We start from the raw sequence: 1,026,735 nt of genomic DNA, 5'->3' as shown, positions 1-1,026,735 counted from the left end.
GTGGTGGTCCAACCCTTAGCCTCATTCGATCTTGAATTCCTATGCTTTATAGTAGATAGGTGTTTGTTGAATGAACATTCCTGTGAGGTGAGTAGAATAAGCCTAAGAAGTTAAGTGTCTTTCATCATGTGCCAGTTTCCAAATTCTTGTTGAGCCCTAAGTGTGTACAAGTATGTGACAAAATTAAAGAAACAGGTAATTTTGATGTGCAGTTGCCAACTGTCCTTTCCTAGGAAAGACTTCCTTTATTCTGATATGATCTTCCACTTTTTAGGGAATATCCAAATGCCTTTTCTTTAATGAAATAATAGTAATGGTAAGTTTGCTTGGGGTTTTAATAACACCCAGTTTATGAGGACAATTTTAACAATTCTCAAGCCTGTCTCCCAAGCTATTTTTGAAATTAGTGTTCTGGGTAGTCCAAATCATGTCAACTACACCACTAAACTTATTTTCCCACAGGAAAATTAAAATTTACAGGCTGCTTACCAAAAACAGCAGTAACATTATTACAAAGCAGTAATGGCCTTATCTCTTCATTGAGTGTGTGCTACTACCTTGTATGTCATAAGTGATTTACTGAGGAGAGTGGGACTCCTACTTTACAGATAAGGAAAGTGAAACTTTCGTGAAGTCCCTTTCAAACTAGGATTCAAATCTAAGTCTGTCTGATGTGATGTTTTAGGCTCTTAAATAGCAAATAGCTTAATGACTCTTAGTCATTAGGTCGTTTTACCTGCTTTTATGTATTCCAAGATAAACTATTTGAGCAATTTAAAAAATTTTGAATGTTGAGTAATACTGCAGAACCTTGGTGTCTTTAGTGAACGGTTATGGCAGATGTGCAGAAAGTAGGAATGGAAGTGTGAGAAGACGTGGATGATGAAGCGTAGCCAGGATGGGCTGGTTTCTCACCGTTCATTGGAAGCTTGCTGATCAATATTACTTGAAGATCTAAGTTCACAAAATAGAAGGTCTGGGATTGTATTTGTGGATTTTCCTCTGATTAATGGAGTAAACATAGTATTGCTGTTGAAAAACAAATACTGAAATATTTTTTAAAATTACTGAGAATTCCACTACTTGGGGATTACCATTAATATTTTAGTACTTTGTTGTCACTTGAGAGAGAGAGACAGAGTTTGTGCATAAGATGTTGTAAAGTAAACATTTCACATATGAAAAATATCATTTTAATGATTGAGCAGTGTTCCACCCTGTTGATTTTTTTTAGAGATTTATTTATTTGAAAGAGTTACACAGAGAGAGGAGAAGCAGAGAGAGGGAGAGAGAGACAGAGAGAGAGAGGGAGGTCTTCCAGATGATGGTTCACTCCCCAGTTGGCTGCAATGCCTGGAGTTCCACCGGTCCGAAGCCAGGAGCTTCTTCCAGGTCTCCCATGCGGGTGCAGGGACCCAAGGACCTGGGCATCTTCCACTGCTTTCCCAGGCCATAGCAGAGAGCTAGATTGGAAGTGGAGCAGCCGAGTCTTGAACCGGTGCCCATATGGGATGCTGGCGCTTCAAGCCAAGGTGTTAACCCGCTGTACCACAGCACCAGCCCCCCTGTTGATGTTTTAATTTATGGAGACATTCCCGAATTGTTGGGCATTCAACTGTTTTCAAGATATTTCCTCCCCCCAATTATTTGCAATGCTTTGGAGAAAATTTTTTAAGTAACTTAAAACATTTATATAAGGTGAACAGATTTCATAAACAGATTTAGGAGCATAGTGATACTTGTCACTCTACCCTCCCTCCCACCCATACTCCCATGGAGAAAATCTTGAAGTATAGTTTTTTCCCTCTTTATTTCCCTCTAGAAATGGTGTTCCTGGGTCACCAGGTATGATGTCTCTAGCAGCTTCATTATGTCCTAGACAGGTGCCTTTTAAGCAGAAGAAACCAAAGTAAGGACACATGGTTGGGGGAACGTGCCCTAGGCAGGAATATCCTAGTGGCCTAAGAGTGAGCTGCTCCCTGCTTTTCCACGAGAGCATTTTTTCACTTGGCTAAGCTAGAACCTTGTTGAATGTTTATTAAAATCTCTGGGGAAATAGTACAATTATATTACTCAATGCAAATCTCATTATGTTTCCTTCTTAGAGAATAGTAAATTAAATCCTGTAATTTAAAAATGAGTAAGAACTTAAGTTTTTTCATGTAAATACTAGTGATTCTCAACTTCAGTTTGCATACAAATCACCTGGAGGTGTTACAGACATAAATTGCTGGGCTCCACCTAACAATATAGGGAGACCTTGAAATTCATGTTTTCAAACAGGCAGTGAGGAGGATAATTCTGGTCCAAGGACCACACTTTGAGAACCACTGGTATCTACTAATGGTTCTTTTAGATTGATTGGATTAAAACAAACAAACAAACAAACAAAAACAAAAACTTTGGTTTATTTTTTTTTTAAAGATTTATTCGAAAGGCAGAGTTACAGAGGCGGAGGGCTGGGAGAAATAGAGATTTTCTGTCTGCTGGTTTGCTCCCCAAGTGGCCATAATGGCCAGGGCTGGGCCAGGCTGAAGGCAGGAGCCAGGAGCTTCTGGATCTCCCACATGGGTGCGGGGTCCCAAGGCCATCTTCCGCTGCTTTCTCAGATGCACCAGCAGGGCGTTCAGTCACAGGTGGAGCAGTGTCCATGTGGGATGCCAGCATTGCAGGCAGCAGCTTAACCCATTCCACCACAGCATCAGCCCCTGCTTTATTTTTGAACTCCATAGGTGATTCTGATGTGCCATATCTATAGTGCTTGTATTTTATATGTCCTTGTTTTCATAACAAGTAGCCTCCAGTAGGTGGCGACAGCAGTCTTTCATACAATTCCTAAATACTAGCATTAACTGGCAAACACTTGTCTTCATTTGTACAAATAAAATGGCAAAAATGTATTATAGATCACTTGGAGCTTTGTTTTGGAGTGAATTACTTGTTAATTTTCTTCTGTTTTGATTGTGTTAACAGGATACTTTAGGTGTATAATCCACATACAGAAGTTTTAAAATACAGTTGTTTTCTAAGTTTTATTATAGAAACAGGAAGGAAATAAGTTAATAAAGTGATCCCCCAGCTTCAGCAATTATCAACATTGTTCTGTGTCAATTCACCTGTTTCTTTAATTTAGTGTCTCCTTCCCCCCACCCCTATCACTCATCCTCATCTCTGCAAGAGGAATTAAAAGCAAATTCCATCATATCACTTAACCTACAAGGGTTTAGAAGCAGTCAAGGCATAATTACAAGAAGATTTTAGGTCCATTATTCAGTTATGCATCGTTCTTGTGTTATTCTCTGGCCATTGAAAACCATTAGTTTTTTGGATTACATTTTTCACATAATAATGGACAAAACACCTATTGCTAGTGCTTTGTGAGCTTACATTACCAGGTAACATCTTCAGCCACAAAGGTTGCATGTGAATCTTAGTACTTTAAAAAATAAGAAACTGGTATCAACACTTAAATTTTAATTTCAGTTTCAAAGCATTCAATCCCAGTTTCCTGCTAATGCACACCTGGGAGACAGCAGGTGATGTCGGGGCCCTGCCACCCACAGGAGGAATCCTGATTGAATGCTAGGCTCTTGCTTTCAGTCTGGCCCAGCTCTGGCTGTGACAAGTTTTGGGGGAGTGAACCAGCACATGAGAGGTTTCCCTCTGTCTCTGCTTTTCAAATACAAATAAATAAAAAATTTTAAAGTAGCACATTCAATAAACTTTGGCAAGTAGAGAAATGAACATAATGAAGAAGAATTCAATGACCTATTATTCCTGTAACAGTTACCATTTTGTCATATTTCCTTTTTTTCCTCTTCCCTGTGTGGAAGGCGCCCTTTCCTCATAATTATGTGGTTGTGATCATGTTGGATGGGGGGAGATATTTTGACCCTAGAGGTTTGCTGCATCTCCAGCTCCTCAGTCACTTCCCACTGATAAAAAGTACTCCCCGCCCCCCGCCCCATCCTGAATATTTGCTGAATGGATCAACTAATACTTACTGTGTCTTATTATGTACAAACCTTAGATGAAGGGACTTCAAGAAGTCTTCGGAAGAATGAAGTTAGAAGAGAAGCTTATTTGGGTGTGGAAAATTCTGAAATTCATTCCTACTTGTACCACTGTTTCCTAAGTTGGTGTTATTTTATCAAAAATTAATTTATGCAGGACTAAGTTAAATAAAACAACCTTGCATTTCCTAAAGGGCTATACATATACCGTTGGTGGTACAGGAAATGAATTTAGATGGTAAGTGAATCACATTTTAAATTCTTAAATATGTCTAACATTATAGGAAAAATATAGTAAGCACATAAAGTGATTTTTTGGCTGTCATCACCCAGGATGACATTGCAGAAGGTCATTATGTTTGTTTTTAAAATCCATTTAAAAATATGAAGTTATGGTGCTGGCACTGCGGCGCAGTAGGATAATCTTCAGCCTGCAGTGCCAGCATCCCATATGGGTGCCGGTTCAAGTCCCGGCTATTCCTTTTCCAATCCAGCTCTCTGCTATCGCTTGGGAAAACATTGGAAGATGGCCCAAGTGCTTGGGCCCCAGCACCCACGTGGCAGACCTGGAGGAATCTCCTGGCTCCTGGCTTTGGATCGGCCCAGTTCCGGCAGTTGTGGCCATTTGGGGAGTGAACCAGTGGATGGAAGACCTTTCTCTCTGTCTCTCCCTCTCACTGTCTGTAACTCTACCTCTCAAATAAGTGAAAGCTTTAGAAACAAAACAAAACAAATATACTACGTTATATAAACTGCCAAGCAGTTTTCCAAAGTGGCTGGACCATTCTACATTCCCTCCCATAATGTGTGTGTGTGCCAATTTCTTCATGTCCTTGGTAACACTTGAAAGTACTAATCATTTCAACAGTTGTAGTAGGGGTGTAGTAGTGTGACAAGGGACTCAAAGTTCAATAGGTTATTTGGTTGTTTTAAAACAAGGCCTGTTCTTCATAAAATTAAATGTTAGTTTGTAACTGGCCCATTTCTAGTTCTATACCTTTGCTTGCTTGATAATGGCAAGGCCAATAGACTGGTTTCTCCTGTGTACTTCCAGCTGCGGATACAGGGTAGCACAGGTGGTGTCAAGGTTACAAAAAAAACCCTGGCTAATTAGCTAACTGCTTCTCACTTCTGAATGCCTTCTTTCTGCTCGCACAAGCTCACACGCATAATCAAATGTCTGATAAAAAGTAGGTTCAGCCTTTACAAAGCCCCCACCACTGCAACTCGGGGCTGTCTTCTCAGGACTGCTCTGTGAGAGGGCAGTCGCCAGCTTGCTAATAGACTCCTAATCTGACTTCAGAAGTCCCGCTGTGTTTTAATCCGTGTGCCCCACAACAGTTGTCTTGTATGTTTTTCTTAGGAAAATGGATTATTTGGTAGAGAAAGTATATTGGGCTTGGAGCCGGCACTGTGGCACAGTGGATTAAAGCCCTGGCCTGAAGCGCAGGCATCCCATGTGGGCACTGGTTCTAGTCCAGGCTGCTCCTCTTAGATGCAGCTCTCTGCTGTGGCCTGAAAAAGCAGTGGAGAATGGCCCGGGTCCTTGGACCCCTGCACCCACATGGGAGACCAGAGGTTCCTGTCTCCTGGCTTCGGGTTGGCTCAGCTCCGGCCTTTGCGGCCATTTGGGGAGTGAACCAACAGATGGAAGACCTCTCTCTCTGTCTCTACCTCTCTCTGTAACTCTTTCAAATGAATAAAATAAATCTTAAAAAAAGAAAGTATATGGGGCAAAATGATAGAAATTTTCATGTATGTGCTATTTACAGGGTACACTACACTATAGAAGCTTCAGAAGTGGACTTGTGCAGGGCTAACGTGGACTTCTTAGGATGAAACAAAGAAGTCTTCTGGACAAAGGCGGCAACACTTCAATGCTATGAAACTTGCAAAGTAGTAGTGACTTTATCATTGAGGGTAGTCACAGGCAGCTGTGTCAGTTAGCAGTCTTCAATTGAGTCAATAGAAATTGAGTGACTTTAACCAGAGACAGAATGGATTGTAAGCAGTAGGCCATCTAATCAAAGGAAAAGCCAAACAACTGGTCCTTATAAAGTCTTGCAAGGAAGCAGAGCAGCCCACGTCAGAATCAACAGTCTCTTCCGAGGGCTCTTGTCAAGGTACATCAACAGTTTTCTGACTGTTCTGTTTTCAACTTAATATATTTTTTTGAGATAACATTTTTAATTTAATTATAGTTAAAGGCTTAATAGCTACACTAGAGAAAGAATTCAACAAATAAGAAGTGAAAAGAATGTAGTCCAACAGGAAAATAGGCAAGGGCTACAAACAACAATCAAATGCAAAGGTGTTCAGCTTCACTCATGTAAATTTTAGAGTCACAAAGTCGCTAAAACTGTAGTATATAATTCCTGTCAAAGTATTTGACAGAGTTAAAATGAAGTTTGACAAAACACCAAATTTGCAGCAAAACTGATACATACAGGCATTTCTTTTTAAATTTTAGTTTCCACACGTAATGGACAACATGAGGTATTTTTCTTTCTGTGTCAGGCTTGTTTTACTCAACACAATGTCCTCCAGTTTCAACCATTTTGCTGCAAATGGTAGAATTTCATACTTTTTTGGTGGCTGGATAATATTCTGTGTGTATCACATTTTCCTTATTCATCAAATGATGCGTGCCCTGGTGGATTCCATTTCTTGGCTATTGTGACAGTGATGCTGTAAACATGGTGGAGCAATTTTGATAAAATGAGTTCATGTCTTTTGGGCAAATACCCTGTAGTGGGATTGCTGTTTCACATGGCAGGTCTTTTTCTAGTGTTAAAGAAATCTTCACTCTGTTTCCACAGCTGTTGCACTAATTTACATTCCCACCAACAGTGTAGCAATTCCCCTTTCTCTACATCCTTACCAGCATTTGTTGCTCTCTTGGATAATAGCCATTCTGACAGAGGTGAAGTGGTATCTCATTGTGCTTTTGATTTGCATTTCTCTGATGTGATGTTGAGTATTTTTTAATGAATTTGTTGGCAATTTGTATTTCTTATTTTGATAACTGTCTATTCAGGTCCTTAGCCCGGTATCTTGATTGGTTGTTTTTTTGTTTGTTTGTTTGTATATTTATAATTTGTCAGATAAATAACTTACAAATACTTTTCCCCATTTTGTTGGATGTCTCTTCATTTGATTGTTTTATTTGGTGTGCAGAAGCTTCTGAGTTTATAATCCTGTTTGCCTAGTTTTGCTTTTGTTGCCTGCACTTTGAGGGTTTTATTCAAGCAGACACAGCCTACACCAGTGTCTTGAAGTGTTTCCCCTGCATATTGTTCTAGCAATTTCATAGTCTCATGTCTTAAATTTAGGTCTTGATTCATTTTGAGTTGATTTTAGTACATGGTATTATTTATTTATTTAGTACATGGTGTTATCATACATAATACTATATATTATATTTTAGTACATGTATGTATATATGTATGTATATGTATATAGGTACTGTATATATATGTATATGTATACCTGACTTTGCCAATACCATTTTTTAAAAGATTTATTTTATTTATTTGAAAGACAAAGTTACATAGAGAGATCTTCCATCTGTTGTTTCACTCCCCAGACGGCTGCAATGGCCAGAGCTAAGCTGATCAGGTCTCCCATGTGGGTACAGGGGCCCAAGGATTTGGGACATCTTCTACTGCTTTCCCAGGCTTCAAGCTGAGGCTTTAACCCTCTGCACCACAGCACCAGCCCCGCCACTACCATTTATTGAAGAGATTATCCTATCTCTGGTGGGTATTTTTATGATCTGGGCACTTTTGTCAAAAATCATTTGGTTGTATGTATGTGTATTAATTTCTGACCTCTCTATTCTGTTTTATTGATCTATGTGTTGTTTTTTTTGCCTGTACTATACCATGCTGTTTTAATTTCTATAGCTTCGTAGTATGCTACTCCCCTCCCACCCCCACCCTGCCTGCAGGATTGCTTTGGCTATTTTGCATCTTTTGCAATTCCATATGAATTTTAGGCTTGTTTTTTCTAATTCCATGAAGAATGTAATTGGTATTTTGATAGGGATTGCTTTGAATTTGCAGATTGCTTTAGGCAGTAAGAACATTTTAATAGTATCATTTAAAGATATTCATATTTTAAATAGTATTATATTTAATAAAGATATTAATTCTTACAATCCATGAGTAAGGAATATCTTTTCATTGTTTTGCATCCTTTATTATTTCTTTCATCATTGCTTTATAATTTTCATTGTAGAAATCTTTCATTTCTTTGGTTAAATTTATTATTAAATATTTGATTTTTTTGTGGCTATTGTGATTGGTTTTCTTTATTTCTCTTTCAGCAAGTTCATTATTGCTGTATAAAAAGCTACTTTTTTGTATATTGATATCACTGAATTAGATAGAATCAGATAGAATTAGTCTATCAGTTCTAACAGCTTTTGGTGGAGTGTTTAGGTTTTTCTGTGTATATCATGTCATCTGCAAATGTAGATATTTTGACTTCCTCCTTTTTCAACGTGTTTTATTTCTTCCTCTTCTCCAGTTGCTCTTGGTAATACTTCCAGTATCTTGTTAAAAAGAATAGTGAAAGTGGTCATTCTTGTCTTGTTCCAGATTTGGGGGAAAGTTCTTTCTCCCCATTTGGTATGATATTGGTGTTGGTTTGTCATATATAGCCTTTATGATTTTGAGGTATGTTCCTTCTATACCTAATTTGTGGAGGTTTTTTTGTTTTTGTTTTTGTTTTTGTTTTTTAATCACGAAGGGAAGTTGAATCTTGTCAAATGCTTTTTCTGTATCTAATGAGATGACCATATAGGTTTTCTTCTACGTTCTGTTCATGTGATTTATGATGTTTAGTGATTTGTGAATGTTGAATCACTCTTGGATCTCTGGGATAAATCTCACTTGATCATGATATATGAGCTTTTTGATATGGTGTTGGATTCAATTTGCTAATATTTTGTTGAGAATTTTTGCATCTATGTTCATCAAGGATATTGGCCTGTAGTTTATTTTTGGGTTGCATCTTTGTTCAGTTTTTTTTTTTTTAAGATTTATTTATTTATTTGAAAGTCAGAGTTACACAGAGAGGAGAGGCAGAGACAGAGAGGTCTTCCAACTGATGGTTCACTCCCCAATTGGCCGCAACGGCCAGAACTGCACCAATCTGAAGCCAGGAGCCAGGAGCTTCTTCTGGGTCTCCCATGAGGATGCAGGGGCCCAAGAACTTGGGCCATCTTCTACTGCTTTCCCAGGCCATGGCAGAGAGCTGGATCAGAAGTGGAGCAGCCAGGTTTTGAACTGGCATCCATATGGGATGCCAGCACTTCAGGCCAGGGTGTTAACCCGCTATGCCACAGTGCCAGCCCCTGTGTTCACTTTTGATATCAGAGTGATGCTGGCCTTGTAGAAACAGTCTGTCAGAGTTCCATCCTATTGGTTATTTTGAAGTAGTTTGAAAAGTATTGGCATTAGCTCCCTTTGAATGATTTGTGAAATTCAGTGGTAAAGCAAAGCCCTGGTTTCCGTGGCATCAGTTGTAATATTTCCTTTTCATCTCTTATTTATTTGAATTCTTTTCTTTTTCTTTGTTCATCTGGCTAAAAGTTTGTCTATTTTGTTTATCTTCTGAAAAACCAACATTTGTTGATCTTTTGTAATTTTTAAAGTTTAATTTCTTTTTGTTTTAACCTAGAAACCTTTTATTTAAAGTATACAAACTTCATGCATTTCATTACAAATTTAGGAACATAGTAATTCTACCCCATCCACTCTCCCTCCCACCCACACTCCCACCCTTCTTCCTCCTCCATCTCCTATTCCCATTCTTACTTTATACAAAGATCTATTTTCAGTTAACTTTATACTCATAAAATTAACCCTACACTAAGTAAAGAGTTCAACAAATAGTATGAAGAAGAAAAAAAAAAGCCACTGTTCCTCAACAGTGGAGACAATGGCTCTTAAAAATAATTGCATTTCAAAGTGTCAATTTCATTCCTATAGATTACCTTTGAAGTACTCTCTTAGTTACCACAGATCATGGAGAACATATAGTATTTGTCTTTTTTGGGGCTGGCTTATTTCACTAAGTATAATGGTTTCCAGTTGCATCCATTCTGTTGCAAATGACAGTTTTTTTACTGCTGTATAGTATTCCATAGTGTATATGTACCATAATTTCTTTATCCAGTCTTCAGTTGATGGATAACTGGTTTGATTCCATATTTTTGTTAGTGTGAATGGAGCTGCAATAAACATGGGGGTACAGATGCTGATTTCATATGCTGATTTCATTTCCTTTGGGTAAATTCCTAGGAGTTAGATGGCTGGTTCATATTGTAGGTCCATATTCATATTTCTGAGGTATTTTCATACTGTCTTCCAAAGGGGCTTTATCAGTTTATATTCCCACAAATAGTGGATTAGGGAACCTTTCTCCCAACATCCTCGCCAGCATTTGTTATTTGTTGTTTTCTGTATAAAGGCCATTCTAACTGGGGTGAGGTGAAACTTCATGTGGTTTTGATTTACATTTCCCCAGAGGGCTAGTGATCCTGAGCATTTTTTCATGTGTCTGTTGGCCATCGAATTTCCTCTTCTGAAAAATGCCTATTGAAGTCCTTTGGCCATTTCTTAACTATCAGACTGTTGTTTTGTTGTTGTTGAGTTTCTTGAGCTCTTTATAGGTTCTGGATATTAATCCTTTATCAATTGCATAATTTGCAAATATTTTGTTGGTTGCCTTTTCACTTTTCTGAGTGTTTCTTGCAGTGCAGATGCTTTTCAATTTACTGTAATCCCATTTGTCAGTTTTGGCTTTGATTGCCTGTGCTTCTGGGATCTTTTCCAAGAAGTCTTTGCCCATGTCAATGTCTTGCAGGGTTTCCCCACTGTTCTCTAATAATTTGATGGTATCAGGTCATAGGTTTAGGTCTTTGACCAATTTTGAGTGGATTTTTGTGTAAGGTGTAAGGTAGGAGTCATGCTTGATATTTCTGCATGCAGAGATCCAGTTTTCCCAGCACTTTTTTTTAAAAAGGTTTATTTATTTATTTGAAAGAGTTACACACAGAGAGAAGGAGAGGCAGAGAGAGATAGAGTCTTCCATCCGATCGTTCACTCCCCAATTGGCTTCAGTGGCCGGAGCTGTGCTGATCTAGCACCAGGAGCCAGGAGCTTCTTCCTGGGTGCAGGGTCCCAGGAACTTGGGCCATCTTCTACTGCTTTCCCAGGCCATAGCAGAGAGCTGAATCAGAAGTGGAGCAGCCGGGACTTGAACCGGCGCCCATAGGATGCTGGTACTGCAGGCAGCGGTTATACCCACTGTGCCAAAGCGCTGGCCCCAGCACCATTTGTTGAAGAGACTGTCCTTTCTCTAGGGTTTGATTTTAGCTCCATTGTCAAATATAAGTTGGTTGTAGATGCAAGGATTGATTTCTGGAGATTCTATTGTGTTCCATTGGTCTACTCATCTCTTTTTGTGCCAATACTAGGCTGTTTTGATTATAACTGCCCTGTAGTGTATCTTGAAATCTGATATTGTAATGACTCCAACTTTATTTTTGTTGCTCTTCTTCCAATCCAACTCTCTGCTTTGGCCTGGGAAATGATTAGAAGATGACCTGAGCGCTTAGGGCCCTGCACCTGGGTGGGAGAGCTGAAGAACCTCTTGGCTCCTGGCTTCAGATGGGCCCAGCTCTGGCCATTGCAGATGAACCAGCAGATGGAAGATTCTCTCTTCTCTCTCTCTCTCTCTCTCTCTCTCTCTCTCTCTCTCTCTCTGCCTCTGCCTCTCTGTAACTCTGCCTTTCAAATAAATAAGCAAATCTTTATTTAAAAAAAGAGAAGGGCCATATGCAGCAATTTTGGGAGGAATAACAGAATGCTTAACCTATCTGCTCCTTAAATCTTTATTGTTTCCTCCTTTGATTCTGTGAAATCAATAACTATATTTTATTGAGCCCAACATTTTAATTTTATACCCTGTTGTGTATATTACTGGTCCCCTATTAATAGACATTTATATTTTTTTCCTAATGTCATTTTAAAAAAACTATTTTCCTTTTATTTGAAAGACAGAAAGATAGAGGTCATCTACCTTTTGGTTCACTCCCCAAATGCCTGCAACAGCCATAACTGGGCCAGGCTGAAACCAGGAGCCTGGGATTCAGTCCAAGTCTCCCACATGGGTGATAGGGACCCAAGTACTTGGGGTATCATCTCCAGTCTCCTGGGGTCTGAATTAGCAGGAAGCTGGGTTGGAAGTGGATGAGCACTGTGATATGGGATGCAGGTGGACCAAGCAGCATCTTAACAGCTGTACCAAATGCCACCCAGTATGTCATTTTGATGAACATAATTATTGGTCTTTTAATATGTATGAGCAAGTACTTCTCTGAGGTAGGTTGCTGGAGATACACTGTAGTGATTAAGAGCTCAGATCTTAAAACCACATTGTAGGGATTCAAATTCCAGATCTGTTGTGGAGTGTACATTGTTGATGGTAATTTTAAGGAGCTATTTTATTGACTTACCACATAAATTCAGAAGTATGTGCAAATAATAAGTCTACAGTGTAATGGATTTTCCCAAAATGAGTATATGTCTAGCACACAAACCAAAACGTAGGGTAATGCCAGCACCTAGAAGTTCCTTTGTTAATGCTTTGGGAAGTACTGTCAATCAAGGTAACAATTAATGACTCCTTTTTTGAGAGGTAGAGTTGCAGACAGAGAGAGGGAGAGAAAGAGAGAGGTCTTCCATCTGCTGGTTCACACCCAAATGGCCAGGAGCTTCTTCCAGGTCTCCCACACAGGTACAGGGGCCCAAGCACTTGGGTCATCTTCTATGCTTTTCCAGGCCAAAGCAGAGAGCTGGATCGGATGAGGAACAGCCAGGACTCAAACTGGCACCCAAATGGGATTCTGGTACCACAGGCAGTGGTTTTACCCACACCACCACAGCGCCAGCCCCATCTTGTGACTTCTAAGATCATATATTCATTTTGTCTGTTTTTGAACTTTCTTTAAGTAAAAGAATCACCTTTATGTTATTTTGGTGGAGATCTAGGTCCGTTCATCTAACAGTGTGTTTATGAAATCTGAATCAAGCGTAGGTATGTGTGTTCTCATCGCTGTACAATATTCCATTGCATGAATGTATCATAATGTCCATTCTACTATTGGTGGACATGTAGATTATTTAGTTTGGGCTAATACAAATAATGCTAATAGGGACATTCTTGTATATGTCTTCTAGTGAAATTTTATACCGCATAACTTATTAACATTCTTACCCACTTCTCTGGTGAACATATATATGCATTCCTATCAGACATATGAATATAACTAACAGTGGAACTGTTGGAGCTTAAGTTAGGCATAGGCTGTTTAGGAAGGGGAATCTTACTCTTCTTTTTAGTTATTTTTAATAGAAACGTGAATTTGTGCTTTTTTTTTTTAAAGGATTTTTTTGAAAGAGTTACAGATAGAGACACAGAGAGAAATCTTCATCTTTTAGTTCACTCCCCAAATGGCCGCAATGGCCAACTTTGGGCCCCAAAGCCAGGAGCCAGAAGCTTCATCTAGGTATCCCAATGGGTTGCAGGGGCCCAAGCACTTGGGTCACCTTTTACAATTTCCCAGGCACATTAGCAGGGAGTTGGATTGGAAGTGGAGCAGCCAGGACACAAACTGGCACCCATATGGGATGCTGGCATCCTAGGTTGCAGCTTTACCCACTATACCACAGTGCTGGCCCTGAAAATTTATGCTTTTTTTTAAAAAAGATTTATTTATTTATTTGAAAGGCAGAGTTACAGAGAGACAAAGGGAGAGAAAGAGAAAGAGGGAGAGAGGGAGAGAAGGAGAGAGGGAGAGAGAGACAAAGGGAGAGAAAGAGAGAGAGAATCTTCCATCCGATGGTTTATTCCCCAGATGCAATGGCTAGAGCTGCGCTGATCCAAAGCCAGGAGCCAGAAGCTTCCTCTGGGTCTCCCACGCAGATGCAGGGGCCCAAGGACTTGGGCCATCTTCCACTGCTTTTCCAGGCCACAGCAGAGAGCTGGATCGGAAGTGGAGCAGCCGGGAACCAAACTGGCGCCCGTATGGGATGCCAGCACTGCAGGCGGCAGCTTTACCCACTACGCCAGAGTCAGGCCCTGATTTATGCTTTTGTTAATAGCATGTAGTGCTCATCAGTTTCCTAAAGTAGTTGCACCAATATACCACACTACCAACAGTATTTAAGATTTCCAGATCTTCCATGTTCTTTTCAATAATTATTTTTCATTTAGCTAAATATGTCATTGTCTAATAATTTTTAAAGGATTTTCCTTTTTATTTCTTTTTTTCAAATTGAGAAGCATAGAGAGTGAGCTTTCATCTCCTAGTTTGAGAATTTTATCTTTTCAAAACACCAGCTAATTAGGGTCCCTCTTGCTTCTGGAGGCAAGGATGGTCAGGCCATGCTAAGGCATCTCAGGGAAGCCAAGCACCTTTAGATGCTATAACGGGGAGACATCATCTACGCTCTATGCTTCAGTTCCAAAGACCACTGGCTACGTGCTGCCCTAGGCCCTGGCATCAAGATCTGGGTCTTAGAGGGCAAAGATCATCACAGATGAACTGAAGCGAGAAGGTATCAGTACCAGCAGCAAGGCAAAGCTACCCAACCTACCTCTAGCCTGAGGTGCTGAGGGCCGTACTGTTTTCTGGCTGCATAGACAACCTAGTGTGATGTGGCAGTGACCATTGGCACCAGCTAACCACTTTGGCAGAACTTTAGAAATAAAAACTCTGGATTTCTGCCAACAAAACCAACCAAACAAGCACACACCTATTTGGGAGAGTCAGAATTTAGGCTGTCACTCCCCCATCGACTCAAGTTGTAATATGGTGATTTAGAGTTTTATGGTGTTCCAAAATTTGCTTTTTCTTTAAAAAACAAACAAGACTTACTGGTGGGATAAATAAGTTATTACTTAACTCCATCAAATTACTCTCTTTCTGGGGGAAGGATTAATTTTGTTTGGATTATTCTATAGAATAAAGGGCACTCTGTAAAGTTGATCAGGATTCCCAGATTCCAAAACCTGGTTTTGCACATTAGCCCCCTTTTTATTCTTTTTTTTTAATCTAAATCTCAATATTTGGTAAAGTCAAATTTATACAGTTTTAAAATTACATTTCTGGTGTATCACACACTTTCAAATATTACTACTCTAAATGTGGAGTAAGGACTGCAAATCCATGCTCCTACAATCTCATCCCCCATTTCCAACCAGACACAGAAATCTCTGCTTATTTCCGTGTGGTCTCAGAATGTTCTTTAACTGGCACGCAGGTATTTGTACATATTTAAGGGGTGCTGTGTGATGGTTCCACACGTGTGCACAATATGCACTCTCAGGTTTTCCTCCCTCAGTGTAAGCTGCAAATAGCCATGCTGTTGACAGAAGTGTGATAGAAGATTAAAACACTTTTTCATCATGTCTTACAATGTGCAACATAATTTTCTGAGACTTATAATTTTCTCAAGTATTCCTATTGTTGGTTGGTTGGCCCTGTTGACTGACCAAAATCTGAGTCATTCATAGAAAGCTATAATTTAAATCTATTACTTAGTCACACTACCTGAGGAGCTGACTTACTCTTGGCTTAGTCTTGTGCAGTTTTAAGATTTTGTCTTTCTATTTTAAATTTTTAAATTACCAGGTTTAAATTATGTTACTTTTTTAAAAAACTATTTTTAATTTGAAAGGCAGAGACAGAGGGGCCAACCTTGTGGCACGGCAGGTTAAAGCCCTGGTCTGCAGCGCCGGCATCCCATATGGGTGCTGGTTCAAGTCCCAGCTGTTCCACTTCTACTCCAGCTCTCTGCTAATGTACCTGAGAAAGCAATGGAAGATGGCCCAAGTGTTTGGGCCCCTGCACCCACGTGGGAGACCTGGAAGAAGCTCCTGGCTCCTGGCTTTGGCCTGGTCCAGCCCTGGTGGTTCTGGCCATTTGGGAGTGAACCAGCAGATGGAAGACCTCTCTCTCTCTCTCTCTCTCTCTCTCTCTCTCTCTCTTTACCACTCTCTGTAACTCTACCTTTCAAATAAATAAAATAAGTCTTTAAAAAGAAGAAAAGGAGAAAGGAGAAAGGAGAAAGGAGAGAGGAGAGAGAGAGAGAGAGAGAGAGAGAGAAAATCTCCCATGTGCTGATTTTTTTCTAAATGTTGGGTCCAGGCCAGGCTGAAGCCTGTGGGGAGCAACCCGGACTGGACTGAGTTACTGGAATTAAGACTTATTCTATGCATCTGCTCTCCCACAATATGGCGCTGGGAGAGGAGGAAACAGCTTCTACCCAGCTGCCTCTCACCAACTTGACAAGCTGCAGGAGCTGCTCCTGATTGGAGGAGAGCAGCGTACTCGGCGTGTGGGTAGTAGAGTTGGGATTGGCGGAGGAGGACTATAAAGGAGGAGAGAGACAACATGCACCAGGAACATCTAAGGGGAACATCTAAGAGGAACACCTGTGCAGCCCCCGAGAGAGCCGGCCGGCGGTGTGCCGCTCCCCTGCGGAAGTGGGGAAAGTGGCCAGAGGGAACCGCCCTTCCACGGAGGTGGAAGGGACAGTAGCCAACCCGGGAAGAACCAGCAGCAAACCCGGGGAGGGCCGAGCAGACGAAAGGACAGCGCAGGGTCCTGTGTCGTTCCTCCATGAAGAGGGGGAGCGACAGAAGCCTGGAGCTGGAAACTCAATCCAGTTCTCCCAGATGGGTGGCAGGGGCTCAACCACTTAAACTATCACCTGCTATCTCCCAGGGTTCCCCACCAGGAAACTGGAATCTGGAACAGAGGCAGAATTTGAATCTGTGCATGCCAATATGGGATGCAGTTATCCCAAGCTGTGTCTTAATTACTGTGCCCTCTTTCAATTTTTAAGTAAATTTTCAAAATTCAGACAAGGAAAAATTCCGAGAAGGTTGCTATAGCTTCATAGTTCACAGTAATTTGGGGGAAGTGACTTGGCAGAGGAGCAACACTGATGAAGATGCAGGGTCACTCATGAATCCTGATGATTTCAGAGCTGGAGTAGTACGTGGGCTTTAAAGGCATCTAAGTTTCTGGAGTGCATTGATTATGGTATGATATAGATTGGTAATAGATTGTTGTTTAAAATTCCAAGAAATTTGATAATTTTTTGATAGCAAGGTTAAATAGTAAGTTATTTTAATATATATATATATATTACAGATTTATTTATTTGTTTGAAAGGCAGAGATACACAAGGGGACAGATAGAGAGATCTTCTATCCGCTGGTTTACTCCCCAGATGACTGTAATGGCTGAGGCTGGACCAGGCCAAAGCTAGAAGCCAGGAGCTTCTTCTAGGTCTCCACATGGATGGCAGGGACCCAAGCACTTGGGCCATTTTCCACAGCTTTCCCAGACCATTAGCGGTGAGCTGGATTGGAAGTGGCTCCACCAAGTATCCAGACCACCAAGTGGTGCCCATGTGGGATACCTGTGTTGGAGATGGCAACTTAATCAGCTTTGCCAAAATGCCAGCCCCCGTTTAATACTTCTGACCAAGCTAAGATGATAATGCTGATGATAAAGGCCCAAGATAAAAGATAATTAAAAGCTGATGGGGAAAAGGGAAAGAAGGGAGGTAGAGTAGAAGGAAGGAAGGAAGGAGAGCGGAGAAAGGGTTTGGTGGCAATGGATGGAACCAGGGGTCTAAGGGAATGTAAGCTGGGAGATGAATTCCAGCATTAGTGGTCTATGCTGAATGTCATACTCCAAGCTCCAACCCTTACAAGGTGTGCTACCTTGAGCTTTCACTTGCCTGTGTAATCCTCAATTTTCTTAGGTATAGAATGATCTTATGAAAGCTTACATTAACTCACAGTGTTATGAATACTGAATCAGGAAATGTAAATGAAATAATAAAAACTAATGTGGTAGTCAACTGTATTATTATTATAAGTCCTAGGGTCCTTAACATGTAAAAAGCTCAAACTAGGTTAAAAAGAAAATTCGGACTTCTATATCTGCCTGTAATGGACTTACATTGTATTTATCCTCTACCTTTAAAGTAGTAGAAGCCTGGACAGAATTTATGAAACAGCTGTTTTCTGATATTGGAAAACATGCAATGCAGAAGTGTGCTCTCTTAATGAAGGAGAACAAGTGGGTGACTCTACAGAAGTTCTGGAATTCTGCCTGGAGTCCCTTTCCAGGCCAGTTCAGGAAGGGGGAAACCAAGGAGAGCATGAGGTCTCTTAGAGAAGAGACTGAGAGCAGGTTTGGGGGCAGCCGTGGCAGCTCTGTGGGGCACTGCACAGAGCGGGGCACTATGCAGTGAAGCCTCAGGAATCTGCAGAGTGCTTTCATGAGTCTCGCTGTGTGCTAAGGCACCCAGGCAGACAGTGAGATCACACAAGGACCCCTAAACAGAAATTACTGGGAAACCGTAAGCTGAGGGATTCCCAGCCAGGAAACATGTGAGTTTCATCCATAGACCAGCAAAACCTCAGGGGAAATACTGGGCACCCAGTGATGCCTTACAATAGGGCAAAAAGCTCCTCTAGACCACCACTAGCAAAGTTCAGAACTGCCCTCAAAAAGGACCAAGGTGACTACCAGGGAGCTGAAGCGCCTGCCCATTCACACTCTAAATGACAAAAACAGAGTTCAGAGTCACGAACTTAGACTTGATAGTGCCCAGCAGCCTGTAAACAAGACAGGACATGTAAATAAGCAGGAGAGTGCCTGGGAGAAAATCAACCAACAGAAACTGACTCAGAAACTGCAGAGGTGAAGGAGGTAGCCGGTAAAGGTATTAGAAAAACCTGTTATAGGCCGGCGCCGCGGCTCACTAGGCTAATCCTCCGCCTAGCGGCGCCGGCACACCGGGTTCTAGTCCCGGTCGGGGCGCCGGATTCTGTCCCGGTTGCCCCTCTTCCAGGCCAGCCCTCTGCTGTGGCCAGGGAGTGCAGTGGAGGATGGCCCAGGTGCTTGGGCTCTGCACCCCATGGGAGACCAGGAAAAGCACCTGGCTCCTGGCTCCTGCCATCGGATCAGCGCGGTGCGCCGGCCGCAGCGCGCTGGCCGCGGCGGCCATTGGAGGGTGAACCAACGGCAAAGGAAGACCTTTCTCTCTGTCTCTCTCTCTCACTGTCCACTCTGCCTGTCAAAAAAAAAAAAAAAAAAAAAAAAAGAAAAACCTGTTATAAAAATGTTCCAAGTTTTCGATACAGACACGATCATAATGTGAAAAGAGAAGATATGAAAAAGAAACAAAGCAAGCCTCTAGAGCTGAGAGCTGCAGTATTATAATAAATTTGGCCTGCAGAAAACACCACTGGATTAGCCACTGCAGGAGAAAAGAACAGTGAGCTTGGAGATAATTGTGATAGAAACTATGCACGCTGAGGTTTGGAAAGAAAACTCCGCAGAAAATAACAAAAATAAAGAGAATAGGCTGTCAGTGACCTGCAGACTACTCCAAGTGATGTAACACAAGTATAATTGGAGCTGCTGAAAAGGGCAAAGGTGAGGAGCCAGAAAACACATTTGAAGGAATAATAAATTAATTGTTTCCAAACAAGAAGAAAACTATGATTTCTACATCAAAGAAAGGCAATTAACTCCAAGTAGAATGACTGAAAATAAAACCATTTTTTAAGATTTATCTTTTTATTTGCTTTTTTTAAAAGATTTATTTATTTATTTGCAAGTCAGAGTTACACAGAAAGAGAAGGAGAGGCAGAGAGAGAGAGAGAGGTCTTAAATCCGATGGTTCACTCCCCAGATGGCCAGAATGACCGGAGCTGTGCCATCTGAAGCCAGGAGCCAGGAGCTTCTTCTGGGTCTCCCACTTGGGTGCAGGGGCCCAAGGACTTGGGCCATCTTCTACTGCTTTCCCAGGCCATAGCAGAGAGCTGGATCAGAAGTGGAGCAGCCAGGTCTTGAACTGGTGCCCATATGGGGTGCTGGTACTGTAGGCGGCAGCTTTACCGGCTGCACTACAGCGCCAGCCCCTTATGTATTTATTTGAAAGGCAGAGTTACAGAGAGGCAGAGGCAGAGAGAGAGAGAGAGAGAGAGAGGTCTTCCACCTGCTGGTTCACTCCCCAGACGGCCACGATGACCAGAGCTGTGCCAATCAGAGGCCAGGAACCAGGCGCTTCTTCCATGTCTCCCTTGAGGGTGCAGGGGCCCAAGGACTTGGGCCACCTTCTGCTGCTTTCCCAGGCTCTCTGGATGGGAAGTGGAGCAGCCGGGACTCAAACTGGCACCCATATGGGATGCTGGCCCTGCAGGATGCAGCTTTACCTACTAAGCCACAGTGCCGGCCCTGAAAATAAAACCATTCTAAGGTGCATCATATTTAAATTGTTGAGAACCAGTAATAAGGTGAAATTTAAAAAGAGAAAGAATAAACATTAAATATAGGTGTAAAAAAATAAGAATGTCAGAAATAATGCAAGCTCAAACAGAAGGCAATTGAATGAAAATTTTAACATGTTTTTAAAAAAAGTTCAATTAGGATTCTATGACAAGTGATAATATCTTTTTTCTTTCTTGTGCTACTTGGTATCTCCACATTGATTTTTTTAAATGTTATTTAAGGTATACAAATTCCATGTATTTCATATATATAGATTCAGGAACATAGTGATACTCTCTTATCCTACCCTCCTTCCCACCCACACTCCCACCCTCCCCCCTCCTCCCTCTCCTATTCCCACTCTTAATTTTTACAAAGATCTATTGAAATTATTCTTGAAAATGAGAGCAAAATATATCTTTTTGGACAAAGAATACCATGGAGAATTTGTTTCCTGCAGACCTGAATTACAGAATGTTACAGGAAGTTCTAATCTGGAGGAAGCAGAATGATACTAGATATAAACTCAGTTCCAGGCAAATGAATGAATAATACTAGAAATGGTAAGCGTGTGGGAGAGCACAAAATATATGTTTCACAGTTTCCATTTCTTTACAAAATAGCCTTTTTTTCCCCAAAAGAAACCATTTATTTAAGGAGGACAAATTTTGTAAGTACCATTTTAGGAATGTAGTGATTCTTCCCATCATACCTGCCCTCCCACCCCAACTACCACCCCACCCCTTCCTCCCTCTCCCATTCCCAGTGCCATTCTCCATTAAGAGAAAGAAAAAAAAAACTGTTCCTCAACAGTCAAGAACAAAATAGCCTTTTAAAAAAGGGATTTGTTTATTTGAAAACGAGAGAGGGATCTCTGTCCCCTGTTCATTACCCAGACGGCTGCAGTGGCTGGGGCTGGGCCGGACCAAAGCCAGGAGCCTACAGCTCCACCTGGATCCCCCCCATGGGTGGTAGGGGCCTAGCACTTGGGCCGTTTTCAACTTCTTTCCCAGGTGCGTTAGCAGGGAGCTGGGCTGAGTGCTGTTACATTTTCTCTTAAAAGGTAATTTTGTAAAGGGGCTGGGTGCTGCCCTGGATTCAGCTGCCACCTGCGATGCTGGCATCCAGGAGCATCAGTTGGCGTCCTGGCTGCTCCCCTTCCAGTGGAAGTGGTGCCGGCCCTGGGTGCAGGCGTCTTAACTGCCTTCATTTGTTCTTTATGCTGAGAAGTGTTCATTGTACAGTCATACCAACTACATTTACCCATTCACCTGTCGGAGGGTACTTGTGTTACTGCCAGTTTTGGGCTATTATGAATAACACTTCTGTGAACGTTCATGTAGAGGTCTTTTTTTGGTGGACATGTGCTTTCATTTCCCTTAAATATTTCCCAAAGGGGGCTGGCATTGTGGCATAGCAGGTAAAACCACCGCCTGTAAGTGAGTAGAAGTGAAATTGACACTTTGAGAAGCAATGACTTGAACAGCCCTTGTCTTGATTGTTGGGGAACATTTTTTTTTCATATTATTTGTTCAATTGTTTACTTAACATAGAGTTAAACATATGTGTATAAAGTCAATTGAAAATAGATCTCAGTAAAAAATAAGAGTGAGAATTAGAAAGGGAAGAGGAGGGGTTAGGAGTATGGGTGGGAAGAGTCACCATGTTCCTAAAGTTGTAATTATGACGTGTATGAAGTTTGTAACTGTACAGCTGTTTGCATACATTCCTATGGACTTACTTCTTTTTTTAACTTTTATTTAATAAATATAAATTTCCAAAGTACAGCTTTTGGATTGCAGTGGCTTTCCCCCCCAATAACTTCCCTCCCACCTGCAACCCTCCCATCTCCTGATTCCTCTCCCATTCCATTCACCTCAAGATTCATTTTCATTTATCTTTATATACAGAGATCAATTTAGTATATATTAAGTAAAGATTTCAACAGTTTGTACCCGCACAGAAACACAAAGTGTAAAGTACTGTTTGAGTACTAGTTATAGCATTAATTCACATTTTACAACACATTAAGGACAGAGATCCTACATGGGGAGTAAGTGCACGGTGACTCCTGTTGTTGACTTAACAATTGAAACTCTTGTTTATGGTGTCTATGGACTTAATTATAAGGGTACAGTTTAAAAACTTTCCATGGGACCCAAAATCCCCTTAAGTTCGGTGGTGAGCATACCATCTTAAGTTTAAAGTGATCTTGTGGATAGGATTAAGTGTCTGGTAATAATAATAATAGATAGAATTAAAAAAGAGTGCATGCTCCAACATGGGAAGCAGTCCACACAGCAGACTCATAGAATGACAATCACTTTAAATACCACTCTGACCTCAGAATCAGCCCTTAAGGCATTCTGGTCTGGCTGAAAAGCCCACGAGAGCATTTCAGGCATGGAATGCCAAGAAACTGTGACCAAAAAAATGTCTTACATAAAGGACCTCAGTGAGTGAGACCCCAGAGGAAAGAAGTAGTCATAAAAGAAGGAGGTATATTTCTCTGAAGGGAGGAGAGAACTTCCACTTTGCTTATTGCCTTGTCTAAATACTGAAGGAGTTTGTGGATTCAAAAGGCTTCTACAGCCTAGGCATCTCATGTCAAGAGCCTTGGGTGATCACTGACATCATACATAAGAGAGTTAATTAACAACAGAAATCACTGTGCACTAACTTCCGATGCAGGACCTCCGTCCTCAAAGAGATGTATTATAATTATGTCTAAGTGTTTGCAAAAATGTATCATTCTTGATTCTTGGGTGCTTCTTTAAAGTTAATTAAGTTTCTTAAAAAATGAAATAAACTTCAAGATGCAATAACTTTGAACAGTCCTTGTCTCGACTATTGAGGAACAGTTTTTTGTTTGTTTATTTTGTATTTTTTTCATGCAAATTGATTAACTCTTTACTTAGTATAGAGTTGGTCTTTTGTATATAAAGTTAATAAAAAATGGATCTTAGTGGAGATTGGGACCGGAAATGGGAGAGGGAGGAAGAGGAGTGGTTGGGGTATAGGTGGGAGCATAGATATGGTGAGAAGGATCACTATATTCCTAAACTGGTACTTATGAAATGAATGAAGCTTGTATTTCTTAAATAGAAGATTTCTTTGGGAGGAAAAAAAGAAAAAGAAAAAAACACCGCCTGTTGATGCCAGCATCCCATATGAATGCTGGTTCAAGTCCTCACTGCTCCATTTCTGATCCAGCTCCTTGCTAATGGCCTAGGAAAAGCAGCAGAGTCCAACTGTTTGGGCTGCTGCACTCACATGTGTGACCCGGTTGAAGCTTCTGGCTTCAGCCTGGCCTAGTCCTGGCCACTGCAGCCATCTGGGGAGTCTGTAACTCTGACTTTCAAATAAATAAACAAATCTTAAAAAAAAAAACTTACCAGTAGGGTCATATAGTAGGTGTTAAATTTCCTAACAAACAGTTTTTGAATGTGGTTGTATCATTTCATAACCCCACCACTAATGTGTGAAAGTTAAAATTGCTCCATATCCTCTGTAAGAGTTGTAATTTTTGCTCTATTTGAGCTATTCTATTGGCATGTAGTGGTGTCTGAGTGTGATTTTTTAAAAAGATTTATTTACTTATTTATTTACTTGAAAGTGTTAGAGAGAGAAAGCTGTCTTCTATCCACTGGTTCACTCTCCAAATGGCCTCAACTGCTAAGGCTAGGCTAGGGAGAAGCCAGGAGCTAGGAGCTTCATCTTGGTCTCCCACATGGGTGCAAGGGCCCAAGGACTTGTGCCATATTCTGTTGCTTTCTCAGGCTCATTATCAAGAAACTAGATCAGAAGTGGACTGGAACTGGTGCCTCATTTTGGATGCCAGCTCTGCAGGCTGCAGCCACAGCGCCAGCCCTCACAAATCTATTTTTGGGCTATTTTGTCCCACTGATCTGTTTGTCTTCATACTAGCACCACACAATCCTGATTGCTTGTAAGATACAGTAATGTCAAAATCAGATAATATAAATAATCTTGATTCTTTATAAAATTTATTCTGGTTGTTTTAGTTCATATGCATTACTGTATAAATTTTGTTTTGTTAAAAAGTTTTAACAGACATATAAAAGTTGTACATATTTATGGGATACTAGGTGATATTCCCATAGTGAATACATATGGTGTTCAGTCAGAGTGAATACATCTATCTCTTCAAACACTTTACATTTGTTTTTGGTGAAAGCATCCAGTATCTTATCATTAAGTTTTTTAAATAAAGAAATGTTCAGTACATCATCTATCATCAACCTACTGTGCAACAGAACCCTAGAACTTCTCAGTCCTGTGTAGTTATAACTTAGTACCCATTAATCAACCTTTCTATATCCCTCCCTCCCCAGTCTCTGGTAACGACTTGTTTCTTTTTGTAATATTTATGTATCTGAGATGCAGAGTAACAGAGAGAGAGGAAGTCTCTCTCTCTCTCTCTCTCTCTCTCTCTCACACACACACACACAGAGAGAGAGAGAGAGAGAGAGAGAGAGAGACCTTCCAGGTTTAACTCACCAAATGGCCATAATAGCCAGTGCTGGGCCAGGCTGAAACCAGGAGCCGGGAATCCCATGCTGGTTTCCACATGGATGGCAGAGACCCAAGTACTTGGGCCATCTCCCTAAGTGTATTAGCAGGAAGCTAGATCAAAAGTGGAGCAGCTGGAACTTGAACTGACACTCAGGGGATGCCCACATTGCAAGTGGTCTTAGCGTACCACACCATAGCAGTGTTCCCCTCCCCCCCCCCCCCCCAATGTTGTACTATTAACTTGAATGAGACCATCCTTTTTCTAGACTCCACCTATGAGTGAGATCATGTGGTGCTTGTCTTTCTGTGCTTGGCTTAATTCACTGAACATAATGAACTCCAGGTCCATCCATGTGGTTGAAGATGACAATATTTTATCCTTTTTTGAAAAAACGCTGGGTGATATTCTGTCATGTGTACATACCACATTTTCTTTATCCATTCTTCAGTGGTTGGACACTTTGGTTATTTCCATTTCTTGGCTATTGTACACAGTGCTGCAATAAATATGGGAGTGCAGATACCTCTTCAATGTACAGATTTAATTTCCCTTGCTTATATAACCAGTAACAGGATTGCTGGATCTTAAGGTAGTTCTACATTTAATTTTCTTTAGAGATTTATTTATTTATTTGAAAGGCAGAGGGGCTGGCACTGTGGCATAGTGGGTAAAGCCACTGCCTGCAGTGCTGGCATCCAGTATGGGTGCCGGTTTGAGTCTTGGCTGCTCCACTTCAATACAGCTCTCTGCTATGGCCTGGGAAAGCAGTAGAAGATGGCCCAAGTCCTTGGGCCCCTTAATCCACCTGAGAGACCTGGGAGAAACCCCTGGCACCTGGCTTTGGATCAGAGCATCTCCGCCATTGTGACCATCTGGGGAGTGAACCGGCGGATAGAAGACCTCTCTCTCTCTCTCTCTCTCTGCCTTTCAAATAAAAAATATTTATTTATTTGAAAGGTAGAGTTATAGAGAGGCAGAGGCAGAGAGAGAGAGAGAGAGAGTCTTCCATCTGCTGGTTCACTCCCCAATTGGCCACAATGGACTGAGCTGTGCCAATCAGAAGCCAGGAGCTTCTTCCGGGTCTCCCACATGGGTGCAGGGGCCCAAGGACTTGGGCCATCTTCCACTGCTTTCCAGGCTCATTATCAGGAAGCTGGATTGGAAGTCGAATAGCCAGAGTTTGAACATGTGCCCATGTGGAATGCTGGTGGCTTTACCTGCCATGCCACAGTGCTGGCCTGTGGGGAGCAACTGGGAGCAACTCGGACTAGACTAAGTTACTGGAATTAAGACTTATTCTATGCATCTGCTCTCCCACAATATGGTGCTGAGAAGGGAGAAACAGCTTCTACACAGCTGCCTCCAGTTCAACCAATAAACTGTAGGACTTACTCCTGATTGGAGGAGAGCAGCGTACTCGGCGTGTGGGTAGCAGAGTTGGGATTGGTGGAAGAGGACGATAAAGGAGGAGAGAGACAACATGCACGAGGAACATCTAAGGGGAACATCTACCTGAAGGAACACCTGTGCAGCCCCCGAGAGAGCCGGCCAGCGGTGTGCCGCTCCCCTGCAGAAGTGGGGAATGTGGCAGGGGGAACCGCCCTTCCACGGAGGTGGAAGGGTCGGTAGCCAACCCGGGAAGAACCAGCAGCAAACCCGGGGAGGGCCGAGCAGACGATAGAACAGCGCAGGGTCCTGTGTCGTTCCTCCACGAAGAGGGGGAGCGACATAATGGTGCCGTGACTCGCATATGAAGCCTAGGCAGGGTTTAGTGTCGTTCCTCCATGAAGAGGGGGAGCGACACTGGCCCCTACATTTAGTCATTTAGTTTTTTGAGGACTATCAGTACTGTTTCCCCAGTGGCTATACTAATTTACAATTGTACCAACAGCATAAAAGAGTTCCCTTTTCTCTTACCTCTTTATTTAATTATTTGTCTTTATTTTTTTTTATTTTTTTATTTTTTTTTTTTTTGACAGACAGAGTGGACAGTGAGAGAGAGAGACAGAGAGAAAGGTCTTCCTTTGCCGTTGGTTCACCCTCCAATGGCCGCCGCGGCCGGCGCGCTGCGGCCGGCGCACCGCGCTGATCCGATGGCAGGAGCCAGGAGCCAGGTGCTTTTCCTGGTCTCCCATGGGGTGCAGGGCCCAAGCACCTGGGCCATCCTCCACTGCACTCCCTGGCCACAGCAGAGGGCTGGCCTGGAAGAGGGGCAACCGGGACAGAATCCGGCGCCCCGACCGGGACTAGAACCCGGTGTGCCGGCGCCGCTAGGCGGAGGATTAGCCTAGTGAGCCGCGGCGCCGGCCTAATTATTTGTCTTTAAATAATAGCCAGTCTAAATGTGACATGATATCTCTTTGTGGTTTTGACTTGCGTTTCCCTGAAAATTAGTGATGCTGAACATTTTTTCATATACACTCTTGATAATTTGCCTGTCTTCTTTTGAGAAACATATGTTTAGTTCTACCACTTATCTTACATAAATTTCTACACAAAAAAACAGCTGTTTGGGTTTTGATTGAAATTTCATTGAAATTTTTTTTCTGTTTAGTTTTAATTAATTAATTAATTTTTATTTTTTTTTAACTTTTATTTAATGAATATAAATTTCCAAAGTATGGCTTATGGATTACAATGGCTTCCCCCCCATAACGTCCCTCCCACCCACAACCCTCCCCTTTCTCACTCCCTCTCCCCTTCCATTCACATGAAATTTTTTTTAAAAGATTTTATTTATTTGAGAAGCAGAGTCACAGACAGAGAGGGAGAGAGAGAGAGAGAGAGAGAGAGAGAGAGAGAGATCTTCCATCCACTGGCTCAAGCCCCAGATGGTCAAAATGGCCAGAGCTAGGCTGCTCTGAGGCCAGGAGCCCAGAGCTTCTTCTGGGTCACTCGCTTGGGTGCCTGGGCCCAAGCACTTGGGCTGACTTCCACAGTTTCCCAGGCCATCACCTGGGAGCTGGATTGCAAGTGGAGTAGCTAGTACATGCACCAGCACTGATATGGGATGCTGGCACAGCAGGCAGAGGCTTAACCTACTATGCCACAGTGCCAGCCCCTGAATTTTATTTTAAATTAGTGAGAACTGGTACCTCACAAATACTGATGCTTCTAATCCATGAAATGATGTGTTTCTCATTTTATTTGAATCTCCTTTACTCCTTTAATGATTCACATAGACAGAAATGTTGAGAAGTTTCATTTCTTTTTAAAAAAGTTTAAAATTTTAAACAGATTCAGTGTGCTTTGTAGATACCATTTTTTTTTTTTGACAGACAGAGTTAGACAGTGAGAGAGAGAGACAGAAAGGTCTTCCTTTTCTGTTGGTTCACCTCCCAAATGGCCCCCATGGCCGGCGCGGTGCAGCCGGCACGCTGCACCGATCCGAAGCCAGGAGCCAGGTACTTCTCCTGGTCTCCCATGCAGGTGCAGGGCCCAAGGACTTGGGCCATCCTCCACTGCACTCCCGGGCCACAGCAGAGAGCTGGACAGGAAGAGGAGTGACCGGGACAGAATCCAGTGCCTCAGCCGGGACTAGAACCCGGGGTGCTGGCGCCACAGGTGGAGGATTAGCCAAGTGAGCCGCAGCACCGGCTCAATTCTAACAACATGATATTCCCTTTTTCCTTGCTCCTTCCCTCCCTCTGTCCATTCCTCTTATTTTCCTTCCTTCTCCCTTTCTTCTTCTTCTTTTTTTTTTTTTAGCTTTTGAGATAACATTTTAAATTTACAATAAGGTAAAAAGGTAATACTTCCCCCAATAAGAAGTTTAACAGATAAAAAGCAAAAAGACCCTAGTTTATTGGGAATGTAGACAACGGCTATGAATACTAATTGAAGGAAAAATGACCATTTCACCCATTTACATTTCTTGTTCAGGATCACTTTGGCTATTCTGGGTCTTTTGTGATTCCATATGAATTTTTTTTTTTTGGACAGGCAGAGTGGACAGTGAGAGAGAGAGAGAGAGAGAGAGAGAAAGGTCTTCCTCTTCCATTGGTTCACCCTCCAATGGCCGCCATGGCTGGTGTGCTGCGGCCGGTGCATTGCACTGATCCAAAGCCAGGAGCCAGGTGCTTCTCCTGGTCTCCCATGCGGGTGCAGGGCCCAAGCACTTGGGCCATCCTCCACTGAAGTCCTGGGCCATAGCAGAGAGCTGGCCTGGAAGAGGGGCAACCGGGACAGAATCCAGCGCCCCAACGGGGACTAGAACCCGGGGTGCCGGCGCTGCAGGCGGAGGATTAGCCTATTGAGCTGCGGTGCCGGCCAATTCCATATGAATTTTAGGATTGCTTTTTCTAGTTCTGTAAAGAATCTCATTGGTATTTTGATAGGGATTGTATTGAATCTGTAGATGGCTTTAGGTCGTATAGGCATTTTAATGGTATTGATCCTTGTGATGTATGAGCAAGAAATATCTTTCCATTTTGTGTCCTGGATAATTTCTTTCATTAATGTTTGATAATTTTCATTGTAAAGTTCTTTCACTTCTTTGGTTAAATTTATTCCTAAATATTCGACTTTGTGGGTGGCTGTTGTGAATGGGGTTTCTTTCTTGCTTTCTTTTTCTGTGAGTTCATCATGAACATACAAAAAAGCTATGTTTTTATATGTTTATGTCATAACCTGCAGCTTTACTGAATTGGCTTATCAGTTCCGACAGGTTTTCGGTTTTCCCATGTTCAGCGTCCTGTCAGCTGCGAATGTGTATAATCTGACTTCCTCTTTTCCAACTTTGATGCCCTTTACTTATTCTCCTCCCCGATTGCTCTTGCTCCTTGTCCTGTTTCAGATCCGAGGGGAAATGCTTTCAGATTTTCCCCACTCAGTATGAAATTGGCTATTGATTTGCGATATATAGCTTTTATAATTTTGAGGAATGTTCCTTTGATACCTCACTTTGGAGAGTTTTTCTCATGAGGAGGTGTTAAATCTTATAAAATGCTTTCTCTGCATTTATTGAGATGACCATATGGTTTTTGTCCTTCATTCTATTGATGTGATTTATAATGTTTATTGATTTGCAAATGTTGAACCACCCTTGCATTTCTGGGATAAATCCCACTTGATCGTGAAATATTGCCTTTTTTATGGGTTTTGTATTCAATTTGCTAGTGTTTTGTTGAGAATCTTTGCAAATATGATCATTACAAATTTAGATCTGTAGTTTCTGTTTGTGCTGTGTCTTCATTTGGTTTGGTATCAAAGTAGTGCTGGCCTCAGAAAAAGAGTTTGGCAGAGTCCCATCCTGTTCAATACTTTGGAATAGTTTGAAGAGTATTGGAGTTACTTTCTCTTTGAATGTGTTGTAGAATTCAGTAGTAAAGCCATCAGGTCCTGCACTTTTCCTTCTTTTCCTTGATGGAAGACTTTTGATTGCTGCTTCAATCTTATTGATTGTTATGAATCTGTCAAGATTATCCATATCTTCTTCATTTAATCTTGGTAGGTTATATGAAGCTAGGAATTTATCCATTTCTTTGAGATTTTCCAATTTATTAGTATATAGTTCTTCATTGTAGTTTCTTATGATCCTTTGTATTTCAGTGGTGTTGGTTGTAACATCTCCTTTTTAATCTCTAATTTTATTTGTTAGTCTATTTTGTTTATCTTCTCAAGGAACCAACATTTTGTTTTGTTGATCGTTTGTATTATTTTCTAGTTTTAATTTCATTTGTTTCTTCTCTAATCTTTATTTCTCACCTCCTGGTGATTTTGTGTTTGGTTTGTTCTTGTTTTTCTAAGTCTTGAAGATGCATCATTAGATCTTTAATTTGAGACATTTCTCTATTTTTTTAAAAGTAAGCATTTAATGCTATATAATTCCCTCTTAATACTACTTTTGCTGTATCCCACAGGTTTGGATATGTTGTGTTTTTATTTATTTCAAGAAAGTTTTTTATTTTTTTATGATTTTGTTTATTTATTTGAGAGGTAGAGTTACAGACAGAGAGAAGGAGAAACAGAGCGAAAGGTTTTCCATCCACTGGTTCACTCCCTAAATGGTCACAATGGCCGGAGCTGGGCTGACCCTAAGCCAGGAGCCAGGAGCTTCTTCGGGTTCTCCTACAGGGGTGCAGGTGCCCAGGCACTTTGGCCATCTTCTACTGCTTTCCCAGGCACATTAGCAGGAAGCTGGATCGGAAGTAGAGTAACTGGGACTCGCACTGGTACCTATATGGGATGCTGGTGTTGCAGGCTGTGGCTCAACCCATTACACTGCAACACAAGCCCCACGATCATTATTTTGAATTCTATATTTGTCACTTTATAGATTTCCTTCAGTTCAGGGTCTAATTCTGGAGGATTATTGTGTCCTTTTGGAAGTGTTATGCTACCTTGGATTCTTTTATGGGTTGCCTCCGATGTTGGACCCCAGCAGCTTAGGCAAAGCCCCTGGCTCATGTAGAGTTCATGAGTGTAGCTCAAGGGCTAATGCCCCAAAACTCCCATAGTTGCAGGATGTAGGAGATTCACCCTTTGCCCCACATGTCGCCCTGACTCTGACTCTGACTCTGATGCTGATAGGAGCAGAACAGAGATGCACTGTATGGCTTTTTGCTGTCAAGTATTGGGGCCTCTGCATGTCGGGGAGGAAAGGAAAACAAGTCAGCTCCCCTGCTCCAAGCTCAGCAGTTGCTCAGACCCCAGTCAGCTCCCTAGGCTGAAGTAAAAGTCAGTGAGTGGCCTGTGCCGTGGCTCAGTAGGCTAATCCTCCGCCTAGCGACGCCGGCACACCGGGTTCTAGTCCCGGTCGGGGCGCCGGATTCTGTCCTGGTTGCCCCTCTTCCAGGCCAGCTCTCTGCTGTGGCCCGGGAGTGCAGTGGAGGATGGCCCAAGTGCTTGGGCCCTGCACCCCATGGGAGCCAGGAGGAGCACCTGGCTCCTGCCTTTGGATAGGCGCAGTGCGCCGGCCGTGGTGGCCATTGTAGGGTGAACCAACGGCAAAGGAAGACCTTTCTCTCTGTCTCTCTCTCACTGTCCACTCTGCCTGTCCAAAAAAAAAAAAAAAAAAAAAGTCAGTGAGTGTCTGTGGCATTCCCTCTCAGCTAAAGCTGTGAGAAGTGGGACACTTGGCAGTTTGTTCCTACCCTAAGGTGATAAGATGCCGGCGTGCAGCTGGTGTCTCCGCCTTCTCTCCTGTGTCTCACAGAGTCTTTGTTGTTGTTTCTCACTGCTTCACCAGAACGTTCCATCAGCCAGACCCCAGGAAACGTGGTCCTTCCTTTGTTCTTTTCATATCACAGAGCAGCTTAAGTTAGTGCGGCTACACCCTATTCAGCCATCTTGCGTCTTGAGAAAGTTCATTTCTATCCTAATTTGCTAAGCATTTTTTTCAGAGTAGTTGTTCAGTTTTACCAAATGCTTTCTCTAAATCTATTTAAAGGACCACATGATTTTCTTTTTTAGTTTATTAATATGCTTAATTAGATTGATTGCTTTTAAAAGGCTATGCCAGCATTTTGTTTCTGTGATAAATCCACTTGGTCATGGTACATTATCCTTTTCATACACTGCTAATTGAGATTTGATAATATTTTATTAGGAACTTTTTCAACTAGATTCAGAAGAGATATTGATCTTTAATTTTCTTTTCTTGTAATAGCTTTACTACTCTCAGTTTCATAAAATAACTTAGAGAGTAAAACCTCTATTTTATGAAGTTTTTCTAAGATGACTTCCCCAAGCAAATCCACCTGGAAGTAGAATGTATTTTGTGAAACAACTTTAAATTAATAATTCACTCTATTTAATTGATATAGATGTATTTCAGCATTAAAATATTTGCCCTTTTACCAGTTTTGGTTTTATAATTTTTTAAAAAATTTCTGACACCTAAAATTGTATATTATTATAGGGTACTGAATGATATTACAATGCACGAACACCTTGTGTAATATTCAACCAGGGTACATAAAACTTTTCTCCTCAAACATTTAATATTTCCTCATGGTGAAACATTCAACATCTTTTCTTCTGGTTTCTAAAAAAAATATGTGCTACATTATCATTATTTATAGTCAACCCACTCTTCAGAACACCAGAGCTGCTTATTCCTATCTACTTATAGACCTACTTACAGATTATTACTCATTAATAAACTCTTCCCAACCCTCCACAGCCTCTTAACTTCTATGAGATCAATTCTTGCAGGCTCCACATATGAGTGAAATCATGTGGTATGTATCTTTCTGTACTTGGCTTATTTTACTTCACATCATGACCTCCAATTCCATCCATATTATTGCAAATGACAAAATTTCATCCTTTTTATGGCCAAATAGTATCCCATTATATATATGTATGACATTTCTTTTTATCCATAGATACTTGGCTTGTTTTCACTTCTTGGCTATTGTGAGTAGTGCTGCTATAAACATGGGAGTGCAGGTATCTCTTCATATGGATCTCATTTCTCTTGAATATATACCTAATAATGGGATTGCTGGGTCATATGCTGTGCTATTTTTTAAAAATGAATCTTCATACTGTTTTTCATAATGACTTTAATTATTTACATTTCTACCAACAGTGTACAGGCTTCCCTTTTCTCATCATTCTCATCAAAATTCATTATCTTTAGTCTTTTTTTAAAAATTTTTTAAAGATTTATTTATTTTACTTGAAACTCAGACTTATACAGAGAGAAGAGACGGAGGGAGGGTGGGAGAGAGAGAGAGAGAGGTCTTCCATCTGCTGGTTCACTCCTCAGTTGACTGCAACTGCCGGAGCTGTGCCAATCCAAAGCCAGGAGCCAAGAGCTTCCTCCAGGTCTCCCACATGGGTGCAGGGGCCCAAGGACTTGGGCCGTCTTCTACTGCTTTCCCAGGCCATAGCAGAGAGCTGGATCAGAAGTAGAGCAGCCAGGTCTCAAACTGCCGCCCGTATGGGATGCTGGCGCTGCAGGCCAGGGCTTTAACCCTCTGTGCCACAGCACCCGCCCCATCTTTAGTCTTTTTGATAGTAGTTTTTGTAACTAGAGTGAGGTGATATCTCTTTGTGGTTTTGATTGGCATTTCCCTGATTATTAACATTTTTAAGTACCTGTTGGCTATTTTTATGTCTTCCTTTAAGAAATGTGTTTAGATTTGCTACCCATTTTTATTTTAAAATTTTATTTGTCTATTTTCACTTTATTTGAAAGTCATAGAGAGAGAGACAGACAGACAAACAGGGAAAGATCTTCCATCTGCTGGTACATTCCTCAAGTGCCCACAAGAGTCAGGTCAAGATGAGCCAAGCCAAAGACAGGAGCTCAGAACTCAATCCAGATCTCCCAAGTGGGTGTAAGGGACCCGAGTACCTCAGCCATCAAATGTTGCTTCCAAAGGTACGTACATATTAGAGAGAGAACTGGATCACAAGTGGAAGAGCTGGAATTTGAACCAGGTTCTTTAATATGGAATGTGGGTGTCCCAAGCAGCGCTTTAACTGCTGCACCAAACATTCATACTGGTATGTCTGTTATAGTATTTTGATGAGGTTACCATGAGGCTCACAAAAAAAACATCTTTTGGTTATAATAAGCTATGTTTAAATAAAAGCAACTTAACATTGATTATAAAGATAGGAAAAGAGAGGGGGAAAGAGATAAGAGATACAATAAAGAACTCTGTACTCATTCTTCACTCCATTTTAAGTTTTTTAAAGAAACTTATCTTTCACTGCAATTTTTTCATGAACTTCCTTTAAGAAAAAGATTTGCTTATTTGAAAGGCATAGTGACAGAGGAGATAGAAAGAGAAAGAGAGAGAGAAAGAGAGGAAGAGAGGAAGAGAGAGAGATCTTTTGTCCTCTGGTTCACTCCCCAAATGTTTGCAACAGTTGGGGCTGGGCGAGGCTGAAGCCAGCAGCCATGAAATCAGTCTGGGTCCCCTGCGTGGATGGCAGGGACCCAAGTACTTGAGCCACCACCTGCTGCCCACTATGTGTGCATTAGCAGGAAGCTGGATCAGAGCAGAACTGGGACTCAAAGCAGGCACTCTGATGTGGGATGCAGACATCCCAGTTGGTAGCCCAACTTGTAACCACAATACCTATGCCTACATTTTGAATTTTTGATGTCCCATTTTGCATTTTTCTATATTGCTTGATTCTTTACATATAAATATAATTTTTATTATTTTTAATTATTTTGTTTTTTAGTCTTTTTTTTTTTAACTTTTATTTAATGAATATACGTTTCCAAAGTACGAATAATGGATTACTATGGCTTCCCCCCCATACCATCCCTCCCACCCACAACCCTCCCCTTTCCCACTCCCTCTCCCCTTCCATTCACATCAAGATTCATTTTCGATTATCTTAATATACAGAAGATCAGCTTAGTATACATTAAGTAAGGATTTCAACAGTTTGCTCCCACACAGAAACATAAAGTGAAAAATAATAGATGATTTTTTTTAATGATGATGAAATCAGATCAGACCTATTGTCATGTTTAATCCCAGTGAGAGTCAAGTTGGGAGTTGATAGTTTCTTTTCTTTTCTTTTCTTTTTTTTTTTTTTTTTTTTTTTTACAGAGGATCAGTTTAGTATGCATTAAGTAAAGATTTCAACAGTTTGCACCCCCATAGAAACACAAAGTGAAATATATTATTTGAGTACTCGTTATAGCATTAAATCTCAATGCACAGCACATTAGGGACAGAGATCCTACATGAGGAGTAAGTGCACAGTGACTCCTGTTGTTGACTTTACCAATTGACACTCCTGTCTATGGCATCAGTAATCTCCCTATGCTCCAGTCATGAGTTTCCAAGGCTATGGAAGCCCCTTGAGTTCTCCGACTCTTATCTTGTTTAGACAAGGTCATAGTCAAAGTGGAGGTTCTCTCCTCCCTTCAGAGAAAGGTACCTCCTTCTTTGAAGACCTGTCAGGAGAGTGAAGAGACAACCGTCAGAATGGGAAAAAATATTTGCAAACTATGCAACAGATAAAGGGTTAATAACCAGAATCTACAAAGAGATCAAGAAACTCCACAAAAACAAAACCAACAACCCAATTAAGAGATGGGCCAAGGACCTCAATAGACATTTTTCAAAAGAGGAAATCCAAATGGCCAACAGGCACATGAAAAAATGTTCAAGGTCATTAGCAATCAGAGAAATGCAAATCAAAACCACAATGAGGTTCCACCTCACCCCGGTTAGAATGGCTCACATTCAGAAATCTACCAACAACAGATGCTGGCGAGGATGTGGGGAAAAAGGGACACTAACCCACTGTTGGTGGGAATGCAAACTGGTCAAGCCACTATGGAAATCAGTCTGGAGATTCCTCAGAAACCTGAAGATAACCCTACCGTTCGACCCAGCCATCCCACTCCTTGGAATTTACCCAAAGGAATTTAAATTGGCAAACAAAAAAGCGGTCTGCAGCCTAATGTTTATTGCAGCACAATTCACAATAGCTAAGACCTGGAACCAACCTAAATGCCCATCAACGGTAGACTGGATAAAGAAATTATGGGATATGTACTCTTTAGAATACTATACTGCAGTAAGAAACAACGAAATCCAGTCATTTGCAACAAAATGGAGGAATCTGGAACACATCATGCTGAGTGAAATAAGCCAGTCCCAAAGGGACAAATACCATATGTTCTCCCTGATCGGTGACAACTGACTGAACACCAAAAAGGAAACTTGTTGAAGTGAAAGGGACACTATGGGAAACGGTGACTTGATCAGCATAGCCCTGACTGTTAATGAACAACTTAATACATTATCCCTCTTAGTAGTTTTTTTGTCTGTTCTACTTAATATGACTGATTTAATTCTGTAATTAATACACAGTTATTCTTAAGTGTTGAAATTTAACTGAAATGTGATCCCTGTTAAACATAAGAGTGGGAATAAGAGAGGGAAGAGATATATAATTTGGGACATGCTCAAGCTGACTTGCCCCAAATGGTAGAGTTAGAAACATACCAGGGGACTCCAATTTAATCCCATCAAGGTGGCATGTACCAATGCCATCTCACTAGTCCAAGTGATCAATTTCAGTTCGCAATTGATCATAATGAAAGGACTAAGAGTCAAAGGGAGCACATAAGCAAGTCTAGTACCTGCTAACACTAACCGATAGAATAAATAAAGGGGAGAGTGATCCAACATGGGAAGTGAGATACTCAGCAGACTCATAGAATGGCAGATGCCCTAAATAGCACTCTGGCCTCAGAATCAGCCCTAAAGGCATTCAGATCTGGCTGAAAAGCCCATGAGAGTATTTCAGGCATGGAAAGCCAAGACACTCTGGCAAAAGATCTCTGTGAGTGAGATCTCAGTGTTTTTTAGTCTTTATATTAAACACAGATAGCTTATACACCATGTTTACAATATTAGAGCACTCTCAGTTTGTAAAGTTACTCTTACTAATGAGTTTTCTACCTTCTGAAAATTTCTTCCTAATGATGAGCATCTCTTTCTCTTAGTTCAAAGAATTCCCTTTAGCATTTCTTGTAAGACAGGTCTGGCAGTGGTAGATTTTCTCAGCTTTGTTTGGGAATGTCATCATCTCTCCTTTGTATCTAAAGGATAGCTTTCTTGAGGACAGTATTCTATGTGTGGCAGTTTTTGCCTTCTGTACTGTGAAAGTCTTATCCCACTCCCTCCTGGCTTTAAGGTTTCTGCTGAGAAGTCTGCTGTTGGGTGAACTGGGACCCCTTTATGTGTTATTTTTTTTTCTCTTGCAGCTTTGAGAGTCTTTTCTCACTCTTCAAATGTTTATTTTCTTTATCTACTTGAAAGGCAAAGACAGAGACACAGAGAGAGAGAGAGAGAAAGAGAGAGAGAGAGAAATTTCCTCCACTGGTTTATTTTCCAAATGCCTGCAACAGCTGGGGCCAGGCCAGACCAAAGCCAGGAGCCCAGAATTCCATCTGGATCTCTTATGGTTGTGGCAGGGGCCCAAGCACTTGAGCCATCATTTGCCGCCTTCCAGGATACATTAGCAGGAGCTGGATTGGAAATACAGTAGCTGGGCTGGAACTGGCACTCTGATAGGAGATGTGAGTGTCCCAGTCCTAATCAGCTGTGCCACAGAGCCCACCCTGAGAATCCTGTCTTTATCTTCACCCACGGAAAGCTTGATTATATTGTAATCAGGATCCACTTGGTTGTGTTGAATTGGACTGCTAACCTCTCACCTTCCTATACTTGAATAGTTGTATCTTTCCCTGTGAAGTTCTCTCTTGTTATCTCGTTGAATATGCTTTCTATGCCTCTGGCATTCTCCAGTCACTGTTGAATGACAATAACTCAAGATATATCCTGTTTTCATGCCGTTCCAGTGTTCCCATAAGCTTTTTTCATTCTTCCTCATCCTTCTTTTTTTTTCTTCCAATTATTTTCAAGTAGCTTGTTTTTGAGCTAATTCTTTCTTCTGTTTGATATTGTCTGCTGTTGATGTCTTTATTGAATTTTAAAGTTCCACTTAGTGTACTTTTCAGTTGAGGAAGTTGTTTGCTTTTTAAAAAATTACTTCCATCTCTCTATCAAGTCTCTCTGTTAAGAGTAATGAATCATTTCTTTGTGTTCTACTGAAGTTCATTGAATTCCCTTTAAACAGCTATTTTTTTATTCTATTTTATTTTATTTTATTTTATTTTTTTGACAGAGAGAGAGAGAGACAGAGAGAAAGGTCTTCCTTTTGCCGTTGGTCCACCCTCCAATGGCCGCCGCGGCCGGCGCATTGCACTGATCCGATGGCAGGAGCCAGGTGCTTCTCCTGGTCTCCCATGAGGTGCAGGGCCCAAGCACTTGGGCCATCCTCCACTGCACTCCCTGGCCACAGCAGAGAGCTGGCCTGGAAGAGGGGCAACCGGGACAGAATCCGGCGCCCCGACCGGGACTAGAACCCGGTGTGCCGGCGCCGCAAGGTGGAGGATTAGCCTATTGAGCCACGGCGCTGGCCAAAACAGCTATTTTTTTTAAACTTTCATTTAATAAATATAAATTTTGAAAGTACAACTTTTGGATTCTAGCGGCTTTTCCCCCCATAACTTCCCTCCCATTCACAACTATCCCATCTCCTACTCCCTCTCCCATCCCATTCTTCATCAAGATTCATGTCCTGAATGGCACTCTGGCCTCAGAATCAACCCTTAAGGCACGTGGATCTGGCTGAAAAGCCCATGAGAGTATCACAGGCATGGAAAGCCAAAACACTCTGGCAAAAAAATACAAAAACAAAAACAAAAAAACCCTACATGAAAGATCTCCGCAAGTGAGATCCCAGTGAAAAGAACAGGTCATCAAAGAAGGAGGTACCTTTCTCTGAAGGGAGGAGAGAACTTACACTTTGACTACGACCTTGTCTAAATATGATCAGAGTTGGTGAACTCAAAAGGCTTCCATAGCCTTGACGACTCATGACAAGAGCCTAGGGTGATTACTGATGCCATAAACAAGAGTGTCAATTTGTTAAGTCAACAACAGGAGTCACTGTGCACTTACTCCTCATGTAGGATCTCTGTCCTTAATGTGCTGTACATTGAGATTTAATGCTATAAATAGTACTCAAACAGTATTTTTCACTTTGTGTTTCTATGTGGGTGCAAACTGTTGAAATCTTTACTTAATATATGCTAAACTGATCTTCTGTATATAAAGAGAATTGAAAATGAATCTTGATGTGAATGGAAGGGGGGAGGGAGAGGGAAAGGGGAGGGTTGCGGGTGGGAGGGAAGTTATGGGGGGGAAGCCATTGTAATCCATATTCTGTACTTTGGAAATTTATATTCATTAAATAAAAGTTAAAAAAAAGATTCATTTTCAATTATCTTTATATATAGAAGATCAACTTGGTATATACTAAGTAAAGATTTCAACAGTTTGCACCCACACAGATACACAAAGTATAAAGTACTGTTTGATTAGTAGTTTTACCATTAATTCACATAGTGCAACATAATAAGGACAGAGATCCTACATGGGGAGTAAGTGCACAGTGACTCCTGTTGTTGATTTAACAATTGACACTCTTATTTATGGTGTCAATAATCACCCAAGGCTCTTGTCATGAGCTGCCAAGGCTATGGAAGCCTCTTGAGTTCACAAACTCTGACCTTATTTAGAAAAGGCCATGATCGAAGTTCTCTCCTCCCTTCAGAGAAAGGTACCTCCTCCTTTGATGGCCCCTTATTTCCACTTGGATCTCACTCATGGAGATCCTTCATTTAGGTCATTTTTCTTTTTGTCACAGTGTCTTCGCTTTCCATGCCTGCGAAACTCTCGTGAGCTTTTTAGCCAAATCAGAATGCCTTAAGGGCTGATTCTGAGGCCAGAGTGCTTAAACAGCCATTTTGGATTCTTTATCCAATTATTGAAAGTTTCAGTTGCTAGATGGTTAGTTTCTGGAGTCTTATTTTGTTAGGTAAAGTCATGGTTCCCAGAGAGTTTTTGATGTACATTGGCATACAATGTCATCAGCACATTGACGAATTTGCTGTTTTTCAAGTCTTTGTAGTCTGACATCATGGCCATCCTTCCAGAAATCCAAGCAATCTGCTCATTTTCTCTGAACTTGTGGACACTTCTATTACTTCAGCACTAGATGGCATGCTAAGTTAGTTTGCAGCAAGTCAGCTGTTGGTATGTTGTTGCTGTTTGAGTCCTAGAGAACCCCCCAAACTCAGGTTTGTCCCAAACCTGCAGATGACGTGTCATTCAGAATGAACTGAGCAAGTGCCTGAAAAGATGTAGTTCATTGCTACAAGCCTTTTTCTGGTTCCAGGATAGGCTCAGATGCCGAGTGGTGCGGACGCAAATGCTGCAATGCTAGGTCACACCCTGAGCCCACAGCCTGCTGAGACCAAATCTGCCAGCAGGGACTGTGGGATCCTGTCTGGTATGGATACTTATTGTGACAGGCCTGCTATGGGGTCCCATGTCTGAGGCCTAGATTTAATTACCTCTTCTGCTTCAAGCGGGAGCTTTTCTCTTCATGTGGTGGTACCTGGAGTGGGGGGAGGGGTGATGAAAGCAGTTATTTGTGCCTATTTTCTATTGTTTTTATTATGTTAGCACCAGACACTGAAATCTCTCAGTTGGCTTATGTAGCTCTTGTGAAGCTCTTGTTTCAATTTTCGAATTGGTGGGTCTGTGGAGAGATGATTACCAGAGCATCTTACTCAGCCTACATCTTGCTCTGCGCTCTGGTTTTACAATTTTTTTTTTAATGTGAAGAAATTGATTTCCTTTATTGTATTGTCAAATTTATTGGAGTAAGTATTTCTAAAATATTCATTTAGCATTCTTTTATTATCTGTAATCCTACAGTGATGGTCGTCTTATAGTTCTCCATTGGTTATCTATGTCAATGCTCTATTCCCTTAATCAGTCCCAGTAGAAGTTTACTCTTTTATTGATCACTTGAAGTATTTTTTATTTTATTCAAAAGGCATACACACTCACATGGTGGTGGTGGGGTGATCTTCTGCTGGTTAACTTTGCAAATGCCCTCAAGATTAGAGTCCAGGCCAGGCAAAACCAGGAATCCAGAACTCAATCCTGTCATTGGTGTAGGGACAAGGTACTTGGAGCAGCTGGGTCTTGAACCAGTGTCCATATGGGATGCAGGAACTGCAGGTGGTGACTTTCACCTGCTACGTCACAGCACTGGCCCCTGATTTTTCTGTATTGCTTGTATATTTTCCATTTAATTAAAAACTTTATTTCAGACTTAGTAAGGACTAATTAAAATACCACACAGTTTGGCCATTTAAAACACATACTCAATGTAAAAAGTATATTCAGACTTGTACAACCATAATCATAATCACTTTGAGAACAATTTCGCGAAACTGAAAAGAAATCCCATATCTACCTAGTCTCCTTTTTCTCCAGTGTACTCACCCTCAGCCTTAGACATTTACTAAACAGCTCTCTATCTCTATAAATTTGCCTACTCTGGATATTTCATATAAATGGATTCATATGTGGTCTTCTTGACTGGCTTCTTTCATTTAGAATAATGCTTTTAAGACTCCTTCATGTTATAACATGTATCAGTACTTAATTTGTTTTTTTAAATATTTATTTATTTTATTTGGAAGTCAGAGGTACAGGGAAAGAGAAAGAGAGAAATTTTCTACATGCTGGTTTACTCCCCAAATGGCTGCAACAGCTGGGGTTGGGCCAGGCCAAAGCCAGGAGCCAGGAGCCAGGAGCCAGGAGCCAGGAGCCAGGAGCCAGGAGCCAGGAGTTTCTTCCAGGTCTCCCACATGATGCAGGGGCCCAAGCACTTGGATCATCTGCTGCTGCTTTCCCAGGTGCATTAGCAGGGAGCTGGATCAGAAGCAGAGCAGCTGGGACTTGAACTAGCACTTATATGAGATGCTGGCACTGCAGCTGGCAGCTTAACCCACTGGGCCACAGTGCTGGCCCCTTTTGTTTCTATTGTTGACTAATACTGTATTATACAGTAGATCACATTTTGTTTAACCATCCATCAGTGATGAGTTTTTGGATTGTTTACATTGTTAGACTCTTATGATCAATAGTACATACTAGCACCAACTACTTACATGTGCAGCAACTTATTTTAGTTTGATGAAATCCCATTTTGTTTAGTTTTGCTTTGGCACCTGTGGCAGAGAGATGGTCTTGGCTCTTTGTCTCACGTGACAGAAGAATTATCACTCAGACAAAGCAGTGAAAGTAAAGTAGAATTTATTCAAGTTTGAAACCTCCTGTCAGAGCAGCAAAGAGGGGGGTTCCAAGAGAGGAAGACCCAAAGGGCTGGTGGGAACGAGGTTTTACAGTACAATCTTAGGCCAGCGCTGCGACTCACTAGGCTAATCCTCCGCCTTGCGGCACCAGCACACCGGGTTCTAGTCCCCGTCGGGGCGCCGGATTCTGTCCCGGTTGCCCCTCTTCCAGGCCAGCTCTCTGCTGTGGCCAGGAAGTGCAGGCCGCGGCGGCCATTGGAGGGTGAACCAACGGCAAAGGAGGACCTTTCTCTCTGTTTCTCTCTCTCACTGTCCACTCTGCCTGTCAAAAAAAAAAAAAAAAAAAAAAAAAAAGTACAATCTTAGAGACTAAACTGTCAGTCAATAAGGTGGGGACAAACCCAGCAAAAGACCTGATTTATAATTCCTTATTCTGTCTGGCTTGCTCACCATGAAACAAAAAACCACCCCGAAAGGTGGAGTAGGTAACTTATTTTCACAATAAACTGTGAGCTCAGGAGGAATCATCACTCCCTTGCTATTTTCATGGTAAATTGGTAAATTTGGAGATTTCTTTTTTTAACTTTTATTTAATAAATATAAATTTCCAAAGTACAGCTTATGGATTACAGTGGCTCCCTCCCCCCCCCCATAACTTCCCTCCCACCTGCAACTCTCCCATCTCCCACTCCCTCTCCCGTTAAATTTGGAGATTTCTAAGAAAGGAGGGGACATTTTGATCTTGCTAAAGATAAACTTTTAGGGGGAAGCAAGCACTCCCAATTCCAAATTTCTACCAGGAGACCACCCTGACTACCTATTACCCATTTGACTGCTCACCCTGTGCTTTTAAGATCATATCCATGGGGCCAGCGCTGTGGCGCACTGGGTAAAAGCCCTGGCCTGAAGTGCCAGTATCCCATATGGGTGCCGGTTCTAGTCCCAGCTGCTCCTCTTCCAATCCAGCTCTCTGCTATGGCCTGGGAAAACAGTAGAAGATGGCTCAAGCCTTGGGTCCCTGCACCCACATGGAAGACCTGGAAGAGGCTCCTGGCTCCTGGCTTCAGATCAGTGCAGCTCCGGCCATTGCAGCCATCTTGGGGAGTGAACCAGCGGATGGAAGACCTCTCTCTCTGTCTCTACCTCTCTCTCTAAGTCTGTCTTTCAAATAGATAAAATCTTAAAAAGAAAGATCATATCCAAATAAAAAAATCATTGCCTATAGCGATGTAAAAATACTTAAAAAAAGATTTTATTTATTTACTTGAGAGGCAGAGTTACAGAAAGAGGGAGAAACAAAGAGAAAGGTCTTCCATCTGCTGGTTCACTCTCCAAATGGCCCCAACAGCTGGAGATGGGCTGATCTGAAGCCAGGAGCTTCTTTCAGGTCTCCCACGTGGGTGCAGGGTCCCAAGGACTTGGGCTATCTCTCATTGCTTTCCCAGGCCATTAGCAGAGAGCTGGACTGGAAGAGGAACAGCCAGGACAGAAAAAGATTAACCCACTACACCACAGTGCTAGCCCCTTATTGATCTTTCAAAGAATGAAGTTTTGACTTTATTAGTTATTTCTATTGTTTTTCTATTATCTATTTGATTTACTATTATTTTTATCATTTCTATCCTTTCAAATACAAAACTTACAAACATTTTTAAAAAATAGTAAAAAACTATTATATTAAATAAAGTTTTGTAGGCTTACTCCTTTTAAAAGAGATTTCAAAAATTCCATCACACTTTTTCCTACAGGGTGTTTAAAAGAATTTTCTACTTGGGGCCGGCACTGTGGAGTAACGGTAAAGCCGCTGCCTGCAGCACCAGCATCCCAAATGAGTGACGATTCAAGTCCCAGCTGCTCCTCTTTTGACCTAGTTCTCTGCCATGGACTGGGAAAGCAGTAGAAGATGGCCCAAGTGCTTGGGCCCCTGCACCTGTGTGGGAGACCCAGAAGAAGCTCCTGGCTCCTGGCTTCGGATGGCCACAACTCTGGCCATGTTGGCCATTTGAGGAGTGAACCAGTGGCTGGAAGACCTCTCTCTCTTTCTGCCTCTCCCTCTCTCTCTTTGTAACTCTGCCTTTCAAATTAAATAAATCTTAAAATTTTTCTACCATCAGTTGTGTTATTATGTGAATCCAATATTTTTCCTGTTAAATTCCTCAGCAAAATGCTTTTGCTTTTATGATCATTTTTTAGTTTCACAAAGTTACTGATTATTGGCAATATCTGCCCTAAAAATTCCAGTTGTCAATGACGGCAGACTAAACGATGACAATTACCAACAGTTGTTCTTCTGTATAAAGTACAACTCTCTCTTTCTTTTTGCTCATTTAAAAAGACAAGAACTGATTTCAACTCTTGCTCTTCTTGTACTGTGTACAAGGTGGAAAGCAATTTTCAGGATTAAAACTCTAAGTTAACCATTGAAAGCAAGTGGACTTGTCAAGTTATCTGAATGGATTCATTGAGAATTCAAAGAAATAAAAAAACATAGCCATTATTACATGTCTTTAGGGAAAAAAACCTCTTTTCAATGCTAATCATTGCACAAATATATGTTCCCATGGGAAAATAATGTTTTAGCATATCACAATTATAACTGTCAATGTTTTAAAAAATTAAATTCAATATAACAAAACCCTGTGATCATTCTGAAGGCATGTGTTGAGACTTACAGCTCTTTTAATATTAAGGTCAACAATAATTGAACTTCTTTTTTTTTTTAAATCTATTTATTTATTTGAAAGGCAGAGTTACAGTGAGGCAGAGGCAGAGAGAGTCTTCCATCTGCTGAATTACTCCCCAGATTGCCACAATGGCCGGAGCTGCGCTGATATGAAGCCAGGAGCCAGGAGCTCCTTCTGGGTCTCCCATGCAGGTACAGGGGCCCAAGGACTTGGGCCATCTTCCACTGCTTTATCAGGCCACAGCAGAGAGCTGGATGGGAAGTGGAGCAGCCAGGACCTGAATGGGCACACATATAGGATGCTGGCACTGCAGGTGGCAGCTTCACCTGCTACGCCACAGTGCCAGCTCCTGAACTTCTTAAAAGAACTATAGTGACAAGAGTAAATAATTAATGCTATCATTTTTCAAAATATTAATTTTAGTAGATCCGTGTTGGAGAGTTAATTTTAGATAACATTGGTAAGTTTCTCATAATTTGGTTATAGTTGGAAATAGTGATATATATAATATATATATATCAAGATTCTCTAAAAATACATGTGTCATATCAAAAGAGTAAACATTTTTCACTGTGATAACATTTTTAAACATTTATTTGAGATGTAAATTAGGGGCCCTTCACCTTCCTGTTCCTTTATCATCAGCTCTTCTTCATTTATAGCCCTTACTACATTTTACTTGTATTTATTTTTTCAGGTGTTCACTTAGTTAATGTCTAGCAGCCATGCCTGATACTCCTGACTATTCTTTTTAAAGATTTATTTATTTATTTATTTGAAAGACAGAGTTACAGAGAGGCAGAGGCAGAGAGAAAGAGAGAGAGAGAGAGAGAGAGAGAGAGAGAGAGAATCCTCCATCTGCCGATTCACTCCCCAGATGGCTGCAACGGCCAGAGCTGTGCTGATCTGAAGCCAGGAGCCAGGAGCTTCTGCCGGGTCTTCCATGTGGGTGCAGGGGCATAAGAACTTGGCCATCTTCTACTGCTTTCCCAGGTCATAGCAGAGAGCCAGATTGGAAGTGGAGTAGCGCCCATATGGGATTCTGGTGCCATAAGCGGAGGCTTTACCTATTTATACCACAGCGCCGCCCCCTGACTATTTTTTTTTCCTGTGATACATTCAGAACCTAGTACCATACCAGGCATATAATATATATCCTCAAAAATTTGTTGAATAATCAAATACATAAAATGTCAAGAGACCTGCCATGAAATCCAGTATGTGGTTTTTTTTTTTGTAATTTTTTTAAACTTTTATTTAATAAATATAAATTTTGAAAGTACAGCTTTTGGATTATAGCGGCTTTTCCCCCCATAACCACCTTCCCACCTGCAACCATCCAAATCTTGTATGTTTTTTTAAAAAGATTTATTTATTTTGAGAGCATTACAGAAAGAAATAGAGATAGAGATCTTTTGTCCACTGCTTTACTCCTCTGATGGCTGTAACGGCCAGAGCGGGGCCAGGATGAAGCCAGGAGCCAGTATCTTCATCTGGGTCTTCCACGTGAGTGGCAAGGGCCCAAACACTTGGACCATCTTCTATTGCTTTTCCTAGACCATTAGCAGGGAGCTGGATCAGAAGTGAAGCAGCTGGGACATAGCTGGCGCCTATGTAGAAATGCCAGTGTTGCAGGCTGACGCTTTACCTGGCTGCAGCGCTGGCCCTGATACCAAGTTTTAACTCCATTTTGACTTACTAAATAATTTCAGCAAGTTCCATACATAGCCTCTTCAGCCTTGGTTTTCTTCTTTCATTTAGTGAATAACAATACCTTCCATAGGATCCCTTACATCTTTATAATATCGGAAACATTTTTATAATATTCACTGGATGATTAACACATACCAGGTGTTCTGCAAGGTGTTAGGGATACAGTGGTTAACCAAAAAAGACCAAAATCTTCGCCTTCATGGAATGTACATTCTAGTGAAATCTGTTGTGTTGTTTTGGTTCTCATAAAATTCCTGTAAGTTGAGTAGGGCTGATTTAAAATTTTTTTTTAATTGTTTGAAAGGCAGAGGTAGAGAATACAGAAAGACAGATCTTCCATCCACTGGTTCTCTCTCAAATACCCACTAGAGCTGGTGGTGGCCAGGGTCAAAGTCAGGAGCCTGAAGTCAATCTAGGTCTCCCACTTGGGTGGCAAAGACCTAAGTACTGGACTCATCACCACTGCTTCCCAGGGCCTAGGGCATTAGCAAGAAGCTGGGATAAGAAGGAGAGCTGGGGCCGGCGCCGAGGCTCACTAGGCTAATCCTCCGCCTTGCAGTGCCAGCACACCGGGTTCTAGTCCCAGTCGGGGCGCCGGATTCTGTCCCGGTTGCCCCTCTTCCAGGCCAGCTCTCTGCTGTGGCCAGGGAGTGCAGTGGAGGATGGCCCAAGTGCTTGGGCCCTGCACCCATGGGAGACCAGGATAAGTACCTGGCTCCTGCCAACAGATCAGCGTGGTGTGCCAGCTGCAGCGCGCTGGCCACGGCGGCCACTGGAGGGTGAACCAATGGCAAAGGAAGACCTTTCTCTCTGTCTCTCTCTCCCTCATTGTCCACTCTGCCTGTCAAAAAAAAAAAAAAAAAAAAAAAAAGAAGGAGAGCTGGGACTTGAACCCAGGTACTCTGTTATGGGATGTTGGTGTCCCAAGCAGCAACGTAACCACTGCACCAAACACCTGCCCAGGAAAGGTATTTTTATTAATTTGCCAATGTGGAAATAGAAATTATGTGATTAATAGTTACTCAAGGTCAATTGGCTAGTGAGTCCAAGAAGCAGATATTTGCTGTCCAGTGTTTTTCCCAGTATTTTGTCCTTCCTCCTGTATCTCATCTATCTGACTCCTCATCTATCATGCAGGCATTTTTCTGAAGAAAAGTCAAATATGATTGATTCAACATCATCTGTAAAACAAACTGAATAAATACAGAATGATAGCATGACTCAGGTTTTAAAACTATGGCATTTCAAGCTACTTAAATCCAAAGAGAATTTAAAATGAAGTCTGAATTTCTTTGTTTGGCATTGTGCTGTTGCTATTTAAGTAGTCCCTAACTCTTATGCCTAGACCCTGGACTGTAGGAACTGGGGCTTCCTGTTGTTAAATGTTCTAATACCGTACATTAGTATGGAAATGTAGAAAGTGCTCATACTGGATAACATATTAGTTGCTAAGTCAGGGAAATTATTATGCCATCTGTTCCTCTTATAAGGTACGTTGTTACCCAACTTACTTTCTGAACCAACACACCAAAGGCACCGTAAGTAATCTAAATTGTAGCTTGCATATTTTCAACCAAATAAGCAGTTTATAAGGAAAAAAATCCCCAACTTTGTTCTCCCTCTCAATTATAAGGGATGCCTTGGAAAATTATTTCCTTCCTTCACACTTTGTTTCCATGAGTTAATCTTTTACTAAGTCATCAAATACCTCATTTTAAGCTTCAAGCAAAAATTTTTCTTCGTTATGAATGTACAATGGTTCTTTAGCATTGATTGCAGATTGCTCATAAGAAATCAGGTATTTATTTTAATCTAAGCATTGCACATTCTAGGAAAAATTGAAGTGTCCAAAAGTATGCTTAGGCTTGCATGCAGGAAGCTGGATATAGAAAACATGAGAGTACTTCAAAAAGTTCATGGAAAATGGAATTAAAGGAGATGGTGCAAAATAGTTTTGAAATCCAGGCATAACCTTTTCATTATACACTTTTTTAAAAGATTTATTTATTTATTTGAAAGAGTTACACAGAGAGAGGAGAGGCAGAGAGAGAAAGAGAGAGAGGTCTTCCATCTGCTGGTTCACCCTCCAGTTGGCTGCAACAGCTGGAGCTGTGCCGACCTGAAGTCAGGAGCCAGGAGCTTCTTCCAGGTCTCCCCTGAGGGTGCAGGAGGCCCAAGGACATGGGTCATCTTTGTTTTCCCAGGCCATAGCAGAGAGCTGGATCTGAAGAGGAGCAGCCGGAACTAGAACTGGCGCCCGTATGGGATGCCAGCGCTGCAGGCCGCGGCTTTACCCGCTATGCCACAGTGCCGGCTCCATGATACACATTTTTCTTTTCTTTTCTTTTCTTTTCTTTTCTTTTCTTTTCTTTTCTTTTCTTTTCTTTTCTTTTCTTTTCTTTTCTCTTCTCTTCTCTTCTCTTCTCTTCTCTTCTCTTCTCTTCTCTTCTCTTCTTTCTTTCTTTTTTTTTTTTTTTTTGACAGGCAGAGTTAGACAATGAGAGAGAGAGAGGCAGAGAGAAAGGTCTTCCTTCCATTGGTTCACCCCCAAAATGGCCGCTATGGCTGGCACACTGCGCCGATCTGAAGCCAGGAGCCAGGTGCTTCCTCCTGGTCTCCCATGCGGGTACAGGGCCCAAGCACTTGGGGCATCCTCCACTGCCTTCCCGGGCCACAGCAGAGAGCTAGACTGGAAGAGGAGTAACTGGGACAGAATCTGGCGCCCCAACTGGGACTAGAACCTGGTGTGCCGGCACCGCAGGCGGAGGATTAGCCAGGTGAGCCACAGTGCAGGCCCATGATACACATTTTCCATGAACTTCTTGAAAACCCCTTGTATGCATTGATTTTGACATTTTTTGCATTGAAGTAAACTTTTACTTCTATGTCCACAAACTTTTTGAAATACCCTTATTTATATATTTGACAGAAGTGACAAAGTAGTTTCTATTTTTAAAATTTTTACTTATATATTTAATTTATTGGAAAAGTAGGAAGACAGGGACAGAGATCACCCTCTGCTGCTTCACTCCAGGTGCCTTTAGGCCCCGGGATGGGCAGAGCGTTTGCTTTGTGGTCCTCCTCCACTACGGCAGACTCTCTCTGGACTCCCAGTTATTTTCAGGGCTTTCAATGCTGCTTGCAATGATGGCTCCTACATACTTAAATCTGCTAGCTCTGTCTCCTGAGCTCCTAATCATTCTCCACTTGGACATCTACCTCTCCAAGCTTTCTAAGTGGGTATCAAGGCCCTCAAAATACACAGTTGTTCAAAACTGGACCCAGGTGCTTCCACAGGCCTTGTGCTGCTTTCCCATGTTATTAAAGATCACTAACACCCACTCAGCGGCATCAGCAGATGCCGGGAGCCCTTCCTAACTCCCGCTTCTCATTTTCCCTTCTCGTACAACCATCAGCGTGACCTGATATTCTCATTCTTTGTAAGTCTTAAATAGGTCTGCTTCATTCAAATTGCATTTTTAAATTTTTTTAATTTTTAAATTTTTTTGACAGGCAGAGTTAGACAGTGAGAGAGAGAGAGAAAGGTCTTCCTTCCATTGGTTCACCCCCCAAATGGCCGCTGCGGCCGGCACACTGTGCTGATCCGAAGCCAGGAGCCAGGTGCTTCTCCTGTTTTCTCATGCAGGTGCAGGGCCCAAGGACTTGGGCCATCCTCCACTGCACTCCCTGGCCACAGCAGAGAGCTGGCCTTGAAGAGGGACAACCGGGACAGAATCCAGCACCCCAACTGGGACTAGAACCTGGGGTGCTGGCGCCGCAGGCAGAGGATCAGCCTAGTGAGCCACAGCACCAGCCTCAAATCGCATTTTTAAAAGATTTATTTATTTATGTGATGGTCAGAGTTAGAGAGACAGGAAATGAAAGATCTTCCATCTGCTGATTCACTCTCCAAATGGCCTCAGTAAATCTTGGGCTGAGGCAGGCCGAAGCCTGGAGCCTGGAACTCCATCCAGGGTTCTCACATGGGTGGCAGGGGTCCAAGTACTTGGGCCTGTCTGCTGCTGCTTTCTCAGGTGCATTACCAGGAGTTTGATCAGAACTGGAGCAGCCAGGACTCAAATTGGTGCTCTGATAAGAGATGCTGGCATCACAGCTGGTGGCTTAATCCCCTGTGCCATAATGCCAACCCCCTCCAAAATTTCATTTAATTTAGTTTAAGCCTTATCATCTTACATAGATTGCTAAGGTAACCCTTTGAAATATTTATCTGAATAATCTATTTCTTTTATTTAAATATATACTTATTTGAGACAGAACGGAACAAATAGAGATTGAGCTCTCATCTGCTGGTTCACTCCCCAAATGTCTGCAAATACTGGGACTGGAGCTAGGCCAGGGCTGAAGTCAAGGGCCAAGAACTCCACCCAAGTCTCCACCCAAAATGAATAGTGAGAACTCAGTTACTTGAGTCATCTGTTGACTTCCACTGTCTGCATTAGCAGGAAGCTGGAGTCAGGAGCCAGAGCTGGGAATCAGACCCAGGTACTCTGACATAGGAAGCAGGCAACTTAACTGGTGTCCTAACCACTAGGCTGAATGCCTGTGCCTTGGTTGCATTTTAACCCAAAAGAAATATAATGCAAGCCACAAACCAAAGCCATATAGATACTTATAATTTTTTAGTAGCTACATTAAAAAACATACAACAGGTAAAATTAATTTTAATATATTTTGTTTAGCCCTATATATCCAAATGATTAGCATTTCAATGTGCAATCAATATGAATTTTTGTGTATATGATTTGCTTTTAATATGTTTTATAGCATTTAAAAATCTATTTATTTGAGAGAGATGGAGAGGGAGAATTCTCATCTATGGATTCACTCCCCAAATGCCCACAACAGCCAAGGCTGAGCTCAGAGAGCTGGGAACTGAATCTGAGTCTCCTATTTGGTGGAAATACCCCCAATGACTTGAACCATACCCAACTCCCAGGGTCTGCATTACCGGGAAGCTGGAGGCAGGAGCTGCAGGCTGGTATCCAGTCTAGACACTCTGATACAGGTTACGGGCCTTCCGACTGGCATCTTAACCACAGGTCAAATGCCTGCCTTGATATGTATAAATTATTTTTTTTTTTTGTCATGTTTAATTGGATATTTATTTTCTCCAACTCTTCTGCTTAATCAAGTTTTTACTGAAAAAATTAATGAAAATCAAGTTCTCTTACAAACTCTAATATTTTTTTTTTTGCTGTAAGATATGCTTTCTTTTTTTTTTAAACTTTTATTTAATGCATATAAATTTCCAAAGTACGACTTATGGATTACAATGGCTTTCCCCCCATACCGTCCCTCCCACCCACAACCCTCCCCTTTCCCACTCCCTCTCCCCTTCCATTCACATCAAGATTCATTTTCGATTATCTTAATATACAGAAGATCAGCTTAGTATACATTAAGTATGGATTTCAACAGTTTGCTCCCACACAGAAACATAAAGTGAAAAATAATAGATGATTTTTTTAAAATGATGATGAAATCAGAGCAGACCTATTGTCATGTTTAATCCCAGTGAGAGTCAAGTTGGGAATTGATAATTTCTTTTTTTTTTTTTTTTTTTTTTTTTTTTTTTTACAGAGGATCAGTTTAGTATGCATTAAGTAAGGATTTCAACAGTTTGCACCCCCATAGAAACACAAAGTGAAATATATTGTTTGAGTACTCGTTATAGCATTAAATCTCAATGTACAGCACATTAAGGATAGAGATCCTACATGAGGAGTAAGTGCACAGTGACTCCTGTTGTTGACTTTACCAATTGACACTCCTGTCTCTGGCATCAGTAATCTCCCTATGCTCCAGTCATGAGTTTCCAAGGCTATGGAAGCCCTCTGAGTTCTCCGACTCTTATCTTGTTTAGACAAGCTCATAGTCAAAGTGGAGGTTCTCTCCTCCCTTCAGAGAAAGGTACCTCCTTCTTTGATGGCCTGTTCTTTCCACTGGGATCTCACTCGCAGAGATCTTTTGCCAGAGTGTCTTGGCTTTCCATGCCTGAAATACTCTCATGGGCTTTTCAGCCAGCTCCGAATGCCTTTAGGGCTGATTCTGAGGCCAGAGTGCTATTTAGGACATCTGCCATTCTATGAGTCTGCTGAGATTCTCACTTCCCATGTTGGATCACTCTCCCCTTTATTTACTCCATCAGTTAGCATTAGCAGGTACTAGACTTGTCTATGTGCTCCCTTTGACTCCCAGTCCCTTCACCATGACCAGCTGTGAACTGAAACTGATCACCTGGAACAGTGAGATGGCATTGGTACATGCCACCTCGATGGGATTGAATTGGAATCCCCTGGTATGCTTCCAACTCCACTACTTGGGGCAAGTCAGCCTGAGCATGTCCCAAATTATACATCTCTTCCCTCTCCCATTCCCACCACCATGTTCAACAGGGATCACATTTCAGTTAATTTTCAACACTTAAGAATAACTGTAGCCCTGACTGTTAATGAACAACTAAATACATTATCCCTCTTAGTAGTTTTTTTTTTTTTTTATCTGTTCTACTTAATATGACTGGTTTAGATCTGTAATTGATGCACAGTTATTCTTAAGTGATATGTATAAATTATTAATATATTTCCCACTGTTACCTTCATACCAATTCTTTGCAATCCAGTGTAGATCAGCCATCTTCATTTATACTAGCTATGTGTGAAGAGCCCAGTAACCAAATGTGGTGATGGCCAGATATTGGACCACGTAGCTCTAACTTGTTTCTCTTTCTGCAGAGTCTACTCTTCTGGTCCATTCTCCCTACTGCAGTCAGTGTAGCATACCTGATTTCATTACCCCGTTCTTAAAATGCGTGATCAATTCCACATAGCATCAGCCACCTAAACTCATGATACTAAGCTGTACTTATCTAACATCATCTCACTCTAAATTCAGTACATACTACTTGTGATTGTTTCCCAAAGATACCACACTATCTCTCCTCTAGGCCTTTGTACACACTGTGCCTTCTGTTTGGAATTACCTTTCCAAACTACTTTGCCAGGTGACCCCTAGTCAGATCTTAGTTTAGATTTCACTTCTTCCAGGAAATCTTCCCAAACGGGATAGATATGAATTAGGTGCTGCTCTTAGGAACTTCCATTGTGCCACTGCTTACCTAACACTAGTGCTTATTGAGCTTTGTATTGTACTGTGTCACAGCTTCATCTCCTGTTGGACTGGGCACTCCATGAAGGTAGGGGTTATACCTGGTCTTAACTCCATAGTTTAATTATTGACTGTGGTGGAGGCTCCTTGATGACCTGGCACATAGTATAAGCTCATTAAATCACACAACATCAATTTTACATCAGTCTTAACCTTTGTGAGTATATAGTTCAGTAGTGGCAAGTACAGTTAGCCCACCACATATGCAGGTCAGGTTCTGCAACTGAGGATTCAACCAACCTTGACTCAAAATATTTGGAAAAAAAATTATGTGTGTACTACACATGTGCAGATTTTTTCCCTTGTCATGATTCCCTAAGCAACACAACATTATTAAAAACATTGCATTTGTTCTGAACATGTGCAGACATTCCCCTAAATAACTTGCACGTTGCTGCCTGAACAATACAGGAAGATACAGTGGGTGCTAAGCAAATTCTGTGCATTTTATATAAGGGAGTTGACCTCCTGCAGATTTTGATATCTACAAGGGAGGTGGGGTGGCGTTTGTGGAGCCAATACCCTGAGGATGTAACGGACAACTCTATATGCACATTGTTATGCAAAAGATCTCTAGAATTTTTTTTCATCTTGCAATACTGAAATGCTAGCCCCAGTAAACACTAATTGCTCCCCACTCCCTCAGAGACGTAGGCAACCATCCTTCCGTTTCCTGTTTCTGTAGTTTTGGCTGTGTTAGATTCTTCACAGTAGTAGAATCGTGCAGTGTTTGTCTTTTTGCGACTGGCATGTTCACTGAGCATAGTGTTATTGAGGTTCAGACATGTTGTAGCATGTGACAAGAGTCCTTCATTTTCAAGGCTGCAAAAATTCCATTGTGTATAACTTTTTCTTATTATTCCATTGTGTATAACTTTTGTGTATAACTTTTTCTTCATCCATTCACCTTCAATCTATTTGAGTTGCTTCCATGTCTTGCCTATTTGGACTAAATGAAAGTATGGGAGGAAGAGAGGAAGGACTTGTGCCCTGAGTCCTAATTCTCCATGCAGGGAAGTATACTCATTCCACAAATTCTCCTTGTATGTCATGAACTAGGCTGAGTATTTCTTGGCATTGTGGAAAAGAGTCTGCCTTATTGATGGGTACTATTACCTATTCCTTTTATGTTACTCTAGTGTTAAGTTTGTGATAGTCCTAGTTAGCATGCATCCAAGAAGTACCATAATTTAAAACTCTGTGATTCTAAGAAAGGGACCCTCTCCTGTGTAACCTAACAACAACAGGAGATTTAGTGGAAGGATAGTGGGGGTAGCCACAGAATAGAAGGAAGAACCGAAGAAACTTTAAGAAGCTTTGGGAAGGACAAGAACCAAGATAACTCAGGGTTCTCAACTTCAGAAGCCATGGATCTTATTAATAAGCAGTTTTCCATCAGATGACTCAGGTCCCAGGTGTGCCTGTTCCAGGGTAGAAATCATGAAAGACAAAAGCTGGCGGACAAGAAAAAAAGAAACGAAAAAAAACTCACCCATGATCACATCTCTGCCTCTCTGGTCAAGGTCAGGGAATAATCTGGGAAGAGGGCAGAGTATTAGGAAAGCATTCAAGGTAGACAAAAGCAACGTCTGCTTTAGTTGTGAAATTATCTCTCAGGAACTAAGACTGAGACTAAGGGACAAGGGATGTAAAGCACTTATTTGACTTCTTAAAGATTATTATTTTAGTTAGCTATTCACTGTATAAAAGATTCAAAAATAATCAAGTATGCCTTCTATCATTGCGTCTGACTCATTCACTTATTCATTCAACAGACATCAAGGACCTATCATCCCCAGTATGGCTAAGCACATAGAACTTACTCTCTGCCTTCAAAGAACTTTGTGTTGAAATAGTTAAGGATGGATAAAATACGGAGAAATTACAGTAAGCTTCGTAGAGGAAGTTGGGCTAGGATGAACATTAACTTTCCACTGGGAAAGCAGTGTGAGTCTTGAATCCAGAAAGGGAAGAGCAGATGTATGGTCGCCACAAGAGAAGACGGGCACGTGTTTAAGAGCCACACGTAATTCAGAATTTCAAGAATGTTACATGTCCCTATTTATACATATGTTGGGAGAGATAGTGACGAGGAAGGGCTGGAGATCAAGAGTCAGATTGTAATGGGTTCAGGAAGGACTTAAGTGAGGGATTTTTAAAAAATATTTATTTTATTTATTTGAAAGAGTTACAGAGAGAGGTAGAGAGACAGACACAGTGCCGGCCCCCTAAGTGAGGGATTTAAATTTTATCTTGTGTGTGTTGGAAGAGTCTTGGGCAAGTGATGAAGATGATCAGATTTCCATGTTACAATAAGATTTCTGATGGCCATGTGATTAAAAAGTTGAATGGAAAATAAAGTCAAAGAAAGTCGCTAACTACAATAAAATTTTACGATTTCTTTCTTTGTTTTGAAAGGCAAGTAGATAGATATCCTATACATTGCTCCACCCTCCTAAATCTCTGCAGCAGCCAGGGCTGGGCCAGGCTGAAGCCAGGAGCCCAGATTTCAATCCAAGTCTCCCATGTGGGTGGCTAGGACCCAAGTACTTGAGCCTACAGCTGTTGCCTTCCAGGGTGCTCATTGGCAGGAAGATGGAACCTGGAGTGGAGCTGGAACTCAAACCCAGCCACCGCTGACTATGGGTTTTAGGCATTCCAAACAGGGTCTTGTCCAGCCATGTAGAGTAAAATGAAAAAGAGAAGTGATGAGGCTTGAACAGAGGCAATGATTATTGGAGTGGAAGAGAAGGAGGCAGGTAAAGAACTTACTTAGGAGACACAATAGGCAAGATCTTGTTTGCTTGTTTTATGTTTGGTTGCTGTCTGGTAACATAAAATTGAAACCAAATAACATTGACTCACATAAGTGGAAAGTTCAGAGAAGTGAAGGTGTTGGACTGAACAGATCATTAAAGAAAATTGTTTTCCTCTTGCAGCTCTGCTCCCCGTAGTGTCAGTTACTGGTTTCTTTCACGGTGACAAAAGGTCTGCCGCATTTTAGGCCTTATTTCAAACATCACAAGATCCAGAAAGGGAGAGCATGTTTGGGTGGCCTTTTGGAGACTTTCTTCGAAGACAGAGAAAACCAAGTTATCTCAGACCATTCCTGACTTAATCGCTATGCCCAGGGAAGTTTCAAATTTGCCTCAATGGGGTGATTTGAAAGATCCACTTTAACAAGGAAGATGAGCCAAGATGTAGGAGGCCAACTTCCCCCAAGCACAGGACTCTTAGGGGCTGAAGGCTTAGGCAGGAGATGGATCCCGGGACAGTCTACTTGGGGAGAAGGTCAACCATGGTCTAAGCCCAGAACATTGACTGAGGGAGGAAGCAGAATTACTTGGGGAGATGCAGTGTGAGAGGAGGGGTTCTTCTTTCTTTTGCTGCAGATGATTAAGCATGTTTCTAGGATGCAAAGTAGAGCTGATGAAAAGGAAATCTGCAAGATGAAGAGGAGGGACTGTGCTTGGGAGGCTCTGCAAGCCAGAGGCCAGGTATGCAGGCCAGCTTGGTCTGCAGGGGGCTTTTCCCCAGGTAGGCGCTTGGGATTAAAATATCTATTTTAATGCAAAAGATTCAAATCCATTCATAGTTTCTCATCATACGCATGTTTGTGAATTTTTGAAGCTGTGCTGTCATATCCTGAGTTGGAGAATAGGGACTTCTCACTTGAAAACTTTATTTTCTCAGTGACGTGGGAAGAGATGATGGGAGCTTCAGAAGAATGAAGATTTGGAAGAATAAGTGTGAAAAATGGAAAAGGAACGACTAAGAACTTTCTTTTTTTAAGAGTTATTTATTTGGAAGGCAGAGATACAGAGAGAAGGAGAGAGAAAGAGAGAGAGAGAGAGAGAGAGAGAGAGTCCATCCACTGGTTCACTCCCCAAAACAAATGTGGTTGGGTCAGGCTGAGCCAGGAGCCTGGAGCTTTTTCCAGGTCTCCCACATGGGTGCAGTGGGCTAAGCACTTAGGACAACTTCTACTGTGATCCCAGGAGCTGGATCGGAAGTGGAGCAGCTGGGACTTGAACCAGCACCCATCTGGGATGCTGGTTCTGCAGGCAAAGGCTTAAACTCCTACACCACAGTGCTGGCCCCAAGAACTTTCGTGAGAACACTAGTAGTGTTGAATGTCCAGCTGGTCAAGGATGCTCTAAATATTCAATGGGTCCTTTATATAGATGTATTTTTTTCTAGCTTTGCTCAGCAGCTCAGGAACAGCAGGATTGAAGATGGGAGGTTAGATTGGTCCACGTTTAAGAGTTCCAGGATAGAAACAGCGAACATGATGAGGGACCCAGGCAGCTGAGTGTGCTTGTGTACAATGGTCTCCAGCATTCTGGGAATTCTGGGTGGGTGTCATTAAAACCATCTACAGAAGACTATGAGGTTTGTGTATTAGAAATTTCATCCACAGAAAGACTAGAGTTCTAGTTAAACCTTCTAGAATTGTCACTTTCCACAAGGATTACTTATACAACTTCAATATGCACTCATTTGTTTGCCTACTTTAACAGCCAGTCATTAAATTGAGCAATATAACAGGAATACTTTTGGGGGCACATAACCAAGAACTATAAATGGCTTAAGCAAATTGTGGTTCATTTTTCTCACATTGGCCAGGGAAAGGCCATGGCTGACTCCAGGATGTCATGAAACGATCTAGGCTTCTTCCACTCAGCCACCCTTAAATGTCAATCGTCATCTTATTCTCACAAAGGGCTACTGCAGCTCCAGGCATGACATTCCAATGCAAGGCAGGAAGTAGAAGGAAGGGAGCTATGCTTGTCATATCATCATGTCTTTGAGATATTTGAAATCATATGACAATGCTGTAGAGCTATTAGAAAGTCAGAGTTCAACAGTGTGATGAGAACTGACATTGTGGCACAGTGGGTTAAATTGCTGCTTGCAGTTCCACTGACATCATTCCATCTTCCAATCCAGCTTCCTGCCGATGTGTCTGGGAAGGCAGCAGAAGATGGCCCAGATACTTGAGCCCCTGCCACTCATGTGGGAGATCTGGACAGAGTTGCTGACTCCTGGCTTCCCCCTGGCCTAGTCCTGGCTGTTGCAGCAATTTGGGGAGTGAACTAGCATGTGCAAGATATCTCTCTCTGCTAATTAATTCTTAGTAATATAATGGAAAAGAGAATGCATTGCTTTCCTTTTTACTAAGATAGCAAAGGGAAAGATGTGGGAACCAGAGGACACACTCCAGATTTGACTTCCCAAGATATGCTGAGGTAGGAATTCTGTTTTCTTGCACAGACCTCCAACCAGGATAAAGCAAGTGGTGCCACAAGAGAGCAATGGGCATCCGAGTCAGACTGCATTACTTCCTGGCAATCAACATGGAGACACAGGAACTTACTCTTTGATTAAACACAGTAAGAGCCATTTCCTCAAGGGAGAAAAGTGTCAGCTTCTATGAGGATCTGCCATACTCATACCAGCATAGAGGCAGCTGATTCTGGGTGGTAGGTGTCCTCAAATTGCTGAGCCCAGTTTCTCTCGCCAGAGATAGCACCAGAAATGAAGAGGAATAAAAATTGATCTATCATGTAAAATAGATGACCCAGCCAGAGCAGGCTGCTTCCTACCAGCAGGAGTGCTGCCCTGGCCCTGGTCCTGCTGTATGTGCAGGCCTCTCTGACAGCAGGCATCAAGCCGGAGTGCAATGCAAAAGCAGCTATTGATCCAGCCAGCATCTATTGAACTACCATGATGCATTCGTCAACAGTCACTTCCTGATAAATAGAAACACAGTCAGAATGACGGAGTGTTTGAAAGGGCCGGTGTTCCTAGCTCTGGAAATGCCCAGTGCTTTGCTTCTCCAGTTATTTCTCATCAGTGAATTTGCTTCAGCCATGACCCAGCAGCAGGGAGGCCATTATAGCAGGAAAATATTTCGTTACAGTGGCAGTCTTTCAATAACCTAGAGCTAAGCGTGGGCCCTGGCCTGTCTGGATCTCTTTAAAACTATAAGACAAGCACCTAACATTGCAGTGTGACTGGACGCTTCAAAAATTCAGAAAACTCGAGCTTAAGCATAGTCAAGCACAGCAAAAGCTAACTTTCCTTTCATCAGGTAAAAGGGCCTGAAGTGTCAAGACCATTAAAATGCCCTGAAAATATCCCAACATTATTAATACTAATGTGTACTTTTCAGTATTGTCCCTAACATAACCTTTCATCAGAACTGTGCTGGAACTGCACACTTGAAATTGACCTTCACCTGCCATTCATGGGCTCAGGTGAAAGTTACTCACAGCAAATGGAAAGGCCTGAGCATCATGAGGAAGAAAAGAGAGGAGGAAAAGCCCAGTGTCTAAACAATCCACAGACTCTTTAGTCGATCACTGATTACCTAAAGCTGCCCTTATCCCCAAGGCATCAGTAGTTGTCAACAGATTTGCTCAACAGAATCTTTCTTGGACTAGCGTCATGTATGATGTGGCATTCTCTAATTATGCAAACAAAGGCACTGATTTTAATTACATGGAAATTGGTGTTTACTGTGAGCTTTTATGAAGAGTAATTATTACACTGGAACAGGATCTAAAGAGGAGTTATTTATCTTTACAAGCTTTGATTTGGGTGTAAATGCATCTGATCGCTAGGAGTCAACAGTGAGAATGATCCACATTTATATAATTAGTTTCAGACATCAGATTGCTGGTGCACGTGTAGTTTTTGTGTATATAAATTTTTTTAAATAAGAATTTTTGAAAATATAATTATTTGAAAGGAAGGAAGGAAGGGAGATAGAGAGAGACAGACAGAGACAGAGAGAGAGAGAGAGAGAGAGAGAGAGACAAAGACAGAGAGAGAGAGGAGTCTCCTATCTGTTGGTTCACTACTCAAATGCATGCTACAACTCGGGGCCGGACCAGGAGCTAAGAGCTCAGAACTCAACCCAGGTCTCTCACATACGGGTGACAGAAAGCCGCCTACTTGAGCCATCACTCCTGCCTCAGAGGGCGCACACTAGCAGGAAGCTGGAATCTGGAATGGAGTCGAGACTTGAGCCCAGGCACTCCTATATGGGATGTGGGCCTCATACCTAATGCTTAACTGCTAGGCCAAATGCTGTTGCCTGTCTACACAAATGTGGATTTCAAGGCTTAGATTAGCTTGCTTCCTTCTCAGGCTTGCTTTTCTGGTTCCCTAAGCATGCTTGGACACATGTCAGAATTTCTGCTTCCATGAACAGCCTTTGCCTTCCTCAAGGTCAAGATCCTGTCTTCATTACCTCTGTAGTCAACCAAAGCCCTTGTAAATCAGCAGAGCACAATGCTTGCCTCATAGGAAGCATTTAAGTAAAAGTGGAAGGAAATGAATCTGGCTCAAAGGGATGATTTGGGACAAATGAAACAATTGTCTGCCTTTCCCTATGTGAAAGAGGGATGAGTATTTTGAGGTACTTCCCAGGTGTGTTGTGAGGATCGAGCTGTGAGTATGTGGTAGGAGAGTCATTGCTCAGAAGGTGGTCGTCATACAAAATTCTCTGCTGTGGTGTGTCTGCATGAAGTTCTACTCTGCTTTGCTGATGCTGCAAGTACCTGACAGTTGGTGCTCCCATGCTTCCTGGATCTATACAGTGCTAATGCTGTCCATCTCATTTCCATCCAATAGCTGCCCTTCAGACTTAGCACAACCTCAAACTTTAATTCACAATAAGAGTAAAGGTCAATTTGTGTCTGACCTTGTGGACTGAGAAAGAGAGAGGAGAGGGAGAGATGGAAGATGATTACGTTTTTGCCTGATGCCCATTGCTCATTTTAAAGGAGAACTTGAAGCCAGTAATGGTGTGAGGCCAGGTGTGATTCTCCATCTGCCGTCCCTGGTAGCTGAAGCTCCTTCATCAACATTGATTAATACACTGTGGCAGGTGCAGGTCTTTAGAAATCAGCTTCCTTGAGGAAATGGTTTTGCTGTGGTTTCAGTGTGTGCTCCCTCCCCCTTGGGGTCATGCGTTGAATTTTAATTCCCATTGTGAGATATTAAGATAGTGAAAACTGAACCTGGATCTGGGTGTTCGGTGATGGTGCCTTTGGGAGGTGATCACGATTAGGTAAAATCCTCAGGGTGGCCCACCATGACTGAATGATTGGTTTTGTGTTTTTATTTTAGCATGAATTAATGTTTTTACTAAGGAAAAATTTGTGGAGGAAATGTAGTAGAAACTTTTTTTGACTTTCAATTTATACTCACAGGCACAATGCCCCTCTAAATAAAGAGTTCAAGTAAAAACCAGTAAGACCCCCATTCCTCAGGAATCTAGACAAGTTAGAAACAACCAGCAAACCACAAGACGTCAATTTCATTCATATACAAGCTGGGGTTTTTTATGTACTCTGTATGTTAGCTATTGTGAATGGTTTTATAAGAACTGAGAGATGAGAGGATAAAGACCCACAAGTACATGCGCTTCCTGTCCTGAGTGTGATGCCTTGCGGGCTCTGTTGGCATGAAGGCCATCACCAGATGTGGCCTCTCAGGCTTGGACCCCCAGAATCTTGAGGTAAATAAACCTTGTTCCTTTATGAAGTCACCCAGCCCTCGGTATCTCAGTGTGGTAATGGAAAATGGCCTCACTAACCCAGAGATTCCTAACATCTACCCAACCTCACTTCCTGCCTATGGGCAGGGACATGAGGGGCTTGGATAATTCTTTCATGCTCTTTTCATTCTCATTGAAGCTTGAAGTTTTCATCTTGAGAATCTCACATATATACATATGTATGTGTATCTTTATCCTTTAATGCAATAATTCTACTTCTAGGAATGTAATAGAATTAAATTGTTAGAGATCTATTTCTTTATTCATGCCTAGAACATTTGTTATAAAAAAGATTATGATATCAAAAACTTGGAAATAGGGACAGGTGCTTATATTCGGTTAGTGAAATTATAAGCTTGCAAATATTCTTCCCATTTAAAACTATTTTTAGCATTATTGTATAATTTTATCACAGTGCTTTTTTTAAGATTTATTTATTTACTTGAAAGTCAGAGTTATACAGAGAGAAGGAGAGGCAGAGAGAGAGAGAAAGAGAGAGAGAGGTCTTGCATCCGTTGGTTCACTCCCCAATTGGCCGCAACGGCCAGAGTTGCACTGATCCAAAGCCAGGAGCCAGGAGCTTTTTCCAGGTCTCCCACTTGAGTGCAGGAGCCCAAGGACTTGGGCCATCTTCTACTGCTTTCCCAGACCACAGCAGAGAGCTGAATCGGAAGTGGAGCAGCTGGGACTCGAACCAGTGCCCATATGGGATGCCAGCACTGCAGGTGGTGGCTTTACCTGCTACGCCACAGTGTAGGCCCCAAGAGTTCATTTTCAATAATAAATTTTTGTCTCTTTTTTTTTAATATTCATTAATTTATTTACGAGGCAGAGAGAGGGAGAGACCGAAAGGTCTTCCATCTGCTGGCTCAGACCCCAAATGGCTGGAGCTGTGCCAATCTGAAGCCAGGAGCGTCTTCTGGGTCTCCCACGTGAGTGCAGGGGCCCAATTACTTGGGCCATCTTCCACTGCTTTCCCAGGCCATAGCAGAGAGCTGGATCGGAAGAGGAGCAACTGGGACATGTAGGGGCACTCATATGGGATGCCGCTGCCACAGGCAGAGTCTTGACCTACTACACCACAGTGCCAGCCCCTATTTTGCTATTTTTAAAAGTGATAACCAAAAGGCATTGGATCACACACAGGAAAGTATGGCAATGTTCTCCTGAGGCAGAGAAGTTAGAGGTAAGGAGGGGACAAGCTTAGCAGAGGCCACGGTACCCATGTGGGAGCGGAAACACCCACAGCTTGGTCCATCTGGAACTGGTGACCTCAGAGCAAAAGGTGACAAATTCCATGGCAAGTCAAACAAACACGGAGCATGGTATTGATGTCAGATGATAAAATAATAACACACTGCTGAAGTTGATAAGGGGTCAGCCACATTGGCTCTGCTCTCCGCAGCAGGGAGACCCAGAAACAAGACCCTTGGCTCAGCAGGTAGCGCTGCCTGCTGGGCCACAGGAGAGTCTTGAAGCGGAGATGGAAGAGTGGAGCCTCCTGTGGGTGGAGAGGGAGAGGAAATGAGGCCAGCAGGCAGGGCAAGCAGCGTTTACTGCCAGGAGCACCGCAGTGGGGAACACAGAGGTGAGTAATACTCAGAGAGCCAAGCTGGCGGCCAGAGAGCATCTTTAAAAGCTAAGACTACTTTGTCATTTCTCCCTGCAAAACCCTGCACTAGCAACTCACCCCCTCCAGAGTGATAGAATAAATTTTAAAAATGTGTCCTGGGAAATCTGCAAGGGGCTTTGTGTCATTGTTGGCTCCGTGTGCTCCTTAGGTGACGCAAGGGTGACAGAACCTTCCACGTGTTGTCAATCACATTAGCCTTAGTGTTTTTTATTTAAGTTTCCCAGGACCCTTCAAAATGCTGCAACATTGAAACCTGGAACCTGGGGACACAGAGCAGGTTTCATCCAGAAGGGAGTCCAGTAGAGGAAGCCTTGAGGACCATCAAGTCAGAATCTAGATTTGAGGACTGTGGGGAGCACAGTTGCAATTGAGGATTTGGGTCTGGAATATAAAGCCTCAGGGTGCCCTGTGGGTATTTGCAGCTGTGCAGAAGCAAATCCTCCAGCTTAAGCAAAGAATATTACCGTGTGCTCAGCTGCTTCAAGCAGGTTCAAGGAGTGAGATTGTTTATTTGAGATTCTCTGCTTGCATTCATTTGTACCCTCAAGACCTTGGTATTGGCTGGCTAAGTCTGTATGTGGTAAACAATCATTGTGGGGCAGTAGTGTCAGGGGAGAGAGGGATGTGGAAGGGAAATCTGGGATAGTGTTATCAGAAGGCGGTCGCTGGAACATGTGGCTGCACCCAGACTGGTTCCACCTGAGCCGAGTCTCTGCTGTTATCAGAGCTTCAAGAAGGCAAGCAGAGCCCAGAGAATGCACACGTTCTGGCTGACCTCAGGAGCCTTGGCACTGAATCTCCCCCAGCCTTCCTGAGGTCAAAGACTGAGCTGGTGAGAGAGCTGAGAATAGAAGCCCAGAGCACCTGACGCCGTCTGTGGCCTGTTAAACCACTCAGAGCAAGGTGTGTGCGGTGTGCACACAAAGCAGTTTTTATTATTAGTTACGGGAAGCAGGACTGGCCGAGTTTAGAAGCTCCTTTGAAACTAGAGGTTCAGTCTTTGCAACCCAAACACTGAAAATCACACACAACGTAAATTCTTTTTCTTCTTAGTAAAAATGACTTTTTCAAATAATAAATTAAAGGATTCAAAGATTTTTTCCTAGACATGAATGGTTGTTTCAAAGCAGCGATTTTTTCTAATTTTAATGCCAATGCATCTAAAAGGGCTGGATTTAAAGTGTCACAGGCATTTCTAAATCACAGCCTCTTGTACTTCTCCCAGCCAACCCAGAAATAGCCAGCAGGGAAAGCCTGCGCTCAAAGCTCATCAGAAGCAAGAACCAAGACGGGGCCGGAGTTGTTGAACAGTGGGATCAGCCACTGCGTGCAACACTGGCTTCCCGTCCAGGCAACCCATATCCTAGCCCCGCCTGCTGCTCTGCTTTGGTTCCAGCTCCCTGCCGATGCACCTGGGAAGGCAGCAGGTGATGGCCCAAGTGCTTGTGCCCTTGCCACCCAGATGGGAGACCCAGGTGGAGTTCCTGGCTCCTGGATTTGCCCTGGCTCAGACCTGGCTGAGTGGCCATTGGGGAAGAAAACCAGCAGATGGAAGACCTCTCTTTCTCTCTCTTACTCTCCATCTCTTTCAAAAGAAAAAGAAATCAAGGTAACCAAGGACAAACGTCTTGGTTCCACTTGCCTATTTTTGCTGGAGTTTGACTCAAAGTCAGACGAAACAACAGCCTGTGCAGTTCCTGGAGCAGGGCTGCGCCAAACCAGGCGATTTTGTTGGGTAAGCTAAAAGCCGTGTGCACCCACAGCTATTGCTAAAGAAATGCTTCAGTTGAGCAAGAGGGTGTTTGTGGCAGCATTTGACATTCCCTGTCCTGTGCTGTCCAGTGTGCTCACTACTGCACACATTTGGCTCTTTAAGTTTAAATGAAAATTGCTTACAACTGAATGAAGATTTTGATTTTTACTCACTCCAGCCCCATTTCAAGTACTCAAAAGCCACATGTGCATAGTATAGATATTGTATTGGACAGTCCCGATACAGAACCTTCCCATCACTGCAGAAAGTCCTACTGGATAGCACTGCTTATGTACCAGAAATTCAGGTTCCAAACATATTTGCCCTGATCATGTAGCAAGAACCCTGGTCATGTAGCAGTTCATCAACCGACAAGGAGGTTTAATGACAGTCTATTACATTCTAGCATTCACCCATTCAATAACTATTCATCTATCACCTACTGCATGTCCTGGCTTTGTTTGCCTAGGGGCCAAGGAGGTTACCTGTGGCTTCATATTTCAAGGATAGCCCTGAGACAGACAGTGGAAAGACTGGTGGTGGTGTTTCACATGAGGCTGTCTGTATAGGAAGATCCAGTTTTTCTCTCTACTACATTCACTCTTTCCATTTTTTCACTTCCAATACCAGATGTGTGTGTGTGTGTGTGTGTGTGTGTGTGTTACTCCGAGCAATCTCCAGTTCTCTGTGGATACCAACCAGGTGTCCTATAGTTCAATTCACTTGAGACACTAACTAGAATCAGGTCAGACTGCACAGGCCAAGTCCTCCACTTCAGTGTCAGTCACAAGCTGGGTTTGTTCCTTGTGCTTCTTTGTAACTGTCTTGCATCAGAGGGTCCACAACATCCTGCTTGGGTTGATCATTGGCTAGAATGGCTCACAGAACTCATGAAAACAGCTACCAGTTTAGTATAATGGATACAACTAGGAACACCCAGACGGGAGAGATGCATACGATAAAGCATGGGGAAGGGTAAGCAGCGTCCAGGCCCTCTCTGTTGCAGGCAGCCCCTCTCCCCAGCACCTGTGGCACTGCCTCATGTCACCTGTTGCTCTTGGCACCCTCCCTCTCTGGAGGCTCCCTCACCCAGGCTTGGTGGATTCTTAATTCGGTTTCTAGCCCATCTCCCCTTCCCAAAGGATGTGGGCCAGGGTTGAAAGTTCCCAGCTTCTGATCCTGGATTGCTCTTTCTGGTGCCCAGCCCCCAGGATACCTCATTAGACCAAAAGAACTCCTGCCATGGAGGGATTCCAGGAGATTGAGAGCTCTGTGTCAGGAGCCAGGGGCAAAGGTCAAATAGTAAACCAAAATACACACCTAGAACTCCCATGGTCAGGAAATTACAAGGGTTTGGGGAACCCTGTGATAGGAACCTAGGGCAGGGACCAAATATAGATAATTATGCAACACTGTAATTGTCACTAGAGGTTAGAAATGGGTTTAGGATGGGGCTGGGACCGGTGCTGTGGCATAGCATGTAAAGCCGCCACCTGCAGTGCCATATGGGTGCTGGTTTGAATCCCAGCTGCTCCACTTCTGATCTAGCTCTCTGCTATGGCCTGGGAAAGCAGTGGAAGATGACCCAAGTACATGGGCCCCTGCACCTGCATGGGAGAAGAAGCTCCTGGCTCCTGGTTTCAGATCAGCTCAGCTCCAGCCGTTGTGGCCATTTGGGGAGTGAACCAGTGGATGGAAGACCTTTGTCTCTATCTGCCTCTACCTTTCTGTAACTCTGCCTTACAAATAAATAAAAGAATCCTTAAAAAAAAAGAAAAGAAAAGAAATGGACTTAGGAGACATGACCTAGTGCACCAAAAGTGTCTGCTACAAACACTTATAGCTGTAACTCTTTTGCCTTTATTTTAACATCCACTGTTATTATGATGTAATAATATATTATGTAAAGTTATGATGATGTAATTTCAGAATCAAATAGTAATGCATCTAAACATTCATTGGAAGGTGGTCCAAATGCTAATACTAAGAAAATGAGCCTCTTTGGAATAGAAATTTGACATGCTAAAACAAGGCCAACGACTCTGACACACTGGGCTATTAATTTAGGAGGAAATAGGCTATGAAATATTAGAGATAATGTTGAGAAAAAATACAGACAAGCATTAAATCAAAAATGGGTGATCCCGGTAGTAGATGCATGTGTGGTGAGAACTCATTTTGACTTGGTTTCCATGTATTCCTCTGGCAAAAACCAGTCAGGGTTATGGATGGCTCAAGGAGCACAAACCTCCCCATGGGTGGTCCCAGCTTTCTCCACCTAGGTGCGTCTTCAAGAAGTAATCCCTAACGAAGGGCACCCACGGCAGCTTGCCTGCTGGCCCACTCTGCTGTGGAGCCTCAGTGTGGCACACAGTGGGGAACAAGTGCTGTGGTTGCCTCTGTAGCAGCACTTCCAACTCTTCCCTGGGTGGAAGCCATGTGCCATACTGGGGTCAGTTTCCTCACCAGCCTCAGAGCTGGGTTCCCATGGGTCCACCCCTGCCCAGGCGTGCATGGGCTCACCTGCCAGGTCTACAGTTACTGTGGCACAGGACCTCCTTGGCTACAGCAGTTGTTTTCAGTGATGGGAATGCCTGCTCCGTGTGAAGTAGAATAGTTTTCTGATCAGCTGGAAGGGAAGCCCCTCTTGCCTCTATGTGACTGAGAAAGCATTTAGTCCTGGCAGCTGCTGGCAGTCACCTTGCAACCATATGGAAAGCCAGGCTAAATACATAATCAATTCTAATGACCCAATTTGATCAGTGTATGCTGTGTCTATGTGTTGAAATATTACACTGTACCCCATAAAGACGTACAAGTATTACACGTTAATCAATTTTTAACAATTGACGACCAACAAAAGCCAATACAAGAAGAAAGTACAGTCAAGGGAATTGTAAAAAAAAAAAAACCATTGCAGTGGCATTTATGATATTATAAACCTCTGGCTCAAAATGACCCTGAAGTTTGCTGTCTGCTCTTTCTAGTTACGCGAGTCAACAGATTCCCTGATTCCCTAACTCAGGGTAAATTGCTTTTCTGTGACAGAGAGCTCCTTAAGTGATAGCTTAACAGATACTTAGAAATAAATGTCCTTCTACCTTCCCTCTGCCAATGGTGACTTCATGGTGATGGAGACTTAGAACAGAGTGTCACACCAGAAGCTCCTAGGAGACCACACATGTTTCACAACCTAAGCTGAATGCCTGGTCTTTTTCCACTCAAACTTTTTTTTTATAACTTTATTAATGAATTACTTGTTGCTATTCACTGGAAAATCACTTCTAAGCTGATTTACTTCGCTTATAAAGCAAAACATCATCTACTAGTCAGTTTAATTACTGAGTTCTGATTGCTTCCATATATAAACAATTCTCTGCATCATGACAGAAATGCCCAGATGGGCACTGCTGACCTCAGATTATCCAAATCCACTTGTGGTCGGAATGGTGGTCAATGGCATGCACAGGACAGAGCATCTGACTGCAGTAACGCTTGGGTGCAGCACAGTAATCTTACCCAGTTTCACATCGCACAAAGTACATCATTTGTCCTGGATATACATCTAGCAATCTCTAGTTCAACAGATTCTGCATGTTATTTCCCAATAGAAGGACTGAAAATATAAAAACCCTTACATTTTGTAGTTCACATGAATCCATTTGTGTGCAGGAAATGATCTGTATTTCAGTTTGGATTCTTATTCTTAACAGTGATGGAGGCTCAGCTTAAATTGGTAATCTCAGACAGGGAATCCATTGGCCTGCAAGCAGAAAAATCCAGGGGCTTCATTTGGGACAGGATTTGGGCTCTAACAGTGCTCTCGGAACTGAGCTTTGCTCTGTCTTCACCTCTTCATTAAGTGTGTTGGTTCTGTTAGGCTACCCAGGTGTCTTCCTGGTACCTCCAGGTTTCCTCACATCTCTAATACAAACAAAGGTTCAAAGAGAGGTCCCTAGACCTTACGGTCACTGGTATTGCTTAGCCTGAACCGATTATTGTGACCAAGGGTAGACTACGCAGGTTGACCTAATAGGTTACATCCTTAGTCCTTGCAGGTACTGGAACCACATGCATACCTCCTAAAGGTAAAGGAATCCTAAATATATATGTAGTGTACTTTCTTATCCTTTTTTAAAATTTTTTGCCATGAAGAGTTAGACAGTGACAAAGAGAGACAGGGAGAAAGGTCTTCCTTCCGTTGGTTCACTCCCCTAATGGCCACTATAGCCGGTGCAGCGCCAATCTGAGGCCAGGAGCCGGGTACTTTTTCTCGGTTCCCATGCAGGTGCAGGGACCCAAGCACTGGCCATCCTCCACTGCCCTCCCGGGCCACAGCAGAGAGCTGGACTGGAAGAGGAGCAACCGGGACTAGAACCCAGGGTGCCGGTGCCACAGGTGGAGGATTAGCCTAGTGAGCCACAGCACCGGCCCATACTTTCTTATCTTAAGATAGGGGACTTGAGTGTTGGGAAGTGAAAGGACACCAAACAATCAGAAAGTGAGGGCAAGAACCATTTTTTGTCTTTGGGTTCCAGGAATTGATGGTGGTCTGGCCAGGGCCTTCAGTCCTTGCTCCACTTCCCATGCTCAGGTTCATGTCCAGTCAACGGTGCTTCCTTGCCTTTTCTTCCAGCCCTATTTGGGTCCCATCTGAGCACTGATTTCTCTGTGAGCACAATTCTTAACTTGCCAGACAAAATCCATCATTATGCAAGGAATTGTGGATGCCATCAGTGAGTTTCCTGTAGCTTTTTTCTTAATCCACTCTCATTAGCTTCACAGTATGCTTTAAGAATACCAACAATGGCTATGAATAAAAGGAATCATATGTGTGATAGGTTCTGAGGCAGGCGGTTGACTAATTTTGATATAAAGAAAATAACCTAGGAGCTGAATGATCTGTTTTTTTCTTGTATTGGGGGGTGGGAGAGAGAGAGTGCACTCTCATCCTCTGGTTCATTCCTCAAATGCCTACAATAGCAAAGATTGGGCCAGGCTTAATCTTGGATCCCAGAACTCAATACTGGTCTCCCACATGGTTGGCAGGGACCCAACTACTTGAACCATCACCTGCTACCTCCCAGGGTGTGCATTAGCAGGAAGCTGGGATCAGGAGCAGAGCTGGGACTTGGATCCTTGCAGTCTAATGTGGGATGCAAGGGCCCCAGCTTGACGCTACACTGCTAGGTGCAGTGCCTTCCCCGAGTTGACAAGTTCTAACAGAAAACAAACAATGTAGGAAAGCAACGAGAGTGCACTTGGGACATCCAATACGAAACATAAACTTTGGCTCCCCGCTTCGCTCCACCCTCCGCATGAGGAAGAATTGGCTGTTGTAAATTTAGAGCTCCAAGTGTCTCTGGATTATGTGTCCTGGGACGAGGGTCCTGAAGAAGGGCAGAGTTCACTTCTACAGAGGGCAGTAGAAAGCAAGGACATGTTTGGAAAGTTAAAATTGCCCACTAAGAAATTTGCTGAGCTTCTAATTTGGCTGTTAATCAAACAATCTAAAAATAAGGGCTGCTTTAAATAAAAGACCAAAATAAATCGCTCAGGAAAAAGTCCCATATTGGTCTGTTTCCAGCAGGCAATTATACTATCTAATCTCTTATCTATTCCCCTTTGAAGTCAACATGACTATACTTGTTCTTTTCACCTAATAGGAACCCAGCTTTCAGTTAATTGAAAAGATATATGAAGGACCTTCAAAAATTTCATGAAAAATGTGTATTATGAAAATACTAGGCATGAATTTAGGGTTTTTTTGGTATCAAAATAAAGTTAAGGGGCCAAGTGTCATGGAGCAGCTGGTTAGACTGCTGCCTGCGATGTCAGCATCCCACAGGAGCATCAGTTCAAGTCCCAGCTACTCCACTTCTCATCCAGCTCCCTGTTAATGCACCTGGGAAGACAGCAGAAGATGACCCAAGTAGTTGGGCTCCTGACACTCATGTGGGAAACCCAGATGGAATTCCAGGCTCCTGGCTTTAGCCTGATCCAGCCCCAGCCACTGCAGCCATTTGGGGAATAAAATAGTGATGGAAACTTTCATTATCCCTCTTCTTCACTCTCCCTTTCAAATAAATAAATGAATTTAAACAATTTTTTTTCATTTGACAGGTAGAGCTATAGACAGTGAGAGAGAGACAGAGAGAAAGGTCTTCCTTCCGTTGGTTCACTCCCCTAATGGCCGCAACGGCTGGAGCTGTGCCGATCTGAAGCCAGGAGCCAGAGCTTCTTCCTGGTGTCCCATGCGGGTGCAGGGGCCCAAGCACTTGGGTCATCCTCCACTGCACTCCCGGGCCACAGCAGAGACCTAGACTGGAAGAGGAGCAGCCGGGACTAGAACCAGCACCCATATGGGATGCCGGCGCCGTAGGTGGAGGATTAACCAAGTGAGCCATGGCGCCGGCCCCTAAATAATCTTTTTAAAAACCACTTAAATTCAATTTTCTGTGAACCCTTTGAAGCCCCCTCATAAACTACCTTTTTACCCCTTCCAAAAAAACAATAAAATTACACTCTCTTAATTTTCTTTTCTTTGCTGAGGCAGAAAATTACTTACTGTGATTTTAAGGAGACCCAAAGATGAAGCTCCAATAGGCAACTGGAGGTGTTGAAAGAAATATTTTTTTAAAGATTTTTATTTATTTATTTGAGAGGTAGAGTTACAGAGAGTAGCGGGAAAGACAGAGAGAAAGGTCCTCCGTCTGCTGATTCACTCCCCAAATGACTGCAATAGCTGAAGCTGAGCTGATCCAAAGCCAGAAGCCTGGAGCTTCTCCCAGCTCTTCCACGCAGGTGCAAGGGCCCAAGCGTTTAGGCCTTCCTCCACTGCTTTCCCAGGCCATAGCAGAGAGCTGGATTGGAAGAGGGGTAGCCAGGAGAAGAACTGGTGCCCACAGGGGATGCTGGCACTGCAGGTGGAGGCTTACCCTACTGCGCCACAGTGCCAGCCCTGAGAATATTGAACTTGGAGTCCAATAGCTGGGGTTGGAAGTTAGTTCAGCCATGGCCATGTGACCTTGAGCAGTTTTCCTCACCTTTCTAAGCATCATTTTCTAAAGAAAACAGAAGAAACAAGAGGTTGTGAAGCAACTTAATAATTAGACCCTGTGTGGAGCTGGAAAGAGTCTTACATGGCCTTTACAACTATTCTCTAGGTATCTAAACCATTGTGGGTGGGTGGGTATTCATTGAACGTATAACAATCATACCTTTGATTTATGTAAAACGTGCTCTCAAAGAACTTTTCTAAAAAAGGAACGCTTTATTCTGACATGTTTAATTCGACTAGAACAAATGACATTTTTGGATCTGCCTGTGTTTTTTTTTATCATACTGTTATAGCAATAACCATTAAGTTCTGAGAGCTGGTTATAAGCCAAGCACTGCCCAGATCACAGGTTCTTGTAGGTACAAATCCAAGTCAAATTTGGATCTGACCCAGGAACTGATGAGCCTTCCACTCAGCCTCAACGTGAAGACAGAGGGAGCAGTGCAACACTACACGGGCTTGGGAGGGGAAGATGGTCAATGGCCAAGATGAATGCTTTGCATTCCAAGTCCCAATCTCAGCACTTTAAAATTAGCCTCTATTTTAAAGAAAGGCAGACTTTTCCTTGCTGTGTTCTGTGGTTGGTGCCTTTCTCTCTTGAACATTTATGTATCGCACATAAGAATTTACATGGCAGGAGATAATATTTGATAGATATTAATTTTCCAAAAGATAACTTTTACCTAGTCAAATTTAACCTAAACTTCAAGCCTAAATGAAACAAAAAAGAGAACAAAACAAAATGTGAAATGTTTCCTTTTTATATACTAAGATTTTTATTTACTTATTTGATAAGAGTTACAGAGAGAGAGAGGGAGGGACAGAGAGAGAGAATCTTCCGTCTGCTGGTTCACTCACAAATTGCTGGGCTGAGCCAGACTGAAGTCAGGATGCAGAAGCTTCATCCATGTCTTCCATGTGGATGGCAGCGTCCCAAGCATTTGATCCATCCTCCGCTGTTTTCCCCAGCACTTTAGCAGGGAGCTGGATTAGAAGTGGAGCAGCCGGGACCTAAACCGACCACCCAGCAGGCCATGCTTTAACCTGCTGTGCCACAGTGCCAGCCCCATGTCCATTGTTCTAGTTACCAATGCAACCAGCATTTGTACACAGATCTATCTGTCACCAGATCCTTACTGTAGTGCAAATTCATTATGTTGCTATGGAAACACACAGACTCTGTAGTCCCAAATTCACTGCGTTTAAATTTCTAATTTGAGACAGCAAATCCCAATGAGTCAATCATTTCACCAGAGAGACGTTCTGGTCTTTGGGAACACCCTAGAGGGTCCCAGCCTTACGTTGTCCTAGTGGGGGACCAAGGAGGGACTCGGTGAGGAGCAATCATCTTGTTCTCCTTGTCCAACCCAGCCACATTCACTGTGACTCTGATTGTCCAGCTGGGTGATGTGGCCCTGACCTCATGACGGGTACTGAGAGTTGTTATTTGCAAGGACACACACCTCTTAGAATGCCAGACCACTGACAACTCCAAATGCTGATGAAGATGTAGAGCAAGAGGAACCCTCGCTGGTTGGTGGGAATTCAAAATGCTACAGCCATTTGGGAAGACAGCTTGTCAATATTCTTACAAAACTAAACATATTTTTAATATATGAGCCAGCTATCATCCTGTCTAGTATTTATCAACAGGACTTGAAAACTTGTGTCCACCAAAAACCCTGCACATAGATGTTAATAGTAACTATTTATTGCCCAAACTGGGACAACCCAGACGTTCTTTGGTTGGTGAATGCCTAAATAATCTGTGTTACATCCAACAATGAATCTCACTCAGCACTGAAAAGAAATAGAAAAGTCATCCAGAGACAGAGAAAACAGTGCATATTGTCAAGTGAGAAAGAAAGGGGGAGAGAAGACTGCACACCGTGCATAGCGTGTGTATCTCTGGGAAAGGCAAAACTATGCAGACAATAAAAAGGATCAGTGGTTGCTGAGGTTTGGGGAGGAGGTGGGAATGGATTTTTAGGGCAGTAAAATTGCTTTGTATGGTAATATCATAGACACATGTCTATACATCGGGTCAGACCAATGGAATGCTCAACACCAAGAGTGAACCCTGATGGCAACTGTGGGCTTGGGGTGATAATACTGTGCCAATGTAGGTTCATCAGTCATAGCAAATGTCCTGCCCTGGAGGGGGATGTTGTTAATAGAGAGGCTACACATGTTGTTAATAGAGAGGCAAGGGATATATGGGAAATTCCTACAACTTCCAGCTCAGCTTTGCTGCGAACCTAAAACTGTTCTAAGAAATAATCTATTTTAAGAACTTAAAACAATTCTTATATTGATCTAGATTTTTTTTTTGCCTCAAAGGAATAATTGATTACAATATCTGCCTGACAGTTTTTGAAAACCAGAAAATCTTGCGGTGTAGTAAGACTAGATCTAACGCTTTGTAGAAACAGAACCAGAGTTCTTTTAGAAGGAGCTGCCTTTAAGATACTACCCTTGGGGGGCCGACGCCGCGGCTCACTAGGCTAATCCTCCACCTTGTGGCGCCGGCACACCGGGTTCTAGTCCCGGTTGGGGTGCCGGATTCTGTCCCGGTTGCCCCTCTTCCAGGCCAGCTCTCTGCTGTGGCCAGGGAGTGCAGTGGAGGATGGCCCAAGTGCTTGGGCCCTGCACCCCATGGGAGACCAGGATAAGTACCTGGCTCCTGCCATCGGATCAGCGTGGTGCGCCGGCTGTGGTGGCCATTGGAGGGTGAACCAACGGCAAAGGAAGACCTTTGTCTCTGTCTCTCTCTCTCATTGTCCACTCTGCCTGTCAAAAAAAAAAAAAAAAAACAAAAAACAAAAAACAAAAAAACAAAAAACTACCCTTGGGGCTGGTGCTGTGGCGCAGCATATTATGCTACTGCCTACAGGGCTGGCATCCCATATGGGTGCCAGTTTGAGTTCTGGCTGCTCCACTTCCTATCCAGCTCTCTGCTAATGTGCCTGGGAAAGTAGCAGATGGCCCAAGTGCTTGGGCCCCTGCACCCATGTGGGAGACCTGGAAGAAGCTCCTGGCACCTGGTTTCAGTCTGGCCCAGCCACAGCTATTGCAGCCATTTGTAGAGTGAACCAGTGGATGGAAGACCTCTCTCTCTCTGTCTCTCCCTCTCTCTCTGTAACTCTGCTTTTCAAATAAATACAATAAATTAAAAAAAAAGATACTACCCTTGTTTCTATGACTTCATCTTATAAATAATTTATGTTGCCTGACTATATCTTTTTTTTTTTAACTTTTATTTAATGAATATAAATTTCCAAAGTACGGCTTATGGATTACAGTGGCTTCCCCCCCATATCGTCTCTCCCACCCGCATCCCTCCCCTTTCCCACTCCCTCTCCCCTTCCATTCACATGAGGATTCATTTTCAATTCTCTTTATATACAGAAGATCAGTTTAGCATACATTAAGTAAAGATTTCAACAGTTTGCTCCCACACAAACATAAAGTGAAAAATAATAGATGATTTTTTAAATGATGATGAAATCAGATCAGACCTATTGTCATGTTTAATCCCAGTGAGAGTCAAGTTGGGAATTGATAATTTCTTTTTTTTTTTTTTAAGGAAGATCAGTTTAGTGTACATTAAGTAAAGATTTCAACAGTTTGCACCCCCATAGAAACACAAAGCGAAATATACTGTTTGAGTACTCATTATAGCATTAAGTCTCAATGTACAGCACATTAAGGACAGAGATCCTACATGAGGAGTAAGTGCACAGTGACTCCTGTTGTTGACTTTACAAACTGACACTCCTGTTTATGGCATCAGTAATCTCCCTATGCACCAGTCATGAGTTTCCAAAGCTATGGAAGCCTTTTGAGTTCACCGACTCTTATCTTGTTTAGACAAGGTCATATTCAAAGTGGAGGTTCTCTCCTCCCTTCAGAGAAAGGTACCTCCTTCTTTGATGACCTGTTCTTTCCACTGGGATCTCACTCACAGAGATCTTTCATTTAGGTTTTTTTTTTTTTCCCAGAGTGTCTTGGCTTTCCATGCCTGAAATACTCTCATGGGCTTTTCAGCCAGATCCAAATGCCTTTAGGGCTGATTCTGAGGCCAGAGTGCTGTTTAGGACATCTGCCATTCTATGAGTCTGCTGAGTATCCCGCTTCCCATGTTGGATCACTCTCCCCTTTATTTATTCTATCGGTTAGTATTAGCAGGTACTAGACTTGTTTATGTGCTTCCTTTGACTCTTAGGCCTGACTATATCTTAAAAACAAGTGATCCCAGTCTGTCTTTCATGATTTTGTTCTATCTACCTAGCTATAACTATTATTTATTTATTTGAAAGGTAAAATTACAGAGAGAGGGAGATACAGAGAGAAAGGTCTTCTATCTGTTGGTTCACTTCCCAAATGGCTGCAATGGCTGGAGCTGAGCCTATCCAAAGCCAGGAGACAGGAACTTCCTCCAGGGCTCCCATGCGAGTGCAGGGGCCCAACCACTTGGGCCATCTTCTACTGCTTTCCCAGGCAATAGCAGAGAGCTGGATCAGAAGAGGAGCAGCCGGGATATGAACCTGTGCCCATATGGGATGCCAGCACTGCAGGCAGAGGCTTAGCCTATTATGCCACAGCTTTGGCACCCCCTAAATATAATTTTATTCAAGTATATGATTAAGAGTAATAGCCGGGGCTGGTGCTGTGGTGAGTGGGTTAACGCCCTGGCCTGAAGCTCTGGCATCTCATAGGGGCGCTGGTTCGAGACCTGGCTGCTCCACTTCTGATCCAGCTCTCTGCTATGGCCTGGGAAGGCAGTAGAAGATGGCCCAAGTCCTTGGGCCCCTGCACCCCGTGGGAGACCCGGAAGAAGCTCCTGGCTCCTGGCTTTGGATCAGCGCAACTCTGGCTGTTGCGGCCAATTGGGGAGTGAACCAACGGATGGAAGACCTCTCTCTCTCTCTCTCTCTCTCTTTCTCTCTCTCTTCTGTGTAACTCTGACTTTCAAATAAATAAATAAATCTTTTAAAAAAAAGAGTAGTCAAAAAAAAAAAGAGTAATAGCCCCTTGCTCAATTATTCCACATTCACCCCATTCACTAGAGCCAACCATTTATAGCACATTTATAATAATTACTTCTATATTTAAATATGCCTTTTCTATCATCACTTATCAATTTAGGTATTATATAAGTTTTCTTCCTCTATATTCAATGGAAAGTGAGATATTCATTGTTTAATGCCGTCTACCACTTCCCTAGAAACTTTGGGAGATAATTCTCTGATTCCTTATTTCATTAATTGAAGCATTATTCTTGATTCCCAACCTTTTAAGATGAGAATCATAGTGCCTCTATTTTGCCATCAGTTTTCCTCTACTACCCCTTTTCAACTTCTGACATTTATAGTTTCTCATTTGCATTTTTGACGCTGATAAACTATTTTTTCTATTCCATAACCAAAATGCAGACATAGTGCCTAAAGATTGAACTTAAATGTTGAAAACATGAGGTAGGCATTTTGCCTAGCAGTTAGAACACACACTAGGATGCCTGCACCCATTGTCAGAGTGCCTGGGTTCAAGTCCAAGCTCTGTTCCTGAATCCAGCTCCCTGCTAAAGCACACCATGGCAGGTAATCAGGATGGCGCAAGCATTGAGTCCCTGTCAACCACATGTGAGAGCTGGATTAGGATCCTTGCTCCTGGCTTCTGTGTGGCCTAGCCCCAGCTGTTATGAGCAATTGGAGGGAAAGCCAGAAGATAGGAGCACCTCTGCTTCTCACCTAAATATATAAATAAATAGAATTAAAATTAGTAAAATGTTACTGTGACTTAATAAAATATTGTTTCTGTCACTTTAATAAGACCTCAGGAAGAAGAGACCATTAACACTGGAGATTGTTCCCCCACTCTGGCTTTGATTTGGCTGCTTGGATCCCTCTAAAATTCATGTTAAAACATAATCCCCATGGCCAGCCTTGTGGCACAACATGTTAAACTTCTGTCTGCAATGTGGGCATCCCATGTGGGCACCAGTTCAAGTCCCGGCTGCTCTACTTCTGATCCAGATCCCTGGTGATGTGCTTGGGAAAGCCGGGGAAGATGGCTCAAGTGCTTGGGGCCCTGAACACACTAAGATCCTGGCTCCTGACTTCCATTTGGCCCAGTCCTGGCTGTTGTGGCCATTTGGGGAGTGAATCAGCGGATGGAAGATCATTCTCTGTATCTCTCCTCCTCTCTATGTAATTCTACCTTTTGAATATTTTTTTAAAATAAACAGCATAAAATCTCCAATGAAGAGTAGTAAAATGTTGGGCCTGGAGGAAGTGATTGGGTCATGAGGGCTCTCCTGCATGCAGGGGTTAGCACCCTTGGGAAAAGGCCTGAGGCATCAGCATGGCCCTTTTGCCTCTTTTCCCATGTGATGGTGCAGCAAGAAAATAAGAAGACCTTGCCAGACCCCAAATCTGCTGTCACCACGTCTTACACTTGTCAGCTTTAGAACTGTGAGAGTGAAGCTTCCATGATTTATTTTTTATTTTTTTAAAGATTTATTTGTTTATTTGAAAGTCAGAGTTACACAGAGGAGAGAGAGAAAGAGAGAGAGAGAGAGAGAGAGAGAGAGAGAGAGAGAGAGAGAGAGGTCTTCCATCCGTTGGTTCACTCCCCAATTGGCCTCAACGGCCAGAGTTGCGCTGATCCAAAGCCAGGAGCCAGGAGCTTCTTCCGGGTCTCCCACGGGGTGCAGGGGCCCAAGGACTTGGGCCATCTTCTACTGCTTTCCCAGACTATAGAAGAGAGCTGGATCGGAAGTGGGGCAGCCGGGACTTGAACCGGTGCCCATATGGGATGCTGGCACTGCAGGCGGCGGCTTTACCCGCTCCACCACAGCGCCGGCCCCTGCATGATTTATTGATCACTCTCTAAGGTATTTCACTCTAGTAGCAGGCACAGACAGAGATGCTGGCCCCTGAAACAAATCCAGCTTCAGCAGAAGCCCCTGCTTTGCTCTGCCAGCTCTGAGTCACGCAGCGACTTAGTCTCCTTCGGTGTCTGAGTTTGCTCTTCCATGAAGCATTACCTCCACTCACCCCGCTCCGCTATGATCCTCCTTGGTCCTTCTTGATGTATTACAAACAGGCCTGGGGCTCACTGACCAGCATTTGGGATCAGCGATGAGTCATACCATGAGCTATCATCCAACCATAGTCACACGATTATTCCTCCACTCCCTCTCAGAGAAGTAAAACTGGGGTAGGGTACAGGGGAATGGGAAAGGGAGAGAAGGACCGAGGCATGATTTTGTTAAGTATCCTTAAAAATAGGACAGGGGCTCATGTTGTCTTCCAGACGCATTTAAATGTGGTGCAGATTAGAAGCAGAATGATAGACTAGAACCCTTCTGGTCCTAGGCTGATGAGGAGAAGTCCTAACAGCAATCACAGCTACCAGTTATTGAATCCTTCCAGGGTGCTAGCTCCCAGGCTAAGTACTTCACGTGTCTATCTCATTGGATTTCTATTACAGGCCTGTGCGATAAGAAATGTCAACATTTCAGGTGCTAGACCCATATCCATATCCATATCCATATCCATATCCATATCCATATCCTTATCCTTATCCTTATCCTTATCCTTATCCTTATCCAGCTAGCTAGCTATCCACAGTACCAGAGCCCAAAGGTCACAGATTCAGATCTGCGTCTGTTTGGCTCCCAGGTCTAAGCTTTAAATGACTATGCTGATTGGCCTCTTCTAGGAGGTCATGATTCACATTCTCAAAAACATGGCTTTACCAAGGATCCCTGTGCCTTCCCTGTTCTAAGTAACACTTGCAAAATTATTAATTTTACATGGTTTGTTCTTTCACCAGCCTTTTCTCATCTAGGCAGAGTCTAGGGTTTGAACTAGTGTTCCAATGTTGCAAAGATGTACCAGTACCAAGCTGTCTTTCAAAGGCAACATCCTTTTTGCTCCCTAATACAAGACCTTCCAATTCCTCATCCAGTCTGGAGCGTGGCTATTGTTCTCAATGTAGTGTTTCAGGAAATGGCTTCATAGCCCAAAGTCTTTTTTTTTTAAAGATTTATTTTATTTATATGAAAGACAGAGTTACAGAGAGAGGTAGAGACAGAGAGAGAGGTCTTCCACCTGCTGGTTTACTCCCCAGAGGGCTGCAACGTCCAGAGCTGCACCAATCCAAACCAGGAGCCGGGAGCCAGGAGCTTCTTCCAGGTCTCCCTCGCGGGTGCAGGGGCCCAAGGACTTGGGCCATCTTCCACTGCTTTCCCAGGCCATAGCAGAGAGCTGAATCGGAAGTGGAACAGCTGGGACTCAAACCGGTGCCCATATGGGATGCCAGCACTTCAGGCCAATGATTTAACCTGCTGCGCCACAGCGCCGGCCCCCATAGCCCAAACTCTGGAAGGTCCTACCCGGAGCAAGGGAGCATCTCTTCCATGAAAAGGCCTAACTTCACATTTCTCTTTTAAAATGGTGGCTACTTATGGTAGGGCGAAAGAAAAGGCTCATCATCCCACCGCAGGATAGCTACCTTCACGTGCCGAGTCAACTGTGCTAAGGGATGCCCAGATGGCTGGCAAATGAGATTTCTAGGGTGTTTTTGAGGGTGTTTCTGGCAGAGATAAGCATTTGAATCAAAGCTCACCCTCTCCATTGTGGGCAGGCATCATTCCACCCACGGAGAGCCTGAATAGACGGAAAGGTGGAGGAGGGGCAAATTTGATCTCTCTGCTTGAGTCCGGCCATCCACCTGCTTCACCCTCAGACACTGGAACTCTCAATTCTGACTCCTAGTGGGAATCACACCATGCTCTCCTGACTCCTGGTTCTAAGGCCTACAGACTTGGACCGGGTACACCAACAGCTCCTTCTGTTCCCCAGCTTGCAGATAGCAAATGGTAGGACCTCTTGATCTCCATAACTGGGTAAGCCAGTTCCCATAAAAAAAAAAAAAAAAAAAACTCCTCTAATATATTTATGTTATTCTATTGTTTCTGTTTCTCTGGAGAACCCTCACTACTACTTCATAGCCTTCAGATGGATTCTATTTCACTTTAAAGTCTCAGCTCCATGTTTAGTCCTGCGCCTGTTGGCTTTATTGTCCATTAAAGAATTGTTTGCTCTTCTCCTATTTATCCAAGTGAATTGAAGGGTGCGTACTTATTTCAAACTCATTTAAAAGACACAAAAGCAATAGGAAAAAAGAAAGCAATAAGAAAAACCATCTTTTCTCTCTTGCCATAAAGAAAAATCCAGTTGCAGCAAATCCCTGTTATAACACAAAGTGTTAATTATACCCTAAACGAAATCATGGCAATTAAAACACACTCACACAATTACACAGTGCCTACCAGGTGATTGCTGTTACAAAAGAATTCTGCAGCTCTCACAAGCACTTGCACTGTTTGGCTTTTTTTCCCCTTAGTAGTGTTTATCCTGGGGGTGACCAGCTGCTGCTGGCTGGTATCCTGCCGCCTGCCACCAGCCCTGTCATTTTCCCTCGCCCCTTCCTTCTGAACTCAGGGTTGTTGAAACACTGATGGTGGAGGCAACAGAAGTGACTAAGCAAGTTTGACTCATGCTCTTCTCTTTCCCTTCTTGCTCCTGTCTGTAATTATTGATCCCCTCCTTCATCCAAGAGCAGATGATGCTGTTGGTGGCAGACTTCATCCGGAAGCTTTGTTTCACATCACTGCTCCATTCTGGGACGTTGCTGTGCCATTCTGGACTTAGGCTCTCAGGCTGCTCTGACCCCGCCCAAGCCAGAGGTTGTCCTGACCGCATCTGTATTGTGTCTGAAGCAGCTCAGCCTGCAGATTCGTTTTCCTCCTTTATGGGAGGCTTTATGAGAGTCTCTCTATTATTATCATCATTACCACTAGCCTGGGCCATAACAAGTTTTTCAATCTTGGGACAATAGGAAGAGGAGCCAGTGACCTTGTGCAGTCACAATCTAAAGTCCCATCACTGCACTTCAGAACAAAGAGAGAAGTCTAGGAGGTTTATTCACCAAGACTCAATGCAGCAGATATTAAAACAGGCACTAAAACTGCAGTCATTTAGCAGGTGTAGTATAGAGCAAAAAGAAAATTGATGTAACAGGAAAAGAACCCAGCATACATAAAATTTTAATAAATGATATTGGAGGATATGACAAATCAATCAGAAAGGGTAAGATTGTCAACTAAATGGTCTAGGGATATTGGGTTAATAAGAGAATCAATTTCAATTATTTTCACCTCATATTCTGTGAAAATTTATTCTAGTTGAACTAAATATAAGCTCTTAACAACAGTGAGAGACTGTATGTGACTCTGATCTCTGGGAGAGAATGTATTCTCCTGATGTTAGAACCAGGATGGAAGTAATAAAGAAACTTATTACTGTTAGGCTACATAACAAAGTAAAACTTCAATTATAATATAAATGGCTGGTATCTTTCCTATATAAAGAGCTTATGCAAACAGACAAGCAAAACACCAAGACTGAGGTGGAAAAATGGGCAAAGAGTAGAAATAATTCACAATTGCATCTGTAATCAAAGAAATGCCTCTAGAGATAAAGAAATGTCTGCTCCCCCCATCAGATCAGCCAGGCTTCTGTGTTGGTTGCTTCTCCGGGAAGCAGATGCGGAGGCAGAGTTTGGAATATGAGGGTTTCTTCGGGAGTCATGTTTGAAAGATGAAAAAGGGGAGCTGGCAAAGACATAGATACTTGCTGAATGGTCTCTCACACTGCATAACAAGCTGTCGAGGAAAACTGAGAGAGACTTAGCACTAATAACATCAACAATGAAGCCATTTGATCCTCCAACTGCCCTGTAAGGCATACCTCCTTGATTCCTACATCAGAGATGAGGACAGCAAGGCACCCAGAGGATAAATGAAATGCCCAAGGCAGAGTTGGAGCTGGAACCAGCAATCTGGTTCTCAATGTTTGATCTTAAGACTCATATTACATTTCTTCTTCAGTATCATATGGAGTACTAAACAGTTCTTTTTTTTTAACTTTTATTTAATGAATATAAATTTCCAAAGTACAGCTTATGGATTACAATGCCCCCCCCCCATAACTTCCCTCCCACCCGCAACCCTCCCCTTTCCCACTCCCTCTCCCCTTCCATTCACATCAAGAATCATTTTCAATTCTCTTTATATACAGAAGATCAGTTTAGCATATATTAAGATTTCAACAGTTTGCACCCACATAGAAACACAAAGTGAACAATACTATTTGAGTATTAGCTATAGCATTAAATCACAATGTACAGCACATTAAGGACAGAGATCCTACATGAGGAGTAAGTGCACAGTGACTCCTGCTAAACAGTTCTTAAGATGATGTTAAGAAAGGATTTTAATCATATGTGATAAAGCTTATGATACAAGATTAATTGGAAAGAGCCAAATTCAAAATGGTCTATGCAAAATATGTGTAAAATAGGGGCTGGCCGTGTGGTGCAGTGGGTTAAAGCCCTGGTCTGCAGTGCCAGCATCCCATATGGGCACCGGTTTGAGTTCTGGCTGCTCTACTCCTGATCCAGCTCTCTGCTATGGCCTGGGAAGGCAGTGGAGGATGGCCCAGGTCCTTGGGCCTCTGCACCTGCATGGGAGACCCAGAAGGAGCTCCTGACTCCTGGCTTTGGACCAGTGCAGCTCTGGCTGTTGTGGCCATCTGGGGAGTGGGCCAGCGGATGGAGGACCTCTCTTTCTCTCTTTTTGCCTCTGCCTCTCTGTAGCTCTGCCTTTCAAATAAATAAATATTTAAAAATATATTTGCACAAAATAATGGATGAAAATAGAGTAAATTACTTTTTAAAAATTTCAATTTATTTATTTATTTATTTATTTTTTTGACAGGCAGAGTGGACAGTGAGAAAGAGAGACAGAGAGAAAGGTCTTCCTTTTTTTGCCGTTGGTTCACCCTCCAATGGCCACCATGACTGGCGTGCTGCGGCTGGCGCACCACACTGATCCAAAGCCAGGAGCCAGGTGCTTCTCCTGGTCTCCCATGGGGTGCAGGGCCCAAGCACTTGGGCCATCCTCCACTGCACTCCCTGGCCATAGCAGAGAGCTGGCCTGGAAGAGGGGCAACCGGGACAGAATCTGGCACCCCGACAGGGACTAGAACCCGGTGTGCCGGCACTGCTAGGTGGAGGATTAGCCTATTGAGCCGTGGTGCTGGCCTATTTTTATTCATTTGAAAGGCAGAGAGAAAGAGGAGACAGAGATAGGCAAAGAGAGACCTTCTACCACTAACTCACTCCTCAAATGCCCACCACATCTGGGGCTAGAATAGGCTGAAGCCAGGCACCCATAGCTCATTCTGAATCTCCCATGTGGATAGCAGGGACCCAACTTCTTGAGCCTTCATTGGCTGCCTCCCAGGGTGCACATTAGCAGGAAGCTGGATTGAAAATGGAGCCAGGACTTGAACCAGGCACTCTGATATGGAATGCAGACAGCTTAAGCAGCATTTTAACCACTGGCCCAAATGGCTTCCTCCACAATAAATTTTCAATAGTAACTCCAGGCTTTTGTTTTTTTTTTTTTTTTTTTTTTTTTTTGGTTGTAGCCTTCAAGGTCCCATGAGCAGCAATCCCCTGAAATCTTGGGCAAACTGTGAGGATTCGTTAGCCCAGATATTTTAATTGTCTTTTTATATGACTTACATTTCCTCCAAAATTTCCTAAGATGAATAATGGATTAATTGGGTGAAAACTCCCCAAACATCGGCAGGCCTGAGAAGGAAGCATGTTTGTGTTTTCAATAAAGAGAGGTCTGGCACACAGGAGAGGCATTCAATGTAGTGACCCATGGCTGGCGCCGCGGCTCAATAGGCTAATCCTCCGCCTGTGGTGCCAGCACACCGGGTTCTAGTCCCGGTCGGGGTGCCAGATTCTGTCCCGGTTGCCCCTCTTCCAGGCCAGCTCTCTGCTGTGGCCCGGGAGTGCAGTGGAGGATGGCCCAAGTGCTTGGGCCCTGCACCCCATGGGAGACCAGGAGGAGCATCTGGCTTCTGCCATTGGATCAGCGCAGTGCGCAGGCCGCAGCATGCCGGCCGCGGCGGCCACTGGAGGGTAAACCAACAGAAAAGGAAGACCTTTCTCTCTGTCTCTCTTTCTCACTGTCCACTCTTCCTGTCAAAAAAAAAAAAAAAAAAAAAAAAAAGTAGTGACCCAGATTAAAGGGATTGAACAAGTTACAGTAAATTTTCATTCAGTTTCTCATTCATTTAGTCTAATGCTAGGAGCTGGAGATGCAGAAATGAACAAGGTGACAAGTCAATTGCTGTCAGGAGTTTGCACTCCAGTAGATTCACATACTTAATAAACAAATGAAAATACTCTCACACGGTGATGGATTCGATGCCCGAGAGTACTGGAGCGATGAGATAGGACGTGCTGGGTGGGCCTGTGCAGACTGATGAAAGTTGGTGTGGGACTGAGAGAGAGGTGGCATTGTAAAGGTGATTAATGCGAAGCAAAACCACACTACGTAGAACAGGAAAAAATTCTAGCCACTCATTTTTTCCGAGACCTGGGAGTAAGACACTCATCTCTGGAGATTGAATTCCCTGGCACACTGCTCCCTGCTCAGTTGAATTATAACTGAAGTATTATGTTCACATTATGTGGAGTCTGTGAGAAATTGGGCACGTTTGCAAAAATGTAGCTTTTGAGGGGAAAATTCATGACATATCACTCACCAGAGACTTTTTCTAAATATATCCTAAAGTAATAAAACACCTTAAATCTATAATTGTTCACCCAAATAAGGGTGTTTAAAATTAGACAGTTTTTTGCATATAGAAATATATAAGAATAGAGGGACTACAAATCTTGAATGAACAAAGAATAACATAAGGGAAACTATCTCCTGTCTGCATTTAGCAACGGTCTATCGCCTTGCAATGAAGACTGATCACACAATTTACTGGGGGAGAAACCAGAGCTGCCAAAGTCAGAAGAGCTTTGTTGGGGTCACCGGAATAGCAGAAATAAAGTCTTCACCACAGCCTTTCTTGGACGTGGACAGTCTGTTTTGTAAAGAATGCTAACAGAGTGCTAGGGTTCCTAGGCCCTTCTTGTCTTCTTCTCATCAAGGTAGAATAAGATGTAGCAGAAGAAATTCTTCAAAAACGATAAATAAGGGTCACACTGGGAAGGAGATGCTGGGACAAGAGGGTGTTGTGCTTTTATTTTGGAATATTTATTCATTGATTGAGGGGAGCGGGGAGAGAGAGAGAGAGAGAGAGAGAGAGAGAGAAAGAAAGAGAAATATACTCCCAGAAAGCTGTTCACTCTTTAAATGCTCGCAACAGCAAGGGCTGGGCTGAGCAGAAGCTGAGAGCCAGGAAGTCAACCTAGCTCTCCCATGTGGGTGGTAGGAACCCAAACACTTGAGCCATCACTGTTGCCTCCCAGGGCCTGCATTAGCAGGAAACTGGAGTCAGGCACTGGAGCTGGCCATGGAGCCCAGGTACTCCAATATGGGGTCACAGACATCTTAATGTTTGATCCAAACACCTGCCTGTGTTGTCAGATTAGAAGCACTTGACTTGTGGTTATCAAGGAAGCCCATTAGAGATCTACCCAGGTAATCACTGGGACCAGAGTGTCGCTCTAGGTGACAGTGCCAGTGGAACTGGTCCCTCAAAGCCTCAGCAGGCGGCCCCCATTATCCATGGGTTTCCCATCATGAATTTAATCTACCTGCAAGCGAAAACATTTCCCCCTAAAATAGGTCTGTACTAAACATGGCAAACTTTTTTCTATTGTCACTGTTCCTTAAACTATACAGTACAACAGCTATTTAAATAACATTTGCATTGTATTAGGTATTAAAAGTAATCTTGAAATGATTTAAAATAAATGGAAGTAAGTATGTAAATTATATGCAAACAGTACACCATTTTATATAAGGGACTTGAGCATCCTGGGATTTAGATTTTCCCAGGGTGTCCTGGAACCAAAACCCCGTGGATACTGAGGGGTCGCTATAGTGTTTGTTGGCCCACATTTCTTCCCTTTCTACCACTCTCCCTTCTGAAAATACTGTTTAGGAAAAAAATGTCAAAATGCCTATTAAACACTTTTTATGCTTTAAGCTGATTATGAGCTTGGACTTTAAGAATGGAAATAAGCAAGAGAAGGGATTTTTTTAAATCCTCAGAAAAATGTCTATGGAAAAGGTGCTTTTTGGGGGTGGAAGTTCAGGCTGGGTGTCAGTGTCTGCTGGTCAGTTGTATCATAACTGAAAACATTGAGCTTTTCTTAAAGAAAGTTCCTTAGTTGAAATGAATCACTGAACTTGCTGAGCCATTAACACTTCAAAGATTAATCACTCCATTAATGGCACAAGGTGATAGAGAGAAACAATCAGGCTAAAGAAGAATAATCAAGTGAACCCGAGTGGGGCAATCCATCTGATACTCAGAGTTGCTGGGCTAAGACTTGGATCTCCTTCAGTTGTGTTTAAGAGAGCTTTAGGTCATTTCGAACTGCTCTGTTTTTGTAATTCAGAATTGTGTTCTGATATATAGTTTTCTGTTAATCCCTTCAGGTAATAGGATACTGAGAGCTATTTCTGTGTGCTGTGAGCCGCGGGGTGGTTACTTAATGACCCGTGTCAGATAGTCCCGAAAGGCCTCGGATATTTTGTTTAGTGTGCTTACTTGATAGCCACAAGTCCATTCAGATATATTAAACTTGGAGGCAGACCATCTTACTTGGCTAAAGAAAGAACAATGCTGCAACAGGAAGTCAGATGGTAAACATAAGACACCTGTGTTCCGAGATCAACCAAATAAGGCATAGCCTCAACAATTTGGATTTGAATAACAGTCGGGGATGGGTGAAACTAAACATTTATTTTTTATTAGCCAGTTCTGCCAGTGACGGATTTATTCTCCAGGTTTATAGCTAAGAAATCACAGGTGAGCTCTTAATAATACTGTAGAGGTCGTATTCTCTTTGTCAATGAAATTTTCATACCATATACATCTAACTTATAAAATGTCACCATGAATGTGCTTCAATTCCATGGTTATGGAAAGTTTCTGTTTCAGAGACTGTAAATCAGACTATTCCTCCGTGGCTGTCACCCGTATTATTGGTTAAATCAACAGCATGATAGTAAGAGTTTTACATACTGTCTCTATTTGTTTAGTTCCTGTAAGGCCTGAGGCACCATTTTGGGCCCATTTAAACCATCATTTCCATTCCTCACATAGCCCCTGCAAAGCAAGCATGCTAGTTGCATCTAGCACTTGAGGAAACAGAGTTTAAATAACTTACCCAAGAGTTGCAAATGTTTAAGTGGTAGAATCAAGATTCCAGGAGGAGCCTCTTCAGTGCCAAAACCCCAATCCCATCATAAGCACTGCTTTTCCAACGTTTCTCTTGCAAATGTCCCTGGCACAGAAGTCTTTCTTTGCCTGAAGATTGTAGCTTCTGAATCGTCACAAGTTGTTCAGTTCCATAGCTGTCTAACTAGTGGGAGTAAAAGAGACAAACCCTGGTGCAGCATCTCAAAGCACTTCACTGTGGGGAGCAATCCAGACTGGACTGAGTTACTGGAATTAAGACTTATTCTATGCATCTGCTCTCCCACAATATGGCGCTGGGAGAGAAGTAAACAGCTTCCGCACAGCTGCCTCCAGTTCAACTAATAAGCTGTAGGACTTGCTCCTGATTGGAGGAGAGCGGCGTGCTCGGCGTGTGGGCAGCCGAGTTAGGATTGGCGGAGGAGGGCTATAAAGGAGGAGAGAGACGGCATGCACCAGGAACATCTAAGGGGAACATCTAGCTGAAGGAACACCTGTGCAGCCCCCGAGAAGAGCCGGCCGGCGGTGTGCCGCTCCCCTGCGGAAGTGGGGAATGTGGCCAGGGGGAACTGCCCTTCCACGGAGGTGGAAGGGACAGTAGCCAACCCGGGAAGAACCAGCAGCAAACCCGGGGAGGGCCGAGCAGACAAAAGAACAGCGCAGGGTCCTGTGTCGTTCCTCCACGAAGAGGGGGAGCGACACTTCGCTATCAGGGAAAACAAATCAGGCACACCCTCTCCCTCTACCCCAGTACTTGCTCCAACTCGACTAGTTGTGTAGGAGGTCCATCTCACTTTCTCCTGTCTTAGCCTGCAGGTGAACTGTTAGCGTTGATCAATGGCTTGCGCAGGTCACAACAAGAGCCAGTGCTTTCCAGTTGTGTGGCACTTCACACTGATGACCTTGGTTAGTCCTTGAACCAAGTCAGAAGTTCAGAACTATTGTCATTATCATCCTCCTTTTACAAATAAGTGACTTACTTAAGGTCATTGATATACCTACTGATGGAATAGGGATTAAACCTATAATTTCTGACTTCTGTAACTGGGGCAGGCATATGGCCTAGTGGTGAAACTTTTGCTTTGGATGCCCACATCCCATACTGGAGTGCCTGGTTTCAAGTCTTTTCTCTGCTCTAGATTCCAGCTTCCTAAGGCACACCCTGGGAGGCAGCAGTTGATGGTGCAAGTACTTTGGTTCCTGGCATCCAAGTGGGAGACCCAGAATGAGTTCCAGAATCTTGGCTTGGGCCTGGCCCAGCCCTGGCAGTTAAGAGCACTTGGGGAGTGAATCAATCTCTGTCTTTTTCTCCATGCTTTTCAAATAAATAAAAAAAATTTTAAATCTATGTAATTGTTTTTCCGATACTTGGTAATTCTTTAGGTTAATTTTCTCAAGTGCCTGGATACTAATATATTATAATTTTCCAATGTTCCAAGTAATTTGTACTTAAAATAGATAAAATACTAAATATGCAAATAATTTACACTTTCTAATAAACTGGAGAGCAGTCAATGATTTCTTTAAATATCATCCCCCTCTGCCATTTGCATTCAAATGTATCTTTTTTCACAAGAGAAATATATGAAGAGCAACCAATATACAGAAAAATGAACACCTCCCTCTCATTATCCATGGGTTTCCTTATCTGTTTTCTGTCTTATCTGGATGAGAACTTTGGTCGATTCTTCCACAGCTTGCAGAGTTCCCACTACCTAAACGGCCTGACCCAGGTCTTTCTTTATATGTGGTGAAGTAAGTTCTTGCTAACAGGGTAGGAGTAAGAAACAGAGGGACTAAAAGCATTGTTGCCAGAGTTAGAAGCCGAACCTCCACCTCCTACCAGCTCCGTAATACTGCGTCATCTCCTTCCCCTCCCCAAGCTTGGGTTTCTTCCTTAAAGAAATAGAGGTAATAACAGTATCTAAGTTACAGGGTAGTTGTAGAGATTAAAGAAGACAAAGTAGACATGCTTAGCACAGTGCCTGGCTTACAATAAGCGCTCAATAGTTTTTTTTTTTTATTCATTTATTTATATGGAAGTCAGAGTGACAAGGAGGGAAAGACAGAGAGAAGGGACACTTTCCATCCACTGGTTCATTTGCCAGATGTCCACAGCAACTGGAGCCGGGCCAGGCTGAAGCCAGGAGACCAGAACTCCATCTGGGTCTCCCACATGGATGGCAGGGACTCCATCTGGGTCTCCCACATGGATGACAGGGAACCAGGCACTTGGGCCACCATCTGCTGCTTTCTCAGGCACATTAGCAGGAGGCTGAATTGGAAGCAGAGCAGCCAGGACTTGAATCAGCACTGTGATAGGGATGTGGGATCCCAAGCTGTGGCCTGAGCTACTGTACCACCATACCCCTCATGTCAATATGATATTACTTCTTCTGGAAGTGTCCTTTTCCCACCGGACTCAGTGAAGTCTAGTTAGAAGATAGCCATACAAAATAAGGGCTACATCTTTGCCCTAAAGGTGAGAGCCAAGTAAATCTGGGACATAGTACCATAAATGGACGTGTAACATTGGATTTATTTTCTTAGTGATGCCACGTAGTTATAGGGAGAGGAGGGAAAAGATAGTCAATAAGTGATTCTGGGAGGCTTAATAAAATATTTACTCTTTTCCATATAACCTTGTAAACCAGCGAGCTCCATTTTTATGTCTTAGTAACAGCAGTGCTGCATCAAAGGTAACGCAGACTTTGTATATGGGGGAAGGCTTTAACAGTTCCCTGCTAGTTGTTGATTGAAAAAAAAATCGTTAACATAACAGAAATGAATGCATTTTGAACTCATGGAATTTCTTTATCTCCTTATGTGTGACTTGAAATTAGCTCCAGCTCCTTTCACATGATACCGGCTGACTTGGTGCTAGCACCCAGGGAAAGCAGCTGAGTGGGCTGTGCACCGCACCATGGGACGCATCAGGACAAGGATGCACAAGGTTCTGAGGCACAGGGCACCATCCACAAAGGTTCTTCAGATACCACCTGTTGTGACATGGCAGTGAGCAAAAGGGTCTCACTCATTCTCTTGCTAGGATGTTCTGCAGTCTGATAAAATATTGATGACGTAGCCAGGGAGGCTCTGTCTAACAAGCGCCACAAAGGTTTCTTCTCTTTGATAATATTCTACACGAGTTTTTTGAATCAGGATCGCATACCTTATACAGGCTGCAGAAGAGCGGAAGTTCCTGGTGTCAGCGATGAAGCCTGGAGCTCCACAGTGCGTCCCAAGTGTTCTTTGTGTGCTGTCTTGTCTCCCCAGGCTCGTTTGCGTCTTCCTCTGCCACTTGAGTGCCTGGCACAAGCCTCCCTGTCTGCTGGATTAACTAAACGCCTTGTTCACGACCTGTAGTTATTCTTCTTTCCAGCAGGAGGAGTGTGGTGATTAAGCTGGTACAGGCTTCCTTCGATGCATTCAGCACAAAGGGAAGACTAGCGACAGCAACAAGATGTGACAATTCGGAAATGAGAAATACTGAAGAAAGCAATGTTTCTTATTAATAAGCAAATGCAGAGAATGGTAAAGTTATTTACACAAATTCCATTTCTTATTGTATTTCTTTTTAAAATTACTTAACAGAGAGGAGAGAGAGAGAGAGAGAGAGAGAGATTGATTGATTGATTTCCATCCTTGGGTTCACTCCCCAGATGGCCACAACAGCCAGGGCTGGGCCAGGCTGAAGCCAGGAGCCAAGCTTTTTCCAGGTCTCCCATGTGGGTGCAGGGCCCCAAGGACTTGGGCCATCTTCTACTGCTTTCCCAGGCCATAGCAGAGAGCTGGATAGGAAGTGGGGCAGCCTGAACTCGAATCGGTGCCCATATGGGATGCCGGCACTGCAGGTGGCAGCTTTACCAGCTTCACCACAGCGCCAGCCTCCCAACGTTTCCAAATCAATAGAACTGAGAATTTAGCAGAATGACACTGAAGAATATCCTAAAGATTATTCCTCAATCTGAGGAGAAATGAGTTTAGATTGAAGTTTAGATATGCAGGAGGAAATAAAGAATATTGGAAAGCATAGATGTGTGGATAAACAGGTACTTTAAAAACTATTTTTAGGGGCCAGTAATATGGCACAGTCGGTTAAGCTGTTGCCTGTGACACTGGCATCCCATTTCAACACTGGTTTGAGTCTCAGCTGCTCCACTTCCATCTCCATACTAATGGAAAAGCAATGGGAGATGGCCCAAAATTTGGGCCCCTGCCACTCCCAAGGGAGACCTGGATGAAGCTCTTGTCTCCTAGTTTCAGCCTAGCCCAACCCTGGGCATTGTGGCCATCTGGTAGGTGAACCAATGGGTGGAAGATATCTCTCTCTCTGTAACCCTTACTTTCAAATAAATAAATAAATCTTTAAAAAAACTATTTTAATTAGATCTTTAAAAGAATATCAATTGTACTGATATAAAATGATTTAAAAATAATGTGGGTTTATAATATGTAGAAATAAAATACAAAATGATAATAGTACAACTTGTATTTGTGTTTATGTTTATAAAATAGAAAGTAATTCAATGAAAACTCAAATTTATAAGTTTTTAAAGATTTATTTATTTATTTACTTGAGAGGCAGAGTTACAGAGAGAGGGAGAAACAGAGAAAGAGAGATCTTCCATCTGATGGTTCACTCCCCAAAATGGTCTCACTGGCCAGAGCTGGGCTGATCTGAAGCCAGGAGCCAGAAGCTTCTTCCAGGTCTTCCATGTGGGTACAGGGGCCCAAGCACTTGAGCCATCTTAGACTGCCTTCCCAGGCCATTAACAGGGAGCTGGATCAGAAGTAGAGCAGCCGGGATTTGAACCAACCTATTGGAAGCTGGCACCACAGGAGGAGGCTTAACCTGCTATACCACAGCACCAGTTCCAATAATTCTTTTTTAAAAGATGTACTTATTTATTTTGAAAGTCAGAATTACTGAGAGGGCGGGAGAGACAGAGAGGACTCTCATCCATTGGTTCCCTCCCCAGTGGCCCAAACTGCCAGGACTGAGCCAGGCTGAAGCCAGGAGCCAGGAGCTTTATCTGGGTCTCCCACGTGGGTGGCAAGGGTCCAAACACTTGGACCATCTTCTGTTGCTTCTCCAGGCCATTAACAGGGTAGGAAGGGCAGCAGCTGGAGCTGGAACCAGCCAGTGTCTCAGGTAGCAGCTTTACTCACTGTGCTACAACTCTGCTCCCTGAAGTTAATAATTCCTACTGAAATCTGTAAAGTAACCACTAAAAATTTTACCTACCAAAAAAGCAGAGCAAATTGAAAATAGTCATGCAGAACCTATGAAGTTTTGGTCAACTGTGGACCACATATGTGATGGTGGTCCCTTGAGGTTATGATGGAACTGAACAATTCCTATTACCTAGTGACGTAGTAGCTGTCATAACATCACAGTGCAACTCATTCCTCAAGGTTTGCGGTGATAAAGTATTTGGTGGAGTAAGCCAACCAACTCTACTGCCAGTCACATAGAAGTGTAGCACATGGAATTGTGTTCAGCAGCTGATAGTTGCTCCAGATGCTAAATGACCAGGGTACTGGCTTATGTATTTTTTATACTATACCTTTTATGATTTTTTTTTTGACAGGCAGAGTGGACAGTGAGAAAGAGAGACAGAGAGAAAGGTCTTCCTTTGCCGTTGGTTCACCCTCCAATGGCCGCTGCGGCCAGCGCGCTGTGGCTGGCGCACCGTGCTGATCCAATGGCAGGAGCCAGGTACTTCTCCTGGTCTCCCATGGGGTGCAGGGCCCAAGCACCTGGGCCATCCTCCACTGCACTCCCTGGCCACAGCAGAGAGCTGGCCTGGAAGAGGGGCAACTGGGACAGAATCCAGTGCCCCGACCGGGACTAGAACTCAGTGTGCTGGCACTGCTAGGTGGAGGATTAGCCTATTGAGCCACGGTGCCGGCCTTATGATAATTTTTAAACATAATCCTTCTGCTTATTAAAACCCCTATGTATTGTTAAACTGTGTGGCTTGGTACATTGGCAGTAGCATATACGTTCACCGAGTGGAAGCCCCATGGGGACGGGCGAGTTCCTCTCATTGAAACGAAGAGCATCTCATTTAAATGAGAGCCACGTTTGAGAGGAGAGTCCACATTTGTGGGCTTTGTGAGCATGGGGAGGGAAAGAGAACTGACGTCAATTTTATTGATTCCCATTCCTTCTATTGCTGCTGACAAAAGAGCTTAGATCCGAGAGGACTCACCGAGCTGTGTGTGTTGTCCCACGGGCGAAAAGGAGGTGTGCTGTATAAAACCAGACCAGCTTGTCCTGTTGTCTGCAACATCAAGCAAGTAGTCCATGAAAAATATCACTACTAGCAAATTTGTTTCCTCTAGTGTGTATTTAAGAAAACATCGAGGACTACTACCTTCACTGAAAAATTTCTCCTGTTAGTATAACTGCTGTTCAGAAATGATGTGCTTTACAAGACAATTAAGCTCACCTGAAACTTGGACACATGATGTTGACTTTGCACATCTATGCAAAAGTGGCATTTGTTAAAGAGCTTTTGCCCTGATGCGTGTCATTTATTAGTGATAGTCTGCTTCGGTCATTTTGACCTATAATATTGCTTGTTTTGTTCATTTTGGCTTTTACAAATAAAAGTAATTTCTTACTGTGTTATGTTTAGGCTTTGTGTTAGAATTCCTTTTTGATCACTTCTGGTAGCAGTAATTCTGAGAAAAATTTTTTTGTTCTTTATTTAATTTGAGCATGCACAGTGCTGCTCCTGTGCCATCAATATATGACACTCCAGGAGTGTCCTTGGCCCCAGAAATTGGGAAAGACTTAAATAGATGCACGCCATAGATCATTGCATTCTAAAACTTGGCTTTCCTTGCCTAGAGGGATATGGAGATGATTCTTTTCAATTCCACTAAGTTTTTCTGAATTTCCCACAAAGCTGAGAGAAGCGTGGCACGGGTTTGTAAAATCGCTGTTACCTTTACTCCCTGCTCATTTCGTGATGTCCCTAGGAGGCTCTCACTTGGTTCTGCTCTGTCACAAACGTGTCCGCTCAGTGTCTGTGGAAGGGAAATGGCATCCAGGAAATCCACGGACGTTTCTAAGATTAAAAACGCTGGGAAAACTGGGGGTGGGGTAGGGAGCATGGTTCTCCTACGTTTCATTCCATTCTCTTAACAATCTGGCCACTGTCCCAGGTGCAGTGCTTACTTTTTGACGCTTTGGTTGGAGGTCTGCTCTAGAAAGGAAGCAAAGCGATGAACATGCAGAGGATTTCCAGGGCTGGTTTTGTGTGAGGTCCCTTATTCTGCTTTTCTCCTCATCTCCGTATCAACAACTGCAGACCCATGTTTCTTGTTCCTGTTCTAGGTAGAGTCATGGCGGAATTGGTGGACAATGTTTAAGGCTCTGGGTAAAATGGAAAAGCAATCATAAGGTTCAAAACATCAGGGGCCGGTGCCGTGGCTTGCTTGGTTAATCCTCCGCCTGCGGCACCGGCGTCCCATATGGGCACCGGGTTCTAGTCCCGGTTGCTCCTCTTCCAGTCCAGCTCTCTGCTGTGGCCCAGGAGTGCAGTGGAGGATGGCCCAAGTGCTTGGGCCCTGCACCCACATGGGAGACCAGGAGGAAGCACCTGGCTCCTGGCTTCGGATTGGTGCAGCGCCGGCCGTGGTGGCCATCTGGGGAGTGAACCAACGGAAGGAAGACCTTTCTCTGTCTCTCTCTCTCACTGTCTATAACTCTACATGTCAAGTAAATTAAAAAAAAAAAGGTTCAAAATGTCATTGTAGCCCCCACTTCAAGCTATATTTGATAGCTTATATATTTGATTGAGTGTATGTTTCTTATTCTTATCAAAGTATCTAAGAGCTATGTGATTGTCTTAATTAACCCTTATTTCTTGTAAGAGTGTCTTCAGTGTTAATTCAAAACATTTTTGTATGGATATAATTGCCATTACTAGAATCCCCATGGTAATTCTGTTATTACACACTTTCTATTTCAGATATTTTCCAATTCCCTTGCTACCATGGCCTCTGTGCAGGTTCATCGCTTCTCACAGAGTCTTGTTTTCACTTGCCTGCTGACTAGCCTACTCAGGACAAGTCGATTATCACTCACAGTATCAAATGCCTCATCCATAAAATAAGCACAGTGCAAGGTATCACATTTGTATGGTGACTTTCTGAAGATGAGCCATTGATTCTATTTCATTCAGTGGTTTTGCTGCTAAGCAGTAGGATGGCTGAATGGAGAGGACCCTAATGTGCAAGAGGATTGGATTGCACGTGACCATCGCATGGGTAGGGCACACTGTTGAGGTTGCCTTGCTCCGACTGCCAGAAGAAAGTACTGAGCCTTGGCCGGCGCTGCGACTCACTAGGCTAATCCTCCGCCTAGCGGCGCCGGCACACCGGGTTCTAGTCCCGGTCGGGTTGCAGGATTCTGTCCTGGTTGCCCCTCTTCCAGGCCAGCTCTCTGCTGTGGCCAGGGAGTGCAGTGGAGGATGGCCCAAGTACTTGGGCCCTGCACCCCATGGGAGACCAGGAAAAGCACCTGGCTCCTGCCTTCGGATCAGCGTGGTGCGCCGGCCGCAGCGCGCCAGCCACGGCAGCCATTGGAGGGTGAACCAACAGCAAAAGGAAGACCTTTCTCTCTGTCTCTCTTTCTCACTGTCCACTCTGCCTGTCAAAAAAAAAAAAAAAGAAAAAAAAAAAAAAAGAAAAGAAAGTCCTAAGCCACAATCCCATCCATTCTCATTTGGTCTATGTGTTCATAATGCACATGATGTTAGAGCTACTAAGGTGTCTCATGGTTTTAAAAGAGTTTCTAGTTGTAGCATTATAAAAGGGTGCCATATGATCGTCTGAGGTATGTGGCAAGTTATGAGTGATATGATTTTTACATGAGGCACTGAAATTGTGGTTGTGTACAAGCTGCAGTGATAGCGTGAATCCAGGAGAAGAATTTGAAGGCTGATGTTGTGTTAGTGTGTTTTGTGATGCTACAAGAAAATAGTCAAGATTGTGTATTTTATCAAGGAAAAAGATTTGTTTAGGTCACAGTTCTGGAAATTCACATGCACAGGAGTATCTGCTCAGCTCTTGGAAGGGCCATCTGGAAGTTGGCATTACAGTGGGAGAGACTGAGGGAGTGAGCAAGAGAGATAGATCACACGGTAAGACAGGAAGACACAGAGACTCAGGGGCCTGGCTAGATCTTTCATGCGAAGCTGTCTCGAGAGAATTAGCCAGGGTCCTGTGTGGACTACATCAATCCCTTCTGAGGCAGCGCCCCCAATCTTCAGCTCAATGGGCCCCACCTTCAAGGGTTCTGCCACCTGCCAACTCCACCACACCAAGGACCCAGCTGCAGCACAGGAGGTGTGGGGGCCACACTCAGACCATATCAGTGGTGTTTCTGCTCTTCTTCATGAGAGCATGACTGCCTTCTCCACCAAGAAGCGTCCCTTCTTTTTTTTTTTCCTAAAAAATTATTTATTTGAAAGGCAGAGTTGCAGAGAAGCAGAGGTAGAGAGAGAGAGGAGCTTCTTACGGGTCTCCCACATGGGTACAGGGGCCCAAAGACTTGGGACATCCTCTACAGCTTTCCCAGGCCATAGCAGAGAGCTGGGTCAGAAGAGGAGCAGCCGGGACTTGAACCAGCTCCCATATAGGATGCTGGCACTGCAGGCAGTGGCTTTACCTGCTATGCCACAGTGCCGGCCCCTCCTCTGCTTTCTTTTTGTGCTTGTTGGTCTGTGTGACCCCAAAACTAAGTCTTTAAGACTCTGAGAGTCCAGTGGCTCATATTTATTTTAAAAAGTCTTATATTTTGAAGATTTATTTTATTTGAAAGGCAGAGTTCAAAGAGAGAGAGAGAGGAGTGAGGCAGGGAGGGGGTGGTGAGAGAGAGAGAGAGAATCCGTCTGCTGTTTCACTCCCCAAATGGCTTCAACAGCCATTCCCAGTCTTTAGTAATCACCATTCAGATTAACCTCTTCTTTTTGCTCCCACATTTTTGAATACATGGAATTTATCTGTCTACGTCTGACTTACTTCATTTGGCATAATGTCCTCCAGTTGCATCCATTTTGCTGCAAAGGATAAGCTATCATTCTTTTTTAGCTTGAATAGCATTCGATTATGTATATTTATATTTTCTTTGTCCATTCACCTATTGATGGGCATCTAGGTTCATAGATTTTCATGATATTTAAACAAGTCTTAATTAAGCTTTATTTGTATTAACATTTCTTTACCCTTGTCATTGTTACTGGCTTTTTATTTCCTTCATACTTTTTTTTTAAGATTTATTTTATTATTTATTTGAAAGACAGAGTTAGAGAGAGAGAGGTAGAGACAGAGGAGAGGTCTTCAATCCGCTGGTTCACTCCCCAGATGGCCGCAACTGCCAGAGCTGCGCCGATCCAAAGTCAGGAGCCAGGTGCCTCTTCTAGGTCTCCCATGTGGGTGCAGGGGTCTAAGGACTTGGGCCATCTTCTACTGCTTTCCCAGGCCACAGCAGAGAGCTGGACTGGAAGAGGAGCAGCCAGGACTAGAACCAGAGCCCACATGGGACACAGATGCTGCAGGCCAGGGCTTTAACCCTTTGTGCCACAGTGCCAGCTCCCCTTCATACTTCTTTTTAAAGATAATTTATTTGTGGAAATATGTCTTAGAGTTTCTCAGGAAAACTGAGCAATCAGTAAAGTTTCTAAATACTTATTTGAATAAAAATTTTTCATTTGTTTTCACATTTCAATGATTATTTTCTTTTGTATGAAACTGTGTATAAAATTTAAGTTTCCAAAATCTCTTTCCTCTATATTTGTAGAAATCATTCCGTTGTCTTGTTGCATCCCATAATCAGATGAAAAATATAAGCCGATTTGAATATTGGTCACTTGAGGTTGTTTAAAAAAACAGCTTTTTTTCCTAGCACTGGGACATCTCACCTGGATCTCTTTAGATGTAGTCTTTTCCATAGTTCTGTTTGGGACTAACTCTGAAGATTCTGTTATTCTTTGGCTCAAAGAACATTTCCTTTTCTTGTGTAACTTAAGATTATTTTAAACAAGTCCAGGTGAACATGAATACACACTTAAGGTAAAAATCCAAGGGCAGCAGTACACAGGGTCGTGGTCTCCTGGTCCCTTTCATTGCCCTGTGGTCACAGGATGATGCTCCACCCAGTTCCCTTTCAGAGACCAGCTTATGGCTGACGCAGTCAGCCTGCAGCCTGGTTTCTGGTGCGGCTCATCGGTAGAGAGCGGCTTTATTTAAGGGGATGCCTTCCCGAGGTGACTCACATTTAATAACTTGTGGAGGTGGGGGGTCTGAGGGCGCAGCCATGTCTGCTCAGTACAGGTCACCTCCGAAATCAACATGCTGAACAAGTCCCCATTGCTTGGCCAAGATGTTGGGCCCTCATTCTAGATTAACTTCTCCTCTTGTCCAGTCTTGGTTTTTCCCCCAAGAGGATTCTTAAAATATACAGTGCCTACCAAATTTGGACTTAACATCTGTTGGAAGAGAATCTGACTTAGGGCTGTCAGAAGTGGTATGAGAAAGCAAATGACATGGTGAGGTTTGAAAATGGACAACTCACTGGTGAGTTGGCAATGAGGATTCTATCCCTGGTGGTAGGTGGGGCACAGACAGCCCTGGCACTAGGTGCGGTTATTAACTCTGTCCGCTGGACTGGAATGCCAACCCCAACGGAAGGGAATATCCTAAATATTGTATATTATCAGGCATTTGAGAAGAAAAAGAGAAAGGGGAACTCCAAGGGAAATGGGATTGGATAGCTCTTTTCTAAAACCACCGACAACCTATATTAAATTCTTCCACAAACACAGTATCTACTGGAAACTTGTGAACAATTCAAATTCTGAGCCCCATCATAGAGCTACAGAATCAGATACTTTGAATCTAGAGCCTGGGCAGCTAAGGTCTTTAAAAAAAAAAAAAGATTTATTTATTTATCTGGAAGGCAGCATGAGAGAGAGAGAGAGAGAATCTTCAATCCACTGGTTCACTCCCCAAATGGTCACACCAGGAGCTTCTTCTAGGTCTTCTATGTGGGTGGCAGGGGCCCAGGGGCTTGGGTCATCTTCTGCTGCTTTATCCAGGTATATTAGCAGGGAGCTGGATCAGAAGTGGAGCAGTGGGGACAGGAACCGGTGCCCATATAGGATGCTGGTGTTGCAGGCCATGGCTTAACCTGCTATGCCTTGGCAGCTAAGTTTTAAAAAGCCCTTCATGTGAATGTGATGCTAAAGTTTTAGAATCAATTTCATAAAAAAAAAAGGTAAGAAAAAACTGCAGGCAATTAACAGCAACAGGCAATCAGAAGCCAAGTGTGGGAGCCAGAGTGCCTCCCTCAAAGCTTACAAAGTCTCTGATATCCTGCAGTGGTTGGGCAGAGAAAATTGCAGCCAGGCTCAAGAATAAAGGACTGAGCTCTAGATAATGTTTAATTCCAAGTAAAACAGCTCTGTTTTGCCCATGTCAAGGCATTAGGATGGGTACACGTGGAGAGATGTGCCCCCAAAGTTGGAAATCCGAGTGCACTGAATCCTGGTCTTGCAGAAGTAGCTCACCGACCACCTTAGAAGTTAGCACTTCTCCCTTGCCTGAAGGCAACTGAGAGCTGTGCCTGAGGCCAGACACCATGTTGTTTGCTCAGTGTCTGCTTCCACATCCTTCCAGGCTTTAGGTCTCTATCATAAGTCCTTGCAGCCAGAGATATACTGAACCTGATAAAGGAGAGAAGGACTATGCCCTGAAGGAGCAGCAGTGATAGCCAACATGTCCCTGCAGGAGCTATCACATGTAGGACTGGACTTGAGGGTGTTCCAGCAGGGGTCAGGGGAATAAGGTTGAAGACTGGAGAGTTTATTTATCTAAGAGTATGCACCCGAGATACAAGATTTGTTGTCAGGGCAAAGTCCATAGCAGGTGGTTTGGGCTTGCTCCTGAGATGGCTTATCGAGGCCCATAAAGAGTGATGGGCCACAAACAGCCTGAACTTTAAATGCCAGACTTGCTGTGCAAGACAGTAGAGGAAGGTGTTAGAAGACCCAAGAAAGTGGGGGTGCAGAAATGGATACACTGCTCGAGGAAGTGGAGTGTAGGTGGAGATGTGGATGTGCCCCACGAAGCCAGCAGATGCCCTGTGGCATCAGGTGCCCCAGCAGCACCAGAGGCCCCTTGGCCATGGGGAATGTGTGGCTGGAGGGCACCAGCAGCACTGAAAACATTCAGCGGTGTCTCTCCTTTATAAGCCAGGACTGATGGGCACGGAGACTGCTCCAGAATAAGGCTGAGGGGAACCCAAAATGACAGAGGCCAGGTGGCAGCAACGGAGCTGTTAGAAGCCAGGTGGATGCAGTCATTGTAATTAGCCACAGGGTGGAAATGACAGCCCAGGGGTCCTGACTTGAAGAAGTTTATGCAGCTGATTAATTGAACAGGTGACCCTGGGAGCAAAGTAGATGAGAGCCCACTTGGGTACTACTCAGTCTGTACCATGGGAACAAATCAAGGCTGACTGATCGGAAGGCTGAGAGCAACTGCCACAATAAAAATCCATAGTGTTTTGCTCAAACTTAGACCTGAACCTGTTTATAGACATGGAGCACATTGACCAGGTCCACAGGAAGGAGGCCCTTGCAATACCTTGACAATGATCGTAGCAACAATTCTCACGCCCTTCTCCAATGGGGGGTAGCCATTGAATCAAATAAGCTGTGCCATTGGGAAAGAGGAATTGTATTTGGCAGAGTGACATCCCCTCAAAGACGTCCAGCTTATAGTCTCTGGAAACTGTACCATGCAACGTTACAGGGCAAGGGAGATTTAAGGTTGCAGATGCAATCGAGGGTGTGTCTTAATCCTTTGCAAAGTACCAGAGATCAGATGATTTATAAATAATACAAATTTACTTCTCACAGTTCTGGAGGCTGGCAAGTCTAAGATCAAAATTCAAAATTCAGTGTCTGGTGAGCACTGCTCTCCGCTTTCCAGATGGCGCCTTCGTTTGGACGTGCTGCCTGGAAGCAGGGTCTGAAAGAGGTGAGTGCTTTGTCCTCACAGGGCAGAAATGGAAGGACTGAAAGGGCTTAGGGTGCTTCCTTCAAACTCTTTTATGAGATTTCTATCCTACTGCCCTCATGACCTAACCACCTCCTAAATCCGCACCTCTTAATACTATCATACTGGTGAGTATGTTTCAACAGATGACTTCTATTTAAATTTTAATGTTTAAATTTTTTATACATAGAGTTTTTTAAAAAAGATTTATTTATTTATTTATTTACTTGAAAGAATTACACAAAGAGAGAAGGAGAGGCAGAGGCAGAGGCAGAGGGAGAGAGAGAGAGAGAGAGAGAGAATCTTCCATCCTCTGGTTCACTCCCCAGATGGCCGTTATGGCTGGAGCTGGGTGGATCCAAAGCCAAGGATCAGGAGCTTCTTCTGGGTCACCCATGCAGATGCAGAGGCCCAAGGACTTGGGCCATCTTCTACTGCTTTCCCAGGCCATAGCAGAGAGCTGGATTGGAAGTGGAGCAGCCGGGACTCGAATCGGCGCCTATATGGGATGCCAGCACTGCTGGTGGTGGCTTTACCTGCTACACCACAGTGCCTGCCCCTTCTATTTAATTTTAATGATGTATTTTAGCTCAATATATGAAAAATTCATCATTTCAACATGTAATTAGTATAAAACTTGCTATGAACTATTATATATTTTTTAAAGAAATTTGTTTTTATTTTAAAATATTTCAAATAATACAGGAAGATATAGAGTTCAGTGAGTATACTTATATTTAACAAATTTTAATATTTTGCCACATTTGATTATAAGTAAATATTATATACATATATGCATACTAAATTTTTTAAAAGCAGGAGTAGATGTATTAATATCAAATAATGTGGATTAATGACAAAGCTCACAAAATGAGGAAAGAAGGATACATTATTTCAGCACATGAATTTGAGAGGACATAGACCTTTACAGGTTGCTAACCAGCTAACCTTCAATAAGGAGAATATCTTGAATTCTCCAGTTGGGCCCAATGTCTCACAGGAGTCCTTTGAATGAAAGAGGGAGAAGAGACCGTGTCAGAGCAATGTGTTGTGAGAAGACCTTGCCAGTGATTGCTGGTGAAGATGGATGGGCACCATGAACCAGAGGAATGTGGGCAACCTATAGAGGTTGGAAAAGGCAAGAAGAATGAGTTCTAAACTCGTAATCTTGATTTTATACAAACTATCCTGATTTCAGATCTCAACTTCTAGAACCATAAGATTTCTTTTAAAATGTGTTGTTTAGCTACCCAATTGTGGTAATTTGTTCAGAAGCAAGAGGAAATGAACACATGCACTAATGCCCATCCATTTAATTTAGAAGTCTGGCAAACATTGAAACCTAGAGAATTCCAATAGACCACTGCCAACTCCAGCAGAGGATAGCCCCATTTGCAGCTCCTGTGCCGCATGTAAATTTGCTACCACATTAACATGGTCTTGGAACATAGAGCGTGGCCACTGAGTTGATAAGTTCATCCTTTTCTATTCCAACCATTAAAAAAGGAACAGAATCAGTTAACATGAACATTGAACAGTCAAAAATATACATTGACAGTTTTGTCCAGCACCCTTTAAAAATCTCCATTCCATCATAGTGTAGTCTATCATCATGTAGTCTGAAGAAATCTGGACCATGTGAATATCCTCCAGCATGATACATTGATCTGCTACATCAAAGATATTATGCTAATAGGGTCATTTGAGCAAAATGTGCTTAGCACCCTGGAGGCCCTGGCAAGATACCTATGTGTCTGATGGCAGAAGATAAACTCTGCAAAGGTTTGAGGGTATAACACATTGGAAAAAAAATTCAGGATGTGCCAGGATACTCCTTCAAAGTAAAAGACAAATGATTGCATCTTGCCTGTTCCACGATGAAGAAGCAAGTGCTTGGCAATTCTCTTTGGCTTAAGGAAAACAGTATATTCTACACCTGGGAATAGAGTTTGAGCCGATTTTTTGTGTAGCAAGGAGGATTGCCATGACTGAGTGGGTCCAGGTCTCTGCTGTGGTGTAAGTAGCTCTACCTCATGGCTCAAATGACCCAGCAGATCTTGTGACGTTAGAGATAGGAATGGTGAAGACAGATGCTCTGTGAAGTTTATGGCAAGCCCCTGTGGAGCAGTGAAAATGCAGGACCTAAGACTTCTGGTGCTAGACTATCCCTCACCGCTGAAAATTCTACCTTTTTGAAAAACAACTCCTCCTGCTGTTCTGTTGGGCCCCAGTAGAGATGGAGCATCCAGCCATGAGACATCAAGAAACCATGCCTTTGGAAGTGGGTTCTGTCAGGTCCACTAAACAGGACCTGTAATGGCCTCTCTGGGGCAGTCATGCAGCAGGGGAGAATGCTCATTTCCCTCAGGACTGATCCCCTCTGCCTCTCATTGCTTCCAACATGTAACCAGACTTGAGACCCGCCATATGCCAAGGGGGAGGGATACACAGCATCCCCCAAAATAATTACATCGCACAACTCCAAAATATTCACAGAAGTGGATCTTAAGGGTGCTAGATCAATATTCCAGAAATCCTCAAATTCCAATTATTTTTTTTCTAGTATGCACAATCTCCCTTCTAAGTGGTACCAGGTTTCTGTGTGAGTCTATAGGGAAGATTCATCATATACTTTTTGGCAGAGTAGCAGGGCTCTTTCTCAAGAGAATGCATCTCCTCTTACTCACGAAACTCTGGGTTTAGGAATTGATTGAGGAGCCACAGTTCTCTGTTGTAATTATTCAGGTCAGAATTTTTCATTAAATTTAGAGCATTTCCACTTACACGAATCAAGTAAGTCTTTAATATGCTGCTCATCTATTTCAGTCCTAAGAGCACTGTGAGCAGTTTGCAAGCACCAAAGATTTCTGCACATCTAAGCATTCTGATGGCTGCTTTGGCTATGCTTCTGGTCCAGTAGCCATAGTTGCCTTGTCTCTGACAATCAAGTGCTGTCGCTTACTCCCTGTCACCCAAGCATCTCGTCCTCACTGAATTCATGAAGCCCATTAAAGGGCATATTTTCTTATCCTTCTCTGCAAAGAATCAACTCCACCAAATTCTCAAAGACATCAGTACTCGCTTCCATAGAGGACTTCTTAATGTCTAAGATAAAGCAGATCTATTTGTCTTTATGTTGCCAATTTAGCCATTTTATTGTTTCTTCCAAAAATTATTCTTTTTTCAAAGATTTATTTATTTATTTGAAAGTCAGAGGTACACACAGAGAGAAGGAGAGGCAGATAGAGAGAGAGAGAGAGAGAGAGAAAGAGAGAGGTCTTCCAACTGCTGGTTCACTTCCCGGTTGGCTGCAATGGCCGGAGTTGCACTGATCTGAAGCCAGGAGCCACTAGCCTCCTCTAGGTCTTTCTATGTGGGTGCAGGGGCCCAAGGACTTGGGCTATCTCCTACTGCTTTGCCAGGCCACAGCATAAAGCTGTATGGGAAGCAGAGCAGCCAGGACTTGAACTGGCACCCATATGAGATGCTGGCACTGGCTTTACCCACTACACCACAGCGCTGGCCCCAAAAAATTATTCTTTTGGTTTCACTGGTATGTGCTTAGCTTTTCTTTCTAGGCTTAATTAATTTGTTTTCATATGATGGAATATTACTCAGCCATAAATAATTATCCTGCCATTTGCTAAAAAATGGGCACAACTGGAGTTAACTATGATAAGTGAAGTAAAACCCTGAAAACAAAAATATCACATGTTCTCTCTTATTTTCAGTAGTTAATAATATAGGGATGATAAAAATTGTGTGGATGTCAGACCATTTGAGATATGGTTATAAATATTGCTTCACTGACTCATACCATGTAAATGACAATATATTCTTTTTTTAAAAGATTTATTTATTTATTTGAAAGTCAGAGTTACACAGAGAGAGGAGAGGCAGAGAGAGAGATTTTCCATCTGATGGTTCACTCCCCAGTTGGCTGCAATGGCTGGAGCTGTGCCAGTCCGAAGCCAGGAGCCAGGAGCCTCTTCCAAGTCTCCCACGTGGGTGCAGGGGCCCAAGGACTTGGGTCATCTTCTACTGCTTTCCCAGGCCATAGCAGAGAGCTAGATTGGAAGTGGAGCAGCTGGGACTAGAACTGGCGCCCATATGGGATGCCGGTGCTTCAGGCAGAGTTAGAGAGAGAGGTAGAGCCACAGAGAGAGAGCGAGCGAGAGAGAGAAGTCTTCCATCCGCTGGTTCACTCTCCAAATGGCCGCAACAGCCAGGGCTGTGTCAGGCTGAAGCAAGGAGCCCGGATAGTCTTCTTGGTCTCCCAAAAGGGTGCAAGGGCCCAAGCACTTGGACCATTCTCCAGTGCTTTCCCAGATGCTTTATCAGAGAGCTGGATCAGAAGTGGGTTAGCCAGGACTCAAACCGGTATCCATATGGGATTCCGGCTTTGCAGGCAGTGGCTTAAATGGCTAAGCCACCATGCCATCCCCCGTGCTTTGTTCTTAACTTAGGTGTTGGTTATGAGTATGATCCAATAACAAAAATCCCTCATTTATATATATTGGTATGTAGACTGTATTTTAATAAAGTATCTGAAAAGTTATATTTTGTGTTTATTAATTCACATTTGAATTTCTCTGGATTTGCCATTTTTTCTCGATTCTAGAGTTGTAATTTTAACTTTTTTGTTCTCAATCTTTTTGATTAATAATAAATCTTTTTAAGCTATAATTATTCTTCATTCCATGGTAGGAGTTTGGTGTATGCTTAGGATGCTACTTGGAAGAGCCACTTCACTTATTGAAGTTTCCTATCAGGACAATAGCCAGTGCTGAGATTCAAGTCCTAGCTCTGCTCTCAATTCCAGCTTCCTGCTAATGCACACTCTGGGAGGCAGCAGGTGATGGCTCAAGTATTTTGTGCCTACCACCTACACAGGAGACTTAGATTGAGTTTCAGACTCCCAGCTTTGGCCTGGCCCAGTCTCAGCTGTTGTGAGAATTTGGAGAGTGAACCAGTGGATTCTCTTTGTCTATCTGACTGCCTTTCAAATAAATGAACAAATTTTAATTATTCATCATTTCCTGCTTCAGATGCCATATTGAAGTGTATCACTTAAGTGTTGAAATGTAATTTTCTTTGTCATTAACTTTTCCATTGTTTGTAACTTTCATTTTCATAGCCTCTTTAAATTTCAAAGTGCATATGTTTAAAACAAAAACTATTCTATTCTTGTTAAGGCCTAGTTTATTATAGTTGTTTTATAGAATATGTTATGTACAGTTTTTTCTTGAATTAATTGAGATTTTATTTATGGTCTAATACATAGCCATATTTATAAGTGTTATCAGTGTGTTTGAAAAGCAAATGTATCCTCCAGATTTTTGTGCTGAGAATTCTTGCTCTGTTCTACCATTCCTACATTCACATCTTCCCCCTTCTGTTTCATCTCCCAGCACCAATTTCAAAATTCAGCTCCCGGTCTCGGTTTTAACATTATAGAACCAAAACAGAACCAGCATCTTCCTCATTGTGTTTCTCTGCTTCCTTTTCCCCTCTCCCTACTCCCTGCCCAAGAGAGGAGGTGAGGCTATGGTCATGCCAATAGATGTTATCATACCCTCCCCCTGCTAACAATAGAGGTCTACCATGCTCAACCCAACTTGGGTATCACCCTGGACTCCTATATCACACTTGAGCTTCACCAGAGCTCCCTGGCACCACAGAGCTTACACCTCTGAATAACCACTGAAGGAACAGATACTTCACTAAGCCACATAGGCATATTTCAAAGATAACAGCCAACAGAGGAAAAAACCAAAAATATTTCCACAAATACCTAAAAATAAGCATGCAAATACAAGAGATGTGAACAAGGAAGACAATATGACTCCCCAAAAGGAACACAACACTTCAATATTAGAATGTGTAGATGAATAGATTGATGAAATGATTGAAAAAATATTCAAAAAAATGATCATAAGATTACTCAAAACACAGAGATGCAAATATATGAGCTAAAGAAATCCATACAGGATATGGGTAAGAAGTTCTGCCAGGGGATATAGATATAGAAGAGAAATCAAACTGCAATATTAAGGATGAAGAATTCAATATGTAAAAAAATACAGTGGAAAACCATAAAAATAGACTCAGTTAGACAGAAGAAAGAATATCTGAGCCAGAAGACAAATGCTTGGAAATATCTCAATAGAAAAAATCAGAAAAATAAAAATACCATTTGAGACTTATGGGATACTATCAAACAACCAAATATACATGCCTTAGGAGTTTCTGAAGGTGTGGAAAGAGAGACTGGATGAGAAGACCTATTCAGTGAAACAATAGCAGAAAACTCACCTAATTTGGATAAAGATAGGGACATCCAAGTACAGAATCTCATAGAACTTCTAATAAACATGATCAGAAGCAATCTTCACCACAACATGTTATAGTCAGACTTTCAAAAGTAAAACATAAAGAAAAGATTCTAAAATGTGTATTAGAAATACTAGATTACCTTCAAAGGATCTCCAACTAAATTGACAGCTGATTTCTCATTGGAAGTCCACAGGCTAGGAAAGAATGGAGAGACACAACCCACGTTCTAAAAGAAAAAACTGTCTACTCTGAATACTGTACCCAACAATGCTCTCATTTATAAATCAAGGTGAAGTAAAGAACTTTCAAAACAAAAAGAAATTGAAAGAATTTGTCACCACTCATCCAGCCTTACAAATGACACTTAAGGATGTGCTACACATAAAAACTAAGAAAGATAGTCATCATCATTAAAGAATGTGAAGGTGGAAAATCTCCTAGTAAAAGTATAATGGAAATCCAAAGAGAACAAAAGGAATTATGGGAAAATGGCAAGACCAAGTTGTAGCTTATCAATATTAATCTGGAATGTAAGTAGACTAAATTTTCAAATTAAAAGATACAGACTGGCTGTATGGAATGGCTTAAAAAGCAAGACCCATCTATTTGCTACCTACAAGAAACACACCTCACCAACAAAGATACATGCAGACCAAAGATGAAAGGATGGAAAAAGATATTCCTTGCTAACAGAAAACAAAAAAGAGCAGGTGTAGCCATCCTAATATCAGTCAAAATTGACTTCAACACAAAAATTGTTAAACAAGACGAAGGGCATTATGTAATTATGAAGGGATCAATTCAACAGGAAGATGTGACTATAATAAATGTGTATTCAATCAATGCCAGGGCATCTGGCATCTGGCTATTTAGAACAAATGCTAATGGATCTAAAGGGAGACATAGGCTCCAATCCAAAAATAATGGGGCACAGGGGCCCAAGCACTTGGACCATCTTCCACTGTTTTCCCAGGTACATTAGCAGGGAGCTGTATCAGAAGTGGAGCAGCTGGGACTCTCGAACAGGTGCCCATATGGGATGCTGGTGTTGCAGGTGGTAGCTTTACCCACTATACCACAACACCACCCCCGTTGTGATTCTTTTCTAAAATGTGTTTTGAATATCGTTATCTATTTCTGTTTACAAAAGTACTAGGTTGCAATGTCTATTTCTTCAGCAGCTGTGAACCATTTTTCTTTTTCCCTGAACAAGTACGTGTGTTTGAGGATGCCAGAGGTGAGTTTAAAAAATTCTATGCGTAAATGCATGTAGGCAAGTTTCCTTCCAATCACATAGGCACTGGTCAGACGGGCTAGCTTGGGACCTCTGCTTAAGTCACAAGGGCATCACTCTGGTAGAGTGCTTTATGCTGTGAATAATTATAATTAACATGTCTGTTCTTCAGAATGCTATTTTATTTTTAACTGCCTTTGAGGTGACTAGCATTATGTGCATGAGGTTAAGCCACCACCTCCAATGCTGACGTCCCATATGGTTGATGAAAACAACTAGGATTATTTTCGATGGTTATGTAAAGTTGTACCATGTAAACAACTTTCCAGTTCAATTCAGAGCTTATTTTAAGTCTTTTAATATCCTCAGACTATAAGAGGATTTGTAAGTACAGTTGTGGCTGGAAACAATTGCCTTCCTTTTTGAAAATGAAATTTTTGGAAAATCAGAGTGCATGTCTCTTTGTAGTCTTCCCGCCCCACCTGGTGGAGGGGAGAGCAGAGAAAAATCACGCCGTTCTTCTAGTCATGCTGGGTCATAGATCTAGGTACATAGATCCAAAAGTTCGTGGGGAACTGGAATTCAAGGATAAGCCTATTTTGGTGTGAGGATTTTTGAAATCCATGCATAGTTTTTTCATATTATGTATTTTCTATGAACTTTGTGAAGACCCCTTATACACACGGGTTTCAGATGTGTTTCCACCAAAATAAACTTACCCTTTAACTCCATTTTCCCATAACTTTGTGAAGTACCCTTGTACATGCATAAACTTTGTTCTGTCCTTGAACATCTATGAAATTAATTGCATGTTTACATTTGTTTCCTTTTGTTTGTTTGAGTGGGCTCTCTTATTTATAGCAATCTATTCCATGTGTAGATCATGACAGTATAGGGTTTTACACTTTATAAGAGACTTTGGCCCTACATCATTGCAAGTTAAGTTTTCTGTACCACTGCTGCATTTGATACATCATTGACTCAGCTCCATACCAGAGTGCTTTGGTGACAAGAACTATCCTGGAAGATGTGGAAGGAACATGGTGAAGCTAGCAAGAGGGAGCCAACTCAAGACATAGAAGCATTTCTCCCATCTTGGAGGCACTTTCAAAATTCCATGCACTTCTGGCTCAAAACAAGATGTGAAGGGGCACAGGGTTTTGGCTCTTCACTGTCTGCTTTCTCGTCTTCTCTTTGTCTTGCACCCACAGGGGAAATATTTTTCAACTTTATAACCTCCTAAAAATGACAGCAGGTTTAGGGCTGCCTGCCTGCCAGGCAACTCCCAGGAGAGTCCATGGCCAGTTTTTTTCCAGTCTTTTCAAAGTCCACAATCATTTTAAGTTTGAGTCATTCCACAGGCACCAAAGCCAGACTTATTGCAACATAGCTGCTACTATATATACATTTGTGGTGTAAGAGAAAAAAAATCAGCAGTGGATTAGCTAATAAATTAGTCTGAGCAAACATCGCAGTCATAAACTTTTTTTTTTTTTGGTCAGAATTACAACTCTGGTTATATCATCACTGGGAATCTTTAAAAAATGGACACTAAGGGATACTTATGTTACCCATCCCAGTTGTGGGTCTGCTTCTTGGTGAACAGAAGTCACTGTCACACAAAGTCATTTATTTGTAGCAAATAAGGAGACCACAGGGAACCATTTCCAAAGCTGTGACTCCCAGAGTAAAAGAACTGGCATCTGTTACCTTAGGGGATATGAATATGCAAGAGGGGAAGTACTTGTCATCACATGTAAGTTCAGACATAGGTTCAAGCAGGTGCAGTTTAGAAACAGGTTAGATATCATGTTATGGTAATAAGGTTTAATCTCCTGGGGGGAAATTTTAGCACTAACATCAGGGAAAGATTATTTGGATATCTGGATATTTGCATTTGCTGCTGTCCTGGCTGTGGCCATGACTGATTCCAGCTAGAGTGTTGGGAGTTGAAGTCAACTGCTTCCCTGGTTGAAGCCACCTGTTTCCTCTGTGTGGCCTGTAAGACAACCTATGATGAAATGCTACTCTTTGGCCTGGTTACCCAAGAGGAGGGGTTCCGCGCACTGTGGGGATGTGGGTTACCTTAAGACTTGGATCAAAACAGGAGATCTGTTTGCTTGCTGCTTCTCATTCATGATTAGAGAAATAGCATCATTATTGTCAAGATCATCATCATCAGTTTTCATTTATGTGAATGGCTGGTCGAGAAAGACCTTTGGGAGCATTTACATATTCAATTACACTACGATGATTATTTATACCCCTAAAACTGCCTTACACATAAAAATGCCTGATCCAGCTGAAATTTAATAATAGTGCTTTACACTTGCGCTCTTAATGTTTCAAAAGATTTTCATATCCACTTTTAGAATTCGAGGCTCAACATCAGTTTGATAAGTAGTTCCTAAATATTATTATCACTGCTTACAGATGCGGACTTAGAAGATCTATGAATGGCTTATCTGAAGTCAGTCAACTAGTTTAGTCTTAGAACTTAGCTTGCATCCCAGGTGTTTCTTCCTGGGCTCTGGGAGATAACACAGCTCCTTTTTCCTAGGTTTTGGAGGCCAATATCTGCGCTGCAGTGAATATAATCTCAAAGTCTCAAATTCACTTCTGAGGAGGTGGAATAGTGCCTCTGAAGCCTTTATTTTCTTTGTAATATGTGGTTAAAAACACTTTCTTAGTAACCATTGTAGAAGTCTCCTCCCTACCCATTACCCTGTTTTCCCTAACAACATTTTCACTCAGATGTTCACATCTTCTCCAGGAAGACCTGGACTTCTGGGATCCCAGGTTTGCATTTTTGTGATACTGGCATGGTTATTAATAGCATTCTCTATTGTTCTCCAAAGTATTTTGTTTTGGACAACAAATTAGTCACTTTGGGCATGTCATATAATTCACATTATAGCTACTTCGGTGAAATCTTAAACTCTGCTCGTTCAGGAGGAGCATAGGAGTGAATGTGGACAGGGAAACATTTATTTGGGGTTCACAGGAAACTAGATTTCTTGCTTTTCTTAGATACCTTTGGATTAACCTTCTGTAGACTGGACAAAAAGCCAGGATGTGGTGCTATGAATGACTTGCAGCTACTCTGTATCTAAAAGTGCCATCCAAGTGGAAGATGAAGCTGACACAGTGGAAGCAGCATTTGACAGCATGGGTTGGGTATGCTAACATAACAAACAGCCCTCAAAGCTTTGCCAGCTGAGCAAAAACAGTTTATTTCCCACCTGAGTTCTCCAGAAGGTCTTGGCAGGGGCCTTTATTCCACTTAACCCTCAGGAGTCTGAGTTAACTGAGGTTCTACCACCTTCCAGAGCTGTGCCGAAGGTTTCGTTTTCACCAAGGCAGAGGAAGGGAGTGTTGCTGTACTGCTTTGGCACTTTGCTATGGGATATAGGTGTCCCAAGGGGTGGCATTTTTTTTTAAAGATTTACTTCCTTCTTTGAAAGGTAGAGTTTACTGGCCCCCATCCCCAGAGAAAGAAAGATGGAAGGGTGGGGGGCGGGAGGGGGAGAGATCTTCCATTTGCTGGTTCTCTCCCCAAATGGCAAGAACAGCTGGGGCTGGGACAGGCTGAAACCAGGAGCCAGGAACTTCATCCCAGTCTCTCATGTGGGCTTCAGGGGCCAAGGTACTTGGTCCATCTTCCTCTGCTTTCTCAGGAGCATTTGCAGGGCACTGGATCAGAAGTGGAGCAGCTGGGATATGAATGGATGCCCATATGTGGGGCCAGTGTTGTGGTGCAGTGGGTTAAGCCACAAGGGGTGTTGTGACCACTGCACCAAACACCCATTCTTCCATGTAAATAGAGTTTTAAGATATTGTTTTTAGTTGCTGTACACTCTATTTTATGGGAGCCTCGTAATTTACTGAACACATTCTATATTATACATGGTCCTGAACATTTCATTGTGTAGATTGGTGCAGGGGCAGAGGTGGTGTCTATTTTAGAATGCTGTCTTATCTGGAGCAAAAGCAAAGAACAATATTTGGAAACCTTGTTTCCTATCTGTATTAGTCAGCTTTTTTGTTTTTAAACTTTTTATTATACAACAAAAGCACCTGAGGCCATTACCTTTACAAAAAGGGGGATAATTTAGCTCACAGTTTTACAGGTTCAAGGTTAAGACTGGTTGGCGCCTGAGATCTGACATCTGATCAGGTTGGTGGATGGCAGTGGTGGCCCCCGTGCACAGGAAGCGCTCACATGGACAGTAGGAAGCAGAGAGGATGGTTGGGCCCCCTCAGGCTTCCCATAACCAACCCTCCTGTGAGAATTACCTCCAGGAGCCCATCTTCAGCGACCTGACGATCTCCCACCAGGTCTACTTCCTCATCACTCTAATTGGATTTAGTTTCTACCCTCTCTCTCTTTTTAAAAAAGATTTATTTATTTATTTTTACATAAAATAGACTTTAATAATCTATTTATTCTATCAATATTGACAGAGAGATCACTTTATACCTTTCCAATGTCGAATACCAGGAAACATTAAAACGCCAATGTTCAGTGGGAAAATAAGTATTTTCTTTTTAACTATATTATGTATTTTTTCTCAGAAAACTTTTCTTTAAGGAATACAAACTTCAGGCATTTCATAAATACAACTTTAGGAACATAGTGATTCTTCCCATTGTACCCGCCCTCCCACCCTTCTTCCTTCTGCTATTTTCATTCTTAGAAAATAAGTATTTTCAAGGGCACAAAAAATGGAAAGATATTCCTTGCTTCATGGAGGAAGAATTCCTATCCTTAATATATGTAAACTACCTAAAGCAATCTACTGATTCAGTTCAAGTTGACACACAAAATTAACCATCGCAATATGTTAAAATATTGAGGTAATATGCGGAGAAATAATTCAGAGAAAGAGTGGGATTTTGTGTGCAGGAAAGGAGGAATACACGTTGAGATGGTCATGGTCAGCCTCCACTGTCAGCAAAAAGTAGCGAGGACGAAAACCACAGGGACAGCCGGAGACGGTGTCGGCAGCGTTAGTCCATGCGGCATATCAAAAACCTGTTACTAGGGCAGTGTGTGTGCGAGGAGTGGTGGAAGGCGAAGTCTGAGAAATAAGGTGGAAGCCTGATAGGTTGGATAGGACGCTGTCGGAAGGTTCAATGAAGTTAGCTTCTGCTGCGCATGAAATCGAGCTCTGATGGGTTTTTCAACGGGAGAAAAAAACAACTTTTTTTTTTTTTTTTTGACAGGCAGAGTGGACAGTGAGAGAGAGAGACAGAGAGAAAGGTCTTCCTTTGCCGTTGGTTCACCCTCCAATGGCCGCCGCAGCCGGCGCGCTGCGGCCGGCGCACCGCGCTGATCCGGTGGCAGGAGCCAGGAGCCAGGTGCTTTTCCTGGTCTCCCATGGGGTGCAGGGCCCAAGCACCTGGGCCATCCTCCACTGCACTCCCTGGCCACAGCAGAGAGCTGGCCTGGAAGAGGGGCAACCAGGACAGAATCCGGCACCCCGACCGGGACTAGAACCTGGTGTGCCGGTGCCGCAAGGCGGAGGATTAGCCTAGTGAGCCGCGGCGCCGGCCCACAACTTTGTTTTAAAATAAACTATTCTGGATGTTGCATAGATAATGGACTGTAGACCCCAAGAGTAGAGGAGGAACAGAGGCCACCTTTGGCACGTGGCAATAATTTAGGAGAGAGATGATGGTAACATGGGATTAGTTACTCCCTCTGATTACCGTTAACTACAGCCCTGGAGTTTAAAGTTCTTCATGAGTTTGGGAGCCAAGTCATGTAACTGCTGCCCTTTCTCACCTCTTCTTTTTATATCTGGATCCCTCAATTCTTTCAGTAGGAATAGATAGAATAGGAATATGCCATTCAGCATGGGAACCAGGGGATTCACACAGTTAAGGAAACTGTTTCCTAAAAAGTTGTCAGTGATATTTTTTTGTCATTGCCATGGCTATCATGTATTTTTTACCAGTAATGTTTAGGGAGGTGGGTTATTCAAGGTGTTCTCAGTGTAAGTAGAGATAATTGGTGAAACAAAGAGCCGAAAATACAATTAAAAATAACCTGCAAGTAAGGTTGCGTTAGTAAAGCACGGGCTGAATCGGATCCAAGATTCTAAGAGTTTTACTTAAAAACCAAAAGCTGGGGGCCAGCACCATGGATCATTTGGTTAATCCTCCGCCTGTGGCGCTGGCATCCTATATGGGCACCGGGTTCTAGTCCCAGTTGCTCCTCTTCCAGTCCAACTCTCTGCTATGGCCCGGGGAAGGCAGTGGATGGTCCAGGTCCTTGGGCCCTGCACCCGCATGGGAGACCAGGAGGAAGCACCTGGCTCCTGGGTTCAGATCCATGTAGTTCTGGCTGTGGCGGCCATCTGGGGGGTGAACCAATGGAAGGAAGACCTTTCTCTCTGTCTCTCTCTCTCTCTCAATGTCTAACTCTGTCAAATTAAAAAAAATAAAAACAAAAACAAAAGCTGGTGTAATCTGCACAGGGAAATGAAAGTGATTAAATGTGTGGAGATGAGCTCTCTGTGTTGGCATTATTGGCTGCTGGGACCATTTGGCATTTTCAGGGACCTTGGGCACTGACTTTGTATTGTGTGGCTATGGTGGCCACAAGGGTGATATTCAAAATGCTTAACATTTGGTGAGGCAGGTGTACCAGCCAATGAGAAAAGACCCCAGTCTGAAAGAACTGCTATAAACCTGTGTACAAGGGCTGGGTAGCTTCCTGAATGGTGAAAATAAAACAAAGAAACACGGAGGGGCCGACACTGTGACACAGAAGGTTAAGCCACTACCTGCAGTGCTGGCATTCCATGCAGGTGGAGGTTTGAGTCCTGCCTGCCCCATTTCCAATTCAACTCCCTGCTAATGACCTGGGAAAGCAGGAGATGATGGCTCAAGTACTTGGGCCTCTGCACCTGTGTGGGAGACCGGGCGGTCTTCCATCTACTAGTTCACTCCCCAAATGGCTGCAATGGCCAGAGCTGCACCAGTCTGAAGCCAGGAGCCAGGAGCTTCTTCCTGGTCTCTCATGTGGAAGCAGGGGCCCAAGCACTGGGTCATCTTCCACTGCTTTTCCCAGGTCATTAGCAGGGAGCTGGATTTTTAAGTGGAGCAGCCAGTACACAAACCTTTGCCAATACGGGAGGCTGACATTATGGGTATCACGGGTGGTGGCCTAACCTACTACACCACAATGCTGGCCACCTTATGAACTTTCTGAAGTATTGTTGTATAAAAAGGTGTTTTGCCTCACTAATAGGTAAAGAAATGTGGATTTAAAAAATATCTTTATTTTGCTTGGCTAGCATCTATTATGTGGATAACTCGTATCAGGTATTTTTTTCTTATTCACTGCAAACAAAATTCCTGTAAAGAGGTCACTAATGTAATGTCCATTTCCTAGGCAGGGAATCTGAGGTCCAGCAGCGTTAATATGACTGTGGACATGGTAAATAAGGAGGAGGATGAGCAAAGTGCCATTTTTTTTTTTTTTTTTTTTTTTTTTTTTTTTTTTTTTTTTTTTTTTTTTTTTTTTTTTGACAGGCAGAGTGGACAGTGAGAGAGAGAGACAGAGAGAGATAGGTCTTCCTTTGCCGCTGGTTCACCCTCCAATGGCCGCCGCTGCAGCCGGCGCACCGCGCTGATCCTGGCAGGAGCCAGGAGCCAGGTGCTTTTCCTGGTCTCCCATGGGGTGCAGGGCCCAAGCACCTGGGCCATCCTCCACTGCACTCCCTGGCCATAGCAGAGAGCTGGCCTGGAAGAGGGGCAACCGGGACAGAATCCGGCGCCCCAACCGGGACTAGAACCCGGTTTGCCGGCGCCGCAAGGTGGAGGATTAGCCTATTGAGCCACGGCGCCGGCTCGCAAAGTGCCATTTTACCTTTGAGTTTTGCAAAGATTAAATGACCAGTGATAAAATGAAAAATACGCATGGCTGCCCCCAGCAATTTCACCTACAAAAGTTTATTCCAGGGAAATAGCTGTGTGAGTACAGTAGGGTTTTTACAAGGATGTTTAGTGCTGTATTATTTATAATGGCAAGTAATTAGAACAACTAAATGTTCTTCAAGGGATTAGTGATATGCGTAGACACATCCACATATGCAAAGTCAAAATTCCAAGTAGTTGTTAAAAAGAATGATGCAGTCCAACCTAATTTGGCTTAGAAACATAAGGTCTTGTTATATTGTTCAGTGGGAGAAAAAGGGAGGTTACAAAATAGCATGGAAATTATAAGCCTATTTTTGTAAAATAAATTGTCTTTAGTTAACCAGAGAGAAACGTCTAGTTGCATATGCCATGGCTACACTTATAGAGGCACTGGATTATAGTTTATACTCTGTATAATCTGAATACTCTGTGCTCTGGGTGTCCTGGCTGTTTGGGCGGTGAACCAGTGGATGAAAGATCTCTCTTGGTAATTCTCTGCTTTTCAAATAAGTAAACAAATTAATTTAAAAAATTTAAAAGTTCATCAAAATGGAATTGAAAGTATGACTATTTTATATGCCAAAATTTTAAAAATCCATGAAGTTTTTTTCATAATATGCATTTTCCATGTATTCTGAAAAACATTTTTTGTACCAAAATAAACTCAAACTTTTATTCCATTTTCCACAGACTTTTTTTTTTAAGATTTATTTATTTATCTGAAAGGCAGAGTTACAGAGAGGCAGAGGCAGAGAGGTCTTCCATCTGCTGGTTCACTCCCCAGATGGCCAGGACTTTCTTCTGCATCTTCCACGTGGGTGCAGGGCCCCAAGGACTTGGGTCATCTTCTACTGCTTTCCCAGGCCATAGCAGAGAGCTGGTTTGGAAGTGGAGCAGCCGGGACTTGAACTGGGGTACATATGGGATGCTCGCACTGCAGGCGGCAGCTTTACCAACTACGCTCTTCCACCAATTTTTTGAAGTGCCCTTATGTATATATTCCCTTTGTAGTTTGAAATATTGTGTGTGTGTGTGTGTGTGTGTGTGTGAGAGAGAGAGAGAGAGAGAGAGAGAGAGAGAGAGTCGATCTTCTATCCACTGGTCAACTCCCTAAATGGCCACAACAGCTGGGCCTGGGCCAGGTTGAAACCAGGAGCCAGGAACTACATCCTAGTCTCCTGTTTGGGTGGCAGGGCCAAGCATTTGGGCCGTTTTCTGCTGTTTTCCTGGGGCATTAGCCAGGGGCTGGGTCAGAAGTGGAGCAGCTGGGACTTGAACTGGTGCCCATGTGGGATGCCTGTGCTGCAGGCAGCAGCTTATCTCACTGAGCCACAACCCTGGCTGAATGGGACCCGATTTTTTCACTGGGCTGTGAAGGACGGGCTGAGCCCCTGAAGTGGCGCAGCACCTCCTTTATCACTCCTGTGCAGAAGCAGTGATTGCCATGTGCTGTGATGGCCTGGCTTCAGAAAGGAGTCACCAAGGTCCAGGGACCCGCGTGCAGGGGCCACCAGTGTCCCCAGGCCAGGACGTGACTGGGATTTGGGGTTTGCCTGTGATGGTACCTACAGTTTCTTGCTCTAGTGGGTTCTGTGTCTGCCTTTGGACAGATGAGTTAACTCTCTGAATATGTTAGCCACCTTTCCAGGGAACTAGCAGTGCCTATTACTGGAGGATTACATGGGAAAGTGTACAGTGCCAACACAGAAGATTCCGCAGAAGAAATCTGCTGCTGTTGTGGTTATCATTACAGCAGGGTGGATAAACGTATCTCCCAAAGCGGGTAGCAGCAAGGCCAGGGGAATGCGCAGCGATGACAGCAGGGCTGATCCAAGGAGAGGTGGCAGTAATAAAAGTCATGGACGGTGGATGTGCGATAAAGAGAATTGAAGGCACAGAGACCTGCCCACTCTCTTAGGAAGAAGCATTGCTTGGTTGGGTGAAGCACTCATCTGTCAAGGTTACCTTGTAGGAATAAGCTAGTTATGATCTGTATATACATAAACATGTATGCTAAATTTTAATCATTGAAATATGTTATGCTAACATAATTGCTTTTTGCAACATCTCAGTTTTAGCGGCCACATAAGGCATTGGATGTGTCTCATAATATTACTGAACTACTGGTTGACGCGTTAACCATTTGGTCATCCAGGAGACCCTGGGGCAGATACCCTGGGGCCACCTCCCTCTTACCTAATTAGGGTACTGGGAGGAAGATGGGAGGCACGGAGAGGGGTGTTAGCTATAAATCCAATAAACGCAGCTTCTGACGACTCCCCTGTATCCAGGGGCTCTTTTCCCTTTCCTCCTCTTCCTTCTTGCCTTTTCTTTAAAAAAAAAAAAAAAGTATCACATTTGCATTTCCCAAGTATGGCAGATGTCTTATGGAGACCCCTTGGAGAGTCATGATTGTATGCTAAAAAAAAAAAAAAAAATACAAAACAGAAGGAAGTGTCTAGGTGACTGCAGTTTGGCGGCTCCAAACTTTGTCTATAGGAGGCGGCGGCAAGGTTGGCAATGGGGCTGTCGCAGGGCGCTGGGAGCCAGGCTGCGTAGCACTAAAGGTGGCAGTGGGACAGAAAAAGGGAGGCCCCCCTCCCGCGTTACAAGGGGACTGCTCTCAGGCACTCTCAATAGCACCTGTGTGCGCCACCTTCAAACACAGCATCTCTGTCCCTAGGCCGACCACAGCCCAGGGGAGAGGGCGAGGGCCAGGGGTTCCTTTGTCGCCCTGGCTATCTGCTAACACGCCGGGACCTGCCAGTTACAACCTGCTTGGTTACTCCGCAAGGCCAACCGCTGGGAGCGGCGCCCGCCGCACGGGAGTCGTGAGGGCTGGGAACCGGCAGGACCACGCCGCCCACAGCGCCGCCTTCGGGGCACCTGCAAACTGCGCTCCCAGCATCCCCATCTCGGCTCAACCTAGGGACCCAAGACGTCGCTTCTCTGGGCCAATCGGAACCCACTCAGCATCTCCCTGATGCAATCATTCCCATCTTACAAACTGATTAAACCTGGGCTGGCTATTTTTATTTGGTCCTTATAAAAATAGCAGCCGTCAGTCAGGGTTGGCCGGGAATCAAGGCCTCTTGCTCTCAAAGCGCAAGGGGGTCAGCACTTAGGGGCCCATAGCGTCGCGACGGCGGGGGCGCTGCCTTGAAGTGCATGGGGGGAGGGGGAAGGTGCGCTCTGGGACACGCACGCCGAGAGCCCCCCAGGCTGCGACCACCCGGGGGATCCCTGAGCCACGAACACCGATCGGGGCTGCCCCACGCCAGTCCAGCAGGAGTGGCGAGTAGGGGTGGGGGTAAGCGGGGCAGTTCCAGGTGGTGGACACCCCCACCCTCACCCTGGAATCGGCCACTCCCCAGGCGAGAGGCGTGGGCCGGTTTGCAGACCCTCAGCTGTGCCTGATCTTGCCTCGCACTTCCCCCACGCCGCCGCTCCGGCCCCCGGTGTGACCACTTTTAATCCCGCCCCAGACAAAGCCAATCTGAACTCCGGCAGAATGAATAAGGGGATCAGGTTGCGCTCTCGGCCTCCCCTCACCCCCCCTCCCCGCGGCTCCCCTTCCCCACGTGACTCTCTGGAATCTTTGCCAAAGCTCCGAGTCCCTGGGTCCATTTTCACGCCGAGCAAAGGAGAAAGGAAGCAGAGCCCGGGAGGCGGAGGAAGGCGGGGCGTGCGTCCTTTAAATGCGGGGATCCAGCCGGTGCCCCAGTGCGTGCGTTTCTGAGCATTAAGTTGGGAGTCTCCAGTTCCTTCCTCTGTGCATTTAAAATGATGGCTCCTCCTCCGCTGCCGTAGGCGCTCCTCCACCCCGCAGAGCAGCTCCGGGGTGCGCGGTGCAGAGGTGGGTGTCGGTGTGGAGCAAGCCGCGCCCCCGCAGCCCTCCTCACCCAGGAGAGGGGCGGGAGCGAGAAAGTAGCAGCCGCGCCCCCAGCCCTCCCGGGAAGCCCGAGAACCGGCTGCTGCAGGCGGCTGAGCCCGAGGCGGCGCGGTGCGGCTGCGGCGCGGGCGCGTCCCGGGAGCCGCCCGCAGCGCCGTGCAAAGTTTCCAGCCAGCGGCCTCCGGCGCCCGGTGGCCGCACCGGGAAGTGGCTGTGGGAGGGTGCTTCTCTGTCCCGGGCGAGCCCCTCTGCCGACGCAGCGCGCTCATAGGGTGTCCAGGGAACTTTGCAGAGCCGCTTGGGACGAACGTGCTCCAGGACTGCCTGGATTCCAGAGCAGAAAGCCCGGGACATCCGACCAGCCGCTGACCCGCAACTTTCCGGAGAGACGTGGCCGCGGAGCTGTGCGCGCTGCCGCCGCCGGCTCTCCCGAGCGCTGCCTACGTGGGTGTCGCGCTCTGCTGGGGAACTCGGAGCGCTCTCCGCCCGGGGCCACGAGTGAACGGAACCCCAGCCGCCTCGGACGCCTCTGGGCTGATGTGAGTGTCGCCAGCGCCCCGTGTCCTCGGAGCTGATCGCCTGCGGTCCCCCAGCCTCGGTACTCCGAAGCCAGCGGTTTGCCCGAGAGTCGGTTCTTGGATGCTGCAGGCTGTGCTCCTGCAGCGTGGGAGCCGCGGCGGCGATGGGAATCGTCCAAGTGTGGCTCGCGGTGGCCCTGGCGCTGGCGGCAGTAGCTGTGTTGCCTCCTCCTTCCCAAGGTAAGGGAACCGGGCCGTGCGCGCGCCTTGGTGCGGTGGGCAGAACTCGGCGCGTTTTTAGGGTCTGGTGTGTGGGACGGAAGTTATTCTCTCCCGGTGGCGGGTTGGGACGGGAGGCGACTTCTGCTGAGAAGATTCTTACCCCCGATTGAGTTGTGTTCAGGTCTCAGCCCCAGCCAAGACCTCTCTCTCTCTCTCTATGCCCCCAGTGCGTTTGGCTAGGTGGCTGGTGGGCCATCGGGGTGACATCCCTGGAATTGGATTATTTTTCTTTCCGCTTCCCCAGAAGGGAAAGCAACTCCAGAGAACGTCCGAGACTTCTGCCCTCGCCCCGTGAAACCTCCCATCTCCCACCTGCAAGCCTCATCGCTCTCCGGCCATGCTAGCCACGCTCAAGTCTAGTTAAGATTTTATCCCGACCTGGTCAGAGCGTGTTTTGAACGTGGGCAATTGCGATAAAAGAAACCTGCTCGGGACGGAGAGGCAAGAGCCTGCCTGCTTCCTCCCAGGAAGGAAGAAAAAAAAAGTAGCTCCTGAGAGTTTAGGTGCATTTTGTTCGTCCTCCGCCTCCCAGGTTTCCTCCGGGCTCCTACTACGTGTAAAATCCCGAGCTGGGGCCGAGAACGGAGATGGGGAAAGAGTTGTCGCCATGATATCGGGAGCGATCTGGGCTCAGCCCAAGAAATGAATCCATGAGTAAATCCGGAGTCGGCGGGGAGGAGGAGGCAGTGGGCAGCCGGGCCCTGCGACGCGAGGCGCGCGGAGCTCCCACCTGCTCCCTCCGGGAAGTCGCCCAGCCGGAGCGGGAGGGGGAAGGGCGCCGCCGGCTGCGAGCGAGACTGCTCCGTCCGTCCGCCGCGCCGGGGTTCGGCTTCGCTTCCCGGCTCTACTCTTGATTCATCCACCTGCCCGGTGGAGGAGTTCACCTGCCCGGGCGCGCAGCAGAGCCGCGGTGGCGGCGGACTTGGGACCCGGGCTCAGGACTAGGGGCGGCCGCAAATCCGGGGAGGACAAAGCCCTGCCTCGGGTCGCTCTCTAGGCAAGCGGCAGAGGCTCTTTAGGATCTTCTGGAGAGAAAGTGACCAGGCCTTGGAAGTGCCCGTCCATCAGGGGGCATTCCCCGTGGGAGAGAGGCGGCGTGCCCGCACGCTTCCGCGCGCTGTGTCTGGCGTGTAGCACCTCCGGGGGAAGCACTTTGCAGCCTTTCTCAACCGTGCACGCGTGCAGAAACAGTTACTGCATAGGTACTTGTGGGTGCCTGCTTAGAAATAGTCCTTGTAGGTTTTAATTTTAATAATAGGCGTGACAGAAGAGTCAGCCCAGGCCGCCCAAACCTGAACTTTGATTTAGAAAAACTAGTTTCACACGGTGGCAGTTTCTCCCTGAGAATCATCTACCAGCCCCGCAGAAAACCTGCTATCACTCCCGGATTGCTCACCAGGGGGCAGTTGGTATGATACACTTGCTCAGAACCAAACCTCTTGACATGACAGAAGCCATTATTAACAGCCTACAGGGTGCGCTCTTTGGAAGACCGGCTGATACAGTGGCAAAATTTGAGAACTGACGAACAAATGTGGGAAAATAAAGTCTGCTTCAGTCTTGATTAGTGGTGGTGGTGGGTGATACTCCTTCAAGGAATCTTTGGAGACTTGCTTTTTATTGGGTCACCTCACCTTCGGAGCGTCCTGCATTCATTGCACACTTGCTTTGATAGGCTGTTTCCATCCAAGTCATATTGATGCTTATCTAGTAACCAATGAATGGACAAATGCATGAGACATTTGAACACATTATTTGCCTGGCACTGTACTAAACACTTTACATACTGTGTCTCAATTAATTTAATTATGTGATACCAGTCTACAGACAAAAAGTCCGTTGTCATCCAATGAGATCTTTAGTTTGATTCTGTCAAGATTTTTTCTTTCTTTTGAAAATAAGAGCATTGAGGGTCTGGCACTTGGCTCAGTGGTTTTGATGCCTGTTGACATGCCTGCATTCCATTTCAAAAGTGTCTAGGTTTCAATCTTGGGTTTGCTTCCAGTTCCAGCTTCCTTTAAAGTGCACTCTGGGAGGCAGCAAGTGATGGCTTGGTGGCTTGTAGTTGGGTTTTTGCCACCCACATGGGAGACACAGATTGAGTTCCTGGCTCTTCCTGGCCCAGCCCAGGTTGTTGCAGGTATTTGGTGAATGAACCAGTGAATGGAAGATTTCTTTCTTTGCTTCTTAAATAAATAAAAACATTTAAAAAGCATTAAACCAAGGATCTTAGAGATTGCCTCCAATGTTATTATTAGTTAAGGGAATGATTTTTTTTCTTATTTTTTTTGGCAGGCAGAGTGGACAGAGAGAGAGAGAGACAGGTCTTCCTTTGCTGTTGGTTCACCCTCCAATGGCCGCCGCGGCTGGTGCGCTGATCTGATGGCAGGAGCCAGGTACTTATCCTGGTCTCCCATGGGGTGCAGGGCCCAAACACTTGGGCCATCCTCCACTGCACTCCCAGGCCACAGCAGAGAGCTGGCCTGGAAGAGGGGGAACCAGGATAGAATCCGGCGCCCTGACCGGAACTAGAACCCGGTGTGCCGGCGCCACAAGGCGGAGGATTAGCCTAGTGAGCCACGGCGCCAGCCGTTAAGGGAATGATTTTAAAAATGCAGAAGAAACATTCACATGTGTGCTTCTCTTGAGATGAACCCTGGTGGTTCCTTTCTTGGCTAACTTGTGGCGCATTTGTTTTCTTCTCCGTGCTTGGAGAACCTATCATACAGGCACCCGGCAATGTAGGTGCTTCCACAATTACAGTGGCTGCAGGTGTGGTCTCCCTCACTTAGCTGTGTGCTTATTAAGGGTTAGGGTGACTCCTAGTTGTTACCTCCAGCCTAGCTCCTAGTACACAGTAAGTGCTCAAAAATATCGTCTGATCACATCCTTTTGAATTAAACTTAAGTGGTAGACTGGCCTCTATAACTAGTTCACTGACCTTGAATGAACCACCTGACTTCTTTGGGCTGTGAGCCTGTCATTTATAAATGAAGAATTCGATGAGGTGATAGCTCTAGTATATTTTTTTGCTCATTGTCAAGCACAGAAAAAAAAGAGATGGGCATTTGCTGCGTCTTTTGTGATCAATTGCAACTTTCTGGTTCTAAATTTTCTTTCAATTATCAAGAGAAAAATGAACTTTTGCAAATAAATTATTGGCAGTCCCATTTTACATTGCCTTTTATTGCAAAACTGACATATTACTTTGATTTGAGGATGCAATAAAGTCAAGAAGTCACAGAGAAACCTCTAACATGCTGCTTTCTGAATCAGAGAAACTCTGCCTTGGCATTTTCTGGAGAGATTCATTGGGTGGTATTGCCCTGGAAGTCTCATGGAGTTAGAGTAGATAGAATAATTGGCTTGGAATAGGGAAAGATTATGCAATTGGAGGTTAAGAGATCTGAAGTCTACTTTGTATCCCATCACTCCCCTTGTGATTTTAGCAAATCATAACATTTCCTAGGCTTTTCCTGTAAATGTCATTTGTAGAGTACATTGAAAAGGATCATTTGCTAGAGGAAGTATTTTATTTGTAGGTGTGTCAGTAGTTTTGGTTGCTTTTAGATTGAGAGTCCCATAGGCTAAGGACTCAATCCTTCAAACTCAGTGTTAGGAAAGAGAAGACATCCACTGGGATATATAGTCTATCTTTTCATTCTCTCATTTCACAAACCTTTATTGAGAGCTTAAGTGTTAGGTTATATATTTAAAAAAAATTTTTTTTGGGCCGGCGCTGTGGCATAGCGGGTTAAAGCCCCAGCCTGAAGCGCCAGCATCCCATATGGGCACTGGTTCTAGTCCCGGCTGCTCCACTTCTGATCCAGCTCTCTGCTATGGTATGGGAAAGCAGTAGAAGAAGACCCAAGCCTATGGGCCCCTGCACCCACATGGGAGACCCAGAAGAAGCTGCTGGCTCCTGGCTTTGGATCGGCTCAGCGCCGGCTGTTGCAGCCATTTGGGAGTGAAGCTGCAGATGGCAGATCTCTCTCCGTCTCTGCCTCTCCCTGTAACTCTTTCAAATAGATAAAAAAAATTTTTAAGATTTATTTATTTATTTGAAAGGCAGAGTTACAGAGAGGCAGAGGCAGAGGCAGAGAGAGAGAGAGGTCTTCCATCTGCTGGTTCACTCCCCAGATGCCAAAACAGCCAGAGCTGTGCTGATCTGAAGCCAGGAGCCAGGAGCTTCTTCCAGGTCTCCCTCACAGGTGCAGAGGCCCAAGGTATTGGGCCATCTTTCACTGCTTTCCTAGGCCATAGCAAATGAGCTGGATTGGAAGTAGAGCAGCAGGGACTCGAACTGGCACCCATATGGGATGCTGGCACTGCAGGCAGCAACTTAACCCATTATGCCACAGTGCTGGCCCCAGGTTATGTCTTTTTTTTTTTTTTTTAAGATTTTATTTATTTGAGAGGTAGAGTTACAGACAGTGAGAGAGAGACAGAAAGAAAGGTCTTCCTTCCACTGGTTCACTCCCCAGGTGGCTGCAATAGATAGAACTGCACCGGTATGAAGCTAGGAGCCAGGAGCTTCCTCCAGGTCTCCCATGCAGGTGCAGGGGCCCAAGCACTTGGGCCAACTTCTGCTTTCCCAGGCCACAGCAGAGAGCTGAATTGGAAGAGGAGCAGCCAGGACTTGAACCGGCGCTTATATGGGATGCCGGCGCCGCAGGCGGAAGATTAACCTTTGCCACAGCGCTGGCCCCAAGGTTATGTCTTATAGGAAGATATAAATATCAACCAGGGGCAGGCACCGGCATCCCATATGGGCGCCATTCTAGTCTCAGTTGCTCCTCTTCCAGTCCAGCTCTCTGCTATGGCCCGGGAGGCAGTGGAGGATGGCCCAAGTGCTTGGGCCCTGCACCTGCATGGGAGACCAGGAGAAGTACCTGGCTCCTGGCTTCGGATCGGTGTAGCTCCAGCTGTGGTGGCCATTTGGGGAGTGAACCAACAGAAGGAAGACCTTTCTCTCTGTCTCTCTCTCTCACTGTCTAACTCTGTCAAATTAAAAAAATCAAAACCAAAACCTGCAGAACACCTCATAGGTCCTGCCCTCAAGGAGTTAGCATACCCAAACATCATTAGTATCAGGGAAATAACAGCTGGGACTTGGTACGTTTGGTCCTTGGTGGTTTTCCAGTATTGAAGTGTTAGATTGCAACTCTGCATCTTTTGGCTTCTGTGACAACCCGCCAGTGGCACCCAAAGGTGATGTATTGTCCTAGACTCTTTTCCCCATCATAGTGCATTTCCATTCCCCTCTGGGGACTGGTTTCTGGGTATGTCCTTCTTGCACACATCCTCCGGTGAGGACAAGTCTTCTATATTCTCTCTTACAGACTTGGTGTTGATATCACTCAGTGTTACTCAGATGCTCAGGCATAAAACACTCTCTACCACCTGGCTCGGAGGAGAGGAGGGACTGCTACCACGCGGCAAAGCTGGAGCTGCATGCCAAATCTTTTAATAGTTCCAAATGGTTGGCCCAGTTTTCCCTTTAACTACTCGATTAATTGATCTGACTCTTAGTTGACAATAATCAGGACGTGAGCTGTCATGTCAGTCCAGAAAATGATTGTTTTAACTGTTCTACAGTGTACAGAGCCATATGCTGAATTACGACACAACATCAAGCCTGAATCTTTAAATGCCAACTTGTAGCTGCTTGTTCCTAGTGAGTCATGTTTTGTGATACCCTGCTCTCCAAGTCTCTTCAAATCTTAATGGTTGTTATCTGCCATAATTTCTTTAAACTGATGGTTCTGATACCGTTGGCTCTTGGATTGAACTTCCCTAAGTTACTCAGTTTAGCAGTTAGTTTTGATAGTAATATCTTCAGGATGTAAGTACCAGGGCAAATTGTATCTCAAGTTTTCTCTGAAGACATTACATTTCATATGGGTATCTCAGAAAGGAGGCATTTAGTTTTTCAAATTTTATGATAGGAAGTATTTTGCCTCTTTGACCTGTAACAGTTGAGCCAACCACACAAGGGGAAGGGTGGCCTAGACTCATGACCTTGGCTTCCTTGTTCATGTTGTGGAATTCAAAAGTGTGTGGAAAAATGGAATTAAAATAAAAGTTTAGGGGCCAGCACTTTGGCGGAGTGGGTAAAACCACCCACCTGTGACGCCAGCAATCCCATGTGAGCACTGGCTCGTATTCCAGCTGCTCCAATTCCAATCTAGCTCTCTGCTAATGGCCTGGGAAAGCAGAGGAAGACGGCCCAAATGCTTGGGTCCCTGCATCCATGTGGGAGACCTGGAAGAAGCTTTTGGCTCCTGGCTTTGGCCTGGTCTAGGCCTGGCCATTGAGATTATCTTTGGGAATGAACCAGCAGATGGAAGCTCTCTGTTTCTGTCTCTCCCTTTCTCTGTAGTTCTTTTAAGTAATTAAAAAAATTAAAAAAAAAAAAAGATGTTTATTGTAGTCAAAACATTTAAAATCCATGCATGCTTTTTCATTATATACATTTCCATGAACTTAAAAATTTTTATTTATTTGAAAGAGAGACAGAAGAGATCTCCTATCCACTGGCCAGCTCCCCAATGGCCAAGGCTGAGCCAGGCTACAGTTGGGCCAGGAACTCAAACCTCCATGGGTGGCAGGGAACCGAGTACCCCTGCTGCCACTGGGGGTGTTCATTAGCCAGAAGCTGCGATTGAGAGAGCAGCGGGACTCAAACCCAGCATTCTGACAGGGAACGTCCTAAACAGCGTCTTAACCACTGTGCAAATGCCAGCTCCTTATGAACTTTTTGAAGACCTGTTTGCAGGGGTATCAAAATGTTTTGGCACCAAAATAAATGCATGGTTTGATTCCTTTTTCCATGAGCCTTTGGAAGAGCTCTTGTAATTGCTTGTCCCTGTAGAGCTTCGTGCTGTCTCTCATGGTCTTGGAGGGCCGGAAGGGAACTGCTGAGGCATCTCCGCTGTGTTCTGTCCCCTGCAACAGGCAGCGTTCTGGGTTAAAGCTCTCTGCTTCCATTGTCTCTCATGTCTCCCCCTTTCCTTGAAGAAGGCCTGTTTCTCCTTCCAGAGCTGCACCAACTCTCAGAATTCTCTTTGAGCTGGAGTTTCCTTTAAAATCCAGCCAAATCCATACCTGGATAGACTGCTGCCATTCAATGCTCCTTAAGACAAAGAACAACGGATGGGGGCTGACTTGTCTTCCATGCTATGAGAATTGACCCATCAGCGAAAAGTCTACTGCTCAGGTTCTGAAGCAGAAACTGCGTCTAGCACCCAGTGCCACCAACCTCCTGCTTCATCTGCTGGTGGGTGTGTGGCCCGTGCTAGGGAGGAGAAAGATGCTTGCTTCGGATGGCTGCATCTGGCTGTGGATGGTTATAAATGTTTGATAAGACTGGGCATCACACTGGAATGCTTTATTTTCTCAAGAGAGTAGAAATGAGGTTTTGGAAACGGTGTTAATGGAGACTCATTCATGCAGCTGCCTTCCGGGTAGAGCTAGTCTGTTTCAGGCAAGCCCTTGGAGGGGAAAGCTTATTTCTCTTGGAATTGTACATCACAGAGTGACCCAAATTGAATGATTTCCTTTCCTGGTGATAGAATTTATCAGCAGCCACACACCATTTTGACTTGAGTCTCCAGCAGATGTTTGGCTTAACCAAGTATGGATGTGGTGCCACACTCAGAGCTGTTTTATGTTTTCATATTGCAGTGAATTTATAACCTCTGTTTAAGTTTCCAAAAATGAGATCTGGGATGGGTATTTGTGCACTGCTTAAGATACTCGGTTTATTTTGGAGCTTTGAGAGGAAATTGACTTTGGCAGTTACCATTGTGGTAACAACAAAATGATGTATTTGAAGATGGTCTTTTTTTTTTAGGATTTATTTATTTGAAAGGGAGGAAGAGAGAGAGTGAGCGAGTGAGCGAGTGAGCTATCTTTCATCCACTGGTTCACTCTCCAAATGCTTGTAACAGCTGGGGTTGGGCCCGCTGAAGCCAGGAGCTAGGAACTCCATCTGGGTCTCCCATGTAGATGGCAGGAACCTGACTACTTGAGCCACCATCTACTGCCTTCTCAGGCACATTAGCAGGAAGCTGGATTGGAAGCAGAGTAGCTGAGACATTCTGGTGTGTGGTGAATGCATCCCAAGCGTGTCTCAGAGGTCGTTTTTTTTTTTTTTTTTTTTTTTTTTTTAAAGAGTTAGACAGAAAGGTCTTCCTTTGCCGTTGGTTCACCCCTCAAATGGCCACTACTGCTGGTGCACTGCGCCGATCAGAAGCCAGGAGCCAGGTGCTTCCTCCTGGTCTCCCATGCGGGTGCAGGGCCCAAGCACTTGGGCCATCCTCCACTGCCTTCCTGGGCCACAGTAGAGAGCTGGGCTGAAAGAGGAGCAACTGGGACAGAACTGGTGCCCCAACCAGGACTAGAACCCCGGGTGCCGGTGCCGCAGGCAGAGGATTAGCCTAGTGAGCCGTGGTGCCGGCCAGAGGTCAGTTTTAAAGGTTAAATCTTGTGTGTGTTTTTTTCTAGAAGTTAAATTTTGTTGATTTTAAAGATCATATATAAAAATTATATATACTTCAAGACATCCTGTTGAATTTTTTTTTTTTATTTTTTTATTTTTTTTATTTTTTGACAGGCAGAGTGGACAGTGAGAGAGAGAGACAGAGAGAAAGATCTTCCTTTGCCGTTGGTTCACCCTCCAATGGCCGCCGCGGCCGGCGCGCTGCGGCCGGCGCACCGCACCGATCCGATGGCAGGAGCCAGGAGCCAGGTGCTTTTCCTGGTCTCCCATGGGGTGCAGGGCCCAAGCACTTGGGCCATCCTCCACTGCACTCCTGGGCCACAGCAGAGGGCTGGCCTGGAAGAGGGGCAACCGGGACAGAATCCGGCGCCCCGACCGGGACTAGAACCTGGTGTGCCGGCGCCGCTAGGCGGAGGATTAGCCTAGTGAGCCGCGGCGCCGGCCCTGATATACATATGGAATTCTATCTATTGATTAAAGACTAGTGTCAAAGTTTTCATGGTTAAACCATCAAAAAATGAATGGGCTGAAAGGAAAAGAAAGGTTAATTTTGTTAAATTTTATCTGTGTGATGGTGATCTTTGTGATAACTTTTTTTTTAAAACATAAAAATTAAATGTCCAAAGTAATTTACTTTTAAATTTTTTAAAAGATTTATTTATTTAACACCCACAGATTCATTCTCCAAATGGCTGCAACATCTGGGACTGGGCCTGGCCAAAGCCAGGAGCCAGGGGCTTTATCTGGGTCTCCAGTGGCAGGGGCTCAGGTACTTGGGGTGTCCTCTGCTGCTTACCTAGGCCGTTATCAGAAGTGGTGTGGCTGGGACAGTTGTGGACAGGGGCTTAACCTGCTGTGCCACAACACTGGCCCTCATTCAAATAATTTAGAAAATGAATTGTGTTGATATATATTTGAGATATATAAGATTATTTGATATATATATATACATGTACACCTATACATATATATATTTATATATCTGTGATGTACTGTAGACTGAAATACTTTGCCTTTTGAACAGGATTTCTTGAGGAAAAATAAGTCAATTATAAATTTTCCCCCATAAGTTTTATATCGAGTAATCCTCATTTGAATGTCAAGGGCAGGGAAGTCAATTCAGTAAATTGGCCTACAGAGTTCTTTGATTCAAATACAGCATAAGCAGTCATCTCACTTTCTTTAAAGATTGTCCTTCCTTTCACTGTTGGTGGAGAGAGTGGACTGGCCCATTCCTGAGAAATATTTTTGAGGTTTCATGAGTCATCTGTTAGAGGGCAGCACTGCAGTAAAATATGCCCTCCTCTCTCTGGAAGCCAACTGTGGTACCTTGTCAACATGAACCTTGGGGTGTGGTGCAGTTGCTATCTGTTTTGCAACCTCAATTTTTGAGCGAGTGGCGGGTAGCACAATGCTTACCTCTTTCTCAGTTAAATCAACCCCTGTTGTGCTGCTCAAAAATTGGTTGAGAATCTGCATATGTTTTTTAAGATCAAGCTTGCCATTTTATTTTCAAATATTTATGTTAGAGTCTTAATTGTTGATATGCTAGTTGTTCAAGAATATGTACTCTGTCCCATTGAAATTCAGCCTTCTTTTCCATTTAGAAACAATTCATCTGTTGTTTTTCATTTGGTACTTAATGACTGGAAAATATAAAGATGTATCAGTTTATAAGCAGCCCATCGGAAGAAAAATTGAGTGAAAAGAGGGAGAAGAGTGTATTGGGGGTCATGAACTCAAGAGGAGGATTCTCAAGTAACTACCATTTAAACCACTGTCCTATAAAATGATTTAATCTGTTAGAAGTGTGAAATGGGCTGGCGCCGCGGCTCACTAGGCTAATCCTCTGCCTTGTGGCACCAGCACACCGGGTTCTAGTCCCGGTCGGGGCGCTGGATTCTGTCCCGGTTGCCCCTCTTCCAGGCCAGCTCTCTGCTGTGGCCAGGGAGTGCAGTGGAGGATGGCCCAAAGTACTTGGGCCCTGCACCCCATGGGAGACCAGATAAGTACCTGGCTCCTGCCATCGGATCAGCGCGGTGCGCTGGCCGCGGTGGCCCTTGGAGGGTGAACCAATGGCAAAGGAAGACCTTTCTCTCTGTCTCTCTCTCTCACTGTCCACTCTGCCTGTCAAAAAAAAAAAAAAAAAAAAGTGTGAAATGGGTGTTTTGTATTAATCAGATACTTAGGTATCTGTGTGAAGAAGCAGGAACTGCAAAGGGGTAGACGCACACACACACAGACGCATGTACACACACACGCCTGGAAGATCCTCCAACATTCATGGAAAGTGCATATAATGAAAAAAACTATGTACAAATTTTGAATTTTTTTGCACCATAATAGCATGCTCTTTTAATTCAATTTTCCCATACAGTTTAAAAAGGCACCCTTGTACATTTTTATGTATTTGGTGGAGTGGATGCAGCATTCTATCATTGGTAAGGCTGGGACAAGGAAATACCCAAGAATGATTTCACAAGTGATCGGTGTAGGCACAAAGTGCTATGAACTCAAAGAGGGAAGCGGGTAGTAATCCTGTGGGCTGGTAGAGTTTCAGGAAGGAGATAGGATCAAGTTCAAGGGGCTTGAATAGACCAAATGTATCTCTTGTTGGAAACGAAAATGAACAAAGGCCTTTGGACATGGAAATATATTGTAGATCCTAAGCTGGTCTCTGGGCTGGACTGGGGAATTTATGGAAGTGAAGAGTGGAGGAGCAGTTTGGATAAGCAAATTGGGACTGGATTATGGGGACTTTCCTGATGTGTCGCAAAGGAAAAATCTGTACTGTATTTATAGTGTGCCATCATAAACACATTTATTTTAAAATTCAAACGATCACTTTTAATGATGCTTTCCCTCATCGATGTCCAAGAAATGTTGTTTTGGTGTATGGGGCTCTTTCCCCAGGGAGAGAATGCTCAAGCTTTTAAGATTTTGGAAAAAGCAGTTTGCTTATTAAGATGCGTGTAGATGCAGTTTTAGCAGCAATTCTGCAGGGGCAGGGCCTCTGGGTTTATTTTGCATCCCTTTTAATTCTTGTTTTGTTTTTCCCCCACAGGTGCTTGTATCTATCAGGGGTCCTTGTTGGCGGTAGGTCCTTAATATATTTGGTGTATTTTTTTTTTAAATGTAAAATGCTTGATTGAGGTTACTGAGTGAGTGAGGTGATCCTGTCCTTGTAAACTCTGTTGATTTTGCTTCACAGTTTGCGGATTAGCCCGTATCCTGGCACAATTGTGCTCAATGACTTAATACCTTTCCAGAGTGCATTAGTTCCACTTGAATACTTGGGTGATGGAAGCGAAGTTCAAACACTCAACACGTAGCCTGTGTTCTGTGGCTGGCCTTTGTGTTCTTTCAGTCGGAGAGAAAATGGGATCCCATCCTCTTGTCAGATATGAAGAGGGCACAGGGTCTCTATCCTGTTGTATTGGCTTCTCCCTTTGGACCCGCCTTCCAAAAAAGCTAAATTTGGTCCAATAGGTAGTCTGATCGTTGCTCTGAATGAAACCTGAGTGTTGGTAAACAACAAACAAATTAGCATTTTGTCTCTGAACTTTTGCCATATAGGGTAGAATTGATTTTGAATTTAATGTCGGAATGCCTTGGGGGATAAGCTCCTGCAAGTCTCATGCATTTCTTTTCATTAGTAATGTACTGTGGTGCATAACAGTGTGTTAAAGCCTTATTGAAGAGATTGTCTACACTCCATCAACTCTAATAAATGGTATGACAAGTCATTCTTCACCACTTTTTTATTTTGGTTTAATAAATGCTGTAATAAAACAGAACTGAGATGGTTGGAAAAGCTTTGCTCAATCCCATCACAACCTGTTATTGACATGTGTGATATTAATAAGTCATCTTGGATTATCCTCGTGGTATTGAAATAAATGAAAATTATCTGAAGTATCTGAGAGCCTAGATAATTATAGATATTCACAGTGATATTCTTAAATCTGAACTTTATAGCTTTTAGTTACTACTTGGGAGATTTAAATATTTTTTTGCTTTTTTTTTTATTAAGGAATCAGGGAAAAAAAGCCATTTTCCTTCTCCTTCTCATTCCATGCTCTTAAACAATCTTTCTTTTTAGACTTTAATACATTTTAGGATCATTTTTAAAGTTGCAGTGCTGTCGACTACATCATCAGGTTGGGGAGTTATAGTAGATATTATAGACAAGTCAGTCATCTCTGTTAATATGAAGACAATTGCTTATTGTATAGAGTGCTTCATAATTTGTCACTGTATTTTCATAGCTATTGATTTGCTCGGTGCTGCTAATAGGCCAGTGAAATAAGTGGGTCATGTGTTATTCTAAGCCCTCCCCTTTCCTAGTAGAGAATGAGGGACAGAGATGAAGAGATTGGCCAACAGTAATTGGTCATTATAGGAGTGGACTAGAACAAGACAACGTGTCTTCTCTCTTCATTCCACCTGTATGTGAAGAACAGTTGCTGGACTGTCTTCCAGAGTTGACTTTGCTCCGTGTTATTTGGGAGGTTAGCTGGATCAAGTTCAAGGGAGAAGCGCTCCTCCATGCCAGGCCCTGGCGGAACCTGGAGCCCACAGCTGTCTGTGGTTAGTGGCCTGTGTGCTCTTGCACCAAATCACTCCTGACCCTCCAGGTGACTTGGTTTACCAAGACCCTGCTGTGTTTGTTCCTGAACCTTCTGTAGCCCAAATGTAGTACTGTACTTACACAATTCAGTCAGAGAAATAATCCATGTGTTACAGTAATAGGGGTTATTATGACACCAATATGGAGTGACAGCTATGGATCTGCTGTTCTAGGCATTGTGATGCATCACTGTGGAAGCAGATTAAACTCCCTGCCTTGGTGAAGCTTGGATGATCATAAGGCAAATGCAGAGAATGCCCCAAAGGTGTGCTATAGAGAAAAACACTGTGACGGTAGGGGAATGGAGAAGACTCGGGAGGGGATCAGGGTGGCTGTTTTAATTAGGGTTTTGGGATCAGAGTGCCTGAGTTTGAATCCTTGCTCCACTTCTGATTCCGGCTTCCTGCGAATGTGTACCTTGGGAGGCAGCAGTTGATAGAGCAAGTACTTAGTCCCCTATCTCTCATGTGGGAGACCCAGGTTGAGTTCCAGCCTCTTAGATTTGGCCTAGCCACGCCCTGCCTGTTGTGTGCACTCTGGATATGAACCAGCAGATGGAAGATCTCTGTCTCTCTCTGTTCCCAACCACCTTTCAAATACATACATACATACATACATACATACATAATTAAGTAGGGCAATAGGGAAGGCTTTACTGAAAAGGTTTATTAATCTGTTTTCTTTGCTAAGAACACAGTACCACAGACTGGGTGAGGTATAAGAACAGAGATTTATTTTTGTCTCACAATTCTGGAGGTCAAATCTGGTGATGCCCCTCTTGCTGGCTGATTGCTGAGGTGGTGCAGAGCAAGAGACAGGGCGTGTGTGTGCCTGTGAGGCAGGTCTCTCTCACTCACCAGGGCTCAGTCTTGGGGACTCCATTCCAAAAACCTTATTTAATCCTCATCACCCCCAAAGACCCCAATTCTAAACTCTGCCATTGCTTAAATTTCCACCCTCTTAATTCCTCATAATGAGGATGCCATTTCTACACAGGGAACTGTGGTGGACACACTGAAGTTCTGGTCAAATTACAGCAGAAGGTGACATTTGAACAAATATCAGAAAGAGGCAGTTATATGAGCACCTCCACATGCATTCAGAGGAAGAGAATTCCAGAGGGGAGAATACAAGTGTGAGGTCTTGGGCAGTGTTGTGGTGCAGAGAGCTTAGACACTACCTGCATCGCTGGCATCTCAGATTGGAGTGCCAGTTCCAGACCTGGTCACTCTACTTTCCATCCAGCTCCCTGCTAATGACCCTGAGAAAGCAGCTGAGATGGCTAACATGCTTGGGCCTCTGCAGCCCACATAGGAGACCCAGATGGGGTTCCAAACTCCTTGCTTTGGCCTGGCCCAGCCCTGGTGGTTGTGGCCATTTGGGGAGTGAACCAGTAGATGGAAGATCTCTCTCCTTCAACTAAAAATAAATAAATCTTAAAAGAAAAAATAAGGGTTAGGTCTGAGGCAGGAGATTGCTTGGCCATTGGAGGTAGGTGGAGCTCACAGGAGGTGGAGCATGTTGGTCCTTGGACAGACTTTAGCTTGTCCTTTCAGTGAGCTGGGTGGGAGCATGAGAGATGAGGAGTGACAAAATCTGACTTATAGTTTAATTAAACTGCTGAAGTGGGAGTGTGGAAAGAAATAATATTCTTGTTTCTAGGGAAACTATGTTGAATACTTTAAAAAGACTCCACCGAGGTGAGTTACTAAAAAATTGCTGTCAAATTAAGTGTAGGAGAAACAGCTATAAAAGACTGGGAAAAAACTTGAAAATCTAGAGAGAGTCGGCTCTCGGATTTGTTCTTAACCATGTTAAGTTTTCTTTCCACTTGAAGGAAATGGCGAATGATAGGGTGGGGGCATAGTTAACTCTCCCTAGAACTCATCACCGCATCTCCTAGTGGTGAAGGAAGGCATCACACCTGCTCGGGAAAATGGCAAAGGAACAAATGTTTATCTACTTTGAATTAAAATAAGAAGTTTTTAAGAACACTTGCATGCTGTTCCGCAGTCTCCCGGCCCGGCAGCTCTGTGGGTGAGAGTCTTCTCTTTAAGATCGGGCTGTGAGAATGGTGGTGTTGCAGACTCGGTAATCCCACCCACGTGCTCTCCGTCTTAGAGGTGGCAGTTGCTTCAGAGAATAAGGAGTCCAGACTGCCTGTTTAATGGATGAAGGGGCTGGGGCAGGCATGTGGGGTTGTTGAAGCTTGTTGGTCTCTCAGGGGAGCAAGCACAGTGGAGGGGTGGCCGTGTTGAAAATGACAAATCATTGGCTTTACCCTGAAATGACCATATTAAACACATGAGGGTGTGGACTGAGACCTGTGCTGCTGGTGGCTGTGGGGAGCAACCGGACTAGACTGAGTTACTGGAATTAAGACTTATTGTATGCATCTGCTCTCCCACAATATGGCGCTGGGAGAGAAGTAAACAGCTTCCACACAGCTGCCTCCAGTTCAACTAATAAACTGTAGGACTTGCTCCTGATTGGAGGAGAGCAGCGTACTCGGCGTGTGGGCAGCCGAGTTAGGATTGGCGGAGGAGGACTATAAAGGAGGAGAGAGACGGCATGCACCGGGAACATCTATGGGGAACATCTAGCTGAAGGAACACCCGTGCAGCCCCCGAGAGAACCGGCCGGCAGTGTGCCACTCCCCTGCGGAAGTGGGGAATGCGGCCGGGGGAACTGCCCTTCCACGGAGGTGGAAGGGATAGTAGCCAACCCGGGAAGAACCAGCAGCAAACCCGGGGAGGGCCGAGCAGACGAAAGAACAGCGCAGGGTCCTGTGTCGTTCCTCCACGAAGAGGGGGAGCGACAGGTGGCCAACTCAACAGTGTGAGGGCTTCTTATACTTATGTCTCTTTAGTCTTGTGACCTGCTTAGGGAACTGCTAGATCTGATGGATTCATGGTCCTGGTAGCTTGACAGTTCTTGTTTTGATTCTTTCTCCTCTGTTACAAACCAGCTCTGTGATGTGGGGCAGGTTACCTAAGTATTTGGAACCTCTATTGTTTCTCACGTGGAGTCCAATAGCACATATCTTGAAGGGTTTTTTTTTTTTAAAGATTTATTTTATTTATTTGAAGTACAGAGTTACAGAAAGAGGTGGAGACAGAGAGGTCCTCCATCTGCCGGTCACTCCCCAGATGGCCGCAACGGCTGGAGCTGTGCCAATCCGGAGCAAGGAGTTCTTCCTGGTCTCCCATGTGGGTGCAGAGTCCCAAGGATGTGGGCCATCTTCTGCTGTTTTCCCAGGCCATGGCAGAGAGCTGGATCGGAAGAGGAGCAGCCGGGACTAGAACTGGCGCCCATATGGGATGTTGGTACTTCAGGCCAGGGCTTTAACCCACTTTAGAGAGACAGAGAGAAAGGTCTTCCTTTGCCGTTGGTTCACCCTACAATGGCCGCCGCGGCTGGTGCGCTGCGGCCGGCGCACCGCGCTGATCCGAAGGCAGGAGCCTGGTGCTTCTCCTGGTCTCCTGTGGGGTGCAGGGCCCAAGCACTTGGGCCATCCTCCACTGCACTCCTTGGCCACAGTAGAGAGCTGGCCTGGAAGAGGGGCAACCGGGACTAGAACCTGGTGTGCCGGCGCCGCTAGGCAGAGGATTAGCCTGTTGAGCCACGGCGCTGGCTGCCCTTGAAGAGTTTTTATAGAGGAAAGAAGACCGTGAGGGGAAGCACCGTGGTGTGATGTGTGGCACGTGCTTGTCTGCTGTGAAAGGTTCCTCTTTGCTGGCCAAGAAGAAGAGAGGAAAGGTTGGTTATGAGCCACCTGCTGTGTGTTGAACACTCGGTGCTGTCTTCACAGATAAGGAAGAGACTCCGAGAGCCTAAGTCACTCGTCTAAAGTTACAGTCAGCAAGTTCTGGGGAAAGAGTGAGGTCCAGTCTGGCCGTGTATTTTATGGAGTATTCCGTTTCCCACAGTCCAGCCCGGCTGCTTGTTTTCTGTGAACACACTAGCGGATTTCACCTCAGTCCTGTATAACCCACCCCCTGCCTGCCACACCTGCCGTGCAGTTGTTTCTGCCAGTCTCTGTCCTGACCTCCTGTGAAAGCCAGCTGTCCCTGGCTAACCCCTTTCCATTGAAGTGCGGCTCTCCCACTACTGTGCACTAAATCAGCACACAGGCGAGAGACATTTAGAGGGTCACTTCATGTCCAAAATAGTCATACAGTACCGTATATGCATGTGCATATATAAAAATATATATTATACATATATTCACAAATATATATGAGAGTACCTTAAAAATTTAGGAAAAGTGAACTCAAAAGACAAACTTATTCTGGGACAAACATGTTGAAATCCATGTATATGTGAATAAGTAAAGCTTACTGAAAATGCCTGTAAGACAAGAACTGTGTAGATTTCAAAATTTTTTTTGCACCATAAAAACCTTACCTTGTAATTCAATTTCCATGAGCGTTTTGAAGTACCCTTGTACAGTATAATACATACTTATGTGTAGGTCTCTATGTGTATCTAACTTCCGTCTGTCTATCATCTCCTCCCTCCAGTGTGCTGTGTTTCCTGACTCCTGGCTGCTCCAAAGCCTTGCAGCTGTATTTTGGGATGAATTGTTCTCCAGCCACTTGGACCCTCCTCTCGCTTACGTACTTTCAGCTGTCTCCCTTCTCTTTTGGTTAGCACTCTCTTCCCCACCTTCTTTCTGTTCATTAGGTCAGAAGCTACCAGAAAGGACCAAAAAATGCAATGAGAAACACCGAGCAATCTACCTTTGGGTGTGTTTCTCATCCCGCAATAGCCAGGCATCCCTGGACTCACAGCGTGAGCCCCTGTGGGAGAGGGTGAGCCTGAGGGGAAGCTACCTGGGCAGTGTTTAACGGCGTCAGGGCCAGCCAAGGGGAGCGGGAACGTCGGTTTTTAATTTCAAAGTTTTCACATGGTTTCCATTCTTTTCCAGTGCTATTGAATAAATAAAAAGAATGTAATGTAGCTTTCCTTTCACAGAACCATGAGTGGCAAAGACTTCTGCCTGATTAAGTTCTTCCTAGAGGTGGATGGTTTTGAGTCTCCACCTCCGTTTTTCCATCTGTGAAATGGACCTGAACTGTTTGCATCTCAAGATTGTTGTGACGGTTAGAGAGCTGCAGCATAAAAGCAGTTACGATGGGCAGAGGTCGGCAAAGCCACGCTTCTTTCCTATGGCCAAGGTGTTGAGTATGGGGATTTTCCTACTTGGCATACGTTAGCTGACAACGTGAACCACAGGGCACTAGCTTTTAAAAAGCAAGCTTTTGAAATTATTTTCAAGGATGGGAAACAATGTGAACTGTTTCTTTTTTTTCTGCTGTAAACTATACGTGCATTTCAAAAATTTTTTGCACTACAATAAAATTATTTTTTTTAAGTTTATTTGACAGAGTTAGACAGAGAGAGAGAGACAGAGAGAAAGGTCTTCCTTCCATTGGCTTACTCCCCAAGTGGCCGCCACGGCTGGAGCTACACCCATCCGAAGCCAGAAGCCAGAAGCCAGGTGCTTCTTCCTGGTCTCCCATGCGGGTGTAGGGGCCAAGCACTTGGGCCATCCTCCACTGCTATCCCAGGCTACAGCAGAGAGCTGGACTGGAAGTGGAGCAGCTGGGACTAGAACCGGTGCCCATATGGGATGTTGACGCTGCAGGTGGAGGATTAACCAAGTGAGCCACGGCACCAGCCCTACTTATTTTATTTTTGTAGTGGAAGGATGTAGGCTGTGGTGTTTGGGTTCTTGGTCTCATTACATATGTGCTGTCTAGCCTGACAGGGCACTTGATGTAGCCGGTCTCCATTTCTCATATACCTAATGGGGGTCTGTTCCTCATAGGGCTAATGTGACAATGGACTGCCTATGACAGAACACAGGACTGTGCCTGGCAAGGAGCAGGAACTCACATCAACTGGATGGCAATGCAGTTGGGTTGGGAATGAGTGAGTGATAATGGGCACGGCGTCTTCGCTCAGACCCCGGCTCTGTAATTACCACCCATGCAGCCTGCAGTCAGTCTCTCGAATGAAGTGATGTCTCTTTCTAAATTTGTAATACAAATAAGAAAATTCCATTAGATCTTCCCCAAAGCCCCTTGATCTCTTGATGGGATACACAGTTATTTAGTTTTATTTATCTAAGAAATCCTTTTTTTAAAAGTCTGTTTATTTGAAAGACAGAGAACTAGTAAGAGGGAGAGGGGTGAGAGAGACAGATAGACAGACAGACACAGACAGGGAAAGATAAAGATAGGTCTTGCATTCACTGGTTCAGTCTTCAAAGGCCTGCAACATTGAAGGCTGGGCCAGGCTGAAGCCAGGAGCCAGCAACTCCATCCAGGTTTCGCATGTGGGTGACAGGGGTCCAAATACTTGCGTTTTCATCTGCTGCCTTCCAGGATGTGTATTAATAGGAAGCTGGATCAGAAGTAGAGGAGCCGGGCCTCAAACCATGCACTGTGAAATGAGATACGGGTGTCACAAGAGGTAGCTTAACATACCATGCCACAATGCCTGCTCCAAGAAAGCTTTTTTTTTTTTTTTTTTAAATGCCTGTAATCCCTGTTCATTTATTGAGTACTAAGCTATTAAGCAGGGAGCTCACTTTTAATTAAAAGTTACTTATTTTATATATATATATATATTTTTTTTTTTTTGCTAGACATTATTGCTGTGCGAGGTGCTGGCATGAGTTGAGAGGTGGTGAACTGCCTTTAACTAGAGACATTTAAGTTGAGATTAGACAAACAGAATCAGGAATGAGATGGTGGCGCGCTAGGTGATTTCCAAGGGCTCTTCTGTTAGGGCTCTCACTGTGTGGCTGCTGGTGAGAACTGTGCTTCTCCCTAAGGGAGCCTCAGAGAGGGTGGGGAGCAGCTCCCTACTGCAGGGTGTCTGCTGCCTTTCTTCACAGGGAGTGCTTCTGTCTCCTTTGGTGCCAAATGGTGAGAATGGGGCTGTAGGGGCCTCAAGTGATTCTTTTCTGCTTGCTGGGTTTCTATAAGTTGTCCATCATGATCTGATGTGCCAATTGCATATTTGAGAACTTACATCTTCTTGGAATACTTGTGTGAGAAGAATAACAGAAGAGATCTTGTACTTTTATTGATGAATAATCCATATGCATTTCATTCTTATTCGTAGTCTTGTGGGAGGAACAGATGTTTTAAGTTAACAAACACATTTCTTATGCTTTCGTTTGAATTAGGAGGATGCAACTGAGCTTGGCAGCCGTATTAATTTGTTCAAACTATGCAATGCATAATCATATATCTCAATTTTCTAGTCTGACCATACGTTCCCTCTGCATTTTTTTAAAATTTATTTGCTTGTCTATTTGAAAGGCAGAGTGAGTGGGTGAGTGAGTGAGTGAGTGAGAAATAGAGATCTTTCGTCCACTGGTTCACTTTCCAAATGGCCTCAACAACCAGGGCTGGGCTAGGCTGAATTCAGGAGCTAGGATCCCCATCCAGGTCTCCCACCTGGATAGCAGGGGTCTAAATATGGGGGCACTTTTGCTGCCTCCCCAGTACAGGGAAGCCTTTTTGGAAGCAGAGTAGCTGGCACTTGAATGGGCACTCCATAAGGGGTGCAGGTATCCCAAGCAGTGGCTTAACCCATTTTACCCAAATACTCATTCCACCATCTTGTGTTTTTAAAGATTATATCATTTTGTCCCCCCCACCACATTTTTCTATTTACAGTTGCAAAATAATTGCATATATATACTCTGCATTCATGCATGTATATGTATATCCTGTAGAACTGTTACTCATTTATGATAGCTTACAATATTATCTTGTTGTGTTTTTCTTTTTCAAGTTCTTTATACTAAGGGAAAGGTCATATGTTTGAATATCAAATAATGATTAAGCCTGCTTATTCTTTCTTGCAATTCGAATCATACATGTCTAAAGAAAAGTTGACTTTGAAAAAATTTCATTGGGAAAACTTTGTTTCTGTGATAGGGGACATTTAAATATAAAACTGGCAGAAAAATTTTAAAAGAATCATTGAGTCATTTTATGTAAAACAAGTTCGTAGCCTCTAGTGTCCCAGCTAGGTCTTTTAGCAAGGGTTTTTTAGAGTCTGAGAATTTGTAACCAAATGCATGGAAGAAGGAAGAAGAAATAGTTACTGTTAGTATTCAGGCGGCCCTTGAGCTTGGGCCATGACCTCTGAATTTCCTGACAGCTCCTGAGATTGGTTATTTATTAAATTTATGTGACTCCTTTTATCCAATGGGAAATTGGATGGGTTGGGGAGGGGCCAGGGAGGAACAGGGTCTGCCCTGGAGAGCGGATTTCATTGTTCTTTGTATCTTGCCTCCTTGACACGGTTTTGTGATTGTGAGCAGGAGAGAATTATTAACAGAGGTAGATATTTCTTCCTGGGTACACTTCCTGTATTGATGCGCCCTAGAGGGGGCTTGGTCTATGGAATGAAAAGTTGGGAACAGAAGGAACTTGAAATTAGTGGCTGTACTCCTGGAACACCTAGTAGCAGACTCCAGGTACTCGTGGGCATCTTGAGCGGTGGCCTAACTCACTGTGTCGCAACACCTGTCCCAGGAAACTAGTTCACAATTGATGTTTATTTTTATTCATTTGTGAGAGGGAGGGAGGGAGGGAAGGAGGCAGGCAGACCCATCTGCTGGTTCATTCCTCAAATGCCTCAAACAGTTGCTACTGGGCCAGGCTTTAAGCACGAGTCAGGAACTCAGTCTGCCTCTCTCATGTGGGCCATAGGGACCCAAGCACTTGGACAATCAACTGCCACCTCTCAGGGTGTGAATTAACAGAAAGCTGGGATTGGGCCTGGAGCCAGGACCTGAACCCTGGCACTCTGCTGGACGGCAGCCCAAGCCACATCTCCACCTTCTAGCCAATGCCCTCCCCAGATGGAGACCACTTTTTTTTTTAAATGTTTATTTATTTATTTAAAAGGCAGAGTTATGGAGATGCAGAGGCAGAGAGACAGACAGACGATCTTCTATCCACTGGTCAACTCCACAAAATGCTGTATCTGGGCCAATTTGAAGCCAGGAGTCTCTTCCAGGACTCCCACATGGATACAGGTGCCCAAGGACTTGGGCCATCTTCTGCTGCTTTCCCAGGTCATAGCAGAGAGCTGGACTGGAACTGAGTAGCCGGGACTCGAACCAGTGCTCATATGGGATGCCGGTATGGCAGGCAGCAGCTTTACCCGCTATGCCACAGCACCGGACCCTCGAGACCACTTTTGATCTTAGCTTGCAGTTTGAGTCTGCTGAGACTTGAGAGAGGGGAACGAAAGGCCCTTAAGATACAGGATCGGTCCGCAAAGAAACATCAGTGTTAAAAGGAGTCCAGTTTGACTGAAGCCGGAGAGGTGATGGGGTGAAACCCTGGGAGGAATTGTAAGCTCCCGATTACCCAGGCCCCGGAATAAGGCAAATGAGTTACATTCTGCAGGCAGAGGGGCCTTGTGAAACGGAGACCATTGCTTGCCTTTCCAGCTCTGTCACTGCGTTCTGCCTGGGGTCTTGTGGGAGATGAGACGTCACAGCTCTGACCTCTGCTCATTTTTCTTGGTGTTCAGAGGTGTTGCTGGGCAGAGCTCTGTGGAAGGTTCCGTGGCTGCTTTGGAGGCCACTTTAGAAGAATCAAGTAAGCTGCTGAAGAAAAAAGCTATCTTTGTATATTCCTTCTTCTGGTTCATTTATGAGGAGGAGGGAATTTTTTCAATCATCCCAATCAGGAGATAAATGCAAAGTATAATAAAAGAAATCCCGTGAGCAGCAAGGTGTGCCTATTATGGGAGGGTCAAGGAGATAGATATAGATATAGATATATATTATATGTTGGAAAGGTCAAGGATATGTACTGTAGATCCTTGACATCACAAATTTTTTTGCATTATAAATTATCAAGTTAAAAAAAACTCAATTTAAAAAGGTAAAGAGTCGTGTTTTTAAAAAACCAAACCCCAGTGCTCGCTTTGGCAGCACACATACTAAAAAAACCAAACCCCAGGGGTGGGCTGCAGTTAGATGTAACTTGGGTTGCCCACATCCCATGTTGGAATGCCTGGGACTGAGTCTCGGCGCCTCTTCCCATTCCAACTTCCTGCTAAGGTGCACCCTGGGAGGCGGCAAGTGATGGCTCAAGTACTTGGGTTCCTTCCACCCATGTGGGAGGCTCAGGTTGAGTTCTTGCTCCTGGTTTTAGCCTGGCCCAGGCCTGGCTGTTGAGAGAATTTAGGGAAGTGAACCAACCAATGGGTGGGAGACTTCTTTCTCTCTGCCTTTCAAAGAAATTAATTAATTTTGAAACCCCAAAAAACCAAACCATAAAACATAGAATATCAGCTCAACTGTTGAGGAATGAGAGCTTTTTTTTTTTTTTTGCTTTCCTAAATGAAAATGGCTATATTGTTTTACTTATTCTTTTTTTTTTTTTTTTTAAGATTTCTTTCTTTTTTTTTTTTTTTTTTTATTTTTGACAGGCAGAGTGAACAGTGAGAGAGAGAGACAGAGAGAAAGGTCTTCCTTTGCCGTTGGTTCACCCTCCAATGGCCGCCGCTGCAGCCGGCGCACCGCGCTGATCCGATGGCAGGAGCCAGGATCCAGGTGCTTTTCCTGGTCTCCCATGGGGTGCAGGGCCCAAGCACCTGGGCCATCCTCCACTGCACTCCCTGGCCATAGCAGAGAGCTGGCCTAGAAGAGGGGCAACCGGGACAGAATCCGACGCCCCAACCAGGACTAGAACCCGGTGTGCCGGCGCCGCAAGGTGGAGGATTAGCCTATTGAGCCACGGCGCTGGCCCTATTGTTTTACTTATTCTATTAAAAGTAATACCAGCCTGTTATAGAGGAAAAGGAATAATCAGACAAACAGAAATATAACAAAAACTCTATTATCTCCATCATTCTTTAAACAAAATAATTAGTACTAAATAATAGATGAATTTATTGTATAGACTTTTCTATGAATGAGTGTGTCATGTATATGTGTGCATTTAATGAAGGAACTTAGGCAACACAGTATGCATACTATTTAGCAACCCTTCTTTTAAGCTTAATACTGTTTAATGGATGTGTTTTTTATGTCACTCTGCATGGATCTACATCATTCGTGAGGGGTGGACTGCAAGTCATTTTATTCACTTAATGGGTCAGTATTTGTACTAATCCAGTATTTAGGGATTTTCAGCAACACTGGGCTTAAAGTGCTTGCATACTTTTGAATTATTTCTTCAGTGCTTGTGCCTTAGAAACACACTTAATAGAATGAGTTGCATCATTTACATTTTCTTAAAAAAGTATACTTGCATACACACATACCAAATTATGCTTCAGTGGAGTCAGGACAATTTTCACAGCCATTAATTGAAATGTTCTCTGTCGCTCCCCCTCTTCGTGGAGGAACGACACAGGACCCTGCGCTGTTCTTTTGTCCGCTTGGCCCTCCCCGGGTTTGCTGCTGGTTCTTCCCAGGTTGGCTACCGACCCTTCCACCTCCGTGGAAGGGCAGTTCCCCCTGCCACCTTCCCCACTTCCGCGGGGGAGCGGCACACCGCCGGCCGGCTCTCTCGGGGGCTGCTCAGATGTTCCTCAGGTGTTACTGGTGCATGTTGTCTCTCTCCTCCTTTATAGTCCTCTTCCACCAATCCCAACTCTGCTACCCACACGCCGAGTATGCTGCTCTCCTCCAATCAGGAGCAGGTCCTACAGTTTATTGGTTGAACTGGAGGCAGCTGTGTAGAAGCTGTTTCCTCCTTTCCCAGCGCCATATTGTGGGAGAGCAGATGCATAGAATAAGTCTTAATTCCAGTAACTTAGTCTAGTCCGAGTTGCTCCCCACAGTTCTCCAATGAAAAGATAAGACCAACAGTTGATTTGTTATTTAATAGATATTTTTATTTGAAAGAGAGAAACTTGTATTCTCCCCTTCTGAGGTCTGACTGCCCCAATGCCTACAGTGTCTGGGGACTCAAAGACACGGACCAGGAATGCAATCCAGGTCTCCTAGGTGGATGGCAGGAACCCAATTACTTGAGCCATCTTTGCTACCACCTTTTCTCATTGTCTGCATTAGCAGGAAGCCAGAGTCAGTAGCTAGAGCCTTGAATCAGGCCCAGACACTCTCATATTTGTTGTGAGCATCTTAACCAGTAGGCCAAACACCCTCTCCCACACTCAGTTTTAGAATGATTGGCTATTACAGGATGATGGAATAGAGATGGTTTTGACAAAATTTTTAAAAAATTGAGTGGTGTAAAACTAAAAAAAATCCAAACAGAATATATATTTTCATACATTTAATGTTATAAAGAATCACTTGGTAGTTAAAAAAGAATTCATGCGAATATTAAAGAATAACACCAAATTTTAGTTACTAAGCTGGCTAAGAATAAGGATAGAGAGTTCACATAAGAGAAAATACAAGCAGCAAATATACTGAGGTGAATCATTGTTGGTAATAACTACATAAAAACTAAACCAATAAAGGGGTATCAGCTTATGCATATTAGAAAAAAATTTAAATGATCAAACCCAGTTTTGATGAGACTCCTGAGAATTTGCCCTGAGGAATTCATTTAGAAGAAAGAAAAGTTGTATGTAAAGAAGTGTTCTTTCTGGTATTATTTATATTATTCAATAAGAAGTTATCTAAATGTCTCTATTACAGGAGTGTTTAAGTAAATCATAGACTTACTTACTTGACGTGAGGCATTCTGTAGCCATTAAGATAATGTGTGTGAAGAGCATGTGGCCGTGTAGACACATCTAAGAGGCAAATCTAAGTGAAAAGAAGACTACTTGGTTCAAACCCTGTGATTAAAACTATTTTCTAAAATGTGCTTTCAGTGAATGGAGTGTAATGAGATGAAAAGGAGACCCATTTTTTTTTTTGTCAACAGGAGCGAAAGAGTTTACCAGGGTAAACTTTACCACTTTACCAGGGTGAGCAGACAATGGGTGAGGAACATGGAGAAGGAGCAGGATGGATGTGGAGGTGGGATCCAGGCACAACCAGGACAAAGTTTATTTTTCAAAGATGGGAACAAAGCAGAAGGAATGTGAAAATTGCATCCTTGAGAACTCTTTTGTGCAAATGGAAACTCAACTCAAACCAGCTTAATCAAAGCCTGAGATTTATGGCTCTCTTAACCCAAAGTCCAAGGGCATAAAATTAGCTTCAGACACAGCTGCATCCATGTGTTCCTCTCTGCACACCATCTCTCTCTACTATGCTTTATTCTAGGTTGGTTGGCAACATCCCCAGGTAGCCTCTTTGTGATGGAAAAGTTGGTTTACGTAGTTCAAACAACTCATGGTCCCAGATAAAAACTATCAGTTTTGGGGTAGCATTTCCAGCAATAGCTCTTGGGAAAATTCTGATGCTTCTGACTTAAGGATTATTTCCCCAGGTTTAATTTTAGTCTCATTGGGGGCAGAAGAAACCTTGTGATTTATCACACCACCCTGTGGAGGAGGGCAGTTCTAAAAATGAAAGCATGTTGGCCAAAGAGAAAGGAGCAGATGTTCTCTACAAGGCTAGAGGTGTTTGGAGGCAACCTGGCTTCATTCCTAAGTCTTAAGTGAGAGCTAGCATCTGCTCGATTGGCTCATCCTCACTGCTGGAGAAAGCATTGTTGGGCTCAGGCCTCCTGTCTCTTGACTACCTCTGTCCAGCCCTCACTGAACTTTATACTTCGACTTTCCGATTTCTGACTCTTCCATGGAATGCCATCGCCCATCTCTGTGCAACGACACCTGTGTCTTCTACCCACCTGAAGCACAGTTCATGTTTGCGGCCAGCAGCCTTTGTGCCTCTGAGCTAGCGTCCATGTTCACTTGCTGTTACCTAATGTTGGGGAGGGAAGTTAGCTGGACACATTTCACTCTGTAATAAAGCTTCACTTGTTTGAGAATAATGGCCCCCAAACATGGGCATGTTTGATGAATTCGGGCCACGTTGTCATCCTTTTGGGTAATTTGAGAGGAGCTGGTGAAGTTAACAGTGGCAGTGGGTTAGATGTTAATACGTTCTGAAATGGAGTGCTTTATTGTTTTCTTGCAATGCTTGTCTGGAACATTGCATGGGTACTTAGTTCTTGTTTCATTTATTTTCCTTTGATAAATGACTAGCAGAAAGAGAAAACAATCTGTAATAGAAACTGAAAATGTATTGGCTAGAAAGAAGGAGTTCAAGGTCTACAGGACCCAACGTTTTTCAGGTCATCTGTAATGAGTTGATGTGCGGCTCCCCTGGCCATGAGGAGCGAGAGCAGAGTAAGTGAACCATGGCACTGGGGATGTGTAGGAGGTTGAGGTTCTATTCGGACAGAGCTGTTCTCATTTCCAGCCTTCTTAGGGCAACAGTGTCCTTCTCTTCCTTTTGTGATATTGGAAATAAAATGTTTAATCCCTCCCCTATCCTTATAGTACTCTGTCCTGACTGTCAATCAAACTTTCCTTTCCCCATGGCATGGAAGTTTCTTTGGGACATTGAATTTACTTCTATTCGTTGAGACCCTCAAAGATTACTTTTAGGAAAAGGAAATCACACCTCAGCTTATTTGTCCTTGGAAGGCAGAGTGTTGGCAAGTCAGTGCTTGAATGTGAGGTAAGTTACATGTCTTGCCAATGCTGATGTTTCTCAAGGTGTGTTTTCTAGGTTCAGTAGAGTCTTTGTGGCTGAGGGATTATGGATGACACTAGGGTTTGAGGAACATAGGAACTGGAAGGGGTTTGGTACAACAGGCAAAAGGGCACAGGTGGGGATTGGGCAGGAAAGAACAGTATCTTCAGGATATCTTGGGTGGAAGGGTTCATGTAATTTTGGTTAGTACAAGCCCAAAATATTTATGTGTGAGAATTGTATGGAAACTCTAGGGATATGCTGGAGAGAGAGAGAGAACCAAGAAACAGAAATGTGGTTCAAAGAGATCTTTTTGAAAAGAACTTCGGGGACTACTGTCATAGCTTATCTTTTCATACCTAGAACAGGTCTTAGAAATTGCAACTGAGTGGTTTATTTTATTTCTTATTGCTTTATCTCATCTTAAGGATTTTGCATGTAGGTGTCAGAAGTAGCTTGAGTGTGAGGGTAAGGTTGTCACATAGCCCTGCTTTTCGATAGGTTCCCTAAGCTCAGTATTTTTCTTCCTCTGTTATAGATGCACCTTAGTTTCTTTGCTCCACATCCCCTGCACTAACATCTCAGTTTTTATTCTGAAGTGTTGGTGTAATACAACATGCAAACAAGTGAGGAGCTAGGATGTTACGGTTTCTGTGTGTGCCTGACCGTGAAGCTATTCTGTACTTTGTCCTGTCTTGAGAACTGCTGTCTCCTGGCTCTCTGAGTGGATCCATTCTTGAACAGGTGCGATACTATGTTCAACTTACACCGCCCAAATGGAATGACATCTCACCTTTTGGAAACTCAGCTCTTTGGCCAACTCACCTGGTTGGAACACAACAAAGAAACAGGAACTAACAACAAAAGGCTAGAAAGAGCCAAAATAGATAGCGCAATGTCTATGCCTTCAACAGCCTGATTGATTCATTCCCCAGGGGCTGCAGAGAGCAGCCTGCATTGGACTAGAAGAGGAAACATAATTGCAGTATTCAGCAGTGCTGCTCAGAGAAGGGGGCAGTGAGCTCTGGCATTCAGGAGAAAGAGTTGAATGCAAATCTAAACACCTCTGCCAAAGAGTTTGAGTCTTATCTCCTTCTAATTGTACATATTTAAAATTTCTTTTTTTTTTCTATCATAGGCAGGTGGTCAATAAAAAATAAATCAAAAACATTTTAGTGGAATAGCCACCCCCCCCCCCCATCTTAATTAGATACATCCTATTGTCTGGAGTTAGTGAACAGCTGGTAGGTGTCTGACTTGGGAAATGCTGCTTGAAATGGTCTTTTCTGTGCTCACGTCTGCTTTTGTCAGGAATAGGCGGGGTAAAGTCTATCCCACCAGCGGTGCATGTAAGCATTGCGGAGGTGCGTATTGGGATGCATTCATTTAGGGCTCATGAACACCTTATTGCCTACAGTTCCTTTATAGTTAATATTTATTTTCACTCCTCCACTTTGGTTCATGTGGCAAGACTGCATCTCTTTCTTTTCAATCCTTCACGGTTACGTGCCTTTTCCATCTGCCCCAGTTGTCTGTCTAGATTAGATCTGAAGATGGAGATGCAGGCAGGTAGATGTGAGCTAGGCCCTGAGTCTGCCCTCTCTTGTGTTGGGAGGGACCCCGGTCCCCTAACTGCCAATGAAAGCTGGGGTAAACATGAGCATGCTTCAGAAGTTGTGGAAAATGGAATTAAAAGTTAAGTTTATTTTGGTGCAAACATTTTTGAAATCCTTATTTTCAAAATATGCACTTTTAATGAACTTTTTGAAGACCCCCTTATATTAAACTGGTGTCAGAGTTCTTACCTGTGCTCAAAGCCACTTACAACATGTCGCTACTGAGCATTTGCATTGGGGCTAGTGTGAAAGAGAAGCTGTATTTTAAATTTTATCTCTTTTTAATTAAATTTAAATAGCCCCACGTGGCTAGAGGCTGCAATGCTAGATGGTGCGGGTACAGATTTGGACACCAAACTATGGGGCCCAAAGAAAGCAGTAATTGCAGGTAGTTTGGGACTGTGTGTGCACTCCGCACCTAGCCTGCCAGAGTAATTTTGCTATTGGAAAGGGGAGAGCTGGGAGGTAAAACTGGAAGAAACATATTCATTGGGACTCAGACTCTCTTAGAAATCGGGCAACACGTTGGCAAGAACCTTGTCCCTAGTGCTTGGGTTCATGTTCACTGCCCTGGCCCCATAGTGGCAGGATGACTCTCCTACTTCCTGTTTGTTGGTTTGTGATGGATTCTGGGAACCTCAGGAGGCAGGTAGCAAATAACTCCAGTGTGTCTATGGGTGGGTGGAAGACCTTGGTTACCTATGAAGCCTTCCGTCCTCTGTCCTTTTCCCTCCTTTCTCAAAGAGTCCTAATGGTTTTCCTGCATTCTTTCTCACGGTCATACCCTTTAAAGAGATAGGCCCCTTCCTCAGTCTCCATGATGAATTTTTTTGGTTTAAGTCCGTGGTTTTCTTTTACTCATATATCCCCAAAATAGTTCTGAAAGCCAAGTACCTTTTTATACATTTAAAATAGTGTGTTTAAAATTTTTAATCAAAAGATACAGGAATTGCAGAGAGATGATTTTTTGCACGTGGAAAACATTGACATTTTAGGATAGAGCTGTTAAATCCGTCTTCAGTGCATCCAACAGAATCTGAATACTTTAGCAATTTGATTCCTTCCAGCATCTATAAAAAATACAAACTCATCTATAACTGTAGAAAATACACATTCTTTCTTTTTCTCCTGAAACTTTCATATCTGATACAATTTTCCCACAGACGTCATCCTAATGTAATTTATTTTTGTGCTTGCAAGTCTTTTATTGATCACCTTATGATACATCTCAGCAACAAAATATGTATATAACTGTAATTTAAACCATTTGTAATGTTCCCTGTGAACATAAGGCTCCAAGTGTTAAGTAATTTTTTTGGATTGAGTTATTACAGCTGAGCAAAACAACATAAATACATTGAATTTTTGATAAATACTTGTTAAATGTTAGAAAGTACAGCTTCAGTGGGAAAACGTCTCCTACTAAGATGGATGAACTTTTTTCCCCTTCAATTGGTTCATGCAGGATGCATATTATTTATTGCTAGAGGAGACGACATCAATTCTGTTCTCATTTTTCACTTGTCTAGATGTAAACTTCATGAAATTTGTTCACATAATAAGTAGATGGGAAAGGAAGGAATTTGTTAGTCTCTCCAAACTCCTCCTGAGTTCTTAGCCAAAAATCAATTATGATAGATCACTAGAAATTATTTTAATGATCGGCTGACAACTTGATTAGATCTTTCTTCAATTTTTATTAAAAGCAAAGGATTGGTACCCACTTGATTTGTAGATGGTTTGGTTGCTAGTTATCGTAGTAATTTACTTTCTTGTACCTCCTCTGATATTTCAAAATGCCCTGTGTTTGGTGACCCTGAGATTTTGACATACCAGAACATTCTACCATGTCAAGTGCAGATAAGTGAGACGTATGCTTTTCTTCTATAGTGTGAGAAAGAAGATAGGGAAATTAGTCATTTCTTAGAAAAGAATGAGTGTGTAATAGGGATCTGGAGATGACATTGGGTTACCTATTCTGATTGTATCACTGAGGGGCCCTCATGTGGTCCTCAGGGTATAGTTCTCCAGTGCCCCAGTTAAAGGCTTTTGGTCTACACCAGCTTCCGTGGTTCCTCTCTCCTGGCCTGTGATTGGTTAAGGCATGAAATAGGATACAGTCCTGGACAATGCAAAGTGAGGGCAAGTCTGCTGCCCAACCTCCTGGAAATCTTTCCTTCTTCTCAGAGAGATCCAGAAAAGAGTCAACTCTTGCTCCTCTAGGTGTGGCTATATTTGTTGTTGGGCAACAGCTGGAACAATATACTGAGGGCCCAGCTTGATGGTAAAGTGGCTTTCTTTGCTGGTTAGGACAGAAAGAATGCAATTAGTCTTTAATGTTGCTGTTGACCCACTGACTGCAGTTAGAAACACCATCCCTCTGAATTTCTTAGTTAAGAAGGAAAGATTTCCTGATTATTAAGTCACTTTTTGGGGCTGCTGCTTATCATCCTCCTCATCAAAGTAACAGCTGTAGTGAGATGGGATTCACATGCCATCCAGTTATTTACCCACTTAACTTCACAGTTCATGGGGTTCTGGAATATTCGGAGTTATGTGACCATGCCCACAGTCCATTTTAGAACAAGACAAAGCCCATGCTCTCTGGGAGTCAGCCTCCTTCCTGTTTTTCTTTATTTACCACCTTCCTAGCCCTCTGAGGTCACTGTTCTTTCTGTCTCCGTAGATTGACCTGTTCTGAACATTTCACATGCGTGAAATCGTTTACTCTAGGGTTGTTTGTGGCTGGTTTCTTACCATAATCTTTTCAAGCTTCATCCATGCTGTTACCTGTTTCAATACTTCATTCCTTTTTTTAAAAAATTATTAGCTGTGAGCCCTTTCACAGTCACTTTTTTTTAAATAATATTTTTATTTATTTGAGAGCTAAAGTTACAAAGAGTGGGACAGAGAGAAAGGTCTTCTATCTGCTGGTTCACTCCCCAAATGGCCATGATGGCCAGAGCTGCTCTGATCCAAAGCCAGGAGCTTCTTTTGGGTCTCCCATGTGGGTGCAAGGGTTCAAGAACTTGGGCCCTCTTCCACTGCTTTCCCAAGCCATAGAAGAGAGCTAGATCAGAAGTGGAGCAGCTGGGACCTAAACAGACAACCTTATGGGATGCCAGCACTGCAGGTGGAGGCTTAGCCTACTATGCCACAATGCCGACTCCCACTTCATTCCTTTTTATTGCTGAATAATATTCTATTGTATGAATATGCCACATTTTTTAATCAGTTGATGTACATTTGGGCTGCTGCTACTTTTTTCACTGTTATGAATAATGCTGTCCTAAATGTTTTGTGTTTGAGTATGTGTCTAAGCATCTATTTTTAGTTCTCTTGGGTTTCATATCTAGGAGCAGATTTGCTGGTCATATGGGAACTCTGTGTTTAATCATTTAAGGAACTGCTGGACTGTTTTCCAAAGTGCCTACCCCATTGTGCAGTGCCACCTAATATGTGTGAGGGTTTTAGCTTTTCTACAACCTTGAGAATGTTGCTATTTTTTGAGTTTTTGACTACAGACTTCCTAGTGGGTGTAAAGTGGAATTTTATTGCAATTTTGACTCACATTTCCCTGATGGCTAATGATACTGAATATTAGCTCACTTGCTTAATTGGCCATTTGTATTTTTTCTTTGGATATTGCACTATTTAACAATTTTTCCTACTTTAGAAAATTTAAAACATATATATAAAAGAATAAACACTAGTATAATAAACCCCCATGTACCCCATAACCCATTTTTAATAATTCTCAGCTCATGGGAATGCTTGTCTTATTTACTGTGCCCTCTGCTATTTACGTTTGGATTCTTTCACTCCTCTTGAAAATATGATTAAACATCTCTTTTCATTTCTTTCCTTATTTCTTTGCAGTTTATATGTTGAAGATCCTTGTTCATTTGTCCTGTAGGATTTATTTTTTTTAATAGACTTATTTATTTATTTGAAAGTCAGAGAGGAGAGGCAGAGAGAGAGAGAGAGAGAGAGAGAGAGAGAGAGAGAGAGAAAGGTCTATCGATCGATGGTTCACTCTCCAGTGGCCGCAATGGCCAGAGCTGTGCTGATCCGAAGCCAGGAGCCAGGAGCTTCCTCCAGGTCTCCCATGTGGGTGCAGGGGCCCAAGGGCTTGGGCCATCCCCCACTGCTTTCCCAGGCTACAGCAGAGAGCTGATCAGAAGTGGAGCAGCTGGGTCTTTTTTTTTTTTTTTTTTTTTTTTGACTTTTATTTTATTTTATTTTATTTTTTGACAGGCAGAGTGGACAGTGAGAGAGAGAGACAGAGAGAAAGGTCTTCCTTTGCCGTTGGTTCACTCTCCAATGGCCACCGCGGCCAGCGCGCTGTGGCCGGCGCACCGCACTGATCCGATGGCAGGAGCCAGGAGCCAGGTGTTTTTCCTGGTCTCCCATGGGGTGCAGGGCCCAAGCACCTGGGCCATCCTCCACTGCACTCCCTGGCCACAGCAGAGAGCTGGCCTGGAAGAGGGGCAACCGGGACAGAATCCGGCGCCAGCTGGGTCTTGAATTGGTGTCCATATGGGATGTCGGCGCTCCAGGCCAGGGTGTTAACCTGCTGCACCACAGCGCCCACCCCACTGTAGGATTTCTATATTGCAGGTTTTCCTGATTGCATTCCCAGGATGTCATTTAACATGGTTTTCTGTCCTCCATCATGCCCTATACACTGGTAATTAGCCCTTTCGTAGATTCAAATACTGTCTTTTTTTCTTTTTTGGCTTGAATTCATCATAGACCACAAAATGACTTTCATAAAGTTGTGCATGGTTCTCTCTCTTTTGTGAAGTGATAAGTAGTACAGGTGTTGTCTGAGACATATATTATAAAAGTTACCCACAATGTTTTTTCATTTAATAGTAATAGGACCAGCAATGAGCATTAGCTGTGTCCTAGTGTTATAAGAAGGTAGCAAAATGTTGATATCCTAACCTATAATAATTTCTTGTTTATTGCTGAGCTAAAATTCATGTAAAAGGTAAACCTTCCCATCCTCAGCTTTCTGGTTAGCCTAGGGCACAATTACAATAGGGAAGGTGGTTAAATTCTTAGTGGATCTCTGCCCAGCATCTTTCATTAACCAATTTTCAGAAAAAATGATTTGGTTTTCTAACACCCACCAAAAGTGATCATTGAGGATTTCTTATTTTTACTATTAGAAGGAGTATTATTATGCATTCTTGGACTTTAATACATTTGAGATGTATCAATTTATTGTCATTAATTCTTTTTGCCGCTCAGGTTATCCCATTTGTCTGTGGTGGGAACCTCTTTACGTTTGCTGTTGACCCTAAGAATCTAACAGATTTTTTTGGTTTCCGGTATACAATGTTTCATCCTCAACTTCATACTCTTCTCCCAGTGCTAGGGTCAGCCAGGTTTTCAATGAGCTCTGCTTCCTTTTAGTGGGGCATGGTGTTCAGAGACCAAAATAGCCGTTCTGAGAGCTGATAATTGTCACTGAATTGGTCACTCTCTTGGCCCTATCAGTGGACAGAAGTAGGAAATAATATTTCCTTTTAAAGGGAAAACAAAGCATGCGCTTATGCTTGTATTTCCATGTTCAATTTAGAGTGCTTTCTGTTTTTGATGTGTCTCTTCTGTTCTGAAAAGCCATTTCCCAGTGACACTAATGAAATTACGCGTGAGCCTAGACACCATGCTTCTACATATCTGCTCATCGTGGGTAAACAAACCGGTATTGAATTTATCAAAATGATGACCGAGAGTAGTTCGGGTTTTTTGTCTTTAGAATGTCCTCTACCTGCAGATAGTCAGTTTTTAGTGTCTGAAGGCCGGTTGAAAGGACTCTTCAGCGTGTGATTAAATGTGCAGTCAAGCCTTGGGATGTGCAGTGCTGTTCTGGATGTGTCCTGTGCCCCTGAGTGCTGGGGCTCAGAGACCGAAGCTCCAGAGTGTGGCCCCTCGCAGCTGTGCACTGAGCACCGCAGGACACAGGAAGGGCCTCCCGGGTGGGATCTCTCTCGCCTTCCTGCCCTTCTTTCTCTTACTCCTTCGCCTCCCCAAGCCAGGCCATAAAACCCAAGAATTCCTCTTCCCCAAGGCAGCACACAGGAACTAGAAGCCCTGGCCCCCGAAGCCAGCCATAACAACCTAGAAATGTTACTCTAGCCTGTCTTCCCACCCCACCTCTCTGTGTAAAAGCTGACAGTGCCTCGTAAAACCCTCCTTCCAGAAGGGGTCCTGCTCCCCAGTCCCCAGGCCTCTGTGTGCCTCTGGGCTCCACAGGGAAAGAGAAGAATCCAGACATTCAGGTCTTGCTGGGGCTCTGTCTCCCGTGTATTCCACTGCAGAGTGCATTTCTGCCCATTCACGCTTCTCCATGGCTGTCGGTCCATTCTGCACCAGGTCTAAGCGTGAGAATAGAGTTTCGCCAAGGCCTTTGGGTTTTCCTTCTGAAGCCTCCCATGATGTGTAGAACTTGCATGGAATTAACTTGTTATGCCTTCCTGCTGTCACTGTGTTCTCTGTTACAGGGGTGTCCCTCTGACCCTTATGATGGGTGAGGAATAATATCCCACCTCCCCAGAATTATGTATATTTAAGGGCAATTGACTTTTTTTTTTTTTTTTTTAAAGATTATTCCATTTCAAAGAGTTACAGAGGGAAAGGGAGAGACAGAGAAGATCTATCTACTATCTATCCACTCTGCAGATAGCCACAATGGCCAGGGCTGGGCTAGGAGCTTAAAATTTCATCCAGGTCTCCTACATAGGTACAGGGGTCCAAGTACTTGGACTATCTTCTGCTGCCTCTCCAGGTGTAGTAACAGGGAGCTGGATCATAAGCGGAGCAGCTGGGATTCCAACAAGTGCTCCTGTGGGAAGCTGGCATTGCAGGTGGAGGCTTAACCTGCTGTGCCACAAGCCAGCTCCTATTTGCATTTCTTCATGCATTCTCTATTTACACCTCCTCCTACCATAGTTCATCATGTTCTTTTGTTTTCTTTAAGGATTTATTTTATTTATTTGAAAGGCAGAGTTAGAGAAAGAGAGAGCGAGAGAGGCAGACAGAGACAGATCCTGAACTGCAGGTTTAACCCACGCTGACGCAGTGCCAGCCCTCGTCACGTTATTTCTATTTCAATCACTTTTCCTTGGTCTTTTTGTTATTTACAGCGGAAGACATACTGACAAGTAAGTCAAAATCACTTACTTGGAGGCTTAAGGTTTCACTGGTAGCATTAGAAGTCAGCAGCAGCCAGACCAGGATGATAAAATTGTAGGCAGCAGTTTGGAATAGATATATTTTTCAAATATTTATTTATTTATTTGAAAGCCAGAGTTACAAAGAGAGGGGGAGAGGGAGGGAGAAAGAAATATTTCATCTGTTGGCTGGTTCACTCCCCAAATGGTTGCAATGGCCAGGGCTGGGCCAGACCATATCCAGGAGCCAGGAGTTTGATTCAGGTCTGGCATGTAGGTACAGGGGCCCAAGCACTTGGGCCATCCTCCACTGCTTTCCCAGGTACATTCTCAGGGAGCTGGATTGGAAGTGGAGCAGCCTGAACTCGAACTGGTGCCCATATGGGATGCCAGCGCTGTACACAGGGGCTTTAACCTGCTGTGACACAGTGCCAGCCCCTGGCAACGGAATGTTAAGAAAACCTGCAGATTGGTGGAGTTTAAGGAGTCTTGGTATTTCACTAGGATTATATGTGAATTCTTTATTTTTACTACTTTTGTTTTTTCTCTTTGCAAATTCTAAGCTTTAAATTTTTCTGTTTTTGAATTTTCCTTTTTGTTAACTTTAAAAAAATGTATTTGGAATACAAAGAGACAGACACCGATCTTCCATCCACTGGTTCCTTTCCCAAAATGCCTGCAATGGCCAGGGCTCTTGGATCTTAATGTGGCCGTCTCACATGGGTGGGAGGGAGCCAACCACTTGAGACATTACTTGCTGCCTCCCAGGGTGCTCATTAGCAGGGAGCTGGAACTAGACGCAGAACTGGGACTCTGATATGAGACAGGGGTGCCCCAAAGCGGGGTTCTTAACTGCTGTGCCGGACACCCACCCACGCCTGTCTTTGTAATGTCAGCTCCAGGTCGGTTTGACTTTTCATCGTGTCTACCTGAAGAACACCTCATATAAGGCAGCCAGCTTTCCAGACTCCTTCTAGAAGAAGAGAAATAAATAGCAGGAAACAGCACCTGGATATAGCTCTTCAACCTTTGCTTTCTCACAATTTATTTGAAGCCACACACATTGACTGGATGTAACCCATGCCAGTGAGGATCATGACCTTGCAGACATGGGACTCAGAATCAGTGGACCCTGGTAGCTTCCTCACTGTTGGAGTGATTGTGTGAATGCCCATAGACTGACCGAGTGTTTGTGTAAAAGAGCAGTGTAACTGTCTGGCAAAACAGAAATATTGCATGTATGTCCACCCTAGGGGAAGCATGAACCATTAAGCTCCAGATTGGAAGGAGATGTTTCACTTGGTCTAGAGGAAATTTTAAATGCTTTGAACAGTGTCTGATGCTGAACCAGATGCTAGTGTAGGAAGGTTTGGATGCCTCAAGAGTTTGAGAGCCAAATGTTCAAGACAACTAGGAAAGTGAATACTTTGGTCTTGAAATTCTACCGAGTTAAAGGCGACTTTTTTCTATTGAAATTTTTTCTCCCTTCTTTTCAGAGCCTCACTTGAAGTGGTTGGTAGTCAGGTCTGAGGACGTGCAACACCGGGCTGTGCGGACCAACCAGGCCTTTCCAGGCTGTTACTTTTTAACTTCAAGTTTGGCTCTTGTTTCTTTGAGCCCCAAACCATGATCTCATCTGTGCCCAGGATCACTGAAGCTATAAATCCACGCTGTCCCGAGAGTGCAGCTGTGTGTTGTGAAAAATGATTTTCTTGTTGTCATTAACAGAACAACTACCAGGGGAATTTTTTTATAGAAGTTGACAACTGAAGAAAAGCATTTTTCCCCTTGTTGATATAAAGGCTGGCGCTGCAGAGAATGGTCTCTCTTATCCTTTTGTGCATTAACTGAGCATAATTTTCAAATGTAAAACTTCCAAGAGGAGCATAATTCTAGAAATGGCAAGATCATAATTATGTGCGGCATAAAGGATAAATTTGTAGTTTATAAATCATGTGTATTAATATTCAGCAGGAGCCCAATTCATGGTCAAACTTGAAATAACTACATTGTTAAAAATAATTGAATTTGGGTTTTAGAGGAAATTTTAGCAGTTAAAAGATTATTTTTGTGGGGAGGGCTTTTTAGCTTTCTGAGGTTTAAATTTGCATTTCGGTGGGGTTATTTGCATTGCTCTCTGGAGCAGTGGCATACATTTAAATGAGTTTAGACTTATTTTCCTCATTCCTACCACCTACCCTTTCTCATCTAAAAGCTTGGTTATTTGACTTTTTGTATATTTCAGAATCTCTCCTACTTTTGCTCTCACTCCCTTGGCCATTGCCCTCAGCTTGCTTTCTGCAGTGTCCTCTCACTCGAACCCTCCCTCTGGCCCTGTGCCCCTCAAACCCATGTTAAGCATCATCAAGAGAAATCTAACTAACAGGTGACTTTAACATCACCCCACCTCTGTGCCCCTCGGTGTCTACAGAGGCAGAACTTACTGTGCCCTGAAGGACCCTGGTTGCTCTGGGGAGGAAAGATTGGCCCCAATCTTACCTTACTCTTGAGTTATGTTCAGCTTTTTTTAGTGGACTTTGGTTGTTGCTGATTTTCAAGAGTGTTTGTCCCAAACCAAAATGTTTCATTTATTTATTTTCCATTTTTATTTGGCGAGAACGTGTGTTTAATTTATAGTCAGAGGCTTAATGCTTCACTACATGAAGAGTTCAACAAGTGAAAAGCAGTAAGACCACAGTTCAGCAGGACTGTAGGCAAGGGTTACAATTTCCCTCGTATAAATCGTGTAAAACTGACCTGCTTTTAAAGAACCAGAAGGCTTCAGTTTTGTGCTCCTGGAGGCTGGGTGACTCCGACATAGGAATATCTCTGGAGCTTGGGGCTCCTCGTCTCCCGTCCGTGTGTGGGTGGCAAGTAGAGTGTAGAGTGGTGAACGTAAAGGACTTGGGTAGACTCAAGTTCAAATCCCACTCTCTTGAGTTCTCTTGAAGATACTTTAGATGCTCTGTGTAGCCTGGGCCAACCTCGGCTGTCTGTTCTGTAGGCTGCATGACAGTGAGGACCGGCACATGGCAGGCAGTTCCTCGGTGGGAGTGGGGAGTTCTCCGTGGAGCTTTGCAGTGGTCCTCGGGATGCTGTGGGGTTCAACCTCATGGTTGGTGGAGCTGCTGGGTAGGGTAGGTGCTGTTGCCTTCCTCTGGCCGTGTGGGGAAAGCATGTGTTACAAGGTGCCTGAAGGTCAGAGTAACTGCTGCAGATCCAGGCCATGCTAACACAGGCTTGTCCTTCTGTGCACAGCCCAGGGATTCTGTGGCAAAGACGCTGCAGATCCCACAAGGGTGGTTTGTTAGGAGTGAGGATGAGAGCAGAACAACCCAGCAGGCTTTAACCTTTCCTTTTGGTATAGCCAAGTGTCCACAAGAGCTCAGTGAGGTATGAGTAATTCTCATTCCAAGTCCCCTTCTGTTTGACAACACTGGTTTCACCCCCTGGAAATCGTGATCACATTCCTGTTTTGATTGGGAGCACCCGCAAGGAGGGAGCCATCCTCAACCCAGGATCATTAGCAGTGCAACGAGAAGCACTCAAGACACAATAGTTATTCCAAAATGGAAAAATACCAGCTGAAAGCCAAATGCCTGTGCAGGATGCATGGAAAAAAATCAACATTGTAGTAATGGGAGTAGCCAGAGTTTCTAGAAGCTCAGATAGAAAGTGCTAAGGATACACGGAGGGGCATCTCTTTTTACAGCTGTTGCAACTAAGCCACGTTGCTTACATTGAAAGAGAAAAACAGTGTTCATACCACTGTGACAACTGATTATATTTAATAGCTATTCTCATAAAAACCTTATTAAGATTTGCAGAGGGACAGAAGATTAAGTGACTGAGATTAAAATTATTTTTACCTGAATCACAGGTATTTAAAATCTGAACCATTGAATCTGGCATATCTGACCAGATGCTCTCTAACTTTTTATTTTATTTTTTTTTTAATAAGGAACCATCTGCTGGACATGGAGGTGCCTATTAACTTTTCTGGTAGAAAAAGAAATTAACATCCGAAGACACAAAGCCAGTGAATTGTGAAAGAACACAGTTATGAAGACAAAATTAAAAATCCTCTGACACCCTAAGGACCAATTTAAAAGTGTTCTATTTAGAGAAATTCTGTTTGCGAAGCATATATTTTCCGTTATTTCTGTTAAGGTTACTACCAGCAGCAATTTCAGAAGTGCGTTTTAATAGATTCTGTATTATGTTGCACTTAATGGCAATGAGCCCTGGATCTCCGCTCATCTGTTATGGGGCTCAGACCCTGCCCTTCCTACCTCCCCCAACTCTTGATGGGCAGTCTGGGGGTGTCGCAACAGGCTACCTGGAAATCCCTCTGCACATAGAAACATAATTATATCAGTGGGAAAAAATAGTTAAAATTATTTGTGAAGAGTCAAATAGTCTTTTTTTTTTTTTTTTTTGGTAGCTGTAAAACAAATTAGGAAGGCGTGTGCTACTCTATTTTTATAGTTATATATTTACAAAGACCTCTGGATCACACATCATCTCTCATATTAAGGGAAAGATGAAAAAGGAGACTTCAGTGGACTTTGGATAAATTTCTAAAAATGAAAATGTTGGCCAGTACTCTAGTTTAGATATTTTGGTTGTTTGAAGTTGCATAGCTTTTACTTGAGGCAAACTGGGTTAAAGCAGTATGCAAAACTCTTTTCCTCTACATTGGGTTAAATAGATCTTTGTATGCTTAGCTTAAAAAGTTCTAAAATTAGAATTTTTCTGACTTTTATCTATAATAGAATCTTAATGAGGAACGTTCTACTATACACTGTGTCATTGACACTCTCTTTTTTTATGTGTGAAAATCTTGCTGAGTTGAGAGTTGGCCTTGCATAAAGAAAGATGTGTAATTAATTATTGCATAGTCAATGCTTAACCAACTAAAACAGATCCTTTGCAAAAACTTTAACTGAACTTGTTTCTGTACAAAGTTCTAGATAGTAGTACCTTGTGCTCTGGTGTTCTGGGATCTAAGTTTATCCTGGTGCTTATATGTAGTAGTTGTTGGCCTTTGGGTAAGTTACAGAAGACCTATGCCTTGATTCTGCATCTGTAAAATGGGGTGATAATAGTGCTTAACTCATGGGGCCAGCTGGGAACCAAATGAGTTAATATATTTAGTATATTATTTACTGAAAAATGAGCCTTCAATAAATTATTACTTTATAGTCTCCTTAGAGTTAATACCTAGACTCAGAAGAAATAAGACTGAATTGAAAATATTCTATAATCTACATTATTCATTAATTTTTTGAAGACATCATTTATTACTTACATTGTAATGTTTTTTTCTTACCAATTAATACTGAATTACAGACCTAAGTTCAGGCAATAAAAGTATTTGTTCTTAATTTCCTTCATAGTTTCAAATTAAAAACTTTAATTGTGACCCAATATCTTTTCTTGAAATCTACCTGAAGTTTTTGGAAGAACACATGGAGCAATCTCTTTAGGTAACTTTTACCTTTATTTGAAAAGTTTGTTTTCCTTCTGAAATTGGTAGTAATTAAATACCACAGTGAAAACACAGCTGCTAGTTTCTTTAACGACGACACATATCAAAGAGATTCCTGTTTTGCTTATTAGTCTGTGTTGGTTATGGTCTGTAGTTACACCAGCCATGAATAATTTACATGTGTGTTCATAGCCTTAGCTGCTGGAAGCAAACATGGATGTGGAAAGCTAGTGAGAATGAGAGCAGGGTGGGGGAGGAAAAAGAGGGTGGGTGGCAATTTATTATAAAAATGTCTTGTCAACACTTACTCATCCGCATAATGAAAAAAACTCTAGGGTATGGAATCAGAAGATGTTCCTAATTGGTTATTTGAATTTAGGCAAATGTCAGTTTCTCTGAAGCTGGTTGCTTCATTTTTAGAGTGGGGATGAGGGCGGTGCTTAGTCCCTGGTCGCTGTGGAGCCCACACCATTCTGTCATAATTGTAACTGCAGCCTGCAGCATTCTTCCGTGCAGTGCTCTCTGCATTATGGACGTCCTCACGTTTGATCTTCTCTAGAGCCCTCTGAGGTAGCTACAGTCACCATTCCCCTTTATGGAAGGATGGACTTGGGGAAGGAAGGGAGCATTTTCAAGGTCCCACTGGAAGTAGCAGAGCCAGACTTAGACCTGGTCTGCCCAACCCCAAGGTCAGCCTGCTTGGCCTCCATAACCTTCATAAGTCTTCCAGTGACCAGGAAAGCTTCGCTTCTATGGTTCAGCACTTGGAGTGTTCAGAAAAAGAATGTATGCATTTCCATAATGACTTTATTTTGCAGTTTTGTATTGTATTCTGTTGCAAGGACCTGTGGTCCCTTGTTTTTCTCAGAGCAATGTAGCAGTTGGTTCAGAATCAGATCACTGTCTTACTCTCTAGGTATCTATGTATTTATCTACCTATATCTAACAATGTTGTAGGGGAACCACAGAGAGACTCCTAGATAATGACCTTGAAATCACCCAGTTCAATTGTGGATAGTACTTACTGTCTCACTGATGCCATTGTCCTCTAGGTTAAACCATCCCTGCACATTAGCCTGTTAAAATTTTCCAGTTGTGATATGAAATGGGTTCCATTTAAGTTTGCTTATATTTAGGAATTTTGCTTGGTTTCCTTGGGAGTTAAACATGTGCCAGCTTAATCTGTGAAGCCAGAAAGAAAGGAATTGACATTTTGGTCTCCATTCTGCAGGAATAACACAGTGTAAGATCATGACTCTCTTTCCATGACTGGCACCTTCACCAGGAAACATTTTTTAAAATCACAATGAAAGCATCCTAATAACTGTAAATAAAGAAATACTGAACACTTGTCTGATTGATCTGAGAGATCTTTATTTCAAATTTAAGAGTGTTGAAGCTTTTCTAGGAGAAGAAATTATTTTTTTCATTTTCAATTATCTCTATATACAGAAGATTGATTTAGCATATATTAAGTAAAGATTTCATCAGTTTGCACCCACACAGAAGCACAAAGTGTAAAATAGTTTCAGTACTAGTTATAGCATTACTTCACATTGAACAACACATTAAGGACAGAGATCCCACATGAGGAGTAAGTACACAGTGACTCCTGTTGTTGACTTAACAATTTGACACTCTTGTTTATGGCGTCAGTAATCTCCCAAGGCTTAAGTCATGAGTTGCCAAGGCTATGGAAGCCTCTTGAGTTCGCCAACTTCAATCTTATTCCAACACGGTCCTAGTCAAAGTGGAAGTTCTCTCCTCCCTTCAGAGAAAGGTACCTCCTTCTTTGATGGCCCCGTTCTTTCCACTGGGCTCTCACTCACAGAGATCTTTCATTTAGGTCTTTTATTTTTTTTTCCAGAGTGTTTTGGCTTTCCATGCCTAAAATACTCTAAGAGAAGAAATTCTATGTTCAAGTAGTTGTATCTGTCTTTGTTAGGTTTTATTCAAATAATGAAAGCTTCATTGTAGGGAAAAAGACTATTTCCAGATGGCATAGTGTATCAAGAGTTCTAAAAATTTATTTTTAATCTATATATTTGGAAGTTGTAGCGTATTTTTCCAACAAAAGAGTTCCTAAAAGCTGGATTGATCCATTTAATGCTTGATCAACTCTCACTACTGTATTATCTTGGTCTTAATCCTGGGAGTAAGGGAATGTTGTGGGCTTGACTGCATCCTTCCACATTCTAGCATTGAAGCCCTAACCCCCACAGTCTCTCACAAAATGCCGTATGTGGAGGTAGCCTCACTAAAGAGGGAATTAAGGTAAAATGAAGTCCTGTGGTTGAGCCTGGTGTCCTTATAAGAAAAGATTAAGAAACAGGGGTGTGTGCTGTCTATTCCTTTCTGTCTGTAACTCTGCCGTTCAAATAGATAAAAATGTAAACAATTGGGGGGGGCAACCTTGTTGCCAGCAGGTTGAGCTACCACCTGTGACAATGCCGGCATTTCATTTAGCACTGGTTCATGTCCTGGTTGCTCCACTTCCAATGCAGCTCCCTGCTAATGCACCTGGGAAAGCAGCAGAGGATGACCCAAGTGCTTGGGCCCCTTCACCCACATGGGAGCCCTGGATGAAGCTCCTGGCCCCTGTCTTTGGCTTGGCCCAGCCCAGACTGTTGAGTGGTGATTCAGGGAGTGAACCAGTGGATGGAAGATCTCTATGTATGTCTCTTCCTTTCTCTCCATAACTGTCTTTCAAATAAGTAAATAAAATCTTCATAAAAAAATAAAAAGAAACCCGGGGTACACGGAAGAAAGACCATGGGAAGAGTGGACGAAGATGATCTTCTGCAGACCAAAGAGAGAGTCCTCAGAAGAAACCAGCCCTGCCAGCACCTTGATTATGGATTTCTCGCGTCTCGGATTGCGAGGAAATCAATGTCGTTGGTTTAAGCTATTTGGTCTGGCACTTGGTTATGGCAGCCATGGCAGACGAATTTGGGGACTGTGTGGTGTCAAAAGAGTGGACCTGGTTTTCTGTTAACTCTGCAAACAGGAGAAGTTTGTCTTGAGTCTTTGGCCTTTTGTTAAATCTGGCTCCTTTTTCCCTTGTCTTCTTGCTAATGTGTTGCCACTGTACCCCTCCTCCTAAACATGTTGTGTTGGGCAGGATCTGGACACTCCAGATGCAGTTAGGAACAATGGATGTGAAAGCCTCGGGCCCAATTCTCACCCCTGAGCCACTGATGGCCCCTCAGTTCCCTAAACAGGAGCTCCGTGCAGGCACGGGCTTCCGTGACCAGCCTGTTCTCAGAGGCAGGAATAGACTGTGACACGGGTAATTGACTTCACTTCATGTTCCTGGGTGAATATCCTGTTTTAGAAGCCAGAGTTAAACCTGAATGAATCTTTACTTTGGGAATTGTAGGCACTGTAAGCAGGCAGAGCAGAACCTCTCCAGTGTTCAGGAAATGGGGTCCCTTTTTGTGGTTGGGGTAACAGTGGAGCCTTGAGAGCTTGCTCCTAGCACCTGCCTGCTCTAGTGTTTACAGTTGCCTCTCTGTCTGATTCTGCACCAACAGTCTGAAATCTCTTTATGGCTTCGGTTTGGAGGGCTCCCCTGGCACTCCAATCTGTAGCTCAGCTTTCAGGGCGAGCAGGAGGCTGCAGGTCGTGGGGAAAGAGACGGATGTCTTTTGTGCATGGGGTCCATTCACAAGATGAGGGAGAATTCTAATTTATTTGTGAGGGAAAGAGGGATGGTGGGAGGGAGAGAGAAGAAAGATGTGCACTGCCATCTGCTAGTTCACTCCCAGATGCCTGTAACTGCCAAGACTGGCCCAGGCTGAGGCCAGGAACCAGAAACTCTGTCCAGGTCTCCCATGTGGGTGTCGGACAGCCACCTACTTGTGTCATCACCTGCTGCCTGCCAGGGTCTACACCAGCTGGAAGCTAGAATCAGGATCTAGAGCTAGGAAAATCAGATCTGGCACTCCAGGGGCCGGCGCTGTGGCATAGTGGGTTAAGCTGTGGCCTGTAGTGCCAGCATCTCATATGGCCACTGGTTAGAGCCCTGGCTGCTCCACTTCTGATCCAGCTCTCTGCTGTGGCCTGGGAAAGCATTAGAGGATGGCCCAGGTCCTTGGGCCCCTGTTCCCACTTGGGGGACCTGGAAGAAGCTCCTGGATCCTGGCTTTGGATCAGAGCAGCTCCGGCTGTTGAGACCAACTGGGGAGTGAACTAGCAAATGGAAGACCTCTCTCTCTCTCTCTGCCTCTCCTTCTCTCTCTCTCTCTAACTCTGACTTTCAAATAAATAAATAAATCTTTAAAGAAAAGAAGATCTGGCACTACTATATGGGGCATGGGTGTGTTAACCAGCATCTTAACTACTCGTCCAAATGCCTACCCCTATAACTTATTTTTATCTGATCACATGTGTATGCCGTACTGGAAGTAGATAGTGTGAAATGTAGGAAGGGGAACAACTAAATTTGGAGTGCTTCTATAACTGGTCTTCTAGACAGACATATTGTTGGAGGCTGACAGCAGACTCCAAGCACTCCTGTTGTCCCTGCCACCATTCCAGCCTCCCCTCCACCTTCACAATCCTTTGTGGTCAACCATGGGAAAGATGGGGAAAAGGGACATGAGACAGATGATGTAAATTAAAAAATTTTATTTATCCAATGAGCCCTTCTATAGCACTTACTATGTTTCAGGTGCTGCTCCAAGTGCCTCTTAGATATTCATTCATTCATCCATCATCTTTATCCCTGTTCCCTAGGAGAAACTGACCAGAGGGTTTCTTGCTCCAGGTCACACAGCAAGCACATGGAGAATGGGGATTTGGATCCCCAAGCGTGTGGTTCCATAGGACTCCTTGGAGGGGGCTTGGAAAGGAATCGCAGGGGTGGGAGAGAGACATGGGACAGAAATCAGGCCCAATTTGGCTAGAAATTGAGGAAAATGCCTTGTTACTCCATTGAACTGATTCCTAATTCATGCCTTTTTTTTTTTTTTTTTTTTTGGCAGGTAGAGTTATAGACAGACAGAAAGGTCTTCGTTCCGTTGGTTCACTCCCCAAATGGCCGCTATGGCTGGTGCTGCGCCAATCCTAAGCCAGGAGCTGGGTGCTTCCTCCCAGTCTCCTATGTGGGTGCAGGGCCCAAGCACTTGGGCCATCCTCCGCTGCCCTCCTGGGCCACAGCAGAGAGCTCGACTGGAAGAGGAGCAGCCGGGACTAGTACCTGGAGCCCCAACCGGGACTAGAACCCGGGGTGCTGGCACTGCAGGCAGAGGATTAGCCAAGTGAGCCACGTCGCCGGCCCTAATTCATGCTGTTTCATAGCCCTCGTCCCTTGTCACTGACGTCAACACTGCAGTGACCTTACAGGAGGCTGGGTTTCTTGAGGGACCAGAAAACAAATATCCTTAGAAGGAATTTGTTCTGGAGGCTGGAGGAGAGCGAGGTGGTCCCTGCCCATGGGAAGGGTAGGGTTGGTTTAGTCAGTATCCCTAGATAATACATGGATTCTCTTGTGTGTTCTTTAACAAATGGAGGGGATACTATCTCTCCTATTTTCAAGGTTCTTGTGAAGATAAAACAAGAAATAGAGCATGGAGCTTGAAGTTGGAAAGCTGCAAGCTCGCCAAATTCAATATTTCCCACACAACTCAGTTTTTTTCAGATGAGGGTAAGGAAATCAAACATAGGCTGTAGTTAGAAAACCACTGTTCTGTTCTAAATATGAGACCGTTCAGGCAGAGAGACAGTCAGTACCTATCCTGCTGTTGATCAGTGTGTTCTCTCTGAAGGCTGTGTCCCCATGAAGACTCTCGGAAGAGTTAAAAGTACCTCTCAAAGTAAGCACGTTGCTTTAGGAATACCTACTTTATTGAATACTTACGATGTCCTGGACAGAGACAGGTTCACAAGTGTGTGATTTGTGCAGTTGCACAAGCTCTACCCTTAGAAGGGCCCTGCTCTTGATTTCATGGTCTGCTTTTGCCATCTTGAAATTCTTTGTGGTTTTTGAACAAGATACCTGTGACTTTATCCTATGATGGGCCTCACAAATTACGCAGCTGATACTCGCTCCTGGTGTTAGATATTTGTATCTATATAGAGAATGATTTAAAATTGTATTTTTGTATATAAAATTAGACAGCTGACCCTGGCTCTTGTTGTGTTTCAGATACACACACGTACATATACATACACACAATCATTTTTGGAGTTTTCAAAAAAGTTAATGGAAGATATATATTATGAAAAAACTGCATAGATTTCAAAACTTTTTTGTGCCAAAATAAACTATAATTTAATTTCCCATGAACTTTTAAAAGGAATACTCATATGTGTGTGTGTGTATATATACACACACATACATGTGTGCACACACACATTATATATATATATATATATATATATATATATATATATATATATATAAGACTCACAATCACCTTCTAAGTAAGGTTGGAATGGGGACCCTAGGTGAGAAGCTCACTGTCTTTCTAGTTAATATCAGGGCTTGACCACAGAAAGACTGTGCTGGGGAAAGAGATAAGAGGCTAATGTAAATATTTGTTTTGGGGGTAAAGAATGTAAGAGCTGTTTACTGGCCACCATTGAACATTTAAAAATGTTCTTTGTTTTTAGATGGATAACATGAACTTTTCTCTTTCTCTTTTTAGCAATAGTTTGGTATCTCACTGATTTATGTAGTACCTTACTTTGCACATCTGGTGGCTGACCCAGCAAATGTGATTTTGTTTTCTTTGTGGAAGGAGAAGCTAAGAAAAAATTGGAAAAAACAAAACAAAAAACTTGTTTTAGTTCGGGTTGTGAAATTGAAAGTAAGTTTAGGATTCAAACTCCCTTATGCTTGCTTTTGTTTCAACACACAGTTCATGTTTTTCTTTATTTTTTCACATATGGCCATAAAACAACATAGCGCTTTTGGAATTGTTTTGATGATGAAAGTCGTAGGAGTAGAAAATACAATTACTTGGTCTTCCTATGTTCAGTATGAGTCAGTAAGTGTCCAAGACTTTATGTTTGGTTTCCTTTACCTCTCATTTTTAACATTTTTCCATCTGAAGTGTTAGGGAATTCTTTTTAAGATTTATTTTTTTATTTATTTGAAAGGCAGAGTTAGAGGAGGAGAGACAGAGAGAGAGAGATCCTCCATCCACTGTTCAACTGCCCAAATGGCCACAATGACTAGGCTGGGCCAGGCTGATGCCAGGAGCCAGGAGCTTCATCCAGATCTCCCATGTGGGTGCAGGGGCCTAAGCACTGGGCCATCCTCCCCTGCTTTCCCAGGCCATAGCAGAGAGCTGGATCGGAAGAGGAGCAGCCAGGCCTCAAACTGTTGCTGGTGCCCGTATGGATGCCAGCGGTACAGGCGGAGGCCCAACCTGCCATGCCACAATGCCGGCCCCTAGAGAATTCTTTTTGATTACTTGGGTAGAAAACAGCAATTTTCTATCTAGAGAAAATTCTTAAAGAAGTCAGGATTTCTGGGCCTGATATTCTTGGAGAATCTTATAGCCCAAGTTCTAATAACATTTTATATTTACATAGTATTTTTTAGTGTGTAATTGTTTTCATATTTGTTATGGAAAGAAGGATAAGATAGAGTATACAGAGAATGTTAAATTCTGACAAAACACGAAGAAGAATACTAAATGAGGCTTCCATATCAAGAAACAAGCTAAGTAAGTGTCCATAAGGGCAGGTACTACACAGAATTTAGGAGTGCAATTAAATTTTATTTATCTGAAAGGTAGTGAGATGATAGGGGGAAGGAGAGAGAGCTTCCATTTCCTAGTTTACTCCTCAAATGCCCATAACAGCCTGGGCTAAGCAAGACTGAAGCCTGGAGCTGGTAACTGCAGTACCAGGAACATGCATGGCAGGAACCCAAGTGCTTGGACCGTGATGTGCTCCTTCCCAGGCACCTTAGCAGAAAGCTGGACAGGAGGCTCTGAGTAGACGTGACTCAAACCAGGCACTCCGATATGGGTTGCAGGCATCCTGAGCAGTGACTGGAACCACTGCACCACAGTACCTGTCCTAGGAGAGCAATTTTGCATTCTGCTAATGTCCATTGGTTCCTTTTATTCATCTAGCCAATATTCACTGAAGCTCTCAAATTAGAAACTAAAGTCAACCCTGTATGAGTACCCCAAATTAGACTGCAGTGACTCTCTACCAACACCTAAAATGGCAGATCTGTGGCAATACCATTTTCTAATTTGAATGGTACAATTTCAAAATACCTAACTGATTAGATTTCTTTGCTAAAGATAGAATATGTTGATTTTTTGAAAGAAAAAAAGAACAAGGGAAATTGGAACAATTACATTTTGCAGGCAAGCTATTGAACACACATCCTTGGAGACTTCTCAGAAAAGAAAGCCATTTGCAAGGGACCACCAGAGCACTTCTGGGACACAGAGCACAGAACGCCTCCCCATTGCTTAATCCTCACCTAAGTCCTTGAAAACTCAATTAGGGAAGTTCATGCCCAGAATCTGTCAGACAGGTTGTAACCAGAGAGTGCTAATGGCTTAATTCTTTAGTTATCAAAATGTCACTTCATATTAAATGAATGAACAGTAAGTACCCATATGCTAATTGGATTTATTCCTTACATGTTGGTTGGGATCATTATCACATTGAGTGTGAACTTTATTGAGTGACTCTACAAATTCCCCTTCATTCTGCATGTTAGGGTGGCATTGGTACCCACCGCCTTCAGGGGTGTCTGAACTTGTAGCTAAGTGGGATAAAGTAAAAACTGAAAGTTCAAGCTGCAAAGTTGAAGAATTTGTGTAAGTCAAATATATAGTGAGGGCCGCTGTAAAGATTTTATTCCCTTGAGATGGAAGCTACTGCATTACTGTAGGTTTCTCCCCACCATACATGTCTGGATTTATTGCAGCATAAACGAGTGCATTGACCCCTGTTTCAAATCTGTGGGAAGAAGGAAAAAGGGTACAATAGCTTCATCTAGAGTGCAAATAAGAAAGGAAGTTGGCTATTCAACAATTTTCCTGTTCTTTTTTCATTGTTATTTATTTTTTAAAGGTTTTATTTATTCTTTTGAGAAGTGGAGTTACAGAGAGGGAGAGACAGAGAATCTTCCGTCCGCTGGTTTACTCCCCAAATGGCTGCAATGGCCAGAGCTGGGCTGATCCGAAGCCGGGAGCCAGGAGCCTCTTCTAGGTCTCCATGTAAGTGCAGGGGTCCAAGGACTTGGGCCATCTTCCACTGCTTTCCCAGGCCACAGCAGAGAGCTGGATCAGAAGAGAAGCAACCAGGACACAAACTGGTGCCTGTTTGGGATGCCGGTGCCACAGGTGGAAGCCTAGCCTACTATGCCACAGTGCCGGTCCCAACTTTCCTGTTCTTTAAACTGAGGACAAACACATCTACATTTGCATCTCATCCATAGGATAGCACCTCACTTTCAGAAAAGGTGTGGGGGGTGTGGCTTCACCTTTCGCATCTGAATAGCCCAAGATCCCCCTCTGCAAATGGTGGAGTCAACGGGAGCCCGGGAAGCAGCTCCTTGGTTCCTAGTGAACGGTTTTCTCTGCTTCTCTCTTTACAGAAAGGCAAATAAGAGGTACCTTGGCTGTGGGGGAGCTATGAGGAAAGCCATTGAACCCAGCCTCAAATCCGTAAATGGATGGGTGTTTAGACTTCTGATATTATCTCCTGTAGGTGCTTATTTAGTGGATGCACTGTTAGTTTCGGGAGACACTTGCCAGCCAATTTGAATTGTTAAAGAATTTGACATTCTTAGTATGCATTTCCCTGTGTTTTACTGTGCTGGGAGTCTGACAGCCTGGAAGTGGTTCAGTTCCCTCTTGCTTTGTGAGAGGGCATCCTTGGTGGCTGTCGCATTAGGTGTTCCTGTGGAGGTTACCGCTCTAGCCCATTGATTCTTTATTTCCTTCCCCAGAGATGGCGTGGCAGAGGTGGGGATCTGGGGAAGGATGTGCCTTGGTAAAGGGTCTTGTGTCACCATCTGCGTGGTCTTAAAGTCTGTGCCCCCGCCCCCCCCCCCCCCATTCCTATGTTGCAACCCTCGTCCTCAAGGAGGTGATGTCAGAAGGTGGCGCACCCTGAGGTGATTGGGTTTGAGGGAAGCCTGTTCTTCCTTATGAAGACACAGAGGAAGGGACGTCCATGAGAGAGTGGCCCCTCAGCAGTTGCCACACCAGTTGGTGTCTTAAACATGGTCTTCCCAGCCTGCAGAACTGTGAGAAAAAAAATCTCTGTCTGGAAGCTACTCAGTCTAAGGAATTCTGTTACACCGAGACGTGGTTCTTCACCTTAGCTTTGAGCTCGTTAGGGCTGGTGGAATGGACCCAGTCTATCTCCCTGTAGTCGGCGTGCAGGGAGACCAGCTAGCGTGCCTCGAGCTCATTTAGCCCAGCACCCACAGTGTCTACCTCCTGCCTCACTAAAAGCCGTGACTATGTTTTAACATCTTGCCACACTTCTTCTGGAAGTGTCTGTGGCAACCTTGACATTAAACACAAGGCAAAAATAAATGTTTTAAGAATAAATCTGAACAGAAACTCCTTGAGGCACTGCTCCTATTTTCAGGTGAGCCGAGTTATCACCAGACTCAACTCAGTTCCTTTGGCCATCTTAATGCTAACATGTTTGCCCCATAATGTGCACATAAGTTTATTTAGTGTTAAGCTAGCAAAGGGCTGGAGATAATAAGTCAGAAACACAACCTTGGCAGAACAGAGTGAAAGGAGAGATCTGATGCTGCTCACTAAGACTTTCTTCTGTTGAACTGCAAGGTACAGACACAATCGATCTTATCTGTATGTAGCTCAGACCATTGTCTTTATTCAGTTCGATGAATGAGGCTGATCTTGCTGGTAAGACTACATAATTCACTGTATGAACTTTTTGGGCTTCTTTTTTTTTAACTTTTATTTAGTAAATATAAATTTCCCAAGTAGAGTTTATGGATTACAATGGCTTTCCCCCCCCCATAACTTCCCTCCCACCTGCAACCCTCCCATTCACATCAAGATTCATTTTCTTTATATACAGAAGATCAATTTAGCATATATTAATTAAAGATTTTATCAGTTTGCACCCACATAGAACATAAAGTGTAAAATGCTGTTTGAGTACTAGTTATAGCATTACTTCACATTGAACAACACATTAAGGACAGAGATCCTACATGAAGAGTAAGTGCACAGTGACTCCTGTTGTTGACTTAACAATTTGACACTCTTGTTTATGGTGTCAGTAGGCTCTTGTCATGAGTTTCCAAGGCTATGGAAGCCTTTTGAGTTCGCCGACTTCGATCTTATTCATACAGGGTCCTAGTCAAAGTGGAAGTTCTCTCCTCCCTTCAGAGAAAGGTACCACCTTCTTTGATGGCCTGTTCTTTCTACTGGGATACTGGGATCTCACTCGCAGAGATCTTTCATTTAGGTCTTTTTTTTTCCAGAATGTCTTGGCTTTCCATGCCTAAAATACTCTCAAGGGCTCTTCAGCCTGATCCAAATGCCTTAATGGCTGATTCTGAGGCCAGAGTGCTGTTTAGGACATCTGCCATTCTATGAGTCTGCTGTGTATCCTGCTTCCCATGTTGGCTTGTTCTCTCCCTTTTTGATTCTATCAGTATTAGCAGACTAGTCTTGTTTATGTGATCCCTTTGACTCTTAGACCTGTCAGTATGATCAATTGTGAACTGAAATTGATCACCTGGACTAGTGAGATGGCATTGGTACATGCCACCTTGATGGGATTGTATTGGAATCCCCTGGCACATTTCTAACTCCACCATTTGGGGCAAATCAGCTTGAGCATGTCCCAAATTGTACAATCTCCTCCCTCTCTTATTCCCACTCTTGTATTTAACAGAGATCACTTTTCAGTTAAATTTAAACACCTAAGAATAATTGTGCATTAATTACAGAGTTCAACCAATAGTATTAAGTAGAACAAAAAAAATACTAAGAGGGATAACGTATTAAGTTGTTCATCAACAGTCAGGGCAAGGGCTGATCAAGTCACCGTTTCTCATAGTGTTCATTTCACTCTAACAGGTTTCCTTTTTGGTGCTCAGTTAGTTGTCACCGATCAGGGAGAACATATGATATTTGTCCCTTTTTTGGGACTGGCTTAATTCACTCAGCATGATGTGTTCCAGATTCCTCCATTTTGTTGCAAATGACTGGATTTCACTTTTTTTATTGCTGTATAGTATTCTATAGAGTACATGTCCCATAATTTCTTCATCCAGTCTACTGTTGATGGGCATTTGGGTTATTCCAGGTCTTAGCTATTGTGAATTGAGTTGCAATAAACATTAAGGTGCAGATAGCTCTTTTATTTGCAAATTTAATTTCCTTTGGGTAAATTCCAAGGGGTGGGATGGCTGGGTTGGATGGTAGGGTTATATTCAGGTTTCTGAGGAATCTCCAGACTGACTTCCATAGTGGTTTAACCAGTTTGCATTCCCACCAACAGTGGGTTAGTGTCCCTTTTTCCCCACATCCTCGCCAGCATCTGTTATTGGGAGATTTCTGTATGTGAGCCATTCTAACCGTGGTGAGGTGAAACCTCATTGTGGTTTTGATTTGCATTTCCCTGGTTGCTTGTGATCCTAAGCATTTTTTCACGTGTCTGTTGGCCACTTGGATTTCCTCTTTTGAAAAAATCTATTGAGGTCCTTGGCCCATCTCTTAAGTGGGTTGTTTGTTTTGATGTTGTGGAGTTTCTTGATCTCTTTGTAGATTCTGGTTATTAACCCTTAATCTGTTGCATAGTTTGCAAATATTTTTTCCCATTCTGTCGTTTGCCTCTTCACTTTCCTGACTGTTTCTTTTGCAGTACAGAAACTTCTCAGTTTGATGCAATCCCAAATGTTAATTTTGAATTTGACTGCCTGTGCCTCTGAGGTCTTTTCCAAGAAGTCTTCACCTGTGCCAATATCTTGCAGGGTTTCTCCAATGTTCTCTAATAGTTTGATGGTGTTGGTTAGTAGATTTAGGTCTTTAATCCATGTTGAGTGGATTTTTGTGAAGGTGAAAGGTAGGGGTCTTGCTTCATGCTTCTGTTGTGATTTCTCTTTTGATTTCTTCTATGACCCAGTGTTCATTCAGGAGCATGTTGTTCAGTCTCCATGTGTTTGCACATGCCCTAGGGATTCCTGAGTTGCTAATTTCCAACTTCTTTCTACTGTGGTCTAAGAAGCTGCATGGTATGATTCTAATTCTTTTGAATTTGCTGAGACTTGCTTTATGGCCTAGTATGTGGTCCATCCTAGAGAAGGTTCCATGTACTGCTGAGAAGAATGTAAATTATTTAAGTGTAGGATGAAAAGTTCTGTAGATATTTGTTAGATCCATTTGGGCTATAGTGTCATTTAAGTCTACTATTTCCTGTTAATCTTCTGTCTGGTTGATCTGTCTATTTCTGAGAGTGGAGTATTGAAGTCCCCCAGTACTATTGTATTAAATTCTAAGTCCCCCTTTAAGTCTCTTAACATATCTTTTAAATAAACTGGTGCCCTGTAATTAGGTGCATATACATTGATAATCGTTATATCTTCCTGTTGAATTGAACCCTTAATCATTATATAGTGCCCCTCTTCATCTCTCTTAACAGTTTTTGTGTTAAAGTTTATTTTGTCTGATATTAAGATGGCTACACCCACTCTTTTTTCATTTCTGTTGGCATGGTATATGTTTTTCCAGCCTTTCACTTTCAGTCTGCATGCATTTTTGTTGGAAAGATGTGTTTCTTGTAAGCAGCAAATAGACGGGTTTTGTTCCTTAACCCATTCAGCCAATCTGTGTCTTTCAACTGGAGAGTTGAGGCCATTAACATTCAATGTGACTATTGATAAATAGTAACTTTGCCCTGTCATTTTCCCAAAGATATTTTCTAATATATGCTTTGAACTTCCTGTGATCTTTTGCTGTGAGATTTCCTTCCTTTACCTTCTTTCATATTGATGTCTGTGTTTCTCTGTTTCTGTGTGTAACACATCTTTAAGCGACTTTTGCAGGGCTGGACGAATGGCGACAAATTCTTTCAATTTCTGTTTGCTACGAAAGGTCTTTATTTCACCTTCATTCACAAATGAGAGCTTTGCAGGATATAATATTCTGGGCTGGCAGTTTTTCTCTCTTAGTACCTTGACTATGTCTCGCCATTCCCTCCTAGCCTGTAGGGTTTCTGATGAGAAGTCAGTTGTGAGTCTAATTGGAGATCCTCTGAGAGTAATCTGATGTTTATCTCTTGTACATTTTAGAATCTTTTCTTTATGTTTCACTGTGGTGAGTTTAATTACAACGTGTCATGGTGAGGATCTCTTTTGGTCATGTTTACTAGGGTTTCTATGAGCTTCCTGTACTAGAATGTCTCTGTTCTTCTCCAAACCTGGGAAGTTCTCTGCTAGTATTTCACTAAAAAGGCCTTCTAATTCTTTCTCCCTCTCCATGCCTTCAGGAACTCCTAGAACTCGAATGTTGGTTTTTTTAATAGTATCCTGTAGGTTCCCGACAATATTTTTTAGATTTCTAATTTCCTCTTCTTTTCTTTGGTTTGACTGTATACTTTCCTGTGCTCTGTCTCCTAAGTCTGATATTCTCTCTTCTGCTTCACTGACTCTGTTTTTAAGGCTCTCTAATGTGTTTGTCATTTGATCTATTGAGTTCTTCATTTCATTTTGATTTTTCTTCACTATCACACTTTCCATTTCTACTAGTTTCTATATTTCATTTTGATTCCGCCTTAAGATTTCATTTTCATGAGAGAGATTTTCTATCCTGTGCAGTAAGGATTTCTGTAGCTCAAGCATTTATTTTTGGAAAATTTCTAAATGTTCTTATTATAAATTTTTTGAAATTGGTATCTTGTATTTCTTCCATTTCATCATCTTCATAATCTTGGCTTGGGGTGTCTTGTTCATTTGGGGGTATCATAATGTCTTCCTTGTTCTTGTTTCCTCGGTTTCTGCATTTGTTGCTTGGTATTATGGAGATATTCGTTGGCTTCTTCTTCCCTCACTGTGGTGTTTTTTCTTGTTATACTATGACTGTATTAAGTGGACTGTCTGCTTTTGGAGGAGCCTTAGAGGCTTGAGATGGGTGTGGCCAGAGAGCTCTGTTTGGTTCTTCAGGGTTAAGAGTGTGCCAAAAGTGACACACCCAGGTTAGGCGTGTTCTCTCTCTCTCTCTCTCTCTCTCTCTCTCTCTCTCTCTCTCTTTTGATTCAGAAAGGAAGTAATTCCGCACAGCTGAGCAGAATTGAAGGTAGTCAGCTTCCAATCTCTGGCTCCTCCTGTTGCAGCACTGGTGCATAGATTCTGTGGCTGGTGTCCCGAGCTGTGGGTGCCCATGCCCTCCACGCAGGTCCACCATGAATCACTAGATTCAGAAGAGTTTCCTCTGCTGTCTGTTCCCCAACTCTTCCTTGAACCTGCAGTATCTCCACTTTTATTAAACTGTCTCTTCCCAGACCATCAGTGTGTGCCCTTCCTATTCGGCCATCTTGCTGGACTCCTGGGCTTCTTAATGACTTCATCCTTCTATGGGTTCTTTGGGAAATAGGGAAAAGTGGATTAGAGTTTGTTCACTCAGTTGGTTCAGTAGAAATTCTTTGCATGGCTGGTGTATCCACCAGGCTAGGTGCTGGTGGGGATAGAGATGAAAGCCATTGTTTGTCTTCAACAAACTTACAGTTAGTATAGAGGACTTTATAACTAAATGGGGAGAAGAAAATCCTTAACACATTAAACAATTAGATATGTTTCAAAATTGTACCTTTGTACCGTAGCATTTTTCTCTTAAAATCCTGAAATGTTTTATATTGCCATAATTTTATAATAAAATGAAGGTTAATCTTAAATCTAAGATGTTCAGCCTAAGCTTGCTTTGTATTGCCTTTCTCCATTGTTTTCTTTTAAAAAAATACTGATTTATTTGAAAGAGAGAGATAGAGGAGACAGATATCTCTCATCTGCTGATTCATTCTCAATTGCCCACAACAGCTGGGGCTGGACCAGGCCAAACCAGCAGCCAGGAACTCCATCTGGGTCTCCCTGTGCATAGGAAGTACCTAAGTACTTGAACTATCTTCTGTTACCTCCTAGGGTTGGCATTAATGAGAAGTTGGATCAAGACAGAGGCCAGGCTGGATCCCAGGCACTTTGATATGAGCAGGGGCATTCCAAGCCCTGACTTAAACCTCTGTATCACAATGCCCATACCCTTTTGATTGTTTTTCTGATTTAAATTGATCATACTCATTTGTTTCTCAGCAGTAGTTTGGCTTTCTTTTCGGTTTTTCTTTTAGATTCTAATTATTTAAAAATCCTGCTGTTCTTCCTGGTATCAGGTGGCTCCCTGTAGATAGCTCCCACTAGTCTGAAAGAGTCCTTACTGTGTTCTGAAAACATAATGTAGGCTTGACTTGGCATAGTCACCTCTGGGGTGTATGTTTAAAGGGAATGTTTGCCTTCCACACCTGCTCTGGACTGTTGGTTTGACTTCACATGTTGTATTTTATAGGGTTATGTACCATGCACCCAGCATCCTCATTTGGGAGTGGTTGATAGGCATCATCATGCAATTCTAGAAATCAGGTTATTCCATGCACGTTGGCTGTGCTTCTCTGTTTCTTCCTCTGCACAACTAAAGGAGCAGTGAAGGGAGAGATACCAGTGGCCTAAGCTCTAAGCAGTTTGGTTGTCCTGCAAGAGGGCTAGTGGAGGAGGCGAGGCTAGGAAATTGGATGGAAGTTGGAAGTTGGATGTACTTGGAGACCTTTATGAATTCACTGTGTGTGTGTGTAACTAGAGATTTTTTTAACATTATTAGACAGAGTTAGACAGTGAGAGAGAGAGACAGAGAAAGGTCTTCGTTCCATTAGCTCACCTCCCAAATGGCTGCTACATCCGGAGCTACGCAGATCCGAAGCCAGGAGGCAGGTGCTTCTTCCTGGTCTCCCATGAGGATGCAGGCGTCCAAGTACTTGGACCATCCTCCACTGCCCTCCCAGGCCACAGCAGAGAGCTGGACTGGAAGAAGAGCAACCGGGACTAGAACTCGGTGCCCATATGGGATGCCGGTGCCATAGGCAGAGGTTTAACCAAGTGAGCCATGGTGCCAGGCTCACTAGAGATTCTCGAGTGTTCCTCACCATCACTTTTGAACATATTAGTCATAACATCAGGGAGCAGCTTTGGAAATAGGGTAACATAGAGATCGTGATAATATAGGAAATCAACACCTTGTGGACTGTAATAGGAGGCTGTGATTTGTAGTGAGGAAAAGTCATGAATAGTTCAGTAGGATAAACACTAAGCATCTGGAACAGCAGGAGAGTGATACGAGAAAAGATGAGCTTTACCTGCACGTCTCTGGATGGCTTTTTTCCTGAATTATAGGCAAAGATCCCAAACCGTAAAACTAATAAGAGAGTGATTTTTTAAAAAGATTTATCTATTCATCTGAAAGGTAGAGTTAGAGAGGGAGAGAGAGGTTGATCTTCCATCTGCTGGTTCACTTCACAAATGACCACAATGTTGGAGCTAGACCAGTCTGAATCCAGAAGCCAGGAGCTTCCTCCAGGCCCAAGCACCTGGGCCTTCCTCCACTATTTCCCAGTCATGTTAGCAGGGAGCTGGATTCGAAGTGGAGCAACTGAGGCTGGAACCAGCACCCATATGGGATGCTGGCATCACAGGGAGAGGCTTTATCTGCTACACCACAGCACGGGCCCCGATAGTTTTTAAAACCACAATAAAAGCAATTTTTGGAATGTTCACATAGCAATTTTGCACTGTATTGACAGTTTGCTAGTCTCCTTTACTTAAGTGAATTATTTTGCCTTTCTGTTTTTCACATAATGCATCTAAATGTTAATTGAATTAGGCATTTAAAGTAAGAATAGAAATATGTAATTTGTATGTGGGCTGCATATTCTTGTGTTTGATCAAAGCTATGTTAGTATTGCCTTATAACAAGCTGTAGAAAAGTCAGGTAGAAGGCTGGCTGAATCAATGATATGATGGAATGGCTTTTGCTAATGTTTGTAGAGGAATCAAATGGTCACTTTGTGTGCATATTTACATTTGGACCTATCCTTTATTATCCATGGATTTGTAGATTGTGGATCTGTAAGTTTATTTTATTATTTTATTTCATTTTTCCACAAACTTTATTTTTATTTCTATTTATTCCCCAGAATCTTTTTATTTAAGGCATACAAACTTCATGCATTTCATAAATACAACTTTAGGAACATAGTGATTCTTCCCACCCTACCTACCCTCTCACCCACATTCCCATTCTTCCTCCTCCTCATGGTTTTATACCTTAGCAGCTCGCATGTTTTTTCTTTAGGTGACTCCTTTTTTTTTCATAACTGCTTCTTGAGGGGTCTGGCTGGAGAAGTGGCCTTGGAAACATTAGCATGCTGTGCAGACAGTTAGATGGAAATCGTTAGCACTTGGTTCTCCAGGCCTGACTTGTGAGACACTTGTGCAAGAGTGGCAGCACCGGATTGTCCTTACCAAAGAGATTGTGCACTTAGTGCAGTTAGGAGATGGCCAAACCACAGCAGCGAAGGGCTCTTCTCAATCGATATTTCTTTCTTTCAACACTTCAATTATATTTTTCATAGTCGCTCACCAAGCTGGCCGCCAGCTGACGTCAGACGTTTGAGAACAGTCGTTCTGAAATTTGGCTTTGTATTGTAGTCAGGATCTGTATTAAAAACTCAGAAATGTTATCCAGCTCCGTGGATGCTAATTCAGTGAGACAGGGGTGGGGTGCTGAATATTTATTTATTTATTTATGGATAGAAAGGTGGGGGAGGGAGAGACCTTCCCTCTGCTGGTTTGCTCCCCAAATGGCTGCAACAGCTAGGTCTGGACGAGGTCGTGGTCACGTGTGAAGGAATTCCATCTCTGGGTCTCCTATGTGGGTGGCATGCCCCTTAATCTTTACTTTTAACAAGTTTCCCAGGTGATGTTGTACTTGGTCCCTGGCCCAGGGCATGGGACCCTCACTTGAGTGAACCTTAGCTATACCAACAGGCTGTAATTGTTGGCTCAGATCATGCCCTCTGGCAGCCTGGGACTGACTACATGGGAGAGGGAACACCTCCTGCTCTCCCGGCTTATCTATTACAGGGAAACAGCATTGTACACAGTGCTTTTCTTTCTGTTTTGCTCCTTGTGCTTTTGTTTTAATCAGACCTGTAGGGAGAATCTTTTCAAGTTATAAATGGGTGGATCTTGCACTCTCAAGAATTTATTGCCGAGGAAGTATTTGAGCAAGGTATGGATAGATTGATTAATTTCTTTGTTTCCAGGGAAACAGTATTTATCTTAGAGTTGAGCGTTTGCTTTCTTTAAAATGTGTACTGATTTCTTCTGACCAACATTTGAGGGTGCTTCAAAGAGTCCATGGAAAGTAGAATTAAAAGTTAAGTTTATTTTATTTCAAATATTTTTTGAAATCCATAATTTTTTATACTATACATTTCCATGAACTTTTAAAAAGTTTTAAAAGATTTATTTATCTATTTATTGAATGGCAGAGTGACACAGAGATCTTCCATCCACTGATTTATTCCCCAAATGGCCACACCAGCTAGGGCTGGACCAGACAGAGGCCAGGAGTGTGAACTCTGTCTGGGTCTCTTACATGGGTGGTTGGAGCCCAGATATTTGGGCCATTATCTACTGCCTTCCCAGGCACATTCACAGGAAGCTGCCTTGGAAGCAGAGCAGCTGGGACTCAAACCAGTGCTCCAATTTGGGAAGCTGGTGTCACAAGCAGTGGCTCAACTCAGTGTGCAACTCTGGATCCTCCATGAACTTTTTTTAGGATTTATTTTTATTTATTTGAAATACAGAGTTACAGAGAAAGAGAGAGAGAGACAGAGAGATTGAGATTGAGATCCTCCATCCACTGGTTCACTCTGCAGATGGCCACAATGGCCAGAGCTGAGCTGATCTGAAGCCAGGAGGTTGGAGCTTCTTCCAAGTCTCCCACATAGGTGCAGGGGCTCAAGAACTTGGGCCATCTTCCATTGCTTTTCCAGGCTATAGCAGAGAGCTGGATCGGAAGTGGAGCAGCTGGGACTAGAACTGGCGCCCATATGGGATGCTGGCGCTGCAGGCTGGGGCTTTAATCCACTGTGCCACAGCACTGGCCCCTCCATGAACTTTTTGAAGACCCTTGCAGCTCACTCCTCTGCAATGGTAGCAACACAGGCAAGAACCATCCATCCTCACCTCAGTTAGCCTATGGGCCTGTTCCGTGTTATGGGTTCATCTAGAAGAGTTGGCTTAGGCTTCAGTCACTGAGCTGCTGCCAGGGACTCAGCAGCCTCCCCCTCGAGCACCCTTGCTTCCCGACGCTCCGTCCCCCCACCTTCCTTCTCCCGCCGCAGCCTTCCGCAGGCCGTTTCCACCAAGGAAAAGGAATCTATCGTATGTCCGCTATCCAGAACCTCCACTCCTTCGACCCCTTTGCTGATGCAAGTAAGGGTGATGACCTGCTTCCTGCTGGCACAGAGGATTATATCCATATAAGAATTCAACAGAGAAACGGCAGGAAGACCCTTACTGCTGTCCAAGGGATCACTGATGATTACGATAAAAAGAAACCAGTGGAGGCGTTTAAGAAGAAATTTGCCTGCGATGGTGCTGTGATCGAGCATCCGGAATATGGAGATTGGACTGGCTGAGGACGACCAGCTGAAGGTTCATGGTTTTAAGTGCTTCTGGCTCACAAAAGCTGAAGTGAGGATTTCCTTGCGATGAGTAGAATTGCCCTTCTGTCCCTTGTCACAAGTTTAAAAACCTCACAGCTTGTATGATGTAACCATTTGGGGTCCGCTTTTAACTTGGACTAGTGTAACTCCTTCATGCAATAAACTGAAAAGAGCCATGCAAAAAAAAAAAAAAAAAAAAAAAAAAGGTTTAGGTTAGATTTGTGCATGAGACACTATGTATTCTAAGTAAGGTACATTCTTAATATTACCAAAATATCTCTTGTATTTCTCTTGGATCCCACAAATCTGCTCATTAGCTGTCTGCAGAGGCATGGCACTCCCGAGATAAGATGTGTAAGGGGAGAAGTTCCCCGTTTGCTCGGGCTTGGTCTCCACTAGTGTAGACCAGTCAGGTGAGAGGGAACGAAGAGGCACATGCGTGCAGAACTGTAGCGTGGGTCAGTCTTGTTCAAGAGGGGGCCGTTTAATGCCATTTCTGATCTCAGTAAGCTCAGGGTTATTCCAGAGAAGGATGGAGGGTACTCTTGTGGTTATAGACTGCAAGGTCTGTTCTATTTCAGAATGATTCAGTGCCTCTGAGTCTTTGAATTGTAGGACACTTATCCGGCGTTCCTAGGCTTTCTCTGAAATTGGCTCTGCCGAATTAACATCTTGCTACAAGTGGGTTTAGAACTTAGGTTTGGACCATATCTGGAGCTATAATACAGATGGGATGGGTGGAGTGAAGGGAGTTCTTCTGTTGTCTTGACAGCCTTTAATGCTTTGTTGGAAATGGAAACGTGACTTCTTGGCCCAGCACAAATCAAAGAAGATGCAAAGTACACAGCCGGAGAGAGCCTTGAGTTGCAGAGCCCTCGGTGCTCTCTGCTTTCCTTTTCGGGGCCACCAGGTCTATTTCCAAAACTTCTCAGCCTCAGCCAGCCTTGCTATTAGACCTTTTCCTGAACCTGAGTATTCCGGAACCTGGGGTGCCGGCACCACAGGCGGAGGATTAGCCAAGTGAGCTGCGGTGCTGGCCCTCCATATAGGTGTTTTTTTTTTTTTTTTTTTTTTTTTTTTTTTTTTTTTTTTTTTTTTTTTTGACAGGCAGAGTGGACAGTGAGAGAGACAGAGAGAAAGGTCTTCCTTTTCCGTTGGTTCACCCCCCAAATGGCCGCTGCAGCCAGCGCTCTGCGGCCGGCGCACCGCGCTGATCCGAAGCCAGGAGCCAGGTGCCTCTCCTGGTCTCCCATGTGGGTGCAGGGCCCAAGGACCTGGGCCATCCTCCACTGCACTCCTGGGCCACAGCAGAGAGCTGGACTGGAAGAGGAGCAACCGGGACAGAATCCAGTGCCCCAACCGGGACTAGAACCGGGGTGCTGGTGCCACAGGGAGAGGATTAGCCTATTGAGCCGTGGCGCCGGCCTCCATATAGTTTTTAAGAGTAGGGAGAGGCCTGGTTAAGGTCCCTGCTAAATAGGTTTGAAATGAAAGAAGCTTTTTGAACAGTTTGGTCTGGTGCTTGACTGATTGTGGATACTTAATGCTTTGCAGAACAGCAACCCGCCCTTCTCCCCATGGAAGTGTTCTTTGGCTGTGAGAGGGCCTGTGACTGAGTGGTGAGGGGCTTTGGCACTAGCTGGCCTGCATTCCTTCCTTTGATGGGTCCACCCGGCCCTGGTCAACAAGTAATACAATCAGGCAACCTGCCTTCTGTGCCTCTTGGCGCGTCCCGGGAAAGCACTTTATTGTGCAGGAATTAACCACCTCTGCTGGGAGATTTATTGCCTTGCTGGGTGGAAGGCAAAGCGGATTTTATCAGACTCTCTGCCGCTCTTCTAACTTATTGTTATAAGCAAAGGCTTTGGTTATGTTTGAGCTCTGTTGCAGATTGGCCTGTGCATGTGTGTCATAGTGGGACAGCTACTGAAAGCAACACACAAGATTTGGCTAGTTCTTTGTGTATCAGCCTCTATGGTGGATTTCATTGAGAATAACTATCAGTTGGCCATTGGAATGTGAGTAGCTGTCTGTTGGTAAACTTCGGGATGCCAAAAATTACAGATGTTGATATAGCCTTGATGTATGTTGTTTATTTTAGGTTCTAGGATCTAGATTCTAGCCCCTCAAGGACAGTACCTGTATCTGTGTATAGAAATTTCCTTGGCAGGTCAACAGATGGATGATACAGGAAATCTTTACTACTCTTTGCATTGAAAATTCTTGGTGTTGTCTGTCTGTGCTAGACCAGTCCATCTTCTCTTCCTGAAATCTCATTCTAATCCCTTGTTTGTGAATCCAGCAGATTGTGCAACTTCTGTATTAATTTATAGTTTCAATCACATCACCTGTCTAGTCATAGGTCATGGAGCACTGGAAAAGGAAGAGGGTAACGAGGGAGAGTGCTGTTGACATAGAACATCACTCGCCTACCTCGTGTGTGTCTCTGTCTCCAGAATATATTTACTTTGCCTCAAAGCTTTTATTTCAATTATAAGCAGATTAAGGGGACCTTGAAGTGACAGCCTGAGTATAATTAAAAGTCACTCAGAATGAACCCCAACCATTCATTCATTTATTAATTCAGAAAATAGTTTTTAAGCTCCCAGTATGTGCCCCAAAGTGTACTAGGCACCAGAATCCAGTGAAGCAGATACGCATGATCTTGTGTTCATGGAACCCAAGGTCTTAATGATGTAGATGAGATTGAAAACACAGTTAATTTATGAGAATGGGTAAGGGTGGGCTAGTATTTCCAGGGGAAAGAACAATATACTTGAAGGCTTTGAGGAATAGGGGAGGGGGAGAGAAATAGATAGGGAGGGAGGGAGGGAGGGAGGGAACAAACTAGGAGGGAGGAGCGGAAGGATATTTGTGGAGCAACTGGAAGGAGTTCATATTGGCCTGACTGTGGAATGGGAAGGAAGGGAATGCTGGGAAATAAGGTTAAAGAGAGAATCCTGGACTAAGAAGGGTTGGGAGCTCCTTTAAGATTTAGACTTTTTTTGTTGTTATTTTGTAAAGATGTCCGTGTTCTGGCCATGACTTAGAGAAAAGTTGGACAGGGCAAGAGCAAATGGTCATGCTGTTAACTGAGTTGGTAGATCTGGAGTGGAGAAGAGAAGAGTAGGGGTATAAGAGATACGTGGGACCTAAGTCAGTAAGTCTTGGTCATCTAAGAGGGAGCAAGGATGACTTCCGGGTTTCTGGGCCCATTGGGTGATGATGATGCCTTTCACTGACTGAGCTGAGGGAATGCAGAATAGTGGATTTAGAGGAAGGATGGTGACGTAAGTTTTTGACACAAGCTGACTTTGAGGTGTTCATGAAAAAGCAAGGTAAGACATTGACTGGGCAGTTGTACTTTAAGGTGTGGAGTTGAGGAGAGATGCCTTAGATGTAGATACTGCCTTGGAAATGCTGTGAAAAGTCCATGAGAAATACAAAACCAGTGGTGCATGACCGCCTGGTATGTGGTTAAGTTAGAGAATTAGGATTTGCACACACAAAGTAATAATTGCAACAACACAAGACAGCATAGTGCCTGCTTGAAGGATGCTCTAAAAGCTGGGGAAAGAAAATTTAAGATTGACCACGATCAAGGGTGTTTCCAGGGCAGTGTGGTCTTTCTGCAATTGACCTCCTCATCTTCCCCTGCCTAAAGCTGCCTGTGGTGTCTCATTGATCTGGGGTGAGGTCCACATTGCTTAGCTCGTTTGCAAAGGTCTGGGCCCACTGAGTTTCTCCCCAGCTCTCAGCTCCCCCCTCCCACTCTTTCCTGTCATTTTTCAGTTTGACAACTTCCTGTTGATTCCCTGCAAACATGACGCTGCTGCTCACTCTGTGTATCTCTCCGCCACATGCATTCATTAGATTTCTGGCTTGTTTGTCCCTGGCTCATCTGACCTGCAGCTCCCATTGACTTTTCAAACAAAACTTGGCCCAGGCCATCAGTGTGATACTTTCCTTCACCCTTGACTATAACATTAATCCCTCCTTGGGCCTGCATGTTATTCCATTACTTCATGTAGTGGTCTGTGGTGGTTGGTTTTGCTTTAGTTTATATTGCTAAAGTACCCTTCTAGAATTTTCAGCTCATTATTTAAAATGGTGATTTTTTTTTTTTCAATCTGTACTTAATGTCAGTCATGGTGTTGGCACATACAAAATGCTCCACGAATTTTGAACTGGAATGACTGCATTAAGCTTCAGGTATAAGAATGAGATAGATTACAGGAATATAGCTCCTGTCGACTGGATTTGTGTGTGTTGAATGGCTTTACCAGTACTGATTACTAACAGTGCGGCATCCTTACTCCCAGCGATAATGTTATTGGGACAATCTAGCCCAATCAGTGCTTGCACACATTTTGGGCTCCATTGTCTCCAGAATCATTTTGATTGAAACTGTGGCTTTACGACCCATATTTTCTGTTTCAAAAAATTGAAATTGTAAGTTGCAACCAGCTGAAAAAGCTTCAGATAGTTCAGCGTCTACCATGTTCCAGGCACTAGGAATATGGAGAAAAACATCGCCCCGTCCTCAGCAAGCTCACAGCTTTGAGAGTTTGCTAGAGGCTTTAGTGTTAATAGCCATTAAAGCATTGTAAAAGTGGTACTTGGCAGCTAAGAAGCCTTGTCCCACGCTGCACGGCCTTGGTCTGATGCCTGGCTCTGGGTCCTGACTCTGGCTTCCTCTCAGTATCGACCCTGGGAGGCAGCTGTGCAGCACTAGTGACTGGGTTTCTGCCACCCCCATGGGGGACCTCAGCTGTGTTCTCAGTCCTGGTCCTGGTCCTGGTCCAGTCCTGGCTGTTGTGGACATTTGGGAAGTAACCAGCAGATGAGAGTCTCTCAGTGTGTCTCTCTGTCCATTTCATATAAATAAGCAAATAAATATTTAAAATAAGCACATTTTAAAATATCTGCAGCATTCTCACCTTCTTCCATTGCGCCCCAGGCGAAAGCATGTTTTTCAGAGGGATAATTGTTCCTTGCATTGTTAAAATTCCGACTCTGAGCTATATAAACATGGGATTTGGTCGAGGGGTTGAGATTTGTAGGGAAGGTCTTCCTGACTAGATCTGTGGGATGCAACCAGGCACAGTTCTGTCAGGATTTTCCTTTGAGCACAGTTTGCTGGAGGCTCCGTCCATGACTCTTGATTTTTCTTTATTCCTCCACCCGTTCCCATCCAGGCTTACAGAGTTACAGGATGTCTTTTGATGGAAAGTGAGGAATGTGTTTGCTTCTATATGATTATGGAGGAATTATGTAGCCTCCTTGGAGGAATGGCTATTGTTTTAAAATGGCTATGCTAAATTTTCATAAAAAAGTGGTGTAGACAGAAGCCAAAACTCCTCCACATCTCTGAAACCTTAATTTGTGCCACTTGGGGAAGATGATATGTTAGTGTTAGGAAGGAACATGCATCTCCAAGACACTTCAGAGCGCTGAAATCTACCGTGGTGCCAAGAGCATCAGAACAATTGAACAATGTGCCAGGTGGCCCAGGGGTGTTAAGTGACTAGTAGCATAGAGACAAGTGGGAAGAAAAAAAAGAAGACAATTTTAAATTACTTATTCAAGCGTCTATCCTAAAAGAATGGGAAAAATTTGAAATTATTTTGCCAGCATTAACTAGAGTTCTAAGTCAAAGATAATGTATTAATTTCTGCATGGATTTAAGAGGTTGCTGATAAACAGGTACTTGGTACTGTCTCTGGGGGAACAGTTTGTTTTATTAAATGCACACACTAAAATGGAATGTTAAAACTTCACATTACTGTAGTTTGATAGCAAACCTAATCTGTAATTGTTAAAATTCCTTTGCTCTCTTATTATGCATGATGTGAGTCTGCCAGGCTGGTGCCCTGTCAGTGCTGGCTTATGTTTCTTGGTCCACTTCCCCAGGTCTTCCTCCGTTAAGTAGTCACCAGGGCCCCCTTGAAATGGATAGAGGAGCCAGGAGGGGCAGCCAATGACTATAGTTGCCCCTTGACTTATAGTGGGATTACATTGAAAATATCATTGTTGAAAATGCATTTTATATGCATATCCTTCCCGGCATTAGTGCACCATTTGGGTAGTTTACTTTCCTGACTGTGAGACTGACTTGGAGCTGCAGGAAACTGTGACTACACAACAGCCCAAGAGAATATTGTGCAAGGGGGTTGGCCTTTGATGCAACAGTTAAGACTCATTCTTTCTGAGTTCCTGGGTTTGAGTCCAGGCTCTTTCTCTGATTCCAGCTTTCCTGCTAATGCAAATCCTAGGACGGAGCGATGATGGCTCAGGGACCCAAGAACTAAATCCACAGGATACCTGAATTTAGTTCCTCATTTCTGCCTTTAGTCTGGCCCTGGTCCTGCCTGTTATAGACATCTGGGGAGGGAACAAGTGGATGGGAGATCTCTGTCTCTGTCTCTGTGCCTTTCAAATAAAATGAAAATAAATAAAAAGCTGAAAAAGAAGACTATCATGCAGTGTATCACTAGCCGGGAACAGATGAAAGTTAAAAACCTAAAATGTTCAGTTTCTATTGGATGTGTGCCAATTTCACACCATTGGAAAGTCTAAAAATTCTAAGTTGACCTATTATAAGACAAAGATGTCTGTAGTGACATTTACTTCAGGTTTCCCTGGGAAAGCAACCTCATTCCTATTTCACTTGAGAATTTGTTTAATGTTTATATAAGAAATGAAGCTTTGGTGATCCATCGTGTGCCTTTTCATAAAAACCAACCTACAAACCAAAGAAGTCATCTCTGGAAATCTAAGCAATGGTACCGGGCACTCAGAGCTTTCACCCGCAGTAAAGCACTCTAAGTAGGGCTATAGCTAAGGCTGTGGAACAAATGTACGAATGTCAACCTCAACAGAAACATTATAGAATTGTAGGTGCCCTTTTGGACTGGCTAAGGAGACAAAAGGCTAGTGGAAAGGAGTGTCTGGAGGTGCAGGAGAGAGGAGTGGTTGTGTGCTTGGTTAATCAGGAGGCGGGAGGGGAGGAGTGGAAAGCAGACACAGGGAGAGTTGCCTGGGACAGAGGAGAAATGTTCTTTCTGTTGAGAAATACAACAGAAGGGATGGCTGTAGCTTCAAGTGAGTTTGCGTTGCTCCCATACAACAAGGAAAGTTTGTGGAGATGGTGAGCTGGGAAGAACTCCTGAGTGGTGGGGATTCTAGACTGATTAGGCTTCCCCAGGGGAGGTGCTGGGGACCTTCAGAGAAGGAATGGCCCTGCTAGGTGGTCACTTGCTTGCAAGTCTAGATTTGGAGCTGGCTGCTGCCCTTATACCCCACTCTTGCTCTCTCTAGTTCCTTGATGTCTAACTTCTCAGCCATCCCGTCATTTATAAGTCAATGTAGATTGCTCCACTTGGAATGAGTTTCTTTGCCTCTTGAACCTCAGTTGTACCTCCTGCCTTGTCTTTCCACAGCTCAGCAATTTTGCAAATATGTTTCTGTGTGAATAACCCATGACAGGACCCCACTCACAACACCACTTCTTCCTTCCTTACTGTAACACGCACCCCCATGTTTTTATCTTGTGGATTGGACTCAGAGGGAACAGACTGGGGACAAATAAAAACTTAGTGACCTGATCAGGAGTCTAGCTGAGAGTGAAATCATGAATCTGAAGTGAGGTTCATGACACGGATATGTGAGGTTTGTCTGGTTCTGTGTAGAAGCCTTGGTAAATTAAGAGTTGGGGTTGCTCCAGGATTAGTGGCGGGTGGGGAGTTTCTGGAAATATGTGGGTGAGAAAGCTAATAATGTTGGCAGAAATGTCATTGAAGTGAGATTCCATGGGGTCCGTACTTGGTGTGGCAATAGCAATAGATGGACTGGCAGACTGACAGCAGAAGTTTCAGAGGGCCAACTTCCTGCTAAGGCTCAAGGTAGTAGGAGGGGTCAACAGAATTGGGATTCTCAGATGCATTGTATGTTTTCATTGAGTGCTCTTATATTCTGTCTTGACTCTTGCACTTAAAACCACTGGAGTATGGGGGTACTTCAAAAAGTTTGTAGAAAATTGGAATCGCAAGATGCGTTTATTTTGGTACAAAAAAATTTCAAATCCATGTGCAGCTTTTTGATAATACACGTCTCCATCACCCTTCTGAAGACTCCTCCTGTATTGAGGATTGACAGTCACTCCCGAAGCGAGGTTCAGATGACTCAAAAGATCTGTTCAAATCCCTTGATTCCGTGATGCACCAAACAGAGAAACCAGGAGCCGGATTGGGTGACTCACATGGTCCATGACGACGACTAACACACCCTGTGTCTTCAGACCTTTAGACCTATGTTATGTTGCTCTGCTTGCAGTCTCTGACCTGGAGGTTCCTGAACGGTGCCTCATGTAGGGTGTGATGTACACCCGCAGGCTGATGCAAGTACTGAGGGGTCTGTCTGTGCTTCTTTATGATGTAGGATTTTGTGATTCCCTCCTCAGAAATAATGATCTGAAAGTGGAGATTCTGTTACAGGTATTCATGCGGTGTGGGCATTTGTCCTGCAGAACGCAGCTAACAATACTGTTACCTTAGCCATGTGTGGTGATGTGTCTCTTGAATTCTTAAAAGCAGCTGGGAGCTTGTGGAGCAGCACCTCTCTGGGTGCCTCTGAGTTCTTTACTCCTCCTCCTCACCACTGCTCAAGGTAGACTTTGGCCCAGACATCTCTTTCCCTTCGTCTGCCACCCATTCATTCAACTTTATTTCCTGTCCCTTATCCCTCCTCATGTCACTATGACTTCTAAGTGCTGGGCTTATAATCACATCATTTTTATGTTTAGGATTAGCTTTGGGCTCTTGGAAGCCATTGATCCATTATTTGGGATTGAGAAAAGAAAAGTGGAAAGCCCCAGAAACTCAAAAGAAAATTGCTGTTCTTTTTCCTTCCTTCCACCTGAATCGCTACTTTCATGACAGATAGCGCCAAAGCGGTTTCTCCCGCCCCCCCCCATATTGGGACTTGCTTTTTTTTTTTTTTTTAAAGATTTGTTTTAATTATTTGAAAGGCAGAGTTTCAGAGAGGCAGAGAGAGAAGAGAGAGAGTTCTTCCATTCACTGGTTCACCCCCAGGTAGCTGTTATCGCTGGAGCTGTACCAGTCTGAAGCCAGGATCGAGGAGTTTTCCCTGAGTCCCCCATGCAGTTACAGGGGCCCAAGGAATTGGGCCATCTTCTACTGCTTTCTCAGGCCATGGCAGAGAGCTGGATTGGAAGTAGAGCAGCCAGGTCTTGAACCGGTGCCCATATGGGATGCCTGCACTGCAGGTGGCGGCTTTACCTGCTACACCACAGCACTGGCCCCTGCTTATTGTTTTCTAAAAATATATTTAAGGAATACAAACTTCATGCATTCCATGTATACAAATTTAGGAACATAGTGATTCTTCCCACCCTAACTTCCTCTTGCCCTTATTCCCACCCTTCTTCCTCACCCTCTCTCATTCCCATTCTTACTTTTTACAAAGATCCATTTTCAGTTTACTTAGTGTAAGGTTAATCTTATGAGTATAAAGTTAAGAGTTCAACAAATAGTATGAAGAAAAAAATCAAAAACAAATAAAGAAAAAAAAAACCCACATTGTTCCTTAACAGTCAAGACAAGGGCTGTATATCACCTTTAAGGTACTCTATTAGTTACCACAGTTCAGAGCGAACATATGGTATTTGTCATTTTGGGACTGGCTTATTTCACTAAGTATAATTGTTTCCAGTTGTATCTATTTTATTGCAAATGGCAGAATTTCATTTTTTTATACCACTGTGTAGTACTCCATAGTGTATATGTACCATAATTCTTTATCTAGGCTTCAGTTGATGGACAGCTGGGTTGATTCCATATCTTAGCTATTATGAATTGAGTTGCAATAAATGGGGGAAGGGGGGAACAGATCACTCTTTCATATGCTGACTTCATTTCTCTTGGGTAAATTCCCAGGAGTGGGTTGGTTGGGTCACATATTCAGGTTTCTGAGATATCTCCGTACTTTCTCCACAGTGGCTGCACCTGTTTACCTTTCCACCAACAGTGGATTAGGGTACCCTTTTCCCTACATCCTGGCTAGCACCAGTTGCTTGGTGATTTCTGTATGAAAGCCGTTCTAACTTGGGTGAGGTGAAACTTTGTGGTTTTGATTTGCTTTCCCTGATGGCTAATGTTCCTGAGCATTTTTTCATGTGTCTGTTGGCCACTTGAATTTTCTTTCTTGAAAAATGTCTGTTCAGGTCCTTTGCCCATTTCTTAACTTAATTGCTTATTTTGTTGTTGAGGATCCTGAGCTCCTTATAAATTCTTTAAATTAATCCTTTATCATTTGCACAGTTTGCAAATATTTTCTCCCATTCTGTAGGTTGCCTCTTCACTTTGCTGAGTGTTTCTTTGGCAGTGCCAGAGCTTCTGAGTCTGATGTCATCCCATTTATCAATTGTGGCTTTGCTTGCCTGTGCTTCTGAGGTCTTTTCCAAGAAGTCTTTCCCTGTGCCAATGTCTTGTAGGGTTTCCTCAATGTTCTCTAACAATTTGATGGTATTGAGTTGTAGATTTATGTCTTATTCATTTTGAGTGGATTTTTGTGTAAGGTATAAGGTTTTTTTTTTTTTTTTAAGATTGATTGATTTATTTGAAAGGCAAAGTTACAGACAGGCAGAGGCAGGGAGAGAGAGAGAGTTCTTCCATCTGCTGGTTCACTTCCCAGATGACCGCAGCTTTGCCGATCTGAAGCTAGGAGCTTCTCCTCAGTCTCCCACTTGGGTGCAGGGGCCCAAGGACTTGGGCCATCTTCCATTGCTTTCTCAGGCCATAGCAGAGAGCTGGAGCAGCTAGGACTTGAACTGGCGTCCATATGGGATGCTGGCACTGCAGGCAGCAGCTTTACCCACTATGCCGCAGCATCAGCCCCAAAGTAGGGGGGTCTTGTTTCATACTTCTGCATGTGGAGATCCAGTTTTCTCAGCACCATTTGTTGACAGACTATCTTTATTCCAGGGATTGATTTTAGTTCTTGTGTCAAATACAAGTTGGTTGTAGATGCTTGGATTATTTTCTGGAGTTTCTATTCTGTTCCATTGGTCTACACATCTATTTTTATGCCATTACCAGGCTATTTTGATTGTAACTGTTGTGTAGTAGTCTTGAAATCTGGTATTGTGATGCCTCCAGCTTTGTTTTTGTTGTTTAAGATTGGTTTAGCTTTTTGGGGTCTCTTGTGTTTCCATATGAACGTTAGCATCATTTTTTATAGATCTGAAAAGAATGTATTTTGATTGGGATCACATTGAATCTATAAATTGCTTTTGGTAGCATGGACATTTTGATGATATTGATTCTTCCAATCCATGAACATGGAAGATTTTTCCACTTTTCAATGTCTTCTATTTCTTCCTTTAATCCAAGGCTGTTTGTATGTGATGCATTCAGTGCTGGAGTTTTACCTACTGACTTAAAGTTCCATGTGGAGGGAGTGCAGGGGGACGGGCTGTACCTCTGACAGGATCACCGTGCCGCAGCTGGGTGCCCAATTGTACCATGAAAAGGGGTGCTCAGGAGCAGCCCTCGCCTTCTTCCCCTGAAAAATATGCAACGGGGGAAAACATAGTCTTTGTAGATACAAAGAAGTTTCCTATAATCAAGAAGAAAGTAAGGGAGTTGGAAGATCAGAATGGGTATGAGTCTCACTGTCTTTGGAAGGATGTCACTTTCAGTCTAAATTTCAGAGACATGCAGCCACTGAAGCAAAGCACAGACTTGAAGAAAGACAAAGAGAAGAAGCCAGAGACGGGAAGGAGAAGGAAACTCAGTGGGAGACAAGGTTATTTCCTGAAGATGGAGAAAGCTGGGTTTATGATGAATCATTACTGAAACGTCATGGTGCTGCCAAGCATTAGGTTGGGAAATACAGAGTTTACCCCAGTGACCAGGACAGAGCGTGTTTAACTTTGCAGGTTGGGATAAGTTTTTGGCTTAGATTTTCCTTTTATAACATGGTTGTTGCTATATCTCAAATATGCAGTTAGACCAATCCCAACACTTATGGTGCACAATTTCATACAATTGAACTCTGCCAGCATGAGACTGTTCTTTGAGGCAGTCATGATTAGGATTCAGAAAGAGCATTATTCTTAGATTCTGATCTCAGATATATGGGTCCAGATCTCAACTGGGCCACCCAGGTGAGCAGCTGCCAGTGTGTAGTCTAACTTCTAAAGCTCAGAGTTCTCAACTGTAAGTGGGAATAATAACAGCACCTATGGCATATGACTATGCCTAAAAACTCTTGCTATTGTATAATCTTTCTCTCTGTTCTAGCTTCTTTCCTTCTCTTTTTTTTCTCCCCTATTTCAATTTTACCTTTTTTTTTTTTTTGCTCAAATTCCCTGTTCTTTCAAAAAAACATTCCAGTATGTCTTCTTAGTAGGAGTTTCAGGTGTGTGAATGAATTATTTATTGCTACTGGCCTGTATTTCTGCAGTGGGTTTGTGAAGAACTATCTCATGGGGGTACTATCTGAAATTATTAATGACAGTTACAAACTGATCTGCGGAGGAAGCTTAGAAACATTTGGCTGTTTCCTGAAAAATCCAGAATGGAGACATAAGGTAGCTGGAGAAAGGCTTTCTAGGAGGCACCCAGGTTCTCAAATGTTAGGAGTCTCTCATGTCAGGAGTCTGGGTTATGTGTCGTAATTTTACAAAGAGCTCTGAAATTGTTTAATTGTGAATATGCCAACAGTAGAGTTTCCATTTTGTTTTTCTCTGTATTGTCCATTCCAACTAGGTCATATCTGAAGGACAGCACTGCTGCCTATGGCTAGGCAAGTTGTGTACTTTTTTGCCATTTACCTTTCAACACAATTGTATGTGGAAGCCCAAAAATGAAGGTGCACCTTGTTTGTGGTGGCTATGTTCTATAAATTCTCCATGAACACTGAATTAACAAACACAGAATCAGTGCTCCTGGGCTTGGGTCCTATGAGCCTCTAGTGTCAATATTTTTATCAACTCCACTGACTAATTCATAACCATGTTTTAGATGTGTTTCTGCTTAAAGACACCGTATTAACATGGATGACTGATTCACTAACATTGGCTCCATGGCCAACATCACAACAACTGATGTCTGAATGAAGCTTATCTAACACATGGGATTTTTCCATAAGACACACCCCAGCTTTCTTGTGCTTAGTGCAATAGACAGTGCTTGAGTACTAGGTGTAGGGCCCGTTATAAACAGTGCTGTTACCAACACAGAGCACAAAAATCTGAAAAATATGGCACTGAGTAGTCTGTGAAAAGGATCCTTGTTTGTGGTATAAGAGCTGAAATAATAAAGCAGAGAGCTGGCCTGTTCAGCCTCAGCTGGGAACATGTGTTTGGTTGACTCTGATTTGTTGCCACTTTGTGCATACCCAACAATGACTAAGTATTTATTTGGGGGTTGCAGATACATTTTAGCCAGTAGACAGGAACTGGAGAGAAATGCGAATCAACTGTGAGTTTTTAAGCAAGAACTGAGAACACTCAAGGGAATTGTTGGGCTGAGGCTGATCTTTAGGAAGGTAGGATGATGCGACTTTACAGCTAGAAATGACGTTGGACAGTGCCAAATCTAATCTTTTCAGGTCTTGGATGAGAAAGAGGTTCAAAGAGATTATGTGGGGCTTTTGCAACATGGCTGAAGAGGAAAAAGGTGTGCTGATTGTGACCACAGAAGGAAAGGGGAGGAACTGCATTCCCAGGGAATAGTTGGAGGGAAGTTCACAGTAGAAATTCTACAAAAAGAAGAGAGATGCCGTGGAGCAGCAGGGATAGCACAAACACACAGCAATGAGCATGAAACTGCCAGCAACTCTTGCAAGCAGTGGTTGGAAGGGATGCCCTTTTCTTGGAGCAAGGCACTCTGCAGCTAGCAGGGAGGAAAGGCCTTCTTAATAAGGCGAGTAGAGGCTGCTGTGGGCTGCAAGCTGAGGGATTTTAGCAGAGGAATAAATCCGCAGTCCCCACTCACGTTGACTCTGGCCTGGAGGGTTGATGGGTGGCAGGACACCTGCTTAGGCCTGTGAAGTGCTCCTCTGGTTTTACTCTACTGGGGCATCTGGACTTGATTTGCCAACACAGATCACTGAACAACCCCTATGGGTTAGGCAGCTGGCACTGGGAACACCGTAGCTCTTTCAGTAGATGGACGAGGCTGGTGGGACTGAGAGTGGATCCGCTGCTCCCTGTGACTGTGGGAGACCTGTGCTCTGTGACTGGGGAAGTTCTGTGACTGTGAGATAGGGTGTGCAATAGGGTGTGGCTGGGTCTTTGGGCTTCAGAGGCTTGGGGTGGCTCTCACACTGAGAAGTGCATGGATCCTTTCTGTGGTTCATGAGCTTTCAAGGTGAGGTGCCTGGGCACTGTGGGCTCACCCTGGGTGGTTGGGCATCTTGGCAGAAAGGGCCTGATACTGTGGTCATGCCAGCCGACATGATCATATCCTCCCCTTGCTAATGATAGAAGAGCTCTACCACTCCCAACTTGGTGTCACCCTGGACTCCTTCCCACCCTCAAGCACTGGCCAGAGCCTTCTGGCCCCACCCAGCACATGCCTCTGGATATCCATTGAAGGAACAGATACTCCACGAAGCCACAGAGGGCATAGTTCAAAGATAAAAGCCGACCAAGGAGAAAACCAAGTGTTTCCACAGTGCCTAAAAATAAATTTAGAAATACAAGAAACATGAGCAAGAAAGTATGACTTTCTAAAAGGAACACAATGACACTTCAGTATTAGAAATGAGGACAAAATGATGAAATGCCTGAAAAGGAATTAAAAAATGATTATAAGATTACTCATAAACACAGAGAAGCAAACATTAAAGAAAATCATACCTGACATGTATGAAAAATTCTTCCAGGAGGTAGAGTTATTAAAGAGAAGTCAAACCAAAATATTAGAAATGAAAAATTCAATATGTCAAAGAGGATATACAGTGGAAAGCCTTAACAGACTTAGTGAGGCAGAAGAAAGAATATCTGAGCAAAAATACAAATCCTTGGAAATATCTCAATCAGACAAAAAATTTAAGTTAGAAAACAAAAAAAAGTTTGAGATTGACATTTATGGGATACTGTCAATAACCAAACATACATTTCTTAGGGGTTCCTGAAAGTGTGGAAAGAGAAAAACAATTAAAAGGTCTATTCAGTGAAATGATAGCAGAAATAGCAAACTTCCCCGATTTGGAGAAAGATCGGGACATCTAAGTTCAGGAAGCACACAAAAATCCTAATAGACATGAACAGAAACCATCTTCACCACCACACAATAGACTAGAACTTTCAACAGTGAAACATAAAAAGATTCTGAAATGTGCATGAGAGAAATGTCAGATTACCTTCAGAGGATCTCCAATTACACTGACAGCTGATTTCTCATCAGAAATCCTACAGTCTAGGAGAGAATGGACAGACATAGTCCAAGTCCTAAAAGAACAAAACTGTCAACACAGAATACTGCCCTCAGCAAAGCTGTCACTTGTAAATGAAGGTGAAATAAAGGCCTCCCAAAACAAACTGAAATTGAAAGAATTTGTCACCACTTGTTCACCCTTACAAATAATACTTCAGGATGTGCAACACACAGAAACAGTGAGATAGTCATCATCATGAAAGAATGTGAAGGCAGAAAGTCTTGTAAAAGTACAAGGAAATATAAAAAACCAATAGGAATATTTATGGAAAAATGGTGGAGCTAAGGCGTTACTCATCAATAAAAACCTTGCATATAAATGGCCTAAATTCTCCAATTAAAAGAAACAAGAGTGGCTGAATGGATTAAAAAAGACCCATCATTTTCCTGCCTATAAGAAACATACCTCACCAACAAAATCTACAAAGACTGAAAGTGAAAGAATGGAAAAGATATTCTATGCTAATGGAAAGGAAAACTGAGCTGGTGTAGCCATCCTAATATCAGACACAGCAGACTTCAACACAAAAACTACTAAAGAGACAGAGGGAATTATGTAATGACTAAGGGATGAACTCAACAGAAATATTTGACTTTAGTAAATGTATATGCACCCAATGCCAGGGCACTTGGTTATTTAAATGAATTTAATTTATTTAAGTGATTCTAAATAGAGACATAGGCTCCAATACAGTAGTAATGGGGGACTTCAGTACCCCACTTGCATCAATGGTCAGATCAACTAGACAAAAAACCAAAACCAAGAACAATAGAGCTAATGTACACTGTGGTCCAAATGGACCTGGTTGATATCTACAGAACATTTTATCCCACAGCTGCAGAATACACATTCTTTTCATCAGTGCATGGAATTATCTCTAGGATATACTATATTCCATGCAATAAAGCAAGTCTAAGTAAATTAAAAAAAAAATGAAATTATACCATGTATCTTTTCTGACCACAATGGAATGAAGTTTAAATTAACAACTCAAGAAACTCTAGAAAATATGCAAACACATGTAGACTTAACTACATGCCCCTGGATGTATAAGAAATAAGAAGGGATATAACAAAATTCTTCAAGGCTGGCGCTGTGGCTCACTAGGCTAATCCTCCACCTGCAGTGCTGGCACTCCGGGTTCTAGTCCCGGTCAGGGCACTGCATTCTGTCCCAGTTGCTCCTCTTCCAGTCCAGCTCTCTGCTGTGGCCCGGGAGTACAGTGGAGGATGGCCCAAGTGGTTGGACCCTGCATTCGCATGGGAGACCAGGAGGAAGTACCTGGCTCCTGGCTTCGGATCAGTGCAGTGACCATTTTGGGGTGAACCAATGTAAGGAAGACCTTTCTCTCTCTCTCTCTCTCTAACTCTGCCTGTCAAAAAAAATTCTTTGAAATGAATGAAGATGACAACATAACATTTCAAAACTTATGGGATACAGCAAAGCAGTGTTGAAAGAATATGGCAATTAGAACATCACAAAAATGGAAAGATACGAAGTAAATGATCTAACAATGTATCTTGAAGGCATAGGAAAACAAGAACAAACCAAACCCCAAATTAGGAGGAGGAAAGAAATAATTAAAATTAGAGAAAAAAAAAGTAGAAACCAAAAAAGATACAAAGATTAATGAATGAAGAGCTTATTTTAGAATTTTATTTATTTGAAAATATTATTTCAGCTATACAAGTTTCATGTTTTCAAATGTACAGATTTAGGAACAAGTGATACTTCCCACCACTCCCTCCCTGCCACCCACACTCCAACCCTTTTTCCTCCTCCTCTTCAGTTCCCATTCTCAATTTTTACAAAGCTCTACTTTCAGTTTACTTAATGATTGTAAAGTTAACCTGACACTAAGTGAAATAGTTGAACAAATAGAATGAAGAAAAACAATACTGTTCCTTAATAGAAGAGACAAGGACTATAAAAAAATCACTGAATCTCTAAGTGTCCATTTCACTCCAATATGTTACATTTTAGGTACTCTATTAGTTATCCTGGATCAGGAAAATCATATCTGTCTTTTTGGGACTGACTTATTTCACTAAATATAACAAAATTAACACACCATTGGTGCAACTAACTAAAAAAAACAAAAACAAAAAAAGGGAGAAGACTCAATAACATCAGAGATGAAAAAGGACATGTTACAATGGATACCACAGAAATCAAAAGAATCATCAGGAATTACTACAAACAGCTATATGTCAACAAACTTGAAAACCTAGACAAAATGAATAGATTTCTGGACACATGCAATCTACCAAATTGAGTCTTGAAGACATAGAAAACTTACATAGACCAATAACCAAGACAAAAATTGAGTCAATAATAAAGACTCTCTCAACAAAGAAAAACTCAGATGGCTTCACTGCTGGATTCCAAACTTTTAAAGAGGAACTAATGCAAATTCTTCTTCAAGTATTCAAAATAATTGAAAGGGAGGGAATCTTCCCTATGAGGGAATCTTCCTATGAGGCCAGCATCACCTTAATTTCCAAACCAAAAAAAGATAAAACAGAGAACTATAGACCAATATCCCTGATGAACATAGCTGCAGAAATTCTCAATGAAATAGTAGGTAATTGAATCCAACAATACATCAGAAAGATCAATTACCTGTACCAAGTGGGATTTATTCCTTGTGTGCAGGGATGATTGAACATTCACAAATCAAAGGATGTTATATGTCACATTAACACATTGAAGAATAAAAACTCTTATGGTTATTTCAATAGAGGCAGAGAAAGCATTTAATAAAGAGTAACATCCTTTCATGATAAAAAAATTTAAGTAAATTGGGTATAGAAGACACATCCCTTAATGCGATAAAGGCAATGTATCACAAAGCCACAACCAGCATCATATTGAATGGGGAAAAGTTGGAAGCATTTCCCATAAGATTTGGAATCAGACAAGGATTCCCATTTTCACCACTGCTATTCAGTGTAGCTCTGGAGTGTTAGCCAGAGCCCTTAGGCAAGAAGAAGGTGATACAAACTGGAAAAGAGGAAGTCAAATTATCCCTGTTTTGCAGATGACATGGTTCTATATACGGGGAACCAAAAGCCCCCACTAAGAGATTGTTGAATTTGTAAGATAATTTGGTAATGTTTCAGGATATAAAATCAATATATAAAACCTGTAGCCTTTTTATACACAAATAATGCTATGGCTGAAAAAGAACTTGTAAGATCAGTCTCATTCATAATAGCTACAAATCATTGAAATACCATGGAATAAATTTAACCAAGGATGTGGAAGATTTCTACAATGAATATTACAAAACATAAGGAAATAGAAGACAATAAAATTGAAGAATCTTCCATGTTCATGTGTTGGAAGAATTAATATCAAAATGTCCATACTACCCAAGGCAATTTACAGATTCAATGTGATCCCAATCAAAGTACCAAGGATATTTTTCTCAGAGAAAAAACATTGCTAAAATTCAAATGGAAACACAAGAGACCCTTAATAGTTAAAGCAGTATTAAAGAACAAAAAGCTGCAGGCATCACAATACCAGATTTCCAGACATACTACAGGCAGTTATAATCAAAACAGCCTGATACTGGCACAAAAATAGACATGTAGACCAATGGAACAGAATAGAAACCCCAGAAATTAATCTGTGCAGCTACAGCCTATTAATCTTTGACAAACAAGCTAAAAATCAAACCCTGGAGAAAAGACAGTCTCTTCAACAAATGATGTTGGGAAAATTGGATCCCTGGATGCAGAAGTATGAAACAAGACCCCTAACTAATACCTTGTAGAAAAATCAAGTGAAAGTGGCTCAAGGATTGAAACCTTTGAGTTGGTACCATCAAATTCCTAGAGGAAAAGATCAGGGAAGCTCTGTAAGCCATGGGCACAGGCAAAGAATCCTTAGACTCCAGAAGCACAAGCAATCAAAGCAAAAATGACAAATGGGATTGCATCAAGCTAAGAAGCTTCTACAGTGCACAGGAAACACTCAACAAAGTGAAGAAGCAACCAACAGAATGAGAGAAAATATTTGCAAGATATGAAACATAAAGGATTAATATCCCAAATCTATAAAGAGCTCAAGAAACTCAACAACAAAACAAATAATCCAGTTGAGAAGTGGGCAAAGGACTTGAATAGGTGTTTTTCAGGAGAGGATATTCAAATGGTCAACAAACATATGAAAAAAAAAATCCTCAGATTCACTTGCCATCAGGAAAATGCACATTAAAACCACAATGAGGCTTCACTTTACCCCAGTTAGAATGACTGTCATCCAAAAATAAAAAATAATAAATGCTGGCAAGGATGTGGGGAGAAAAGTTACCCTAACCTACTGTTGGTGGTGCAGCAACCATGGAATAATCTATGGAGATGCAGCCACTATGGAATACTCTATGGAGATACCTCAGAAAGCTGAAAATAGATCTACCATATGACTCAGCCATCTCACTCCTGTGAATTTACCCAAATAAAGGAAGTCAGCATATGAAAAAGTTATCTGTGCCCCAATGTTTATTTCAATGCAGTTCACTTTAACAAGGATATGGATTCAACCCATATGTCCATCAACTGATAACTGGATAAAGAAAATATATTATATATACATTATAGCATACTACTTAGCTATAATAAAGAATGAAATCCTGTCTCTGGCAATAAAATTTATGCAACTGGAAACATTTATACTTAGTGAAATCAGCCAGTCTCAAAAAGACAAATATCATGTATTTTCTCTGGTATGCAGTATTTAATATAGAATAAAAAATATAGGAATAGAAAGGACCTCTTTTGGTTGAACTCTATAATTAACACACATTTATTCTTAGGTGTTGAAATTTAACTGAAAAGTGATCCCTGTTAAATATAAGAGAGGGAATAAGAGAGGGAGGAGATGTACAATTTGGGACATGCTCAGTTGGACTTGCCCCAAATGGTGGAGTTAGAAATGTGCCAGGGGATTCCAATACAATCCCATCAAGATTGCATGTACCAATGCCATCTCAGTAGTCTAAGTGATCAATTTCAGTTCACAATTGATCACACTGATAGGTCTAAGAGTCAAAGGGATCACACAAACAAGACTAGTGTCTGCAAATACTAACTGATAGAATCAAAAAGGGAGAGAACAATCCAACATGGGAAGCGGATACACAGCAGACTCATAGAATGGCAGATGGCCTAAACAGCCCTCTGGCCTCAGAATCAGCCATTAAGGCATTGGGATCTGGCTGAAGAGCCCACGAGTGTAGTTTAGGCATGGAAAGCCAAGACACTCTGGGAAAAAAAAAAAAAAAAAAGGAGGACCTAAATGAAAGATCTCTGCGAGCGAGATCCCAGTAGAAAGAACGGGCCATCAAAGAAGGAGGTACCTTTCTCTGAAGGGAGGAGAGAACTTCCACTTTGACTATGATCTTGTCTAAATAAGATCAAAGTCAGCGAACTCAAGAGGCTTCCATAGCCTTGGCAACTCATGACTAGAGCCTAGGGAGATTTCTGACACCATAAACAAGAGTGTCAAATTGTTAAGTCAACAACAGGAGTCACTGTACTTACTCCTCATGTGGGATCTCTGTCCTTAATGTGTTGTCCAATGTGAAGTAATGCTATAACTAGTACTGAAACAGTATTTTACACTTTATGTTCTGTGTGGGTGCAAACTGATGAAATCTTTACTTAATAGATGCTGAATTGATCTTCTGTATATAAAGATAATTGAAAATGAATCTTGATGTGAATGGAAGGGGAGAGGGAGCAGGAGATGGGAGGGGTGCGGGTGGGAGGGAAGTTATGGGGAGGAAAAAGCCATTGTAATCCATAAACTGTACTTTGGAAAATTATATTTACTAAATAAAAGCTTAAAAAGAGAAGAAAAGGACCTCTTGTGATTTGGTTGTTGTTTTTTGCTCTTGTTTATACTCTCGTGGAACTGTGCCTACTTTTTACTTGTTGAATATTATAGTTATTGGTGCATTAATCCTGTGATTAACAAAGTTTTTGCAAAATTTAAAGGAAAAAAGGAAGGAAGGAGGGAGATCAAGGGAAGGAAGTATGGTTATCATCTTTAGCATTGTACTGTGAGAATACATGAAATCTATTTTCTTTTTGTTAATAAAAAATATTGTGTGACCTGTTACAGGCCATATATTAATGAATAATGGAGCGTGCATGTGGCTGGAGTAGTAGTTCAGAGGACCCAACTGTGGATCTGCCTCCCTAAAGCCCTCCCTGCACCCCCTCTGTTGCATGCAAGGACCTTCTTCTCCAGCTTCATAGGAGGCTTTCGGTGTCAATGTCCCTGTCACTTAACCCTGTGGTTGTGCTCATTTTGAGTAGCAACAGTGGGCATGACATGTAGCAAACGGCACACTCGTCCTTGTTTTCATTTGCCTGAAGGTGGAGCTGAGCTGAGAAACGTTGGTGTGGTCGCAGAGCTGGGTTAAGGTCTAGGGCTTAACTGAATTGCTTCTGGAGGGCCCCATGCGTGTAGCTGTGAAGGTATGGTGAGAAGATCAAGGAAAGGGACCCAGGGACCAACAGCATCATTGATAATCTTGGACGTCTGTGCTTGATGTGGAGGGGAATGCATTGGGAAGGGTTTGCAGTCTCTCTGGACTGTATTCTTGCTGCCTGTCTTCATCACCAGGATTGGCTTCTCAGCCACAATCAAAAGATCACATCTAGTATTTAATGATTCTCTGCCAGTTGCCACTTTGTGATTCCTTGGACAAGGAACTTAATCTCTCTCAGCTTTGGTTTCTCTCCTTATAAATGTATTTTTCACTCCTTATAAATGGAGTATGTTTTTGGTACCTATCTCATAGGATCGTTCTGATAATTAAATGAGATAAATATATGCATGTGAAAATGTGGGGCTATGACTTGGCACAGTGTCTGCCCTATGTCAGAGTAAGTATTTGATAAATGGAGGGTATTATTTAAGCTGGCAGTGTACGTGGGTACTTCAAAAAGTCCATGGAAATTATGTGTTAAGAAAAAACTATGCATGAGTTTTTTTTTAACTTTTATTTAATGAATATAAATTTCCAAAGTACGACTTATGGATTACAATGGCTTCCCCCCAATACCGTCCCTCCCACCCACAACCCTCCCCTTTCCCACTCCCTCTCCCCTTCCATTCACATCAAGATTCATTTTCGATTATCACAGAAGATCAGCTTAGTATACATTAAGTAAGGATTTCAACAGTTTGCTCCCACACAGAAACATAAAGTGGAAAATAATAGATGATTTTTTTTAAATGATGATGAAATCAGATCAGACCTATTGTCATGTTTAATCCCAGTGAGAGTCAAGTTGGGAATTGATAATTTCTTTTTTTTTTTTTTTTTACAGAAGATCAGTTTAGTATGCATTAAGTAAAGATTTCAACAGTTTGCACCCCCATAGAAACACAAAGTGAAATATATTGTTTGAGTACTCGTTATAGCATTAAATCTCAATGCACAGCACATTAAGGACAGAGATCCCACATGAGGAGTAAGTGCACAGTGACTCCTGTTGTTGACTTTACCAATTGACACTCCTGTCTATGGCATCAGTAATCTCCCTATGCTCCAGTCATGAGTTTCCAAGGCTATGGAAGCCCTCTGAGTTCTCTGACTCTTATCTTGTTTAGACAAGGTCATATTCAATATGCATGAGTTTTAAAATATTTTTGCTCTCAAAGAAACTTACCTTTGAATTCCATTTATACACAGACTTTTTGATGTACCTTATATTGTGTGCTTTTAGAAATTTTTATTGTTTGACAGGCAGAGAGAGGGAGAGAGGGAGAAATGGAGAGAGAGAGGGAGGGAGAGAGTTAGTTCTCCCCCAACTACTGATTCACTCCTCAAATGCTTGCAGTGTCTTGGGCTGGATAGAGGCCAAACCTAGGAAGTGGGAACTCCATCCTGATCTCACAGGTCTTCCACGATGGGTGAATGGGATCAAATTACTTGAATCATCACTGTTGCCTTCCAGGGTATGCACTGGCAAGAGACGAGTGAGAAGCCAGAGCTGGGAATTGAACCTGAGTACTCTGATATGGGACATCCGCATCCTAACTGGGATCCTAACCAACCACTAGATTAAATGCCCACTCCTGATGTTTCAATAATTAAAAAGTTTTATCTTCTTTAGTCTTAAATAAACGCTGAATTCTGAGGATCTCTTTGATTTCTGGTACCTGGGGCTAATAAACAACTCTGTGTGTGTGTGTGTGCACGTGAATGTGCTCTGCAGGTGCATGTGTATATAATTAGATTAGGGTGGATGGTGTTCCTTGCTGGGATTTGACAACTCTGGTCTCACAGACTTGCCTAGTTTGTGACAGTCCGCTGACAGTACTCTTTGGAGATAAATGCCCACCCCCTCCAAAATAATCTGCTTTCTGAAAGAAGTCACAGTGGCCACTGCTGGCCCCTTGGGCTACAGAGCAGGGTTTGGGGATGTGACAGCACAATGGACAAGGAACCAAAGGAATAAGGAAAGAACTTGGGACAGGACGCTTAGCAGACAATTGAAGGGGTACATGATAAAATCATTTTTCAAAGTTTTTCTCTAATTGTATATTTTTGGGCTTCCCCCTCTATAACTTATGAGTTTTTGTGTATATTTACATTTACAAGACCTGGGGCAATATTAATTTGTTTTTGTCTTTGATCACCCTCTTACCTTTCAACTCCTACTTCTATTACTTGGATTCTAAAATAGCTGAGAATGTAACCACTATTACACCTGGATGCTTTGTTAGTGGGGAAGAAGTGGGTTACAGAGTATTGAGAATCTGCTAAGCACTGAATACCACATTGGCATAAATGAGATCATTCCTTTTAGATTCTAAAAAAAGGTTCTATGAACAACGTTATCGGTATTTGTTGTGATGAAATGTAGAAAAGGACGTTGAATTATACCAAGAATGCATCGTCTTCCTGCCTCTGACACTGCTTACTTAGTTGACAGAGTTCTTACCTAACGCATTTGGACTATTGCTTGACATTTCTTTTACAGTTGAATCTGTTGAACTGTGATACTATTACTTGATTTGACCTCTGGCTTCCTTTAATTAATTCATTTGCTGACTTTTTTTTATTATGAAGAAAAAACAACTAGGTTGCATTTTTTTATGTATTACTTTTCCTTATTTTAGTTTTGCTTTTCTGGAAAATTTGAAATAGTTCACAAGAGTTGTATAACAGACCTCCATGCATTTTCACCATCTGTCAATTCATTACTGATTTATTTAATTTCTGTATTTACCAATATCTCTCATTATTTTGAAAGAAAATCAACATCACTTCATCAATATACATACAAGTATTTAGTATGTGTATGTAAATGATATTTACTGTTTAAAAAATATAACCAAAATATGACATGATTAACCTGAGATTATATTAAGTTGTTACTTAATACTCCCAGCTATTCAGTCATGTTCAAATTTCTAATTGTCATTTTTTTCCTTTGTAAAGATTCATATCAGGTCCAGCCATTGTGGTTAGTTGTTATGCACTGTTTTACTTCTTTCATTAGTGAACTTTTTGAAGTTGTGCTTGCATTTTAAATGCCTAGTTCAGATGCCCTCAGTGTGAACCGGTTCTTTCAAAAGTTGTGTGCAAACTGCTTCTCCTTCCTGTGTCCTAATTTTCTAATTTATACAATGATAGTCTTTGAGCTAGAAGACCTTTAGAGTCATCTACAGTTGTCAAATTTGTTATGATAGAAACTACAGGTGAGAAAGGTTATTTGAACTTTTTTTTTGTTTTGAGAGAGGAAGTGGTTTTTGGACTTGTCACAAATCGGAGCCAAAGATCAAATAGTGGATGATGGGCTGGGGAGATTCTTTTTGGATTTTTATGAAGTTCTACTTTCATAGAAGTTAGAGTTTTGTCTGTTACCTCTAGGTTACCCATGCTATCTTGGTAGCCTTATTTTAACTAAACATTATGAAAAATAATATTAGGTTAGGATTTCATTTTAAAAACTTGTTAGATGGGAGAGTTTTCTTTTGGCCATGATAAACTATGTTATTTTGAACCAAGTCTTACCATTAAAACAACTAGAAAATATGGACAAAATATGAAAAGGCTTCTACTTAAATATATTGCAGAGCTATTAAAATAGGAAGGAATTTTAGGCTCAAGATTCAGGAGAGGAAGGATCCAGAAGTTGAGAGGGTAAGAAATTTAGCACAGCTTTTCATACAATCATGGGGCTGCTGGAGAATCAACATGGGAGCAGGACCTGTCTGGGAAGGGGACTGGTAATTATCCTGTATTTCCATTTGAGAGCTTGCAAGGTTGCATACTGAATGGAAGAGTGAGCAAATAGAGGAACCCCACAAAGACCAAAGCTAAGCTGTGAGTCAGATCAATCCAGCTGTATGGAGGTAATTTGGAATTACATGTACCCTGAGCCTAGCTGTCTGCCAATGCAAAATTTGTCCTCTCTGGAGGAAGATGGCCTCTTGCAGAGCATCTAGTAGTTGCTACCATTTTAATGCTTAAGATAAACTTAGGCAGAAACAGCAAGGCAAATAAGAAGACAAGACGTAACTGAAGACCAAAAGAATACAAAGGATGATAGAACGAGACCCACCAGTGTCGCAGAAATTAGTTATCAGACATACTCTTTCAAATAATATGTTCAAGTTGTTAAAAGAAGACTGAGAACTATAATATATAACTGGGGAAGAGCCAAATAATATAATAAAAACAAACTGAATATGGTAACTGTGTATTTTTAGTAGCAATAGTGTGTTCTCTCTCTATAACTGAATGCCTGACACAGGTTGCTTATGAAAAAAAGGGGTCTTTTTAGCTCAGGGTTTTGTTGGTTTATGGGCAGAGTACTTTTATTGACTCAGTTCTGGAGAGGCCCAGTGGTGTCGGCTGGAGGACAGTGGCCTCATCTCAAGCCAGGAAGCAGAGAGAACTGGGGTGGGGACAGACTTGATACCTCTATAACAACCCTCTTATAAGAGCTCAAGGAGTCACATGAGAATTACCTTCTGAGAGAACAACCCTAAGACCTAAGGACCCCCTGGCCCCCACTAGGCCTTGCATCTTAAAAGTCCCATAGCACCTCCTAATACTGCTGCCCTGGGGACCAAGACTTCAATCATGAACCTTTGATGTGGGCAGTTAAACCACATTCAAATCATAACATGTAGATTTGACAGTTAAAGAGAGAAGCAGTGAACTTGACAGAACAGAAGTAAAGTCTAGGAAGAGATGAAAAAGAACAGAAAATACGGAAAACAGTATAAGAAACAACTGTGAACTCTGATGAACAGATCCAACATTTGTGTAATTGGTGTCCCAGAAGGGGAAGAGAGCTGCAATGGGAAAGCAACATTTGAACTATAACTGATGAATCCCAAGCAGGATGAAGAACAGAAAGAAATCTTAATATAAATACTGAGAACCAAGGCAAAGCAACATATAAAATCTGCCAGTGAATAGACATATTATCCTTAATGAAGAAACAATAATACTAAGATGATAGAAACAATAAAAGCCAGAAAAAAAGTGGAAAGGTATCTTAAATGAAGGAAAACAGTAGACTATATAGAGTTCGATACTTGGCAAAAATGTCCTTTTCACCTAAAAGTGAAAAGTGTATTTTCAGACAAACAAGATTTGAGTGCATTTATTGTTAGTAGGTCAATAATAAGTGAAATACTAAGGGTATTCTTTATGATGTAGGAAAATTATTCTAGATGTAAGTTAATAGATACAGGAAGGGATCAAGAGCAACAAAAAGGATAAATATGTTGGGAAATCTGAATGATAATCATCCAGCAAGTAAGTGAATATATGCATAATTAAAATTGTACAACAAAAATTGTGCATATTTTGGGAGGGTGTTAAATGGAGAAAAGTGTTCTACAGTGTATTTTCTAGAAAATTGTAAAAATTCAAATTTAGATTAGATTTTATAAGGTCAAAGATGAATGTTTTATTCTCCAGAATAACAACTAAAATAATAGCTAAAGAATCTGTAAGAGGAAAACAGAATAATAAAAATTCATGATAAATCCACAGTGAGGCAAGAAAGGTGAAGAAAAGGAAAAAATGTAAAGAAAATAGAAGTATGGATGATTTAAACATATCTTTAATTCCTTTAAATATGAAATAGTAAAGCCTCCTGTGAATAAAAAACAAAGATTATCAGACTGGAAAAGCAAAACCTACCAATATGATACTTGAAAGAAATATAAGCTAAGTATAAGGGTTCAGAAATGTTGAAAAGAAGCAAATGAAGTACCATAAAAACATTAAAAACTTAACAGAACTGCAAGGAGAGTAGACAAACTCACAATCACAATGGGAAGTTTTATGTCTTTCTCAGTGGTTGTTAGATAATTGGACCCAAAAAATCAAAAGATATAGGATGGTTGAATGAATTTATCAACCTGTGATAATTCATGAACAGTGCACACAATAACGGCAGAATGCATGTTTGTTTCAGGTGCACCTGGCACAATTGCCACAAATGAACATATGCCGGGTATGAGGTAATCTGTAATTTCTACAGAATTAAAACCCAAGGAGAACATCTGAAACACTGAGACATGAAGTCAAAACTCAGTAATAAACAGTCCTTGAGAATTTCCCAGATTGTTGTAAAGAGTTGATATTTTTCTAAATAGTAAGTCCAAGAAGAAATCACAGAGGTTAGGTAAGATCTTGAACAGAATGATAAAAATACTGTAAGTTATACTGAACACAAAGGGAAGAAAATTCGTAGCCTTAAGATATACATATAAATAGGAAATATGCCTCTAAATAAAAAAGACTGAAAAACTGTAAGAAGTAGAAAAAAAGAATAACAAACCACACCCTTGGAAGTAGAGGCAGAGGGGATGAGCATTGTGGCACAGCGGGCCCGTTTCATTAAGTCCTGGCTACTCTGCCTTTCCCATGCAGCTTCCTGCTAATGTGTGTGGGAGGCATCAGATGATGGGCTAAGTACTTGCGTCCCTGCTAGCTGAATGGGAGACCCAAATGGATTTCCTGACTGCTGGCTTCAGCCTGGCTTAGCCTTGGCCATAGCAACCATTTGGGAAGTGCAACAACGGGTGGAAGATCTCTCTTCGTTCCTCCCTCTTTCTCTGTCACTCTTCCTTTCAAACAAGTGAATGAATAAATGAATTTTTTTACAAAAGGTAGGAAATATTCAGGAAATAGAAATATAGGTAATATTTCTATAATAGAAATATAGGAAATATTCAGGAAATAGAAACTGTGAAGAGTGCCAGCAGTGTCAAAAGTTTCCTAGTCTTTAAATTGACAAACTTCTGATGATGCTGTGCTCCTTGACTTTGTAGAATTACTGTTTGGGCCAAGGAGTATATTCCAAAATCAACATTACTGCATAACCACCACCTTTTCTTTTTCCTCCTCCTTTTTAGTTTTTAAAATGATATATATATGTAACATTTTAGAAAAGACATCAGTACTTTTTAGCCCTCGTATTCTTCTTGCTTTATTAGTTTTAAAAAGAACTTTGCACATTTCTTATGTTATAAAGTGATGTATGTGCATTGAAAAAAATATAAATGTGCAAAAAGAAAAAAAACAAGATGCACTAGAAAAAACTTAATAAACTTAAGTCCTGGATAATATTGATATATATTCTTTGAGCCTCTTTGTTTGCTTGTAGATTTACAAATATTTATAATAATGTGACCAGTGTGTTTTCTGTTCCATATTTTGTTCACTTAATACTCTATGATGAATATATTTTCATATTATTAAATATCTTTCTGCAAAAGTACTTAACGACTACATATTACTTCACTGTATGCCGCCCCCTAATTTATTCAAAGTGCATCAGTCTCCTGTAATTGGACATGTGGAATGTTTGCACCTTTTTGCTGTGATAAGCAGTGTTAATGCTAGGAAAACATCCTAGTAACTAACTCTGTGCAAATGGCTCATTGTTTCTTCAGAATAAAAACTAGGAAAGGCACTTGCCTGAAGGAGAGTGTTTAAGGTTTCCTATTTGTATTGCTATATTGTATATATTGTATATATGTTATATTGTATTGTTATATTGCCTTCTAGGAAAATTGTGCAATTCACAATGTCATCATCCACAGTATATGAGGGTGCAGGTGTCCATCTCCAGGACTGTCACCAACCGTGGGCGTAATCTTTTCAGATAAGCTTCACTGAATCACTTTAACCTGCTCCAAAAGAGCTGAGTCAGCATTTCCAGAAGGATGATGGTTGTGGGCATTGGAGCGAGGCGGCTTTGCAGTGTGCCCTGCCCTAGGCTGGAGCTCACAGGGGGGCAGTGAGTGTTTGTATTCATTGGTTTCCACAGTTCATTTCTAAGAGGTGGTCAGGGGCCAGAGGTCATGTACAAGCCAAGGGAGGTGAAAACGTGCTTGGTTTTCCTTCACCATTCTTACTTCCATTGTAGGTTATATTAGTTTCATTTAATCCCATTGTTTTCCATTCATATAATTACCTCACAGCCATTGGTTTGAAAGGGCAACTCTGAGGTGGGTGCAGTGTGAGAAGATCATGTTAGGACCTAGCTGAGCTGTTAAAGGCTTGGAAGACACAAGTCAGCCGGCCCAGTGAGCTGCACAACCAGAATTTACAAAGCATGTAAAAGTATACAAGGCTTTTTATGTGTCTTTGTTGTTGTTGTTGAACAAACTATGTAGGAACTATATTGAAAGAGATTTTTAAAAAGCACACAGAATGCACTGTAGCACTATTGTTTCATTGCTATGCTTTTTTTTTTTTTTTTTTTTAGACAGGCAGAGTGGACAGTGAGAGAGAGAGACAGAGAGAAAGGTCTTCCTTTTGCCGTTGGTTCACCCTCCAATGGCCGCTGTGCTATGCTTGTTTTTTAATTCAAAGGAATAATGTATATAGTCTCAAAATTCAAATAAAGTTAAAACTTGTCCTAAAAACAGGAAGTTTCCTAGACAATGTCTGCTATTTGCTGGAAGCAACTGCCTTGAACACTTTTAGCTGTTTCTTTGGGTATTGTCTTTTACATGGTAAAATAACATGCTTATTTAATTGAATTGAATTTTTCATTATTTAAATTTTATTTATTTTAAATAAATTATTTAATAATATTTATTACATAATAAACATTTATAATTTAATAAAATACATTATTTATTTTATTTATTTGATCTCTCGTATGTGTTAGTTCACTCTCCAAATGTCTGCCAAATGTTTGCAATGGCCAGGGCTGGGCTGAGCCAAAGCCTGGAGCATGAATTCAATTCTAGACTCCCCTGTGGGTGTCAGGACCAAACTACTTGAGCCATTACCTGCTGCCTAGCATTAGAAAGAAGCTGGGATTGGGAGCAGAGCCAGGATTCAAGTCCAGGCACTCTGATGCAGATGCAGGTATCCCCAGTAGCGTTTGAAGCCCTGCATCGAATGTCTACCTGATCTTTTTCGTTATAGGCAGTCTCTACAGACTTCCATAGACGAGGAGGGTGTTGTTTCCCCATATACACATGTACCCCATGCATCCTTTTTCTTCCCTTCATATCCTTTTTTTTTTAAAGATTTATTTTTATTTATTTGAAAGACAATGTTACAGAGAGAGCTAGAGATAGAGAGAGAGGTCTTCCATCTGTGGGTTCACTCACCAGTTGGCTGCAATGATTGGAGCTGCACCAATCTGAAGCCAGGAGCTTCTTCCAGGTCTCCCACATGGGTGCAGGGGCCCAAGGACTTGGGCCATCTTCTACTGCTTTCCCAGGCCATAGCAGAGAGCTGGATCAGAAGTGGAGCAGCTAGGACTTGAACTGGCACCCATATGGGATGTCGGCGCTTCAGGCCATAGTGCCGGCCCCATCCCTTTATATACTGTAACACCTTCCTCTTCTTATCCTCCCAATATAATTTTTAAAGAGATGTCTACTATGGAAAATTATACATCAAACTTATCTTGTCCACGCCCACGACCTTCCTGGCTTTTCAAACCCTTCTGTACCGAATATTTTGGAGCAATTCCCACATATTTCATCTGTAAATAATTCAGTGTGTATGTACCCAATGTAGTTTTATCAAAGCTTTTTGTTAAATCAGTTTTTGTGGTTGACTTTATTCTGATCATATATATTGGTACCTTGCATAATTTCTTTTGAAATTGATAATTATATCTTATTTATTTTTCTATGTGCCTGTAGTAATATATTCCTAAACATGTTGATCAAACTCTAGTGTTAATCTCAGTATGGCTAAAAGCATTGGATGATGTGAGTTCCATTATCTCTCCATCTTCTCTCTAGCAATTATATAAAATCCTTCCCCACTCTGTCTTGGATATTTTCCAAGCCTAAGCACAACTGTCATCCTGGGTCTTTCCTTTTGTGCACTCCTGTATTAAGTTCACAGAGTAATGGAGACCTGGTTTTTCTCTTTCTTGATTTACTTTCCAATTTTAGTGGAATCAGATTGTGTACTTAGTTTCTAAGAAAATGTGCCATCTAAATTTTAAAAAAGATTTATTTATTTGAAAGGTAGGGTGACAGAGAAGGAAAGAAAGAGAAATCTTCTACTCACTGGTTTATTTCCCGAATGGTGGCAAGGGCCACTGCTGTTGCAGGCTGAAGCCAGGAGCCAGGAACTCCATCTGGATATCCCATGTGGGTGGCCATCATCAGCTGCCTTCACAGGCGCATCAACAGGAAACTGAATTGGAAGTGGAGCGGCAGGGACTCAAACTGGCGCTCCCATATGGAACACCAGTGTTGGAAGCAGCAAAACCTGTCCGGCAAAGCCAGCCCTAACTTGTATAGGATCACACACTTCCAGTCTCTCTCTCTCCTGCTCCCGCCTCCCGCCCCTCCCCAACAGATTTTGGTTGTACTGCATAAGCCCTCTCCTTGTTCTTTGTTTTATTTTCCAGTTGCAAAGTCTTTGCCTTTTTAGTTTGTTTTCTGAGAGATTTCTGAAACTTTCTACCTTTCCTCGAGATTTAGACATTTTCTTCAATAAATTAAAAAAAAGGTTGTTTCTCATGTTCTCATTGTTCCTTCTTTCTGTTGTTTCCTGATTGCAGTATCTTCTCTGATCTCTCTGAAAATCTCTAATACTGTTATATTTTTTTCTGAGTTTTCTACTGTTCTGTACATCATACCTGCTCCTTCCAGATTTCTCTCATTTGATCTTGCGTGTTTATTATCTGGTTATTTTAGGCTATACATTCATACTGATTGGTGGAATATTAGGTGATTCAAAATCCTGTATGAGTGGGCAGCATTTGTCGGTGGATGGACCTCCTAGTTGGGTGATGTGGTGAGGTGAGGTCAGCCACATCCCTGGAGGAAACGCCAATGTGTGTGTCACCTCTGCCTCTCTTCTCTCTGGACTCTGTATGCTTTGAGTTCCTTCATTTTCAGAAGCTTTAGGAAAAAGTAGAGATGTGCACTTGTTCCGCTCACTTTGTTTAACTTCAAGTCTTAGCCCAGTGCATTGTTTCTCTGCAGGTCACTTTTCCGGAGGACTTGGTACACGAGGAGGCAAAATGGGAAAGTAGTTCTTTCATCTCTCTGTCTCTACCTCTATCTGTAACTCTGTCTTATAAATAAATAAATCTTTTTTTAAAAAAAGAAAGTAGTTCAAAAGAAAAGGAAAAAAGAAGAGGGGGAAAGAAAGGTATTATGTTGAGGGAGAGTTGCCCACTCTTGTGCCATACAATTCCCATGAGACATAAAATGCAGAAACCGAGTCAGGGTTTCAGTTTTATTCCCAGGATCTATGCTAATGTGCTGTCTCAGATGGATGTGAAAAAACACGAGGATACTTGCCAAAACAGATATTGGTCATCTTTGGCTCAACTCAGCAAGTATTTTCTACAAAATGAATCCCTAAACACTTTTTTTTTCATCTTGTAACAGAATTAACTCCTCCATCCAGTTCTGCTTTATTGGAAACCAGATCAGATTTCTTTTGAGTTCGATGGAGAGAACAGAGAGGTTTCATTTCCCTGATGGTTTATTCTGTCTTTCAAGGAGGGTTCCATTCCATCGTAGCTCAAATATAGCTCCCGTCAACCACTTTATTCACTCACTCCTCCTTCCTTCCTTTTAATTTGCAGGTCAGCATTTCTTTCCTAGCAGATGATTGTGACAGAGGGGTTAAGATGGCCCAGACCTGCCTTCATTGTCTCATCAATTGTTAATAATAATATATATTATTATTATATAATATATAATATATATTATATAATATTTATATTATATATAATATTAATATAATAATAATATAGCCTGTTAATTGTCTCATCACCAGTTAACTGATAGCTGTTAGGTGGTACTGTTTTGGTTCCTTTGAATCAAAAGTTGAACAAGGTGTAATTTTTTTTTCAGCTTAAAGACTTTAGAGCCTTATAAAAAGCTGACCTCTGTTGTAGAGGAGGAAGGGTATTAGGAACTGACAGAATCACTCTGCACGCAGGGAGCCAGTGGCAGTGGAGCTGCGATCTTGGCAAGGAGGCAGGGGGTTCCTGCTAGGAACTCAGCTCTGTACCCGTTTATTCCCTACCTGTGTGCAGTTACTTTGTCAGTTCCTAGTGGTCAAATTGACTTTAGGTTCAGTGACCTTGGCTTTACTTCTAGCTTTGCCACTATTAGTTTCTAAGGAGCAGTTGTGTGGTTCACTCAGAGTCTCAATAACACCATCACATATTGGCTTAAATGTGCACCATACAGGAAAGCCCTCGCCCTTAGACCTGACTGTGTGCGGGAACCAGGTCACGGGAAGTGGAAGCTTACAAGGAGAGTGGGAATGTCAGGCAATGATCTGCATCTGTTACTTCAGTCCAACCACTTTCCAGCCATGTCATGTTTGATAAAATATTTTCTCTTGGTCTCAGTTTTCTGATGTTTAAAGCCAGAATCTTAAGTCTGTCTTACGGAGCCGCTATGAGGATGTGTGAAATGGGATCATGTGAGCAACTCGTGTCCCGTGTGTAAGTGTTTTGGGTGAGTGTTATTGTTAAGATGTGCAGGAAGGGGCTGGCATCGTGGGGCAGTGGTTTAGGCCACAGCCTGTGATGAGGGCATCCCATATTGGAGCATGGTTCAAGTTGTGGATGCTCTGCTTCTGATCCAGCTTCTTGCTCATGCTCCTGGGAAAGTAGTGAAAGATGACCTAATTGCTTGGGCCCTGCTACCCACATAGGAGAATTGGATGCAGCTCTGGGCTCCTGACTTGGGTCTGGCCCAGTCCTGGCCATTGCAGCCACTTGGGGAGTGAACCGGCTGATGGAAGACTGTCGGTTGGTCTCTCCCTCTCTTGGTCTTCTGTCTTTAAAAACACATAATGAATCTTAAAAAAGAAAAAGATGTTCAGGAAATATCAGGGTGCTAGGTTGCAGGGGGAGAGGATATCCAAGGCCAGCTGAGCCTCAGTTGGAGCATTTGTGCTCAGTAACCTGGTATTGGTGGTGCTTTCCTGAGATTAGGGTTTTCTTGAAAGCTCAAGCCAACTTAAATTGACTTGTTTCTCCCAAGAATTTTCCCGACTTGTGGAGGTTATTGAATCTTGGAGATGACCTTGGAAATCATTAAAGTTATAAGCAGCTACCTTGTCTGGATTAGTATGTGATGAAAATGTCATTTCTTCACTCTAAATCCATTCCCTTCCCTTCTATCAAACTAGAGAACAGCTTCTAGAAATGAGGGGATATCTGGGATTTTTGGGTTGTTTCTTTAGAAGTATAGAGGAGTGACTTTTTTTGTTGTTGGTTAGGAATATGCTAATGAAATTCATAGAATCATATATTTTTGGAGTGGAAAAGTAGCTCAGGGACTACTTGATTAAAATTTTTAATTTTATTGATGAAGAAATTAAGCTTGAGAAAGGCTGTTACTTGTCCAGAACCACTGCGCTATTAACTAGTGAAGCCTGAGAAAATAAGTCTCTGCTTCAGTTTCAGCTGAATAAAATAACTCGATATGATGGTATAATTGAGCACTTTAAATGTTTCTAGTCACTGGCAACCTAGGCTGGAGAAGAGAGAAACCAAAAGATCTTCTAAAGTTTGTTGAAATAGTGCAAGAAAACAAAAATATTAAATTCATCAGTGAATTGGGATTTAGTGAGCATTCTTGAGTTTCAGAATTAACATTCTCATTTCCATATGCTACAGAGCTATTAATTATGTATCTGTTCTTAATTATGCATCTCAGTGTATCCAAAGCTCCCTGTTGTAAGAATTCTGGTGAATTAACTGCTGTTTATTTGTGGACCACAGACACTGATGCTCAATAACTTGACTCAAAACTCAACCTTTTATGATGGGTGCCATCTTTAATGGAATCCAACCTTTTCTTGTTAGCATTTATTTTTATGAATTATAGTCACTGTGAATGTAAACATGGATTTCTGAAAATGCCATGAAGTAGGTCAGCATGCACCAGCAAAATCCATGTGACATTCATTGTATCAGGTGAACATAAGGCATTTTTCTGGATTGGGAGAGGAGGGGTTCCGACTCTTTCTGAATAAAGCCTTCTTAGTTTGAAATATGGGTTTGAGAAATAGTGTTCTTTTAAAAACTCTCAGATCAGGAATGTTATTCATACTGTTTCTTTGGGGAGAGCTATTTTCATATTGCTCTTTCTTTATGTGCTGCATAAAGCTGCCGATTTGGAAGTCTATTGCTCCTTTGTATTTTGGCTGTCCCCACAATCCTGGCAATAGCACGTTCTGGAAATGGCAGAGTGGAGGCAGTGCCTGCGGATTGAAAGGCCCACAGTGAGTGCCATGCTTTGGTTAATTGGCCCTGGGGCCTGGACATCCTGGGCAGCAAATATGCAGTTGGCTTTTGAGTATGTTGCTTTGGGTGTGTGTTTACTGCTTCCTCTTCCATCTTTGGTTCTGTTTCTGAGGAGCTTGCTTTTCTCAATCTTCTATATTCTCTCATTTTTTTTTAAAGAATTATAGATGTGGGGTGTGCCCTTCTGTGGGACTTAACAGCTTCATGAAAGAGATGGACAATGTTCAAATAAACAGACAAATTTATGTTTATGTGTGTGTATATATATGCATATATAAGAATTATTACAGGGATCGGTTCTGTGGCATAGTGGGCCAAGTGAAGCCGGTATCCCATATGGGTGCCAGTTCATATCCTGTCAGCTCCTCTTCTAATCTAACTCTCTTCTATGGCCTGGGAAGGCAGTGGAAGATGGCCCAAGTCCTTGGGCCCCCGTACCTGCATGGGAGACCTGGAAGAAGCTCCTGGTTCCTAGCTTTGGATTGGCCCAGCTCCAGCCATTGTGGCCATTTGGGGAGTGAAACAGTGAACGAAAGACCTCTCTCTCTGTCTCTCCCTCTCCCTCTACCTCTCAGCTAAATAAATAAGAAATCTTAAAAACTGTTTAAGATTAAAAAAATTATTACAAGGCCAATGCATACTCATAGTAAACAACTCCAGTGGAACACAGAGCTTATTTAGTACCCAGTTGACCTCTACCCTTGTCAAAGTCTTCTCAGGACATAACCTATACCTTATACCTTATACTGACTCTTGGGTCTCCTTCTAGGTGATTTCCATGTGAACACACCATATATGTATATATATGTTAATATTTTTTCCTTGAAATGGAGTGTACTGTACACTTCATTCTATACCTTGTCTTTTAATCATATTTTGGAGACCATTTTACATCACCATGTACAGGTACTCACATTTCTAAGTGACTAAGTTCCAGCTTAGGGGTCTTCTTTTATTTCTTGGTCTTCTCACATATTTTCCTTTCTTCCTTGGACAACATACTTCAAGACACACGTTCAGTGCATTGTATACCTATGCTCATGCTGCCTTCCAGCTTGGTTTTTCCAAACCTGAGAGAGCAAGCTGGTGAGAGGCTGGGCCCACCTCCTATTCACCTTCTGGTCTGTGTGGGCTGGTTTGTGTTTGTGTGTTTGCCAAAGTCAGAGCCAAACTGATGACTCCAAGAGGCAGTGGAGCGTGAACAAATGAGTGAGAGGTAGGGTATGTGAGTGGCGAATCCGTAGATTGGACATAACCAAGCAGAAAATCAAGATACTGCACTGTCTGAATTTTCAAGGTCAACAATGCTACTCTCTTTTCAAGTCAAGTCAGCACAGGAGCTGACTCCAGCAGCTTTGTGTGTTTTTCGAGACAAGGGGAAGGTCTCAGAGCTTGTAATGCCCATCTCAGGAAGAGCCTGAAGATTCCCAAAGGAGATGGAAATGTCAGCTGTAGCCTGTCTTAAAGCAAGAGTGCTACACTTTGGACCACAGAAGTTATTTTTCAAACTTCTTTTAGAAAGGCAACCTGTTTTTCAAATGAAATCTCTTTTATGATCTCCAGTACACAATAGAGAGAAAGATGGGCTTTGGTTGTGTTGGGCATCCTGGGCTCCCCCCAACAACTCGGATCGCTTGTCAAGTCCCCACACACAGATCAAAAGGCATTGGACCTGTTCAGTGTTTCTTTACAAGGAGGATGTTGTGACTTTATCTCTTGTCTTTAAATAAATTTGACACTATGAAGTTTCTACTCTGGGTATGGTACTGAAAAGATACAATTTTGCTTTCTCTTTGTCCTTTTTAAAGGGGCCTGTTTTTAGTTGGCTAGACTGAAGGGCGACCTATAGGTTAAAGAGAGGATGTACTTCTACCACTTTGGTTAACTTTTAGCTACTAAAGTAAAAGTTAGAAGTAGCAGGACTGGAGAAGCTAGCTTGTATGGGCAGCCAGTTTTTCCACGAATTCCAAAGCCTGTGAGATTGATTGCTCTTAGTGTTTGCCACAGCCAAATGATTAACTAGAACCCTGAAACTGAGCCCGCCTGAGAAGTGATTTATGTTCTGAGTACAAAAAGGATGTTTGCATAAAACTATCGGATTTCTTATTGAGGCCTTTTAAACATTGTTTATCTTGGGGTCACCCACAGCTTAGAGCATTTTCATTTCTTTTTGTGTTTTATTGTCTTATACCAGAGGCCAAGGCCAGTCTTGTAGTATTTATTGAGTGGGCTGGATTAGGGCTTTCTAGGGGCTGCTGTTGAGGCTTTGGGAGAAGCATGCCTGAAACCACGGCAAGTGAATAGTGGTCTGAAATTTTTCACCACCGCTGATGAGGTAGTTGGGTAGGATTGATCCATTTTTCTAAGCAAACAAACAATACTCACAGACGTTGAATCATACTGTGAATCAGACTATGATCATTTGGGATTTCAAGACTGGAATGTGTATTGATCAAAGCCAGAGTCAACTTTTCTGGAACCTTCCTTTTTTTTTTTTTTTATTTGACAGATAGAGTTAGACAGTGAGAGGGAGAGACAGAGAGAAAGGTTTTCCGTCCATTGGTTCACCCCGCAAATGGCCACTATGGCTGGTGCACTGCAGTCGACGTGCTGCGCCGATCCGAAGCCAGGAGCCAGGTACTTATCCTGGGTGCAGGGCCCAAGCACTTGGGCCATCCTCCACTGCCTTTCTGGGCCACAGCAGAGAGCTGGACTGGAAGAGGAGCAACCGGGACAGAATCTGGCACCCCGACCGGGACTAGAACCTGGGGTGCCAGCGCTGCAGGCAGAGGATTAGCCTACTGAGCCGCAGCGCCAGCCTGGAACCTTCTTTTTAACACCTCTTTTGCATCTTGAAGTGTTATTCTGGATGGAAAACTCCCACCTTCTCAAGTTGAAATAGGGTACTTCATTCATTTTTTTATTTTTTATTTTTTTTAATTAATTTATTTTTTTTTGACAGGCAGAGTGGACAGTGAGAGAGAGAGACAGAGAGAAAGGTCTTCCTTTGCCGTTGGTTCACCCTCCAATGGCCGCTGTGGCCGGTGCACCGCGCTGATCCGATGGCAGGAGCCAGGTACTTATCCTGGTCTCCCATGGGGTGCAGGGCCCAAGCACTTGGGCCATCCTCCACTGCCCTCCCTGGCCACAGCAGAGAGCTGGACTGGAAGAGGGGCAACCAGGACAGAATCCGGCGCCCTGACCAGGACTAGAACCTGGTGTGCCGGCGCCGCAAGGCGGAGGATTAGCCTAGTGAGCCGCGGCGCCGGCCAGGGTACTTCATTCAAAAATGTCTACTGAGCACCTGCTATGTGCCAGACAGGGTGCTAGGTCATTGGCGCACAACAGCAAATGAAACAGACACAATTCCAGCTCTCAGTTGACTCTCATTGTTGTCTTAATATCTAGTTGTGAAAAAATGTGGTGAAACGTGAGACCTCATCCCTCTGCACGAAGATTGCTGTTTGCAGGAAACAATGTGCTTCAAGCCGTGAAGCCTGACAGCTTCATAGAGAATTTCCTTTCCTGCGCATCCTGGGTGAGGCGAATGGAGGATGAAGATCATGGCCTCGTCCTGAATATGAAGATAAATAAATTACTGTGGGCTCACAGCATGCGCTGTTCCTTACCTGCAGGTGGAAGAAGACGTTTTCTTAAAAATACGTGCTCCTCTAGGTGTAATGCAGACCTAAAAGAAAAAGCACTCAGTCGCAATTCTTTCCTAATAAGAAGCCCTGAAATATCTGAGGAGTGCCTGATGGGAGCTCTTGCCTCGGCTCCATAGTTAGCAATTCCTGCCTTCCTCTCTCCCTCTGTTCCTCCTTCCCTCCCTCCCACTAAATGGGTACTCCTTATTGCTTGTTCTGCCAGCGGCAGACACTAATGGTGTCTATTTTTAAGCATTTTATTTATTTGAGAGACTGAGAAATAGAAAGAGAGAGCTTCCATTCCCTGGTTTACTCCTCATCTGCCTTTAACAGGAACCAGGAACGCACTCCAGGTCTCCAGAGTCGATGACGGAGACACAGTTATTTCGGTTACTACCTGCTGCTTCCAGGTGTGCATCAACAGAAAGATAGAACCAGGAGTAGAACTGGGAGTGCAGCAGGAACTTGAAACCAGGGTCTCTGATACGGGACGCAGGTGTCTCACCCTGCATCCTAACCACGAGACCAAAGGCTCTCCCCAGGGCTGTGGATTTCCAATGCTCTCATCTTCCTTATCTTGTATCATAACCAACCTGAGTGCTAAGCCCTAACCGCTGACCGGAGTCTTTCATAATTCTTATTCTTTGCTGGGAAGATACGTTGGTTTTTCAGGCAGTGAGTGCCTTTGCTTCTGTACAGTCATGTTGGTCTGTGGGTGGAAGGACTCATACTTGGCCAACTGTCTTCTGAAAAGCACCAAGTCTAAGTGACAGCTCAGACCAAACCAGCGTTTACCTTGTCCTTCCTGTGTCACATTACCCTGTGGTTTGTTGGACCGTTAGGTTAGGCCGTGTTTTAGAGAGACGAAGGTCAGGATGGCCATTCAGGAAGGTCGACATCTCTGTGTAAACTGGCATCGGTGTCCTTCCTTGGGAATTCATGTGTTTGGAGCACTGTTCTGTGGCAGGGCTCATCTCCAGGCACTTTTTGTGCCCTGTTCCCAGGACAGACCGAGATGCGTAAAGGAGATGCGTGGCTTACAGTGACAGCGTCCCTGGGTCCTGCTGTTTGTCACCACTGTGCCAAGTGGCTTCTTCCAGGCACTCAGGGAGACCAAACTCTTGCCAACTTTAATGTGGCGCACGCTTTAATTTAAATGAAATTGTTTCTTCAAGATGTATACATGTGTTTTCTCCCCAACTAGAGGCAAGCATTTTGAGCTTAGGAAAAGACCATTCACATATTCTGGTTTCTCTCCAGGCTGTACAGATCTTTTGCCTTTTAAGAAAGGTTTCCATGGAAAAGACCCTTCCTTCACTTGTACCTTATTTTGTGTTTTCTTTATATCACATAGAATAATTTTTTTGTGTTTATAAGGATATTCCAAAAAGTTCATAGAAAATGGAATTAAAAGACATGTTTTGCCCTTGTCTTGACTGTTGAGGAACAGTTTTTTTGTGTGTGCAAATTGTTGAACTCTTTACTTAGTATAGAGTTGTTCTTCTATGTATAACGTTAATTGAAAATGGATCTTAGTGGAGAGTGGGACTGTGAATGGGAGAGGGAGGAGGAGGATGGGTGGGAGTGTGGATGGGAGGGTGGGTTTGGTGAGAAGAATCACTGTATTCCTAAAGTTGTACTTATGAAATGCGTGAAGTTTGTATTTCTTAAATAAAAGGTTTCTTTGGGGGGAAAAAGACATGCTTTGGCATGGAAATTTTTGAAATTCATGTTTTTTTTTTTTTATAATATTCACTTTCCAGGAACCTTTTAAAGGCACTTCATTTGCATGCATTTCAATTTTTCACACCAAAATAAACTTATCTTTTTATTTTTAAAGATTTTATTATTTATTTGACAGAGTTACAGACAGTGAGAGATAGAGATAGACAGATAGAGAGATAGAGAGAGAGAGAGAGAGAGAGAAGGTCCTCCCTCCCAAATGGCCGCAACAGCAGGAGCTGCATCAATCCGAAGCCAGGAGCCAGGTGCCTCCTCCCAGTCTCCCACACAGGTGCAGGGACCCAAGCACCCGGGCTATCCTCCACTGTTATCACAGGCTACAGCAGAGAGCTGGAATGGAAGTGGAACAGCTGGGACTAGAACCGGCGCCCATATGGGATGCCAGTGCCGCAGGCGGACAATTAACCTAGTGTACCACAGCGCCGGCCCCTAAACTTATCTTTTAATTTTTCTACAAACTGTTTGAAGTACCTGTGTAATTTTTTTAAAAAAGATTTATTTATTTATTTGAAAGTCAGAGTTACACAGAGAAAGGAGAGGCAGAGAGAGAGAGAGAGAAAGGTCTTCTATCCGCTGGTTCACTCCCCAGATGGTCTCAACGGCCAGAGCTGTGCTGATCTGAAGCAGGAGCCAGGAGCTTCCTCTGGGTCTCACACATCGGTGCAGGGGCCCAGGGACTTGGACCATCTTCCACTGCTTTCCCAGGCCATAGCAGAGAGCTGGATCAGAAGTGGAGCAGCCAGGACTCATATGGGATGCTAGCACTCAGGCCAGGGTATTAACCTGCTGTGCCATAGCACTGGCCCCCTGTGTTAATATTTTTATAAATATTTTCTGATAGATTGAGAGAGAGGCCCATGGTCAATGACTCACAGATAATGACCGATTCAGGTTTGGAGGGCTCATTGATGTTTGCTGAGGCCTTACTGTGTGCTTCAGGGTAATGAGCAGTATGTGACATGACATAAGTTACTGAGTATTTGCCTGGGATATTGGTTTCAGTATTTGTAGTATTATCAACCTTCTGGTCCTACTTACTCTTTTGCTTCAGGTAGCACAGAGCTGTACCTTCCTTTTTGTGCTCAGAGACCTGGTTAAGCTGGAACCGTTCCGTTATCACTCACTGAGACTGCTGCTGTAGTTTCTACTTGTGCTCCTGACCCACCCATACCCATCTCCTAGGCTCTTCTGTTTCTGACCCAAAGACCGGTCAACCCCTAGAGGGTTTTGATCATAGAACACAAGACCTTCGGATAGCATTCCTGCCTTAATTCCAACCCTCCCTCCTCACCCCACTCTGTGTTCTGGAATGTCCAGTGTTAATATCTCTTAGACTGTGCGCTCTGCAAGGACAGTGTCCATGTATACATATACCTCTTTGAATCTCTCGGAGCCAGAATGGTGTTTAGAATATAGTAGGATTCTGTAGATTTGTGTGGCATCAGACTGAATTTTGTGCAGTTTCTGAAACTAATGAAATTTCAGCTTGTTAGCAAACCTAATTGCATCACCTTCTGTCTGGTCCCTTACAGTCTTAGTTGATGGATTCAGTGTTGTTTGTCAGAGCACTTTGTGAAATGGAAAATAGACAGCTCTTTCCTCTTGCAGCTCAGTGCAACTCTAGAAATATATTTAGAACATTTAGCCCTCTTGGAGTGTCACAGGCTGTCTGCATTTCTGTGAGGTTGTCCTCCTCATCTGATATGAAGAAGTGGCGTTGTTTCCAAAGCAATAGAAAAGTGGGAGGAAGGCAATCTGAGAGGTTTTTCCTCACTGTTCTTCAGAATATCTTTGGCCTTTCCATTATGTTGAGAGCAAAACATGTAACCTAGTTTTATTTATAACATTGATTCTGCCATTCACTCACTGATAGTTAACCAAAGTTTGCAACCCACTCTTCTTTCAAGATCTCTTTCCCAGCTAGATCAAATGGTTTATTTTATTTTATTTTATTTTATTTTATTTTATTTTATGTATTTAATTTTTTTGACAGAGTTAGACAGAGAGAGACAGAGAGAAAGGTCTTCCTTTTTCCATTGGTTCACCCCCCAAGTGGCTGCTATAGCCAGCGCATTGTGGCCGGCACACCGCACCGATCTGAAGCCAGGAGCCAGGTGCTTCCTCCTGGTCTCCCATGCTGGTGCAGGGCCCAAGCACTTGGGCCATCCTCCACTGCCCTCCTGGGCCACAGCAGAGAGCTGGACTGGAAGAGGAGCAACCGGGACAGAATCTGGCGCCCTGACCGGGACTAGAACCCAATGTGCCGGTGCTGCAGGCAGAGGATTAGCTTACTGAGCCACGGCGCCGGCCTCAAATGGTTTAGAAATCTCTGCGGATTCCCTGGAGAGTCTTTCGTTCAGGAAATATATTCTGACCACATTTGGACTGCAGATGGTTTACAATGATTTGTCTTCTGCACAAACTACTTGTGATTTGTGGACTTTTCTCTTATTCCTATTTCATTAGGCCAAGAAACTACATCCGTATGTGGCCTGTTCTGTATTTTCAGAACCGAATGGGTCACTGTTGGGCTTGGTTTTGATTTTCAAGGAATCAAGTGGGCAGTTTGGCACCCCAGTCACTGTTGATCTTCTCATTCTGTTGTAATGAGTGCCATACACTTTAGAGGTAAATTGTGTTATCTCTGTGTAAAAAGGAGAAATTGAAGCTTAATGGATTTAAGAAGCTTGCTCAAGTTAGCGCTGGTCTCTTTGTGTAGAATTCACTTAAAATATATGTTTTTTGTAATCATGAGATTTTATGAAAGTTCCTACAAGGAAAACAATGATGTTTAAGAGGCACTGTCATGTTCTCACCACGACATTCAACGTTATCGACATTTGCCTGTTGGAATGCCCTGTCTTTGGATCTGTGTTTAGAGTATACCTAACAGGTTTCAAAGAAAGTCAGTTGACGTTGAAAAGATCAGAAAGTATTAAATTTCTTTTCAGGCCCATTTTAATTGCATTTATATAATTATCTTCATAACCATTTTAAGTCAGTCTTCTTGTTAATATTTTATAAAGCATACAAAACCAAGAAAAGCCATTTTAAATTCGTGAAGAAAAAAATACAAAAATAAGAAAACTTGAAATGTTAGCAGATGGGTAATTAAAAGCAAGCGAAGAAGAATTATCACAGTTAGTGTGCATAGTTCTGTATACTGAGAATGTGTAATTGTTTGGGGTAATAGATGTATCTAGTCCTGAGTGGTGGTTCAGAAACTGCCTAGGATTCCTCCATCCCGTATCACAGTGCCTGGGTTTGACTCCCAGCTCTGCTCTTAATTTCAGTTTCCCGCTAATGCGCATCCTGGCTGCTGATGGCTCCAGAGTTCAGTTCCTGCCAGGGAGACCTGGGTGGAGTTCCCAGCTCCTGACTCAGCCTGGCCCAACCCCAGCTGTTGTGGGAATTTGGAGAATGAACCAACAGATATGAAATGTGTCTGTCTTCCGCTCTGTGTCTGCTTTGAAAGTAGAATGAAATGGAGAATAGAGTAGACTAGGCTAGACTAGAATAGAAGAAATAAAAAGTAAATATACCTGTCCTTGAATATCCGGCAGCAAATAATTGACTTTGCTCCTGGGCCTACTCCACTCTGCAGTCTGACGTGCTTCCGCCTACCCTTGCCCCAGCCCAGCAAGGAACAGAGGTAGTGAAGCCGCATGATTGGCATTGTCTTGAGGTGAGATATTGCGTTATTTTTGATTATTCACAGTACTCTATTATTTTCCCATAGGTAGTAGAGTATTACCTGAGGTCACTGTTATAAGGTATAAAATCCTTGAGGCTGGGACTTGGTCATCTCTGTATCCTGGGACCTGGGGCAGGGCCACGCTGTAGTAGAATCTGGGTGCAGGTTCCTTGCCTGGAGCAGAAGGGCCCCTAAGACCACATTTCACTGGTTGGGAACCTACTTGTGGTGCAAACCAACTTTTTGGGGGGGCATGGATTGAAGGTGGGAAAAGGTTGCTATTATTCTTTGGAAAACAAACTAAAAGCAGAGACAATTACACTGATCTAATTTTGCTCCAAGCATGTTGCCAAGAACAAAGTAAATAGCATAATTTGTGCTGAAGTGGGAAGTAAAGAAAACAAAATCTAAGGGAGGGAGAGATTATAGCTAGAAAGCAAAGTTATTTTTCGAAACTATTATCCCCATGGTGCCATTTGTTTTCCAAGGTGACTGGTGTTCAAGTCCCTTGCCTGTGCTGCTAGAGAAACACCTGGCCTTCTAGGAGCTTGTTTGTAGCCCCTGGGAAGACAGCTTAGTCAGACCTTGCAAGCCCTGTGCCTTGTGTGGCCAGGATGCAGTGTTCTGCTTGTACTGCGGTATCTTTTACATCGGTGCAAACATACCTGGCTCACTTTCCCCAGCTTCCCCCTGTCTTTTTCCTCTGCTCAGGAAATCAGCTTGGTTGGGTCTTTTGTGTAGGGCGAACCCCATTGGTGAGTGGACCATCAGTGGGATCTCTGTTAGCTCAGTTTTCATCAAGGAGATCCATTTCTTTCCCAAAACTGTGATCTAGGAGAGTTGCCAAGCAGCTAGAATTAAAAAAAAAAATGCACAAAGCCCAGCAAACAACGTCATTCTTTCATGTGGCGCTGTCCCCTTTGTCTTCTGTAAGCCTGTCGCTAGCTGGCTAGTTCTCAAATAGAGTCCAAGGGTTCTTTAGCCTTTGGCAGTTTCTGGGCTCTTAGATTTTTAGTCAAAGCTTGATTCCAAATAATTGTCCACAGACAGACTTCAGAGGGTGGAAGTATAAGACTCTAACTTTCGGAGGTTGAAAAACTATAGAAATTCAGACAAGATTTCTCAGGTCTGCTTTTGTGAGCTTAGCAAGTGTAAAACATTTACAAGGCTTTTATGTCCAAGTCTGAACCCGTCTATTCTTTTCAAAGAACTCACAAGGTCTTCATCTTTTCTGACAAGCCTATCTATGTCTTGGACAAGATCTGTAGTAGAGGCTTAAAACTCAAATGAACTTTTTTTGATCTCCAGATCTTTTGCAGGGCTAGTGTGGAACAGGCCGGTTAACACAAGTTAGTTCATCATCTTAGTTGGGTGACTATCTCTCGGTAGCCAGATCCAGTCTGCTGCTGAGAGGCAGCCATGGTGACTACCCACTCAGAGGGTTTCTTTTTTCAATTATTGTGAGTACTTGAATTTGGCTTGTATGTAAGATTCCCTGAAGAACTGTTTTTCTATTACCTAAACAAGATACTGTCCCTAGGTAGCTTCTGCAGTCTAAAAAATGACCTCTGCTTCATGGAGGCCTTTCCAAAGATAGAGTTGAATCGACTGATTCTAAATGTTACACCATTAGTGAAAAATGTCTACCAGTCACTCGTGGGACCTGGGACAAGTTCGGTTTCAGCTTCAACCGTTTTCCTATCAGAGTACCACTGCAGAATACCTCTCTGGCAGTTCCAGAAAAGCCATGTGGAAGGCCCACTGCCAAGATGCGCAGTGCTGTGGCTGTCTCTTTGCTGGGGCATTGTCCTCTTGCTGCTGCTGCCCACTATCAAGATGCCCACACACCCCCTTGCCCAGCCACAGAATTGTGGCTTCCCTGCTAGGTAGGCCTTTGCCACTGCTCCCTATACTCCCTTGCTCTGTGGCAGTTTCTCCTTCAATCTCTGAATGAAAACAGTGATCAGCAGCCACAGTGCTCAAGAAACTTCTGTGGAATTCAATTCCCGTGGGTACATTCTAATCAACAAGCAAGAGATTTCTAATTCACCTTGAAATTATGTCATGTATTATGTTTTTAGATTTGCTATAATAAATAGGTTCAAAGCAAAGGATTCTTTTGATTTTAGTGCTTTGTAGCAAAAGTTTTTATTTACTTTAATGTACCTTATATAACTTATTTTCCCAAGATATGTTGGTGGTTGGATTCTTTGGCCCATTTAACTGTGACACTGTGTGTGGTTTTCTGGTTTTTTTTTTTTTTTTTTTTTAATATAGGAGAGAAGTGTTTTGCTGGTATCGTGTTAAAGTTATGATCACGTGGTTTTGACTTTGGGCAACTGGTAGTGACGTAGAGTAACCAGAAACAACTAGAGTTGGTAGACATTGACTGGGGTAATTTAGCTGTAATCCTTAATGGAAAAGTAGTTGGAAATCTTTGATCTGTAGGGCAGCCCACCTGAGTGGCATATCATAGCTTAGTAGTGCCATACATCACTGGCATTTGATACTGGTGTGAAAAGGTAGAATAGATTAGCACGTGGGTATTCCCACATTATTGAGCACCAAAACGCAGTAGATGACTTCTTGAGAGAAGAAAATCTAGCAAGTTGGGTTATGCACTGAGTCTGTTGGAGCTTCATCAGAGGGGGTCTTGATTTATTGGGAATATGAATGATGGCCATGCAGAGTACAGACAAAGAAAGCTTATAGAAAAAGTGTGATGATTGGCAGAGTAGGACGCGAGTGTCTGCTGTGAGTTGTGCATTCTTTGAGAGTAATCAAAGATGGTGCTTTCTTTAAAAGTCTGGTAGAATTCAGCAGTGAAGCTCTCTGGTCCTGGACTTTTCTTTGTTGAGAGGGTCTTTATCACTGATTCAGTCTCCACCTTGGTTCTTGATCTGTTTAGGTTTTCAATGTCCTCATGCTTCAGTTTTGTTAGATTGCATGTGTGTAGAAATCTATTCATTTCTTCTTCATTTCAGGTTTGTTGGCATATACCTAGCTGTTTGTAGTAATTCCTGATGATTCCTTTTATTTCTGTGGTATCCATTGTTACATCTCCTTTTTCATCTCTGATTTTATTGAGTTCAGTCTTCTGCCTCTTTTTAATTTTATATTTTCAAAAAACCAGCTGTTCATTTCACTGATCTTTTATATTTTTTGGTTTAAATTCTGTTTATTTCTTCCTCAATTTTACTTACTTACTTCTACTAATTTTGGGTTTGGTTTATTGTTGTTTTTCTATGTCCTTGAGATGCATTGATGGCTCATTTATTTGATGCCTTTCCAATTTCTTGATGTAAGCAATGATTGCTATAAACTTCCCTCTTAACACTGCTTTTTATGTATGCCATAAGTTTTGATATGTTGGATTGTCATTTTCATTTTTTTCCAGGAATTTTTTAATTTTCCTTTTAATTTCTTCTATGACTGGTTCATTCAGGAGCATATTGTTTAGCCTGCACATGTTAGCATATTTTCTAGAAAAAAAAAAAAGATGGGGCTTTCATGTGGCCATGGGCTTCATTCTGGAACTCCTTTAATGATTGTGGCAAATGTAGCAGAAAATGGAATTTCTTGTTTGGGGTATGAATTGTAATTGTGATGTTGTTCTAGATAAAGTGAGTCATAGCTTTCTAAGTTTGCCGTGATGACTGATATTGCAAAAGTTCTGTATGAATCACCTCTCAAAATAACTTAGCGTTGATTTCACAATTTTTCCTACAGTATTATTGCATTCATAGTCATGTAGATTATCCCTCTCCTGCATGCCACTCCATAGGAGAGGAATTGTACATATTTTTGAACCTTTGTATCAACTCCGCAACTCAGAATATGTATCTATTACTATTTATCAGTGTGGCAATTGCCACTTACGTATAGGGCTTGTGATTAGTGATTTTAGTTTTTAATTTACCCATGAATAAATTTTTAATAAGGAGAAAGCAAGGGTAGATGAAGAAAGGCTAAGTAAGGAGTCTGTTTCGCCACTGAACACAATACAGAAGTTATGTTTAAGTTTTTCTTAATACCAACAGTTCTGTGGGTCATAGGCTACAGAGTTTTGGGTCATACACAATCAACTCACCTTGTAGACATGTTTTATTTGGCCCTCGTAGTGTTGAAAAGTTTCTTTTTTTTTTAAGTCTGTTGCCAACATTTCAAATGTGATTTCATAGGAAAATTTGATGTTCTGACTTCTCTTGAGTAGTTGCAAGGTTTGGGGGCATAAGGCCATATCCCCAGAGGGATTGAATGTGTAGGTCCAGAGGGATTGAGTGGAACTGCTCATTGCTGGGCCATGTCTATCTGAGTTTGCTGCTTTCCTTGCAATGTCATTTTCTTAGACACAGGTTGCTCTGTTTAGGTCAGCATTGGTGTTTGTTGTTCCTGACTAATAATTAAGTAGAAGAGCAACAAAGAGATGAATCTGGTATTATTGATAATGTTAAACAACTGTATATTCTGTGTGTGTGTAAAGCAATAAAGTAGACTATAGCAGGGATTTTCAAACTTTTCTTGAAAATGTCCATTATCTTCTACATCCATTTCCATGTACTTTTTGAAGCTACTTCCTATTTCCTTTCATTAAAATCCTTTCCTTTCCTTTCCCTTTCCCTTTCCCTTTTCCTTATAAAGCCCCATTTCTGAGATTTTCCCAATGGCTTATTTTGTTGCTCAGATGCAACCATTAGCCATTTAAAGATCTACAAAAATGTATAAGAAAAAGAATTATTATTTTAATAAAAAGAAATCTTTTTCCCCCTTTCTGATGGTTTATCTTTTCCAGGTCTCCAATACATTGGTTATATTAGTAGGGTGAGCTGGTATACACATAAACTGTACTTTTTTGTTTTGCATTATAGTACATGGGGTGTGAGCTCCTGGTTAAGTCTTTCTGGGTTTGAATCCTGACTGTGTCACATATAAGCTGTGTGATCAGCACAGTCAAGATCTTCTCTAAGCCTTGATTTTCTCTCCTGTGTTATGGGAATCATTATAGCATCTGCCAGAAAGGATTGTTTTGAAGACTAAATTGAATAATTTAGACAGGGCAATTGACTTAGAATAGAAACTCAATAAATATTAGCTATTATTATTTCTAGAGAAAGAGTCTTCAGGGTTCTTTTATTACTATAAGTTTTCTTTTGGCTAAAATCTTGGTGTGATATTGAGTATATCTATATCATCTGTCATCAGCAAGGCTGCAAAATTCTGCCATAGAAAGTGCCCTTGTAGAATTTCCTCTTGTACTTTACGCCTCATCTGTAAGACAAGGAGACTTTTCTGTGCCACCCACCTTGTAGCATCAGATCAGCTGGAGGTTTCACAGTGATAACTGAGGCTGCTGGTAGACAGTTGCTACAAATATTTTGATGAAGATGAATTTAGTCATCCATTTTCCAATTCTTTGCGTTTTTCCAGCTTTGGTAACCAAATATAGAAAAGCATGAGTATGTGTTCAAAAACATGCAAATTACTCATTTACTGATATGGAAATATATTTTGTTCTTGATATGTTTCTTGTTTTGCAATTTTGATGTATCTTTCTTGATGTTGATTTTGACTTGTTGCTGGAAGGAGAAAGAGCAGATTTAACTCCTATACCTGAAAGAAATCCACAAGAAAAATATCTTTTAATTGGTGTACATAGGATATAGCACTAACTTTGGGAAGATGTTCTTGGTCAACACAAATTTATGATTATGTCCTTCTATCTTGTTCCTTCTAGAAAAATTTGATTTCAAGTAGGAAGAGATAGAAAAGAAACACAAGAACTATTTCTCAAGTTGGAAATTGCTATTTTCTTGCACTGTAGGAGTCCCATATTGCTCAGTAACCACTGGTCCTTTGTGAGAAAACACAAGACGTCATTTCATTGTTATAAAATGAAGATTGAGTGAGATGGATTACAGTTGAGAAAAGTATCTTTTTAAATGATTGCAAAAAACACAAACCTATCTCAGCTGTAGGGTTTGCAGCACAGAGAATCTTGTCCATTTTGTCTGGCTGCCATTGTTGTTGTTACATTTATCCCTTTTGGGAAGCAAAGGCTACAGGGGAGAGGACTCTCGGAGGAGCTGGTTCATTCTGAAGCAGGACGCTGTTTTTCCTGAGGAGAAGGTGTATTGTGAGATGTGATTATAGTTCCTTGTTGGGATGGTGTTGCCCACCCTGTGTTGGGGACAATTGTTAAATGAATGAGCTAAGAAAGTTCAGAAAAGCAGTCTAAATGCTTTTGTTGGTGACTGCTAGAAAACAATTTTCCTCTTCTCTTACCCTTTCTAGGACTCAGCACCAGAGCTAAAAGGCTGTGGCACTTGAACTGGTATTAAACAGGAAGCAACATGACACACAATTGTCACCAGTTAATGTACTTACTGCCTTCGGAAATGCACACTCGAACCTCAGATGGTAGAAAAGATAGAAGACACTGCTCTTTTAGTGGAGATTGTTGGAACATCAACAAACTCTTATAAAAATATTTTATTCCATATTTTCCCATATTATTTTTATTCACTATGAGTAAATTTATGTACACAGATTATAGATGTACATGTTCACTTCCTTTATTTTTCATTCTTTGAAAATGTGTCTTTCTCCCTGTTGTTAGAAAACTTTATATCATATTTATTACTACTAAAAAACTATTTTAATTAAATTCCTGGGCCAAAGATCTCACATAGTCCAAGAACCAGTTAATTGAGTTCTCAATTATTTCAAGAGTAAATAATATTTATAATTTTTTAAGCTGTGATATGAACTCAGGCACTGGTTTTCTCTAAATCACAAGCACTTTCTAAAAGTTGTTTCATGGTTGGAATGCCACCCCCCCACCCTTCCCTACATTGGGAACAGTATTTAATTTATTTGTTATTTATTTTTTAAAAATGTATTCATGTACTTATTTATGTATTTGAGAAGAAGGGAGATAAAAAGAAAGGGAGACACACACACACATATGCACATGCACCTGTTAGGGGATAATATTTCAAATTATGATAAACAGAGGTTAGGTTTCCTTCCTAACCCAAAGCCTTTGAAACCCACACTGGGACTGATCTATGATGCTTGTTGTTGTTTCTTTGGAAAAATTAGTCTGAAGTCACAATGTGACTTATGACTTCCTCCATAGTTCTGGTATTGACAGAAATACTTTGATTTTCCTTTTGCACTTGGACTGGTAGAAGGGATTTTTCTCTCCTTCCCATCAGCCTGATCACTGCAAGGAGTTTTAATTTTCTTCTTTCTGGTACAGAGACATGAAAGGTGTTCATGGCCTCATCTGACAAAGACAGCAGCAGGAAGAGAGGTTTTTGCTCTGTTTTTCCATCTTCCTGTGTCCTGATTCCTCTCCCATGGATGGTGAGGATGCCGTTGGCCACCTGGCAGAACAAGAGTTGCCTTCCTGGAGACTGGAGACAGATCCAGGTATCTGCTGGGCACAGAAAGCAGGAGTGGTGCTGTGTATGGTGCTACCCAAAGGCCCATGTGTTGAAGTCTTGGTTCCAGCGTGGCACCACTGGGGGATGGTGGAATCTACGGGAGGTGGGGCCTGGTGGGAGGTCCTCAGGTCATTGCAGAGGTGCCGCTAGAAGGTAGTTCTTGAGGAAGGATTTGACAGGTCTGAGTGTGGACCCAATCACTCTCCCTCTGCTCCCTGACTCATTGCATGATCCTTTTTCTGTTTGCACTGCGCCATCTCCCGCGAGGCCTTGCCCAAGTCCAAATCTCCGCATCTAAAACAGTCCAGTCAAGCTCTCTTACTTCATCAGTAGCTTGTTTCAGGTATTTCATTATTGAGCAAAAATATTAATACTAGGGGCAAGTCAAGTCAGAGGCCCTGAGGACGAACATGAAGTCAGATGGTCTGTAACGAGATTTTATTTTATTTTATTTGACAGGCCAGTGAGAGAGAGAGAGAGAGACAGAGAGAAAGGTCTTCCTTTGCTGTTGGTTCACCCTCCAATGGCCGCCGCGGCCGGCGCACCATGCTGATCCGAAGGCAGGAGCCAGGTGCTTCTCCTGGTCTCCCTTGGGGTGCAGGGCCCAAGGACTTGGGCCATCCTCCACTGCACTCCCGGGCCACAGCAGAGAGCTGGCCTGGAAGAGGGGCAACCGGGACAGAATCCGGCACCCCGACCGGGACTAGAACCGGGTGTGCCGGCACCGCAAGGCGGAGGATTAGCCTAGTGAGCCGTGGTAACGAGATTTTGATATTAGGCAGGAAAGGGTCCGGGGTGGTCCGGTTGGAGCACTTTTGCCTAGGGTGCTGAGTGTTTTCCATGCAGAGGGTGGGCGGTGTGTGATGCTTGAGCCACTACAATGGCGGTCTTTCCAAGGTGGTGTCATTGTGGCTCCCTGGCCACTCATCATGCTTTAGAGAAACAACACATCTGAGTCCACTCAGATTAAGGATTATGGCATAAGGAATGGAAGCTGTGTTTATGACCAATTAATGAAATCACTCCTTTTAAAATTTCATGAAATGTTAAGGAAAATGTAAGAAGAGATTGTAAAGTTTATGATTTTCTAAAATGCTGGTTTAGTAAATTTAGTACTTATGTAAAACACTAAAATTTTTCTAAAGGGAAAAATATACTTTACCAGAAATAATGCCTTATATAAATGTGAGTTATTACTATATAGGAAGTTTCTTACAGAAGTAATTTAAAAGCTACAATCTACTTAAAATTCCATTTTTTATGTGAAGAAGTCAAATATTTTAGTGGCGTTATATTTACACATGAACACAACATAGTTAATATAGTTTTCCTATTATAAGAAGCTTTATAATACTTTCCTCATTTCTTTTATCCTCTAAATGTAGTCTTTAAATAAAAGTACCATCTTACTTCCTGGCTTTTCCGGCCTCAAACAAGACTTAAAATTCCTCCCGAAACTCCTGTCTTTCACAATCTATTCCTAAAGTGTTCCTGGAGACCACACTACACTTGGGATTCCTTCAGTTATTCATTCGCTCAGGTCTGATGCGAAGCTGTGGGGATACAGTGATGAAACAGAAAGATTGGTTAATGTCCCCGTAAAAATCAGAGCATTCTGACCTAACGGTATGACAAAGCTGGTTTTTCTTTGACAGTGTAAAAGTTTTAAAAGTACTGACATTGTATCGGCATGTTTTAGAGCATCTTTTTTTTTTTTTTTTTAATTTGGCAGGTAGAGTTATAGACAGTGTGAGAGAGAGAGAGAGAGAGAAAGGTCTTCCTTCCGTTCACCCCCTAAATGGCCGCTATGGCTGGTGCTGCACTGATCCAAAGCCAGGAGCCAGGTGCTTCTCCTGGTCTCCCATGGGGGTGCAGGGCCCAAGCACCTGGGCCATCCTCCACTTCCTTCCCGGGCCACAGCAGAGAGCTGGACTGGAAGAGGAGCAACTGGGACTAGAACCCGGTGCCCATATGGGATGCCAGCGCTGCAGGCAGAGGATTAACCAAGTGAGCCACGGCGCCAGCCCCCTAGAGCATTTTACTTTTTAAATAATACTTTACAGTGTGTTTCAATCTTGTCGTATGAAAAGGCCCAATAATGGGTATATGGGATTTGTGAGTGTACAACTCTTACAACAGAAACTCCTTCTATGTTTCTGTTGACTTGAGTAATTCCAAGTGTTTGCATATGAAGCAGAATAATTTGATGGTTAGCACATCAAACTGCTAAGTTTGAAAATCTGAGTTGCAATGCTGCCTCTGCAAGTATCTGATTTTGTGACTTTATCATGTAAGCCTTTTGTTAACTCTTCTGTAAAAGAAGGGCTGGAGTTGGTAACAGTTAAAACTCGGCATTAGGTAGTTATTGTCATGTAGCAGCCTACCCCAACACAGTGCTTAAAACAATAAGCATTTAATATTTTGGGGGGAGGCATTGAAGGGCCATTTGGGCAGTCCTGCTCACATGGACCAGGCCTGCCTGGACTCGATGGGGCTTATTTGTTCTTCTACAGTCAGCTAGCCATTGGCCAGGGGCTGGCTCTTCCGGAATGACGTCACGCATGAGTTTAGCAGATGTTTGGCTGTTGACTGTTGAGCCAAAAGATGAGAGCATCTTGTATTTCTCATTATCCAGCAGGCTAACCCGGGCCTCTTCTCCACTTGACCTTAGCCAAGAGGCTGAGAAGTAATGGGCCTATTCTCATGGCCAGAGCAGGTGTCCCGGCCACAGTGAGGAGACCTGTGTGAGGCTTCGTGAAGCTCATCATTTCCAACACATTCTCTTGATTGAAATGAATCTCGAGGCCAACTGGTTCAAAATTAGGGAAAATAGAGTTCTTCAAAGGTTCATAGAAAAATGGAATTAAAAGATTATTTTGGTGCAAAAATGTTTGACATCATAGTTTTTGAAGTCTATGCATAACTTTTGGATAATGTATACTTCCCATGCACTTTTTGAAGACATTGTGTAATGCATGGATTTTATGGATTTTTTTTTTTTGGCACTAAAATGAACCTCTCCTTTAATTCCATTTTCCATGAACTTTTTGTATATCCTAAAGTCTCATTGAAAGAGTATGTAAACATGCTGTTTCATGGAATCAAGCCTATTTTGCAGTTAATTTACTGTAAGTTTCTTTGAGCATTAGCTTTTTCTTAAATCTGTCAGTGATCAACTTGGCTGTTTGAATATCTACCACTATACTTGGGCAGTGAAAGAAACATAAAAGAAAAATAACTCTTGGCTGTATTGAAGTCACTTTGTGTTTTATGAAACCATTTTCGCTTTCCAGAGAAACGTAAAATAAAGGACACCCTTGAGGAGGTGGCAATGTAGTTAAGCAAATAAAGCTCATATATTAAAAAAACAAGAAACCTTTCAAGAACGTCATTCTTTTGCTTCATAGCACCTGATGGCAATTTGCATTCTCACACTTATCTGTGTGTGTATTTACCACCAGTCTCTTCCTCCAGTCCGAGGACTGGGTCTTTTGTCTGTTTTGTTTACTGTTACACCTGGCTTTGTCAAATAACTGGATGGAAGCATAGTCAGTGACCAACGGTGGTATTCTTCTCCGTAAGCACATGTCATTTATTTGTTACGTCATTTCATACTGCTTTTTAACATCACCTGTTGTCTTGTTAATTAGCTCTTGTAAGACATTTCATTATTTCCATAGTCCCTCCCATAGATAATAAGCCCCTGAAGTGCCACAGCCATAGATGAGATCTGCATCCCTCACGATTGTACAGTGCTTTACCTAGACATTATTTGCTAAATGAATGAGAAGAAGAAAGAAAAAGCCTTCTCCTGGGACTATCACCAGTGCTGAGCCCAGGCTGCAGAACTCTGACTGCTTGCGTCCATGGTGTGCTGGTGGTGAACTGGGTTCCAGAGAGGTGAGAGGCCAGGGCAAGAGGGATACCTCTGGCAGCATCCACATCACTCTTTATGCTCATCTTGTTGCATCTAGCTTCACCCCACGGGGCGTCCCACCCCATGGCCACACTCACCGTGTCCTCCGGTGAAATCGCTCTGCCGTTGAATTCTCTTGTCATGAATAGTTGTTCCCCTCTTCCTCTGGGTCTCCAGTATCCTGCTTGTTCATATCCTCTCTCAGTACTTATTCATTTTTAACGTCTGCTTACCTGTCTCCTAGCCTTAGCCACATGCAAGTTCTCAGTCAACCACCTGATTTTAGGATCTGACTTTTGTCTCTGCTCTGACTTGGCACCTTGAAAACTATCGACTCTAACCTCAGTTCTAACCTCTAACCTTACTGCTAACCATCTTTTATTAAGTTATTTAAATTTTGTTAAGTTTATTAAAAACCCTATACAACTGTCATCTAGTGAAGACATAATTTGTTTTTTTCCCATCAGTTTTATTTTGACATTCTTATCAAGATAACACTAAGCTTATCTGATTTTTAAAAATATCACCATTCAAAGTCTCTTTCCATTGATTTTATTAACCTGAAGAACATTAGTCTATTGAGATTCTTTTATGAAGTTCTTGATTGAAGAGTTCTTCGGGGGCCCATCTGTATTTTTAAACTGTGCTTTCCTTCAATGTGTCATTACTTTGAGTTGAATGTAGAGGTGACCTTTGGATAAAATTCACGCCCTCGTGGTCTCTGTGTGCGTGCTGTGAAATGGCATTGAGGAGGTGAATGTGGATCTAGGACCACAATGTAGGGGAGCTGGACACACTGACTTTATCTCCGACAGCTTGCTTGGGACCATGACTCGAGTCTCCCCATTGTCAGACGACCCTTTGTCTTTCTGGGGTGTGTCGCAATCTGAGTTGGTTCTGCACCCAGTGCCAGGTCTTCAGGGAGGTGGCGCATCTCTGTCTTGAGTCCAGACCAGTCGCCAGGAGCGCTCCACCACAAGCCCCTTGGTGTAGGAGCCCTCTGCTGTTTGACGTGTGGGCATCTACCCTGAGACTATCGGTGGTCCCCTCTGTGGGGCACCATGAACGCCCACCTGTTCCTCTCTAGAAGTCTCTTATTGCCTGGAGGGCCCATGCAGAGGCAGGTTCCAGATGTTTACCCCACAACTCCTGCAGTCTCCTCACCCTGTATTGTTACCGGCAGACTCCCTCATTCCTAGTCCCACCCCTACCCACCGTGTCTCCTGAGCACAGGAGGCATCATGGTGTTGAAACGGAAAAGCAGAAGTTCTCCTGCAGTTATGTCGTTGGGGTGCCCTGTTTCCAGTGAGTCTCTGTTCACTCTCACTCAGCCCATGTCATCATGTGACATGCGCAAGGTGACTGTGCTCACTGAATTAGTGCTGAGAAGGGCCAATCCTGTTGGGGAGAACTGTTGGGTTTTCCCAGTTCCTTCCCATCTCTGATTGGGAAGCTGTGGGAAAAGTGCTCCTTATTTCAGACCTTGTTCTAGAGTCATCGAAGATAAAGATGGCAGGCTGGCCGAGGTAGTACGAGTGTTTCCGGTTGCCTTGCACCGTTGTTCCTGGTGGGCTTAATCGTTTTCCTAATGCTGATCGTCAGTTCCTGTGGGCATTCAGTCTCACTGTACAGATGGCGTGACTGGGTGCTACGTGACTGAGCCTTGATGACTGTGACCCCTCCCTGTGCAGCTGAACAGAGGACCGCATCTGTGAGATCAGAGCAGCAGGTTCTTTCATTTTTAGGACCAGTCTCGGATGCATCACCTCTTTGAGTGAGCCTGTGCTCCCCAGGAACTCTCTGTAAATTGAATTCTGCTGCCTTCATTGCTTCCACTTGGCGATGTGTTGCCTTATGTTCTTGACTATGAGAATTCACGGTCCACTTAGGTCACATAAAATACCTTATTGTTAACTTAGTCAGTGCATCTTCTCCGTGTTTGGCGTGCTGAGGGAACCTGTTTAACGAAGATTTGAATATAGATTGAATGTACCAGCTGATTCTGTATCTGAACAAAAAATGATGAGGAGTCAGTGTGATGTTTGGTAATGCTTCCTGCTGAGGGTGGCAGCATCAATGCAAATCCCAAGCCCACTCCACTCCACAAGATCTTATGTTTTCCTGTGACCAGGAGTGGTTATCTATCTTGGATAGAATTAGCACAAACAGAAGGACAAACATCGCAGGGATATTTCACTCAAGTGTCTCAAAAATGCTGAGCTTACCAGTTGTCTAACACTTAAAGCAAGTCAAGTATGTGGCTGACTAGCACAGCTCATCTTCATGCAGTAAATAAAGAGGCCCGGAATATAATTTGTCGTGGGAATAAAATGACAGGGTTATAAATCTTTAACCAGGCTCTTTTAAATCCCCCAAGATGGAAAGCTGAACTCCATCAGAAGTCTCTGGCATGAGAACGCAGTCCCAATCTTGAGCCATTTGCTTGAAGTGGGAATATCCATGTCAGAGTTGTTGCTGGGATGGATGTTTTCATTTGCAAACAAAATATAAACCCTAAATGTAAATCACTGACTTTTCTCCTAGCAGCACCAGAATAATGCATTGCGTTCATGCCTGGGCTACAGTCTTACTGAGGCATAAAGGCGTCACTGTATTTGGTAATGCACTGGGAAGACTTTCATTATTATGTCTCTGCAGGCTTGGCTCTGGGCAGGAAGATGAAGTAGGTGGAATCAGCCTTGGCCGTCTATTGCGAGTGCAGGCCGCCTCTTCTCCATTGGCCCTGTCCCGATCTGCCCAGCAGGCTCCTGGCTCCTTATCCCATCTTTCTAGAGGATGGTACAAGGGGGAAGTGTTGAAGGCAGGGTCTCCCTTTGGGCTCTTTTAGTTCTAATGCACATGAGTCCTATTTATTCAGGCTCTGAATGAGCACCTGCCCCTGGGTGAGGTCCTCTGCACAAGTCTCTCTTTGATGTTTGCATTTTTGGTGTACAGTGCGTTCCTGTATGATTTTTTTTCTTGACAGGCAGAGTTAGAGAGAGAGAGAGAGAGAGAGAGAGAGAGAGAAAGGTCTTCCTTTCGTTTGTTTACCCCCCAAATGGCCGCTATGGTCGGCACGCTGCGGCCCGTGCGCCACGCCGATCTGAAGCCAGGAGCCAGGTGCTGCCTCCTGGTCTCCCATGCAGGTGCAGGGCCCCAGGACCTGGGCCATCCTCCACTGCCTTCCCAGGGCACAGCAGAGAGCTGGCCTGGAAGAGGAGCAACCAGGACAGAATCTGTCGCCCCAACCGGGACTAGAACCCAGGGTGCCGGTGCCACAGGCAGAGGATTAGCCTAGTGAGCCGTGGCATTGGCCACCTGTATGGTTTTGCTCTTGGCTTCTGCCTTTCTTTGTATCACACCATTGTTTCTCCCACCTTTGATTCCACACAGGGGCAGACTTACTGCTCATGTACCATATTTTCCCACATTCAAACTCTCTGGACCTTCAAGGGGTCAAGTATGTGAGTAAGTTTGTCCAGGATAACACTTAGCACCTTAAAAACTGCCAGACCTCTGCTGGACATTCCATCATGTTTCATCTGTACAACAAGCTCTCAAGATAAGAACAGTCATCTCTGTTTCACAGATAGGGAAACTGAGGCTGGAGAGGCCAAATAAACACCTCCAAGGTCACTGGCTACCAAGTACTGGAACTAGAATTTGAGCTTAAGTTGCCTGCACTATTACTGGCTCTGTGGTTCTCTCAGAGGAAACGAGAGAGGAAGAAGAAGGAGGTAGAGGGGCGGAGAGGGAAGGGAAGGGAGAAAACTGGCTCCCCATTGTCTCTTTCCTGCAAATGAGCCTCCTTTTCCTTGGGTACCTCTTGCTAACTTGTGCACTGCAACTGTGACTCTGTAGAGGCCACCCTAGTCTCAGATGCCTATCACAGAGGAGTTGTGGGCTAAATAAAAACCAAGAGGACACGGGAGATTGGCTCTTGGACACATCAAACTAGAAAGGCAGATCCCTGTAGCTTAAAGCTTAAGTGGTCCTGTCTTGAAGCTTGAACAGCAGGCAGCATTTCCAGTATCAGGCAGAAAATAATGCCATCCTCGGGCCTCTCTGCAAACCATGAGACTTCTTGTCCACATCTCATTGCGTGTAATGAAGACCACATTCCCCTTGAATTAAAACAAGAAAGAGGAACTTTTGTCTCTCAGTTGTTTATAAAATAGGCATTTCCTAATGAATGGGCTATGCTCTCCTGCTTCTGTCTGGTGGCCCCTACTCTTCGTTCCCCATTTAGCAGCATCTTGCACTTGGGTACCCTGGTCAGGAGGGACATACCTGTTACCTGTGGATGCACCCTTCAGCGTGTTGATCGTGACTGGTGTCTGGCTGTCAGGATTCTCTCCACCATTCATTTAATTTATGAAGAGTTTAATACAAGGGATCTTCCAAAGTGAGGACAGGATATGATATAGAGAAGGAAGAGTGCAGCATCCCAGGGCTGGTTGGAGCACAGAGCCAATATTGATCCCTCATCTGAAAGGGAAAGGGGATGGAATATTTACTGGAACCTAAAGGCAGAGCCAACTTGTGGGGATGGTCGCCTTCCAGGAGCTGTGGCCTGTTCCTGATGCACAGCAGGGAGGGAAGCCAGGGAGTCAGCAGCCTCCCTTTGACCCTCTGCTGCTTCCTCCTCTGTGGCCAGATCTTCTGGAAGCCTCATGGTGTGATCCACACACAGGCCAGCCTGCCTTAGCTGAGAGCAGGGGCAAGTGGAAGACATCTAACACAGACCGTCAGATATGTGGCACAGCTACACCCCGAGAGATGCTGGCTTGCAGGCTCTCGGTGGGTGGGTGTCATTGTGCAAATCAGGATTATGACCTTAGCCACTCAGACAATACTGAATTGAATGTCAGATGCTGCATTGACTAGCAGGGGAATTTCTGTTTTGTAGATTCCAGCCAAATTAAGGGTAAGGACTGTAGTTTTCTTGTACCCTAGTTAAGAAATGAAGAGCCGGTGCCGCGGCTCATTAGGCTAATCCTCCGCCTTGTGGCGCCGGCACACCGGGTTCTAGTCCTGGTTGGGGCGTCGGATTCTGTCCCGGTTGCCCCTCTTCCAGGCCAACTCTCTGCTGTGGCCAGGGAGTGCAGTGGAGGATGGCCCAAGTGCTTGGGCGCCTGCACCCTGTGGGAGACCAGGAGAAGCACCTGGCTCCTGGCTTCAGATCAGCGTGATACACCGCCTGCAGCACGCTGGCCGCGGCGGCCATTGGAGGGTGAACCAATGGCAAAGGAAGACCTTTCTCACTGTCCACGCTGCCTGTCAAAAAAAAAAAAAAAAAAAAAAAAAAAGGAAATGAAGAAATTTGTCTTATACAGATATCTTATTTGTGATATCTCATTACATGATGTTATCAATATCTATAAAAGTTGGTGATTTAAGAAGGACTGGGCCAGGCATTTGGCACGGAGGCTAACCTGCTGCTTGTGATGCCCACCTCCTGTATCAGAGTGCCTGGGTTTGAGTCCTGACTCTGTTGTCCTTTCCAGCTTCCTGTTAATGAGCACCTGGGAGGCAGCAGGTGCTGGCTCAAGTATTTGAGTCCAGTTCCTGCCATCTATCTGGGAGACCTGGACTGAGTTCCAGGCTTTGGCCTGGTCCAGCTCAGGCTACTGCAGACATTTGGGTTGTGAACCAGTAGATGGGAAATCTCTCTGTGTCTGTATCTTCTCTCTCTCTCTCTGCCTTTCAAATAAAAATAATTTTTTTTTCAAAAAATAAAAAGGACTTGATACTAGGAAGACTTGAATGTCCAAATCCACAGATACTTGGACTTGGAAGGGGGGAGGCGGAGAGAGTCCCATTTGTCCTCCTACTTAGGGCAGGAATCCCACCCTGAATGCCTGCAGTAATTATTGGTGGGTGGATGCTCAGTCCAGCCCCGTCCTTTTGCCATCAGGTATAATAGAAAGAACCTGCTTACACTGAGCAGCAATCAACTCCCTGTGTCTTTTACCACTTGTTCTAATTTTTCCCTCAAGAGCTACATAGCTTAAATCTTAACATCTTTCAAATACATGAAGACAGCCATCATTTCCCTTGACATCTTCTCATTCCCAGGCTGAAATTTCCCCGTGTCTGATACCTGTTCTCATATAACGCAGTTTAATTCAACCACCACGTATTGAGCCCTCAGCTCCAGGTGAGGCACTTGGTCCAGATTCCAGGAGGGTGCACCTGTGAAGCTTACAGTGTCGTCAAGAAGTCTGGAGTACCACCATATAAGACACAACACAATCTTTTGAGTAGAAGTTGAGCCACAGACATGTAAATTGAAAATATCAAGAGATGGGAGGGGTGCGAGTGGGAGGGAAATTATGGAGGGGGGAAGCCATTGTAATCCATAAACTGTACTTTGGAAATTTATATTTACTAAATAACAAAAAAAAAAACAAAACAAAACAAAACAAAAATACATTTAGGGGCTGGTGTTGTGACGCAGTATGTTAAGCTACTTGTGACTTTGACATCCCTTGTTCCAGTACTGATTTGAGTCCTGGCTACTCTGTCTTCAATCTACTCCCTACTAATGCAACTGAAAAATTCAGTGGAAGATGAGCCACCCATGCAGGAGACCAGGAGAGAGTTACTGGTTCCTGGCTTCGGCCTGGACCAACTCTGGCCATTGTAGCCATTTGGGTAGTAATCAGGAAGATCCCTCCCTCTCTCCTTCCCTGCTTCCTCCCCCAAATAAATAAATCTTAAAAAGTACGTTTAATATACTTACATAACAAACATCATCATAGTGTAACCCAGCCCACCTTAAACATGCTCAGAGCACTTCTTTTAGCCTACAGTCGGGCAAAGTCATCCAACACAAAGACTATTTTATGGATGGTGACTATGACCGCATGACTGACTGGGAACTGTGATTACTGCCATCGCCTGGCATTGTGCCAGAGTACTGCTTACCACTAACCTGGCACAAGGTCAGAGCAAGAGCTGAGGACTGTTTTCTTCCGAATGCATATCACTTTCTCACCACTGCAAAGTGGAAAAATCATTAATCAAACCATTATTAAGTTGGGAATCACCTGTAGTACCAAGACTTCATTCATGTTCTGTGAAAGCACCCTCTAGCATGTCAATAAAGAGCCTTCTCCAGGTTGAGGGTCATCAGTTCACTCACATCAGCGGGTCCTGTCACTCACCTGCTCTTAGCTCTGGTTGTCTTATTGCACCATCAAGACATCAAGGGTTTTGCTGAAGCCAACTTACATTATGTCTGTTTTAGTAAATGCCAGTCAGAGAGCTACACGTCTCCTCAGTGGGCAGGTGTTAGCACCTCAAAGAGGAGCGGGAGACAGAGGGACAGGAGATTCTCTTTATATTCATCAGGACAGGGGATGTGGTTTACAAGAAAGGCAAGAGACAGAAATAAATACAACCAAACGTTAGAAATTATTGAGGGTACATGGTGGTCCCTGGATATTCCTGACATTGTTCTCTATAGTATGTTTGAAATGCCCCAAAACTTGTAAAACGAAGAAGTGCACACTGCCCTGGTCATGGTGAAAGCTATGGTCTTGGGCAAGTCACGGCCCCTTGGACAGGTGGCCAGGGACCCTGGCCCATGGTTAATATTCTCTTGTACCAGCTTAGATTGATTTTAAAAATGACTCTTGGGGTTTAAGCAAAATAAGCAGCCTTGGTGAGGTCAGTTGGGTGCTTCTGGGTCTGAGTCACTGCCTGTGGGCTGTAAGCTTCTGGAGCGACTGCCAGGGAAGGGGGATTGGTCAAGCATACCTGAAATCATACTTCCTGCACCTGCTGCTGAGCTCCCGGGCCAAGCAATGCAACCTTCTCTCCGCCCTTACACCTTCTGCCTTTGGGGTGCCTTCTCTACCTTTCAACCATTCCCCCATATAGAAGGATATTGGATTGGGCATGGTGTACTACGTCCTATGTGTATTACTTCCTTGAGTTTCTGCATTAACACAAAGCTAACGATGAAGCCTACCTCTCAGGGTTTGTATTGGTTTTCCAGGGCTACCTTAACAGAGTTCCTCTAACTGCTAAGCTTACAGCAACAATTACAGTTGTGCAGGCCAGGAGTTTGAAATGAAGGTGTCAACAGGGCCACACTCCCTCTGGGTCTCTCAGGAAGAATCTTTCCTTGCTTCCAGCTTCTGGGGACTGCTGGCCTGCCTTGCCTTGGGCCGCAGGCTTTTCACCTCTGCTTCTGTCTCCACTTGACTGCCTTTCTGTGAGCTGTGTGTCTTTTTTTTTTTCTTATAAGGACATTAGTCATTGAATTGAAGGCCCACCCTAAGCCAGTATGGCCTCTTGTTCATGTAAGCAATTACATCTACCAACACTCTATTTGCAAATGAGGTCACATTTTGAGATTCCAGGTGCACATGCAATTTGGGAGGGGAGAGTATTCAACCCTCTATAGGATTAGTTTGGAGCTTTGGTTGGGTGCTTAATGCAGAGGACTTATTTAGCATGTGATACACAGAGATAATATGCAGGAAAAAGCACTCTCTGAGAATCATTCAGGTGGCGGCCTATACTGCAGCCCCCTCAGAATTGCCTGTGATGTGATTCTGCACACTTTTCAGGACCTCGTCGCTCCTGTCTCCTGAATTCAGCCACTTACCTGCAAAAAACATAGAAATATCCAGACTATTGGAGTATTCTTTTTCATTCTTGTTCCAGTGCCCCAGTTATGGGTACAGCCAAGGGCAACTTCCTGCGAGTGTAGATTAGAGTCGGGGCGCAGAAGGGAGGCAGGAGGCTGCAATGCTCTCACTGGGTGGAAGACACCGTGTCATCGTGCAGGCCCTCTCTGGATCCTTGGCATTCTTCTCATGCTTGCAGCTTTGGGGTCTGTTCTTGACATCTGGCTCTCTACAGAGAGAGCACTGTGGTGGCCTCTTCCTCTTCACATCAAGTGCTGGCAGGTAGGGAGGCGAGTTATGCTGAGACACTGCTTGTGGCATCCTCGGGCGTTGGATGAAAGAAAGTGGAATTCCCCTGAATGAGTAGGATGTGTTGCTTTAAACATCTCAGTTGCATAAAACGCTGGATAATATGGAGCCTTCAAAAGCTGTTCTTTCCCTGCTCCAGGATATATGTCTACAGTGACATCTTTATAAACTTTGAATGTGTTGTGTGCACAGAGATGCAAAGAAGGTAAATAAGGGAGGGATTCCAGATACTTGTTTGATTCACCTAATTTAGCTTAGGGCATTGACCTTCCCCTGAAACTGCAACGATGCCTGATGCTGCTTAGAGATACCTCTTGTATGCAGCCAGACACTTAAAGTGCCTGACTGGCAGCCACCTGTGAGACAAAAGAGAGATCTGTCATCACTGACAGGCCCTGTAAAGAGTTACCTCAGGGGAGTACAGGGCGTGAGTGACTGGTATAAGGATGCTGGTAATCAATGGGTCTGTGGATAGTTGTGGCCCTCAAAGTTTGGTTCACAAAGATCTTACACATAAGAAGCTTACTCTTGGACTGCTCGTGATACCCCTAGAGCAGTTGGCCCTCCGTCTCCGTGGTTGACATCCACAATTCGAACAATGGCAGATCAAGAATATTAAAAACTGTGGACTGCACATGTATAGACTTTTCCCCCCATCATTACTTTCTAACGATATAGGATAACAAGATTTACATGGCACTTACATTGTCTTATTTTTTTGTCATTCATTTTAATTTATTTGAAAGGCAGAGTAGGAGGGAGTAAGGGAGGGAGAGAGGGAAGGAGAGAAATAGGAGAGAGAGAGAGAGAGAGAGAGAGAGAGAGAGAGAGAGAGAGAGAGAGAAAGTAACAGATCTTCCATCTGCTGGCTCATTCCTAAATGCCTGCAACAGCTAGGACTGGGCCAAGCCAAAGCTACGAAGGAGCCGAGAACTCCCTCCAGGTTTCTTAGAGGTATGGCAGGGATTCAGGCCATCATCTGTTGCCTCCCAGGCACATTAGCAGGAAGCTGGTACAGAAGCAGAGTCAAAAGTGGGACTCAATCCCAGGCGCTCTAATATGGGATGCGGGCATCCCGAGTGGCAGCTTAACCTGCTTTGCTGGAGTACTTGCCCTGTCTTAGGTATTATAAGTAATCCAGAGATTATTTAAAGTATACAGGAGGATGTGTGTGCAGGGAGAAGCGTGTCTTGGAATCTATCCACTGACAACTGCATTTATTTTAACTTGTTCAACCAATCAACCTTTATCAATCTCTTCCTATGTGCTAGGCACTAGGGATCTAGAAATAAGTCAGTTTCTACTCTGAAAGGGTTTCCAGTCCAGTGGAGGAGATCTATAGGTAAACACATCCATTCTTGCAATGACTACTTGAGCGATTACAGTGTTCCCAGCCTTGGCTGTGCTGGGTATGTTGAACAAGATATTTGGTTCCTAATGTTACAAAACCTTTAGCCTAGTGTTAGGGGAGATGCACATTTAATAATTATAGAAACAATTATAAAATTGTATTTGTAAGAAATGCTATAAAGCAAAAGCCCAGGGAGCTGTGAGAATATGTAATGGGGACAACCAGAGTTGCTGTTTTCCAATTGTGTTTCTATGGGGTAAGTGCTGTGATGGAAATGTGCATAGGGAACACATGGGGCATGAGAAGGGGCCTTTGCTCTGCTGAGGTGGCTTAAGGAAGCCTTCCTACAGGAGGCAGCACCTGCATCTTGGAAGATGAATTAGGGTCACCAAGGGTGGGCCCCCAGCTTCCTAACATTCTCCCTTGGGTGGATGATGATGCTGTTCCGCACCCCTGAGTTCAGGAGGACAGCAGGTTTGAGGAGAGGGAGGGGGTGTGTGGTTTGGTTTATTCTGAGTCCGAGACACCTGAGGACATCTACGTTAAGATGTCTGGAAGGCAGACTCCATGAGCTTGGAGCTGAGTGTGCAATGACTGGGAAGCAGCAGCAGCAGTTCAAGGCGTGGGGATAAATGAGAGAGGGAGAAACACAGGTGCTCAGACTGAGAAGAGGTCCTCCACAGAGGCTTGTGCTTTAGCAGGAAGCTGAAATCCTGGGCTCATCCAGGACTAGAACCCAGGTACCCTGATACGGGATGTGGCATGTTAAACCTCTGTCCTAATCACTAGGCCAACCACCCCTCCACTTGGATTTTTTTGTATTATAGTCACGCCAAGCTTTAGAAGGTAGACAGTGCATTATGTATTTCAAATACATTAATTAATTGTAAAGTAAAGCAATAGCAATAAAAACTTGAAAATTGTTGAGTAAAGAGTTAGTTTGGAAAAAAGCAAACACGCATTTATTTAGTATGTATTATGTTCTAGGATAGCTCTAATTGTGTCCATTGGCCAGCCATATTAGCATCCACCAGGAGCTTGTTAGAAATGCAGTATCTATGGCTGGCACCACGGCTCAATAAACTAATCCTCCACCTGCGGCACCGGCATACCGGGTTCTAGTCCCAGTCGGGGCGCCAGATTCTGTCCTGGTTGCCCCTCTTCCAGGCCAGCTCTCTGCTGTGGCCAGGGAGTGCAGTGGAGGATGGCCCAAGTGCTCGGGCCCTGCACCTGCATGGGAGACCAGAAGAAGCACCTGGCTCGTGGCTTTGGAACAGCGCCCCGCAGCGCGCCAGCCGCGGCGGCCATTGGAGGGCGAACCAACGGCAAAGGAAGACCTTTGTCTCTCTCTCTCTCACTGTCCACTCTGCCTTCCAAAAAAAGAAGAAGAAGAAAAAGAAATGCATTATCTAGGGCTCACCCCAGACCTTCCTACTCAGAACCTGCATCCCTGGTTGGTTGTGCACCTGGTGGTTTGAGAAGCCCTGCTCTCCGTACTTTATCATGTTTAATCCTCATCTTAATCCTGGGACTTCAGATAGCTATTCCCTGTTCTGATGGGAGAGTCACTGAAGAAATAGAACCAGTGAGAATAATATTATGAGACTTAGAACAAAGAACTGGCTTACCTCATTATGTGGGCTGGCCAAGTTAGCTTGTCTCCATAGGATGGCAGGAAGGGAAGATGAAGGGTAGTTCATTAAAGGGCTTGTTAGGCAAGTGTTGAAGCTGTCAGGAAGGCACAATTCCGCAAAGACAGAGTAATTGTAGACCCACTTGCTATTTGGAATTTCATTGGCCAGGAAGAGGTCAGCTCCGGTGAGGGGCTCATTTGATTAGATCAAGCCAACCAGGGATGGTGTCTTTAGTTTGAAGTCACAAGGGACTTTACAACTACAAAATCCCCTCATAGCAGTACCTAGGTTAGTTTTTGATTAAATAATTGGGAAAAGATCTAGATGTGCCACAAGTGGTTCTGCCTCTCCTTCCATCCTGGCAAGTTAGTTTAGCCATCCCATCTTCATTTCTAGTGAGTGGAAGGTTTCTCATTTATTTTGGATCCCACTGCTGATAAACAGTGCCCTGGCATTCAGTCCCAGGACCGTCTACTGTGCTGTCTCTGGAAGGCTTATCAATTTTCAAAATGTGTCGAGACCACTACTTGTGGAGCATCAGTTGGTCAACAGTTATTGGCAGTGCTCCTTCGGATCTGTTTTAGGAGCCCATGGTGGGTACTGTGTCAGGGAGTGTGGTTTAGTAGGGTACAAGTAAAGTGAAACACAAGCCAATTGACTGAGGTGGTTTGCAGCAAGTAAGCTCTTTCTATGGCTTGAAATCTGTTCAAGTAAACTTGATTTATCAAGATTATTGCTTTGTACAATCTAGACGGAACATATTTGTGCTGGAGTTTATAGATTGCAAGTTAGTTACTAGCTTTTTAGAATAAACTTGTAAATAGCGTGTGAGTCTCTGTGTTCATAAGTTATTTTCACTCTAGAGATCTTTTTGAATCTCAAGGTATTAGTTTTAGAGGAGACTCGTATATGACTTTTTTTTTTTTAATCTAACCCAGTATTTGCTTTTCTTGTTGTTAGAAAATGTGTTCCAACAAGTTCTGACTAGCTGCCTTTCCTTGCCGGCTGGTTGATTGTCACGTAGTTTTAATTTTAGAATGTGCATGATTTTAAGTAGCATGTGTAAATATCTACACTTGGTGAAGTTCAAGACTAGCACAACTTTGAACTGCAGACTGCTCACCAAGTGCGACTTGCCCACGGCTTGACAGCCATCAGCCTTTACTTGGCTGTGCCTCTGTCTGTTGTGCGGTGCTCACGTCTTCATTCTTAGACTCCCCCACTCTACTGAGGACTCACGTGTCAGCTGAGGCTTCGTTTGGCGTTTTTTCCTCAGACTGGCTTGTGCTGCCCTCTGAGGCTGCCGCCTTCGCTCACCATCTCCCCTCAGCCTCCTGAGCCTTGGTGCTTTCTTGGGCCTCATGAACTGAGCCTTAAAGTTGAACATTCCAGAGCCACTATAGGAAAAGCTGGTGTGTGCAGACCACATGGCTCTTTGATAACATCAGGAAGTTAGTATTTGCAAAGTAAATACGCTAGGAAATTGGCCACCTAGGGCTCAACTTACAGGAAACCCGTGCTTGATCTTACCTTTCTCCTGAACCGCTTTGAAGAAAGGCTGATTTTTTTTTTTAGAGGGATGAGACACAGCTGTTTGACAGACTACTTGGAAAATTAACATCTTGCTCATGCTTTTTCCCCCTCTCAGAGTTGTGAAACCCTGGTAGGAGCCTGGGCCAGGGAATACTAAATGGTGATCAATTATAAGGCATGTCTATTAGATATGCCATCTGTTCCAGGCTTCACATATCTTTAATAGCATTTTTACTGAAGCACTCCGTTTATCCATTTATCATCAAACCTGTCACTTGTGAACTGTGTGGAAGTCTATATTAATCTGGAGCCAGTGGATTAAGTTTGAATCACATGAGACTAATGAGCATTTGCCAGGTCAAGAATTCCTCGCTCTTGCCCTGTCTCTTTATATAGATACAGTTTTTCTTTTTAGACAAACTTGCTACTTTTTTCATCCAAAGCTTGTCAACCAGAACACAACAGCAATATGCAAAGTGACACAAATCCCTGTACAAGCTGTTCCAGCCCTGTTCTTTGGTGATTTCCCTGTGGACAATGCCAAAATTGTGTTCTGATTAATTACTTTTCTAGTGGTGACTAAGCATATAAATAACAAGAAGATCTTGGTTTGATGGCCGTTTCCCTAGGTAAAGACCCTCACTATGTCATGCCATTGCTTTCCTGTTTTTTTCTTCTTTTTGTTTTCTCAGCCTACTACGTCTGTGTCCAAACTCCTTAACCAGAACAACATGGTACAGACATAAAAACAGGTGCATACAACCAGAGGGACAAAATAGAGACTCCAGAAATGAATCCATGCATTATAGCCAACTGGTCTTTGACAGACATTCCAAAGGCATATACTGGAGAAAGAATTGCCTCTTCAATAAATGGTTTTGGGAAAACTGGATTTCCACATGCAGAATACTGAACAAAGACCCCTCACTCCCCACCTACCCTCTTCTCATCCTATATAAAAATCATTTCAAAATGAATCAAAAATATCAATATAAAACCTGAAATTGTGAGATTACTAGATGAAAACTTAGGGGAAACCCTTGAAGACATCTATATAGGTGATACTTTTTTTTTTATAAGACCACAAAAGCAATGGGATTATGATACTTTTGCACAGCAAAGAAAACAATCAACGGAGTGAAGAGACAACTGACAGGATGGGAAGAAATATTTGCAAATTATTCATCTGACAAAAGGCTAACATGCAGAATATATGAGGAACTCAAAAATCTCAACAATGACAACAAACAATACAGTTAAGTAATGGGCAAAGAATCTGAATACACTTTTCCCAGAAGGAGAAATACAAATGATCAACAAATACAAGATAAAATGTGCAACATCAGTAGCTATCAGAGAAGTGCAAATCAAAACCATAATGAGGTATCATGCCACTCCAGTTAGAATGTTATTAGCAAAAAGACAAAAAAAATAACAAATGTTGGTGAGGATGTGATGAAAAGGGACCTCTTATATTCTGTTGGTAGGAATGCAAATTAATGCAGTCATTATGGAAAATAGTATACAGTGTCCTCAAAAAAGTAAAGCTGGGTTCACATATGACCCAGCTATCCTACTTCTGGGTGTATATCCAAAGGAATTGAAAGCAGCATATCAAAGAGATACCTATATGAATGAGTTCACTGCAGCACTATTCACAATAACCAAGATACAGCATATATCCTAGATATAACATGGGTATCAATGACTGAAGCAGTAAAGAAAATACAGCGTGTGTTTATATATGTGTGTGTATGTATGTATATGTATATATACATATATACGCACACACATATATATGTATATATATGTGTGTACATACACACACAGCTGGAGACAGACACATGGCAATATTTTTAGCCATAAAAAGAATGAAATTTTGAAAATTGCAGCTAAATGGATGAAATTGGAAGTCATTATGTTAAGTGAAATAACCCAGACACGGAAAGACGAATTCTCCCTCATAGGTGGAAATTACAAAATAGTTGATCTGAGAGAGGATGTTTGGCCTAACAGTTAAGACAATGTGTGGGGCATCTGCATGGTGTATTACAGTGCCTAGGATCAACACCTACACCTACCCCTGGCTCCTGACTCCAGCTTCCTGCCGGTGGGGACCCTGGGAGGCAGCAGGTGGTGGCTCAAATTATTGGGTCCCTGCCACCCACAGGAGAGTCCTGGATTGGACCTGGCTCTGCCCAGCTATTGTGCACATCTGGAGAATAAACTAGCAGAGGGGAGATCTGTCTTTCTGCCCCTCTGCATTTGTCTCTCTTTCTACCTCTCAATAAATAAAATTAATGAATTCAAACAGCAGTTGCTCTGAACTTAGAATGGCGATTACTACAGGCTGGGAAAGGGGGAGGGAGGGAGGAAAAGAGAAGAGTTGGATAACAGTATGGAAATCCAGTCAGAAAGAAATAACAATATCTACTCTCCTCCAGTACAGTGGGGTGAGCAGAGTTCCAATAATGCACCGACCCTGACTAAAGAACTGGAAGAGAGGAACTGGTAGGCTCCAAACATGGAAATGCCAAGGAGGTGGAAAGTCTGGTTGCCTGGCTTGATTGGTTTATGTCACTTCACCATGTGTTGAAGTATTGTGTTGTATTCCATAAAAATGTAAAGTATTACATGTAAGTAAAAATTTTAAAATAATGATTTATAAAAACTATGTCTAAACTCCAACAGTATTTGTATATTATATGCCAACTTGCATTGTATTAATATATGCTGTTAACTTCTCTCCAAAGTCCTTAAGCCTAAAACCTGGCCAGATTTATTTCACTTTTTTCCAAGGCACTCAGTAGATACTTTTGAGTGAGTGAATGAAAATGTTGGTGCATTAAAGAAAAACTCTGGTCTACTTTCTGGAGAAAAGGGGAGAGGAGAGCTGGAAGAATACCTTTTTTAAAAAATAAAACTATTTATATTCATTTTATTAGATAGGGAGAGAGAAAAATAGAAAATCTTCCTTCTACTGGTTTGCTCCTCCAAATGCCTGCAACAGCCAGAGCTATGTTAGGCTGAAGCCGGGAGCCTGAAATGCCATCTGGATCTCCATGTGCGTGGCAGAGATTCAAGTACTTGAGCAATGACCGGCTGCCTCCCAGGATGTGCATTAGCAGGAAGCTGAATTTGGAGCAGAGTAGCCCAAACTTGAACCAGGCACTCTGACACGGCTTGTGGCTATTCCAAGCAGTGACTTAGGCCTTTGTGCCAAATGCCTAAACCAAAGACATCATCTTAAGTCCCATATCCCTTCTTGGTGTATGGAGGTGCAAACAGAGCTGCCACCTGTGTGTTCTACCCGTGTATGTCTCTCCATGGGAAACATGAATCCTTATGACTAAGTGTGATGTTCTAGAGGGGATATTCAGGGAGTGGTGAGAGGGGAGCAGACCTCCTAGCCTTGTCCTCAATGCCTGGCAACCAGAGGGATGAAATGATCCTCACAGCTGCCTTTTACATTTGGAAGTTTGGTGATTCATAGACCTCATCAACAAAGGTGAGGCAGGATGATAGGCAGAGATGAGCTAGCTGACATTTGCTCTTTGTAGAAGGAATTTGTCAAATTCGCCCACCTAGTTGGCAGCCCCAGATGTTCCACCTTCTGCTCAGCAATTTCTGGTGGGGATCTTGGGGAAATGACCTCACGCAACTAAAACCATGGCTCCAAGGCAGCATCAGCAAATCTGATGCCCCTGTTTCTGTATGTCAGGTTTAACAGAGAAGTGCTGTTGGCAGCACAATTAAACAAGACCTCCACAACCTGGTATCTAGTTTAGATTTGCCAAGTGCATGGAGCGTCTGATTAATGAGAAGTAGAATTTGTCTGACTGGGGTCTTAGTAACCTGTCAACAATACTCTACTCTTTGCTTTCCAGATGAGAGAGGAGTGACTTTTCCCTGTTTTTATGGAAACAAACACTTCTTAGCTGTAGTAGTTTGCATTTACATAAACTTGATTTCTTTCTCTGTGGAGAAAAAGGAAGATAAGTCAGCCAGAGAACCAGAGCCCAGAGGAGATATGCCCTCCCCCCCTTTTTTTTGTGAACAGAGTTGGCTTATTGTGGGGGCCGGCTAGGGCAGTGGAGCCTGCAGTCTTCAGGTGGAATTTCTTCTTCCTCAAGGAAATAGCAGAGCTTCTCGTAAGCTCTTTCACCATTTGGATCAGGCCCACACAGATCATTAAGGACTCTGCCTTTCCTTAAAGTCAACGGATTGTGCTGTTGATTGCATCTCTAAGATACTTTGATCCTTAGGTTTGTGTTTGATAGAATAGTCGGAACTATAGCCTGCAAGACTGAAGCATTACGGAAGTCGATTTACACTTGGAGCTTATAGATTATGTGTTGATTCTGTAACATGGAACTTTGGGCATTACTCGGATCAAGCGTCACTGATAGTGTAGTTATTGTTTTGGTGCTTGCGTGGACAGTTGACATTACTCTGCTCCCTGTTCTCATGCTATTCTGCACCATAAAAGAGCCCCACTCTAGATGGACAATCATAAAAGCACCATCAGAGGTATAAAACAGCTCTAAGTGATGCCAAACAGCTGTTTTATTTCCTGCTGTTAACAATTCTGTGCAGCAGCCGGCACTGTCATGTAGCAGGTAAAACTGCCGCGGTCAGTGCTGGCATCACATATGGGTGCCGGTTCGAATTCCAGCTGCTCCGCTTCCGATCCAGCTCCCTGCTAATGGCCTGGGAAGTCAGTGGAACGTGGTCCAAGTCCTTGGGCCCCTGCATCCACACTGGAGACTTGGAAGAAGCTTCTAGCTCTTGGCTTCGGATTGGCCCAGCTGTGGCCGTAGTGGGCATTTGGGGAGTGAACCAGCTGATGGAAGCTCTCTCTCTCTCTGCCACTGTCTTGGCCTTTCTGTAACTCTGCCTTTCAAATAAAATAATAAATCTTAAACAAAAACAAAACCAAATCCTGTCCAGACGAAGATGCCCTATGTATTGCCACTGCTTTGCAAGTGAGGCCATTGCAGGTGAAGCGCTGGACCTGCCTTGGCATATCTATCCTCTGTTTTCAGTTCTGACATATTTACTTATAAGCATTGCTTCTGCTGATTTATCTGACAATATACAAGATTATATCATGTCTCATTAAAATGCTTGATTGTGGATAATATTTTTGTTGAATTTAATTTTGGCCGTTGACAACTGAAGCATAAAAGGAGTCACCCCTCCCCCTACATGCGTCATAAGCTTGGGAATTAGTGGACAGGTCTCTGCATCCCTCTTGGTTCCTTCAGTTCAGATTGGACTGCCTTACTCCTTCCCTCTAGTGTTCTTTGATAGACTTTCCCTCTTTTGACTGTCTTTGTTGAACTTCTCTGAATCCTCTTGCATTGTTCTTGGAGTGCAGAGGTTGGAAATCTGTGTTCTGTTCTCCAGGTTTGGAGCAGGGTGTGAGGAGACAGAAGGATGTGGTTTTACCATCCTAGGGATACTTCTGCAGGCTCCTCTCCTGTGCTTCCATGGTGTCCTTGGCCTTCTTGAGCTGTTGGGCTTTCTGGGTGTTCTCATTTGGCTCTGTTGGTTCAGTCATCTGCTTGCTGACTTGCAAAGCCTTCTTTCTGGTCCTGACCTGACCCTTCCTGTACCAGACATGGAAGGCAGATCTCTATCTCACTTTTCCATTTGCATATTTAATGGGTCCTCAGACTTCACAAGTTCAAAAGAGAACTCTTTTTTTTTTTTAGAAAACTTTTATTTGATAAATATAAAATTTGAAAGTACAACTTTTGGATTACAGTGGTTTCCCCCCCATAACCATCCTCCCACCCACAAACCATCCCATCTCCTACTCCTTCTCCCATCCCATTCTTCAAGATTCATTTTTAATTATCTTTATATACAGAAGATCAACTTAGTGTATACTAAGTGAAGATTTCAACATACAAAGTATAAAGTACTGTATGAAAACTAGTTTTACTGTTAATTCTCATAGTACAACACATTAAGAACAGAAATTCTACATGGATTTACATAGGGAGTAAGTGTACAGTGACTCCTGTTGTTGATTTAACAATTGACAATCTTATTTATGACATCAGTAATCACCCAGGGCTCTTGTCAAGAGCTGCCAAGGCTATGGAAGCCTCTTGAGTTTGCCAACTCCAATCTTATTTAGAAAAGGCCATAATCAAAGTGGAAGTTCTCTCCTCCCTTCAAAGAAAGGTATCTCCTTCTTTGAAGACCTGTTCTTTCCACTGGGATCTCACTCACAGAGATTTTCATTTAGGCCATTTTTTTTTTTTTTTTTTTTTTTTTGCCAGAGTGTCTTGGCTTTCCATGCCTGAGAAACTCTCATGGGCTTTTAGCCAGACCTGAATGCCTTAAGGGCTGATGCTGAGGCCAGAGTGCTGTTTAGGGCATTTGCCATTCTATGAGTCTGCTGTGTATCCTGCATCCCATGTTGGACTGTTCTCTCCTTTTTAATTCTATCAATTATTATTAGCAGACACTGGTCTTATTTATGTGATCCCTTTGACACTTAATCCTACAAAAGAGAACTTTTAATTCCACATGTTTCCTATCCAAGTTCTTCAATTCCAATTTATTTTCTTTGCACATAAGCTTTTTTTTAAAAAAAAAATTCTTACAGCTTTAAAGAATTATTCTATTTTATGTACTTGAAAGGGAGACAGACAGATAGACATCTTCATCCACTGCTTCACTCTCCAAATGCCTGCAACAGGTTGCAGCTAGGAGCTGAGAACTTACCCAAGGCTCCTTTGTGGAGCCATCACCTGCTGCCTCCCAAGGCGGGTATACTAGCAGGAAGTTCGAAATGGGAGCTGAGCTAGTACTCAAACCCAGGCACTCTGATATGGGATGTGGGCAACCCAAATGACATCCTAACTGCTGCACACAGCACCTGCCCCGTCTCATGGAATTTTGGTTTCAGCCCATTATCTCCTAGTTGTTTATGCACCCCTCATCCAGTGCCTAGCCCTGTGCTATGGATTCTACCTCAAATAGACCCCGCATCCTCATCTCTAACTCTATTGCCTCAACCCTTTTCCACAAGCCCATCCTGTTTTGCTTATATGCATGCTGCATTCTTCTTCCTTTTTAAAAAAGATTTATTTATTTAATTTTATTTGAAAGGCTGTTACCAAGAGAAGGAGAGACAGACAGAGAGATCTTCCATCTGCTGGTTCACTCTGCTATTAGCTGCAATGGCTAAGTTTGGGCCAGGATGAAGCCAGGAGCTTGGCACTTCTTCCAGGTCTCCCATGTGCATGCAGGGGCCCTAGCTGGATCGGAAATGGAGCAGCCGGGTCTCCAACCTGCAAATATGGGATCCCAATATCACAGGCACTGGCTTTGCCTGCTATACCACAATACCGGCCCCCATGCAGTATTCTAACCTCACTTTGCCTGGCTCCATCCTTTCTGGACTGTGTGTTCAGATCAGGCCCCTGCTCTGTTTCATTCCCTTTGATGGCTTCATGTTGCGGTCAGTTGGAATGGTCTGCATCTTCTTGCCTGCTCTTAAGACTGCAGCTCTCTCTCTCCCCTGTGCCGTGCTACAGTCCAGTCTGTGCCTTCTCTTCCTGCCCTGTGTCGAGCTTTCACGTTGTTTGGCCTTTCTCCCTGGAACGCTTGTCTCAGAAAAAGCACCTGACCGGCTCCCTCTCCTGCAGATGGCAGTGTAGAATCACCTCCTCCAGGAAGCCATTCCTGCCGTGCTGTCCACACTGGTCTCTTCTCCCAACTCCCTTTCCTTTTACCTCCCTCTGTGCTGGCCTTTCTTTCTCTTTTTCTTTCTTTCTTTCTTCTTTTTTTTTTTTGTTATTTATTGTTTATCATCTGGAATGAAGGCAGTATCTTTAACCAAATACAGTCCTTTTTCCTCCTTTTCTCCATATTCCCCTCTCCCATAGCACAAGGTACATCTTGACACACATATTGTATTTAATACACACTTTTTCTTTTCTATATTTATTTTATTTATGAAAGAATGACCGGAGAGAGGGAGGGAGGGAGAGAGGGAGGGGGAAAGAGAGATTGAGAGAAAGGAAGAGATCATCCCTGTGGGGAGCAACCAAGACTAGACTAAATTACTGGAACTGCTAGGACTAATTCTGTGCATCTGATCTCCCACCATATGGCGCTGAGAGAGAGTAAACAACTTCCACACAGCTGCCTCACCAATTCGACTAACAAGCTGCAGGAGCTGATCCTGCCCCTGATTGGAGGAGAGCAGCGTGCTCAGCGCGTGGGGAGAGAACGCCAGGAGAGTTGGGATTGGTGGAAGAGGACTATAAAGGAGGAGAGAGACAACATGCACCAGGAACATCTGAGGAACATCTGAGCAACCCCTGAGAGAGCCGGCTGGCAGTGTGCCGCTCTTCCGCGGAAGCGGGGAAAGCGGCGGGGGTGCTGTCCCTCCGCGGAGGCGGTGGGGCTGGCAGCTAACCCGGGAAGGGCTGGGGAAAGAGTGGGGGAGCGACACATCCCCTGGTTTATACCCAAATGGAATCAATGACCAGGGCTGACCATGCTAAAGCCAGGGCCCGGTCCTCTGTTCAAGTCTTCCACATGGGTTCAGGGGCCCAAGGACTTGGGCCATCATCTGCTGCTTTCACAGGCACATTAGCAGGGATCTGGATGGGTTACGGAGCTGCTGAGAGTAGAACGGTTGCTCTGATATGAGATGCTGGTATCATAGGCAACGGCTTAACCCCATGTACCACAGTGTTGGCCCCAGTAATGTAATTTCAGTGATTGATGAATAGTTCCTATTCATTGTGCTTTTGGTCTGCAGCAGTGTACTTAGGCTGATCCCTTCAAGGCTTTCTGTGTGCTGAATTGTGTCTCCCCAAATCCATACATTGAAGACCTAATGCTCATTGTGAGTCTAGTTGGAGGTAGGGCTTTGAATGAAGTGATTAAGGTGAAATGAGTTTATAAGGATGGGTTCCTGATCCAATAGGAGTGGTGTCCTTATGAAGAAGATGGAGAGAGACAAGAGGACATTTTTTATCTCCTGCTCTCTCCCCTCTCACACTGAGAAAAAGCAATGTGAGCTTCACTGAAGGTGCTGACGACAGTGTGGGTGCTGTCTGCAAGCCAGGAGGAGGGGCCACACCAGAAACTGAATTGGCTGGCACCTTGATCTACCCCCAGCCTCTAGAGCTGTGAGAAGTGGATTTCTATTATGGGCCCTCTGGTACACTGCAGATTGAATGGCAGTCCGTGCAGAGTGAGACTAGGGCATGACCCGCAGAGACTGTCAGATTGCTTTTGTAGGTCTTCACTCTGTGTGGATCTTACCATCTTCTATACACGAGTGTGATTTGGGATTCATTTTCCTAAATGTGCTATTTCTCCTCATTATTTGTTATCTACCAGTTGTCTAGCTTCTGAGGTCTTCTGTAAGTCGCATTTATTATTCAGGGGAGTTAGCTGATGAATTAGAAAATTCATAAATATGTAAAAATATCCAAAAGTAACATTTAAAAATGTTGAAAGAGCATTCTTCTCACTACAGGTCCTAGGGATCTGTTTGCATTAATTTCATCTCCAGAAAGGCTCATTTATTCTCATTCTTATTATTTTTTAATCTGAAGGCCAGTTCCTTATTCAGAACAAGGTCATGTCTTATTGATTGTCGTATTTGTGGCATCTAGGGCAGTGATGCCTCTATTACAGAACACAGTGTCAACTCAAAAAGTTTACTGCATGAATGATGAATGTTTTCTGTACCCCTGTTACTCTTAGACTGTTGTGAAAAACTCTGACTTTTTCAGAAAAATTAAAGAAATTATACAATTGAGAATAATCAGAATTTTTTTCTTAGTCTGCTTTTTATTTTTTGCTTTTCATCCTGGGATTCAAAATTAAAGGCCTGGAGCTAAATAGAGAGGGTTTCATTTTCTTCCTGGGTTGGTTTCTTTCACTGTATCTTAGTAGTGTCTATGGGCCTATCTTCCACAGTGTTGCAGGTGATTGCATATTGCTTTCACTCCAATTTTTCACATATTCTCTGTCCCCCAGAAATGTTGGAGGAGAAATGTGTCTGTGAAGAATTTAGAATAGTGGCCTGTTTATCATGGAAGACTTGGTAACTCCAACATCAATACTTAGGGCTCAAATAAGATTGTGTTTTCCTCTGTAGAATTTAAATGTAAATCATGGGATTTCATAAGTTTTCTTGTTTATAGGCCTTCTGAAACTAAAGTTCAGAATGAGTGAAAATTGGTTGCAGTGAAGGTAGGTATGAACAACGGAGCGGGATGGAGGGACCATTGGGATAGAGTAGCTCAGAAATGTGTCAATTCTAGGGCTAGTACATAGGAGACACTTTGGATGACATTTTTCCTAAGGTTGTCAGAATTCCTGTCTGCATTTGCAATCACAGGCAACTCATTGTTTTGCCCTTGATAGCATGCTTGTAACTTAACTCTTTAGTTTGTGTGTACTCTTACCGTAGAATTAATCTGAGTCCTGAAGTCAGATTGCCTGGCTTCATATTCTGGTTCCTTCACTTAATATTTTTGTGATCTTGAGTATGTTACTAAATTCCTCTGTGTCTCAGTGGAGTGAAGACACATCCATGAAGTGAGGCAAACAGTTCCAAGAATCATCATGGGGTTAAATGAGTTCATGCATTTAGAAGACTGGTGTATCATAAGGCCCAAGTAATTAGTTATTATTTTTGTCACCATCCTCTTAAATATCTTCATCCTCATCATCTTTTTTCTCCAAGGAAACTGGTATGTCAGTATCTTTTTAACTGAATAATTTTTTTAAAGATTTTTTTTATTTATTTATTTGAGAGACAGAGTTACAGTGAGAGGGAGAGAAAGAGAAAGGTCCTCCGTCCATTGATTCAATCCCCGGCAATGGCCGGAGCTGCGCTGATCTGAATCCAGGAGCCAGGTGCCTCTTTCCTGATCTCCCATGTGGGTGCAGGAGCTAAAGGACTTGGCCCATCTTCTACTGCTTTCCCAGGCCACAGTAGAGAGCGGGACTGGAAGAGGAGCAGCCTGGACTAGAACTGGTGCCCATATGGGATGCTGGCACCGTAGGCGGAGGATTAACCTACTGCACCACAGTGCCAGCCCCTTAACTGAATAATTTTTTAAAAGATTTTTATGTATTTATTTGAAAGGCAGAGTTCCAGAGAGGCTGAGAAGCCAAGGGAGAGAGAGGTCTTCCATCCACTGGTTCACTCCCCAATTGGCTGCCACAATTGAGCTGCATTGATCAGAAGCCAGGAGCCAGGAGCTTCTTCTGGGTCTCCGATGCAGGTGCACAGGCCCAAGGACTTAGGTCATCTTCTACTGCTTTCCCAGGCCATAATAGAGAGCTGGATGGGAAGTGGAGCTGCTGGGACTCGATCTGGCACCCATATGGGATGCAGGCCAGGGCTTTACCTGCTACGCCACAGCGCCGGCCTCCTGAATAATTTTTTCAAATGATCCATTGCATTTTGAAATAATTTTAGAGTGGAAAACCTCAGAAGTCAGGCAACTTGTTGGGTAGACTACTGTGGCTTGTTTCCCATAGGCAGAGAAGTTTGGACAAGGAGAGACTGAGCCAAGGAAGAATGTTGAGTAGACAGCGTGGCTTGAATGCTGTGAACAGTACCCGAGTGAGCAGAGTATTCATACAGAGCTCTTAGGACAGGACTGAGAGCTGGCCCTTTGGGCATTCGGGTGCCATCTCTGCCTGCCTGATTTCAGCTCCTTTCCCTGGGGATGTGGGAGTGTGATAGTTTTGTGGGAGCTCAGGCTCAGACTGGCAGTGCCTCCCTTCCCCACCATAGCCTTTTTCAACTTTCTGTCTCCGGACCATCTCAGATACGACTGGGCTAACTTGGCCATAAGGGAGTGCAGCCTGTAAGGGTAGGGGAATGAATGTCCCTGACAATGTCCACCAGTGACTCCAGCCTTCAGCCCTGCAGATCAGCATTCAGGGAGGGGGCGTTTTCTTTTCCTCTCGGAAGTCCATTGGCATATAGCTGTTATGGACTACAGTCTTTATAACATACCTTCTTTATTTTATTTATTTTTTTATTTTTGACAGGCGGAGTGGACAGTGAGAGAGAGATACAGAAAAAAAAGGTCTTCCTTTTGCCGTTTGTTCACCCTCCAATGGCTGCCGTGGCCTGCATGCTGCGGCCGGCGCACCGCGCTGATCCGATGGCAGGAGCCAGGTGCTTCTCCTGGTCTCCCATGGGGGTGCAGGGCCCAAGCACTTGGGCCATCCTCCACTACACTCCCTGGCCACAGCAGAGAGCTGGCCTGGAAGAGGGGCAACCGAGACAGAAGCCGGTGCCCCGACCGGGACTAGAACCCGGTGTGCGGGCGCCGCAAGGCGGAGGATTAGCCTATTGAGCCACAGCGCCGGCTTATAACATACCTTCAACTTGACCTTTGTCTCACTCTTCCCTCTCCTTTACTCATGCTTTCCAGGATATCCTTCCCAATGGGCTACTGTGCATGAGTCTGTGACCTTGTCCCAGGCCCTGCTTTGAGAAGAACCCAACCAAAACAGAAAATGAGAGAAGTAGTGCAGGGACTTCCCAGGTCAGTTTGCATTTGGAATGCTTTTGCCTTTCTCTGTGGTGCATAAGTTGCATCTGGAAGACTTGAGGCATATTGCATTCCCCTCCCTTGCTTCAACTGTATTGAACTTTTCTTGAGGACAAGAGCAATTTTGTTGACGTGAATTTTGTGTCCCTCACCCTCTGTCACGGGGAAGTAAGCCTGTTTATTGATGAATTGGTTTTCTAGTTGAATCTCACAATTCCTCTTGGGACCATCATTCAGGGTAATCTAGCTTTGCCAGGGAATGTCTGTGGCAAATGACTAATGAGTTCTACAAGTTTGGAGCTTTTGGTTTCTAAGAACATTGACATAGGTGACCTTGGGAGCTGAGGAGCAGTTGTGGTTTCTGCAAGTGATCATCTCTCCTGAGACTACCACCTCCATGGGCTGCCCCTTGTCTTGAGGTCCCTTCACGGGATAGTGAAGCTTCTTGGTTTTCTGCTTTTGATCCGCTCTGATGAGAGAGGAATGAGTTCTTTTGGGGAGAGTAGTACTCTAAGGCATTTGTCTGCAGAGTCTGAAAGCAGTCTTTCCAAGTCCATAACTAGACAAATCAGTACAAATGGCCCAGATAAAGTCACACTCATTGGTATTTTGCAACATTTAATACTTCTAAAATGTCAACTCGCTGTTTTTGACTGTAACCTATATTCCTTCTTAAAGAGATGTATGAGAAGACCCATGGACTGGAACGGTGTCCAGACTTCCACCTCCTAGAGAACTGTGCTAACAATGATCGATGAAGACAAAGCATGGTCCTCTAGGATCCACGATGGGGCTTGGGTAACCAGGCAGGGAGGTTGTAAAGACAGGAGCCAGTTCAGCGACTTAATCCGCATGGAGTGCTTAGCCTTGTGCCTGGCACAAGGCACATAGTGAGTGTTAGCCCTGCTGCCTCCGCTTCCACTTTCTCACTGTGATTCAGGATTAGAGGTTGGGGGACACCTTCAGGAGAAGCAATGTTAAATGTGTTACATCTGTTCAGCGTGACTGGATTTTTAGAAATTCAGGTAGCACCACTCACCACCATGGTAGCTGTAAAGAAACTGAAAGCAAATTCCTTTCTCATGGCTGAAAAATATGAATTTGACTCAGAATGATGCAACAGTACTGACAACAGTAGGTTCTAGCTCTTGTCTGAACCTTATCTTGCCATGGCCATTACTGCTGTAAATAGACGGCATGTTAACCAAGTAGGAGCAGAACTTTTTCTGAACACAGCATGTGCTTGACTACAAATAGTTCGTCGTAAGCTCCTGTGAGATGTGAATCTGTGCCTTGTATTTTAAGACACATGATATACAGAGCTACTGACAGATAAGGCCACACCCCTGTCATATGTGATTGCTGGCATATTTCTCCCTAAGCAGCGCTGCTGGTTATTATGAAAGCAGGGCAGGTTTGAATGGAGAAAAAAGGATTTGCTTCCGTTGAAAGAAAATAGAGCGCAACTTCTAACACACACTTGGAGGCTGTCTTTCAACTTTTCCCCTGTGTCATTTTGAAGCAACTGCAAGTATTGCTGTAGTACTGACGTGATCAGTCTATTCAAGAGAGGAACCTTTCCAAGTTTATTCTAGCCCCCGAATTGCATTTCTGTTTCCAGACAAGTCACTGCCAAAGAAGTCAGCGAGGCATCCGTTTGATGAAACATCTTGTAGCAAATTGCCATTTCTAATTATTCAGTGTCTTTACCTCCAGAGTTTCAGCTGTCATCACTCAAGGTAGCTGTATTTCAAGCCGGGGTGTCTGGTCTTATGGAGGAAGTGATGAGAATGATGTAGCAAGAAGTTTCTTCCATGCCTCGAATTTAACTTTGTCCCCATCCGTGGGCGGCCAAGGAAAATCTTTTTCTGCCTTTCCGAGCTGTTCTATTGCCACTCATTCCTTTCTCTCAAGCATAATGAGTTCTCAGCAACTATTTGAATTTGGTCATTGCTTTCTGACCACATATCTATTATCATTGCATCTGTACAGAGCACGTCTTTCATGGTGGCTTTTGCTGTTTGCCCCTGCGTCTGCCTCTGCTTCTCTGGGTCGGAGACTCTGTCTCATCTTTTTTTGGTTGTTAATGTGAAGAATGGAACTTTTCACAGAGGAGACACTCAGGAACTATTAAGTTGACTGAATGTTTTGCTGCACAAATATATGTAAAATATTATGGTTATTAAATGTCAATCTCCCAAATATGAAGTTAGCAATGAATTGGAAGCTAGGTAAAGAAGCAAAGTAGTGGAAGTACTTGGAGTAAGATTTTTAGAAGTATATTGCATTTTTGAGGAACTCGAGACTTGGAGAAACCTCTTTATATCACAGATAGGAAGTCCTGTCTTGCATGGGGTGAGAAGTCCTTGGGTCACATGCTCCAGTCTTTCAGGGCTCTGACCAGGGAGCTGAGGGGTTGGCCCATGACAGACCTGTTGTCAAATTAATTCTAAGAGGATTCTAAGGGCTATGAGCTCTCACCCAGTGTGCACAACTCCCCACTACATGCACATGAATTCTAAGGTGAAGACTTGACCGGTTGCTTCTGCAAATTTGTGAAGATGAAGAATGAGATCAACTGGACTCTGTGGCCTGACATTAGCCTGCTCGTTTTAACTGATTACAAAGCCAAGATGCTAGGTGTCTCTGAAGAGAAAGAAAGTGTCAGAAATGCAAACAGTGCTGAAGGCATCACTACAAACTGCTGGAGCCTCTCAGTGTGAGCTGGGGGAGGAGAGGGAAAGACAGAAAATAAACATTCAACATCCATCCGCAGCCTGCCACCTGTTAGGTTCTGTTGCATTTGTTAGGTTCAACAGCCCTTGAAACCAGTGAGTCTCAGACAGGGATGACTACCCCTCGCCTCCAACCCTGCTGCCCCTGAGATAGTTGGCCATGTCTGGAACCACTTCTGATAGTCACAGCTGGGGAGTTACTCTTGGCATGCAGTGGGCAGAGGCTGTGGATACTGCTAGCCTTACTGCAATGCGCAAGACAACCCCCACCACAAATTTTAATCATGGCCCCAAAATGGCAGCAGCGTCGTGGTACCAGAGACTCTGTACCTAAGGACTGAGCTGTTCCAGTATTTACAGATGAGAAAACAAAGGCTTGGTACTATCTGGTAAGTGGATTGAGTCTTTGCACTTGCATTTTTCAGCTTTCAAGACTGTGTCCACACACTTTACCCTCTCCCTCCAGGGAGCAGTGACTCCCAGACACGAGTTTGCTGAAGCATCAGCAGGGGGCTTACAAAAGAGTTCAGCTTGCAGGAAGTACCTCTGGGATTCTGTTTTATTTGGTCCAATGTGGAATCAGAAGCCATATGCTTTATCCAACACCCCAGCTCCTCGGGCCCACTCATGGAGAAACACTGCCCTAGGTGAGGCTATCACCAGTAGTTGTTCCTATGGCTTGGAGCCAGTGACTTGGCCAACTTCTGCTTTGCACTGTTTTTCTCATCTTTTTACTGCTGTGCTGTCCTCTCCTCAGACTGTGCCTTTCATGGTGGAGGGGCTTTCTTAGTTATGGGCATGAATGTGCCCGCAGACACTGGGTGAACTGAGGAATTGGAGCCAGCCCGTTCATGCTCACTAGGGGATACACTGTTTCTGAGTTCTAGGCTGCCATTCTTTTAGATCAGGGGTGAGAAATGTGCAGATCACAGGCTATATAAGGCCCTGCCAAGGTAACCAAGGAGGGACTCAAAATTCAATAAATCTATAGCAGGATGATTTTTTTAGAAGTCTCAAATCAATGACTCTTTCATTGTAATATTAAAACACTACGAATTATACTTATAATCTGGGTTCCTGTTTCTGTAGTTGGACAGCTTTTAGATCTGCTCGGTCTGCTGAACTGTTCCTTTTTCAGAGACATAGATATCATCCCAAAAGGCTCTGGTATCCTGGTTTTTTAACCATTGTTGCCTGTGGAATCCAAGCAGCTCATTTGAAACAAGTTCAATGTCATTTCCTTCAAGGACTAGTTCATCTTGCTGGGGTGAGATACTGAACAAGCAGTGCCTGGCCTCATACAAACCCTTGGATGTATTTTTCAGCCAAGAAATTTTGGATTTCAACAGGAGACCCATTCTGCGAATAACTGTGTTGATGCAGAAGTGAACATACACAGACCTCACCTTGTAATGCACGCTCAGTGTAATTCCCATGATTATATTCTGTCCATGACTACAGACAGTGTGAAAACAGTTGCCAGTTCCTTTCTATCTCCCCACAATTAGACAACTGGAGCCTTCTCTTTTTCTTTCCAAGGAGGCTTAGCTCTACATGGATGTGACTTAAGTCCCTCTGCAGGGTACCAAGGGGACCCTCCCCAATAACTGTGCGCCCCTTCTGAAGTTTTCTGGGATGTTCATAGTCCAAATGCTGAGAATGGTCCTCATTCTCACAGTTGATGCGGCAAAGAGAGAATGTCTTTTGGAGCAGTCTAATTTTTCAGTTGATGATTTTGTGTGGCCTGCAAATGATGTTATAAATATCCAAATGTCCGTTGGCAGAAAAAAAGGTTCCCCACCCCTGTTTTAGATGAATAGTGCTGTTTGCTACTTTGGGTATTGAAAATAATACCGAGCTGTTTAATAACAGTGATTTTGGGGAGTAATGATTAAAGCTCTCTTTAGGGTCAGCCTGGTTTGACTCATTTAACAAATGTTAATTAAATACCTCCCCTGTGGCAGCTAAGAATTTTGCTGCACTATTCTTAGACAACAATATATGGTCAAACAGGGTAAATGTGGGTGAACCTTTGGGCCTGGGAGACATTACCATGTGGCCAGGGAGTGACTTAGAGTCAGGTAGCTAAGGATTAAAGAGCCAGAGATGTTTTTCAAAAGATAGCACATGGGATGCTCCTTATTGCTGGATTCTGTGTTTGGACCCATTCATTGAAACGTATTTGTAGCTCTCAATACCACTTCTCTCGGCAGTTTCATGGTTGTTCACAGATAGGTAGAGTGGTGAAAAATGGGAGTTCCCTGGGCACATATTCTCAATGGGGTTTGAATGAGGTGGCAGTCTGCTTCTTTGCCTCAGCTCCCACTCAAGTTATCCCTCTGCACAGTCTATTTCTGTGCCACCATTTTTGCGTTTTTCTTAGTGATCTCATTGTGTAACATGGTGCTCCAGCATCATGCTGAGGCATTGTCTAATGTTCCTAAGCACAAGAGAGCCATCATGGCTTACAGAGAAGACACTTTCGTTGGACAAGCCTCATCCAGGTGGGGCTGCAGTGTCCTAGTGAGGGTCTGACATGATGAGTTAATAACCTATGATAAGGGGCTAGTGCTGTGCCATAGGGAAAATCTGCCGCCTGCAGTGCTGGCATCCTATATGGGCACTGGTTGAGTCATGGCTGCTTCACTTCTGATCCAGCTCTCTGCCATGGTCTGAGAAAGCAGTGGGAAATGGCCCAGTCCTTGGACACCTGTACCCATGTGGGAGATCTGAAAGAAGCTTCAGGCTCCTGGCTTCAGATTGACCCAGCTCCTGCCATTACGGCCATTTAGGGAGTGAACCAGCGGGTGGAAGACCTTTCTCTCTGTTTCTCCCTTTCTCTGTCTGTAACTCTACCTATCAAATAAAATATTAAAAAAAACTATGCTAAATAATGTATCTTTAACCAGAAATGCACATATACCAATGCATAGATCAGGCGATGAAAGTGTGATCCGAATTACAGGGTCTCATGCCTGTATTTCCTGTAGAACCAGCAGTTTAGTAGTTGCCAATTCAGAGTTCATGGAGATGTGACAGAACATAATGACTACGGATAAAGAGAATCAATATGTATACATTACCTAAATGCCTGTGCAATGGAGTACTATGCAGACATGTTGTAGAACTATCAGGGAGAGACTCTCATTGTGCCCGAGACAAAATAAACATTCTTTTTTTGCTGAAAGATTTACTTATGCATTTGAAAGCCAGAATGACAGAGAGAGGGAGGGAGGGAGGGAGGTGGAGGGTAAGAAGAAGGAGAAAAGGGAGGAAAGAGAGAGAGATACCTTACATGTACTGGTTCATAGCCCAAAGGGCTACAACAACGGGGGCTGAATCAGGTCAAAGCCAGGAGCCGGGAACTCCATTCTGGTCTGCTGTGAGGGTGTCAGGGCCCACGAGTTTGGGTCATCTTCAGGGGCATTCTCAGGCTCATTAGCAGGAACCAGTGCTCCCATATGGAATGACAGCCTTGCAGGTGGCGGCTTAACCCAATATGCCACAGTGGCAGCCTCAGAGCATGGTTTTTTCTGAAGTGAGTGTAGCTAATTTCCATATATACAGAAATTGAAATGGAAGAATAAGATAAGTGATCTCTTAAGGAACAAAACAAATTGAACAATGCTGTCCCTTTGAAAGGCCTAATTATCAAAGAGACTTAAGGATCATTTGATTCATTTTCCAGGCCCAATGTGTCTAGACAGATTTTTAGGATTATTATCATACAGTTTTTTTTAAATTTTGTCCTGGCTTTTACTACTGATTTTTTTTTTTTCCATTACAGCCCACAAAGTGCTCCAAATGGAAAGACCCTTTAAGCTAATTAACTGTGACCTATTTTGTTGGTGTCCTTTTAAACTAAAAAAAATATGATTTAGATTTTCTTTTTTAAATAATTTTTGAGTTTTATGTAAATGATAAGGGGAACAGATGTCATGTGTTTCATATATGTTGTTTTACGAGCATTGTTACTTCTCACACTACCCTCACTCCCTCGCTCCCACCCTCCTTCTCCTTCCTTTCTTATTTTCCTTTTAATTGTTATGATGAAGTATTTTCAAGTTACTTTATAATCACAAGCTTAACCTGCACTATATAAAGAATTCAACATGCAGTAAGTAGAAAAACCACTGTGAAAGGAATTGGCATCATCCCTGCAACGGAAGCCATTATGGAAAGCATCTAAACATGGATTGATAACACTTTGGGTCACTTTCCTCAAGTTTCTCATTTTCTGTTTTGGTGAGGGGATCCTTGAGAGACACCAGCTTGCAGCAGGGCACAGGTGTCCGGGATCCCTGGCTGTGGAGGCCTCCGAGGTCCTGGTGAGGAGCCTCTGTCACGCTCTGTTTCTGACGCTCCACGGGATTTGCGGGGCAGGGAGCTCGCCAGGAGCCAGTTACTGCTGAGATTCAGGCGTGCTGTTGATTCCATCTGCAGGAAGGAGCAGGGTGCCCTGCAGTGTCTATAAAGAGCATTTAATAGGGTGGTCTCTTCCAGCCAATTAGATTCTTTTAACGGTGAGGAAACATCTCTATAAATGTGGAAAGTTCTTTTAATCTGTATGTGAGTTATGCAAGTCAACAACTCAAGTCAGTGCGTAACCCGGTAATTGTCAGGTTAGGAGCAGAAATATCTAAATAGTGCTAGCCCAGTGTCATGAACTTTTCATGGTCATGCCCTAAATCTCCTCTCCAAGAAGAGGCGCTGGGGAGCAGTCACAGGGAGAGGGGAGCAGTGCAGAGATGGAGGAGAAGGGCCAGTGCAGGGGCACCTTGGCTGACTTGGCATTGCAGGCTCAGTCCAAAGCCTGGGACCCACCCCTGTAGTCTGCCCCCTGTTTACCCAGCTCTTTCCCTGCCCCAGGGAGGGGGAAAAAAGGGGGAGGGAACATTGGGTTCAGAGTCCTTCAGCCCCCTCCATACAAAATTCCAAATGCAGTTGTTAGGGGAAACTGAGCTCTCTTCAAAGTGGTAATCACACATATGCTACCTGTGTTTGGGTGAATGGTGAGCCCTACTTTGTTCACATCTGAGTCACATGTCATTACCTGTAATCCTTATCTGGCAAAAGAGACTCGGCAGATGCAATAAAGTTAAGGATGTTGAGATGGCCATCGGAGAGAAGCTGCTGTAGACGAGGAGTAGTGATGTGATGATAGAAGCAATCATTGAGTAAAGTCCTTTGAAGATAGGGGAAAGGACCACAAACCAAGGAATGTAGGCATCCACAAGAGATAAGGAAACAGGTTCTTCCCCCAAGGCCTTAAGAAGGAACCAGTCCAGCCAACATGTTGCGTTTGGCCCAGGGAAGCCAATTTCAGATGTCTGACATCCAGAACTGCAAAATAATCAAATTTTGCTAGATTGGTGATCACATGTTCCAGCAGCCATAGCTGCTAAGGTACTACCCAATAGGTATGTTTAGGATACTGCGATTTTACTATTTCCTTTGAGAAAAGGTAGTTCACATTTGTAGGAAAACATGCCTTGTGCATGGGTTTCCTCATGCTTCCTCTTTTCTTCATCAGGATAGCAAAATAAATTTATTTAAACATTGGTTTTGAAAGATTTATTTATTTATTTGAAAGGCAGAGTGACATTCAGAGAGGGAAAGAGAGACAGACAGACAGACAGACAATCTTCCATTTGATGGTTACTCCCCAAATGCTCACAACAGCCAGGGCTAGGCCAGGCTGATTCAAATCAGGAGCTGGGAACTCCATCTGGGTTTCCCATGTGGGTGGCAGAAATCCACGTACTTGGGCCATCATCTGCTGTCTTGTACCTCATTAACAGGAAGCTGGCTTGGAAGTTTGGAGTAATAACTCAAACAGGCACTCTTATATAGGATGTAAGTGCCCCAAGTGGTGGCTTAACCCTCCGAGCCACAATGCCTGCCCCTAGAATTTTAAGAGGAGTCTTTGGGAGCAGTCACAAAATTTTTGCATTCTAGGTGGTCTAGGAAAAATTTGATGTAGTCATTTTTATGAATGAGTTAGCTGGAAGAAAGTGCAGGTTTCTTGACTTCTGGTCTGTTGGGGGTAGAAAGTGGAGGATGGTTCCACTTTCTGGCCTCTTCATAATTTTCTGCCTCCATTGTGAAAATGGGCAACTCAATTGTTGCCCTGTGTGACTGTGGCATTTCTGAAAACTTTTGGTCAATACCAATAGCGCCTCGTTATCCTAAGCTGCACTTAGGTACAGCTTTGACTTGATTAGGACAGGAAGGTAGGTGTGAAGAAATAGGTGCCAATTCAAATAAGGTTCTTTTGAAAAAATTATATCAAATGCCTAGTTATTACTCGAAGAAGGCAATGCATGCTGCAGTGTTGGAAGCCCTCATTAGGGTGTGAAAGGGCTTTCTTCCAAACCCACTTGGGAAGCCTGGCCATCCAACCCTTACTCATTGAATGCAAAGTCTGGAAATTAAAAGGGGTGTCATATATTGTATCAATTAAAATTTTTTCTTTGTATGTTCTTTTGGGGACTAATCCAGGGAGAATAAGGTAGACCAGAAATCAAGCTCACCATAGTGATTATAATACTCTTCAAGTCTGAGACTAATTAAACTTTTATTTAGTTTTGAACTCTGCTGTTTCAGATAAGTTCAGATTCCAATGGAATATTTGAGGCTACAGATATAGGGAAGCTTTTAAAACAAAGTAGGTTTTGTTCTAGTTGGATGAGAAAAAGTATTATTCTGAAATGTCTGTGTATTTCAAAGTAGTGTTGAAATGCTTACTTCGAGTTGTTTATGCTTTTAAAGAGGAAGAAGGAGATACAGTAATGTAGAATTTGCTTCCAGTAGCTTCTATAATCCTCCCTGCAATTCATGAGATAAGTATTGTTATACCTTACTTGTCAAAGAACTGTGAATCCGTGAGTTAAGGTGATCAGCAAAGTTACAGTGAGCACTTTCAAAGAGTTTAGTCTCAGCACTGCAGTTGGAGAGATCAGGCACTGAACACTTAAACTGATTGACATCATTGGCTCTACATTCAAGGGCCCTGCAGGGTGTGTGGATGCACAAGGCAAACTTTCCCAATCCAGGGCTTGGCTAGTGAAGAGCACCCTTCACTACTAACCATTTTTTACTTGTTGAACTTAAAAACCAAATCATTGCTTATTTATTTAGGTCAAGTTTTCTGTACTATATTATAAATGTAATGCATCTTGTAAAAGATCTTGATGATAAACAAGGTGAAATATATGAATATTCTTTTTTTTTAAAAAAGATTTAATTATTTGAAAGAGTTACAGAGAGAGAGGGAGAGACAGAGAAAGAGATCCTTCCGCTGTTTCACTCTCAAAATGGTCACAGCCACCAGGGCTGGGCTATGCTGAAACCAGGAGCCAGGAACTCCACTTGGGTCTCCCAAGTGGGTGCAGGGTCCCAAGCACTTGGGCCATCTTCTGCTACTTTCCCAGGCACATTAGCAGGGAGCTGGACTGGAAATGGAGTGCTGAACTGGAACCAGTGCCCATATGGAATGCTGGCGCTGCAAGCAGTGGCTTAATCTGCTATGCCATGGCACTGGCCCTATATGAATATACTTGCATAACTTTTCCTAGGTCCTTGAAGTATTCATACAATGTATATTGTTGATAAAAAGAAAACCAATGCCTACTTTATGTCCTGCTGAACAGAGCAAGATGGATTGCAGTTTGTATGCTTTATGTTTGTGTAAATCTTAGCCCCTAAGCACGACATGGAGTTTTTTTCCTTCAGTAGTTAAAAATGTTCTCTGCAGTTTTGTCCTCAACCTGGTTTGAGATGCATCAACCTCTTTTTTTTTTTTAAAGATTTATTTATTTGAAAGTCAGAGCTATACAGAGAAGAAAGGCAGAGAGAGAGAGAGAGAGAGAGAGAGAGAGAGAGGTCTTCTATCCGATGGTTCACTCCCCAATTGGCTGCAATGGCTGGAACTATGCCAATCCGAAGCCAGGAGCCAGGAGCTTCTTCCAGGTGTCCCACATGGGTACAGGGGCCCAAGGACCCAGATCATCCTCCACTGTTTTCCCAGGCCATAGCAGAGAGCTGGATCAGAAGTGGAGCAGCTGGATGTCAAACTGGTGCCCATATGGGATGCCAGCACTTCAGGCCAGGGCGTTAACCCACTGTGCCACAGCACCGGCCCCAGATACCTCAGACTCTTACATAGTCCCTCATGGATGAATGTGATTTTGCTGTCACCAGTTCTTTTCACTGCACATCTGGGCATTTATAACTCTACTCATCTGAGAATTTGCATATTCAGATCAGAGTCCCTGAGAAAGAAGTTCCATGGCCCTGGAGGAGATCTCAACATGACATTAGAACTCCTCAGTGTGGGATGGGAACTACTGATGGGTGGCTAATGGGCCCACAAAAGCCCATGGAAATCAATAGGAACTTGTTTATTGGAATTTACCTCATGCAATACCTGAATCCCCAGTAGCTCATGACTTGTGAATTTGGTCTTCATGCCACCCCTTTGAATTGCCCTCAGCCTTCCTAGAGTTCCCCCTTTCTTTGTCTTCCCTGCTGTTTTCTCTTTCTGTGTACTAGAGGGAACAAGTCCACCCTTGCTCCCGCAGTCCTGATACTGCCCCAGCCTGGTCCTGCCTTATCATCATCTTGGCCACCTTTGCAGAGGCTGATAGTGCTCTACTAATCATCATAATACGACTCCTCTTCCCATTTTCAATACTGTAGAGGGCAAGCTGGGCATTTTCTCTTTGCCCTGACAATCCTGTCCTTCCCCTGTTCTGCAGTTGTGGAGGCTGCACACATTCATGGGCCCTTTCCTGCTGCCTTCCAGATGGGCTGGAAGGGAATGAGGGAGGGGTCTTTATTTTCCAGTGTCCACCCATGAGTTGCCTCTGGTTGCTTGGGTTTCTCTGCCTTCAAAGGCCATGGTTCTTCTGAGTTTTGGGGACTGATGTCCACCATATCCAATCTGGCCTTCCTCTGCCTAGGGCTCCCTGTATGCTGCTCAAACCCTTGTCAGTAGTCACTGTTTCTCCTTTTCCTCAGTACTCTTATTCTAGGAAACCATCTGTTTTCTGCCTGGACCAGAGTTTCTGGCCTTTTATCACCCTGGTGCCTCACACATGGCTCCCTTTCCCCCTTTATGTGCAAGTAATCATATCATCTTGCCTCTTTCCCCAGCCTGCATGATTTATGCAACTATCTGTTGTAGTGGTTTCTTCCTTAGTAGGCAGTCAGCTCAGAAAGCATTATTACAACGAGAAGACATTTGAGAAATCATGTGGTCTAATGAGTTTTTTATTTCAAATGTGAAGAAAATGATGTCAGGAAAGATAGGTATCTTGCCCAAGGTCCACTAGATATGAGCTGCTGACTAATTCACCCTTGTTTTCTCCATACAACATGAAAACATGAAGTAAATGTCCCCAAAGGGAGACATTTCAGAGATGAAGAATCCAACATTGGACAGTCTCAAAAAAATGGTGCTGGGAAAATTGGATCTGTGCATGCAGAAGTATGAAACAAGACCCCCATTTTATACCTTATACAAAAATCAACTTACAGTGGATCAAGGATCTAAATCTGTACCTGATACCAACAAATTATTAGAGGAGAACATTGAGGAAACCCTTAAAGACATTGGCAAAGGCAAAGTCTTCTTGGAATGGACCCAGAAGCACAGGCAATGAAAGCAGAAGTAGACAAACAGGATTAAGTCAAGCTGAGAGGCATCTGCACTGCAAAGGAAACACTAAGCAAAGTGAAGAGGCAACCAACAGAATGAAAGAAAACATTTGCAAGCTATGCAATAGATAAAGGGTTAATATTCAGATTGTATAAAGAGCTCAAGAAACTCAACAACAACAAAACAAGCAATCTAGTTAAGAAATGGGCAAAGGACATGAACAAGCATTTTTCAAAGGATAAAATTCAAATGGTCAAGAGACACATGAAAATATGCTCAGGATAACTAACTATCAGGGAAATGCAAATCAAAACCACAGTGAAGTTTTACCTCACCCCAGTTAGAATGGCTATCATACAGAAATAAAAAAAAAATAAATGCTGGTGAGGATGTGGGGAAACAGATATCCTAATCCACAGTTGGTAGAAATGTAAACTTGTACAGCCATTGTGGAAGACTGTATGGAGACTCCTCAGAAATATGAAAACAGACCTATCATATGACCCAGCCATCCCACTCCTGGGAATTTGCCCAGGCGAATTGAAGGCAGCATATATGAGTTATCTCCACCCCTATGTTTATTACAGCTCAATTCACAATAGCTAAGATATGCAGTCAACCTAGATGTCCATCAAACAATGACTGGATGAAGAAAATATGGTGTATATATAAACTATGGAATACTACTCAGCCATAAAAAGAATGAAATCCTGTCTTTTGCAACAAAATGGATGCACCTGTAAACCATTATACTTTGGGAAGTAAGCCAGTCCCCAAAAGACAAATATCATATATTTTTCCCTGATATGTGGTAACAGAGTACAAAAAAAGGTGATGTTTATGAGTGAAATTGACATTTTGAGAGTTGATTATTGTTTACAGCCCTTGTCTCTACTGTTGAGGAGCAGTATTTTTTGTGTTATTTTTCTTCTTACTATTTGTTGAATTCTCTACGTAGTGGAGGGTTAAGATTGTTGATTATAAAATAAACAAAGTATGTCATTGTAAAAGTTAAAAGGAAAAATAAGAGGAAAGAGGAGGGAGTGTGGGAGCATGGGCAGGAGGGATGATGGAGTGGGGAGTATCACTGTGTTCCTATATTTGTATATATGAAATACATGAAATTTGTTCCCCTTATATAAATAAAAAATTTTTAAAACAAGATCCAACGTTAATTAGATTAAATTATCAGTCTGCAGAAATAATGTATTCTAAGAGAAGTTGGTTGTATTCTAAGAGAAGTTTGGAAAAGGTATTGCTGACAAGTGGAGCCCTTTCCTCATCTTCAACTGGAAGAATCGAAAGTCTCCTAAGACATCCAGATGATCTTTAATCCAACCTGTTTCACATGCAGAGAGGAGTGTATCCTCAGAGAAGGAGGGTTATTGTCTAGAGAAATCAGAGCTTTACAAAGCTTTATTTGTGTATCTCTGATGATGATTAATTATGTCAAGTCTCTTCCTGTTGGACCAGCCCTAGTGATGCGATTTGATTCACAAATCCCTCCAGGGATACAAAGTGCATTAAATTTGCAAATACTGAGCCTCTACTATGAGCTTCTCCCTCTATTAGGAATTGAACCCATAGAAAGGATGTAGACATAGATCCTGCCTTCATATAGATGTCATGGGGAGAGAGACACAGAACCAGACCATTTTAATGTCGAGCACATTGGATCCCTCTGAATGGTTTGTCATAGGCTCCTCCTTTTCCTTCTCTAAACATGTTCCTTTTAAGAAATTGCTGGGAAAGTGTTTCTTGTGTTCTTTGTTTCCACGCTCTGTTGATGGTGCCAGCTGCTCCAACTGCAGCTGCACTATAGTTCATTCAGAGTCCTTGTGTTCACTGGAGTCTCCTTCTGGGCTGTTTCAAGAGTGTTCAGGGCCAAATGTGTAGCCCTGCTTCTGGATGAGACCACAGAGGGAGATGAGTTACCTCCCAGAGTAGACACGTGCATGTGCTTAGCAAATTGCTGCATTCAACAGGTACTGAATGTATGTTTCCCAACTGCAGGGCCAGACACTGGAGATGAAGAAGTCATAAGAGCAAGTCTTTACTTTCCTGGAGCCTCTTTCCTAGGAATGTCTCAGAAGAGTTTTCCCTGGAGAGGGAGGGCTGAGTCTAAGAGGGAAGAGAAGCAGGTGCACCAAAAGCTCAAACCTGGAACAGAACTGACAGCAGTGGGCATTCAGGATCCTTAGTGTGGGCCAGGGTGGAGGGTAGACACAGTCGGACACCAAGGAGTCAGCGGAATCAGAGAAGAGGGGCTGGGAACGCCTGGGCTCAGAGGGGTTCAAATCTGTTGCAGCTGCTGGGCCACTTTCTCCTGGGGATTGTACATTTCTGTGGGCCTGACTTAGGCCAGAACCTTAAACTTTCATATTTGTTACTGTGAGGGTCATAGCAAGCAGGATCATATTGAAGTTGACTTCTGCAGATGCTGCTCTTAGTTAAGAAGACTGGTTGATGTCAGGCAAATTGTCAAGAGGCTAATTTCATTTATGTTCTTTATTGCTGCCCTATTGCCTGAGAGGACCATAGCATGGGTTTTCCAAAACAGCCCATCAACTCTGCAGCCTTGAGCTCTTTACCCTCCTCGTTTTGGCCTCTGTTGCGCTTACCTTTCTTGTGTCTTGCTTGCACTGCCTATGTCCTATATGTGATGCTGCACACAGCACTGCTGTCCTCTCCCTCCACATTCCCTGGGTTCATGCCCCTCCATATTCCCAGACGGTTGCTTCCGCCTCCTTCTCTTTTTGCTCCTTTATCTCATCTCTCTTCTTCCCAGACTAACTGCAGCTTCGCTTCCTCCCAGAAGGCTTTCTTTGTTTTCCCCCAGACTGGGTCAAAGGCCCTGGCGTCTGTGGTCTGCTCCACTCATCACCTTGTGTCGTGGCTCTCCCCGGGCTAAGCTTTGTATATATACTTACTGCCTGTTCTCCTACCAGGCTCCTTCCAGCCCAGGGCGAGATCCCGCTGGAGCCTCAGCTCCAGATTCCATGGCTGAGGTTCAGAAAGTAGACTTGCATCTTGGAAAGAAGAAGGTGTTATGATTTGCAAGAAAGAATGGTTATATTACATGTCAGGGCCTTCCTGAGTTTCCCAGTCTCCAGAATTTTACTTTGCTTTTCTTTGCCCCAAGCTCTGCATATCACAGGGACACTTGCCTGCCCTGAGAAACTGGGCTGATCAGGGTGATTCATGTGCCTATTGTCCATGGTCCTGTCCTTGCTGATGAGAAAGATGACATAATTATGGGAAATGGATTTCCTGGGGTGGCTCCACATGAGACAGAGAGAAGGGAAGTGAATTACCTTTGTGCACACACTCATCATCATAAGCAGGGGAGTTGTTGGTGTCTAGGCGTGTCAATGCACTTGCTAGAAATCAATGGTTTTTAGTTCATAAAATCAAGGTGGTCGGTTGGGTGGCAGTGCCTCCACAAAAGCAGTAAGCTGCTTCCTTCCTGCGCATGCGATGTGCAGGGTCCCTGGGCCTCCCACTGCATGTCCACTGAGGCTTCAAGTGCACACAGCAATTTCATTTCCCTGAGCTGGGAGCATTCGCCTCCTGGTGTGCACATCGTGATGCCATCGTGGCCTCTCTGTGGGCGAAGATGGTAATTACTAGCAATGAAAGACAGCTATGGATATTCAGATGTCTAAATTACACTGAGAAGTTTCATCTTGAAAGTAATTGCCTGACACAATGAATTGAGGTTCATAAAAGTTGGAGGAGCGGAAGTTATTTCAGAAGGGGATGGATTGGGGGGCCGGACAACTCCCCAGTGGAAACCTGCATGGTGGTTGCTTGCCTGACCATACACGTCAAAGTATCATTGCCAGCTACTGCAGACCCACAGATGGGTGAACCACATGTACGTTAAGGGTGAACACCCTCTTTCAGTAAGCTTTACAAAGGAGTCCCTTGTGAAAGTGTATACACCATCACTGCAAAACCAGGGATATACTGATGCTGACACGTAGTAAGTGTCCTGTGTTGAAAATGCTGCCTTTGAACTTGTCTGATCCTCAGGATAACGGTGAGCCCACAGGGAATGGACAGGATGAACTGTGCCGCAGCAAGTGTCTGGTTGAGCCCCTTTGCCTTCTGTCTCCTTTCTGTGTACTCAATTCAGGCCACTCGGCATGTGGTCCCAGTGCTGTTTCATCAGATTTTTCCTGGACTTGGACTGAAGTAAATCTCCTACATTAAGTAATTATTTAAAAAAAAATTAAGGTAAAACACAGTATAAAATTTGTCATGTTAACCACTTTCAAGCATGCATTTTAGTAATATTAATTACATTCATAGTGTTGTGCACCACTATGTAGTGTTGTGCAGTATGTTGTGCAGTTTTGCATACCACCATCTATTTCCAAAACTTTTTCATCACCCCCAATAGAATTTTTTTATTTTTTCTTTTTTACTTAATTTTTTCATGTCAATATGATATTAATAAAGAGGACAGATTCAGTGTAGTTCATAAATACAATCTGAAGAATATGATGTTTCTTTCTTCCCTTCCTCTTTCTTCTGTCTTCTCTTCTTCTCTCTCTCTATCCCTCCCTTAGTTTTTGAGATAACATGATTTTAGTTTACTTTGAAGTCAGAAGCCCAATGCTACACTAAATAAAGAATTCAACAAGTAAAAAGTAAAAAGACCTAGTTCAGCAAAAATATAGTCAAGGGCTATAAACAATACCAAATGAAAAATGACCATTTCACTGCTGTACAATAAATTTTTAAACAATCACAGATGATTAAAACTATAGCAGTATGTCATTCCTAGCCATTGATTAGACAGATACACAACAAATTTGAAAAGTGTATTTGTAGCAATAGTGATACACACAGAATTTCTTTTTTGTTTTTGTTTATTATTTTAATTTTTACTTTTAGCTCCCATATATAAGGGAACATGTGCTATTTGTCTTTTGTGTCTAACTTATTTCACTCAGCCTGATGTCCTTCAGTTGCATCCATCTTGCTGCAAATGGTAGAATTATTTTTATAGTTGAATAATATTCCATTGTATATGTATATCATTTTTAACCCATTCATCTGATGATGGACACCTTTTTTGATTCTGTATTTTGGCTATTCTGAACAGTGCTGCAATAAACAAGGTGGTGCAGGTATCTCTTTGATACAACATGTTCATGTCTTTTTGGTTATGTACTCAGGAGTGGCATTGCTGGATCACATGGCAAGTATGTTTTTAGTTTTTTAATACTCTTTTTTTTCTCTTCATTCTGTTGATGGAATTTATGATATTTATTGATTTATGAATGTAGAAACACCCTTGCGTCTCTGGGATTAATCCCACTTGGTGGTAATATATGACTTTTTGATGTGGTTTTGGATTTGGTTTGCTAGTATTTGATTGAGAGTTTTTGCATCTATGTTCATCAAGGATATAGGTCTGTAGCTTTCATTTCATATTTTGTCTTTGTTCAGCTTTTGTAGCAGAGTGATCCAAACAGAATTTCTACAACTATTAGGGAGTAACTCCCTACCCTCAATTCCTGGTAGCCTCTCATATATGAGGGATCTTCAGAAAGTAATGGGAAATGCATATTATGAAAATATCCATACATGAATTTCAAAATTTTTTGCAATAAAAATATTTCTCAAGTTCATTTTAACATGAACTTTTTGAAGTACACTTGTTCTTTCTGTTTCTATGAATGTTCCTATTGTGGATATTCCATAAAAGTGAAATCATACAGTATCTTTCATGATGTACTTGGCTTATCTTTTATGATATCTTTGAAGTTCAAGCACATTGTAGCATGTATCAGAACTTCATTCCATTTTATGGCTGAATAATATTTTTCATTGCCTGTATATATGTATGCATGTATCTGTCTATGTCTGACAAATTGGCATATCTATTCTTTATTGGGGAATACTTGGATTATTTCAATATCTTGGCCATTGTGAATACTTTAAAATGAACACTGGTTAAGAAATACTTTTTTGAAAGATTTACTTATTTATTTGAAAGGCAGAGTTACAGAGAGGCAGAGAGAAAAAGAGAGAGAAAGAAGTGTCTTCCATCTGTTGATTCACTTCCCAGATGGCCACAATAGCTGGAGCTGCACCAATCCGAAGCCAGGAGCCAGGAGCCAGGAGCTTCTTCTGGGTCTTCCACATGGGTGCAGGAGCCCAAGGACTTGAGCCATCCTCTACTGTTTCCCCAGGCCATAGAGGAGAGCTTTATTGAAAGTGGAGCAGCCAGGACTTGAACTGGTGGCCATTTGGGATGCTGGCACTGCAGGTGGTGACTTTACCCACTATGCCACAGTGCCGACCCCTAAATACTTTTTTAAATTATTTAAAATTGTGGTGGGCATTTAACCTATTAAGATACTGGTTAAAACATCTGTGTCCCATAAAGTATATCTGTAAATACCTGTTCTTGGCTATTGACTGTAGATTCCTGCTAATGCTCACCCTAGAAAATGGCAGATGATGTCTCAAGTAATTGGGTCCCTGCCACCCATATGGGAGACTTGAATTGAGTTCTCAGCTTCAGCCCAGCCCAGTCCAGCCCAGTACTGGCTAGTAGTACATCTACTGGTACTGGCTAGTGTACCAGTAGATGCGAGCTCCCTCTTTCTTGTTTGTCTCTCTGCCATTCCAATAAATAAATAAGTAAATGTCAAAGATTATGTAAAATTTGAAAATGGTTGCCTCTGTAAATGGTTATTTGTGCTTCAAGTCTCAACTAAAATGTAACCTTCTTTGTTCTGTGACATCTGTCCTTTTGGAATCTCTGCACTGTGTCGATCACTGCTTCTCTTCCTGTCGGCCTGCAGTAGTGCCTCTTGTCTGGGGTTGTGGACCATGCGTGCAAACCCAAACCAACAGATATGGTAGCTGAATTCAAGGGTGCTTGAGAAAGCGTGAGTTTGGTAAACAAAGTAGTAAATCAACAAAGGAATTAAAAGTCTGTCCTAAGGAAACCAAGGAATTAGAGTACAAAACTATTGAGACTTGAAAGCAAGACTTTTTCTTCCTTGAATGTTGTATGGGACAAACCTGGTGGATTTAAGCTGGAGATAGTTAAGTCTCTGGAACTGCACTGATTTATTCCTTATTTGCATGCTTTTTATTGCCCTACATTTTACACATTTACAAGGTCAAAGGTGTGGTATCTTAACCTAGAATTTCCAACACTGAGCTCAGCACATAATAGGTGCTTGAGTTAGTTGAAATATAGACCCCACTTACTCTGACAGAGTAAATACGTGACTTATTGACTAAAGCTGTAGTTCCTGAAAAATAGACTCTAGGACAGAAATTGGTGGGCAGAAGAACATTTTATTTTGGTATGCTTGTGGGGTAAAAAACACTGTGGCAAACAAAGTTAAGCAGAGGGAAAATTTGCATCATAACACAGTAACCTCAGAGACCACAGCAGATCCTATGAGAGTCCTGGAGTTGGGGTGGCTTTACACAGATGGCCTTGCATCTGGGCAAGGGGGTACTGGGCTTTGTATTTCCATGGCCCAGTGCCTGACTGCAGGGAGGGGAAATCCTTTGGTGGGAGGCAGTTCTCTAAAGCCAGGGGCCATTTCAAGTTAGCTTTCCTGGCTACTGGGGGAAGGCACCCATCCTGAAAGGAGAGGTCTGAGGGCCTGCCATGGACAGGAAGTGGGTTTCTCCACATTTTTGGAGACTCAAGTTCTGTTTATCTTGATCTACCATCCCTCAAACATTATATAGCCAATAAGGCTTACTCTACATTTGTATTCCAACGGGAAGGGCAGAGCATGATTCTCTTCCTTCTGTCATCCCTCCAAGTACTTTAGACTTGCATGTGACCCAGAAGTTGCATAAATTACTTCCACTGACTTGCCATGGGCTAAAACACAAGTCAGGTGACACGTCTGCTATAGAAGTTGGGACATGATGTCTTAATTGTCTACCTCTATCAGGTACAAATGAAGGGAAGCAAAATGTAACTGGTGATTTTGGGCCATTTTTCCATATCTATTTTCCAAGCTTTCTGGAGTGAGCATAAAGAGCTTTTGTAATCAGAACACTATTTAGATGTATAATAGATGTAATTGATTCCTGGAAGAATATGAATTTTAAAGACTGAATTTTTAACTGGTTTCTCTATTATTTATGGAGAACACAGAGAGTAAGAAGTTAGTGGATAGTTACCAAAAATGGCCCCCACTAATTATATTTAATTCATTAACTCAGCGAATGCTCATTAAGCATTTTTTTAAAGATTCATTTATTTATTTGAAAGTCAGAGTTATACATGGAGAGAATGAGAGATAGAGAGAAGGAGAGGCAGAAAGAGAGAGAGAGAGAAAGAGAGAGGGAGGTCGGTCGGTCGGTCGGTCGATCGATTGGTTGGTCTTCCATCCATTGGTTCACTCCCCAGTTAGCTGCAATGGCCAGAGCTGAGCCCATCCAAAGCCAGGAGCCAGGAGATTCTTCCACGTCTCCCACATGGGTGCAGGGGCCCAAGGACTTGGGCCATCTTCTACTGTTTTCCCAGGCCATAGAAGAGAGTTGGATCAGAAGTGGAGCAGCTGGGACCTGAACAGGCACCCAATGGGATGCCGGCACTGCAGGCGGCGGCTTTACCCACTATGCCACAGTGCCGGCCCCTCATTAAGCATTTTTTGGCTAGGAGGAAATTTCCTTTTACTACTTTTGTCTTGTTTTCATTGGTTCTCACCGCTATGATTTGAGATCACAAGTCAGTCACCCACAATGTGGGGGTGGTGTTTCAAGTTACAAACACTCGTGTGTGTAATCCTTAGGAATGAGATGTGTGCAGAGGACTTTAATAGGAGTTGGGTTCATTCTTTCTGTCTGGTGCCGTATTTATCATGCAGCTGGGATCTGGCAGGAAAGTACATCTTTGCATCTTCAGGAGAGTGTTTGAGCCTGGGCAAGGTGCTGGGTGTCATTGACTTTTCTGTTGTGGCTCTCTTTGTAGAGTGGATTGATGTAATGGAACGAGGCAAAGGAAAGAACGCCAAACATACCACTTTTTTCTTAAATCTGACTCCCTTTTCTCCTCTGTGCATTTACATTCTGGGACTTGTTTGGGCAAAGGCAGTGTCCTACCCTGTTGGAAATAAGTCTTGCTCAATTTTTCACTGCCTTGATGGGTTAGGAATAATCTAAATTCTGTGTCTGCTTGAAGTCGCCCACAAATCTGCCATAAACTGTTTTGCCACATGTAATCTTAAAAATTAAAAACTTTTATTATAGAAATTTTTAAGTAAACAGGAAAGTGTGGCAAAAAATACAATGAACCCTGTGTCATCTTCCCTTGGTTTCAAGCGTTGTTAACATTTTCCAATCTTGTTCCATCTGCCTTTTCTATTTTTAATTTTGTGCTGGAAAGTTTTAAGCAAATCCTTCATTGTGTCTGAACATCCCCCCACACAAAAATAGCATCCTTTGTAGGCACCCCTCAGACTTTCCTGAGGGCTGCTTGTGAGAAGTGTTTTGGATTTTATAGCAGAAGTTTTCTTTGAGCCAATCGGTTGCTTGTGCCAAGACCAATTAATTTACTCATTCATAACTGAGAGAAACAGCCCTATATTGTATGCAAGTGAGTCCCAGAGCCTTTACCTGCCTTTTGCTGGCTGTTTATTTTAACTCATCCACCCTCACCCAGCATCACCAGCCAGTCACATCTTGACAGCCTTGAGTGAGCTGAGGGGACCTTGTCACAGATTTAGGGGACAAAGCCTTCTTTGCACAAAGGCTGTCTGCCTAGCCGTTATGATCTAGGGACATGATCTGTGTTCCTGGAGATTAATGACCGTGTCAGAAATGCCTGTTTTCTCCCCTTTCTCGGAAGCAGTCAATCTGTAGCCAGTTTGTAAACCTGCCTTTCTTGATGTTGAATGTCAAGGTACAGAGAGAACTGAGGTTTGGAATGCACCCAGTCTATAAAATGTTTTTTTCTAAAACAAATAATAAATTGTGGTAAATAGACCTAACAAAATTTTCCATATTGTTTCTATCTGTATAAATCAGAAATGTTAATTGTATTCAAATTGTTGTACATCCAATCCATCGAACTTTTCATTTTGAAAACTGAAACTTTATGCCATTGAACTACTACTCCCCATTCCTCCTTGCATCTAACCCTGGCAACCACCATTCTGCTTCTGTCTCTGTGAATTGAACTATTCCGCATGTCTCATATTAGTGGAATCGTACAATGTTTTACCTTTCGTGACTGGAGTATTTCACTCAACCTTATATTCCCAGTGTTCTCTATGCTGTAGCATGTGCTGGGATTTCTCTGCAGGTTGAGTGCTGTTTCATCGTATGGACAGACCAATGTTGCTTAGACCAATTGGTCTGTTGATGGACGTTTAGGTTAGCCTTCCTTTGGCTCTTTTGAATAATGCTACCATGTCAATGGATGTGCATATGATGCTTTTTAAGTGGTAACTTCTTTATCTGTTCTGGGATTTGTTTCTTCTTTTTAGTGTACATCATGGATTAAATTATTTCCTAGCCTATAATTCTAAATTATCATTTCCTTCAAATCCAAAGTATTTTCTTCTGTGATCTACTGTATGGCGTGCATTGGTACACATCCACTTTCATGGTGCATTCTTAGTAGATATTGATTGAATAACTGAATAACTGGAATGAATGAATACAGAAAATTTAAATAAAAGGGAAACTATGGAATGGATGGGACCAAACGGTTGTCTGGATCAGTAACACATGCTTTGCTTCCAAATATCTGACCCTTATTCCTACTTAAGTAACTTAAGATTGATTAAAATAACTATTCTTATCTGTATTTTTTGGTTAAAATGCGCAAACACAACCCATACCTCTTTTCTTGCATTTCTTCTCATGTCTTGAACATAGTTCAATGGCTCAATATACAGTCACTATAAATGAGTAAATCAGGGAGTAAATGCATGCATAAAGGAGTGATTTCTTGAATAAGCCAACTCTGGATAGATCCTTTGCTGAATGGTGTTTCTTGGAAACCTTCACTGTCATAGGAGAAAAGGAAGGAAAGGGAACTAGGGACATCGTTTATTCTTTCAGTCCATGAGTATTTGTGGTTCTGCACCCTGGGAGGTCAGCAGTAAATCAAGCAGTTCATGCTTTCTGGATCTTACCTTCCAGGGAGTGAAAGAGACATAAATGGAATGGTTTCCAGCTGCTGTTAGTGCCGTAAAGAGAGATAGAAAGCTGTGACTGAAAATATTAGGGGCCTTCATTGGACAGGGAAAACAGAGGGGACAAATCTTAGGAGTGAGGAGAAGCTGGGTCAGGACAATAAAGGGGAAACTGTCCTAGAGAAAGGAGAACAGTTTCAAGGAGCTGCTAAGAGGCTAATATGACTGGGGCATCAGGGTAGGGAGGGGTTAGAAGGTGAGGCTGGGACAGTGGCCAGGGGCCTGGCAGGCTGTAAGGAATTTGGATTTTTAGTTCAGAGTGATTATCCATTGATCATGATGTGTTAGAGTTCTCCAAAGAAAGAGATCCAATAGCTTACATAGCGATGTATGAGGAGATTTATTATGCAATTGTCATGGATGGGGAAAGATGGATGTCCCAGCTCAAGGAGAGAGAGAGTGTGCAACTGAAGTGAAAGGGGGGGGGAGTGAAGTGGAGTGGAGTGGAGTGGGGAATGGAGGGGAGGGGAGGAGAGGGGGAAGGGGGAAGGGGAGGGGAGGGGAGGGGAGGAGAGAGATTGAATTTCTTCTTCCTCCACTTTGTTTTAGTGAGGTCCTCAACCGATGGGATGATGTCATCCACACTGATGAAGGCAGATTTTCTTTACTCAGTCCACTTATTCATACACTAATCTCTTCCAGAAACACCCCCACAGATACACCCAGAAATACTACTTTCCTAGCTAGCTGGGCATCATTTAGTCCAGTCATGTTGGCACATAAATTAACCATCGCACACGAGAATGGTAAGATCTCATTTGCCTCTGGGAATGATCCCTCTTTTTGTTGTGGGGAAAGTTGCTGGGGGTTGGGGGGATGTGGGCATTGTCAAGAAGACTTATTTATGGGAGGCCGGTAGGGCCACAGCCCAGGCGAGAGATGATGGTTTCCTGGACCAGAGGTGGCCAAGGCCCCTGAGACATGTGGACAGACTGAAGATTCATTTTGGCGATGAGAGATTGCCTTCCTCAACTCCTGTGTTAGGTCTGCTTGTCTCTCTGTTTATTTTGTTACCTCTTAAGGCAATTCCTCAAGGTGTGCAGAATCAATTGCTGTTGCCATCACTGCCGTTTTTATGAATGATTTTACCTGTTCCTCTGTCAGATTCTCAGCATCAGTCCACTGGACAGTAGATTTCGCAAGCTCTTATCCTCTTACTCATGAACAACTTTCTCCCCTACTTCATGCACAAGTAGTTTTGAGTACTTAAGTTAATATTTGACTGAATGCAATATGATGATTCTGTCCTTCCTCATCACCTCCCTTTGACTCCTAAGAAAATTTATTTTGCAGAATACAGACAGGGAGAGGCAGATGATAGTTGAAGAATCTATGTTTGAAATATAGCACATTGTGCTGCTCTAAACTTGTTTTGTTCATAGTGAGTGGTGAATTTAAGGTATATGAGGATAAATATGCTCACATATGCTTTGATTTGCTCAACTTACTCTGAACTGGAGAGGAATTAACTATAATCTTTCCAAGTGTTAGTTTGTTATCTGAGTGTTGCAGTGCCAAGCCAGAGGTGGGCAGTTTCAGGGTGCCATCAAGGCGATTATGGGGTTATCCTTGGGCTGGCGCACTTCCAATGTCAGAGTGCTGGTTGGAGGGCCAGTTCCAATCCAGCTTCCTGCTCATGCACCTGGGAAGCTGGGGATGATGGCCCAAATTCTTGGGCCAACTGCCACCCATGTGAAAAGCCCAGTTGGAGTTACTGCTTTCTTGCTGCAGCATGGCCCAGCCTCAGCTGTTGTAGCCATTTGGAGAGTGAACCAGCAGGTGGAAGACCTCTGTCACTCTTTCTTTCAAATAAATAAATTAATAATTTTTAAAGAAAAGTATTTGGAGACTGATAGCTAGGTACATATTGCTTGCCTTTTGATAACCTGATTGAAACCCTGGTTCTGACCTTGCCCTTGGATCTTATCTGAGGGCATATTTAAGAGAATTACTCTGTAGAATCTTTAGGTTCACCATCATTTTGATCCTGTTCTTAAAATTATATAGGGTCAGCCCCAGAATTAATCAAACCTGTCTTCCCTGAGATCTGGAAACCCATGATGAACTAGCATCCCTCCAAACCCCAAGCCACGCACTTGCCACCTGTGGGAGGCATGGGAAACCAGTTGGTTTTCAGGATTGATGAGAAGATGACACATGAGGGTTGCTTGCCTTCTGTCTGTGCAACTTCTACATACACAATGTGAAATGTCTTTGGAAATGATTGTTAATATAAATTCTTTATGGTTTCTATACACAAAAATGAACTTGTAAATTACAAATATATACTACTTTCTAGCCTTACAGAGAAGACATTGTCTATTTGAGGGTTCATTTTTTCTTAATAAGGTGTTTCAGCTCCAGATATAATTCAGGAAATGCTTCTCTGATGACTGTAGTCTTTTGCTGGTTTTTCTCTTTCACATGATAAAGATGATTCTATTTTTCACGCTGTAAGCCAAATGCTTTTTGATATTCTTATTAGGCAAAATCAGTTAACATGGATGTGAATTGTAGCCTATTTATACCTGTGTTATCAGAAGTGAATTACTTGTTTGTTTAAGAATGAAGTTCTACCTCATTTGAGCCCATTTTTATCCATTAGCAAATGAATTCTATTTGAATTTTCATAAATGTTTTACTTCACACTAAGACTCATTGTTTTAGAAAATCAAAACAGTGACATTTTTTAAAACAAATAAAAATGTATAATTTACTTAGGAACAGTGGAAGTAGGACCACAAATAATATATTTTCTAATACTTTTTCTTTTAGACACAGTAACAATTGATCATGGGTAATGTTGATATCAAACAGTTTCTGGGATGAATAATATGTATTTAACTAAGCAAAAGTGTAGTTTAAAAAGCTCTTAAAAGAGCCACCTGCCAGGTAAAATTGATTAAGCATCTAAGTAACATGTTGAATTTAAAATATGCTGTGTGAGATCCCTGTTTCATCCTTGAGGAACAATAATAAACTCAGGCGAGAAGGTTGAGCTTTCTCCAGAGTTTACTTGAGATGTCAGGATAAGTAATTGTGTTCCTGCTACAAATTTGAAACTTAACATTTGGTTGGGTCTATTTTTGCTGTCCCTCCATAGATAATAAATTGCACAAAGAATCTTTCTGTCGGCAGAAGTTAATCCCTTTTGTTTTCTCTGCAGAAAATGCATGGCTTTCTCTGTGATAGGCAGGTATCCAAGCACTAATACCATTCTCCTCGATCTAGAATCAGATGATGATGGCCCATCACTCTCACTGACAACCAGGATGGCAATCTTGCTTGTCCCCATCTTCTAGTGTGGTTCAAGGGCAGGAGCAGTAGCAGGAATTTTATCAGCAATCTCTAGAGCCGGCAGGAGTGATCAGGACGGGAGTAGATGACTGACTCTTTGAAAACTCTCATGTTGCCATCTCCAAATCGACCAGAACTCTTAATCCTCCCCTCATGTGTCCTTTTGGGGTGATACTAACACAATCTATTTGGTTAATTCCTACTTCCTGTTACTTTCTTTTGATGTAATAGATTAGATGATGGCAACCCATGGCTTGTGGTTCAGATCCAGTCTGTGGCTGTTAAAATTGCATTTTACCATCTTAATTGATGGAGAAAGTAAGATTATTTCATGACACCTAAGTAGAGGTTTATTGGCACATAGCCATGATGATTCATTTACATGTTGTCTGTGGCTTTCTCTCTGCAGTGTTGACAAAGTTGAGTTGACATAGTTGAGTAGTTTTGAGACATGCCAAATGGCCCACAAAGTCTAGCTTGAGGCAAGTCTAGGCGTATCTCAAAAATAAACGTTATCTACTTGTATATTGTATGATCTTGTTCTTACGTGCAGTGGTGACTTTACTTTTGAGTGTTATGGAAAAGGTATGTTTTTTCATAAGCAGCATGTAGAAATCTTTTAGCACATTTCTTATGTTCTGTATTGTTTAATTGTATGAAGGGAACTATCAAAGAAATAAGAGAATCAGAACTCTGCAGTGAACAGTAAATCGTGGACTCCACAGATATGAGATTAATGCAGCCATTGACTTATTTGCTGCCTCTTCAGCCATTTCTTTAGGAATTCATCTCAACTTGTTACTCTATGAAAATTTCAAGGATATGAGTAGTGTTTTATTCCATTTTAAAGAAATTAACATGATTGCTATAAAAATACACATGATCCGGTTTTAACTGAAAAAGTGGAATTGATTATAAATACTGAAAAGACCAAACCAAGTAGTCTCGCTTCTCGCTTCCTCCGTCGAATGTCTTTGCTTATAAATACACACACAAGGCTAACTTGATGATAAACAACTTCCAGATTGATGAATTGACAGACAGTTGAAGTCAAATTCCCTGAGAGAGTTTGTTTTTTTTTTTTTTTGCATGTGTATTAGAAACTTTGGAAAATTTGCATATGTTGTCATTAGTTATGTAGTTAGATAGAATGCCATTTACTGCATTTGTAAGAGTTCTCTGTTAACTTTGAAGTAAACACTTTGGGGAGAACTTGGGAAGAACTCTAATTTTCTACAAATATCCCTGTACCCTTACTTGCCAAACTTCCTTTCATCCTTGGCATTACATGGCTTGCCGTTCTCCCTCCCTTAGAATAGGGTCCTTGCTGACCCACTCACTGTTCACTCTGCAGCGTGGTTCATGGGCTTATTGTTCTGCAGAGTTGTGAGACTGAGCCACTGCTTTTTGCAGATGAGCACTTCCTCTTTCCTACATCTGACATTCAGCTTTAGGATGAGATCACAAAACCCCTTTGGTCCCTATTAAATGTCAATCATGGGGCCAAAAATGGATAAAAGCTGAAATAGTGTATTTTGGATGAAATCCAGGAAATGAATGATTAGGCACGCTCTGCCTTTAATGGAGTCATTCCCTGAGGTTGCTGGGAATCTCGGGCTATGCACAGTGGGGCCAACCAGACCCTTCCCAGGCTGTTTACAACGCTGTCATTAGCTTCCTTGAAAATCTGCAAGAACAGGGATTCAGGGTGGAGCTGTGGATGTACGTCCTGGTTCTCTGTGGACTCTTCCTGGGCCTGAGGCACTGGTTGATTCCGCTCAGCTCTGGAAGACTTGTTAGTATTATCAAGCCAGGACTTGTGGGGACTCCAGTGGAATCCATTAGGACTCCCCTTGTGGGATGCACCTAGGATTCTGGCACCAGTCAGCAGATTGCAATGATTCGGTTACTCAAAGCTACCCAGGGCCCTGCCTTCCAGTGAATGGTCCCCTGCTTGTTTCATGTGTGTGTGTTTCATCTCACGGATGTGCTGCAAACTCATTGTCTCCCATTTCTTTAATAGCCTCTAAGCACTCGTGGGATGTTGAGTGCGGTAAGTTCCCTGTAAATGTTGACTGCAGGGCAGGACAGCAAAGGCTAGAAGGTCTCAGGAGAGTGTTTGCCTCTGCTGTGTGTATGCTGTGCGATGTTAATAAGTCCCAGCTAGACCTCCCAGTGAGGGAGTTCCGAGGCAGCAATTTAATTCTCTTGCCTTTAGTGAAACAAACAGTAGGTGGGCTGGGTGTTAAGCTTAAATGTCTCTGGTGCACCATTTAAACCATACCTCCCACCTGTGGGCTCTGTGCTGCCTGCCCTTCTGTTGCCATTGGTCCCCTAATTCACTTTTCAGTCCCTTTCATCTCATCATTGTTCTCAAAGGCACAGCTCTGAAACCACATAGCGGCCTTTCAACTTCCCCTGCATTTTGTTTTATTCTGCCAATTGACTAGTACTGTCGGCTAATTGGAGTGGAAATGTAAAATGAAAGCTGAATTATTCAGCTGCCAAGTCTCGTCACTTGGCAGAGAGTGGGTGATGCTGGTAATTGTACCAGAAGTGTAATTGCTCTTGGTTCTGCTTCTGGATTTAACAATGAACCTTGGGAGGGTCTTGCATGGAGACACCGGATACCTGCTTCTTTTCAGTGGCTTCCTGGCCAACAGTGAGGCTTAAAGCAAATCCAGTCAAGCCTTCTTGTGTTGCTAAGAGAATGCAAGCCCTGTGTGCTTTGCTGACTGCGGGAGTGGATTGCTGGGCTGTAGTACATAGTCAATGTGCCGTTCCCATCAGAACTGGAAGGTGATTGTCTCTTGGTTTGGAATGGGGGTGGGAATCCGTATCCCCGAGGGTGAAGATGCTAAACTCACATGCTAGGTGTGGCCCGTGCCATGGCATTCATGGGAACAGAACTCTGGTCCATTTTGTAAAGCAGTTATGAGTAAGGAGAGGTTTAGGTGTCTGGAAAGTACTGTGTAGCTTAATGGAGAAATAAGGAAAATAAAATGTGTTCTATTCATCATTAAAGTTGATCATGTCAGCCAGCTCTTTTTCTTCCTTTGTTTTCTTTTCCACTTTAATTAATGAATCAAATGACAGTAGAGAATAACACGTGGGGTAGATTATGTTGGTTTGGCACATGGAAACATATGGTACTGGCACCTCCAGTCCTCCCAAGTTAACCCTGAGCCCGTGACTGAGAGCAGTGATCTTTCCCACTCAGCCAGCCCAACAGAGCCTCAGGATCGTTCTCAACACAGAATTTCAGAGAGCTACTTCTGGAGTGGACCTGTTTGGTAAATCTGACTTGTAAATTAGAAGAAAATTTCTACTGTGAACTTAAGAAATGGAGCTAGGGTACTTATTCTACTCTTCTCACTTGCCAGGATTGAGGAGTTGATTTGAGCCATTGGGTATGGTGGCTTTACTGATAGTATGTTCTATGGCTTTTTGGAAAGCTTCCTCAAATATTCCTAGAGAAGAAGCCATTTGGGTTTCCCTCAAAGCAGGCCTTGCGTAGCACGTGGAGAGGCAAAGCTGGCTGGCTGCCCTCCCTCGCAGGCATCCTTGTGAGCTGCAAGCTGACAGGGTGTGGGTGAGAGGATCAGCCAGAGTCAGGGCAGGCTGCTGGGCAGGGAGATGCAAACCTGCTGAGAGCTTTTCTCTCTGGAACCAATTTCTTTTTTCCTCTGGGGGTGCATGATCCTTGAACCGTACAGTCTCGGTTTCAAAGACTGAATTGACCAGCTCTATGATTCTCAAATACTTTGTTTAATTTTCAATGTGTTTTATAAAATGGAAGCAAGAGCTAATGCTTCAAAGGATTTTATAAGGATTAAATGTCACAAAACAATGACTTACAGTGTGTAGTATGAACACATACTGTATGCATATTTATGTACAAATGCAGTGTGTGGATGTAAGTAATATGTACATTATAGGTATATGTTTATACCTTATAATAAATACACACACACACACACACACGTGGACTTTGAAAAGTTGGTGGAAAATGGAATTAAAAGAAACTTAGGGACCGGAGCTGTGACGTAGTGGGTAAAGCCACTTCCTGCAGTGCTGGCATCCCATATGGGCATCTGTTCTAGTCCCAGCTGCTCCACTTCTGATCCAGCTCTCTGCTATGGCCTGGGAAAGCAGTAGAAGATGGCCCAAGTCCTTGGGCCCCTGTACCTGTGTGGGAAAACCCAGGGGAAGCTCCTGGCTTCAGATTGGCACAGCTCTGGCCATTGAGGCCAACTGGGGTGTGAACCAGAGGATGGAAGACCTCCCTCTCTCTTCTCTCTGAGTCACTCTCACTTTCAAATAAATAAATAAATCTTTAAAAAAAGTTTAGAGGTGCAAGTTTGACTTAGTTGTTTGAGGAGCACACATTCCACATCAGAGCACCTGGGCTGGATACCTGGCTCTGGCTTTTCTGTTTTTGTTTTTTTTTAATAATTATTTATTTATTTGAAAGGCAGAGTGATGCAAAGAGAGGGAGAGATAGACACAGAGAGAGATCTTTCATCTGCTGATTGACTCCCCGAAATGGCCACAGCAGCCAGGGCTGTGGAGCCATGACCTCCATCTGTGTCTCCAAGTACTTGGGCAATCTTTTGATGCTTTCCCAGGTGCACCAGTAGGGAGATGGGTTGGAAGTAGAACAGCTGAGACTCAAAGTGGTGCTCATATGGATGCTGACGTCACAGGCAGTGGCCTAACCCACTGTACTAGTGTCAGCCCCCTGGCTCTGGCTCTTGATTCCAGCTCCCTGCCAGTGCAGATGCTGGGAGGCAGCAGCGATGGGTCAAGTGATTGGCTTCCTGCCACCCACAAGGGAGACCTGGATTTTATTCCAGTCCAAGGGCAGCCACTGAGCACATCTGAGGCATAAACCAGCAGATGGGAGCTCACTGTTTTTCTATTAGTCTTTCTGTCTTTTTCTCTTGAAGTAAAATAAATTAAAAAATTAAGACATTTATTTTGGTACCAACAGTTTTTAAATCCATGCACAGTAGGATCTTAAAAATGTACATGGAAAATTTGTATTATGTAAAACCATGCTTACATTTCAAAAAATCCCTCTATGAATGCATTTAAGTTTTTTTGCAGCACAATAAATTTGTTTTAATTCCATTTTCCACCAACTTGTTGAAGTGCCCTTGCATATGTGATAAAATATGTATGCAATAGTTGCTTAGTAACTAGTCTCTATGAGTTATGTATGGATATACTTGTATAATATTTTAAATTGGAGCTTGGGAGCTTTTGTGTATAGTTTTTCTGAAAAAACAGTATCTGTGGATAGTATATGCTGAAAAGTAAGATCTCTAAGTTCTTTGTACTTTAGCAGTGGTAGTGTATTGATGAGTATTGTCATGAAATGTACGTGAAGGAAGAAATCCAGCACATGATGGATTGGTTCACAGCCTCTAGGTTGGGGTGTCTGTTGATGGTTCCTCTGAGTAACAGTTAATGCAAAGCTTTTCCTGGAGGCCACAGAAAGGTCTGAGAGTGCAATTCTGAGGTCTTCTCCTCTACCTTGTGAGGGTTGAGCTCTGTGCTAAGGAATTGCAAATGTGTTATCTGATTTATCCTCCCAACATTCTTTGGGGTACATTTTATCTTTATTGTTTTTACAAAAAAAGGCCACTGAGGCTAAGTCAGAATAATGATCACAATTTCTTACCTAAGACTCTAGAACAATTAACTTAGAAAGTTACATTTGAACCCACAGTTACATGGCTCCCAGATCCATTTCTAGACTGTGGACAATGCAATCTCCTCCCTGAATTTTAGGAGGTATCTGGGGCTCAAGAAAATGACTTACATTATGTGTCTCAGCTTTGTCAAGGCACAACCTGGGCAGAAGCCTCGTTCTGACTCCTGGACCAGTACTTTTTTTCTATACATTGCTCTCTCCAGTTATTTTTTCTCACTTTATTCCATAATAGAGTCCCACTTTATTAATGAAAGTCTCACATCTTCACCTGTATTTAAAATTCAAAACCAAATGTAAGGGAGTCGGCTGTTGTTTTCTGTACCTGAGGTGAATTGTATTTGTCTATATCTTCCTCATGGCTTCATTACAGGGATAAACTCAATATAAATTATTGATGCCTTAAATTCTTGCAGTATTTAGACCCTAAAATCCTATTTTGAGTAAGGTAAGAGGTATAAATATACACAAATACATGTTAAGGTTTATTCTTCGGGTGTGGGGAGCAATCCGGACTGGACTAAGTTACTGGAATTAAGACTTATTCTGTGCATCTGCTCTCCCACAATATGGCGCTGGGAGAGAAGAAAACAGCTTTTACACAGCTGCCTCCAGTTCAACCAATAAACTGTAGGACTTGCTCCTGATTGGAGAGCAGCGTACTCGGCGTGTGGGCAGCTGAGTTAGGATTGGCGGAGGAGGACTATAAAGGAGGAGAGAGACGGCATGCACCAGGAACATCTAAGGGGAACATCTAAGGGGAACACCTGTGCGGCCCCCGAGAAAGCCGGCCGGCGGTGTGCCGCTCCCCTGCGGAAGTGGGGAATGTGGCCAGGGGGAACCGCCCTTCCACGGAGGTGGAAGGGACAGTAGCCAACCCAGGAAGAACCAGCAGCAAACCCGGGGAGGGCCGAGCAGACGAAAGAACAGCGCAGGGTCCTGTGTCGTCGTTCCTCCACGAAGAGGGGGAGCGACATTCGGGAAATTCAATTCTACTTTATAATGATGGCTTTCCATATTACTAAATCCACTGTCTTGTTTTTATCTAGTCTAGTCATCTTTTAACATTTTTATTCATTGACATTGCTGGTATTTTTAGGTTTATATCTGCTAGCTTTCCATTTGTTTTTTGTTTGATGATCCATATGTGTGTTTTCCTTTCTTCCTTTCTTTTCTTCTTGGCATTAATCCATCATTATTTTTTAATACTTCAGTTTCCCATCTGTTAGGTTGTTAGTTACAAACACTTTTACTATTTCACTAGTGGTTATCCTGCATATTATAATATGTATTAATAATTTTATTTACCTCTTCCCAGCCAGTACTGATACTTTAATTTTGCCTATCTCATATCTTGTGTGTACTGTTGCCATCCATTTTATATTTTCATCTATTGTAAATCCCACCAATTATTTTAACATTTATTTGTGTAGTTTTCATCTATCTCTATGTGTTTACCCTTTCCATGACTCTAAATTCCCTCCTACATTACTGTGTTTTCATTAGAGTTATTTTCTTTTTCTGAAAAAACTTCCTTTAGTTATTTTCTCACAGGTTTTATCAAATCAAAAGTTTTTAATTCTACTTTTGTTTTTGAAAGATATTTTTGCTGGGTATAGAATTCTATGTTGATTGTTTTTGTTTAGCACTGTAGAGACATTTCTGTTTTTCATTACAGTTATTATTGTTTTAAATGTGGAAAAGTTGTTTTAACCTTCTGTTTCAAAAAAATAATTTTCTATGCCTCTTTAACTTTTAAGATCTTTGTTTTTGGTTTTTGGCAGTCTTATTCTGATGTCTTAGCTATTGTTTTCTTTATACTTATTCTACTTAATAGTCATAGCAACTGTGACAATGTTTTTCCTAAGTTTTAGAAAATTCTTGGTCACATTTTAAAAATAGTTTTTTTTTTTTTCTGGGGCTGGCATTGTGGTGTAATGAATTAGGTCACTGCCTGCAATGCCAGCATCCCATATAGGTGCCTGTTGGAGTCCCACCTGCTCCACTTCTGATCCAGCTCCTTGCAAATGTGCCTGGGAAAGCAGCAGAAGATGGCTCAAGTCTTTGTGTCCCTTTACCTACGTGGGAGACCTGGATGAAGTTCCAGGCTCCTGGCTTCTGACTTTGGCCTCTAACTATTGCATCCATTTGAGGAGTGAACCAGTGGATAGAAGATCTCTCTCTCTCTCTCTCTCTCTAACTCTTCCCTTCAAATAGCTAAAATATGTCTTAAAATGCAAAACAAAAAAATTGTTTCTTCTTCTTTTTGTCAATTGTCTTTAGAACTCAATTGTGCATTTATTAAACCTTATAATATGTTCCATATATTTCTAATGTTCTTTATATTTAAATACTTTTTATTCTTTGTACTTAAGTTTGGATATTTTCTATTTGCCTTTATTTTATTTTATTTTATTTTTGACAGGCAGAGTGGACAGTGAGAGAGAGAGAGACAGAGAGAAAGGTCTTCCTTTTTGCCGTTGGTTCACCCTCCAATGGCCGCTGCACTGCGGCCGGCGCATCGCGCTGATCTCAAGCCAGGATCCAGGTGCTTCTCCTGGTCTCCCATGCGGGTGCAGGGCCCAAGGACTTGGGCCATCCTCCACTGCACTCCCGGGCCATAGCAGAGAGATGGCCTGGAAGAGGGGCAACTGGGACAGAATCCGGCACCCCAAGTGGGACTAGAACCCAGTGTGCCGGCGCCGCAGGTGGAGGATTAGCCTATTGAGCCGTGGCGCTGACCTGCCTTTATTCTTGCTTAATAATGTTCTCTTTAGCTACAGCCAATCTATTATTTAAAAAATTTCTTTTGTTTGAATTTTTCTGTTTTACAAGTTCCATTTAGTTATGTATATAGTTATTGATTGTCAATGAAACAATCAATTATTTAGAAATTTTCAGTAAGTGTATCTATTGTCTTCTGTTATTTTTATACAGTTCTGAGCTAAATAAAGTATAATACTGTAGATAATTCAGTGTACATAGTACTGTGCAATAAATACATTGTTTATATGTAAAGCAGAGTTAGGATATATGATCAGATGATTCTAAATAAGTTTTTTACTGATGTGAATTTTTTTGTAGCACATTTGAAAGTCATATACAAAGGGAACAGTTTTCCTTTCTGCAAAAATGTCTGGATCTTATTTTTTTTTTGACATCCAGAATTTATGATACATGTTCATTAAATGGCAGTAGCACCCTAAACGTCAGTTCTTTTTTTTTTTTTTTAAGAATTATTAATGTATTTGAAACACAAGGTTACAGAGAGATAAGGAGAGGCAGAGAGAGAGAGATATAAAGAGAGATTGAAATCATCCATCATTTGGTTCACTCTCCTAATGGCCACAAAGGCTTGGGCCCAGCCAGGTGGAAACCAGGAGCCAGAAGCTTCCTTGAGGTCTCCTACATGGGTGCAGGGGCCTAAGCACTTAGGCCATCCTCTGCTGCTTTCCCAGATGCATTAGAAAAGAGCTGGATCAGAAGTGGAGCAGCCAGGACTGGCACTCTTTTGGAATGCTGGCATTACAGGTGGTGGTCCAACCCAGTATGCCACAACCCAAGCCCCAACTCTGACTCTTCAAAATAGAGTTTCAGATACCCCTTGGGGTAACCCAGTCCATTTTACATTAACTGGTGTTTAAGGCTGTTTTACATTCACTAGAGAAGCTGGCCACCTGCCATGGAAGCATTTGACTCAGGGTCTCTGCCAGGCCTGAAAACAGGATATGACTTTACCTTGTGGAGTGTGTCAGACTGACTCCCAGCCATATACAAATGGGCAGTTTAACCAGGACTCCTGCCAAAGGGCAGGCCAGGTGAAGAGTCAGGGATAGAAGACTATCACAGAGCTACACCTGACTTGACACAGCTCTGACATGTTGGCATATGATAGCGTCAGCCTGACAGTTGGTCAGAAAGAGCAGGGCTCTGTTGGAGCAACGGTTTTGAGTGAGACATGAATCTGGAAGGTGACATCTCAAACAGTGCAGATTAAAAGTGGCTTTGGCAGTTGCAAGGCTTTTAAAAGACAGACTGTTGAATACAATGCTGCTGTCTGTGTGTTGGACATTTCATTAATTATATCTTTAAATTTGGGAATATCCTCATTCAAAAACATTACCTAAGGACCTACTGTGTCTTAGTCACTATGGGAATACAATGCAACATATATAAAACAATTTGTGCCTACTCTGGGGAAGGGAGAGAGACAAGTGAAAAACCAATTATAAAGTAATGATGATAATCTTGTAGAAAAGAAAAAAATAAATAATTATGAGAGATAATGGCATAGTTATAATTTAATTTCAAGTGCAAACATTTTGAATGTTTAAAATTTTTTACTTCAGTTTGCCTTAGGAATATGAAATGAAGTCTTTTTTTTTTTTTTTTTTTTTTTTTTTTTTTTTTGACAGGCAGAGTGGACAGTGAGAGAGAGAGACAGAGAGAAAGGTCTTCCTTTTGCCGTTGGTTCACCCTCCAATGGCCGCCGCTGCAGCCGGTGCACCGCGCTGATCCTGGCAGGAGCCAGGAGCCAGGTGCTTTTCCTGGTCTCCCATGGGGTGCAGGGCCCAAGCACCTGGGCCATCCTCCACTGCACTCCCTGGCCATAGCAGAGAGCTGGCCTGGAAGAGGGGCGACCGGGACAGAATCCGGCGCCCCAACCGGGACTAGAACCCGGTGTGCCGGCGCCGCAAGGTGGAGGATTAGCCTATTGAGCCACGGCGCCGGCCTGAAATGAAGTCTTTTTGAGATGAAATGATGGAGAAAAAAATGTAATTACAAACTTAATTCTTCTTAGTATCTGGATTACTTAAAATGGAAACATGAGACTGACTTTTTACTCATAATGAAACTTTTTCTGTGGTTCACATCTCTAGGAATTTATGAGGGCTATTTTCTCATTGGGGTGCTCTTAGGTCAGGCTTTCATTGTAATAGGATTGAGTCAGCATGAATGGAAAACTGGGTGTAGGAACAGAAGAGTTAGAGAATTAGCCCAAGTTGCAATTGCTTTCGAATTTGCAATGGGGGGCACATTTTCTCTGTGTTTTATTTTATAGTAATTTTTGAAGGTGTTCTGATGTGTGTGTGTGTGTGTGTGTGTACTGTACTACTCTAGGAGCATATATTATATATTTCAAAGTTATTTATTTGACAGGCAGAGTTAAAAAGAGAGAAAGAAGGAGGGAGAGGGAGAAAGAGAGAGAGAATTTTCCATTATCTGGGTCACTCTCCAAATGTCCACAATGGCCAACCAAAGCTAGGGGCCAGGAACTCCATCCAGGTCTCCCATGTGGTTGGCAGGTACCCAGGTACTTTCACCATCCTCTGCTGGTTTCCAGGGTGCACTAGCAGGGAGCTGGATTGGAAGTGGAGTAGCCAGAACTCCAAATGGTTCTCCGGTATGGGATGTTGGTGTCAGAGGCAGCAACTTCATCTTCTGGACCACACTGCTGACCCCTCGTGGTATATTTTCTACAGAACTTGGTTGTGGAATATTGTGTAACCATTTATGCTATGGCAAAGTTAACTTCCCCTTATATATTTTTAAAGATTTATTTATTTAGTTGAAAGTCAGAGTTACACAGAGAGAGAAGCAGAGGCAGAGGCAGAGGCAGAGAGAGAGAGAGGGAGGAAGAGAGGGAGGGAGGAAGAGAGGGAGAGAAAGGGAGAGAGAGGGAGAGAGGGAGGGAGGGAGGTCTTCCATCTGTTGGTTCACTCTCCAGATGGCCACAATGGTCTGAGCTGTGCTGAAACAAAGCTAGGATCCAGGAGCTGCTTCTGGGTCTCCCACATGGGCACAAGGGCTCAAGGACTTGGGCCATCTTCTTCTACTTTCCCAGGCCATAGCAGAGAGCTGGATCAGAAGTGGAACAGCCGGGACTCAAACTGGCACCCATATGGGATGCCAGCACTGCAGGCAGCAGCTCCACTAGCTATGCCATGGCACCAGCCCCCCTTATCTTTGGAAGCTGAAGATCCAGGAGGGATTTTCTAGAGTTCTGAAAGTTACAACTACTCCCACCATAATCAGCAGGTTATGATTGTGGCATTGGACTACAATCATAGCTAACACTGACTGCTTCCTGCCAGCAAGGTGTCATGCCCAGTATATTAGCTTAGTTAAGCTTCACAGTCACCTCTCTGGGTTCTGTGTTATTCTTAGACTCCATGTTAGCACATGGAAACTCAGGAAAACAGAGAGGAGTCCAAAGGCCCAAAGCACAGAAATAGCTGAATTTGTACTTGAACCTATTTACCCCCTGTGCCTGTCAGCATTGCTGCTTGAGTTAGTGATGTAGCAGCTTGCGTTCACAGACCCAGCCTGTGGCATGATCTCTGGGTCTGGTGGGAAAACCATGTTTGACAATCAAGGAGACTCATTCAAATATAGGGACCATCACTTACAAGCTTTGGGCGTGTTACTCTCGGCATCTTGGTTTCCTTGTCTATACAATGGAGATGATGATAAATTTTATTTCAAGAGGTTTTAAGAAGAAATGTAAAAAAAATGTGAAAATGCCCGGGAATCTGGAATGTGGAAATTGCCCTCTTTCTCCTGGTTTATGATTGCTATCATTTTTTTCTGTGCAAAACAAAACTTTTGGTTTGGCAGTAAGGGGAGCCTTGAGAACATGAGGCAGGGGAGTGTTTACCTGGTTAAGGAGGCAGAGAAGTCCTTCCGGAGAGAGTGGTACTTCAACTGAGACCTGCGGGATAGGTGGACGTTCCACTGAGAGAGGGAACTTGCTGTTGTGGGCATGGAACATCTGTAGCCAGCGAGTGTCCTCCTCTGTGAATGTGGTCAGCAGAGCCCAGTATGCCTTGCCTTGTTAGTCCCACTAAAGTCATAACATAAGGCTGGTCTGAAATCTAAGGCTGCTGTACCATTCAACACGTCATTACTGCCATGACACATGGAGAGCGTGGCACAGGGTGCAAAGGGTGAATTTGGATTCCATGTCTACTCGTTACTAGCCGAGCTCTGGGCAATTCACTCAGCTTTTTTACACCCTCATTTGTAAAACTGGGGTCATGATGCCTGTTTGCAGGATGCTATGAGGAGCACAAGGACCATGAGTGTGTAGAGGACCTAAAAATACGGACATTGGGAGGTGGCCACTGGTCCTTCTCCTTCCTTTCCATGGCTCCACCTTTGGTACCACACTAATCTAAAGCATCTGAACAAGAACATGATTTTAACTTGCCGTGCTGTGCAGGGCCCCTTGGATAAAAGCATTTTGAGTCATAAAGCAGCTATCTCTTCACCCAAGCAGACATTATTTATTGGAGAGGCAGAGTTACAGAGAGGCAGAGGCAGAGAGAAAGAGAGGTCTTCCATCTGCTGGTTCACTCCCCAGATGGCCGCAACAGCTGGAGCTGGGCTGATCCAAAGCCAGGAGCCAGGAGCTTCTTCTGGGTCTCCCACGTGGGTGCAGGGGCCCAAGGACTTGGGCCATCTTCCACTGCTTTCCCAGGCCATAGCAGAGAGCTGGATCATAAGTGGAGCAGCTGGAATTCTAACCAGCGCCCATATGAGATGCTGGCACTGCAGGCGGCGGCTCCACCCGCTATGCCACAGTGCTGGCCCCTCAATTGGGTATCTTACAGCCCATGTCTTCAGCTTTATCATTTTAAGAGGAGATCAGGTATCAGTCCATCATGCCAGGTTGCTGCAATGGGAAACTTCTTACCTCCTTGAGGTGTAGAACAAGAGATTCTGCAAGGAGGTATTGCATGGAACAAACCTTTCCGATCGGTTTCAAACAGGAGCTCTTTCACCGCTTTCTTTTTCCCCCCACCATTAACTTGTGTTTGTTCTTCCTGAAAGGAGAAATCTAATATAAGTACAAGGTCTCTTTTTTTGCTAAACAATAAGTACCCTCTCTTCTTTTTATTTGGGGCTGAGTGAGGAGCTTTACAGGAACTTTAAAATGAGAAGAAATGAAAAAGGTATTGTTTATCCAAGCTGTCTAAGGAAGGGCACTTGGGAAAAGAATTGAACTCTGAAATAACCTTATGAAAGTTATTGATTTGTTTCTTTATGGTTCCTTGGTAAACAAGGACCATTATTTCTGCGCCTGACCTGGAGCTGGGTCAAAGAACCCCTATTTATGGATGATCGTGCTTGAAAACCAGACTTGTCAGGAGAATGAACCTCCAGAAATGGAGACGTGAGGCCCTCTTGAAGGACAAGGCAGGCCTGTGGTTAATGTTGTCACTTACTGAATACAAGAAGGTTTGGGGATAGCCCAGAAAGTTCTGATACATTGTCCACTGTTAGATGTTTGTTGAATGGTTTTATTTTAAACTCCTTTCTCTCATGGCAATTCAGTTCTGAAGCCTAGGGTCTAATCCAACCATGATTAGCAGGAAAAAAAAGAGCTCAGCATTTTTTGTTCTTCTACTTTATATTTTAAAAGTAACATTAAAGGATTATAACTGCTATATATTTTTGTTATTGAAAAGTAGAAAATATAGATGATAAAGGAAAACATAAAAATTAATTAATGCCAAAACCCACAAGTGAAGATTCTACACTTGCTGCTTTATATATTTTCATTTTGCTTCTATATACATAAATATACTTTTATTACAAAAAGCATTTTATTTTACATACTACTTTAACTTGAAAGCGCAGCTTTTAGGATAGTTTATCACGTGCTTATTATTTTTGGTGTAGGATATCAAGGAAATTTAAAAAGATGAGTAATCAATAATAGAAGTTATTATATCATTCAGATGATAGAAAATTTATGTTGACAGCTGATCTACTGCTCCTTAGAATGCTATAAATACTCCCCTACTCCAAGTTTAAGTACTTATAAGGGATGTATTGTTTATTTTTAGCAGTAATCATATGTTTAAAGTACTTAACTAAGTGAAATATTTTTTAATCATCTTGCTATTACATTAAAGTATTTGGGGATAGAGGCATTATATTACGTTGAAAAACATTTTATTCAGATTTTAAAGAATATTACAAATTATTTAAGCAGATCATCTTCTGTTGAGGTTTTAGGTTTATAATCTAATCATGTGATTTAGTGAAAAATTGTTTTAAGGATGTTTCTTTTACTAGTTGTTAAAATTTTGTATTGACATAAAGAGAGCAGATTTCATGTATTTCACAGATACAATTCTAAGGAGACACCATGCTTCTCTTAGTTCCTCCCTTCCCTCAGTCACTGCTCCTACCTTTCACAGAATGTGGTAGATAGGGAGAGTGGATTGTGAAGTGACAGTACTGCAGTGGTAACGTGGAAACTCTGTAGAACTCACTTTACCCCGTTGTTTCTTAGGATTTTATGATTTTACCCAAAGTTTTTTTTTTTTTTTTTTTTTTAATTTTTGACAGGCAGAGTGGACAGTGAGAGAGAGAGACAGAGAGAGAAAGGTCTTCCTTTGCCGTTGGTTCACCCTCCCATGGCCGCCGCTGCAGCCGGCGCACCGCGCTGATCCGATGGCAGGAGCCAGGAGCCAGGTGCTTTTCCTGGTCTCCCATGGGGTGCAGGGCCCAAGCACCTGGGCCATCCTCCACTGCACTCCCTGGCCATAGCAGAGAGCTGGCCTGGAAGAGGGGCAACCGGGACAGAATCCGGCGCCCCAACCGGGTCTAGAACCCGGTGTGCCGGCGCCGCAAGGTGGAGGATTAGCCTATTGAGCCACGGCGCCGGCTGAACCCAAAGTTTTAGTTGGTGAGGAACTCTAGCATTCCTACCTTCATAAAGCAATTTTACAGGGCCACAGAAATTGATTTGTTAAGTTTTAGCCTAAAAAATATATGGCTGTCTATGTAAGCCTGGAAAAAGGGTCTCGTTTTATTTAAAATTCATCATAAATTACTTAGTTCTATAAGGGCATTAAATAAGGAAGTACAGGACCAATGCCCAGTTAAAAACCATTTTTCGTGAAACATGGTTTGACACCAGTGAAGTGGTAACATTCAACATTGTGGGGTTTTGTTCTGCAGTAATTGAAGCATCGTTTTTCAAGCTCTCACAGCCCGAGTGGAGGATCTCAATTTCAGGGAGGGAGCAGGTATTCAGGGTTGCTCATGAATTAATTTGGCCAGCATTCGGGATCTCTGCTCAGTGATGGGCTGTGCAAAGAGGACTGAAGTGAGCACTCTTGTTTGTTTTTCCTCCTAAAGATTTACTTATTTGTCTTAATGGCAGAGTGAAAGAGAGAGAGGGAGAGACAGAGAGAGAAAGAGACCTTCCATCTGTTGGTTCACTCCTCAGATGGCCACAATGGCCACCGGGAGCTTGGCCAGGAAGAAGCCAAGAGCCTGGAACTCCACCCAGGTCTCCCACATGGGTGGTGGGGACCCAAGCCATTGGGTCCCCGTCCACTGCCTTTCCAGGAGCATTAGCAGGGAGCTGGACCAGAAGAAATGCACCAGGACCCGAGCTGGTGCTCTGGTGACCCCACTACTCGGCAGTGCTGGCTCTGAGCTCTCCTTTCTTGAAGAGCCACGGTGTGCTGGGAAAATAGATAGTAAACAAATTCAGGAAGATTTTCCAGGTCCCATAAATTGCAATTTTGAATTCATGTGAAGAAAAATCACAGCCTTAGGAGTAAAAGTGAAAAGCAAACCCCATGTTCCTAGGAGATCCTGTTTTAGAGTTCAGTAAGCCATGTCCAGTGTCTGAGAGCTGTTAGGAAGCGTTAAGGGCCTGTTTGGGAGCCTTAGGATGATTGTGAAGATACTTAAAGTGTAGAAGGGAACTTCCTTTGGTGTAAGAATGTTGCCCTTGAGAGAATAAATAATGCAGGCACCTTAGGACCCTACCAGAGTCAAGGCCACGCTAGGAGCTGGTGTGGTCATCCAGTGTCTGAGTTAAAGGCAGACATGCGGTCATAGTAACATGGAGACATTTCTAATTACTCCGGTATTCATGAAAAATCAACTCACAGATTCATTTCTCTCTCCTGCTGCAATATTTTGGATCCTTTGAATGGCAGGGTCCTAATGAAGTGGTGATTTCACTGTTTTAGGGTTTATTTGTGTAGACTGAGTGAGGAGATGGGAGAGTTCAGATATGTCTGGGACCATTTTTATTCCAAGAAAAGAGAATTGTTTGGAAGATGTTGCTGAGTGCCTATAATGTTAAAAAAAAGGCATTTGGCTTAAAAGTGAACAACATTTAATGGTCCTTATTGAGGGCCACACATTACTTTTGTATATATCTTTAAGTACAGCATCTCATTTGATCCTTTCAAGAGCCCTATGACGTAGGTCTGTTTGGCATCCCTGTTTTACCCTGACATCACTTTTACTGGTGAGGAGCCTGTGCCACAGACCTCATAACCTACTAATAGATACCCAGTTATACCCAGGCAGTCTGACTTCAGACTTGAGAACTAAGGCCTCGTAAGAACTTTGTAAAGTCATTGTACAAATTAAAAGAGAAATAAGAAGGAAGCAGAAGGGTGGGAGTGAGGGAGGGTATGGTGGGAAGTAAAATGCTCTTAAAACTACACATGAAATAAAAAAAAGTGTTATTACAAAAATTAAAGGAAAGAAAAGAAAGAAGGAAGAGGGTTTGAGGGAGGAAGGGAAGCAAAAGTATGCTTATCATCTTAGAATTGTATCTGAAATACGTGAAATCTGTTCTCATATTACTACTTTGTAAACATAGGCAAATTATTCACTATTTCTCATCTTGTTTCCTCCTCTGTAAAATAGGAATAATACTGGCACTACTAGTGCCGTGGGGTTGTCTTCCATGTCAGTGCTTTGCACAGCATTATCTTTCAGGTACTTTCCCAGCCCTCTGGGATGATGGCAGAGTCAGCGCGACCTAAGATACCCCAGTCAGTCCGTGGTAGCTGCTGGCTCTGTGAAGTTGTCACTGTTATTTAATCTGTGTCTGGAAACTGCAATTATTTTCTTAAAATCAATAGGACCATGCTGTATATATTGCATCACGTTGGGGAATGAACTGTTTTTCCTCATCCTCTTGTATTGGGTTAAGAGTCGATCGCAGTTGCTGTACTGTCACCGCTTGTGCGGATGGCGCTGTAACAGTGAAGACTTGAGAGAGCTTCAGTCCAGGTGCTGGCGCTCATTGGCTTTGATTCAGAAGCTTTGTGACGCGGACACTGGGAATGTAATCTCACCACAGACATGCATTTCTATGGTGACTCTGGAAAGTTCTCTGTGTTTGAAGTTAGCATTTTTTGACCCAAAAGGATGACTGCATTTTTGTTTGGCTGTGTTGTACATGTCCCTGTAAATCTGTATCAGTGTTGGTGTATCAGTCACAGCTCTCCAGAGAGAACCAATAGTGTCTGCCCCTCTCTCTTCTTCTCTCTGCTACTCTTGCTCTCACTCCAAGAGATTATTTTAAGGAATACACTCATGTGACTGTTGGAACTGGCAGGTCCAAACCCTTATAGGACAGCCCAGCAGACTAGAATGCAGGCAGAATTTCTATGTGACAGTCTTGAGACTGAATTATTTCTTCTCTTAAAAACTTCAGCTTTTGTGATTAAGGCCATCCAGTGATTGAACGAGGGCTGCCTGTATTATGGAGGGTAATCTCCTTTACTTAAAAGTCAACTGGCTGTCCATGTTAACCTCATCTATAAATGTGTGTGTTATCCTTGATTTACAATTGAGTTCTGTTCCAATAAACCCACCATAAATGAAAACTACTTTTGAGCCAAAAATGTGTGTGATGTCCCTGAGCCACTCAGTGTGGTGGCTGAGCCACACAGTTCACTGCAGAGAGTCCATTGTTGACTCTCATGGTTGTGGGGATGGCTGGGTGCTGTGGCTTACTGCTGCTGTCGCCCAGCATTGCAAGAGAGAACTGGACTGCATATCACTAGCCCAAGAAAAGATGAAATTCAAAATTTGAAATACAATTTCTGTTGCCTGTGTACTTATTTTATGCCATTGTGAATTTGAGAAATGGTAAGGCAAACCACTCTAAGGCAGAGAGGGCCTATACCTTCACAGTAATAGCTGTCCTAGAGTTTGACCAAACAAGTGTGCACCATAGCCTCACCAAGTTGGTACCTAATATTTGATTTCTCCCAATTTTTGTGAAAGCATCTATTGCTGACATCCACCAGTTTTATTTTATTTTTTTTATTTATTTTAAAAGCAGAATGTTGGGTCCAGAGGTGGGGAAAGGGAACAGGGGGAGAGTGATCTTTCATCTGCTGTTTCACTCTCCCAGACGGCTGCAAAAATCAGGTCTGGGCCAGGCTAAAGCCAGGAGCTAGGAACTACCCCATGGATGGCAAGGGCCCAAGCACCTCCTCCACTGCCTTCCAAGGCTCATTAGCAGGAAGCTGGATCAGAAGTGGAGCAGCCAGGATATGGGATACTGCACTACAAGTGGCAGCGTAACCCACTGCACCGCAATGCTGGCCCTAGCATCCACCCGTTTAACAGCACATCCTGGTGCAGATCCAATGCTGGTGTTCCAATGACTTTATCAGGAGCATAGACACTTCATGCTTTCCTCCCTAAGGTATTTTAGTAGCATTTCGGTTGGCAGGCTCAGAGGAAAAAGGAGAAAGTTTTGAGAAGAGGAAAAAGTCTTCACTATGCAGTGTATAAACTACGAACTGTTTTTTTTTTTTTTTTTTTAAAGATTTATTTGAAAGACAGAGTTACAGAGAGAGGTAGAAACAGAGAGAAAGGTTTTCCATCTGCTGGTTCACTACCAGGTGGCCGCAATGGCCAGAACTGCACCGATCCAAAGCCAGGAGCCAGGAGCTTCTTCCAGGTCTCCCACGTGGGTGCAGGGGCCCAAGGGCTTGGGCCATCTTCCACTTTTTTCCCAGGCCATAGCAGAGAGCTGGATTGGAAGAGGAGCAGCTGGGACTAGAACCGGCACCCATATGGGATGCTGGCACTTCAGGCCAGGGTTTTAACCTGCTGCACCACAGCGCCAAGCCCTTGACTGTTGTTTTTTTTTTTTTTTTTTTTTTTTTTTTAATGTTCTACAGTGTGCCAGACCAAGGACAGTTCCTGCTTCTAGGGGTTGCAGTTTGGTCCAGCAAGGTCTCCAGGAATGCAAATGGGTGTGATAATGCATGGCAGTGGGCTCACCAAGGACTGGTGAAGAGCTGCATTGGAGAGGATGGAGACTGAGGGTCGGGAATGACTCCGCTGATGCAGAGGCCTGAAAGGAGGGGGCTGGTTTGCAGACTCCCTCTGGAGAAGTCCAGGAAGAGTAGAGATCCTGCGAGGACAGTAAGATGTGAGGCCAGACAAGTGGTTGCTGGGCCACCTAACAGGCAGGCAAGGGTGAAAGGCTAGGACTAGGGGACTCAGCAAGGCCAGGGAGACAGGCGAGGGCTAGATCATGGGTTCTGGATTTTATCCCATTAGCGATAAGGATGAGCCATGGAGCAGTTTTGAACCAGAGAATAACATAGATAGGACTCTATATTTTAAGATTATTTGTTGGGGAGGCAGAGAGACAGAAAAAGAGAGATAGACACAGATGAAAAGGGCTCCCATCCTCTTGCTTATACCCAAAAAGTCCACAATGGTGGGGGCTGGACCAGTCCAAAGCCAGGAGTCTGGAACTTAATCAGGATCTCCCATGGGTGACAGGAACCCAACTACTTGAGCTATATCTGTTGCCTCCCAGGATTTGCAGAAGTAGAAAGCTGAGTCAGGAGCTAGAGCCAGGGATTGAACCCAGGCATTCTGATATGGGAAGCAGGTGTCATAACCAAGGTCTTGGCCAGTAGGCCAAATGCCTACCCCACAAGAAGATTAGTGTTTAAAATTCAGTCAAATACTACAGCTATTTCAAACCCACATAGAATAGGAATTTGTGTTAGGAAATCTCTGGGAAAATGAATTTCACTGCAGCCTGTGGTGTCAGTACTGCTTCAGAGCAGCCTTTCAATGGAAACAAGCAGGTGTGTGAAGGATCTGTGAAAGAGTTCGGTTCACAGTTAATTCAGAACGGGCACAGTTGAAGTAAGGATTCAGCGTGATAGATGGTGAAAAAAATGAAAGAAGCTTCTGAGCCCATTCAGATTCACTTTTCTCTTCATGAAAATTCTCATTTGTTGAGTCATGACATAGTATCATCACTTTATTTTTTTAAATTCTGTTGTGTTCATGATTTAAAGTAATTTATGGTAGTCTTTTGCATGGCACTCATACTTCATTTCACTCCAATATGCCCAGCACAGAACTGGGCACATAGAAGCCACTCTGTATATACAGGTAGGTGGATTTGTCTTAAAATAATTGAATTCTGGGCTGGCATTATAGCACAGTGGGTTAAGCCACTGCCTACAGTGCCGGCATCCCATATGGGTGCTGGTTCGAGTCCCAGCTGCTCCACTTCCAATCTACCTCCCTGCTAATGCATTTGGGAAAGCAGGGGCAGATGGCTCAAGTGCTTGGGCCCTTGCACCCATGTGGGACACCCAAATGATGCTCCTGGCTCCTGGTTTCAGCCTGGCACAGCCCAGGCTATTGTAGCCATTTGGAGAGTGAACCAGCAGGTGGAAGATCTCTCTGTCTCTTTCTCTGTCTCCCCCTCTCTAATTCTAACTCTGCCTTTCAAATACATTAAAAATTAAATCTTTAAAAAGCTGAATTCCCTACTCAAATCCTTTTTGTTTCTGACTGGCGTTAAGGAGATGGACAGTGAAGTGGGAGGCACTTACAGGATCTAGAGGCAGATGCAGCTCCTAGGAAGCTGGCTGGTGCTAGTCAAAGTGTCATTTTCCTTTTCACATGCTCTCATGGTTTCTGCTAGTTAACAGCAAAAAGGAACTTCAAATCAAGGAGCAGCATGTCCTCCTGAGGCTTCAGGCCAATCGATGGTTTTACTCTGGGTATCGACAGCTCTCTGCTGAATGTCCTTGTCTGTGCCTACGTGGGTTGACTGTTGTGAAATGGATTATACTGCTTTGATTGCCTCTCCGACTTTAATCAGTGCCCAGCAAGTACTGTGTGTGGAGGGCCTGCAACTCTCCTTTGCCTTTTAATTGTTGGGACTGTGGGGCTATTGATGGTACTGCTTCCTGTATTCAATCCTCGACTGATCAGGTTTTCACCCTGAGCTTATGCTTCTTTGCAGGACGCCACCGTTTGGAAGCCCGATTCATGCCAGAACTGCCGTTGCCATGGTGACATTGTTATCTGCAAACCCGCCATTTGCAGAAACCCTCGGTGTGCTTTTGAGAAGGTATGGTGTCCTAGCTGCATCTTCCATGTATTGGTGAGCTCAGTGAAGGGCAGAGTTTCTGTTACCACAGCCCCTCCTTGGGAGCTTTAGGAAAAGTAGAGGATAATTTTAACATTGTATCTAAACTATATTTATTTTCACTTATTGAGCAGTTATTTTGCACCAGGTATTCAGCTAAAGGTTTTGCAAGTGTTATCCAGTTAGGGTTATGTTGGGTAGGTATGTTTATCTCCACTTCACAGATGACAAAAATGAACGCTGGAGAATTTAAGCAGTTAACCATGATTATGCAATTAATAAACTGCTACCCAGAGGTTTTACTCCAAGTCTCACAGATGCCAAAGCTAACTGCGACATCTACAGAACGTTGAACGGAGTTAGAGAGAGAAAGAGAGAGGTCTTCCATCTGCTAGTTCACTCCCCAAATGGCCACAAATGCTGGGACTGGACCAGGTTGAAGCTGGGATCCTGGATCTCCATCCGGGTGTCCCACATGGTGGCAGGGGCCCTAGTACTTGGGCCATTTTGCACTGCTTTCCCAGGCACATTAGCAGGGAGCTAAACCAAAAGAGGAGCAGCCAGGTCTTGAAACCAGATCTCATATGGGATGCCGTTATCATAGTCTGCAGTGTAACCTGCTGAGCCACAACCCGGCCCCTTGATGATGATGTTCCAGAAACATCATTTGGGTCTGCCCCTCAGTCTATTACGGTGCTGTGCTGCCTTTGTCTTCCTTGCAACACACGAGAGTCTCCTTGCATTTGACCAAGTGACATTTCCTCCTCTCCTGTCTGTGAAAAATGTCCAGTTTTTTTCTGACCATGTATCTGTTCCACTGGGAACATGTTTCACTAGGTGTTGACTTTTTAAAGTGAATGTATTTGTTAAAAAAAATAACTTAAGCTTTAAATTGAACATTTGCAGCTCCCTTGGAGAAGTCCAGTTGTTTTCCTTTAGATTTAGAAATTGTGTCAAATTCGTGGGCATAATTTATTATTCAGTTTACTCTCCTGCTCCCAGTCCCATGATGACCGTCAAGCCTTTATGCTAGGTAATTCCACTAAGGTTTGGTTCGTACCTGACATTGAAGTGAAGGGAGACCTTGCAGGTCTTCCCTGGTTCCTGCGTAGGTGTATTGATGAGGATCCAGGAGTGTATCCCGTGTTTAAATTGGATGATCTGTTGCTATTTATTATGAGGCTTTCTACTCTGTGGAGTAAATACTAAACCATCACTCTGGCTGCTGAGTTACTCATGGCGGCATCTGAGCCGGTTTTCCAAACATCACAACACATGTCCTCCACACTCCACTTGAATAACTGGTGCCGTGGGAGAAGCCACAAATTACGTGTTAGAGGACAGCAATTTCATGCCTGACAACCACATACCATTCGGTACCAGAGGCTGGCAGGCTAACTCTGGCCCGGCCCCTTGTACAGCCTGTGAATGAAGGGTGTTGTTAGCTCATTGGTGCATTCATTAGATGTATTTAGTTCATTGACATTTTTCAATGGTTAAAAGATTGAGAATATTATTTTGTGATGTGAAAATGCTAGGAAATCAATGTTCACTGCTCATCACGTTTTATCGAAACACAGGCTCACGCCTTGGTCTGTGTAGTGTCTTTGGCTGCTTTTGTATTTTGGTGATAGACTTGTGCAGTTGAGTTGTAGACCACATGGGACTCCCAAAGCCTAAAATAGTCACTTCAAGCCCTTTCCAGGAAAAAAAAAAAAAAAAAAAAAAAAAAAAAAAAAAAAAAAAAAAAAACAACCAATAAAATGACATGATCTTGACTGCGTCCCTCCTAATTTGTTGTCCTAACTCTTCTCACTTTGGTAAATCCACTCTCCCAGTTGCTCTGGCTGGAACATTCAAGTCCTCTTTGACTTCTCACTTCCACATCCCACATCCCACACTCAGTCCAGTAGCAGATGCCAGCTTTTCCTTCATAAAACTCTGCGCTCTTTTCTCAATTCCATTCTGCCTTTTTATTACCTCTTATCCACTAGTAGCCATTTAACTGGTTTCAGTTTCTAGACTTGCCTTTTTCATTGTGCTCTTGACATAGCAGCCAGGGAGTTCTTTGAAAACTGCAGTCAGATCATGTCGCTTGTCTCCTTAGCCCTGGTTAATGACCTCCAGTTTCGTTTCTTCTCACTTGCAGTCAGTCCTCACACTGCCCTTCAAGACAGTGTCCCTTGAATTAACCTCCTCTTCTCTCCCTTGTCACTCTGCTCCAGACTCCTAGCCTCCTTGCTGTTCCCTGGAGACATCTACTCATATACATGAGGGTAGTTCCATTTGGGAAAATGGAAGTAAAAGTTAAGTTTATTTTTTAACAAAATATTTTTTAAAACCCATGTATAATTTTTTTATAACACACATTTTTGGTGAGCCTTTTGAAGGCCCTTGTATGTATAGATTTCAGGATTGTTTTGCACAAACATAAACTTAGCATTTATCCTATTTGCTGTGAATTTTGGAAATATATATTGAAACATATATACTGAAATTTATAATTTATATATATTTATAAGTAAATTTCAGAGTGAATTGTAAAGTGCAAAAGAAATACCCTATGGCAGAGAGTGCTTGGTACGTATCTGTATACACACACACACACACATACAATATACACAGAATTTAACCTTTTGCTCTGTTTGTCTTGCCTGGACACCATTCTGTTTAGAATTGCAACTTTCTACTCCCTACCACACATTTTATATCCCTCTTCCACATTTTATGCATATTTTTCTTCTTGGCACTAACTACTATCTGACATACCATATATTTACCAAAATGTCTTGTTTACCATCTTCTTTGTTCACTGTATATCCCCAACATCTATAATAGTACCTGACGCATGGTAGCACTCAATAAATAATTTTTGACTGACTGAATGAATGAAAGAGAAATGAGGCTGGAGACTTGGTAAGTTCAAGGTTATAGAGAGCCTTATCTGCTATATTATGGAGCTTAGAGCATTATTTTTAAGATGATAGAATACCAATGAAGTTTTCAGGCACAAGAGTGGAATGGCCAAAAAGAATCTTGGTTTTTGAAAGATAATGCATAATATAAGAAATGAGCAGATCTGTTCAGAGGATGTGAGGATAATCCAATGACAGAATGAGTACCTGAATTAGAGCATTGGTAGTGCAGGGACCAAGAGAGAAGGGCAAGTTCATAAAAAAAAATTTAGGGGATAAATCAGAACTGAATGAAGGTAGAAAGGTGAAGGGAGGGAAAAGGAGAAATGACTTCCATGTTTATGACTGGATGAATCACCAACTGACTCATCATTCACCAACTGAGATATCTCTCTCTCTCTCTCTCTCTCTCTCTCTCTCTATATATATATATATATATGTTACTTATAGACATATAGCTACTATATATAATATTTCAAGAAGTTTGTGGAAAATGGAATTAAAAGATAAGCTCATTTTGGTGCTCAAAATTTTGAAACCTATGCATAGTTTTTCCTAATATGTATCTTCTATGGACCTTTTGGAGACCCTTTGTTCACTTCTGGAGTGGTGAATTTGAAGTGCTCAGAGAAGAGCCAGGTGGATAGGACAAAGAGCAAGTTGTATATATGAAACTACAGTACAGAGGAAAGACAGGGCTGGAGAGAGCAAGAAGACAGTGATGCAAACCATCAGAATTTATGAACTTACCCAAATGGATTGTGTGAGAAACAGTACCAGACCAAGGCTGGTCTTTGGGAAACACAGTCATCGAAGGGGAAATAAACATAAGGGAGATAATTCAGGAGATTACAAAGACACAGACAGAGAAGTAATGGGATAAGGAATGGTCAAAGAAGAGAGCAGTATTAAGGTTTCCAGGAAAGTAGAGCATTTCTAGAAGGCATTGGTGTTGACAATGTTGATTACAGTAACAGGAAGAAGGGGGAAAAGAATTTAATGCTGTCTGTTGGATTTGGCAATGTGTAGGTGGCTGGTGCCTACACTGAAATTGGTGTCAGTGGAGTGGTGGAAGTGGAACCTACCATGGCACCAATAGGAAGAGCAACTGGGAAGTGGGGAGGGGAGCTAAGGAAAAGCTAATCTTTCAGGAGCTTGACTGGGAGCAGAAGGGACATCAGGCAGGCTACCCTACGTCGGTGATACTTCTTTGAAGCTCTCTTCTCACAACCATCGTGACTTTCCATGTCCTGCCATGGCTTTGTGCTTGCCCTGATTATACCCTTGGAGCACACAGCAAATACTTCTTGTTTATCTGCTTCTCTCTTTAGACACTTCCTTCTTGAGAGCAGGGATCTTCTTCATCAACACACTTCTCAAATAGCATAACATAGGGCACCAGAAGGCGCTCAGTCAATATTTGTAGACTGGTTGAATGGAATGGGGTTGGTTTTGTTTTATTTCTCAGCTTTTGTTATAAGCATGAGATAGACATTATTACCTTAGAAGGGATAGGGGAATGATTCAGGCTGAAGAGAGAAATTCAGGATATGCGGGTTGGAGGGAGAGAGAGACACAGAAAGAATACATGAGTTAGAAAGAAGAGTTTCCACGGACTGTGCTATAGCGTAGTGGGTTAAGTGGCTGCCTGCAGTGCCAGCATCCCATATGGGCTCCCCAGTCCCGGCTGCTCCACGTATGATCTAGCTCCCTGATAATGCACCTGAGAAAGCAACAGAGGACAGCCCAAGACTCCTGCACCTACGTGGGAGAACCTGGAATAAGCTCCATGCTCCTGGCTTCTGCCTGAATCAGCCCTAGCTGTTCTAGTCATTTGGGGAGTGAACCAGCAGATGGGCTTCTTTCTCTGTCTCTGTCTCTGTTACTCTGCCTTTCAAATAAATAAAATAAATATTTTTAAGATTTAATTATTTTTATTTGAAAGGCAGAGTGACAGGAAGAGAGAGAGAGAAGTCTTCCATTCGCTGGTTCATTCCCCAAATAGCTGCAATGGCCAGAGCTGTGCCAATCTGAAGCCAGGAGCCAGGAGCTTCTTTTAGGCCTCCCACACAGGTCCAAAGGCCCAAGGACTTGGACCATCTTCCTCTGCTCTCCCAGGCCATAGCATAGAGCTGGATTGGAAGTGGAGCAGCTGTGACTCGAACCAGTGCCCATAATGGGATGCTGGCACTGCAGGACCCAGCTTTACCCACTACACCACAGAACCAGCCCCTAAAAGAGATGAAAGAAAGAAAGAAAGAAAGAAAGAAAGAAAGAAAGAAAGAAAGAAAGAGAGAGAGAGAGAGAGAGAGAGAGAGAGAGAGAGAGAGAGAGAGAGAGGAAGGGAGGGAGGGAGGGAGGAAGGAAGGGAGGAAGGAAGGGAGGAAGGAAGGGAGGAAGGAAGGGAGGAAGGAAGGGAGGAAGGAAGGGAGGAAGGAAGGGAGGAAAGAAGGGAGGAAAGAAGAAGTATGGAGAACAGAGAGTGTGGGATCCAGAGCATAGGGTGGGGATGGAACTTGGGATGGGGTGACAGCCTTGCTCTCTAGGAATGGAAAGAACGAGTCCTAGGTAGATACAGATATACTCAGATTTATGAAGAGGGAAAGGATATTGAAGCAGTTCATACCTAATGAGTTTACTTCGTGAAGACTTTGAGGCTCAGTTGGGAGGTATAAGAGAGTAGTGAGTGCCTGGAACTGACACTGAAGGGATAAGGGGGCTGACTGAGGTCTAGGTTATGCATTTGTGTGTGGTGTTAAGGGGCCATGTGAGCAGGAGACCATGAACCTCTGGGAGAACCAATCTGTGGGGTGGAATGATTGTCTCATCAATGCTTACCAGTCAAGTGGGTGTAAAAGAAGATATGGCAAATTGTGGGATATATCCAGGGCTGAGATTTTGTCATATAAATGAAGACTAAGTGTAGAGGTGCAAGGAATGGTAGACATTCAGACCAAAGAATAGGAAAATGAGGCCAGCAGGGGGCTGATTAATTGCATGGAAAAAATGCTGGAGAGTAACTCTGGAGCAAATGAGAAGGTGAGTGAGAAAGGGGGAAGGGACACACACACACACACACACACACACAGATGAGGGGGCGAGAAATACCCGGAGAACTCTAGGAGGCTCACTGTCAGAGAGTTGAAGGCTTTGGGTGTACAGAAGTTGGAATGTGGGCAGGTCTGAGGCTGGCCATGGGTGTGGGGAGTGCCAGTGAAGTACAAGTAAGGATATCTTGAATTGAGTTTGCCAAGAATGTGCAAGGATAGAATGTTGGGCTGGTTGCTTTCATGGAATTGAAGTTGTTCAGAATTATGTCTAGACATAGGGTAGAAAAGAAACTGAGATCCAGGTGCCAGGTCCTTTTGTTATTTTAAAGATATTTATTTATTTATTTATTTGAGAGGCAGAGTGACAGGGAGGGAGGAGAGAGAGAGAGAGAGAGAGAGAAATATCTTCTATCTACTCTTTTACTCACCAAATGGCTACAACAGCCAAGATTGGACCAGGCAAAATCCAGGAGCCAAGAACTCCATCCCGGTTCCCACATGAGTGGCAGAGACCCAAGAAGTTGGGCCATCATCTTCTACCTTCCCAGGCACATTATCAGGAAGCTAGCTCGAGTGGAGTAGCCAGACTTAAGGCAGCACTATGATATAAGGATACCAGTGTTGCGAGTGGCAGCTTAACCTGCTGCACCACAACACCCACTCCAGGTGCCAAGTCTTTAGTGAGTAAACTGGGGAATGAGGGTAACAGTGAAGAATGGCATTATCAGGGAGTGTGAACTCCAATGAAGGAGGTTCCTTGTCTGTAAAATGAGAAGCTTAGACGAGATGATCCAACTGTAAGACAGCTTTCAACTCCAAGGTCAGGTGAGTGTTCCACAGAGCATTTGACTTCTTTGCTACAAGTAATGAAATAGAATCATGGAATGGTAGAGCTAAAAGAAACCTTTACAAATCATTTAATCTGACTTCCTCATTTTTTAGACGAAAGAACTAGCTTTTAGCAGTGCTGTTACTTGCTCAAAGACAGAGCTAGTAAGTGGTACCATCATGTCATACCTGAGTGCTGTCTTCTGGCCCACTGCAACTTCCTCTCCATCGTGGCGCTTTGAAGTTTTCCATTGTGTTTCTCAGCAGCATGTGTTGTCATTCACATCTGCAGTGGTACACTTACGCTAGTTCACGGTACAAATTACTGAATCACTATTGTACTCTAAACTACTTGTATTGCTATTAACAGCTTGGGCTCCTGTCATTCTTCTCTTTTTAGATCTTTCTAAAATCATGTTATAATTCATGTTTTCATCATGGACTGATTGCAAATAACCTAGCATAAATGGCAATTCTGAAAATTATTTTTGATTATGCATCAATCATGTATTTTTCCTAGAACCACATATGATAGATTGTATATTCATATGCTACATAAAGAATAGCTACCTAGCTGGATAGATGGATGTTGACCAGGGAAGGGAGTGGAGACATTTAGAATCTTCTTTTTCCCCAGAGACATTTTCTTGGATATTTAACACACACTCCAAATTCTCTTTCAGCTCACCTCTGTCATGTGCCACCAGAAGTTCAATGGACAGACCTAAAATAGGGACCATCTTCTCTGCTCTTCCCACTGCCATTCAAAAACTAAAAAATTTATATTTATGAAATGAGTTTTGAGAGCCAAATATGAAAGTTACTTTTATATAAAATAAAACTCATTTGAGGGCATAAAAATACACCGTTGAAGTTTTCCATTCTGTCCCCCAGTCTTCCTTGCTCCCTGCTTCCATGTTAGAATATATAAAACACTTGGATCTTCCTATTTCCTATCTGTGTGGCATTCTTAATTCTGCACTGTCTTAGTGGAAATTCAATAACTATGCTCTTGGGATTCAGAGGGCTCTTTTATGAAAAGTCATTAATGTTGCACAGCACATGCAATTTTGTAAAACCCCATATTGTGTAAATTTTGTCCTTTAGCAAGTAAATAACAAACATTTGTATTTATCTATTTAAAGGATTAGCAGTAGCAAAATCTTATTATTGTTTCCCATCCACCCTTTTGGGTGGAATTATATGAACTTGGATTTCTTTTGTAATCAACCAAAAATGACAACACAAATTAAATAAAAGATTAACACACAGGCATACACACTTTTTTATTCTACTGCCTGAATCCCTTGTAAACTTTTATCCTGTGGACAGAACCATGATGTTCTGGTTAATTTTTATCAAAATCACTCATTGCCCATTCTACCAACTTCTAGACTTGAGGAAACCCTAAGATACATGGGAGAGAAACAACACAGATAATAGGACCAACAGAGAATCCCTGGCCCCTAAAGACAATCATATGTTCTTTGTGTTATGTTCTTTAACCACTTTTAAACAGACATGTCTGTTATGGTGACAAATGGAGGATTAATTAAACAGGTGACAATTTCCAATAATCTTGAGGTATCAGGTGATAGCTCCTTCTCTTAATAGTAGCAAGGAACACCAATGAAATTTTAGAAGCCTTAACAACACACTGTAGATCTTTATTGGAGCCCAGAAATTCTACCCAGCTCAGCACAAAATGTATGTGTGCAGTTTCCCAACTGTCTGCTTCCTTGATTGACTGTCCTTCAGCCTCCTGCCTCCATGTGCCTCGCTCCCATGCTGCCCAGGCAAAAGCGAACCCCTAGAACCTCAGCTCCACCACTGGCTGTGGTCCCTTGGAGACAGCAGGGAGACCTGTCAGCCCTGGGCTATCTGTAGCTCCCCAGTTGTCTGCCTCCATCCAGCCTAGGGAAATGCAGCTCTCCATTCACCCTGACTGTTCTTTTCTTGGGCATAAGGGAGAGCAGCATTTGTAGTGGGAAAAAAATTCTCCACTGCGTTACATGTGAAAAGGCGTAGACATTTTCTCTGCAGAAATGGCTTTCATGAGGGGTTCACTTTATCTAGGAGAGAAGTTCATCTTGCCAGAGCGAATCTTTTGGGATGTATTCATTTTATCCTGTCTATTGTCACCTGCGGAAACGCCTGTGATCTAGCCAGTGCCAGGTGATGTGGGGACCCGTTGTGACTGTGTTGGTTGCTGCTGTCTCACACTGAACTGCTTTAAAACGCTCAGGGAGAAGTGCTTCGGATTCCCGCCAACCAGTGCTGCCCGGAGTGTGTGCTGAGATCTCCTGGATCTTGCCGTCATGAAGACAAAGTCCATGAGGTAAGTGCTTTCCCGCCCAGCAGAGCTTCTGTGTTTGGTGGTCATTGACGAAGGAGAGCCGGATGTTATGTTCACCCTGACAAGAGAAGGTTGTTTCCTAGCCCGAGCCGTGGAGGACCTGAGGTTCATCTGCCCTTTTGCGGGAGTGGAGATTTCCTGAATGAGATTAGAACTATCCTATTCTTTCCCTGGGTCCTCAGTAAGTATTTGGAGGTTGAATTGGTGTCTTTGTACAGAGGAGTCCAAATGCTGATGTTGAAGAAGTTGTGATGTTCAGCAGTAAATGAATCACCTTCCCTTTTGTATCCTACGTGCATTTTTTTGTTCATTTAACAACCCTGCGCTGGTGAATAGAGCAGATGTTATTCCTCCCATGTTAATAATTAAAAAAAAAAATTGCAAAGAGCTTCAGGTACTTGTCTAAGGTTATGTTACTAATAAGTGGTATGACCTGCTCTAGAGCCCTGATATGCTGAATCCTAATTCCAGGCTCATTCCATTAAGACAGAAATTCTCGACTTCACTTGTGTAGACATTTAAGGCATTGCTGCTGAAGCATCTGAAGCACAGTAGCATGTTGAGTGCCATCCCTGGCCTCTACCTACCAAGTGTGCCAGTCACCACAACCAAAGTGTCTGCAGGCATGGCCAGATGTTCCCTAGGCAACACAGTGCTCCCCTTTGTCCCCACAGGTGGAACCACAGCACTAGATATTTGCCCTAAAGTGCTTCTTATACTATTTTTTCATTCCAGCTGTCTTAGGATTCATTTAGAGATGTTCAATACTGGTTAAAAAGTAGCATTGCAAGGTTCATAACAGAAATTATGAAAATCAACAGTGCATCTCCACCCATATGTAAATGTCACCCTGAGGCAGGTGAGCTTGAATGGGATGGAAAGAGGCTTTTTTTTTTTTTTTTTTTTTTTGCTTTAATCTTCATCTTCCACCCATACAAAACATTCCCCAAGTTCGTGTATCTGGCCATTCAGGCGAGAGCGCAGGTTAGCAGGATTTGATATTTCCTCTCTAGGCAGCTATTCAGTGTCTGTACCTGAAGCTCTGTGAGCACAGTGATCATTTCCCTACGGGACAGGATCCCCTTACTCAAGCCTCTACCTCCTAATTACATGGGGAAGCTGCTCTTTCACTCCTGCACAATGCATTGCTGAAAGACTCCCAGGCAGGTCTGTGAGGGAACCATCTTCATGACACGTCTCCCCGTGTGCTGCTGCTTGGCCAGTGTCACCTTTCACCAGCACAGGAGAAGGGGCTGTGAAATGGCAGGTGCTACAGGGCAGACTGGTGGAAATAATGCCAGTTCAGAAGGTGTGGAAGATGTGTGTGGTACAAGGTGAACAACACCAAACTGAATTTGTCTTGTAAGATTTTATTTATTTATTTTCCTTTTATGAGAGAAAGAATGAGCCAGCAAACAAGCTTCCATCTACTGGTTCACTGCCCTGCAAGAGCTAGGACTAAGCTACACTAAAGTCAGGAGTCCAGAACTGTATCTGAGTCTCCCACATGGATGGCAGGGACTCGGTCCTTGGGCCATCACCTGCTGCTTTCAAGGCATGCACATTAGCTGGAAGCTAAAATCAGGGATCGGAGCTGGGACTCACACCCAGGCAAGTTAACTACTACACCAGATGCACACCCCAAGCTGAATCTTCCACGTGAAGGAGATGTTGAGAGCCAATAGGGGTCAGGATCTGGAAAAAATCAAAGCCAATATCTCAAATACAGGGTAGATCCAGGGACCTGAGTGGTTAGGAGTCAGGAGTCTTTGCATGGGCCATTCTTTCTAATGACACATGGCATTTGCTCTCTCATGTTGCATTTGGGTACAGTCTTCTTATCTTGATGTAAGATGCCTGAGAACATTGACAATATTTTCTATGTCTTTATAACGATCTTTCCTGCCTCCCACCTAACCTGGTATTCAGCATTGAACTTTTCCCGGAGTAGATACTCAATAAGCATTGATGAATGAGACTCAAGTGATTAGTAAATCCTTCTCCAGCTACTCCGTGTCCTTATCACAGGGGCACACTGGCCATTGTCCTGTGTGGCTGGGCAGTTCTCAGACCATAGATCTCCTGGGGCTTAGTTAGAAAGCCTGTTGGTCGGCCAGCACCGCGGCTCACTAGGCTAATCCTCCGCCTTGCGGCGCCAGCACACAGGGTTCTAGTCCCTGTCGGGGCACCGGATTCTGTCCCGGTTGCCCCTCTTCCAGGCCAGCTCTCTGCTGTGGCCAGGGAGTGCAGTGGAGGGTGGCCCAAGTGCTTGGGCCCTGCACCCTGTGGGAGACCAGGATAAGTACCTGGCTCCTGCCATCGGATCAGCGCAGTGCGCCGGCTGGGCGCGGCAGCCATTGGAGGGTGAACCAATGGCAAAGGAAGACCTTTCTCTCTGTCTCTCTCTCACACTGTCCACTCTGCCTGTCAAAAAAAAAAAAAAAAAAAAAAAGAAAAGAAAAGAAAAAAGAAAGAAACCTTGTTGGTCTCCTACTTTGGTTGCAAGTGCTCCGAAAACCCTGCTTGGTCTTCTTTGTCCCTGCCTTCCTTGGGGTCCATCTTTTCTGCAATAACACATCCTGCAGAGAGTTCTAACATGCGTAGGAACATGCCCGTGTGTTGTTTTTGCATATGCAACTTTCAAAATGCATTCCCTCAGAAAATGTTATAATTACATTTCTGGTACTTGATGTAACTGAGAAAAAGGCTGAATTTCCGGAACTATAGCTTTGGAGAAAAACATGTCTAGTAGTCTGCCCCCTTCAAATCAAGCTAGAAGATTGATTTTTTTTTAAGTTGAGACAAAATCTAACATTAATCTTAAGTCAAAATCATTGTATTTCTTATCTTCCTGCCCTTCCTTCCCCCTCTTTCTTTCTTCATTTCTCCTAGGTTCTGACCAAATCCTTTTTAGTATTCATTTTCTTGAGCGGTTTAAATGCTTGTCTGCTTTGCTCTGGGTCTTGCCTGGTCACTTACATCTCTAGTTGTTTTTTCTTAGATCCTGCAGCCCTTTGTCTTTGTGGTCAGTTTCTGGAGAATTCTGCTTCCCCAAGGAATGCACGCAATGATCCTCTCCTTAGCCTCTGGTTTGCAACCCACACTCACATGAGCTACAGACTAGCTCTGGAGCGATGAACTGAGGCAGCTGCTTCCCCCTAAGGGAGGGACTTGGGAGAGGCTTTGTGGGATTCCCCAGGTGTGGCTGCAGGAGAATCAGGTGAGGTGCTGCTGTCCCTGGAGAACACTGTTGAAAATGAAGGTCAAGGTGGGCTGAGCTCCGGGCTGCCTGGGAACCTGCTCTTTGGACTAACACGGCTGGGCCTCACTAAGGGCCTCCTTGTCTCCCGGAGGAGGAACAGCTTCCCCAGCTGGCATCCCAGCAAGTCGAGACAAGCCCCCGGAGCTTTCCTTTCCTGGAGTGAGGAAGACACTTGAGCTTCTGGCTGACTCTGAGTTATTTGAGAATGTTGCCTGGGCTTATTCCAGCAAGATTCTGGTGGGGCGGGGAGAGGGGACTGTTTCACCTGTGGCCCTCCCACAGCTCTCCCTCCAAATTCATTTAGGGAGCCGTGCCCAGCCAGGGAAATAAGCATCAACTGTGCTTTTCTAAGGGGTATTTGAGTGCCTTCTTCCTGTTCTTTTCCCCCATGAATTCTTTTGTGAAGGGGAGGGGAGAGGACCATCAATCCTTTCTCTTCCTCATTCCTAATTTAATCTCAGCTCCATGTAATGTCAAATTAAGAAGAGCATGCTTGAAGATTTGCTGAGAAGGCAAATGGCAGGTGGTAAAGCCTAGTGCCAAATGCCAGTGAGTAGAGGCACAGGAGGGAGAGGTGGGCTCATTCTTTCTGTAAGGCTAAAGGGGACAGTGATTTCTGTGTGCGAAGGAAGAAGAGCATATTGAATTCTGTAGCCTTGTTCTCTTCAAAGTAGAGGACATAATTATCATATGCACTGAACATTCCCCGATATTTAGTATTCTGGATTTATAACTTCATAACAGGAACAAATTATATGAAGAAAACTTATTTTTTGTTCTGTCAGTAAGCCAGGCTAATGCTTTATGACCTTATCTTTTCTTTGGACTTATGTCAACAGCCGAGCTAACTTGTTAGTTGACTGTGCAGAAGAATATATTTCAGATGTTGTCTACAGAATTCACTTTTGCCCAGTGTCAAAGTCTGCTTCCTCAAGGGTATTAATGAGGTTACGATGGCACAGCTTAAACTGGTTCTTGCAGTAGTTTTGCTGTGTGTCTATTACTCCTTGATTTCACAAAGCTTCTTTGCTGCTGCAGTTTTTTTTTTTTTTTAAGATTTATTTATTTATTTGAAAGGCAGAGTTACAGAGAGGTAGAGTCAGAGACAGAGACAGAGGAAGAGAGAGAGGTCTTCCATTTGCTAGTTCACTCCCCAAATGCCCACAATGGCTGGAGCTGAGCTGATCCGAAGCCAGGAGCCAGGAACCTCCTCCAGGTCTCCCACGTGAGTGCAGGGGCTCAAGGACTTGGGCCATCCTCTACTGGTTTTCCAGTCCACAGCAGAGAGGTGGATTGGAAGTGGAGTAGCCTGGTCTTGAACTGGCACCCATATGGGATGCTGGCACTGCAGGCAGCAGCCTCACCCACTATGCCACAGTGCTGGCCCCTTCAGTGTTTCTTAAAAATAATGCTTTTATAAGTGGATATAGACAACTCTGGGAGAGAAGAAATATATACATTTGTGTGTGTGTGTGTGTGTGTGTGTGTGTTTTGAGCCTCTTGAACTCTAGGTTGGGTGTTTTATGGGCATTATTTTTTTTTCAGCTTTTATTTATTTATTTTATTTCTTAGAAAGCCAAAGAGAGAGAGAGAGAGGGAGAGAATGAGTCAGATCTCCCATTCTCTGGTTCACTCTCCAAATGTCCATGATAGCCCGGGCTGGGCCATGCTGAAGCCAGGAGCAGGGAACCCAATCTAGGTCTGCCATGTGGATGTCAGGGTCCCAGATATTGAGCCATCACCTGCTGCCTCCCAGGTGCACACTGGTAGGAAGCTGGAATCGAAACTGCAGGTGGACCTGAAACCCACACACTCTGATATGCGATGTGGGCATCCCAAGCAAAGGCTTGACCATCGGGCCAGCTGCCTGAATTCTTCATGTTCAGAACACTCTGAGGAAGGGTATGGGATGCAAACTGGTGGGGACTGATACGGTTTGTCCGCATGAGGGAGATGGTAATGATTCCTTTCCCTCATGTTATACACTGGGCATCACCACCTGGAGCTTCTTGTGTGGCTTTGACATCAACCAGTGAAGTCTCCCTGCCGAATGTTCTTGTTATTCCCATAATTCTCAAGCTCACTGTGAAGGGAGAATCCATTGCCTTCTTTTATGTCTCTTGAGCTATAGATTCACGTGATCAGAAAGCCCAAAGGTACTGAAGAGATTAGCTAATATAGCCATTTCATGTCACAGATGAAAACCTTGGGTGATGGACAGGTTGTCTTATAATTAATTTTTGAGGTCTCTGAAAGGTGGTGGTATTACAAATATTTGAGAACTGACAGTGTCTCTTAGTTGTAATAAAAGCAAGCTCTTATTGTTATGAAGTGAAACGTCTGAGTGTATAGAAGCCAACTCCTAATTCTTAATAAAGTAGTTCCCTTATAGTTATTTTATATGCAGTCTTCAAATCTGAATGTATTTAAGAAATATATGTAATTAGATAATTCAACAGTAATTTGCTTTCTGATGATGAAAAAAAACATAATTTGTTTAGTAAAAATGTAGACAGGTCCACAGCATAAAAGCATAAAATCTACCAGTAATCCCAGTACTCTGAAAACCATGGTGAATGTACTTCAGTTTTTGGTGGTGGGGTGGCAGTGGAGATAGACAGACAGACAGACAGACAGATGTAGACTTTAACATAGTTGAAATTATTCTATGTGTACGGTTTATGTCTTGCCTTTTTACACAATGTTATATTATCAGTAATTCCCTCATATACTTTGGGAGAATATTATTCCCAATTACTAGGCAATTGGGTCACCTCCAGTTTTCACTGAAATGTCCTTTATAGACGAGGAAGCTGAGATGGAGAAGGATGAAGTGAAGGCAGGCAGGGCTGAGCTGAGACCGGAGAACATGCATGGTGCCAAGTCCCTCCTTGGTTCCTCTCCATCAGCGCGGACAGGCATCGCTACCTCTTGTGCTCCCTGTGAGTCTCCCTGTAGGAAAGTTACCATGACCGTAAGGTGAGGACTTGGTTCCCAAATAATTGGATGATTGTAATTACCTGTTAGAATAGTAGCACAGGTTGCTAGTAATTCCATCATGTCAGAGCTGGCATGCCTGTGACCTGAATCCAGGAGCAGAACCCAGGGGCACTGACTTCTGTAAGTAGCACAGGGTGCCTTTGTGCCCCAGAGACACTGAACAGTGATTCTTGAGGGGAAGCAAGAGAATGTTTGTTTTCTATACTTCTCAGTGACACGGCTGTAATCCCTCGAGTATGTTTAGTCTAATGAGTCCCTAGGATGCCTGATGTTTTTAATAAAAGTCTGTGTATGATTTGTGCTGGGTCAGATATCATTATATGCTAGATTTATTAGAAGCAAAGGGGAAGAGTTTGAATATTTAGGGAAGCGTTGCAGGAGGAAAATGCAGACAACTTTATTCATTGAGTTGATTTTCCCTGTATCTGTGCAAGGCTGCTGTTGTCCTGTTCTGATACAGAGAATGTAACAGTCTTGACTGTCACTTCCCGAAACAGTCGTTGTGTGGGTAGCTTTTTTCATTCTGAGTTCACCCTCTCACACCTGTGTCACACCTGAGAGTGGCTTGTTGGTACACTTTTCCTACTTGGTAAACCCCAGGATAATTCAACACATGGATCTCTTAGATGGCGACATACTGCCAGCTTTGAGAATGTGGTATCCCAGTGTAAAGTGGAATAGGAACATTCTGTGCGTGCAGACAGACTCTCCCTGCGCACGACTGCGCTCCGCAGTTTATGGGAGAATTGGATGGAACAGATGCCTCCTGTCAACTCTCTCACTTTCTCCAAGACCACGGGATCACAGCAACAAAAGAAAGAGGTGAGAGAGAGGAGATGAGAACTAATCAGAAGCCACATCAGTGAGACAGGGTTACAGCGAGAGCTGTTGAAAATGATATAAGCAGCGGCCAGCACTGTGGCACACTGGGTAAAGCTGCTGTCTGCAGTACCAGCATCCTATATGGGTAACAATTCGAGTTCCAGCTGCTCCACTTCTGATCCAGCTCCCTGCTAATGCACCTGAGAAAGCAGTGAAAGATAGCCCAGGTGCTTGGGCCCCTGTATCCACATAGGAGACCGGAAAAAGCTCCTGGCTCCTGGCTTCAGAACAGCCCAGCTCCTACTGTTGAGGCCATCTGGGGAGTGAACCAGTAGATGGAAGACCTCTCTCTGTGTCTCTGCTTCTCTCTGCCTCTCAAATAAATAAATACACCTTTGGGGCCAGTGCCATGGCTCACTTGGTTAATTCTCCACCTGTGGTGCAGCATCCCATATGGGTGCCGGATTCTGTCCCTGTTGCTCCTCTTCCAGTCCAGCTCTCTGCTGTGGCAGGAGGGCAGTGGAGGATGGCCCAAGTCCTTGCGCCCCTGCACCCGCATGGGAGACCAGGAAGAGGCACCTGGCTTCTGGCTTTGGATCGGCGCAGTGCCGGCCGTAGAGGCCATTTGGTTAGTGAACCAATAGAAGGAAGACCTTTCTGTCTCTCTCCCTCACTATCTATAACTCTACCTCTCAAATAAATAAATAAAAATAAATAAATACATCTTTGGGGGAAAAACAGAAATAAGATGATATAACCTTTATAAATAACATAGTAAAAATACATGTGTGCATATTTTGCTTTGGGCTATATAAAATTTTTATTTTATAGGTTTGGCTCATTTTTATTTTATTTCGTGTTTTTCTGAAAATTTCAAAAATGAAATCCTAGAGATAATAGAAAACTGTTCTAAAATTGGTCTCTGACTTCGAACACTGCAAAGCTTCATCTTAGCCTGCAAGCTGAGCGCTGTCTTCCACCTTTCCTGAGATCCCTGCTTAGTTTGTGTAAGAGATTAACTTCTGTTGGTGGAATGAAAGCCTGCACTCTGGCTCTAACCTTCTCCTTTTTCTCCCTCCACACACAGCATGGAACACAGTGGGCCTCTTCCCCGTGTAGCGTGTGCTCTTGCACCCACGGGGAAGTAAGGTGCACCCCCCAGCCTTGCCCACCGCTGTCCTGTAGACACCGCGAGCTGGAACTCACCCCTGACGGCAGCTGCTGCCCAGTGTGTGTGGGCCCTGGAAGTGAGTATGAACTTGTCACAAGGGCCCTCTTTGCCTTTGAGGCCCACGTGGTGATACCCCAACTCTTTCCTGTTCAGTAGCTCAAAGATCTCACTCCTTTCTTTATTGTAACCAAGATGCAGCCTTGTGCTTGGCCGGGAGTGATGTTTCAGAGAATGGGATTGGAACTCATCTTTAAACCCCTTCCAAACTGAGGAATCTGAGTCTCTGATTTACTTATTTTGCCTTGGCTGGATGCATCCCTTGGTATTCACAGCTCCCAAGAGGGAAGGGGAGTAGGAAAGAGACCCTTTGATAGGATTCCCGGGGCCAGTGTGGCTCCTCCTGCTCATTTGGTAGAGAGGACAAACCTGTTCCCCGTGGGTATGGTGGCGCTGGCACGAATTCTGCTGGGCGGGCTGTGAGTGAATGACGTCCCTCTCCAGGATGCAGAGCAGGAAGGGTGTCTGTCTTGAGTGCATCCCTGCTGAAGTGGACACCTCCAGCTGGTGGCACAGAACTTCGGGAAGCCAAGGGTAGACTTCCAGGCCCTCTCCTTAGAATTCCCTTTAGTCCCTGTAAACTTCTGTTGCATTTGAGGGATTTATGTCCCCTTCTGTGTGGCAGCTAAATAGTATTTACTCTATGATGCACAGGAAGTATTGTCATTGCCACATGCTCTCTTCTGACATGTAGTAGCCGGAATATCTCTTTTTATTCCTTGAAAGCTATACTCTATTCTCCCCTTAAAAGAGATCCCCTGGTTTCTTTCCATTCCCTGCTTATTCCAAGCCTGGCAGGCCTCTACCCTGGAGAGCCATTTTTCCAGGGATTCAAAAGCATGCTCAGGAAATGATGGAAGTGAAGTGTTTGCCTCGTGCGTTCCAGGTACCCTTTGCCAGGGAAGGACTGTCAGCTGCTCTGGGCCCAATAACCCTGCAAGTGAAGATACTTGGACAGCAGAGTTGGAGGTGGCACAGAGAGCGGGTTGTCTGAGCCTGTAGGATTCTTTAGGAGGTCTTTAAAGGCCTTCCTGTTAGCCCTCCAGGAGAGAGACATACTGGAAGCATTTTACCTCGAGTGATTGGAGCATCATCAGCTTTTATTTGGGGGGAAATGAAAGGCCTCTGTTCAAAAGCAGGGGAGGAGAGACTTTTTGTCCCTGTGATCTCTCCCAACCTTCTGGTGGTTTTTGTTTTTATTTATTTATGTGTGAGGCAGAGAAAGACAGAAAGGTAGAGAGAGCTCCCGTCTGCTGGCTCACTCTCCCAATGCCCACGATGGCCCTCGACTGGGAGGCAGGAACTCAATCCAACTCTCTTACGTGGGTGATAGCAACCCAATTACTTGAGCCATCACTACAGCCTTCCATCTGCATACCAGGAACCAGGAGTCAGGAACAGAGCTGGGTATTGAACCGAGGTAATACATTAGGGGCACAGGTGTCTTAACCTCTACGCCAAATGTCCACCTAGTTGCCAGGTTTTCTGTGCTACTTACTGTACTCCGCAGGCATGAGGATACTGGAAGGTTGAGTGGAGACCCTCACAGGCACCTGTGCCCCACTCTGGGCCATGTACCCCCACTCAGGTCCTGGGCTATGAGTGGAAGGTGGCAGCAATCCCTGGGCAAGAGGAGGAGAGCAGGTGGCAGGGAAATCATCCTGGGAAGCCTAGTAGGATGTGGAACCATACAGGAGTTGAGGCTCCAAGCACCGTCATACTTCACTTATGAAACAGAAATTCAGAGAATTCGGGATAACAACTGCAGAGATAACAACTATCCCAATCATAGAGCCTCTTTTTGTGTTCCAGGTACCTAATGTGGAGTCCTAGGCAAATGCATTGCACGCCTACCCCTGCAGGCAGCCCGGGGACCAGCCAATGCAATCCGTCCTGTAACCGTTATTTCTCTGACCTTCCAGAACCCTGTTCCTATGAAGGCCGTGTATTTCAAGATGGGGAGGACTGGCATTTGAGCCCGTGTGCCAAGTGTGTGTGTAGAAATGGGATCGCCCAGTGTTTCACAGCTCAGTGTCAGCCTCTGTTTTGTAACCAGGTAAGGAAGACAACTTCAGGATGTTCACTTCACTGGTCAACCTCTTATAGTCTCTTCTGAGACAGTGTTGGGCCTTGGAAGTACTAGAAAGAAGACACAAAGGCTGTTTTCTTTTCCTTCTACTTTTGGAGACCACCTCTGAGACATTTCTTTTCCCCTTAGAAGCTACAGATAGGTCTAATTAACAGCCATTTAGGCTAATTGTTACTTAATGAAGCTGAGCCTTGAGGGTGCACACAGCAAAGCCTCCGGCTCCAATTGCAGCTGTTCTGAAAATGTCAAACTAAGCATCTGGGAAATTTGGTAATACGATCTGGGTTGTTATTGTTTTTCCATGCATAGGTGTAGTCAGAGTTTTAAAAACATATACATGCCTTTGAACATGATTATCCAGATGTACACAGTTTAATTTTTATAGGATAATGAGTCAAATAATCAAAGGATTTTCTAAGGGGATGTTTGAGATAGTGGAATCTTGTTCATTTATGCTGATCTGATTTTCAAAACATTAGGCTCTTCACACAAATTTAGAAGAGAGAATCAATTGCATATAAATGGTGGTTGTGGTATTTTATAGGTTTTTGCTCTTCAAGAGGCTCCTAAAGATATTCCATAGTGGTTGACAGATAACCATGAAAAGAGCTTTGCCTCCAGTCAAAGTATAGCTCATTTTTTGATCTAAGGGAGAGCTGGAAGCCAACACATAGTTGACACAGAGCAGTACTTTGTGTCAACTAAACCCAAATCAATAACATGGCATATTGTGACAGTTGGGCAATATTTTAACCAGCAGACAAAAGGCAATTAGATGAGAAATGCTAAATGCCAAATAAAGGCAGAATCTATTTAATTGAAAGGCTTGATTGTGTTACCCACTCTGCACCAACTACTGTGTCTCATCTCCCAACTCATCAACACATCTTGTCCTGGTTTTAAGATTACTAATGAGCTTCTTGGGAGAACTGCACGATATGTAGCTCTATTGCTCTGATATTTGGAGAACATTATGATTTGGGGGCAATTTAATTATAACATTCTGGGGTTTGGAATGGTAATTAAGTAGTTTGCCACCATTATAAGAAGGGAAGTGGGGATGGAGATGGAGGAAGTACCCCATGGAGAAATTTCTGCTTTAAATCTTCACACATTTAACCACATGCTGCATATTATGGGACCAGACACTCAAATAATTGAAATTCCTGTGTCTGATTTTCAGAAACATTAGACATAAACTCTAATTTCACTACACAGTATCCACTGTAGAGTTTTCATCAATATACATAATTAATGTAAAAAGATAAAATGTTGGTACCATACTTTAGAGCTAATTGATATGTAAGCATTTTGAAGATTTCAAAATAGATTAATTTTAATCACTCTTGCATTATTTAGTCTGTATTTTGCTGTAACATATTTTTTTTTTAAAAATCCAGTTGTCAGGTATTTAAAATCAGTTTCTTGATTTAATATCATGTTAAATGTTGGGTATTCTAAGACATAAAGGAGTGCTATAGAATTGGGGCTGTTAATATAACACATCACCCCAGCACTATTATCTCTACGCCTATCACCATCACCACCATCGCCACCATCACCATTGCCACATTTTGGAAGTTTCAAATGTGCTAGTCATTAATTTTAAGAGCCCTGTAATTCCCCTAACAGTCCTGTGTAATGGGAGCTATTATTATCATTCCCTTTTTATAGCTGATGAAAATAAGTGACTTGCTCAGGTAGGCATAGTTAGTAAGCCCTGGCACTTTTTTTTTTTTTTTTTTTTTTTTTTTGACAGGCAGAGTTAGACAGTGAGAGAGAGAGACAGAGAGAAGGGTCTTCCTTCTGTTGGTTCACCCCCCAGATGGCTACTACGGCCGGCGCGCCGCGCCAATCCAAAGCCAGGAGCCAGGTGCTTCCTCCTGGTCTCCCATGTGGATACAGGGCCCAAGCACTTGGGCCATCCACTGCCTTCCTGGGCCACAGCAGAGAGCTGGACTGGAAGAGGAGCAACCAGGACAGAACTGGCGCCCCAACTGGGACTAGAACCCAGAGTACCAGCGCTGCAGGCGGATGATTAGCCTAGTGAGCCATGGCGCTGGCCCAGCCCTGGCACTTCTAACCTGGGCAGTTCTGTGTGACTGACTCAGGAGACCACACCTGACTCATATTTCCGACCATTATGCTATATTCCTCTCCAAATAAGGAGTTACACATTTGTGTCTAATCTTTACCATAACAATATCTGCTAACAGTTTCAAGTATTTTGTATACTTTCATTAGTACATTAAATATAAGGAAAATACAGATTTCTCAGTACACAAGTATTTTCAGTGCCTGAGCTATAGAAAACTTGTCTTTAAGATTTTCTGTGATTTTTTATGTAAGTGGTTTGTGTTTAACTTATGAAAGGGGGAATTTTAACTCATTAAAGAGAATTTGGAAAGGGCAGAAAAGCCAAAAATTATTTTTTACCATTCAGAAAGACCGTGATAGCTTTTTGGAGAGAGGGAATAATTCATTGCAGTCTTTTGATAGGAGAATATAGATAGTTCTGTTTGCATAGTTATAGTTACATCTTAGAAGTTGGTGATAATCCCTGACAAAGGGAGAAATTCCTATTCAAACAAGAGGTTATTTCCTGAGTGACAGGTTCAATTCTTCCTGGTGGTGCCTGTTTTCAACTCCTGTCCAGAGGCCTTGTGAACAGAGCCATACCCCCGCCACAGCTTCATGGGCTCACTGGCATGGTCTGCTCAGCCTGAAAAGCGTCGTTCTGGATGGTGTTACTGCCAGACTTTAAATATCACAATTTTCCCATTCCCAATATTGATTCATCAGAATAGTTTGAACTTCATCCTTGGCTATTATTTCAAGGACATCAATTTCTCAAGAAAGTGAGTAACCTGAAATCTCTCTGAGCCTCAGAGTGTGTGTGAGCTGTTTCCTTGGGGCCTGCATGGCTGAAAGACTACGTGGCAGGATCTCACTTTTAGGAGGGACTGTCTTCCCTTTCCGGCCCTATGCATGCCTTTCCCCTGAATTTGGGGATTTAGAGCCATGGCAAAGTCTGAGGTCTATGTCTTCCCCTACCTGCAGCTGCTTTTATTGTGTTGCATTCTTGTGGCATGTTTCTTTATATGCATAATTTGAAAACCTTGGGAATGTTTCTAGGTGAGGTATCAGTCCACATATTTGGCCTAGATATTGTGGGGCTCTTTAAGACGGTGCTCCAGTTTTTGAGATATTTTCCTCAGTTATTGCTTTGATTAATTATATTTGTTCCAATTATTCTCGCTTCTCCAGAAACATCTGTGGCTTTCAAATTGTTCGCCTTTCTTTTCTCCTCTTTATCAAGCACTGTTCTGTTTTTTTTTTTTTTTCGGTTTTTCACTTTGTGTCTTTCCTCTGTGTATGGGGAGAGCTTATTTTTATCACCTTCAGTATTAGTTGACAATTTTACTTTTTCTCTTAATTCCTCTTTGTGCCTCCTATCACTGGTTCATCTACTTTTTTTTCTTATCACGATGATTTTTCTTTCTTTATTGCTCCTGCTTCTGTTTGGTAGGGACTACATGTTCTTGCATCTCACTGAGCTTTCAGAATGGCATTTAGACATTTTCGTGTACATATAGTAAGTGACGGTCAGAAGTCTTGCTCTATCTCTGAAACTACAGAATGTTATTCCCTTCTCTTTGATGGGATTCAGCACGTGCTGTCCTAAACTGCAGCATCTTGGCTTCCTGAATATTTTAAGTTGAAGGAATTTGGAAAAAAAAAAAAAAAAAAAAAAAAAAAAACAGTAGCAGGAAGGTCACTTTGACCTTTCCCTGCCCTTCCCCTTCGAAGGTGGTAAGGCCCAGGAAGGACTCTGAGCTTTCCTGAAACAGGCTGTCAGACCCTGATCTGACAGGTGCTCTTCCGATACCTGAGAAATGGAACATCCCCATCTCTAAGGCAGGCACACAGAGAAGAAGCTGGACAAACAGGCCTCACTGAGTTCCCGTTAGATCATACCCTGTGCCCTGAAGTATTTCTCCATGACTATCTACTCTTCATCAGTGTACTACAAAAATCACTGAGGTTCCACCCTTTCTTTGGGTCTTTATTTCATTGTGAGGTCTTCTGTATCGAGTAAAATCATGTGCTAGAAATGTGTGTGTGTTTCTTTTCTAAGGGCTTCAGTCTTGAACCTAGAAGGAAAGATATGTTTCCTTCTCTGTAGCTCATTCTTCAGGGTTGTCCCCCACGTTCCTGTATCTCTATGTACTCATCTTTGACCAAGGGCAATCTGTTCATCCTCACTGCTTGAAATCTGCAAGGCTAGGGGTCCTGCTCTTGGGCAAGTTCCCTTGTTGCATCCATCCAGGCACTAGGAAATATTCAAGTGTCCTAGCCCAAGGGCCTGGCAAGTTTTCACTTTGGGAAACTCTATCGCACTGAGCTAGAACTTGCCCTAGGTCTGTGGCCCAGCCTCTCAGATCCTGAATACATGCAACAGGAGACACCGTGAGCCCCATTTGTGCTGCTTCGAGGGCTTTGACCATCTCTCCCTGTGACCGCAGCCCTTTACGTGAGGGGTGTCCTCCCGCCCTCTCTCCCTCCTCCAACACGCGTTCTTCCCATTCACCCTTTTTGACATTATGGGCTCTGACCAGATGTGCAGAGGAAGATACTGTGGAAGGTGAAAGGCTAGCACTGCTGTTCTAACTGCCCCCCTCCCCGCAGGAGCAAGCACACAGGGAGGGTGAAGGCCAAGTTCTGCTTGGTCTAGAGAGGCAGGAAGTGGGGTGAGGTGATGGTTCTTATTTCTGTTTAGGCTTGCACAGCAAAGGAAGGCCCTGAGTGTCGCATGGTCACTGGGACGACTTCTTGGATGTGGTGAAAGGTTGACTGTTAGTTCTGTTTTCTAGTGGTAGAGTTTTAGTTTCTTTCCACATCTTTTTATTATTATTATTATTATTATTATTTGAAAAGCAGATTTAACAGAGAGAAGGAGAGAGAAAAGGAGAGAGAGAGAGAGAGAAAGAGAGAGAGAGAGAAAGAGAGAGAGAGAGGGAGGGAGGGAGGGAGGGAGGGAGAGAGAATCTTCCATTTGCTGGTTCACTCCCCAAATAGCTGCAAGAGCCAGGCCAAAGCCAGGAGTCTGGAACACCATCTGGGTCTTTCACATGGGTGCAAGGGCCCAAGCACTTGGGCCAACTTCTGCTGCTTTCCCAGACACATTAACAGGGAACAGGATCAGAAGTGGAGTAGCTGGGACTTGAACTGGTAGCCATATGGGATGCTGGCATCACTGGTGGCAGCTTAACCCACTGTGCCACAATACCAGCCCTTCTTTCCATATCTTTAAAAGTGTGTGATGGGAAGATATTTTACCAAGAGCTGTCAGCCATGTTACGTTATAAGTATTTTATTTTATGAATATGGAAAATTATAATTGAATACAACCTTGATAGTCATCCTGTCCCATACTATAGTGTTCATTATATTTTTAAGTATTGAATCCCTGTGATTACTGAAGGTAGCAGGTTAGACCCAGGATTTCTTTTTCTATAAAAGGCCACAGAGTAAATATATTTTTTTAATTCTTTTTTTTATTTATTTAATGAGCATAAATTTCCAAAGTACAGCTTATGGGCCACAGTAGTCTCCTCCCCCCCCCCCCACCGTGTCTTCCCTCCCATCCACAACGCTTCCCTCTCCCACTCCCTCTCCCCTTCCCCTTTACATCATGATTAATTTTCCACAGAGTAAATATTTTTAAAAAGCTTTGTGTGCCATCCCTGTGGAACAAGTATTCAGTTCAGCCTTTGTAGTGCAAAGCCAGCCAAAGACAATATGTAAAGGGATGGCCAGCTGTGTTCCATAGAACAGATACTGGACTGGATTTAGCCCATGTGCCACAAGGTGCTGCTTCCTAGGTTAGACTGCATTTGGAAGGGCATGTGTATGTGGGCCAGAATGATAGGATTTGGGGTGGCAGCAAAGCAAGCTGACTGCGAAGAACCTTTCCCATCCCCATGACCTGCCTCCCAGCTCACCTTCTTACGGCTCCTCATTCCTCGTGGGATCTGAACTCTGCTTCCTGTAGTTCTCTTGCGTCCCAAACACTTCTTCTTTGGATGCTTTTCCTTCCTCTCTTGTTGTCTACCTTTGTGAAGGAAGGTTGTTCCTATCAGTAAAATATGGAATTAAAATTGGAAAGTATAGTTTTCCTTGTGCTAAACCACTAAGTGATAGCTCCTTCTGTACACATTCAAGTTCACTCTGCTTCTGTTCTTAGCCCTACTCTACATTGGTTAAGATAACTTGGCACCAACTCTGTGCATGTTCAAGATTTGAAATTATGACATGAGTTCCCTGTTTCACCAACATTGTATAAGACTTAGTTCATATACCTTTACTTTACTCCCTCATTGAAATTTCATTAAGCTAAGGATTTCTGAGGTCAAAGATTGCCCAATGATTTCAATGTAAGTCCAATTTCCACATACTATAATAAGCACCAATGGTCATAATACTTTATGTAACAATAATAAATAAAATAACCTGAAACAAAGAAAATTGTTGGTTTAATTCCAGTAGTTCAGGCATTTGAAATAAGTAAATCTCTATTAGGTAGCAATGCATGAACCCAACTGATTACATCACTGAGTTAAAGGACTACTGAGGGATGACTGGAACTTTCCATGAAATAACTAAGGTTATGTGACCCCCTCCTCTATGTCAACTACCTTCTTGTTCTTACTGACTGAGTATGAAAGCACCCATGGGAATCAAACCTCCCTTCCTACTTCCTGCAAGAAAGGGGAGGGAGACCCTGAGTCTTGAGCTCAGCGGTGTCTCATGAGGAGTGGGACTGTCTGGAGGCTTTGGTGTGGCTGTGCTGGCCAGTCTTGCTGCCAATCACTTGTCGTCACCAGGGCAGCTATGTGACGTTTGACAAGTTATACAACCTCTCTGGTCTGTGCTTTTTCAGTAGGAATAAGACCTCTATTTCCTAGGATCCTCGAACAGTGTGTGGCAAGCACCAAGGATGATTATTATTGTTATGGTGGTTTGTGCTTTTAGTTGTTTTTAAAAGGAGACAGGACTTGAGGCAGATGCAGACATCCTAAGGGTCACACTGCCCTTGCAAGTGCTGATCCCTATCAGAACCCTAGGTGACAAATGAATGCTAAACCAGAGGAAGTTGCTATGATGCCTGAGTGAGCTGGCTATGAATGACGTCTTGTTCTTGTGGACTTTATTAATATCTCCTTATGATGGATTGTTCATTTTCTGGGTGTTAAGGGTGAAACTGTCGTCCGAGCCCCTGGAGAATGCTGCCCACAGTGCTCTGCACGATCCTGCCCCGTGGCCGGCCGAGTGTATAAGGTAACCTTTGATGGACCCCACGTAGCTGTGCCGACATTTGCTCTCACACGTCTGCCCTTCCCGCCGCCATGACTCCCCACCCTCGTGTCTGACTCATTGCCAGGATTAGTAACTCAGTACATGAACGCCTTTTTTCTTCTCATCACGGGAAGCCTTTATGAAAAAAACTGAGTCGAAGAGGATTAGAAATATAGAGCAATGTGCTGTTTCATGAACCCTGGTGAGCTCACTGTTCACGCATTGTGAAGGGAAACAGGGCCTATCACTGGTTCCCATCAGGCTGTGAGAATGGCTGCCTGTGTTGGTTCGATTTTATGCACTAATACCCGAAGAGGCAAGCTCTCTCTCCTGTTACCTTACATTGAGGGGTGTGACGGGAGTGTGGAATGGGAGAGAAGGCTGGGGGTGAGAGTCTGATGATGACAGAACCTTCAGGGTACTCCTGGGACAGTCCATATGTCTGCCCAGCTGTCACAAGGTAGGCACCAAATAAAGATGTGTTCAATCAATTGGATGAATGAGTGACTGTCCTGTCTTAGAAGTGTCCAACTGAGCCAAAAGAAGGTCACATAGTCAAAAGCAAAGAACCTAAAAAATGAACCCAGCTTCTTTCCTCGCTTGCCTGCCACTCTGAGGAAGACAAAGTGGAAGTTGTCATTATGACTCTCAGTAGGGGACCTGAAATTGGCAGCTTCACAAATTCTGAATGGGCCACTTGAAACCTGAAGGAAAGTAACTAATTAGGAAGGGAGTTTTGCACGTGCTACCTGTGCTATCTGGCGTCGTAGCCACATGTGTGGCTTGCATTCTGTTCCATCATATTTTCTCTGGTTTCCTTTCTTTGATTTTTACATTATGTTTCTAGTTGATACGATTGTGCTGGACTAATTTGTTCTTAAAGAGACAGCCTTCAAATTCCCCTCCACAAGACAGTAACTGATAACAATCAAGTTGTCCCGTGTAAGAAGCCTGGAAGTATGGCAGCCGAAGGGTTGATCAAGTCAGGTCTCAATGTTGTGCTAATGGATTGAAGCTGTTTTATTATTATTATTATTTTTTTTTTTTTTTTTTGACAAGCAGAGTAGACAGAGAGAGAGACAGAGAGAAAGGTCTTCCTTTGCTGTTGGTTCACCCTCCAATGGCCGCTGCGGCCGGCGTGCTGCTGCTGGCGCGCTGCTGCCGGCGCACCGCGCTGATCCGATGGCAGGAGCCAGGTACTTATCCTGGTCTCCCATGGGGTGCAGGGCCCAAGCACTTGGGCCATCCTCCACTGCACTCCCTGGCCACAGCAGAGAGCTGGCCTGGAAGAGGGGCAACTAGGATAGAATCCGGTGCCCTGACCAGAACTAGAACCCGGTGTGCTGGCGCCGCAAAGCAGAGGATTAGCCTAGTGAGCCGCGGCACCGGCCATGAAGCTGTTTTGATCTCTCCACCCTGTCATCTTATTCTCTTATTTCGCCAAGATGGCTTCTTTAGCACCAGGCAGCTCCTCCTCACAGTCATTACTAAAGGCTGGTGGAAGATAGGGGAGAGGGCTCTTTTTCTTTTATGTGGGATGAGAGTCTTTTCCACAGCTTCCATCACTGCTGTAGACTTCTCCTGAAGTCCCCTCAAGTAGGACGGGGACGATGCCCATCTCACAGCTGCAAGGGAAGCTGGAAAAATAGAATGCGGCTGCCATGCCTGGGTCTCCTGGCCTAGAATATCTAAAGAATGAACTCCCAGGAGTCAGCCAGCACGATCTTCCCATGCATCCCAGTGTTCCCAAGACCTCCGTGTGGCTGGCACAGAGCAGGCTCTCAACCTTTGTAAAGTGAATATAGCTGAATGAAAATTTATCCACAGTTCCTTTTGGACACCTATTGACATTTTTCTTAGAGACTCTTACTATTAAATAATATAACTTCTCTGGCATACATTCCATGTAGTCCATTTAAAAATACAATAAGAAACCAGTGTGTTGTGTGTCTGTGATGTGTGTGACATTTATGTTTCTTTTTTCCTTTCTTCACTCAGCATGGCGAGCAGTGGAGTGAAAATGCCTGCACCACGTGTGTATGTGACCAGGGCGAGGTCCGGTGTCATAAACAGGCCTGCCCCCCGCTGAGATGTGACAAGGTATTTGAGAGCCAGGAGCTGAATTTTCTGTACTGTATTCTGGCTCACTTAAGAAATGTATTTCTCAGTCCATTGTGTCCTCTGAGGGCATCACACATCTTACAGTGTCGAGAATGTGACGTTAGCCCAGATCTGCAGTCTGGGCAGGAGGGTTGAGGTGCAGGAGATCTGCCCTCCCCTGGGTCAGGTAGGGGGAAGACAGTCCTGTGTTTCAAGCACTTCTGCCCCTGTTGGCTTGGATGATTTCTTTCTCACCATCCTCTGAGGAGTGCCCTGCATCCATCATTCTCTCTGCTTGCCCAGGGTCAGAGCAGGGCTCGCCGTCATGGCCAATGCTGTGAGGAGTGTGTGTCTCCTGCTGGAAGCTGCTCGTACAATGGGATCGTACGGTACCAGGATGAAATGTGGAAGGGCTCCACCTGTGAGTTTTGCATGTGTGACCGAGGCCAAGTAACCTGCCGGGATGGAGAGTGTGCCAAAGTGGAGTGTGCCCAGGTAAGACGCGAAGGTATTTCCCTTAAGATTGTCACCATTCTTCCCAGTGGCGTAGGATGCCCTGCGCCTGTTCCTTATTTCTTGGCAGCAGGAGGAATGGCCAGGATGACCACTCATGCTTCAAGAGGCTTCCCAGCACACGGTCTTGGTGGAGAGTGGATGCCACCATTGGTTCAGGCAGCTTGGAGCAGCATCCCAGGAGCTAGCTCCCAGCTCATCTGGTTGGATTGGAAGCCCTGAGCCAGGGACGTGAAGGGGAATGACATGGCATGGGACATTAGCCTATCCATCAGCACAGCTGGACCTCATTGCTGGTGGCCTGCCCTGTCAGCTTGCCGTGGCTGTGAGAAGCAGGACTGCACAGGTGCCCAGCGGCTCTGCTTCTGCTGTTGGGCCCATTGGCAGTACGGAGCAGAGAGGAGGCCAGCACCTGGGGGCTGCTCCTGTGAATCAGGGAAGAAGAAAAGTAACTTTGGATTTTGTTTCTAAGAGGGAGCTATGTGTACCTCATGAACAGTTAGCTCCATTGATTTACGCTGTCTGCAGAATTTCTAGAAGCTTCTAACAAAACAGCCTCTGTGCATTGTAGATGTATATGGCAGGGAAATTCCTTGGTTTTCCTCTTTGAACTTGATTTTGACCCATTGCAAAGGAAGAATTGCTTTTAAAGTTGTCTCCTCCCTGCCTGCTCCGGTCTGCCCCACCCGTTCCCCTCGGGGCTGTGAACTTGAACTTGTAAGGGGGACTTGAATGGTCTACCGCTGGGTGTCTGTGAAGGCATTTTTGTCCTTTCTGGTTCTTCTCCCCGGGTCTCAGCTCCTCTTCCCATAGATCCCGCAGCGCAGCCTTCCAGACAAGGCTGACATTGACAGGGCTGGTTTTCATCGTGCCCCCTCTTCCGGGTCTGGGCAGAGCTGAGGCTCAGTTAAGTGGGGAGGGCCTTGCTTTTGTGTAGATTTGGATGCCCCCCTCACCAGCTCGCCTTTTCATTCCGTTAGGGGAGTCAGCATGGTTGGATTGAGATGAGAAGAAAACCTCCCCTGGGCCCCTTTCTTCCTCTCAGACTGGGTTGCTTTGCCTCCGTGCTCCACCCAGGGGACGCTGGGTTGTTTTCTAAGGGTTTAATTTGTCTAATATCCCAGGAGTTATGGGAAATCTTGCAGAAGTGATTCTGGTAGGATGGGTCTTTTAAAATTTTATTTGTTTATTTGACAGGCAGAGTTCCAGACAGAAAGGGAGAGACAGAGACAAAGGTCTTCTATCTGCTGGTTCACTCCCCAAATGGCCACAGTGGCTGGAGCTGGGCCCATCTGAAGCCAGGAGCCAAGAGCTTCTTCTGGGTCTCCCACATGGGTGCAGGGGCCCAAGCACTTGGGCCGTCTTCCACTGCTTTTCCAGGCCACAGCAGAGAGCTGGATCCAAAGAGGAGCAGGCGGGACTTGAAACTGGCACCACAGTACAGGCTTAGCCTGTACACCGCAGTGCCGGCCCCAGGATGGGTCTTTTAGCCACTCACTTTCAGTCTGATCTGAGCAGGAGACTCATCTGCAGGAAATAATTTAGCCGGTTCTCCCTAGAGTGAGTAGCTGCCTGCGTACTTGCTGTCTGTGGATGCTCTTGGCCAGGGCAGCATAGGCCAGGTCCTCTTTGTCTGCCCTTGGAGAAGCGGGGAGCCGGGGAGCAGCTGCCAGTGTGGAAAGCATCTTGGTATTGCTGAAGTCCTGGCCCTGGCGTGATGCTACTCTATCTCATCCTGGTACTTCGCACCATCTGCCAACTATGGCTGTGTTAACAGTGCTGAGTCCTGAACCTCTTGTGCCCAGTGCCTGTGCTCTCTCTACCTCACCTGAAAGCCCAGGTGAGGAAAGCCTCAATCCCTGACTTCCCGTTCCTGGCAGACGCCAAAGCCAACAGCCACGCCACAGGTTTTTTCCGAGAAGATCCATCCACGTTCTCTTTGTGGGGCAGAAGGCTCCCAAGCCGTGGACAGGCTCAGGACTGCACAGCCCTGGCTCTGTTTCTTTTTTGCATTGAGAAATTTGAATGCCTTAACTCTATTTTTCTTGATCTCTGTTCAACCAAAACTTCCTCCAGATTACCCCTGTGTTCTCTCCATTTTGTGGAAGACACCAGGTCTTCAAATGGAAACACTACCAGAAGTAAAATTTTCAGCAAAATAGGCTCTTATCAAAAAGACTACATAGCCTTCTCCTTATGCCATCCTTCTAAAAATTGCACTAGTTAAAGAGCTTGCTAAAGCCTGGATGTACTTTCTTCTGCCTACTTTATATCACTGGTGATTTAAAAAAAAAAAAAAACTGAATAAGATAAATTCCAATGTCAAGAGTTCCCAGGTTGGGGCCAGTGTTGTGACGTGGTGGGTTAAAGCTACCGTCTGCCACGCCAGCATCCCATATAGGTGCCGGTTTGTGTCCTGGCTGCTTCACTTCCAATCCAGCGCTCTGCTAATGTACCTGGGAAAGTGGTAGAGGATAGCCCAAGTTCTTGGGTTCCTGCCACCTATGTGGGAGAGCAGGATGGAGTTCCTAGCTCCTGGTTTCAGCCTGGCCCAGCTCTGGTCCTTGTGGTCATTTGGGGAATGAACCAACCAGAGGTTGGAGGAGCTCTTTCTGTGTCTCTTTTCCTCTTTGTAACTCTGTCTTTCAAATAGTTAAGTAAATCTTAAAAAAAAAAAAAAAAAAAAAGTCCCCAGGCTTTGGGGAAGTCCAAGAGGTAAACAGAAATTACTATACTCAGTGGCACCAAGGATTATGCAAATACGAGTTAATGCATTAGGAGGTCCCCATAGGAAATGCCTATGTCTGCCCAGGGAGTAGTGCAAATGCACTTCCTGGTATTTGTATTCCATTCCAGCCTGCTTTTTGCCCGCTTCCTTCTCTGAAATATCAAGGTCATTTGCTTTCTAAGTGTAAGTGTGTGCAGTTCTGCAAAAAGGTGCAAGGTAGCAAACTTTTAAGAGAGACAAATTGTCCAGCTTTGCTTTTGCCATCTTTATCATATTGGCTGTCAACAGCAGTGATCTGACAGTACTGAGATCAGTATATCATTTTCCTTTGTTAAAAGGGCAAAAATGGCCTGGTCCTTGTCTTTCAGATACACCCACCCCAAATCCTGACGTGGAGAGAATCAGTTAGTTTATGGGAGTAGCACAATATAAAGACTTTTATTTTTCTGTATCTTATAATGTCTTTGAACACAAATTTAGGTGAAGGAAACAGGTGATTTTAAGGTCTTAGCATTTACATCTGAAGTATAAAATAGGAGGGGAAGGAAGCTTGTAGCAATAGCCACACATAGAGGGGGAGGTGTCTTTCCATTGTCCACTGGATGTTCCCTCTTCCAACGGGCAGGATGGTCGACTCAGGGTCTTTTGTCTGCGGCATGTGGGGGAATTTGCTAGGGAAGGGGCAGCAGATTTGAGCTGGCCTATGCTGCAGAATCCTCTTTCAAAAGCAAAGAATGAGTTTTGTTTCACAAGGAAGTTTTGCTCAAAGCAGAAGCCAAAGGCTGATGGGAGCAAGCTCCCGGCACAGTGAACCCATGTGGTTTGGAACATCCAGACTTCTATAAATAGCAGCTCTATTGAGAGTGTCCTGAATCCTGCTTTCCCAGCAGTCCACGCTCCGTGATTTCCATCAGTGTTTGAGAGCTCAGAGCTGCCGGCTTCTCCCCTCCTCTGGGTGAGGGGGGCTCCCGTTATTGTTGGGTCTGTAGATATCGTCACGGGTACTGGAGAATCTCTCTTGCATTTTGTCCTTAATAGAAGTACACACCGTCTGTCTTGTTTCAGAACGTTGTTTTAAGCAACTTAGATTACATGCATAGAAAGCTTTTAAATGCTCTGAAAGCAAATTTCAGTCTGTGGCTGGGTTTTGCAGGCACTACCAGCTTATTTGTCACGTTTCTGCAAAAACAATTTATATGTAAATATGTCTCATCTCTGTAGCACCCACTGCTCTCCATTGCCTTCTGATGAGCGTGGACTTTTGATGGACGGTAATCTGTGGAACTCCTTTTCAAACAGAATAACTTCCTAGGCACTATACAGTTATAGTCATCAGGTATTTTTGTGTTGCTTTTAAAAGTTTCCATTTTTCTTGACAGAAATCTTGTAAATTCTAGAAGATTTTGAAGTCCCAAGAAAAGAGACTAAAAATCCATTTCTAAAGCTGCAATCTAAAGAGAACCAATGCTTTTATATTTGTTTTTAGTGCAGTGTTTTTAAATATAAAATATTAAATATAAAATATCATTGTGGTTAGTCTTTTTTTTTAAAGTGAATGGACTTTTTTATTTTTATTTTTATTTTTTGACAGGCAGAGTGGACAGTGAGAGAGAGAGACAGAGAGAAAGGTCTTCCTTTGCCATTGGTTCACCCTCCAATGGCCGCTGCAGCCGGTGTGCTGCGGCCGGCGTACTGCGCTGATCCGATGGCAGGAGCCAGGTACTTATCCTGGTCTCCCATGGGGTGCAGGGCCCAAGCACTTGGGCCATCCTCCACTGCACTCCCTGGCCACAGCAGAGAGCTGGCCTGGAAGAGGGGCAACCGGGACAGAATCCGGCGCCCTGACCGGGACTAGAACCCGGTGTGCTGGCGCCGCAAGGAGGAGGATTAGCCTAGTGAGCCGCGGCGCCGGCGTGGTTAGTCTCTTTATGTCAGTTTCTATTCTTCACTTTTTACATAACATAGTTTCTCTGCTTTTAAATATGATATGGATTGCAAATTAAATATTAAATATTTAAGGAAACATTACCGTTCTTGAGAAAGTGTATTATGTTTGGCAATTAGGAAGTACTTTAAAGAATACTCCTTAGCTTATAGATATTGGCATTTGGATAATGGCAAATGACACAAAGTATTTGTGGTTTTTTTTTTAACAGCAGGTTTGGGTAGTAGGAATGCAGTAGTATTACACTGAGTTACAGAATTCAGAATTAATTAACTTTTGTGCTAACATTATTTTCTAATAAAAAATAAAAATTTTGCAGTTGCTGATATTGGGAAATTATAGTGATAAGGCTTTGAAAATTAGACATCCTCCATCCATGCTGGGCATTTCTTTTCATCCTCCTAGAGTTTTACAAAGTCGTTGTGATGGGAAGAGTTTCAGAATATTGAATAAAAATCAGTTTTTTGCTGTTTAATTTATGCCTGAGACTACATCTATGCATCTGATTTTGTATTCAAGGGAAATATTGGTTTGATTTGCACACTATTAATGAAACCAAAGTCACAAGTCTCAACCTTGGATATTTAAGATAGAATGATCTCCTTCTGAAATTCATAACTTTCTAGGACCATGAGGTTGACCGTGGCTGCCTTTCCTATTCATGTGAGTTCATGGTCAGAGGCAAATGTCTTCAGAGCAGAAAGGAAAAGGTCTCAGAGGCGTTCGCAGTATTGACTGGACTGGCCACAGGGCGACACACTGCAGGGAGACAGTGAGGGATGGGCTGGACTGAGGGTGTGCCAGGGTTTCTCATTCCAGTCAGGCATCCAGCTGCTTTGCAATTTAGCACTGCTACCTAGAGATGTTAATTTGATATGTGCCACTGCAACTCTTAATTTCTACAGGGTGAAGAATTAATTCACTTGGAAGGAAAATGCTGTCCTGAATGCATTTCAAGGAAGGGTTATTGTGTTTATGAAGAAAAGGCAGAATTCGTGAGTATTGGGTTCATCATGAAATACTCTTAATAATTCCAAATTAATTTTCAGGAGCGCATATTGCCTTCTGATTTGTTCTACCCTTCCCTTTGTTCAACAACTGCTGTTGCACACCTGCTGTGTCCCAGGTGGTGGGGATGTTGCGCCCGAGCACAACAGGCAGAGGCCCTGCTATCAGGGTGGGACCTACTGTCTAGACTGGGGATGCAAACAACATGCAACAAACACATGTATACATGCAATGAATGTGCACACATGCATACATGTGTCAGGTGCTGCCAAGTACTCTCAAGAGGAATCCAGGGGCCTGGGGAGGCACTGGGCTGGAAACAGGGTGATGCTCTTGCATTCCATCAATGTGGAAGTCCTCTCAGTGGAGGAAGTGGAGGGAAGCCTAAAGGACGTGGGGCATAAGTCATCCGGGTATCTGAGGGGAAGCCTCGCAGGAAGAGAAATCAGCAAACACAAAGGCATAGGTAGGCTTGACCTGTTCAGTAAGTGGCAAGAAGAAAACTTCTATGGCTGGGACACAGGGATGGAGGGAGAGAGGAGCTGGAGAGGAGGTTCAGTGCATAGCCGGGAAGCCAGCGGGTTTGATCCTGAGGCCGGTGGGAGCTGCTGGGCGTTGTGAGCAGAGCCGTGCCGTGTGGCTGCCTTGTGAATGGACTGCCTTGGCTGCTGCATGGCAAGTGATGGAAGGGCTTGAGATGGGAGGCAGGTGGTCCAGTTAGATGTTTGCCGTAGTGCAGGTAAAAGATGGCAGTGGCTTGGTGAACATGGTGAGTGGTGGTCAGGTCAAGATTTATTTTGGAGGTGGACAGATTTAATGGATGTAGGGTAGAACTCTGTTTGGTAACCATTTTGGGAATTTTTATTTTTTCTTGTTTCTGCACTTTTTTTATTATAATACCTCAGAGGAAAAATTACCTATCTTAACCTCATGAAACTTAGCCTATTTCTGTAGCTCATATTTTCCATGAGAGATTTTGGAATGTTGATAAATTAATTGTGTTCTTAAAAATATTCTGGCTGATTATAAATATGATTGGAATAGGATTATGAGAATTAGGATTAAGTGCTTTGACTAGTGAATTTATTTCTGTGCACTTTTTCTTTGTGATTTGGATGCATTGCGGCTGTCAATCTACCAGTGCTTCTGAATATTTTGGGCAAGTTCAGTGTTTAAATTCCATCTTTGCTGTTTTTAAGTATGATCTTGGCCAAGTTACTTAATTATTACTGTGAAGGAGGGTTAGCAATAGTACTTACCTCATGGGGCCATTGGGATGGGCTATATTTTTAAAAGCAATTTTTAAAAAATTGCTGCTATTATGCTGTTGGCATTGTCTCATAGTGGTGTTTCATAGTTTAGTCATCCTTATTTTTTAAGAATTTAAGATATTAAATGCTCCCTCTGAATGCTGAATTTTTTTAAAAAATTTAATTTCATTTATTTGAAAGGCAGAAATACAGAGAAGGAGAAGACAGAGACAAATCTTCCATCAGCTGCTTCATTCTCTGAATCATGGGAACAGCCTAGGTTGGACCAGGCTAAAGCCAGGAGCCTAAAACTCCATCTGGGTCTCCCACGTGGCAGGCAGGGGCCCAAGCAGTTGAGCCATCTTCTGCTGCTCTCCCACGCACATTAGCAGGGAGCTGGATCAAAAGTGGAGCAGCCTGGACTCAAACTGGTACTCATATGGGATGCCAGCATTGCAGGCTGTGGCTTAACCCTCCATGCCACAACGCCAGCCCATAAATGTAGAATTTGTGTTACTCACTCATAGTATCATGTTTCCTACCCAGTTTTGGAGGTAAATTATGCCCAATGGATTTGAAAAGGCAAAATTGTTTTAAATGAGTGTAAATGCTCTTCATATTCTATGCAAAATTTAAAGAATTGCCCTTCTGAGCTTTGATTCTTTGACCATGAAGTCTTTTATATAGAAGAGAATTGATGCCAAGTATACAAACACAATGTGAGAATAAGAATTCAAAAGCATTTCCCAAGTGTGTTGTCTTCACCTCGTATTGGTATGCTGTTTTTGTTTTTCACAGAGATAGATTTTATTTCTATTCATAACAAATGAATGAAGCTGCATGTTACTTGGGGAGAAAACAGATAACTACTAATGAAAAAATAAATAGGTCAGCCTAATGGTGTTTTAGTGGTATAATAAATACATGTTTCTCCATCCCTAGATATCTTCCAGTATGAGTGAAGTTAAACATATTCCAGTAAGTATGGATTTTTACCTTATACATAGATCACTATAAAATAGTTATAAGTAATGATCCTGGAGAAACTTAGTACCTTAGTATTTTTAACAGACATGTTTGGTGGCACTGTCATCAGGAAGTAAGATTCTTAATGATCACTAGACTTCCAACACTGGACATCTGTTTCTTATTCTAGCTTACTTTTTTCTATAACATTTACGTATATAGATGCATATATGTGTGTATATTTATATTGTGTATATAATGTGTGTGTGTGTGTGTGTATATGTAAGAGCTTCTTGGGCTTCTGCAGTGTTCCTTCCCCGGGTAGCCCTGAGCATTCCTTCTCCCTCGGTTATTTTCAGGGCAGCGTTGTTTGGTCTCTTTAGAGTTACTGGATTTATTTGAAAGGCAGCGTGGCAGAAAGAGGAAGAGATCTTCTGTTTGCTCATTTGTTATTCCCCAAAGGGTGACAACGGCCAAGGATGGGCCAGTCTGAAGCCAGGATCCAGGAAGTCCCACATGGGTGGCAAGGGTCTAACCACACGGGCCTTCCTCTGCTGCCTTCCTAGGCACATTAGCAGAAGTGGAGCGGCCAGGATGCAAACCCGTGCTCTGGTATTGGAATACTGGCCTTGCAGTTGGTGACTACCCACTGTGCCACAACACCAGCCCCTGTGTGGCTCGTTTGAAGGCAGTGTACAAACATGCTTTTACACACACACAAGCTTATAAATTTGGAGCTTCTAGAATAAGGGGCCAGAGACATAGTCTGCCTTGAAATAGAGCCAGGCCGCTTCTGCCTTTTCAGCCTTATAGACCTCAGTGTTTAATGTCGCCTGTTCATTTTCTTGTGTTCTGTCACCTTAATTGTTTTGGATGTTCAACATCCATTAGCTTAATACACGTTTCATCAAATTTTATTTTTAAACCTGCTCTCCTCCGTGGTGCTGTTTTACCTTCCTCACCAGCCCCGTACAATCTGGTAGGAACCCCTGTCTCTTGCCTACCTCCAGGGTGACTGGGTTATGAGCAAAAGGAACCGCTCTTTATAATTCACTTTGGCTTCTCTGTTCAACCACGGTGCTTATTAGCATAATTTGTTTGACTGAAATGAATGTTTCAGTGTGAGAAAGCTCACGGCACATCTACAGTCTCCAAAAGTGGGCCTACAAAAGTTTTAATTTTATGAATACAATGACTTGACTGTTCCTGTGACCATAGTAGCCATAAGGAAATCCAGGACTTTAACCAAACTGTTATTACAGTAATTATATTTAATGTCTCTGCTAATCACTAGGTACATGGTAATCCCCTTTGGTGATTGTGCATGTGTGCATGTGTGTGTGTGTGTGTGTGTGTAAGTTACATGAGTGTGTGAGTGAAATAGGTAGAACATGTTTTAAATGCTTCTTACATATGCTAGTATATGCTAGTCAATTATTTTTTTATTTGACAGGCAGAGTTAGACAGTGAGAGAGAGAGACAGAGAAAAAGGTCTTCCTTCCGTTGGTTCACCCCCCAAATGGCCGCTAAGGCCAGCGTGCTGCATCAATCCAAAGCCAGGAGCCAGGTGCTTCCTCCTGGTCTCCCACACGGATGCAGGGACCCAAGCACTTGGGTCATCCTCCACTGCCCTCCCGGGCCACAGCAGAGAGCTGGACTGGAAGAGGAGCAACAGGGACAGAACCGGTGCCCCAACCGGGACTAGAACCCGGGGTACCGGCGCCGCAGGCGAAGGATTAGCCTAGTGAGCCGTGGCGCCGGTCAATGCTTTTTACATATTCTAGAATCCTCCCACAGTTTATCTCTGGGTGTGCCTGATATTATTTGATAGCAGCTGTACCTTAAAAGAAATCGAAAAAGGAAAAATTCTGTTGTAAATTTAGTGCGCTTACACCTTTGACCTGTTTCTGGGTTGGGTTTGGTGGGGTGCTGAGCGGGTACTTCCACTCCGTCCTTCTGGGAATTCCAGGCGCCTCCTCAGCTGCCTCTCATCTGAATCCCGGCACCTTCCTGACCAGGCCTTTCTTTGCTGTTTCTTGCAGGAGGGCGAGAAGTGGGAAGATGGTCCCTGTAGGGTGTGTGAATGCCGGGCGGCTCAGGTGACTTGCTACGAGCCCTCTTGCCCGCCATGTCCAGTGGCCATGCTATCCCTGGCGGTGAAGGGACAGTGCTGTCCAGACTGCGCAGCAGGTGGGTCCGTGTCCCGTGCATTTCTGCCGAGATGGTTCTACTCACCCAATTCCATGGAGATTCTCCCCCTGCCCTGTGGCCTTTTCTTTAGTCACTCGATGGGTTTATTTTCCTCTTCCTAATTTTTATAACATGGCTGGAATTCATCTTTGTCCATGTGACTGCCTGAATCTACATGAGTATGTGACCTAGGCCAAGTCACCGACCCTTTCCGAATCTCATCTGTTTGCTGTTTGTGGAGAAAATGCACTGTATCTATCTTGAAATCCTGTTGTGAAAATCAAATAAGATAATGTTAAATACAAAACAAACAAAAAATGTGCAATGGTAAATCTACATCTTCTCTTGTTGGAAATGTAAGAATAATTGCTCAAAGTGTGTTGTAGCTTTTATTTTTCAAGGTGAGTCATTGAACATATGGTTCCTTTTGGAGTTCTAAAGTGGGTTTTATAAGTTTAAAGATTCATTAATTTTTTCCCGAAGAAAATTTTATCTACTTGTTTTGCAGTTCTGCTTTCAAGTCACCTGGGGTTGAATTACTCCCAGTTAATAATTGTTGGCAAGCAGTGGAGCTGTTTGGCTGAGTAGTAATTTGCCTATAAGCTTAGTCGCTCTTGGAGAAGTGGCATTTTCTTCCATTCATATTTCATAATTAATTGTTTTCATCTATGGGCTGTAATTTTTCATATTGGCACTTGCTCTTGTTACACTCCTCATTTTGGCTAATCACACTGTTTCTCTGAAGCATTTATCAAGGGAAAAACAAACCAACTTCATGGTTTAATTATATTACCTCAACCCAAATGGTCCTCTGGACTTAAAAAAATATTTGGTATACTATCATGTAAGATACACTGAAAATCAGACCCTTGACAACTTCTGAACAAAACCGTTTGCTGACGATTACCTCTAAGTTCAGTGATCATCCCCGATACTGGGATTTAAAATTTTAGAGAAAAGGAAGAAAACTGACTATTTCTTTTAAGATAGTAACCACTTTAAACATTGTGGGTTTTATGTCTGAACTTTTAAAAGCGTGTTGAAACTTGAGAACATCAAAGATATCATTGATGATTGAGTCTGTTGAAATTGGGTATTATGGAGGTATTCCTTCTTATTTCTACTGGCTTGATAGCAAATAGAAGCATTGATGAGGCTGTTCATTTGGCACTACTTTCAGTCTGGGGTTGAGGAGACCATTGGTGGTATCTCAGACCATTTCAAGGAAAGATGCCTGGCAATCAGGCATTAAAATACATTTCTTACTATTTTGGGGGCTTTGCACACCCAAGTTCTGCAGTTTTCTCCTTCGTGTCCTGCACTACAACGCATACCCTGTAGATCTTCTCTGGAGGCTGCACGGGAGATCACATGGTCTTCACTGAGTTCTCTTCTCTGTCCTTGATTCTAGTTCATTGCCACCCAGACTGTTTGACCTGCTCTCACTCTCCGGACCACTGTGACCTCTGCCAAGATCCCACCAAGTTGCTGCAGAATGGACGCTGTGTGCACAGCTGTGGACTGGGCTTCTACCAAGCTGGCAGTCTCTGTTTAGGTAAAGCCCCAGGTGGAACCCCCAAGGGTAGTACTGGAGGGTGATTGGAGAGACTCAGCAAAGGTAGTTGTCAAAGTGAGGCTCAGTATTGTCAAGAAGGGGTGAGGTCATGAATGCAGGAAATGCTCACCATCTCAAAACTGCCAGCAGGTGCAGTGTCATTCAAAGGTTGCCTGGCCTACCAGTCTCTTCTTTCCAACACCTAGCAGGTGTTTTGATGTCTACTGGGAGATGGGTGATATGGAGGTCAGATGATTGTAAACAGTCATAGCAGATTTTTTTTTCATTTTTGAAGGGTCTCAAGGATAATACTGTCATCAGGATGCTTGATACAATTCATGCAAACACTCAGTTAATACAGGATAAGCAGGATTGATACAGTCAAGATCACTTATGGGGACTTTCTAATCTTGTGAATGGGAAACTTGTGGGCCAGAGAAATGAACTGACATGCTCAACATCTCACAGACCATTGGTCCTAGAGCTTATCTCTCTTATGGGAAGATCCAGACTGGGTTCGTGTGCATTTCAGAATCCTCACGCATGGGAGAAGGAGCACGTACCTGGGGGAGTTTGGCTTGGTTGACGCCAAACCTTACTTTCCCCCTTATCTTTGATTCATGAGGTTAATTAGCCACTTAAGGGTGTGTAGATTCATATCCTGCTGTAAGTATTTAACCTCTGTGCCTTAACATTCTTATCTGTAAGTTGGAGGTAATTCTGGTACTTTCTTCAGAAGATTGATGTGAGAGTATGTTTGTCAATACATGGTAAGTGCTTAGAATAATGTCTAGGATATAGTCAGGCCTCAATATGGAGTTGCTGCTGTTGTTATTTTTACAATTATTCTTCCTACTTTCTCTCGCATTGTCTTCATTTTCAACCTTTATGGAAATTATAATATCTCCATCATAGGGAGGAATAGGGGCAAGGGATATCCTTGCAGAAGGCTTGAATGATAGTGATATTGGAGGCTGTTGGCTAAAGGGAAAAGAATACGGATCCTTGAACCAAACTCCCTGGCTTCAAAATCCATCTCCATGTGGGCTTGTTCCTCGCCTGTGGAACTGGGATTAGCGATATCTACCCCATAGAGTTGGCATGAGAATGAAATGCATGTGTAGATGTGGCGCGCTGCCAGCAGTGCCAGGCGCGAGCTGTGTGCTGTATCGTGGTGGCTGTTAATGTGGCTCCGCTGTCTTCCTTGTGCCCCGTGATCTGCAGACCTCAGGATTGGGGGACGGAAGAGTGGGCTTCGGAGTGGTGCCCTTGCACTAATCACAAGTTCTCCTTCTCTTTCCCTGCCTTGGCCAGCCTGCCAGCCTCAGTGCTCCACGTGTACCAGTGGACTGGAGTGCTCCTCCTGCCAGCCGCCGCTGCTGATGCGGCGTGGACAGTGTGTGGCCGCCTGTGGGGACGGCTTCTACCAAGACCGCCACTCCTGTGCAGGTAATCCCTGGCTGGGCTCCAGCAGGGCAGACCCTAAGAAAGCTGCCCCATCCCACTCTGCCAAGTGGCCCAGGGCCACCAGGGGCTGTTAGCAGCTTTTCAAATAAGAAGACTGCGTAAGCCTCTCGATGAGATGAAAAGAACAGCGGAAGAGCAAGGTGACAAAGGTGTTTTAATAATCTCACTAGGTTTCTTTGGCATCTGTATACTTCAGTAGGTTTATATGCCTACTGTTATTTTACTGATTTATTCTTAAAGTTTAAGCATAGTAATTATATGTATTTATAGGGTACAGTGTGATATTTTGATGCATGTGTATGATGTATGATGATCAAATCAAGATAATTGCCATAGTATCACTTCAAATATTTATTGTTTCTTTATTATTGGGAAATGCAAATTCCTTTCTTCAAGCTGCTTTGAAATCTACAGTAACGTGTGTTAACTATAGTCACCCTACTGTGCCATTGAACAGTAGAAGTTATTCCTCGTGGTTTCTGTTCTCAACTTTATATTTTTAATTAAGATCTCATTGGAATTTTTAATATCATAGTAGTCTCTGGAGGTGGAAATGGTCATAATAGAATTCAATTTGTTGTTATTACTTGACTGTTTTTAATAGTATTTGTATTCATAAGGATAAATGTATAAAAACTGGTTAAATACAGAAATGAGAGAAAAGGGGAACAGTGAAAGCAGGGCTGAGGGGCAGACACTGAAGCATGTCTTCAAGAGCACAGGTCATCAGCTGTGCCCAGAACTGAGCCAGGGTGTGTGGCGGCAGGTGTGTCTCAAGAGGCACATGGGCCATCAGGGGGTCTTAGATATCAGGCCAGGAACCTGTGGCCACTGCTGTCTTGCAGTGTCATGAGACTTGTACATCTCTGTGGGAGACAGTGTGATATTTTGAAACTTGTGTGCAATGTGTGATGATCAAATCAAGTTAACTGCCATGGCTATTTTATATATATATATATATATATATATATATATATATATATATATCTCCCAGATCGGATCTGGGCAGGTCCTGGGTGGGGGAGGCGGCTGGTCCCCTCCACCCCAGGCCCTGGTCAGAGGCAGAGCTCCGGGTTCTGTGGAAAGTGTCTTGAAAGGAAGCCCAAGGGCTGTGCGTGCCACAGAGCTGTGGGAACAGAGGCCCTGTTCTATAAGCAGCCAGGAAAGAGTGTCTGGAAGGCACCAGGCTTCTGAATGTGTCCAGCCTGAATTGTACCAGGCCCCCAAGGCTGGTAAAACGTTTCTGGATCTCTGGAGCCTCAGCAAAGAGGGCTGCACAAAGAGCTCAGCAGAGGCTGACCAAGCAGATGGCAAATGAATGAAAGAACAGCTACCTCTTGGTGGTCCTCCAGGACCCAGTGTTTCAGTGGCAACTCAGCCATTAAAGAGGAAAGGACCCTTGGTGCTTGCAGCTTATCCGGCTCTAGACACCTGTTAATTTAAAACAGACTGGAAGAAGGTACATGCAAAAAAAGTGCCTTCATAGGTGTCTACTGGTTGGGTAATTTGGGTTAACTGCTGAAATTTCACTTCGATGGAATTATCAAATGTGTTCTGGACTCCTTCTATCCCATCAAAGAGGCCTACTGCTAGCACTCCTGTGACAGATTTGCCTTTAAAAGGGAATTAATCCCCCCTAGATCTTTCTCCTCCCTCCACAGCACTCCCACCTCCAGAAACACACACATATCACATACATATTTACTTTTCTTTTTTTCCATTCTCCTTTCTCCTATGCTCTGTTTTAATTGGCGATGTTAATGCTGTTTTCAGGCATTTTGAAATGGGTAATGTTTCATTTGATTACTGGTTTATGTAGCTGACTGCTTCACATTCCATCCACATACCCACACACAAATGCTTCTAGTAGAAAGTTGCTGGGAAAATTTGTTCATGCTCCCTCCAGGGAATTAAACCAATTTGCTTTAGTTCAGGCTGGTTGCGTTTTTATGCATAAAATAAGGAGGAGAAACAGAACAAGAGAGAGAGAGAGGAGGAGAGAGAGGGAGATGATCTTAAAAATTAAAGCAAAGTTTGTGATCAATTTCCATATCCTGTCTTGGCACTGAGACAGCCCAAATCAGCTTTCTCAATAAGTGTCCTCAGCTTTAGGATCCTTGAGAGCCTTCGTACTTGCACCATTTTTGGTGACTTTTTACTAGTGACCTTGAAAGTCAATCCAATCAGCCAGCACTCTTCCAGTACGTGCTAAACTTTTCAAAAGCAAGCCTGCTATTTTATGGTAACAATAGGTTTTTCTGGGTTGATTTCTCTTGGCAGGGTCATTTATGGTATGACTGGGATAATTTGCCACTTTATTGATCCATTAAAACCCAAAGAAAGTGAACACTGCAGAGGAAATGAATTAACAGAAATCATCAGATTAATATTCATATTCACTAGTGGAATATAGGGCAGAGTGAAAATATGGGACAGGTCCAAGGAGCACATAAATATGGCTCTTCGGCCAAAGAGGAAGAGGAGGGAACCAGAGGGGGCTGAAACAGACACTGAGTTCTGCCAGAGAATCTCATCTTTTTTTTTTTTTTAAGATTTATTTTATTCATTTGAAAGGCAGAGATACAGACAAACATGTGCACATGTGCACACACACACACACACAAACACACACACACACAGAGGGCTTCCATTTGCTGGTTCATTCCCCAAATGGCCTCATCAGCCAGAGCTGGGCCAGATGGAAGCCAGGAGTTTCATTCGCGTCTCCCATGTGGGTGCAGAGGCCCAAGCACTTGGGCCATCTTCTCCTGCTTTTCCAGGTGCATTAGCAGGGTGCTGGATTAGAAATGGAGTAACAAAGATATGTACCAGCATCTATAATATGGAATGCTCAAATTGCATATGGTAGCTTAATCCACTGTACCACAACACTGGGCCCTAGAGAATCTCATCTGTAAGGACCCTTAATCATCTTCTCTTTCCCTTGGGTGCAGTGGTAGTCACACATACACACCTATATATATCATCAATATGTACACATCTATTAATATTATTGTTATAGTCTATGCTTGATTAAATAAAGTGGTTTTTTTAAAAGATTTATTTATTTGAAAGGCAGAGATACACAGAGAAGGAAGGAGAGGGAGGAAGGGAGGAAGGGAGGGACTGAGTCTTTCATCCACTGGTTCACTCTCCAATTGGCCACAATGGCCGGAGTTGTGCTGATCTGAAGCCAGGAGCTTCTCCCAGTTCTCCCACGCAGGTGCAGGGTCTCAGGGACTTGGGCCATCTTCTACTGCTTTCCCAAGCCATAGCAGAGAGCTGGATCAGAAGAGGAGCAGCCAGGACTGGAACCTGCACCCATCCCTGCTCCATTTCTCCTGCCTTCCCCAGCTTTGGAATTTGATGCTTTGATCACTTTCCTTTAAGGCTCAGTACTACTACTTTTGTAACACCCTAAACTGGAGATGGGCAGTGTGTAAGTGGCCTCTTCTTTAGCAGGTAGGGCCATGGAGTAATCACTCTATTAGTGCCAAAACCTTGGATTTTAGCCCTGGTGCTTAACCTTCTGCCTTAACCACTAGGCTTCCTTTGTCTCTGGCTAGATCTGGGTCAACATCTCCTGCCCATGCTGTCCATTCTTCTGGACCCTATAGATCTCTGGTCTGGGGACCGAGCTTTTTCTTTTATTCCTGCTCCCTGTCCTTTTCTGACCCATTTGCAGGAATTAACGGACCATCTCGTAGTCACCTGTTGCCTGGCAGTCAGTCTCTACCCTGGCACAGATGTCCCTTGTCCACCCTCCCTGTCCCACCATGCTGCTTGCCCTTGCACACTTTCTGTATGGCTCTTGCATACTACTTGCCCTGGATTTATTCTGTTCTTTTGAAAGACTACTGGTTCTAATATCTCATCTTAGGAACTGTCATCTTAAATCTTTTTTAAAAATTTATTTACCTTATTTGAAAGGCAAAGTTACAGAAAAAGAGGCAGAGAGAAAGAGAGAGAGAGACAGAGAGAGAGAGAGACAGAGAGAGATTTTCCATCTGCTGGTTGACTCCTCAAATGGCCACAGTGTCCAGGGATGGGCCACGCTGAAGTCAGGAGCTTCCTCCAGGTCTCCCATGTGGGTGGCAGGGGCCCAGGCACTTGGGCCATCTTCTGCTGCTTTTCCAGGTGTGTTTGCAGGGTGCTGGATTGGAAGTAGAGCAGCCTGAACTCAGCCGGCACCCCTATGGGATGCCAGCGTCACAGGCAGAAGCTTTACCTGCTATACCACAGTGCCGGCCCCTTAAATCTAACACTAGATATTGACTGCGCTTTCCAGGTCCTGAGAGCACTCTTCCTTGCTTGTCTGGCCCCTCTTTTCAATCAACCTCTATTAAATTCTTCTGGGTCTCTTGAACTGTGCACAAAAATCTCTGACACAAAAGCCTGTAGGAAGAAAAGTTAAAACAACCAACAATACACACTGATTGGGTTAAAATGGGAACCTCATAAAACTGCAGATTTTGGGTAGAGCAGAGGCATAGGCTTTTTTTTTTTTTTTTTTTAAATACAAGCATCCGTGTTTGGTTTGTGTGTTTAAAGCTCAGTGCTGTTCACGGAGGTCTGAAGACAGAGCCATGTGCATGCCGGGTAAAGGCTGCTTCATTCTTCAGGCTGGTGCGGGGGAGGGAACATGGCGCAGTGGTTCAAAGCCTGGGCTCCGGAGCAGACCACATGGCTTCTAACCTTGGCTCTCATACTTAAATATTCTTCAACCCCACGCTTTAGTTGCCTCGTAAAACAGGGAAAATATCATCTGCCTCATAGCATTGGCAGCAGTTGGTGAATTCATGTACCTCGTTGAGGGTATGGAGCCTTGTTCCTATTAGCCTTCCATAGACATTAAGAGACTAGGATTTCTGTCTTCCACTGTCCTTCTCCCCCTCCCCTATTCATTTTCTTTTGACCCCTGCCTCTGTCCTGAGGATGTGAATGTAAATAAGCCTCAGTCTTTGCCTATACAGTGAGCCCACAGCCAAGGCACGTCACCATTTATTCCAGAGATGGAATGCTCACACAGACCTGTTTAGGTCATTCTCTGTGTGAGAGCTGTGTGGTCTTGTATTTCAGAAGTTAAGAGTCTTAGAACCCTGTGAATGTTCTACAGGCTTATAAGAGGTGGGGTTCTTCTGAACCTCAACACTACAACTTGCTTCTACATAAAAGTCTTTAAGAAAGTTCATGGAAAATGAAATGAAAAGGCCTTTATTTCGATGGAAGTAATTGAAACCCATGCATGGTTTTTGGCATTATATGAATTTTTGAAGTATCCTTATATGGTTTTGAACAAAACATTTAAACTCTGTGAGCCTCAACTATAAAATATTATCTACTTTAACACATTATGAGTACTAGAAAAGGCATTTGTGAAGAATAAATATATTATGCCTGGCATGTAGGATGTAGAGAATAAAATGTACCTGTTGATACTATTGCACTGTCTCTATTTTTCAACCCATGGAAATGAAAACTAAAAAGCTTGCTTGAAGAAGCAAAGAGTTTTTGTGCCATTGATCTATGATTTAGGACAAAATTCCTATGTAACAGAGAAGTACATATAGACGGTTTGCTATATTCTTTATAAGTTGAAGTCTTTCATTTTCTTTAAATGTTTAGGTTAAGTGAGAACCTGTAGTGATTTGTTTCCAGCCCATGCCATAGTGTAGTTCTAGCCAAATACATGGTGTATTTAGGAGAGACATTTTTAAGAAAACCTGTAAACTGCATGGATAGGTTGCTGATCCAGTTGAGATTTTAAACTGGCTTCAGCAGAAGTTGTAACGTTCATTATTTGTTGGGACCACAGTTGAGCAGAGCAACCCGTCATTTGGGGAAATGAAGGCTGACCCTTGGAGCAAGGTCCTAGCAGTGAGACCTTATGGGCCAGCAAATGAAGTCCCAGCTCATGACGTATCCCACCTCGCTGGACCCAGGGAAGACCTCTGGGCCGAGGCTCCTGTGGAACTACTGTTCTGAAATCCCCAGCCAGCAGGAACCCTCCATGCCCTGTTGGGGTGCTCATTGTCAAGCTGCTGTCCTCCATACCCTAGAATTGGGGGGTGGGTCTCAGCTCCTGGCAGCTCACAGCTTCAGTTTGGGGGCCCAGTGCATTCCTACTGTTCAGTCTTCACTCATTGTGTTCTGCACTTTAACCCCTGCGTGGACTTTCTTGGGTGTTCTCCACCACTTATGGTCTCTTAGTGACTTGCTGTCTTATACAAAGAGACTTGTTGCTTCGAGTGATTTTTTTGGTCTCTTGCATTCTATTCATGCAACAAAGATTTGTTGAGCCTCTTTCTCTGTGCCAGGCTCTGTCCTGGAGATAAGGGATACAGAGTGAACCTGGCAGACAACTTCTGTAGCCAAGGAACTCATGACCTCACTGGCAGAAGATAGTCCCTATATAGGTCAACAAGATACCTTCTGATGTTCTATGAATGTATTACTGTCAGTATTATAAAGACAGCTTTTTTAAAAAAAGATTTGTTTATTTGAAAGGCAGAGTTACAGAGAGGCAAAGAGAGAGAGAGAGAGAGAGTGTTCTTCCATCTGCTGGTTCACTCCCCAGATGGCTACAACAGCTGGACTTGCACCAATCTGAAGCCAGGAACTTCTTCAGGGTCTCCCAAGCAGGTGCAACAGCCCAAGGACTTGGGCCATCTTCTACTGCTTTCCCAGGCCATAGCAGAGAGATGGGTCAGAAAAGGGGCAGCTAGGACTCCAACCAGCACCCACATGGGATGCCGGCACTGCAGGTGACAACTTTACCCACTGCACCACAGCACCAGCTCCCTAAAGACAGTTTTAAAAGGGATTACGATAGGAAGTGACTGGTTATCAAAGCAGAGGCATGCCTTGTACTTCTGAATTCCAGGTACTTTTAAGCACGTACAAAGCTTTCTGGAATCATCTGACTGAAGCCAACTGTGAAAAACCATTCCATGTTGAAGACAAAAGAAGAAGGGCTAGGCATGTTGGGATTTTGGCTTCCCTGTAACATGCCTTCCATTTAGCTGCTATATTGACTCCCTGTCAGCAATGCCTGGCTAGGCACAGCCTCCGGAAAATTGCAGAAACTTATTTTTCACACCTCTTTTTCTTCTTTAATTTCCTCATGTTTAAGATAGCTGCATATCTTCTCGGCACTGCAAAAATGACTCTTACAAATGAACTGTCATTGAACAGGAGTCATGTCCTTGGAGTTTGTTAACCCATTCCCAAGGGAGAGCCACTGGATTGCCTTCCTAGACTAGAGGTTTCTGGAGTAAACTAGAGCCAGTATGACAGGTACCAGTGGTATTCCAAGTCCTCTCTCTTTGTTTGTTCTTGTTCAGGATAAATGGAGAGAATCTGGAAAAAGCAGCTGGTGGTGTTGTGCCTGGGACTTTTGCTTTAGCAGGAGACTGGGCTGTGTTTGGCTTTTGTGTGAGCTGCTTACAGCCCCTTGCTGGGCATGCCAGGAAACAGATGACAGCACAAAAGTATCACATCCCAGCAGACAGAGCCCGCCACAAATGCAAGGGAGTTTATCTTCCAGACAGATCCCGTTCGTCCTGACAGATCTGAACACCCCGAATATTTTAGCTACGGAGTACAAGCTACGGACAAGTCTTCTGGCTCTCTGCCTGGTTTCTAAGGTTCTTAGTTATTTTAGCTAGATTGTGCGACATACATTCTTTCTCTCTGTCCCCCTCCCCCAGTTCCTACCCCAGCACTCTCTCTGTTGCACCCTCTGCTCCCTTTCTGCACTGCTCCTGGGGCTACCAGGAGGGTGCTGTTATCTCTGCTGAGATCTGAGCAGCTGCGCCAGGGCAGCCAGGAAGGCCGCGAACTCTCCCCTCCTTTGGCTCTTCAGTTCCACTAGACAAACAGACATCACTGGAGAAGTCAATGGCCCTTGGGTCTACAGGGCCCAGAGTGGAGAGTTGAAGAGGGAGCCCAGGGTGGGAGGCCCAGCCGCTGTGGATTGCCAGTGGTCACAGAGGGTTAGCGGGAGCTGAGACGCTAGGCCTGGTGCTCCCTGCATTTGCAAACCCCTGGGGGGTGCTTGGGTTGTAGCATTAGTGACAGAGGAGATGGAAAGGGTGACTCTAAGAATGTTTCTGGTCAGCTGAGTGCATGTCTTTATTCTCTGACGTGTGAATCTGCGAAAAGCCAGCCTGCCTGCAAAACCCTCTCTCCACGCGATCCTGCCAGAGCCACTGTCAGCTGAGATGTCATTGCTTTGTTCCAGCTCTGTGTCTGCAGAAGACAGTGCTAAACATTCGCATAGGTTACCCAAGACCGGTGAATCATTCAGCTGATCCACAAAGCCAGATAATAGATTAACCTAGCTGCTTACCTAACTTGTGCCTTCAGGAAAATGACACCAAGCTCCCTACATCCCATGCCTGTAGTACATTTTTTCTCATCAAATGAACTCACATTTATTTCAAAAATTGACTTGATAAAGTCAAATAAAATACAAGCTAAGATAAAAAAAAATCAGACTTGCCTGAATCACTATTGTTAATTTATGAATGTATCTCTGAGTTTATCTGTCCATACACATACACACATTTATTTTTCAAAACCAAAATCATGCTCTGTATACAGTATTACTGCCTGCTTTCTCATTGATGACTTATCCATCTACACCTTTTTACAACTGTATAACTTTCAGTCTCTGGCTCTGCCATTATTCATGTAGCCAATCCTCTATTTCACATTTGTTCAGTATGTTTCTGTTATCATAAATAACTGCATGCAAACATGTTGGTAGACATTGTGGTGAATGTTATTATTTTTTAACTTTTTAAAAAGATTTATTTTTATTTGAAAAGTAGATTTACAGAGAGAAAGGAGAGACAGAGATGGAGATCTTCCATCTGCTGGTTCACCCTGCAAATGGCCTCAACAGTCAGGGCTAGGCCAGACGGAAGCCAGGAACCAGAAGCTTCATCCAGGGCTCTCACTAGAGTGGCAGGGCACCTAGGACTTGGGCCATCTTCTACTGCTTTGTCAGGCCATTAGCAGGGATCTGGATCAGAGGTGGAGCAGCAGGGACTTGAACCAGTGCCCATATAGGATACCAGAGTTGCAGGTGGTAGTTTAACCTGCTATGCCACAGTGCCAGCCCTATTTAACTATTTACATTAAAATATTGTAACAGACATATAAAAATCATACATATTTATGTGGTGCTATGTGATGTTTCTATATATGTTACATTATCCAGTCAGAGTAAATATATGTAATTCCTCAAACGTAGCATTTCTTTATGATTAAAACATTCAAAATTTGTTTTTTTATTTTTTATTTTTATTTTTAAAGATTTATTTATTTATTTGAAAGGCAGAGTTACAGAGAGGCAGAGGAAGGGAGGGAGGTAAGGAGGGAGGGAGAAAGAGAGATTGAGTTCCTCTATCCACTGGTTCATTCCCTAGATGGCTGCCATGGCCAGAACTGAGCCAATCCGAAGCCAGGAGCCTCTTCCAGGTCTCCCAAGTGGCTGCACTGGCCAAAGGATCTGGGACATCTTCTACTGCTTTCCCAGGCTATAGCAGAGAGCTGAATCGGAAGTGGAGCAGCCAGGACTCGAACCAGTGCCCATGTGGGATGCCAGCACTGCAGACAGCAGCTCTACCTGCTGTGCCACAGCACTGGCCCCAAGTTGGATTTTTAGAGAGAAACATATAGTACATTATCTGTAGTCACCCTTGTATGCAATGGGAGCCCAGAACTTCTTACTTCTGTCTGACTATAACTTAGTACCCATTACTCAATCTTTGCCCATCACTCCCTCCTGTCTCTCCTTCCTAGTTTCTGGTCCTCACCATTATACTGTTCTAGGAGGTCACCCTTTTTAAAAATATTCTGCATTTGAGTGAGATATTGCAATAATTGCTTTTCCGTGATTGGCTTTTTTCACTTAAAACAGTGACCTTGGAGATTGGTGCTGTGGTGTAGCGAGCAGGTAAAACCACCACCTGCCATCTGGCATCTTATATGGCTGTTGATTAGAGTCCTGGCTTCTCCACTTCTGATCCAGCTCTCTGCTATGGCCTGAGAAAGCAGTGGAAGATGGCCCAAGTCCTTGGGTCCTGGTACCCATGTGAGAGATCCTGGATCCTGGCTTCGGATTGGCTCAGCTTCAGCCATTGCATCCTCTTGGGGAGTTAACCAGTGGATGGAAGACCTTTCTCTGCTTCTGCCTCTTTGTACCTTTGCATTTCAAATAAATAAGTAAATCTTAACAAAAGATAAAAAAAAAAGTAGTAACCTCCATTTCCATCTATCTTGCTGCAAGTGACCAGATTTATCCTTTTTCTTTATTTTTGTTTATTTGAAAGGTAGGGGGAGGGTAGGGAGGGAACTTAATCTCTGGCTCACTCCCCAGTGCCAACAACAGCTAAGGCTGTATCATACCGAAGCCAGGAACTCCATCCAGGTCTCCCATGTCGGTGGCAGGGACCTAAGTACTTGAACCGTCATCTACTGTCTTCCGGGAAGCAGGAAGCTGGATGGGAAGTAGAGGTAGGAAATGATCCCAGGCTCACTGATATGGAATGCGGGCATCCTGAGCTGATGCTCAGCCCGCTGTGCCTCGATGCCCACACATAGATTTCATCCTGTTTTATGACTGAGTCGTATTTCGTGGTGTGTATGTGCCACATTTTCTTTAGCCATTTTTCCATAGATGGACATTAGATTGTTTCTATTTCTTGGCTACTGTGAATGGTGCTGTAATAAACGTGTGAGTGTAGATGTCTCCTGGATAGAGTGATTTCATTTCCCGTAGATCTGTGCCTGGTAGTGGGATTGCTGGATGATATGATTGTTCTGTTTTCAGCTGGTCAAAGAACTGCTGTAATGTTTTCCACAATATCTGGACTAATCTGCATTCCCACCAATAGCAAGGGGGTCCCTTTTCTGCACATCCGTGCTACCACTTGTTATGTTTCAGCTTTTTGATAGCGACCAGCCTATCTGGAGTGAGATATCTCACTGTGGTTTTGCTTAGCTTTTTCCTGATGATTGGTGATGTTGAGAGTTTTGTTTTCTTTCAACTACTTGTTGTCCATTTGTGTACTCTCCTTTGAGAAATATCTGTTTAGATCTACTGACCACTTTTTAATTGAATTATTTGGAGTTTTTTCAATATTTTTCATCATCTTAAAAGTAGATTAACATACAGACACATATACACACACATGCAGAGGGAGAGAGAGAGAGAAGAGAGAGAAGAGAGAGAAGAGAGAGAGAGAGAGATCTTCAGCTGAGTCACTCTCCAAATGCCTACAATAGCCAACATGAGGCCAGGGCTAAGCCAGGAACCCAGAACTCCACCAGGCCTTTCATTCTGGTGCAGGGCCCACGCATCTGAGTCATCACCTGCTGGACATGAGCAGGAAGTTGGATTTGAAGTGAAGCTGTCTGGCTTGAGCCTGCACTTCAGTATGGAATGTGGGTATCCCACTGTGCCACGGTGCCTCGCCCAGGGTGATGATGATGAATATGATAATGATGGTGATGATTTGAGTTGAGCGCCTTATCCATTCTGGTTATTAACCCTGTGTCAGATATATAACTTTGAAAAAGATCTCCCCTTCTGTAGTCTGTCTCTACTCAGGTGGCTGTTTAATTTGTTCTGGAAAAGCTCTGGATGTCCTTGATGACATCCCAAGTGTGCATTTTTGCTGTTGAGTCCTATACTTTTGAGATCTGATCCAAAAAAAGTCTCTGCTGATTCAAATCTCCTGAAGTGCTTCCTTATGTTTTCTTCTAAAAATTTGAAACTTTTAGGTCTAACACATTTATCTTTGATTCATTTTGAGTTGATTTTTGTACATGGCATGGGATGAACAAGGATCTAGCTTCATTCTTTACATGTGAATATCCGATTTCCCAAACGCCTTCATTGAGAAGATGGTCATTTCCCCAGTGCCCATTCTCAGCACTTTTGTCCAAGATCCATGAGCTATCCATTGCTCACAAATGTTGGTGAGTTTACTTGTGGGATTTTTATTCTGCTCCATTGATTCGTAGATCTGTTTTTATGCCAATATCATGCTGTTTTAATTCTATAGCTTTGTAATATGTTTTTTGTTTGTTTGTTTTTGTTTTTGACAGGCAGAGTGGACAGTGAGAGAGAGAGACAGAGAGAAAGGTCTTCCTTTTGCCGTTGGTTCACCCTCCAATGGCCACTGCGGCTGGCGCGCTGCGGCCTGTGCAGTGCGCTGATCCGAAGGCAGGAGCCAGGTGCTCTCCTGGTCTCCCATGCAGGTGCAGGGCCCAAGCACTTGGGCCATCCTCCACTGCACTCCCGGGCCACAGCAGAGAGCTGGCCTGAAAGGGGGGCAACCAGGACAGAATCCGGCGCCCTGACCGGGACTAGAATCCAGTGTGCTGGCGCCTCTAGGTGGAGGATTAGCCTAGTGAGCTGCAGCGCCAGCCAGCTTTCTAATATGTTTTAAAGTCAAATGGCATAATGCTTCCTGCTTTGTTCTTTTTGCTCAAGATTGCTTTGGTTATTTGGGGACTTTTTGTGGTTTCATAGAAATTTTAGTAATGTTTTTGTAGTTCTGTGAAAAATTTCATTGATCTTTTTGATAGGGATTGCACTGAATCTGTAAATCACTTTGAATGCTATTGACTTTTTAATGATATTCTTTTTTTTTTCTTGGCAGAGTTAGACAGTGACAAAGAGACGGAGAGAAAGGTCTTCCTTCCTTCCGTTGGTTCACCCCTCAAATGGCCACTATGGCCGGTGTGCTGCACCGATCCGAAGCCAGGAGCCAGGTGCTTTCTTCTGGTCTTCCATGCAGTTGGGCCATCCTCCACTGCATTCCCAGGCCACAGCAGAGAGCTGGGCTGGAAGAGGAGCAACCAGGACAGAATCTGGTGCCCCAACTGGGACTAGAACCCAGGGTACCGGCGCTGCAGGCGGAGGATTAGCCTAGTGAGCCGCAGCACAGCTGTGATATTGGTTTTTTCAATCCATGAACATGGAATGTGTTTCCATTTCTTTGTGTCCTGTTTGGTTTCTTTATTCAATGATTTATAATTTTCTGGCAAATATTTTTGATTAGCATACATTCGTAGCCTTGCGGTTGCTGTGTCCTTGGTATTTGTAACATGTTTTGAAATTTTTGACACATGCTGCTCTATTTTTAAGAACTTGTATTAATTCACACTTTCACTAGAAATGTGTGCGTGCCTACTTGTCACTACCCTTGTCAACACTAGGTATTACAGTTCTTAAATTTGTCAATTTGATTGACATAAAATGGACTCATTTCATTTTTTTGCTTTGCTTCTTGTTGGGATGCAGATGAAGCAGGCTGAGTTAGTCATACTTGTCTGCTCGTGGCTCATTTTCTTCAGTGGCCTGGGACAGGCTGTTCCCTAGTCTGGTCTTCTTCTGCCTTTCTGTCCCATTTGTTCTCCTCCCCTCCTCCCACCCTCCTTCTCTCTACAAGCTGTACTAATGCATCGTATCTAATGTTTGTCTTCCTTGTTACTTTGTGTGGTTGTGTTTTCAGCATTCACAGCATGACTGGGCATATTTCCTGCTTTCCTAGCCCTTTTCCTCACTGTGCACTGCTCCTCAGACACAGGCACGCTGCTGTGGGTGCGTCCCATCACCGCGCGTAGTCGCTGCTCTCCTGATCAGTTCTCGAGATGGGCGATTCATGAGGTTGCATATGTTTTTCATGTGTTTGTATTGTTTCTGTTTTGAACTTGTTATGATACGTGGTGTCCAGGCATTCCCATTTCAGGATGGAAAGCCTTCTGTTGGCAGAGGGAAGCAGGTGGATTGCAGACCCAGCCTGGTAGGGGACAGAAGGTTGTGGTGAAAAGATCAGAATTGGTGATTGCTCAGATGTGCTTTGAAACTGTACTTTTAAATGTGTCTGGAGATTGAGCTTTTTAGGTAAAACAATTGGAAGAGTGCCCCCCCACCCCGCATCTGAGCCCCACCACGCTCTTTCTAATCACTTTCAACAGGACTTCCGAGGTTTTGTAGAGGTTGCAGGGAAAACCTTGAGTGTGAGGCCTCCAGGGGAGGCTGGAATCCTTTGATGTAGCTGCTACCATAAACCCCGAGGGTTCTATTTCTTCCTTTTTCTCCCTCTCTGAGTAAAATTCCTTTACTGGAGTCTTCCCTCCCCTCTCCTCCCCTCCCCTCCCCTCCCGTCCCGTCCCGTCCCGTCCTGTCCCGTCCCAGGTTGCTCCCTTTAAAATTACCTGGCCTTTAACACCATTCAAGGCCAGGTTTGCCAGGTCTCCCTGATGCCATCCATATGATTATATACAATATTCTGGGTTTTTTTTAAGCCTTTTATCTCATCATATAATTGGGATTAGGTACAACTAATATTATTATTTTTTAATTATTTGTTTATTTGAAAGTCAGAGTTACACAGAGAGAGAAGGAGAGGCAGAGAGAGGTTTTCCAGTCACTGATTCACTCCCCAATTGGCTGCAATGGCCAGAGCTGCGCCAATCCAAAGCCATGAACCAGGAGCTTCTTCTGGGTTTCCATACAGGTACAAGGGCCCAAGGACTTGGGTCATCTTCTAACGCTTTCCCAGGCCACAGCAGAGAGCTGGATCAGAAGTGGAACAGCCAGGACTTGAACCAGTGCCCATATGCAATGCGGGCACTGCAGGCAGCAGCTTTAACCCACTATGCCACAGCACTGGGCCCTATTTTTAAACATATTTTACTTATTAGAGAGAGAGAGAGAGAGAGAGAGAGTGTCATAGAGTTCCTATCTACTTGTTCACTCCCCTAAATGCCTGCAATAGCTGGGGCTGGCCTAGGCTGGAGCAACTCAATTCAGCACCCCAATGTGGGTAGCAGGGAGTCAACTTTTTTTTTTTTAGATTTATTTTATTTGAGAGAGGGAGAGAAAGATAGAGAAGAGAGGTCTTCCATCCTCTGGTCCACTAACCAGATGGCTGCAATGGCAGGGGCTTGGGTAGGAGGGAGCTGGTTCAGAAGTAGAGCAGCCAGGACTTGAACTGATGTCCATATGGGATGCCGGCTCGGCTGTGCCACAGCACTGGCCCCGGATCCAACTTCTTGAGCCAGCACCTGTTGCCTCCAGGATGCTCACTGGCAGGAAGCTGGAATTGGGAGCAGAGCTGGGACTGAAATCCAGGCAGTCTAGTATGGGCATCCAGACTGGCATTCTTACCACTAAGCCAGTGCCTGCCTGCAACAATCCTTATCATTCCCACCTTACTGGTTAGGAAACCAAGAAACAGTGCATTGAATTCAAGACAGAAAAAAAAAATTCTCCATAGAGAGATTCTTACTGGACATGTACGCTGCCTTCTGATAACACTTAAACCTGGGCGAGTCCTCGGGAGGTGTTTGTGAGATGGGAATGCAAGCAGGCAGTTGCTGCAAAGTGGCTAAGAAACAGATCGAGGGCACACGGTCTGCATACCACGTGCCTGCTGCTAGCTGATGTCGGGGCCATTTCTGTGCTGTTATGAGCCAAGACGTCTCGGCATTTGGGAAGTCTGAGCTGCAGCCTCAGACTGGTGTGTGGGGAATGGAGGAAGATCTGCTGATAAAGGGTGTGAATTCCCTGAAAACCAATTCCAGAGGACCACGGAGAAGACAAGGAACCAAGGCCCCTTCTCCAAGGAGAGGGTTTGGTCTGAAGGCTGAGCCCAGGGGCCTCTGAGCCTCTGGTCGGGTCTGGAAAAGTTTCGTGGAAACTCACACTGCCGTGGGATGTTTTTCTTTCTTTTTTTTTTATTTATTTTTTTTTTAATTTTTTTTTTTTGACAGGCAGAGTGGACAGTGAGAGAGAGATAGAGAGAAAGGTCTTCCTTTGCCGTTGGTTCACCCTCCAATGGCCGCCGCGGCCAGTGCACCACGCTGATCCGATGGCAGGAGCCAGGATCCAGGTGCTTTTCCTGGTCTCCCATGGGGTGCAGGGCCCAAGCACCTGGGCAATCCTCCACTGCATTCCCTGGCCACAGCAGAGAGCTGGCCCGGAAGAGGGGCAACCGGGACAGAATCCGGCGCCCTGACCGGGACTAGAACCCGGTGTGCCGGCGCCGCTAGGCGGAGGATTAGCCTAGTGAGCCGTGGCGCCGGCCTTTTTTTTTTTTTTTTAAAGACTTACACGTTATTTATTTGAAAGGCGTGGTTACAGAGGGAGATCTTCCATAGGCTTGCTTTCTCCCCAAATGGCCACAATGGCCTTGGGTTGGCCAGGCCAAAGCTAGCAGCCTGAAACTCCATCCAGGTCTCTCATGTATGTGTTAGGGGCACAAGTCGTTGAGCCATCATCTGCTACCCCCCGGGTGTATAGGCAGCTGGTTAGGATTTGGAGTAGCCAGGACTCGAACTGGTGCTCATAGGGTAGCTGGTGTTGCAGGCCACAGCGTAAACCTCTGCCCTGCAGCGCTGGCCCCTGGGAAGTGCTTTTCACACTTCTCTGAGAAGTGGCTGCATTCTCTTCTTAGAGAAGCATAGGTTAAGGAAGTTTTAAAGCAATCTTCTATTTCTAAATTATCAAGTACAAAACAAGTTTCTTATTTCAGAGTGAGGTTTCCACACAGGGTTAGCAAAAGAAAAGTAATTCATTCCTTTTCATTTTTGAAGGCATTGCTTGACAAGCCAATGCCTGCCTTGTTATGCTCCAGGAAATCAGGGGCCTTGCTGAGCAAATTATCTACTGCATGTGAGAGAAGAAGGCGGTCTTCCCTGTTTAAAATTTATGACCACAGTTTTCACAATGAACAATTGGAACCCTGAGCGATCTGAAATGTAACACTAAGAGAAATGACCTTTGATTTTTTCATAATAGTCCAAATTTAATAAAAGCCACATGTAAAATAAGCCCACAAGAAGAGATAATCTGCAGTAGCATATGTTCAGTATTAGAAATTTGAAGTCAAATTGCAAAACACGGTGGGAGCACCGCATGCAGGGGAAACCTGCACAGTCTATGTTGAAATAAAAATCCCGTCTGCTATTGTGCCTGACCGTGGAACTTGCCTTCTGTCATGTATGGGAGAAAGAAGGGGGCATGGGAGCAGTGTCACAACTTTACTCTACATACAGCAGGAGTGTTGGCCATCACAAGTGGATCTGGACTTCAGTGTGTTTCCAGTTATATGTTACAGCCTCGGTTTCATCTGTCCTAAGAGTAGGACCTCATGGTTGGTTGCTCCCATGGAGAAGGTAACTGATGGATGAGTTTCATGCAGCCAATTAAAAAAAAAATCTGCCATGCCTTTGTTTGCATGCACTTGATGGGTGCACCCTGCTCTGTGGCATTGGCATATGTGAAGACAGGGCTGGAAAGCTCAGCAGGGCTCGGCTTGTCAGGAGTTTGAATTCTGGCCCTGAGTTGGTAGAAGGAGGTCATCTTGCTTGTTGCTTGTTGCTGTTCTGATTGGCAACTCTGGGGGTCATATGAAAAATGTTGGGGGCTGGCGCTGTGGTGTAGTAGGTTAAAGCCCCAGCCTGCCATGCCAGCATTCCATATGGGCGCTGGTTCGAGTCCCGGCTGCACCTCTTCCAATCCAGCTCTCTGCTATGGCCTAGAAAAGCAGTAGAGGATGGCCCAAGTCCTTGGGCCCCTGTACCTGCATGAGAGACCCAGAAGAAGCTTCTGGCTCCTAGCTGCAGATCAGTTCAGCTCTGGCTGTTGCGGTCATTTGGGGAGTGAACCAGTGGAATGGAAGATCTCTCTCTCTCTCTCTCTCTCTCTGACTCTACCTCTCTGTAACTCTGTCTTTCAAATAAATAAAATAATTCTTTAAAAAAAAGAAAAGAAAAATGTTGAACAAGCCGTAAGGAACAGATGCCCATGGGTAAGAACGGGGGCCTGCACCCCTGGCTGCATTAGGCCTTTTGCTTGCTGGAGCATGGTGCTTGCCAGGATCCCTGGGAGGAAGCCAGAGGGGCAGAGAGGAGGTGGTGACCATTTGCCAATCAGGTAGGAAGTGCTTTGTTTTATTTTTAAAAATATTTATTTATTTATGGGATTGGAGAGAGGAAGGAGAGAAGGAGAGAGAGACAGAGACAGAGACATCTGCTGGTTGACTCCCCGATGCTCACAACAGCCAGGCCTGGCTGGGCCAAACTGAAGTTAGGAGCCAGGGACTCCATCTGGGTCTCTCAAGTGAGCAGCAGGGACCCAGCTTCTAGAGCCATCGACAGCTACCTACCTCCCAGGGCCTGCGTTAGCAGGGTGCTGAAGTCAGGAGCAGGAGCCTGGCTTCAAACCCAGATACTCTGATGCGGGATGTGGACGTCTTGACCTCTTAGCTAGACACTCACTCTGGAAGCATTTTCCAGATTTGACAACTGGTGTTAGTTGGGCGTCTGCACTGCCAGCCAGCCGCTCACTGGGAAGAACGAGGAAGCTGTGCTTCTGTGTTTCGTCTCCCTCACACTCCCTGTAGAGATCATTGCATCCCCTACAGCATGTCTTGAGTTAATTACTCTTCTTTTTGTCCCCACCGGCCGGATCAAAACTCGAAGGTCCCTGCCTGGCCCATTTGGCTTTGCTGTAGCCACTACACCTGTCTTTTCAGCCTCACTACTCTTCCACCATTCCTTCAGGAGCTCACTCCCAGAGCACCGGAGCAATGGAGTGCTTCCCATGTGCCCGTGGCAGCACTCGGGTAACATGGCTCACCTGTGGCCCCTGGGGAGGGCCCCAAGGCTAGGGTTGCACCTTGCACGTAGTAACTGCTTCTGTTGAGGGTTGGTACATCAGCCCTGCCTACCTTGGTAGAGATGCTATTGGGCCTTTTGTCTGGTTGGTTAGCTGTGTAACAGTTTGGATCAGCTCTAGAGTGAGTGAGACAAAGGCATCAGCAGTGACAGGCCCTTCAAGTGCTGGCTGTATTCAGTAATCAAAGCGTAGCTGGATAAATGAATGGCGTACTTCATGTGCGTTTAGGGGAGGATTTGTTAGAGATCCTTCATCCACATCTTTTGTTATGTAATAGTGGTGACAGTGTACTCTTGTAACATTCATAAGGTAATACAGAGTTAAGTGTAAAGGAAGTCACTTGGAGTATTTGTAAGGACCCAAGCAGTATGCCCGGCACAGAATTAACAAAATGGAAATGAGCTCTTCCTTAAACTTCTCCACAGAATGGACTGTTCTCCATTTTCCTTCCCCCTCCATTCATCCAAACTGACCTCATCTCTTGCCTGAGCCATACAGGGGTCCATGCTGTTCCCCCCACTTTCTCAATCAGGCCTGGTGTCTGTCCAGCAAGAGCCCACTCACGATCTCACATTACAGTTAGGATAAAGGTTTGCATCTGGGGCCGACGTGTGGCACAGGATGCTAAGTCAGTGCTTGCAACACCAGTATCCCATTCTGGAGCTCTAATTCTAATCCCCATGGCTCCACTTCCAATTTAGCTCCCTGCTGATGCACCTGGGAAAGCAGTAGAAGATGGCTCAGAGGCTGGGGCCCCTACCCATGTGGGAGACCAGAGGGAATTCTAGGCGCCTGGCTTCTGCCTGGCCCAGCCCTGGCCATTGCGGCCAAATGCGGAGTGAGCCAGTGGATGGAAGAACTCTGTGTCTGTGTTTCTTTTGCTCTCTGTCACTGTGCTTTCAAATGCATACAGAAATACATAAGTCTTGTTGGAAGATTCTGATTTCTCTTTCTGGTCTCCCAGGTCAAGTTTGATCAGGTCCCAGGTAATATCATCAGCCATGAGCCATACTGTGCCCCACCAGATCCAGATCCGCACTGCTGGTGCGGTGCTCTAAGTCATCCAGGGGCTGCTGTCCGTGTGGTTTAGATATGTCCAGCTCTGCACCCACCACTCCTACCACTGTTGCTTTTTATTGTGGAGCCAGCCTAGAATTGAACACAATTTTCAGTCATTCGTGGGCTTCTTGGGGGAGAGACTATTTGAGATGAAGGTTTTCTTGTGTAGTTTATAACAAAGGACTGGATTGGCTCTTGAGGTTTGCGATACAAGTACCTTTTATTTGGTTCTCAAAGGGTTACGTAGCTAAGAAATTGCTAAGGTGTGGTTACCAAGTCTCATTTTCCCAAGCAGCAACAATACTCATTCTCTCTCCCAATTTTGGTCACAATCAGGCCTCTAAAATAGGTTGTGCTGTGTTATTCTGAAGCAAACATTTTAAAAATTAGGGTGCATCAGTGAAACATAGGTGGGTTTAGCCCTACAGACGGCTATTGCTATATCTGGAAATATTCAGTTATTCAGAGTAGGTCTCTCTTTGCAGAGCTGCTTAGGTGAAGAGCAAGCAAGGACAGTAAGGAAGATCAGATGGTGGAAGAGGAGGCAGATTTTGAATCTTAAATGAACAACTCTGGTCTAAGAGCAGCCTGTGGGTAGAAACTGAAGATGTAAGATCAGTGGGCCTCCTGAGTCCTGGAGATACCTGTGCAGGGAGGCTGCTACTGGTGGGGGGGGAGTGGAGACAAGAGGTGTGAGGGAGGAGAGAATGTGGGGTGAGGGGCAAGGAGGGGGAGAGAGTGAGTGAGAGCAAGGGCCACGGATGGCAGGTGGTGACTGTGTCCTTGAGAGGCCTCGTTAGGGGGCCGTTGTGGCACAGAGTTGGTCAAGCCATCACCTGTGATGCCCATCCCAGATCAGAGTGCCCGTTAGAGTCCTGCCTGCTCCAATGCCAGCAGCAGAGAAAGGCCCAAGTGCTGGCGTCCCTGCCACTCATGTGGGAGATCTGGATGGAGCTCCAGGCCCCTGGCTTCTGAGACCTTGGGGGTGTGAACAAGCAGATAGCGATTCATTCTCTCTCTCTCTCTCTCTCTCTCTCTCTCTCTCTCTCTCATGCTCTCTCTTTCTGTGTGTGTGTGTGTCTTCCGCTAACTCTGTCACTCTGCCTTTCAAATAAATAAAATTTTAAATAAAATCTTTGCAGGCCCATGGTAAATGGCTTCCGTCCCCAGCTGATTCTGATGGTGTCCAAGGTGGGAAGCGGTTATCCTGCTGTTATTTTTATCATGTGACTGCAATAGGCAGTGAGGTGGGGGTGGTATGATTCCGTCCGGCGGTCCATCTTTGCCTCCACCGTTGGGATTCCCTTCCCTGTAGCTCTCTCTGATTTTCTGTTCCATGGGATTTACCCAAGCTGGACTTCTGGCTAACACATCTGTTTTTTCTTTCCCTTGAGAGGGAGGTGCATTTCTTGGGGAGAGGTAAACACATGAGAGGTCTCCACAGAAGTTTCTGAAACATGTACATTGTCTTTTGATGCCATTTTTCCATGAACATTTTGAGGTTCCCTCGTGTGTGCATAGCAGTTTAGGAACCCAGGAGTCAACGCACATCCCCCTTATAGGTTCCAAGGCTTTTGGGAGAAGAATGACAAGCAGACCTTTCTGTGGTTGGCTCTGCACTGACTCTGTTGTTTGCCTGCAGTCTGCCACGAGTCCTGCGCAGGCTGCTGGGGGCCGACGGAGAAGCACTGCCTGGGCTGCCGGGATCCCCTGCACGTGCTGAGGGAGGGCACCTGTGAGAGCAGCTGCGGCGAAGGCTTCTACCACAAGCAGGGCACCTGTCACGGTAAGTGCTGGCCTGGGGTACCCAACTGGGCACATGTTCTCACATCCAATTATAGCCCCAGTAACCAACAGTTACTTCATTGAACAAACATGGGATGAAAAGACAGGTTGATTTGGTGCCAAAAAAAAATCCATGCTTAATTTTTCCATTATATTCATTTTCTATAAACTTTGGGAAGGATTTTGAATGCAAACGGCTGCTGACTCTGCTGGTGTCTTAGCAGTTCCTGGCACACTGTTCACCAGTGAGGTTCCCTTGCATGGTCCCCACAGTTGGTTAGAATTTGGGTGCTCGTCTTAGCGTCATTTTGCATATGAGAAATGTGAAGCCCTGGCTACCTACTCAAGATCCACACCCTAGGGAGAGGTGCACCTCTGCCTGGTTTCCCACCGTCTTCTCGCCTCTTCTTCCTGGTCTTCCTCTGCGTCTCTGGATGGGCTGGCTACCCCTGTGGATGTTGCCGGGTTGCAAGCCAGCATCCTGACAGTAAATGAAGGGTTTGAGTAGAGTTTACTGCAATGATCACATCCAGAGAAAGGTTTTTCATAACCACGTCCACTAAATCAAGACAAATGCCCTGTCCATGAAGCTGTCTTCACTTCTTGGCCTCATGTGTTCACTGAGCAGCCCAGCAGCAATCAAACATGGTCTTTGGGATGTGACAGATCCCCGTGTCCTAGGGAAGAGAGACACCCTTAGCAGCTGTTTGCCTAAACATGGCCCAGTTACATCAGCATAGCTGGTGGGAGAAGTCTTGCTTGCTGTAGCGGAGTCACAGGTGGCTTAGAGGTGGGAGAAGGAGGAAAAGAAGGCTGCCGTTAGCCTGCGCGTGGTCATCTTTCCCTGTCAGCATCACTTTCCTGCTTGTTAAGCCAGATGTGTTCTCTGAAGGCTGGCAGATGTCACATTTGCACTAATCCTGAGGCCTGAAGGCATTTACCCTGTAAGTCCCTGGAGAAGCCAGTCGGTTGCCGTTGCTGACACAGGAGTACTGACACTGACCCACTCCTGGGACTGACACTATCTGGACTGAGAATGCCACCTTAAAAAAGACTTATTTAAGCCAGGAGCCAGGAACTCCATCCTGGTCTCCCACATGGATGCAGGGGCCCATGCACTCGGGCCATCTTCCACTGCTTTCCCAGGCTCATTAGCAGGGACCTAGATCAGAGGTGAAGCAGCCAGGATCTGAATGCACTTTGATAAGCAATGCCATATGGCAAGCAGCAGCTTAACCTGCTGTGCCGCAGTGTTGGTCCCGAGAGATCCACTTTTTCCAGGGACATGTTGCATTGAAAAGCAGGGAAAGTTAGCGCAAGCCTTGGGGCAGAAGAGGCCGGAATCTGCTTGGGCTGAGAGGTGGAGCGAAGAAAGCTGGAGTTCCCTGTGGGCTGGAAGAGTCCAAGAGGCAGATTGCTCACGGGGTCACTTAGGGAGAGAGTGTGCCTCTCAAGTGCCCTCTGTCTATCTTTGTAAAGCATCAGAAAGGAAACTTCCAGGCTGGAGGTTGTGCCATGGCTAACTTTAACCAGCCAGCTAGTAGATCAATCAACAAGTAGTCACCGAACCCATACCTGTGTTTAGCACAAGGCAAGAGTTCCTGGTGCCCCCAGCAGGCTTGTGAATACAGAAAGATTAGAGCTTACACATTTCATAAAATTGATAAGAGTTCTCTAACTTTGTATCAAGCAACTTCAGAACGTACACAGAAATATTTTCTAAAACAATAGTGAGCCAAGCCACTGATGGGTATCGGAATGTTAATTAAGACGTTGGATGCTGATAACATTGACTTATTTCCAATTCAGATTAGTGCTATTGAAGGTAAAGGCCTGCTGGTGTTGGTTTAATAATTTATAACCATCCAGCCCATATCTCTGGAAATCTCAAAGTCAAATGCTGAGAAAAATTTAGCACAGCCTGTTATGAAAGAGTGGTATGCCCTGGCTGAAAGAACTTAGAGAAAGCAGGTTTGTCTGTGATACATGTTTTAGTTTTACAAGTATTAGATAGGAAGGGTGGGGCAATCAGAGGGGAAAACCTCCTCATTCTTTGTCGTACTTGTGCTGTTAGGGAGGACTCTTCTGGCTCTGCCTAACGCAAGGATCAAAGACGGTTCAGAGGATTCCGTTAACCACATTCTCCCTCTCCCCTCTCTCCTCTCTCTCTTCTCTCTCTCTCCCCGCCCTTTCTCTTTCCCTCCCTCCCTCCCTCTCCCTATTCCTCTTTCCCTCCTTCCTTCTTTCTTTTATTTTCTCCATATTTCCCTTCTTTGTCCAGACAACCACTTTAGTTGTTTCTATCTTTTTTGTTTCCATGAACTTACCCAAGGTGACTATTTCTGTTTTGAACACATAAATACTTAATCTTCTTAAATGTTATGTTGCAGAGTTCATGCAGTTCCCGTCACTTCTCATGCAGGGCTGTATTTTCTAAGATTCACCTGTGTTGCCCTTCATCTGGGCCTTGGCTTCTCACAGGTGCATGGCAGTCCTTGTGCATACTCTCCATCCCACCCCTGCACACTTCCAGGGAAGGTTCTCTCCCTTGAGGCCCTCCACAGGCCATCACTAGAGAGCAGTGAGCCCGTTAATGAACCTGTAGGGAAGCTGTCCTGGGATTTACATGCGGAAGCAGAATTGCTGGCTTCTTGACTCAGCATCTGTAGTTGACTAAGGAGCGCTGGGTTGCCCACTGGCGCATCTGCACAGTCTACACTCTGACACATGAGGGTTCTCTTGCCTCCCCATTCTCACCACCATTCAGCATCGTCAAGCTTCTGTCGTTGCTGGTCAATGTGAATAAAGGGCTAGCCCACTTATCTGCATATTGCTGATTATTAGTCAGTCTATTTTCAATTCCTGTGGGGCTTCGTTTATGTGTTTTAATGTGCTTTTCCCATTGTTCTATTGGCCTTGCTGCCTTTTATGGAGTTGGTTATATGGAGTCCATTTTATGTTATAGATACTAACTCTTGTCAGTTTAAAATATGTAAATATTTCCCATCCTGTTGTCATTTAACATTGGCTGTGATGCCCTTTGTTGAACAAAAAAATCTTTAATTCATTACTTTTTGCTTTAAAGTTTTGCTTTTGAAGTTCTGTTTAAGAAGATCTACTCTGCTCATATTCACAACTAAATTAGCCTATATTTTCTTCTGTTAATTTGATTTTTACCTTAGGTTGTTGATACATAAGTCTGTTTATGCTTGTGGATTTAACTGGAGATCCAGTTTTTTGTTTTTGTGTTTTTGGTTTTTTTTTTTTTTTTTTGCATTTCATGCTCCAATTTTCCCAAAATTACATCTTAATTCATGTTTATTGTATCTGGTTTTCACATGCACAGTGACCTATCAGAGATATTCCATAGTCCAAATTTCTGTTCTGGTATCACTATCACCCTGTTTAATTCATTTGTTGGTACTGCCTTTCAAGTATATCCCCATACCTTTTTTTTTAATAATTATTATCAGTTTTTTTGTTTGTTTAAGATTTTTTTATTTATTTACTTGAGAGGTGGAGTTAACAGACAGTGAGAGGGAGAGACAGAGAGAAAAGTCTTCCATTGTCTGGTTCAGTTCCCAAATGGCCACAACAGCTGGAGCTGAGCCGATCCGAAGCCAAGAACCAGGAGCCTCCTCTTCAAAGTTGACTTAGTTATTCATTTATTGAATAAGGAAATTCAACTGAAATTTTTATTGATTTTTATTCAAGTTATAGATTGGAGAGAAGTGTCATCTCCCTAATAATTTCATTTAAATGTACAAATTATCTTCTAAGATTACTTTAGGTCTATCTAAGGATGCTTTATATGCCATATTTCCATTGGTGATTAATTTTAATTTTTTAGAAATTTTTGTGTTTTTTCAATTCTTGAAAATTTGATTCTGCTTATAGATTATTTAGTTCTGTTGAGATCTTGGATCTAGAATTAGAAACATCAGAACTTTTCATGGGGAGTGAGAGAGAGGAAGACCTGTCAGATCTGTTTGCTTCTTTGATGCAGTCCAGAGTTGAGAGTGATTTTTCTTTTTCTTTTTCTCCCCAATATTAAGGTCATTTCTTTGCTCATTCACTGACATTTCTCACACCTTATACATTTGCTTATAAACAGGTGTCGAATCTTCCAGGATGCAGGGTGGAATGCTTGGCTTCATCATTTAGTGTCTTTTTTCTTAAATTCTTAAAATATTTTCCGGAGGTCAGCAGGGTGTAGGTAGCTCTCAATTCCTGAATCGCGGATCCTCTGTGGTGTGGAGAGGTTGCTTTGCTGGTTTGTAGAGGAGTTAGCCAGGGCGTGTGGGGTCGCTGTGGTCGCAGGCGCTCCTACACCTGTGCCTACGGTGCTCTGGGAGAAGGAGGTCCCTCTCGGCTCCCTTCCGGGTCAGTCTTTCCACCTGTGCGCCTAAAAGTTCATCCCCCTTTTCACCTAGCTGTTTCCACCCATCTGTCACACTCTGCAAAAGCCTCCCTGTGTTCATACTGGATTTGAACCTTAGTGCTAGTGTGACACAGCCACTGTCCGGACCCCCTAGTCCTTTCTCTCCAGTGCCCTTGCTTCTCAGGCGCAGGCCTGTCACGGAGCGGCTCGTAGCCGCAGCCTTCACTTTCACCCTGCTCAACTGACTCAGGTAGCACAGGCCTCCACGTTCCAGTTTCTAAGTGCAGCGGCATCTTTCCTGGGTCCTTCCTACGCTGCCCGTGACGGCCTTCCGGAAGCTTGTTCCTCCCCTGGCCTCCCAGCCACTGGGCTCCTTCTTTCTCTCCTGCTCCTGAGTCGTTTCTTCTTGGTCACCTTTGCTATTTTTGCCCCCTGGTTTGGTAAATGTTGGTATTGCCCAGGTCCTCGCCTACTTCTGTCTTATCCTGCTTCCTTTTCCTGAATCAGTGAACTAACTTCTGGCTTCAACAACTATGTATGTGGGCTGATCCCCAGCCCTCTCTTCTGAGCCCTTGAACCATAAATCAGATGCCTGCTGGACCACACAAATCCCAGCTGAGCTCTTCGTAACCCCACGCCTGCTCTGTCTGAGGTTCTGTGTGTGGCCTCACTCCTCCCCCAAGGCAGATCCCTGGAAGCAGGCAGAGACGCTGTCTCCTCCACCACTCTCAAACCTTTCACATCCTCCATGGCCCTCGGTCAGCCATGGTTTTCCAACTGAACCCCATCTTTATGTTCTCACCCCTGCATCCCTGCCTCCAAACTTGAGCCAGAGTTTGTTCTTATGCACGAATACGGCCGATTTCTCCCGTGTTTAACGCTTCGCAGAGGCTGGCGGTGCCCTCCACACCATGAGAATCGGGACCGCAGAGTCTGGTTGCCGTCATCTGGCCCTTCCCACAGTTCCTGCCGAGTGGAACTGATGTTGCCCTGAACGGCTTGCTTCTCCCGGGAGCTTTGCTGCTTTAGCCTGGAGTGTTTCCCCTCAGCCCCGCACTGTGCAACCCGAGACAAGGCACTTCTATGAATCCTTTCTTCACCTTTCCTACTTCCTACTCCCTACAAAGTCTTTGCAATTTTTATTGTGCCTATGCAGACTGGTCTGAGTGATGTTTTTAGTATTTCTAATATTGCCTATTTTGTTTCCCTCTTTCAGACCAATTAGCCACTTGAAGTAGAGATAAATTGATTTGATTTTGATGTACATATAAATAAGTGCTTTGGGGTGGGTAAATGAATGAGTGGGTGAATGTGTAGATCCTAGAAGAGCATACGTAGTTCAACAATTTCAACATAATTTTATTAATTTTTTAATTCTTTTTATTTATTTGATAGACAGGGATATAGAGACAGACAGGACTCCCATCCACTGGTTTACACCCCAAATGGCTGCAATGGTTAGGGCCGGGCCAGGCCAAAGCTGGGAGCTGGAAACTCAATCCAGTTCTTCCACGTAGGTGGCAGAGACTCAGGTACTTGAGTGATCGATCACCTGCTGCCTCCCAGAATGTGCATTAGCAGGAAGCTGGAATGGGAAGCGGAGCCTGGACTTGAACCCCACGCATTCCAATATGAGATGCAGGAGTCCCAAGTGGCACCTTAATCGCTGCACTAAACACTCACCTCTCAACATAATTTTAGCAGCATCATATTGCCTAGTTAGATACTGACATTCTGAATGCTTTCTCCAAGTACTGTAAAATAAAGGAGAAACTATTTGATACATACTCATTCTTAAAAATTCTTCATTATTCACTGAAACTCATATTTCACTGGAGATCTGATATTTTCTTTTGATAAATATGGCAACCCTGTCTCCAACACCATTTTAGATTTAAATCCCATTTTAAATTGAATATGCAGTGGATGTGCTTTGGAGTATTTGTTTTGCTTGGTTCAGTGAATAATTCTCCAATTCTCCTTCAACTGTGAAAAGACAGAGTCCTTAGCAATGCTGGAATCGAGAAAACAGCACTCCACTGAGCAGCCAAGGGAAGAGATTGCGGCATTGATACCAATCTGAACATGGCAGAGAACAAACCTCACTGTTTCTTTCCTCTGATGGACACTTCTTCCCCGTAGCTTGTGAGCAGTCCTGTAAGAGCTGTGGCCCCAGTAGTCCCAGATGCCTCACCTGTGCTGAGAAGACTGTGTTGCATGATGGGAAATGCGTTTCGGAATGCCCTGGCGGGTACTATGCTGATGTGAGCGGCAAGTGCAAAGGTAACTGATACATAGGCATCATGATCCTCGGGAAGTATTTCATACGCATTTGACCCTGCCTGGCGCCGTATGCTGCCCACTTGGGAACTTGGATGTGTAGTGGTGGGAAAATGTTGCTTTTTTATTACAGAACCTGTGTGTATTTGGCATAGGGGTGGGGGACAGGGGCGGATGCTGGCTGGCTAGAGTGATTAAATTAAGGATTTAGGCATATCAGTCATCATCCTTTTAATTCACTAACAACATTTTGAACATACAATCCTGTGTTCTTGCAGAGGTGGATAATGTAGGGATGCTGGGCCCACAAGCCATTTTTTTTTAAAGATTTTATTTATTTTTTATTTGAGGGGTAGAGTTACAGACAGTGAGAGGGAGAGACAGAGAGAAAGGTCTTCCGTCTGTTGGCTACAAAGACTGGAGCTGCGCCAATCCAAAGCCAGGAGCCAGGAGCTTCTTCCTGGTCTCCCATGCAGGTGCAGGGCCCCAAGCACTTGGGCCATCCTCCACTGCTTTCCCAGGCCACAGCAGAGATCTGGACTGGAAGAACCGATGCCCATATGGGACGCTGGTGCTGTATGCGGAGGATTAATCTACTGCGCCACAGTGCTGGCCTCCCACAAACCATTGTCTAAGGCCTGTGGAATCATTTGATCTGGTCCTGGCAAGTCAGCTGCAGGCAGAACTTGAAATGCAACAACTGTGTAACAGGCCAGTTTTGAAGATGATGGTTCTAGATGGCCAGCGAATTATGCTATAAAAATCCAGGTGGCTCTTGGCCCACCTCAGTATGTAGACCATCACTAGTTAGGTTGTGGGTGTGACAGAATTATTTTTCCATGTCATTAAAAAAAAAGATTTATTTATTTATTTGACAGAGTTATACAGAGAGAGGAGAGGCAGAGAGAGAGAGAGAGAGAGAGAGAGATGCCTTCCATTCTCTGGTTCACTCCCCAGATGGCCACAAAGGCCAGAGCTGAGCCGATCTGGAGCCAGGAGCCAGGAGCTTCCTTTGGACCTCCCACGTGAATGCAGGGGCCCAAAGACTTGGGTCATCCTCCACTGCTTTCCCAGGCCATAGCAGAGAGCTGGATGGAAAGTGGAGCAGCCAGGACTTGAACTGGCACCCATATGCAGGCAGCAGTTTTACCTGCCATGCCACAGTGCCGGCCCCCTTCCATGCCATTTATAAACTCATGCATTGACAACTACATTACACCACAAAAATAGGCTAATCATCTGCCTGCGGCGCCAGCACCCTGGGTTCTAGTCCCGGTCTGGGCGCCAGATTCTGTCCCGGTTTCTCCTCTTCCAGTCCAGCTCTCTGCCGTGGCCCGGGAAGGCAGTGGAGGATGGCCCAGGTCCTTGGGCCCTGCACCCTCATGGGAGACCAGGAGGAAGCACCTGGCTCCTGGCTTCGGATCAGCGCAGTGCGCTGGCCGTAGCAGCCATTTGGGGGTTGAACCAATGGAAGGAAGACCTTTCTCTCTGTCTCTCTGTCTCACTGTCTAACTCTGCCTGTCAAAAAAAAAAATAAATAAATAAATAAATAAATAAATAAATAAAGAAGTCTTACAGGTAGTAAAGTTGAAGTCTGTACCCATTGAAAGTGTGCTTGAAGGTGCTGTTTGTGTGTTGTTTCTTTCAGAGGTTTCCCTAACCTGGAAAACATTCCCATTTGAGACAGGTTTCTAATTTATAGTCGCCTGATTTTGTGTCTTTCCTTACAGGCAGCTCAGAACTTTCTGCTGTCTAGGGGCAGCTTGACAGCTCCTCCCTGCTGACACATCCACACACCTGCTCACTTCTGCCGAGTGTCAGTTAGCACAGGACATTTTGGTTGTCCCACCACATCTGCCTATGAAACTGTCCTGTATCTGCCAACCTGTTTACTCACCCAAGGTTCATCCTTTTGCCTTGGTGTTCTGTCCCCAAAGTTCTCATCCTATCTGCCCAGCCCCTCATCACTGTCCTCCGGAGTCTTCCTCCTCCTCTCACTTGGGTCCCTAGCCCTGCTAAAAGGCTCAGCCAAGGTCAGATTATCACCTCCTGTCTCTTGGAGTCAGAGGTGTCTCCTTGTAGTAACCAAGATCAAATGCAGGGGAAGTACATACATGGCGTTTTCATATGTAGTAGTTAGATTCTATACTGTGATACTGTAATTCACTTAGAATCCTGGAAGGTCAAACCTGGGAGTGTTGCAATGACCATTAGTCTACCCTCTCCCTGTGCACATGCTGAGAGACCAGCCACTGGCTAAGGGCATTAGTGAGCTGGTGAACAAACCGGTCATGGTTCCTAGTACTCCCAGTAGTCAGAACTTCCTACCCTTCTCCACCCAGAAAGTTTGGGGTTTAGGTCCAGAGAGACCTAGAGCTAAATCCCAGCCCTGCTACAAATGACCTCTGTGATTTGGATAATTTTTCAGCCTCCCAGGACTTTATCTTCCCCATCTATAAAGTGCAGTTAATAATACCCACTTATGATATTGGTATGAGGGTTAAAAATGACCCTATGTAAACAGCACTTAATGCGAACACTGAATCAAAGGTGGCTGGTAAGTAATAGCCAGCACATGAGTGAAAGAAGGGGCAGGACTGGTATGGGCAGTGTTGGCGGAGTAACCAGCTGCTCACACGTCTTTGCCCTGGGCTTGGTGTGGCATCTTGGTGAGGGGACTGCAGGTGCTCAGGGGGCTTCCCAGCTCCTATGAAGCCCAGCCAGGAAGTGAACTCTGTAGTCACCCGGGTACCCTTGTGTTTGCCTCTTATTCCCTTTTGCAGTTTGTCATAAGTCGTGTGCCAGCTGCTCGGGGCCCACAGCCTCTCACTGCACAGCTTGCGTGCACCCCCAGGCTCTGCATCAAGGCCACTGTCTTTCCAGCTGTGCAGAAGGCTTCTACGCTGACCACGCAATCTGCAAAGGTATCATTGGTGTCGTCATCATTCTTAAGAGACTGGCCCATCAAGGGACATAGGTTGACTCTTTGCTGATAATATGACTTTCCAGTGCAACTTTTCCTTTGGTGTACCTTACATGGGCTACATACACATTACAGCTGGCTCTCGTAGTTATGAGTTCCATATGTATCTGTGGATTCCGCATCCACGGGTTGAAAATATTCAACCAACCATGGATTGAAAGTGTTTGGGGGAAAAACATTTCACCAAGTTCCAAAAAGTGACACTTGTCTTTACTGCAGGCTGAGTACTAAGCTGAATGCATGCCATTAATGTATTGTGCAAGCAGTGTGTTAGTTATTGTAAGTATCCTAGAGGTGATTTAAATGGTACGGCATGGTATGCTTAGATTCTGTGCAAATACCGAGCTGTTGTCTGGAAGGGAACGGAGCACCTGCAGGTTTCCGGGTCCACAGGGGTCCTAGAACCAATCTTCTGTGGATGCTGAAGGATAAACGTGCTTTCTCTTTATTACAAGCATTTCATGAAGGGATAATCTGGGGGAAAAATCATTTGAAAACTTGTGAAGACTCCCCAAAATTTCTGCCTTTTCTAGCTATCCCTACGGAGGAAAGTTATTTCCATTACCATACCTTAAGAGAAAATAAAACTCCTGTTCTCTCTTCCCTACTCTCCTAGCATTGCTAATGTTTTTCTTAGAGTCACTTTGTTTCTCCCTGGAGAACTTTTTGTTAATGCTACTGCTCAGAAAGCCGAGAGTCACTGGTAAGACCTCTGGGCTGAGTCAAATGGAAAATCTTAAGAAGCCATTTACCAAAAAGGCTTTGGGCTTATTGGAAGGGCAGTCACATTTGAACATTTTAAAACCACCACATTGGGAGCAAGCCTTTTAATTAAGTGGAATTAATTTATATTTATTTGTATGTTAGTACCTTAGAAAAGAGTTTGAGGAGAGTTACAAGGAAAAACACTATGTGAAACATGGAAGCTGGAATAAATATTTGTAAACAGAGAATCGAGCAGGGGCGGGGAAATGTCTGGCCTGCAGGCCACGTGAGGCCTCTGAAACCATTTGGTGTGGCCCTGCCCAGGCACCCACAGGCAGGACTTGTTATCAATAAATCTATAGCAGGCTAGTTGTTAAGTTGATAAGTGTGTATGGCCCACAGAGGATGCTGTACATATCCAGATGGCCCCTGGCATAAGGAAGTTTTCCACCCCCTGATTCTAGAGTCTTGTAAAGACCAGGAAGGTCGGCAGGGTCCACCTGTGCGTGTGAGATAGTATGAGGAGTGGGTTTGGTTTCCACCAGCGGCCTGGGTATATGCAGTATTGAGATGTTATGAGATTTTCATTGCTGCGTGAAAGGAGACCTTCCTTGTCTGGAAAAACAGCCTTTCCTCAAATAAATTCCAAGAGGAATGTGTTGTCTAGACCTCTACATGTGTGTGATGGATGATGTCATAGATAATAACACGTGACTGTTGTGAAAGATACAGTAATGACCTTTGTACAACTGCTCCTAGAAATCTTCAGCAAAACCCTAGAGCATCGTGTTGAATTGTCACTGTGTTGTAAAGATCTAGCCCGAGAGCCCTTTCTGACCCGAGAGGTGTGACTGTTACCAGCGCTGTCACTGTGCCTCATACAGATAGGATTATCACCATAGGCTTTGTATAGAAAAATAACACCTTGAAAGGGCGTATCTGGTGAACTTCCCTAAGTGATTTTGAATTTAGGCAGGGGTGGGGGTGGCGGGGTGGGGGGTGGCTCTTGTTGATTGCAACAGGTACTTGTTGCTTGGGTTACTTTCTGCGTTTTGTCCTCTTGCAGCCTGTCATCCCTCCTGCCTGGCTTGTGTGGGTCCTGAGCTCTCTCAGTGCACCAGGTGTGTGAAGCCAGAGCAGGGCCTGCAAGTCCAGCAGCTTTCTGGGGCCCAGGTCCCGTCTGGGGAATGTCTGTCCCTGTGCAGAACCCACTTCTACTTGGAGAGCACTGGACTGTGTGAAGGTGAGTAAGCATGATTTGCAAAACTTGTGGGTTGCTTTGGGCTTACCTCTTGTGAGGTCCTGTGAGCTGGGACTGAACCCCGGGAGACTTGTGTTTTTACAAAAGAAGGGTTCCAGGATGCTTGTGGGTGAAGCAGGAGCCTGCCTTGCCAAACAGCGGCCCCTTGTCTGTTGCAACTCCCCTAATGAACGGCAGATGATCTTCAAGAGCTGAGTCCGTAGTCCTCTCCATAGTTCCATTCTCAGAAACCCCTTCAGAGGCCACTTTGCGTAGCTAAGAGAGACTCCGTGTTCACTGTGGAGTTCTATTTATCATTTCTTCTAATTGGCCACTCTGAATATGAATCAGTACCCTCAGGGCAAAACCTGGACTTCTGTCAACACTGAGGAGTCATTGCTGCCCTGCCTTGCGTATCACCTGCAGACAATTGATGAGATCTCAAATAATTGGCTTTCATTACCAGGTCACCTGTGAGTGATCCAGAGACAAGGGGAAGGGAATCTTCCTGGGAGTGGCCTTGCTGTTGGAGGAATTCTTTGACTCTCAAGATACCTGAAAAAAAAATAATTCATACATAAACATAGATAAAACATAACGTATTCATTAAAAGAAATTTTGAACGTGGAAGGATGTAAGAAAATAATCCACCCACAATCTAAACCCAGTTACGCTTTACCACTTTGCTACAATACCCATGACTCTTTTTTCTCATTTATAGCTTTCGGTCTTTATTTTTGCAAATACCTGTGAACATGCTGCAATTCAGTACCTTACAAACCAACCTACTAAAGTGGCTTTAATTTCACATTAGAATGCATCCTCACTTGGAAAGGCTATGTTTCAAGGTCACGTTAAAAGACTTCAGGCACAATTAGTGCATAGCGTGGGAAGAAGTATGCAGAATTAGTAGGCTGATGTCAAGATGCAATGGGTTAAGCCACGGCCTGTGATGCTGACATCCCATATGAGCACCAGTTAGTCTCAGCTGCCCTGCTTCAGATCCAGCTCCCTGCTAATGTGCCTGGGAGAGCAGCTGAGTATGGTCCAAATGCTTGGGCCCCTGCCACCAATAGAGACCTGTCCCAGCCCTAGCTATTGTGGCCATTTGGGGAGTTAAGCAGTGGATGGAAGATTCTCTCTCTAACTCTGAATTTCAAATAAATATTTAACTAAATCTTAGAAAAATGAGAAGTATGCAGGCTTGGAATAGAGAAACCCAGGGTCAGGCATTTCACCTATTTGAGCCTTTGCATTCATAGAGCTAAAATAGATATCTTTCACATTGGCTTTTTGCCAGAATCAAAGGAGATTAGGAGTGCAAAAGTGGCAGGTGAGTGATCAAGCCCATGCTCAGTAGGTGTGGGTCTCAATCCATACGCTCAGGTGTTCAGAAACATGAGAAGGGCAATCCCTGGTGCCTGGAGGCCCACACTCCAGGGAGCTACAGTAGCACCCAGAGGAGTCACTGCTCTCCAGACACCCCAGTTTTCACTCCTATATGCACTGCCCAGACTCTCTGTGGTTCCTTAAACTCTTGTGGCTCTGATTCCATAACCACCATGGCATATGGGATCTTTTTGACTCTTAGAGCCCCAGTGCTGTCCCAAAACGCGCAGCACATGACCAACACTCTCCATGGATTTGCTACTTCTGGTGGCTCTGTCGTGGAAGGCGGTGCATCTCCTGATGCGTCTCCTTCCGTAGGGACAGAGACATGGGAGGGGCCACTATCTCCTCTCTGTTTAATTGTGTCTCAGATCTCTTCAAGGGGTTAGCCTCGCTAGACAAGCTTCCTCAAGCCCCTTCTGCCTTCTGGCGAACCCTAGAGCCCCTAAGGAAAATAATTACAGTTCCCAGCTCTGACTGATGTGGGAAAGAACAGGGAGGAAACTTTTATCTTTCTTATCTCACTTTCTCACTTGCTTGCTCTTTTTTTTTTTTTTTTTTGATGTTTTATTTGTTAGATTCTGTGTAATCAGTCTGCACAGTTCTTATAGCTTTGGCCTGTATGTCCTGAGGTTTTCTTGGAAACCACAGAGATATCAGACCTGCACAAACCCTGAACTTTCCAAGACTTCAGCGGGAGGCCACATGAGACCCATGGCTTTGATGGCACGCGGGTTGAGGCTACAGAAACCAGAGAAGCCCACGGGAGATCCCTCACTGTGGCCTGAGGACTCGGGTTTTCCCCTTGGCGTGGTGGTCCCAGGAGAAATGAGACAACATCTTCTGAGACTTCTCAGTGCAGTTGGCTGCTGCTTTCAGTTCTGAGCACTGTAGCAACAACAACCAAACTTTGGGGTGGGTCTAGAAGAAAGGAACCAAAAAGGATAGCCGCTGGTAAAGTTAGAGTTGTCAGATAATGAAAATTAGCGTGATTGGGATTCTCCAGCCCGGGAGATATTGTACCCATATAGTTGGTGTCCACTTTGAGCTGTGGGCCGCTGTGAGAAGTGCCTGCCTTGTTTTTGTTCACCTAGACCTGATGGGTAGCAACCTTCTGTGGTCAGTGGGATGCTGATTCCATAGAAGAAGCTGATACTTGAGGCTGTGACTTGCTCAGTCACGTAGCCCGCATGGAACAGAATCCCAGGGAAGCCCAAGCCCACCTGACTCCAATCCCCGTGCTTTTCAGCCTCACCCAGCCCTGTGGCCGCCTCGGAGCGGTGTGGATGCCTGTCAGAGGTGGTGCAGCTGCTCGTCTTTCTCCCATGGGGAGGAGGAGGAGCACAGCCTACTGGTGCTGCAGGATTGAGGCATCTTAAATTACGAAAGCATCTCTGAGCAAACAGAGTTGTCCGGGAATCCCTGTGCACCAGCATCTTTGCAAAAGGGTTAGAATCTAATCCCTGAGGAATGGCTTAATTGTGCTCTTGTGTGAAAGGACCGAACTGACCCCTGGATCCCCTAGCAGCCCTGTGATTTTATGCTTGTTAACATAATATTATTAGGTAGTATCACACAGATAGCTGTCTACTCACATTTATTACCAAATCCCTGTGCGATCGCCACGAGGTAGGTTGTTGCCTCTGATTTACACGTGATGAGAATGTGCCAGAAAGAGGTTAATTGAGTTGCCCAAGATTCCTTTGGGAACCTGAGCACAACAACCATCAGTTGTTTCCAACCTTATGGGACGCAGCTCCTGTCACTCATGCCGTATCTCTGGAAACCTCTCTACCTTCTTAGAATCTGCTCCATTATCTGCTCCATTTTCGATTCTGCCGAAGTGTTGTATATGGAATTAGGCCCGAGAGTCCCATGAGATTTTGCATGGGGCTCTTTCTCCCACACTTTCCCAGAAATACCCTTGCTGCTTTGCAGGGTATTTTATAGGGTTGAATGAGAGAGAGAGAGGGAGGGAGGGAGGGAGGGAGAGAGAGGAAGAGAGAACACAAGGGTGCATGCGCGCTTTTGGGAAGACTTTTTTGTAGCTCTTTGATCTCAAGTGTTTTTTTATGCAGAAGGGAAAAGTAACTCTTCCCTTCTTGGAGACTGCAGCAAAGAGTGATTAGAATATTACTGTAGCTAATGAAAGCAAGAGGGCTATGTTGTAGGAAGAAGCAATCTACTTGGAGGCTGAAATAGTGTCAGAAATTATGATAAAAGTTTTCACCCCTAGCTGTGTGACAAACCAAGGAATTATCTAGTGCAAGATGAAACCAAAGGACACTCGAGATATTTAATGAAAATCCAAACCTATGATTGGAAGACCAAACGATCTATGTAAAATTAACACACAGTGCCCAAAGAGGACAGTTTACTGGAAGCTGAAGGAGAGTTGGTCTGTGTTCCTTACACAAATGTTTATGGAGTGTCTCGTGGGTGCCAGGCATTCTGGGTATTGGGGATGCACTAGCAGTAGATGAGCCAGATGAAAATTCCTATTCTCGCAGAATTTATAGTCTAGTGAAACAAACGGATGATAACTGAATGGGGCAACAGAACTCATGGTACGCTCTTCAGTGATGGTCTGTGCTGTGGGGCCCACGGCCAGGTCACGGTGGAGAAGGAGGAATGGTTGGAGGCAGCTCCAAAGCAGAGCGGCTCTGGCAGGATGGGGATGGCCGCCTGCACTTGCGTGCCCATGTTCCTGTCTCGTCCTCCCAATGGAAGGGGGCGCTTCGGAAGCTAGAGCTGTGACGGTACGCTGCTTTCCCACGCCACCTCTGTGCTTGCAAAGTGAGGCTAGAATCGCTGATGCTGGAGAGGCTCTGTTCCTAACCCCAAGAGGTGACCCAGGGCGGGGTTTAGTAGACAGCTGAATTTGTGCATGTTTAATAAATGCCAACATGTAGCATTAGCTAAAAGAAGGCTGTTTGTCATTTCATTCCAAGTTCCAGGCCCCTATATGACTGAGTATTCTCTAGCACTGACAGATCTGAGTTCTAATAAAAATCCCAGAAACAGAAACCAAAACTTAAGAAACATCAGTCAAAATAAAACTAAACAAATGAATAATAACTCAAAGGCTCCAACCCAGCATCAGAAGAGCATCCCTTCCTCTTTGATCCTTCCCCTCCATCAGTTTCCCGTGCCTCTGTGTGAGTCTGAGTGTACTGAGTGTAGGTGAGGCCTCCAAGGTGGAGCTGGGTCGGGGGAGGTTGCTCAGTTACCCATCCGCAGGCCACCGCTGTCTTAGGAATCTGTGTGCTTGGTCCCGCTGGAGTCCTTTAGTGACAGGGCTGTTTGTGGCAGCCCAGGGCTGGAGGGACAGGAGGCCTTCCCTACGGATGCTCCTAGGACCAGGTCAGATTGCGCAGCTCAGTGTGGCGTCTCCCTTTACTCCTGATGAAAAAACATTGTTTAAGGACTCAGTTATTTTGAAGACTTAGCATTTAGTTGAGGTCTCTCTAGTGTGGAGCGGCTCATAGGAATCTCCTGGGAATCAACATGCAGGCTCAGAATGAGTAGGGCTGGGGTGGGGTCTGAGTTTCCGCCTTTGTGTCGTACTCTTGGTCGAGGCTGATGCCACTGACCCATGGGCCATAGTTTGGGTAAGCAAAGCTTCGAATCAAGGAGGAACATGTATACCTACCGCTGTAGCACTGGTATGCTTATTTTTCTCAAAATGGTTTTTAAAATGCTGACTGCTAATTCTTCTCATTGCCTGCTTTATGCATATTACAGAAACTTGAGAAAGCACAATAAGAAAAAAGAAAAGAAAAACAGCTATTAGGTTTCACAAATTCATCACATAAAAACAGTAATTTTGCAGTGTGTGTGCCCCACATTTCATGCATGGAATATACCAAGATATTATGGATTGTTTATCTGGAATTCAAATTTCACTGAGTATTCAGTATTTTATATGGAAACATTACCTCTAGCTCTTCCAAGTTCAGATAATGATTTTATTCTGTTGGTTTGGATTCTTACAGTCGTGTATATATTAAATATACCTGTTGTGTTCGTGTGTCGCTTTGTAGTTCAGAAATTTCTTACAACCAATCATTGTGTTGACAGCGCTCTGAGGGCACATACATCTATTCCCATTTTATAGATAAAGAATAGTGAGGCTTAGGAGGAACCAGAATGACTTAGCAGTGGGGGATCCTGGGTTCTGAAACAGGACGTGGTTTCCTCTTTCAGAAGTTTTTTTTTTTTCATTCCAAGCCTAGACCCCTGGTTCTTTGTGCCGGTCTAGAGCTTTGCAATTTAACTTCAGGCCAGGCCATCCAATTACCAACGCAGCTCAATCACCATTAAACAATCTGGCAGTGGTGACCAGGACTGATATGAACATGATCAGGATAATTAGATGAGCCCCATAATTGCCCCAGTTCTGTGGCAGATTAACACTGGGTTCTTTCAATTCCCACACCAGTCAGCAAGAGGATTTGAGATAATAGAATTTTGAAGAAATTATAAGTTTTATTTTAAAAATGCACTCTATACTACAATAATGAGTTTTACTTCCATATCATCTAATTTACTACCTTATTTTTTTTTTTTAAGAACGCAGTAGTAAACCTTGCAGCAGCCCCTTTCCTGCATCAGCGCTCTTGTCATTGTCCTCGAGTGGTGACAGAGTGTTGCTCCGGTAAACATCGGGGATTTCAGCAACTCAAGTTCTCCAAGCCTTCCTTTTCAGTCTGGAAGACAATTTGCTTCCCCCAGGCTGGGTCTTACTGCACAGGACAAGATTGCACCGAATCAATACAGGCTTTGTATCAATTTAAAAACAGATCAGAAATTCACCAGTGATTTTGGTGTATGAATTAACTTGCTTTCAGCGAACAGGGAGAAATAAAGTAGATTGTGGATTTTGATCTATTTAGTTGTTGCTGTGACTCACCCACGGCCTGAAGGCAGAGTTTTAATTAAAGATATAAATGGGCAGGAATCTGCCTGCACAGCTTAAGAGTATGTTCCCATGAAGTTGGATTTCTTTACATTCACTGAATAAAACATATGGAATCTATATTAAGCGACTCCCGATAATATAGTCCCCAGGGTGCTGACATAAGCTCTACAAATACATGCCTTCTGGTCGTGCTCAGTCGTGTTCCCTTTCCTCTTCTGGCTTTTACAGCTTGGGTGTGCCAGGCTCCGGGGATGGAAAGATGAAAAAGACACAGCCCATGCCTTAAGGGGAAGCCTGATCAAGCAGCAGAGACTGACATCTGCACAAGTACAGAAAAGCGCATGTAACACGTGCTGTGATGGCAGCCAGCACAAACCCAGAAACTGTGCGCAAGTTGCTGGCTTTTGCCCAGAGAGAAGTCAGTGAGGATAGATTTGTGGGGAGAGAACTTGGCATGATTAAGCTTCTGAAGGATTAGTGGGTGTTCCTCGGCCAAAGAAGGCACGAAAGGGCGTTCAAGGGCAAGGAGAGAGCAAGTGCAGAGAGAAGCCTGGTGGATTTGCAGAAGCGGGAGCTGTTTGGCTTTCCTGCAGTATAAAGTCAAAGGAAGGGAACTGTGGGACTGCCGTGTAGGCACGGTGTGTGTCATATTGTGCAGTGCATTGTGTGCTGTGCTAAGGAGTCCAGAGTTCACTAATGTGTTGGTAGGCAATTAAACGTAGGGAAATGGTTCCATCATTTGGCATTTTGTAGTGGTCTACCTGACAGCTTTGGGGCAGATAAATAGGGAGAGACAGCCAGGAGCTGGTTAGGAAGCTGCTGCATTAGCGGACATCGGGAGCGTCATTGGAGGTCTAGAGAAAGACACCACACAGGTGGAGAAATTGGGATAGATGAGACAGGTTTAGGAAGTAAAATCAACAGACCTTGGAGGCGTGGGAGTGAAGGAACAGTTAGCATCCATGATAACTCCAAGGTTTTCAGTGTGAGTGACTTGGTACACAGTGGGGCTACCAAGTGAGACTGGAAATACAAAAGAAGTGCTCTATAAGACGTGGAGGTGGGGTCGTTGATGATGAGTATGGTTTGGGACAGTTGTCACAAGTTACATTAAGGGTATGTAGGAGGAAACCATTATACTGAGTGAAATAAACCAGTCCTCAAAAGACTAATTCCATATGCTTTCCCTGATCAGTGTAACTAATAGAGTACCTAAAAGGTATTCTATAGAAGCAAAATTGACACTTTGAGATGCAATGATTTTGAACAGCCCTTGTCTTGACTGTTGAGGAACATTGTTTTTTTCTTCACAGTTTGTTGAACTCTTTACTTACTGTAGGGCTAACCTTATGAGTATGAAGGTAACTGAAAATAGGTCTTTGTGAAAAATAAGACTGGGAGTAGGAGAGGGAAGAGGAAGGAGGGTGAGAGCGTGGGTGGAAGGGAGGGTAGGGTAGAAAGTATCACTATGTTCGTGACTGTGCATATAGGTAATACATGAAATTTGTATACCTTAAATAAAATTTAAAAAAGAAATGAATGAGGAATATTATTTTGGAAATAAGGAGTATGAGGTACCTGTGAAATAACAAGAAAAGCTTTTCCCTAGCCCAGGCAGTAGATTTATGTGTTTGGAGTTCAAGGTAAAGGCTAGAGCTGCACACATAAATTTTAGACTCACCCGCATGAAGGTCATCCTTAATGCTATGGCTAAGTTCACCAGAGAGTGAGAACAGGAAGGGCAGAGAGTCTAATCTGGGGAAGCCCCAGTATTTATGAGGCAGCCAGAAGAGGAGGCTGCAGAAATGAACAAGGACAGAACTAGATGAGTGTGACGCCAGTGTTGCCACACATGGACCCACACACTTATCTTCCCGCCCATTGAGTCAGCGAAAGTCCAGTTAGGGAGGATGTGTGATGAGCCAGGGCAGGGACTACGATAGATTCTGCAGGAATCACAGGTGGAAGAGCTGTGACCCCCACCCTAACAGAGTTCTAATGGGGAGAAGAAAAAGAGCGGGAGGGGATGGGACAGTCAATTACGTTTGACCTCCCTCCTTTCAATCACTTCCCCCTTGCCAAGACTCCTACTGCATGTCCTGGAGAATTTCAATATCTGCATCCTCTTTCCAGAGAAGCCGACCTCAAAAATTGTTCTGAAAAAGCCAGGCAATTTTACATGATGTGAAGGCAGGGATGCACCGCATTTATGTATCATTAAAAGCAAAGAGAAGTAGTAGTGTCTGTTGTCCGCTTACATGGCAAATGGCACAAACAAAGCCTGATATGTTTTCACTGCGTCAGGTATAACTTTTTCTGGAGTCAGGGTGACTGGACTTCAGAGCTGTCTAAGGACCTGTTGGTGCTGACAATTTGAGTGCTTAAACTTGGTTATACTTCTTCAGAAATACAATCAGCCATCAACTGGAAAGGCAGTCTCTAAAAATGTAGTTTTACAAAGAGGAATTATTCATAGAACTTCTTTTAAATATCTGCCCTATTACGTCCGGTAATGGAGTTAGTCTTCCTTGACGAGTCTTAGACTTCACACAGAACGCCTGCTATCAGCTCAGCTTCCGTGGAGTGATTGAGCCCAATAAAAGTCACTGGCATAGCATAGACATTTCCCAAACCACCACAGGATTGAAGTTCCCTGGGCTTGTTTTAAAGGTGCAGGTGCATATGCCTGGACTTCCTTTATAGAGCAAGACACTCCGAGGTGAAATCACCCAGCGCGCCTTTCCGTGTGTGCTCACAGCAGCAAGCTGGCTCATGATCGCGTTGGTTCTTAAATATTTCCAACGAAGGCAATTCTGAAGTCTGCCATGGTGGTGTTCGGTGGGGCTTGCTTCTGAAATCTAGGTGGTGGCACGGGGACTGTCTCCTGCTCTTCTGGGCCCATTGCCTTTTTACTTGTGTGTCCTCTTCCCTTCCTATTTTATGTAACTCGGAAATAACTTCTATTCACATCAATCCAAGTTGTCACATGGACTTTGTGACCAAATGAGATGGAATAAAATATGTTAATTCATCTTTCCTCAGTTTTTTTTTTTTTTTCAATTCCACTGTGATGCGTCTTTATTTCCTGTGTATTAGGGTGATTTAACAGAAAGAGCTGGGGCTTTTAGCAATCTTATGAAGTTACTATAAACATATCGGTATTATCCTAAGGATATTTATTTTAGTATGTAGAGAAAAGCTGTTGCTTCAAGTTGCTTCCACATCTCATCCTGGAAAGCTCTGTGTTGACAATGTAATTTAGCAGTTCTTTGAGAGATTGCCACCTGAATTTCTATTACATGATGTTTCATTTTTGTTAAACATGTCTTACATAAGAGGCTAATGTATATCCCTTTATAATTATATTTGTTTCAACATCAGTTTACTTATTCCCATTTTGGTTTTTGAAGAAGATTCTACAAATTGAATTCCTAATTGTGTCTTGTGCCAACAGAGCTGTTTATAAGGCAATCTAAAAAAATTTTAGACAAAGGAAATTAATTAAAAATATGGGGCTCTAGTTCCTATTTTTCATGTAATAAAAAAATTTCTTGAATGGATATAAAATTCTACAGTCAACCCAGGGATGATAATCAAAATATTAATCAACCAGTGAGGCAAGGGCACTGTCCAATGAGAATGGACATTGGCCTCAGCTCTTGAGCAGGTCCTGCAGGGCCTCTGGGTACAGGTGTTAACCCTGTAGGTGCTGGGTTATGGGTGAGGCAGGATGTTAGCTGTGAGACCAAGGCTGTAGCAAAGTGATAGAAGCTTAGAGCTATGGCCGTATAGCAAGCAGTGTACTTTAACAACCACTATGGACCAGAGTGTCCTAGCTGAATATCAGCTCTATGTCACAGATTACATGTTAATTTATTAGAGGCTGGTGGAAAGGGACATCCCCATAATATAAAATGAACTGTGGTTCTTCTGATCCTGCTGATCTGTGAGTCTTCTGGGTACTTGGGAATAGAAGCAAGAGGAACTCAGCGGGCTGCCTCTGCAGCCTGGTGGATCTTGTCCACCATGCAGAATGTGTCACCCACATGGGGAAGAGCTGAGACTTTGGCTTACTCATCCCAGGGTCCCCAGCACCTGGACTTGAGGCTTAACGATGATTGGTGGGGAATGGCTGATTGTCTTAAAATGCAGGTTTTATTATTCAGCTGTGGCAAGGTCAACAGATCAGGATTCTGTTGTATCTGAAACTAGAGTGATTTACTCACAGTTCCCAAGAGAATGGGGCGGTCCAGGACTTGAAGAGCTCCATGGAGAAGCAGCACAGTCAGACAGGAGGCAGAGGGGAAGGTGGGCAGCAGCCTCTGTTGCGGTTTCCCAGGAGGAATATGCGTGGCAGTGTAAGCAGGTTTAGGGCTGGGCAGTTGGGGCAGCTTCAGTGCCTGGGGTTTGTAGGGGCTGTCTCTGGTTGTCCAAACCTTGTCTGAGGCAGGAACAGTGGAGCAGAAGAGTATGGATAAGGGAGGCAGTGAGCCTTGGGCTCTGGGTTGGTATTTGCCCATGAGGGGCATGCTGATAAGCTGGTCATGTAATCCTCCAGAATCAGCATGGTTCCACAGGTCAAAGAATCAGAAACACTTGGAATAAAAATGGCTGCTCTCAGGAAATGACACAAATATCTTGTTGTCCTTGAAGATCTGAGGAAGGCAAGCACAGAGGTTTTCTTCCTCTTTGTACCTGTGCTAACATAGCACTGAATGTTGATAATTACAGTTAAGATTTATAAAGCCCTTACTAGGTGTCCAGCGCCAACCCAGGAACTTTGCATGCGTCAGCTCAATTAGTGTCCACAGCCCCCCATGCTGGATGCACTGCTTGTGTCCTTGTGCCCTTATAGAGGAGGAAGCAGGAGCACTGAGAAATTGTTTAACTTAGTCAAGGTCACGTAGCCCCGTGAAGCAATGTTCTCACTCTCTGTGCTATGCCAGGGATCTTCAAAATGTTTGTGGAAAATCTGCATCAGGAATGGACTATGCATGGACTTCAAAAATGTTCCCCCAAAATAAACTTAGCTTGGAATTCCACTTCTCCACAGATTTTTCTTGATGTCCCCTTGTACCCTGCCTTTAATTCATTGTATTCCCGTTGCCTGCTTGTGGGCCCACTGTTGTAGCTGGTTTGAACAGCTCAAAAGGCTCATCTGTGTATATCCTGTCGCCATCACAGAGTGGACATTGTAGAAACTTCTGTGACATTGTTATGTTGAGCTTCTCTTATGCAGCCTGCTTGGCGGCTCAGCACCTAGTGACAGCGAGAGAGCTGTCCCAAGGGTGGGACAACTGCTTTATGGTTTCTTGTTCTTGATTTGCTATTCTCTGAGGACAGGAACTTGAAAAAAATGTGGAACTCTACAAATGGTTATTTCTATTATGTGACGTTTGTGCTTTTACTGATTCTGAGTTGTTCTACAAATGCTTGCTTTGTGGGAGGTTGCCTTTAGAAAGAAGTACGCAGTGTGTGTGCTCTGCTCTTGGGAAAACCATGTGGATGTTCAGAACATACTCCAACCCAGATATGTTAGCAGCAGAGAGGTAGCTGCTGTCTGCGTCACGTGGGGCATCCCTCATGGTCTCCTCTGCTTTCTCTTTCTCCCAGCCTGCCACCAATCCTGCTTCAGTTGCGCAGGAAAGAGCCCACAGAACTGCACAGTCTGCAGGCCGTCCCAGGTGCTGTTGGATGGGCAGTGCCTCTCTCAGTGCCCAGACGGCTACTTCAACCAGGAAGGTACTTGCACAGGTGAGTGTGTAACATGCTGGGCCATGCCCCCAGGCCTGTGTTTTGTCTTCATAGTACTGCGAGATGCCATCATTAGAAACCAGGCTGTACCAGGGACTAGTGTGGGGCTGTGAATCCTTGTCTTGAACTTGCAGGTGTAAAGGGTATAGGGTGCAGGGAACAAGGGAAATTCTGTTTGTTTGAAAAGGGAGTAAGGATGTAATGAGAAGTTAGAATTAGCTTTACCCTAGAGACTAAATTATCTGAGTGAACTCTGAACTGGGTCCTGTCTTGCCTAGAAGACCGCGATCTGAGTAGATAACTCATGGACTAAATAATGTTATTTATGCCCTGCAAGAACCAGGACTTAGTTCATGATAATACACTATTGCATAGCTCTTTTTAAAGTTTTAAAATCGGGGCCAGTGCTGTGGCATAGTGGGTAAAGCTGCCACCTCAGCATCCCATATGGGTGCCAGTTCAGGTCCAGGCTGCTCCACTTCTGACCTAGCTCCCCGCTAATGGCCTGGGAATACAGTGGAAGATGGTCAAAGTGCTTGGGCCCCTGTCACCCATGTGGGAGATCTGGAAGAAGCTCCTGGCTCCTGGCTTCAGCTTGCCCAACCCTGGCCATTGCAGCCATCTGAGGAGTATACCAGTAGATCGAAGATCCTCTCTCTCTGATTTTCAAATAAATAAATATTTAACCAAAAAATTAAAGTTTATAAGTGAGAGTCACTGATAATCCCACATCTCAAAAGCAGTGACTTTCAACCTGGTGATCTATTTTTCAGGATGTACCTTTATGCATGCTATTATAGTTATAATGGATTAGAGCTATGCCTTTTTCTTTTTCAATAGTTGCTGAGGCCAGCTAATAGGAAAAAGCCTATTGTTAGGAAATTGTATTACATGTATTCCTGGAGTCCAAATATGTGTGGTAAATTTCTAAAATATTAACATTTGTTAGTCTCAGCTAACCTTACATTCCAAAGGGGAAATTCAGAGTGGACACAAATTTAGATGATTTCTGACCAACTAGTATTTTTGTTCTGGAATTGTCTTCCCTTTTCCAAGAACCTTTTTAATCTCTCCAGGGTCCTGGTGAGTTGTTTTCCTTTAAACACTGGCATCTCAGTGGGAGGATGTTCCTGACTGCTTTGTCACTGGGTTGTCCTTGAAAGCTGTTTCTGTTCTTAGGTGTTTTCTAGCCAGGTTGGTTTCCCTGCGTGTTCAGTGGCTTAGGGGAAGAGAGTCAGAGAAACCGTAACTTTTCTCTGTCTGCTTGAAGCTCGTCGATGGATGGTACCACCAGCAGCAGGGCACCAGGTCATGGGAAATATTCCAGTGGGTGGTGGAAATCATCCGGTATCTTTGGCATAGGCATTTTCCAGGTTGAGAGCCTCAGGAATGCAGAAGGGGGTGATAGTTAGTGCTATCCTAATCAGTGGGGTTTTTTTTTTTCTTTTTTGGCTCTCTGACTTTTTTTTTTTTTCTTTTTTTATAACTCCTTATCTTTTCTTAGGCCTCTTGCCAGAAGTGAGAGGTGGTTGATTGTACTTGAAATCTGTGCCTTTGCTTTCTACCAGCCATGGGCCAGGAGGAAACTCATCAGTCCCAGCCAGCTCTACCCAGCTCCAGTCCCTCAACTCCCCTCCTCTTGGGCTTGAACTTGGTTAGACCTCCTCGTCCTTGGCAGGGAAATCCTTAAATCTCCTTCCATGTGCTTGCTCCTGCTGCCTGCATTGGCAGCAGAAATGCAACTGCAGCTGCAACCTGCTTTGATTCCTTGCCACGCTTATCTTTATTGCCGGCACCTTATCGAGACTCCCTTGGTTTTGTTGTTGTTGTTGTTAGTGTTGTTCTTGGCTTTGTTTTTTTTTTTTTTTTTCTCAGTGTAGTACTTGTTAATTTGGTGGTTTTTCTGGGGAAGACATAGCTTCGACATAATTTTGTCTGAGGGATTGAACTCCAGATGCAGCTCAGGATAACCTCCACAAAGAGGACATTTTCTGTTCTTGGTATTTTAATTAAGTATTGCTGATAAAACAGTCATCCAAGTTGTGGCCCGCAGGGAGAGTCTGGCTGGCATCCAGCTCGAGTGAGAAGTTTCTGTGTCACTTGTCTGTCAGAACTTCTGAGCAGCAAAGTCTCTTGCTCTTTCTTTGAACCATAGGATTGGGGATGGGGGAGTCTTACTACTGCCGTTTGTGCTTTGAACTTGGATTTGAACTTCCTGACTTGCAGAGGTAGCCATGGCTGTGCTGTCCTTCTGGAATGCGTGGTTGATTACTGAAATTTTTATAGTTCTAAATTTCATAGTACTTTTATTGAGACTTACAGGGGTGGATCACCCAAATCATTTGGCCTGGCCCTGCCAATGCATCCGCAGGACAGACTTGAAATTCAGTAAATCTATAGCAGGCTAATTTTTAAGTTGATAATTTTGTATGACCCCAATAGTGGTGTTATAAATACCCAAAACACACTTGGCAGAAAAATGTGTCCCCCACCACCACCCATGGAGAGCATTCTCATTGACACCAGAAGTGCAATTGCTTGGCCAGGTCTGAGTATGTGCCAGGCTTGCTCTCGAATCTTCTAGGAGTGATCAGAGTGTAAGTCTGTTCTCAATGTAACATGTGGCCTGCACTGAACACATCATGTGTTTACATGCTGTTCATTTCAATCCTGGCTTTTATTCCCTCCCACTCCCAGAATGCCACCCAACCTGCAGGCAGTGCCGTGGGCCTTCGGAGTCCGACTGCCTCTCCTGTCACCCTCACATCACGCTCACAAGTGGGATCTGCAGAGCCAGCTGCAAGGAAGAACAGTTCCTCAACCTCGTGGGATACTGTGCTGGTGAGTGACACCTCCTTCAGGGTCCTCAGAAATCCCTGGGCAGATGCCAGGGGTCTTCAGGCCAGGCTGGAGAGGGCTCCTGGACCTGTCTGTTGTCTTCAGAGTATGGTTTCTTTTATAGGAGACATTGCCCTCCTGTATGGCAGCTCACCTCACTACCTCGCCTCAGGCATTTGTGAATATTGGTAGATTCACGTGGAGCTTCTAATAGTGCTCTTTGAAGGCCTGAGAAAACATAGAGCCTCATATTAATGAGGGGTGAAATCATGATCATAGTGCCTTTATATGCACTTGACAACTTCATCGTAAGATCGCAAAATGTATTCTTAAAACAATCACTCCAAAGACCATCTCTCTCTTGTCTCCGTGATTTCCTGCTTCTTGCTATGGGGAACCTTTGCCACTAGCCCCAGGCATGAAATTTTAGGGAAATTAACCTGAAAGTAAATCAGCTTGCCCCAAGAGATGGGATTTTTTTTTTTTTCTTTTAGATTTCTAAAAAGAAAAACAAATGTAGAGAAGCAGTCTGAAATGTGAATGATGTTGGAACCATACATCATTTACGTTATCTATCTTATGTATACAATACATCTGTCCATCTAGGCATGCAAATGTACACACACCCACACACAAATATAGGGAGTGCCTAAGAATGATCAGATGCTCAGAATACAGACAAGAATGAGTAAAACAATGACCTTGCCACCAGTTTATACCTTCGAGAGAAACATTGACCAATTTATGGATTGTCGTTATCTCTTGACCCACTTCTGTGAAGTATAGGAGAAATTCACAGACATTTGCTTTCAGCAGCCCTGAAAGGCTTGGCTAAGAGGCATTCTAGGATGCTACTGGGCATATGGGAAAGGAGAGCAAGGTAGGACTTAGGAAAGTGAGTGCTAGAGGCGTTGACCTGGCTGTAGGATTTGGCTTCGTGCAGGAAGAGGGTGTGGCTAGCTGGCTAGATCACAGTATCCAACAGGTGCATTTAGTCTGGGACAGCGCTGATACCTCAGTTGTCTAGTCTGGTATGTGGGGCAGGGCCCAGTAGGTCAGGGGTGGTGCTGCTGGTGTAACTGGTGGGGCCATGGTCTGAGTGACCATCCCTTTTTGTACGTGACCTTAAGATTAGACATTCATTCTGTACCCTAAGAAGACCCAACTGCCAGGTGTAAGGCTACAGCTGAAAAATGCTGGATTCAGAGTAGAAGCCCAAGTTTGGAGGCTCTGCAAACATTTTTGAGGCTGCAAAAAGTAGAATCCCAGAGTCTAGGCTTAGAACTAATTGGAAATCCTACTCGCTATAGGGTGTGAAGTCATTGACAGAGTTGCCAGTTGCAGTAAGGACTGTGGGCAAATGGGAGACAGTCGTGCCTACCCTCAAAGGAGAATCTGACAGTGGGAGGGACTGTTGCTACAGCTGGTTACTACAGCTTTAAGGTCAGCTACTGAGTCCTGCTTTAGGATGTGGGGGAGCAGCTACCAGGAGAACTCAAAGTTTGTGCCATGGTTAAAACATACTGTGGATATTTACTGAGAACCCACTGCGCACAAAGTACTGAGTTGCTGTGTGAGGAAACACAGATATTTTTTCAGGCTACTTTAGGAAATGAACTACAGACACAAGTGCAGCTAACATGTGTACAGAGTAATTTATGGACTGTAACACCAGCAGGCAGTATGGGCTGTCACATCTACATTCAAAGAAGCGACAACTAATAAGATATGGAAGGCCTCATGGAGGAGGTGGAACCTTAAATGCTTCCAGAAGGTTAGCAAGGCTTTGTTAGACAGTTGGACTCAAGGGGGCTTTCTGAGTGTGGTTCCACCAGCAGACAGGCTCAGAAGGTAAAGCCCGGGAGACCATCATGACCAGTGGGTCATCCACCCTGGGTGAAGATGATGATTGCTACTAAAGCATATTAGAGCAAGTGATTGGGAAATTTAAGTTGGAACCAGAGCATAGAGGACTCTGAGTTTGGGTTACATCTGGTGGGTAAAAGGAATTGAGATTTTTGGAGAGGATAGTAGTTTGATTAAGGGTGTGTTATAGGGCCGGCGCCGCGGCTCAATAGGCTAATCCTCCACCTAGCAGCGCCAGCACACCGGGTTCTAGTCCCGGTCGGGGCGCTGGATTCTGTCCCGGTTGCCCCTCTTCCAGGCCAGCTCTCTGCTGTGGCCAGGGAAGGCAGCGGAGGATGGCCCAAGTGCTTGGGCCCTGCACCCCATGGGAGACCAGGATAAGCACCTGGCTCCTGCCTTCGGATCAGCGCGGTGTGCCGGCCGCAGCGTGCCAGCCGTGGTGGCCATTGGAGGGTGAACCAATGGCAAAAAAAGGAAGACCTTTCTCTCTGTCTCTCTCTCTCTCTCACTGTCCACTCTGCCTGTCAAAAAAAAAAAAAAAAAAAAGAGGGTCTGTTATAGGCAAGAAGCCTGCAAACTGTGGAAGATTGACTAGAGCAAGGCAAGATTATAGTCAGGGAGAAGAGTGAGAAGGTAAGCCCTGAACTATATAGCCTTTATGAAGGCTCCTCTATTTACAATCTATCTTGCATGCAAACCCTAAGAATTTTATGCTGCAATGTATCTTATAAACAAATGTTTGTATGAGGAGATTGGAAAAATTTAATTTTTAATGAGCTCTGTTCTCTCCAATGTCCACAGCTTTCTTTGATAGAAAATTAGGTGATTAGGAATTGCATTAATTTTTTAAGGCTAATAGGGGACTGTTAGAAATGAGAATCATGGGACTGAGCTAAGTGACTCTGGAAGTCCTCAGCCCTAGAAAAGTAGGTCCCACTAAAATGAGCTGGGACAAACCATAGCTGTTTTGGGAATTAGGTGTGTTAAATAGTGGTTTTAAATGAGGTGACCATTTCCTGCTGTTCAGAAATCCTTCGTGGAGTGAAGTCTGGTGTGACAGTATTTGATAACAAAAAACTTGACCAGTAATTTCAGCTGTTGAACTTTCAAAGAAGTGTGTTGAGCCCGCAGTTGATTTTTTCACTAAATGTGTGCCTTTTCTAAAGTGCTTTCCACTTTTCTCTGTAGCACAGCAATGCATGCATTCATTTCCTCATTCAAGGGCGTAGGAAGTCCATGCCCCCTGCCAGGCACTGTGCTGGGCTCTGGGGATACAGAGTGGATGTGGGTTAGTTCTCTAGGGTTGTCAAAACAAAATACTGGGTGCTTTCTGTAACAGAAAATCATTGCCTCACAATGAAGTCTTCTGAAAGCCAGAAGTTCAAGATGAGTGCGCCAGGAGGGTTGATATCCTCAAGGCCTTGACTTGCAAATGGCGGCCCCCTTGTTTTCTTTCCACCAGGTCGATGTGCACGTGTGCCTCTGGAGTCCTAATCTCCTCTGCTTATCAGCATACCCATCAGATTGAGTTAGGATCCACCGTTAACAGCCTCATTTTAACTTAACTAGCTCTTTAAAAGTCCTATATCTACAGGTGCATTCTGAGGTACAAGTGGTTGTGGCCTTAGTACATGAGTTTTGGAGGGAAACAATTCATCCAATGGTAGAAGGGGATACACATTTAGTAGGTCATTGCTGTGGAACTCCGTGGTACAAGATATGAGATGAGCTTGTGGGACAGGACCCCAGTCTAGACCAGAGAGGGGGTGTGTGTGTGTATGTGTGTGTGTAGCAGGTATGAGGGTTTTCTGAAGTACATCACAACTGAGATGATTTTGAAAGGAGAGTGAGAATTAGAAGGTTTGAAGGTATGGAGGGGAGAACATTCCAGAAAATGGGTGAAATATCATCCGTTCAGATGTCCATAGAGTTAAGCAGAACGCCAGCCCCGAGGAAGGATGTGATGCGGTTCAAGTGGAAGGAAGCAGGTCTGGCTTGGGAAGACCCTTGTGCGCGCGGATGGAGAAGAGCATCCTTTGTCGTCAAGGTTTTGAGGCAGGGAGTGCCATCACATTTCTGTGAACAGAAAGACCTGAGAAGATGGCTTGGAAGAAGATGAGACTGGAGCAGGAAGACCTTTGGAAGGGAGCTATAGGAATCCAGATGAGAGGCAAAGGCCAGTAGTGATAAAACTGCTAAAGGGATGAAGAGATGAGGTCATGGCTTCCCTGGATATTAATGATCTCTAAGGTTGATCCATGTAAGATTGTTGTTCTTGCTATTTTGTGGGACCATTTCATATGGTGCGGTCTCACAGAAGCAACAAAAGTTAGTGATCTTTCAACTCTAGTTGCTAAAGGGAAGGAAGCTTTGTGGATGGCTCCCAGGTTTCTGGGCATGGAAATTTGAGAGAGGGGAATATCATTTACCCCAATAGGCAGGCGTAGGTTTGAGAGCCAGTGAGGGAGAACACATGTTTGAATTTGGACAAGGATTAGGGGTAACAGGTTGACATTCAGAGGGAACTGTCCTGGTTGAGGGGAGGATAAATGAGAAATGTCTTACTGTAGCCACCAGGTGCTCATCTTCTATCTTAAGTTTATCCTGAGCCTAAAGGTCTGGAATGTTCTTTAGAGCTTTATTTATTTATCTGAATGGTAGACTGCGTGTGTGTGTGTGTGTGTGTGTGTGTGTGTGGGAGAGAGAGATTGATTGATTGATTGATTGATTGATTTCTGCCCACTGGTTCATTCCCCAAATGCCTGCAATAGCCAGGACAGGGGCAGGAGCGTGGGACTCCATCCAGGATTCCCAGGTGGGTGGCAGGGACCCAAGTACTTGAACCATCATCTGCTGTCTTTCCAGACACATTATTGGAGAGCTGAATCGGAAGCAGAGCAGTCAGGACTCAAACCGGCACTCTGATATGGGATGCAGGAGTTCCAAGCAGTAGCTTAACCCACTGAGCCGCAAGGTCTGCCTCTGGAATATTTTTAACTAATGTACTGTCTGTCAGTTCATCGTCAACCTCATGGCGGTTTAGATGCCTCTTATCTCTACTCAGGAAAGTGGCAGGGAAAGCCCTGTGATGACAAACAGCAGAGGATAACCCGCCCTGTGCAGTGCTGTCCATGGAATGTCCTTTCCGTGTCCTTGGGAAGTCCTAGCTCCTTGGAAGTCTTGGAGAAGGACCCTCTTGAGCACCTTCCAGGGTGGTAGGATTTACCCACAGGAATTATTCTCTATCTGAGTTGTTCCCAAGATCATCATCAGAGACCTCTTAATTGCACTTAGCTGTTTAAGAAAGAAAATTACATCTAATCTATCACACAGACACGAGTAAACACATCCTGGGAACAGGTCCAGTAACCTCAGTGTGTTCTCACATATGGACATGTCTTATGTGTAAGATCTTTTTTCTCCAAGTGTATCAAAGCAAGTACAGAGTTTGCAAGATTTAGGCCAGGGCTGAAGGTTTTCAACAAAGATAAATGAACTGGAGTGAGTGGCGGGAGTGCATCCAACTGTAGCAGACATGGTTAAGTGCTGTGGAAAGTCAGGGTGAGTTTTTTCTTTTTCTTCATGGATTTTTAGATTTTATTTTTTGCCCACATCTCAACAACGTTATCAGAAAATTCCAAAGCCTGGGGTGCTTTCTCCATTTGTCTTTCTCAGTGAAAAGCTTTCTCCTGTCCATAGAAGAGGGTGAGGATGAAAAGGAAAAAACACAGATAAAAACCTGAGGGGGAGATGTCCAAATGCAGATGCATTAAAAACAGTGCCTTGCGTTCGTGGAATGCCTAAGGGGAGGGCTCTGTTTTTTAGTTCTTATGTGCAAAGGAGATAAGACGGGAGCCAGCAGCACTGCAGAAACATTTGAAGGGCTCCTGTGTTAGGGTGGGGGAATCCTTGGGAGACTCAGATGTGTTCTTGTTTATCTCATAAATTTTTAAATGCTCATTCCCTTTTTTATCACAAATCTGTGGAAGACAAGTATCATGTATTACTGTAGCATTTCCCCCACTCTACTCCCTGAGACTCAAGTTGTAAGCAATGGGAAGTGTAGGCATGGCATAAAGTCTTGGCTAAATAAAGGTAAGCCACTTCTCTAGTGCAAGTTCTCTCAGAAGCTTGAAAGTCCATTTGTGTATTGTGAATCTCAAAGTAATGAAGGCTGGACGTCATTCCCCAAATATTTCATGGAAGACCCCAACACCCCTTTTCATAGCCTCTTGAAAAGATAACTTGTGGTTTGCAGAACAAGATGCAGGAAGCCCCTAATATTACTGAGAACAAGTAATGTTGTGAACAATTTGTTGACAGTTTCTAAAGGTAGAATGAGATCTGGAACCGATATGCAAAGTGGGAACTGACTTCTTTCCTTTCTCCTCCCTCCCTCCCTCCCTCTCTTTGTGGGCAGGCAGAGGAGCCACCCCTTTGCCTGCTCAAGAGCACTGCTCTTGGGGGCCAGTGCCACGGCTCACTAGGCTAATCCTCTGCCTGCAGCGCTGGCACACCGGGTTCTAGTCCCGGTTGGGGCACCGGATTCTGTCCCGGTTGCTCCTCTTCCATCCAGCTCTCTGCTGTGGCCTGGGAAGGCAGTGGAGGATGGCCCATGTCCTTGGGCCCCTGCACCTGCGTGGGAGACCAGGAAGAAGCACCTGGCTCCTGGCTTCGGATTGGCACGGTGCCAGCTGTGGCGGCCATTTTGGGAGTGAACCAATGGAAGGAAGACCTTTCTATCTGTCTCTCTTTCTCTCACTGTCTAATTCTGCCTGTCAAAAACAAAAACAAAAACATTGCTCTTGACATTTCTCTTCTAAATTACGAAAAAGACACTTTGAAACCCTCCATGATTTTCCCTATATATTATCATTTCTGAAAGAAGAAGGATCTTAAAAATTTGGTGAAAAAGTAGGAATGCGCAGATTGAGAGAGCAGCAGTTTTTTTTTTTTTTTTTTTTTTGCGATGTTGATAAAATAGTGGTACTGAGTAACAGGAACAAAAACAAGAGTCAAATTGGACACAATTAAGAACCAGGGAAGGAGTCTGAACAAGCCAGTACGCCAGCTCTCTGCCTCCAAACATGGTGACTTGAAGCCAGAGAGGTGAGTGCCAGTTCTGTTCTACAGCAACTTCTGCCATGTGGTGAGATGGCTGGGCACTGCCCTACCTCTTTCTGTAGCTGCTTCTCTGATTATAAATGGAAAGGAAGGAAAGAGGCACTGCCTTTAAACATGTAGTAGTTACTGCCTTAATTCGATCATCAAAACCCTCCCCATCTGTCTCTCCATGCCTGGCTCTGATTCCTTCCCTTCCGGTCCAGCTTCCTCTTTGCATGTCCTACATTATAATTCCCCTATTGGCTGACTGATTCTACCAGTGACCTTGCACTTGGCATTGACTGGCTCATGTTCTCTGTGAGTGATCTTTTCATGGGCTTCCAGTAATGGGCAGTGGTTTTGTGGGTTTATTAAATGAAAACTGCAGTGCTAACTTGAATGCATTTGGCCATTAACATTCATGGTGACTCTCCAAGAGAGGTACTGATTATATCCCGTTTTTCAATTGATGAAACTGAAACAGGTTAACTAATGGGCTCAAAGTGACAAAACTTGAGCCAGAGAGTGCCAATATTTGAAGCTAGAGAATATACACTTTTTGAATTATATATTGGAGAGACAGTGAATGAGAAATAGGCAGAGAAAGCGCTCCCATGCAATGGTTGACTCCCCACGTGCCCACAAAGGCCCCAGACAAGCCAGTGCTGAAGTCAGGAGCCAGGAATATGATTCCAGAATTCATACGCTTGACCATTTTGTTGTCCTGGAAGCTGAGCTCAGTTGAATACACACTACAGGGGCTCAAGAATGGTTCTTAGATCAGTAGATTGAAAGTTGGATTGGCGGGAACTGGTATGATGAAAAGGGGGCCTGGAGTAGCACTTTGGGAAAAGCTGCAAGAACTTGCTAGTCTTTTACAAACATAAGGAAGCTGATTTAGACTGCCATGTATTCCCGTGTTCCTTTTGTGTATGCATTATCCTTATGAATAAGTAAAGTTTAAAGGAAAACATCAATGCATGCTAAAGTTTAATAATTTATATTGCTTCACATTTACTTTACTCTTTTTAATGTACATATAAATGCATTTTTATAGTTGCCCACAGCTCTGTGTTTCTTTATTCCTTTCTCTTAAATATCACTGCATCTTACATACTTCCTTGTATTGGAAAGAAGCCACATTGCTGTCATTTTTAATGACCAATAACACTTGCTTATGTTTGTGTAAATTAATTTGATTGGCCATTTTCTTGTTATGGACCCAGACAATAATGAGCAGGAGGCAGGTTTACTGCTTGTTCCATGGTAAGTTAAATATGACTTCCAGGACCATAACTATGACTGCATATATTCCCCATGGTATTGTTAATACTAAGAATGGGTGTTGGTAGAATTTTGTAATTTTCAAAGTATTTTCTTCTCATTTGATCGCCCTAGGAAGCTTCCTGCAGAATGGGGGACACTGGGCAACGCCCAATATGTTGCCTGGGGAGTTAGGAGCCAGGTGCAGTGCTTAACTGGCACGTAGATGGCGCTGGGAATGTTGGGTAATGTGAGTGACTGGAGACAGATGTGCTACGGTCTCATCCACTTCTAGTACATGGGACGTGATAGTTAGAGCAAAGGTCTTAGTGGTTCTTTCTTATCGCTTCTTTTTCACCTTCCTCCTCTTTCCATCTGGTCCTGTTCTTCTATCTCTGGTTTTTCAATTTTCTTGTGTTTCCTATTTTTTAAACACTTGCTTCTTTATTTTCCTTATCTTCTTCTTTTGTAATGTGTTTTCTTTTCCTATTTCTCATCTTGTCACCCTATCTCCTGTTGTTTGAACTATCAATTGCGTATCCAATCTCTCTCTGGAACTTTCAATGATAGTCTCTTCCTTGTTCTCCTGATTTGTATTATTTAAGAGATCACACTGTCTGCTGTGGAATGATTGAATGTTTCAAGGCATTTCTTTTCTTTGAGCTTTTCCTTCCAGAAGAAAAGAACATGACTTATGATTAAATTGAAGCCTTCCTAAATTAAAAGAGAGAGAGACAACAACTTGTATCTTTCTCCTTCATCTGACTTTTATTCAACAATATCTTACCAAACTTTAATAGTGACAGAAAGACCTTACTTACAAACTTCTGACTTTGCAGGGCTCCTGACCAAGTCAGGTTTGCTTTTGTCTTTCTAAGAACTATGGCCCAGGGGATGAACTGCAGAGAAGGCTCTTGTGGGTCTGTGGCTGAAGAATACAGCTAGATGTAGACTCGTGGGCTATCCTTTTCAATACCAAAGAAAGTAAAATGCTAAGGCTATGCATGTGAATCTCTGTGACTTACTTGTAATAGGCAAAAACAGTAACCCATTGCAGGCATGGTCATCCACGTTAGTTCTGATGGGGCCCTCTACAGACAAACGATAATAACGAATGTTGAGCACTTACTGTGTGCCAGCTCTTCATTTACATCATCTCATTTAATGCTGACTGCAGCCCTAGGAGGCTGGTCCTGTGAAGAACCCCATCTCCGAGACTGGAGACAATAACCCATCTAGATACCCAAGTATCCCGGCGGGTAAGCAGGAGCTCTGCGCTTTGAATCCGAGCAGTGCCACTTCAGAGGGCACACATGTGACTCCTGTGTCCTTGGCTCCTCACCCGACCCCCTGCCAATGCTGACTCCCCAGGGGCCCTCCACATGCTCTCTCAACTCAAACTTGGCTACTCCTCTGCTCTCACTCTACAGCTCTGCTTTCTTGCTTAGTTTAGAAGATTAACATAGCTGATAAAATAAAAGAAAGAAGCAGACAAACTTGCCTTTTCTCCTCCAATGTCTCTGTCTTCTGTTTGCCTGTTTCCTTTGAGAAAGGGCCTCCTGCCTCATGCCCAAGGGAGCCTCTCCACCTGTAACCCAGGCCCGTCTGGCCATCCCCTGGTGAGCTGGTCTTGGGGGCCAGTTACTTTCTCTTCTGGTTATACACTTCATCTTCCTCTTTCTCTTTCGATTTTTCTTGCTCTTCTCCCTCCCTACCCCCTTTTCTCTAGGACTGTTGAGTCTTTCACAGGTCTTATCTTCATTTCTGTTTTCTCTTAGATTCCATCCCAAGTGCATGAGGTTTCCCCCTACCTGCCCGACATCTGTCCGACAGGAGCACCATACAGAAAAAGCTCCTAAACTCCTCCATCCTCATCACCCACCCACCCTGGCCCCACGGTTCCTTTCCATCCTTTTCCTGACTTTCTTGTTAAGACGCAAGATTTTTCAGTCAGCACAGTTCAAAACCTTTGGTTTATCCCTGCTTCCAAAACACCCCTACTCCAGAACAGACCACAGCCGAGTCTTGCGCATTCTGCCTGGGCAGTGTTGTTGGATGCATTCTCTGTTCCGTTTCTCCTGGGAAGCCCCAAGCTCATCTTTCCCAGGTGATAACCTCACTTTTTCCCCTGCAGCCTCTCCTGCTATTGTTTTCCCACTTGTTCTCAAGAGGGAGAGTAATTCTTCCTGAAGATCAGCTTGGTTTACAAAACAGTTTTTGATGTTACAAACCATTTGTTGATGGTTTCCACTGGCTACCAATACATTGTACTAGTCATCTTTCATTGCCTTAACTAAAACTCCTAAGAGGAGCTTTTTGGGCAGGAAAAGGTTTATTTGGGCTTGCAGTTTGGAGATCCAGAGGTCTGGATCGGGCAGCCCGTTAGTCTGATGCATGGTGGAAGCTGACCATGGTAAAGCAAATGTGCAGTAAGGTGCACAAGGTGAACCAGGAAGCAGAGAGAGAAGCTAAGGTGAACTCAGCTTAAATAAACAACCTCTCAGGACAGCCACCTTCCAAGAGCAAGTCCCCAGTGACCTAAAGCCCTCCCTGTGGCTCTACCTCCTTGTTGCCATAATTAAATTGTCTCCACCCGAACACCTCAACCATTAACTGTAATCCATTAACTACTAGAATAAAACTTTAGGGGGTTTAAATATCTCCATGAGTTTGGGGAGCCAACATGCTGCATCCATAGCACATACTAAATCTCAATTTCTCATCCTGACTTCTGCAGCCTCTGGCCCCCTGAGTACAAAGCTCCAGCCATGCTGGACCTGTCCCTCACTCTCCACAGTCCTCGCTGTGTGCCTGGGAGCTGGTGCGTGTTCTTTCCTCCGAACACAGATGTCTTCAGCTGGCACCATTTACAAACATCCCATCAGCATCTAAATTCAAGTCCCTGTTGCTTTCTTTGGATAAAATATTCTCTGGGCTTCCCTTGACACCTGTTATATTGTGAGTGTGGCTTTCTTGTCCTTAGAGTCTGGCTCAGTCCTGGGTATCCCGTAGCACCTTCCACAGAGCCTCACACCCAGTTTGCCTTGACATAAAAGTTCATTGTAGTGAACCGTTTTGTGTTTTGGAGCTACACTGAGTAAAACGTAAATTGGATGCAAGGCATCAAGATGCATGGGCAGGAGTGGTGCTCCTGTCAGCGTGTTGGCAGTGTGCCTTGCACCAAAACTGGGAGCTTTGCTCTCTATTTGACATCGCCACTTGTCACTTTGTCCTACCTCCTCTTCAAACTCTTTCCTTGGTTCCTACTGCAGCCTTCTCCACATGTTGGTGGGTTTGCCATCACTCAGAAGAAATGTCCTGGAGCATTAAAGATTGTCTATTACAATGCGTTTGGTTGTTGTTGTAGTTCAGTTGATTTTCAAAAAGTGAAGCGTTAACCACAGGCACTGAAAAAATGAAGTTTTGTTTGCTTGGTTGGTTGGTTTTGTTAGTTTTGTGCTAATTCAGTGCCTCTAACAAAAAAAGAACACATGATTTTTGAGGCTTACGGCTAAGCTTTGCTCAAAGTGGAGGTCAAAAGGGAAGGAAATAGGATACTTCTTTCTCTTCTGCCACCTGTATGGTATTTTTTCTGGATTCCTTCAGTACTTATCCCTGAAATGGAATTCCATCAATCTTAAAAGTGGCATCAGAATTCAAATTCTCCACCCTTTAGAGGCCCCAAGTTTTGTCATGAAACCATTTCTTTCGCACCTGATGAAGAACAGCTACAGGTGCTGATTACGCTAACCACTTCCAAATGCACTTAATCTTCTCGTGATCAGAACCGAATCGATGGACAGGACACTATTAACAATCTCACTGTGTCTCTAAGTTGGTCTTTGCAGGTCATTATTTATCAGCTAAGGAGTCACTGCCCACAAAACCTAACATCCAAAGCCATGCTTCAATAGTACGCATTTACTTTAATATCCTCAAGCTCTTTTGAAATAAGTGGAATAAGTCATTTCACTGCTGTGTTCTTCCACCCCTCACAGCTGTGGGAGAGCCTCACTGACCCGCAAAGCAGAGCCTTTGTGATGTGGAGAAAGCATCACACAGGGATGGCCGCGCGTAATTGCCTCACCACCGCAAGGTGACACATCACGGGCTGTGCAGCTGCTGAGTAGCAATATTTCTTTTAACTTTTAAATTGTTAGCGTATCTGCATGCTGGGCGCATTCAGAAAACAAACAGGATCTTGTGCTGGTTACAAACAAGAAATGTATTTATTTATTTTTTTTCTGGAGCTAATATTCCATGTCCTTCCTTGCTTCCTTGCTATGCGCTCATTAGTTTGCTTGTGAGAATTCTCTGTGTTTCTTAGCAAGGAGGCATGTATGCAGACAGCTGGAATTCCATCTGCCCCACACCTCCCCCGCAAACACACACATGCTTATTCTACACCAGTAATCTGAAACAGGCTAAGCGTAAACATTTCCTGGGTCTCTCTTCTATTTATGTCATCCTTAACGCGTCTTATATTTAAAGAGTCTTCCCTGTAATTGCAGTCATAACAAGTAAGAGTTTCCTCACCAAGTATCAAAGGGAGGCATCTGGGAGACAGCCTCAGGTACCAGGGGCGCTGTTCCTAAGCGGTTAATGGATGCGCACTTGCCATTTAGACATATTTGAGGTCAGCCTCCCATTTTTTGATTACAGGCAAGAAGATCAGATGTGAATGCCTTCCTGCACAGATGGGGCTTTTAGGATGGATGTTAATCCTTGCGGAGGCAGCTAGATGGCTGGGTGGGAAACTCCATTCCTCTGTTTTAGTAGCTGCCGTCCTGGTGCAGATTAAGCAGTGAAAATATAAACTTCCTCCAGTGTATCCTGTGAAATCGTTGCAAATATCACCTTTGGACAAGAACAGGAGTGGAGGGTGGAGTGAGAAGTATGACAAGGGAATTCGACTGGAGGCGTTGCTGGCCCCAAAGATACTGTGTCAGACATGATGAAGGACCTAACTTCTGATGGATGTGTTCCTACAGTGTGAGTCCAGCAAGGGTCTGAATTAGTATTTGTTAGATGGTGACCACCCACCAAGAAGAAGCCTTACCTGCAAATAGGCTACTTCTTGGTTGAATTTACTGGGTGTAAAGGGACTGACGTCTGAGCGGTTGGTTGGCACAGTCCCCTCCTGCAGTGCCTGGAGATGGGGCTCATAGCATCTCTTAATTACGTTTAGATGGCATAATTAATACCTTTGACTGGCCGTGGGGATATTTCTGTCTCTGTTACCTCAAATGATAGCTGACAGGGTGGTTGCAGTCGATGACATACACAGCTGAGCTATGCCCCTTTCCATCAGCCTGGAGCAGGTTGTGAAATCCAGCTGGGACAACTCATACTGACCTTTTCATGGGCCTCCAAATTCTTCACAATTTCCCAGAATCTCTTCTTCAATAACTTTTTCCTTTTGTTCACCAACTATGCAGTGGCTCCCTACTACACACTACTGATCTGGCCAGATTCTACTTTGTTCCCCCCCCCCCTTTTTTTTACAGGTAGAGTGGACAGTGAGAGAGAGAGAGAGAGAGAAAGGTCTTCCTTTTGCCGTTGGTTCACCCTCCAATGGTTGGCGCGACTGGCGCGCTGCGGCCATCGCACCATGCTGATCTGATGGCAGGAGCCAGGTGCTTCTCTTGGTCTCCCATGGGGTGCAGGGGCCCAAGCACTTGGGCCATCCTCCACTGCTCTCCCTGGCCACAGCAGAGAGCTGGCCTGGAAGAGGAGCAACTGGGACAGAATCCAGTGGCCAGACCAGGACTAGAACCTGGTGTGCCGGCACCGCAAGGTGGAAGATTAGCCTAGTGAGCCGCAGTGCTGGCCTTGTTTCCCTTTTGAAAGGAGTTTTGAGTCCTAAAAATTTGCAAAAAGGTCTTGCCTGGTCACGTCCCCAAGACAAGCCGCTAGTAGTGTGTTTGCCTTCCCTCTCAGCCACAGTGGAATCCACATGCTTGCGTTGTAGTTTTCTTAACGTGCCAAGCCTAGCATGAGCCCCTTGAGAACATTCAGCCGTGGAATGTTCTTTGTGAGAAGGGACTTCTGCAGGTGTTATGGAAGGGAGGAGGGGAGAGAGTCACAGGGATCTCACCACCCTCCCCCAGCAGGAGTCACAGTCTGAGAGTTGCTGAATGTCAGAGTTTCCTTGGATTTGTGGTTTTCTGTCATGGTTCTAATGTCTTCTCTCATCACAGGTTCCATATTGTACAAAGATTTCTCATTTAAATCTTTAATAAAAAACACAGACCACAGTAAATAGAGTGACAAAAGATACACACACACACACATCAGTTCCCAACTGCCTAGGATAAAACCCAGATTCCTTTTCTTGACCGATAAAAACTTCTATATCTGGCCCACGCAGGTCAGGTAAGAGTCAGCCACGCTGAACATTTCCCAGTTGCTTGAAGGATCCTGTTCGGTACAGCTGCTGAGATTTTTGTCCAAGCTCTCCTTTTTTTTGGAACCCTCTTCTCTTCTTCTCTCCGGCTTCTCTGGCAGCCAAGTCCTGCTCAGTGTTCTCCTCTCGACCCCTCTGGGAGGTCTTCCCTGCCTGCTGAGCCAAGTAGTTGCACCCCTGTTGTATACTTCCACAGTACCTCCTCCCTGTGGCAGAGCACAGGTAACAGTATCTTTCCAGTCCTACACTCCGCCATCCACCATCTGTTCCTGTTGCTAAGCCCACTGTGCTACCATTTGTGTTGCTGTGTGACACAGGGCACAATAGGGAGATGGCTCTCCTTATAGCAAGAGGCATAGCTCACGTTCACTCCAGTATTGAATTCTTTTCCTATTCTGTGTTAGGGGAATGAAGGCAGGAGCAAAGTGAATGACCTCTTGGCTCCTTCCCTCTCCTCGGCTGGCAAGGTTTTTCTGGCCTAGGGTAGGGAGATGGAGAGCACAGGCATTGTGTTGATGGAGGACTTCAGTCTCTTAGTTCCAGTGCACATTCAGTGTTTTTGGCTTTTTTTGCACCTGTACCTTGGAGTCTACAAACTTGTCTCTGTAGGTGACTTTGACAACTTTGTCTAGAAGCACAGGATAACTCCATGCTCCTGGTCCAGGGTGGGATGTTCACACAGATGAGGAAAGAACCCATTGTTACACTGTTATTTGGTTACAGATACTAAATACTCAATTCCAGTTATAAATCCAGGGTCATTTTCCCCTACTGAGGTGAAAGTTTTCTTAGTAGACATTTAAGTATTTTTGTTACTTGAAAGAGAAAAAATATTTTTTAAATGCTTGACTGAATTTATAATAAAATAAATACACATTAAAACAATTATGTAACAATAATTTCACCAATCATATTAGCCATGATTGTTTTACTATTTATTAAATTTCTTAGTGTTGGCAAAATTATCATAGAACAATCTCATAAATGGCTGCTGGGAATATAAATTGGTACAAACTCTCTGAGAGGAAATTTTTAATTCCTAGTAATAGTTTTACATTTTTTAGTGCCTGTAGTGGTTAAAAATGTATGGTCCAGGCCGGCGCCGTAGCTCAATAAGCTAATCCTCTGCCTTGCGGTGCCGGCACACCAGGTTCTAGTCCCGGTCGGGGTGCCGGATTCTGTCCCGGTTGCCCCTCTTCCAGGCCAGCTCTCTGCTATGGCCTGGGAGTGCAGTGGAGGATGGCCCAAGTACTTGGGCCCTGTACCCCATGGGAGACCAGGATAAGTACCTGGCTCCTGGCTTCAGATCAGCACGATCGCCAGCCACAGCGTGCTGGCCGCGGCGGCCATTGGAGGGTGAACCAACTGCAAAAAGGAAGACCTTTCTCTCTGTCTCTCTCTCTCTCACTGTCCACTCTGCCTGTCCAAAATAAATAAATAAATAAATAAATAAATAAATAAATAAAATGTATGGTCCAGAGTCAGTCTAGATATGTTGTTTGTAAGCGAACAGCTTAAACTCTCAGAATCTCCGTTTCCTTATTTATTAAATGGGGTTAATGAGATTGCCTACTACATCTCTTTGAATGAGATTTTGCAGTTCTGTGTAATGCATATGCCTCATGTATGCTGAGCCCAATAAATATAGCAGTAATATGAATTACATTCCTTCAATATTTTCTCTCATACAGTATCCTGGAATGAAGACGAATACTGATTCATCAATATTTTTACAAAAGTGGAAACAGCTTGGAAATAAATATTCAAACTCTAAGGGAAAAAAATAGCAATGTTTTGTTTACCTATTCTGGAATATTATATTACTCCAAAAAATATCATTACAAGGAATCCCCAATGAAATATGGGAATGCAGATAGTATTAAGTAAAAAATACATTATGTGTGCTTACATTTAATATGACCTCATCTATGTAAAAATCTTGGTATGTAGAACTGCAAATAGAAATAACTAAAAGGGGGCCAGCATTATGGCATAGCAGGTAGAGCTACTGCCTGCAACGCCAGCATCCCATATGGGTGCTGGTTCATGTCCCAGCTGCTCTGCTTCCAGTCTGACTCCCTGAGAATTGCCTGGGAAAGGCAGTTGATGATAACCCAATAGCTCCTGTTTTCTACCTGGCCCAGCCCCGGCTATTGGGGCTGTCTGGAAAGTGAATCTCTCTCCCTTTTCCTCTGTAACTCTGACTTTCAAGTAAATAATTCTTTAAAACATTTTTAAAAAGAAGTAACTACAAGAAAAACATGTCAGTGTTAGTAGTTCCTGAATCTGAAAGGCTTTCTGAACATGATTTTATACATATTTATATTTTTGTAAAGTTGCGTTTCTTATTCCTTCCATGGCTTACTTTGTAGTTTGAAAAATATAGCCTTAAGGTCCCTGTTTGAGCTCCATCCATCTCCTCTTCCGGGCAGATCGCAGTACCCACCCCCGGACTCCCCCCAGGATGAGCATGGAGCCTGCTTGCAGGTGGTGCCTGGAGGGACTGGCCACTTGGAGCTGGCCGTGCCTGAGTTCTGTAGTCTGCCCTAGGGAGCTGTACTTTTCTGACTGGAAGCCAGAACATTGGTATTAATCCACAAGCTCTCATTGCTCTGATTTCTGTCTTCTTTCCCCACATATCATCAATCATTTTGAAGTCTCCCAAGGAATTCTCTTCTACAAAGAGATTTTGGCTTTGAGTCTCTAAAGACAAAGGTGTGTTCTAGGTTTTAGGAATTTATTATTCTTTTTTGGGTTGGTTTAATAAAAATCAGTCAACCACCCTTCAGAGCAGGATTTCAGACATGCTGATTTAAGTGGTCTTGTTGGGGACTTGTAGGTGACAGAGCAGGGTAGGAGGGTTACATGAATGGACTCACTCAGGTTGTTGTTTTGTTATGAATTTATTCATATGATTGAGCATTCAGTATGACTTTTTAAACCATACAATGAATACAACAGTGAACAAAATCACTTAGCTATCCAATTTTCCAAACTTGAGCAGTTAACAATCTCCTGTGTAAAGTGGAAATATAAATTGATTTGGTCTAATGGGATGCTTTGGGCAACTCTGCAAGTGGGAGTTTTATATTTTTGGGTATCATTTATTGATTTCTCTTGTTCCTCTGGGTACTCACTTTATCATGGAATATGGTATGTCTGGGGATTGATCTGATGCCTTCTGGAGGCGTAATGTGGAGGAATGGAAGGAGGCAGAGGCCCGGAATGACCTCAGGGCATTGCCCACATTGAGCTTTTTCCATGAGCTTCTGATCTGAACAAACCAGGTCTGGTTTCAGACCTTCAAAACCTTAGGTAGGAGGATAGAAAAAAATGAAAGCTATAAGGAATCCCATCATTCATTAGTCAGAGATCAGAAAAGAGGACTAGCCACAAGGGGCCACCAGGCAAACCATGCTAAAGGGGAGACAGGGTTTCAAGCAGAAGGCTGAGAGAAGTGCCACGTTGTAGATTTCAGGTAGGGAAAATTAGAGGAAGCCACAGAATTTGTGTATCAGAGACCTTTTCAGGAGCAATGCCACAGCAGAATTGTGCAGGATGAAGGCAGATTTCAAGGAGGTTGGAAGTTGGAAAGGGAAAGGAGTTGGGTGGTGAAAGGTAGACAAGAGATCAGGTGTGTGTAGAGAAAATCTTGGGGCCAAGAGGTGGTTCGAAGCATGTTTGGAGGCTTAGGCCGAGGACATGGAGGAGAGAGAGGTGGTGGAAGGGTAGTATAATGTTGACAACAGGACCCAAAATGTCAGTGGGAGGGTTAGGCGTTTCGTCAAGGAAATGGTTGAATTTCCCTTTGCACACCTCAATGGGAGGTAAAAATGGGCAAAGATAGATGTTTTGAGGTTGAGAGGAGTGAATCCAAGGTGCTCATGCTTAATGGGCTGGGAAGACATGAAAGGGTAGGCAAGGAGAAGAGTGGCCCAGGTTTCAGTTCAGACCACCCACTGGGGCCAAGGCAGGAATGTCTGTGACCTGGCTCCAACTTCCTGTAGAAGTAATTACTGCACTTCACCCTCCCTTGTTTCAACGGCTTCTAGAGTGCCCCAAGATCAGACAAATCCATAAACACTTATTTATTATACCTACAAAATACTGCAGATATCTGCTTACTTTTTCTTCAAAGCGTTCTCATTTCTCTAATTGCACAGTAGAGAAAGCTTCAGTTGGACACAACTGGTCTTTAGACTGCAGAACACCTGCGCATCTTGTTGATACATGCCTGTGCCCAGGATGCTCTGTCTGCACTCGCTTTCAGGAGGAAGGACCCATGGCTCTTCCACAATGGAGCACTGGATCAGTACTGTTTCCTGGGCTTCCAGTCCCACAATTGACCCACTCCGTAAGCTAATCAGAGAGCGCTATCACTTTCATTTGCTCTAGCAACATTTTGAAGGTTTCTGAGTTTCTCTTTGCACACCTAGGATTATGCTCTTGGCAGTGTAAGGAGGGCGCAGGAAGAGAGACCACAATGCTTTCATTGTGTGGGAACTGTATACCAAGGCAGGAGGAAATAGCCTCCTTATCAGATTTCCTTCAATACAGTCATCATTTCCTTTATAATTTACTGAAAAGCTGTAATGAGCATTAATTTGGTTGTTAGGATATCATGAATTGTTCTTAACATCAGCAAAAGGCTGCTTGTAATTTGAAACCAACACGGTTCAGAGAAAGGTCGGGTGGCTATTAGTTTGTGTGCTGCTAGAAGAATCTGCATTTTTTTTTTCAACAAGCAATGATGCTTTATTTTTTTTTTATCTTTTATTTAATGAATATAAATTTCCAAAGTACGACTCATGGGTTACAATGGCTTCCCCCCCCATACCGTCCCTCCCACCCACAACCCTCCCCTTTCCCACTCCCTCTCCCCTTCCATTCACATCAAGATTCATTTTCGATTGTCTTAATATACAGAAGATCAGCTTAGTATACCTTAAGTAAGGATTTCAACAGTTTGCTCCTACACAGAAACATGTTTCTGTGTAGAATCTGCATTTTTTGAGGATAATTTTGGCCTACTGTTGGGGGGTGGCCATCAAGGCCCTAGAAAGTGTTCTCAAGTGGATGAGTGGGCACTAGAAGTGGGTGTGAGACCTGCTTCTTGTACACGGGGCACATCCAGATGACCGGCAATGAAGAACACATCACACAATGTAGAGAGAAAAACCCACCTAATAGTCTTCAAGGGCAGGCAGTCGGTTGTACTGACATGAACGGTTTCTGGTGAAAATCTCTCTAGAAACCAGTCTCTATTACAAGACCTCAAGACTCAACAAAACATTTCTGAGCCATGAGTCATACATCATACAATGTAAACAGGTGTTTGAACCTCACAGGGGAAGCTAGAACAGCCCTATAGCCAGAACTCTTTCTTTTCCTAGGTCTTTACTCTATTTTTGTTTTGCCAGGCAATTCAAGATTTGTAGATTTTCTTCTGCCTTTGGGATGAAGCATGTAAATGGGACTTGAAGGGGAGATACTGCTAGAAAGCAGGGAGGAGGAAGTTTTCACAGACAACGAACCCCAACTTAAATTCTTTATTGAAGGATGACTATTAGATGAGTGAGAACAAGATGCAGGGTTGGCTCTATAGGGTAATTTGTTCCATAGCTTTCAGGCAGCTGGGCTGATGGAGCTGCTGTGGACTGTCTTGTGTCATAAAAATGACTTTACAACCGTCACTTTACCTCTAGTTAAGACTGCAATTTTCCACCAACTCCTCCCGATTTGCTGCTAAGCACAACCCCTCCACACTGAAGGCTGAGACCGGTAGGCTGACTGAGAGCCCAAATCTGTGAGAAGGAGCCACTCGGAGGGCTCAGGGTTCCTGGAGCCCCGGGAGGGAGACAGTGGTAGTATTGATCTCACTGTTTGCACTGGTCTGGTAGTTCTCTCTGTAGCCCTCAAAGGTATCTGTGACACGGCACCCTCGAGCTTGAATTGAAGGCCATTCAATTGGAAAGGGATTAAAAACTCAACCGCCGTGCACCTCAAATACACAGTGTGTACGGGTCACACGCTTCTGCTTCCCCCACCCACACTGCCTCTGGGCCACCCCCCTGCTCCTGTGCTGCAGTGTTGGTCATGAAAATCCCTCCTGCCCTTCAGCGCGGCGATTAAACCTTGTGCTCATGAGCATCCACCCACACCTTCTCTCTCCCACCTTGCCTTTGCAGACTGCCACCCTCTGTGCCAGCACTGTGTCGCGGATCTCCACAGCCCCGGGAGCATCTGCCTGGCCTGCCAGAACGCCCGCCACCTGCTACTCGGGGACCACTGCGTCCCTCAGTGCCCTTCAGGATACTATGCAGAGAAAGGAGCTTGTACAAGTGAGTAAGTGCTGACTCAGCAGCCAGAGGTGCCTTCTGATATTCTCTTTGGGGCAGCAGCTGAGAAAGATCGGACTTCCCAAAGAGGAAGAGGAGGCAAGATGCACACCCTGCACCTAGAAACCAGAGCATGGGATGGTCTCAGTGTTGGGGTTCCATGGTGGCTCTTGGGGTGCTTCTTGGGAAGGAAGTCTGGCTTCATAGTGTCCGTGTGCCTTTTCCCTCTACAGGATGCCACTCCTCCTGCAGAACCTGCCAGGGCGGAGGGCCTTTCTCCTGCTCCTCGTGTGACAACAACCTCGTCCTGTCCCACATTGGCACCTGCAGCGCCACCTGCTTCCCTGGACATTATCTCGATGACAACCGTGCTTGCCAGCGTAGGTTCTCTCAATGAACTTTCTCTCCTTTTCTGCCCTTGTGGGGTTATTGAAAGATGTGCAATGTGCTTGCATCCATCTTCTCACCTGGTAGCCTTTGTTTTTATAACAGGAAGAGAACTAATTTACAAATTGCCATTTGCAGATTATAGCTCAGATGGCAGAGTCCCGAGGTCTCCCCTGGCAGTATCAGCTGTGAGATCTTGGGCAGGTTATTTCACTTCTCAGTTCAGTTATCTCATTTAAAAATTGAAAGTATTATCTGTTTCATCTTTTTGATTCCTTTCACCAATCCAATTCTGTGATCCCGGGCAGAGACTAGACTAAGCATTTCTCCGAATTTAATGTTTTCTCCAAGTATTTGTTGAATTTTGACATTGTGCCAGGCTCCATATGTATGCTACAAGGCCTTCAATTTCTGCCCAAACAGTATTTCATCTTGCACAAAAGTTACTTGTGTAGGTGTCCTATTTCTCAAAGAAATCAGAATGTGATGAGTTACCCTGAATCTGACACAAACAAAGAATTAAGAAAAATTAGGGAAGAGAAAATCTAGCTGGGAAAAAAGTTAGAAAATTCTTCACACATGCAGGAATATTCGTGATAGACCGTAGGGGCTCACTTTATTTCAATCACTGAAGTGTCACTTGCCGAAAAAAAAAAAAGTTACACTTTTGAAAATGAGTGACAGCTAGCACTTGCAGTGGTATTTCAGTTTTATGTTCTCGGAAGGACCATGTTGAAGGAGTTATAGGGCAGTGATTAGGAGAGAAAGCTATAGATTTAGAGTAGGGGGCTAAAGTTCAAATCCTAATTGCCACTTGCCAGCTGTATGACTTTGAGCAAGTTAGTTAACCAGTGGATCTCAGTCTCTTTCTCTGTAGAAGGCAGTTGTAATAGTACTGACGTCCTCTTGTTGAACTGCACACAGCCTAGCAGAGCATAAGGTCTCATACAGATTCACTGCTGTCCTGGTCACCAGCATCATCAGGACTGAGAGGCAAATGAAACAATGGAAGATATTTATATTTTATAGATGCAAAGCTCCTACTGTGCATTCACTGAGATGTTTGCAAGGATTTGATTGGAAATGAAGTTGTATGGAACTCCCACTTCTTCCTCTTTTGCTGAGAGACCAAAGATATAAATCAATTTTGGACCAGTGGGGAAGATTTCTTTACTTTTGCAACAAAAACTTTGCTGGATGTATATCAGCTGTCTGCCAGCATCTGTAGCTTCTGTGATACAAGAGACAAGGATGAAATACTTGCATCTCCTATTCCAGAGCAAGAGAGTGTCGGTGGAAAACTAGGGACTTAGATTTATGAGGCTCTTCACAGCAGTGGAATCAGAGAAATAAAAGTTCAAAAGAAAGAAATAGAATTCCTTGTATGAAGTGTAGGCGACAAAAAATACGTTGCATTGAAATATTTCCCTTCTGGGAAGCCTTGGTCTTGCAGTGCGGCCTCTGCAGGGGCACTTTTGTGATGCTGCCATGTGACTAGGATTTCAGGGATCATTGCAATGGAAGTCACAGTCTCCTAACTTTTGTCCTGAAGTTTCACTCTAACACTGACTAAAGTATGCCCCTAAGTTGGGATATCTGAGTTTCTGCTATTTTTAAGAAATCCATGTGGCAGGCTTTGTGGCATAGTGGATTAAGCTGCAGCCTGCAGTGCCGGCTGCTCCATGTCCAATCCAGCTCCCTGCTAATATTAGCCCCTGGGAAAGCAGCAGAAGATGGCCCAAGTGCTTTGGCCCCTGCATTCATGTGGGAGACCTGGAAGAAGCTCCAGCTCCTGGCTTCAGCCTAGCCCAGCCCTGGCTGCTGTGCCCATTTGGGTAGTAAACCAGCAGATAGAAGACCTTTCTTTGTGTCTCTGTCTTTCCCTGTGTGTGTGTGTGTGTGTGTGTGTGTGTAACTCTTTCAAATAAATAAAATAAACCCTTTTTAAAAATCCACAATGCCCCTTCTAATGTTCACCATCATAGACAATTACAGGCATGCCAGTTTTAGAAAGTGTGTAGCAAAGGGTAGTTGAGGAAATGCAGTCCATCTTAAGAAATGTATTGATAATCATTTTGTTGAAGAACACAAGGAGCAGAATTCTAGTTACAAAAATCTTTAGGAAGTGTTGCTATTAACTGAGCTCTAAAATGTAAGGGTGGTAGTTGAGGTAGGAACTTTAAAGGGTGATGAAAAATAGAGCTCTTAGGACTTGAAACACAGGGTTTTGGAGTTGAAAGAGAACTGTGGGGTTACCCAGCCCAGTCTTTCTAAAGAGTTTATTTTATTAATATTTGAAAGGCAGAGTTATAGAGAGAGAGAGAGAAGGAGACACACACACACACAGACTTTTTCATTTGCTGGTTCACCACCCGCCCCCCAAGTGACTGCAATGGCCAGGGCTGGACCAGGCTGAAGTTAGGAGCTTGGAGCTCCATCCAGGTCTCCTGCATGGGTGGCAGGGGCCCAAGGACTTGGACCATCCTTTGCTGCTTTTCCTGCAAGTGGTGTGACCAGGACTCAAACCCTTGCTGGTGTTCATGTGGGAGGCCAGCATCGCAGGCGGCTGCTTAACCTGCTGTACCACAATGCCAGCTGCACCCAGCGCACTCTTACACCCAAGGCAGAGATTTTTTCTCCTGCTTCAACAAACCCCCCTGTGGAGGAAGGAAGCCACTTCCGTGGTTGGATAGCTCCAGCTCAATGGTCCTAGAACTTCTCCCCGGAGCAGTGTAAAGTCAGTCTCCTCACTCCTTCGTGTGATTATTTTCCCGAGTTTGAATTTAACAGTCATTTCCTACTTGGCCGTCTGCTGCAGGCAGGATCAGGAGCGGGGGCTTTAAGGAGACGCTGGTGACTGTCTTTCAGTCTACAGCAGCAAACAAGTCTGTGTGAAAAGAGAGTGAACTCCACATGCAGACGCCCCAGGCTCCTCCACAAATGATGGTTATACCCCACCCCATGGCCTAGCTCCCTCGCAGGTTTCTGGCCCACTTGCCACATTCTTCTCTTTCTTTCTGGAACTCTCCGGTGACCTCAGAGAACCAGGAATGCTCATGGTTACGCCGGGCCTGATACTGTGTGGGGTCTGAATTGACAAAGTCGGAGGAAGTGCTTCTTCACCGCCCGTCCTTAGGAGATGGAAGCCGTGGAGCCACAGTGCTCTGGTGTGGGCAGAACGGCCCAGTGTGAGGCAGGGTCGTCGTGGAAGGGACTGAGAAGGGAGTGAAGGCAGAAACGGTGGACAGCACCGGCTCCTCAGCGTGGCCCCGCTGCATCCCTGCACAGTCTGCATGAACTCTTCAGCATTTCCCAGTGCCCAGGGTGAATCCACTGCTCCATGGAGCCAGTGATGGGCCTCAGGTCCACGTTCAAGGTACCGGGAGGAATGAAAGGCAGCAAAGGAACATTCAGGAACAGAGAAACAGACAGCAGCTCGAGGAGTCAACCCTGGCCAGGCCTCCCACGTCAGGCCGAGGCATGGGCCTCTCAGCCCCAGCTGAGGCACTGGCCTTGGAGCCCCACGGGGAAGCCCAGCTGGGAGGCCCAGCTCCTCGTGACCCTGAGGTTGCAGCTTAAGACAGAGTTCCCAGATTCAGGAACCTCATCACATCGGTAGTGACTACGAAGCCTTAAGTTGACTAAATGGCATGGATTTAGTTCCCATGGGAACTGGTGTCTAGGCAGATCCTCCCCGTCCCGTGCTTGTGCGGCTGCTTTGAGAACACAATTGCAGCATTGTACTTACAGCCTGGCTTAATTTCCTGGATGACTTGAAGGTTATTGTTTTCGCTGGTGAAGGTAACAGAACTGTTCTGCAGATGGTGAGATGCAACCACTGTGTAGGTGTCTGTGGCATATTTAAGTATCGCTGGCATGATTTCTTGGTTTTCATTAAAGTCATTAATAAAATACTGATAAAGTAAAAAATCAAGGTTTAATTATTGTAATACTCTACTAAGGACATCAATTTTTTGTATTAAGGACCTTTCTTTTGCCTATTAAGTAGATTGAGTAGGAGGGGTGTTTGGCCTAGTGATTAAGATGCATGTATCCTTGGTTGGGTGCCTGGGTTTGAGTCCAAGTTCTGCTTCATTCCCCGCTTGCTGCTAGTGGGCACTCTGGGAAGCAGCAAGTGCAAAGACTTGGGTCCCTGTCACCTACATAGGAGACCTAGATTGAATTCCCGATTCTTGGCTTTGGCCAGGCCCAGCTTGGGCTGCTGTGCCCATTTGGGGAGAGAGCCAGCAGATGGGAACTCTGACTCTTTAAATAACAAAAGGGAAAACTATTTACTGATGACCCTTTGCATGCGCATTTCAACCCTTCTTCAAATCCACTTAGGACTACTGGGCCCCCCCTTTATTTTTGTATTCCCAAGTTATCTTTAGACTCCTTGTTAGATGCCTTTGCCAAAATGAAGGTACAGCACACAGAGAAATTCTAGCAAAGAAAAAAAAAAGAAGAGGGGAAGATAAAAGTTTAGTCTCATGTAAGCTTCCAACAGTTAAAATATTCTTTTTTAATTATTCCCAACTGAAACCCCATCTAGAATTTTCCTAGGGCTTTAAATTACCAATCTAGTTACTTGAATGAATATCTTATAGCAATGGCTTCCTTGTGAGTGAAACAGAAATACTTTATATCCTTCAATTTTGCAGAGAGGCAGTTCCCCTGCACTGTGCCACACACTTTGATATCCTGTAGATCTAAAACTTACTTGATTACTCTCTAGATTTTTCCTCCGACACATCCTTAGAGAAGAGTTTAGAATGAGGCAGAAAAACACACTTGTACTACTGTATCTGGCTTCTTTCATTTATGTAGCAAGTGTTTATTGAACACCTGCGATGTGATAGAAAACCAGTGAGGCACTGGGGAATTGTGCCAGGAGCAAAACAAATCGCATCTTTGCTTTCAGGACTTTTCTAGCTTAAAAGACAAAGATGTGGAATTGTCATTTAAATGAGAAACGTGTACAGGTGCTCTAAGAATGTGCACCTGGGAGACCTGTTCTAGAAAAGAGAGTCAGTGAAGACCTTCTAGAAGAGACAGATGGAAGAGTGAGAGAGAAAAGCAAAAACACTTGGAGATTCTGTTAAGAAGATTTGAATATGTGTGTTGGGATTTCCAGGAGGAGAGAAGAGAGGGAAGGTAGAGGAACAATATTTATAGAAAGAATGGCTGGAAATCTTCTGAGAGTGAAGAAAGACATTGTGTTTATGAGAGTGTACTCTGAAACCTGAGCAGTATGAATAAAAAGTCACTCTGGTGGATGCACGGAAAATAATTTGCAAGGAGCTTATAGAGGGTTGAGGAAACCAGGGAGGAGGCTATGATGGGAATCCACCAGGGGAGGAGGAAAGCTCCAATATATTGGCATCTGTGACTATGGAGAAAAGTAGAAAGCTGAGTTACATTGGCGAGCTTGAATGAATAGGATCCAGTGTCTGGGTTAGGAGTGAGAGAAAGGGAGACATCAAAACAGACTCCAAAGTTTCCCAAATGAGCAGATAGCAAAATGCCAGTTGTTAAATTGGGGAAGATGGAATGGGAGCCTATCCTTATAGCCTGAATTATGGAGCTGGCTGCTAAGAATGACAACTTGCCAGATCAATAAACCAGGTCCCCTTTAAGTCTTTTGTATCTGAAAAAACAGAATTGGCAGAGCTACGCAATAGAGTTTGTGCCTAACTAATCCTGACATCATGAAAAATATGAATCTACATCAGGAGTTATAGGAGGCTTGATTCCTTATGAAGTCAGGCTCAAATAAAATTCTGGACACTAATTCGAGACCTTAATTCTTTTTACTTGATCAATATTTTTATTGATGACTTTAATGAAATAATTTAGAGTACATATAAATGCTGTTGCAGAATCACAGGGCATTGTGTGTGTGGGATTTCCATTCTTGGGTTTCTAATCTATGCTATCTGGAAAATAAGATTGTTCTTTGTTGTTTTGGAAAGTAAGACTGGTATTTTCTGTTTCTGTTGATCCCTGGGCGGAGTAAGGAGCTGTAATTAAAGAACAGGTTGGAGCACAGCTTTGTCCCTGCACAGCACCTGTCTAGGTTTGATCAATTGTAATCACCTGGTCACTTTCCTTTCCTGTGTGCTCAGCATGTGACGTGCATTGTCGGAGCTGTGACTCACAGGCCAGCTGTACCTCCTGCCGAGACCCCAGCAAGGTGCTACTCTTTGGGGAATGCCAGTATGAGAGCTGTGCCCCTCAGTACTACCTGGACATCGCCACCAAGACATGCAAAGGTACAGCTCTTCCGAATCACAGGAGGACTCCCTTGCTCTGTGATGTCCCCTTGCTGTGGATATCCAGTGTCCCATTTTGGAACTTCACATCACCCTGTGTTTCGGCTTTCTGTGATCATAGCAAGATTTATGCATGTATGTATGTGTGTGTGTGTGTGTGTGTGTATTCATACATTCCTTTGCAAACATTTTTGAGCGACCATGTGCCAAACATTGAGCGAGATATTGGTAACTAGACCAGAAGTGTCCAACTGGAAACCCTCAGGTTGTCCTTGGCTCATATACATATTTTGTTTGGCCCACCTGGTGGTGCAGGGCTATAAATCTTTGTCTATTATAAACCAGAAGGCTTTGATTACAAAAACTGAGGTTTGCAGCTCTTTTGGAAGCATTAGAAGGTGTGGGCATACTGGATTTGTATTCCTACAGTGCTGAGCTTAGAGCCCCATAGCTCTTGTCCTTGCTGGGTGGAGGTGAGCTCTTCAGTTCACTACAATCCCCACCATTCCCTAGTCTATCTACCAGACCGTTATTGAAGAGTTACCTTACCCTCTGGGCTTTGTAGGGCTCATGCCATCCACATGGGAGACCCAGATGGAGCTTCTAGTTCCTGACTTTGACCTGGCCTGGCCCAGGCCATTGTGGCCATTTGGGAAGCATATTGGTAGATGGAAGATCCCTCTCCCTCTCCCTCTCCCTCTCCATCTCCTTCTCCCCTCCCTCTCCCCTTCCCCTTCCCCTCCCTCCCCCACCTCGCTCTCCCTCTCCCCCCATCTATCCTTCTCTGTGTGTTAACTTACCTTTCAAGTAGATATATCTTTTTAAAATTAAAAAAAAAAAATAACAAGACAACCGGTGTTTTTTTCCCCTTGTCCCCCAGTAGTTGGAATTTTTGGGCTGACAATCTGAGTGGCAGTGCACAGCCTAGGGTAAACGAGTGAAAGAACAGGTCTGACTTGGTCCTGCCCCACTTCCCCTCTTTATCCCAGCTTCCTTCCACGTTTCCCTCCATTCCTCGGGTTCTGCCCGAGAAGCTGGGGCTCAGATATGGAGGTCAAACATCTGTCAAGTCAAGCTGGGCTGCTTGAGGGCTCTGCAAAGCTGCCTCCTTTCCATTCCAAGGAATTCTGCATGGTTAACACCTCCGGTGGTCCCCTGTAGGCAAGACCACAGAAGTCTTTCTGCTCTTTTTTCCTTCTAACCAGTGGCTGTCAGTGTGTGGTGCAAAACAAGATTATCACAAATCCTCCGCATTGTACATGATTTCATAACGAAGTTGGCAGTTTTCAAAGCTCTGTTGTAGTCTTTTCCCCCGTCAGGACTGATTCAGGCCAATAAAGGAGTGAGATTAACTGTATAAATCTTCTTGGAAGCACGTGTGTTGTCTTGCACATTTACCTGCTTCTCTAGGACTTGGAAATACTGCATCAGGGCAGAGAGAAGGTGACTGAGGGGAGCTTTTCCCAGCTTCTGCGCACAGAGGAAAGTGGAATGGAGACAGCCCTGAGTGCAAGTCTGTTCTCTAAGAGAACCTGGTCAGCTGTGCTTGTTTACTGAGCTGTGACTTGATGTGTGGCCCTCCGATAAATGTTCGCCTTCATTGTTTCCTTTGTTCCTCACAATAGCCTTACAAAAGGGGTATTATTCTAATCCCTGCTTTACAGACAAGAAAACAGAGGTTTGAAACGTTTAAAGAAAGGATAATAAAGATAAAAAGTGGCCAAGCCGTGGCTTGAATACCGCCTCGCTGCACGTCACAACCCACGGGCTTATCCATGCCATCGTGTCCCGTGCCGCACACATGAAGACTTCCCAGTTAGAACGTTTGCTCTCAGGAGTCTTCTGATGGCATTGGAGTTGCCTGTGAACGCAGCAGCCACAACACCTGTACCAATCACCATAACGAAGAAAGAAGCAACAGCAATGAGGTGTTTTCCTGCTCAACAGGTGTCCTGTTGAGCCTGATGGTCTGTGTTCCTAGCAATCCTCACTGGTTATTTGGGTGCACATCCAAAGCTGGATCCCACCACAACATATAGCTCCCTGTGGGCAGGAAGGCAGGGTCTACACCCTGCCCCCCCGCTAACACCTCTAATGACACACATCCCTTGGGTGTTTGTCTTCTGGTGCTCTCGGTGAAATCTGTTGGTGCAGAAATCCCTTTCTGGACAGTTCCTCTATGCCCCATTGAGCCCTAACAGTGTTGGTTCTTTCCGTCGTCTTGGTCATAACCAGATTTTTGAGAACCAGAACAGCCTGCAGCTGCAGGCAGAGGTGACAGCAGATGCAGTCTTAGTTCCATGTTTGACCTCTCATGACCTCTGAGCATTTGGGGGAGGTGAGGGTGAAGGCTGAGGGGCCAGCTGGCCACTCCCTACAGCGAAGACTCAGCATGGCGCAGGGTCACGGAGCTCTGGGGGCCACGCAGTCAGACCAAGTGGACCTGGCTGCTCAGCAGGCCGCTCTGCTGACAAATCTGGCTGTGCACAAGCAAGGAGTGCTCCTTGTCCAGGTCCGTGTCTGACATGATTAGGAAATACTAAACCCCAGAGACGTATTCAGGCCACTACAAGCAGAGGCCTGCTTGGAGCTCGCTTATCTGCCATCTTTGACATGGTCTTCATTTTCCCTCTGCCAGCTGCAGACTGCGTCTTCATAAATTAGACACTGAGACTGTGTGTAGACAGGAAAGAAACTGATCTAACACAGACTCTCTTTCTAGAGTGTGACTGGAGTTGCAATGCGTGCGCTGGGCCTCTGAGGACAGACTGCCTGCAGTGCATGGACGGCTACGTTCTCCAGGACGGGGCCTGCGTGGAGCAATGCTTGCCATCGTTTTACCAGGACGGGGGCTTCTGCAAGAGTAAGTGTCTGGAGGCCCTGCTCCGCATGGCCCTGAGCCTTGGCTGCCTCTGCTGTGTGCTGCCCAGAGAAGCAGCCAGCGGCAAGTTTCCCATTCTGGCTTTTTACCCCATTTCTGGTTTCTTTCCAGAGAGCCGTCTTTTTTCCTGGCATTTTCTCCCTTTCCTTCTCCCATGCCAAAATGGCCATACAAACAGGAATGTGTTGGTCATTACTTTCAGATTTCCTTAAAAATGGAACAGTCCTGCCCTCTAGATGGGAAGATCTTGGTGCAGTGGTCATTAGAGCACATGGTAATGTTATGGGCTGGACTGGGCCTAAATTAATTTTCCGGACTCTTCCTTAGAGAAGAATCCTAAGTACAGACCCAAACACGGCATACAGTGTGATAAACTTTATTTAAAAAGCCAGAAAAATACACAGGCTCATTAGGGCTTTATTTCTGGAAAGTGGGACAAAGAAAGGGCCTTCTCATACCCTGCTCTATTCATCCTGAGGCCACATGGAGGAGAGAGAGAGAAAGCTTCCGTTCTTCCTAGCTTTTTATGAGCCTAGAAAAATGGAAGTGTTTACAGGGTACCACCCCTACGTCCCTGGTAAGAGGAAGTACTTCCTGGGGAGGGGTCCCCTGATTGACAGGTAGGTGGACATGGCAACACAGAGCAAAGGAGGTGTGGCTTCCAGCTCATGAATTTAAAATTATCTAAGCGAGGCCAGAGCTGCGGCTCACTTGGCTAATCCTCTGCCTGTGGCGCTGGCACCCCGGGTTCTAGTCCTTGTTGGGGTGCCAGATTCTGTCCTGGTTGTTCCTCTTCCAGTCTAGCTCTCCGCTGTGGACCGAGAAGGCAGTGGAGAATGGCCCAAGTGCTTGGGCCCCGCACCCGCATGGGAGACCTGGAGGAAGCACCTGGCTCCTGGCTTCAGATCGGCGCAGCGCCGGCTGTGGCTGCCATTAGGGGAGTGAACCAACGGAAGGAAGACCTTTCTCTCTCTCACTCTCATTCTCTCACTGTCTAACTCTGCCTATCAAAAAATAAATAAATAAATAAATAAATAAATAAAATAAAATTATCTAAGCTTTCCCACATCAGTAAGATCATGTGATTCTGTCAATCACCTGCCTTGGTCAGCCCTCTGTATACCATGTACCTCATTAACACCTCTCCCTGGCCCAGTATCCCCTTTAAAATCCTCAGACCCTGAAATCCCTGCTGAAGGTACAAAGGGAACATTTCTAGGGGATGGAGATAACTGATTCCATGGGTCAGGTGAGATCCACCCTCAACAGAAGCACTAGGGAATAATAACAATAATCACTAATACCTGTTAATCATTTGACAATTTATCTAGCATTTTCTGTTATTTAATTTGGTCTTCAACCAGGGATCTGGGTGGGACAGGATTTCTACTCCCATTTTAAGGGGAGATCGCTGGGACCCAGGGAGGTGGAGTGACTAATCCTAAGTTTCCTTCTTGGTAAGTGTCGTGGTTAGGATCAGAACCCTGGCCCCTGGCTTCCTGGCAGGGCGCCCTGCCCAGAACCCCAGCCTGCATTGCTGCTTCCCGCCTAGCTGCTTCCTGCAAGGCCTGTTGAGCTGACTTCTGTCTTTCAGGCTGTGACAGCCACTGTCTCCAGTGCCAAGGTCCTCATGAGTGCACCCGCTGTGAAGGGCCGTTTCTCCTTCTGGAAGCCCATTGTGTCCAGGACTGTGGGAAGGGCTATTTTGCAGATCACGCAAAACACCAGTGTACAGGTAACTTGGGCACTGTGCTGAGGATGCTGGGAAGAAGCAAGGGCAGCGTGCAAGGCGCCTGTGCTGATCCGCAGGCAGCCAGGAGCACCTGAGTGAGAAGCAGAGTGAAAATCCAGGAGGTTGGCCAGGTTATTGATGGCTCCCATCACGTCTGCCACGTGCTGGTTAAATAGGATGTAGGAGCATCAGCCAATAATTTTGTTGTACAAATCAATATTGTCCCCAAGGTCTTTATGGAAACAAAGCTAATATTTTATGGAATGTAAGGCTCACATTGAACTGCTGTGATTAAGAGTGGATCAGCCTTATTGATATGAACATAGGCTTTTCAGTGTATAGCTTAAATCACCTGTGGCCCTCATATTGGCATAAAATCCGTGAAGAATGAGGTTTTTGGGCACAATTTAGTGAGATACACCATAGCTTCTTTGAATTAAACTGAAGTTAAACCCAAGGTCTTAATCTCCTTGTCCCCCATCATCTAGGAGAGTATCCCCAATTTGTTCTCATCATTTGTAGAAAAGCTCGGTACTTTGTGCCCCACATGAAAGAACACTTGCTCTTTAATAATAATGCCACTGACCAGACATAGCATTTTACATTTTACCAGACTTTTTTCATCTGTATTACCTCATTTAATAATCACAATGACTCAATAAAATACAGCAGTCACTAGGAATTCTGTTTCACAAGAGGCTGAGAGAGATATTTAAAAGTATGAATCAAGTTCAATCAGATATTAAACCTAAATCTTCTGAATCCAGTCCAGGGCCATTAAAAATATATCATGAAGTTTCTCTATTACAAAATCTCTAGGAAGAAAGCAGAAAAATTAGGCAGTCAACCTGCAACTCAGAAGATTATTAACTTGACCCAAAGAAATAATCCTGTATTCCTTTAAATAGCTGGCTCTCTCTTTGCACTTCAAGTGCTGCTGCTAAGGATAACAACAGTCCTAAGGATGATCGTGGCAGTGCCGGATCAGTTGAGCCATCCACACTGTTCTAGTCACTTCACACTATAACACAATATAATCTTCCCAACAATTATTTGCGTTAGGTGCTATTATCATCCTCATTTCTAAGACAAGAAAATTGCAAGACAGAATGTCTGGATAACTTGCTCTAGCTCAACAGCTGGTAAGGAGGGGTGAATGGTACCCAGAAAGAGGCCTGCTCACTGTAAATGTTCTCTCTTACACATCCGTGTAGTTAGCTTTTTAAACAATCCATCCATGTGCAAAATCTTAAATTGCAGCGTATACAACAAGGAGTCCTCCGCTCTGCCCAGGTTGTCTTTGAGGATGGAGCAGAAACCTGTGCAGCTATGGGAAAGCCGTGAGAAGTGTCTCTTGTTACAGCTGAGGATCATTTGTTGCCCGTGCTCAAGCCCTTTGGGTTGCCATCGTTTTATTTCTGTGTCCCTGCTGGTGCTAACTGGGTGTCTGTGCCTTGGCTATGCCTCATCTGCTGCATCCTCTCTTGGACAGCCTGCCCTCGGGCGTGCTTGCAGTGCAGCCGTGGGGACCGATGTCATGTCTGTGACCATGGGTTCTCTCTGCGGAGTGGCCTCTGTGTTTCCAGCTGCGTTCCTGACTTCTCTGCCCACTCCTCTAATGAAACATGTGCTGGTAAGTGCACACCTCTGATGGGCTGGTGAATTGACTGCTAATTTCTCAGCATAGGGTGAGTTTGTGGATATAATTGACTCCTAGGATATAAAATGCAGTATTCCTGTTTCCAGGAAACCCCTGATGCTATAAGGAACATGGGACTATTTATAGGCCACAGGAAATTAAGAAAATTCAATCTCTATAATCTTTGGAAGGGAAAAAGAAGCAATCTGTGCTTTAAAAGTCACAACTCTCAGATAAGGAATTTTGTATAAACTTTGTTATGTTCTGAACTACAGCCACGTTTTTGAACATTACTCACATATTTACATATACAAGGGAACTCCAGTAAGCTTGTGGGAAATAGAATAAATAAATTTATTGTGGTGCAAAGTATTTTCAAGTCCTTGCACAGTTTCTTCATAATATGCACTTTGTGTGAACGTTTGGAGAACCCATCACATAATGTATTTGTTTACGTCGACTTGTAGAGCTAATTATGTCAAAGTGCAATGGTGCGTCCATTTTGCACGCGGTGGAGATAAATTATAACTGAATAGCAAATAGTATGAGGTGCTTGCCCCATTAGGTTCACATGTTTGAAATGAATGGATGTCGGGACTTCAGTTTGCCATTAAAAATAGCATTAACACGTTAAAGGAATGGAGTTAGTCCCTTGCAATACATTAATGGACACACTTCTTGAACAGCAAAGAGAAGCACATTTCAATTTGATAATAATTTTGAGCCAAAATGTTTCATGGGTGGCTGAATCTTGGAACTAATATTATGGCTGAGGGTTCCTTGTTTATTATTGATCAATAACATGCAGCATTTTTAACACCCACAGTCAATCATTTTCTGTCTATATTTCTGGCCTCTAACAATAATAAGATTTTTCTAAGGCAAAGCAAAAATCTTTGACTTACTTTGTTGGTCTCTGGAAACCAAGTACTTGAAAGTCAAGTTTCCCTTCCTGGGATATAATACAAGTCAAATGGTGAAAATGATGTCACTTGCATTACCAGAATCTGGCAGCAGAATTAGTCCTTGTGAGATCTGGCGTTCCCAAACCGTCCCATCTGCCATAGCTGTGGAAGACAATGTGGCTAATTAAAGTCCAGGCAAAGCAAGTTTCAGGAGACAGGATGAATTCTGTACCACATAGGCGATCCTAATTCCTGTGTCAGTGTTTCATATGCACAGTGTATTAGTCAGTTTTTCATCACTATAACCAAATACCTGAGGCAGGCTAACTATAAATAATAGTGGTTCACAGGGAGGATCAGGTGGCCCCTATTGCTTCTGCCTCTGACAATGGTGTTCCTGCTAACAGAGCCCCAAGGCACAGGGCATCACAGTGAGTACTGTGCCTCCACGACCTTTTCATAAAGCCACCCGGATCCAGTCATGGGGGCTCCACCCTACTGACCCGATGCAATCTCATCACTTCCCAAAGGCCCGCCTCTGAACACCATCTTGTATTAAGTTTCCACCTTCTTAGTACCTGTAAGACTTTTGAGACTCAAAACCATAGCAGACAGAGATGATAAAATTTTAAGTCAGAGTGTCTGTATGTCACATGCATGGGACCAGGAGCCACTGTGAATCCTCCTTCATTGTAGGTTAACTGGTACACTTCTAGGAAGTCGCGTCACACACTTGCCTCTCTTCTTGCCCTCACTGAATCTGATGTGTCAGGCATCTTAGACTGGGAGACTGTGGTGCTCAAAGCTGGCAGCCTAGCAGCAGTACCCAGGGAGTTTGTAAAGTTAATCGAGTCCCATCCCTGAGCTTCAAGATGCCCTGGTGGTAGAGCTGGAGCATCAGTATTGTTTTGAAAATCCCCCTGTGTGATTCTTTTACTACTGGCATTTAATTCACATACCATAAAACGACTAGTTTATTGGTTTGTGATACACTCATAGAGTAGTGCAGATATCAGAAAAATCTGATTCCAGACCATTTCTATCATCCTGAAAAGAAATCCTATAACCGTTAACCGTCTCTGCCCATTCCCACTCATCTCGGCTCTCAGCAACCACGAATCTATTTCCTATCTCTACGGATTTGCCTATTCTAGACTTTTCACAGAAATGACCGTACAAGGCCTTGCACTGACTTCTTTTTCTTAGCACAGTATTTTCAAGATTCCTCTCTATGGTATCAGTGCTTCATTCTCTTTTCTTCTTATGGGTAAATAATATTCCATCATATGAGTATTTGACATATTAATCTATATTTCAACTGGCGGACATGTGGGTTGTTTCTACTTTTTGACTATCGTGCGTAAGGCTGCTATGAACAGTCACGTGCAGGTTTTTGTGTAGGCATGTATTTTCAGTCCTTGTGGCTGTATACCTAGGAGTGCTATTGCCACATCACTTGGTGACTCTATGTTTAAACTCTTATGATTGGAGGATCTACCCAGCTATTTTCTTAAATAACTACACCATTTTACACTGCTACCAGCAGTGTTGTGAAGGTGCAGTTTCTCCATAGCCTCACCAACACTCTGCATTCTCTGCCCAAGGAGAAGTGAAGTGATAGCTGATTATGATTTTGATCTGCACTTCCCTATGACTCATGATACAGTTCATCTTTTCATGGGCTTATTGGCCTTTTGTATTTCTCTAGAGAAATGCCTATTCAAAATCTACCCATTTTTTAAACTGTTGTTGCTTGATAGAAGTTCTTATTGTTGGGCCGGCGCTGCCGCTCAATAGGCTAATCCTCCGCCTTGTGGTGCCGGCACACTGGGTTCTAGTCCCGTTCGGGGCGCCGGATTCTGTCCCAGTTGCTCCTCTTCCAGGCCAGCTCCCTGTTGTGGCCCAGGAGTGCAGTGGAGGATGGCCCAAGTACTTGGGCCCTGCACCCGATGGGAGACGAGGAGAAGCACCTGGCTCCTGCCTTCGGATCAGCGTGGTGCACTGGCCACAGCGCAGCGGCCATTAGAGGGTGAACCAACAGCAAAAGGAAGACCTTTCTCTCTGTCTCTCTCTCTCACTGTCTACTCTGCCTGTCAAAAAAAAAAAAAAAAAAAAAAAAAAGGAAGAAGAAATTCTTATTGTTATGTTAAAGAAGTTCTTTATATACATGAACACAAGTCCTTTTTTAGATTTATGATTTGGAAATATTTTCTTTCTGTAGATTTTTTTTTCACCTTATTACTGGTATTCATTGAATGGCAAAATTTTTTAATTTTGAAGAAGTTCAGGCCATGTTTTTTCTTTTGTCATTGTGCTTTTTATTTCATAGCTTAAGAAGTATTGCTCAATTCAAGATCACACTCATCTATTGTATTTTCTGCTAAGGGTTTTATAGCTTAACTCCTCCATTGAAGTTCTGTTTCTTCATGTGCATCCAGGTGATAGCTACTGGGTTAGAAGGAGGTTAGAAGGAGGCTTATGGTACACAGTCACCTAGAATCTCTTCTGTAGTTCTGAATTCAATTTACAAGTCTGCTCTTTATTAAAAAAAAAAAAAAAAAAAACTAATTAGGGAACAGGTCCAGCCTGACCTTGAGATTCCCATGTTTTCCAGGCAAGGTGCACACCCCCAGTCTTCACGTGAATGGTTCCCTGGCCCTGGCCATTGGCTCAATGAAGGCGCTGGACTTTTCCCTCCTGAATGTGCAGCACCAGGAGGGCAGGGTGCAGGACCTCCTGTTCCACGTAGTGAGCACTCCCACCAATGGGCAGCTGGTGCTCGCAAGAAATGGAAAAGAGGCCCAGCTGGACAAGGCTGGCCATTTTAGCTGGCAAGATGTGAACGAGAAGAAAGTGCGCTTTCTGCACAGCAAGGACAAACTCAGGTGAGTCAGGTTCTGTTCTCCCGCCCTTTTTGCTTCGTCGCCCTCTCAGCCTCGCTCAGCAACTGTCCCTTCCCTGCGGACGATCGATACCCCATGAACGCTTTCAGCTGTCTGTCATCATTTCCCCCTAATTGCTTGGAGAGTGTGCTTCTGTTCAAGGCATTTTCATTTTATCACATAATTATGGGTAATTCTCTGATGTGACAGGAAAAGTCCTAGTGTAATTACCCAGGTTTTTGCCAGGCAGAAGCAAAACCAAACGCCACAGCTGCTTCCTCCACGTGAGAGTAATATGCAGGGAGCCGGCGGTGGGGTGGATAAAGGAGAGCACGTGCTTTTCAAGGTGTTTTATGGTCCCTATAGAACTGCAGAGTTGGAAGGAAACTTAGAGTCAGAGTTAACTTTTTTTTATTATCCACATTATAGGATTAATTGTGGTTAATTTTTAAGCCTGATCCAGTTTTCCACTGATGCTTTGCACACTTCTGGCTGTCTCTCCACCCCAACTGACGTATGCTTCAGGAATGCAGCTGATGGCTTGCACAAACCCAAGCCCATGCAGCCCTGTAATTAGACGAGTAAATCTCCTGTGCAGAAAGGAGAGCGTGCCCCAGAGATGAGCCTCGGGGGCCAGCCTTCGCCCTGCTCTTCGTCATTAGTGCAGATAATTCAGTGTAGACTCCGGGAGTAGACCAGGAATTTCAAAGCCTTGGAACAGTGGTGAGGACACCAGATATTTTCCAAACACTGGACTGGAGGGTTTTTTTTTTTTTTCTTTTCAACTTTTATTTAGTCAATATAAATTTCCAAAGTACAACTTTTGGATTATAGTGGCTTTTCCCCCCATAACCTCCCTCCCAACCACAGCCATCCCATCTCCCACTCCCTCTCCCATCCCGTTCTTCATCAAGATTCATTTTCAATTCTCTTTATATACAGAAGATCAACTTAGTATATACTAAGTAAAGATTTCAACAGACTGCACCCACACAGACACACCAAGTGTAAAGTACTGTTTGAGTACTAGTTTTACCATTAATTCACATAGTATAACACATTAAGGACAGAGGTCGTACATACAGAGCTGGTGCACAGTGACTCCTGTTGTTGATTTAACAATTAACACTCTTATTTATGACCTCAGTAATAGCCTGAGGCTCTTGTCATGAGCTGCCAAGGCTATGGAAGCCTCTTGAGTTCACAAACTCTGATCTTATTTAGACAAGGCCATAGTCAAAATGGAAGTTCTCTTCCCTTCAGAGAAAGGTACTGCCTTCTTTGATGGCCAGTTCTTTCCACTGGGATCTCACTCACAGAGATCTTTCATTTAGGTAATTTTTTTTTTTTTGCCACAATGTCTTGGCTTTCCATGCCTGCGAAACTCTCATGGGCTTTTTAGCAGATCTGAATGCCTTAAGGGCTGATTCTGAGGCCAGAGTGCTGTTGAGGGCATTTGCCATTCTATGAGTCTGCTGTGTATCCTACTTCCCACGTAGGAGCATTCTCTGAACTGGAAGGTTTTGGTGGTTTTTTTTTTTTTTTTAATTGTGTGTGTGTGTTTGTTTTTGTTTTGAAGTTTGGACTTGCAGACAGTGGGAGAAAAGGTGATGACACTTCTTCAAGAAGTTCAAGGCTGATGATGCCAATAACCTCACATGGTCATATTGTTGGAATAAAAAGGAACACTTACTGAGTGAATTTGAGCCAGGTGTTCTGTTAAGCACATGCATTATATATGTTATTTTCCCAGGCTGCAGATCAGGAAACAGAGGCCTTCAAGACTCTAAGTAGTTTTGTCCTAAGACCTCTTGACCTGAGCACAGAGCTGAGACTCCAGTCCAGCCTCTCTGGTTCCACCACCTATGCCTTTAGCCACAGTGGGTTCTGCCTCCTAATACAGTAGGAGCCATAACCTTGCTTCCACCATCGTGAGACAGAGTTTACTGCACAGAGGAGTACATCTTGCTGCAGACTTGGAGCTTAGAGTCTGGCATCAGCTGCCATCAACTCAGTCTTCAAGGTCCTGCTCCCTCTCCTGCATTCATTTCTGTTCTAAATATACTTCTTAGTCTCTCTCTCTCACTCACTCACTCACTCACACATACAGTTCTGCACAGTTTGCTGCCTATGGTCATTTGTCCTGGAATCTCTTGGGAAAAGCATAAACCTCTGTAGACAACCAAAGCTAACCTCTTGTCTAGTTCACATCTTAAACCTCTCATCACCTAGGTTCTGGCAGAATCGTAGTTTTGCTCCCCTAAACTGGACATAGTTTAGGAAATTCTTCTGGAACTCCTTTTGGGGATTCCCATTTTAATAATGGATGTTTTTAAAACTAAAAATACAAACAAAAGAACGGATAAGAGGAATAGTAAAATGAAGTTGGCAGAAATTCGTGAAATTATTTAAGTCTCTGAATAATGCAAAAAAAAAAAAAAAAACAGCTGCCATCTACGTTTGTGTTTTGATTTGGTTTTGTTCCATGAAAACACTGGCCATGTCCCCAGGATTGGAATCCTTTAGGACTGGGTTCCTTTGGGATTAGAATGCTCCTGTGGAGTAACAGGGACCTGTAAATGCAGTTGTGATGCCTGCGATTAGCTGGCCCTGCTGAGGTGCTGAACACTGTTATTGGAGCCTCAGGGTCACCAAATACCATTTTTCCCAGGTAGATTGAGAGTAATCACCCCCTCTTGTTCATCCTGTCACATCCACCAGTCGTATTCTCTTGAAGCATGGAGCAAGGGGAAGAGAGGCAGGATTTAAATGGGGCAGAAAATAAAGGGGAGGTTGGACTGGGAGGAAAGAGTCAAGAATGCCTTTTTATTTAAAAAAAAATCAGGTTTATTAAGGTATAATTCCCATTCAGTAAAATTCGCCAATTGAAAGTATGGTGTTCTGTGAGTATTAACAGCCTTACAGCTGTGATCATAACTGCAGACAAGATATAAAGCCGTCCCGTCACTCCCCAAATCTTGTTAAGGTTGCTTCCTTCCACCCTGCCCCTGGTAAGTACAGATCTGTTTTTTATCCCTGTAGTTTTGCTCTTTGTAAAGTGCCATGTGTATGTATATAGTCTTTTGTTTCTGGCTTTTGCTGTAACACTTTTGTGATCCATCCACATCCTTTCAGACTAAAGTCAAAAGTTCCAAGAACACCTTTGAAAGAAACTTTCTAACTGTAGTCCCTATAATAGACCAGGATTCCGAAGTCCCCGGAATGCATCAATCACACACCTTACCTGCCAGCATCACTGCTTTGTTTGACTTTGAAGGTGGACATCTCTTCCCTTCCGTTCTTACAGTCTTTAAAGCTGCCGGGAGAACACCCTTTTATACAAAGGGAAGCCTTAGCAAAGAGTTAGGCTTACTTCGCTACTAGGTGGGACTCTTAGGTTGCAAGGAATACAAGTCTGCTTGTGTTAGGTCAGGTGTTAGATAAGGCTTGTTAGAACATTGTAGGGGTGGCTCAGAGCTCAAAGCCATCAAGGGCACTTGTGCCCCAGGACAAGTCTGGAAGCTAGAAGCAGAAATGGGAAGCAGGACCTAACTCTTCTCTGATCCCTGGGTTTCTTTGCTCATGGGCTTCATGCGCTTTTCTCCTGTAGACAAGTTTATTCCACTTTCTCACCAACATGATAGACTCTGGTTGCCCACAGTCAAATGGTGAGACCGACTGCTGGTGTTCAGGTTTGTTCCAAATTTCCAGGGCAGACTCAGCCATCCTTCCCTGGTCTCGTCCACAAAGCATATGGGTGAGGGTGGGGTGGCAGGGGATAGATAGGGTCATGCAGCGTGGCCATTACAAGGGGCCCTGATGAATTGGGCAGGAGTTGAGGAGGGGAGCATGCAGAACCCATCACACAGTATAGAAGATTCCTTTCTATTCCACAATTTTACCATTAGCCTGCACTGTAGGAAGGTACTGCAAAAAGGTCATGCAAAATGGAATTAAAAGATGAGTTGATTTTAAAACAAAAAATATTTGAAATCCATGTGTAGTTTTTTTTTTTTTCATAATGTGCATTTTCTCTGAACTTTCTGAAGATCACTTGTATTATTAATCTTTCTTGACCTGGCAACTGATTTTTCAGGCTTTTATCCGTTCAGGTTAGAAAGTAGGAAATAAAGGGGTTAAATAATGATTATTATGATGTTACCAGGTGACCTGAGACCACATGGTATTTTTAGCCTGCTCTCAACATATCAATCTATGGTAATTTTACTTGCAGTATACATGTTATACTGCAAGTATACATGTTATACTGTAGTGGCTTTTTTAAAAAAAGATTTATTCATTTATTTATTTAAAAGGCAGAGTTACACACAGAGAGGAGGAGATGCAGAGAGAGAGAGGTCTTGCATCTGCTGGTTCACTCCCCAGATGGCTGCAACGGCCAGAGCTGTGCCGATCTAAAGCCAGGAGTCAGGAGCTTCTTCCAGATCCCCCACTCGGGTGCAGGGGCCTAAGCACTTGGGCCATCTTCCACTGCTTTCCCAGGCCATAGCAGAGAGCTGGATCAGAAGTGGAGCAGCTGGGTCTCAAATCAGCGCCTATATGGGATGCTGGCACTGCAGGAGGCGGCTTTACCCACTACGCCACAACCCCATGTAGTGGCTTGATCTAAATCCTTGCTTACACATGACCTAAAAATCTTTTTAATCCCTATCTTTCTAAAGACTAATTTAATGATTGTATTTTCTTTTTCCTTTTTTGGGGACTTCTTTAGGAAAGGTTACTTTTCACTGAAAATTAGTGACCAGCAGTTCTTCTCTGAGCCACAACTGATCAACATACAAGCATTTTCAACCCAGGTAATCAAAATGTCAAGCAACTAATAATTTCACATTCTCAGGCACAAATCAAGATTTTCTTGCAGTTTTAGAATAACAGCTGAGCTGAATTCATCCTGTCTTGGTTTCTTCTTGAAATGCCATTGGAGTAATCTTCAGTACTTCCGGGTAATAACAGTGGCAACAATGATACTGACACCTCTGTAGTACCCTTAGTGTTTCACCTAAATCACTCAGCTGATCCTCAGGCCAACCTTGTGAGGCGCTGTTATCCCACAGATGAGGAAACTACTCCAGGGAGGTTGAGTATCCTGTCAATGGTGATAGAGACGCAAGGTGTGTACCCAGTGGATCTGCCTACAAAGCCTTTGTTCCAGCTCATCACAGTGTGGTACCTTAATTTACTATATCAAATCTGATACTAGTGATTGAGAATGATTTGTAGCGGTTCCAGGTGTTAACACTTTCCTTATTCTAAGTAAATGAGTGTTAACTAAATATTTCTTTCTCCGGAGGGTGGAATTTACAGCAGTTAGAGGATCTTAGTCAGGGACAGCACCTTGGGCCACCAAGACGCCTGCAGTTCCACATGATAACTGTGTTGGCCATGTTTCAAGGGAGGATGCGTGGTTATCATTTTTGAACTGGTACTTTTATCTCTTTGGTCCAACAATGAAAAGATCCTGTGGATAGCGATGTAGACTTGAACCAGAAATGGCTGCCAAATGGTATTTGTAACCCAGCTGAACTCTGGACGGTGTCATGGCATCAGGAACAACTTGGAGTTTAGGAATAATTAGAAATCGATCCCCAGTTAATTTGATCTCACTGATAGGCAAAGTGTATGCATGTTTGTTTTAATTGAAGCTGAAACATGTGATCTCCATGAATATAGGCCATAAGCCAACATTCAATCTTAGGGCTTAAGGATTTAGTTGCAACTCAGAAGTCATGTTTTGTCCTTTTTGTTGGGCTAATGGAGCTACTCCAATGACCAATCTGGATATTGGGCAAGTAACTTCTTTTTTTTTTTTTTTTTTTTTTTATTTTTGACAGGCAGAGTGGACAGTGAGAGAGAGAGACAGAGAGAAAGGTCTTCCTTTGCCGTTGGTTCACCCTCCAATGGCCGCCGCTGCAGCCGGCGCACCGCGCTGATCCGATGGCAGGAGCCAGGTGCTTTTCCTGGTCTCCCATGGGGTGCAGGGCCCAAGCACCTGGGCCATCCTCCACTGCACTCCCTGGCCATAGCAGAGAGCTGGCCTGGAAGAGGGGCAACCGGGACAGAATCCGGCGCCCTGACCGGGACTAGAACCCGGTGTGCCGGTGCCGCAAGGTGGAGGATTAGCCTATTGAGCCACGGCGCCGGCCCAAGTAACTTCTTAATATGAGATGGTCACTTCCCATGGTTCCCTGAGTGTGCTTACTTGTTTTCCCATAACCAAGTGAGTGAATAATGAGGGCATTTTGAAATTATATTGTGTGAAAAACTGTTATTTTGGCTTTTTAAAAATGGAATTTGAGAAAAGAATTCAATCTTATTTTTGTTCCTTTTGTGGTCTTGGACCTCCCTGAGACTTTTCTCATGTAAGATAATTTTTTTTTCCATTTATGGATTTTCACATCCCCTTTGATCTTCCCTCTTTCAGAATATGAGGAACTTTTCACTTCCATGGATAAAATCACAGCTTTAGAATACTCACTTGGGAATTCTGAGGAGTAGCTACCTTTTAATTTCCCACTATTATTATGATGGTGATTATTATAATGATGTATTACTTTAATGCAGATTGTAATTTCCAGAAGGCAGTGGGGCGGGGGGGGGGCAAAGCTTAAAAGAAAGAAAGCCTTTTGGATTAAAGAAGGCAGTGTGTTGAGAAAGTTCTAGAAGGTTCAATGTCAAATGATAAAAATACTAAGAATGTTTTTTTTGGCTTCTAGTTTTGATTTTTTTCTTTTCTGGTAAGTATTTTTATATTAGGGTTCACTAACTTTTATCTTTAAGACATTTTATTTGCTTACTCAAGTTGGCAGTGGGAAATGTGACAATCCCAAGGAAAACATCCAATTTTGCTAAACTAGCAGGACCACGTGAATTAACCAGGTCATTGCCTTTCTCACCCAGACCATGGTCTTGTCAGGCTTTCTTTACTGAGTTAAGGTGACACTCTAGCAAGATCTGGCTAAGAGAGCTTGAAAAAATCATTGGAAGGACCAGAACTAGAGTAAATTCTGGATGCAGAAGTATAAAGCTACTTCAAAAAGTTAGTGAAAAAAATGGAGTTAAAAGATAACTTTTTTTCCTTCCAAAAAAATCCTTTGAAATCATGCATAATTTTTTCATAATATACATTCTCCGTGAACTTTTTAGAGATCCGTCATAAGCATGAATTTCAAAGATTTCTCGGCAGCTAAAAAAGGGTATTTTTTAATCCTATGTTTCCACGCACTCTTTGAAGCCCTCTCATATCTTACACTAGATCAGCAGGCTGCACTGCAGTGTCACTCCTGAACACAAGTCCAAAAATTCCACCTCTTATTAGTAGCTCTTGGATGGGTTTCCTGCCACGGAGCTAATCTGACTTAGAATGATGGGGATGTGATGTAAATCAAGATCGCAGAGTGCCTCTCATCCGTGTCATTCAGTAGCTTGAGAAGCCTCTAGAACCCAGAGGGATGACGTGACCTCAGTTGCTGTGATTACTACGTCTAACCCACCTCTGGCAAACGCTGGAATAGTTTGGCATTTTGCTAGAGCACCTGGATTGCTTACAAAGCATAGATACATCAGGTTGCAGCCCCTCGTTCCTAGTCCCCTGGCTACCCTCTCTTTCCTTTTAAATGACTCTCCATGGCCTCCTTGCTTGCACTTGGCAGGCCCCCTACGTGCTGAGAAACGAGGTTCTCCACGTTAGCAGAGGACAGCGGGCAACCATCACCACCCGGCTACTTGACATCCGAGATGATGACAACCCGCAGGATGTGGTAGTCGAAGTGTTGGATCCTCCGCTTCATGGCCAGTTGCTCCAAACCCGTCAATCCCCTGCCAGCCCTCTCTATCAATTCCGGCTGGATGAACTCTCCAGAGGTCTTCTCCACTACGCCCATGATGGCTCAGAGAGCACCTCTGATGCTGCAGTCCTGCAAGTCAGCGACGGACACTCCTTCCAAAACATCCTGTTCCGCGTGAAGACTGTGCCCAAGGTAGGGGTCGTTCCCACGCTTAACGTTCCCTCCCACCTAAATGTCACCACATCTCAGCCCGAGTCTGACATGCCATCCTCTTAGGTTTTTGCCATAGCCGTGAACACCTCTGCTATTACACATATTTACCGATTGTTTTGCTTTTCATCACCTTTTATTTGTGTCCTCACCCTTTGTGCAGAATTCTTCTGTTTTCTAAAATATTACAATTATGCGTTAAGGGGCCAGCATTGTGGTATGGTGGGTAAGCTGCTGTCTGCAATGCCTGTATCCCATATCAGAATGCTGGTTTCAGTCCCAGCTACTCTGCTTCCAATCCAGCTCCCTGCTAGTTTACCTGGGAAGACAGCACTTGATGGCCCAAGTGCTTGGGCCCCTCTTCATCACGTGGGTGACCTGGATGGAGCTCCTGGCTCCTGGCTTTGGTCTGGCCCACCACAGGCTATTGAAGCCATTTGGGGAGTGAACCAGCAGGTAGGAGATTTCTCTCTCTCTCTCCCTTTCCCTCTCCCTCTCTGCCTTTCATATAAAGTAATTCTTAAAAAAAATACAATCTATTCTATAAAATTCATCTACATAAAGTGCTCTTGAATGCTACACGTGAGATGCCACTCCCACTTAGGCAAGATCAAAGAGACTTATTGAAAATCATTTTCGGCCGGCGCCACGGCTCACTAGGCTAATCCTCCACCTTGCAGCGCTGGCACACCAGGTTCTAGTTCCGGTCGGGGCGCCACATTCTGTCCAGGTTGCCCCTCTTCCAGGCCAGCTCTCTGCTATGGCCAGGAAGTGCAGTGGAGGATGGCCCAAGTGCTTGGGCCCTGCACCCCACTGGAGACCAGGAGAAGCACCTGGCTCCTGGCTTCGGATCAGCGCGGTGAGCCGGCTGCAGCGGGCCGGCCGCGGCGGCCATTGGAGGGTGAACCAACGGCAAAGGAAGACCTTTCTCTCTGTCTCTCTCTCTCACTGTCCACTCTGCTTGTCAAAAAAAAGAAAATCATTTTCACTATTTTTGATATCGATATTTCACTAGGAGCCCTTTTCTCAGTTGCATCCAGAATGGCCCTTTCCCATGATGGTTAAGTGGGCAACTTACATTTTTTTTTTTAACTTTTCATTCTAAATATCACTACTCACTGAGGTGTCATTAATGATTAGCTAGTGGGAGTGATTAGCAGAAGACAGTCTAAAATCACTTGTCACTTTCTCGCCACGGATTGCTCAGACTTTGCGATGGAGCCCCGCACAGGTGCACAGCTGCCTCTGATATGGTCTGCTAACCAGTTTCTCCGCCTCATTATCTTCAGCCGTTGAAAACGCGGATGGTGGCATGAGAGAGATGTGGGCAAGTGAAGGCTGGTGATGAGCTAGAGTTGGCAGATAGCAGCCTTGTAGCTAATCCTAATTATCACCGTCTTGCAATCGCCCTGGGAGATGAAGTTTAGTTCTAGGGAGACGGAGTCTAGACAGACGCTGAAAGTTTTCTTTGCTTCCTCCTTGGTTTCTTTCCAAAGTTCACTATGGGATCTCAGTGCAACTCTTGCAGCCGCCTTTCCTATCACGGCCTCCGTCTCCACACTTGGAGCTCAGTTGAGTGGGTTGCACAATCACCTAGTGTGGAAAAGCCCGAGACTGAAGGGCATTTCTAGGATTTTTGCTGCTTTGACTAGCAAAGCAAAGATCAGATTTTCATTCATAAATGAGGCACAAGGCAGGGAGCTTTAGAATCCTTCCGCCTCCCCTGCCCCGTTCCCCTTCCCATCTCCTACAGTGCGCGGCCTGCCTTTCCATGGGGTGATCGATCTATAACGGGTTTCTAAGCCCAGGAGTTGGAGTAAGAAACTCAAAGCTTCAGCATCCAATTCGATGTGATAATAAGAAATTTGACTGAAAAATTGGTATATTTTATCAGACTCTTTTTTTAAGAATTCAAAATAATTTCTTTTATTTACTCCACTGATTTTTGCAGTGTCTTGGTGAAGAAAGTTAGAATAGGGACCACTTGACGTTATCTGTTGTAGTTGAAATTTTGCTGTGGATGGAAATTTTGCTTGTTTGTTTTTAACATTTGTTAAACACTAAAGCTTCCTATGAGTTGTTCTGTTGGATTTTCATGAACATTCTATGGTTTTCATATGATTATCATCTCTGATATTACAAAAGAAGAAATGGAGGCCGGCGCCTTGGCTCACTAGGCTAATCCTCCGCCTTGCGGCGACAGCACACCGGGTTCTAGTCTCGGTTGGGGCACCGGATTCTGTCCTGATTGCCCCTCTTCCAGGCCAGCTCTCTGCTGTGGCCAGGGAGTGCAGTGGAGGATGGCCCAGGTACTTGGGCCCTGCACCCCATGGGAGACCAGGAGAAGCACCTGGCTCCTGCCTGCGGCGGCCATTGGAGGGTGAACCAACGGCAAAGGAAGACCTTTCTCTCTGTCTCTCTCTCACTGTCCACTCTGCCTGTCAAAAAAAAATAATAATAAATAAATAAATAGAAGAAATGGAAGCACAAGACAATTTAATACCTTCACCTACATATGGGTATTCAATGTTAGGGCTGTGATCTCATCACAAGTATGCCTTCCAGCTGCACTTGACCATGAAGCTTTCATTGTACCCAGCACCTTGCAGTGTTTTAGTTACTTATATTCTATTCTGTTGATGGACAGAATGGAGACAGTAGTTCAGTCATTTTCTCCACATCCTATCTGAGCAGGCTGGACCCCACCTTCCTGGGATCTTCCTTCTTGACTCAGCTCATTACAAGTGAGGCTATTTATAATCGTAAGTCTAGTAGGCATGAGAAGAAAATCTGGCCTCAGCTTTTAAGATCTTCCTGCAGATGCTGTGTGGTCAGACACAATTTATTTCATTCTTACAGCTATTTCTGAAGAGGGCATGAGGATTCTTATCCTGAGGCCACCTATATATTGAATTTAATGAGTGGCCTGTTATTGACTGATGTGTAGCTAGTGACTTACATGGAATAGCCCAGGTTTCAAGGACAGATGTCTCAGTTTAATTCCCAGTGAACCAACATGCAAATTAATCCTAATATTGTTTAACAGGAAACTGTCCTGGCAAGGTAGCCAGGAAGGGCTGGGAAAAGAATGCTTTGTGACAGCGGAGACTATTTCTGTGTGACCCTCTTGAGCAGGGCATATGTAGGGGACAAATGGATGCAGTGGTGTGGGTGAGATGGGTGCTGTGTTCCTGCCTTCCAGGGCACCTCTGCCAGCGTTGGCCCCACCCAGCTGGGGTCAAGTAGAGCATCTCTCCGTTCTACCCTCGTTTTTCAAGTTTTGCGTCGCTTCCCTCAAACTTAGCTTTTCGTCCTTAGCCTGCTGTGAACAAACTTGACTGCTACCTCCAGGTTTACACTGAGCTGCTGTGGAGAAAACAGAACCATGGGTGATGTTGGAACATGTTCTACTGGGCGAAGGAGGCAAAAGAAATGAAACAGATTCAAAAGTAATAAAGAATACACTGCTGAAGAGGCCTCCGTTAATTGGGTGGATTACCAAACCCGAGCCTGCCAGAGAGATGAATCTAAAGCAATTCAGCATTTAATAAGGGCTAACATGCAGGCCCATTGAGGTGCTTGTCTCTGCGGCTGGACTTTTAAGGAATTACCTTCTTTTTCATTAATTAAGGCGCCTCTGGAAACCATGGCTTTTGTTCCACATAGGAAATAAATCTGATGATCCCTCTGACCTCTTCTTTGTTGTTGTAGCTGTTATTTTCTGCAACTGGGTAATGCTTTCATGTTAAAAGCCTCCAAGGGTCACGTTGTGAACTGGATGGAAAATTCTGCCGAGGGTCCTTTCTGGCTGTTGATCTGTGCAGTGCCTGTGTGCAGCTTCAAAGCCCTGTTTTGTTCCCCCTCCGTTCCATTAATGTCTACCTTTCATTGGCTTTCTGACAGGGACATAGTTAGCTTGATAATAATGATGTTTATGAGCATTGCAAACATCAGAGGTATAGCAAGCAGTGTGTTTTCGTATGAATAAGAATCTATTTCATAAATAAGTCCTTGCCATCAGTCAGGATGTCACCCTTTTTGGAGGAGTGCTTAATATTTTGGTCAGCTCAGTGTCTCATAAGGTACAGACTAAGAAAATATGTGTTGATTATATGTATTTATCTCTAGCATTCAAAATCAACATGGAGCAGAGGTTCTGTATCCCTGAGCAAAAGTAGCAAGTTTCTGAGGTTCACACACAAGTAAAAACCACAGAACCGGGCCTGGCACTGTGGCGCAGCGGGTTAACGCCCTGGCCTGAAGCGCCGGCATCCCATATGGGCACAGGTTCTAGTCCCGGCTGCTCCTCTTCCAATCCAGCTCTCTGCTATGGCCTGGGAAAGCAGTAGAAGATGGCCCAAGTCCTTGGGTGCCTGCACCCACGTGGGAGACCCGGAAGAAGCTCCTGGCTCCTGGCTTTGGATTGGCCATTGAGGCCATTTGGGGAGTGAACCATCGGATGGGAGATCTCTCTCTCTCTCTCTGCCTCTCCTCTTTCTCTGTGTAACTCTGAATTTCAAATAAATAAAAAAATCTTAATAAAAAAAAACCAGAACAACACTTTGACTTCCCCTCCCTCCCCCTGCGTGCTGGTGAATTTCATCTTCTTTCCTCAAGTTCACACTTGCTCCTTCTGTGAAGATCACAATGTCCTATGAGACTGAATATTAATAGCTATAGTGTAAGTGGGTTCTTGCAAATTAAGGGCTTTTTTTTTTTTTGCAGAATAAGTAAAATGATAGAGTTGCTGCTATATCCAACTTTTGAATATTTTTGCCTGAGGATCATGGACTCCATTATTTTAGCTAAAATTTCATCATATATGGTCCAGCCACTAATTTGAGAGGAGAGGAAGTTTTTATTCTCTTTGTGAGATTTTTCATTAAAGTATAGTCTGTGCCCTTTACTTCTGGTTTACAACATTAATATTTGCAACACAACATGTAATGGCTAAACTTTATCACCAGCACCTCTGCATGCCTGTTGTTCTATGAAATGTATTAGCAGAACTATTGAACTTAAGGCACTATGTCAATCATGTCCCCAGTTTTACTTATTGGGATTTCATTGCCTGCTAACGTGCTCTGCAAAATATATAAAACATCACTGGGAAAGAGATTATTCAACTGGTAATATAGCTAATTTGTTGAACTGATGGGGATATGTGTACCATTTTGAAAAGAGATTTAAAAAAAAGCCTACAAGGAGATAGATTCCACAATGTAGGAACCACTGGAGAAACTAGATTGCCAAATGGTTGCAACAGCTGAGGCTGGCCAGGCCAAAGCCAGGAGCCAGGAGCTTCTTCTGGGTCTCCCACATGGATACAGGGGCCCAAGCACTTGGGCCATCTTCCACTGCTTTCCCAGGCACATTAGCAGGGAACTAGATCAGAAATGGAGCAGCTGGGTCTTGAACTGGCACCCATATGGGATGCCAGCATCGCATACGGAGGTTTAACCTGCTGTACCACACACTGGCCTCTAAATTAAAACAATTAAATAAAACATCTTTGTTATGATGTGTGGGAAGATTTACACTTCTTTTTTTAACCACTTTATTGGAGTATGATTGACATGTCAAAAGCTCTACATATTTAAGGCCGGCGCCGTGGCTCACTAGGCTAATCCTCTGCCTGTGGCACCGGCACCCCAGGTTCTAGTCCTGGTTGGGGCGCCGGATTCTGTCCCAGTTGCTCCTCTTCCATTCCAGCTCTCTGCTGTGGCCCGGGAAGGCAGTGGAGGATGGCCCAAGTGCTTGGGCCCTGTACCTGCATGGGAGACCAGGAGGAAGCACCTGGCTCCTGGCTTTGGATCGGCGAAGCGCCAGCCGTGGCAGCCATTTGGGGGGTGAACCAACAGAAAAAGGAAGACCTTTCTCTCTCTCTCTCTCTCTCTCTCACTAACTCTGCCTGTCCCCCCCCCCCCCAAAAAAAAAAAAACTCTATATATTTAATGTATACAACTCACAGAACTTGGGGATAAAGGATCCCCTGTGAGATCAACACCACCATCATAGACCTATCTATCACCTCCCAAAGTTTCCTTCTGCCTCCTTTATGAATATTATTTAGTTACTTATTTTTATGATCAGAGCACATAAGATCATGCTTCTTAACAAATTTTGAGCGTCCTGTCCAAGGTTGTTAGCTGTAGATGCTGTGCTGTGTAGTAGATTTCCAGAACTTATTTACCTGTGGAATTTAAACTTTGTACCTTTGACCATAATCTCCCCATTTCCACTCCCTCCTGCTCTGGCAACTGCCATTCTGCTCTCTGCTTCTGTGAGTTTCACTGTGTTAGATTCCAGTTGTAAGTGAGTTCATGCAGTTTTTTCTTTCTGTGTCCATCTGATTTTGCATAGCCAACTGTCCTTCAAATCCAGCCATGTAACAAGTGGCAGCATTTCCTTATTTTTAAAGGCTGAATAATATTCCATTAAATGTATATATTCCATATTTTTTTATCCATTTATTCACTGATAAACACTGAAGTTGATTCTGTATTTTGGACACTGTGTATGATGATGCAGTGAACATGGGAGAGCAGATAACTTTTCAGCCTACCGATCTATTCAGGTTTCTATTTCTTCATTATTCAGTCTTTTTTTTTTTTTTTTTTTTTTTTTTGACAGGCAGAGTGGACAGTGAGAGAGAGAGACAGAGAGAAAGGTCTTCCTTTCGCCGTTGGTTCACCCTCCAATGGCTGCTGCAGGCAGGAGCCAGGTGCTTCTCCTGGTCTCCCATGGGGTGCAGGGCCCAAGCACCTGGGCCATCCTCCACTGCACTCCCTGGCCACAGCAGAGAGCTGGCCTGGAAGAGGGGCAATCAGGACAGAATCCGGTGCCCCGACCGGGACTAGAACCTGGTATGCCGGTGCCGCAAGGCGAAGGATTAGCCTAGTGAGCCATGGCACCGGCCCCCATTATTCAGTCTTTGTCCATTGTGTTTCTAGAAATTTGTCTATTTCTTCCAAATTATCCCAATTTTACCATATAATTATTCATAATAGTCTGTTATGATTTTTTGTATTTCTGTGGTATCAGTTATCCTGCCTCCTCTTTCTTTTATAATTTTATGTATTTCATTCTTCTCTTTTTTTCTTAGTATAGCTAAAGATTTGTCAATTTTATCCTTCAAGAACACCAATTTCTAATTTTGTTCATGTTTTCTACTATTTTTATGATCTCTATCTCAGTTGTTTCTACTGTAATGTTTATTATTTTTTTCTTTCTGCAAACTTGGATCTTAGTTTGTTCTTATTTTTCTAGTTCCTTAATAAGTAAATTTAGATTACTTGAGATCTTTCTTTTTTCTCAGTTTGGGCATTTATCATTATAAATGTCATTCTTAGAATTGCTTTCACTGCTTCCATAAGTTTTGATATGCAATGTTTCAATTTTTTGTTTGCCTTAAAATATTGTTCTACTTCCCTTTTGATTTCTTCTTTGACTCATTGGTTGTTCAAGATGTCCATATATTTGCAAATTTTCCAAATTTCTTCCTTTTATTTCTAGTTTCATATCATCATGGTCAGAAAAGATAGTTGCTATGATTTCAGTCTTCTTAAACTGATCAGACTCGTTTTGTCGCCCAGCGTACAGTCTAACTGGGAGGATGTTCTATGTGTGGTTGAGAAAAGTGTAAGCTCTGTTCCTGTTGGATGGAATGATCTGCACGTTCTCTGTTAGGGTCATTGGGTTTGTAGTATTTTTCAACTGCTATCTCTCTGTCTTCATTTTCTATCAGGATCTTCTCATTTTTTAGGATTTTTTTATTTGAAAGGTAGAGTGACAGGGAGACACACACACACACACACACACACACACAAATCTTCTATCCACTGGTTTACTTTCCAAATGGCATCAACAGCCAGGATTGGGCCAGGCTGAACCAAGAGCCTGGACCTTTATTTGTGTCTCCCACGTGGGTGGTAGGAGCCCAAGTCCTTGGGCCATCTTCCACTGCCTTCCTAGTTGCATTGGCAGGGAAGTGGATCAGAAGCAGATCAGCTGGGACTCCAACGGGCACTCTGATGCAAGATGCTGATACTGGGGCCGGTGCTGTGGCACATGGTACCAGCTCGAGTCCCAGCTGCTCCTCTTCCGATCCAGCTCTCTCTGGCCTGGGATAACAGTAGAAGATGGCCCAAGTCCTTGGGCCCCTGCACCCACGTGGGAGACCCAGAAGAAGTTCCCAGCTCCTGGCTTCGGATCGGTGCAGCTCCAGCTGTTGTGGCCAGCTAGGGAGTGAACCAGCAGGTCGGAGACCTCTCTCTCTGTCTCTACCTCTCTCTGTAACTCTTTCAAATAAATAAAATAAATCTTTAAAAAAAAAAAGATGCCTATATTGCAAGCCATGGTTCCACCAGCTATGCCACAATGTTGGCCCCTGGATGATCTCTTCATTGTTGAAAGTATTGAAGTCCCCTACTAATATCATATTGCTCTTATTTCTGTCTTCCATTCCATTATTTGTTTTGTATATTTAGGTACTCCAACGTTGGATACATATGTATTTACAGTTGCTCTATCTACAATGAGTTGACCCCTTTTCCATTATCTACTACCTTACTTGTCTCTTGTGACTCTGTTAAAGTTTATTTCCTCTACGTATAGACACTTCTATTCTCGTTTGATTTTCACTTGTGTGAGCTATGCTTATTCCTCCCTTCATTTTCAGCCTATGTATATCTTTAAAGCTACAGTGAGTCTCTTATGGGCAGCATAGTCTGGATCTTGTTTTTCTATTCATCCAGCTTCTCCAAGTCTTTTTTTTTTTTTTAAGATTTATTTGTTAATTTGAAAGGCAAAGAGAGTTACAGAGGGGCAGAGAGAGGTCTTCCATCTGCTGGTTCACTCCCCAGATGGTGCAATGGCTGGAGCTGGGCCAATCCAAAGCCAGGAGTCAGGAGCTTCTTCCAGGTCTCTCAGGTGAGTACGGGAGTTGAAGGACTTGGGCCATCCTTCACTGCTTTCCCAGGCCATAGCAGAGAGCTGGATCAGAAGTGGAGCAGCTGGGACTAGAAGTAGAGCCCATATGGGATGCCAGCACTACAGGCAGAGGCTTTACTTGCTACACCGCAGTGCCTGCCCCTCCAAGTCTTTTGATTGGAAATTTAATTCATTTACATTTAAGGTAGTTACTGAGGGGCTCATGTTGTGTTGTGGCATACTAGGAAAAGCCACTCAGGTTCAAGTCCTAGCTGCTCCGCTTCCTATCTACCTCCTTGCTAAAATGCCTGGGAAAGGCAGCAGAAGATGACCAAAGTGCTTAGTTTCCTGTACCCACATGGGAGACCTCTTTGAATCTCCTGACACCTGGCTTCAGCCTGGTCTAACACTGGCCATTGCAGCCATCTGGGGAGTGAACCAGCAGACAGAAGATCTCTCTCTCCCTCTCTCTCTCTCTCTGTAACTATGCCTTTCAAATAAATAGATAATCATTTTAAAGCGATGAAGTTGTTATTGATAAGTAGGGACTTCTTATTGCCATTTTGTTTTCTGTGTGATAGCTCCTTTCTTCCTCTCTTGCTGTGGTCCTTTGATTTATGATTTTTTTTTTTTTTGGTAGAGTTTTGTTTTGATTCCTTTCTGTTTTGTGCATCTGCCGCAGGGTTTTGTGATTATGATGCAGCTCACATAAAATGTCTTACAACAGCTTGTTTTAAATTGATGACAACTTAAATCATGTACAGAACACTCCTCTCTCTCTGTACCTCACTATTTTATGTTTGTTATTGGCGTCACAATGTATATCTATTTATATCATGTATCCATTAGCAAATTTTTGTTAAATAACCTGTAGTTATTTTTAATACTTTTTTCTATTAACTTTTATTGTAGAGTTAAAAGTGATTTATAGACCATCATTGCAGTATTAAAGTATTATGAGTTTGACTCTACATTGCAATGGTGGTATCTGTGCAGGATTAGTTCTGGGACCTCCTGTACATACCAAACTCTTCAGATGCTTAAGTCCCTTATTAAAAACAATATAGTGTGCTTGCATGCAACCTATGCACATCCTCGAGTATACTTTAAATAATCCCTAGATGACTGATAATACCTAGTACAGTGTAATCCAAAGTAAGTTGTTGTTCCACTGTATTGGATAGTCCTGTTCATATTCGGTGTAGACATATTGTTTTTATAAATATTTTAGATCAGTGATTGGTTGAATCCACACATGTGGAACCCATGAACACGGAAGGCTGACAGTACTTACTGTAACCAGTGAGTTTTATGCTGTCCTGTGTTTTCATGTTGCTAATTAGCATCCTTTTGTTTCAACTTGAAAAACACCAGTTAGCATTTGTTTTTGTGAGATAGAACTAGTAGGGCTACACTCTGTTAGCTTGTATTTGAGAAAGTCTTTCTCTTTCATCCATTGCTGATAACAGCTTTGCAAGCGAGCAAATTGTTCTTGCTTGGCAGTCTTTTCCTTAAGCATTTCAGTAGTATCCCATTCTTCTGGGCCACAGCTTTCTGCTGAGTCATCAATACACTGATAGTCGCCCTTGTATGTGACAGGTCACTGTTCTCTTGCTGCTGTCAAGATCCTGTTGTTGATTTTGGGAAATTTGATTACCTTGAGTTTTGGTGAAGCCCTCTTTAACCTATTTGGAGTCTTTGGGTCTCAAGAATCGTATAGATTTTCCTCCCCAAATTTGGAAAGTTTTCTGTTATTATTTCTTTGACGATCTTCCCTCTGGCCATGCCCACTTCTCTTGTTCTCTCTCTGGGACACTCTGAGGACTATATGCAATCTCTTGATCCTGCAAAGCCAAGCTGGTACCAGTGTGGAGACTCTTTGTTTACTTCCCTTATGGCAGTGTTCTGAGGGGTTCAAGATTGTGTGCTGTCTTCCAGTCTAGCAGTCAAGGCAGCTGTTTGCTGTCTGTGCACCTGTCTTCAGGGACTCGTGCACACTGTCTGCAGAGGAGGACTATGGATATCGGCTGTAGTTGTGTGGGTAGGGGGGTGGCGTGTGGGGTGCTAGGGATTCTTTTTAGTCAGTTGGCAAGTCTGCAAGTGAGATGTCTTATGGGTTCCATGGGCAGGGCTCTTGGCAGTGAACATAGACCAGTTAGTAGGATTTGTAGCTGTTTCTAGGAATCTGCAGTGTGGTTGCTTTGAACCCCCTGGCTCTGCTCCTGTCAGTTCCGGGCTGTTCTGTCAGGCCAATCCTCCCCACGTTCTGGGTGAGTTGAGATGAAAGTTGGTTTCTTGGCCAGGGTCCCTCAAGGCTGAGGAATCTGGGTGAAGCATTTTCCTCTCACTTTCCCCTGGAGGAGAATTTAAAGTCCAAAACAGTCTCTCATATTCTGCGCCGTGTTGTCTTGGGAGAGGATGATACAGGAAAAGAGAAACTCTTCTTCTTAGCCTCTCCAGTGCAGTGCACCTGTGTATGGATTTGCTGTTGTTGTTGTTCTACCAAGATGCTGGAGCCTTTTGTCTGTACTTCTGGTCTCCCGGGAAGATTTTGTCATCTGTGGTTGTTAAAATTACTGCTTCTGTGGATGCTTGAGAGCTGGAACCTCCTGTCATCCAGTTGATGTCCCAGAATTATACTCTTGTCCTTAGACATAAAGTATCATTTGTTTCATACGTGCTGCGCATAAGTAATTTAGAGGCATCTCCATGACCTTGTAAGTAGCATAAATATTCTGAAAGGCCCACCTGGGACTTCCACAAGAGCTGCTCCACAACCATTGTGAGCTCCACCTGGGCCATGCTCCTCATTCTTCAGCATGCCCTCACATCTCCTGGAAAAGCTTCTCAAATGCAGGTTCTGATCCAGAAGTTTCTGGTCAGTGTCAGGGGTGGGGCCTGAGATTCCGAACTTCTCAATGAGCTTCCAGGCAATGCTGGTTTCTGGGCACTGATGTGCAAGGTGCCCTGTCTCAAAGAACGTAGCATTCACATGAGAGTTGGAGGGCTTGGTCTTGGTTGTATGGTGAAGACAGAGCTTGTCGTGGGACAGCTCTCTAGGAGGGTGCATGCAGGCCATGGTGCTTAATTGCTTGCTTGGACTATGGAAAACCACGTTTGTCTATTTAGTCCGATATTATGGCTGTTGGCCTAAGACTGATCTCTGTAACCAAAATCAAAGTGGACTATGCAGCTGCCAAAGATTCCTAAGCAGTAAGAAGCCTAGGCCTGGGGCTGGCGCCGTGGCTCACTAGGCTAATCCTCCGCCTGCGGGTTCTAGTCCTGGTCGGGGCGCCGGATTCTGTCCCAGTTGCTCCTCTTCCAGGCCAGCTCTCTGCTGTGGCCAGGGAGTGCGGTGGAGGATGGCCCAAGTGCCTGGACCCTGCACCCCATGGGAGACCAGGAAAAGCACCTGGCTCCTGCCTTCGGATCAGCACGATGCGGCGGCCATTGGAGAGTGAACCAACGGCAAAGGAAGACCTTTCTCTCTGTATCTTTCTCTCACTGTCTACTCTGCCTAACAAAAAAAAAAAAAAAAAAAAGAAGCCTGGGCCCGCCTGCAGGTCTATCATCTGCTGGAATTAGAGCCTTTCCTCTCAGAATTCTGGTGGGTTTGGGGCAACATTTTGGGTGCATCCTTGATGTTTGTGTAAGTCATATGCCCCATCGTTGGTGAAGGGAGACAGTTCTCTGGGGTTTTTCCCCTGAGCACCAGTAGGAATAGAAAGCACTTTTGCTGCCAGTCTCCTGGGTACCATTTGACTAAGTTTCCTGGTATCTGTGGTAAAATTAGCTATGGATGCCTTCAGAGTGGGAAGGTCCTCAAATGCCAAGTGATTGCCAAAGAGTAGTTGTCATATCCTCTTCTGAATACCCCCCTCCTGGGAGGGCTGTTTGCTCTGTTCTGTTTACTGGAAATTTTGAAAGTCATAACAATAATTTACAAAGCTGCCTCTTCTGAAATGCCATATTTTGAAGTATCAAGATTCACTGATATTTTTAACATTTATTTATTTATTTGAAAGGCAGAGTTGGCCGGCACTGCGGCTCAATAGGCTAATCCTCCGCCTTGCAGCGCCGGCACACCGGGTTCTGGTCCCAGTCAGGGCGCCGAATTCTGTCCCTGTTGCCCCTCTTCCAGGCCAGCTCTCTGCTGTGGCCCGGGAAGGCAGTGGAGGATGGCCCAAGTGCTTGGGCTCTGCACCCCATGGGAGACCAGGAGAAGCACCTGGCTCCTGCCATCGGATCGGCGCGGCGGCCATTGGAGGGTGAACCAACAGCAAGGGAAGACCTTTCTCTCTGTCTCTCTCTCTCACTGTCCACTCTGCCTGTCAGAAAGAAAGAAAGAAAGAAAGAAAGAAAGAAAGAAAGAAAGAAAGAAAGGAAGAAAGGAAGAAAGGAAGAAAGGAAGAAAGGAAGAAAGGAAGAAAGGAAGAAAAGGAAGAAAAGGAAGAAAAGGAAGAAAAGGAAGGAAGGAAGGAAGGAAGGAAGGAAGGAAGGAAGGAAGGAAGGAAGGAAGGAAGGAAGGAAGGAAGGAAGGAAGGAAGGAAGGAAGGGAGGAAGGAAGGGAGGGAGGGAGGGCAGAGTTACAGAGAGAGAGAGGGAGACACAGAGAGCAAGGTCTCCCATTTGCTGGTTCACTCCCCAAATAGCCACAATGGCCAGGGCGGGGCCCATCCGAAGCCAGGAGCTTCTTCCCAGTCTCCCACATAGGTACAGGTGCCAAGCATTTGGACTATCTCAGGCAGCTTTCACAGGTGCATTAGCAGGGAGCTGGATCGGAAGTGGAGCAGCTGAGACTCAAACTGGCATCCATATGGGATGCCAGCCCTGTGGATGGCGGCTTTACCACTACGCCATAGCACCAGCCCCCTGATTTTTTTTTTATTTAAATATGGAAACTGAGCACTAGCAGCCTCACTGATCTCATTGGGAGGGGGTGTATATTAGGAGACTTTGGAAGAGGGCATGCACCTTGTAGGTCAGAGATGGCAGCCCCTTTATAACAACATTAGCTGTAGGACTGCTCCGAGGAGGGTTAGGTAGGTGGGTTCTTCCAGCCAGCTACTCCCAGCTGTTGCTGCCTCACTTTCCATCAGCAGCCGAGGCCTGTCTGAGCTGCTGCCACTGTGTTTCTGCCGTCTGCCTCTGCACTCCTGCTACAATTGCCCTCGTCAGCCCTCGTCTTCTTCTCTCCCCAGAGTCATTACAAGAACCTGTTAAGTGGTTTGACAGCGCCAGGCGTGTTTCAGTCTTGTCACCTCCTCTCTTGCCCTTAGAGTCTGTTCTGAAACCTAGCTCTGCTCATCCTGTTTACTTTCCAGCCCCTGGAGGACAGGTTGAGACTTTCAGCCTGGTTCTGCCTGTCACTTCTTACACCACCACCCCTACTCTCTTTGCACACCCAAACTTGGACATTTAATTAAACACACAGGGCATTTTCTCATTCCTTTTCCTTTGCTTAAGCTGAGCCCTCTGGAATTTGCTTTACCACTTCCCTACTTAGAAAGCCTATTTTGTTGTCACGTGGGATGAAATGATATTTCCTTGGGAAAAGCTTCCTGAGACTTCCGCTTTTCTCCCGCAGTTCCTTGCTCATGCTTCTTACAGTTGATGTCCAAGAAGTATACTCTTGCCCGTAGACATTAAGTATCATTTGTTTCATACATGCTGTACATAAGTAATTTAGAGGCGTCTCCATGACCTTGTAATTAACATAAATATTCTGAAAGGCCCACCTGTGGACTTCCATAAGAGCTGCTCCACAACCATTGTGAGCTCCACCCTGGGCCATGCTTGGGAGGCATCCTGGTCACCTACACATGTGTCTCCCCCAGTAGACTGTAATCTGCGAACCCGAGGTCTGATTGCAGATGTTTGTGTGTGTGTATCACACCTCTAGCAACGGAGCTGGCATATAAGAGGTGCTTAAAATAGATGATTCTGGAATGTGCAGGCATGGAGTAGATAGGAGGACAGGTAGATGGACAAGTGCAAGAACAACGTGGAGGCTGGCTCCACGGCTCACTAGGCTAATCCTCCACCTAGCGGCGCCAGCACACGGGGTTCTAGTCCCGGTCGGGGCGCCGGATTCTGTCCCGGTTGCCCCTCTTCCAGGCCAGCTCTCTGCTGTGGCCCGGAAAGGCAGTGGAGGATGGCCCAAGTGCTTGGGCCCTGCACCCCATGGGAGACCAGGAGAAGCACCTGGCTCCTGCCTTCGGATCAGCGCAGTACGCCGGCCACAGCGTGCCGGCCGCGGCAGCCATTGGAGGGTGAACCAACGGCAAAAGGAAGACCTTTCTCTCTGTCTCTCTCTCTCACTATCCACTCTGCCTGCCCAAAAAAAAAAAAAAAAAAAAAAAAAAAACCAAACATGGAGAGACTTAAGAGACTTAATCTTCGTGACTGACATAATTGGTGGCAAATTATTTGTAAACATATATGCAAATGCATGTGTCCACACATATACTGTGGCAGGGACTCTATGCTGTGAATCTCTCCTATTAGATGATTGCCAACCACAATAGAAACTGATAACTTTGATTTTTTTCTTAAAGAACTGATGTTTGATTTTGCTCAGACCCAGTTCTTGGCTTTTTCCTTCTTCTAGGATGACGGAGGTCTGCGGCTCGTGGCCAACGCCATGGTGTGGGTGTCGGAAGGGGGGATGCTGCAGATTACCAGCAGAATTCTGCAGGCCGAAGCTGCGGGGGCCAGCGCTGAAGAAATCATCTACAGGATTGCAGAGGATGACCCTCACTTTGGTAACTCTTTTTTTTCCCCCTGTGGCCTGATTTTATTGTTGTTTTCAGCAGTCTAGGATTGGCTATTGTGCAGTGCCATGCAGAAAGATTTGTGATTTCAGTGAGCTGAACTTCCTGCTTCCTGGTTTTTTTAAAAAGATTTATTTATTTATTTGAAAGGCAGAGTTACAGAGAAAGGATGAGAAAGGAAGAGAGAGAGAGAGAGAGAGAGAGATGTTTCATTCCCTGGTTTACTCCCCAATGGCCACAACAGCCAGGGCTGAGCCAGACTGAAGCCAAGAGCCAGGAAGTTCATCCAGGACTCCCATGTGGGTGGCAGGGGCCCAAGCACTTAGGCCATCTTCTGCTGCTTTCCCAGGTACGTTAGCAGGGAGCTGGATCGGAAGTAGAGCAGCCGGGACTCAAACTGGTGCTCTAGCATGGGATGCTGGCATCACAGGCCACAGCTTCACCTGCCCTATCACAACGCTAGCCCCAGAACTTTCTAATACTTCATACATTGCCCTAAAAACAGCATAATCATGATAGCTATCACACTGCACACAGTGGCCAGGTAGTATACTAAGTTTCATGAAGACATTATTCATAACACCTAAAATTATATATATTATTGGGCCAATGCTGTGGCATAGAGGGTAAAGCCACCCCCTAAGACTCCACCATCTCCTATGGGAGCTGGTTCAATCCCAACTGCTCTACTTCCAATACTGCTCCCTGCTAATGTCCTGAGAAAAGTAGAAGAAGATGGCCCAAGTCCTTGGACCCCTGCTACTCACGTGGGAGACCAAGATGAAGCTCCCAACTCTTGGCTTTGGCCTAGCCCAGCCGTGGCCTTTGTGGTCATCTTGGGAGTACTCCAGCAAATCAAAGACCTCTCTCCTCTCTCTGTCTCTCTCTCTCTCTCATATATACACATATACACATACACATATGACTTTCAAATAAATACCTCTTAAAAAATTATATGTATTATGGAGTACAATGTGCTAATTTGATAATTTTCCATGTATATATATATATATATTATATAATGATTAAATCAGGGTGATTAGCATTTCTGTCTCCTTAACAGTTTGTCATTTCTTTGTGATGGGAACCATTAAGCTCCTCTATTCTAGTTCTTTATAGGATACATAATAAAATGCTGTAAACAGTAGATACCTGACCCTGCTGTAGGACCCTAATACTCATTCCTCCTATCTAATTGTATTAAGTACTTATTCATGTCTCTCGTCTCCCTCTACCCCCACCCCTAGCCTTCCTAGTGTCTAGTGACTGCCATTCCACTCTGTTTCTGTGAAATCAACTTTTCTAGCTTGCACAAAGGAGTGAGACCATATGGCATGTTTTGCTGTCTCTGAATTATTTTAGTTAGCATAATGTCCTTCTAGTCATCCATGATACACAAACAATCAGGTTTCATTCTTTTTCATTGCTGAATAGTATTCCATTATAAACCTCCTAAAATTTACATCTCAAAACAATTTCAATTTGCAGGTAAAGAAAACTGGGGTAAAGCAGCCTGCTAATGAATAGCAGTTTAATGTCATGTGTCAGTCTCTCAAACTCCACTTGTATCCTTTTCAGAACATCATCAGATTTCTTTCTTGATGAGACATTAAAAATTTATATAAAAACATTTTGAGCATTCTACATTGTTACTTTCCTTCCAGCAAGATGGTGGAGTATCACTAATATTCTGAGAAATGTCCCACTCTCATCATCTACAAATGCTGGGTAAAATAAAGCAAGATTGATAAGGTGAGGCCAGTGTTGTGGCCCTGCTGGTTAAGCTGTTGCCCATGACACCAGCATCCCATATGCTTTGAGTTCCGACTTCTGATCCTGTTCTTTGCTAATGCACCTGGGAGGGCTGTGGGAGATCGCCCAAGTGCTTGGGCCCCTGTGCCCAAGTGGGAGACTGGGATGGAGTTCCTGGCTTTTAGCTTTGGCTTGGCCCATCCCTGGTTGTTGTGGTTATTTGGGGAGGGAACCAGTGGTTGGAAGACCTCTCCCTCTTTGTCTGTAACTCTACCTTTCACATAAATAAATCATTCAATCTAGCTAGCTAGCTGGCTGTCTTTATCCTTACCACCCTCAAACACACACACAAAGAATGATAAGGTATCCACAGCTGACCTCCCTAGAACAGTGAAAAATCGCCAGTGACAGCAGGACTCAACAGCCAGTCTGTGCAGAGCTCCTGGGGCATCTTCCTCAAGTGGGGCCGAGCGTGTCTCCATCATCTGAGGGCTTGGGCTGTCATGCCCATGCTCTGATGGGGAGCTGATACAAAGACCCTGCCTAAAGCCAGGACTTTGGAAAGACATCTCCTCAGTTAGAGGCACAGAACAGAGCACAAAGAAGCTCACTGGCACAGAGAGACGGCAAAGAAACCTGCCTGTCTTTCTCAGCATTCAGAATGGACACAACAGTCTTAGAATTCAGAGGCTCACGTGTATGTCTCCTACAGATCTGGAGTTAAATTATGATGTGCGCCTGCTTGGAGAAACCCAGAGCTAAGACATTGTATGAAGTTAATCTGAGGCCAGTGATGCTTGTTGAGTTCTTTGCAGAAGGTTGTAGACGCTTCTGTAGAAGCCGTCTCTCAGTGAGGCCATTCAGAACTTTCAAAAACAAAGCCACTGAAGGCTAAGAATTTAAATTACAGAATGTATTAAGAAACAATCTGTAGTACTGTAGCCAAAACAAATAAGATTAAAACTCCAAAAATCTCAAATAAAAGAATCAATCTTAGAAAAAGTATGAAGTAAGCATATTTATAGTGATTTCAAGATAGAAAAGAAGGAATTGAAACTGCAAGGAAATAGCCAAGTGCTATTAAAATAATGGGTAAGTTTTTAAAAATAAGTTGGTCATCTAAAAATGAAAATTATATTCATTGAAAGTGAAAACACGCATATCACATTAAGCAGCACAGAGAGACTAATCAGTTTTTCCCGTAGGCTATCAGATTTTTAATATTATATATTTTCTGTAGTGAAGGAAAAAATAACTATAGATAATTTAAAAATAATTTTAATGTCCACAAAGACCTTAAAGAGCATCATCTAATGAAGAGTTGACCTCACAGTTTTGTTCTAGTTGAGTAGTTGTTCACCACAATGTTGTCGTCTTGAGGAAGGCAGGTGTACCTCTGTGGACCATAGGTGTCTCTGAGAAGTGAGGGTAGATAATTTTTTTAACTTTTCACTTTCAGTACTTTTAGATTTAAAGGTTACAAAAATAGTCCAAAGAGTTCTTGAATGCATGTATTCCTTTTCCTGTTGTTTTTCAAGATTTATTTATTTGAATGAATGCCAGAGTTACAAAGCGGGGGGGGGGGGGGGGGAGTGAAGGTAGGGGGAGAGAGAGAGAGAGAGAGAGAGAGAGATCTTCCATCTGCTGGTTCACTCCCCAGATGGCCTCAACAGCCAGGGCTGGGCCATGTGGAAGAAAGGAGTTTATTTTGGTCTCCTACCTGGGTGGCAAGGGCCCAGACACTTATGCCATCTTCCATTGCTTTTCCCAGGCCATTAGCAGGGAGCTGGATTGGAAGCGATGCATCAGGGACACAAACTAGCTCCTGTTTGTGCAGCATTGCAGGTGGCGACTTTACCTACTATGCTACAATGCTGGCACCAGTCTTTCCCTATTATGACATATTACATGATCGTATAATAATTATTTAAGCCATGACAGTAACATTGACTTGATACTGTTAATTAATCCATAGACTTTATTCAAATTTTGACAGTTTTCTCACCAATGTACTTTTCTAATGCAATTAAGGTTCCCAATGTGCATTTAATTTTCAGGTGTCTTGGGTCTCCTTGAATGTGTGGCGGGCAGTTACTCTGTCTTTGACTTTTGTGACCTTGATACTCTTGAAGACTACTGGTCAGTTAGTTGCAGAATCTCGTTCAACTCATATTTGTCTGATATTTCTCATTATTAGATTAACGGTAGATCTTTTCCCCTTTCTCAGTGCATCATATCAGGAGACACGTGCTGTCATCATATTTATTACTGGTGATGTTAACTTTGGTTGGAGTGGTGTCTGCCAGATTGCTCCCCTGTGAAGTTGTGATTTTGCATTTTTAAAAATACCCTGTTCTCATCATGCTTTCAACTACTGATTTTAAGCCAGATAATTTTAAGTCCTTTTCATCTCTAAAAATCTATGATTCTTTTGATGTACGCATTTTTCTGCCTTTACCTTGATCATTAACAACCAAAAAGTTAAGTCTCCAAATTTCTTAGAAATAGCCCAGTGTTCCATTAAGTATTAAACAGAACAATGCTGAATTAAATGGTTTTTATGCAGATAAAAGTTTGCCTTTTTTGGCTTGATAAATGCTGTATGGGCTTTATTGTGACCCTTTCCTGCTAGAACTCACTTAATTAACTTCTTCCTGTGAATATAATCTTCTGTGTACCCTGAGCTCCCTATTAGGAATAATCCAATTAAGTTGCCCTTAGGAATTATTCAACAGTGAAACAGTGGTGGGAACTAGAAGCCCACTTAACACAAATCGACTTACATCCATCTATCCCGATGAGGTGGCTTTGTGGAGCCCTGACTACAAGGCACTTGCTCATCACTTTAGAACATGCAGCTTGGGCTTTAGGATTTTTATGAACAATTGACCTTGGAGCAGAAACAAATGTGAATTGCTTGTATAGAATGTGCATCAAGGATCTAAGTTCAACTACTTGCAGACTCACTGCTGTTGCCAAATATAAGTTTAGACAAGTTGATTAATTATTGTACTCTTCGATATTTCACAGCTCTGAAAGTAAATTCAGTGAGATGGTTTTAATGAAGTAACTTCAGCATTATTTGAGGGAGAATCCAACTTTAACACATGGCCCCAACCCTCAACTACTTAGCCTCGTTTAAGAAAGCATTAATACAAATTATCCCAATCCCAAAGTAATCCATGGAGATTCAAATGAGATTCCAATTCTTAATAGCTGTGAAATCTTCTCTTCAAAATTCTTGGTTAAAATACAGACTCAGTATTAAGGAAATCCTAAATGGAGATAACTTTCTGGTTTGGAAACCTAGATTTTCAAATATGTAGAGTAACATCTCCTTGCAGTCATGTTACGATAAAAGCAGAGGTGAGATACTACACAAAGGGTTTTCTCCCACTTCTCTGCAATGAACCCCACAAAATCCTGGTATTTCTCCTTTTCTACTCATGGCTTCATCACCTAGGCACCTACAGTCAACACATCCAGGACTGAGCTTTGTCTCACCTGCCGCCTACTCATCTTTCTGTATTAAGCCTGTCAGTGGCATTCCGTCACCCAACCTAATGGGTGATTCTCCTTGAACCCTTCCCCTCTCACTTCTGCAATCGTATTGGTGAGGTGCCAGTGTGTGTGCATTTCCTCAGACATTCGAATGTGGTTATTTCTTCCCACTCTTGCCTCTATTGCCCTCACCCAGGTCTCCATCTCTCCTCTGGATTTTGTAGTAGCCTCTTAATTGGTCCAACTATCAACATAAACGTTAGCTACTCTTATTGCCATTTTTATAGAATGAAGTCCAGCCTCGTTAGTAAGACTTTCAAGCCTTATAGGCTTCTGTATTCTGGTCATGCATGTTACCTGTTGTAAATCAGTTCATGCCATTCACCAGCAGAAAATCTCATGGAGCCTCCTGGTTGTTTGTGAAGCTGATTACAGGAGTAGGAACTGCATCTTGCTTATCTTTGCACCAAAACTAGCACCTGACCAATACTCAGTGACTATTTGAGTTGAAATTAGTGGAAATGACTCATATCCTATATTAATCTATAGAATATGAAAAGTAATTTTTATTGACAGATGGATTTATTTCATTAGGCCATGTTAGGAAAATTCTTCCTTACTTTTCTACTGTATAGCAGAATAACAAGGAAATCAGTATTTGAGGATTTTCTATCTTTCTATTCTCTGCATTTTTGTTGTGGAAATTGCCTTTCAGAATATTTTGCAACTGTACTCACACTCACACACAGTCTACATCCTGGGAAGCTGTGTCTAGTAAGAGCATGTTATGAACAGAATTTGAACCGTGAGAGATTCATAATAGAATTTTTGACTTGAGTACATATGAAAAATAATACAAGAAAGAAAGCTAGAATGAGTTGATTCTATACATGATTGTATGAATAAGAGTAGTGATGTTTCTCTCTCATTTCAGCATTTCATTTTCATCCATGTTGTTAGGCTCACTTTAAACTTGAATTTAGTGCATATAAATATTAGAATGAGTGCTTGCTTTGATACAGGGAACAAATTTCTTTGTGGTAATCAAAATGCACTATCAATTGCCAATTGTCTACAGTTTTAAAATCTGGATTTCCTCCTATAGAACATTTTAAAAATAGATACAATATAAACAGTCTGTGTATGTGTGTGTCTGTATGTGTGTGTGTTCTATCCTTCTCATTACCAGACAAGTAGAGTGGCTTCTTTCAGATTTATTATGGGTGCATTTTCTTTCTTTAATTAAAAAATGTTTAACAGACATAAAATTACATTTGTGAGTTACTATGTGATGTTTAGATGCATGTATACATTATGTATATCCAGTAACTAAGTCTGTCTCCTCAAAGGAAATTTAACATTTCTTTCTGGTGAAAATAGCCCATATCCTACCTTATAGGAGATATCCTACCTTATAGGGCTTTTTTGAGAAAACATTTTTTATTTCATTTATATGAAAGGGAGGGACAGAGGGAGGAGGAGAGAGAGAGAGAGAATACATAAGAGTGCTTTCCCATCTGCTGGTTCACTCCCTAGATGGCCACAAAAGCGTGGGCTGACCCAGGCCGAAGCTGGGAGCTGAGAATGAAATTTGGGTGTCCCACGTGGGTGGCAGGGACCCACATACTTAAGCCATGACCTGCTGCCTCTCAGGGTGCACATTAGCAGGAAGCTTCGTTTGGGAGTGGAGCTGGGACTCAGACCCAGTCACTCCGTTGGGGATGATGGCATTCTGAGTAGCATCTTTTTTTTTTTTTTTTTTTTTTTTTAAATTTTTTACAGGCAGAGTGGACAGTGAGAGAGAGAGAGGCAGAGAGAAAGGTCTTCCTTTGCCGTTGGTTCACCCTCCAATGGCCGCCGCGGCCGGCGCGCTGCGGCCGGCGCACCGCGCTGATCCGATGGCAGGAGCCAGGAACCAGGTGCTTTTCCTGGTCTCCCATGGGGTGCAGGGCCCAAGCACCTGGGCCATCCTCCACTGCACTCCCTGGCCATAGCAGAGAGCTGGCCTGGAAGAGGGGCAACCAGGACAGAATCCGGCGCCCCGACCGGGACTAGAACCCGGTGTGCCGGCACCGCAAGGTGGAGGATTAGCCTATTGAGCCACGGCGCCGGCTTCTGAGTAGCATCTTAACCATGAAGCCAACCAAATGCCAATCCACCTAGTTTTTTCTTTTTTTTAGAGAGAGAAATATACAGTACATTAACATTATCTATAGTCACTCTACTATGCAATAGAACCCTTGAACTCCTTACTTTATAACTCAGTACCCATGGATCACTCTTTCCCCATCCCTTCCCACACCCTTTCCTTTCTGGCCTCTGGCAATCACCCTTATACACTTAATTTCTGTGAAATCCTCCTTTTTTGAAGACTCCACGTATGAGTGAGATCATGCAATATTTGTCTTCCTGTGCTTGGCTTATTTCGTTTACCATAGTGATGTCCAGTTCCGCCCATGGCATTGCAAATGAGAAGATCTCATCCCTTTTATGGCCGAGTAGTATCCCATCATGTGTGCGTACCTCATTTTCTGTAGCAGATGGGCACAGGTTGTTTCCATTTCTTGACTATTGTGGGTAGTGCTGTGACAACCGTGGTGATCCAGCAAGTTTCCCTGGGATATGGACACTGCAGCCTTGCGGGGGAGGTGGGGGATTGCTGGATCCTGTGGATGTTCTCTTTTCAAATGGGGGGGGGGGGCACCACACTTGTTTTCCACAATGACTACGATAATCTGCATTCTCACCAGCAGTGGGCAGCCTTTGCTTCCCACCCCCCAACACCCCATCCTTGCCAGCACTTGTTGGTTTTGCCTTTTCCTAAGAGCCAGTTCACTGGGGAGAGGTGATATCAGATTTTCAGATTCCTGACTCCCAGCCAGAGTCATTCTCATGCTACCAGTGAGGAGCAGAGTCTTAAGGAGTGCGATGCAGCAGGGAGGGATAGACCTGGGTTTAACACCACAGGAAGCACTGACCGTAGCGCCACGTCTGTCCTGTGTCTTCTAGTGTTAGCTCTTATCATTTAAATGGGGCAGAATTCTCCCAAGAATTTCATTGAATGTTCTTTTCTGGTTTTCCATTGTGTTTACATATGAACTCCTTGGTTGAAAAGCTCTCTGTTACCTAGGAAGTTATGGGTAGAAACGAATCTGTTCAGTGTCCAGTATCTGAGTGTGTATTTACCGTGTTCACTACGATGTGGGTTTTTAATGTAACTTTAATAAATACAAGTCAGTAACTTCAGAGGTGAATTGTCCTTGAATGACTTTTAGTTCATTGAGCAAAAAGACTGGCAGTTCTGTGTCTAAAGATGGATTCAGTGATTTTATTGAGTTCTGTGTTGATTTGCTTTTTCCTTAGATAAAAGTAAAGAAGTACATCATTACTTTTCAATGTTTTTTTTTTTTTTTTTTTTTTTTTAAGAGTGTGTCTGGCAGGGGCAGTGAGCTAGGAAAGGAAGCTAAGAGCTCTTTTACTTCCGTGTCCCTGGGACCTGGGCTAACCATGGGCCTGTGCTTTCCTAGGGGATGTGGTCCTCCTGGTGAACATGCCTGCAGACAGCCCAGCTGAGACAGGGCAGCACCTACCCGATGGGAGGACAGCTACCCCCACCAGCACCTTCACCCAGCAAGACATCAACGAAGGCATAGTATGGTACAGGCATTCTGGAGCCCCAGGCCAGAGCGACTCCTTCCGCTTCCAGGTACCCCGTGCTTCCTCACTTTTTAGAGGGCCTATGGAAACTCCATCACCCTTAGTTATTGCTCAGCTTGGACACTTTTCTGCAATTGCCTGAAAAATCACGTTAGGTGGAAGACAAATGCGATTAGTGGCCTTGAGAGGTCGTCTTAATCTGTCAATTCAGACGCCTGGATGTCTCCACCAGCACAGGGGTTTCAGTGGTGGGGAACCTCCAGCCCGCAGGCTGTGTGAGGCCCCTGAAATCCTTTGGACTGGCCCTGCCAAGGCAACTGCAGCTAGGACACAAAATTTAATAAGTCTACAGCAGGCTAATTTTTAAGTTGATAATTGTGTATTGCCCATGAATGATGATAAGAGTATCCAAATGGTCCTTGGCAGAAAAGAGGTTCCCCACCAATAATGGTCTTCAGAAAAAATTCTTAAAAAATATCAGACTTGGAGAGAAAAAAATGTTTGAGTAGTATTGTAGCATTTACCATTTTATGATAAGATTGTGGACCTACAGCCAAACTCAGTGGGTTTAGGTGTCAGTTCTGCTACATATAGGGTAGGAAACTTTGGACAAATCACTTGTTTAAAACCTTTATGCTTTCATGTCCTTATCTATGAAAAAGAACTATTGTCAGGACTTAGTGAATTAATACATATAAAGCATTTAAAATATTGCCTATCACACAGTAAGCACTGCATGAGCGTTTCTTATTACCACTTATACAAATTAATCAAATACCTGTCCACAAGGACACCATCTACAAGTTAAAGAATAAGAAAGCATACTGGCTACTTTCTCTGGCCATTATTAAAATATAGTAAGAAATTAATAAGAGGCCGGCACCACGGCTTGATAGGCTAATCCTCCGCCTAGCAGTGCCGGCACACTGGGTTCTAGTCCCAGTCGGGGCACCGGATTCTGTCCCGGTTGCCCCTCTTCCAGGCCAGCTCTCTACTGTGGCCAGGGAGTGCAGTGGAGGATCGCCCAAGTCCTTGGGCCCTGCACCCCATGGGAGACCAGGAGAAGCACCTGGCTTCTGCCTTAGGATCAGTGCGGTGCACCGGCCTCAGCGCGCTGGCCACGGCGGCCATTGGAGGGTAAACCAACGGCAAAGTAAGACCTTTCTCTCTGTCTCTCTCTCTCACTGTCCACTCTGCCTGTTAAGAAATTAATAAGAGGGTAAACAAAAAATCCACACCACATGGAATATTTTGAATGGCCTCCCAAACAATTGCTGGGTCTTAAAGGAAATCAAAATAGCGTACTATTAAGAAATATTGATGAGGAGGAAATAACATATCAGAAGTTAAATGATGTGCACAAAATTATGCTGAGACAAAAAGTGATGGCAGCTCTCATCAGCTCTCATCATTGAGCAAGAAAGCATAAGAATAAATGGGCCAAATATTTTAAGTCAAGAAACTACAGAACCACAAGGGAAACCTACAGACAACAAAAGGGAGGAATTAAAAGAGATCAGCATAGGAATTGATTAATTATACAATGCTAGAACTGGCAAATGATTACAAAATCTTATTTTATCCCAAGACCAATAAAATGAGACAAACCTCTGGCAGACATAATAATTTGGAAATAAAGAATTAAACAGAAATACACAGCAATAAGGAGTCAGGCATGAGAAAGAGCATGTAAGCATGGATACGGGCAAGAATTTGGTAAAGTGTCACAGAAAATATACATGTTCGTGGTGTCGGGTGTCACCTTGAAATCCAAGGCTTTTCTGATATGCAGGAATCCAGCTGGGGATAAACTAACCATGACAGCTCACCTTGTTAAAATTACCATCCACTCTGCTTCTGTTGGCTGCATGTACATCTGTGTTGCCTGACTAATGTGTATTGTGCTAAAGATGTGCTTTTCCAGGGAGCACATTGAGATAAATTTGGAAACCATTAAAATGAGATGACACTGAGCATATTGAGTGTCCAATAAGTGGGCGAATGCTGCGTGCCCCTTGCCCGAGTTAACTTTCCATTTGCAGCACCTGGGAACAGCAGCAGTCATCAAAGACTGAGTGAGAATGAAGGCAAAGACCTCAATCAAAAGAAGGCAGCTCAGCCGACCACTGTCCTCAGATCTCCCCCCCGCCTCACAGCGGTCAGGATACAGAACGCTCCTGACGTGAGCTTGTCCCTGCAAGGGACTTCTAGGCACCTGTGCAAAATGACATTTGATTGCCTTTACAAATTGGTTACTAAGAAAGTGAAATGAAATAAATTAAAAAAAAAAAAGATAGAGTCGATGCTTTTTTTTTTTTTTAAGCGAATTCACCAGAGTTTAAGACTCTTACTTGACAAGTGCTTCCCTTTGAAGAGTCTTTACAAATTTTACTTGAAATGGATCTGGAACTCCTATTTCAATTGCTTTCAAGGTGTGTGGGATGTTCTTTAGAATATCCTCCACAGCGACCCTAAATCATCCTTTGGGAGGATTTGAAAAGATAGCAACATAGCCAGGAGTCCTTCAGAATCAGGTCAGCTAGAAGAAAAAGGGGTGATTATTTTTGGTTAAAACGGGGAGTAATTATGAAATAGTGACCTCAGATTCCTTATGTGATTTGCGAACTCCCTCTGAAGGTATTCCAGGAAGTGCCTTCCGAACACTGACAGCATTTTTATTGCAAGTATGAAACAATTTTCTGGGAATAAGATTTCCTGGACATAGACGTCTTGGTGTGTTAATTCTTAAAGTCTCATTGTTTGCTAGATTTACCCCATATTTCGATGTGAAATGCACACTGTAGTTATGTGCTAAATAAATGGTTAACGATTTTCCCTGTTCATCACTGTGGGCTCCCTAAAGGATTTTAAACCAAAAATATATACTCTTCTAATGATTCTTTCTTTTCTTTCTTCTTTTTTTTTTTCTTTAAAGCAGGAAATACAATATAATGAGTTGCATGGATTTAATTCCATCTTAATGTTGATGTGCTGTCATGAGCCATCAATGCTTCCCATCTGTTACTTTGCATGTAAGACTTGGGATTTATGTAACGTGAGTGCCATTTAAAAATAGAGACAGAAGAGAGAAAGGAAAGCATGCACGTTGGCAGTCGCTGTTGGTGTGGGAAAGAACCCTGGTATTCGCATCACATTCACGCAGCCTCAGGGGATGGGGTTTGGCAGACTCCAATGTATTTCACTCCTTACAGGGAAGTCTGACTGATTCACCTGCCCTGTAATATGCCCCCATTTCAACACCTGCTCAGTGCTCTGTTCCCATTCTTCAAGAAATAGGAGAACACATTTCTCTCTCTCTCCTGATTCCCTAAAGCTGCCAAAGTGAGTCATCTTGGTCAGTGCAAAGATCATGAACTTGGTGAACCTGATTGTTAAACTATTCCCACTTCCTGGCTTTGACACTTTGATGCATTACTTAATATGAGGGTGCTTCAAAAAGTTGGTGGAAAAATGGAGTTAAAGATAAGTTAAGGTAGTCTCTGACAAGTAGCTACCAGAGGGCAGTGTCTCTACTAGATTTTCAGTGGATTATAGCCATGGTTATTTATAGCAACACTAGAAGATGTCTCCTTGAAAACATATAGAGATTCTGGAATGTGATTCCCGGCATCTGATGTGATCCAGATAAAGACAAAGACAGATTTTCTGTAACTTAGGAAGACGCTGGGAAAGAGCTGCCCTCCCTGCCTTTTCCTAAAGAGTCGTAGAAGCCCACACCCTGTCACATGGAGTTAGTGCAACTGCACAGGGCTACACGGCTTAGCACTTCCTGCAATAAGAACAAGGCGAAGCAAAGAATGGGGCGAAGAAGAGCTTAAGGGAGCAGCTCAGTAACTGAGAGGAACAGAGAAGCTGCAGAGGAAGAGCTTCATTTTCCAGCATTTTTTTGAAGCAGGAAAAAGTTGATTTATGCAGTGCCTAATTGTATGTTATCAACCTGTCTGCAAGATGAGCTAATTTAATCGTGTAGTGTAGCAACGTCTGTGCTGTGCAAGATGAGGCTAATGATAACTTGTAATGTATCGTGAAGGTGAAGAAATCTTTGTTATATGAGCATAGGCAAAAAACATTTTAATGAGGCCATCAAAAATTTTATTTTCAAGAATGTTGAATAATATAGCAAAATATCTTAGGATTGTGTTGTGAAAAAATGCAATATGCATTTGAATATAAACTTTGATATATCTGCATAGAAAAAAGATGAAGCTGAATTACATCAATATATTAATAATTACTATAAGTAATGAAATTCTAGATGATTTTTTTATTCGAAAGACAGAATTACAGAGGCAGAGGCCTTCCATCTGCTGGTTGACTCCCCAAAATGGCCTCAACAGCCGTGGCTGGGCCAGGCTGAAGCCAGGAATCAGTATCTTCCTCCAGGTCTCCCTTGTGAGTACAGAGGCCCAAACAGTTGGGTCACCTTCCACTGCTTTCCCAGGCGCATTGGCTGAACCAGAAGTGGAGCAGCTGGAACTCAACTCAAACCAGTGCCCATTTGCCATGCTGGTGCCTTAGGTGGTGGCTCAACCACCTATGCCACAGCATCGGCCCCTAGATGATTTTTTATTTCTGATTTATATTTACCTAAATTTTCAGAGTTGCCTAAAATGATTATGTATGTTTTTTACAGTCAGTAAAAGAGTAATAGTAAAATGTGAAGAGAAGAATGAAATCATAGTGCAGGTTTCAATCCCATCAAGGTGGCATGTGCCAATGCCATCTCACTACTCCAAGTGATCAATTTCAGTTCACAATTGATCATAATGAAAGGACTAAGAGTCAAAGGGAGCACATAAACAAGTCTAGTATCTGCTAACACCAACCGATAGAATAAATAAAGGGGAGAGTGATCCAACATGGGAAGTGAGATACTCAGCAGACTCATAGAATGGCGGATGTCCTAAATAGCACTCTGGCCTCAGAATCAGCCCTAAAGGCACTCGGATCTGGCTGAAAAGCCCATGAGAGTATTTCAGGCATGGAAAGCCAAGACACTCTGGCAAAAAGATCTCTGTGAGTGAGATCCCAGTGGAAAGAACAGGTCTTTAAAGAGGGAGGTGCCTTTCTCTGAAGGGAGGAGAGAACCTCCACTTTGACTATGACCGTGTCTAAACAAGATAAGAGTTGGAGAACTCAAGGGGCTTCCATAGCCTTGGAAACTCATAACTGGTGCATAGGGAGATTACTGATGCCATAAACAGGAGTGTCAATTGGTAAAGTCAACAACAGGAGTCACTGTGCACTTACTCCTCATGTAGGATCTCTGTCCTTAACGTGCTGTACACTGAGGCTTAATGCTATAACGAGTACTCAAACAGTATATTTCACTTTGTGTTTCTATGGGGGTGCAAACGACTGAAATCTTTGCTTAATGTACACTAAACTGATCTTCTGTAAAAAAAAAAAAAAAAAAAAAAAAAGAAAGAAATTATCAATTCCCAACTTGACTCTCACTGGGATTAAACATGACAATAGGTCTGATCTGATTTCATCATCATTTAAAAAAAATCATCTATTATTTTTCACTTTATGTTTCTGTGTGGGAGCAAACTGTTGAAATACTTACTTAAGGTATACTAAGCTGATCTTCTGTATATTAAGATAATCGAAAATGAATCTTGATGTGAATGGAAGGGGAGAGGGAGTGGGAAAGGGGAGGGTTGTGGGTGGGAGGGACGGTATGGGGGGGGAAGCCATTGTAACACATGAGTCGTACTTTGGAAATTTATATTCATTAAATAAAAGATTAAAAAAAAAAAAAAGAAAAAAAAAAAAAAAAAGAAATCATAGTGCAGGAGCATCCAGGACCCAAAGCCAGAGCCTTTGGGGCAGTGGGGGACTACACATGCACACACAAGCCCTGCCTGAGAGGACATGAGGGACTCAGCAGTGTGACTTGTCTTTCCAGGTGTCCAGGGCTACAGACGCGCAGGCCCACTTGGAGAGCCGCACGTTCAACATCGCGATCTTGCCGCAGACGCCGGAAGCGCCCCGCCTCTCTGTGGGGAGGTCTCTCCATATGACAGTGAGTTGGGTGGGGCAAGCACTGTGCGCCCAGATGCAATGTCCTGATTGGGTATGCAGTGAGAGCTTTGCCCCCGTCACAGCCTCTGGGGCTGTCAACACCAACCCTGGGAACACGTTTCTCACGGAGCTGGAAAAGAAACGAATTCCATCTTGACCCTCCAGCTTTTGTCAATGGTGCAAACAGTTTTCGGGGCTTTTTCTTGAATCCTTGGATGAAATCTGAGGCCCATGTCGGCAACACCATTTGGTTATAGTTGGTCAGCTAAGGACAGCGCCACCTAGCTGGGAAACAGGGGTTCCGTGTTTTTAGAAGCCCTGGTGGAAATTTCCTTTCTACTATAAAAGCTTCCTGGAGAAACTGATGCTGGATCCTGAGAGATAAGCAACAATTACCTAAATAAAAATTGGGGGCAGGTTAGGAGGAATGCATACATGATGGCAGAGGGTGCTTCCGTAGGCAGAAAAAGTAAGCGAAAGACTGAGAAGTGAGAGAGACGAGGACCCTGCAAACAGTTTAATCGAACCAGAGCGAGTGAGAAAGGCAGGGATGGCATAGCAGGGCTGTGAAGGTCATGGCACTGGATCACAGAAGGCCTTGTATGCTGTATGGGCAGGAGTGCAGCATGTGGAAAGATCTGAAGAAAGATGACAACTAAATTAGCCCACAAAGCTCGGTTGAGACAATTAGCAACTCCACCGTCACCCTGTGTCTGGGGTGGTGGAATGCCAGAACGCCCCTTCCAGACATAGCCACAAGCAGGCAAGACCTTGTAAATTAATTATTGTGGGTCTACATTTTAGCTAGCACCCACATAATTATACTCCAAAGCAGTGCATCAGCCTTGAGCCACAACAAAGAGAATAATAATAGTTTCAGAAATTATGGGTCTGGGGCATGACAGAGACATAAAGGGGAAAATAGAAAGTTTTTAATGAATAGCTGGTATTGGTATTTCCACCATAAACCGTAATTTAAAGAAATCATAATTCAGCAGCACTATAAAGTCTATAATTCATCATTCTGACTGGAGGAACTTGCATCAGAATTTTCTCTAAACTGTAAAGAAAAATGTGCATGCACATCTCTTGCCAAATGCTAATGCAGTGTTATTTTGAGTTGAGAGGGGAAAAGTATGGGCCTGGAGCCATGAAGACAGTGCCATTCCCTGTGTTTCTATGGCCCTCTGAAGCCTGACCTGAAGTTGCCTAACCTTTTAGCTTGTGTGTTTGCAGATCAAGTCTGCCCAGTTCAAATTTAGGATATCTCAAAGGTTAGTTTATGGTAAAATGTGATTGATTTGCCTACATGTTACTTTAGGCATTCACAGTTTGTATTTCTTTTGATATTAATTAGCGCCATGACTGTAGGCCATTCAATTCAGTGATTTTTGACTCATGTAAGTGTACAAGTTTTATACATTTAGTAACTACATTATGAATACATTTGGGAATAAGTATATATATTCATCTATGGGTTTAAAGGTAGGGATCTACTCTCCAGTCATGCATTTAGTCCCTAATTCATAAATGCCTTTGAACACCTAATTTATGCCAAGAGCTGTATGGGACATTGGAAGTTCAGTGACCATGAAACACACGCTCTATTCTCAAGGAACTTTCAGGCTAGGAGACAAGCACATCAGTAAGCCACGATAACCCAATGGTAAGTGCATGACAGAGCAAGGACATGGAATGTAGGGAGCAGGGTCCGTCTCCCACAACATGGCAGGGCACCCGGAGGGGAGAAATAAGTACTGAGACTGTGGACTGAAACTAACTCTATGCATCTGATCTCCCACCATATGGCGCTGAGAGGGAGTAAACAAATCTTACACAGCTGCTTCATCAATTAGCTGATTCCTGATCCAACCCCTGATTGGAGGAAAGCGGCGTGCTCAGCACGCGGGCAGCGGAGCATGGATTGGTGGGAGAGGACTATAAAAGGGGGAGAGAGACAGCATGCGGGGGCCCCCCTGAGAGAGTCGGTCGGAGAGCTCGTTGGTGCCGCTCCTCCGTGGAGGCGGGGGAGCGGCAGCAAACCCAGGAAGGACCGGGGAAAGAAAACAGCGTCCGGTGTCGTTTCTCCGCGAGCAGGGGAGCAACAATGGAAGATGTGGCAGGGCCCCTAAACTGGCAGGGCATGGAGAGAACCATGGATGGCTTCATCTGGGTCTGGGCTGGTTGAGTTTGCATTACCTTGGCATTAACTTGAGTTCTCAAACTTAAGCCTGCATTAGAGTCACCTGTAGAGTTTCTTGAACCACAGATTCCCAGAATCTACCTCAGAGTTTTCTAACCCAGTAGCCCTGATGTTGTAGGGCCAAGAATATGCCTTTTGAACAAGTTCCTGGATGGTGCTGTCTGCTGCTGCTCAGCTCACCACACTTAGAAAACCATGCCACAAATGAAAAAACGGGACAATGCATTCCTGGCAGAAGGAGCAGCAAATGAGAAAGACGGAGACCTGGGCGAATATGACGTGTTTGACGAATTGCAGGTGGTTCAGTTGGCTAGAGTGGGAATCCCTAGGTGAAAACCCAACAAGGAGTGAGGGTAAGATCCCGGAGGATGTCTAAGAGAAGAGGAATGCGTATCCGTTTTGTCCTGAAAAGTGACTGGGTCTAGTAGGATATTGAAGAATTTGTAGCAGAGAAGTGCTGGGTCGGATTTTTAATGCTCGTAGGAAGACCACTCTGGCGTCAGGGTACAGAACATCCCAATGGAGAGACACATAGGCCATTGCAGTTGTCTGGGAAAGCTAGTGACACAAACTCTGTACAGTGACAATAAGGATTAAGAGGACTTTTTTTTAACTGTTTAAAATGTGTATATTTTATGTGTTTGAAGAGAGAGAGAAGTCTGCTGGTTCACTCCCAAAATACCTGTAATAGCCCAGGCTGGGCCAGGTTGAAGCCAGGATCTGGGAGCTCGATCCAGGTTTCCCACAGGGTGGCAAGGACCGAGCTACTTGAGCCATCATCTGCTGCCTTCCAGGGTGCTTATGAGCAGAAAGCTGGAATTGGGAGCGGGGCTGGAATTCAAACCTAGGCACACTCATATGGGATGATGATATCCCATGTGGCATCTTAACCATTGCTGCCAAATACCCATCCAAAGTTAGGGAGATCTTGAAGAAAGATTTTTCACACTCTCACTCACTGTAGCATTATTCACAATGACCAAAGAAGTAGAAGCAATCTATATGTCCTTTGACTGATAAATAGGTAAATAAATACACAGGCAAGACTATTGCTCAGCCTTAAAAAAGGAGAGCTGGCACAGAGCTAAAGTCTGAGGACATCATGCTAAGTGAAAAGCCAGTCATGAAAGGACAAAGACTCCCCACGTAAGTAGAGCATCTAAAGGAGTCAGATTTTTAGCAAATAAAGCAGACTGGTAGTTTCCAGACGTGGGCTTGGCAGTGGGAGAGGCAGAACAGGGGAGTTGTTCAGTGGGTATGCAGTTTGTTGTACAAGATGGGAAATGTTCTCGAGATCTGTTGTACAACAATACAATTAACACTCTGGTATTGTTCATTTAAACATCATTCAGGTGGTGAGAGAAAGGAAGAGAGTAGATAGATATATCTGGAGACACTGGCCAATTCAATAGGGGAGGCATTTGAAACACCCCAGTTTCCTTTCTTTTTTATTTATTTTCATTTTTTATTTGAAAGGCAGAGAGAGAGAGAGACTGACTGACAGAGAACTTCCATCCACTATTTCACTCTCCAAGTGGCTGCAACAGCTAGGGTTGGGCCAGACTGAAGTCAGCAGCCCAGAACTCCATCTAAGTTTCCCAAGGGGGTGGCAGGGATCCAAGCACTTGGGCCATCAGCTGTTGCCTCCCAGGATGTGTATTAACAGGAAGCTGCATTAGAATCAGAGTAGCCAGGACTCAAACTAGGCATTGTAGCATGAGATGGGGCATCCCAAATGATGACTTAAATCCTGTGCCAAATCCCCACACTCCCCACCCCAATTTAAAATAATTTTTTTCAAGAAACCCAGAGAAAGGGAGCTCTCATTCACTGTTTCATTCCTCAAATGCCCACAATGACCAATACTGGGGCAGGCCAGATCCACAAGCCGGGTACTCATTCTAGGTCTCCCATGTGAGTAGCAGAAACCCAATTACTTGAGCCATCACCTGCTGCGTCCCCGGATCTTCATTAGCAAGAAGTTGTAATTGGGAGCCAGAGCCAGATTGCAGAGCACTGATGTGGAGCACAGGCATCCCAGCTAGCGCCAAAATTGCTTGGCCAAATGCCTGCCCCATCACCCCAGTTTCTTAGTATACAGAGGTGTCACTCATTGTGATCAGAAATGAGTGTACTTCAAAAGTTCATGGAAAATGGAATTACAAGGTAAGTTTATTTTGATGCTAAAAATTTTTGAAGTCTATGCCTAAAAGGGATTTTCGAAAAGTCCATAGAAAATGCATAAAAATCATACATGCATTACAAAATGCTTTTGTATCAAGATAAACACCCATTGTAGGGGAAGATTTCAAATGTACTTTATTTCTTCAACAATGCTGTGTTTTAATACAATGTTTTTATTTGGCATCATCGAGGAGTGGGTTTTGAAACAATTCCCTCTTCCTCCAAGCTGGGGCACTTACTGGAGTCTCTCTTCCTTTGAGGTGACTCTGCCAACAGCACACAGGTTCCATTCGATTCCAGGGTTTGTGGCTGTATGTGTCTACACATCACACACAACACAGCTCCACTAACTGACACAGCAGTACCCCATTTGTCATGAAAATCAGGTGTACATTTCTGGCGGCTCTGTCTTCCATTGCTTGCTGAATGCCTTAAAGTTAGACTCAGTGTGTTTTGGGCCAAGAGGGGCTTTGCCAATCTGAAGCCAGCGCTGCTGCCACCTCAGAGGCTGACAGGTGGGAGTTGGCTTAGGTATCCTTGCAGAGAGCCCTAAAGGACACAATGGCTTTCCGCTGGGTCCTTCAGCACACTACACTTATCTTTTAATTGCCCTTTTCTGTGAACTTTTGGAAGTCCCCATGTATAAGGGGACTTGGGGAAGCAGGCCTGCTTGGGTTTGGTATGGGCTGTGCTGGAGCAGAATGAGTGAGAGTGAGAATGAGGCAGTGGATTCACAGGTGTGATGAGTGTGGTGGGGGCCAGGGGAGAGGCAGGTCCTGCAGGGTCTCATACAACCCTGGGAGAACTGGCTTTTATGCTGAGTAAAACGAGAAGCCATTGCAGGGGACTGGCAGAGCTCTCATACCCTTCCTAAAGGAATCGTGCTGGCTGCTGGCTGAGATAGACTCTATGGGAGGTGAGAGAGCCAGAGGGAGGTCCTGATCCGTCCACAGGAGAGAACCCTGCTGGGAGGGCGGGGGCAGCACTGCTGCATTCTGGATGGAGTTGGAGGTAACGTGGCCGTTATGAAAACCATTATTCTGTGATCTTTTTTTGGTTGATACGTAAGATATGAAAAAGCATCTTCTGCCATGATTCCTATGAAGTTTAATCTCTCATTTCTTACTTTGTTTTCTTGTGAAGTAGTGGACATTCAAAATCGCCAATATGAAAATTGGTTATACTTTAATGTATTTCAAGCTTGAGATTGATTTCTTCAGAGTCAAGTCCTTACTGCCTCTTCTGCTCTCTATCTCTAGTAGTACAGAGGTAGCATCAATAAGTTACAAGATAGGGTATCTTTGGTTTTGACTGGAACATACTTCTCTTTTCCATACTCCTATGTCCATAATCATGCTCTCTTCTATCACTTTGTTGATTTAAGGACATCAGAAATCTCTCATGGTACTCGGAGAGTTTTTAGTGATTTTGATGGTTTGGAGAGTAGAAGGTGACGAGCAGCACTGAGCGTTGCACTGCCCCTGTACTGCGCTGTCCACGTGTCATTGACCACACATGGCACACATGGATGGGCTGTAAACGCCTGATAGAGTGCGTACAGTTAAATTTGTTGCCTTGTTTTATTGCAGCTGAGAGACCAGCTGCTCTTCATAATTCTCATTTTCCGTGCTCGTTACATTCCAGACCTGAGCATGGGCCTGAAATACGACTCGTTCCTAGAGGAGGATTGTCCTAACCTGCAAATGCTGCCTCTCCCCGGGACAAGTATGCCTTGGGGACAATTCAAAGCAACTACAACCTTCAATCTTTTCATGGTTAAGGGGAAGAACACCACACCCTCCTCCCGAGAACAGGACTGAGTGCTGCTTAATCCTTCCCTAAGCGGGGAATTCCTTCTGAGAGAAGCAGGGCTGCATGTCAACTCGAAGCCACCTCCAGGGCTCAGTTAGAAGAGCTGCTTTGTGACATCATGAAGGCTCCGGGCAAAAAGCCCAGGTTCAGGGCAGTTTTCCCTTTTCTCCTCTCCACACTGTTTTTGCTCCTGTCCCCAACCCACTGTCCAACATGCATACGGATGGATTCTGAATCTCTTTGTTTCTCTGTTACTGAGTTGCGGGTGTGCACAGGTGAATGGATGGTCAAAGCAGCAAGCTCATTGACCCTCTGATTAATGTTGCTTGACTGATTAATTGAGTCCTGAAAGCTACGGGGGAAAGCCACATCTAGTTCTTAGCAACAGTAGAATGAGGGCAATGAAATACTAGGGATTTTTATATGGTTTTTTTTGGGGGGGGGGATTTTTATGTGTTTTAACACTCTTAAACCCCTGAATGCAAACGATGAGCTTCTCTTGGTGTTTGAAGTGGGCTCATCGTTAGCCCTTGGAAACCAGAAGGCATCGTAGTTCCTTTAGGAAAGCATGGAGCTGGGGTTCTGCTCTGCAGAACTACCTCGGGCCAAGACTTAAATCTCTAGCTGGATCCTCATGCATCTTAGCCAAATTCTTCCTCAGCGATTTGAGCTGCAGGAGCAGAGACGTGAACCAGTGTGGGTAGTGATGCCTCATTTTCAAACGTGCTTTGCTGCAGGTTCCTCCTAGGTGTCGCTCCCCCTCTTCGCGGAGGAACGACACAGGACCCTGCGCTGTTCTTTTGTCTGCTCAGCCCTTCCCGGGTTTGCTGCTGGTCCTTTCCGGGTTGGCTGCCGATCCCTTCCACCTCCGTGGAAAGGTGGCTCCCCCTGCCACTTTCCCCACTTCCGCGGGGGAGCGGCACACCGCCGGCCGGCTCTCTCGGGGGCTGCTCAGACGTTATCCGGATGTTCCCCTTAGATGTTCCTGGTGCATGTTGTCTCTCTCCTCCTTTATAGTCCTCTTCCACCAATCCCAACTCTGCTACCCACACGCCGAGTACGCTGCTCTCCTCCAATCAGGAGCAGGATCAGCTCCTGCAGGTTACTGGTCGAACTGGAGGCAGCTGTGTAAAAGTTGTTTACTCCTCTCCCAGCGCCATATTGTGGGAGAGCAGATGCATAGAATAAGTCTTAATTCCAGTAACTTAGTCTAGTCCGAGTTGCTCCCCACACTAGGGAAAAAGTAATCCTGTTGGGAGCCCCATGGCATGCATGGGGCAGGGGGAGGGAAACATCACGGTGCAAGGAAACCTGACAAGGGCTCCATACACCTGACAGATTCTTGAGGCTGAGACAGATCTTCAGTGCAAGAGATAGGACAGGGTCCTTCTTTTAAGCTTTTGAGAAAGTCTTTCTAATTGTGACTGATTTCTAAGCCCAGAGAGAATTTGGTTTTGCTTTCTTAATATAGGACTTGTGTTTGCTTCTGAGCTTTGTTTTTAAGGCACTGTTTTCTATTTCTTTCATCTTAAATTTTGTTCAGGCACGGGAAGATGGCCTGACCGTCATCCAGCCTCATTCCCTCTCCTTTGTTAACTCCGAAAAGCCAAGTGGGAAGATTGTATATAACATTACCCTCCCTCTGCCCCCAAATCAAGGTAAGATGTACCCTCTATCATCTCTCTAGTTGTTGACAAGTGTGGAAAACCCTGGGGTTTTGTCTGCTTGTATGCAAGGAGATGCTTGTGGAAGTTTCAAGGAGAAACAATGAATCATACCCCCATCGAATCTGTCCTCTGGATTACAGCTAACTGGGAGAGAGTGAGGCACTATGGTCAAACAGATGGAAGTGGATCTGTGAGCCTTGGTGTTGACAGCTGCACTGGAGAGCATAGTGTCACTGGATTGAGCTCTGGACACTCACTGCTCTGTAGGGTCTCTAGGGGCAGAGCCTGCCCTGATGAGGTTTTGAGGAGGCAAGACCAGGACAAGCATGTGGTTAACGCAAGGTCTTCCCTAGAGCCCAAAGGAGGCTGAGCCACATGTATTGAGTTCCTCTCTTGATCGGATGATAAGGCACTCCTCTTCCCCTAGGGGAACAAGGCAGTATAGAACTCTGGGCTGAGGATAGCTGGGTCTCATGGTCAGTTCCCAGCCACTAGATTGCTTCACTCTGGACTTAACTAGTCAGCCTGTGGCCAGCAGAGGTGTTGCTGCCCTTCGTGGGAAGATCAGCTTCTATTAATACTGCTCTGTTTCCACTGCTGAGACTGTCTCCCAAGCCCTAGATGTGGAGCTCGCCTATGATCAAATTCCCAAGGAGAAGGAAAAGTCTGAGACATAAATTGCAACCCCTTTGATAAAGCCCAAGGAAACTGAACATCTAAAAGTTATCCCTCCCTGTGCACCTGCAGAACTTTGAAATGATGGGCAATTCTGCAGCCCCCCCCCAGAGCATTTCTCACAAGCAAAGTGACCCTCACAAATGCAGTTCTTAGAATAATCAAGATCCACGTGGCCGTCGTCAAAGACGACCTCAGAGTCTAAGGAGTTTCTGAAGGAAAGAGGGCGAATTGAGAAAACTCTCTTTGTGGCTTCAGTAGAAGACAAGTCTGTGCCAGTTTCTCAGGGACCCTGGCTGTTGAATTGAAACTCAGTGAGAGACTCTCATAATCATCTGGGAAAAAAATCTGGTCTAAGGCACATTAGGGGCAGTGGTTAGTACCTTACTGTGGTTTATATTCAGTGCACCCTAATCAGTTGTCTGTGGGTTTCCCTCCTCTTAAATAACTAGAGAGTAGTCTACCAAGAACAGGCCGAGGTCATTTGCTCTTAAAGGATGAAAGACACCCCCCGCCCCAACACCAGCAGCAACAGCAGGAGAGGGGCGTGCTGTGGCTCAGGTTACTGGTGACACTCATGCCAGCCTCTTCCCCCGCAGGACTCATCGTGCACCGGGACCAGCCTCAGGTTCCCATCCGGTATTTCACGCAGGAAGATATTAACCTGGGCAAAATCCTGTACCGTCCTCCCGCTGCAGCCCCGCACCTGCAGGAGATCATGGCTTTCTCCTTCGCTGGTAATGCTCTATCCTCTGCCTGGAGACGCTGGTAACAGATGCCCCCTAACTTTTCCCATGGTCTTATGGACAGTTTGATGATACTGCCTTGCAGCTCTTTTAAATCGTGTTGAGACCTGTTGGCTTAGTATGTAGCATGATGTCAAGTGTGTAGTGTGGGCTCAGTTCTGTTCTGTTCTGTTCATTTATTCATGCATGGATGGAGGCATACTTCCAGTAAGTCTGGATTTTCTGCTGGCTGTGTGTCACTGATTGAGCTGTTGGAGTTAAAACGGTGAGCAAAAGGAGGCACGGATCTGCTCTTAGCAAGTTTGGGGATCTAGAGAGGAACAGTATTTGATAAATAATTCCAGTGGTAAGAGTTTAACTGCAGATTTGAGATAAGAGCTCTGGAAAGGAGGAAGAATGTTCAGAATGGCACTAAACCAAACAAGACTGATCGTGAGTGGGGGCTGCCCCAGGAAAGTATTGGCAGTGGAGGAGAGGGTGGAAGCCAATGAGGTCAAGTACACATCTTGAGATGGTCAGAGAGCATTCCTGAAAGAAGTCCATGGGTCCATGACCAAAGGCCATGGGAAAGAAGGAATATGGCCTTCTGAGAGTTTAAAAACATCTGAGCGTGCGGTATTGAGGGTCAAGCATAGTTGGGGATGAGCCTGGTGGGAGAGAGAGGCCAGAGGAAGCCATTAAGGATTTCTGCTTTCTTTTCTTTTTGTAAGATTTATGTATTTGAAAGGCAGAGTTAGAAGAGATTAGGAGAGAGCAAAGGGAGAGGTCTTCCACCTGCTAGATACAATAGGCAGAGCTGGGCTAAGGTAAAGCCGAGGGTCAAGAGCTTCTTCCAGGTCTCCCACATGGGTGCAGGGACCCAAGCATTTGGCCCATCTTCTGCTGCTTTCCTGGGTGCATTATCAGAGAGCTGGCTTGGAAGTGGAGTAGCTGGGACTATAACCGGCACCCATATGGGATACCAGCCATTGCAGGTGGTGGCTTAACCTGCTACTCTGTCGCTCAGCTCACTCCGCAGGCTTGTGGAGGAGTGGCAATGGATTTGCTGTTGTCTCTTTCCCTGGTCCTCCCCGGATTAGCTGCCAGCCCCTCCGCCTCCGTGGAGGGGCGCCCTCTCCCCCCCCCCCCCCCCCGCCGCTTCCCCCGCTTCTGCGGAGGAGCGGCACACCACCGGCCGGCTCTCTCAGGGGTTCCTCAGATGTTCCTCCCGTATGTTGTCTCTCTCCTCCTTTATAGTCCTCTTCCACCAATCCCAACTCTGCTGGCATTCTCTCCCCACGTGCTGAGCACGCTGCTCTCCTCCAGTCAGGGGCAGGATCAGCTCCTGCAGCTTGTTAGTCGAATTGGTGAGGCAGCTGTGTGGAAGTTATTTACTCCCTCTCAGCGCCATATGGTGGGAGATCAGATGCATAGAGTCAGTCTTAATAATCTCAGTGGTCTAGTCCAGTCTCGGTAGTTTCAGTACTTATTAGCCCATAGTCTCAGTACTTATTTGTCTCCCGGGTGCCAGGCCCTGCCATGTTACGGGAGATGGGCCCTGCTCCCCACACTACTCTGCAAAGCCAGCCCCAGGATTTGTGTTTTCATCCTCAGAACAAGAGGAGTCCAGCTGAGGAAGCTATGTAAGCTAGCATTTCATAAGGAACTCTGCAGTGATGTCAGTGGCCTTGGGGGTGTGGGTTGGAGGAGTCCAATGAGGAAGACCCTATAGTACCTCAGGACATGTGTCATGGAGGGATGGAAAATGCACATGAAAACCAGGATCTGATGGAAGACAGCCTTTTAGAGGAAGACTGAACAGAAGAACAATACCTTATCATTAAAGCTCCCGTGAACCCTTCTGCCAAGCCGGGAAGGCCTTCTTTCCTTATCTCTTCCCTTAATGCCACAACCAAAGCTCTGAACAGAGAGCAGGGTTTTGAGCTCCTACCCCTAACTATTTTCTATGCCTTCAAAAATCCTAGAGCTTGTTTCTTTATGATCTTGGACATACCATATAACATGAATGTACGGTATTATTTTTATACAGAAGAACTTCATAAAGATTTTTGGAAAAGTGATCTGAAAAGATAAGTTTACTTCAGTGAAAGAATTTGAAAACCCTGCATTTTGTTCTAAAACATATTTTCCATGAACTTTTTGAAGACTCCTGTATATGAGATTTCAATTTTTTTTTTTTTGCACCAAAGTAAACTTACCATTTAATTCCACTTTCCACAAACTTTTTGAAATACCTTTATGTGATGTTTGTTCACACAGAACATTTGGACATTTCTTATGGTAATTTGGACATACATTAAATAATGTAAAGTTCTTTTCAGATTATGGTAAATTATGAAACTATATTTGCTTTTATGTAACATAAGGACAATTGTCCAGAAAATGGTTAACTGCTTGATTAGATTGAAAATCTCTCAGGGCAAGAATACGCCTCTTCTCTACAGAGTGCCCCCAATGTTTAGTAACTGGGTTAATAGCCCACAGAAATGTTCATGGTTCTCTAAGCTCTACTTTACAAGAAACTCAGGATATCTTGGGATTAGAGAGAAAGAAAGCATGTCAGCCATGGTTGAAGTCATTTCCTTCCAAACCTTACTCGCCTGAGTTCTCAGAGCCTCTTTGGAGAGAGAATCCTGTCGTTTGTAAGCTGTGGGATAAATGCCATGAGATAAATCTCTCCCACAGTAACAGTGTGTAAATCAATGTCCCCAGCATCACTCAAGTCTACAATGGAATTGACCCACCTGAGAGCCCTGTCACTGATATACAGCATCACCCACAATCACCGATTTGTAGGATTTTATGTACTGATAAAATGGGATCAGAATGAATGCATTATAAATCATTCCAGCTGCTATGATATAAATTTTTTCCACTGTGTGCTTCTCTTTGCAACTTAAAAATTAATGCTGGTGCCATTAAATTCAACATAACATTAGCAAATGATCTGGTGATCTTTCCTTAAGCCAGAATAATTTAGAGTAAAATATTCTTTACTTTCCTAACCTCTGACCCATATTTCCTGTCTGTCTTATCTATCTCTGACTCCAACATATTTAATATACTGATTTTCTCTCTTGCTCTTTCAGGTCTGCCAGAGTCAGTAAAGTTTCATTTCACAGGTAAAGTCTTTAATATCAACCTTATTAGAAAATGGAATTTTCCCCTGTATCAGTCCTTTCTTTCTGTGTGCCTTGCTGTTGGAGAGAAAAGTGCATGTCAGAGCATGAGCTGGGAAGCTTCTTGTGGAGACCTCAGCATCCCAGGTGTAGCTCACAGGGCAGTAGAAGATGTCAGCAAAGCGGAGGCATGTTTGGTGTCTATGTGTGAACACTCTGGGGAGAAGCTTTCTTGTCAGGGTAGAGTGAGGATGCTTGACCATAATTAGCGTCCTCACAGAGGTGTATAGATAGGACTGACTACTGCATTATAATCAACCAGCCCTATGTCCTGCTACATATCCTATAGGAAAAAAGCAGTAGTGGGACAGAAAATTGACTCCATCAAACTCCCAGCCCTTTCTTCTTTCTGAGAATTAAAAATCACACTTGAATCAACAGTAAGTTCCAGAATGGTGCCAACTGTTGATCTCAGCCCTTTTGATCTCGGCTCATTTCTAGTAAGAGTCCACTACAAAATTCATAGAATCAGCAATAATGTATAATAACTTTTTTTTTTGACAGGCAGAGTGGACAGTGAGAGAGACAGAGAGAAAGGTCTTCCTTTGCCATTGGTTCACCCTCCAATGGCCGCCACGGCCGGCGTGCTGCGGCCGGCGCACTGCACTGATCGGAAAGCAGGAGCCAGGTGCTTCTCCTGGTCTCCCATGGGGTGCAGGGCCCAAGCACTTGGGCCATCCTCCACTGCCTTCCCTGGCCACAGCAGAGAGCTGGGCTGGAAGAGGGGCAACTGGGACAGGATCCGGCGCCCTGACCGGGACTAGAACTCGGTGTGCCGGCGCCGCAAGGCGGAAGATTAGCCTAGTGAGCCGCGGGCGCCGGCCAATGTATAATAACTTTTTACACTTTACAAAACAACTTATGATAAAAGTTGTCTAATTTAATCCTTATGACAGTATTGCAAGGACAGATATTATTTTAAGCATTTTAAAGCTGGAGATACTGAAAACCATAAAAAGTCAATAATCTTCCAGGTTTCCACCCCTGACAAACTTTGTAGAACCAAGATTTTAATACAAGTTTCTGTCTTTGAGTATGGCATAGTTGGCTTAGTCCGCGCACATATGTGTGTGTGTGCATGTATGTGTGTTGGTCGTGAAAAACAGGTGTCATTGTACCATGCCCTAACTTTTGCCTAGAAGTTTAAGTAGGTGAAGAGCTCATAATTAGTTTCTCTAGAACGTTAAATAAAATGATCCTTAAAATGTATTAAACAATGAAGGGAATGGACCTTGAGCTGACCTTAAATTATCTCGCTTCTACCCAAGGTCAAGTTTCCTTTTCTCTTTTTCCTAAGGAGTAAAGCTTTGGGAATCTGGTAAGAAGAAAACCAATTCCTCTGGAAGAGTTTTGTGAGAGAGAGAATTTATAATTGGGCAGATAATGAATCAAGGCAGCCGCAAGCCCGGCCCTGACGTTAACCCATAAGATGAGGGAGAACAGCTCCTTTTGGGTCGTCAGCTCACATGAGCAGGAAAGCTGATGCGCCTGAGCTGGTTGGCTGCAGGACAAGCACAGACGCTCTGCGCAGTGGTTCTGAGCAAGTAGCGTGCACGAGGCCAGTGGGGCCCGCAGGAGCCATTTAACTCAAAGAGGCACTTTGTTTCTCAGAGAAATCAGAAATGTTGCTCAGAGGGTGCGAGATGTATCACTGCTAATATTTTAATTGTAAATGCTTATGTTTGTTTACCAAACAGTTGTTGTGCTTATGCCTTCTAGTTTCCGATGGAGAGCACACAGGTCCAGAGCTGGTCCTCACCATTCACTTACTTCGCACTGATGGGCAGCCTCCCGTCTTCCAGGTCACGGCTCCCCTGCTTCGCGTCAGCCCAGGAGGCAGCACTTCGCTAGGTAGGAACCATGGCTTTGGAAATGGTGCTGTATTTCTACGGTAGTCCCTCTTCAAGCCTCTTGAGGGTTGGCAGACAGCAGTGACCACCTCTCGCATGCCTTTCCATCCGTGTCTTCCTCCTGCCGTTTCCACGCCTGTACAAGCAGCACAGAGAGAAGGGAACGAACCCTCTAGAGCCACCACTCAGCGGCTTATTTTCCAGCCTCTAGGAGTTTGATTTGTGGACCATCCCTAAAATATAAAGTAACAGAGAGCAGAAAGGATGAGAGGGACGTGGTTTTGAGTAGCTTCTCTTGTTTTCTATTCAGAAAGTGAAAAATAATAGAAGTGACATATGACAGTGACCTTCAGAAGCTGTGAAGTAGGAGACTTGGCCCAGCTATTTTGTGCATCATTTTATTTACTTATTAGTATACGGACCCGTGCTCACTTTCATGATGGCCACAGCAACCCTCTTTAAATTTGACTCCTATGAATTCAGAAAAATATAAAGGGGAGAAACAATGACAGTTAAACACAGGCTGTGGGAATATTTTCTGGAAAAAAATCGACCCCAGCTAGCCAGGGTTGATTGACCTGTGGGCATCCTTTACACATGCCTTCATGTGTACCAGGGGGAGAATGGGCTACAGATTCAGAAACACGTCTAAGTGAACTTTGGGAAAGATCTGCTTGCAATTTGGGTGTTGACCGCAAGGACACTTCAAAAGGTTCGTGGAAACATAAAATTAAAAGACAAGTTTATCTTGATGCAAAACATTCTTGAAATCCGTACCTTTTTCATAACATGCATTTTCCATAACTCTTTGAAGACACTTCATATTTATTTCAAAGATGTTTTTTGCACCAGAATTGAACTTTCCCTTAAATTCCATCTTTCCATGAGCCTGTTGAAGTATGGTCCCATACTATCTGTTTTCATCCTGTGCTTGATTGGAATTCAAAAGCACCGTGTGATGACTCCCAGGTTACTCACAGCCTGGCTTGCAGCCTGGCCTGTGGCTTTAAAGGGCGGAGTCTCTGGTTGCCAAGGAACCCTGGCTCTCACTCTGTCTTACTCTGTTGCTGCAGGGCTTCGGTCGGTGGTGGGAGCTGCTGAGACCACAGCTGAAGACCTCTTCTTCGAGCTCCGGAGGCCTCCCGCGCATGGGGTGCTCCTTAAGCACACAGCTGAGTTCCAGGGGCCCATGGCCACAGGTAGCTGCACGCGGGGTCACTGACCTGCTTGTGTGTGTCCCAGGCAGGAAGGCAGGTGTCTTTCTGAGCAAACTAGGAGCAGATGCTGCCTTTCGTGTTGACCTCACTGCCTAGGTATTTACTTCAGACCTTTTTCCTCTGCCTGCTCCTGCCTCCCAACCCCTTCCTGCCCCCATCCCCACCTCAAAACCCATGAAGCTCTTTCCTCACTTTCTAGGTGAAATTGGTTGCCTTACTTCCAGAACGTGGAGTAAATGCATGGGAAAAAAAAGCCAGAAGAGATGTCAGCTGCCACTTTCCTTCACTGTGTTCATGAAAAGACATTTGTTGGTCTTAAGTTGTTTTTAAGACTTATTTGAAAGAGTTAGAAAAAGGAGAGAGAGAGGGAGAGAGAGAGTGCGCTTCCATCTGCTGGTTCACTCCCTAAATGGCCACAACAGGCAGGGCTGGGCCAAGCCATAGCAAGGAACCAGGAGCTTCTTCTGCCTCCTACGTGTGTAGAGGGGCCCAAGCACCTGGGCCGTCTTCCCAGGCGCATTAGCAGGGAGCTGTATCTGAAGTAAAGCAGCTGGGACTTGAACCGGTGCCCATATGGGACACGGGCCCTGCAGATGGTGGGTTTACTGGTTGCATCACAGTGCCAGCCCCTATTGGTATTAATTCGATATATGAAACTTACAAGAATTTTTAGCATCCTGGCTCTGTTAGTGTTGGCTACATGCATCTTTGAAAAGAACAAGCTGAGTACATTTCTGAAGTATTATCTAAGCAGTGTAGCAGTGTTGTGATGTGACCAGCTTTCCAAAATATTTATTGTGTTCTCTCTGATTAATAAAAAAAAAAAGGATGCAGATTGTTTAGGAAGCACAGAAAAGCAAAAAGAACAAAACTCAATCTAACTTCTGAATAGTGAACCCTTGTGTATCAGAGTGAATATTTGCGCTTTCAAAGTAGTCTCCCCAGAATGCTGTATCGTAGTCCAACAATCTGTGCTTTCACAGAGCCTTTGCAAGAATCCTTTCACAGATTTACCAATGCATTCTTCAGAACATCCCTGCTGGGACAAATTGTTGTCCTTGAAGGAGATTGAATTTTTCACAACAACTCATGGGCATGTAGGAGTCACGTACGTAGACTTTACAAAATTGACCGGACAAAAGAAGCGCCATTACAATAGATTTATAGGATCCCAAGGGAACTACTTTAAGAGCATAATAGTCTTTGCTCAATTTTTTTTAACATTACAGTTAGCCTACATTTGTGTTATACATAAAATCTAAAGATGTTTATAGCAAGTTTTATTATCTTTTTTTAGGTATAATACTACTACCACCATAGAATACAGTAGCACAATGTTGAAAGGGAAAGTTGAGAATGATTATAGAGAATGTTAATTCTTCTATCCCATCACATAACATCCATTACTGGAGTCAACAATCTATTGAAAAATAGAGTTGAATGTAACATCCAAGAAGAGCCATTTCTCAACTGTGTTTTTTGCCATCATTAAGGCCCATTGCACCAAGAGGCATTTGTCAAAAAAGAATTCCATGAACAAACAAATTTGAAAAGGTTTGATATTTGTGTATTAAAGATTCTAAAGTTTGAATAAATCCTACAGTTTAAAAAATTTTAATTTAAAATTTTACTTAATTCCATTTTCTCCAAACTTATGTGAAATGATACATTTCACACAATACTTTTCTAATCTATTATGTATTAATACTCTAGACTACACAGCCTGGGTTTCTAACTTCAAGTATATTTTTCAGTTTTTAATTTCAAAAAAAACTCTTGCATTTCTCCCTCTTACAGGTTTATCAGGTATGATTTATTTTCTTAAGTTTTTCAAAGATTTTTTTCAGTATTAAGATTATATTCCAGAGGCCAGAGTGGAGGCATAGTGGGTCAAGTCACCACTTTTAATGCCTCCATCCCAAGTTGGAGAGCCAATTCTAGTCTCAACAGGTCTGCTTCCAATGCAGCTCCCTCCTAGTGCACCTGGGAAGGCGGCAGCAGATGAGCCCAGTACTTGGGCCCCTACACCCACATGGGAGACCTGGATGGAGTTACGGGCTCCTGGCTTCAGCCTGGCCCAGCCCCTGCTGTTATGGCCATTTGGGAAGTGAACCAGCAGATGGAAGGTCTCTTTCTCATTCTGTGTCTGTCTGTCTGTCTGTCTCTCTCATCACTATGCCATTCAAATTTAAAAATTAAACACTAGATTCCAAAAGAGCTCTCATAAAGAATAGAAGATTGTTCTTTATTTTTCTAGAAGTAGGAATAAAGAATGGATTTTGTAGAGGCATATTTTAGCTCAGTAGGACTAAGAACTTAAACCTTAGCGCTATCTCAGGAGGAATTAGCTGCCTTGTTACAGTCAGCCTCCCATCTCAAGTGGTGGTGAAAATCAGGCTACCTCACTCTTCCTGGAGAGTGGTGTAAAGAGAAACCTGTGTTGGTGGGTTATGATGAGCTTATCATTCCCAACGTGGATGATTCTGCACATACTTTGAAACCCTGAGAACCAAGATGCCATATAAGTGAAAAGTATTATTCCCAGAAGCCACCGGTTTTGTGATCTGTTTTGTTCTTGGAAGGTGACACTTTCACTCAGGAGGAAATGGAGAAAAATGCCGTGCAGTATGTGCATGACGGCTCCTCCGCCCAGGAAGACAGCATGGAGATCTCAGTCACAGATGGCCTCGCAGCCATGACGTTGGAAGTGAGAGTGGAGGTGTCACCGTCCGAGGCCCGAAGACCTCAGCTGGCCGCAGCTTCCTCTCTGAGCATTACCGTTGCTAGTCAACGAACAGCTGTGATCACCAGGGCGCACCTTGCATACGTGGTAAGCTATGACACCTGCTCTTCCTGTTCTTGATGGCCCCCTACAGCTGGGTTGACTAGAGGGCAGTTCTAGGTCTGAATATTCAGGGCAGCAGGGAGAGGGCCGTGTGTCCCCATCTTCCCTACAGTTTGGTTTTTAGAGGCAGTCACACTGTTGATTCTGTCCTCTCCCAGCATCTCTGGAGCCTGGAATTGAATGAACACAGTGTGATGGAACACAGTGAGGATTTGTAGGGGTGGGTATTTGTCGACCAGAAACAACCCCACATGCCCATTGTCTAAGTGCCATTCATAATTTTTCCAATAGGAATATCCGGGAAAGAGCATTCTGGGGGAACTTGCTGGCCAGTGACTAGTGGATGAAAGTGTCTCATAGTCCCCTAAGACAAATCCCGCTTTTCATCAGCACCCTTTTTGGCATTACTTTCTGCAGATTGCCTAGGCAGAATCCCTGGCTCCTCCCCTACCTCATGCCCCAGGAGAAGCACTGTGGGTAGGGAACCAGGAGGAGACTCTGGGCACTGGAGTCTCTTCTCCCATCTGGCTCTACCTTGGGAAGTGATCCTAGGTGATGAAAGTCATCTTTCTTTGATTCTACCTCTGGAGCTAAGGATAATAAGTAATTTTATTTTGCATTTACAGATATTGTAAACAGGTATGTATTCTCTGTGTAAATAAAACAACCGGTAGTTTTTACAGTGCCTTGAAAGGAAGAGTAATTATCTGAATGGTAATCATCCTTAGTGTTGAATTTTTCTCAGTAACATTAAAATTTCAACCAATGACCATTGCCCCCCCTTCCTTTCTTTTAGCACTATATAGTTTTAAGCAACCTTTTTCTAGACTGAAGGCTTTCATTTTAAAATCTGGTCCTGAACAGTAGCATTTGAGATAAAGAATCAGCCTGGGAACAATTGCTTTTATACAGATTTTTCCCTCAAATTGTCTTTTTTTTTAAATTATGAGAAACTGAGTTTCACCTTGATTTTTCTCGTGAGTCTACTCAAGTTTCAGAATAACTTTGATTTTTTTTAATTCACAAATGATTTTTACCATAGGTTATGGTCTTTTAATCTTATGAAACTCATGAATTCATAAAAATGTATGAATTCAGGTTCAATCAATAGATCACCGAGGCCTGAAAAATGTGTGACAGACCAAAATAGCACTCTAGGAGCAGTTCCTAGCCATTAACTGCATATTATAAGCTGCATATCAAAATGTAAGCCCATTGGTGACTGAACATGTATTTGCAGAAATTGATTGAATGTGAATTTACCCACCAGAGCAGAAAGACTCCAAAAGAACTATTTAGCCTGCTAAAAGCATGCATATATTTTAAAGACTTAGCTATATTATATGCTAACTTTCTCTGAGGGTTGTGGAAGAATTTTATGCTTACTGTCACAGGAGAATTTTTTCAGATATGCATAGTTACTGAGTTTTCATGAACATTCAGAGGAGCTGGGAAAGCCATGTGCAATCCGAGACTGCAATGGGGCAGGGCACAGAGGGCACACAGGGAGAGGAGCAGGTGAGTCTGGTCTCAGTATCTTTAAGGGGAAGACAGTGATAGGATCTGGGAAGAAACAAAAGGCAGAAATGAGATTCTTCCTGCTTTGCTTCTTAACAGTGTTTTATAAACACTGTTTGCTATGCATTGCAGGGAAACAAGCCTGGGAGAGAGCATGGGTGCTGGGGTTAGCACGGATGTGTTTTAATCTAACCTCAGCACTTACTGCCACAAGGAGCCTTGACAATTGTTTCAACTCTCTAGGCCTCAATTTTCTTGTCTGTAATATGGGGGGGAAGGGAGGAGATGAAAAATACAACTAATTTTAAGAAGTTAATAGCATCTCTATGAATCAACCAAAAATAAAATAATGAAATAATGCAAAACTATGATAACACAACATCATTACATATCACCTGTCTAGGAATAAATGTAAAAAAAAAAAGTGTGACTTCTAGAGATCGATGCTATGATTGGTTATGTGAAAAATTCAAAAGACTCTCTTGACAAGATACTGGAAATAAAGGGAAAATTTGCTGAGAGACCAGACATAAGGTCAACAAACAGCACTGGCCTTGGTATTCACCAGCAAAAAAATTAGCCAATAAATATAAATAAAAAGATGATACCATTTAAAATAGTATTACAGAAAATCATGTCCCATGGACTACATCTAACAACAGCAGGCAGTACTTCTACAGGGAATATTATACACGTCAGTGACAAACACCAAACTTCTGAGATTTACATATTCATGTGCCGAAATATTTAATATTGAAAAAATATCAGTTCTCCCATAAAAGGACCTTTCAATCCAGTTCACTTCCAATCAAAAGCCCAGTTGGTAAACTATCTCTGAAATACGTAAGAACGAAGGGCTACAATTCTTCAAAAGCATAATCAGAGGGCAGGAAGACTTGCCCGACCAGCTATCAGGATTTAGTATAAACCCACGGTGTTTGAAACAGTTCACAGTCTAAAACCAACCTAATAGGGTATGCTAATAGAAAAACAGGAAAGCCAGATCAGTGACAACAGAGGAACTGCTTATAACATGGAACTGCACAAAGTGATCATTCTCAGGTTGATAAAGGCATCTGTAGCCTGCCTTCAAAGCCCACACAGATACCAACCCCACATGGATCAAGTACAAGGTCATAAGTAAAAGGGTACAGTCATCTTTAGGATGTATGTAAGTATTTTCGTGGTATTAGGAAAGGAAATACTTTATTAAACTAGAAACCAGTGCTAACAATAAAAAGAAAGATTAAAAAATTTGACTATCTTAATATTAAATTTACATTCATCAAAATAATAAAAGCTGAAAGCAGGCATGTCACAAATAAAAAAGGATATTTGCAGCACATATGAAGGTACTTCAAAAAGTTCTTGGAAAATTAAATTAAAAGATAAGTTTATTTTCATGCAAAAAATTAAAATTGCATATCCAAGGAAGATTCCAAAGTTCACTGTGCACATTTTGAAAAAAAAAAAAAAACCCTATGCATGGAGCTTAAAGTTCTTGCACTAAAATAAACTTTTCATTCCATTTCCCATAAACTTTTTGGAGCACCCTTATAGAAACAAAAATTGCAAAGAAAATGTAAAGAATGCCTACAGATCAAGGAGAAAAAGATAATCCAATAGAAAAACAAGCAAGAGACATGAGTGAGGATTTCACAGAAGAGGAGTCCATATGGTCCATCAACTATGGAGGGATCCTTGCCTATGTTATCGCTCAGAGAAAGCACATGAAGTCTTTACCATTTTATAACTAGTGTTGGAGAGGAAATGAATCTACAGGAGATTTTTTTTTTTTACTTTGCTTGTGGGAGTTTAAACTGGGTCAACCACTTTGGGAAAGAACTTGGCATTGTCTTCTGAGGACGAACAGTCATACACCCAACCATTCTATGGCTAGATTCCTGTCCAAGAGAGACTTCCACATATACACTAAGAACATGCATGAGAATGTTTACTGCAGTACTATTTGTAATAGTGAAAATATTGAACAAGCCAAGTGTCTGTCAACAAGATAAGAGATAACCCTATGGTGTATTTACTCTGTAGAATATTAGCCTCGTGGTAGGTAAATTACAGATATAAACAATAATAAGGATAGATCTTCAGCAGTCTGCTGTTGAGGAAAAAGAAAAAGAAATCCCCCAAGAGAAGTCTAACTCTACTTTTGTTAAGTTTATGTAAAATGCCAAAATACAATTTGCAGTAATATATCAAATTATATTAAGAGATTCGATGAAATGAAAAACAAGATTCATGGTGATGGCAGCCCCAGGGACAGAATGAAGGAAAAGCACATTAATTAAGTATTTGTTATCAAAATTCTTGCCTTGTATTGAATGATGGGTTAATGACTATATACGTGGTTCAAGGAAGATACAAATATGAATCAATACCAAAGGAATAAGAAAGAGAGAAGACCAGTTGCATGAGAGCCAGGTCTATTTCTTATATACTTTTATATGCCCACAATATCTTGGAGATCCTAAAATGGTGATTTTCTTTAAATTATGGCAGGGTATTTTCATGGGTAAAAATGTGTCTAACAGATTTCCCACTTTTTTACCCCCAATAATCATTTGAGATCTGAAAGAAGATTTGTTTGACATAAAATAATCATTTATTTGCCAAATGTGCCAGTGTGGAATTGGAAGCTATTCATGCCAATCAGGGGCCAGGAACTCTGTCCCTCCCAGAAGATAAAACCATCAAACTCAGATGGCTTTTGAAACTCAGGCTCCGAGGGAGCTCGCAGTTAAACTAGGAAATACTCTTTTGGAAGTCTGCATGTTGTATTTGGTAACTCATATGGAGAAATAGAGAAACTTGAAAAGAATATGCATTTAGGGGACATTTTCTGAAGTCCTGCAGCTTCAATGACTTTTAGTTCCCTCTTGCCAGTGTCAAGTGATGTGAGGAAATTCTGTGATCTTGCTTTGTGACTCCACACACATCAAACGGCCCTGGGGATAATGGAAGCAGACTGAAGACTACTATCCCTAGCCCGCCATGGGCGTTCCTGATCCAGTTACTCTCCTAACTCTCTGGCATCGCCGTGCAAACCCACATTTGAACATATGGCTAACTGTGCAACATTCATTTTCTCCGTTGCTGTGGAAAAGTGTAGAGTACCCCCAGGATCACAATCCAGTGCTCCAAAAGATGGATGACTTGGGGAAACTTTCCAAGACATTGCCTGCCTTCTAGATATTTCCAAAAATATTCTTGAAGAAAGAGGAAATTGTCCATTAAAATGCTCAGTAGAAACACAGAAAGTCAATTTTATTTCTCAATAAATAACACAGGAGGCAGCTCAGCTATAGTTTCAGTCCTGATAGAATGGAATCCCTAAGACTTCATGAATTCTTTGGTGAATTCCACATTTATACATATTAAAATGAGTCATTGACTGAGTGAAATGAGTTCTTTCTGTTTCACAGAATTTTACCATTGTGTGGTGTATCAGGTGTTCCAGTGGAACCTTAGTTGTTTCTGAAACTCCGGAAGAATGCTGTATTTCTGTGTATGAATGACTTAACAATTGACTGGGTTTGTTCTTCACTAGATGTTTGTAAAGATACAAACCACATAACCGTGTGATTATAGTAACAATAGGTCCCACACCTCAAGTGCATTTCCCCACTGCTGTCTTGAGCTGTTCTTGGAAGCAGACCTTATGAGAGGGGTGTTTGGGAGGAATAAACACTGGCATTTTCATGCAATCTGCAATGGTGTTGCTTTATGACAAAAGGGAAAGGGACTTTTCTACTTAACAGAGAAGGAAGTTCCTGTGGACGTTTTGGTACTGGAAGTATTTATTCCTAAAATGTGCATTTATGTCTTAACTCATATTTGCCTCGCTAGGATGATTCTTCACCTGATTCTGAGATCTGGATTCAGTTACGTTCTCTGCCCATGTATGGCTCTCTCTTAAAAACCTCAGGACCTGAGGTGGAAGAACTCTCAGAGACTTCCAATTTCACAATGGAAGACATCAACAATAAGAACATCAGGTACACTGCCACTTTGTGTTATTTGACAGGACTTTTTTAAAAAAACTGTGTTAAGATATTTAAGCAACTGGTTGCACCTGCTTAAGAGAATATATTGTTTCTGGCCCCATTCCTCCTTTTCACTTTTTTCATGAACAATTGTTTACATTTATATGAGGTGAACACATTGCATGTATTTCATATTTACAGATGCAGGCACCCATTCTCCCTGGCTTGTTGGTGCGGCTCATTCCTGTGGTTCTTTTTCTGGCCTTCACAGGTACTCGGCTGTGTTTGAGACAGATGGCCGTCTGGTTACTGACAGCTTCCAGTTTTCCGTGTCTGATGCAGACCACAACCATCTGGACAATCAGATGTTCACCATCCTGATCACCCCTGCTGAGAATCCACCCCCAGTCATTGCTTTTGCTGACCTCATCACGGTAAACAGTTCTCAGGTCAACAGACAGGGGACATTATAGAGAGCTGGAATCTGGTGATGGAAATAAAGGCTTTTGCCTAACTTGGCTGCCAAGTTCTTCCTCCAGGCTATCTAGGCAATGGTATCAAGATACGTGTGGTTGGCCAGCGCCACGGCTCAATAGGCTAATCCTCTGCCTGCGGCGCCGGCACCCCGTGTTCTAGTCCCAGTCGGGGCACTGGATCCTGTCCCAGTTGCTCCTCTTCCAGTCCAGCTCTCTGCTGTGGCCTGGGAAGGCAGTGGAGGATGGCCCAAGTGCTTGGGCCCTGCACCCCATGGGAGACCAGGAGAAGCACCTGGCTCCTGGCTTCGGGTCAGCGTGGTGCGCTGGCCGCAGCGGCCATTGTGGGGTGAACCAACAGAAAAGGAAGACCTTTCTCTCTGTCTCTCTCTCTCACTGTCCACTCTGCCTGTCAACAACAACAACAAAAAAAGATACGTGTGGCTTCCAAACATGGATTTTTCAAAAAGTATAAAAATAAGTATATGCAGAGATGAAGTCATTATAGCCACATTAGTCAGTCAACAAAGACTTATGTGGTACACACTATGCTAGACTCTGTTAGTATATATTTCTTATATAATTTGAGAGGCAGGAGCCTGCCCTTGTGGCCTAGTGAGCTAAGGAACCACCTGCAATGCTGCAATCTCCTAATGGAGTACCAGTTCAAGTCCCAGCCGCTCCACTTTCAATCCAGCTCCCTGCTAATGTGCCTGGGAAATCAGCAGAGGATGGCCCAAGGGCTTCTATCCCTGCCACCCATGCAACAAGACCCAGATGGAGTTCCTGGCTTCTGCCTTCCGTCTAGACCCAGCCCTAGCCATTGTGACCATGGGGAGAGTGAACCAGTGAATAGAAGATATCTCCATCCCACCCCCCAGTCACTCTCCCCTTCAAAAAAAAAAAAAAATAATCTGAGAGAGAGAGAAATGGAGAACTCCCATTTGCTGGTTCACTCCCCAAATGCCTACAGTGGGTCCCAGCTGGAACTGAAGTCGGGAGCCATGAACTCAATCAGGTCTAACAAGTGGGTCCTAGGAACCTTGTCACTTGGGTTATCACCAGATACCTCCCAGGGTCTACACTGGCCTGAAGCAGGAGTGAGGAAAGGAGCCAGATGTCGAATCCAGAGTGTAGAAGTAGAATTATAATGTGTCTTTGAAGAATTTATAAGCTAATACTGATTGACAGTAACTAAGACATGGACAGTGCCCCCCAAACACTCTTTAATTCAAACCAATACTTATCACTATAAACAATATTGACAGGATATTGAGGAGAGGGGTGGATAATATAGTATATCTTGATCATTGATGCTACCTAGACATGAGTTCAGGTGCCAATGTTGTTACCTAATAACTGGCTGACTTTGGACCCAAGGATTTAATCTTTCTTAGCTATAGTCTCTTCTTTAAAATACTAATATTCCTACTACATAAAGGATTTCTCTGAGTTAAAAAATAGCACGAAACCCCTAGCACAGTGCCTGGTTCATGGAATGGATTCCATAAAAGTTCGTTGATTTTTTTCTTCTTCCTGCTCTTCATACACACCACAGTGCTAAAAGTCCAAGCGTTTTTCAGGCTTTGGCAGGCAGCTGAATATACATGAAACTCTGAGCTGTTTCTACATGGTTCTGCTAGGCCCCTGATTTTTCCATTTCCACATCTTGCAAAAGCCACTTGCGCTGTCCCCCTTCCCAGACTCAGGGCAACGGTCTGCTTAGTCACTTCCAGACCTTACTACAGTTAGCCAAGCGTTGTCCCAAGTGAAATGACTTGACCGCTTCCAGCAGGCCAGTGAGAAATACCAGGCACTGCTTGCAGAGTTAGTGTATGAAACAGAGCCCTCAGGGAAAAAGGTAGTTTGAGTGACTGCTTTTACTTAGATGGATTTATTGCCCTCTTTGATGTTAGGATAAGCACTAGCATTCAGGTGTGGTGAATCCTTTCTTCCCATGTCCGTATAAATGTGCACTATAAAGGAGTGGGTGGGACTTTGATTCTCTGGGTGGGAATGCTGTGTTGGACAGTCACCTTGCCAGTGTGCACAGGAGGACTGGATCAATCATTCTCGAGCTGTGGGCTTTTGAATGTTGATGGGGAGGCAAGGCAGCATCCTGTCGCGCACCTGCAGCGAGGTGGCTGATTGGAATGGGCCGGAGCTGCTTTATAAGCAGATCCATCATTGAATGAAGCGCAGCTTTGAAGGGAGACACGGAAGTCATCGTGCCTGAGTGTAGCTTGCAGAGGCACTGAAAGATTGCACATTCCTCATCTCGTCCGTGGAGGATCTGCCTCCTACAGAAGTGGAACTCATGCCCAAAGGTCATGCAGGTGGCACTTTGCAACCCAGGTCTGTTCTACTGCAGTTCTGAGCAACCGCCCAAGGACTCCCTGTGTTCTTTTCTCTCCTAGGTTGAGGAGGGAGGGAGAGCCCCCCTCTCATTTCACCATTTCTTTGCCACTGATGATCAGGACAACCTCCAAGGAGATGCTGTCATTAAACTAAGTGCCTTGCCCAAATACGGCTGCATTGAGAACACAGGCACAGGTACCAGCCGGGGCTTGGCTGTTCCATTATTCAGGAGCTGGGAAGACAGGAGGGTGAGGGAAGGTCTTTAGGTCTAAATAGACCTGGAGATGGGAAACCATGGAGGAAAGGAACCATTTCAAAGAAATGGAAGGGGGTGGGGGAGGGAGGGAGGGAGGAAAGAAGGAAGGGAAGGAGGGAGGGAGGGAGGGTTTCACTCATTCAACAAAAATGTATCCAGTGTTTTCTGTGTTCTGTGCACTTTTTAAAGCACTAGGGATATATCAGTAAACAAAACAGACAACAGTATTTAGCTTATGGTTGCTTAGATCCTGGCTTTGGGAGTAGAGGACACATAAATAAAAGATTCAATACTTGGGAAACTTTCTCAGATATTAGAAGGTAAATAGCTGCTATGGAAAAAAATAGAGCCTGGAAAAAAATAGAGCCTGGTAAGGAGGAGCCAGCAAGGGGGTGGAGGGGCTTGTGGCTCACACTCAGAACTGAGTGTCGGGGAAATACAATTCCTGCCCCGGCTGAGGAAGCTGCAGTTTACCTGAACCACAGCTTGTGCCTGAGCTCCTTCCATGGAAATGACGTGAGTTGAAAAGCCTGCTTGTCTGTCTGTGACACCCTCTTCAGCAACCCCCCTCCTCCTGGTGGACCCCCTAGTGGGTATCACAGGATGGAGAGGCGAGAAGGCATAGATGGTCCCCAGTCCCCTGAGACTGCTGTGACTGGCAGTTGAGACAGCTCACGGCAGACCCCTGTGCTGCCCCTCTGCAGTGAGAGCCCTCAGCGCCAGCGCATGGCTCTGATCGGCGTGCAGCTAGCAGCTCCCATGGAGGTGTCGTGGGCTGCAGGTGTCTGGCCGGCATACTGCCTAGGAATTGCACCTGATTACTGCAAACTCATTTAGCCGTGGTCCTGTTCTCCTGTAGAAAGCCTTGAGTGTTCCCTATCTTATCTTTCAGTGTGCACTGAGGTTTGATGGTCGGGTATTAGGTTTGTTTCAACAAACACACGTGCAATACCTGGTGGATATAAAGATGAATAAGACACAGAACCTGCCTCACTCGAGTGGAGATGTGAATGAAGACAGAGAAATTACAGTAAATGACAAATGCCAAGCCAGATAAAGGAGCAAAGTGCTGACAGAGTACATAGAAGAAAGCAATTACTTTTGACTAGAAAAGCAGAAAAATCTGAGGAAGTCCTTGGAGTTGGCCATGGGCAGAGGAAGAGCATGGGCAAAGTGGGAAATCACAAAAGGGTGTTTGCCCCCAACCTTCTCTTCTCCCTGTGTGGCTTCATTTTTATTAAGCCTTCATAACACAGTTTCACGCTCATGTGAAGTGTGTGCAGGGCACAGATGCACCAGACAGAGAGGTGTCCCACAGCCCCAGAAGGCAGCTTTCTAGTGAGCCTCGGGCTCTCTGAAAAGTGGTTCTCAAACTTTCACGTGTACAAGAATCACCCAGAGGGCTTATGAAAGCACCGGGACCTGGGCAGCAATCTCAGGGATCCTGTTTTAGGAGATAGATGTGGTCTGTGAATTTGCATTCCTCACCAGCTTGCCCATGCCACTGCTGCTGGCCCGAGGACCACACTCAATAACGTTGGTGTAAACCTAGAAGCAAGGAAAAGGCATTAGGCATCAGAGGCAAAGCAACTGTACGTCAGCGAGGGACCCCACCCTTTGCTCCATGGGAGACACCGTTTTGCCTCTTTTTAGAGCTGAGTCCATTGTCTGTACATGAAACCAGCTACTTACCATCAGAGTCCAGCTATTCAGAACATCTTCTAAAAATCTGGTAGAAGAGCACTTTTGCTTTTAACCAACAAAAGAGAAGACACAGAATGACTGGATTTGCAAGGAGGCAACCTAATGACATGGACACTGCGTTCACTGAGGCACAAGCAGGACAGGATCCGCCTCCATCACCTCTGAGAGCAGCTCAGTGGGTAGTGGGTGATCCTGCTGACATTAAGTCATACGTAGGCCATTTCTTTTTTAAGAAGGCAGGAAAGCACATTGATAAGAATGATATACACTAAAAAAAGAAAAACAAACAAAAGGTGTGGAAGAGTGTGGTGCTTACAGCTGCAGGGACAGATTCACTTGTTGAATAGTTTGTTTTCCAATGATTTAAAATGAAGTGGTGCTATATTTGTGTGTATTTTTAGGCCTCATTTACTGAGGCTCTTTTTGGCTCTAAGAAGCTCCATTTCCCCTGTTGATAGTGGTCAGTGGAAGGAGAAAGTAAAAATTGAAAGAAGTTTAGCATTTCCTTCCAGAAACTGAACTCTATGTCCCAGGGATTACAGGATCACTGGCCACTTAGATCTCTCTACACTTCCACTATCCAAAGGAATCCAATCTGAGGGATACAGAAAAGTCATGCTATTGAAAAAAAAAAAAAAACACATCTTAAACTCTTCTTTCTAATAAATTGTTAATAAAATACTTTCCTTCCGAATATTTTTGTTGGGATGTCAACAAATGTGACCCTGTCTACAATTCAGTAGTTAATGGTCTTTTAATTTATGATCTATTCTTTGTAAAGGATCATGGAGAAGGGAGAGGAAAGCTTTCAGATCGGATGGCTACACTTTCCTTTGTTGTTTATACTCCGAGAATGTTGGAGGACGCAAAGATTTCCTTTATCTCCTCTCCCTAGAAGAAAATTGTAGAAACAATTTAACATCAATTAGAGAGACTCAGATTGGAATCAAGTAAAAGACAAAACATCCATCAATTCAACACTGCTGTATCTTCCTGTTGGCTCTGAATGGTACCCAAGCATCTCTGGGCCTGCATGTGTCCTGAGCACCACACGAGTCCTGGTGTGCTACCCCACAGGCTGGGCTCTGACCCATGTAGACCTTTGCTTAAGGAACTGGGAGGTAAAATGAAAACATGCTGGAGGAGAGGTGTCCTAGATAAAAAGGTGCACAGGTCACCTTGTCCTGTGTGAAGGAAGAATGTTACTCTTGCAGGACGGTCCCCGTAGATATCTTTGAAATTGGCTGGAGCTTAAGTAGAATTCTTACCTATTGTGTTCTTACTTGCCCCAAGACACATGATATCAAAAGATTCCTTTCCAAAAATGCACGGATTCTGTGCTGCATAAAGTAAGATTCCGAATGCTTTCCTAATTCTATATTAGCTGTTCTCTGGGTGATGGCAGGATAGATAGATCCATTTAAAGATGAAAAACAGGCAGTGTGGAAACTGGGACCTGACTCCCAGTCTTCCAGTTCTGGTTTGGCACTTTTCCCATTCTCCTAGGTGTATTCTCAGACACAGTAGGTTCATCTCGTTGAGAATGATGTTGTATTTTCTAGTTCATCTGAACAAGCAAGAACTGATGGATCGAGGTAAAGCTTCTCTCTTGATTTTCATGCAGGTGATCGTTTTGGCCCAGGAACTACCAGTGACCTAGAGGCATCGTTCCCTATCCAAGATGTCTTGGAAAATTCCATTTACTATTTCCAGAGTGTTCACGAAAGCATTGAGCCAACCCATGATATTTTTAGTTTTTATGTGAGTGATGGAACCAGTCGTTCAGAAACTCACAGCATCAACATCACCATTGAGGTAAAGACTTTGGCAGTTGGAAAAGTTGAGCTTTTGACCACGATATTCTGCTCTTAGAGAGCTTTCCTTATGCAGACTCCAAAGAAGATTGGATCTGACCTTCAATTTTAAAGATCAGTGTTAAAATATAACCTTGACCTTCAGGAAACCTACAGAGTTAAGATTGGCATTTGGGAAGGTCTTAGTTGGAAATCTGAATTTCCATTTCAGAGTAAAATGTATCCTTTCTATGTGAAAATAGTTTGTGAAAGTCAGAGAAGCTTGGCCAGTCACGTCTTGAGATCGAAACTAACGTGCTTATTTTTCTCTGCAATTACTGTGCTTGTTCTGCATGCATACTTGCCTTTTCTTATATTTTTAATGCATTTATTAAGTTAATTGTAACATCAAAGAAATCGATTCCTTCATGCTGTATCTGTTCTCATTTGAGCAAATACATAGGCTTTGCTCCACTACCCTTAGGGAGACAGTATAGCAAAAGATCAATCTGGGAATGGAATTACCCTCTGCCCTGGGAAAATAAAATGTATGGAAACCGCAGCACTCTTAAGGGACAGTGGGGAAGGGGGACTGGCACAGAGACAGGAACAGCTTTAGAAACCCAGGCTTTCAAATATGGTGTCCTCTTTGAGCTACTGTGATATGCTTTGGGTTTTCCAAGAGAGTTCTGGGTTCACGCAGTGTGCTGCCTTATCTCCCAGATATACCTGTGTTTGTCAAATCACACGTTCATATTTTGGGTGTAGAAGTTACAGGTCATGTACCTATGCAGAGCTTTTTACAATATTTTCATGAAAGCCCCAACTGCTTATCTTCAAGGGGACACTCGGTATGATTCACTCTGTTCTCAAATGAAACATTTCGGTTAGGAAGTAAAGGTAGTGACACATTAAACACTATTTTGATGGTGAAAGTTTCTGCAACAATGATACTTCTCTTGAATAATGTGCATTTTCTTTCTTCTTAAACCAATATCTGCATGGGACCTGATATTTCATGTTTTAATCAGAGAAGGAACGATGAGCCACCGAGAATGACCTTGCGGCCACTCAGCGTGCACCTGAGCTCAGGAGTGGTGATAAGCAATTCTTCTTTGAGCCTACAAGACCTGGACACTCCAGATAATGAGCTGATCTTTGTATTGACAAAGCTGCCTGACCACGGTAGGGCACACACTGCTATGGAAAGCTTCTTAATTGAGGTACCCAAAGGGTTGTTAGAATAAACACATTGATTTCAGTTGGTTATTCCTTTGCTTTTCCTGTATGTGGTCCATTATTTGCATCAAAGTGTAATCAAATTCACAGTTGGCTAATATTCTCTGGGGTCATGGTAGATACCAGTTGCTTAAAAAGCCCAAATCCTCAATGATTGGTGTCTCAAATTTTATTTCAGCTGTTATCCAGCTATGTAATCTGAAGCAAAGCAAATTTCCAAGCCAGCTCATCCTCTTCTCAGAGTGGGCATCATTACCTGGTAATACTGGGCCATCCATGCAGCCTCATAGGGGCATGCTAGACATTTCAGGAGGTGTGTCAATTGTGTATTTGGAAAGAAAGCACTTTCCTGTCTTAAACCAGAAACAAAAACCACTGTGTGGATCTTCTACCTGCTTTTCTAAGTGCCATTCTCCTGGTATCAGCCAATGCTCAAGAGCCCAGACGATGCATCTCAATCTGTCATAATGCTCACTGGTCCTTTAAAGATGAAACCCTTGCAGCTGACTGAGGGTGAATAGAAGAAAAGCTGTTGGTCATTGCATTTTTGATTGCCTTCAGTTCACTTTCACTTTCATTATTGAAGCACTTTAACCATCCCATTGAAGCACATGACCTTTGAAAACACAAATAAACCTCAGTCTGAAGATGCTTGGTGTCTTTCTGAACCTAAAATATATTCACAGCACCACTCGAGATGCCCTAAGAGAAAGGCAATGACTGAATCATGCTGTTTTCCCTTTGTAGCTGGGAAAGATAAGGTTTAGATAATAACGTGTTTGAATTCATGGAGGGAGAGGTGATATCTCATCTATTATATTACCACATCCATCTGCGTCTCCTTAAGATATTTCTAAGCAGGAAAAGTGGGCTTTGTCTTCTTTATTTGAAGATGAGGTAACAGGGCAGCACCCTATGCTTATACATAAAATATCAACTTCTCATCACCAAGAGCCTCCAAGGTACTTGACGTTCTACCCAGGCTCACCTTAGTTGACAAAATCAGTTGACAGTGCTTCAGTGTCGTACGCGAGTATATTACTGTTGTCTCATTATTTTTCTTTACTTACTTCCTCAGGTCATCTTCTGCGGAGACTTAGTGCTTCTGAGCCCCTAGAGAGTGGGATGGTTTTGGTCCAGGGCTCTTCCTTTACCTACCAGGATGTCCTGGCTGGGCTGATTGGATACCTGCTTAGCAACCCTGGAATGGCGGTGGATGAGTTCCAGTTCTCCCTCACTGATGGCCTGCATGTGGACATGGGGAGGATGGAGATCCACGTGGAGCTGCCTACCAGTGCTTCCCCCCACTTGGTTATCAACCGAGGCCTACAGCTCTCAGCAGGTACCACAGGGACAGAGGAGGGTGTCCATGGTTCTTCCACCCTCATTTCCTCTTTGGCCAGTGCACAGTCCTTCCTCCCATGGTGGTTCTGTGAGTAGATCTTAACTTGACTGGTCTGTACTTGTAAGCACTAGAGTTTTGGAGAACTGTTGTTTTAGGGACACTAAGAATTATGAGTGATAGGGGCAGATATTTGGCCTAATGGCTAGACACTTCTTGGGACAGTCACATTCCATATCACAGTCCATAGGTTCAAGTCTTGGCTCTGCTCCCAATTCCAGCTTCCTGCTAATGTATACCCTGGGAGGCAGCAGGTAATGGCTCGAGTACATGAGTCCCTTCCATCTACATAGGAGAACCAGATTGGGTTTCAGGCTGCTGGTTTTAGCCTTGCCCATCCTGGCTATTGATGGGCGTTTGGGGAGTTGAACTGTTGCTCCCCCTCTTCGTGGAGGAACGACACAGGACCCTGCGCTGTTCTTTCGTCTGCTCGGCCCTCCCCGGGTTTGCTGCTGGTTCTTCCCGGGTTGGCTACCGTCCCTCAACCTCCGTGGAAGGGCGGTTCCCCCTGGCCACATTCCCCACTTCCGCAGGGGAGCGGCACACCGCCGGCCGGCTCTCTCGGGGGCTGCACAGGTGTTCCTCTTAGATGTTCCTCATAGATGTTCCCGGTGCATGCCGTCTCTCTCCTCCTTTATAGTCCTCCTCCGCCAATCCTAACTCGGCTGCCCACACGCCGAGTACGCTGCTCTCCAATCAGGAGCAAGTCCTACAGTTTATTGGTTGAACTGGAGGCAGCTGGGTAGAAGCTGTTTTCTCCTCTCCCAGCGCCATATTGTAGGAGAGCAGATGCATAGAATAAGTCTTAATTCCAGTAACTTAGTCTAGTCCGAGCTGCTCCCCACAGAGGAGAGCAGATGCATAGAATAAGTCTTAATTCCAGTAACTTAGTCTAGTCCGAGCTGCTCCCCACAGATCCCCCTTTCTTTTTATTTTTTGGTGTTGATACGCGCCTGTCTTCGGTGTCCCGCGGCACACACTCTGCTCTACTTGCTAGAGTTGCCACAGGCTCTTACAAGTCCTATCAATCAGGAAAACCGAATCCGGGTCCTCTCTTCGCCATGTTGTGAGGAGGTTTTTAGGCGCTGATGCGTGCCTGTGTTCGGTGCCCTGCAGCGCATGCTCTGCTCTGCCCGCAGGGGCTTACAAAACCTATCAGGCAAACCGAATCCAAGCCTTCTCATTGCCTTTTTGTGGGGGAGACTTATTAGTGTTGGTTCGTGCCTATCTTCGGTGACCTGCAGCTCATACTCTGGTCGAGCTGCTTGCTGGCGCTTACCGCCTTAAATCAGGCAGACCGAATCCAAGCCTCCTAATTGTTGCATTGTGGGGAAGCTTTACTGATGTTAATTCGTGCCTGTCTTCGGTGACCTGCGGCGCATAAGCTGCTAGCCGCCCAGGTGCTCATCGCCTCACTAATCGGGCAGACCGAATCCAAGCTTTCTCATTGCCATGTTGAGGGGAGGCCTTATTTTTCTCTATTTCTCTATCTCCGGGCATTCCTATTTCTCCCATTTTACTTCTATCTTCCAGCATTCCTATTTCTCTTTTACTTCTAAACTTCTGTTTCTCTTATCCCTGCGGCTTCCCGGTGCCTCGCCCTGCCGGCAGCTTCACGGCTCCGCGCGGCTTCCCGGCGCCTCGCCCCGCCGGCGGGCTCCGCCCCGAGGCTGCTTCTCAGCGGCTCGCCCCGCGGGAGCTTCACGGCTCTGCGCGGCTTCCCGGCGCCTCACCCCGCCGGCGGGTTCCCGGCTCTGCGCGCACGCTCCGCGGTCTCCACGCACTTCGCGCCCGCACCACGGCCTCGCGCCAACGCCCCGTGCTCTCTCTGCACGCGGCGGCTTCCGCGAATGTTTCCGCCACCACCGGCATTCAGTCCAAGTTCCCCGGACTAACCTGGCGAATCCTGGCAGCCCACGTCTCTGCCTCTGGTTCCAGATCTTCGCCTCTTGCTCCCCGGGGTGACTTGAAGAATTCCAAGATGGCTTGGCCTGCACTCGCGGCTTCATCCTCCCTAACATTTTTCTCTACCCGGTGTGTTTCCTTAAGTTTTCTTCCAACAATATTCCTCCCTCATTTCTCCTGGCCTCTCCCCACAGTCCGTATCCGAGTCTAAGTTTCTTCTAGGTTTCACTTTCACTTTCAACCTGCAGTCCGTATCTAAGTTTCTTCTTGCTTTCACTTTAAATCCTAACTTCTTTCCCACAGTCCATATCCGAGTCCAAGCCTCCTCCAGGTTTCACTTTCGCTTTCAATCTCCTAGCTTCCCCGCCATAGTCCGCATCCGAGTCTATGAAAGCTTTCACTTTCGCTTTCAATCCTAACTTCTTTCTCACAGTCCATATCCGAGTCTCTGCCTAGGCTTTCAATAGCTTCTTCCGGCACCTTTTCCGTCCAGCTTTCCCCTAGGCTCTTTGCTAGTCTCTCTCTCCGGTATTTTCCTGCTTCTTCCCATTTCTTCCCTCCTAAGTTTCCTAATCCGTCCTAGGCTTCATATCCAAGCTAGGTTTCCTATCCGAGTCACGGCACCATTATGTTGCTCCCCCTCTTCGTGGAGGAACGACACAGGACCCTGCGCTGTTCTTTCGTCTGCTCGGCCCTCCCCGGGTTTGCTGCTGGTTCTTCCCGGGTTGGCTACCGTCCCTCAACCTCCGTGGAAGGGCGGTTCCCCCTGGCCACATTCCCCACTTCCGCAGGGGAGCGGCACACCGCCGGCCGGCTCTCTCGGGGGCTGCACAGGTGTTCCTCTTAGATGTTCCTCATAGATGTTCCCGGTGCATGCCGTCTCTCTCCTCCTTTATAGTCCTCCTCCGCCAATCCTAACTCGGCTGCCCACACGCCGAGTACGCTGCTCTCCAATCAGGAGCAAGTCCTACAGTTTATTGGTTGAACTGGAGGCAGCTGGGTAGAAGCTGTTTTCTCCTCTCCCAGCGCCATATTGTAGGAGAGCAGATGCATAGAATAAGTCTTAATTCCAGTAACTTAGTCTAGTCCGAGCTGCTCCCCACAGAGGAGAGCAGATGCATAGAATAAGTCTTAATTCCAGTAACTTAGTCTAGTCCGAGCTGCTCCCCACATTGAACCAGCAGGTGGAAGATCTGTCTGTCTCTCTGTCATTTAAAGTACATTTAAAAAAAAAAATCATTCATCCAGGAACTGAGAAGGCTTAATGCCTGGTACCTAGACCCAAGGAATGTGTAATAAGTTAGCTTCCAGTCTCCCAAACTCATTTGACGTCTCATCCAGTGGAAACGATGGGGAATGACCTCCTCTCTTGCCTTCTCTTCCAGGGTCTGTAGCACGCATCACAGAACAGCACTTGAAAGTGACAGATGCCGACTCAGATGACCTTCAGGTTATGTACATCATGAAAGAAGATCCTGGCACAGGGCACCTGCAGATGGTTAAACAAGACAACCTGCAGCAAATCTCTGTGAGAGGGCCCCTCCGAAGTTTCACACAGGCAGACATTAGCCAAGGTCAGCAAGTTCTCGTCTGCTGACCCAAACTTCACAGGTCCCACCCACCGTCCTGAACTCAGAGTCAAATGCCTGGTAGCCCATGGCGGTGAACTGTGCACTCTCTGCTTTCAATAAGAACTGAGTTACAGCTTCATTTATTCCCTTTTTTGTCACCTCATTTCCTTTTTTTTCTTTTCTCTTTTCTTTCCTTTCCATTCTTTTCTGTTCTTTTTTGTTTAAGTAAACCTGTCTTTCTTGGCTAAAATGTATTCATGATTTGACATAGCACTGATGAAATTTGGGCCTATTATGGAGGAAAAAGGTCATTTTGAATTGCTATGATGCTAAAAGTATGTTTGAGAGAAAAAAGAAAGATACGCATTGGGATGGATTAAGGTGAAAATTATGCCTTCCTTAGGTGAGCAATTTATATCTCTTTTGCACTCCCCAAAGAGCACAAGTTAATGAACTAAGCAAAATGGAAGGGCATAAATCGAAGCTGCCTGGGGGAATTTCATGGCTCATCCCTCCTCCAAGAAATGCTGATGTAACAGGCATCAGCGCTGGGTGCTACATGGGTGCTGTACTGTGCTTTCAGGGATAGAAGAGGGAAATGAAAGTTACATGTTGGGGGGCAAAGGTGGTCCAGAGCCATGAGATCCCATGCAGCCCTGTTGAGCTGTGGAAATCTGAGTGGCCCCCTAAGAAGCTGAGACAAAGCCTCCTGCCTCTGCAGGAAGCCCTAAGATTGACAACAGCTGAATTCTCAATGGCCCTTGATGTATTTTCCTTCTTATTATTTTTTTTTTAAAAAGATTTATTTATTTGAAAGGCAGAGTTACTGAGAAGGAGAGGCTGAGGCAGAGAAAGAGATCTTCTGTGTGCTGGTTCACTCCCCAAATGGCAGCAATAGCCAGGACTGAGCCAGGCTGAAACCAGGAGCCAGGAGCTTCATCCAGTTCACCCATGTGGGTGCAGCAACCCAAGGACTTGGGCCATCCTCCACTGCTTTCCCAGCACATTAGCAGGGAGCTGGATCAGGAGTGGAGCAGCCAGGTCTCAAACTGGCAGCCATGTGGGATGCCAGCACTGCAGGTGACAGCTTTACCTGCTATGCCACAGCCCTGGCCCCAGCCCTGGTTGTTCTTCAGTGGTGGAGGTGGAATAGCAAAGGGGAAGTCATAGCCTAATTTGTCCAGGGCTTGATGTCCCCCTTTGTAAAATGAGCCCAGACACCTCTTCCCAGGCATTTGGTTCCATTTACATCGAGAGGTTCCTATCACGGATGCTGGGACTTAACAAAAATGTAACACACTGTCCGTCTGCCTTTCCATTCTAGGATTGCTGTGTGGCGTTGACTTAGGTATCGCTTATTGGCTGCTTGGTAGTAGGCCATGTTGTTCCAGGCCCTGGGTGATGAGGAGTGAAGGGCTCTGGGCTGAGGCTGTGTGTCTCCAGTCCTCCTGTGTGCAGATATGATAGGGCCCTTCCAAAGGATGTGGGTGTGGTCACTGCACCTCCTACTTCCGGGATATGTTTCACGAGACCTTCCTAGAGGCTGGTTGACCTTTCAGAAAGGCTGAGCCTCAACTGTAAGAAATGTCATGGGGTGATTTTGTTATGAGGGGGTCTTTGGTTCTATGGAATTCAATAGGGAGACGAAAGGGAGAAAATGAGAGCTTTATATAAAAATGTCAAAAGCAGTGTCAAAGAGAGGAAGGTGTGAATTGACTCATGGGTGTGAATGCCAACTGAAGTCCCACATCTCGCCTACATAAGGACAGAGAGCACTGGTGGCAAATCTTGATTTTCTTTCTTGCTTTTAGGACTAGTAGAATACAGTCACGGAGCAGGAGAGCCTGGTGGGAACTTTGCTTTTACATTTGACGTGGTCGATGGTGAAGGCAACAGATTGATGGACCAGTTATTTTCCATCAGTGTTGTAGGTAAGGGACATTAGGTTTGCTAATATAAAAATACTCTGGCGATTCTGAGGTTATGTAGCTTACACTCAAGCTCACCTTGAGGCTTGAGCCCTTTCCTTCAGCTCGCTGATGTGGAAATGGGGAAATCATATTCCCTCTGTCATGCACAGGGCTGGCTCCCTGACGCAGTCTCCGAAGGGCAGGCCTGAGGATTACTCGGATATTATCCCAAGCACCAAGCCCAGAACTAAAGGAAGGAGGTGGGAAAGATCCCATTTCCAGTCACTGTTTCTGATGTTTTCAGATGACAAATCCCCACCTGTCATCATCACCAACAAAGGGCTGGTCTTGGATGAAAACTCAGTGAAGAAAATCACTACTCTGCAGCTCTCTGCCACCGACCTGGACAGCGAGCCTGCACAACTGGTCTACAGAATAATTAAGCAGCCCCAGCTGGGCCGCCTGGAACATGCCATGTCACCAGGTAAGTCTCATTTCCTGTTTCATCAAGAATGTCGGGACTCATCACATGTACATGTGCATCTAGAGTCTGCCTTAGCCAGTATTTATTCCCTTCCTCACTAACTGATACATTTATATTACCTCCTGATAATATACTTTGCACAAAATAGGTGTCCAATAATTATTTGTAGAAAATGAATTTTGTATAAGCAATTTTATACAAGCAACTGTGTCTCCCTAACAAGTCAACATGGCATCCTGCTGTTTTTCTACACTCCCTTAAACACATGGCACAGTGCAATTCACCATACTTAATAATTCAACTCAACAAATTATGGGTGAGCATATGTATGGCATAAGACTCTAGTTTAGCTCCTGCTCAAAAAACAAAGGTGAATGAAATAGAAACCTCGCCCTCTAGAGTTCTCTTTCAGGTGAGATAAGGAATCTCTGCATAAGGCTGTAACTCAGGAGAGAATACAGCAGGTGTTTACAGAAATGATTAAACCTGGTGTTGGAGTAGCAGGAAAGTATTAGGCAGAAAAGGGCCCAGAAGTGGCATATAAGAAGGCCTTTGGAAGGGAGATTGGGGCAAACAGAAACTCTCTTCTTCCCAGGGATAGGAACCATGTGTAGACAAATTTAGAAAATGAAGAGTGGCCCAGTGTAGCTGAATGTTATACTATGAAAATAGTAGGTGATAGGGCCCAGAGGTCCATTGAGAATATGAGAATGGCCTTCAAGATTGGGATCCGTAATCTGTAAGTGAGTAGGCAGTAGGGAGTCACCGGGAGACGTAAGCACAGAAGGGAAGTGCAGCGTATCAGGTAGCGTTCAACAGGAGGAACCCAAGGAAAGGAAAGGAGGCAATGGCAGTGGTAGAGGTTTTTCTTGTTGGCCAGATAGAAGGTGCAGAGGCATTGGCTACAGGGATCTTGGTGTAAGAGTAAGATGAGAATAACGTGAGAGACAACACCTGGTACCTAGGACATACTCATTAAACCAATCTTGGTTGAATGAAGGGGGAAGAAAGGGAGGAATTTCAAGGTAGAACCTGGTATTTGGCAGCTGAATGGATGTGAGGGACAGGAGATGTTTCCTGAGTCAGGCATCTAAAGGTGGAGCTGTCTTCATTTCTTAGGGCATAGAGGAAGTGACAGCTTGCTGGAGATGGAGAGCTTCCTTGGCTTTCTGTGACATTTACATTACAGATTCTTCCTTCATCCAGCCAGGGAAACAGCCAAAGCAGGGAAGGCCCTGCTCAGGGAGGCAGGTGGTGAGCACACAGTCAGGCAGCTACCATGTCAGAGGCTGATGCGGGTTAGGGAGGTGTGCAGGGAGCGAGTAAGCAAGGAAGGCCTGCTTAACCACAAAATGACATCCGAGCAGAGATCTAGACAGTGCAGTAGCCACCCAAGCTCATAGAAGGCAAAAGCATTCCAGGCAGAGGGCCCCCCGGGTGTAAGCATCCTGACGTGTGATCAGCCAGGCAAATCAGGGTCAAGACACACAGGAAAATGAATGAGGAAAGGATGGTGGGAGAAGAGCTTTGAAAGGTGGAGAGGGGGTCAGGCACACAGGGGCAGAGGCAGAGTATGTCTGGGCCCAGGGCAGGGGTGGAGGAGAGGGTGTCAGACTCCTATGGCAGGATGCTGTGGAGAAGAATGGACAGGTTGGCTCAAGTCCTCCATGCAAATGCAAGCAGGTGGCTTGCCCTTTTGTCCTGAAGCTCCTGGAAGAAGTATGCAACTCAGTACCCCCAAGACCTTGGCTGCATGAGATACTTGATAACTAATTCATGAGCTAATTGCTTCTGCCAGGATTCTGTCAGACTGCTGGTGGTATCTCTCCAAAGATCAAAGGGCAGATTCTTGGCGGCTGTGTAAGGTGACTGCATGCACGCTCTACGGAGCTTTCAAACGTTCCAAGCTTCATGCCAGGCACTGCCAGGTGCCCACCTGCTGGGAACTCCCAGCCGCCTCTGCTCTGACTCCAGGCTGCGTTAAGAGCCCCACATGGGTTGCTGTATAATCGACTTTGCTCGCTTCACAACTCTCAGCCTCTTCTAGACTTAAAATCAGGTTACCAAGATGGAGCCAGTTGTGCTTAGGGAGAGATGGGCAAGTAGACCTGTTACTCCTCCTCCCTCTAGGACAGGACCCTCCAAGACCTGGGGCGGGGCGGGGGGGGGGGGAAGCTCACTTAACCTGGGAGGATTCCCTTGCCTACCCTGGCCCCACAGGCTTAACTTCCTAAGCCACGTCTTCCTCCCTCCCTGCCAGTTTTTCTCAGTCTGCCGGTTTCCAATCACTCTAGGTAGAGAAGATGCAGGGTCCCAGCGCCTGCCCCTTTGCTCTTGGGACCCCTCCCCATTGCCAATGGGTCGGGGCTCTCCTCCCTGCCCCTCTCTCACCACCGACCCACATGGAGCCCTTTCTGTTACCTTGTGCCTTTCCTTTTTTTTTTTTTTTTTTTTTTTGTCTCCCCTAACTGGGAACATTTTCATGAGTTTGTTTCTTTCTCAGTGTTGAAAGTGTCCCCTTGGAGGAAGTGCAGTGACTTCTCACCAGCAGCTGGCTGGGGTTTAGAATAAAGCGTTTGTCTCAGTGGGTGAGGATGGCTCTACCAGGAGTCAGGGTGGGGGCAGGGGGGATGGGCAGGGCTTGTTCTTATCAAGAAGAGCAGAGCAACTTCTAGGCCAGTGTCCTTAATGTGATTGCTGAGCTATTTGGGGACTGGATGCCTCCTGGAATTGTCACTGGCCTCCAGCACCGACAGACCCGCCTCCCGGTGGCTCACTGTGAAATGGACTTAACCCCATGCTGTCTTTCTCGGTGAGCTGATCATAATTGATGGTCCTCCTTAGACAAAGTGGTGTGGAAATTCTTTCCTCCTGCAGAGCTAGCTGCCTTTGCAAACTGTTCAGAAGGCATCTGTGAGCCTCCTGCCCCTGAGGAGGGTCCCTCATGCATGTGTGGGGTGCGTGTGTGTGTGTGTGTGTGTGTGTAAGGAGCCCTGTGTGTGCTGCCCTTCAGGGTCAGGGCTCTGCCCTCCTGGCAGGCTTTCCCTCCTCTCCTAGACTCTTTCTCTTGCAGCATCAGGAAAGGGAGCTGCATTACCCAGGACAGAGCCTGAGCTGCTCCAACAGAGACCCGAAAACAACAACGGTTTAGGCAAGAACACTTTTCTCGCAGAGCGATCTAGAGGCAGGTGGCTCAGAGGCCAGGGGTGGCTCAGTGACCCTCAACCTGAGGCATCTATCCTGGCCCAAGGTGGCCTTTGTAGCTGTCGCCCCAGCCGTCAGCAATGGGGGAAAGGCTGGAGGAGCCCACGGCTGCTCTTTGCTGGAAGCGTTACTGGAAGAAGTCCCGTGGCTTGCATCACATCCAAGGCAGGAGCTGAGAGGTGGTTCTTCCCAAGCACCCAGGGACTCGGCTCGCGAGTCTGTTTGAAGCCAGGGAGGAGCTGGGATTCAGCCAGTTCCAGCACAGCACTGCTGCTCAGGGGAGAGGGCCTGGGTTTGTCACACTGCCTCAGCTGGGGGGTGCACGAGCACTCACAGGGCAGAGGTGCAGCTGCTAAATGTCTCTCAGTGAATGGATTAAGTCCTGACCTAAATCCTTGTTCTTCCTAGAAGCCTAGTAGTGCTGTTAGTGAGAAACCCTGGACCATGGCAGAGAATCCAAAATCTAAGTCCTCACCTTGACTTTGGCCTTATTCCCAGTATGGCATGTTGGCGCCAGCACGGTTCCATAAAACCCACAGCTCCCACCACCTTGCTTCTTCCAGTCCCACTGCACAGGCCTTCAGAAGTGTGCATAGCCACTGCTTCTGGAACATAGCCACACGTCCCCTAATTACGGGGACATGCTCTGCGAAGTGCACCCTTAGGCCATCTCGCCATCATGCAGGCATCACAGAGGGGTAGGCCAGTCACTGTGGGCGGGCTCTTGATGCAGTCAGGAGATACGGGAACCGTGAAGCGTAGGAGGCTGTTGCCAATCTGACACAGCAGACCACTGTACACACCCTAAAATAGCTATGGAAAGTGAAGAATGGCACCTACATACACCAGTAGCCTAGCTGCTTATTATCATCCTCACTGTGCCGTGTGTCTCTGTGCTGTACGTTTCTCTGACTGGTTTCATTTACTCAGCATCACCACAAACACGTGAGGAATCCATTGAGCTATGGCAGCTCTGATGTCACTAGGGGACAGGAGGTTCCCAGCTCCATTAGAAACATCCTGAAGGGGCACATGGTTTGTGGTTGACCAAAATGTCATTACGTGGTGCAAGACTGGGCTTCAGAGAGGACGCGCTCGTGTTGGCACACCCTCTGTCAGTTAGCACACACCATCCTCGGAGGCCACAGTGACATGTGGCTTACTAGCCAGACCAAGAAGAATCCTCTCGGATCTGTCAGAACCCCTAAAGGCTCTTAGGGACCCATCACGTTGTTCTTTGCTGATAGGCAACCAGGAGGCTCCCTCTCCCATCATCAGGTCAGGCGGCCCCGGTGGCTTCCTCTCCCCGTCAGAGCCACTGAAAGCTGAACCTGAATCTTGAATGCCCTTTTCAGCTGAGGACAGCACACGTGCCGGGGCCTGCAGATGACGATGCCCGAACCCCAGCTGCATGGCAGCTTCCTGTCTGGGAGCCACCAGAGCCTCTTGGTTCTTTTTGGGGTGCACTTTCCTGTCCACAGTGCTTAGCTTCATTTGGGGCCTGGGAACCGGGGGGCTGGACGGTACCTTTCCCCCACCCATCTCAGAACTGGGGAGCCAGCCCCTGTGTGGGTTTCCAGCAGTCAGGGAGCTGTGTGTTCATGCACTTGTCAGGAGTCAGAGATCTCAAATTTGGGCAAATGACAAGTTCTACCCTCAACAAATTCAAAATCCAATCTCTTCCTGTTTACTGCCCACCCCAAGATTTACCCTCGACAGTGATCCCCTCAAGGATGAAACCTAGCAGTCTTTTTTTATTTTTTGACAGGCAGAGTTACACAGTGAGAGAGAGAGACAGAGAGAAAGGTCTTCCTTCTGTTGGTTCACTCCCCAAATGGCCACTACAGTCGGCGCTGCACTAATCTGAAGCTGGGAGCCAGGTGGTTCCTCCTGGTCTCCCATGTGGGTGCAGGGGCCCAAGCACCTGGGCCATCCTCTACTGCCCTCCCAGGCCACAGCAGAGAGCTGGACTGGAAGAGGAGCAACCAGGACTAGAACCCGGTGCCCATATGGGATGCCGGTGCCGCAGGCGGAGGATTAACCAAGTGAGCCACGGTGCCGGCTCCTCAAGGATGAAACCTAGCAGTCTTTAAGTCCTTCAATCAACTTTGCATGGAACCATCCAGATTTACACACCTTCTACTTTGTGTTTGCTGCCAAGTTCTCCTTAAAGGAGCTATTATTGGCCGGCACCGCGGCTCACTAGGCTAATCCTCCGCCTTGTGGCGCCGGCACACCAGGTTCTAGTCCTGGTCGGGGCACCAGATTCTGTCCCGGTCGCCCCTCTTCCAGGCCAGCTCTCTGCTGTGGCCAGGGAGTGCAGTGGAGGATGGCCCGAGTACTTGGGCCCTGCACCCCATGGGAGACCAGGAGAAGCACCTGGCTCCTGCCGTCGGATCAGCACAGTGCGCTGGCCGCGGCGGCCATTGTGGGGTGAACCAACGGCAAAAGGAAGACCTTTCTCTCTGTCTCTCTCTCTCACTGTCCACTCTGCCTGTCAAAAAAAATTTTTTTTAAAAAAAGGAGCTATTATCTTAGAGCTCCTAAAATAGCAGCCACTTTTCCAAAAAAGCATCTTCCTCCTTTCTCTACCCCAATTCACCAGCAGGCCTGTTGGCCTTTGGAATTGACTTCTAAAAGTTCTCAGGGGAGTGGGCATTTTGCCCAGGAACCTTCCTATCGCCTGAAGCAGATTTCAGAATGAAGGGATCACACAGGGAGAGCCCCAGTGGCCTGCACAGGTATCCGTGCACTTGATGGATACAGGCTGGGGGAGCGAGGTCAGAGTCAGGTGTCAGGGCTCTGTGCAAGGCTTGGGCTCAGCCACCCCAGCGAGTCACACTGCCGGGCCGCTGCTTGGGATGCATGAACTGCTGGGTAGGTCAGACCATTCGGATTCCCCCGTCCTCACTGGCTGTGTGTGGGTGTGGGTGTGTGGTTATGTGGGTGTGTGGGTGGAGCTCCTCCGTGTACTGCATCCTCACATAGGGTAGCCCTGTTTCTTAGCTACTGGTTGGCTAGTCAAGATTGTGTTAACACTTACCAGTTGACTGGCAGCCACAAGAAGCATTGTTTTTTCCACTAGATATAAATAGTTCCCATAGTACTATTCCCACTCAGTTGTCCTTATTTAAAAGGCAGCAGGGCAGATGTCTGGTCTAGGAGTTAAGACTGTTGCTAAGCCTCCCACGTTCCAGGACTGGCATTGCGACATAGTAGGTTAAGCTGTCACCCCCAATGCAAGCATCCCATTTGGCCATAGGTTCGAATCCAGGCTGCTCCATATCTGATCCAGCTCCCTGCTAATGTGCCTGGGAAAGCAGTGGAAGATGGCCCAAGTCCTTGGGCCCCTGCGCCCATGTGGGAGACCTGGATAGAGCTCCTGGCTCCTGGCTTTGGCCTGGCCCAGTCCTAACCATTGCAGGCATTTGGGGAGTGAACCACTGGATAGATTTCTCTCTGACTCTGTCTCTCTATTTCTCTCTGTAACTCTGCGGAATAAATAAATACATCTTTATTTTTTAAAAAAAGGGTTCCTACATGTCATATCAGAATAGTACCTGGATTTCAGTCCTGGATCTGTTCCCAATTTCAGCCTCTTGCTAATGTACACCCTGGGAGGCAGCAGGTGATGGTTCAAGTAATTGGGTTTCTGCCACCCACATGGAAGACTTGAATTGTATTCCAGCTCCTGACTTCAGCCCAGCTCCATCTCAGTCACTGTGGGCATTTGGAGAGTGAACCAGTGGATAAGAGCTCTGTGTGCATGTGTGTCTCAAATAAATACATTTTAAAAGGCTTTTTCAAGTACAGAATTTGTGTGAATCCTGATTTGAGTAACACTGCACAGACCAAGTAAGATCTGGCACTTGTTGCTGCTGCTGTCCACCATACTATCTGCTTTCTGGGAGGTGGCTATAATTCCTCCAGTTGTGGAGGTGTCAAAATAATGAAAAAAAAATAAATAAGTAAACCTCTGTGCTGTGTGAGGGCATGGGATTAAGAGATAATGCACATTCGAAGATCCCTCAGAGGACTCATATGGAACAGAAAGAAAACATTAAGAAAAGCAAATCAAGTTTCTGATTTTCTTTCTACTTTTGGAATAATTTTTATTTATAAAAAGGAAACAAATTTCATATATTTTACATATACAGTTTCAAGAACATAATGATTCTTCCCACCTGCCTTCCTTCTCTTCTTATTTTCTTTTACTTTTACAGTGATATACTTTCAATTTTCTTTATAATCACAACTCTAACCCTGCACTCAATAAAAAATTCAACAGGCAGTAAGTGGAAAAACCACTGTTCCTCAAGAGTATAGACAAGGGGGCCAACGCTGCGGCTCACTAGGCTAATCTTCTGCCTGCAGTGCCAGCACTCCCGGTTCTTGTCCTGGTCAGGACGCCGGATTCTGTCCCGGTTGCCCCTCTTCCAGTCCAGCTCTCTGCTGTGGCCTGGGAAGGCAGTGGAGGATGGCCCAAGTGCTTGGGCCCTGCACCTGCATGGGAGACCAGGAGGAGGCACCTGGCTCCTGGCTTCGGATCGGCGCAGCGCTGGCCATAGTGGCCATTTGGGGGGTGAACTAACGGAAGGAAGACCTTTCTCTCTGTCTCTCTCTCTCTCTCTCTCTCTAACTCTGCCTGTCAAAAAAAAAAAAAAGTATAGACAAGGGCTATGAACAATAATCAAATATAGTACCACAAATCAAGGAAAACATGATATTTGTCTTTTTGGTACTGGTTTACTTTGCTAAGAATAATGGTCTCCAGCTGCATCCATTTTGTTGTAAAAGACAGGATTTCATCCTTTTTTATGGCTGAGTAGTAATATTCCATGTACATTTACCATAATTTCTGTTTTTAAAGAATTATTTTTATTTGAACAGAGAGAGCTCAATCTTTTATCCATTGGTTCATCCCCCAAATGTCTGCAATGGCCAGAGCTTGGCTGATCTGAAGCCAGGAGCCAGGAGCTTCTTCCTGGTTTCCCACAAGGGTACAGGGGGCCAAGTACTTGGGTCACCTTCCACTGCCTTCCCAGAGCTGTGCCATGGCCCCAGCCCCAACCACAGTTTCTTTATCCTGTCTTCAGTTGATGGACATCTGGGTTGATTCCATATCTTAAGAGTCTCTGAGGTGTCTGGACATCAGAATTACTTGAGGATGTGTCTAAAACAATGAGGGAGGCAGGTTAAGACACTGCGTGGGACACCTGCATTCCATATAGGAATGTCTGATTTTGAGTCCTGGCTCCACTCCAAATTCCAGCTTCCTGCTAATGCAGACCCCATGTGGCAGCAGGTGATGGCTCAAGCACCTGTTTGTCTGCTACCCACATGGGAGACCCAGATTAAGCTCCCACCTCCTGGCTTTGACCTGGCCCAGTCCTGGGTGTTGTGGACTTTTGGCAAATGAACCAGTAGAGGTAAGATCTATGTGTCTTTATCTCTGCATTTCAAATAAATAAAATAAGTAAAAGTTAAAATGAAACAGAAATAACGATATCCAGGCTCCCTCCAGACCAATAAATAAAAGTCCCCAAAGGCTGCGGCTTACACTCGGTGTCTTTTTAAAGCACCCTGTATGGGTCTGTTTTCTCTTTCTATAACTAAATCCCTGGGGCTCTGTACCTTTATAAAGAAAAGAGGTTTATTTAGCTCATCGTTTTGGATGCTGAAAGTCCAAGATGAAGCAGCCCATCTGTCTGGCCTCTGTTGAGGGCACCTTGGCTGTGTCCCACCACAGCAGATGGCAGGTATGCTGGGCGCGCACCTAAGAGGAGGTGATCAATCGCATGTGAGCCAGACTGGAAAAGGGAAGTCTTGTTCTTTCTCTTCCCAGGGGGAACCCCACCCCCACCTCCCACTGGGCCTCATCTCTTAAAGGCCCAGCTCCTCTTAATATTGCAACCAAGCTGCTAGCCCTTGAACCTTTAGGAACACGCCCAAAGCATAGCACACTCCTATAACGGTCCTAATGCAGGCTGGGGTACAATTGTGTATTTATGCTACTCTGTCATGTTAGCATAGCTTCCTTCTCTCCTCTCTCCCTCCCTCTTGTCAACAGATGTGCTTGAGTAGCTGCTACAAGAGAAACTTCACCTAGAAAGGGAGGGACAGGCACACAAATAGGTCCAAGTGTACTTCAGTAGCTGTGTCAGGAACGTGGGAGCCTGGAGCACAGTGAGCTCCAGCTCAGAGAGGCTGGGGGTGAGCAGGAAGGGCTTCTCACAGGTAATGCCTTCGCTCAGGGATTCTCTGTTCTCCTCTTAAAAAAAAAAAAAAGATTTTATTTATTTATTTGAGAGGTAGAATTACAGACAGTGAGAGGGAGAGACAAAGAGAAAGGTCTTCCGTCTGCTGGTTTACCTCCCAAATGGTTGCAACAGCCAATCCGGAGCCAGGAGCCAGGAGTTTCTTCCAGGTCTCCCATGTGGGTACAGGGGCCCAAGCACTTGGACCATCTTCTGCTTTCCCAGGCACATTAGCAGGGAGCTGGATCAGAAGAGGAGCAGCTGGAATTAGAACTGGCGTCCATATAGGATGCCGGCGCCCTGGAGGTGGAGGATTAACCTGCTGCGCCATTGCGCTGGCCCCTTTGTTTTCCTCGTATCCCAGTCTTTCTCAGCATTGTGACACCAGCCTAAACAGGTCGCCTTGTTTTGGGTCCTCCTGGAGAACAAGGGCATGATAGCTTGCTAGGATTGCTATGAAAAGCACATTGGGGTGGACATTTGGCACAGTGGTTAAGACACTGCTTGGGATGCCTGTGTCCCATATCGGAGTCCCTGGATTCGAGTCCCATCCCTGCTCCTGTAATGCATCCCGGGAGGGAGTAGGTTATGGCTCCAGTTTTTGGGCCCTTGCCACCCACATGGGAGACCTGACTAGAGTTCCAGCTGTTATGGTCCTTTGAGGAGTGAGCTAACAGAGGGAAGATCTCTGTCTCTCGGCCTTTCAATTACAATGAGAATGAATACAATTAAGAACTTTAATGTTTTAAGGTATCTTAGACCCGGTGACTTCAAGAACAGGAATGTGTTGCCTCACAGCTGTGGGGGCCACAAGCCGGGGACAAGATGAGGTTCTGGGCACGATCGGTTCCTTCTCAAGGCTGTGAGGGCAGAGCCGGGCCAGGCCTGCCTCCTGGGCTCACTGATGACCCCCTTCGTCTTCACAGAGCGCTCTCCCTTAGTTCTGTGTCTGTCCCCAAACCTCTCCTGGCCTAGATCACAGTCCTGACTTCATGTTGTCTAATGACCTCTGCCGTGACCCTATTTACCTGGTGAGGTCCTGGGACGTCAGCCTATGAACTTGGGGAAACCACAATTCAGCTCCAGCAAAGAGGCTGTGGAGGAGATCTGAATCAGGAAGGCTGAGACTCCCAAAGCCCGGCCTTGAGGTGGGACCTGGGCCATGTGAGAGATCACCAGCTGGGCGGGGAGCAGGTGGCGGAGGCACCACCTGATCCCTATGGAAACGTGGTTTCTGCCAGGGTGCCTTATTCCTGCACTACTTTCCTGAGCCGGGCTGCACGTTTCCAATGCGCTCTGCCTTCCTGGGCCCTGCAAAAGCTGCCAGGGCCTGTGTGGGTCCTCATGACACTGTCAGCAGGCTGGTGACTGAAAACACCCTCAGAGGGATTTTTCCAACCCCAAGGACCTGCTATGCCAACCTGAAGGGACAGAATGCTACCTAAAACATTATCCTGCTTGTGTGGGAAGAGCTGCCATCCCCTAGTGTACCCAATTAGCAAACTGAAAGCTAAAGCATGCAGAGGGATTGCAAACGTCTGCTTGGTAGGAGCTTGCAAATAGTGATGGAGTGGGGAACGGAATTCATGCACCACCTCTGGCAGGGGCACCTGCTGTGTGCCATGCACCATTCTCAGCGCACACCAGTGAAGGAGCGGGCAAAACCAGCAGCCCTGCATGGTTGGGCACGCTGCAGCAGTCGGCATAATGAAGCATTTGTTCAGTGCACTAAAGCTAGACCAAGCGAATTACCTTGAAATAATTGGCGTGGAAGGGCTGGTAACTGGGAAGTGGGCTTGTTTTGAGAGCGATACCCAAGGTTGAAAGGGCCTTTTAAACCACTGCTTGTAGATAATGGGAAGATAGTTGCCCTCTTCACCTCCACTCCTTCCAAATAGCTGGATCCAAAAAAAGCTATTTTTTTCTCACTCCCCTACCTTCCCCTCCTTTTAAAATAGATACAGGATTGATTTATGTCCTGCTCTTGAATACATGTAAAATTTGTACAAAAATATCTTCTATGCAAATGATTTGTAATCTCTAGACTTAAAACCTGGGATATGTCTTGAGATGGGAAATCCCATCCTTTGGGTTGTGGGGTTTTTGTTTTCTCCAAATAAATCTGATATTTAAAGTTCAAAAAGAAAAAAAAAATAGGAAAAATCCTTGTCCCCTTAAAACTCGTGTTCTCAATGCAGCTTATTGCTCTTTGGCATGTCACTATGGATATAATTATAATAATATTACTAAATCCCATCAAAATCAGTATTTCAGAGAAGAAGTGATAGGCAACAATGTGTTTTATAAGGAGCAGTTCAATGATATTTCAGTGTTGATAGTTCCATGGTAGGACTGTAAGTGGTTTTAATAATTTTTTCATACTTTTTAATGTTTTTCACATATTCCTTTTCAATATAAAAAGGGGCTCCTAGAAGGCTTAAGCTTTGGAATTAGACACCCTGGGGTTCTAGTTCCAGCACTGCCCCTGGATTAGCTCTGTGACCCTGGCTAGCTCACATCATTTTTTTTTTTTTAAGATTTATTTATTTATTTGAAAGCCAGAGTTATGCAGAGAGAGGAGAGGAAGGGGGGGGGGGTTCTTCCATCAGCTGGTTCATTCCCCAAATGGCTGCGACGGCTGGAGCTGTGCTGATCCGAAGCCAAGGGCCAGAAGCTTCTTCCAGGTCTCCCATAAGGGTGCAGGGGCCCAAGGACTTGGTCATCTTCTACTGCTTTCCCAGGCCATAGCAGAGAGCTGGATCAGAAGTGGAGCAGCCAGGTCTCGAACCAGTGCCCATATGGGATGTTGGCACTTCAGGCCAGGGCATTAACCCACTGTGCCACAGTGCCATCATTTTCAACTCCACAAGTAATTGGATGACTATGTCATAATCTTAAAAAGGGAGGTATTGTGCCGAGCTCAGAGTCACTAAAAGACAAAATTCATCAAATATAAGCAAGCCTGGAGCAGTGTTCCACCCATGTAGGAGCTGAATGTTTGCTGGATTGAACTGGGAAAGTTCCACTAAGATGGGCTTGATTAAACCGGAAAAGCCTCCCTGAGACCAAGACCAGAGAGCATTTAGATACTGATGCTTTGGAAGTACAGTTTGGCAGTTTCCTCAAAAGTTAAGCATACACCTAACATGTATCCGTCTGTTCTCCCAAAGATTTACCCAAGAAGAGTAAAGACATACATCCGTACAAAGACTTGCGTACAAGTAATGATAGTGGCTTTATTTGTAATAGCCCAAAGCTGTAAAGAGTCCACATGCCCATCAACAGGTGAATGGATAAACAAGGATGAGAGAGAAAGCCACACAACAGAATATCCCTAGCAATCAAGTGTAATGCTTCAGGATGGGCAGATTATGGCAGAGCAGTGTGGGACACCCACATCCCATATCAGAGTGCCTGAGTTCCAGTCCTGCCTCTGCTCCCAATTCCAGCTCCCTGCAGTGCACACTCTGGGAGGCAGCAGATGATTGGTTCCTGCCACCCACATGGGAGACCCCAGTTGAGTTCCCAGGTCCAGCCCTGGCTATTGTGGGCAACTGGGAATGAATCACTATTCTCTCTTCCTCTCTCCCTCTCTCCCTCTCTCCTCCTCTCTCCTTCTTTCTGCCTTTCAAATAAATAAAAATAAATAAACTAAAAAATCTAAACAAAGGAGTGCTTCAACATGAATAAATCTCCAAATAATTATGCAAGAGAGAAACCAGACATAAAATAGCGACTATTAGCCAAAAACTAGAAAAAACGCCTACTAATCTACAGGGACAGAAAGCACTTCATCAGTTGCTTTGGAATGGAGTGGGGGAGGATCTTGAAGTGTAAGCTGGAGTGATGCATATTTCACTCTATTGACTGCGATGATAGTTTCATGAGTGTGCGAAACTTTATGAAGTTGTGCACTTTAAATATGTGCAACTTATATGTCAATTTCATCTCAATTTCTAAAAAAAAAAAAATCTTAAAGATTAATCCCAGAGCTTCCTTCCCAAGAAGAAAGCAAAATCTGTCACCCTTCTTAGTCAGACTCACGTAAAGGGAACAGTGAATTAGGTGACCAGCTGGCTGTGCGAATCCAGTCAAGTGTTTCCCTGTGAGCTGTGAGGCTGGATTCACAGCAGGGAGAAGAGATTTAAATTCACAGTGCAGCCAGTCTCAAGTTATTAAATTTTTAAAGAATGGTATGGATTTCCATCCAGAGTCACAAGACAAAGCTCTGAGATAGGGGGATACACATCTTGCCTGTCAAGAACGGAGGTAGCAAGCACGGAAATATAAAATGCCTCATCAAAAAAGTAATGCCCCCATATCCAGGAGGCTATCATATGTGGCTGACGAGAGATGCAAGTGTAAACCATGCAGGCTGATGTCCTCTTGTTAACCAGAAAGCCACACTTCAATATGTAGCAAAGTGGAAGCTTCGTTTGTTTTTAACAGAAAAGCCAAACTGATTTCGCCAAGATTAACAATGGCAAATAATAAATCCCAGAAAACAGCTAATAGATCTTTTAAGGCCAAGCTAAATAACCAGGTTAAATGGATTAAGAGCCTAACACCCAGAATCAGAAAAAAGAAATCTGTGCTATGGGACTAAAAGAGGTGATTTTGTTTCCATCTCCACTGACAGCCAAGTATAAGCCCCAGTAGTCTCATGATAGAAGCAAGAATGCTGGGGCTCATTTTGCTAAATGTTGTCAGGCATCTAAAACCATAAAGGTCCCATGCATTTGTGGAATATCTCGTCATTACTTGAAAATCACTTTCGAGTTATTTCCTGTTTTTAGATTTAAAGCGATGCTGGAGAAGCCGTCCTATGACTCTTTCTCTATGATGTTATTAAAGGATACTGGTTTTCTAGGTCATCTTCAATTTGGTGTAGAATGATTGCTTGAGCCCCAAAGGCATGCAATAAGTTTTGTTCCTGCCTGACTGGCTAATGTGGGATATGAGAGGCCAGAGTCAAAGAACCTTGAAATTATGAAGGTCAGGGCCAGCTCACCAATCACAGAAACAAGGCTGAGGGCAGCCAAGCCCTGTGACTTTAGTGTTCAGAATCTAAACCATCACACAGGATTAAAACGTAGGGCAAGTTTTCAGAAAGGACTGTGGGGCGATGGGGAAATCAAAAAGTTAAGCAAGAGGGGTTTGCAGGACCAGGCATCTATCTCCCTTCTCACAGACTTCACCTGCATACATAAACTTCCAGGGAAAAGGGAGTAACGTTGACTGAACACCTGCCGTGGGCTCAGCACACGGCAGATGCCTCCATCAGTAGGTTAGCACCTGCCTCCACGGAACATATGCTGTTGTAGGTAAAACATCCACAAACAACTCTCCCATGAGGTCTTGCAGAACAGAACAGAAGCATTATAGGAAAAACACCAGGGGCTCTGTGGCTGCCGAGAGTGGTGGTTTCCAGCCTTGGAGGCTCTCCTAGCATTTCAACCTCCTGTCTCCGCTTCTGCCCCTTCCTCCAGGTCTCCAGCTTAGTTCCTTTACTCAAGCTGACCTGACGTCCCGAAATGTCCAGTATGTCCATTCCAGCGAGACCGAGAAGCATTCCGATGCCTTCACCTTTACGCTGAGCAATGGCGTCAGTGAGGTAAGCGCAGCACTGGAGCCCATCCTTGATGGATACCAATTCTTCTTTGCTGTCTTGCGTGAATGCAGTGGGCGGGGCAGCTGGAGATGTGAGAGCTGAGTTTCCTTCCCTGCGCTCTTGCCCAAGAGTGCTCACTTTTGGGTGTCTGGTTAATCCGTCCTGCCAAGAATGGAGAGCACACCTACCTTCCGGGCAGTGGGCGGGTGCTGGGGACAGGTGTGCCACCTGCACGTTTCTGCCATCCTAGGTGACGCAGACATTCCACATCACCCTTCACCCCGTGGATGACTCGCTGCCGGTTGTGCAGAACTCGGGGATGCGAGTGCAGGAGGGAGTGAGGAAGACGATCACAGAGTTTGAGCTCCAGGCGGTAGATGCGGACACTGAGGTATGAGCGCCCCCTGGGCTCCCTGGCTGAGTGAGGGGCCGGGCTGGCGGCAGCTGCTGCTTTGCGCATGCGCAGCCTGCCCATCCATAGCACTGGGCGGGGAGGGTAGTTGCAAGCTCCGAGGAGGATGAAGAAAAAAAAAAAAAAAAAAAAAGAAGAAGAAGAAACTATGGCTTTCTGCAAAAGAGAAAGTAATTATTTTTGAGAACGAATTGCTTTTAACCCCTTTCCAAAATCCTAGATACGCACATACTCACCCTCTCCCTAAGTACGATGACCCTTTACCATGTTGATTTTTTATTACACTTCATAGAAAATAAGGTAGATGGGGGCCAGCGCCGGGGCTCACTTGGTTAATCCTCCGCCTGCGGCACCGGCATCCCATGTGGGCACTGGGTTCTAGTCCCGGTTGCTCCTCTTCCAGTCCAGCTCTCTGCTGTGGCCCGGGAGGGCAGTGGAGGATGGCCCAAGTGTTTGGGCTCTGTACCCACATGGGAGACCAGGAGGAACCACCTGGCTCCCGGCTTCAGATTAGTGCAGCGCCGACTGTAGTGGCCATTTGGGGAGTGAACCAACAGAAGGAAGACCTTTCTCTCTGTCTCTCTCTTTCCCTCTCTCTCCCTCCCTCTCTCTCTCTCTAACTCTACCTGTCAAAAAAAAAAAAAATCAGGTAGATGACATTGTTAACAATGTTTTTATTCCCTGTTCGACTAAACATGGCCCATCTGTATCTGTACACTTTTCCTCCATCTCACCTCCTTTATTCAGACCTCACGGATGACAACCAATCATTACAATTTCAGCATCCTCAAAGACAATGCTATATGTGGTAAAACAGGGCTCTTATTCTCATGATGCTGCCAGATTAAAGTACCTGACATTCCAACGTGACTTAGCTCGCACAAAACCATCCCAACATACTGATTAGTGTGTAGTATGCAAGTCCCAACATACTAACTGATTAGTTCCGTGTGCCTGCCTCAGTGCCTGGCACTCACTCATTTGTCAATTCTTTTATCACATATCTGTTGCCTACTAGGTTCTCTGCTTTGCTCCATATGCCAAAGACAGAGCTATGAACAAAGCAAATGAAGTTCCAGGTTTACAGAGCTTATGACAATTGGCTGGGGGAAAGATAATAAAGGAAGGGAGAAGAAATCAGATCAGATTTGTGATGAAGAAAACTAAAGGAAGGGAAAAGAAATTGAGCTTGGTGGGTGTGCTGTTCTACACAAAGTAGACGGTTGAAGGCCTCCCCCAGGAGGTATCCTTGAGCAGAGATACCGGCAAGTAAAAGAGCAAGCTCTGTACTTATGGGAGAATTCACTCTCCAGGTGGTAGAACCAGCAGTGCAGGTACTGTGGTCAAGTATGCTTGGCCCCTGGGAATAACTGCAACAAAAGTTGTAAGAGGCCAAGAGGCTGGAACCCAACGTGCAAGCAGGTGAGAGTGAGGCCAGAGGGGGATTGGTCATAGCAGACCTTTGTGGTGCAGGTCAGGCCTTTGCATTTTAGTCTAAGTTGGTGGGAAACCACTAGGCTTCATGCCTTTTTTTCTTTTTCCTTGTACAGGTCATTTTTCGCAGAAATTGAAAATGAGAGAAAATTAGCCTCTGTTCACATGCATATGAGATTCATATATAAGAGTTTGGGGAAAATGGAAAGGAAATGAGTAGTTTGGAAAGGTCTATTTCCCGTCATCCAGGCTTTCCCCTCTGTGTGACCTGAAAATAACAAACTTAACTGTTTTAATCTTAAAACTGAAGGCACCCAAATATAAGAGAGCTTCAGAAAGCTCACCCCAAAAATGCACATTTTGCACGGCTCTCAAAACTTTCTCGTACTAACACGAATGTACCTTTTAATCCCACTTTCCACAAACTTTCTGAAGTCCCTCTTGCAAGTCTAAGCCACGAGAAAATGCCAACCTTATTTTAGAAGTATCTTTAGGTTCTGCAACCCTTGACGAGCTGTTGCCGTCAGCTCCCCATCCAGCTCGTGTGGTGAACCTCCATTCCCCTCGTGCCTTTTGCCCCCGACAGGCGGAGTCTGTGCTGTTCACCGTTGTGCAGCCCCCACGCCATGGCAGCATCGAGTGGACCTCCAGGGGGCAGCACTCCCACCTGGCCTCCACCTTCACCATGGAAGACATCTACCAGAAGCGCGTGAGCTACAGCCATGATGGAAGCAACTCCCTCCGAGACTGGTTCAGCTTCACTGTTTCTGATGGCACAAACCCATTCTTTATCGTCGAGGAAGGAGGGAGAGAGGTAAGGAGTGACGACAGGGGAGGCTGCGGCCGGGCACTGCGTGTGAGAGGCAGGGCAGGGATGTGTACAGGACAGCACTCTGTGGGGTCACTTACTCGTGATGAGCCTTGGACCAATCACCTCCCTAAGTCTTGCTTTTTCATCTGTAAAATGGGCATGGCCGTAAGTATCAGCTTCAAATGGACTAAGGATCAAGGGAGACAATCCACACAGAGTGTTTCACCCCGTTGACAGAGTTGAACACTCAACAAAAGACAATAGCACGATAGCTGTTACCACTGCTACTGCTAGTTCTCCTTTTCTTTTCTTTTGTCTGCCCACCTTTTCCACCTGGAGTTTTTCTCTCATCCGGTTTTTTCAGTAATATCCTGTGCTACTAAATTGTGTTTCTCTTTTAGAACTAAGTCCCCTTAGTCTAGCCAGAGACTGTCAGTCTTAGAGCAACAACAGTGGTCAAGAATGTGGCTCTTGCGGCCAAAAGGTGCTCATTGAAGTTCTACCTCTGTCACAAGCAAAGTGTCATTATAGGTCAAGTCACCTTTCCAAGCCTCTGCTGTCCTGCCCAGCTGTGGCTGCCTGGGCGGAGCAGTTTCAGTGAGCAGCTTACCCACCTTCTAGCTCCTCTTTTTCCACTTGGATGATGAATGGTGATTTTCTTGACAAAGACCCTGCTGTGTCCTTTGGACTCAGCCTGTGAGCCGGTCACTCTCAGCTGGCCAGCCCCTCCATGCAGGCTCCCGGGATTTTTTCTGCCGTGTCAGCAAAATGTGTGTGTGTGTGTGTGTGTGTGTCCACACCCTCTGGCAGGCCACCACATCTGTTTTATTTCTGCCAGACTAGCTGCTCCCCAGTTAGCTTGATTTTCAGAGGAGAGAAAACAATTTTGGCGTGTGTCAGTAAGATGGTGGCCACTTTCCCAAACAAAAGGTCCCAGCAGGTCCCCGTAGGGACTGTATCATTTTGAAAATGTAAATTATTTAGAAGGTAGGTTGTGGGAGAGTGAACAGCCAGCATCTTCCTGCTCCGTGGCCCAGCTTGTTTTACCTACCTACTCAGTAACAGCTAGGAGATGGCTCAGACTCCGTGTGTGTGAGAGTGGGTGAGTGTGTGTGTGTGTGTGTGTGTGTGTGAGGGAGAGAGAGTATATGAATGGGATTATAAACTTATTGTCTCTTATCCCCACATAGCCATCCCTCAATGTAAACAACAATAAGAACTAACATAGGAAAAAGAAACAACAGCTGGCACCCCTCCCCCACCTGGAGTCTCTGACATTAATATTTTCATGATGATTTTCAGCAGACTCTCATGAAAATTTTAGCAAGGATTACTGGCAGGAAAATCTTCTGTGTGCTATTTCATCTCTGGGCAGTACTGACCTCAACTAAAGACAGCATAGATGCAGGCAGACCCACTTCTGTAGCAGCTGAGAGCCCAGCGGGAGTTTCTGGCTTCTCTCCCACATTTGTCACTCAGCGTGCTCCCTGAGGCCTCTGCCCCAAGGTGATGAGGCTTGGGAACGGGCACAACTGCCCCTTCTTCCCCTCTGCAGGGTCAGCAGACTTCAGAGCTTCCGGTCTGTAGGTCCTGGCCCGACCTCTTTAGGGTGCCTGGGATTGATGAGCTTTCTCTTCTGACCTCCCTACAGATCCGGACGGCGGCACCTCAGCAGTTCCGAGTAGACATCCTGCCAGTGGATGATGGCACCCCTAGAATTGTCACCAACCTGGGCCTCCAGTGGCTGGAGTATATGGATGGCAAGGTAAGGCTGGACCCATCTGCCACACTGACCCTACCCAGCTTGGGCCACTGCAAGGAATAGAACTCTAGTTCCATTCTAGTTCAGCACCTCCCTATGTCAACTGATTTTCCCAAGATGAGTGAGCCCTATGACTTTGCTTAGGATTGTTTATTAGCTAAGACTGTCTAGATCAGGGAGGGTAGTGCATGAAGATACTTGGAAAAGTTCATGGAAAATGCAATTAAATAGTATGTTTATTTTGGTGCAAAATAGTTTTGAAATCTATGCATAGGACAGGTCTTCAAAACACTCATGGAAAATACATATCATGAAAAAGCTATACATTTATTTTTTACCAAAGCAAACTTATCTTTTAATTCCATTTTCCATGAACATTTTGAAGTACCTTGTATAGTTTAAGATGCTGTTACAAAAAACAATGTGTAGTATTTCAGGCAAGTTGGAAGGTTTTTTCCCCCCCATATATATAAGGTCAAGGGAAATGAGTAATGTAGGGCTCTACATACCATTCAGAAATGCAAATGCCTTCATGGGTTGTTGCTGTTGACCAAATGGCTGGATGTCTTCAGAAATGTATCATTATTCCAGCCCAAAGGGAGGGGAAAGCAGAGAAGTAAAAGACAAGCAACTTCCTTTCAATCAACGATAGAGAAATCACTTGTGCTCATATTCTGTTGGCCAATAGTTGGTCATGTGGTCTCAGATGTTGCATGGGAGTCTGGGAAATAACTCTCTAGCTGGTCAGGCTGCACTCAGCTGGAGTCAACTGTAACCTTGTGAACTAGAATGGCAAGATGGACTTCAGGAAGCATCTAGCATCTTTCCTAGGCAGAAAAGAAGTGTGCATTTTTGTAGGTGAGTGCCTTCAGAGGATTTCTACTTTAGAAATTTCCTTCTCCTTCTCCTAATTCCCCACTTGGTCATTTTAAGGCATAGGCCTTAATTTTCACCTGGCAGCATGCCAGACACCAAAGCCACATCCCCACCTGAAAACACACACACAGGTCTTGAGTTGAGTTGAGAGCTGATTTCTCACTTTGGTGGGTGGTATTCCCTCTTGGACAGCTGGCGTCTCTGTGGAACTGATTAGTTGGTTGTATGTGTAGCTGTCACACCATAGGTTCCCACTGAACTGGCTGGGGATCTTAAAATATGTGAAATAAAACTGGAGCAAATTCCTCTGATAATTTATTTTATTTTCTCCCCCTACCTGCTACCTGTTCAGAATGATCCCATTCTTTTCTCAGCAGTCTCCACCTGGGCTTCTACCTCCCATTCCTCCCCTTGTTCAGTAACTCTGATTTAAGTAATCGGTGACTCTATTGCTCAGAATTCAAAGGTTGATTATCTGTCCTTATCTTACCAGACCCACTGTTGACCACTCCCTTCCTTTTCTCAAACCTCTGCCCTCCCAGTTGTTTGTTGAATGAATGAATGAGTGAATGAGTGAATTAAAGCTTAGCCAGTATATTTGGGCAGTACTGGGGTAAGAAATATTTATCTTACTCCATTTCAAGCATTGAAATTACCTGATTTCAAGTATTGCAGGTGACTCCTGGAAGGTAAAAGTGGCCATCATCTCTGTATGAGCTCATTTTTCCATAGCTGCAACCTTCTTTCAAGGCCAAACTCAAAGCCCACTGTCTCAAATCCCTCTTTCCTCAACACCAAGTAGAATTAATCTTTCTCTGTCTCTCTCCCTCTCCCTACTCTCTCCCAAAAAGTCCATAGCACCCCCTTTATATGTCCATGATAGCTCTCACCACATTGACCTTACTCATGAACCTTTCTTTCCAAATAAGGTGTGAGTGCTGGGCTACTGTCCATCCTCACAACCTGTCCAATTCTGACAGAATCTCTCATGCAGCAGCTGCACTGAGTAAATCAAAGTTGAGCTGAATTCAATCTGAGTCAGAGGGCCTGGCTCCTGCTTTATTCCCACTCCAGGAATTAAATGTAATGGGTTTCTATTCCAGGCAACCAACCTGATCACCAAGAAGGAACTGCTGACCATGGACCCAGACACAGAGGACCCACAGCTTGTCTATGAGATAACCATGGGCCCCAGGCATGGCTACGTGGAGAACAAGCTGCAGCCTGGCAGAGCTACCACGACGTTTACCCAGGGTGGGGACTTGAGGAACTCAGATATGGGAGAAACCTCTCCCAGTGTCATCCTGCAATCTCCCTGATCTTTCTTATGGCCAACTCCAGCTACTTACTCCTAAGTAACCTATTTGCAAATAAATAGATCTTGCAGTGTCTAATCATCTAACTTATGAATTTTAGTCCTCCTGATTTTTTTTTCCCTGTTACTCTAAACTATGGCAGGAAATCTAATTTTAGATTTGGGCCAGGTTTTCTAGAAAGGATATACGATACTGCTTGGTTTTCTTTAAAGACAAATAGACAAAATAAAATCTTATGAAAGGTCTGTGATCCTATATGGTTTATTTTTTGTGCCTTATGGATTATACATTTTTTTGATCTTTTAGCCAAGAATTTAAAATCAGCATGCAGAGATTGCTCAACAAACCTGTTCCTGTTGTGAATCACAGCAAGCAGGCCCTTTTGTATTTTAGTTGCTTATAACCTTGTCATGCTCTTCTAGACTTCTGCTCCTGGGCCTGCCTGGGAGCAGTCATCTTACCACTGCATCTCACAGGTCATGATCCGTGTTCTCCCTTCCTTCCGACATTCAGCCGGGTGTTCTCTCCTGGCGCCTTGTTGTCTCTGCCTTGTATGTGTGTTTTAATCCAACCCAAGCTTTTCTTATTAGCACATACCTTCCCAAGAACCTTCTTTAGAAGGAATTAGGGCCGGATGTGAGGCTGCACATAGGGCTCAAAGCCTTCCTTGTGTCAACTCTTGGAGTGCACTTGCACATTCCGCAGCTGTTTACTGAAGTGCTTTTGGTCAAGGCCCTGAGATTCTCATTTTACAACCGCACGAGTGCTTTCTGTACATAAAGACAGGTCTTTTGTTACACTGAGCTGCAGGATTTCATTTTAAAATCTGCCAGAAATTTTTCCTTTTAAGATTCTACTTCTTATTATTGTGAAAAGTTCTGTCTGTAACCCATTACCAGAATAAGTTGGCTGTGTTTGTCTGGGAGTATTGTGGTTGCCTTGACTGGATTAATTCACAGTTGGTCTTTTTTTTCTCACAGAGGATGTGAACTTGGGGTTGATTCGTTACGTGTTGCAGGAAGAGAAGATCCATGAGATGATGGACAGTTTCCAGTTCCTGGTGAAAGACAGTAAACCCAACGTGGTCAGCGACAATGTCTTCCATATCCAGTGGTCCCTCATCAGCTTTAAATATACCAGGTACTGATGTTAGGGTGTGTTTATCCCTGAGAAATGAATCAGGCGAGCAGAGGGAATCAGGATAAAGCACCTTAGGGGTGAGTTCTAGTCATCTGCTGCTGCTGATAATGGTGGTGATAGTGATGCCATGGTAACAATAATAAAAATAATAATCGCACCAAATATTAAATACTATATGTATCGGCCACAGTACCAGGTACTTAACATCATCATCTCATTTAATACTCATAATTTTAGATGGACTCTATTCTTGTCCTCACAGCAGCAAAGCAATAACAACAGAAAGAAGTTCAGCAAAGGCCCGTAGTCACACAGTGAGTAAACAGTAAGACTGGGAGTTGAGCCCCGTTTTCTTAACCATTGTACTTTACTGCCTCTCATACAAGGATTTCTGCATCTGTGTTCCAGCTTTAAATGATATTTAATGGTTCGGCCTTGTGGCATAGTGGGTAAAGCTGCCAATTGAAATGTCCACATCACATGTGGGCGCCAGTTCTTGTTCCAGCTGCTTTACTTCCAGCTCAGCTCCCTGCTAATGCTCCTAGGAAGGCAGCAGAAGACGGCCAAGTGCTTGGGCCCCTGAACCCACATAGAACACCCAGAGGAAGCTGACGGCTCCTGGGTCAGCCTGGCCCACCCCTGACCATTGTGGCCATTTAGGGAATGAACCAGCAGATGAAAGATTGACCTCTCCCTCTCTCTCCTAACCCCCCACTCTCCCTCTCTCTCTTACAAACCCTGCCTTTCATATAAATAAATAATTTTTAAATATATATATATATGTGTGTGTGTGTGTGTATAAAACTAAGGATAACTGATGGAAAAAATAAAAAATAGGCATTCAATTCCTAAAAATAACCACTGGCCCTCACCTGAAACGTCCTCACCTTCTACCTGCATCTCCCTGTTCCCAAATTTGCATTCTCTCCAGCTTCTTTGGTTTTCCTAGGATCATATGTCTTTAGGGGCACACTCATTACTAATACTGACAGCTCTTTAAGATGCTTACCTAATCTGTTGGGGAGTTAGGCAAACAGATATAATGATGGTGAGCAAGCATTATGCTGATATTACAGGTCAAATTATAACTATGGGTATAATTTTTCTGGGGGTACAAATTCTTTAAATCTACATTTTGGGGACTCATTATTTCTAAGAAGTGAACTTTATGACAATTCAGATGACAGTTGGAAATCAGAGGAAAGACAGACTCAACTTCCTGTGTTATATATGTAGAGTCTATTCCACTCTTCCATACATTTGGAGAATTAGAGGGAAATTAGAATCTTTTGTGTATGTAATGTTGCTCTTATTTACCTTTTAACTGTTTCTATTTCAGAATTAAATAAATTCAAAACTGATCACTCTTTCTGGATAATTCTCTAATAGCTAATGGACTAAATAGTAAGATAGTTGACATGACACTTTGCCTACAGCCTTCCCAACCACAAGACAAAAACTGGGTCCAGTCTCCATCCTCAGTGATGGAAAACAAGCCCAGTGCATGCCCCACTTGCTGTGGCTTTTCCAGACCCACATAATTATTTCATATAGTTGGCCTCCAATTTTGAAAAGCAATATGACTTTTCAGCAGCAAGCTAAATGAATCCTGTCTTTCCCTCATTGTCATAAAGCTCCACTTGTCTAAACACCTTTGTTAGCGACGTCATCTCTAATTTTCTTACCTCTGGCACTGCCCTGTTTCCCTTCCTGGGGATCTATCCCAGCCCATTCCCACCTGAACTAAGTCATTAATTGCCTTTGAGCAGGCTTCTTCCCTAAGAACCCCCTGACCTGCTCTGATTACCACCCCAGGGGGTGATTGTTTGTAGTTTCTTATGTTGTGCAGTCTGAAGTTCATGGCTCCTGTGAGCCATCCGTCTTCTGAATGACTCTCTATTTGCTTTCACAACGAGGCAGGTGATACTCTACATTCACGTGGTACGCTGATTGCTCCAAGTGTACACATTCCCTCAATTTACAACCTGACTTAACAGAACCAAACTACTTCTTCTCTGAACTATCTGACATCAGTAACCATGCAGAAGAGACAGGCATTGAACAGGCCATGGGGCAGGTTTTCAGAGACTGCTTCTTTGTGTGCTTCCAGCTACAACGTCAGTGAGAAGGCAGGGTCTGTGAGTGTTACCGTGCAGAGGACTGGGAACCTGAACCAGTATGCCATCGTCCTGTGTCGTACCGAGCAAGGCACTGCGAAATCCAGCTCCAGGGTTGGCTCCCAGCCTGGACAGCAGGACTACGTGGAGTATGCTGGCCAGGTAGGGGCAGATGGACCTCTAATTCCTGGAATGCCAGGCAAGCTGTGGCAAGGGCTGTGGTGTGGTTACAGGCCATGGTGGCACCTTCCCACTTCATTCTACTCTACTCCCTTCCCACCCGCATCCTTCCTTAAGTAATTTTCCTACATCTTCTTCCCATGGTGCTTTATTCTTTCAGTCTGTTTAATCCCGTTGATACTTTAAATTGCCAAAGTTTACACTGTCACCTAGCTTCTCAGTCTTTGCATTTTGCTTCGTGACAAAAACAAGGCTCCAAGGCATCCTATTCTACACTGAGCCATTGGTATCCTAAACCTTCCTTTCTCTTCACCTTCCTTACCTAAAGGGAGGGAGGAAAGGATACAGAGCAGTTGGGTTGCTCTTGGAATAGGCCAGATGAGACATGATGGGAAGTTGGGTTTCAATTACTATGTGAAGTTCGAGAGCACTGGATGGAGTCAACTAATGACCAAGCATTGATTGGACTTAGCAAAGGATCAGATAGTGGGCCAGAAAGGAGAGCTGGATGCAGATGCTTCTTGCTAGGAGAAAACACATGGGGAGATCCTATTTGGCAAGCTTTGGTGCTTGTGACTGCCTTGGACATGTTGAGTGCCAGTTGCCTTAGGAACCAGTTGACCACTCTGTAGATGGATAAGGAGGCCAGCAAAGAATCCATGGTAGAGAGAGAAATCTGCAAGTCATCTATATGGGTGTTTCAGAAAGTTCATGAAAAATGCATATTATCTTTGAATTCCATCTTTCTCACAATCATTTTGAAGTCCCCTTATATGTACCATTGGTAATTAGTGGCAGGTTGGCAATGAGAAAAAAGAGTAAAAGGAAAAGAGAAAGAACTTGAATAGTCAAGACCCTTAGAGCAAGGGCCCTGTGTCTGTCTCCTTGTATGTAGGGCACAGTGTCAGTGTCTGGCACTTTCTAGGTATTTAGTCAATGTTTTTTCAAAGCGATTTTATTATCCTTCTGACAATGCCACTCTCTGTCAAGTGGAGGAGTTTCTGCCCCTTAATTGAGGCATTTCAGCTGGAGAAACCCAAGGCCTCTAGCATCCAATTTATTTGAGGAATTAGAAAGAACAAAGGGCCCATATGGGTGCTAGGTATAGTCCTGGCTCCTCTTCCGATCCAGCTCTCTGCTATTGCCTGGGAAAACAATAGAAAATGGCCCAAGTCCTTGGGCCCCTGCACCCACACGGGAGACCTGGAAGAAGCTTCTGGCTTCAGATCAGCCCAGCTCTGGCTGTTGTGGCCATTTGGGGAGTGACCCAGTGGATGCAGAACCTTTCTCTCTGTCTCTCTGTCTCACTGTCTCACTGTCTGTAACTCTGCCTCTCAAATAAATAAATAAAATCTTAAAAAAAAAAAAGTTAAGAAGTATGAAAGAACAGACAAGCCAAAGAGATTTAGTAAAATAAAACCAAATCTGCTCTTCATTTTCCAAGAAAAACTAAAAGCCATCAGTGGATTCTAGATATTATTCCTTTTGTTGGGGGTATTTTGAAATATGGAGCTTAGTAAAGCTTAATTAAATTAGTTGTTTGGGTTTGCGCTAATAATAATGCTTTGCAGATGTGTGTGATCTTTGGCGGTTTATGATTATTTTTTTCACATGTTTCAACTGTCTCAGCTTCTACAAAGCACAGTCCATCCACTTCCTGCTCTCTAGATTTTGGTTTCACTCGAAGGTTTTCATCTTTTCATATTTTTTTAGACAAAACCAGAATAAATCCCTATAAATTCACAGTTGTGTAAATATAAAATAATTTCCCTGTTTTGTAACAGGCTAAGTTCATTCACATAGTTTTATCCCATTTTAATGGCAAAAGATTTAGTCAGATAAAAGGTTAAAATTAGCCTGGATTGTTTATAATGTAACTTTCTGTGAATTCAAACCTCACTAAGTACAATGAGATTCTATGTCAATTTTAATTATATATGCAATATGGTAATGGTTTCAATGCTATCTCACGCTTGTTCAGTGCTTTAAAATGCACTTAGCACTAGTGGGCATATTATTGTTATTGTGTTGGTGGAGAATCCGATGTTTGTGAAGTTTTATAACCTAACCTAGCTTGGAAGAAACAGAACCAGGACCCGAGGCCAGAACATTATACTCTGAGGCCAGAGATCTTTCCTGTTAAATTTGCCACAGAAAGACGGGAAACTGAGCTGTCAAATGATGACTGTTGCTGTCCTAAGATAGCTAAGAAAACAAGAGAGAAACAGTGGCCATGTTTTCCTTCTGTCACCACATGGTGGGCGATGCCTTTGTGTTCCATGTCCCTATCCAATGAGTCAACCCCAGTGCACGGGAGAAGAGTGGGAAGAGACGACTACATGCTGCAGGTGATAGCATGGGAGGTTGGGGGGGCTCAAAGAATGTGCTGTGTGGGTCAGTGGTCTGCCCACTGGACTTGCATGACTTTTTTTTATGGCGTTCTGGGGCATCAGACCAGGGGAAGCTGAGGCACAGCTTGACTTCTCGTTGTTCGCTTTGCGACAGGTGCAGTTTGACGAACGAGAGGACACCAAGTCCTGCACCATCGTCATCAACGATGACGACGTGTTTGAGAATGTTGAGAGTTTCACTGTGGAGCTCAGCATGCCAGCGTACGCCCTCTTAGGGGAGTTCACCCAGGCGAAGGTCATTATCGATGACACTGAGGACGAACCCACGTTAGAGTTTGATAAGAAGACCTACCGGGTCAACGAGAGTGCTGGTTTTCTGTTTGCACCTATTGAAAGAAAAGGTCTGTTGGGGCCAGAGGTGACGAGGAGCTATAATAAGAGCTAACGTTTCTTGAGTCCCTTTTGTGTGCCAGGTACTCGTGTCGCATATTAAATTGTGTGTAAGTACTTTATACGTATTCATTCATTCAACCCCAAAACAACCCGAATAGTGCTTCTATTGCACAGTGAGTCCTCGCAGAAGGCCTCTCTTTTTAGTCCAAGTTGTTAGAGCGCCCATTTATTCTTAAATTAGACTAGAAGACTGGTTATATTTAGCCCTACAAATTATTCATGAACTGAGTATTCTTAATCAATCACCCAATCCATAAAATATTTAGTAACCTTGGTCAAGGAGGGAAGTTATAGTTTGTTAAGAACCAGCTTCCCATCTTAGTTCTCAGAGGACAGAAAACGTGCTTAAAGATTCCCCTTCGTGAGTGTCATAGATGGAGCTCAAACATGAAATAAAATGCGTGCAAGAAATAAAGAGCAATTCTTCAGGGGCTGAAAATCAAAATGAAGATCTATGGATTTATGATGTGCAATATCGAGACTTTAAAATGGGTAGAAATTAAATCTCCATTCAAAGCCACATGACTATAAATGATAATGTCAGGATTTTTTATTGACTCTGCTGACTGAATATCCATGTAACAAATATTGTGGATAGCACAAACCCTTGGTAATGCCTCTTGGAAAACAAGCAAGCCCCATTGATTGCTCTGAGCCCCCAAGCCAGGCTCGGAGCAGACTGGCAACTGAGAGAAATGGCAGAACTCTTAAATAAAGCCATTGGTACAGAAAGGCAGGCTGTATTTTGTTTTGTCTTTCTTTTTGGTAAACAAGCTTGCTTCTCCCTGGGAATTAAAGTGCAGAAGTTTATTCACAAAGGCAGGGAACTGTACTCAAAACACTACCTTCAGGACACAATTACAATGATACTCAAAGTACCAAATGTGTCTCTTCTCTCTCCACGCACTGTGGTCTTGGATGGCGGGCAATGAGTCTTGTGAGTTAACAGAGCACAAACAGCACAGACTAGGAAATCCATGGTAAGCTATTTGGTGAAGTAGCTGGTGTTTAGTAAACCCACCAGAGGCTTCAAAGAAACTGCAACTCAGAAAGGTTTCCCATCAGAGCCTGAAGAGAAACAGGATGGCAGGTGTCTGAGGGCACCAAGCTCAGTGCATTACAAGGGATCTCAGGATTTGAAGGGTGCTCTCTCCAACGCTCTGATCTTGTCGCCATCTGTATTTCAGGAGATTCGAGCAGCATCGTGTCTGCAGTTTGCTACACGGTGCCTAAATCGGCTCTGGGAAGCAGCCTCCACGCTTTAGAATCGGGCTCTGATTTTAAATCCAGAGGGAGGACTGCTGAGAGTCGGGTGATTTTCGGGCCTGGTGTGACCATGTCCACCTGTGACGTCATGCTCATTGACGACAGCGAGTATGAAGAGGAAGAGGAATTTGAGATTGCCCTGGCCGATGCTTCCGACAACGCCCGCATCGGAAGGGTGGCGACCGCCAAGGTGCTCATCAGCGGTCCCAATGATGCCTCCACAGTCTCCCTGGGCAACACAGCCTTCACTGTCAGTGAGGATGCAGGTAACGGACAGCCTCTCTGGGCTTCTGGATTGCTTCCGTGGACAGTTGAGACTCTGAGAAGGTCATTTCTCAGTGACACCATTGTTGGTCTGAGGCATATGTAATACTGGACATCAAGACCAAGAATGGAACGTAGTGGGGAATAGGGAGGAGCTGACTTAGAGCTCCACGGGCTGACTTCTGTGGCCCGGTAGGAGTTCCTGGTGCTAAGCATTTGACTTGTGAAAGGGAGAGGGGTTTGATTTGCTGAGGACACAGGTGCATCACTGAGTGTCCTGCTGGCTGCTGAGACAATACACGGCAAAGGCTCAGCTCGGGGCACAGTGGCAGTCTCGTTCATGTGACATCCCTAAGCAGCCGGTGGGCAGGCATCTTCTCCCTGGTGGATTGGCTCCTTCCCCCTCGTGTCTGCCTAGGCATCTCCAAGACCTCCGTTTGTTGCTGAGAGATACACCCCAGGGCAGCAGCTGTGCTGAGCATCTGCTGATCTGAGCCAGCCCAAGGCCTTTCCCTCTTTGGAGGGATTCTCTCAGATACTGGGACTAATATTTTCGGGCATGAACTGAATGCCAGGCACCATTCCGGGTGTGTTCCATGTGTCCTCACTTGATCTTCCATGGAAGACACAATCTCCCAGAGAAGAGCAAGCAGAGACCTAGAGGAGTTAAGGAAATCAAAGACTCAACAACCACTAGAATGGCCGAGCTGGATTAGAACGCTGATCTTTCTACTGAACTGTACACCTCTCCCATCCACCAACTGCTCAGCCCCAACTCCAGCTCACCTCACAGCTTATTGGCTTGAAAAACATGGTGATGGGGTTTAACATGTGCACTTTTCTCTGAACGTGAAAACAAATATCTTTAGGACATGACAAAGCAGGATGTCACACTGAACCAAAAGATGATATTTGTTCCTTAAATGAGCAGTAAGAGGTGGGAGTTTGGTATCACAGTTCAGCACCCACATCCCATATCAGAGCACCTAGGATTGAGTTCTAGCTCTGATCTGATGCCTTGGAGGTATCAGGTGATGGGTCAACTAATCGGGTCCCTGCCACCCTCATGAAAGACCTGGATTGAGTTCCTGGCTTCTTACTTTGGCCTGGCCAACCCTCAGCTCTTCTGGGCATTTGTAGGGTAAACTGGCAAATGGGAGATCTCTTTCTTTATGTCACGGTCTCCCTCTCCCTCTCCCTCTCCCTCTGCCTCTGCCTCTGCCTCTGCCTCTGCCTCTGCCTCTGCCCCTCTCCCTTTTTTTTTTTTTAAGATTTATTTATTTATTTGAAAGTCAGAGTTACACACAGGGAGAAGGAGAGGCAGAGAGAGAGGTCTTCCATCCGCTGGTTCACTCCCCAATTGGCCACAATGGCCGGAGCTACACAGATCTGAAGCCAGGGGCCAGGAGCTTCTTCCCAGTCTCCCACATGAGTGCAGGGGCCCAAGGACTTGGGTCATCTTCCACTGCTTTCCCAGGCCATAGCAGAGAGCTGGATCGGAAGTGGGGCAGTCAGGACTCGAATCTGCGCCCAAATGGTATGCCGGCACTGCAGGCGGCAGCTTTACTTGTTATGCCATAGGCCAGCCCCAGTCTCTGCCTTTGGAATAGATCAAATTAAAAAGCTTTAAGGGAATGTCACTGTGGTATAGTAGGTAAAACTGCCACCTGTGGTGCCAACATCCCATATGTGTGCTGACTCAAGTCCCTGCTGCCCCACTTCCTATCCAGCTCCCTGCTGATGCACCTGGGAAAGCAGCAGAAGATGGCCCGAGTGCTTGAGTCCCTGCATCCCTATGGGGGATGAGAGACCTGGCTCCTGGCTTTGGAATGGCCCAGCTCCAGCCATTATGGCCATCTGGGGAATGAACCAGAGGATGATGATCTCTCTGTCTCTCCCTCTTTAATGCTGCCTTTCAAACAAATAAGTAAATCTTTAAAAATTTTTAATCTAAAGATAAGCAGTAGCATTTATGGTTTCAGTAATGATGTGGGTGCCACTTGGAGAACATAGAAAACATTAACCCAATTAAGATTTGAACAGGAACATCCAGCTTCAGGCCCCATAGCATCTCCCCACTGATTTCTATTAATCACAATTCAGGCACAGTAAAGATTCCGGTTATCCGCCATGGAACCGACCTCTCCACTTTCACGTCTGTCTGGTGCGCCACGCGACCCTCGGACCCAGCTTCTGCCACTCCAGGTGTCGACTACGTGCCCAGCTCTAGGAAGGTGGAGTTTGGGCCTGGTGCCACCGAGCAGGTGGGTACACAGCAGTCAGAGCACCACAGAGTGAGTCACTGGGCCAGATGGGTCTGAAACCGCCCAAAATCTTCAGTGAGTTCACCAAGCCCCAGGAAGACTGTGGCTTTTTCTTGGCTATTGCCAGATCGTTTAAAACCATAAAGAGCCAGACAAAGGAATAAACTTAGGAAATCTAAGCACTCCCAGGGACTTTTAGAGTGTCATATACCCAGTGTTAGAAACCACACTAGTCGGCACCGGCACACCGGGTTCTAGTCCCGGTCGGGGCGCCAGATTCTGTCCCAGTTGCCCCTCTTCCAGGCCAGCTCTCTGCTGTGGCCAGGGAGTGCAGTGGAGGATGGCCCAGGTGCTTGGGCCCTGCACCCCATGGGAGACCAAGAAAAGCACCTGGCTCCTGGCTCCTGGCTCCTGCCATCGGATCAGCACAGTGCACCGGCCGCAGTGCGCCGGCCGCGGCGGCCATTGGAGGGTGAACCAACAGCAAAGGAAGACCTTTCTCTCTGTCTCTCTCTCTCTCTCACTGTGCACTCTGCCTGTCAAAAAATAAAATAAAATAAAATAAAAATAAAAATAAATAAATAAAAAATAAAAATAAGAAACCACACTAGTTTGATGTAAATACCTGGATACAAACCCTCAGTGGTGTGTAGTCAAGAGATGATCATTTTATGGATTTATAAGATACCTTGCTAGAAGAAAGGCAAGTGGCCACTTTGTCCCCGTCTCCCGAGGGCAAACGTGTGCTGGGTGCTGGGTTCCTCGGTAAAGTTTGTTTTGGTTTCTCTTCTAGCATTGCACCTTGACTATCTTGGATGATACTCAGTATCCAGTCATTGAGGGACTGGAGACATTCGTGGTTTTCCTCAGCTCAGCACAAGGAGCCGAACTGACCAAACCCTTCCAGGCTGTCATTGCGATTAATGACACATTCCAAGATGGTAAGACATTCATTGGGGGTGCCTGCTGGTGGGTCAAAGTATATTTCTGTTTCTTCCTTAATTTCTATGTAAATGACATTGGAACACAAATTGTCATCTGAGATACATGTATTGCATGTGTGTGCACGCACAGCACATTCATGCATACACTATTATGTAAAGAGCAGGAGCCAACCATTCATGTCGCTGTTGCTCTGCCAGAGGTGTATAAGCCTTGGGCCTTGCCCTCCAGTAGCTCAATGTCTAGGTGTGGAATCAGACCCTGGAACAGAAAAGTTAGAATATATTATGCTAAATGACCTCCAAGTGCTATAAACCCAGTCCTGCGGGAGCACAGGGAACTCAGCAGGAACTGTATGGGGTGTGGGACTCTCAAGACTTCACAGAGGGTGATAGTGAAGCCAGGTCTTCAGGTGTGATCATTTAGCTAATGGGTGAGGCAGGAGAGTCTCCTTCACATGGAGAGAGACGCACACACAAGATAGAAACTTCTGAAAGACAGATTCAGGGAAGAGTGAAATGCTTACTCTTGCTTTGAGCATGGCAGGAGCTGAGCGGAAGAATGAAATGGGAAGACAGATTGGGGTCAAGTTGGAAGGAATTTGAAAGCAAAGGGAGCAAGAGATGCCTGTGAGCAGAGGAGTGGAGTGATTTTGGTTTTGGAAGCTGACGCTGGCAGTACTGTAGAGGCGGTGCAGAAGTGGAAACAGGAATATGAACAAATGATCAGATGCTGCTGAAGATGTCACCTTCATAACACAGGGAGGCACGGGGGAGGACAGTTGTTCTTGGGAAGAACTCATGCAGTTTAGAGTCATCAGAACTTCAGAATCCACTGTCTGGATTCCAGAGCTGAGTGGAGAAGATTAAGTAAACCTCCCACCTTTTTTTTTTTTTTTTTTTGTAACTGTATTTAAGGTATATAAATTTCATGTACTTCATATGTACAGATTTGGGAACATAGTGATACTTCCCACTCTACCCTCTCTCTCCTCTGCTCTCACCCCTCCTCGTCCTTCCTCTCTTATTCTCTGAATTTTTATAAGGATCTACTTTTTACTTTTTACTCATAAGATTAACCCTATACTAAGTGAAGAGTTCAACAAATAGTATAAAGGAAAAAACAGTGTTCCTCAACAGTAGAGACAAGGGCTGCATGTAATCACTGTATCTCAAAATGTCAGCTTGACTTCCATACATTGTTGGTACTCTGTAACTCCCAATCAGGGAAAACATACGGTATTTGTCTTTTTGCGACTGGCTTATTTTACTAAGTATAATGGTTTCTAGTTGAATTCACTTTGTTGCAAATGACAGGTTTCTCTTTTTTTAAGATTTATTTATTTTATTTGAAAGTCAGAGTTACAGAGAGAGAGGCAGAGAGAGAGAGGTCTTCCATCTGCTGGTTCACTCCCCAGTTGGCCACAACGGCCAGAGCGGCACCAATCTGAAGCCAGGAGCTAGGATCTTCTTCTGGGTCTCCCTCGTGGATGCAGGGGCCCAAGGACTTGGGCCATTTTCTACTGCTTTCCCAGACCATAGCAGAGAGATGGACAGGAAGTAGAGCAGCCAGGTCTTGAACCAGCGCCCATATGGGATGCCGGCATGGCAGGCGGCGGCTTAATCCACTATGCCACAGTGCTGACCTCATGGATTTCATTCTTTTTTACAACTGAGTAGTACACCATGGTGTATATATATCATAATTTCTTTATCCAGTAAATAGATGATTGATATCTGGGTGGATTCCATGTCTTAGCTATCGTGAATTGATCTATAAAAAAAACATGAAATTTCCCACCTTTAGCCAAGAAGACCCCTCAGCAGCTGCAATGTGGCCCATAAATCCCACCATTGAGCTCCTTGAGTGGCTGAGAAGGCCTTGGAGAAGGGACAGGCAGCTCCCACAGGCAGTTGTGAATGTTTTCATTCCTTCCTAGATAATTCATACTGTGCCCTGACATAAAGAATTCAAACAGCACTGTGGGTATGTTATGAACATTGCATCTTCTCCCAATCCCCCAGTTCCCCTTGCTGGAGACTGTCATTATAACCAGCGTATGTGTGTCAGGGTGGGAGGAGGGGAGGCAGGGAAGCAGAGAGATTCTCCTTCAGGAGAAATGCAGAAATAAGCATCCAAAATGGCAGTATCGTATTTTAGGGACAGAGTGAAGTGTAACTTCCGTGAATGAAAATTCACCCCTTTTCATCTGCAGTTCTTTGAGTTGTGACAGAGGCGAGCAGTGATGCTACTCCCCCTTACCCCCACTCCAAGTGCTAAGCAGCGCTAACACCCTAGAGACTTCTCACAAACTCCTGGGTAGTCACTCTTTCTCCAGTCCCAAGCCTTGGTGACCACTGATCTGTTTTCTGTGTCTGAAGTTTTACCCTCTCCAGAATGTCCATAATATGTTCCATTTTGAGTCCAATTTCCTTCACTTAGGAACATGCACTTGAGAGTCTCCCATGTTGCATGTATGAGCAGTCCACTCCATTCATTGCTGAGTAATTTCCCTTGTTTGTTTATCCATTCACCTGTTGAATGACATTTGCATAGTGTCAAGGTTTTGGCTGTAGAGTGGCTATAAAGACTTGCATATAGGTTTTTGTGCAAATATAGGTTTTGATTTCTCTCTGGTAAATACAGAGTCGGATTGCTGAGTCATGGTAAGTAGATGGTTGGTATTGTCAAGTTGTTTTTTTTTTTTTTAGTTATTCTCGTAGGTGTATAGTACTATCTTGTGGTTTAAAACAATTTCCCTAAGAGTGGCAAGACACCAACTATGAGAAAATATTCACAAAAAATTATCTACTTAAAGGACTGTTAACTAAACTATAGAAAGAACTCTGAGCTTAACAAGAATAAACCAGGCTGTTTTCAAAAGGGACTAATAGCCTGCACAGACAATGATACCTGAGTTTTGTCAAAACTCAAAAGTTTAATGCCAAGAGTGAACCCTAGTGTAAAGTGTGGACTTTGGATGTTAATGATGATTCAATGTGTTCATCTGTTATAACTGGTGTACTGATGCAGGATGTTGATGGTGGGGAAGGTCACTCTTGTGTAGGGATGGATAATGCACTTTCTACTCAAATTTTCTGTGAACCTAAAACTGCTTAAAATAATAAAGTTATTAATAATAATGGGAAAAAAATAAAAGTTTCCCTAGTGACTATTGACACTGAGTTGTTTTAATAGTTTTTGCCATCCCTGTATCTTTTTTGGTGAGGTATTCATAATATTCAAATATTTTCCTTGTTTTTTATTGAGTTATTTCCCCCCTCTATTGTTGTTCTGAACAACATTTTGTGTTTGGCTAATATTTTATCCCAGGCTATTGCTTGTCTTTTGCTTCTTTTAACAATGTCTTTCAAAGAGCAATTGTTCTCCATTGTGAAGAGCTCCAACTTTAAGTAACAGTTCTTTTACAGAACATACTTTTAGTGCTGTGTCTAACAAATGTTTTCCTAAACCAAGGTTACAAAGATTTTCTTCTCTGTTTTCTTCCAAAAGTTTTATGGCTGTAAGTTTTTACATTCAAGTTTGTGATTTATAAAATGGTAACTTTTAAACTATGAACAAAATTATAAGTTATACATTTTATATTGCCATGTTACTGCAGAGTTTACAGTGATCCATTAAACATTATCTCATTGCCTCATAATCCAGTGGTTTTACTTCTGTTTTTATTTTGTAGATAAGGACACTGAGAATCAGGGGAATAAAGATATCACCCAAAGTCTATTATCTAGAGGAACCAGCATGCATCCTAAGACATTTGCATTATGCCACCTGTTTTATTTGCTGCAATAGGGGAATCTGTAAATTTTTCTTTTTCCTTAGTGAAGCAAAAAAGAAAGGAAACTCACTCTTCTTTGTGTTCTGGACAAGGCCTCTTATTCTTTAGCATGAAAGGATAGTTAATTTACCTGTGATGAGCAGAAAATGAATACAAAGCAGAAGTCCTGTAATATAATCCCAGCCCAGCACTTTCTAGCTCTTTGGCCTTTGGCCAAAAGCTGAAGGTTACGGGGCCTCATCTCGTGCATCTATAAGTAATGAAAATCCTCAGCGTACAAGATTGTTGAAACGATTAAATTAGATAAGATCTGTGAGAATGCCTATTAGAGTATCTGGCACATAGTAGATCGTATTAAATATTAATTTCTTTCTGACATATCTGCAATTTATCACACTTAGCTAGGAGACACCAGGAACACATATTTTGTTGCACTCTGATCATCACAGAGGATTCTATTTAGATTTTTCTTACCATGAGTCTATTTATTGATGGGCATTGGGAGTACAAACAGAAAAGAAAATGTTAAACAAAACACTTCTCATCTTTCAGGTAAGCGTCTGCAATGGGGTGCCGGTCGAGAGTGAATCCCAGAGAAGAATCCCAGCCCCTGCTCCCCTGAGGCACTGCGATTTCTACTTTCATTTACCCTTCCTCCCAGTAACAACTAACTTTTGCGTCCCTTCAGGATGCACATTCTAGTGTGGAAGAGCTTTGCCTACTTAATCTCTAATCTTCACACCAGACCTGCAATTTGTGAAACTGAGATGGAGTAACCTGTGTAAGATCACATGACGAGGGAGTGATGGGCCAGAGTTGGAACTCAAGCCTCCTCCAAGTCCATCTTCTGTTTCCATGTCTTACCTTGCTAACTTTCCATACCGGAGCCTAGCAGGCCACTGCCCGCTGTATGGCTGGGCTTACCGGAACTCACGATCCTTAGCAAGTCCACTTTCAGCCTTCTGGAGTATGCTTAGCTCTTTTCATCTTTTTTCCACTGGGCTGGTTGTAGGACCATAAGTCAACTCAGTAGCTCATCTCAGCCTGTTTTCCCGTTTCTCACCTTTGTCTTCTGCCATGCTACCCACAATTAGACTCCAGTATGGGTGTGAGTAAGGCCAGCTGGGCAGGATAAGAATGGCCCTGTTGCCACTGCAGCACTACAGCCCCCATGTATGCAATGGTGTCATACCTGCTCATTAGCTCGGAAGAGCCAGGGGCAGGCGTTCTAAATCTCTGGGCCAACCATTGCTCCTGAAGAGGCCACTGCATTCCAGGCACGGGTGTTTACGTTCATTTTGTCAGTTATGGAGAAAGTGAGCAGGACGAGCGTGTGTATAGGACATTTTCTGTGCCTGCGCTGGTGCTCAGCATTGTGTTGGCTACAGAGTAATGAAGAGCAGAGTCCCACAGTCTATTTTGGGATGGAGACTTACAGAAATTAAAAGATAACTATAAATGGGTCATGTGTGTTAACTTTTCAGAGAGAGGTGCCAACCATCAGTGAATATGTAAGCCCCTGTGCCTTTCGCGGGTCATCTGTTTCATTTTTATGCACTCCATCAGTATAGAAAGAGAGAGGCTGGGCGGTCAGGGGAAACTGACTCCCAGAGCCAGGGCTATCCCTTCCTGAGGACTGTATTCCTTAAAGGGTTGTAGAGAGAGTGGTGTGAATACAAGCTCGAATGAAAGCACTACACGCGTGGATCTGCGGCTGCACACACCTTGTAGTGCACACCTTCTCTTCCCTCAGCCTCTCAAGGCACTGCAGCCTCCTTACACACAGGCATCGCTTCTGGGAAGCCGACTGTGGGAGGCGCCACTCTCTTCTCTTTCTCTTTTTTTCTTTTCATGCACAGAGATAGACGGGATGGTATCTTGTTCAAGAGGGGGGAAAGGAGTATTTTATAATGCAAGATGGCCGTGGGGCTGATTAAGTCAGGACAGAAGCTAAATAGTAGCACTTTAACTTCTAGCCTCCTTCCTCCAACCCTTTGCCCTTTCCCTAGCAACCAGCATCCTTTCATTGCTCCTGCCTTTAACAGCATTTCACTGGATTCCAGACCCCAGGGCTGGGCTTAAAGCCCACGTTGTACATTTTCCTTTAGGTGTGCTTTTTTAGAGGCACTTCTGGCTTTTTCTTTAGTAATAATTGGTAACTCTTTGGCTCCATTCAGAGGATGGGATGGTTTCCATTTTTCTTGAGCCAACAGGTGGGAACAGGAGTGGGCAGGAGGCAAACAGAGCTTTCAACAGACTGGCTTGCAGAGTGCTCTGGTGCTCGCACCAGCCCCTTCTGGTTTCTTCTTCTCAGGTTTGGCAGGGCACAACCAGGAGGTGGCCAAGAAATAGGTGGTTATGTTTTCGGGTCAGCTTCCTGCTATCCCAATGGCTAATTCTACCTCAGGAGACTTGGACATGACTCTTGGCATTGATTGTGAAGAAATTAATAATCAGAAGTCAACAAAATGTTAGTCTTGGGGATGTATTTTAATGTAGAACATTATAATAGAAATTATAGGAAATAAAGAAGTCTAAAAAAGGATCCTTCCTGTCTAGAAGGTAGAGTTAGGGAGGAAATACAAACCATCATATCCTAATTCTTTGCAAAACGTGAGTTGCCTTCCATGGGCAGATGCTGTACTGAGTATCCTGCATACATTATCTCATTACAATTATATGAGGCCATGAGTTATAGAAGAAGAGGTAACAACACTACAGCAGCAGCCATGGACTAGGCACCCACTGGCCAAATCCAGCCTGTGGTTATGTCTTGTTTGGTCCATACAATTTTGCCTTCTGTGGAATTTCTCCTTACTATTTTATTTGGTTGCTATTTGTAAATGCAGGAGAAAAATGCAAGGGAAAAATGCACATCTCTTTGTTGGAAAATAAGCTTTGCAACAAAAGACTGGCGGCTCTGAACAGAGCCGGCTCTTTTTCCTTGGCCAGGGTCCTCACTCCTCCCTGTTGTTTCCCTGGACGCAAGGCTCATGTGAGTGGCCATTTGTCATCAGACTTGCACTGCTATTGGCTTTATTGTTGCCTAGGAGGAAAGCGAACTCTTTCGAGTATCCAAATCACCATCACAATTTTTCTCACACCTGACCCATTTCTTTACTTGTATTGCCTGCCTGCCTGGGATGAGGCTAAGCAAAGACAGGCACAATTGACTTAATCCATTTCATTGGAACTGCCCTCACAGTGAAGCAGTTCCCTTGCCCTGAGAGTGACAGCCATGCCTTGCTGCCCGCGATCTGTCAACCTGCTCCTGCAGTGTAGCCCTCTCGCGGCCACTGCATCCCTCTGTCTCCCACTAATGACGCCACCCTCTGCTCACCCAGTGCCCAGCATGCAGTTTGGCAAGGATCTGCTCCTGGTGAAGGAGAAGGAGGGCGTCCTGCATGTTCCTATCATCCGGAGTGGAGACCTGAGCTATGAGTCGTCCGTGAGGTGCTATACTCAGAGCCACACGGCTCAGGTCATGGAGGATTTTGAGGAGAGAAGAAATGCAGACTCTTCCCGGATCACATTTCTGAAAGGGGAGAAGGTAAGTGATTTGTGGTGGCCTCAGACGGGAATCCCGTCTTCCTGTTCCCTGTGCCTATCCATGGCACTTTAGACCAGTTCTAAGCATTCTCAGAATTTCCTTGCTAAATGACCTTTGTAATAATGTTATCTATTCCATTCTATCTTGTCTCCAACTTACAACCAAAGATATATGTGAGGAGCCTTCAAAATTTCATGAAAATACACATGAAATTAATGTGCATGGATTTCAAAAAGTTTTGGACCAAAATAGGCTTATTTTTTATTTCAATTTTTCCACAAACTTTAGGTAGTTCCCTTGTATAGATTTGTTTAGCTGGGAAGGTTAAGGTCTTGGGTAACACTTTTGGAACTTAGCAGAATCAAATGGATGAGGCTTCATTGTAATCTATGTTAGAAATAAACAGACTGCTGATGTTACTGAGAGAGGAAGAGACAGTCCTCTACTACCTGGGTCCCTGACCCAGGGTGACATACATCCTAGTACAGGACCAAATAGGCAGCAGTTGAGCAGATTCAAGTCAATGGGGTATTCTCCTGGCAATGTACATGAAAAGTCAGGCATAGGGACATAGGAACTCCTGAGAAACTCATCACTAACTACGGTTGCATCATAAATACTATTGAACCAAAGCCTGCAACCTCTGCAAATTCTGTGTGCATCAAAAGTATATGCTGAATAAGAAACCCATCTGCCCTTCTCTGGATCCCAGTTTCAGAAGACTGACTCAATGCTATCCCCTGGTTCAAGTGCACAGTCCTCACTGGTCAGTACAAGGTCCTACTATTATTTTTGTCTATTTTATGCCAGTTCTCCAGTCCAACTGCCTGCCCAGCCTATTGTGTTTAAAGTGTTATCTCTTGATTTATATTTGTTCCTAAAAATAATTATTTTCTATGTATGATTTTTAATTTATGAAATTATGGTAAGTCTTTTAATTTCTTTTACTGTTTTACTAAGCCATTTGTATATTTCTAAAGGTTTTTTATTTATTTGAAAGGCAGAGTTACAGATTGAGAGAGAAAGAGAAAGAGGTCTTCCATTAGCTGGTTCAATCCCCAAATGGCTGCAATGCCCAGAGCTGGGCTGATCTGAAGCCAGGAGCCATGAGCCTCTTCTGGGTCTCCCACATGGGTCCAGGGGCCCAAGCACTTGGGCCATCCTCTGCTGCATTCCCAGGCCATTAGCAGGGAGCCCCACTTCCAATGGAGCAGCCAGGACTCCAACCAGTGCCCACATGGGATGCCAGCACTGCAAGAAGAGGCTTAACCTACTATGCCACAGTGCCAGCCCCCATATAGCCCTTTTAATATGATAGGAGAGAGGTCCAAAAGGGCCCAACTGAAAGTATTCCAGTTGGTATTATATGATTCCAGAATAGAGGCTGCTATGTAGAATGCTGTGACTCTAATTACACTTCCTTGAAAATGCAGTCCTCAGTAGAGAATAATCAGTTTGACAAACACTTGCTTTGTTGTCATCAAATAAGGATTGGGATTACAATACTTTGCAGTTTTCAGTTTTCATACCATTTGTCCTCAGCTTTCAGAGTTCTTTAACTTTTAAAGATATCTTCAACCTGACACAAAGCCTTTCAAAGTTCCCTATAAGATTACTTAATTTTTACAGAGGAATACAAACATTACTCAGCTCTCTAGAAGTCTAATCAGTATGTTAAACACTGATCATCAGAAATCTAGCTATTACAACATGTGCAAAAGTATTAAGTAGCGCAGACAAAATGTAGAAAAGCACATAAATATTTCACATGTGTCTTTAGATGTTTGCCTTATTGCTCTTTGTCTTTTTCTTTTTTTTTTCTTTTTTTTTAACTTTTATTTAATGAATATAAATTTCCAAAGTACAGAATATGGATTACAATGGCTTCCCCCCCATAACTTCCCTCCAACCCGCAACCCTCCCCTTATCCACTCCCTTTCCCCTTCCATTCACATCAAGATACATTTTCAATTCTCTTTATATACAGAAGATCAGTTTAGCATACATTAAGTAAAGATTTCAACAGTTTGCTCCCACACAGAAACATAAAGTGAAAAATACTGTTTGAGTACTAGTTATAGCATTAAATCTCAATGTACAGCACACTAAGGACAAAGATCCTACATGAGGAGTAAGTGCACAGTGACTCCTGTTGATGACTTAACAAATTGACACTCTTGTTTATGGCCTCAGTAATCACCCTAGGCTCTTGTCATGAGCTGCCAAGGCTATGGAAGCCCCCTGAGTTCACCGACTCTGATCATATTTAGACGAGGCCATGGTCAAAGTGGAAGTTCTCTCCTCCCTTCAGAGAAAGGTACCTCCTTCTTTGACCCATTCTTTCCACTGGGAACTCACTCGCGGAGATCTTTCATTTAGGGTTTTTTTTTTTTTTTCCCCCAGAGTGTCTTGGCTTTCCATGCCTGAAATACTCTCATGGGCATTTCAGCCGGATCCGCATGCCTTAAGGGCTGATTCTGAGGCCAGAGTGCTGTTTAGGACATCTGCCATTCTATGGGTCTGCTGTGTATCTCACTTCCCATGTTGGATCATTCTCTCCCTTTTTTATTCTATCAGATAGTATTTGCAGACACTAGTCTTGTTTATGTGATCCCTTTGGTTCTTAGTCCTATCATTATGATCAATTGTGAACAGAAATTGATCACTGGGACTAGTGAGATGGCATTGGTACATGCCACCTCGATGGGATTGAATTCGAATCCCCTGGTATGTTTCTAACTCTACTGTTTGAGGTAAGTCAGCTTGAGCATGTCCCGAATTGCACATCTCTTCCCTCTCTTATTCCCACTCTTATATTGAACAGCGATCACTTTTCAGTTAAGTTTCAGCACTTAAGAAGAATTGTGTATTGATTACAGTATTCAACCAAAAGTATTAAGTAGAACAAACAAAAAAAATACTAAGAGGGATAACATATTAAGCTGCTCATCAACAGTCAGAGTGAGGGCTGATCAAGTCACCATTTCTCATAGTGTTCATTTCACTTTAACAGGTTTCCTTTTTGGTGCTCAGTTAGTTGTCACCTATCAAGGAGAACAAGTGGTATTTGTCCCTTTGGGATTGGCTTATTTCACTCAACATAATGTTTTCCAAATTCCTAACAGGGATCACTTTTCAGTTAAAATTTAAACACCTAAGAATAATTGTGTGTTAATTACAGAGTTCAACCAATGGTACTAAAACAAAAAACTAAAATGGATAAAGCATTACATTGTACATCAACCGTCAGGACAAGAGCTGATCAAGTCACTGTTTCTCATATTGCTCTTTGGTTTTTGGAAGTCATCACCAAGACATCAGAATTGTTAAGTGTATCTAAATACAATTCTTGCCACATAGGGAGGTGGCACTGAGGCATGAACTGTCGAATTTTAAACATTCTGTTTTATGAACAAAATTGTTTGAATCATTTTGAATGTGTGTTCTTTGATGCTAAAAGAAGCAATTTTCTAGAAAAATCAGGTGGGTTACTGACATCTTGCAGCGAATGTTAACCTATTTGTGCCACTGGCTCTAGGTGAAGAACTGTACTGTCTACATCCATGATGACTCCATGTTTGAGCCAGAGGAGCAGTTCAAGGTCTACCTTGGCCACCCTCTTGGAAACCACTGGAGTGGAGCTAGAGTCGGAAAGAATAACATGGCCACCATCACCATATCCAACGATGAAGATGGTAACACGTGAAACTGCCCTTAGTTACGCTTGGGTTGCTGGGATAAGAACTTGCATTTTACTAACAATGTCATCAGTAGTGATGCACTATAAAATGCCTACTGATAATCTCTGAATATTTGTATCAAATGTTAGCTGCAAATGATCACTCTCTATAGGGCTCCGGTAAGCTCCTGGGAGGTTTTATCTCATTATTCCCTACCGCAGGGCCACATCATAATGATGAATATGGTTAAAAGCTAGGACAGATGCACTAAGGCAAAGAAAGAATGAAAACTAAGTCACTGTACTCAGGAGCAGGAAGTACAATCAGCAGCAACTGAATCCAATGAACTCATTAAAACACTGCTACCTTTTCAGAAAAGTCCACTTCCTCACAATTTCTCAGCTTTTTTCTCTCTCATTGATTTAGCCTACTGGCCTAAACATCAACCAAAAAACAAAAAAACAAACAAAAAAACTTTAAATTCTGGAGTCAGATGTTAGCAAAGAATGACCTCAGCATCCAGGAAACAAAAACTGTTTCACAGGACAAATGATTTTACTCAAATAAATATTTTGATGAGTTAATGGATAAAATTATAAATAGTATAACAGTTTTGAATATTTATTGTAATTCCAAGACTTATGTTAAGCATATTATATCACTGTTCATTTAATCCTGGCAGTATTTTCTTGAAGTAGGTGCTGTTGTCCCTGTATTATAGGTCAAAAAGCTGAACCTCAGCATAGTTAATTCATTTGCACTCTCAGATACACAGCACTAGGCAAAACTGGATGCAAACCACATTTTATCCCATTCTAGAAGCTGCATGCTTAACTACTCTGAGTCAATGAGATTCTTTAAAAAAAAAAAAAAAGATTTACTTACTTGAAAGGCAGAGTGACTGAGAGGGAGAAAGAGACATAGCGTCCATCTATGAAGAGCCAGCAGCCAGGAACTCTATCCTTGTCTCCCATATGGGTCACAGGGGCCCAAGCACTTGAGCTGTCTTCTGCCTTCCAAGCCATATCAGCAGGGAGCTGGATTGGAAGCAGAATGGTCTTGAGCAGAGACCTGAACCAGCATTCTGATGTGGGATGCCAGTGTCGCCAACACTGGCTTACCCTACTATACCACAACACCAGTCCCAAGTCAGTGAGACCCTAAGCATTTCTAGTGAGAAATCTGTAACTAACATGGACATCAGGTAAAATAAGAAAAGCCAGCCTTGAGATTAAATTAGTCCTTTACCCTAAGAAACAGATCCTCAGTCAAACCTCTCCCAGAACACAGAAACACAACGGAGGCTCAGAAAAGTAACAAATTCACAGCTACAGTAAACATCTTAGGTTTCAGAGAGCGCCTTCTCACTAAAAACTGTAAAGTCTCAAACGAGACATCTTCTACAATTGGAAAGATTTGTCTTCCTGAAAGGGAAACAGAGATTAAAAACAGCTGTAATATTCAGTGATGTACTAAAAATAGTATATAGTTTGTAACTGCTCTCAATTTTCCCAGATTTTTATCTCTACTACCACCACCACTCTCCTGCCCTTCCATATGCTTTGAACTTTTTGTAAAAAGCAACATAGTATGAGTGATCATTTCCTAGCAATAAGAATATTACCTTAAACCAGATTGTATGAGGTGGTCTTGTGCTCTTAAGTTATCACTATAGCCATTCACTAAAACTACCCATACTTATGTAAGTAGCATGAGAAGTTAGGCACTGGGGAAGGGAGGAGAGGCATCTAAAAGGCCAGCGATGAGAGATGAATTTAGCAACTTTGAATATATGTAAATGAGATAAATTATAAACCGTAGAAATTCCTGTCCCATAAATGAAAAGTTGCTGGATGTTATCAGTCAATAGCTGTTTATGAGGGGCCTACTATGTCTCATCCCCTTGAAAAGTTGTACAAATTTAAAAACATTCTGTGAGCTAGAATACCAAGATGGAAACTTGGACTCTATGCATTTCAGGATCTGTATAAGTATTGCCCCCATTATATAGTTTTTAATAAAGAGAGATGTGCGAGAAAATTCCTACAAGATCTCAGGTAATGCCTGTTGCTAATGCATTGCCTAGCAATAAATACAGATTGATTTTTGTGACTGCAAGCCCTTTTGCCTATATTGTTAACTAATGGGAACAATTTCTTCTTGTTATTATGAGGGGTTTTCACAGGAGTCTGGATCCTTTGTGCTGTTCTTTTTTTATTATTTTTTTAAGACTTATTTATATGAGAGTCAGAATTACACACAGAGAGAGGAGGCAGAGAGACAGAGAGTGAGGTCAAGTCAGGAGCTTCTTCCAGGTCTCCCACGTGGGTACAGGGGCCCAAGGACTTGGGCCATCTTCTACTGCTTTCCAAGGCCATAGCAGAGGGCTGGATCAGAAGTGGAGCAGCCGGGTCTTGAACCAGAGCCCATATGGGAAGCCAGCACTGCAGGTGGCAGCTTTACCTGCTACACCACGCCCCCTTTGTACTATTCTAACCCGCTCTCCTGTCCCTAACTGTGTTTCCTCAGCCCCCACCATAGAGTTTGAAGAAGCTGCATATCAAGTCCGGGAACCTGCAGGACCAGATGCCATTGCAATTCTCAACATCAAGGTGATCCGCAGAGGGGATCAGAACAGGACCTCCAAGATTCGCTGTAGCACACGTGATGGGTCTGCCCAGTCTGGTGTGGATTATTACCCAAAGAGCCGAGTCTTGAAGTTCAATCCTGGTAATTGAATGTCAACCCCAATCTGTGGGCTCTAGTTCATGGAAAACAATAGTCCCAATAGCATAAAGCATTTATTAAGCACATATTTGAGATTGTAAGTAAAATTTTTAGTTAGTAGAAATGATATGGAAAAATAATAGGACCCTTACTTCAGAACATGCTGGACATTTTGGTTCATTTAAAAGGATTTGATTGAATGACAGGAACACCTGGTTTTAAATACACACACACAGATCATTCAAATATTTGTTCAAAGAGCACTGTTCTGAGTCCATCAGAGAACACAGCAATCTGGAAGGTACAGTGCCTGTACTCAAGTGGTTTAACATCTGCCAGGAAATGGGATACGTGGTTATGGGCTTTCCACAAAAAATTTCTCCGAGGGAGAGAGAGAGAGGTGAGGCAATGAAGAGAGAAGGATGGTATTCAGGTCAAAATTAGCCACTTAACCATCTACCATATTAATTCAACGGATGGAAGGAGACAGGAAAGGGTTGAATTGTATGTGGTTTTTTCCCCAGAACCTTCTGGAGCACTGTGAAGGTAAAAGACTGGTGTAGATCCTGACCATTTGTCCTCTAGCTGGCAGCTGGCAAGAGCGTTAGGAGAGACATCCTGGCAGGGAAAAGGAGAAGAGGACTCCCTCAGAAATGATGCGAGCCATGGGTAGAGGGACCTGTGCACCTCTTTGGCCTCATTTGAGCTTTAAAAGGCATTTAGCTCCATCACTTGTGTGTCTGTGTGATGTCTGCTGGAAAGCTAGATGCCCTTCTCCCACCTGTGCAAAGCACCTCTATGTCAAGTCTCATTACCTTCTCCTTTCTGCATAAGGATCTAGAGGAAGCCAGGGCTAGGAGCAACCTGGCCCAGATGTCTGTGGGAGTGGAGGAAGGGGACCTTAACTACTGCCTGGGATAGCTGCACCTTCAGAGCATCATTCCACAGAAAAGGAGGGTGATTTCGAGGGCAGGAACCCTTCCCCTACCTGGCCACCAACCTAGCGTGTTATCACTGGTCTGGGAGGTAGACTCTGTGCTGCTGCTTCTCAGGGGACAGCTTTGAAGGGTGCCAACAACACGGGAGCTCATGCATACATGTAAGGAGAAAGAAAAATTAAGCAAAAAGAAAAGTCATAACCAGGATGAAGTGTACTTTGGATCACAGATTTTTATTACTGACAGCCAGTGTCAGGCAGGGGCCATTAATCCTCATATGATGCTTCATAGTAAATCTGCAACCTGGAGCCTCCACCACAGGTGGAATTTGGTCTGGAAGACAGATTCCTCTTTTGAGATGGGGCGAACATAATTAGCAGCACTGCAGTTAGAGAAAACCTCTGGAAGGAAAGGGGGTATTTGTATGTGATGTCCTTGCAGGGCCAACCTGCCCACTCTCGGATGCATCCCCTAAGAAGGCGCCTGCTCTCTTTTTCTCCTGTCTTTGATGAAGGTGTGGATCATATCTTTTTTAAAGTCGAGATCCTGTCCAACGAAGACCGGGAGTGGCACGAATCGTTCTCTCTAGTCCTCGGTCCAGATGACCCGGTGGAAGCAGTACTTGGGGACGTGACCACTGCCACGGTGACAATTCTAGACCAGGAGGCAGCAGGAAGCCTCATACTGCCAGCACCACCCATTGTGAGTTGCCTGCCCTGAAGGATTGCTGCTTCTATGTGTTCACTGATTTATATAGTGGTATATATCACCACATATTCACTATAGCAGATAAGAACTCAAGGGAGTGAGCCTTCAGATGCTCTAATTCTTTGTTAGTTTAGCCCAGTGATTCTCAGACACCAGCAGGTGCACCCCTTACCACCCACCCCACCCCACCCCACCCTCACACACAGAGGACATTTGGCAGTGTCTGGAGACATCTTTGGTTGCCACAAGTCACACTGGATGCCACTAGCATTGGTAGAAAACAGGGAGTCTGCTGGACAGCCTACAGAGCACAGGGCAGATCCCACGTCAAAAAGAATGACCGGCCACAGATGTCAGTAGGGCTGAGGGTGTCAGACTGTTCTGATACAAGACCAAGATCAAACCACGTGGATACCTTAGTCTGTTAAAGGTGGAAAGTACAATGCACTTGATCTCCTTTCTTTGGTGGGAGCTGGCACAGTAAGAGGTAATGCTACCTCATATCTATTATCCTGTATACCCACCACACATAGAGAATTAAGTATCAGCAGAACTGTGGTAAGCTGCTTCCCAGTTTGGGATGACAGAATGAATGTACTGGCTTTGCAATGAAGAGGAAAATACCTGGAGGTTGTCAAGGAAAATCTAACCCATAATAGTGAAGTAGCCAGAAGAAACCTTGTAACCTCCCCTGACAAGTCTCATGTATTAGACGACAAGGACTATTTTAAAATGTGATTTTTATTTGACCACAATGTGGTGCCAAATGTGCAACTGCTTACCATTAATAAATTAATGCAACTTTAAGCTATCGGTTGCCATTCATGAAGAGCTTTGGCTCCTGTGTGCAGGAAAATTATTTTTCCCATGAGAGGCAGGGCTGATTCAGGAATATGAGTAATAGGACAATAAAGCTTTCAGCTCAGGCAGTAGAATCATCTCCACCACCCTTCAAGAATTACAGCATCTTTTAGGGGTGGCTTATAAAGAACTGTAAAAACTATGGTTGCCATCTTGAAGAACCCCTAGAAGTTAGAGATCTTGAGTCTCTATGGGGGCAGGAAGCCTTTGTTCTCTGACCTTTCAGATACTCCACTTGGCTTGAAGCTTGGTTACTCTTTGGCAGGTGGTCACCCTTGCTGACTACGACCATGTGGAAGAGGTCTCCAAGGATGGAGCCAAGAAGTCGCCCTCTCCAGGCTACCCCTTGGTCTGTGTCACCCCCTGTGACCCTCACTTCCCCCGATACGCTGTCATGAAGGAGCGCTGCAGCGAGGCAGGCATCAATCAGACATCTGTGCAGTTCAGCTGGGAAGTGGCCGCCCCCACGGACGGCAATGGGGCCCGGTCACCCTTTGAGACCATCACTGACAACACGCCGTTCACCAGTGTGAACCACATGGTAGGTCTGGGGAGTGGGTCTGGGTGGAGATGAAGAGAACCCCCATTGTCCTTGCTCAGACTCTCAGTTTCCTTAAGGCCCCCATGACATTTGGAATGTAAAAATGCAAGTATACAGATGGTCCATTTTAATCTTTTTAAAAAACGATTTCATATGAAAGGCAGAGTGAATGAGAGATCACCCATCTGCTGGTTCACTTCCCAAGTGACCACAACAGCCAGGTTTGGGCCAGGCTGAAGCCAGGAGCCAGGAACTTTGGCAGGGTCTCCCACACAAGTGGAGGGGGCCCAAGCACTTAGGCCATATTCCTTTGCCATCCCAAGCACATTAGCAGGGAGCTGGATTGGAAGCAGAGCAGCCTGTACTCCATTCTAAGTACAGCATTCTGACATGGGATACCAGCGTCAGAGCCAATGGCTTAGCCTGCTGTGCCACACTGCCCACCCCAGTCTTTTATTCTTGTGTATAAGGAAAGTGTTGACAATGTTCATGGAGAATCCATATTATGAAAAACTATGCATAGATTTCAAATTTTTTGTTCCAAAATAAAGTTTTTTCATTCCCTTTTCCATGAACTTTCTGGAAACACCCTTGTGTAAAGATAAGTTAGTATAGTAGAAAAAACTACATTATTAGTCAGAAGACCTGCTTACAAGTCCTGATTCTATTTTCACCTATGTGGCGTTAAGAGGTTACTTGCCCTCTCTTGTCTCAATCTCAGCTTCTTCCACTGACCACTTTTCAAAGCAATGGACAGATATGACTTGTAGATGATACAGTGAGTCAGACTGCAGGCAGCCACATTAGTGGTCCCTGTTCTTTTCACGTATTTTCAGTCATTCAGGAAGCACTAGGCTATAAACTCCTGAAGGATGAGCATCCAGGCTTCTGCCCCATTTGTATACATCCCCAGGTGGCCAGCACATTGATGGCATGTGGTGGGGACTGCTTATTCAACCAAAGCACAGAACGGTTACCAAGGTGCTATGTGCATTTTTACAGGATGCCTTCAATGCCTTTTGGACTAAGTCTATGTATAAATAAATAGCAGCTAATTTTTTTTAAAAAGTTTAATGAGAAAATCTGTTTTAATTTTTAATGGACTTGAGTGAAAATTGTTTTCAAGGGTATAGATTATAAGGTTTGTGTGATTGCATTGTGGGAGGGCTCAGGCACACAGAACTGATTTTTCTTGTTACATACACCCCTTTGTGTATGTGTGTGCACACATACTACCTGAAGAGTCCTGGGGAGACTACATGGCCTCTGTGTTGATTGAGTTAGGCATTTGTGTAGCTTCTGCATCTTTGGGAACTGTAGAAAGAGCAGCAGGGGCCAGGAGGCATCAGAGGCCAAGTTCTCAGCTTGAAGACGATGCGTTATTGCAACTCTTCAGCTGAGGCAAGGGAAACGAAGGGATGAGAAATAAGTCCTGGGACGGAGGCATCTCCCCACTGTCTGTCCACACCAGGCTCTCAGCAACAGTGACTCAGAGGCCAGCTAGTCTTGCTGGAAGATCTGGAAAACAGTCTGGCACTCCTTAGGCTGAACCAAATGCATACAAAGAGCCATACTGTTGCTGGTAACCAGGAGCTTGGTTTTTTCCCAATGTCTATTGAGTTGGCTTATTGTCTGTCTGCCTTTTTTGCCTATGAATACTCACTGCTCTATCCCAGGCTCTGGTTCATGCTCGATAGTCAGTGATTATAGAATGAATGGGTGAGTACATAGACAGATGGGTGTTGGGTGGATGGGTGGAAAGATGAAGGGCCCTCACGGATTACTAGGTAGTAGGAGTTTCCTGTATCAGATAGGAAAATGCAGTATAAGAGTCTGCTCTTGTCATTTATGCAAGTCTGAAGTGCTTTATTCTCCTTGGTAGGTCCTGGATAGCATTTACTTCAGCAGGAGGTTCCACGTGCGTTGTGTGGCAAAAGCTGTGGACAAGGTGGGCCACGTGGGGACCCCCCTAAGGAGCAACATTGTGACCATCGGAACAGACAGTGCAATCTGCCACACCCCAGTGGTGGCTGGGACAGCCAGAGGCTTCCAGGCTCAGTCCTTCATCGCGACTTTGAAATACCTGGATGTCAAACACAAGGAGCATCCAAACAGGTCAGGCAGGTGGTACCTTCCACCATGACAGTGTGGGCTGACACTCGGGGAGCTGCCCGGGTGGGAGGCTTCAGTGATTGCTGCCATATCAATGAATGAATGATAAAAACACTTTCCAGGTCTGGACCCTAGCCTGTCTCCCCAATCTCATTTCCCTCACATAATCCTTTCCACCCACACAGCTTAACATGGAACTTCCCAAAGGCTTCAAACTTTTAGGCTGACCCTTCTACGCTGTTCTCCCCAACTCCAAATCTCTGATACTCCCTTTCCCTTGCTGTAGGTAAATCCCATCATCCTACAACACCTTGCTCAGAACGTGTCTTCTAGGGACACTTCTGTAATTTCCAATTTAATTTGGAGGCTCCTCCTCCTGGCTGCTGTAGCACCCACATTGCTGCTCTGTGCCCACAGCATATGGTGGGACCTAAAGGGAAGGGACCAGAAGTATGTATTTTGCATCTCCTCTACCTAGCACAGTGCCTGTTGGCACCCAAGAGGCATTCACCAAACATCTACTAGACAAGTAAGTAGTAACACTGTAAATACTATAAATCACTGGACTTTTCTTGTGCTTCATGAGTTAGATGGGAGATGGATACATGTCTTCTCTACATGCTTGTTAAACCCAACAGCATTTAATGCATACTTTTATGGGCAACTGAGTTCAGAAAAATGGTTCCTTTTCAAGGGGAAAAAATTGGCTTGAATGTGGGTTCAAGAACATGCAAATCCTTTTTTTCAAATAGAAAAAAAATTATTTTTGTTAAGGAGCAGTAACAGAAGTCCTCAGTGCACTCACTGACCGCTTCCTAGAGAATGGGCCATCCTCTTCACATCCAGGATTCTGCTTGCTCTTAGACATGTACCTGTTTGCTCAGAGAGACACACTGTGTAAACTCATAACACATTCTCCATAAACAAGCTGAAAATGTGAACTTGTACCGTGAAAAAGAATGCATCCCATAAGTACAGTTCTGTTATGCCGCAGTCTTAACCAATATTTATTAAGTTCATATTTTATTTAGAATTGTGTACTATACGCACTAGAGAGAGCAACGAAATGAAGGAAATGGTCCTTGTCCTCATAGTGGGGAGGCGGAATAAACAGAGTCTTAAAACACACAAGAAACAGCAGGCAATAGAAATAAGTTACAGACCTCCCGATTCAAAGGCCACCAAAGTGCACAGGGATATGGATCACAGGAGCTGGGTTTGCAGATTAATGCCAGCAAGGGCCCTAGGAGGTGTTGATGGGACTTGGAGGGAGGAGAGAGAAAGTGGCTCTCTCTGAGGGAGAAACAGTGTGAGTAGTACAGTGCTGTAAGTGCTAGGATATTTGTCTGGGTGCAGAAATTGGCCTTAGAATTGGCTCAATGGTATCTTTTTTACCCAAATACTTAAAAAAAAAGTCTCTGGCCAGCGCCGTGGCTCACTTGGCTAATCCTCCACCTGCAGCACTGGCACCCCAGATTCTAGTCCCGGTTGCTCCTCTTCCAGTCCAGCTCTGCTGTGGCCCTGAAGGGCAGCGGAGGATGGCCCAAGTGCTTGAGTCCCTGCACCCGCATGGGAGACCAGGAGGAAGTACTCTGCTCCTGGCTTTGGATCAGTGAGAAAAAAAAAAAACACTATGAAAAAAAAAGTCTCAACTCTACCCAACTTCCACATACATTCACTGTGATAGAGCAGGGAGCCAGCACCTGTCTCATCACTCAGCATTCACTGCTGAAAAAAGCGAAGCTTCCTCTTAGAGCAAAAGAAAGCTCTCAAGTAATGCATGGTTAGGAGAAAATATTTTCTTGCACAGAAAGAAAAAAAAAACAAAAAACAATGATTCCCAATCGCTCTCCGTCTTGAGTCTGGTGGATCCATGGGGCAGGACAGGAATCAATTCTAGGAACACATCTTGCACCCTCACGTTCAGAGAGAAATCCTACACAGAAAGCTTCGGGGGCGGGGGGGGAACTGCTGGATTCATTGGTGCAGCCAGATGTGTTGGTGAGAAGTGCAGCCTACTGTGCACAGCGTGCAGCTAAACACTCCTCTCTGCCCTTCTCATCTAGGATCCACATCTCGGTGCAGATCCCACACCAGGACGGAATGCTGCCCCTCGTGTCCACCATGCCACTGCACAACTTGCACTTCCTGTTATCCGAGTCCATCTACAGGCACCAGCATGTCTGCTCCAACTTAGTCACCACCCACGACCTCAGAGGTATCTCAGGTAAGCGTGAGTTCCTTGCTGGTTCCCCCATGCCAGTCCAGTGCAGTGACTTTCCAAGTAGAGCTAAGCAAGAACTCTGCTTTGCATGGTTTCTGGTCCTCAAAATATGCATGTTGGTGGTTGTCCTACTTGGCCAGCACCTAAATACAGGCAGTTCAGACTGCAAAGCGGACAGGAAATCACAAAGTCTTTGGCAGCAGACTTAGACTCAAATCCTTGTTCCGCAGCCTGTACCACTGAAGAAAACACCTTGACTTCCCTGAGCTCTATTGTGTTACCTCCACAGCACGAAGGTCACACTTGTACCAATCAGGCTGAGGATTCCATGCCTGACATTTTTAAAGTGCCTACCATGCTGCATTTCTAGTTCTTTCCCTCCCCTGTAGTGAGCATGCTTAGATCTGCCCTAAAATCCCATTATAGCATCCTCTTGGGAAAGCCCAAGTGCAGATGTTAGGGACTACAGGATAAGAGTTTGGAGTGCATAGTGGTTATTAGGGATCACCCCAGTTGCAGGGCAGGGGAGGAAGCAGGACCGGGCAGAGTGAGAAATCAAGCTGCAGTGTGGCTGCCAGAGCCAGTCAGCTGGACCTCTCAGAAGATCTGTGCTTCTTCTAAGTCTTTATAGCCCACTTGTCCTAGCGAGCACCTGACCTTGGGCCGAGCCGCCCGCTCTGCAGCTGCCGCAGACTGCAGGAGCCGACAGCTGAGACAGCGCTTCTCTGTGTCTGCCAAGCAGACATTTTACTATACAAAGAATCCTGTCCATTTCCATTTACCTTAGCAAGTGCATGGTAAATGTTTGCTTCCCCCTTCACAGCAGATGAATCATTTAACAGTGTTTTTGAAGGCAGAAATGCACTCATATGCTCTTTCATATTCATTAAGCATCACTTTGGGGAGTGATGGTCTCTTTATACAGTAGAAATTAGTTGAGTATAAATTATTCTTAAATCATTGAGCTACACATGAAAGTTTAATGGGCCCACATATGTAGCTAGTGGAAGAAACATACTATGTTTAAAGACCGAAACTTTGTACCTCTCCTACTTGAAGTATTTCCATTCACCACAGGTTAGTGAAGCATTTAGTCCCTTTAGGCAAAAGGTGGGATTATTGGTGTCCAGCATTCTGAGAAATGCATGAACTTTTCTGAAACTCTACACTCTTCTGAAACTCCCAGTAGGGTCCAGGGCTGGCCCTGTGATGCAGCAGGTTAAAGCCACAGCCTGCAGCACTAGCGTCCCAAAAAGGCACCAGTTTGAATTTTGGCTACTCCACTTCCCATCAAGCTCCCTGCTGATACACTTGGGAAAGCAAGCAAAGATGGCCCAAGTCCTTGAGCCCCTCACCCACTTGGGAGACCAAGAAGCAGCTCCTGGTTCCTGGCTTCAGCCTGCCCCAGCCTGGTCACTGCAGTCATTTGGGGGATGCACCAGCAGACAGAAGACCTCTCTCCCTGTCTTTCCTTCTCACACTGCCTTTCAAATCAATCAATCTTAAAAAAAAAAAAAAAAATTAGAACCCTAGCCATTTAAACATGCATCTGTACCCATCTCTCTCCTGCAGAAAGGTCTTCCATAATTTAGAACAGCTCACTTGCTTGGCAGCATTTGATGCAATAATTTTTGCCTGTAGCAGGTGAGGTTTAGTGAAGCACATTAGTGAGCTATCTACTCATTAATGCTAAATTAAGCCTCTTTTTTTTTTTTTGCAAGAATTCAAAAACCATAGGAGGGACAGGAGGGAATCAGATAATAAATTTGTCTTTTTTAAAATAAAATTCATCAATGGGTGTAGAGTTAGTTCATTCCTTTGGGGCTGACCATGAAGCCCAGGACAGGCTTGCCAGGTCCAACAAGCAGAGTTTCAGTGGGTTCCGAGTTCTGCTGATTTCATGGAATCATTTGTTTACCTTTTCTCTCCAGGTTCCTGCAGTCTCTTAGAGGTAGAGGCCTCCTTTGTTTTTTCTAAGATTTATTTAGTTAAGAGTTAGGAGGGAAGGGATGGGAGCAATTGGAAAAAGAGGTCTTCCATCCACTGGTTCACTCCCCAAATGGCTACAACAGCCAGGGCTGAGCCAGGCCAAAGCCAGGAACCAAGAACTCTATCCCAGTCCCCACGTGGGTGGCAGGAGCCCAAGTACTTGAGCCATCATCGGCCACTTCCCAGGCACATTAGCAGGGAGCTGGATCAGAAGCACGGCAGCCAGAACTTGAACCAGCGCTTGAGCATATGGGATGCCAGCACCCAAGCCTTGTTGCCACAATGCCCACCGCAGCGGCCTGCATTTAACATTAACAGGGGCAGCTCACAAGCACTCCACAAACTCCTCTCCCATTCACAGCGTGCGTTGCATGCCCTGGGTTGCTCTGAGTCTCGGATGGAGGACAGCTCTCTCCACATCACTAGGATGCATCCGTTCATCCCACCCTGCTTCTGGGCATCCACGGACCGAGTCACCATTGCTTGCCCTTCCTTCCCCGGCAGAGGCAGGGTTCCTGGACGACGTGGCCTATGACAGCACTGCCCTGGGTCCTGGCTATGACCGCCCCTTCCAGTTTGACCCCAGCGTGCGAGAGCTGAAGACCATCCAGCTCTACAAGCACCTCAACCTGAAGAGCTGTGTGTGGACCTTTGACGCCTACTATGACATGACTGAGTTGATCGACGTCTGTGGGGGCTCCGTGACTGCTGACTTTCAGGTGGGTGCTCCCGGGGCTTGTCTGAGGGTGTTACTCCCACCTCTGTTTGTTCCTGGAGCACTTCAGCTACCAGTTTGCAGGTAGAAGATGAGGTCCACCAACTAAGGGGATCTAAGTCCTTTGAACACAGTAGAGTCCCCCAAATCCTCTAAATCAAGGTATTGTGGGTATAGCGACCATCTGGTGCAGTCTTTTGTATAAATATTTAACATTTCCTTCCCCTGGGTATATATAGGAGGACTTCAACAATTTCATGGAAAGTGCATATTATTTTCTGAAAATGGATATATGGATTTCAAAATTTTTGCACCAAAATTTATCTCTTCATTCTATTTTTCAAAGACTCTTCAAAGTACCCTCATAGGTTTTACCTTCTGTGTGTAGTTTGGAAAGCAGAAAAGTTTCATGTTGGATGCTGAGGTTATTATTACATAGAAATGGTCTCTTTCCAACCCAGGGAAATAATTCAGGACAGCTGGTGATGCACCATAGGTAGTTGTCAAAAATACTTGGATTTCACACCTGTTCCAAACTGACAACTCTTGTAAAAATACATACTTGTAGGGGCCAGTGTTGTGGTGCAGTGAGCTATTAACACCAGCATCCCGTATCAACACCAGGATTTGAGTTCTGGCTGCTCTGCTTCCGATCCAGCTCCCTGCTAATGTGCCTGGGAAGGTAGTGGAAGATGGTCCAAGTGCCTAGGCCCTGTCACCCATATAGAAGGACCGGATGGAGCTCTGGGCTCTTGGCTTCTACCTGGACTAGCCCCAGCTGTGGCAGCCTTTGGGGAGTGAACCAGAGGATATAAGATATGTCTATCTCTCTTATTCTGCCTTTCAAATAAATAAATCACTTTTTGAAAGATTTATTTATTTATTTGAAGGCAAAGTTACAGAGAGGCAGAGAGAGAGAGAGAGAGAGAGAGAGGTCTTCCATCCACCGGTTTACTCCCCAGATGTCCGCAATGGCCAGAGCTGTGCCAATCCAAAGCCAGGAGCTTCTTCTGGGTCTCCCATGTGGGTGCAGGGGCCATCTTCTACTGCTTTCCCAGGTCATTAGCAGAGAGCTGGGTTGGAAGAAGAGCAGCCAGGACTCAAACCAGTGCCCATATAGGATGCCATTACTGCAGGCAGCAGCTTTACCCGCTACACCACAGCGCCAGCCCCAACAAATCATTTTAAAAAAAAAAACTTTCACTGGTTCAAGACTTAGCCAAGGCTGTGGCCAAGGTGTAACTTATAAACTTGAGTTGGAATACTGTATCTGCAAATAAAATTGGCACCATGTGCCCCCGTAACATATTATACTACATTTACTTTTAATAAAGGTTGTAACCCTTAAAAAAAACCTTTTAAATATTTCTAGCCATAAAACATTAATGGTAATGTAAAATTTTACAAGAAATCAGTCATAGAAGGACAGTTAAATATAGGGTCAAGGAGATTATACTAATCTGTCATCACAGAAAAATCGGCTGTAAAACAAATTCTTTTGGATTTTGAGCAGTTACCTCAGCGAGCTAAAACCTAGTTAGAGGTTTACTTGTCATTTCAGACCAGATTTAACCTCCCTATTTGAGGCACTTGTAGAGGGACTTCGAGCCATCAGTTACAAGAAAGTATCTTGGATGAAAATTTGGTTGGCTTTCTTCTATATGTCGCTCATGTTGGTTTCCCCCATTTGGTATACACTACTGCCCTCTACTGCATCGATCTTCAGGCATTTGGTTTTGTTTCTGCTTCTGCAGTTGCATAGCTTACAGTCACTATGCAAAATGCAAAACTGACTGCTCCCTTGGCCTCTCAAAATTTGGTATTCTCTGGTCATCATGATTTTGCTTCAATCACATTTTTGAATCTTTTTGTTTAGAACATCTGAAAGGCAAAGATATCTTATTACATATACTCCTTTTTTAAACCAACACAGACACATATCTCGTTGTCTGGTAGAAAGAATACTAGACAGAGAAAGAAGGTCTAGCTCCCACCTTCTGTGGCCATTATCAACACAGTTGATAAAGGTAGGACATAATTAGGGCATAAGCTCTCTGAACCTCATCTGAGACTGTCATGATCTCAATGTCGGAAGGCACCTAGCACAATATCTGGTATAAAAAGATATGAAGTAAATATTTTTAAGGGCTTCTGTTTTAAGTCACATCTGTTTTAGTTTTATTAAGTCACATCATGAGTGCTAAATGAAAAAAAAGAAATAAAGAAGCTTAACTGTTCCAGTGACTACAGAATATTGTGGCTCTATCAACCATTGTGACACTGGAGCAGGTGTATTGACAAAAAACTATGCCTTGGGGACAGAACATGGTATGAGGCCCAGACAGAATATGGACATTTTCTAAAGAAAACAGAATAAGGCATGTCCATAAGAGATTTTCAAATGAATTTTTAAATGAAATTATTAGAGTCTTTTGAAAAAATTGGCATCAAACTTCATGTCCCTGGCAACAATGAATATGAATCCTTTAGATAACTTAAATTTTTGATATCTTAAATATTGATAAAGCATTTTATTATATATATAAATAATTATGTATACAAACACTTTACACTGTATTTTCAAATCAAAGAAAAATCTAAGTCTTATAGTATTTGGCCAATAACAAAATGGTTTTAAATGAAGCTTTTTCAATTATAAAACAAATATACAGTTATGGAAAAAAAATTAAAAATGAATAAAACTCCCCTACTCACACAAAATGTACATAGTTAGCTTAACTATGAAAGCTTGTATAATGTTATCTTTATATCCAGTTTTAGCTCATTGCAAAAATTGCAAAAATTAATGAGCCAAATAAATAGCAGTAATGGGAACCCTCTTACAAGTATTCTCTTGCAAAGTGTGAGGTGCTGCCTTGTTGAAATTATTTCCAATAGCAGTGTATGGGGACAGAAAATTACTGAAATATGAAGATATTTCTACAAGTTTGTAGAACAACAGAATTTAAGTATGAGTTTATTTTGGTGCAAAAATATTTTTCCATATAGTAAAAAAGATTTGTGTGGCCAGCATTATGGCATAGTGGGTAAAGCTGCCGCCTGCAGTGCTGGCATCCCATATGGGCACCAGTTCAAATCCTGGCTGCTCCACTTCCCATTCAGCTCCCTCCTTATGGTCTGGGAAAGCAGTAGAAAATGGCCGAATTCCTTGAGACTCTGAACCCACATGGGACACCTGGAAGAAAGTCCTGGCTCCTGGCTTCAGGTAAACCCAGTTCCAGCTATTTTGGCCATTTGGAGAATGAACCAGCAGATGGAAGACCTCTCTTCCATCTCTAACTCTGCCTTTTAAATAAATATATAAATCTTAAAAAGAAAAGATTTGTTTATTTGGAGTGCAGAGAGAAAGGAACAGATTTGAGATCTCAGATCTTCCATTTGCTGATTCACTCTCCAAATGGATGCAAGGCAGGAGCCAGGAACTCCATCCTGGTCTCCCATTTGGGCTGCAGGGACCAAAGTACTTGGGCCATCTTCTGCTGTTTTCCCAGGTGCATTAGTAGGAAGGTGGAGTGTAAACAGAGCAGTCTGGACTCAAACCAGCACTCCAATATGGGATACTGGTATCGCGAAAAAGCAGCTTAACGCACTGGCACAAGGCTGGCCCCTCAAAAATGTTTTTTTGCACCAAAGCAGCCAGCCCAGTTCTCCACAAACACCTTGAAGTACTCTCATTAACGTAGCTCTGAGCTGTCTGTTGGTAAGCTTCCAAGACAGGATTTCCGTGTCCTGTGTTCCTGCAGGGGGAGGTAGGCATACTCACTACAGCATCCCAAGTTGGGCACATGTTCATCCCAGGGCTCCCCAGTGCCCATCAGGCTTGGCTCAGGCTCCTACAAGTCACTGGCCAGTGGTCAGCAGTGGGAGTATGTACTGAATGGTAGACCACCCCCCCCACGCCAAGCCTCAACTGGTTCCCCTGGGAATTACCGTGCCACGTCACAATGTGGGCCAAAGCTTTCAGCAGCTGAACACTGGAGGTCGCGTTAACTCTCACCCTCGGTGGTTCTGTTTGAGCATCACCTCCATAGAAAAGCCTTTGCAGAAATCAAACTACAGAACTGAGCACCCGACTCAGTCAGTGAATGGGTGAGTGACAATGCATGAATGAGGCTGGAGCCGAGAGGCGATGACCGTCTGCCTTTCCATCACGAGGAAGATGACCACTGTGCACCATTTGCTTGGCAGGTGAGAGACTCGGCTCAGTCCTTCCTGACCGTGCATGTGCCCCTCTACGTGTCCTACATCTACGTGACCGCCCCCCGCGGCTGGGCCTCCTTGGAGCACCACACCGAGATGGAGTTTTCCTTCTTCTACGACACCGTTCTCTGGAGAACAGGTACACCCACTGACATCCTAACCTCCTCCTTCCTTATACCCGAGCACGAGTGAAAGAAAAACACTAGTGATTTACAGCAGCGGCACTCCTCATCCGATGGTCCTGGAGGGCTGCCCATGCCTGGCACAGGTACAAATCTGCAGTTCCTGAAAACCAATGACGTCCCTACCTGCTGAAGCTGGAATGCCTCAGCACAGACAGCCAGGGGCCCAGAGCAGGGGACAGCAAGTCACAGATGGGTCCCAGACTGCCTGCCATTGTCAGGAGGGCGGGTTTTAGAACACAGTGGTGTTTCTCCTCTCTTACGTTGTGCTTTGTGTTGGAGAAGCAAACAGGCCTTCGCTTTAGCAGTGCGGAAATCCAAAGATGTGTCCACAGCACTTGGTGATGTGCTTTAGGTCCAGCAGCCCGCACTCTCCATCGTTTGCTCTTTGGTTGCAGGCTCAGGAGAAAGGATTTTACCCTTCAGCACCTCAGGGACTGCAGGGCTGAATGTTTTAAATGAGCCTCCCCCAAGTACTGCCCTCTCCAAGAAGAGCTCCCAGGCATGACTGGGCGACAGCCCCTGCCACCCTGCTCCTGCAGAAATGGTATCCAGAATTCGCTGGCTCTGCCCTCCGCTCCCTCCAGGGGGCGCACTGCCTGTGTGCTCTTTGGTTTATCTCTCTCCCCTTTTCTTCGGCTCCCATTCTCCCGGTCTCTGAGGCAGAGACACTAAAATGTCGCTGCATTCTTTAGTTGGGCTTCCTGTCTGGTGTTCAAAGTTCCACCCTGTCCTCTGTGAGGCGACTCAAGTGCTAATCATTGATTTGCTTTCTGTTTCTCAGAGGAAGGTAACCTCAGGAAGCTTCCCATCCTGGGTCAATAATTCCTGGAGCTTTGTTTTGTTAACTTTGCATCTCCCTCCTTTGGCTCCCCTGTGGTCTGGGACCATGCTTACCTCTTTGGGGATCAGGGCTGCAATTGTCTTATTAAAGCCACAGCTCATTCCTGTCCTGCCTGTGCAGCTGGCCTTCTACAAGCTTCCCTGCAATGCTCCTGTGGTTCAGGTACCAAAGGTAGCAAGCAGGACTTAGGGCTTTATTAACTCCTGAAAAGTGTCCTGGCAAGAAAAATGAAACTACAGTCTGAAGGAGATGTGCTATAATCACAAAGTTTGATGTTGAGCTGTACGATCCATTTTTATTTTCTCAGCTTTGGACTAAGCAGTTACAGATATGTAGGTTATGTCCATGATGGTGGAGCAATTTTTTTTTTTAAAGAGACCAGTGGAATGAGCTGTCTTAATTGGCAAGTGTCCCTCTAGGGTCAATTATCACATGAATAAATGTGCTCTGATGTTACATTCAAGTCCATGTCCGGTTCTCCTTAAAGATGTCCCTGGGCTAACATTCACATAGTGACTATCTGGGCGGTCATCTCTGTGCCTTGACCTGGGCGTTTTGTGTGTGCTGCCTACCCAGGAATCCAGACGGACAGTGTGCTCTCTGCGAGGCTGCAGATAATAAGAATCTATATTCGAGAAGATGGTCGTCTCGTCATTGAATTCAAGACCCATGCCAAGTTCAGAGGTAGTGTTGGTGCTGCTTTTTTATTTAAAAAAAATATATATTTCAGATATACAGACAAGTTGAAGGAACGGAGCAATGAAAAGGTCAAAATGTTAGCCTTTTCCCATCTTTGCAATACCTTTTTTTGGCCACACTATTTCCAAACAAGCTGCAGTCTTCATGTGACACTGCTCTGAATACTTGAGTGGACATCTCCTAAGGTTTCCCCACACATTCACAGTGCCGTTATCACATCCCAGAGAGTCAGCACTGGCTCAATATCCAATCTCTATTTACATTTTCTCTATTGTCCCACAAATGCCTTCTCCATTTGTGTATTTCTTTGTATTTTATATCTGCTTTCATAAAAGGAAGGCCAATCTAATCAAGCTTTGTGTTACCTCTCGGCTGTTATTTTACCCAAAATACCCCCCCACAGGTGGGTTTTACATTATGTCACACAGTGGGGACATCTTATTGAGTAGCCCTTACCTTTGTATTGTCTACCATTGTCCACTCTGCCAACGCCTCTTTTATTGGACGCTGATACTTCTATTTATAAGCCATTAGAGTTTTCTACCTCCATGAAACATGTTGGTCGACACACAAAGCTAAGTGTGTTCCATGTTCATTGTCATATGGAGACCCCTATTGTGGTGAACATGCTCCCTGCCCCTTGTGTGCGCCGGCCCCTTCATACTGTTCATAAACACAGACACGGCCTTCATGACTCTGCTCAGTAGGCTCATGGGCTGGCTTGCGATGCCTGCCTTGCTGCCCCAGCCAGTGTGGTGTTCACGCTAGGGCGCCAGGGCCTCACCTTAGCTGCTCAACAGAAGAGGCTAGATTCAGCCTGCAGGATCTGGAGGGGTGTCGTCACAAGTACAACAAAACTCACAAACAAGTGTGTGTTCTCCCTTGAAACAGGGCAGTTTGTGATGGAGCACCACACTCTCCCGGATGTGAAATCTTTCATCCTCACTCCCGACCACCTGGGAGGAATTGAGTTTGACCTGCAGCTGCTGTGGAGTGCGCAGACCTTTGATTCTCCCTACCAGCTCTGGAGAGCCACAAGCTCCTACAACAGGTGAGTACACTGCTCGAGGCCTCCAGAGCGAGTTTCCGCTGCTTGCAGGAGCTTGGGACCTGGGGTTTTTCTTTGAAGTCTGCATTTCTGTGTTAGATAGAAACAACCCTCCAGCAAGCAGAAAGAGCCATAAATCTAGATCAGGTCAACTTCTCGTGCATGAACCAAAAAGTGCTCATGCTTGCTGCACACCTCCTGGTCTCATTCATGCCTTCCATTCACACCCCCCTGGAAAGTCAGTCTTGTGGCAGTCCACCTTCGAGGGACGCTGGGAAACATGTCCACCTGAAACCTTAGAATAAAGACGTTTTGTCTCTACTACACAGCAATACAAAATCTAGGAAGTTCATTTATTAGGTCTAGGTGCCAGTCCTGGTGATGCAAGCAAGACTTACTCCTCTCCCGTACCACAGAAAATAGAAAAGTATCCCGTTTATAAAAGGGGATAAATATTGTCTCCATTTAATAGATCGTGAAACTAAAAGTGACCTTTAATGAGAAAATCCTTTTCCAGTTCCACAGTTAAGAAGTGGCATGTTATCTTAAGCATCATCTTTAAAAAGTCTTCCTTAATTACAGATTTTTCTCACGTAGCAAATATTTTAATTGTATAACAAATCCTTTGAAGTCAGCATACAGTCATCTTCAGGGAGGATGATTCATGTACTTTGTCCCAATTTATAGGCAGAGAAATTGTCCTCCCGTAAGTCCTCTGCTGACACCTCCTTGCAGGACACGAGGTTCAACCCTCCCAGATCCAGCCTTCCAGCCACCAGCAGCCCCTCTGTACCTCAGGACCTCTGCATTTCCCTCTGCCCTTCCTGTTCTTCGTGCCCACCAAACTAACTCCCAAGACCCAGCTCAAGTGCTGCCCAAGCTGACAGCAGCCCTCTACTGCTGCCCCCCCCCCACCTTGTCCCGGCTTCCACCAGAACATGGCTCATCATCTGTGGTCTGTTGGCTGCTCCCATTGTGTCACCAAGCTGTGAGCATCCCCAGGGTTGAAGGCAAGTCTGACCCCCCCTTAAGTCACCAGCATCCCAGGTTTTAGTGCCTGGTTGTGAGGTCAGGTGATCAAATACAAACAAACAGCAAAGGCAGACATCACCAAGCCCTGTGCTCAGTGTACCGAGAGGATCAGAACACCCAGACTGCAGTTGTGCAGGGACTGAGAGCCCCTGGAGGCTGAGGATTTACACAAGGCTTTCCTGGGGACTGGGGCAACTTGTACTCATTTTGTGATAGGCAATTTTTTTTTTAAGATTTTACTTATTGATTTCAGAGGTAGAGCGACAGAGAGAGGGGTCTGCCATCCACTGGTTCACTCCCCAAATGACAGCAAAGGTGGGTGACAGGCCAATCCAAAGCCAGGAGCCAGAAGCTTCATCCTGGTCTCCCCCGTGGGTACAGGGGCCCAAGCATTTGGGCCATCTTCCACTGCTTTCCCAGGCCATAGGCAGAGAGCTGGATTGTAAGAGAAGCAGGCAGGAGAAGAACCAGCACCTATAGGGACGCCGGTGACACAGGTGGAAGCTTAGCCTACTGTGCCACAGGGCCGGCCCCAAGATATTTGCCTTTGTAAAAGGGCAAGAGGGGACTACAAGATTAATAACTTTGCACGAGGTCTGTATCGGGCCTATTTGCAGGTTTAGTGCAGAAACTATCCCAACTAGTATTTAGCAATGGGAGAAAGGACTGAGAGCTCAGGAGAATATGCAACCTGCCCTGCATTCATCTGGTCAACCAATATTTGTTGAATGTTTCCTGTGTGTCACAGAAGGTCCTGGGTGCTTAGAATATATCAGGAAGCAAAGATTTCCTAAACTTACATACAGTAACTTAACAAAGTAAGAATATATTACACAGTAAACTTAATAAGTATGACATGTCCGAAGCTGGTAAGTGCTATGGAAAAACTCATAAAACAAGGGAATCTGGAATAGGAGTTTATTTTAAGTTCAGATGTTCCCAGGAGAGCACACGAGGAAGGCCCATTTGAACACAGCCTTGAAGTAGGGGGCCCGCATCATGGCATACTGGGTAAAGCAGACATCTGTGTCCCATAGGGGTGCCAGTTCATGTGCCGGCTGCTCCATTTCCATTCAAGCTCCCTGCTATTGGCCTAGTAAAGTAGCATGTGTTTGGGCTCCCCCACCCACGTGGCAAACCCAGATGGAACTCTTAGCTTTCACCTGGGTGTTGTAGCCATTTGGGAAATGAACCAACAGGTGCAAGATTTCTCTCTGTCTCTTTCTGTAACTCTTTCAAATAAATAAATCATACCAAAAATGACTTGAAGGAGTTGGCTAGGCAGATATCTGAGGGCAGGGTTCCTGGCATGCTGGAGAAATGCAAGGTGGTTCCTGTGGCTGCAGGGAAGTGAGCCACGAGGAGGGGCACAGATGATCAGGTCAAAGCAGTGAGGAGTGGGGGTGGAAGCAGTGAGGTCTCGTAAGGCACGGAGTAGACAGGGCTCTTACTCTGGTGCAGCAGGAGCCCCTACAAAGCTGGAGCAGAGAAGCCACATTATCTGACCTGAGGTCTGGAAACCAAGAGTCTGACATGGACTGTGAAGTATTTCTGTTAAGGGTTACTGTTCACCTGTTATGTGTCTGATGTCATGTACTTCAGATACGGTGTACAAGGTCTCGTTTCCTGCCAGGATTTGGAGAAACACAGGGCTCATGCAGGCAAGTTTTCTCAGCTCCTTCCTGCTCTGAATTCTGCATGTGTAAACAAAGGCCCTGAGAGTTTGTGTGGTGTATCTAAACTCATATACCATGGCACCAGCAAAGCCAAGCCAGGGTTGGATTTTTCTCCTGGTTTCTAGCCTATGCCAGTCCACTAAGTTGCCCCCCAGGGTATGTTACATAAATGTTATTTTCTTTGGCCAAATCTGTACTCTACCTTTACTAATAAGTAGACACATGACTTTTAAAATGGCCAAAGAACCAACCCAGCAAAAGTAAAGCCTGTCCACAGATCACTCACAGTCTTAAGACCCATAGCTCTATGCTCTTTCTTTTAATTTGACAGAGTTATAGACAGTGAGAGAGAGAGAGACAGAGAGAAAGGTCTTCCTCCCATTGGTTCACTCCCCCAATGGCCACTACAGCCACCGCTGTGCCAATCCAAAGCCAGGAGCCAGGTGCTTCTTCCTGGTCTCCTATGTGGGTGCAGGGCCCAAGCACCTGGGCCATCCTCCACTGCCCTCCCAGGCCACAGCAGAGAGCTAGACTGGAAGAAGGGCAACCAGGAATAGAACCGGCACCCATATGGGATGCCAGTGCCACAGGCAGAGGATTAACCAAGTGAGCCACAGCATGGGCCCCGAGCTCTATGCTCCTTCAATGGATGGCAGTTTCCCAAGGCTGTTGAAGAATCTTCCTGATGTTTCTGGATGTTCGTTTACCTTTCATTCAGCCTGTCAGGGCTAGAGCTGCTACTCCATGGCAAGCATATGAAATAATGCAGGTGAGGGGCACACAGGCCTCACGCTTTCAGTGTCATGACCTGGAGAAGCCTGGGTCCCACCACGAACAGGGAGATATCACCTCCAGTGAGAGGGGGTATTGTTCTTCATTGTCACACAGGAGTACGGCATAGAGCCAAATACAAGTGCAATGGGCTGGGTGTTCTGTGGGCCACTGCTTCCATTCTCTTCTGCAGTGGAGTCCTGGGCACTGGCCAGCTCTTCTTTTCAGAGGAACACCTGGCACTGTCATATCTTAGTAAATAAAAGCTTTTGCATCAGGGAAAGTGTGGAACAGGGCATCAACAAGAAACACTAAACCCAAATTACTAAACAAGTTTCATGGTGTCTAAAGGAAACAGCCAATTCTGTTTTGTCATCATCTGAAATTTTCAGTTTTAGCAATAGCATGCCTTTCTCAGCAGAGTTGGGTGAAGGAGACCAGTACTATTTAACACCTCTGGATCAGAGAGGAGTCCCTTGCAGGGGTATAGCTCAGGGGTACAGCATCTGACTACAGAGAGGAGTTCCTGAAAATGTCATTTATAGGTTTGACAAGTTCTTGAATGCCAGGCACCAAAGCAGTGTGAAGTCTGTTTAATGACAGCTTTTCAGGTAAGTTAATAATCTACCAGCCCTTCCCTATGCCCATAGTCTGCTCTTCTCATTTCCAGGAAGGACTACTCGGGGGAATACACCATCTACCTGATCCCTTGTACGGTGCAGCCCACACAGCCGTGGGTTGACCCAGGCGAGAAGCCTTTGGCCTGTACTGCACATGCCCCGGAAAGGTAGGAAAATACAGTCACGCCCCATCACCTGCAAATTCCTTGTTTGTGCCTCCTCCTACTCACCGAAATGTATTTGTAACCCAAAGCGATATTGGCGGTGCTCTCAGTCATTTGCAGGCAGGCACAGGGTGGCAAACACCGGGGCCACACCCACGTTCCCCACTGAGACCATACAAGGTGCCATGCCGCTTCTTGTTTCAGCTCTTATCCTATAGCCCAGTCACCTTTTCATGGTGTGCCCAGTGCCGTGGATTTCACATTTGGGGCCTTTATCCTTGGTGATTTTAAGTGTCATCTAGTGCTTCTAAACCCAAGATGACTGGGATGTGCCACATGGAGCACTGAATCATCTTCTCTCAGATTGCAGTTACAGTGCTATTGGCCACGAGTTAAGTATTAGCCAATCAGCATCTATTAAGCAAAGCGTCTTTAAACACACATGGTTACATATGCAGCAGCTAAGGAAAGTGTTGTGAACAGAGGCTTAGATAAACCTAATCCTGTATTTCTCCAGGGAGCCATGGTGCAATACCTACTACCCTGGTGTTTGTGAATAATGAGAACTAACTATGACATCGGCCCATTCCCACCTAGTCCTGAGACTGCAGCGTGCCATATATTCACTTGGCTTGTACCATGCTTTACTCTCACTGATGCATGGATATTATAGCACTAGATTGGAGCCTAGGATTAAAAGTAACTCTGCTCTCAGCTGGTATAAAGTTCAGGGCCACTTTTCTAGGAGCTAAGCAAAGTATATAGAAAATAATTCTGCAAGAAGATGTTGAAGACGGAGTCTGACCCTGAGAAGTCTCATTGAAATGAGACTTTTAAAAGATGCAAATTGGGAGATTCCAAGATGGCTGAATAGGGAAAAGACGTGCTGATTTTGATGAGGGGAAGATAGCAGAAAAAGAGCAGAGGAAGTGCGTTCCCAGGGGAAGAGTAGTAGGGAAGTTTGCCATCGAAATTATACAGAAATAGGAACCCGTGGAGCAGCATGGAAAGAGTCGACACACAGGACTCCCCCAGCAGGGGGTTGGAAGGGACACCACTTACTGAGAGGTAGGTAAGGGCAGACTGTGGTGGCCTGTGCCACTGAATGAGGGAGATCCTGGCAGACCACACTGAATTTGAGGCCAGCCTGGAGCCCTAGTGGGGTGCAGGTACCCACCTATTCCAGCAGAGAAAAAGCACGTTTTCTCTCCATCCGCCAAAAAGGATGCCCAGCAACCAGCAGGGAGAAAGTACTATCTTGATACCAGGAGAGGCTGAGGTAGCTCTCACCCCTGTGACCAGGGGATTCTGTCACAAGGAGAAATCCACGTTTCCCAATGAGTCCAGCTGTGAGGGTTGACAGGGGGCTGGGCACCCACTTAGGTTGATAGTGGAGTAGAGAGGGAGCTTACTGTTCTAGCACAGGAAAGCATAGTTTTAAAAAAGTGGAGGTAGAGTAGTCTCAGGGAAGAGTTAGGGAAAAAAATGGCAGAGGAAACTACTGAAATTAGAGGGACACAGTGGACCTACATGGAGGGCATGGTGCCCACGGCGCGGGACTCCAGCAGCCAAGAGCCTATACACCAGCGCTAGACAGTGAGGTGAGACGAGACTGCAGTATCCCGGGCCACTGGCAGAAAAAAAAAGCAGCAGGAAGAGCCTAGAGGGAACAAGGCTTGAAGCCCCATGGGGGAAGGTGCACCAGCCTAACTAAAGGATAGAGAAAAAAAAGGGGGGGGATGGTATGGACACATTTCTCTGTCTCCAATCACTTTACAAAGGCGTACAAGCCAATAGAGCGGGTGCCATATTGGACATACACAACAGCTGTGCCAGCTCGTGTCTGTGCCCCATGATCAGCCAAGTGGAGACTCCTGACTCTGGTGGGGAGAAATAACAGGAGAATAGGAGCTTGTGACTGTGTGAAGATTCTGAACCTGGACTGTGAAAAAAAAAAAAAAGAAAGAAACTGAGGGTGTGTGGGAGAACTCATGGTGTGGATGGGACTTTGGGTAGTCTCAGTGAGAGACGCCATAAGCTTGGGTGGCCCTGGTTACCTGGTGAGAGGCATTGCTGGGGAATCTGAACTTACACCGAGAACTGCACAGATCCTTTGTGTGGTTCTTGGGACAGAGCAGAAGAATATTATACCCACTGGGGCTAGCACTCTGGCCCTGGTCTCCATTGAGAAGACCTCAGCTGAGCAGAATACGCTTCCCTTCTGATTAAAAAAGAGAGAAGATTTACCACACCAAACCTGGATGTGTCACCTTAGGCACGCCCTTAACCCTGGAGAACTGAACAGAGCTTTCTGGCCACACCCACTACAAGCCTCTAGAGATTCACTGAATGCAGACATTCCATTCATCGACAGAGTCATAGTATAACAATAAAAGCCACCACAGCGGGGGTGTGGGGGAGAACCAATGATTATCTCCACAAATGCAGAACAAGAACCGCAACATTCCAAGAAACAAGAATAAAGAAGATAACATGACACTCCCAAAAGAACATGACCCTTCAAAACTAGATTATGAATACGATGAGATAGAAGAAATGCAAGAAATCAAACTCAAAAATTGATCAGATGATATAGAAGTCATCAAAAGCAAACAAACCAACTACTGAAATCCATGCAGGACATGAAAGAAAACCTCTCCCATGAAATTGAAATCTTAAAGAGGAATCAAAAGGAAATGAATTCAATAGAACATAAAAAATGCAGTTGAGAGCCTTGAAAACAGAATCAGTGAGGCAGAAGAGAATCCCTGACTTAGAAGACAGCACAGGAAAGTATACAGTCAAACCAAAGACAAGAAGAGGAAATTAGAAATCTAAAAAATATTGTTGAGAATCTACAGGATACTATTAAAAAACCCAACATTCGGGTTCTAGGAGTTCCTGAAGGCATGGAGAGAGAGAAAGGAAAGAAGGCCTTTTTAGTGAAATAGTAGCAGAAAACTTCCCGGGTTTGGAGAAAGAGATGTCCAAGTACAGGAAGCACATAGAACTCTCAATAGACATGACCAGAAAAGATCCTTGCCATGACACACTGTAATAAAACTCACCACAGTGAAACATAAAGAGAATATTCTAAAATGTGAAAAAAAGAAACACCAGATTACGTTCAGAGATTCTCCAATTAGACTCACAAGAGACTTCTCGTCAGAAACCCTGCAGGCTAGGAGAGAATGGTGAGATATAGCCCAAGTACTAAGGAAAAAAAAAACTGTCATCCCAGAATATTATACCCTACAAAGCTCTCATTTGTGAATGAAGGTGAAATAAAGTCCTTTCATAGCAAACAGAAATTGAAAGAATTTGTCACCACTTGTCCAGCCCTGCAAAAGATGCTTAAAGATGTGTTACACACAAAAACAAACATGTTCATCAATATGAAAGAAGGTAAAGGAAGAAAATCTCTCCATAAAAGATCACAGGAAGTTCAAAGTATAAATTAGGAATATCTTTGGAAAAATGGCAGGGCAAGGTCATTACTCATCTTTTTTCTTTTTAAAGCTTTATTTATTTGAAAGTCAGAGTTACACAGAGAGAGGAGAGGCACAGAGAGGGAGGGAGGGAGGGAGGTCTTCTAACCGATAGTTCACTCCCCAATCGGCTGCAATAGCTGGAGCTGCGCCGAAACGAAGCCAGGAGCCGAGAGCTTCTTCTGGGTCTCCCACGCAGGTGCAGAGGCCCAAGGACTTGGGCCATCCTCTACTGCTTTCCCAGGCCATAGCAGAGAGCTGGATCGGAAGTGGAGCAGCCAAGTCTCAAACCAGCACCCATATGGGATGCCAGAGCTTCAGGCCGGGGCATTAACTCTGCTGCACCACAGTACCAGGTCAAGTCATTACTTATCATTAGTCACATTGAATGTAAATGGCCTCAACTCTCCAGTTAAAAGGCACAAACTGGCTGAATGGATTAAAAAAACAAAGCCCATCTATTTACAAGAAGTACATCTTTCCAACAAAGGTGCAAACAGACTGAAAGTGAAAGGCTGCAAAAAGATAATCCATGCCAACAGAAAACAAAAAGAGCTGGCGTAGCCATCTTAATATCAGACAAAATAAACTTTAACACAAAATCTGTTAAAAGAGACAAAGAGGGGCACTATATAATGATTAAGGGATCTATTCAACAGGAAGATGTAACTATTATAAACATATGCACCTAATTATAGGGCACCTGATTATTTAAAAGAAATATTAAGGGATTTAAAGGTAGACTTAGACTCCAATACAGTAGTATTAGGGGACTTCCACTCCACTTTCAGCAATGGACAAATCAACCAGCCAGAAAATCAACAAGAAAACAGATTTAATCGACACTATAGACCAAGTGGACCTAACAGATATCTATAGCACTTTTCATCCTACACTTGAAGAATACACATTCTTCTCAGCAGTGCATGGAACTTTCTCTAGGAATGACCACATGCTAGACCATAAAGCAAGTCTCAGCAAATTCAAAAAAGTCGAAATCATACCATGCATCTTGAAGCTGGAAATCAGCAACTCAGGAATCTCTAGAACATATGCAAACACATGGAGATTGAACAACATGCTCCTGAATGAACAGTGGGTCAAGGAGAAATCAAAAGAAAAATCAAAAGATTTCTGGGAGCAATTGAAGATAACAACACAATATATCAAAACTTATGGGATACAGCAAAAGAATTGTTAAGAAGAAAGTTTATAGCAACTGGTGCATACATCAAGAAATTGGAAAGGCACCAAATAAATGAGCTATTAGTGCATCTTAAGGATCTAGAAAGACTACAGCAAACCAAACCCAAAACTAGGAGAAAAGAAATAAGTTAGAGAAGAAATCAACGAAATTGAACCCAAAAAATCATTACAAAAGATCAGCAAAATGAAGAGCTACAAAGAGATCAAGAATTCCACAACAACAAAAAAACAACCCACTTAAGAGATGGGCCAAGGACCTAAATAGACGTTTTTTAAAAAAAGAGGAAATCCAAACGGCCAACAGACACATGAAAAATGTTCAGGATCACTAGCCATCAGGGAAATGCAAATCAAAACCACAATGAGATTTTCACCTCACCCTAGTCAGAATGGCTTACATACAGAAATCAACTAACAACCTATGCTGCCATGGATGTGGGGGAAAAGGCACACTAATCCACTATTGGTGGGAATGCAAACTGGTAAAGCCACTACAGAAGGCAGTTTGGAGATTGCTCAGAAACCAAAATATGACCATATGACCCAGACATCCCACTCCTCAAAATTTACCCAAGGGGAATTAAATTGGCAAATAAAAGAGATATCTGTAACTCAATGTTTATTGCAGCTCAATTCATAATAGCTAAGACATGGGACCAACCTAAAAGCTCATCAACAGAAGACTGGATAAAGAAATTATGGGATATGTACTCTAGAATACTACACAGCAGGTTGGCGCCATGGGTCACTTGGCTAATCTTCCGCCTGTGGCGCCAGCACCCCAGGTTCTAGTCCTGGTTGGGGCTCCAGATTCTGTCCCAGCTGCTCCTCTTCCAGTCCAGCTCTCTGCTGTGGCCCGGGAGAGCAGTGAAGGATGACCCAGGTCCTTGGGCCTTGCACCCACATGGGAGACTAGGAGGAAGCACCTGGCTCCTGGCTTCGGATCGGCGCAGCATGCCGGCCGTAGCAGCCACTTGGGGCGAGGGGTGAACCAATGGAAAAAGGAAGACCTTTCTCTCTCTCTCACTGTCCACTCTGCCTGTCAAAAAAAAGGGGTGGGGGGAAGACTGACCTTAACTAGAAGTCCAGAGAATTCATCCACTGAAAAAAAAAGGAGGCAGAGTGTGGGTTCAAGTAAAGGAAGAATTCACAGATTGGCAGAGTAAGGAAGACAGAGGTACCATCTATTTGAACTCAGTGTATTCACAACATGAAAACCAGGCAAGAGTTGGGAATGAGGGATACTGAGGTTTGAAAAGAAATAAAGGGAGGCAGAGTCATCTGAGAAAGAGGTTATGTACCAGAGGAGCATGGCAGTGGCAGACAGGTCAGTGCTGAGACCCAGTTGAGTTACTTTTCAACTGCCACGACCATTTGATCAATGCTGATATACACACACACTTGTGAAACATCAAGATGGCAAGCACAATCATCGCATCCAGAAGTTCCCTCAGGCTCCTGTGTCGTCCCCCTCTTACCCCACCCCTTTCCCCAGGTGTCCACCAATTTTCTTTCACTGTAGAATCATTTGCATAATTGACAGTGTCATAGAAGTGATACCTACTACATGAATTCCTTTTACCTGGCTTATTTTACCCGTGATTATTTTCATACATTCATGTTGCTATGTGCATCAGTGGTTTCTTTCTGGTAGTGCTGAGCTGCATTCCATGGTATGGAGAGGCTGCAGTTTATCAGGTCCCTTGCTGGACATCTGGGTTGAGGAAACTTTTGACTATGACAAATAAAGCTGCTGTGAAGGTACAAGACTTACTTGGATAGGTTTTCCGGTTCCTTGGGTAAATACCTGGAAATGGAATGGCTGGATGGTAGGAGAGATATATGTCTAACTCAAAATGCCAAACTGTTTTCCAAGGTGTTTTTGAATGTTTGTGTACATCCCACCTGCAGTGTGTAAGTGTCCCATTTCTTCTACTTCTTGGGAGAAGTAGTCAGGGAGGTCCTGATGAGGTTAAGAATTAATGAGTAAACTAGAGGGTGTCATTTCCAAGATGGTGGAATAGGGAGAGAGCTTATTGCTCTAGTCTCGGGGAAGACAGTTAAAAAAAAAGTGGAAAGAGTGCAGTGTCAGGAAGAGTTAGAGAGAAAACTGCAGAGGAAACTCCAAGCAAATTAGAGGGACAGTGTGGACCTACGTGGAAGGTGTAGATGCACTCAACTCAGGACTCCAGCAGCTAAGAGCCTCAGCACCAGCTTTGAGGAGGGAGAGGAGACCAGACTGCAGCAGCCCAAGCCACTGATGATAAAGCTGTGGGAAGAGCCTGGCGTGACTGTGGCTTAGGGCCGTGAGGGGGATGGGTACCTGCCAACCTAGAGGAACCTTGACCACTTGGCACTGGTGTCCTGTAACCAGCAGCGAGGGGAGCGCCATTTTGGACATAGGTTAACAGCTGTGCCAGCTCACGTCCGCATGCCCAGCAGCCAGCCAAGAGGAGAAGCTCAGGTCTGGCTGGAAGAGCTGACAGGGGGCTGGGTGCTTGAGACTGTGGGAGCCTTGGGTTCTGGGACTTCAAAAACACTGTGCCTGCATGGGAGGATGCAGGGTTGGGGCCAGGTCTTTGGGAAGTTACTGTGGGCAGCTCCACACACTCAGGGCTCCCTGATTCCCTGGTGAGGGTCAAGGCTGTCGGACCCATGCTCACACTAAAGACTGCACAGATCCTTTGTGTGGCTCTTGTAGCAGCATTGATAAATTTTGTACCCACTCGGGCTAGTGCCCAGGCATTGACCTTCTTGAAGCAGAGCAGGTACCCATGAGACTATGCCAACTGAACAAACTTACCCTCTGATTAAAAAAGAGAGAGAGAGATGGAGAGAGAGAGAGAGAGAGAGAGAGAGAGAGAGAGAGAGAGAGAGAGGAGAGATGGAGAGAGATTACAACACCCAATTTGGATATAACCTGGGACACTCCCGTCATTGTGGAGCACTGAACAGAGCTCCATGGTCACACCCAGCACACACCTCTGGTTTTGCTTTTGTATAACATTTATTTTATTTATTTGAAAGACTGAGTTATAGAGAGAGGTAGGACAGACCACACACTAGGCCATAAAGCAAGTCTCAGAAAATTAAAAAAAAAAAAAATCCAACTCATGCATCTTCTCAAACCACAATGGAATGAGCTGGAAATCACAAACTCATGCATCCCTAATACATATGCAAACACGTGGAGACTAAACAACATTCTCCTGAATGAACAGTGGAACATTGAAAAAATCAAGAGAAATCAAAAAATTTCTGGAATTCAATGAAGATCACAATATAACATATCAAAACTTACAGGATACGGCAAAAGCAGTGTTAAGAGGAAAGTTTATAGCAACTGGTGCCTACATCAAGAAGTTGGAAAGGCACCAAATAAATGAGCTATCAATGCATTTCAAGGACCTAAAAACAAACAAAAACCAGCAAATCAAATCCTATTAGGAGAAAATAATTATAGAGAATAAACAAAATTGAAACCAAAAAATCAATGCAAAAGATCAGTGAAACAAAAAGCTGTTGTTTTGAAAAAACAAAATTTACACACCATTGGCCCAAATAATCAAAAAACAAAGAGGAAGAAAACTCAAATCAATAAAATTAGAAATTAAAAAGGAAATGTAAAAACAGACACCACAGAAATAAGATGAATCATCAGAAATTACTATGAAGAGCTGTATAATAACAAATCTGGAAACCTAAAAAAAATGGATGGATTCCAGGACACATACAACCTAACTAAATTGAGCCAGAAAGACATAGAAAACCTAAACAGACCCAAAACCAAGATGGAAAATGAATCAGTAATAATGACCCTCCCAACAAGGAAAAGCCAAGGACCAGATGGCTTCACTGCTGAATTCTACCAGACATTTAAAGGAGAATTACTTCCAATTCTTCTCAAGCTATTCAAAACAAATGAAAAGGAAGGGAACCTCCCTAAATTCCTTCTATGATACCAGCGTCAGCTTAATCACTACACCTGGAAAAGATAAGAGACAGAGAACTACAGAGCAATTTTCTCGGATGAAAAAAGATGCAAAAATCCTTAACAAAATTCTAGCCAATTGAATTCAACAACACATCAGAAAGATCATTCACCCAGACCAAGTGGGATTTATCCTTGGTATGCATGGATGGTTCAACATTCACAAATCACTCAATGTGACACATCACATTAACAAATTGAAGAACAAAACCTTATAATTATCTCAATAGACACAGAGGAAGCATTTGATAAAAATACAACACCCTTTCACCCTTTCATGATGAAGACTCTAAGCTAACTGGTTATAGAAGGAACATTCCTCAATACAATCAAGGCAATTTATGAAAAACCCATGGCCAGCATCCTATTGAATGGGGAAACGTTGGAAGCATTCCCACTAAGATCTGGAACTGACAAGGATGCCCACTCTCACCATTGCTATTCAATATAGTCCTGGAAGTGTTAGCCAGAGCCATCAGGCAAGAAAAAGAAATAAAAGGGATACAAATTGGGAAGGAGGAAGTCAAACTATCCCTATTTTCAGAAGACATGATTCATGGATTAGAAGAATCACTATCATCAAAATGTCCATATTACCAAAAGCAATTTACAGATTCAATGCAATACCAATCAATATACCAAGGGCATTCTTCTCAGATATATAAATGCTGAAATTCATATGGAAACAAAAGAAACCCCAAATAGGTAAAGCCATCTTATACAACAAAAACAAAGCCAGAGGCATCTCAATACCATATTTCAAGACATACTACAGAGAAATTACAAACAAAACAGCCTGTTATTTGCAAAAAAAATAATAATAATAACAAAAAAGATGGATAGGATGGATAGACCAATGGAACAGAATAGAAATGCCTGGAAATCAATTCAAACATCCACAACCAACTTATATTTGACCAAGGGCTAACACCAATTCCTGGAGTTAGGACTCTAGTCTCTTCAACAAATGGTTCTGGGAAACCTGGATTTCCACATGCCAAAGTATGAAGCAAGACCTTATACCTTACACAAAAATCCACTCAAAATGCATCAAAGACCTAAATCTATAACCTGATACCGTCAAATTATTAGAGAACATAGGGGAAACCCTACTAAACATTGGCACAGGCAGAGAGTTCCTAGAAAAGACTCCAGAGGTACAGACAATCAAAGCCAAAATTGACAAATGGGATTACATCAAATTGAGAAGCTTCTGCCCTGCAAAACACTCAGCAAAATGAAGAGGCAACCAACAGAATCGGAGAAATTATATGCAAAATATCCAACTGATAAAGGATTAATAACAAGAATATACAAAAAGTTCAAAAAACTCAACAATAAACAAACAACTCAGTTAAGAAATGAGCAAATTACTTAAACAGGCATTTTTCAAAAGAGAAAATCCCAATGGTCAACAGACTCATGAAAAAATGCTCAGGATCTCTAAGCCACCAGGGAAATGTAAATCAAAACCACAATGAGGTTTCACCTCACCCCACTTAGAATGGTTCTCATACAGAAAGCAACAAACAACAAATGCTGGGGAGTATGTGGGGAAAAGGTACTCTAATTCACTGTTGGTAGAATGTAAACTGGTAAAGCCACTGTGGAAGATAGTATGGATATACATCAGAAATCTGAATACAGGCCTACTATATGACTCAGCCTTCCCACTCCTGGGTATTTACCTAAAGGAAATGAAATCAGCATATCTGTACCCTTGTGTTTACTACAGCTCAATTCACAATAGCTATATGGAATCATCCCAAATGTTCTTCAACTGAGGACTGGATAAAGAAATTATGGGATATGTACACCATGGAATATTACACAGCAGTAGAAAAAAAGTGAAATCCTGTCATTTGTAACAAAATGGATGAAACTAGAAAACATCATAATTAGTGAAATAAGCCAGTCCCCAAAAGATAAATACCATATGTTCTCCCTGATCTGTGATAACTAATAGAGTACCTAAAAGGTAATCTGTAGAAGTGAAATTGACACTTTGAGATGCAATGACTTACCAACCCTTGTCTCAACTGTTAAGGAATAGGTTTTTTTTTTTTCATACTATTTTTGAACTCTTTATTTGGTATAGATTTAATCATATGTACATAAAGCTAATTGAAAATAGATCTTAGTAAAAAAAATAAGAACGGGAATAGCAGAGGGAGGAGGAGGGAGAGTGGGTACAGTGGGAAGAATCACTGTGTTCCTAAAGTGTATTTATGAAATGCATGAAGTTTGTATTTATGAAATAAAAGTTTTCGGGGGGCGGGGAGAATGAGTAGGAAAAGAATAGGTTTGGAGAAGTAAGGGTGAGAAATTTGGCTGTTGGGCATCATGAGCCTGGCTCTAGTGGGGTGGACAACTTCTTTGGAGTGAACAAGTCACAACTGAGAGGCAAAGCAGGGGGAGTAATGCTCCAGAGTGCCATGGTCACCAAGTGAGACAGGGAAGGTAAGAAGGAAGGTGGAACTGGCTACAGTTAGGAAGAGCAGAGGACACATAATCTGATGGCAGCTACTGGGAATTTGTACTTATTTCTTACATTTTTAAAATTATTAAATATTTCATAAATATAGAAGGTGACATATAGTAGCTATGTAAGACAGATCTACCACAAGTCTCAATAAACAGAGCATAACAAGTACTCTGTGAGTACCCTCCGTGTCCTATCCATTCTTACCCCTGCCTTCCTCCCCACCAAAGTATCATAGCTGGTATTTGTATTTACCATCTCTGGTTTTGGCCTATAGTGTTACCTTTTGTTGACATGGTTTTCGTGCTTTGGGACTGGATATAGATCTTTCCTAGGACATGATCCTCTCCCCTGACTTTGTATTACTCAGTGAATCACTGATTGGTTCTTCCATGTTGGTTCATGCGCTACAGTCTGTGTTCACTGTGTTGAGGTAGTCATTGTGATGTATTTGGTCACTCTCTTTGGCTTATTACTCCAGAGTTTGTCCTTAAAAAAAAAAAAAGCTACCTTGGAGAAATGTTTTTGGTAAAGAGGAACAGTGGTTTGAAAATGGCAAAAAGGAGCAATAAAGACACAGCCTGGTACTGAGTAGGTTTGGATGCTACAGGGGAAGGATCCTGGTCCTGCAGTCAGGTGTCCTCATGTGACACCAAGGAAGCGTTAGAGATCCCCCACTACTACCACAGCTACCTTCTCCCTGGCCTTACCTTGCTTTTTATCTCCTATTCAGCTCTATATGCAACTAACAAATACAACACACACTTAACAAATCAAGACTGGCACAGAGAATGGAGACTATATTCAAAGGAACTGTGTCTCAATGTTGTGTCCTTAAAAATAATGTCAGGTTCATTACTTATACCATTTAATTAGTATTGAGCACCTTATATGCCAAGCACTGTGGTGGACTCTGGCAATATCAGTATCAACAAAAATCTGTTTCCCTGAGTCAGTAAATTAGCTCTTCGTGCAACTAATCATTATTTCAAAGCTGCTAAGGCCAAGTTAGCCCTGGTTTGTGCAGGCCCCAACTTCCTCCTATATCCCAGCCCTCTCCAATATGCCCACAGGGAGAACCTTCAACAGAAAGTAGGGCACGGTCAGAGGCATGCTTTTGGAAAAGTCAAGCATTGAAATGATCACCCATTCATTTTTCTTAGCAAGTGTCTATCAGAGCATTGAACAGACCCTTGGTGGCAAACAGAAATGATCCACAGAGCCTACCATGGAAAAGACTTCCGTCAGGTAGGCATACATTTAAGTAAAACGTCAAACCATGGTAAGCACTACAATAAAATGTAGAGTGTAACCGAACAGATGAAAAAGGATCCAACCTAACCTCGAAGGTGAGACAAAGGGGCAAAGCTTCCTAGATAAAGTGGTTCCTGAGTTGAAACCCACAGGACAGGATCAGGAAGAGAATACTGCAACAGACTGTTCAGCAAGTCAAAGCCAGAAATTCCAAATTCATTACCACTAACTTCAAATTGGCCCTTAGGGCTTCCAAGCAGTTGGTGATTCCCTAAACTGTCTAATGTCTTCCCTCAAGCCTGCTACATCTTCTCTGTCCTCTTCCTGAACCTCGTGTCCTTTTTTATTTAGGGGGCAGGAGTCACCAAAAGAGAAGTCACACAGGCTGCCACCATCCTAGCTAGCCACTTGCTCACACACCTCTGCCTAGACGGCTGTCAGCAGGGACAGACACCCAGTCCTACCCAAAGCCATCCACTCCACTCCTACAGTGGAACCTGAAGCCTGCTGCCCATGCCATATTGAACATCACACAAGCAACTGTCCCCTAAGAACCACTCCAGTCAGCCTAAGAACATGTTGTAACTTCTCCCATCCTTCACAATGGTATTTGAGTCCATTTCTCTCTTAAAACCCATCTTGCTTCGCCCCGTTGCTTCAGAATACTTTTCTGTATTCACAATTTCCTATTTATCATCATCCACCTTCACTGTAAAAAATTATTTATTGGGCGGCTGTTGTAATGCAGCAGGTTAAGATGCCACTTGCAATGCTGACATCCTATATCAGAGTGCTGCTTTGCGTCCCAGCTGCTCTACTCACCATCTAGTTTCCTGGTAATGCATGTGGGAGACCTTGATAGAGTACCTGGCTCCTGGCTTTGGCTGGCTGTTGCAGCCATTTGAGGACTGACCAGATAGAAGATCTGTCACTCTGCATTTCAAATACGTAGATAAACCTTTTAAAAATTATTTGAAAAGCAGAGAGAGAGAGACAGAGTTCCAACCTGCTTGTTCACTCCAGGTGATGTATGTTCAGAATCAGAAATACTAGTACAGCGTAGAGAAAAAATTAAATTGTATAGAAAGGTCATTATAGCACAAAAAATGGTAGAGGTAAAAACTTGGCAAAATGCCTTCTGAGAGGCTTGGTAATGTGTCAGTGGTAAATACATATTTTGATACATCAGTTCTAGGAATGTGTTTTATAAATATGCCTGTTTACAGGAGATTTAAAGCAATGTTTACACTAGGAAAAGAATGTAACGATTGTCTGGCAAGGGAGCTAAATGGATAAACTACAGGTATTACTGGGCATGTGGACTATCTTTAAAGATATCTGTTAAAAGCAGAAAAGCAAAGTACTCTAGTATTGGCTGGGCTGGAACTCAGAGTCGTGAACTCAGTTGAGGTCTCCCATGTGTTTGGCAGGGATGTGGGTGCTTCAGTTATCCCCTGCTGTTTCCTAGGGTGCACACATTAACAAGAAGCTGAAATTAGGAGATGGAGCTGGAACTCGACTCAGGCACTCTGAAACGGGATGCAGACATCTCAAGCAATGTCTTAACCACTGTGCCAACTGCCTGATCCCATCATCTCTTAATGCCACTCCAATCAAGCTTCCTCTCATACTCTCACCCCAGCTTGCTCTTATCAAGGTCAACACCGACTGTGCTATTCTAGGGAGTGGGCCTCAGCTCTCCTGTTTGTGACCTCTCACCCACACTTGGCAGTTGTTCAGTGCCTCCTTCAGACTCTTCTGCAGTCAATGGGGTGTCCCACTGTGAAGTCTTGCCTTCTACCTACCTGCTTCTCCTCAGTGTTTTGGAATGTTGTAAGGACCAGGCTTGACGTCCTGTCACTTGCTTGATGACCCCACTGCACATCCATTCAAGTGTTTAGATACAAATGAACACCTCCAGCCCTGAATCTCTCTCCAAGTAAGCCCTGCATGTCAAATTGACTTCTCAGCAACTCCGCTCCACTCGGCTCTTAGAGGCCTCTCAAATGTAGCATGTCCAAAAACTAAGTTCTTCATCTTACCCCACCATGTAAATTCCTCCCGTGTTTCTATCTAGCAAAGGGCATCTATCCCTCTACCCGATTTGTAAATAAAGTCTTCTTTTGGAAAACAGCTACACCTGCTGTTTTGGTGTTTTCCAGAGTTGAGAGGTTGCACAGAAACCACATGGCTTACCACGTGTATCAATTCTCTGGCCATTTACAAAAACAAAAGTCCATCTCTGTTCTGGGTGCTTACAGCCAAATCCTTAGAAACATCTTTGAGTTTTCCCATACTCTTGAACTGCCAGCAAAGCTTATGGATTTCCCTTTTAAAATCTACTTGGGAATCCAGCTGTTCTCACTGCCTGTGTATCAGTAGTCCCCAGTAAGAGCCACTGTCTTCACGTGCCTGGATTAAACAGCCTAATAGGTCCTCTTGCAGCTACCCTGCAGTCTCTGCTCAACCCAGAAGACCCCCTTCCCTGTCTCAGAACTCAAGTTTAAGTAAAAGCCTCACGTCCTTAAGGTACAGGGAAAGCCTTAGATGATCTGACCTCCAGTTCCCAACCTGACCTCATGGCCCTCACCAGCTGGCTGACCGTTTCTCTTGTTGATCAGGTGCACCCATGGCCCAGCACCTTTGCCTGGGGAGCGTGCTCTCCAGGCAGCCACTCCTGCCTTACTCCCCGCCTCTCTCAGGCCTCTGCATGAATGTTCTCCTCACTAAGGCCTGCGATTTTCTTTCTGAGTAACACTGCAGTGAACATGGGAGTGTGGATACCTACACAAAGTGCCAATTTCACCTCCTTTGAGTCCACACTCAGAGGAGGGATTGCTGGGTCACATGGTGCCTCAATTTTACACATTCTGAAGAGCCGGCATCCTGTTTTCCATAATGGCTGGAACAATTTTTTATTTTTTGTTTATCCAATTGAGTTTTATTGTGGAAATGTTTCATAACATACCGAGTCACAAACTCTCATCCATCATCCAGCTTTGGGAACTTGTTAAGAAAATCTCACATCTTGCATTTCTAGAAATGAGTTTGAAGTAGGTGGTTTCTGGTGTTAGCTCAATCAACCTTGCTAGAATGTTTTTGCTTTTCTTCTTTTAACAGATATCTTTAAAGATAGTCCACATGCCCAGTAATACCTGTAGTTTATCCATTTAGCTCCCTTGCCAGACAATCGTTACATTCTTTTCCTAGTGTAAACATTGCTTTAAATCTCCTGTAAACAGGCATATTTATAAAACACATTCCTAGAACTGATGTATCAAAATATGTATTTACCACTGACACATTACCAAGCCTCTCAGAAGGCATTTTGCCAAGTTTTTACCTCTACCATTTTTTGTGCTATAATACCTTTCTATACAACTTAATTTTTTCTCTACGCTGTACTAGTACTCCTGATTCTGAACATATATTAGACTTTAGGCAATTGGTTAGAGAGCTAACACTTTAATAATTGAAGAAATACTCGGATATACTGATTGTAATAAATACACTAACAAAGCCTAGTTTATACAGGCAGGCCTGAAGGCCCAGTAGGTAAAATTTTACCTCTGCTGGGCTAATGCCACTTTTCAGTAAGACATAATTAATAAAACTTTTTGGGCTTCCCTTGAGGTCTTCCAACTTTTTTTTCCATTTCTTTTTTCAGTTTGTTTGCCTTGTACTGCTCAGCCATGATTACAAACTCCTCTGGGGTACTCCAATTTGCTGTTTCTTGAATATTAATCAGGCCAGTGACAATCCTCAAGTCATTTCTGGCAATAAGGGTAACTGACTATCCAATTCTCCCTGCTCTTCAAATGCACCCTACTCTGTGAACATACTCTTCAACGTTCTGGGGAAAATCATAATCATAGTCATGCATATCATTGCCATCCAGTCCATATGATGCTAAATCAGTAGCAGTATTCTCACTCAACCTGTTTTAAAGTTCAATGCTTTCTCCCAATCTCTTTGTTCTCTCCTGCCATGCAGAGATTCTACTGACATGTGTGGGAGAACTAGGACACTTGACAATGATCAGCTTTTCTACTGAGGAAGGCTGTGACTTTGTCTTTAGGTGACATATTTGGTAGGAATTTTTGTAGATGCATTTTTTTCTCTTCTTCAGTGGTGAAGATTATATTTTTGCTTTACTGTATTTATAGCAGCTGGGTCCAAGGTTCCAACATACTCAATCATCAGCTCTTTCAAGTATGACTGTGTGAGTCAATGGGCACCATATGGCCAGGTTGCACTTGTCATAACTGTGTGCCTATCTGGGTGCATGTTTAATAAAATCTTCCTTATCTGGGGTTCATGTCTCATGTCCAACATCTCATTTACTTCATCTAAAACTAAACAGGGGAGCCCATGCTGTGGTGTAGCAGGTAAAGCTGCCACTCGCAGTGCTGGCATCCCATACAGGCTCCAGTTCCAGTCCTGGCTGCTCCACTTCCAATCCAGCTCCCTGCTAATGCTCCTAGGAAAGCAGTGGAAGATGGTGCAAGTCCTTGGGCCCCTGCACCCATGTGGGAGACTGGGAAGAAGCTCCTGGCTTCAGATCAGCCCAGCTCCAGCCATTGTAGCCATTTGTATGTGAACCAGTGGATCTAAGATCTCGATCTCTATCTCTTGATCTCTCTTTCTCTCCCCCACCTCCCCGCCTCTGCCTTTCAAATAAGTAAATAAACCTTTAAAAAAAAAAAAGCAAGTTATGCTTTTGAGTTTGATGAAATTATTCATTTGTAAGTCAGCTAGTCTTCTAGGAGTTGTAGTAATGATGTCTATGCCTTTTGAAATGTCTTGTATTTGTGCATTTCAATCACCACCACCACATATACAAACACTTCTGAGATTCTTGTGTGACTGCTTAAAACATCGAGTTTGCCCTTGAAGAGCTAACTCTCAGGTGAGTGTAAGAACCGGCATGCAGGTCCATTCTTTCTCTCTCTACTGACTGGTTGACAACCAGGATGAATAAGTCCAGGCATTAAATATGACAGTGGCTTCCTGGTTCCAGTTTAGGCTACTCCTATGACAGCTATTCCTTGTTGATCTATTGGCCATTCCTGCTACTGAATTAGTGTTAGCTTTTTAATATGTTTCACGACCTAAGGGTAAGTTTGAAAGGAATCTTCAAATAGGCAGGATTGGGAACTGGACTTTTCTCCCTTCTCTCAAGTCACACATTACATGAACATTTTCCTTCCTCCAGTTGTCTGTCTAATATTATGCCATCAAGCTTGCTTTTTTCTGCCTCTATGTGAAGTTTTAATTAACTGGAGGTAACTCAGCTCTGTGACTCAATTATAATTTTTTGTTTTATGAGAAAATCATTGATTACCACTTTTGCTTTTGTCTGCATTGCTTAGCTGCCAAGAATTTTTAGTACTCCTTCAGGAGTTCCTTTTATTATCTGCATTTTCATATTTGTTGTACTTTGTATCTCTTTTGATCCACCACGACCACCATTTACCATGCTGACCAATTCACTCTTCCAGTCAAAAGAGAGGTGATTCCCTCCAATCAGTAGCTACAATTTCACGTCCAGAGGGGTCTCTCCAGCCACCTCCCCTGCTGACCCATGCTCCCTTTGCCTGGGTTCTTCCACAGGCCTCCTATCCAGGGCCCAAGACACTGTTGACCCTCACCAGGCAGCAACAACCCAGACACAGGCAATGGCTCCTGCATCTTGCTTTGACATCCTTAAAAAGATCCAGTGTTTCCAACATCGTTCTGTGTGGCTCTGTATCACCTCACTGCAGTATCAGAGAGCTAACGTTCCCTTATCTTACCTTCTAACATGTTACATGATTTTTAACTTATTTGTGTACAGATAAACTCTTTGTTAAGATGTAACCTCCCTGCAGGCATGTTTTTCTGTTTTAGCCTCATATAAATTCCCATTACTCCAACAGTGTCTGTTGTCTGATGCATGCTCAGTGAATATTTACATAAATGGGGCTATAGAGATCATGGGGCCGGCGCCGCGGCTCACTAGGCTAATCCTCCGCCTTGCAGCGCTGGCACACTGGGTTCTAGTTCCGGTTGGGGCGCCAGATTCTGTCCCGGTTGCCCCTCTTCCAGGCCAGCTCTCTGCTGTGGCCAGGGAGTGCAGTGGAGGATGGCCCAAGTGTTTGGGCCCTGCACCCCATGGGAGACCAGGAGAAGCACCTGGCTCCTGCCTTCGGATCAGCGCGGTGCCGGCCGCAGCATGGCGGCCATTGGAGGGCGAACCAAAGGCAAAAGGAAGACCTTTCTCTCTGTCTCGCTCTCACTGTCCACTCTTCCTGTCAAAAAAAAAAAAAAAAAAAAAAAAAAGAGATCATGGAATAGAGAACTGTCAACAGACCTAAAGAAGGTAGATTTGAGTCAATCCTAGAGAAGGAGGAAGAGTAGCAGGAGATAAGTCTGGACAAAGAAGCAAAGGCCAAAGCTTTTGTAGGTCATGTTGGTCTACATTCTAAGAGCTATGTGGGACCACTAAAGGATCTTAAAGTTGAGTTTTTAAAAATTACAGTACCTAAGTCTATCATAGTCAGTATACTAGAGGCAACTAAACCTGACTCCAGGTACATCTGTGTGGCCCTTCACGAGGATATGCACTTCCAGAAAGATCTCTTTGAGGTCTCTTTGAGTCAGCCACCAAGGACAGCAGTCAGATGTGTGTTCCCAGAGTTCAGAGGTGAAACCTGAATCAGAGAATTAAATTTGGCCTCACTACATTTAAGATAACCAATGCAGTGACAAGGCCAAGGTCATCCCAGGTGAAACTGAGGTAGAGGGTCCTAGGACTGAGCGTTGAAGCACCCTGATCTGCAGAAGTAGGCAAAGAAGGAAGGGACTCACAAAGGGAGTCAGGTAGGAAGGTGCCAGGAAAGAGGATCACCTAGCACTGAAAAGTGTGACATTGATTAAACAAGTTTTTATAGACTGAGTGAGTCCAAGTTTCAGAGTATGTGGATCTGAGAAGAAAATGACTGGGGAGCACCCTGTCTCTGAACCCTCTAGCAATCAAAGAGTAACTCTGGGATTCTTAGAATGAAGATGTACCAAAAAAAAAAAAAAAAAAAAAAAGCTAATGGTATACATGAGACTGGGTACTTCCTAAAGAAAAGAGGTTCATTTAGCTCACAGTTTCAAAGGCTAAAAAAATCTACGATCAGATGGCCTCATCAATTGGGCTGCTAGGGAGGGCTTCACTGGCCATGGCACATCCCAGGGATGATATCATAGTGGGAGCACATGCAAATCGGAAGACAGGGAACCCTAGTTACACTAGGGTCCCATGAGAACTTTATTAATCCCTTCCAGGGGTACACCCCAATGACCTAATGACCTCCCGCAAGACCCCACCTCTTTAAGGTCCCACTACCTCTTGATCTCACCGCACTAGGAACCAAGCTTCCAATACATGAACCTTTATGGTCCGAACCACATCTAAACCATAGCAGGTCTCAGAGGATTCTAAAGGCTAATTATGTCATTCCTTGTCAAAAATAAAAATCAGATAACCTCATAACAGCCAAAGTCCTTCTCCCACAGGCATCTCTTTATTCAGTAACTGACACCACAACAAAGCCTGGTACACAGCTGTGAGAACGGTAGAGAAGGGAGGCCGTTCAGTGACAAGTGCAGAGCTGACCCTCCTCTCAAGGCTGCCGTTTCTCCCACGTTTAGATTCCTGATACCCATTGCGTTCCAGCAGACCAACCGCCCTGTGCCTGTAGTGTATTCGCTCAACACTGAATTTCAGCTCTGCAATAACGAGAAGGTGTTCCTGATGGATCCCAACACATCTGACATGTCCCTGGCAGAGATGGACTACAAAGGAGCCTTCTCTAAAGGTAAGTTGCTGGCTCTGCCTGGACTTGAGAAGCTTTGGGGAAGACCCTGCCCTAGCACCTCTGCTTATCAGCTTTCAGTCAGCTTGCTAAGGGAAGATTCCCTGGGGTTGGTTCCCGGGCAGCCAAGAGCAGACCCCCATCCTTCACATTTCGCAACAGCATCACATACTTGGCACCCTGTGATGACAGCATGCTGATGTGGAAAAGCACCGAGACTTCCGACCTGACTTTCAGCGACTGGCCAGCTTTGGGTTAAGCTGCTTCATCTCAGTTTCTCAGAGATTGCAGTAGTACCCCCACTGCCTCCCAGCCTCAGAGGGATGACAAACACCTTACTCTACACGATACTTCAACTACCAGCGTTATCCCTCTGCTCACCGCTCCCACCCCAGACATGGTCCCTTGACTTTTCCAAAGCTTGCTCCTTCTCCTCCTTCAGGTCTGAGTAAATGTTAGCCCCCTGCAAGAGCTTTCCCTGGCTACACCATACCATCTAATATGGGTCTCCATATTCTCCACTTTTGTAGAATGCCGTCCATTGTTTATGGTACTTAACACAGTTTTAACATCTAATATACACACTAGGCATATATCTTGGACACTCAGTCCAAAGAGAGGCTGTGATCAGATATCCAATTTGCATACCATAGCACCTTTCCCAGGTCTCTACTGAACAAATGAATTACCTGCTTTTCCTCTATGACCCCCATCAGCCTCTTTCCTATCTTTTATCTCTTGTCTTCTCATATCTTTAACACATTCAAGTCTTGCCCAACACAGAAATAAACATGCCATTCACCCTACCTGCCCCACAAGCATCAGCCCAGTTTCTCCTTTTCCTTTCTCTGACAAATTTCCAGAGTGGGGAGTTCACAGCATCCCTGTGGCCCCTCTTGACCTTCCCTTTGCTGCACCCTAGAATCCTCCCTGTTGTAGCTCTGGATTCTCTTAAAAGTGACACCAAATTCATGTGTTTGACATGTTTCCTGTTTGGCTTCCTCTGCATCAGTCCCACTGGACACCACGTGGCCTCTCAGCTCACTTCTCTCTCCTACCTGGAGTCCTCGACCCTTTGGCCCTTCCATGCTGGAGTACCCACATCCCATGCTTGGCTCCCCTGAACACTGTGTCTGGTCATCCCATAGTTTTGACCACATGATTGCTCTGATTCTCCTGTATTCCTACTACTCCACAGCCATTCCATAAAAACCTGGCCTTATCCCTGATCTCCCCTGAGATACCTTTCTATACTTCCACCTGCACACCTGAACTGCTGACCCTCTCTGAGTGGGAGGTCTCCCAGAAGCCCAGAGTTGTCTAGGACTGGACTTTTCCCCTCCCAGACATGCACCTCTCACATATGCTGCCCATTGCCTGCTGCACCAGCACACTTCAAGGTTATCCTCATCTCCTTCAGATCCCACAGCTGCCTACACTATGGTTAGCTGAATAGGATGCCTGGACATTTTCCAAATGCATCCCCTTGCCTCACAGCTGTTTTAGGTACCTGTGTCACACCAGAGCACTGAAATAGCCATGCCTGGTCTCTGTAACTCAAGTCTCCTCATTCTCCACACTCTTAAAGTCCAGGGGTGCTATTATTACATCCCTGCTTGCAAGCTCCTGGAACTGTACATCACTTAGCTATGCAGTTCCAGCATCATCAGCAGTTTGTCTATCTTCCCTAGGGTCCCTACTATCAGGTCCTCTGCACATCCTGCCCCACCAGTCACACTAACTTACTTAGCACTGTGTAGTCAGTGTTTGGATAAGCATTGGACACATCGTGGCTGTGGGACCTTGGATAAAACACAATCTTATCTCTTGGGATCTTGAGAGAGGATTAAGATGGTATAGGTAAAGAACTTGGCACTATGGCAGGCATGAAGCAAACAATTGCTACTCCAAGACTCACACCCATCCAGCAGTCAGTATTTTGTACATGGACTCTGTTTTGCCTAGAATGTTTTCTTCTGCCTCACTGTAATCTCCTGAATGTTCTGAAAATTGTCTACTCCCATTTCAAGATGCTCTCAATTATTTCTCTTTAGTCCTTGCACAGCTTTTCCCAGGCAAATTTCTATACTTGCTTTGTGCCCATTCAACGTGACAGCTTTCTCCGTCGTGATATGTAACAGGATGCCACTATGGGTTGCTCAGCCACCCTTACCACCTGCTAGCTTTGGGACTTCCATTAAGTCACTTAGCCACTCAGTGCCTCAACTTCCTCATCTGTAAAACTGATCACTCCATGAGTTACTGCATGAGAAGGACTTAGTTACTACCTGGAAGATAGTTAACATTTATCAGTTGTGCTATTTTTATTAATCATTGTGCTTTTATTTTTCTCCTCTCAACTGCATCTCCCATTTCCCTTGTGTATAATCAAGTGCTTGATATACCGGAAATGCTTAATTAATGCTTATTGAGTAAAACAAATGGGTAACTTAGGGCACCAAGGAATCCGAGAGTTCTCCCTCCAAAGGTACTTTTAACTGTAAGAGAGTATGTTAAACCCTCTCTACCCTTGACATTTCTCTTTCATCTTGAAGCCTGACCTAATTAATGCCTTTCCATCTTTTCAGGTCAGATCCTCTATGGCCGAGTACTTTGGAATCCAGAACAAAACCTTAATTCTGCTTACAAGCTGCAGCTGGAGAAAGTCTATCTGTGCACCGGCAGGGATGGCTACGTGCCTTTCTTTGACCCCACAGGGACTGTCTACAACGAAGGGCCACAGTATGGATGCATTCAGCCCAACAAACACCTGAAACACAGATTCCTGCTCTTGGTATGCACACTGCTGGTGTCAGACAAAGGACACCGAGTATATCTCCTCAACTAGGGATGCTGCCTACCCTAGACAGAGCTCTACTCTTGATGGTTTTTCCTCTGTACATTTTTGTTGTTTCCCTCTCATCAGCTCAATACAAGGACACAAATGTGATGGTGGCGAACCAGACAAACTATTATTGATGGCCCAGGAAGAAGGAACTCTAGGCCAGTATTTCTCAAAGTATGATCAGGACAGGGTAGGCATTTAGCTGAGACGATTAAGACACTCACATCCTGTATCAGAGTACATGGGTTTGATCCCTGGCTCCAGCTCCTGACTCCAGTCTTCTTCCAATGCAAACCTTAGGAGATAATAGATGATGTCACCTGTGATGCCACCCACCTGGGAAACCTGGTTTCAGCTCCCAGCTCCTGGCTTGGCCCAGCTGTCATAGGTATTAGGGAAGTGAACCAATGGATCAGAGCTCTCAAGAGTAAATTTTTAAAAATTGAAAAAAAAGTATCCCTAATACTCTTTCAGTGAGTCCACAAGGTCAAAATTATTTTCCTATTAATATGATAATGCCTGCCTTTTCATACTCATTCCTTCATGAGTGAAGAGAATATGAAAACTTGTAACTAATCTTCAAAAAATCATTTACCTAGTTTTTATTTCAAGTCAAAAATATCCCATTATATGAAAATACCTGAAATATATTCCTGCCTTTCCAACTATATAAGCTGTGCAAGACCAGATTTTCCTTATATGCCTCATTCAAAACTTGCACATTACACAGACTGAACACAGAAGCAGGTTCTGAGGACCCAGTTCTTTCCTAGAAATTTGCTGAAGTGTAAAACAATGCATCACACTGAGAGGGAGGGAATGAGTACAGATATTTTCACTAAGAAAGTATTAATAGGAGCTGGTGCTACAGCACAGTGGGTTAATCTGTAGCTTGTGCTGCCAGCATCCCATACGGGTGCTGATTTAAGTCCCAGCTGTTACACTTCTGATCCAGCTCCCTGCTAATGTGCCTGGGAAAGCAGTATAGGATGATCCAAGTGCTTGAGCCCCTACGCCCACATGGAAGACCCAGATGAAGCTCCTGCTTTGAACTGGCTCAGGTCTGCTGGTGCAGCCATTTGGGGAGTGAATCACCAGATGGGAGATTCTCTCATTTTCTTTCTCTCTCTCTAACTCTGCCTTTCAAGTAAATAAATAAGTATTTAAATAAATTAAAAATAAAAAGCATTAATATGTAATGGATTTGTCATTTTAAAATGAATCTTTTTCAGGTTTAATTTTTAACAGAGTAAATAATGATAGATCTGTCACTAAGCATAAGCTCTTTCAGGTTCCTGATTTTTAAGTGTGGCAAGGGTCTTGAGACCCAGTACTTTAAAAAAAAATCGTGAAAAATTCATTGAGACAAGTTTATTGTGGTGCAAAAAGGTTTTTTCTTGAGATTATTCTATTTATATTTAACAGACAGAGAGAATAAGAGACTGACAGGTCTTCTATCCACTGGTTCATTCCACAAATGCTACATCAGCCAAGTCTGAGCCAAGCCAAAGCCAGGAGCTAGGACTCGATCAGCGAGGTGGCAGAGACCAAGCACTTGAGCCAGCTTCACTGCCTTCCCTGGTGCTTGAGCAAGAAACTGTTGATCAGAGGCACAGCAGCCAGGATTCAAACCAGCACTCCAGTATGGGATGTGGGCATCTCAAGTGGCCACTTAACCCACCGTGCCGGAACACCAGGCTAGTCTAAAAAAGCTTTTGAGGGATATCCAAAAGGCTCATGGAAAATGTGTAGTGTGAAAAAAAACTGCATGGATTTCAAAAACGTTTGCATCACCCCAAAACTATAATATTCCATTTTTTCCACAAACATTTTGAACTACCCTCTTGGCTTGAGAATTATCAGTCAAGGCTGTCCCACTGTTTGTGTTTCGGGATCACAGGGGATGATCATTTCTTACAGACGACCATGAGTGGCCAGGGGCAGCTGCTGACGAACGGAGAGACCATCCACAATGCATGCTCCCCAGACCCAAGCCAGAACAGGAGTGGAGAGTGCCTCTGTCCTCCCAGGGACCACCACCTACCACTGCACTGGTTCTCTTCTTAAAGCCTGTGTTTCTTTTTCTGCAATCCCAGGACCGCAGTCAGCCAGAGGTCACAGATAAATACTTCCACGATGTACCTTTTGAGGCCCACTTTGCTTCCGAGCTGCCTGACTTCCATGTGGTCAGCAGCATGCCAGGTGTGGATGGCTTCACTCTCAAAGTTGATGCCCTCTACAAGGTGAGTTTGGTGAGAAGAGACGCGTAGGCCCAGTTCCACTGTGTAGCTTGCAGAAGAGCAGGACCACATCAGCTCTGGATTTCCACTTTTATTAATTGCATTCTTGTTGGCAGGTCTTTGTCACTGCCATTAAGTTCACCATTCACCCAAAACTGTCACCGTCTATCCCCAGTAGACCAAAGCAATAATAAATTCCTAGTTTGCATTGTGGGCATCAGGCCTGCATAGCTATTCCAGTTGTTCCTAACTTCTTTTATGTTGCTTACTTTTTGTCTCTAGCTGAGCCAGCCAGTTTTCACAGGCATGTGGAACACAGACAACAAAATCATTAATTCAGTGTATCTATTTAGAATGAAAGTTGATAAGCAAAAATACCCTAAATCCCAGAAATAAACCTGAGTTTCTATGATCAAATTTCACTTTTTTTTTTTTTTTTTTTTTTTTTTTTGGTTTCCAAATAGTAATCCATCACCTAGGATTTCACAACTAGCACCTCTTTTCAGAAGTTATTTCAAAACCATGGAGGGTTTCAATGGGGGCAGATGAAAGGGAAATAAAATGTGTACTTGATGATTTCATCTCTCAGGGTAATCTAGGAAGTATTAGGATTTCACAACTTTTTGTCAAGAATCTACTTTGCAGAGTGGATGTTAAGTGCATGTTTCTTGAATGACTTTTTTAGCTGAAAGTCAGCAATAAATAGTAAACTAGACAAGAAACAGTTGAAGGTCACAAGGAGTAAGTGTGGTTATCAATATCACTATTTCACTGCTATGACTAACAAACCTCAAACATTCACTTAGCTCAAGAGACCACGGAAGGCAAAATCTTAGACTATTCCATGCATTGGGAGGAAAACAGAAAAGAATGAGTAGCTGTTTACCCTAATTTAGAAATAAAATAGAACCCATATTTGGCTCAGTTCTCTTAGTAAACACTTGAGACCACTCCCCCATCCAGGCATACAGTGGCAACTGCCTCTCCAGTTCCTTCTTTCCTTCTATAGTGGTCTGTAGGGCAACGGTGACGTGTTTGCTCTGTCTCCCATTTCTCTCCTGGGCAGGTGGAGGCAGGACACCAGTGGTATCTCCAGGTAATCTACATTATTGGCCCTGACACCATCGCAGGGCCCCGGGTCCAGCGCTCTCTCACAGCCACCCTGAGACGCCACCGAAGGGACCTGGTGGACCCCAGTGGCCAACTGACCCTTGACGATTCCCTCATCTATGACAATGAAGGGGACCAAGTCAAGAATGGCACGAACATGAAGTCCCTGAATCTGGAGATGCAAGAGCCCATTGTGGCCGCTTCCCTGTCCCAGACTGGGGCGTCCATTGGCAGTGCCCTGGCTGCCATCATGCTCCTACTTCTGGTGTTTTTGGTGGCTTGTTTTATCACCAGGAAATGCCAGAAACAGAGGAAGCAACAACCATCAGAGGACATTTCGGAGGAATACCCTCTGAATACCAAGGTGGAGGTGCCCAAGAGGAACCCGGACAGGGTGGAGAAGAACGTGAATAGACAGTACTGCACCGTGCGGAACGTCAACCTGCTCAGTGATGCACAGGGGGTGTACACGTTCAAGGGGGCTAAAGTGAAGAAACTGAATCTAGAAGTCAGAGTCCACAACAACCTACAAGACGGAACGGAAGTTTAATGGCGGGGACCCGTGTGTATTTTTTCTAAAGTCATTTTTATAAAACAAGGGGAAATACTGGTATTTTTGTAATCTTGCAGATTAAAAAAAGGGAAGACTGTAGCTTTGAGTGGCACCTGGCACACATCACATGCATCAACTCACAACTGAGCTACCTCATGAAGCAAAGAACCACTGAGACCCCCTCTCCCCCCAGTGTTGGAGTAGTCACTTCGATGGATCCCTCCAATAGCTTCAGCAGCTCCTTCCGTGTGGCTGATCTTAGAAACAAGTATTCTAGTTATCAGGACAGATGTGAGACAGGTTAGCCGGTGGTTTTCAGAGGACTGGGGCATGGGCCATGGCAGATCCCTAGGAAACTAGGGTGTGTTGCATAGTCTTTGGCCTCCCACCAACACCCCAACTTTCTTCTTCCTGGGCTTCCAGGCAGCAGAAGACAAGTCAGTGACACCCAGATTCCATCCAAAATTGTGCTCATCAGCACGATGTAGATATCTGCTCACTTCCCCCTCGACGTAACACTGCCACGGCCTCTTTGCTCTTCCTGAGTCCATTCCCCCTGGGAGTCTCCATGTGCTTTAGATGAGCAACTTCTCTGCACTTCACAGGAGAAACCCTGGGTCTTTTCTGTCAGACTCCAGCACAGAGGACTTCCCCTTACAAGGGGGGGGGGGTGCTGAAACCCTGGGCAAGGAAGGGCCTGGCCAGCTTCTCAACTCACAGGAGTGACGGCTTCACTCGAGGCCTGGCGTGATGTCTCCATTTCTCACTGGTGAACACTGCACTGAAACATCCCTCCTGACAGATACTGCAAACAGGATCGGTACACCGTGGCCTTGGTAGTCAGCATCACCACCCTTTCCTGTTGCACCCAGGCTTAGGCTTGTCCATTACTATACTGGGCCAAGTGCTCTGGAGCTGTTGGTATTTAATTTTGTTGTTTCAGGATAGTAAGTGATTCAGTTAAATATGGCACGTTAGGAGACAGCCGAGGTCAAGGTCAAGTCAAACATACACACGTTCTCTTTGCTGTGTGTATCATAGCAAATACCTCCCTGCTACTGTATTTCAAGGATTTCTCTTTGGGGGGAGGGTTCTTTTTTGGTAGCTCAGGCACTTTTTTTTTTTTTTTACCCCATCAGCTCATGACAAGGCCATCAATACATGGCTTTCAAGTGATTTGTGCTCTAATATCAGCTTAACGCTTGTGAGTAGCGTGTACACAGTTTGCTTTTGTGTTTTGCTTCTGCATTATTGACAAGAATACAAGCATGCATGTCATGTTTTGAATCAGAGGCACAATTCCATTCCTTAGGAGGAAACCCATGCTGTCTCCCAGATGCATGGCACACTATGATCACCCAGCAAATAACGGCATTCACCTTGCGTAACACTTGTAGTAGGATGACTCAAGCTCTCTGAGAACATTCCAAACAGAACACACCCTGGTACTAAAAGCCAGCAGGAATAGCCATGAAAGGGTGCAGGAAACCACTAGACTCCAGCTCCTTACGTAGGACCTGTGTGAGCCATGCCTTTGTTCTTCAGCAGTGCCTTGCACATTACAAGCACTCCAGAAATATTTGTTGAGTGAGTAATAAATGGTGTAATGAGTGAGTGAAAGAAAAGCTTAGGGCGGGGAAGTGAGAGGACGGTAGCAATGTCACGAGGGTGGGTAGAGGAAAACAATTCTCTCTTCTACTTGAATTGTGAAGTCTTCTAGTTGGAAGAAACACTCCTTTATATAGGCATGATGTGGCTGTGGCCTTAAGGAGACCTCAACAGGGAAGTTGTATTAATGTGTTAGCAAGAAGGGAGCCTGAATCAGCATCCAGAACAGGAGACTCACAGGGAAGTCTCAGCTTTCTGGGGTGAGAGAAGGTTTCAGGAGGGGAGGGGTGGAGGTGAGCCTGTGAACTCTTGTCTGGTCAGGAGCAGCATGAGCAATTTGGGGCAGAACTCCTGGAGCATCCTTGTGGACGTTCAGGACCGGTGGCTCATGGCTGGAGAGCTGATCAGCCAGCACAGAATCTTTTTCAGAATGAACTGGAGGGTACATGTTGATGAACAAGGACACGGAGCCAACCACTGGTAGAGCAACTTTGCATTGGGCTAGCCAGAACGCTTACACAGGAAAACACCACCTTTCCATCTGCTTACATATCCTTCTTGCACACTCCTTCCATGACTCCTAAATAGGGCACACGCATGGGAAGAATGCACACAGGTCACAGAATGAGGCTGCTATGTGGAGGTATAAGGACAGAGCCATAGAGTGCTGCCAGCAGCCTCCAGTATGAGTTCTGCAGTGACAAGGGCAACACCCTGTGATGACCTGGCAATGGTGAACTCTAAAAAGAAAGCCCACGGACTATCACTGCCTCTCGTTCTTTCTACCCTTCACCCCACTGCATATGCTTTGTTGAATGCCAGTACTGCTTTAGTGGACGCACGCTTGTTAAATAGGAAGTGTTAAGATACATGGGGTTGAGATTTACCCGTTGGGTATAGAATCATTCATTTATGTGTCACACTTCATCTTAGCGATCGGATAATTGGGTGACTAATAAGGATGGTATTTCAGTTTCTATAACTTGCTCACTAATGCTTTGTGTGTTACTAACCATTGATATCATGCATTCAGGTAAGAAGGAACAAAACTCCCTCTGGGGTTGCTACCAGATATTGCATGCTGGCTGTGCGGGTTGAAAGAATGAATGGTCAGCACCGTTTTTCTGCCTTGCTGCCCCTGTATTATACCCTAGGCTTCTGCTGGAGGCCTCCTGCAGATTCTTTCTGTTGGATGGGAAATAGTGTTGGGATGTGTTTGCACAATCTTTGATGTTCAGCCTCAGTCTCCTATAGGTATTTGTTATTTTTTGGTACTACACACCTGCTCAGACTGAGTGAAACATTTGTGGTGCTGTCAACCTGATTTCTTGACCCTAAATGATTTTTGTATTTCTAATATGAATTTGTGTGTTATGAATTTCTGATATCTCCAATAGCATATACCATTATATGAATTTGTATTAATAAATAACATTCTGGTTAGTTTGTTTTGCTGTGTTCTTTTTAAGATTCAGCTCACTAGCACTGACATAGTCATTTAGGTAGTAAGATCACTCTGAAATTTGAGGCAGTTTTTTGCAAAAAAAAAAAAAAAAAAAAACCCTGCAGTAGGGCTGCATCTGACACACATAAACTGTGCTAACAGGAAGATGCTGAACAAATTACATATCCTCAGATTGTCATAGCTCTTCTTTTGCAAATCAGTTGAAACCTCAGGTCAAAGAGGAGTTATTAAAATCTCCATACATACTAGGGTGATCTATATTATCAGAATGGGTGTCTGGCACAGTGGTTAAGATGCCACTTAGGATGTCCATGTCCCAGAACAGAGTACCTGGGTTTGAGTCTTACTCTGCTACCAATTCCAGCTTCCTGCGAATGCACACTCTGGGAGGCAGTAGGCGATGGCTCAAGTACTTGGGTCCTTGTTACCTATGTGGGAGACCTGGATGGAGTTCAGCCTGGCCAAGACCTGGCTGTTGCAGTCATTTGATCAGTGAGCCAGCAGATGGAAGATCTTTGTTCCGGCACTTTGCCTTTACATAGATAAAAATATGTGAACACAGGGCCAGTGTTGTGGAGCAGCAGAATAAGCTTCTGCCAGCAATGCCAGCATCCCACACGAGCCCAGTTTGAGTCTTGGCTGCTCCACTTCCAATCTAGTTCCATGTTAATATACCTGTGAAAGCCTAAGATGGCCTAAATACTAGGGCCTCTGCCACCCATGTGGGAGGCCAAGATGGAGTTCTAGGCTCCTGGCTTTGAATGTGCCAGCCCTTGTGGGCATCTAGGAAGTGAGCAGCAAATGGAAGATCTTCCTCTCTGCCTCTCTCTCCCTAACTCTACCTTTCAAATAAGAAAACTTTTAAAAAAATAAGCATTAATTTTTAACTTTTTTCTTGGCATTGTGGCACAGTAGGCTAAGCTGCCGACATCCCGTATCAGAGCACCAGTTCAAGTCTCAGCTCCTGTGCTGCTACCCTGGCTTCCTTCTAACACATCTGGGGACGAAACAGAGGGCCCAAGTGTGTGGGTTCCTGCCACCCATGTGGAAGACCAAGATGGTGTTCCTGGCTTTGGCCAGGCCCAGGCCTGGCTGTAGCAGGTATTTGAGGAGTGGCCTAGCAGATGGAAGATCTCTCCTTCTGTTGCTCAGCCTTTCAAATAATTTTAAACAAACATTTCTCCAAGATGTCAGAATAGGGAGGGGGCTTACTGCTCGGGTCCAGGGGAAGATAGTTAAAAAATAGTGGCCAGAGTGCAGTCTCAGGGAGGAGTCAGGGAGAAAGCTGCAGAGGAAATTACAAGCAGATCAGATGAACACTGGATCTATATGGAGGGTGTAGACATGCACAACTCGGGACCCCAGCAGTGGAGAGCCTCAGGACCAGCTTTAGAGAATGAGGCGAGACCAGACTGCAGCAACCCAAAACACTGGCAATAAAGCTGCAAGAACAGCCTGATTTGAGCCCTGTAGGGGACAGTATACCTGACAACCTAGAGGGAAAAAAAGGTGGGCACATCTCACTCTCCCCAACCACCTGGCACCTGCATCCTGTAACTAGCTGAGAGAGAGTGGGTGCCATTTTGGACACATAACAGCTGCACCAGCTTGTACCCGCATGCCCAGCAACCAGCCAAGAGGAGATGCCCAAGTCTGGCTTTGAGAATTGACAAGGGGCTGGGTGCTCATAACTGTGGGAGCCTTGTATGCTGGGACTGTGAAAACACCATGGCTGTGTGGGAGGGTGCAGGGTGTGGCTGGGTCTCTGGGCAGCCACTGGGGGCAGCTCTACACACTCAGGGCTCCCGGATTGCCTGGTGAGGGTCATTGCTGCCGGATCTGTGCTCACACTGAGGACTGCATGAAGCCTTTGTGTGGTTCTTGCAGCAGAGGTGATGAATACTGAGCCCACTGGGGCTAGCACCTGGGCAAGGAGGGAGCATGAGACTATATCAAACTGATGTAGCTGATCAAACCCTCCCCTCTGATTAAAAACAGATTTCCCATGCCCAACTTGGGTGTCACTTTGGATACTCCCCTCTCGCTGGGCACTAAACAGCTCCCTGGCCACACTCAGCACATGCTTCTGGGTACTCACTGAAAGATCAGACACTCCACTAAACCACAGAGACATAATCCAAAGATAAAAGCCATCAGAGGAAAAAAAATCTCCACAAATGCCTAAAATTAAATGCAGAAGTTCAAGAAACAAGAAGACAACGCGATTCCCCCAAAGGAACAAACACTTCAATAGTATAATGTGAAGATGAAGAGAATGAAGAAATGCCAGAAACTGAATGCAAAAAATTGATCATGCCATTACTTAGAAGTAATCAGAAGCAAATCCAAGAATTAAATAAATCCTTACATGAATGAAAATTTTTCCCATGAAATTGAGATTTTTAAAGGGAAATCAAGATGAAGTATTAGAAATGAAGAATAGGTCACATGAATCTTTACAACACATTGTAGTCAAACTCTGCACAGTAAAAGAAAGGTTCTAAGATGTGCACTAGAGAAATGTCAAATTACTTTCAGACGATCTCCAATTAGACTCAGATGAATTCTCAGCAGAAACCCTATAAGCTAGGAGAAAATGTCAAGATGATTCCAAGTCTTAAGAGAAAAACAACTGTCAACCCAGAACACTGTACCCTGCAAAGCTCTATCATTTATGAATGAAGGTGAAATAAAGACCTTCCATAACAAACAGAAATTCAAAGAATTTGTCACCATTTGTCCAACCTTACAAAAGATGCTTAAGGATGGGCTACAAACAGAAACACAATCATCATTAAGAAAGAAGGTGTAGGCAGAAAATCTCCTAGTAAAAGTACAAAGAAAATCCAAAGTAAAAAATAGGAATATTTATGGAAAAATGGCAGGGCCAAGTTGTTACTTATTAATAGTCACCTTGAACACAGTGGCCTGAACTCTCCAATTAAAAGATACAGATTGGGAGATCCAAGATGGTAGAATAGAGAGGGATCTTACTGCTCTAGTCTAAGGAAAGATAGTTTAAAAAAAAAAAAAAAGTAGAGAGTGCAGTCTCAGGAACAGTTAGGGAGAAAATGGCATAGAAAACTTCATACAAATTAGAGGGACACTGTGGACTTATGTAGAGGGTGTGGATGTGCACAACTCAGGACCCCAGCAGCCCAGAGACTCAGCACCAGCCTTGGAGAGTGAGGTAAGACTAGACTGCAGTAGCCACTGGTGATAAAGCTGTAGGAAGAGCCTGGTGTGGGGCTGGCTTGGAGCACTGCGGGGAACAGTGTACCTGCCAAACTAGAGGAAAAAAAGGGGGCACATTTCTCTCTCCCCGACCACCCTAAACTCGTGTCCTGTAGCAAACCAGGATAAGGTAGGCACAATTTAGGACGTATAGAACAGCTGCACCAGCTCATGTCCATGCATCCAGCAACCAGTCGAGTAGAGACACCTGCAAGAGTCTGGCTACAAGAACTGACAAGGGCCAGTGCCGCGGCTCAATAGGCTAATCCTCTGCCTGCAGCACCGGCAACCCGGGTTCTAGTCCTGGTTGGGGTGCCAGATTCTGTCCCAGTTGCTCCTCTTCCAGGCCAGCTCTCTGCTGTGGCCAGGGAGTGCAGTGGAGGATGGCCCAAGTGCTTGGGCCCTGCACCCGCATGGGAGACCAGGAGAAGCACCTGGCTCCTGGCTTTGGATCAGCGTGGTGCGCCGGCTGCAGTGGCCATTGGGGGTGAACCAATGGCAAAAGGAAGACCTTTCTCTCCGTCTCTCTCTCATTGTCCACTCTGCCTGTCAAAAAAAAAAAAAAAAAAAAAAAAAAAAGAACTGACAAGGGTCTGGGTGCTCATGACCGCTGGAGGCTTGATGCTAGAACTGTGAAAACACTGTGGCTGTGTGGGAGGACACAGGGTGTGGCCAGGACTTTGGACAGTCACTATGGGCAGCTCCGCATGCTAGGGGCTCCCTAATTCCCTGGTGATAAGGTCAGTGCTGAGGGATCTGTGCTGTCAAAGATTGCACAGATCTTTTGTGTGGTTTCTGGGGCAGCATGAATCAATATTGTACCCTTTGGGGCTAGCGCCCAGGAACTGGTCTCCTTTGAGGAAAGGAGGTGAGCATGAGATTATGCCAACAGAGCGGACAAACCTCACCTATGATTTAAAAAAAAAAAAAAGAGGGGGGGACTTACCACACCCAACCTGGGTGTCACCTTGGACCCCCCCCCCTTCACCTTGGAGCACTGAACAGAGCTCCCTGGCCACACCTACCACATGCCTCTGGGTGTTCACTTAAAAAGCAGACACTTCACTAAGCCACAGAAACATAGTCCAAAGATAAAAGCCATCATAGGGAAAAACAAAGAAACCAACAAGTATCTCCACAAATGCTGAATAATCATTGCAGCAATTCAAGAAACAAGAATTAGGAAGACAATATGATGCCCCCAAAAGAATACAACACCTCAATACTAGAATATGAAGATAAAGAAACTGAAGAAATGATAGAAGTTCAAAAAACTGATTATAGGACTACTTAGAAGTAATCAGAAGCAAATTCACAATCTAATGAAATCCATACCTGACATGATAGAAAAGTTCCCCCATGAAATTGAGATTTTAAAGAGAAATCAAAATGAAATATTGGAAATGGGGAATTCAATAGAACAAAAATTGCAATGGAAATCCTTAACAACTGGCTCAGAGAAGCAAAAGAAAGAATATCCAAGTTAGAAGACAAACTCTGGAAATTTTACAGTCAGAATGAAAACAAGAAAAAAACTGGAAAACTTAAAAAAAAACACACTGTTGGAGATCTACAAGATACTATCAAATAACCCAACATACAGGTTCTAGGAGTTCCTGAAGGCATGTAAAGAGAATGGATAAGAAGAAATTTTTAGTGAAATAACAGAAAACTTCCCTAATTTGGATAAAGGGGCATCTAAGTACAGGAAGCACATAGAACTCCTAATAGACATGGCCAGAAAAGATCTTCAACATGACACATTGTAATAGAACTCTCCACAGTAAAAAATAAAGATTCCAAAATGTGCACGAGATAAATGCCAGATTACTTTCAGAGGATCTCCAATTAAACTCACAGCTGACTTCTCGTCAGAAACCCTAGGCTAGAAGACAATGAAATAAATGGTCCAAGTCTTAAGAGAAAAAAACTGTCAACCCTGAATACTGCACCCTGCAAAGTTCTCATTTATGAATGAAGTGAAATAAAGAGCTTCCATAACAAACAAATTCAAAGAATTTGTCACCACTCACCCAGCCTTATATATGTTTAAGGATAGACTACACAGAGAAACATGGTCATCACTATGAAAGAAGGTGAAGGCAGAAAATCTCCCAGTAAAAGTACAAAGAAAATCCAAAGTAAACCATAGGAATATTTAATGACGAATGGCAGGGCCAACACATTACTTATCAACACTCACATTGAATGTATATAGTCTCAGCTCTCCAGTTAAAAAGATACAGACTGGCCAAATGGATTACAAAACAAAACTCATCTATTTGCTGCCTACAAGAAAAACACCTCAAAGATATCCAAAGACTGAAAGTAAAAGGATAGAAAGATATTCCAAACTAGCAGAAACAAAAAGAGTTGGGGTAGCCATCCTAATATCAGACAAAATAGACTTTAACACAAAAACTGTTAAGACACAAAGAAGGGCACTATGTAATGATTAAGATCAATTCAACAGGAAGATGTGGCTATTATAAATGCATATGCTTATACACAGTGATCTGCCACCAAGGAGACCCAACAGGCCAGTCCACTGTAGTAGCTTTCGATGTAGAAAGTAAGGGCTTCAGCAGAAGCCAGCTTATGAAGAGCCCTGGCAGCTCTGCCAGCCAAGAGTTGGGTCACTGGAAACAGAACTGCTCTGGAGTCAAAGGACACCTAGGTCAGAGCCACAGATCTTGGCTCTAAGCTGAAAAGCTCTTCACTTGGCCCAGCTTCCAAAGTGACCACCATTGCTTAGAGGACAGCCAAGTAGGGTCAGTAACATTGCAGGCAGAACTGAAAGTTTCCTGCTTTTACCTGGCCAGCTCTCCTCCCAGGCCAGCTACGTAATAGAAGTCAACAGGGTGCCTTCCCCAAAGAGGTTGACACCTCCCTTATGATGTACCCTATGTGGAAAGATAGGCAGGTCTGGGCCTCATAACTGGCAAGGCCTTAAAGCCCACCTATCAGGTCCCTCCTGTCAGTTTCTATTTGCCTCTCAATCAGTAAACTGTTTTGTTTCCTTGCTGATTTTCTGTCCATTGCTGAATGTGGGGTATTGAAATCTCCCATTACTATTGTATTAGAGTCTCTTTCTCCCTTTAGATCCATTAACATCTCTTTTAAATAGCCAGGTGCCCTGTAATTACTTCCATATGCTAACAGCACCTTTCTTAGGTCCTCCAATAATGACTCCTCCTTTGTTCTAGACCCCATCTAGCCTACTTGGGGCCTCATTCCTTTGTGATCATAGCTTCTACTCTTACATCAATGGCTCTACTCCAATCTGTGTGTATTGACGTTCCTCTCCCCCACTTAACATTGTATGATTGTTCAGAATGGTTTTTTTATTTTATGTGAAAAATCAGAGTTACATAGAGAAGGAGAGGCAGAGAGAGAGAAAGAGAGAGAGAGAGAGAGAGAGAGAGAAACGGAGACAGAGAGTGACAGAGAGAGGTCTTCCATCCATTGGTTCACTATGCAATTGGCCACAACAGCCGGAGTTGTGCCGATCCGAAGCCAGGAGCCAGGAGCTTCTTCTAGGTCTCCCACACAGGTGCAGGGGCGCAAGGACTTGGACCATCTTCTACTGCTTTCCCAGGCCATAGCAGAGAGCTGGATCGGAAGTGGAGCAGCCGGGACTTGAACCGGTGACCATATGGGATGCCAGCACTGCAGCCAGAAGCTTTACCTGCCACACCATAGCACCGGCCCCCAGAATTCTTCTACAAACACCTCTACCCACAGGAGATGAGGGGTTTTTTCTCCCTGTCTTGGTTGGGATAAGCTTCACAGCCTTTCTATCCAGTAGTCATCTCTGTAACAGCTTTGGGAAACATTATCTTGACCAACCAACTCCAAAACAACCCCAACAGTTAAAAGAGGAGGTCACTAGGTCCTCTGAGACCTCAGCTGATGCCATCCAAAGTCTCCAAAGCCATATCACCTAATAGATGTGATACTACAGAACAAATTGATCTTAACAGTATTATTATGTTACCCAGCCAGGCCACATAAAACCACATCCATCTAACAGTCTTCACTAGGGTCCAGAGACTGCCTCATTTCCTCTCTATCAAATTCTCTTATTACTTGGTTAATACCACTCCTAGGACCATTCATTGCTATTCTAACCCTAGCTTTTATACTACCTTGTCTGTTTAAGTGTTTATAGGAGGCAATAATGGAATTAACCAAAGCCTTCACAAACCAAGTGGTCAAACAAATGTTGTTACAGGGATATACATGGCTCCCCACCCAGGAGATCCCAGCTTAGGACGTCACCCCTTGCAAGTGGAGAGTAACATTACCTCATGTCAGCAGGAAGCAGCTATAGAAAATAGACCATTGCCCCTCCAACCATCTTGGACTTTTAGGGTCGATGTAATCCCATACAACACCTACTTTATAAAAAAAGGGGGGGGGGAGTTAGCAAAGTGGTGTAGTCTTATCTGTGGCATGATCTCACCCTGGACACCACCCTAGGTTCTGGCCCCCATCGCCACTGCTAGAAGTCAGGTGAACAGCTGGCCCAACCACAAGCATCAAGTCCACTGCACCCTAACAGGATTCGCAGCTCCCACTTTCTTACCCCTGCAAGAGTATCACAAAACCTGCTTCCCATACACGTGCTTGCTCGCTCTCTCAACCCCCCTCTCTTTCTTCTAAACCCTCTCCCTCTGGCCTGTCAGATTTCCCCCTCAATAAACCTTTTCCCTTAAATAAAATATAAATACATATGCAGCTAACTATAGGGCACCTGGCTATTTAAAAGAAATGTTAATGGATCTAAAGGGAGACAGAGACTCCAATACAATAGTATTGGGGGACTTCAATACTCTATATTCAGCAATGGACAAATCAACCAGACAGAAAATCAAAACAAGGAAACAGCAGATTTAATCAACACTATAGACCAAATGGAACCTAACAGGCATCTACAAAACATTCCTTCCTACATTCACAGGATACACATTCTTCTTACAGTGCATGGAACATTCTCTGGGATTGACCACATGCTAAGTCTTAAAGCAAGTCTCAGCAAATTCAAGAAAAAAATCAAAATCATACATCTTCTCTGACCAGTGTCCTATTGAATGGGGAAAAATTGGAAACATTCCCACTGAGATCCAAAAATCAGATAAGGATGGCCACTCTTACCTGGAAGTTTTAGACAAAGGCATTAGGCAAGAAAAACAAAAGGGAAACAAATTAGGAAGGAGGACATCAAACTATGCCTATTTGCAGATGACATGATTCTGTGTACAAGGGATCCAAAGATTGCAAAGATTATTGGAACTCATAAAAGAGTTTGGTATAGTGGCAGTATATAACATCAATACACAAAAATCAACAGCTTTTGTATATACAGACAAGGACATGGCTGAAAAAGAACTTCTAAGATAAATCTCATTCACAATAGCTACAAAAAAATCAAATACCTTGGAATAAATTCAAAGATTTGTAATTCCCATTGTAGATATGTCAAAGATCTCTACAATGGGAATTACAAAACATTAAAGAAATAGAAGATGAAACAAAAAAAGAAAAAATGGAAAAAATCTTCTATATTCATAGATTAGAAGAATCAATATCAAAATGTCCATACTATCGAAAGCAATTTACAGATTCAATGCAATACCAATCAAAATACCAAAGCCATTCTTCCTTAAATATAGGAAAAATGCCAAAATTCACATGGAAACATAAGAGACCCCAGATAGCTATGACATGATACAATTAAAATGTTATAGAACATTGGGGAAACTCTACAAGATATTGGCATAGGCAAAGAGTTCTTGGAAAAGACTCCAGAGGCATAGGCAATCAAAGCAAAATTGACAAATGGGATTACATCAAATTGAGAGGCTTCTGCACTGCAAAAGAAACACCCAGCAAAGTGAAGAGGCAACCAACAGAATGGGAGAAATGATTTACAAACTATGCAACTGATAAAAGATTAATAACCAGAATATATAAAGAGATCAAGAAACTCCACAACAACAAAACAACCCACCCAGTTAAGAAATGGGGAAAGGACTTAGACATTTTGCAAAAGAAGAATCCAAATGGCCAACAGATACAGGAAAAAAATGCTCAGGATCACTAACCATCAGGGAAATGCAAATCAAAAACCACAATGAGGTTTCACCTTTCCCCCATTAGAACGGCGTTCATACAGATATCAATGAAGAACAAATGCTGATGAGAATGTGGGGAAAAAGGTATCCTAATCCACTGTTTGTGGGAATGTAAAACTCGTACAAACACTATGCAAGACAGAATGGACATACATCAGAAATCTGAATATAGACCTACCATATGACCCGGCCATCCCACTCCTGGGAATTTACCCATGGGAAATAAAATCAGCATATGAAAGAGTCATCTGTACCTCCATGTTTATTGTCACTCAATTCACAATAGCCAAGATATGAAATCAACACAGATATCAGTCAGTTGAAGAGTGGGTAAAGAAATTATGGAATATGTACACCATTTAATACTACACAGCAGTTAAAAAAAAAAAAAAAGAAAACCTGTCATTTGCAACAGATAGGATGCAACTGGAAAACATACTTGCTGAAATAAGCCAGTCCCAAAAGAACAAATACCATATGTTCTCCCTGATCTGTGGTAACTAATATGGTACCTAAAAGGTAATCTGTAGTAGTGAAATTGACACTTTGAAAAGGGATGACCTGAGCTGCCCTTGTCTTGACTACTGAGGAACAGGGTTTGTTTTTTTTTTTTTTTCATACTATTTGTTGAACTCTTAGTATAGAGTTAATCTTCTGTGTACAAAGTTAATTGAAAATAGATCTTGGTAAAAAAAATAATGGAATAGGAGAGGGAGGAGGAAGAATGTGGTGGGAGGGCAGGTATAATAGGAAAAATCAGTATGTTCCTAAAGCTGTACTTATGAAAACATGAAATCTGCATACCTTAAATAAAAGGTTTATGAGTAAAAAAAATTTTTCAAAAACAAAATCAGAAAAAAGTGTATGGAAGGCGGGCATTTACGCTAGCAGTTAAGATACTGGTTGCTGGCCACTGTTGTGACATAGTGGGTTAAGTCTTCACCTACAATGCCAGCATCCCATACTGGTTCCTGTTCAAAACCTGGCTGCTCCACTTCCAATCCAGCTCCTTGCTAATGTACCTGGGAATGTAGTAGAAGATGGCCCAAGTGCTTGAGCTCTTGCAACCACATGGAAGGCCTTAGAGAAGGCTCTGGGCTCCTGGCTTGGGGCTGGCCCAGCCCTGGCTTTTGTAGCCATCTGGGGAGTAAACCAGTGGATAGAAGGTTGCTCACCCTCTCCCTTGCTCTCTCTCTCTCATTCTCTCTCTGTAACTCTACCTTTGAAATAAATAAAAAATAAATCTTTACAAGAAAATCCTAGTTCAGATGTCTGCATTCCTCATTGGAGTTCCTGGGTTCAGTTCCTGGATCTGGTTCTTGACTCCAGCTTTTTGCCCATGCAGACCTTGGGAGGCAGCAGTGATAAGTAGTTAGATGCCGGCCAACCACAGGAGAGCCTGATTGAGTTCCTTGCTCCTGGCTTCAGCCTGGACATTACAAGGATTTAGGGAGGGAACTGTGGACAGAAGCATGTGCATGCACACACACACACACACACAGACATGATACTTGATATCATGTGAGGATGGTTGGGTTCCTTCATGCATATGCAAAGATTTGTTAAGTGTTACTAACACACTCTGGAGACAACCAAAACTCCAAATGGGTGTATTGGCTGTGAGAAGAAAATGGCCAAGTCAGAATGGAACTGAGCACAAGTTGATACAAACAGACCTTTATCCCTGGGCTTATTTTGGCTTAAGATCATCAAATTCCAAGTATTCTGAAGTATTGTGGCAGCCTGTGCATCTGTGTCCTTTTCTCCCCTCTGAAAAAAAAAAAAAAAAAAAAAAAAAAAAAAAAAAAAACACCCTCCAGTGACAGTGACTAGCAGGGCTCTGTTAGCATATGTGCAAATTCAGCAAGACACTGAGAAAGCATGTTTTCATGAAATTTGGGGAAGGAATGCTGCATCCAAGCTGGGTGGTCCTGAAATGCTGCCAAGGGCTTAATGTAAGTTTCATATCCTCAATATTTCTTCTGTGTCCCTTGACTAACAGCAGACGAGGTCCTGGAGAATACTTCTCTAGGGTGCAAGAACGAACTGTACTAAGAACAAAACTGTATTGTTAAGATTGCCTATAAGGATGCTTCTGCGACTTGAAATTTCTTGGCCACAAAATTTAGGAATCTTGGGGAATAAGTGGCAGGAAATGGGTTCCCATTTAGAATTTAAAATATGTGATAAATTGGGGCCGGCACTGTGGTGAAACAAGTAAAGCAGCCGCCTTCAATGCCGGCATCCCATCTGGGCGCTGGTTTGAGTCCCGGCTGCTCCATTTCCAATCCAGCTCTCTGCTATGGCCTGGGAAAGCAGTAGAAGATGGTCCAAGTCCTTGGGCCCCTGCACCCACGTGAGAGACCCAGAAGAAGCTCCTGGCTCCGTATTGGTGCAGCTCCAGCCGTTGTGGCCAATTACGGAGAGAACCAGTGGATGGAAGGCGTCTCTCTCTCCCTCCTTCTCCCACCCTCCCGCCCCCTCCTTCTCTGTGTAACTCTTTCAAGTAAATAAATCTTTAAAAATAAAATATGTGATAACATGTACTAGGAGCAGGGTGGGGAGACTGTAACTGAAACACATAAAACAGGATTTTGCAGGTTAAAGATAGTCAAATATCAACAGTTTTGTACATTTCAACCTGAAAGTAGTTGGCACAACATGTAACAGATTCTGTCTACAAATGAGCAAGAGGGAACTCTAACTAGAACCCTTTAGGATGGCATGCACCGAATAGCTATTAGCCCTGGTGACAACAATTTATTGGACACCTCTGACAATGCTATAATCAAAAACAATGACTCCTTTGCCTTCTCTCCCTCATTCAATCCTCATAAAACCCTAGCCAGGGGCCAGCACTGTGGCACAGTGGGTTAAGCTGCCACCTGCAGCTTCAGCATTCCATATGGATGCCAGTTCCCTGGCTGCTCAAATTCCAATCCAGCTCCCTGCTAATAGCCTGGGAAAACAGCAGTGCTTGGGCCCCTGCCACCCACATGGGAGACCTGGCAGAAGCTCCGGGCTCCAGGCCTGGGCCTGGCCAGCCCCTGCCATTGTGGCCACTTTGTGACTGAACCAGCAGATTGAAGACCTCTAACTCTACCTTTCTAATAAATAAAGCAAATCATTTAAGCCTTATTAGAAAAACAAAAAATACCCTGATAGTTTTCCTGAATGAGTTTCATGTAAATACTAGAACTTCAAACCTATAAAGGTCTTCCCAAGCATAGCTTCATATGGCCAGAAGTGGTCCTAAGCTCCTATAATCTGAATACCTGTTTTGAAAAATTCACCTGAATGAAACAACAAAACAGACCCATGCTGTAACCCTGTCTTTCAAAAATAGAGTTTTATCCCTGGGCTCACTGTGACTTAAGGTCAAACTCCAGGACTAGTCAGCAAGTTATATAAAAGCTTATTAGCCTTATTCCAGGCTCTGAATTTCCATAAGTTGTGGAAAAACCACTTTCCAGCAGTCTCCCTTAAACATCCCACTAAGCAATGTTTCAAGGATCAGTGTTGTGGCACAGAACACTAACATTAAGCTTCCGCCTGCAGAACCAGCATCCCATATGGGCACCGGTTCGAGTCCCAGCTGCTCCACTTTCAATGCAGCTCCCTGTTAATGTGCCTGGGAAAGCAGCAGAGGATGGCACAAGTGCTTGGGTCTCTGCACTCACCTGAAAGACCTGGAAGAAGTTCCTGGCTCCTGGCTTCTGCCTGGCCCAACCGTGGTTGTTGCAGCCAGTTGGGGAGTGAACCAGCAGATGGAAAATATCAATCTTTCTCTCCTTGTATCTCTGCCTTTCAAATAAGTAAATAAATCTTAAAAAAAAAAAAAGTTTTAAAAATGAGCCAACGTATCGCACTAGTTGCTCCCTAGAACGTCTTTGCTCCTGATGCTGTTTGCCCCACATCCACTCTTCCCTCCTCTGTGCTCCAAGACATATACCTTCATCCATGACTTATCTGAGGCCCCAGGGCTCCTCGGCTTCTGGTTGGTTTGGCTAAATGGATCCTTCCGTGGAGAGAAGCTGTGGTGTGTCTGAGCTCCTTCCTAGCGGTGGTTCTGGCCATGGCTGCAGTGGATGGCCTGTCTTCCTTAGACCCAGTGCTGATCAAAGAAAGACCTTCCCACACTTATCCATGCAAACCTCACCAAGGTGGTAATAATTTCTTTCTGTTCTCCTTCCTCAGGGACTCAGTCAACCCTGCCCACACTTCTGTGAACAGTCCTTTTTTAAAAATTATTTATTTACTTGAGAGGCAAAGTTACAGAAGGAGAGACAGAGAGAGAGAGAGGTGTTCCATCCACTGGTTCACTCCTCAAATAGCTGCAACGGTCTGAGCTGCACCCATCCAAAACCAGGAGACAGGAGCTTCTTCCAGGTCTTCCACATGGATGCAAGGGCCCCACGCACTTGGGCCACCTTCCACTTCCTTCCCAGGCCGCAGCGGGAAGCTGGATTGGAAGTGGAGCAGCTAGGACTCAACCTAGCACACCACAGTGCCAGCCCCGAGTAGTCCCTTTATTAATTAACTTCATTTAAAGTCTGATTGGAGTATGAAATCTCTTTTCTGCCTGAATTCAGTTCCATTTCATTTCAGTTGTATAAGTCACACTTAAGTTGTGTCTCAATTTTAAATTAGCCATTGCTGATAGTGACTTGCTGATTAACGCTTAACACCTGGCTTTTGGGATTAAAGAGACCTGGTTTGCAGCATTTCCTGGGTGTTTTGTTGTAAATACTCCTACCTGGCTGACTTCAATGTATCAGTATAATTTACTGAGTGCAGACTTGGAAAGAGGTGCACAGTAGCACAGCTTCCCACAGAGTTCCCACCACACAGATGCAACAGACATAAATAAACTCAAGAACATCCATCATGGAAAAATGCCATCATTAGGAAGTAACTGGCATGTTTACTCCCTGTTTTAGCATAATTTATTCAGTTATGCAGCCAGTCCTTTGTACCTGGAGGTTCTGCAGCTAAGGATCAACAGCAAACCCAGAATATTCTAAATGCAATCTCTGAACATGTACAGACGTTTTATTGGAAAGGCAGTGTTACATAGAGAGATCTTCCTACCACTGTTTGACACCCCCGCCCCCTCAAAATGGCCACAACCACAGAGGCTGAGCCAAGAGCCTGGAACTCCACCTGGGTCTCCCTTGTGGGTGGAGGGATACTTGGGCCATGTTCCGCTGCTTTCCCAGGCGCATTTAGCAGGGCACTAGATCAGAAGTGAGGCAGCGGGGATTGAGAGAGGAGCTCATAGCGGATGGCCTGGCAGGCGCAGGTTTAACCTGCTGACCACAATGCCCGCCCCGACTTTCTTATTATCTTCTAAGGAATACAACTATTTATATAGCATTCACACTGTGCTAGGTATTAAAAGTAACAGAGACCATTTAACCTTTCGGAGGATATGGGTTAAGTTATATGCAAATACAACGCCATTTTATACAGTGGATTTGAGCGGATGCCGACTGCCATATCACAGAGGGGCTGAAGCCAGGCCCTAGTAGAAAGTGAGAACTCCTGTGTTTCATCTTTAAACACAGCTATGTTTCAGAACCAGTTTGTGAAATTCCGAAAATTTAACAACGGTCTCTCCCATGCTGGCGTTGGCCAGTCCAGCACACCACTATACACGTGCACATCCAACACCCACAGCACCCTGGCCCAGCGGTTTCTACCTGTTTTACCACATATTTTAAATACACCTCGATAACTGTGCTCTAAAATGTTATACTTGGAGCCACGCTACAGGATCCTAGAGTCCAAAAGAGCTCATGCAAAAATTCACCAATACCCAAAAGTGCGATCCACAGGGACATTTACTGAAGAATTGAGCTAGAAAATTGCAGGCCCAAACCTGCTTCCCCAAAGCTGAAACCCTGTGGGGCAGGGGTTGTATAGTTTTGGTTCCTTATCTTTACAGCTGCACCTGTGTGAGGATAAGGGGCCAAAGCTGTGTAACCCTTGCCTCACCTGCCGTTAATGCATCAATCAATTCTAGGAGATGTCCTTTGAACTCCCCGCACATGCTTTGAGTTTCCCACGGTGTGAGTTGATTTGCTAATGAGCTTCCCGTGGTGTGAGATGATTTGCTAGTCTCTGAAAACCCTATAAAAACCCTGACCCTTGACTTCTCGGGGCTGCTCTGTTCCTGCGTGTTCAGAGAGCCCCAGCATGCTGGATCAATAAACCCCTTGCTGATTGCATGAGAGTGTCTCTTGGAGTCGTTCCTTGGGCGGCGGATGCTTCTTGACCCTAACATTACCTGTGCTGACGGGTGGGACTGCTGGCGGCAGGTAGGTCCTCCGTAGTCATACGTGCCACCCGGCCGCAGAACACAACGTCAAATAGTGCCTGGGCCAATGAGCACATCGGGTCGGTTCGCACCCTCACAGCTGGTGCCTTCCATGTCCCGGGTTCTACCAGCCCCAGCTGTACTGGGCTCACCTGGGCCCTCCGCTCCCCACCGGATTCCACTTAAGGTGTTTACCCAGCGAGAGGGGCGGAGCAGTCCCATCCCAGAGGCCAGCCCCAGCGCCTAGACTGCTCTCTCCTGAGGGAAGGGCAGCCTTGTTTGCATCGGATTCTTGGATTGTTCTGTTGAGCAGAGAGAAAAGGTGATACAGGAAGATGACCTTCTCATCAAACTGTACCATTGTTCGCTTACCCAGAGTCATGACAGTTTTATCGAATATCCTGTCCTGAATTCTCCCTCATAAACTGGATTTCATCTAACCGATCCTTCTGAGGAAACTCGGCCTTTGGGGGAAATGTGTTATAGTCCGCTGTGGAACGGTTCCAGTCTACAAGGTGGTAATTGCATGGTTGTTACAACTAGAAACACACAGTAAGTGTTTAGAATGCATTGCATTTTAAAGCTGCCACCCTGAAACCAAAGAAACTAAACCCTGAACCTGAAGCAATTAAAATATGTGCTGTATGTAAATGTCACCTGTCACTCATCTCTTTCTGGATGTGCTATGGATTCGCTGTCTCCCTCTGAGCTGGTCCACGTGTTGGTAAAATAGAGGCCGTCACCCCCAGCTCACAGCTAGCTGGCTGGCAAGCGCAATGTAAGGTCGTGTGTGAAGTGCATTACCCAATGTCTGGCATAAATTGTCAATTCTCAGTAAATATTCCTTCCAGTCTCCATGCTAATTCCAGAACTTTCAGGATGGGCGGCACTAGTCTAGAGCAGAAATCTCCAAACCTGAGTGTGTAATACCACTATCTCTTCTGTCTCTTCTAGACTTGTAAATCTGGTAAACTCCCAAGACACTGGCCTTTTAAGCAAGACCATCCCTCTGCCTTCTCTGTTGCACCTCCTCTTAAATCAACGGTTCTCAAACTTTAGGGTACATCAGAATCGCCTGATGGACTTAGAGTTCTTATACAACCTGAGAGAATCTGAATTCCTAACAATTCCTAGCTGTGCTCCGGCTGACACAGGAGCAGGCCACGCTGGTGCTTATCCACTGAATAGAGCAGCGCCTGTATTGGTTAAAGCAGCATCACATGTGTTATCCTGCTGAAAGAGGAGAAAAAACATATTCTGAGAGCTTAAGCTACTATAAACAAACCAAACCAGACATTTACAAATATGGCAATTCATTAGTTCTGTTCCTTTCATTCAAATTAATATTTTCAATGAACTTTAACAAATATTTATCTGAGCGGGAGAGAGAGAAATGCCATGTACTGGTTCACTCTCCAAATGACCACAGTGACTGGGGCTGGGCCCAGGGCCAAGCAGGGGGGCTGGAACCACAATCCAGGCCTCTCAAGTGGGTGGCAGGAATCAAAGCACTGTAGTCATCATGGCTGCCTACCTAGGTCTGCATTAGCAAGAAACTGGAGTTAGGAGCCAAAGCCAGATGTCAAACGCAGGCACACAAGTGTGGGATGCAGGCATTTAACTGCTAGGCTAAGCATTTGCCTCTTTACCAAACTTTTCTCAGAATAACAGCAATGGGAGTGAGGAAAGTTGAACCATGATTGAAAAATATGGACCACACCAAGATAAATGTTTTTTATATGGTAAGTAGGGAGCAGGTGTTGAGGTGAAGTGGGTAAGCTACTACTTCAGACACCATCATTGCATGTCGTGTTGTAAGGTCGAGTCTTGGCTGCTCCACTTCTGATCCAACTCCCTGCTTATACACCTCAGAAGGCAGCAGAGGATGGCCCAAGTATTTGGGCCCCTGCTACCCATAATGGGAGACCAAGATGGAGTTCCTGGCTACTGGCCCAGCCCTGGCTGTTGCAGCCATTTGGGGAGGGAAACTGTGGATGGAAAATCTCTCCACTCTGCCTTTCAAATAAGCAAATAAATATTTTTTAAGTAGGAATTCTTTCAAATGATAACATTCAGTGTCAGCTCAAATTGCATTGCCTTCTTCACTGACTGTCCCCGTCGTGTTCTTGATGTTCCTCTTTGAAAGCCTACCGTGTTTCAAGGCCTGAACCCAGAACTCAGCATTACATACAGACTGTATGTCATCACACACTTTCATAGACTTTTTCTTTTAGAATAGTCTTAGATTAATGAGAAAACTGAGTGGAAGGCCCAGAAAATTGAATCATATAAAAGACTCAGTGAGTCTTGTTTCTGGATCCCCTCTGACAGCCTTTGCTTTCTGTATTTAGACCATAATATTCAAAGGGATTGTTGATCTATTAAGACTAATATTTATAACAGCTTCCTATTTGTTACTCTTGTTCTTATTTTGTCTTCCACTCTTTTTCTGCCTGTTGTAATTTTCATTGAGCATTTCATGATTCCACTTTCTCTCCTTTATTTGCATATCCATTACACTTCTGCTATTTTTCATGGTTGCCCTGTAGTTTACAATCCAAGTTCACTTTCAGATAACACTATCAGTTCATGGGTTAGGGCAAAATCTTAGAATAGCAAAATAATCTGAGTTCCTTCCTCTAGTCTGTTATATCATTGTTGTCATCCATTTCATTTCTACATAAATAAGTCTAAGCATGTGCATATATTTTAATACATTATTTCTATTTTTATTTTGAATTTCAATTTGATTATCTGTTCAATCAAGAATAAAAAAATAAATTTTTAGCCTTCCTTTATTCCTCTCTTTGATGTTTTCTTTATTTATGTAGGTTAAAGTTTCCAATTTTTGTCATTTTCATTCTCTGAAGAATTTAACACTTCTTACAAGGCAGTTTTACTGACAACACCTTCCCTCAATTTTTGTGTCTCAGAAAATCTTTATTTCTCCTTCACTTTGAAGGACAAATTTATAAGATGCAGAATTCCAGACTGTTTTTCTTTTCTCTCAGCACATTAAATACTTCACTTTCTTCTTGCTTGCAGGGTTTCTAAGGAGAAGTCAGGTGTAATTCTTTCCTATGCTCCTCTATAGGATTTTTTAAAAAGATTTATTTATTTATTTGAAAGGCAGAAATACAGAGAGAGAGTCAGAAAGAGAGAGATCTTCCGTCCAATGGTTCACTCCACAAATGGCCAGAACAGCTGGGGCTGGGCTAGGCTGAAGCCAGGAGCCAGGAGCCAGGAGCCAGGAGATTCTTCCAGGTCTCCCACTTGGGTGCAGGGGCCCAAGCACTTGGGCCACCCTCAACTGATTTCCCAGGTACATTAGCAGGGAGCTGGATGGGAAGTGGAGCAGCCAGGACTCAAAATGGCATCCATGTGGGATGCTGACACTGCAGGTGGAGGCTTAACCTTCCATACCACAGCACCGACCCCAGGATTTCTTTCCCTCTCTTCTGACTTCTTTCTTCACTTTTTATTTTCTGTACTTTGAAAATGATATACTTAAGTGCAGCTTTTCTGGCATTTATCCTGCTTAATGTTCTCTGAACTCCCTGGATCTGTGATTTGGTGTCTGATATTAATTTGGAAATTTTTAAGGCAATATTTCAAATAGTTCTTCATTTTCTTTTTTGTTTCTCCATCTGAAACTCCATTACATATATATTACACCTTTATATTTGTCCCACTATATAGCTTTTGAGTATTCTTTTATTCAATCTTTTTTCTCTTTGCTTTTATTTTTGGCAGTTTCAATTGAGACAGCCTTCAGCGCAGAGGTCCTTTCCCCATCTGTGTCTGATTCTGCCAGTAAGTCCACCAAGGACATTCTGCATTCCTATTACACCGTTCTTCATCCCTAGCATTTCTTTTCTTTTGTAAAAATGTTGTAAAATTTTACCTGACTCACAAAAATTGGACATATTTAGGGAGGACCATGTGATATCTAATTAGGGTAAACATATGTATCTCTTCAAACATTTAATATTTCTTTATGGTGAAAATATTCAAATTCTTTTTTTCTAGTTTTTTTTAGAGAAATATACAATACCTTGTCTAGTGTTGCCCAACTGTGCAACAGAACCCCAGAACCTCTTCTTCCTACCTAATTACAACTTAACACCCATTAAACATCCACAGCACCACCCCACTCTCCCCTTCCCCTGGCAACTGGCATAATATTCTTATCTGCTATGACATCAGCTTTCTTAGATTCATGTATGAGGTCATGTGGTGCTTGTCTTTCTGAGCTTTCTGAATTTTCATCTCTCATGTCTCCCAGATATCTTTTTGCATGCTATTTTATTCATTATAGCCCTTAGCATCTTAATCATCTTTGTTTTAAATTCCAGGCTGATAATTCCTGCCATCTCTGCACTGATTCTGATGTCTGCTGTCTTAAACAGTGTTTTCGCCCTTTCCCTTGCCTTGCCACTTGTTCTTGACTGCCAGCCATGATGCAGAAGGTGAAAGGCACTGAGGTAAACAGGCCTTTAGTGATGTGATGGTCAGGCATGAATACAAGGGAAGCCTTCTCCAGGTCTGTCACCGGGCTCCCTCTTAGTGAGCCTGCGCACTGGAGTGGAACTTCACTCCTGCTTCTTGACTGTCTCCCTTTGATGGTGCAGGATGAGCACAGCCTCCTGGACTTGAGAAGTCCCTCCCCCAAGGTCAGTTAGGCTCCGATAATAACCCTAGCAGGCTGGGCTCTGGGTAATTAGTTTCTCCTGCAGGAAGACCTTGTCAGAACAGAATGCTCTACTGGATTTCAAAATCATTCCTGTTCCCCCATCCCTGCAAGAAGGGAGTTTTTCTCTGATATTTACAGTGAGAACTTAGTCAATGTCCCAGAGCAAAAACAAGGGTGGGAACAGGGGAACTGCTGCCTGAGTCCTCTGAGCTTGTATCTCAGAGTGGTCCATGTAGATTCCCTGGCAGTTATCTGGTTGGAGTGCGGTTTCCAGCACTGGCTCCGTTCATGGCTCTGTTCATGGTTTCTGCTCTTATGTGTCCTGGATCTCTGTGTTTGCCTCCTGGTCTCTCCAACTTGGGTGGTCAGTGGTTGACCCTGTGTCCCCACCTCTGACAGATCTAAGAGGTGGGATTGCTTTCTCAGTCTGTTTAGCTTGTTTACTTGTTAGAGAAGCAGCTTCCAGCTTCTTCCATGCCAGAGAAGATATGGGAAAACCATCCTGTATTTTTCACTTTAACTTCACAAGAGTTTGTCTTGACCCTGATCAGGTTATAAAATCATTAAGATTCAAAATATGTCTCATTACTTCCTTTTTATCTCCATAGCACTTTGCAGTGCCTTACAAGTAATGTGTTGCTAATAGATGGTTGCTGATAATTTTTAGCCCAAGTGAATACACACCTGGCTTTGATCAACAAGCAACATAGTGAAAGAAGCAAGGCCCAGACTCTACGTAATATGCTACCTTACTTTTGCAAGAGAAGGAAAAAATAAGGATGTTATTTTGTCTTGGTTGATCTTTTTTATCATGAAACAACAGAAAGATTTACAGGAAAACAAAGGAGAAAAAGGTGTTTGATTGGCAGGAAGTGAGTATAAGGGACAGAGTGGATGAGGAGAGAGTAAGAGTGACGTTTTTTGATGTGCATAAAAAATATTTGAGAGTGGCAGGGTGGAAGAGAAAGATAAAAGGTACTCCCATTTGCTGGGTCACTCCCTAAATGTCCACAAGAGTCAGGTCTGGACTTGGCTGAAGCCAGGAGCCAGGAACCTAATCCAGGTCGCCTGCATGGGTGGCAAGGATCCAAGTACTTGAGCCAATACCTGTGGCCTCTCAACGACTTTATCAGCAGAAACGTGGAGTCAGGCGCAGTATCAAGGAATCAAATTCAGGTACTCTGATTTTGGATATGGGCGTCTAAACCACTGAGCTAAAAGCCCACCCCAAGGTGCACATTTTTGAGAATTTTTTTTGTTTTTAACCATGTGAATTTTTAAAGAAAGATGCACAAGGGCCCTTCAAAAAGTTCATGGAGGTGGAATCAAAGATGTTTATTTTGGTGCAGAAACTTTGAACTCTACGCACAGAGATGGTTTACAAACTGTTGATGGAAATGCAGACTATGAAAAAACTATGCATAGATTTCAAAATATTTTTGGACCAAGATAGTCCTATCATTTAATTCCATTTTCAACATAGTTGTTGAAGTATCCTTGTATTAATTAATGAAGTTGAATTACCCTTTTTTCCCCTTTGAATTATTCTTAGTAATGACTGTGATAGCTACTCAGTTAATGCTTGGTTGTGTGGGGTGACCTAATTGCACAGTTTTGGGGTTAGCAGCAAACAAAACTCAATGTAGCTTATGTCCAGAGACGTGTTGTTACTTGTTTTCTATTGGTGCCATAAACTTAGCAGCTCAAAACAGTACACATTTATTGTCTTATAGTCCTGGGCTAAAATCAAGGTGTTGGCAATGCCAAGTTCTTTCTAGAGGCTGCAAGGAAGAATTCACTTCCTTTCCATTTCCAGAGGTCACCTGTATTCCTTGAATCCCTGCCCTTCCACTTCCAAAGCCAGGAATAGGCAGTTGGGTCTTGCTCACCACACTGTCCCGCTTCCCTCTTCCTCATTTGAGGGTCTCCATGGTTACACTGGGCCTACCCAAATAATTCGAGATAATGTATGAAGGTCAGCTGATTAGCAACCTTAATTCTCCCTTGCCAAGCAACATATCATATCCACAAGGTCCAGGATTATGTTGGACATCTTTTGGGGGCTGTTAGTGGGCCTATACTTGTGGCTTTCTTAATTTGGTACAGAGCTTTGAACCACAGAAACCAGAATACCCACCTGTTCCTCTCCTGCTGCTGCACAGAGACCTGCAGACTGAGGATGGGTCTCTTTTGTTGTATAATCTCCATCCAGAAACGGAAGGCGCATACTCCATGTACACTCCTATGTAACTTACATTTATTCCCTGCCTACTGAGCTGATGGAGCTCATGAATAGCACCTGTTTCTGGTGTTAGCGTGGATTGTTGTGCTTTTGAACTGAAGAAGGATTTTATCTAGATTACTGGCTAGTGCTTCTGGTGCTTTCTCCTCCCCCTCACTCTCAATGGGGCTCCTTTGGCCACCCTCTTGGCATTATGTGTAGATAACACACAGCACATTGTACTGATTCAGCTAACTTTGGGCCAGGGTCTTACCTTCTCTGTGCAGTTTATTAATCTCTGTAAAATACAAAAATACCTCATTTGGTTGGGGTGAAAATTAAATACAATGATGTGTACAAAGTATTTAGAACAATGCCTGGTATATGGTGGTGCTTTTTTTTTTTTAAAGCTAACATTATTGATTACTTTGTAGTTTCAAACACTGAAATAGTATTTGACTGATTGGTTGATGACAACTAGGAAGATAAGAACATTGGCTAATAAGTGATGGAACAAGGACATATGTCGGGGACCACGCAGCATGTGACCTCTTAGTGGAGAGACAGGGCTAGACAGGCCAGACCAGATAGTACTGATAACGCAACCTTGTGTGACCTTGTGCCTTAAGGCCTTGTAACCTTTCCCCTACTTGCACTAGCATTGCAGCTACAAGATAAGCCCCCCCTCCTTCCCCCACCCGATACCCTGCCTCGATGATATATAAGTGTGTGGTTGAAAAATAAAGTCGCAGCTTGATCGGCACCTGTCTTGCTGCCATCTTTGTGTCTCCTGTCCCTTTCATTTCTCCTTCTAGGTGCTCGGCCCCAGTTGCTGTCCCGCGGGACGGGGCAGACATAAGCCTCAGCCATTTTTTTTTTTAAGATTTATTTATTTGAAAGTCAGAGTTACATAGAGAGAGGAGAGGCAGAGAGAGAGAGAGGTCTTCCATCCGATGGTTCACTCCCCAGCTGCACTGATCCGAAGCCAGGAGCTTCTTCCAGGTCTCCCATGTGGGTGCAGGGGCCCAAGGACTTGGGCCATGTGCTGCTGCTGTCCCAGGCCATAGCAGAGATCTGGATCAGAAGAGGAGAAGCTAGGACGAACTGGTGCTCATATGGGATGTTGGCGCTGCAGGCGGCGGCTTTACCTGCTACGCCACAGCACGGGTCCCCCTGCTACATTTTTTAAAACATTGAAGCTGCAGAACTACATTTTTGGAAGATAGATGAGAATCCCACGCCTGCCTTTCTCAAAAACTTGCAAAAATTCCTGCAGAGCTGCTAAATTATGGGAAATCGTGACCTGAAGCCTGTCATTCCAGAGCCAGCCCGGCATAGAGTCCCAGCTATGGTACTTTTTACTTAGGTGGCCGTGGTTAAGGCACTCCGCCTTTCTGAGCTGGTTTCCTTTTTCTACAAACTCTTCTAAGGATCGCACCTGCCAGATTTGCCTTGAAGGTTACACAGAGGTCATGTGGGCAGGCTCTTCGTTCAATGCCAGATACCCAGTCAGCCATTGCTTCCTAGTGCGTTCTACTGCATCCTGCTGCCGCTCCGACCTCCCTCAGTCCAGTACGGGTCGGTTTTCCGGCTCCCGGTGCCTGCGGTGCTGTGAACTTGCCTCCTCAGTCTTTGACTAGAGACTCAGTAAGAAAACACCTGGGTTCAAAAATCTGACCCTGCATTTAATTCCTGGGCGACTTTGCTTCCACTACCGGTCCTGAGTCTGTTTCCTCTTTTCTAAAGCGGAGATAACAATGGTATGAGCTTCTCTGGGTACAGATCTAAATCAGGGTGTGCCTGTAAACCATTCAGTATAGTGCCAAGCCAGCTCAATGTTAGTAGCCTTAGGAATCTGCTCCCTGCAGATGCTCCTTGGGGGTGGGCACCGTCCCACTTTAGGATAAAATAAGCGCGGCCGACAGAGACTTTGGAGAACTTAACGTAAGCAAAGCAGTGAAAACAGAGGCGGGACGCGAGGGGAGGGGGTAAGCTCAGAGACTCAGGAGGCCCGAGGCTGTGGCGCCTGCGTGCAGAGCTGGGCCCCAGCGGCCGAAGGGCGCGGCTTCCCCTTCCCCGGGCCCCGGGCTGCAGTCAGGTGGCGCGGGAGGCGGGAGCAGCGGCAGGAGGAAGGGGTGCGGCCGCAGTTGGAGGCGTGGAGCGAGCGCTGAGCCGCGGAGCCCCTGCGCCTCTGAGCCCCGGAGCCCGCCAGGTCCCCGCCACCGCGCTTCACGGTAAGTGCAGGCTCCCCGCGCGTCTCCGCTTCCCCGCGAGCCGACCCCGCTACGCGCGCGTCCTTGGACAGAGTCCACGTCGGACGTTTCCCGGTGGGGGGAAACTGAGGTCCAGCGAGGGTCACGGCGCGGCCACGCTGACACAGCGGCCCCAGAGCGCCCGGGATCTGAGACGTTGTCCGGGCCTGCCCAGTCGTGAAGTTCTGGGGTTCAGGAAAAGCCAGGGAATCGGAATGGCCCTCGGATCCCTGGCGTCTCAGGTGGGACTGGCTCAGGGCTCTGCTTGAGGACTTGGAACCTCACTCATCCTCTGAGCACCTTCTCTGCACGGCGGCAGTTACTTTTATTTTGCTTAATTTTTTTTTTAGAAGTAGAAGGAAGGTGGCTTTAGACACTGGGCGTTGGGAGTCCAGGAAGTTTGCTTTTCCCCGGGAAGACTCACCGGTTTTCTATGATTGCACAGGATCCGATTCACTGGGCGTGAGTCATTGCCGGGCCCCTGAGTCAGCAGGTGGGACTGGGGCTCTGGGTGCAGGGGAGCGACCTGGTGGCCACGCTCTGAGCAGCCCAGGGGCACCGAGGCCCCCGCTGCTACTGGTAAGAAGTGGGGATTCTTTCCAAGGATTCGTCTTCAACACCGACAGCAAGAGTCTGCCCTCGGAGAGCTACATTTACTGCTTTTTTGGAAGCAACATTATATAGCGCCATGGGTTTTCATGAAGGCAGAAACTTTAGACTGCCCAGAAAGGAATTTTGAAATGTAAAAAGCGGACCCTTGTTCCCAGAACCTTGTGGTTGCATTGAGAAATCTGTTTAGAAAGGAAGGCAGTAGTACAATTGGGGAGCTGCTGTAATCCCGCTCAGGAAGGAAGTGTTTGAAATTCCATTGTTCCAGCCATTTGGGCTTCGCAGTAATTCTTTATTATCCATCTACCCACCTACCTATCTATCTACTCATTTTAAATGCAGGCAGAGTGCTACCATCTTCTGGTCTACTCCCCAAATGGCCCCAATGTCCCAGGCTTGGCTGGAGATGAAGCAGGGAGCCACAGTATTCAATCCAGGTCTCCCACTTGTGTGGCAGGGATCCAAGAAGGTGAGCCAGCTATCACCTGCTACCTCCCAAGGTGCGTGTTAGCAGGAAGCTGGAATCAGCAGTAGACCTGGGACTCGAACCCAGGTACTTTGATGCGGGACCTGGGTATCCTAAACAGCATTTTGAACACTAGATCTAATGCCTGCCCTCAGTCCTTCAAAGTTAAGTGAGAGATCAGTAATAATTTTTTTTTTTTTTTTGACAGGCAGAGTGGACAGTGAGAGAGAGAGAAAGAAAGAAAGGTCTTCCTTTGTCGTTGGTTCACCTCCCAATGGCTGATGTGGCCGGCGCGCTGTGGCCAGCGCACTGCGCTGATTTGAAGCCAGGAGCCAGGTGCTTCTCCTGGTCTCCCATGGGGTGCAGGGCCCAAGGACTTGGGCCACCCTCCACTGCCCTCCAGGGCCACAGCAGAGAGCTGGCCTGGAAGAGGAGCAGCTGGAACAGAATCTGGCACCTCGACCAGGACTAGAACCCGGGGTGCCGGCGCCGCAGGCAGAGGATTAGCCTATTGAGCCGCGGCGCCGGCCCAGTAATAATTCTTAATAGATTTGCTAATTATACTGGATCAATACATTACTGAGCATCCGCTTTGTCCAGGTGTCCGGCAGGCATTTGGGTAAAACAGAAGCACAGGTATTAAGTTTGTGTCTTTGGAGTGTGGCTTCCTGGTTTCAGTAGGGGTCCACTTACTGGCTGGGTGGCTGTGCCCTAGCTTCTTCACATGCAAAATGGGATGTTATTAATAAATGATACCTAATTAAATCATTCAGTAAGTAGAAAGAGGCAGAGAGAGAGAGAGGTCTGCTATCTGCTGGGTCACTCTCCAAATGGCCACAGTGGCCAGACCTGGGCTGTTCCAAAGCCAGCAGCCAGAAGCTTCTTCCGGGTCTCCCATGTGGATGTAGGGGGCCCAAGGACTTGGGCCAGGCCATAAGAAGAGAGCTGGATAGGAAGTGGAGCAGCCAGGACATGAACCATAAGAGATGCTGGCGCTGCGGGCGGAGGCTTAGCCTACTGTTACAGCACCAACCCCAAGTGGTTTTTCATTATCTGCAATGCTCCAGTGAATAAACATGACATAACTTCTTAGCCTGAGCACTTTTATATCACCTGGCACACAGGATACCTTAGCTGATGCCATCACACAAAAGATCTCATGCAAGGCTAGCCACAGCTCTTCTGTTTCCCTTTTTCACAGGTGAGGGGATTGAAACTCAAAGCAATTGTGTCGAGCTTGAAGAAACCAAATCAGTAATACCTTGGATCCTTTGTGTACTGTATTTATAGAGAGAATCCTAGACTCTGTGAATAGCGAGCCAGCTGCTCTTGGCCGTAGAAAACATGAGACTTCCAGGGCGAAATATTTCCAGGGACTAATGACGTAATTTCCTGTTGAACTTGCCCTGGAGCGATCATTGCATTTTTAGAATATTTTTTTCCTAGGATGGGTGAGAGCAGCTTGCACTTCAATGTTAACCTTGGAGCTGGGCCAGCATGTTGAATGATGTCTAGTAATGGACAGTGCACCTGCGTTCCCAAGAACTTCACTGCTTCCCCTCTGCACCCTGCCAAGGACCGGGCTGCCTCCTCCAAGAGCACATTGTCTGTTTCTAACTAGCTATAGGCTGGGGCCTTACGCTTCTATATTTGGAGGATACCCAAATAAGCAGAGGGGAGTGGACTGAAGTTCACCAGCTATAGTTTGTGTTCATTTCCTGTACTGTTGTTTCCTCTAGTGGTAGTCTGTCCTGGTAAGAAGAAGTCAGTCCTAGACATAATTTACAGGATTTTAAATAAGTCAAAAACTGGCTTTCCAGGAAGCATATTTGAAAGCCCCTTTAAGTAGAGAGATGTTTTTCCCCCTCCGTTGTCATGGAACTCTCACAGGCATAACACAGTTGCATGAGGGTACTTCAAAGAGTTTGTTAGGACTTGATGTGGCATAGCAAGTAAAGCCACTGCCTGCAATGCCAGCATCCCATATGGGAACTGGTTCAAGTCCCAGCTGCTCCACTTTTGATTCATCTCCCTGTTAATGAGTCTGGGAAAGCAGTGGAGGATGGCCCAAGTCCTTGGGCCCCTGCACCCGCATGGGAGACCCGGAAGAAGCTCCTAGCTCCTGGCTTCAGATCAGCACAGCTCTGGTCATTGCAGCCAATTGGGGAATGAACCAGTAAATGGAAGACCTCTCTCTCTGCCTCTCCTTCCCTGTGTAACTCTGACTTTCAAGTAAATAATAAAGCTTTAAAAAAATAGAATTAAAAATAAGTTGCTTTGGGTGCAAAAAAAGCTTTAAAAATCCATGCGAGGCTTTTTCATGATGCACATTTCCAAGAATTTTCTCAAGTGCCCTTGTATGGTGGGTATATCAAAGACGCATTCTCTTCCTGAGGAGGTTTTGAATGTTGACATCTGTTTTCATGAGTAAAGATTAAGGGTTGGACTGGGACTGTTGTGTTTGGAACCACAGATTCACATGATTTAGTTTTTTTTTCTTTTGATAGGTTAGTGTGATCTCAACTCAAGGCAGAGTGGGCTACCATGGCGTCTCTCTGGGTGAGTAAAAATCAAACCTTCATAACACAGTACCTTATCTGAGTCAAATCAAAATACAGAAAATCAGAATATTGGGAAAACTTTTTGGAAGGTGATAAAAAGTTCATCTGAACAAAATAACATGGCAAAAAGCTGGAAGATATCTACAAACAATAAAATAGGAAAATATAAAATTATGTAGTTAAAATACTTTGTGGAGCAGGCACTGGTGCAGTGTAAGATGCCTGAATTGCACGTTGAGGTGCCTAGATTCAAGTCCTGGCTATGCTTCCAACTCTAGCTTCCTGCTAACAAGCACCTTGGGAGGCACCGTGGGAGACCTAGATTGAAGTCTGGGCCGGCACCACGGCTCACTAGGCTAATCCTCCGCCTTGCAGCACCGGCACACTGGGTTCTAGTCCCGGTCGGGGCGCCGGATTCTGTCCCGGTTGCCCCTCTTCCAGGCCAGCTCTCTGCTGTGGCTAGGGAGTGTAGTGGAGGATGGCCCAGGTCCTTGGGCCCTACACCCCATGGAGACCAGGATAAGTACCTGGCTCCTGCCATCGGATCAGCGTGGTGTGCCGGCCGCGGCGGCCATTGGAGGGTGAACCAACGGCAAAGGAAGACCTTTCTTTCTGTCTCTCTCTCTCACTGTCCACTCTGCCTGTCAAAAAAAAAAAAAAGAAAGAAAGAAAAAGAAATCTGGGCTCCTGGCTTTGGTCTGGCCGGGGCCCCAGCCTTAACCATTACAGGCCCTTGGGGAGTGAATCAGTGGGTAGGAGATTTCTGTCTGCCTGTTGGTCTCTCTGCTTTTCAAATAAAATGAAAAAAAAAAAAAGTTTTAAATAATTTGTGGAAGTCAATACATGGAAAATAGTATATACTTCAGGAATTTATTATAAGACAAATATATTTCCTATCAGAGAGGAAAAGATGGCTTATTCAGTACGTAATTTTAGAACTTCTGGCTGTTTGCTGGTACATTGACATGGAATTGATTGGTCAGGTTTGCCAGCTGACACGTTCAAAGTCTCAGCACATTTCTAAATGGCTGGGAGAGATCATAACAAATCCCACGAACTGTGCAGTTTAAGCCAGCATCCATTTGTTGCCTGAGAGTCCTGGGTGTTGGAAGCCTAGCGTGGGTGTCACGGCACTCCTATCCAGGTGTGGGTAGGAGCCTTTGGGGAAAAGCCTCCTCTGAACTCCTTTAGGTGGTTGGCAGGATTAGTTCCTTCCAGTTGGAGGTCTGAGGCATTTGTTGCTTTGCTGGCTGCCAACAGGAGCTGCCTTGAGCCCCTACAGGCGTCTGCCTTGGCCCCTACATCTCAGCAGCCGCAGCATCAGTGCATTGAATCGCTCCCACACGTGGAATCTCTTTTCCCATCTAGAGCCCCTCCCTCTGCCTTCTTTTCCCTTCAGCCAGTTCTGTGCTTTGAAGGGCCTCTGTGGTGGGACTGGGCCCACCTGGCTGGCTGATCCAGGATAATCTCCCTGTGGAAATGGTCACAGTCCAAGGACTACAGTGTGGATATTTTAGGAGGCGTCTAGGGGTATGTGTGCAGCGGGGGATCTCAGAAACATTTGACTTCGGGCAAAGGTGGGGACCAGGCCAGAAAGGGAGGGCCTTGCTGAGCCAGGAGCAGGCCTTCCAGGGAAGAAGGCTCCAACCAGAAAGGGGTCCATCTGCCTCTTTGAAAAAAGTTATTCCTGTTCCCAGATTAAAACGGATCTTTATGAATGAGGTCTTGGAGAGCAACTCAGAACCTCTAAGCAAAGGGCCGTGGCACTTCCTCAAAACATTATAAATAGAACTGCCTTGTGATTGAGAAATCCCACTTCTGGGTGTATATCCAAAGGTGTTCAGAGTTGGGTTGTGATGGGTGTTGTGGCACAGCAGGTTAAAGCACAGCTTGAGATGCCTGCATTCCGTTTTGAAGTGCCTGGCATTGAGTCCTGCCTCCATTTCCAATGCAGCTTCCTACTGATGTGCCTGGGAGGCAGCGGATGATGGCCCAAGGACGTGCGTCCCTGCTGCTAAGGTGGGAGATACAGATGGAGTTCTTGGGTCCTGGCTTCGGCCTGGCCCAGCCCTGGCTGTTGCAGGCATTTAGGGAGTGAATAGTGAAAAGAAAATTGATCTCTCTGTATCTCTGTCTCTCTTACTTTGCCTTTCAGTAAGTATATAGATCTTTTTTTTTTTTTTTAAAAAAAGGTAGAGTCTTAAAGAGATTTTTATAATTAAATTTTATTTTTTTGAGAGGTAGAGTTATAGAGAGAGGGAGAGACAGAGAGAAAGGTCATCCGTCTGCTGAGTCACTCCCCAGTTGGCCCCAATGGCAGGAGCAGGGAAGATCCAAAGCCAGGAGCCAGGAGATTCTTCCGGGTCTCCCACTTGGGTGCAGGGGCCCAAGGACCCGGGCCATCTTCTACTGCTTTCCCAGGCCATAGCAGAGAGCTGGATCGGAAGAGAACCAACCGAGACTAGAACCAGCAGCCATACGAGATGCCAGTGCTACAGTTGGAGGACAGCACTGCACCACAGCACCAGCCCCATTTTTAAGATTTATTTATTCATTTAGAAGTCAGAGCTACAGAGAGATAGCGAGAGACAGAGAGAGAGATTTTCCATCCACTGATTCACTCCCCAAATGCCTGGGCTTGGGCCAGGCCAAAGCCAGGGGCCAGGAGCTTCCTCTGGGTCTCCCATATGGGTGCAGAGGTCCAAGGACCTAGGCCATCTTCTACTGCCTTCCCAGGTCATTAGCAGGGAGCTGGATAGGAAATTGAATAGCCAGAACTTGAACTGGTGCCCATATGGGATGCTGTCACTGCAGGCAGTAGCTCTGTCCACTACACCGGCCCCATTAAAGAGATATTTTTATACCTATTTTCATTATAGAACTTTTTACAATAGCCAAGAGGTAAAAGAAACCAAATGTCCATGCACAGATGAATAAGCAAAATGTGCTTGCTAAATACACATGCATGGATTGCAAAATTTTTTGCACCAAAATAAAGTCATGCATCAGTGGAACGTTATACATAGTTTAAAAAAAAAGGCGATCTTGTCACAGACTACAACATGGACTAACCTGCTTCGTGCTAAGTGAAACAAAGCTGCCACAAAAGGCAAATCTTTCATGATTCCACTCACATGAAGTATCCAAAGTACTCAGATTCATAGACTCAGAAAGCAGCAGGGTGGTTGACAGGGACCAGGGGTGGGGAGGAGAGGAGTCATTTAACAGGTAGAGAATTTTACTTCTACAAGATGAGAAAGTGCTGGATACCTGTTTCAGAAAAATGAATATTCTCACCAATGGTGAGAAAAATGGTTACGATTTAACAAAAATTCAAATTTCCAAAGGTAAGTATTCTTATCAGAAGGTCCTGTCTGTTCTCCTTTCCTCTCTTATACATAGCATGCCCACATCTAAACACAAGCAAGCAGTCAAGTCCACACATTGCTACAGACCACAGGTTCAGCGTGTGGTTACCAGAGCGAGGTTGGTTTGCTAACGGTACAATCGAGGGAGAGGGTGTCAGTGCAATTTTGGGACGTTTTTGCTGAAGATGAAGGAATGGTGGGTTTCTTAGGTTTTCAGTATTCTGTCTAGGGGTGTTGCAACCTGACCACTGTTTCGAATGAGCACACCGTCAATGTTGCATTAGTATTTCCTTTGTTTGGAAATTTTGCATGTTTCTGTTCAGGCCTGAGTTGTACCTCACCCGTGATGGAGAAGGCCTTGGACTTGGGTTCTTTTTCATGTTTCCTTTCCGTGCATAGCAAGCACTCATCAATTCCATAAAGTAGAAAGTTTGTGGGAAATGGAATTAAAAGGTAAGTTTATTCTAGTGACAGATGATTTTTTTTTTTTTTGACAGGCAGAGTTAGTGAGAGAGAGAGAGACAGAGGGAAAGGTCTTCCTTTTGTTGGTTCACCCCCCAAATGGCCACTATGGCCAGTGCGTTGCGGCCGGCATGCTGCGCTGATCCGAAGCCAGGAGCCAGGTGCTTCTCCTGGTCTCCCACATGGGGGCAGGGCCCAAGCACTTGGGCCATCCTCCACTGCCTTCCCGGGCCACAGCAGAGAGCTGGACTGGAAGAGGAGCAACCAGGACAAAATCCGGCGCCCCAACGGGGACTAGAACCTGAGGTACCGGCGCCACAGGCAGAGTTTTAGCCCAGGGAGCCGTGGTGCCGGCCAGTGACAAATCATTTTAAAATCCTTGCATCAGAGGGGAGGTATTCAAAAATTCATGAAAAATGTATATTCTGAAAAATTATATATAGAGGTTTCAAAATGATTTTGCACCAAAATAAACTTATCTTTTCATTTGATTTTTCCATGAGTTTTTGAAATGCCTTTTAATAGCTCATATAAGTCACAGAATTTCCAAAACTTCAGATTGGTTTATTTTAGCTAAAATTATATCTGTGCTAATGGCATGGCTCTTTTATGCTGATCAGAAACTTTGTTACATCTTCACTAATGAGGAAAAATGGGGAACATGAATCAATGTTCCAGTGCTGTGGCGTAGCACGTAAAGCTGCCACCTGCAATCCTGGCATCCCATATGGGCACTGATTGGAGTCCTGGCTGCTCCACTTCTGATCCAGCTCCCTGCTAATGTGCCTGGGAAAGCAGTGGAGCACCCACGTGGGAGAGCCAGATGAAACTCCTGTCTCACGGCTTTAGCCTGGCCCAGCTCTGGCTGTAGTGGCCATTTGGGGAGTGAACCAGCCGATGGAAGATCTCTCTTTCTCTCTCTCTGTCTCTCCCTCTCTCTCTGTAACTCTGCCTTTCAAATAAATACATAAGTCTTTAAGATAAATAAATATAAATGCAGATTGGCAGGCAGTCATTCTAAAACAGGGGGCCCTTGGAGAAGACACTATAAAAGGGATCCTGGGTGGTGGACACGTTGGGGAAGGCAGATGTTGGGTGGACACTTGGACATAGAAAAGCTCACCTGTGGTCATGTGTTCAGGTGGAAGTGAGAGTGTGCAGCCTCCCATCCCTGTTCCAGCCTTGCCCCCTTTCCTGGAAACAAGATAGGTGCAGCGTGACATGCATGACACAATAGTCTCATTTCTGCTATTGTGGGGAGACCCCCTGCTGGGCTTGGTGCACTTGTTGTCTCCAAGTGTGGGCGAGTTCAAGGAGGAGCCGCAGATAGAGGTGCGCAGGAAGCAGGATTGATTCAAGGGCAAAGGGAAAGTGCAGGGGAGCATGGGCAACCTCATGGGGGGAGCTGCCTCCCACCAAAGTTGGGGTTGTCCATTTTAAGATCTGGGGTGGTCCCTGGGGTGGTGCTTAACTGAATATTCAAATGAAAGGAGTTTGGAAGTGCTTGAGTACTGCCCACTTCCATGTCCCCTTTTTGGAGATCTCAGAAGTGTCATGGCATCTGGTGACAGTGTCACGGTGTCAGGTGCATGCTGGGAAAGGCTGTGCCCAATGGTGCATGATGAAGAATGAGGTTCAGGTGCATGGTGGGAGGGCTATGCTGAGTGGCTGGAAAAATCCCAGCCACTGAAGTTTGCACAGAAGCAGGTGGGATTTGGGTGGCGCCCAGGGTTGTGGCACAGATGCTGGCAGGCCTCAGTACCTTCCTCGCTACCTCCATGCCTATGCAAGAATGACACCATCATGGTGGCCTCAGGAAAGGTGCACTGTAAGAGGGAGATTTTTTTTTTTTTAAAAAAAGGTTTGTTTGATTTATTTGAAAGGCAGAGTTACAGAGATGGAGGAGGGGGAGATAGTGATAGAGAGAGAGAGAGCGAGCTTCCATCCACTGATTCATGGCCACAATGGCTGGGGCTGGGCCAAGGTGAAGCCAGGAGCCAGGACCTTCATCTGGGTCTCCCACATGGGTGCAGGGGCTCGAGCACTTGGGCCACCCTCTGCTGCTTTCCCAGACACATTACCAAGGAGCTGGAATGGAAGTGGAGCAGCTGGGACTCATCCCATATGGGATGCCTGCATTGCAAGTAGCTGCTTAACCAGTTAAGTCACAACACCAGCCCTGTAAGAGGGACTTTGTAGTAGGTAATGCCTTTCAGATTCGGCCCCATAGATGAAGCCAGCTTTGGGGATTGGTTGCTGTTGGTCCTGGGTTCAGGGAGTTGGTAAGAGCCCTGTCTACTTCCATACTTCAGTGTGGTTGCTCCTCCCAGATACGTTAATTAAAAATGTCTGTGGAAAGAACGTCTGTTCACTCAGTGGGTGTTCTGGATTCCTCCCCTGCTCTCTCTCTGAGCCACTGCATCTCAGGAGTGGGAGACCAGCATTGGCCCCTGTTCTCACTGAAGCAAACCATTTCTGTCCTAGCAGAACAGCATCGTGCCTAGCTAGGTTCTCAACATGACTGCAGCTTCCTGCCTAGTGTGTGCGTTTGACACCATGTTCCCCGAAGCTTCCTAAGGTCAATATTGGCCTCGAGACAGTTAGCCCTTTGTGGGAAGTTATGTACAACAGGTTATACCTGGATTTTGAATCACAACCTAAAAACTTTGTTTTGGGGCTGGCGCTGTGGCATAGTAGGCTAAACACCAGCAGCCCATGTGGGTGCCAGTTCGTGTCCTGGCTGCTTCTCTTCCGATCCAGCTCTCTGCTATGGCCTGGGAAAGCAGTAGAAGATGGCTCAAGTCCTTGGGTCTCTGTACCAGCGTGGGAGGCCCAGAAGAAGCTCCTGGCCCCTGGCTTCAGATTGTCACAGCTCCAGCCATTGTGGCCAGTTGTGGAGTGAACCAGTGGATGGAAGACCTCTCTCTCTCTCTCTCTGCCTCTCAAATAAATTAAAAAATCATAAAACAAAACCAAAAACAACAACTTTGTTCCAGTAGGAAGCCTGAAAATAAATACTCCATAGTCTGAGTGAGAAGGAAGAGGCTTCCCTGGCGTGCATGGAATGAACGTTGAAGAGTTGTTCTTCACCACTCCCTGATCCAAGCCTGACCTGAAAAAGGGAGGGTCCCTCTTCATATTTAATCATGATAAATCGGGCTTGTATTGTGGTGCAGCTAGTTAAGCAGCATCCCATATCAGAGCACTGGTTCAAGTCCTGGCTGCTCTGCTTCTAATCCAACTCCGTGCTAATGGCCTGGGAAAGCAGTGGAAGACGGCCCAACTCCTTGGGCCCCTGCCACCCTCATGGGAGACTCAGATGTTGGGCTTCTCACTTCTGCCTGGTCCAGCCTCCACCATCATGGGCATTTGGAGGGACAAACCAACAGATGGAAGATCTCTCTCTCTCTTCCTGTGTCTCTCCCTCTCTCTGTCTCTATGCCTTTCAACTAAATAAAATCTTTAAAAACATTGTGATAGAAGTAGAATATTTCAATCTGATGAGCAGTCATTGAATAAGCCTAGTAAATGCAAGACAAAGAGGAAAAGAGAAAAGTTTTGATTAGCAACATTCAGGGAAGAAGGTATGATTTGATTCTCTTGGAAGTGGTGGATACAAAACTTTAAAAAATAAATACTTTAGGATATTGAACAATAAGATGAATACACAGGTATCACAGGATTAAAAAGAATGAAGGGCAAAAAAAATTCTCCAGTCTGCCCCTTTCGCTGTCTTTGGGTCTTTGTTCCTTTAATGTTCAACCATTGGTGTGTGATCAAATACCTCACCTAGGGTCTGGGGACATGTTAACATAGGAGGATGACAGCCTCCCATGAACAGAGTTCAGAAAAGGTGAAGAATGTATTTGGAGGACTTTGACATATGGCCTGCAGCTCTGATAAGTCTGATAGTGGCATCTGAGAATTATCAAAATGAATCAAGACCCAGAGAAGAAAGTATTTTTTCACTTACCTATTCATTCAAAGATATTTACTAAACATCAAACATCTCCTGTGTGACACAGTTAGGCTCTGGCAATACAGCAGAGAAAGAGAAATCCAAGAGCAAGGCGCTTACTTTTTATTATGAAAGACAGACAATAAGTTAAGAAATAAATGTGTAATATATGAGATCAGTTTTAGGTGCTCTGGAGAGAAGCAAATGGATAACAAGAATGATGGGGAGTGTTACATCCTGGGGAGTGTTACATTCTGAAGGAATGATACAGGAGCTGAGGTCCCCGTGGAAGGAGAGGGAGAGCTGGGGGAATATCTTGGGGAGGAGGCACAGCGAGGGTGAGGTTCTAAGGCAGGTGGGTGAAGTGCATTTGAGAGCAACAAGAAAATCCCAGGGTGGATTATTGATGCAGCAGTTAGGACACTGGGATCCTGCATCCCATATTGGAGTGCCTGGTTCAAATCTCCACTCCAGTTTTAATCTAGTTTTCTGCTAGTGCACACCCTGGGAGGCAGCAGACAATGGCTCATGTACATGGATCCCTGCCACCCACATGGGGCTTCCAGATAGAGTTCTGGGTTCCTGGCTTGGGCCTGGCCCAACTTGGCTATTGTAGGCATTTGGGGAGTCAACCATTGAATGGAAGATCTCTCTGTCTCTCTCTATTTTGAATAAAATGATAAATTTTTTTTAAATCCCACAAAGTAACAGGATGGAGGAAAGATTAGAAAGAAATTTGAGAAGGTATTGCAGTTCTTTTTAATGATATTTTAGAATCCTCCAAGGTCATAAAGAGTCCCCGTAGCCTTCTTTTGAACGATTCAAGGGGTTCCCATTCTCTACTTAATTCTGAAATCTGTAGCACCTTGACATGAGGAATTGTCACTTTCAAACACGTTCGTGAACAGCTCATAAAATACTGACTGTATCTTTCCATCGTGTCATGTGGACATCAACAACCTTGGCCATTTATGCAAGAAATATTCTTCCCAAATTGTTGCCAACACATGGTGTCCCTGATCCCAGTGCCTGACACCTAGGTTCCTGTCCCGTGGAAATGAGGTGAATGGAGAGTGGGTGTCACCGCTGCTGTCCTCATATCCCGTCAAGCAGAGCTGTGGTCAGAATGTTTGCTTCTCCGACAGATTCGTTTGTCAAAATCCTAATCCCTGGGGATGGTATTCAGAAGGAGCCTTTAAAAAAAAGGATTATTAATTTTTTATTTGAAAGGCGGATTGACAGAAAGAGAGAGGCAGAGACACAGAGAAAGAGAGCTCTCCCAACATGGAGTTCACTCCCCAAATGACTGCAACAACCAGGGCTGGGCCAGGCTGAAGCCAGGAGACTAGAACTCCATCCAGGTCTCCCACGTGGGTTGCAAGGGCTCAAGTACTGGGGCCATCTGTGCTGCTTTCTCAGGCACATTAAAAGCAGAGCAGACAGGACTTGAACTGGTGTCTGATATGGGATGCCAGCGTCACAGGCAGTGGCTTCACTTGCTCCACCACAGTGCCGGCTCAGGTTGGATCATTGGGTGGTGATTAGGTCATGTGGGTAGAGCCCTCCTGAATGGGCTCAGTGCTCTTATAAAGGAGATCCAGAGTGGCAGCTAGGCCCTCTGCCGTGCAGTGAGAAGGCAGCATCTGTGAACCAGAAAGTGGGCCCTCACTAGACACCACACCTGTTGGTGCCATGTCTCAGGATTTGCCAGCCTCCAGGTCTGTGAGGAATAAGCCCTCCGTCTGATATATTGTTCCAGCAGCCTGGACAAAGACAGCCAGGCAGTGTCCTCCTGCCAAGGACCATTCCAGAAGAAGTAGATAATGCCAGGTCTCCCACCTCAGTGAGTCAGATCCCTGTGTTTTCCATGATTGGGCTCCTGGTCCTTTAGACCAAGGATGTCTACTCTGGGAGATGAAGTTGCATATCTGTGGAGCTGAGGATGCATCCAGAAGAGCCACACTGGTCTTTGGCTCTCTGTGGCCCTTGGCAAAGAGGTCAATTTGGTCAAGAACTCAACTAAGTTAAGTACTAGATTGTGGAACAAAAACGTAGTCCACAGATGCTGGTGCTAGATGATTCAAAAGCAGGTGAATATTTAACCTTATTTAACATCTACTTCAAACACAGAAGTGAATATTATCCTGAGAAATTTGTCTACCTGGGGGCCCAGTATTTCTGTCTCAATCCAGTACGTTGGATTTGCTGCCTTTGTCAGAGAAACCCTGAGTGCTTGGGGATATGGAAGGAAGATACAGTAGGATCACTGGACATATCAGTGCGCTGCACTTTTTCTACAGAGCCCTGGGCCCCACCCGGCTTCCCAGACATCTCCCCCATCTCCCTGGATACCACAGTCACTTTGATTTCTGGACTGTTGGTATCTAGAGGAAACAACTTGATCAGGCGGCTGATGATCCAGTGTAGACCTTGAAGAGATGGCACACCTTGGGATGTCATTGTCTTGCTTCCCCCTGCTCTGAGCAGACTCACTCAGCTTGTCATTGAGCCTCTGTAGGAGGCTAAGGCCTGGGCTAGGTGCTGGATATGATAGTGAGTGAGGCACGGTCTGTGCCCACTGGAGCTTCATGTTAGAGCAGGTGCAGAAACAGATGTGAACCGTGAGCGAGCTCACTGGATGCTGTGTGACCTAAAGAGGGGAAGGTTGCTGAGATGGACACCAGGATGGGACCCTCTGCCATCAAGTGCCAGGGAAGACCAGTGAGAGAAGATGGCCTTAGGGAGAGGACTGAAGGGAGAGAAATGTTCCGGATAGCGGGAGTAGCCTGGACAAGGGTGCTATGATTGGAAAGAGTTCACCAAGTGCCAGCTGGACTTTCAGAGAACTACAGTGTGATGGGCAGAGCAGCTCCAGGTGAGGGCAACAGAGGAAGCTGGGCCAACCCACTCAAGGCAGGATGGACCAGTGCGAGGACTTGGGGGCTAAGTGGGGCAGTGGTCTGGGCTCACTCAGATCTTTAACGGATTCTTGTGCTGCTGCGTGGGGGGATGTTTAGAGGCAGGCAACAGAAGGCCGCAGAGAAGCACACTACTGCCCACGTCCAAGAGGGCAACGGTGGTGATTTGATGAGAGCAGGGCCACAGAAGCACAGGAGATGACCTTTTTAAGGTGATGGATTGGATCCAGAAGGAAAGCAAGATGAAGAAATCCAAGGAACTGCCAGGTTTCTGTGGCTGATGGTGCCATTTTCACAGGGACAGGGGACACTGAGGAAGCAGCAAAGTGGTGATGAGCAGAGTCTAGAGCTACAAAGCCTGGGTTCAAATCTTGGCTGTGCCACACACTAGCTCTGTGACCTTGGCAAGTTTCTCAACTTCTCTGTGCCTCTAAAACACGGTAGCAATTGTACCTACCTGAGAGTGATTCCGAGCAGGTTACATAAAGTACAACCAAGTGCTGTGTATGCGTCACATGGGGAGAATCACTAGGAAGGAAATGATGAGTTGATTTATGAGAAATTGACATTGCACATGGAGTAGACATCAAATATGCAAGACCAAGACCTGAAGCTGGGGCTGGAGCTGTCAGTGTGGGAGTTGTCAGCCTACAGAAGAGGAGTGAAGAAAAGACACAGCAGGATTAGAGGGGAAGAAGGGAGAGAGGGAATCTCGATGTTAGAATTGTCTGCTTTACAGAGGGCTGGCCGAGAGCAGGACCTGACAAAAAGAATGAATATGGGCTGGAGGGGTAGGAAGTGGCCCGAAGCCAGAAGGCAGGAGAAGACAGGAGCTGGGTCGGCTAACGTGGGCTGTTTCTGAGGGGTCTCGGCTGCTCCTGATTAGAGTCTGTGTTGTAGAAAACACAACACAAACAGCTCCTTCGGCCCTGGCTTCCCTAACCTCTGCAGCACATCCATCTTCCCGCTGCAGCCCACACCCTCCTCTGCTGTTGCATTCCAATGCCCTGGCCCTGAGACCGCCCGGGGTGAAATCACGGTGTTTACAAAAGAAAAACTGCAAAGTATGAATACTTCTCATTTGAGTGCAAGAACCAATGCAAACATTTGCTTCAGGCCTCTTGGCAGCATTGTAAACTGAGCCACCGTGTCAGTCGGACTCCCTCAGTCAGGCATCCCTGGTGGCCACCAATCCTGCCCACAGCCCACTGCAGGACCCTCACTGCCTGCTGGAGACGCCTCCCCTGCTTGCCCTCACTGCTCTCGGGGCTGCGGGGTGTGCCTGTGGCAGGGCAGGGAGCCCCCTGCTTGCCCGTCATCTTCCTTTGACCCTGTCATCTCTGCCAGCCGTGGCAGAAGGGAGGCCCCTTGGGTCTGCCCCAGGGGAACCAAGTGTTAGCAATCCTTTCTCTGGCATCTCACCTGCTGTGTGCACTTCCTGGTGCTGCAGTGCCAAAGCATCCAAAACTACCAGGCTTCAAACAACAAAAATCTGTTCTCTCACCTGTCCAGAATCTCCAAATCCAAAATCAAGGTGTCATCAGGGCCCTCCTTCTGAAACCTGCAGGGGAGTCCTTCCTTGTCTCGTCCTAGCTTCTGGTGGTCACTTAATGGAAGGGCCCCCTGTTAACAAAAGACAGATTAACAAGAGAGAAACAAAGAGATGTGTGTTAACATGTGCAAGGGGACTTCAAAAGGTTTATGAAAAATAGAATGAAAAGATGTTTCTTTTGATGCAAAAAATTTTGAAACTGTATATACCAGGGATATTCAGAAAGTTCATAGGATATGATTATTATGGAAGAACAATGCATGGTTTTCAAAATCCTTTTGCACCAAAATAGATTTATCTTTTAATTCCATCTTTCATGAGCTTTCTGAAATACCCTCATATATTTCTTGTGTACATGGGAGATAATCCTGAGAATGAGCAGTTCTCAATAAATAAACTGGCTTTGAACTCCAGTTTATTCAGATAGCATGTTCAACAAAGTGACATTTCAGAAGACAAAGAACTCTACAGGCAGCAACTTGGTGGTGGCGTGGGGGTTGGGGGGAAGGTAGTTAGGCAAATAAGTGGCAAGTAAAGATTAGTTAGCAAAGCTTGTCAGTCCAGGTTTCTAGTAACAACACTGGATGAGAAGATCTGAAGGCACTTTGTTTTCCCTGGAAGAGAGGGGAAGGGGATACCCTTTGTCTTGGTGAACGTATGTCCTGCTTTAAGCAAAGGAGGGAGGAGCAGAGAGCTCTCCTGGGTCTGTTTCTTCCTTATTTTCAGCTCCACAATGCTTCTTATTTCTGGTCTCCTGCACTGGCAAATTTTGTTGTTCTGGGGTTTGCAGCTGCACCCCATGTCTGCCTTCGTCATCTCATCCCATTCTCCCAGTCTGTCTCTATCTTCAGCGGCTGTCTTCTTATAAGGACCAGAGTCCTCTTTTACTGGGGCCCACCCAACTTCAGGATGACCTCATTGTAACTAATTACATCTGCAACCCTGTAGCCAAATAAGGTCACATTCTGTGTGTCTCTTTTGGGGATACATAATTCAACCATGTTGCTTGCCTCACTTGACTATATTTCATTTCAGGACTTCGCACAGTAAACTTTCTCTGGTTTGGAAACCACTTTTGCCTTGAAACTCTGGACAAGAAATCTTACATTTTCCACGTTTTGATTGCTTTATTTGTTATAGTTGAATCCATTTTTCCTTGTATCATCAAACTTCATGACCCAACTCTTGACGCTGAGCCAAGAGCGATCATTTCTCCCTGGCAGTTTGAGAGCTCTGGAGTCCTAGAGTTTTATCCGAGGCTTTCATCTGAAGCTTTACTTTTTGGATGTGGCCTTTCCAGGACCTTATGAAGTGATGATCGATTTGGATTGGCCTCACCTCCAAAATGTACCTGCAGCAACTGCTGTTCCTTCTCTGGAGCATTTGGTATTAAATATGTTTCATGTCAACACGGTTGGCACCTCGTGTTTATCTCTTCCATTCATTCTTCTGAATATAAATACTTAACTTCTTGCAAGCCCAGTCTACTTGATATGAAGAAATAGGCCTTTATGCATCAAAGACAGACTGGCCTCTCTTGAGGATGGTAGCAGACAGCAACTCAGGGCCCGTGGCTTCAAGACTCCATCGAGTGCCGTGGCTGACCTCCAAAGTGTAGTGTTAGAAGATCAGGGGAAACTAACTGTATTGGCCTAAAGAAGATGATTCAACTGCGTTGCAACTTAACTTAGTAATTAGGATCGAAGATTGATAGGACAGAGCATTTATTGGCTGTGTAAACTTGGGCAGGTTTCTGACGCATCAGTTTCACCATTTGTGAATAGGGTTTATTACATCTGCCTTATAAGTTTATTGTGAATATTGAATGAGCTGATACAGGAGACCTGCTTAGCACAGTGTTTAGCACCTAATAAGTAGAAATAATCATTTTTATTATAAAAATCTTTGTGTTTTGCCCCTTTATGTAGACATTCCTTACTTTAATTTGTTTTCCAGCTGGTTTTGGCATGATTTTCCTTTGGGGGGCATCTAAAGGTCAAGTTTGAGCAAGAAAAGCAACTAACTTGTTTAAGGGATGTGGCTGGAAATCTGATCAAACATTATTTGAAAAAAAAAAAAAAAAAAAAACGTTGCCAAATATTCATCAGATGCCCAGCACTCGCACTGACATGATGTTAGGGTACTAGGGTTACAGGAAATAACCCTAGCCAAGTATTGACTGGGTATTTAAATATCAAGGAATTAAGCCAGCAATGAAGCAAGAATTCAGCTTTGTGTAGCTGTAAAAATGCCAAACAATGAGCTCATCATTGACTTCTTCGTCTTCCACGATCAGGAAAGAATCCATGACTTGTTTGTTCATTCCCCCCTCCCCCAGGAAACCTTTCATTTAAGATATACAGACTTCATGCATTTACTAAATACAGCTTAGAAACTTAGTGATAGTGATTCTTCCCACCACTCCTGCCCTCCCACCCCTACTCACACCCTTCTTCCTCTTCTCTCTCCTATTCCCATCCTTATTTTTTGCTAAGATCTATTTCCAGTTAACTTTAGACACAGAAGATTAACTCTGTACTAAGGAAAGAGTTCAACAAATAGTTTGAAAAGAAAACTGTTCCTCAACAGACTTTTTATTTCTCTTTTGATTTCTACTGTGACACACTGTTCATTCAGGAGCATGTTGTTCAGTCTCCATGTGTTTGCATATGCTCTAGGGATTCCTGAGTTGTTGATTTCCAGCTTCATTCCATTGTGGTTAGAGATGAGGCATGGTGTGATTTTGATTTTTTTTAATTTGCCGAGACTTGCTTTATGGCCTGGCCTGTGGTCTATCCTAGAGAAAGTTCTGTGCACTGCTGAGAAGAGTGTGTATTCTGCAGCTGTGGAATGAAAAGTTCTATAGATATCTGTTAGGTCTATTTGGTCCGTAGTGTTGATTAACTGTTGTTTCCTCGCTGGTTTTCTATCTGACTGATCTGTCCATTGCTGAAAGTGGGGTATTGAAGTCCCCCATTACTATTGTGTGGGAGTCTATGTCTCCCTTTAGATCCATTAACATTCTTTTAAATAGCCAGGTACCCTGTAATTAGGTGCAAATACATTTATAATAGTCACATCTTCCTGTTGAATTGATCATTACATAGTGCCCTTCTTTGTCTCTTTTAACAATTTTTGTGTTAAATTCTAGCTCATCTGATATTAGGATGGCTACACCAACTCATTTTTGGTTTCTATTAGCATGGAATAACTTTTTCCATCCTTTCACTTTCAGTCTGCCTGTGTCTTTGTTGGTAAAATGTATTTCTTGTAGGCAAAAAAAATATGTTTTTTTTTCCCATTCAGCCAGTCTGTATCTTTTAACTGGAGAGTTGAGGCCATTTACATTCAAGGTGACTATTAATAAGTAAGGACTTGGCCCTACCGTTTTTCCATAAATATTCCTATTGTTTACTTTGGATTTTCTTTGTACTTTCACTGGGAGATCTTCTGTCTTCACCTTCTTTCATAGAATGTTCATGTTTCTGTGTTTCTGTGTGTAGCACATCCTTAAGCATCTTGTAAAGCTGGATGAGTGGCGACAAATTCTTTGAATTTCTGTTTGTTATGAAAGGTCTTTATTTCACCTTCATTCATAAATGAGAGCTTTGCAGGATACATTATTCTGGGTTGACAGTTTTTTTCTCTTAAGACTTAGAATCATCTCACCATTCTCTCCTAGTTTATAGGGTTTCTGAAATGTAAGAAATGTAATTCATTTCTAACATTTCATTTTGATTTATCTTTAAAATCTCGATTTCATGGGAAAAATTTTCATTCATGTTGTGTATGGATTTCTTTAGTTTGTGTATTTGCTTCTGATTACTTCTAAGTAATCCTACAATCAGGTTTTTAATTACATTGCCGCATTTCTTCAATCTCTTCATTTTTACATTCTAGTATTGAAGTGTTCTTATGTTCTTTTAGGGGCATCATGTTGTCTTCCTTTTCTTGTTTCTTGAATTGCTGTGTTTATTTTTAGGCATTTGTGGACATACTTTTTTTTTTCCATGTGATGGCTTTTATCTTTGGACTATGCCTCTGTGGCTTAGTGGAGTGTCTGCTCTTTCAGTGAATACCCTGATGCATGTGCTGGGTGTGGCCAGGGAGCTCTGTTCAATGCTGCAGGGTGAGGGGAGTGTCCAAGGTGACACCCAAATTGGGAATGGTAAATCTCTTCTTTTTTTTTATCAGAGGGAAGGTTTTATCTGCTCTGTTGGCATAGTCTCATGCTCACCTCTTCTCCTCCCAGGAGACCAATGCCCGGTCGGTAGCCCTAGTGGGAACAATATTTGTTGGCGCTGCCACAAGAACCACATACAGAGTCCATGCACCCTCAGTGTGAGCACAGATCCTGCAGCAGTGACCCTCACCAGGGAATCAGGGAGCCCCAAGCATGTGGAGCTGCCCACAGTGACTGCTCAGAGACCCAGCCACACCCTGCCCCCTTACACAAAGCCACAGTATTTACACAGTCCCAGCACACAAGGCTCCCACAGTCACAAGCACCCAGTACCTCCCAGTTCTCCCTCAATTCTCCCAGCCAAACTCTGGCATCTCTTCTTGGCTGGTTGCTGTACATGCAGACACAGCTGGCATAGCTGTTCATGTATATCCGAAATGACACCCACCCCCCCTCGGCTAGTCATAGGATGCCAGTGCCGGATGGTAAGGGAGAGAGAAAGAGAGAAACATTCTCCCTTTTTTTCCCTTCTGGGTTGGCAGGTACCCTGTCCCCCACAGGGCTCCAAGCTGGACTCACACCAGGCTCTTCCTGCAGCTTTATCACCAGTGGCTTGGGCTGCTGCAGACTGACCTCACTTCACACCCCAAAGCTGGTTTGAAGCTCTCTGCTATTGGGGTCCTGAGCTGTGTGTGTGCATGCCCTCCACATAGATCTGCCCCTCTAATTTGCATGGAGTTTCTTCTGCAGTATTCTGCCTCACTCTCCCTGAGAGTGCACTCTCTCCATTTTTTTTTTTTTTTTTTGACAGCAGAGTTAGACAGTGAGAGAGAGAGAGAAAGGTCTTCCTCCCGTTGGTTCACCCCCCAAATGGCCACTACGGCCGGCACACTGCGGCCAGCACGCTGCACCGATCCGAAGCCAGGAGCCAGGTGCTTCATCCTGGTCTCCCATGTGGGTGCAGGGCCCAAGCACCTGGGCCATCCACCACTGCCCTCCCAGGCCACAGCAGAGAGCTGGACTGGAAGAGGAGCAACTGGGACGGAATCCAGTGCCCCAACCGGGACTAGAACCTGGGGTTCTGGCGCTGCAGGTGGAGGATCAGCCAAGTGAGCTGTGGCGCCGGCCCTTTTTTTTCTTTTTTAACTATCTTCCCCTAGACTAGAGCAGTAAACTCCCTCCCTATTCCACCATCTTGGTCTCTCCTGTTTGTCCATTATTTGGGTGTTTTAGGCAGCTGAGAATGAGGGAAAGCAATGGGTCTCGAACTTTACTGTACATTAGAATCACCTGGAGGTCATATTCCCACAGCAGCTGAATCAGTAGGAGTGGGTGCAACCAGGGAATTTGTGTTTCTAGGGAGTTCTCAGGGAATGCTGTTGCTGATCCAGGCACCCCACTTTATGCCACTGCAATGACTTCCGTGAAGCCCTGTGCTGTGGTATAGAGCACAGGCATTTTACTTCTGACTAAGTGGATTTCAGTTCTGGGGCTATCCATGTGTTCAGAGTTCTGCTAAGCAAATGATCTCCATGAGATCAAGTTTTCTCCATTGTCAGCTGAAGATAATAAACCCATCCCACCAAGGTCATCGTAAGAGTGAAATGTTTGTAGAATGCTTGATTCAGTGCCTGATGTGTGGTAGTTTTAAAATAGCTCATTCATTTGTTTTTTCTCAGTCATGTAAATATTTCTGAATGATCTAGACAGCTAAATGAAGTAAACTGTTCACTGAAGTCAACCAAATCAATAACACCATTCCCTTAGATAGTTGAAGCAGTTCTGAATATTTCACTAAGGTTTCACTTTGGAATTGTCGTGCCCTTTCCCAAACTGGTGTATCTATTTTTTTTTCTTTTAATTACACAAGTTATTCCTCTACCATTTAATTCTTAGTAGGTAGAAGATTACATGATGGATTGAGAATTTGCACCTGGAATTCAGCATATTTTGATGCATAGGTGGTAGAAGGCAGAGAAGGGGTTACAGCTAGAATGTAAGTCATGAGTTTTCATCATTCAGGAACAGTGAGAATCTGTGCAGGTTATAGTTAACATAGATAAAATGCCTAGCACTGTGCTGGCTGTGAGGCACTCAAATATTCTAATGTTGTTATGGCTCTTCTGAAATGCCAGACACGGAAGGTGGACAGTTTGGAGAAATGTCGGGGGCAGGTTAAGATGCTGATTAAGACACCTGTATAGCAGGCTGGAGTGCCTGGATTGGCATCCTGGCTCCAGCTGCGGCTAATACAGACACTGGGAGGCAGCAAAGATGGGTCCCTGCCTGGCTTCCACATGGCCCATCCCTGGCTGTTGCCAGCATCTGGGGAGTGAACCAGTGGATAGGAGTGCTCTCCTCCACTCTTCGCCCCCCCATATTTCAAATAAATAATTAAAAAAAATAACTGAAATCGGAATAGGCATTTAACCTATCATTTAAGATGCCTGAGTGCCATATCGGAGTGCCTGTGTTTGATCCCTGGCTCCAGCTCCTGACTCCAGCTTCCTGCTAATGCAGATCCTGGAAGAAGCGGTGGTGACTCAAGTAATTGAGTTCTTGTCACCTATGTAGGAGACATGGGTTGAGTTCTGGCTTCTGGCTTTAGCCTAGCTCAGCCCTAGCCATTGCTGGCATCTGGGGACTGAAAGAGCAGATGGGAGCTCACTTGCTCTCGGGCGCTCTCTCTTCTAAAGTAATTAAGAAACAAATAACAGCAACAACCAAACACACAGAACTTCATAAATGGATAGAGCTGAATGAGGCCAGTTGGCTGTGTGGAGTCATAAAACCTAAGCCTTGGGAAAAGGGAATTCTCCAGAGATTGTATTGAAGTGATTGATGTCTTCCAATCACACTCACAACTACTTCCTGACTTTATCATTGTGTTTTTAGCTTCAGAACTTATTGTGGGTTCTTTAAGATTAAAAAATGTTTGATTGTTTTGAAACAGATTGTTCTACTTAATCTATGGAATCAGCAGACTGTCATTTTTTTTCCTGTGCAAGAGTATTAATTTTCCACTTACTTTAATGTGACAAGATAATGTGCTTTCATGAAAATATTCACCACTTCAGAGGAGCCTAAATGAAGCCATGTTAATACAAGACAACAGAGTAAGTCTTGTTCAGTACCAGGATAGGAAGTCCTGTTTAAAAAGAAAATATCATGGGGGCCGGTGTTGTGGTACAGTGAGTCAAGTCACCACCTGTGATGCCAGCATCCCCTACTGATCACTGGTTCAAGTCTTGGCTGCTCCACTTCTGATTCAGCTTCCTGCAGTGCACTTGGGGAAGCAATGGAGGATGGCCCAAGTATTTGGGCTGCTGCCATCCACTTGGGAGATCCAGATGATGTTCTAAGTCCTTGGCTTAGAACATGGTGCAGCCCTGGCCTTTGTGGCTATTTGGGGGATTGCACCAATGGATGGAAGATCTTTCTGTGTTTCCCTCTCTGACATGCTGCCTTTCAAATAAAAAAAAAAAACCTGAATGTTGAAAAAACAAAAGTAAAATGTTGTTACTGTAAAGACATGTTTTTCTTCAGAAGAGTTTAGAAATACCATGTTTATTTCTTTCTCAATGTCTTTGTGGCTGTCTTTCTGTCATCCCTCCAGAAATTATAAAAATACTTTTCCTTGCATGGAATGGGCTTTCCCAGCTTACTGATGTGTTTCTGATTTATGTACTTAAAAGTAGTAGTATGGGCCAGCACTGAAGCTCACTTGGCTAATCCTCCGCCTATGTTGCCAGCATCCCATATGGGCACTGGCTTCTAGTCCCAGTTGCTCCTCTTCCAATCCAGCTCTCTGCTGTGGCCCAGGAAGGCAGTGGAGGATGGCCCAAGTGCTTGGGCATCTGCATCCGCGTGGGAGATGAGGCAGAAGCACCTGGCTCCTGGCCAGCATAGCTCCAGCCGTAGCAGCCATTTGTGGGGTGAACCAACAGAAGGAAGACCTTTCTTTCTGTCTCTATCTCTCACTGTCTAATTCTATCTGTCAAATAAAAATAAAAAATAAAAAAGTAGTAGTATGACCTTTTTTTCCTCTGTGTGCTTTCTAAAGATCTGTGATGTCGATGGAACTTTCAGAAGGGAATTTATCAGCCACAGTTGTACATCCGGTAAACAGAGCTCACAGACAGACAATCCTAATAGGGTTTTCATTTATGGATCGTTCAGTGCAGGGTTCTCCAAGGACAACAGTCAGCATTAATTAAAACATCTTGAAGTGTGGAAAGCATGATTACTTCTGTGTGCGATTACTTCTGCAAAGCAGTGAGTGATCCCTGGAAGACAAAGAGGGTGAAGGAAATGTCAGCTCTTCTGTTGTGTCCCTGCAGATGCCACTTTAAAGCAAATATTCTCAGTCACCAGGATTGACATAACTCATTGCTCTTGAGCGCCAGTGTTTTAGGTTTGTAATCTGTTGCCAAGAGGAGCAAGAGAAGCCTCATGGTAGAGTCAGTAGATGGCACGGAGCCTGCGTGTCTTGAGAGGGGAGACTCTTGGGAACTACTCCTGAAATGGTAGGATGTGCTGGTGATGGGGTTGTCACCTATGTCTTGTAATTATCATTTTTAACAAGTGGGACTTCCAAATATACCCTCCTAGGTTGGACACCGAGGGACAGTGAGAGATTACCCAGGCTTTAGCCCTTCAGTGGATGCTGAAGCTATTCGGAAAGCAATCAGAGGAATTGGTGAGTGATGCTTTGCCATTTCTTCCTTTTGAAAAAAAAAATTATTTCGTTTTATTTGGAAAGCATAGAGACAGGGAGAGATCTATATGCTGGTTGGTTTCACAAATGTCCACAGCAGTTGAGGTTGGGTCAGACCAAAGCTAGGAGCCAAAACTCAATCTGGGTCTCCCATGTGAGTGTCAGGGACTTGAGCCATCATCTCTACCTCGCAGGGAGCACATTAGCTGGAAGCTGGATCAGAAGCAGCAGAGCCAGGACTCAAACCAGACACTCTGATACGAGACGCTGGTGTTCCGAGTGGTATCTTAACTACTGCACCACACACCCGTGACCCCCCCCCACCCCTCCTAACCTCAGTTCCTTGCTTAATGTTGAAGCAAAACAGAAAACTTACAGTATGAAAATAAGTAGGCTCAGTTTGTCCAAATTGGCTTATTCAATTTGGGAAAATGTTAAGGATTCTTTTTCTAATTGTGAAACTAAAGAAAGTATTGGGAACCCACTTTTATTCAAACTTAACATTTATCACATCTACCTTTTTTTGAAATAAAAAAGATTTATTTACTTGAAAGGCAGAGTTACAGAGAGGGAGGGAGAGAGACGGAGAGAAAGAAAGATAGATCTTCCATTTGCTAGTTCACTCCCTAGATGGCTACAAAGGCCAGGGCTTGGCCAGGCTGAAGCCAGGAGTCCAGAGCTTCTTCCCCATCTCCCACATGGGTACAGGGGCCAAGCACTTGGCCATCTTCTGCTACTTTCCCAGGCACATTAGCAGCAAGCTGGATCAGAAGTGGAGCACCCGGAACTCGAACTGACGCTCAAATGGGATGCTGGCGGCGCAGGCTGTGGCTTTACCAACTACACCACAAAGCCGGTCCCCACATTTGCTTAATATTAAAAACTACCACCACCACCACTGCCGCTATCACCAACAATAATAATCATAATAAGAAATCATTATGGATGTAGTCACCATAGATTCTTTGATTTCATTCCCACTCCATTCCCAAGAGATAAACACTATCCTTAATCAGAGTTTAATTACCATGACACTTTTAATGCCATGACTACATGTATGTGCACACATTGTTTTGCATGCTCTAAAACAGCAAAACATGAGATTCTGGATACATCTTTCTGCAGTCTGTTTTTATTCCTGAATTGTATGTTTCTGAGATTTATCCATGTTAATATGTTTAGCTCTGGTTCATTAACTTTAACTGCACAGTAGTGTATTACATACTATGTCATAAGAAGGGAATATTGATGGAACATTTAAATTGCCTATAATTCTTTTCTATTACAACATAAAAATATTGTAATGAGTATTCCTGTGTATGTCTCATTGTGCATATTTGCAAGCATCTCTCTAGAATGCAGCAAGGATTGGAATTTCTGCATTAGAACAGATGGTTATCTTCAAATTAACTAGAAGTTTTTGCCAAAATGCTCTTTGAAATAAATATAGACTATGATATTGGGAAGGGGGTAAGTGGGTGAGGAATTTGGCCCAGTTACTGCCTGGATTCACTACTCACATCCAGCTTCTGAGTCCAGCTTCCTGCTACTGCAGACAGGAGACAGTGGGCGATGGCTCAAGTAATTGGGTTCCTGCCAGCCATGTGGAAGACCTGGATTGAGTCCCCTGCTCCTGCTGTGACCTAGGCTGCTCCCCAGCCCCAGCTGGTAGAGGCATTTGTGGAGTGAACCAGGGGATGGGATATTTTCTCTCTCTCTTTCTCTCTCCCTCTCCCTCTCCCCCTTTGTAATTAAGTAAATTAAAAATAAGAAATTAGCATTGCTTCCAAGAATCTATGAGACTTCCTCTTGCTTCATAATCTCACCAATCCTTCCTACAGTAATGCTATCCAGTTTGGCCAGTAGAGTGGTCTCGGATTGCTGCACGTTCTGTTGTGTGTATTTCCTGCCTCCTGTCCACGACCTCCCCCTTCCTGGGACAGATGAGTGTCTTTCCTTGCTTATTTGTTTCCTCTTTCACGTGTGCTTTTTCATATGTTTTCATCCATTTCAGGTGGATTTTGTTCTTCGTGATTAGCAAGAATTTTTTTCCTAGTTTCTGCATTTAAATTACATTTATATTTTAAAGCCATGAAAAAATATCTTCTACCAATTCTATGACTTTCTTTTAACATTAGTTATAGTAACCTTTATTGGATAGAAGTTTTAGATGCTAGTAAAATCAAGTTTACTAATATTTTCCTCTAAGATTTATGTTTATTATATCTTTTCTATAATGAGATTGTAAAGATATTCTCCTGCAATTTCCTTCAAAGTTAAACTTTTATTTTCCACACTGTGATCTTCAATCTACGTTAAATTGATGTTTGTGTAAGGTTTGTAAAGGTGTCTTGTTCTACTGTGTCTCATAGATCTTTCATTGTCCCCACACAATTTGTTGAAGCGCTTATCCATTCTCCCTGATTTGCAATGCTGCCTGCTTCACATTTCCCTGTTTTTCTGTTCTCTGTTAAGTTTCATTTGTCTGTTTGCCACTCCCTGTCCCAATACAATATTGTCACTATTATTATTTTACAACAGCATTTACTGAATAGTGGGGCAAGCATTTCTCTTTGCTCTTTTGCCCTCATTAATGAATTTAGGATCAGCTTGTGAAATTCCATAAAATACCCTATTAGAACTTTGTGTCAGTATAATATTATCTTATTTTGGAGTATTTAAGATTTATATTATTTTCCATTTTTAAATCAAAGTATTTCTTCTTTTATCTCTTTGATTGCCCTACTTTTGCCCTGTGTTGAGTAGATTGTTCCATGAGGTTAACTTCCAACTGAATGAGTGAATTCTATTTTCTGTCTTTCTTTATATTATGTTTCTTAATGAGTTTTTGCATTTTGGCTTTCAGGCTCACTTTGCGAAGGTGTTTGTATCACCAGTTCTGACATTGTCCAGAGTCGGTTTCAGAGTGGCATTTGTACTGGGGAGCTGTCAGATCCAGTTTCTGAGTCATGAGGCAGCTTGGTATAGATACTGGTCTTGGGCATGTTCAAAGTAAGAGACGAGAAACCGCAGGCTTTACATACTACACATAACTGCAAGAAGGTAGGTAGGTTAGGAATCTAGGTGCAGAGTATATAGCGTCATGCGTAGTCATTGAATTGGAGCATATCATTGATAGAATAGAATGAAAGATAAGTTAGAGAGGAAAGGCAGTGAATTCTGCCTGGAGCAGACTGAATTTGAGATACTTGGGCCATTGGAGGTGCCCAGTCATACACTGCCCAGTCATTCACTGCCCAGTCATTCACTGCTGCAGATATTGTGAGTTTGTAACCGGACTCCCGGAGCACACGGTAACTCACAGAGTTACTCCTTAGCTTTGTAGAGAAACACAAGACTGAAGGTACAGACTGGCAGCGTCTTTCACTGCGAGGCCCAACAGCTACCCAAGTGCTCACCTTCTCTTGTCGATCATCGATGTGGGCTGTACACCACTGTCACGGCCATGTGAGCTCACGGTGTGTGAAGACTCACTTCCCGTACAGAACTTGAGCCCTGAGTTCCAACTGATCTTTTATACCATTCTAATTTTGCTGAAGGCTTGCAAGCCAACTCACTGCTTCCCAGCCCACGTGTCCTCCTCTGCAGCAAATGAACTGGACACAACCTCCCACGTTTATCTTAATATTGTAATTAGCAGGAAAGAGTGACCTCAAGGTGATTCCCAGACAGGCTACCATCAGCCCTGCCCTGGAGTTACTCCTCGCTTACAAGCTAATGGTTATGTATATGAGTGTGAAGTGCAGGAGGGGGTTGTAGACAGAGATAAAAATAAAGGGAAGTTTCCAAAGATTCATAGTCAGAAATTAAAAGATAAAGTTATCTTGGTGCAAAAGAAATCTGAAACACATGTATAGTTTTTTTTTTTTTATGATGTCCATATTCTGTGGACATTTGGAAGAACCTTTGTATATGTTTTGGGGTAATAGACTTACTTTATCCTGTGCCACTTGGAAACTGCGACTTTGACAAGTGAGATAAATTCTCCAAGTGTTAGTGTCTTCATCTTTAGGACAGCTCAATCCTACCTACTGCGTAGGCCCCTGTGAATAGCAACTGGGACCATGAATAAAAAAGTACGCTGAATGTGGTAGGTCCTCAATAAATGTCAATTTCTGTTCTTCTGAGTAAAAAGATGTTGATAGCAGATGTGGGGATGGGAGCGAAAAGGAGGTAAGACAGCATGTGAACCTCATAAGGATAAAAAGGTTAGTTCAGAAGGAGTTTCTCTGTGCTCTGCCCTCTGTCTGCCATGATGATTAGAGTAGACAGTGATTCGCAGTCTTCCCCCTAAGCTATCTAAATAGAGCTGACTTCCTTTTCCAAAACCCAGGCAAATGAAGAAATAAAGATTCCAACCTGGTAAGAAGCTGGAAATTAAAATTAAATTCATGTGTTAGACCATTGGTCGTTTTTCTTTTGTTCAAGACAGATTCTGAGCACCTTCAGGTTGGTGATGAGTAAAATCATTTTCGTTTCATGTAGGAACCGATGAGAAAACGCTCATCAGCATTCTGGCTGAGAGGTCAAGTGCACAGCGGCAGCTGATTGTCAAGGAATATCAAGCAGCGTATGGAAAGGTGAGATCAGATGAACACGACGGGCATTTAGGAGATAATCACCAATATTACCGTGCTGGCTCCCGTGTGACCCTGCCCATAGTGCACCTGTCTGGGGCCCAGTATTGATCGGATGAACACGATGGACATTCAAGAGATAATCACCAATATTACTGTGCTGGCTCTTACGTGACCCTGCCCATGTGCATCCAATGAACAGCCTGGAACCTGAGTCCTGGCTTTGCCTGTAACTGGCTCAGTGGCCTTGGATGTTTCCTGGTCTCCCTGGGCCTTATTTCTTCACCTGTGCCATAACCAGGGTTGCCTTCGATCATGGGTTCTAAGCCAGGAGTGATTTTGCTCCCCAGGGAGCATTTGACATGAATGGAGACATTCTGCTTGTTATAAAAATGGGATGAGAAGGGAGACACCTCTAGCATCTGCTGGGTAGAGGTCAGAGACACTGGTAAATAAACCTGCAGAAGATGGTCTCTGCATTAAAGAGTTACCTGGACAGCTGTCTGACAAATTCTATATTAAGTGATCTCTTCTTCCCTAACTTTATAATAATTATGAAATAAGTTTAATTCATGCAGCAAATGAAACTTGTCAAGTGTCAGAAATTGCCCATATAGGAACAAGTATGGCTTGGTTATTCTATACTGTTTACTTGTTCAATACCTATGTGTTGAATACTCCTCTGTGTCACGATGTATCCTAGACATTGGAGTCACTTTGGCATAAAAGTGGCTCCTCTCTTCTTTGATGGAGCTAGCATTCTATTAGAAACATAGTGTAAAAATAAAGTAAGCAGTATGTAAGAAATAGAATGGAGTGATGTGATGAGTGCCTGGTGCGTGGTGGTGAAGAGACATCAGAGAGCATTGTCGCCTTGCTCTCAACCAAGACTCAATTCCAAAAATTCTGCTCTACTCCACCTGTAGGGAGAACTCTTCAGGCAGAAAGTACAACAAATGCAAAAGCCCTGGAAGCCAAAACAAGCTGGGAATATTTGAGAAACTGAAAAGGATTCTAGCATGGCTGGAGTGTGGAGAGTGGAGGGAGGACAGAGAGGTTTAGAACATGCTGGGCCTTGGGTCTTGGTGCAGAGCCTGGATTTTATCATAAAGACAATAGAGAACCATTGGACGTTTGCAAGCAGAGAAATAATATAGCTCCATCTTTAATTCTAGAAGATTATCTTTGGTGCTGTGGAGGGGAAGGGGTGGAAAGAAAGAGCAGTCAGGCAATTGAATGGTCCGGGTGAGGGGTGAGGGGGCGGTGGCCATCCACAGGCAGCTCAGGTGTCACCTACTGGGAGTATTCACCAGCCCCCGGATTCTGTTAAACCCCCTTCTCTGACCTCCCTCTGTCAGATACTTAACAGATATTAAGGATACTTTATCTTTGAATAATTCTATTTTTACCATGAGCGCCTAATATCTAAGGGGTAAGGGTTCTGTCTGACTCATCTAAATACCTGGCATAGAGCAGGTGCCCAGCACACTTTTGCTGCATTAAATGAATGACCAGGCTTCTTGGAAAGGCACCACATTCACATATGGGTAATATCAATGATCTATGGGTCTTTAGTATTCCCAAATGTGGAGGAGGAATGGGAGCACAGGATGACAGCCATTTCTTACAGTGAACAGAGGAAGAGTATACGGGCATAAGATTCAGTTGAGAAGTCTTGGGTTGAAGACAGATGCTAGTGCAATTTAGCATTTAGAGAGAAAAAAACCCTGGAACAATTAAAGCAGAGCCAGGGACACTGGGCTCTTTCCTGCTGTCTCTGCAGGGACATGTCCCTGCTGTGCCCTGGCTGTGTGGAAGTATTGGGCCGCACCCCCATCTTATAGCAGTCTGGGAGGAAAATACTCAGGAGCAGTATGAAAAGGGTATTTGGTAGCATTCCTCTGCATATTGCAAATGAAAACCACATTCAATGCCTGACTTAGGCAGGGAGATAAACGATGCTTACGTAATGTGTAAAAACAGGGCCAAAGGACATATCAATATGCGGTGCCCACGTCATCACCACACTTAGGGTTTCCTTTGCTGTTGTCAGCATGAAACTGCTTCTGGTGCCTCCTATCTCTGTGTTGTCACCAGAGGCCGGTGACCAACCACTGTGCTGCCCTCTCCTTTCTCCTTGGATCCCTTTGGCAGCTACTGAGATGCAAGGTACCAGGAAGAGAGCACCTGCCAGTGAAGCCGGCTGTGCATGTCCAGGGTTCCTTGTCTTCCTCCTCTTCCCTCCCCCCAGCCCAGGCATGTGGCAGTCATGCACCCTTCCCCTCGGGCTTTCCTTCAAGAAGCCTCTATAAAGCAGAACATTTTGGCAGTGATTATAAAAAGTAGGTTAGTATCCACCAGAATGCTTTCAACTTTTCCATTTTTTTCCCAGTACATGGGCGCATTTTTATCTGATTTCAATACATACGTTCATGTTGCACCAGGTGACTTCAAAGGAAGAGAAAGGAAAAGTATCTCATGCTTGCCTCTCTGGGTTTTTTCTTGCAGGAGCTGAAAGATGACTTGAAGGGAGATCTCTCTGGCCACTTTGAGCATCTCATGGTGGCCCTTGTGACCCCACCAGCAGTGTTTGATGCAAAGCAGCTGAAGAAGTCCATGAAGGTATGAACCCTGCACAAGCCATTTCTGCCCAGAATTGAGTATGTCATCAAACATAGTCACTTCCTGCCAGTGTACGCTTGAGGTCTGGGTGCACTTGGGTGCTGCTTTGGTCTGTGCTCCCCACGTGGTAGAATGGCTCTGAAATATGGGGAGCAGTCTTGGTACATTGAGCCCAAATATCCCTGGACATAAAGAATATCATCACATCCTTATTTTGCTTTTTTGACGTGAGGAGCCAAGTTCTCTGTTTTGTTGCCATTTGAAGTAAATGGCACCATCATCAACCCCATTGCTTAGGCCAAAGGCCTACCGTTATCCTTGGCTCCTTGCTTTCCCATACCCTTCAAAGCTCTCAGATCTGTCAGCGAGTCCATTGGTTCCGCACCAACGTCGGTTGCAAATGTGTGCACTTCTCGCAGAATACTCTGCTACCAGTCCGTGTGGTCATCAGCATCCTTTGCCTGAACTGCATCTGATATCCTAACTGGTCCTTTTGCTTTCATCTTTGCCCAATTCAATTTCATTCTCCATAGAAAAGCCAAAATGATTTTTATGAAGTTATTTTTAAAAACCTAATGATGCTGTTCCCCAGCAGAAATCTCCAGTAGCTGTGGACACATAGATGCCACTTCGTGACCTTCATCATCCAGTATGCACTGGCTCCTGTCTGTCTCTGGACTTTCAAACTCGGTTCCCCCAGAGACGCTGAGCCAGCAGGCAGGATGTGCTGATTGAAAGATTTAGGGTCAGGAACTTGTTACATGATTGACGGCTGGTTGGGCAAATCAAAATCTGAAGGGCAGGAGGCTGGTCTTGTGGCGCAGTGGGTTAAGCCGCTGCCTGTGACACCAGCACCCCATGTCAGAGTGTAGGTTCGAGTCCTGGCTGCTCCACTTCTGATCCACCTTCCTGCTAATGGTCCTGGGAAGGCAATGGAAGATGGCCCAATACTCAGATAGAGTTCTGAGCTCCTGCCTTCAGCCTGGCCCAGCCCTGCACGTGGCAGCCGTTCAGGGATTGAATCAGCAGACAGAAGAGCTCGCTCTCTGTCACTCTCTCTTTCTCTGTCACTGTGCCTTTCAAATAAATGAAGAAAAAGAAAGCAGTCTGCCGGGCAGGCTGTCAGACCGTTTTGTCTTGAGGCATTGCACAGAATGAATCAGGCTCACAAAGAATATAGAATGTCTAAGGTAATCTCAGTTGCATATAATCAGTTGTTAGTGGGCTTCAACTCTATGCACAACTACAAAATACCTTCACAGAAACACCCAGATTAGTGTTTGATTGACTAACTAGTGGCTGTTCCCCAGCCATACCCACCTTCCTCGCCGTTCACTGACAGAGCTACCCTGGCCTCTGTTTCGTTGTTCCTTGAACATTATAAACTTATTCCTATTTTGAGATCTTTTTACATGATATTCCTTCCAACTGGAACACTTTTTCTCCAGACATTTTCTGTTAACTCCTTCGGTTTTATCTTTTTATTATACCTGTTACCACTCAAAATTATTTTGTCTAAATTTTTTTGTCCTTTTTGTTTGTTATCTTTTTCCATCTAACTGAAAGGCAGGTGGCCTCAGAGTCTTGGTCTGTACCTTCTGACCCTAGAGCAAAACCTGACGGGAAGTAAATCACCGTCTGCCTTCCCTGTTTTCTGGTCTGTGGACGAGGTGTGGGCATCTGAGAAGCAGAGGACGAGATGGGATAGGTATGCGTGGGATTTATGGCAGGAAATGCCAGTGAGAGATACGGAGGAGACGGAGTAGGTGGGTAGGTAAGCCATCACTGTGGTGCATCACTGGCACCTGTGAAAGGGAGACGGGCGGAAGCAGATTTGAATAGGAAGAGCTTCCGGGTATGGTGAGCCCTGAGGAGGCCTTGGCAGGCCCATGGGCAGCCCCTGAGCAAAGGTCACCCCTTGGATGAGCCTTATGTTGGCCAAAATGGTCCAGCTCCAGTGCCCCGGCTGTGTGCAGTCACTGGCTGAGAGCAGCCTGCAGAGAACATGACCTTGGTGTGAACTCCATGGCAGAGCCCAAGGCTGTTAGCCAACCATGACTCTGCCGCAGACTCTGGAAGTGAGTGAAGGGATGGGGTGCCTCAATGGCTGCCACAGTGGGAGGGCTCAGCAGGTGAAGCAGAAGGATTAGCTTTATCGACAAGGATTAGAAAATTGTCTCTCATACACAGAGGAAATCTGAAGTAAGAAGTCCAGGGGCTGGCACTGTGGCACAGCAGATTAAGCCCCAGCCTGTAATGCTAGCATCGCACCTGTTCCTGTGTTCCGGTTGCTACACTTCTGATCCTGCTCCCTGCTAATGTGCTAAGGAAAGCAATAGAAGAAGGCACAAGTGCTTGGGTCCCTGTTATACCCATGTTGGGGACACAGATGGAGTTCCAGGCTCCTGGATTTGGCCTGACCCAGCCCAGCCGTTTGGGGAGTGAACCTGCAGATGGAAGACCTCTCTCTCTTTCTCTCTGTCTATTTCCATGTTACTCTGCCATTCAAATAAGTAAATAAATCTTTTTTTTTTTAAAAAAAAAAATCTTATTAAAAAACTGAACTATAAGAAATCCAGGACTGGCTGTGGTGGCACCACCATTATCAAGAACCCTTAAAACTTGAGTTTCTGACTTGTTCAGTCCACAGCTTCTACTTTTTGTTCGAAGATGGTACCTCAAGATTCAGCCAGTATATCTTCATTGTATGCACATGCTACTTCTTCCTCTATCTCATGGTCAGAACTTGGTAAAATGCATAGATCTTTCTGTACAGGAAGCTGAGAAAATATGACTTTATTTGGGAAGCTATCTGCCACATTAAAGATTGGGCCTCTGATACTAAGCACGAAAGACAAAAGCGATTGAGGGCAACTGGCAATCTCCCACACAGGAGCAGAATCAGTTTCCTCTGTTCGTGTGCTGCGTTGGCCTTATCTGACCAAATCCTGGTACCAGTGTTGCCCCTGGAGTCACAGTGTGATTCAGTAACCTCAGCATAAAGAAGGCTGAGAGCGTTCCTCCTGGTGCCCACCAGGCCCGGAACACACATTACTGAGATCTGAAAACCGCCCAGTGTGAAGACCAGCCAGCACAGCAGTGCAAGAATGAACCAGGTCAAGAGTTCTTCTCCTTCAAAAGGCTTCCATAGCCTAGGCAGCTCCTGTCAAGAGCTTCGGGTGGTCACTGATGTCATCCATAAGAGTGTTAATTGTTAAATTAACAACAGGAGTCACTGTGCACTTCCTTCCCATGCAGGACCTCTGTCCTCAATGAGTTGTATTAGAATTAACCATAAAACTTGTCCTCAAACAGTTTTATGTGAGTGTGTGTGTGTGTGTCTGTGCAAATTGTTGAAATTTTTACTTAGTGTAGAGTTGGTCTTCTGTGTATAAAGTTAATTGAAAATGAATCCTAATGGAGAATGGGACTGGGAATAGGAGAGGCAAGAGGGGTTGGGGTGGGAATAGGGGTGACAGGGCAGGTACAGTGGGAAGAATCATTATATTCCTAAATTGTACTTACGAAATTGTACTCGTTAAGTAAAAGGGGTGTTTTTGGGGAAAAAAAGAGTTCATCTCCGAACACAGCAGCATAGTTGAATGCTCAGTAGGGTTAATCTTATTAAATTATCATGTGTGATCTTAAATAACATCAGCTTTTTCCTTAATGTTATTTCCTCCCAGAATTATCCCATTGATTTTTACGCTAATGCGGGAAATTTTCTTGAAAACTTTGATGTCATTTTACTCCAGATGAATTATGTTGTTTTCATGCTAAAATGTGTAGAAAATTAGAAAATTACTTTAGAGCCACATGAGATCTTACATTGATTTACTCAAAACTTTTTTCTTCTGTAGAACATAAGACATTATGAAATTAAGTTGTTTTTTTTTTAAGTATCCTAAAAATTAAATTTCCTTTTCCTTCTTAGGGAACTGGAACAGATGAAGATGCCTTGATTGAAATCTTAACAACCAGGACAAGCAGGCAAATGAAGGAAATTTCTCAGGCCTACTATACAGGTTATCTTGTTTTCTTCTCACTTTTACCACTGTCCACACGTATATGAGCCAATGCTACTTTTCCCAGAATCCCACCTGTCTTGTCTTCATAAGCTATTTTGAGAAGGCAGGACTTGAAGAAAGGAAGTAGACTCTACATTGGACCAAAGACTGGATAGTCAGGGAAAATCAGAATATTATCTGAGCTAGAATTTTTCCCATAGCAGTGGCATTAACATTTTATATTCATGATACTAGAGCTGCTGTGGAATTCACTCTCAACGTCACTGCCTAATTCAATCAACCACTCTCATCAATGTAAAGACAAATCATTGTGTATTTTTAGTATATGTTAAAAACCACTCAGATTAGCTTGTGATTTTTGGTGTGAGAAATTAGACAAACCATTTGGGGGAATGTGTGTAGCATGTGTATCCAGCCAAATGAGCCATCGCCCTAACAGTGTGTTAGCAATGTAAAAACAATAAAGGCTGTGGTGCAGCTTGAACCCTAGGCCCCCAGGGTTAGAATGACTTCCTGGGTGAAGTCTCTGGCCCCACGAGACACCAGCTTGCAAACTCAGGTGCTCCCGGGCCACAGGGCACTTTCAACCAACTGGCTACAAAGTCAAGGTTCTCAACTATGCCCTCAGGTTCTATATTTCACTAGGACAATTCATAGAAAACTCAAGAACCTGCTTTACTCACAATTACAGTTTTTTATTTATTTGAAAGGCATAGTTAGAGAAGGAGAGGTGGAGAGAGAGGGAGAGGGGGAGAGAGAAAGAGAGATTTTCCATCTGCGGGTTCACTCCCCAGTTGGCTGCAATGGTTAGAGCTGTATCGATCTGAAGCCAGGAGCCAGGAGTTTCCTCGGGTCTCTCATGTGGTTACAGGGGCCCAAACACTTGGGCTGGATCAGAAGTAGAGCAGCCGGGACTCGAGCAGGTGCCCATATGGGATGCTGGCACTGCAGGTGGCAGCTTTACCCACTATGCCACAGCGCTGGCCCCACAATTAGAGTTTTATGACAAAGGATAGATATTAGGGCCAATAAAATGAAGAGACATGTGGAGAGAGTTCTGGGAGAGTCTAATAGGAAACTTTCTCTTTTTTTTATTTTTTTTTAATTTTTTTTATTTATTTATTTTTTTGACAGGCAGAGTGGACAGTGAGAGAGAGAGACAGAGAGAAAGGTCTTCCTTTGCCGTTGGTTCACCCTCCAATGGCCGCCGCGGCCGGCGCGCTGTGGCCGGCGCACCGCGCTGATCCGATGGCAGGAGCCAGGAGCCAGGTGCTTTTCCTGGTCTCCCATGGGGTGTAGGGCCCAAGCACCTGGGCCATCCTCCACTGCACTCCCTGGCCACAGCAGAGAGCTGGCCTGGAAGAGGGGCAACTGGGACAGAATCCGGCGCCCCGACCGGGACTAGAATGCGGTGTGCCGGCGCCGCTAGGCAGAGGATTAGCCTAGTGAGCCGCGGCGCCGGGGAAACTTTCACTCTCCTGGCACATCGATGCATAATTACCAGCCAGCAGACTCATGCAATCTTTGGCATCCGGAGTGTCTGATGGGAGGTTATTACATAGGCATGATGGATGGACTCACTGTCCTCATGATTGCACTCAGAATCCAGCCCCTGGCTCTCCCCAGATGTTGGACCATAGCATATGGCTCAAAGCCTCAACCTTTAATCACGTGACTGGTCTTTGTGATATGAGCAGTCTCCATTCAGCATCCTCTTGTGACCATAAACTCAGGTGCGGTTCAGGGGGCCACCATGAATAACCAGAACACTCCAATTGATTGGGAAATTCCATAGTGGGAGGGGGTATCTCCCAGGAACCAGGCCAATTCTTTATTATAAAACAGCCCCTTCTAACCCTCCCCAAGTGCTATAAGGGAGCCATGGTTTCTATGTTTGTATATCAGAAGATCAGTTGTGTATCTAGGAGCTTTGGCAGTGGGAGAAGTCCAAAGTGAGGGTGTACTGATCCCAGGACGGATATGAGAGAGGTGGCTTTGGGAAGTTCTCATCGGAAGGTGAATACCTCAATGGCAGGTAATGGCTCTGTTATTTATGTACTAATCAGTGTCTGCTCAGAGAAATAGGAACAGCACTGGATATTTGAACAGGGAAAGTTTAGTATAGAGAAGTGCTTCGGTGCCTTCTAGAGGACTGAAATACACAAAAGGAATGCAGCGGGTGACAAAGGAAAGAGGTAGAGATGACCAGAATCTACAAGTTCAGAAGAGGGACATCACCAGGCCCGTGCTAGGATCTCCAGGCCTCCGGGGGGAGGCTTAAGGAGCCAGAGTTTAAGTTTCTAGAAAGAGGGTCTCATCTGGCTGGAGCGGCTACCACTGAGGGGTGCAAAGTGCCTTGTCCTAGGTGCCTGCAGCCCAGTACTTACTGCTGTGAGAGTGGAGGCCTTCGCTGGGTTGGCTCGGATGTGAATAGCAAGCAAGGCCCCTGTACTTCCTTCTTCCTCCTGCCTGCCTTCTCCCTTGGCTTCCCCTGGTGGGGGAACCTAACTGGGCATGGGCAGAGAAGGATAAATTGGGAGTGAGAGAATTGTTCAATAATGGGCACAAGTGGATGCATTGTAGGAATACCTGGTTTAAAGTATTTCAGTTAAAAATGGTTAATTTATAGAAACATCCTAGGAGCCTTATGTTCTACTCCAAAGATGCCACTTGCTGGCATTTCTTAGAAGAGCTGCTGTGAGTTCCCTGGGGCCCCACTGCAAGTACAAGCAATCCCAGGTGGAAATGCTGTGCGAGCAGGGATTGTTGTCTGCTTTGCTCCCTGCTCGCTCCCCAGGGCGCAGAACAGCAGGAAGTAAGTTCAGATACATGTATATTGAAGGAATGTCCTCAACATGAAGGCTGGCTCCTGAAGAGATGAGTGAGGGGCCAGCATTCGGTCTCTGCCTACAACACTGGCATCCCATATCAGAGTGCCAATTTGGGGCCCAGCTGCTCTGCTTGTGATCCAGCTCCCTGTTAACATGCCTGGGAAAGAGAGGAAAATGGCCCAAGTACTTGGGCCCCTGTCACCCACGTGGGAGACCTGGATGAAGTTCCTGGCTCCTGGCTTCAGCAAGGTCCAGTTGTTCTGGCCATTTGGGAAGTAAACTGGCAAATAGAAGATTCTGTCTCTCCCTCTCCCTCTCCCTCTCCCTCCCTCCCTCGCTCCCTCCCTCTCCCTCTCCCTCTCCCCCTCTCCCTCTCCCTCTCTTCCTCTCTCCCTCCCCCTCTCTCTTTCCTTCTCCCCCTCTCTCTCCCTCTCTCTTTCCCTCTCTCTCCCTCTCTCTTTCCCTCTCTCTTCCTCTCTCTTTCCCTCTCACCCTCTCTCCCCCTCCCTCTCTCTCTCTCTCCATCTCTCTCCCTCTCTCTCCCTCTCTCTGTAACTCTGTAACTCTTTCAAATAAATAAAAATAAATCTTGTTAAAAAGAGAGCCTAGTGAAAGTTCTAGGATTTCGGGATGGTGTTTTGCAAGTATAACAAATGTTAATAGCTCAAAATTCCCAGAGCCTCAGTTTCTATGTTGAACTACTAAACTCTCTAAGGCTACATGGAATGGGATTGCATGGAGGTTACTTTGATGACTAGAGGAGAGTGATGCCCTAGCAGATCCAGAAGGAAACGGTCTCAATCGTGTTTAGCCAAGATCTGTGGAGATTCAGGACACAGCACTGCCCTGGGAGCCCAGTGCTCTTCCACTGTCAGCGTCAGACCTCCAGTGCTGCATGTGGTGATGTCTGAGTGCAGTAACTCTGGGCCTCTGCCCCTTTGCTTCTGGTGCAGTTGACACCAAGCCAGAGCATTCTCTTCCCTGCTGACCACGTGGTGTGTGTCTGTCCAAGACATATATTTGTCCTTGGCTGCTGGCTTCTGTTTTCTGCCTTATTTCTGGGAATCTTTCACTTCTTTGTCTTTGCACCTCTTTCTGTGCGGCTCATTCCCTACGGGAGAAGATTCAACAGGTTCAGGAAGTCACTGTGTAATAAACAGCATTAATTTGGGCAAGGTTCTTCAAGCAGGTCATCTCTTAGCTACTGACTGGATAGTTGGCTTTTTCTTAAAGTTTATTTATCTACTTATTTGGAAGGCAGAGAGAGAGAGAGAGAGACAGAGACAGAGCAGACAGATCATCTATCCTCTTATTCACTCCCCAAATCTATCCTCTTTTTCACTTCCCAAATGCCTACAGCACCCAGAGCTAGGCTAGGCTGAAGCCAGAAGTCAGGAACTCCATCTGAGTTTCCCATGTGGCAGGCACTTGGGTACTTGGGCCATCATCTCCTGCCTCCCATTTACATTAACAGGAAGCTGGATTGGAAGCAGAGGTAGGACTCAATCCCAAGCACTCCAAAATAGGATGCAGGCGGCCGGCGCCGTAGCTCAATAGGCTAATCCTCTGCCTGCGGCGCCAGAACCCCGGGTTCTAGTCCCAGTTGGGGCTCCAGATTCTGTCCCGGTTGCTCCTCTTCCAGTCTAGCTCTCTGCTGTGGCCCAGGAAGGAAGTGGAGGATGGCCCAGGTCCTTGGGCCCTGCACCTGCATGGGAGACCAGGAGGAAGCACCTGGCTCCTGGCTTCGGATTGGTGCAGTGTGCCGACCATAGCAGCCATTTGGAGGGTGAACCAACGGAAAAGGAAGATCTTTCTCTCTGTCTGTCTGTCTGTCTCTCTCTCTCTCTCACTGTCTGACTCTGCCTGTCAAAAAATAAATAAATAAAACAAAATAGGATGCAGACATCCCAAGTGGAAGCTTAACCTTCTGCACCACGACACCTGCTATTAACTGTGTAGGTTCTTAAACTGTGTGTATGGTATCTTGCTAAAAAGGTCAAGGTTCTGTTACTGTGGAAGGAGATAATGGAAATCAGAAGGCAAACTAGCAGCTTGCCCACCCTAGCTTTCCCACTATCCACGCCTTATTCTTGTTGTCAGATGAAAGCAGCCATGATTTGATCCAGAATGGCAATTCTTTCTGTTCTTTTGCATCTACCATAACACACAATATGAAAATCGTTATAATGTGTCCTCTTGCAAGAGAAGCGCAGGAGGATGTTAAATTGAAAAGCGAAATTACTTTTATCAGACACTCATTCTTTCCAGTGTTCGCTTTTAAACTTTTCTGTTTTGTGCAGTTTTTCCAGGGTTAATTTCATTCTTATTTCCTTTCAGTATATAAGAAGAGTCTTGGAGACGACATTAGTTCTGAAACATCTGGTGACTTCCGGAAAGCTTTGTTGACTTTGGCTGATGTAAGGATGTGTTTTTCACTTCTTGACTCCCCAGTAAGCTGCCTGCTCAATAATAAATTTTTAGGGAGTTTAAAAACAACCAACCAGAGACAATGAGATTGCAGTTTTCCTTTGAAATGATTTGTTCATATTACATTTACGTTGCCACGAGGCGGGGTAATATTTAACCTAGATTGTAAACATATACATAATTAATGTAGCAACTAGAAAACTTATTAGGATCAGTATATGAATTAAAACATTTTGATCAGGTTTTGGAATATATTAGGAAATATTCTGAGAATTGTCTGACATATAGTAAACTGTTCATTTTCATTTTAAATGTCTTGTTTTTAGGACTATGTTTATTTTCTTCTGATTCCAAAGAATATATATATATATTGTTAAAGATTTATTTATTTATTTGAAAGTCAGAGTTACACAGAGAGAGAAGGAGAGGCAGAGAGAGAGATCTCCCATTCACTCCCCAATTGGTCACAACGGCCAGAACTGTGCCGATCTGAAGCCAGGAGCCAGAAGCTTCCTCCAGAGCTTCCCACGTGGGTACAGGAGCCCAAGGACTTGGGACATCTTCTACTGCTTTCCCAGGCTATGGCAGTGAGCTGGATCAGAAGTGGAGCAGCCAGGACATGAACCAGAACCCACATGGGATGCCAGCACTGCAGGTTGTGGCTTTACCCACTACGCCACAGTGCCGGCCCCAAAATATATATTTAGTTAGCTTTCAAATTAAGTGGGAAGCATGAAATGGAAGAATTATCTGCAGAGATGAATATTAAATTCAGAAATGGTCAGTCTCAGGAGTTTTGAAAACTGGCTCTCAACTTTATCCTTGCCATCTTGAAAAGCTGTTAAGCCATTAATCACCATGTGGCCAAGGCCACACCTTGGGGTGGGGAAGTCCAGGGGGAGATGTACTCACCGATGGGCGATGGGCGAGAGAGGACGTGATTTAAGCTGTAGCTCACCGACTTCTTCCAGCTGATTCATGCAGCTCCTAGTGTGTGAGAAAATCCAGATAATGATCTCAGCACCTGTCAGAGTGAGGCAGACGCCACTGGGTTTCAGTTGTGGCAAATGGTGAAACCAAATGTGTGAAGCATTGCTGCAGACTTACGCTCTCCGAGCCATCATGGGTCCTAAGTGTACATCCATTCACATCAGGATGGAGCACACCCCAAGCCCGCATCCACCCACCCCTGGGAAACTGTGGGGTGAGGCCCCAGGGCAGGGAGTTAGGCTCAAGCACTGCTGAGAGCCCAGGCTGCCTGCTGAATTAAGATTCTGATAGTAGCAACCTCCTAAGGTGCTGTGAAGATTAAGAGAGTGGGAGAGCGAGTGAAGTGCTGGCACACAGAAGGCGATCAATACATGGCCCTGATGGTTTATTTTAAGACCCATGATAATCAGCATTTTTATTACTGGAGCGGAGTGCAGGGCAGCAAAGCAATCATGGCATCATGTCAGCAGCACAGAAAAGAAACCAGACATGCTTGAGTAGAGGAATAAGTCCATGTTTAACCATCACAGACAAATGTTCGTCCACCTGTAATTTCCAGAATAACCCAGGCAATCTGTTTTCCCTTTCTGACTCCCATCTTTCTGTAATGTGAAGCACCTGTGCACCACCACACACGCACACTCAACCCGCAGCCTTCAACATTAGAGTCGGTGACACACTTTTAAGGTTTTTTTTTTTTAATAGACTATTTTTAGAGCAGTTTTAGATTTACAGAAACGTTGGACAAAAGGTTGCAGAGAGCTCCCAGAGGCCCCTCCCCCCGGTGGCCCCCAGTTTCTCCAATTTCATTAGAGTGGTACACTTGCTGAATGAAGACTAAGTCAGGAGTTTGCCTTAGGGATCACTCTTTCCTGTTGCACAGTTCTGTGGGTTTTGACAAATGTGTAATGATACACCTACCGTTTTTGCAATTGCTGGACCATATGATAAGAATATATTTATCTTTAAAAGAAACTGGCAGGAGCTGGCATTGTGATGCAGCGGGTTAAGCCAGCATCCCATATGAGTGCTGGTTTGAGTCCTGGCGCTTTGCCTCCAATCCAACTTCCACTAATATTCCTTGGAAAGCAGCAGAAGTCGGTTCAAGTGCTTAGGCCCTTGCCACCCACATGGGAGACCTGGATGAAGTTCTTGGTTCCTGGATTCAGCCTCGCCTGACTATTGTGGGCATTTGAGGAGTGAACCAGCAGATAGAAGATCTCTGCCTGTCTCTGTGTCTCCTTTTCTCTCTGTCGCTCTGCCTTTCAAATAAGTCTATATTTTAAAAATGAAAGAAAAGAAAAAAGAAACTGGCAAAGTGTCTTCCAAAGTAGCTGTCACATTTTCTTTGCCACCAACGATGACTGAGTTCCTGTTGCTCTGTGTTCTCATCGGTGTTGGGTAGTATCAATGTTTTGAGTTGTAGCCATTCTAACAGGTGTGCGGTGGCTGTTTTAATTTTTAGTTCCCTGGTGTTGTATGATGTTGAATATATTTACATGTTCTTTCTTGCTATCTGTTGACCTTTGGTGAGGTGTCTGCTCATGTGTTTTGGGTGGTTTATTATCTTATTATTGAGATCTAAGGGTTCTTTATGTATTCTGGGTACAAGTCCTTTGATATTTTCTTCCAATCCATGCCTTGTCTTTTATCCTCTTAAAACCTTTGAATTCTCAGAAGGGGAAAACTGAGGCTCCTAGGGTTGTGTGATTTGCTACAAATTTCAAGACTCTCCAATGTCAGAACCAGAGCTGGAGCCCCGAGGCCCTGGCACCCCAGCGCTGCCTCGTGCCCATGGGGCGAGAACCTCCCGGATGCAGGCTGGTTGGAGGGCTGAATGTTGGAACCTCCTGTATTGAAAGTACGTCTCACATTTTCCTCACTCCTGTTTAGGGCAGAAGAGATGAAAGTGTGAAGGTGGATGAGCATCTGGCCAAAAAAGATGCCCAGGTCAGTAGCCCTGACTGTCCTTGCACAGAGAGATGGTGCCACCTGGCACCGTCCTACTCTTGCTGTCTGAGGAAGATGTCTCAAGATACCCCAGACTCTGCCTTCCCAGGACTCGTTCTCACTCCCTCTGCCGCTCCACCTGCAGACTGACAGTCTGTGGAGAGTGGAGGCTTCGATGCTAGATTATCTCACTGATCTTTAATATAAAGCAAAGCTCGCACTCTTCTCCTTCTGCTCCCTGAGAGAGAGGAAGAGCTGTGCCTGGGCTGACCTGCGGGTTCCCCCCACCCCACCCCCACCTGTCTCTAGATTCTCTACAACGCTGGTGAGAACAAATGGGGCACAGACGAGGACAAGTTCACCGAGATCCTGTGTTTAAGGAGCTTCTTGCAGCTAAAACTAAGTATGGTCGTCCTGTTGGGTTTATGTCATTTTTGCAAATGTTGGGGAGTTTCGTGTACAGAGTTCTGGAAAATGCAGTTGAAAATTGCAAAATCAGTTCCCACTCATAGATAAACTTTTCAGGCAGTAAAATGGAGAAGCTGTGTGCTAACTCAGGACAGTGGGGTTACTACTGCTTCTCTCGGGGACTGAGCAGCTGGGGAGGAAGGCGGCAGGTGGGAGAAAGAGGCTGCCCTACAGGGAGAGAGCAGGATGGGTTCCCGTGGGATGGAGAAGGCTGACTGCAATGCTGCCCACCCCCTCTCCCTTATTAGCTGCTGTCCAGAAAAGCCAGACTCCCTGCAGGTAAGTCTCTGTCCAGGCAATAATTTTGATTGACATTCAGCTCTGCTAGGAAGGCCAATGGGGAGTGAAGAGCACAAGCTGTTCCTGTCAGGCCAACTATTCTGTGGAACTCCTGGGCACCCTCTCTCACTGCTGCACCTCCCCAGCCCTTCTGGCTGCAGTAGCTCTCAGAGACCCGGAGTGCCCTTCACTGTGAACTCTCCTGACTGTGGCTTCCAGGTGCTAGAGAGCACCCCAGGGCCTGCCCAAGCTTCTGCTGAAAAATAAGGAGACCTAAGCCATAAAGTCACACAGTACGGTGACTTTTTAATTCTGAAATTGTCCTTCCTCAAGTCAGACATTAAAATCAAATTTATTTTATCAAATGCTGGTTATAGTATATTCTAGTTGCTTTATTGATGTCTTTGTTTAAAAAAAATAAAAATGAAGCAATGGTAGACTTCTCTCCAAAATTTCTTTTTTCACAATTCACTTGGAGAAAAATTCACTTGACTTAGGAAATTTGTCTGTATACTTGGTTACATATGACAGTTTTTTTTCTTTAAAAATTTTATTTATTTATATGAAAGGCAGAGTGACAGAGAAGAAGGGAGACAGAGAGGAGGGAGAAAAAAATCTGCCGTCAACTGATTAACTCCCTAAATGGCCTCAACAAAGCCAGGAGACTATAACTTCATCTGGGTCTCCCACGTGTGTGGCAGAGGCCCAAGTACTTGGGCCATCTTCTGCTGCTTTCCCAGGTGCCTTAGCAAGGAGCTGCTTTGGAAGCAGAGCAGCCAGGATTCGAACTGGCACTCAGATAGGGGATGTGGGCATTGCAGCGAGTGGCTTAATCAGCTGCACCGCACGGGCTGGCGTCATTTGACAGGTTTTGCTTGAACAGAAAACTCCGATGCTTAGAATGATTTGCTCAACACAAAGAAATCCCCGTAATTAAGATTTCTTTAGCAGATAAAACTTATTTTGCTAATGACCACAGTATAGTTTCCCAGATGCTGCTATAATTTTCTAAATAGCTTGCCTAATTAGATAAGTAATTTTTCATTTACCCTTTCTGGCTATTTTAAATGCTTCCTGTCTGAGAGGAGGGAAGAGAGAGCGAGATCATTGAAGAAAATGGCCTGTGAAGTTCAGGTTTATGATACATGAGTGTCTTAAAAAAGAAACAAAACCCAAAAACTTCTGTGCTCTAAGTTTGGTGGTTTACAGAAGGAGTTTTAGAGCTTGTAACGTGATCGACTGCATATCCGAGTTAAAAAAAAAAATGAATATATTCAAGAGTGGTCAACTGGGATGCTTTAAATATTTTTGTGGTGCTACTTTTTAGCTTTTGACGAATACAGAAATATTAGCCAGAAGGACATTGAGGACAGCATCAAAGGAGAATTATCTGGGCATTTTGAAGACTTACTGCTGGCCATAGGTAAGCCCTTAAGTGCTAATAAATGGAGTTGCTGTGCGCTTCTTTTAACTCACTGTCAAAGAAAGCTGCTTTCATGTAAGAATCCTGACTGATCTGTCTCTGCGCTCCCTGGAGACTCCACACAGCCCAGGGTACACAAAATGGGCTCAACAAATATTGGTAAATAGACACATAAAGAAGTTATCTGTTTACATTTTACTTTCCCTTTTAAATTTTACTTGGTTTGTCACCATGTTTAAACTGTAGGTTTTTTTGAGAGCCAACATATTTATCTTTCTACTGACATTTTTTTTTATTGAAGCTTATTGAAAACAGAGACCTAACTCAATTCAGTCATTCTCCATATTTGGTTACTTCTGGAATATATCAGTAGCGTCCCAACACTGAGCCCACGTTGGAGGTACAGATCTTGTTCCCCTTGGTCGAGCGAGCAGAGGACATGTCAGAAAGGAAGCTTCATGCTGAATGCGTTCCTACAGGCACATGCATCAGCCAGCAGTCAACACAGTTCAAGTCCATCTGTCTGCTCAGTGGGGTCTCGGCAGTTTGTCATTTCAGGCACTAGGAACCCAAGACCACTGCGTTCAACAAGCGGAGACTCTTTTCCAATGCAGCCCTTGACCTTTCAAATCAAGGAGTCAGGCTGCCAAGTCTGGTAAATGCTTGTACACACACAGGATTGTTGCAGATCCTAATCCACTCTAACGGCAGATGGCTGCTGGGCTTTCTATAAACTCCCTGTCTGTCTGGGGCAGGGTACGCCACCACGCCATATCCCTGCCCCAAGGAACAGTCCCCTCTGGCGTCTGTGCTGGTCATCAGCAGGGGATGCCCGAGAGTAACCTCTTCCAGGGTGAAGCTTCTGCTGTGTCACTCACATGTTAACCACTGCTATGGAGGGCGAACTCCCAACTAGGGCACTTCTCATTCTGTGTCTGAATCAACCCTTCTCTGGCACTTCCGTTGTGCTTGGTGCTGTGGTGAACTCTTTTTGAATACAAACTCACTGAAGCCTAATCATGGTTCTGTGAAATGAGTTACCTTGACCGACATGGTACACCTGAGGCACAAAGAAGTTAAGTTACTTCCCGAGCTCACCCAGGGAGGCTATGATAGAGCCCGGGTCCCATAGCCCGTGATATTGGCCAGCTACTGGAGTGTGCTGTGGGGTAGACATAGACTGAGACACAGACTTTCAAATTACAGAGACCATGCCAGAGACAAGCACCCTGCAGATGGCAAGCCCTACTCTGAGGGTCTCATCCACTTACACTATTCACTTCACTTCTGCAATTCTGTTCAGTGCCAAGAGCAAGGCTCTCTAGCCACGGCTGGCTCAGAAGAGCAATACTGTTGACTTCAGTTGAAGTACTAAAATGTAGGCCAAGAATGGGGTGGGGGTGGGGGTGGGGGTGGGGGAATGTTCCTTTTTTAATTAAAAAAAATGCATTGACATCAGCCTCCATAATTAACTTTGAGAATGTTCCAATCACCATGATAGCCAGTTAATTTTTTCATTTCAAGTTTTTAATCTTTGTGTTAGTTTTACTGTGATTTACTTTCCCTGTTCTTGCAAAGCTTTAATATTGGAAAAACTTTATTGAGATGTGCAGATTCTCACTCACCCAGCTAAGAAGCATTCTTGGACATATACACTGAATTGTCCCTTACGTTTGGACTATCATGGACATTATTTTTAGCAAGTAAAAAAAGACTTCATAGTCATGGCTGCCTTGCAAAGCTAGTGAGAATTTGCACCTGTGCTGGGAAGGGTCCAAAGCCCATACCCAGAGACTTCAGCAAGGTGCAGTTGCCTCTTGGTCATGGACATCAGTTCCTGTGGTTCCTCAGCAAAGGCAGCATCTGGGAGTGAGATGGCCCAGAAAACCCAGCATATCAATGAAATCTTCAAGTGCGACAGAAAACACCACAAGAAATCCCGGTGGTACAGCCGCGGACTACAGATCACCATCACTTTAAATCCTGCGGAATCTCAGCATTGGCTCTACCAAAAGTGGTGGTGCGTGCCAGATCCGGAGGAACTTGGCAGTGATAGGCGTGATGTTAGAGAAGGTGGACGGTGAAGCCATGATCGTTAAGGACAGTTGTGCTTTGCCTGTAGAGGGCACTGAAACCACGTGAATACTCTCACTACTGTGCATGCGTGCAGGGCTGCACAGACAGGAAACACCAAGCAGGGCAGCCGCCTGCAAGTGCAGTTGGCTTGGCTCGTGGCTACCCAGGCCAGGGCTGCTGGGTTTCTGGGAGGTTAGTACCTAAATGCTTGAGTAGAGGTGATCATTGATCCAACCAGACTGATAGCTGCAGGGAAAGTGAATCTTGGCACCTTTAGAACTTGCCCGAAAGGCCACAGACCTGATGGAGGACCTTCTGAGCACCAGGCTGTCCCACTTAATAAAATGGAAGACTTTGGTGTGCACTGCAAGCAACCTGTGTCTTAGCAGTCTCATCGTTCAGCCCCTCTTTGGCTCTCGATTTGATGACCTTTTGTGGAATAAATACTGGGCGAATACCCTGAGTTCCTCCAGTTTGCTTCCTAATGCAGACTGTATCACTGATCTTAAAAGCTGGAAACTTTAGAAGCCCAGATGAGCTGAGGGGTTTTTATGCTGGATTTAGAAACACATGACCAAAAAATCAGAAGACGAACTCACCGAAGCCACCAGAGACAGTTGTCGGAAAGCCCTAGGAGCCATCCATGGGTTGATGTCTCAGGTGATCAGGAATTGCTTAATCAAATTAACATCTCTTAAACAGTCACCACGCAGGACTTTTGCGTGAAAGCTAGTAGGAGAAAAATACTCAAGTCACAATTTAAAACCAGTTATCAAAAATCCCATTAGAAGTATAAGGTACTGTGAACTGTCCTGTAATAAAACTCTTTAAGATGAAAAAAAAGACTTTATGATTTAACTCAAGTTCAAAATACCTCTCACTCATTCGCTATTTCAGAACTGTTAAAATAAAAACTCTTTAAGAAAACATGTTCATTGAGATATAAGTCACATATCATAAAATTAAACCAAAGCTATGCACTCAGTGATGTTTAGCCTGCTTATAGAGTTTTGCGCTTATTTGCACATTCTACGTTAGGACACTTTCCTGAACCCCAAAAGAAACCCTGTAATCTCTTGACAGCTATTCCCATTCCTTCTTACCTCTGCACCCGCCAGCCGTTAACCTACTGTCTGTCTCTGTGCCTATTTTAGACGTTCCTAGACAAGGATCCTAATGCAGTTTGTCAACACAGTTTTTGACATGAAAACCCATCTGAGCCATATCATCTCAGAAGTGACTCGTTGTCAAATAAAAAGAAAATCCAGACTTGGAAAAGCAGCGACTTTATTCCAAAGAGCACCCCGGCCTCAGAAATGTCCGGGAGTCTCAGAACTCACAGGAAAGGCTCTCCTTTTGTAGGGAGAGGTAGTCGGACCTGAACCTGAGCTGTTAGAGGGCAAGCGGACCAACAGGACCCACAGGGTTGGAAAGCACAGGTGTCTTGCTGTGGTCTGCTAGATTCTCGTGATAAGCTAAGGGGGTGTGTTCTGCGTGTTGGTGTCTGCTCAAGTCTAGGGGTAAATCAGAGTTCAGGAGCCAGGGGGGAGGAGAGAGGCCCAACTCAGATTGGGTCAAGACAATGAAGAGGACAGGAAATGGGTAATTGTGAACTCTTGGTCACAATAATGAACTCTAATGGACTCCTACCTATTCTGTTGGGTTAAAAAGCAAATTTCTCTGTTCCAGTTGCTCCTCTTCCAGTCCAGCTCTCTGCTGTGGCCCGGGAGTACAGTGGAGGATGGCCCAAGTGCTTGGGCCCTGCACCTGCATAGGAGACCAGGAGGAAGCACCTGGCTCCTGGCTTCAGATCGGCACAGTGCGCCAGCCATGGCAGCCATTTGGGGGGAGGAAAACCTCTCTCTCTGTTTCTCTCTCTCACTGCCTAACTCTGCCTGTCAAAAAAAAAAAAAAAGCAAACTTCCTTACCACTAAAACTTAGTGCCACCTCCCCAGATTTTCAGACATGAAGAATAAACCTGTTAGTTAAGAATAAGAGAACAAGAGGGCAAACTAAAGGGAGAGAGAGGGTTATAAAAAGAAAGGATTGTACAAATCCAGCTTTGGGGTTGGGGGGGGGGGTGTGATTGAAAACCTTAATAGGATGGTTTTTTTAAAATTTTTAGTATTTATTCAAAAGGCAGAGAGAAATATAGACAGACTGATCTAGAGCTCTCCCATCCACTGGTTCATTCCCCAAATGCCCACAAAAGCTAGGGCTGGGCCATGCTGAAGCCAGGAGCCCAGAACTCTATCCAGGTCTCCCACATGCACAGCCAGGACATAAATACGTTAGCCATCACTGCTGTCTCCCTGGTGCACATTAGCAGGAAGCTGGAGTCGCAGTCAGAGCCAGGACTCAGACCCAGGCTCCCTACTGTGGGATGTGAGCTTCCTGAGCAGTGTCTTACCCCCGTATCAAGTGCCCACCTGAATGAGATTTTTGATTGAATTGTTAAGGCTTGGTTAATATGTCTGAGAAAATTTAGTGCTACTTTGAATGATTGTTTTTTAAGATTTTTATTTATTTGACAGGTAGAGTTACAGACAGTGAGAGAGACAGAGAGAAAGGTCTTCCTTCCATTGTTTCACTCCCCACATGGCTGCAACGGCTGACGCTGCACCGATCTGAAGCCAGGAGCCAGGTGCTTCCTCCTGGTCTCCTTTGTGGGTGTAGGGGCCCAAGCACCCGGGCCATCCTCCACTGCTATTTCAGGCCACAGCAGAGAGCGGGACTGGAAGTGGAGCAAACAGGACTAGAACCCGGTGCCCGTATGGGATGCCAGCACCGCAGCGGAGGATTAACCTAGTGTGCCATGGCGCTGGTCCCATGATTGTTTTCTTAGACAAGGTCATATCTGACAATTTTCATTGTTTGCCCCAGATTCCGTATTTGTGTTTCTAATACATTTCTCCTTTGATTTTCCTTAAATCACAGACACAAACCAAAAGATTTTTGGCTTTCCTTTCCAGAGTCTGTAAGCCACTATAAGCAAGTCATTTATCTTGAGGCCGGCGCTGTGGCGTAGGGGGCTAAGCCTCTGCCTGTGGTGCCAGCATCCCGTGTGGGTGTCGGTTCTAGTCCCAGCTGCTCCATTTCCAATCCAGCTCTCTGCTGTGGCCTAGGAAAGCAGTAGAAGATGGCCCAAGTCCTTGGGCCCCTGCACCCACGTGGGAGGCCTGGAGGAGGCTCCTGGTTCCTGGCTTCAGATCGGCCCAGCTCCAGCCGTTGCAGCCATTTGAGGAGTGAACCAGCAGATGGAAGACCTTTCTCTCTGTCTCTCTCTCTATCTGTAACTCTACCTCTCAAATAAATAAATAAATAAAATCTTTTTTTAAAAAAAAGGCAGAGTTACAGAGAGGCAGAGGCTGAGAGAGAAAGAGAATGAAAGAGAGAGAGAGTCTTACATCCTCTGGTTTATTCCCCAAATGGCCACAACTGCCAGAGCTGTGCCCATCCGAAGCCAGGAGCCAGGAGCTTCCTACGGGTCTCCCACGCGGGTGCAGGGGCCCAAGTACTTGGGCCATCTTCTACTGCTTTCCCAGGCCATAGCACAGAGCTGGATTGGAAGTGGAGCTGCTGGGTCCTGAACCGGTCGGTGCCCACATGGGATGCCGACACTGCAGGCGTTGGCTTTATGTGTTATGCCACAGCGCCAGCCCCAATAAATAAAATCCTTTAAAAACAAAGTCATTTATCTTGTTCTGAGCTGCAAAATTCATTATAAAATCCATTCACACTTGATGAGATTCTTACCTGCAGATCAGATTTAAGATTTTAAAAATAATTGTCTTGCCCTCAGAAGTTGTGTTCCCTGTAGAATTTTCTATTGCTAACTATGTTCCCTTTATTTCAAGGATAATTTACTCCGTGTTTTTGACAACTTCGTTGTTTTATTTCTACTTCAGTTGTTTAGAAAAATTTGAAAGATTATAGTATGTCCTGGATGGCTGGGTTTCAATCACAGGCACTAGTTCTAGTGTATGACTCCAACCAGTGTACAAATTCTAATCCAGCCATTGAGAAGAACATCTTTCCATTGGAAAATCTGGTTTTAGACTGAACTCCAGCTCCCCTTCTTACCTGACGAGTTATTTGATGCAACATCTCTGCAGTCACCAGGCCCAAGCTAATCAGCTACAGCCAAAGAAGTTAGGCCCAGAGCGATGGTTGCAGCCTAGGGAGACGGCAGTGTGAGCGTAGGTGTTCAGGGTGTCTGGGACCTAGAGATGACTCAGGCTCTGTGGGAGTTTCTTTGGCAGGTAATTTTATTTTCCCCCTGGCTGACGATAATTACTGTGCTAAACTTCTGTGCAAATATGATGTTAAAAGCCTTTGAAATTCAGGCTAAGCCTGCCTTTCATTCTAAATAAAAGCCAGTAGTGGAGAGGACAAAGATAACATGACGGTCTAAAGCATCTTTGTTTAAAACGTATTGCTGTAGACTCATTCAGTTTCTATTAAATGAGGCCAACCGTTGCTTGCCTTTTTTTTTTTTTTTTTAACAGTTCATTGTGTGCGGAACCTGCCTGCCTTTTTAGCTGCAAGACTGTATCAAGCTTTAAAGGTTGGTCTGGAAATTTCCTGTTCATCCGCAAAGAGAATGTAGAGCTATTGCTTCTCGTTGATGGCTTGTCGTGTTTCTTTTCCACTTTGATGAGTTCTCTGTTGTAGCTCATTTGTCTACTAATTTGTGTCATGGGTGAGTATTCAAATCAAAATAGTGATAGCTATAGGAGAGTGTTGACTAAATTATTCCTCCACCTCACAGTAAGTGTAGACGGGACTCCTTTTGGAACCCCAAACCTCAAAATGAATCTTTAAAGCCAGTGGCCTGTCCAGCTGCCTCTCTTAAAATAAACCCAGCTGAGTCAGCAGCTTTCACAGGCTGTGTTAACCCTGTGTTTTCTCGATGGTCTTCACGGCTGCATGGTGAGTTCTGTAAGTACTTGCTCTTGTAGCTCTTCAGACCTGGGCAGAGCGTCATCCCTAGAAGACATTTCCAGTGGTCCCACGTGCACCTTCAAAGGTACAGTCAGGAGGAGCGCATCATTTTGCTCACCTGGCAGCCGCCCACCCCCAAGTCCTGGTGGATGGCCCTGGGCAGGAAGTGGCCTTGCCCCGCCCTCTGAGCGTTCAGGGTTCCTGCGCCTCCCCAGCCTCGTGCACCATGCCGCAGCTCCCCGGCCTTCCCTGCGATGCTCCGCTGTGCCAAGCCTGTTCCACCTGCAGGCCTTCACGGTTCTTGTCCTCTGCCTAGCATGCTGCTTCCCTTGAACTGTCTGTGGCTGACTCCTTCTCACCTTGGCATGTCTTGGCTCACCTGCCCCGAGCTGTCCCCTCCTGTGAGAGTGCTTTCCTCACTACTCCCTGCCAAGTGACTCCCTTTCAGTTACTCTGTGTTTTATTTCTCTGGGTTTTTTTTTTAAAGATTTATTTATTTATTTGAAAGTCATGGTTTCAGAGAGAGAGAGGGAGAAGCAGAGGTGGGGGGAGGAGATCTTCCATCCTCTGGTTCACTCCCCAAAGAGCCACAACAGCCAGTACTGGGGCCGGGCAAAAACAAAGCCAGCAGCCAGGAACTTCCTCCAGGCCTCTCATGAGGGTGGCAGAGGCCCAAGCAATTGGGGCATCTTCTACTGCCCTCTCGGGCCATAGCAGAGAGCTGTGTCAGAAGAGGAACAGCCGGGACTCAAACCATTGCCCATATGGGTTGCATTGCAAGCATAAGTTTTACCCACTACACCACAATGCCAGTCCCATGTTTCTCTATTTTCTTAATAGCTCTTATTAATATTTACTTAAACAGTAGATAAATTACTGTCAACATCTACTAGAATTTTAGCTTTATGAGGACAGAGATACACAGTCATATGTTGGAATCCATGAAGGATTGTTTCTAGGACCCTCTGCAGGTAGGAAAAATCAGTGAATGTTCCAGCTGCTTGTATGAAACGATGCGGTATTTGCATTAATCCTACGCACATCCTCCTGTGTACTTCGGGTCATCTCTGGACTACTTATACCTAATGCAATGTAATTGCTATATAAGTAATTGTTACGTTCTATCAGAATAATGAAAGTAAAGCATCTATACATATTCAGTATAGGTGTAATTTTTTCCCAAATATTTTCAACCCATTTGAATCTGTGTGCAGCTCCCAGGGGTACAGAGGGCCAACTGTAATCTGTGCTGTTCACACCTTATCCTGGTACATGAAATAATGCCGGGCATCTAGTAGATGTTCACTGTATAGTCAATAAATAAACAGAGTCAAAACCCCTGTAACTGCTGGGGAAGAAATTTTACATGCTCCCTCTGTTTGGTTACCCTAAACGTGATGCATCTTTACATTTGGTTGGTCCACCCCCATAGCACCTCTCAGATCTTCCCATTCTGTCCGCCCGCCCGTGCTGCCACCGTCATCTCGGTCCTTTGTTACTGTGATCATGTACAGATGCATCCCAAAGCTTCAGGTCTTATTCCCCTAGCTTCGTCCTACTCCTATCCTACAATTCATTTCTCTCCTATAGCAATCAGAGTGATCTTCTGAAATTTGATTACAAATTTGATCTGATCTCAACACTCTCATGTTTAAAAGATTGCAGTGGTTCTCCACACTTGGGATAAAGTCAGAATTTCATTCCATGGTTAACAAGCTCTGGCCTTTGCAGACACATCCCTTGCTGTCCTTTTGTCATTATTTATAAATTCTTGGATGGAGCCTTCTTTCTTGTCCTAAACCTTCACACATGCTGTTTTCTATCTCAGAATATTCTCTCCTGTCTGTTTAAGCTGCCCCCTGTCTGCTGACTGTTGAGCCAGGCTTCAGCTTAAATGTCACTTTCTCAGACAGACTTTCCTAATCCCTGACCTCTGATCTCTCTTAGGCCCCCTAACAGATGCTCTCATGGTACCAATATCAAGGCAGATACCCCTGTAGTGGCCTGTTTTCTTGCCTTTATCTTTTACAAAATTGGAGGTTTCACAGGGGTGCTTATTCTCTGTTGTTCAACATTTAGCCTGGTGCTGGACTAGATTAGATGCTTAATTATTTCTTGAATAGATGAATGATGAGAGTGGATGGTAAAAGAAAGAAGAAAAATCACTGTGGTTGAATGGTATGTGCACCATTATCTGTATCTCATAAATTTGGATCTGTAGGTCATTGTTGTAACCAATGAGATTTGTATTGTGAACAGCTGCATTTCTTAACAGGGTGCTGGGACTGATGAATTTACTCTGAACAGAATCATGGTTTCAAGATCAGAAATTGACCTTCTGGACATTCGAGCAGAGTTCAAGAAGCAGTATGGCTATTCCCTATACTCAGCAATTAAAGTAAGTCTACTCTTAAAAGAGCAAAACATAGTTTGCCCTTCTCTACTCATCCTCTTTCCATTATCTCTTTGAAACACGGGCATGTGTGATTTCTCTCTCCTTGTCCATGTGTAAATTTCTTTCCTGAGTTCACAGCAAAATGTCCCTTAAAAGTAGGAGCTATTTTTCATCTCTGAAATTCCAGACCTATAATAGATACTCAGAAAAAGTTTAATTTTTTAGGTTCACTGGCTACTAATTTTTCTTCTTTTGTCAGCAGCATATGCAAGTTCTTTGCTTATTTTTGTATTGCACTTTTTTTTTTTTTTTTTTTTTGACAGGCAGAGTGGACAGTGAGAGAGAGAGACAGAGAGAAAGGTCTTCCTTTTGCCGTTGGTTCACCCTCCAACGGCCGCCGCGGCCAGCGCGCTGCGGCCGGCGCACTGCGCTGATCTAATGGCAGGAACCAGGTACTTATCCTGGCCTCCCATGGGGTGCAGGGCCCAAGCACTTGGGCCATCCTCCACTGCACTCCCGGGCCACAGCAGAGAGCTGGCCTGGAAGAGGGGCAACTGGGACAGAATCCGGCGCCCCAACCGGGACTAGAACCCAGTGTGCCGGCGCCGCAAGGCGGAGGATTAGCCTAGTGAGCCGCGGTGCCGGCCTGTATTGCACTGTTTTGTTTTGTTCAGTATTTATGACAACGTCAGGAAATAAAAATATACATTTTATAGGTCCTCTTTCCTTTATGCAAAAGAGCATGGTTTTGCAGCTTAGGGCTCTTTCTGTTTCGGTATATAGGAAGATTTCTCCCTTTTAACATCTGTATATTATTTCATTGTTTGATAGTTTGTACCCACTACAAAAGCTGATGTCTCCAGTTAGCTGCTATTATAAACAATGCTGCACTGTATGTAAGGTACAGGAATATATGTGGTTAAATTCTCAGGAGTCATATTCCTGAGATAGAAATAAACACATTGTAAATTTTGGTCAATATCAGCAACTGGTGTCCATTGTACACCGCCATCAGAAATGAGTCCTTGTTTTTCCATGGCCTTGGAACAATGAGATGTTTTCAAATTGTTAGGTTTTTACAGTCTGCTAAGTGACAAATGGTATCTTAGTGTAGTTTTTAACATGCATTTTCCTCAGTATGAATGAAGCTGACCATAGTTTCATGTCCTAAATGCCATTTGTATTTTTGCTATGTGTCCTTAGGTTCTTTGCCCAGTATTCCTTTGGATTTTTGTTCCTTTTGGTCAATTTCTAGGACCTCCTTTCACTTAAGGTGGATGATAATTAGCATTTTATCTAGTTGTCAGTATTCTTCCTGGTTTGTCATTTGTCTTTTGACTTGGCTGAAAGTATTTTTTTGAGTAGAAGTTTTATGTCCTATTTAATTGAATTTATCACTGTTTTATTTTACGATATCTTTTGATTTTTTAAAAATCTATCCCTTGTATTTCTATCATTCTGAATGGCAATATTTTAACCAGGTGTTATACAGTAGCCCTTTCTTATCCATGGGGATATGTTCCAGGACCCCCAGTGGATGCCTGAAACCATGGATGTACTGGCTCCTGTATATACCATGCTTTTCCCCATACATATACACATGCATGCATTTGAGGGCACTTCAAACTGTTCATAGAAAGATGCAGTTAAAAGAGAAGCTTATTCTGGTATAAAAATTTTTTAAGTCCATGCATAGTTTTTTCATAATGTGCATTTCTATTAACTTTTTGAAGGTCCCTCGTATTAAAAAGATTATATATATACTTAAAATATTAACAATAATAACTAGTAATAAATAATTATAACAGTATACTGTGGTAAGTTTTTTGTGTGTGGATCATTAAACTATGATAATATTGATGCTTAGATGTCCTTCATCAACTTTTTCAACTTTGCTGGAAATGTGGCAACAGCCTTGTCATTTGCAGATGCAGCTTCCCTGGTAACTTTTATGCTTTTTTCTCTAACCTGCTTCTGAGTGTGTAACCACCCCTTACTTGCAGTAAATGGCTTTAGTGTCACTTCTTTCAGGGAATCCCTTGTGACGTCTTTGTATAGGCGCAATCGCTGTGGCACAACCCATTGCCATTATTCAGAACACGTTTTCTGTTCATGTCTTCTACCCACAAACTTAATGCCTTTTCCATCATAAGTAAGCACTTATAAACCATGATCATCACTTTTGCATTTTGAGATATAACAGCCAAACAAGTGTGAACTTCACATAGTTGAATTGCCAACATCTCTACTGGTGCTTTGGGACCATGTATTAAGTAAAAATAAGGATTAGTTGGACATAAGCACTTCAGTACTGTAACAATTGTTCTTAGCTGCCAAGGTGGCAGCTAAGTGAATAATAGACAGGTAGCATGCACAGTATGGATACACAGATGGTTAACATCCCAGGAGGGACAAAGCAGGGCAGCTTGAGAGTTCGTGTTACTCAGGAAAGCACACAATTTAAAACTTATGAGGGATTTTATTTCTAGAGTTTCCCATGTAATATTTCAGGCCTGGCAGTCTTCTGTTGGTTTGTATTTTTCCTTCAGCTTCCCAGATGATATATGGAAGGCCTCAGTAAATGAGTGATAGACAGCAGTACTCCAGGGTGGGTCCCTGAAAGAAACGAGGGGCTGAGTTTGGTGAGCCAGGTGGTTCAACCTCGCCATATCCCAGGGCCACACTAACTAAGTGAATAGAGGAAGTTCAGGGCTGGCTTTGCAGAGGCCTGCAGGCTGTGAGATTAGTATCTTCCCATATGTCTGCTGTCCATTTTCCCTATGAATGTCTAGGGAAAATCAGCACAAGAGAGTGTCAGACCCAGGCAGATTCTGCAAGGTCTAAGCTGGGAACTGGGGCCTGACTGATGAGCCAGGGCAAAGAAGAGAGCAGTAGAAGGCAGAGCAGGGAATTTGGCTGTGAACATTGAGGGTTCAAACCTAGGAGAGAAGTCCATGCTGCCCACACACCTGGGGCCCAGCTGAGGGGGTCCTAATGCATCATGTGGATTCTGATCCTGGCTAAGCTCCCTGGCAGCAAGTTCTCTCATGAGCCCAGCCACAATCGCTGGTGACAACTGGCTTAGACCATGTTCTTGTGACACTGAGAGCAGCTTCAGTCCTCAGTTCAACTTTAGCTGTGGCCCTGCCCCTGGTAGCCACCCTTGAACAGGTACATATGCTCACCTGGGCCTCTTGGTGGCCATCTTGGAAACATTCCTTCCCCGGGGCATGGGGGCGGGGGGAGGGGGCCACAGATGGCTTTTGAATGAAAGACTGGATGGACATCACTCAATCCGTCAACTAGATCCATTCACCAAAGTCCTTTTTTGAAGCCAGTTTTTGCTTTTAGAAAACCTTTGAAGAAAGAGAGGTTTCCTTAAGTTGAAATCAGGGAACTTACTCAACAAAGCAATTCTCAGATTATGCCTGGGGCTTGGCACTGACTGTGTCATCTGCTCACAGTCAATTCTCTCTGCATCCATCCTGCCACATTATGATGGTTTTCATCATCAGAGGAAGATTCAATAACCTTAACCATATTGTACTTACTAAGGCAGAAAAGTAGACCCATACATTTTATAATGATTGCAGTAACAAGGTTGACACACAAAGAGGCCTGTTGGTTCACCCTCAGAAAACCAGGAAATTAAATTAACCAGTGGCTCTCAGTTCCACAATTGTTTGAGTAATTGAGAATTATTGCATTAGAAAACATCTGAACTATTTGTCATTTAATAGAAAAGAAAAATCCAATACCAAAGTGTTAGACCTATAATTTGAAACAATATAATGTTCCTCTATTTGTACCACCTCATATCCAATATTAGGGAATCTCATGATGTTCTCTCTGCTGATACGCAGGATCTTTGCAGAGGGTGAAGTTTCTGAATTTCAGAGGCTAGATTCCATTTTGTGTACCCTCCAAGCCTTTGATCTGTTTTCCTCTTCCTTCTGCTTCTTGTAGAGTCATTTGCCTCTTCATTGTGACCTTTCTCAGGGCTGACTAGTAGGAGAAAGGAGAGGAACAGAGGTGAAAAACAAAGGTGTATCTCTTATGACTTAGTAATAAGGTAATAATGGAAAATTTATATGAAGTTACATTTCTTATTCCATTGGTCAATAAATTAGTTGCCTACTTAATAAGTAACACAATTCCAGGCTCTTTAAGGGAAACTATAGTAGCCACCCTCAGTAATTTCATAATTGTCAGGGAGCCAGTAGGCAATCCAAAATAAACTTCAAATGGAAAGACATCACGGTGGAAGATAGAATGAAAATCGACAGTATAGGGTCGAAATCATGCAGGAGCCTTTTGGCAACGTTTACAGATTTTGGTCGTTAGCTTAAGGGTGATGGGAAGCCATCGAAGAATTTTTTTAAAAGATTTTATTTATTTTATTTGAGAGAGTTACAGACAGTGAGAGGGAGAGACAGAGAGAAAGGTCTTCCTTCCGTTGGTTCACTCCCCAAATGGCCACAGCGGCCGGAGCTGCACTGATCGGAAGTCAGGAGCCAGGTGCTTCCACCTGGTCTTCCACACAGGTGCAGGAGCCCAGTGACTGGGGCCATCCTGTACTGCCCTCCCAGGCCACAGCAGAGAGCTGGACCAGAAGTGGGGCAGCTGGGACTAGAACCAGTGAACATATGGGACCGCAGGCAGAGGATTAGCCTATTGCACCATGGCGCCAGCCCCACCTCTGAAGAATTTTTAACAGGATAGTGTCATGATCCTTGAAAAGACCCCTGTGGCTATGGAGAATGAATTGGACATAAAATAGAAACGATGTAGAGTGATGAATTAGGAGGTTATTGTATTAGTCATATTAGAGTAGCTACATCTGAGTTCATGGTGGTCCAAAGAGAGGAAAGAGAACAAGGGATCCAAAGCTCTTTAGGAGTTAAGACTTCAGGAACTTCATGTGATGTCTTGGTGTAAAAAGTGAAGAAAAGGAGGTATCAATGACGATATTTAGGTTTGCAACATGGGGACCAGATAATGGTGCCATTCCTTGTAAGAGGGTCAGGTTATATGATCTTCCTTTTTGTGGAGAGTGAGAGGAAGTTCATGAGATTGGTTTTGCGTGTTTTGAGTTTATGATGTCTTTGAAACGTGGTAGTGGAGAGGTCAAGCAGGACACTAGTGATTATATGAATATAGTTTGAGAGTCATTTATGTCAGTGAGTCTTTGGCTATGCATGAAAATCCTCTAGGGAGAAATAGAGAGTGAGAAAGAAGCTTGGAATGGACCTTAAAGCATCACCAACATGAGTGACTGGATAGAAGGGGAAGACAGAATTGGAGATGCCAGAGAGGAAGGAGGAAAGGCTGGGACCGCGGGGCAGAACAGACTTCAAGGGCAGAGAGTGTTTCCAGGAGGGTGAGATGGACAGTGTGCTGTGTCTGCTGACAGAAATGGAAGGCCTGAAGATGGACGTTAGATGAATACGCTTGTCATTGGACTTGATTTATGAAACAGTAAGGATTAACACCTTGGGAATACAGATTGGTGAATGAATGTAGGGTCAAACTAGTGGCAAGATAGGAGGGCATAGACTAGATTTACCGCAATCAAGTTGAAAAACAGAAAAAACTTTAAAAGCACCACAAAGAAAGAGTCCACAGGTTGAGTAACTGAGGAAGATAAAAGATGGGAACAAGGTTGGGAGAAAACAGAACCTTGGTACCACTGTCAAAAACTGAACAATAGAAACCTTCAGTTATTTTCTTAGGAGCAATTAATATGACATAATTCAAAAGGCATAAATTCTGTTTGGAGATTTGTAACTATGCAATGTAAATAGAATATTGCTAACCAGAAACAGAGGGTATGGAGGCAGGAGAAAGGACAAACGTTTGTGGGTTCCTACAGTGCATCAGAGTTTTGTACATGGCTCCGTGGTAAGACACTTGGGTATATTTTACTAACTGACAGAACCATAATATTTGCTTCCAATTCCAACCTGACTAAAGGTGACTCTTTGAATGCAAAGCTAGAGCATTGTTGGCCTCTTAGCAGTATGAGAGAATATTACATTCAGCCAAGCAAGACTTAAGAAACCCCATCAGTGAGCTCTGAAGTCTTACCAAGCAGAAGACTATGTATCGACGCCTCCTGTGTCTTCCTAGGAAAGCATCCTTAACCCCTTGTCGCCAAATGGCCCTGCTTCATTAATTCCCTTACATTATCACTTTCTCTGGCTTTTACATCATCTTCCCTGAAAGCAGTAAAGAAGTATTCACTGGTTTTGTTGCCTTGAAAAATGATTCAGGGTTTTTAAAAAAAGCAACTTTTAACTTTTTAGTTAAGAGCCAAGTTTCTCCTCCAGGGAAGTCTTCCATATAGCAAGCGTGGTGTCTTTATTCCGTAAGCCTTCGCCTGACTTGGTGTCTTTTCTCAACCCAGGTTTTCTTCTAGCCTGGAGCCTAGGAATTGATGTGCACGCTTTCTAGGGATGCGACTCACTTCACTGCCTTCAGTCAGGCAGTGCAGCCTGGTGTTAAGGGGCCAGCCTGCCTGGGTTCAGACCCGGCCTGTGTCACCTATTCTCTCTGATCTGGGGCAAGGTTGCTAACCTCTATTTTGCTCATCTGTTGAACAATGTTACCTTTTAACTTTGATGTAACCTGTATTCAGAGCTTTGACAAAGGTATATTGTAGTTTATACATATTAAGTCTTTTGAATAACACATATTTGGTAAATATTTGATATTATAATATTATGTAATTGTTGCAATCTTTTTAAACCCAAACTGAAATTTAGTTGCAAACTGTGGAGGAGAATACAGACATCACACACTGTAAAGGGGATGATGGGCTGGGGCATAATTATACCTGGGTATAAACCAGTGAGGGAAGTGCAGGTGCATTTTACTAACTGGTCTCATCACGAGCAAGCTCTTCAGTCGTCTCCCACCAACGTGAATGCCCGAATGCTGGGGGACTGGATTCATGTATGGTCCCCTCATTGCTTGTGCTGTATTTATTCTTCTCTGTTGGTCCTTGTAGTCAGATACGTCTGGAGACTACGAAGTCACGCTCTTGAAGATCTGTGGAGGAGATGACTGAGTTGAGAGGACAGTCTACAGTCGCCGCTCCGGGATGGACTCCACCTACTTCTTTCTCAATCAAGTGTGCACCGCAACCTGTTGGCCTAACGGAAATACTCACTGTTCCATAACAACAATGCAGGCAGAAAGTGATTATTTTAGAGCCTCTCATTCATAATATAGTAGTTGATACATGAAATTTAAGCTAGTATAAAAAATCTGCTATTATCAGAATTAGATTGCTGCTTAGGAACTAAAAAAAATCTGTGTATCATTCTAAACCACTAAACATACGGGTAATAAAAAATTTTGCCTTTGTTAAAGGTAATTTGTCTGTCTTTATCGTTTACCAACTTTGTGTGGTGCCCAATGCCAACAGTTAATTATACTTTAAAACATGCTCTTGTTATAAAAACTTACTGGGGGTAGGTATTTGGCCTAGCAGTTGAGACATTGCTTGCATTCCATGTCAGAGTGTCTGGGTTTGGGTCCTGGCCTGCTCCCCATTCCAGCTCCCTGCCAGTGAGCGCCCTCAGAGGCAGTGGTGATGGTTCAAGTGGTTGGCTCCCTGCCACCATATAGGAGACCTGGATTGAGTTCCAGGCTTCAGCCTGGCCCATCCCTGGCTTTTGCTGGCATTTAGGGAGTAAACCAGCAGACAGGAGCACACTCTCTCTGCCTCTATGCCTATCAGATAAAAACAAACACCTAGGGGCTGGTGATTTGATGTAACAGGCTAAGCCCCACCTACGGAGGCACCAGCATCCCATATGGGCACCAGTTCATGTCTCGGCTGCTCCTCTTCCAATCCAGGTCTCTGCTTATGGCCTGGGAAGGCAATGGAAGATGGCCCAAGGGCTTGGGTCCCTGCACCTATGTGGAGGAATCTCCTGGCTCCTGGTTTTGGATCAGCCTAGCGCCAGTTGTTACAGCCATTCAGGTAGGGAACCAGTGGGTAGAAGACCTTTCTGGCTCTCCCTCTCTCTGTAACTCTACCTCTAAAATAAAATAAAATCTTAAAAACACACACATACAAAGTTGTTGTTTTTGTTTACCTGTTACTTTACTAAGCATTCTCTTTAAGAATGGAATAGGGGCTGGTGTTTTGAAGCAGTGGGTTAAGCCACCACTTGTGATGCTGATGTTCCATATCATGCTAATTTGAGTCCCAGCTGCTCCACTTCTGATCCAGCTCCTTGCTAATGCACCTGGAAAGGCAGTAGAGAATGACCCAAGTAGTTGGGTTCTTGCCACCTATGTGGGAGATCAGGATGGAGTTCTTGGCTCCTGTGTTCAGGTTGGCCCAGCCCTGGCTATTGCAGGTATTTGGGTAATGAACCAGCAAATAGAAGATTTCTCAATTTCTCTCTCTCAATCTCTCTCTCTCTTTCTCTCTCTCTCTCTCTCTGTGTGCGTGTGTGTGTAGCTCTACTTTTCAAATAAATAAATAAAACCTTTTTTTTAAAGAAAAAAAGAAAGGAATAAGGGGCCGGTGTTGTGGCATAGCAGGTAAAGCTGCCTTCTGCAGTGCCAGCATTCCATATGGGGATTAGATCGAGTCCCAGTTGCTCCACTTCCAATCCAGCTCTCTGCTGTGGCCTGGGAAAGCAGTGGAAGATGGACCAAGTCCTTGGGCCCCTGACCTGTATGGGAGACTGTGGGGAGCAAACCGGACTAGACTGAGTTACTGGAATTAAGACTTATTCTATGCATCTGCTCTCCCACAATGTGGCGTTGGGAGAGAAGTAAACAGCTTCCGCACAGCTGCCTCCAGTTCAATCAATAAACTGTAGGACTTGCTCCTGATTGGAGAGCAGCGTACTCGGCGTGTGGGCAGCCGAGTTGGGATTGGCAGAGGAGGACTATAAAGGAGGAGAGAGACGGCATGCACCAGGAACATCTAAGGGGAACATCTAGCTGAAGGAACACCTGTGCAGCCCCCGAGAAGAGCCGGCCGGCGGTGTGCCGCTCCCCTGCGGAAGTGGGGAATGTGGCCAGGGGGAACTGCCCTTCCACGGAGGTGGAAGGGATAGTAGCCAACCCGGGAAGAACCAGCAGCAAACCCGGGGAGGGCCGAGCAGACAGAAAGAACAGCGCAGGGTCCTGTGTCGTTCCTCCACAAAGAGGGGGAGCGACATAATGGTGCCATGACTCGGATATGAAGCCTAGGCAGGGCTTAGTGTCGTTCCTCCACGAAGAGGGGGAGCGACATAATGGTGCCGTGACTCGGATATGAAGCCTAGGCAGGGTTTAGTGTCGTTCCTCCACGAAGAGGGGGAGCGACATAATGGTGCCGTGACTCGGATAAGGAAACTTAGGAGGGAAGAAATGACTCGGATAGGAAACCTAGGACGGATAGGAAACTTAGGAGGGAAGAAACGGGAAGAAGTGGGAAAATACCGGAGAGAGAGACTAGCAAAGAGCCTAGGTGCCGGAAGAAGCTATTGAAAGCCTAGGCATAGACTCGGATATGGACTGTGGGAAAGAAGTTAGGATTGAAAGCGAAAGTGAAAGCTTTCATAGACTCGGATGCGGACTATGGCGGGGAAGCTAGGAGATTGAAAGCGAAAGTGAAACCTGGAAGAGGCTTGGACTCGGATACGGACTGTGGGGAGAAGCCAGGAGAAATGAGAGGAATATTGTTGGAAGAAAACTTAAGGAAACATACCGGGTAGAGAAAAATGTTAGGGAGGATGAAGCCGCGAGTGCAGGCCGAGGCGGAGATATAAGCCACCTTGGAATTCTTCAAGTCACCCCGGGGAGCAAGAGGCGAAGATCTGGAACCAGAGGCAGAGACTTGGGCCGCCAGGTTGAAATTCGCCAGGTTAGTCCGGGGAACTTGGACTGAATGCCGGTGGTGGCGGAAACATTCGCGGAAGCCGCCGCGTGCAGAGAGAGCATGGGGCGTGAATAGATAGGGAACGGGGCTGGCGTAGGCCGTGGTGCAGACGCGAAGGGCGTGGAGACCGCGGAGCGCGCGAAGCCAAGCCGCGCAGATGAGGCGCGGGCTGAAGCGGCGCAGAGCCGGGAACCCGCCGGCGGGGCGAGGCGCCGGAAAGCCGCAGGGATAAGAGAAACAGAAGTTTAGAAGTAAAAGAGAAATAGGAATGATGGAAGATAGAAGTAAAATGGGAGAAATAGGAATGCCTGGAGATAGAGAAATAGAGAAATAGAAAGGCCTCCCTACAACACTGCAATGTGAGAGCTTGGATTCGGTCTGCCTGATTAAGTGAGGCGATGAGCACGATGAGCACCTGCGGCGGCTAGCAGCTTATGCGCCGCAGGTCACCGAAGACAGGCACGAATTAACATCAGTAAGGCTTCCCCACAATGCAACAATTAGGAGGCTTGGATTCGGTCTGCCTGATTTAAGGCGGTAAGCACCAGCAAGCAGCTCGACCAAAGCATGAGCTGCAGGTCACCGAAGATAGGCACAAACCAACACTAATAAGTCTCCCCCACAATATGGCAATGAGAAGGCTTGGATTCGGTTTGCCTGATAGGTTTTGTAAGCCCCTGCGGGCAGAGCAGAGCATGCGCTGCAGGGCACCGAACACAGGCACGCATCAGCGCCTAAAAACCTCCTCACAACATGGCGAAGAGAGGACCCGGATTCGGTTTTCCTGATTGATAGGACTTGTAAGAGCCTGTGGCAACTCTAGCAAGTAGAGCAGAGTGTGTGCCGCGGGACACCGAAGACAGGCGCGTATCAACGCCAAAAATAAAAAGAAAGGGGGATCTGTGGGGAGCAAACCGGACTAGACTGAGTTACTGGAATTAAGACTTATTCTATGCATCTGCTCTCCCACAATGTGGCGTTGGGAGAGAAGTAAACAGCTTCCGCACAGCTGCCTCCAGTTCAATCAATAAACTGTAGGACTTGCTCCTGATTGGAGAGCAGCGTACTCGGCGTGTGGGCAGCCGAGTTGGGATTGGCAGAGGAGGACTATAAAGGAGGAGAGAGACGGCATGCACCAGGAACATCTAAGGGGAACATCTAGCTGAAGGAACACCTGTGCAGCCCCCGAGAAGAGCCGGCCGGCGGTGTGCCGCTCCCCTGCGGAAGTGGGGAATGTGGCCAGGGGGAACTGCCCTTCCACGGAGGTGGAAGGGATAGTAGCCAACCCGGGAAGAACCAGCAGCAAACCCGGGGAGGGCCGAGCAGACAGAAAGAACAGCACAGGGTCCTGTGTCGTTCCTCCACGAAGAGGGGGAGCGACAGGAGACTGGAAAGAAGTTCCTGGCTCCTGGCTCCTGGCTTCGGATCAGCACAGCTCCAGCTGTTGTGGCCATCTGGGGAGTTAACCAGCAGATGGAAGACCTGTCTGTCTGTCTGTCTGTCTCTCTCTCTCTTTCTCTGCCTCTCCTTCTCTGTCTGTGTAACTGACTTTCAAATAAATAAATAAACCTTTTTTAAAAAAAGGAATAAAAAAGGAGATGTAAGTGACCCTGGCGTGCCCTTTCTAGTTATAATCAAGCTATAGGATTGGCAAGGTATAGTAAATTATTTCTGCCCCAGAAAGTATCTACTGAACTATTAATCTAACTACTTCCTCTCTGGAAGGCAGGCATGAATTGTGGGTTGTTCCATGGTAAATGCTACTTTCCCAGAATAGGTATTTAGAATCAAGTCTAAGGTTTCCTTTTCCCCTAAGTTGGTAAAATTAAGCATTTTCATAATCCTTGTGTTGTCCCCTTGAGTGGGCTCTAATGAGAAATATCCTGACTGCTATGAAATACATGAAGTCAGACATTCCAGCTGGAGTTCTTAGCCTGGACATGGAAATGGTCAGGCTGTGATTGTGGTGTGGGAGTCCAGGCCCTCAAGTCAATGTGGGCCACTGGCCAATGCCTCTCAGGTCTTTCAGGAAGATGGAGTGGTTCCTTCTTGATCTGGGGTTCCCAAAAGGCTTCAGGGGATAACACACAGAGCTTTAGAGTCCAGCACACCTGTTTTTGACTTGCTATCCCTAGTAGTTGATCCTGGCATCTACTAATCCCTAAGAAACTTAAATTATCGGCCGGCGCCGCGGCTCACTAGGCTAATCCTCCGCCTAGCGGCGCCGGCACACCGGGTTCTAGTCCCAGTCGGGGCTCCGGATTCTGTCCCGGTTGCCCCTCTTCCAGGCCAGCCCTCTGCTGTGGCCAGGGAGTGCAGTGGAGGATGGCCCAGGTGCTTGGGCCCTGCACCCCATGGGAGACCAGGAAAAGCACCTGGCTCCTGGCTCCTGCCATCGGATCAGCGCGGTGCGCCGGCCGCAGCGCGCCGGCCGCGGCGGCCATTGGAGGGTGAACCAACGGCAAAAAGGAAGACCTTTCTCTCTGTCTCTCTCTCTCACTGTCCACTCTGCCTGTCAAAAAAAAAAAAAAAAAAAAAAGAAACTTAAATTATCTCATCAATTTTAGTTCATCTGTTTGAAAGGCAAAGCAATAGAGAGAGGGAGAGAAGAAGAGAAAGACATCTTTCACATCTGCTGTTTACTCCCCAAATGGCCACAACAGCAAGGACTAGACCAGGCCAAAATAAGAAGCCTAGAAATTTTTTGATAGAAAGCTTTTATTTAATAAATATAAATTTCATAAGTACAACTTTTGGATTATAGCGATTCTTCCCCCCATACCCACCCTCCCACCCCCAAACCATCCCACCTCCTACTCCCTCTCCCATCCCATTCTTCATTAAGATTTGATTTTAATTAACTTTATATACAGAAGATCAACTCTATACAAAGTAAAGATTTCAACAGTTTGCACCCACACAGACACACAAAGTATAAAGTACTGTTTGAAGACTAGTTCACCATTAATTCTCATAGTACAACACATTAAGGACAGAGATCCTAAATGGGGAGTAAGTGCACAGTGACTCCTGTTGTTGATTCAAGAATTGACACCCTTATTTATGATGTCAGTGATCACCCGAGGCTCTTGTCATGAGCTGCCAAGGCTATGGAAGCCTCTTAATTCCACAAACTCCGACCTTATTTAGACAAGGCCATAAGCAAAGTGGAAGTTCTCTCCTCCCTTCAGAGAAAGGTACCTCCTTCTTTGATGGTCCCTTCTTTCCATTGGGATCTCACAGAGATCTTTCATGTAGGTCATTTTTTGCCACAGTGTCTTGGCTTTCTGTGCCTGAAATGCTATCATGGGCTTTTTATTTTTTTAAAAGATTTTATTTATTTGATAGGTAGAGTTACAGACAGTGAGAAGGAGAGACACAGACAAAGGTCTTTCTCCTGTTGGTTTACTCCCCAGATGGCTGCAATGGCCAGAGCTGTGCCGATCCAAAGCCAGGAGCCAGGTGCCTCTTCCCAGTCTCCCATACAGGTGCAGGGAGCCAAGCACTTGACCATCTTCTATTTCTTTTCCAGGCCATAGCACAGAGCTGGATTGGAAGAGGGGCAACCAGGACTAGAACCAGCACCCATATGGGATGCCGGCACTGCTGGCAGAGGATTAACCAAGTGTGCCACAGGGCTGGCCCCTCTCATGGGTTTTTTAGCCAGATCTAAATGCCTTAAGGGTTGATTCTGAGACCAGAGTGCTGTTTAGGGCATTTGTTATTCTATGAGTCTGCTGTGTGACCTGCTTCCCATGTTGGATGGTTCTCTCCTTTTTAATTCTGTCTATTATTATTAGCAGACACTTGGTCTTATTTATGTGATCCCTTTGACACTTAATGCTATCTTTATGATCAGCTATGAACTTCGACTGATCACTTTAACTAGTAAGATAGAAGCCTAGAATTTATCCAAGTTTTTCACATAGCTAGCAAGGGTCCAAGCACTTGAGTCATCATTTGCTATCTACCAGGGTGCATTGGCATAAAGGTGCATTGGAAGCAGAGGTGCCAGGACTGGCAAGCTGATAGGGGTTGCAGTGGCTTAACCCGTGTTGTCACAACGCCCACCACTGTCATACTTAAATATTAAGTAAGATAATGCCTGTGAAGTACTTAGCACCTGGACTAAGGGTTCAAGTACCGTTAGCTACCATCAGGCCCCAGCAACATCAAAATGATCCCAATAGCACCTCAGCCTTTCTTCAACAGACTTCAGTTCACCTGCCACTGGCCAAACCCTGTGTTAAATATTAGATGGAACACAGTGGACTAAGACACATTTCCTTTGCTAAGGAGCTTAAGATCTGTTGAGAGAGAGGGTGGGGGAGGGGAGGGGAGGGGAGAGGAGAGGAGAGGAGAGGAGAGGAGAGGAGAGGAGAGGAGAGGAGAGGAGAGGAGAGGAGAGGAAAGAGAAGAGAAGTAAGCAAACAACACGGCGTATGGGCATGCATTGAAAGTAGCACTGAAGGTAGGAGGCAGTAATTCAACCTAATGAAGGTCACAAACTCGATCAGAAAAAAGAAAGGGAGAGGATCTTCAGACAGGTAAAAGCACTCTGCAAAGTTGCAGAGTAATAAAATTACCTGGTGTGTGCACGGCTGTACCCAAAATTTAGTGATGGTTGAGGTTTGGGGACAAGCAAGGTGACAGGTGGCAGACAGGGGTCAGGATATAAACCTGACATACAATGCTGAAGCCATTACAAGCAGGGGAGAGTGATGGAAAGCATTGCAGGAGGACTTTAATGAGGGAAGTGATTGGTCAGTTTTTTGTGAGTTAGGAGAGAAGGAAATATATGGGAGGGGGAAGGTAGAGACAGGGAGTCCATTTAGCAAGTTCTGTGATCAACATCGGCCATGTCAGCCTGAAATATAATGATGGTAGGGGAGAATAAAGAAAAAAAAACAAGCCCTCAAATGTTTAGCAGATAAAATCAAGCAAACGTGATAATCAAAGCAGCCAAGTATCCACTGTGTTGCATAGTTTGGGTTCTGAGTTGGTAAATTAGTATATCTCCAAGCAGTAAATCAATACTAATACTCACTGAGTCCTTACTAAATATCAGGTACCATGTTAAATAGTGTGGTATACTTTATTTTTTTAAAGATTTATTTATTTATTTGAAAGTGAGGGTTACACACAGAGAGAAGGAGAGGCAGAGAAAGAGAGAGAGAGAGGTCTTCCATCCACAGGTTGACTCCCCAGTTGGCTGCAATGGCCGGAGCTGTGCCCATCTGAAGCCAGGAGCCAGAAGCTTCTTCCGGGTCTCCCACATGGGTGCAGGGACCAAGGACTTGGGCCATCTTCCACTGCTTTCCCAGGCCACAGCAGAGAGCTGGATTGGAAGTGGAGCAACCAGGACTTGAACTGGTGCCCATATGGGGTGCCAGCACTGCAGGTGGTGGCTTTGCCTGCTACGCCACAGCGCTGATCCCGTGGTATACTTTAACTTGTTGATCTTCAAGCCACCTTACAATGTAGACACTAATAGCTACGAGGGTACTTCAAAACATTTGTGGAAAATAGGAAATTAAAATATCTTTAGTTGGTATGAAAAATTGTTAAATCCATGCATAATTTTTTCACAATCCACATTCTCCATGAACTTTTTGAAGACTTCTCCTACAGAAATGAAAACCTGAAGAAATTAAGTGACTTCTATCAAAAGAACCAGGATTTAAACCTAGTGGCTCTGGGGCTGATGTTATGGCACAGTAGGTTAAGCCAATGCCTACAGTACCAGCATCCCAAATGAGTACCAGTTCAAGTCCCAGCTGCTCCACTTCTGATCCAGCTCCCTGCTAATGTGCTTGGGAAAACAGCAGAGGATGCTCCACGTACTTGAGGCCCTGCCATCCACATGGGAGACTTGTATGGAGTTCTAGGCTCTTGGCCTCAGCCTGTCCCAGTCCTGACTGATGTATCCATTTGATGAATGAACCACTGAATGGAAGATATTTCCCTTTCTCTCTCTCTCAAATAAAAAAAAAATTCTTACAAAAAAAAAAAAAATTAGGCCTAGTGGTCCAGGACCACTGTAGGGCTCTCCTCAACCCTACAATGCCATGTACTTGAATGCTGGGATTCTTGTCTGTTGCCTCACTGTTGCGTCTTTATGCTTAGAATAGTGCTTGGCACATAAAGTCACTTTGCCTTTGTTAAACGGAAGTTCTTTCTCCTCTAAGCTTTTGAATGACATCAGTGAGCTTGGGTGGCCATTTAAACCTTTGACATGGTACCTGAGTCTCAGCTTCCTAGATTCCCACCCCTCTGGCGTTCTCCTTGCTTTGTGTGCGTTGAACCAGCTGGGGGCTGCTGCTCCAGAAAACTAATGTGAAGTGGCTTAAAAGAGAAATTTATTTTGGGGCAAAAATTTTTTCAGATCCATGCATATAAATATCTTCAAAAAGTTTATGAAAATGCAAATTATAAAAAGCTATGCATGGATTTCACTTTTTTGCACCAATGTAAACTTATCTTTCCATTTTTGACAAACTTTTTAAAGTAATCTCGTATTTCTGATGATTCTGATGAAACACAGCTATCTCAGGGTGATTGCTGTTAGCCTTCCAAAGAACCTCAGTGCTTACTTAAATATTTAAATGTCTAAGTGAAAGGGGAAATATATAGCAGAGGAGTAGCACCTGCCCAGATGGCTTCAGGCAAATTAGTTTACCATTCTAAGCCACATATTCTTCATCTTTAAAATGGAGACAATAGCAGCATCTATCATAAAAAGTCATTCATAAAGTGATTTTATAATTAAATGGGAGAACGTTTAAAAGCACTTGTCACAGAGCATAGTACCAGATAAGCTCTCAATAAATAAATGTTAGCCTGTATCGTGTTACTAATGTGGTGTGTTATTCAAGGGCCATGCTTTTCATTGCCTCCAACTTCCACAAGGTGGCAGGTCGAGTTCAAAGTGGACCCCATGGCTTTGTAGCCCAATGGTGAAACTTACTCTACTTGCTTTTCTAGAATATTTTTATGGTCCAGGTAATTTCTTGTTGCTGTAAACTCCTTCTTGATGGAACATGTGGATCATTTAATTTAATCCTGCTTCTCCGGATTCTCTGAACCATCTGCATGTACGTGAAATGTATACCAATTCTGCCTCGATCACTTGCATGAGTGAGTGTGTTCCAATCGGCTTATTAAGCATTAAGTTTAGTCCCTGAAAACTGTGAAGAAGAAAAAGTTTGCAGATGAATTGCTACAGGGGACAGGAGATTTGCTCGCCTCATCCTAGAGGAATAGATTATTTGTTCTATCAATTAGGAACTGCAAAAATGGCAAATGAAAATACTAATAGGATATTCTCTAGTCTACCTGTAAAAGCAGATTGAAAATCATTTTTGAATATTGTAATTCAGTCTTTTCTCTTGTGTTTCTTTTTCCATTTCCTCCATTTCATGTCATTTTATTAGCCTACAACTTTATTTAGTTTTTAAAATGTTGATTTGGGGGTCAGATCAAACTGGGTTCAAATCCTGGCTTTATCAGTTATCATAGCAATACATATAGCAGTATTTGACAAGTACTTAACCTCTTAAATAGTTGGGAGGATTAAATGAAATGAAGCATGTGAAGAATTTAGCACATAAATATTAATTACTGGTATTTCATTGGGATAGTGAGGTTCTCGGTGTATTTTCCAGTGATTAGCAGATAGCAAGTCTTCAATCAGCATTTGTAGAACATGTAAAAGGAAACACATTTTTACACTGCACAGTGATACTAACTGTAAGAGCGTGGGAAGTCTTTGGCACAAGGCTCACTTGGAATCAGTGTTATGTGGTCAGATGTGTCCATCGCAGTGGTCGGGTTGCAGAATCCTGACCAGGTTCTCTAGACTCATTTCCTGCCCATAAGTTGATTACTGTATACATGTGAGTGGGCAAGTTGCTTAACCTTTTCATGGCTTGATTCATGTTCCCTATTTTTCTCAGTGTGGGAGACTTAGTCGATTCACTAGGGGGGATTTTCGATGTGGCACAGCTAGCCCTTCTGGTTCGTAGTTAAGAAAGCAAATGAAGTAGACCTCTTGGCTGTTCCCTGCCACTGAAACTCATGGTTTCTGAAACATGGAAAGCACCCCGAATTTCTCTGCAACCCCATCCCCAGCAAACCCACAAACTCTGATCTTTCCCACCCACTCTCTGTGTGTCCCCCTGGGGCTCTGAGGGTTCCGGGAGGATTGGTTGCTTTGTGCTTAGGCTCACTGGTACTGTACTTCTTGCAGTTGCAAAACACTCCGCTTTGTGCCCATGCTCTACCCTGCTTTGAGACCTGAGTTTGCCTGTTTCCCTAGGTTTTACAAAGTCAGAAGTGAGAGAGAAGACTTTCAAAGGAGGAAGAGGGTGAAGAGCTTCAGCAGTAAATGTTGAAAAGAAATCTCAACTCCCCCCACCCCCAAACCCAAGATAGCAAAATGCCCCCACTGGACTGAAGTGTTTTTAAAACACAACAATGCATTGGAGAACATGGGTCTTTAGAACCTCCATGTCCTCTCTGGCACAAGCTTTGTGGAACTGGGTGTAGCAATAAAGCAAGCTCCAAGGTGGCTTGCAGAGCCCTAGGCTTGCCTGAGGAGACAGGTGTGATTTGTCGATTGCTACAAAGAAAAATCAACTCCCAGGCAAAATAGAATTTTGAAAAAGGACATTGAGATATAATCAACTCCTGCCCAAGGGAGCATGGGCAGTGGGGTAGAAGAGGGGGCTTTTGTTCAGAGGTTCCAGGGGTAGCAAGTTGGTGAGAATGAGCCCCAGTTCACACCTCCCAGTAATCCAGGGCCTAACAGGTGCTGCTGGCCACATATCTCAGATGGAGCTTAGAGATTTCCAATGTGGAAAATTCAAACTTCTTGTTTTGTTTTATTTGGTGTTGGAGAGCCAAGTCCAGAAGAAAAACCTAAATCAGGCACTGCAAACTCTATTTAAACAGGTGTTATCTGATCTCTGCATGCAAAATATTTTCCTTGGTAGCTACCAGTCAGACCAACTCCTTCAGTTTGTTGTGTGGTAACCATGATCCAGGAACTCTCCCACATGGTGGAGTTATAAAGATGAATAAAACTGGGGCCGCCATTGGGGTGCAGTGAGTTATATCATGGCCTGCAATGCCAATGCTGGCATTCCATATGGGTGCTAGTTCAAGGTCCAGGTGATCTACCTCCAATCCAGCTCCCTGCTAAGCACCTGGGAAAGCAGCACAAGATGGCTCAAGTGCTTGGGCCCCTGCCACCCACATGGGAGACCTGGATGGAGTCCCAAGGCTCCTGCCTTCGGCCTGGCCTGGCCCTGACTGTTGTGGCAATTTAGGGAATGAACCAGTGGATGAAAGATCTCTCTCTCTCTCCCCAACACCCACCACTCTGTAACTCCACCTGTCAAATAAATAAATAAATCTTTTTAAAAAAGAAGAATCAAGTTATGCATGTCCCCAGGCAGCATGGTGGTGGTGGCGTGGTTGGCACAGTGGGCTTGGGAGTCAGGCTGATCTGCCTGCCGTGCTTAGCAGCTATTTGGTCTCAGAGAAGTTTCTCACACTGTTGCTTGCAGCTTGCAGAAGTAAAAGATAAAATATTTGGAAAAACTGCTAATTATTAGGTGCTCAGTAAAAACTGGTAAAGTTGTATAGTGTCGCTCCCCCTCTTCGTGGAGGAACAACACTAAACCCTGCCTAGGTTTCCTATCCAAGTCACGGCACCATTATGTCGCTCCCCCTCTTCGCGGAGGAACAACACAGGACCCTGCGCTGTTCTTTTGTCTGCTCAGCCCTCCCCGGGTTTGCTGCTGGTTCTTCCCGGGTTGGCTACCGACCCTTCCACCTCCGTGGAAGGGCGGTTCCCCCTGCCACTTTCCCCACTTCTGCAGGGGAGCAGCACACCGCCGGCCGGCTCTCTCGGGGGCTGCTCAGGTGTTCCTTCAGATAGATGTTCCTGGTGCATGTTGTCTCTCTCCTCCTTTATAGTCCTCTTCCACCAATCCCAACTCTGCTACCCACACGCCAAGTACGCTGCTCTCCTCCAATCAGGAGCAGGTCCTGCTGCTTATTGGTTGAACTGGAGGCAGCTGCGTAGAAGCTGTTTACTCCTCTCCCAGCGCCATATTGTGGGAGAGCAGATGCATAGAATGTCTTAATTCCAGTAACAGTCTAGTCAGAGTTGCTCCCCACAATTCCCCCTTTCTTTTTATTTTTTGGCGTTGATACGTGCCTGTCTTCGGTGCCCCGCGGCACACACTCTGCTCTGCTTGCTAGAGTTGCCCACAGGTGCTTACAAGCCCTACCAATCAGGCAAACCGAATCCGGGTCCTCTCTTCGCCATGTTGTGAGGAGGTTTTTAGGCGCTAATGCGTGCCTGTGTTCGGTGCCCTGCAGCTCATGCTCTGCTCTGCTAGAACTGCCTGCAGGTGCTTACAAGCCCTACCAATCAGGCAAACCGAATCCAAGCCTTCTCGTTGCCGTATTGTGGGGAGACTTATTGGTGTTGATAACGTGCCTGTCTTCGGTGACCTGCAGCGGGTAAGCTGCTAGCCGCCCACAGGTGCTTATCGTCTTACTAATCAGGCAGACCGAATCCAAGCTCTCTCATTGCCGTGTTGTGGGGAGGCCTTATTTTTCTCTATTTCTCTACCTCCGGGCATTCCTGTCTCTCCTATTTTACTTCTATCTGCCAGCATTCCTATTTCTCTCATTTTACTTCTAAACTTCTGTTTCTCTTATCCCTGTGGCTTCCCGGCGCCCGCCCCGAGGCAGCTTCTCGGCGCCTCGCCCCGCGGCGGCTTCCCGGCTCTGCGCCGCTTCAGCCCGCGCTTCTCTCATCTGCGCGGCTTCCCGGCGCCCGCCCTGCGGCGGCTTCCCGGCTCTGCGCGGCTTCCCTGCTTTGCGCGCACTCCGAGGTCTCCGCGCCCTTCGCGCCCGCACCACGGCCCTGCGCCAGTCCCGCACTTCCTATCTATTCGTGCCCCGCGCTCTCTCTGCGCGCGGCGGCTTCCGCGAATCACACAGCCTAGCTCACGTTTCCGTTTCTTGGTTTTCAGTCTAAGTTCCCCGGGCTAACCTGACGAAATGCAACCTATAGCTTACGTCTCCGCTCCCGGTTTGGCTTCCCGTCTTTTGCTCCCCGGGCTAATCTGACGGATTCCAACCTGGCTTACGTCTCTGCCTCTGGTTTTAGCTTTTCGCCTTTTGCTTCCCGGGCTGACTTGATGAAACCTAGTTTACGTCTCCACCTCAGCCTGCCCCCACGGCTTCATCCTCCTAACATTTTTCTCTACCCGGTATGTTTCCTAACTTTTCTTCCAACAATATTCCCCTCTCATTTCTCCTGGCTTCTCCCCACAGTCCGTATCCAAGTCTAAGTTTCTTATAGGTTTCACTTTCACTTTCAACCTGCAGTCCGTATCTGAGTCTAAGTTTCTTCTTGCTTTCACTTTAAATCCTAACTTCTTTCCCACAGTCCGTATCCGAGTCTATGCCTAGGCTTTCAATAGCTTCTTCTGGCACCTTTTTCGTCCAGCTTTTCCCTAGGCTGTTTGCTAGTCTCTCTCTCCGGTATTTTCCCATTTCTTCCCTCCTAAGTTTCCTCTCCGAGTCACGGCACCATTATGTCGCTCCCCGTCTTCGTGGAGGAACGACAGAGGACCCTGCGCTGTTCTTTCGTCTGCTCGGCCCTTCCCGGGTTTGCTGCTGGTTCTTCCCGGGTTGGCTGCTGGTCCTTCCCAGGTTGGCTGCTGGTCCTTCCTGGGTTGGCTACCATCCCTTCCACCTCCGTGGAAGGGCGGTTCCCCCTGCCACTTTCCCCACTTCTGCGGGGGAGCGGCACACCGCTGGCCGGCTCTCTCGGGGGCTGCTCAGGTGTTCCTTCAGATAGATGTTCCTGGTGCGTGTTGTCTCTCTCCTCCTTTATAGTCCTCTTCCACCAATCCCAACTCTGCTACCCACACGCCAAGTACGCTGCTCTCCTCCAATCAGGAGCAGGATCAGCTCCTGCAGGTCATTACTCAAGTTGGCGAGAGGCAGCTGCGTAGAAGCTGTTTACTCCTCTCCCAGCGCCATATTGTGGGAGAGCAGATGTATAGAATAAGTCTTAACTCCAGTAACAGTCTAGTCCGAGTTGCTCCCCACAGTATAGCACAGGGGTTGAGAGTCTGGAATTTGCCTGGCTCAGGTTCAAATTCCAGCTCAAAACTTAGTGGCTATGTAATCCAGGGAACATCATTTCCACGTTTTCTACCTTTTTCCTCATCTGTGGAATTTGAATGATAGTATAATAAGACCAACCACCTAGAATTAGAGATTAAATGGATGAGTCTATGGCCATACCACCCTAAACATGCCTAATCTCGTCTGATCTTGGAAGCTAAGCAGGGTCGGGCCTGGTTAGTACTTGGATGGGAGATTAAATGGATGAAGGACTTACATAGTAAGTAATATGTAAAAGTTAGCTATTTATCATGGACTATAGGAAAAGTGAGATGTAACTGCAGCAGTGCTGTTAAAGTTGCTGTGGATGGGCCTGCATGCCAGCGTCCCATATCAGAGCACTGGCTGTAGTCCTGGCCCCTCTGCTTCTGATCCATGTTCCCATTAATGTGCCTGGCGAAAGTTGGCACAATTACTTGGGCCTCTGCTACCCATGTGGGAGACCCTGATGGAGCATCAAGCTGGCCTGGACCAGGCCCAGCAGTTGTGGCCATTTGGGGAGTGAACCAGCAGATGAAAAATTTGTTCTCTCTCTCCCACCCCCTCACTCCCGCCCCATAACTCTGCCTGTCAAATAAATAAATAAACCTTTTAAAAAAATAATTAAAATAGCTGTGGACTACTGTGCACAACTAATACTTATAGAGAGACAGAGAAGACAGATATAATAAAAGAAATGTTCATCTTATTTTTGCTAAGTGGAAAAAATGTAGGTTGACAAAATGGTGGGGGGAAGACTAGAAAGACTGAAAGAACATCCATACTGATGGTAATTATTTATCTCTAGGCAGTAAGACTACAGCTCAATTATTTTCTTCTTTTTTCTACATTGTGTTAAATTTTCATCAAGTTGTGGGCTTAATAATTTTTAAATTATTTTTAGATATTTCTAAATATTTTTATATGAAGTGTAAGAAAGTTTGGTTATAAACTAACGGTATCTAGAGCCCAAGTCAGATGTGCCAGGCAAGGGTTTGATGGGGATGAGACCTCTGAGCTGGACGTTACAGGAAGTGATGGCACGAGTTCTACCAGCAGAGATGAGAATGAGCTCTCTCAAGAACTGCCTCTATTATGAATTAGTTTATTATACTGGCAAATCATGCCTCAGTTAGTACGTGGGTCAAGTGGGCTGTTAATCCTCGGTAAGGAGGTCTTCCCTGAATGGCACAGGGCCCATCTTTAATCTTCACTTGTTTTTCCTCTTTGTTCTAGGCATTAAGTGTAATGCTTTTGCATGCTCTTGCTCTCCTCCCTCTCCCTCTCTCTCTCCCTCTCTCTCTTCTTCTCCTTCTCCCTCTCTCTCTCCCCCTCATTTCAGAAATATATGATGAGACCCTGTCTGGTGAAGGCAGCTGGAGAGCAGTTCATCTTCCTTGTTGGAGTTTACAGAACTGATGCTAATTCTCTTGCCTACTTTCCAGATATGAACATGTGATAAGAGAGCCACAGGCTCACCCCTACCATGGACAAGAGCCTGTGTCAGGTCCGTCTTGTGGACACCCCATGCTGATTCTGTCCTAGGAAGTGGGTTCTACTTTACAGGGCCTTCCTAGGCCTCCCCTCAAACCCCTGGACTCCTCGGAGACGCCAGAATATTCTACAGGCAGTGCCAACAAGGAGAGGGCCCCCTAACAGTTACTTGGGGCCCTCGGCGTCCCATCACTGCAAGGCTAAGTTACACAGCAGAGGCTGGAGCGTGTGTCCACCGCCTGGCGCAGACGTGTTGCTGGAGGAATGTCGGTGGCAGGGAGAAGCGCTCTTCCTTCCTCTCCCTGCCTCCTGTCTTCCGAAGCTGTCTGCTTTCCCTTCTGGCTATCCTCAGGAATGTTCACAAGACAAAGAAGAGCCTTTGCATTGTTTAGTCTACATCTAATTATTTCAGTGTGGAGACCTTTCCTGACCATCAGGCAGCAAGCTGTCCGTTCTCGATCTTCTCCTCCATCTTTCTTCTGGGTTTTGGGTATATAGTATGGCCGGGTCAGGAGCTGCCAGAAACCTCTTGGGAGGTCCAAGGTTTCCCAGAATTCAAAAACCACCCAGAGAAAGCCCCGGTGGGGAAACTCCACAGATCTTTCTCTGGGGACTCTACACTTGTCTCGCTTCTCCTGGGCTGCTCTTGGCTTCCTCACTGTCAAGGTCCTGCCTTCTTTCTTTGGGAGAAACAGTCTCCATGACCTTCCCTTGTCTAGGCATAGAGGAAAGGCTCCAGGGCTTCATCCTGGCCCACTCCAATCGTTGCAACCATTTAGGGAGTAAACCTGTAGGTGGAAGATTCTCTCTCTCTCTCCCTCTCTCTCTCTCAATCACTCTCTGTCTCTCTCTTTCTGTCACTTTGCCTTTCAAATAAGTAAACCTTAAAAAATAATTAAATGAGTGACAAAAGTAAAGCACCTACAGGATATCCAAAAGATAGCAATCATTGGCTATTACACCTTTCCCGGATGTCTTACTGCCTTTGGCTGTATCCCATGCACACATGCATTGTGTTTTTTGTTTGTTTGTTTGTTTGTTTGTTTTTTACAGGAAGTCTTAGTGAGAGAGAGAGACAGAGAGAGAAAGGTCTTCCTTTTCTGTTGGTTCACCCCCTAAATGGCCGCCACGGCCAGCACGCTGCACTGATCTGAAGCCAGGAGCCAGGTGCTTCTTCCTGGTCTCCCACATGGGGGCAGGGCCCAAGCACTTGGGCCATCCTCCACTGCCTTCCCAGGCCACAGCAGAGAGCTGGACTGGAAGAGAAGCAACTGGGACAGAATCTGGAGCCCCAACCGGGACTATAACCCAGGATGCTGGTGCCGCAGGAGGAGGATTAGCCTAAATAGCAGCAACGCTGGCCTGTTTTTTTTTTTTTTTTTCCCAAAGGACTTCTTGTTAATGATTATGGGAAGACTGACAAAGGACTGGGAATTCTGCATGATCAGGCAGAAGTTTGAAGACGTGACAGATTCCATCGCATTCTGACTGCCTCATAGATTTGCACTTTGACTTTGCAGTCTCTCCTCCTTTGCTCAGCAAACAGCCCTGAAGGCACAGCGGTAGACATGGCCTCGAGTTCTTCCAGTCCTCTGGCTTCAGCAGTAACGTGTCCCATCTGCTTCCCACTCACGATGAGCAATTAATAACGTATCTTATCTCCTGCTCATCTGGCAACTCCAGGAAGCAGCCAGTATCCCAATTTACTGGTTAGGAAACAGAGACTTGAAAGGCTTAAGACTTCTCTACATCACACTAGATGATTCTGGGGCCACAGTGCACACTGCTGTTTCGCTAAGTCCCAAGTCCATGATCTTGATTCTCGCAGTGCAGTGCCTTGTTAACAAAAGCAGCAACCGTCTCAGAGCTCTTTAGTTGCAGGGGTGGGGAAGATCCAGCCCACACAAGGCCACATAAGGCTCGTGAAGTCATTTGCATAGCCCTGCCAAGGCCACCACAGGTGGACTCAAAATTCAATAAAATTGATGTGGGGAGCAACTCGGACTAGACTAAGTTACTGGAATTAAGACTTATTCTATGCATCTGCTCTCCCACAATATGGCGCTGGGAGAGGAGTAAACAACTTCTACACAGCTGCCTCTCGCCAACTTGACTGATGAGCTGCAGGAGAAGATCCTGCTCCTGATTGGAGGAGAGCAACGTGCTTGGCATGTGGGTAGTAGAGTTGGGATTGGTGGAAGAGGACTATAAAGGAGGAGAGAGACAACATGCACCAGGAACATCCGGATAACATCTGAGCAGCCCCCGAGAGAGCCGGCAGGCGGTGTGCCACTCCTCCACGGAAGTGGGGAAAGTGGCAGGGGGAGCCGCCCCTCCACGGAGGTGGAGGGATCAGCAGCCAACCCGGGAAGGACCAGCAGCGAACCCGGGAAGGGCCGAGCAGACAAAAGAACAGCACAGGGTCCTGTGTCATTCCTCCGCGAAGTGGGGGAGCGACAAATTGATAGCAGGCTAACTTTTAAGTTGATAATTGTGTGTGGCCCGTGAATGATGTGTTAAATATCCAAATGACCCTTGGCAGAAAAAAAAAGGTGACCCGCCCCCGCTAGAGGCTCTTTCCCGTGGGCATGAGATGGGAAGGGGGACCCACACACTTGGAATGCCTCTCAAACTCTCTGGCTTCACACTGCCAAGCAATCTCACAGCACATCGCTGCAATCAAGTCATTAATATCCACATCTAAGCAGGTCCCTCCCACGTTTATATCATTTGTATGTCACTAACATAAAGTCACCCAGGCCAGCACAGGAGCCACAGGGATAAACAGCAGTGAGGGAGCTATTGCTGTGGTGTAGCAGGTAAAGCCGCTGCCTGCGGTGCCAGCATCTCATATGGGCTTCAGTTCCAGTCCTGGCGGCTGCTCCACTTTCCATCCAGCTCCCTGCTAATGTGCCTGGGAAAGCAGTGGAAGATGGCTCAAGTGCTTGGGCCCCTGCAGCCCTGTGGGAGACCCCGAAGAAGCTCCTGGCTCCTTGTGGGGAGCAGGGTCCATCTCCCGCAACATGGCGGGAGCCCGGGAGACAAATAAATACTGAGACTGTGGACTGAAACTAACTCTATGCGTCTGATCTCCCATCATATGGTGCTGAGAGGGAGTAAACAAATCTTACACAGCTGTTTCATCAATTAGGTGATTCCTAATCCAACCTCTGATTGGAGGAGAACAGTGTGCTCAGTGCATGGAGAGAGAACACCGGCAGAGCACGGATTGGTGTGAGAGGACTATAAAAAGGGGAGAGAGACAACATGCGTGCCCCCTGAGAGAGTCGGTTGGAGAGCTCGTTGGTGCGGCTCCTCCACAAAAGCAGGGGAGCGGCGGGGGTGCCGCTCCTCCGCGGAGGCGGGAGAGCGGCAGCAAATCCGGCAAAGGACTGGGGAAAGAAAACAGCATCCGGTCCGGTGTCGTTCCTCAACAAGTGGAGGAGCGACAGCTCCTGGCTTCAACCTGGTCCATCCCTGGCCATGTTGGCCATCTGGGGAGTACCAGCAAATTGAAGCTTCTCTCTCTCTCTCTCTCTCTCTCTCTGTGACTCTGACTCTCAAATAAATAAAGGACAGCAGTCAGGTAGCTTTCAACCTCACCAGAGAGGTCAGGCTTTCGGGTTTCGGGTTTCAGTTTGCCTGGTGCCCAATGCTGCCAGCAGTGGAAACAGCGTGTGGATGGCCGGGGTTAGGGGAAAGGACGTACATACTTTCCCTGGTTTTCTTTCCTATGTTCTTTCTTAGGGGGCGTGTGCTGCTTCTTAGGCTTCATCTTCCCCAGGCCACACAGCAGTGGCAGCAGCGGAGCCACTGGGGGACCAGCCTGGCCCCTTTGGGTTATGCCACCATTGGGGGGGAGGGGGCGCAGTTTGAGTTGAGGGGATGGCAGCAGTGCATGCCACAGAGACGCCCTGGGGGAACCCTCAGTTTCTGGAGGAGGAGAGGAATAGGTGCTGAGGAGCTCAAGGTCACCCTGCAAAGTAAGGCAGCAGAGAGCTAACAACACACATTCGTGGTCTCTGACCGCAGGCTTCTCAGAGGCACTGAGGGTAGGGCATTTAGGAGGACCTCCTTTAGGGGCGGGTGTTTCTTGGGACACCGCATCCCATGTTGGAGTGCCTGGGTTCCAGTTCAGGTTCAGCTCCCTGAGAGATAGAAGGGGATGGATCAAGTACTTGGGTTCCCACCAATCACGTGGGAGACACCCATTGAGTTCCTGGCTGCTGCAGGCACTGGGAGAGTAAACCAGCAGATAGGATCTCTCTCTCTCTCTCTCTCTCTCTCTCTCTCTCTCTCATCTGTCTTTCAAATAAATATGCTTTTTAAAAAAGAAAAAGAGGGGGATATGTTGTCTGCAGAACATTTAAAATCAATAAGAAAGAAAAGAAAAAGACTTCATTTATCCCCTCTAACCAGCTAGCTTTGAGAAACCAACCAATCTCTCTGAATGCTTATTGCATCTGAAAAGTTGGACTAACAGTATCCATATTATTCATTGAACAAAACCATATTAACTGAAGACTCACTGTGTGCTAAAACCTTTGCAACTTCGGTAAAACTCTGGTGCCTGTCTTCATGGAGCTTCCAGTCTGTTGTAGATGAGTGCAATGAGACAGACCATGTGTCTACGGTCTGGCTGTTATTACTTCCTTGAGTCCTCCCAGAAATCCTGTGTCGAGTGCACTCTTTACACGTCAACAGTATCTAGTGTTCAATGTTGAAATAAGGCTGGGCAGATCCAGATGGAGGGAATGAAACCACTGGTGCCAGATTTGTCTTAATCCGAAAAGTTAAAGGGCTGTAATTAGTTAATGGTTTTGCAGAATTAAAGTCAGATTGAGACTTTGGTATACATGCTTCGTATTCAAAACCTGATTGACGCCTTCTGTTGGTGACCATTTCTGGTTACCATTGTATTCCAGTGCTCAGGACATTTTGGGTGATTGATACGGAACTGTTCATAAAATCGGATCGTTATGTTTATCGGATCTCATGTTTATCCTCAGGGATTCTATGGGAGCCTGTCTAAGTCCACTTTGCACAGCTGTGACAGAACACCTGAGACTGTGAAATGTACGAAGAGCACACACTGATTTCTGCATGGATCTGAAAGCTGACAAGTCCAAGCCCAAGGCAAAGCTGAGGGCCTTGCTGCCGTGTCATGACATGGCAGAGGGCACCTGTCTGATGGGGGAGGCAGAGTGGGGAGAGGAGAGGCCCAAGCTCATCTTTTCATGGCAGAGGGCACCTGTCTGATGGGGGAGGCAGAGTGGGGAGAGGAGAGGCCTAAGCTCATCTTTTCAGAGAAGGCCCTCCCATGACAACAAGCCCATTCTCCCTGACCCATTCGTGAAAGCCCTGTTCATTCTCAAAGGCCCCACCTCTCAACACTGCTGCAGTGAGGATTAAGTTCCCAGCATATGAACTTCGGGCTACATATTCAAACCAGAGCAGGTCCCTGGGTAAAAGCAGTAAATTCTGGCCTGGTAAGCTTTAGAAAGCTGTGTCGGCCGGTGCCGCGGCTCACTAGGCTAATCCTCCGCCTTTTGGCGCCGGCACACCGGGTTCTAGTCCCGGTCGGGGCGCCGGATTCTGTCCTGGTTGCCCCTCTTCCAGGCCAGCTCTCTGCTGTGGCCAGGGAGTGCAGTGGAGGATGGCCCAAGTGCTTGGGCCCTGCACCCCATGGGAGACCAGGAGAAGTATCTGGCTCCTGCCATCGGATCAGCGCGGTGAGCCAGCCACAGCGCGCCAGCCGTGGCGGCCATTGGAGGGTGAACCAACGGCAAAGGAAGACCTTTCTCTCTCTCTCTCTCTCTCTCTCACTGTCCACTCTGCCTGTCAAAAAATAAAATAAAATAAATAAATAAATAATAAGAAAAAAAAGAAAGCTGTGTCAATGGAAATGGACCAAGCAACAGGGGTGGAAACCAATTCTAGATGTAGAGATTCTCTCCTTCTCCCAAGCACTCCTTCTACCTCCACTCGGAACCCACCTCTTCTGCCCTAGGATGTTGCTAAGAATGATGGTAGCCCCAATGTTGTGCCCTTGGAGTTTTTGCTGCACTAGAAAATGCATAGATTTTATGTCTTCAAGTCACAGTTCCAGAACCTACTAGCAAGGTGATTTTTGTGAAGCTGCTTAATCTTAATTTCTCAATTCCTTCTTATAGAAAATTAAGACATGTGCAAGCACTTAGCCTAGTCCTATTCAAGATGCTATTTAAGAATAGGCCTGGGCCAGTGTTGTGGTATAACAGGTTAAGTCACCACCTTGGATGCCCACATCCCATATTGGACTACAATTTCAAGTCCTAGCTACTCCACTTCCAATCCAGCTCCCTGCTAATGCATCTGGGAAGCAGCAGATGTTAGCTCAAGTACTTGAGCTCCTGCTGTCTGGAAACCAGGATGGAGTTCTTGTCTCCTGGCTTTGGTCTGGCCCAGTCGCAGCTCTTGGAGCCATTTGGGGAGTGAACCAGTGGATGGAATATCTCTCTCTGTCTCTCCCTCTCTCTGCTACTCTGTCTTTCAAATAATTTTTTTTAATCCATTTCCCATATCAGAGTGCCAGGGTTCAAATCCTAACTAAATTACCTGATTCCAGCTTGTTGCTAATGTGGACCCTGGGAGGAAACAGTAATGGCTCAAGAAATTGGGTTCCTGCCACCCACATGAGAGACTCGGACTGAGTTTCTGGCTCCCAACTTTAGGTCCCAGCTGTTGTGGGCATTTGAGGAGCGAACCAATGGATGGAACCCCTCTCCCTCCCTCTCTCTCTCTCTCTTTCTGCACCTCTCAATACATAGTTATTAAAAAAAGAATAAGTGATGATAAAATCATGTAATAGGAGCAACAACAAAAAGAGGGGAGACTATCCCATTCAGTTATTATCTACCACACTGCTACCTTACTACTTTGGGTTTATTTCCATGGGATTTTTGAGATCAAGCCCAGCCCTTGGAGGAACTCAAAGAGTCTTTGATTAGAACAATGTATAAAGACAAACAGAATTAGTGAACAGATGAGGGTGGATTTGTGCAGCAGGAGAGATGCTAGGGAAGCTGGGGGAGGGGTAAAGGCCATGGCTGCAGAGGGGCCACACTGACTCACATGGCTGCAGGTCTTTAGCCCAGGAAATGTCTACAAGGCAAGGGATCTGGATGGCTAATGCAGATTTTGTAGTTAATAAAGATGATGGTGATGGTTGGGGCAGGGAGCAGGGGACCTGAGTCAGCTACTACAGGACTCTCAGGAAGTGCGAATGGGTCCTATGAGTCACACACAGCACTGAGAATAGTGCAGGATTTTACTGAAAAGAACATGAAAGAGGATGAGAAAGCAAGAGGGTGAGAAAGCTCACTGGAGAGAGACAGAAAGCTGGCCTCTGCACCCTGCTCTGTGACTTGGGGGAGCTGGAGCAGATAAGGCCTTCATCCGAGGACAATTGGGAGGGAGGACAGTGATCTCACAGGACAGCATATATTGAGCAAGGAAGTGGAAGAAGGAGCTAAAGCAATGGATCTAAGGGCAAGCATTTGGCCTGGAAGTTAAGACACCCCTTGGGATGCCCACTTCTCACATTGGAATACCCAGGTTTGAGTTTCAGCTCCACTTGCAATTCTAGCTTTCTGATAATGCACATTCTGGAAGGTAGCAGCAATGGCTGTAGTAACTGGATCCCTGTCACCCAGGTGGGAGACGTGGATAAAGTTCCTGGCTCCTGCCTTGCCCCTAGGCATGTGCAGAATGAACCAGCAGATGGGAGCTCCCTAGGTCCGTCAGTCTCTTTATCTCTCTCTTTCTCTGCCTTCCCCTCGATGGATTTATGTAAATGGGAACTGTGATGATTAATTTTATGTGTCAACATGGCTAGCCCACAGTACCCAGATATTTGACCAAACCGTGTTCCGCTTGTTCCTGTGAAAGTATTTTTTAGATGAGATTAACATTTAAATCAGCAGACATTAAGTAAAACAATTTCTCCTCCACAATGTGGGTGGGCTTCTTTCAATCCACTGAAAATCTTAGCAGATAAAGACTCCTTTCCCCTGAAAAGGGGGAATCATGCCAGCAGACAGCCTTGGGATTTGGGCTGCAACAGTGGCTCTTCCTTGGGTCCTCTGCCAGCCTACATAATGACATGAGCCAGTTCCTAAAATAAAGCACTCACTCTGTTTCTACACACATACACACACACACACACATACACGGATATTTCAAAAAGTTTATGGAAAATGGATTTAGAAGATAAGTTTATTTTGGTGCCAAAAAAAAAAAAATGAAATTCATGCATACAAGGGATCTCCAGAAAGCATTATGAAAATACTATGCATTCATGGATTTCAAAGCTTTTTTGCACTGAAACAAACTTATCTTTTAATTCCATCTTTCCACAAACTTTTTGAGGTGCCCTTGCATATACATTTGATTAGTTCTATTTCTGTAGAGAACCCAGACCAATTCAGAGATTTTCCCTACAATGGAATAGGGATTCCAAAGATCCTAGTAAAAGAGTAAGAGAACAGTGTGAGGACCAGACGGTCTGAATTGGAAATCTAAGGATGAGGACAGACCTGAAGGATTCATGAGAGTGATGACATAAACCCTTGTTTGACCAATTAACTCGAACTGCAGGAAGCAGAAATCCTACTGTTATTTTAACCAGCTTTGGATTTAAGATAAGGGATCAGTGCTTACAAAACCTTAGGACAAATCCTTGGTCTCCCAGAAGGAGTCCTGGAACCACATGGCCAAAGGGCCTTCCAAGGAGGCCTGAGGACTGACTCTCTTGCCACAGTGAAGAAGACAGGTGCCCAGGGGCTGCCCTGATACCCAGGGTTCAAGAACACATTGTGTTAGCCACAATCCAGGATACTGAGTGCCATCAGGATCAACTTACCCATTAGGTACAGTGTGCAGAGTGCCTAGAGCCCCTAATTCTTTTCAGAGCCCCCCAAAATATTTATTTATTTTAAGATTAGAAGAAAAAATGAAATTTAGCATTGAATAAAATGCTTTACTATATAATAATCTATATTTACCTTTGTTCCAATGCCATCATAGAATAAAGAATTTTATTTTTTAATGGAGAAGGGACCCTTCAACTCAGGAGTGTCTCAGGCCAATGCATGTCATAATGTGGCCTCCCAAACTCTTGCTGCTGCCACTTCTGCCTTTTGACACCCATGAAACTAGGCCTGGCACTGGGCTGGACTAAGGGAAAAGCAGGTTTCAACAGACACAGCCAAAGAACAAAAGGTAGCCTCTGCCTCCCTTTCACTTCCCCAGCCCATCCATGTAAGTGCCTCTGATCCAGTGCAGAGGAGTCTGGAACACATGGATTTACAGATTTTTAGATTTCTCTTCTCTCAGTACTAGCAAACACTCATGAAGGAGGTTAGAACAGACATTGTATGCCTGTCCTGCCACATCCACCACACACTTAATTTAGGTAGCCTCGGTGCAATGGGGCCTCACCCCAGAGCGAAGGGTGAGACCCAAGATACCGATATAAAATAGACAAGACCTGGCTGAAAATGAAAAAATTTTTGCTTTGCTCTCCAAGGGCTCACTTGTATTTCTGGATGATAGTGTCAGTGCATCTCAGATCCTAATCCCATTCCCGTCAGAGCAGATACTACAATTAGAGTGAGCCAGTATACTCCTCCCTACCCAATTTTAGTAGCAAACTGTCTATAATAAGGGGATGGAGGAAATTTCTATTCATTTAAACCAAACTCCCAGCTTCTTTGCTATGTTTCCCTTCCCTGTGCTCTCCTCGTCTACCACGCTTCCTGGTGCTGCGAGACTCCATGCTGCTGCTATGGCATGCCAAGCACACTCCTGCCTCTGGCCCTTTACACCTCCTCCTCCTAAGCAAAGAACAGTCTGGCTTGCTCTCTACTCCTCCAGAACTGACTGGGTCCTCTGGATGCTCTCTGCGTTTTAGCCACAGCTTCTTTACATAAAAGAACAGCCTCAAGCATTCCCTTTGTCACCCTGGTCTACGTTCTACATAAAACTTAATCACTTTCTAACACACTCGAGTGTGTACATTTGTTTGCGGATGATCTTATCTCCCCTTCTAGAAAACATGCTGTATACAGCAGGGTTCACTGCTGTATCCCCACTACCTAGAGTTGTGTCTGGTGGCTATTAAGTGTCCCAAAGCATTTGCAAATGAGTACATGATGACTACGAATACCTTGGCTCTCTCTTTCTCCCAGTTCGGTTCATTTTAGCTGCTGTGATGACCCTCAGAGTCTGAGATAGACAATATGTGGTTAAGTCATGTTGATTAGGTCACAGTCACGCACGTGGAACCGAAAGTGAAACCAAGAATTACATTAGCAAGCGCTCCATTTCAATGACCAAAATTTCTACTTAGACGCTGCCTTAGCACTTACTCAATATTTCATTTTTCACATGAGGAGTGATCACAGGAGCAGTTGATTTGCCTAGAGCCACACAAGGCCAGCATCTAGTCCCCTTGATTTGGACTGAGCCACAGTACTTTCTGCTTCATAGCACAGCAACTTCAGTCCTTCCGGTATTTTCTTTTCCAGGAATATTTGAGGGGAAGATGACTAACAAGGGCAATCCTTTCTTCTATTTTTGATAAGCTTAGAAAATAACAGAGCTCTCTGTCTTTACTCACACAGGATAAGTGTTGGCATCATGAGCTATGCAGCTTCACAAATGCAAAAGAAATTAGTTTTCATCTGCTATGTAGTCTCTTTTCCCCATTTAGAAGACAGGATCTGGGGCTGGCACTGTGGTGCAGCAGAGTAAGCCTCCACCTGTGGCCCCGGGAAGCCTATATGAGCCCCAGCCCAAGCCCCATCTGCTCCACTTCCAATCCAACTCCCTGTAAATATACCCGGGAAAGCAGCAGAAGATGGCCCACGTACTTTGGATGGAAGATATCTCTGTCCCAACCCACCATGCCCGCTTTTTCTGTTAACTCTGTCTCTCAAATAAATAAATAAATCTTTAAAAAATAAGACAGAATTCATTGAGAAGCACAGCACAACCTATCATTTTATTTATAGTTCTTTAAGTACTGTATTTTAAAAAATCTACTAAATGATTATCATTCATTATGTTGCTATTATCTATTGGGAGTATGACATCCAAAGAGGTGGTGTTAGTTTATCAAAGACTGAGATACTCATCATTTTGGCAAGTGAAAATTAACTGTAACTCACCAACCAGGGCACAAACTAAACTCATCTGTTCTTTTTTTTTTTTTTTTTTTTTTGAAGATTTATTTATTTATTTGAAAGTTAGAGCTACAGAGAGAAAAAGGGAGAGTTAGAAAGAAACAGAGATCCTTCCCGAACTGATTCACTCCCCAAATGGCCATAATGGCTGAGGCTGGGCCAGACTGAAGCCAGGAGCCAGCAGCTTCCTCCTGGTCTCCCATGTGGGTAGCAGGGACCCAAGCACCTAGGCCATCTTTCACTGCCTTTCCCAGGCACGTTAGCATGGAGCTGCATCAGAAGTGGAGCAGCTGGGACACGAACCAGCACTCACATGAGATGCTGGTGCAGCAGGCAGTGGCTTTACCCACTATGCCACAGCGCCGGCCCCATAGACTCATCTTTTCTTGAGATATATCAAATGCTTTGAATTTTTAAATGAAAATCTAAAAACATCTTGTGCTGAAACCAATATTGCTAACTAAATAGTCTTGTATACCAAATTATTCTGACCCTAAGAGGATTCCTAGCGTGACCCTCCCCCAACCCCAACTGCCACCATCCCATTCTTGTTTTTGTGAGACTAGTCATCAGAAAAGTGAGTCCTCAGGCTTAGTTTTTGCACAGGTATATTGCTTGCAAATAGACGCTGCCTAGAAATTTTATTCTGAGATAAACAATTGTGGCAGATTTTTCCTGGGATGGATTTGCAATGACATTTGACAAACAAGAGGAGGGTGTGGGTCTAGGAAGCTTGAGGGAGTATCAGCTGTGTGAAGATCATTTAGAGCATTAAATCTCATTAGGGGAAATTGTGGAAGACCTGCCAGCCAGCAAGGTATGAGACCAGCAGTAGGGATTGGTTCTACCCTAGAGGGGCCTCCCATCAATAACCAAATGATACCAGATAAACTATTTCACACAAGAAGAGTGGAACTAGATCCCACTGAAAGGACTCTCCATTTAGTTTCATTTTGTTGTGGCCAATTCCATTATTGTATGCATTGCACCTCTCCAGGGAATAGCTGTACTACTTCGCTTATTTCTCTCCCTTTTTAGAAAGAGCATACAATTGAGTAAGAGGACATTGTAATCAAATAATTTAGTTAAAATCCTTCTGGATGATAAAAACAGAATACCCTACTTCCCAAGAGAGAATTTATTGGATTTTGTAATTGAAAGTGCCGGGGTATGGTGGGTTTTGGGCACAACTAGGTTCAGTGTTCAAAATGTGTCATTAGGCTGTGGTTTTTTCACCTCTCAGCTCTGCCTTCCACAGATTGGTTTCAGCCTCACATTCCACATGGGAACAAATCAACTGCAGTTTTGGATTATCTCAGGTTCAAGTCCATTGAGAGGATGTCTGACTCTGACCCAGAAGCCTTAGCAAAGTTGTCTTTCCTCTTACTAACTCTTGCAGTCCGTGTGTCACCCATAAGTCTATTTACAGCCTGGAGAAATCTAGACTCTCATAGGCCCGAGAACCACTGAGAATGAGAATGGAGATGGAATAAGTCCTGAGCTAAAAAGCATGTAGTATTAGAAGGAATGCCGAACACTCAGATAACCAGAATGCCTGTAAAGTAGGGGAAACCTCAAATCTATTCATATTCTAATTGCCTACATTGAACATGGTAGGACTTGGAACACACCCACAACTGAGGGACACAGCAGTGTGTGTTCAGAGTGAGCTTGAGGGGCTGGGCAACATGTGTTTGGTAGAAAGTGCAGAACCACACTCTCAGGAGTGCTGAGCAATAACTTGTTTGAGTCGGTGTGATTCTTCTCATCTTTCTTGTTCTCAGAACAATTTTTTTCCATCTGTTAAACAGGATTTCCTGTGTTTTTTCTCTTCCTGGATTACTGTGTCACTGTAATCAGATAAAAGCACTGGGCAAGGGGAGGGACATAGTCATTAATTCATCGTGAAAGATAATTCCATATCATGATCTACCCAGTGGTGCTCACTTCTAAGGGTTGTGTCATTCTCGAATTCCTCATTGCAAAATTGAGGCAATTTTTTTTTTTTTTTTACTGGTTGTAACAACTGAGTCTAAAGTTGAATCAGATGTTCCTTTGTTGACCTTTGACTAAAAAATAACATCCAGGGAGTTAGCATAAGACCTGAAATCAAGGCAATCCAGTAGCAGATTTCCTTTCATGCTTACTCTGTTGCTCTGCATATTTTTTGAGAACCTGCTATGTGATGAACAATATATACTTGTCCTGAACCCATAGAGCTTAGAGTCAAGGTAGCATTTAGCTATCAAACGAATACATAATTGCAACTGACAAGAGCTGTCAGACACCCAAGCAGGGACTTGTGTTTGTATTGAGAGAAGCCTCTCTGATGATGTGACCCATAATCTGAAACCCAAATGATGAGTGGAACCAGTCATTAGAACCTTGTGGTGACGGTGTGGGCAGTGGACAGAAACCAGGAATGTTCCAGAAAGAGTGCAATGCTGGTGCCAATGTTCCATGCTATATGCCTACTGGTTTTATTCAACAGCATCCCATTCTTGCAGCAACCTAAACCTTCTCTCGGACTCTGGCGAGGAGCTCACTTCCTGTGTTTCGGACCCATATGTGATCAGGACCTGACCACAGCTCTCTTTCCTTTAGACTATGGCAGTAGGTTCAGAGGTGGGTACTTGTTTCAAGCTAGCCAGCCAGTGTGTTCCCTGTTGCTCTGTTTTTAGAATATCAGGTAAAACTGAATCACTGACCTCTAGGTAGTACGCTAAGAATAGATAATAGTGTGACAATTGACCAACTGTACAGCTCAATGAATAAGGGCTGCTGGTGACCTACTTTAGCAGGGATTTTTACTATTAGGATGGAATCAAAAGGAGATACTACCAGGATTGGCCATGCCTAAGGAAAGCCACGATTAATCCCTGGGGAGGACATGTGTTGCAATAATGAAGATGCTGCTTGGGATACCCACACCCACATGCCATGTCAGAGTCCCTGAGTTCAAGTCCTGCAGTTACTCCCAAGCTTCCTACGAATGCACATCCTGAGAGACAGCAAATGATGGCTCAAGTGGTTGTTAAGTGTCCTTACTGCTCACATAGGAATACTGGATTGAGTTCCTGGCTTCCAAGTTCAGCCTGATTGTTGTGGCCATTTGGTGAGTGAGCCATTCAATGGATGACTTCTCTTTCAAAAGAAACAGTCTGTCTCTCTCTTTCTAATGAATAAAATACAGAAATTTTAAAAAGAGTCATTTCTTTGGGGCTACTCCCTACTATTTCTGGCCTCTGTCATGATAACTAAAAACAAAAATTCATAGAAAAAAGTTTTGTCTCAACATGAAATCATCTTAAAATGCTGCCAAAGTTCTTTCCCTCCCTTGAATATAATGGCATAGAAAACAAACTAAAAACCTGACTAAGAGTCAACTGGGAGAAGACGCCAAAAGATAAACAATAACTTGCTATCAACTTGTAAGAAGCCAAAGGAAAGCTGACCACAAGCTGGGACGGGTTAGCCCTTTCCCCTATCAACTGGAGGTGATGTCAGCCACACAAATTCAAAGAGCCTTGCTTTCCTAAGCTTCGCTGTCCTGGCTATCAGACAAGAGAGGGAACTTGTGACCAAAAGAGACACTCCAAAAAGAATTTCAATGAAGTACAACTTGAACAAAAACAATAAGTTGCCCAGATTTCTTGGATCGCGGACAGAGGGCCTGGCATGTGGAAGGAATGGCATCAGTGGAGAACACAGCCTTGACTGGGAGCCATGGAGCCCACAGCCCACGTGGTCCCCCTGGGCTGGCTTCCTGGTGAACTCTATTTGGTGAGTGCCAATCCACTCTCTGTGTGCTGTTTTCTTCTTCCTCCGAATGATTCCCACAGAAATCTTTCCCACCCTAGACACTGTAATAAATATTCTTTACTGAGATGTCATCATAGTTTGACTTTGCTAAAAAACAGTTCCTTCAGGAAGACAAAGCAACATTGGTAGAAGAAATGTACAGGGATTCAACCCCTGGGAGAATCCTTTGTCATAACAACAAACACACATCTGCCCTGTGACCCAGGAGTTCCACTCCCAAGTGTTTACTCAAAAGCAATGAAAATACACATTCACACAAAGATTTCATAGGAATATTCATATCAGCGTTAGTCCTAATAGCCTAAAGCTGGAAGGAACCTAAGTGTCTAGCATTTTGTCATATATCTTATTCAGTTGAATACCACTTGGCAGTACATAGGAACAGACTACTGGTAAATACTATGACATGAGTGAACCTCTAAAATATAATCTTGAGTGAAAAAAGCCAGACGCACATATGTAAAAATTATATACTATGATTCTGGAATGATGCTAATGTTCACTGTCTCATTTTGGGTGGTGGCTGTATGGATATATAAAGTGATTGAAACTCACTTAATGGGAGCAAACATTTAGCCTAATGGTTAAAACACTTGCATCCCAAATCAGAGTACCTGGGTTCAATCCCCTTCTCTGGCTCCTGACCCCAGCTTCCCACCAATGCAGACCCTGGCAGGTAGTGGTGATGGATTCAGTGACTGGGTTCTTGCCGTCTGTTTGGGAAGTGTGGGCTGTGCTCCCAGCTTCCAGCTTTGGTGCCAGCCCAGCCCTAGCCTTTGCGGGTATTTGGGGAGTGAATGAGTGGGTAAGAGCGAGTTTTCTTTAACTCTCTCTCAAATAAATAAATGAAATCTTTAACAATAACTGCACACTTAAGATAAATGCTTTTTATTGAATGTAAATTGTATCTCAATAAAAATAGTCTTCCTTTATGAAATGCTGTTAACATGCCCTTTGCACATTCTCACACTGAAGTTGCTGGAATTACACTTCCTGTTTCTTCTCGTCCTTAGAAAGGTTTATGAGGTGAAGCCCAGAAGAATTCAAAGGCAAACACCAACAGAGGTAAATGCAAACTGCTCCTAACCTAGCAGAGAAACTGGCACATGACCCTGGGACTCAATTCTGTTAGCTCTGTTTCTCTAACAACAGGCACTTCTAGCGTAGACAAGCAGGGCTAAGTGCTGACTCCAGCCGTGCTGGCTCCTGGGGCTTACACTGGGAGAACTTAACAGGAACTGACCCCCAGAGCATGGGAATACAAAAATCCTGTCAAGCCATACTTGACTAATCCCTGCAGGAATCACTCCCTTTCCCAAATCCCTTTTGTATTCTCACCTGTACCATACAACTCAGCTCTCCACGACATAAATGTTGTTTAATAGACAGTCAATGTTGATTGCATTGTCAGAGACACCTGAGTTCAAATTCCTCCTCTGTCACTTACTGTCTGTCTAAATTTGTAGAAAGTGTCCAACTTCTACAAAATGTAGTCATATTTTATGCCAGACAGGCCAGCTTCCAAGAAGGAAATATTGAAAAAGATGCATGGTGCCTGCAAACTCACCCATCAGTGCTACCCTCTTGCGGCAGCATCAAGAGGGGCAGGGAGAGGCCAGGTTGCTGTGCTCACAGAAAGCAAGCACTGGGAGAAAGGACAAAGCATTCTTCCCTTAGTGATTCGTGTGGGACCTCACCATTTTCAAAACACTTTTACCGGAATTATCTACGGTGAAACAGATACTATTATCTACATTTTGTAAAAATGGAAAATGAGGTTCACAATTATTGTCTGTACCAACATAAAGCTGACAATAAACAGCTGTACCTTCTGTAGGTAAGTTTTCAATGACTTGCTAATTTCTACCACGGACAAATAGAGTTAACATATTGACTGAAGAATTTAATACATAAAGGAAAATGCTCAAGTTTCAAGTGTACACTTGGGTAAGTTTTTACAAATCTAACATTATGCCCGTAGTCACCAGTCAAATTAAGAGAGTGAACATGTTTAACATTTCCAAACACCAGGCCCCTCTGCTGACTCCCACGCCTGTGCCTTTTGGTCAACAACTTCTTCCCTAGTCACCCTCTCTTGGCTCCTAACACTGAAGTGGGTTCTGCTTGCTTTGGGCTCTGACTAAATGGAATCAGACCCTCTTGAGTCTGGTGTTGCGAGATTGGCCCATGTCGCTGTGGTCCCTTTGTTCTCCTTGCTGAGTGGCCTTCCACTGAGAAGTGTATGTGGCCATTCTCCGGCGGCTGGACCTCTGGGTGGTTTCCAGTTGGGGACTTTCCTCATTAGTGCTTCTTGTTAACACAAATGTCTGGCGAGCAAACATCTGAATTTCTGTTCTGTAAACGCCCAGAAGTAGGGTTCTAAGGGGTGAGTATTCTGAGCATGAAGAGACGTTGTCCGTTTTCCAAAGGGTTTGCACAAGGGCTTGCAGTCCTTCGAGCACTTCCTTTTGTTCTGCATCCTTGCCAGTACTTGTTACATCAGTCGTTTGCATTTTAGATGCCCTGGTGGGGCTGCTGTGTGTTTATCTTCTCCATTTTGATTTCAGTAACAGCTGTTGACAACTTTGTTTTGTTTTTGACTACTGCTTGAGTTTCATTTCCTTTCACACAGGGGCTGAGATACTTTTGTACTAGTTTCTTCTTTTTGTTAAAAATTACCCATCCTCCAAGAAATTCTGGCGAGTTCCTTCTTGTCTACCCCAGACGGTCTTTCTTGGTTTTGGATCCTGCTGGGGGCTCTCGGTTGTTCTGACATGTACTTCCTCACCGCCCCTGGGGCAGCTCCACCAGGAGACCTCCCCAGCACGGGCTGAGGCCCTCAGCCTCAGGGACCACAGCATCACAGGTACTCTCAATGTCCCCGGGCTACAGTTTTCTCTCCTTTCTGATTTGGCCTCATTTACAACCCTCCTGGGACAAATTCTAGTCCGATTTCTTCAGCAGGCCCCAACAACTGGCAGATAGTAAGAAGAGTTAGCATTGTTAACAATTTCAATCTGCCAGAATATCAAAACAATCATACGTCCTACCAAAAATCCTACATGTTACATATGAGTTAACTTGTTGCAAATGGGAAGAAATGTCTGGCAGGTAGGGGTAAGACAGATTTTTCAGGGGGCTGGCACTGTGGCATGGCAGGTAAAGCTGCCTTCTGCAGTGCCAGCATCCCATATGGGCACTGGTTCAAGTCCCGGCTGCTCCACTTCTGACCCAGCTCTCTGCTATGGCCTGGGAAAGCAGTGGAAGATGGCCCAAGTCCTTGGGCCCCTGCACTCATGTGGGAGACCTGGAAGACACTCCTGGCTCCTGGCTCCTGGCTCCTGGCTCCTGGCTCCTGGCTTCGGATCAGTGCAGCTCTGGCCATTGAGGCCATTTGGGGAGTGAACCAGCAGATGGAAGACCTCTCTCTCTCTCTCTCTCTGCCTCTCCTTCTCTCTCTGTGTAACTCTGACTTTCAAATACATAAATAAATCTTTTTTAAAAAATTTTTTTTTCATAATCTAAGTACCATCATGTACCTTTTTGGTTTTGTCCTTTACAAGTGTATCTTCTATGAAAATTAAATCAAAGTTATATTTAAAATCAAGATTAGAAAATGTTTTAATGGAAGAGAAGTTTTATGTTTCATTTTTTAAAAGATTTACTTATTTATTTGAAAGGCAGAGTGAGAGATGAAGAGGCTGAAAGAGAGAAATCTTCCATCCACAAATGGCGACCACAACCAGAGCTGGGTCAAGCCAAAGCCAGGAGCCTGGAACACCAACCAGTTCTCCTGTGTGGGTGGCAGGGGCCCAATTAGGCCTTCACTGACTGCCTTTCCAGATGCAATAGCAGAGAGCTGGATCGGAAGTGGAGTAGCTGGGACTCGAACAGGTGCTCTAATATGGGATGCCAGCGTCAAAAGCAGTGCTTAGTCCACTGCACCGCACCAGCCACTAGGAAAGAGAAATTTTAGACCCACAGTAGGATGGGGATTTTTTTAAATAGTAACTTGGATAACGAATGTGTTTTCATAATCATAAAAGAATTTGGTTACTGCCAGCTTTTAAAAATTATTAAATCAGGAGTGGGCGTTTGGAGCAGCAGTCCAGATGCCATTCGAGATGCCCGCATCTCATATCAAAGTGTCTGAGCTGGAGTTCCGGCTCTGCTCACAGTCCTAGCTTCCTGCTAACCGTACCCTGGGAGGCAGCAGGTGATGGCTCATGGAGTTGGGAGACCTGGACTGAGTTTCCCTGCTCCTGGCTTCAGAGTGGCCTAGCTCTGGTTATTGTGGCCATTTGGGGGGTGAACCAGCAGAAAAAATCTCAATATCTCTCTCTCTTCCCCAAATGACTTAAATAAATAAAAGTAAATTTTAACAAATAATAAATTTAAATAAGTAAATTTAAATAAATTTCCAAGGCCATAAGCAGAGAGCTGGTTCAGAAGAGGAGCAGCCGGGGCATAAATTGGCACCACAGGGGATGTCGGTGCTACAGGTGCCAGCTCCTTGTACACATATTTTACCTACAGATTTTGTTTTGTTTGTTTTTACAAAAAAAAGGCATAATCTAAAAATATTGCTTTAGGAGGTTTTTGTGTTACCCAAAGATGCATTATGAAACTCTTACATGATATTATACACAGATCTATATTATCATTTAAATTCACCAAATCCCACTTTATCTACAAACAAAAATTTAAATGTTAATACTCCTATACAGGCGTATTTATTTTCTTTAAAAATTAATACATTAAAATTAATTCATTAATATTGCTAGTATTTTCAGTATTTTTACAACATTAGTATGTGAACCATGAAAACAGATGCAATTTCATTATCACTGAAAGACAGACTTCAAGGTCCACAAAGGCTGAGCTTCCTGTAGACCACAGCAATGCTGGGAAATCTTTCCTCTGCTGAAGCTGTCACCAGCCAAGGAGTAGCTGAAGTCCACCTGAGGGCTCAAGTCTGCCCAGGGGAGGCAAGAATTATACATCACTCAGTATTCCTAGATCAGTCAAAATCAAACTATTTCCTTGGATTGGGATTCAGATCCATTCAATCCAAGCATTTTTATTTCAGAAGTGAAAATTATTGAGCTTACAAGGAGAGAGTCAAGGTAAGCTGGGTCCCGCTAACTTTCTAACACATGTACCACCTAGTAGGGTGACATACATATATAAGACACACACAGATGAGTATGGCACAAGGAAAATTTGTTAAATAAGACGAAATAAACAAAAATATTATAAGATACACAGAAGAGGAGTACATTAAACCAGGCTGAGTAGGGCAGGGTTTGAGGTATCCCTGGAAGAGTGGGTGCAATGGTGACCAAAAGAGAGAGCAAGGGCTCCAAGGCGCCTGGGCTGTTGACAGAGGCTTCATTCAGGCTAGCAGAGCTGTGAAATCCTTCTGTTCTCACCCTGTGTCCTTTTACAGATCTCTTCCCCAGCCTGCTCTGTTTCTGGGCACACCCAGGAGATCTTTAGACTTTACAAACCGGTTGTGCAGAGCCAGGCATTCCACTAAGAAACAAAACGCTGAGTAACAACATGAAGTCAGTCTGTTCCTTGCCAAGATCTGGGAGGCCTGGGTGATTTCCCAATCTCCAAGAAGCAGAAGGAAATGAAAGCCAGCGTCCCAGAGAGAAACCTGGGTAGACCTACCAATACAGAGAATGGCACGTTCTAATCCAATCGGGGCAGGGTGCGCCACCTGCAATGACTATTGGCTACTCCAAAATCAGGTGGCCTCACCTGATCTCAATTAGTCTGCCTTTTTTGCATGACAGACTAACACATCACTAATGCCTTACCTTGGCTGCAAATATTTCATGCACTGTGAAACAGAGATAATGCTGTCACTTCCAGTCCAACGAGGTAAAATGGAAGAGATTTCATTGAAGAACAGGATATGACTCGGCTGCAGAAGACTTCAGGAGTGTGAGTGAATAAACAGTGCGAGCACAGATGATGAGTGCTAGAAGTCCTGGGAACAGTGCGCCTGTTGCCTGCTCACAGGGGCGAAATCCCAGCCTGATGGAAGGCTCAGGACTTCAAGGAGGCCACTCCCGCATCCATCACACCCGACTCGCAGGCTCACAGCCCTTCTCCAGCTCAGCTCTTCTGCCTCCTGAGGCCTTTCCACAATCACGTGGGTTTGATCACTTGTCCTGGGATGGAGGCACTCAATATCTGGGAGACCTCAAAGAATCTTCAACTGAAATGAGAAGGAACAGTGGACAGGTGAAGAAATCCTAGGAGGATTGAGATTATGTAGGGTCATGATCATCTGATTTTTGTAAAGTGTTTATTTATTTGAAAGTACAGAGACAGAGAAGAGAAAGAGACAGAGAGAGAGAGAGAGAGATCTTCAATCTGCTGGTTCACTCCTCAGATGGCTGCAATGGCCAGAGCTGAGCCAGGCCAAAGCCAGAAGTCAAGCGCTAGGAGTTTCTTCCAGGTCTGTTATACAGGTAGCAGGGGCCCAAGCACTTGGGCCATCTTCTGCTGCTTTCCCAGGAGCATTAGCAGGGAGCTGGATTGGAAGTGGAGCAACTAGGACACTACTCAGAGCCTAAATGGGATGCTGACAGGTGGCAGCTTTACTTGCTATGCCACAACACCAGCTCCCTGACACAGTCATCTACCAGCATCATAACTGCTAGGCTAAATGTCTGCCCCTGTATGACTTTGAATGGCTATAACATATTTTACTCTACAGATATAAGACAATTTATTTAACTATTGGTCTTGTAAAAGTTAGGTTGTTTCCAATTTTTAAATATTGTATGATAAATAATGCTGTTGCAATCATATAAATAACAACTAAAATTGATGCTCTAAGGCTTATGTTAAGAAATGAATTATGAATCACAGCATAGTCTGTACTTTTTTAAGGTAATGAATGGATAAACCATGCTGTGTGAGCCACACATGATGAAGCCTGAACACCCAACCGTCTCTGAATCACTTCGTGAGTGTGAGTCAGGGAGTCCATGTCACTCCTCAGTGGCCTTGTTTGTTCATTTCACCTGGGGCCCCGGGACCTTCCCCACGCTCTAGCCCAGGCCCCAGCTTCTCCGAGCCAGGAGACTAAATTCTCTGTCTAGGCAAGAACCACATTATACAAGCGCCTGACCACAAAGATACAGGTGGGAAAACTGAGACCTGGAATGATAGCCCGAACAAAGGAGAGAACTCTCGGTGGCTGGGAACCTCGTGACAGACAAAGACCGTGCCCCGGCAGCTGTTACTGAGGATTGCTTCTACCCTCAACAGCTGGGCATTTGCCGTTGCTTCTGAATCTCCAGCAGGCACTCCCACCAGATGACCTTGCTTCAGAACCCACTGGGAAAACCGAAGCACTCAGAAGAGCTTGCCACAAGCTCCCTCCGCCACGGTGTACCACCTGTTGCTGCTGCACCAACATCCATCTGCCTTCTCTTCTTTCACTATCATGTATGGGCCAACACACCCAAATGCTCACCCCAGCCCGGATCTCCCCCTGTAGATTCCGACTGGATATCCAATTGCCTACGTGACTTCTCTATGTGCATGTCTGAAAACCTCTCAGACTTAACGTGTCTAATACCAGACTGTTGGTCTGCCCCAAACCTGTTCTTCTTGTAGCCTTCTGCACCTAAGTTAATGGCAACATCTTCCTCCTTACTTTCTCATGCCAAGAAACTTGGAGTCCTTTCTGACTCCTATCACATCCAGTCCATCAGCAAATATTTGCATCATGTCTCACCAGATTATTGAAATAATCTCCTTACTGATCTCACTCATTTTCAGCCTATTTCACAATATGGTCATTAGACTGGTCCTATTAAAACATAAGGCAGATCACGTCAGCGTAAGTCAGTACATTTGGGTCATGAACATGAGAAAGTAATAGGCACCAAAATATCTCCACCTGCTCTTCTGACTTCTGTTACAGAATCTGGGCCCAAAGCACATGAAGAATCAGAACTATCACAGGTGAAGTAACCAGGCCACGTGTTTTCCAGTTCCACTTAGATATTTTGGTAAATTTTATGTGTTAGATGAAGTTTTAAACTTCTGTATCTTAAAGCATTCTAATTTAGAATGTTTTGATAGATGTTATACTGGATTTCTTGGTGCTTCCACTTAGTGGTAAAGAGTTCTTTAAACAGAGCTAGAATCTCAGGATGAAGGAATGAAACTAACATGGAATTCAGTGACTTCTGAAGTAGGCACATCACAATGCATTATTTAAAACTTTGACAACTTTGAGATTCAAGTAGTATTATTCTAGTTATAAATATATTTAAATCAGTGTTCAGAGAGAACTGCTAATTTCTTTAAAGTCACTCACCTATTAAATGGCAGGCTTAAAATTTTGTCTACTAGCTTACTGACTAGTATAGTACCTAGAATCAATAGCTAATGTCTTAACAAATTACATGACCTATGAGAAATCTCTTAATATTTGTCTTGGGTGTCTGCAAAAAAAATATACATTTACTTATTTAAAAAATTTTTTATTTATATAAGCTGAACAAATTTCATATATTTCTTGTATACAAATTCAGGAGCATGGTGATACGGCCCATGCCACCCTCCCTCCCACCCAGACTCCCACTCTTCCTCCTCCTTCCTTCCTTTCTTATTCTTTCTTTTAATTGCTACAATGACATACTTTCAGCTTATTTTATACTCATAAGCTTAACCTTCCACTAAGTAAATAATTCAACAAATATTAAGAAGAAAAAAACACTATTCCTCAACAATTGAGATGAGGGCTATGAACAATGATCAAATCTCAAAATGTCAATTGCACTCATATACATTACATTTTTTGTACTCTATTACTTACCATAGATCAGGGAAAACATATGGTATTGTGTTTTTGCGACTGGCTTATTTCACTAAGTATGATGGTTTCATTTTGAATTCATTTTGTTGCAAAACACAGGATTTCATTTTTTATGGCTGAGTAGTATCCATAGTTTGTATATGTGTATATATATATATATATATCACATTTTCTTTATCCAGACATTAGCTGATGGACATCTGGGTTGATTCCATATCTTAGCTATTGTAAATTGAGCTGCAATAAACATGGGGGAGCACGTAACCCTTTAATATGCTGATTTCATTTCTTTTGTGTAAATTCCCTAGAGTGGGATGGCAGGGTCATATGGTGGATCTATTTTCAGATTTCTGAGGAGTCTTCATACTGCCTTACACAATGGAAGCTTGGAATCTCCATATTGTCTTCCACAATGTACCAGTTTACATTCCCACCAACAGTGTATTAGGGTACATTTTTCCCCCACATCATCTCCAGCATTTACTATTTCTTGATTTCTATATGAGAACTATTTTAAATGGGGTGAGGTGAAACATCATTGTGGCTTTGGTTTGCATTTCTCTGATGGCTAGTGGTCCTGAGCATTCTGTCATGTTTCTGTTGGCCATTTGAATTTCATCCTTTGTAAAATGCCTGTTGTCCTTGGCTCATTTCTTAACTGGATTGTTTGTTTTGTTGTTGCTGAGTTTCTTCAGCTCTTTATAGATTCTGGATATTAACCCTTTATCTGTTGCATGGTTTGCAGATATTTTCTTCCATTTTATTGGCTGCCTCTTCACTTTATTGAGTGTCTACTTTGTAGTCCAGTAGCTTCTTAGCTTGATGTAATCCCATTTGTCCATTTGCTTTTATTGCCTGTGCTTCTGGAATCTTTTCCAAGGAGTCTTTGCCTATGCTAATGTCTTGCAAAGTTTCCCCCAAAGTTCTCCCCTAGTAATCTGATGGTATCTGACCATAGATTTAGATCCTTGATCCGTTTTGAGTTGATTTTTGTATAAGGTGTAACATAGGGGTCTTGTTTCATACTTCTGCACATGGAGATCCAGTTTTCCCAGCACAATTTGTTGAAGAGATTGCCCTTCCTCCAGTAAATGATTTTAGCCACTTCCTCAAAGATTACTCAGTTGTAGATGCATGGATTGATTTCTGGGATTTCTGTTTGTTCCATTGGTCTAAATGTCTATTTTTGTGCCAGTCCCTGGATGTTTTGATTATAACTGCCCTGTAGTATGAGTTGAAGTCTGATATTGTTATACCTCCAGTTTTGTTTTTGTTATTTAACATTGCTTTGGCTATTCAGGGTCTCTTGTGGTTCCATATAAATTTTAGCATTGTTTCTTCTAGATCTGAGAAGAATGTCATTGGTATAGTAATTGGGAGTACATTCACTTTGGTCACATACCCTTAAATCAATCTGGTGATAATTTCAGTTTTTTTCTGGTTCTTTCTTCCTTCAGGTCTTTCAGAAGATAGACAATGCACTAAACGTTAAGAGTCACTAGGCTCTTGTGTTTCCTATTTCAAATCTTTAAATTATTGTTAAGCCATAATCTTCAAAGCACAAAGCCTTCGAGAATATTTTCCCAAGTGAAACAAATGGTGTAGCTGTGTGAGGGCATCAGGCAAAGCTAGAAATGGAAGTCCTTGCTGGCTGTCCATGTGAAGTACTTTGTTTAGGGGAATCCTATGTTGCCAGCACAGTCACTTGTCCTAGACAATAGCTGTTGGCACAGCATTAATATGTGAGGATTGGGAGAGCTGCCAGTGAAAGCAAACTCCTTTGTGATGTGTGCAGTGTTGTGCCAGGGCATCAGTTGCTGCTCACCACTGATGACCATCTGAAACTGTCTTTCACCAACAGTGCACCAAAAGGCACAACTCAGCAAATCAGGAATGAATTTCTAGGGAGAGGCAACATGGTGTAATGGAAAAAGAATCAAAGTAGGCGTAAGAAAACCCTCATTTTAATTCCAATGTTGTGACTCTGATACTTCCTTTAACTTCCATTTTCCTTTTTCACTCACTCCCCCAGGCACACATCCAAGTAGTCAACAAGAATTTATTGAATGTCAGTTTGTACACAAGACCTTGGACCAGAAGGTGGGCATTCCATGATTTGGCTTTATATGTATTAGAGGTAAAGATAGTTCCATCTGCTTCAGAGTGATGTGATGAAAATGAAAACCCAGTTTCTAATTTGGTAGAAAGGGAAATAATTATGATTATCTTGCTTACTTACTCTTACTTTGTGTATCGATTATGAGACTCATATGAGATAATTATATGGCTGTACTTTATGAACTTAAAACATATAATTATGTAGAAAAACAGATAATTTTATCCAGATAATATTTATACCATTATTAAATATTACTCGGGGAATAGGGAGAGAAACTAATGAGATCTTAAGCCATTTTTCTTTTCCTACTTTTTTTTTATCAAAAGCAAAACTTTCAAAGTTAAAAATAGAAATTGAAATGATTCTTCTTATAGTTTTTCAGAGAAAACAAGCAGATAATAACCAAATATGTGTCTCTTAACCTACACTCTTGTAGAAATTTTCAGTAGTTTTTGGAGTTTAGGCTCTGAAATTCAATATAAGGACTCAGAGTGGAGGAGTTTATTGCTAATGGATCAATTGAGATTAGGTTTAGCCACCCAGAAAAGAAAGATGTAAATTATCTAGAAGTTTGTGGGTTTTTTCTCGCCTAAAAGGAGTCTGGAGAGAGCAGTCTGGGTGTGGCTGCTGTAAGAGACCTTCTGGGACATGGGTTATCTTTTTTTCCATTTTCTTACATGTGACTTACACTTAAGGTTCTCTTGGGTTGCTAATGCTCCTGGTTATCACCTCTGCATCAGAGGCCAAAAGAAGGAAAAGCAGAAAGAATCACTCCAGGTTGAGGAGAATCCCTTTAAGAAGCCTTTGTAGATGTTCCCACCAGGAACGATGCTTTCCTGTCTTTGACAGAAATGAATTACATGGCTGCACTCAGACACAAGTGTAGCTGGGAACAGAGTCTTTGTCTTGAGTGATGCCGTGCCCAGCTAAAAGTCAGGGTTCAGTCGAAGAAGAGGAGAATGATGTCCAGTTAGGCAGCTGGCAGTCTCTTCCACACAAAATATCAAGAAAAAAATTTAAATTAGTAGACTGACTGCTCTCAGTTGTAGGCTTTTCTCCATAAATTTTACATTTTCCCTTGGTGTAGAAATAATATCATTCTATTAAAATAGTATACAAAAATATCTGATTCAATGTAAAAGTATATGCTTTTCATGACTGAAATATTTAAATTCATTTTATTCTATAAAGAGCAACAGGATTTTCAGGTGTTTTATGACAGAAACATTGCATTCCATTCATTCCAATGAAATAAAGTTGTAGATTTCTAGAAACACATTCTTTGCGACTCTAAGCCACCTGCTTGCCAGTCTCCCAGTAAGCCCAGCCCAGAAGAGATTCCCATAGAGCCAATGGACTTGAAAACCTGCCCAAGACAAGGCCTCCCTGAATTTTCCTCAGCAAAGAAGGAAGTCCGCACACTTCTGCCACAGCATGTGCAGGGTTCTACATCTGTCCTCAAATTCCTGGCACTGTGATCATGCTCTGTGTTAAATCCTCTGGGTATTTCATGATGACCTTATCCATGTGCATATCTGTGGGCCTCTCTGTACATTTAGCACTTTCCTTCTGAAGACATTAAATAACTCCAGGCAACTGGGCTTGAGGAGCTCATTCCCCTACCCAAGGAGCATGGCGAGCCCACTGTGTCATGAAAAAGCAGCAGTGTGTCCCAACTGTCCCAACTGTTTGGGGAAGTGTCCTCTGCATGTCACAGTCCCGGGATGGCAGCCAAGTGAGAAACACAAGCTCCAGACTCCAAAGCAAATAACCATATCTAAGTGGCATAAACTTACATTCAACCCCAAATGGGCCTTACTGGCAAACAGCATATCTCCTGAAAAAAAAAAAAAAAAAGATGGAGAGACATCAACAGACAAAGAGGTCTCCCATCCACTGATTTCACTCTTTAAATGCCAGCAACAGGCAGGGCTGGGCCAGACCAAAAGAAGGAGCTGGGAACTGAGTCTGGGTTTCCCATGTGGATGGTAGGGATCCAAGTACTTGAGCCATCACCTGCTGTCCGTCAGGGTGCATGCATTAGCAGGAAGCTGGAGTTTGAAGAGGAGCTGGGACTCCAATGCAAGCACTCCAATATGGGATGTTGGTGTCCCACGTGGAGTCTAAATCACTGTGCCAAATGCCTGCACCGTGTTCTATGACTTCAGAGAAATCACTTAACCACATCAAATTGTTATGATTTTATAAATAGTAGTAATCATAGTAAAATTAGATTATTGATACAATAATCTTCCAAAAGTATTGTTGTACTATAACATAAATGTAAGAAAAATAACTAGCCAACCCCCATATGGTCAAAGTGTTTTGTCACTGATTTGCTAAGACGCTTTTATCAAGACTCTTGCTCAGGGGTCAGCAGTTACCTCTAGTGAGGGAATTGACCCATAATCCATGATAACCAACTGGCTTTGATGTTCTACCATTCTAGGCCTTCTAATCTACAGACATCTTTTTTTCTCCTCTTCCTTGGGTTATTCTTTAATCCTCACCATTTTCCTGTCCATTCTTTCTCCCTTTAAAGGTTGACCAAGGGAAATAGCAATTCTGGTAAGAAGGGAAAATGTAAATGGAAGGTAAATTTGGGAAGACTATCGTGTATCTACCAAATGGAGTGGTAGTCTGGAGGCAAGATGGAGTGGCGGTGTTAAAACATAGGCTCTGCATTCGAGAGTGGTCGGTTCTTGTCCTGAGACTGTTCTACCCAGGTCTCCTAATTGTTAACAAATCACACTGCCTTAGAGAACTTCTTCTATAAACCCTTTTAAGATTTCTTAGGATTGATAATAATACACAAAAAGTTTTGTGGGAAATGTACTAAATGTTACCTACTACAATTAACCAACAGCATCATGAGACAGCTCTATACATTAACACAGAACTCCTCTAAACCTAGAGGTCCATTTATTTCAAGCAATATTTGAACCAATTCAATTCTAGCACAATGGAAAATTTCTAGAATGATTACATAAGGGAACACAATAAAGAGTTTTGGGGAAATAAGATTAAAAATAAGTCTATTTTGGTGCAAAAGCAGTTTAAAATCCATGCAGGGCTTGGTTTTTCGTAATAAGCCTTTTCTACAACTTTTTGGAAGTTCTCTCATGATAGAACTAAACTGGTTTGGGTGTCATTTCAATAAGGAACTTGAGACTTTATAATCGTTTGTAACTGTATATTGGACCTGCAGTTCACGCTGCGTCCCGCACTGGGCTGACTTTGTCCTCTGTGAGTGTCTTCAGCCACCCTGTAGCAGCTTTGCTGCAACGCAGCCTTCCAGTTCCAGTTCGGTTGCATCAGCACTCCCATTTCCTGTGTGTGGCTCTCTAAACTGCTTGCTTTGCACCTTTAGCTCCCTCCCCTTCCTCTTCAGAGGACGCGATGAAGATTTCCAGCAGGGATGGCGGTCCCCCAGCCCCTCTTGCTGCAGCTTTTCCTCTTCTGTTTTTAACCTCCTTTGAACCTCCATGAGCTTCCTGTAATGACTGTCTCTGTTTCAGCTATTTCAGTATTTCTGTGGCTTTTGATTCTGATCTCAATTCACATCTTCTAGCCAAAACCATCTCAAATGAGTAGTTTGAGGTTTTTGCTGGAAGGTAATTTGAATTTGTTTACATGGCCACCAACTCCCAATTTAGATGTCCTGAGATTTCGGGAGCGGAGGAGTGGCCTTCCCAGATTTCCTTTCTCTTAGTATCACTAAGCCGTGTTATTCGCAAGGAAGGGCTCTTTTGTTTATGAGCTAATCCTGCTTCTTAGAATTCTATATTATTGCTGCCACATCAGGAGAATTAAGTCTCCCACTTCAGCGGGAGTCAACCCCACACATGAAGAGGGCTCCATGCTTTGATTTCTCTTCCTCAGTTAGAAGTCACACACACACATGCACTCACACACATGCACAAAACATACGATCATGCCATCACATGGGCAACTTCTCTGCAAGGAATCCACAATACAAACTGGAGATGAACAAAATATCTCAGTTGCTATAACAGATGACAAATGACTTCTGCTGCTGCTGCTGCTGCTGCTGCTGCTGCTGCTTTTGTCATCATTGCTGAGGTGAGGAGCGAGAAAGTCCCACATATTTCTCTGGCTGCTCTCAAATGATTGGACTCTGCAGTGTGCATTCAACATTCATTCAACAATATTTCACTGAGCACCTACTATGGTCCAGCCACCCACAATATAACCGTATACAAAACAGACCGGAGCCCCGCTATCTGGAACTTGCTATTGAGGTGAGTGGGCACTTTTCAGAATTGGAAAATCTGCCCGTTTGAGAAAAATTCAGTGTGGGTCAAGACTCCCAGAGGAGGAGGCAGAGACAGGAGCAGACTGGGCTTATCACATGCCCATCTCGTGGTTTCCTGGCAGGGCAAACGCAACACAGAACAGGCCATTGCCCAGCTTCCTTCCTGTTTCAGTAGCTCAGAACTCACAGCCACATTTCAGGCCGGAGAGATCCTTCCCTCCCAGCCTAAGCCTTTAGCTTTTTAAAAAAGAAATTTCTTCAAGTAAGAGCGTTCCTCATAGCTAATAATACTTCTGTCCCGCACCCTGGCAGCCACAAGTCTACTTCTATCTCTTACCTGGCCTTGACTTCCTTCTTGAGGCACGATACTTTCTCACAGAAACACTGCTTCCTGTAATGTCACTGTTTCGACTTCCTGAAATATTTACAGGAAATGCCTCCTGATAAAAGCCACTAGTGAGTTCTGAATTGAATCCATACTTTAGTCTTTTTATCCTTTTGATTCATATGGTAAGAGTAAAAAAAAAAAAAAAAAAAAAACTGTACTACTTAGTTCTTCCATTCACTTGTATGTAATTAGGTTCTTGTAGCCTACATGCAGGTTATCAAGTACTTTTCAAGTCTTTTGAAATCATCTTGTCTGTATGGAGTGAGGATATAGGAGGGTGTTTGGCTTTTGTTTATAGGTAACCATGAGTATCTCTAAAGCTCCACTATTTTCTGAGCTCTCCTACTGTTCTTATTTTCAACTAACAGAAATTGGAAAATAAAGATTGTGTGCATATAAAATGAACGCTTGCAAGGTTTGTCGTTTTTAAAACTATTTCTATGGCTCTTTGTCTTTCCTAAGATAACCTAAAAGTAGCTAGGGCCATGCAAGAACCCTCTATGTAAACAAGTGATAAGAGACACAGCTAGTCCGTAATGAATGGAATTTGGGCTGTCTGTGGCATTTCATGGGGATAAAAAGTAAAAAAGCCAATTTTGAATCCAAATAAAATATATAAAACATCTTGTCACTAAGAGAATTGAGAGAAGACTATCACAGAGCAGCATCATTCTGTACAGTTGTTCCTATACCCTCTCCCATGTTGGAAATAAACGCCATATGGTTAGGGAGCCTGGCTCCAACCTCAGTAGCTCACATTCAATTCTCTATTTAGACAGGGACTGGGAAGAGGTGGAGAACAGCAGTTGAGAAACTTCTTGGGTTAAAGTCCTGCTTCTATTATTTTTTAAGATTAATTAGTTAATTAATTTAAAGACAGTTATAGAGAGAGGAGAGACAGAGAGAGCTCTTTGATCTGCTGGTTCACTCCCCAAATGGCTACAAAGGCCAGGGCTGAGCCAGACCAAATCCAGGAGCCAGGAACTCTTTACGGGTCTCTCACATGGATGGCAGAGGCCCTAAGTACTTGGGCTGTTTTCCACTGCTTCCCCAGGAACATTAGCAGGAGCTGGATCAGAAGCAGAGCAGCTGGGGCTTGAACCAGTGTTCCGATATGGGATGCTAGTATCAAAGGCAGGGGTTGAATTCTCTGTACCACAACTATGTATTTGCTATGTACTTTCTCAGTAATTGAAGCACTGAATGATGCACTTGCCTCACAGAATTGCTGGGGTTTAAATGAGATAATCCACTTAAAGCATACTGCTTAGCTGGCCCATAGTAATAACGGGAGATGCTGTTATTGTGTGCTGATAATGATGATAGGTTTCCAGGGAGAAACTAGCCTAAATGCACCTGTAGTGCTTTTTATGTTTCTGGAAGTCAGGAGTCTGAAACACAGCCCAGGCAGCAAGCAAGCTGCAGAAGGTGGTTAAAGAACTGACAGGGCAGGCTGGCAACCATTAGGAAAAGGATACAGGGCCATGCCTGTAAAGCCGAGAGAGTAATAAGGATGCCTTTTCTCCCGTTAAACAAAGAGGACATCACTGGAACTGAGTGCAACTAGATTAGGGCCTGGGCCTCAGCAAAAAATATAGTGCACCCAACTAGCACAATTAAGGTCAAGTGGGGCAAAGCTTGATTGGTTTCCTCTTTGTTTGCCTGGTTTGGTGTATTCCTGGGGAGAAATTTTATGATTTTTGCTCTTCTAATGTCTAACTTCTGTATAATGGAAAGACAAAGACCATTCCTGTTATACTCTCTGGAGTCATATACATGTATAATTAAGTGAGGAGTCCCAGTGAAGGATGGCAGGAATGTCAAATCCTGTGCTACCAAAGCATAAAGGTAATGCACTCCCTTACAATCATGTAGCAGTCACACAAGCTACTAAATACTGCCATAAGACGACCCATTTATTGGAAAATTTCACTACATATAGTTTGTATAATTACCAAACTAGTAATTACAAAATGTTAAATTGGCAAGAATCAAGTAGTAGTTGTTTAGCATCTATTGTGTGCAAGGTATTATTACATAATGCCGGAATCATAGTGCCCTATGTGTAGATCTGTACCACCCAGGCAGCGTCGGACTGATTCCTTCAAAACTTCACAACAAACAACAAAACAACAATCTGGAATCTCCTGAGCCTGCAGTAGTATCTACTCATAAATTCATAGGATTTAACAGCCAGAAGGACTCTTAGAAGAGAATGAAAATCAGTGCCTAGGCCGGCGCAGTGGCTCACTAGGCTAATCCTCCACCTTGCGGCGCCGGCACACCGGGTTCTAGTCCCGGTCGGGATGCTGGATTCTGTCCCGGTTGCCCCTCTTCCAGGCCAGCTCTCTGCTGTGGCCAGGGAGTGCAGTGGAGGATGGCCCAAGTGCTTGGGCCCTGCACCTGCATGGGAGACCAGGATAAGTACCTGGCTCCTGCCATCGGATCAGTGCAGCGTGCCGGCCGCAGCGGCCATTGGAGGGTGAACCAATGGTAAAGGAAGACCTTTCTCTCTGTCTCTCTCTCTCTCTCACTGTCCACTCTGCCTGTCAAAAAAAAAAAAAAAAAATCAGTGCCTAGCATTTCTTTAAAATGCTAGTTAATGTCCGAGGAGATTTTGAACTTTTAAATTAATTAAAAACATCTTCAATAAATTATTTAGTCAAATAGATGAATATCCACTGAATCCCCACCTGTTATAAGAAGTTCTCATTCCAGCAATGTCTATTTTAGCACATACTACATGGAAAGTGAGGTAAGTGATTTATTCAAGGTGAATGCCATGGATCGTTCATCAGAATGCAATGATTATGACCATCTCACTTTAGGGCATCTAAAGAAACAGGGCCTGGCATTTGACCTAACTGATGATTTCTGTTTCCAGAAGATGAATGTTTTCTGAATTCTGTCCAGCTCCTCTTGGGGTAGGCAAATGTTAAAACAGAAAGAAGTGGCAATGTGCTTTTGTTCAGTATGGGCTCATGGGGAAAGTCCTTTAATATTTTCAGCCGGTTGCTATGGAGGCAGCCAGCAGCAAGCTCAGCTAATAAATTTGGGCTGACATGGTTGTGGGATGGGCGATGGCAGCAATTAACAAACGTCCAAGTGATGGAATAAAAGGGAAGAAGGACCACGGCAAAACTTGCCGAATAGAAAAATCACCACATGCACATAGGAAAATGCAGGGTTCCAACTCCAGAAGGTATTTACAACCATAAAGGAGTGAGCTGTGAAAATGGCTTTCCCATCTACCGTGCCATCAGTAAAGATCCCAGGGAGAGCAATTTACCTGTACACGATAACCAGGGCACAAGAGAGAGGCTAGCGAAACTGTCCGGGGACTCAGCTGAGCTGTGAAATAACTTTCAAAGCCGGTGTTCCCAGCAGCGCGATTCCCAGAGTGGCCAGGTCCCCACCGCAGAACTTGTGAAAATGATCTGATCAACTGGAAAGGGTTAAAGGACTAACTGCCTCAATTTTGGTTAAGCGGACGATGAGGCAACAATGACCGTCCTCGTTAGCTATTCTCTTCTGTGGCTCTCCGGATGGAATTTTTTTCCTGTCCAGGGCTTCCTGCTTGGTGTTTGTCTAAGCGGGGAGGAAAGCCATCATTCAAATTCTGCAGCAACAGATTGCAAGCTAAGGCTTTTCTACTCTTTGTTTAATTTTCCTGAAATGTCCCTGTTTCCAGAAATGATTTATTGGTGACCTTGCTTGCTTTTTATCTTACTCAACACTCTCCTGGGGACATAGTTCAAACACCACCCAGGCTGTAATTCTTCTGGGTAGGTTAGTGGCGGGTGGTGGCAGTGAGACCAAAGCACGGATCTGAGCAACTGTGTGCTGTTGACTTTCTGTTACCCTTTTATAAAGGGAACCCTCAAAACACCGTGGCCACTCAGCAAACAGTGTGTGTTTCATCTAAGCCTGGCTGGCATCGCACTTGCCTTTCTTCAGGCTAGAATGATCCTAACCAGCAATGTCTTTGTGTCACGATGCAGAAAGTTGGCAAGTACACACGAGTTTAATGCTGAAGTGTAGCTTCTGAGTGGGGGAGGAAACCAGGGAGAGAAGTGAAGCCCTACACAATGCTAGTGGGTCTCTCTTATGATGCTTGTTCCAACAGAGGTCAGCCATTGTGCATTGTCTCTGGGGGAGTGAATACAGCATATTATTTTTGGGTAAAAATTGAGATTTCTTTCTGTGGTATAATATACAGAAAATAGAAGCTCTCTGTACTTGATTTCTTTGCTTTTATTTACATATCTCCAAAGGCATCCTACGAGAAGGAAAATGACACTAGTTTACCAAGATGAAACTAATTTAGTGATGGAAATATTTAATATCAAATCCACTAGAACTACCAGGATATGTTATCAAGGTTTTTGAAAAATTCTTACTTGAAGTGAATTTTGTTGGTTGCCAACTCGGCAAAATATCCTCTCCCTCGTTCCTAATAAAAACTCAATTCTGCTTTCCTGTTATCCAGCCACGTGCTTGGGAAAGGTTAGTCCCAGATCCAGAGAGGAGTCTGATTGGTCTGGGTGTTGTCATCCATCTGTCAGGAACAGACTCGGGTGAGCCAGCAACTCACTTCTGGTCAACAAGATGAAAGCAGAGTTTTGCTGGGGGCTTCTGGGAAGTCATCCCCTGCCCTTTAGAGAACCACAGGAATTCAGCCTTTTTCTCCTTGGCTTAGAAGAAGGAAGCACACAGTCCCTTTTGCTGTTACAATCATCCCATATTGCAAACCATCCTGCAGCTATCCTGCATCCACAAGAGGAACAAGGCTGAGGCCAACACTGTGGAGTTTGTAACAGAACTGTGGACCCTTGGTACATAAGCCAAGTCATGCATCAATTAGTACCTTTCTTTATTGTTTCAGTCATTCAGGTCTAGTTGCGTCACTGGTAGGTGAAGGCATCTTTTTACTGTAGTGTGGTTCTGTCTGCCCGCCCTCATCCTCTTTGTCTCTTAGTTATGCTCTCTCCTCCTCTTGTCCTCTGTGTCTTTCACACATGAACCCCTCATGATCCATTGCTCTGCCTCGTGCTGTGTACACTCTGGCACTTTCCCTCTTGCTCTCCCTGTCTCTTCTGTCTGTCCCTCTCCCCTTTAACCCTCTCCCTACTAGTGGGGCCAATAAGTCTATCTTTATCTTGTTAATCACAGCCAGAATCAAACAGCAGGACCACCACTGTGGATAGCTGGGTTGGGTGCATTTTTGCTTCTTCGCCCTCTTTTGTATTTTGCACATCACCCCTCCCCTCCTAGGAATTCCCTTGCTTATCACTGACTGTAACAAAAAGTCTGTGTGCTCTGAGACATCCTCCGCAAAATGATATTTTTATTGAAATGCTTTTTGTGATAATGACTTCACCCAGTGGCTCTCGAAGTTCTTTTTGGCTATAATCTGCACTAAGTACCCACCCTCAGTATACACATGATACAAAAAGAAATATGAGGCTAAAACATCATGAAAACATGCCTACTTTGGCTTGCCTCTGATGCGTCAGGACATTTTCTCTTCGGTCCTATTGCATTTTTAAAGAATGTTTGTCTCTATTCACCAAATTGATTTCATGGGTGACTTTGGCCTCCAAAATCCTTCCTTAACCCACAGCAGACTGATGTGACATCACACACGTGCAAGGCAGGGTTTGAAGGTCGTTAAGCCCTCCCTGCTTAAACCTGAGTAAAATGGCAGCCAACACACACTGGAAAGAGCTCTGTTTATGTGAGTTTCTGTGCTTTTATTTTTCTTCTAAAAACAGTAGAGTGAGTGAGAGTATAGGAATACAGATACCTGGTGTGGTGCTTGTAAGAGAGTTCTCTGAAATGACAGGTGTGTTTACTAAACACCATCCTAGTTAGTTCTAAAAAATAAAGGTGTTTTCTCAACTGTTCTTGGTGTTCTTAAGCCAATTTATTGATTGTGGGTTTTTTGTCTAATTTTTTTTTAGAAACTGTGAATGCAGCTGCTCAGTCACACACATAGGAGCCACCATGCTGCCTCTTTAAGAGCTGGGGATGGCAGATTATCTGTAAGCACCATTTTTATACTATTGGATTGTGGTCGACTGTGTTGACTTTCCTGTTGATAACGAGTCATTATCAGCTGTCACCACTCTTACAGCATGTACCGTGCAAAGGCCACACATATCGAGTCCATGGAACACACGAGGGTCAAGTGATATCTAGGAAGGCCCCGTACCAACTGTAAAGGACTAGGTAAATATGAAATATCATTGTTGGATATTTTACAAGAAATTCTCTCTTGCCTGAGAAGCTACTCATGATTCTGAGCCCCAGTGATTTTTAGTACATTAGTGGTGCTGAGTCTCATGGATGTTCCCCCCACAACTCACACACATGCACAAACATGTACGCATATGTGTACAGTTTATTTCAAAGCCTAGATTCAAGATAATGCAAGCTGTTGATTCTCTACAAGCCCTATGTATTCCTTTATAAGATATATTAGCAGATAGAATTTCTTCTATATATGGCTACATGTATATGATAAATCCATGACTGTTAAGAGATATGTTAAATGATGTTGCATAGCCTTAGTGGTTAAGACAAGGTTTTGGAATCAGGAAGACTCAAAATGCAGTTCTACCTTGTACCAATCTGGTTTTCTTCAACAGATCTGCTAGTCCTCATGTGTACAATGGGAATAATATAATTGACCTCACAAAATGTTATTGTAGATTTAAATTTATCTCTACCCATTAAATTAATTTCATGATTCACCAATGAGTCAGACCACCTAAAACACAGCTTAATCTGCAGCAGGAACTCTGATATTAAGAACTACAGGCACATGACAAACTTGCAGTGTGTGTGTGTGTGTGTGTGTGTATATATATATATATATGTGAGAGAGAGAGAGAGAAATAGCATTTAGTTCAGTAATGGTACCCAGCCATACTAATAAGAATAAGTAAAGATAACCATGACCTGTATCTCTCATGTTTCTTCATGGTACTTCTTGCTTTCTCTTTAGTGCTGGGACTTTTCTCTGCTGCTTCCTGAATCCACATGTAAGCTGAGAGATGTGCATCATAGGCCAATATGCTAAAACATGGAATGATACTGCAGTCAATTTCTGACACTCACAGAAGGCACTGTGTGGAGGGATAGGGCCCTTGTCTTTCTCCTCTTGCTAAGAAATTTCCTTAAAAATAAATACACTGAAAAATAATGACAGGAAACCTCACAAAATCAAAAGAGGATGTCAGGAAGTACAGGATGTGAGGTTATTTTCATTTCCTCCAGTGTTTTTCTTATTAATCATATATATTTATAACTTTGAAAAGCAGAAATATTTATTATTACTTTCCCTTAAAATCCAATCTATGAAATTTTAAAAATGTGAACAAAGAACTAGTTGAATATTTTCTATATTCTATTTCCAGCAATATTTAAGTATGCAAGTACTACATTTTTGAGCATCTGAACACAATCTTTATCACATCCCTTCTAATTCATTTAGAAAAACCATTGCATTTCTAGCCATTTCATCCCAATATGGAAAGGCTGTAAAAGTAAAATATCTTGAGGTAGGAAGTACAGTTTGATGCTCGTTAACAGTGAACTTACAAAGGCACAAAGACAACAGCATTTAAAATATGTACTTGCATGCAGCACAACTCAGAAAAATAGTGTATGGACAGATTCTACTGTTTGATAAAAATGTTCCAAACACCATTTAGTTCCTGTCCACAAGAAATTTATTTATTTTTAAAAATCCAAATGTTGGCATTAGCCAGAAAAAATTTAACAGATTTATTTATAACTGTTACAAAGTTGAACTGCTGAAACTTTTTCTCTAAAACCTTTTGATTTGAGTTGATGTTTTATATCTCTACATTTATATTAAGAACAAAGACAAATAAAAATGAAAAAACTGCCAATACCTGATCTATGACCCCTATTTTCCACTCTCGATTATATACTTAAATACCCTTAGTGGGGAAAAATTGTCTTACATTCAGGACTAATGTTGAGAAAGAAGAGGAACACAGCTTTGGAGAACAAAATGTTTCCCATCAAAGTGGACTCTCATGCATGTTCTCCACATATGTGCTGTGCTGGCTGGCTGGCTTTCTTTCATAAGTGTTACATGTTTGGATTGGATAACACACAGGTGAGGGTCTTCATAAAGGCCAACCACAGGCAGCTGTTTGGCCCAGCATTAAGACAGTGGTCGGGACACCCACATCTCAGCTCCTCTCCTGATTTCATCTTCCTGCTAATGCACACTCTAACAGGCAGCTGTGGTGGCCCAAATACTTGGGTCCCTGCCACCCACATGGGAGACCTTAATTGAGTTCTGGGCTCTTGTCTTTCCCTTGGCCCAGCCCCAACCGTGGGAGGGGGTATGTGGGAGTGAACCAGCAGAAAGGAGCTCTGTTTTTGTCTGCCTCTCAAGTAAATAAATTTTTTTAAAAAATAAAATTGGAAAATATGTTTCAAATAAAGGCCAACCAGATGGTCTTCACTTGACTCCTACAAAGCACCAATAGCTATTCTCTAGATCTATTTTGAAGTTCTGAGCAATTGCTCAAGGCAGACATGGAAGGGGAGTTTGCAAATCAGGAGTTCCATGGAGAGTGTGCATTGTAGCACAGCAGTTAGGGCACTGCTTAGGGTGCCTGTAACCCACATAGCAGTGCCTGTGTTATAGTCCCACCCACCTCTGCTTCTGTTACAACTACCTGCGAAAAACACAACCTCAAGACAGAAGATGATGCTTCAGGTATCTGGGTCCCTGCCATCCAAGTAGGAGACACAGGGAGTTCCAGGCTTTGGTCTGGCTTGGCCACAGCTGTTGCAGTAATTTGAGGAGTGAAGCAGTGGATGGAGAATCAGTCTCTTTTCCCCTCATCAAATTAAAATAAAATAACAACAAAAAAAGTTCAGTGGATTTCTGATACTGCTTAATTTCCAGGAGTGCCCCGATACCAGGTCTGTAATGATGTGGGTTTGTTTAACCCCTCCAGCAGAGGGCGCACTCTTGGGAGCATCTTTTGTAGTCCACTACCTCCTAGGTGTTTCCCACTCATGAACTTGCAGGCAGTCTGCAGCCTTCTGACTTACCTCCTTCTTCAGCTGGAGCTCAGTGAGCAAGAGGCACCAATGGGGTTAGAGAGCGATGTCTACGAATACCAAGATTTTTAAAAAATTCTGGTTATTATTTCTTTTCCAGAAAACAACCTTGAAACACCAAGACCTGGACAAATCAACAAATGCTCAAAACTGAAAGCCCACTTCCCCCTTTAAGAATTGAGGCTCCAAAAATATCAGCACTCTCAACGTCTTAGCAGTCAGGTGATTGAAGAGCACGCTGAGTTTTTCCACATGCGCAGGAAAGAGAGCCACCTGCCTGCAGGTTTTTCTCCTTGAAATGGGGAGCTGCATCCTGTTCCGGTTACTGAGCAGCCCACTTCCTCCCCAACACCGAAACCGTGTATCTGTAAGCAAATTTCTAGAGTTTCTATGTGGCTGGAAGCCAAAATAAAAATTGTCTTGCAGTTCTCTGTCTTGTTGGATAGTTAGATGTGCAAGGTGGTGGAGGGGCTTCTCTTTATTACCTTGGGACTCAAGGCATTAAATGCAGTCCCACTTTTAAAAGTTCATGTTCTTGAACAGTTCAAAAGGTCTAGTTCAATCCAAGGAGCTTCCATCCAAGAGGCAGGAAGTTGCTTTGCATTAAAAGCAGCCTCTCCTTTACTTGTCGCTGAACTTCTCCATGAAAATGTTTATGGCAGGCATATGTTGTTTTCAATTTCCCAGCACCCCCTTCCATGTGGTATTGGAGAAGCTGCCAATCACAGTACCCAATGCTTACTCCGCCACACTGGTAGCGTAGGACAGAGATCCTAGGGCCGATCCTCAAACTCTCCTTTCCTGAAATTAAACTACTGATGTTGAGATGGATGGATGTTGTCCCCTGGAATGCTACACTAGGGCAGGAGATACCAGAGCTCCCAGCTGCCATCTTCACCACACGTGGAGGAGGTGGAGGAGGCTCAATTTCAGACAGGTAGAAGGACAGAGACAGGAACGAGAGGGCTGGGGTAGAGAGAGAACAGAGAGTAAGGGGGAAGGGGAGGAAGAACAGGAAAGAGGGAGGGAGAAGAGAAGAAATGAATCTAAAGGCATCACAGCCATGGTTAAAACCTGCTGAGGCCTAAATTTCCTAGAGACGAGTCAACCAACTTCCTTCTCTGTTCAAACAGCTTAAATAAGAGATCTGTGACCAAGAGAAGTCTACCTAATAAATAGCTGGTGTTCATTCATTTATTCAGTAAAGAATTACCACCGCCTACTGTATGCTGCGTACTAAATGGCAGAGTGGTGGCAGTGGAAGACATAGTTCCTCTCTCTCTCTTTCACACACACACACACACACACACACACACCATACTTCCAATTTGAATATAAACATTCACTTTTTCATGTTATGGAGGAACAAGAAGAGGATATTGAGAAATGCTAAGAGGAGAACGGGACAGTGGCATCTACAGTGTCATTAGAACAATACCCTAGGGAATGGATTATGACTCGGGTACACAGGTCTAAAAGCAGCAGAGATGAGGCAGTGTTGCAGAAACAGGGAAACGTCATGGCCAAGAGACCAGGAGCCTCATCCCAGCTCCACCAGAAACTACAAGAGTGTTTCAACAATTATTACCTCTTTGTTGAAGAGCAATACTTGTCTTTAATTTTCTATTAAGTCAGGTCATGCACATTTGAAAAGACTGGCATGCGATTCAGGGCACATGTGGTGTGCACACTTGTGCAGCCTGGACACTGTCCCACAGGCAAGGAGACATTGAAGAGGCCAAAGCAGGAAAAACTCATGGCAGCTAATGGCCCATTGCTGGTGGCTGAAAGTTTGGTTTGCATGTGCAAGGGTACTTGAAGTGTTTGTGGAAAAGTCACATGATCTTTGAATTCCATTCTCCCACAAATGATTTCAAGTACCCCTATAGAAAAGACATACAACATACTTTTTATTTACTTATTTACTTTATCCTTTGATATATTGATGAATGTCTGATACAACTCTCATTGATACATATGATAATAGAAATTGTTTAAAACCATTTAATATTTTTATTTATTTTTAAAGATTACATTCTTTTTTACACCTTCATTTAAAGCGTATTTTATTTATTTACTTATTAAGTCAAAGAGACAGACAGATAGGCAGACAGACATTCCCATTCTCTGGCTCATTCCTCCAATGACCACAACAGCCAGGGCTGAGCCAGGCTGAAGCCAGGAGCTAAGAACTCAATCCAAGTGTCCCACATGAATGGTAAAGACTCAACTCCCTGAGCCCTCGCCTGCTACATTCCAGGGTATGCATTATCAGGAAGTTTGAATTGGGAGGGAATGAAGCCAAGACTCCAACCCCAGCACTGAGTCCCAAACAGTATCTACCACTGCACCAAATGCACCCCCCCATAACCACACACACACACACACACACACTCTTTCTTAAGATATTTTTACATTTCCCATATAGCTTTTGTGACTTCCTTACAAAGCATTTGCAAGTCTTTTCGTTTGCTTGCTTATTGGAGGGGTAGAGAGACAGAGACAGAAACAAGTAAGAGAGCTCCCAACCATTAGTTCACTCCCTAAATGCCCACAACAGCCAGGACTCAGAATCTAGGAACCTAATCTGTGTCACCATCATGGCTGGCAGGAACACAATTACTTGAGCCATCAGTGCTGCCTCCCAGGGTCTGCGTCAGAAGGAAGCTGGAGTCAGGAGCCAGAACTGGGGATGAGCCCAAGTACTCAGATATGGGACACATGCGAAGCTAAACTCCTACTCCCATTTCTAGTCTTTTCTAAATTTTTATTTATTTTATTTATTTGAAAGGCAAAGACAGACAGAGAGCTTCCATCTGCTAGTTCACTCCCCAAATGTCTGCAATGTCCAGGGCTGATCCAGGCCAAAGCTGGGAGCTGAGAATTCAATGTGAACTTCCCACGTGGGTGGCAGGAACCCAGGTGCATGAACCATTACCTGTTGCCTCCCAGGATGTGAATCACCAAGAAGCTGGAATTGGGCTTCTAATTCAGGCACTGTGATTTGGGATGCGGGCTTTCTAAGGGGTGTCTTAACTACTTTGCCAAACACCTGTCCCATTTTATGTCTTTTTAAAAGGAAAATAACAAAGAAGGAGACACTGCCATTCCTCTTTTAAAAATCCAATAATAAAAAGAATACACTAATATTGTGAAAAAAATCAAATAGTGGCCAAGGGTATAAAACAAAACTTCATTTACCCCCACCCCCATACTCTCCTTGCCCAGAACTAACAAATCTTAGCGGTTTACTCTGAGTTCTTTCACAACTTTCTTTATCTGCATGTTAAAGATGAGTCTTGAAAGCTGAGCAGTAGAGTTTGGGCAATCAGGGACAACAAAAGTGTTCACTGTTATGGCCATGTCTGATTTCTATGGCACATGTGTCTAGTCCTCTTCTAAATTAAGCATTGTTTGGTCTGAGATCACTTTGGTCATCAGATAAAATACTCCATTGTTTTCGTTCAAGGAGTTTCTCTTTCTCCCTCTGTGGATGAAAACAAGCATCCCAGAATTATACTATACCAGGAAAACAGGGTAGAGTTGAGTTCGCCTCTTCGGCTGCTTGCTGCTCTCCAACACTGGTCCCTGCCCTCTACCCATTGGGATCTGTGCTCTGGCCAGGCACAGTCGTCATCTCCACCAACCACAGGTTGCCCATGCTGCCACCTGTGACCGTGGGCCATGGAGCTTCCCATCCTTTGGCCTCCTGGCCTCAGCCTAAACTGGGGAAGGGCTTCCTTCATCTCCTCCATGTGGAGAAGATCCCACAATGCTGGGCTTTTCCAAAGAAGTTAATATGCAAATCTTGCAATTTTTAAAAATTCCATCACAGTCCCCCTTTTTACAAATGGGAAGATGAAAAGGCATTAAACAGCCTGACCCGCTGGGAAAACTAACATTTCAGCTGGGCAGAAAGATGGTTTGTATGGAAGAGTGTGGCACCTGATTGGAAGGGTGTGGATGGTCTTCCAATGAGTTTGCATTGATCTAGGCATTAAGCAAAGGGTGTCTTTGAAGGCTTTAAACAGAACAATGGTAGAATTTGATTTTCCTTTGAAAGAGAAACTATGATGCCAAAAGGGAGACTGGATTGAAGGAGATCAAGGTTGGAGGCAGTGGAACCAGTTAGGAGACCATGGCAGTAGTTCAAGAAAAAGATGCTATGGGCCAACCTCTTCATCCTCTGTAGGATCTGAGGGAGTCTTCTTTCTGTTGGCCTATGATTGGGATCATAGGTTAATCTCCTACCATGAAAGACAAAAAGGCCTTATCCCTGAATTCCTAGCCGTCCTGGCAGCTAGAGTGGTGGTTTAGTGGGACAGTAATTCATTCTGACAGTGCCCATAGCTGCAACAGTGATCCTCCACAAGCTGGATTCGAGGCCGGTAGTGATGGCAACTACCTAAGGTAAGACACCCAGGACCCACTGGTGGCCACAGCAGTTTCTTTGATGCAGTGATTCAATATGGCATATTTGACTGTAGCTCTGGCTACCTGAATTCCTTTTTTCCTGCCCATGTTCCAAGCCCGAGTCTTCAGATGTTTAAGCAATTTTCATCTGATCTTTAAAATAATCTAAGAAAGTAAATTATTATTCTCATTCAGGTGAGGAAAATTAAACTCTGAAAAGTTAGTGACTTGTTTAGGAGGAAAGTCCAGTAGGTATCATACTCGTGGTTGGATCTGTCTTCGTGATAAGACTCCATACTCTTTACACAATCTCTCTGCTTAAGGAACCTGGTAGCTCATCATTCCTGGCAGATAAGAAACATGAAAGAAGTACTAGAAGCAATGGCTTACTCTTCAAGGTTTCTAGTGTTACGTGGAAATCATTTAAAAATTAAGCTTTCTTAAAAATAACAATACATAATGAAGTAAAATGCAAAGTCTAGGTGCAATTGGCAATTCAAATAAATTTTACCTTTGGAGGTCATACCTAGATTCCCATGGATCCCAACCAACCACCTCTGTACTGTGTACTTTGGTAGAAATGTATATCAGGTCCTGCAGTGAAACATTAGCCAGTGCCTAGGCTAGTGTTGCCACTTGCTAAGTGGTCGCTTTAATCTAGTCAGTGTCATATTCAACCCCAAATATCTCATCTATGAGTATATGCAAAATAAGCTCATCTATTTATGTTCCTAAATCTTAGAAGTAGAGAACAATTTAATAAATATTCATTAAAATTTATTGACTGAAGATTGCTAGAGATACGGATGCTAGCTAATGCCACTAAAGATATGTGAAACACTCTATTAAATACCCTACTGAAAAAGAGATAAGATATAAGATGTCTTTTCCTTATCTGCATGTCATGCTGAAATGACTATTTTGCCATCTGGAGAGAATTATCTGTGATGATTTCATGGTAAGGAAAGAAACCCATGATTCAATGAAAGGGTAAGATAATGAATCATGGTCTTCCTAAATTATAGTTATTAAAATTCTATAAATTCAAAACACTTCAATTCTATAGCTTGGACAATGACTCTATTCCAAGTAATATTCAGGAGATAAAATAAGGCAAACAGGAGTCATATCCCAAAGGACCTTAAGTCATCACGCTACATGGGCTTGATCGGGTGGACATGGAGAGGGGAGTAAAGAGATCCAGGCAAGAGCACAGCGAGAGAATACCCTTTGGAAATATGAGTCTGAAGGTAGTATGGATAACAGCTTGAAGAAGAAAGAGACAAATGCAGAGTCCAGATGAGACGTAACCAACACATGTGCAAATAGAGATGAAAAGATGAGTAAATAAATATCTAGAGAATGGAACCACAGAAATTGCTAATAAATTGGAAGTGAAGGGAAAGCTAGGCCACTGGTTGATTATCAAGTTACAAAACAAAAGAAAAATACAGAAAGAAGAGATTTTGTGGAAATGAAATGTAAGTTCCGATTTGGCAAGACTGTGTTAGAGTTGGTGAATTAGTGGCATAGGACGATTTGGTAGTGGTAATAGTAGAAGCCACAGCTGATTATGCTAATTCAAGTCATTGAATATACAAGTGGTAATAGCAGCTGTGGGTGTGAATGAGATTGCCTAATAGGAAAAGGATATTCTGAAGAAATACTGTGTAAATGTCTTGAAGAGTCATTGGGTTTTTTTGTTTGTTTTGTTTTGTTTTGCTGTTGTTTTTTGACAGGCAGAGTGGACAGTGAGAGAGAGAGACAGAGAGAAAGGTCTTCCTTTACCGTTGGTTCACCCACCAATGGCTGCCGCACATTGCACTGATCCAAAGCCAGGAGCCAGGTGCTTTTCCTGGTCTCCCATGCAGGTGCAGGGACCCAAGCACTTGGGCCATCCTCCACTGCACTCCTGGGCCACAGCAGAGAGCTGGCCTGGAAGAGGGGCAACCGGGACAGAATCCGGCACCCCGACCGGGACTAGAACCTGGTGTGCCGGCGCCACTAAGCGGAGGATTAGCCTATTGAGCCGCGGCGCCAGCGAGGCATTGGTTTTTGTCACACCGTTGTTAATAATAATTCTTGGTGTGCGTTTTCTCATCCATGCCCAAGAGCGCACATCCTGATGTGAGAGAAGGGATGATGGACTGGGAAGCAGGAGGCTTGGCCTTCAATCCTTGCTCTCTTGGAGGTCATTGCACGATGCCGGGTTAAGTCATTTAACCACTGCCCTCTGTCGTTTCTTTACCTGTGAATTGAAGAGGTTAGGTTAAATGAGCTCCAATACTCTGTGATTCTTTATTCAATTTTCCAAATCTCATGATTTCCATTTCTTCCTGAAGGCTCTGAGGAACCAGCCAAAGAAACCTGACATAACCGGAAAACAAGCATCAAGAGGGAAATTTGGTTTAGAAAGAGCCACAAACCTCATAATTTTCCCCTGAATAATGGAAACCTGACATTGAAGAATATTTTTGCTCTAATTTGTGAGCAGTTACTGTAGACTATTATGAAAATGAAGGGTTTTTTATTGAAAGGGAGTGATGCTTGGCCACAAATCTTTGGGTTTTGATTGAATGACCTTTTGAGTCCAAAGATTTTAGAAAAGAACTATATGTTGTCCCAGCCTTTTAAAAGCCACCACTTACTATTTCTTGCAGTAGGGTTCTGTAATTGATCAATAATATTTGTTCTTTGGGGCCAATTATGACTACCTACAAATAATTCAGGAAGGGAAAACATTTATAATTATAATTATATTGCTTTAAAATTGCATGTCCTTCAAATAGCATGCAGTGCAGACAATTGTGAAGGAATCATAGATGGGCTTGTAGGTGTTGAGAGGGCCCTAAACTAAATGCATGAGAAGTTTTTCTTTTGGGTTTCCAAAAATGTGAAGTACAGGGGGCCGTGACACCAGAGAAACAGAACATAGTTCAGCTAACAAACCAAACGTCTGCATGCACTAGTTGTGCTGTAGTGTATGGATGGAGCAGTTTTGTGAACTCTAAGGCTATTTTTGATGGAGTTAAAGTCCACCTGTGCCCTTATAGTTAGCATCTGAAATGTTCTCTGAAATTCACAAGGAATATATGAGTGGCCCTGGTTACTCTGGCTGATAGCAATCATTGGCATAGAACTTTACATTGTAAAGAGAAACACGGGCCAAAAGAGTAGGGTTTGTAAATTCCACGAGAGTATGTGCCTTTTGTTCAAAAATCAAGAGAAAATGGGTCGGGCATTCAGTCTAGGGACATCCACTTCCTATATTAAAGTGTCTGGATTTGAGTCCCAGCCCCGATTCTGATTCTAGCTTCCTGCTATTGTGCACCCTGGAAGGCAGCAGATGATGGCTCTAGTAGTTAGGTACCTGCCACCCACATGAGAAGTACGGATTGAATTCTGGGTTCTTGTTATAGGCCTGGCCCAGGCCCAGCTGTTGCGGGCATCTGGGAGGTGGACCAGGGGATGTCACAAGTGCGTTGGAAAACCTGCTGTGCAGATGCTAAGTGATGTCATTCATGCAAATTGGCACCAAAAGTCATTCTAGTCAACCAGTTGCTAGGATTCTCACAACATCTCTTGCCACAGTGGTTACTTGGCTAGATTGGTAGGTGTGGCTAGATACTTTATTAAAATACTGACTTGTGTTGGTTCTGTATAGTTTTAAGCCCTACATTTGAAGCAGGCATCTTGGGTTTCATTCCTTCGTCTCAGAAGTAGTTTGTAATTGAGTAGAAAGGCACTCACTTGGTTTATTTACTACAAAAGGGTTGTAGTAAATGTCCCACATAGAGGGAGGAACAAGGAAAGTGTCTTGAAGTGGCCAGAGAGGAAAAGGGTCAGCTTCTCCATTCTGGGGCAGAAGCCTAGTCTACAAGTCTTCAGAGAGGCAGGCATCCACTCCTGTCCCCAGGACAGGCCTCAGGGGGAATGGCTGCGGGGCTTTTAGAGCAAGGCACAAGGACCCCAATCTGCTGAGGAATGTATTTCAAGAATTATTGGACAAGAAGAAAATGAGCAGCAACCAGGACAGTTGTTTACTCCGTGAGTCAGTTAGAAATGCTTTTAGCTGCAAATAATTTTTAGCTTCGAATAAATAAATGTGGGGAGGGGCATTTGACACAGTGCCCCTTGACACCCACATCCTATACTAGCATGCGTGGCTCATGTCCTGGCTACTCTGCTTCTGATCCAACTTCCTGCTAATATGCACACTAGAAGGCAGCAGGTGATGACTCAAGTACTTCGGTCCCTGCCACCCATGTGGGAGACCCAGACTGAGTTGCTGGCTCCCAGCTTTGGCCTGGCCCAACTCCAGCTGACACAGGTTTCAGGGAAGTAAACTAGGAAATAGAAGATTGATCTCTCTCTCTCTCTGCCTTTCAAATAAAATGGAAATAAATAAAGTTAAGTTTTAAAAACCCATCATATAGTGGCTTAAACAGAGAGGGTGTTTCTTTACCTCTCACAACCAGAATTCCGAGAGAAATGGCTCTTAGAACTGAGGGTATCCCATCTGCGGTTCTCCTGTCCTGTCTTTCCTGGTTGTAAAACCGCTGATGCAATTGCAGGCATTATTACCATATCAAAGTCAGGAGGAAGAGAGGAAGAGGAAGCACTAGGCCTTTGCATCCAGTTTGTGAGGAAAAACAAAGCCTTTCCAGCCAGCCCACGAACAAGTCCTGTCATCACTCATTCATGTTATCACTTGGCCACACTTTGCTGTAAGGGAAGTGACAAAACAGAAGAAGTTTGGGGGTGTCTATTGGTTTAGCCAATACAATAGTGACTACCAAATCTAATTTTCTGGGTTCTACCTAAACATCTTCTATTCATATGTGATCAGAGGGAGAGAAAAACCCAATAATGGCAAGGTTTAAATTTCCATCACCCAATAATGACACCATGGGGATAGGCTGAATTTTGAAGAAATCAAAGAAAGAGTAAGCACAGGCTTTTTTGAAACAATAAAATAAGAATGAGTGAAAGGTGATGGAACTTTTATTATGTAACTTTTTTTGGATATAAATCGGTGATCTTGTGCATAAGCCTCACTGACCTTCTCCTCCCCACCTCGTGAGTCATCTTTAAACAAAAGAGAAGGAAAAAGCAAGTTCAGTAGCAGACTCTTCCTAGCAAGCAGTGACCAACTCTGCTCACCATGGACCTGAGAACTCAGCTGTGGGCGCTTGGATGCTATCAATGCACAGGAAACTCAGCTCATGAGGCACGTTTGGCTCAAAGTCAGCACGACCTAACCTTAGGCATAGAACCTCTAGAATTTGCAATGCAGGTGGCCAGGCATGGGCTCCTTCCAAATCTCACTTAACTGAATAATACCTATGTTTTAAATGTCACATGTAAGACTTAGTTGAATGAAGTCAGTTCCATTAAAACTCCAATCTTGCTTGGCAGATGCATTGTATTTCTAACTTTCTCTTTTATACATTATCCTCTTTTGGACTTGATATTCACTTTGTTTTTAATTGGTATTTGACCACTTAGTTCATCTGGCTCTGGATCCCTCTCTTGACTGTCTGCTTATGTTTCTCTTCTAATGCTCTTCCAAAGACTGGGCTCGTCTCCTCACCTGCTGGCTATGTTCTGTCCCAGGAGGTTCCCCAGGAGTGTTAGCCTAAGGAATGGTAGCAAAACCTGGGGACAGATGAACAAGCTGCTGCAGAAATAGATCATTAACTTCAGATCATTAACTGCAATTTGCCAGCTTATCTGCTTCAAACTTAGTACAAGGAAGTCATTTCCCAATGGAAACCACTTACCAGCTGGAACTTTTATGCATACTATCAGGATACATGAGATTGACAGGTGCCCTTGGAATTCTTCCCAGGGAATTATCTTTATAATGTTACAGTTTTCTCTATTACATGGCCGTTTTGTCAATATTAACAGAAAATATCTGTAAGGCATTTGGTATTTCTGGGATGAAAGTTGTCACATAAATGAAATGAACCCATTTGGGGAGATGGAATGTGAATACAGGGAATATTATGTGCGTTGTGGAGCTGAGAGCTCTGAGGCCTGTGGACTTACTCTCACTGACAAGCAGCTGAGGGCAGTGGTCCACATTTTTGGAACCTGGCAGCTCCCAAGAGATAAGTACAGGTAATTTGTTCTGTTCCACACGTGTGCTTGAAGGTTCTCCAATACAGTTGATTTGCCTCAAAGCTAATGATGTTTACACTTTAGGATTCCTCTGTTACATGATTTTCTTCCAAATTTCCATATTGTTGATTATGTAATTTGTAATTTTATATTATTTTTCTTAAAATGGGTCCTCAAATAAGCTTCATGCCTCAAAAAAATTTGGATCCATGCCTGATCCAACATCCGACACAACTTTCCATTTCTAGCTTTTGTTTGCATCCAGAGTTTCATTGGAATGAGCAAGTATATGAGTGGCATCATATTTTTAAAACATCATTTTATTTAAATTATTGCATCTGTAGATTCATGGCCCAAGTAACTGGGCCTCTGCCACCCATGTAGGAGACTAGGATGGAGCTCTGGGCTGACCCAAGTCAGCCTCAGTGCTGTGACTGGGCAATGAAGTAGCAGATGGAAGATCTCTCTGTCTCTCCCTCACTCTCTGTCACTCTGAATCTCAAATAAATAAGTAAATCCTTTTTTAAAAGGAAAAATGAATTTTAATGAAATGTAAAAGGGGATCTCTAGCAAAGCACTCCCCAACAAAATATAATGCAAGCCACACACGTAGTTTCAGGTAAAAAGTAAAAGAAACAAAAGTAAGTTTAATAATATACTTTATTTAACCTGACATATCCAAAATATTATTTCTCTTATATAGTTAATATAAAATAATTTGATGAGATACTTTAAATTATTTAGTGTCATCTCTGTGTGTCTATTATACTTACCTAACACCTCAATTTGGTTGTGAAACATTTATTAGAAATACTTCCTGTGAACTTAAACTTCATAAAATTTACACTTGAAAAATTACTCAGATTCACAGTCAAGTAGATCTAAGTATAATTAAGTTTTCTGTTTAAGTGTCATTTTATAAATTTAAACAAAATGAATTAAAACTAATCAATCCCTTAGTCACACTAGCTACATTTCATATGCTCAATATTTTCATGTGGCTAGTGGCCACCAAGTTGAATACACAGAAAATGGGTTGAAGCCGGTGCTGTGGCGCAGTAGGTTAATCCACTGCCTGCAGAGCCAGCATCCTATATGGGCACTGGTTCTAGTCCTGGCTGCTCCTCTTCCAATCCAGCTCTCTGCCACGGCCTGAGAACGCAGTAGAAGATGGGCAAGTGCTTGGGCCCCTGCACCTGTGTGGGAGACCCGGAGTAAGCACCTGGCTCCAGGCTTCAGATTGGCAGAATTTCCAGAAGTTGCAGCCACCTGGGGAGTGAATCAGCAGATGGAAGACTTTTCTGTCTCTCTCACTGTCTGTAACTCTACCTGTCAAGTAAATAAATAAAATCTTAAAAAAAAAAAAAAAAAAAAGAAAAGAAAAGAAAGAAAATGGGTCCTCTGTAGAGGTACAAGGACATGACTCTATATAGTATCTGGAAACAACAGCTGGTCAGTTTGTCAACAAATAGTGACTATCTCTCATATGCAGAACACAGTGGTGAACAGAATGCTCTTGCCAAGGAACAATGAGCTACAAGACTTCTCAGCTGGAGTTGCTCAGAAGGAATGAGCACTGTCCATGTTTATAGCTTTGGATCAGAGCCATCCAGGAAGAAGGTAGGACTGGCTTTGCTTAATCTTTGCTGAACTGTCTACAAGCAATACTGGATCTTCATCTCAGGAATACACACTGGAGGCCTGCTTACCAAAGCATTTTGTGACTTGCTAGGAAACTGTAGCAAACCCAAGAGCAATGAACAGTAGCCATTTTTATTTCATAGCCTCACCCGTTCATGCCAGCTGGTGCCAGAAGCATGTGCTAAAGAAAGAAAACGCTAGAAAAAAAATCTGGAAAACTTATTTTTAAAAAAGGTTTATTTATTTGTTTGAGAGGCAGAGTAAGAGACAGACAGAGAGAGACAGAGAGAGACAGAGAAAGAGTGAGAGAGATCTCTTTCATCTGGTAGGTAAGTCCCCAAATGGCTGCAACAGCTGGTGCTGATCCAAGCTGAAGCCAGGAGCCAAGAACTCCATCCAGGTCTCCTATATGGTTGGCAGGGGTCCAAGCACTGAGACCGTCTTCTGCTGCCTTCCTAGGTACATTAGCACGGAGCTGTATCAGAAGCAGAGAAGCTGGGTCTTGAAACGGCTCTCTAATATGGGATGCCGGCATTGTAGGTAGCAGCTTAGCTCATTGCACTACAACACTTGCCTTGTACCTTTAAGTAAATGTGCAGGTTTATGCTCAAAAGAAGTGAGTACATTTCCAAAAATTACTACTATTCCTAATTGCCCAAAACTGGAAATCATCTACACACATGAACGAAATAATGAAATTTTCTGGAATATTCCTGCAGTGAAATACTATACAGCAGTATATATGAAAAACCTACGGCTATATCAAACCCCATAATTGAATCTCCCAAACATCATACTGAGGAAAACTAGTCACTTTCAAAAAAAAAGTAGGATTCCATTTATAAAAAGTCTAAAAGTAAGCAAAACTAATCTTTTATTTTTGAAAGGCAGAGAGATCTTCCATCCTCCAGTTCACTTCCCAAATGCCCCCAACAGCTGGGACTGGGAAATAGGAACTCAATCCAAGTCTCCCATGAGGCTGCTTGAACATCACCTGATGCCTCCCAGGGTGCACATTAGCAGGAAGAAGGAATCAGAGGCAGAGCTGGAACTTGAATCAAGACGTCCCTGATATGGGATACAGGCATCCCAAGGGGCTTCTTGACTCTGTTCCCAATGCCCACCCCTAATCGCTTATTTTGGAAGTCCAGCTAGTCACTAACCTTAGAAAGAGGTAGAAAGTAATGATTAACAGGAAACAGGAAGGGGGCTACTGGGGTCCTTGTGAGGTTCTGCTTCTTGAGCTGAATCCTGGTCATATAGATGTGCTCATTTAATGAAAATACTTACTGCCTGTACACTTTTCTGTCTGTAGGACATGTTTAATACGTATGTAATATATTAATTAATTTACTCATTACCCTGTTGTCCATGCCAAAGGCAAGCTAGGCATGCCATCATTCTGTGCTATGGCTCCACCTTCTTGAAATCCCAGATATCTTAGGAGCAGAGGAAGGAAAACCAAGCTGAACATAGTCTGGGAGTCCATGATGAACCTTTGGCTGGCATGTCCTTTCCTCACCTCTCCTAATGAAATCCTAACCTCCTTCAAGTTCTATTTAATGACAGCTCCTGGGACTGGCATTGTGGTGGAACAGGTTAAGCCACTGCCTGCGACCCCAGGATCCCATGGGCACTGGTTTGAGTCTCAGCTGCTCCACTTCCAATCCAGCTCCCTGCCAACGCTCCTAGGAAAGCAGAGAAGGTGACCCAAATCCTTGGGCCCTAGCACCCATGTGGGAGACCTGGATGAAGCTCCTAGCTTCAGCCTGGCCCAGTCTTGGCTGTTGTGGCCAACTAGTGAACCATCAGATGGAAGATATCTCTCTCTCTATCTCTCCCTCTTCCTCTGTAAACCTTACTTTCAAATAAACAAAATAAATCTTTTTTTAAAAATGACAATTTTCTCCATGAAGATTTCTCTGATTGCTTCAAACAAAAAAATACTCCTTCTTCAAGGCACTTATCTCTGCTACTCATAATTTATTATAATGCAATACAGTGATTTCTAAGAGATAGTAAATATAGTGCTTAAAAGCTTAGACTATGGCGTCAACCAGAGTTCAAGAGCTTCCTTTAAAAAAAAAAAAGATTGATTTATTTATTTGAGAGGTAGAGTTACAGAGAGAGGAAGAGACAGACAGAGAGGTCTTCCATCCACTGGTTCATTTCCCAAAAGGCCACAATGGCTGGGGCTGGGCCTGGCCAAATCCTGGAGCTAGGAGCTTTTTCTGGGTTTCCCACATGGGTACAGGGGCCCAAGGACTTGGGCCATCCTCTGCTGCCTTCCCAGATGCATTAGCAGGGAAATGGATCAGAAGTGGAGTAGCCAGGACTTGACTGATGCCCATATGGGATGTTGGGGTCGCAGGCAGTGGCTTAACCTACTACACCACAGCCTCGAGATCTTCCTTTACCACTTGCTGTGTGACCAGGAACAAACTGCTTAGTCACCATGTATTTGCTTCCTCAGCTGCAACACAAGATAATAGTACTGCCTACACAATGGATTGTTATGAAGATAAGAAGAGATAATGGAGGTACAAATAATGGAAATCAGTAAAATCTCAGGAAATGTTTCCTAATTTCATAATTATCTCCTCTATCAGATAAGAACGTGAAACATGACTAGGACGAGTTTCAACAAATAAGCTTCTTGCCCATGGACGCTGCCTTTCCATGCATACACTCGTGTTCTTTTCTCTCTCCCACCAGGACAAGAACCAGGACTTACTCACTGCACTGTTGCTCATATTGCATAACACTAGGTGGAGACCTCGGAGGTACTTAGTAATGGGTTGAATCTACTGGGCAACATGTGTCCCTTTTCATTTGAAAACAAAAGAGAACTTGCATAAACTCCCACTACAAATTGTCCTACTTTGAGGGCGACCAACCATTCCAGTTAGCCCAGGGATGTCATACTTTTTTGGCACTGAAAATCTCCAGAACCAGGACACCTCTCAGTCTTAGACCAGCCAGAGACTTCGAGTCACCCGATCTGCACCTGTGACCATCCACTCGGGCTAGCCTGTTGTTTGTGTGGATGAACATCCACACTGGTTCTGAAGCCAAGCCCTTGCTCCGGCTGGCATTTTCTCTGCCTTCTCAAGGTTTGGGCTCTCAAAATTCTCTTTCTTTCCTGCATTATCAACCTTTTTCTCTCTACTAGATCACTCCCATTAGCATACAAACTCACTGTATTTTTTCTATGTTATTTTAAATTCTTTTTTATTTTCACTTCAGTTGAAAAGCAGAGGGACAGAGAGACAGACAGAGAAAGATTTTTCATACATTGGCTCACTCTCCAATTGCTGACAATAGCTGGCAGGCCCAGAGCCTGGCACTCAATCTGGGTCTCCCAGAACAGGGACCCAAGTACTGGAAACATCATTCGCTCCCTCACAGGATCCGCATTAGCGGGAAGTTGGATTAGAAGCAGAGGAGCCAGGACTCAATCCAGACACTCTAACATGGGATGGGGCATTCCACGCAGCAACTTAAGCGCTGTGCCACTCACTTACCTTACTTTTCCTATTTAAAAAGAAGGCTTTAAAATAAATTAAAAAAAACAATTTCAAACCTACATCTCCCTGAAGCTACCACCACTTTTCTTGGCTCCTTTTTAGAACAAAATTCCTTGAATATATTGTCTACACAAGCTCTAATTCCAATTCCTCTTTTACCTATTCCATGTTGAACCACTTCAATCCAGTTTTTGTCCCCAACTCTTGTTAGAAATAGGTCGATCACAGTTTTCCAGTGAACTAGAATTCCTTAGAGTAGTGGATTGTGAGAAATGACTTTCTATTGTATTGAGCTATTTTTTTTAATCACAGAAGTTTGTTCTAACTTAAGTAATAGAGCTAATGACTTCCACATTTGTGTCTTCAGTTTTATAACTCCCCTGTAATTTGCACGTATATATCCAAATGACTATAGTCAACTTAATACAAAAAAAAGAATCTCAAACTCAACATACCTTTGATTTTCTTCCCCAGGTAGTGACCCCTCTCCAGAAATGGCTCTTGCTTCTTGCTCAATCTCCGAACTGTTGAGTCATCCCTGATACCTCTCCTCTCATATCCCACACCCATACCCCAGGAAAGGCCATCAGTGGTTACTAACAAAAGTTTCCTAACTGGTCTTAGGGCTTCCATATGGCCCTGCCATAGTCCATTCTCAGCACATCATTCAGAAGAAGCCTTTAAGAACATAGGTTGCTGTAAGACACAAAACCTCCCCCAGAGTTTCTTCATCTCATTCAAAATAAAATCCAGACCTCTTTTCTTAACCTACAGGGCCAAATGCTCTTTTGTTGTGTTATGGGTCTGGCCCAACTTCTGCTTTCCTCCTCCCTCACCTTCCTCCCAGTCATTCTGGCCTTTTTGTGCTTCCTCTAAGACAAGTGCCTCCCTTGCCTCAGGGAAATCCAGCCTGGGGGAGAGGGGAGAGAGTGTGTCATGAGCTGGCTGCACTTCCTGCCTAGAAGGTCCTTCCCAGGTAAAGATGAGACTCAACAACCACACCCTCTCCACCTTTTCTTCAAATTGTAAACTCTAGCCTTTGGCTTTTAAATCATTCATTTATTGATCTGAGAAATACTTTTCATGTAACAGACACTATATTGGCAATCTGAAGATGCATATGACATGAGCTCTGTCTCCAGGAAACTGCTAGATTGTACTCGGCTGCCTAGGAAATCTTGGAATAGGTTGTCCCTGAGATGAATCTTGAATAAAAAAATATGGGAGTTAGCTGGGGAGGAGCAGAAGGGTGATGAGGCCTCTCTGCCTTTCAGGAGAAGAGCAAATGTGAGTGTGTGTGGATATGAGAGAGGATGGCACAGCCAGAGGCTACAGGATCAGCTCCATCTGACCCCAGAGCCTGGTGTGTACTGTGACGTGAACACTGGTGCTCATTCAGTGAACCACACACAGGGAGTGGTAAGGACAAGAGAACCAACACTAGGGTGGCCATGAGGGTAGTGCAGGAGAGCACACCAAGAGTGGCACACAATGTGGAAACTTCAGAGCCCTGCAGTGAAAGGAGGGGATTTCAGACATTAGCAGGAAGAGCCATTAGCAAGAGGGAGAAATAGCGCAACATGTGAGCAGAGTTTGGGAACAAGATTCCCTAAGCAAGCAAGAGTCAGAGGAAGTGCTGGCTTTGAGAGTCTGTTACACTCAGTGGGGACTTGCTTGCCAGTAATCACCCTCTTGTAGAGCCTGTCCCTAAATTCTGGGCTGCCTTGTGACTCACTTTTCCTCAGTAGTTCACATCCAGGGGAGATTCTGTCTCCGTAGGGGATATTTGTCAATGTTTGGAGACAATTTTCTTTCAAATGGGCAGAGAGAGGGCTTAACAAAGAGACACAGAGCCTGGCAGCACCACTCTGCTCACAGGTAAAGCCCAGGGATGTGGCTAAATATTCTATAATCACAGGTCAGTCCCCCACAACAAGAATTATCTGGCCCAAAATGTCAATAGGGTCAAGATTAGAGAGGCTGACATTGCAGTGTAGCAGGTTAAGCAACATCAGCATTGCGTATGAATGTCAGTTTGAGTCCCAGTTGCTCCACTTCCAATCGAGGTCCCTGCTAATGCACCTGGGAATATAGTAGAAAATGATTCAAGTAATTGGGCCCCTGCCACCCACATGGGAGTTCTGGATGGAGTTCCTAGTTCCTGGCTTTGGGCTGGTCCAGCACCAGCCATTGCAGCCTTTTTGGGAGTAAGCCAGTGAAAGGAAGATATCTCTATAACTCTGCCTTTCAAATAAATAAATAAATCTTTAGAAAATAAAAAAAAAGCCAATGAAATGCAGGCTAAGCCTTAAGATCATATGTCTTAAAAAATCTAAGTCACAAGAAGACCCAAAAACTTCCATATTAGCATTCTTGAAAGAAAGTAGCCAATCTTTTTAAATGGCAGCTTGGAGAGCCATGGAGAGACCACAAGGAAAGAGAGAAAAGTTCTGTCTACATGATTTCTCTGACAGAACCAAGGTCCCAAGTGCACAATCCCAGGCAGGCTCTTCCAGGTAACCCCTAACCATCTGAGCCATCTTTGCTGAGGTGACAAAAGAATGAGCTAAGAAGTTGTCATGAATGTGTGCCATCATCAGGAGACATCACAGAGAGCAGAGACAAACTGTCCCCACTGAACTCTGCCCCAGTGGCAGAATCTTGAGCAAACAAATAAGTTGTTAATCGCTATGTGTTGGGATTGTTTGTTACATAGTTACAAAGAGATGAAATATTAGCCGTTAATTTTAACCATTCCAGTCACATCCTAGCTACAAACAAGTGAGGTAGGATCTTTAGGAGACCTAAGCGCGTATGCACAGAGAAGTTAAGCACCAACCCAAGATTAACACAACTAGAAAGTAACTGAGTTAAGTATACCTATTTTTTTTAAGATTTTATTTATTTATTTGAGAGGTAGAGTTTCAGACAGAGAGAGACAGAGACAGAGGTCTTCCATCTGCTAGTTCACTCCCCAAATGGCCATAATGGCCAGAGCTGAGCCACTCCAAAGCCAGGAGCCAGGAGCTTCTTCCAGGTCTCCCGAACAGGGGCCCAAGCACTTGGGCCATCTTCCACTGCTTTCCTAGGCCATAGCAGAGAGCTGGGTAAGAAGAGGAGCGTCTGGGACTAGGAACTGCACCCTTCTAGCATCCCAGCACTGCAGACAGAGGCTTAGCCTACTACACCACAGAGCCAGCCCCAAAGACTCTATCTTAATCGCCATACCATATGGCCTTTCCAATCATGTGCTCATTCACTCAGTTATTCAACAGATATTTATGGAGAACCTACCATGTGCCGGTCACTGATCCAAGCACCTGGGATACAGCAGGGACAAAAACAGACAAAACTCCTTGGTCTCATGGAACTTATTTCTAGCATTGTCTGAGGATCCAGAGAAGTACACCATCAAGTAGAAAGACTCCAGCCACCCAATGGGACATGGTGGGCATGAATTGCTCTTTTCACTGCCAGCCATCTATGCTAGCATTTCCATTTCCCCTAGAAATTACCCTCCCATTTAGGTACAGCGTGTTAAAACTGCTTGCAAATCAAGGTGGCCAGCTCTCCATTAGCCAAGCCAAGCCAAATGTTCCTCCCCTGCAATATGACCCTTCATAAGAGTAGTAAAAAGATTGGAGGTTGGAGCTCATTCATTCCAGGGCTGGCTCCCAAAGAAAATTCTTAAGACGATCCCGTTATCCACATGGCTATTCGCCTTGCTTCTTACCCGGTATGAGCCTTGCTAGATGGATTTCTTGTTGACTCTGTTGGCCGTCTAATATCTTCCTAAGAAATTCCTTTGTTGAGTTAGGCAGAGACTGGTTCTGATGCTTGTGACAAAAGGACTTTGACTGCAGGTCTGGAGCTCAGGGGCAGAGACTGGTAAGAACATAGTAGAAAGAGAACCTCCTGCAATTCTCGTTTACTTCATCTCCGTTTTCTTGATATGAACACCACATGTTTGCACAACTTTATATACAGTGTTAAAAATGTTGCCAAACCTCCTTCTTCGGGCTAGATTGCTATACTAGCAACACCTTTCTGCAGAGAAATTCTAAAGCCAACACTGAGGACAATGTTTAAAGCAGAGATGGAGACACAATGATGCTGGTTAATAGAACCGGGATAAAGCCACAAAAGGACTGATGAGCCTTAGCTCGGAGCAGAGCTGCAGCCCACACTCAGAACAAAGCAGATTCCAGGGCCCCGTCCCCGACTCCCAGAATCAAAAATCTCCTGAGCGGAGACCCAGAATCTTCATTTTCATATGCATGTCAATGATTTTAAGACTCAGTCAAGTCTGATAACCATGCCGTGCAGTAGGGGCCTACAGCCCCTTAGACTAGTGCTTGATGTGATTTTGCTACAACGTGGATTCTGACCCAGAAGGTTGAGGGTGGAGCTTGAGTCTCTGTTTCTGACAACTTCCCAGCTGATGAACCTGAAGCTGGAGTCAGAAGGCACAGAGCCAGGAGCAGAGCTGTGAAGTACGCAGCACCCGACAGCTCATTCCCTGGCAAACTGACAGAAGGAAACCTCAGAGCCTGCAAAACCGACAGCTAAGCTTCTTCACCAAAGCCGTGCCACCGTGTTTCTGGCTTCCTCTGAGCAGCCCGGCTTAGCAGCTAGCAGATCCAGTCCATTAATTAAACCCACAAGTGGCACCTTTGCCTGACCCATGCCCTGGGACTCCTTACTCAGCACTACCCAAGATGAAACAGAAACAAAGAGGCGATTCTGAAGCCCAAGCCGATGTAATTGGTGCTTTGTTCTTAATGACAGTGCAAAGCATCCATTGAGTCTGCAGATAGCAGAGTGTCCTGTTTATTGTTCTACTTTAAACTGCTTCGCATTATGAAAATACATGTGCCTCAAAAAGCTGACGGAGAGTTTCCAAATGATGGATGTGACAGAATCAAATTACTCTGAAGAGCCTGTGAATATTTAATTACCAGACAAGGCCCCTCCTTCTCTATTCATTGATGCATTCAATAGTAATTAGAGGCCGGAGATTATGCTAAGCACTGGCACATGTTGTAGACAATATATGGTCCCCAGGGCCTGGCAAAGAACCTGGGAAATTCAGCCTCTGCATACAGTTTAATGAAACTCCCAGGATCCATCCCGTTGTTGGATTTATTTATATAATGGAAGACTATGTGCAAATCCCTGTTCCATGTCCTCTGGAGTAAACCCAGAAATGAAGGTAGAATTCCAAATGGTAGGGAATAAACAACAGGTGGTCTGGGCTTCATTCAAACTGTGAGTCACACCAAAAGTGGATGTGGTTTGTTGTTTTTTTTTTTAAGAGTCATTTCCAGCCCTGATTTCAATGTACGCTGCTCAGCATAACGTGGGTATTGAATAACCACCACCATGCTGCATCTGAAGGCTAAACTCTGTTGAATTGATACTTTTAGAAGTGTGAGCAGCATTTGCAGGGCTGAAGGGATGGAGCTGGGGGGAGAGTCATCCGCCTCAGAGCCTTTTATCTCTCATATACAGCAGTTCGTTGAACCAAAGGCTTGGAAACCTCTGATTTATACTAGAATGACTCCTAAAAATAGCCATTTCCAAGGCATATGAAGGATATTAAAAATATGTAAGCAGCAGCCACATGCAAATTCTTTGTGACAGGGCTAAGCGCTTTAAAGAAACTCCTGGAAGTGATTAGGGAAAGAATAGCAGACAGGAAGGAGTCCAGAGCGAAGGCAAGCCTAGGAAAGTAACACAGCCCTGGGAAGAGTGGGACTGAGGGCGTGGGGGAGCGAGAATAGGCAAGAGGGGTAGGAGAGAAGCAGAGGTGAAGAAGTAGGTCACCAACAGCCAGGTGGCTGGAGAAGAAAGTAAAAACACCGAAAGGAATGTCACCTCGTGGAGTCCTCACCAAATCCAGGTGCCTAAAATAACTAGTGACATCATTCTCTGTTTATCTGCACTACTGTTTCTTTCCTGATGTTGCTTTTAACCTAACAGCACTGTTTTATGTGATACAATATACGTGTGTGTGCCAGGGTGTGCTTTTCCTGATTTCAGCTGGAACGGAAGATCACCATGCTAGGAACCTAGCCTGCTGTGTCCACAAACCTCCATCAGAGCTTGATAATAGTGAGTGTGCAACAAGACTTGTGGACTGAATTAGTGAATGAAGCCAACACAGGGAATTCAGCAGGAGAAAAGAAAGATTGCTAGCAGAAGCATCCAGAATAGAGGGGCAGTGAATAAAGATGAGGAAAAAGACAAGTGCAAGTACAATGTGTTATCACAAATCTTAGAACGCAACAAGATATGGGAGACACTAAACACACTCAAAACCCAACTTGAACCACCGACAAACACTGAAAAATACTTGTGAGCATTAGAATAAAAGAAGCAATTTTTAAAAAGGAGAAGAAGCAATGAATTCTCAGAGAGAAAACCAGGGCCCAGACTCCAGTAACCCTGGTTCTCCACTCAGCCCCAGCCTTGGGCGAGCTGCCTTGCCCTGGGCCCGTGGGACCCTCCGTGTGAAGTCACACTAGGGGGAGGCTCCAATGCCACTGGAGAGCGGTTCCGGAAGAGGAGAAAACAGTCGGCAGCTTTAGCAATCTGGTAAGGAGTCAGGAAAGAGAACTTGACTAAGCACCCTGGCTTCCGCCCCTGGTGGCCTCAGACAGCGTCTCATTGTCTAAATCGTGTTTATTTCAGAAAAGACAAAGCCTTGGCTGTGCCGCTGTGGTGGTGCACCCCCTAGTACTGTTTGACCAAATACCTCCTGGCCCAAAGCAGTGACACGGAGGGGGGCCGGGGAGGGGTGGGAGACTCCACCGAGGAGAGAGTGCGACTTCCATAGCAGCCACGGGTGTGTCCGTGGCATGGGTAAGTTATGGCTTGATAGACTGCTTTAAACAAGATGCTTGCCCAGGCTAACCTGACAGGGGCGGTTGCCTCTGAAGATTGAAGGGAGAAAGAGGGGGCTGCTTACTTATTATTTCTTATAAAGTCTAAAAAAATGGTGAAATTTGTTTTATTTTGTTAGGTTTTTTTTTTTTTGCTCCAATCGACATTTTTGAAAATGTTTTGTTGAATAAAAAAGTGGTGCATTGGGACCTCTGCTGTGGTACAACGGGTTAAACTGCCACTTGCCACAACGCTGACATCTCATATCCGAGTGCCAGTTCAAGTCCAGCCCAGCTCCCTGCTAATGCAGCAGAAGACGGCCCAAGTGCTTGAGGCCCTGACACCCACATGGGGAATCTGGGTGGAGTTCCTGGCTCCTGGCTTCCGCCTGACCCAGCCTTGTCTGTTTGCAGGCATTTGGATTGTGAAACAGAGCATGGAAGAGTCTCTCTCTCTCTCTCTCTCTCTCTCTCTCTGTCTCTCTCTCTCCCACCCCACCCCCTTCTCTCTTACTCGGCCTTTCAAGTAAATAAATAAATCTTTTTTAAAGAATGGTGGATTATGGAAATGTTTATTTTTAATGTCTTGTTACAATTCACTTTTTAAGTATAGATTTACATTGGAAGACAATCAGTTTGCAGACAAAAATCAGGTTTAAAACAAATAGGAGCAAGCCTTTGGGGCAGCCATGTCCCATAATAGGTGCACCTGGGTTTGAGTCCCAACTCTGCTCCTTAGTTCAGCTTCTTGCTAATGTACAACCTGGGAAGCAATAGGAGATGCTCAAGAAACTGGGTCCCTGCCACCCATGGGGGAGATGTGGATGGAGTTTCTGGTTCCAGGCTTAGGCCTGGCCTGGTGCTGGCTGTGTGAGCAAATATTTGGGGAGTGAACCAGTGGATGGGAAATCCTTGTCTGTCTGTCTGACTCCTCTTCCCCACCCAATGTGTGTTTGTGTGTGTGTGCATGTGTCTAACTTTCAAAAATACAAAAATAAAAATTGGCCGTTGGGTTAAAAATGGTTTGAAAATGGAACTACCAGTTGGTCCTATTTTATAGCACTGTGTAGATTTTAGCATGGTTATGGTACAATGATAACTCAATCACACTCCTTGCTATGTCCTAGGAACTGCTGTGAGTTCTTTGTTCTGTGTTTATTTAAACTTTACAGCAATCATATAAAGAAAACACTATTACAACCCCCTTTTATAAATGAACTGGCACCTTTTGGGGAGGAAGATTTAAGAAACTTACAAAGTCCTGGGGTTATGCCACTGACAGCCTGCAACTGGCAACAGAGATGTGATATAAGCTGACCTGGACTCTTTTGTTAACTTTTTAATTAAAAGTTAACATGTAAACCGGTGCCTCAGCTCACTTGGCTAATCCTCCGCCTGCGGCACCCGCACCCGGGGTTCTAGTCCCAGTTGGGGCACTGGATTCTGTCCCTGTTGCTCCTCTTCCAGTCCAGCTCTCTGCTGTGGCCCAGGAAGGTAGTGGAGGATGGTCCAAGTGCTTGGGCCCTGCATCCATATGGGAGACAAGGAGAAACACCTGGCTCCTGGCTTCAGATCAGCGCAGTGTGCCAGCCATAGCAGCCATTTGGGGGTAAACCAATGGAAGGCAGACCTTTCTCTCTGTCTCTCTTTTTGTCTAACTCTGCCTGTCCAAAAAAAAAAAAAAAAAAAAAAAAAAAAAAAAAAGTTAACATGTATGTATTACAATTCACAATGTACACCAATCTTGGATAAATAGGTTGATGAATTTTTACATCTATATCCCACTGGAAAATCATCATCCAAATCAAAATATAAAATATTTCTAGCATCCCAGAGGTTCCTTTCAGTCCCTTCCTAATCCATCTCTCTCCAAAGATAAACATTATTCTGACTTCTATCATCATAGATTAGTTTTACCCATGCTTTAAAAAAAAAAAAAAAACTATTTTTTTTTGACAGGCAGAGTGGACAGTGAGAGAGAGAGACAGAGAGAAAGGTCTTCCTTTTGCCGTTGGTTCACCCTCCAATGGCCGCCGTGGCCCGTGCGCTGCGGCCTGCGCACCACACTGATCCGATGGCAGGAGCCAGGTACTTATCCTGGTCTCCCATGGGGTGCAGGGCCCAAGCACCTGGGCCATCCTCCACTGCACTCCCTGGCCACAGCAGAGAGCTGGCCTGGAAGAGGGGCAACCAGGACAGAATCCGGTGCCCCAACCGGGACTAGAACCCGGTGTGCCGGCGCCGCAAGGTGGAGGATTAGCCTAGTGAGCCGCGGCGCCAGCCAACAGCTATTTATTTAATTACTTATTTGAAAAGCAGAGCAACAGGGAGAGGGAAAGTCAGAGACAGAGATCTTCCGCCCACTGGTTCACTCCCCAAATAGCCAAAACAATCAGGGCTAGTGTAAGCCAAAGTAAAGAGCCTAAACTCCAAGCAAATCTCCTCTGTGGGTGTCAGGGACTCAAAAGCTTTAGCCGTTATCTGCTGCCTCCCAGGCACAGTAGCAAGGAGCTGGATCAGAAGCCAAGTAGCTGGAACTTGGACCAGCACTCTGACATGGGTTGCAGGTATACTTAAATAGTGGCCTAACTCATGTACATGGAATCGTGCAGTGTATATTCATTTCTGGCTTCCTTTACTCAATGTTATGCCTGTGTTTTGTGTATATTAATAATTCACAAGGCCGGCGCTGTGGCACAGTGGATTAACGCCCTGGCCTGAAGCGCCGGCATCCCATAAGGGTGCCGGTTCTAGTCCTGGCTGCTCCTCTTCTGATCCAGTTCTCTGCTGTGGCCTGGGAAAGCAATAGAAGATGGCCCAAGTCCGTGGGCCCCTGCACCCACATGGGAGACCCAGAAGAAGCTCCTGGCTCCTGGCTTCAGATCAGTGCAGCTCTGGCCGTTGCGGCCATCTGGGGAGTGAACCAGCAAGTGGAAGACCTCTCTCTGTGTCTCTACCTCTCTCTGTAACTCTCTCTTTCAAATAAAAAAATATTCACTATTTTTGTTGCTGTAGAGTATTCCTTGTGTTGAATATTCCAAAACTACCCATTCTGCTCTTGATGGGCTTCTGGGCTGTTTTGCAGTTTTAATTATTATAAATACATATTATAAATAGATAAATGTGACTACCCTTTTCGACGTCTTCTAAAGAACAAACATCCTCATGTGTCCCAGGTGTGTACCTGGGGATGGGATTGCTGGGTGATAGAGTAAGTAAGTATTTAAAACGCTGGGATCTCATCTAACAGTTTCCTAAAATGGTTGTGCCAACTTACACTCCCACCGGTGATACATGGGAGTTCCAGCTGCTTGCCAACTCTGCCGTGCCAGCGGAAGTGTAGCGCTCTCTCACTGAGGGTTTAATTTGTGCTTCCCTGATGACAGGAGTGTCCAATACCTCTTCATACCCTTGTTTGGCCATTGGATGCCCTCTTTTGTGAAGCGCTTGTCTAAATCTTTGATTTATGCTTTTAATTAGGTGGTTTGTTTTTTCTTATTGAATTGTAGGAGCTCTTAATGCTGTATTCTTGTTATGAATCCTTTGGCAGATGCATAGGATCAGGAACTCATGGATTCTCACAGTCTGTGGCTTCTCTTTACACTCTTAATGGTGTCTTCTGACACCAATTCCTTTTCAGGAATGAATACATTTCATATAACAAATGTAAAACAAAAAACTTAGCTAATTAAGTTAGCAAACATATACCACGTAATAAAATGTATACGAATAGCTTCAAATAAAGTCTCTTTCAAATAACTATTGTGTTCCGTCAAGCATACATTTCATATTCATTCCACATCAATTATATACAAGGCATCATGCCTCAGGAGCAAGAACCTGCTGAGACTCGTCTTGATGTCAGGAATTCACTGGATTCCATAAGGTTGGCAGGCAGTACATTGCCATAATGTAATGAACACAATAATATAAGGCAAGTACACATTCCTGTGAGACCATGTTAAAGTGAATGGTTTTTTGTTTGTTTTTTTTGTTTTTGTTTTTTGTTTTTTGTTTTTTGTTTTTTTTTGACAGGCAGAGTGGATAGTGAGACTGAGAGACAGAGAGAAAGGTCTTCCTTTTTGCTGTTGGTTCACCCTCCAATGGCCGCCGCGCTGATCTGATGGCAGGAGCCAGGTGCTTCTCCTGGTCTCCCATGGGGTGCAGGGCCCAAGCACTTGGGCCATCCTCCACTGCACTCCCTGGCCACAGCAGAGAGCTGGCCTGGAAGAGGGGCAACCGGGACAGAATCCAGTGCCCCGACCGGGACTAGAACTCGGTGTGCCGGCACCGCAAGGCGGAGGATTAGACTATGGAGCCGAGCACCGGCCGTGAATGTATTTTAAGAGTGAGACAAGAGCCAGGAGGAGGAGCGTTAGAGCAGGTTCTTCAAGTGACATTGCCCAGACTCTTCAAGGAGTTCACCAGGCAAGCTTGTAGGCAGGGAGGTGGAAGGCACAGGGATTGAATGCAACCATCTGGCTCTCACCAAAGCAATGATTCCTAATATGTGGTTTTCAGTCCACCTGCACCAGATGGACTTGGGGTACTTGTGAAGATTGCAAATACTGCCTCTCACCCCAGACTTTCTTAACACAACTCTTTGGGGGATAGGACTTCATAATCTTAATTTTAAATATGTTCTTTGAATGATGGGATTCTGTTTTTCTTTTTGTCAGATTCTTTTACATTCTTGGGTTTGAGAATCCCTGAATTAGAATGCAAGGGAACGGGGGCTGGCACTGTGGCCTAGCAGATTAAGCTGCCATCTGCTGTGTCAGCATCCTATATTGGTGCTGCTTTGAGTCCTGGCTGTTCCACTTCCAAACAAGTTCCCTCCTAATGCTCCTGGGAAGGGGGTGGGGTGGGGTGTCGAGAGAAAACAGCCAAATTTCCCAAACAAGACAGTTTTACCTATTATGATAGAGAAATCCCTTCTGCTTTAAGCTTTACAAGAAAAATAACTTTGAATTGACGAATCTGGTTTCTGCCCTCTGTTCCTGATTTTCTTCAGTCCTTTCTGTCTATCCAACCAAACTTCATTGCTGGGGTGGATATTGGCTCAGCAATTGAGATGCCACTTGCCCAGTTCTGCTTCCAATCCAGCTTCCTGCTAATGTGCTCCTTGGACAACAGCAGGTCTCAAGTACTTAGGTCCCTGCCACTCATGTGGGAGATACAGACTGAGTTTCTGGCTCCTGGCTTCAGCCTGGCCCAGGCATTTCAGTTGCAGGCATTTGAGGAATGAACCAGCGCGTGGAAGATTCTCATTCTCTTTTTCCCCCTATGCCTTTCAAATAAATAAACAAATATTTTTTAAAAAGATATTTAGGCCAGTGCCGCGGCTCAGTAGGCTAATCCTCTGCCTTGTGGTGCCGGCACACCGGGTTCTAGTCCCGGTTGGGGCACCAGATTCTGTCCCGGTTGCTCCTCTTCCAGGCCAGCTCTCTGCTGTGGCCCGGGAGTGCAGTGGAGGATGACCCAAGTCCTTGGGCCCTGCACCCACATGGGAGACCAGGAGAAGCACCTGGCTCCTGGCTTCGGATCAGCGCGGTGCGCCAGCCTCAGCGCGCCGGCCGCGGCGGCCATTGGAGAGTGAACCAATGGTAAAGGAAGACCTTTCTCTCTGTCTCTCTCTCACTGTCCACTCTGCCTGTCAAAAAAAAAAAAAAAGATATTTAGGGGGTCAGCATTGTGGCATAACAGGTAAAGATGCCACATGTAACGCTGGAAGTCCATATAGGTGCCGGTTCCAGTCCTGGCTGCTCCACTTCCAATCCAGCTCTCTCCGAAAAGCTTGTGAAAAAAGCAGATGATGGCCCAAGTCCTTGGGCCCCTGCCACCCATGTGGGAGACCCGGAAGAAGCTCCTGGCTCCTGGCTTTGGCCTGACTCAGCACTGCCTGCTGCAGCCATCTGGGGAGTGAACCAGCAGATGGAAGGTTTCTGTCTGTCTCTCCCTCTCTCTCTGTAACTTTGACTTTCAAATAAATAAATCTTAAAAAATAAAATAAAAAAATATTTAGGCTTTGAAAAACTGAATGAGGCATTTCTGGATTCTAGACTTGCAAATAAAAGCCATTTAGATCTTTGGATTTGTTGTCAAGAAGTGTTTTAGGCTTTGCAGGCCACACAGCCCCTGTCACCACCTTCTTGAATCTGCCTTCCTAGCGGGAACCTGGAACACAGTCATAGGAAATATGTAGGTGGATGTGGTGATGGATGTGGCTGTCTTCCAAGAACACTATCAGGTGGCCAGATCTGGCCCATGGGAAGGATAACTGGCCCACCATGGTTCCAGGTAATTTCACTTAGTCTAGCGGAAAACTTCTAATTTAGCGTTTAAGTGCAAGAAATGTAGGTCATAGCAGCAACTCCTCCCCAAAATTATGCTTAATGGCTTCAGTTTTAAATAAATGTTAATCTGAAACCAATTGTGAAGAAAAAAACAGCCAGTAAAACCTAGATTGTGATCGATTCCGCAAAATAACTGCCCTCAACGCTTGAAAGAAAACTTGAGAAATGGGAGGAAAAGGGCAAGAGGAATGTCGCAGTCTAGATTTAAAGGAATTTAAGAGGCTTTATGACCAAATACAAGCCATGAAGCTTGTTTGGGTCCTGGATTTAAAAATGAAATAAAAACTGCTAGAAAGAATATAAAAAGCTAGTGGGAGATTGTCATTAAAAGATAAGTTTATATTGGAGCAAAAATAATGTTGGGGCAGTGTCAGCATTGAGTGGGCGCCAGTTCAAGTCCCGGCTGCTTCACTTCCAATCCAGCTCTCTGCTATGGCCTGGGAAAGCAGTAGAAGATGGCCCAAATCCTTGGGTCCCTGCACCTGCTTGGTAGTCTGGAAGAAGCTCCTGGCTCATGGCTTTAGATTGGCCTAGCTCTGGCTGTTGCAGCCAATTGGGGAGTGAACCAGCAGATGGAAAACCTCTTTCTCTCTCTCTCTCTCTCTGCCTCACCTTCTCTCTGTGTAACTCTGACTTTCAAATGAATAAATAAATCTTAAAAAAAAAAAGAAAAGTTACCGAACAAGGTAGGTTTGCTGCCCAGTGCGCTCCAAGTCCAATCTGTGATGTTGCTGGCCTTCCAAGAGGAGAAAGCGGTTATCGGTGTGGCCCCTTGCATGGAGAGCGGGGAGCCGGGAGGGTGGGGGGACCAGTCATGGGCTGGGGAAAGTTTTATGGATTAGGTAGGACACACTGGTATGCAGAAACACTGGTGAGACAAGTTCCAAAGGCAGGGGCTTGCACTCAGACCATTTATGATAAAGTTTAGCAAAAGGGGCTCCAATGGCAGATTTCCTTGTTCAAGGGACTCCTTGCCTTTCAAGGACTTCGGATGCTTAAGTCTGAGCTTGCTCCAGTCTCATGGTTCTGCAGGCTAGGTGTCTCCTAGCCTAGGTGTCAGTCCTAGTCTGTTCTGCACCAGTGAGACTACCTTAAACAGCTTTCCTAAGAAAACAGGAAGTCTGAAGGTGTGACTGCAGTATTGTGGCCAGAACCTATTGTGAAAGCCTTGGATGGGATGGAAGGGTGGGAAACAGAGGAGGCCTTTGAGTTTAAATGTGTAGAGGGAAACCCGATTAGGGGCCAATCCAGTTTCAAAATTTTGAAATCCATGCATAGTTTTTTTATAATACACATTTTCCATGAACTATTTTGAAGACCCCTCATATATGGAACAATTGGAAAACTTTGAATATGATCTTTACATTAGATGATCTTCAATCTATGCTGCATTTCTTAGATGTGATAATAATAGTATGATTATGTAGAGAATGATTTTGTTCTTGGAGACACATGTTCAAACAAACATTTAGCCCAGCAGTGTTCCATGTCAGTGTTGGTAGGATTAAACAGTCCTTGTAGCAAGGCTAATATCAAGTTTATTTAAAGGCAGGATATGAGAGTGACTTGGGCCCAGGAGACACAACTATTAATGAGTCTTGGGTAGTTTCCAAAGTGGCCAAACTGTAGTCAGAATTTATATATTCCATGACAGTAAATTTTAGTTTTACATTACACACTAAACATGTGTTTGCTTGCCCCAGAAAACATGGCTTTCCATAAGGGGGAGTGAATTCCTCAGATTGGAGATTACATTCTATTGAATGTGATTGCTTACAATCTTAGCCCCTTTCTGAAAAGGGGCTCCTGACTAATTTTAAGGAGGAGATTTCTGGGAATAGATTAAAGAGCAAAGGTGAGTGCAAGGTCACTCCAGGTGACTGAAAAAAAACAGAACCTGGTGTGCATCACTCAAGTGAAACTGGACACTCCTCAGGTCTCAGCAGGTGCCTCTCCTCGGTGCTTCCAAGGCCTTTTAGGGGCAGTTTGTTCTCACCCCAGACACTGGATTTGAGTTCTGACTCTGCTCCTATGTCCTGTTTCCTGTTAAGGCAGACCCAGCCAGGTGAGGGTGATGACTCAGATGGGTGACTCTGCCACCCACGTAGTTTCCAGCTCCCAGGAGGCAGCTTGGCCCAGCCCAGCACAGACCCTTTGCAGGCTGACCTAGCATATGGGGGCTCTGCATCTCAAAAAAAAAAAAAAAAAAAAAAAAAAAAAAAAAGGAAGAGAAAGAGAGAGAGATACAGAGGAGGCTAAATCTTAGCAAAGTTCAGTCTTGGCGATTGGGTACACAGGTTTTCATTGGGCTATTATTTCACTTTTTCTGTGACTAAATAAAATGAAATTTCGGAGTAAATGAATAGGGTAGACCTCAACTCGCCCTATACACAGTACAGTACTAATTTTCCATTTTGAAATACAGAAGGCTTGTCTACTTCAAAGCAGTTCAGTGTTAGAATTCTGTTGCAGAAATGCAAGCCCGCATCAAAATCTTCAATTTGGGTCTGGAGTTGCCATTTATAATTTTTGGCTCTGCTTGCCCCATCCTCCACGCCTCCTTTCTTCCTCCTCCCCCCGCCCCCACCAAGTTGCGGGAGAGAGGGCGGTGGAAAAATCCACATTCCACAAGAGTACAGCACAGGACATGTCATAAAACTGCGGCTTGTGGCCATGTTGGGAGCACGGCCCCACGCCCTCCCCCACCGCGGCGTTGACATTGTCCGGGGCCACCTTGCGTCTCCTCCCTTCCGTGCAGGCTGTGGGGAGCTGATCAGAGAGCACAGGCTCATCTGTTTACACAGTTCCCGGCTGTCTCCGGCTTAACTCCACCGCTCTTTTATCTTCCCCCTCTTTCTGGCTCAGCCTGGCCTCCCCTCGGGTCATTTCCGGAGTGGAACCCGCGCTCCGTCACTCCGCCTGGCCGCTTCCTTCCCCTTCCCTTGGCGGTTGCAGAACCTGGCCCTGAAAAGTGTTCCAAGGGGGACGGGATGGTTGGCGGCTGCAAATAAAACGACACCTAAACCTAGCTTGTCATGGAGGCTATTGTGCAGATGTATGTACCCTGGACAAGAAAACGTGTACGATGCGAAGGGAACGACCAGGAAGTAGGGTGTTGTTTAAAAGCAGGACACTAACAAGAACAACATGAAGGCATCGTGCACACGAGGAGTTAGGTAGACAGGAGGGTAGCTTTGCAAAGGCCACTGGCTGGCAGGGCCGTCTCAGACCGACTACCGAACTTCTCTGAAGCGCAACTTCCTCGTGTATAAAATGGAGCAGACACAACAGCTATGTCTTCCTAGGGGGAAATGTCACAATATGATTCTTCCCTCCTGATGGAGGGGGCTTCTGGATATCTGAACTTGGATCTGACAGCGTTGCCTGCGAGCAAAGTGGTTCCTCCTATGCCGCAGGAACGGCTGAGCACGCACAGCCCCCGGGGAGAGAAAGGGACAGCTGAATAGCTTCCCTGAGGGCCAAAGGCAGAGCCCTTCTTTGAAGTCTTTTATGATTCAAATCGATCCGGAGCCTATCTGGGCAGCTCTGCCTCTAAGGTGAAGAGTCACCTGCGGCCCTGGTTAAAAGGCCAGCTTTGATTCCTTCGGCGTGGGGTGGGAGTGGGGGTGCTGCTGGCCCCTGGCCCACACTGGACACTGAATACTAAGGCCCTGGGGGTGTCTGTTAGGGAAGTGGAGCTCGCTCCGCAGTGGGAACTTGTAGGATTTCCAGAGTCTCCGTTCTATCTTCATTCGCATTCTCCTTCTCCGGCAGTAACCTACTTAACGGGCTCATTTTTCGGTTTCCATCCTATTAAAACGTGATGTTCCTTTCACCATGTTTTAATGAAGTAAGGCTCCTTTGCAAACTGAACGGCATTGTTAGCTGCCAGCGGAAAGCTCACCAAAGAATGAAAGAAAACCACGAGTTTCTCCGCAAACGCGAGGGCTGCCGTGTCAAGCTGGTAATGAGAGAGGCAGCTTAGCAACAAGCACCCCGGGGTGCATTTCCACCCCCTCCCACTAAGGGTGGAGGCGCCCTCCAATCCCCTGCGGTATTCGTGAAAGCTGGAAAGAGGAAAGCAAAGAGCTAAGGAGGTGAAGCCCTGAGCACCTTGGATACTTAAGGTGGCTTCTTTTCTTCCCTTTCCTCTCCACTGGACAAGTTAGCACTTGCACCCTCCTCCCGGAGAGGGCAAATGCCCCTTAGGAGGGGCTGGAGGCTCAGGACTGGCCCAGCAGGTTCTGTGTGCTATTCAAGGCCTCCCTCTGTGAGTCTCAACAGCCTGCAGAGCCCAGGGATTTTACACTGCTGGATTTAGCATATGTTTGATGTCAGAGAGGTGTCAACAAGAAAGAATTAACTACATTTCTCATCCACAATCACCAAAATAGTTTTGAGATTAAAAAAAAAAAATCAACCAAAGCAACAAACACCGAGAGTCCATCAAAAGCCAAGAATTAGGTTAAGGACTGTGGAAAATCAAGCTTAATGAGACACCCCACTGTCTTCAAGGAGTTTTAATTTTATTCCAGGAGATGGGCAAGCAAATTTACAAGGCACAAGACATTAATAAGTGCAGAACAGTGCAACAAGTGAGAGGGTGAGAGTACAGACTGAAATGAAGGAGTCCATCAAACCAGTCTGTGTTTGTCTAGTGAGTGACACAGGACCTGTTACAGAAACGCCTAATTTTGCTGAACGAATGAGCCAGTGAGTGAGAACGAATGAGGAAATGAATGTGCAAGACATTCATTTCATCAAACAATCAAACTCACTTTTCCCTTTTTCCCCTCTTTAATTGATTATCACCCCACCCCCAAGCTGTCAGGGCAGGTGTTGTGATGAAGTGGGTTGACCCTCCTCCTTGGATGCTCTCGTCCCATAGCACAGCTCAGATGCAAGTCCCAGCTGCTCTGCATTTCCCATCCAGCTTCCTGCTAGTGCCAGGGAGGCAGAGGATGGTGGCCCACGCACTTGTGTTCCTGTCACCCTCATGGGAGACTTGGTTGGAGCTCCTGGCTGTTGACTTCTGCCTGCCCTGGTCCTGGCTGTTGTGTCATTTGGAAAATGAACCAGTAGATGAAAGATCTCTTTGTCTTTCTTTCCATCACTCTGCCTTTTATATGAAGAAGGAGGAGAAGGAGAAGAAGAAAAATAAGAATGTGTACTGCCTCTCACTTTGCCCTCAGCAGATGTGTTTGGAGTTCAGATTTGTATATTGGTACCTAATTCTGCTAGGAAATTTCTCCCACAGTTAGCAGATATCCTGAGAGGAGTCCTCCAAGACTAGGAACCACTGTTGCTACTTTTCTGATGGAGGAAAAAAGAGAGTAATTGTGTACTGAGAGTTTGTGTGTTCCCACTGCCCTCCAATGATACATTGAAATCTAACCCCCAGTTGTGATGATTTGTGTAGCTGGAGCCTCGGAGGTAGTCAGATCATGAGGCTGGAGCTTTCGTGCCGTATAGGAAGAGCCTAACGAGAGCCCTCTCACCTTCTCACGGTGTGAGGACGCCACAAAACCAACAGTCCACAACCTGGAAGAGGGAACTCGGCAGCCAGGTTGGAGTTCAGACTTCCAGCCCGAGCAATGTGAGAAGTAAAGCTGTGCTGCTTGTAAGCCATCCAGTGTGAGTGGGATTTTGTGAGCCACCTAGACAGCCTAAGACAACGGGGAAGAAGAGTCACAGCTGTGATGGCAGGACAGGTGCAGCAGCCGCAGCAATCGCCCCTTTCTGGAACAGTGTCCCAGAGCAGTGTCCCTCTCCAGCAGGGAGGCTGCGTGAGTGCAGGCTTTGTTCAGTTGTATCTCCCTTTATTGGTGCATCAAACTAGACAGAATATTATGGATATGAAAACTTAGAAATACAGTGTTTTAGGCTATGGTTCTATTCCATCAGCACTTAGTGAGTACCTATTAAGTACTCCACTCACAAATCTTGTTGATTGTTATTGGGACCGTGTACAAAGAGGTCCACTATTGTGGTAATAAAGACAAAGATTCAGAAAACTGATCTAGAACCTGTCTTACATGACCCTAGCCTGGCCTTACAAGCCCATCAGGAGCCTTCGAATACTTAGGAAACTGAGAAGAGAATTTCAAATGTAAAGATATTATAGATGAAATAGTACTGAATGGATTACTTGGGCCCTATTTCAGAGTCTTGGAATAGCAAACATCCTGTTTGTTTGTTGGAGGGCAGTGGAAGATGGCCCAAGTGCTTGGGGCCCTGCCCTGCACCCACATGAGAGACCAGGAAGAAGCTCCTGGCTCCTGGCTTCGGATCGGCACAGCGCTGGCCGTAGCAGCCATTTGGAGGGTGAACCAGTGGAAAGAAGACATTTCTCTCTGTCTCTCTCTCTGTCTAACTCTGTCATATAAATAATAAAAAAAAGAAAGATAATACATATTCTGCATGAGTTTTTCTTATAAGATTTTTGATTCTGTATCTTTTTTAGAAAAGGTTTTTATTCATTTATTTGAGAGGCCAAGTTACAGAGAGAGGGAAAGGTCTTCCATCTTCTGGTTCACTCCACAAATGGCCATAACAGCCAGAGCTGGGCTGATCTGAAACCAGGAGCCAGGAGCTTCTTCTGGGCCTCCCACATGGATGCAGGGGCTCAAGCACTTGGGCCATCTTCCACTGCTTTCCCAGGCCATTAGCAGGGAGCTGGATCGGAAGAGGAGCAGCTGGGACACGAATCAGGGCCCACATGGGATGCAGGTAGAGGATTAGCCTACTACGCCACAGCGCTGGCCCCTTTCCACAAGTTTTTAAAGCTGTGTGTTATCTATACCATTCTTGGGAATAGTCCAAAAGTTTAGTTTTAAAGTCAAAAGTTTCTTTTTAAACTTTGTATCATTTATTAGCAGTAGACCTGGACAAAACTCATTTTCCTTCCCTATAAAATGAAAGAAAAATCTGCTATTCACAAATGGAAAAAAGAAAGCATTATGAGAACTCCTACTTAGGGACAACTTACATGCCAGGGCCTATGCTAAGTACTTGTGGCAAATCCTGTTTTCCTAATACTTGTTCTGAATGTAATAGAATCCTAATTTTTTGGTGAGAGGGGAAAATCCTGCCACCTGTTTTTTTTTTTTTTAACAAATTTTTATTGGTGTACAGCCATTCACTTATGTAATTTTTATGGCTGCTTTTATGCTACAACAGAATTAAATAGTTGCAACTAAGACCAACTGGTCCACAGAGGAGAAGATATTTACTGTTAAGCCCTTTCTAGAAAAAGGTCTCAGATATTAATGAACATTAGAAACACACACACACACACACACACCTTTTCTGGACTATTTCTATTTCTTACATAACCATGGTATAGTTATAAAAATTAGGAAATTTAAAGTACATACAATACTTTTATCCAATCCACAGTCTTCGTGCCAGTTTTGTGTCCCAGAAACATAACATTTTTCCTTCTCCAATAAGATCCAGTTTGTGATCACAGACTGAGTTTTTGTATCTTTTTGATGAGCTGTTTTTCATGTATTTTCCCCGTTTGCAATAGGATTTTTTTCAGTTTTTAAAAATTCTATTGCTATTAGGGAAATCAGCCTTTTAATTCTAATACATACTGCACAGATTTTATAATAATGTATCATTTGCTTAGGTGACAGATGATTTTGCTCAAGCAAGAGTTTTTTTTTTTAATGTAGTGAAATTTAATATTTTTGCATCTGGATTTTTGAGTCATACTCAGAAGCTTTTTCCTACCCTGAAGTTAAAGTGAAATTTTCTCATGTCTTCTTCAAGTGCTTGCATAGTTTTACTTTTCTATTTTGATCTCTCATTCATTTGGAGTTTATTTTTATGTACACTCTGAGGAATGAATCTAATTTCATCTTTTTTCAAATGGCTACCCAATTGTGTCAGCACTAATTATGAAAAAAAATGTATCTACCTCAGGGATTTGAAATCCCATTGTTATCATATGTGAGATATCATATGATATCATTGTTATCATATGTCATCATATGTGAGATATCTATATGTAGTGGAGCCTATTTCTGTTGGACATTTCATGCGAGGTTTCCATTGTATTTATGCTTTTGGGTGCATGTACCAGTGTCGTGTTACTTTAATTATGCAGGCCTTGGCAGTGTGTTTCTAAAGCTGGTATGGTTACTCCCTTGTTGCCAAGTAGCAGTCCTCAAAGTAGTTCCTGCTATGCTGTGCTTTAGATAGTCTAGGATGTATATTTTTCCGTGCAAACTTTTTTATATCAACTTTTTGGCTCTGTATGTTTTTATTGAGATCACAGTAAAATGGTGTATTAGAGAACTAATATCTTCATGATTTTGAGACACTCATTCATTTCAGTCTTCTTTGTGTTTTTCAGGAATATTTTACAGTTTTCTTTGTGTGAATATTCAACATTTTTTACAAAGTCTGTTCTTAAATATTTTACCTTTTTTGACACCTCTTGCAAATGAGAGTTAAAAGAGATTCTAAGAAACTTTGTTTTTATCTGTGTGTGAAAAATGTTGATTTTTGCATGTGGATGTTAGTTATAACTTACTGCTTTACTGAATTACTTTATTGCTGTCTAAGCATCATAACTGATTAATCAAGGCAGCACTGTCCAGTAGACATACAATGTACAAGTATAAAGTTTAATTTTTCTAGCAGCTAAATCAAAATTAACTAAAACAAACAAGTGAAATAAATGTTAATACAAGTTAAATATGCCTTGTCCAAAAAGATTGGAACCATAAGAGCTTCAGATTTCATATTTTCCAGATTTTGAGATATTTGCGCAGGAAAGTGCTTCAAAAGTTCATTGGTAGGCGATGTTGTGGCACAATAGGTTAAGCCAGCACCTGTGACGATGACATCCCATGTCAGAGCAGCTGTTAGAGTCCTGGCTGCTCCGCTAATGTGCGTGGGAAAGCAGAGGAAGACTTCTAAGTACTTGGGTCCCTGCCAACACATGGGAGACCTGAAGGAGTTCCTGTCTCCTGGCTTAGGCCTGGACTAGTGCCAGCCATTGCAGCCATTTGGGGAGGGAACCAGCAGACGGAAGATCTCTCTATATCTCTCCTTCTCTCTCTCCCTCTCTCTTTCTATGTGTGTGTGCATGTGTGTGTCCCTCTCTTTCTATAACTCTGCCTTTCAAAAGATAAAAAATCTTCAAAAAATTCAATAAAAATGTGTATATATAAGTATGCAAATATGAGAGAGAGGAAGAAAGGGAGGAACAGATAATGCAGTTGGGGCAAAATGTTAACAGTATACAGATCTAGGTAAAGAGCTTAGAGTATACTTTGTAGTACTCATGCCTCTTTCCTCTAAGGATGAAATTATTTCCAAATTCAAAGTTTGAAAAACAATTTGAAAATGATTTTCCACTATTTCAGAAACAGCTGACTGCGGCCATGCAACATGGGGACCAGCAGCTTTTTATCTTTTTACCACCTACCTATAAAAATGTCAACGAGTTAATATTAGCAAAGGCCCCACATTTGGACTCACTAAGAAAAAGAGGAAACATTCACTTGGAAATGATTTTAAACAGTCACACTTTCCCCCACTTGAAAACAAAAGGTAACTGTTGGCTATTGCCTTTAAATTGTTGGCTGGCCCTCTCCTTATCTTAATGAGCTGGCCTGCAGAAGCACTGGGTAAATTCACTAGAACGTTTGAGATCTTGGGTTCAAAGGTCATGCACTGCCGTAATTTCTTTCTTTGGTTTCATGGAAACTTTCCTTTTGGTCAGGAAATCTCTTGCTGAGTTTAGTGAGTAAAGGCAACTCAGATATGAGGGGGAGCGGGGGAAGCCTGTTCATGGGCTAACTGTACACTTGTTAGTAACTTCAGCAAATGTGTGCAAGGCAGCTCCACCTTGTCTAGGCTAGAAGAACTCTCGCAGCTGGTCATCAGGAATTCCTTCACTTGCCAGAGTTCTAATGTCGATGCAAGTCACCACTGTCATTCAGTCTAACAACAGCTTCCACGTTTCCCACAATCCCTGCATGTAATCGTCTACTGTGTGCTTGAATATACTCAGCAGAAACAGTCACTATGCCTAAAACAGCACTGTGAATAATCTATCTTCACTTAAAAAAAAAAAAAAAAAAGGTTGTGCCTTAGCAGTTAGTGGTGATGGTTTAAGTATTTGAGTCCCTGCCACCCACGTGGGAGACCTGAATTGAGTTCCAGGCTCCTGGCTTTGGCACAGTCTTTTGGGGAGTGAGTCAGTGGATGAGAGATCTCTCTCTGTATGTTCCTCCCTCTCTGTCTCTCTGTCTTTCAAATAAATGAAATAAATACATAAATTTAAGAGATAACCCATTTTCTTATACAAACAAAAATGTTCATTGCATTGCTTTTAATGATAAAAAAAGTTAATCAATAGACTTAATTTCTTGAACTTCTAAATGTAATTTAAAAGGAAAAATTGGCCCTATATACTCCTATTCAAAAATAATGTCTCCACTGTAATGCTGCTATGGTTTGAGTGTGGCCCCTAAAAGTTCATGTGCTGGCAGCTGGGTCCCCAGTGGGGCGGTGCAGAGGTAACCACCTAGAAGAAGGTAATTAGGTCTTAGGAGCACCACTGTTAGAAAGGATTAAATGTAGTTTTGAACCATCAAGTTAGGTCTTGTGAAAGTGGGTTACAAAGTGAGGTCACCCCGGGGAATTTGTTCCTCCTGCAGGTGTAGCTTCCCTGTTGGCTTCTCTGTCACACCCTGATGCAGCCATTGTCCTCTCATCAGAGGCCAAACCAATGTGGCCACTGATACTGAACTTTCAGCCTCCAAAGCTGTGAGCTACATAAACCTCTTCTCTTTGCAAAGAATCCAACAGCAGTTATTCTATTGCAACACAAAATGGACTTATGTTAACTTATAAAAGGAGATTAGGGGCCGACTCTGTGGCATAGCAGGTAAAGCCACCACCTGCATCCTATATGGGAGAAGAGTCCCAGTTGCTCCACTTCCAATCCAGCTCTCTACTAATGCACCTGGGAAAGCAGAAGATGGCCCAAGTCCTTGGGCCCCTGCACCCATGTGGGAGACTCAGAGGAAGCTCCTCGCTCCTTACTTCTGATGGCCCAGCTCTGTCCATCTGGGGAGTGAACCAGAGGATTGAAGGCCTGTCTCTCACTCCATCTCTGTAACTTTGCCTTTCAATATGAATCTTTCTTTTTTTAAAAAAGGAGATTACTAGATAGCTTATATAATCTCATTCTGATTTTTGCACAAAAAATGAAAAAAATATATACTCACTTAAAAAAAAAAAGGAAAGAAAAAAAAATTTGGAGGGATAAATTCCAAACAATTCCTAGCTGCTAACAGTGATTTCCTAGGAGGATGTTGGTGGCAACAATTATTCCCACTCCTTCTGTTTCCACTGGGGGGAATTTCCCTTACACTTCTGACCTCTTGACCCCTGCCTGTTCTTTATTCCAGTCCTTGGAGGTTGACTGGACAACGTGGTAGACAATGCTTGTTTTCAGGTATGGGGGCAGGCATTAGAGAAGCAACACTCCTGGGTGAAGGAGTGCCTTGTCAGACTGGTAGTTCTGTGGACAGGAACAAGTGTAACTCAAGCACATTTTCTCTCCCTCTGGGTGGAATCAGCAAGAACTTGTGCTGCTCTTCCACCCATGTGTGAGTTTACAGGGGCAGCCGCGTTAGGAGCAGAGGCTGTGGTTGCACAGCATTCCCAGCGACTGGGGCAGACAGATGCCATCCTGGACCAGTGCTGCCTCTGATGTAGTCCATTTCAGTGGTATCCCTGGCAGTAATAAAACTGACGCTTTTATTTCTGTCTTCTTTGTTCTGCATTTCTTTCACTAGTTCTGAACTTGGATATATAATATGAGTATCATTCATTGGAATCCCTCAGATGTGAATAAAAATAGCATTTTTATTTGTATGTATCTATGTTTTTTTTTTTTTTTTTTTGACAGGCAGAGTGGACAGTGAGAGAGAGAGACAGAGAGAGAAAGGTCTTCCTTTGCCGTTGGTTCACCCTCCAATGGCCGCCGCTGCAGCCGGCGCACCGCGCTGATCCGATGGCAGGAGCCAGGAGCCAGGTGCTTTTCCTGGTCTCCCATGGGGTGCAGGGCCCAAGCACCTGGGCCATCCTCCACTGCACTCCCTGGCCATAGCAGAGAGCTGGCCTGGAAGAGGGGCAACCGGGACAGAATCCGGCGCCCCGACCGGGACTAGTACCCGGTGTGCCGGCGCCGCAAGGTGGAGGATTAGCCTATTGAGCCACGGCGCCGGACCTGTATGTATCTATGTTATTTTAACGTTTTATAATAATGAGCATATAGGGGACCGGCACTGTGTAGTGGGTAAAGCCACCACCTGCGGTGCCCACATGCCAAATGGGCGCCGGTTCAAGTCCTGGCTGCTCCTCTTCTGATCCAGCTCTCTGCTGTGGCCTGGGAAAGCAGTAGAAGATGGTCCAAGTCCTTGGACCCCTGCACCCACATGGGAGACCCAGAAGAAGCTCCTGGCTTCTGGCTTCAGATCAGTGCAGCTCCAGCCATTGTGGCCATCTGCAGAGTAAACCAGCGGATAGAAGACCTTTCTCTCTCTGCCTCTGCCTCTGCCTCTGCCTCTCCCTCTGTGTAACTCTGCCTTTCAGATAAATAAATAAATCTTTTTGAAAAAATGAGCATATATTACATATAGAGCTATCAATAGATATCTCTGGATACAGAGATAAGAAATCACCATATGTGTGTGTGTGTGTGTGTGTGTGCATTGTTATCATTTTCACCCAGTATCAGGGTTCCTGTGTCCATTTTGTCCTTTACACTTCAATTTTTAAAGCAATATATTTTCTTTTTAAAGATTTATGTATTTTCTTTCTTTTTAAAGATTTATGTATTTATTTGATAGGCAGAGTTACAGAGAGAGAGAGAGAGAGAGAGGGGAGAGAGAGAGAGATCTGGTTCACTCCCCAAATGGCCACAGTGGTCACAGCTGCACCAGTCCAAAGCCAGGAGTCAAGAGCTTCTTCTAGTTCTCCCACACTGGTGCAGGGACCCAAGGACTTCGGGCTATCTTCCACTGCTTTCCCAGGCCATAGCAGAGAGCAGGATTGGAAGAGGAGCAGCTAGGATTGGAACTGGCGCCCATATGTGATGCCGGCACTGCAGACGGCAGCTTTACTCGCTATGTCATAGTTGCAGTCCTCAAAGTATATATTTTCTTAGAAAAGATACTTTGCCTTGACCTATCCTGTACTTCCTTAGTTACTAGACACTAGTTTCTTGTTGCAAACATACCAAGGTGTTGCACAAATGCCATGAAAGCAAGATAAGTTTATTAGATGCAAAAATATTTAAAATCTGTGAATAGGAGGGGGTCTTCAAAAAGCTCATGAAAATGTGTATTATTAAAAAGTGCATGGTTTTCAAAATCATTTTCACAAAAATGAACTTTCTTAATTCCATTTTTCACAGTTGAACATTTTGCAGCCCCCTAGTACTTTTCTCCTTCTGATGTAAGCAGCTGATTGGGCCCTTCTCAGGAAGAGAAGAACAGCACCTGCAGGCACTGATGTGGGGATCCGGAAGTCCACCACTGGATGGAAGATCTCTTGCTGTCTCAAGGCCACTGTCTCTCTGATGCAATTTGGAGTATTTCTTGCTCTTCTGACAGCTTCCAAGCTTACTGTCTTGTGCTCCTTTTTTGAAATAGTATCTTGAAATAGACAGTAATATTGCCCACCCAACACTCACTTCCCTTTTACTCCACAAATAACTCCTCTCCCACACAGTCACATGTTTTAAAGAGACCTGACGCATCCCCACCTCCTGAGGAGTCTAAAGGTTAAGGATAATCCATGATCAGCAATTTTTGGTTTTGGATATGCACATTACCCAAGTAGGCCAATTAAGACTGGTTAAGGGACAGGGTTTCTCTTATTCTGGGCAAAAAAGATAATCATTGGCAGCCCAATGACCACTGGCAACCACCTTCCAGCCAAGAGAAAAGCAGAAAAAAAAAAAAAAAAAGAAAGAAAAAGCCATTTCCTAGGACCGCAAAGCAGAAGGATGCAAAGAATTTGAATCGAGTCACTGAGTCAGCCAAGCTTAGATCCTGCCCTGCCTCCGATTCCTTGTTATATGAAATAATAACTTTTGTTTTATTTTCCCAAAGCCATTCCAAGTGAGGATTTCTGTTACCGTCGCCAAAATAATCTTGACATTCATCAAGATGTAACTTGAACAGACTGAGTGCCCTAATCTCAGTTAAATTAGGTGCTGATTGCCTCATTTCCTCCACCTTCCTGAATCATAGTCTCAATTACCCTGCCCCATATTCATCTCAAAGTTTGTATTTGAATATTACTGAAATGTAGAAACTAGTGCTATTCTTTAACTCACAGACTTTCCAGGAGGGTGAGGAAGAATGAACACAAGAACCTTTCTCCCATTCTGAAGCCTTGAGAGGGAATTGAGATTGTTTTATTTTTTTCTTAAGATTTATTTTATTTATTTGAAAGTCTGAGTTACAGAGAGAGAGAGAGAGAGAGAGAGAGAGAGAGAGAGAGGAGAGAGAGACAGAGAGAGAGAGAGAATCTTCCATCCAATGATTCACTCCCCAGATGGCCACAACAGACAGCCCTGGGCCAGGCTGAAGCCAGGAGCCAGGAGCCTCATCCAGGTCTCCCATGAGGGTGGCAGGGACCCAAATCCTTGGGCCATCTTCTGATGCTTTCCCAGGCCATTAGCAGGGAGCTGGATTGGAATTGGAGCAGCCAGGACATAAACAGGTGCCCATATCAGTTGCCAGTGTCACAGTTGACAGCTTTACCCACTGTGCCACAACACTGACCCCCAATATTGCTTTTTAACTTACCCAATACATCAGGCAATTCAGTTGTCTGGTTCATTTTATTATTGTTATTCAAATAACACATGCATCTGGGACATCTGTTTTGCAGAATCCCTAAGTAGTAAGTCTGTGCAATTTGGAGGAGGGGAAAATTAACATGGCAGCCACCATACGAATATTTTGCTGTCAATAGAAAAAAGGAGGAAAAAATCCAATTTCCATTTATCACTCTTGGTTTGCAACCTTAGAATCTTTTCTTGTTTTTCAGAAGAGAACAGAAAGTGTTTGTAGCTGCAGCTATGGCACAACTGTTAGCTCCTCTTGTTTCCTTATGCAGCAGCAGGAACGAATCTCTCCCCCGTGACCTCACAGCTGAAGGAAAATTGTCAGTTTTTCTTTCCTCTATGAGATGGTTTTTCAGATACTGAAATTAGAAAGTCATTATTTAGGGGCTGGCGCCATGGCTCACTTGGTTAATCCTCCACCTGCAGCACCGGCATCCCATATGGGCTCTGGGTTCTAGTCCTGATTGCTCCTCTTCCAGTCCAGCTCTCTGCTTTGGAGGATGGCCCAAGTGCTTGGGCCCCTGCACCTGCATAGGAGACCAGGAAGGAGCTCCTGGCTCCTGGCTTTGGATCGGCACAGCGCCGGCCATGGCGGCCATTTGGGGGGCGAACCAACAAAAGGAAGACCTTTCTGTCTCTCTCTCTCACTAACTCTGCCTGTCTAATAAAAAAAAAAAAGAAAGTCATGATTTAAAAAGTGATAACGCAGAAGACACAAATCCATTTGCTCGGTGACTTACTGTCTTTCCTGCCCTCTAGGCTGCACAGGTCATGGTTAAGGTGGTTTTCATTGTCATCTCCAAACCTGAGAGGACAGCTGTGCAAACTGAAAACAAATCAAATGAATTATAACTTAGGAAAGAGAATATTCTCTTCAATTAGGGAATACTCCCTTCTAGTAGGGAATACTCAGAGTTTCTGTGTTGTCAGAATTAGTCTATAAACAAAGAGACTAAATGAATTATTTACATGAATGAGCTAAAAGATTCAAGTTTTTTTAAATGCTCATTTTTTCTTTTTTTAAGATTTATTTTTATTTACTTGGAAGGCAGAGTTACAGACAGAGGAGAGAGAAAGAGAGAGAGAGATCTTCCATCTACTGGTTTACTCCCCAAATGGCTGGCAAGATGGGGTGGGGGATTGGCTGAAGCCATGAGCTAGGAGCTTGCTTCTTCCAGGTCACTCACTTAGGTGCAGGGGCCCAAGCTCTTTGGCCGGGGACATTAGCAGGGAGTTGGATTGGAAGTGGAGCAGCTGGTTCTCAAACCAGTGCCCAAATAGGATGCCAGCATCACAGGACAGCGCCAGCCCAAGATTCAACCTGGGAGCCGGCATTGTGGTGTAGCAGATTAAGCTTCCACCTGAGATACCAGCATCCCAAATGGATGCAAATTTGAGTCCTGGCTGCTCCACTTCTGATCCAGGTCCTTGCTAATGGGCTGGGAAAAACAGCAGAAGATGGCCCAAGTGCTTGTACCTGTGTATCCATGTGGGAGACTTGGAAGAAGCCCAGCTCTGGCCATCTTGACCATTAACTTTTTAAAAGACCTTTCAGGTTTATAGATTTTGAAATGTTTTTTTGCACCAAAATAAATGTAAGTCTTAATTCCATTTTCTCCATGAACTTTTTGAAACATCCTCCTATGTACAGATTCCTTAATAGAAAAATACTGGCAGTATAGCTGTATACTGACAGTATATATATATACTTGTATATATGCCAAATGTTTTCTCTCTTATCTTTAACAGATACAGTAATATTTTCTTTGTCCTTTTAGATTCTTACCACAAGTAATATAAATGAAAATAGCAATGTCTTGAAATACAAGAGAATCTACCAAGATCAATTAATATTTGAAAAAGAGCTTTGAAATGTGTTGCTTAAAAAATACCTAGGGACAGGCATTGTCATGTAGTGGGATACACCATTGCTCAGGATGCCTACATCCCACATCAGAGTGCCAGTTTAAGTCCCACCTATTCTACACTTCCAATGCAACTACCTGTTAACAGGCCTGTGAGGCGGTCGCTGATGGCTCAAGTATTTGAGTCCCTGCCTTGCACATGGGAGACCCAGATGGAGTTCCTGACTCCTGGCTTCAGCCTGGCCCAGCTCCAGCTCTTGTGGAAATTTGGTGAGTGAACCAAAGGACACCAGAAATCTCTCTCTGGGTCTCTTCTTCTCTACATGTGTGTCACATTGTCTTTCAAATACATAAATAAATCTCTAAAGTAAATTTAAAACATGATGATTTTTTCAAAGATTCAGTCCATCAACACTCATCTCATACATTTTCCAGCACAGATCAGAATCTGTCACACTTACTGCTTAATTTTCCTTGATGTAAATGAGAAAAGGGCTTCATTTTAAAGCCCTAAAGGCCAAATTTTGAAATTATCATAATATTTGGCAAGTTCTACTATAAAGCCTAAAAGTTTCATTTGGACTTCAAATAGAAAACTTTGGGTTTATACACAATATTCTTAGTTACCTTTCTGGCCAAAGTTAAGATTATCCTTTCAGTGGATGTTAGTCCTTCCTGTATTATAATCTGCTTTAACACCTGTTATTGAAAATATCCAATTTCTTTCATAGTTTCTGGAAGCTTACAGTTTATTGAGATTTCACAGAGCTTCTGTGGACCTTTCACTAGAAGGCAATCAATGCTGTGGCTAGATTGTGGAAATATTCACTTACATTCCAGACAACCTGATCAGGAGTGGTTGAAGGGAGAGCTAAGTGACTCAAAAGAACGAAATGGAAGCTGAAGCTTCTGAGCCATCACCAGGCCAAAGCCATGATTATTGCAGACATAGACTGACCTTGGCTCTACTCACAGAGAGTAGGTAGTGTTTTGGTTCTTAATGGTGTCATTTCTGTTCTGGCAATTTTAGCTATAAGGCCAGGGAGTCATGCAACTGGTATACTAAACTCTCTCCTAAAACTGACTTGATTCACCTGGGAAAGGAAGCTGATTCTGCCCTGGGCTCATGCGCGTGATGACAACCAGCTTCCACAAGCACAGAACTCAGGAGAACTACAGATCAGCTTTCAAAGGCTGTGCTTGCGTATTTAATCTTCACACTTTTTTTTTTTTAAAGATTTATTTATTTATTTGAAAGTCAGAGTTACAAGGAGAAAAGAGAGGCAGAGGGACAGAGAGAGAGGTCTTCTATCTGATGGTTCACTCCCCAGTTGGCTGCAACAGCCGGAGCTGCGCCAATCCAAAGCCAGGAACCAGGAGCTTTTTCTGGGTCTCCCACATAGGTGCAGGGGCCCAAGCACTTGGGCCATCTTCTACTGCTTTCCCAGGCCACAGCAGAGAGCTGGATGGGAAGTGGAGCAGCCGGGTCTCAAACCAGTGCCCATATGGGATGCTGGCGCCTCAGGCCAGGGCGTTAACCTGCTGCGCCATAGTGCCGGCCCCTCACACTTTTTCTAAAAATTGAGTTTTCCATAAATATAATTAAATGTCATGAGAAGTTAAAAAACATAAATAAATACCAAGTTATCTTTATTTGGAAAGAAAATTATATGGCTAATATTTTTAGTTGAAAAAAATGTGTGCACATAAGAAAGAGAAATAGAATAGACACCATCTGAAAATCCACACTGGTTCTTGGGAGAAACAGAAATTAGAACCCATGGCTAGGTCTACATTATTACAAGTACTTATTAATTATACAAATTCAACACAAAGTAAATTCCATGAAAATTAATAAAAACCTCTTTATTTTTCATTTTAATAATATAAGTGAGGTAATCATTTGATTAGTTGATGATTACAAATATTCTTAAAACCATTTTTAAAATAAATGTTCATTATTTTATTTCAATCTATATGTTCATTATGAAAAATTGAGAAAATTTAAAAAAAAATCCAAAGAACAAAAATTACCCATAAGTCCACTTTACAGGTATATTCAGCATTGTCCTTTTATTGTTTGCCCTTTGGATTTTTATAAGCAGAAATTATATGCACTCATTTATGTATTCAAAACTAGGCTAATAATGTATGCTGTTTATAGCTTTTCCTTCACTATAACTCATGATTAGATTTATTCTACTATGTCTACTCTTGTAATTAATATATATGTTCTTGTCAATGTTTTGTTAGAAATAAAGCTGAAATAAAGGTACTTGCAAATTAATTTGTACATCTACTTTAGATTAATTCACTAGGGAAAGACTGATTGGAATACCAAGATAATTATTAAGGCCCCTGGAACATCTGACCTTTTAGAAACTTTGAAATAAATAAATAAATTCACAAATAGTGAAAAGGATGCTAGTTTGCCCATCTCTAGCTAACACCGAGTGCCTGCAGCCACCTGTTTTCCCATGGAGACACAGAATAAAGTAACAATCACACCAGCTTGACAAGTACCTATGCATCCATGCATTTCCTTCTAAATTGTCCAGAGACTTCTTTTGCGCTCTCATATCGTGCAAGTCGAAACCAAGTCTTCAAAAGCAGGGATGGAGGGACTGGACTGACATCATGATTTTGGCCTTCATGGTCCAAAACTTCTATCTTCTGACTCATTCGTTCCCTGTTGTCTAATTTGTCTTAGCTCTTAGGCTGTCTTTGTTTCAAGTTACTCAGTGAATTATGAAAGTCAGATCATCAGCAAAAGAAGGGAAATGGAACCAAGTGCAGAGGAGGGTGCTTTTATCCCTACAAATTCAGTGTCTTATTACAGTAAATTTTTTTATTTATCCATGAGACTAAAATGCTGCAATTTGTGTAGCTTCTTATTACCCACAACAAAATAAGCATATTTTAAAAATTAGATGAATTTTCTAAGAAAATTCCAGAGGAATTACACCACATCATAGGAATCAACAAACATTTCCTGTAAAGGCCAGATAGCAAATATTTTAGGCCTTGCAGGCCATGCAGTCTTTGACAGAATGATTCAATTCTGCCCTTGCAGTGTGAAAACAGTAATAGAGATATGTAAGTAAATACAAGTGACTGTGTTCCAATAAAATTTCATTTACAAAAATGGTTACCTGGATTGATTCAGCCTGTAGGCGCTATTTTGCCAACCCCTGTTCTATCACAGAGATTGGATATAAAGAAAAAGTGCATCGAGGAAAGGGGCAGATGTTCGGCAGAGTTACCATCTCAGTCACCACTTGAGATGCTTGCATCTCATTACCAAAGAGCCTGGTTCAAATCTCAGCTACTCTGCTTTCAGTGTAGCTTCTTGGCAATTTGCACCCTAGGAGGAAGCAGGTGATGGCTGAAGTGCTCACGTTTCTGCTACTTATGTGGGAGACCTGGACTGAGTTCCAGACTCCTGGCTTTGGCATGACCCACTCTGGCTGTTGTGGGCATTTAGGGATTGAACTAGCAAATGGAATATTTCTCTCTCTCTCTCTCTCTCTCTCTCTGCCTTTCAAATAATACGAAATATACATATATATAAATATGCATGTGCATATTTTTATATATACCAAGGAATGTTTGCATAAATATTCCTGGAAAATGAAATCATTGCTTATATAAAATGAAATAATTCTTTACAATAGGAGATGATGTCTATAATAGATGTGCTAAGCAGGAGTGATCCATATAAAGTTGCAGACCTTCCAAGGAAGGGTGATTACTTTTGCAGAAGGGGCACAGGAGGGAAAAGTCTGTGAGCTCCAAAACTAGAAGCAAACAGTTTAGAAGTTGAGAATTGAATCAGATGGAAAGGGACTGAAAGAGACAGCCTGGGACTAAATATTCTGGGCCCAGCCGGAGACAAAAGAAGATTGAAATGGAAAGGACTCCCTTTGCTTCACCTAAATCAAACTTAATACTGAAACTCTTCAACTTAAGTACTTTAAAACTTACAAATCTTCATAGATCAGAACAAAGATATGCCCCAAAGCCAAAACAAAGCAGAGCTCAGTGCAAAGGCACCGCTCTGCTAACCAGCAACAGTACAGAGAGCTCTCTCATCCTGATCACCCTGGTATTAGGACTGACTGACAGGCTTGGTGCACCTTCTTGCCTTTTTTTTTTTTTTCCCTGACGCTTATTTTGGAGATATTTTTCAAAGCTTAGCTCTCATGGCTAAGGGCAAAACAGCAAGGGCAGGATGGAAGTGCTTAAAAATGCTTCAGAGAGACATAAGAGGATGAGCAAAATGTTAAACTGGGAAGTCAGCACCAATTCGAGTTCTTTTACAAAGCAACTTTACATGGATGTGTTGCATTGTACAGATTTCAGTGGTGTCACTTTGGCTTTATGAATAAAAGGATTTATGTAGCCAAAGGCTAACCTGTTCAAGAGTTCAGAAGAAATTTCTGTATTATTTTCCTTCACAACACAAAACTTTCAGCCAAAGAGCTTTAGCCTATGCGGCAGATTAATGATGGCCAGCGATTCTTCGAAACTCCCCTTGAGAGTCAGGCTCAGCGGCCCCTCAGCTTCACTAGCGGAATGCAGTGGAGGAAGGGCTGGTGTCATGGTGCAGTGGGTTAAGCCACAGCTTGCATGATGCCGGCATCTTGTACTGGAACAATGGTTCGAGTTCCCATGGCTCTGCTTCTAATCTGTAATCAGCTTCCTGCTGGTGCGCCTGGGATAGCTGTGGAAGATGACCCAAGTCTTGGGCCCCTGCACCCAGGTGGGAGACCTGGATGGAGTTCCAGGCTCCTGGCTTTAGCCTGGCCCAGCCTGGGCTGTCACAACCATTTAGGGAGTGAATCAGTGGATTGAGGATCTCTCTGTCTATCTGTCATTCTGTCTTTCAAATAAAGTAAAATAAAATATTCAAAAAGAAGAATACAGGGGAGGTAACCCTCTGTCAGTTTTCAGGCCCAGGCTTGAGGAGCTCAACATTTTCATTTCCTATCTCTTATAAAATTTGCTCTTCGGGAGCCAGCATTGTGGCATAGTGGGTAAAGCTGCTGCCTACTATACCAGCATCCCATATGGGTGCCAGTTTGAGTACTGGCTGCTCCATTTCTGATCCAGCTGCCTGCTAATGACTTGGGAAAAGCAGCAGAAAATGGCCCAAGTACTTGGGCCACTGCCACCCACATGAGAGATTTGGTAGAAGCTCCTGGCTCCTAGCTTTGGCCTGGTCCAACACTAGGAGTTGCAGCTTTGGAGAGTGAACCAACAGATGGAAGATCTCTTTCTCTCTCTCTCTCTCTTCCTCTCTCTCTATTTCCCTCTTTCTCTCTCTATAATTTTGCCTTTCAAATAAGTAAAATAAATCTTTTTTTTAAAAAAAACAAGTCCAATTACCTTGTTGTGAAGGGCATCTGGACCCCAAGATTGCATGAACGTGAGAAGCTTCGCTGAGCCAGGCTTTCCAGTCATTCCCTCATGGTGGCAGGCATGCAGGTGAAGCCATCTTGGACCAGCACATGTTGAGCAGAAGAACCACACTGCTAAATTTCTGGTTCACAAAACTGTGGGAGTTAAGAAAGGCTTGAGGTTTTAACTTTGATGTTGTTAGTGATATAGCAATGGGTAGCTTGTGTGGCATAGAATGATGAACAGCAGAAAATAGTTTACATGTATTCTATAGGAATGAATTACTTTGTGTTTCTCCCTTTTATTTTTTGTTTACTTATAATAAAATGCAAACTCCCTGGCAGACATGTGGTCTCATGGTTAAGATACCCATGTCCCTCATTGGAGAGCCTGAGTTTGATTCTCAGCTTTGATTCCTGACTCCAGCTTCTTGTTAGAACAGACTCTGGAAGGCAGTGATGATGGCGCAAGGAACTAGGTTCCTGTTGTCCATGGGAGGCCTGGGTTGGGTTCTCAGCTCCTAGCTTCAGGTCCAACGCTACTCCACCACTCCCAACCAGCCATTTGGGAAGTGAAACAGCATATGGAAGGGTTCTGTCTGTCTGCCTCTCTTTCTCCCATTCCTTCTCTCCCTCTCTGCCTCTCAAACAAATAAAAAAACTTTTTTAAATTCCCAGCTTTTCCTACTCTGTAAAAGTCATGATCGCTTTCCATCTGAATGTCATGATATTTCACTTCCTAAATATGAACTTCATGATGAAATGTTTAAGATTCTTGTTGACTCATGATTGCCAATTAAAAAGTTACTTTCAAAAAAATTGTCCAAAGCCTGCCACAGAACAATTGTGAACTGGCAGGCAGATCTTAAAAATAAGCAATGGACCAAACAGCTAATTAAGAGATTAATCTTGATAACCAAATTCAACTTAAATTGCCTTGTTCAATGATTGCACCCCAAGTCCCTTATTTTCATGCATGACATGTTTCTAATGAATGCATTGAATCACAAAATTCTCCATAATATCTCAAAGAACTTTTTCTATCATTCACATTAGAATGAAAGTGTAGATCATATCACATAGCAGGAATTGGGGGTAGAGCAAATTATACCTTCCGTGCATATATAAACTCCTTTAGAATGCAGAATATGTACCATAAGAATACGTAATACTTGTTTATATCTTTTCTCAGCATTCCCATCTGGTATTCTCATGCATGTAATTCTATAGCAACATCCTATTCTCTCAAGTCAGAGCCAAGAAGTTTGTTGAATCTCTATAAACATCTGGCTTATGATCTCATGAGATTCACTAGTTAACTCATGGGAAAATTTTTCTAATCTAAAGAAAAAGAACAATTTATGATAACAAATCTTCCTTATGAAAAATACTTTCTAACACAGCCTGGCATGGTGCAGTATTTCTCAAAAAGGATTCTTCAGGATTAGATTCCTCAGATATGAAAAGTTGTTAATTGGATTAAAAGTGTTCTTTGCAAGTATGTTTAGGAAAATTTAGGGAGAAAATTGTTAAACAGTTTTCCATTTCAGAATTTTCTGGGATCCTTAAATGTGCTAAACACTCCCAGCAAAAGCAAAAATAGTTGGATGTGGCATCTTTTTCTTTTCTTTTTGGAAAAGTATTTTGTGAGGTACATGTGGACTCAAACTCTTTGGGAAAGACTGTCTAGAACTTGGAGCCCAAACACTTTTTGACTTTGACCCTGACCTGCTGAGCAAGTCATTTTATTAATGTCAATCTCATTTTATGCAAGCTAAGAATGAGAATACATACACTCACTGTTGACTCGTAGAGTTTTGATGAGAAATAAATGAGAAACTTAAGGTAAATGTGACTAATTCAATGCCTGGCTTACAACAAGCCCTAGCGACTGTCTGGTAGAGGAATGGCTTTCTTTCTACAACAATGCTTTTGGTGTCCTTTGGTGGCTTAAGGTCTTGGTGAGAAGAGGCTCCCTTGATTGTGATTCAAGTGCTGATTTCTTATCAACTTCTAAACCTCTACTCCACATTGATAAGTCTAGGTCCAGTTCTCCACATATTGAACCCCCATGGACATTACAAACTCTCTACTCTCTGCTGAATTAAAGGTCAATTGATTTTGTTGTTAAGTCCATTTACAGCTGGACAACTAAGTACAAGGATTTTACAGTCAAATTCTTAAGGAAATATTAGATGGAGGTAGAATCTATATTAGCACAGATGGCTAGTACCAGATACTCAGGGAGGGGCTTATTTAATCTCTGAGGCTCTTTGTTTCCTTGCTTACAAATAAAAATAATACTTGACCCTCAGGAATATTATGAGGATTAAATTTGGCATTACATATGGGAAATATGTAGTAAGTACAGAACATAGTATACACAAGGCTTCAAAGAGTTTGTGGGAAATTGAATTAAAAGATATGTCTATTTTGGTGCAAAAAGTGAAATGCATTAATTTTTTTCATAATATGTATTTTCCATGGATTCTTCGAAGACTTCTCATAGTGAATAAACCACTTTTGCATAATATTAAAATCAAATAGACTACTATAGATTACTTAATTTAATTCCCTCCTTTTCTAGAACTAAAAAAAAAAAAAAAAAAAAGAAAAGGGAGAGTTCAGAAAAATGAAGGAATTTAGCTAAGGCCTTATGATTCTCAGTGGTAAAGCCAGGCAGGTTGTAGTAGCTTTCACCAGCTGTGCACTGGAACTTACGCATAAGCATCATGACTTGGCCACACGACCAGCGCAATGCCTGAGATACACCAGACCCATGACAGTGCTAACCTTGGACTTTGTGTTTTGCAGGAATGCAGGAGTCACAACCTCATTGGAAGAAAGCACTGAAAGTTGTCATTTCTTAGCACTTTATATGAGATTGAGAAAATGTCAAGTAACCATATCAAAGAATAAGATCTGAAGGAAATTATAGGGGGAGCTAAATTCCTTTAACCAACTTGGCATGATCTTTGGGTATATATAGAAGCTTGGGTCAACTCTGCTGTATGGTTAACCATAATTTTAGAATCTGTAATTTTCTATTATCTGTACTGACGGCCTTTTTATTTGTGTGGATAATTGAAAATTGACTGTAATTATGAAATCTGACAACCTCAAGCCAAAGTCATTGAATGTCACTTTTTAGAAACAGTGTAAATTGAGATGTTCCACCCACTAGACAACCCAAGTAATGTTTTCTCATGGGTAAAGAACGTGCTGTCAATCACAATACCCCAAATCAAAAAATAAAGTTCTCTCTTAGAAACAATCTTAGTGAGACAAGACTGACATTCGTAACAAAAGAGAAGTGAGAGGTGATTTGAGGAAGTAAAATAAAGTTCAGTAAAGGCTGGGATATTTCTGTGAAACCTACTAAAAGGGGAACTCCAAGAGACGCCTGGCCCTACACAGATCTGGACCTGAGTTTGCATGTTTTTGTGATTTCAGAGTAAGTTCTGATTAAAATAGTAAATACACTTAGTATAAGTGGTTAATGAGGCTTCAGAAAAGGAGGCACATCCTGTTATAGTGCACATAATAACAAAGCTAATATTAACAGAGTGCTTGCCATGGGCAGGCACTGTGCAAAAACGTTCCACATGAGTTAACTTGTTTAATCCTCATTACAGGCCTGTGATGTACGTGCTAATCTTGACCCTATTTTCAGGAAACTGAAAAATAGAGAGATTGACTGCTTTCCACAGCTGACACATGTCCCACCCTCAGGTTTGAGTCAAGATCTTTTGACTGTAGACTTGGTCTTCTCACTAGGGTGCACTGTATGTTACTTGTGCACCTGCCCTTGGAACATTGACATGGAATGCAGTTTTCTTGTTTTAGTATCACTGTCATTATCCCTGGAGAAGCCTATTATTTACTACCCAGGTGGCTAGCTATCTGCAGGCCATCTGTGGGCATGCCAGATGTGTCTACTTCATGTTAATCTTTGGAAGAAGCCTACTTAAAAAGTAAACTTTTTTTCCAATCAAGGTCACGATGAGTCAAGATCTACCGAGGATGAGACGTGCCTTTACTTGTTGCAATAGAGTTTATTCAGAAGCAGCATAAATTTAAGTATAATCAGGAAAACTATCTGACTCTATTTTATAATGATATTTAATGTTAAAAATGACTTGTGGTTGTTGTTGAGGAACTCATTCAATGTCATAGACTAACTACAGCAGGTCTTAATATCCAAACCCTAAGGGAAATAGGGTAGAGGGTGAGCCCCAACATGTACAGAGCAGGAAGACATTCAGGATGCCAAAAAGGGCATCTTCACCCAACTTGTTTTCTCCCGGAGTTGCCAACTAGTCTTAAATTCTCCCCACTACTCTCACTTACTTGGATAAAGACCCTTATGTTAGAATATAAACATATTTCTTTTTTTATAAAGATTTTATTTATTTATTTGAGATAGAGAATTACAGACAGTGAGAGGGAGAGACAGAGAGACAAAGAGAAAGGTCTTCCTTCTATTGGTTCACTCCCTAAATGGCCACAACAGCCAGAGCTGTGCTAATCCGAAGCCAGGAGCCAGGTGCTTCCTCCTGGTCTCCCATGTGGGTTCATGGGCCCAAGCACTTGGGCCATCTTCTACTGCTCTCCTGGGCCATAGCAGAGAGCAGGACTGGAAGAAGAGCAGCTGGGACTAGAACCAGCGCCCATATGGGATGCCAGTGCTGCAGGCGGAGGATTAACTTACTGCACCACAGCGCCAGCCCCTAAACATATTCTAAAAACATGAATATATCAAGCCTTCAGCAGTCATTATAGATGAGTGAGCTGTGATGTTAGAAAACAGAGCTGAGCTTTGAGTGAATGAGACCCTGGTAGGTAAATCCTGATGGAAAAAAGAAGAACTGGGAAGATCACAGCAGTGATTTCTAAATACCAGTTTGCAGTTCACTGTTGGTCCAAGAGGAAGCACTTGTTACCTGAAGGCAAATATGAGCAACAAAGACAATGTTGCAAGATATTATCATTAAAATGATAAATTCTGAGGTCATATTCTCCTATTTGGAAAAGATCATGCTGTTTCTTTTATGAAATAATTACAGTAGGTGGAGGTCATACTTTGCTCTTTACTGTCTTATCTTGGTCACATTAAAAGTTAGTATCATCTTGTTAGTCTTGAACATGCTAAGTGCTTTACAGGCAATATTTTATTGAATCCTTACAATAATTGTATGAGGAATGTACTATGATAATCACTAATTTATAGATGAAGAATCTCAGGCCTAGAGGATAAATAACTTACTCAAGTTATTTATATATATATATAGTATATATATTTATATATATATATATATATATATAAACTAACAAGTGGCAGAACTGTGATTTGGACTCCTTACTCCTCCCTTTTGGACAGGGACATTGGGGCCATTGTAGGATGGCTCAGTGCTAAAATTGGAAAGAGAAACCTTAGAGGAATTTACCAGTAGGTAAATTTCACCTACTTAATTTTATCAAAGACTCCTTTAAACTTTGCTTGCAAAAATATTCTCCCTTATAGTCAGCATTTAAAAACTAACATCATAAAAACTTGGAAGGGTAAGAGCAAAAAGAATCTTACAGTTCATTCTTCTTTTTAATAAATGGGGAAACTTGGAGCTAGGGTCTGACTTAAAATTCTATGTGGTTGGGTAATAACAGCACTCAGGAATGTTTACTTTAAGCAAGAGACATAATGTAGCCATTATTTGGAAATATAGAGAAAGAAAATAGCAAAGAAAAATGCAGCCTGCTCAGATCAGCTAAGTGCCTGAATATCATAAACTCCAGTCCAACCAACTTGGTCATCCATGACAAATGAAGAGCATTAAATAGGAAAAAGAAAACTCAAAGTAGAGTCAATTTCAACTGAGTGCTTTCTACACAGTAAACATGCAACAGAAAGTAAGTTACTAAGAGAAATAATGAATCTCCAGGTAATGCCCATTGATGAGCAATATACATCCTTTTGTTCTAGAAGTGCACATTGGAAGATCTATGGTAATGCTTAACCAAGAAAGAAATTATATGAGGCTTCACGTTGATTGATCAGGCATGATTGCCGTTAAATCAGATGTGAACTGAAAATATGCTGCTTTAGACACAATACACACAGTGATTAAGACATAAGAATTAGTGTCATTTGTTTGACATTTTTCCAAGCTCTGAACATTTGAAAACATTTTTTATTAGTGAACTTTGTTGCCACCAGGGAGCACAACTATGTCCAGAATTAGACTTTCTTGAGGGAGAGAGGAGGAGTTCTCATCAGTCACAGTAACCTGAGCAGATGGCTGTCTTGTGCTTGCTCTGGAACACATATCAAGACTTAAAGATTAAAGATGTGCTCAGCATTTCCAAGTTCTAACCAGCATCTTCTGTTGACTACAAGGACCGTGAGTGAGCAGTCAATTCAAATATTTCGGGAGGTTCGGCCAGACAAATGTAAGATGGCGTTCTATGGCCTTAGTTCTAGGCTTTAGGAAATACCATTGTAACTCTCACGTCTCTAAGCCAAAGAACTGAGGGAGTCCAGATAATGCTTCTGGAACTCAAGCATTAGGGCCCTCATCCACCTTGTAGGCCAAGATACTGCCTGTCTGAACAGGAGCCCAGGTATCCCGTTGAAGAGCTTCTCACCATGGCTTGGGTTTACAGGAGAAACATCATCAAATCAAACTTGACTCCTGAACATGGGTAGAGAGATGCAAAACTTTGAAGATACTTCCTCATTCATTGGGGATCCAAGGTGTGACTGGCTACTTTCCTCACTTCCGGAGGGAAGCTGAAAATTCTAGCAATATCTGAGCCCACTTCTGGCTTTCAGAACCCATTTCACTCACAATCTTGAGCCCCTAAGGCTTACAGCTGGTGAGAGTGGGGCAGGATTTCCCACTATTCTCATTCTATACAGACCTGGCCCGCAGACAGCGGCTGGGTCCTTGCCAAGTGGCTTCACTATTTGCAGAAGTTCCCAGCTGTTCACAAACTCTAATCCCTGCTTCAGGCCTCACATTCTGAAAGGAGTCAGATGTCCCTGAAATAGAGATCCTGTGGTGACCACAGGCCTGAACATGTAGGTCCCATTGCAACCCTTGTGGGGCCAGCAGTCGTTTTTTTTAGGAAATTTCTCAAATTTTGATCTCTGGTTATAAGATTTTGGAGGATGACACTCAGCTGGGAAACTGGATTTATTTATTTACTTCAGCAAAAGTGTATTAAGGACTTATTTTTGTAACACTAGAAAGGATGGGATTGCTAACAGTTTGAGGATCACTTTAGAGACAGCTTGCAAGTGCTGCAGACGAAGCAGCACTGAATATCCGGCCAAGGTGTTCCTTACTTCAATCTCTTCTGGAAAGGGTCTATTTGGCACCATCATTAATCCTATTAGGTTTTTTTTTTTTTTCCTCCTGAAAATTTTTATGTCAAGACTGATTAGACACGGGGCCAACGCTGTGGCGCAGTGGGTTAAAGCCCTGGCCTGAAGTGCCAGCATCCCATATGGGCGCCGGTTTGAAACCCGGCTGCTCCACTTCCTGTCCAGCTCTCTGTTATGGCCTGGGAAAGCAGTAGAAGATGGCCCAAATCCTTGGGCCCCTGCACCCACGTGGGAGACCGGGAAGAGCCTCCTGGCTCCTGGCTTCAGATCGGCACAGCTCCGGCCGTTGCAGCCATCTGGGGAGTGAACCAGTGGATGGAAGACCTCTTTCTCTCTCTCTCTCTCTCTGCCTCTCCTCTCTCTGTGTAACTCTGACTTTCAAATCAATCAATCAATCTTTTTAAAAAAAAGAACTGACTAGACGGTTGCATGATAGTTCAACCATTTAGGAGATATCAAGGCTAACGTTGTTGGACTGTTTATTAATCCATGAAAATCAGTAAAAATTAGAGATCTTTATTTTTGGCTTCTGGTGTATAGCACAGTGCTTAGCCTATTGTGGTTGTTTGTAAATGTTGATAGCATTGAGAGTAAAAGAATCCCGATGGTGAGTATTTTACCTCGGGCTTTGCTTGACAGGATTCAACTATTTGCATGATATTTTTTCAGTTGAAATGTTTTTTGAGCCAGAGAATAGTAACACTGAATAGCAATAAAGCAACAATTGATTATTTTACTTTTAAGCTAGGAAATTAATGCCTATTCAAGTAATGAGATTCAGTAATCCAGTCCATTGAGTCTTCAGATACTTCAGAGCCAGAGCCAAAATTGCTGCTCCTTTTGAAGTATCAGGAGCGCTGACAAGGCCGGCCCGTGGCTCACTTGGCTAATCCTCCGCCTGCGGTACCGGCACCCTGGGTTCTAGTCCCGGTTGCTCCTCTTCCAGTCCAGCTCTCTGCTGTGATGGCCCAGGTGCTTGGGCCTTGCACCCGCATGGGCGACCAGGAGGAAGCACCTGGCTCCTGGCTTCGGATTGGCGCAGAGCACTGGCCGTAGCGGCCATTTGGGGGGTGAACCAATGGAAGGAAGACCTTTCTCTCTGTCTCTGTCTCTGTCTCTCTCTCACTGTCTAACTCTGCCTGTCAAAAAAAAAAAAAAAAAAAAAAAAAGAGTGATGACTAGACTAGAACCTATTCTAAAACTCCCTCTATAATTTTTGTCCTCTGACTCAACTTCCCTGTTTGGAAGGTCCTTGTTGTAATGGTCTATTCTTTAAGAATGACACCAAACCCCTACACAATGGCCTTGATATAAGTATTAGGTACTACTAAGACTTAGGCTCCCTCATCTCTCCCCTTTATCTTGATATTTCTTTGGGGCTGGCACTGTTGCATAGTAGGCTAGGCCTCAGCTTGTGTGCTGGCATACCAAATGGGCCCCAGTTTGTGTCCCAACTTCTCCTCTTCTGATCCAGCTCTGTGCAATGGTCTGGGAAAGCAGTGGAGGATTGTCCAAATATTTAGGCCCCTGCACGGACATGGGAGGCCCAGAGGAAGCTACTGGCTCCTGGCTTCTGATTGGTCCAGCTCTGGCAGTTGTGGCCTTTTGGGGGATGAACCAGCAGTTAGAAGACTTCTCTCTCTGTCTTTCCCTCCCTGTCTCTATCTGTAACTCTACCTCTCAAATAAATAATCATCTTTTAAAAAAGTGCTCCTTTGCCCTATGATTGCAAATCAACCACTTACTAAAATTAGCTCACTAAATTTGGGGAGTGGTACATTAGGTCTAGTTGGTACTCAGAAGGTCCCAGATTGTAAGACTCATGGAGTCATTTATTTCTTGTATAGATAACATCTTAATGTTTGTTCTTATATTGAAGGTCTTTTTTTTAATAGAAAGCTTTTATGCAGGTACCAACGCCATCTTACTAGTTAAAGTGATCAGTTTAAGTTCATAACTGATCATAAAGGTAGGATTAAGTGTCAAGGAGATCACATAAATAAGATTAAGTGTCTGCTAATAGTAATAGATAGAATTAAAAAGGAGAGAATGATCCAACAGGGGAAGCAGGCCACAGCAGACTCATAGAATGACAAATGCCCTAAACAGCACTCTGGCCTCAGAATCAGCCCTTAAGGCATTCAGATCTGTCTAAAAAGCCCATGAGAGCATTTCAGGCATGAAAGCCAAGTCACTGTGGCAAAAAATGACCTACATGAAAGATCTCTGTGAGTGAAATCCCAGTGGAAAGAAGGAGCCATTAAAGAAGGAGGTATTGAGGATCTTCCCAGGAACCCCAAGCCTTGAACAAAATGTAATTACTGCCTACATACAGTCCCCATACTGACTGGAGCCCATTTTGTCATCATCAGAATTCACAAAAGAACTCAGCAGTGCTGACCCAAGAAAGGTCATAAGCACTGAGGACCAGCCGGAGACCTGTGCACGAGCTGAGCATACACCTGTCAACCCCAGCTTCAGTCTCTAGGATCCTGCACACTTAATGCCTTGAGAAGTTCAAGAATTAAGCAATATCTGCCCGACTCTGTTCTGTGCCTTGCAAATAAATACCTGATGTCAGTGACTGGCTTTTTGTGAGTTGGGCTAGTAGATCGAGGCTTTCTCTAGAGTTCTGTACCAGGAATATCTATGAAAAAGTATGTGAACTATCAATTAGATATTACTGAATACTTATGACTACCATGACTGTCAATGCTAATTATTAGATATACAAATTGTTGAAAACAGTTGTATACTTCCAGCAATAAAGTGTTGAAATTTTTTTTTTGACAGGCAGAGTTAGACAGTGAGAGAGAGAGAGAGAGAAAGGTCTTCCTTTTTCCGTTGGTTCATCCCCCAAGTGGTCGCTACGGCCAGGAGCCAGGTGCTTCTTCCTGGTCTCCCATGCAGGTGCAGGGCCCAAGCACTTGGGCCATCCTCCACTGCCTTCCTGGGCCACAGCAGAGAGCTGGACTGGAAGAGGAGCAACCGGGACAGGATCCGGCACCCCAACCAGGACTAGAACCCAGGGTGCTGGTGCCACAGATGGAGGATTAGCCTAGTGAGCCGCGGCACCGGCCTAAAATGTTGAATTTTAAAAATGATATACAGTCAGCCTTCTGTGTCCACGGGTTCTGCATCTGTGGATTCAGCCACTGCTGATCATTTAAGAATGGTTTCTGTGTTGAACATGTATAGTTTTCTCCTTGTAATTTTCCCCCTAAACAATACAGTATACTAATACTTATATAGCAATTATATTGTACTAGACATAACTAATCTAGAGATGATACAGAGCATGTGGAAGGAAGTGTTTAGGTTTTATGTGACTCTTATACCATTTAATATAAGTGACTCACGCTTCTGCAAATTTTGGTGTTAATGAAAGTCTTGGCATGAATTGCCTAGGGATATTGAGGGATGACTATATTTAACACATTCAATTCAAGACTATCACTCTTCCATGCATTCCCACTCCCTGATTTTTTTTTAGCTAATTTTTTCTTTATTTTTGAGAAGATGTACTTATTTGAAAAAGAGAGAAAGAGAGAGAGAGAGAGGGAGATCTTCCATATGCTGGTTCACGCCCCAAAAGGCCAAAAGACCTGGGGCTGGCCAGGTCAAAACAGGGAGGTGGGAACTCTATCGGGGTCTCCCACATGGATGGCAGGGCCAAAGTACTTAGGCCATTCTGCTGCTGCTTTCCCAGGTGCATTAGCAGGAAGCTGGATCAGAAGTGGACCAGCTGAGACTGGGACTGGCACTCCAATGCTGGCATTGCAAGTAATGGCTTAATCTGCTGCACCACAATGCTGGCACCCTTAAGCTGATCTTTTCTGAGTGGCAGAGAATGAGGTGGCACATACCAGGTACTAGGAACTGATACATACATAGCACACAAGGAATCTCAGTGGTCCACCTTTGTTGTGGGAGTGTGTGACACGTAAATGTCATCATTCACTTGTGGCAAAGTGGAGAAGTTTGCATATTCCATTCTATAATCCTTATCTTTTACTCTAAATTATAATCACCACTCAGAAATTTAAGTTAATTGTACACCCTTAGAAACGAGGCAAACATCTACCTGGTAATACACCCAAAACCTACATTACCAGTCCTTTTCTCTGCCTTTCTTATCCCATAGCACTTATTTCCATCTGAAATGTATAATTTAATTATCCATTTATATCTTCTTTCTAGAATTTACACACTCCATGAAGACAGGTATATTTGTCTTATTTTCTGTGATTTTCCTAGGCCCTGGAATAGTGCATAGTATGTAACAGGCATTCAGTAAATATTTGTCAAATATTTTCTCAACTCAGAAATAGTTATTAAGAAAATCTAGTAATCTTTTCTATTTAGATTGTCAGTTGCTTTTATTAAAACAAAATTTGTATGAAAGATGAGTGAAGTAAAAACATCCAATAATCCAAACACAAGTCCGGTCCAAAAGTAAAAATAGAGTAGTGATGGAAGAGAAACAATCTAAAATTATGGCCCTGCTCTCTGACAAATTTTTCAAGAGCTTGAGTGATACATAAATTCCAAGTACTTCTGGGAAAGGAACACTTCTCAAATCAGTGTCTTTTAGAGAAAAACTACGCATCAATTATCAGGCTGGACAATAGTGTTATGAACAATAGGTTGGTAATTCTAATAAACCAAAGTAAAAAGATAATCCTCCTGATGTACAGTATTAAGAAGAAGATGCAACTTAAAGTGAATCAATTTTAATTGGCAGACAGAAATAAAAAGATTATGAGTCCTACTTCATTTCACCAAAAAAGAAACCAAATGCTGACACAGATTATCATAGGCAATACATTTGTTTATTTTTTTAACTTTTTATTTTTATTTTTAAAGGTGTGCTTTATTTATTTGAGAGGCAGAGTTACAGAGAGAGAGGGAGAGACAAAGACAAATAGCTAGAATGGCCAGAGCTGGGCCAGTCCAAAGCCAGGAGCCAAGAGCCTCTTTTTGGTCTTCCACATGGGTGCAGGGGCCCAAGCACTTAGGCCATCTTCTGCTGCTTTTCTCAGGGAGCTGGATTGGAAGTGGAGCAGGCAGACTGGTGCCCAGATGGGATAGTGGGCATTGCAGGTGGTGGCTTTACCCACTAAACCACAGCACCAGCCCCTCCACCCCACCCCTAACTTTTTATTTTTGGGTCATTGTCAGTTCACATGCAGTTGTGAAAAACGATGCAGAGTGATTTCATGTATCTTTATCTTCTATCAAGTAGTGGTAACATCTTGCAAAACTAGAGTATAATATTGCAATCAGGATACTGACATGGATAGAATCAATATAGAGGATATTTGCACAAGGAATCTATCACATTACTTTTTTTTAGTGGATTTATTTGAAAGGTAGAGTTACAGAGAGGCAGAGGCGGAGAGAGAGAAGTCTTCCATCCACTTGTTCACTATCCAAATGGCCACGATGCCCAGAGCTGGACCGATCTGAAGCCAGAAGCCAGGAGCTTTATCCAGGTCTCCCATGAGGGTGCAGGGGCCCAAGGACTGAGGCCATATACTGCTTTTCCAGGTCATAGCAGAGAGCTGGATTGGAAGAGGAGCAGCTAGGACTTGAACTGGCGCCCATATGGGATGCTGGCACTGAAGTCAACAGCTTTACCTGCTATAACACAGTGACAGCCCCTCTTTTTTCTTTTTTGAAGATTTATTTACTTATTTTGAAAGTCAGAGTTGCACAGAGAGAGGGAGAGACACACACACACACACACAGAGGGAGATCTTTCATCCTCTGGTTTACTCTCCAAATGGCCACAACAGCCAGCGCTGGTCCCAACTGAAGCCAGGTGTCAGGAGTTTCATCATCTGAGTCTCCCACCTGGGTGGCTAGGGCCCAAGCACTGGGAGCATCCTCTGTTGCTTTTCCCAGGTGCATTAGCGGGGAGCTAGATTGGAAGTGGGGCAGTCAGATTGGTGCCCATATGCTATGTGGATATCGCAGGTGGTGGCGTTACCCTTTGTGCCACAACAGCAGGGGGTGGGATAGGGGTAGGGTTGCAGGGTGGGGGGGCATTACTCTTCTGTAGCCACATTCACTTCCTTCTGCCCCAATCCCTCTTGAAGTCCTGGGAACCACAAATATGTTCTCCATTTCTACAATTTCTTTATTTCAACTGTTTTATATAAATAAAAACAGACAGTATGTAGTATTTTGAGACTGGATTTTTCTCATTCAGTATTATTCTCTGGAGATTCATATGGTTTTTTGAGTGTTATCAACAGTTCTTTTTTATTAATTAGTTTTTTTTTAAAGATTTATTTATTTTTTGAAAGTCAGAGTTACACAGAGAGAAGAGAGGCAGAGAGAGAAAGGTCTTCCCTCCGCTGGTTCACTGCCCAGTTGGCAGCAACGACCAGAGCTGCACTGATCCGAAGCCAGGAGCCAGGAGCTTCTTCCAGGTCTCCCAAGTGGGTACCAAGCACTTGGGCCATCTTCTATTGCTTTCCCAGGCCATAGCAGAGATCTGGATTGGAAGAGGAGCAGCCGGGACTAGAACCTGCGCCCATTTGGGATGCTGGCACTGCAAGTGGTGGCTCAAGATTGCAATTGCTGGGTTGTATCGGAGCTGCACTATTAGTTTTTAAAGAAACTGCCAGCCTGCTTGCCAGAACGGTCATACCGTCTGTTTCCTTCAGTAAAGTGGAAGTAATCTACTTTTTCAGCCTTCTTGCCTGCATTTAGGGCTGTCACTATTTTCTTTTTTTTTAATTGGATAACTTGCTTTCTTTCTTTTTACTATTTCCTTTGTTTTAGCTATTCTGATAGGTACATACTGATATTGGATTGTGGTTTAAAGTGTATTTACTTGATGTCTAATGATGTTGAAAATCTTTTGAAGTGCATTTTTATAGCCTTTCAGTGAAATATCTGTTTAGGCCTTTTGGCATTTTTCCACATGGACTATTAGTTATTTCATAATTGAATTTTGTAAGCTCTTTAAATCTTCCAGATACTGGTTTTTGATGTATACGTGGTTAGTAGATAATTTCTTCCAGTCTGGAGGTGATCTTTCTTATTCTTAAAGGAATTTTAATCATGGTGAAAAACAATTCAGCAATTTTTCCTTTGCTCAATCATATTTCTGGTGCAAAGCCTAAGAAAATTTTGTCTAGGCCTAAAACCCAAATATTTTTTCCTAAAAGTTTTATTTTTTTCACATTTGAATCCATAATTCACTTTGAATTTAATTTTTAGACATGATGTTTAACTTCCCTAAAAGTCCCTATACCCTCTCTTGTTTATAAAATAAATGTCTTAAGTATTTCATATATAGAACCATATCAGACAATATTATAATTTTTGTTTCAACATCAATAATTTTTAAGGCTTATTTATTTATTTGAAATTCAGAGTTAGAAAGAGAGAGAGAGAGCTTGATTCCATCCACTGGGTCACTCCCCAAATGGCCACAATCAGAGCTGGGCCAGGCTGAATCTAGGAGTCTGGACCTCCATCCTGTTTTCCCCGGGGGTGGCAGGGACCCAAGCACTTGGGCCATCTTTGGCTGCTTTCCCGTGCCTATTAACAAGGAGCTGGATCTGCAGTGGAAAAGCTGAGACTCGATTCAGCACCCATATGGGAGGTTGACATCGCAGGCAGAAGCTTAACCTGCCGCACCACAATGCTGGTCCCTCAACATCAATCTTTCTTTTTTTAAGGATTTATTTATTTATTTGAAAGTCAGAGTTACATAGAAAGAGAAGAAGAGGCAGAGAGAAAGAGAAAGAGAGAAAGAGAGAAAGAGAGAGAGAGAGAGAGAGAGAGGGGTCTTCCACCTGCTGTTTCACTCCCCAGATGGCCGCAATGACCAGAGCTGTGCTGAACCAAAGCCAGGTGCCAAGATCTTCCTTGGGATCTTCCACGTGGGTGCAGGGGCCCAAGGACTTGGGCCATCTTCTACTGCTTTCCCAGGCCATAGCAGAGAGCTGGATGGGAAGTGGAGCAGCCAGGACTTGAACTGGTGCCCATATGGGATGCTGGCGCTGCAGGCCAGGGCTTTAACCCTCTGTGCCACAGCGCCGGCCTCTCAACATAAATCTTAATATATAAAATTAAAGAACAGAAGGAAAGTTTATTTTATTTTTACATTCTGTGTTGTCATGTTGATCATTTCTTTCCTGTTTAGAAACTTCCTTTAATCATTCTATTAGAGTACATTTGCTTTATTTTTAAAATTCGTTTAATTTTTCTTTTATCTGAGGAGTTCTTTGTTTCCCCCTAAATCTTGAAAGATATTTATGCTAGGTATAGGGCTCTGGGTTGACAGTTGTTTTATTTCAGCATGTGCAAGGTCACGTGCCACTTCCTTCTGGCTCGGTGGCTTCTGCCGCGACATCAGCCATCATGTGAATGGTTTCCCCTTTAGGTAATGTGTCCCTTTCCTTCAAAAGTTTTTCTTTGACTTTAGTTTCCAGAAGTGTAATTTTACTGTTTCTATGTGGATTTGGAGTGGAGGGGGTGACTTATGCTGTATGGCATTTTTCTCTGCTTCCTGAATTTGTAGATTTTTTTCACAATTCAGAAATTTTCAGTCATTTTTTTCCCATGTCCTTCAAGAACTTGACCACTTCCCATGGGTTTTATAATCTCATATGTCTATAGCCCCACCAATCCTGAGACTCGGCTCTCTTTGTTGGGTTTGTTCAGATGAACTAATTTGTATTGTTCTATCTTCCAGTTTACAGATTCTGGTCTCTGTCTCCAATATTCTGCTGTTAAGCCCAGCCACTGTGTGTGTGTGTGTGTGTGTGTGTTTTAATATTAGTTATTTGTATTTTCCCACAAATTTCTAAGTTAACAAACTGGTTCCTCCTTGTATTTTCTAGTTAATTTTTGTCTGAGGTTTTCTATGTCCCGTTGGTTTCAAATGTGGTTATGATTGCCAACTGAAGTTTTTTCAAAATCATGGCTGCTTTAAAATCTGTTAGATTATTCTAACATCTCTGTCATCTCAATGTTTATTGACTTTTTAAAAATATTTATTTATTTATTTGAAAGGCAGAATGAGAGGGAGAGTGAGAGGGAGAGGGAGAGGGGCAGGGGGAGGGGGAGGGGGAGGGGGAGGGGGAGGGTTCGAGTGAGCATGCTTTCATCCCTTACTTTCATCCCCTACTTCAATTCCCAAATCCCTGCAAGCAAGTCTGAACCAGGTGAAAACCAGGAGACAGGAACTCCATTTTGGACTCCACATCATCTTCTTCTGGCTTCCCAGGCACGTTAGCAGGAAGCTGGATTTCAAGCAACGTAGCGAGGGTTTGAATGAACACTCCCATATGGGATGCTGATGTTGCAATGGCACCTTAAACTGTTGTACTGCAAAACAGGCCCCTACTGACTGCGTTTTTTTTTTTTAATGTTAGTTTTAGATTAATTCAGTTGAGGTTCATTCATTATTGAATCTCTGTAAGAACAGCCTCAGCTTGAAATCTTCTTTCTTTGTATAATGTGTGATCTTTGAATAAAAAACTGAATGTTTTTGCACTATGAGATTCTGGATCTTTTTAAACTTTCTGTTTGACTGCCTTTCTCTGACCCCACCCTGGTAGGGGAGGGGTGGGCACTACATTCTTATAGCCAGGTGGAGGTAGATGTCAACTCTTCTTACTTAGCCTTCATTGTCCTCTGCTTGGGGCAGGCTCCTCCTTGCCAATAGGGGTGGCAGTTTCATCTCCCCATATGGTCGCCGTTGGCATCATAGGTGGATGGCCTCATTACTGCCAGGTAGTGGTGAACATACCAACTGTCTACTAAACTTTGATGGCGCTGCAGTGGGGAAAGAAAGCTATGTCTTGTTATTGCCAGGACAGGCTGGAAATACAGGCTCTGCATATTTCTGTTGATGCTACAGAAGGTGGGGCACTCAGTACAGAAGTGGGGATGAAAGGGGCAGTGTCTACCTGCCCTTCTCCGCCACCACCCTGGGGGATGGTCATATCCTCAAAGCCTGGAAGGTTGAAAGTCTAGATTCCCTTAGTCAGCTTTTGCTGGTGTCAGTGGAAGTGAGACACAGTTTTCTTCCTGTGGTGTTTGGCTGAGGGAACAATTAATGTTAAACATTTTTTGCCTTACTTGGTGACCCTTTCCCATTTTTTAGCTAAAGAAAGTGCTGAGGGGGCTGGTGCTGTGGCACAGCGGGTTAAAGCCCCAGACTTTATTGCCAGCTCTGGGGAGCAGTGGGTTAATGCCCTGGCCTGAAGAGTTGACATCCCATATGGGCTCTGGTTCTAGTCCCGGCTGCTCCTCTTCTGATCCAGCTCTCTGCTATGGCCTGGGAAAGCAGTAGAAGATGGTCCAAGTCCTTGGGCCCCTGCACCCACATGGGAGACCTGGAAGAAGCTCCTGGCTCCTGACTTCAGATCGGCACAGCTCCATCCATCGCGGCAATCCAGGAAGTGAACCAGCAGGTGGAAGACCTCTCTCTCTCTCTCTTTCTGCCTCTCCTTCTCTTTCTGTGTAAGTCTGACTTTCAAATAAATAAATAAATCTTTTAAAAAAAAAAGCCCTAGATTGCAGCACCCACATTCCATATGGGCTCCGGTTCTAGTCCCGGCTGCTCCTCTTCTGATCCAGCTCTCTGCTATGGCCTGGGAAAGCAGTAGAAGATAATCCAAGTCCTTGGGCCCCTGTACCCACATGCAAGACCCAGAAGAAGCTCCTGGCTCCTGGCTTTGGATTGGCACAGCTCTGGCCTTTGCAGTCGTCTGGGGAGTGAACCAGCAGATGGAAGACCTCTCTCTCTCTCTCTCTGGCTCTACCTCTCTATCTAACTCTTTCAAATAAATAAAAATAAATCTTAAAAAAAAAAAAAAAAAGAAGTGCAGAGACTTTTTTGTCTTGCCCATTGGCATCCTAGGTTGTTTGCTTCTTCAGCTTCACCTAGGCTCTGTGTGACAAAAAGAAACCCCAGGGAACTCAATGCTACGTTGTTCATTGGATCCCAAAGTCTCCAGCTGGTCTGTCTGCTCTCCATCTTTCAGTCTCTTCCTATATTTGTTTTTATGTAATATCCAGGGAAAATAGGAAATATCAATAAAAAGCATCTCTGCTTTGTCTTCCTGGATATAGAACCACATGCAATGTATTTTATTCCACAAAGATATAAGTAAATAAGCAGAGAGCTATCACTGAACTTTATGAAAGTGTATTGTAGGCTGGCGCCACAGCTCAATAGGCTAATCCTCTGCCTTGTGGCGCTGGCACACCAGGTTCTAGTCCCAGTCAGGGCACTGGATTCTTTCCTGGTTGCCCCTCTTCCAGGCCAGCTCTCTGCTGTGGCCAGGGAGTGCAGTGGAGGATGGCCCAAGTGCTTGGGCCCTGAACCCCATGGGAGACCAGGAGAAGCACCTGGCTCCTGCCTTTGGATCAGCGCGGTGCGCCGGCCGCAGCCCGCCAGCTGTGGCAGCCACTGGAGGGTCAACCAACGGCAAAAAGGAAGACCTTTCTCTCTGTCTCTCTCTCACTGTCCACTCTGCCTGTCAAAAAAAAAAAAAAAAAGTGTATTGTACAATATGGTAGAGCCAATTTTTATAAGGGAGTACTCAAATTTAAGTTAATTTTAAAAAATAAAAAATGTAAGTGAATTAGAATGGAACAAAATGAAAAATCCAATTCTTTGGCTGCTCTAGCAGCACTTCAAGTGCTCAGTCGTAGTCACAGGTGTCTAGTGACTCCCCATTGGACTGTGCAAACTCACACTGTGCAAAACATCTTGAACATGTCAGAAAGTTTTTTGGATAAAAAGGATCTAGACACTGAACAAAATGGTTTGTTATACTAAATATTGATTTTCTTTAAGAAATGGGAAAAATATAAGGTAAATGGATGAGATAGTGATCCTGGGCATGCCAAGAATATGAAAAGTGAGGATTTATTCATAAGGCAAATTTGTGAAATGGACACCAAACTCACAACCCATGGATTAAATTTTTACTGAGTCTGGCCTGCCTGGGACTATTCCTCAGGCCATCTCTTTTCCCAAGGCTTGATGCAATTTGGGACAGTCAACGCTAACTGATGTGGTACCTGAAAGTAGCATGTGTCTGCCCTCGCACCGGATGTCGTCTTCTATTCTGGTTTCTTCTGACTTTAGCACGTGTTCAATATATTTGTCAATTTTATTTGGTAGTGGGGATTCATCTACTTTGTAGAATTGTTTTTAAAACGCTAATAAGCTGGAGGTCAGCGTGGTTGACACAGTGGGTTCCACTGCCAATTGTGATGCTGGCATCCCGTACTAGAGTGCTGGTTTGGGTCCTGGCTCCTCTGCTTCTGATCCAGCTTCCTGCTTAGGTGCTGGGGAGGGCACAGGAACATGGCCCAAGTACTTGGGCCTCTGTCATCCACGTGAGAGACCCAGATGGAATTCTCGGCTCCTGGCTTCAGCCTGGCCCAGGCCTGGATGTTATGTCACTTGACCTTCAAATAAAATAGATAAACAAATCTTTAAAAAGAAAGAATAAGCCAAAGTGATATAGAGGCAACTTTAGCAGGACAGTACAATTTCAGAATATACAAAGCCCAAATACATACAAATGAGATATATACAAATAAAAAGGGAGATGGCTAAAATATCATAAAGGTTTCAGAACTGAAGACTTTTCTCATTTAATTTATTCAGCAAGCATTTACCAAATACATGTTTTCATATTGCAACAAAACTATATGAACATAGAAATTGGCTTTCATTACTTAGTGGAAAAGTAAGGGAAAAACACAGGCCACTCCTTCAACATTTAGCACCCTTCCTGTGTACAACATACAGCCAACTAAAGGTCATTTGTAGCCATAGTGGCCATGTTGGACTCTTCTTATTTGACAAAAATTCCAGCAATTTCTCTTCCACGGTTAACTTGTGCTTTTTCCTTATTATCAATTCTTTCCACAAATACTTGTCAAGCACCTACAGTGAGCAGCAACTTCCAGGCACCAAAGTACATGCATCAGTGCACTGTTTGAAAGAGAGATCCATATCAGAAAGCTTACATTCTCATGGTGGTAAGCAGACAACAAATACGATCAATAGGCTGTAAAGTGTTAGAAGAAGAATGTTATGGAGGCCGGCGCTGCAGCTCAATAGGCTAATCCTCCGCCTAGCGGCGCCGGCACACCAGGTTCTAGTCCCGGTCGGGGCGCTGGATTCTGTCCCGGTAGCCCCTCTTCCAGGCCAGCTCTCTGCTGTGGCCCGGGAAGGCAGTGGAGGATGGCCCAAGTGCTTGGTCCCTGCACCCCATGGGAGACCAGGAGAAGCACCTGGCTCCTGCCATCGGATCAGCGCGGTCCGCCGGCCACAGCGTGCCAGCCGTGGCGGTCACTGGAGGGTGAACCAATGGCAAAAGGAAGACCTTTCTCTCTGTCTCTCTCTCTCACTATCCACTCTGCCTGTCAAAAAAAAAAGAAGAAGAGTGTTATGGAAAAAAGATTAGTAAATTTTTTTTTGTTTTCCAGGCAGAGTTAGACAGTGAGAGAGAGAGTTTTAGACAGTGATAGAGAGACAGAGAGAAAGGTCTTCCTTCCATTGGTTCACTCCCCTAATGGCTGCTATGGCTGGTGCTGTGCTGAACCGAAGCCAGGACCTGGGTACTTCCTCCTGGTCTCCCATGCAGGTGTAGGGACCCAAGCACTTGGGCTATCCTCCGCTGCCCTCCCACGCCACAGCAGAGAGCTGGACTGGAAGAGGAGCAACCAGGACTAGAACCTGGGGTGCCAGTGCCACAGGTGGAGGATTAGCCAAGTGAGCCATGGCGCTGGCCAAGAATAGTAAATTAAAAGAAGGGTCAGATAGGACCAGATGGACCAGATGAAGTCCCTCCATTGGGACCCACCAGCAGCATTTGCTGGAGTCCTGTTTTATCCAGTACCATTCTCCTCTACCACCTTTTCCAGGAAACCCTCCCCAATAGCTTTGTTAGGATTAATCTCTCCCACTACACTCCTATAACACTTCTGTCTTCATTACAGCACTTAGCATTCTGACTTGTATTAAGACGAGAATGCATCTGTCTCTTTATTCGAATCTTAACTCCTTAATAAACAGAATGTGCCTCAGTAATCATTTTATCCATTGCAGAGTCACATATTGTGTCTGGCTTAATAAGTATCGATGGAATAATGAATCTTCACTTGAACAGGAATTGATAAGGTGCTGGATTATTTATCAGCTATAATCTTTATGTTAGGATTCAATAATATGCACTCAGTATTAGAGAGCAAATGCTCTATTCACAATAGCAGGCTTTCTTCTGCTAACAGCTACAGGGTTAGAGAAATCATAAGTACTTTGAGGAGGAAGTATCCATTTTTTGCTCTTGCTAAGTTTCTAGTACAAGAATATGGCATGCTAACAAATCTAGCAAAATAATGGTATCATCAAGAACTGAATTCATCTTCAAAGATAAAATGCTTTATTCATATATCCTATTAAATTAATTACTGTAGATTAGAATTCAGGCAAGTCAATCAACACCATTACCTTTATATGGTATTATGCTTTTATCCAAGAAACATAATTTATGTGAAATCGTCATTGTTCATTTTCTCTTTGCCAATGAATAAAAACCACAGAAACCATCAAGTTATATTATACTTGATTTCTTTTACAAAATGCACTGCTTTACACGGCCAAGAACCGGTACAACTTGTTGGTTGAGAAACTATATTTTTACAGCATAATAACATACTATGTTGAAAGTGCTAGTATAGACAATATTTTCTATACTCATGACTACTAAATAAAACATAGCTACAAAATTAATTTTGATTACACATTCTGCAGATATCCTAAATGGTAGGTGTGAGCAAAAGACTTTTTAAAACAACTATAATGTAGTTTTTGCATTTTATTTCTTTTTTTAAAATCTGATCATTTAAGGATTTAGTTAGAACATAATTAGAAGATATTTATAAATTCTTAGTAACAGTAGGTTGAATTGCTTAAATTAGTGATAAATGTTGCTCTTTTGAATAGAAATGTGACAACATGAAATATTAATGAATGCTCTATTGGAATTGTTAATGACAAATTTTTCTGAAGAAGAATTTAAAACAAACCTCTTTAAAATAAGGAAATGTGTATTTTAAATTTTTTTTTTTTGACAGGCAGAGTTGACAGTGTGAGAGAGAGACAGAGAGAAAGGTCTTCCTTTGCCGTTGGTTCACCCTCCAATGGCCGCCGCGCTGATCTGATGGCAGGAGCCAGGTGCTTTTCCTGGTCTCCCATGGGGTGCAGGGCCCAAGCACTTGGGCCATCCTCCACTGCACTCCCTGGCCACAGCAGAGAGCTGGCCTGGAAGAGGGGCAACCGGGACAGAATCCGGCGCCCCGACCGGGACTAGAACCCGGTGTGCCGGTGCCGCCAGGCGGAGGATTAGCCTAGTGAGCCGCGGCGCCGGCCCTATTTTAAATATTTTTATTAAATTGGAGCATTGATGTTACTCTTAAAGGTATTTGTTTTTATCTAACACTGACACACAGGACATATTTTGATTACATTTTATCTGTGATGTTCTGGGACTTACCACAGTCAAGATGAATGAAGTTGCTAAATTGGAGTTCTCGGTATTATAGAAACATTATGATTATTGTAGGGAAACATACCAGATGTATCATAGGTGAGAGAGGTAAAAATGGCAAGGGGAAGAGAAAATAGCAGAGCAAATGTAACAAAGTACAGGATGATTAATAACAGGAGAAACCATGCCTATACCCACTAGATCCAACACCGGGAAGAGTGTGGCTAGTACACCAGTGTGTGCATGTTCATGCATATTTAGGCCTGCAACAATGCCTATTTAATTAACTTAATTAGGTCTGAAGTTACTCTTTGCCCTGATGCTGTGTGTGAATGCTATCGAAGCAAGTGGCAGATTCAACAACAATAAGTTTTTATGTGAAATTATCTTTGTGGTTGGACTTCATTTTTAAATGTTTTTTTTTTATCACCTGCTCACTGTTACATTATTATAAGAAAAGTCAAAGCTTAAGTGGGTCAAATCTATAGGTGGATAATTCTCTTTGGTATAAAGTATTGACATTAATAGAAATTGTAAGAATTATTTTTTAAAAGATTTATTTATTTTATTTGAAAGTCAGAGTTACACAGACAAAGGAGAGGCAGAGAGAGAGAGAGAGAGGTCTTCCATCCGCTGGTTCACTCCCAAATTGGCCGCAACGGCCAGAGCTGAGCCGGTCCAAAGCCAGAAGCCAGGAGCTTCTTCCAATTCTATCACGCAGGTGCAGGGGCCCAAGGACCTGTGCCATCTTCTACTGCTTTCTCAGGCCACAGCAGAGAGCTGGATTGGAAGTGGAACAGCAGGGACCGGCGCCCATGTGGGACGCCAGCACTGCAAGTGGCGGCTTTACCCGCTATGACACAGAGCCAGCCCCAAGGATTATTTTTACTAAAATATGTAGTAGACACATTTTCTTTCCCTCCCTCCCTCCCTCCCTCCATTCCTTCTTTCCTTCCTTCCTTCCTTCCTTCCTTCCTTCCTTCCTTCCTTCCTTCCTTCCTTCCTTCCTTTCTTTTTAATTTGAAAGTCAGAGAGAGAAGGAGAGACAGAGAGGCCTATAATATGGATACAACATAGGGATTCTACAGAGAACATTTCATTTGCCCAAGAATGACAAAAATTTTAATAAGAGTTAACGATATTTGAGTTTTTCATAGCTATGCAGTTTCTTTCAGTCTTAAATTGAAGTGACTCAGAGGTACAAATTCCCTTTGCATCTTGTAGATCTCTCACTTGCTGCTCGTTTATCAGTAAACAGTTGTTGGGTGTTGTCATGGTAAATGAGAAAAATGCTGTTATCTGTCAATATAAGTAGGTCCACTGCAGTCCACAGATCAGTGTGAAAACAGAAACAACTTGTGGTGTTGCGGTATGAAAAACTAAAACGTTTTTAAAAACCACATATTTACTTTTTTTTTAAAAGATTTATTTTACTTATTTGAGAGGTAGAGTTACAGACAGTGAGAGGGAGAGACAGAGAGAAAGGTCTTCCTTCCATTGGTTCACTCCGCAGATGGTCGCAATGGCCGGAGCTGCGCCGATCCAAAGCCAGGAGCCAAATGCTTCTTCCTGTTCTCTCATGCAGGTGTAGGGGCCCAAGAACCTGGGCCATCTTCTACTGTTTTCCCAGGCCACAGCAGAGAGCTGCATTGGAAGAGGAGCAGCCGAGACTAGATTAACTTACTGTGCCGTAGCGCTGGCTCGGCATATTTACTCTTAAAGGAGTGATTGTTTTGAATATTGTTTTTAGAGTATCATGCAAATAATGTAACTGAAAAATTTCAATAAAAATGTTTTCAAATGATATGATTGAGACATGGGAACAATATTCTATTTTAACTTGGACTATGCACTGAGATGATGACACATCTTCACCAGGATGAAAACTGATAAAAATTGCTTTTTGATCATTTCCAGTTACACTTTATAAAAATTTTTCCAAAGGCAGACCTACAATAGGAATTTCTTTCATACTTTTAAACATCAGGATGATCAGTTTACATTTGCTTCTTTAGACTTTGATCAATTGCAACTTTCCCCTCAAAGCATTTGTGTTTATTTTCTCTCCTGTGAATTCAAAATATAATAATAATAACTTTTTGACAGGCAGAGTGGACAGTGAGAGAGAGAGAGACAGAGAGAAAGGTCTTCCTTTTGCCGTTGGTTTACCCCCTAATGACCGCCACGCTGCGGCCGGCGCTCCACGCTGATCCGAAGCCAGGAGCCAGCCGCCTTCTCCTGGTCTCCCATGCAGGTGCAGGGCCCAAGGACCTGAGCCATCCTCCACTGCACTCCTGGGCCACAGCAGGGAGCTGGACTGGAAGAGGAGCAACTGGGACAGAATCCAGCGCCCCGACCGGGACTAGAACCCAGGATGCCGGCGCCACAGGCGGAGGATTAGCCTATTGAGCCACAGCGCTGGCCAATAATAATAATTTTAAAAACCACCACAATACATGTGATTTGGCCTGGCAGTTAAGATCCCAGTTAAGACGCCTGAGTCCCACATTGCTGGGACCTGTCTCCAGCTTTCTACTAATGCACATCCAGGGGGCCAGTGGTGATGGCTCATATTGGGCAGGTTCTTGCTGTTGTGTGCATTTGGACCAGTAGATGAGAGTTGTTTTTGTCTATCAAATAAAAAATAACCCCGAGCTCCCAAAATGCACATTTCAATTGCAAGTGGCATTTTTAAAATCTAGGCACTTTGATTCACTAAGTGTTTATCACCTGCAATGTTCCAGTATTGGGCTATGTATGGAATTACTTAAAAATGAAAACCAAACATTGAAACATTGCCTATTTTGTTCAACAGGTAAGACTTAGATCCACAGTCCAATTAAATAATGTAGTTTAGTAGGCTTGTATGCAGCCAAAAGTGTCTTGGCAATTCTGAGAAGTGATGTAGTGTTACATACTGAGGAGATTGGGAACAAACTTCTCAGAGGACAAATTCGTGCTGGGATTGCTATATCTATCTACAGGAGGGAAAGTCAGTGTTCAGGGCCAGAGAAAAAGCAAGAGCAGAAAGGGTGAGAGATTTTAGGCACTGGAAAATTAATCAGCTTCTTAGAGCAGAACTGGGGGTTTCCAGTGGTGGGATCCACTTTTCATTACATCCTCTGGCTTTGCTTTCAGATTTACTGCAAGTTTCAGAGTTCCTTGCCTGGCGTTACTTGCTGGTGATACAGCATTTTCTTGGTCATGCTGTCCTGATTCTAACACTTTTTTTTTTTCATTTTTTCACTCCAGAATCAGGCTATACTTTCTTATAGTTTCATAAGCCTCCCCATTTCTTGTTTTTCGTTTTTGTTTGTTTGAGCTCGCTGCATTTTTTTAAAAAGATTTATTCATTTATTTGAAAGTCAGAGTTACACAGAGAGAGAAGGAGAGGCAGAGAGAGAGAGAGAGAGAGAGAGGTCTTCCATCCACTGATTCACTTTCTAAATGGCTGCAACTGCCGGAGCCAGGAGCCAGGAGCCAGGAGCTTTTTCCAAGTCTCCCATGCGGGTGCAGGGGCCCAAAGACTTGGGCCATCTTCTACTGCTTTCCCAGGCCATAGCAGAGAGCTGGATCAGAAGTGGAGCAGCTGGGACTCGAACCAGTGCCCATATGGGATACCAGCACTGCAGGTGGTGGCTTTACCCACTACGGCACAGCACTGGCCCTTCTGCATGTCGTAAGACTATCCTGAGGGATCCAGGAAAGCCTACAGGTTTACAGTGATCAGCACTTCAGTTCCACAAATGTTTAGTAAGCACTCCTCGAAGGACAGACATACACAGAGACGGAGAAGCCATGGTCCTCACCTCCCAGAGGCTTTCAGCCCGTTAAGCACCTTCTTGCCCTGAATTTGCATATACTGTCTTCAGCTACAATTGCAGTTTAAAGTCTGCCAAAATAGAAAAAATAAAATAAAATAATAAATAGTAAGAATAAAACACTCCAAATTAAGAATGGATGGATTTCAGCTTCCTGCTAATGTGATTGGGAAAGCAGCAGAGGATGGCCCAAGTCCTTGAGCCCCTGCATCAACATGGGAGACCCAGAAGAAGCTCCCAGCCACCTGTGGAGTGAACCAGAGGATGGAAGATTCTCTCTCTATATATATAGCTCTGCCTTTCAAATAAATAAACAAATCTTAAAAATATTAATGGATTATATGTGTGAGGCACTGTGATGCAATGCCAGCATGGTAGTTTGCATCCTAGCTCTGTCACTTCAAGTGACAGCTCTGAACAAGATAATAGGGGCAAGAGGAAGAGCAGCAAAGTTTCTGGATTACTTACTATGTGTCCAGCACTGTGATGAGTTTATTACATATTGTTTAGTACATATAGTATAGACCACCTCCAACCCCTCACTTCAAAAACAAAGCCAATACAACCACTGAAAACAAAACATAAAACTCATATTTTTCCCATTTTATTTATTTTTAATTTCAATTATTCATTTGAGAGAGAGAGATTTCACTCACTGAATTACTCCCCAAGTATCCACAAGGGCAGAGCTGGGCCAGGTCCAAAGCCAGTAGCTGGGAATTCATTCTATCGGTCTCATGAGAGTGGCAGGAACCCAGTTACTTAAGCTGTAACTGCTGCCTTTCACGGTTTGCAGTGGCAGGAAGCTGGGTCAGGGGCTGGAGTGAGGTGTTCAACCCAGGCTCAGTTCCTGCCCCCTTCCTATTTAAAGATGTTTGAATCTCAGATGCAGAGAGGCTGAGTTTGGAGTTTCAGAGAGACCTGTGATTTGTGTCTGTGCTCAGCCCCTCGGTTCCACCACTCACAAGACGTTTTGCTACGTCACTCTTTCCTTCATTCAATACTTCAAGTCGAGCATGTTGCTTGGCATTGGGTTTCAGGAAACTGTGTGACATGCTCCCATTCCTTAAGAAAACCTTTGATAGCACAGCAGAGGGAGAAAAGCACGCAAGGACGCCCTAGTTGTAAATGAGAGCTGCAGTTCTGGAGGATCATACATAGTGTGGGCCAGCAACTGAGGCCCTAGCCCATTCTAATCCAGGACTGGCCGGTGGTAGGGGTCAGGAAGCTGTCACAGTGGCAGTGGCCCTGGAGCTCCACATCACTCCTTAAGCCAGGTAATGGTGAGACAGAACAAGACATTCTAACCTGGGTGAGCACCGGGGCCTGAAACAGCACTGAAAGAAATGAAGTGTTTCAGGGCTAGCTGGAGTGAGACAGCTGAAACTGGGGGCAATACTACCCACTTTCCTTGTTAGAAGACTCAGGAAGTAACATATATACAATAACACAGATAGTGTCCTGAGCGTGAAGCCTGGGGCATACTAGGTCCCCAAGAAAGGGTTCCCTCTCTGCTTAATCATAACTATCAACCTCCAGCTCCGAAATTTTATGATTTTTTTCATACCATATGGGTTTTTGCTGTGAAATGGTTCTCACACTGCCTGGCATCTTGTCATGTTAAAAAAAAAATAGCCTGTACTGCAGTTGGCAGAAGTCTAGGTAAAACAAGATACAAGATCATTTGAGAAATGATTGAAGCAAAAACTGAATTTAGCATCAATCACTTTTTCCTCTTTGTCCCTCTAAAGAAACTTGAATTGATTTTTTGCATGTGTGCATGGACTGGAAGTGTTGTACATGGGTTAAAATTCAACATCAGTTCAACTTATTAGAACAGAATTAAGTATTTTTCCATGGGAAATGCTCACCTGTTTGCAAACCCAGGCAAGATATTTTTCTGACTCTAGAAGTTTCTAAGATCATAACACCAACCACAGTGCCAAGAGGAGACTTGAGGGCGGTGTACACAAAATAACAGCCACAGAGCTCATTTCTGAATAGAGCTTATAGTCAGCTCTGTGTCTACTTCCAGTCTGCCTCCTTTTACTTTAAATGGTTCTCTGTACATACTTGTCTCCTCTCCAAGAGTATAAACTCTGAGGCCTTGACTTGTCTTACTCAACTTAGTGTCTCCTAGCTGTACTCTAGTCCCACAGTGCTTTATTCATTGTCAATATTCAGCAAAATGTTAAATTTAAAAAATTTAGATTTTTAAAAATCTTAAAATATTAAAAATACCTGGCTATCAGAAATTAACTATAATCTCCCTTATTATACTAGGACTCTCTGAGCTATGGCTGAAACTCCTATTAAGTAAGTGACCAGAAAGTATAGGAGGGTATCTTATCTTCTCAGACTGTAGCTATCATGTCATTTAATGCCTGTTTTCAAGGAGCCTGCTAAGAGCATGAGCCATAAAGTCATACCATCTGGTTCTGAACCCTGTTACTAGTCATAAGACTTTGGGCATGTGTGTGGTCTAATCTCTGTGTATCAGTATTCTCATCTGCAAAGTAGGAGTAATAACAGAATCTATCTTCCAATGCTGGCATGCAGATTTACTGAGTTAACACATTCAATACATGTAAAACACTTTGTAATAGCTTTGGAACATTGCAAGGGCCCAATAAGAAGTAAGTTTTTTAAAAAAACTTTTTATTTTTTTAATTGAGAGGCAGAGGAGTGGCGGGGGAGAAAGAGAGAGAGAGAGAGAGAGAGAGAGAGAGAGAGTTTGAGAGAGATCTTCCATTTACTAGTTCACTCCCCAAATGGCTGCAATAGCCAGAGCTGGGTCCATATAAAGGCAGGGGCTTCATTCAGGTCTCCCACATGGGTGCGGGGCCCAGGGACTTGGGCCATCTTCTGCTGCTTTCCCAGATGCATTAGCAGGGAGCTGGATTGGAAGTGGAGCAGTCAGGACTCCAACTGGTACCCATATGGGACGTGGGCACCACAGGTGGCGGCTTTACCTGCTATGCCACAGTGCTCGCCCCTTGCACATTTTTAAAAGCATGGCTAAATAGTAGGAAAAACTCTATCATAGAAAGTTATTTCATGTGAAATTAGTCATTTTTCCTATAAAGAATATTTGTGAGCATCTTGGTATTTAAAAAAAAAAAATTTTTTTTTTGACAGGCAGAGTGGACAGTGAGAGAGAGAGACAGAGAGAAAGGTCTTCCTTTTGCCGTTGGCTCACCCTCCAATGGCCGCCGCGGCCGGCGCGCTGTGGCCAGCGCACCGTGCTGATCCGATGGCAGGAGCCAGGTGCTTCTCCTGGTCTCCCATGGGGTGCAGGGCCCAAGCACTTGGGCCATCCTCCACTGCACTCCCTGGCCACAGCAGAGAGCTGACCTGGAAGAGGGGCAACCGGGACAGAATCTGGCGCCCCGACCGGAACTAGAACCTGGTGTGCTGGCGCTGCAAGGTGGAGGATTAGCCTAGTGAGCCGCGGCGCTGGCTTGGAATTTTAAATTATGCATATACATTAAATAGATGTTAATTTATTTGGAAGGCAGAGTGACGTCAAGACACAGACACAGATGACAGAAAGAGGTGGGAGGAGGGAGAGAGAGAGAGAGAGAGAGAGAGAGATGAATCAATCATCTGTTGGTTCACTCTCCAAATGCCTGCAATAGCCAGGGCTAGGAGAGGCCAAATCTGGGGGCCAGACAGTAGATACGAACATTTATTTGGCAGCAGAAGTGTTTGCAAACGTTTGGCATTATTTTTATTACTGATACAATGTTTCCGCAATGTTTTTAGTAAGGTAATGTTTGTTACTGATGGTTATAGAATATGGCAGAATTAACACTCCATGACGATCAGAGAATGAATAATGTGACATGGTTGGGGAAAAATCAAAGAAAATACTGTTTGGTGTTACCCTTGGTATTTCAGAGAAGTCCCTCCCCTAAACTATTTGTGAACTTCAACATGGAAAGTCAGGTTATAGGGGCACACAGTGACGATCTTTTCAACAGCAATTGCGATAAATTAGCTCCCAAATCTTTTAGGCAAGATTTTATTTATTCCTGTGTTGTGATTAGGTGAGGTTTCATTAGGCCCAAACTGGACTTCAGTCCGAATCCAGTTTTGAATTTTGTGAAATGACTAAATTTCTCCAGTCTTCTGCTGGAAAAGCAGAATCCCGATGTTGTGGCAATGAGGCTCTGCAGTGAATCGCCACGCACAGCAACGGCCAGCTTACTTCTAAACGGAGATTCTTAACTGGCACGCCACATCAATCATCTGACATATAATCTGAATTCCATGAGCGGAAATGTACTTTTAAAGGTCAGGTCTCTGGATGAGGAATTTTCATTTAGTGGGTTATATAGCAGAAATGCTTAAATCTGGAGCACAGTTTCAGTGGTAGCAGAAATAGCTTCTCTTCAAATAGCAGAGAGGAAGAATGATTTTAAGCTCATTTCTAACGTTTCTGCCTGTATCTCATTAAAAAAGTTGGATAAGAGAAATGAGGTTGGGGAGGGAAGCACACTCATTTCCTCTCATAGAAAGTGCATCCTGGTGGCCTGCAGTTATAGTTTGGGCTGTACGCTAAACAATTTGAGAAATGCCACAGAAGAAGACCCGAATTTTGGGTTTCTCTTAAGAAATGGGTACCGTTGGGCTTGTGTTCCTATGTGGGAAAGTGGAGTGGAGCCGACGCTGCTTGCCTTACACGGGTCCTAGAATTTGCTGTTCCCCACCCATCTGAGCCTTCTTAGAACCACATTCCCTTCGCTGTCTTATTCTGCAGACAGGAGACTTCTGCAGCTTATGAGACGGATGCAACGGGATTTTCACCTTTTTTCTTTTTTTTCATTTGAATGGGCAAAACTCTTTGTTAAGGCGGGGGAGGCGGAGGCCAGGCTACTTTGGCTTCCATATAGTCCCAAATCTGTGCGTTTTTCAACGACCTGACCCTAACCTACTTTTCCACAACGGCCCAAAAGCGTGGAATCAAGCATGCAGGCACGGTCCCAAGGACCCCACGCCAGCCGCGTGACCTTGGGCGCCTCCGTCCGGCTCTCTCAGCCCACGGTGATGAGCGGTATCTGTAAAACGGCCCGCACACTTGTTCTGAAGCCTCCACAGGACTGCAGCGCTTCCCACGGAGCTGCTAAGCGCCGATAAACCGCAACGCGCTGCCCTGCACCCGCGTCCGCCACACGACGGTTGCCGGAATCCACTCTGCAGATCCGGCCGGCTCCCACTTCCCACGCTCAGGGTGGGCGAGCGGAACAAGATGCTCGAGGCACGAGGTCCAGAGAGCTGGCTACCACGCGAAGCGACGAGTCCCCCAGCGGGCTGAAGTTGCTGGCGGCATTTCTAAGTCCCCACGTTGACACACCGAGTGCCCCGCGCGGGAACAGGCCCTCAGGACACCTCCCACTGCTCGAAGCCGGGCTTCCCGGGCCTGGCCCGAGCCCTCCTGCGGACAAGCCCGACTCCGGGACCCCGGACTTCGCCCTCGGCCCCCAACCCCCACAATCACGTCCCCCACTCCCCCTCCACGTGACAAGAGCCGGAACCGTCACTTCCGGCGGCGCCTGCGCGGGGCACCCGGCCTCAGAGCGGTTGGCAGCAGCGCCGCGCCGCCAACGGCCGCGAGTGGCGGGCGGCGCGGGTCCGGTGAGGGGCGGCGGCGCGGCGGGCTGCGGTCCTCAGGGTGTGCGGCCGCAGCGGCCCAGCCCACTCCCCGCGGGGGCCGGCCGCCCCGCCCCCTGCCCCGTCTCCTCCCCTCGCCCCCTCCTCTCCGGCTCCCGCCCCGGGCGCTCCGCGAGGAGGCGAGGGCGCCCCGGGCACTCGCGGAGGCGGCGTCGTCGCCCCCGCACTCGGGCCCGCCCCCTCGCGCCCCGCCCCGTCCCCGCCCTCCCCGCCGCCCTCTGCGGGAGCCGGGCAGCTGCAGCGGAGCCGCGGAGCGGGCGGCGGCGCCGGGGCTGTGCGCTCGGAGCGCGCGGAATGTGAGGCTCGGCGGGCCGCAGCGCGCACGGACGCTCGGACGGGCGAAGGGCGGCGACCCCTCGCGGACGGCCGGCCGCGCGCCGGGCCGGGGACTCGCCCTCTCGCTCGCCCTTGCGCGCTCCCCGCGCCCTCCAGCGCGCCGGCGGGACCATGAAGAAGTTCTCGCGGATGCCCAAGTCGGAGGGCGGCAGCGGCGGCGGAGCGGCGGGTGGCGGGGCCGGCGGGGCCGGGGTCGGCTCGGGCGGCTCGTCGGTGGGGGTCCGCGTGTTCGCGGTCGGCCGCTACCAGGTCACCCTGGAGGAGTCGCTGGCAGAAGGTACGGGGGCTTGGGGGGCTTGGGGCAGGCAGGTGAGGGAGGGCTGGGGTGTGGCGGCGGCTTCTCCGGGTCCTCGCCCTCTCGACTTTTCTTCTCTCCCGCTCTGCTACCTCTCTGCTGGGCCGGCTGAGGCTCTGAAGAGAGTCGCTCAGGCTCTCGCCGCCGTGTGGGTGTCTCTCATGTTGCGAGTTTAAATCATCCTCTGTCCTGCCGGCCGCGAGGACATCAGCAGAAGACGTCCTGGCGGTTGATGCGGCGTTGCGAGTGGGCTGGTGACTCAGGACGGGGTCGGATCGCGCAGGGTTGAGGCTCGCTGCTTTGCCAGCCCCGGCTCAGGCGGGTGGCACGCGTTGGCCTCCGCATCCGAGCCTCCCCAACCCGCGCCGCAGGGCGCAGCACCCTGCAGCCCCCGGGGTCGCGCCTGAGCAGTCGTCAGTTTAGAAGCAGTCCATTTCTGCGTGTGTGTGTTTCAGGGGATACAGTGTCCCAAATTCAGTTTGGGAGGTTGCCTTGGAGGAAGAGGTAAACTTGAAGCCAGCCCCATTTATCTTTGTTGTTTAGAATCCTCCCGGCACGTCGGCTTGGGTAGTACATTACAGGGTGATGGGAAAGCAAGTTAACTTTCACTGGGCCCTTCGGAGACCTGTAACAAGTTGTGACAGCAGTTAGACTTGCATAATAAAGTTTTTTTTTTTCCTTTAAAAAACATCCCTAAACTTTAGCTTTGTATTTCTTGTGTCATTGGCTTGAAGAAAATACTTTTCTCTTGTTTCTTGGATGCTTTACTGACCTTTGAGTTTTTAATTGCAAAGTGATGTTACAACGTAAATAACTTTAAAAGATGCACAAGAATAATTTCTGTTGATAAGTGGCTCTTTTAAGTTCTAAAGTTAAAAAGAGAGTAGTTCTGGTTTCCTGAGAGTTAGACGTTGATGTGGTTTGAGACAGCAGACCGAGATTCCGCCTGTTATTTTTTTTAAATGTCCATAAACAATAGTAAATTGGTGCAGCAGAAAAAGCTGAGGGTTTTTGTCTATAAATAACCGAGAAATCAATCTTGAGTTACTCAGGGTGGATATCATTGTTTTGAAAGCCCTTGCCCACAGTGAAGAGGCCACAGTGAAGAGGTGGGAGGTGATGATGCTTAGCTTTTTAAAAGAATGCACATATGGTAATGGTCTTTATAGAGGGATTGACTGTGCCAGGAACTTCCTAGCTCTTTATTACATGAATTTCAAATTTTAAGGACACAAGGCAGTTAACTCACAACAGTAACTAATTGAAGTGTAGTGTTAATGTTCACTTCGTTCCACTAAATCTGAGACTAGAAAGAATATATTGACATCTCACAAACTAGATTGTGAATTTGTAACTTGTATCACTGCCCTAAGCATATCCTATCATCCTACCATAAGCAAGTCATTTTCAGTAAGAGGTGGATTTAGGAAATGAAAATAAAAATGAATTTCAGAAGAAGTCTTTATAAACCACAACACCAGAAATTCCTCTTAAGCACTAATGTCACTGTCACTGTTCCACTGACTTTGCCATAAGTTTGTTGCTTCTTGTGAAAACTCAGTAATCAAGTGATAGGAAGAATCGGGTTGAAGAGACGCTATTTGAAGATGAAACTTCCTTATCCCTCAGCCCAGCTGCTTGGGACTCGGCTTTTAAGTCTCCCCTGGAGGTGAAGTCATGGCCTAGCCTTTCTTCCCTGGGTGTTTCTTCTGGTGCCAGCATGCACAACTGAAGTGATCTGTATAAACGCTTCTCTGTTTATAGTGGGATTACATCCCTATAAACCCATCCTAAGTTGAAAGTGCATTTAATTCACCTACTGAACCTCATAGCTTAGCCTCATCTACCTTAAAAGTGCTCGGAACACTTACATTGCCCTGCAGCTGACAAAACCATCTAACACAAAGGCTGTTTTATAATAAGGCATTGAGTATCTGATGTTCAGTGAATACTTGACTGAAAGTGAAAAACAGAATGGTTGTGTGGTGTAGTTTCATTCGATTGTAAAGCTGAAAAAAGTCATCTCTCAAACCTTCATAAGTCAGGGACTGCCTAAATCCAGTTTACTTTTTGATGCTGTTTTATTTTATTTCAGGTGCTTAATATCCCCTTCCCCTTTGAATGAGTGATGCCACAATTCAGACAAGATGTTTAAGCACGAGTTTGGTTCACATTTAAGCGGGATTGATTGGTAATTGACAGGTTTGCTTGATTATAAGAGTGAGGCAAGCCTTTAAGAAAGGCACTAGAGTTTAGACTACATGAGTTGGAGACTGGTGGTTAAGGTGCTGGCCTCCCAGATCAGAGTCCCAGGCTTTGAGTGGTGGCTCTGGCTCCCGGCTGCAGCTTCCTGCCACTTCAGACCCTGGGAGGCACAGGCTCAAGTAACTGGCTTCCTGCTATGCTTGTGGAGGCTAAGATTGAGTTCTTGACTCCTGGCCTCTGCCCTGGCCCAGCCTTGACTGTTGTGGCTATTTGAAGACTGAGCCAGTGGATCAGACCCTCATTCCCACTATGCCTCTCTTTCTGCCTCTTAAAAAAAAAATCCAAGAAAGGTGTATCATTGAGTGGAAAAATAGGTAGATGCTAAGACAGATCAAAAACCAGTTTTTTCCCTTGGGTCAGTGTTGTATCAACAGAGCCAGCAGATGCTGTGCCCTGAGGTGTTCTTGCTGTGCTGCTGCAAACACAGGCAGCTTCCTTGCAGTAATCTCTGCGGTGTCTGTCCCTGTCTGTGTCTCTTTAGTTATTATACATAATTTGTTATGTTCCAGAAAGTCACCATGAACACTGACTTAACAAACACTGAACCATTGCTCCTAGGGGAGATGCATGGTTATGTTCCTGCAAACCGCTGTTTACAATGTTTTGTCACCTGATCAATATACTTCCTTGTTTATGCAGGTTTCTGTTTAAAGACCAAATTTGATATATATTGTTGATATATGTTTTATTGTTATATATATTGTTGATTCACTAACGTCAAAATCATGGCCAACAGAACTATAACTCATGCTTAAGGGTCATTCTAAACACCAAGAAAAAGCCCAAATATGAAAACATAGAACTCAACAGACCACACAAAAGACACTTATTTGCAGTATGAGAACTGAAGCACGAATGTTCAAGTCAGGAGACATGATTTTTCACGATTGGGCACATGTCTGTAAATGACCATGGATGTGCTAAAAGGAGTGATTTTGGGGATACATGTGCATTGTTGTGACTAGGTAGATCTGCAAATGCAAGGTCTTCTAATAAAGAGGATCAACTGTATGATTTATGTACATGAAGATATACATCTATAATTAAAATAAGATTCTATGGTATAGTTATGTTGTGTAACTGAATTGTTGGGGGAGTTTCCTCTCTGAAACATTATAGACTTTGTATCTTGTCCTTTAAGTCAAGCACATACTTGTTTGAAAATGCTGACAACTTGGCGTTTTTTTTAGTATCTGCTCAAAGTTTGGAGGACTGATATAGTGGGAGTTTTCATTTTTTTTCCTCCTAAAAATGGTTTCGTTTCAGGAGTCTGTGCCAAGAAAATCCCAATTTTGGGCTATGTGTTGGAGAGGCGGCCAGGGCCTAGGGCTAAGATGCTATAGGCAGGATGCCCTGTGCAGGGCTTCAGGTTTTATCTGAAGTACAGTTAGAACCTATTGAGGGAGTTAAATTGGGGACAATGACATCTTCTGATTTGTATTTGTACATAATCATGCTGATTACTATGTAGAAAATGGTTGACGGGTGTGCAAATTAGATGGTTAAAGTGGTGACAATCGGAATGAAGATGAATTTGGAAAAACATTTTATTAAAATATAGTGTACATATCAAGAAATGCATTTAAGTGTACAAATCAGTGAGTTTTTTGTCATCTGCTCACCCTCATAACTACCACCCAAGTCAAGAGCAAAGCATTGCTAGTACCTCAAGAGTCCTTGCTATCTGCCCCGTTCCTTTCTTTTTTTTTAACATGCGAAAGAAGAGTATATTGTCATTTGTGTGGTATGAGTCAGTGAAGCAACATTTATAACTATATACCAAATGGTCTGACATCCACACAATTTTTATTCTGTTAACTACCACAAATAAGAGAAAATATGTGATATTTTTCTTTTGGGTCTGGCTTATTTCACGTAGCATAATGAACTCCAGTTGTATCCATTTTGTTACAAATGTATTTCATTTTTTTAATGGCTGAGTAATATCCATATATGTGTATACATATATCTATATATTTATCACACTTTCTTTATCCAGTCGTCAGTTGATGTACATCTAGGCTGATGCTGTATCTTAGCTATTTTGAATTGAGCTACTATAAATGCAGGAGTATAGGCATCTCTTTGGTATGCTGCTTTCATTTCCTTTGGATATATTTCCAGGAGTGGGGTAGCTGAATCATATGGTATGGATGAATGTCACAAAGCTTGAATGTGGACAGCTGGTGGTGGATTGGATGGGGAATGGATAGTAGGAAGTATCAAGAATGACTTGCTTAGGCAACTTATGGATTGAGGCACCATTTGCTAAGATCAGGGAGGATTTGTGTGTGTGTGTGTGTGATGTTGGGGGATATTCTGTGGTTCCAGACTTACTATTTGAGATATCTGGAAAGAAATGTCAGGTGGGAAGTTGGGTAATGGTGTGGAACTCAGCAAAGGTGTCACAGATTGCTGGGCTCGCCCCAAGTGTGATTGAGTGTGTCTGGGTAAGGCCTAGAGTTTGCCTTTCTGTCAGCTTCCTCTGATACTGGTGCTGCTGGGCCGGGAACTACACCTTGTAAGCCACGGACTTAGGGCAAACAAAGATGACCAAGAAAGAGCTGCCAGACAGGTGCGAGGTACATCAGGAGGCTCAGCTGCCTGGGAACCAATGAGTATTTCAAGAAGCGGAGGGAACGAGCAGTCGTGTTGCTGGAAGTCATCTTGATCGCAGCTTTTGGCCTGGTGTTCACAGTTATGCATGCTCAGTCCAGTCTTAGGTCTGGTTATTTGCTAGGTGAAAGTTCTTTGCCCCAGCCTCGGCTGCTCCACTTTCTGTTGCTCTGTGACGAAATCTCGTCCTGGCCTGTCACTCTGCCTGTGCAACTCCTGTTCCCTAAGTACGATCACTTACGATCACTTCCTCCTTCCTGCGGACACTTAGTGATCTGGTTTTTTTCCATCTTATCAAGTTTGATCTTTTGTCTTGAGATATAATTGTGCAAGCACTTGGAAGCACTAAGGTGGTTAGTTATTATTCCACTCTTACCTCTTCTAGCAGACAGTAAAATATTTGAGGCTAGGACAACTCTGTTTTAATGCTGTAGTATCATACAAATGATCTGACCATAGCATGGGCATCCAAATATAAGGGTACTTCAAAAGGTTCATGGAAAAGTAGAATTAAAAGATATGTTTATTTTGTTGTGAAAGATTTTAAAATCTATCCGTAGTTTCATCACAGTGTGCATCTTTCATGCACTTCTGAAGACCCCTTGTATGCATAGATTTCAAAATTTTTTGCACCACACTAAACGTATCTTTAAATTGCATTTTCCTTAAGCTTTCTGAATTGCCCTTGTGCTTCTCAAAGGAAAGGATAATTGACTTCTTTTTTTTTTGGTTTCTTTTAAAAACCAAATGGTCTTCAGTAGAATTTGAAACTTATTTGCAGATTGAAAAGTACCAATGGAGGGCTCTTTATTGGGCTGTCAAAAGTCTTCTGCTTAGGTCAGGGGAACCTGAATTTTCAGTGTTGCTAAAGACAGTGGTAAATAGAGTGGCATTTCACTTAGCCCTTTCATGATTGTAAAGAAAGAATAATCTGGATGCCCTCCTATAGTCATCTCAGTTTATTAGCATTTTCTTTATTCTACAAAAGTGGTTAAATTAAAACAAAACATTTTGTTGCAAATGTATTTCATTTTTTTTAATGGCTGAGTAATATCCATATATATGTATACATATATCTATATATTTATCACAGTTTATTTATCTAGTCATCAGTTGATGTACATCTAGGTTGATGCTGTATCTTAGCTGTTGGGCAGTTGTTTTACATTCTGCAGTTGATTTTGTCAGCCTTTTTGGCTGGTGACCCTTTGTAGAACAGAACCTCTTGTCCTCTGTTCATATTTATATGGTAGGATATGTCTAGCAATTTTCTTTTGTTAAACTGAACCCTCTGGAAACATTGTTTCCTCTTTTGAAACATCAAGTTAATATATATATATATATATACACACACACTGAAGGTATTTTGGACAAAAATATTTATTTGAAAAGCAGAGCATCAGATCTTCCGTCTGCTGTTTTACTCTCCAAATGGTCACAGTAGCCAGGTCTGGACCAGGCCGAAATCAGGAGCTGGAACTCTATCCGGGTCTCACACGTGGGTGGTGGGAACCAAACACTTGTGCCATCTACTGCTGCTTCCCAGGCAGATTAGCAGGAAGCTGAATTGGAAGTGGAGCAGCCAGCACTCCAGTATGGGATGCCGGTGTCCCAGGTGGCAACTTTACCAGCTGTGCTACAATGCTGGCCCTGTTTTGAAGATTAAAGAAGATAATTTGTGAGAACACCTAAGAGTATATGCAAAAATCATCAGATTTGGATTTGTTTATAAGTGTTCAGTGAAAACTTCTTTTGCAGTTGTGGAAACTTGCTTTTACCTTAGACAGACAGTTACATGACATTCAGCCATATGTAATTTTCAAGTTTCAATCATCTATATAGAATTTTGACTTTAATAGCATCATATGCTTCCACAGTGAAATGTGAGTGATGTGCAACAAAGGATATTACACAGACTAATAGCATGCACTTCTCTTTTGGGTTGTTTATGTTATTGTAGGTGCAGCTCCTAGGACTTAACAGTGTTTATTTTCTCTTGCATTTTCTGTAGAGGTAGCAATTTTACTCAAGGACAAGCTACTAACCCTAAAGTGATTATTCCCAATTTTCAGTATTTCAAAGAATATAATGTAAATTATGTAGTTCATCTCCAGTGAAGGTGCTAAATTGCACTAAGAATGAAAAGTTTCTTTGCTTTTTGCAGTTGTCTGTGGCTGTGGTTAATACTGACATTTTCATGCTGAGCAAATTGAAAAGGTTATGTCTTTGTTATTTAAAACACAGTGAAAAAGCATATTTATTAGTATCTTCCATCTTGGAGTCTGCAGGAGGGAAAAGGAACGGATCCTGATGATGTGAACATTAAGGAATGCGCGAGAAGGTGGCTTGGTGTCCTCTCGTTGGTCCTATGTCTTCCCCTGCAGAGGTCTTCACTAATCTTGTGTGCTGTCTTGCTTTTCTTTCTCCATTTCCTGCACATTGTTTGTCAAGACTTGAAGCAGACTGCATACATTAAGACTCCTAATTTCAAGCTGCTCAACTTTCTTGTGGTTTGGACATAAGGTTTCATCTCCAGGGGGCGAGACTATTTATTACGTGGTTTTATCTTGCGTGCATCTGGGGAACCATTCGTCTTAACCCGCAAGTCTGCTATTTTTAGGAAACTGAGTTGGGAAGTTGACTGGTTAATGACTGAGCTGTTGTGCACTTAGTTAATTTGGAGATTCCCTGAGTGTGTCATCTTTATAAATGAGTTCAATCAACACATGTCTGTTAACAGTTTCAAAAGTCTCGCAGTGCTCAGTGGGGCAATCCTCCGCTTGCGGCACTGGCATCCCATTTGGGTGCCGGTTCTAGTCCTGGGTGTTCCTCTTCCGATCCAGCTCTCTGCTGTGGCCGGGGAAAGCAGTAGAAGATGACCCAGGCGCTTGGGCCCCCGCACCCAAACATCCCATATGACCCAGAAGAAGCTCCTGGCTTTGGATCAGCTCAGCTCCAGCCATTGTGGCCATTTGGGGAGTGAACCAGCAGGTGGAAGATCTCTCTGTCTCTTCCTCTCACTGTCTGTAACTCTTTCTCTCAAATAAATAAATAAAATCTTAAAAAAGAAAGTACTTTGCTGGAAAGTAGTTACAAGGCCTTTCCACAATGAGATATTGTTTTTGGAAATTTTGGTTTGTCATAGTCTTGTAGAATTTCAGAAACTTTAATGATATAGTTTGGATATGGCCTTTAGTGTGACATTTTGCAATGGGTGTTATTTTAAAATATGAAATGACTGTTGCTACTGGTTTGCCTGTTTTAATTTTTTTTTTTTTTTGAAATTGTACCTTCTTGCAGACAAATATAAGGTTGGGGGAGGGAGACAGAGTTTGGAGTTGTGCCAGCTGCTAATCCTAGTTCTACCCCCCAACTTGATTGTGGCTTTGTTTTTTAAAGATTTATTTATTGGCCAGCGCCACGGCTCAATAGGCTAATCCTCTGCCTGTGGCGCCGGCACACCAGGTTATTTATTTTACTTGAAAGAGTTACAGAGAGGCAGAAGCAGAGAAAGAGAGAGAGAGAGAGAGAGCGAGAGAAAGGTCTTCCATCCACTGGTTCACTCCCCAAATGGCTACAGTGGCTGGAGCTGGGCCTATCTGAAGCCAGTAGCCAGCAGCTTCTGGGTGCCCATGCAGGCGCAGGGGCCCAAGGACTTGGGCCATCTTCTACTGCTTTCTCAGGCCATAGCAGAGAGCTGGATTGGTTGTGCAACAGCCGGGACTAGACCGGTGCCCATATGGGATGCTGGCACTGCAGGCAGAGGATTAACCTACTGCGCTACAGCGCCGGCCCCCATTATGAATTTTTGATGCTAGCTTCTAAAAGATAAACATGATTTTGTGACATCTTTTTCTAGTTTAGTATTCTGGTTCTGTCTCTATAACTGACTTTTCTTGCTTCTTATGATAAGACAGGAGCATGGAATGGGGAGGCGTAGCAATGAACACTTGTAGTATTGTGGCTGTAATAAAAGGATTGTGTTTCATTATATATTTGAGTTCTTTGACAAACTTAAAATTTAGCATTTATTTACTTGAAAGGCAGAGTTACAGAAAGAGAGAGAGAGAGAGAGAAAGGGAGAGGGAGGGATCTTCCATCTGCTGGTTCATTCCCCCAAATGGCTGCAATGGCCAGAGCTGGAGCTACTTGGGCAGCTACAAAGCCAGGAGCCAGAGAGAGAGAGGTCTTCCATCCACTGGTTTACTCCCCAGATAGCCAGAATGGCTGGATCTGGGTTGGGCCAAAGCCACGAACTTGGAATTCCAGGTTGGGAAGGGGGCTAAGCATTTGGGCCATCTTGTGCTGCTTTCTCATTCACATTAGCAGGGATCTTGATCTGAAGCAGAGAAGCTGGGACTCCACTTTGATATGAGATGCTAGAATTGCAGGCAGTGGCTTAATCCACTGTGCTACAACACAAGCCCCTGAAAAAAAGTCTTTTCTAAGAATTTCCCTTATGTGGTACCCCTTGAGATCAGAGCAAAGGAGCTCAAATAAAATTGTGTGCATTTCAGGATGCTATTTAGTTTTGAAGGGCATCCACCTTAAATGCTTATTTTATTATCTTAATAATTTGTATTTTCCAAGTGACTCTTAATATCTTTCATTCATATGTAGTTTGGAGGGAATTGGGAAGTAAAAGAAACTCTTTTGATTTCAAGTTTTTATAGGAAAAAAGTGTGTGAGGAAAGTTTGTTGCAGTACTTTCTCTGAGTGAGTTTGTGGGTAGAAAGTTTATACCCATGTTAGGTGTGAAGAATTTGGTAGCTTTTGTTTCCCATGCTGTAAACTGTAATACCTTTCACTTAGATCATTATGTTAGCATTTGGGCTGCTTTTTCAGGCTTTCTTCTTGCCAAACCACGTCTCCAATTTTTCCCACTTTATTCTTCCTGAAGTGGACTTCTGCTCCTGCCACTCACTTTATTTGCCTAACCAGGTGAAGGACAAATTCATTACTCTGGGACTCAAGGCCTTCTCTGCAGTGTGTACCATACTTCAGTCTTAATCTCTCACCCTTACTCCAAATGTATATTACTGCACACATTCTTGATATTTCCTGTGCTTCCCATTGGTTTGTTTTTCATTTTTATTTGAATGAGAGGGGTGGAGAGCAGAGATCTTCTTTTTTTTTTTGGGGGGGGGGGTTATTTTATTTATTTATTTTTTGACAGGCAGAGTTAAAGAGAGAGACAGAGAGAAAGGTCTTCCTTCCGTTGGTTCACTCCCCAAGTGGCAGCTACGGCCGGTGCGTTGCGGCCGGCGCGTGGAGAGCAGAGATCTTCTATGCACTGGTTCAGATGCCTGCAGCAGCCACAGCTGGGCCAGGCCAAAGCAGGAGCACGGAATACAATCTAATGGTATCCACAATGCCTCCTGGGTGGCAGAGACCCTGTACTTAACCCATCAACTGCTACTTCCTGGGTAAAAATTAGCCAGAAGGTGGATCAGAAGTGGAGGATCAGGGACTTGAACTAGGCACGCTGATAGGGAGTTTATGGTTGCATAAAGTCATGATTTGACCTCTGTGTCCAGTGCTGGCTACTTCTGCACTTCTCTGAGGTTTTCTGCTGCAGTCTGAATGTGTATGAAGCCCACCTCCCACCACATTCATTTGTTGAAATCCTCATCCCCAGAATGACAGTATTAGGAGGTGGGGCCCTGGGAGGTGATTAGATGGTGAAGACAAGAGCCCTCTTGGCTGGAGATAGTGCCTTTGCAGAAGGAACCCTGGAGAGAGCCCTTGCCCCCTTCTACCATGTAAGGTTGTAGGGAGAAGGCAGCTTGTTATGACAGACTGGGCGCTTGCCAGCCTCTGAATCTGCCAGTGCCTTGGCTTGGACTTCAGAAACTGAAGAACAAATTTGTAAGAAACAAATCTTTTTTTAAAAGCCACCCAATATTATGGTACTCAGAGCAGACTAAGATATTTTCCCATTCCTATTTTGTAGCTTTTATTGTTATATTTGCCTAGAGTGCAAACACCTGCCTCCTTTACTCCCTTGAAATTGGGACCTTGTAAGATACATTTAAAATACAGTTACTTTCTTGTAATCTTTATTTTTCCATGAAACATTGTCTCCAACTGAATGCCTTCCTTTGATGCCTTAGGTTGGAACTGTTACCAATAGGCACTAATCTTACACAGTTTTGTTCTATTTGGTAAAATGTGAGGTTTTTTTTTTTTTTTTTTGTATTTCAAAATTAGCTCCTTTAAGATATGTCTTGTACTCATCATTGATCTCTTGAAGTGCTATACTCATGTTACCCATTCAGTGCATTTGTAAAAGACTTGAGTTTTGGAATGAACCAAGTGGTCAGAATGCCTATTAAAAATTACTATAAAACAATTGGATCATAACCATATTTGACATATCCAGTGGACAGTTGATGTTTAGGAGAAAATTGGCCTTGTTTTTTATATCCATTTAAAGAAACTGTAATAAGGAGATAAAAGTATTTGATAATACAGCTGAAGCAACATCTAGATGGATAAGACGTACTACTAGTTTTATTTTTGAATTCCTCACATGTTTCTTTTCTGGTATGATCTCACATATAGTATATCTTTTATTTTGTGGGTACTGCATTGCTTTTCTTATTAGGTTTAATTCTCAAAATGTTCTTGCCTGAGTTCCCTTGAACCATGTCATTTCTCTCTAGTAAAGAAAGTTACCGTGGGATAGAGCAGAAGCTGAGAAGGTCTAGAAGAAATGCTCTAGATAACGTATCCAAAAAGGGAAAGAGTTTTGGGACTGGTCAGCTGTATACAGCTTTCTCTTGTGTGGCCAACAGTATCAAGGCTTAATGGGTTTATGAGTACCAAGAGGATGATCTAATAGGAAGAGGGGGACTCAATCTCCCAAAGGCACTGTGGGAAGGAAACAAGTTGCTACTGCTTTTTGAGGGGAGCCATGTAACTGATAGATACTATATGGAGGTATTTATTTTTTAGGTAGAGAGACATTGAGTTTGCTTTTAGATAGAAATTTGTAAGCCTGGCGTAAAGGTCAAAGGGTAGTAAGCCAGGTCTCTGGAGTTTTGTTGATAGTCATCATCAGCTGTGACGGACAGTACATCCTGTACTTAAATGCTGTGTTTACTTATTTTCCTTAAGTTGAGGTGATTAAGTCATTGTTAGGGCTGACTGGAGCTTTTATGTACTTAGTCTCTTTTGAATGAGATTGTCAGGATTTCACTGTTCATTCTGCAGTTGATAAATTAGCACTACAATTGCTTAAACAAAAATAATAAAGTATTTTATATACTGAATCTTATCAGGGCTGTTTTTCTAGGGAGTAGGATTGAGCATCACTGGCCATGACCCACTTTTTCATTCTCTTTGCTTGTGTTACAGAATCTCTCCTACTGAATGCTAATGGTCTGTTCTTTGTATAGGGGGAAAAAATGATGCCACTGACTCATGATCAGTTGGGCATGTGCTTTGAGTTATTTTTTTAGAAGTAGGATGTATGAAACCCCAGCTGTACATAGGCTTTTGATGGTATTTGCTATGTTCAATAACAGAAGTTTGTGAGATAGTTCACTGCACACAGTAACGTGGATCTAAAGAATTTCTAAAAATTATATGTATTGTGGGTCTAAATTGAAATTGAAATAGATTCTTGGCCTCATTAGCACAGTGTTATGGTTAACTCATCCAACCACCAGTTAAAATCCTAGTGAATAGTTAACTGCTTTGGTAATTTCTCGTCTTCTAGCAAAGTGTTGTTTGTACCCTGTGACGGAGAAGGTCTAAGGCTCTCAACCTGAGTTAGTGCTTGTTCTTGTGTTTATCTCAGTGATTTTATGGTGTTTTTTTTTTTTTTTTTTTTTTTTTTGCCTCATTGAAGTGGGAACTTTAGAAATATGGTAAATCGATGGATTTATTTATTTTTTAGAATTTTCATTTATTTATTTGAAAGGTAGTTGAGGGAGGGAGGGAGGGAGGGAGGGAGGGAGAGAGAGAAAGAGAGAGAGAGAGAGAATCTTCCATCCTCTAGTTTACTGCCCAGAGAATCAACAACAGCTGGGGCTGGCCCTGCCACAGCCAGAACCAGACACTCAGCTGAGTCTCCCGCATGGGTAGCAGAGACCTAATTACTTTAGCTGTCCCTGTTGTCTGCCAGGGTGTGCAGTAGCAGGAAGCTGGAGTCAGGATCTGCAGTTCCCTAAATTTTCCATAATTGTAATGACTATCAAATTTTAGTTTGTTCGGTTTAGTATGTGACTGTGGGAAAGATGGACCTAAAGCTACACTGTCAGCGTACACCTTATGTAGCGTGACACTAGCACTCTTTCTGCTGCAGGTGGCCTCTTTAACTGACTCCTGTGTACATACTGGCAATTGGCCTTTGATTGGGTGTGGGCTTGAAGTAGACTTAAGGGACTAGAGGGTTTTTAATAGGCTGGAGGAAGCGGGGCTGTATTAACAGGTGCCTGAGATGTCTGAGTGGGAGAGATGTTTCCAAACATTTTTACCTGAGTTTCAAGACTAAAAGTTTGCTCTTTCTGGAGGCCATGAAATAATGTGCTACAGTTGAGTTAAAATATCAGGATTAATTTTTTTTTTTTTAATTTTTTGACAGGCAGAGTAGACAGAGAGAGAGTCAGAGAGAAAGGTCTTCCTTTGCCGTTGGTTCACCCTCCAATGGCCGCCACGGCCAGCGTGCTGCGGCCAGCGCACCACGCTGATCCGAAGGCAGGAGCCAGGTACTTATCCTGGTCTCCCATGGGGTGCAGGGCCCAAGCACTTGGGCCATCCTCCACTGCACTCCCTGGCCGGAGCAGAGAGCTGGCCTGGAAGAGGGGCAACTGGGACAGAATCCGGCTCCCCGACCGGGACTAGAACCCAGTGTGCTGGCGCCACAAGGTGGAGGATTAGCCTAGTGAGCCGCGGTGTCGGCCTTCAGGATTAATTTTAAAAGTTTAAAGTTCCATCTTTGTTCAGGTTGGCTTATTATCTAGGTATGGACAGGTCTAGGCCTAAGTGAAATGACACATTTGTGATTTGTGAAGTAGCATAAAATCATAATATTTTAGTTAGCTCCTTAGTTGAATCTAGCATCGCAGTTCTTAGGACCTCTTGTAGAGAGGAAGGACATGAATAAAAGGAAGAGAATTAGCCAAGTACTTATTCCCCACTTTCTTCTGTTCCTAGTTCAAGGTTATAGGAGCTGCAAGGCTTGGAGTCTGATGTGCTGTGGGGTAAAATGTGTTTTTGCATTGTATCTAATGCATTTGTGTGGCATTTATTTCAAGAAAATAAAATAGGGCTCTTCCAAATTTCTATTTATTAAATCACAACACAGATGCATTTGACTTAAATCCAGAGTACTAAGCATCCACGGATGGATATTGTGGCCTGGTAGCTTAGTGACGGCTGGGTTGCCCGCCCACAGGTCTCAGTGATGTAAATTCATGACATCCTAAAACAGTTGCCTTACTTTTGGTGCAGTGCTTAAGATGGCCATGGGATGCTTGTATCCCAAATCAGAGAGCTGGGTTCAAGTTCCAGACATGCTCCCATTTCCAGCTTGCTGCTGATGTGTACCCTGGAGATGCACCCAGGAGATACTGACTCAGATGGCTGGATTCCTGCCACTCATGTGGACGTTAGTGAATGGGAGCTCACTCTGTCTCTTTAGTAAACAAATAGTTTTGACGATTGGGATGGGTGTTGTGGCACAGTTGGTTATGCCACTGCTTTGGATTCCGGTGTCCCAAATTGGAATGCCTGTTCAAGTCCTGGCTTCTTCCCTTCTGATTCAGCTTCCTGCTGAATCAGTGTCCTGAGAGGTAGCAGGTGGAACTTGAAGGATGTGGTTCCCTGCCATCCACGTGGGAGCCATGGTTGGAGTTCTCTGGCCCTGACTCTGATCTGACCTAACCTCAGCTGTTGTGGGCTTTTGGGTAGTGTACTAGTAGATGCACAATCTCTTTCTGCTGCTGTGCCTGTCAAATAAATAAAAATAAGTGAACGTTAAAATGTTTCAAAAATAGTATCATGCTTGAGCAATCTTTAAAAAATGTTAAAAGCTAACTTTTGAGTATTTTCAGTCTGTGAAAATATCCCCGTTATTAGTTATCAGGTAACATTCATCTTGTGTTTGTAGTTTTCTGAGAGAGCTTCTTGGTAAGTCAAGGTCGTAAACCCTACTTCCCCTGCCATCTGCTTCTAAACTTGTCTCCCTTGGGCGTCTTCCCTCTCATTTCTGTTTCCATTAGTGGTCTGGTTTTTCTGTTTTTAAGTTGTTCCTTAATATTTACTTTATTTAGATTCCTGTTTAGCATATACACCTGTTTTTCTCTTAAGAGACCAAAAAAAAAAAAAAAACCTACAAATAAAACTGTCCTGTGATCTCTGTGTTTTGGTTCCTTTATTAATTGACCTTTCTGAAAGATGAGGTTCCTGTGGAGCAGTCTGTGGGATTCAGGGGGAGGAGTTTTCAAGCCCTTTGGAAGGGGGTCTGTCAGGGTAAAATTATTTTTATAGTAACGTTAAGATATAATTACCATTTGAACTGCTGGCACCTTAACACAGATCAAAGCAGTTGCCACTAAATTGTGCTGTTAGTTACTGTATCCTTAACTATCGTGTGCTCTCAGTTTATTTTATTTTAAGATTTATTTATTTATTTGAAAGTCAGATTTACACAGAGAAAGGTGAGGCAGAGAGAAAGAGAGAGAGAGAGAGAGAGAGAGAGAGAGAGAGAGGTGTCTTCCTTCTGCTGGTTTACTCTCCAATTGGCTGCAATGGTCAGAGTTGTGCTGGTCTGAAGCCAAGAGCCAGGAGCCTCCTCAGGGTTTCCCTGTGGGTGCAGGGACCCAAGGACTTGGGCCATCTTCTCCTGCATTCCCAGGCCATAGCACAGAGCTGGATGGGAAGTGGAGCAGCCAGGACTTGAACCACTTGAACCAGCACCCATATGGGATGCTGGCACTGCAGGCATCTGCTTTACCCACTCCGCTACAGCACCTGCCCTCATGTACTCAATTTAAGAATGAAAAGCCAGTGTCCTCCCTCCTGCCCTTTTTAAAAGATTTTATTTATTTATTTGAGAGGCAGAGTTACAGACATAGGAGAAGAGACAGAGAAAGGTCATCCATCCTCTGGTTCTCTCCCCAAATGGCCACAACGGCCAGAGGTGGGCCGATTAGGGGCCAGGAACTTTGTCTGAGGCCCCCATGTGGCAGTGGACCATCTTCTACTGCTTTCCCAGGCCATAGCAGAGAGCTGGATCGGAAGAGGAATAGTCAGGACGCAAACTGGTGTCCATATAGGATGCTGGCACTGCAGGCAGAGGTTTAGCCAGTGTTTCCTTAAGAGTGTCCTTGATAATGCGATAAAAAATATGCCATTAATCTTGGCTCTTGAGTACATGTCCTTTTTTTTAATTGTAATTGTAAAAATTGTAAAATTGTGTAAGTTACTATCTTACCCATTAAATTATTGATTTGAAAGGCTCTAGAGAGAGAGAGAGGGAGTGAGAGAGCTCTTTCATCTGTCACTCCCTAAGTACCCACAACAGCTCGGGCTGCGTCAAGGCTAAAGCCAGGAGGCAGGGACTCAGTCTGGGTCTCCCAGTCAACCTGGGTCTGTGACGTGGATGGCAAGGACCTAAGAATTTGAGTCGTCACTGCCTCCCAAGGTGTGTGTTAGCAGGAAACTGGTATTGGAAGTGGAGTTGGGACTGGAACCCAGGCACTCTGATAAATGAAGCAGGCATACCAAGTGATGTTTCAAGTGCTATGCTAAACGCCTGCCCATCTTAGTCATTTTTAAGTGTACAGTTTCATGGCATTAAATACACTCACATTGTTAGGCACCATAATCATTATGCAGTTCTAGACATTTTTCACCACCTGAAACCGAAACTCTACCCATTAAGCGCACTGCCTTTTCATTTCTTATGTTTCCTGTAGCCCCTGGTAAGCACTATTGTATTTTCAATGTCTATGAATTTGATTGTTTGAGGTCTGTCTTAGAAGTAGAATCGTATGATGTTTGTCTTATTTTTCCTAGTGTAACGTCTTGACGTTCGGTTCCTTTTGCAGTGTATGAAAAGGTCCTTCCTTCTCAGGGCTCACTGCTCCTCCATTGTGCTTGTGTATCGCATTTCGCTTACCTCTGCATCTGGTGGTGGACATGTAGGCTGTTTCTACCTTTTGGCTATTGTGCATAATGCTGCTGTGAATTGGGCATACACATGTATGTTTGATTTCCTGTTTTCATTTCTTTTTGGTATTTTCCCAGAATTGCAATAACTGAATCATGTGATAATTCTGTTCATTTTTTCTAGAACGGCCATACTGGTTGTTTTTGTACAGCAGCTGTATCATTTTACATTTTCACCAGCAGTGCACATGGATACTAATTTCTCCACATCCTCTCCTCGACAGTTCTTGCCTATTTTTTTTGGTGGTGTTACTGCTTTTTAATGAGCACCATTAATATGAAGTGGTGTCTCATTGTGGCTTTGATGTGCTCTTTCCTAATGATTAGTGATCTGAGCATCTTTTTGCTGCTTTTTGGTCATGTATAAGTACATATCTTTTTAACATCTGGTGTAGGCCGGCGCCGCGGCTCATTAGGCTAATCCTCCACCTTGCGGTGCTGGTACACCGGGTTCTAGTCCCGGTCGGGGTGCTGGATTCTGTCTTGGTTGCCCCTCTTCCAGGCCAGCTCTCTGCTGTGGCCAGGGAGTGCAGTGGAGGATGGCCCAAATACTTGGGCCCTGCATGCCATGGGAGACCAGGAGAAGCACCTGGCTCCTGGCTTCGGATCAGCGCGGTGCGCCGGCCGCAGTGACCATTGGAGGGTGAACCAACGGTAAAGGAAGACCTTTCTCTCTGTCTCTCTCTCACTGTCCACTCTGCCTTTCAAAAAAAAAAAAAAAAACCAACCAAACAAAAAACTGGTGTAAAGAAATGGGACATGCATGTAAAGCATTTTTGTTGGATGATGAAGCATGATGATGCTTTTAAGGAATAGCACTTCGGTGACTGAGCTGTGTGCTGAACAAGGTGCCTTTTTCAAGGAATATAATTTCTTATTTGAAAGAGTGATAAACTATGATTCTTTACATAGACTTGGGTATTTGGCAGACAGTTTCTCAGATGATAAAGTGAGTCTGTCCCTTCAAAGAGAACAACTGACAGGTGTTACTAATGTTGGAATTTGAACTGGCAGACAAGAATTAGAGTTTCGGAAAACTTTTATCTCCCTGTGTGAGCTTGACAGCTTCCCATTACTATAAAGGCTTTTCTGTGGAGATAGGTGATGATATTAAGAAATGTGACCTTTTTTTGGGAAATTGTATAATGGAAGATTGTACAATGCAGTGAATTGATATTTTCCAGTGCATGAATTTATAAATGTAAAGTACAAGATCGATCAATGGATTGTTGTGATAACACTGCAGGCAGTTCAGTGATGTGGCCTTTGGTACCATATTGCAAGTAACCTTTAAGAAATTACTAATTGTCATGCTTTGCTGCAATAACAAACAAAAATAGAATGTCTATAGTTATCTGAAAAGATGATTAAAATAGGCTTCACCTTTCCCATCACCTATCCGTGTGAAGCTGTTTTCATCTGCTTCATTCAACCAGAACAACATAATGTAAGAGATTCATTGCAAAAGTAGGTGTGAGAATCCAGCAAAAATATAAAACAGTGCTTTCTTCTAATTCTTTTGAAAATTGTAGCTATTTTTCCTAAAAATGGTATGTTAACATATAGTTTATTATTTTAAATGAATTAGTGAAGTTTCTAAAAACTTTAAATTTCTAATGTAATAAATATGGATTGATATTGCACATGTGTAAAATAAAGCTTTCTGGAGTCTTTGATAATTTTTAAGAATGTAGAGGGAAACCTAAGCTAAAAGGCATGAGAATCTTTCAGACTTCACGGGATAGCAACACTAGTACAATTAATAGCTAGCTGCATGTGTGTATTGAGCTCTTGAAATAGCCTGGTCTGATTTGAGATGTATAGTACTATAAAATGCACACAGGATTTCAAAGCTTTAATATGAAAAAAAGAATGCAAAAGACCTCTTAATATTTTTATCTTTATAATATTGAATACATGTTAAAATGATTGTATTTTGGATATATTAAAACTAATTTATTTAAAATTTTTTAAATTTTATTTTTAATATATACATAAAAATTGCACATGTTTAAAGGGCACCATGTGATGTTTCTCTATAAGAATATACTGGGTAATGTCCAGTCAGGATGAACATATCTGTCTCCTCAATGTATTTTTTATTTTTTTACCTTTTTAATATAGCTACTAAAAAGTTAAAATTATATACGTGGCTCACATTGTATTAAACATGTGAGTATATTAGTGCTGATCTGTGCCATTTGTTGTGTGGACCCTGCGTTGTGTAGTTTTGATTATTCACATGGTATTTGTAGACATCCATGTTTCTCTTGGGAGATGGCTGATGGCTTTCATCATAGCCTCAAATGGGCTTGTGGCCGAAGAAAAGTTAGTTGCTGCAGTATGGTTTGCACACTTGCCTGAGCTGCTGCTTGTGGTTCCTTGGGTATGGCTGGCAGTTTGGATATGGAGGACTCCTCTTCTTACAGTTTGGAAGGTGGCTGAAATCTGTGTTGCTGCGTGGGAGCAGTGAGGTGCATTCTTGGCTTCTCAAGTTGGATCACTGAATGAATGTTTCCAGAAAACATTCATAAAATAGATGCACATTAAGCATTATAGGACCATGTGTACTAAACTGCATGTGGACCTGCAAACCCAGTAACCCCATGTAAGGGTGTTTCTGAGGGAAAAGATTCTGTGTGCCAGAAGTAGACTTAGAAGCTGTCAGAGCACAATCCACTAGTAACCTGGGGATTTCATACACTTTGTGTTGGGAACCTGATCACATGAGGAATATGTTAACTTGAGCATTCATAAAATTTGCCAGACTAAGCATGTGTTAAAATAAAGTGGTCATGCATTCTAAAGATGATGTTATGGGATGGATGCTTACTGTGTATCCCTGAGAAGTGGGATTACATAAAGAAGCCACTGAACTTGAGGCTGTATGAATTAAGTTGGTTGCATGTTTAGTTTGAGTAGGTCTTCAAGGCTATGGTTGTAATAGATTCTTGGTTACACAGTCAATTCTCATCAAGAAAGGCTTTCTAAAACAATGACATGTCAGAGCCCATTTAAGTGAACAGAGAGTGCAGAGTAAGCTTTTTCCAGACACAATGATTTCATTAAAACCTTTTATACTCCAGTTATGTTGCCTATGGGGTTCATTACAATATGCTATAACTTCTTTTTGTCTTTCTCCTCTAGTAGAATATAAGCTCATACTTATATTGTTCTGCTTAAAATGTGTTCCAGAGGCTAGCATGCTTTGCCTTTTTTTTTAAATTTAAATTTATTTATTTGAGAGGCAGAGTTACAGACGGGGGAGAAGAGAGAGAGAGGTCTTCTATTTTCTGGCTCACTCCCTGAATGGTTGCCATGACTGGAGCCGAGCCGATCTGAAGCCAGGACCTTGGAGCTTCTTCCAGGTCTCCCATGTGGGTGCATGAACCCAAGCACCTACGCGATCCTTCACTGCTTTCCCAGGGCATTAACAGGGAGCTGGATTGGAAGTGGAGCATCCAGGACTCGAACTGGCACCCAAATGGGATGCCAGCGCCACAGGCAGAAGCTTAATCTACAACGTCACAGCACCAGCCCTGCTAGCACACTTATCAATAGTTGTTGAGAAAATGAACCTGAGGTGGGCTCTCAACTGTTGGTTAGTTAATGGGAGTTTAGTTAATTAATGGGAGTGACTGTGTAAGGTCACTGGGGGAAAGGAGCAAGGAAGGCACCCTGAGAAAGCAGATGATGGCTGTACAGCTGCAGGTGCAGAATTAGGGGAGATGTGATGAGGTGAAGTGTTGATTTTTGTACTTAGTAGTTATAAGGCCACTTGCCGGAGTCCCAAAGAGAAGTAGGCACAATGCCGAATTTGGCAAGAAAAGATGAGGTTAGCAACACTGAATAAGAATTGACTATAACTTGATGCTTTTGGAGCCTCCTATTCTGTTGAGAGGAAGATGTGAATGGATGAGTGAGTACTGTATGAGTGAAGCTTTGGATTTATGAATGGAAATATTTTGAGATAGGAGAAAAAAAGTAAAATTAGTGGAGAGTTAAGTATGTAGTTTTTTCAGTTCTGCAAAAACAAAACCAAACATCAATAGTTTCAGAATATGACAATTCCACTGTAGAAAAGAAAATGTAGGTTAGTGAGGGGAGAGGATGTAGTGACTGGAGTTCAAGCAAAGTCAAAAGGTGTGGCAGCTTCATTCCAGACTCCAGCATGGGGGTTGGGATGGGGCGCCCTGGAGACTGGTGCTGCAGCAGGGATGCGCAAGGGGACTGGATGCCCTTTAGCTGAATTGCTGGTCTATTTCAGAGTTAATCTATTTTAAATAATTTTTTAAAAAAGATTTGTTTATTTTATTTGAAAGGCAGAGTTAGAGAGAAGGAGAGGGAGAGAGAGAGATTTACCATCCATCGGTTAACTCTGCAAATGGCCGCAATGGCTGGAGCTGAGCCGATCTGAAGCCAGGAGCCAGGAACCAGGAACTTCTTCCAGGTCTCCCAGGTGGGTTCAGGAGCCCAAATACTTGGGCAGTCTTCCACTGCTTTCCCAGGTTCATTAGTAGGAAGCTGGATTGGAAGTGGGGTGGAGGGGAATCGAACAGGGACCCATATGGGATGCTGGCACTTCAGGTGCTGGCCCCAGTTACTATATTTTAAAAAGATTTTTGGGGCCAGTGCTGTGGCATAGTGGGTAGGGCTGCCACCTGCAGTGCCGGCATCACACATGGGCACCGGTTCGAGTCCTGGCTGCTCCACTTCTGATCCAGCTCTCTGCTATGATCTGGGAAAGCAGTAGAAGATGGCCCAGGTACCTGGGCCCCTGCACCCACTTGGGAGACCCGGAAGAAGCTCCTGGCTCCTCCTTCAGATTGGTGCAGCTCGGGCCATTGCGGCCAACTGGGGAGTGAACCAGCAGATGGAAGACCTCTTTCTCTCTCTGCCTCTCCTTCTCTCTCTGTGTAACTCTGACTTTCAAATAAGTAAATTAATAGATCTTTAAAAAAAACCCAGAATTTTTAGGCATTTCTGTTCTTAATGCAGCATATCTCTAACTCTGATACCTAAATGAGTCACTTGGGATTTATTAAATTGCATCTTGGTGGCTGCATTTCTGTACTAGCAGCAAGCTCTGGTCTGTTGCCAGTGCTGCGGCTGCCATGGGTCACACTCTTACCCCCGAAAGTGATCTAAGGGGTTCATGAGGAATATCTGCTTTGTTCTTGGCCTTCTGTGGGGTCCTTAGTAGACAGCAGAACTCATGTAAAGGTTCTTAAACTTCATTTAGGGTGCTTTGTTGAATGGATTTCTTGACTCAAACCCAGAGATTTAAATCTAGGTTTAGAGGAAGGTCCAGAAAACTTTTGGCCTTCCAGATGATTTCTGCAGTGTGTTGCTTTTGATTGGCATTACATGAAAACCGTATATTAATTTGGGAGATTGGCATACTGACAACATTCAGTATTCCTTTCCAGGAACATAGGGTGTCTCTCTGTTTTATTATATTTATTTATTTAAAAAATTTTTAAGATTTATTTATTTATTGAAAGAGTTAGAGATAGGAGAGGCAGAGAGAGAGAGAGAGAGAGAGAGATCTTCCATCTAATGGTTCAATCCCCAGTTGGCTGCAGTGGCCGGAGCTGCGCTGATCCGGAGCTGCGCCAATCCGAAGCCAGGAGCCAGGAGCTTCTTCTGGGTCTCTCACATGGGTGCAGGAGCCCAAGGACTTGGGCCATCTTCCACTGCTTTTCCAGGCCATAGCAGAGAGCTGGATCAGAAATGGAGCAGCGGGGTCTCGAACTGGCGTCCATATGGGATGCCAGTGCTTCAGGTCAGGGCGTTAACTCGCTGTGCCACAGCACCAGCCCCAGTTTTATTATATTTAAAAATTCCTCTCAGTGCGGTTTTTCTAGAGTTACGTCCTGCAACTTTATAAGCTTAGTCATGTGTGTTTTATATTACGTTGTAAATGGGTTATGATTTTTCAGCAGTGTCAAAAATTATTTTGATTACCCTGATTTTGGGAGCAAATGATTTGCCTCTGATTGAGAATGTGTTCTTGCAATACTATTGCTCAGGCCTAGGAAGTGAAGATAAAAGGCAGATCTGTCTGGGAAGGCCTTGCCGTCTGGTATGCTTGTAATGAACTGGTTTCCTCAGAAGCAGGGTTGTCAGGTCAGTAGAAGAAAACAGAGTCATGTCATAAACATGAGAACTGTAAGGAGCCCTTTGAGCATTTGGTCAGAAGAAACAAAGGAAGGAGGACACCGGCTGGCGGCCGGAGAGAAACCTGACTGCAGTGAGTCAGAAAAGGCTCTGGCTGTTGTCTGGGTTCTTCCAGGGCGAAAGGAATAGTCATATAGTTTTTAGGTTATGGGCATGGTTTTAGAAATATTTTTTAACATATGTAGATTCACTGAGTAGAAAAATAACTGGTTTGGGGGCCAGCTCTGTGGCACAGTAGGTTAATCCTCCGCCTGCGGCGCTGGCATCCTATATGGGCACTGGTGTGAGTCCCAGCTGCTCCTGGTCTGATCCAGCTCTCAGCTAATGGCCTGGGAAAGCAGTGGAAGATGGCTCTGGGAGACCCAGAAGAAGCTCCTGGCTCCTGGCTTCAGATGGGCTCAGCCTCGGATGTTGCGGCCATTTGGCGAGTGCACCAGCAGATGGAAGACCTTTCTCTCTGTCTCTCTCTCACTGTCTGTAACTCTGCCTCTCAAATAAATGAAATCTTAAAAAAACTGGTTTTATTTCTTCTAGAATAAAGGTTTTATGCTGAAAACAATATGTTCTTAGAATACTATGTTCTTTCACAGGTGAGACTGCTTCTTGCAGTAGTAGTGGTCAAATATAGCACTTCAGGTGGGCACTAGTCTACAAGAGAGTTGCAGTAGATACCTGGATTCTCCTACCCAGAGTTTCACTGTAGTCATCATTAATGAAAAAGTGCTCATAACTACTGTGTTCTCTCAGGTAAAAATCTATTCTACTGTAAACCGACGTGTCATAGAGACTCACAAGCTGAACAAGAGAACCAAAATTGAGCATCAATGCTTGTGAGTTGAAGAGTGTTCTTTTTATGGTACAAACTTTGTCTGAAATTTTAAATCTACAGATCATACTGACATAAGTTAAAAAAAATCAGTGATAACATAATAACATTATCAAGTTGTTTCTATATCAGCGTGTTTTGATAAAAATATTTGGTTGAAGAAATTTCTTCTTCATTGAAACATTTAGTGTTCTTAACAATTCTGAAGTATTCAGGGCAATAGCTCTTCCCATTTTTACAGAGGAGGAATCTGTGGCCAACAGAGGTCAGACCCTCAGAAACTAGTTTATTTAGACAATAAATTTTTTGCATTTACCTTTTGAAAGGCAGAGAGAGAGAGAGAGATCTTCCATTAATGGGGGTGTGAGGGGGCAGGAGATCTCCCATTAACTGATTCACTCCCCAAGTGTCTGCAACAACAAGGAGTCAGAAACTCAATCAGGATTTCACATGTGGATGGCAGGGACCTAACTACTTGAGTCATCAGTGCTATCTGCTAGGGTGCCCATTAGCAGGAAGTTGAAATTGGCAGTGGAGCTGGGACTCTGGTTTGCGTCTCTAGTGGTATTTTAACGGCTGTACCAAATGCCCACCTCATTTGCAGACACTTTAAAGAAGGAGTTGTATACTTGTAGGACCATAGTTTGCAAACTATTTTGTTTGTTGGGTATTCTAACAAAGGTATTAAAAACATTCTTATTGGGTTGTATATTTCTTTGAGAATCGGATAAAATTATAAAGACCATTGTCAGGAAAGTTTGTATACAAATCTTGCATATGATTTCAGAAAGTGCTTAGACTATGTAAATTATTCTTACGTTATACTTTTTGATTTCATAGTGTTTAATTTAAAATTAGCATTCAAGGTTTTGTATTTTAAGAACTTGGTTTTTCATTGTGGCAATAGGTATTTATGATCAGCATGCAAATATTGGGAAGTAAAATTGTGTAGGGAATTGATGTTTCTGAGCTGTATACAAATACTTGTGTGATTGGTAGAGATTCTGGTGCTGACTTGAAGGCTGTGTATGTTTATACATGTATTTAAAGAGTTTTATGTATGAGTTTTCCTCCGTATGACTGGCATTTCTATCTGGAAAAGCCATGTAAAATACATAAAGTGAGTGTAAGATGTTCTAGACTTAGCTCTGAGTATCAGCCCTTCTCGACTGTTGTGCTCAGTCTGGTATGCCACAGATGGATTACAGGTGTCCCAAAGTGATGTCCCCCTTAGCCCTCAAAGTAGCCCTGTCTCTTCCTGGCAACTCAGACTGAATATAAACTTTTTCATTAACTCATTGGGCTGGCCCCAGGGGAAAGCAACAGTGATACTGGATGGTGTTCCTTGGGTGGGATAAACACAGATTTCGTCAGCGGAATAATGAGTTCAGGGAATGGTGGAAATTGGTGAGAAGGATGTGCTTTACTTGCCTGACAGGCTTAATCAGTCAGGAAGTAGACTGGAGCTGTCTTTGGAAGGGAGGAATTTCACAAAGGGCTCTTTCACTTTGAGAGTCTCATTTTTGTTTTGTAACATCAAGATAAACTTACTTGAAACATTGTAGAGTGTGCTTTTCTTGGGCCCTACACAGAATATGTAAATACGTGTCTGTTTTCTGAGCCAATGTTTTGGTATCAGGCCTTGGAGTCTAGATAGTGGCTCTGAGCTGTGGCTTTTCTCAGTAGTCCTCTCGCTCCACTTCTGGAGTAATCACAGAAGACACTGTGTTGACTTGGCACACTTGAGATGGTTGTGCAAAGTGCGTGCATGAGCATCGACATGTTGTGCTGGCATAGTGATAGAGGATAGTGCCCAGAGGAGCTAACGTAGCCCATGTAGTATACGCTCTGGTCTGTGACTTAAACGCGTTTACCCTTATTTGAATTGGAAGATGCGGTATTATGTGTTTCCTACCCTTCACATGTATATTCAGTAATACAAGTTTTCATGGTTTTTGTTTGCTAACCTCAGACTGTGATGTATAATTTAAATTCTGTACTGAAGTAGGTACTAGAGTGTAATTATGTGTGTGTTGTCTAATTTCAGGTTAGCTGAAATTTCAGGTGTTTTAAAAAATGGGTTTTGCATTTTACATTCTTCTATGATCATTTTTCCTTAGTATTTTAAATTGGAATGGTGCAAAACTAACGTTGCCACCAAAACTTTGAAATAGAACAGTTTTATTTAATAAAAACAGGATTTGCATTACAAAGCAAACAATTGAAATAAAACATTGCAAGCTCAACTCATATGCTGATGGACTTTAGATTAAATTGCCTGTGTATATGCAAGGAGTATCTCAATGTAATAAGTATTATCTTTCATGTAAAGAAGTTTTTGAAAGATGGATACATTTTTAAAGTTTAATAAACCTTTCAAAAATGTAGCTCAAACTGGTTTATTTTTTCAAACAATCCTGTTTTCTGGGGCTGGCGCTGTGGTGTAGAGTGCTAAGCCTCCATCTGCAGTGCTGGCATCCCATACTGGCGCCAGTTCTAGTCCCAGCTGCTCCTCTTCTGATCCAGCTCTCTGCTATGGCCTGGGAAAGCAGTGGAAGATGGCCCAAGTCCTTGGGACCCTGCACCTGCATGGGGAGACCTGAAAGAACATCCTAGATCCTGGCTTCAGATTCGCCCAGCTCTGGCTGTTGTGGCCATTTGGGGCGTGAACTAGCAGATGGAAGACTTCTCTCTCCCTCTGCATCTGCCTCTGTAACACTGCCTTTCAAATAAATAAATAAATCTTAAAAAAAATTTACCTGTTATCTCCTCTCTGTGAATTATCTTTGTTATCTCTCCCCTGCTCTGGTGAAGTAACTCTGTGTGTGTGTTTTAATGCTGTAAGTAAAAGGAGTAATTTTTTCTTACAGAGCAAACAGTATACGTAGAGGAAGTTCTTCACCTTGACCTATTCCCACACCCCTCTTAACAGTCTCCTGTATCCTTTTGAGACCTTTTTCTGAAAATGGAAATAGCTTTTGATTTTTTTTCTCCTGCTTTTTTGCTCTTGATTTTTTCATATCTCTTCAGTGCTTGCTAATGATCTTTTTTATTCTTTTCTTGTTTTGTTTTGGCCTGCTTAAGGGTGTTTTTCTGCCAGTTCATCTCTTGCCTTCTGTTATTGGAAGCAATGTATGTGTTTTTCCTATACTTTTAGTGGTTGTTTAATCCAGTAAGATAAATATGTATCTGTATGCCTCACAAGATTCAGAACCTTAAATACTCCAATTCCCATTACCACCACCTCCCCCTTCTGAGAGAAATGATACAGTTCTTACACTATGACTTATGTTATTGCTGTCTGAGATTTTATGTGTATCTTCATTTTTCTTTAATCCATAAATTAGACATTGTACTTATTGTTTTACAAGTCAGTGTTAAGGGGCCAACACTGTGATGCAGTAGGTTAATCCTCTGCCTGCGGGGCCAGCATCCTACATGGGTGCCAGTTCTAGTCCCAGCTGCTGCACTTCTGATTCAGCTCTCTGCTATGGCCTGGGAAAGCAGTGGAAGATGGTCCAAGTCCTTGGGCCCCTGCACCCACGTGGGAGACCTGGAAGAGGCTTGAGGCTCTTGGCTCCTGGCTTCTGATCAGCCAAGCTCCAGCCTTGTGCCCATTTGGGGAGTGAACCAGCGGATGGAAGACTTTTCTCTCCGTGTCCCCCTCTCACTGTCTGTAACTCTTTCTCTCAAATAAATAAATAAAATATTTAAAAAAGTCAGTGTTAATAGGTCAGACTGAATGCAAGCTTTTTCATTAACTCATTGGGCTGGCCCCCGGGGAAAGCAGCAATGATACTGGATGGTGTTCCTTGGGTGGGATAAACACAGGTTTCGTCAACAAGAAGTCAACAAGGAAGTCTTATATGACGTTCTGTCTGGGCTCAGTTGCTTTTCATCTGCATTTCCTTCTTTAGTGAAGATTTTTTTCTTTTGTTAGCTAGAAGGAGTGTTGTTGAATATAGAATTCTAGACAGACAGATATTTTCTTTTAGCATTGTGAAGGTACCATTTTACTGCCTGATTGCCTCTGTGGGTTATATGCCTTTTCTCACTGCTAGTGTTGATGGCTTTTCCTTATGTTGTATAGTTTCACTGTGATGGTATAAGTTACGTTTCTGTTATTTATCCTATCTTAGAATTCATTGTTTTTCTGAATCCAGTGTTTGATGTCTTTCATCAGTTCTGGAAAAATTCTCAATGCTTCTTAATGGTTTTTTCCTAAATAACAGATGTATCTTAAATCTTCCTATCCTGTCCTCCAAGTGTCACCATAATTCCTCCTTTCTGGTTTCCATTTTTATTTTTTTTGATTTATTTATTCATTCGAGAGGCAGAGGCACACAGAGAGAAGGAGGGTGGAGAGAGAGAGATATCCCCATCCTGTGGTTCACTCTCCAGATGGCTGCAATGACTGGGGCTGGACCAGGCCAGAGGCAGGAGCCAGGAGCCAGGAGCATCCTCCTGGTCTCCTGCATGAGTGCAGGGGCCCAAGTACTTGGACCATCTTCCCTGGTTTCCCAGGTGCAGCAGCTGGGAGCTGGATCAGAAATGGAGCAGCCAGGACTTGAACTGGTACACATAGGGGATGATGGTGCTGCAGACAGAGGCTTAGCCTTCTGTGACACAGCACTGGCACTGGCCCCCTAGTTTCCATCTTCTACTCTCTATGCAGATTTTGCTGCATGTTAGCACTCTGCTGCATTCAGATCTCTCAGTGTGCTTCATTTGATGTTTACCTGTCTGGTGAGTTTCTGATTTCAGTTATATTTCTCATATTAGAAATTAAAATTACTTGGATAAGGTTTTTTTTCTTTTGGTCAATTCTGATAACCTTTTAATTCTCTGTTTACTGTTTAATTGGTCGAAACAGGTAGAATTACATTTATCTTATATTCCATGATTCATAATTCTGATATTTATATTTTCAAGTCTTATTTTGTGGTTGTTTATTTCCTCTGAGCTTTGTTCATGGTTGTTGGTTTCTTGAGTAGTCAAGGAAAATCACAAGGAATGACTTTACTTCCTTTAAAAATATTTGGGGGGCCGGCACTGTGGTGCAGTGGGTTAACGCCCTGGCCTGAAGTGCTGGCATCCCATATGGGCGCCGGTTTGAGACCTGGCTGCGCCACTTCCCATCCAACTCTCTGTTATGGCCTGGGAAAGCAGTGGAAGATGGCCCACGTCCTTGGGCCCCTGCACCCACGTGGGAGACCTGGAGGAAGCACCTGGCTCCTGGCTTTGGATTGGCACAGTGCTGGCTGTAGTGGCCATTTGGGGGGTGAACCAATGGAAGGAAGACCTTTCTCTCTGTCTCTGTCACTGTCTATAACTCTACCTGTCAAATAAAAAATATATATATAGAGTACAATATGGGAACAAAATTTGCAGTTGATTCTCATATTACAATTCATTAGGGAGAGAGGTCCTATCTGGCGAGCAAGTGCACAGTGACTACTGTTGTACCTTTAACAATTAACACTCTAATTTATGATGTCAGTGATCATCTGAGGCTCTTGCCATGGGCTGCCAGGGCTATGGAAGCCTTTTGTGACCATAGACTCCATTGGTATTTGGACGCGATACATAAGCAAAGTGGATGTTCTCTCCTCCCTTCAGAGAAAAGTGTATTTTTCTTTGATGACCCTTTCCTCTGAGGTCTCACAGAGATCCTCAATGTAGGATTTTTTTTTTTTTGTCATGGAGTTTTGGCTTTCCATGCCTGAAATGCTCTCGCAGGCCTTTCAGCCTGACCAGGAAGCCTTAAGGGTTGATTGTAAGGTCAGAGTGTTATTTACAGTGAATGTCATTCTAGGGGTCTGCAGTGTGGACTACTTCCCATGTTGGTGTTTCCTTCCTTTTTAATTCTATTATTTTTACCGGGTACTTGATGTTATTTATATCATCCCTTTTAAACTTAGACCGATCTATATGTTCAGGCTTATTTCCAATAAATGTACAGGCTTATTTTCAGTTCTTTTCTGTTGGTTTAGTTGTCTCTCCTGCCAGTACCCACACTGTCTTCATTACTGTAGCTTGGTAGTGTGTTTTTAAATCGGGAGGTGTGGATATCCCTCTTTTTTTCAAGACTGTTTTGGTTCTCTTAAATTTCTGTATGAGTTTTAGGACCAGCTTGTCTAGTTCTGCAAAAAAAGGTAATTTGGAAGGGATTTGGTGAGAATTTCCATTCAGTTTTCCAGTCTATTCATGAGGGATATCTTTTCATTCATTTACATCTTTAGTTTCCTTCTATGATATTTGGTAATTTTTAGTATATGTGAGTTTAATCTTTTGTTATATTTATTACTAATTAGTTTACTCTTTTTGATGCTGTGAATTGACTTGTTTTCTTAAATTTTTTTCAGATTCTTTATTGCTAGTGTATAGAAATATAATTGATTTTATCATTTTTTGCAGAATGATCTTGTATCCTATTAGCCTATTAAATTAAGCTTTGGTAGTATTTGTTTTTGCAGATTCTGCAGTCTTTTCTAGATGATGTCATCTGCAGCTGGAGATAGATTTTTTTTTTTTTTTGACAAGTAGAGTTATAGACAGTGAGAGAGAGACAGAGAGAAAGGTCCTCCTTCCGTTGGTTTACTTTCCAAATGGCCACCATGGCTGGCGCTGCACCGACACGAAGCCAGGAGCCAGGCGCTTTTTCCTGGTCTCCCACGCAGGTGGAGGGGCCCAAGCACCTGGGTCATCCTCCACTGCTCTCCTGGGCCACAGCAGAGAGCTGGACTGGAAGAGGAGCAACCGGGACTAGAACTTGGTGCCCATATGGGATGCCAGCTCTGCAGGTGGAGGATTAACCAAGTGAGCCAGGTGCCAGCCCCGATAGATGGTCTTTAAAATTTTTCTCTCCGGGCCAGGCATTGTGGCATGGTGGGTAAAGCCGCTGCCCCCTATAACACAAGTCTATCATATGGGCTCCACTTCCTGTCCAGCTCCCTGCTAATGGCCTGGGAAAAGGAGTAGAAGATGGCTTTAGTGCTTGGGCTCCCACTACCCATGTGGGAGACACAGGCGAGGTTCCTGGCTGTGGCCTGGCTCAGTCCCTGGCCATTGTGGCCACTTGGAGAGTGAACCAGTGGATGGAAGATCATTTTCTCTCTGTTCTCCCTCTCTCTGTAACGCTTTCAAATAAATAAATAAATTTTTATATGTATATATTTTATTTTTTGATTTTAATTTTCAATTAATTTTAACAGATTCAGTGTACTTTGTAGATACAATTCTATAAAAATAATGATATTCCCTTCCTCCCTCCTCCTTTTTCCTTCCCATCTTCCTTCTCCCTTTCTGTTTTTTTTTTTTTTTTTTTTTTTTTAGTTTTTGAGATAACATTTAAAATAAATAAAATACAATAAAAGCACGTAATACTTCGCTGAAGAAGTTTAACAAGTGAGAAGCGAAAAGACTCTAGTTTATTGGGAATACAGATAAGGGCATAAACAATAATTGAATGGAAAAATATTTCAGCCATATACAAACAATTTTAAAGTAATCACAGATCATTAAAACTATAGTAGTATAACCTTCTTAACCATTGATTTGATAAAGGTATAAAACAGTTTTACAAAACCAAATTTGCAGCAGTACTGATACACACACATCTCTTTCTTCCTCCTCCCCCCTCCTCTTCCTCTTCCTTCCTCCTCCTCCTCTTCTTCCTCTTCCTCTTTCTCATCTTCATTTTAGCTCCCACATATAAGGGAAAACAAGTGGTATTTGTCTTTCTATGTCTAGCTTATTTCACTCAACATGATTTTGCTGCAAATGGTAGAATTCCATGCTTTTATAGCTGAATAATATTCCATTGTATGTATGTATGTGTATATATATATACACACACACACATATATATGTATATATATACACACCACATTTTCTTTATCCATTCGTCTGATGATAGCTTGGTTGGTTCCAAATTTTGACTATTGTGAACAGCACTGCTATAAACATAGTACTACAGGTATCTCTGATACGTTATGTTCAAGTCTTGGATCAGGTAGTGGGATCGCTGGATCATACGGCAGGTCTATTTCTATTTTTTTAAGAAATGTCTACACTATTTTCCACAGTGGCTTGACTAATTTACATTCCTACCAACAATGTATAAATGTTCCCTTTTGTCCACATCCTCCTCAGCATTTGTTACCCTCTGTGTTTTGGACTTTAGCCATTTTGACAGGGGGTAAAGTGATATCTTACTGTGATTTTGATTTGCATTTCCTTGATGGCTAGTGATGTTAAGCATTTTTTCATATATTTGTTGGCCATTTGTATTTCTTCTTTTGAGAACTGTCTTTTGAAGCTCTGCCTATTTCTGAACTGGACTGGTTATTTTATTTTGTTGCTGAGTTTTTAAGTTGCCGATATAGTCGGGATATTAAAACTATGTCAGGTGGTTTGCAAATATTTTTTCTCATTCTATTGGATGTCTCTTCATTTTATTGATTGTTTCTTTATTTTTTTTCTTTGCTGTGCAAAAGCTATAAGTAAATTTTAAATTATTTTTTCTTCTTTAAATTGGCTTGGCTAGAATCATCCACACAGTATTTAATAGAGGTGGTAAGAACAGATGTCCTTGTCTTGTTCTTGATCACAGGGTTTTTTTTTTTCACGGTTTTTTACTATTAAGTATGTTACCTAATTTTTTAGTAGATATTCTTTATCACATTGAACAAATTCCTTTGTATTCTTTAATGAGTGTTAGGAAAAGGGTGATGGATTTCGTCACATATCATATCTGCATTTATTGAGATAACCATGTAGATTTTATTAGAATGTTTATTACATTGATTATTGTCTGTTGAACTGATCTTGAATTCCTGGCTTCAGTGCCACTGAGTAATGGTGTGCAATTTTTTTTTAAAATGAGTTTATTGGGTTGCTAGGGTTTTGTTTAGGATTTTCACATGTGTACTCATGAGGGATATTGGTCTGTATATTTCTTCTCTTGTAATTTTTGCCTCCCCCCCCCCCCCCCGGCTTTCATTAGATGAGTGAAAAAGTGTTCCCTCTTCTTCTGTTTTTTGAAAGAGGTTCTGAAGGATTGTTTTCAATGATCTTGACACATTTGATAGGATTTGCTAGTGAAACCAAGGGTATTTGGCCTTTTCATTATTGAATTTGTTTGGATACTAACTCAGTCTGTGTTATAGATCTATTTGAACTTTTTATTTCTTTTTGGGTCAATTTGATTTTATTGGTTGCATCCAGGTTATCTAATTTATTATTTTTTAAAAAATATTTATTTATTATTTTTGAAAGGCAGAATTACATAGAGGCAGAGGCAAAAAGAGAGAGAGAGAGAAAGAAAGAGAGAAAGAAAGTCTTCGATCTGCTGGTTCACTTCTCAGATGGCTGCAGTGGCCAGAGCTGTGCTGGTCTGAAGCCAGGAACCAAGAACTTCCTTCAGGTCTCCCAAGGGGGTGGGTGCAAGGGCCCAAGGACTTGGGAGCCATTTTCCACTGTTTTCCCAGGCCATAGCAGAGAGCTGGATTGGAAGTGGAGCAGCTGGGTCTTGAACTGGTGCCATATGGTATGCCGACACTGCAAATTGTTCACCTTTAAATTGTTTTAAAATCTTTCCTGTGATGTTGATAGTAATACTTCTTTTTTTAATTAAAAGATTTATTTATTTATTTGAAAGGCAGAGATAGAGAAGGGGGGGAGAGGGGGAGAGAGATGTGGGGGAGAATCTTTCTTCCTTTGGTTTATTCCCCAAATGGCCACAACTGCCAGGTCTGGGCCTGGACAAAGTAAAGAGCCAGGAGCTTCTTCCAGGTCTCATAGGTGGGCACAGGGGTGTAAGTACTCAGGCCATCTTCTACTGCTTTCCCAGGTACATTAGCAGGGAGCTGAATGGGAAGTGGAGCAGCTGGGAGTCAAACCAGCACCATATGGAATGCCAACCCTGCTGGCAGAGGCTTGGCCTTCTACACCACAGCACTGGTCCCAGTAATATTCCCTTTTGATTCTTGATTTTAGTAGTATATTTTCTGTTTTGATCAATTCATCTAATAGTTTGCTAATTTTGTTGACTTTTTAAAGAACCAAATTTTGGTGTTGTTTTTTATTTTCTGTTTTTTAATTCTTTATTTCACTTATTCCCTAGAATTCATTATTTCCTTCCTTCTGCTTTGTGTGGGTGTGTGTCTTCTGCTTTTTCTAGCTTTTTTTTTTTTTTTAAAGATTTTATTTATTTATTTGAGAGGTAGAGTTACAGACATGAGAGGGAGAAACAGAGAGAAAGGTCTTCCGTCTGTTGGTTCACTCCCCAAATGGCCACAACGGCTGGAACAGCGCCAATCTGAAGCCAGGAGCCAGGTGCTTTTTCCTGGTCTCCCATGAGGGTGCAGGGGCCCAAGGACTTGGGGCATCTTCTACTGCTTTCCCAGGCCACAGCAGAGAACTGGATTGGAAGAGGAGCAGCTGGGACTAGAACCGGTGCCCATATGGAATGCCAGCACCACAGGCGGAGGATTAACCTGCTGTGCCACAGTGCCGGCCCCATTGGTTTTTCTAGGTTTTAACAACGTAAGTTAGGTTAGTGATTTAAGATCTCTATTCGTTTTTGAGTATAGATTATGACAATTTGTAAATTCTACCCTAGTATCTATTTTAACTGCACCATATAAGTTTGGGTATATGTTTTTAACTTTCATTAATCTTAAAGTATTTTCTTTTTTCCCCTGTGATCCTTCTGTGGTTCATTGATTATTTTTAGTGTATCCTGAAATTTCTGCATATTTGTAAATTCCTTAAATTTCCTTTTATTATTGATTTTTTTTTGACAGGCAGAGTTAGAGTGAGAGAGAGAGAGAGACAGAGAAAGGTCTTCCTTCCATTGGTTCACCCCCCAAACGGCTGCTACGGCTGGTGCGCTGCGCCCATCCGAAGGCAGGAGCCTCCTGGTCTCCCATGTGGGTGCACGGCCCAAGCACTTGGGCCAACTTCCACTGCCTTCCCGGACCACAGCAGAGAGCTGGACTGGAAGAGGGGCAACCGGGACAGAACCTGGCACCCCAACTGGGACTAGAACCCGGGGTGCCGGCACCGCAGGTGGAGGATTAGCCTAGTGAGCTGCGGTGCTGGCCATTATTATTGATTTCTAATTTTATTTTATTATGATTGTAGAACATAGTTTGTATGATATTAGTCTTAAAATTTATTGAAACTTATTTTATATTCTGACACATCTATTCTGGAGAATGTTGTGTGTGCACTTCATAAATCTGCATCCTGCTGGCGTTCAGAGAAATGCTCTCTAAATGTCTGTTAGGTCTAGTTAAGTTTGTAGGGTTAAGTCCCATTTTTTGGTTGATCGTCTGCCTGCTTGTTCTATCCATTATTGAAAGTGAACTATTGAATTTTATTTTACTTATACATCTACTTTCCATTCATGTATTTTGGAACTTTGTTAAGTATATATCTGTTTATAATTATTATGACTTTGGGCCACTAACCCCTTTTGAGATCATAAAGTGCCTTTTGTTGTCTCGAACAACAATTTTTCTTTTAAAATACAGTTTGTGTGATGTAAGGACATTCATTCCAGCTTTCTTTGGTTACCGTACACACGGTGTTTCTTTTATCCTACTTACTTTTTTTTTTTTAAAGATTTATTTTTATTTGTTTCAAAGACAGAGTTAGAGAGAGAGGTAGAGACACAGAGAGAAGTGTTCCATATGCTGGATCACTCCGCAAATGACCACAACGGCTGGAGCTTTGCCGATCTGAAGCCAGGAGCCAGGACCTTCTTCTAGGTCTCCCATGTGGGTGCAGGGGCACAAGGACTTGGGCCGTCTTTTACTGCTTTCCCAGGCCACAGCAGAGAGCTGGATCGGAAGAGGAGCAGCTGGGACTAGAACCGGTGCCTATATGGGTTGCCGGCGCTTCAGACCAGGGCTTTAACCTGCTGTGCCAAAGCGCCGGCCCCTATCTTACTTTAAACTTATGTGTGTCTTTGAGTCTGAAATTTTTAAAAATAATTTCTGTTTGGGGACCGTCACTGTGGCACAGCGGGTTGAAGCCCTGGCCTGAGCGCTGGCATCCCGTATGGGTGCTGGGTCTAGTCCTGGTTGCTCCTCTTCCGATCCAGCTCTCTGCTATGGCCTGGGATAGCAGTAGAAGATGGCCCAAGTCCTTGGGCCCCTGCACCCATGTGGGAGACCCAGAAAAAGCTCCTGGTTCCTGGCTTTGGATTGGCGCAGCTCCGGCCGTTGTGGCTGTCTGGGGAGTGAACCAGCGGAAGGAAGACCTCTCTCTGTGTCTCTACCTTTCTCTGTAACTCTTTCAAATAACTAAAATAAATCTTTAAAAAGAAATAATTTGCTTGTTGATTTCTCCGCTTGCTGAGACTTCATTTTTATAAATTATTTTAGTTCATTCGTTCTTTTATTTATTTATTTGAAAGGCAGAGTTACAGAGACAGAGGGACAAAGAGAAGCGAGATTGTCCATCCGTTGGTTCATTCCCCAAATGGCCCTGATGACTGTAGCTGGGTGGGGCCGAAGTCAGGAGCCAGGAGTTTCTTCCAGGTGTCCCTTGTCGGTGCAGGGGCCCAAGCACTTTGGCTGTCCTTCACTGCTTTCCCAGGCCATAGCAGGGAGCTGGATTGAAAGTGGAAAAACCAGGACTTTAACTGGCACCTATATGGGATGCTGGCGCTGCAGGTGGCGGCTTTACCCACTACACCATGGCACTGGCCTCCGTTTTAGTTTTTCAGACATGGCTTTCATAGTTCTTTGATGACGTTTATGATAGCTGATTTAAAGCCTGTCTAGTAACTCCAGCATCTGGGTTTCCTCAGAGACAGTTTCTGTTGACTGCTTCTTTTTCTCTGTTGGCCTTATTTTCCTGTTTCTTTGCGTGTCTCATGGTTTTTGTTGAAAATTGGACATGTTAAATAATGCAGTATGTTATCAACTCTGGAAATTGGATCCTTCCATACCCCAGAATTCTTTGTTGTTGCTGCTATTTGTTGACTTTCCTATCCTGATTCTGTCAAGTCTTATTTATTTATTTTTTTTCCTGTGAATTGCCACTGAAATCTCTACACAGGTTAGTGGTCAGCTAATAATTGGACAGGAATTTCCTAAAGTACTTGGGCCAGCTAAGTCTTTTGGCCCTTGCTGAAGGGCTTTGTATATTTGTTACGACATGAATTAAATGCTGCAGGGTAGTTTAAGATTCTGCCTTAGCCTTTACTTCTTGCTCTACAGAGCCTGGAGGCCATACACACCTCAGAGACTAGGGCCTTCTCAGTTCTGTCCTTGGCATGCACCTGTAGATGTGTGTGGCCCTCAGATTCCCAGGAATACATTAGAACTTTCCAAAGTGCTTTATAGATTCCTCACTGCCAGTTTTTCTGTGTAAGTTTTTTGGTCAGTCTCTTTGCTGCCCTCAACTTATATTCCTGCCTGTAAGGGCTTCAGTGTAATAACAAATGCTGGTGATTGTTTCCAGTGGTACTCTGCTGATAGACTTTTTGCTCAGACCAAGTTCTGATCCCGTTAGCTACCCAACAGGTCTAATAGTGACAAGTCTTAAACATGTTTCGTTTCCTCTAGTAGCTGCTTGGCCAGAAATTATCACAGCTACTCTGATTATATGCTGTATCTCTCAAGGCTTCCATTGGAGCTAGAGAGAGTAGAATGGGAATGAGGCAAATTAAAATGCCACAAAGTGTGCTGTTCTTACCAAGATTCAGCTAATTTTCTTGAATAAATGCTCCGTGTTGCAAGCCTTTGGTTCATCCCAAGAGTTGCAAAGAATTTTATTTTACAGTTTTTGCCAGTATTCTCATTGTATTTATGGAGGAACAGATTTTTGAAGATCTTTAATTTTCCATCTGGATGTCCCCCAACTCTAATATTTTTGTGCCCGTTTTCCTCTCTAAGCTTTACTTCACTTCCTTGGACGTTCAGCTCGTATGGTACTTTTCATTGATGTGTTTTCTGATTTCCTTCCATATGTGACATTTCTTTTTGTTTCCAAGTGCTTTGAATATTACTCTTAATGCACTTGTTAATAGTATTTTATTTGTTTAGTCATATTGTGTGTTAGATTGTGGGTTACTTGAAAATGTTTTTACATATGGTTCCCCAAAATAGAAGAATTTGTAGAGTTTATGTTTAGTTTTTAACATAAGTTTATAAATGAGGAGATTGAGGTCTAGAAAGAATAAGACATATGAGAAATTTGACTATTTCGTGGCAAGTGTGTCTCTAAAATATGCTTTCTGTTAATTGTGCAGTATGTAATTGTCACATACTTTTAATTATGTATTTATTGAATTTTATGTAAAGCTATGGTTGTATGTATTGCTGTATTTTATAAATACAATTATATATTATTAGAATTTAATATATACACATATGATCAGGGAATTATAGATGTATGACTTCTGCCTTTTATTTTCAAAGTTTTTTTTATTTTCATTTTATTTGAAAGGCAGAGACAAATGCCTGCAGTAGCTGGGCTGGGCTGAAGCCAGGAGCCAGGAACTCAGTTTGGGTTTCCCATGTTCTGGTGTAATCACTTGCTCCCTCCAAGGCATGCATTATTAGGAAGTTGGAATTGGAAGTGGAGCTGCAAATGGAACCCAGTTACTCTGATATGAGATCTGAGTGTGCCCTGAGTGTGCCAAGCAATGTTTTTTTTTTTTTAATTGCTTTACCAAATGTCTACTCCTTTTCTTTATAAATTTTATAAAAATAATAAGAAAATTGCTGTTGTGCATGTTGATAAAGTAATGAGTTTGATCTTTTAGATAACTCTGCAAATAAATGAGCGGCATTTTACCAAGTAATTGCTGATAAGCGGGTCTGTTTTGGTAATAAAGACATATCCTAAGTCATTACAGCCTAACTTGTTGACCTGTCATGTATTGACTCCCAAATACTCTTTTTTTCCCCCTCATGTCAAAACTTTTATTTCTCCTTGTTCATCTGGCTTGGCTAAGGATGACTTAAAAAATACTTTTGCAGAAGCTGGCATTATGATGGTAGTGTGTTAAGGAATGGCCTGTGATACCAGCAGCCCATATGGATACTGGTTCAAGTCCTGGGTGTTCCACTTCTGATCCAGCTCCCTGCCAATGGCCTGGGAGAAGCAGCAGAGGATGACCCAATGTTTCGGCCTCTGCCACACACGTGGGAGACCTGGAAGAGCTCCTGGCTCTTGACCAACAGAGTCAAATTTTACCTATTTGCAGATGAGATGATCTTATATATAGAAGACTTCAAAGACTCCACCAAAAACTGTTATATAACTAATACATTCAAGCAAAATTGCAAAGTACAGTCAGTATGTTAAAATCAGCAGTGTTATACACCAATAGCAAATTATCTGAAACAGAAATCAAGAAAGCAATCCCATTTCCAATAGCTACAAAAACAGAAAACCCCTGAAAACCCCCTACAAACCCTAGAATAAATTTACTCAAGGAAGTGAGAAATCTCTACACTGGAAAGTATGAATCATTGATGGCAGACATTGAAGAGGACACAAAGAAATGGAAAGACAACCTGTGTTCCTGTATTAAATAATCAATATTGTTGAAATTTTGAATTACAGATTCGGTGCCATCTCTGTCAAAATACCAATGATTTTTTTCACAGATCTAGATCTGTGGAACCATAAAATACCCCAAATAAGCAAAAGCAGTTTGGAGCAAAAAGGACAAAGCAAGAGGCATTATACTACCTGATAGTAAAATGTATTACAAAGTTATTAAAGCAGCACACTGCTGGCATAAAGACAGAAACAAACACCAGAGAAGAGAGCTGAGAAGTAAACGAACACATCTATAATCACTTTATTTTGACAGTGGTACTAAGAACGTACATTGGAAAAAGGAGAATCTTTTCAGTAAGTGATGCTGGGAAAACTGGATATCCATAAGCAGAAGAATTGAACTAGATTCCTATTTCTAACCATGTATATGAATCAACTCAAAGTGCACTGAAGACCTAAATGAAAGACATGAAGGTTGAAACTTGTGGGAAAAAACACAGGGGAAATGCTTCAGGACGTTGAAATGAGCAAGGATTTTTCTTTGATCATTCCCCAAAGACACAAGAAATAAAAACAAAAATAGGCCGGTGCTACGGCTCAAGGCTAATCCTCCACCTTGCGGCGCCGGCACAGCGGGTTCTAGTCCCGATCGGGGCGCCGAATTCTGTCCCGGTTGCCCCTCTTCCAGGTGAGCTCTCTGCTGTGGCCCAGGAGTACAGTGGAGGATGGCCCAAGTGCTTGGGCCCTGCAACCCATGGGAGACCAGGAGAAGCACCTGGCTCCTGGCTTTGGATCAGTGCGGTGCGCCAGGTGCAGTGAGCTGTCCGCAGTGGCCATTGGGGGGCTGAACCAATGGAAAAGGAAGACCTTTCTCTCTGTCTCTCTCACTGTCCACTCTGCCTGTCAAGAAATAAAACAAAACAAAATAAACGAAAAAAAAAAAAACAACAACACAAGAGTGAAAAGATAACCTACAGAACGGGAGACGCAGTTTACAAATTGTATATCTATCTGACAGACATTCCTAACCAGAGTGTATATAAGGAGCTCAAACAATAGCAACAATCAAACCATATAATCCAATTAAAAAGTGGACAGTAGATGTAAACAAACATAAAAAGGATGAAATCTTGTCATTTGCAACACTGGGTGGAACTAGAGGTCATTATGTTAAGTGAAATAAGCCAAGATCAGAAAGGTACATACCGTCTCACTCATAGGTGAAATCTAGAAAAGTTGATCTCATAAAAGTTGAGTATAATGGTGATTAGCAGAATTCTGGGGGAGTAGGGAGTTGAGAATGATGGGGAAGGTGGTTTAATGGGTTCTGAGTTATAGTTAGAAGGTGTAAGAAATTACGAGGAAATTACGAAGTCCTGTGGCTCTGTAGCAGATTAACTTGTATATTTCTCAGTTAGGAAAAACCTAGGATAGGTTTTTTAATCCAAGATAGGATTTTGAATGTTTTCATGATAAAGAAATATTAAATGAGAAGATACATATATTTATAATGATTGAACATTATACAAACATAGTCATGCATTGAAAAATTACAAGGTATCCCATAGATATGCGGTTTTTGTGTTTCTGTTAAGAGTTTAAAAAATATGTATTCTACATACCTAGAATTGCAATTTGATATTTTGATATGCATATATAATATCTGATGAACAAATCAATTTAATTAGCATATCCATCATCTAAAGCATTTATTATTTCCTTGTGTTGAAAGCACTCAAAAATCTTGTCTTTTAGATATTCTCAAATACACAGTAATGTATTGATAACTAAAGTCACTTTACCATGATATAATTCACTAGACTGCATTCCTGTTAACTAGCTATAGTTTTGTACCAATTGGAGAGAGGTTGCTTATTTTCATATTTCTAATTTAATACTACTCAGCCATAAAAAGAATGAAATCTTTTACAACAAAATGGATGCAATTGAAACCATTATACTTAGTGATAATAAGCCATTCTCAAAAATATAAATGTTTTCTCTGATATGCGATAGTTAATATAGAATACAGAAATGTGTAGGAATGAAACGGACATTTTGTGATATGATTGTTGGTTTTAGCCCTTGTTTATACTCCTGTGGAACTGTGGTCTTCCTACTTTTTCTTGTTGAATATTATGGTTAGTGGTGAATGAAGCCTGTGAATATAGAGTGCATTAAAATTATGTCTGCAAAAACTGATGGAGAGGCAAGGAGAGTGGGGGAAAAAGGGGAGGGAGGGAATTGTTGTTGTCTTCTTGGAACTGTACCTATGGAATGCCTGAAATCTGTTTTCTTGACATTAATTAACAAAAAGGGAATGCCGGCACTGTGGCTTACTAGGCTAATCCTCTGCCTGCGGCACCGGCACACCGGGTTCTAGTGCCGGTTGCTCCTCTTCCTGTTCAGCTCTCTGCTGCGGCCCAGGAGTGCAGTGGAGGATGGCCCAGGTCCTTGGGCCCTGCACCCGCATGGGAGACCAGGAAGAAGCTCCTGACTCCTGGCTTTGGATTAGCCTGGTGCGCCGGCTGCAGCGGCCGTTGGGAGTGAACCAACGGAAAAGGAAGACCTTTCTCTCTCTCTCACTGTCCACTCTGCCTGTCAAAAAAACAAACAAACCAAAAAACAACAACAACAAAAAAGGGAAACAAAACTCTTTACAAATGCTGGTAAGAATTTGAAACTACTGGAATTCTCCTACATTGCTGTTTGGAATATAGACTATTACATCCCTTTGAGGGAAAAAAGAGAGGATCTAGGTTATTGTGTTGTAAGAATGAAATGAACTGTGGTGTAGCAGGTAAAGCCATTGCCTTGCAAACCATACAGGCGCCAGTCCGAGTCCTGGCTGCTCTACATCGATCCATTTCCCTGCTGATGGCCCTGAGAATATGGCAGAAGATGGCCAAAGTGCATGGGTCCCTGCACTCCTGTGGGAGACCTGGATGAAGCTCCTGGCTCCTGGCTCAGGCCTGGCCCAGCTCCGACCATTCTGGTCATTTGGGGATTGAATCAGTGGATGGACGATCTCTCTCTCTTTCTCCCTTTCTGTGTAGCTCTGCCTTTCACATAAATAAAAAAAAAAAACTTTAAAAAAGTTAAATTAGATAATTTTGTGAAAGTGTAGCATGGAGCCTGACATGTGAAATACAATTTTTAAGTTTACTTGCAGAAGAAGAGACAGTATTCTTCTGGCACATTTATATTGTTAGATTAGCTGTTTATTTTCTTTCTCAGTGTTAGGTTTATTATTCATCTGTAGAATAGGAATAACAAGTTAAATGCTATGCAATATTATGAGAGCTAAATATGATAATATTCTCTTTCTACCTCTCTCTTCCTGTTCTTTGGCTGATCAGATGTATTGAGTCATTCTTTGATTGCTTTGTAGTAAATGGCACTTACTGATAACAGCAGTTTGGCAAGAATTTAAATTACTGGGGGCGAGAGTTTAGCTTAGCAGTTACAAAACCTGTGTCCCACATTGGAGTGCCCAAATTCAAGTTCTGGCTGTAGCTCCTGACTCCAGCTTCCTGCTAATGCAGACCCTGGGAGGCAGATGCGATGGCTTCTGAATTCGGGGTCTTGCTGAGGGACTACTTGCTTGAGGGACCTGGATTGAGTTCCTGGCTCCTGGCTTTGTTGTGCACGTTTGAGGAATGAACCAGTGGGTGAGAGTGCATATCTTTTTTTTCTCTGTCTTCCTCCTGCTGCTTAAATAACTAAATAAATAATCTTTACAAGGAATTAAGTTAGTAATCACTTCTTCTTGGGAATATTTCACTTTTGAAAGACATTCCTGTAGTCATTGTTGTAATCTAAAGTTACACATCTGATGTTTCACAGCTTCTTGGTCATTGGATGGGTCATTTTCTGTCTCAGATCCCACAGGGACTAAGTGCTTGTTCCTCTTGTAGTTTTCCAATGGCATTGTTTTCTTTGGCAAGTTTGGAACCCGAAGTTGCTGATAGGTAACTATTTCCTCTGTTTTCCTGATTGACGAGATGTCTGATGATGTATGCAGTACAGAAAGATCATGACGACGTTTTATTTTTTCTGTCCCTCTCTCTCCTTCCACTTGCTAGGAAAACAGAGTTGATAGAAGTAAACATTACTAAAAGCTCAGTTGTGTGTTTTGGGATGTGGAGCTGTAAGTGTCGAGGATACCATAGAATTTTCTGTGGCAAGAGACTTAGGGTATCTTTGGGGGAAGACTCAGATCTGGTTAATGAGCAGCAGTGGCTTTCTTATGGAATAATTATTAACAGTGGTGATAGGATTGTTGGATTGCAAAAGGAAGAATCCACCTCCCATGTCTGTCTTTGTTTTTCTTCCAACTTTTTAATGAAAAGTTTGAAACTATACTGCAAGAATGCAAGAGTAGTATAGTGAATACCCATATGTTTAGATTCAATTACTAATAATAACATTTTGCCATATTTCCTTTAAATATTTTTGTAGCATGTGGGTAGTTTTGAATGAGTACTGTATGTTAGAAGAATTATTTATTTCCTTAGGTGGGATAGAGGTACTGTAGTTCCATAGGATAACCTGTGCATTTTTAGGGTGTATATATGTTCAAGTACTCATTAAGTATGAATGAGCAAAGTGACATGATTTCTACAACTTACTTTCAAATAGTTTACCACCAATAAACTGGCTGTATTCCAGCAATTCTCTGACAAGCCAAAAATTCCACTCAATTCTGAACTAACTACACAGAGTTGGCACAGACCCCTCAAGTTAAGGGACTCAGTCTCACAAGACTGCTGCCATGTCAGACACCAGTTTTAAGTCCTAGGAGCCACGTTCACTTCTGATAAACTGGCTTGACTGCAACTTTGATAATTTGCTAGAAGGACTCACAAAACTTAGAAAAGTGCTAGAACTATGATTACTGTTTTATTGTTAAAGATACACATAAGCAACACAGTGAACAGGTACATAGTGCAGTGTCTGCATGGCTCCCAAGTGCGGAATCTTTGTCCCCAGGGAGTCAAAGTGTGCCACTCTCCAGTACATCAGCCCTTTTCACTAACCAGGAAGCTCTCTGAAACTCCTTATTCTGAATTTTTATTGAAGTCTCATTATATTGGCATGGCCGATTAGATTACTGGCCATGTGATTCAGCATGTTGTCTCCCATCCCCAGAAGCAGAGGGGTGACATTGAAAGTTCCAGCCCTCATTCTAAAGCTATGTGGGTACTCCAAGATGAATCACATTATTAATACAATGACATGTCTATCAGGGAATTCTAGGTGTCTTTTCAGGTCTGTGGGATCTGGGGACCAAAATCAGATGAAATATTTTTTCTTATATGATGGTAATAAGAGAATAATGCTTTTAGTAAACATAATAAACCATTAGGACATTACTACCTTAAAATGAGTGGAAGAGGTATTCATTTAGGTATTTTTAGTGACTCTAGTGAATTGCTGTTCCATTAGGCACAGAGTTACAGAAGCCAAAGCATAGAAATGGGTGATGGTGATTAAAATATTATCTCAGGGGACCAGTGTTGGGTGCAACAGGTTAAGCCATAGCTTGTGATGTCAGCATACCATGTGGGTGCGAATTTGAGTCTTGGCTGCATCACTTCCAATCCAGTTCCCTGCTAATGTTCCTGGGAAAGCAGCTAGAGATGACCCAAGTACTTGGGCTCCTGTCACCTACGTGGGAGACTCAGATGAAGCTTCTGGCTGTGGCTTCGCCTAACCCTGGCCATTGTGGCTATTTGGGTAGAGAACCAGTGATGGAAGATTCTCTGTCTTTGCCTCTCTCTGTGTCACTTGGCTTTCCAAGTAAATAAATAGACCTTTAAAAAAAAGTTACCTTAGCTTTCATTTAACTTTCAAATTGCTAAATCTTTTAAATGAACTATTATTTTATGAAGCTGATTTTTGGGTGTGGATTATATATATCTTTCTCATTTATATTTATATTTACAAATGATATGGAAATTTTTAAGCAGGTAAGCCTGTTCTTTTTGATTAGTATTGTGTTTATTTTTACTTGTTTACCAAGCCATATGTTTATTTCCATTCTTTATATTCTCTATCTTCATAATATGGAGCAGTATTAATAATAGCAGTGTAATTGAAATAATAGTGGTAGTAAGTATAATAGCTGCTATTTATGAAATGGGCTGTACCAGGTGCTTTATGTACATATCTCTTTTATTCTTCAGAATAATTCCATGAGGAGATCTTATCTCTGCTGAATGTATGAGGAAGGCAGAGCCCAGACGTTGATTTGCATATAATCACAATTAATAATGGTGGAATTAGTATTTAATTTCACTTCTCACTCTAAATTGCTTCCCATTTCCTCTTGCTATGCTGTATTCTAAAAAAAGAAAAATTAACAGAGCATTTTCCTATCTGTTTATTCATTCAGTAAATAATATTGTGTGTTCACTAATTCATCTGGTATTGTTCTGCCTTCCATTTATAGTAGTCTTTCTCTTGGAGGGATGTGTTCCAACATCCCGAGGGGATTCCTGAAACTGCAGATAGTACTGAGCCCTGCGTATACTATGTTTTTCCTGTAGGGCCGGCAGCATTACCATGTGGTAGCACAGTTGATCAGTTCTTCTGTGTTTTATACTGTAATGCTTCCTTTGCATCTCTTCTTGTGCTTGTGGTATGACCATTTGCTTGAGCATTAGCACTGTGATCCTGTGACAGTCTGATAACTGAGGACTACTAAGTGACTGACAGGCAGGTAGCAAATACAGTATGGATACACAGGGTAGAGGGATAATTTACATTAGGGGCTCTACGGAGTGAGACAGCACAAGATTTCATCATAATGCTCAGAATGATGTGCAATTTAAATTTAAGATTTATTTATTTCTCAAATTTTCCATATATTTTTAGACTGTGGTTGTAGTAATTTTAACTGCAGAAAGGGAAACTATGTTCAAAGGGGGAATACTTAGCAGTGCTTATTTTAACACAAAATGTTTATGTCTTTTTATTTATTTGGAAGTCAGAATGATGGGATTCCGGGGAGATATCTTCCATCTGCTGATTCTTTCCCCAAATCCCTGCAGCAGCCTGGAATGGACCAAGTTGAAGCCAGGATCCTGGAACTCCATCTGGGTATCCCACTTGCGTTGCAGGGACCCAAGTACTTGAGTTGTCATCTGCTATGTCCCAGGTTGTGTGTTAGCAGGAAGGTGCAAGTGAAGTAACCAGGACTCAACCCAGGCACTCTGATTTGGGATGCAGGTGGTTTAACAACTGTGCCACAATGCTCATTCTGTTGGCTCCAACCTCTACGATACTCATTATTAATTTAAAGGATTAAATCCTAATTTGTCCTATATCTCCTGCTGATCACTTTTTTGAAGTGGTAAATTTGGAATACTCAGTTTTATTATATAATACCTAGAGTTATTATTTTTTAAAAGTTATAGTAGGTTATGGATTCTAATGTATCTTCTGGATACGTTTACACTATTTACTGGCATTATTCTAATGTTGGGCATTTATCATAATAATTTTATGATGACTGTGGAAATGGAAGCTTCTTGAATCAATTTTAAAAGTTTTCATACTGATTTAGTAAAATGATACCATCAGCATATAAATGCCAGTTTAAAAATAATGTTAGCTTAATTTTCTGACACATTCACTCACTCTTTGTGAGATGACTGGTTATGGATTAGGGCTAATGCCATCCCTAACTAAGTCAACTGTGCAACCAATTTTCTTTATGGTTGCTTTTAGGATCTTTTTATCCTGAAATCATCTGAAATTCATGGTTATAAGCCTTGATGAGGATGTTCTTTTTTGTTCAGTGTACTGAGTATTTACCAGGTGAGATCTCTATATGTGGGATCTCATGTTTGAAGGTACTTCAGAAACTTTTTGGAGAAAAGGAATTAGAAGATAAATTTAGGGTCTGGTGTTATGATGCAGTGTGTTCAGCTGCCTCTTGGGATGCCGGCATCCCATATTGGAGTTCTGGTTCACCTGTGCTCCGGATCCAACTCCCTGCTTATGCTCCCGGGAAGCAGAAGATGATGGATGGGCTAAGTACTTCAATTTTTACCATGTGGGAGACCTGGATGGAGTTCCTGGCTCCTGGCTTCAGCCTGGCTCAGCCTCAGCTGTTGTGGCCATTTGGGGACTGAACCAGAGGATGGAAGATCAACCAATCTCTCTCTCTCTTTCTCTCTCTCTCTCTCTCCCCCTTACAAATAAATAAATCATAAATTTATTTTGTGCAAAAAATTTTGTAAACTATATATTTGAGAGGGTCTTCTGAAAGGTTATGAGAAGTGCTTATTATGGAAAAACTTTATGTGGGTGTCACAATTTTTTTGCATCAAAATAACTTTTTTTTTCCATTTTCCATGAACTTTTTAAAGTTCCTTCATGCCTTATGTTTGATGCATGTATTGTATGTTGGACATATTTTTCTCCTTCATTTTCTCTTTCTAATTTATGTAAATTTAATAATTTACATTATTTTTTAAAAAGATTCATTTACTTATTTGAAAGAGTTAAATAGGGAGAGGAGAAGCAGAGAGAGAGAGAGAGCGAGAGAGAGAGCGTGAAAGAGAAAGAGAGAGGGGTCTTTCATCCACTGCTTCATTCCCCAATTGGCCACCACGGCCAGAGCTGAGCAGATTGAAGCCAGGAGCCAGGAGCTTCTTCCAGGTCTCCCACGTGGATTCAGAGGCCCAAGCACTTGGGTCATCTTCTACTGCTTTCTCAGGCCATAGCAGAGAGCTGGATAGGAAGTGGAGCAGCTGGGTCTTGAACCAGTGCCCATATGGGATGCCAGTGCTTAAGGCCAGGGCGTTAACCCACTGCGCCACAGCGCCAGCCCCTAGAATGTTCGTTATTGAATATTGACATGAATGGGGCTAGTCCTTCAACATTCCTGTCTTTCCTCTTTCTTTTATTTTGTGGAAAATTTCTGAAAGATTTCTTCAATTTTATCTTCTAGTTCCTCTGTTGATGTTTTTACTTTTTTTTTTTTTTAAAGATTTTTTATTTATTTGAAAGGCAGAGTTACAGAGAGGCAGAGGCAGAGAGAGAGAGAGAGAGACAGAGAGAGGTCTTTCATCCACTGGTTCACTTCCCAGATGGACACAATTACCAGAACTGGGCTCATCTGAAGCCTGGGCTGGGTGCAGGGGCCCAAAGACTTGGGCCATCTTCTCCTGCTTTCCCAGGCCATAGCAGAGAGCTGGATTGGAAGAGGAGCAGCAGGGACTCGAACCGGCGCCCATGTGGGCTGCCTGCACTGCAGGCTGTAGTTTTACCTACTTCGCCACAGTGCCAGCCCCAAAGTTTTTACTTTTGAGCTCTTATTTCTAATTTGCAAAAGTAATTTCTCATTTTCCAAATATCCATTTAATGAGAGCTTGCTCCTATTTTGTGATTTGTAAGCTTTGTTCAATTCTGAGACTAAAGGTTTTTTTGGATGATTTCTTTGGCTCCTAGAGCCTCTTTAACATTCTGTTTTCTTTTTGTTCTTGCCTTTCTTCATAATAGAGATTTTCTCTCACTGTCCTTTTGTTTCTTAGAAAGAAGGAGAGAGGGAGAGAACATGCTCCTATCTGCTGATTTGCTAGATGCCTGCAGTGGCACAGTGGCTTCAGCCTGGGCTGTGGGACTGGTCTGCCTGAAGCCAGAAGCTGGGAACACAATACAGCTCTCCTGTGTGAGTGGCAGGCACCCAACTACTTGAGCCATCAATACTGCCTCCTAGGGTGTGCATTAGCAAGAAGGTAGAATCAGGAACCGGAGCTAGATATTGAACCCATGTGCTCTGATAATGGGATGCCTGTGTCTTAACTGCCTGCCCTGTTCTTTGTAAGGAATTAATTTGTAAAGTAAATGAATTTGATTAGAAATGTTTTATACAAATGGCAAGTTTCTTGTTTAGGTGCTTCACTATACAGTAATGAGAGAAAGTTGCTTTTTCATTGCTTTTTCATTTATTGACTCCCATATTTCATTATCTTTTTGTTTTGTCAGTTTCCCTTAAGAGACATTCTCTATAATTTCCTTGTGTGATTAGCCCTGAATTTAGCTGCCAATGTTCTGGTACCTGAACAGTGACATTGGCTTGAGATGAGGGATTCTCTTTCCAAATGAAGACTTATACTTAATTTCTCCCGTTGTTAGGACTACACTCATCTTTCCCTCCCCTCTCCTATCCATGTGCCCCCAAATAGCACTTACTGTCTCATATATACAACTGGCTTAACTGATTCTGCTTTGGGGTGAGTGTTGGTCTGATTGTGAGGAGTAGGGTAGGGAATCTAGAGATCTGTTTCTGTGAAGACCTTAAGCCAGACTTCTTCAAAGTCCCATTCCAATTCTTCTGTGTCTTCAGCTTTATGCTGTTAGGATAGGCTTGCTTTTGCCCACCCCTGGTTCTCTCCTTGCTAATCAGTTCTCTTAAATTTGTTGCTATATGTTGGTTAGTTTTTCTCTATCAAAATTTTGTTGACATCTACTGTCTATTCCCTACTCTTTGACTTTCTGGATTTATGATTTAAACAATTCTTTGTTACTTTTGTTCTGGAAGACACAGAGGTAAATGCTAATGTTGATACTATAATATCTTAATTGGAAATCTGTTGACTTTGTGTGATTCATTTTATATGCTGCTTTTATTCTGTAGCAGTTCTGCTTGCTAACATTCTTAACATTTATGTCCCTGATCTCCTTGATATCTATTTAAAGGTGGTGAGTAATTTGCTCATTCACTTAAAATTAATTTTACACAGTTCTTTTAAAACTTACCAATGAAACACAACCAGCACTACAATGGCAGGTTAAACAAAAAAGGGGGTTGAATTCCTTATCCTTCAGTTGTCATGTTGAGGCAAGTTTTTGTGTATGTCCTTGGATTTTTTTTTTTCTGGAGAAATGCTACACATGTGCTTTTTCATTTGTTAAAACAAACACCACTCATAGCCAAAGTAGAACAAATATTAGACTAGAAAAAATATTTATACTTATTAATTACTAATTGACAAAAGTTTATAATGCTCTCTTACCAATTTAAAGAAAATGATAACCCTTAGGAAAAGACTCCACAGAGGCAAAGACAAGTCACAGAAGTGGAAATGTAAGTGGGCAACAAATAGGGTGAAGATGTGGAGGCTCGCTGGTAATCAGAGGAATGCAGGTTGAAATAACAATAAGAAAGACTTATCAAATTGGCAAAAAATAAAATGCTTCACACACTCTGGTGAGGATGTGAGAAAACTGACTCTTGCAGATGGAAGTTGCCATAACCTTTCAGTGTGTAATCTGCTTCCTCTGAGTTGCCTTGGGAATTTACAGAAACAAAAGCACCCAGTCTTCAACAGTGTTACATTCAGTACAACATTGCTGATAATGGCAAGGAACAAACACACACAAAAAATAAATCCAACCCACATGAATGACCATCACTTTGGACGTAACTACATTATGGTACATACTTGGTATGACATAGTATAGTGCCACGTATACAGGTGGGATAGGTACGAGATGTTACTGTGATCTGTAGAATATGGTTCTTTTTTTTTTAAATTATTTATTTGAAAGAGTGAAAGAGATAGGGAAAGATTTTTTTTTTTTTTAAAAGGCAGAGTGGACAGTGAGAAAGAGAGAGACAGAGAGAAAGGTCTTCCTTTTGCCGTTGGTTCACCCTCCAATGGCCGCCGTGGCTGGCGCGCTGCAGCCGGCGCACCGCGCTGATCCAAAGCCAGGAGCCAGGTGCTTCTCCTGGTCTCCCATGTGGGTGCAAGGCCCAAGGACTTGGGCCATCCTCCACTGCACTCCCGGGCCACAGCAGAGAGCTGGCCTGGAAGAGGGGCAATCGGGACAGAATCCGGCGCCCCGACTGGGACTAGAACTTGGGGTGCCGACGCCGCTAGGCGGAGGATTAGTCTATTGAGCCACGGTGCTGGCCAGAATATGGTTCTATTTTTGTAAATGGGATTGGAGGAATGATAGGGAGAGAGTGAACTCCCTACAGGAGTGTCTTTTTTTACAAACCAGATATTTGTATAAACATTATCTGACTGAGCCTGTAAGAAATTTCCTTGGGATTGGCGCTGTGGTGTAGCAGTTTAAGCCACTGTTTGCAGCGCTGGCGTCCCCTATGGGCGCCGGTTCATGTCCTGGCTGCTCTACTTCGTATCCAGCTCCCTGCCAGTGTGCCTGGGAAAGCAGCAGAGCATTGCCCAAGTACTTGAGCTCCTGCACCCATCTGGGAGACCAGAAGAAGCTTCTAGTTCCTGGCTTCAGCCTGGCCCAGCCCCGGCTGTTGTGGCCATTTGGGGAGTGAACCTGCAGATGAAAGACCTCTCTCTCTGTCTCCTCCTGTCTCTCTCCCAGCCACCGCTACAACTCTGCCTTTTGAATAAATGAAATATTTTTTAAAACAAGAAATTACTGCCGGCACCATGGCTCAATAGGCTAATCCTCTGCCTGTGGTGCCGGCACCCCGGATTCTAGTCCTGTTCGGGATGCCAGATTCTGTCCCGGTTGTCCCTCTTCCAGGCCAGCTCTCTGCTGTGGCCCGGGAGTGCAGTGGAGGATGGCCCAGGTCCTTGGGCCCTGTACCCGCATGGGAGACCAGGAGAGGCACCTGGTTCCTGGCTTCGGATTGGTGCAGTGTGCCGCGCCGGCCGCAGCGTGCTGGCCACAGCGGCCATTGAGGGGTGAACCAACGGAAAAAGAAGATCTTTCTCTCTGTCTCTCTCTCTCACTGTCCACTCTGCTTGTCAAAAAACAAACAAATAAACAAATACGAAATTACCTCAATAAAGCCTTCATTTTTACTCATCTACCTTTGTGTGTATTAGTGTATAGAAAGAAAAGAAGTAAATTTTTAGTTAATTGTCACAGGGAGTTATTTCACGTGTGAACCTCATATACTACCCTGGAAAAAAAGCTGAAAGAGGCTGAGAATCAGTGTTCCTCAGAGCGTATACCTACGAAGAGGTAGGTACAGTCGATATCGCTTACAGGTTGCAGAAGTGACCAGTCATCCTCCTTTTCATATTTATTTTCATAAATAAGCATGTATTTCCCATTTTATTCCATCAGATTAATCCCTGTCACCAGTTCTTTTATTTTCATGAGATTTTTGAGACCATTTTAAATGCTTTAAATACCCTGATCATCTCATATTTGGAATTATAAATACAGTATTTATTTAACAACTGTGCCTTTATAATGTTGAACTGAGCATAGAAATAGATAATAAATGGAAGGTGTGGTTATTGGCAACAATCTTTCTTTTTTTTTTTTATTTTTTTTGACAGGCAGAGTGGACAGTGAGAGAGAGAGAGAGACGGAGAGAAAGGTCTTCCTTTTTGCTGTTGGTTCACCCTCCAATGGCCGCCGTGGCCGGCGCGCTGTGGCCGGCGCACCGTGCTGATCTGATGGCAGGGGCCAGGTACTTCTCCTGGTCTCCCATGGGGTGCAGGGCCCAAGCACTTGGGTCATCCTCCACTGCACTCCCGGGCCACAGCAGAGAGCTGGCCTGGAAGAGGGGCAACTGGGACAGAATCCGGCACCCCGACCGGGACTAGCACCTGGTGTGCCGGCGCTGCAAGGCGAAGGATTAGCCTAGTGAGCCATGGCGCCGGCCGGCAACAATCTTTCTTATGTATAAAATGAATTGAGAACTGAAGTACATGAGAATATGATACAGGTGCTTGTGTGAGTGAGGAGTGTGGAAATGATCCTGGAATACTTCCATGAGGAAAAATAAGTGTTGAATAATTTGGTATATATGACTGGTGGCCGGCTCCTCTCCTGGACTACTGCAGTGCTTTAACTACTTATCTTCCACTAAAGGTGTGCTTTGAGCAGACATAATATTAGTTATCACTGAAGCAGAAGGAGATATAAGCAAGTTAACCCTTTTTATTGTGAAAGCAGACACTGTCAATGATCATTATTTACAACATTTCAATGTAAATCAAATCTTAAAGTTGATGAACACATTTTCTTTATTTAGAAAATTTAACATCTGACCACATCTCTCTCTGAATTCATTGAATTGGAAAACTTTAATTTAGAAAAGTGTCTTATGAAGAAAACGGTACTCAATACTTTCCCCTTTTTCCTAATTTGCAGTTATAGAATCACACTGCCCTCTGGATAGGTAAGAATGGTTCCTCCAGGAATTTTTCACTGGCTGCATAGTTTAGTTGTGCGTCTGCCCCATCTGAGTAAGCTCTTCTTCCTCCCCTCCTACCCATCTAATAACCAATTTAAAACATACACAAAAGTAGAATAGTTAACTTATGTTGGGGGGAGGTTTAATAATATATGTACTAGGGCCCCATTTAGATCTGTTGGTTCAGACTTGGGTTAAAAACTTGGAAACTATTCAAGATAAATGGACCCATGCACCAGCTCACCAGCGGGTCTGATGTATAGGTGTTGTCTGGCCTTAGGTAAATGTCTCAAAACAAACATCATGAAATGATTTCTCTTGACCTGTAGTCATACCACTTCTTCATTCTAAATATGTTCTAACTTTCAGCATTTTCCTTAATTTTTGTGAACAAAAATTTCAGTAGATTAAGTGGTGCTTTATTTTTTATTTACTTTCAGGTTGGTTACTGTTTTAATATGAAATTAATGCTAAATGAGCTTTTTATACCAATGTCCAGCATTGTCAGAGCTTTTGCCTTAGGTACCTTTCCCCAACATGATCTTACTCATTCCTGCTAACTGCCTTGTGAGGTGGTTGATTTGATTTTCCTTTCATCATACACATGGAGATTCAGATCTAAGACATGGGAATTGTGCAGTTGGAGGAAATGCAGAATGTACTGACTCTAGAGTTTCTTAAGAGCACTTTTCCCTTACCTTTATCCCTAATAGTTTACTTTTCCTTTGGCTGCTTTGAATAGAACCAGAGTACAGATTACGTATTATGACTCAGGATGCTGCTTTACAAGGGCTATCGAATTGATAGACATGTGGGGCTGGTGCTGTGGCCCAGTGGCTTAAAGCTGCAGCCTGCAGCACCAGCATCCCTTATGGGTGCTGGTTTAAGACCTGGCTGCTCCACTTCCGGTCCAGCTCACTGCTATGGCCTGGGAAAACAATAGAAGGTGGCCCAAGTCCTTGGGCCCCTGTACCCACATGGGAAACCTGGAAGAAGCTCCTGGCTGCTGGTTTTGCATCAGCTCAGCTCTTGCTGTTGCAGTCGTTTGGGGGAGTGAATCAGCGGAATGGAAGACCTCTCTCTCTCTCTCTCTGTGGCTCTACTTCTCTCTGTAACTCTGTCTTTCAGATAAATAATTCTTAAAAATATTGATAGACATGGTACAATTTTAAAACTGCAATTAACCTATAGAGGATTCTGTGCCAAGAAGCTTTAAAAATTAAGGTGAGAAACTTTGTTTAGATGTGACAGAAGCAGTTGTTCTTTAGAATATACAGTCAATAGGATGCTTCAAAAAGTTCATGGAGAATTGAATTAAAGATAAATATTTTGGTGTAAAAATGGATACATGTGTATGAGAGATCTTCAGAAGGTTCATGGGAAATGCATACTATGAAAACAGCAGCATGGTTTTCAAAATTTTCTTACATTAAAATAAATGTGTTTTTAATTTTTTCTTTTAATTTTTATTCATATTATTTGAAAGAGAGCTCTCCATCTGATGGTTTACTTCCCAAATGCTCTTAACACACAAAGCTGGGCCAGGCCAAAGCCAGGAGCTGGGAACTTAATCTGGGTCTCCAATATGGGTGGCAAGGACCCAAGTACCTGCTCCCCAGGATGTGCAAAGCAAGAAGCTGAAATTGGAAGCAGAGCCAGGGCTTTAACCCAGGCACTCTGATATGAGATGCAGGCATCCCAGGCTGCATCTTAGTCGCCGTATCCAGAAGTCCCCCCCCCCCCCCCCCGCCCCCCATTGGTTTTTTACTTCTATTTTTCCACAACCTTTTTTTTTTTTTTTGGACAGGCAGAGTGGACAGTGAGAGAGACAGAGAGAAAGGTCTTCCTTTGCCGTTGGTTCACCCTCCAATGGCCGCCGCGGCTGGCGTACCGCGCCCATCCGAAGGCAGGAGCCAGGTGCTTTTCCTGGTCTCCCATGCGGGTACAGGGCCCAAGCACTCGGGCCATCCTCCACTGTACTCCCAGGCCACAGCAGAGAGCTGGACTGGAAGAGGGGCAACTGGGACAGAATCCAGTGCCCCTACCGGGACTAGAACCCGGGGTGCCGGCGCAGCAAGGCGGAGGATTAGCCTACTGAGCCGCGGTGCCGGCCTATTTTTCCACAATCTATCTGAAGCACCCTCGTTTGAATTTCAGATACTTTCTCAGATGCAGTTAACAGAAATGCCCAATTAGCTGTGGCTTATGTAGTAAAAACATTTATTTATTTTTAAAGATTTTATTTATTTATTTGAGAGGTAGAGTTACACACAGTGAGAGGGAGAGACAGAGACAAAGGTCTTCCATCCGCTAGTTCACACCCCAAGTGGCCGGAGCTGAGCCGATCTGAAGCCAGGAGCCAGGAACTTTTTCCGGGTCTCCCACATGAGTGCAGGGGCTCAAGGATTTGGGCCATCTTCTGCTATTCCAGGCCACAGCAGAGAGCTGGATTGGAAGAGGAGCAGCTGGGACTGGAACTGGCGCTCATATGTGATACAAGCACTGCAGGTGGAGGATTAACCTACTGTGCTACAGTGCCGGCCCCCAAACATTTGTTATCTTAACATGAGAGTTTGGGAGGAAGGTAATTCCAAAGTTAGCTAATTCAGTGCCCCAACTGTTGATGTTCTGGGTAATTTCCTCTCTGATTCTTTCTTCCATCATGGCCATAGATGGCTGCATTGAGACAAAACATCATATCTGTATGCAACAAAATTGAAAAGCAGGAAGAGCAGGTTCTTCAACAGTCAGTCTGTATCTCTTCTAGATAGCTAAGATGTTACTTATTTACTAACACATATCTAAAACACTATTTTCTTGTGTTTTTAGATGAATAGCCTTTGATTGCTTCTTCATATTACAAGGGTTTTCTCACATAATTTTTATTTAAGTTTTTAGCAGACACATAAAATCATACATCATGAGGGGCAACCGGGACTAGAACCGGGGGTGCCGGCGCTGCAAGGCAGAGGATTAGTCTAGTGAGCCGCGGCGCCGGCCTCAGGCCAGAACTTTATCCCACTGCACCACAGCGCTGGCCCCCTGAATGATTATCTTTTGCATTGCATATGCATCTGGTAGGGTGAATGCTATAGTAGTTGTAGTTTCAATTTTTTAAGGAACTGCCAACCTGTCTCCACCATAACTGTACTAATTTACATTCCCGCCAACAGTGTGTGCAAGGATTTCCTTTTCTCTGCATCCTCACCAGCACTTCTTACCTTTTATTTATTTATTTATTTTAAAGAGTTATTTGAAATGCAGAGATAGAAGGGGGAAAGAGAGCGAGCGAGTGAGCGAGAGATCTTCTATCCACTGGTTCATTCCCCAGATGGCCGTGACTGAGATGATCTAAACCAGGAGCCAGGAGCCGCCTCTGGGTCTTTTTTGTTGTTGGCAGGGCCCAAGCCATCCTCTGTTGCCCTCTCAGGAGCATTAACAGTGAGCTGGGTTGAAGTGGAGCAAATTGGTGAACACTTTACTTGGTATAGAGTTGGTCTTCTGTGTATAAAGTTAATTGAAAAATGGATCTTAGTGGAGAATGGGAGAGGGAGGAGGAGGAATAGGGGTGTAGCTGGAAAGAATCATTTTATTCCTAAAGTTGTACTTATGAAATGCATGAAATTTGCATTCCTTAAATAAAAAATTTCTTTTTAATTAAAAGAAAAAGAAAATGAAGTGGAGCAGCCCAGGCCTGAACTGGCACCCCAATGGGATGCTCTCACTGTACATGAAGGCTTTATCTTTTATACCACAGCATGGGCCCCTATCTTTTATCTTTTTTGATAAAGCTGGATCTAACTGGAGTGAGATGTTGTCTCATTGTAGTTTAGATTTGCATTTCCCTGATGGTTACTGATGTTAAGTATTTTTTCCTGTACCTGTTGACCATTTTCTGTATGTCTTCCATTAGTGATAAGTGATATCTGTTTAGATCTGCCCATTTTTCATGTTGGAGTGTTTGTTTTTGCTTTTAAATTGTGTGGGTGCCTTATATATTCTGGTTATTAATCCATTGGTTGTCACTTCACTCTGTTTGTTGTTTGCTGTGCAGAAGCTTTTTAGTTTGATAAAATCCCATTTTTGTTTCCTATGGTTTTGGAGTCTGATTGAAAAAGAAATCCTTGCTTATTCCAATGTCCAGTCTTTCTTGTATCTGGGTAGAAAAATTGTTCCCTGCATTTTACCCTTATGTTTCATGGAGTTAGTTATATACTCAGTCCTGGGTCAGTTACTCATGAGGGGAAATGAAATTCCCAAGATTGAGATCGCAGTGTTGGTTGGTTCCATAGAACTGGATGAGTGACCCCGTGTGATTTGTTGATTTCTTAGTATTAAGTAACTTTATTGGTTTGTTATCACAAGAGTAGAAGTCTGATAGACAGTCAGTAGCATATGCTAAACTATAGTGTTATAATCATGTTCTGACATTTTCCATATGCTACAATTAAGGTATTCCAATGCCGAAATTAAAATTTCAGTATTAGCCTTTATAAGAGAAGCAAATTATCCTCTCTGTGCCCGTTATTGATTGGCATAGGAGGCCAGTGATAGGCTTGTAATCTGTTGGCTGCTTACTGTACTTATTTTTGTTTCCCTCTGATATTAAGCCCCACAATATTACATGATTTTGGCAGTAGTTGCTCATTCTTTTAAATTAATTGGCACTTGTTCTTGTAGGTGGATTCTCCACAGTTTTCCTTGTGCGAACTCATGGTGGAATCCGATGTGCATTGAAGCGAATGTTTGTCAATAACGTGCCAGACCTCAACATTTGTAAAAGGGAAATTACAATAATGGTAAGTGAAGAGTAACTTTGTTTTTGAAATTTGGTGTGTGTGTATGTATATTGTAAAATATTTCACTTATTTGAGAGGCAGAGAGAGGGAGAGACACAGAGAGAAGTCTTCCATCACTGGTTCATCCCCAAATGGCCACAACGGTTGGAACTGAGCCTATCCAAAGCCAAAATCCATGAGCTTCTTCTGGGTTTCCAGTGTGGGTGCATGGGCCCAAGGACTTGGACCATCTTCTACTGCCTTCCCAGGCCATAGCAGAGAGGTGGGTCGGAAGAGGAGCAGCTGGAACTAGAACCAGCGCCCATATGGGTAGCCCGCACCGCAGGAAAAGGCTCAGCCCACTAAGGCACAGTGCCGGTCCCAGGTGTATGTTGTTTTGATTTTGTATTGTAACATTCACTAGCTTTTACTCCAGCGGCTAATCGGTTTATACACCTTTTAGAAAACCTTTGAAGAACATTAAATTGGAAAACTCTCTGGGGATTTGCAGTGCATTCCTTATAGTAGTAGTTAGGGCTAAATGCAGCCAGCCTTGTCCCCTCCTCTTCCCTTTCCTGGTGTAGGTTCAACAGGCAAGCAGCTGTACTTCTTGCTTTCTTTTCTTGAATCCATTTTAATTATAGAATATTTTGAAGATAGAAACATCCAGAGAATTATATAGTAAACACCAAGTTTATCTACCATCCAGCTTAAGAAATGAAAACCTTGCAGATACTATTTGAAGCCTTCTGTGTATTTCTCCCCAGCTGTGTCTGTGTGCTGTCTTCCTCTCTGTAAAGAACCACTGTCCTGAATTTGGTGTTCTCTGTTCCTATGCTTGTATTTTCCTTTTTTATTTAGGGAATTCATGTTTCACTGCTGTGGATGGCTTCTTCTTATTATTTTCACCTCTTCCATTATTTATCAAATGATTAGACACAAAGACACATATATGTGTACACACATATTTTAAGTTTTTGTTTATTGAAGTGAAATATACATAATGTAAAATTAGCCATTTATAAAAATTTATTCGAAAGGCAAAGTGACAGGGAGAGACAGAGAGAAAGGGAGAGAGATCTGTTTCCCACTTGCTGGCTTATTAAATAAATAGCTGCAGTAGCCAGGACTGATTCAGGCTGAAGCCAGAAGCCAGGACCTCCATCTTGGTCTCCTATGTGGGTGGCAGGGAAGTAGTTTGGAAACAGAGTAGCTTAGACTGGAACCTGCATTCTGATAAGGAATGCAGGCATCCCATGCAGCAGTTTAACCTTTCACATCACAATGCCTGCCCCAAAAATTAACTGTGTTGAAGTGGCCAATTCAGCAGCATGTAGTACATTCCCATTGCTGTGTAACTGCTACCTCTCTAATTTTTAATGTCACCCAGAAAAGAAACTCCTACCCATTTAGCAGCTGCTTCCCATTTCCCCTTCCTCCAGCTCCTGGCAACCATAAAACTGTGCTGTGGCTCTCTGGATTTATCCATTCTGGGTATTTCCAATAAATACCGTTGCCTAGTATGCTGTCATTTGTGTCTTTTTACCTAATATGTTTTTGAGATTATGTCCATGTTATAGCATATTTCAGTACTTCATTACTTCATAAGGCCAAGCAGTATTCCATTGTGTGAGAATGCTTCAAAATATTGATGGAGCAATTAAAAGATGTGCTTATGGGGCTGGTGCTGTGACCTAGCGGGTAAAGCTGCTGCCTGCAGTGCCAGCATCCCACATGGGCACCGGTTCGAGTCCCAGCACTCCACTTCCAGTCCAGCTCTCTGCTATGGCCTAGAAAAACAGTAGAACATGACCTAAGTGCTTGGGCCCCTGCACTCCCATGGGAGACCTAGAAGAAGCTCCAGGCTCCTTACTTTGGATCAGCCTGGCTCTGGCTCTTGATGCTATTTCGGGAGTGAACAAGAGGATGGAAGACCTCTTCCTCTGTCTGCCTCTGCCTCGATAACTCTGCCTTTCAAATAAATAAATAAATCTTAAAAAAAAAAAAGGATTTGTTCATTTTGGTACAAAAAGTTTTGAAATCTAAGAATAGTTTTTTTTAATCATAATGTGCATTTCCATGAGCTTTTTGAAGACTCCTTATGTAAACATATATAAAATATTTTGCTTATTTAATTGAGAGGTAGAGTTATAGACAGAGAATGGGAGAGAGAAAAGCAGAACAAAACATAATTGTTAATTCATAAATAGAGCTTCATTCTTTTACTTTTTTAGATTAAGATAAATATAAGTAAAAATTCTTTTGTTCTTGAATTTCAAAGGACTGTCTTGTGCTCTCACTTTTTGAGTTACTTTTGAGGGAACTGTCTTCCTGGTTGAATTGAAAAAGAAATATTTATAAATATTTTCCTACTATAAATGGCAGTCACATATGATAAACTTTGAATTGAAATCATAGAAGCCTTTGGTTGATTGAAATATGTCAGATTCCATACTTGTGCCTACTGCTTACATTTAGTCTTTAAATATAGTAATTTAGATTTATTTAAATGAGTGTTTAATGTTATACTTCAAAATGTATATTTTCTACTTTTTAAAATTTTCTTTTTTACAGAAAGAGTTATCTGGTCACAAAAATATCGTGGGTTATTTGGACTGTGCTGTTAATTCAATTAGTGATAATGTATGGGAAGTGCTTATCTTAATGGAGTATTGTCGAGGTAAGTATCTTTCTGCATTTGTCATACACTAAAAATTTGCCTTAAAATGGGCTAGTTATCTTGAAGTCTCCCAGGATAGCTGTTATTTTGTCCTGAACACTTACTATTGCAATCTCGGCTTTAATTTTCTATTTAAGAATCCTATCAAAAAATTATTTAAAATCTAGTCATAGCTGCTGCAGTTATGAGCATGTAGTTGGAGAATTAGAAAATGCCGTTGGGCTTAAAACAGGAAATATAAGTAGATAAAGAGTTAGACTTCTTGATCATTATAGTTCTTTAGTAATGTAATCAAGAAGAGCAGAATGTGTCGATGCTAGTGTTGGGACATTTTTCCGTACTAAATTTAACAAAATTGAGAATGCATTTTGATCTATAATCTTTTTTTTTTTTTTTTTTTTTTTTTTTTTGACAGGCAGAGTTAGACAGAGAGAGAGAGACAGAGAGAAAGGTCTTCCTTTCATTGGTTCACCCCTCAGATGGCCGCCACAGCCCGCGTGCTGCGACTGGTGCACCGCGCTAATCCGAAGCCAGGAACCAGGTGCTTTCTCCTGGTCTCCCATGCGGGTGCAGGGCCCAATATAGCCTTCCTGGGCTATAGCAGAGAGCTGGACTGGAAGAGGAGCAAGTGGGACTAGAACCTGGGGTGCTGTCGCCTCAGGTGGAGGATTAGCCTAGTGAGCTGCGGCGCCGGCCATGGCCTATAGTCTTTAAAAATCCATATTATGTAGTTTTATTTATTTATTTTGGTAAATATCAAAAGAAGATAAAAAGTCAGTGTCTTTGGACCTAATATGAGATATTTATGTCTACATAAGGATTTATTTATTCAGTTGAAAGAGTTACAGAGAGAGAGAGAGAGAGAGAGTTAGTTGGTTAGTTCTTGCATCTGCTGGGTCACTTGCCAGGTGGCTGCAATGGCTGTGACTGGGCCAGGACAAAGCCAGGAGCCTCAAACTGCATCCAGGTCTCCCATATGGGTGCAGGGACCTAAGCACTAGGGCCATCTTCTGCTGGTTTCCCAGGTGCACTGAGGGAGCTGGGTTGAAAGTGGAGCAACTGGCATTCGAACTGGTGTCCATATGGGATGTTGGCATTGTGGACTGTGGCTTAACCCCCTGTGCCACAATGCTGGCCCTGATAGTGATATTTTTTCTTCCCACTTTCCTGAATTCTAGCGTTTATGATTCAGATTTTTAGGTGGGTTACAGTTCACCAGTAGACCTTTACTAGTTGTGCCTTTTTACAGATAATTAAGTCAAGTGTAGTCATATCTCTGGTTGAGTTTCATTCACTCAGAAGACTTTTTTTTTTTTTTTTTTAAGATTTATTTATTTGAAAGGCAGAGTTAGAGGGAGAGAGAGAGACAGAGAGAGGCGTCTTCCATCCGATGGTTCACTCACCAAATGGCTGAGCAGATCGAAGCCCGGAGCCAGGAACTTCTGGTTCTCCCATGTGGGTGCAGGAGCCCAAGGACTTGGGCCATCTTCCACTGCTTTCCCAGGCCATAGCAGAGAGCTGGATCGGAAGTGGAGCAACTGGGACTTGAACCGGCGCCCCTGTGGGATGCCGGCACTGCAGTTGGTGGCTTTACCTACTGTGCCGCAGCGCTGGCCCCTCAGAAGGCATTTTAAAAGGGAAAATCTAACGAGCTGCAGGCTTTAGGGACAAATTTTATTTTAAAGTAGAATAGTCACTACTCTCATGCCCTATTCCTCTCCTACAAGGCACTTAAAATACTGAAGATATATCCTGTTTTTTCTTTTTTAAAGATGTTATTTATTTATTTGTGAGGTAAAGTTACAGAGAGGGAAAGACAGAGAGAGTGGTCTTCCAGCTGTTGGTTCACTCTCTAAGTAGCATCAGTGGCTGGAGCTGGGCCAGGAGCTTCACCCGGGTCCTTCACATGGGTGCAGGGGCCCAAGCACTTGGGCCATCTTCTACTGCTTTCCCAGGCCATAGCACAGAGCTGGAGCTGGATCAGAAGTGAAGCAGCTGGAACTCGAACTGGCACCCAAATGGGATGCTGGCACTGCAGGCGGAGGCTTTTACTCTCCATGCCACAGTGCTGGCCCCTAGAGATATTTCTTATCATACTGTCCTGAGGATCGATAATTTCATTGAAATCTTAGAGTGCAAAATAGAAGGAACTCAGAAAATCAGGGCAAGGATGTGATTCTGGGCATGTGAAGGCTCCTCAAAGCAGGCGTGCTAGTTCTGTGTCTGATTGAATGTTTGGATGCTGTCTCCAAGAGATAATATATTCACTTTTTAAAAAAAGATTTATATATTTATTTGAAAGTCACAGTTACACACAGAGAGAAGGAGAGGCAGAGAGAGAGAGAGAGAGAGAATCTTTGATCTGTTGGTTCACTCACCAAATGACCACAACGGCCGGAGCTGCTCTGATCTGAAGTCAGGAGCCAGGAGCTTCTTCCAGGTCTCCCTCGTGGGTGCAGGGGCCCAAGCATTTGGGCCATCTTCTACTGCTTTCCCAGGCCATATCAGAGAGCCGGATTGTAAGTGGAGCAGCTGTGAGTTGAACTGGCACTCATATGGGATGCTGGCACTGCAGGTGGCAGCTTTACCTGCTATGCCACAATGCCAGTCAATATATTCACTTTTAAATTCACTCACTGTTTTAATTGTTTTGTTTGCCACTTAGTGGTAATATGTAATAGTCTACAGTTATATTTCGCTATACTTTTGTTTTCTCCTGAAGTTAATTCCTTTTTTTTTCATTTACCTAATTTTCTTTTCTTTTTCTTTTTTTTTTTTAAGATTTATTTTATTTATTTGAAAGACAGAGTTACAGAGACAGGTAGAGAAAGAGAAAGAGAGGTCTTTCATCCACTGGTTCACTCCCCTATTGGCTGCAATGGCCAGAGCTGCGTCCATCCGAAGCCAGGAACCAGGAGCTTCTTCTGGGTCTCCCACACAAGTGCAGGGCCCAAGGACTTGGGCCATCTTCTGCTGTTTTCCCAAGCCATAGCAGAGAGGTGGATTGGAAGAGGAGCAGTTGGGACACGAACCAGCGCCCATATGGGAGGCCAGGGTGTTAAACTGCTGTGCCATAGTGCCGGCCCCATTTACCTAATTTTCTTTGATATGTAGTGGTATTTTAGTCCCACAGTCCACATTAGAGATTTTTATGCAGGATGTTTAGACATGTCAGTATTTGTGTCGATTTTGTTTTTTCTTCTGTTGGAAACATTCCTTGGGACACTTTAGTCCTCCTGCTTAACTTTAAACAGCACTTTGTTGTCGTTCCAGGAACTCTTTGCCTTCCTTCTAGTGAGACTCTCTGATACTAATGCCTCCCCATTGTGTTTACGCCCTTGCTTGGAGGAGTTCATTTTTCAGTGGCTCTCTGATAGGGAATTTATTGGAGGAAACTTTCTGAAGCCTTGAATATATAAACATGTGTTTATTCTACACCCACATTGAAGTTTTAACTGAGTGGCTGGATTTTAGCATAGAGATAATTTTTGTTCTAGAACTTTGAAGGCATTGTTCCTTTCTTTCCCTAGCATTGCTATTGAGAAGTCTGATGTTGTGACTGTTTTCTATGTGACCTTTTTTCTCCATAGACACTTTCAGTTACAATTTTCCCTTTATCGCCAGCATATCAGAGTTTCAGGATTAAACATCCTTAGTAATGCTCATTTTGGTATCCTTTTTCCAGGACACGCATTTCTTAAGATTTACTTTATTTATTTGAAAGACACCGTTACAGAGAGAGAGGGACAGAGAGAGAGAGAGAGATCTTCCTTCTGCTGGTTCACTCTCGTAATGGCTGCAACGGCTGGGGCTACACCCGTTCCAAAGCCAGGAGCCAGGAGCTTCTTCCAGGTCTTCCATGTGGTTGCAGGGGCCCAAGGACTTGGGCCATTGCCTACTGCTTTCCTAGGCCATAGCAGAGAGCTGGATCAGATAAGGAGCAGCATGGATTAGAACTGGCGCCCATATAGAATGTTGGCGCTTCAGGCCAGGACTTTAACCCACTGCGCCGTAGCGCTGGCCCCTATTATTCTATTTTAGTTGGATTCATTCATTCTTTTTTTTTTTTTTTTTTTTCCGACAGGCAGAGTGGATAGTGAGAGAGAGACAGAGAGAAAGATCTTCCTTTTGCCGTTGGCTCACCCTCCAGTGGCCGCCACAGCTGGTGCACTGCGGCCAGCGCACCGCGCTGATCCGATGGCAGGAGCCAGGTGCTTCTCCTTGTCTCCCATGGGGTGCAGGGCCCAAGCACTTGGGCCATCCTCCACTGCCTTCCGGGCCACAGCAGAGAGCTGGCCTGGAAGAGGGGCAACCGGAAAAGAATCTGGTGCCCCGACCGGGACTAGAACCCGGTGTGCCGGTGCCGCTAGGTGGTGGAGGATTAGCCTAGTGAGCTGGGGCGCTGGCTGGATTCATTCTTTAACTCTTATCTTTCAGTTCTATAGAATTTTATATTTTTAAGTATCTTTTTAAGAAGATTTATTTATTTGACAGGCAGAGTTACAGAAAGGAGAGAGAGAGAAAGAGATAGTGTGCACATGAGCTATATTTTATCTGCTGGTTCCCTTCCCAGATGGCCACAATGGCTGTGGTTCGTCCAAGCTGAAGCCAGGAGCCTAAAACTTCTTCTGGGTCTTTCATGTGGTTGGTAAGAACTCAAGTACTTCAGCCATCTTTTGCTGCCTTTCCATTAGCATTAGAAGGAAGCTCTGTTAGAAGTGGAGCAATCAGGGTTCGCGCTGTGTTGTAGTGGGTAAAGTCACTGCCTGCAGTGCCGGCATCCCATATGGGTGCTGGTTCGAGACCTGGCTGCTCCACTTCTGATCCAGCTCTCTGCTATGGCCTGAGAAAGCAGTAGAAGATGGCCCAAGTGCTTGGGTTCTTGCACCTGCATGGGAGACCTGGAGGAAGCTCCTGACTTCTGGCTTCAGATCAGCCCAGCTCCGGCTGTTGCTGCCATTTGGGGGAGTGAGCCAGTGGATGGAAGACCTTTCTGTCTGATTCTCCCTCTCACTGCCTGTTACTCTACCTGTCAAATAAATAAATAAAATCTTAAAAAAATACACCTTGCTTTTTTTTTGGTTTTAGGCCCAAATCATCTGTTTGCAGATATTAATTTCAGTTACTAAAATATTTTTTCTTTCTCTTGTGTTTTTGTTTTATTTGAATTCTTTTCTATTGTTAGGCTCTTTTATGTTTGTAGTTTTCTGCACATGTTTCACTGGCTAAGGTTAGTCCATGAGTTACAGATGAAAATGTACCTTCCTGCGTGGGCAGTTCTGTCTTTAGAGAAAGAATCCGAGGACCTGAACAGAATATGCTCAGTCCTTTTGTCAGATAAATCATTTAGGTACACTCCTTTTTCTCCCACGGAGAAGCAATGTTTTGGAGGGGTTGAACATGGGAAGTAAATACTCTCTCCTTATATCCTCTATAAAAGTAATTGTATAACAGAAAATTATTGAACAATGAATGCACTTTTGCAAGAAAACCAGTGTAGTATTTAAATAGTTCAAGTGCATTGGTCTTGATTATGTAGAAATCAAGCTTTATAGAAAGTAAAAAAATGTGAAACCCCTACATGGTTTCAGATATTCAGTGTTTATAATCAGCTTTTATCAGTCTCTGCAAATTCATGGCTTGATAGTGCTTTCTTTGTGATTATTCTGATATACAGATTGAAGGGAGATGATATACTTAAGGTACCAGACTTCCAGATATTAATGTTAGTATTTTGAGAACATTTTCTGTTATTTTAGGTATAATTCATGAGTAAATTATGAAAATTTATGAATTTTTAATTTCTGTTCCTAAGAGGTGTTCTACTTAAGTTCCCATGAATTATGTATTTTAGCTTTTGTATATTTAGAAGAATCCCTGAACTCAGGAGTATCAGACAGTAGCTGTCTGTTGCTTGTGTGTGTCTGTGCACTGCTGCTCTCCTCTGAGCTGATGGGTGGTGCTGCTGGTTTTGGCGGGGCTGGGTCACGTGTCAGTGTCCTTAGCTGGGATTAGTTGGGATAGCCATCTTCACGCATTCCTCTTCTTCCTGACATGAAGAAGCTGTCTTGGGGCAGGTTTTTGCCATGGCAGTGGTGAAACTAAGAGGGCATGTGGGAGCACATGAGGCCCTTAAAGCCTCATTTTGGGACTGGAACACTGCCACTTCTGTCCTTTTTGTTGTTCAGAGAAAATCATGACCAAGCCCAAGTCAAAGAGCAGGAAACCTCTGCCCCATTTATTGGGAACATCTGCAAAGTTACCTGGTAAAGGCAATGGAACAGGGGAAGGTCGGCAATATGGGGCCAATGGTGCAAACAACTACAGATAAAATTGACTAATCCTGTAGTACAAGCAAGCCAAATTACCAAAATTTAAATGGAGCAGTAGGCTGTACTTAATGGTTTTTGAAGTGAAGTAGTACTCAGTGTGCTCAGGAATAAAGGTTGTTGAACAAAGTTAAAAGGTTCAAAAAATGTTGAGTTGTAAAGTTTTAGTAATGAAATTGGGCTTAGTGTACAAAGCTTTTGTTTAAGAAATGAGAAATATGCAAAGATTTGAGAGGAATATACATCTTACTTTAATTTTAAAGTATTTATTTATTTATATGAAAGAGTTATGGGGGTTAGGGGTGGGAGAATAGACAGACAGATCTTCCATCCAATGGTTCACTTCCCAGATGGCCGCAATGGCTAGTGCTGGGTCAGGCTGAAGCCAGGAACCAGGAGCCTCATTGGGGTCTCCCATGTGAGTTGCAGGAGCCCAGACACTAGGGCCATGTTCCGCTGCTTTTCCCAGGCCATTAGCAGGAAGCTGGATTAGAAGTTGGGCAGCCAGGATATGAACTGGTGCCCATATAGGATGCTGGTATTGTAGGCATTGGCTTTATCTGCTGTGGCCCTTATATCTTATTTTAAAAGGCCGTCAATATATTATGTTTGATTTCTGAGTCTCATTCTATACTTTTTTCATTATAGTAACCTTCTTTTAAACTTTATGTAATTTCCATAAAACTGATGTTGAATGAAATCTACATTTGAAATTCAACTCAAATACAGTTTTTAGTCTTCTGTTGGGACCTGATGTGTTGGTTCAAGATTTCAACTCTAGAGATCTCTGATAGATGAAAGGGGATCTGTTTAAAATTTGGTTGCTCAGTTTGTCATTTTGAAGTTTGGAAGAGGTAGAATGAGTTCCAGGTTTTGACTTCTTTAGTTGCAAAATTGTAGTTGAAGTATGTGAATGACAATCAAGAAAGCATTTTTCATCCATTTAGTTTTGATTTAACCAGATTTCTCTAGTTTAAGAAAATATAGGGAGTGGGCCAAATGACAGAATGGAGGAAGGCATTGTCCAGTCAGGTGCCTCAAGCTTTTGGGATGAGACAAATGAAACCTGAGTTTTCTGAAAGTGGAGATTCATAGGTAAAATGTAATATTCTTTCTGCCTTAAAATCCTAAGGGAAAAACAAGTATTTTGGAAAAGACAGAGATTGCTATTTAGGTAGTAATAATAAAAAAAAAAAAACAGTGTATCTGCACTGCATATGAATTTCAAAGTAGTAAGCATTTGTTTTATCCAGTTTTGTTAAAAGGAATGTTAAAATTTTTTAAAAGATTATTTATTTGAAAGTCAGTGTTACAGAGAGAAGGAGAGGCAGAGTGAGAGTGAGAGAGAGAGAGAGGGAATGAGGGAGAGAGGTCTTCCATCTACTGGTTCACTCCCCAATTGGCTGCAAGGGACGGAGCTGTGCCAATCTGAAACCAGGAGCCAGGAGCTTCTTCCTGGTCTCCCACTGCTGGTGCAGGGGCCCAAAGACTTGGGTCATCTTACACTGCTTTCCCAGGCCCTAGCAGAGAGCTGGATTGGAAGTGGAGCCCATATGGGATGCTGGTACTGCAGGTGGTGGCTTTACCCATTATGCCATAGTGCTGGCGCCAGAATGTTAAAAATTAATACAAGATTTATGCATTTTTAAATTATCAAGTTTTGTTCTTAATAGATAAATTTCTGTATGAGTCACATTTATTTGTGTTCTTATTGTATAATGGTGTTAAGTTTTTCTCATTGTTATTAGACTATAATTATTATATTATATAATAACCCTCTCAAGGCTGATTGATTTTAGCAGATTACTCTGGTCCATTCTCTCTTACGGGCATTATAGCACTAGCCTCTTAACTCACCTCTGCATTCCCAGCCTTGATGCCCCTGTCTCCCAGTCAAGATAAATCTTCAAGAGTCAGGTCAGGAAATTTCACTGACTCTCAAGATAGATGTATTGGAGATCCCCATCTGCCTTGTCAGTGTCATCTCCCCTTGACGTCCTCTCTGGTTCCTAGAGCATATTGGCTTTCAGGCTCTCCTCCATGCTGAAGTGTTTGCTGTGTATTCTTTTCTCATCTTTGCTAGCACACGCTTTGCCTGGTTCTCCACCTTGTGAATTCCTCATATGTTTCAGTCTCAACATAAATGTCACTTCCTTAGACAAGCCTGATCTGACACTCTTTTCCCCATCTTCCCTCACCAATTTAAATTCAGGTATCCTGTATTAAGTTCTTTCTTATTACTATTACTGTATATAATTATGATTGTGTATCTCTCTCTACTATTAGACTACAAGTTCCATGGTGATAGAAACCTTATTTTTGTTCACCACCATTTATCCAATAAATAGCTCACTGTTGGACAACTATTTTTATTTCTTTACATGTAATATTCTGTCAACTAACAGATATTCCTTGACTTCAGAGAAGTTAAAATGTTAAAAAGTGGCTGATTCAACTAACAAACCTTTATATTTCTTAAGATGTTCTGATCTTAGAGTTGTTAAAATGTGAAAAACTTCATGTTTTTGAATGAATATGCTATAAGCAGCACCCTTATATGAAAAATTGAAAAGCCAATTCCTATTACCTGAAGCCATAGAGAGATTTCTTAATTTCTTTGTTTGTGGTAGACTTCATTTATTAAAGATACATCTGCTCAAAATTACTCTTTTGATTAGCTGGGCAGGTAGTTAATCAGATGAATAAGAAGCTGCAGACGGGTTTTACGGAACCAGAAGTGTTACAGATATTCTGTGATACCTGTGAGGCTGTTGCAAGGCTGCATCAGTGTAAGACTCCGATAATTCATCGGGATCTAAAGGTAAGAACTTTACTTATGAATTGAGTGATACTTCGGACTTTAGAGTTAAAATATTCTTGGACTGTCTTCATCTAAACCCTTTTTTTAATCAGTATCCCCGAGATTAGTGTCTCTGTTCCCTCCTACATTTTCTGAAGTCCTGTGAAGGCTGCCTGTAGGTTTGCATTTGTGCTTTACCTGACCTGAGGCTTTCTGGCATGACTGTGGAGGTGGATTTTGTGCCTCCGACACTGTCATTGTTTTACTTAGCTGCCTAATATATGATACAGAATGTTTCATTTGAAGAAAAATGTGAACACGCCTCCACAGGATTCCCTCAGGTCAGCATTCCTCCTACCCCCTCGAGTCCATGTTAAGTATCAGTACTGGAAGAGGTGATGCTGGAAGAGACCGGCCGTGGCTCTCTGTTCTCATTTGTACTTGCTGTGGTTTTTGTACTTTGCTGGTATTTGATGGTGATGGTCACTTAATCTTACCTTCCTCTTGGTTCTAGTCTTCTTGTATTTGGTACCTTGTTGCACTGGAAAAAGTCTCCCAAGAGGACTGACTGTTTCTGGTATCACAGTGTGAGACCTGTCGTTTAGAACTAGAGGTGTCTTCATGAATGCCCACATACACTAACAGTACAAAAATCACTTCCTGAAATACTTTGTGCCAAGCTAGCCCAGGAGTACCCTTCTTTAAGTCTGCCAGATTTCGCCATCTCCGTGAGACCTATCTTAACTCTCCTTGTTGTTATTATAACCTAGCATTTCTAACCTCCACTTGCTCCGTGTTGTAATAGCACTTAACCACTTTCTAGGATGCCCCATGACTTACCTGGTAGTGATAGATGTCCTCTCCCACTAGAATGTCAGCTCCATGTGGGAGGAAACTTTGTTTTTGTCTCTTTTAGTGATGCATTAAGAACACTGCCTGTCATATAACACAATCTCTGTAAATATTTAATTAATGAGTGAAACCCATTTCTGATGAATATAGCATTTTATGAAAAGGAGTTATGAAATGCTGTTAAGATGAAAGAGAATAGTAGGTGTTTTTTAAAATATAGGATGTTAATCATGAAATCATCATCCAGGGAAGTGTGTGGGAGTAGGAGGTAAGGTCAAGGGTTGAGAGCAGACTTTTCTTCCTTCACTTGGATAACCAGTACAGCTTGTCTCAGTTCTGATTATGCAGTTTTTACATTTCCCCTAACATTTGGTATCTTTTTTTGTGCTGCTATATAGCTCATTAACTCTTTTCAATACAAAGTTGATAATTTCAGCTGAGTCGTCTTGGTTTAAAATTCTAAAAGGAAATTCAACTGCATAATTTTAAATAGTCTACTTCCAAGTGCTTCTTCTTTTTACATGTGTACCTTTGTGCAAACATGCATTTGGTTTAAGTACATTTCTTACATGAATCTTTATTTTGTACTAATTTTTTTCAAAGTACATAAATATGTGGAAGAAAACTATGAAGAAATTGTAATATGTCTATTTTGATAGAAGGCAAAGATGTGAGTTACTCATCTAGGACTGTATCATAAAAATGATAGATACTGTGAAAAAACGTGTAAAATAATAGAGTGTGTAGAGTGCTTACAGTATTCCAGGTACTCTTCTAAGGCACTTTACATACTTTAACTCATTTAATTTTCCCAACAGTTCCAGTGGTAGATACTGCTATCTTACTTGGTTTGTAGATAAGGAAACCACAGCAGTGATTAAGCATATTGCCCAAGGGCATACATATGCTAGTAAGTAGCAGATTGGACTGTGAACTCAGAGTCTACTACTAAGAAACTGTGTACCTAATTTATTTAGTTAATATAACCCTGATTTCCAAGTTAAGCAAAGTCTAATTTGTAAATGGTACTAGGAGTCAATCAGAGGAAGGATTTAAGTGATTTTCATTATTACTTGTCTGTAGATAATTTGAAGGATCAGGAAAAGAGAGAACTTGTGACTCAGTAAAAAGAATCTGGGCTCTGCCTGTTGCTGGTTCTTTTAATTAAAGCAGTTTTAGGGTTGCTTGGTCCTTGCACTAAACATTTGGAAGAAGCACTTCTCAGTTTTTATTAAAAGAAGTAGGCATAGTCAAGTGTGTTTTTCTCTGGTTTGTCTTTGAGGTATCTCATGTATGCACACACATACTGCACCACCACTTCCATGTTTATCAAAAGTGTTGTAAAAAGGATAATTTTCATTTCAAAAATGCTAATTATTGATTTTCTTTTCTTAAGGTAGAAAATATTTTGTTGAATGATGGCGGAAACTATGTGCTTTGTGACTTTGGCAGTGCCACTAATAAATTTCTTAATCCTCAAAAAGATGGAGTTAATGTAGTAGAAGAAGAAATTAAAAAGTAAGTGTTTATTTTATTTTCTTTCATGGGAATTTTAGTTAACATAAGTCTGTAACCAACTCTGCTAATACAAATTTTAGATACTGCATTAGAAATTTCTAAATTAATGCCATTGGGGCCGACGCCGTGGCACAGTAGGTTGATCCTCTGCTTGCGGCGCCGGCATCCCATTTGGGCCCCGGTTCTAGTCCCAGCTGTCCCTCTTCCAATCTGGCTCTCTGCTATGGCTTGGGAAAGCAGTAGAAAATGGCCCAAGTCCTTGGGCCCCTGCACCCGCATGGGAGACCAGGAAGAAGCACCTGGCTCCTGGCTTCGGATCAGCACAGCTCCAGCTGTTGCGGCCATCTGGGGAATGAGCCAGTGGAAGGAAGACCTTTCTCTCTGTCTCTGTCTCCTCACTGTCTGTAACTCTACCTCTCAAATAAATAAATAAAATCTTTAAAAAAAATAGCCATTGACATTGATTTACATTTCATCTAGCTCAATAGAAAATATATTTCACTATGGATGCTTTAAATTATACTGTAAAAATTTATGAAGAAATTTAATAAGTAAGCCATAATAGTGAGCATTAAAGGGAGTATTTCTTTTATAAAGATTTTATTTATTTTATTTGAGAGGTAGAGTTCCAGACAGTGGGAGAGAGAGAGAAAGAGAGGTCTTCCTTCTATTGGTTCACTCCCCAAAGGGTCGCAACTGCAGAAGCTGCGCCAATCTGAAGCCAGGAGCAAGGTGTCCTCCAGGTCTCCCACGTGGGTGCAGGGGCCCAAGTATCCAGGCAATCCTCCACCACTTTCCCAGGCCACAGCAGATAGCTGGACTGGAAGTGGAGCAGCCGGGACTAGAACTGGCGCCCATGTGGGATGCCTGTGCCGCAGGTGGAGGATTAACCCACTGCGGCATGGCGCTGGCCCCTAAAGGGAATTTTAAGTGATTATAAAGTTCAGTTAAAAACTTTGTTTCTGCTGAGGATTTATGCTTGTCATAAAATGATTACCTTATTTAATTTACTTCTTGTTTAATATTAAGAAAACTGACTAATGTATGCACTGAACAGTGTATGGAAAATAAAAGTGTTGAGTCTGTGTCAAGTCGTGGTTGCTTTGTGATGCTATGCTGAAAAGCTCTGGTGGGAATGCAGGTCACACCTGCCATTACGCTGGGCTTTCCATGGTTGCTGCAGCACCTGTGAGGTCCTTCTGACTTCTTAGGGTTTCTTTCTTTGTTTTTAAAGTTTCAGTTTTGAAAGATGAAACTATTCATAAATTTTAATTGTCTTAATAAAGTGGTACAGAATGCAGAAAGATCTGTCAGAATAGAACTTTCTAAGATGCTGCCTTTGCTAAGTTGCCTTGCATTGTTTCCTCACAGATTCTGTTTGAGACTGTATAGGAACTGTCATTGAACTGCAGTATTTTGAAATACTTCAAACAGAAATGGCATTACTCTGGCCCATTTGTATAAAACAGTGGATTTCTGTATTATTTTTTCTCAGAAATTTAGCCTATGATGATTGTTAGATTCCATAAAAATTAACACCTTGATTAATACATTAATGTCCTGAAGAATGCAAAACTAATAAACTATTGAATTGGTTTCTTGGGGATATAAGCATATAAATTTAATTTTAAAAATTAATTGGGTTCTGATTTCTAGTGGCTGCTGTGAGACTTCACTTAGGCATCTCTGACCTGCTAGGTGTTTTGTTTCTTGTTCTTGTAGTCTGAGGTATAGTTATGGTTCAGCTGAATTTTCTATTAATGATGAACTAAAGCTCACCAGGGGTCTTCTCATGCTTTTTAGCTCGCTTGAGAAGTTAATATTTTGCCATTCACAACGGGCAAGTATGTGTTCAGAACTGACAATGTTCTTGGTTCTAGGGTTTAGTAGTTAACAAAAGTCTTACCTTCATGCAGTCTGTATTCTAGTTTTTAGGTCATTCCTCCGTAGTTGTACCTTTCAGACTGTCTCGGGGTAATCTGGAAAAAGTAAGAGGGAAAGTGTTGAATTCTAAGACATTTCTTGTAAAATAAGATATAGAATAGAATACTCAAAGTAAGTCTTACATTATGTCATGATCAGGAACTCCATCTATACTTTGCTGTTTTCTGCCATGAGATTTTAGCACTACTTCATTAAAATGCTCTGGTCTTAAGAGATTTGGGGTCTTTGAATTGGTAAATGTTTATTTATATTATCTTCTAATTATAAATAGCTTTCCTTGGCAGTGACTATTCAAAATGTTCATAATGAATATAGTTAGAATTATGGTAACTAGATGCCTTTTTAAACAGCAGTTATACACATAGACTCAAAGATTTACTACTGTGTGCAAGGAATTATCTTAGTGTCCCTCCAGTCCAACTCCCTGGGGCAAGCATTGAACCTCGCAGTTAAAATGACCACATTCCAAGTCACAGTGCCTGGGTTCGTTGCCCACCTCTGGTTCTTGACTGCTAATGTAGACCCTGGGAGATGTTGGTGACGGCTCAGGTAATTGGGTTCCTGCCACATATGTGGGAGTCCTGAATTTAGTTCCTGGCTTCTGGCTTTCCCTTGGCCCAGTCCTGGCTTTTGGGGGCAATTGAGGAGTGAACCAGCAGATGGGAGCTCATGCTTGCTCTCTGTCTCTTTCTGCCTTTTGGAAAAAAAAGAAACTTCCTCAGTAAGCATATAAACTAAGCTTTTGAGAGGGTAGAAGACTTACCGTTAAATTGACAGAGTAAAATAGTAGAGTCAAATTGTATTATTTCATGGAAGAAATTCAAGGGAACCTATTTTCAATACATTGTTATTTAGAATAAATAAAATTAAGCTTTTATATCATTAAAGATATGCAATTTGTTGAGTAAAAATTATATAGTTATTGGATAGCTCAATTCTTGATGGACTTTTAATAATTTTTTTAATAATATTATTTCCATATAATGTTATAACCTAAAAACTTTTTTATGAAAGTGTTTATGCAGAAACAATGTATTATCTGTTGTTTTATATCTCTCTATATATCTCTCTTCTCTATTTCATTCATTTACCACCAGGTATACAACTCTGTCATACAGAGCCCCTGAAATGATCAACCTTTATGGAGGGAAACCCATCACTACCAAGGCTGATATCTGGGTAAGATCAAGGAAGACTGAAATTTGCTCTAAGTAAAAACATCTTAGTTCAGATGACAATTTCTCCCTTGCCCTTCCAAAGACATTTCCTAATAAGTAGAGCTTTTTTTTTTTTTTTTTTAAAGATTTATTTATTTATTTGAAAGTCAGAGTTACACAGAGAGGAGAGGCAGAGAGAGAGAGGTTTTCCATCTGATAGTTCACTCCCCAGTTGGCTGCAACGGCCGGAGCTGTGCCAATCCAAAGCCAGGAGCCAGGAGCTTCCTCTGGGTCTCTGACACGGGTGCAGGGGCCCAAGGACTTGGGCCATCTTCTACTGCTTTCCCAGGCCATAGCAGAGAGCTGGATCAGAAGTGGAACAGCCAGGTCTCGAACTGGCGCCCACATGGGATGCTGGTGCTTCAGGCCAGGGTGGTAACCCACTGCTCCACAGCACCAGCCAAAGTAGAGCTTCTTATCTGAGAGAGGAAAGATGCTAGAACATTTTATCTTCTCAGTACTGAGGTGGAAAGCCTGAGTATCAAAAAGCAAATAAAGAACTTTTCCCCACAGTATTTTTTAGGATTTAAATTACATATGAGTGTTAGCACTTTTTTTAATTGAAATTTTGATTGATCACTGTATAGAAAAGCTAGACTTAACTATTAAGTTACTTTTCTGGAGCATATAGGATCTTTTTAGTGGAAACGGGCATGAGCCAACATTTTTTTAATTACAGACATGCACTGACTAACCTGTCTATTGAGGTTCTTTATCATTTCATATATATATATATGGTATATCTGGATATTAGGTCTTGTTTCTATATAAAGTTTATATAAGACTGTCAAAGATTTATTTTATAAATAAAATATGTTTTTGGTTATATTTAATAAACTAGTAGGGAACTGTTAGTTTAATGATGTAGTAAGAAACTAATTTTTTTACTATTAAATTCAGTGATTTAAAATTAAATCCAGTAATTATTTTTCCATATCTACCACTCGGGAACATATCAGACATGGAGGAATGAGATATTTTTGGGAAACTGTTCCAGAGTTTACAAAAAAAGGCCAGATTTTTTTTGTTTTTAAAACATAATGTAAAAAAAGGCCAGATTTTTTTTGTTTTTAAAACATAATGTTTGGGGCCAGCATTGTAGCATAGTGGGTTAAGCCACAGCCTGCAGCACCCACATCCCTTATAGGTGCCAGTTCAAGTCTGTGCTGCTCCACTAACAATCCAGCTCCCTGCTAATGTGCCTGGGAAAGCAGCAGAGGATGGCCCAAAAGTTTGGGCCCCTGCATCCATGTAGGAGACACGGATGAAGCTCCTGGCTCCTGGCTTCAGCCTGGCCCCCTCCTGTCTGTTGTGGCCATTTGGGGATTGAACCAGCAGATGGAAGACCTTCCTCCCTCTCTCTCTCTAACTCTGTCTTTCAAATACATAAAATGAATCTTAAAAAAAAAAAAACCAAAAAACAAAAAACATAATGCTGAGAAGTAGTCAAGCATAGGTTGTGTGTGGAATGAATATTTGCTTGATTTTCCTCTCCTGACCTCCTCCTTCCTGGGGTCGGGGTGCCAAACACAATCTTGACAGGCAAATGATTCTTATAAGGTATCTTTGACACATTTCCATCTGTCTACATACCATGGACATTTTCATGAAACAGTGATTCTTGTGGTAGTTTAGTTTTTTTTTTTTTTTTTGACAGGCAGAGTGGACAGTGAGAGAGAGAGACAGAGAGAAAGGTCTTCCTTTTGCCGTTGGTTCACCCTCCAATGGCCGCTGCGGCCAGTGCGCTGCGGCCGGCGCACCGCGCTGATCCGATGGCAGGAGCCAGGAGCCAGGTGCTTTTCCTGGTCTCCCATGGGGTGCAGGGCCCAAGCACCTGGGCCATCCTCCACTGCACTCCCTGGCCACAGCAGAGAGCTGGCCTGGAAGAGGGGCAACCGGGACAGAATCCGGCGCCCTGACCGGGACTAGAACCCGGTGTGCCGGCGCCGCTAGGCGGAGGATTAGCCTAGTGAGCCGCGGCGCCGGCTGGGTAGTTTAGTTTTTATCCAGATACATGATCAAATCAGATCACAAGTTAAGTTTGCTTTAGTTAATTTGACGCTGCATATGTATATCAGCTTGTGTGACTTGAATTTGGTTTGCTTTCCTCATCATTAACCTTTGACTCATTATTGGCTTATAGTATAAATGAAAATTATATATACAGTGTAGAAAGCAGTTTGAATTAATGCTTACTTTATAAAATGAAAGTATTAGAAGAGGTGATTGTGGAGGTTGTTGGTGGCCTGATTTTGTGGCTGCTGTTGAATTCCAGTTTACTTGAGGAGAGCATTTCAGCGGCAGGTAAGCAACAGGCATGATAGCTCATTTGGATAAAAAGTTGTTCTCCAGGTACACACTTGTTACCCAGTGTCTTAACACAAAGAAGGGAATCGTTTGTGTGGGTAGTATGATTGTCAGTGAAATTTATACCATTTATAAATTAATATTTGAAGTAGTGTTTCTGTGATGGCTAGCTAGCTATAGCTGTGGGATTGCAAATAGACTTTCAGAGATAAAGACACACAATCAGAAAATAATAGCTATGTTTATATGCTTATGACAAAATTTTAATTTCTGTGATGCAGTTTTTATGCTTATTTTACTTAGCTGCTGTGAAAATGAAGTGTGCTACAAGATTGTAGATGTGAATTCAAGAATATCCAAAAAAATCCAAATATGTCAAGAATTACACTTTTAAACTTGTTTTAGGATAGTAGTGATGCAAAATTATGATATTCAGGCTTAAGTCCTCAATTAGCACTTCATATTTTGGCAGAAATTTTTTGTGTGGGGATTTCCATTCTAGGTTATTTTTATTCTGATCCTAAGAGGCTGATTTTGTGCAGCTTTATACAATTCAGTAAGAGGTACTTCATGTTTCCTTTTAATGAAGGGAATTGAAGATGGTGATCCATTCAGCCTTCAAAATCAGGTCACTTGTTCCCTCTTGTTTCTTGTACAATTCTCCCTGAATTAAATGGATAAAGACAAAAATGCCTTTGGTATGAAAAATTAGCACACTTCATTGTGTTCACACTGTGCCAAGGAGAGCATTTAGGTTTGCATTTTTTAAGTACACTGGTGTTGCTCAGATTGTTAGCTGGGAACCCCTACAACATTTACTCTATCAGATTACAAATTACTGAAGATTTGATTCACTGGATAATATTGGATAAAATGCAGATCTGTTATCTAGACTCATCTGGGCAGTGGAAAGAAAGATATAATTTAAGGAAGGTGTTAGACAGTTAATAGATTTTTTTTAGCACTTTTAAGGAAGCCTTATGTTCAGTTTGCTGTATATGTACTAAAAATGTCTTCCTGTCTTCCTTATAGAATAAAGCATAACAGGTTTTTAAACATATTGAACTGAGTATTGCTTTTCAGAATCTTTTTAATCTCGTTAGTCATATATTCAGTAATATTTTTGAGTGAATACATTGAAATTTCCATAGTTTAGACACTTTTTTAATTAGAAGGCTGCTACAATATTAAGAATAATGTTTTATAAATTAATGTTGTTGAACTTAGAAGGGAGTTTTGTGTATATTACAATCTTCCTAGTAACGAAAATTTATATACTTGTTTATTAGCTATTCTAGCTAAATTGATATGTTGAGAAAACCCAACAAAGAAAAGCTGATTTGTTCATATTTAAATCTTAAGATCAAATTTCAATTTTCCTGATACAATTGTATATTAACTGTTGGGTGATTTTTCCAGTTAGAATCGGGTAAGTTCCATACACACGTATGGCTTGTAGGTGACAGTTCTTGTGATGAAGTAATGATTAGTAATGATTTCTTGAGCCAAAAATTCTGCATCCCTCCCTCCCTCCCTCCCTCCCTCCCTTTTTCTTTCTTTCTTTCTCCCCTCCCCTCCCCTCCCCTCCCCTCCCCTCTCCTCTCCTCTCCCTGCTGTTCAGGTTTGACCTTTTTGCAGTTTAGCTAGAAATTTCCTATGCTACTTTTCTAGGCACAGTTTGTGCTTCAGGGTCTTTTGCTTTTGTTCTCAGCAAGTAGATTTGTTGTTGTTGGAATGTTTATGAAACTGTTAAGTTAGGCCGATAGAAACCTTCTTTTGAATTTTAATATAGATTACTTAGGTTACAAATATAATTTGTGTAATATATGCATTAGAACTATAAGGTTGTATACATAAAGGACTGATTTTTATAGTAGAAATAGCATGTTTTTAGTAAATAATTGATAACCATTTATTGATAGTTATCTAAGTTTAACTGTGCTGGCTAATTCATACTTGGAAGCCCAGGATTTTTAAACATGTTTTATAGTGAACTTTTAAAAAGGCTATTAGAAGGAGTCATGCGTTTACTTTGTTAGTTATAGGCTAAGTACTAAATTTATTTTTTCTTTATGGAAGAAATTTAAAAATACATATTTTTTCCCAAAGGGACCATCCACTTTTAATTTTAATGATATCATTCATGATCAAAGTGCTATGATACCATTAATTCAGACAACTGACTAAGATATGACAGAAAAACATGGAAATGATATAGTTTAAAATTTTTTTTTAAATTGACGATACTGATGTGTTTAAGCCAGGAGTGTGGAACCTCTGGCCCACCAGCCATAAAAAGCCAGTGAATCATATGGTATGGCACTACCAAGGCAACCATAAGTGGGTGTTGAAATTAAGTAAATCTATTATAGCAGGCTAATTTTTAAGTTGATAATTTTGTATGGCCTTCAGATGATATTATAAATACCTAAGTAGTCCTTAGCAGAAAAGGTTCTCAGCCTTGGTTTAAGCAATTGTTTGTAAAAAGATTGATCCAGTATAGAAACATTAGAGATTTGTTTTTCTTTAACATACTTAGTTTTGGTTTGGTTCTGTGTTTATATCTTGGGGTTAAGTTATTTACTTGGGCTTTGGTAATATTCATGTTTCTTTGTCCTACAGGCCCTGGGATGTTTACTCTATAAACTCTGTTTCTTCACTCTTCCTTTTGGTGAGAGTCAGGTTGCCATCTGTGATGGCAGCTTCACCATCCCAGACAATTCTCGCTACTCTCATCACATACATTGCCTAATAAGTAAGTACCTGGAAAAACTATGAAAAAATTTGTAAGATATTTATATCCCTTTACTGAAACCTATTCTTTTAATTTCATGTGTTATAATTTTTGAAACTTAAGAAGCATTAAAGAAGGTGTTTAAGACTTACAGGAGTGAAAGCTGCCTAATTACTGAATAATATCATTGTATTTTTAAGTCCTCAGATAAGATTTAGTACACACAGTAGAGATAATATAATTAAGGAGCCAGAATTTCTGGGAACACTTACAGCACACCATTTCATTGTTTGGTCTTTGTACTTTTGAAATCAGATATCTAGATCTTTAGTTATTTGGATATAAAAGTTTTGCTAATCTTATATTGTAGCTTATCGTCCTACCCTTTTAAATGTCTATATCCTATTGATTGTGTAGTGATTAATATAAAGCAACCACAGTGTAAGCTCAGAAGGGGTAGGCTGGCAGGCCCTCCAATTCCTAAAAAATTTCTGTTTTCCTTCCAACCTCCATTAAGGTTTTTTTTTTTTGGGCCCACTTAGATAAATCCTATAACTTAATGCTTTATATTTGTACATGGTAAAATATCTGGAAAATGTTTTGAGAGGAGGAGAGAACCATTAAATACTAAAATATATTAGAAAGGTGCAGTATTTAACCAGTGCCTCCCAGCACTGTTTAAAGTATCTCTAGTATTTTCACTTTGTTCTCTGCATTTTAAGTACCTTCTGTTGTAGCCTACAGCTAAATGGAATAGAAGGTCAATTTAAATACATTTGATGTTTAAATGATTAAGGTGGCATTTCAACTCTGAAGAAAAATAAATGGAAACAAAAATTTTTTAGCCGTTTTTGAACAGAAAATATGTCTGGATTGTGTTTCATTGCTTGTGCTAAATTTCAGGTAAATTAAATACTTAAATATAAAAGATAAAACACAATGTGCTTGAAGAAAATCAATGTGAATTTTTTATAGGACTCTAGGAACTACTATAGAAGAAAAGATTAATCAATTGACATGTGTCTTTAACCCACCAGAAGTTCCCTCACACTCTTCAGTCAATACTAAATAATAAGTGAAAATAATACTCGTTATGCATTTGATAGGTGGCTAATCTTTGTAATTATGAAGCTTGTATAAATGATAAAAGGATAAGCACTCCAAGTAAAAGGTAAAAAAGTTGGCCAAAAGAAAATCAGGAGCACTAAATCTAGTCTCACTTTGCAAACTTATTCAATGCACAATCATTTATTTCTGTGATGTCAGTTTATTCATAGTGAATTGGAAATTGGATAATTATGTCAGTTTAACTCCAAATTTACTATGGTTCATGTGGAATGTTTTTCTTAAGAATAATGGAGTGGGTTAGGTAGTGGTGTATAACTTGCAGAGCAAAGGAAATAGCCTAAACTTGGCTGCTGCACTGTCAGCATAAACACTTTTAGCTCTGTTTTGGCAATATGAATTGTCTGTTCCTGGGGTTTTCTCCCCAAAGAACTACCTCTCAGCATGGAAATGGCTGCCTGCTTAGTAGCCTGGGGGCTCCACTTTTATCTTCTTGGGTGGAGAATCTATCAACCTTGTTTTGATGTGCTTTTATATACTTGTGGCACCCTGCCACCAAGTTAAGTTGCCTGCCTAGCAGTCCAAGTTACCTTCCCTGGCCCAAGTTTAAAGATTTATTTCATCCTTTGGTGATAAAGTTGTATAGTTTTTATTTTGTTTTTGCTTTAAAAAAATATTTGAGAGCAGAGAGAGAGAGAGAGAGACAGACAGACAGGTAGGTGGAGATAGAGGACTCCCACTCCCTAGTTCCATCTTGAAATGCTTGTGCCTGTGCCTGTGCCTGTGCCTGCCCATGGGCTGGGGCAAGCCGAACCTAGTACAAAGCCGGGAATTCTCAGGACTCAGTTTGGGTCTCACTTGTGAATGGCAGGGACTCAACTACTTGAGTCATCAACTAATGCCTTCTAGGATGAATATTGTCAGGAAGTTGGAATCTAGAATGGTCCTGGGACTCAAACCTAGGCATTCTGATGGGGTGTTTTGGTATTCCAAGGGGTGGAGTCTTAACCCTTAGGCCAAATGCCCACGTGCCCAACAAAGTTGTAATTTGTAAATTGTGCACTTCAGCATTGTTATTTTCCCTCTGATGCCTGCTTTTTTTAGCATTCCGTTTTCAGACTAGTTTTTTTTGAAAGGGAAAACATTGATTGTATGCTTGAGTAAACATTAGACCTTTAATCCCATCTTTCAACTAAATTAGTTGCTTTCTCTCCAGAATTTAGGGCAGTAAAAATATGAAAGGATTCTGATTACTTGAAATGCTTATGATTGAGGAATTGCCTGTTGTATGTTCTGGCTAACTGAAGCTTAAACTTTTATTGCAGTCCTTTTTATAAATCATGGTAGCTATGATACTACTTTGTTCTAAGTACAATATTTTAATCATAATTGAACTTATGATAACCATAAGATAAAGCATAAAAAGATATATCTTTTTTAGTATTAATGATAATATTGTTAGTATTAATTTTATACCATCCACAATTTTTGAAAGTGGTCATCACAGGTCTTATTAATAACTGTATGCTTGATAATTACCTAATTTTGAATGTATTTTTGATTATCACTAAGGTAGGTAAAGGGGCTATTATTATGTATTAATCTTGCTTTCTTGTAGGATTTTTTTTCTTAAAAGCAACAGAATTAAATGTCTCAATTTTCTTTGTAGCTTCTGTTAACTTTACCAGTAGACAAGTAATGGGAGTGGTATGTGGGATGAGGAGAAAAGCGCTTTACTTTTTGAGTCCACGAGTTGAAAAGAATTTAGAGAACTTTTAGAAGTGAGTGAGAAGTATAACTCACAGGATTACTGAACAGTTACGAAGAGTGAACAGAAGGCTGGTTGCCTCACTTTCTTTTACCTCTTGTATTATAAGGTGGTTGAGGAATTACACTGTAGAGATTATGAGCAAGGCCTCTACTGCTAAACAGCCTGAGTTTGCATCTATTCTTTTACTTACTTAGTATAGAACATTGGGCACCTCTGTTTATCTCAGTGTCCCTACTTCTAGAGTGAATATATTAATCTTAGTGTTATTGTGAGACTTCAGTGAATTATGCAAAGTGCTTCTTAGTGTGTTGAAGTGCTTAGTGAGAGATGACCCTTAGTACTGCTGTCATTACTACCACTACAGCTGCTGCTGATAACATCATATAATTCTTCCTGAGCAGACTTGATGTCTGGCTTCTTGAGTAAGGGACAGGAACAGTACCGGTCCCACAGAATATGCTCTTTTTTTCTTTTTTAAAGATTTATTTATGTATTTGAAAGTCAGAATTACACAGAGAGAGAAGGAGAGGCAGAGAGAGAAAGAGAGGTCTTCCATCTGCTGGTTCACTGCCCAACTGGCTGCAGGGGGCGGAGCTGTGCCGATCTGAAGCCAGGAGCCAGGAGCTTCTTCCAGGTCTCTGATGTGGGTGCAGAGCCCCAAGGACTTGGGCCATCTTCCACTGCTTTCCCAGGCCCTAGCAGAGAGCTGGATTGGAAGTGGAGCAGCTGAGACTAGAGCCAGTGCCCAAATGGGATGCCGGCACTACAGGTGGCAGCTTTACCTGCGACGCCATAATGCTGGTCCCCAGAATATACTTTAATGATTGTCTGACTACTAAGATTATTTTTCTTACCCTTCCTCCCCCCACTTTGGATCGGTTTACTCACTATTACTTTATTTATTATCTTAGCACTTAATATCTTACCTATTGAGATTAAAATTTTTTTTTTTTTTTTTTTGGACAGGCAGAGTGGACAGTGAGAGAGAGAAAGAGACAGAGAGAAAGGTCTTCCTTTTCTGTTGGTTCATCCCCCAGTGGCCACTGCGGCCGACGTGCTGCGGCCAGCGCATCGGGCTGATCTGAAGCCAGGAACCAGGTTCTGCTCCTGGTCTCCCACGTGGGCGCAGGGCCCAAGGACTTGGGCCATCCTCCACTGCACTCCCGGGCCATAGCAGAGAGCTGGACAGGAAGAGGAGCAACCAGGACAGAATCTGGCACCCTGACCGGGACTAGAACCCCGTGTGCTGGTGCCACAGGCATAGGATTAGCCTATTGAGCCGCGGTGCCAGCTGAGATTAAAATTTTAATACCTATTTTGTGGGAAACTAAGTATTTGCTTTCTTGGTTTAATATACTTAAAATGATATGGAAATTTAAAAATGTTTAGTAATATAAAAATAAAATAGTGCAATATATTTTCATGTGCCTGTCAGCCAGCTCCAGTGATTGTCACTTCATGGCCAATCTTTCATCTATATCTCATCCACTGAAGATCCAATAACATATATTTGAAAAGAAACTCAAAATGAGGGTGGAATTTCCTTGGAGGTTTTCAGTCATTGGCTCTGGGTTATCAGTTGGAGAGATGAGAGACAGGGATCTGAACTATAATTTCTAACGATGTTTACCAGGACCTTGTAAAACATGTATATATTTTTAAATTTGAGAGGGATGGGAGAGAGTGAGCAAGTGAGCTGTTATCCATTGATTCACTCTGCAAATGCCTATAACATTTGGGGCTGGGTCAGGCTGAAGTTGGGGGCAGGAACTGTATCCAGGTCTCCGGCATGGATGCCAGGGACCGACTACTTGAGTCATCACCTGCTATCTCCCAGAATCTCTGTGAGCAGGAAGTTAGATTCAGGAGCAGAGCCAGGACTCAAACCCAGCCACTGCGATGTGGGATGCAGGCATACCAACCAGCGTTTTAACTGGTGGCCAAATGCTCACCCTTATCATGGCATATTTATAATGCCACTTAGTGTTTTAGTTATGATTGGACATAATGTTAGCTGTTATATTTGGTTTTATTTCAACTCCATAGAGTAAGATATGTGGGGCATATGTGTCTAATATGTCAGCTTCTATAATGATCTCTGGTAGCTTAACAGAATAACAAATTAATGCTTGAATATTTATGGTTGGAAAATTAGGGTGATGTTTCTTTTTTCAAGTAAATTATTAAAATGTATCTGTAGGTCACCAAGTTTGGGGAAGAAAAAAAGTGTCTCTATGGAAGGACAAAAAAATTCAACAAATTTTAAGCAGGAAAATTCTTTTGAGACTTCTGTTTAAAGCATTTTCCTCTTAAATTAATTCAGCTGTTAGACTAGAAATACCAACTTTTGTGTAGACCCAGGCATGGATCCATTGTTTTGTGTAACTTGAATGGTAACTACTTTATTTGATTTTTGGCTTGGGTCCTTGATTAAATCCTAGTATGACTTGGCTGCTACTATAGCAGTAACAGCAGCTCCTTTAGCTGCTATTTTTGTTGGAATACGTAGCAGTGTTGTACTTTTCTACATTATTAGAATAAACATAATTAATTCAGCAGCCTTAGATAAATGTTTCTTACCCAGAATTGTCTGATAGCTCAGTAGGAAATACTGTGTTGGTTTAATCATATCCTTCTTTCAATGCTGAGACTATTTTGTGTTCTCAGCTTGGATTGATGGTGTTTGTGTCAATAGAAAGATTTACACAGTTAAGTTGAGCAGAAAAATATCCACTTATTTCTGTGTAGCAAATGTTTTTAGAACTTGATTTTATCTTTGTGGTAGAATCAGGGTCAGTGGTAAAGGTCTTGTGACCATTGAAGTTGAGTAAGCAAGGGTGTGATTTTGTTTTTAAACTTAATCACGTGACACCACTTTTGGATGAAATGGACATACATATTCCTTAATCTACTCCTCTCCAAGGGCATGTTTTTATTTGATAGTAAGGTATTTTACTTTAACTCATACAAAAAATTGTTAACATTTATGGGGTGCCATGTTATATTTTAATATGTATATGCATCGTTAATGTTCAAATCAATTGAACTATTTCTGTGTCTGCAAATAGGTATCATTTATTTTGGTGATAACTTTCAAAACTTCTAACTGTTTAAAAAAATTTATGTATTTTATTTTATTTATTTGAAAGTCAGAGTTACACAGAGAGAAGGAGAGGCAGAGAGAGAGAGAGAGAGAGAGAAAGAGAGGTCTTCCATCTGATGGTTCACTCCCCAGTTAGCTGCAATGGCCAGAGCTGTGCCAATCCGAAGCCAGGAGGCAGGAGCTTCCTCCAGGTCTCCCACACTGGTGCAGGGGCCCAAGGGCCTGGGCCATCCTCACTGCTTTCCCAGGCCATTGCAGAGAGCTGGATTGGAAGTGGAGCAGCCAAGTCTTGAACCGGTGCCCATATGGGATGCGAGCACTTCAGGCTAGGGCATTAACCTTCTGCGCCACAGCGCTGGCCCCTTATGTATTTATTTGAAGTTCAGAGTTACACAGAGAGAGGAGAGGCAGAGAGAGGTCTTCCATCTGCTGGTTCACTGCCCGATTGGCTGCAGGGGGCGGAGCTGTGCCGATCTGAAGCCAGGAGCCAGGAGCTTCTTCTGGGTCTCCCACACAGGTGCAGGGACCCAAGGACTTGGGTCATCTTCCACTGCTTTCCCAGGCCATAGCAGAGAGCTGGATTGGAAGTGGAACAGCCGGGACTTGAACTGGTGCCTATATGGGATGCTGGCACTGCAGGCGGTGGCTTTACCTGCTATGCCAGAGCGCTGACCCCAAAACTTCTAACTTTTAAAAAATTATCATTATCCGTAGAGCAAAATTGGAGATGGGCATAGGAGCTCATGTGATGCAACAGTTAACCTTATTTTAGGTTGAACATCTCTAATCTGGAAAGTGAAATTTGAAATCCTCCAAAATTCAGAACTCTTTTAGTACCAACATGATGCCACATGGAAAAAATTTCATATTCGACCTCATGTGTAAAATTACTTTAGGCTCTGTGTATATATGGAACATAAATGAGTTTCATGTTTAGACTTGGTCCCACTTCTTAAGAAATCTCAGCATATGTAGGAAAACAAAAACAAATCTGAAACAGTTTCGGTCTCAGATATTTTTGGTAAGGGATATTCAACCTCCTGATAAAGGAGAATGCAGAATGAAATTTGCATCTGAAGCTAGATAGGCCTGTTATTCTGTACTGAGCCCCAGCTTTACCCTTACTGAGTAGAGCAGTGCTGGGAAACCAGAGTTCTTCCGCAGAAGAAAGCCACTTGCCAAAAATAGTTTAGCAGAGAACCTGTATGTTTGGCGAATAACTGGTTCTGAAAGAAGGAGCGTCAGAGATTGATGAATGGATGCACTTAATTCTTTTTTCTAGTCCAACAGTTAAATTAGATAAATCATTGTCTTTCATGTGGGGAAGAATTGAGTTACAATGTTAGAGGTTATGTACGGCAATATACTAGGACAATAGTTTCAAACTTTATTATTATCATTATTATTTAAGATGTATTTATTTTGAAGACCAGAGTTAGAGGGAGAGATCTTCCATCTGCTGCCCTCACCCCCACCCCAGATGGCCACAATGGCTGGTGCTGGACCAGACCCAGGTCCAGAGCCAGGAGCTTTATTTGGGTCCCCCATGTGGGTGGCAGAGACCAAATACTTGGGCCATTTTCTGCTGCTTTTCTCAGGCCACCAGTAGTGAGCTGGATTGGAAGTAGAGCTGCTGGCACATGAACATATGCCTATAAGGGATTCTGGTATTGCAGGCTTTGGCTTAACCTGCTATGCCACAACACTGGCCTCAATATTGTTTTTTCTTAGTTTTATTTGAGAAGGGGCCAGAGAGTAAAAAAGAGTGCATCCCCATTCCCTAGTTCACTCTACAAGAGCCTGTAGTGGCTAGGGCTGAGCTAAGCCAAAGCTGGGAGCCAGGTGTTCTATCAATTTCTCCCACCTGAGTGGTAGGAACCCAGGTTCTTGAGTTATTATTGCTGTGTTCCGAGTGGCATTAGCAGGAATCAGGAACAGAGTCAGAACTCAAATCCAGGCAATCTGATTTGGGTTGCAGGTGTCCTGACCAGTTTCTTAACATCTAGACCAAATGCCTGCCCCATCAGACTTTTTTTATTGTGATCCAGTTTAAATCATACATTTTGGTATGAGCTACTGCTGCTGCTGCTGCTACTATTGCTACTACCACACACACACAGTTCATGGAATACTGCTTATGCTTACGACATTAATACACTCCAATATTTTCTAATCTACTTCATTACAGAAGATACTAGTCATGACCTTATATGTTGGTTTTCTATCACGGAAGTTGGGATCCTTACAGTTAGATAAATTAAATTGGTTTTAGCAGGTGTACTGTGTACTGTCATATGTGAACAGGAACTAGAACCTTTTACTTCTTTATACAATAATGTCAGTTCTACCTCAAACCTGACTAGTTGATCGTTGGAAGCTGTGGCATTGTTCTTAACTTGAGAGAAAATTACCTGTATCAACATTGCTTAGGACATAAAATCTCAAATCTGTTCATTTCTTCCGTGCTTCTCAACTACTGTGAAAGAAAAACTGTGTATAATTGCCTGAAGGATCTTTGTGCTCTATATTCTTAAGTTTTTGTTTGAGCTAGGCCACTCGGGAGGTGTATTTTTTTTTTTAAATTTTTTTTTTATTTGAAAGAGTTACAGAGAAAGAGATAGAGATAGAGAGAGAGGTCTTCCATCTGCTGGTTCACTCTCCAGATGGCCACAATGGCCAGAGTTGCACTGATCCGAAGCTGGGAGCCAGAAGCTTCTTCCAGATCTCCCACGTGGGTACAGGGGCCCAAGCACTTGGGCCATCTTCTACTGTTTTCCCCGGCCATAGCAGAGAGCTGGATCAGAAGAGGGGCAGCTGGGACTAGAATGCCGGCTCTTCAGATCAGGGCTTTAACCCGCTATGCCACAGCACCGGCCCTGGGAAGTGTATTCTTGTACTATTCCGTTCTCTACCCCTGTGGAACGGCTCTTGCTGAACTTTAGTTAGGTGTCACTCCAGAAGGCCCCTCTGAAAGAGTGTGAGACAGGACCTTGTTCCCTCAGTGGAATTCTTGACTGATGTCTCACTCTGTGTCAGCCATCTTTGGAAAGATTCGAGGGTGAATTCGCTCTGCTTTTCAGGATTAAGAATTGTGTGTTTTTCCTTAGCACTGTTTTGTTTCGGACACAGTGGTTCATGCAATGTATCACGTTGCCCTATTTATTATGACAGCTAGAAAGTTGAAAGCTCAAATTTGGACCTGCATTTAGCAGCAAGTTTCTTTACTGACCTTATTATCTTGTTTGCTTCACCCTCCTTACTTCTCTGTTAGTCCTAAATTTCTCTTACCTTTAAAGACTCTTTGTTTTATCTTCCACTTCAAGTCCCTAAAGTAAGACTATTTATAATAGCTACTCTTGAAATTGGATTTAAAACCAAATAAATTTGTTGGACTAGAAGACTATGATCATAAGTTTGTGAATTTGATAGATTTCTTGAGATTTGATTGTTTTTTAAAATTATGAATACTTTTGTTAAAAAGCATGATTAAATTTATTTGAGTGAATTAATTTGTATGCTGCTGTTACTTTTAAAATGTGTGTATTGAGATAAAACATGATTTATTTTGGGTAATTAAATAAATAGACCTTGGTAAATTCCTGAAATCTTTTCTGGGATGAAGTTGAATACAAAGTAGTTAATACTAGAATTAAAATGTTTTTTGTTATTTCAACATAACCATGAGGATAAAATGATAAAAATCTTAACTGATGTGCTTACATTTAAAATATATGAAATTGAGTTACATGGAGGGCTTTTATATTGTTAAAACTGAGAATGGGATCTCACAAGTAAATCCCCATGTTTCTTGAACTCAGTATCATTTGTCACACAACTGTGTTTTTAGTAAAAATAAGCTTAATGTGTCATTGTAAACGTTACGTATTCGTTGTTTAAAATATTACATCAATTTGAAGGAAAAATATATTTTGATTTATAATTATATGTTAGCCATTTATATGCTTAGAACTACACATTATTAGCAAACTTCAAGATGATCTGATGCTATAAATTATATTTCAAATAGTTTAAAAATAATTTAAGCATGAGAACTTAATGAAGCAGAGTTAGACATGGCGTTGTCTTAGGACAATATGAATTTTTTATTGTAAAATTGAGTGTAAATAACTACCTTCTTGAGAAATTTTGAATTAGAAGTTCAGGAAGAAATAGGTAAGTGGCATTTCAAGCAATGCTATAAGATTGGTGTGAAATCTGTTTATAATGTACAAACTCTGTGCATATTTTTGGTCATGATGTGAATAACAGGTTAAGGTACAGAACTGGAGCGGGTATCATGAGCACCAGCCTGGGGAAAAAGTAGGTTTTTGGAAAACTGTAATGCCAGTCTTGTAAAGCCTTGTTAAATATATTACAATGTGTACAGCTTAGCTTTGTGTTCACTGTTTCAGGGTCATTTAAAGATTAATGAAAGTATATTAGATAATAGTTAAACTTATTTTGAATTCCCTCCTCATCCACCACCACCTTGAAACTTTCTTGAATAATTTCCTATTCACTAAACTTTAGTTTTGGTTTTTATCAGTTTCATATGAGAGTAATCAGTTCTGGTACACAACTATATTTAGTTTGGGTTAATCTTCTTTAAGTTCGTTTATAAAATGGAGTTTCTGTATTTTCCATAAACATTAACAAAGTGTGCTGGAATATCACTGGTCTTAGAATGGAACAGAAAGAAAAAAGTTTTATCCCTATAGCATTTCCTAAGTTGCATCTCTATGTTCACTAAAACTTCTTAACATTTTGATCTATTTTTGTAGGATTCATGCTTGAACCAGATCCAGAACGTAGACCGGATATTTTTCAGGTGTCATATTTTGCATTTAAATTTGCCAAAAAGGATTGTCCAGTCTCCAACATCAATGTAAGTAGTTTTCCCAGTACCGTATGAATTTAAATTTCATTTTATCATGTGTGGATTTATGAACTTTGAGAGTTACCTGTTCCATGGCAAGTGGTCCGCTGGCATGTTTACAGTTATATTTTTGGTGTAAAACCACACTTCCCAGACTGTGTGCACTGAGGCGCCTTGGAGAGCTATAGCAGACTCCGGGATCGCTGTATATTTTACGTTTTCGTGGGAACCATAGTGACATCTGTCTGGCTCAGTACAGGCTATGTTTATTAAGTTGTTTGGGCTAAAACATTTAATAAACAGGATTATTCACTTTTGTTTTTCCCAGAAGATGTCATGAAAAATTATGCTAAATGCTCTGTTAACTGAGAGTCTTTGGGAAGCTTTGGTATAAAGAGCACATGCATTACAAATGGAGAGCCCTGGGTTTCATTCTGTCTTATGAGTGACTGATTTTAAATCTTTGGGGGAGGTTACTTAATATGCATGTCTTTTTTCTATAAAGTGAGGATAGTAGTGATAAGAGTTACAGCTGATAAATGTAAAACTCAGTGCCAAGTCCATCACCATTGCTCAGTTGGCAATAGCTAACAGCATGCAAATGCTCTGAGTTGTGTTTGCTGCTGCATAGGGCACCTCACTACTTCAGATGAACTGTGTATGGCAAGTCTTTGCTAATTTTAATCGCTGTTAAATATTCATAGATAGTCATCAGTGATTTTAAGCCACTCTCAGTATTGTAAAGATCATTCTGGCTTAATTTGTTCTCATAGAGTTTCCTTTAAGTAGAATGTATAATCTATGTCACCAAGAAAAAGGGAGGAATGTGTGGTACTTTTCTATTTTATTTTTGAGTCCATAGCATATATATGAAATATTTTCTCTGTTAAAACTGAAAGTTACACAGTTCTAACATCCTAATAATGATAGTAGCTTTTGCGTTATTTGCCATTTGACTGGCTCTTTAGTTTTTTTATTCAGTGTTTGGAGTACCTGCTGTGACCCAGACATTGGGCGTAAACCAATGAGTAAGGCCTTCCATCATCTGTGCTAGGGAAATTATCTATAATATTTAGAAAAGCACTTTATGCCTTGTGTTTGCTTCTTTTGCCAAGGTTCAGTGTAGTCGGTGATTTACAAGTGTAATACACTCTTTTTAACCAAGATTTACCCATTCATAAAGTGTATGAAGTGATATTCTACTTATTTTCCAAGGATTTCCATGAAAAATGAAAGTGACATTTGTGTAATATGTAGTGTTACTATCAAATTAGATCTGGCAAATATAAATCAATTATTTGTAAGAATCTATTGTGAAAGTAGTGCTTTTATAAATTTTTTTAAAGCTTTCTGCAATTCAAATAGAAACTAAAATGAAAAGTTCGCTCTCACTTTTTTTCCTCCCAAGAATTCTCCTATTCCTTCAGCTCTTCCTGAACCGATGACTGCTAGTGAAGCCGCTGCTAGGAAAAGCCAAATAAAAGCCAGGTAGGCCGAGCTATGCTGACATTGCAAAGGCATTTCTGAAAAAAAGGTGATGCTTCTTGTTTTAATCCTAGCAGTGTCATTAGTTCAATATCATCATCCACAAAAAATGCTGTGTGGCTTATTTCATGTGGTTTAGTTTTGATGGCAGATGTGAAAGAAACTTTTTTAAATGAATTTTTATGAGTTTGTAGGTTTAACATCAGTCCCATTTGAACTGCTCACTCTCAGCAACAAGGAAGTGATTGTTTCCTGGTGACGGTATAGTGGATCTTTATGGGGGGGTTGGCCTTTTCAGCATATGGCAACTTAAATTTAGGAAATTTTGTTTCACAGCTAATACGCTTATTTTTTAAATTTAAGGAAGAGAAATTAGTTATTACAGACAACTAGAATATGTATTTTGCAGTTTGTAACAACTAGTATAAGTGTAGTTCAGAATGTTCGTGGAAAATTGAATAAAAAGGCTTATTTTGGTACAAAAATATTGAATTTCATAATAGTATTTTCTTTTTTTAGATTTATTTGTTTATTTGAGAGGTAGAGTTACAGAGAGAGGGAGAGACATAGAGAGAGGTCTTTCATTCATTGGTTCGCTCTCCAAATGGGCGTAGCAGCCGGAGCTGAGCCAATCCGAAACCAGCAGCCAGGAACAACTTCTGGGTCTCCCATGTGGGTTCAGGGGCCCAAGCCCCTGGACCTTCTTCCACTGCTTTCCCAGGCCATAGCAGAGAGCTGGTTCAGAAGAGGAGCAGGCAGGACTGGAACCGATGCCCATATGGGATGCAGGCACTGCAGGCAGAGGCTTAGCCATTGCACTGGCCCATACAGTGTTTTAGTAACATGTATTTCCCATGAACTTTTTGAAAAGCTCTCATTTATGGGATTTAAAAGCTTTTTGTATCATAAAAAACTTACCTTTTAATTCCATTACCCATGAACTTTTAAAAGCACCTTTGTATTTTTGAAGACTGGTTAAGAAATATTTTAAAATATTTTCATAGTTTATTGCATTATTAGCTTTAAAATATATTATGTAGGCTCAGAGGCTGAGACCTGATATGTTAATGATTGATCTTTTTCCTTTTTTAAAAACTGTACCAGTTGATAAGGAGGACTGTATTGTAGATATTAGGTATAATTTTTGTGTTTGGGAAGATTCCTCTGTCATAGCTATTTGGTATTATATCTTTCTTATGCAGTGTTTTATTTGACATAAAAGACAAAAAAATGTACTTGTCATATACCTTTAATGTGCAAGATATAGCTACTGGAAATTCAAAGAAAAAGAAGCAGTGCACATTCCAGTTGGCAAGTAGATGTTAAAGCTTGACAGACTTGAGGCAGCTTCTGAGGGTGAGGAGGAGGGCAGGGCGGAGCAGAGAGGAGGGAGCACAGGAAAGGCTTCAGTGGAGCAGCCCGCTGGGCTCTTCCTCGACGGATGACTCATCGCTGGGAAGGCTGGGCCCTGCGCTCTAGCAGGAAGGCCATCCGGGTAGCAGCGTGGCCCTTGTGCGTCAGCAAGGCTGGAGCACAAGAGGACACAGGTGCGAGGAGTTGGGGGTGAAGCCTGGGAAACAGGTGAGTGCCCGTCAGGAGCTGCTCTACTAATAAATGATGTCCTGCTGAGAAGTTTGTACTTCTGATCAATTCTTTTTTTCACTTGGTAGTTTGATGTGTTGTAATTGATCTGTTATTTAGAAATTGTTAAGATATCCTTTGTGAATGACTTCCTTTTACAAAGAATATGGGGGGGCTGCAGTAGCGCAGTGGGTAAGCTGCTACCTGCAATGGGTAGCAGTTTGTGGCCTGGCTGGCAGCTCCACTTCTGATCCAGCTCCCTGTTAATGCCCCTGAGAAGGCAGCGGCCCAGAAGCTTGGACCCCTGCCACCCATGTGAGAGACCTGGATGGAGTTCTAGGCTCTTGGCTTCTGTGTGGCTCAGTCCTGGAGATTGTAGCCATTTGGGGAATGAACCAGCAGATGGAAGATCTCCCTCTCTCTTCCCCTCTCTGTAACTCTGCCTTTCAAATTAATTAATAATTATTAAATAGATAAACAAAAAGAATAGGAAATCACTCTAGAAATATCTACATTCACTTGAATTTCAAATGCTATCTTGAGGAGGAGACAAAGGAGTGAAGCTGCATCTGACTCCCAGGACTCCAGCGTGGTCATCAGTCTTCCTCACCTATGTCACAGCTTTAATTAGCAACTGCTGTTACAGTTGAGGGCTAATTATGAATTATTATAGCTCTTGTCAGTTAGGTTTTATTATGATGTGTTTTTAAATGAATTTATTAATAATTAAATTTTTAACAAAGAAGTTATAGATTAAAAAAAACATGAATCAACTGAGCAAGAATGATTTGAATGTCTTTTCACCATGACACAAGTTATAGTTATACAGTTACAAGCAGATGGAATAGTACAATTAAAATTCACACTACTGGGGTTGAGTGTTTACCCTAGCAGTTAAGATACCAGGTAAGGTGTCCGTGTCCCACATCAGAATGCCAGGATTTGAATTCTGGTTGTGGCTCTTGACTTTTGCTTCCTGCTTATGCAGACCCTGAGAGGCAGTGGTGATGGCTGAAGTAACTGAGTTCTTGCTACCCTCGTGTTAGATCTGGATTGACTTTCTGGATCATGGTATCAGTCTGGCCCAGCCTTGGCATTTGCAGAATAAAAACCAGCAGATAGGAGCTCTCTCTTATTTTCACTTTCTCTCTTTGTTTCTCTCTCATATTAAAGAAAAATAAAAAAATCAGTGCTTATTTATATATGTCAAATATATTATGTATATTTAAAAATAAAATTCCTTTTTGCATATTGGTAATATAGATTTACTCTTTATTAGTATCAATGAAGAACGTGGAAAAATTTAAATGTGTGCAAAATTTAATATCCGCAGATTGTTAGGTGTCTCTTCATGTAAAAGGCATGGTGGGGACTGGGTCTGTCAGCAGCTGGTTGCATCATGCATGTTTCCCGAGCTCTTACGGATGTTGTCTGCCCGCTGTGCGTCGTCTGCGCCACGTCGGTGCTTCTCACCAGGCCCTTCACCATCTCACACTGTATCCGCCCTGGGACTCTGAAGCCTTTGTACTTGCCTGGCAGATGTCTTGGGGATCTCTCTCCTTGCACAGGAAACCAGTGCAGAGTTTGACAGGAGAAAAGTCTCCGTTTTAGGAAGGCTGTTGGGGTAATAGTGAGGAAGCGGAGGAAACTGCTCTGGGACTGTTGTAGGCAGATGAGGCAGCGCAGCAGTGCACATGCAGTAAGTACGTGCTTCTCTTCATTTCTGTCAGTTTTATGTCTTCTCTCTGCCTAACCTGTCAAGGTCTTGTCTTCCTCTTCCTTCACAGATCATGATCTGATGAAATCATAATTATTTAAAATTTTTAATCTGCAGTTCTACCTGAAGCCTTCTTTAGCCATTAGGTTAAAGGTGGAAGTAGTCCTCTGAAATTCTTGACAGCACTAGTTTGACACCTGTTATTTCCCATCTTATATTTTGTGAAATTTTCACCATTCTCTACTGTTTCCTTAGGTGTATTGTAAACTCTTGGAAGACATTGTTGTGCAGTGTTTTACTGGGAATCAGTAATTATATACAGAGACTGGTACAGTGGAAAATAAGTTGGAGACATTAGATTGAATACTTTCTGCAGACTTTTTATTTTTTTAGAAGATTTATTTATTTATTTGAAAGAGTTACAGAGAGAGAAAGAGAGAGAGAGAGAAAGAAAGGTGTTCCATCCACTGGTTCACTCCCCAAACGGCTGCAGCGGCTGGAGCTGGGCCTTTACAAAGCCAAGAACCAGGAGACTCCTCAGGGTCTCCCATGCAGGTACAGGGACTCAAGTGCTTGGGCCATCCTCCACTGCTTTCCCAGGCCACAGCAGAGAGCTGTATCGGAAGTGGAGCAGCCAGGACTTGAACCGGCACCTGTATGGGATGCTGGCACTGCAGGTGGTGGCCTTACCTGCGAGGCCACAGTGCCAGCCCCTCTGCAGACTTTCAAAATGCTATTCAGAGCGTTTGCTGTTCTCATGTGTGTTGTTTTAAGTTTAGATCAGAAACAAGTCAAAGTCAAGGGTGACCTACACTAGCCACTTGCTAAAGAATGCAGAGTTAAACAGAGAGAGTGCATAAATAAATTACTTGAACTGAGAGGGGTACAGCATTGATTGGACTTAGTGCCATGGCCTGTAGTTTGAATTGAGTAAATACTTGATTATCATTAAAATGAGATAAAATTGATTACATGTATACACATACACACATGTATATATGATCAGTTTTCATACGATTTGTACCATATCCTTCTTACCTAAAAGGTGTCACATTTAGAAAATAGCACATACACATGTAATGTATTTTTTGTATCATTTCCCCAACTTCTTGAAAAGATAGTTGTTAACAGGGCTCCCTCTTGTGGTTCCTGAAGAGGTTAGGAAAGAACTTTAGATTCTGGCAGTGGGCTTTTTCATAATGTAGCAGATGTGTGCATGAAATAATCACGTGTCTAAAAGTTAAAGTATTAAGTCACTTGAAAATGTGGTGAGGGAACTTAGTAAATCTTGCTGGAAAGTGAACATTTGACCCTACTCAAAAATATTTGAGTTTTTTACTGACTTTATAGAAAGCAAAGTTGATGGATAGGAATGTTTAGATTTTACATGACTTTTTTTTTCTGAAAAAGAAAGGCAAATATCTCAGTCTTCTAAGACTTATTTACTGTTTCTTGCTTTTACAAATGTGTTTAATACTTGACCACCCACATCTGGTGCCTATGCTAAGTCCTAGTTGGCAGGATTTCATGTAATTTCCATTTGGTGTTTCAAGTAAAGCAAATTTGAAAATACAAGAGGTTGAATATGAGCAGGTAGCACTTACTGCTAAAATTTTTGACTCCTTTTGTTTTAAAATCCCTGAGGTGCATTCTTTTCTTTTTATTTAAGTCTCAACCAGTAGAGATTATTTTCTTATTTTTTTTGTTTTTATTTCTCTGACTAGTTCAAAGAGTTGGCTGTCAGTTTTGTTCAAATCCTTATGAGAAGGTATCTGTCTGTTCCCCTTCAGTCTCATTTCATCTCGTTAAAAGTATTCTTTCTCTGGCACCTTCAGTGACAGATTGTCAATGGCAGTGTACCATCTTAAAGGAAAATTAGTTTTCTTTCCTTTCTTCCTTAAATATTTAGTTTTTAATAAGATTTGTTTATTTGAAAGGCAGAGTTGGGGGGAGATTAAAAGAGAAAGAGAGAGGTCTTCCATCTGCTGGTTCACTCCCTAAATGGCCACAGTGGCTGGAGCTGGGCTAGCCTGAAGCCAGGAGCTAGAAGCTTCATCCATGTCTCCCACCTGGGTGCAGGGGCCCAAGCACTTGGGCCATCTTTTGCTGCTTTCCCAGGTATATTAGCAGGGAGCTGGATTGGAAGTGGAGCAGCTGGGACTAGAACTGGCATCCATATGGGATGCTGGCATCGCAGGTGGGGGCTTTACCTGCTATGCCACAGTATTGGTCCCAAATATGTAATTCTTGAGAGTGGCACTTGGAAGGAAGCCAAGAAGACTAATGTGATGTTCAGTAATAATTGGATCAATTGAAATACTAGTAGAGGTTATTGAACAAATGGTATGTTAAAAATAATCCAAATATTTGAAATGAATTGTATTCTTGTCTTATAGAATAACAGATACCATTGGACCAACAGAAACCTCAATTGCACCTAGACAAAGACCAAAGGCCAACTCCGCTACTGCCACTCCCAGCGTGCTGACCATTCAAAGTTCAGCAACACCTGTTAAAGTCCCAGTTCCTGGTGAATTCGATAACCACAGACCAAAAGGTAATACAGTCCTGCAAACTCTATTCCCTTTATAGTGAACATAGAAAAACCTTATATAGTTTCATTTGTTAGGGCTATAAATTACTGGCAAACTTATGATACAAAGCGTTAAGACACTTTATCGTGATGCCTCATAAACCTGTTTCCCTAAAGTTGTAGGCAAAGGAAAGTTACTGTCAATACAAAGGTATAATAGAAAAACTCAGCTTGTTTTGATTCTATAGATGCCACTTTATTCTTAGAGCCATTAGCTAGTAGATCTTGAGGGTTGTAGAAAATTGTGTTGCACTGGAAAAATTCAAGTTGAAACTGTAGCTGTAGAAGGTGATATGTGAAAGAGTCTGTCTTGAACCATGTGCACATTTACAACATAAAAACCTTATCTTCTCATTTGATTTTGAGAAAAGTTATTTTTCTAATCTAAAATGTCTTTTAAGTGTTATGGCACAGTATGGTACTTACTTCTTAATATTCTAGAGGAAACTTGATTCTCTCAAGGATCTGGCAGTATAATCTGAAGATCCCTTTCAAGGAAATCTCGATTTGTACTTTATTTTGTGACAAATCTTTCTTGTTTTAATATTGAAATGTTTTCATTTAGGTTATGGCAATGGTTAAGAGTCCACACTTTGAGTCTCATCAGTGTGGTTTGAGAAAATTTCCTCCGTTTTTCAGTGATATACCTTACAAAACTACTAGTCTCTCTCTTATAGGATTGTAGAGAGGGGTAAATGATAGCTTAATGTAGTGCCTGATGGATCATAAGCCCTTCAGGATTTTAACTATTAGCTACTGAAGTATATGGTCAGGGAAGATAATGTGTATTTTATCTGGCATATTGCTACATTACATATGTAGTAATCAGGTATGCCTGTTTGAAGGGTATTCCATGGAAAAGAGAACAATAGAATTTCAAGTAATTTGTGTTTAATTCCCGTTTTACCATTTCCAACCTCACTTTTCTCTTCTGTATAATGAAAGTAATTTTTTTTTTCTGTTCTGAGGAGTAAATGGCAAAGTGTCTGGCATCTAGAAAATTCTGTCTCAAGTACCTATTCAGTGTTAGTTTCTCTGTTTCTGCCTTTTGGATTGGGGGTTCTTGTACTTTTTTGTATCAGTGCCTCCCAACCAAAAACCACCAGGAAATACACTTGTAGTTGAATGTGTTAGGTTTATAATTCCCAGACTATGGGGGTCTTTTGGAGTATCTCGGTAAGATGGAAATTGAAAAGGCTTGCTAAAGGATTTGGGCTTGAGTAACTTGAGGGTGGCTTTACGGAAACTGGGTTTTGCTCTGTATTGGATATTAGCAGAAATGGGGGCATGATAGGATCAGGTATCTGAATAAACCTTAACTTGAAGGAGGGAGGCTAAGGGTTCTAATGTAAAGAAGCAGTATTTAGGCACGTGAGGTAAGGCAGGGGATGCTGGATCATTTCTGTGGTTTGGCCAGTGTTCATGATTTTGTCTGTATTCAGACAGAGTTATGGAGTGGTCTTGACTCTTGGCATTCAGAGTGGTCTTGTCTGAGGTTGGTTCTGTGTGAAACTGCTCAGCAAGAGTGCCCCAGGCCTAGCCATGAGTGACAGGCCTGTTCCTGTGTCAGGGCTGCTTGCTCTTTTCTTTTTCTTACGTGGTTCCAGCTTAAGTTGGAAAAATTATACTCCCTCCCCCGCCTTGTATTTTTAACATCTCTCTCCTTTCCCTTTGAGTTAACCAGCAGCCAGAAGTGTACACCCTCCTAGCCCTCTTTCGTATATATATTTTTTTAATTTTAAGATTCATTTGTTTGAAAGAGTTGGAAAGAGAGACAGAGAGAGAGAGAGAGGGAGAGAACAGAGAGAGATCTTCAATCCACTGGTTCACTCAACAGATGGCCACAAGGTCTGGGTCCTGGCAGCCAGGAGTCTAGAATTCCATCCGAATCTCTCATGTGAGTGGCAGGGTCCAAGCATTTGGGCCATCTTCCCCTGCTTTCCCAGGTGCATTAGCAGAGAGCTGGATTGAAAGCAAAGCTGCTGTGACTAGAACCTATGCTCTCAGAAATGCCGGCATTGGAAGCAGTGGCGTCAAACCGCTGCACCACCACACTGGTCCTTCATTTTCTTGCATGTATCTATACAGATAGGAATAATTGTGGTTGTCTTTAACATAAGTCATTCCTATTCTACTTTTTTGCAACTTGATTTTTTTTTTTTTTTTGCTTAGTATATTTTGGAAAGCTTTGATTAGCAGAGCATATAGATCAACTGTGTAGTTTTAGTAGATCTTTATACTGTGAATATATCTATGTAACTAGGTTTTTCTGATATTTGCTATTATTAATAGTGTTGTCATGAACATTTAAAAAAAGATTTGAAAGAGAAAAAGAGAGAGGGAAAGAGAAAGATGGATAGCTAGGTCTTCCATCTACTGGTTCACTCTCTCATTGGCTGTAATGGTTGGGGCTGGGCCATGCCTGAAGCCCGAAACTAGGAACTCCATCCGTGTCTCTCACATAGGTGGCAAGGGCCCAAGTCTTTAGGCCATCTTATGTTGCCATCTCAGGCGCGTTAGTAGGGAGCTGGATAGGAAGCTGGGCAACTGAGATTTGAATGGGTACTCATATAGTATGCCATAGTCACAGGCAGTGGCTTGACCCGCGCCTCAATGTTCCTGAAGCCAGGAGCCAGGAGTTCCACCCAGGTTTCACATATGGGTGGCAGAAAACCAAGAGCTTGAGCCATCATCTGCTTCCTGTGATGCCAGCATCCCATATGGTCACTGGTTTGAGCCCCAGCTGCTCTACTTCCAATCCAGTCCCTGGTAATGTGTCTGGGAAAGCAGTGGAAGATGACCCAGATACTTGGGACCCTGCTACCTATGTGGGAGATCCAGATAAAGCTCCTGGCTCCAGGCTTCAGCCTCGCCCAGCCCTGGCCATTGTGGCCACTTTGGGAGTGAACTAGCAGATGGACGATCTCTCTGTGTCTCTTCCTCTCTCCTTCTGTAACTCTGCCTTTCAAATAAAGTAAGTCTTAAAAAAATGAGGTCTATATTAGATCAAGCCTAATTTTGTATTTAGATTTCTGTTCTTACTTATTTTTATTTGATCTTTTGGTGAATTCATTTCTTGGGCTTAGAGTTATCATTTACAAAAGGGAGAATAATAATATGGATAATTGTGATGTATTTGAAAGCATTCTTTTATGTGAAATTGCTGTGATGTTGATTGAGGGTGTTCTGGTGCTCTTTGGTTATGGCTTGAGCTCTCTCCTTTGCCTGGTGACACTAAAGCAAAGTCAGAGTTGGTTAGGTGAGGTGTAGGGCTCATCAGTCATAACTTGGTACTGCTGTGCTGGAGGTGGGGCTCTGGCAGTGAACATTGCTCGGCTAGACATCAAGACCCTGAGTAGTAAGTGGATAATCAGGGAATGACCTGACTCTTTCACACTTAAATATCAAGTTATGTCTGTGTGGTACAATTGTTATTTTCATTTTCTTCCTTGTATTTTTATAAATATTTCTGAGAATAATTAAAATGGGCATGTATCCTTTTTTTATATATATAATTAGAAATAGTTATGGGACCTGTGCTGTGTTGTAGGAGGTTAAGGCTCTGCCTGTGGCGCCAGCATCCCATATGGGTGCCAGTTTGAGTCCCAGCTGCTCTGCTTCTGATCCAACTCCCTGCTGATGGCCTTGGAAAGCAGCAGAAGATGGCCTGAATGTTTGGGCCCCTGCACCCATGTGAGAGACTCAGAAGAAGCTCCTGGCTCCTGGCTCTGGATTGGCCCAGCTCTATAGCCATTGTAGCCATTCAGGGAGTGAACCAGCAGATGGAAGATCTCTTTCTCTCTCTTACTCTCTCTGTAACTCTACCTTTCAAATAAATAAAATAAATATATTTAAAAAATAGTTATAAAACTTTTCTTAGAGCTATTAGTACTTAGGCCTGGGGAGATTTGAAACTGTTGATATCAATGACAAAGTTCCTTCTCTTTCTCTTTGCACAGTTCATCCACTTCTCCCTTCACCCCTAATATGGAGTAGTTGTATTTTAAATTAGGAATAGTTTTGGAAGACTATAGAGATTATACTGTATTTAGTCTCATCTTTTCTGATGTTTATATCTTTGTAACTAATTTAAAAAGTTTATTGGATTTTCCAAGAGTAACAAGTGGATTCTAAATATCCATTTAAGAGATTGTGTTAATGGACTCATTGTAGTGTGCGTTTTATTGAGAATCTGTTACATAGAAGATTCTTTGGGTCTAAAGAGTAAGGCATCCCCTCAAGGACTTGGGTCCCATTTCTGCAATAGCTTTTCCATTAAAATGTGTAAGATGGAATGAAATGTAATATATAAAATAGAAGCATTAGATGAGGGACAAAGGAAGAGAGATTGAGCTAAACTTTAAAGGATAATAACATTTCAGTAGGTGGGAAATGGCAGTCTAACTTGAGAAAATCATATTAGCAAAGACACCTACTCATAATATGATATAGTTGAACACAGAATATGACATGACTGGTGTGTTCTTGAGGAAAGCATGAAACATGCAATTTTTCTAAGATTTTCATTTGTTCAGAATTGTAGATGACATAATTAAGTTCCCTGAGTATTTAGAATTACAGTAAATAACACCTTTAGACTTACATGCTGATGGAAGTTGCTCTGTTATAAGGTATGTACACCTTAGTTAAATTATTATTATTATTATTATTATTATTATTATTATTTTTTTGACAGGCAGAGTGGATAGTGAGAGAGAGAGACAGAGAGAAAGGTCTTCCTTTTGCCGTTGGTTCACCCTCCAATGGCCACCACGGCTGGCGCACTGCGGCCGGCGCGCTGCGCTGATCCGATGGCAGGAGCCAGGTGCTTCTCCTGGTCTCCCATGGGGTGCAGGGCCCAAGCACTTGGGCCATCCTCCACTGCCTTCCCTGGCCACAGCAGAGAGCTGGCCTGGAAGAGGGGCAACTGGGACAGAATCCGGCGCCCCGACCGGGACTAGAACCCGGTGTGCCGGTGCCACTAGGTGGAGGATTAGCCTATTGAGCCACGGCGCCGGCCAGTTAAATTATTATTGAAATGAATTGTTTGAAGTGTAGCCATTTTGTTGAGCTTTTTAATGTGTTGATAGACATTTTTGGAAACCCGTTTTAGGAGCACTAAGACCTGGAAATGGCCCTGAGGTTTTACTGGGCCAGGCCCTGCCTCAGCAGCCTTCGCAGCCGCCGCCACAGCAGCACAGAGTCCTTCAGCAACTACAGCAGGGAGACTGGAGGTTACAGCAGCTGCATCTACAGCCACGCGGGGCGCACCAGCAGCCACAGCACCATCAGCTACTTCAGGATGCTTATATGCAGCAGGTAATGTTTTTATTGTTCTTTAAGTAAGGACATTGATGCATCACTTGAATGTCATTAAATCCTCCTCCCCACACCGTGATTCTGGGTACCTTGATCTATGTTCCTGTAAGTATTTTCCCCAGTTTGCTAATTATTATGGACTATGTATTAGTTTTTTGTTTGGTGAGATACCTAAAGAGTACTCTGTTAAACAAATGGACATTGCAGTTGATGACAAGTAGTATCTGTTTTAGGTTGCATTTTGAGTTCACAGACTAATGATAATATTGTTAGAAAGGTAGTATTAGGCTTCTCTGAAGTGATATTATCTTATGGTTTTTATTAAAATTTTTTCTTTTATAAGGGCAAAGAACAGCATTTAGAATTTTGAGGGACATAGGAAAAAGATGAACTGACGTTCTGTTCTGTTACCTCAGCAGAACTATTTGTGATTTCCTTTAAAAAGTTTTAAATTGACCTATGGTAACCTCTACTTTTGATTGATAGACTCAGAGAGCAGGTAGTAAGTGGTGCCATGGGGTGGACGAGGACTTCATTGAGGAGGAGCTGGAGAGAAGTGGGGATTTACCGTGCTGGGTTCTGGCCAGAAGTCACTTTAGGGTTCATCATCAGCTAGGAAAAGGAGCCATATATGTTTAGGGTTATCTTTCTTTCAGACATCCTTGAACTGTGCTGAACATAGCTTTCAAGAAATCTCTCTTTTTTTTTTTTGATAATTTTGAAATCAATTTTCATAAGCATATAAAGGAATAGTCACTTACAGGCTGTTTTATATTGGTGAATGACTGCTGATGTTCCAAATAATTGTTATGGTGAAATCAGTGCTTTAAAAAAGGACTCTGGCGGGATAAAGCCATGAGTAACAATGATTGGTTTGGTTTTTTCCCTGCGTCTAGTATCAACATGCAATGCAGCAGCAGCAGATGCTTCAACAACAGTTTTTAATGCATTCAGCCTCTCAGCCGCAGCCTTCTGCATCACAGTATCCTGCGATGGTAAGTGTGAGACGCTTCTCTGAGTATGCATTATAGTAGTGGAGCACACATCAACATTACCCTGATTTAGTCATTTATTTTAGCAAAGCCAGTATTTTCCCAGGAGCCTTAAATTGTGCTGAACAGTGGTACCTGAATATGGACGTTGTAACTGCCTGATCACGTACTTGTGTAGTAGAAGGGGACTGATCTGTTGCCTGCAATCTGTCATAGGTTTCCTCCATTCAGCAGATATCTTTTGAATAGACAAGTTAAAAGTTAAACCCACCAGAAAGTGCGTTTGCTTCAGAGAATAGTTTTTTAAATAGCTACTGCCGTACCAGTGACTCTGCTCTTTCATTTCTTTGTTAAAATATTTAAAGATGGATTTCTGAATCTCATCAGGGGAGCCTAGCTTCACCACTTTTTGAGTAGATTTATTTCTCCTCACGTTGGGTTTCTGGCAGTAGAGCTACTCTGTGAAATTATAAATGGTTTCTGATTTTGTCATCCACGGGGAAAGGAAGGGAAGTGGCACTTGGACTGTGACGCTGCTGATGCCTCCGTGACTTGAGCACTGTTGTGTGTGATGTCTTTCTTGTTTCAGGTGCAGCAATATCAGCAGGCTTTCTTGCAGCAGCAGATGCTGGCTCAGCACCAGCAGTCTCAGCAACAGGCGTCACCCGAGTACCTCACCTCCCCTCAAGAGTTCTCACCAGCCTTAGTCACCTACCCTTCCTCACATCCAGCTCAGCTTGCAACCACAGTGGACTCCTCTTACAGTGCCAGTAGGCAAGTGTTTTTCCTGTGAATGCAAAGTGATGTTGTGGAAGTGGATGCAAATATTCAATGGGGTTATTAAGTGGCTCTTGAATTAATTTATTGCTCATTTTTCCATGGAACTGCCTCTTCCCTCCCCGTAGTTCTTTCGTGTCCTTTTGCATCCCCATCTTCCCTCCCATTCCTGTCAGTTAGTTCTGCTAACTGCTGTTGTGGATAAGGCTTAGCAACATCCAGCTGCATGCATGGCTGAATAAATTTTTGGCTTACATATTTGCATTCTTTGTAATTTAAGTAGAAACAAAAAGTTAACAAGCTGCTTTAGTAGTTTAAAATAAATAATCTTTGTAGACAAGTTTATTTTGTATATAGTATTACTTTAAAATAATTTGCCTATTTACTCATAAAGTTTATATAATTTGGCTTAAACAAGTACAAACTTTCATATAAATAATTTTTTAAACATTTTTTTTATTAATTTGAAGGAGTTACAGAGAGAGGAAGAGAGACAGAGAAATTTTCCATCCTCTGGTTCACTCCCCAAATGGCTGCAGTGGCTGGGGCTGGGCCAGACTGAAGCCAGGAGCCAGGAGCTTCATCTGGGTCTCCCACATAGGTGCAGGGGCCCAAGCACTTGGGCCATCTTCTGCCGCCTTCCCAGACACATTAGCAGGGTACTGGATTGAAAGTGGGGTGACTGAGGCTTAAACTGGCACCCATATGGGATGTCGGCACTGCAGGTGGAAACCCAACTTGTTAGGCCACAGTGACAGCCCCAATATTATACATTTTAAACAAATTAGAGTCACTAAAATATAAACTATGAAGTGCAAGCAGTAATCTCCAAGTTTGAAGAAGAGACATATCTGAAAATGAGCCCCACAGTGATAAGAAACTGGTTTTCCTCATTAAAAATAGGATATTCTCAATATTCTTTAGTTTAATATATCCGTGAGACTGTTGTACTAGTTAGAAATCTGCTTGTCAGGAGACAGGATTTTTGCACAGCCTTGTGAGTGAACCGTTTTGTAAAACAGATCTAACGAGGCAAGTATTGCCGACCCAGTCATACCAGGCACAGTGACTTGGCTAAGGCACTCCCCAAATTCCTGACCTAATGAAAGTGTGTAAGAAAGTAAGTGTTTTAAAAATTACTTATTTGAGAGGCAGAAGCTCCCCACCCACTGATTCACTTCTCAGATACCTGCACTGGCTGGGACTGGGCTGGGTTGAAACTGGGAGCCAGGAACTCAGTCCAGGTCTCCCACTTGGGTGACCTGGGCCCAGCTACTTGAGCCATCACTGCTGCTTCCCAGGGTCTGTGTCAGCAGGAAGCTGGAGTCTGGATCTGTAGCTGGGCATTGAACCCAGGTAGTCTGATATGCAATGCTGGGTCACAACTGGTGCTCTGAGTACTAGGCCAGACACCTGCCCCTATTGCCTAAAACTCCTAAGTTTCAGGATAATTAGTTATCATCAGTGGATTCAACAGGACAGTTATAAGAACTAAGATCATTTATGCATATAGGACATTATTTTAACTGTTACTGAAATAAAATGCAGTATTATTCTTCAGTTGTTTTATTAATGGTAAGTAACACAGTGGAAGAGTAGAAATTTTAGTGGATCCTTGGGAAAGAAAAGGATGTATTTATTTTAACCAATAAAATGACCCTCTGTTTCTAAGAATGACATGGGTTCTTAACACCTACTCATCCCTATACACAGAGACAGACATTTAACTTGTTTTCATCTTCAACTCATTTAGTCGTTAGCACTAACATTTGCTTGCAGAGAGCTCTTTTTAAATTGTTTGAGAAGATACTGTACTTAACATATGAGTGTAATCTGACATCAAGTTGGTTTAGTAATATTAATGAAGTAGTATTGAGGCACCAAATGCTGCTGGAGCAGAGTTTTTTGTAGGAAGTTCTACATTGCTACCCTCCTATGGCCTAGTCTGTAAATATTTCTACCCTTCAAACCATCACCCCTTTCCTGCTCCATCCTCCCCATCCTGCAGTAACATAACTTTACAGTAGCGGGCCGGCGCCGCGGCTCACTAGGCTAATCCTCCGCATTGCGGCGCCGGCACACCGGGTTCTAGTCGCGGTCGGGGCACCAGATTCTGTCCTGGTTGCCCCTCTTCCAGGCCAGCTCTCTGCTGTGGCCAGGGAGTGCAGTGGAGGATGGCCCAAGTGCTTGGGCCCTGCACCCCATGGGAGACCCGGATAAGTACCTGGCTCCTGCCATCGGATCAGTGCGGTGCGCCGGCCGCAGCGCGCGGGTGGCGGCGGCCATTGGAGGGTGAACCAATGGCAAAAGAAGACCTTTCTCTCTGTCTCTCTTTCTCTCACTGTCCACTCTGCCTGTCAAAAAAAAAAAAATTAAAAAAAAAAATAACTTTACAGTAGCAGAATAAAACAAATATCCAGCCGGGGAATGCAAGATGATTTATTGGTAATCCATTTTTTAAAAAAAAATAGTAGTCATATAGAAATTAGGAAAAAATGTGTATCTGATATACCAGACTTGTGGTCTCATGAACAGTGTCACTAGAAGTGAGAGTAGGGTAGGAAGTGCTATAGTAATTCACATGAGTAGGCATCTGCACCTTACATGCTTGTTTGCCTCAGATCTTTGGATACCCAACTTTTCTTTATGACAGATTAGAGTCGAGATAGTGCATTTGCTATGGAACACTAACACGGATTTTGTCATAAAGGATTCCCTGTTCATTACTCCATTATTATCAGAAACACAACTTTGCTTCCAGAAGATGATAGTCTTTTAGAATATGAAGTGTACTTAAGTGTATATATGCTGTACCAGTTTAATATCTTTTTTTTTAAGATTTATTTATTTGAAAGAGTTACACACAGAGAGAGAAAGAGAAGTCTTCAATCAGATGGTTCACTCCCCAATTGGCTGCAATGGCCAGAGCTGTGCCGATCTGAAGATCTGAAGCCAGGAGCTTCTTCTGGGTCTCCCACATGGGTGCAGGGGCCCAAGCACTTAGGCCATCTTCTACTGCTTTCCCAGGCCATAGCAGAGAGCTGGATCAGAAGAAGAGCAGCTGTGACTAGAACCAGCACCCATATGGGATGCCGGCGCTTCAGGCCAGGGCATTAACCCACTGAGCCACAGTGGGTTATCTTTTGTACTCTCCCACTACATATACTAGGTTTTTTTTTTTTTTTTTTTTGGGACAGGCAGAGTTAGACAGTGAGAGAGAGAGACAAAGAGAAAGGTCTTCCTTCCGTTGGTTCACACCCCAAATGGCTGCTACGGCTGGTGCACTGTGGCTGGCACGCTGCGCCTATCTGAAGCCAGGAGCCAGGTGCTTCCTTCTGGTCTCCCATGTGGGTGCAGGGCCCAAGCATTTGGGCCATCCTCCACTGCCTTCTCGGGCCACAGCAGAGAGCTAGACTGGAAGAGGAGCAACTGGGACAGAATCCGGAGCCCCAACCAAGACTAGAACCCGGGGTGCCGGGGTGCCGGTGCTGCAGGTGGAGGATTAGCCTAGTGAGCGGAGGCGCTGGCCCATATACTAGGTTTAAGTGGTGTTTTGATGCTAATTAGTATCAAAAGTAAAAGAGAACACTCATTTAATGAATAAAACAGTCTCATTTATATGCTAAACTGAACATTGAGTAGACTATCCCATTTTTAAGTGAGGGAAATTCTTCCATTTTTAACCAGAGGAATTAATTTTGGGTATGTCTTTTCTAGGATTTATTAAGATTACTGCTTGTAATTTTTAAGTTTATTTGTTTGAAAGGCTGAGCAACACAGTGAAAAAGAAAAGAGAGAGATGGAGAGGGAGAAGGAGAGGAAGAAGGAGAGAGAGAAATTCATCTTCCATCTGTTTGTTCGTGTCCTTCCTTCTCAATGCCCATGATAGCTGGGGCTGCAGGCTGAAGCTAGGGGTCAGGAACTCCATCCAAGTCTCCCACTGGGTGGCAGAGAGGGTCCCAAGCACTTGAGCCATCAGCTGCTGCCTCTGAGAGTGTGCATTAGCAGGAAGTTGAATCAGAAGCAGAATAGTCTGTACTGAAACTGGCGCTCTGATAATAGGATATAGACCTCCCAAGTGCCGATGTAACCTCTCTACCACAATGCCCTCTGAGAACTGGTATTTCAGAGTTTATGTTTTAGTGATTCTAGTTCTTTGAAGTCTATGTCATGTTTTCCTTTTATTATTTATAATAGTGCTATTAATTTATTAAGAAAGTGCTGTGTAGGTAGAGCAAAAATTGCAAGTAGAGTAGGAAATGATAAAGATGGGAATAGGTTTCACCGTTTGAAGGGAGGAGTGTCAGAGAACTGTGCACATATTTTCATTCCTGTTTAAACTGTATCCATTGGAATACAGTCTTCCAAGAAGAATCCATAAATTCATTCCATGCATGGGAGGAGGGTGATTTCAATAGGGAATCAGCCATTTCTGTGTGAGGTTGTTGGCAGACAGGAGTAGGAATGCCCGTCTCTTTGGAGTTTTCCCCTTTCTGATCTGTGGTTTGAGGACTCTGAAAGTCTGTAAAGATAGTTTCGCAATGAGAGATGGAGTTGTGTCACGTGAAGGCTGGCTTACTTACCCCTGGCAATTAATACATTCTTAAATGAGTGGTAAACAGAATTTTATTTCTTATGAGGGTATCTAAGTTCTATTTACTCAGCAAGTCCATCTACGTTTAGGTAAATTGCTGTGTGGATTTTCTTCTGTTAGACTCTGGCCTTCAGTAAATATTTAAACGTTCTATTCTTGGCTCAGGTATACTGAGGCTTCTTGGACTAAGGAATTCTATGGACATTTACTCCCTTCTAAGACCTATATGGTGGCAATGGCAGTGAACTGCCATTGAGAAAGTGAATTTAATGGGATGAATCAAGGCTTGCACAGCTGAGATACTCCCTCCACTGTCACTGTTAGCGGCTCTGGAACTTGACAGCTTTGTTATATTGCTTCATTCCCAGGCTATGTTTCTAGACTGGACCGATGAGAGGTACCCAGGGACTCTGGGTAAAGAAATCTTTGGGCTCATCTTCCCTTAGAAGACAGGAGGGCCGTAAGACAACTTCCATGGAGCCAGTGGTCTTGAGCCTCAGACTATAGTTACTTTATATATCATGGATTATTTATTATACAAAATAACCTCATTTAACTTTGGCTGATTCATAAAGCAATCCCAGCAGTTTGTTGGTAACTGTATCTCTGTCAGAAGGAAACTTACTGTGGTTTCTGCACATAGCCAGGATATTTGGTCATTGTACAGTACTAGTAGTGATTTTGGAGTGAGACTACTTGGTACGGTAACTGGTTTTCACTTTAAGACTTGTTTGCTGTGATAAAAACAGATCATTTATATTGAGTGCTTCTTTACTCCACATTGTTCTCTTGCTTTATATATGGAAAATAATTTAATCTCAGTTACCCTGCAAGGTAGATACTGTTACTTTTTGTTTGCCCAGAGTACACAGCTAGTGTCCCTTTACGATGAAGGAGCCAGTGTGCCCTCTGGAGGTGGTCCACAGGCCAAGTATTCTCTCTCTCCTTCATCTACCATGAAGGCTCATCTGTCATGGCCACTATTATAAAGTAATCTGGTTTTCTAAGCATTTATAAAATGTGAACTAAGGCTCTGTAAAAATTGTTTTTCATTCTAATGTTTTCTTCTTTGTCCTTTCTCTATTATGATAGGTCAGTTGCTGATAAAGAGGCAGTCACAAATTTTACAAATCAGAAGAACGTCAGTAACCCACTGGATATGTCAGGGTGGAATCCTTTTGGAGAGGATAATTTCTCCAAGTTAACTGAAGAGGAACTATTGGACAGAGAATTTGACCTTCTGAGATCAAGTAAGGGACACTTGAAGGCTTATTTTGCTTCACAGTAAAGTAACAAGTCTATAATTACTCGGCAAGGCCAAAGACTGTTTTGAGGTGATGTATAGAAAATTCTTTTTGTGCATTTGAGGGCAGAATTCAGGCCATCTTCTTTCATAAACGCTATCAGACGATGTTGTGTGCATTAGAAATCAATTGCTTGGTAGTAGCTATTTAATCCAAAATTGCTTATAGTATGCTGATATCCTAATACTTAAATATTGCCTATCTATGAAAGTGAAATTCAGAACATCTCCAAAACATGGAAAATTAATGTTCAAATAAAAAGGGAGATACTAATACCTTTCCTTATTAATAATTTGGAGCTGTGTTTTCTCGCACACTCAATAGAAAATATTGTGGGTCTGAGATGCCCTTTGATGCCTGAAAGAAAACATGGGCTACTACATTATGTTAATGTTCTGTGATGCCCTTTAATGGGTGGTGACATGAAAGGGCTGCTTTGTTTCCTGATATGGCAAAGTTAAATAAATTCTTTCCAACTTTAAATCAGATATCTCAATGTTTTTACTCAAAATCATTGCCTTTTCTTAAACTGCCTAATAGATATATGTCCGCCCTCAGCATACATATTTTTAGAAGTGTTCCTTTATGTAGGTTATAAAATAGGAGCAAAAAGCTCCTTTCTGGAGTACGCTGATAATTTTCAGGTTTCTGAGGGTTTGTGTGTATGTATATGTGTGTAGGTGGGCATACATACTAGTGTCTTACTCCTTCTGTGTATGAAAAAGTCTTAGTAGTCCCCAGTTTATAGTTCCCAGCTGCTGTTTTATTTAGGTAACTGGTCTTAGGAGAAGAACACTTAATAGGTGAAATGCATTGTTCCAAATTGGTATCTATTTTGTGTAAAATTTATGAATGCTCTGAATGAATGTAAGAATAGTTGTTTGGGATTTAAATTTGTGTTTACTTAATGGTTATATAATTATGAAAAAATTAAATTTGGTGATTAAATGCAGGTATAAAAATGAGTTCTGAGCCTTTAATAAAAGTTTGTTAACTTTAGGAAAGCCAATTTTACATCTTATTAAAAGTATTTTTCTTGAACCACGACTTTTTTGTTTGGCATTTTTTCCAGATTTTATATTGAGTAGTTCTAAAAGCAAGATTTTAAAAAAGAAAATAAAATATCTCTCTTTTTATTTTTGGAGAGATGATATGGGGAGGTAGCAAATCATTACAATTTATAGGATTATTTTAACAACAGATGGTATTTATTGTATGGTTTATTGTACGGTTTAGTCAGTACTTCTTATTCCTTATGTAAAAAGTTTTTTTTTTTTTTTTAATCAGTTTTTGGACTGAGTAAAGGATTCTCATTGATTTTTACCTGATAACAATCTAGTCTGAGCTCCCTAGCATTTGTAACAGTACCTAGGTTTTATTTATGTGGGATAGGCAAGTATGAAAAAGAAATATGTCTGTATGTTTCTAACTTCATAAAATTGAGTTTAGCATGTACCACTTATTTTCCTTCTAATTTCAAGGTGACTGACCTTGGACTCCCAGGTGTAATTTGTATACATATCTGTGCACACCTATGTGTGCCAAAAGAGAACTCAGACTTCACTGTAATATTAATTACAGAGTGATACTAGGTTCCTGATGAGAGTGCAGGAGGAACTTTAGCTGAAGGTCAGACTTGGAGCAGCTTCAGGCTTTGGAAAACCACCTGATGATCTCGGAGTTGCTGAATCACCATCACAGGGCTGATGCACACAGTACCAGAAACAGTGGCATTTAACTGGGTTTTATCTCAGGAAAGTCACTGCTGTTGGTCCACATCGAGATTTTTAAACTGGGGAGAATGATGCCTGCCTCACAAGATTGTCAGGAGGAAGAAATGAAATATACTTGGATCACCTTTAAGGAACCTGAACACAAGTAAATTCTGTTTTCCCTGTCTTAACTGTCCTTATAAATCTGTAGGCTCTGAATCAAGGGGTTGTAGCCTTTAGCTAAATTATTATTAAATAATTATGTCTACATTATTGTAAAAACAATATAATTATTCCTATATTATCAAGTTTCTCAGCTAATTTAGAAATGAAGTGTTTTGGGGCAAGCATGTCAACATCAGAAGTGAGAAATGCTAGCAAGGAGGGAGATGGAAGATTGTCTGTCTTTAATAACTGAGAGCCCTTACAAAGGAGTTCAGAAAAGGTGAAATGTCTTTAATAAGGTTTATAAAGAAATCAGTAGTGTATAGAATATAGCTTAGAAAGCTTTTCCCCCAGAGTTGTATTTAACAGTGGCATCAAGTCAACTTTACCATTTCTTTCATTCACAAGCAAGAAGGTATTTACGATTAGAACTATTTGATAGGGTTTAAATTACACGGATGGCAAGAGACCTCTTCTAGAACCTCAGAAGACTGAACAGAAGACTTACTAGCAGTGCAGACTGACAGTTGATCATTACTGGTTAGTTCTCCTGTCCTTGACTTTTTCCTAAACAAACAAACAAATGCATTTGAAATGCTTAGTGAAATATTTGCACTTTTTTCCCCCTTGGAACGGGTATTTATTAATACTTTACCAAAGCCCTTTCTAAATAATTAAATAGTTTTATGAAATACTTTTCTATGAGAAACTGAACACCTTTATATGATCCTTAAAAATATGGGCATTTCCTTGTGATGATGTAATGGTTGTGGAGCATCACAGAATAAAACATTGCCATTTGAGGTTTTACTTGTAAAATGGTTATTTTATTTTATAAATTAAATTATTTGAAAGGCAGGAAGAGAGAAAGAGAGGTACAGTTCACTCCCCTCACTCCCTTAAACTTCCACAAAAACCTGGGAGCTGGGGATTCAGTCCAGGTCTCCCATAGGGTGGGCAGGACCCAATCACTGAGCCATTACCTGCTATCTCCCAGGGTGCATATTAGAAGGAAGCTGGAATTGGGACTGGAGCTAGAACTCAAACCTAGGCACTCTGATTTGGGATGCTGGCATCTCAGCTGCATCTTTCTTTTTTTCCTCTTAAAGATTTATTTTATTTATTTGAAAGGCAGAGTGACAAAAAGAGAGGGAGAGACAAAAGAGAGAAACAGATCATTTATCACTCTTCAGATAGCCACAGTGACCCAGGCTGGGCCGTGATGAAGCCAGGAGTCAGGAGCCTGGAACTCCATTTGGGTCTGGTTTGCAGAGGGGCCGTTTTCACTGCTTCCCAGGCTTCATTAGTAGGCAGCAGGATCAGAAGCGTAGTAGCAGCTTGGACTCAAACTGGTGCTCTGATTTGGGATGCTGGCATTGCAGGTGGCGTTTTAACTGGCTGTGCCACAACACCAGCCCCTCAAGTTGCGTGTTAACTGATAAAACAAATGTCTGCTCTGTAAAAATGAGAGACAAAATGTACGCTGTCTAGGAAATATTTTACTTGTTTTTTTTTACCCTAGAAGCTAATTTAAAAATTATAGTAGTATTTTGAGCTTTATTTTTTAGTGATCTTCAAGAAAAAATATATTTCATATACTAGGTAAAGGGTATATTTAGTATATTTATATTAAATAAATAAATTATTCTTTTACTTTCAGGGAAATGAACATTATTTGTGGTTCACAATTTTTTTTACTAGTTCATATTTAAGAGTAACACATTTAAATAAGACTAAGCATTAATGTTAAAACTTGTCTTGATGTTTTTTTTAAACTTTAAGCTTGTATTTTTCATTGTCTTTTGTACCAATATATCCAGATTAGCATGTAAACTTTGTAATTATAACATTTAATATATTTGGGATATAGAGATTTGATATGGGGAAATTTTTTAACTTGCATTTGTTCAAACAGTTGTATAGTTCAAAATGTTAATTAAAATGATTAATGCAATATTCTTTTCTTGTTGATGGTCAATTTATTGTGTTTCTGTTTAGAATTGCATCAGAATAGCTGAAAGGAAGGATAACCAGGATAGACAGGTTGCTTTGCAAATATGACTCTGGAGCCATAGAAATAGGTACACACATCTGAATGTATACATTCTTGTAACATTAACTCACTTTTTAAAAATACTTCAGACTTATTGTTGTTCCTTCCGTACAGAATGAAAGAGCTTTTCACTTACATTAGAAGTTTCAGAAGTCTCAGATGAAGACTGCACTGCTAAACCTTCCTTATCAACCTGTAAGCCATTATGTAAACAGAACAGTGAACTCTTTAGCATGGGCCGTATAAGGCCCATGAAATCATTTGATCTGGCTCTGCGAAGGAAATCCCAGGCCAGACTCGAAATTCAATACTATAGCAGGCTAATTTTTAAGTTGATAATTTTGTATGGCTTGTTGATGATGTTATAAATATTCAGATAGCCTTTGGCAGAAAAAAGGTTCCTACCCCTGCTTTTAGAGTACTTTTAGTTTGTTTTAATGGTATGAAATATACTTTGGCCCTGGGATTTTTAAAATCTGAATTTTTGCCATCCGTATCAATTATAATTCTTGAGAATGTCTTTATTCACCAACACAGTCCTTTTGAGAAGGCAGGATGAGGTAAGTTGGATATTGGACAAATCAGTTCTAAGCTTTGTTCTCAGCAAAACCATCTGAAAATGGTTCTTAAGCGCATTCTAGGTGTAACTTCATATTGGAGAAGTAGCTTTCATAATACCTTCTTTAATTCTTATTTATAGATCATTGATAATTTGAAAAAATATAGCTATATTTAATTTGTATTTTGTCTACTGGAGTCTGGGTTATTATGTAAGCCTTACATCTAAATGATTTAAGAAATATATTCCATTGAAAAGTTGGCTCTATGTTTTGTGGAATTACGAGAACATAATTTTATTAATATATTCTGACTTTGTTTTACAATAATTAGGGAAGTGAACTCTACATAGAATAGTCTCTCCTATATTTTTCTTATGGGGACTTTCTTTTAAAACTTTGTTCACCTCTATGTGATAATGTTTGTATTCATGTCATAACTAAACAGGGCTGTTTGTACTTTTCCCTGAGTTTACCATGGATTGATGGAAATGAAATGCCAGTGTGTGAGGATTCAGAGCTGTTGGATATTGATGTGCTATAATTATCCCTCTGTTAGTCTTTCTCATTGTTATTCCCTCTGTCCCTTTTCTTTGTCCTTATTGTCTCATTTACTGGAATCTGGGAGATGAAGGAGGATGGGGGAGTCTAGGAGGACTGTGATAACAAGGCATAATTCCTGTCTTTCTAGTTACTGTGTAAGTGCATTGAGAAACTGACACACTGGATGACCACAGATAATCTCTATGACTCAGTGAACCTTAGGCAAGCTCTCCTTAAAGTTTGATTGTAGCTTCCCACCACAGTAATGATAATTAGGGGTCCTTGTGGGGAGCAACTCGGACTAGACTAAGTTACTGGAATTAAGACTTATTCTATGCATCTGCTTTCCCACAATATGGCGCTGAGAAGGGAAACAGCTTCTACACAGCTGCCTCCAGTTCAACCAATAAACTGTAGGACCTGCTCCTGATTGGAGGAGAGCAGCGTACTCGGCGTGTGGGTAGCAGAGTTGGGATTGGTGGAAGAGGACTATAAAGGAGGAGAGAGACAATATGCACCAGGAACATCTATCTGAGGGAACACCTGTGCAGCCCCCGAGAGAGCCGGCCGGCGGTGTGCCGCTCCCCCGCGGAAGTGGGGAAAGTGGCCAGGGGGAACCGCCCTTCCACGGAGGTGGAAGGGACGGTAGCCAACCCGGGAAGAACCAGCAGCAAACCCGGGGAGGGCCGAGCAGACAAAAGAACAGCGCAGGGTACTGTGTCGTTCCTCCACGAAGAGGGGGAGCGACAGATCCTTGGTTATATAAATTATCTGCCAATCTTTTTCAGAGAGTTGTACTATGAGACAGGCTTCACTTTACTTCTCTTTAATAGTTTTTTTTTAACAATGATATATGAAAAAAATCTCATGGTACCGTGAGCATTTGCTATGGATTTCCTGAATTAATAGTTAGCATCTTTGAATATCACCTAAGATAAACTTTTTATTGTTAGCCATTGCAGTATTGGATTTGAAAAGTAGCTCTTAAGTTAGCAGGTTTCTTTGTTCATAAATCTGTTCTTAGATGTGTTTGTTACCTCTCGTCTTCGCTTCAACAAAATATTTCCTAGTGTTTCAATGATATTGTAAGTAAAAATTTAGACGTTAAGTTTCATGTTGCTACACAAAGTTTGCTTTAGTTATAAAAGCTGTCATAAAGGCTTTAAAAATGAATTTAATTAAATACATTCAGATATTGTAGACTGTAGGACTTTACTTTTTCAAGTGTGCTTCTTGGCCTAGCAGGATCAGGATCTTGTGAGAGCTCATGGAAGCTGCAGAATCTCAGGACACGTCCTACAGTTATCTAATCAGAATCTGCATGTTAAATTTGAGAAGCACTGTCATAGGAGATGCTGCTCTAAAGTGGGGCTTTTGCTTCACTTTGAAGTTGTGTTGTTTTTAGAGAATTCCATTTCCATCTGGTATCTGCCTCCCTACCCTTCAGTCCCTTCTTAGAACTCAGTGAACCAGTATAATTTACCCATTGATTATAGGTGAGCTGAAACATGAATTGGATTTCTTTGAATAGCTGTGGCCCAAAGGTCTAGTCTTGGGAATGCCTAAAATACCTGGAGAGGAGGCAGAGGGAACCCCGAGTAATATAATTTTGATTGCTAAGATCAGAAGATAGGGAGACCATTCTACAAAAATCAGGGGGTTCTAACCAATGTAAGTGTATTGTGTAGAGAGTTTGATAGGGAAGAGATTATCATTACTAGGATGTTAGGATGCATCAGCTCTTCCTCTGACATATCAGGCCTGCTCCTGTCTTAGTCTTTGTTCCAACTCTTCCTCTTCCTGAGTGTTCTTCCCCAGGTTTCCACTCCCTGACTTCCTTCAAGTCTTTGCTCACCTCGTAACTGTTAGAATCATTCTGTTACTGCAACTTGTTCCCATTGACTTAATTCCTTTTACTCTGCACATTTTTCTCTGTAGCTTTATTAGTTATTAACATACTGTGTAAATTTCTTATGCTGGTCTGTTTTTCCACTCTTCATATAAACTGCTTGAATTCAAGTGTCTTTGTTTTGTTGTTACTTGCCAGTTGCCTAGAATAGTGGTACGTGGTACATAGTTGATGTTCAAGACTTTGTCTTTATGTGTTTGTGTATGTGAATGGTTTGATAATAGAAAATAATATGAGAAATGAAGAATAAAGTGAAATATAATGGATTACTTTGTATTGCTGTTGAAAAACAGGTAGGGTTTACCTGTTTCATGGGTTGATGACCATTTGCAATATTTTTTCAATATATAATTTTGGAAACAGTCTGCCAAATATCTGCTTGTTTAGTAAGCTGGATTTAATTTCAGTGCACTGTGTTACAGGTTGAAGACTACCAGTATTTAAATTTACTACACTAAGTTCTTAGATCATTTGTATTTACAGAAACCTTGTAGCAATGATTATCTTGTTAAACTTGCCTTTGTAGTAACAAATGTGTGTTAAAGCCATGACTTCTCTCAAATATGAGGGTTCTTAAAAATGTTCATGGAAAATAGAATGAAAAGATAAGTTTACTTTAGTATAAAAATTTTGAAACTGTATATATGAAGAGGTCCTTAAAAAGTTTATGGAAAATGCATATTATGACAAAACTCTACATGGATTTCAAGATTTTTTACAGCAAAAAAAATTGCCTTTTAATTCCATTTTCCACAAACTTTTTGAGTTACCCTTGTGCTCGTGATATTAGAAATCTGAATCTAGTATTTTTCAAAAAGGCTGTTGCTTTGTTTAATTTCCACTTTTATATCCCCTTTTGATTTTAAGATCATTTTTATTTTGTTTTATTTTTTGTTTTGTTTCATCTTATTTTTGCAGACAGGCTCGAGGAGAGAGCATCCTCAGATAAGAATGTAGACCCACTGTCTGCTCCACATAACCATCCTCCAGAAGATCCTTTTGGTTCTGTTCCTTTCATTTCTCATTCAGGCAAGTTACATATGTAACACCATCATGACCATTGCAAAAAACACGCACAGGAACCACTTCAAGCCTCATTAATGTAAAACATGAGTAAGATGCATTGTCAGTTACGAAACATAGATGAGACAGTTGTTTGAACCCGTAGCCACCCTGTTCCTCACAGTGTGGTGCTTTCCCTTGGGCTACTCAGTTGTACCTTTGCCAACATAGAAAATGCTGATTTACCATAATAGAAGCCTAACTGCTTCTTTTCACCTTGGATACTATTGAAAAAAAAATCATGAAAATATCTCTCCTTTTATATATTTAAAATACATTTAAAGGTACTTTATACTTAGCTTTTGCTTAACAACCAGAAATTTTCCCAATTTATACATATTCTCTTGTAGTTGCATTTAATAGGTATTAATGACTGTACTTGTTGCAATCATTTTGTTTTTAGGTACCTATTTCTTCTTATATCCCTGTTTTTGATTTGAACCCAAAAAATTTAAATAATGGTGTTCACTGTTTAAAACTATGTTTAGTAATAGTTTCGAAGTAATTATTTAGTTACCATTTGGGAGATAATATAAGATGGAATAGGGTCCCACATTGGCATAAATGAATTTTTGGGTATATGTGGTTATAGTGGAAAAAATGAGTTTTAATTTTGGCAAAGGGAAATAAATTGGAAGAAACCATGCTTGGTTCGAAGGTAGTCTTAGTTTAATATATTCAAGGTAATTGTCAGCTGTGTTCTTTGGTTCTGTTCCTTTTGTTTCTCACATGGGCAAGTTATATATGTAACATCATCACTCCTGTTTAAAAAAATGCATGCAACCAGTCAACAAAAGAAGAACTTAAAAATGTGAAATCAGGGAGCCAGTGCCGTGGCTCACTTGGCTAATCCTCCGCCTGCAGTGCCGGCATCCCATATGGGCGCCGGGTTCTAGTCCCAGCTGCTCCTCTTCCAGTGTCCATCTCTCTGCTGTGGCCCGGGAGGGCAGTGGAGGATGGCCCAGTGCTTAGGACCCTGCACCCACGTGGGAGACCAGGCTCTTGGCTTCCAATCGGCGCAGCGCACCGGCCGTAGCGGCCATTTGTGGGGTGAACCAGCAGAAAGGAAGACCTTTATCTCTTTCTCTCTCACTGTCTAACTCTACCTGTCAAATAAGTAAAACAAACAAACAAAAAATGTCAAATTAGTATGGGACCTGGGTGTTGAGGATTTCTGGTGAATATACTGAGGCAGTGCTGTTGGAAAAAGAAAAATTCTATCCCATGAAAATATACTCCGCCTAGCATTGTGAGATTGAAAACACATCTGGGGATTGCTAAGACCAGTGAAAGGCAAGAAACTGCCTTGGAGTATATATGTGTGTGCCCAGTAAAGAATGGAAAATACACGTGATAAGCCGTCTCACTTGAATCTGAGAGGTGACACTTACTCAACAGAACTTAAGTAACCATATGGAGAATGCTGGTTTGGGAAAAAAGATGATTTGTGTGGCAGGATGTTACAAGAATGCAGGAAATTTGAAGTCTGAGAAATGTTGATATGTACTTCGGAAGTACCTCTGTACTGAGTCTAGTGTTCCCACACTGCTTTTGTTAGCAGTTGTTCTCTTGAGTTTTAATATAAGATATTTCTGTTGAAATTCTTAACTTTGAAATATAGCAGATTAGTTTTTGCTTTGCTTTTCTTCAGTTTATCATACTTTTACAAAGTGATTTTTATATTGAAACCTTAGTTTTATTAAAATAGCATATATAATTTAAAGTCAGAGTTCACCCCAAAGGCCCCCCCCCCAAAAAAAAAAAAAAACCTTACCAGCCTGCTCCTTCTGGTCACATTTCTCATTTCTCTGTTGAAGGTTCTTAATGGGTGATTGTTTTGCTTCTAGCATTTTAATATATTATGCTTATTCTACTATTTCTTAGCCCCTCACCTTCATTTTTATATAATATCCACGGATGTCTTATGGGCAGTGGGGGTAGAGATTAATTGTCCTGTTATGCCCTCTCTTGCACACTCAGCCTTGGGCATGTGTGTGTGTGTATCTGTCCATGTCCATCCCCCTCATCTTTCCAGCACAGTGTTTTTTTTTTTAATTTTTTTTTAAGATTTATTTATTTATTTGAAAGTCAGAGTTATACAGAGAGAGGAGAGGCAGAGAGAGAGAGAGGTCTTCCGTCCAATGGTTCACTCCCCAGATGTCCGCAACAGTCGGAGCTGCGCTGATCCGAAGCCAGGAGCCAGGAGCTTCTTCCAGGTCTCCCACGTGGGTGCAGGGGCCCAAGGACTTGAGCCATCTTCTACTGCTTTCCCAGGCCATAGCAGAGAGCTGGTTTGGAAGAGGAGTAACCGGGACTAGAACCTGGTGCCCATATGGGATGCCAGTGCTTCAGGCCAGGGCTTTAACCCGCTGCGCCACGTGCCGGCCCCGTCCAGCACAGTGTTGACATAGCTTTCCTTTGAATCGGTGTTCAGTGTGTACATTTTCTGAACATGTAAATATTTGTTAGCACTGAGATCTAGTAAGCCATGATCACATTTACTTTCTCCTGAAGTTGCTTACTATGTGTATAATTACTTTGGTTTTTGTTTGCTTAATTTTCTGTATACTCTTCTACTTACCCATCTCCGTTTAGAAGCATACATTTCTCCCAGTTTAAGATGACTGCCATTGTCATTTGTACTTCGTTGTAGCTCTCTTGGAGCTCTGCAGCCTAAATTGGTCGTATCCTGGGCCTCCTGCATTGCATAGTCTTGATATTTTCTTTGAATTCCTCAGTCTTCCTGAAAATTCTTGGTGGGTATCTTCTCTTTATTGTTTTGCTTTAGAGTAGCTCCTCAAGTTGTTTCTTTACAAAGTAGATGTGGAAGGAAAAGGCTTTAAAGTTTTCTCCCGGAAAATATCTTTTTTTTTCCCTCTAAACTGGCTCTTAATTGATAATTTGGGTCAGTAATTATAGTTTAGATTGAATTTTCCCTGTGAATTTTAAAGTCATTGCTCCATTGTATTTTGGCTTCTAGTATTGTTGTTGAGAAATCTGATGTCATTCTCATTCCTGGTATGTGACCTCTGATGGCTTTTTCCTTCTCTTCATAGACATTTTCACATTTTTTAAAAAAGATTTATTTATTTGAAAAGCAGAGTTAGAGGGGGAGAGAGAGAGAGAGATCTTCCATCTGCAGGTTCACTCCCCAAAGGGCCGCGATGGCCAGGGCTGGGTAAGGCTGGTGTCAGGAGCCAGGAGCTTCATCTGGCTCTCCCATGTGGGTGCAGGGGCCAAATTATGTGAGCCCTCATCCACTGCTTTCCCAGGCACATTAGCAGGGAGCTGTATTGGAAGTGGAACAGCCAGGTACCCATATGGGATGCTGGCATTTCATGTAGCAACTTAACCCATTACACCTCAGTGCCAATTTTTTGCATCTTTATTACATTCTCTGAATACTCAAGATATTGAGCCTTTTTTATTCACTGTGCTAGGAACCTAGTGGTCTTTTCAGTCTGTGAAGTTACATTTTCTTGCTTTATACCTTTTTGTAACCTTTGTTCTTTTAGGATTTTCTTTTTTTTTTTTTTTTAATAAATATTGTTATTAGGATATTGTGCCTCCTGGATTGATTTTAAATTTAAATTCTTGGCCGGCGCCGCGGCTCAATAGGCTAATCCTCCACCTAGCAGCACCGGCACACCGGGTTCTAGTCCCGGTCGGGGTGCCGGATTCTTTACTGGTTGCCCCTCTTCCAGGCCAGCTCTCTGCTGTGGCCCGGGAGTGCAGTGGAGGATGGCCCAAGTGCTTGGGCCCTGCACCCCATGGGAGACCTGGAGAAGCACCTGGCTCCTGCCTTCGGATCAGCGCGGTGCGCCGGCCACAGCGCGCCAGCCATGGCGGCCATTGGAGGGTGAACCAACGGCAAAAAGGAAGACCTTTCTCTCTCTCTCTCTCTCTCTCTCTCACTATCCACTCTGTCAAAAAAAAAAAAAATTTAAATTCTTTTCCCCTGTTTTCTATAAAAACTTTGTCCTTTATATTAGCATCTTAAAAATTTCTTAATTTTACATAACAAACATTACTCTTATTTGCAGAGAGAAGTTTATGCTTTTTTTTTCAGATGAGATATGTTTTCATTTCTTTGTTTTGCACATTTTGTTGTGTCTTCCACTTTAATTTCTGCAAATGATTGTTAGTCCTTAGCAGCCCAGAGAAGAAAGCACTTAGTTTAAATTCAGCCCTGTAGGATGTGAAGTAGTTTACTTATTGCACCCAGCGTCCCCCATGCCTGAGAAGTCTTTAACTTGGTGCACATCACTGAGTGCAGTCTGTGGTGGGCAAGTGGGAGAAGAGGAGACCATGGGAATGCCAGACCAGTCTTGAATTTCTTGGATATATCCAACTTGACCATGATATATTAAAAAATATTGCAGGTTTTAGTTTTTAAATGTTTTTGTATTTTTTTAATTCATGAAGAATTTTGGTCTTTGACTTTTTCTGTAATGTTTTTGGTCAAGTTTTTGCATCAGAGTTAATGCTAGTCTCATAAAATGAAATGGGAAGTATAACCCATGTTTTTTCAGGAATTATTGTATGATTTATTATATTTTTTTATCTTAAACATTTAGTAGAGTTTGTGAAGCAAACCAGGTTTAGAGTTTTCTTTGTGCTATAGTTTTTGATAACATCTAATTTATTCAAAGCTACAGGGCTGCTTAGAGGTTTAGATTCTTCCAGGGTTAACTTTGAAACTTGTATTTTTCAAGAAATTTGCCCATCTCATCTACCATACTTTTTTTTTTAACTTTTATTTAGTAAATATAATTTCCAAAGCACAGTTTATGGATTACAATGGCTTTTCCCCCCCATAACTTCCCTCCCACCCACACCCCTCCCATCTCCCGCACCCTCTCCCCTTCCATTCACATCAAGATTCATTTTCAATTGTCTTTATATACAGAAGATCGATTTAGTATATATTAAGTAAAGATTTCCTCAGTTTGCACCCACGCAGAACATTAAGTGTAAAATACTGTTTGAATACTAGTTATAGCATTAATTCACATTGGACAACACATTAAGGACAGAGATCCCACATGAGGAGTAAGTACACAGTGACGCCTGTTGTTGACTTAACAGTTTGACACTCTTGTTTATGGCGTCAGAAAATTCCCTATGCTCTTGTCATGAGTTGCCAAGGCTATGGAAGCCTTTTGATTTTGCCGACTTTGATCTTATTCCGATAGGGTCATAGTCAAAGTGGAAGTTCTCTCCTCCCTTTAGAGAAAGGTACCTCCTTCTTTGATGGCCCTGTTCTTTTTACTGGGATCTCACTCGCAGAGATCTTTCATTTAGTTTTTTTTTTTTTTTTTTTTTTTTGCGCCAGAGTGTCTTGGCTTTCCATGCCTAAAATACTCTCATCGGCTCTTCAGCCAGATCTGTATGCCTTAAGGGCTGATTCTGAGGCCAGAGTGCTGTTTAGGACATCTGCCATTCTATGAGTCTGTTGTGTGTGCCGCTTCCCATGTTGGATCGTTCTCTCCCTTTTTTATTCTATCAGTTAGTATTAGCAGACACTAGTCTTGTTTGTGTGATCCCTCCTCTGTTTTCCCAGGCACACCAGCAGGGAGTTGTATTGGAAGTATTTGTATTGGAAGTGGAGAAGCCCCCTGGACATGAACCAACTGCCCATATGGGATGCTGGCATGATATAGGCGGCAGCTACACTATAATGCCAGCCCTAACTTTTGACTTTATTTGCTCATTTAATTCTTTAATATGTACTATAATTAAAATTTTCTTAAACATGATTTGGGAATAATTTATTTGCTGTTCTTAAACAGGCTTAAAAACTCAATTTTGCACTGATCTTTTAAAAGGACAGGTGTTGAAATGACAGACTTCTTTTCAAGCACTGTTTTAGCTGCATCTCACACATTTGATTTAATGTGTTTGTCATTTAATTAAAAATATTTCTAACTTTCTATAAGTTCAAAAAAAGCATTTTAATTAGTGTTTTAAATCCCAGAAGGTTTAGGATGAAGTTTTGAAAATAGAAGATGTTGAAGAGTCCCTTAAAGTAAATTGCACTTAGAAATGTAAAAGAACTGATACTTTAAAAAATAAAATAAAATAAAAATTGAAAGTAAAACTTGGTTGAGAAAAAAAATAATATATGTATTTCTGTATTTATTAATGGATGATGGGATGTGGATGGGATTCAGTCCAAATCTGTTTTTTAAATGATATACAACACCACACTGGAAAATTTTATGGAGGAAAAGGATATTAATTTTTTGCCAAATATGTGCTCAGTTTCAAAAGAGTACAGTTTTAAACTAGTTTAAAATTTAAATTATTATGAATTTCATAATAGACTTTTCTAATCCTGTCCCCTTACCCTTATGAATCTATAGCCTGTTTTGTAGTCAAGATTAAATGATTTTGGTGTCAGAACAAGGGATAGACTATTGAGCTTGTAGAGCCAAGTATAAAAGTATCAGATCTGGCCTGTGCCGCGGCTCAATAGGCTAATCCTCCGCCTGTGGCGCTGGCTCACCAGGTTCTCGTCCCGGTCGGGGCGCCGGATTCTGTCCCGGTTGCCCCTCTTCCAGGCCAGCTCTCTGCTATGGCCCGGGATGCAGTGGAGGATGGCCCAAGTCCTCTGGCCCTGCACCCGCATGGGAGACCAGGAGAAGCACCTGGCTCCTGGCTTTGGATCAATGCGATGCGCCGGCCGCAGCGGCCATTGGAAGGTGAACCAACGGCAAAGGAAGACTTTTCTCTCTGTCTCTTTCTCTCACTGTCCACTCTGCCTTTCAAAAAAAAAAAAAAAAAAAAAGAGTATCAGATCTGTAATTTTTTATGTAAATGCTTATTTTTTTTAAAGAATTATTTATTTAATTGAGAGGCAGAGTTACAGAGAGAGAGAGAAGGAGGGAGAGACATTCCATCTACTGTCCCACTCTCCAAACGGCCACAGTGGCTGGAGCTGTGCTGATCCAAAGTCAGCAGCCAAAAGCTTCCTCTGGGTCTCCCATGTGGGTGTAGGGACCCAAGCACTTGGGCCATCTTCCCATCCTTTCCCAGGCCTTTAGCAGAGAGCTGGATTGGAAGTGGAGCATCTGGGACTTGAACTGGCATCCATTTGAGATGCAGGCACCGCAGGTGGCGGCTCAACCTACTGTGCCAAGTGCTGGCCCTGTAAATGCCTGTATTCTGATTAGATAATCAAAGGTATGCATTGAAAAAAATAGAGATTAGAAAACATTTAATGGGACTTAAATTTTGAAAAAAAGATCTATCTATGAATATATTCTTGAAGCCAAGATAATCTGCATTCAATATAAGCTTCTTTCCTTACTAGCTGTGTCACCTAGGCAAATGACCTACCTTCTGTATGTCAGTTTTCTTACCTAGCTATAAAATGGGAATAACAGTGGTGTATATATCACATGACTGATATGCCTTCTAGTGATTAATAAAAAAAACTTGGTGAAGCCTGACAAATGTCTGAGAAATAGTTTTTCAAAAAAAAACTTTCTTTGTCATGACATCTATGCACATCTGCTAAATGCAGTACAGTGAAATCTCAGTTATCTTAAAACTGTTAATTTTGATATGTTTATTTGATTTTCACAAGTGATTTATCTTACCATTCTTGAGGGAATTTACAGGAGTTTTCACATCTTTAATATTTGTTTATGTCATATGCCATCACATTATATTGCCGCTGGTACTTTTGCAGATTTACCAGATAGAATTGACAATATTTTAAATAATTCTTTATTGAATAACCTTGTACATGAACATTCAACACATAACATTATTTCTAGAGGAGAAATTGTTCAGCCCAAAGTATGTACATTTACAAAATTGATTTATTGCTAGATTGGCCTGCAGTATGAATATTAACCATTTATGCTCTCACTGGCAGTGTTTAAAAATGCTCATTTATTTGGAATCTTTCATTTTAGAGTTTTGATAGTTCATTATGTTTAAATGTATTGTTTGGGGAAAATGTACAATTGAGCTGGTAAGTCCAGTGTGATACTGTTTTATGTAGTAAATTAGCATGCTAATATTGCTTTTGGTGTCATAAATTGGCACTTTTTTTGGAAAGCAGTGTTTTTTGCTTGTTTTATTCTCTCTTCTTTTAAAAAGATTTTATTTATTTATTTGAGGTAGAGTTATAGACAGTGAGAGGAAGAGACAGAGAGAAAGGTTTTCAGTCTGCTGGTTCACTTCCCAAACAGCTACGGCTGTCAGAGCTGGGCTGATCTGAAGCCAGGAGCCAGGAGCTTCCTCTGGGTCTCCCATGAGGGTGCAGGGGCCTAAGCACTTGGGCCAACTTCCACTGCTTTCCCAAGCCATAGCAGAAAGCTGGATCAGAAGAGGAGCAGCTGGGTCTTGAACCGGTGCCCATATGGGATGCCAGTGCTGCAGGTGGAGCATTAACCTACTGGCCATAGCATTGGCCCTGGAAAGCAGTTTGAGTAAAATGTTTATATTTTTAGATTTTTGGGGGCTTATTTCTGGCAACTTACTTAAGGAAATAATGCAAAACTTGAGGGAAAAATGCAACTACAAAAATATTCAGTCTTTGAGTTGTAGAAGCAGAAAATTTAAAATATCCTAAATGTCCAATATTAGGCAAATGATTAAATTGTGACCTATTTAGATTAAAGTAACTGTTTAAAAATAATAGTATTAAAGTATAGCAGTATGGAAAAATGCCTGTGCCATGATTGACTTAAACAATTTTAATGAAAGGATATAATGGAAAGATAACTGTTATAAAACTGAATAATATTGGATAAAACACTCATATTGTCCTTATTGTACTAGCACAGCTACTTGCATTTTGATCTTTTGGCTTCATTTCCCTAAGTTTTGTACTTGTTAGGCATGGTATATGTAGAATTTTTAGATCCTGCCTCTTCCCACTTGATACTATGTTTACATAGCAGTTTTTTCATTGCTAAGTGTCCAGCTGGGTACAGATAATTCTGTTTTAATTTGCATTTGCATGGGAGCCTCGTATTTCTCCCACCTGCTAATCCCAGCCTTGGTTAAAAAGAGAATTGCTTCAGAAGTTATTTAATTTTTATTTGTGTTAGGACTAGAGTTCATTTAGGTAGAAATAGCCATGATAACCATGCACATTTTACTGCAGATGCTACAATAGGTTGACATTCAGTGGTCCCACAAAGGGGGAGAGTTGCTTTGTTCTGGCTAAATTAGGATTGGGAAATAAGGAAAAATTCATGGAAAAGTTATGCGTTGGGAAATAAATACACGTGAACTTGTATGAAAGATAGGGTACCGGATTCAGAGCAGAGAGAGCAGTTGTGAGCAAAAATAGGCCTGAGACAGGTCAGTGTGTTTGGGCAGTTTAGCATTTGAGGATGGTAGTATTAGTTGAAGGGAAAAATTAAACTGGAGATGCAGGGAGGGGCATGAGGTGGAGACAGTGGAAGCAATGGGTAGATACAGCAGGACTGTATACAGGGGAAAGGAGTATGATGAGATGCATTCTAGAAAGCTTACACCGCAAAGACTGGAATGTAAAGTGGATAACTGAAATTGGAGCTAGGAATTTAGAACAGTACTCAAAGTATGGTCTGCTGAGAGCAAGTGAGAAATTAACTTTGCGAGTGTTAAATTGCTTGGATGGCATGGAATGGGAACACCAAAATAAGTAGACTTGTCCCTTAACCTCACATAGTTTGAGAAATGGTGGTCAGACTATTGGGAAACATTCCACACTTGAAGTGACAGCCTGAAGGAGGCTATACAGACAGATCTATAGGATTCTGTGACCATTTAGGAATGAGCTGGGACATTGAGGGAAACAGAGGAACATAAAATGATTACCAGACTTTTCATTTAATGAAATTGGTGATGGTAGGACAAGAAGAAAAATTCATTTTCATACCCACTGAGCTTGAGTTGTCTGCTGGGGCTCACCAGAATCTCAATAGTAGGAATTTCGATACAGAGAACTGGCATTCAAGGCACAGATAAATCTTGGCTAGAGACAAGAGAATTCAATTTTTTTAAAAATTATTTTATTTATTTATTTGAGAGGTAGAGTCACAGACAGTGAGAGGAAGAAAGAGAGACAGAGACCTTCCATCCCTTGGTTCACTCCCTGACTGGCTGCACTGCAGGAGTTGGGCCAATCCAAAGCCAGGAGCTTCTTCCAGGTCTCCCATGTGGTTACAGGGGCCCCAGTGGTTGGGCCATCTTCCACTGCTTTCCCAGGCCATAGCAGAGAGCTGGATCAGAAGTGGAGCAGCCAGGTCTCAAACTGGCATGCATAAGGGATGCCAGCACTGCAGGTGGTGGCTTTGGCCACTACGCCACAGTGCCAACCCCTAGGCCCTACCTCTTAAAAGTCATACCACCTTAAAAAATAATAATAAAAAAAGGCTGGTGCTGCAGCTCACTAGGCTAATCCTCTGCCTGTGGCACCTGCACCCCAGGTTCTAGTCCTGGTTGAGGCGCTGGATTCTGTCCCAGTTGCTCCTCTTCAGTTCAGCTCTCTGCTGTGGCCCGGGAAGGCAGTGCAGGATGGCCCAAGCTGTACCCACATGGGAAACCAGGGGGAAGCACCTGGCACCTGGCTCCTGTCTTCGGATTGGCGCAGTGCGCCGACCGCAGTGGCCATTTGAGGGGTGAACCAACGGAAGGAAGACCTTTCTCTCTGTCTCTCTCACTGTCTAACTCTGCCTGTCAAAAAAAAAAGTCATGCCACCTTTTAACATTGCACACCGGGGACCAAGCTTTAGAGGGACAAACTTCATCCAAACAATTCCAAGAGGGAAGACCGTGAATATGGGAAAAGAGATGAATAAAGAAGGATCATAGAGACAGGAAAAATAGAGAAGAATTTTAGTAAAGAAAGAAAATATTAAAGGGTTGAATATGTTATGTGAAATGCACATGGGCATATGTTGTGTCCTGCCCCTGGAAATGAGAAGGAATCCTGGTACTGAAGATTGAAGAAGTTCCGTGTAAGAATGAAGAATGTGAGACTGGTTCTGTAGTGTAACAGGCTAAGCCTCCGCTTGTAACCCTGGCATCCCATATGGGTGCTGGTTCAAGTCCTGGCTGCTTCTCTTCCAATCCAGTGCCCTGCTAAGGCCTGGAAAAGCAGTGGAAGATGGCCCAAGTGCAGGAGCCCCTGCACCCATGCGGGAGACCGGGAAGAAGCTCCTAGCCTCCTGGCTTTGGATTGGCCCAGCTCTGGCCGTTGCAGCCATTTGGGGTGTGAACCAGTGGATGGAAGACCTGTCTCTGCCTCTCCCTCTTATTGTCTGGAACTGTACCTAATAAATAAATATAACCTTAATAAAAAAAAGGGCAATTTACATATGAGATTATAGTCTGGAGTGGATGGCTAATTTGGACAAAGCTGCAATAGGAATTTTCTATGCAGGGCAGCAGAAGGAGAAAGTTTTTTTTAATAAACTTTTTTTTAAAAAAAGGATTATTTATTTATTTGAGAGGCAGAGAGAGATCTTCCATCCGCTGGTTCACTCCCCATCTGGCAACAATGGCCATTGCTGGGCCGATCCGAAACCAGGAGCCTTGAGCTTCTTTGGGGTTTCTCATGCGGGTGCAGGGACCCACACTCTTGGGCCATCTTCCACTACTTTTCCAGGCACATTAGCAGGGAGCTGCATTGGACGTGGAGTAGCCTGGACCAAACCAGTGTCCATATGGGATGCCAGCACTGTAGGTAGCAGTTTTACCCGCTACACCAGAGCACTGGCCCTGGAGAAAGATTTTATGCATTTATCAATTCAATAGCGATACAGAGTAGGACCTTGTTCTGTAACATCACTTTATAAATGCTTTAGGAGCTGGCCCCTCAGGTGTCCTGCTAGTCTGCCTGACTTACTGGAAAGACATGGGATAGCAATTAAGCTTTATGACCAGGTAGCAAAGTCAGCTAGACCAAACAGATGGTCAGTGTCCTGTCATAGAGGGAGAAGTGAAAATGGGTGGGTGAGACTCGACATGGAGTTACTATGGTTTGTTGTCCACAAGGGTAACGTGATTGGAAGTAGTTGGTTAGATTTAACATTTAGGAGCTATTTGATCTTAGCAAGAATGATGTAGTTAGAATCCTGATTGCTGTGGACTTAGAAGTGAGTGGGAGATGAAGAAATTTGAGATATCAGTGATGGGTTATTAGGATGAGTCTAAGTGTACTAAGTACAGAAAAAAATGTAAGGGTTAAAGAGAGGAATTTGTTTAGTTTTGATAGGAGCAAGACCAGAAGTAGACATAGGAAGTGGGAGCAATGTTACTACATATAGAGAAAGGAGGATTGAAAGTAGAAGAGAAGACATAAGAGAACAGTTGCTAGAAGAGATGAGCTAGCATCCCAGATGGAAGGAGCGGTGTGCAACCAAATGCAACAGTTTGTCCTTGAGAAAAGCATGGATATAAATGTTTGTGGTGGAAAATGATGGAGAATTGATGCTTCGCAGCCTCACCATTTCTCTTTGAAATGTGGGACAAGGTTGTCTGCCGAGATTAGTGAAAATGTTGGTAGGGCCAGTGGGAAATGACAGTGCTGATTCTGGGGATCTGTAAGGTTCTGAGAAACCAATCCAGCTTGGTTGTGATTGGCTTATAGTGTCGTCAGTCCCCTTGACTGTCATTGCTGTGGTTTGTTGGGATTAGCTTAGGGAGGAAGGTGGCAAGTACCATTGTGTGTGATCAGCAAGAAAGATTTAGAAGGAAAGGAAGGGTGCTGGTAAGACAAGGTGAATTTGTGTGTGCAGGATGAAGTCATACTGGGGAATGCGGTACAGCCACTGGGGGTGATAAAAGTCACGGGACCCATAGAAAATGTGATGCTCACATAGAAGAAGATCTCCGCAGTTGAGAGGTTCTGATTATAGACACATTTCTAAGTGGCTGTGCCAACCTGGAAGTGGAGGATCCACTGATTTAGTATCTGGGCAGGGCTATCATATCTGACACTGAGGTTCTCACATGAAGGTTTTTGGCTAAATGGTAGCAAAGACAAAAAGGGCAGTCCTATGGCTGTCTGAGCTAGCAAAGGGAAAGAGTTCTTATATGGAAGTTGGAAAATTATATAGAAATAGCCCAAAAGAGAGAACATCAGATTTTAAATACTCTCCATTTGAAAGACCAACAAAGGAAGCAAAAGCTAAAGAGTGTCAGGTTTTCTCATTGATTTAAATGACTTTCTCTGCTAGGTAGCATTTTAAAAATTTTTTAAATTTATTAGATAGTGAGAGGGAGCAAAAGAGGCAGAAAGAGCAAGCGAGTAGGAGTGAGTACACTAGTGCCCTCCAGCCGTTGTTCACTATCCAAATGCCTGCAATGGCCAGGGCTGCAGCTAAGAATCAGGAACACAATCTGAGTCTTCCATGAGCGTGGCAGGAATCCAATCACATGAGCCTCACCACTGACTCCCAGGGTCTGCATTGGCAGGGAGCTGAGGTCAGGAGCCAGAGCCAGGAATTGAACCTAGGTCTGGTTTGGAACATCTTAACTGCTAGGGACAAAACCTTACCCTGTTACATTGAAGTAGAAAACTTTATCTGATGTTACATTTGTAGTTTTCAGCCTCCAAGGAGATAAGAACCTCTGTAGTTGAAGCGTGTGCATAAGGAGCCATTGACACTGATGTGGATGGATGGTAGGAAAGGTGGTGACTAGGAACAGATGATGTTTCAACTAAGTTTTGGAAGATAAGGAGGAGTTTCCAGAAGGAAAATAGGTAAAAAGGTGTTCTACCAAATGGGGTAGGCTGTGTTTTCAAGGAGGTTATCCGAGAACCTGTTCCCTTTGTCCCCATATACTCTTGAGCCCAGACTATCTTCTTGCTGCATGCATTTTCTTCCATGTGGGTAATAGGTGCATGTACTCCCAAACTAGTATATAGTCAACTGGCCTAACTTATTTGGCCACATAGAATCATCTTGCAGATTTGTTGCCTTAGTTTATGATATCGATTTCAGACCTCAGAAAGAGTAGCTAAAGATAATGGGTTGGCCTCCGCCTGCGACGCCAGCACCCCGGGTTCTAGTCCTGTATAGCATAGCCATAAAAATCATACTGAAAGCATAGCATTCATTCTCTGCCTTGAAACTCATACCCTAGTGCCTTGCTTTGCAGTTGGTATGTATGCCAACATATGGTATACTCACTTTTAAGGAGCACTTCTGAAACACCTATATGTTTTGTGGAATTCTAAAACTATATTTGAAGAGCTTTATTGCCATGTAGGCCATATTAGGTCACTGGAGTTTCAGATTTCTTACATTTTATTTTCATTTTTAATTAGATTCAGGTCCAAATGCTGACCATTATCATAAGTCACCATTAGGTCTATTGTTTATTCATTTAGAGTGGAATATTTGATTCTTGAACATTGTTGAATGTTCAAAAATTTTTTATTTCTGGATGTTCACAATAGTTGTTCCCTTAATATTGAATTCTGTGTACATACAGTGGGAAATGAGCCTCCACGTCAGTGATTTGCTCAAGTCCATGTGGTTTCTAAGAAGGAACTCTATAATAGTGAACAAATGAAAGCTTTGAGTAACTGTTTTAAACAAAAATCTGTAGTAATTTGAGTAACAAAATCGAAATGACAGTTTTATGGCATTTTTAATCTGGCTAGGAAATGCTGTTCACAACTGGTATGATTCTCTTGTACTCAAAGGCTGTTACTTGGCCTGTCTTCCGAGAAGTACTACAGATTTGGATAAAACCTCCTGATCCTCTAATCCCTGGGCCTAAGATGGTAAATTGCTGGGAAATGATGACAGGCAGTATGCTGCCAATTCAGAATGAGTGTACCATCTTACAGCCCCTGCCCTATCCCTAAATGATGAGACAACAGAAGGCATGCAATTAGAGGAGCAGCTTCAAGACATTTATCCTCTATAATCTGATAGCAAAGAAAAGAACATCAAAATGAAATTTCCTTGATGCTGGAATCTTCTTATATGATGAAAACGTACCACCTGTTTTATAACAGAAAGTACAATGGGAACCCTGATTAGAGAATGGTAATAGGAATAGTATGGTGCAATACATGCTCCTCTCTCCATAGTTGATACTTCCTAAATATTCTGAATTTTTTGGTAGAGTTTATAAAGTTTGATTTATTTGACCACACATATTTTATAGTATTAGCTTAAAATCATGTGGCATTAGCTAGGATATTCTTTTTATGACATATTTACAAGAATACTGTATAACAGCTGTATGAATGTCTAGTCTAAGAAATGCCATTTCAGGTCTAGTTATATATATGGTTTTTGAGTTGGAATCTTCTGTTAGACTTTGAAAAAGGTGGTATCTTTGCAATCTAAACATTTAGAAATACCTTTTATGTAAACTTGTTATTCTACAGTAGATAAATGCATGTTCTTATATCTATCTGGTGAATCTTTGTTCTAAGTTTTATTTGGTGAGGTAATCTTGTTTTTCAGAACTGCCCAAATTTCCTTACCTTGGTTACTCATTTTCCAGGTCACTAGAATCAGGATTAGCTGTTAATGTGAATGATAAGCTTCCTTGAAGTCAGGTATTTATCTTTGTATGTCATACAATACCTTGCTGAATAAATTCTTTATCAAAGTATACTTTGGGAATCTAATCTCATACACATCCCCCCAATTTAATGCACTTGCAGTAACTAAGATGATGATTAATCATCCCTATCAGGTAAGTTCTATTGTTGGTCCTTTTTTATAGATGAGGAAAATGAGGGTCATTTGGATATTTATCTTTCAGGGTTTTTTAAATTTTATAATTTTTTTTGTTCTTTGATAAAGCTTTATAGTATATCTTAACCCTATAGGCTATAAAATACTCTTTTTTTAAAATAAATATTCCATTTTTCCTCTAATTTTTAGAGTGTGTAAGCTATTTCTACTTTTTTTTTTAAGATTTATGTATTTATTTATTTGAAAGGCAGAGTTACAGAGAAGCAGAAAGAGAAAGAGAGGGAGAGGGAGGTTGGTCTTCCATCTGCTGGTTCACTCCACAGAGAGAGAGAGAGGGAGAGGGAGGGAGGGAGGTCTTCCATCCACTGGTTCACTCTCCAGATGGCTGCAGTGGCCGTAGCTGAACCACTGCAAAGCCAGAAGCCAAAAGCTTCTAGGTCTCCTATGCTGCTGCAGGGGCCCAAGCACTTGGACCATCTTCCACTGCTTTCCCAGGCCATAGCAGAGAGCTGGATTGGAAGAGGAGCAGCTGGGACTCGAACCGGTGCCCACATGGGATGCTGGCACCACTACACCACAGCACTGGCCCCTAAAATATTCTTAACCCAAGGAACTCATACGTGTCAACAAAACACTTTGATAAAAAAAAAATAACACAGATCTCATCCTGTTTGTATTTTTGACTTTTCAGGCATGGCTTTGTAAAGAGGATACAAAAGATAAGCAAGATACTGATTATGTTCTATGAGTAGCTTAATTGTTGAATTTACAAGTAAGACTTTTAAACAAGTATTGTTAGAGGAGAAGTCACCATGGCCTTAAACTCAAATTCCTTATATGTTAAGAGAAATTAGGCTAAGTATTTAGAAATCCCTTTTTTGACTTATGCCTTTAAAATATAGTTGAAACTATGCAACAGAATTAAGGTCACCAAAAGATAAAAATAGAAAGAAGGGAAAGCTGTGACCTGTTTTGGGTAGTCACAATGATGCTTTGTGGTAGGAAGTTGCCACAGTGATCTGACATGGGAAAAAAAAGCTAACTTCTTGAAGTTGGAGTTGGTAAAACTGAAGAAGGGAAAAAGCTGCAGGCAAGATCATAGCAAACCTTACAGAGCATTTCTGCCCTAATGCTGTTGTGGAAGCATAATAATGGGTTAAGGGATGATGTATGAAAAGGCCTTGGAACTGCATGTGTGCCCTTGACCAGATTAGTTCCTGTTGTTTAATGCTCATCTCTATCAGGTGATTTAGTTTCTATTACAGTATGTCTGTGGTAGGTACTCCATAAAGAGTCGTGGAATGATGGTAGCAGTAACAGTTACAGCCCTTTATTTAGAATCTGTAACATACTAGTACTTTACATGTATTTCCATTTCAACCTCTGCTACAGCTCTATGAGGTGGTTATTGTTGTTACCTGTGCTTTAAGAAAGTGAAATACTAAATAATGCATGATTCCAAATAACCACACAGCCATCAAAGGACATTTGCCTTTAGTGTCCCCTGCAGGTGAAGGAATATATATATATTATGGACAGTTACTAAATGGTTGGTGTTATATTTAACTTACTTAGTAAATGCTTGTTAGTTGACGGATAGCTTTGAGTGACTATCTTGCAATTCTTTGCGTGGGGTATATGAAGTATAGCAGTGAGAATCAATCAGAGTTTATGTGTGTGAATAAGTAGCAGTTCTGTTAACACTTCACTGATACCTCCATTGCTGTAACATTTCTTGCAGTATTTGAACTTGGAATTTCCTTGAGACAGTTTACATGCTACACAAAGTAATGTGGGCCCTCATAACCCATCATTGTTCTTCAATAATTTACACAGATCCGTATTGTCTGTCTTAACCACTCACCTATTCTTAGGATTGGACTCTGAGTAATTTTGGCTGTTTGTAGCAGTCGCTCCCCTACCTCGGAGATGAGGATTTGTGTATTTCCGACAGTGGAATCTAACAGAAGTAAAGAATTGAAAGAGCACAAGATGTTAAGACCTTCATTCTTTGCAAGTTCTATTAAATATATGTATACTTTCAGTTAAAGATTTCAGTTCTACTTTAAATGGTTTAGACCAATACTAATTACATTATCTCTGAAGTTTTTCTGTTTGTAAAAGTCTGTGGTTTTATAGGTCTAGGTTCTGAAAATAAGGTAATAGTAGTAATTCAGTCCACAATATCGAATCTGTGAAAATATTTGTTATTTAAAAGTGGAAAAACATTCTGTCTGTCCTTGAGCTACCTTAAAATAATTTGATTCCATATGTTATGTATAAATATGTCAAGGATGTTAATGTAAGTTACTTGCTAATTTTCTCACTAAATAAGTTATTTGAGGAACAGCATTTGAAATAACTTTCTGTTGATTAACTCTTGTTAATATTTGCTTATAGATACTAGTGATCACATATTTTTGCATGACACTTGTTTATTAAATCAGTACACTTGCTTCAGTATCACTGGTTAAAATCCAACTTGCTAAATTACTCAGAAAGTTAAAATTATTAGTTTGTAGTCCCAGGCACAAAGGAGAAATAAAGAATATCCTGATTAGTAGCCACAAAGACCTCATTCTACTTTAGTTAGCTTAAGGAGAGAGGAATGCCTACATAGAGCCTCAAATAAAAAAATTAATCAGTATATGAAATTTTACCATGTTTTGTAAAATAAATTAACAATAAAAGATGTAACCTAGTAACCATCCCAGGCACATTCTAGCCATTTGTTTGTGTTGTAAGTGTACATTCTTAGTGCTGTTCTCTCCTGCAGTTTACTTGAAAAACAGCCACTTTCATGTTAATAATATAAACCTTAGTCAGTATGGGGATTATTAGGATTTAGGATATATTGAAAAGCAACATATTTAGAATATACTTTTGGGAAATTAACTGCAGCAGTAAAATAATCCTGATTAAATTTCATAGTAAATCAAATGCGTATTATTTAATCTGACAACTGGGAAGAAGCAATCTGGCTCCAGAAGCAAAAAGTAGGAACATCCAACATTTTTTAAATAATAGGAATATGTTGAGGCAAAGTAATGAATAATGAAAATTCATGACACTCTTAGCTAGAGGTCACATTTTAAAGTACTATACATTGTACATTGTATAACCAACTTTATGATTTGAAATACTTATTTTGATAGTTATGTTCTGGCTATGGGACAGGATTTAAAAGCCTTAGGGTGTATTAAAGTGTTTTTTTATTTTTCTTTCTCAGTTCTTCTATGGTTTCAGTAAAGAGGGATGAGTACATAAACTGCTGTTACTGTAGGGAAGTGAACCCTCTCTAGGCCTGTTGCAGCCTGGAATTTAAATTTCCCTTAGCAGGAGATGCTGGAGAGAGAGGGCCACGTGTATGAAAACTGTTCTTGCTGGGGGTCAGCATGGTAGGTGCTCTCACCCTGCTTGACTACAATGGTTTATGCAGGGGAAATAGAGAAACGTCTGAATGTTAGTGTGGTTTGCAAGAATATGGGGATAAAAATAATTTGGATATTTTTATTTATCTTTGAAAAGGAGAGATATTTATCTATCCACTGGTTCACTTCCAAATATGAGAGTAGGGAAGAGGGAGAGAAAGAGAGAGACATACTCACACACAGATATCTCTGCTAGCCACTGGTTTACTCCCTAGATACTCGCGACAGACAGCTGGGACTGGGCCATGATGGAGCCAGGAACCTATAACCCAATCTGTGTCCCATGTTGATTGCACAGACTGAATACTGGGGCCAGCACCATTGCCTCCCAGGGTGTGCTTTAGCAGAAAGCTAGGATCAGAAACAGAGCTGGGATTTGAACTCAGGCACCTCAATATGGCATGCAGGCTTCTAAAGCAGCATTTTTTTTTATTATTATTATTTTAAAGAGTTACAGAGAGAGAGAGATCTTCCATCGGCTAGTTCACTCTGGAGATGGTTTCAACTGCCAATGCTGTGCTAGGCCAAAGCCAGGAGCCAGGAGCCTCATCCAGGTCTCCCATGTAGGTAACAGGAGCCCAAACACTAGGGCCGTCTTCCGCTGCTTTTCCCAGGCCATTAGCAGGGAGCTGGATTAGAAGTGGAGCAGCACACACATGGGATGCCTGCATTGCAAATGGTGGCTTTCCCTGCTATGCCAGAATGCTGCACCCACTGCTTGACTACTGTGCCAAGTGCCTGCATCTGTATACATTTGAAAACTAATTTTTTGAGAGGCAGAGAGAGAGAGAGACAGAGAAAGTGAACCACTGGTTTACTTCCCAAATTCTGGCAGTAGCCAGGGCTGAGATACAGTAAAGCCAAGAGCTGGGAAAAATCTAGGGTCTTCCCCAGGAGGACAGTAGCCCAGTTATTTGAGTCATAATTACTGCCTCCCAGGGTCTGCATTGGCAGGAAATTGGAATCAAGAGCTGGAACTTGTTGGATATTTTTGATGGCTATTTTAATTTTATGAAGGGGAGACAGCCAGTCATTCCACACCAAAAATTTCCCCAGTTGCCTGTACTTTTTGGAGATGTAATCTGAAACCACAAAGATGGTATAGGTTATTGTCTGTCTTGTTCTTTTTGAAGGCAGTCCCTTTTCAATTCTTAAACTGTTCTCAAATATAGCTCTTTAAAAATCAGAAGTTATAGAGCAGCATTTTCCCATGGTGCTTTGTGCATAACTGTTCACAGAGCTTAGCAGGTGTTGCCTGTAAAAGTATAGTGAAGGCTTCATAAAATCTTAAGTTTCCTAAAATGGATTCTTTTGTGTGTAAGACTCATCAGCACATTTAATGAGCTTTTCCAGCTGAATTGGAGTAGAGGAGGACTGTAGAGTGCGTCATTTGCTCAACTCAGTCACCTGAAACCACTCGTGTAGCTCTTGTCATGGCCGTAGTGTTCTGCAGAGTACACTTCAGGAAGCAGAATATAACCAGTCATGACCATGCACAGGTGCGTGGGGTGCACGTTGTGGCTCTGTGTGGGTGGGATAACACCTACAGCATATAGTTCTGGGCTGGTTGTAAGGAACCAGCAGAAGATTATATTTGCATTTCAGTGTAACCTGTGGAATTTTCCACCTTCTTTCCCACTCATCACTGTTGCTGACAGATCCAGGGGCCACTTTCCGTCATCAGCTCTGTTGTGTTGGCCCCCCCGGAGATACTGTTTCTCCCAACTTCCATGACATTGTACTTCCTTGGCTTTGCTGCTCTTCTCTGGCTGGTACTTAATAGGTTGAAGGTTCTTCCTCTGCTGACATTTGAATGCTTTATAACTTAGGGTTCAGTTTTTCACCACTTTCTTTCTAGGTAATGCCCTTTAGTCACTTGGCTGTGTCCTTGCTCTGCGTGATGATAACTTGCAAATCTGTTTTCTTCAGTCCAAAAAACTTAGCACTTTGCTCATGTCAGGAATACCTGCTCTGCACATAAATGTTGCCTTGTTTAGTTATCAAGTTTAGTGTTTCCAAAACCAAATTTTTGATCATCTCTACTTTCCCACTTGTTTTTTACTTACCCTTCCTTCCATCCAGACTTTTCCTCTCCAATGTCTTTCAAAATTTTTCCACTTCTATATCCTAAGTACTTGGGACCCTGCCACCCATAAAGGAGAATCAGTGGAGTTTTGGTCTCTTGGCTTTGGCCTGGACCAGCCCCAGACATTACTGCCATATGGGGAGTGAGCCAGAGGATGGAAGAGCTCTATCTCTCTCTCTCTCTCTCGCTCACTCTGCGTTTCTAATAAATAAATAAATAAATCCTTAAAAAAACAAGCAAATTTTCCCACTTCTATCCACCCAGTACTGCGAGCTCTAACCTGAATTACCATTTCCTCTTCCATGATCCCTCACTTCTGCCACTCCTCCTCTAGTCTTCCCTACATGTCCGTGGTCTTTTTGAAATATCTGATTATGGCACCCATCTTAAAGCCTTCCGGTGGCTTTCCACTACCCACCGGATTTTGCTTAAAATCTGACTCCTTCATGGTCTGGCCTGCTGCAGTCTCCTCTCCTTCATCTTGTCCACGTCCTGTTTGCTCCCTGAGTTGTAGTCTCACTAGCCCGTGTTGAGGCAGAGTGAGCGAGGGGCTCAAATACCCTGTGTGTGACTGGTGCCTTCTCCTGTTTGGGCTTAACCGTCCTCTCCTTAGGGAGGCCTTCGCTGACTGCCCGGAGTGGGTTTTTACACCCATTCCTTCTGCTCTGTTATTTCTAAATTTACTTACAGCCTCTGATTGTGAACCCCATGTCTGTGGTGTTCACCAGGGCTTAATCAGAAGAGAGCACGTAGTAAAGTGCCCTTTGAAATAAATGTATTGTTGAATGAATTAAGTAAATGTGAGTGACTAAATTCTGAGCTAAAATATCTCCAGATGTAAAGAATTTATCTTGATTATATTCCTTTATTATATTAAATTTATGTTTATTATCACATCCCTTAATGTAGTTTGAATATAGTTGGTGATTTCCAAGTAGTCACTTACTGTTTCAACAAATACTGATACCTTACAATGCTAGAGTACAGAGATGAATGATAAACAAGATAATGATAAATAGCAATACTAGACAAGTAGACACATAATTGCAATAGAGTAGAGTAGGTAGTACAGTTAGGGTTTGTACTAGTTTCATTAGGAGCATCATGTTTAGAGTAGTTCCTATCCCCCCCCCCCCCCCCCCAGGAGTGGCTCTGAAAGGCTAGGCCATGTGTTAAGTTCATCAGGCTGTCCAGTGGGAGTTGTAGAAGGGCACTCATACTGAGGTACAGTATTGCAAAGGGAGACAGATCTTAATACAGCAAAAATTGAAATTAAAGAGCAAGACAGCTCAGAACAAGCCATCCCATCTATTTGGTTCTTGTTTTTAGGTAGGGAGCATGTGGGTGTGGCTATGAAGAGACTACCCAAGGGAGGCATCGGGCTGAGGCTGCTGATGTGGTGGGATGGAGCCCTGTGAGCAAAGAGCACCCTGCGCCTTGTGAAGGGTCAGGCTCTTAGAGAGACCCTGGAAAACAGTAGTTGTGTGATTAATGTCATCGTTCTGGTGACCATGTAAAGAATCCATCTGAAGGATAATACTTGAGGCAGAGGCAAGCTTAGAGTTGATCTGTGAGATAATGAAAGAATCAGACAACAAGGAATGAAATGGCAAGCAGAGGGAGGAGGGGAACAGGTTCATTAGGTTTTAAAGCAGTGAATGGTGGGAGGAGGGAAGATGACTTCCACATTTTTGGTGACTTGAGGATCTGAGTAGATGGAGGTGCCGCTCAGTCGTTTGCAGGGAACTGTGGAGGCGCACATTTTAATGGTGTCTTTTGAAATGACTGAATTTGAGGTAACAGTAGGATCCTCTTCTCAATAGACAGGTAAAATGTATTCATGGTAAGTATTAGAGATTTTTGTCTGGAACTTAGGAATAATGGGTTAGAGATTAGAGCCAGCCAAAACTGTTGGTGTACCTTGCAGTCACCACCCAGGTGGTTAAGACCCCAGAGAGTGCATGCAGAGAAACACAGGCAAAGATAGAATCTGCGGGACCTATGCATTTAAGGGAATGTTGGTAAAAGCAAAGTCCCAGCAGTCAGAGAGGTGGGATGACAATGGTTCTGACTTTTCAAAGAGGAGAAAATACTCCAAGGTGTCATGTCAGAGACTGCCGTATTAATAATGGGAAAGGAACTGTACCTCCTACCTAATTATTTTTTCATGATTACAGACTTCAGACCATTTAATTGTTTTGAAAATGTCTGATTTTATTTGAAGTGAAAGGGGGCAGGAATGAGAATGTGTGGTTGGATCAATACAAATTGATCTTCACCTTTAAAAAATCAGTACATGACTATACTGGGAGGGCAGTATATTTTCATGTAAGTGTGTACACTGTATTTCTTTCTTATAGACCATACAGTTAAATTGCAAAGCATTGTGTTTTTTGGTGTATTCTTATTGCGTGGCACACTGTTAACATACTGATGGCTTAGATTTGTTTCTAAAGGCAGAATAATTTCAACGGAATGCCTAATAGTACCAGGAAACTTCAGAAAATATGTGGGAAAGTTGAATCAAAAGATAAGCTTACTTTAATGCAAAAATTTTTCATAACATGCATTTTCCATTAATTTTTTGAAGACCACTTCTATAAATATGACAGCTAAACAAAGATGTGTCCCTCGAGAGGAGGTTGATGTCCTTTCAGTCTCAGTTTAGTATCTTGTCTTTAGCTTTAGTGATGGAAGATACAGTTCAAAAGATACTATCAGAACACGAATTTAAAAAATTTCGTGAAACTTTTTTTTTTTTTTTGACAGGCAGAGTGGACAGTGAGAGAGAGACAGAGAGAAAGGTCTTCCATTTGCCGTTGGTTCACCCTCCAATGGCCGCTGCGGCCGGTGCGCTGCGGCCGGCGCACCACGCTGATCCGATGGCAGGAGCCAGGAGCCAGGTGCTTTTCCTGGTCTCCCATGGGGTGCAGGGCCCAAGCACCTGGGCCATCCTCCACTGCACTCCCGGGCCACAGCAGAGGGCTGGCCTGGAAGAGGGGCAACCGGGACAGAATCCGGCGCCCCGACCGGGACTAGAACCTGGTGTGCCGGCACTGCTAGGCGGAGGATTAGCCCAGTGAGCCGCGGCGCCGGCCAATTTCGTGAAACTTTTAACGAAGCAGAAAATCCATTCATGCTTGTTTATGGGAAAACTTTAAGGTTTGATGAAGGTGAAATCTGAGCAGTCAGAATGAGCTGAATACTTTTTATTTTCATGGTGGGGAGAAGTAATTTGCTTGTCTGCTCCTTTTAGGGTCATATTCTGAGTGCTATTAAATAAAAAATTAGCCGTCACTGAAGGTCTGTAATACGTAAGGCAGTGTGGAGGTAGATATGATGAGTCTGGCTTCATTAAAGAGCCATTAGGTTGAGGACAAATGTGTCCACTAAGGCTAATGAAAAAGACTTGACAATACTTTTTCCTCTAAGGAAACTGGTGTGAGGGATATGTAATATCATGTACTAATGCCTAGTACTGTTTAGTGCAGATAGATTTTTAAATGCATTGAATATTGTTCTAATTTTTCTTTGAACCTGCAGGTTCTCCCGAAAAGAGAGTTGAATATTCATCCATGAATCTAGAACATAGCACTGCAAACCCCATCAGGAATGGAAAAGCAAGTCTGGTATGTAAAGATCAGCGGACCGGAAAGAAAAGCTCAGAGAATTCATCATTACAGGGTCAAGTGCAAAAGGGGAATGATGAATCTGAAAGTGATTTTGAATCAGATCCCCCTTCTCCTAAGAGCAGTGAAGAGGAAGAACAAGAGGATGAAGAAGTTCAGGGAGAGCAAGGGGATTTTAATGATGAGGATACTGAACCAGAAAACCTGGGCCATCGGCCTCTGCTTATGGATTCTGAGGATGAGGAAGAAGAGGAGAAACACAGCTCTGATTCTGATTATGAGCAGACTAAAGCAAAGTACAGTGGGGAGAGCCTTGTCTGCAAAGACAAACCTGGCGGTGGACCAACTCAAGGCCTGGCCACAGCACTCCTCACCCCCACCCCGCTGCCCTCTAGGTTTGGGTTGGAGACTCCCAAACAGGAGTTTGACGTATTTGGCGCTGTCCCCTTCTTTGCAGTGCATGCTCAACCGCCCCAGCCGGGAGACAACGCAAAGAACCTGGGTCAACAGAGGTCTCCCACTGTGGGACTAGAGCAGGAGGAATTTGATGTGTTCACGAAGGCTCCCTTTAGCAAGAAGGTCGATGTGCAGCAGCGCCACGTGCCGGCGCCCCAGGCCCACACTCCCCCTGGCTGCCCCCAGAGCGTAGATGTCTTTGGCTCCACTCCATTTCAGCCCTTTCCCACATCAACAAGTAAAAGTGAAAGCACCGAGGACCTTTTTGGCCTTGTGCCCTTTGAGGAAGTAACTGGGAGTCAGCAGCAAAAAGTCAAACAGCGCAGCTTACAGAAACTGTCCTCTCGCCAAAGGCGCACAAAGCAGGATATGTCCAAGAGTAACGGGAAGCGGCATCATGGCACGCCGACCAGCACCAAGAAGACCCTGAAGCCTACCTACCGCACTCCAGAGAGGGCTCGCAGGCACAAGAAAGTGGGCCGCCGAGACTCTCAGAGCAGCAATGAATTTCTAACCATCTCGGACTCCAAGGAGAACATCAGCGTGGCCCTGCCTGATGGGAAGGAGAGGGGGAATGTCTTACAGCCCGAGGAGAGTCTGTTGGACCCCTTTGGAGCCAAGCCCTTCCATCCTCCAGACCTGCCCTGGCACCCGTCCCATCAGGGCCTGGGCGACATCTGTGCCGACCACACCACCATCCTGCCCGGGCGGCCACGACAGAATTCACTCCATGGGTCATTCCACAGTGCGGAGGCATTGAAAATGGATGACTTTGGTGCGGTGCCCTTTACAGAACTCGTGGTGCAAAGCATCAGTCCACATCAGTCCCAGCAGTCCCAGCCAGTTGAATTAGACCCATTCGGTGCTGCTCCATTTCCTTCTAAACAGTAGATAACTTCTCCCGGACTCTCGGCATTAACTCCTGTTTCAAAAAAGTATGACTAATTTTATGAACTTGAAAGAAAATTTATTTGTATAGCTCTTTATATCATTCATTCTTACAGGTCAATCAGAGTAGGTGATTTTTAAATAAACCAAATAGAAAAAGGAAGTATCTCTACAGGGTAGTAACTTGATGCTTCTTCCAGGCAGGAGAAAAGGGAGCTACACTGCAAGCTCTAAACAAGGGTTTCTGCTACTGACAGTGCAGCCCAGAAATGCGGCTGTGGCAAGGTACTTCCGGTGAAAGCACATGGCACCTTTTCGGGGTGCAGAGCCACTTAGAAGGGACAGTCAAACTGTATCGTTATTTTTGATATCAGAATGTCACTTTTGCGTGCACATCCCAGGCTCACTCCAGATCCAGCATTTAGAACTAGGGTGATTTGTACTTAGGTTATGTTTGTGAAATTTTAAAAGGTCTCTTCTAGAAATTTCCACACAGTGAAAGCTCATCTAGTTCTCTTAAAGCAGCAGAACGCTATCTGGACAGTGCAGAGATTTCAGCCCATACTCCTTTCTCTATAAAGCAGAGCCAGAAGTAACTGACTATTGTGCCTAAAATTCTGTTGCATTTTGAAAAACAAGTGCCATTAATGTGGAATACCTAATGATAAGTATGTGAAATAATCCATACGTCAATTAGCTCAATTTAGCCCTTCTATGATGTATACATATTTCAAAACATGTTGTACATGCTAAATATATACAATTTTTGTTTGTCAATTAAAAAATAAGTTAGAATATGGAATATATATGCTGAAGCCTAGAACAAACACATAGGAGAGATTTGTAAAATGTCAAAAAAATGATATAGAAGAAAAAAATGATTCAGTACTTCAGGAACACTTTATCCTCTGTTTTGGAATGGCTTCTTGCTCTAGCCTTTTATTATCATGTCTTTAATAAAACAGATTATTGGAAAAATTGGTAGTAAGGACAAGGCTTTTAGAAATTTTACTTCAGGAAAGATGTATGTATCTGGAAACACTAAACTTTTAGGACATTTACAGTGTAAAATCATGTTGCATTTATTAATATACTTTGTGAATTTACCACCTTCATCAAATACTTCCCAAGTCAGGAGCAACACTCATTTTGGTTAGGTTTGAGGGCGAGTGGTCTTAATGAAGTGCACAGAACTGTGACGCCCACAATGCCTTACAGGCAGGACCCCCACGTCCTGCGCGCGCCTCCGCACGAAGCCACCTGAGTGCACAGTGGCTATACGGTGGTCAGTGATGAGGGACTAGCATCTTACCTCTGCCAACTGATTGTGTTCTTAGGGAAAAGGGCCCAGCTACCAAATTGCCTTTTCTTTTTTAACACCACAAATCTTAATTTTAAACTTGGTGTTTTTTAGAAATTGTGTTTGATAGAAATTACATCTGTGGATTAATGTGAATATAGTATCGTGCTTCCTGTGTCTCTATTTTAAGTTATAATTAACTATCCTTCCCTGCCAGGTTAACATTTGAAAGTTTCCAGAACTGTTAAAGCTGTTTACCAAGAGGGATGGAAACTCATCACCTGGCACTCTCCTTGATTGCTATATTTTAACTCTCTTTGAGCCCAACTCAAGTGTAATGAGTAATCTGGTTAGACTCTTAGTTCTAGTACTCCGGTAGGATAATCTGTTTGTCTGTTTTCATGGTTCTGAACTTAAATCAAAACATAGGTAACTAAACCACATATTCATTTTTTTTCTTCTTTTATATGTTAAATCAGTACAGATTTCTAAACAGTTGGGAAGCAGTATGTGAATCACAATGTAGCAGAGGCAGACCAAGCATTACATTACTACTTAAAGAGTTACCTTTTAGAGCTGGACTGCACCAGTTACTTGTCCTTGTGCCAAAGGCAGATATTACGTTTGCACCTTTTTTTCTAATTCTCAGGTTGATTAATACTGCTAATGCAAATGCTCAAGTAGATATCTTTAAAAAAACTTGATAAAATAAGATTCAAGTGAAACTTTCTTTTAAAAGTGGTGAGTTGATGATTACACAATAAATTCATGAACTACATACAGGAGGTTTGTATCAGACAAGTTTTGTTAAACAAAAATCTGTTAATGTGAACACCATATGCTTCTTTGACTATTTTAGTCCTTGGTCTCTGCTAGACCGCCTGAGTTTCATCCTGTAGAAAAGTAGTGGATGAACTGAAGTACCCTCCCTGGGATGTAAACATGAAATACCTAGAGTTTTATTTGCTTTTCAGAACACTGAATACTTTTAATGATTCATCAGACACTGATGGAGACCCTTTGGCTTATTACGTTGGACAAAGCCCGAGGAAACTACTCTGAGAAAGTGGAACATATTTACATTCTTTTATTGCAGTGCAGCTGGTGACTTTCCTTTTTACTCACTGTAGCTTAGGGGAAACATTTAAGATCTGATTTGAGATGCAATGGGATGTAAACGAGGAGATTTCTTTGTGTTGAAGTATAGGCATTTTCCCAAGGAGTACAGATTTATCCTGTCCATTTCCACTCATCGCTTCCCACCACAGTCAAGGTGTAGCTCACTCCAAACGGCTGCGATCCAGGTCACTCCCTTCCCTACTGACAATTATGAGAATAAAGCTCCCAAGGCATGTGAAAGCATTTAATACAGTACCTGGCACATAGCAGCCAGTAAAAGTTTGGCTGCATTAAGGGATAGTCCAATTCTGGCTTACGGATGGAGAGTTGGAAAAAAAATATTTTCCTGTTATTATTTGGGTGTCCCTCTGCTTCTCTGGGATGTAAAGCACTCATAACTCTAAACCTGTTATACTTGAACATCACTAAGGGAAGTAAAATATTGTAAAACTAGCAAAAATACGAGGCCAAAGTTGTTTCCTAACAGCTTTAGTAATGCTTGTTGGTTTTGAATCATCTTGTTAAAAGCGGATCATTTGCTAAATTATTTTAATATCACTTCAGTAAAATGTTAATGTTAAAACGACCAGCTTTTATGGCATTGAAGAATGTATTTGCTAAGACTTAAAAACTGCATGGTGTATATTAAGTGGAGGAGGAATGGTTGTTGGCTGGATGAAAATGTAACTGACTAGTTATTTATTCAGAAGTGTAATCCCTCATCCCAATTCCCAAGTATGTGTATACTTGGGCATAGTTACAATATCTGGGTTTGGAGATAAATGCGCCTTTCATTCCTACCTGGTTCAAAGTTCCGCAGGGATTAACTAATTCTCATCTTGCTGGTGGAAAATACTAGGTGGCACCCACTCTTCTGTGCTTATGTTCATCAGGTAGAGTGGTTTTCATAAATTCAGCTACTCGGCTTGGTTTACTTTAGATTTTGGTACTTCCCATAAGCACTGTTAGAAGGTACAAGTAAATTAATGTCACTGCTTCTGAGGAGTTTGGGTGTATTTGTCATAATATATGTAGAATGTACAGTGAACTTTTCTCACTTTTTTTTTTTTTAAGCAAAAGTACTCTTGTCATTTTAGGTCCAGTTATTGAGTTGACAGTCTACTGTGAGAATGAGATGACATATCTACTGTGAGAATAACATAAATGATAGTTTATTTGGGAACTTTTATACTTTGGTGTTTTATATAATAAAGAATATATACACACACATGCATGCACATGTCACAACTCTCTACTGTGGAGTTAATGTGAATTTTTAAAAAATGGAATTGCAACCACAATCATATCTAAAAGAACATTCACTCCTGGTGAGGGTTTACAAAAGCCACTAAAAGAAGGCAGATGAAAATGCAAAGGGTCATCATTGGGGGTTATTATGTTTTATTTTAAAATCTATAGTGCTTCTTTGAAAGAGAACTGTTTATTACTATGCTCTTTTTATGATGGAAAAGTCATCAAATAGCAGTATAGAAGCTACTTTTTAATTGCTGGCAAACAGCTTTAAGTGCACTTTCTTTGATTACACTTCCATTTTTTGTTAAACTTGAATTTTCTTAAGCCTTTTATGTACCACTAAGCAAACAACTTTAACTTTAAATAAACCAGATTTACATCTTGATTGTATTTCTAACTGTTATAAAGCATACTTGCTAAAGTAACTTCGGTCCTCAAACATAGCTGGGAAACTTAGGAGATAGAATCAGTTGTCCCCCACTTCCCCAAGTCTAATTAAGCACTAACTGATTTTATTACTTTACTGCCTTTACATTGCTTATTCTTTTTGATTGAATTCTGTCCCTGATTCACTTTGGTTTTTTGTTTGAAATTTAAAATTATTTTCTTACTTGTATTTATCGTACCTACTGTTTTAATAATCTGCTTTCTTTAAATGCAATAAATCCCAGATGGATTGCATATTCTTTATAATCTTGTGATTTTGGAGTTTTTCATTACTTGCTTTATTAAATGTTTTGGATGTAAGCTTCTCAGGTCTTTCATTCATACCACACCCATGCATATATTATATAACAGACAGTGGGATTAAAAAAAAAAAAAGATAAGCTCCCCTTTCTTAAGTAGCCCATAGCTTAGAATCTAAGAAACCTATTTAGTCCTAAAATTTTTACAAGAAGAAGACTGAATAGAACAAATTTTTCAGGAACTAAAATTGCTGATACCCACAGTGGTGATGGTAAGGCAAAGACATGATCTTGAAGTACCTTTTGAATAACTTAGTTGGCATAGTTTTCTCATAATTTATTTTGTAAACTGTTAGGACTGGTAGTACACAAGTATAACTGAAAAATACTGTCAGAAAAGAGGCTTTGGCACATTAAGAAAAAACCTGTTTATTGAATGGGTGGACTTACTTGGTATTAAGGTCTTAATATTATAACGTATTATTTCACACACTGGAGTCTAGAGATCTGTGACTTGTGAGTTTCCCAACTACAAATAGGATTCATCTTATTTGTTAGGAATGAGTTTTTTTTTTATTGGAAGTATTAACATTTATGTAAAGTTACAGGAATCTATTGAGTGGTACAAAACAGCAAAATACCACACATGAGTAGAACAAAATATACAAAATCTGCAATGTGTCATTGCTCAAATCCAGTCATAATGAATATTCTTTAGAGAATGCTGCATTTTAAACTTTATTTTGAATAATTCCATTTTAGGAAAGCTCAATTCAAGAATCATTCATGGAATAGTTAATATTCTCATATTGAAGGCATGAGTTTTTATGTGTTGTTGCATAGTAAGTCCAGTTGGAGGGTACAACTGAGATTACAGGCAGAGTAGGTAGTATTCTGGTGCTACATTTGCACAGCAGGACCAGAAGCTGGGTAGCTGTTGATTTCAACCCCGAAAGGATGAAGCTTCAACTCCTGCTGCCCTAATAGTACTTCAAAAAAGTTCATGGAAAGAAACAGAATTACAAGATAACTTTATATTGGTGCAAAAAACTTGGAATCATTTTTTTTTAAATACACATTTCCACAAACTTTTGGAAGACCCCTAGGATTAATCTCCCCCTCCAGAAAGTGTTTCCTTGAAGATAATTTCAGTTTCAGATTATTATCTCACCACCCCATTTGGAAGCCTGCTACAAAATTTCAGGGGACCCTGGTACTCAATAGCACCTACCCCTCCTTTCAGCACAACCATAGTTACTGTGATAATGCACGTAACAGCCTCTCCTGGTAGTGTGCTGATTCTCCACATACTATGGCAGAGGTAGAATTCTGAGTGGGTATGGGCCTGCTTAGCCCAGCAACTGGCAGGAAACCAGAAGTGCAGGCTTTGCCCCTTGATATTCAATACAGGGCAAGGTGTATCTCGGGTAGGCACCTGCCCAATGGAGGGCTGGGCAGCTTTGCCGCAGTCATAATCTGCATTCAGACACTGTCCAGGTAGGATGTTGTAAGATATGACAGACATTCCCTGAACCTTTGTCCTGATTTAGAGTATCATTTTAAAGCTGTGATGTAAAGAATGACAAATGGCACTTAATATATTTAGTAAGCCTGCTTTATTTACATAATACATATTTTTGCCATGCAGCTTAATAAATTGCACTCAATGTAATGACAGACAAACACTACCTGGCTATTTGAAAATGGCTTTATATAGAAAGATAACTGTACTTAAATGAGTTAATTACAACCCTTTAATTTACTGTAGACAATATAAAACAGGCATAGTAATTTTAAAACATAAAGTCTGTAGGTAAAGAACTTTTATAGTTTACACATAGGTAAAATTAACACCAGTTGTTTTTGAGCATTGAAGCTGGATAGCATACTTTTAATCTTATTTTGATAACTATAAAAACAAAATAAATATACAAGGCTCAGATTTGTATGTAAGTTTTAAATGTTCTTTAATGTTAACAATATCTTAAAAATTTTAACAGTAGTGCTGTGCACACAGTAGGTGGTCAATAAAGGCGGATATACAGAAGTGCTTATAGTTTGACAGCAATCGACTCCTTCATTCCCTACTTAATAATAAATATAACATAGAAAAGATAAAAATGAGAGGAGGCCCTCTTCCAAATTCTAGCCTTTTCATAAACAGTTGAAATGTTTACATGGCATAATTCTCTCTACGGTGAGACAGTATATCTTTTAATCAAAGAAAGGTGTTAAAAAATACAGTATACTCTATGCATTAATTCATATGGCAAGCATTAAATCAATACACTAAAACAAAAATAGGAATTTAAAATTGAAAAAATTTAATTTCTTTTTAATTTGGAGAAGATTTTATAATAAAAAATGGTTCCATACATAAAATAACTGGACTTCCACTTTATTTTTAACTTGATTGTTAACTACTCAGTGTATTCTGTTTGGCCAAAATGACAAAAATATTAATTTAAAAGTAGGCCAACAAAGCATGCTTTAAAGGAAATATCGCCTACTCTTGTACCACTTAACATAAACATCGAATTTGTGGCCTTATGAGGTAAGAGAGCCATTTTCAGAGTAGCAATCTGTCATAAAAAACGGGTATGACAGAAAATGCCCTGACTGAACCTACCTAGGGAAATGCTCCTTGCTGAGCCTTGGGGATGGGGTGGAGGTGAGGGTATGGAATTTGTATTTCAACAGCACTGCACTGGAAAGAAACACAACATTTTACAGATGCATAAACTGAGGTACATTAAAGCAGCTTTCCTAGTATCCGATGTACACGAGGCATTTTGGGAATAAACTTCACCAGGATCAACTTTTTTTTCTGATATTCAATAATTGTGTTCTGAAAGCAGTTCATGCTCATGAAGAAACTTGGATAATATTTTATATTCCAATAAAAGATGTACATTTTTGTGAATCTGCTTTAAGGGATTTAATTAACGCAGATGAAAATACTACAATACAAGGGGGTAGGGAGCCCTAGTGAGTACACACAAAACGGAGTACGTTTAACACTTCAGGTCCAAGTATCAGTGTTTCTCGGCACTTTGTCAGGGCAATGCATAAAACATGCAGAAACAGGACCAGAGCACAGGTGAATAGCCACATCACCCAACTGGGCATTGGCATGACTTGTTCTAAGGCCTAAAAGTGCACTTCCAGGTCAAGACGGCCATCTGGGTCCTATGGCCTTGAAATTACTCGTGGCCATATGGCTGGGAACCCCCATCATCAGGAAATTTAGGAATACAAATTCAGAAAAGCAAGTTTTTCTGGAATTTCAGAATCAAATTTTCTGTCTTGCAATTAAATTATTACTGGGAATTAAATAGTATCTGGAATTAAAACTTTTGGTGGCTAAAGACTTCTATGGTTTTACACCATAGAATCTGTTGCCTAATCATGTAATTACTATCTAATGTGATTCTTATCTGATAGAAAATAACAATGCAAGTTTCTTTTCCTTTTCTCAATACCCCTCTCAACTTGACAAGAAGTTGCAAGTTTTTGTTCTGGCAAAGTAAAAAAATCCAGTGTTGCTAGAGAGTAGAGAATGTATAACTAAAGGAAATACTATCTTAAGTGCCAGTATCAAACAAAGTATGTATTTAATGGCTAGTGATTATGCAAAATCACTGTCCTAACTTATATGAATACTAAGCACAGGCCGTATCAATCTTGCCTTGATTAGGCACTTAAATTTGACAATTTACTGAAAGTATCTTCTATTAAAGTAATCACACAGGATGACTCCATTTTCTAATGGAGATGAGCCCTTCCTAAGGAAACGAAGCTGGTGGTAAGTAAAATAAAATCCTATTTCTGCACTAGTGTCACATTCATTGTTCAGATGTTTCTTATGATTGCCAACGAAACTTCACTTTCTGTATAAGCAGAAGATTAGTAGTTTTAAGGGTCCATAAAGCAATTGTTACTACACAGATACCCAAGTTTATTTTTCCATTTTTATAAAGCATTACTCATGATATATTAAACAAGAGGAAAAAGAAAAACTAATGAGAACCTTAGAAACAGTGGGGTATACAACTCCCCATTATATATTGCTTAACAACTGAATTCACCAGGTGGCCATACCTGAATTCACAAATGTGAAACATAGTCAGGACAAGGCTTGCTATGTCTATACTGCATGACATACACTGTTGACTGATGCCACCAATATAACATCACTACTGCAAGGATATGCCATATTTGGTGGCTTGATCCGAGGTAGTTTAGTTGTCCTGAAAGGGAAGGCGGAAAGAAAAAATACTGATTGTAATATTTTGATATTAAAAGAAAAATATATTCCTGTCTGGCCTTTGAAAGTACAGTTTGGCTTTTTGGTAGTCTCTAAGTACCTAGAAACATTTCAGATCTAAATGTTTTTAGAAAAGGATAAATTCATACTAGGTCTACTCTTAAGGTTTTATTCATCAACTACACAAGTGAATTTTGACATACTAATCCTAGTATGCTTTCAAAACCTAAGTTTATTAATTTCAGGAATTTGACCTTTTGCTTTTCATGTATTAATTCATGATGGAATGGAAAAAAACATGAGTGAGACACAAAAGAAACTAGTGTTACTTCTAAATCATGGTGTGATTTAGGTATGAATCTGTGAGAAGCAAATGCTGTATTTAGAGATGAAGAGATATGAAGCTGGTTGAACCACTTGTTTCAAGTAGGTATGCAAAGAGAAAACATCTGGATCTTATGTTCTCTGATAAAATAATCTGCAAAATATTATAATTAGTAATGGAGTAGCTAAGGTGGATTAGTTCATATGCAACATCAGCAAACAATTTCTTTGTGATTAAATGTCAAATCCCAAGATTAAGTAGTAGATTGGAAGCTTCTTGAACTGCCTCAATAAATACAAAAGGCAGAACTAGGAGAGTAACAATTTAAATGTTAATAACTTTTTCTTACTCATGGTGCTTCTGTTTTCATAGTTCATAACAGAACTATCCTCTAACCTCTTACCAAAATATTCATTAGTATAGTAAGCAGATTTTTAAATCAACAAGGTTCTTTCTGTACAGGCGAATACATATGCACACACGTGCGCCATAGTCTCTTTCAATAGTCTAGTGAAGCCTACAGACCCACTTTTAAAAGAAAATACAGAAGATTACAAACAAAAATTGCTTACTTTGTAATTCAAGTATCAGAGATCCACTTAGTTCTATCCATGGACACCTTAGGGATCCTTGGACTCATTGTAGTATTTATCTATTTCTAAAAATTTAACATGATCTGAATGAAAACATTTAACTTTGTTTATATCCTGGTGTTCACTGCACTTCCCACTCTTGTGGTCATGTCATATGTGAGGACTGGTTGGAGAAGGTTTGTAAGGCATTTAACCTGAACATCTGAGGCTGTCATTTTGACTCTAAAAATTTTTCATTTTTTACAGTCTTCCATATCTCCACTGGTCTCATGTACTTGAATTCAGCTATACACATTCAGACCCATTATGCACATTTTATGTCAGGATCTTGGAGGAAAGTTAAGTTATACAACATTTGATCTTTGGCAGGTGTTCTCTATTAGACAACTGCTAATTCCTGAATATTTTAAAGCTTAAAAGCAATATGGTTCTAATTTCATAGTGAAGAGAATTTTCATGGTTGAATTTTTTACTTGTATGTGATGAAGAAGAAACAGCATGTTAAAACATTAATAAAGTAAAACAATATTTTTTGCCAGAATTATTTTCTGAGTAAAATGTTGGCCCTTCCTGGAAGATACATGGTCCTTAATTCAGGGCGATGTCTGACTTATGTTCCCGAAACCTAATGTTCGAATATTCAGGTTCTTATTTGAATTCCTGTTTTTATAATGGTAAAAAAACAAAAGCATGGAGGAATGCCTGAGGATCTATGGGGTACATGACTTCTCGTCCTTTCTCTTCCCCCAACAATCCCATCTCATAATTCACTGTGGAAATGATTCTTAACCGAGGAGAAGGCAGGGACAAGGCTGCTCTCCAACTTCTAGTCGTTCCAATTAAAAATTCACTTTTTGGTTCTCTAAATGTTATTCTTGACTCAAGCCAAAGCTTCCTTGTCTCTGCATCATTCTGTCCCTTACTAAACCACATATTTCAAAAATAAGACCAAGGTTTAGGGACGACATCACAATAATAACTGCTAACATTTATACATGCTTACTTTTTGCTAGGAGCAGTGCTACTTTCCAAGCGTTTTCTTAACTGCTCCTCAAAATAACCAGGGAGAGCCAGTAGTCCTATTCTCTCCATGTTTCAGATGGGAAAACTAGAAAGGAATGAGCTTCAGTAACTTAGCTCAAGCAGCCAATAAGTGGCCAATGTAGGATGTGAAACCAGTCTGACTCCACTAGTATTCTTTTTTTTTTTTTTTTTGACAGAGTGGATAGAGAGAGAGAGAGAGACAGACAGAAAAGTCTTCCTTTTGCTGTTGGTTCACCCTCCAATGGCCGCCACGGCTGGTGCACTGTGGCCGGAGCACCGCGCTGATCTGAAGGCAGGAGCCAGGTGCTTCTCCTGGTCTCCCATGGGGTGCAGGGCCCAAGCATTTGGGCCATCCTCCACTGCGTTCCCGGGCCACAGCAGAGAGCTGGCCTGGAAGAGGGGCAACCGGGAAAGAATCCGGCGCCCCGACCGGGACTAGAACCCGGTGTGCCGGCGCCGCTAGGTGGAGGATTAGCCTATTGAGCCACGGCGCCGGCTCCACTAGTATTCTTAGTTACTTCCTATCAGAACTTTATTTTCCCATTCTTGACCAAGGTACAGAGAAATCTATACTTCTGTTGAGTGACTAGTTTGTATCTTGAAGACATGAAGATTATTAGCTTTTACTCTTAGTGCTGGGTGCCAGGAAGCTGAAAGCCAGATTTGTGGTCTTTATCTATTTTACAGAAACTTATGATGTACATAACAGTAGTCCCCCCTTTATCTGTGGGGCATATATTCCCCCAGTAAATGTCTGACACTGTGGATAGTTTTTTTTTTTTTGTATACATACATAGTGTCTATACAGATTTTTCATACACATACATACCAATGGTAAGGCTTAATTTGTAAACTAGGAATATTAAGAGATTGACAATAATATTAAAATAAAATTATAACAATATGCTCTAATAAAGTTATGTGAATAGATTTCTTTCTCTCTCTTCAAACAAATACTAATATTTTCAGAACACTGTTGACCACAGGTAACTAAAAGCTCAAAAAGTAAAATGGCAGAAAAGGGGGACTATTAAATCTGAAGAGTTCCTAAAGCTGGTTTCTTTTCCTCAGTATCATATTTTCTTTTCTTGCTTTATATATCTCTGCTTATAAAAATTACTTTTGAACAAACTTGGTATATAAAGAAATAAATGGTAGTTCATAGTTAGTGGTCTACTTTTTGAAAAGAACAATGGCTGTGACACAGAAGACTCTCAGAATCTAATGCCAGCCTTGTTATCAGTTTGTAAACATGGAACAGTGGCAACCCCACCTATTAGACTGAACTTCTGTTTTGAAAAAGAAAGGAACAGCTTGTGGGAGCCCTTTGGAAGTTAAAGTTTTAGATAATGTTTGCAAATGGAAGAACCATTCTACAATCAATAACACTGAAAAAGGTCTGTTTAGATGCTCTTAACCATATATCTCAAGCATATGATTTAGAATCAAGCTATAGAGCTGCTATACAAGAGAGACCTACCTGGAAAGTACCGTTCTGGCACTTTGGAAATGTAGAAGAGGAAAGCAAGAAGAGCAATCATATACATCACAAGTACACGGGGTGCAAAGTCCTGAAAAGCAAAACAAAACACTTTTGCAGTGACCTCCCTACCATTACCAAATTCCCAGTTTACTATGAACCTCTTGGTGGAATCTCATGGTTAAGTCTGACTGGTTCTGCAGAGAGTCCCCAATGATAGAAACCTTGCTGACTATACTCCAGAAAGCAGTGCTCAGGAACAGAGCATAGGGAATGCCCTGAAGGTTAATCTACAGGGGTAGAGCTTTAATACTGCTGAATGGTCAAAGGGTGCCCAACTCCATCTACAATGCAGGTGTGTAGGTGGAATATGTAGGAGAATGGACTTAGCAGAGAATAGGCAGACAGGCTAAAGACCATGGACTTATGGCTAGAAACGACCTAAGTAACTGTTCAAGACAGCAATCTGTTCTGATATCCTAGAAAACAGTCCTCCTGCACACTACTATATGAGGCATTCCAGGTCACTGTCGATTCTCTGTGAGAAAGGTTTTCCCGACCCTGAGAAAATCAGCCAGTTATACCTTGTACAAATGAGGATGCTTCAAAAAGTTTGTGGAAAATGAATTAAATAAAAGCTTTTTTGGTGCAAAATATTTTGAAATAGTATATATGACAGGTCTTCAAAGAGCTCATGGAAATGCATATTTTGAAAAAAGACTACATGGATTTCAAAATTGTTTTGTACCAAAATAAACATCTTTTAAAAAACACTATTTCTGAAAAAAATATTTATTTTCATTTTATTTGAAAAGCAGAGAAACAGGAAGAGACAGACAGACAGAAACATCTTCCATCTACAGGTTAACTCCTTAAATGGGTGCCAACAGCTGGGGCCAGACTGGGAACTCTATCTGGGCCTCCTACATGGGTGGGAGGGACTACTTAAGCCATTATCTGCAGCTTCCAAGGGTGCACATTAGCAGGAAGCTGGAACTGGAAGCAGAACAGAAACCTGACTCAGTACTCTGATACAGGATGAGGGTGTTCCAAGGGGATCTTAACTGCTAAGCCAAATCCCTGCCCGAAGACTTATCTTTTAATTCCATTTTTCCCACAAACTTTTTGATGTACCTTTGTAGAGGAATTCTATCTCTGACAGCCACTGTCTTTCAAAGTCATATTTCTATTTTAAGATTTCTGAACATGGAAACATTCCCATATTTTTCTGAATTTCTTTAAAGTCCACTGGCTTAATAGATATTGTTCTTAAACATTATATGCTTAAAAGGGATATATTCACCACATCCAAAATTTTGTAATTTCTATTTCAACAATCAGGTCTTCATTTTCGGTTAGAATTAAATCTAGAGTAGCAGTTGTCTAATCTGTTTTCTTCACTTACTTTCAATATATTTTCCTTGGCAGATTGAATATGCTCCCTTGGATGATTTCCAAATCTTTATCATTATTTTCAAACTCTGGCTTAAATTCTAGACCCTAGGTCTACCTTTATATGCCATATATACCCAAACTGAACAGGTGCAGCAGAAAACAAACAAAAACAATGTCTCATCACTCTGTACTTCTATACTTTATCATTGGCCTTTCCACTACCCCAGCAGACAGAGATGGAAACTTTGGAGTCCTCCTTAACAAATCGTGACCCAGGGATTTACACACTTAGGGTTGCAGAAAGAGAACTAAGAATGTATGATTGCAGGGAGACATCTCAGAAAGAAATAGTCACTTCACCTGTAGTTTTGCAAAGTATACTTATTTATATAGCTGTGAAAAAAATTATGGTGTCAATGTGCAATTACAAATATGCTTACAAATGGCCAAGAGCCAACCACTTCCTAACACTCTACTGAAAAGAAGTAAAACTGAAAGACAACAAAAAAAAAGAAGAAGAAAAATACCACTTACACTTGACCTACCTGTACAATAGGAGCACCGATTCCTCCATTGAGCCAAACCCAGTGAAGAGTGGGGATCACTCCATATCCCGAAACAGAACAGAAGATGATAGAACGGAGCCTCTGCCATTGCTGTGTGAGGTAATTGGGATGAATCTGCGCAAAGAACACTGCCAGGATCATGGCCAGCACTGTGATCAAGTACACTTGGCGCCAATACTAGAATGCAAAGAAATCAAAGTTTCATTCTGTTGTTATGATAAACAAAAGGAAAGATTAATTTAGGCTCCTATGTTAACATTCCAAATACAACTGTCCCCCTTCCTTAAAAAATTCATGCTGCATACAACTGTTAGGTTTCTTAGGATGATAAACTAAATTACAGAGTGAGTGATAAAAGGCCACATTTATTCATACAAGAACACTGTCTGCCTGTTATATACCAGGCACAGTTTAAGTCCGTGTAGAAACTGTCGCTCCCCGTCTTCGTGGAGGAACGACACAGGACCCTGCGCTGTTCTTTCGTCTGCTCGGCCCTCCCCGGGTTTGCTGCTGGTTCTTCCCGGGTTGGCTACCATCCCTTCCACCTCCGTGGAAGGGCGGTTCCCCCTGCCACATTCCCCACTTCCGCGGGGGAGCGGCACACCGCCGGCCGGCTCTCTCGGGGGCTGCACAGGTGTTCCCCTTAGATGTTCCCCTTAGATGTTCCCCTTAGATGTTCCCTGGTGCATGCCGTCTCTCTCCTCCTTTATAGTCCTCCCCCGCCAATCCCAACTCGGCTGCCCACACGCCGAGCACGCTGCTCTCCCCCAATCAGGAGCAAGTCCTACAGTTTATTGGCTGAACTGGAGGCAGCTGTGTAGAAGCTGTTTTCTTCTCTCCCAGCGCCATATTGTAGGAGAGCAGATGCATAGAACAAGTCTCAATTCCAGTAACTTAGTCTAGTCCGAGTTGCTCCCCACAGATCCCCCTTTCTTTTTATTTTTTGGCGTTGATACGCGCCTGTCTTCGGTGCCCCGTGGCACACACTCTGCTCTGCTTGCTAGAGTTGCCACAGGTTCTTACAAGTTCTATCAATCAGGCAAACCGAATCCGGGTCCTCTCTTCGCCATGTTGTGAGGAGGTTTTTAGGCGCTGATGCGTGCCTGTGTTCGGTGCCCTGCAGCGCACGCTCTGCTCTGCCTGCAGGTGCTTGCAAGCCCTATCAATCAGGCAAACCGAATCCAAGCCTTCTCAGCGCCATATTGTGGGGAGGCTTATTGGTGTTGATTCGTGCCTATCTTCGGTGACCTGCAGCTCATACTCTGGTCGAGCCGCCTGTTGGTGCTTACCGCCCTAATCAGGCAGACCGAATCCAAGCTCTCTCATTGCCATGTTGTGGGGTGACTTATTGGTGTTGATAATGTGCCTGTCTTCGGTGACCGGCGCATAAGCTGCTAGCCGCCCGCAGGTGCTCATCACCTCACTAATCAGGCAGACTGAATCCAAGCCTTCTCATTGCAGTATTGTGGGGAGGCCTTTCTATTTCTCTATTTCTCTATCTCCGGGCATTCCTATTTCTCCCATTTTACTTCTGTCTGCCAACATTCCTATTTCTCTCATTTTACTTCTAAACTTCTGTTTCTCTTATCCCTGCGGCTTCCCGGTGCCCGCCCCGAGGCTGCTTCTCGGCGGCTTCCCGGCTGAGCCGCTTCAGCCCGCTTCTCTTATCTGCGCGGCTTCGCGGCTCTGCGCGGCTCGGCTTCGCGCGCACACTCCGCGGTCTTGCACTAGCCCAGCGTTCCCTATCTACTTGTGCCCCGCACGCTCTCTCTGCGCGCGGCAGCCTCCGCGAGTCACACAGCCCCAGCTCACGTCTCCGCCACTAGCATTCAATCTAAGTTCCCTGGGCTAACCTGGCGAATTCAACCTAGCTCACGCGTCTGCGCCTTTCGGTCTGGCTTCCCGTCCTTTGCTCCTCAGGCTAATCTGACGGATTCCAACCTAGCTCATATGTCTCCGCCTCTAGTTTTAGATTTTCGCCTTTTGCCCCCCGGGCTGACTTAAAGAATTCCAAACTGGCTTACGTTTCCACCTCGGCCTGCCCCCCACGGCTTCAATTTCCCTAACATTTTTCTCTACCCGGTATGTTTCCCCAAGCTTTCTTCCAACAATATTCCTCCCTCATTTCTCCTGGCCTCTCCCCACAGTCCGTATCCAAGTCTAAGTTTCTTATAGGTTTCACTTTCACTTTCAAACTGCAGTCCGTATCTGAGTCTAAGTTTCTTCTTGCTTTCACTTTAAATCCTAACTTCTTTCCCACAGTCCGTATCCGAGTCTATGCCTAGGCTTTCGATAGCTTCTTCCGGCACCTTTTCTGTCCGGCTTTTCCCTAGGCTGTTTGCTAGTCTCTCTCTCCGGCATTTTCCACTTCTTCCCGTTTCTTCCCTCTTAGGTTTCCTATCCGAGTCACGGCACCATTATGTCGCTCCCCGTCTTCGTGGAGGAACGACACAGGACCCTGCGCTGTTCTTTCGTCTGCTCGGCCCTCCCCGGGTTTGCTGCTGGTTCTTCCCGGTTGGCTACCATCCCTTCCACCTCCGTGGAAGGGCGGTTCCCCCTGCCACATTCCCCACTTCCGCGGGGGAGCGGCACACCGCCGGCCGGCTCTCTCAGGGGCTGCACAGGTGTTCCCCTTAGATGTTCCCCTTAGATGTTCCCCTTAGATGTTCCCTGGTGCATGCCGTCTCTCTCCTCCTTTATAGTCCTCCCCCGCCAATCCCAACTCGGCTGCCCACACGCCGAGCACGCTGCTCTCCCCCAGTCAGGAGCAAGTCCTACAGTTTATTGGCTGAACTGGAGGCAGCTGTGTAGAAGCTGTTTTCTTCTCTCCCAGCGCCATATTGTGGGAGAGCAGATGCATAGAACAAGTCTCAATTCCAGTAACTTAGTCTAGTCCGAGTTGCTCCCCACAGAAACAAAACCACCAACTATGCCATGGGCTGTCCCAATGAGCTCAGAAGACTCCGGGAGAGCAGACATACAAATAACTATAATCTAATGATAAGTACTGTAACTGAGCTGTGAACAGAATGTTGCAGAACAGAAAAGAGAACAATGAACTTCACTTCAGATAACTTAAAAAATGCTTCACAGGAAAGACAACATCTAAACCAGGTCTTAAAGAATCAGATTTTGTGGGAAGAAGGAACTCTTGAAGAAAAGGACCACCAGACACAGCAGGGAAGTTGTGAGAAGGAAGGCTGAGAAGGCCTGAAGTTGAGAGAAGGCAGGCATGTGGTCAGGCTACATTTTGAACTGTACTATGTTGGCAGTGAGGGAACAGCAAGATTACTTTAAGAATGGGATGGCATAGTCATTTTTCAAACTGACTTATTAGAAACACAACTGACATCAGTAGAGCAAAAAATGGTGACAGGAAGCCAGCTAGAAAGATATTAGAATGCTTCATTCAAGGAGAGAAAAGGGACTTGGAATCCTGTTGAAGAGCCAGGTGAGCACAAGATTCAGGAGGCATTTATAAAATAAACTACAGTCTTAAGGCTGACTGGATGGGGGAGAGGGCAGTAGAGAAAGGCTCAACTGTTTCTAGCCTGAAAGCTTCCCTAAGTGGCTTCCATTAAACAAGCATGAGCAAAGATGATCGAGGTTAGAGGTGTGTGTGTGTATGTGTGTGACAAGGGAGAGCATAGGAGTGTATAAGAATGTTCACTTTAGAGTATTAAGTTTGAAGGGCCTATGAGATATTTAGTTATAAAACCATGCAGCAGAAAAGTTGGTCTACAAGCTCAAAAGTTAGTGATATAAAGGACAAGAGTTTTTTTTGTTGTTGTTTTTGTTTTTTTTTTTTTTGACAGGCAGAGTGGACAGTGAGAGAAAGAGAGACAGAGAGAAAGGTCTTCCTTTTTGCCGTTGGTTCACCCTCCAGTGGCCACCACGGCTGGCGCGCTGCGGCCGGCACACCGCGCTGATCCGAAGGCAGGAGCCAGGTACCTATCCTGGTCTCCCATGGGGTGCAGGGCCCAAGTACTTGGGCCATCCTGCACTGCACTCCCTGGCCACAGCAGAGAGCTGGCCTGGAAGAGGGGCAACCGGGACAGAATCCGGCGCCCCGACCGGGACTAGAACCCGGTGTGCCGGTGCCGCAAGGCGGAGGATTAGCCTAGTGAGCCGCGGCGCCGGCATAGGACAAGAGTTCTTAACCTGGCCTCCAAGGACCCGGCGCCCATACTGGATGCTGGCGCCGCAGGTGGAGGATTAACCAAGTGAGCCATGGCACCGGCCCTAGTTTTTTTTTAAAAGATGTAAATAGTTTCATGCAAAATGAGTAAGTTAGGAAAGCTGTGCAGACAGGAGCAGTTCATTAATAAAAATCAATCAATTTACAAGGCTAATGTATATACATTTAATTATACACTTGTGTCCCAAAGTTATTAGGCCTAAAAAATCAAATGGCTCATGCTTAAATGGCTACAATTTACACATTCAAACTAAATGCTTAATTTTTCTCTTTGCTAGTTTTACATACAAGGTATGCTGGCAGTTTTCCCTGTTATTGGGAAAAAATATATAGATCTTATTTAAGATATAGATATTATATCTATATCTATATATAGATATAGATCTTATTTAAGACTCCCAAATAGTCAGGAAGGTTGTGCTGCAGACCTTTCCCCAAATGTGAAGGCTGGGGACTGTGGCTTAGAGCACCTGTAACATGGTGGGGGTGCAGGGGTGAGGGTGGGGAGTAGGGGGTGGGTTTGGGAACAATAGGCTCTATTTCTTGTGAATAAGATTAGAACTAATTATTAAGTATGTTGTTCCTAAAGGACAAGCTTAATCTTGGCTCTGAAAGGGAGACAAATAAAAGAATAAGAAAAAATAAGACAAGGGTAGGAGAATAGAAGAAAAAACCATAGGGCTGAAGGTGACTTGGAATAAAAAGCTTGAGATATACTGAACCCACAGGAAGATTCAGTTTGCCTTCTTGGCTATGACACGTGGTGATAAGGATTTTTGTGACCTTAGTGACAGACAGCAGACCTGATCCAGAACTCAGAATAAACACATGTTATCTTGATATTTGTTAGAAACACTCATACTCATATGGACTTTCTCTAGGCCTACTCTCAAATGTAACAAAAAAGGAAAACATATTTCTCACAGAAGAGTTTGGGTCAATACACTCACAGATCTAACTCCTTTATTTTTTTTTTTCCAATGAGAGTAAAGGATTAGAAGGGAAATGGAAAAGAGTAGCCAACTATATAATCTTATCTAGTGCTAACTTTAACTTCAATCATGTAAACATAAAAATAAAAGATATATAAGTGCCTATCTGAGGAACCATGTAGCTATATGGACTTAGTGGAAACAATAATTAAATATCTTTATTAAAATGATAATTCAATGTCTATATTAAATTTTATAGAACAACTTTATATATTTTTTCAATAAAAACTAATAAAATAAATATGAAATTATATGTTAGAAAGTACAAGGCCTTTTTGAAAAATGAATTTATGTCTACATAAAACTTTTCTAACACTGTACTATTCAGAGACTCAAAGGAACCATGGCAGGAAAACTCAAGACTTATATGAAAGGTGGAATGTGAAATGTTTTAAGGTACTTACATTATTACAATAAAATGCATAAAATACTCCTGAGACATAGCAGCCCAGTATTCCAATAGAAATTCCTGCATAATCTAATGCCATCCATCTTCGACATGTTTTTTCTGATCGATGGCAAGAAAAAAGATGATAGCCCACAGAGCAAAGCATACAGACCTAAAGGAAATAAAAAAAAATTTTAACAAAGTATAAACAAAAATAAATAAAAGCAATTCATGCATGATGCTCATAAAGTGGTTAAGTGCCTGGGTTTTTAAGTCAAACACACAGTGTCATTTCTCTAAGGCTCAATTCTTTCATGGATAAAATAGGGATAACAGTCAAAAAGAAATTTAAACTATATTTCATGATACAAAAATTATAAGTAAAAAGTAGAGTAGTGGAAAAATTATATAATGTAAATGTTTTAAGAATATCATCTGGACTTGTTTTGATTCATGAATGAGTTTACCTTGAGAAAATATTCGTTATAGAGCACAAGTCCTTATATTAAAAAAAAACTCAATGAATATCTAATTATATAATATACAAAATACAAGTCAACCTATACCCCACAGGTAACCACTGATAATGTGCCCTTCCAGATCTTTTCAATGCATTTGTCAAAAAACTTGTGATACAGAAGTCTACACTCATGATAAATATATACATTTCTTATCAAGTGGAATCACACTGTTTTGTTCTTTAATTTGCTTTTTTCACTTCACCTTTCACATCTGTATGAGAAGCACTGTACAGAGTTTACTTTTAAGTTCTAAAGTTAACACAGTTTTACAATCTCCAAGAAAAAATAATCATGAGCTGTTGATTTGTATCAAAGTCAAACTGAGTCGGCGTCACGGCTCACTAGGCTAATCCTCTGCCTGCAGCACCGGCACCCTGGGTTCTAGTCCCGGTCGGGGCACCGGATTCTGTCCTGGTTGCTCCTCTTCCAGTCTAGCTCTCTGCTGTGGCCTGGGAGGGCAGTGGAGGATGGTCCAAATGCTTGGGCCCTGCACCCCATGGGAGACCAGGAGAAGCACCTGGCTCCTGCCTTCGGATCAGCGCGGTGCGTCGGCTGTAGCGGCCACTTGAGGGGTGAACCAACGGAAAAAGGAAGACCTTTCTCTCTGTCTCTCTCTCATTGTCTAACTCTGCCTGTCAAAAAAAAAAAAAAAAAAGTCAAACTGAGAAAAAAGCTAATATGATTCAATCAACCGCTTTGATGACTGATAGCACCTGTATGGCAGAATTCTCTCCAGTCATCAAGCACCTGCTCTGTGTCATACATTGGATGGTGACACAAAGAGAAAACTCCTACCCTCGAAGAGATTTTGTAGAAACAAATGACAAAACAGTGGCAGGGGACAATCAGAAAATGGAGAAGGAAGAGTACTGGCACTGTGGGTGTATGTGTACAACTGGCAGTTGGGACTGGTAGAAGCAAAGGAACATCATAGAAGGACTGTCAACTGGGATGGATTTTAAGTGTGAACTGGCATTGATCAAGGAAGTAAAAAAAGATATGCTCTTGTTTTCTGGGGGTCCAGAGGGAAAAGCAACATACTGAAAAATACAGAGCCTTTAAGGACATTTGGCCTTCTTCATGATAGTATTATGATTAATCTTATACATGAAAGGGTTTTAACTTCAGTATTACGGGCTGGGGATATTACTGAAGATTTTAAGTGTGTAGATTAAAAGGGCTGAGATGCCAGGTTATAGGATCAGCCCTGGGGAACAATAAGAGCCTACAGAAAGATAGTGGGTGTGCAGAAAATGAGACAAATAAACAAAATGAAGTAGGTGTCAATAAATATGTTGCAAGCACCTGCTAACTGTTCAAGGGCCATCTGGTTATTTTATATCAAGCTTAACCAGTTCCAACAGACTCAATATTGATACTCAGCCACAACTTCATTTCTTCATCCACTGTCTGAAATCCTTACTGGTCTGTGACTTTTTGGATACTAAGCTACAAAGATTATTGACCCAATTATACATGACTCTAAGAAACTTGGTTATTTGTTTTCTCCAATTATCTTTGGGGTTATGCATCATAAATCTAGAGAACATAGAGGTGTACTCAATGAGGGGGAAAGATCAGAGTCATGACTGAATGACACAAGAGCAGGCTTCAAAACAGCAAGTAGCGATGACTGCAGCTTGGAAGCAGGGAGACAGGTAGGTGTGCAAACTGGCAGACAAAAGTGAGGCAACCATGTAGACAATCTGTGTAGAGGAATTTTAACCCAAATGTCCCATGTGGTTACCTGTGGGCAGTAATATCAAGGAACTTACTTTCTTCTACCTACACTTTATTGTTTGCTTGTATTTCTACATGAGCAACAGTAAAGCTTATTTTACTCTAAATAAGGAACATAAAAGAGGAAAAAGAAAAAACTATGGTATCAAAGGAAAAGTAAAAAGTATTAACAGAGAACCCCAAGTTTTCAAAAAGTTAATATATCCTGATTAAAAAGGAACCCCAAGTTTTCAAAAAGTTAATATTTCCTGATTAAAAAGTTCCTTACAAAAAAAAAAAAAAAAAAAAAAAAACCAGAAACAAATGCAGCAAGCTGAGTATGTTTCATTATAGTGGAAAGTTTCCTTCTGTGGAATATCTCATTCCATCAATGTAGGCAGTGTTAAAGCTCCTTAGACTGATAAGAAAATACATCACGATCTGGCCCTTGGCTGTTGCTCTGCCTCATCCTCCTTTATCCCCTAGGTTTCGAACTCAAAGACCTATTCTTACAAGTCCACAAAGTGCTAAGCTAGCTCTTGCTTCTTGCCTTATACAAGGAGCTCTTCTGCCGCCCCGCCTCCCTCTCTTCTACCTCCTACATGGTGACTACCTTGTTAGCGCATGTTGGTTTTATTTAGCACTGTATTAACATAGGGTCTGGGGGCATATAGAAGGCATTCAATGATTACTCATTGAATTGAATCTAGGAAACGGCATTCTTAGATGCTACTCCTCTCCAAAAATATCCTCCCTTCAAAAAACTACAAAAACAAAACAAAACAACAACGCTAAAAACCACTGGGAAGGTTCAATAACCTTGAATTACATTCTGTCATTCAGAATATACTACTCTGTTTGGGAAGAAAGCACTGAGCAGAAAGAAAAATCAGGAAAGAAAAAAGTTATGTTTTTCAAAAATTAAATGTAAATCAATATTACTAATTATACTTATGGTTTACTATGTTGCTGCCTACCCTAATAATTTGGAAAATGTGGGTGAAAAAGTTCTAATTTTATAAAAAGAAAAAGATAAGAGACAATCTCCTTAAGTGGAAGCTCATTTGAATTTTTCAAGTTGTACAGTGTATAATGGAAAGACCAGGATTTTAAGGTCCTGCTGCATAACCCTGTGGAAGCCACCATGACTTTAGGGCTGTTTCTTCATCAGCAATTGTCATTATTATTTAATCATTTTAGTTTTGCAATACATTAATTTCTTAGGCCAGTGAAGAAATTAACATGGGTTCTCTGACCTAACATCAACTATGGCAGGAATAAGGGCAGGTATAGCAGGTGGAGAAAAACACAGAAGATTCTTAAAGTAGATAACAGTCATGTAATTAACATGAACCAGTTTTTACTTATGAAGATCATCTTAGTTCAAGCTAAGATAAATCTAAAAAAAATTTAACTATAAAGAAATCAATTCATTGCCATTGTAAAACTAGGGTTGTAGTCTAGGAAATATTCTGGCTCTAAGCAGGACAAAAGTTAAACAACAGAAAGTATACTTTAGAAAATATTTCAGGAAAAAAATAACTGTCAAATAACACAAAAATACAGAGCATCATTTCCCTCAAATAAATTTAAACTATTCATATTATTGCAGAAATTGGAATTGGAAGAAAAAGAAGAAAAATGGTGTTTGTGATGTGCATCTTGGTCATTTGGATACAAAGTCTGAACTTGGGTAAAATGAAGGTCTGAATGAAATGCAATGATAGCAACATCTGTGCGGTGGATTGACAGGTTTACCTCTCCAACTAGGTAGCAAGAGGTTAAGTGCACAGAATGGTGGTCTGTGTCTGTCAGGAGGAAAGGGGATGGAAGGCTTTTCTTTCTGTTTTTCTGTACTCTGTATTTTTAATTTTAAAAACGTCAATAGGATTATAGAAAATGTTTGCTGATTTCAGATAACTTGTTTGAAAAATGACTAAATATAACTCGTAAAGGCATTTTTATGAATTCTTGAAGAAAAATCTAAGTGCTACAAAACTAACAGATGCAGGCGGTAGAGGAAAAGAAACTGAAAGTATTTGGAATCAGGCAACTGTAAAAGGAAACTAACATTAAAGCAAAAGAACAAAAGATCATACCAGCAAAACAAACACAGTAAAATCACAAGCATATTAATAAATACAGATGAGATAAGAAATCTTTCCAAGTTTTAAGTATACACTAGTATTCTATTTCAAATAGAACAGAATAAGAAATTTACACCCTTGTGCTAAGCTTAAAACAGAAATTCTTGAAAATGTTATAAAAATTAATTTTCCCAAAATCTTTAAAACTTACTGGATTTCAAATATCCTCTCTTAACAATATCCAAATACAATCCTATAATAACAGACTTTTTTTGATGCTTATGAAAATGAATAAGCTGACCGATGTGTCATTTGCTTTAAAACAAATAGTGGGTCTGAAGTAAGTTCATCTTTCCCAGGCTGTCTTACAAAGTTCTCTTTACCAACAACAGTGTTTGTGAAATAACTTACCTGGAAGCAGAAAAGACAAATAGAACAAATTACAAAATCTTCTCTGGATGCACTTGCCGAGGGTAACACAGATGTCATATCATATATTCCCAGGGTGAAGAAGAGAAAGAAACCCAGCAAATGACTCCAGATGTTAACCGTCTCATTAGATAAAATAAACAAACTGGAAAAATAAACAAATATGCAGCTCAGATTCCAACTGGCTCACTGTCAGCATTCAAAGATTCAGGACAACTTTGGGGAGTTACTACTGCTCTCTGCTCTCCGCCCTTAACCCTGTCTGTACCTTTCTGCATTTTATTGTATCATTTAAGTTAATTAGTCTTTAAGTCTTTCCGTACCTCCACCAACCCTGGGATCTTAAAAGCTTTTCTGGCTCAGCCCTATTATACTTACCATGTTCCCCCTACTGTTGGCGTTATTTGTGTGTAGATTCCATGCTATCTCCCTCCAACCTATCAATTCCCTGCTGGCCAGCAGCATTCCTCTTCATGACATTGGTGATCCAAGCACAGTGCCTTGCTCAGATTATTCTCCAAATGTCTACCGCATTAAATGGGCAAGTGAAAACTAGATGTTACTTAGAATACTGTTGAAAATACTAGCTACCTGGGAAGCTGCTCATGCAATTTGTCAGTTTCTTAAAATGCCTTTGTAAGTATTCATCCAAATGCAAAGTTACATGGACTTAAAAGAAGCAGAATAAATAAAGTGACCCATGAGAACTGACTTGGAAAGGTTCTTTGAGATGGATATGCTGGGATAACTGCTGTGGATGTATTGAAAGCAAACTAGTTTCTAAGTTTAGGCTTTTAGGAACAACAGGAAATTACTTTAAATATGGGTACTATTTGCACTCTTTCAAAATGCCCTAACTGGTCTTGGCAGCACAGGTCGGTGGGGAGTGTGTCACTTTAGCCAGGAATCAGCAAGCTTATTGTCCTGTTCCCAGCTCCTGCCACAGATTAGCTCTGCAATCAGGGGCAAGTTATTTCACCTCTCAGTTTTTTCATCTATAAAATAACAGAGCTGGATCAGATGCTGCCTTAATGTCCTTCCAGCTCTTTCCATAACTCTGTGAAATGGTTCTCTAGATGTGGAAAGGATGCATCAGATTAACTGACTGAAAACTGATTTCATGACTAAAGAGTAAAACATTCTTGAAAAACCAATCTTTGTGTTTACACTAACATGCTTCACTGACTCAGAAATCCTTATTGGTAAGCATTAACGTGTCACTCTCATCTACTAAATTTGCAGCAGTTGCCCATGGTTCGCCCTTTTCCATTTCTCAAGTGATAAACATAGCAAGGGTGCAAATGATCAATGATCAAGTGATCAAGTAGCATGAAGTTCAAACTTTATCCTGTACTCACATCAAGGATAGACTACTTAGAGTTGGAGGAAGGGATGCAGGAGTGTGCTGGAAAACATCCAGAATTGTTCTGACAGTCAATGTTATACTCTATTGCCTCAGAACTTTTAAGTGAAAACCAGTATAACCTGATTAACTGCATCAAGAGGTATTGTTGGCAGGGTTGTTTTGACCAAGAACAGCTCCTCTCATATCCAAAATATGTCTTGATCACTTGTGAAAGCTTAAAAGACAGTAAAGGATGAACCTGGAAAAGATCAAGGTAGTAGGACGAGCACCTGGAAGAATGTCCCCAGTGGATGATCTGCATTTGTCACATGAGAAGTTGTCCCAGACTCTGGTCAACTTTAAAATCAATCATCAGCTTCATATCATCTGTTTGAAATCACTGCTGCTGATGCTAAGAGCCATCAATCACTATGCACTTATTAAGTGCGAGGTCTTTTGTAGTATTTTACATGCACAATCTCATTCGCCCCTAATACCACGTGAAGCAGGTGGTGTGATCATCTGCTGCTGTGGTTTGAGCATGATTTGGCTCCAGGATTCATGCAGAATTTAAAAAAGCCCCAAAGTCTTACATTAATGGCACTAACAGCATGTATGGTGTTTACAAGTTGGGACTAGTGGGAGGTACTTATGTCACTGGAGAAACGCTCTTGGAAGGTAGCTTTCACCAGAAGTTGATTATAAAAGCCTAAGTTGAGCCCTGTTGTTCTGCTTCCTGGGAGCAGTGTGACTTTCCTCCACAAAGGGCTCTATCATTGTCATTTATAGTCCTCACCATCCATGGTTCAACCAATGAGGCCACCAGATTTTGAACTTCAACCTTCCAACTCTGAGTTACATAAATCTCTTTCCTTCTGAAGTACCTTGTGTTGGGAATTTCATTTTATTATCAAAAAGTTGACGAATAGAAACTTGTTTTTACAAATGGCAAAAAATAAGGCTCAAAACAGTTAACTTCGGCTCAAGATCGCACAGCTGTTTGGTCGCAGATCTGAATACCCAAGTCTTTGTGACTTAGCAGCTCAGATCTAATGCACAATTCTTCACTTCTCACTCCATGAGATATGGAATCTAATATTGGTAGAGGATCATTTCTAGGTGGGTATAAAATATCTATGGCAGTTCACTGCCTGCCCTATCCTTGTGGAACTCCACATCAAAACAGGGCCTGGCTCTGATATCTTGTGAAATTACTCATGCGAGAGACTCTGGGAAGTAGTTACTAGAATTCAAATTGTGAAGTCCTGTGGGCATCCATTCAAGCCAAGTAGGGACCGCCAGTGATGTCAACTTGTGACTGTGAGTCACAGAGACGTTTTCAAGGCAGGACAAGGGGAGGATGGGGAAAGGCCACGCTGGAAAGATGGTCAAGAATCAGACATATGGATGTTGCTTGAGCAGTTCCGGAGCCCACATTCCTGCACTGGGGGTTGCCACCATGGTGATCTGGAGCTAACCAACATCTGAACCTTAAAGGGTACTGTATGTCAGCACACAGTGTTTTTACCGAATGCTATTCTAAAAATCCGAACAGATTTTCAGCTCTGTTTTTTATTTTTAAACATGGTTTTCAAGGGGCTCTGGTTTTGAAGGTTTAGAATGATCAAGGAATTCCTTTCAGAGAGACGCTTCTTTGGGGCTTGAGCAGAGGTTGAATGCTCCGTTACGGGCTCTCCTTGCTACAGTGCTTTTCCTGTACAGCATTTCCCACAATGTTGTTATGTAATAGTGTCACTATCCCTTTAATGTCTGTCACCCAGGCCAGACTCTGGTAGCTTCATGAGAACAAGGGTCATGTCTGCTGGTCTTTTTTTTTTTTTTTTTTTTTTTTGCAGGACCTGGTTCAGTGCCTAGCACCTAGCAGGAGCTCCCTAAGTATTTGAGAAATGAATGAAATCAGGGCTTTCTAAATACACATGGATGGCAACGTGAACTTGTTTCCTATGACACACGCACTGATCGACCGAAAGCTTCCGAATTCCCATAGGGGTGTGCCAAAAAGAAACAAAGCTTAGGTAGAGGCAGGGCAAATACAGCTCCGCCACTGTCAGTGGGGTTGCTTCCAACACGTATCCCAATGGGTACCACATGGAATAAAGGATGGAAAAGCGCTTTGTAAGCAGCAAACAGCCACAGGAGAGGTGGTAATTATGATCACGCTCACTACCATCATTATTCCGTGGATCAAGTGCCCTGACGGGCTTGGAGGAGGAGATAACGAGGAAGAGGGGGGGCGGCAGAAAGAGATGAAAGGACCGGTGGCGAGGAAGATGGGCACAGGGCAACGCGGGGAAGGCGGCAGGGAAAGCAGACAAAAAGGGGGTAGGCGAGGGGCAGGGGCGCGCCGGGCGGAGGCGGCCAGACGATACCTTTTGATACACAGCCTGGAGGGCAGGTAGGCCCGGTAGCCGTCGGTGATGTAAGGGTTGTCCTTGAGGGACACGGGGATCTGCTCGTAGGTGTAGAGGCGGATGCCGCGAGGCACCAGGACCGGCCAGTACTGGTAGCTGCCCAGCTCGATGTAGTGCGCGCTCTTCAGCAGCTTCTGATGCATCGTTCCCGGCCGCCGCCGCTCCCGGCTCCGGAGCTCGCCCAGGCCCCGCCTCCCCGGGGAGGGGGCTTCGCCGCTGGAGCCCCCGCCCCGGAGCCCGCGGACGCTGCGCGAGGCCCTACGGCGCCACGGCTGCCCAGGCCCGGCCCCGCTCGCACACCGGCCACCGCCGTCAACGCCGCGCGGCCCCGGCGGCGTCGCAGCCCTCTCTGACGTCAGTACGCCGCGTGGCCCCGCCCCCGGCCCGCGGTCTGGGCGCGGGCAGTTCGAGCGCCGCGATGTGGCGGCGCCAGGGGTTTCTCCTCGCCACTGAGGAGAGTTGACACCACAGAACCGGACCGGCGGAAGCGAGCGGGCTTTTGCCCTTTTCGCTTGTTTAATTAGAAGCAGTGGTCGCTGTATTTTGAAAACTCAGGGGGAAAAGAGTAACAGGAAGAGGCATAACAGCGCCCCAGGGTTGGTTTCTCCCTGGAGTCACGCACTTAGGAGGGACTTGTGAGGTTGGCTAAGCTCAAGGCGGCCCTCAGGAGTGGTGGGAAGCTGAGCAAAGCTGATGCACGCGGAACGTCATCCCGAATCGAGGTATCGAGCGGTAAAGAAAGCACCAACTCGTCCCAAACCCGGTTACCACTCAGCCTATGTTCTCAGGCGGCGCTGGAGTGCAACTAGAAATCTCCTCTGGTAGACACTACGTCCAGTAATTCACGGGCTCAGGAAGCAATCAAGGAAAAGGAGAAAATCTGCTTACTTGAGTCAGAATAAAGGTGAAACTCGCCAGAGCCTGCGGAGCGCAGCTTAGAGGCAGTGTTGTGGCGTGGGGTCTGGTGCGTGGTCTTGCAAGGCTTGCTTATTCAGGCTGGCAGCAGGGCTGATCTCAATTTGACTCCGTGTACAGGGAGCCCTTTGCCCACCCACTGTGTGGCAGGTTCGTGGCTGACACTCCTGTTTAAAAAAAAGAAAAAGACGAACAAGTGAAAAGCATATCAAACTTAACGAAGTTTTATGTGACCGGCCAGTCTTCAAGAATGAAGACCCCGCAGTCTGATAAAAGCAGATGGTTGTGGAGAAGGTGACTGGACGCAAAGAGCCGGATCTGATGGCGATACGCTGCTGGAGGATCCCAGCAAGGCCTTTTGGTTCAGATCCTCATGGTCTCCAGCCTACTCCTGGAATAGGGGTCTGGCCACCTTCTTTCAGGTGAGGTAGGTCCCGGGATTCCTTTGTGACCGAAAGGCAGAAGAAGGGCACAAAGTTACTTTTCTAGGTTTTATCACATGCTTTGGGGAGAGGAATTCTGGCTTTTCTCACCCACCTCCAGGAAATGAAATTCATTTCTCTGAGCTGCCTGGGGAGACCTGAGAAGAATTGCTGGTGGGAGGTTACAGTGCTTCGGAGGCCCCCTCCTTCAGCTCTTGGCATTCAGCACGCCAAAACATTATAATGTGGGATTTTGTGTTCTGAGGCCTGACAGCAAACACTAAGCACTCATAATACCTATTATTTATTGTTATGTTAATAATGTTGATTTTTGAGAGACAGTATGGCTTGGTATTTCAGTCTTGGGGCTTGAAGGCATATCAGAATTTACACGTGAATTCATCATATTCCTGTTCAACCTTGTACACGTTACTTGACCTCTCTGTGCCAATTTTCTTGCTGGTAAAATAGAGATAATAACAGAAGTTTGTCTTATGAGGATTAAGTGTAAATTCATGTAACACTCTTGGAAAACTGCCAGGCATATTATTAGTGCCTTAGCTATAAAGAGAGTTCAGAGGAAAAAGAAATTAATAGATAACACTGGAAAAATACATAAATTAATAGATATGTTAGCAGAGATGGGTGGGGTAGATTCTTGTTTTTGCACAAGAAAGAATTCAGATGTGAGACAGTGAGCAGTGGTAAGAAAAGTAGCAAGGTTTAATGGGGTAAGGCACCCGTACGAACAGGTGGGTCAGAGTTCGAGAAAGAGTGCCCATTCAGACTGGCGAAGCCAAGGTTACAAGGTTA

General features: G+C 43.4%; 4 protein-coding genes, 2 long non-coding RNA genes, 1 other non-coding gene and 2 pseudogenes across 19 annotated transcripts; 7 read left to right on the top strand and 2 right to left on the bottom strand.

Annotated features, from left to right (window-relative positions):
- The first annotated feature begins 122,727 nt into the window (after positions 1 to 122,727).
- FRAS1 (Fraser extracellular matrix complex subunit 1) lies at positions 122,728 to 621,956 on the top strand. 3 transcript variants are annotated; one of them, XM_051820194.2, is made up of 74 exons: positions 122,728 to 123,746; positions 135,356 to 135,387; positions 317,991 to 318,098; positions 327,155 to 327,247; positions 335,437 to 335,596; positions 337,500 to 337,633; positions 344,924 to 345,007; positions 347,024 to 347,125; positions 347,429 to 347,620; positions 353,217 to 353,306; positions 355,512 to 355,547; positions 357,578 to 357,725; positions 359,137 to 359,280; positions 360,595 to 360,729; positions 382,155 to 382,298; positions 388,821 to 388,961; positions 391,742 to 391,882; positions 393,713 to 393,889; positions 405,810 to 405,950; positions 408,648 to 408,791; positions 429,615 to 429,767; positions 429,998 to 430,144; positions 436,277 to 436,423; positions 439,146 to 439,286; positions 440,899 to 441,039; positions 442,529 to 442,669; positions 446,195 to 446,465; positions 451,195 to 451,279; positions 454,133 to 454,459; positions 470,019 to 470,172; positions 478,962 to 479,140; positions 485,024 to 485,140; positions 492,882 to 492,996; positions 494,280 to 494,417; positions 497,516 to 497,548; positions 499,325 to 499,456; positions 500,529 to 500,654; positions 503,255 to 503,502; positions 508,900 to 509,048; positions 509,308 to 509,470; positions 511,927 to 512,062; positions 515,452 to 515,642; positions 516,652 to 516,805; positions 517,938 to 518,201; positions 521,552 to 521,740; positions 523,549 to 523,668; positions 523,952 to 524,131; positions 539,082 to 539,206; positions 539,454 to 539,594; positions 541,636 to 541,863; positions 543,512 to 543,625; positions 545,602 to 545,752; positions 546,795 to 546,954; positions 549,065 to 549,233; positions 551,757 to 552,003; positions 553,243 to 553,587; positions 555,689 to 555,849; positions 556,643 to 556,790; positions 563,935 to 564,140; positions 567,679 to 567,835; positions 570,350 to 570,550; positions 572,000 to 572,187; positions 573,320 to 573,595; positions 575,478 to 575,710; positions 577,774 to 577,934; positions 580,425 to 580,639; positions 584,845 to 584,995; positions 586,459 to 586,566; positions 587,473 to 587,632; positions 591,779 to 591,895; positions 611,994 to 612,160; positions 614,746 to 614,951; positions 617,099 to 617,245; positions 618,309 to 621,956. In XM_051820194.2, exons 1-74 carry the CDS (start codon positions 123,671 to 123,673, stop codon positions 618,900 to 618,902), a joined length of 12,039 nt encoding a protein of 4,012 aa, XP_051676154.2. In that variant the 5' UTR covers positions 122,728 to 123,670; the 3' UTR covers positions 618,903 to 621,956. The 3 variants fall into 3 exon arrangements, with proteins under 3 accessions (XP_051676154.2, XP_051676155.2, XP_051676156.2); XM_051820195.2 differs by lacking the exon at positions 355,512 to 355,547; XM_051820196.2 differs by lacking the exons at positions 611,994 to 612,160; positions 614,746 to 614,951; positions 617,099 to 617,245; positions 618,309 to 621,956 and adding an exon at positions 604,223 to 605,426.
- On the top strand, positions 135,394 to 168,578 carry LOC138843549 (uncharacterized). The gene is made up of 2 exons (XR_011378387.1): positions 135,394 to 151,192; positions 164,303 to 168,578. It is a non-coding gene; the product is annotated as an uncharacterized lncRNA (long non-coding RNA).
- LOC127483381 (U5 spliceosomal RNA) lies at positions 227,707 to 227,823 on the top strand. Its single transcript, XR_007909554.1, has one exon. It is a non-coding gene; the product is annotated as a U5 spliceosomal RNA (small nuclear RNA).
- LOC127483228 (probable ATP-dependent RNA helicase DDX43) lies at positions 607,918 to 610,118 on the bottom strand (annotated as a pseudogene).
- A 23,501-nt stretch (positions 621,957 to 645,457) lies between the features above and the next one.
- ANXA3 (annexin A3) lies at positions 645,458 to 710,033 on the top strand. Of its 2 annotated transcripts, XM_070047981.1 has the most exons (14): positions 646,618 to 646,816; positions 647,786 to 647,943; positions 650,417 to 650,468; positions 671,523 to 671,610; positions 676,135 to 676,229; positions 678,735 to 678,848; positions 682,783 to 682,873; positions 688,045 to 688,124; positions 691,018 to 691,074; positions 691,384 to 691,477; positions 693,149 to 693,244; positions 699,830 to 699,888; positions 702,541 to 702,663; positions 709,670 to 710,033. In XM_070047981.1, exons 3-14 carry the CDS (start codon positions 650,454 to 650,456, stop codon positions 709,727 to 709,729), a joined length of 972 nt encoding a protein of 323 aa, XP_069904082.1. In that variant the 5' UTR covers positions 646,618 to 646,816; positions 647,786 to 647,943; positions 650,417 to 650,453; the 3' UTR covers positions 709,730 to 710,033. The 2 variants fall into 2 exon arrangements, with proteins under 2 accessions (XP_008265912.1, XP_069904082.1); XM_008267690.4 differs by lacking the exon at positions 647,786 to 647,943 and having other exon boundaries at positions 645,458 to 646,816.
- LOC127483296 (COP9 signalosome complex subunit 5 pseudogene) lies at positions 694,647 to 698,653 on the top strand (annotated as a pseudogene).
- A 38,075-nt stretch (positions 710,034 to 748,108) lies between the features above and the next one.
- LOC108178118 (uncharacterized) lies at positions 748,109 to 766,458 on the top strand. The gene is made up of 3 exons (XR_007909459.2): positions 748,109 to 749,277; positions 762,883 to 762,963; positions 766,134 to 766,458. It is a non-coding gene; the product is annotated as an uncharacterized lncRNA (long non-coding RNA).
- An 83,412-nt stretch (positions 766,459 to 849,870) lies between these two features.
- Positions 849,871 to 1,000,811, top strand: BMP2K (BMP2 inducible kinase). 3 transcript variants are annotated; one of them, XM_002716997.5, is made up of 16 exons: positions 849,871 to 850,170; positions 908,622 to 908,740; positions 911,294 to 911,399; positions 920,407 to 920,549; positions 922,777 to 922,898; positions 925,940 to 926,021; positions 930,989 to 931,121; positions 941,821 to 941,924; positions 943,324 to 943,403; positions 949,095 to 949,255; positions 954,405 to 954,610; positions 955,507 to 955,605; positions 956,192 to 956,376; positions 962,066 to 962,223; positions 970,135 to 970,245; positions 995,016 to 1,000,811. In XM_002716997.5, the coding sequence occupies exons 1-16, from the start codon at positions 850,005 to 850,007 to the stop codon at positions 996,446 to 996,448; spliced, it is 3,408 nt and encodes a 1,135-aa protein (XP_002717043.1). In that variant the 5' UTR covers positions 849,871 to 850,004; the 3' UTR covers positions 996,449 to 1,000,811. The 3 variants fall into 3 exon arrangements, 2 of the variants coding, with proteins under 2 accessions (XP_002717043.1, XP_008265910.1); XR_011378386.1 differs by lacking the exons at positions 970,135 to 970,245; positions 995,016 to 1,000,811 and adding an exon at positions 964,597 to 966,113 and having other exon boundaries at positions 962,066 to 964,155; XM_008267688.4 differs by lacking the exon at positions 970,135 to 970,245.
- Positions 992,318 to 1,024,935, bottom strand: PAQR3 (progestin and adipoQ receptor family member 3). 8 transcript variants are annotated; one of them, XR_007909455.2, is made up of 8 exons: positions 1,024,544 to 1,024,935; positions 1,020,791 to 1,020,953; positions 1,016,069 to 1,016,224; positions 1,010,454 to 1,010,651; positions 1,008,514 to 1,008,604; positions 1,004,906 to 1,005,054; positions 999,666 to 999,826; positions 992,318 to 996,479 (listed from the first exon to the last, which is right to left on the bottom strand). XR_007909455.2 is itself a non-coding variant. In XM_070047983.1 (7 exons), the coding sequence occupies exons 1-6, from the start codon at positions 1,024,726 to 1,024,728 to the stop codon at positions 1,004,912 to 1,004,914; spliced, it is 936 nt and encodes a 311-aa protein (XP_069904084.1). In that variant the 5' UTR covers positions 1,024,729 to 1,024,935; the 3' UTR covers positions 992,318 to 999,826; positions 1,004,906 to 1,004,911. The 8 variants fall into 8 exon arrangements, 7 of the variants coding, with proteins under 7 accessions (XP_069904084.1, XP_051676146.1, XP_051676149.1 ...); XM_070047983.1 differs by having other exon boundaries at positions 992,318 to 999,826; XM_051820186.2 differs by lacking the exon at positions 999,666 to 999,826.
- Between the last annotated feature and the right edge of the window lie 1,800 nt (positions 1,024,936 to 1,026,735).

Source organism: Oryctolagus cuniculus, chromosome 8, assembly GCF_964237555.1.
Source record: "Oryctolagus cuniculus chromosome 8, mOryCun1.1, whole genome shotgun sequence".
In the NCBI taxonomy this organism is placed as follows: domain Eukaryota; kingdom Metazoa; phylum Chordata; class Mammalia; order Lagomorpha; family Leporidae; genus Oryctolagus; species Oryctolagus cuniculus.
The sequence above is the reverse complement of the archived record's forward strand: the minus strand, read 5'-3'. Positions and strand labels throughout refer to the sequence as shown.

What these genes read in the sequence shown, in the direction of transcription:
- FRAS1 (XM_051820194.2), top strand. Translation starts at nt 123,671, where the DNA reads ATGGGAATCGTCCAAGTGTGGCTCGCGGTGGCCCTGGCGCTGGCGGCA. An exon ending in CGCAAAACACCAGTGTACAG is followed by an intron (nt 441,040 to 442,528) that starts GTAACTTGGGCA and finishes TCTCTTGGACAG; the next exon opens with CCTGCCCTCGGGCGTGCTTG. An exon ending in CAAAGGAGCCTTCTCTAAAG is followed by an intron (nt 612,161 to 614,745) that starts GTAAGTTGCTGG and finishes CCATCTTTTCAG; the next exon opens with GTCAGATCCTCTATGGCCGA.
- ANXA3 (XM_008267690.4), top strand. An exon ending in ATCAAGCAGCGTATGGAAAG is followed by an intron (nt 676,230 to 678,734) that starts GTGAGATCAGAT and finishes TTTTTCTTGCAG; the next exon opens with GAGCTGAAAGATGACTTGAA. An exon ending in TGGCCAAAAAAGATGCCCAG is followed by an intron (nt 691,075 to 691,383) that starts GTCAGTAGCCCT and finishes ACCTGTCTCTAG; the next exon opens with ATTCTCTACAACGCTGGTGA.
- BMP2K (XM_002716997.5), top strand. Translation starts at nt 850,005, where the DNA reads ATGAAGAAGTTCTCGCGGATGCCCAAGTCGGAGGGCGGCAGCGGCGGC. An exon ending in AAAGGGAAATTACAATAATG is followed by an intron (nt 908,741 to 911,293) that starts GTAAGTGAAGAG and finishes TCTTTTTTACAG; the next exon opens with AAAGAGTTATCTGGTCACAA. An exon ending in TCACATACATTGCCTAATAA is followed by an intron (nt 931,122 to 941,820) that starts GTAAGTACCTGG and finishes CTATTTTTGTAG; the next exon opens with GATTCATGCTTGAACCAGAT.
- PAQR3 (XM_070047983.1), bottom strand. Translation starts at nt 1,024,728, where the DNA reads ATGCATCAGAAGCTGCTGAAGAGCGCGCACTACATCGAGCTGGGCAGC. An exon ending in TCCAGGCTGTGTATCAAAAG is followed by an intron (nt 1,020,954 to 1,024,543) that starts GTATCGTCTGGC and finishes TTATTTTTCCAG; the next exon opens with TTTGTTTATTTTATCTAATG. An exon ending in ATGCATTTTATTGTAATAAT is followed by an intron (nt 1,010,652 to 1,016,068) that starts GTAAGTACCTTA and finishes TTTGCATTCTAG; the next exon opens with TATTGGCGCCAAGTGTACTT.